The sequence below is a fragment of the Zalophus californianus genome, chromosome 14, assembly GCF_009762305.2.
Source record: "Zalophus californianus isolate mZalCal1 chromosome 14, mZalCal1.pri.v2, whole genome shotgun sequence".
Taxonomy (NCBI): domain Eukaryota; kingdom Metazoa; phylum Chordata; class Mammalia; order Carnivora; family Otariidae; genus Zalophus; species Zalophus californianus.
Window position 1 is genome coordinate 35644873 of NC_045608.1, and position 1153433 is coordinate 36798305.

The window sequence follows — 1153433 nt, forward strand, 5'->3', positions numbered from 1 at the left end:
ATGAAGACAGGGGTGCCTGGGTGGCGCAGTCACTTAAGCATTCAACTCTTGGTTTCAGCTCAGGCCCTGATCTCAGGGTCATGAGATCAAGCCCCACGTGGGGCTCCATGCTCAGCAAGGAGTCTGCTTGATTCTCTTTCCCTCTCTCTCTGCTCCTTCCCTCTTCACTCTCTCTCTGAAATAAATAAATCAATCTTAAAAAAAAGAAAAGATGATGAAGACAGAATAGAGCCAAACTAAAAACCTCTGGGAGTTTGCCCTTGAGAAGCGCATTCTGTCCAGTCCGCAGGACCGTCTTCCCTCTGGGAGCCACTGCTGGCCACCTGTTGACGATCCCCCAACTTCTGAGAGGCCCAGAGAGGACTACCTTTCTCTCCTCACCTCCTGTTTACTTCGCAACGGCCTCACCAAGAACTCTCTCTGCCTGACCCCAATTGACAAGGAGAAACCAGGGGAGAGTTAGTATCCTTTTCTTACATCCTGAACCTAATCATTACCTAATGCCATCATATGGCAAGGGAAATCATGCTTTATTTCCAGGTGGTATAAGCTAGATCATAACTCTTCAAGGTATTTTTGCCAAGGCTCCATACTTAGAAAATTCATGATAGTGTCCACTCAAATCCTCCCTCTCTTTTTCTCCTTCTCAGAAAAGTTTATATATTTCCAGCCCCCTTGTTCCTCACGCTGTACCTGACCTTGTGGTGTCCTCTCTAAAATTCTTCCCCATCAGCAGGGGCTATGCCACCTTGTGGAAACCAGTCCCCTGGCTATCTGTTTCATGCTGTTTGAATTCCTTACCCATCACCCCCTGGCTGAGTCCCCTCCCTTTTCCTCACCTGCTCCTGCCATATATGCCCAAAGCCAGGAGTCCTGACCTCAGTGTGGTCCAGGGCCACAATTTACAAAGCAAATTGCCAAGTCGATGTAGAGAATAAAATAGTTTGTCTTCCTTGAATGACACCTAGATAAAAACCAAACAATAAAGTTTACGGGAAGAATTATCTTTAAAGCTACCATTATACTCTGTCCACCTCTAACACTTCTTTATGCATAAAAATCTTCGCTTTGGATTTAGGAAAATTCCCGTGATCAAATTAAATTCATTAGGTCAGTTCAAATTACTGCTAAAATGTAGGGCATAATTTTAAAGATTTACTTCCCTTTTCTAAGTTATACCGTCTATTCAAATGATGCCTATTATATATGGTAGAATACATTAAAATAACAAAGACTCCAATTTAGAAATAATGGTGCTATTTGTAAATGTTATTTTAACCTGCAGGGTTTTTTTTTTTTCTTTATCGTTAGTGCTCTGGTTCCCCCTGATGGACAGTTTGCATTATTGCAGAAGCGCTTCCGGGATTTTATTCCAGGACCTCTAAGATATTTTTCATTGTTTTATAGTCCAAGTAGGTTCCCTAGGGGTTTGAGGTGGCTTAATTAATATACACACATAATATAGTGGGGGGAAAAGAAGTTCAGGCTTACAGTGTCTTCAACAACAGCCCTTCTCTAAAGGTAATAATGGATTCCACAAGAGGTTTCCTCTGGTTGTTCCAATGTTAGTTGAAGGCATGACTTCAAGCCCAGTGAAGACAATTCCAGGAGTCAAGACGATGGGTTTCTTCGCCCAGCTTTCCTATGAGCTGCCTTGACCTGGGGAGTAATATGAAAGAAAGGAATAGAGAGTGTGACTGTTGAACTCTGCATTACAGAATTTTTGATAGAGTTGAGCAGCAGGTACTTGAAATTTGTGTTCAATTTCAGCAGCTTGGAGTGTGGGAAATTTGTGGAGCTGATTAAGAATAATCCATATGTTTTTAAATCACTAAGCAGATGGGAGGGCTGCCTTCATTTTTGGTGGAAAATAAAAAGCCAATGAAAATGCTAGACTGAATGTATGGCCATACAACATCATTCTTGGTATTTGATTCATGTGCAATCACTAAATACTTCTTCTACTGGCTTTTCTAAAATAGGCTGTGGTAAGGTATTTTCGGATCCGTCGTGGGGGAGATGGAGAAGGAAGTGAATTTTCCTCTTCTGTTTTCTTCTAGGATATTTGTAGTTCCAAGTGTCACATTTAGGTCTGTGATCCTATTTGAGTTAGTTTTTGTATAGGGTGAGAGGAATAGATTGAGGTTCATTTTTTGCATAGGGATATCTATAACAATTGTTCCAGTACCATTAATTGAAAAAAACCTTATTATTTCTCCATTGACTTGCCTCTTTCTACATTTGTTGAAAGTCAATTCACCATATATGTGTGGGTCTATTTCTTGACTTAATTCTGTTCCACTCATCTATATGTCTATCCTTCTCCATCATGTCTTGACTACTGTAGATTTATAGTTAAGTCATGAAACCAAAAAGTGTGAGCCTTCTAATTTTGTTCTTCTTCAAAATTGCTTTGACTACTCCAGTTCATTTGCTTTTACATATAAAGTTTAGAATTAGCTTGTTGATTTCTACAAAAACTTCTTTAGGGATTTTTATTAGATTGGCATCAAATCTATAGATAAGTCTAGGGAGAGTGGACATCTTAACAATTTTGAGACTTCTAATCCATAAAAACAGTAATCTCTTCATTTATTTAGATCTTTTTTTAATCAAGATTTTATAGTTTTCAGCATACAAATCTTGCATGTATGTTGTTAGATTTGTATCTAAGAATTTCTTGGCTTTTCTGGGAACGGGTGCTATTTAAATGGTAGTATAAAAATTCAATCTCAAAATGTTTATTGCTAATAAATAAAAATACAGTTGATTTTTGTATATTGACCTTGTATCTTGTGACCTAGCTAAAGTCTATTATTAGTTCTAATAACTTCGTTATAAATTCTCTGTGAATTTCTATGTAGACAATCATGCCATATGTGAATCGAGACAATTTTGTTTATATTTATTTATTTCCTTTTATTCCTTTTTCTTGCTTTATTGCAGGCTAGGACAGCTGCTTTGACACTAATTAAAGAACAAATATCGTAATTTTAGAGGGAAAGCAATCAGTATTTCACCATTAAGTATGAAGTTCTTTGTTCGTTTTTTATAGGTGACCTTTAGCAAGTTGAGAAAGTTCCCTATTTCTTTTGAATGAGTTTTGGCAGTTTGTGTTTTCAAGAAATTCATTCATTTTGATTTAAGTTATTACAATTTTAGGCATAGACTAGTTCATGGTGTTTCATTATTATTCTTTTAATGTCTTTAGTGTCTGTAATGATGTCTCCTTTTTCAGTACAAATACGGATAACTTGTGTCTTTTCTCTGTATTTCTTGATGAATTTGGCTAGAAGGTTTATCAGTTTGTTGATCTTTACAAAAATAGTTTACCACCCATTTCTTTAAAATTTTTATTGTGATAAAATATATATAACATAAATTTACCATTTTAACTATTTTTTAAAAGATTTATTTATTTATTTTAAGGAGAGAGAACACGCAAGAAGAGGGAAGGGCAGAGGGACAGAGAGGGAATCCCAAGCAGACTCTGTACTTAGCGCGAAACCCCATGCAGGACCCGATCCCACAACCCTGAGATCATTACCTGAGCCAAAATCAAGAGTCGGATGCTTAATCAACTGAGACACCTAGGCGCCTCCCATGTTAACTATTTTTAAATGTACAGTTTAGTGACATCAAGTACATTCACATTGTTGTGCAGCCATCACCACCATCTAATTCCAGAACTTTGTCACCCTCCCCAACTGAAACTCTGTACCCGCTAAACATTATCTCCCTGTCCCCCTTCCCCCAGGCCCTGGTAATTGTCATTCTACTTTCTGTCTCTATGAATTTGACTACTCTAGGTACTCCATATAAATGGAATAATTTATTTGTCAGTATTTGTCCTTTGTGGCTGGCTTATTTCACTTAGCATAACGTCTACAAGGTTCATCCATGTTGTAACATGTGTCAAAATTTCCCTCCTTTTTAAGGCTGAATAATATTTCATTTTATGTATATATCACATACCACAATTTGTTTATTCATTCATCCATCAGTGGGCACTGGGTGGGTTACTTCCACCTTTTGACTATTTCCAATAATACTGCTATTAACATGGATGTACAAAGTATCTGTTTCAGTCCCTGCTTTCACTTCTTTGGGCATAAACCCAGAAGTAGAATTGCTGGATCATATGGTAATTCTATATTTAGTATTTTGAGGAATCACCATACCATTTTCTACAGAGACTGCACCATTTTACATTCCTACTAGCAGTGCATAAAACTTGCAATTTCTCCACATCCTAGCCAACATTTGTTATTTTGGTTTTTTGATAATAGTCATTTTAATGGGTGAAGTGGTATCTCATTTTGGTTTTGTGTTGCTCTTCCTTAATGACTATCTTTTGTCCATTTTTAAATTGGGTTGTTTGTTTTTTGTTGTTGTTGAGTTGTTTGAATACAGTTTTTGGTTTATTGATTTTTTCCTATTATTTTTATATTCTTGATTTCATTGATTAATGCTTCATCTTTGTTATTTGCTTCCTCGTCTCGCATTGAGGTTAACTTGCTTTCCCCTCACACCTAGTTTCTTAAAGTGAAAACTTAGATCAGTTACCCAAGACCTTCTTTCTTTGCTAATATAAGCCCTTAATGCTTTAAATTTTCTTCTGTGTACTACTTTAGCTACCTTCCACAAATTTTGATATGTTGTATTTGCATTTTCATTCAATTTAAAACATTTTCAAATTTCCCTTTGACTTCTTTTTGACACATGGGTTGTTTAAAAGTGTTTTGTTTATTTTCCAACTATTTGGAGATTTTACAGATATTTTCTGTTATTGTTCTAGTTTAATTCAGTTATGGCCAGAGAACATATTACATATGATTTACTTTTTTTTAAAACGTTTATAGTTTGGGGTGCCTGGCTGGCTCATTTGGTGGACCATGCAACTCTTACTCTCAGGGTTGTGAGTTCAAGCCCTGTGTTGGGTGTAGCAATTACTTAAAAACAAAATCTTGTTGAAAAAAAAATTTTTAAGTTTGTTTGTTTATTTACTGAATCTCTACACCCAATGTGGGGCTTAAACTCATGATCTCAAGATCAAGAGACACATGCTCGTCTAACTGAGCCAAGCACGTGTCCCTGATTTCTTTTCTTTTGAATTTATTAAATTTGTTTTATGGCCCAGAATATGATCTATGTTGGCAAATGTTTCATGTGCATTTGAAAAGAATATATGTTCTGTTCTTGGATGGAGTTCAATTAGGTCAAGCTATTGTTTAGGTCTTTGATAACCTCACTGATTTTCTTTCTGTCTGCTTGTCCTATTGAGGACTGAAATCTAACTACAATTGTGGATCTGTATTTTCTCTCCTTTCAGTTTTACCAATTTTGGCCTCATGCATTTTGAAACTCTGTTGTTAGGTGCTTGCAAGTTGAAGATTGTTGTCTTCTAGGTGAATTGATTCCTTTATCATTATATAATGCTCCTCTTTTTTCCTAATGTTTCTTATTCTGAAATCAACTTTTTCTGATATTAATATAACCAATCCAGCTTTCTTTTGATTAGTGCTTTCATGACATAACTCTTTTTTTAAAGATTTTATTTATTTATTTGACAGAGAGATAGAGAGCCCAAACAGGCAGAGCGGCAGGCAGAGGGAGAGGGAGAAGCAGGCTCCCTGCTGAGCAGGGAGCCCAACATGGGGCTGGATCCCAGGACCCTGGGATCATGACCTGAGCCAAAGGCAGACACTTAACCAACTGAGCCACCCAGGTGCCCCTCATGACATAACTTTTTACAATTTTAACTGGTCTTCGTCATATTTAAAAATGTGTTTGTTGTAGATAGCGTATAGTTAGGTCTTGCTTTTTTATATGACAATATCTATTAATGTGTAGGTTTAGGCTGTTTATAGTTAATGTAATTATTAATATGGTTGGAATAAATTTCACCATCTTGATAGCTGTTTCTATTTATGTTTGCTTTTATTTATTTATTTATTTATTTTTAAGATTTTATTTATTTTTTGACAGAGAGAGACACAGCGAGAGAGGGAACACAAGCAGGGGGAGTGGGAGAGGGAGAAGCAGGTTTCCAGCTGAGCAGGGAGCCCAATGCCGGGCTCGATCCCAGGACCCTGGGATCATGACCTGAGCTGAAGGCAGACGCCCAATGACTGAGCCACCCAGGAGCCCCTATTTATGTTTGCTTTTAAAAGATATCTAAAGGCAGGGCTTGTGCTATAATCACACTAGTGATTTTTAGGAACTGTAATGACTATAAGAACACAAGCTTTTTGGGCCATCTTCCCCTTGGCAGGAAATCAATTGCCCATTGAGTGGTTAATACAATTTAGATAAGGAACAGGTTACTATATATTTAAATATATACTATATATTTAACCCAAAGTGTTCCTAAATCTTTTCAGAGACTGTGACAGAAGGCAGCAATGAGTACAAAGACTTGGGGCTTGGTCTTAACTCTACCCTCTGCTAGCTCTGCAGATCTGGACAAGCTTCTAATCTCCTTGAGGCTCAAATGGATGAAATAATACTTACCAGCAGTTGGAGGATCTATCTCTGAATCTTGGGTAGAGCCGGGGGAAAAGATCTCTCCACTTGGGGAAAATACTCTAGAAAAGATGGAATTTCTGAATGTGTTTGGATGATAAAAGAGAATTTAATAAATATTCATAGTCAACTTGAGAGGTTTTTTTTTGTTTGTTTTTGTTTTTTTTTTTTAAGTCAGGGAGACTAGTTAGGATATATATACAAATCAGTGACTGTTCTAAGAATGCAAACAAGGAGCCCTGAGGCTTCGGATAATTCAGGCGAGAGAGAGAAGACTGTTCAATGGGGTGCAAAGACCAGTTGGGTACACAGGATACAAAAGGGAGAGATCCAGGGCCACTTTCAAGTGTCAGATTTGGGAAATTCGGTAGATAGTGGCTCTTTCACTGAGATACAGAAGACAGGACAGGTTGGAGGGGCTGGCTCACGAATAGAAGGTGATATCAGTTTTAAATTAATGTCAGTTGAGTTTGAGGAGTCTGTGGCAAACGAGGGCGGAGGTGTCAGTAGGTAGCCTGATCTATGCTCTTGAGGGGGCTGGGCTAGAGACTTGGAAGCCATTGGCCTATAGGTGGTGGTTGGAGCCATAGGCATGGGTGAGTGTATACACTGGAAAGTGGGCTAAAGGATGGACCCCTGCGGTATTAGTGAGGATGCTTTCAGTTGTTAGTAAGGAACATTCCAACTAAAAGTGGTGTAAGCCTTTATCATCTTACATAGCAAGATGACACAGTTAACTGCAGCTCTGAAACTGAAGGCCCTATATTCTTTCCATTTTCCTCATCTGTCTTCTCTGATATTTTGACTGTCCTTCAGGGAGACTTTCTTTATGGGTCCAAGATGGCTGCTGCAGTTCCAAGCATCCCAGAGGATGACCAGTTCCAGAGGCATTAGAGAACCTGTGTATGAGTCTGTTTTTAAGAGCAAAAGCCTTTCCAGAAACCACTTAGTGGGCTAAACCTCATGTTTGTTGGCAGGTAGTCCCATGCCCATCCCCAAATAATCATCAGAAGAAGGGATGGAGTTGTGATGGGCGTACACCAGTTAAGATTCACCCCCATGGCTGCTCCGGGAAGCACACAGCCATTCCCTACCTGAACAAAAGGAAAGAAGTGAGGAAATGACCATTGGATAGAAGCCCAAAGGCCAGCCACTCCCTGGGGAGCATAACACCTAAAAGATAAGCCAAGGGAGATGCTTGGAAATATTCTGAGGACACTGACATTGGGGGCCATAGAAGCCCCCTAAGAAAGAAGAAGAGATTCTGGAAAGAAAACATGATGATTAAAAACAAAAATTAACCAGTGAAATGGGAATAAGGTCTATAGCTTAGTTAATGGTGTTGTACTAATGTCAATGTTCCAGGTTTGATAATTGTGTTATAGTTCTAGAAGATGCTGTCATCAGGGGAAACTGAGGAAAGGGTATGTGATGACTACCATTTTTGCAATTTCCTGTCAGTCTGAAATTATTAGAAAATAAAAAGTTTGATAAAGCTACAACAGTAATAGCTGATTACTGAGTATTTGCTGTGTGCCAGGATTCCTTCTAGGAAGTACACAGATATTCACTCATTTAATCCTCACAACAACCCTATGAAGTAGCCAGCATCTAATTTTATCCCCATTTCTCAGATGAGGAAACTGAGGCACACAGAAGCTAAGTAATCTGCTAAATGATAATGCAGCTAGCTGGCAGGCAGTCTGATTGAGATTCGAACTTATTCGACTTGGCTTTGGAGACCATACTCCTGACCGCTGCGCTCTACTATTGCTCAGGAAGTGGTCTTACTGGAAGGGCCACCCAGACACTGTATGACAGCAGGGGGCACGCTCAGTGCTCGGTGCTGCAGAGACACCAAGCATGTTGATGCTTGTCCACCAGGTTTAGCACCAGCAGGTTGTTGTTGACATTTTGTGGAGAACCATGTGGCAGTGACCTGTGAGGTGAGCCCAACGGGTGAGAGCACAGAGAGCGAGTGTGACTGGCTCCTACAAGAAGATGAACTTCAGAGAGACGTGGGGGCTCCAGCTGGGGACAGAGGAGGGCCTTCCCAACGGGCTCATTTGGGCCCAGGGCACATGCCAGCTGCAGGGGATAACTGGAACTCACAGGAGAGAGGGACGCTAGGCGGCAGGGTTCCGTGTGGGAGGAGGCCCCGAGGCACCTCTGTCTGGCGGAAGCCACACAGGGAAATGCAACCTTAGCCCCGTTGTCTCCGCTCTCGTTTTCTTTCCGACCCTTCTCTTCCCTTATTTTCATGAAGCCCCTTCAGGTGCCCGGTGCCTTCCCCCTCCCAGCTGTCTCCAGTTCTTTGTACTTGTTGGATGATGGATTACGCTTTGTTGGGAATCCAAATGAACAGGTTTCGTATATTAAAGCTTTCTGCTTTGAATTATGGAGTGAACAGCTGCTTTTCCCAGTTTAGGGCATTCCAACAAATTAGGGCAGAGGTCCTTTCACGGGTGGAGGGGCCCCTGAGGTAACCCTAGGCTTCACTAGCCGACCCGGAGGGTAAAGCTGAGCAGGCCTCAGGACTGAGACACACTGGGACCACCAGTGTCTACCTGGGAGACCTTCAGGACTGGCATCCCTTACTTGTCTTACAAACCCTACGTTCTTCTCTGATATAATGGAATGTAACCTATTTTCATTACAAGCATCTATTAAACATATTTGGACTAGCATCAGAAAGGTCTGTGATTTCTTTAAAGAAAGAAATCTAGTAAAATCTAGGGATTCTGTTGTTAAGTGTTGCCCACCGAGAGCTAAACAAAGCTCTCACGGCTTTGGGAGCACCTGCTGTCTTTGCTGGGCACGCACTGTGAGGAACTTTCCATCCCACTGGACATGTGTGGTGGTGAGTCGTTTTCACCAATAGCAGATGAATTGGGGCTGTTTACCCTCTCGGTTTGTCAAATGGTTGATTTAAGCCATAGGAACAAGCCTGGCTGGTCTACAAATAGATTAGACTCATCAGCTTCCTCTTGCTAAAAATACGAAGGCAGATTTTTCACAACTCTTTTCAGTAACCATTGTAAAATGTATTGGAATGAGACATGCTTTACTTTTTTTGTATGCAGGCAGACAGTTCAACTGTATTTCCAGTAATTACCTTCTATCATGAGAACAGGCTTCATCAAACATTTACAAGAAGGAGCCAAGCGTTTAGGAAGCTACTGGAATCGCTAACCGCGCATGCTTTACTATGTAGCCTTTTTCCAGAGGTTCCCCTGGGTTTTTGAAGACATTGCCTGGCCAACAGTCCATAGTCAACTCATTCTTGAGGGCGAGGGAAGAGTTATCCTCCCATCTTCCCCCACCCTGGCCTTGGCTTCTCCCTCCTCTGCTTCCCCAGAAGTTTATTCATTGTTTAATGGTGTCCCTCTGTCTCCTGCATTTGAACTCAAGGGCGGGGACTGTCCCATTTATCTGTCGTACGCCCTCGAGCACCCCGGCACAGGGCCTTGCATATAGCAACCACCCAATACATTTCAACTCTGCCAACTACAGTACTGCAACTAAATAACAGGCCGTGTACCATGTCCTGACCACCCTGAACTGCAATTTGTCAGCGCAGTTATAACATCAAGGTGATAAATAATCCGTGCAAGTACTCTCTCTCCCCTGAGAGTTGCTCATGGAAACAAAACAAAACAAAACAAAACAAAACAAAACAAAACCAACTGATGTTAGGTATTTTGTTTACGGCTAGAGACAAGCTGGGCTAAGCTCGTGTTTTATTGTGTCATCAATTAATACCAACCCTTGGTTTTAACATTCAAATTTGAACCATTAAGCAAAACCACCTGCCAACTTGAAACAAGCACCATGGTGGAGGAGGCAGAAGAAAGTGATGGATTTTCACGCACAGAACCACCGTGTCGTTCCCCTACTGCGTTCGAAGTAACTGACTCACAGGTAACTCTCTACGAAGTAGGTGAAATTCAACCTCGTTTTAATATCTACTCCACAGACTAGCGATAGGATTTTGTGGCCTTAACAAAATCTACAGATCTTGGGGCGATAGGTGATTTTTATTTGTACTCTCTCAGACTTTGTTCTTCTCTGTCTACATGGACAACTAAAAATGCATTTTACACTGGTCTCTCTACTCATCTCGGTTCCTGAGAATCAAATGAGCACTCATCTAGGACAATGAACTATAAAAACATAATGCATTATTTACAGCTGTTTTTCAAAAGGAGAGTCCTTTTTAAAAATCAAGACAGATGACATTGAGTTTCAGTTTCTCACATGATGGACCATCCCGTGGGCAAGATGGGCCACGAGTCAAGAAAACTGCTCACAAAGTTGACACTGAATCACCAGCCCCTAAAAGGCTGTGGAGGATTGTAGTGTAGAACACCGGATTGTCCTCGTCACACTGTCTAAAATCCTACTGATTAGAGAAAAACCTTAGAAGCATACTGGAAAACTAGAGCTGGGAAAGCACACTGGAAAACTAATGAAAGGCAAGAGCTATAAACCACACAAAGACATCTTGCAAACTCCTACCTTTAACCCCGAAACTACGCTACTGAACAAGGGCTCTTTTGTTGATACTACAGCGGACACGCACACATGCCAGAGCGAATATAAATATGAAAGCGCACAGAAGTAGCCACAAAAGCCCATGGCAAACAAACCTGTTTTTTCTTACTCATCCTTGAGCATGTTTCCCGAGACCACTCCCAATACCATGCCCTCTAGCAGTCAGAAAAACAGATGGAAATCAGGCATTTTGTTTTTAATTTTTAAAATTTATTTTTTCTTTAAATTTTTAGTTATGTTAATCACCATACATTACATCATTAGTTTTTGATGTAGTGTTCCATGATTCATTGTTTGTGCGTAACACCCAGTGCTCCACGCAGAACGTGCCCTCTTTAATACCCATCACCAGGCTAACCCATCCCCCCACCCCCTCCCCTCTAGAACCCTCAGTTTGTTTCTCAGAGTCCATCGTCTCTCGTGGTTCGTCTCCCCCTCCGATTCACCCCCCCTTCATTCTTCCCCTCCTGCTATCTTTTTTTTCTTAATATATATTGCATTATTTGTTTCAGAGGTACAGATGTGATTTAACAGTCTTGCACAATTCACAGCGCTCACCATAGCACACACCCTCCCCAATGTCTAAAATTTATTTTTTAAAAAAGATTTTATTATTTGTCAGAGAGAAAGAGAGAAAGAGCGCACAAGCAGGGGGAGTGGCAGGCAGAGGGAGAAGCAGGCTCCCTGCTGAGCAAGGAGCCCCTTGTGGGACTAGATCCCAAGACCCTGGGATCATGACTTGAGCCAGAGGCAGATGCTTAACTGACTGAACCACCCTGGCGTCCCCAGGCATTTTTAAACAGGGATTCACCATAGGAAACTGGCATCATTTTTTTTTTCAAACTTCATTTAAAAAAATTTTTTTAATTTAATGCTCAACTTTTATTTTTTAAATTTAAATTCATTCAATTTATAGTGTATTATCAGTTTCAGAGGTAGAGTTTAGTGATTCATCAGTTGCAATAATACCCAGTCCTCATTACATCAAGGGCCCTCCTTAATGTCCATCACCCAGTTACCCCATCCCCCCACCCCCTCCCCTCCATGAATGGATAAAGATGTGGTATATATATACGGTAGAATATTACTCAGCCATCAGAAAACAAAATTTTATCATTTGCTACAACGTGGATGGAACTATGCAAGGTGTTATGCTAAGCAAAATAAGTCACAGAAATACAATTATCACATGATCTCACTCATATTGGAATTTAAGAAACAAAACAGAGGATCATAGGGGAAGGGAGGGAAAAATAAGACGAAATCAGAGATGGAGACAAACCGTAAGAGACTCTTAACTATAGCAGCCACATCATTGTTAAAATGCTAACCCAACAAAGAGGGAATGCTGAGGTAATCCCTGACAGACAACTGAAGGAGGCATATTCTGTCAGCGCTGAGGGCAGCAAAAAAGAAGAGTGAGTGTCACCCAAACTTTGGAGCTCAGAGAAAGGTCTCCTACCGACCTGGCCCAAGCTTCTGAGGCCGCTGCCAGCCTGGCAGGTGCTGATGCTGAGCAGGGGCAGGACCGCTGGGCAGACGGACATCTGAGGAGGGGGTCAGCAGGGGCTGGGGACCGGCAGGCAGGACACCAACCCACCCCAAGGCTGCTGCTGGTATGTGCGGTGCCGGGAGCTGGGGGCTGACAGCAACAGGAAAATGGCAAGCAAATCCCTCCTCTTCTCCTTCCCAGTCCTTCAAGTCTCTCCCATCAGTTGGTTTAAGAGGAACAGGAGGGTCTGGTGAATGGTCCAGGGTCCCAGCCCCGCATCAGAGAGCAGAGCCACAAGGGAAGGTGTGGCAGTAACAGGTCACTAATTCACACAACCTGTGACTGACCGTTGGGACGGTAAAAGGTACAAACGAGAACATTTTCTTGAGGACAGTATATAAATAAATATTTAATTGTTGTAAAGTGTACAGTTAAGTGACACTAAGCACATTCACATTGTATATAACCATCACCACCATCCACTGCCAGCACTTTTTCATCTTCCCAAACTAAAATTGCCCCTACTCCCAGCCCCTGACAACCACCATTCCACTTTGTCTATGAATTGGACTACCCTAGGTCCCTCATATAATTGGAATCTCGTCGTTTGTGCTTGGCTTACTGCATTTAGCAGAATGTCCTCCGGGTTAGTCCACGTTGTGGCATGGGGTCAGAACTTCCTCTAAGGTTGAATAATACTCCACTGTACGCACAGACCACTTCGGTTTACCCACTGATCTGTTGATGGACAGCTGGTGTGTTTCCCCTTCCGGCTATTGTGAATGATGCTCTGAACACCGGTATATGAGTATCTGTTTGGGTCCGTGCTTTCTATTTTTATTTTGGTATGTACCTCCAGGCGGGATTTCTGGGTCATACTGTAGTTCTGTTTAACCTTTTGAGAAGCAGCCTGGCTGTTTTCCATAGTGGAGGATGCTGTATTTTTCTTATCTAAAATGCTCAAAAGATTAAGTAAGATGCAGAGTTTCTGAAAAATACTGTCAGATGTACAATTTGTAATTACACAAATAAATGTGGCAACTCTACTGTCATTCATAAATACAAAATTTTATTTGCACTTCATTAGTGTAGAAAGACCACAATGCTTTTCATATCACGACACTCAAGACACGCCGTTATTCAAATACATAATTACTTATTTACCTGGACTAAACAAAACAGTGCAGTTTAATAAAAGATATACCAAAGATAGAGTTCACAAATTCATTATCAGACCAAAAAAAAAAAAAAAAAAGAACACAGTCTAGGCTTAATAGGAATAAGCTTCACCATAAAGGGGAGAAGTTTTATCATTACAAAGGTATAGTATGTTTAGGTAAATACATGTATGTTCTTTGATATAGTAAAATGTATCTCTTTAAAATTCCTTTAAACAGGATTTGTTTAGGACAGCAGCGTTGTTTTAAAATCTTATATAGTTTCAAAAACACTTCTTTCTTTACTGAATCTTTGTAGTTCTTAAAAGCACAGGGTATGTCCATTAGGAAACCATGAGAGAGATTCTGCAGCCTCAGGACCAAGTCAAACCCCTACTCTCTACCTAGTAGTACTCTACCATGACATAACATTAATAAATACCCTTCAAAGACAGCTATGAACGGAGCTTTGCTTTGTGGCAGAAAATACTCCCATACTTCAGAGATGCTACGGCTGGGGGAAATGTCTTGTAAATAGAGAAAAAGCACTTTATGATAGCTTTATCTTTTTTTCCCAAAGAGTCTTTAGTTTTACAAATTTTCTTTAAAACAGTAAGCAAAGCACCACTTTCTTCTTATCAGAATATCTTCTGTCCTCATAATATAATTAACGAGGACAATTACATTATTTATTTCAAGAAACATTATACCTTTCATTTCTCCCATTCTTCATATTAGAAGTACTATGTTTCCCAGTGTATGTACACTAGATGCTGGGATAATGAATGAAATATAATAATTTGGAGGGAAATATGTAATTTATAACCAAAACTTACCCAGGATTGCATATTTGCATATTTACAAGTTAGTGTATAGCTCTGACTTGGATTACAAAGTGCGAAAGGAAATTGTCAAAATGATTGTAGTGCAGAAGAGAACATTTTCCCCTTTCCAGGAATCATTTCCACTTTGTCTCCAAAGTAGCAAATCAACAGCATCGAACGTGTGGTCTTGGTGGAGGCAGTTCTGGTGGGATCTCAGGTTCCGGTTGTAATGAGAGGATGCTATTGGACAACTCATTCCTTAAAATATCCAGAGGCATCTTAAGGATAAAGGAAAAAAAAACACATACATTTAACCATGCAATGTATATGGAAGTGCTCTGCAGGTAACACAGTTATATATGAGCAAAGTATTTTTACATAAAGATTTCCAATCATCAACGTTTAATTAGATGTTCAAACATTAAGCCAGAACAATGAAAACCAGATTCCACAAAACACAAAACACCAGCCAAGTGTGCATCATATCCTATGGTAAAAGAAACCAGATGGATCTATCTCATTAACATGTATTTTCACAGAACCTAGTAATAATGGAAATTTAATGCATTAATACAGGGGGGAAAAATGGTTCTGCATTCTCAGGGGTAATAGCATCACTAAGGGAAGAAATAACTTAGCAATTATATAAAGGATCATTTTATTAGAAGCTTCTGAATTGTTTGAATTAGCAGATTATATGTAGTAATGAATTAGATTATATGTAGTAATAACATAAACTTAAGGAAAGGTCTTATTAAAAAAAAAACTTTTTAATAAGACCGCCTGGGTGGCTCAGTTCTTAAGCATCTGCCTTCAGCTCAGGTCATGATCCCAGGGTCCTGGGATCGAGCCCCGCATCGGGCTCCCTGCTCAGCGAGAAGCCTGCTTCTCCCTCTCCCACTCCCTCTGCTTGTGTCCCTCTCTCGCTGTGTCTCTGTCAAATAAATAAATAAAATCTTTAAAAAAAAATAAATAAAATAAAAAAACCCTTTGAATTTAAGCCTACAGACGCTTGAAGAAACTGCTGTTCAACAAAGCTGTCCAGCAATTTTCCTGCAACTTAGCATCACGGAAAGGCCTGGGGAAGGGAACCAGGCCCCATCGGGGAGCACCGCACTGAGGGCGAAGCAGGGCCCAGGGGCTCCCTCGTCAATGAGAACACCTGCATGCTCCACGAGGTCCCCACCACCTGTATTTATCTTAATTCTTGTGGGAAAATGGGAAAAGAACAAAAGCAAATGTCAAATAAACATGGTCGGTGGTTATACCTGCTCCAGTCACTTCACCAAACCATCTTCAGGGCTCAGCACATCTACTGGACACCAACACTGGACATGGAGAGGCCCTGGGCAGACAAGGAGGCCGCCACAGCGGAGGCTTCTGGCCACGGCAGCCACCTCACCTGGTTCACCTCTGAGTAAGTACCCTGCCCACTTTCTAAGTAAAACATTCTCAACCAAAACATCATAAAGTGAACAACGGGTTTTCACATATTTGCCTGGTATCATTATTTTACCTTTTTCAGAATGTCATCAACAAGCTTCAGAAATATCTCGTCCACGTTGAAGTTGTCCTTGGCACTCGCTTCACAGAACCGCATCCCGGTTATCTGCTGTGCGAACTAAGAACACAGATTCATGTTTTCTGTGGGGGTGCTACCTGGTGGAGCAGGTGGCCAGCGGGCCTGTGACTGAGGGAATCACAGCATTTGGGCTCCTGCTCGAAGGGAGGGGTGGGCCAGGTTTGTGAAGCCCCATGTAGGCTCAAACACAGAGTTCATGTGTGCGGCAAACCCCTACGTGGTAAGTAGGCACATGGGGCAAACCATGGCATGGTGAGTAAGTGACAACACGAAACAAAATCCCCAAGGTGACGTGCGGGTCGGGAAGTTCAACTTTCCCAAAATTGTAATGCATCTGACATTTATAACGTGAATATCACAGATTCTCCACGGAAGGTTACAATACTCCAGAGCAAATCATGGAAGCAATTTTACGGCTTAAAACACATTTCTCTGTAGGGAATTTCGGGTTAGAGAATAATGCGGTATATGCTGATATACTGATGTGGACGCTCCCCCACTCCATTTTGAAATGCTTTTTAAAACTTCCTGCTCCTTTAAATCCAAACAAATGAGAAGCATGTGACTCTATAATTATTTCATAATTAAAAAAGTCTCACAATGGTGGACTGCACAGTATGTGGACAGTGACATCCCTTCTGCTCCCCATTTCTCTCACCTTTTCACCTTGCTGCCTGGTGATTTCTCGGTCAGTTTCACAGTCCAACTTATTTCCAACTAAGAGAAGTTCTGCATCTTCTGAAGCATACTGTGGAATTTTAAAAGAAGCTGCATATCAAAGGTGGGCACTGTCATATCCTGACAGGAAACGTAAACCACTCTGTTGCTTTGTGATCACTGTGTGTTCATCCACTCCGCACATCTCAGCATCGGCCCTAGCCCAGGCAGGACTGACTCAGGTGGGGTCTGAGACAGTCCTCACGGGGCTCAGGGCTTTGGAGAGCGATGCGGTAACATGCGTTATGAACCCACAACATTCTGGGCCTTTCACCAATAATTTCTAAGAATCTATACTAAAGCAAATGAATTACATCACCGGCAAAGCCCTATACTTAAGATGGTCATCCACTGAAGAAAGTCCAACAAAATAGATGGAGAATGAAGTAAGTTAAGGTACCTAAAAAGAATGCAGCCATTAAAAAAAAACCCAAACCACCCATGCTTTAGAAGAACATTCACATGACACAAGAAGGCTGGCATGACAGAACACTCAGTGAAGCAGGCAGGCTCTAAAACTACATGGACTATGGATTGAATTTGGTTCTTCAGAACAGCAAAAGTATACATTTTTAATTTTACTTTTGTTATTGATTTTCCAAATTTTCTATCATGACAAGATATTATTAATCTTATAATCAGGAAAAAAGTTAAGCTACATTTCTAAGTTTAAAAAAAAAAATGTAGCCACAGTAGGATCTCTCCTCAAAAAGACTAAACTCTCTTGAATAACTCATTTAATTCTGTGTATTCTAAACAATGACTTGAGACAGGCTGCAGCAAAAGGCACCTGAATGGTGTGACCTTGGCCAAGTTACTCAAAAGTCTCAGTCTCCTTGTGTGTGTGGAATATGGTAGCAGAACAGCGCCCACCATCGAGGCTGCTGCAGAACAAGCATGGGAAGTGCTGGAGCAATGAGAGCACTTATTCACAAAAAGGTAAAGAGCAAAAGTATAAAAGCGGGGAGAGCGTTAGATCTCAAGACCTCAGGAGATCCACAAAGTGAGTACTTCACGGGGCCCTGAGGCTTGAGGCCATGGCTTTTTGGTCTACAGGATTAATCCAGGTTCTCACAGGAAAACACAACTTACCTTATCAATCATCTTCATCCATTTTGGCAAATCATCAAAAGTCTCCTTCTTAGTGATGTCATATACTAGTATGATCCCCTTGGCACTTCTGTAATAAGCTGAGGTAATGCTGTTGAATCTCTCCTGACCTGCTGTGTCCCTATGAAACAGCAGCAACAATCAGCTCCCAAACAGTAACCAGAGGGAGCAACTCCACCTTCCAACACGGAGAGGAGTGGAGGCCCCACCCAGCCCCCTACAGGGGGTTCTAGTCCTATCCATGCATATGCATCAGTATTAGTGGGGGGGGGGGGAGGTCGTTTTTCTGAGTTACTTTCAGACAAAAACAGTCCCAATTTCTCTCAAACCAAAATTTTGAAAATAAGAAAACCATGTGTAAAATGATGGAAAGTGTAAAATCCTGTGCAAACTTTTTTTTTTAGAAAGTAATCTCTATGCCCCATGTGGGGCTTGAACTCACAACCCCAAGATCAAGAGTTGCATGTTCTACCAACTGAGCCAGCCAGGCACAACCCCTTCAAACTCCCTTTTAACCAACATCAATGGTTACATCTGATTTTGTTGAGAAGATGACCAAGAGTTGCTGGCTAATGAAAAGTACTGTAAATCCAGTCTTATTTTCTTAATCCTTCTAAAATAGAAAAGGGGTCAAAGGGGGCAGGGAGAAGATACCAAATAGGTTTCCAAATGCGGTAAAGTTCATTATTGTCTGACTGCTACTTTAAAAGCCGGAAGTTGGGGGTGCCTGGGTGGCTCAGATGGTTAAGCGTCTGACTTCGGCTTGGGTCATGATCCCGGGGTCTTGGGATCAAGCCCCACATAAGGCTCCTGGCTCAGCGGGGAGCCTGCTTCTCCCTCTCCCTCTCCCCCTGCTCATGCTCTTTCTCTCTGTATCTCTGTGTCTCAAATGAATAAATAAAATCTTAAAAAAAAAAAAAGCCAGAATATTCTCCAGGCTTAAGTCGATCATTTCAACATGAAGAATGATGTAAGCTTACTAATAGTGTACAGCATCTGGCTGAGACATTATTTTCTCCAGCTAATAAGCCAAGAAACTGCTGAAAACCATCGTGTATTTATGAATGAGCTCAACGGAGCAGGGCTTCTGACCTGGAGACAAAGAAGCCCTGGAGACAAATTCCTCTAAAGATAATGTAATTTAGCTCTTCCCAAAGAACCCAAATTCACAGCATACCCCCGGAGGCCACGTGAGACAGGTGGGTCCTGCAGTAACATTGCCAGGGGGCAATGCAGTGAAAATAGGTTTCTTCACTGCAAGGCCATTCAAGGCCTCCCAAAATGAGAGCATGTGGGTTTCCGAGAGGTGGAGAGAACAGGCAGCTTTTCCCAAATGCATCTGATCAAAGACTACTTCCAAGGAGGTGCACTCTGTGGGGCAGTATCCCTAAAATACCCTTCCCTTAGGCAAGAGGTGTTGTAATTTACAGCTTCATTTAGACTGGTCTTGCCACCAAATTAGTTCACATTAGCGATGGCATTGTTATGCCAAATAAACAAAAAAGCTTGCTGGCAAATTCATTTTCACATAAAGCAAAGCCATTTGCTTTGTTCCAGAGGATGTAAGAATGCCTTGAGGCTTCTGACTGGAAGGCCCAAGAGGGCCACGGCTGGTCTGTTTCTGTCCACCAGGGTCCAGCAGGGTGCCTGGCCCATAGCAGGCTGTCAATAAGCAGGTGCTGAACAAAAGTTTACATGCTTAAAATGTGGGAGCGGATGCCACTTCAAGGCAAAATAAACTTTATTTTTTGACCTAGAAATGCCAAAAAACTGGAAAATGGAATAGGACAGATGGGGACTGAATTCTTCAAGATTCTTAAAAAACCTTAAAGACCACACTGATGGGCACTGCACCTTCAAGGTTAGTGAGAAGGAACAGATTCAGATACCATTTACACAAGGAATCAATGAATAAAATTATTTCTGGAATCCTAGGCATACAGGGGTATAATTAATCCTTTTTTTTTTTTGAGGGGGGAGGGGCAGAGGGAGAGGGAGACAGAGAATCTTAAGCAGGTTCCTTGTCCAGCGTGTGGAGCTTGACGCTGGGCTCGATCCCAGGACCCTAAGATCATGACCTGAGCCAAAATCAAGAGTCGGATGCTTAACCAACTGAGCCACCCCGGCGCCCCTACAATTAATGCTTTTGAATCAATAAAGAGTTAAATCTTTCAGAGCATGGTTTCCCAGTCTATCACAAGTTATGGCTTGATCGAATTAGGAGCTGATCAAATATTTTTAATGTTTTAAAAAATATGCTGTGTTGTTTGGATACTGTTAAGAAACAGTATCTCATTTCTTTAAAAAGTCAAGAAAACTACATCTTTTTCTACTGTGAAATCTTTGGTTAGCACAATCTTTAACAATTTAATAGAATAAGTTTTTTTTTTAAAGATTTATTTATTTGAGAGAGAGAATGAGATAGAGAGCGCAAGCATGAGAGGGGAGAGGGTCAGAGGGAGAAGCAGACTCCCTGCTGAGCAGGGAGCCTGATGTGGGACTGGATCCTGGGACTCCAGGATCATGACCTGAGCCGAAGGCAGTCGCTTAACCAACTGAGCCACCCAGGCGCCCTAGAATAAGCTTTTATTCTAAGCAACTTTAATCTGACTACTTAGTGTAACTCAACTGACAATTTCTGCACACAAAGAATTAGAATCTAGACACTGGGAGCTCAAAAACAGTGAAATTAGAGGTTAACGGTTTTTTAAATAATTAATTTAGAGATTTTATTTATTTATTTGAGAGAGAGAGAGAAACAGCATGAGAGGGGAGAGGGTCAGAGGAAGAAGTAGGCTCCCCACTGAGCAGGGAGCCCGATTCGAGACTTGATCCCAGGACCCTGGGATCATGACCTGAGCTGAGGGCAGCCACTTAACCGACTGAGCCACCCAGGTGCCCCTAATTTTAAATGCTTTTATTTATTGTGGTAAGAAGACCTGACATGAAACCTACTCTTTTTTAACAGGGTTTTGGGTGTAAAATAATGTTATGTATAGGCACAATGTTGTACAGATTTCTAGAATAAAAAATAAATAATAAAAAAGCCAACAGTTGAAGAACAGAGAGAATAAAGGGCATTTCTCATAAAGTTAAACACACCTGTTGCCTGGGTGACACAGTGAGGAATCTTAAAAACATTAAGAAATTAACTGTCTCTGTTGGCTTTCACTCAGACACAGAGCAGACAGACCTCAAGATGCAAAATCTGAGGCAATCATTCTAATACAAATAAATGAGCCAGTAAGTCCAGTTTACAAAAACCCCAATGAGGAAACAATCAATTTGCCACTCTTACTTAAGGTCATTCCTTAAATTCCAACTTTTTGTGTCTAGCTCTGAAAGCTTGAGGTAGAAAAACATCTTCCTTTGAGAGACTATTCTCTTTCTATTCCTCTGGAGCTCCTTTGCTTAACTTGTTTCCCCTACTAAATTATCTGCTACCACATATGGTCAAAGAACAGGGAAATGAAATGCAGACCCAGTTCGGTGAGTATTTATGACAGATCTCCTATGCACCAGTACCATAAAAGTCCCACCCAAGTTCCTACTTCTCAAAAATTAGCTGCTAAGACGACACCAATGCACTGATCGTGCTTCTTTCTGTGAAGATGCAGAATCCTAATATTTCCTCTCTTTATCTCCATAAACCCGAGTTTTCACTGTCATGATAAAGAGCTGATTTCTCGAGATCTGCAGTGTATTAATGTCAGCTAAATTGTCATTTGCTGCGGCTAGAATATGAGGTGATTATTTCTCTCTCTGCTTTTTGGTGCAAACTGAAAAATTCCTGCAATTCTGTTTCCCCAGTTTCGTAATAAGACCATGCTTTGAAAACTCAAAGATTCTTACTTGTATTTAATATATCCACTTAAAGATATAATTATTAATTTGCAGGGCAGGAGCCAATTTCTGTATATGAAATGTCCCACTTCTTCCAAGCAGAGAATGAAAAATGAGCCCGATGTCGACATAAGAATGCTGGCTAAAACCGTAAAACTTCCCCCATAGGGAAGACTGGTGTGGTGGACGGGACGAAGGGGTCCCTATATGATGCATGTTAACTCCCTGTGTTTAATCTTCAGGACAGCATCTGAATGTCAATTCATGAAGCTATATTCTAGCTGACACACTTTATTTTAGCTACACTTACATAAAGGTCTTATACACATACATGAAGAAACGCTTTTAAGTACAGAGATGAGAAAATGGTCCTTTTTTCCGACCACAGATAATCAAGGGACTGAAAAATGTGGCAATAATATAAAATGTAGCATAGAAGTGTGACAATGCCATCTGGAGCTTTTGGTACCTTAAACTTTTAGGAACCTCTGGTTAGTATTTCCGCAGATTAGCTATATACAGAAATCACCAAGAAAAAAAATGCATTTCTTCTAATCAGATCTCTGTGAAAACCACCTGGGAATGTCCGTGGACTAACATTCTAGAAAATCAGAGCACAGCTATTCTTAGCAGAGCAAGGCTACTGAGGCTCTTTGAAGAGCCCTCTCCAACTATACTGGCTCTTTCTGGGCCCTCAACTCTGACAGCAAAGTGGTGACAGCGTGCTTGCAACAAAGCAGACTACAGCAACAGCATGAGCGCGGCTTCTAACTCTGAAATGAGTCGTGAATTACTTTAAGTAGGGAGCCTCCACCCCCATACTTCCTTTCTATCCACTGCATAAAAATAATGAAGGAGATGTTTAACCCTCTACACAAAACCCTTCGGATGACAACAATCTTACTTTGGAGTATTGTGTGATTAACAAGTGGTGGGCATTTTGTGGACGTGATATCCACTGCCGAAAACCCCTTTGGGAAAACTTAAGTGCTCCTTTCTCACCGAATCACTGGGATGTTTCTGGTGGAAAACCTGTAATCAACCTTTCAATACAGTCACTGAATCTCGTTTTCTTTCCTCAGTTGTATTCTTCGCAACAGTCAAGGAGAAGCAGAGGACTTACGCTGGGGAGTGCATTTACATCCAAGAGAGACGCGGTTGTGGAGTGTCCTGTGCACCAGCATACTTTTCCCCACAGGGTGGGACTCACAGGGGAGGCCCTCTCAGATAGACTCACAGGCACTGTCCTGAGATTCCAGAAATATCCAATGTCACTGGCACAGACAGCCTTCGTGGGCTGAGTTCCAGGGAGCCACAGGACATCTGGACATACTTTTTATAGGTCTGATTACTACTGCCTGAGATGAAAACTGAAGTATGAATACAGTCACTAAGGTATGTCTGCTTAGCCAGGCTATGATGTCATCACCTAGACACTGCTGTCATTCACTAAGCAAGCTCCACAGACAGTCTAATGTGTGCTCGATCACCCTCTGTTCAGTAATCCCCTTCACAAAGGATCTCACCCACAGGTGCTAGGTAGAGATGAACAACCCCCATGATCCTTCTAAAGATGGTCTTTGGAGAGCTGACAATCAGAAACACCAGCTCATGTGAAAGGTACTCCCTTGTCACTTCCAGAGTTCAAAAAATGGGCCGCAATGTACCAAAGTTTGCGGACTTTCCAAAAAAGGGCTAATAAAATAAAAAATACCCATTTTTTTGTCATTAAGTATTTAGACAAGACTGTTTATGTTTCATAATCAAACCAAAAGCCAAAACCCCCAAACCCTCAAGCCCTCAAACCATCTTTACAGTGGGTTATATAGCAGCAGGTGACCAAAAGAAGACATTACCTCAGACACCTCCGGGAGGCAGCAATGCCGGCTCGCTGCAGCCGTGCCCACACAGGGGCGCGGGTGAAGAATGAAGGCATGGCACTAACACTCAAGCACTAGGTGACCGATGATGCCACAGATGAGGAGCAAGTAACGCAGATGAAAGCAAACACACACACGGTGGACAAACACTCAGAGCTGAGGTGGACCTGCAGAGGAGTTAGTAGGCTGAGTACACGGCAGCTGGGATGTTACCAACAAAAGGGCATTCTCGGAGCCCCTCAGCGGTGCCACGTGGAAGCCACCACCAGATCGGCTCCGCACCCCGCAGGTGGGATTCCTAGGGCCGCCTGCAGGCTGCTGGGAGCCCACGGAAAGCTCCTCGCGCCAGACAGCTACGACAGGCTGGTTTAGCTGCTCATTCGCAATGATGTGAGAACGGGGCTTCTCCTCAGAGAGCGGCTCTGGATTCATTCCCAGCTGGCACAGGTGGGGCTCACGTCACGCAGCATGAGCCCCGTGGCCAGCGGGAGCATGCGCATCCCACCGCGGTGCTCCCGCTATGCCACCCCGGGAAGCCCCCGAACTGGGGGTGAGTGATCTGCCTTGAAACTGCATAGATCTGGTCGGGAATGTGCTGCCCTTTTTTTTTTTTTTTTTTTTTTTTTGCATACTATCAAACAAAATCACTTTAAAAACGTGAAGACAAAGCATTTGAGCAATCATCTTAGTGATGACAATTTGGCTATTATGTCAAATGATTGGAAAAAAGGCAACAAGGCTCCAAATTAGCTATTATTAAAGTAACATTCTTCTTTCACCACTCCCCATGTGCAAATGGAGGATGAAATCAGTAGACTTTTCTAAATTTTCTCACTGTTCATTTTATTTAAAGATGAGCAAAGGAGAGGAAAAGTAGGAGAGGCAAGCCAGCTTGGACAGTTAATTTTATTAGACAGGCGTACGGACTGTGAACACACACGGCGGTTACTGGGGGCAGATCCCCCACTTACCAGATCTGTAATCTGATTTTCTTTCCTCTTAGCTCTACAGTTTTGATTTTAAAGTCAACACCTGCAAATAAAACAAATGAAAGTGAACAAAAAATAAAGATGCATTTTGCCATAAAAAGAATCCTATTTGTACATTTTGTATCATTATCAGAAAAACAAAAAACCTGATGTCACTAAATCCCAAAAGGAAAAGCAGTCCACCAATGCCTGTGACGCTCAGTCTACACGTCCATAAAGAACTGTACGAAGTCAACCTACGCGATGTTTTACCCCAAACTACCTACGTAGCATTTGCTAAATGTAATATGTAATGTAATGTAATACAAGTTCAGCATAAAAGCCATTTAAAAATTGCATTTGGTAATTACATTAACAACTGAATGTTTTTAAAAGAATGATATATTGGGGAAAATTCTTAGGGGAAATGCTGGAAACAATCTTGATTTCAAATAGCCTTAGTCTGAATTTAGAAATCATTGTATTAAATTCTGCAGCATTCACAAAAAATTTAGTTAATATATAAACATGACTTCTTTATTACATTGTCAATTAGCGTGCAACAGAAATTATTTTAAAAAACTTATACAGGCTAACATATCCAATTTTAATTTTTATTCATTTTAACAATGAGCAAAACCATCATGTATCACTCACTGTCCTTTCCTAATTAAGCCCTTAAAGCTTCAGGTAATTTTTTAACCCAAATTTTCATTTGTATATGTTACCTGATATGGGTCTCAGTTATAGAAAATTTGTAGATTTCAAAACAATGTTTTTTACACCATTTCCGCAACTAAGAAAAACAAACCAAAGGGATGCCAACTGAATTTGAGAGTTAGAAACATTCCCCTACAGGAAACACTTCCTGCCTGCTTCTTAGGATCCAGGGTCGCCATGCTGAAAGGCCTCTACGGGGCAGGGGCCCGCATGGGCCAGTGAGTGCTCTGCAGCCGCACAGCGGATAAGGACCCCCTCCCAGGCTCTCCATCTCAGAGATCTGATGCAGCACCACAAAGTCAGATGATGTTCTTGAGGTGACGCAAAAGACATGTGACTGACTTTTATAATTAGTAACATACTACAGACACCAATGCAATACAGAAAGACATGTTTACAACCCAGGGGCGGGGGGAGACCAGCTCTTGGTCTGTACAATAAAGAGAAATTGCAGGAATATAAACTGTCACAAGAGAACAAAGCTAGGGAATACTGGACGTTTTAATTCTTAATTTCTTACACCAGCCATAATTTCAAATGTCACTGAGCGAAAGCTGGTTAATTCCATTTCACTTTCAGTTCTGGAACCGATTTGTTCTTCAAACTCAAATGACACTCTAACCAGCCTTGAAACAGGAAGCATGTTTGTGGACTACCAATATCCTCAGAGTTCCTGAATGACTCAACCACAGGGAAGAACATAATTTAAAGTGATATTCTACAAGGCACAAAGAACAGCCTGGAGACATTTGTTATGTTCTGATTTTAAACTGGCACAGCTTAAAGACAGAACACCCATCCTGCTGATATTAGCTACAGTTAGGGCCTTACCGTGTTCCTCTGTGATGGCAAACTACAAATCAAATTCATATTTTTGCCTTGACCACTATTCTACTTTGTTTCCGGTTACTTTGAGGTTTTGTTTTGTTGTTCAGCTAAGGGGGCTGTAACTTTTAGCCGCTACTTTATCAAGTAGATGCTACTTTATTAAGTAGGCAGATGATACCTCTTTTGTGAGCTCTGCTTCAGGTCAACTAAAAGAATCCCCTGAAACAGCCAGTGCCAGCAATTTTTGTTTTGATTAGGCTGTTTTCTCTCAAGAATTATTCTGAGCCTGAATATGTCACTCTTCTTCAACGTACTTGAACAACTTATGCAACTTTTACAAACAATCCTTGTAACCACAAAGTTTAATGAATAAAAGTAAAAGCTAAAGGTGTTGGTGTTCAAAATCAGGGAATAAATGGTAATGTTATCACCATGTGACGGTAAATACATTACTAATTTGATAGGAAAACAAAACAAAGATGAACCGACAGTGACTGTCTAGTTTTAGTGAGATTAATGACAACTTCACTAACAACAGAAAAATAGCCAGTGGCTAAATCTAAAACCCCATAAAGAAAAGAGCCCATTAAAATAGCCCTCTCTCTTGAACTCAGTATCCTTTACCCCATTTAACCACCACTCAGTAGCTTGTAACAACTGGAAACTTACTCCAACTTATGGCTTGTATCAAAGTATACAACTAAATGTTTCTAAAAACCTTCTTACATGAAGTAAAACATCTCTCATTTTAAGAATTTGCACGTCATAAAAGTTTTAATGATTCTTCATAGAGAAGGTAGAAAGTCCTCAATAGCCTCAAATATTCAGTGGATTCATAAAGTTAGCACAGAGTTGGCCCTGAGGAGCTGCTAGGACCAATGTTTATGAACAGGTAAGGGGCAAAAAGAGCGGCATCTCCATCTCCGGCCCTTGTTGAAAACCCAGTTTCCTACAGGTAACCTGACGACCAGGGGAAGCAGTCAGCCCCACCATCAGTTGATGGGGACAGTCTCTGCCCTCAAAGGGCTGTCATACTGACCTAAATCAACAGCCCATGCAGTTGGCAAAGAAGTGCCTTTCCTTACTGTTCTCTCTTCTTAGAGAACCTCCTTGTCTGTCCAGAAACCTTTTATGTCCCAGGTGATTCCGCATCTGAACCCTTCTGCCTGCCCCACAGTCCTATCTGTGCACTCTGTTCTTGGACCTGAACTCTCTCCTATCCCTTCTCACATCATTCCTTCTTTGTTGTGTGGTGCCTCCCTGAGGACACCGTCATCTCTGACTCCCCACAGCCTAGGACACTGTCTGGCACACAACAGCAACTTGATAAATCTCATCAATGAAAGCCACGTCCTCTTCAACAGATGCTGGACACATAAGGAGAAATGCTGACTCTTTTTGGAAAAATTAAGGAAATTCAGGAGGACTAATTAGTAAAAACAAAACAAGACAACAAAACTCACACAAAACACCTTAGTAGGAAGGAAAAGCAGACATTCTGTCTGGTGCCCAGCACACAGTCACCCTAGAAACAGAGTATTTCATTTCTCCTACAATTCCAATTGTTGATGGTAAATCCTTAAAGGATGGGGCAGTCCTAATATGCTCATACCCTCTCCCTCCATGCACTCATCCCAGGAGATTATTATGGTAATAGTTGCTTCAGTCACTTAGATGGGAAGTGGTTCACTAAGTGAATTATTCTTGCAGTAGGAGCTTACCTTTCTTTAAGCTTACAAATGCTACAGAAGTCTTTCTAAAAATATTTTATTCAGAAAGGACACAATTCATAGGGCTATAATTCCTTTATCAATGAGCACAGATGGTTCTATTTGAGTCACCATGTCTTCTTCATCTTACTTTTCTTTAATAACAATGATGGTGGGCATCTGTCAAACCCTCTCTGCTGACATGGGATCCTGTAGCGGCCCAATGAAGTGGGCATTATTATCCTCGTTTTACAGAGGGAGACACCAAGGTGGAGAGTGGGCAAGGGGATTTGCTTTAAGGTCATCTCATGTGCTAGCTGAGTGGCAGGACCTAGAGTCAAATTTATAACACCGCCCACAATGGAAACTTGTTATAATAAAAGTCATATGCATGGAATAAAAGGCAAGGTATGAAATGTTCTGTAAATGGCCCAGAACCACCCTAATTGAGCTGTTAAAGAACAAAGCTTAACTTTGCACTTGGCCTTCTTTGTATTTGTCTTTCATAAATCTTAGCAATAGCATAAAGAATTGGCATAATTAGTGCTGGTAAGATTTCTAAGTTCCCCTTAAGGCAAAACATTTCTAAAACATTACCATATTTCTTTCTGCCAGGCCATAAGAAGCTACAAAAATGAAAATGCAAAAACAAACAGAAGCTTCTTTCTTCACATTCCAGCAAAAAGCTAAACAAATAAAAGCAAAAATAACACCATGATCCACACTTACAATGACAGCCGAACGGACTTCTCCCCTTTTACTCCTTTGCCCACGTCCCCCCCACACCCCCAAGATCTGATTTTATTTTACTTAACACTTTTAGGAGGTTGAAAGATTTCAGACTTTGAAATTAAATTTGTCTCCATTCAAACAGTGGTTGTGATGTTACTGCCACTTTTAAAATAACTATCTTAAGTTTATACAGTGGCTTTTCTTCCAAGGATAAAGATTTTATATAGTGTCATCCAATTTTGGATGTGATATTTCTACTAAGGGAGAGGATTTCCGGTGTTTTCATGGAGTTGAGAGTGAGAAAATAAATTAAGAAAGGCGTCAAAGTCACATAGAGAGAGTTAAATTTAACATCGGAAAACAAGTCACCCAACCGTGGAGCCAGTATTCTGCCCAAATGCCACCTACCAGAAGAGAGTACAACGTTAAGTCCCCACAGGAAAGCACCACGTGAAGAAAAGGATTCAACACAATAGAAACCAAGTGCTATGACTGTAAAATATTCGGCAGTTGGTACTATTATTAAAATAGTAAAATGATGGTATGACATTAAAAATGCTCATCAGGCCCGAGGACATGAAGTCTCCATCCTGTAAGACCTGCCTCTTTCATGCCAAGCTGGACATGCCTCCACTCCAGCAAATAAAGGCCGGCCAGGGTCTCCCCGTCCCGGACACACACGGCACAAAGAGGGAGCCTTGCACTTCACTGGACAAACGCAGGAGTACCACGAACTGCATGAGGCAGGGAGAATCTGAGGTGACTGACTTCAAAGGAGAAACAGGGAGGGAAGTGAGTGTGTGTGCCTCAGAGAGCCCGTCAGAACGGGCAGGCGGCTGCATTTTCTCGAAGTATATACCCTTAGGAAAGACTTTCACAGGAAGGGGTTTGTTCCCTTCCTAATAGATTAAGAACTCTTTTATGCTGTTTACTATGCTTCGGTACTATTCTAGGGTTTTTTTTTTTTTTTTTTTAAGATTTTATTTATTTATTTGAAGAGACACAGCAAGAGAGGGAACACAAGCAGAGGGAGTGGGAGAGGGAGAAGCAGGTTCCCCACTGAGCAGGGAGCCCGAAGCGGGGCTCAATCCCAGGACCGTGGGATCATGACCTAAGCCGAAGGCAGATACTTAACGACTGAGCCACCCAGGCGCCCCTATTCTAAGGGCTTTATGTCTACTAATTCACTACAGTGAATTAACAATTTTATGAGGATATATTTTATGAGATGCTGTTGTCCCCATTCTACAGATGAGAACACTGACGTCAGAGGGGCTAGTAGCTGCCCAGAGTCACCAAGCAGGTAAGTATTAGGGCACCGATTTGAACCTGGTGGGTGGCTCCAGGCTACAATACCCCCACTTCACTGTGCAGCCTCCTCTAAGGATAAGAAGAGGAGGGCACAGCTGGAAGGTATAAACATATCTTTAGATATATTAGTTTTGCATTGCTAGGGAAATGTTTTTAAAAAGTAAGAGTGAGGCTTGCTGGCTGCCTTGGACAGACCGTTCCTGTACCAGCAAGCCTTCCCCTGCTCCCCGGTTACAGACAGAACCCTCTCTGAAAAGGCAGAATTAACTTGCTTGTCATAAGAGGAAGAGAATATTGAGGGAGGGGAGGAGAATCTAGGGAAAAAAACCCAAAACCTCAGATGATCAACAGTGTATCAGTAGTATTTTCTTCATATGCAAAAAAACATTAACTTGACTATTACTCAGATTGGGTCCATAAAAATGCAGACTGTCAAATGTATTTTGCATTTCACCTGGGTCATGTGTTTACATTTTTTTTAAGATGTGTTTATTTATTTTAGAGAGAGAGCATGCATAGGGGCAGGCAGGGGCAGAGGGAGAGGGAGAGAACCTTAAGTAGGCTCCATACAAAGCAGGGAGCCCCACGCCGGGCTTGATCCCATGACACTGAGATCATGATCTGAGCAGAAACCAGTAGTCAGATGCTCAACCGACTGAGCCATCCAGGTACCCCTACATTTTGGTTTTCATATTCACCGACATATTTCAGTATGTTATCTCTAAAGGATAAAGATTCATTTTTGGAGTGTTTCAGAGGTTTTGCATCTAGGGTATAAATTAGGAGAAGGGAACATAACTGATGTTTATAATTGCCTCTTTCAGGCCAGGTACCCAAGATATTCCATCCCCATTTACTCCTATACCAGGAGATAAGAAAAGCATGTAAGTCCTACCTATTTCTTTCCGTGAATGAGGAAACTGAAATTAAGTTGCTCATTTAAAGACACACTGCTTGTGGCAGAGGGGGGACTCCCACCCGGGACCCTGCATCCACCTTTCAAATCCAATCCTTCCACCTATCATACCATTGGGGTAGGGGACGGAGGAGCATCTCTAGAAGTAGTAGTGGCCAAGGAGAAGGTGGAGTGCTTTTCACTTCTAAAGAGAAGTGAAAATTAAAAGTGAAAGACTGTAAGTGTGATTCATTAACAGTCAACTAGGCCCAAGGTTCTGGTGCAGTGGGCCTGAGGAGGGAGAGAAGGCATGTGAATACCAAAGCTCTCCACAGAGGCCTGTCCCTTCACCTGGGTCCCGGCTCAGGCTCACGGGGTCCTGAATCCTACCTAATTAAGGTGGGAAAACTAGAATTTTATTCATCAGCTACTTCCACCATAAACCTGCCTGAGGTGGAGTTGCAGGCTTTTGTTTGGTTTTGTAAACTAAGAAGGCATTACAAACCAAACAGTGGAGGCTGTCAGATTCAGGGGGCGGGGGGATGAGATGGGGGGAAGGCTTTGGATGGAATATAGTGTTCTGTTAAGCCGGCATTGTGTTTTCTGGTTTTAAAGGATAAGGAGTTTCTGAAAAAAACATAATCACATTCAATCAAGGGCACTATTTTAGGTCCTGTAGTTTTGGTTTTCCAAATGTCAAAGACATACAATCAAAGGACAAAAGGAAAATAATCAATTTCTTCCTCTGTTCAAGTACAGCAACATAGCATTTTACCTCTTCTCTAACATTTTATCGTGGCTATCTCCATGACTCCCTCCCTTACCCTTCTAAAAAGGACAAGCCAGGTAAGGAGGCACTAGCTTTGCGCCCTACAAAATGGCTAGCAGAACAGTCTTACATAAATACAGCCTCTAGCCTAATACCTGCTGACTGACTACACTATTCAAAGCTACATTTTCTTTACACATGCCAACAAATGCTTAATTAGAAAAACATACCTGGCACTTAAGGCTGGAGAATAATTTGGACTTAGCAATTCTCAAAGGAGCCTACTCTGCCTTCTGAAACCAGTTCTAAGATCTGCTAGCAGATTGTTCCTGGCAGATTCCATGGGCTAGAGGGAGAGAGGCAATCTCTAAGAACCTGAATCTCCATCATGCATAATGAAACCTTTCTTCTTCCATGCAGCATAGTGAGAGAAAGGCTGAATGCACTTAAGCCAGGTCTTTAAATAGATTTTTATTCAACTTAATCAACCAGACGGCAACCAAATTTCCATACTTTCTTTGAAAGCTAACTATTCCACAAGAAGGGACGTGCTCTGCACAAGCCTACCCCTTTGCACCAAGTTCATTAAATAAATCAAGCTAATGACAATGCACAGCATCTGCTGGTATAAAAACGAAATGTTAACCGTCTGCATCTGTTCCTTTCATACTCACTTCTCCCTGAGTCATCGTGTTACATCATTTTGGCAGGGGAGTGAGACAGCACCGAAGAGGCTCGGTATTGGGCTCTAGGGGTGGGAATTCTGGACGACTCTCCCTGATTCTCTTTTAACTGAAAACACTTAGGCAGATCAGCCATGGCGTGGAAGACTGCATATGAGCAAACAAGAGCAAAATAAAATACACAACTTAGAATTTTAATCCAGTATTAGATGCTCATTCTGGGTTGTCCGGCAAAAATGTCCGACCTGTTTCCAGAACGAAGCACAAGCAGTCAGCTTCCCCTGCTTCCAGGTAAAGCTGACCAGACCCTCGTGGGCTGCATTTCATCCAGCATGTCCCCTAACACTCAAGGCCAGACCCGCAGAAAGCTGTTTCTGCAGGGGATTAGCATTCACCTCTTTCCTGCTAAAATACGGTTCCCCACCTGTACCGCTGTTTCCTGCCCAGGAAGCAGGGACCCTCAGTGCACCCTTGGCTTAATCTGGGCTCTGAGAGAAGCACCATCACCTACGACCAGTTACTCTCCGGGGCCAGCTTGTGGAGTCTAATGCACTGATGCACAATGAGGAAAATGAAGAATGGTAAGGTCCTCAGAACTAAATTCAGAGAACTTTTTAATTCTGATAGTATGTCTCTCCTAATTTTTTTTTGGTCTACTTCATCTTTTTTCCCTCTTCCTTTTTTTGAAAATCTGGCGATAGCAGATTTTCAAAAAATGTCTTTAGTTGGCAAAACAAAACTGGCAATCCCAGGTTGGCTTCCGCCCCCCCTGGGGGAAATCTTACCACCCAGGAAAATCAGAATTCTGGTCTAGACTGCCTTACTCCTACTTTTCCTCTATTCATACATATAAAATTTTGGAAAATTTTAATAAATATGCAAAAGGCTGAAGATGTTTGAATGACTGATATTTAGGTAAGAAATCCAATTCTTAGAGCATATTTTAAAATCCAGGGCAAGTGACAAGTGATGATAGTGGCACTGTTAAAGAAAGTCAATTTCAGTAATACCATAGATCAACGACTTCACTATCTTCACAGGCCTGCAGGGTGACCAGATTCCATTAAGTCTTGAAGGACTCTGTGGTGGTTGATTCTGAGCCACAGAATTTTCACACAGCAAAGTAACTTTAAATCTCAGAGCAAGCGAAGAAACAAACAAAAAACTCACTTGTAGTCCTGGCCCTGACCAGGGTGCCACAGAGGGTAAGGTGCTTACCTCTCTGAATCTTTGCTTCCTCCTCTGTAAAATGGGAATAAATTCCAGGATTGCTGTGAGGATCAGACAGTGTCCCTTCTGCTGGCATATAGTAAGTGCTCAATAAATAGGAGCTACTGTGAATAGAATGTTACATTTTGTATGCGCAGACAAGTAAAGTACTTAACCAAAGTCACAAGCTAGTTAGTGACAGAGCCTTAAATGAAAAGCCCAGGTTCCTCATTCTTACTCCAGTTTTTTTCTAGAATGCAATGCTGCCGGTGCGGGTGAGGGGGGGGGTGAAGGTGGATGCTACGTGGTAAAATCATTTTAATTCAAAGTTAACAGCTAGCTTCCAACAGTTACACAAAAATAAAACAAAGGCTGAGAAATATAAAATTTTATGGGTTTGTTTTCTTATATAGTTGTAAACTTCTACAATAGAACTAATTTGTTTCCATTTCTTAAACTTCATAAAACTGCTCCTGTACTTTTTTAAAGTTTATTTATTTAAGTAATCTGTACACCCAACGTGGGGCTCAAACTTATGACCCCAAGAGCAAGAGTCACATACTCTTCCAACTGAGCCAGCCAGGCGTGCCTGCCTTGTACTTTTTTAAGGACCTCTCAAATTATGCTAGTTATAGCAGGCTAATTCAATTCTGTGCATACAAAATCCCACTTGAAAATAATACTCCACCTAGACAGTTTCCATTAAATAGGTCAATTAGTAAATAGTCTTTTAAAAAAAATTTTTACTTAAATTTTTTTAAGTAAATACAATCTCTTTAGCTTTTCATATCCTGGTGAATTTTGTGTGTGTTTTAAACCAAATCAACTTGATTTGATAAACAATACCAAAAAAAAAAAAAAATCAACATTTTGCTCATTTATAATTTTACAAAATAAGTTATCTCAAATCCCTTGGGATTTCCACTACAATCTTTTATAGAAAGTTCAAGTGAATCTGACTCTCTGTAAAAAGGTACTTACTGGGGCCACTCTTCTAATCTCTGAATTACATGAGGCCGTCACTTTAGTGACCCACCTGGGTTGGCGTATTCTCAGGCTCTTCCCTGCCATGCTGTGGGGCCTGGGGTCTTTTCCAGACTCTGCTGTCATGAGCAGTACACATCTGTAAGCCCAGACAGGGAAAGTCCACTGTGGAAGTGAATCTTTCTCTATGTGGATCCAACTGTACTACTGAAACTTGAAAAACTACCTCAGAAGGACAATTTGCCATGAGCTAAACTGCTCAGCCAGTAGGCATTCAGGTGAGGCAACCACAATTCTACACCACACCCAACATTACATTTAAATAGCATTTTTCTAAAGGAACCTGCAGAATGAATTTATCTCTACAGCATTCCAGTCAGGAGCTAGCCTCCCAGACAACAAGCCCTCTTCCTACTGCCCGCATTGGAGGGGCCTGGCCTTCCACTGCGTTCTTCAAATGTTCCGTACACATCTCCACCACTGCTCTTACCAACATGGGTCAACCTGTTCCCCACAGGCTCTGAGCCACTTCTGGAGAGAGGCCATGTCCCGTTTACCACTGAATCTCCAGTGGGTAGCATAGTACTCACACCCAGTAGGTGCTCAGTAAATGATCTGATAGTAAGAAGGAAAAAACAACTCAGAGGCAGAGATTGAAGGGGGGCTAGTTAGCATTCTTGAAGTGTCTTCATACTCTGGATTAGACCAGAGGTTATCAACTTTCTCTGAACTTCCCACAATTAATAAACAGTTAGCGAGCCAAGAACTATAGGCTATATTTGGAAGAAACAAAAATGAGCAAGACAAAAACCCAACGACATAAGGAACCCCACAGTGGTAGCAGCGTGGGAGATATGTGAAGTGTATATATTTATGTTTGCCAAGAGGACAGAGAACCAAACTGCCTGGTCTCCTTGCCTCCTGTTTCTTCATCATTCCCAAATAAATATCCTATGTAATACTGCCAAATTAAGTTTCACTGTCTCCATGCCAACGCTATATTCAGAGGCCTTTCCAGCTCCAACTGCTATGGGATAAAGTCCATGCTCCTTAGGATGGCAGTCAAGTCTTGAAGCTTTATTCCTAAAGTCTACTAATGAGTCTTTCCCAGAATGTGGCCATGAGATTGTGATTTACACTAAGAAATAAAAATTTGGCCTTTGTCCCCATTCCAATCACAGAATTGGATTCTGTGATTGGAATTTTCTAGGGAGCAAATTATAAAGGTGTCTTTTAGTATGTTAATGAGGTGACTTTTGGAATGCCCCCAGCTCACTAAAAGATGGGGGCTGGTCAACAGAAGAACTAAGTGATTAGAGGGTGTGAATTTTTGTCCCCCACCCCAAGGAGAATAAAGGGGCTGGAGACTGAGCCCAATCACGAATGGTTAATGATTTAACCATGCCTATATAATGAAGCCTCCATAAAATCCAAAAGGGCAGGTTCAGAGCTTGGGGGCTGGTGAACACGGTGGTATACTGGGGAGAGTGTCATGCTCAGAGACCGTGGAAACACTGGACCCGTTCCTGAATTAGATCCTTTTATAATCAACTGATAATCTAGGAAGGAGGTTTCTCCGAGTTCTGTGAGCTGCTCTAGCAAATTAATCAAGCCTAAGGAGGTGGTTGTGGGAATCTCTGATCTACAGCTGGTCATTCAGAAGTACAAGTGAAAACCTGCACCTGCAGTTGGCTCTGAAGTGGGGGGAGTTTTGCCCGACTGACCTCTTAGCCCCTGCTCAGAAAACTCTTCTTCACCTCTTCTCTTTCCCACTCTAAAGCACATCTTTGCCTATCTCCTAATCCCCCCTCCACCCACCCAACCTCTCATTTATCCACCTATCATTGCATGGGCTGATTTCTCTTTATCACACCGTACCATCATATTATCCCTCATTTTTATATATTTTGAAGTGTGCAGCCATAAATACTGATACTTCTAAATTGCTTTTACCTCTATTTATATCAGGTACTAAAATAACAATGTAAACCTCATTTGATCGTTCAGTAACTCTCTATCCTTTATATGATCCAAGACTGGATATTTAAAACAGGTTTGGTTATGCTACTCAATTTTAATACCATGGTCCCAAGGGCATCATTTTAAAAACAAAGGGTACAGAGAGCCTAAGTATTTCCCAAATAGTCTATTCCAAAAAAGGACCAAGGGAAACACTTCTCAAAGGTGAAACAAAAAAGTCAGTATGAAATTTGGGGGTTTAATTTTCCAATTAGACATTGAAAATGTAGCATTGTTCTGTTACATGACATTTAAAAAACGATTCTTCCCCAAATTGTACTGCCTTGGCTACCGCTGGTTATAATGCTAAATTCCGTGTACAGGTACACGGGAAGATACTTTTCATTCTCTATTTCACATTTAAATACTACTCAATGTTTCTTGGACCTCCTTGGGGAAATCCTTTAATGCCTATCACTGAAGGTGACAGCCCTTTACTTTGAAGAATTACCTCATCTATGTGGTTCCCCTAGCTTTGACAACTTTAACGGGTTTTCCACAGAAAAAAACTACTACCCACACCAACCTGACAAACCTCGATTCCAAGTCCCCTAAAATTTAAAAAAACTTCCCCTCTGCAGTTTCAATTTTAGATCCTCAAGACAATTAAAAAAACTTCCCCTCTGCAGTTTCAATTTTAGATCCTCAAGACAAAATACTTTCTGACCTGGAGAGTTACTGCATTTACTTTATTGCTGTACTTCACCCACCTAGGAGATTTTGGAGGACTCCTCCCCATTTCAGCAAGTCCTCAGGGTTATCTGAGGTCATGGCCAAGTACAGCTGAAGTCCCTCTGACCCGCATTGACAGTTAAAACGAGAAATTTAGTGCAGTTTTAGTCTTAATATTCTCCATAGATCCTCCGCAGGGAATTTCAAACTTCATTATTTCAGTGGATCAGAAAAGTGAGTTCAAAATTAGCAAAGAAGCCCTGGTTCTCACAAGGCGAGGGTAAGCACTGGAATTCGCTCAAGATGACCCACTTTGGCCATTTAGCCAGGCGCACAGCTTCAACTTCACTACACTGCCCGACTGCTTCCCACCTCGTATCACCTTTTCTCTTGGCTGAGTAATGGAAGGGCCAGGAGTTTCCGTGGAGAGATTCTCACACTGTTCTTGAATGCTGGACGGGACCAATGTATCACCCTGGTCTTATGACCGGCCCTTGGGGGGTGAGAGAGGGGACGCTGGTTCAATAACCAGCTCGGATCAGGGACGTGGGAGGGGCGTGAGGGGTTCGTGCCGGGGGAGAATGGACGGCCCGGAGGCCCCAAGGACAAGTCTGCGTGGAGACTACACGAAAACCTCGGTCTGGCTTTAGGAACAGTATCGAGGGACTTCCACTGGGGCCGCCCCTCCCCCTAAATTTCACCGAGAGGCCCATCCACCGAATGCAAGGCCACCCAGCTGGAGAGGGAAAGGCTCACAAACGCGAAGAGAAACGAAGCCGGTAGGGCGCTGGGCACCCGGGAGGGCAGCGCCGGCGGCGGAGGGGCCCAGCCGGGGTCCGGCCCAGCCCCGGCGCCCTTACCCACGGTGGACTTGCAGGCCTCGCAGAAGGTATCGTCTGTGAAGCGCTCCATCAGGCTGGTCTTGCCCACGCCGCGGGAGCCGATGATGATGACCTGCAGCTTGAAGTCGGCCGGCCTGGGGGGCTGCTTCCTCCGGCGAGCCTGGCCGCCCGACAGCGCCGGGGAGCCCGCGCCCAGGCCGCCGCCGCCCCCGGCCCGCCTCTGCAGCGCGGCGCCCGGATCCATGCACGCATACGGCTCCCGCTCAGCCCGCCGCCCGCCGCCGCCCGCTCCCGGGCCGCGCGCCCCGGGCCCCGGCGCCCCCTCGGCCTCCGCCGCGCGCCGGGGGTCGACCCCGGGCTCGGCGTCCGCCCGCTCGATCGGCCCCGGCGGCTCGTGGGCTCCGCGCTGCAACTGCGCCGCCGGCCGGCTCCCCGCGACAGCGTCCGCGCCGCCGCCGCCGCCGCCGCCGCCACCACCACCACCGCCGGGGGAGGAGGAAGGGAAGCAGCTACTCCGCAGCAGCGGCAGCAGCATCCCGGACAAGGAGGGGCAGGAAGCGCAGGCGCAGGCACGGGGCGGGCGGGGCGGGGCGGGGCGGGGCCGCGGGACCCGCGAGGGGCTCGCGCGTCCCCTGCCGGCGGGAGGACCGCGTGCCTAGCGCTCCCGGTCTGTCGCTGCCGTCTTCTGTTTGCGTACACCTCGTCCTTACTCTCCCGTAGGCTGCTGCGCCGTTTCCGTTGCCCATTTTTCCCTGTCTCTTCTTTCTGTCGGCTCTTGTAACTTCTCTCTCTTCTTCATCCTCCCCCCTTTTCCTTTTTCACTGCTCCTTTCCCTTCTTTCACTAAGCACAGTCCCCAAACACCACCGCAGTTTATTAGCCATCTATCCCCCAAACCTGTTACATTCTCAAGATAACATGCCCAAATCAGTGTTGCAAACTCAAGATGGGTTTGAGTTTGTAAGCATGCATTCCTTGTATTTGAGCTGTGCGAGCTGAGACGCTCGCAAGTGCCTGAGCCGGGCCTTCTCCGTCACACCCTGTCAAATGGGGGCTCCTGTTCAGACCCAATCACGCCAAGGTCCCACCCTCTCCCTGTGGGAGGTAGATTTCTTCGTCTTTCCCTGTCATGTCTGTCTTTCACAGGAAGAAATGTCATGTCTTTTCCATAGGAAACACACGAAATCCGTTATTTTTAGCCCTGATTGCTGCCTCATTCAAAGTTCAGCAGTTTTTATTCCGTTTCACTTTTAATATAAATAAATGGCATGCTCCTTTGGGGGAGCGAGTGAGTTAAACCTCAAACAGTAGTAAGGAACTCCCAAGATTGACACGCCAAAAGTTTAGGAATTATGGACTCGCGCAGGGTGTTTTGCCACTTCTAGCTGAAAGGATTTAAGAATACAGAAAATCACTGTTGTGATTCTTCGCCAGGGATTTGTTTAGCAAATTCCTCAGCGTGAATTTGAGCACCTTAGAACACAGGGTTCTAAATATGATAGGAGCTGGCACATTTGCTGAGAATGATCACGTAACCCACCAGATTTAAGCTTTATTTAGAACTGGGTTTGGTAATGCATAGTACATGTGGATGTTACTCTACAAACCTGATTTGTAAAAATCTTGTATTGCCCATAAATTAATTGTGGGAGAGTCCTTTTAGCTTTCCAAAAGCAATCATAATAGTTTTTTTCTTTTTTCACTAGTTCTTACGATATTTGAAATATGATTGGATCTCTATAATTTTAAATCTCTATAATTTTAAACACAGCTCCATCATTTACAATCAAGGAACCACTCTCAACTGTGGGTTTCTCTCCTCTGCCAAAGGAAGGAGAGTAGTGACCCTCTTGCCATTTAGCAACGTCAGGAAGCAAGCACATCCCTCTTGGAGCATGCATGGCCTCATCAGTCCTGACGTCCATACCAAACTTTGGTGGGAGTCCCTCCTGTTCTCCGGTGTGTCCATGATAGACATGTTGGTCATTGATAATGATGCACACCTGGTATTTTTGTAATGATCTGTGGCCTGAAGAGCTAGTTGTGAAGTTTGTGCTCTATGCAATTACTCATAATCAATATACTGTGGTAAGGGAAACTTGAACTGTTGGGGAAATGGTGTTATTTAACTAAATTGTGGTAACTGAAATTTCTGCTTATCCAAGCCTGCAAAGAGATTACTATCTGTACCAAAAAGCGTTCATTATAATAAGGGTGGGAATCAGATTGCATCATTCTCTGCTAACAGATCTCTGAGTTTTGCCCAGACACTCACACTGCTCTGTCAAGTCATGTGCTTCAGGTAAAGTGTGCCCAAGCTTCAGGACCAGGGGGAAGAATGTTGTTTTGTCTCAGTCAGTCACTCAGATTCTATCCTCCTTGCCAGTAAGTGGCTCAAAAAAAGGGCATTTGACCAAAGTCTGGTCAATGAGAAATGCAGGGAAATCTTTAAGAGGGCAGAGCTTCTGGTAAAAGGTTTTGCAGCTCTTTAAAAAAGACTCGGGGGCGGGGGGAGGGTGAACAAAAACAAAAACAAAACAAAAAAGGCCCAAGGAAGAGATAGTTCCTCTTCTGCCTTTGACCTTTTGTGTGAAAGGTGTAATGCTTATAGGAGTTTCTGCCATCTTGCTGTCTTGAGCTAGCTGACAGGTTGTAGATGGCAGAGTGGACAGATGAAAAAAACCCTGGGACTTAGCTGTGGTTGTGAAGGCACTGAATTAACCAACCATGGAGACAGCCCTGCCCCACCCCACCTAGGGACATCTTACCATGCAAGAGAATAATTGTTGTTTAAGTCTTTTGAGGTAGGTTTTTTCATATATGGAGCTGAGAGAATCCTAACAAATACAGGGAATGCATGCTTACAAATATATTATAGAGGTAAGCTTGAATCAGCCCTAATCTTTTTTAAAGAATGTACTTTATCAGTAACAAATTACCTGTGATGTGCCTGACAACTGGTCACAACGCACAAGTGTTTCGTGGTCCTGCCATTCAGAACTGGGCTGCGTACTAGCAATGAAGGGAAGGCAACAGGCGGGAATAGCGAAAGAAGAATACCAAATTCAATATATTTCCCTAAATCGGAAGTCCAAATAACATTCTATTGGACATGGAGACTGCTATAAAAAAGCATCATCCAAAAACTCAGAGTAGATCCAGGTTTTGTGGAGCGTGGCAATTTGGGGGTCATTTTTTAAGAAAAGAAATTTCAAAATTACAAATGCAAAACCATCAGGAAATGGAGAACTGCTCAAGGTCTGAGATGTTACATACTTGCAAGCTAACAAGTTAGCTCAACACAGTTTCATGGGTGCTGGCAAAAGACAGGAGGCTCCTGGGTCAAAGGCATGGACTCGTGGAGAGGCAAGTAAGTCTCGGTTTTTTTCCTGCCAAGACACACTGCCTTGCCCCCACCCCCCAAGTTTTACTATGTAACTGACATATAACAGTATTTTAGTCCGAAGTGTGAAACATAATGATTGGATATTTTTATATATTGTAAAATGATCAACACAACAAAGTTAACACCCATCAACTCCCATAGTTAGGATTTTTTGTGTGTAATGAGACCTTTTTTTTTTTACTCTTCTAGCAACTTTCAAATATACACCACAGTATTGTTAACTACAGTTTCCATGCTGTACATTACCGCCTATGACTTACTTATTTTATAACTGGAAGTTTGTACTCTTTGACCCCGTTCACCCATTTCACCTACTCTTACCTTGCCACCTCTGGCAACCACCAATCTGTTTTTTGTATCTTCGACTTCACTTTTTTTAGATTCCACATAAAAATGAGATCATACAGTATTTGTCTCTCTGACTTATTTCACTTAGCATGATACCCTCAAGCTCCATCCTTGTTGTTGCAAATGGCAGGATTTCCTTCTTTTTAAAGGCTGAATTATATTCTATTGTGTGTATGTGCACATAACAAATTTCTTATCCATTCATCATTGATGTACACTTCACTTGTTTCTATGTCTTGGCTATTATAAACAATGCTGCAGTGAACATGGGGCGCAGATATCTTTTTGAGATAGTGCTTTCATTTTTTTGGATAACTACCCAGAAGTAGAATTGCTGGACCAGATGGTAGTGCCATTTTCAATGTTTTGAGGAACCTCCATACTGTTTCCCACAGTGGCCACACCCATTTATAATCCCACCAACAGAAGGACACATTTTATTAGTTGACCTTATTGCTTTATTACTCCTAGCACAGCGAGCAACATGAGCATCATATTCACCTCAGTTCCCTTTGTCCCCAAGTCCCACAACCGCTGTGGAACTGGGTCCAGGCAGATGCTGGACAGAGTGGGGTTTGCAAGGCAGCTGAGGAGCCTCAGGCTTGGGAACCCCAGTCTTTAACAGGGATGCAAACAAACCAGCCCAGCCTTTGCCAGGAGGGAGTCATTGTCTCTATTACACTGGTAAGCAGATAAATCCTCCCTCTGGCTTGAAGGGAGCTAGGATCTTATTCTTCCAAGGGCATTTGCTATACAAACATCCCTGAAAAGATTGTCAGGAACAACGGTTGTCAGTGCCCCTGCTTACAAGATGTGCAGAAGCACAAGAGACCCACAGAAAATTATCTCCTAACAAAATTTAGGTAAAATGTAAATATTTTTTCTGAATGATAAAATAAACAATAATTCACAAATTTAAAAGAGCTGATAAATGCTCTGAACAAAATTTTAAAACTTAGTATATTCTTTAGTGAATTGCCTGAATCGTATCTGGAATTTTTTTTTACTACATTTGTTGGCTGCATACATTGATTATATGAAACAATTTTGTAATATCTTTTACAGAGAGAATTGAAATGCAGTCTTTCTTCTAGCGTGGTTGATTGGAATTTTTAACATTTTGTTACTGATTGTTGGAACAAGTAAAACACATGAGACTTCCTATCCAGACATACTCTCTGTTCACATTCTGCTATAGGTTTTTGTCCTACAAACACAGGAATTCTGATCAACACCATTTTCACTCAAAAAGAAAACAAAATGTATCATGTGTTTATAATTGTTTACACTTCGCTTTTTTTTTTTTAAAAAGATTTATTCATTTATTTTAGAGAGCGGGGCGGGGGAGGAGCAGAGGGAGAGGGAGAGAGAGAGACTCCCAAGCAGACTCCCCGCTGAGCGAGGAGCCAGGCTCCATCCCACCACCATGAGCTCAACACCTGAACCGAAATCAAGAGTCAGTTGCTTAACTGACTGAACCACCCAGATTCCCTGTCTACACTTCACTATTAAGTGCATCCCTTACTGGAAAGAATTCCACTTTGCTTGGGCACTGATGAGGACTGAATTTTCCACTTAGAATTTTGTGCTTCTGATTATTGGAAGAACACTCCTCAGATGCGTTTCTGGCTGCACCTGCCATTTCCCCTCCAGTGTCCATGTATTTTTGGTGCCAGCTAGCAGGACATGTTCTAATTGCAATATGACTTCTGAAGATGAACCTTGATGTCACGTTAGTTGGCATAGTGGTCAGAAAGCTAATTCCTTCCCGGAAATTAATAGCATAGTAATTTGATTGTACATATAAGTGACTGCAATCCACATAGTATATCCCATTAAGCCTAAACTAAAAATATGCCCAGTTCAATGTCCCCATAGGTATGGCCACTCAAACGCCACCTGACACACAGGGAAGTGTGACGGAGGGAGAGAAAGCTCGGGAAGAGGCCGCAGCCTTAAGAAATTGCACTCAAGTTATTTTCCTCTAAACTTTACAGACTCTTGGCTATGAGAACACAGTGCTGAGATCACTCCCAGGCCTCTGCAAACAAAGGATCCTAGCTTAAGCTCCGTATGATAAATCTGCAGCTGCATAAATCCCAACTCCATGCTTATATTTTAACCAAAATCAAAATAATCTTTTCCTCCTTGTTACTCAATTAAGATGAATAAATGTCTCAAATATATTTACACTTGAAAAAGACATCTGTTATATTTGGGGATTCTGAGTAAGAATTTGTTGACAAGGGAGAGTTAGAAATTTAATGTGGGAATAATCAATAGAGTCAACCCTGGAAAATATGGGAGAATGAGTGCTGACTCTTTCCTCAGAGAAGGGGGTGGTGGATGGTGATCAATAATTTTGCAAGAAGAGGGAAAAAAATCGTGTCAAGAATGCTCAGGGCCTCTTAACCATCATTATGTTATTATGTCTATGAAGTCCAAGGCCAGATCAAGACTTCAGAAGCCCTACGCTCTGGAGAGTGTGTCATCCACCAGTGCCTTCTCTGTATGTACTGGAAAAGACAAAGCAGATGAAATGTAATATAAATATATTATTAAATTCAGCTAGATAGGTATTAAACCATTCTGAACACCTACAAACTCAACAGGAGATCTAAGTAAAGAATAGCAGCAAGTCTCTGAACAGAAAAGTGACACTTTCTGGAAGGTAGGTCATGAGGAGAAGTGAATCCGAGGCGATATTTGGGAGGATAAACAGCGGGGGAGGGGGCCTCCGTCAGCATCTTCTGGCAAGTGATAGAGCCGCGGAGCACAAAATCGGAACTTTTAGAAGTCGGCTCCACTGAGGGACATTGCACCAGTGGCTAAGCGGGGGGTGGAACCCTCACTTGGACAGTGTGGTCACAGGACCCTCAGGGTCACAGAAAGACCGGGGGGCCTGAGGTATCAGAGCAGGGAAGCCGGCTGCAGAGACGGAGCCAAGGCGCGGGCTCTCAGCTCAGGGTTGCCATAAACCGTGATCAGTGACACAGTCAGGCCACTGCTCCTCCAGCAGGGACCCAACAAGCAGCAGATCTGGGGAGACTCCCCTTCTTCCCCCAGGAGGAGCGGCGCAGGAACGCACCGCAGGGATCTGCTCGGTTTGGAGACTCCACATGGGGTTGGGTGCCAGAGATAGAAACGCTCGGTCACAGGCCGGGTGAGCACGGAGTGCGGCCAGAGACCGGGGAGACGGGAGTGACTGACTGCTTTTCTCGGGGGGCGCACTGAGGAGCGGGGCCCCGAGTTCTCCGCTCCTCTGGGGCGGAGATTGGGAGGCTGCCATTTTCACTGTCATCCTCCAAAGCTGTACAGAAAGCTTGCAGGGAACAAAAGCTCCCGAGAGCAAACCCGAGCAGATTACTTAGCCCGGACCGACAAGGGCGGGGCAATTCCGCCTCCGACAAAGACATTTGGGAACCACGGCAACGGGCCCCTCCCCCAGAAGATCAGCACGAACAGCCAACAAAGACCAAGTTTACCGATCAATGAGACCGGCAGAACTCCAGCTCTAGGGAAATAGTGCACATAGAATTCATGGCTTTTTTCCCGTATTCTTTAGTCTTTCAAAGTTAATTTTTAAATTTTCTTTTTTTTCTTTTTCTCTTTTTCAGCCAAGATCTTATCAATACTTTTTTTTTAAAGATCTTATTTATAATTTGACAGAGAGAGAGATAGCGAGAGTCAGCACAAGCAGGGGGAGTGGGAGAGGGAGAAGTGGCTCTCTGCCGAGCAGGGAGCCTGATGCAGGGCTCGATCCCAGGACCCTAGGATCATGACCTGAGCAGAAGGCAGAGGCTTAATGAATGAGCCACCCAGGCTCCCCTCAATCCCTTTTTTAAAATTTTTTTTATTTTTCATTTTTAGAATCATATTCTGTCCCTTCATTGTAGTTAACCTTATTTTTGGTATATATATATAAGTTGTTCTCTCTTTAAAATTTGGGATACAGTTTCTTCTAACAGACCAAAGTATACCCTAAATCTCTAGTGTATGGCTTTGTTCTACTCTCCTGCCCAATCACATTCTCACCCCCCTTTTTTAAAAATTTCTCTTCTTTCTTTTTTCAACCATTTTCTTATCTTACCTATTCCTTTTATAAAATCTTTTATAATTTGCATCTTTACAGTCGTATTCCATCCCTTTATCGTATTTACCCTTATTTTTGTACAAATATAAGTTATTCTTTCTTTAAAATTTTGGGACACAGTTTTTCTAACAGACTGAAATATGCCCAAAATCTAGTGTGTGGCAATGATCTATTCACCAACCTGATCATATTTGATCATATTCTTCTTTTTCTTTCTTTCCCTTTCTTTTCCCCTGGTTTCAGGACTCTTCTCATTTGTTTAGTGTATACTCTTCTGGGGTCGTTGTTACCTGTTAGCATTTTGTTCTCTCATTCATCTATTCTCCTCTGGACAAAATGACAAGACGGAAAAAAAATCACCTCAACAAAAAAGAACAAGAGGGAGTACCAACTGCCAGGGACCTAATCAATATGGACATTAGTACGATGTCAGAACTAGAGTTCAGAATGACGATTTTAAAGATACTAGCTGGTCTTGAAAAAAGCATGGAAGATATTAGAGAAACCCTCTCTGGAGAAATAAAAGAACTAAAATCTAACCAAGTCGAAATCAAAAAGGCTATTAATGAGGTGCAATAAAAAATGGAGGCTCTAACTGCTAGGATAAATGGAGCAGAAGAAAGAATTAGTGATATAGAAGACCAAATGATGGAAAATGAAGCTGAGAAAAAGAGAGATAAACAACTACTGGATCACGAGGGCAGAATTGGAGAGATAAGTGATACCATAAGATGAAACAATATTAGAATAATTGGGATCCCAGAAGAAGAAGAAAGAGAGAGAGGGGCAGAAGGTATATTGGAGGAAATTATAGCAGAGAACTTCCCTAATTTGGGGAAGGAAACAGGCATCAAAATCCAGGAGGCACAGAGAACCCCCCTCAAAATCAATAAAAATAGTCAACAACCTGACATCTAATAGTAAAACTTACAAGTCTCAGAGACAGAGAAAATCCTGAAAGCAGCTCGGGAGAAGAGATCTGTAACCTACAATGGTAGAAACATTAGATTGGCAACAGACCTATCCACAGAGATCTGGCAGGCTGTAAAGGACTGGCATGATATATTCAGAGCACTAAACGAGAAAAATATGCAGCCAAGAATACTCTATCCAGCTAGGCTGTCATTGAAAATAGAAGGAGAGATAATAAGCTTCTGGGACAAACAAAAACTAAAAGACTTTGCAAACACAAAACCAGCCCTACAAGAAATATTGAAAGGGGTGGTCTAAGCAAAGAGAGAGAATAAAAGCTCTCTCAAACATAGACCAGAAAGGAACACAGACAATATAGGGTAACAGTCACCTTACAGGCAATACAATGGCACGAAATTCTTACCTTTAAATAGTTACCTTCAATGTAAATGGACTAAATTCTCCAATCAAAAGACACAGGCTATCGGATTGGATAAAAAAAACAAGACTCATCGATAAGCTGTGTGCAAGAGACACATTTTAGACCCAAAGACACCCCCAGATTGCAAGTGAGGGGAGGAAAACAATTTACCATGCTAATGGACACCAAAAGAAAGCTGGGGTGGCAATCCTTATATCAGACAAATTAGATTTTAAACCAGAGACTATAATAAGAGATGAGGAAGGACACTATATTATACTGAAAGGGTCTATCCAACAGGAAGATCTAACAATTGTAAATATCTATGCCCCTAACATGGGAGAAGCCAATTATATAAGCCAATTATTAACAAAAACAAAGAAACACATCCACAACAATACAGTTAACACCCCCCTCACTGAAATGGACAGATCATCTAAGCAAAAGATCAACAAGGAAATAAAGACTTTAAATGACACACTGGACCAAATGGACTTCACAGATCTATTCAGAACATTCCATCCCAAAGCAACAGAATACACATTCTTCTCTAGTGCCCATGGAACATTCTCCAGAATAGATCACATCCTAGGTCACAAATCAGGTCTCAACCAGTACCAAAAGATTGGGATCATTCCCTGCATATTTTCAGACCACAATGCTTTGAAACTAGAACTCAATCACAAGAGGAAAGTTGGAAAGACCTCAAATACATGGAGGCCAATGAGCATCCTACTAAAGAATGAATGGGTCAACCAGGAAATTAAAGAAGAATTAAAAAAATTCATGGAAATCAATGAAAATGAAAACACAACTGTTCAAAATCTTTGGGATACAGCAAAGGCAGTCCTGAGAGGAAAGTATATAGCAATACAAGCCTTTCTCGAGAAACAAGAAAGGTGTCAAATACACAATCTAACTCTACACCTAAAGGAGCTGGAGAAAGAACAGCAAATAAAGCCTAAATCCCACAGGAGAAGAGAAATAATAAAGATCAGAGCAGAAATAAATGAAATAGGGCGCCAGGTGGCTCAGGTGTTAAGCGTCTGCCTTCGGCTTAGGTCATGATCCCAGCATCCTGGGATGGAGCCCCTCATCGGGCTCCCTGCTCTATGAGAAGCCTGCTTCTCCCTCTCCCACACCCCCTGCTTGTGTTCCCTCTCTCACTGTGTCTTTCTCTGTCAAATAAATAAAATCTTAAAAAAAAAAAGGAATCAATTAAATAGAAAGCAAAAGAACAGTAGAACAGATCAACGAAACTAAGAGTTGGTTCTTTGAAAGAATTAACAAGATTGATAAACCCCTGGCCAGACTGATCAAAAAGAAAAGAGAAAGGACCCAAATCAACAAAATCATGAATGAAAGAGGAAAGATCACAACCAACGCCAAAGAAATACAATTACAAGAACATATTATGAGCAACTCTATGCCAGCAAATTAAATAATCTGGAAGAAATGGATGCATTCCTAGAGATGGATCAATTACCAAAACTGAACCAGGAAGAAATAGAAAACCTGAACAGACCTATAACCACTAAGGAAATTGAAGCAGTCATCAAAAATCTCCCAACAAACAAAAGCTCAGGGCCAGATGGCTTCCCAGGGGAATTCTACCAAACACTTAAAGAAGAATTAATACCTATTCTTCTGAAACTGTTCCAAAAAATAGAAATGGAAGGAAAACTTCCAAACTCATTTTATGAGGCCACCATTACCTTGATCCCCAAACCAGACAGAGACCCCATCAAAAAGTAGAATTACAGACCAATAGCCCTGATGAACATGGATGCAAAATTTCTCACCAAAATACTAGCCAATAGGATCCAACAGTACATTAAAAGGATTATTCACCACGACCAAGTGGGATTTAATCCCTGAGCTTCAAGGTTGGTTTAACATCCGCAGATCAATCAATGTGATTAGTAAAAGAAAGAACAAGAACCATATGATCCTCTTAATAGATGCAGAAAAGGCATTTGACAAAGTACAGCATCCTTTCTTGATCAAAACTCTTCAGAGTATAGGGATAGAGGGTATATACCTCAATATCATAAAAGCCACAGCGAATCTCATTCTCAATGGGGGGAAACTGAGAGCTTTCCCCCTAAGGTCAGGTACATGGCAGGGATGTCCACTATCACCACTGCTATTCAACATAGTATTAGAAGTCCTAGCCACAGCAATCAGACAACAAAAGTAAATAAAAGCATCCGAATTGGCAAAGAAGAAGTCAAACTCTCACTCTTTGCAGATGATATGATACTTTATGTGGAAAACCCAAAAGACTCCACCCCAAAACTCCTAGAACTCGTACAGGAATTCAGTAAAGTGGCAGGATATGAAATCAGTGGCATTCCTATACACCAACAACAAGACAGAAAAAAAGAGAAATTAAGGAGTTGATTCCATTTACAATTCGACCCCAAACCATAAGATACCTAGGAATAAATCTAACCAAAGAGGCAAAGAATCTGTACTCAGAAAACTAGAAAATACTCATGAAAGAAATTGAGGAAGACACAAAGAAATGGAAAAACGTTCCATGCTCATGGATTGGAAGAACAAATATTGTGGAGATGTCAATGCTACCTAGAGCAATCTACACATTCAATGCAATCCCTAACAAAATACCATCCACTTTTTTCAAAGAAATGGAACAAATAATCCTAAAATTTGTATGGAACCAGAAAAGACTCCGAATAGCCAGAGGAATGTTGAAAAAGAAATGCAAAGCTGGCGGCATCACAGTTCCGGACTTCAAGCTCTATTACAAAGCTGTCATCATCAAGACAGTATGGTACTGGCACAAAAACAGACACATAGATCAATGGAACAGAATAGAGAGCCTAGGTATGGGCAGAACAAGATGGCGGAGGTGTAGGAGACCTGGATTTCAACTGGTCCCAGGAATTCAGCTGGATAGGGATCAAACCATTCTGAACACCTACGACCTCAACAGGAGATTGAAGAAAAGAATGGCAACAACTTTTTGAACAGAAAAGCGACCACTTTCTGGAAGGTAGGACGTGCGGAGAAGTGAATCCGAGGTGATATTCAGGAAGATAAACAGCAGAGGAGGGGGCGTCAGTCAGCCGCTCATGGCAAGTGATAGAGCTGCGGAGCACAAAATTGGAACTTTTAGAAGTTGTCTCTGCTGAGGGATGTCGCTCCAGTGGCTAAGCGTGGGGGTGAAACCCTCGCCGGGACATTGTGGTCTCAGGACCCTTGGGATTACAGAAAGACCGGGAGTGCCTGAGTGTGGCAGAGCTCCCAGGTATTGGAGTGGGGAAGCCGCCTGCAAAGACAGAGCCAAGGATTGGACTCTCAGCTCGGGTTTGCCATAAACCGTGATCTGCTGTGCAGGTGGGCCACTGCTCTTCCAGCAGGGACCCAAAAAGTGGGAGATCCGGGGAGACTTTGCCTCTGGCAAAGACATTTGGGAACCATGGCAACAAGCCCCTCTCCCCAGAAGATCAGCAAGAACAGCCAGCCAAGACCAGGTTTACCGATCAATGGGAACAGCAGAAATCCAGGGCTAGGGGAATACTGCACAAAGAATTCATGGCTTTTTTACCAGGATTCTTTAGTCTTTCAAAGTTAATTTTTTTAACTGTCTTTTCTTTCTTTTTTTTTGAATTTTTCTTTTTCCCTTTTTCAACGAACATCTTATCAATCCCTTTTTTAAAAAATATTTTTTATTTTTCATTTTTAGTCATGTTCTATCCCTTCATAGTAGTTACCCTTATTTTTGTGTATATATATATATGTGTGTGTGTGTGTGTGTATATATGGTTCTCTCTTTAAAATTTTGAGATACAGTTTCTTCTAACAGATCAAAATATACCGTAAATCTGTAGTGTATGGCTTTGTTCTAGTCTCCTGCCTGATCACATTCTCTCCCTTTTTTTTTTTTAAATCCTCTTCTTTCTTTTTTCAACCAACTTCTTATGAATTCCTTTTAAAAATCTTTTATAATTTTCATCTTTACAGTCATATTCCATTGCTTGATCATATTAACCCTTATTTTTGTACATATATAGGTTTTTCTTTCTTTAAAATTTTGGGAGGCACTTTCTTCTAACAGACCAAAATACACCCAAAATCTGATCTATGCACCAGCCTGATCATATTTGATGATATTTTTTTTTTGGTTTTGTTTTGTTTTTATCTTTTTCCTTTTTTTTTTTTTCTTTCTTTCCCTTTCTTTTCCCCAGGTTTCAGGTCTTTTCTGATTTGTTTAGTGTATAATTTCTGGGAATGTTGTTACCTGTTAGCATTTTGTTCACTCTCTCTTCTAATGTCCTCTGGACAAAATGACAAAACGGAAACAATCACCTCAACAAAAAGAACAAGAGGCAGTACTGGCTGCCAGGGACCTAATCAATATGGACATTAGTACGATGTCTGAACTAGAGTTCAGAATGATGATTTTAAAGATACTAGCTGGGCTTTAAAAAAGCATGGAAGTTATTAGAGAAACCCTTTCTGCAGAAATAAAAGAACTTATCAAACTCAACACACAAAGAACAGATCATCCAATCAAGAAATGGGCAGAAGACATGAACAGACATTTTTCCAAAGAAGACATCCAAATGGCCAACAGACACATGAAAAAGTGCTCAACATCGCTCCACACCAGGGAAATCCAAATCAAAACCTCAGTGAGATATCACCTCACACCAGTCAGAATGGCTAAAATTAACAAATCAGGAAACGATAGATGTTGGTGGGGATGCAGAGAAAGGGGAACCCTCCTACACTGTTGGAGGGAATGCAAGCTGGTACAGCCACTCTGGAAAACAGTAGGGAGGTTCCTCAAAAAGTTGAAAATAGAGCTACCATACGATCCAGCAATTGCACTACTGGGTATTTAACCCAAAGATACAAATGTAGGGATCCAAAGGGGTACGTGCACCCCGATGTTCATAGCAGCAATGTCTACAATAGCCAAACTGTGGAAAGAGCTAAGATGTCCAACAACAGATGAATGGATAAAGAAGAAGTGGTGTATATATATATATATATATATATATATATATACACACACAATGGAATATTACACAGCCATCAAAAGGAATGAAATCTTGCCATTTGCAACGACATGGATGGAACTGGAGAGTGTTATGCTGAGTGAAATAAGTCAATCAGAGAAAGACGTGTCATATGACCTCATTGATATGAGACGTTCTTAATCTCAGGAAAGAAACTGAGGGTTGCTGGAGTGGTGGGGGGGTGGGAGGGATGGGGTGGCTATGTGATAGGCATTGGGGAGGGTATGTGCTACGGTGAGCGCTGTGAATTGTGTAAGGCTGATGAATCACAAACCAGTACTTCTGAAACAAATAATATATTATATGTTAAGAAAAAAGAAGATATTAGGAAGGGAAAAATGAAAGGGGTAGAAATTGGAGGGGGAGACGAATCATGAGAGACTATGGACTCTGAGAAACAAACTGAGTGTTTTAGAGGGGAGGGGGGTTAGCCCGGTGATGGTTTATTAAGGAGGGCACGTATTGAATGGAACACTGGGTGTTATACACAACAATGAATCATCAACGACTAATGACAATCTATGGTGACTAACATAACAATAAAATAAAATCAAATTTAAAAAAGAAAAGAAAATATGGCCATTGTAGATGTCATTAGTTTAATCATGCTAGAGTAGGGTGGGCTCTGATCCAACATGGCTGCTGTCTTCATATGAAGAAGAAGAGGCAAAGGCATGAGAGGGGGGATGCCACGTGAAGACAGAAGCAGAGATCGAAGCGCTAAAGCTGCAAGCCAAGAAAAAGCATAGATTGCTGGCAAGAAACCAGAAGCTGGAAGAGGCAGGGAAGGATTCCCCCCTAGAGGTTTCCAAGCCGGCTTAGCCCAGCCTGATTACTCACTTTTCTTCTCCAGAACTTGGAGAGAATATATTTCTGTTGTTCTAAACCACCCAGTCTGTGGTCTTTTGCTTCAGGAGCCCTAGAAAACCATAGTTGACCCTTGAATAATGTGGGGGTTAGGAGTGCCAATGCCCTTCCCATGCAGTTGAAAATCCATGTATAACTTTTGACTCCTCCAAATCTTAACTACTACTAGCCCATTCTTGACTGGGAGCTTTACTGAGAATATCAACAGTCAATTAACACATATTTTGCATGTTATATGTATTACCTACTGCATTCATGCAATAAAATAAGCTCGAGAAAAGAAAACGTTAAGAAAATCTTAAGGAAGAGAAGATGCATTTACAGTACTGAACTGTCTATCAAAAAACTACCCTGTTATACGTGCAATATATATGTGTGTATGTGTATGTTCAATTCAAATCCATGTTGTTCAAGTGTCAACTGTAATATGAAAGGCCAAGTTATTCCGATTTTTTTGGGTTATGATTCATTATTTCAGTGCCTGTTTCTTTTAAAAAATATGAAATTCTTAAAATGCTGCAACTTCTCCATCTTTTTTGGTGTCTCTTGTTTCCTGATGCTATATGTACAAACTTGGTCTTCCTTTGTGTTAGAACTAAAGTTCTTTTATCTCTGCCCCCGTAAGATTTTCAATGATGGACTGTTGTCACCAAGAAACTGTCCATGTTCTACTTTTCAGACTCGTTCTGGGGTAAAGCTGGTTACTGCCTTGGAATCCCAGGAAATGATCTGGCTGAACCCCTATTTGCCCCTAGATGACAGCGGTGCCCTTAACACCAGGAAGTCTGTGCTGGTGGACACAGTAGGTCCAGGGAAGGAGACTGACAGTAGTACAGTAGAGGTAAGGGCATGGCCAAGGTGACTTGGTGAGGATAGTTGTCCACCTCCACCCCATACTCGATCGCCTACTACCTCTCTACAGTTTTGACAAATGCTTATTTGACATTTTCTCAATGTTATGTCAAGTGCTATGCAGATCCAGCTGGAAGACAAATCCCCTCATGGCCGCTTCCAATTCATGGCATTTCCATCATGTGCTTCCTCTAGAAAGAACTTTTAGAATGTGGGAAGATTTCCAAATCTTTCATTGGCCAGAATGAGGCCATACCCTTTGAAGCCAGTTGCTGGCAAAGGAAATAGGTCTGTCATCAAGTGTTACCTCTGCTTCTGGGGCTATGGTCAGTCTCCATGACTTACTGGGGGAGGGCTGGACACTCGAGTGAAATCAGAGCTCGGCTAGGAAGGAAGAAAGTAAGAAAGTGGTAATGGATTTTGGGTAGAAGACTTATAATCATACCATTTAGAGATAATAGTTGGGATATTTGAACTCCATTTTTTCCCCCACTGAGTGAGCATATTGTCTTTCTAAGATAGAAACAGTGGTGGGATCTTGTGGATCTGTATTTTTTCAGTTGGATTAGTTTTTCTCCATACCTGGGTAAAAACTCAGGCAGACTGATGGCTTTCAAGTCAGTCTTAAGTAATACAAATAGTCTCAATACAGAAATGAGGATTTCTGGTCTACAGCAATTTTCTAAAATCAAAGTTGATTTGATTGAGGTGGTCTCTCCTCTAACATGTGGGAGGTCTGTAACCGAGGAAGAGCCAAGGTTCTATTTTTTTTTTTCCTAACCCCCGTCCATTTGCTAACCATGATTTCTGAAACCTGCAGTTTTGGGGGTTACCTTGAAGATGGTACAATGGGAAGACAGGAGAAAGAATTATTTGTGTTACGATGATACTGTTTCTTGGCCCGCCACCACAGGGGACACCAACCAGGCTCTGTGTTTGGCCCCCTGAATGCTTCTCTCAGCAGTGTGAGTTGAGACCAAGTGTCCTCCACCTCTCTCCCAGGGGCTGAGACTTAAAGCCCATCAACGGTTCTCTCTAAAAGTCCTTTGGACAATTCCCCCGTCTCTCCACATTCTGACCTTTGATGTAGGTCAGTTCCTCACCACTTACGTTAAAAGTCAACGTCCTTATTTGGAAGCTGTTTGGCCTAAGATCCTCCTGATGACAGGGTCTCAGCCAAGAGATGCATTTTTATACCATTTTACACACAAAAAAATGTCCCTTCTTCTTTAATTTTAAGTGAATGAATGGATGAATGAATGAATAAATAAATAAATAATAGATTGATTCACCCTTGAAAGCTTTTTTTTGTTTGGAAAATTTGAAAATGCAACTATATTTGTTCTCCCTGCATCCAGTCTTAAACATTGCACATCTGAGGTGTTATATGGCATCTCTGCTTTAGAGTTAACCTTAGAAATAATGCATTTCATTTATATAGCACTTTAGAGTTGAAAAACAAAGTGCCTCCAAATTATTTGTTTCTGCATTCAATCGTTCAGATTTAGAAGACAAAAAAGAACCATTAGAAAAAAGAGCCATGATTAACACAAACACAGAAGAATTTTTGTGTTTACCTCAAGCCCGTATATAAGCGAGAGAGTGCATAAAGGATTTTAAAATTTTGAAGAGTTGTACCTCAATCAAGGTTATGGTTTTTTTTAAAAAAAGGATTTTTTACTTTTAAATACTCTTTATACCTAACATGGGGCTTGAACTCATAACCCTGATATCAAGAATTGCATGATCCTCTTACTGAGCCAGCCAAGCACCTGGAGATTACAGTTTTATTGTATGTTTCAAATATCCTGGTCTTACTCATTGATGATCATTATGTTAAAGAATCAGATTTTTCTTGTTTTTCCTTGAAAGGAGGCATTCAAATTTGAAGGTTAAACTCATCGAAGCTGTATTTTAATAACAGAGTATGTTCAGTAGTGTTGTTTGTTGGGGGTTGCTCTCCAGGAGATGCTGTGTCTCAAGGAGGGTGTCAACCAAGCTAGGCTGTCCCACTCAGGGTGTTGTCGAGGAGGTCCGGCGCCAGGCCTCTCTGTTATGTGGACAATACACATTTTACTGCCACGTTAATTGCATTTCCAAAGTCTGAAGTTACATCTTCTCACTGGGACTAGTAGTCATTTTATTTAGAATAATATCTTCTTAAAGGTGGAGCTGTGGCTTTCTGCACAAAAAAGAGCCGATTTCAAAAAAGAAAAATCTCACTTTCCCTTCCTTTCTTTTTCTTTGTCTCCTGCCACCTCTTCCCTCTCCTTTGCCCTCTCTTTCTATTTTGTTCTCTCCACAAACCCCCCATTCCAACTTCTGTCCAACTGGTGATGTGTATCTTAGCATTTGCCTGGTGACTGAGCCTCTATTTTTTCCCCACTGGTGACTGGGAACTGAGGTCTGCCTCCTCTACCAATGGTCCTTCCTCCTGGTGCCTGAGCCAGAGGCACAGAAATTCCCCCGCGGTCCCATCCACATAGTCAGCTGTGGCCACTCACCACAGACAGCCACCAGCCTCTTTGAGGAAGTAGGTTAACTTTGGCCTTTCTCTCCTGATGACTTCTTCAATATCTTAGCTCTGTCTACATATTTAAACTATACAGTGAGAGACAAAGGATTTCTCCAGCAGTAATATGGGGCCTATACAAACTCTTAGTCTGAGGGGTCATGGGTCTGGGGACTGCACTCTCCTCTTTAGCCTGAATCATGACAGATACCACTGTTTCTATGTCTTCCTTGAATCAGCGCCCAGGTATGCTCAAGGCAGTAGACTTTACAGCAGGATTTTTCTTTTCAGGGCTGCCATACCTGTGAATGTGACCCGGATCTTCCCATCCAACGTTGCTTTATCATCCAACTGACTTAATAGTTTATGCAACAAACTGAGTTACTGAGTGGGTTGACCTGACATTCCCATGTTAGCTGATGAAGGGAGATCTAGAAAAGGATTCTTGCCTTTAAAGAATTCAGGATGCAAAAGAAAACGCATGTCTCTTCTGTATCTGCCTACTTCCCTAAGGATTCAGTGTATCAAATGCTTCTGGAGACGCTTCAAATCCTCCTGATCTCACATGGTGTCCCAAGTATGCTGTAGCCACCTGCACGGTATGGGCTCTGAAAAGCTTTGGGAAGGGGCAACCTGACAGTGTCTTGAATCCAGATGGGGTCATGTCAACAGCCCTTCACTTCCTACCGCAGGGCCAGCTCTGGTCCCTCCACAAGCATCTGGGACATTCAGGAGTTAATCCCAGTGAGGCACCCTTGGCCACTGGGTGACAGGAGCTTCTTCCTTTCATGTCTTGGCCAAGGTAGAAATCCAGAAGCAATACCACATCTTGGAAGATAGTGCACCGATTAGCACTACCACCAAGGACAGAAGACGTAGGTATTTGAGCTCCATCACATACTGTTCCATCCCGTTATTTTCCTGTACAAGCCAGTGGTATTATGGCTGATGCCAGTGGGTTACCGCAAATTAAACAAATGGCAGCCCAAAGCTACAGCTTTAAAAAATGAACAATTACCTTTATTGGAGCAGATTAGTCCCTCTTTTGGCACTTGGCATGCAGCTATTGATTTGGCAAATACATTTTTCTCAAAGAAGAATCAAGAGCAGTCTATAGAAACATTGATTTTCTTGACGTTTCACAATATGATAAAGAGTAGGAGAGCTCAGGAAAGTACTGGTATATTTCCTTATGAAAGTAAACTGCTCTTGATTCTTTGAGAAAAATGTATTTGCCAGATAAATAGCTGCATGCCAATTGCCAAAAGAGGGGCTAATCTGCTCCAATAAAGGTAATTGTTCATTTTTTAAAGCTCTTGCTTTGGACTGCCATTTGTTTAATTTGCATTATCATGCTAATTGGACCTGGTGAGTATAAACCAGAAGACCTTGCCTTCCTAAAATACAAGTGTAGCCGAAGGTTAGAGATCCATGCCCTAAAGATGAAAGAAACTGCCACTTTGGTAAAGATTTTAGGGATGCAATGGTTTGGGGAAAGAAGGGAAGTCCCCTCTAAGGAAAAGGGGAAGTGTTTGCCCCTTGCATCCTCTACCAGTACAAAACCCAGAAAACCAAAAAGAAACCCCAAAACCAAAAAGACAGGCGCTTGGTGAGACTCAGGATTTTGGAGACAGAGCACATACCACACTTGGGAGTACTGCTTTGACCCATTTATTATAGGACTCAGAAGGCTACCAGTTTCAAGTAGGGCTCAGAGCAAGAGAGAGGTCTGCAGAAGGTCGAGGCTAGATTTCCACCAGGCCATTTTATCCAGCAGGCCTGATGCTATTAGAGGGTTCCGTGGCAGATAAGGAGGCTGGACGGTAAGTTCTTCCACTTTTTTGTTTTAAAGATTATATTTATTCATTTGACAGAGAGAGAGAGCACAAGCTGGGAGACAGAGGGAGAGGGACAAGATGTGGGACTTGATCACAGGACCTTGGGATCATGACCCAAGCCAAAGGCAACTGCTTAACTGAGCCACTCAGGCACCCCAAGATCTTCTACTTCTGAAGTGATGCCATTCTGCAAGAGATCCATTGTCCATTTGAAAATCAACTCCTGGTGTGCTCCTGGGTCCTAGAGAGAGTGACCTCGTTGCTGACCGGAGAGTCCAAGTGCCTGTAGGACCAGAGCTGACCAGCATGAACTGGTATTATCAGATCTACTGTGTTATAAGTTTAGAAGGTAATGCTATATTCGAGATCAGTCCCAGCAGGCTCAGAAGACCCAAGTCTTACATAAACAGGTGGTCCAGAATCTCAAGGTAAAAATTTGATAACAAAAATGCCCAATAATCCCCAAATGAAACCCTTGGCTTAACAGGGGTGGGGTGGGATGAGAAGTATTCCCATCTTCAGCTGCCAGAGGAAGAAAAAATTCAGGTCTGGCAGATAGAGGGGTTATTATGATATTTTGGAGCTGACCATGCTGCTACACTGCAGCTCTGTTCAGTAGTGGCCTTCAGGATAAGTGGTGAAAGAAATCCCACCAGTGGGCAGAGCCGCAACTGGCTTTCGTGGCTCACGTGTGTGGAGACGTCCTCAGAGGCATGGGCATACATGGAGTCCTGGTCAGTGGCAAATGGCTTGTTGACTGGGAGCCAGATAGGTACTAGACTTGGACTTCAAGGTATAAAGATGGGCTAAAATACAGTGGAACCAGGGAGGTCTAAGACCTACCTGCCTCTATATGTAAACGGTAGTGTGTCATAACCTTCTGTTAGCAGGAAAAGTGGCTGCTTGAAACCTACCGCCAGGGTAACAGATTCCTGCTGCTGAAAAGTTGTTGTGTCTGCCTTAAGTGAACTTTCTTCCTGTAGGGTGGAAATTAGCTTGGGATTTCATAGGGCTTACAGAAGAGGTTTCATGAACTGCTTTTGTCTTCTTACTAATAATTATTTGCTTATTCAATATTTATATGTGTTTAGGGACACCTGTGTGGATCAGTCGGTAAAACGTCTGCCTTCGGTTCAGGTCATGATCTCAGGGTCCCGGGATTGGGGCCTGTGTTGGGCTCCTTGCTCAGAGGGGAGTTTGCTTCTCCCTTTGCTTGCTTCTTCCTCTCCCTGCCACTTCCCTTCCTTGTGCTCTCTCTCTCTGACAAATAAATAAATAGATAAATAAATAAATAAATAAAATCATTAAAAATATTTAAAAAAGTAATAAAAATGTGTTTGTATGTCTGTTTTGAGACGGATTTTCATTATACTCTCGCAGCAATGTTGTGGGTTACCTTCACGCACCTCAACTGTTTTTGGTGACTATCATTTACTGACAAGCAACCAAGGGTCTGAGTGACCATGTTAGCTTAGGAAGTTTTCCACACGAGTAACTGGGCAAGGATTAGGGTCCTGGGGTCGATATGGCCAAAGAGAGAGAAGATGGGGCTTTAAGAGACACTTGATAAATCCAAAGTATCCTGGAAAACTGGGTTCATTAAAACTCATCAAGATCCACACAAATACCAAATTTACTATTAAAAAATAAGGGTAATTAAAACAGCATAGCACTGGTCCAGGACTATGCAAACAATGAGGCCAAAAATAAGGTCCTGGAGACATGCAGATCGACATTTGATTTATGACACAGGTGCATCCTAGGTCAGTGTGTTTTCAAACACCAGACCGAGGACAGTTGGGCATCCACATGGCCACGAAATGAAATTAGACCCCACTTCACACCGTCCCTCAAAACAAATTCCAGGAAGATCAGGGACGCAAATTGTAAGACAAAACTGTATGAGGTTTTACAAGTTCACTTGGGAGAAAGTCCTCATGTTACTGGACCGGAAATATTCCTTGTGCAAAACACAAACAGCTTATGTATACAAAGTGACTGATACTCTGACAACAGTGAAAATGAAGGGACTATCCAACAGAAAAATGGAGAAAACACTTAACATTTCAATGATCTTACGAAAAGATGTTCAACCCCCCAAAATCAGTGAAATGCCAATTGAAACCACACACAAATATTAAGGGCAAAAGTGAACTTGTATTACAGTGCTCCTCTCTGTCATAAATTCAAATATACATGTATCTTTTTCTAGACACTTGATTCTGTTCCAGACACCCTCCATTTTACCTGCCTAGAGAATAAATCCGTTTTCTGCCAGATGGGAGCGAGGAGTTTCCACAGTATAGAATTACGAAGGGGGTTAGGATTTTTTTTTTTAATTAAGCATAAAATCAATTGTCCTCATCTATATTTCAATACTTGAGTCCTTTGGAGGAATCTTTGGTGTATATCATGTTTCTTCTCAGTTTTCTCTGTTGCTGGCTTAAGATTGAATTTCCTTGGGTTTACTGAATAATTTTAACTTTTCCATCTGCTTCTAGCAACCAAATGTTGTTGTCTCTTTCATACTTGAGGAACTATCACTTAAAAAAAAAAAACCCTAAAGAAAAGCCTAAGCGTTTCTTATCAAGTTGGTGGGATTTCGGGAGGAAGAGAATGTCTCTCTCTCTTTCTAAGTGTTTACCCAAAGTTTTAAAAATAAGTTAGGAAAGAACCAAAATATACCTCTGACTCATTTTTTCACAGTTAAAAGAATGGAGAACTGCACAAGAACAAATGATTTTACCCATTTCTAATCAAATTATCGGTCATTACTCTTTTCTTAGCTTCTTATTTCAGCCCCCACATAGAGGAAACCCTTAAAGAGGCCCTTGAGCTGTGTGCTAGAAGAACCACACCAGACTCAGCCAGATCTTTTGATTATGGTATGGGCTCTGGTCAATCGTGAGAGGACCCTCGCCCTAGGGTGTTCAGAGGAAATGATGTTTCTCTTTATTTTGGAAGTGTAGAGAGATGGCGCATTTTTAAAAGCACAATTTGGATGTTTATAATAAAAGTACAGTTTATTTGAGTTTTACTGATCTAGCTTTTCGGCATAGGGGAGGGAAGCAAAACTTCATTCAGTTTGGCCCAGTCCACTTTGGAAATGTTTAGTTGTTCTTTGCAATAAGCTCAGTCTCAGCGGCCCTCCCTGGACCCTGCTTCCTTTCTTTCTCCTCCAGTGTTTGAGTTAGTGGACGGGCTTATGGTGGCTTCCTCACGGATCAAGGCCTTGAGGCTCCTGAGGTGGATGCAGAAATCCACAGCAAAGAACTCTGGACCATTCATTCTTTTGGCCCAGGTGATTCTTCCAGAAGCATTAACCACCTCCTTTTGGCTGGCAAGGCCATACCCTGCCTCTCACTGGTTAATGAAATCTGGGTAGACGTCCCAGATCAAAGACAAGGCTAATACACACAATGTTCAGGCAGCTTCCTGAGCCCAGGCCAAGCTAACTCACCTGCCCATAGAAAAAATAATCCTCCCTCCAGGAAAACCTTAGCAAACATACATAAAAATGCATAAAAATGCAATAAGCAATGATTTCAATTTCACACAAATCAAATAAATGGAAAAAATCAGAAAATTTAAGTGATCCTTAACAACAATTAGAAACATCAAAAGATCAGGCCATAACGAGGATTTTCATTGGGTATGAAAATCTCAGTATGAAATTCCAATGCATAATTGTTCCAGGATATCATTTTCCAGAAATGATCATTAGATTTTCTAGTGATATTCTAGACCTTGAGTCATATTTTTAAGGTTTAGTTTTGAGAAGGTATATTCTCCATAAGCAACATAAAACGGCAAAATTAGACACATGTTAGAATCTTCAGAAATACTCAGAAATGTGTCTGGGAAATTGTTGCTGCAACTTTATTGCAATTCTCCAAGAGCGTCATATATTAGAAAACCATCCAAGTTCTTTAGTTTTTCATAATGACATCCCAATAATTTAAACATTCCTTGCCATGTGTATCGGCCAATTTCAAATGCAAACTTAACATGGTTATAGGAATTTATGTTTGTTATATTCTTCAAATTTTCTATGCCTTCCGAAGAATAAAAAGCTTATCATATACAATCAATTTTATAAAACTTTCTTTTAAAGAATTGTTGTTGTGGGGCATCGGGGTGGCTCAGTTGGTTAAGCATCTACCTTGGGATCAAGTCATGATCTCAGGGTCCTGAGATGGAGTCTCGCATTGGGCTCATTGCTCAGCGGAGAGCCTGCTTCTCTTGCCTGTCGCTCCACTTGTGCTCTCTCTCTCTCTCTAAAAAATAAAATCTTTTAAAAAATGATGTACCTAATCTGGGAAAAAGTAAAATCAATTTTGAAATTTCATTTTGGGTCCTAAATGAGAGGACCTGTAGTCAAAATGAGGTCTCTTCCTTTTTCTAGCACATTCTATATTTGAAAATTTCAGTGTCAGGAAATGGCAAATTGTTTCGCTTTAAAAAACTAAATATCACTGCATTTTTCTTCAAAGAATTTCCTAATCCTTTTGCTACTTTTCACGGGCTTTAGTACATTACACTTTTGTTACTCTATCACTTTGCTTATAATGCTAATTTTACTTTAACCAAGATTTCAAATGAGTACTGGGTAAATACAGTTGAAAATAGCCATTTAAACGTCATAACAGGGGCGCCTGGGTGGCTCAGTTGGTTAGGCCATTGCCTTCGGCTCAGGTCATGATCCTGGAGTCCCGGGATCGAGTCCCGCATCGGGCTCCCCGCTCCCTGCTCAGCGGGGAGCCTCCCTCGCCCCCTGACGCTCCCCTCCCTCATGCTCTCTCTCCCTCAAATAAATAGGTAAAATTAAAAAAAAAAAGTCATAACATTGCATTGCATTTTAGAATGGGTATCTTTTATTTTAAACAATTTCTAAGTGGGTTAATCTGAGGCCTGATGGCATCCAACCGCCTTCTCACTGTGGATTTAATGGTTTCAAATTTGTGCTTAGCAAATGTGTTCTTAATACATCCAATATTTACTGAAGCAGGAAAGTAGCTGTATAACAGTCAGATATTAACAAAAATTCAGTGTTGTCAAAAATTTTTGTTGATATATTCACTGACATATTTGACAATGTGCAAAACAAGGAATAGAGAATGCCCTAGAATTTTTGTGTGTGGCTCTGCTCTTGCTTTCCATTCCATTTTCTAGGCAAACCTGCGACCTGTCAAATATTTCTTTCTAAATTCAAATTTGGTATTAGTCTTTTAAGAATATGCATAAATCCTTACCAAACATGTCATCTGTTACATTAAAATCCCACAAAATCATTGCACTTAGAGTATTTACTGTTGAAATCTATCTGTTCCCCATCTGGATTTTTATCCAAAACAAAGTAGTAATATTTTGCATTTCTTACCTTATTCAAAATGATTTTGTTCACCGCACCTATTGTACTTCTAGGGGGTTTTGTTTCTACCCCCTAAATAATGTGTAATGTTTTACATTGATCTTTGTTTTCTGTGTCAATATTCTTCTATCATGTTTTCAAATTTTGTCATGGTTTTTGCCAAATGGTGAAAACTACTTCCATCACATTCATAAATTTCCTAGATCATCTTTCAACATGAAACATTGTCCCACCAAAAAGCTGTATCATGTATATTATTCAGTCAGTGTGTTCATAATTTTTTTTCATTTTCATATAGGTTCTATCCTGTTGCATGGACAGGTATAATTTTTTCCGAATCGGTTATTTTTAAATACAATTGTTGAAGATGTGCATTTCATTTAATTCATGTTTAGCAAGAACACGTGGCAATTCCTGAGCACATTCTCATTCTTTGGCTGATCTCATCCCTAAAAGATTTACCAAAATAGACAAAATACAACAGAACTCACAAGAAGGGAGAGCTATAGGCGGAGGGAGAGGGAGAAGCAGGCCCTTCAGGGAGCCTGCCATGAGGCCTGATCCCAGAATCTTGGGATCATGACCTGAGCCAAACGCAGACACTTAACTGACTGAGATGTCCTGGCGCCCCTTATTTCATTCTCACATTTTTTACTTAATTTCGTCAAAGATTTACTTAATGATCAAAATAATTTTATCTTTTTTTTGTGTGTGTGATTCTAATGATTAAAAAAGTTTTTCCTGCCATCTCAGGACACCATAGCTTAGTATTTTATCTTAGGACTTACAACTTTTAAAATTAACAAGTATTTAATAAGACATTCAATTTTAACAGCAATTATTTTTCCCCCAAATTTTCCTAACAGCAAATTACACAATTGTAATATTGAAAAAGATCATTCATGGATTATTAATGGTAAATAAAAAGTTTTTTCCTTAGAGATTTGTGTCATAATGGAAGTATTGTCGATTTAAATTGGGAACTCAGTTCTACTATTCTGGAAGAGGAACCAAGCAGCAGACTGAAATTGCGACATGAAATGCAAAATTTAGTCACTGCAATAACACCAAATTACAAATCATTTTAAAAACCCTCCCCGGTTAGTACACCGGACTGAAAAAAAAAACCTGAAAGAAAAAGATGTTTCTTGTGTGAACAGCTCCCACCTTGAATGTGGTGTCTTTGTGTAGTGCACAGCTTGAACAACTATTTAACCTTCTGTGTCCAGTCATATGGGTTTTTCCGGACACCTTCCTTGTTAACAGTGTGAGTCTGAGGAAGAAAGTCAGAGCCTCACCTAGGAAGGAACGTGAATGTGCAGGACTCTGCTGGCCCTTCTCATTGGTAAATGTATTTGTTATCCTTGATGCTCTCAGCCTCAGCTTGGGCTGTTATGCATGTATTGACTTGCTAAATTCCTGTGGTGGCTTCACAGGTTAATCTTGGTTTTCAAGCCCTTCAGCGCTGGGCCCCTACCTATTCCTCAAGCCTTGTCTTTCTTCCTCGTACTCTTTCCCCTGAACTTGCACATATGCTGATCTCTTTGCTTGAAAAATTCTTTTCCTTTCCCACTGCCCACAACTTCAAGTCCTTTATTTTCTTAAGATTTTATTTATTCATTCGTTTGAGAGAGAGCAGAGGGAGCTAGAGAGAACAAGTGTGGAGGGTGGAGGGGCAGAAGGAGGAGAAGCAAACTCCCTACTAAGCAGGAAGCCCTATGTGGATCCATCCCAGGACCCTGGGATCATGACCTGAGCAGATGCTTAACTGACTGAGCCACCCAGGCACCCCCAAGACCTTTACTTTTTTAAAGTACAAGCATAAGCTGACCTAATTTTTAAGAACAAACATAAGCTGACCTAAATTCCTAAATATTTTTTTTTTTTTAGAAGATATTAGAAGTAAGATAAATGTATTCTCATCTGACAGCTTTTGGAGAAACACTTCCATCTTCCAAAAATTTCTGTAGTGAATAGGTTTTGGCAGTCCAAAGAATTTTGGAAATACAATGAAGGAAAATATTGGCAACATGCATGCTAGTTCTGAAATAGAGAAAAATCTATTGAAATCTGAATTGAGTGGATCGAAGATCAAAACATGAATCGGCATACAGCAGGACAGACTGAAACACTCTGACATCAATGGCCCGAATTCAGCCTTGATTACCAGGGGGCAGAGGGCTCCAAGCCGAGAAGAAATTAGGCCAAAGGAAGCCTCACTCTGGGAAAATAACAATTACTAGAAACCACTTATGAGCTCCCACCTGAACAGGACTTAAGGCTACTACGCCCCTCTCTTTTGGCTGCAGCCTACACTGTTCCCCAACCCTTTGGTATGGTCACTGTGATCCCGACTTGGACGGTGGCCATGAAAAATTTGCAACCTACTGACAATGTGACCTCAAGGTTTTATATTTTAGATTTATGTATAGGTCATGAAGAATTGCTGAGATCTTTAATATTTTTAGAATTAATGACAAATTAAAAGAGTAATTCGATTAAAAAGCAATCAGGAGGTTTGTACTTGTTGATTTCAATCTATTAACTTTCTAATTTTTTGAGGAAGTCTCATGCTTTGGGCCAGGAAGCCTCACGGTACATGAAATGCCAGCTCCAGACCCTCCTAAGTGGGCTGGCGATATGGTAAGAGCTTCATAGATACACGGCTGGCTGGACAACAGTCCTCCTAACCTAAACACGTTTAAGGACACATGGTGTAAGGACATATGGACACAGGCCACATGCAGAGCTGGTGTAGCGCCCAGATGAAGGAAGAATGAATTCACAAAACTTGAGTTCCTGCAGATCACTTAGCGGCCAAGTAGATCCCCAGGACCCGGCTTCAACAAAAGTGTGCCTAAAAAAATTAGAAGGAAGGAGTTAAAAGGGAAAGAGACACCCTCCTTCAATGGAGCACATTTCCTGGCTAAATCAAAAGGCAAATAGAAAATCAAAAGAGCGGCACCTTGAAAAGGGGAGAGTACATTTTTGCACGAATGTCCTCAGGATCAACATTAGTCCCCAAGGTCTCAAGGGCTGAGGAAGCTCAATCTGTAGGTCAGGCTCTAGAGTTGGACACTTCAACTCTCCTTATCCCCTTCGTTTCCTTTCTCATTTTTGTAGCTTTTCTTTTTTTAATCAAGGTAACAAATTTTAAAAAATACTCAAAATAGATTTATTATTCTTCATTAATGGAATGACTACTCAAAGTGACAAAAAGAGAGGGTCGAGAAGTGAAGGGATATAAGGGCACATGAGAGGGAGAGAGATTAATTCATTATTTGGAGTTTCTTGATTTATTTGCCAAACACAAGATATTAACTGTCAGTCATAGAAGCTAGGTTTAGTGTCCTAACAACCTCCCTGCTTCTTTCATCTCTCATTAGCCTACATTTTCTGGTGAAAATGATAATAACCGAATTTGCGGGAATTAGTGACCCACGGTCACTTTTTCCACTGGATCTGTCCTTTCCTCGATCAGCCCTGAAACCTTCAAAGTCATCACCCTAAGTTGGGGTCTTTTTTGCATTCAATTTTCTGTTTAATGGACTTTCTCTGGGAGCTCTATCTTTATATACTGCTACAGTATTTGGATGTGGTTTTTAAATCCACTCAGTCATAACCCTTCAATTATTTCTCCTGCCATTGAAGACCAGCAATATACCCACATATCCAAATGGTCTTGGCCCAAGGATATAATATACTAAATGTTTAATATTAAGGAGACTTCTTTGTTAACCTCCACATTAGAAATCATACTACCCAGCTCTAAAGTGGAAAGTTCAGAATAATGAAGATGCTGTCCGTATTTCTCAGCTGTATCACTTGAGTAAACTGCTTGAAATCAAGGAACTGGCCTCACAGGGATTACCAGTTTATGAAGAAACGTTTTGAAATCTCATTTCTTTTTTTCAACAGGCAGTCAAGTCGAGATGGGAGAGGAGACAGTGTGTTTCAGTGCTGCAGTTTAACTCTATTCCTCGGGGGGCACTGGGAGGGGGCAGATTGTTGACTCCACTTGCTCCCGGGGCTGGACTCACCTTGCCCCCTGCCGCCTGCGTGCTGCCCGCTGCCTGCAGAGCCTAACCTAACACTGTTCCACCAGTTTAGATCTTGATGCTTACCTTCCATCTCTATCATGACAATTGTTAACCTGAGCAGAGATCCCTGCTCTTGCTACATGCGTATTCAGTGATAAAATGCCATCCAGCAATTGGCCCTCAGATGCATCGTTTCTGTATGGCCAAGCACGGATTCGTTGTATGCTCGTGGTTTGTCCAACCGTCATGTGCAGCCCCTTCCAGGGGAGATAAGGAACATCAAAAGCCATGAACACTATGTCACACCATACTGCACCTTTTTTTGTAAAGGGTTTTTAACTAGTTTTTCTGCTTCCTTCCAGGCATAATATTTGTCATTAAATTTAGCATGACTTCCCCTAATATCTTCAGGAATCCTTGGGTTCCCACCTTCTTTTTCTATGAGGAATGCAAATTGATTGTTGTTTTCTTTTAGTCTCTTTCGCAACAATAATATTTAACTGGAAATCATTAAGTTGAGCTTCTTCCAGAGGAACTCATTAAATTCTGCCAAAGGGATCACAGAGTCTTAAGAATAACGTGAAATCTTCATGGGTTTCCTAAATTCTTTGGCTGAAATGAGATCAGACAGCACATTACCCATTAGCACCTTCTAGTGCTTGTCTCCCAAGCAGAATCTTCCCAGCTGGAGAGTCTCCTCTAGCGCACGGAAACGCACACTTCTTATTCTCCCTGGGAGTCGTGCTCGAGCCATGATTTTGCAGCCTTATTCTGAGTTATTCTTTTATATACCTGTTCTATATTTGGTGAACCGTTTTCCAACCACTGCTCCAGGTTTGTGAATTGTAAGAGTAAGAGACACAAGTGAAAGAACAAAAGTGCCCATTTATTGAAAAGAAATGACCACTAGCAAAGTTAAGCTCTAAGCTGTTGAGATGACCTGTCCCATCGTCTTTGTAGCCAAGTCATTTTTTTTAGAATAGGTGGAAATTCTTTGAAAGTTGTAAATAATTTTACATTCTAAATTTGAATGTGTGTAAAGCATTCTTTCTTCTGTTTTGTTATCCAAAACCATCTGACTGCCATCCCCGTCAAGTAACTGGGAGACCAGCAGGGGCTGTCAGCAAACGAAGAACCACAGGCTAAGAAATGCTGCTCTGTATCAAAGTAACAATCTCTCCAGTCCCAACTCCGGGACTTCCTCATTCCTGCTCTGCTGGAAGCAGGAACACCCTTGCTACCCATCCAGGTTTTCCAAGCAGGCACCAAGATGCTCTCTAGCGAGTCCCCCCAAGCAAGGGGCTATATGACCAGTAAGAATGTAACCTAGATCTCAACCAGAGCCAGGAGAATGAACCATGAGCCAAGAGGACCCCTCTCCCATAGAGACTGAGAAATTCCTGAGCCCCATTCCCTTTGAGGAGGCAATACTGCCTTCCCTGTAAGATTTTGGGAAGGGAAAATGAGTTGAAATGTTAAATGCCAGTATGGAGACTGGCACATAACAAGCCTTCAGGGATTAGAGGTTGGTGCTTGTTTCTTTTAAAATCTGTCCCCGTAGCATTCGGATATCAGAAGCTGAGATACTAAGCCCCACAGTAAATGAACTTAAAATTGGTTAATGTAGTCCAAGAGGACAGAGGAAGTACATCAATACCCTCCAGGAACAATGGAGGCCTGAGAAACAACAGTGGCTAATGGGCCACTAGCTACCAAGTTCTAAGAGGTGGGTCTGTTCTCCGTCAGGCACACTATGACCCTGAGCCTGAGTTAAGCTTTGTGAATGGTGTTAGAGAATGGTCGAGTTTCATTCTTCTGCATGTGGCTGTCCAATTTTCCCAGCACCATTTATTTAAGAGACTGTCTTTTTTCCATTGCATGTTTTTTCCTGCTTTGTCAAAGATTATTTGACCATAGAGTTGAGAGTCCATATCTGGGTTCTCTATTCTGTTCCATTGGTCTATATGTCTGTTTTTGTGCCAGTACCATGCTGTCTTGGTGATCACAGCTTTGTAATATAGCTTGAAATCGGGCAATGTGATGCCCCCAGCTTTGTTTTTGTTTTTCAACATTTCCTTAGCGATTCGGGGTCTTTTCTGATTCCATACAAATTTTAGGATTGTTTGTTCCAGCACTTTGAAAAATGTCATTAGAATTTTGATTGGGATGGCACTGAAGGTAGAGATTGCTCTGGGTAGCATAGACATTTTAACAATGTTTATTTTTCCAATCCATGAGCATGGGATATTTTTCCATCTTTTTGTATCTTCTTCAATTTCTTTCATGAGTGTTCTGTAGTTCCTAGAGTATAGATCCTTTACCTCTTTGGTTAGGTTTATTCCGAGGTATCTTATGGGTTTTGGTGCTATTGTAAATGGAATCGTTTCTCTAATTTCTCTTTCTACAGTTGCGTTGTTAGTGTATAAGAAAGCAACTGATTTCTGTGCATTGATTTTGTATCCTGCCACATTACTGGATTGCTGTATGAGTTCTAGTAATTTGGGGGTGGAGTCTTTTGGGTCTTACACATAAAGTATCATGTCGTCTGCGAAAAGAGTTTGACTTCTTCTTTGCCAATTTGAATACCTTTTATTTCTTTTTGTTGTCTGATTGCTGTTGCTAGGACTTCTACTACTATGTTGAACAATAGTGGCAAGAGTGGGCATCCTTGATGTGTTCCTGATCTTAAGAGAAAGGCTCTCAGCTTTTCCCCATTGAGGGTGCTATTCGCTGTGGGTATTTCGTAGATGGATTTTATGAACTTGAGGAATGTTCCCTCTATCCCTATACTCTGCAGAGTTTTAATCTGGAAAGGATGTTGTATGTTGTCAAATGCTTTTTCTGCATCAATTGAGAGGACCATATGGTTCTTCTCCCTCCTCTTATTAATGTGTTCTATCACACTGATTGATTTGCGAATGTTGACCACCCTTGCATCCCAGGGATAAAACCCACTTGGTCGTGGTGGATGATCCTTTGAAGGTATTGTTGGATCCTATTAGCTAGGAGTTTGTTGAGGATTTTGGAATCCATATTTATCAGGGATATCAGTCTGAAATTCTCCTTTTTGATGGGGTCTTTGCCTGGTTTGGGGATTAAGGTAATGCTGGCCTCATAGAATGAGTTTGGAAGTTTTCCTTCTGTTTCTATTTTTTGAAACAGCTTCAGTAGAATAGATATTATTTCTTCTTTGAATGTTTGGTAGAATTCCCCAGGGAATCCATCAGGCCCTGGACTCTTGTCTTTTGGGAGGTTTTTGATCACTGCTTCAATCTCGTTACTGGTTATTGGCCTATTCAGGTTGTCAATTTCTTCCTGTTTCAGTCTTGGAAGCTTATAGGTTTCCAGGAAGGCCTCCGTTTCATCCAGATTGCTCAGTTTATTGGCATATAGTTGTTGATAATAATTTCTAATAATTGTTTCTATTTCCTTGGTGTTAGTCGTGATCTCTCTCCTTTCATTCATAATTTTATTAATTTGGGTCCTTTCTCTTTTCTTTTGGATAAGTTTGGCCAGTGGTTTATCGATCTTATTAATTCTTTCAAAGAACCAACTTCTAGTTTTGTTGATCTGATCTACTGTGTTTCTGCCTTCTAAATCATTGATCTCTGCTCTAATTTTAATTATTTCTCTTCTAATGTGTGGCTTAGGCATCGTTTGTTGCTTTTTCTCTAGTTCTTTAAGGTGTAGAGTTAGTTGGTGAATTCGGGATTTTTCTATTTTTTTGAGTGAGGCTTGGATGGCTATGTATTTCCCCCTTAGGACCGCCTTTGCAGTATCCCATAGGTTTTGGACCAATGTGTTTTCATTCTCATTGATTTCCATGAATTGTTTAAGTTCTTCTTTGATTTCCTGGTTGACCCAAACATTCTTTTTTTTTTAAAGTGATTTTATTTATTTATTTATTTATTTATTTATTTATTTAAGATTTTATTTATCTATTTGACAGAGAAAGACACAGCGAGAGAGGGGGACCACAAGCAGGGGGAGTGGGAGAGGGAGAAGCAGGCTTCCCGTGGAGCAGGGAGCCCGATGTGGGGCTCGATCCCAGGACCCTGGGATCATGACCCAAGCCGAAGGCAGACGCTCAACGACTGAGCCACCCAGGTGCCCCTGACCCAAACATTCTTAAGCAGAGTGGTCTTTAGCTTCCAAGTGTTTGAATTTCTGCCAAATTTTTTCTTGTGATTGAGTTCCAGTTTTAAAGCATTGTGGTCTGAGAATATGCAGGGAATAATCTCAATCTTTTGGTATCGGTTGAGACCTGATTTGTGACCCGGTATGTGGTCTACTATGGAGAAAGTTCCATGTGTGCTCAAGAAGAATGAGTATTCTGTTGTTTTAGGGTGGAATGTTCTGTAAATATCTATGAGGGCCATGTGATCCAGTGTATCATCCAAAGCTCTTGTTTCCTTGTTGATTTTCTGCTTAGATGATCTGTCCATTGCTGAGAGTGGAGTATTGAGGTCTCCTACAATTAACGTATTGTTATCAATATGACTCTTTATTTTGGTTAACAGTTGGCTTATGTAGATGGCTGCTCCCATGTTGGGGGCACAGATATTTACAATTGTTAGATCTTCTTGTTGGATAGACCCTTTAAGAATGATATAGTGTCCTTCTGTGTCTCTAATTACAGACTTTAGTTTAAAATCTAATTTGTGTGGTCTAAGAATTGCTACCCCAGCTTTCTTTTGAGGCCCGCTGGCATGGAAGATGGATCTCCATCCCTTCGCTTTCAGTCTGGATGTATCTTTAGGTTCAAAATGAGTCTCTTGTAGACAGCATATGGATGAGTCCTGTCTTTTTATCCAATCTGCAACCCTGTGCCGTTTTATGGGAGCATTTAGGCCATTCACGTTGAGAGTGATTATTGAAAGATATGAATTAATTGTCATCATGTTGCCTGTGAAGATGTTGTTTTTATAGATTATCCCTGTAAATTTCTGTTGTATATCACTCTTGGGGTCTCTCTCCTTTATAGAACCCCCCTTAATATTTCTTGCAGGACCGGCTTAGTGGTCACATATTCTTTCAGTTTCTGCCGGTCGTGGAAGCTCTGCATCTCTCCATCCATTCTAAATGAAAGCCTTGCCGGATACAGTATTCTTGGCTGCATATTCTTCTCATTTAGTACCCTGAATGTGTCTTGCCAGGCCTTTCTGGCTTGCCAGGTCTGTGGATAGGTCTGACGTTATTCTGATGTTCCTCCCTCTGTACGTGAGGAATCTCTTCCCCCTAACTGCCCTTAAGATGGTTTCCTTGGTTTTAAGATTTGCAAGTTTTACTATTACATGCCCGGGTGTTGGCCTGTTTTCCTTGATCTTGGGAGGGGTCCTTTCTGCCTCTAGGACGCCAATGTTTGTTTCATTCCCCAGATTAGGGAAGTTCTCAGCTCCGATTTGCTCAGATACATCTTCTAGTCCTCTCTCTCTTTCCATTCCCTCCGGGATTCCAATTATTCTGACACTGGAACACTTCATGGTGTCACTTATTTCTCTGATTCTATTTTCATGGATTCTGAGTTGTTTTTCCCTGGCCTCCTCTTTCCCCTTTTTATCTATTATATTGTCTTCCAGGTCGCTTATTCGTTCTTCTTCCTCAGTTACCCTAGCTGTTAGATTATCTAGATTGGATTGGAGCTCATTGATAGCATTTTTAAGTTCTGCCAATTCAGCTTTCATTTCTGCCCTTAGAGACTCTATGTTGCCATTAATTGATTTCTCCATTCTAGCCATTGTCTTCACAATTGCTAGCCTGAATTCCATCTCTGACATCTTGGTTATATCTGCATCCATTTGTAAATCTGCAGCATAAGTCATAATCTCTGAGTCTTTTCTATTTGGGGGCTCCTCCTCTTATCATTCCGTTGATGGGTTTTTGAGGGAATTTATAGAGTCCAAATTATTGACCAGACCCCAAGCAAGATGCACCTGTTTTCTTGGGACCTTAGGGTTGCTGGCCTCTTGTTTTCCCAGCCTGTCTTCTGGGGGAGGGGCCTGCTGTGCTGTTACTCAGGCAACCCTGTTTGGGCGGAGTTGCCTTGCCCCCCTGTGGCGGGGGATGGGCTCAATGGGAATCAGTTTTGGGGCTTTTGTTCTCTGGCGGCTTTCCCTGGCGGCTTTCCATGTCTCTTCCGCGATTCATAGCAGACGAGATTGTTTCCAACCCTCTGCCTCAGAGCAGAGAGACTGCGGTCTGTTCTTCAGTGAGCTCTCCAGCCACAGTTTCTCCATTTCTGTCCATGCTGCTATAAACTGCAGCATCCTGGGTTGTGCGCCCCTCCACAGCGCCCCCAGTCCTGCCTCCAGGTCGGAGCACGTCTCTGCCCTTTGTGCTTCTAAAACCGCCAGCTGCCCCCAGATCGCACGCGTGACTCCGCCGCTCCGGGTTTCTGCCCCGGGGGCTGCCCTAAAGTCTTTTCCCCGCTGCTACTGGTCTGCGAGTCTGTGCCCCGTTCCCAGAGCTCAAGGCCGTCACTCACCGACGGTGTAGGATCCCCATGGCCAGGCTCCCTCCTGCTGCCGTTTATCCTCGGATATCTGCCCACAGAATCAGGGCTCCCCGCTTGTACCTCAAAACCAACCGCCTGCGATATTCTGTTTGTAGAGATCCAAATCTTCTTACATCTCAGGCTGGTTTCGTGGGTGCTCAGAGTGGTCTGGTAGATATCCAGCTCAATTCCGGGGACCAGTTGGAATAGGGTCCCCCATTCCTCCGCCATCTTTCCTAGTCCCCCTAATCTCTTCTTTTTAACTGTTCTGCTTTGGGAGAAGGTGAAGGGTCTCAGGAGGCGATTGCAAGGACAGGGAGAGTGGAAGAGAGGGTCGAATTACTTATTTTCTTATGTATATCAACATGGACCTGTGGTTTCCACTTCTATTCACTGGGTTCGCTATTACACTTCTATTCAATCTGTCACTACAATTTTCTAACTATATGCTCAAAAATATAGCAGACCTTGTCACTGGGAGCCCCGTCAGGTGGGCATCTGTGTCAAGGTGATAACTTCTCTCATTCGTTGAGTACTGTCATAATCTCTGTCACAAGAAAATATTTCAGGCTCATCTTGTACTTTCTCTACCTCACTTTCTGGAATCAGCCCCTTCTCCAAGATGACCTGGTATTTGTAGTGTAGAAAATGGTTTATAGAAACAAGGAAGTGGGCACTAAATGAGCTCATTGCTATCGGGGTATTTAGTGTTCCCAGGCCTGTCAGTGGACATAGCTAAGGCATGTATGTATGCAAAATAAGCGGAAAAACACATGTACACTAACATTTGTGTTTATTTTGTATTGATCTTTAAGTCCTGAAAACGAATTCCAGGGTAGTTGTGCCTGTTGCCGCTTCCCTCTGGCCGTGTGTGGAGGATGCATGGAGAGGCCAGGCTGGTTCAGGGGATTTGGGTGGGAGGATGTGCTAGATGGGTGGTGGGGACTATGGAAGGCATGGGTGGTGAGCACTTGGTTTTGAATGTTAAGTAATGAATCACTAAATTCTACACCTGAAACTAATATTTCACTTTTAACTAACTGGAATTTAAATACCTTGAAACTACTTACATGTTATGGGTCATATTTAAAAATAAAAAACCTCTTTGCTCAAATAATGATTTGTAAGCAGGTGGAATTATTTCTAGAAATATGTTAAAAATATCAATGCAAAATTCTCCTAAAGAATTAAACAAAAAAGGTAGAAAAATAGGTGTTTCCAAACCTATGAAATGTGTCCTCACCTTTAGAAAAAGACATCTTATTTTGGGTCAGGAAATTGTATTATAGTGTTGGAAATCAGGTGAGTGTGGTGGTTTTTGTAGGTTTATACCAGCTTTGGCCTTGGCAGTTTCTTGGAGTTGGATTACCTTACCCTGAGCAAAGGAAGAGAATGGATCTCAGTGAAGAAGCCACAAATTAGACAGCACTGTACTCCTTTAGCAAGCTATGAAGGGGAGAGGATAGTAATTCTATTTAGGAATTCATGCAAATAAGCAGTACTTCCAAGCTACTTCAGCTGCCTGCAAAAGCCACAGAACCATGGCTAATTATTTTTGTGATGGTACACCTTTACTCTGGTATCAAATGCATAATTTTTTATACATTGCATGTGAAAACAATATTGCAATTCTACTTAGGTTTACAGAGCTAGGTCATCTTCATTTCCATTTCATTAAAGTAGCCCTCAAATTTCATAATTGACCAGAAGTTTAAATTAGCCTAATTAACAAGGACAGAAGAAACTTTTCCCTCTTTTATTTCTTTCTCTAATAGAGTAAAAGGGACCATCCTATAATGACACATAGACTTATCTCTTGAGCAAATGTCCATCATTGAGGGTGATTTCTGTGATTATTCAAGAGAGAATTTGGCCAATTTTACTTCATAGGACTTATTTTGTAAATTTGGATGTTATGTATATGATATCTAACTGCCGATTGAGTAAATTCAGAAAAAAAATCAGCCACTTATGAACAAACTAAATTTCACCTTAATCCATTATTTAAAAATAATACAGTAGAGTCTGTGTTCTCGTCTTAAAATAACACAGCCTGTAAAATTAGGCAAGAAAAGGGGTTCACTTGCATCACTGTTTTTACTCATTTAACAGACATTTCCTCCTTACCTGGTCTTATTTTTTTTATTTTTTTAAGGATTTTATTTATTTATTTAGAGAAAGCAGGGGAGGGGGAAGAGGAAAAGGAAGAGGGAGAGAGCGAATCCCAGGCCGACTCTGTGCTGAGTGAGGACACCATCCCAAGCTGATGAGCTGAGCTGAAACCAAAGTCAGATGCTTAACTCAATGAGCCAGCCAGGCTTCCCTTTCCTGGTCTTTTTAAACTAGAGCTTGTCCCTAAGTTTGCCTGAGCTGATCATCAATGCCTGTCCTCCCTGCTCCCCATGCGAACTCCTGGTGACTGAGTCTAGGCTTAGTTCCGCCACAAAGACACCAGCAAAGGGTCGAAACCATCAGCCATGTGCTGTGGAGTGTGAATCTTTCAGAAAGATTCAGAATTTCTGGCGGAATTTAATCATTCGCCAAGTGTTAACGTTAAGAAAAATCCACTAGTGGCTGCTGCTTCATGGGAGGGCAAGTTTGAGGTTAAAGTTACTGGCATCTATAGCTCATATAAGGAAGACCATGATACAGTTAAGCAGCACTATCTGTGAGGCCACTGTGATATTGCATAGGAATTATTTATCTCCTTGATGAGAAATTCACTTTCACCTGGGTCCCATCTTATGTAGCAACCTAAGATATTGCTACATATCATAGAACCCCCACCCCCGTGAAAAGGTGGCTTAAAGAGGTTAGAAGCTCATTTCTGCTCTGGAGTTATCTGGGCTGGTTTGACAACGTCGAGTCATTAAGGAACAGACTCCATCTAGTTCTCCTCGACCTCCTGGTATGAGATGGCTGTTGGAGATCCTTCCATCGTATTCATATTTCAGGCAACAATACTAAGGATGGGGGAGTTCTTTCTCCTTCCCACACGATGCTTCCTCTTATATCTCATAGAGACCTTGGCATCCCCTGTAAGGGAGGCTGGGCTGTGCATCCTTCTGCTACAGTGGGCACGAGATGGCTAGAGAACAGCCATCACCCCTTCCAAAACTTCTGTTGGTTTAGGTGGATTATTTTCGGATCACCAACAGTGTTCCCTGCCAACAAAATTAAAGAACCTGGTCGGATATTGTTAGATACAAGGCACCGGAAATACTTGGCTATTACCTGAATGTTAAAGCCAAGATAAAGGCATCCAGAGTGAACAAAACAAGTTCAGGGATATGTGCCCCTGGCACAGAAATCAGGAGCGGAGCAAGTGGGCACGCGCAGAGAGCAGGCAGAGTTGGCAGATGTGAGCACAGCAGCATGAGCACTGGTCACCAGCTGGACGTCAGACACAGTCTCATGAGAGCCATGTCAGCGCCCTGATGTCGTTGGCAGACAGGGGAGGAGAGAGGAAGTGTGAGATGCACACATATTCTGAAGACAAAAGCAGACAAGTCCACGAAGACCTGGGTATGCAGAGGTTCTAGGGAGATTTCTTCCACAAACCAGTGGCTGGAGAACCAACCTGCTGGCTTTCTGCTTTGATAGAATTGTTATCCATCACTTCGTCCTGTCTTCATGGGTTGGAACAAGTCACGCTCTTCATCTGTGCCCCTTGTACTAGCTACGTATTAACTCCACGTCTTGTGTCACCCCTTTGTGACTCAGACGTCACAAGGCCTTTTTTGTCCTGCTGTCCTCCACTCAGGCTGAGGGTAGGACCATTTTCCAGCCCATCTGAGAAGGAAGCATGAGGCAGATTACCTTAAACCATGAAAAAAATTATAAAGGGCCAACAAATGACAGTCCTGCTTCGCGTACACTGCTCAGGGGGAGTCTGCTTCTCCCTCTCCCTCTGCTTGCCCCTTCCCCTGCTTGTGCTCTCTCTCTCCCACTCTGCCAAATAAATAAAATCTTTTAAAACTTAAATATAATTAGCTTTAAGTGAAAAGAGAGTACCGTGGCTATGTTGAAAACATCACTACTTCCTGTTTTACCAGCTTATCAAAGAACCTGCAAAAGTTTATTGCACCATGACAAAAATTGGCCAAGGTACATCAATGAAGGAAATGATCAGTAATTTTAAACACCTCTGGTTTTGATCAAGTTCTTCAGCAGACCTGGAAAAAAACACCTAAAGATGTTGGCCATAGGGGGATGAGGGGCTCAAATGCAGTGGCCAACCCAATGCATTGCACAGTGATGTCCAGTGGTCAATAAATAATCCCCCCTCCACCCTACAGAGCTTCTAATGAAATTTTTTAGTGTCTTGCACTCAAAATAGAATAGCAAAAAAAAAAAAAAATAGAAAGCAGCCAAAGATCACAAGATACCCTCAAAATGGAATACACAAACTAAAACAAAGGAATAAGGAAGTCAAAGGAGACAGCGACAGCATAGAAAACAGAAAAAATAATTTTTTAAATCATAATCTACAGTTTCATAGTTTCACAAAGCAAGAACAGTGGGTCCACTCCCCCGATCAGGATAAAACTTTGATAGAAGAAATGAAAAATTGAAAAGAATTTGGTGATAAAAAGATGAAAATTCACCCAGAATGTAGAATAACAACAAAAGAAGCAATATAGGAGGAAACTAATGAGAAAATTGAATGGTCATTTTAGAAGGTACTACAAATACTAGGTATTCTGGAAATGTAGAATAGCAAAAAGTAGGGTAGAGAATATGATCAGGCAAGTGATTCAAGACTCATCAGAACTGAAAGGTATGTGTGTCCAGTTTGAAAGGGCTCAATGAGTGTTCAACACTTTGTAGGGAAAAAGGTCCATCTGAAGGCACATTAGTAACCTTTTGGAATATTAAGAGAAAGAATTGAGTTTTAAGCTTTCCAAATAAAAAAACAGGTAATAGAGAAAAGACCAGAAATCGGAATGGTGAGAGACTTCTCAATAGCAAACCTGGATATTAGAAAAACAGAGGAACAATGCTTTTAAAATGCCAAGGGGAAACCTCAACCTCAAATTCTATTATCTAGTCAGATTATTAATCAAGAATAAAGGTGGGGGAAAGAGAGACTTAGGATGTGCAAGATTTCAAAATTTACTGTCCACGTATTCTTTTTCAGAAAGCTACTGGAAGACGTCCTTCACCAAAATAAGGGAGTGAGCCCAGAGAAGGAAGCCATGGGACCCAGGTGGCCAGCCTTTCACACGAGAAGGAGGTGACGGGGGGACAAACAGTTTAGAATAAGACAGGGGGTGCTCCAAGAAGGAGGTCTTATAAAAAGGGATGAAATTGGTAAGATGATCTGATGTACTTGAATAAACTGAGAGGAGATTATATAAATGATAGAAAATTTGAGGATAAATTATCAAGCGACACAGATAAAAACCATAACAAAATAAATGGTTAAAGAGAAATTTAGCCAGTGTTCACATGTATATCATATGTAATTATCATAAGAATGCAAGCTTTCGTGTGTGTTTACGTGGGTTGGGGTATAAAAGAGTTGTGTCTTAATCTTCTATAACAGACACCAGTAAGTACTATCTGAAAATTAAAGGAAATATCAAGAAATCTCAGTACTCATAATGTATTTCGTAATAACCAAAGAAAAATCTAGAAGACCTTGCCTTCTAAGGAGTCAGAGAAGCCTGGAGAAGGGGACTAATTTTTATTACAAAACTTTGACTTTTAAAATACTTCCAATTCATAAAACTTTGCTTGGAAGGGAGGAAGAAAAGAAAGAAGGGAGGAGGTGGACCTGATAAATTAGTTCATATCAAGATAATTATGATCCATAACAGTTTAATATATTACCGTTCTCAAGAGCATGTGCATTTTGAAGGTGACAAATTCACTTACACTTTAACCCAAAGTAATGAATCAGGCCTCATAATGGGTAACGTGTGGGAGCCACATAATCTGAAATTACGTGACACCTTGGAAATCACAAGTGGAAATGGAAGGAATGCGGATAGCTAGATTAAAGAAGGGAAGTTACTTCAGAAGGCCAGAGAACTTTGCGGTAAGTATTGCACTGTTTATCTCCTGGTCTTAAGAGGCTGGCAGGTGGGTGAGGGGGAAATAGAGCTGAGTTGGAGCTTGAGGAGCTCAAGGAAGTAGAGGACTCATCAGAGGATTGGAGGCAGACAGGAATAAAGTTGAAACTGTGTCCGTTTGCATGTGTGTGTGTGTGTGTGTGTGTGTGTGTGTGTGTGTGTGTGTGTGTGTGTGTGTTGGGGCAGAGGTACCTGCTAGGAAGGACCTGGGGATTCAAGGGCAGGAGCTGAAGCCAAAGCTGCTAGGTGCAAGTGGAGGTGCATCCTGAGTCCTTTTTCAACATCTGTGCAAGGGTTATGTGTGAGAAAAACTCTCAGAGAGTGTTTGCGGAAGTGTCAATGTGTACAGATATTTGCACAGAGACACTGCAGTGTTATCTATAATGGTAAGAAATAATTCTTATTTACAAATTTTGTGGGGCTTTTTTAGTAACAAGGTAAGTATATGTCTGTGCATAACTCTGCATTGAGCTGTTATTAAAATGATGCTAATGAAGAATTTGGTAATACGGAGACATTATGTTAAAAAATTTGGAGGTAATGAAACAGTGTATCTATTATCACAAAGTTTGTTTAAAAATATGTAAGAGGACAAAAAACCTGAAAAAAATACAATGAAGTAACAGCAAAAAGAATATAAGTGATTTCTTTCCCTTTTTAAGCTCTCTGTCAAGGTTTTATAATGAACATGTATTGCTTTTAGTGGAAATTGTAATAAATTCTTGCCCGACTAAGCTCCTGCAGCTCCGATAGATTTTTACCATTGGAATCTCATAACATACAACTTTTTCAAAGGTACCCCAAGATTCTAAGTCCCTTCTAGTAATTTACCCTTAATTTCTAAATAGCTATTGAATTTTGAAAAGTTAATTTAAAATTCATTCATAATATCTTTCTATCCTCAGAGTTATTGTGGATCTCAAGTAATTCTTCATATTCTCTGCTAGAGGTCTCGAGGATATTCCAAGTGGATCAAGAAGTTGCTATAGGAGTGCCTTTGTGGCTCAGTCAGTTAAATGTTTGCCTTTGGCTCAGGTCATGATCTCAGGGTCCTAGGATCGAGCCCCCCAACAGGATCACTGCTCAGCGGGGAGCCTTCTTCTCCCTGTCCACCTTGCTCTCTCTCAAATGAATAAAAATTTTAAAAAGAAGTTCCTATACTATTCTTTGAACATGATTTACTAAAGATTTTTTATTAGATTTTACTCCAGGCTCTGTAGGGGTCATAATTAAGAAATACATCTGTCATTCAAACTGGAATACATCAAATCCAAAGGGCACAGAGAGTGTTCGCAGGCAGTGCTGTTCATGTCTCCCTGAAAGCAAGATAATATCAGACGGGAGGGAGTCCTATATATATTGCATTCCAAAGCACTGATATTGAACTACAAACTGACAGAAACATTAAAACACAGAGAAACCTGACATGTTCTACTGAAATTTCTTTTCCCAAACGTAGCCAGACTTCGGGCCTTGAGAATTGTTGAAAAATTCTGAAATATCTCCTATATTTGCTGTTTCCTTGTCACACAGAAAAGGCTACATGGCTTTTTCTCCTGGACTTGCCAGAGATTCGTGGTACGGGGTCGTGGAGAGATAGATGAGCATGTTAATTCCTAAGGCTTGAGAGATTTTTTTTTTTTTATAATATAGTTAGGCTTATTTGTCTTAATCTGCATTCCATCCTGGCTTTCCCTGACAGCATGGTTAATTAAAAAATTTTACATACACTACAAGTCACTGGTTGTGCTATATAGTTTTTTGTGTTTTGACAAATTCAGAGTTCTGTATCTACCACCATAATACCAATACAGAAGAGTCCCATTAACCTAAAAATTCCTTTGTAGTAAACTTCCTTTCCCTAAACCTGGCAACCACTGATCTGTTTTCCATCCCTATAGTTTTGTCTTTTCCAGAAGGTCATATGAATGGAATCATATAATATTTAGATTTTTAGGTCTAGCTTCTTTCACTAAGCAAAGTGCTTTTAAGATTTGTCTAGGTTGTTGCACGAACCAATAGTTCATTCCTTTTTACTGCTGAGTATAGATAACCTTATTACATGGACATACCACAGTTTGTCTATTTACCTGTTGAAGGACACCTGGGTTATTTCTAGTTTTGGCAATTGTGAATAAAGCTGCTATAAATAGTCATATATGGGCTTTCGTATGAACACAAACTTTCAGTTCTCTTGGATAAACACCCGGGAGTGGAATGGCTGGGCTGTATAGTAAATGTATGTTCACGAGAAACTGCCAAACACTTTTGCAAAGTGGATATTGTGCTTTGCAATGAATGGCCGTTCTGCTGTCCCACATCTTCTCTAGCATTTGGTTGTCCACACTCTTTTTCAACTGGAAACTGCTGCCCCACCCCAACTCTGACTTCTTTCTTCTTTTTGGCTTCTGCCTGGATTACAAACTAACCCATATTCTCGCTTTGCATCCTGCTGGTATTCACAAAGGTAATGATTTTAAACCCCCTCATGTTTCCACTGTGCACAAAAGAACTATCGAATTTTTAATCTACTAACCATCTTATAAGGCAGTTTCAGCAAACATTCTTAGGTTAGTATGAGAGATAACAGCACCATGCTTGAGAAGAATTCCTTTCTGGCTTTCTCAGAAGTTGGCTTTTGTTAGTTCCTTAACTTCTGTGTATCTCAGCCTCTTTGTAGTCTACTTGAACGAACCCACTGAAATACAAGGATGGTCAGTGGTCTTCACCACACCCTATAGTGGCCATGGATCCGGCAGAATAGACTACTCCACACAGCTCTCCAACTGGATGCCTGGGTCCCAATGCATCAGGAAGGAGCTATGTGTCTGGCCCCTGCTTGGAGTCCCTGTCTCCTGACTTGGCAGCTAGCACATTCTCATAGTCGCTAGAAATGTCATTTGACATTTCTTCTCCATGTTTTATCTGACTAGTCTCACTCTGTGCAGATGGCTGACAGGTCACATGTTCCCCTAGAGCCAGGAACGTCCCTGACTGCATGACAAATTGGATGTGGGTACCTGGACCATCCGTCCGGCCTTCCACATGGTTTGAGGAGGTCACTTCTTTGAGGAGCGTTTGAGGAGGTCACTTCTTCCTCCACCTGCTGCTGGTTTCCATTGGTAAGTGCTGATGGGATATTTTCATAATCTCTGTAGCACTGGAAAGCCATCTGGGGCTGCTTCCCTTGGAGGGTCTCCAGATTCAACCCTGCCATATTGACATAGTCATTTGAGGTCTCAGAAGAACTGTCCTCAGTGCTGGGTGGATCATCACTCTCAGATCCTGGAGACCAAAAACGGGTGCGGTCACTGGCGTTCCCACAGCCCTTGTCTTTTTCCTCAGTAAGCTCCAGCTCCTGGGCATGTGGGAGGGCAACGAGGTTCGCGGGGGTGCTGTTGGTAGAAGCTAGAGCCTTAGCAATCTCCTCTGCTGTGGGGACCTTGATGTAATCTCTCGAATCCTCTGAAGAAATGCTCTCAGGCAGGGCGCCTGGGTGGCTCAGATGGTTAAGCGTCTGCCTTCGGCTCAGGTCATGATCCCAGGGTCCTGGGATCGAGTCCCGCATCAGGCTCCCTGCTCCTTGGGAGCCTGCTTCTCCCTCTGCTTCTCTCTCTCTCTCTCTCCCTCTCTCTCTCTCTCCCTCTGTCTCTCATGAATAAATAAATAAAATCTTTAAAAAAAAAAAAAGAAATGCTCAGGCAGTCTCGGGCTGCTTTGACATTGACATAGTTTGCTGAGGGAGTGAGGTCCCCACACATCTGGAGCCCTGTGGGACTTGAGAGATGCTCAGCTTCTTGTCTTCCCCTTTACCTGCTCTTTCCAGATTATTCACATTCAGAAGGGTTCCTCAAACGCTTGTGTGCTGTTTTGTGAAGGAATGGATTTCACGGATGACAAGGATTTTTTCCAGCTGCATCTCAGCAGTGTTGACGTACTTGCTGAGAAAGGTTTGGTGCGGTGCATTTCCTTGTAACAAACACCTCACGGAACCACAAGATGGCTCTGTAGCCACAGCAAAAGTTTAGCTAAATCTCAAAAACCGGTCCCTATTACCGAATCTTACTGGGTGAGGCAATCATTCACCAGGCTTCTACGGGGCGGTGTTAGATAGTGATGATAGCTACTCTGCATCCTGGGTAAGTTCTAGAGAGGTAATTTTTTTCTTTAATGACTGGGCAAGTAGGTGGTCATTTCTTCAAGTGAGGGTGACATGAGAGGTTCTGCCAGTGTGGACTCAGAAGAAGGGTCAGCATTCCCCTGCTCCCCAAGCTATTTCTAAAGAATTATCTGCACGCTCCATTCAGAAAATCTCTGTGCACGGTATCTGTCATTTAATATTACTTCCCTATGCCCCTCGTGTACTGAGGCTCCTAAACTCAATCAAAAACAGCACCTCAGCTGAGCGAGCTCGCTCTCCCTCAGCGACTGTCCAGCTCCCCTGAACGCTAATGATCTGAGTCTTGATTCCATGTCAGCCACCCACAACAGGAACATTTCTTTTTTTTTTTTTAAGATTTTATTTATTTGACAGAGAGAGACACAGTGAGAGAGGGAACACAAGCAGGGGGAGTGAGAGAGGGAGAATCAGGCCTCCTGCTGAGCAGGGAGCTCGATGCGGGGCTCGATCCCAGGACCCTGGGGTCATGACCTGAGCCGAAGGCAGATGCTTAACGACTGAGCCACCCAGGCACCCCAACAGGAACATTTCTAACAATTGCCAGGTGACTCCAGTTCTAAAGACCTTAAACTCCATTATTTCTTCCCAGGTCCTCTACCCCAGTGGTTGGCAAACTTTAGGGTACATCAGAGTCTTCCAGGGGAAGATTTGAACCCAGCTGGCTGGGGCCCATCTCCAAAGGTTCTGATTCAACAGTTCTGGGGTGCAGCCCATGGATGTGCATTTCTCAGAAAAAGCCAAGTGATGCTAAATGTCCCAGTGATGCCCGGCCACAGTTGAGAAGTACTACTTTGAAAGTTCTTAGCCTTGACTAAGGCTAAGATGTAGTTGAATCCAGTGTGAGTCAAGTGTGTAAATCAAGTGTGAGTCTCTGGTGTCTCTTGCTCAGCTGGTTACCAATACGGATGCAAGGAAAACAGGGTCCTGATGATCTTCCCCAGACCCCGGCCGATGTCACATTACCCCGTCCCGCTCCAAGGCTAATTTGTCCATCTGGGCCCTGGATCCTGTACCCTCTCACTTCCCCAGGTACAAAGTTCTATCAATCAACCCTTCCCCAGGGTGGCTGGGTGGCTCAGTCAGTTAAACGTTTGCCTTCAGCTCAGGTCATGACACCAGGGTCCTGGGATCAATTCCCACATGTCCTCACCAACCTGGCCTCTTCCACGGAGCCTGAAGACTCAGCCTCTGAAGGCTCCCAGGGCCCCACCATGGCTGGGCTGGGTGCTCCCTTATTATGTATTCCCCTGACACCAGGTGTGTAGGTCTAGTTTATAGCTTAATGTGTTGCACTCTGTCTCCTCCTCTCTATTTCCCCCATAGAGGCTGGGAGGCCGTTGAGTTCCTTGGGGATTCTGCATCCCCAGTGCCAAATACAGAGCTTAGTGGTAGGGGCTCAACAAATGTTCGGTCTCACAAATGATCCAGCTCCATTCAAAGGGGTCTGAAGGCCAGGTGAGAGTACTGAATAACCAAGGCTCTGCAACTTAGTGGTTGGGTGACCTTGGTTTTCATTTCTGTATCCATAAAATGAGATGGTGATTTTAGCTGAGTGAGTGTCAGGCGCTCAGTGGGCATTGTTATTGATGGGGCTGTAACCTAGATTCTGTGAGGATCTGTTTATCAGGCCATTATGGGGAAGGTGGGTGGGGGGAATGGCTTCGCTGCATGTCAGGAGGACGGAAGACGAGGGTGAGGAAGGGACAAGGAGAGAGAACTACAAGGGAACTCTGGGAAAATGAGTGAAAAACATAAACAACTTTGTTTACTCCAGAAAAACAAAAACTTCCATTTCTTCTTGTGTGTGTGCGCGCGCATGTGAACATATGTGTTCATGTGTGTGCGCCTGTGTGTGTAAGTGGCACAGTTTGTACGCTGGGATTTTTGGTCCTGGACATTTGAACATGAGTCTGTAAGAAGATATGTCTCGTTATTTAACTACTTTGAATCCTAATTCCTCATTTATTAATCAGGGAATATAATGCTTGTTTAATAGAGATACCCCAAGAACTAAGTTGTGCTTTAAAAGATTTTTTCAACCTCCTTTTGAAAGGCGTGACATAAGGATAGAGGACTATCGTGATGTTATCGTGAGTCAGCCTTATCAGCTCTGCATCTCGTTGAATTTTTTTAAAATAGATTTTTCATTCTCTTTCTCACCGGCTATCACAGATGCTGGGAGAAGTCTAAAATATAATAAACCGTGATAAAAATAAACGGAAATGGATCAAAAATGGAAGAATTGATAAGAAGTCATTACGTATGGCTCTGTTATAAAATAGATCAGACATAAGTGAGTGTAAAAGTTATTTTACTTCATAAAGTCGTCACTATGTGAATTAATTTTTCAGATTAAAAACATTCCCAGTCCAGCAAAAAAAGAGTCAACATTATTTTCTCTCTTAGCTTTGCTGGACTACCTTTCAAAATACCCTGGCTGTTTAGAGTTGAGGTGTGTATTATTGACATAACAGAACTTACACTAAACTCACTTCCCATTGCTTAATAGTACAATTATATTAACACATCAAGTTCTATCACCTGCATGAAGCCAGAACATAGACTGGGGCGTCCCCAGCCTCCCACAATGATGGCTCGTCTTATCTCACCAAAAGGTAGGCTTTGTGAAGCCACATGGCTCACTCCTACCAGTAATGACCTCTGAAGGTTTCTTAGATATGGCCAAGTCTTGAACTCTGTTGTCTCATCTTTTCAATCACCGAAACCCAGTAAAAGAGTGACACACTGTTTCTAACTCCCTAACGTCAGGGGGATATTGATGATTATGTTGGCTTCCTTCTTTGGTCATCAGTGTCACCCTCGCCAAAAAGGAAAGGAAGATTTCCGGGGGGAGAGTATGGAGAAAATGAACTTAAGGATGTAAGAAAATTAAAGGGGGAGGGAACTTTAGACAGAAGCTCCACATTGGCATGGGGGCTACAATTAGCCCCAGAGCAGCTGGTGTGGTTGACTAGAGCCCAGTGCCTTGACCTGGAATTGGGTCCCCCATTAGTAGGTGTGTCCCATGAGAAGACCCTGGGACATCACAGAGCTTGGTTATCATTAACAATGTTCAACAATAAACTTACTATCTAGGCTTGTGGGTCAATCCAAAGAAACATTCATGATTCACTTATTTATTCATTAACATTCCTGAGTACCACGTCAGAGGAATTACCTAGGAAAACATCCAACCAAATCAAACCCAAACTCATTGGCTGTTCTGAATAAATCCAGATACACTCTTTTCCTGGAGCCTTTGTTTTTTTCTCCCCTGCTGCTATGACTCTTGCCCTCAAAAGACTCATCCTGGTTTTCCAAGATGACAGTGGGGTTGAAGATTCAAATATTCGAAAGTGGGTTACCCTAGCTGACGAACCTGCATATTTGAAGATATAATATCACTGCCTCCAGGCTCTGATTACCTTAATGAATCCAGTCTTCTGATGTCTCTGAAGGAAAATGTGTTCCTGAATAAAAATAATGGTCATGTTTTCATTACCTTCTGGAAACAGGGTGCCCGTTGAGGAAGGCTGCTTCCACTGAAGAATTCACCAAAGAAGAGGTATAAAAGGTTTAAATAGCCTGATACCACTTTTGTCATCCAGGGTGCTGGAAAAAAATTCAATACATAGTCTCATCCTCAAAACGCGTGCCTTTAAATTTAGCAGCTCCGTGCCTGCCCCCTCTTAGAAAGCTCACTGACCAGCAAGTAACTGGCCCTTGCTTCTTTTTCTCCTACTTATCCAACTGCTGAAGTAGACTTATCTTGATGTATTTGAAAAAACTTAAAGTACAAATGCCAATTATCTTAAAATGAAGGCCATTTCCTAATTTTCTATAGCGGGTTGTGTGAATTTTGTACTAGTAAAAGGATAAGGAACATGAATGTCCCCTCCAAGACAATTAATTCACACATCGTGAAAAATAGCGGCACTTGACAGAACAGTGGGGGGTTTTGTACCGGAAAGGCTGCATCAGAGTGGCTGATGCCCCTGGAGTCAAAGGGAGACACAGACACAGTATGTTGGAGGAGATCAGCAGAGCAGAGACCCACCCAATTTCTTATAAAAGGGCACATTATAGGTTTTTCCTGTTGATCAGTCAGAGAATTAGTAGTGGCTGAACTTCCTAAGACTTCAAAGAACTCAGTGATTCATTTATTTCTTCAGTTCTGCTGATGGGAACTCTCTGGCTGCCAGTCCTGATCATGGGAATTATCCATGTGGTCTGTTCAGAGTTGGGGAGGCTTCCCAAACTTGGCCAGTCCCAGGAGATGGCACGGATCCACTGGAATAGTGGTATTTTATTTCCCTCTGGGGAGGACAAGGTGCTTGAAAATCACGATGCTCTGAGCAGTCGTTAGACTGTGGGAAAGGGTGAGCCCCTTCATATTCATAGACCAACGTGTTACAATTTAGTGCCGTCTGCCCACGTGCTGGCCACGGGACTACATGCGCGACATGCATTTTCTCGCATTTTCTTTCCCAACAAACTTGTGGAAGCAGCATCATTACCTAGAATAACAAATGAGGAAACAGGTTTTGAGAAGCTAAGTGGCTGAACCAGTGATGTGCTGCAAACAGGCCCAGAGAAATACGCTATAAGGTAAGATAACCCTGGTGTGCAGCTTTGTGGGTTTCCATGGCACAATATGCCCTTTCTGGCCAGTTACAAGGTACCAAAACTATACCACTGCCTTACAGAATTCATGCATATTTAACCAGCTCTCCCAGGCTGATGGAGCTGACTCTAGTATCGATCTCCCTGAATTCCCCCCCAACTTCCCTTCAAATGAGTAAACGTGGGGTCAGTGAGTGAGAGCAAGGCCAGTATTTGGAGCAGTTCCCCATTGGACGTAGGAGTGAAGGATTAATGATTCACTGGTTCATACAACAAACATTTATTGTTTCTACAGGTTCGCCTGATAACAGAAGCCAGCAGGATTTTATTTCCGGTAAAGGATTTTGGTCTATGTCAGAGTGATAGATTTTAGTGCCTCATGGAGGGCATCCTGTGGCCAGCTATGTTGCCTGTGGCTGCCAAGCACAAGGGGACAGAGGAGGCCTACTAAAAAGCCCTTACTCCACTCTCTGTGCCTTTACTACCTGCCATCTTGCCATCTATGAGTTATTTTCTGTCACTGTGTTAGTGTCATCCTCCAAGTGTCAAAGGGTCAGCCCTCTGTCTGATCCTAAGATCCTCGGCAGGACACAGAGAAGCAACCCCAATCGTCCCCAGCTCAGCATCTTACACAAAGCACAGGCTCAAAAACTGGTTATGGCCCCATCAAACTAAGTATACACATTTCGACCAGTGCGCTTCTAGCTTTGATGATGCCCCAGACATGTTTTGTGTGGGGCTCAATTTCTAGCTAAGAAGCATCATGCCCAGAAAAACCTGTCTCCGTCATTATTAAAAGCAGGTCAAATATCAAATATCATGATTCTGACCACTATCAGCTCTTTATCCTGCTTGCCTCTTTCAAGGACAGCCTGGTGGGAATTTGCTTTTAGAAGCTTCTAATCCTTTCTGAAGATCCCTCAGGCTGTCTGTCCAAGCTCTTGCTATTCCTTCTTTCCTTTTGTCAGTGTTCGGATCTTACAGAGAGACAAATCGCCAATATCTTTTCTCCTTTTTTTTTGATCCCCTCCACTTTGAACTAGAAAGAAAAATTCAGTGAAGGACTTGTCACCCGCTCCTCCCACAATCTGGACTCACCGATATAACATTAACGACTATGGAACCAGCTGCCACGAGGGGAATAGTTTCTAAGAATAACACTGGTTCCCAAGCCCGAAGCTTTGCTCCTCGTGCCTGCGAGCGGAAAGCTGCATCTAGACCAGTGACTCTCACTCTCCCTGCCTGGTATAGTTGCACAGTGTTCCTAATGTGCACTCTGGGCAAATAACTGCCCTGTTATTGAGAAGTCTATTCTAGCAATAATGTTAATATAGAGTGTGCTGGGAGGAACCGTTTAGTTGCTTCCCTGCAGGGGCTCCATTCACCTGCTGCTCTATTTTACAGTCCACTTCCATCCGATTGCAATCAATAGACACATCAGCATGTTCTGCTGCAACCAGGCACATCGGCAATCCAGGAGGTGGGCTCCCAGAAGTCCCTGGCATAGCGCATTAGGCAGTGGGCCAGCAGGTTCACATCCGAGAAAGCTCTCCATCTCATTAGCTTCTCCCTGTACAGCAAAAATCATGGTCTTCTAGGTTATAGCAATCAGGGAAGAATTGCTTGCAATTGTGATGGCAGATGCACCAGATTTGGGAGACTTTAGACAATGCTGTTCTGTCAACAGTCGTGTTTTAGAGCAGAGCTGATGCAAGGATAGGAAGTGGATTTATCCAGCAGAGATACCGTGTTCTGAAGGGGAAGCAGAGAAATGCTTCCAGGTGTCAGCCCTAGATCATCAACAATCTCAAGGAAGCTCTTGGCTTCACAGCAAAATATGACATGTTCCAAGAAAAAAAAACACAGGAAAATGTATTTTGCTCTGCTAGGAATCCTAGGAAGGACTTTAAAGTCAAATAAGATCCAAGAGCCAAGAAATCCTTTTATATGTACAGTTAATAAACTGAACCTGAGGCTAAGGCTGAAAGGCCCACGGTGTCTGGGCATATGTGGATGGACAAAGATAAATTGTTTCACAAGGCTATTAATGATCTTTCGGTTGATCTAATTTTCAGTAGATATTTCATATTCTCAACAGAAAGGAAAGCCAGGGAACTGAGTAGATGACAGTCTAACATTCATGAATGCAGTATTTGATATCTATCGATGGTTCAATTCAAAACCCTGAGACTCTGCTAAATTTCAGCCACAGTGCTAGGCCTGAGACCAGTCCTTGAAACCTCCTGGTTGATGAGAAGGGTAGAGAATATTTCAACATAATGAGAAATTCGATGACGGTATGCACAGAAGCCTCCGTCAGCCCTCATCCCATTATGGGGACTAGAGAGAGCCTCCTGGGTAGGACTAGTCCTGATCTGGGGCTTGGTCTTTATTCACAAAGATTCCCAGCCATGGGCAGGGAAGATTTTTTTCTGGGTAGGTTTGGTCCAGCTGGTCTAATGTCACCTCCTACTGGTGGCAGAGACTCAACACTACCACCTGTTTACAGCAGTGGGTGGACAAGCTGGGATCTAGGGCCTGGGGGCTGGGTGAGAGATTTTTAGAAAAATCTGTACTGGGAGGGAAGTGAACAAACACATCTAGATGAGACACCCATCTTGCTACCAGGAGCCTGTATTCTTCCTGATAAGAGCTTCCGATCTTGAGGCTACAAGTGAAGCATTGAGAGCCTGAAGGGCCCTGTACAGAACATTAGAGAGTTTGCCTCTGAGCTTTTGTGAAATATGCAGGGATTCCCAGGCCTCTGTTTCTGGCCTCAGGGTGGGCCGTGTGTGGGTTGCATGAGTACGGTCTGAGCACCCTCTGTGTGACATGGTTGGGAGGGGAGACACACCTCTTCACTGGTCCCCATACAGGTTAGCCTTCTATCTCCTCTTTTGAAGGGCTTCCTGCATAGACAGATTCTGGGAGGTAAATCTTACCCAAGAAGGCCCCAGGAAAGGGCCTGGGTGAAGGGCTGGCAATGCCCGAGCCCAGAACTGACTCGTTGCACAAGGTTGCCAAGCCCAGCTGAAATGTCAAGGTGTAGCCAGAACTCCACAGGTCGGCTTTCCAAATGATGGCTGATGTCCTCCATTCTTCCCCTGTACTCCTTTTTGTCTGGGAGTTGCCAAGTTAGTACCTCTTTGTCCTTCTCAGAGGGCCTAGTTCTGTTCAGGTTTCTGCCCCTCCCCTTGGTCATGATCCTTTGACCATGATCATCTTGGATGATCCCTTGGTCATCCAAGAACCCAGACACTAACACTGGTTCAGAAATTGCTGAAGGACTCAGGGAAAGTTTTTTTGGGCCCCAAATTGGGAGAATTGTCCTTGCTCTTAAGAGTGAGCCACTGTGGGGATGTTCATTCCTCCTGGGGATGGGGCAGAGGGGCAGAGGCCTGAGCCAGCTGTAGCATCCTGGCTGTTTAGGTACCCAGGAGGCCGAGACCAGCAGGAGGACAAACTAGGAGGACCCCACAGGTGAAACGAAGCCAGAGCGTCCATCAGCCACAATTTTCCCGACGTGGGACAAATCAATCCAATCCCAGCTGTGGTTTAAGTTGATTTTAGAGGGTTTTGTTTTTTGTTCCCCAGAACATTCTAATGGAAATCATCTTTGTCTCACTGAGGCTTCTGGAGCTTCATTTAAGGTAACACCATCCTGACTTACCTGAACCAGCCTGGCCTTCCCATGCACCTTCCACACATGACCGGAGGGAGGTGCCAACAGGCACAACTGCCCTGCCCCTCTCTGTTCCCCATGGCCATTGGCCACCCCAGGTTTATCCCCCACCTGCCATTGACCTGCTCCCCCCAGCAATCCCCAAGCTGGAAGACTTTGGAGTGAATATAGTCCGCACATTCATCCACTGCTCTTCCTGGAATTCCACCTTTTGTGCAGTGACCAGCCTTCCCTGCTTTCCCAGGCTTGACAGTGTGGTCTCAGCAAGGGACTGAGAGTGCCAACACTGAAAAAGTCCCAAGCTCATCAGGAGGAGTTGGTTGCCTTGCCTCAGCACCCCGTGCGATCCTACCACAAAGCCAACCTGGATGTCCCCTGTGCCATGTAGCCCAGAGAGTGGCCCACCTGCATTCATATGCTCCTCTTTCTGATGCCCTAACTCCTGCTCCTTCTACCTTATTATGCATCTCTTAACAACTTCCGGGTCGAGCAAACAAAAAGAATAAAAGAGAATACTAGAAGTAAATATATGTCTAAAAAGACTTACACACTGGAAGGTTTGTCGAAATCCCCCATCATGGAGTCGTTTTGCTTAAATGTGAATAAGATTTTCACCACATTGTTATACTGACCATTTTCTCTTGTGCTAAGGAAAAAAGTGCTATGCATTTAAACTAGCAGAGAACAGTGTGGGTGCCTCTGCAATTTATATGCAAAGACTTCTGTAGTGGGATTGGACACCTTGGTCTGTCCACAGTCCCTATACCCCCTAATGAGAATGGTCGCATCATATTAGCAAGTGTCCTTGGCACACCACAATCTGGTGCCGGTGTGGGGGAGTGACTGATATCTGGGATGCAGGTCTATTAAAAAAGTCTAAGCCAAGGAAATAGAAGAAAATAAATCACATATTGCTCTACACAGAAAAAGCATGTTAAAAATTTAATAAGCACACAACTTTTCTTCTTCCATTACATTGTGAGGGGAACATTCCCGCCTCCCAGCTCTGGAAGGGAATGGAGATTCTTTGTCTTTAAAAGTAGTAAAGGCCACCAATAGGGATTGATTAATTTCAATAATATAAATAATGGTTGTAAGTGCGATTGAAAGAAAAATGATTTCCTCTTTGATTAATCTGACACCCTGGGCCACCATTAACACAGGAGCAGTAGAATGTTAATCGGGACAGAAACACAGACGAACAGCTGTAACTTGTCAGGAGTCCAGTTCTGCTGGGCTCCCCTACGTTGCCCCTGCTCTCTGTCCCAATTCTCGTGTCTGCCACCATAGCCCAGAACATCCCCCCGCCAATTAGGAAACATCACATTTCATATTCGAAGCCGAGTCATCTCTCAGAACTTTTCTCACCACAGAAACATGCAGGCTGATACTCGACTGGCGATTTTAAAGTTCTGTGTGACCCTCGGTGGCTGGGCGGGTGGGCTGAGGGGCCAGATCAGTATCCCCATTTTACAGATTACTGGGTAGAGACTCGGACAGATGCAGTATCATACCCAACCAGCCAGGGTTGGGGGGGAGAAGTAAGAGAAGCCAATGTGTTCTTCCACACCGAAATTTCAGCTGTGTCTCCCCAGAAAGCTGCTGAAGGCCTTCATGGGCTGCCTGCCCCACAGACTGACCCTCCTGTTCCTCCTTATGGGCTCATCCTCAAGGCTACAGGGCCGCTCTTGCCTCCTTCCACCCTCTCACCGGCCCGACTTGTCACAGCCGAGCCTGCAGAGTCACTGCTTTTGATGAGCTCTCTGGTCTCTGAAAGTTCCTTTTCCTAACGCAGTAGGCAGGTCTTAAAATCTGGAACTGAGTCAGGAGGACTGTGGCCCTGCTCAGAAACTCAGGCACTCTGGCGTCCTGGAGAAAGCTGGGCCCAAGTGCAGAGTTGCAATAGAGAAGGGCAACAGGCAAAAGTCAAGCAGGGGACACACAGGGTTTCCTCACACCTGGATCCCTCACAAGGCCTGCACTCAGGAAATTCCTTCTCGTGTTGGTTGCAGTTTAAAAGGAGTTCAAATCTAAGTTGGAGGAATCCATCTCTCAATGAGAACATTCTGGAGCTTAAAGGAGAAAAGACATCATGGAGGAAAAATAAGTGCTGGGCTTCTATTTTGAATATGGAAGAGCAGACTGGTCACGTGGGCTAGTCAACAGGCAGGACCAGAGGCACGTCTGCCCTGGGAACACTTGGGAGCCTTGGGCCTTCCAAGCACCTAGGAGGCTGGGACTAAGCCAAACATATCCTGGTTGTAAAAATGCCTTCACAGCAGAAAAATGCACTCTTTGCGTAGGCAAACTATTGAAATTCCTTTTTGAGGGAATCCTTGCCTGAAATGTCTTGACTTGAGTTCTAGGCAAATTGGGCACGCGTGGTTACTTAATTTTTCACAGAAACTGGAGGCTCTGGATCCTCCAGAAAATGAACGTAAAAGGCCACTTGAAAGAACAAAAGATCTTCGTTTGGCCCAAATTTCTTTACATATGTGTGCTAGTGCCATGACAGTGTCGAAGTTCTCTTTTTATCAACACAAAGTCTAATAACAACTCATTTTTTTGGTAAAGATTTTATTTTTTTGAGGGAGAGAGAGAGTGAGAGAGCATGAGCAAAGGGGAGGGGTAGAGGGAAAGGGAGGTGCAGACTCCCCACCGAGCAAGGAGCTCAACTTGGGCCTCAATCCCAGGACTCTGGGATCATGACCTGAGCTGAAGGCAGATGCTTAACCGACCAAACCACCCAACACCCCAGTAACAACTTCTTTTTGATAGTGCGTTCAAAATTTAGCACCCTATCCATTCTGGTACCAACAGTCTTGCAGCTGACGCCCACAGTGACTGGGTTCTCAGAGGTCTGAGAGAGCTAGTGGTGTCAGCTTTGCAAACACCTGGGTAGAGTCCTTTCTTTTTTGCAGTGATGGAGAGAGAAGACTCTCGCGTCTGTGCTTTCGTCACCGGGCCTAAATTAAATCAAGTTTTGTTTGTTTCTCTAGGAGTCAGTTTTGTCAATCCCACTTTTCTGTGTGTCTGCCTTCATCTTTCCCTGTCTGGGTCTGAGTGTTTCTCCACATTTTTCCTTTTTGTGCTCCTCTCGTTATTGTCCTCTTCATTGATCACCATATAGGCGTGAATTGCATTGAAATATTTTGCTTTATTTGTTTGATGTATTTTTCTGAAGTTACAAAAGTTAAATGGAATATTTTTATTCCTCTTTCTGTCTCAGAAAATAAAACCCAACAACTCCATAAGGTCCCATCTTTGTAAGACCATCATGGGGTTCCTGACTGGGTCTCTACCCACACGTCAGCAGTTTTCTGGAATCTGTTTCTTCAGTTGCACAGGGACACTTCCTAAGTACATTTAATAGGAAGTGGAAGGCTTGAGATTTTCTCAGACATTATTTCCAAAAGGAATGGAGTTAATAATACAAATGAGAACAGATGAGCAGTTTGTGAGATGTCCTTGTCCTGGTGCTTGGGGGCCATTAGGAATTTAGATCACTGTTCAAAGAGCCAAGGCAAGATTCAGATGTCTGCTTTTCAGGCCTGTCACATGAAAATACCCACGGACTGCTTCCTTTATCACGAAGCCAGGTTCTAGCCAAAATGTAGGGAGCTGAATTTCCTAAGTACTGATGCTACATGGAAAAACTAGACAAAAATCTATCTTTTCTCAGTAATTTCATTTAGCTTAATACCAAGTCCATCCAGGATGTCAAAAATGGCAAGAACTTGCCCTTTTTATGGCCAATAATATTCCTGTGTGTGTGTGTGTGTGTGTGTGAGACATCTTTCTTATCCATTTGTCTATCAATGGCTACTTAGGTTGCCATATATGAAATCTATAAACAACAAAACACAGGAATAAACAAAAAAGCAGAATTTGACCCATAAATACGGACAACAAACTGATGGTTACCAGAGGGGAGGGGTGCGGAGGGATGGGCAAAGTTGGGTGAAGGAGAGTGGGAGGTACAGGTTTCCAGTCATGGAATGAATAAGTCGCAGGAATAAAAGGCCCCACTTAGGGATTCTAGTCAATGATGTTGTAATGGCACAGTGCGGTGACAGACCGTAGCTACATTTGTGGTGAGCAGAGCAATTGTATAGAAGTTGAATCACTGTGTTGTACACCCAAAACAAATGTAGCACTGTGTGTCATTATTCTCCAATAAAAAAACTAAAACTAAACTAAAATAAAACCTCTTAGCAATTGGAAAAACCTAGCCTGAAATGACCCTTCCCACCACACTCACAGACACCACTCTCCATCAAAGGTCTCAGAGTTAAAAGGGGACACTGTGTCCTTTACCTTCATGTCCAGGAAGCAGAGAGACAGTCCTCAAAGCTTGTTCTTCATCGTTCACTTCTGCTCTGAGATCCAGTGGTGCACGATCAAAAACCATTATTACGTCACCTTTGGAGAATGCCAGCTCATACAGTGACCCTGACCATCAGTCATTTGCATGGGAGAGTTAAATTCAAAGATTTGTGCCTACTATTTCTATTCGTAAGTGAAACTTAAAATATATATAGTTATACAAATTTGTTCAATATTACATACAGGACACGTGGATTCTTCTCCAAAATAAAATAAAAAAAGAACACTAATTAGGTAATTCTATACCTTTTATTAAAAAAAAGGCAGAATATTAAGTATGTCAGGCTGTGTAATTCATCCTAAAATTTAAAGCCTTTCTTTCGAGAAGTGACAAGCATGATTTGCTTTGTCCCATTGGCAGGTGTGCCCCCCCTAATTATTTCTAACAGTTAGCCCTGTTTTCCTATGATAACACTGCAGAGAAAGTGTTGTATGGGTTTCTGCTACACAGGATGAATTCTCACTAAACAATGAGGAAATTCCTCTAGGATTGACATAATTATTTTATGTTACCATCAAGCCCAAAAAAGACAATTTTTCAAGATCACACTTATCTATGCCTTAGATTTCATGTGTCAAATTGCAGTAATTTCTTAGCAGAGTGAAAAATATTCACTGCTCAAAAATAACATTAGAAGTTGGGTTTTTTTTCCTTTCCGGGCAATCGCTAAACTTCAAATAGCCACTGGTGAATAGCTTCCCTCCCCACTCTCCTGTCAGATTAAAAATAAAATAACAGATAAACACCTTCAACTAGTAGGAAATATGACAACATACACTGCATTTAAATTCAAGCAAAGAGGGCTAAGGAAAGTACCTTAGCAAATAAATGTCTCCTATAAATAAAACACCATTTTCCAATAGGCTACCTTCCTGGGAAAAGGGATTCCCCCCCAAAGTTGGGGTACATTGAAAAGATATAAGGCTAGGATGTTTTTCAAGGGAAATCATTCCAGTGAAGTGACACTATCCTTTATAACACAGCATTGCTTTGAAGATACCCAAACACAAGAACTACCTCCTTCACTCTCCATCCTGAAGTCCCACAACTAAGAGTCTTAGCAGTCTTTCATTCCTTCCAGCAGTCAATAGGTTAAGTTTCTAGCTGCTCCCGGAACTCCTTGTTGAATTCATGTACGGTCTCCCCTACTTGTAAAGTCTCTTCCACTTGTCACCTCCACTTGTCTAGGCAAAGAGTTCTAGTTTAAGGGATTGATTTAAGGATTCCAAAGCGACCAAGACGTTTTTTCCAAGGGACGCAGTCAGCATCACTCGAAGAAATGAGCGGAGGGCAGAAGCTATCCCTTGTGGGCAGGTCATCAGTTGTATGACTATGATGGGGAGGGCAGGAAGTGGCTCAGCTTGTCGCGGGAGAGTGCCTCATTCACCCAGAGAGGAAAGCTGGGATGGACAGGATGCCAGCTGATCATTTGGAAAATGCTCTCACTCGGCTCTGGTGTTCTACTCCAGATCAGAGTGTGCCAAACTCTAAGGTGCATAAAATCACTCAGGGTCCTGTGCAAATGCAGAATGTAGTTCTGGAGGTCTGGTAATTCGCAGTTTTGAAGACTTCCAAGTGCTGCTGCTGCTGCTTCTGGTTTTTGGACATTTTTGGGGTGCGAGGTGCCAGACAAAAAGGATTGCAGGGTGCCCCCTGAAATGTGGTCTGTGGATCACATCATCCCTGAGAGCTTGTCAGAAATGCAGATTACCCATTCCTGCCCACACCTAAAGAGTTGGAGTGTCTGGGTGTGGGCCCAGCCATGTGTGTCTAACGAAGAGTCCAAGGGAGTTCCTTGAACGCTTAGGTTTGAGAAAACAGCCCTAGAGTCATGTCCCTCAGAAGTGGTCCTTACCTGGGCAGCATCTTGTCACCTAGAAGCTTAATAGAAATGCAGAATCTCAGGCTCTCCCCAGACATTCTGAGTCAGAGGCTCCATTTTAACAAGATCCCCTTGTGATCTGCTCTTGAGGACAGTTTTAGGTGTAACCATCATGAGCACGATGGGCTTCTGCCAGCAGCCACACTGCTCAGAACTAAACTTCCATTCGGGCATAACTGGGTCCAAGAGGGTCCCATGCATGCTTAGCCACACGCCTCACCCACCACAGCCCCATCAGCACTGCCATCCGGCTAACTAAGCCACCAGGCCACCCATCACCAGGCCATGAAGCTTTCACTCTGACAAGTTTTCTTTTTTATTTAATATGAAGAGTAATATAGGTTTGTTGTAGGAAATATGAAGTATCAAGGAAAGAAAGCCTCCCATAATCCCATCCTCCAGGGAGAACTATCATTTACATTTTGCTGTATTTCCTTCAGGTCATTTGTTCTAGTTATTGTTAGAACTTCACCTTTTTTCACTTAATATTGTTTTAGGCTTTAAAAGTGCTTTGTAAAATAATTTTGATGTGTTAAATACTCAACCGAAATAGAGGAAATTGTTTTTTTACTAATGTTAGATATTTGGGTCATTACAAATTTTTCTTTCTATACATGCAAGGATCTCACCTTGCCCTTCCTCACAAGCTTTGAATGCTGTTTTTGGGATATTTGCTAATGTGATGAAAAATAGTGTATCGTGCCGGCTTTCCTGCTTCTCTAGGTGGTGATGAATGCTTGTCCATTGTTCCTGCCCACTTTGTAGCATCAAACTTGTTGGAACCAAACATGCTGAGATACTTTTACTTTTTTCCCATGTGTGTCCTTGAACAGCTACACCCTGTTCTGGGCATCCAGTGACCACAGCCTGCATTTTTCTTTCCCCCACCCTCCAGTGCATGCCATGGGACGGTCCAAGCTGAACACAGGCCAGGTTCACCTCCTGACCTTGACCCGGTCATGGTCAAGTAGCTCCCAGTCCACTTCTTCCTGTAGGTCTTCAGTTCCAGGTGAGTATAAGTGCGAGTGTTTCTATGGGTGTGTATGAGTTGGAGTGGCAACTTTGAAGAAGTATTTCCTTCTGGGAAAGCAAGGCTATGCAAGGCTTGGTGAGGGACAGGCCTTGATTTTAATCTCCACTTACCAAGTATCCTGGTACAAGGTCAAACTGAGCTAAGGACAGCATGTGTATAGAATTTCCTTCCTTTGGACTGAGAGAGTCACTGAGACAGACACTCATTTTTCACTTCCTGTCACTTTTATCATCCACTTGCCCTTTTCTTTCTAAAGCCGGAACTTCCTGCTGACACTTGAATGGCTTCCTCTCCTTCCCTCTTCTCACATGCTGCTCCTGACCTCGGAGCTGGACCAATCCATATCTCTCTCGGGAGAGATGCGGATGCCATAGCGTGAAGTGTGCAGGTCTCTACTTTGAGCCCGAGAAGAAGGATAAGAAGAACGGGGTGTGGGGCTCTGGTTTAGGGAGAGCCACTGATGAAGAGACTCTAGCTGTCGTGGAAGAAAACTGGAGAAGTCATGAGCCACCAGGTGTAAATGACAGTCACCTAGGGAAGGAACTCAGTAGCAGCTTCTTCCTGGTGTTAAAGACCATCAGAAATAAACAGAAATGACAGTGTTCTAAGCCCTGCTGCTATCATACCTAGATGTGAGAAGCATGCCTCTGAGACGCCAACAAGAATCTAAGAGTGGTGATGGCTATTTTATGGCCATGTGTAACTAAAAATAGTATAGAAAACTGTTTGGATTATGTTTTTGTTCCATTATATAGTTTCTAAGTAAATCTCCATGCTGTTTATCATCACCAAAAGTAATACCCTTTTAGCTGCTACCTCATTGGTCTATATACATCTGGGGTAGGGGTGGGGTCTGTAGGAACCCCACCGAGAGGAGTGGAGAAGATCAGGTTCCCGGGGGAACAGAGCACTCTCCTCTGAGCCACTTTGAGAGCTTTGTTCCAGCTTCCTCCCAAAACGTTATCTGGCTTATATGTTGATGATCGTAACAGAAGGATATGGTGCATGTGTGTGTGTGGGGGGGGGGCTCCCCGCAAACTCCCTTAATGCCATCATAACCAGCTCAATCAAGCAGCCACGAGCAGAAACACAAGTCAAAATCCACAGAAGATGCCTAGGGCCATGGACAGACAGAGTCCAGAAAAAAACAAAACGAACACTTCATCCAAAGGAGTTCAAGTGATGCGGTTGATTCTTCCGGCCAAAGGCAAATTTCTTTCTTTAAGGAAGCAACTTTCAAAGAATAAAGAGTTGAACATACTAATTGGAAGGTAACTCCAAGCCCTCTGAGGGACTGCATCATACCTCAACAAGATTTCTGTAGGTGTGGGAATCCTCCATAAACCAGGAGCCAATAGAAAGAAAACAATACTCCAAGTGACTGTTATTTTTACCTAAAGGAGTTTCTCTGTAGTCATGTGGCTCTCTTTTTTGTTTCCGTGTTTTTTAAAGATTTTATTTATTTATTCGTCAGAGACAGAGAGCAGCAGGCAGAGGGAGGAGCAGACTCCCCGCTGAGCAGGGAGCCCGACGTGGGGCTCGATCCCAGGACCCTGAGATCATGACCTGAGCTGAAGGCAGACGCTTAACTGACTGAGCCACCCAGGCGCCCCGTGGCTCTCTTTTTTAAAAAAATCAAAATCCTCGACAAAGACCAGGGAGATGTGTTTTATTTGTTTAATATATCATCGGGTTTATGCTTGACAATTAGAATTGTTTTGAATCATTGTATAATTCTTCCTCAACAAAAATTAAGACTGTGTATAACACAGAATTCTATAGTCACACAAGCAAACATAAAAGATCTGTAGATCCCCCAGTCACTGAAACCGCATCACTGAGTAGTGTTCATTAAGTAGCACACAGAGGCCTTCTATGAAAAATAGAGTGCCAGAGTCAGGTCAGGCTGACTACTGCCTTCCTCCTGAGAGACGAGCCCAAATCCATCCACACTGAGGTAAGTCCGGAGACATCTGATTTGCAGAAACCCATGCTGAATGGGTATAGAGGGAAGAAATTGGGGGATCAAGCCTAACAATGCAGCCCCCTTTGATGGCAGGAAGTACATTTCTGCAACCGGCGAGGATCGGAGCGGAGTTTACAAGGTTCTTCTATGCTTGCAAGGACCAAGACATCAACCCAGCTTTTCTTTTGATATGTGGCCAGATGTGACCTGTACAATATCGAAGTCACCACTGCAGAAAGAACAAAGGAACTGGGTGCCAAGCCATTCTGGGCAAACTACCACATCAGGTGTGATGTGTATTTTCATTTTGGCCAAATTTCATTTCAAGAGTCAGGGGCTTTACCCACAATGACTTTGGATTGTGCAGACACCCAGAAAAGGTCTGAGGCATCATGTCTCTCTAGAACCCCAGAGTCCAGAAGGGAAACTTTCTTGTCCCGCAGCCAACTTCAGCCCCAAAAAGGAAAATGCTGCTCTGAGCTTGTCATTGAACCTCTAAAGTATTTCCTTCTGTGTTCAAATATTCTATGGTAAATCACTCTGGATGTTATCACGTTTTTTTCTCTTTTTGACTTAAGTTGTGCGTTTTTGAAAGTTTCTATTCCTTGGCCCTGCTGAATCAACCCAAAATAGAGGCCAATTTTGTCTTCTTTTCAACTGTTTTCCGAATCTTCAAGGACCACCTTAATGTTTAAATATTTTCTTTTTCAAGCTTAACACATGGAGTTTGGCCAACTTTTCTTCCCATGGTATGGATTCTGTTATGTGCATTGCAACCAGAACATCCTGAATTTGAAGACCTTGGGCAAATTACTAAATCTTTCTGAGCCCAAGTGTTCTGTTTTGTAAAATGGGTGTAGGAAAGCTGTATTGATTATTTGTTTCATAATGTCGTGGGTGAAAAACCATTGATATAGGTAGATAGGTTCTTGTGGTTTAGGCTGAGCTGGCTAATCTCAGTTGGGTTTGTCCATGTGTGTGAGGTCGGCTGACAGGTTGGCAGTTGCTGGCTAATCCCGGGTGGCTTCACGCATGTGAGGGGGTCAGATGTGACACAGGTGACCAGGCCATAATTTCTCTTACTACTGGTCAAGGTCTGTTTACATAGTAATAATGCTCTAAGAAGCCTCAGTGCATACACCTTTTTGAAACCTCTGCTTACATCCCATTTACTAACATTCCATTGGCCAAGGAAAGTAGAATGGCCAACCAGATTCAAAGGATGGGGAACCAGACTCTTCTTCTGTATAGGGATGATGGTGAACTGTGGGAGTCTTTATAATCTATCCCCAAATGTCAACCACATATTGGTGACTCAAGGATTAAATGACAGAAAAATGCAAAGAGCTGAGTTCAGAGCCTGGCATATAGGAGGCATGCAATAAATCTTGGTCTTCTTCCTCCACAACATTTCATCACCTGGTGAGTGGGAAAGGCCCTACGGAACCCTGTTCTCTCAGGGACTTACCTGTCAGGATTGATGATGGGATTAATTGGATTTAAAAATTGCCTTGTAAAGCTCCATTAGTTCTATAGAGATATGCAGAGTGTAAATTTAAAGTGTTATTACATTATTATGACTTTCTTATCCTGGGTGGCGATGCAAAATCAAGACTATCAATATAATAGGCCCTTCGTTTTATTTTTACTATTGGAGTACCAGATAATAAATTTAAATGGGAGAGACTGGAAAGTAAGATGACCTCTTTCCTACCAATCGTATCTGTTGAGAATTCTGGTCTAAATTTGAGAACTGTTCCTTTTTCCATGGGGAAGAAATGACTTGGTGGTTCAGATTGAGGTATAAGGCTTTCTGCAAAGGTGTTTAAAATAGCCTGTCTATGGAGCTGATCCCTCCTTGGGAAATTTTATTGAATTAAATTTAATGACGACCAATCTGAGATAGACTCAGATTTTCCCCCCTTTCCATTGTGTCTAAGTACATACCTTTCTTTTTTCTCTTCAATTTAAAACATGATTTTAAAACAGAAGTAATATTTCTATTTCCCTTTAAACATGCTTGTTCCAAACCGACAACTTAAAATTTTTTTCTCCAAGCATTTAATCTGTAATTTTGTATGTTATACTCATTTGCAGATTTTAGAAAGTGCCTTTTATTCTTCTCTGTTAACAGCAATTTAGATTAATGGGCCTTGGACTCTTTGATACCGGTTTTTCAGCCAATTCAAAAAGTGTAGAAGACTTTCTTATGTGATAAGTAAAATCTTGGCAGACAGAAGCCTTTTTTTTTTTTTTTTTTGTACAAAAACAAACTATGGAACTGCAGGAGAAAATGGCAGAAAATAGAGAAAGGACCTTCCTTATTGTAATTTCTTCTCTTTCCCCCGTGCTTTCAGAACCCTTTCCTTGGCAACTGCTCGTAGGAAGTGAGAAAGGGGTGCAGCTTCAGGTCAGGTCCACAGAGAGGGGATAAAGGGGGACCAGGCTTCTGCTCATCATGAGCAACTCACATGCTCTGCCCCTCGCCGTCACCACTTGTTTCCAACATGAAGTGTTTACAGAGCTTAATATTCCTCCTCATGCCTCCTTCATCAGCACAAAATGACTCTGTGAGGACATATGTGCTCTAATAAAGATAGTGACCCTGACCCCTGGAGGGTAGGCTGGCTTGTAGAAGCCCTGAGTGGTCCTGAGAGCTTGGCTTGTGTGCAGCTCCACGAGCAGGAGCTCAGGGCAGAAGCGGCAAGGACAGCAGCTGGTCACTTCCTTTGATGAAAGTCTGTCAAATCCCGCGTCTCCACTGACCTTGAGGGGGACTGAAAGGAGAGCTGACCACACAGCTGCACAGCTGGCGCTCGACGGACCTCTGTGTCTATATGTCTCTGTGCGTGTGTTTCTGTCCATTCGTCTGGCTGGTAGAAGGTACGGTTAGTGATGAGGAGGAAAAAATGGTGAAAAAATGGTGTTTGCTGCACTTGGACAGAGTCAGCTTTTGGTTTTCCTTGATTGAGAAATATGCCAGGATGCGGATGAATTATAATTTGGTGCCTGTGTGAGCAAGCACAAACCAGCCAAACACCCAGAGAGGGCCATAATTAGCAGAGACTGAAGGTGGGGGGCTACATGCTGTGGTTGGGGAGGCCTTCTGAGGTACGAGCTTATTCCCTTGGTCAGCGCCTGTGACATCTTCCATTAGTTTCATCATGGTGTGATCAGAATGAGGGCGTTTCAGAACCAGGAAAGGTCATCCCAGAAATTCTTGACAATAATACCAGTTTCTCCAAGGATTAATTCATCCATTTTTATTTATTTATTTTTAAGTTTTTATTTAAATTTCAGTTAGTTAACACTCAGTGTAATATAGTGTACAATGTAGTAGAGGTCAACAATTCTATACAACACCTGGTGCTCATTACAAGTGCGCTCCTTAGTCCGCATCACTTATGTCACCAATCCCACCACCCACTTCCCCTCTGGTGATGATCAGTTTCTTGGTTTGACTATCTCTCTTTTCTTTCCCCTTTGTTCGTGTGTTCTGCTACTTAAATTCCACATATGAGTGAACTCATGGTATATGTCTCTGACTGACTTCACTTAGCATAATACCCTCTAGTTCCATCCATGTTGTTGCAAATGCCAAGGTTTCTTTTTTTTTTTTTATGGCTGAATTGTATTCCGTTATGTGTGTGTGTATGTATATATATATGTCCCCCAAATGACAAAAAAGTAAAGCAAATAGTAAGTTGTATTTAAAAAACAAAAGCCGTGGAAATAATTAAAGATTTTTCTATCAAGCCAAGCTATTCTTCAAGTATGAAGGGCAAGGAAAGTGTTTTAAACAAACAAGAAGGTAGGGGATCCTTTATCTATGAGGTCTTCCTGAGGAACACATGAGCAGATGAGCTTCATCTAGTCAAGAACTAAAGGGTAGTGATCACGTGGAGATGCGGGGAGAGCGGCGCCCCAGAGCGTACGCTGGCTCCTTACACATTCCCCACTTTGTCCTCTGCATCTCTGCATTCTGGCTGTTCCCAAGTTAAGTCATTTTACACTAAACTGGGAGTCTAGTCTCTGTTTGGATCCAGCAAGTGACCAAGTTCCTGCCTTCTGCTAGGATATTCCCAGGTGAACGCGACAAATGCGTTAGAACATCACAACATTCTGATTGGTCTTCCTTCCACCTTAGGTGCTTCCCGAGGACCAGCCAGACCTCTGAGATCAGGACTGCACGGGACTGCCCTGGAAATTCATCACAGACACCCCTGCAGGCCCAGAGGCAGCAGTGGAAAATGGCCATGCAAAAGCTGCCAGACTAATGGGAGAGGGATGTACCTTCGAAGAAGGGACGGGAGCCTGAGGAATAGTCCAGAGGGATGTCCAAGTGACCTGAAACACCATCGAAGAGTTTGCCTCTGCCCAGCAGTGTCCCCGTGTCTCAATGTGTAGCAGCCAGGACTCTGTGCACCAAATGTAAAACGAGGGAAAAATATGCCAGGAGTGTGGGAAGGAGGGAAAGGAGATGGAATTCAAGAGAGAAGGGGTGCATCCTGGGAAGAGAGAGAACCAGGGGCAGTGTCCTCCCACAGCCCGTGCTATGGACTGAATCATTTCCCCTCCCCACCCCGGATTCCAGGTTGGAGACCTCACTCTAATACCTTAGAATGTAATTTTATTTGGAGATATAGTATTTATCAAGTTAAAAAAATTTTTTTAAGATTTTTATTTATTTGCGAGAGAGAGAATGAGAGACAGAGAACATGAGAGGGAGGAGGGTCAGAGGGAGAAGCAGACTCCCTGCCGAGCAGGGAGCCCGATGCGGGACTCCAGGATCATGACCTGAGCCGAAGGCAGTCGCCCAACCAACTGGGCCACCCAGGCGTCCAGTATTTATCAAGTTAAATTAAGCTACTAGGGCAGGCTCTACTGCTCTATGACGTGTCCTTGTGACAAAGGGGAAGTGCGGTGACGCCATACAAAGAGAATGCCATGTGAGCGTGAAGGTTGCCCTCAAAGAGCTAGAGAGAGAGGCTTGGAACAAGTTTTCCCCTCAAAACTCTTAATAGGAGCACCTTGGTCTTGGACTTCTAGTCTCAAGAACTGTGAGATAATAAACTTCCACCGTTTGAGCCCCTAGTCTGGGGTACTTTGTTACAGCAGCTCAAACTGACTCATCTGTCGCAAGTACTGGCTTCCAACGTGTCTCTCTTGACCTACTCAGGCAGAAGGGCTGCATCCCCAGAATGGGACCCCTGTCAATGTTGACTGGTATCTTAGTTCTCAGTCATTTTGGGCTGTTATAACAAGGTACTGCAGACTGGGTGGCCTATAAACAGCAGACATTGATTCTCACAGTTCCGGAGGCAGAAGTTTGAGAGCGCAGGGTGTTAGCGTGGCTGGATTCTGGTGAGGGTCCTTTTCTGGGTTGCAGATGCTGACTTCTCAGTGTGTCCTCACATGGCTACAAGAGGACTGAGAGAGCCCTGGGGCCTCTTTTTTGAGAACATCAATCCTATCCATGAGGGCTCCACCCTCATGACCTAATCACCTCCCAAAGGCACCACCTCCTAAAACCACTTTAGTGGTTAGGACTTCAGTATAAGAATTTGGGGGGAAAACAAATACTCCATCGTAACAACTGCACCAGGGACTTTAATTAGGGGCCCAAGAGAGCAAGAGCAATCCCGTCCTATGAGGAATGCTTGTCCCTCATATGACACACACAGCTCAAGACTGAGTAGGAGGGCATGATGTCACTACACTGCTGGGAGCAGGAGAGGACACAGATAAGAAGGACCCACAGTTTGCAGAGTGACAGCCTCTGAAGTATGGGAGAGAGGGTGTTGGCACCTAAGGCCCCCTGTGGTGGTGGTGAGGAGCGCCATCCTGGAGGACAGTGGCAGTGGTGGATTATATGGCGAAGGATGCCTGCGGCCACCCCTGCCCCCCTTGCTGCTGTAATCCAGAGGTGGCACTATGGCAGGAAAAGAGCTCAAGGATGGGAGGTGGAGTGTTACCTGTCACTATCTTAGAGCCTGAACTCTTCCTGCATCTTACGTGACAGAGTCACTCAGAATGGCAGCCAATTTTCATTATCCCACAAATTATAACATGCAGGACATCAAGGAGCTATATGCACTCCTGGTCTGGGGGCCCAGACCCAGGGCATGGGCCAACCCCATAGGCTCTAGAGCTCCTTGGGGCATTTGGTGAACCCTCGCATAGAATAGAGGGTCAGAAATGGAAGTGGAGGTGGGGTCCCAGCTGGGGTTGGGCATCCTGCCTGGATGGCTCCACTGCCCTTGGCTGGTCCCAGGCACCAGATGGAGACTTAGATGATCTCCAGGGAGGTTTGGCCAGTGATGGTGTCCTTGTGGAATCTTATTCCTGTGCCTGCCCCTCCACAGGGCGATGGTGGCCTCAGCAGCCTGCATCCATCAGAGGAGGCTCAGAAAGTTCTCAGTAGTACTTTATATTTTAAAAAAGATTTTATTTATTTACTTGTCAGCGAGAGAGAAATCCTAAGCAGGGGGAGCGGCAGGCAGAGGGAGAAGCAAGCTCCCCACTGAGCAAGAGCCCAATGCCGGGCTTGATTCTAGGCCCCGGGATCATGATCTGAGCAGAAGGCAGACGCTTAACCCACAGAGCCACCCAGGCGTCCCAGTTTCTCAGTAGGTACTTTAGACTCATGCAGGACTGCCCCAATACAGGTTAGGGAGCCCGATCCAGACCACACTGTTGGCCTTGGTCAGTCCCAGACACCGGAGAGAGATGAAAATTCTTCTTTTCAAACTCCTGATTTCAATGACTTATTTTATTTTTTACAGCCTGATTAAGTTATGATTGAGAAATAAGAATTGTCTATATTTATAGTGTACAGTGTGATGTTCTGCTATACGTATAGTCATGAAATGATTACCTCAATCAAGCTAATTAACATTTCTATCACCTCACACAGTTAACTTTGTGTGTGTGTGTGTGTGTGTGTGTGTGTGTGTGTGCGCGCACGCGGTGAGAACGTTTAAGATCTACTCTCTTAGCAAATTTTAAGTATATAGTATAGTATTATCAGAGACAGAATTTTTAGAAAGTCTACAGCGACAGGGTGGGCAGGAAAGACAAGCCCCTCAACAGTGCAGGCCTGGGGCAGGATTTCAGCTTGCCTGGGTATAGACGAGGTCTATCCCGACCGGATATTGCTACAGCTAACTTGAATGAGAAATTTAGTGGTCAACAGCATGGGCTGGACATTAAGACACGCCTGGGTGGAGACCTGACACTTTTGTTTGCTCTGTGACCTCAGAAAAGTTATTCAGCCTCTCTGACCTTCAGTTTCTTACTGTGTAAAATCAGGGGAGAAATCATACCATTGGCTAGGGGGGTGTGGGCGGGGAGGGGAGGGGGTTAGTCATACATGATACGCCCTTGACTGCCTGAAACAGCTCTGGCTCTGTTGTCATTGGTTACATGTGGTCCTGGGCGCATCACTGAGCCTTTCAAGGCTCCGTTTCTTCACCTATGAAGTGAGGATATTAACATGGTTTGTGAAGAGTCAATGGTTAGTAAAATAAAGAACTCAGAAACACAGCACACAACAGGCCCCCACTGGGTGTTAGCCATTGTCATTGCTCCCTGGGTAAGATTGCATTGCATCAGGGGAGCTTACACAATGCCTGGCACATGGTAGAGATTCAAATATCAGCTTGAAAGGGTCTCTAAGCCCATCCCCCAGTCTGGCCCAGGCCACCTCCATGGTGGGTAGAAGGATCCTGGGGCTGGAGTGGGAGGTGGTTTGTCCTCCCAGCAACCCATGTGGGAGGATCAGTAGACCACATGGGGCCTCGCTCCGCTCGTGGCCCAGCCCTATACTCTGCACTTTCCTTCTACCCCAGCGACCCCCGTGAGCACCAAAGCCAGACTGCGTTAAACAATCTAGTAAAGCTCTGGGAAGGAGGTGTCCCTCCAGAAATGTTGTCAGAAAAGCGGGAGAAAAGTCAGCGATGAACAGCACTAAACGTGTATGTCAGAAATGGCAACAAGAAAAGAAAATCATGTACAGTGTTTCAGACAAGTTCACAGAATGAGAGCACAAGAGAGGAGATAAAGAACCAGGAGATCAGAAGGGGGCCCTGGGCAAGGAACCTTGAGAACAGCACAAGCATGCTGCCCTTTGACAGAGGCCCTGGGACCCACACCAACAGGCACCCCAAGACTGAGGAGATAGGCCGCGCGTGGTCACTCTTTTCGCTCCCAGTCACCAGTGGGCACTCCAGAGAGCCTTCATAGCTCCTCGTGGGCTCTGCACCTGGGACAGACATTTGAGGATGTGTGTCTGAAACTGCACGTGGGGAAACCGAGGCTCTGCTTTCTCAGGAGTCACACTAAGGGAGCAGAAGGCTGGAAACGGGTGCTGGCGTTTCCGACACCCAAGACTGTACCCGAAGAAGTAATTTCCTTGCTTCCTCCTTCCTTTGGCGTCATTTAAAATATAGTAATAACAGCAAATACCAGGCAGAGTTCTAAATACATGTATTCAATTCTTGACTCCTTTGCACAAGCCTATACGTTGCATGATGATTATCCCCCTTCCACACAGGGAGAAATGGAGACCCAGAGAGGACGTCACCGGTTCTGGTCACTCAGGAAGTGGCAGGGTTAGAATTCACTCCGGCGCTGTCCCCGTGCCCTCAGCTATGGTGGCACACTAGACATTGGGACAAGAAAATTTTGGCTTTGTTATTGTGATTTTTAAATTGTTTTAGCAGTTCATTTATTTTACACCCCCATAAACTGCTGTTACTTGATGAAAAGAGAAGCAGAATTTCTGTGCCTCTGGAGTTTGGGACGTTCACTGGTTTGATTGAGATTTAATGAGTAGTAATAAAAAAAATACTTTCAGTGTATATACATTATCAGGTAATATATATTCAAAACAGGACTCTCAAAAATTAAACATCGGTTAAGAAATATTGTGTGGGAAAGTGATTGCCTCATTCTGATATAAATTTACTGACAAAATTCCAGCACGCTGTAGTTACATTTTGGCTTTCACTTTCTGGGCAGGAGGGACCTCCCTCTGGGTGGATGAAGTGCATTATGAAGCATCAGTAGGCTAAAATGCCATTAACTACAAGGAAGATAGGAATTGTAGCAGAGCCCTGGGTACAGCGATAACGTTATGAGCATGTTTTGTGCCTGTGGACGGAAGATTTTAAAACTGGCAACCTGTCCTTCACAGTGGCTAAGTCAGCTGGGCCCCTGCCCCAACTCGTTGTCCCCAGCCCTAGGAACTGGATTTCAAATCACACCAGGGGTGTTGTGACAACTGGGTGACACCGAGTGTGCCGCTGTAATTAGTCTATCGAGGCAGGCAATTTTTACGACGGAGGAGGGGGCCACCCATGTGTCACTCCCAGGAAGGCAGGCTGAGCCGGGAGGCATGGGCTGCTACTGTGGGGATGTAACAGAGGTCTGAAGACCTAGTCTGGTTAGGGGTGCCGAGCCCTCTGTCTCTGGAGTTTGGCTCAGCCTCCTTGCAGGGAACACGAGGACCCAGTTGAGCGTGAAAAGAGGAAGCTTAGTAGAGATGAGGTTTAGAGTCAACACTTTATATTACTATAGGAATATATAAGGTAATAAAAATAGATCTATCAATACAGGTATTAGTTCTTTATCTAATATATCTATATATCTAATAGAGAGAGTAATAGAAAGAAGCTCATTTAATGTGATTCGCAATCAATTATCCAAAAGATATTGGGTGCTGGTTATGCGCTAAGTATCCTATAAGCTCTGCAGGGAATTAAAAATGAGATCATTATGCTCCCAGCTTTAAGGAGTTCCCACAAAGCACATATACGTGGACACCAAAGCAGTAACACCAGTGACGCAAAAGCAACACCCAAGCAGATGTGGAAACACCTGCCCAATGGCGAAGAAGTGGGAGAGACTCACCCTCATTCACAGGATATATTTTAAACACTGATCTGATAACCACAGCTACCATTTATTAAGGATTTTTAGGTGCTTTTCATAGTGAATCTGAATGTTTTTGTGGATAAATGACAGAAAACACACTTGAAATTTATTTGAATAAGAGGCTCATGTAACCAAAATAGTGCAGAGGTCAGATGTGGCTCAGCTGGGCTCTTTCCCCACCGCCACCTCCACGGTCAGCCTTTTCATCAGGCCGGCTTCCTCCTTAGCCATTGGAACTTAGGATCACAGGGCTCATAGAATCTATACCATCACGACAAAAGAAAACTTCTCTTCCCCCAAACCGTCCAAGTCCTGAGCTTCACTCTGATTTGACCAACCTAGGTCGCATGATTGAGATTGAGCCAATCCAGACCTGACGTGGTCAATCGCGCCTGATGCCATGGTTGACATATTTAGAAAAGATGCCAGGGGGCAACTGTCGTGAAGAGGGGTCTACAATGTGCACATGATCTCATTTAATCCTCCTCTCAGCACCATTGTCGTGGTCATTGGTTTTCTTCTCTTACAGATGAAGACACTCAGGCTGACAGGCAAAATGAAGTACCACGTGCAAGATTACTGGCTTATAACGGGAGAGCTTGGATTGAATCCACGTCTTTGACTCTCCAGCTTAAGCTTTCAATGATCGTATCTTATTGTCCCCTATTTTAGAGACAAGGCCCAGGTTCATGGCTGTGAGGTGGAAATAAGCTGGAGTGACTCCAAAAGAGACACTTTAAGAAAGAGGCAGCAGGACACCGAATTAGGGTGTGACCATGGCAGGAGGGGCAGGAAGACCCTGCAGGGGAGGGGCGGTCTGAGAAGTACCCAAGAGCAGGAGCCAACTTCAGAGCGCGTCTCTGTGAAAGGACAGGCTTGGGGAATGCAGAGGAGGACCATAATACTGGAGTCCAGGTGGCTGAGCACTGGGCAGATCAAAGCTGAGGGCTAGGAATTTATACCTGGTAGTAAGATATCCTGTTTCATTCTAAGATGCACCCATTTTGTGACTCAACAAATAGGAAAAGCTGCCAAAACCTGTGACATAAAGCTTCTTTTTTAGCACGGCAAAGTTTTCTTTGTATTTATTTAAAGAGCTCGTTTGGACTTCATAGACATGAAATTTTATCATATGTCACTTTTGTGCTTACATAAATGTAGATCAGTGAAATACATCGGTTAGGGTATTTCTAAAACTTCTCCCCATTCAGCATCAACATCCAACTACATCAGATCCACTTTGGGTTCAGGGCACTGGGCTGTGTTTCCCATGGTGACTCGGCCCTGAGGGCCAGAGAGAGTAACATTTCCTATAAAATCCTTCCAGCGCTTTATGATTCCTTGGCCTTCAGCTGCATTTCTAATGGGGTTAGGCAGTTCTCTCACATATCACCCTTTGAAAGTGCCTGCCTTTGTCAAGTCACTTGGCTGTTGCCTTGCAAGAAAGCATGAAACTGCAATGTGAAATATTTGTTTCGCTAACATCAAATTCACACCCCACTGCTCTGTGCCCATGCTCGTCACATACACGGTATTTTCTCATTTCAAGGCCGAATCGTAGTATATTTTTGCAAATATTTTTAAATAGTAATTATACTTACTGGGTGTAGTACCCATAATGCTGGTAACTCAAAGTGATGATCACATGATGGAAGTTGTCATTCCTGTCACTTGCCTGACAGTGTTGTGAGAAATATCCCTATCTGAATCCTAGAATGTGCATCTTAGAATCGACTTGGTATGACAGTCATGTAAGCTTGTTTTACCTAAGATGGGAGAGCGCTCTTGGAGATGAAAGTGGAAGGGCTGTTAGTGGGTCTAGCCTCCACATTAGAATCACCTGGAGACTTGAAAAATGATCTATGCCCAGGCCATATGCCCAGAGATTCTTTTTGTATATACAGAATAGGTCTGAAATGGGGCTCCTGCATCACAGTGGTTTAGAAACTCCCCAGGGGACCCTGATGTGCCATCAAGGCTCCATGTCAGTTGACCATGGAGTTCTAAGGTTTTTGGGAAAGGAAGAGAGTGGCCCTTATCAGGGCTGCCCCTGCTGCCTGCGTGTGTCCCCAAGAGCTGGCTTCATCTCTGCCCCCAAACTGTGGCCAATTTCTAAAAAAGCACTAAGTCTCGAAGGCTGCATGCTGCTGTGGCCACCCAGGATTCCCTAGCCAAGGGAAAAGGCGGATTGTCCCTCTCAATTGCTCTGTGGAACCCCTGGAAGAGTGCCACAAAGGTTCCAAGGACAAGGGGTCTTGAATTTCGTTTGGTAGCCCTGCTTTGGGGACCAGACACAAGATATTTGTGTGGTCCTCTTTCCACTTCACCGTCCCCCATACACACACAAACACACCACTTGGCTCTGTCCCCAGTGTGCACCCCTGAGAACACATTTCTCATGTGCAAATCACTGCCCATGCAGTTGTCCAGATGCCAGAGCACAAAACTTCCAGCACACTTTGGCACTGGCACAGGCTCAGCCGCCAGCTCTGTGTTAAATTCAGTAGGACCTTGTATTTCCTGCTCAGACGTGGCGGATTTGTAGGAACCCCGATCAGATCCTGGCTGGTCATCACGCTCTTCCAGCCCAAGTTGTGTAGTACCTGCAGCCTCAGTCCACTCAACTGGCTTTGCTCTTAGGGGCACGGAAATTAGGGGAGCAGTTAAATTGGAAACTAGGGTTTCTGACTCCCTAACTCCCTGGGAAAGTGGGAAAATGTGCTTAAGTGTGGGGGGGGTCAACTTGGGGCCCTGTGACTAGAGCTGCCAGGGATCAGAAGGGGAGAGGCAGGGATGGGGAAAAACTTCAGTTTGAATGTGTAAAGGGCAAGATCTCCTCTCAAGCACTTCCTTCTCTGTGCCTTCGGTCACTGATCTCTTTGGGGTGGGAACCATGTGTTCTGCTTCTAACCTCCCAGGTCCTCTGGAGAGGATTTTTAAACCCCCAAGGTCTTCTTTCGCTTTGGTGTTCCATTTTAGGGAAGTTCCAAATACAGACATTCAGCTTTATGTAATTGTCAAGACAGAGAGATTATTTGCTTTACTCAGCAATTCAACCACAGAAATCTTTGATTTATAACTTTGAGGGGAAGAAATTATAGCAGAAATAAACCTAAGTTCTAAGGATCGTAAACACCTAGAAAAGATCTTTAAAGATCTAAGATTAAAAAAAACTTTTTAGATTCTCAAATGGGTTGGTGACCCCTCTCAAACTGTTAAGAAATCTTTTGTATATAGGAAGGCTCATTTGACTTCGGTATCTTGTCTCTGACATTGGTGTTAGAACTCATGTTGCTTCGGCAGTTTAACAGTTTACTGAGGGGTTAGGATGGAGTCTAGTGTTAGTCACAGGGATCATAAAATACACATGGGTGAGGAAGAAAAGGAAAACACAGGATTGGAGCATAAAACTCAGAGCCTTGAGGCCAATACCTGCATTATTTACAACGGCTTAAAGGTGGAAAAAACCCGATGTCCCATCAAAAGATGAATGGATAAACAAAATATGGTCTGTACATACAAGAGGATATTATTCGGCCTTCAAAAGGAGATTCTGACAGGAAACAACATAGATGAACCTTGAAGACAGTTACTAAGTGGAATAAGCCAGTCCCAAAGGACAAATTCTGTATGATTCCACTTACATGAGTTACCTAGAGTAGACAAATCCACAGAGACGGAAACTGGAGTGGTGATTGCCAGGGGCTGAGGGGAGGGAGACAGGGAAGTCATTGTTTAATGGGTACAGAGTTTCGATTTTGGATGAAAAAATTCCAAAGGTAGATAATGGTGATGGTTGCGTGGTAATGGTGAATGAAATGAAGTCACTGAAGTGAACTAAAAATGGTTAAAATGATAAATTTTACGTTACATATATTCTACCACAATTTAAAAAATGAAAAGAAAAAAAGACTCTTGAAGCCAATGTCAAAATGCCAGCATCCTATGTGTGGGTAGAATATGAATCAGGCGCTAAGCTTTTCGGCAGCCACTTATCAAGGGTTTTTCCTTGGAGGGTGAGGGGCTTACCTGACTTATGAAGCACAACACTTTGTTATAATGGCCCCTTAAGTACTGATAATTAAAACCAATACCTATTACACGGTTATTCAAACGTGTGACAATTTGCTAATGCTTTTATAAGCTAATGGGATTGGAAAAAGAAGGTGAGTTATGTTTAAACGGATATGTATATAATTTAAAATGAGGGTAATATCCGATAAGTTAGTGTTCATGAAATAAATGGAGACGCTGTGATAGCGTTGGGAAGATGGGAGATGTGGGTGGGCAGCGGCTCTCCCTTGTTAAAGCAGCAGGTGAGCGGGACCCCACCATTCTGCCTCCGGTCGGGGAGGAACAACCAGTACGTGGGGTGCAAAAACCCAGATCCAATAAGTTTCCAGCCCCAGGAAAACCTCTCTGCAGCCCAGGGAAGTCAGCACTAGCTCCCCCGCTTTGCCAGCCAGTGAGGAGGTCTGATGATCTGGAATCTGACAGCCCTGGAAGGATGCAGAAGCTGTCCTTGTGGGTAACAGGTCTAACATGCAAACCCCTGGGCTCCCTCTTAGGGAGCAGGAGTACAATCCAATGCATTAGCTCAGCCAGGAGGGACCACTAACGGGAGGTGCCACCCCCCGCCTCCCCACAGGAGAAGGCCTCCTCCCAGCATTCCCGGCAGGACCAAGGTCAGGAAGGAATGAGGATTGGGTGCTGGGCAAGTTGGGTGCAGCGAGAGACAACGGCCTGTCGGAGGCAGGTGGTGAAGCTGCCAGTCAGTTTTTCAAGTCCATCAGGGCCACTCTTGCTGCCTGCTATGATCTGAGATGGCAAAGCTGAGTGTCAGAGTGCAGTGTCTGCTGGTTTCTCCGCTACTTCCAGGTGGCCAGGGGAATCTGGAAAAGTCAGAGACTCAGGAGCCTACTTGCTTAGCATGCACGCCACGGTCTGGGCTGGCCAGAAGAAGCCCAGAGAAGGCTTTGACTTAACTCCTGCTTCAGAGGCTGCATTCTTGCCAGAGTGACTGTGCTCCCAAGGAGCTTTTGCAGTCTGGTCTGCTTTCCAAGGCCACTGTTTGCCTGAGCTTTCCCTGGCATTCGTCATGTGCTCACGGACTCCCAGATCTGGGCTTTTTTCTTCATCCTGTGAATTAGCTGCAAATCCACTGTGTCCCCCATGCCAGCAAGTGAAAAGAGACGCCTCTGTGGAAATATTCTGAGGTATGACTGCCGAGGCCAGACTGGTGGCAAGACCGCAGTTCATTTTCAATAAGGGGGAGGGGAGAAAGAAATGGAAAGCAAAGAACCCATGTATCTTCTCAAAACGTGCCTGTGGTCAAGAAATGCCTGATTGAGTTGTCCAGATGCGGAAATTAAGACGGAGAGATTTAACTGCCCAAGATCCAACAGCCAAAGAGCCAAGTGGCCATGGCGTGAACCTAGGAAGCTGGTTCTTGAGCCCAGGCCTGCTAGTAAGGCCCTGTGGACACGGGGGTGCAGATGGCTTGAGTTCCAGTCTTGCCAAGGCCCCGTGGAGCTGGTGCAACCTCAGGGAAGCCACGGTATCAGTTTCTGCGCCTGCAAAATGGGGCTGATAAAACCATCTTCCTGGGGGCATTTTTGGGGAATGAAGGTGCAGTCTGCCAAGAGCTGGTGTAGACCAAGGGCTCCAAATCCAGTTTTTCGTACACCAGGAGCATGGGGCAACTTTCAGAGCTGTTCTTAAGTTGCTAAGGTAATTACATTTTCATCCTATTATTTATATGAACATAGAGGGATAAAGGGGCATCTTACTGGTGCTTTAATAAACCAAGAGAGAGCATCTGCAGACGCCAAGCAGCGCATCTGCAACCTGGTTGTGGTGTTATCTCTGTTAGTGGGCCCCTCAGGCCTCTCGCTTAGCTCCAGGCCTGGGGGCCCCAGCTTGTTCATGGAAATGGTTAGAAGAGCCCAGAGTCCAGGCAGGATTTGCTGCCCAGATGCAGCAGTGAAGAACAGTCTCTTCCATGCTTTCTCATCACAGTTAGTTCCATTAATGATCATTTTATGTACCACAACTGCTCCTTTAGCTGGGTGAAAACCTTTGGATAGATCCTTACATCTGATACCCTTATCAGCTGTGGTTTTCATTCGTGGGGCTATTTAAATGTTTACCACGACTTCTTATTTCATTTTTTTCCTTGCCACCTCCTTGCAGGAAGAAGAGGGAAGACCCTGCCTTCACACAGATGAGGGAACGGAGGCCAGGAGGTGGTCAGCCAGACTGCTCCCCCGCCCCGGGGGGGTGGGGAGGGCGCGGCGGTGGCATGTTAATTTCTTTTCCATCTGACCCGGGGAACCGGGGGCTCTGGAATAGTCTCTGCTCTCTCAGGAGAAGAAAAAGTGGAGTGGAACGCTGTCTTGTTCTTTATATAAATACACTCAACAAACATCCAATAACATTGGGTTTCTAGGATGACCCGTGACTTATATGGTGCATCAGATTCTTACGATACAATAGGATTGAGATCGGGACACCTGGGTTGTTCAGTTGGTTAAGCATCTGCCTTCCGCTCAGGTCATGATCCCAGGTTCCTGGGATCACCTCTTGCAGAAGGCAAGAAGCGGGGAGTCTTCTTCTCCTTCTCCCTCTGCACCTCCCCCCCTGCTCTTGTGCACACTCGTGTGCACTCTCTCTCTTTCAAATATATAAATAAAATCTTTAAAAAAATAGGATTGAGACAGCTGTATGGTTTCTCTTATAGGAAAAGGTGAAGGGGTCAAATGGTTAAGTGCCCCCCACCCCACTAGCACATGATTATCTAATCATATTGAAATGGCTCTGTTAGGAAAGAGGACAAGTTCTTGGGACAAGTTTTTGTCTTGCTTTGTATTATTATGTAAAACTCTACATGATAAAATTTATCAACTTAAGCATTTTTTGTTTGGTTGGGTTTTTTTTAACTTTTTTATATTCAGATAATTTTTTATTACAGTAAAATTGAATTATAACAGTACATTAGTTGCAGATGTACAACATAATGAGTATGTTGCAAAATCATCACCCTAATAAGTTAATATCCATCACCACATATAGTTATGAGTTTTTTCTTAGTATGAGAAGTTTTAAGATCTACCCCCTAGCAACTTTCAGATGTACAACATAGTATCATTAACTGTAGTCACCATGCCATATATTACGTTCCCATGACTTATACATGTGGAAATTTGTTCTTTTTGACCTCCCTCGCCCATTTCAACCTCCCTCCACCCATGGGGTGATGGTTGCACAACAGTGTCAATGTACTTAATGCCACTGTCCTGTATACTTACAAAGGGTTAAAATGGGAAAATTTATGTTATATGTATTTCACCAGCAAAAAGAAGAGATAAAAAATATGTATAAAGTACAAAACCTTGGGTGCCTGGGTGGCTCAGTGGGTTAGGCGACTGCCTTCGGCTCAGGTCATGATCCTGGAGTCCCGGGATCGAGTCCCACATCGGGCCCTCTGCTCGGCGGGGAGTCTGCTTCTCCCTCTGACCTTCCCCCCTCTCCTGCTCTCTCTCTCTCTCTCTCAAATAAATAAAATAATCTTTTTTTAAAAAAGAAGAAAACCTTGATTTGGGCATAGAGTTGGCAGTTTTACAAATGGTGAAAGGAACAAAAGCAAAGCTGTTGTGGGACACGGTGTTCACCCTCTGCACAGGGGCCCGAGGTGACTCCCTGGAACGAAACTGGAAAACCCCCAAATAGGCCCAATCTCCTCAATTTACAGCTTAAGAAACTTTAAGTTATGAAAAACTTCTTCCAAACTACCTCTCCACTACCACCTGTAATTCTGATCAACAAAAAACCCTTCTGGTTGACCAGAAGGAGCAAGTTTGAGTGAGCCCCAGGCCCCCATGGGGCCTTCTGTCCTTTGCTTTTGGAGCTTCACTGCCTCTAGCCTCTGGACTGCCAGCGTCCTGATCACAGTGAGTGAAAGGCCAGGCTAGAATATTCCTCAAGGCATAGCTGAGCTAGGCGTCCTGATAGGCCTGTTGTTATGGGTTGACCTCTGTGCGCGCCCCTCCCCCCCCCGCAAAGATATGTTGAAGTCATAACCCCTCGTACCTGTGAATGAGACCTTATTTGGAAATAGGGCCATTCCAGATGTAAATAATTAGGATGAAGTCATATTGGAGTAAGGTAACCCTTAATCTGAGCAGTGTCTTTATAAGAAAAGAGAGACACACAAAACCTAGAGATGGCCATGTGGTGACAGACACAGAGATTTGAGTGCTGTAATTACTAGCCAAGGAGGCAAGGAAGAATACTTCCTTACTGGTTTCAGAGGGAGCATGGCCCTGCCAACACCTTGGTTTCATACTTCTAGATTCTAGAACTAAGACAAGACATTTCTGTGGTCTAAAGTCTCCCAGTCTGTGGTGCTTCTCTGAGGAAGGGCCAGGAACATAATCCACTGTGCTGGAGCAGAATCTCACATGTGGACAGACCAGATGGCAAGCTCAGAGCTTCGCTCATTCACCATCCACACTCAGGGTGATTGTCGCATCCCAATGATGTTATTTACAATGTAATTTTTTAATTGACTCACTTTTTAATGTTAAACAGATTTTAAAAGGAAGTAATATAACACTGTAGTACATCCATCCTGGAGAGAAAGTCTTGGTGATTGATGGAATCGTGTTATTAGACAGATCAGGCAATATTACAAAGCACAAAATTTAGAATGTCAGTGTGAATGCATGGACTTAAAAGAAATATCATTGACAGTTATTTTGGAAAAAAAAAAATCCCAACAACCCAACAAAAAATAACATTTCTTCCGACAGTGGCAGCTCATATACACTCGTGGGGGCTACAATTTGATATCTAACAGTCATCTCTAGTAAAAAGGAAAAGACTAAATTGAGGGTTGAATGCTTTGGAACAGGAATAAAAAAAAATCAAGATAGGTAATATAATGTTTAAAAATGGAGTTATTCCAAGAAAGGGTGGGTTTAATGGAAAAGGCCTCATCCTTGTTATTTTCATAATGGAAAGTGTTATCTCTGTTAGCTGTGGATATCATGTTTCTTTGGTGAGCACCTATTTGTCAGCTGTTGAGGTGGACCAGCATAAGCAGGAAGGAGTGACTTGAAACTGGTGAGTCAGCTAAAATAATCCCAGTATACAATGGAACTGCGCCAAGAGAGAAAATGGAAAGTGAAGTAGCCATTGGCCAATGTTTGTGATCCCACACAGTACCCAGCTAAACAATATCCAAACATGAGCTCCTAGATAACAAATTAGCCAAATGCCCTTAAAAGAAGAAAAAGCAAGCCGCAGACTTACTCCCCCTTTTTTTTTCAATGAAACTCTGGATATCGCCACTAACTTTAACATGATACTAATAAGACATATGTCCCTGAGCTTCCAATTATGCGGATAGAACAGATGAACAAATCTTAATTATTGTACAATAAGTAGATGTCACATGAAAAACCTAGAGACCAGTTCATTACTGGAAAAGACTTCGAGTCTCGGAGTCAACACCATTAAGGAAGATAGGAAGTGAAATGTCCCATTATATAACACATGCTGTTTCTTGGTAATCAAAAGAAACTCACCCTGATGACTGGGGGCTCAGGTTTGAATGAACTTGGTCTGTGCAACCATGTCCTGACCGATAATCAGTAAGTTTTCAGCACAAGGCCTGCCATTTCCCAGTGGCTTCAAAGCAATATTACCTTACTCTGGAGTCTGGTAAATTTCTAGAATCCTAGAAAGGTGTAAAATAATCAGTTATGGAAGTGATAGAGCCATCGAAATCATAAGACAATGTAAAGCATGTGATGTTGGGAATGTGCAAGGGTAAAGGGAACAAATTAAAGCCACCATACCAGTATCATCATAACCTATTTTGGTGTAAGGGCATTAATCAGTTTTGCAGTTTTCCATTTCTGGTGTGACCATTTTGCATTTGAATTCTCAGAATATTGAAAGGAATTAATACGTTAGAAGCAAGATTTTAATTAAATGTATACAAATTCTGGGTTAGGTTTGTAATCTAGGTTTTTTATTGATCGGGAACATTTATTTTGCTAAATCTATAATTTTTTTATTTATTAGTGGCAAGTGGTTGTAAATATTTAGGGCAATGTTGGTTGTTTAATATCTAAGAAATGCTAATTGTTTAATAAATTCCTAAGATTAATCGTTGGGACATCGCCTGAGTTACAATTAGTAGTGAATATTGCTCTCCATGCACAAATGCCCCTCAGACACTAAGAAATCCATCAGCACTGAAAATGGAAAACGAGTACTTTTTAATACATTGTAAAATAAATTCAGAATTGTTATAAAAACAAATGCTCATCTTTGCACCATCTACAGTCATCTCATCAACCATCTGTGGTATGTGTGCCCTACTTTGAGGTATAACACCTGGGTAGAAGGTTCCAGAACCTAAAGGATAATAAAGAACAGTCATCTACACCTTTACATTTCTAGACTGGACACTCTTCTTTCTCGAAGTTTCTATTAGGTACTGGAATTGGAACCCAAGGCAGAGATACTGAATTATCCTTCAAAGCCTAAGCTAAAAATAACAAATATTTGTTATCTTACAGTTTGCAAGGGTCAGGAATCTGGGAGCAGCTTGGGTAGGTATTTCCAGCTGTCTCTCATGAGGCGTAGGCTGGGTGCCGCCATTTGAAGGCTTACCTGGGGCTGGGAAATCCTCTTCCCACAGTCTAGAGATTGTTGGCCAAGGACTCAGTCCCTCACTGGCTGTTGGTTGGGGGCCTTTCTTCGGGCCATCTTGTCCCCCCAGACGAGTGGTCCTTGAGGGGGCGAGGACCCCGCTGTGCCTTTTCAGAACCTCGTCTCAGAAATCACACACATTTTCACTTCCACTTCATTCCATTTGTGAGAAACACGTCTCAAGAAGAAGGCAGTCAGGTGCCACCTGTTTTTTTGTTTGTCTTTTAAATTTTTATTTATTATTTTTAAATATTTTATTTATTTGTCAGAGAGAGAGGGAGAGAGAGCACAAGCAGGGGGAGCAGCAAGCAGAGGGAAAAGCACGCTCCCCACTGATCAGGGAGCAGGGAGCAGAACTTAGTCACAGGACCCCGGGACCATGACCTAAGCTGAAGACATTCGCCCAACCAACTGAGCCACCCAGGCGCCCCTAGGTGCCACCTGTTGTGGGGAGGCTCTCAGAGGATCTGTGGACTGATTTGTAAAACCAAAGCAGCTCCCTCTTGGCAGGAGAGCAGGGGACGAAGCTAGGGTTGTTATTCTGAACGGGGAACATGACAGCCTGTGCTGATGTCCCTGCACACATCAGATTTTCTGGCAGAGCACATCATGCGGGGTTGAGCTGTGCTGAATCACCACTGTCATTTAAATGCCATTAGCTGGAACAGAAGTAGAGTGGAAACGATGCATTTTTTTGCTAATTGCCTGCGTTTTAACTTCTAGTCCTTCAGAACATGTGCAGTTCTTTCTGCTTTCTTTTTCCCCTTTCTTTCAGGACCGAGACCAATACAGCTTCTTTTCCTTTTAGGGCCAGTGAGCCAGGCTTTCTAGCATTTTCTCAAGTAAGAGGAAATATTTTTGGGGCTTGATGTTTCAGAGTTTGTCAAGACCCAAGAGAGTCTCCCAAGTGTACAGGACTTGCCTGTGCATTGCAAAGGGTGGAGCAGACTGTTTCTTCATTGATTCTGCCAGTCTCAACAAACACAATGTGGTGTGCTCAGTTTCAGGCTCCTCGCCCCTGGAGCTCCTGTCAGGTGGGTTACACAAGACATCAAATGGGTAGAGAGGATGCACGGAGGGTTATGACGGAGATCGTAAGGTCCTAAGAGATGTAGTCTGCAGGGTCAGGGAAGGCTTTCTGCAACGAAGCAGGATACGTTTTTTAAAACATTTTAAGAAGGTTTGGGTTGGGGTTTCCTTCCAGTTGGGGTTTCCTTCTAATTGGTTCCCACTTCCCTTTCCTCATGAAGTCAGGGACTCCTGGCCACAGGAGATCCGTGTGGATGGGAGGAGAGCAGAATTTACCTGTGAGACCTTCCCATTGAAGCTGTAGTTAGGGGTGTCCTGGAGGGTGTGGTGGGGGGGTGAAGAGGAACTGGGAGAACCTGCACCGAGAGATACAATGTCTCACGACCGGGTGGGGAGAGAGCTGTGGACTCTTGGAGAGTAGTTGGGGGAGGCTATACAACCCGGTTGCAACCCAAGGCGGTGGCAAGACCCCAGAGGGGCTGGCTGTGTGATGCTCCCAGAGACGGGACCCTCAATGCCTGACTGCCCAGCCCTGGTTCAGACAGGTTGACATGGCCTGATGATCACATGGTCTGGACAAGGCCTTCCTATCTGTCATAAGACCAGATAGTGAGGGGCTTCTCACTACATAAGACTGGGGATTTTGCACAATATTGGGGAGTGAGTAGAATGAAAGCCTCAGGAAAGATTGAGATCTAATTTCCCTCTAGTCTGGCATGATGGGGGTTAAAGTCAGATATAAGTTGACTTGAAAGAAAAATAGGATGAAGATTCTTGCTTCCCCTGAGCTTGTAGTCTGAGTCATCCTGCTCCATTGAAGGAGGGACATTTAAAACAAAGCTGAAGCTGAAGGGTGCGCCCAGCAGGGGAGTCACAGGGTGGAGAGGCTTTCGAGGCTGAGGTCACAGTGGGTGCGAGAGTTTTGACATGCGATGCGGCTGTGAAAGAGGACGGTGCCCCAGGGGACCAGGGAGGCTGTGGGGGACAAGGCGACCAGGTCACATGAAGCAGATTGAAGAGCCAGGGTTTTGACTCGAATACAGTGCAGGGAGTGGGCAGACCTAGTGGGTGTGACGGGATCCTTTTGGCTTTCTAGAGGATCCTCTGGATGAAGCCTGGAGAGTGGATTGAGAGGGCCGTAATCAAACACGAGAGAGGAAATTGCAGGCCGCTGTGGAGGTCAGGAGAGCGGTGCTTGGGTGAGTGTTGTATTGGTTTTGGTGGGGTGGAAACAGGATGGGTATTTAGGAGGTAGTCCAACAAGCTCGGGTTTCCTGATTAGCACCCAGGGGAACAGGGTGTCTCTCAGACCTGAAGGCAGTGCGCAGCAGCTCCCAAAACAGAAAGGAAACCCACGCAGTCATTGGTCATATGGTCCTGAGCCTGGGGCCTTAGTCCTGCCCTCGGGACTTGTCCCTTGAAGTATTCTTTCTCTGAATTTGGTAAAAAGGAAGTGAAAATGGACATGGAGATAAATACACGTATAACTGGGAGAATTGACCAATTATATTTCCTATGGATTAGGTTATAAAACCTAGTTGCCCCCTAGGTAGCTTGAGTGTGGAAAGACTTGAACTACTTGCATGGGGAGTTAGAAGGAAAAGACGGATCCCAAGAATTTACAGCAGCAACAATATGCCCATTTGTGTGATTTTCTTCTTACCAGCTTTAGTAGCTTGGATGTATTACAGGAAGCAGATGGATAAGATTACTTGTTTGTGTTCAAACTGCATTTCATATAGGCAGCATATAGTTGGGTCTTACTTTCTTATCCTATCTGTGAAAATCTTTTACTTTTAAATGGGGCATGTAGCCCATTTATATTTTAATGGGACTATTGGTACAGTCTAGTTTAAATCTATCACTTTGCTCTTCGGTTCTATTTGTCCCATCTGTTCTTTGTCCCATTTTTTTCCTCTTATTCTGCATTCTTTTGGATTGAGTCTTTTTTTTCTTAATTTATTTTTTAAATTTTATTATGTTATGTTAATCACCATACATTACATCGTTAGTTTTTGATGTAGTGTTCCATGATTCATTGTTTGTGTATAACACCCAGCGCTCCATGCAGAACGTGCCCTCCTTAATACCCATCACCAGGCTAACCCATCCCCCCACCCCCTCCCCTCTAGAACCCTCAGTTTGTTTCTCAGAGTCCATCATCTCTCATGGTTCGTCTCCCTCTCCGACTTCCGCCCCCCTTCATTTTACCCTTCCTACTCTCTTCTTCTTTTTTTTAACATATAATGTATTATTTGTTTCAAAGGTACAGGTCTGTGATTCAACAGTCTTACACAATTCACAGCGCTCACCATAGCACACACCCTCCCCAATGTCTATCACCCAGCCACCCCATCCCTCCCACCCCCCACCACTCCAGCAACCCTCAGTTTGTTTCCTGAGATTGAGAATTCCTCATATCAGTGAGGTCATATGATACATGGCTTTCTCTGATTGACTTATTTCGCTCAGCATAATACCCTCCAGTTCCAACCAAGTTGTTGCAAATGGCAAGATTTCATTCCTTTTGATGGCAGCATAATATTCCATTGTATATATGTACCACATCTTCTTTATCCATTCATCTGTCGATGGACATCTCGGCTCTTTCCATACTTTGGCTACTGTGGACATTGCTGCTATAAACATCAGGGTGCATGTACCCCTTCAAATCCCTACATTTGTATCTTTGGGTAAATACCCAGTAGTGCAATTGCTGGGTCATAAGGCAGCTCTATTTTCAACTTTTTGAGGAACCTCCCTACTGTTTTCCAGAGTGGCTGCCCCAGCTTGCATTCCCACCAACAGCGTAGGAGGGTTCCCCTTTCTCCGCATCCCCGCCAACATCTGTCATTTCCTGACTTGTTAATTTTAGCCATTCTGACTGGTGTGAGGTGGTGTCTCACTGAGGTTTTTGATTTGGATTTCCCTGATGCCAAGCGACATTGAGCACTTTTTCATGTGTCTGTTGGCCATTTGGATGTCTTCCTTGGAAAAAGGTCTGTTCATGTCTTCTGCCCATTTCTTGATTGGATCATTTGTTTTTGGGTGTTCAGTTTGAAAAGTTCTTTATAGATTTTGGATACTAGCCCTTTATCTGATATGTCATTTGCAAATACCTTCTCCCATTCTGTCAGTTGTCTTTTGGTTTTGTTGACTGTTTCTTTTGCTGTGCAAAAGCTTTTTATCTTGACGAAGTCCCAATAGTTCATTTTAGCCCTTGCTTCCCTTGCCTTTGGCAATGTTTCTAGGAAGAAGTTGCTGTGGCTGAGGTCGAAGAGGTTGCTGCCTGTGTTCTCCTTTAGGATTTTGATGGACTCCTGTCTCGCATTTAGACAAGATCGGGCGCATTCAGGGTGAGATGGCTGTAGACTCCTGTCTCACATTTAGGTCTTTCAACCATTTGGAGTCTATTTTTGTGTGTGGTGTAAGGAAATGGTCCAGTTTCATTCTTCTGCATGTGGCTGTCCAATTTTCCCAACACCATTTGTTCAAGAGACTGCCTTTTTTCCATTGGACATTCTTTACTGCTTTGTCAAAGATTAGTTGACCATAGAATTGAGGGTCCATTTCTGGGCTCTCTATTCTGTTCCACTGATCTATGTGTCTGTTTTTGTGCCAGTACCATACTGTCTTGATGATGACAGCTTTGTAATAGAGCTGGAAGTCCGGAATTGTGATCCCGCCAGCTTTGCTTTTCTCTTTCAACATTCCTCTGGCTATTTGGGTTTTTTTCTGGTTCCATACAAATTTTAGGATTATTTGTTCCATTTCTTTGAAAAAAGTGGATGGTATTTTGATGGGGATTGCATTGAATGTGTAGATTGCTCTAGGCAGCACTGATATCTTCACAATATTTGTTCTTCCAATCCCTGAGCATGGAACGTTTTTCCATTTCTTTGTGTCTTCCTCAATTTCTTTCAGGAGTATTTTATAGTTTTCTGAGTACAGATTCTTTGCCTCTTTGATTAGATTTATTCCTAAGTATGTTATGGTTTTGGGTGCAGTTGTAAATGGGATTGACTCCTTAATTTCTCTCTCTTCTGTCTTGTTGTTGGTGTATAGGAATGCCACTGATTTCTGTGCATTGATTTTATATCCTGCCACTTTCCTGAATTCCTGTATGACTTCTAGCAGTTTTGGGGTGGAGTTTTTGGGTTTTCCATATAAAGTGTCATATCATCTGCAAAGAGTGAGAGTTTAATTTCTTTTTTGCCGATTTGGATGCCTCTGATTTCTTTTTGTTGTCTGATTGCTGTGGCTAGGACTTTTAATACTATATTGAATAGCAGTGGTGATAGAGGACATCCCTGCCATGTTCCTGACCTTAGGGGGAAAGTTTTCAGTTTTTCCCCATTGAGAATGATATTCGTTGTAGGTTTTTCGTAGATGGCTTTTATGGTGTTGAGGTATGTACCCTCTATCCCTATACTCTGAAGAGTTTTGATCAAGAAAGGATGCTGTACTTTGTCAAATGCTTTTTCTGTATCTATTGAGAGGATCATATGGTTCTTGTTCTTTCTTTTATTAATGTATTGTATCACATTGATTGATTTGCGGATGTTGAGCCAACCTTGCTGCCCAGGAATAAATCCCACTTGGTCGTGGTGAATAATCGTTTTAATGTACTGTTGGATCCTACTGGCTAGTATTTTGGTGAGAATTTTTGCATCCATGTTCATCAGGGATTTGGTCTGTAATTCTCCTTTTTAATGGGGTCTTTGTCTGGTGTTGGGATCAAGGTAATGGTGGCCTCATAAAATGAGTGTGGAAGTTTTCCTTCCATTTCTTTCTTTCTTTTTTGAACGGTTTCAGAAGAATAGGTATTAATTCTTCTTTAAATGTTTGGTAGAATTCCCCTGGGAAGCCATCTGTCCCTGGGCTCTTGTTTGTTGGGAGATTTTTGATTACTCCTTCAATTTCCTTAGTGGTTATAGGTCTGTTCAGGTTTTCTTTTTCTTCCTGGTTCAGTTTTGGTAGGGTATACATCTCTAGGAATGCATTGATTTCTTCCAGATTTTCTAATATGCTGGCCTAGAGTTGCTCATAATATGTTCTTATAATTGTTTGTATTTCTTTGGTGTTGGTTGTGATCTCTCCTTTTCATTCATGATTTTGTTGATTTGGGTCCTTTCTTTTTTCTTTTTGATAAGTCTGGCCAGGGGTTTATCAATCTTATTAAATCTTTCAAAAAACCAGCTCTTTGTCTCATTGATCTTTTCTACTCTTCTTTTGGTTTCTATTTCATTGATTTCTGCTCTGATCTTTATTATTTCTCTTTTCCTGCTGGGTTTAGGCATTATTTGCTTTTCTTTCTCCAGCTCCTTTAGGTGTAGGGTTAGGTTGTGTATTTGACACCTATCTTGTTTCTTGAGAAAGGCTTGTATTGCTATATACTTTCCTTTCAGGACTGCCTTTGCTGCAGCCCAAAGATTTTGAACAGTTGTGTTTTCATTTTCATTGGTTTCCATGAATTTTTTTAATTCTTCTTTAATTTCGTGGTTGACCCATTCATTCTTTAGTAGGATGCTCTTTAGCCTCCAGGTATTTGAGTTTTTTCTGACTTTCCTCTTGTGATTGAGTTCTAGTTTCAAAGCATTGTGGTCTGAACATATGCAGGGAATGATCCCAATCTTTTGGTACCAGTTGAGACCTGATTTGTGACCTGGGATGTGATTTTTTCTGGAGAATGTTCCATGGGCACTAGAGAAGAATGAGTATTCTGTTGCTTTGGGATGGAATGTTCTGAATATGTCTGTGAAGTCCATTTGGTCCAGTGTGTCATTTAAAGTCTTTATTTCCTTGTTGATCTTTTGCTTAGAGGATCTGTCCATTTCAGTGAGGGAGGGTTAAAATCCCCCACTATTACTGTATTGTTGTCCATGTGTTTCTTTGCTTTTGTTATTAATTGCCTTATATAATTGGCTGCTCCCATGTTAGGGGCATAGATATTTACAGTTGTTAGATCTTCTTGTTGGATAGACCCTTTCAGTAGGATATAGTGTCCTTCCTCATCTCTTATTACAGTCTTTGGTTAAAATCTAATTTGTCTGATATAAGGATTGCCACCCCCAGCTTTCTTTTGGTGTCCATGAGCATGGTAAATGGTTTCCCCCCGCTTCACTTTCAATCTGGGGGTGTCTTTGGGTCTAAAATGAGTCTCTTGCAGACAGCATATTGATGGGGCTTGTTTTTTTATGCAATCTGATAGCCCCTGTCTTTTGTTTGGGGCACTTAGCCCATTTACATTCAGGGTAACTATTGAAAGATATGAATTTAGTGCCATTGTATTTCCTGTAAGGTGACTGTTACCGTGTATTGTCTCTGTTCCTTTCTGGTCTATGTTGCTTTTAGGCTCTCTCTTTGCTTAGAGGACCCCTTTCAATATTTCTTGTAGGGCTGGTTTTGTGTTTGCAAATTCATTTAGTTTTAGTTTGTCCTGGAAGCTTTTTATGTCTCCTTCTATTTTCAATGACAGCCTAGCTGGATAGAGTATTCTTGGCTGCATATTTTTCTCATTTAGTGCTCTGAAGATATCATGCCAGTCCTTTCTGGCCTGCCAGGTCTCTGTGGATAGGTCTGTTGCCAATCTAATGTTTCTACCATTGTAGGTTACAGATCTCTTCTCCCGAGCTGCTTTCAGGATTTTCTCTTTGTCTCTGAGACTCGTATGTTTTACTATTACATATCAGGGTGTTGACCTATTTTTATTGATTTTGAGGGGGGGGGTCTCTCTGCTTCCTGGATTTTGATGCCTGTTTCCTTCCCCACTTTAGGGAAGTTCTCTCCTATAATTTGCTCCAATATACCTTCTGCCCCTCTCTCTCTTTCTTCTTCTTCTGGGATCCCAATTATTCTAAGATTGTTTCATCTTATGGTATCAGTTATCTCTTCAATTCTGCCCTTATGATCCAGTAGTTTCTCTTTTTTCAACTTTTTATTTTCCATCACTTGGTCTTCTATATCACTAATTCTGTCTCCTGCCTCATTTATCCTAGCAGTTAGTACCCCCATTTTTGACTGCACCTCATTAATAGCCTTTTTGATTTCGACTTGGTTAGATTTTAGTTCTTCTATTTCTCCAGAAAGGGTTTCTCTAATAACTTCCATGCTTTTTTCAAGCCCAGCTAGTATCTTTAAAATCATGATTCTGAACTCTAGGTCCGACATCGTACTAATGTCCAGATTGAGTAGGTCCTTGGCAGACGGTACTACCTCTTGTTCTTTTTGTTGAGGTGATTTTTTTCGTCTTGTCATTTTGTCAGAGGAGAATAGATGAATGAGAGAACAAAATGCTAACAGGGTAATAATGTCCCCAGATAATTATACACTAAACACATCAGAAGAGACCTGAAACCAGGGGAACAGAAAGGGAAAGAAAGAAAAAAGAAAAAAAAAAAAGAAAAAGATAAAGATTAAAAAAAAGAATATGATCAAATATGATCGGGCTGGTGCATAGATCAGTGCCACACACTAGATTTTGGGTGTATTTGGTCTGTTAAAAGAAAGTGCCCCCCAAAATTTTAAAGAAAGAAAAACATATATGTACAAAAATAAGGGTAAATATGATGAAAGGATGGAATATGACTGGAAAGATGAAAATTATAAAAGATTTTATAAAAGGAATTGATAAGAAGTTGGTTGAAAAAAGAAAGAAGAGGAATTAAAAAAAAAAGAAGGGAGAGAATGTGATTAGGCAGGAGACTAGGACAAAGCCATACTCTAGAAATTTAGGTTATATTTTGGTCTGTTAGAAGAAACTGTATCCCAAATTTTAAAGAGAAAACAACATATATATATATATATATATATATATATATATATATATATACCAAAAATAAGGTAATTACTATTAAGGGATAGAATATGACTCTCTAAATGAAAAAAAAGATTTTTAAAAAAGGGAAAAAGAAAAATTCAAAAAAAATTAAAACAATTAACTTTGAAAGACTAAAGAATCAGGGGGGAAAAAGCCATGAATTCTATGTGCAGTATTCCCCTAGAGCTGGAGTTCTCCCGTTCTCATTGATCAGTAAACTTGGTCTTGGCTGGCAGTTCTTGCTGATCTTCTGGGGGGAGGGGCCTGTTGCCGTGGTTTCCAAATGTCTTTGCCGGAGGCGGAAATGCCCCGCCCTTGCCGGTCCGGGCTAAGGAAGCTGCTCCGGTTTGCTCTCGGGAGCTTTTGTTCCCTGCAAGCTCTCGGTACAGCTTTGGAGGACGAGAGTGAAAATGGTGGCCTCCCAATCTCCGCCTGGAGGAGCCGAGAACTCGGGGCCCCGCTCCTCAGTGCGCCCCCAGAGCAAAGCAGTCTATCACTCCCGTCTCCCCGGTCTCCGGCCGCACTCCGTGCTCACCCGGCCTGTGACCGAGCGTTTCTATCTCTGGCACCCGACCCCGTGTGGAGTCTCCAAACCCAGCAGATCCCTGTGGTGCGTTCTCGCGCCGCTCCTCCCAGAGGAGGAAGGGGAGTCTCTCCGGCTCTGCCGCTTGTTGGGTCCCTGCTGGAGGAGCAGTGGCCCGACTGTGGCGCAGATCACAGTTTATGGCAACCCTGAGCTGAGAGCCCGCGCCTCGGCTCCGTCTCTGCAGCCGGCCTCCCCGCTCCGATACCTGGGAGCTCTGCCGCACTCAGGCTCCCCCGGTCTTTCTGTGACCCTGAGGGTCCCGAGACCACACTGTCCCGCGAGGGTTCCACCCCCAGCTTAGCCACTGGAGCGACGTCCCTCAGCGGAGCCGACTTCTTAAAGTTCCGATTTTGTGCTCCGCGGCTCTATCACTTGCCAGAAGCGGCCGACGGAGGCCCCCTCCCCCGCCATCCATCTTCCCGAATATCGCCTAGGATTCACTTCTCTGCCCGTCCTACCTTCCAGAAAGTGGTCGCTTTTCTGTTCAGAGAGTTGCTGCTATTCTTTTCTTCCATCTCCTGTTGAGTTCGTAGGTGTTCAGAATGGTTTGATCCCTATCCAGCTGAATTCCTGGGACGAGACAGGAATCTTGCTCCTCACTCTAGTCTTTTTTATGATTCAATTTTTATCTCCTTCGTTGGTTTAGTGGCCATAACTCTTGTTGTTGATGTTCGTTGTTGCTTCAGGGTTTATAGTATCTTTACTATAGCATCTTAATTCCTTATCACTGTTTACCTTTACGATTCTTAAAGGTAGACATTTTTCATGTATTCTAGAAGAATCTTATTGGAGTATATGCCATTTCTCCCCTCTTTTATGCGATTGTTGTCATAGCTTCTTTATCTACCTATGTTATAAACCACACCCTACATTTTTAAATTTTACTATTTTTAAAAATTTAAATAGTCCATTGTCTTTTGAGATATTTAAATAAGAACAAAAAAGGCCTTTTGTATTTAGCCATTAGTTATTCTTTCCAGTGTTCTTCATTTCTTTGCATAGATGCAGATTTTCGCCTGAGACCTTTGATTCATTTCTTGTATTCATGAGTCTTCTGATGATGAATTTATTTTCAGCTTTCTTATGTCAAAAAGTGTTTTTATTCTACCTTTATTTTGGCAAATAGTCTTACTGGATATAGAAGTCTAGGTTGATAGTTTTTAATCCATTCAGTACTTTAAATGGTAGCTCTAATATTTTCTGGCTTTTGTGGTGTCCAAAAAAAGTCTGCTGAAATTTGTGCCTTTCTCTGCATGCAATGTATTTCTTCTCTTGCTGCTTTTCAGATTTTCTCTTTGTCATTGCATTTTAGCAATTTGATTATGATGTACAGTGGTGTAGTTTTCTTTATGTTTCTGGTGTTTGAGGTTTATTGACCTTCTTGGACTTATGCATTTATAATTTCCTTCAAGTTTGGAAAATTTTGGCCCTTATTTCTTCAAATATTTTTTCTCTTTTTAAAGATTTTATATTTATTTGACAGAGACAGCGAGAGAGGGAACACAAGCAGGGGGAGTGGGAGAGGGAGGAGCAGGCTTCCCGCGGAGCAGGGAGCCCGATGCGGGGGCTCGATCCCAGGACCCCGGGATCATGACCTGAGCCGGAGGCAGACATTTAATGACTGAGCCACCCAGGCGCCCTTTTTGTCTTTCCCTGACTCTGGGAAGACTTCAAAAGTTCACTGATGCTTTGTTCATTTTTGTTCAGTCATTTCTCTCTGTATTTTATTTTGAATGGTTTCTATTAATGTCTTCAAGTTCACTAATTTCTTCTTCTACACTCTAATCTGCTGTAAATCCCACTAATATATTTTTTTAACTCAAGATTTGTAATTTTCATCTCTTGAAGTTGTGTCTTTCTTGTATCTTTCATATTTTTGCTTAAATATGCTAAGCTTTTCCTCTAGTTTCTTGATAATCTGGAATAATACTACAAAATAATGGCTTTAATATACTGGTCTCCTAATTCTATCATCCATTTATTTTTGGGTCAGTTTTGACTGATTTATTTTTCTCCTTTTTTTTTCATGTGTCATATTTTCCTGCTTTTTGTGTTCCTGGTGTTTTGGAATGTTTGCCAGACACTGTTAATTCTACTTACTCAGATGCTGGATATTTTTGTATTCCAATAAATTCTCTTGAGCTTTGTTCTGTGATGCAGTTACTTGGAAACTGTTTGATCCTTCCAGTTATTGCTTTGGTAGGCAGGATTACAGCTTTGTTTAGTCTAGAGATAATTTTGCCCCATTGAGGCAAACTCTTTCTGGGGTTCTCTATCCAGCGGGAACAGGAGCTAATCTGGCTGTGTGTGAACTCTAATGTTGTTCCCTCTAATGTTTTTGGGTGATTCTTTTTTTGGCTTCAGATAATTTTCTCACATGTTTACATTGATCCGCACTTAATGGACGACTCGATGGGGGAATTGCAGATGGTCAGAACTCTTTATACAGCTATCTCATCTCTGTTGCCCTGCCCTGAAAACTAGCCACTTTGAATTTTTGGAACTCTCAGCTCAAATAAGAAAACTCTTGTTTCAAAGGGAAACTACTGGGCTGCACTTGGCTTCCCTTGCCCTGCACCCATTGTCTGGAAAGTCTCTCTAGGCTATAAACTGGTGCAATTCTGGTGTCTACTTAATTTGTTCTCTGTTTCTTTTACTACTTGATGTCCAGGGTCTTGAAAAACATTTTTTTTAGGGGGAGCCTAAGGTGATTAAGCATCTGACTCTTGATTTCATCTCTGGTCATGATCTCAGGGTTATTAATTTGGGCCCCATGTCAGGCTCTGCGCTGAGCGTGCAGCCTGCTTAAGATTGTCTCTCTCCCTCTCCCTCTACTCCTCCCCCACACTTGTGATCTCTCTCTCTGAAAGAAAAATAAATAAAGGAAAATATTTTTTAAAAATATGTTTTCCCCCAGTTTCTTAGTTGGTCAGGGAGGTAAGTCTGATCTTTGTTACTCTAGCTTCTCTGGGATTAGAAATCCTGGATGAGTTTCTCTAAAGCTGACCTTTTGTAGGATAGATATGATGGAACTGTAAGGAGTCAAGAGTATTGAGGATGTTGGCAAAACTGGATGAAGCAATACATCATGAGGCTTACGTTGTACTGGGAAAGAACGTAAGAAGGGTCATACTCAGAGAATGGACTAGAGAGCTTCCAAATTCAAAGAGCAAAGATGGCAGGAATAAGGCAAAGAGAACCTAGCGGTTGAAGAGGTTGGGCTCAGAATTTGGCATGTTTATTTAAGATTTCAGAGGTAAGGCAGTTCAAGGTGACAAGCTACAGGATGTGGATATCATTTGGCTCGAGTGGAGTATGAAGGACAATTGATGAAACTGAGGAAGTATTGGAATGTGGAAGATGATTTAACTCTGTCATCCAGTTTCAGATGGGGCAATTTCCTTGCGAGAGGGGGAAAGAGAGCCTTATGTTAATCCAGGCTACGGGGTCAGTTTATTTACACTTGAATAAACGTTCCTTAGAGCAGAGTGAAAATGACTAGAGGTCATGTCCGCTGTAGAAGCTGGTAGGACAAAAGTGCAGAGCAGCCTGGAGAGGACAGCAAAGGAGAAGAGTGAGCTGGATTGACAGGCTAGGCGTTCCAGGGGTAAGACTTACTACGTCCCAGCTAACCAGCCTGCCGACTGATGTGGGAGGTCAGAAGCAGGCTGGCAGGTGGTGGCCAACCTCTCAGATGGCCTCCAAGGATTCTCACATCCTGGGATTTGTGTCCTTGTGTATCCCCTTCCATACCAAATAGGGCTGACTTTTGTAACCAATAGGATATTGTGGAAATGACAGAGAATTACTTCCAAGGCTAGGTCACAGAAGAACTGTTGGCCTCTCCCTTGTTCCATCTTGGATCACTGGGAGAGGCTGCCTACCAGGCTGCAGGGACACTCACGCAGCTTGGGTAAGTGTCAGAGGCCCACACGCGGAGGAACTGAGGCCTTCAGCCCACAACCAGCATTAACTTGCCAGGTATGTGAGTGAGCCATCTTGGAAGTGGGTCCCCTCCCCCCATCAAGATCTCAGAAGATTGCAGCCCTGACCCGACACTGGGACAGTCACTTTGTGAGTGACCTTAGGGCCAGAATCACCCAGCCAGGCTACTCCTGCATTTTTGACCCATAGGAACTGCATGGGATCATTAAGTATTTATTGGTATTTTTAGCATTTCAGTTTGCAACAATTTGTTTTTCAGCAGTAGATAAATAATGTTGATTTTGATACCTGGAGCTGGCCTGTCTTCACACAACTTGGAAATATGGGTATGAGTTTGGATCCAGAGCACAAGCAGAAGCCAGAAGAACTGTAAGGAACGTGCTGGTGGGCAGCTCATCTGCACTGTCACTTACATGCTGGTTCACCTTGTTGGCACATGGCAGCAGGTGTGGCTGCAGCTGTACCACCTCCTGAGTGTAAAAACCATACAGCTGCTGCTTCATTTCTGCCTTTCTGCATCTTGCACAAAATGACCCCTGGGACTCAGCTGTTTGGAAGTACAGAGAGAATGGAAAGCCGGGAAATAAGTTCAGTGAAGCCAAGGGGACATATTGCAAAGCTACCATAGCACGAACATGGAGTGCTGTTGACAAGTAGTCCCTGTCAGGGAGCCGGGGGCAGGATTCCGTTTTTCTAGCCGTCACAGGCATCGAGGCGTCTGGGAGGCTGAGGATGCTACCATGGAGGAGAACCCAGAATACTGAGAGAAGGAAGAGAAGGGGTGCTGAGCCGAGGGGTTAGCTTCTTTTCTGGACAAGGGGCAGAGACTCTTTGTGCTGAAAGAAATGAGAATCTCAACCATGCTGCAAGGTCTCACAGGAAATCAGAAAAGCCACAAAGTGTCCCTTTTCTTCTATCACTCTTTCTGCTAAGAGGTGAATCCAAGCGAAAGAAAGATAAAATCCAAGGGATTCAAAAGTCTAGAGAGAACTATTGGCTTCAACATGAGATGGGGCTTGATAACGAGGAAATGGGTTGAATTGTCCGACTCACCAATCTCAGGCCACTTCCGCACCGTGCTGAGGTGGCTTCTCACCCTGGCTAAGGGAATGAAGGCCCCAGCCATGTCTTCATAGGAGAGAACGGAGGGCGCCATCTTCCCCTCTGGTCACAGGCCAGCTGGCACACACGGGGTACAGCTTCCCACACGTATCCATCCCTAGTCCTGTGTCCTGGGGAAGCCATTTTGAAGAGTACCAAAGAGCAGTTTTTCACATTTTGGGAGTTTATCAAAGAGAATTGCATGGGGATGGTGAGAGGACGAGGAGGTGCGGGAGGAGCCCAGCAGTGAGGCATCTCGTCTGGACCCCCAGCTCAGCGCTGGCCTGCTCTCCCTGTGGTGGTACGGTGACCCATCCCCTTCATGGGCGCTGGGAAATCCCTCTAGTCAGGGCAGTATGCATCATGTACTCACCACAGGCCTAAGATGCAGGCGTCAACCTCAGTCCCCTCAGTGATGACCTCTGCTCTTGTCGTCCTTACTCATCAAGGTCCCCAGAGCGGGCAGGAATCCCCACCCTCCAGCCTCCCCGTTTTCCGGAGTGGGCAATGGGTCCCATATCCCTGTCTCAGCAGGAACGGCATTTCCTTTCACTGGGTGTTGTAACGAGGGGGCCTGTGCTCCTGCCGCTGTCCCTCTGCCTCCCCCGGGTCCCAGAGGCACCTGGCACCAACCGGCTGGGGTGACTTTGGATAGGTTATTTAATGTCTTCCAACCTCTCTCCAGCTGTAAGAGGGCTCCATTACTGTCATGGGGAGGGCCTGCTGCCTCTTGGGTACGCGCTCTGCCTAGGTTCTGACACAGAACTGGGTGTTTGGTAAAAGTTCATCCTCATTGTCTGTTATAGATCATTTAACATAGCCTGCAACTCAGTTTGAAGAGATATTGTAAGTGCACGGCCTAGCCTCCTCCTTCAGGGGTCAGGCAGAGCCCTTGAGGAGCGAGAAGTAGGCCGCCCTGCATGATCTTTCCCTCTGACAGGGACTGTCTTGTTCAGCTTTGTGTCCTGCTTTAAATGCACTCTGATCCTTTAACCCTTCAAAAACTGTTCTCTCAGCAAGTTTCAGGTTTGAATGAGGCCCGGAGAGGACACAGGTCACCGACGCTGGCTGAGGTGAAACAGAGAAAGGAAGAGGTTGTTTTGGTCAGGAAGCTGGGCCCCGGCATCAGCTCAGCGCACTCTGAAACAGTGTGCCAGGGGTGGGCGTCTCTGGGGCTTGGGTTTCCTCAGCCCCGGGGAGGCTCCCAGGATGGGCCAGGATTTCTCATTGACAGAAGTTCTCTCTCGAAAATCCCGACCCTACCTGCTCCAGGTCAACAGACCCCATCTGTCTGCCAGGGGCCTGCAGTGACCAGAGCTGTGCCCCATTGCCGGGGTGCTGGGACACCAGGAATACAGCAAGACTGGTCACGGGTCTTTATTTATTGAGAAAGAATTCACACAAGGTCACATCATACAATCAGTCATTTCCTGCGCTTCATAAAAATGATTGTCATTCACTGTGCTTCACAAAAATTTCTTTTAATGAATAAATAATTTGATGAAATCAAAAATATTTACAATATAAACAAGGGGAAGAGCTTTGGATCTGCGAATCTGATCGTCGAGCTTTGCATTTTTGAACTGACTTCTTCCAAGCTTTTCCCTTGGAAACAATACAAATCTGATAGGAACAACAACTCATACAACATATCTTTGTTCATTATACGTTTATCGGTTAGTCTTGGAAAGGTACATAAGCTTATACTATGCAACATGTTAAAATACAAATATTAACGAAAATAATATATTATCATGATGCCAGGTAGCATTCTCCACAAAACAAAAATGTACACTCAGCCGTAACAATAACAAAGGTTCACGGGCCACAAAATAATACTCCAAAGGTACAAACTCCTTCATAAGAATATAATTGTGCTCTTCAGTTTACCAGATGTCTACACTGCTCTAACAAGCCGACGCCTAGGAGGACAGTATTTGACGACTCTGCTGTGTGTGGTTTTCCGTCAGGCAGCAGCATTGCTGGGAATTGGGCAGTGCAAAGCAGTTTTAGAAACACTTTCTTGGGCTCTTAAAAAGAGCCAATTATGCAAAGCAAAATAAGCATATTGAGAAGTCTTCATCTCATCAACACAAATACCATGGAACGTCTTGGCTTTGTGAGATGAAAGGGTTGGTGTGCAGAGCTGTTTATGCCATCAGCCAGAATTCAAGTATTCCAGAGCCACCTCGTAGCAGAACTTGTACTGATCCTGGAAAGCAGAAGGGCAAAGATGTCAGCTAAGTGATATCCAAAGGCCGGCGCCATTGAAGCAATTATGCCAGATTAGGGTTCTAATTGGAAGAAATCCAACTGAGAAGGATTTGACTCAGCAATGAATCAGAAAATCACGGTTGTGAACCACAAACCTATCCGCTGTCTGGAGACGTTCCCCACAGGGCCTGATGAAAGGCATTTTGACATCTATCTTCACTAGAATTTCTGGAAAGTTCTGCACAACTGGAACACATACAGTGTGTTTGTCCACACATATATGTTTACCCGTACATCAACATCCTGAACACAAAGTATGGGAAAATCAAGAGGTAGGAGGGAAAAAAAAATGAAGTCTGGGGGAAGTAACTGTGATTTGCTCATACAAGGGCATCAACAAATAAATGCATCACTCCTGGCCCAACTATACCCTCGACTTTCAGTCAGCAGGATGCCTTCCATTTTATGAGACTTTTATCAAGCACCTCTTAAATACCAAGCACCTTGACCTGGTCCCTGACTTTGAGAAGCCCGTGGTCCAGGGAGGAGGCTAAGACCAGTACCCAATGATAACACATGGCGCGGAGTTGAGCCGGGGCCTGAGAATGGTCCCCTGGTATGGGTGCAGTGGAGTAGAGAGTAGAACTTCTTAGGGAGGACCTGCAAAGAGGGAGCAGGTAACTAACTGCTAACTCCTAATGGGGGTTAAAACTGGCATCCCAGGTAGAGGAACTGGATAAGGAAAGGCCCAGAGGGGAAGTGTTGGATACCCGCTGGGAGCCACCTCTCAGTTGTTAATCAGGCAATAAAGGCATTTTTCTTGAGCACAGCTTTCTCAGATCATGGACTGCGGCCTGAGGAAGACCTACATGAGGTCCTGGCCCAGCTGGGGTCTCAGGTGTTAGGAGAGGGCATTCTGCACCCGTGTTTGTATGGTGTGCTGCTGGAAGCTCACCTGGGTGTGGCCTCTGAGCCAAGCAGAGGGACACAGCAGTTGAAGATGCTTCTATTTGCCACCTGGCAGCAGCCCAGCAGCTGGGACAGAAGGGCTCAGCATCTAGAAGGCTCTCTTCCCATCTCCGGAAGAGAGAAGCTTTCACAAGGTGTAAGAGTGCACACCACAGTCTCACTACCCAACACAATGGCCACAACCAAGGACATGGATCTCTTATATTTGGGTTTGCCAAATTAATTAAAACTAAATTTCCATTTTTGGGATATGTGCCTCTTAATTAATTAGTCACTGCAATTTTCTTGTCTTCACCTACATTTTGTTCTCTATATGCCCCACTAGTCCAACCTATGTATTTGAAGACAAGAGCCATACTATATCCCTTTGTGTGTAATACACCAGTCTTTAGCACAGCACCTGACAAACAGTTGGGGGGGTCAAACGTCGGCTGTAAATGTAAATGATGACAAAATACGGGTTTAGCAAGCATTTCATTCAACCCAGTAAACACTGAAGGCTAGAGACTAGGGAGTTTAAGATGCAGCTTTAGTCCTTCAGGAGTTTACAATCTGGAGGGGGAGACAGGAAGCAAACAGACCATCTCGGCATACTAGAGGGACCACAAGATTCAAACATCAGTAGCAGTGGCACCCACCAGGCTGGCTAAGATAAAAAAAAGACAGAGAGTAACAAGCATTGGCGGCGACAAGGAGACACTGGATCCTCATATGCTGCCGGTGGGAGTGTGAAAGGTGCAGCCACCGTGGAAAATCCTCTGGCAGGTCCTCAAAAGGTTAAACGGAAGAGTTACCCCGTGGCCCAGCAATTCCACTCCTAGGTATATGCCCAAGAGAACTGAACATATGTCTACACCAAAGCTTTCTGATTCGTATTTCAGGATTTGATACTTTTATTCTCAAAATATTTAAAAGAAACCATTTGCATTTCAAAATTCTAAAAGGCCGTGTTGTCAGATCACCAGGATGACATATTGGCTATGAAGTGGTCAACCCTGTTCTCCTGTCTCCTTCACGGAGACAGTTAATGTTTTTCATGGAAATCTGAGAGATCCGATTACTGCATAAACCTAATTGCGCAATTTCAGTGCCTACTACAAACCACCCTTTTAACATAGGATCATGCATTTAGAGAGTCATATAGCTGCTGGCCTCCGGGCACAACCCCAAAAGGATTTTGGGCTTCACTGCTAAGGGGCTGCTGTGTTGAAAAATCAGTGAAGCTGCCCTGTCCCAGGCATGACTACAATTTTCAAAATGAATTTGCCATCATCTCATCCCTCCTAAGCAAACTGTCAATCCCAATAGATTCTGTGATGACTGGTTTCTGAATCAGAAAAATAAAGGGAGTGAGAAGGAAGACCATAAATTGTTGCAAGCCCTCCCCCAAGCACCCCAGGAAATGCCTGAAATCCTCCTGTGTTGCAAACTATTACCCTTGATCGCCAGGTACAGGCCTGTCTTCTGCGTTTTCCTCTCTCAACTTGCTTGCTTTTGAGCGGTGTAATTAAGCCACACGAGCTATTCCTGTGCTTCAGGGAGAAAAAAGAACATTTCTGCCCTGGTCCCAAGTTCTCCTGATTTGGGCAACATTAGCTGGCTTTAAGCATGAAAAAGTGACATGAGCAGGAGTTGTTCTTGGGCCGGACCGGAACCAGGGCAGCCAGCTACTCTCCTCCCAAGCCCCCGAGCCCACCTTCACTGCAGCCCCACCTCCTGTTCTCCTGAAGAGGGAGAAAGTGAACTCTCAAGAGGCACCTACAAGTGAGGTTCTGTTTTAAAGCCCCCACACCCCACCCTGTTCACTCAGTGAGGACATCACGAGGCCACGAGGCCTGCAAGTGACTCTGGGGAGCTCCCTGAAGGGCTCAAGCTGTGCCCGTGTCAGCCCAAGCTGCCTCGTGTCTGAGGAACTTGGGGCCCTGCAGTCCCTCTGGGCACTTCCAAGGCCCCGCGCTGCCTGCCCGAGAAGATTCAGAAAGCAGTCTGCATGGCTCACCTGGGGCAGCACTGCCCTCCCTGACGTACTTGCTTTTTGAACCTAAAACAAGTTTCAGTTTCACCTGCTGACAGGTCCCACAGTCTGGAAAAACCCTTTTGACTGATGTCCCTGCCCGGAGGGTCAAGTGGTCCCCAGTGTGCCAGTCATCATGGGTGGGGCCGTCTGCTTCGAAGTTCCCAGCACGTTCCCAGCCAAGGAGACCCCTCGATGAGACAGCGATGTGTCTCTGACAACACACAGAATGGGTCATTACTTTCATCTCTGCCTTTAAAAATGTAGGGAGGATGTTCTTCCCTCAGAGGCCCACACACAGTTTGTGCCTGGTTCCCTAGTGAGGCTCATCAGTGTGTAGCCACGGCCTCCCCGGGTTCTAAGAGCAGCGAGGGGCCGCTCAGGACGGGCAGGGGTCTGGGTGCAGGGAAGAAATGTGCTGTCACGCAGCAACTACCTACTGGGTCCTCCTCAGAGCCAGGAGCTCTGCTGGTGCTGAGGGGGTTACCAGCCCCTAACTCAAGGATGGCAGAGTCTGGGGCGGGGGAGGGCACAGGGCTTTCACGAAGATTACTTTCTTCAGAGTGCAGGAAGGCTGACCATGGGAAGACTCAAGGAGAGTGGCTGCTTCTTCAGGTGTGGCAGGGCCAGGCCCAAGGGAAGGGGAGTGCCCCCAAGTGTCTCCCGAGACGGGCCACACTGTGCCTCTCTGACTCCCCGCCTGAGGCCTATGGCCTCCACTCCAACACTTGCGCATACCCACACCTACACCTGCTCCCCCATCCACCCCTACACATGTGTGCCCACACACACGCACACACACATACCCACATACACATACCCAACACCCCACCCCTATTCGTCCACACCCACACCTACACACCCCCACACATCCACTCTTACACATTTATGCACACACACCCCACACCCCTACACATGCACACTCCCCCAGATCCACACCCGTACAGACGAGATCGGGCACATACAGGGTGGTATGGCTGTCACCCACACACATACATTCACCCCTCCTCCACCCCCCCACCTCCCTCCCCCACCTCCTTTCAAATAGCCTGTATGTTTCACAGTTCACAGGTGACCTCTTGGGGGGGGGCAGTTCATACACACAAGTTAGTAGATTCATTGTGTTGTCCACATGAGAGGAAGGCCCCACACTCCATGCCATTTTGTAGGGAGTGCTTTGCACCGAATATTATTTTAGTATACTGAAGGGCCAAGTGGGGCTGGGTGTGGGTAGCCAGCGCCAAATTATAGATATTGGGAGATATTGGCAGAGGGCTGGGTCTGAGCAGGAGGGATGGAGGGATAGAGGTGGGGTGGGGTGGGGAGGTGGGTTTGGACATGCTCTGCAGCCAGCATGGGGACAGGGATAGGCTGCTCACCCTGGTGAGCCATGGTCTCTCACCTGCAGCCCACCAAACTCACTCGTCTTGGGCTCCATCTGCCATAGTTGGTCTGGGGCATGGCCTGGGCCTTGGCATTTGTGACAGCACCTCAGGTGATTCCAATGGACAGCCCTGGCTGAGAGCCACCTAGACGGGGCACCAAGGTTCTTGACCCTCCTACACATTAGAATCACCTGGGCTGCTTTTAACATCTGGCTGCCGCAGCCAGGCCCCAGATCAACTGAATCATGGTCTCTGGGGTGGGCCCAGGGCTCAGGATTCTTTAAAGCTTTCATTAAAAAAAAAAAAAAAAAAAAAAGGCGCCAATTTATAGAAACGGATTACATGGTGGTTGCCAAGAGCTGGGGGTGAGTGAACGAGGTGATGTTGGTCAAGGGTACAAATTCTCAGTTGTAAGAAGTTTTGGGGATCTAATGTACAGGGCGGTGACTACAGTTAGTGGTACAGTATTGTATATTTGAGAGTTGCGGAGGACAGATCTTAAGCATTCTCCCCACGGACACACATGAGTCAAGTATGTTACCTAAGTGGGGTGATGGATATGTTAACTATCTTGATCTTGGTAACCATCGTACAGTGTATATGTATGTCACATCTCATCATGTTGGCTAGAGTTCCCCCACCTCCCAGGAGATAATATGTTTCTCGAGGAACGATCTGTCCCCCAAAGGTTGTTTCTCTGTTAAAACAGAGCCCCGGGGGGAAAAAATAAAATGGAGCTCTGGAAACACCTAAAGCCCAGTGAGGACAAAAGTGAGAGAGGAGATGTTTGTTGAAGCAGTCCATTTCCCCGAAAACTTCAAAGGAGCTCAGGCACTGGGGACTCCATCTGAATCTAACCAGGCAAGAAGGAGGTAGGAGGGAGCACCCCCTCCCCGCCAGCAACTGAGCACGTCCTGTAGGGCCCAGGCCTGGGCCCTCCACACCCCATTCCCTCTGCCTCGCCAGCCAGCCAGCACAGAAGTGCGCTCCAGGACTTTCTGGAACACATTTCATCATTCTAAGATGCAGCTAGTAAGACTCAGTACTCCGTGCTTTTCCGTGCTGGTACAACAGTTTGTGCTTAGGAGAGACTCAGGTCTCAGATGGTCTTTTATGCCCAATGAAATTGTATTGGGTTTTATCACCCTGACCTGAATTAATTAATTCTCTCAGCCAACATACATGTATATGACTGCCTAACCAAAAGAAATGGTACTTGTAAGCAAAAACGAATGACATGGGTCCTTATTTAATTTAGGAAGCTTCTAGCCCACTCAAAAGAGCCCTGTGACATTTTTTTCCTCAGGTCACCAGATTTTACCTATTATTTTGCTAATAGTCATTGTAACAAATTTATCAGACATTCTTCCAGGAAACTGAAAACTTGCCTTATATTTTTCAGCACGGACCTCATCCTAGAACTGGTACTGACCCTCAGAAGTTTGGGCATCCAAAGATCCTATTTTCTCTATTTGAGTAACACCTCATCACAGAAACGCCTAAATTATTATAGAAGAGTGGGCTCCCTGCTGGTCCAAGCACCTACATGTCCATTCAGTTCATGAAGAATCACCTCCATCCTTTAGTCTGCACCACTGATTTGGAAAAAGCCACACTGTATCTGCACATAAAAATTCGTGAGTAATGAAAGCTGCAGCCAGAGCCATTAGCGCAAAGGCCTGGAAGGGTCTATTACTAATGACCTGCTTAATTCAGGCTGTAGTGAGAGGGAAACTATATATATATTTTTTTCATCAAGGTCAGCTTTGCCCAAGTACCATCCAAAGTTTGGAAGCTACACATCTGTCCCTGAATCCCGGAGGTTAAATGCTAATGAAGTCAGAATATTTTAATTTAGGCATTTGCTTCCATCTTCTGCCCACCTTCTTATCTGTCTTAAACTCAGGCCACTTCTGATGGCCCAGCTGCCCTACCTCACCTGCTCCCAGCCCAGAAGACTGAGAGTTCCATGGTGGTACAACTCTTCAAAACTCACGGGTGGTCCCAGGGAGTGAGATAGTTCTCTGCCTCCGGAGGAGCTGGTTCTATTGAAGCCTGCACATGGGACACGCCAGCCAGCCTTTCAGCCCATCCACACGAAATCTGTGCCTCCGTAAAAGGTGCTGGGCATGGGGCCTGGCACATATTCAGCACCATGTGAATACCAGCTCCTAGCTGCCACCTCCTCTTCCTCATCCAACCAGCTCACATGTACCTGCCGGCTGCAGGATGCCCTGTAGACACCCGTGCTCTCAAGACCCACTTTCTCACCTTTGCGTTTTTCAGCAACACTTTCACATATATGGTCTCACGGGATCACTTCAAAAAGCCAACATCATCCTTGGTTTACACGACTCGGGCTCAGGAAAGCTAAGTGTCCGGCCCGAGAAGACTTAAATGGCCAAGTTCATTGTCACTTGACTTGAATTAGTAGCATTGCTGAGATGAGAATTTGGGTTTTCCTGGGGCCTCCCCTAGGGCGGGGACGAGAGAGGGCAGCAGGCATGGTCCTTTCTCCACAGAAGCCAAGGTGCTACCTGCTGATGGTTTTGGGAGTTTGCACCTGGCCAAACAGGCATCCGCTTCCCAAATTCCCCGAGCAGCACCGTGCTTCTTGGAAACATCAAGCAGGACACATGTACCTGGGGGAAGCAGATGCCCTGGGAGAGTGACTTGTGCAGAGGAGGATGTGTCCCAGGAGTGGGTCGGCATCGGTGACTATCATTACCCAGCCTGGGGCACGGCTGGGGTGACTGGGACCGTGGCTACTCCCTCAACATTAGCTCGAATCTCCACTCTTTCTTTAGTCCCTTTCTTATATTTTAAATTTGAAGCCCACTGCCACAGGCCGTGGGCCGGGGCGCGCAGGCTTTCCAGGAGTGGCGTGGGCACCAGCAGTGTCTTCCTCCTTCTCCCCACTCCAGGCCATTCTCCCAGCCTTGGGATCCGTTCCCACCGTTTCCTTCAGATCCTTCTTCCACTAGCAGAGAAGTACAAACACCTAATCTGAAAGCTTCCTCCTTTAAGCTATTCTATGCGCAAGCCGCAGGGGTTGGCATTTTAATAGCTGCACACAAGAAAGAGATCTGAAATACTCTAAGAAAATAACTGCACGTAGTCCTTTGTTTCTCCGCTCCTCCGTCCTCATCTCAGATGTGGCCACCAGAATTAAACACAATATTCTGGATGTCAAACTAAAACTCACAGCTTTGGTAAATATTAGGTGATTAAGCTATTTATAAAATCTATAATTTGAAAATCTGGCATTTCGGGTGCTATGATCATTCCCTCCCCGCGAAGACTAAGTGCTTAACCATGTGGAAGGCACTGCCAAGAACGGAAATGAATAAGGATGTTCACTTGTGAGTTTCAAGTCTTTCCACGTTGCCTGTGTGTGGAAATGAAGTCTCCCTGTGAAAAGCCAAGTGAGAGAGGAAGAGGGAGAAAAGCCCTTGCAAGCAAAGCGATTCCATTATGATCCTGAAGACGAGTCTCTCCCCCCACCCCCCCCATGAATCAGCATCACCGCCAACTACGTCCCTTAAGCGGGAAAATGCCCCATTCCGCAGGACGGGGGGCGGAGAGCGGGGCTTACCAGGAGGTCCACCATGTTGGGCTTGTTGTTCCTCAGCGTCTTCACCGCGTGGAAGACGTCCACCGTCCTCTGGTGCCGGAGCATCTCACAGACGATGCTGATGGCGCAGAATGTCCCACTACGGCCTCCCCCGTTCCTGTAGGAAGAGAAATCAGACAGTTGCGTTTGCCCTCACACTGCCTGCTCACGTGCCACCTGAGCCCTGGACAACAGGTCACGGTGAGGGCCTCAGAGGCCAGGGGAATGCTGCCCCCGGCCCGATTCTTTCAATTAGAGCAAACGGTGTTAATGAGCCTCAGTGCTGGGCCCGTGGGTCACCTCGTTGGAGGCGACGATCAACTGGCACGTTCTGCTCTCCTAGCTTGGCCTCCGCCCTGGATTATATAATCTGATATAGCATGCTATCAGTTTTTAGTCAAAGGGTCCATTCCAGAAAATTTCCAGTGATCAAACACCTCATCTAGTATCTGCCACCAAAACCAGTGATGAGTGTTGGTTATGTTCCAAGATGGACTTGGCCTTAAAAAAAATCCATTAGTGTTTCATTATTTATCTCTAAAACATAAGGGCTCTTTCTGATAAAACTTTTCATTTTGAGCTAATTTTAGATGTACAGAATCATTGCAAACACAGCGTGGTGAGTTCCCTGGCATACCCACCTCCCCGAGGCGAACATCTTATAGTCATAGTAAGTGACTGGAACCAGGAAATTAACACTGGTGCAGTAATAGTGTTAACTAAACTACAGGTCTTAGTCAAATGTCACCAGTCAAATGTCACCAATGTCCTTTTTTTGGTCCAGGATCCAATCCCAGACCCCGCTTTGCACTGACTTGTCCTGGCTCTTTAGTCTCCTCCATCTGGGACAGGTCCTCAGCCTTTCCTTGTTTTTCTTGACCTTGACACTTTTGAAGAGTACTGATCAGTTAATTTGTAGAATACAAAATATAGAATGTAGATGTAGAAAGTGGCCATGGTTTTAATCTATAAGTTCCTCTTTGCTCTTTTTCTCTTAGCAATTTATTTGTTGAAGTAATGGGGTCTTCTTTCCTGGAGAGAGCCCCACATCCTGGGTTGTTCTCATTCATTCCATTTCTGTGACTCATTTAGCATGTTTCTCTCTAATCCTTATTTCCTATATATTGGGAGTTAGCTCCACAGCTTCATAAGAATTACATGTTTTTAAAGACAAGGATACCTTACAAGTATACTTTCATTAGGAAGCCGGCACAAAATATCAAGTTGTCCCTTGTTTTGTGATTTTAAGATTGATCATTGTGTCAGAATGCCAGCTTGATCAGTTTATTATTAAGCCCCAAATCAGTTTTTTAAATAAAGCATAATGGAACTACAATTAAGCTCACAAATGGTAAGTATATATCTCAGTTAATTTCCAAATGCATGTGCCACATAACCACCATTCAGATCACGATGCAGACCATGATGAGCCCCCCCTAGGCCTCCCTCAGACTTCTTCCTCATCAATACCATCAGTAACTCAAAGATGAGCTCTGTTTTCATTTTTAGCGTCATAAATTTCTTTGGTCTGTTTTTGAATTTTGTATAAATGGAATCATTTGGTACATACTCTTTTGCATCTGGCTTATTTCACTTAATATTATCTGTGTGAGAATCATCCATCTTGTATCTATGGTTTGTTCTTTTTTTTTTTTTTTTAAGATTTTATTTGACAGAGAGAAAGACAGCCAGAGAGGGAACATAAGCAGGGGGAGTGGGAGAGGGAGAAGCAGGCTTCCCGCGGAGCAGGGAGCCTGATGCGGGGCTTGATCCCAGGCCCCTAGGATCATGACCTGAGCCGAAGGCAGACACCTAACGACTGAGCCACCCCGGCGCCCCTATGGTTTGTTCTTTTATATTGCTCACAATAATCCCATTGACTGGATATACTACTGTAAAATTTATCTATCTACCAGCTGAGGAATATTTGGGCTGTTTCTAGTTTTCAGTGTTATGAGTAAACCTGCTATAAAAATGTCTCCTGGTGCATATAGGACTCACTTCTGTAGTCATGTACCTGGGAGAGGAAGAGCTCAGAGAATATATTTATATTTAGCATTTGTTGTTGTTGTCAGACAGACCCTGTCTGTCTGTGGCAGTACCATATTTACTTCCTGTCAGCAGGTACGGGAGTTCCAGTTACTCTGCAGCTTCACCAACACTTGGTATTTTCATTTATTTGTTTGTCTTTTAAATTTCACCCATTCTGGTGAGTGTGTAGGGGGCATCTGATCCTGGTTTTAGTGTGTATTATCCTGAAAATGAATAATGCTGAGTACCTTTTCTGCATTTATGGGCCACGTACATCTTCTTTGTTTAAAAAATGAAGTTCTTGTCAAGTCTATTGCTCAAACAACTGGGTCGATCTTTTCTTGTTGGCTTGCAGTAGTTAGGCATTCTGGCCATTGAGTCCTTTGTCAAATGCACGTATCACAAAATTCTTTCCCCATTCTGTGTCTTGCTCTTTCACTCTCCTTCATGTCTTTTGATGAACAGAAGTGCTTAACTCTAATGAAATCCTATTTTTCAATATTTTCTTTTGTGGCTAGCGTTCTGTGTCTTGGGTGACATCATCTTTGGTTACCTCATGGTCATGAAGGTTTTCTCCTGGAGGCTTCATTGTCTTCCTTTTCACATTTGGGCCCATGATCCATCTGGAAATGATTTCTGTATGCAGCATGAGGAGGGAGACCAGGTGGGCGGGCTGTCTTTTCCTGCTGCCCGCCCTGCAGGAGGTGTGTTGCTATGGGGCCTTTGTTGTAAATCAGGTGAACTTGAGGTGTGGCTCCATTTCTGGATTTTCTCTTCTGCTCCATTAGCCTACTTTCTGTCTTCGCACTGATACCACACTGCTTTCCCCCCACCAGCTTTTCACCTGATGCTTTCAGCAGCTGTTGATTAACATTGTCTACATCCATTATCCTCATCAAGGGTTGCAAAATGGTGATCTCTTACTTCTATCCACTTCTTCTGGTTTTATGAGCTGGAAGACGTATAAAGAAAAAAAAACCCTATTTGCTCACCGTGAATGTACGTTTGGCTCAAGGAACCATTCCATTTACAGAACCTGGAGGCCTGTCTCTGGCAGGGACTGCTCCGCCACAACCATTAGGTGGCACTATGCTATGCTGAATATAATGTTCTTACCTCAGAAATGAACAGCAGAGAGCTTTTGTGGTTCCATGCATTCTTTCCTGGCCTATGTTGGAGGATACGAATTCAACCTAACTTTGTTTCTCACAACTAGAAAATCTTCAATTTAGACTTATATTTATAAATGTAGATTTATGTTTATTTTAGATTATATATATATATTTATAAATCTAAACAATAAACACTCTTACCAGACACAGGTCTCATGCCCACCCTGATGCCAAGAGAGCAAGAGGCAGCCCCATGGGAACCATGGGGACTTCAGAATTGGGGAAAATGTTTCCCAAGGAAAGATCAAGTTTCTTGTACCAGAAGAGGGGTGGGGTGCTGGGCTGGCAAGAGGGCAGAAACAACGGATGCACACCACTGTCCACTCTAGAGAACAGCCCACTGTAGACATCACATGGGATGGTAATGTAATGGCTTAGTTCTGGGGTCACAGCTGGGTCTTGGGAGAGTATAGTCGTGGTTGTCTATGAGGTACGGTGATTTAAGTGGTCTCTGTATCTTCCCCTCAGGCCTGTCCTGGTGCCTCAACTTCCCCCAGTGTGACTCAGTCCTTTGGGTTACAGCACTGGCCCTTGTTAGGAAGCTACCAATGAAAGGGGGGGGGGCACATGCATGCATCACATTCCTAGTTCCAGATGCTGGCAGACTCCAAACACAGAAATGGGTATTTGCAGAGTGTTTTTAGTTTTTTTCAAAAGACCTACCAGATACAGTACAAACCCTAACTAAAATGTCAATTTCCCTTGCTGGGACTCTATCAGCTCACACTGGTGACCCACCCCTCCGCCCCGGTTGTATTCTGATCAGAAGTGATATTGGCACTTAAGAGAAATAAAAATGGGGATGTGCACTGCTAATCTTCTTTGACACTTTCTTGGTAGAGATGTTTTTAATGAACTGGGTCTCTGAGAAGGAAGGGACGAGTAGTAAATGCTGAGGACAAAGGACTGGGGCCTCTGGTTGAGGCTAAGTGTGAATGGGTTCCTAAGACTCTTTTCAAGAGAATGTCAGTTTCTGTAGGACGAGACACTGCCACCTTTTGACTCCTGGGAGGCAGAGCAGAGTTCTAGGGTATCACAGACCCTCCTGGGCCCCTGGGTGGGTGGCATCGCGTGAGGCATGGGCACCAAGGGGAGAAATCCAGGTCCTTAGGCAAGCTTATCATTTTAACTAGGGTTGGTCTGCCCAGAGTTAAACCTTATTTTCCCTTCAACTTGGGAGAGATCTCACTGTGTGCTAATGAAACTCCACTGAAAAGAGACATAAGCTTATACTTGAAGTTCCACAAGTTCTCTAAACATCTTCCCTAACTGTCATGACTTTCTAATTGCTTGCTCCATTAAGCCAATCCCAGCTGGCTGATTAGCTACATATCATCACCAATGAGCAAATGCAGGTGAAAATGCTCTGAAAAGTGTGGCTGTCTCTATTCAGGGGCTCTCAACCTTAGCCACACATTGAAATAATCTAGGAGTTTGAAAAAACAACGATGTCTGGGGCCCACCCTCAGGGATTTTGATTTAATTGCTTTGGGTGTGGCCTGGGCATGGTTTTTGTTTTTTGTTGTTGTTGCTTTAAAAATCTCCCCAAATGACCCTCAATGTGCAGCCACAATTGGGAATCATTGCTCTGTAGCAGAGGTTTTCCCATTTGAGCGCCTTCTAGATCTTCTGGCCTACAGACCACACTTCGGAGATACTGGTTCTAACCAAATCTTCCCTATACATGTACTTTCCCAGGCAAAAACCAAGACACAAACAAACACAATTCTCTTAAAAGACAATTCCTTTGAAAGACAGTTCCTTTGAAACTTCTAACATGATTTCCTATAGGATCACCAACTAGTGTGATGGTAAAGATGCTATCACCAGCTTTGCCAAACCAGGAGAGGGTCCTGATTTGCAGCATTTGCTGATGTGGGTGATGTAAATGCTTCCACTGGGGATGACTTGGAGATACCAATGGTTTAAGAACCAGCTCAGAAAATTCCCCTAAACTTAACCCTTGGCTCTCAGGAGCTGGTAGGAGCCCAATGAACCCACTCAGGTGTTTTTTTTTTTGGGGGTGGGGGGAAGGACAATCACAAGGTCAGGGCTTATTTATATAGCAGTGATACCCCATCCGAATGCAAAATGTGCATATCTTGTTTTCTGCAAAGCAAACCAAATCCTTAACGAGGAGACAGATCATCTGCATTCACCCAGACCACTGATTTCATCTGCATTCACCCAGACCACTGATTTCGTCTCCATTCATAGAGAGACAAGGGGTAGTAAACCAGGGGGGACAGCAGAGCGTTGGCCTGGCCCTTCTGAGGTGCAGAGCTCCCCTTAGCACTTACAAGCAGTGCACAACTGTGCGGCCTTCACCACCGTTGTATTCTTCCTGCCACTTATCCACTTGGCGAATAAGCTTCAAGAAGGAGCGCTTGGATACCGGCGTGTCCCTGTACATGGGCCAGCCCAGGAACTGGAATTGCTGCACCATCCGATATCCATCTTGGGGCTAGAAGGAATCAGGCAACAATCAGGGAGTGGAAAGAAAACAGGCACTGTTTACTTGTGGAATACCAGCAGGCTGAGTCCACCTGCTTGGACTTCTCAGCAGAGTAGTACATTACTAAAAAAGAGGCCTGCCTATAAATACCGAAGGAAGCTTCCACTGGCCTGAAGACTTACGAGTTTTAATCCGGAGCTGTTATTAAAAAAAACAGGGGTTTTAAATGACAGGCCAGACAAATAAAAGTGAAGCAGAATGCTTACAGTTTTGCAAAAGCCAAGTGACAAATAACACACAACGTGAGCACTGACCACGTTGTGCAGTAAGGGGTAAAACGGGTTTCCTTTAATTGCAGGAATTTAAGGGTAAGAAATAAATTATAATCCAGAGACGTTTGTGAGCTCAGGTTACATGGCGTTTGTTGTGAGCACAACATGGGTTTGCATGTGGGAATCTTGCTAAGATGTCAGTGGTCAATTAATCTTTACCTACGATTGGAATTGAAGTATTCAAAGAAAGTGTTAGAAAAGTGGCAACAGTTTTAATCTGGCTGCAGCTAAATCACTTGGATCAAGTTTCCCGCGGCCTTTGGCACCTTTGACGTGGGTGATCGCTCTTACTCTCTGACACTTTCTTCCCCAGCTGTTCCTTTTCCACTCTCTGCCCTCTGTCTGGGCCTCCCTTTCTCCCAGACCTCTTGCTGATGGAAGCCCAGGCTCAGTGCTCGGGCCCCCTCTCTCTCTGACCTGATGAGCTCACTCAGTCTCATGGCTTTCAAGACTCCAGTAAGTCATCAGTTTACATCTCCAGGGTGGGCCTCTTCTGAGTTACCCCTCCATAGATCCAGGCCTACTTGATATGTCCGCTTAGGTTTTTAACAGTCATCTCAAACCCAGCCCGTTTCCTGGCCTTCTCTCCAATGCATGCCCTCAACCCCAAACAGTTCCATTATACCCACAGCCTTCCCTAACTCGATTAATGTCAATTCCATTGGTCCATTTCTCAGGACCTGCATCTTGAGACCCACCCCCTACTCCCTGGGTTCTAGCCTATTCCCAAATCCTGTTGGCTCTGTCATAAGAATATAACAGCGTCTCTGCCTCATGTACCTCCAACTGCTGCCACTGCATCCTCCTGTTGTCACTTCTCACTTGGATTATAATGGCCTCCTGACTGATCTGTTCTCAACCCAGAAGGTACAGTGCCCCTTTTTAATCATGTGATTCTTCTCTACTCAACCCTGTATCTGCTTCTCATTTCCTTTATAGCAAAAGCCCAAATCCTGGCAGTGGCCTGGAGGTCCTACACAGTCTCTGTCCCCTAACCCCCCAAACCTTGGCCACTTTCCCTTTAGGTAGACAACTCTATTAGCTACTCTCACCTTCACTTACTGTGCTCTAGCCACATCAGCCTTCTCACTGTTTCTGGACCTCACCAGAGAAGGCCCTACCTCAGGGCCTTTGTATTGACCATTGTTTCTGCCGGCAAAGCTGTCTCCATAGAGCGCTGCGTGGCTGCTCCCTCACTTCGATTGGGTCTTTGCTCACACGGACATCTAGTTAAGACAGGGACTTGTTCTCCCTTCTCTTCATGGTCTTAGTGCTTTTGACCTCCCCACTTTTTTCCTTAAAGCATTTATTGCTTCTAACATACTCTATCTATTATAATATCTGTTATATCTATTATTCATTGTCTGTTTTCTCCCATTAGAATGTGAGCTCCATGAGGTCAGGGAGCTTTGTTTTGTTCACAAACACCCAGAATGTATTCCAAACTTCTAACCAGTAGGGACTGACACAGAGCGGGCACTCTAGATGTTCGGTGAATGAGAAAATAATGAAACCAGAACATAAGTGACATTGGCTGTGATTCTTACTCTGGCTGCATTATAAATACGGAATATCCTGCTGATGATGTCTTCTTCTAAGTCAGCAGAAACAAATTCCACTTGGATGGGGCCATGTCTGTGAACTCCGTTCTCTGGCCAGTACTGCGGACACAACTGAATTCAAAACACAGAAACGTGAGGTTAATCATAGGAATAAATTGACTCCTGGGCACCTGGATGGCTCAGTCGTTAAGCGTCTGCCTTCGGCTGAGGTCATGATCCCAGGGTCCTGGGATCCAGCCCCACCATCGGGCTCCCTGCTCCGCAGGAAGCCTGCTTCTCCCTCTCCCACTCCCCCCTGCTTGTGTTCCCTCTCTCACTGTGTCTCTCTCTGTCAAATAAATAAAATCTTAAAAAAAAAAGGAAATAAATTGACTCCTAACGGTTTGGATGAGGTCACTATTGACATTCAGTAAGTCTTAATACTTCCTTGATTCACTTCATTTTCTTTCCTCTCTCTCTTTTCCTCCCAGCAAGTAGGCTTAAGGACTTTCTTGTTGGCTGATTCCTCAGCTCCACCTGTCTTTCTAGTACTTTTTTCTTCATTTCCTCAGAAAGCATCTTTAAGCCACGAGCCATTCTGCTTTCCAAGGAGGCCATGTGGATGCTGTTCAATGCATCCCTTTGTAAGATCCCTTCTGCATGCCTTTATCTGGCCCTGGGGAGATGCCACTGGCTGCCATTACAAGAGCTAAGATACCCAAGGATGGTGCACGTACCTACTGATACCCAAATCTCCATCCTCCCCCACGTGGGCTTGCTTTGTAATTTGTAATCACTTTTGGGAATAGGGCCATTCAGTGACAAGATACTGGTAACAGTGTTGGGTTGCATTTTCATGATCTGGTCCAAATCCTCCCAGCTGAGATCTAGGAAACCTGATGTAATAAGAGTAAATGCTTTGCTGTTTTGCCTGGAGGCAGTTTTAATTAAAATCACAATTTCAAGCGCCAAGTATTTTTGATACCGGGTAACCAGAACTTTGTGTGAACGTGATGCTGGAAAGGGTGGCTTATGAAAGAGGCACCTGTGTTTGCTACCACCCCACAGAAATACTAAACTTGCAGATAGGTGGGGAGAACCCCCAGGACTTTTCCTTCTCACAGACTTTTCCTAAAGCCCTGAGATGCTAATAGGCCTTTAAGGTCTGAAATTAAACTTCTTTTGGGACTTGGTATCCAATGATGTTTTTGGGAGTAGAGTTTAATTTTTATCTTTCTGATTTACCCAAGGGACAAATGGCTTGTGGGGGGCCAAGAGGGAATTACTTCATTATCTTATAACTGGTTTCTATCGGGCCAAGAGCAGATGAAAAACCTATCTCATTTTAAGCAGAATGATGTACCACAAAAGGCGAATCCACCTGTCGAATTTCCTTTTTTTATGACTTTTATTTTCCAAAGTATCTAAAATCTTACCGTCAAAGGTTGTAAAGGCTGATTTATATCCAAGATTGCAAGATAGTTTTCAGCCAACAGCGGGTCAACTGAAATGGCAATCTCTATTACACAGAAGTTGAAGGTTTGAACTTTACGATCAAGAATGAGAGCGTATTAACTAAGGGTACTTTTTATGTTAGCTAAGTCTATAGTATTTTAAAAAATTACATTTATTTATTTTAAAATAATGCTTCCATAAAAATTTCCCTTCCTTACCAGCACTTTCTGGTGACAAGTTCTAAGACTGCCTTGTCAAATGACAGCATGCTGATGTTTATTTTTTCTTGATACCCAAGTGTACCCACTGTGAAAATTAACAGGCATTATGACGGGAAGTCGAGATGGTAAGCCAAGTCCTAACATGCACATTTGAACTGTTCTGCCCACTTCCCTCCACACTGAGCTAGTTGTGCTTTCTGCTTGCTTTCTCAGTTCAAGCCCTGATTAAAGCTCGTCACTTACACCAGAGAAATATGAATGGCCTGGGCCAGCACGTGGTTCTTGGCACACTACATTCTGCACTCAGCCCAAGTAAGCTGTGTAGAAAATGGCTTCAATGGTGCATAACACGTCCATGAACCGGATCTATAAATACTTAAAATAGTTGAGTGCTGTTCTTGCACAACTGCAGAGACTTTAAGTTCAAATGCTCAGTTTAGTGTTCTCTAAATGATCGTGTCCCAGGAGCCTCTTTCTGTCACTCTGAAAATCAGCTCTGTCTGCTGAGTGGAATCGGACTCTTTGTCTCTCCTACCATGGTCGGCCAAGGCTTGGTTTGAATCCAGACAGTTCGGGTTTAGGATGCAGCTTTAGAATTCCAATACTGTTGTTCAAAAAGAACAAAATCACTAATGTCTGATCCACTGATATGAAAAAGGCAGTATATCACTACATTCCAGGATTCACATTAAGGGAAAGGGAATGATTCCGAAGAGGGAATTGTCCTCTAATGGTCTGTGGCTCAAGAATCTTGAATTAGTGAAATTTAACCCATGGCACCGTGAGTCAGAAAATCAGGATCCCTGGTGCTATTTTGAGTTGGGCCTTTGAAGTTCCCTGAACTGTGGTGTCTGCTTGTCTTTAAAAATGGCTGCAATCTCTCTTTCGGAGGGAATCAGTGCGGCAGACTTCTAAAATATTTAAGCTTCTTAAGCAAAAAGGACTAGATGAGGACAAGGGTTATCATTATTATCTCATTCACTAGCTTTCAGGCTAGAGCCTTAACAATATTATGTAGGATCTCAAACATAATTAAAAACATTACAGAACTGAAGTGAATGTCCATGGAATTTATGGCAGATTGATGACAATAAAATGGATTTTAGGAAGGAAAAATCTTGTCCAGGCTGGATGCTGAAACACTTCAGACCCCTTTTTTTTCTTTTTAAAACTTGTCTCTACCAGATAGAAAATTAATTCAGTTTCAGAACAAGTTTATTCTTAAAACACAAGAAGTCCACAGTTCCCATAATGCCCTCCTGTCATGGCGGTTAAGCATGCAGCCAGCGTCGCCATCCCCTAATGCAATAAATTCAGCTCCTAAAGGGCCACTGTGCCAATGCCTGTCGACAAGTCCCTTTAGGGGAATGTTTCTAACCCCATTACTAGTACCCAAGTCATCACAGCCCTATTCTTTCTCTTTTTATGTGTAAGGGCAGCAGCTGGGGGAAAGCCCCATTTATCATTCTGAGCTTGTCTTGTGTTCAAGTCCCGGTTTCATTTCTTTTTACTATCTTTACCAAAGAGTTGACAAAAGTAATCGTTGTCCCTTAAAATCACTTGCCGGTCTCCACTGTCACCCCAGCATGACCCTCTCCACCTGCAGGCTCCAGGTGAGCCGTGCTGGTTGGGCGAGGGGTTGCGTCAGGGGCTGCTCTGCTTTCTTCGGGGCTCCCTGGTTTGCTGGCTCTGTTTGGTGTAGGCGGTGCGACACCCTCATCCCACAGCTCTGACTCTACCCATTACCCTGTATCTCCCTTTAGTTTGTATTTCCATCCTTTGGGAACAGCCAATTTCTGACCCTGTCTTGCCTGTCACTTCCATCAGGTATGATGTCCATCCGTCTTTTTGGTTTCAGATTACTTTCGCCCCCCACCCCTAATTCCATCTGCTTTTTACATTTGCATTTCAACTCCGGCTCCCACTCGTCACCTGGCGTTTGTGACCTGGCACAGGGGCCTGCACTTCTTGATGCGCAAGCGGAACAAACCCAGAGTTGACCCTGGGCACGAGTCTCACCTGGGCAGGATCCACATCATTTAGCATAACCACAGATGTGCAGTGATAATCCAGGACCAGTCTCCAGAAATCTTTCACTGTGTTTGGCAAAGGATGCTGGGTGACTATAAAAGCCGAAGGCTGTTTATAGCTCTGCAAACACAAACAAGAAAGATCCAGATATACCCAGGGAAATGGAAAGGGAGGAAGCTTCAGTTATCTTGTACACATGGAAATCTGTGACACGGAACTCTGGGCACATTTAACTGCTGAATCCCAGCACTCCTGTCAACACCAAAACAGACTAAATATAGACTTATCTGCAGAATAATAATGATAAAGTCTTCTCACTTTGACACCCAGAAAACTTAATAAGTAGCTCTTACAAATTTTTTGATATATCTGCTAGAAAGGCAACATCAGCCTTACACGTAAGCATTTTAATGGAGAAAATGTAACTTTACAAAGTATGTACAATGAAAATACTTCTGCTTTTCCTAAAATTTGTTCGAGGGTCACTTCTATGGGTGACAGTGTTACTCATTCCTGCCACAGAAGGATACACATGCTTTTTACAGCTCTGGAGAACTTCAAGTAAATTTAGGTACCTTTTTACTGATACCACACCAACAGAATTCACGTTTCCATATTAGCCCTGAAAATATCCATTTACTTTTCCCATCAATCGAACAAGCAAACGTTCAGTTAGAAGTAAACAGACTGACACGAAGTAATGAGTTGTGTGCTATCTGTCCCGACAGACCATTTTTCCCCCCATGTTAATTACTGCCTAAATGAGGACAGGGGATGAAAATAATGCTGCGAACCATATTATCCCACTTCTCTGCTTTAGTGACTTAATAGCTGTTCTCGCTCACTGGCCAGCGCGTTGAAAATTTCAGCGCTCACAGAGTACCCGGGACATGTTTCATTTATCAATACTTTCCGACTGGTGGTCTCCGGGAGACCGAGATTGTCGGCCTGGACGCAGAAATGTACGTGGAATCGGAAATGCGCTTTGTGGGGACGATGGTTTGCGTCTTAAGAAAAGGAACAGACAAGGGCCGGGGAGCGGAAGGAGAAGCCCCATCTTCCCGGCTGCGGCCCACGAGGAAGGTCTTCCCGGTTCCTCCAGGGCAGGGCGAGCGGGCGGACTTACGTCCATGAGGGCGGCGTTGATGTAGTTGCTACTCTCCCCGTCGATGGTGATGAGGAAGGGCAGGCAGCGGTCCGGCGGCAGGACGTCCATGCAGCGGTTCTTCTCGTGGTTCCGGGGCAGCAGCGCGATGCTGCAGTCTTCCACGCGCAGGGTGGGCGTCACCATGTTCAGGGTCTACAGGACAAGACGCAGACACGCGGGCGAGAGCACGCTGCGCGCCGCCCCATCTCACCTTCACGCTTGGGCAGCTCTGAGTGTCCTCAGCCGACGACCGGGTGCTCCCCGCCCCCACCTCCGCCTGCTCCCCCTCCCTACCCGGTGCCCTTTTCTCCTCCGTGGATTTCGTCCACAGATGGTGCCCATCAGATATAAGGGCCACCTTGGATCTGGAGGATTGGATTACGTGCCATCTGGTCTGACGAGGGCTGGACATCCGGGTGCGTGGGAGGAAGAGGTTGGCTACAGTATGACGTAGAGTCAGGTACACTTAGACCCACCGCCCAGCTAGTACGGTGAGGGCACCTTGCTTGGTCTGGCTGCGCCCATGTTACACTGTAGGACTGCCTGGTGTCTGCCTGCAAGGGGCCTTAGGGGCTCTGCTAGACCAGCTGTTCTCAACCAGGTCCCTTTGCTCCCAGGGGCCCTGGCAATGTCTGCACACAGTTTTGACTGTCACTGCTAGTGTGGCGGAGGTCTCCTGGCATCCAGGAAGTAGAAGCCAGGGGGTGCTGCTAAACATCCTACAGGACAGCATCCACAGCCAAGAGTTATCCAGCCCAAAATGTTGGTAATGCTGAGGTTGACAAGCTCTGTGTTGCCTCAGGGGTTCCAGAGCTGACTTCGAGAGACTTCTGAAGAAAGCCAGCTCCCTCTCCCTCTCGCATGACTTACCCGGAACTCCTCTTTAATCTGGCTGGAGTTAGTCTGTGGATCCAGTTTGTTCATGTCATAATACAGAGACCTAACTTGGGAAGCAGGGACCGAGGTGTCACCACAAAGACAGGCTTCCAGGATGGCATCATGGATAAACACATACTGCTCCTGGAGAAGCAGAGGGGATCAGTTAGTGATAGAGAAACCAGGTGCACTGGGAGAACGAGAGAAGGGAAGACAGCCCCCTGCAGACAAGATAATGGGACAGTGGCCCTTCATGGACAATCCATTCTCGCCACAGCGAAACCAGGTGTAAGGACCTGACCGCTGGGAGGTGGGGATCCCGCTACCGGTAGTGCTGATGCCCCCGTGGGATGGCTGGCACGTCTCCTGACTGGCCCCAGGTGGCGCACGACAGGAGGAAGAGACACGGGCTCAACGCAGAGAAGCTTGACACAGATAGATGAAAACCACTCAGACACTGATAAATCCCAGAGCAAGCACTGTCATCTACATAGCTGCGGCTTAACTACCTATGTAATTCTGAGCCCACGAGTTTGGGACTCAATATTCCAGGTGAGGAGAGGAGCACAATCTCATCTCTCTGTCCTGAAAAGAGGCATTTGCTAACCAAGTCAACCAGTGCAGAGAACGTCCAGGGAAACTTGACATCCCTATGAAAATAAATATTTCCAAGCACTTAGAACTGCTTCTTTTGAAACATTAATGTGGAAAGAGGGCCCAAAAGTCCTTCTGTGTCCAGAGAAGAGCTCTTATATGTAAGCACTAGTCCGCAGCTTACAAAAGGGCCCTCTCATTCTAAAATGGCACAGATTTTCACTACAATCAATCAGTGAAGTTTTACCATATTTATTATTGATCTTTAATTACATGAGATGCAAAAAGAGTCTCATTACTTTTTACTTTAATTTCTACAAATTATGAGGGCTCTTAATTCTCAAAAACAGCCCAGTCCTAGTAACACCTCAGACACAGAGCAAGTGGGAAAGGGGATGTGGCAACATTTGACTGGCTGTAAAATACATTAAAAAATACATTACTATCATTATCATCTTTAAAGCAAAGAATCCCTACTCTAGAGAAAAAAGAAGATGAAAGCATTTAGAATTTCTGCTATTTTTATTTAGGTTATTTGAAAATGGAATTAGGTTTTTGTAAACTTGAAACTAGTGGCTTTTGTAAACTTGAATGCAAAATCTAAATGGAAGGGATTCTTATTTATTCTTCATTCTGCTTTTTTTTTTAAGATTTTATTTATTTATTTCAGAGAGAGAGAGCACGTGTGCCTGAGCATGAGTGGGGGGGAGGGGCAGAGGAAGAGGAAGCAGATTCCCCACCGAGCAGGGAACCTGACCCAAGGGGGGCTTGATCCCAGGACCCTGAGGTTATGACCTGAGCCGAAGGCAGATGCTTAACCAACTGAGCCACCCAGGTGCCCCTTCATTCTGCTTTATGAATCATTTTTTTCCTAGGTGGTGGGTATAATGCCTACTTAAAACAAGCAAACATTAAGTAAAAGTATGAAGTTCCTCGGGGCAGGATGTAATTTTTTTTCCCTCAAACACTTAAATTCCTGACACATTTTGAATTCTAATTTATAGAAGTACTAGTCAGTATGGAGTATTTATACAAAATGCGCAAATTCCCATGATGCCAAGCCAATGGGCAGAATTTGGAATAAAGTGTACAGAGATTAGCCTTAAGCCACTTGGCAAACACCTGGCTATTTTCAGGAGTCGTCTTGTTCTGGTTACTAGCTAGTTTAAAAGACATAAAAAAAAAAAAATAGTACTGAATCCCTGGAAGCTTAATATAGAGACTCTACTGGGGCCCTTGATACAGAAGCATGGGCAAATTTAGGCTCCTGGCTACAGATTCCATTACCTGGGAGACTCCTGGTCTTTTTTGTTTATGAAAGGAGAAGAAAAAGAAGGAAGGGAGGGAAGGTGGGAGGAAGAAGGAAAGAGAGATGCCAGGTTTATCACTTTTTCTTCTGGGGAGTTTTGAAGACAGAATTGTCAGTGTTTCTTCCCCACTTGGCTGTGGGATATGGGGCGCGGGGGTATGGGGGACCAAGACCGAGGATGGGCGGAGAGCAGCAGTACCTCTGTCTGCACCATGTTCACCCTCCGTGACCGCAGCTCCCGCACGCAGTTATAGATGTCAACCACGCCTTCCCTTTCTGCCATGTCCAACATGATATCGATCACGATGAAACAGCCGGTCCTCCCTGCACCAGCACTGGGTGGAAAGAGGGCCCTGTCAGCTGCGGAAAAAGGACCCCTGTGCTTCTCCTTCTTTTACATCTTTGCTATGGTGAGAGTCATACCGCATAAAAGGAACCATTTTGAAGTGTACAGCTCAGTGGCATTTAGGACCTTCACAATGTTGTGCAACCATCACCTCTATCGAGTTCCAAAACACTGTCATCACCCCAAAGGAGCTCCCCTGGACCCCCTGCCCACTGAGAGGCTTCGTTTGAGAGGCTCCAGGCACTCTGCTTACCTGCAGTGCACCACCAACGGGCCTGCGTTGGGCGGGCTCTTGGATTTGACCTGCCGGACGAACCCCAGCAGCCCTGTGGCATGATAGGGTACCCCGTGATCCGGCCAGCCAGTGAAGTGAAACTGTCTGATCTCGCGGATTTCGTGAACACCTCTCTGCCATCGGTTGGTCAGCAGGTCAAGGAAGAGAACAAAGGAAAATAAATGATAGCAACCAGGAGAATGTCAAGTACCCCTAAGCAGTCAGTAAGCCTAGGGCTAGGAAGCTATGCATTGCTGGGAAGAAGGTCATTCTTAGATTTAACACACACTTGGGAAGCCTTATTCCAGGTAGGAAGATGTTGGTGGGGGTGCAAGGGAGGTGATGTTTGGGGAAAATGCTAATTTGCAGGTGCAACTGCAGCAAATGCATCTCTGATTCCTCGAAATTCCTTTCCACAAAGCAGGCTCTATTAACAGTTTGTGTGTCACTTAGAGCCTGTGCTGTGAAGTGCAAGTCCACAGAGAGAGAGGCACAGAACAGGGACCTGAAGTAATTCAAAGGTGTTTGTGGGCTTGAGACCAGCTACTGAAATGCAGGAGCCTAGTTTAGCTCTTTTGTATCCTGGTACCTTTTTGTACCAGGTACTCGAGCAGAGCGCATGCTGTGGGTGCAGAGAACGTCCCTGGAAGAATGAATGAGGATCACTTTCCAACTAGATAGGCCAGAGAAGGAATTTTCATTTGCACCTCGAGTTTGTTAGGCTTCTCTAATTTGGGTAAACATTTACTCCATTCACCCAATCACCAACCATCAGAGTGAATGCAATGCTTTAGGCATGACTCCAGATGCTAGGGTCACAGAGGTATGAAGACAGTGTTTCCTGTCTTCAAGTGGCCATAATGGTCGGCCTCTGGCAAATAGCCAGGGCCGCAAATGTATCATGTATAAATGTATACCATGGAAATCAAGAGGCATTTTTCCTGGAATTCTATGTTAGATCAGTAACATGCCTCCCTCCTAAACTGAATGGAAGACAGAAGGAAAAAGACTTTTGAAGAATTTTTTTTTTTAATTTACTCTTGTTTTGAAAATAGTTGATTTATAGCCATCAATTTTTTTTTCTAACTATGAACCTATGTGTCAAGGCTGTGTTGTAAAACAGAAAGCTGTTTTGAAGAAAACATTACTTCCAGAATCAAGGCTGGTTTGTAAACCTGGGATCAAATTTGACTTTCTCCTTTGTCTTATTTGGTGACCACTTACTGAATACCACCTCTGTGTTGGGCCCTGAGTTTGGTTTTATTTTATCTTAATGTTAAATACCCACTAACCTTGTCACATTCACCATTGGTCATTGTTCATACAAACTTAGTAAGCAAAGAAGAAATTCAGAATTTTTTTAAAGAAACTCAGAATTTTAATGTGCCTAGAAAGACTAGAAAATGCACACAATTACAGATTTTAAGGTAAGACTTGTATGCTGTCAAGGTGTTAATATGTTTTAGTTTAATAACCCACAAATGCTGAAGCTTTATTTCTCTTTGAAATTCATGCTATTCTTTAATGGAGTTTAAGCATTAAGGAATTAAACCATCAGGGATTCAGATATGACAAACCACACTGTCGTCTAGTCTACTAAATATGTTCTGTGACTCCAGAGTAATTCTACTCGGTGGTTAGGAGCCCACATCTCTTATCACTTAAACCATGTTAACATCTTGGCCAGGCCCAAAGTCTCCACCAGAAGACAAATGGTTGAGCCTGTATCACCCTACAGCCCACTAGAGAGCCCCCCTGAGCTTTACATATGATGACTGGGGCAGGGGTGGCTCCATGAAGTGGGAAAGCCTATAATAAATATTTATTTATTCCCAAGAGGACCAAAGGGTATTTGTTTCTCCCATATACTGTTGTTGCTTTTTTTTTTTAATTTTAATTTTTTGAGATCTTTGCTTCCTAGCTTTGCTAGATTTTATCTCCAGCATCCTCCCAAATCCGGAACTCCAGCCATCAGGAGATGGGCCCCCAACTGATCTCTCTTAAGACTCATTTTCTGAGCAAGGTAAATGTCAGTTTGTGGCATGCAGAAAATGTTTTCCTAAAATAAGCCTGTACCATCTAAATATGTTCGCTGTTGACAAGATTAGCAAAGGCAATTGCTTTTGAGCCAACTCTCATTCTTGTTCGTCAATGTGGCAATTTCTCCTTTTGCTGTTCTGTAATATATTTTGGGGGAAAATCATCCTGTGATCACTGATTGCAGCCCAAATATCCCAACTGGATATCAACTATATATTTTATTTCCTTTTCATTGTAACAAGTATTAATGCTACATAAAAAGGAGATATTTACTTCATTTTTCCATGTAAATACAATAGGAAGGAAGAAGCCAAGATAATAGTGCCCAGCTCAAAGTGGGTGCTTAATTAAATATTCGTGGAATGAATCAATCACCAACTACAGGTTCTGCCCTTATTGGAATATGGGACCATATTCCCACTGCCTTCTCTGAGGCACCTCCTGTGGAGAGAGATTTTGGTGGCCATTGTCAACTTCCTTTCTGCTATGACAGTCAGGGATCAATTCACCAGGAAGCCTAGGTCCATGGAGACCTTTTGAGCTCCACCCCCCACCTCCCCAACCCCCTACCCCCCTGCCCCAACACGTGTGATGGCAACTTTGTTATTTAAAATCATTTGCAGGAGAAAGGAAAGATGACAATCCCATGCAAAACAAGAACTCATCAGTTTCAAATTGCAATGTGTCTGCTTGTTTTGCAGAGTAGAGCCCAAATCTATTTTTCACCTTGGGTCCCTTGATGCAACATACTCTCAAAATAGAATCAGAATTGCAGGCCTCTCAAAGTATATACTTGACTGTTGTTTTTTTTTTTTTCTTTTCTCTTCTAATGAGAAAGTTTAAAACCTACAAGAAGTGAGCCACGGAAGTACTAATGATTTGTTTTCCTTAAAGATTTCAATTGCCCAGTTAGAAAATCACTAACATGTCATTTTGATTTCTCCAAAATCCTTAATAAGCTCCTCATCCTTCCCTTCCTTCCACCGACTCTTTGCTGGTTGTCTGAGGACTAAAATAACTTGAGTGTTTCAGAAACATTTCTGTGCAGCTGGGAATATAGGGGAGTACAATAAGAGGTTAAAAAAAGAGCAAAGAAACAAACCAACTCTTCCTTTAGCAACAGAGATGCATTTTCAGCTTATTAGAGAGCTGACTATTTGTTCAAAGAACTCCACGTTTAAGTGATGGCTTTGGATGATTTTCTTTTTTTAAAGAAAAAAAATATTGAGGGTCTTTTATCACTATCTGTTTTAATGCAGTTATTCATGAGTGCTCTTGCCAAGAGCCATACAAAAATTCTCCACATTTTTTTTCCAATCCTGCCTAAGAAGGGGAAAAAAAAAAAAAGACATCAAAGTGTGAGGTTCAGAACTTGAAGAACTGAGTCAACCAGAACTCCACATTCTTTGAAGTCTCCAAGCCTCTTGCCTACTTATTAAAAAAGACAGGCTGAGGAAAAAAAAATGCTAAACAGTATGAGAAACAGATTAAAATAAACTGAAGTCTTTTCAGCCTTGTGATTCTATGACAAATATGGATTTGAAAACCGGGATAGGTCGTTCGAAACATAGCGTCAATTAGCCAAAAAGCAGAGGCCACCATCTCCTTGATTTTCCAAAACTGGTCTTGTTAATCCAAAAAGTGCATTTATATGTGAGGAAAATTAGAGAGGAAGGCCAAGAGCCAACCGCCCGGCAGTGTGCTTATAACTCAGGTCCTCCAAGGTGACTTGCTGTTACTGAATGAGGGCAAGCTTTCACCACACCCGTCTGCGACAGAACTGTTACATCCGGTGCAGGGAGCAGCTATGGGGAATCAGCTCTTGATGGAAAAGTCTGTGGACCTCCGAGACAAAAACTGTGTGTCCCCTTCGTCAAAGATGAGGATTGGAAGGCAGAGTGTTTCTCCCCACAGCCTACCTGTGCCACTTCTCTGGATGGACTGCAGTATGCTTCACTTCCGGCCCCTCCCTATGTCAGCAGAAAGAGGGGGAATAAGGAAATTCCCTGTTATGCCCTACAGAGCTTCCCAGAGAAGAGGCCCTATCCATGCACATGGGATGAGACAGCATAGAGCCATATAGCACAGCATTCACGACCCAACACCAGCAAGTACAAAGGCTAAAACCAGTATGAGAGTGAGGATGAATGAAAGGACCGGTTCATGCAAGAGTGTCCCGTGTCTACTTATGTTTCCAGGTAGGTCGCTTCCCCCTGCAAAATCCATCAGGCCACAGGAAACCATAGGCCTGAAAAGCCTCAAGGGAGAAGGGGGATTCCAGGAGGGGTTAGGACCTGGGTCTCAGCACTGATACTAACTCACCACTGGGAAACCCATGTGGACATACGGTATGAAGGACATTTATCAAACTGTGAACAAAGAAAGAGAGATGGGCTGAACAATGCCAACCAGGTTAAACAGAAAAGGGAAAGAGACAGATTGGCCTTATCTTTTGATTTTGTAGCCACATACAGATTCCTATGAAATGGGAATGACTCGCTTCAAAGATGGAACTGAGCTATTAGAGAATCGGAGGCAAGATGCAATGTTGAGGCATCACTAGACAGAGCCCACCTGCATTCAGGTGTGACCACACAGAAACTATCCCAGGGAAGTTAATGAGGCTAGTCCTACTAACACCTGACCATAGTTTTTCAAAGTAGGGTGAAACTTACCTTTTCGACAGCGAATGTTCTTATCACATATTCTGCCAGTAGTTCTGTTTCTATTAGGGTGACCTTAATGTCTTTATATATCTCTGTGTCATCTGGCCAGTACTTGCAGCATTTGACCTGCAGAAAACACAAAGGGAATGAAGGAGTTAGGGTGTTTTTTGGTTTTGTTTTGTTTTCTCTTTTGGAGCTCCCCAAATGATGGGTGACGGTGTGATTTAGAGGATAAAAATTGCACACAAAAACAGAAGTTAAGCTGTACACTTAAGAACGAGGTTAATTTTTAGATCACTTGTGTTTCTTTTCTCACCCCAGAAGAGAACAAAATTTGAGTTCTAAGAGTAGTAGAGCCTAGGAAAATCATCTGAAGTTAACAAGTTGTCTTTCTACTGCAAATATCCCAGTTAACTGTGACCATTCATTTCCTGTTTATCTCTATTCAGGGAAGGGCCTGGACAAATAAACGATAAAAGGTAGTTTACAACATTTAGCTCCTCTGAATTTAAAATTCCTTCTAGGTCAGAAGTTGCCTAAACATTTTGAGGAGGCATGAGCAGGAAATCCAAGCCGACAGTCAAGCTGAGAGATTCTTTTCTGAAGAAGGAAGTCACTATGTGGTTTTCCCAAGTGAAAATGACACATTCATTTTAATCTAAGTAAATTCTATATACAAAACTTGGTAAAATATGAGCAGTCTTTCCATATTACCAGAAGCCTCAAATCTAAAGATTTTTGAGGTGGAAGAAATTTGTTTAGACTTAGCCCCTTCTGGCAAACTGCTTTTTTTTGTCCTGTAGCTCTTCCAGACTTCAGTGAAAGCCTAGAGGGAGGGATGAAGAGGAGGAGGCCTGGCCGGGCCAACATGGCCGCCCCCAGGGCTCTCTCCTTAGTCTCCACTCTTCTGTGCTGAATTTCTGACAGCTCTATCCACTCCCGTTGCCGCTCCTCTGTGGATGACTTCTGTACCTCTGGCCCCGTTTCTCCAAGTGCTGAATTCAATTTCTGCCTCGTTCTGTGGGCATTTCCTGTGGAGATCCTTCCAGCACCACAAAGACAATACCTCTAAAAGAGAATCATTGGTCCCCCATCAACTGCCCTTGGCTGACTCCCTATGTCAATGACACCATGAGTTTTGCAGGTATCCAGGCACACAATCTGCCGATTCCTTCTCTCCGAAACCAATTGCCAAGTCTAAGATTATTTTTGAATGATGTCTCAAATATGTTTTCCAACTTTTTATTCCCTCTGTCACAATCTTAGTTCAGGCTCTGGTACTTCCTGTGTGGGCACTGTCCCCATACCAACCCAGAAGAACCCTTCCAAAGTGTAATGCCAGTAGCATTCACTTGCCCTGCTTAAGAAGCTTCTATTTCCAACTATTACCTGTGAAAATTAAATAGAAATTCAATTTGGCTCAGCATGCATTTATCTGGCCACAACTACCATTTTTTGCTCTATCTTTTACTACTGGCCTTCTTATCCACATATATTTTATATTCAAAGACAAGTGGTTCGCCCAGATCCAAACTCCTACTCATGCCATTCCTTCTGCTTGGACTGTTCTCCTCCCACTCATACCTTCCCAGCTGAAGATTTTATCCATTCTTCAAAGTACATCTCAAATGCCACGCCCCTTCAAAGTCTTTGCTCCATAGATGAGAGCGCGCGCTCTCTCTCTCTTCTTGATCCTCTGATAACGCATGCCTGTTCTGTGAGTAGGACCCCTTCTTACACTGCCTGATCCTGTTTCTTACCTGTCCGCTCACGAAGGGTGCTGTATTACTTATTTCTGCAAGCCTTGCAACATCCGCCAGTGTGTCCTGTACACACTAAACAGTCAACAGATTCATATAGGATTGACCTCATGGAGAAAATCATAGGAAGCAGCGTAGAACGGACAATCCCAGATTGCGAGCATTTGCAGAAAGAAGTACAGGCTGAGATGACCTTTTCCAGAATGCCAAACACCTTGGTACACTAATGTTTCCAGTGTGGTGCATGTCTGATCATTATCTTATCCTGCTTTCTCAGGAAACTTTTTGGCAGCCGATTCAGCGCAGTTCGATGTAAGACTTCCTAGCTTTACTTGGCAAGATGTAAGCCAGACATGTTAGCAGCCGGGGACACACTGGAGCCTAAGACAAAGATAGTCCCTGTCCTCATTAAATTTTTAGTTTGCTTTGGGAGTCTTTTTTTTTTTTCCTCATGGGAACATTATCTGTGACTTTAGAAAGTATAAATATTTATAAGTATTATGGCTTATATATAATATTTCAAAAGTTTACATTATGGATAACTTTGCTGCATTTAAAATACTCCACAATAGGAAGGATAATTTCTCCGGCTCCTTTCCTAGACATAATGTGAATCTAGGCAGATCATGCATATTTGTGATGATGTCTAACTTGACAGCAACCCTAATTTCACTTACAGAATGCCTAATTACTTTCACAATGCTAATTAACAAAGATGCTTTCATGGTACATACAGGAGTCCCTTCTATATTGGGAACTTGCCTTTACCGTATAGTGATTCCAGTTATGCAAGCAGACGCTAGTGGATAGGTACAAAGGGAGTATGTATGTGCATTTCTAAAATTAAACAGTTTTCAATGGAAAGAATATACAATTCAAAAACCTATGTATTTCTCGGAAAATTACAAGAGAACAAAACACACACCCGCACCTGCATCCTGTTCAATTCTGGGTGCATCGTACCTAATAAAGATACCTTATTAGAATGCAATCAGTGTAAGACATATCCCACAGTCACTTTCCATCTTAGACTCCTCACCCTCCCCATCCCAGATTCTCAAAACATATGGGTGTGAGGGGCTTTAATGCCTTGGAGTCAGGGACACCAGAAGTCCCTGCAGTGTACTGAACGGTTAGCGTTTCTCTCTGGGATGGTTCTTCCAATTCCCTTGGGAGAGCTAGGGTTCCACAGGCTACTGTGACCCTGACGGATCCTCCGTGGCTGGCTCTGCTGGTCCCCCCAGGTCCCCTGTGCGCCCCGCTCCCCTGTCGACAGATGCAGCCGGGGTCCCCCAGGCGTTGGCGGCAGGAAGTGGTGGCGGGGTCCTGGGGGCCGACGAGGGCCTCTAACTACAGCTGAGCCCCTGCAGGACAAGTGCCACCGCCCTCCAACAGAAGCACGAGAACGGGGGGCTCTGGCCGCTTGGAGTGCTCTGAGTGGGGCTAACTCCGCGCCGGCCCAGAGCATCACAGGAGCAGAGCATTGATTAGCAGAAAGGTAGCCTTGGGGCTGCTTCCTTCCAGAACCTGTTTATGGGTAGAGCCTTCTCCCGTGTAGAGGCACCTGGCTGGGCGGGCCCAGAAGGGGCAGATGAGACATTTCGAAGCCCGCCCTCTCCAGCTCATCTCCCGGAATATCCTGAAATGGCTTGCCACATCTGTTTTTAGCCTACTAAAAACCTTTCTAAATTGGGTTCCTTTTAGTGTTTTTTTTTTTTTTAACTGCTTGGACTGGTGTCAAGTTATTATTTTGCTAAAAAAAAAAAGTAAGAGGAGCATATGCTTTTCTAGAGGCAGACTTTCCTTGCTTGGGGAATCTGGAGCCTGAATTACCTCCCGGCCTCTAGGGTCTGCATACAGAGATGTTAAGACCAGTGGTTTGGGGGCACCTGTTGGAGCCTGGGAACTGCAGAACCAGATGCTTCTTTCCTCTGATTGTCGGCCAGGCTTGGCTGCCTTTTGCAGCCTGGCACTACCTGCACAGCTTTAGGACAGGCTGTGCCTCCCATGCATCCCAATTACCTAAGGCAACAGTTTCCATCCCAGAAAGCAAGGCTCTGATCAGGCCCGTCTAATTACCTGGGTGCCCTGGCGGCGGCGGCACTGGGCTATGGATCGGGCCGCAGCCCCTGCGTGCCGCTGCCAGCGCATCACCGGGGAGAGCTGTGGGGGTGCATGAGGAAACCCCTGCCTTCAAGTGTGTGTGTGTGTGTGTGTGGGGGGGGGGGTGTCTTTGTTGGCTTTAAAATTCACAAACACGAAACAGTACACAAAACAGTAACTCCAGGATTTGTAGCTGCCTAAAAAAAAAAAAAAAAAAATTATTCGAGGTTGGTCAATTTTAACCAGCCAGCTGATCCCAAGTACAACAAAGGCAGAAGACCCCTGGGGGCTTTATGCACCTGAGTCTGGCAGCACATTACCATTACCATCAGGGCATCGTGACATCTCTTGAGCAGGTTCTCAAACTTCAGCAGGCATCAGAATCCCCTGGAGGGCTTGTTAAAACAAGCAGGGCTGCACCCCAGTTTCTGATTCACTGTGGGGTCCCGGAATTTTCATTTCAGACAGGCTCCCAGGTGATGCTGCTGGCCTGCGTGCAGACCACAGGCTGAGTTGCAAGGATTCAGGCAACAAAAGCTGACTGCAGAGTCCAGCCCTCTCCTGAAGGTGGACTGAGCCTGGGGAAGAGCCTCAAGTTTGCTCAACCTCTGGCTCTTGGTCTGTAGGGAGGGGCTGATTTTAGTCCCTGTGTCAGAGGTTCTAAGATGAGGTGAGGGACTGCCAAATTTGTCTGCACATTAGAGTCCCTCAGGAGGGTGGTTATTAAATTCCAAAGCCCAGGCCAAGCTCTGTGCCCATCAGATCATGACTTCTGGGGCAAGGCAGAGGGATGAGTAGCTCTTCGTAGCTCCCCGGTGACTCCGGAAGTGCAGAGAAGTTTGGGAACCACTGCAGTAAGTGGTATCACGCAATGAAAAAACATTTGCTCCAGTGACGTTTCATTCAAAAAAGTATGGACATTCCTCTTTTCTTTTTATTATTAAGTGATACTTTTGTGATCTGGACTACAGGTGACCACAGGAGTTCCAGGGCAAGAAGTCCACAAAGGGCCTGGAGAGGTGAAGCGGGGGTCTCCGGAGAAGGAAGAAGGAAAAGCTTTGACGTGCGTGCATGGTTTCTGAAAGGAAAAGCAAATAGAAACTCCAGTGCCCCCTTTACTCTTCTTTCCTACAAACCATCTTCTGGGGACAGGGAGGACTTGGGAGCAGTCCATTCTTCCACTAGGGGGGGTCTGATGAACTCTCAACAGAATTTAGAAAATGGTGTCTATGATTTGCAAGGAGGAGATTCCTCTCCAATAGAGCTGGGAGGAATCCCAGAGAGAGCCAGTTTCCAAACACTCATTTTCAAGATCATTACAAGTGCCGCCCAGAAGGCTTTCTTGCTTGGGTTTCAGCACTTGGAATGGCTGTGTTCTCCCGACTGTGGCTGCACATAGTGGCTCAGAGAGGGCAAGCGATTGGCCGGAGACAAAGAGCCGCGCAGGCCATGGCCGGCCTCTGTTCTGTCTTCTTCATTCCTTCCGTTTCTTGTGTCCTAAAGTGAAGAAGCAGAAGAAAGGCAGGTGCAGGGAGGGCGAGTGACTTGATCCAGGTAATGAGCTGGATGGGGGCGAGGGAGAGGCTGCAGACCCAAGCGCTGATCTCTGGTCCAAGGCTCTCTGCGGGAAGGGAACTCAAGGCAGATACTTTCTTCAGTCTTGCTGGGTCTGGCTTTGAGAACCGATACCAGGTGGGAAGCTTTGCAATGATTTTGGCTACCTTGCCTTTTTAGGAGCAAGAGAGGGTGTAATGGGTGCTGGGTGCGAGCAGGAAGAACGGAAGCACACTCTGAAACCATTGCTCATTTTTAACCAGGATCACAAATTGCTGCATTTCTCCTGGTGTCTTCCGTTATCACCAACTCTAGCAGCTAGCAGGAAGGAGCCTGGGGCAGGCCGTGAAGGTCTATTTATGTGTACTGTGCATGGGTCCTAGGACCCATTTTGCTAAGAAACTCATAATTAAGAAGGCTTAAGGAATTGAATGTTAGCTCTTAAACTGGGGGCACCATAGTGTGATCTAATAAACACAACTGTAAAGGGGTAGAAAGAAAAAAGAAAAAGTCATTGTTCAGAGTTTTGATTTGTCAAGAAGTTTTCAACAGACTTCCTTTTTTTTTTTTTTTTTTTAACGAGAGCCATCCAAAGAAAGAGTGACCACAGTTCTATTAATAGCTGTGTGCGGGGCCAACCGAGTACAGCTTTGATAGAGATCTGGGACAGCAAGAGTTAGAACACTGCTAGAAGCACAGTTACCAAAAAGATCCCCAGCCAAGAGAAGTTGCCAGCCAAGTTTCCAAGGGAACAGATTTATTATAACCCAAAAAAATTTTTTACAGTGCTCTCACAGCAATAAAAACATTCATTCATTTAAATACCCTGAAAATACAGATTACTTAGGTCTCATTGTGATAAAGTCATATGGACAAGGATTTGCTTTTTTCCTTGCTAGCTTGTGGTGTTGCAGCCAGTGACTTACACTCTTTGAGCCTCAGTTTACTCCTAAATAACATGGGATGATAGCACTGATTTCATAGGGGGCTTGGGAAGATTATCTGACATGAAGTACCTGGCTTATAAGAGGTTTCCTAGTTCTTAGCTCCAGACCTGCTTCCTTTGGCCCTGGGGCCTCCCTTGGGCAACATCCTTGAAGACCATTTTGAAACTGGCACTAAATCCCGAACTTCTTGAGGTCTGGATAGTTTGAATTTGGGAAAAGCATTTCATAGCCGGAGTAAATCCCCCTTTCACATCTTCAAGCTTCTGTTGAACACCCACCCCCCTCCCCCCGCAAAGCTCCTGGGTTTCTATCTGGTTTTCCAACCGCACCCATTAATTAATATTACATATAATACTTGTAATAATGCACAACTGTGACACCCATATCCATAACACTTTTTTTTCATCAACTGTAAAGAAATGGATGGACTAATATGGCCCTTGTGCAATTATAAGGGTCATCTTACAGACCATCTGAGGGATCATCTGTCCTGTTACTTCTCTCTTTAGTTCATGTGGATGGAAAGAGTCCTACCCAACTAGATCAGAAAGCATCAGCTCTTCCAAGGAACACATCTATCCAGATGGCTTGTTCCCACCTTAGTCAGTAGATTTGGCTTTGACTTTTAGCCATTCCCCAAAGGTAAGTCCTCCTTCCACAGGAGGGAGATTCTCCATCAGGACAATAGGACGTGTGTGTCACGTACTCTAAAGATCATTCTGAAAGAGGAGTTTCAGAAATATTTTAAGCAATGATAACATGATATCTGTATCTACATCTATGTCTACATCTACATTTATATTTATATATCTCCCGAGGGGACATTTCTTAGAGTGAAATCTGATAGATCTCCGAGAAAAAGGATCCATATTTTCTCTCAATGGGGTAACAATTTAGATTTACACAGGAGTTTTCAGGTTTATAGTTTTAAATCTGTTGACTTTGTGCAAGTCATGAGACTGTTCTGACTAGACCATATGGAGGTTACAATTGTTCTAAGTTCTAGAATGATCTGGGATTGCACGCCATCTCATGCTAAATTTGTGGGGTCACAGTATTATCTCTATTTTATAAACACGTAATCCGAAGCTGGGAGACTCTAAGAGGCAGACTAGGAAATTGAAGGGGTCCACATTGTGCCTTCAATGTGACCAAGCCTGTGTCTAGGCTCAGGGTAGGGGTAGTGGTATCGAGGCTGCCTGCCAGTTATGCAGACAGCCCTGGAAGCCCATCATGAGCACAACCCAGTCCAGCCATTGCTGGAGTACAGAGAGGGATGAGCTATGGTCTTAATTCTTGTGAAGAGACAGGCATGTAAATAACAAATCTGAGAGCAGAATGAGAGGCAAGGTTCGTAGTCGTGAGCACATTACCCAGAGCCACACTGTTTGGGTTCAAAGCTTGGACTCATTTCTCAGCTGTGTGACCTTGGGCATGTTACCTATGCTCTCTGTGGTTCCATTTTCTCATCTGCACAATAGGGATAATAATAACGTTTTGTGAAGATTAACTACATTCTTGTTCCTAAAGCTCTTAGATAGAACATGCTTGGCACAAGTAAATGTTTGCTAAAATTAGCAAAATGAAAACGGCTATTGGAAATTGTAGGAAGGAATATCACTTCTAAAGGAAGAGATTCAAAGCTGCACAAGGAAGCCCACGTCACAGATGAGATCAGAAAGATGAAGTGCAGTTTCCGTGGATGGCTGGGGCAATGAAGGCATTCTAAATGGAGAAAGTTGGCAGGGTCATCTCTAGAAAGCCTGCGTGGTCCTGAGTCCCTGTCGGGGTGGCAGGGGAGGGAGAACAGCAGTAGGAACAGGCCCTATTTCATGATCTCTAGCTGCTTCTGACACTGTCCTGGTTGAACTTTGGTGCTAGGTTTTAAAACAGCAGAAATGGTGTTGAAGAGGCGGAGGATGCAGGAAATGGATTTCTGCAAGACTAACATTTTTAAAGGGTACTAGTTCCTTTGAGAGAGCACATGCAATCCCTGGAACCACCTCAGGGCTCTCTGCAGCCCCGCCAGCTGCTCTGCTGGGATGGGCTACTAAGGGCAGAGCGCAAGCTGGATGTGGGGATGCATACATGAACTGGCTGGGTTTGGGGGATCTAGGGGCAGGTGACTGCCCAGGTTCACGTGTCAGGCATCTCTGTCACCAGCTGCGAAGTAGACAATGGCCGGTTGCCTGCAGAAGCCAGATGGGGTGATTACCATAATGGATACACCTCGGGGTTCCTAGAGGTGAGCTCAGGGACTTGGCCTTCTGCCCCTCCTAGGCTGTCAGGATACGACCTCTCTGGCTTATTTACAGACCAGGAATGTTCTTGAAAACATGACACACACACACACACACACACACACACACACACACTTTTCTAGGCAGAGGCATAAAATTTATTTTTAAGGACGACTGATAAAAAAGGTAACCTCTCTAGAAAATCACATTTAGTGATAATACAGCATGGTGTAATGGAAAGAGGCCTGGTTGGCATGCAGGAGAGCATGTTGTGAGCTAGCCATGTGACTTTGTGAAAGTCACAGAAACATTCTGGTATTCAGTTTCCTTGTTTGACGATGAGGAGAGTAGGTCATATGACTTCAAATTATCTCAGGTTTGAGAATTATCCTGATTACAAGACTCTAGAATGAGGTTTTTGGGAAGCCATATAGCATAGTGGTCAAGAGTGTGGTTCTGGAATTCTCATTGTGAGCTGACAGCTGCTAGCTGCATAACCTTGGGCCAGTTTCTTAATGTTTGAAATCTTCAGTTTATTATCTGGGAGGTGTGGATAGCATAATGCTTACACCACAGAGCCACGGTGAGGGCCTAAAGACCCACCACATTGGCTGGTGTAAGAGAAAGCTCTTATCGGTAGTTGTCATTGTGCCCCCTTACCATTGCGCCGGCACCTCTGTGGTTCAGAAGTGTGGCATGCCACGTGCTCTATTGATCACAACAGCTCACGCTCTATGGTCGATGCCAGGATTATGATGACAATCAACTTTAATTTCAGAAACACAGATCTGGGCTAAATTCCTGGGAGAGAGCCTGAGAATATGCACCTGTTCCAGTGAATGTCTTTGGGAAGGTCAATGGCTCTAGGGGTTAAGGAAGCACCAAAGAGGAGTGAGCACGAGTCGCTGCCTTCCCTGGCCTGTTCCTCTGTCCTCTTCATTAGGTTATCGCAGGAATCGCTAAACAGAGCGAGAGACTTGGAAGAATTTAGGGACGTGGACAGATGACCCACCTAATACCTGACTGAGCATCATATAAATTATCCTGAGTATGCGCAATATGTGATTCAACCAGTTGAATGGATTGAAACTCCCACAAACTCACTCCTGATTTGGCTTGAGATGGCTAGGATGCCCTGGTCCCGGGTGCCTTGTCCATCTGCTGCCCATGCAGCCCCGCACCCCAAAGTGCCCTACAGACACTCGCCTGAGAGTTTTATAGCGCAGCCCCGGTCACACGTATATCTGCGAGGGCAGCATATGGCTGTAGTTTCTTGGCAGTGTAATTGGACGCAATATGGGATGATCTCAAGGCTGCAGTAGCCCTCCACCTTTGTTCTGCTCACATGAGCACCTGAAAATTGCTTTTCCCCCCACTTTGCACACTGCTGTTATATCCTATTCTTTTTGAAACCCACAGTAAGTGATGTCCTACCTTGAATGCGATTTTTTTTTTTTTTCCCCTTCTCTACTTTCTAGATCTGCTAACTTCATCTTCTGAGGCCTTGTTCTGCCTTGCCCTAACGGCTTGGGGTTATCTGGCTGAGTAAATATGTGAGGCAGGTGACCACCTAGATAATTGCAGATCAAGTTTGTGGGAACGGAGTGAGACAAGAGAGGGTCCAAGGCCAGGCCAAGAAAGCAGTGATTCTTCAGGAAGCCCAGACACAGATGAACGTGAGGATTTTCCAGGGCCAGTCAGTTGTGGCAACACAGTGAGTGACAGGGCTCGATGGTGGTGACCAGGAAAGCCGGCCCCCCACAGTCATCTCCATGGGGTCGGCTGGAGAATGCTAAAGAGCTGAACCCAGTTACCCAGGGAGCCAGGAGCACGTGTGCTGAGAGACTCTTGGTATTCAGACCTGCAAATTTGCTTTGATCTGGCAATGTCCTGCACTATGGCAGGATCAGAGACGGCTGATAGGAAAGCGTCAGAGGACTCCTAGCAGGTGAAGAATTGACTCCAAAGCCTAATTTATAACTCATCGTCCATTAGGTAAAAAAATCACTTCGCCCTTTTATTTTTAAGGGACATAATGGATTAGGCTGAACTGCTGAGAATTAATACAAAAGGGTTAATTAAGTAGGCTAAATGTAGATTTATTTCTGTCATAACCCAAAGAGCTGCAGCGAACCCCATTCACACCCATAATGACCTCATTGTACACAAATGTGTGACTTTGCATTTCAGCGTGTTCTCCCAACATGGAAGACAGCAAGGGAAGGACGCCAGTCCACAGAGAGTTCCCTTGCAGCAAGTAAGTTATTTTGCACTAGCTTACATATACCCTCTTCTGCTTCTTCCAAAAACAGTTACTGACTAATTTCCAATACTTTCTATGTGTCCAGACTTTCGGGATTCACAGAGGACATAAGCTACTCTTTGCTCACAGGGGCCTGTTGTCTGGCAGGGAAGGGCAAAATGGTATCCAAGGGTGTTTTGTTCCTTCTGGTATACAATTGTGTGTCCTGCCTCTACTACTGGATTGTAAATGTCTTAAAGGCAGGGATCCGCCCTTCTGTCTTTCTGGCCCTCCCCTACAGCAGGTGGAGAGGTCACCTGATACCCGCACATTAAGGAGTTGCACCAGAAGAGCCACAGGAGAGACGAACAAAGACTCTGAGGGGTTAAGGTTTCTGATGCGGACAACAGCAGGGAAATAGGAGGTGTGTGAGGCAGATATGAGACTGACTCTGTCTTCCCCACGGGAAATTCATTAATTCACCGTGACAATTCACACAGAATCCAGAAGACAGACACAACAGTCTGCACTTAGAACGAATAGCAGTTGGCTGTTCCCAACAAGGCAGAGCGCATTTCTGAAACTGAGGGAAGGATGTGTGAGCAAGGGAGTGTGTGTGTGTGTGTGTGTGTGTGTGTGTGTGTGTGAGTGTGTATGTGTGAGTGTGTGTGATGAATATATCTGGGAAGAACCTTTTATCAGGTTCAGGGACTGGGAACGTTGCAAAAGAGTAGTCTAGTCTAGTTACCCATGTGAGCAAATGTGAAGGAGGGGAATAGCTTGCCTTTTAAAAAATACAGGTACGTGTACACACACACACACGCACCCACTCACTCTCACACAAACACAAATATTTATTTATAGGAACACTACCAGAATAAATTTTCCAGAAATTAGGGGGAGCATTATGGGTATCAAATTTTACATAAGAAACCTCATTACTTTAAGCCTTAAAATGCAGTACTTCGTAATTTAAAGTACATAATAAGCCTTCAGTAAGATTGGAGAATAAAGTTATGTGGTTTTCTCCTCGCTTCATTCTGAGAGTATTTGTTTTCCTTTAGACTCACGTTCTTCAAAATCATCCCCCAATTTAGTAGTCCATGAAGTGTTTCTTAGTGGAACGAGTTTGTTTTACAATTGTACCTGTTTTTCCACGTCCTTTATACCACAGTTTACCTTTCAATTAAGGAGATTTGCTATCCACATTGGACTGATGGACATTAGGTAACAATGCTGATTCTGTAATGGACTTGGGGGGGAGTTAGATACCTATTTCTATGCACCAGGAGATAGTCTTCCAGATGCAAAAGTCACACTTGCAGCTACACAGAACACGATGGGGTGTGCATAGATTATCTTTATTAAATGCTTGCAAGAGTTCTCTAAAGCAGTCACATTCTCCCCCAAACCCTTTTCCTGCTGCACGCAAGGGACAGAGGTGGTACCACTGATCAGAAATGTAAGATTGCTTGATTGTGTCCCTTGATAAACCGGTGGATTGCGATAGGCAATTTTGAGAACTTTTAAAAAGAATACCTTCTCTCAAAATAATAATTTACTGTAGTCCGATTATAGCATTTTGAAAAGAAAGTTTATAAATTACAGACTGAGCATCTTTTACGGCCTGCATAAATTAAATATAGATAGAACACCAACAGAACTGGTCCCACTGGTAGCGAATCACACACCGCAACACTCCACTCTAGATCTACAAAATTCATGTGCAACAGTGCAGAAGATAGGAGTGGACAGCTCTCTCCTGAGGAAGCGACACTCATGTCTTTTCCCTGAATCATTCCCTTTTGAAAATCCAGACTCCATACTTTCCTTCTGCTGCTGGTGTTCAGAGCAGACACAGTGAGCGCCAGGGAGGTCCCAAGGCCACGGGCATTAAAAGAGAGCTCAGCTGCAGATGCATCTGTTATTCAAGCAGATCTTGGAGACAGAATGTAAGCGATAAACACACAAATACTCCTCCTGTAAACATGGAATTTTAGATCTCATTGGGCACCCATGTCCCTTCATTTCCAGGATGCGTAAACTAAGGCTGGGCGGTGAGAACCGGTTAGTTTAGTCCCTGAGAAATGCCCACGATGCCCTCGTGTTCACCTCTGTCATGAGATGAGGTCAGTTCTGTGACGACGCTGGCTACTGGCTGTCCCAGGATTCCCGCACAGCCTGGCCCTTCTTGCCGCCAACCGCGTCTTGCTCATTCCCTTCCCTATTCTTACCTTCTTCCTAAGACAGGAGCGTGCCAGCTCCCAGCCCAGGCCAACACCCTTCCCCTGTGTTCTTGGGCCTCCCTCAAATCGCTATTTCCCCAGTCTCCTCAAGTCTTTCAGCCCATGGCCTTGCTTGGATCATCACCAGGAAAACGAATGTTATCAGGAGAGGGTGCAATTCCAGGGTTGTTGTTTATATTTTGGATCCATTTATTTAAATGCATCCTCATCTGTCTCTGTTCTCCCGGCTCAGAGAACAAGATGTCATCCTTCATAAGGCTGAACTGAAGACCAGCACTCTGCATCCCGGCCCTCCTGCCCCCTTGGGGAAAAAACTCCCTCGGCTGTCTACTCGTTGATGTTCAATTTCTCTTTCTCCTGATTCTTTCAACACATAAAATTTTCAAAGGTCTTCCACCTTTAAAATATCCTTTAATTGTTAATGCCCCTCTGTCGGCTGCCATGTTTCTCTCTCTTCCCTCCTCAGCTAAGCTTCTGTTAAGTTTAAACTCAGTCAGTATGTCCTCATTTTCTACTCTGGCCTTGACCCTGCAGACTGCCTCCAGCCCGCCCTGTCTATGGTGAGTATGTGTTGTTTGGTCACTCAACCTCGCTAATGTATTCTTGACTTCCTTTCGGGGAACTCCTTCTCCCTTATGGGGTGGCTTGTCATTTCGGGGCCCTGGACAGCAAGGGATGACCATATGAACCAACTTGGAGGCGTCAGATGCTCTGTCCCCATTACGGGAACCCCAGGCACAGTGAAAATGGCCCGGAAGTTGTCGGCACGTGTCCTCTCCGTACCAGCACCTTGACCAGACTGGCTGTGACTTCCCTCTGCTCACTGGCCCTCTGGACTTGGTGCCTTCTTTCCTGTCTGTTTGCAAGCCTTCTTCTCACCAACATGCTGAGCTCCTAACATTCTTCCAGTAGATTTCCCTTTGGTTTAAATTAGCCTGAGTTGATTTCTGTTGCATACCATCAAAGGACCCTGATGGGTCATCCCTCCGAAACTACTCAGGCAGAAGGTCACCAAAGACCTTTTCCTTGTTACATCCAGTGGCTAGTTTTCTGCCTTTAGATTACATCCTCTGTTTCTGCAGCATCTCCTCTGTGTCCCTTTCTCCCTGTCACTCTCACTCAGTCCTTCAGAGCACATCCAGCTCTCTGCGCTAAAGCATTCATTCACTCCATGTTCATTTTGAACGCATTTCTGCAGTTTCCCTTAGGGGATGTGTGGTTCCCTCTGCCTAGAGCACCCTTCTCTCCCTTCTTTCCTGATGAAATCCTAGTTGCTCCTCCACACTCAGCCCCATGCACTTCCTCTGGGAAGCATATATTGACAAACCCCTCCAACCTCAGCTCTCAGGCCGATGAGGGGCCTCTCGTAGGAACTACCAGAGCATTCTGAAACCTCTGTCATACACAGAGGTCTGTGTCCCCATTCCTGTGGACACGCTTAATTTATCTTTGTAGCTCCAGCCTCCTGTGTCTATACACACTGTTGGGTGTATACCCCTGGCTAGTTTCCTGAAGGAATCCCCTCTCACCTGTATGTGACTTTCCTGTCCCCTCGCCCCTTTCAAAACTTGTACCTTCAATCTTTGCTTCCCATTGCATCTTCTTTTCAGACTCCCAACTATGCTCATGTCTACCCTACCACCACCGCCACCACCCGCACACTCAGTCCCACACATGCGTGCCCCCCCCTCCGGTGTGAGCACATCCTGAGCTTTGCTTACCTCTAGGTGCTGCTCCATCTCTTTCCTTTGATTTACTTCTCCAAGAACAAGCTACTCTACTGTCCTTACCACACACAGAGCCACTGTTCCATTGCCACTGCATTCATGGTTATCACACCACCTAAACCTGGTGTGTACCAAAGATGGGGCGGGGGGCGCCCTGTGGAACTGTGGAGAGAACACGGGCTTTGGAACAAAACATTCTAGACCCTCCAGCTCTGGGCCCTTGGCCAAATTATTTCTCACTGAGCTATAGTTTGCTAACTCTGAAAACAGAAATCTTTGTGTGTATCTCAGAGGGTGACCATGATAACTAAAATAAGGCTTGTTCAGTCATTTAGCAGAATGCTTGGCACAGAATAGGTGCTCAGTACATTTTGTTATTTACCTCTCTTTCCCCTGAGGTACCTGGCCTCTCTGCAGCTTTTGTCAACACTGCTTACCTTCTCCTTCCCACCGAAACTGTAGCATCTCTTACTCGGGATTCTGGGGTCTCTTAGTGCTTGCCTTATTTCTCTTGTACATCATATTCGGTCTCCATTCGGGGCTCTTCTTTCCCTGTCTGCCCCTAAATAGAGATATTCTCTGGTGCTCTGTCTTCACTTCTGCTCTTCTTTCTCTCTCTGTTTTTTCCCATAAATGCCATGCCTCTGTTACAGTGGTTATCACTTTGCATTTTAACTTTTTTGTTTGCCTGTCTTTCTATCACTTAGGTCATGTCATATCTTTTCATCTTGATATCCCCAGTCTTGCCCAAAGGCTAGCACATAGTAGATGCTCAGTAAACCAAGGGAGAATCACACATTTCATAGTTAGTCTATATGTCTTTCTGGAAAGCCCCACATTGTTCATTCAGTGTCCCAAACTCAGCATGTCCAAAATGAATCATGTTGATTTCTTCTAAAGCTGGTTTTTCTTTTTTTGGAGGGGAGGGGTAGAGCGAAGGGTTACTCTTCTTGATCAATATTCTTCACATCAATCCAAGTCATAATGGTAGAAAGCTTCAGTTCTTTTCCCTTATCAGCATCCCCAGGTAACACCCAAATCGTATGTCTCCCATAAATTCCCAATGCCACTGCCACAACTCAAGTCCACGTCATCTCTCACTGAGAGTCTTGCTCCAACCCGACTTATCTCCATGCCTTCTGTCTCCTTTCTAACCCTTTCTGCAGTGGCTGCTAGAGCTGTCTTTCAACAACACTAATTAGAACACATGATTCACCAGCTTGATGCCTTCCATTAGAACAAAAACGCCACCACTCCCTGCGTCTACCTTTGCCTCCTCCTAGGGAGGCCACAGCTAGCCTTCCAGCCTCAGTTAGCTGCCCTTCCCCATTAGCCCTCACAGCTGCATCAGACCACTTGCTCTTTCCCATTTTGCCATTTGCTCCCTTTCTCTGTGTTTTTCCTACAGTGGTTATGGCCCCGTTTCTCCCAACAGACCCAGCTCCTCGCTGTGTTCTCCGTGATGTCTCTTATGTTTCCTCAGGCAGAATTAGCCCTGCACTGGTGCTGTCATTCTTGTGACTCACATGTATTATAGCTCATTGCTTAAATGGTTTCCTATTACCATTTTTATGTTCCTTGAGGACAAGTGCATCACAAACATCTTTGTATTTCTTAGTGCCATGGATACAGTAAGTGTATCATTACATGTTGGAGACGTCGTGCTGGAAAGAGAGCAGAAAGCCTACTTTTGGGTTAATTTGTGAATAAGACAAAGTGGGCTCTTTTGTTAGTTTTCTAACATTTTAAAGAGGGGGACTGAGAAAACCTTTGGGCAGCGAAAACCTCAAAGGCTCAGTGGGGCAGCTAGGGAGTCGTCCTTCCTGGAGGAGCAGGCTGGCATGGCGGGGTCAACAGAGGGTCCCTCTCCTGCTGCTCAGAGCTCAGTACCCGTTAGTGCCTTGCTTCCTGGGTGGTACGCTGGGGGCAGGTGCCGTGAGGTGTGGCAGTGTCTGGGTGGGAGTCATCACAGGCTACAGTACCGACGTCGCTCCCTTTTCCCTGGTTTTGCGTTCAAGTTAGGGAGGGAGGTAAGGCTTGAATCGGCTACATTAATATGATCATTGAGATGGTTGCTGGTAGAGCGAAATGGTGAGGAATGTTTGTTGAACGAGTATAAGTTAATCAAAGGCTAATACTATAATTACCCAGGTCACAAAATATCACTCTTAAATATCCAGTTCATTAAAAAAGACCTATGAAAGGCAATCATGAGAGTTCAAGACAGAAAAACTTTAGTAATAGCCATAAAAAGATTTGTCTCTTCCCTTTTAGGTACGAGTTTGATGTCTTAGAAGAACTTGAGAGATTTTGTACAAATATCGTTGGTGTTTTGTACTGTTTGGCATTACCTAGGTTATTCCTACTATCAAGCACTATTTCCACATTTTATAAAGGGGCAATCTTGCCTTCCTCTTGCTTCTTCCATTGATCCTGGATCCGGTGGCTTTCGGAGAGAAGCAGATGTTCTTTGTTGTACCGGACAGGGGCACTTGGAAACTTAATATACCTTCCTTGCATGTGAATTGGAGAGTTAATTCTGACATTTAGTGTTCATCTTAAGCTTCTTTCTTTGGTTACTCTTTTAGTAACAAATGTTGTGAAAGAAATCCCAAGCCAACCTCTATGGGTTGATAATAATCTTTAACGCATCCATTTTGGTGGTTCCATGCATCCTCTACATTGATAGAGGTTAACATCTCTGGCCTTGGCTTCTCTTAGCTCCAAAACACTTTATCACCTGTTATCAGAACTCCTCACAGCAACTCAAAAATAATTTTCCTATATGACTATGAAACCTCATTTGGATTTTTAATAAACAGTCACATTCTAATGAGGTCTTCATAAAACTGACTAAATATGTTTAGAAATCATTAGCTTAAATTACCAGTGCAAAAATCTCCTTTGGGAGTCAGGCAGATTTGGTTATAAGATTTTTGGCAGATGGATTAGTGTAACAACACAACAGAGTTTCTGCATCTCCACACAAACGGTGTAAATGGGAATGCCTGGGAAACAGGCGACTGGATAAAAAGCTCAGTGTCCCTCAGGTGGGTTCATTAAAGAGGGAAAACAATCACAACACATTCCGGAGCAATTTAAGTGCCAGGTGTGCAGCCCCCGGCAGGTGCCGGGAAAACTGACAAGGGTCCCTTCCCAGAACATACGGGCTGAAAGGCAATGCACGGTGGTGACAAGGAAGTCTTAGATAATGACAGGTCCTGGCAGCTGTACCGGGGACCCCGCTGGAGGGAAGTGCAGCCTCTGTGTCTTTGGCACCAGGTGCTGCCGACAGGGAGGGCTTCCCAGGGGCTCCAGCACCAGCAATTACAGCCGCCTAATGCAGAGCGCTTCGGGGCAAAAATCAGGGGAAAGCAGGTTCCCAGCTCTGACTTAATGAATCAGCAGCAAGCCTGTGTAAACAAACAGGCATCCGCCTAGCTCATGCCTAATTCATGAAGGACACACCATGTGCAGTAAACATGGTAAGTAGGTAGTTGCTGCCCTTAAAAACCATGTCATTTTAATTTCTTCGGCAGTTTGTTGTTGCTGTTTTTAAGCATGGAAAATGGGGAAGTAACCTCTAAACAAATGTGCGGGATTAACAATGGGAAGTGGCTTGGGAAAAGGGTAGTGCGTTTTCCCGGAGGGAATGTGACCTCTTGTCAAAACCCCCAAATCACGCCAGGCATTTCAAGGACAGATGCCGTTAAATTCATTACTAATTGAAGGCGGACCCATCCATGGAGCTGACGGGTAACGAGGTGAGCATTCTTCACAGCTGACCACATCCCCACAAACCTGGTATGGATTCGGAAGGATTTTTTTTTTTTTTTTTAATAAGCTTACCAGACCTAAAATTATTGAGTTTCTTTAAGCCTATGGGCTTTCATTTATGGGTAAACCTGAAACCTAGTCACCCTCTCCCCTGCATACTTTTAAAAGCTGGGATTTCCACGGTTACTTGTCCGAAGGAATAGTTTCCATCCCAAGAACCAACAGTGACTATCCTATACGGGGTGGGTCCAGGTGCCTGATGGAAGGAACAGACCACCACTGCACGACCTTTAGTTTTTCTTTTTCCAAAGCCAGGTAACTCAAAATGCAAATGCAAATATGTGCAATTTGAGGTGGTGAATAACTTTTAAGGAGTACGGTCACGGTGAATATAAGGCACCGTGCCAGCAGTTTCCAGTTCTCTCTCTCCTTATCGTCCACAAGCAGTCAACAGGTATTTGTGAAACGAACGCAGGGTTCAGAATCCACCAAACATACATTTCAGGGAAAGAAATCCATGTACACGAAAACAGACCTTCTTTAGCTTAGCTCTTCCATGTTAACCTAGCATAGGCTAATTGCTCTCTGACACTGAATTGGAATGAAATCTCCTTCATTCATTTCACTGGGCAGTTACTGAGTGCCAGAAGGCAGAGACCAAAAATTCTGATGGCGTGGAACATTTATTTTTCAGGAGTCATTACTGCTTTCACAGCAAAAGAATGGGATGAAAAAGATAACTACAGACATCACTGTAGGTCTTAGGTTTGTTGGTGGAAAGGTAAGTGTGACACTAATAATTTACGAAGTCCTCAGAATGGGCTGGGAACTTCTCTAACCACCTGACGCGTAGAAATTCACTTAATGTTTACAAGAACCCTATGAAGCAGGTGCCATGACATCCCCACCGCCCAGGTGAAAGGTGGGTGGCAGAAAGGTTGGGTGGCCCCTTCTAGGCCAGGTATCCAGGGAGCACCTGCTACCCCAGTCTCTAAGCCAGCTCCCCTGCTCTGTGTTCCAGCAGAGGGAACTGAAAGACAAGAAACAGTTTTTGTACTTTCGGGACATAAAATATTGCTTTGTAAGTTTTTGTACTTCACGTATTGGTCTCCTGGTATCTATCCCATTGTCTTATCACATTATATCTTTTATCGTACAGAAAGTTTTCCATTTTAATATGGTCAGATGTCCCATTTCTTTCCTTAGAACGTTGAACTTTTGGTATCTTTGAAACATTCTTTAAAAAAAAAAGGTCATAAATATTTTCCTTCATATTTTCTTCTAAAAGTTTTATTTTATTTTTATTTTTTTAAAAGATTTTATTTATTTTTTGACACAGAGAGACAGTGAGAGAGGGAACACAAGCAGGGGGAATGGGGGAGAGGGAGAAGCAGGCTTCCCGCGGAGCAGGGAGCCCGATGCAGGGCTCGATCCCAGGACCCTGGGATCACGACCCGAGCCAAAGGCAGATGTTAACAACTGAGCCACCAGGTGCCCCTCTTCTAAAAGTTTTAAAGCTTAATTTATAGTTAACTTAAGTTTTAAAGCTTAATTTAAAGCTTTATTTTGGTCTTTGGTATTCATTTTTGGATGTTTTATGATTTTTTCTTTTTTGTTCACATCCATAACCAAATGTCCCAACTCATCTCATTGTGAAGCTCATGCTTTCTCCACATATGGCCATAGTCAACATCTGGGCTAGTTTGACCTGTCGGTCTATTTCTCTCTTCCCAATTTATGGGACTTATAATTTTCTATTTTCCTATGTCCTTGTCTGGTTTTGATGTCAAGGTTATACTAGTCTCCTAAAATAAAGTAGGGGAGCGGTCTTGCTTTATCTCTTCTCTTCAAATAATTTTTATAAGATCCAGATTCTCCATTCCTTGAAATATTTAGTAGAACACACGTGTAAATACATTTGGGACTGGTGCTTTTCCATGGGTCAGTTTTTAGCCATAATTCACTTTTTAATTAATGTCTATTCAGAATTTGTTTCCTTTTGAGTAAGTGTTGGAAAATCATATTTGTTAAGACACTTACCTAATTGACGTCAATTTCAAATTTATTGTTAGTTACCATCTTATCTATTATGATAAAAGAATCTTTATCCTATTCCAAATATCAGGAGCTTTTGGCTTTCTATTTTTTACTTCAGATTGCCAGATGTCTGTCTAGTTCATGAATCTCCTCACAAAGCCTTTTTGATTCTGTTGATTTTTTACTATTGTTTCTTTGCTTTTCACTTAATAATTATCTGCTCTTCTATTTATTATTTCCTCTTTTCTTTAGTTGTACTCTGTTCTTCACATATCTTCTTGAATTAGATACTTAATCTCTCTCCTTTTCTAACAACATTTAAAACATATACATCCTTTTAGGTACTATTTTATTTGCACCCTATAAGTTTACTCTCTGATACTTCTTTATTCAGGTTCGAACTATGTTCTGATTTATATCAGGGCATTTTACTTTGACCCATGAGTTGGTGGAAGTGCTTTCTCACCTAGATCCTCAGTGAAGACTGATCTGCCTTTTTTACTTCCCGGTTCTGGTGTCCGGCTGGCTTTCCCCCTTCTGCCTCCCTCCACCTTCCCCTGGACAGTCCTTTCTCTGAGTGTCTACCTTTTGTGGCAGCCTCAGTTCAAATTCCTAGTCCTGCACAGGCCTAAGACATTATCTTCTGTTCTCAGTGGGCTGTACAACCCAAGATCCATGATTGCAAAGGTTGAGGCCCGCTCCCCACTCCCTCCAAGACTCACCCTCCCCCACCCGCCCAGCTTCCAGAGAATAGTGCCTGTGTCCACTCTCCGTCTGGTCCTCATTCTTCTGGTTTCTAGTAGTTTCCTTTTTTGAGAGCTAAGCTAAACATTTTTAACATATATATTTACATTTACACGTGATTTATACGTATATTACATACAAACATGAAAACACATTTATATTTTATCTAGAATTTCTAGATGTTCGTAGGAGGAGGGTTTTCAGATTATTTAGTTTGCTATTTTTGCTAGAAATCGAAGTATCTCCTACTTCTTAATGTCTCTCTTCTTGAGTTGCATCTCCTGATACTTCTGAAAATCCTTTTTTGGAAAGAGCTTTATTGAAGTATAATTGATATACAATTACAACATACAGTGCTAACTTGATGAGTTTCGACTATGCGTACATCCTGATGGTATCACTATAATCAAGGTAATAGACATATCCAATGCCTCCCCAGGTTTCCTGTGTCCCTTTGTTGTTTCATTTTTTGTAAGAACACTCAACATGAGATGTACCCTCCTAACAAAGTAGGTGCACAAAACCATACTGTTAACTTTGTAAGCACTATTTCCCCCAGCAGAACTCCAGAACTTACTCATCTAGTGTAACTGAAACTTTGTACCCACTGAACATCAACTCCACATTTCTCTCTCCTCCCAGCCCTTGGCAACCACCATGGTATCCTCTGCTTCTATGAATGTGACTATTTTGGAAAATTCATATAAGTAGAATCATGTATTTTGTGACTGGCTTATTTCACTTAACATGATGTCCTCCAGGTTCATCCACCTTGTTGTAAATGGCAGGATTTCCCCATTTTTTAAGGCTGACCAAGAATCTTAAGAAACAACCCCTGGATGGCGTCTGCCCCCATATTTCACTTCTAGGCTTAATCTCCAGGCTGCCCTTGCTGCCGAGGGTCAATCTCAGAAGGTCAACCTTCTCTAAGAAGTAAAGGGTTCTTGAGTGGAGCAGAGCTGTAGACCCTACTATAAAACAACGCAACTGCACTCTGTGTATATTCTCATTTTTAAATTCCACTTTGGACATAATCCCACCACTACCGAGGTCATAACTACGGAAGCATTTCCTGGTTAAACAAAAATAGCTCTCATTACCAGTTCCTCCAGATAAAGCAGTACAAGACTTTGGGCGCAGATGATGATCTCTGTTTTACAGGTTAAGAAACAGAGGACCAGGAAAGGAAAAAGTAAGCAAGAGGAGATGCAGGAATGCCCTGCTAATGACTGCACCCAGTGCTGTACACTGTTTTTAGAGTCAATTTTCCCGAGTTAGAATGCAGTCATGTCTAATGCAGCGCCTATTGAGTTTTGACACCCAACAACAAGTGTTCGTGTTTAGAGGTGTTATTGTGTGCTCAATATAGCCAGATAACAACTGCTTTTAAATCTTGAGTGCCTTTCCTGTCTGTTGCTATCGCAACAAATGAAAGCAATTCAGTCTATGTTTACTGATGATTTATAAGCAAGTGAAGCAAGCGATAGGAGGCAGTGCAGTAGTTCATGATTTCTGGAGTATACATGATACTTCAAAAGCCTATTCTTGCCTTACTTCATGTTACCAGCTGAGCAAGGAACACGTGGCAGTGTAGGTGGAGAGCCGACTTACCCTTCCCACTTCCACGAGGTTGGTGACCATTATGATGCTTGCGGTGTTTTCGTGCCACACCATCCTCCAGAAGTCATAGATGGTCTCTTGCATTGGTCCTGCAGCAAAATGGAACATAGGCTTTTTTTTTTTTAAGTTTGCAACTGGAAGATTTCTGGGGCTTGCAAGTAAAATGATTAATATCCACAGGCAGTCCCCTCACTCTTACAGATGGACTTGGCTCTCCTTTCTAGTGTTGATGCAAATGGGACTCTTTCTCAAACAGCACCCATAGAAATACTGAATTTTTCATTCATGGTTGAATTTTCTCAGGTCATCAAACGTATCTGCATTTGAGCTCTTTCTACCCCTCTTAAACTACTGCTGTGAAAGAAAGTTATTTCTCCATCATTTAGCTATTTTATCTCCATAATACTCAAGAGTGAAATTTTTAAAAAGTGGGTAACATTATTCTTCCTGCTAACAACTGGCAGATATCCCAGGGAAATGGCAGATAGAATGAAATGAGCCTCTATAGGAAAAATGGCCTTTTCTTGTTTCTAATATTTTTCTTATTCTGTGCTGTCAGAGTAATCCTCTTTTTTTTTTTTTTTTCACCTGACTTCCAAAAGTGAGAGAGAAGTTAGACTTTTAAGCAGTTGTACTTCCTGTCACTGACCATGATCAGCATCTTGGGCTCAGCTCTTGAGATCTGAGTATTCAAAAGCTCTTTCTTATGGACTGGGAAGAAAAAGGGGAGACAGGCATTATAAAACGTCGTTTCTATAGATACTAGCAGGTATAGGAAGTTGGAATATAAAATTTCTTTGAATCCAGATTTGTAAAAACCCTAATCTCTACCCTATGCTCATGCATATTTGAGGGTGTGAGCGTCACAGTATAAATCTTTGTAAGACAAGCAGAAATGCAAGGAAATGAGAGGAGTATAACTTCGAAGGCATGAGAGTCCCATGATGTGTGGAATCATACAAATATTCAGGCACATGCTGGGACCAGGACCCAATCGTACCATAGGATCTTGACATTGCAGATTACTGGATTGGAAGCTCAAATATTTGGATTTGAGATTTGCCTCTGCCTTTTAACTGGCTGTGTGATTTTGGACAAGTTAGCCACCGTGAGCTTCAGTGTCATCATCGTTCTTTATCTACATACTGATTTCAGTAACACTTCTCAGGGTTATTTTGAGGATCCATGGAGTTAACGCATACTCAGGCATTTTATAAATAGCAGAGCATTAGAACAAAGGCAAGGTGTGTTTAAAGATATTTATGAATGGTCCTTCCTTGGCTAAGGTTTGGACACTGAGCAATGGTGGCACACCTGGAAGCCCCCTTCAATCACCTTCCATTCATCTTGACCAATTATCAGCTGGTTCTTGTGTAATTTTTCTTCTCCTGCTTTGCCATCAAAACCTCCTTCCCATCTGTCCACAACACAAGCTTCTGTCATTCCTCCTCGCTGCTCTGACTACACACTCACCCTTCCTGTGAAAACTGACTCCACCTTCTGATGTCTCTGAGGCTCGTCCCTTTATAGGACCACGCACACCGCCTCTCACAAAGCTGCGCCTGCCATTTCAGCCCATGTCCCTTGGCATGTGTGTGCCATTCTCTTGATGTATGGGCTGAAGATTTCAATGACTTCAATCTAAGGTTACAGAGGGGACAAGTAAACATTGGATCTTCTCTATTACTACCTTTCTAGCTTGTGGAAAAGAATATTCACAGCTTGTCACTTATTCACAAGAAAGAAAAATACCCCGAGTCTATCTTTGTGTAAACAGATAGTCTTCCCAGCATACCCTCCAAACAAAGGGGTAGTCCAGACACTTTCTGCTTCCTTCACTAGACACACAGGCCTGTGCCACCTACTCTGAAAGTTCCAGAAACAGTTCTGATGACAGTGGTTATAGTGGATGAATCAGATACTCCAGCATCATGGAAGGCATGTGCCTACAGAAGAAAAACTACCTCTCTCTTCAGTGCCCGATAGGAGTCACCCCAGAGATATTCCAGGCTCGGGGCAAGTTCCCAAGGGCAGCTCACTTACCCTTTCTTAGCTTTAGATTCCCTTGTTATTACTTCATTCCAGTTCCCCCTGGAGGGAAACACAGCTGTTACGGTTTTCTACGATTTCCTTTGTGTGTTTACCTGAGACATGGCAGGAGCTCAATGAATAAATGCATCAGTCTGTATGCATATGTATAAACTGTATTATTTATTATTAAAATGTCTCTAAATATTAAATAATATTAATATATCATATATGCACGAATCCCTTCCTCGACTGATGTTTTGGAGATTATCTGTAGAAGCTGGAAAGCACATTGGTCTTACTCCTTTCCAATACGTTGAAAGTGGGGGGCATCTTTTGCAAGGGTCTCTTCAGAATGAGAGTGATGATCATGTAGGCCTCAGAACGCTGTGATGGAACTGCTGTCAATCACTAAGCAAATCACTCCTCTGTGTCCCAGACTCAACGCTTTGTATCTCAACTCAGCCCATTTCCCTAGGTAACCAGAATGCCGTTCCTGGCCTCCAGTAACTGTTCTCTACTGAGGACCATGGTTCTCAACTCTGGCTGCATATGTGTGTAGCTTTTAAAAAGTTCTTAGATCCCCCAGTTCCACCCACATCATTACCAATGGCAAGATAACATTCTTTTTGATGGCTGAATAATATTCCATTGTGTATATATACCACATCTTCTTTATCCATTCGTCTGTTAATGGACATCTGGGCTCTTTCCACATTTTGGCTATTGTTGATAGTGCTGCTATAAACATTGGGGTGCAGGTGCCCCTTTGAATCACTATGTTTGTATCCTTTGGGTAAGTATCTAGTAGTGCAATTGCTGGGTCATAGGGCAGCTCTATTTTTAACTTTAAGGAACCTCCATACACTCTTTTCCAGAGTGGCTGCACCAGCTTGCATATGCTAAGCGAAATAAGTCAGTCAGAGAAAGACAAATACCACATGATTTCACTTGTATGTGGAATTTAAGAAACAAAACAGAGGGTCATAGGGGAAAGGAGGGAAAGATAAAATAAGATGAAATCAGAGAAGGAGACAAACCATAAGAGACTCTTAACTCTAGGAAACCAAAAAGGTTGCTGGAGAGGAGGAGGGTGGGGAGATGGGTAACTGGGTGATGGGCATTAAGGAGGGCATGTGATGTAATGAGCACTGTGTATTACACGAGATTGATGAATCACTGAACTCTACACATCTGAAACTAATAATACACTGATGTTAATCAACTGACTTTAAATAAATGAAGTTTAAAAAAATTCTGAGATCCTAACCCAAAAGACTGATTTAATTGGCCTGGGGTGAGGTTAGGTCTGGGTGTGTTTTCATATCTCTCCTGGTGGAGAACTGCAGATCCACAGCATCAAGAACATTTGGCTCCATCTTCCAATGTATCAGGTGGTCTCACATGGAGATGTAATGTAATGATTGCTTTGAATCTACTGATTAGTCTAACTTTATATACCAGCGATTTGAATCAAGGAATCCGATTTCTCTCTGATTTAGAAGGAACTTCACACATAGAATGTCATCTGGGAACATGGCTATACCACCTCACCAAGGGGCTGAGGCAGTTAAGGTGATAGGGTTGTTGTTGTTGTTGTTTTTAATGTTTACATAACTACATATGGGTTATCTTTAAAACAAAGGGCATTTATAAGCTTTAGTGGCTCACTTGGTTGATGATATAAATGGTAGTCTTGATGATTTTCTTACCTGCTGATGTAGAAAAAAAAATAGGAATAGACTAAAAAAAAAAAAAAACCAATTAGGATAGAAAAGTTAGACCAAAAGAAAAAAAAAAAGATTGGGATAGAAAAATGAATTAGGTCATTGTTCTATTCAATGCTAAAATTAGAGGACAGGTATCCAGAAGAACTAAAACAGCTTGGGTTAAGATCTGAAAATGAACCTGAATACAAAGATTATTCTAAGCAGATCGCAGAAAGAAAACAAACCAACCAACCATGCAATGCGAGGGTCCCGAGTCCCTATCACCCCTGGTGCAGTTTTGCTTTGGTCTTCCTCGTCTCCTTTCCCCTCCCGCCGTGGGGTCAGTGCACCGTCAGTATCTGAGAGCAGCCCTTGGCGACACACCACGTGACCATCTCCCTGACCTGGTCACGGTGGGAGTTCACCAATAAAACTGCTCAGGAGCGGGCACTAGAGAGTCTTCTTGGCTAATGATTCAAGATATTTTCATGAATGCTCATTCAAATCATATTTTTTGTTTTTGTTCTTTTTGGAGGGGGCAAGAAAAGAAAAAGGAAGGCACCCCAATTCAAGGTTTTTAAGGCAACATTGGTCAATCCTGTTTTTCTTTTCTCTTTGAAATTAGTCAAATGATACTGAATAATATATTTCAAATTATTTCCTGAGACACGGATACATTCTGACTCAGAGATCTATGTCTTTTAACAAAATCAAAAAGCATGCCAGAGGCCGGGGCGGGGTAGGCTTTGCTGATCCCAAGGGCCATTCCCTTTGATTTTGGCAGCTCCTGGTGGGGGTCTGAGAGACCCTGGCCACCAGAAGCCTAGAAATGCGTGCCTGGGACACAAGGCGGTTACCCTGGCACCCACGCCCTCACAGGGCTATTTGGGGGGAACCTCAGTGGAAGATCAATATTCCTCGGCCTCTGATGTCTGTCTCCCAAAAGCTGGCGTGGCAAACACCCTTACCATGAGGACAGTAGTAGGTCACTGGAGATTGCTCCCAGGCTGGACAAACGACTACCAAGACAACGAATCTACAACAGCAGACAATGGACTCTGACAAACCTCCCTCGCTCCAGGGAGCAACAGCGGTGACCCACAGCTGTGGTCACCCACAGCCCCGCTGTCTGATTTCTGCAGGTTGTGAGTGCCTTACAGATGTTTGTAAAATAGGCAAGAAGGTGATTCTCAGCAGTCGTCCCCTCGTGGAGCTAAAGCATTTGAAAGGTAAGGTCTCGAAATTTCAATATCAGGCCAATAATACATTCCATTTCCCTCACAATAGTTGGCTTACACAGACCTCTGCTGAGAAGAAAATGTACGTGGGGGCCATTCTGACTACCAACAAGCCTGGAAGGAACAGCAACAACAAAAAGGTCAGGGAGGACTAGAGCTCAATTAAAAAAAGTGAAAGGCAATGAAAAGCATAAGTGAAAGCCGTTCAAGGATGGGCTCCATTGTGTTCAGATGAGTTCTCTAGTTCGTGGGAAGTGAGAGATATTAAAAATCATCATTTCAAATCTTGATAGAAGACTTGTATCTCTTCTTTTCACATTCTAATTTCTCTACGTTGTGTTTTCTGTGTTACCTAGCGCCGCCGAGAGGTCAAGGTCCTTAAGCTCACGATGGCATATTAGAGTTTTTTGAAGGGAAGAAAGGTAGTACAAATTCAAATTGCGATCCATCGTAAATAGAATAATACCTAACTTCTTTGGGGCACTTGCTATTGCCCAGGTCTCATGTGAAGTATTTTATGTCTTATCTCATTCAGTTAAAAAACTGCAATCCTATGTAATAGGTGCTATGGTTCTCCCCCATTTTACTGAGAGGAGGGGAGGCCAAGGAAGTCAGGCACTTTGTTGAAAGGCACACAACTAGTGGGCTGTCGAGCTGACCTTTGAGGTCTATCCCACCATGTGACACTGCCTCCGCACCAATGTCAAAAGCACCTCAGAAGGGTTCTAGCTGACAGGGGTGTGTGTGTGTGTGTGTGTGCAGTCATCATGATCCTGACAAGAAGATAATAGAAGAAAACCCATGTCAACCACCTGAAACAACCTCTTCAAACGTGTTTTTTCTTTTTTCTACCAGGTTGATTCCTGCCTTTAAACCTCCCATGGGTCCTAATGCCACAGAATCAAATCCAGCTTCCTGAGCATGGCCAGTCCCAGTCCCTTTCTCCACCACCCCAACCTCTCCTACCTCCTGAGCTGCCTCCACTCAGGAGCATTTCCAGAGCAGATGCCCTCCTCCAATTGCTATCATCTTCCTCCTACACAGGTGTCAATTCAAGCCTGCAGGTCCTGCTGTCTCAGCTTGGCCCACTGAAGGTCACCCCGTCAGTCAGGTGTTCCGAGACCTGAGCCATGTCTCCCTCTTTCTTCAAACATTTGCAGTCAGTTGTGATGCCAATGTTTTTAATGCACGTCTTCCTTGGTGGTCTGTGAATGTGGACCTGCCCATTCAGGTTACAGTTTCTCTGTGCCCAATGGTCTTATACCTAGCTTGCTTCCCTCATTCATACCCCCTTGCTGGCCCCTGGTGGGAATTTGAGTGGGCAGCCTGTATCTATAGGAGGGCATTCAGCCTGCTCTGTGCCAGACACTCCTCAAGGTATAGAAGGGATGCCAAGGTGAGTGATAGAAACATAGGCCTTACTTTCAAGAAGCTTGTACTTGTATAAGGTAGAGATAAGTCAAGAACATACAACGCTCTCATTAAAAGGGAGTAAGTATCCTAAGATACTTGAACTTCAAACTGAGCTATGCACGCCTCTGGAGACACATGGAGATTTTCCATGGGGCACATGACTAGTTTTAAAAGGATTCATTTCTAGATAATTAACTCTATGTGGATGCTACCAAAACTGATCTCCCTGAGAAGGAGCCCCTATGCACAGTGGTCTTTCTCGCACCTAACAAAACCCTCACCCATTTCAAATACTATGATGGGGCACTGCTCAGGTATACAACCTACAGGTCTGAAACAAAGCAATCGACTGAAATATTGGCTCTGAAAATACACTGGGCTTCCTGCCTTCCTTGTCTGAAATGGTATTTCTATTAAGGGTAAAATCTGATGTTAGAAATGGGGATTTTTTTTAAATAACAGGAACATTTTATTTCTTACGTAATGCCATTCAAACCTGTGCTTGATCATATTAGAGACTGGGGTATTTTGGTTCATGCTGGGATGCTCTGAATTCAGAACACTTGAAGCAGTAGAGGCTAGTAATGTTTATTCTTTTTTTTTTTTTTTTTTTTTTAGAGGGAGAGGAAGGGCAGAGAGAGAGGGAGAGAGAATCTTAAGCAGGCTCCATGCTGAGCACAGAGCCTGACTCAGGGCTTGATCTCACAACCCTGAGATCATGACCTGAGCTGAAACCAAGAATTGGACACTTTACTGACTGAGCCACCCAGGTGCCCCTGGTAATGACTATTCTTTTAAATGCAAGTGGAATGTTTTGCTGGACCACCAAATTTTTCTGGATGAAACCCATGGCTGAAAGTTTCATGTGTTTTCTTTCAGGTTAGATATGCTTCAATCCGTAAAGCAGTTAAAATATATTTATCACATATAAAATATTTATTCTAATTATATCAATCCTCATTTTATCTTAGAAAATATTTTAATATTGTCTATCTCCTTTTCACAAGTGGGCTCAGTGGGCTGGAAAGCTGAGTCTAGCTACCAAAAGGCCAAGTCCAGAGGGAGCCGCTGAGGTCTCCTGTGGGATATAGATGGATGTGTGTCTATGGTGGAGGGACCTATTTTATTTGTTGAACAAAAACTCCCAAGAAACAGGAATATGTTGAATGTGAAGAGTAAAAAGGAGTAAATAAAGAGATGATGCTCTATATTGATTAATGAGAGGAACAATTTTTGACTATTTTACTCTAGATATATTAAAAAATGTTAAAATATTCCAAGGATGGCTCCCTGGGCATGCAGGTGGCTGGCAGAGACCAGAAGTGGAAATGTCTAGGCAGTGTGGAAATGTCTGGAGTCCTAAAGATAGTGGCAGCATGGCTCCAGGTGGTGATTCCTCTTGAGCAGCACACAGAGTATGGGGGTGTGAAAGTCAGAGCATCGGTGGGCAGGGTGATAGCCCTCTGGGTGGCCTCACACAGCTGGCACACTCAAGGTTACCTCGTGCAGAGATGAGGCTCACATTTGAATCAGACTGGGGAGACTGAGGCTGCCCTTGGAGGGAGTTTTGGATGAAACTGAGCAGGATTCTTGCTGTCCCTAATGTGAAGGAGCCAAGCGAGGGCCCTGGGCTGGAAAGGGGACCTGGGAAGGGAGATGACAAGGATGGTGAACAATGAACTGAGGCATGATGATGAGCTCCTCGGGCCAGGTGTGCTTTCTGTATTTACCACCGTGACTGTGTAAATTTCCATTTTAAGATGAGAGACAGGTTTAGGAGAATAAATGCCCTTGAAGCTGGGATTGCAACCCAGGACAATCCAGCTGCACTTTTTAGATTTCAGAATGGTCTCGGTAGACTGGGTGGGGGTGGGGCTTGTTCGTGAACGTCAATCCTCCAGCTGTGACGTGACTGGTCCCGGGTGGGTGGGGGGGGTGGCTGTGCGTGGTGTGGGGTACACACTGAACGGTGGAAGTACAGACGGAAGGGGCGGGGACCCTAAAGGCAAAGTAGCTGCAGAAAACCTAGGAGTCCTTGCTCTGGGCACTGGCCTGGCTTGGGCTTGGTCAAGTCCTACAGCATCCAGTTCACTCCATTAGGACTGAAGAGGAGTGAAGGTGGAATTCGGATGTGGAAAAAGATCAGTCTAGGATTTATGCATTTATTTTAAAGCTCTTGCTCATAAATAAAGGGGTCCTAAATTTTTGATCCATTATTGTTATTTTTACTGCTGGCAATAATCTAGAATAAGTATTATGAAGTCAGTGATTCAACATTCAGAGCATTAGATGTCCCTTCAGTGGTTTCTGAATAAGTTTTTATTACAAAACTTTATGTGATTTCTCAATATGATTGTTCCATAGCACAACTATAATTTTACATTTAGTAGCTTTTCATTTGTGCAGTACTGAAATGTAAAAGGTAAAACATGCCACCATGTTTTACGAACTGTATCTGCCTTGTGTGTGTCACAAAAGTGATAATGGTGACCCAGAGAACAGTCGGCTTCTGCATTAATAATCCTTAACAACACTTACTTGATAGGTGCGTTTGGTCTTCCCTGAGGATACTTATGTTAAAATCATGGAATTTTTATGAATAATTTTTGGTTTCTGCTGTGGAAGGTGGAAACCAAAGTTGAGATGGCTGGGTGCATGAGATGTGATTTGCTCATTTTCCTGAATTGCTAAGAATATCCTTACTCCCCACCCCCGAAATTACCATTTAAAAGAAACAATACAAATCAACTAAGGAATCAGAAGCAAACACTGAGGATTGTTCTATGATGGGGAAAACTTGGGAATACTTTATTTAACTTAAATTAAAAAATATAACTAGTAGCATGTTAAAATAGGATTTCTAAGGATAGCTCTTACGTGAAGCACCCTCTACGTCCAGAATTACAGGGTTCAGAACGTTCACCAGTCTACTGGAATTTTCATTTAGTGACAGTAAAAGAGAAAAGAGGCACTGGAGCTATAATAAAATACACCTTTTTAGAAGCAGAGTCAAAAGCGATGACTAAAATAATGACATTAAATAGTGTTTTCAGCTAATAATTTCAGTGGTTAGCACACAAAGATAAAGCCCCTCTTACCCTGGAGTCGACTTTCCCGCTGCAAGTCTTTTCCCTTTGCCTGGCCCACTCAGGTGAGCAGCTACTTGCCAATTACCCCTTTTAGTCTAAATTGGCTCACAGGTGTGTGTTCTTCTTATAACCGAAAACCAGGCATGTACTCCCTGCCATATTCATTAGTAACATTTCCCCTCAAACACATAATCCACATGTTGATGTTTACAGTTCACTCATACCATTCCCTAAAATTGTCCTTTGAGACTGAAATAAGAAAGTGTGCCAACACTGTGCAAATATTCGTGGCTCTCCCTAGATGATTAGTTTCATGGAATGTTGGTTTCCAGGTGCATTACTAGAACATATGCAATCCTGATGGAACACCAAAAGGTCATGTCGGATTTAATTAAGAGAAAATTGGTACAAACCAAACACTAATGGACAGGCTGCATGCAGATTCTAAAATAGGCCAGGAAGCCTCTCTCTATGGCATGAGTCATAACCCTTTAAACATTACCTCTGTTTTGGTTAATAATGTGTCTTTGATCTTATTCATTTATTCAATTAAAATAGTTATAAAATATTTAAAAACAAAAACGATAAAGAATAATATACTACTCTTTGCTATGTCTAATAAAGATATATGTAATCAATACCCATTTTCTGCCTAAGAAATATAAGGCACTTGGTATTTTAAAATTCTAATCTCTCCTTTCCCATTTTTCACATTCATACTGTCTAGTATCTTAGTTCCAATATGAGCTCATCCTACTCGATTAGTCATTTTAATTCCTTTCTTTTCTGTTGTAAATTTTTATATACCTTCATCGTTTTTATTGTGGTTTTCCCTAATTTATCTTTGCTAGGATAAACTTCCTGCATTTCCATACCACTCTTAACTACGTCTCAAGTCACAGCAAAAATAAAGAAGCACATTTTAAAAAAAAGTAAACTGGAAACAAAATGAGTCAAGTATTCTGAGTATTTTTTCCTTTCCCCTACCAGGAATTTTAAGACCTTTAAACAAGAAAATAAATGAAAACAGTAGCTTTGAGACCTAAGTTTGTCATAATATTTTTAGAAGTTTTCTTTTTCGTTAAACAAAAGCTACATGTGTTTTAAAATTAACTAGCATTTAAAAATAAAAATCTGTAAGATCACCCCTGGAAGTCTTCAAATAAATTATTTGTGACATACAAACACATACATACTTTTAACCATTTAGATACATTAGTGTAGTAATAAAATGCCAAATAAAGATTTAAAAAAAAGCCAAAGAATAACTGTGGTGGCTCTCCTACCACATATGCCATATGATGACTTAAATTACAATCATGGGTTTTGTTAAAAAGAAAAACACCAACATATTTTTGTCTATGAAAATGTTGGCACACAAACTCAAAACTAAAATGTTTTTGGGGGTGCCTGGGTGGCTCAGTCGTTAAGCGTCTGCCTTCAGCTCAGGTCATGGTCCCAGGGTCCTGGGATCGAGTCCTGCATCGGGCTCCCTGCTCAGGGGGGATCCTGCTTCTCCCTCTCCCACTGCCTCTCCCCCTGCTAATGCTCTCTCTCTCTCTATCTCTGTGTCTCAAATGAATAAATAAAATCTTAAAAAAAAAAAAAGCAGAGAGGTGTCTTGGTGGCTCAGTCGGTTAAGCAGCTGTCTTCCGCTCAGGTCATGGTCCCAGGGTCCTGGGATCGAGTCCCACATCGGGCTCCCTGCTCAGTGGGAGGCCAGCTTCTCCCTCTCCCACTCCCCCTGCTTGTGTTCCCTCCCTTGCTGTCTCTCTCTGTCAAATAAATAAACAAAATCTTTAAAAAAATAAAAAAATAAGGTTTTTGAAAGTGATATAAATGTTTTAACTGTTAAGAAAACTTAGACAAAAATCTATGTGTCATACAAAAGTAGAATAAGGTAGTCTGATTGTGTTGCCAGGAAATTTGTTTTGGAAACTTGTTAATAAATTATTGGTGAAAAATTTTAATATCCTGTTTGCTTTCCCCTGTGTGAGTAGTGAGGCTTTGGGTGTGGGTCAGGGTGGGAGTCACCTTCACTCAAAGCCATGGGCATGATCACTCACAAGTAAGGTGTCTATATTTTCTTGCCTGCATGTACATATTTCACTGGCTATCTCCATATTTTTTAAAGAACACAACCATGATACTGTTATATAATTTTAAAAAGAACAATAATTCTTTAAATTCATTGTACACTGATTAACTATTTCTGCAGTCCTTTTCCTCAGCTGACAGGCAGTGCTTGGGGGACACCTGCATTTCCTGGGACTCTGCTGGGTGAAATGGATCTCAGAAGTGGTCTGCAGGAATTCCTTTTGGTTCAGCCCCACACTGTCTACTGTCTCTTTGGTGCAGATTATAACTGACCACTTTTAGGCATCTTGGTCAACCACCAGCCAAGCAGAAGATGGTGCCCGCCTAACTAGCCCCACCCAACACAGGCAGGTTGAAGGAGGAGCCCAGGAGCACACATCTTTCCCTTTATTCCCCCCACTGCTCCTCTGTCATTATTATTCTCTTTTCCACAAGATCATTTCTCAGCCCCATTTGTTATCCAGTGGTTTCTTAGCCTTCCAAAGCTCCTAAAATATTCTTGTGTATTCTTATCTCAGAAATTGGTCTGGACAAAGCCTGTTGTGAAAAAACTTGTCTGGCCTTTGGAATTAGTGGTTTTCACCTGCATGTGATCTGACTCTAGGTGTACTTCAGGAAAGCCTTCAGAACACCAAGACTGGTGTCCTTTGCTGCTATCAGAGCTGCTCAATTTCTGCAAGACTTCAAAAGCAGAAGGAAAATACGTTTCTCCAAGCTTATGATATAGCTTATTGTCTTTCCAACCCATGTCTGTCCTTTGTTTCAAAATGATGATAATCAAAAAACAAAACAAAACAAAACAAAACAACAAAATGATGATCATCTTTGCACTTTGAGGAGGATGCAAGATATTGGTGAAAAAGTAAGTGGTTCCCTTTGATACATCCTTCTGGAAGGAAGCATGAACAGGTGTAGAATTATTAATTTTTATGAAAACTGTATGGGTATACACTATACCTGCATTAAAGCCTGAACTGCCTATGTGTTACTGAAAGTGTGTCTTTTGGAATCCACATGATGATAACGATAAGAATCACAGCTAGTATTTACTGAGCAGCTGCTTGCAGAGCTGGTATCTGAGCCTAGACAGTCTACCTCTGGAATCCACTCTCATTAGCCTCTCTTCTCCATTGCTGCTTGGAGGGGAAAGTCTTACCCTAGCAACTGACATAAAAATAATTTTGTGTATGGAAGGAATTTGGGGACCCCAGTTTCAAAGATTTGATCATGGCAATGTTGCATAAGCATAGCAGTATGTGTGAATAAAACCAGCAATGGGGTGATCCTTAGCATGACCTGTGCTTGGAACTGAAATGTTCCAAAGCATTTCTCAAAATCCCGTCTACCTAGATGAACCTTATTTGGATTTTACTCTTTGTGGACTATATTCAGCCCTCCTCTGGAATCAGGCCTCCTTGGCAGTTACATAAACATTTTCAGCATGCAGTGATGCCACTGTGAATGGGAAGGCAAAGGCTGCTATTATTACTGATGTGGGAAGCTGAATGATAAAGGCAGACAAATCAGATTTGAGTGACAGGGGTAAAGATTAGGCCTCCAAAGAGAAACTCTTACAGAGAAAAGAAAGAAAGGGTTGGTAGGCAGCGTGTGGCAATAATCTGCTCTCCCCTGCAGAGACAGAGGCCCCACTCCTGGAGGGATCTTTGGTTCTTGATCCCTGGGAAGCGTTGTATGGCAATATTGCCTAAAGAGCTGGGAAGAGACGCATGAGAAAGTGTTTGTAGCCTCAGAAGGGAGGCACATGACAGATGTTCACACCGTAAGAGCCTCTTGCTGGCTGAGTCACAGAGCATTCATCAGGCCTGTCTCTAAAGAGAACCCTCATAAACTCATCTTGAGTACTTGTTCATGCTGTAAAGAGGGGACCAGAGAGAAGGCAATCAAGGAGAAAAAAAGAAGAAAGGCAGCATTCAGAATGGAGGGGTTTGGTGACCCAAAGGATCTGGCTGCCTTCTGTCAAGGAGAAATAAAGCAAAGGGAAAAACCTATATTCACATGCTTCAGGGGCCACTGCCAGAGAAATAAAGGCTTTCATTAGTCTCTGTATTCTTTAATTAAGCCTTTCTCAGTATGCAAGTGGGATCTGCTTTTACTTAAGAAAAAAGAGAATAAATCTAATAAATGAATAAAATAGAGACATCGTACATTGTAGGCAATCTCAAATTTTCAATGCCAGCGTGGGGCATTGCATCAGAAAATTTCCAGAAGCATCCTTTTGAGTAAGAAGGCAAGGCACAAAAGTAACTTGCAATGGCCAGAAACTTCCTAAATTGTCTGCTGCAAACTTGTTCAAAACTGTGTCGGTGTGTGATCAAGGACCCTTGATCAGGAAAATGGCTCCAGTTCTGCACTGGGTCTCACTTTTCCACCTGCTATGGAGCACGGGCGAGGGAGACAAATAGCCTAAAGTAGTTTGCAGATCTGGTCTTACCGCAAAACCACAACTTAGTACTGGCTGTTTATATATACACCAGCACTATGTAGTTCCTGAGGTCAGTGCTGTATTTCCAACCCTGTCTGAGCCAGACAGTTGGTACGTTCACAGAAACATTTGTTCAGTTTTGGATGAATTGGGTCTGAGAGCAATGCCTTTGCTTTGAAAGGGCCCATGATGCCGCAGGTCCCAGAAGCCGGCACTGGGGCCTGTGGCTCTGGGTACTCAGCTCCAGCTCTATCTATTCAAAGGGCTGAAACTGGAAGAAAGACATGACCTTATATTTTTCCTCGACTGGACAAAAGGCCCCTCAGGAGACCGGAAACACATTCGGTTTCTCTGAAGTTGAACACTGCATGCAATCTCTGCAAATATTCATGAATGTTAATCCAAACAGTTTACAAATACTTTTGTATACACGACTCACTTGAACTCCTATGGATGAAAGTCACTTAAAGCAATTTGTGCTTTAAGTTCCAACTGTTTCAATGACAAAACAGGGGAGCTGGACTTCAAGACTTTTAAAGTTTCTACCAGCTTGAAAAGATTCCAGAATTTTCTACTTCAAATGAGGAACACTGGTAAATTATTCTAACAGACTCGAAAAGCATTTGGAACAATTTAAAACTGGGTGACTGCTTGACAGCAGCATCGTTTGTCTTCCAATTATTCTGTGTTGGTTTAGGTTCCATTACTCAAGGGACATGTTTCCACCATGGCATCTATAACAATATAGGTGGATGCCACCTACTGCAATCTATTTTTGGTTTTATCTTTTAATTTGCAACCTGTCTTTGAATGTTCTCACTAGTAATGAGTAGGTGTATTAAGAGCATAGGGTGAGAAATCTTTGTGGTCTGACCTTTTGGCTAATTGGCCAGTCTCTGTTGTAATTAATCTGGTGAAGAAAAATTATGGCTTCAAAGGCAGTTTGTGGAGAAGCTGTTAATTGCAATTGTTCATTCTTCTTTGGAAAACTGTGCAGGGAGAGTAACATACAGTGGGTCCTCCATGGAGAGCTTGGCCATGGGCATATGGAATGCATACCTCATGAAGGGTCACTGCCTGGGTATAAATGACATCTCCTCAAAGCCTCCCTATTTAAGTTTGAAAACTAGAGACCACTTTACCGGGCGATTCTTTTAAATCAACCTCAAAGATGATACAATAAGCAACTCCAAACATAGTCTACAACTGATTGGCAATATGGCGGCCACTTAGCTGGGAAGAACAATGGCAGCTACTGTACTTGTACACACTGGCAGTTGAAAGAATAAAAACAAAAGTTGTTTACTGAAGGTTTAGCTCTTCATTAAAACGTTTTTTTCTCTCAATTCTACCGAGAAATAATTTCAAGGGTTCACCTCCATCTGGAGGCCAGTATGCAGGAGACAAAAGCTTCTTCAGAGTGTGTAGAACTTGCATTGACACTGACAAGTCTCTGCTCCAAGCGTGACTTGCTGAGGAGGGTTAAGTGTACCTACTCTAAGCACCATTATTCACTGCTTCAGAGGCCAGAGGTAGAATGTGGAGCTAGGAAAATATAAACCACATTTATCTTTCTGAAAAATCCTTAAGAAAAATATCATACTGCATGGAGTACGTGGAAGACATGGAGAAGAAAACCAGATCGACAGCAAACAGAAGGAAGTCACTGTAGCAAAGTTTCAACCGTAGTGCAGTAGTTGACGACTGGGAGGTGTTTCTGCTAGAAACCTTCACTCCCCACATTTTTGTTATTTTCATGTTAAAAGTCTGCTCCTAGATCAAGGTCTCTGGAGGACATTTATTTTCAGGCTTCTCTTTTTCTCTTTTCAAATTATCAATAAATAATAATTATGGACAAATAAAACTGATTATATCCAGGGTATATGGGAGGGGGATATGCACAGGTAGGATCAGGGCTGGGAAAACCTAAGTTGTTTAACAGGATGGATTATCTCCAAAAACAGTGCCTTGATTGGCTGGCACGTTGGAAGAAAAAGTGTTAATAAGAATCGGGAGTTGATCAGCTGGTACTCAGAAAAGACATGGTCACAGAAGTTGGAGATCAAAATCCACCAAGGTGAGTAGAAGCTGTGTCAGGCCAACAGGAGATGGCCTATTTGCTTGGTTGGAATGTTCTACCACCTAACTGGTGTCTGGCACACAGTAACTCCCAATTCATTCATTTATTCATTCCTTCCCTCACTCACTCATTCTTGTATTCTCACTGGGCATCTGCTTCGTGTCAGTGCGCCACCAGGCAGTGGGTATGTTCCTGTTGAACTAACAAATGAACTCTGTGGATGTTCCTCTGCTGCCAGGACATGAAGCAACCTTCTGCCCACACATCTTCCTCTTTAGCTGGCCTGCAATGCAGAATGTGCTTGCCAGGTGGAGGGCGGTTCTGCCTGATGGACAGTGATATTTCTCATGGTAAATAGCTATCTGGTAACTGGTTTTCTCTATCAGTCCCAGTGTGATGGGCATCCAGAAATACGACACTGAGCATCCAGAGTTTCTGTGAACAAAAGATGTGCTATCTTCAGATTGTTAAAATCCACACATTTTAATCTTCTTGAGGATAGGTGCCTTGACACCCATTTTATCATTTATTTTTGGGGGGACTGTGCTAATTTGACAGGCCTGGCTACGCCACTGGAATTCTGACCACAGCCTTGATCTTGTGGCCACGTAGAGTCTCTCTCTGTGACCATCAGTGTTTGCTCCCTGGACTAGTGGTCTCTAAACAGATGCCCAGAGGCCCGCTGGGAAACAGGGAGACTCTGGAATCTTAGTATCGTATTTCAGGACATCTGAGACCATTTTAATTAAGAGGTATTTTCAGATATGACTGTATCATAGAAAATTTGCTTTTTTGGGGGAAAGGAAGATCATAACTTAGAAGGAAGTGATTAAATTTTGAAGGGCAAGCTTCAGTCCAGGAGAAAGAGCATAAACTCTGAGCCTCTTATCCAGGGTGAGAATCACACGGTATCAGGCAGCATTTGACACGGAAAGGAGGAAAAGCATCCAGAACCTTTTGGGCACACTGCCAGCTCTCAATTACATGTTAGTTCTGTTTTCCACTCCTGCTCCTCTCCGGAGCCTTCTTTCCTATATTTATGAAATGAGACGAGTAATACCCAAATTCGTCAGAGGATAGAAAATTAGTTATACCAGAAAGTCTAGCACTTAATAGGCACTTAATATTTATTGAATCAATGGACAAATAAAAATGCCAAGTTTCAAAAAGAAGTGTATTATATCAAGCAAAACTATGAATATAGGAAGAAAATATATTTATCATTTTTTATTACATGAGAAGGAACACACTTAAAAATCAACCATTTTGACACTATATTTAATATTAGAAGACATATTTTAGTTGTATGCAACTTAGATTATTTCTTTTAAATTTTATTTTGTTTTATTATGTTATTCACCATAAAACACATCATTAGTTTTTGATGTAGTGTTCCATGATTCATTGTTTGCGTATAATACCCAGTGCTCCATGCAGAACGTGCCCTCCTTAATACCCATCACCAGGCTAACCCATTCCCCTACGCCCCTCCCCTCTAAAACCCTCAGTTTGTTTCTCAGAGTCCATACTCTCTCATGGTTCGTCTCTCCCTCCGATTCTCCCCCCCTTCGTTTTTCCCTTCCTTCTCCTAATGTCCTCCATGCTATTCCTTATGTTCCACAAATAAGTGAAACCATATGATAATTGACGTTCTCTGCTTGACTTACTTCACTTAGCATAATCTCCTCCAGTCCCATCCATGTGGATGTAAGAGTTGGGTATTCAGCCTTTCTGATGGCTGAGTAATACTCCATTGTATATATGGACCACGTCTTCTTTATCCATTCATCTGTTGAAGGGCATCTCGGCTCTTTCCACCGCTTGGCTATTGCAGACATTGCTGCTATGAACATTGGGGTGCACATGGCCCTTCTTTTCACTACGTCTGTGTCTTTGGGGTAAATACCCAGTTGTGCATTTGCTGGGTCACAGGGTAGCTCTATTTTTAATTTTCTGACGCACCTCCACACTGTTTTCCAAAGTGGCTGTACCAACGTGCATTCCCACCAACAGTGTAAGAGGGTTCCCCTTTCTCCACAACCTCTCCAACATTTGTTGTTTCTTTCCCTGTCCATTTTTGCCATTCTAACTGGTGTAAGGTGGTATCTCAATGTGGTTTTGATTTGAATTTCCCTGATGGCTAATGATGATGAACATTTTTTCATGTCTGTTAGCCATTTGTATGTCTTTCTTTAGAGAAGTGTCAGTTCATGTCTTCTGCCCATTTTTTGACCTGATTATTTGTTTTTTGGGTGTTGAGTTTGAGAAGTTCTTTATAGATCTTGGAAATCAGTGCTTTGTCTGTAGTGTCATTTGCAAATCTCTTCTCCCATTCTGTGGGTTGCCTCTTTGTTTTGTTGACTGTTTCCTTTGCTGTGCAGAAGCTTTTTATCTTGATGAAGTCCCAAAAGTTCATTTTTGCTTTTGCTTCACTAGCCTTTGGAGATGTATCTTGAAAGAAGTTGCTGTGGCCAATGTCGAAGAGGTTACTGCCTATGTTCTCCTCTAGGATTTTGATGGATTCCTGTCTCACATTGAGGTCTTTCAACCATTTTGAGTTTATCTTTGTGTATGGTGTTAGAGAATGGTCGAGTTTCATTCTTCTGCACGTGGCTGTCCAATTTTCCCATCACCATTCATTAAAGAGACTATCTTTTTTCCATTGTATATTTTTTCCTGCTTTGTCGGAGATTATTTGACAATAGAGTTGAGGGTCTGTATCTGGGCTCTCGATTCTGTTCCATTGGTCTATATGTCTGTTTTTGTGCAAGTACCATGCTGTCTTGGTGATCACTGCTTTGTAATATAGCTTGAAATCAGGCAATGTGATGCCTGATTTTTTGCCCCCAGTTTTTTTTTTAATAGTTTTTTTTTTTTTAGAGATTTTATTTATTTATTTGACAGAGAGACACAGCGAGAGAAGGAACACAAGCAGGGGGAGTGGGAGAGGGAGAAGCAGGCTTCCCGCGGAGCAGGGAGCCCGATGCCGGGATCATGACCTGAGCCGAAGGCAGACGCTTAACGACTGAGCCACCCAGGCGCCCCCCAGTTTTGTTTTTCTTTTTCAGCATTTCCTTGGCGATTTGGGGTCTTTTCTGATTCCATACAAATTTTAGGATTCTTTGTTCCAGCACTTTGAAAAATGTCATCGGAATTTTGATCAGGATGGCACTGAAGGTATATATTGCTCTGGGTAGCATAGACATTTTAACAATGTTTATTCTTCTGATCCATGAGCATGGAATGTTTTTCCATTTTTTTGTGTCTTCTTCAATTTCTTTCATGTGTGTTCTGTAGTTCCTAGAGTATAGATCCTTTACCTCTTTGGTTAGGTTTATTCCGAGGTATCCTATGGTTTTTGGCGTTATTGCAAATGGAATCGTTTCTCTAATTTCTCTTTCTACAGTTGCATTGTTAGTCGATAAGAAAGCAGCTGATTTCTGTGCATTGATTTTGTATCCTGCCACATTACTGAATTGCTGTATGAGTTCTGGTAATTTGGGGGTGGAGTCTTTTGACTTGATTTATGACCCAGTATGTGGTCTATTCTGGAGAAAGTTCTGTGTGCGCTCAAGAAGATTGAGTATTCTGTTGTTTTAGGGTGGAATGATCTGTATATATATATATATCTATGAGGTCCATCTGGTCCAGTGTGTCATTCAAAGCTCTTGTTTCTTTGTTGATTTTCTGCTTAGATGATCTGTCTACTGCTGAGAGTGGAGTATTGAGGTCTCCTACAATTAATGTATTATTATCAATATGACTCTTTATTTTGGTTAACAGTTGGCTTATGTAGATGGCTGCTCCCATGTTGGGGTGTAGATATTTACAATTGTTAGATCTTCTTGTTGGATAGACCCTTTAAGAATGATACAGTGTCCTTATGTATCTGTAACTATGGTCTTTAGCTTAAAATCTAATTTGTCTGATATAAAAATTACTACCCCAGCTTTCTTTTGAGATCTGTTGGCATGGAAGATGGATCTCCATCCCTTCGCTTTCTGTCCGGATGTATCTTTAGGTTCAAAATGAGTCTCTTGTAGACAGCATATGGATGGATCCTGTCTTTTTATCCAAATTGCAGCCCTTTGCCATTTTATGGGAGTATTTAGGTCGTTCACATTGAGAGTGATTATTGAAAGGTATGAATTTATTGTCATCATGTTGCCTGTGAAGTCCTTGTTTCTATAGATTGTCTCTGTAAATTTCTGTTCTATATCACTTTTGGGGTCTTTCTCCTTTTATAGAATGCCCCCTTAATATTTTTTGCAGGGCCGGCTTAGTGTTCACATATTCTTTCAGTTTCTGCCAGTCTTGGAAGCTCTGCATCTCTCCATCCATTCTAAATGACAGCTTTGCCGGATAAAGTATTGTTGGCTGCATGTTCTTCTCATTTAGTACCCTGAATATGTCTTGCCAGCCCCTTCTGGCTTGCCAGGTCTCTATGGATAGGTCTGAGGTTATTCTGATGTTCCTCCCTCTGTACGTAAGGAATCTCTTCCCCCTAACTGCCCTTAAGATGGTTTCCTTGGTTCTAAGATTTGCAAGTTTTACTATTACATGCTGGGGTGTTGGGCCTGTTTTCCTTGATCTTGGGAGGTGTCCTCCCTGCCTCTAAGACACGAATGTTCGTTTCATTCCCCAGATTAGGGAAGTTCTCAGCTACGGTTTGCTCAAGTATATCTTCTTGTCCTCTCTCTCCACCCCCTCAGGTATCCCAATAATTCTGACATTGGAACGTTTCATGGTGTCACTTATTTCTCTGATTCTGTTTTCATGGATTCTGAGTTTTTCCCTGGCCTCCTCTTTATCCTTCTTTTCTATCAAGTGGGCTTCGAGATCACTAATTCGTTCTTCTGCCTCGCTTACACTAGCTGTTAGATTATCTAGATTAGATTGGATCCATTGATAGCATTTTAAATTCTGCCAATTTCATCTCTCATTTCTGCCCTCAGAGACTCTTTGTTGCCATTAATCAATTTTTCCATTCTAGCTGTTGTCTTCACAATTGCTAGCCTGAATTCCATTTCCGACATCTTGGTTACATCTGTATCCATTTGTAAATCTGTGGCAGATGTCACAGTCTGAGTCTTTCCTATCTGGGGCTCCTCCTCCTAGTCATTCTGTTGAGGGGTGGTTGAGGGAATGTACAGAGTCCAAATTATTTATCACAACCCAAGCAAGATGCACCTGTTTTATGGGAACCTTAGGGTTGGGGGCCTCTTGTTCTCCCAGCCTGTCTTCTGGAGGAGGGGCCTGCCACGCTGTTACTCAGGCAACCCTTTTTGGGCAGAGTTGCCCTGCCCCCTGTGGTGGGGGATGGGCTCAGTGGAAACCAGTTTTTTGGGGCTTTTGTTCTCTGGCAGCTTTCCCTGGCGGCTTTCTGCATCTCTTCCGTGAGTCAGAGCAGAAGAGACCGTTTCCAACCCTCTGCCTCAGAGCAGAGAGATCGCAGTCTATTCTTCAGTGAGCTCTCCAGGCCACACTATCTCCGTTTCTGTCTGTGCTGCTGTAAACTGCAGCGTCCCAGGTTGTGCGCCCCTCAGCAGTGCTCCCAGTCCTTGCCTTCAGGTAGGGTATGTCTCTGCCCTTTGTGCTTCTAAAATCGCCAGCCGCCCCCAGTTTGCATGTGTGGCCCCGCTGCTCTGGTTTCAGTCTGGGTGGCTGCCCTAAAGTCCTTTCGCCGCTACCAGTCTGCGACTCTGTGTCCTGTCCCCAGCGCGGAAGGCTATCACTCATCGGAGGTGTAGGATCGCCAGGGCTCCCTCCTTCCCTTTATCTTCGGATATCTGCCCAAGGAATCACGGCTTCCCACTTCATACCTCAAAACCAACCGCCTGCGATATTCTGTTTGTAGAGATCCAGATGTATCTGCTTACATCTCAGGCTGATTTTGTTGGTGTTCAGAGTGGTCTGGTAGATATCCAGCTCAATTTCGGGGATTGGTTGGAATAGGGTCCCCTATTCCTCTGCCATCTTTTTCTCCCCCCCTCGCCTGGCAACTTAGATTATTGAATAAAAGCTGCAACTGCCTCACTGTCATTATTGTTGTCTGAATTATTTGTTTGTACCCCAGATTTTTTTTTTTGTGGTTATTCCCTATTACCTTTGTTTCCAATATTCTCTAAAGGGTAATTCCAAACTAACTAATCCTTTTTTTTTTTTTTTTTGAGAGAAAGGGAGAGAGAGAATCTTGAGCAAGCTCCACACCCTGCAGACAGCCCAATGCGTGGCTCGATTTCATGACACTGAGCTCATGACCTGAGCTGAAATCAAGAGTCAGACCCTTAACCAACTACGCCATCTAGGCACCCCCTAACTAATCTTAAAGCACTGTTTTCACCACCACATGACTCTCTGTCATGTCTCTTCTACCCTCTCTGTCACCTTTTTTTAAAAGATTTTATTTATTTATTTATTTATTTATTTATTTATTTATTTATTTATTTATTTGACAGAGAGAGAGAGAGACACAGCGAGAGAGGGAACACAAGCAGGGGAAGTGGGAGAGGGAGAAGCACGCTTCCTGCTGAGCAGAGAGCCCAATGCAGGGCTTGATCCCAGGACCCTGGGATCATGACCTGAGCCAAAGGGAGATGCTTAATGACTGAGCCACCCAGGTGCCCACCCCACCCTGCCCTTATTCCTTTCATTAAATAACACTCTTCATCACAGCCTTTAAACCAATGTCCTCACCTTACCTGCCAGTTTTTCTTATCCATCTAACTCAGGGCTTTTTTTTTTTTTTTAATCTGGGATGTAGAGATTTTTCAGACTAGATTTTGTTGTCTGTGAATGCCTGAATGTCTATATGAAATCGTGTGTATGTGTGAGTTTTTCCTGAGAGAAGATCCATTTCGACAAGCAACCCAGAGGACCCAAGATACCACGGAGGTCAAGACCCTTCCTGTCTTCAGTCTGGTCTCCCTCATGCCCTCTGCCAGGGCTCCGTGCGCCTCCCTGACCTTGGTGGTCCTGCTGTTCATCCCGTCCTCTGTCCTCCGACACAGGAGCCCTCCTTCAAGGCTAGCTGAAGACCTACCTCCCCCACTCACCCCACTGACGCTCTTTACCCCTTCTCTGGCTCCAAGAAATGGCAGTCAAGTGCTGAGGCACCACCACATGACTGTGACACACCCTCCACATTTCACGATGTACGTTGGCTCCCCTGAGGGAACGACAGGCAAGTTCCTCTGGTGGAATCTGATGATATTTGAGCACCCCTCCAGCCCACACATGAGTGGGGTTCGTGAGGAAGTGAGGCTGGGTGCTGGGCAGGACGTGTCCATCACAGACTGACAGCGTTTCCTTCCTCAACTAGCTCAAATTTATTAACATGCTTCAAAGCATTATCTCCCTCGGGGCAAGAGGGGCAGAGAGGATGAATGAAGAGGTTTCTAAAGCAGGACTCTGGAAGTCAGTTTTAAAAATAAAACCAAACAATCGTAAAAAGAACACTTATCCAGGCGCCCCTCATTTGCAAACCACATGGCTGGCAGGTGTTCTTCTGAATCATCTTGGAGGAGTGATTCTAAATGTGTGCAGCTTCCTCCAGCTCATGGCCCACACTAGGGTCTCCACGGGGTATCTTTTGATTGTGAAATATGATCAGTTCTGGGCAATCCTACCCACCTGCGTACTCATCTGCCCCTCACCGTGAGCCCTGCTTTTGAAATCTCCACTCTAAGTACAGACATGCAATAACAGACGTGACTTCCTCTTCTCTGATTCCTGGTGTGCCAAATCATAAATCCTGAAAGTTACAATTGTATTAGTGGATGGTCAGGCAGGTGTGATGAAATGAATACTGGGTCATCGACACATTAGCTGCAGACGGAAAACAATTAAATAGAGTGGGGGGGGCAGGAAGAACATATTAAAAAAGCCACAGATCTGGCTTGATTGTGGTCCCTTCAATTTGGAGAAACATGACCGTTATCATCAAAGGTCAAAGTCAGTTATTGGTACAAAAATCAATAAAGTTGAGGTGGGGGAGGAAGGGATCGAAGAGATAAATTCAGGACATGTCTTCTTGATTGAAGGGACTTGGTGAAAATCTATGTATTTTAAACTCTTGGGAATAAAGCTGCTTGTCAGTAAACTGGACTGTTCATGTAGTTTTGTGGGTTCCTGCTATGAATAGGTTTTAAAGAATTATATCAGCGCACACTAGGAAAGAAAAAGAGCAAGGAGAGATTTTCAAGTTGCATCTGCTTTATCGCCCATTTTGTTAGATTCTTAGAATCAGACATTTGTGGTTTTTGTTTCTTTATGAAGGCTATCGATGGGCATGTTCTACCTCTCTGTGCCAATTACTGCAGAGGATCAGAAATCCTCTGGCAATCTGAGGCTAACAGTTCCCTTATGTTTGTGTAACAAACTAGAAAAGAGATTCTAACTTTTGAACCCAGACCTCATGTCTGAATGTATTACTCTTAACACGATGTGTACTGTCTTGACTAAATGTTAGACTTAAAACATCTGCTCATTCCTTGGGCGCCTGGGTGGCTCAGTCAGTTGAGCGTCTGACACTTGATTTTGGCTCAGGTCATGATCTCAGGGTTCTGGGATCGAGCCCAACATCAGGCTTTGCACTCAGCGGGGAGTCTGCTTCTCCCCTTTTCCCTCTATCCTCTGCCCCTTTCCCTGCTTGCACTCTTTCTCTCTCTCAAAAAAAAAAAAATTCAAATTTGCTCATTTCTGCCGCTCCCCCTGCACCACCAGCAGTGATATAAGTACTGCCAGTTTTCCAAGTGCAATCTGTAGACCATCCTGCGCCGGGAAAGGTGCCATGCTCTGGCAAACGGCATTATGTAGCATCCTTTTCCATTAAGGGTACACGGGTGGTCTATCTCAAAGTGATTACATTTGCCATTTCTTAGCTGCCAACAAATGTATTTACTCATTAACACTTGATAGGTTGAATGCTCCCAAAGAGGGCTACTGAGCAATTAAGTATGATTCAGATGCATTCTGAAGGCACCAGAAAGTGACTTCTCTAATGGCAGTTTTCTTCAAAGCATGACCTCCCTCGGGGCAAGAGGGGCAGAGAGGATGAATGAAGAAATGCCAGGTGAGGGGCCTCCCAGAGGACTCTGGGGGTTTTAATCTCTACTTTGGCTTGCTGTTTAGTCACAGTAATCTAGAGGTCCTCAATTTTGAAAATTCCAATAAGATTTAACTTTAGGTTCATGCTATTTGTGAAAACATGGGCTGAAAATCAGGAACTTAGTATTTTGTGTATTTTATGATCAAATGTCCACATACATTTATAAAAACTGCTAATTCCAAGTTATCATCAAATTTATTAAATCAGATCTGTTATGACGCTTACTTTAGAATATTCTGGAATCCATCAGCAGGTTTTTAAGGAACTAACAAAGGGTTCCTTTGAAAGCATCGATTGATTCAGTGTGGAAGAAGCAGGGTACAGGAGAAGGCAACCAGGACTAGACTCAGAGGCCCCGGATGCACGTCCTTGTTCGGTCCCATCAGGTAAGAGTTTGTGCCAGGTGCTCGCTCTCTTAAGACCTTAGCAACTCCTATAAGGGTCTGCTTCCTGTCAGGTTCCAGCTGGGCATGCTCCATGTGACCTTTCTTCTGACTAACCAAGTGACCCTGGAAGGAGCCATTACTGACTTCATTTCAGGGGAGGAAACATGCTGGAGGTTAAGTAGGTCACCTAAACCCAAGTGTAGAATTACAAATGGTGATATGAGACTGTGGACTCTATGTATGGTGCCACCCAGGTTCTGGCCAAGGCTGTCAGCATTAGGAGGACAAGGCCCCACGGTGGCTCCATTTCAGCCACGTTTGGAGGTTTCTACCCCAGAGCTCTGCTGTCCAAAACTACCAGTAGAGGATAGTCAAATGAAGCTATTTAAATCAATACTAAAATCTAAAACTCAGTTCTTCAATCACAGTACTTTTTGAGTATCTACTGGTGGCTACCATATCAACCAGCACAGATATGGAAGATTTCCACCATTACAGAGAGTTCTACTGGATAGTGCTGCTCTAAGTGTTGGCATTCTGCTCACTGGCTACAACCTATGACTCATTAACTGAACCTGACCTCGGTCCTTTAGCTCCTTCTTTCCTCTTGTGGTCCATCAAACACCTCCAGCCCTCCTGCCTCTAAGCCTAGACTTTCTAGACATGATTTTCTTGGCATCCTTTATTCTCTTGCTCCTTGATATTCTGTTGGGCAGCCCCTGCCAATCCCTAACCGTTGGCAAGTCATATCCTCTTGATTTCCCTGCTCCTGTTTCTGGGATGTAACGCAATACTGGAAACAATGATAAAATAATAAAATGAAGAGAATGCAGTGCTTGCCCCGGCAGCACATATACTAAAATGAAAAGAATGCATGCTCTTGACCCTAACTGGGTCCTCCCTGCTTCTTAGCATTTCTTTGACTCATCTAACAGATGCACTAACACATCCCTTATGATGCCTCTTTCCCAACACCTCAGACCTTCCATGATCCTCATTCTCCATAGATGACCCACCTCACAGTCAGTGTCCCAGGAGGATGATACAGAACCTGTTGCCATGAGCTTCTCTGAGTTCCTCTAGGTTTCCTTTAGCCCAAGTGATCTACCAACTGCTTTCCACCCAGGAGCACTAATTGCCTGCTTTCAGATCTTTGCTCATGTCTCTGCCAGTCAGAAGTTCTCTTCCCAAGCCCACCTCTGCCACAAAGCAGTTTTTGGATCATCCCATCTGAAAGCAACTTCTATCTTCTCCAAATTTCTCTAACATTTTCTCTGAACCTCTCACACAAATTTCTAACTGGTGTTGCTTGTAATAATGTACAGGGCACCCTGTCCCTTCCCCACCAAACCACAACCATCATGAGAGGGGGTGCTTGATGGATTCAGCCTGCACCCCTGGCAGCAACTAGCATGGGTCTTTGTATAGATAATGCTCAGCACATATTTATTTAGTGAATATCTATATACCTATTTATGAAGATATCAGATTAATTCCTAAGGTAGACAGATTTAATTTAATAATGAACTGATGAATACACTTCTTTTAATGATCACAACATGGAGTTCTAGCTAAATGATTGCATTACCAGACCTTCTGATGGGAAAACAAGGGGGGTATTGATGATGAGAACTATAATAACGGGGCTACAGCAGTGTGGAATATCATTCTTGGGGGGAGGTGTGGCACAGGGACAAAATGAGAGAGAATGGGGAAACAACCAAAGAAAGACATCAAAGCTGTAATAGACTTACCTTGGGTAGCAATATAATGATTGGGTCGATGATAACCCTAAAAATAAATGAGAAAGAATATTTCATCAACTTAACATTGATAAGCAGCACAGAAGTTACACAGTTAAGTCTGTCACAATGAATGCTTATACAAATACCAACAACTGCGTCAGTTGGAAGTTGAATGACCATATGCAGTACCACAGAGTTCCTCATAAAAAGCAAAGAAGCATCAACACATCAGAGTTCTGTTGCTTACACAGGAGGTGGAAGTAACTTAATCATACACTGGCTATGAGATGATAGGTGAGCAATAAATACTAACAACTTATGGATTCTCTGAAATAACATGACCACAACTCTTGTTAGATTGCAAACAGGCTGGGAACATGCAATAGGATTTCATTTGTGTTCAGGATGTTATTGGCAATGTGCCAAGGGCTTTAATGCATATTCTGTTTTCCCGTTATAGGCAGTTATATCAATAGTGATACTGAACATCATTCTTAAACACTGCTAATGCCATGCCATGCTGCTGTAGCAAGAGCCAGAAATTTGAAGAGGCAGAAATTCTGCAAGTCCCCTTCCTTTCATCATGACTCTGTGAGAAGGGGAAAAGATGAAAATTGGGACCAAAGAAAGAAGGGAACAAAGAACACTGGAGGATCAATATCTGGGAGAGATAAAACCAATTCAGAGAAAATTACACACAGGTAACAGAATATCACCATGGACCTTAATACTTTCCATTTCTGTCCCCCGAGATTACCCAAACAAAATACGTGCCCAAAGCCAGATGGGAAACGGGAGAAACTCGGAGGGGAAATACAGATTTCTCAGACAATAAATGCATATCTGTTAGATTTTTTTGCTCTTAAAAATAAATCATTGATAATGAACAGCAAAAGCAAACACATTCTTCATATAACTGACCTGCTGTAGGTCTCAAAGATAGACCCTTGACAGATATTAAATAGGATTATTAAATGATCACTCATTTCTTGCCAGCTGATAAGCGCTACAAAGCAAGACCCTGTCTGATGTACGGCCCCATGAGTCAGCCCTAGCAAGGCTAGGAGATAGGAGGAAATCATTTACAAAACAGAAATAATTCACACAGCCCACGAATGACCTGTGCTGCTAAACGCAACGGTCATTTCTCTGTTCTCATCTCTGTGACCTGTCACCATCTCCGTGACACGATTAATCCCCCCTGAAATACTTTCTTCTTTGCCTTCTGGGATATGATGCTCTCCTGGTTTTCTTCCTCCCTCCCTCCCTGGCTTGTCGCCTCATTCATTTGCCCATTCCTCCTCTTTGCCTTGATGTTGATGTTGGAGGGCCCTGTTCTTGGACCCTTTCCTCATCCACACGGACTCCCTTGGTGATCTCATCCAGTCCCGCAGCCTTCAAGGCCATCTTTATGCTGATGAGTTCTGTATCCTCACCTCTAGCCTGGGATCCCCCCACCCCCCAAATCCTGATGTGGGATAATCTCCTACTCAGCACTTCCACTTAGATGTCTAACATATATTTAAGGATTAATATATCTAAAAGTGAATTCCTTAATTCCTCCCTACCTCCCACCCGAATCTGCTCTGTCCAGTCTTCTTTCCAGATAATGGCAATTCCATCTCAAAAGGCATCCTGACACCTCTCTTGCTCCTACACCCCATAGATAATCTGTCAGCAAATCCAGGGCTCTGAGTTGAGCGTGGATCCAGGATCCTACCATTTCTCATCTTCCAGTGCCACCACCTCCCCGCTCTCTCGCTGCTCCTGTAGTCACCTGGGAGGTCTTCAGGCTTCTATTCTCACCCATCTATGGTGTGTTCTCCTCTATACATTGGGATCCTATCACCCCTCTGCTCAGATCCTCCAGTAACTGCCCATCTCACAGTAAAAGCCCAACGTCTGTATGACTGCTTACCTTATCTGGCCCTACAACCCCTCAGACCTGCTCACCTGTGACTCTACCCCCTCGTACCATGCCACCAACCCTTGCCTGCTTATTTCACTTCAAATTTGCCAGCCATGATCCACAGGAAGGCCTATCATGGGCTTTTTCTCAGTCTGGAATGCTCTTTCCCTGAATACCTACACGGCACACAACCTTTCAATTTCTCCGCTCAAATAGTACCTTTCAGTAGAGCTCCAGCCACTCTATTCAAAAATTACAATCCATCTCCAAACTGGTTCTCTGCATCCCCCTGTTACAGCCTTCATTTTCTCCATCATACATACTACCATCTAATATACCATATAGAATTAACTGGCTTAGTTCATTTATTGTCTGTTTCCTCCGATTAGAGCACCAGTTCCATTGGGTCAGAGGTCTGCTTTTGTTTTTGGTCTGAATTGCTCACAGTTATAACTCCAGTATCTACAACAGTAACTGACATATAATATAATAGGCTGCTCAATAAAATCCTATTGACTAAGTGAATAAAGGAGCCCTGAATATTGACTCTTTTCTCTGTTAAAATTAAAACTAATTAATCCGGTATTTTCATTACTTTTATGTCTTTCCTCCTCTGCATCTCTACCCGCCCATTCTTTAAAACTTAGTTAAAATCACTTCTACCACAAAGCCGAATCTGATTACATTTACTCCTTCAGGCAGTGATTCATCAAACACTTATTAAGTGCTACAGTACTGCAGGCCTGTGCCCAGTGCAGGGGATACAAAGATGATGTAAGATAATGTCCCTGTGCTTAAGGACTCTGCGGGGGGTGCTCTAGGAGCTGGGACTGGAGCATAAACAGGATTCCCATGGAATCTCTCAAGGGAAGGAGTGTTACAGAGAAGATTATTTCTTACTTTAGCTTCTGAACTGTGAGGTCTTAGGGGGAAGGTAACAGGTCTTGGACACCTCTGAATACTCCCATAAGGTACTCACTAAATGTCTGCTGGATAAAGAAATAAGTACAATGTACTTTAGGAAGAAATTTTGCTTTAATAGAAAAAAAAATGTAACTTGGGTTGGGTATGTTTTGGGTCATTATGAAATGTAGCGGTGTAGGGGTCTTCTGAGGATGGGATGTGAATTATTCTTCCAACAGTCATCCCGCAGGCCCCACCCTCAGATCCATAACCAAAGTTGTCAAACCTTTCCAAGTAGTACTAAAAATAACATTTCTTCTGGTTATGATGCTAGTACTTTTAGTAGCATCTGATTTATACTCAACCAAGAAAATATAAGAACCCATATATATATATATATATATATATATATATATATATATATATGTATGTATTTTATCCATATATATATAAAACCTGTCTGTGGAAATACTGATGGGCTAGAAGAAAATGTGATGGCCAAGCACACTGCCTTGGGAACTGCAAGAGAGCTGAAGCCTGTTTAATGTGAGCCTGGGCCTGGAAGGTAACAATGACTTTCCCTTCATTTTCAGGCTACTTTTGATTTCATTCATTCTTTCAACTGAAAACATGCTGTCTCCTCAGGAATTTATTCTAATGTAAGACATTAAGTTAACATGATGCAGAATGAACCAAGAAGCAGTCTTCAATAATTAAACAGCCTACATATTTAATGACATGTCTTGTGTGCATTAGATGTCCTGGTTAACAGCTGCAGACTACTTTGAAGGCAACTTAAAAGTGCAGTAATGATGAGAGATTGCAAATCATCGAATTAGGAATTAGACAGTTTTATCCTATTAATATGTAAACAGATTTTTTTTAAGTGTCAAATAATCTAAGTTGTTGACAAAAAAAATGGAAATAACAGTTTCTTGGTCCACAGGGGCACAGGATGGCAAAGGAGGCACAGAAGGTTAGAGAGGAGTTCACCAGCCAGTTGGCCCACTTGAGACAAGGACTGGCCATGCCTTCATCATAAAGTTCTGTGGGGTGTGGGGCAACGGTTATGTGTTTGCTCTGTAGTTGGAGTAATGTGTGCCCACCAATATCACAGCAGACACACAATGTGGAATGTGTCAGAACAGTTGGGCTTACTGACAGTTTCAAAATACATACGTCGATATAATTTCCATTGATGTAGTCTGAGTTGGTATCTCCTTCTATGGTCTGCAGCCTCACCCGCGAATGATCATCTGCAAAGGAAAAAGAAAAGAGTGATGAAAAGCAATCTGTTGGGCTGCTCAGAGCCCCAGAATGTAAGGATATTACATGGAGATCAACCGCATCCATGCTGCCTTAAAGATAAAGAATTAAATACTACACACCTTCTACACTTCCTATTTTGCTCTTAAAACTAGGAAGGATTTATAATTATTAGCATTTTACAGCAATTCTCATTAACTTATTCTTTGATCATGCACAGGCATGAGGCTTTGGCAGAGGTCTGAAACTTCCACATTGAGTCCTATGAATCACAATGGACTTATTTCTCAGATTGAATGTGTAGCGACTTCACTAAATCACATATAAACCCTGAGATTTTGACGGCTGCCTACGACATCTACCTTGACAAATGATGGTTATAAACCATGGCCCAGCCTTTTGGGAGGTGCAGACATGGACCTAACCGGAGCTGTCCCTGAATTCCCTAAGCCACTCTCTGTTACCCTGTGTGTGAGACTCAAAGTCTGGTGTGCAGGTTAGAATACCCCACCTGGGGTCTGGGGCATGTTACTACACCTCTCTGTGCTTGAGTTTTCTTATCTGGAGCCTGGGGATTAACAGTGTCCACCTCAAGGGATTATCCTGAGCATTAAAATAAAATTGAAAAGAAGATTAGAAGAGAGCCTGGTATATAATAAGTGATGGATAAATGTCAGCTGTTGCCGCTGTCACGTGCTGTGTAACAGACACGCGGACTGTCCTTCTCACTATCAGTACAGCTGTTGCCCACACACACGAGAGCAAGCCAGGAACGGACCCATATGCAGTCAAAGTTTTCCTTGCGGTGACCTACTCTAAGATCTAGTTTCTCAGAGCACATTTTGCTTAAAACCAGAGCCCCCCATGCATATTTTTGCTGGGGGCATGGGGGAGGTGAGTCACTAGGATGCTGGGGATGTGCAGATTGTTCCGGCTTTTGTATTTGTTAGGAGAGCCGGTGTGTACACACAGCTACCGAGGAGCAGGGCGGTAAGCAATTCTGGCAGTAAAGCCGTTTGAGCCTCCTGAATGAAAGATGCTCCAATAGACCTGAATCATGGCCATTCCGCACACATCAGGCTTTTAGTCAGCTCCTCTGAAGGGAGATGAGGCCTGCCTTCCTGTACTCCTTGACTTTCCCTGGGCAGTTGTTTTAAAAGGCAGGCATCATATTAGAGGCCCCCAGTCTTCAGAAGCAGTGCTGTCTTAGGATCTATTGTACCTCCTTGTCAGAATCCCCCCTCTCACACTTTATTTCTTTTAGAACCTTAGGATGAATGCCGCTCATTCCCTATGATTTACCACCTTGGGCTTCTCAAATTATTCTGGAATGTTCTGCAAAGGGACTTCAATCTCTGATAAGACTCCATTCTCATCTCCCATAAACAGAGCCTTTGAAATAAAGAGATTCCCCATCATCTCCTACTGTTCAGTTGGTTACCACTCTCCCTCCCTCAATCTTTTTTCTTTTTTTTTTAAACCTTGGCTGCTATTTCTCCACATGTTATTGCTTTACTCTCCTCCTGATGGGGAAACCCACAAGACATATGCCGAGTGTATTTCCTAAGCAGACTGAGATTGTTTTTATTTCTCTTTATAGGCACAGTAGTATCTTCTCCTTATTCTAAAGTTGATTTTACTAGATTATAACCTCTTGGGGTCAGAGACCACATAGTGTCCATTCTGAAGATCCCTGTGAGCACCTTCCACCCAGGCCACACTGCCCAGCTCCACGGCCTCTCTTCACAGCACTGCCTGCAGCACACAACCACATGTGGTGGTCCCAACACACAGGAGGTGCACGCAATGCCTTTACCTCTTCACCCCACTAACAAATGCCCTGTCTTGATAGGCACTGTCTCAATGGAAGAAGGGACAAGTTGTGATCAGGCGAGGTTCACTGGGGCTTTCTGGGGTCCTGTTGTGGACTTGCTTAGTGGTTTTATGAGTGTTGGCTTTAGAACACATCTATTAACCTGTATTTGGAGGCTTTATGCCCTGTTTCGTACCTATATTTCACTATTTAAAAATAAAAGGGTCCACCTTGAGGGCATTATGCTATGTGAAATAAACCCAACCCAGGGCAAACACTGCATGGTTCCATTTCCATGAGATTCTGAGAGTAGTCAAATGCACAGAGACAGAAAGAAGAAAGTGGCTGCCAGGGGCTGAGGGGAGGTGGGGAATAGGGAACCAATGTTGAGTAGGTACAGACTTGGGGAAGATGATCTGGCAGCGGGTGGTGATGGCTGCACGACAATGTGAGTGAACTTAATGCCACCAAACTGGACACTTACACATGGTTAATGTGGTAAGTTTCGTATTATGTTCATTTTACCACATTCTCCACCCCTTCCTTGTAGAATACCCCTTCAAGTTCCACTCTAAGCTTCGGTGTCCTGAGAAACAGATCCCTCAAAGCTGGGAAGTGCACGTCACAGACTCGGTCTTGGAGGCTTTGGGAGTTCCCCTGTGACTCCCCTTGCCCGGATGAAGTAGATGCAGGGGTGACAGTGACTCTAGAGCGTGCCACTAGAGGACAACTGTCATACGTTATTGATGTGTACTCAGGAGATGGCTCAAGAATTACTGCAATGAGGTTTAGGAGGTATTTTTCCTTTCAGTGATAAAATGCGTGAGTATTGATAAGTCAGTGACTCTTAAGGCAGGGAGAGAGAGAGTTTAGCGGGGAGAATGGGCTTAATCTCTCAGAGATTAGCTTTGGTGTCCCAGAGACCCTGATTTGAATACTGGCTCTCTACTACTCCCCCAAATCGTGAACTTAGACAAACCGTGAATCTTCATGAGCTTCATCTGTAAAAAGAGGTTGATGATCCTTCCGAGGATCGTTGGGAAGACCAAATGAGAAGTACACGTCAAGTGCATGGAATATAGGACAGTTTCCATTAAAAAGGAATTACCCCTCTTATGTGAATAAAAGTAACATCCTTGTTGTTTAGCAATTCAAACTACAAAGAGCCCAGGACACTTGTCTGCAGGTCAGTGGAGGAGGGTAAAACTGCACACTCTAAGCAGCTAATCTTTGGGAAAGATGAGCTTGAGCTAGTTTTAAAGAGGAAACAGGATTTCCAAAAAGACTTGGAAATAGGATGAACACTCCCAAATAGCTGCTACATCTTAATCCCCTGGCATCAACTCAGGAACTTGTCTTTTTATTTAAAAATTTTTTTCTTAAATCAAGGTATAACTGACATATTACATTAGTTTCAGGTGTACAGCATAATGATTCGCTATTTGTATATATTGTAAAATGATCACCACGGTAAGTCACTAGATAAAGTTACACATTTTTTTTGTTTATTGTGATGAAACCTTTAGGATTTACTCTCTTGGCAACTTTCAAGTATGTACTACAATACTGTCGACTATAGTCACCATACTTACATCACATCCCTGTACCTTATTTATTTTATAGTTGGAAGTTTGTACCACTTGACCCCCTTCACCCATTTCACCTACCCCCAACCCCCCTCCCTCTAGCAACCACAATATTGTATTAGTTTCAGGTGTACAACATAGTGATTCAATATTTATCTACATTACAAAATGCTCACCACAGTTTAAGTCTGGTTACCATCTGTCATCATACAGAGTTGATATAATGTCACTGGCTATATTCCCTATGCTGTACTTTTTATCCCCATGTCTTATTTATTTTTTAACTCGAAGACGGTACCCCCTAATCCCCTTCACCTATTTCGTCCTTCCTCCCACCTCCTCCCTTCTGGTGACCAACAGTTTGTTCTCTATATTTATAGGTCTATTTTTGTTTTGTTTTGCTCTGTTTTGTTTTTTAAGATTCCAGATATAAGTGAAATCATATAGTATCTGTCTTTCTCTGTATGACTTATTTCACTTAGCATAATACCCTTTAGTTCCACCCATGTTGTTGCAAATGGCAAGATTTAATACTTTTTTATGGCCAAATAGCATTTCATTATATACAGGTAGATGCAGATATATGTGTCTATCTGTATGTATATCTATCTGTCTACTCTAGCTGCATCTTGTGTGTGCGTATGTGTGTGTGTGTGTGTGTGTGTGTGTGTGTGTGTATCACATCGCCTTTATTTATTCATCCGTTGATGGACACTTAGGTTGTTTCCATATCTTGGCCATTGTAATAATGCTGCTACATATATCTTTTCAAATTAGTGTTTTTGTTTTCTTTAGATAATACCTAGTAGTGGGGTTGCTGGATCTTATGGCAGTTCTGTTTTTAATTTTTTGAGGAGGCTCCATACTGGTTCATAGTGGCTGCACCAACTTACATTCCCACCAACAGGACATGAGGCCCCCCATTTTGCCATATGCTTGCCAAAACTTGCTATTTCTTGTCATTTTGATAACAGCCACTCTCACAGGTGTGAGGTGTTATCTTACTGCGGTTTTGATTTGTATTTCCCTGATGACTAGTGATGTTGAACATTTTTCATGTGCTTATTGGCCATCTGCATGTCTTCTTTAGAAAAAATGTTTATTCAGATCCGCTGCCTATTTTTAAATAGGATTTTTTTTTTTTTTGCTGGGTTGTATGAGTAATTTATTATGTTGTGGATATTAACCCCGTATTGGATATATGATTTGCAATGTTTTCTCCCATTCAGTAGGTTTGCTTTTCATTTTGTTGATGGTTTCCTTTGCTGTGCAGATGATTTTTATTTTGAGGTAGTCCCATTTATCTATTTTTGCTTTTGTTGCTTTTGGAGTCAGATCCAAAAAATCATCACCAAGACCAATGTCAAGGAGCTTACCACCTGTGTTTTCTTCTAGGAGTTTTATGGTCTCAGTCTTACATTCAAGTCTTTAATTTATTTTGAGCTAACTATTATATCTAATGTAATATAGTAGCCTAATTTTATTCTTTTGCATGTGGTTTCCCAGTTTCTCAATACCATTTATTGAAGAGACTGTCCTTTTCCCATTGTATATTCTTGCCTCTTTTGTTGTAAATTAATTGACCATATATGTGTGGGTTTATTTTGTGAATCCCTATTCTGTTCCACTGATCTATGTGTCTGTTTTCATGCCAATTCCATACTGTTTTGATTACTATAGCTTTGTAATGTAGTTTGAAACCAGGGAGTGTGATGTGATGTCTCTAGCTTTTTCCTTCTTTCTCAAGATTGCTTTGGCTATTCAAGGCCTTTTGTGGTCCCACACAAATTTTAGAATTGTTTGTTCTTTTTCTGTAAAAAAAAAATGCCATTGGAATTTTGATAGGGATTGTCCTGAATCTGTAGCTTGCTTTGGGTATTACAGATATTTTAACAATATTAATTCTTCCAATCATAAGCACAGAATATCTTTCCATGTATTTGTGTCTTCTTCAATTTCTTTCATCAATGTCTTACTGTTTTCAGAGCATAGGTCTTTCACCTTCTTGCTTACATTTATTACTAGATATTTTAATCTTTTTGATGAAATTGTAAATGTGATTGTTTTCTTAATTTCTCTTTCTGATAGTTTGTTGTTAGTGTATAGAAATGCAATATATTTTTGTATGTTGATTTTGTACCCTGAAAATGTACTGAATTCATTTATTAGTTCTAAGTGTGTGTGTGTGTGTGTGTGTGTGTGTGTGTAGTCTTTAGGGTTTTCTATATATAAAATCATGTTTTTCACAAATAGTGACCATTTTACTTTTTCCTTTCCAATTTGGAAGCCTTTTACTTCTTTTTCTTGCCTAATTACTACGGCTAAAACTGCTAATACTTTGTTGAATAAAAGTGACAAGAGTGGGTGGGCAACCTTGTCTTGTTCCTGATCTTAGAGGAAAAGTTTTCAGTTTTTTACCATTGAGTGGGCTTTTCACCATTATGTTAGCTGTGGGCTTGTCATATCTGGCCCTTATTATGTTGTGGTACATTCCCTCTATACCCACTTTGTTGAGAGTTTTTAACGTAAATGGATGTTGAATTTTGTTAATCCATGCTGAGAGCTGCTTTTCTAAAACACAATTTATTCTGTCCTCACCTAGTCCAAACCATTCAAGGATATCAGCAGGGAACTGCTCAACAGTGGTCTCTGTTGGGGAAGGTCATCGAAAAGATGTGACCAGTGGTTGACCCATGAGCTGGACCCAGGCACTTGAAATTCCTCACCCATTCCCCCATTATCCTTGGAATGTGGGTTCTGCTTGTTTTTCCTGCTCCCAGGGGCTACTCCAAGGGCTTAGTCTTGAGATAGTGATATGGTGTTGAGAACACTTGCACAATATAAGTGAATGAACCTAGTTAAGATCTCTTCATAAACCTTTAAGATTTGGCGGGCAGATGCAGGGATCCACTCATCTTGCTGCCACCCAAGACAAGCCTTGTATATAAGTTCCCTTTACTAATTAAAACTCCCAATTACCATCCCGAAGTGCCTTGCCTCTTTCTTTGGTCTCTCCCTTCCCTCTGTGTCTGAGAGTTGGTTTCAGAGGACACCCAGGAAGCTTGATGAGGGTTGTGAACTAAGTCTTATAAAACAATGGAATATGATACAATCATCAAAAAGTATTACTATAGCTTTAATTACTTTCCCTGAGAAGATCTCTGTGACATATTGTGGAGTGAAGTAGAGCAGGTCACAAAAGCAGCATGTCTCTTAAGAGTCTTTTTATATGAAATAATTGTATATGTGTGCAGAAATGCTTAGTGGTATAAGTGAAAGGGTGGGATTTCTGCTGGGTGGGCAAATTTGGAGTAATATTTATTTCCATCTTTATGATTTGGTACACTCTTTTAATTGTCTACACAGTTTACACCACCTTTATAATCAGAAATAAAATAACAGACCTATTTTTACTTTAAAAAATAAAGCCAACAACTTCAAGGCAGAGAACAGAAAAAGATGAAGGAAACAGAAAAAAACGTTAGTAGGGTTTGAACTTAGTTGGTGAGGTTCTGAGCAATTTTCCCCAACTCTTTGTTACTGCATAATTTTTCCTTAATGTGTATGAATTCCTTTTATAATGGGGAAAAAGATATCCACTTAGCCATGGATGACTGGAAAATGATCAAAATCCAGCAAATGTTTATATTATAATCACAACTCAATGTTAGCCCATCACAAAGGGTAACAAACTCTGACATTTTGAGAAAATCCATATAAAGGCCTTGTTGCTATTCCTCTCATTCCTTTCAAAAAAGCCTTTACTATAAGAAATAGGGCAAAAGTAATATTTTTGGGTAAGAAATAGGCACATAAAGACCAGGTATAACGCATAACAAACCATTGCTTACTACTGAAAAATTATAATCTGCTGGTGTTTTTTCCCATGTACGTATACTTATTTATGCATGTGTGTATGTATTTATGCGTATTTATGTATGTATGTATGTGGGTATTTATGTGTGTGCATGTGTGTATTTATGGATATGTAAACGCATGCATTTATGGATGTGTGCATTCGTACACTAAAGATGGGGTAATTAGACATTTAAAGCAGGTCTCTATGTTTTACTCTAAGTCTCTAAAAAGGGTTAATTATGCCTTTTTTGTCACATAACGTTATATTTAAAACACCTCTAAGTAGCTTCAAATATTTTAACATTTTCATTTTAAACACGATGGATATGGGTAATAGCCTTGCAATTCACTTGTATGTGATTAGATACTACTACTGCAGTAGAAGTGAAGTGTGACATTGATAATATTTCACCTCCAACCAGTTCTCTCTTTCTGCTAAATATTAATGACATATTTAAGGTAAATTGGAATCACAATGATCTAAGTAACATTTGCCCTCTGAGAGGAGACTCCCAATTAATTTTAATTACTACTGATTTCTGCAAATAATGGCTTTGCTTCTCCTGTGCTTACATACTTGCCAAGGACTGCTGCTGCACTGGTTTCAAGGTACAAGATGCAGAAGAGACAAGTGAATAGATGGGAAGTGTTCAGTGATCTACCCCTGTGTGACCTGTATGCCAGCCTGGTGTCCCTGCTTATGCCCACCTGAATGCTCAGGCCATGCCGGTTCTGAGCACCAAGCAAATGAGGAATCTTCGACTTTAGTGGTAGGTGCCTCCATGTTAATCTTTGCTCTTGCTGTCAGTTTTATGTGTTACTTGGTCTTGCTGTGTTTATTGCTTACAGCTAGACCCTCAACTAGGGACCCTTACTCTTTAATCTTCAGTGTCCTGGCAGGACCCCTAACTCTTATTTTGCCTAATTCTTCTAGATTTTTTTTTTTTTTTGCCTTCCTAAACATGTTGTGTTGATTTGTTTCTCCCTTATTCTCATCCGTCTGATTTGTAACACCAAAAGCTCTCCCTGCCAGCCCAAACTTATCCAACTAATCCCTCGTTCCCAACACCCTCCCTTTACCTGCCTTTATTCCTATACCAGATCATGACAGTTAGGGATTCCTGAGAAGTGACACTGTTGGAGGGGCTCCCCTGGTAGAGAGAAGCACAGTGCTATGGAACAAAACCCTGTAAGAGTGGTTTTCAGCATGAGCATCAAGACTGGGTCACTGGCTCAAAGAGTCAGGTGCGATAGATGGGGTCAAAGGTTTCACTCTCCTCTTCGATAACTCACTATTAGCCAGAAAAATGGAGTAGGAGGGCATGGGTAACACAATGCGGATGTAAATCAAAGCTCAGAAGGGACTCTCTTCTCTTCCCTTCATAAAGCTGTCTGTCCTCCCATCATGTCCTCACCCATTGCCTACTCACCCCCTGCCTACTCCATTCAAAGCACCGTTTGCTAATTTCATGAATAATTCTCATGCTGTTACATCAGAGTCTTCGTTGCACTAGAGCCTTCAGCAGGACACTGTTGACACCCATTCTTCTCCATGACACAATGCTCTTTTGTACACATTAGGCAATATCGCCTCAGTATTTCCCATTACTGAAGCCCCTCCAGCCTGGGTCCCGGGCTCTCGATGCCCTCCATGCTTCCTCCACAGATAATCTTATCATGCCAATGGTTTCAACTGCCATTCTATGCCCCAAGATTCACTGGTTTACATTTGGGCCCAGATCCCTCCCCTTTGGGTTTCAGAGCAGTCTATATAACTGCTTACTGGACATCTCATTTGAATGTTTCACAGGCATCCTGGTGCATCCCCAGATTCAATTCATAAGCTTTCCCTGCTACTGCCAACAACAGACCTATCCCTGAGCTCCCTGCCAAGTGTGGTTCCCTTCCAGTGTTCCCAATGGAGTAAATGTCCCATCCTTCCATCTGTCTAACCAGTCACCGTCCATGCACCACTCATCCATCCTCCTGTGAGTCAGAAACATAGAAGCAACTCTGTCTCCTCCACCTTCCTTACCCCACATCCAATCCATTCGATTTGATCAATTACGTCTCTTGAATCTGTCTATTTCTCTTCTTCCTAGTCCACATTATCATTGCTTTTCACTTGGGCAACTGAAAGAATCTCTTAACTAGTGTCCCCTTCCAATTCATTTTTCATTTTGCAGTCAGATTAAATTTTCCAAATGCAAATTTAATGAATAACCCCCACTCCTTCCTCAAAAAGACCCTTTGATGAGGTTCCCCTTTGTTCTTCTAACGAACACTAAAATCTTTAATCTTTTCTAGAAGGCCCTGCAGGTCTGGCTTCCATTTAAACCCCAGCTCTGGCTACCTGGCCTTCCTTTAGTTCCTCAGACTCAAGGGGTTCTCTCATGTGAAGGGTGTGTTCACATGATGCACCCCCTGTCTGCAACACCTGTTTGCTCTACCCCTTTACTCAGTGGTCTTCCATTTCACATCCCCAGAGAAGCCTTCCCACACCACCTGAAGAAGTCAATCCCCACATTACAAAGTCTCACCGTACCATATACCTCTTCTTTGTGGCCCTTAACTTTATTTCATTTATTTCAATAATCATTTAATTCCTTTGTATAATCATTTAAGTCTCTCCTCCCCTGCCCCTTCCCTGGAAAACATCAGGGGCTGTATCCACTCTGGGCCACCATGGTCACCCCAGTTCATCACATTTCCATCTCTGCCCTTGCTCACCCTCACCCTGCTCCAGTGACACTGGCCTCATTGCTGTCCCAGGCACCATGCTGCGGCAGGTCTGCCCCCTGAGGGCCTCTGCTGGGAGCTGGCTCCCTTCCTCACCTGTGTCAGGCCTTGGCTTGCATCTGAGCCTCTCAGGGAGGCCTTTCTTGACCACAACTTAAAAACTCCAACCTCTGCCTCACGCGTCTCCTTTCACTGCTTCATTTTCCCTGTTACATGCCTCACTTTCTAATAAGACATATTATACAGTTTACTTGGTGACTTTTTCTGTTGCCCCCGTAAGAATGTCAAGTGCTATACAGGCAAAGAATTTTGTTCTGTTCCCTGTTCTGTCTCTGACACCTAGGATAGTGCCTTGCATGTAACAGGCACTCAATAATATCTGTTGAAAGAATTCCTTTAGATTGGTAGAGAGCCTGGCACATGGCAGACCAATATGTCTTCATTGAATGGACCATAGAAAGGCGGGGGAGGGAGCCTGGGAAGGGCCTGCAGATTTCTGGCTCCTTATCTTCAACTGCCAGCCCCCAGAAAAGAGGACCCCAGGCTCAAAGGGGTTCCCGTTAGCCAGGAGATTTGGTGTGTATCTTAAGCTCAAAATTAATTATAATTAGGAACCACTGAGAAAATCAGGAGGGCTGTTTTTGTGGCGTGGTGGAGGGGGGTATTTGTTTATATTTAGAAAGGAGTAGCTCAGCAAATTTATAATGTAAATAAGGGAAAAGTAACTTACTTAAGAGCAAAAGCTAATAAACAGTTTTTAAGCACCATTAAAACCATTTTATATGCAAACGATGTAGCAAAACAATGAATGTGATCATTACTGACACTTCTTAAGTTCTCTGAAAAGCACTAAGGAGAATTTCTAAGATAGGTTGACCAAACCCCCCAGTTCTTCCTCCTCGCTGGTGGTCATTCCTGAAGCCTTAGGTGCTATGAAGTAGGCTTCTCAGGCAGTGTAACCAACTTTTCTACAATTACATCATTTTTTAGGGTGGAGGGGGCATGCCTATAAAGAAACTAATATGGGTGCATACATAAGCGGGATTTGGATAAGTATTTTTATTCTTTTTATCTCAAATCCTTCCACAACTCTAACAATACTATTTTAACAATATTTTCACTACTATAAAGACACATAAAGAGTCTCAAATCAAGAAACTTCCGAATGAAATGATTCATCAGAACAACCTGCGGTGCTCACACCGACTTGGGGCCACTCCCTAGGATTGCAAGCCTGACTCAGAGGCTGGGTGAGGGCCAGCCCAGGGCAGTTCTGGGATTCAAGGCAACAGCAGTAGTGTTTCTGCAACCCATGGGTAGTATCAAACTCATCCTACTTAGCTGAGGTGGATTGCCGGTGGTATCTAAGTATTTGGATACCCCACTTAAAAAGCATTAATAATTGTCTGGAGGAGGCCTAAGCGATTGTTATCTCAGGATATGCCAGCATAGAGCTTTATACAGAATTACATAAATAATCACAGACCGTTCTAGAGTGATTTCCGAAAACAACAGAAAACTAGATGAAAAGATTATAATTTGCCACAATGTGGAGGAAACTCAGAGGCATCATGCTAAGTGAAATAAGCTGGACACAGAAAAAACCCGCGTGATTTCACTTATATGTGGAATCTAAAACAGTGGGACTCAGAGAAGCAGAGTAGAAGGGTGACTCCGGAGTGGCGGGGTGGGGGGAGACATGGGGAGATGCTGGCCAGAGGATACAAAGTTGCAATTATGTGGGATGAATAAGTCTAGAGATCTCATGTACAGTGTGATGACTATAGTTAATGATCCTATATTAAACACTAGAAATATGCCAAGAGAGTAGATTTCAGGGGCTCTCACTGCACATTCACAAATGGCAACTATGTGAGAGCATCTGTTAACTAGCTTGATTACAGTAATGATTTCATATGTATCTGCACATGAAATCATCATGTGAGCACAGCAGACTTGTCCAATCGCTGTGTGATACACCTGAAACTAACGTCACATTGTGTGTCAGCTATATTTCAATAAAAAATAGAATAATTCTGATACATAAAAAAATACATGTTAAAGGAAAAAAATATAAAAAAATACATGGAAAAAAGCAAAAGATAACATGTGTGCACAGAGAATGGCTTCCAGATGCCACAGCAACTGAGAAGGAAGAATAGGAGCCTGGATGATAGTGTAGCTGGGGCACAGAAGTCTCTTTTTTTGATGTTGTCTTTAGAAAAGCACAAGAGCAAACAAAGCAACCTGATGAACAAACACTGAAAGACGGGGAGGGAACAGGATGGAGGGCAGGTGAGAGGTAGAAAATCAGCCAGGTGACAGCAAACCACCCCGAAATGGAGCCCAGAGTCACAGCCCATCAGGGGCCGGGTCACTGTGCAGAGTCGTGCTAACAATTAGGGAGCAAGGTGGTGCCTGCAACTGCCTACCAGCTCATCATTTGGAACCTGAGGCTTCCAAATGCTGATTTTTATTTATTTTTCTTATTTTTTAAAAAAGATTTTTATTTACTTATTTATTCATGAGAGACAGAGAGAGAGAGAGGCAGAGGGTGAAGCAGATTCCTCACGGAGCAAGGAGCCCAATGCAGGGTTCGATCCCAGGACTCTGGGATCATGACCCGAGCTGAAGGCAGATGCTTAACCGACTGAGCCACCCAGGTGTCCCTAAAAACTCCCTTGCTCAGGAGGGAGTCTGCTTCTCCCTCTCCCTCTGCCTGCCGCTCCCCCTGCTTGTGCTCTCTCTGTCTGACAAATAAATAAATTAAAAAAATAAGTTTTTAAATGACCTATGGAATCCACTAAACTGAAGAGTAAAGAGCAACACAGGAGTAATAAGAAAAGATGGGATTTTTTTTCACTTAACAACAATCAATGTTCTTTTTATGTGGCATTTAAGTTTGTTTCCGTAATAGGTGAAACTCAGGAAACTGACACTGAGAACGTCATGACTTCTCCAAGGTCACCTGGTTAGTATATGGTGGGCCCAAGACCCCAATTGCATCTTATAGCTCCAAATCCTGTGTTCATCTCTTTTGCCCAAGGTCTTTTCTCATTAGTCCACCCCTCACTCGTGTACCCTTCTCCTATCAGTTCATGCATGTCTTGGTCTGCTCTGGCCCCTAGACTCTAAAGTCATGGAACATTCAGTGAATACACAGGGGGGTTTAAAATCATCCATCTTAAGTGCAGGGTCTTGAGGGCTGAAGATGATGATGCTGGTGGTAGAAGTGAGCCCTGGGTGGTAGAAATGAAAAGTTGTCCCAGTGAGATCTGTTCTTCACTGAACCAGGAGTCAGCACCTGCAAGTCGATGTTTTGAACTGAAACTGGCCAGCGTGCAAAGCCTAAAGTATTTATTATCTGGCCCTTTTCAGAGTCTGCCAAGCCCTGCCCTAGACGGTAATGGCTGGGAGGACAGTGCCCGATTATGTTTAATCATCCTTCTGTAACAGTGCCTAGCATGGTGTCTGGCAAATAGTATGTGATCACGAAGTATCTGTTGAATGAAGGGATAAATTATTTGGTCTATTTGAGCACACACTCTCAGTCCAGCCATAAGGAGAAATCAGGTAGAGGAATGACATTCAATGTTTCTATGGAAAACAGAGGCACACCCAATATCTAGAAGGTCAAGGTAGAGACAAGGTGGGTGGGGCTTCTGGAGGCTGAACAGAACTTTATAGGAGAGAATCCACTTGGAATGCCAGGGAGAGCCTGCAGACTTTTCATAGAAAGGAAGCAATCAATGTAGGCCATTCTCATATTCATGGAGGGGCCATACCTCTACCTAGGTCTATAAAAACAAACTTTCCCAAATAATTAAATTAGAAAAAATATGTTTTACATCACAAAAGGACGACTACCTCCTCATGTGATCACAGGCAGGTCATTTTGTCTCTCCATGCCTCAATTTGGAGACGAGAACAGCACTTAACAGAATTAAAATATTTTATATTTGCATAGAATTTGTGGCTTTTCAATGTCTTCAAAAAAAAAAAACAGTATAAATTTTTATTTCAATAATGTTGGGAGGTAGGTTAGACCACACTGATCTCTTGTTCTGTTTCCCTTCCCACCCTATGTTCCAATGTGCTGGCCAGTGCCCTCCAGCCAGTGGTGCCCTAGGCCAGACCAGGCAGGATGCAGGCGGTCCTGTCGTCTGCCTTTCTCACCCCCAGATCATTATTAAATGTCCTCTGACATCCTGTTCCCCTCCGCACCCTTTCTGAGCTAGGTGACAATTAATGATAATAGGTTAACAACTAATCCATACATGAGGCCCTGCCCCCACTCTCCTTCTTAGACAACAGAGGATAAAAGTCATCAACAAAGAGCTTCTGCAGGAGACCCTGGGCAGTGGCAGCTCCGAAATTTCTCTCTGGGGTCCGCAGGGGTCAGAGGAAGGGGTGAGGGCCCAAAGTGTCTTTCAGCTGCCTCCTGTCATCTACATCGGCTCCTGCAGACCATGATGCTAAGGGAGAAAAGTTCAGGCACGGTAGCAAGCTGGTGGGGACCAATCGTCCAACCATGCATGCACTGTTATAAAGGCTGCTCCTGGGTAGGAATCCTGCCTCCACATCTTATTAACCCTGTAACCTTTCTCTGTGCCTCAACTGCCTCACCTGTAAGACAGAAACAATCATATTACCTGTTTCATGGTATCCTTACAGGGAGAGAGTGAGGTAACATGTGGAAAGTGCTCAGAGTGGCATCTAGCATAAAGGAAGTGCTAAACAAATGCTAGCTTTTATTATTTTTTTCATTCATCATTCAGAAATATTCCTCAGTGCCCACCAAGTGCAGGTATTGAACTCAGGCATCAAGAAGGAGCAGGCTGAAAGTTCTATTGAGCAAAGCCCGGCTGGATCTCTGAGCATGCTGACAACCGCACTCATCAACACTGCCTTCTGTGTGTGCAGCAGGAGGCCCACATCTGGGATATTAGGGGGACTGCAGGACAAAGGTTTCCAACCTCCCCGTCCACCTGGTATGGAGGGAGGCCCAGGGCATGCTGTGAACACCCCATTTTACTTTGTGAATCCCCTTGGAGATTGCTGCAGCACTGAGTGAACTCCTGGAGAGAACCCTGTAAGCCATGATGAGAAATCTGGATCCTTCTAACATTGCAAAGCTTTAGCTGCTCCCAGAGACTATGAGGGAACTTGGAGGGAGCTATGTTGGTCAACCAATTCCTCCTGTGACCACCCTCCAGTGAAAAGTCAGGTTCTCCTTCCCTGAGGCCGGTGGCACTGCACACATAGCTCCAGCCTGGTGCCGTGTCACCTCATGGGACTGGCGTCACAGTGCTCTGTTACCCACCCACTCTGCCCTATCCTGCGGGCGGGCACATTTGTCCCTGTCACCTTGGAATCCTCACTGTGGGCCCGGTGTCTGGTGCTCCATAGTGTTGACTGAATCCACTGAGGGGCAATGAAGCCTTAGATCTTAGGGAAGCATCTTCTGACTAACAAGGACTCTGAGGCGACCACTCGAAGCACTAAGTCAATAAACAGACAAAACACTCGAAGCTAGCACTTGTCACCTGCAACACCAGTGGCTGGGACTTAGGAGCGGCCAGAGGGAGAACAGGGTGTGCTCATGCGCAGTCAGGATGGTTCTTTCCTATTATGTGTAAACCCCACCCCCTCCTTTTTCACAGTAAAACCCACTGTCCATAGCACCATCCAATAGTGGGAGCCACTAGTCTCATGTATTATTTAAATTCAAAGTAATTAAAGTCAAATACAATTTTAAATCTCAGTTCCTCGGTGGCACCAGCCACTTTTCAAGTGCTCATGGGGCATGTGGCTACTGTTTCAGATAATGCAGGCACGGAACACTTCTTTAGTCACAGAAACTTCCATCGGGCAGGCTCTCCTGTCTTTCCAAGAAATGTTAACTCAGACAAATAAAATTTCACAGCACTTTCACAATCACTAAAGCTAATACATTGTTCCCTGGACTACGCAAACGTTTCCAGTGTGTTCTCTCAATAGCAGTAGACATGAGGAGCTACAAGCTCTCCAGTTCTAGTCCCATACTGTTTGTTTGTTTGTTTGAATTTATGTATCTTCAGAAATAGTATTAATTCTGTTAGTACCTGTTAGTACCTTGGAGCAGTCCCGTGTGGCTTGGAGCAGTTTAATGCAGGGGATGGATGGCTCTAGCCCCAGGAGAAGGAGGTTCATCAATCTATCACGTGTCTCAGCATCGTTACGGAACATTAATGAAGTTGGGTTCGATTTAAAAACGGTCTAAGGCATTATGGATTGGTAACATTCAGCTTCACAGAAACTGGGAATTTCTGAGATATAATCCTCCCTCTTTTGCTAATGAGTGTTGTGATATGGGGACTATCATTTAACTTCTGAGTTTCAGTTTCCTGTCCTTAAAATGGGGCTATTACTGACCTACCTAACCCAAGTGCCTGGAGGATTAATGAGTTAATGCTTGCTGAGAACTCTGAGCTTCTTGCATTAAGGTGTGTTGCACATCATTATTTCTATTCATTCTCATGTAGCAGCTGGGAAACATTAGGACTATTATGTTTACTCCTAAAATGCATTTTCTTTCTCAGCATTTTAGCATTACCTATGTTACCCAAACCTTAAATCTGAAAGTAAAACTAGCCCCACAGCAAGACACACTGACATAGTGGGGGTATTTACGTAGTTTTTCCTTTCTTTAATACGAGCATAACAACAGCTTTTCCAGAAGGATGAAGGCGGTAATTGCACTGTAAATTCTCAATGCGTGAGGCTGGTGGTCAATCTTAGCAGATGCGAAAAGAAAGCTATACCACAGCACAATTACACTGTCAACACTTACATGCAATGATATTCCCATATCTGTTCTTCATTCTGTTTTCATCTTTCTTAGCGGAGTCCCATGGTGCAGACTGCCCTTCAAAGAAGCTCTGGAAGAAAGAGAAAAGTGACATAAAGAATTACAATTTGGTGCAGTAAACACAGGATCTTAATGACGGAGGATGTTTTTAAGAAATGTACAGCAAGGGTCAGTAAGGGAAAAGGATGTTCACGGGAACGACAGGATGGATTAAATACCTTGTTTTCCTTTAGTTGATACATTACACACACAGATGGGGGCCAGAGAGTGAACCCCTAATTTATCATACAATCCATTAAAATGGTGGTGTTCACCCTATCCTACTTCAATTTAATACAGAAAAAAATTAACATTTCTCTCAATTTCTTAATTATATTACCATTTTTCAATACTCTCTTAAGAGATACAAAGATAATTGTTTTTCTTCCCAACTGCTAACTGAAAGAAGGTGATTTTTGGTTGAAACTGTGAAGGTAGGGAAGCTATGACTTCATGCCTTCAAGGCTAAAATCTTGTAATAAATTCTGCCAGAGTTTTCTCTTCAGTTTTAATGGAGCTTAGATGTCCATTTATTTAAGGATTTGGCATTATTATGCCCAGGATCTTTAATCTTCATGTTATTAGTCAGATATATATTTTTTTCTATTCAAGTTATAATGAAAATGTCCTTTGGTATCAGTTGACAGGTGAAAAAAAAATCTGGGACTTTTATCTCCACTTTAGTTCACATTCCCTTTTATCCTTGTGTAGCCAAGTATATAAAAGGCAAGGGGAAGAAGGATGGAAGCAAGACGCAGTTAGTCAAACTGACTTCTCGTCTTTGCCACTACTCTTATACTTCTTGGTAGCAACTGGGAAACAAGATGAGAGGAGAAGAAGTAGGCCTAAAGGCAGAGCTGATGAAGAGAGCACCATTCTGAGATACTTTAAGGCCAGAGAATGTGGTGTCTGCAACTCACACTCTCAAACATGCCCAGGATGGCTTTCTAACCGAAGTTCCTAATTCCTGTCTCTCTTATACTATTTGGCCATCTTGGCCATTTCCAACCATTACCAATATTCAGTGATTAGTCTGTGGTTCAACAGAACCTATTTATTATCTCTTTCTATGGGTCCAGCTCCAGCTCATTAGTTAAGCTGCATGACTACTGCTGCAGGGGTAGGATACACCTGCTCTCAGACCCCACAAGGGAGACTCGCCGGTGGTATACTGCACAGGAGATGACCATGCCATGGATGGTACTCAGCTCATTCTAGTGTCTTAGCTACCAGCCTGGAAACTCCCTGAGACTTTTTAAAAAAATTTTATTATGGTATATTAATCACCAAACATTACATCTTTAGTTTTTGATGTAGTGTTCCATGATTCATTGTTTGCAATATAACACCCAGTGCTCCATTCAATGTGTGCCCTCTTTAATACCCATCACCGTGCTAATCCATTCCCCCACCCCCTCCCCTCTAGAACCCTCAGTTTGTTTCTCAGAGTCCATAGTTTCTCATGGTTTATCTCCCCCTCCAATTTCCCACCCTTCATTTTACCCTTCCTACTACCTTCCTTTTTTAACATAAAGTGTTATTATTTGTTTCAGAGGTACAGGTCTGTGATTCAACAGTCTTACACAATTCACTGCGCTCACCATAGCACATACCCTCCCCAATGTCTATCACCCAGCCACCCCATCCCTCCCACTGCCCACCACTCCCAACAACCCTCAGTTTGTTTCCTGAGATTAAGAATTCCTCATATCAGTGAGATCATATGATACATGTCTTTCTCTGATTGACTTATTCCGCTCAGCGTAATACCCTCCAGTTCTATCCATATCGTTGCAAATGGCAAGATTTTATTCCTTTTGATGGCTGCATAATATTCCATTGTGTGTGTGTGTGTGTGTGTGTGTGTGTGTGTGTGTGTAAACACACACACCACATCTTCTTTATCCATTCATCTGTTGATGGACATCTTGGCTCTTTCCACAGTTTGGCTATTGTGGACATTGCTGCTATAAACATCGGGGTGCATGTACCCCTTCAGATCCCTACATTTGTATCTTTGGGGTAAATACCCAGTAGTGCAATTGCTGGGTCATAGGGCAGCTCTATTTTCAACTTTTTGAGGAACTTCCATACTGTTTTCCAGAGTGGTTGCACCAGCTTGCATTCCCACCAACAGTGTAGGAGGGTTCCCCTTTCTCCGCATCCCCGCCAACATCTGTCGTTTCCTGACCTGTTAATTTTAGCCATATGACTGGTGTGAGGTGGTATCTCACTGAGGTTTTGATTTGTATTTCCCTTTTGCTGAGCAACGTTGAGCACTTTTTCATGTGTCTGTTGGCCATTTGGATGTCTTCCTTGGAAAAAGGTCTGTTCATGTCTTCTGCCCATTTCTTGATTGGATCATTTGTTCTTTGGGTGTTGAGTTTGGTAAGTTCTTTGTAGATTTTGGAGACTAGCCCTTTATCTGATATGTCATTTGCAAATATCTTCTCCCATTCTGTCGGTTGTCTTTCGGTTTTGTTGACTGTTTCTTTTGCTGTGCAAAAGCTTTATATCTTGATGAAGTCCCAAGAGTTCATTTTTGCCCTTGCTTCCCTTGCCTTTGGCGATGTTTCTAGGAAGAAGTTGCTGTGGCTGAGGTCGAAGAGGTTGCTGCCCATGTTCTCCTTTAGGATGTCGATGGACTCCTGTTTCACATTTAGGTCTTTCAACCATTTTGAGTCTATTTTTGTGTGTGGTGTAAGGAAATGGTCCAGTTTCATTCTTCTGCATGTGGCTGTCCAATTTTCCCAACACCATTTGTTGAAGAGACTGTCTTTTTGCCATTGGACATTCTTTCCTGCTTTGTTGAAGATTAGCTGACCATAGAGTTGAGGGTCCATTTCTGGGCTCTCTATTCTGTTCCATTGATCTATATGTCAGTTTTTGTGCCAGTACCATACTGTCTTGATGATGACAGCTTTGTAATAGAGCTTGAAGTCTGGAATTGTGATGCCACAAGCTTTGCTTTGCTTTTTCAAAATTCCTCTGGCTATTTGGGTCTTTTCTGGTTCCATACAAATTTTAGGATTATTTGTTCCATTTCTTTGAAAAAAGTGGATGGTTTTGATAGGGATTGCACTGAATGTGTAGATTGCTCTAGGCAGCATGGACATCTTCACAATATTTGTTCTTCCAATCCCTGAGCATGGAACGTTTTTCCATTTCTTTGTGTCTTCTTGAATTTCTTTCAGGAGTATTTTATAGTTTTCTGAGTACAGATTCTTTGCCTCTTTGGTTAGATTTATTCCTAAGTATCTTATGGTTCTGGGTGCAAGTGTAAATGGGATCAACTCCTTAATTTCTCTTTCTTCTGTCTTGGTGTATAGGAATGCCACTAATTTCTGTGCATTTATTTTATATCCTGTCACTTTACTGAATTCCTGTACGAGTTCTAGCAGTTTTGGGGTGGAGTCTTTTGGGTTTTCCACATAACGTGTCATATCACCTGCAAAGAGTGAGAGTTTGACTCCTTCTTTGCCAATTTGGATGCCTCTAATTTCTTTTTGTTGTCTGATTGCTGTGGCTAGGACTTTTAGTACTATGTTGAGTAGCAGTGGTGATAGTGGACATCCCTGCTGTGTTCCTGACTTTAGGGGGAAAGCTCTCAATTTTTCGCCATTGAGAATGATATTTGCTGTGGGTTTCTGATAGATGGCTTTTATGATATAGAGGTATGTACCCTCTATCCCTATACTTGGAAGGGTTTTGATCAAGAAAGGATGCTGTACTTTGTCAAATGCTTTTTCTGCATATATTGAGAGGATCATATGGTTCTTGTTCTTTCTTTTATCAATGTATTGTATCACACTGATTGATTTGCGGAAGTTGAACCAACCTTGCAGCTCAGGGATAAATCCCACTTGGTCGTGGTGAATAATCCTTTTAATGTACCATTGGATCCTACTGGCTAGTATTTTGGTGAGAATTTTTGCATCCATGTTCATCAGAGATATTGGTCTGTAATTCTTTTGGATGGGGTCTTTGTCTGGTTTTGGGATCAAGGTAATGGTGGCCTCATAAAATGAGTTTGGAAGTTTTCCTTCCATTTCTATTTTTTGGAAGTTTCAGAAGAATAGGTATTAATTCTTCTTTAAATATTTGGTAGAATTTCCCTGGGAAGCCATCTGGCCCTGGGCTCTTGTTTGTTGGGAGGTTTTTGATTACTGCTTCAATTTCCTTAATGGTTATAGGTCTGTTCAGGTTTTCTATTTCTTCCTGGTTCAGTTTTGGTAGTTGATCCATCTCTAGGAATGCATCCATTTCTTCCAGATTATCTAATTTCCTGGCACAGAGTTGCTCATAATATGTTCTTATAATTGGTTGTTATTTCTTTGGTGTTGGTTGTGATCTCTTCTTTTGCATTCATGATTTTATTTATATGGGTCCTTTCTCTTTTCTTTTTCATAAGTCTGGCCAGGGGTTTATCAATCTTATTAATTCTCTCAAGGAACCAGCTCCTAGTTTCGTTGATCTTTTCTACTATTCTTTTGGTTTCTATTTCATTGATTTCTGCTCTGATCTTTATTATTTCTCTTCTGCTGGGTTTAGGCTTTATTTGCTGTTCTTTCTCCAGCTCCTTTAGGTGTAGGGTTAGGTCATGTATTTGAAACCTTTCTTGTTTCTTGAGAAAGGCTTGTATTGCTATATAGTTTCCTCTTAGGACTGCCTTTGGTGCAGCTCAAAGATTTTGAAAGGTTGTGTTTTCATTTTCATTTGTTTCCATGGATTTTTAAAATTCTTCTTTAATTTCCTAGTTGACCCATTCATTCTTTAGTAGGATGCTCTTTAGCCTCCATGTGTTTGAATTCTTTCCGACTTTCCTCTTGTGATTGCGTTCTAGTTTCAAAGCTTTGTTTTCCAAAATATGCAGGGAATGATCCCAATCTTTTGGTACCGGTTGAGACCTGATTTGTGATTTGGATGTAATCTATTCTGGAGAATGTTCCATGGGCACTAGAGAAGAATGTGTATTCTGTTGCTTTGGGATGGAATGTTCTGAATATATCTGTGAAGTCCATTTGGTCCAGTGTGTCATTTAAAGTCTTTATTTCCTTGTTGATCTTTTACTTAGAGGATCTGTCCATGTCAGTGAGGGGGGTGTTAAAATTCCCTACTATTATTGCATTGTTGTCGATGTGTTTCTTTGCTTTTGTTATTAATTGGCTTATATAATTGGCTGCTCCCATGTTAGGGGCATAGATAGTTACAATTGTTAGATCTTCTTGTTGGATAGACCCTTTTAGTAGGATATAGTGTCCTTCCTCATCTCTTATTACGGTCTTTGGTTTAAAATCTAATTTGTCTGATATAAGGATTGCCACCCCAGCTTTCTTTTGGTGTCCATGAGCATGGTAAATGGTTTTCACCCCCTCACTTTCAATCTGGAGGTGTCTTTGGGTCTAAAATGAGTCTCTTGCACACAGTATATTGATGCATCTTGTTTTTTTACCCAATCTGATAGTGTGTCTTTTGATTGGGGCACTTAGCCCATTTACATTCAGGGTAACTACTGAAACATATGAATTTAGTGCCATTGTATTGCCTGTAAGGTGACTGCTACTGTATATTGTCTGTGTTCCTTTCTGGTCTTTGTTACTTTCAGGCTCTTTCTTTGCTCAGAGGACCCCTTTCAATATTTCTTGTAGGGCTGGTTTTATGTTTGCAAATTTCCTTAATTTTTCTTTTATCCCAGAAGGTTTTATCTCTCCTTCTATTTTCAATGACAGCCTAGCTGGATATAGTATTCTTGGCTGCATATTTTTCTCATTTAGTACTCAATCATGCCAGTCCTTTCTGGCCTGCCAGATCTCTGTGGATAGGTCTGTTGCCAATCTAATGTTTCTGCCATTTTAGGTTACAGATCTCTTGTCCCGAGCTGCTTTCAGGATCTCCTCTTTGTCTCTGAGACTTGTGAGTTTTACTATTATATGTCGGGGTGTTGACCTATTTTTATTGATTTTGAGGGGGCTTCTCTGTGCCTCCTGGATTTTGATGCCCGTTTCCTTCCCCAAATTAGGAAAGTTCTCCTCTATAATTTGCTTCAATATACCTTCTGCCCCTCTCTCTCTTTCTTCTTCTGGGATCCCAATTATTCTAATATTGTTTCATTTATGGTATCACTTATCTCTCGAATTCTGCCCTCATGATCCAGTAATTGTTTACCTCTTTTTCTCAGCGTCTTTGTTTTCCATCATTTGGTCTTCTATATCACTAATTGTCTCTTCTGCCTCATTTATCCTAGCAGTGAGAGCCTCCATTTTTTATTTTATTATTTATTTTTTATTATGTTATGTTAATCACCATACATTACATCATTAGCTTTTGATGTAGTGTTCCATGATCATTGTTTGTGTATAACACCCAGTGCTCCATGCAGAACGTGCCCTCTTTAATACCCATCACCAGGCTAACCCATCCCCCCACCCCCTCCCCTCTAGAACCCTCAGTTTGTTTTTCAGAGTCCATAGTCTCTCATGGTTTGTCTCCCCCTCTGATTTCCCCTCCTTCATTCTCCCCCTCCTGCTATCTTTTTTTTTTTTAACATACAATGTATTATTTGTTTCAGAGGTATAGGTCTCTGATTCAACAGTCTTACACAATTCACAGTTCTCACCATAGCACATACCCTCCCCGATGTCTATCACCCAGCCACCCTATCCCTCCCACCCAGCAACCGTCAATTTGTTTCCTGAGATTAAGAATTCCTCATATCAGTGAGGTCATATGATACATGTCTTTCTCTGATTGACTTATGTCGCTCAGCATAATACCCTCCAGTTCCAACCACGTCATTGCAAAGGGCAAGATTTCATTCCTTTTGACGGCTGTATAATATTCCATTGTATATATATATATATATATATATATATATATATATATACACCACATCTTCTTTATCCATTCATCTGTCAGTGGACATCTCGGCTCTTTCCATATTTTTGCTATTGTGAATATTTGGAGCCTCCATTTTTTATTGCACCTCATTAATAGCCTTTTTGATTTCGATTTGGTTATATTTTAGTTCTTTTATTTCTCCAGAAAGGGTTTCTCTAATATCTTCCATGCTTTTTTCAAGCCCAGCTAGTATCTTTATAATCGTCATTCTGAACTCTAGTTCCGACATCTTACTAATGTCTGTATTGATTAGGTCCCTGGCAGTTGGTACTGCCTCTTGTTCTTTGTTTTGAGGTGATTTTTTTCAGTCTTGTCGTTTTGTCCAGGGGACAATAACAGGGTAAGTACGCCCCCAGAAAAATATACACTAAACAAATCAGAGGAGACCTCCTAGAAAGTGGTCTCTTTTCTGTTCAGAGTTGCTGCTATTCTTTGATTTCCTGTTGAGTTCATAGGTGTTCAGAATGGTCTGATCCCTATCTAGCTGAATTCCTGGGACCAGACGAAATTTAGGTCCCTACTCCTCCGCCATCTTGCTCCTCCTAGCTCCCTGAGACTTTATAGGGACTGCGTGGTTGTCATTGTTGTCATTTTAGAGCCTATGCCTCATGGTAGGAATCCCAATAATTTGTTATTAAGCGAATGAGCGATTGCAGTATTTGGTGATAGTCTCAAGATAAGGCTTTACTTGTACATTTTTAGTGTGCGAGGGGCTCAAATACCTGGAAAAATCTGCCTATGTACAGTTTGTGATCCACACCTTTTCTGTGACCGGATGTGTATTGATCCTGCTGTGACCGTATAGCTCAGCACCCATCAGAAAATGGCTGGAAGAGAGCCCTGTCCCAGCACTGCACCTCTGGGACCATCCCCCCATGCAACAAAGCAGCAGGAGGACCCCCCCATTTTATGACATGCAAGAGAGAAAAAAATAACACTGTGGACATTAGTGTTACAGTTTTAAATTGCCTGTCTTAATTTAAGGTACCTTAGCCATAGTCATCCTTGAGACCTTATGACCATAATAGTTTTTACATTATATTTATCATTTTGAGAAAACATGGCAGCAGACCAGGATCAGATGTACTATATCCCTATAGCTCTATTAATATTGTCACACCATATGCTGCTAATTGAAGGGTAAATACTGCATGATGCAGGACAAATAGAAGGAAAAAAAAATTTCAGATTATTAATAAATTAAGTCAATAGAAATACTAGCAGTAAAAATCACTAGTTAATTCCCTTAAGAACAAGACCATCAAATGATAAAGGATTTATTCAGACATGTAACTTCTATTCTGCTACGAAATATGCATTTAAAAATAGCTTCAGGGCTTTTAGAGTCATACTCTTTTTCTGAATAGTGTCTGTTACTCTATGAATGACAATTATTTTACAGTTGAGTAATAACTATTATCTGACTGCCCTCAACAATTTAATTCTACTTTGAGTGTGTTGTGATGTAATTGCCAATTTCAATTCCCTTGGGCTTTTCCTCACATCTAATAAAAGTTCTCAGGTTTTGTTTTTTTGTAGGAAGATGAAGAAGGGAACAGCCTCTGTGGGGGGCCTTAAAGTCTTCCAGGAGATTCATGGCCATGGGTGAACACTATCACAGGGCGTGTCTGTATGAGTGCATGTGTGTGTGTGCTTGTGGGAGAGAGAGAGAGAGGGAGGAGTATTAACAGTGGACTAGGGGAAGAGGCACTTGTTCAACTAGTAAAGATAATGCTCCCAGGTCACCTGAGGCAAAGCCACATGAATCCCCTCCCTCTCTGACAAGAAGATGCTCTCCTTGTGATGTGCATGGGGGATGGTATGCACATCACAGCTGTATCTTTAGCATCTGTGACAATCTCAGGCCTTCCAATATGATAGCTCTTGTTTTAACTTATTTGTATTTACTTATTTAAAATGTTTATTTATTTTTTAAGATTTATTGATTTATTTTTAGAGAGAGAGAGAAAGAGTGGGTGCCCAGCAGACTCCCTGCTGAGCATGGAGCCTTACCTGGGGCTTGATCTTATGACCCTGAGATCATGACCTGATTTGAAAGCAAGAGCCAGACACTCAAGCTGCTGAGCTCCCCAGGTGCCCCGTGATAGCCCTTTCTTTTACGAATAGTTATTTTAATCTCATTGTTTTCATGTAACTGGTGACCAGGAAAAACAGACAGAAACCAACAATGAAATGATAACTGATCCCCTTACATTTGAGCAGGGCACGTAGCTCAGGGCATGTTTTCATAAGGTGGGGCCCAAGTGCTCTCTAACTCCAAGCACTTGCTACTGTGCACTTATTAAGTGCTTGCAGAATGAACAAATCCACTGTCTTAACTAAAGCTCACAAGAGTGGTCAGGCATGGAGGGATGCCTCCCTGCTCTAAAAGCTGAGGGACATGAGATGCAGAAGGAATACCACCAACTCGTAACACACCAGCCTGGGTCAGACCTCCATGTTTTTTCACTCTTAATCCACTTCTCTTTCTGTACTACCCCTCCCCTGACAAAGACTTTCCAGGGGAAACAGCGTTACACCTACTTAAATATACATGGCCAACAACTGCTTTCCACACCTGATCACATCTTCTTCTCTCTAAATGAAGGTTTCCAAGAGAATATGGAAGATGTCAAGTAAACGTTGTTTAACTGTTGATTACTTCTACAAAACAGGAAATTTTCTTATCTCCTAGAATAATGGGATCATGGCAGGGAAGCAGCAGCAGGAGAGCAGAAATGGGAGGACTTTCTTGCCATAAGCCTCCCCAATTCCCTACCCAGGAATTATGTGAATCACTTTTAAGTGGCAAAATGTTATTTTTTTCTTAAAAGCAAAACAAAACAACAAAAAAGAGCTGCTCCAAGAAAAAGATGAAATGACTAGTGCCATCCATGGTTACCTAACTCCCTATGGACACTGCACCAGGTCTTGCATTTTCTGGAAGAGTTCTCCTTGCAATTATATAGCCAATCTCCCCATGAATACATTTGCAATTATTAGAACCACATGTCCTTATCTTTGGCTTGGAAAATAAGTAATATATTTATGGGGAGCAGCACAGAGAGAGGAAAAAAAGGCTTCCTGGATTGACCGACTTGGCTTTTGCTTCCTTTTGTTACGGTGGTATCATTTTTTATTTTCTAACATGGACCCGGTTTTAAGTGTTATAGCTTTTTGTTAGCATACATTGCCGTTTAAATTTCTAGTTAGAAAATAAAACTTTATCTACAGCTCTAGAGCCATTGGGCAGTCTAAGAAACTATGACTTGATACATAGGTCTTCCACACTGTGAACCCTTGCTTTCCAGGTTTAGGAATTCTAAGCAAGAATAATCATCAAGGCAGGAATGCAGTTCACCGAGGCTATAGAATACTGCTTCCTATCTGGTCCACAGGGAGGCCTGGCATAGTCGTGTGACTCCACAGGCAGCAGACATACTTACTTCCTCTACTCCACATTGTCCCAAGAGACTGAGCCTTTTTTTTTTTAAGATTTTATTTATTTGAGAGAGTGAGGAGCAAGAGAGAGAGAGAGGAGGAGCAAGAGAGAGAGAGAACGAGCAGGGGCAGAGGGAGGGGGGGAAGCAGACTCCCTGCTGAGCAGGGAGCCCCATGCGGGGCTCAATCAAGAGAATATGGAAGGCTCAAGGACCCTGAGATCATGACCTGAGCTGTAGGCAGATGCTTAACCGAATGAGCCACCCAGGTGCCCCTAGACAGAGCCTTTCTGACTATCTGTAACCCACCTCTCTCTCTCTCTTTTTTGGCAGACCATGAGATTGACAGATAGTCCCTGATAAACCCACCAGTGAAACACATCCGATGAAAATTAAGTAATTTGGTTATGCAATCATTCATAATATTATGTCCAATTTCATATAACTTTCGGCTTTTAAATATTTTTTTCTTTATCCAGTTTTACTTAGATATACTTGATATACAGTACTGTATAAGTTCAAGGAGTACAGCATAATGGTTTGAGTTACGTATCTTGTGAAATGTTACTGCTGCAAGTTTAGTTAGCATTCATCAACTCATACAGGCACATAAATATCGTTTAATAAATTAAACAAATCAACACACATTTTATGTGATTTTCTTCTGTGGATGTTTTTCTTTGGGCAAGCGTCTCTAGCTATCCTTTTTTTTTTTTTTTTTTAATCTTCAAGAAGGTCAAAAGTTTTATGTGTCCCTTTAAAATTACATAAATTGCCTGAATGTTTTGAGAATTCTACTCTGAACCAATATTTTTGGGCTGTGAGTTATCACCACATACTTTATGTGGTATCTAGAGAAGGGCTGTTCCTATCAGATTTGTTGAAAGTAAAGCCACCAAGGTTTTGAATTTTCCTAGTGCTGAGAAAATAGAAGTCCATTCCCTTACAAACATAGTGATGTGAAGGGGGCACCTGCACCCCAGTGTTTATAGCGGCAATGTCCACAATGGCCAAACTATGGAAAGAGCCCAGATGTCCATCAAGAGAGGAATGGATAAAGAAGATGTGGTGTGTGTGTATATATGTATATACACAATGGGATATAACTCAGTCATCAAAAAAATGAAATCTTACCAAATTTGCAATGACATAGATGGAACTAGAGGGTATTATGCTAAGCGAAATAGGTCAATGAGAGAAAGACAATCATCATGATTTCATTCATATGTGGAATTTAAGAAACAAAACAGAGGAGCATAGAGGAAGGGAGGGAAAAATACAACGAGATGAAATCAGAGAGGGAGACAAACCATAAGAGACTCTTAACTATAGGAAACAAACCGAGGGTTGCTGGAGGGGAGGGGGGCTGGGGCGTGGGGTAACTGGGTGATGGGCATTAAGGAGGGCATGTGATGTATGAGCACTGGGTGTTATATGCAATTGATGAATCCTTGAACTCTACCTCTGAAACTAATAATACACTGTATGTTTAAAAAAAAAAAACAAAACTCCATTCCTTGAAGGAACCAGAGAATTCCTAAGCACATGCCAATGTCTGGCATCTGTCTGGGGGGTTCTCAGCTTACTGGCCCTTACATTTCCCTGTGTCTGAGACAAACTCTTATATTCAAGTTGAAGTACAACCTCCAACTCCTTCATCTCTCATCTTGTAGTTTTTGCTTGTTGGTTATGAGCAGGTTCACTAAAATCAAATTCAACCACAGGTGTGCTTTTGCAAAAGAGGTCCAATGAGAGAGAGCCAACATGATAGGTAAGGGAAGAGCAGTTAAAATCATTCTGTAGCAACCAATGACTTCATATCCTTGGGGCAGCCACATAAGGACAAGCTTGGGAGACAGACGATGACGGCCCACGCTCCCAGGACACTTTTCGTAAGAGGAATTTAAAATACAATGTGGACATTTAGGCAATATTTAGTGTTTAGTGCAGATTTTTAATATGCAGATACAATTTAACATGCCAATGATGGACTTTTTATTACGAAAAAACATTTTATGTATTTTGGGGATTTAATAATGGTCTCACTGCACCTTCTGTTAGAATTTTCATAAATATACTTATGCTTTGACTCTACTTAAAATGTACTTAAAGTGTTTCCTCTGACTACCTTAGCTCATATAAACTGAGAAAAGGCAGCAAACCTGGGAACCACTCGGAAAGAGTAATAAGTCTCAGAAACAATAAAAGGGAAACCAGGCAAGCTCCAGTGAATACCAATGACTTCTCCACTTTAAGATGCTGGGCTCTCCATGGGCACAGAGGAGAAGGAAATTGAACATCCCGCACACAGTCATTTTTTTCTGAATGGGAAACATGTTTTTGTGATCCAATAACCTCCTCCCCCAGCCCACACACCACTATCATTTTCCACGGGATATAATTATACATTTCGGTTGCCCACCTCGAGAGAACGTTACTCCAAAATGATGCAGTCTGTTACAAATGCCACAGCTCGTATATATTAAAAAAGGAGAAAAAAAATCCTATTCAACAGAAAAGCTGCCAGGAAGAAAGGGATGCAGGTCAAGGCTGTACATCATGTACAGTATGTTTCCAGGCAGAGCAGGGTCAAATTTTTTTAGAAGCTTCTGAAATGGAATTTTTCCTCCCTTTCTCATATAAATAAAACTGGGCACATAAAATGACTGAAGCCATCACCCTGGAAGCTGGGAGATGAACTCGCTGAGGCATGCAAAGTCTCTAAACTTTCTTTTGTTTTCTGCACATACTTCTTCTGGTTCTTCCAGGAGCTGCATTTTATTGGGGACATATAAACTATTTATTGCTATCATACTAAGGCAGCTGAAGACACCTAAAATTACCAGATGGGACACAGAGTGGAGTGCTGATGGGAAGGTGGCTCCAAGATCGGCCCCAGCGTGGTCTTCGGTCACTGTCGTTAGCCAGTATCGTGGACAAAAGCAGCCAGAGGGAGCGTGTGATGCTTTAAAAGACGTGAGGGTGGGGCAAAGGCCAGAATCTAGACACACAAGCTGTGCGATGTCTAAATCAACTGAAATCTAAATGTGAATACAGCTCGGTATTTTTAAAGAAAGCTGCTGATCGATCTCAGTACTTCAAATGGCCACGTTTTACTGAAACTTAGTCCAATTCCCAATTTTGTAGAATTTTTCTATTTTGCAAGACGATCCAGCCATGTGATGATCTCGGCAATAGTCATATTGTATTTCTTTACCTAACATCACTTTCTCTTTTTTTTTTTTTCTATAAATAGGATTTTATTTTTTTTAAATTTTATTATGTTATGTTAGTCACCATACAATACATCATTAGTTTTTGACGTGGTGATCCACGATCCATTGTTTTCATATAACACCCAGTGTTCCATGCAGTACGTGCCCTCCTTAATACCCATCACCAGGCTAACCAATCCCCCCTCCCCCATCCCCTCTAAAACCCTGTTTGTTTCTCAGAGTCCATAGTCTCTCATGGTTCATCTCTCCCTCCAATCCCCCCCCTCATTTTTCCCTTCCATCTCCTAGTGTCCTCCATGCTATTTGTTATGTTCCACAAATAAGTGAAACCATATGATAATTGACTTTCTCTGCTTGACTTATTTCACATAGCATAAGTCCCAGCCATCTTGATGTAAAAGTTGGGTATTCATCCTTTCTGATGGCTGAGTAATAGTCCATTGTATACATGGACCACATCTTCTTTATCCATTCATCTGCTGAAGGGCATCTCGGCTCTTTCCACAGTTTGGCTACTGTGGATATTGCTGCTACGAACATTGGGGTGCATATGGCCTTTCTTTTCACTACAACTGTGTCTTTGGGTAAATACCTAGTAGTGCCATTGCTGGGTCATAGGGTAGCTCTATTTTTAAATTTTTGAAGAACCTCCATACTGTTTTCCAAAGTGGCTGTACCAACGTGCATTTCCACCAACAGCGTAAGAGGGTTCCCCTTTCTCCACAACCTCTCCAACATTTGTTGTTTCTTGCCTTGTCCATTTTTGCCATTCTAACTGGTGTAAGGTGGTATCTCAATGTGGTTTTGATTTGAATTTCCCTGATGGCTAATGATGATGAACATTTTTTCATGGGTCTGTTAGCCATTTGTATGTCTTCTTCAGAGAAGTGTCTTTTCATATCTTCTGCCCACTTTTTGACTTGATTATTTGTGTTTTGGGTGTTGAGTTTGAGAAGTTCTTTATAGATCTTGGATACCAGCCCTTTATCTGTAGTGTCATTTGCAAATCTCTTCTCCCTTTCTGTGGGTTGCCTCTTTGTTTGGTTGACTGTTTCCTTTGCTGTGCAGAAGCTTTTTCTCTTGATGAAGTCCCAAAAGTTCATTTTTGCTTTTGTTTCACTAGCTTTTGGAGATGTATCTTGAAAGAAGTTGCTGTGGGCGATGTCAAAGAGGTTACTGCCTATGTTCTCCTCTAGGATTTTGATGGATTCCTGTCTCACATTGAGGTCTTTCAACCATTTTGAGTTTATCTTTGTGAATGGTGTTAGAAAATGGTCGAGTTTCTTTTTTTTTTTTTTTAAAGATTTTATTTATTTGAGAGAGAGAATGAGAGAGAGAGAGCACATGAGAGGGGGGAGGGTCAGAGGGAGAAGCAGACTCCCTGCTGAGCAGGGAGCCCGATGCGGGACTCGATCCTGGGACTCCAGGATCATGACCTGAGCCGAAGGCAGTTGCTTAACCAACTGAGCCACCCAGGCGCCCTGGTCGAGTTTCATTCTTCTGCATGTGGCTGTCCACTTTTCCCGGCACCATTTATTGAAGAGACTGTCTTTTTTCCATTGCATGTTTTTTCCTGCTTTGTCAAAGATTATTTGACCCTAGAGTTGAGGGTCCATATCTGAGTTCTCTTTTCTGTTCCATTGGTCTATATGTCTGTTTTTGTGCCAGTACCATGCTGTCTTGGTGATCACGGCTTTGTAATAGAGCTTGAAATCGGGCAACGTGATGCCCCCAGCTTTGTTTTTCTTTTTCAACATTTCCTTGGCGATTTGGGGTCTTTTCTGATTCCATACAAATTTTAGGATTGTTTGTTGCAGCACTTTGAAAAATGTCATTGGAATTTTGATCGGGATGGCATTAAAGGTAGAGATTGCTCTGGGTAGCACAGACGTTTTAACCATGTTTATTCTTCTGATCCATGAGCAGGGAATATTTTTCCATCTTTTTGTGTCTTCTTCAATTTCTTTCATGAGTGTTCTGTAGTTCCTAGAGTATAGATCCTTTACCTCTTTGGTTAGGTTTATTCTGAGGTATCTTATGGTTTTTGGTGCTACTGTAAATGAATCATTTCTCGAATTTCTCTTTCTACAGTTGTGGTTAGTGTATAAGAAAGCAACTGATTTCTGTGCATTGATTTTGTATCCTGCCACATTACTGAATTGCTGTATGAGTTCTAGTAATTTGGGGGTGGAGTCTTTTGGGTTTTCCGCATAAAGTATCATGTTGTCTGCGAAAAGAGAGAGTTTGACTTCTTCTTTGCCAATTTGAATACCTTTTATTTCTTTTTGTTGTCTGATTGCTGTTGCTAGGACTTCCACTACTATGTTGAACAATACGAGAGTGGGCATCCTTGACGTGTTCCTGATCTTAAAGGAAAGGCTCTCAGCTTTTCCCTATTGAGGATGATATTCGCTGTGGGTTTTTTGTAGATGGATTTTATGAACTTGAGGAATGTTCCCTCTATCCCTATACTCTGCAGAGTTTTAATCAGGAAAGGATGTAGTATGTTGTCAAATGCTTTTTCTGCATCAATTGAGAGGACCATATGGTTCTTCTCCCTCTTATTAATGTGTTCTATCACATTGATTTGCGAATGTTGAACCACCCTTGCATGCTGGGGATAAATCCCACTTGGTCGTGGTGGATGATCCTTTGAAGGTATTGTTGGATCCTATTAGCTAGGAGTTTGTTGAGGATTTTGGAATCCATATTCATCAGGGATATTGGTCTGAAATTCTCCTTTTGATGGAGTCTTTGCCTGGTTTGGGGATTAAGGTAATGCTGGCCTCCTAGAATGAGTTTGGAAGTTTTCCTTCTGTTTCTATTTTTCGAAACAGCTTCAGTAGAATAGGTATTATTTCTTCTTTGAATGTTTGGTAGAATTCCCCAGGGATCCATCAGGCCCTGGACTCTTGTCTTTTGGGAGGTTTTTGATCACTGCTTCAATCTCGTTACTGGTTATTGGCCTATTCAGGTTGTCAATTTCTTCCTGTTTCAGTCTTGGCAGCTTATAGGTTTCCAGGAAGGCCTCCATTTCATCCAGATTGCTCAGTTTATTGGCATATAGTTGTTGATAATAATTTCTAATAATTGTTTCTACTTTCTTGATGTTAGTCATGATCTCTCCCCTTTCATTCATAATTTTATTAATTTGGGTCCTTTCTCTTTTTTTTTTGGATAAGTCTGGCCAGTGGTTTATCGATCTTATTAATTCTTTCAAAGAACCAACTTCTAGTTTTGTTGATCTGATCTACTGTGTTTCTGGTTTCTAATTCATTGATCTCTGCTCTAATTTTAATTATTTCTCTTCTAATGTGTGGCTTAGGCATCGTTTGTTGCTTTTTCTCTAGTTCTTTAAGGTGTAGAGTTAGTTGCTGAATTCGGGATTTTTCTATTTTTTTTGAGTGAGGCTTGGATGGCCATGTATTTCCCCCTTAGGACCGCCTTTGCAGTATCCCATAGGTTTTGCACCGATGTGTTTTTGTTCTCATTGATTTCCATGAATTGTTTATGTTCTTCTTTGATTTCCTGGTTGACCCAGACATTCTTGAGCAGAGTGGTCTTTAGCTTGCAAGTGTTTGAATTTCTGCCAAATTTTTTGCGATTGAATTCCAGTTTTAATGCATTGTGGTCTGAGAATATGCAGGGAATAATCTCAGTCTTTTGGTATCGGTTGAGACCTGATTTGTGACCCAGTATGTGGTCTATTCTGGAGAAAGTTCCATGTGCACTCGAGAAGAATGAGTATTCTGTTGTTTTAGGGTGGAATGTTCTGTAAATATCTATGAGGTCCATCTGATCCAGCGTATCATCCAAAGCTCTTGTTTCCTTGTTGATTTTCTGCTTAGATGATCTGTCCATTGCTGAGAGTGGAGTATTGAGGTCTCCTACAATTAACGTATTGTTATCAATATGACTCTTTATTTTGGTTAACAGTTGGCTTATGTAGATGGCTGCTCCCATGTTGGGGGCACAGATATTTACAATTGTTAGATCTTCTTGTTGGATAGACCCTTTAAGAATGATATAGTGTCCTTCTGTGTCTCTAATTACAGACTTTAGTTTAAAATCTAATTTGTGTGGTCTAAGAATTGCTACCCCAGCTTTCTTTTGAGGCCCGCTGGCATGGAAGATGGATCTCCATCCCTTCGCTTTCAGTCTGGATGTATCTTTAGGTTCAAAATGAGTCTCTTGTAGACAGCATATGGATGAGTCCTGTCTTTTTATCCAATCTGCAACCCTGTGCCGTTTTATGGGAGCATTTAGGCCATTCACGTTGAGAGTGATTATTGAAAGATATGAATTAATTGTCATCATGTTGCCTGTGAAGATGTTGTTTTTATAGATTATCCCTGTAAATTTCTGTTGTATATCACTCTTGGGGTCTCTCTCCTTTATAGAACCCCCCTTAATATTTCTTGCAGGACCGGCTTAGTGGTCACATATTCTTTCAGTTTCTGCCGGTCGTGGAAGCTCTGCATCTCTCCATCCATTCTAAATGAAAGCCTTGCCGGATAAAGTATTCTTGGCTGCATGTTCTTCTCATTTAGTACCCTGAATGTGTCTTGCCAGGCCTTTCTGGCTTGCCAGGTCTGTGGATAGGTCTGACGTTATTCTGATGTTCCTCCCTCTGTACGTGAGGAATCTCTTCCCCCTAACTGCCCTTAAGATGGTTTCCTTGGTTTTAAGATTTGCAAGTTTTACTATTACATGCCCGGGTGTTGGCCTGTTTTCCTTGATCTTGGGAGGGGTCCTCTCTGTCTCTAGGATGTGTATGTTTGTTTCACTCCCCAGATTAGGGAAGTTCTCAGCTACGATTTGCTCAAATACATCTTCTAGTCCTCTGTCTCTCTCCACTCCCTCCGGGATTCCAATTATTCTGACATTGGAATGCTTCATGGTGTCACTTATTTCCCTATTTTCATGGATTCTGAGTTGTTTTTCCCTGGCCTCCTCTTTTCCCTTTTTATCTATTATATTGTCTTCTAGGTCGCTTATTTGTTCTTTGCCTCACTTACCCTAGGTGTTAGATTATCTAGATTGGATTGGATCTCATTGATAGCATTTTTAAGTTCTGTCAATTCAGTTTTCATTTCTGCCCCCAGAGACTCTATGTTGCCATTAATCGATTTCTCCATTCTAGCTATTGTCTTCACAATTGCTAGCCTGAATTCCATCTCCAACATCTTGGTTATATCTGCATCCATTTGTAAATCTGCAGCATAAGTCATAATCTCTGAGTCTTTTCTCTTTTTGGGGCTTCTCCTCCTAGTCATTCTGTTGATCGGTGGTTGAAGGAACGTATAGAGTCCAAATTATTGACCAGACCCCAAGCAAGATGCACCTGTTTTCTTGGGACCTTAGGGTTGCTGGCCTCTTGTTTTCCCAGCCTGTCTTCTGGGGGAGGGGCCTGCTGTGCTGTTACTCAGGCAACCCTGTTTGGGCGGAGTTGCCCTGCCCCCCTGTGGCGGGGGTTGGGCTCAGTGGGAATCAGTTTTTGGGGCTTTTGCTCTCTGGCAGCTTTCCCTGGCGGCTTTCCGCATCTCTTCTGTGAGTCAGAGCAGAAGAGACCGTTTCCAACCCTCGGCCTCAGAGCAGAGAGATCGCAGTCTGTTCTTCAGTGAGCTCTCCAAGCCACACCGTCTCCGTTTGTGTCTGTGCTGCTATAAATTGCAGCGGCCTGGGTTGTGTGCGCCCCTCCACAGCGCCCCCAGTCCTGCCTCCAGGTCGGAGCACGTCTCTGCCCTTTGTGCTTCTAAAACCACCAGCCGCCCCCAGATTGCACGCGTGACCCCGCCGCTCTGGGTTTCTGCCCCCGGGGGCTGCCCTAAAGTCCTTTCCCCGCCGCTACCGGTCTGTGCTTCGGTGCCCTGTCCCCAGCACGTAAAGCTATCGCTCACGGGCGGAGTAGGATCCCCATGGCCAGGCACCCTCCCGCTGCCGTTTGTCCTCCAATATCTGCCCGTGGAATCACGGCTCCCCGCTTCGTACCTGAAAACCAACCGCCTGCGATATTCTGTTTGTAGAGATCCAGATCTTCTTACATCTCAGGCTGGTTTCGTGGGTGCTCAGAGCGGTCTGGTAGATATCCAGCTCAATTCCGGGGACCAGTTGGAATAGGGTCCCCTACTCCTCCGCCATCTTTCCTAGTATATATCATCACTTTCTCTTCTGATAATGGAATTGAAGTTTGCAGCCTGAAAATATATGATGTTTGCATGCCAGAAATACCGCCCCCCTAATGCCCCCTGACATTTTGTTGAGCTTTAGAGCATGTTTTTTATTCTGTTGACTATGACTCTGAATGAGTGACTTTTCACAGCAATGTCATATAATTCCTGTTGAAAACTATATCCTTATGGGGTTTTTGAAGATCTCTCAGGTAAGTCTCTTCATTCCTATTGCACAGGTAAGGGAATTGAGGATCAAAGGCGTGATGTGGCTTGCCTGAGATCAGGTATAGTCAGTGAGCAGAAATGAGGCCCTGGACCCCAGCCTATCTAGCTTTGAACTCTGTGCTGCTCCCTCTTGGCCACAAAGCTGGCCGAGAACAGGTGGCTTTGTGTCCACTGCATAACACTGTGCACACGGCATTCTGAAGTCACTCTGGCCATGGGTCATAAGCCACCAAGCGTTTCTAGTTTCCATTTTTTTATGGAATAAGCCTATTTGATTACACACAGCTCTGTACCATCTACACAGTGAGTTCCCAGGGATATGAAGCTATGTACACTCTGGAGGGACCCTCAATCTACTGCTTTTCTTTAAATGTGCCCGATTTCAAAGCCCCCTTTCTTTCCACCTTCAGAATCACTGCAGTAGTAAGCTCCTGTTAACGATGTGACATCCCTCATGTGTATTGAAGCAGAAAAAAGTCTGAAAAACCACTGATCAAGTGGCCAGAGAGACAAATACTCTTCAGCTGAGTGACGGAGGAAAAGTGGTGAAAATGGTAACTGGGCAGCACTGGCTGGTGCTGAACATTCCATGGATGGGGCCAATATCCCATGGAATTACAGAGACTGATTCATGGTAATGTAGTTTTAAACGGGGGAGCTATTTTGGCTAAGAGACACATGAAAACATGCACATCACTCAGCATCAGGGAAATACAAATCAAAACCACAATGAGATACCACCTCACACCTGTCAGAATGGCTAAAATTAACAACTCAGAAAACAGATGTTAACGAGGATGGGGAGAAAGGGGAGTCCTTCTGCACTGCTGGTGGGAATGCAAACTGGAGCATCCAATCTGGAAAACAGTATGGAGGTTTCTCAAAAAGTTAAAGATAGAACTACCCTGTGACCCAGCAATTGCACTACTAGGTACTTATCCAAAGGATATAAAAGTGCTGATTTGAAGGGGCACATGCACCCTAATGTTTATAGCAGTAATGTTCACAACAGCCAAATTATGGAAAGAGCCCAAATGTCCATCCACAGATCAATGGATAAAGAAGATGTGGTGTGAATGAACAATGGACTATATTACTCAGCCATCAGAAAGAATGAAATCTTGCCATTTGCAACCACGTAGATGGAACTTGAGTGTATTATGCTAAGCAAACTAAGTCAGAGAAAGACAATTATCATATGATTTCCCTCATATGTGGAATTTAAGCAACAGAACAGATGAACATAGGGGAAGGGAAGGAAAAATAAAGTAAGATAAAAGGGGGCCTATCTTGATGTATCTAGGGTGAGTTTTAGTCGAGCATTAATTCTAAGAGGCAGAGCACAGCTGCTTGGGGATATTCAATGGTTTTGTAGCCTTCATCCCTCTTCTCTCTGTTCCCTGGAAAAGCGATTAGTGACTGCGTTCTGAGCAGTGCCCCGAGACCCCTCCCCCATGTGAGATGCTTTCTCAGGGATGGATGCCTGTTCTGCACACATGAGGAACCTCACACCCACTGATGTTGCAGAGGCAGCTTAGACTTTTGGTGAATCCCTGGTTCCTTGGCACTTGCCCCTCAGAGGGGCTGTCAAGGGCCCACCAGAGGAGGACATTCCTCAGTTTGAAACTCCAGGGTTACTTTTGCAGGTGCATTTCTCTAGCTGGTCCTGATAGGGCCTCTGCTCCTATAGTGAAGACTGGCATGGTGGAAGGGACTTACAGCACTGTTTATATTCCGTAGATAAAACTTGGTCAAAGTTTACTTCCTTGAGTTGGGCATTGCCTACCTCTTGGTCATGGGGGACATCATGAGATCAATTATGCAAAGATTCTGGAACCGGGACCTGGCCCTGTCCTCACTGTGTTACCCTGTCAAGTTCAAGGAAGCCACAGTCATTGGATGGGGTATCAAAATAGCAATGCCAGTGAGTGCCCCGAAACAGATAGCCCCAATGAGAGGACTGCTTTATTTTAAAAGCAGGGGAAAGCATCCGATTCAACTGCTTCGTAGTTTCTCTAAATCACTCTGGCTTTGAGTCCTTCCCCCAGGATTGCCACCCACAGTTCAGAGAGAGCAAGTTTCATTTCCTCTCCGATGCAGATCTTGCCAGGGCTTGAGATATTAATACTTCTCCAGAACTGTAATTTCCTCTACCTCTGCACCTACCTTGAAAGAGTGATTTGTCAGGGAACCTGGGCTAAAGGGGCCCAGATCTTCTGAGATTAGAAAGAGTCCCTCCTAGGAAAAAGGAATCTTTAACACATCTAGAGAACAAAGAGATGCTTTTGTAGAAATCTAGCTGCTCCTCTGTTTCTGAGACAGAAAAGCTGGGTTCCACTTATTCTTGCCTGCATTATTACAATAGAAGGTTCCTTTCTGGGCACTTCACCACCCACCAGCTTATACACTTCTTCCAGAGTGAGTTTTTAAAAACACACTTAGGCCCCTGGCACGCTCCTATTTGAACACCCAGCCAGGCCTCCCTACTGACAACATAGCAGTCATGAAGACCGAGAGACTCCACACACGCAACACACCTAGTACACAGTAAGTGCTCAATCAGCACGCTAGCAACCACTGCTCAGGTTCTAATAGTAAAGCTTCAGGCTTTGATGGCAATAAATTCTTACTGACTTTGCTGCCATTTTTGTTACTGTCACCTTGACAATAACCCTTCCATTTTTTTCCTCTAGTGGGTCCATATTTTTCCTCCGCTGATTCTATAAAGTATGTAGAAGTGGGGTGATTATTGTTTTGTTCTTGCCCTTCTCTTGAAAAATCACACATCCTTTCCATGGTGTTTCTTGGAGAGCTGGAAGTTTTAAAATGTCCTCACCTCAGAAATCATAACATATCGACTCCATCAAATGTGACTAAAAATCTAAGGATACATTTTTAGACATGACAGGCTTGGAAATGAATAAGCATAGCAGAAAAGGAAATTTTAATGAGAGGCTTGTGGCTCTCTTTTTGACATCTATTAATTTATAAACTCTATCAGCACAATTCCCAGACTCTTCCTGCAGTACCTATGTCATGGCGATTGAAGATAAAAAATTTAGAAGGGAGAATTACTTTAGAAATTTGGAAATCAAGGTTAGAAATACCTTTTCAAATAGTTTAGTGAAGAACAATTGCATTTCAATTTATGCTGTCAAAAGTTCAATTTCTACTCTTAAAAGCAAACATTCTTACTGAAAATTATAACCCATTATGACATTAGAGTCCTAGCTGTTTTCCTTTATTGATTGATGGTTTGCCAAACATCATCTTATTGAAGACTGGGGACACCATCACTTTAGAGGTCCACAGACTACTTCTTATGAGGCAAGTCTTGGCTTTCTAGTCTATGGGTGTGAGGAGGAGATTTCAAACAAAGTCAAAACAATGAGCCTGTACCAGGCACAGAGCAGAAATCTTGGCATGGTAGAAATTTCTACAAGTTGCTAACCACATCCCTCATCTCCTGCCCCGAGAGACAGAGCCGCTCACAGCCTCCACGGAGAATCCTGAAAGAGCTACTTCATCTCTCAAAACAGATGGGACATTATTGGTTACAGTCATCTTAGCACAGACCTTGGGTGGAACGCTTTGTTCATCTGAATGTACTCCCTACTAACTGTTACCATCTCATTAAGATGCTCTGGGATTGGGAAGTTGCAAGTGGGTGAAGGGAAAGATGAAACAAGAATCTGGAAGGCAAGCAACACTAGGGGAGGAGCCAGCCACAATCTGCTTCACTGTGTACCACCTTTACTATTTCCTTCGCCCCTTACCTCTTTCCTCTAATTTATTTAAGGATTTAAATTTAACTCTTCTACATTTCAATACATTTATTTGGAAATGAAATTTAATATCATTATAGTAAATGGAAAGCCAAGACGCTTGCTGCAGGTAAAGATGATAGAAGAAGTCAGTCCAGTGAAAACAAAACAAGTGGTGTTAATTTCAGCCTCGCTGTACTGCTTGGATGTGCTCTGAGTCTTTGTTGGGTGAGAGAGATGCAGATGACACTCTAGCCCCAAATCAAAGCTCACTGATGAATCAGCACTAAAGAACTAACTGGACAGGTAATGACTTTCCCACCCTGTAGTTCAGTGGACCTCCTAGAAAGTCACCGTGTACACATCATTGAGTGTTTGCATCTGATGCTTGGGGAGGGTTCTAAACTCACCATCAATCTTGGCTCACAAGACAGGACATAGAAGAGGAGAGAACATGGGATCTAGGACCAACAGACTTGGGTTGAAATCCCAGCTCTGACTGACACCTTATGTGACCACAGGTTAGTTACTGAATTTCATTTTTAATTTATACAGTAGGAATACTATAACAATTTAAATTACTTAACGGGATGGCTTTTAATATTAAAACCAATGGATTTCAGTTAAAAGAACATGTAAGGGGCTTGTACATATAAAGTGCCATACAACTGTCATTTTATCAGTATAATGTATATAACTTGTAGAACTTTCACAGAAATGCACAAGGCATGGGAGCATGGACGGCTGTCTCTAACCTGACCACGAGCCCCATGGGGAGGACAGAGCCTCTGCACATTCTCGGAACTGAGCACCTACCTGCCACGTAGGAGCAGCTCCGTAGGTATTAATGAATCAATAGATGACAATGACAAATTGGAAGATTCCTACACCCTAAATTTGAATTTAATATTTGCGAGGCCTGGTTCTTAAAAAAGTTTTTTAAAAATTACATGCTTATGCCTAGTTTTAAATAAATTACCATCATGATTGAAAGAGTAATCCTGAAAAGGCACAGTTCACATGGAGGGCACTGTACTCAATTCTGAAAATCTCCCTAATGTTCTTTATAGTTTTTGTTGTTGTTGCTTTTAAGAATCACAATCTGCTGAAAGGACAACAATTAGTTTAAGTGAATCAAGGTCAGATGCTAAAAGAAAGTAGCCAAAAGTTGTATTTAAAATCTGCTGACGCTTTAAAAAATGAAGAGTTGGCCCTAATTCAAGGAACCAGATATTAGATTAAAACCTTGGAGGCACATGGTTCAATTTTTTTTTTTTTTTTTTATTTAGGCCTACAAGGTTTGGGATTGAACTGAAAGTAAGATGCTTCGTGCCATTAGAAGTACTGCCTTCAAATATTTTAGAGACGGCAAGAGAGTTGAAAGTAAATTAAAGTAAATTTGAGGGTCAGCTTTGAAATGCAAACAACAAAGATCTAATGCCCTTGGAGGACCTCTGTTACGAGCTCTACCATAGAACGGAACGAACTTTCACACGGTATTCAGAGGCTGTTGTTTCAGCAAAAAAATTCCTAAAAGGGGATCTGAATTTTTGCCAAGAAGTGTCATAAGGAAGAAACTCTGGCTCAAAAGATTTTGATTATGTAAGAATTCTCCTAGTGAAATCACAAAAAACTATCAACTCAGTAGTATTAATAAGAACAACAGATAATAGGGGCGCCTGCATGGCTCAGTTGGTTAAGCATCTGTCTTTGGCTCAGGTCATGGTCCCAGGGTCCTGGGATCGAGCCCCACATCGGGCTCCCTGCTCGGCAACGGGCCTTCTTCTCCCTCTCCCTCTGCCCCTTCCACTGCTAGTGCTCTCCTGCTCTCTCGTTCTGTCAAATAAATAAATAAAATCTTTAAAATAAAAAAACAACAGATAATAGTAAGAAGAGACTATATGACATTAATAATCGCACAAGATAACAAGTGCAGCACACTTGCTATGTTCTAAATACTACTGCAGGTGCTTTACCCATAACATCTCATACGTAGTATTATCCCTAATCATATCAATGTTCTTTGAAACACTGCTGACTCCACTTATGGCTCAGCCAAGTTCCCTAAACAACCCAAAGGGGTTCCAGCCCTGCTGCCCAGTTCCCAGTCACCCCAGCCATGCTGAGAGTGCTCAATGGCACGAGTGGCTAGTGGCCATGGTAATGGATAGTGCAGATCGCTGACCTTCTAGGAGGGGCCATGCTCAATGATTTGGCAGTCGTGAAGGTAATCCCTGCAGCATGCGCCCCACTGTGGGCGAGGAGGCAGAGCAGTTCTAGGGGCAGACAGGAGGATGGAGGAAATCTTTGTGGATCTGCCAGGATGTGCCAGAGCCCAAGATTGTACTAGTGAATGACAGGAAAGGCTGAGAAAGGAACAAGAGAAGGTAAGAAGCTAAGCTAAAAAGGAAGAAAGGAAAGCAACATGAATGCAGGTCCAAGATAAGGGCATGATAACAGCTGTTGTCAGTGTCTTTCCGTGATCTGATTCTGGGGCTCTAGCTGGGGGCCCCTGCTTTGCCCTCGCATTCTAGCATACTTAGCATACTTATACTTAGACATGAAACTGCTTCTGGTTATGGGTGCACAGATATTAAACTGAAGTGACTCTGATGTGTAACCCAGGATGCTACCGTATGAGTTTAAAATGGGGATATTCTCTTTTGGAGTGTCTGTCATGCCCACGGTGCCATGTGCAGTGGGGCCCACCTGGAAAGCCTGTTGTGACGCTGAGGCTAGTTGGTGTCCACTGGGTGGGGGAGTAAAGCAAGTGGGATGTTTCGGAAAGATAAGTCACCTGTGTGCAGGAAACGGAGAACACCTGCTCCGGAAGACACAAGTTCTCCCTCTGCAGGCTGACCTTTGGTGCTGGATAGGCACATGCAATTTCTGCTTCTCTGCAAATCTTTTCCATAGTGAACATTCGTGGTCTTAATTTTTTTGGGGGGGTTGTTATCACTGATTTCTTAGTCAAGCCATAGTTCATGCAAGGAGGGAGACATCCTTTCTCAATACTACAATCCTGTGACATGTTGATTAAAATAGATCTACTCACAGAGGCAGACACACCCCACTGCCACAGCCGTCACAAACAGCGTCAAATGAAAGGCGATGTGGTCCACTGGCTTGCCATGGCTATTAACCTGGTCCTCAGGTAGGGCTTATTTTGTCATGATATACTGTGGGCTACTCCGGCAGCTAGAATTCACTAAGAACTATATGGTGATGCTGAAGAGCCAGCAGCAATCTGCAGGGTCCTAGCAGTTAATTAAGGGTCAGAAAAGGGCCCTCCTGCTTTCTCCAGCTCTGTCTGCCATGTCGGGCCTCGAAGCTACGAAGTCTTGCATGTGCCGACTTTTCCATTTCATATTCCTAGTGGTAGAAGAGGACCCAAGAGAGGTCATTACTGCATGGCCATCCTTACAAAATGCTCACATTTAGATCATAGTTGACAGATGAGAACATTTTCCAGGATATATGGTCTAATTTCACAACCTTCCTAAAGAGTTTGTCTATGTAGACATGTTTACAAAGGAAACTTTGTAAGTTTCCTGAACTCCTTTGAAAGAGGAGTCAACAGTGTGTGTTATCTGCATAAATACATCTCTGGGCAGAAAACCAGAGAGAAAGAGCGAACATCTCAACAGATGGGAGAATTTGGGGCTGATCACGATAGGCAGGCCTGACAGCAGCACCAATGGTAAGCCTCCTCCTTACGTCCTGTGCCCATATGTCTGCAGGACATACACAGAGTTTATCAGGACGCCATGTGGCATGGCCCCTTCCTTATTTTCAGCAGCTTTTTTGCACGTACCCAAGAACTTCAAATGAACTTATAAGCCATTACACTTCCACTGAAATGTATAATGTGATCCGGTCTTTCATTTATTTATTTTTTCATTTTGCCTCAGCTCTCACTGATGACTGCAGCAATCCCTCAATCAGGAGTGAAGGCTGAGGTTTAATGACTTTATGTATAATTTAGTTTTCTGCAATAGGCCTCTTCACTTTCTGTTTTGCATAAGCTAGGGGAAGTAGAGCAGTTTGTCAGCTCTGCAAGGACACCGAAGATGTACATTTCAGCTCTTACTTCTTATCCTCCAGTGTCCTTCGTTAGGCCTGTGCAGTCACATGAAATTAGCTGCCGTAAAATATGGCAAAAGTTCAGCCCAGGAGATAGCAGGTGGTTTTGGTTTCGCATTGCTCCCCAAATAAACATTTTTAGGAAGCTTTGGCTGCTGCTACATAAATATTATCTTTCCAAAGACTCCAAGCCCTTCTCTTTCATTAGATCCATGGGACACTGATTTCGGTGGTTTCTCAGCTTGCCTATGGGGGTGTGTCCTGAGTAGCTATAGGAGGTTGGCCAAAAAAAGAGCTAAGGAAATAGTGGGTCCAACCCATTCAGAAGGCCAAAACGAGATGTCTTATATCGAGACACCAAAATCCCACCTGCAGACATCTTCATGTTTTTCCACAGTTTTTTTCTTTTCATAACCTACTTTTCTTCCTACTCGTGCAAAGTTATAGGCACACAAGATATACTGGCTTTTCCATTTGAATCATTGTTATTTGAATACTTTAAAAGCAATTACTGTGCTAGAAACAGAAAATATTTAAAAAGCTGCAGCTCTTCTAGCAGCACACCTGTGATAATCAGTGGCATACTTTCCAGTTCACCATGCCAAAAGAACTTTAAACACGCAAACACATATGCACACAGACACACACACGAAGCAACAAGCTTTTACAAATCTTGATCAGTTACAGCTTCGCATTTACCATGGAGGATTTTAATTAGACTCTGAAAGTTTGTATAACTGGGGGACTGACTTTTGAAATATGTTTATTTCTACACATCGAACATTGACAAATAATTTCAATGTCTCCTTTCCACTGTTCCTTTTCTTGACCACATGTAAAAAAGCATTACAGTGTTTTGGGTGGGACAGGCACCCCTGGGTGGCCAGCACCAAAGGACGAGCCCACCTCCCTCTCTTTGGCCTTTGTTGACTGGAGCAAGTCTACACTCAAGTCTGACTTTCAACACTTTCAAATAAAGTGAAAAGTATATATATGGAACAAATAAAGCAAGGTCAGTTTGCAAGATAAAAGTTCTTACATCAACACCTTAATAGTCATGCAGTCAATAAACTTAATTTCTAACATTTCTGCTATTTGTTTATATTCTAGGAAATCGTGACCTGCCATTCACAGTTGAAAGAAGGCTGTCAAGCATTCTGGGGATCTGGTGCACACAGAATCCCTTTTCCAACTGTCTCATTTGCTCCACCCCTTCAGGTTTTACAGGTCCAGGATATGGGGGAGATGGTGAAGGAGACTATACTTCTTTGCTGTAGCCAGAAGCTGGCATGGCCCCTAGGGTCAGCTGTCTTGGGTTCAAATTCTACCCCTCTCATGAGTTTTGCGACACAGGTATGTGGATTCCCCATGTCCATAGTGAGGAGGGTGTGGGGGGCTCTAAGTGAGGAAATGCGGGCCCGGTGCCTGGCCCATGGCTGATGCCCAAGTCATGTTATTGCTATTATGGTAAAAGTGTTGATTAGTTTTACCACCATGAAGATGCCCACCACTACCTGGTTCTAATAATTATAAAAACCACAAAATTATAATGATTAGGTTGCTAAATTTCAGCATCACGGGCCTGCATTGACATATCATAAGACAGTCCTGTAAAGAGTTCCTTGCCCTAAGTATTCAACCACTGTGCCTACTAGTTGCTATGCAGAGTGCTGGACACTGCACAGACACACCAAAGAAGAGAAGGCCTTGTCCTTGGGGAAGCTACAGCTCAGTTGTGACATTCATGAAACAGACGACAAATGGGACAGAGCAGAAAACAGAGGCTGAATTACATGGCCTGGACCCTCACGTGTGGTAAAGGTTTGGAGAAAGGAGAGATCCATGGGGACTTGATGAGTGGGTGGGGGAAGGCTTCACAGACGTGGTCCAGCTGGTCCTTGGAGAACCAACCAGAAGAACATGGAAAGGGAGTGGGGGACAGAAATGGGCTCCAAGAAGATGCCAGCTATGAAGACAGAGCTGTGGCAGTGAGGGAAAGGGAGGAGATGATCTGACTTGAGTGAAAGATTTTTACTACACAACAAAAGGCTATATGGAGAGGTGGGGCAAAGCTCCCTGATGGGAGGTTGTAACCACCCAGCGCTTCACACAGTGGAGGTTGCTAAGCACGAGGGAGTGCATGATATTTCAGTAGGTGAAATATTATTCAAGACAGTGAAGCCTGGTGATGGTGTAATAACTAATTGAGTTAGAGATGGTGACCAGGTAGCTCTGAAAGTGACCCAAGAGTGAAAAGACCCAGTTTGGAACACAGTAAAAACATCTATTTATGCATACACAGAAGTGTATACACAAAACACCACTCTCACGACAGTCCTGCGAGGGAGACATTAATCTCCTTTGCTAAATGAGGAGCTGGAGGGTTTGAGAGGTGCGCCAGAAGGGACAACCAGAGCAGAGTGTGCCCTCATGCAAGGCAGTAGCAGAGGATGCTGGGAGATGGCTTGAGATCTGAAGACAGGCTGCCCCCATTCAGGCCTTGCCTAAACATCAGAGCCATTTCTCTACCTACCTGCTTACATATTTGCTTTCCTGCAAAGGTCTGAACACATGAGAGACTCTTGGATCCATTACGGTCCTATTATTAACCTCCCCATAAATCAAATGGATGTATCTGAAAGAGGATGCTTTGATTTTTATTATCACCATTAATCACCATTTTAAAATCTACTACTAATTTTTTATGCAGCCACTTTCTTACAGCATCTACCAATTGCAGACTGCAGAAGAAACATGCTTTCCACGACCACGGTGGGCTGAAGGATAATCACATGTGTCCCATCAATTAAGGGGAGACTCTGCTAGTGAGCCTTCAACACGTGATGCTGATGCTGGAATGGCATCTGATGTCAATCAAAACCCCAATGAGTTCTTCCTTGATTAATTATGTATGTAAGTTCTTGCAGAGATGTTTCCCAAGGACAGAGAACTTCTAGATTATTATCTACCCTGGCTCTGAGTTTTCTAACTTTTCTTAACAGGGTGTTCTGGTGCTTACAGGGTACACAGACTCTGTCCCCTAGGCTCTGAATGTCTAGCAGTACTTCTGAGGGTCCTTGTGGGAAAAGTGCTTATAGGTCTAATTATTTAACAAATGCTTAGAGGAATGTCATACTGAAAAATGGTCTTCCAAGAGCAATGCCAGCACAGCTCAAGCCCTGATTAAATTGTTTTGACATAATTGCCAGTTCCCAAGAATCATGACAGCCACAGCTCAAACAATTTTGGAGGGAAAACTATTGGAAAGAATCACATGGGAAAAGCACTGGAAAATCAATTATGAAGAATCATTTACTTATTTTATGGGAATGCTGATGTCAAATATTGGCATAAAAAAAAAGCACACACACACACACTAAAGTTATCTGACCAATGAGGTAATCATGGCTAAAACTCAAACACATAAATTTAAAATTTTTATTTAGTGCAAAATAGATCAAATTCCATGCTCTGCAACCCACCCTATGCTCTTTAAAATGGTTAAGAGGTCAATAATATTAATGAGACCTGTGCCAAGCTATAAACAAAAGTTTGGACAAGGAAATTGGATATCAAGACCATACACAAAGCATAAACCACCGAAGACTCCATGAAAGATTTACTCCCCAGCAAAGCAGGGGGCTGCGACAGTGAGCAATGGCAGCCAGCTCCACCTACCAGGGGCACCGGCGCTCTGAGCCCAGTGACAATGGTCGAAGGCACACTGGGAGCGAGTCAGCTGTCCCACCATGTAAGTGCTGGGTCCTGAAAAGAAACATTATGGGATCGAATGCTAACAGAGCATCCAGAGGAATTTCAGAAGGGTGGAGGAAAATGGGCGAACCATACAGGGCTCTTCAGTACTTTTCCATTCATTTTAAATCATTTATCCAGCTCCATTTACTCCTCCTTTCTGCTCCTCAGACTTATAGTACAAGTTGGTTCGTTTTTAAATACAGGCATCCTTGAGCCACAAACAGATTGAATGACAGACCCACACACACCAGCTATGACTACTGTAGCTCTCCTGATTGCCCCCAACCTCTGACCATGGGGGAGATGTTTCCACTGGGATGATCTTGTTAGAAAATGAGAGCTTTTAGACAAGAACCGAAGTAGTGGAAGAAAGCCGTGGAGGAAAGGGAGCTGCACTGTGGGCCTGGCTACAGTCCAGGCTGTGGGGCAGTGCGGGGAAAGAGGAAGGTGAATGATGAGCCCCGGGCGGCCTAAGAGAAGAGGGGACTGAGCACATGGAGTGGAACATATAATCCCATTTTTCAAAACCCTTGCAACCAGAGAGGAAAACTGAGCTGGCAAGGTGTTCACACAAATGGTCAAGACTGGAAAGATCCATGTGATAAAGGAAAATTAGGCGTGTTCACCCCCTTTCACACGTACGTCCTATGTGGAAAGGCAAGGAGCAAAACCAGAAGGCAAAGAGGTCAGGGGTCTGTTCTCAGATGACAGAAATGCAGCGACTGGCTCCTGCAGAAAGCATCTCCAATAATGGAAGGAAGAAATATATAATGGTGGCCTAGTGTGACAACTGTCATCAGTAACTAATAGCAAAGGAGAACAGAGGCCCAGGTTGCAAGGGAGGCAAGACCAACATTGTTACATGCAATGTTGCAACCCTACAACCATTGGAACTATGTGACGACCTGGCTGAAAAAATGATTTTAGGATATAAGAAAGTTCTACAGCCTTGGGTAGGTTCCTAGGTACTCATAGAGGAGAAAACAAAAAGGGATTGTCTTAAGGACAGAAACCAAGATTTATTCACCTTTTTAATCCTAGGACCTAGCTTTGAGGGTCCTCAGTAAACACCTGCTGATGCATGAATGAGCAAATTAAAGAAACACTACCTTGTAGATGCTACCCAGGCAAGCTTGGTTGTCAGGAATTTCCTTGTCATGAGACATTTAGAGGGGAAGGAAGAGATCTATGAGGATAAGGTTAAGCAATTAAATTAATCCTAGATTTTAAAACTTAAATGAGCACCCTAAAATTTCTACAGTGACTGGTGAAACAAAAGAGAGCACACAATTTCCAAATTAGTAGAGGGAAAAACAGAATGCTACATAAAAATACAATTAATTAAAAATAGGCAAAAAAAAGTGGATGGAGGAAAGAAGAAAAATTGGAACAAACGTAACTCACAAAATAAGGTGATGGGATTGAATTCACATATATATCAGTAGTCACAACAAATTAGAGCTGTACTAAGTGGTAAATTAGCAGAGTTTAAAGGGAAAAGTGTAAGACTTTAATTGAAAGAATAAAATCCAGCTATTTGTTATCTATAAGAGTGACAACTAAAATACAGAGGTTTAGGAAAATACTAATTACAAGGAAACTGGCATACTTATATTGAAATTAGGGCAAAATAAACTCTAAGAAAACTATTATGGAAGACAATAGCATCTAATGTTCAATTCACTTGGAAGAGATGACAATCCTACACTTGTTTTTCCCTGATAACCTAGATGCAAAATATATGACCTCTTTTAACATGTCTCTTTTGGTAACTGTTGGATGAAATAGACAAAAAGCTAGTTAAGTATACAGAAACTCTGAACAGCAAAAATTTTTTAAAAAAGCTTGACCTAAAGACTATAGAGAACACTGCACTCAACACCATTGTTAAAATACACAGAATAGGAAGATGGCAGAGGAGCAGGAGACCTGGATTTCTTCTGGTCCCAGGAATTCAGCTGAATAGGGATCAAACCATTCTGAACACCTACAAATTCAACAGGAGATCAAAGAAAAGAATAGCAGCAACACTCTGAACAGAAAAGCGACCACTTTCTAGAAGGTAGGACGTGCGGAGAGTGAATCCGAGGCAATATTCGTGAGGATACACGGTGGGGGAGGGGGTTTCCATCAGCCACTTCTGGCAAGTGATAGAGCTGCGTAGCACAAAATCAGAACTTTTAGAAGTTGGCTCCACTGAGGGACGTTGCTCCAGTGGCTAAGCAGGGGGTGGAACCCTTGCGGAACCAGTGTGGTCTCAGGACCCTCAGGGTCACAGGAAGACTGGGGGTGCCTGAGTGCGGCAGAGCTCCCAGGTATCAGAGCGGGGAAGCAGGCCGCAGAGATGGAGCCGAGGAGTGGGCTCTCAGCTCGGGGTTGCCATAAACCGTGATCTCTGGCACAGTCGGGCCATTGCTCCTCCAGCAGCCACCCAACAAGCGGCAGATCCAGAGAGATCCCCCTTCATCCCCCGGGAGGAAGATCCCTGTACACTGCAGGGATCTGCTGGGTTTGGACACTCCACACGGGGTCATGTGCCAGAGATAGAAATGCTCAGTCACAGGCCGGGTGAGCACGGAGTGCGGCCGGAGACTGGGGAGATGGGAGTGACTGACTGCGTTTCTCTGGGGGCTCACTGAGGAGCGGGGCCCCGAGTTCTTGGCTCCTCCGGGGCAGAGATTGGGAGGCCACCATTTTCACTCTCGACCTCCAAAGCTGTACGGAAAGCTTGCAGGGAACAAAAGCTCCTGAGAGCAAATGCGAGCAGATGACTTAGCCTGGACCTGACATCTAATAGTAAGACTTACGAGTCTCAGAGACAAAGAGAAAATCCTGAAAGCAGCTTGGGACAAGAGATCTGTATCCTACAATGGTAGAAACATTAGACTGGCAACAGACCTATCCACAGAGACCTGGCAGGCCAGAAAGGACTGGCATGATATCTTCAGAGCACTAAATGAGAAAAATATGCAGCCAAGAATACTATATCCAGCTAGGCTGTCATTGAAAATAGGAGAGATAAAAAGCTTCCGGGACAAACAAAAACTAAAGGAATTTGCAAACACAAAACCAGCCCTACAAGAAATATTGAAAGGGGTCCTCTAAGCAAAGAGAGAGCCTAAAAGCAACATAGACCAGAGAGGAACACAGACAATATACAGTAACAGTCACCTTACAGGCAATACAATGGCACTAAATTCATATCTTTCAATAGTTACCCTGAATGTAAATGGGCTAAGTGCCCCAAACAAAAGACAGGGGCTATCAGATTGCATAAAAAAACAAGCCCCATCGATATGCTGTCTGCAAGAGACTCATTTTAGACCCAAACACAACCCCAGATTGAAAGTGAAGGGGGGGAAAACCATTTACCATGCTCATGGACACCAAAAGAAAGCTGGGGGTGGCAATCCTTATATCAGAAAAATTAGATTTTAAACCAAAGACCGTAATAAGAGATGAGGAAGGACACTCTATCCTACTTAAAGGGTCTATCCAACAAGAAGATCTAACAATTGTAACTATCTATGCCCCTAACATGGGAGCAGCCAATTATATAAGCCAATTAATAACAAAAGCAAAGAAACACATCGACAACAATGCAATAATAGTAGGGAATTTTAACACCCCCCTCACTGACATGGACAGATCCTCTAAGCAAAAGATCAACAAGGAAATAAAGACTTTAAATGACACACTGGACCAAATGGACTTCACAGATGTATTCAGAACATTCCATCCCAAAGCAAAAGAATACACATTCTACTCTAATGCCCATGGAACATTCTCCAAAATAGATCACATCCTAGGTCACAAATCAGGTCTCAACCGGTACCAAAAGATTGGGATCATTCCCTGCATATTTTCAGACCACAGTGCTTCGAAACTAGAACTCAATCACAAGAGGAAAGTCGGAAAGAACTCAAATACATGGAAGCTAAAGAGCATCCTACTAAAGAATGAATGGGTCAACCACGAAATTAAAGAATTTAAAAAATTCATGGAGACAAATGAAAATGAAAACACAACTGTTCAAAATCTTTCGGATACAGCAAAGGCAGTCCTAAGAGGAAAGTATATAGCAATACAAGCCTTTCTCAAGAAACAAGAAAGGTCTCAAATACACGACCTAACCCTACACCTAAAGGAGCTAGAGAAAGACCAGCAAATAAAGCCTAAACCCAGCAGGAGAAGAGAAATAATAAAGATCAGAGCAGAAATCAATGAAATAGAAACCAATAGAACAGTAAAACAGATCAACAAAACTAGGAGCTGGTTCTTTGAAAGAATTAACAAGATTGATAAACCCCTGGCCAGACTTATCAAAAAGAAAAGAGAAAGGACCCAAATCAACAAAATCATGAATGAAAGAGGAGAGATCACAACCAACACCAAAGAAATAACAAACAATTATAAGAACATATTATGAGCAACTCTATGCCAGCAAAATAGATAATCTGGAAGAAATGGATGCATTCCTAGAGATGGATCAACTACCAAAACTGAACCAGGAAGAAAGGGAAAACCTGAACAGACCTATAACCACTAAGGAAATTGAAGCAGTCATCAAAAATCTCCCAACAAACAAAAGCCCAGGGCCAGAAGGCTTCCCAGGGGAATTCTACCAAACATTTATAAAGAATTAATACCTATTCTTCTGAAACCGTTCCAAAAAAATAGAAATGGAAGGAAAACTTCCAAACTCACTTTATGAGGCCACCATTACTTTGATCCCCAAACCAGACAAAGACCCCCATCAAAAAGGAGAATTACAGACCAATATCCTCAATGAACATGGACGCAAAAATTCTCACCAAAATACTAGCCAGTAGGATCCAACAGTACATTAAAAGGATTATTTACCACGACCAAGTGGGATTTATCCCTGGGCTGCAAGGTTGGTTCAACATTCACAAATCAATCAATGTGATACAATACATTAATAAAAGAAAGAACAAGAACCATATGTTCCTCTCAATGTATGCAGAAAAAGTATTTGACAAAGTACAGCATCCTTTCTTGATCAAAACTCTTCAGAGTATAGGGATAGAGGGTACATACCTCAATATCATAAAAGCCATCTATGAAAAACCTACAGCGAATATCATTCTCAATGGGGAAAAACTGAGAGCTTTCCCCCTAAGGTCAGGAACATGGCAGGGATGTCCACTATCACCACTGCTATTCAACATAGCATTAGAAGTCCTAGCCACAGCAATCAGACAACAAAAGAAATCAAAGGCATCCAAATCGGCAAAGAAGAAGTCAAACTCTCACTCTTTGCAGATGATATGATACTTTATGTGGAAAACCCAAAAGACTCCATCCCAAAACTGCTAGAACTCATACAGGAATTCAGTAAAGTGGCAGGATATAAAATCAATGCACAGAAATCAGTGGCATTCCTATACACCAACAACAAGACAGAAGAAAGAGAAATTAAGCAGTCGATCCCATTTACAGTTGCACCCAAAACCACAAGATACCTAGGAATAAATCTAACCAAACAGGCAAAGAATATGTACTCAGAAAACTATAAAATACTCCTGAAAGAAATTGAGGAAGACACAAAGAAATGGAAAAACGTTCCATGCTCAGGGACTGGAAGAACAAATATTGTGAAGATGTCAATGCTGCCTACAGCAATCTACACATTCAATGCAATCCCCATCTAAATACCATCCACTTTTTTCAAAGAAATGGAACAAATAATCCTAAAATTTGTATGGAACCAGAAAAGCTAGATGAATGTTGAAAAAGAAAAGCAAAGCTGGCAGCATCATAATTCTGGACTTCAAGCTCTATTTCAAAGCTGTCATCATCGAGATAGTATGGTACTGGCACAAAAACAGACACGTAGATCAATGGAACAGAATAGAGAGCCCAGAAATGGACCCTCAACTCTATGGTCAACTCATCTTCGACAAAGCAGGAAAGAATGTCCAATGGACAAAAGACAGTCTCTTCAACAAATGGTGTTGGGAAAATTGGACAGCCACATGCAGAAGAATGAAACTGGACCATTTCCTTCCACCACACACAAAAATAGACTCAAAATGGTTGAAAGACCTAAACGTGAGACAGGAGTCCATCAAAATCCTAAAGGAGAACACAAGCAGCAACCTCTTCGACCTCAGCCACAGCAACTTCTTCCTAGAAACATCGCCAAAGGTAAGGGAAGCAAGGGCAAAAATGAATTACTGGGACTTCCTCAAAATGAAAAGCTTTTGCACAGCAAAAGAAATAGTCAAGAAAATGGAAAGACAACCGACAGAATGGGAGAAGATATTTGCAAATGACATATCAGACAAAGGGCTAGTATCCAAAATCTATAAAGAACTTATCAAACTCAACACCCAACCAACAAACGATCCAATCAAGAAATGGGCAGAAGACATGAACAGACCTTTTTCCAAGGAAGACATCCAAATGGCCAACAGATACATGAAAAAGTGCTCAATATCACTCAATATCAGGGAAATCCAAATCAAAACCTCAATGAGATATCACCTCACACCACTCAGAATGGCTAAAATTAACAAGTTAGGCAACAACAGATGTTGGCGGGGATGCGGAGAAAGGGGAACCCTCCTACGCTGTTGGTGGGAATGCAAGCTGGTGCAGCCACTCTGGAAAACAGTATGGAGGTTCCTCAAAAAGTTGAAAATATAGCTACCATATGATCCAGCAATTGCACTACTGGGTATTTACCCCAAAGATACAAATGTAGGGATCCGAAGTGGTATGTGCACCCTGATGTTTACAGCAGCAATGTCCACAATAGCCAAACTGTGGAAAGAGCCAAGATGTCCATCAATAGATGAATGGATAAAGAAGAAGTGGTATATATATACAATGGAATATTATGCAGCCATCAAAAGGAATAAAATCTTTACCTTTGCAACGACGTGGTTGGAACTGGAGGGTATTATGCTGAGCGAAATAAGTCAATCAGAGAAAGACATGTATCATATGACCTCACCGATATGAGGAATTCTCAATCTCAGGAAAGAAACTGAGGGTTGCTGGAGTGGTGGGGGGTGGGAGGGATGGGGTGGCTGGGTGATAGACATTGGGGAGGGTGTGTGCTATGGTGAGTGCTGTGAATTGTGCAAGACTGTTGAATCACAGATCTGTAGCTCTGAAATAAATAATATAGTATATGTTAAAAAAAAAAGAGAAGAAGAAGATAGCAGGAGGGGAGGAATGAAGTGGGGGAAATCGGAGGGGGAGATGAACATTGAGAGATGATGGACTCTGAAAAACAAACTGAGGGTTCCAGAGGGGATGGGTTTGCCTGGTGATGGGTATTAAAGAGGGCACGTTCTGCATGGAGCACTGGGTGTCATATGCAAATAATGAATCATGGAAAACTACATCAAAAACTAATGATGTAATGTATGGCGATTAACATAACATAAAAAAAAGAATTCTAAAAAAAAAAAAGAGAGAAAAAAATACATAGAATAGTTAAGAAAGTCGACCATGTGTAAGGCTCTAAATAGTGTCCACAAATGTCGATGAATTTCCTCTGCTCGTAGTGCAGTTAAGTTAGGAATCACTAATAAGAAGGCAACAAAAAAATCTTCCTATGCACTGATAAATAAAACACACACTCACACACTCACATGCTCTAAATAACTTATGAGTCAAAGATGAAATGATGAAAATTACAAAATTAAACACTCAAAATTCAATGATAACAGTACTCAGCTCTTAGAGAAAAAATGAAGAGCTTTAAATGCTTACATTAGAAAAAAGAAAGCGTGAAAGTTAATGTGTTTAGCGCCCCACTTAAGAATAAGAAAAGAAACTCAAGAAAGTAGAAGGAAATTAATAAAGAGTGATAACAGAAGGAATCTTTAAAAATGCAATATTCAAGATCAACAAAGCCAAAAGTTATTTCTCTGAAAAGGCGAATAATAAAACTAACAAACCTCTGGCAAGAATATTCAAGAAACAAGAAAGACAGAAGGTGCAAATAAACAACATTAATAATGAAAAAAGAAAAAAAGGAACGTGAGTGCAGACAAATTAGAAAGATAATAAAATATTAATACATGCATGCCTCTACATAACAAAGACAAAATGCACAAATTCCTATGAAAATATTTACTATAACTACTGAAAAGTTAGTAATTAAAAATTTTACCATGAGGAGACTGCCAGATCTAGTCAGTTCCACAGGCTACTTTCAAAGGTAATTTGAAATCTTACCAAAAAAAAAAAAAATCCAGAGTGCTATCCCATTCATTTAAAAAAGTACATATACTTTTCATTCTAAAATGTAAAAAAGGGAAATAGAAGGATAATTAAGGGACCAGTCTCACTCGTGAACATAGATGCAAAAATCATTAGTGAACAGTACTTAGCAATGTTTAATATGTACCATGACCAAGTTAGGTTTATTCCAGGAATGAAGAGTTTGTTCAATATTAGAATATTAATTATATGAATGAACTCACCACACTAACATATTAAGAAATCAAATAATTATTTTATATGACAATAAATGCTGAAAGAACATTCTATCAAATTCAGTATCTATCCGTGGTATATAATATCAATAAACCAGGAACGGAGGGAACATCCTCAACCTAATCCCAACTAATTATTAATCATTAAAAGAAGTTTCTCTTAAGATCAGGACCAAGACAATGATGCTTACCAACCTAAGCTTTATTCAATGTTGTACTGAATGTTCTAGTCGGCTTTATAAATAAGAAATAGATAAGATGTATAAGGATTAAAAAGAAACAAATAGTCATTAATGAGAGTAGATGTGATTTCTCCACAGAAAACTCTAGAATAATCTACAGACAAATTGAAATAAAGATAGCTGAAAAATGTTTCTGGACACAGGAGCAATACACAAAAGGCAACAGCATGTGTGTGTGCACATAAATGTATGTACACACACCCCCCTCTATATACTTACACATGTATTTTGTATACTTGCAATAAAAAGAAAACGTAACTAATTTTTTAAGATCTTGTTTATTTATTTGACAGAGAGTGAAAAAGAGAGAACGAGCAGGGGCAGAGGGAGAGGCAGAGGGAGAAGCAGACTCCCCGCTGAGCAGGGAGCCCAATGCGGGGCTCGATCCCAGGACCCTGAGATCAAAACCTGAGCAGAAGGCAGACACTTAACCCACTGAGCCACCCAGGTTACCCACTTTATTTTTTTTTAAGATTTATTTTTACTTATTTTAGAGACATAGTGAGAGAAAGAGAGAGCAAGTGGGGGTGGGTAGAGGGAGAGGGAGAGAGAATATTAAGCAGACTGCAAGCCGAGCGAGGAGCCTGATGCGGGGCTTGATCTCATGACCCCGAGATCACCACCCGGGGATCGCGACCTGAGATCACAACATGAGGCAAAACCAAGATTGGATAGTGGACCAACTGCGCCACCCACGTGCCCCACGAAAATCTAACTTTAAAAGATGCTATTGCCATGACAAAAAAAGTACACATAGCTAAAAGATGTACAAGATTTTACAGAGAACTTATTGAAACTTTACTAAAAATTATAAAGGAAGATCCAAATAAATGGAGACATAAACCATATTCACAAACAGGAAAATCTAATATTGCCAAGAGGTCAATTCTCCCAAGATTGATAAATGGATCCCATACAGTTCCAAAATAAATTACGCAGTTTTTCTTGAAGCTGACTGTATAAAATGTCCACATTTGTTTCTTAAAGACTTTATTTATTTATTTGACAGAGAGAGACACAGCGAGAGAGGGAACACAAGCGGGGGAGTGGGAGAGGGAGAAGCAGGCTTCCCGCTGAGCAGGGAGCCCGATGTGGGGCTGGATCCCAGGACTCCAGGATCATGACCTGAGCCAAAGGCAGATGCTTAACGACTGAGCCACCGAGGCCCCCCGTATAAAATGTCCACATTTTCCAAGGACAAGTTGATTTGTGGATTAGGGAAGCACAAAGCCTAAAGACTGCCAACACATTTCTAAAGGAGAACAAGGTAGGCCATCAAAGAATGCATACAAGTCAGTAAGAGACCTTAACACCCTAGTGTTTTTTTTTTCTGTCAAACTCTTTTGTCACCTGTCAAACTGGCAAGGGCTAAAAATAAAAACTGACTATTGGTCATTGTAGCGCGGTGTGTTGAAATAAGCATTCTCATGGAGACTGCTCATGATGAGTGTGAATTGGTACAACCTTTTTGGAAAGCAAGTTGTCAATGTGCATGAAGAACCTTAAGCACCTTATATACTTTGAACCAGTGATTCCATCTCTTGAAATCTATCCATAGAAAACAATGGAGATAAATCCAAAGAATTATTCATAGCACTGTTCAAGACAAAGCCGTAGGAAACATTTGTGATACAATATTAAGTGCAAAAACACGGTATGAAACTATGTAATTATTTCAATGCATTAAAATATTGGATGTACTGATATGTACTGAAAATTGATAGTGGGTTTATGGGTGATTTTTCTTTTCTTTTTTTCTTTATACTTTTCTTAAAATTTCCAAATTTCTTTCAAAAATTATGTGTTGCATTTATTTATTTATTTAAGATTTATTTTAGAGAAAGAGAATGCGTGGGGGCAGGGATAGAGGGGGAGAGAGAGAGAGAATCCTCAAGCAGACTCCCTGCTGAGGGAGGAGCCCCACGTGGGGCTTGATCCCAGGACCCCGAGATCATGACCTGAGTCCAATGAAGAGTTGGACGCTCAATCAGCTGAGCCACCCAGGTGCCCTCATGTTGCTTTTAAAGGAAAACGACAATAAAATCGGGACTTGGAAACCTTTAAAATCATATTTTGTTACTCTCTATCCTACAACTGTTTTTCATCATTAAAAGAGAAAAAATAAAAACAAGCATTCTCCAGGCAGATAAATTATGTTAATTGGATTTATAGTATATTCTCTTCATGTTTCAAGAAATAGGCTTAAAATACATGTAGTAATCAGCCAAGTGAAATACTTTGGCCATAAAACTGGCAAAGAATTCAAATGCATAATTACCTAAAGCACATAAATACAATAAATATAAAAACATACGCTGTATATTTGTAATTAACACTGAAGACATTATAACTGTTCAGTATTTCTTGTATAATTTCCCAAAAGTAAACAGATAAAAGGTATTCCTAAAGGGCAAAAATAAAAGATAAAGGGAGTTAGAAATTTTTTAAATGTGTAAGATACTGAGTAATACAGGCAAATTCCAACATGGATGTAAAACTACTTTTATTTCAAAAGGTGCAAAAGAAAAAATTGGAAAATTTAGCACATTTTCTTTCTTTTCAGTGATAGAGCAGGTCAAAAAGATTATGGGCTCTGATTCAATATCATTTTGGTCTGAATAATACATGGAACGATCATGTGAATTGATACAATATGACATGCGAAATTAAGTAGTTCAAAACATTTAATCCATATATTTCCTTATTATTCATAAAAACTGGGACAGTGGGGGTTAAAAAACATATTGGAATTATGATCATAAACACATTTCAGTCATGGTAAGGGCTTGATATAAAAATGTACTAACATTCTTACCATATCCTCTCAATTCAGAGTTCTTGGTGTTTTGGAAATGGGATGGGATTTAGAAGTCAGAGTGGGAAGGGGTTGAGTTGGCGGAACAGAGGGGAGGAAAAGCTAGAAAGGTCATATTGGGATGGCAACCACCTCCTTCAGAAATGCTGAATAAACTCACAACTGGCAAGGCAGAGCCAGAGAGCTGCCCGTGGATGCTGAGTGATGGCACCTACACAGTGACCACTGGGCTGTGGCTCAGGCAGTCAGTTAGTGTCACACACTGGAAAACATCCCATCCATGGGCATTTGTCAACCAAACTGGAAGTCCGGCATCCCTGAGGGATGGCACTACCCTGATGTCAGAGGCATACAGTGAGCACTTGGTCTCCACAACTGATTGAGTTTCTTCAGGGAAGGTGAGTGGTTTGCTGGAGGGTCCAGCAGTCTCTTCAGTGACTTGACAGGTCAACGGCTTGGGATCCAAGTCTTCTGATTGCCAATCAATTGTCCTTTCTACTGTATAGCACTACTGACGAGAAAAAATGATTGACTTTTCAACTAGTTATTTTTTATATCATTCAGTCAAAGCTTCAAGGTGTTATCTTGGTTCTGCCTGGAGAGCAGAGAGCCAGTTAACAACACTGTCATCCTTGTGTTGTATCATCTCATTGAAAAGAGATTCAACATCTTCCAGAAAGGGTCTTTCAGAAAACCTTAGGCTTTCACACACAACTCATGTTCATTTTCTCCCTCCCTCCCTTCCTTCCTTCCTTCCTCCCTCCCTCCCTCCCTCTACTGGGTTGCTTGGCAGTCATGATCCAGGGAAGCAGCTTATAGAACCCACACTCTTCAGAGCTATCCTTGATTTTAGCTTATCACTGGTCCTTGTGGGGTTCCAAGGAGCCAGGCAGGCTGATATCCGCAGACTGAGTCTCCTGTATTTCTTGACAATGAAAAACTAGAGCAAGAGAGAGGCAATGTTGGAGAGACCTCACTCTCAGAGCTGGGGCACTGAGCGAGATTAATGGGCAGCATCTGCTGCTGCCGAGATGCAGAAAGGCAGAGTTGGCACTGTCAGTGGGACCCCAGGGCTGGATGGGTCCTCTGCCAGAGGACAGAACGCTTCAAAGCAAACAAAACCACAGAGAGGAAAAATAACACTCCTGCCATGAAATCACAAGTCAAATCAATAAACCACAAGGTTAATTTCCACAGGTTTGTAGCTCTGTGGTGTTGTGTGAGGAAGTGACTGGCACAATGGAAGGAACATGGGCTTTAGAGTCAATGGATATGGGATAAATCCTGCCACTTGATGGAGGGATGGCCTTGGGGAAGTTACTTAAATTTGGCATCATTTCCTTGTCTGTAAATGGGTATGATAATGATGTGCTAGCTTTGTGGTTAGAAAGATCCCTGTGCATGTGTGCGTGCGTGTTTGTGTGTGTGCCCATCTCTGTATAGTGCTGAGCGCATGAGGTATTACACAGAGGCAGGTACCATCAACATCATGATCAAAACTCTAAGAGCCAGTTAAGACTTTATGAAAAGTCTGCTCCTCCAAACTTTGCTCCCTGCTGAAATATGTCCATGATAACACAAATTACTTTGATGAGCTATCAAACTGTGTATAGTTTCTCTTCTTGGAATGGTCATGTTAAAGTCACACCTAAATAATTCTACATTATTTCTGTTGAAATTAAATAAGAAATTTAAAGCAAACATGGATTATAGATATTTATCCTAAAATTTTTAAACACATGGTTGGCATTCAGTGGGTAGAATGATCAGCTGGACCCACATCCATTAGTACCAGTTTTAAGTGATTGGTTATTGGTAAGGTTCAACGTGGTCAGCACAGTTTTTTCTGGTTGGCTGTTGCTAACTCACCCGATCCTGTATGATGATTTATATCATTGTGTGTATTTTGTCATAGTTCTATCCATCTTTAATTTCATCTTCCCTTCTAGGGGTGCGTGTGTTTACGCAGAAATCAATTTAGCAAATATAAAGTAACTTCTATTTAGCAGTGTTTGTCAAATATCTATTGAATAAGCCAGTTAATATACAGCCTAGCATATTATCAGTTAAGATACTGCCCACTGTATTATCCATTGATATGCTGCCTATTATGTTACTCTAATGCAGAGCTATGAGACAGTGGAGGGCCAAACTGTTTCTGATCGCAAGAACCAGGAGAGCTCCCAGAGGAGGTAACATCTGAGTTGGGTCTATCAGAATCAGGCCCATGAAGAGGCATCTGGAAGTCAGTCTAGGCAGAGGCCACAACATGAAGTGTTGCCCAGAGTCATGAAGGTGCTTGGGGCAGAGAGATGACCGTAAGGCACGTGGTAGAAAGTGGCTGCAGTTCAAAATCAAGCCTGAAGAACAGGCTGAGATCACGTCATGGAGGTCTGAGGAGATCATGCTAAGGAGTTTCTCAGACTTGGAAGGAATCCACACAGAGTTTTGAGCACCACACGTGATAACATCTACATTTTACAAAGAAAACTGACTGCAGAGTGGAGAAGGAAGAGAGGACACGAGTGTGGAGAGGTAAGTTAGGGTACTCTCACGATGGCTCAGGCAAGACGCGAGGACCAGGCAGTGGGGTTGGAGAGGAAGGGATGGAATTGAGAATGGTGGGGAGGGTGAGCATTCAGGACTTGTAGGCGGCTGCTGTGGCAGTGAGGGTGAGGGAGGGGGCAAGGACCGCTGTGCTGAGGCTTGCTAGGCCAAGTTAGTGGGTGGTGACACCATCCGACTGATCCCAAACACCCATGAGGTCAATGAGAGCTAGGACGCAGGCACATTTGCAGTCCCTTCTGGGCCGGGTCCTGTGACTTATGGCATCTGACACTAAAAGCATGTTAACAAGTGGGAAAAGTACTCAACTTCTCCCAAGGTAGAAAATTCTAACCACCAGCTTCCAAATGGAAACCAGACAGTTGGCCAGAGGTGCTTGAAACAAGCTGGTAAATGTCTGTGGCCATCAACTCTCATCAAAGGGAAGACACACTGTTGTAGGAAACAACAATTTCTAACCAAATTTTCTTAAGTTTGAGCTTGTACGTGATATCATCAGGGGCATGGGCAAGAGACAACTGAATTAAAAAACCAGCTAACACATAAGAGGTCCTGAAAGCAAGCACGACAACATGGAGCATGCTAATAAAATAGAACAGATAATTTTTATATTTGCAGTTTAGAAAAAAACCCAAGGACTCATCGTAAAACCAACTCTTTCTACTGCATTATTTAAAAGCATACAGAAACTTTTATCTACCAAGAAAGTATCTATAAACACATGCGCTTGACTTGCCCCAAATAGCTTGAGCAACTTCAAAATTTCAGATAGAAGTTGTTATCATTTTCTCATGGACCAGCTCTGCATCACCATAATAATTAAAGGAAAAAACATGTCAAACCTCACTTGGCTGCTACAGCTACTGGAGGCACAGCTGTTGTGATTCTTAACGCATTTACAGCGCCTGCCAATGCTCCCTCTAGCTCCGCATCCTTAAGCTTTCAATGGTTTTGCTTTGTTTGTTTTGTATCCTGTGGAACAGAAAATAACCTGCACTGATTGTGGCAATTGATTGACTCAGCTGGTGCCTCAGAATATGAAATGGGAACTGAAAAGCACATCTGAAAAGTGTGTGGGCTTGAGGTGAGCAGGAAGGGGCTGCCTGCACCCCGGACTGGACTGCGTGCAGAAGCGTGGAACCAGCTGTGTCAGGCAATGGTTCTATCAGCTAAGTAACACAAAGTACCTTTTATTCTGCCTGCCTCTCCCTCTGTTTTCAGGGAGTGCACTGTTCTGAAAACTTTTTGAGAAGTATGTACAGTTCTCCCTCTGTCAGCTAGACTCCAGCAGCGGGGAGGCAGGCAGCCCCAGGGAGGGCTGTCCTCCCAGGCTCTGGGGCTGTCCCCTCTAAGGATCCACATCTGTCTTCCCTGGCCTGTCCTGTCCAAAGGCATCTGTACCTGAATAAGGAATTGTACCTGCAAGGTCCACAGAGTGGAGGCGGGTTTCTTTAACGTTTCATTGGCTTCCCTGAGGTGGGAGGCAAGTAAGCAAAAAACAGATGTTGAAGGGCAACTGAGATGTCTTAATAATAATTCCTTCTTCACTTGCTACAACTTGGTCAAATATGAACAAAAGCGCCAAATGTTACAATTGTGCTCCATTTAACAAAATCGGCTATTTTGTTAAGAAGGGAAAATATCTAATCCATACATTTTTAAAAGACTTACAAGGGCTACCAGGAGATAGACATGTTTTAAAGAAAATCCAGGGTTCAGAAAAATGCATAGGTTGTACTTAAGCCTGAAGATTTTGGGATAACATCTTCAATTTCCCAGTTTCAATTGAGTCGAAAAACAGTCTCCATGTTCAATTATAAAATCAATCACCAGTGCTTATACCCTTGAGAAATATACGGGAGAAAAGTAAGTGGGATGAGAAGAATACTTTCCTAAATATATTTAGATATATATGTATACACTCATTTTTTTTCCAAGAGCAGGCTGCAAAGCGTTACTTAGGTTTACAAGTTTTAGCTCCAGTAATTGGAAAATAAATTTTTGTGGCCCAGAGCAATACCATTAGCTAATGAAACAGTGCCATCTGTGTTTTTCGGGATGCCCTAACTGGGAGTAGTTTTAAAGTGCTGTCCTTCCTTTCTCTTCATTTTACAGTGATAGTAAAATGTGTTCTTTCAGAATTAAGCAACTGTGGTCCTACATTAAGATTAATGTCTTTTCTACTTGGATCCCCAAAGGGACTTCGAATCACTCATAAAATAGAGAACGAGAGAAGGCCTTCTGGGGACCCCAGAGGGGGAGAGATTTGCTCTCCAACCCCGCAGGGTCCCCGCTGAGGCTCCCTGGGGCAGTGACAAGTGACAGGGCACAGGACACCCGTGTCTAGAATGGGGCCTGTCAATTCAGGGAGGAGCAGGAGAGTTACTGTGACTCCACGGGACAAAGGCCCAAGTCTGCAGCAGGATGTCGGGGGGGGGTGGGGGGGGGGAAGGATGGCTCAGTCCTACCTCGTGTTCCTCCTGGGGAAGGATGGCTCAGTCCTACCTCGTGTTCCTCCTGCGTAGCTATCTTTTTTTCCTCCCATTTTTGGTAAACCCACAGATGTTCCCCAAGGGGTTAGCACAGACTGCTCTTTGCTCCTTGGGAGAAAGAACCAGCTCCTCTTCTGTAGCAACGTAAACAAACTTGCCCTTTCTGCTCCGTCTTTCTCCTGAGATCCCTGATTCACTCTCTGATGACAACCTGCCATTTTCTGTTCAATTCAGCATGTTTACTTTTTTATTGTGATTCATGTCTGAGTTTCTTTTGAATCAAATTACTGCATTTCCCTGGTGAGATATGCCATATGACGATCTTGTTAGAACAAAATCAAATATAAAATTTGCACTCAGTGCTGCTCAGCCTCGTCCCCACCACATGTTTTCCCTTTGGTTTGGACACACTTCTGGCGGCTACTTGAACGGTCATGAATCCTTCCAGTGCTTAGGACAATTTTCAGACATTTCTGTCTTGGAAAAGATAGACAGACGGGTTGAAACAGTGTCAACAGAGAGAAAGTCACTACTGGGGCTGGTTTTCCCTAATACACATGGATTGAAGAAAACCAGAAAGACCAAGCGATTCATTTTGGCGAGTCACAGCAGCAACTGGAGACTTTCTTGACATTTTATTCTCAGAGATATAACATCATTCATTGTTTCAGTGAATCCTGAAGCCAAGCGTTCCACAGATTTTTTTTTTTTTTTTTTGAACGGGAATGGAGCAGTGTAGTTCATATTACACTTTTCAGTGAATAGTTTCCCCCTCCCCTGTACTTTGCTGATTATCTTTCAAGCAATTTCTGTGTGCCTCATACAAATAATGTTTAACAACTAGGTTGTGCTAAATAGTGCAGGAATGAGTCTCCATCCAAATACAGGAGAGACTCATCTGAGTCTTTCTTCAGCTCCCACGGCTTCCAGAGTGGCGTTCAAGCTTCTTGTTGGGATGCTTTGTGATCAGAGCCTAACTACCCGTGACCCCCAGCCCTTCCTAGGATCGGGCACACAGCACTACCGCCATTTCGGAGTACACCTCATTCTCTAGCTTTTGTGTCGGCCTAGAATCTGCCCTCTTCCATTTCCTGGCCAACTCCCACTCACTTTTTTCAAGAAAGAGTCATCCTCGCTTAGTCTGGTACCCCAGACTAGCCAACGTGCCCCCAGGGGCCTTGAAAGGACAGCTGCGAATCTCACTTGTGGGGTTTAAGTGGACCTGCTGTAGTCTCTGTATGCTGCTTCCTCCAGTGGCGTGAGCTTCCGGAGGCTGAGGGCAGGGCAGGAAGTTCTCCATGTCCCCAGCACCCAGCAGTGCCAGATTCACAGCACCTGCTTAACATACGCTGGCGAATTAACGAGCACAGCAACTTGTTAAATTAACCACCTCTCCTCCATCTTTTGTTGCCAAAGACACCCTAGAACTTTTTAAAAAAAATAAACAGTATTTGGTGGTCTATAGTCACACCATTCCCTAGGACTTTCCTAATTTAGATATGAAAATATTCTTTTAGCAATAAAAGGTGACAGCATCTATTTTGAAATACTTATTTTCTCAAACGCTTTGTCCACAGAATCAAACCTACCTACTCATTTAAGCTACCTTTTAATGGGGACTTTGGATGATACATGATACATGGTAAGGAAACCACTGAGTATTTTAGAGGAAACAAAAATGTACTGAGCCATAGCGTGACTGGCTTATTCTATCCTCAGAGTGCTGAACACAAGAAATGACAGAGATGAACTGAAACCACAAAATGACACAATCTCCCTGTAAAGAACACGGTGTGAACTTTTCTCTTGGATCTTATTATAACTTAGTATTTTTCTCTTTTACTGGTTAACATTTCAACTAAATGCCAGATTCAATTCTAGCACTTATGATGCTAAATGAGATAATACCCACAACAAGTTTCTGAGGTTGACACTATAGGTATTCCATTTTATGGATGAAGAAACCAAGGCCCAGACAGGGTAGACAGCTTGCCCAAGGTCACACAGCTAAAGAGATGCAGAGATGAGCTGGAATGCAGGCAGTCTGGCCCCAGAGCCTGTGTCCCAAACCACAGTGAGATTCACACTGCACCAGGTAGCCAGGGCACTCCTGACTTCCGGTGTGGATTAAATGAAAGGCTGCACACTCAGCCGCATGGTTCACAGAGGTGTGTGTGGAGTACTAGGATTATCCCCTACAGAACCTTCCATTTCATAAGTCCCCTTGTAACACCTCCCTGTTTGTTCCTGCTTTCCTCTCTAGCGTATGTGATTTTTAATTTCTTTCCCTTTCTTCTTCTTCCCTCTTTAAAAAACCCAACAAACTGATAATGGTTTTGGTGTTTAAAAGTATTTATCCCCCCACCCAGTTTATAGAGATGTAACTGACACATAACATCGTGTCAGTTTCAGTTGTGCAATGTGATGATTTGATACATGTATATATTACAGTCCTCTCTGACCCACTGACTAGCTAGAATGAGAAAAAGAGTTTCTTGAAATGTAATTAATTAATATAACATTTTATTTCAGTATAACAACCTTAATAAATCATCAATTATAAACTGCTTCAAATGAGTATAAACTGTTCTAGTTTGCACTTACAAGTCATAGTTCTTCAGGAGATATGAATGGGAAATGATTTTTTTTTGTATTTTTTCAAATATGCCTCATCTATAGTGTGTTATAGGAAGTCTTGAGGTATTTTTATATAGTCCATGAAAAATGGGACTCAGGTGATTTTATGAATTGTATTTGAGCCTATAACTAATCTCTTTGACATTAACATCTTTAATAAACATTTGAGTAATATGTGCATTCAGAATACGGGATAGAACTAAGACATCATCTCTATTCATTAGGCTTATATTTTTTCACTAACCTAATTTTGTCTTTCATATGATATTAATGCTTTTGGAAGTCTTACTCTTAATCCTATTAACTCCTAAGCTAGCCTTTAAAAGTGCACGAGGAAACACGCAAAGGCAGTCAGTTTCACTGACTAACAAGCTAAATTGTTAAAGGTAGATCTAAGAACTTTGGGGTTGCTAAAATGCAGAACGTTATCTGAAAATATTGCCTGGACTGAAATCCAACCCTCGAGGTCCAGTTTCCTTGGCACAGCAGGCTTCTGAGCTCAGGTCACTGGCAACGCTCATGTTGCCAAGTTGCTAAGGAGGATGCTCATGTCAGCAGAGAGTGTGTGTCTGTCCATTTGTCCGCGTTGGCCTAAAGACCCAGTCTTAAAAGCAGCCAGGGCTCAGCTCTGACTGCTATAATGAAATCTCTGGCGATTGAGCTCAGAAGTGGGGCTAAACCCAAGACAACACAGCATCTGGGGCATGAAATGAAGTATCATCAGTGTCCCCGAGGGGGGAAAGCGGCAGAGTTTGAAACTTGTGGGGTACAGAGGTGGTAGAACTGATTTCTAAAATACTCTTAATTCCAGACAAAATGTTTCCCAACTGTGAGCTGGTTAGGGAGATGTAGTATCGCAGACACATTCTAAAATGGCCAAAACTCCTTATCTATGTGATCTTGTTTGTACTGTATGCAAGTTGCTCCTTTTTCCTCCACCAATGCGTGTGAACTAATGCTATTTAATAAGGTAAAAAGAGAGGTCCACCCCCGCTATCCTCCTCCCCCTCACCGGCCTCAGCCGCACGCACACACACTCAAGTGATGGGATGCTTCTCTGAACCCTACTTCTTCAAATCAGCTAATTCTCTCTGGTTCTTGAACGACTTTCCAACAGAATCAGCTAGGGACTGAGGTGGTAAGGTGAGGCCTACATTTTAGAGAAGGTGAGAGAACATCACTGTGCCTGCAAATGTCCCCGGAAGCTGCCCGCACTAGATCCCAGGACAGCCACGCGCTCTGGGCCGGCAGGACAGCGGCTGTCATGGCCGTGACACTAGCCAGCCTCCCTTCCTGGGGCCTAATCACCACATGACATCACTGGTTGGTCTATAATTGTTTTAAGTGGACAGTTTCTTCCTGGATAACTACCACAACATTATTAGGATCTAACATCAGACTTAATTATAGAAGAAGCCAAGAAGCGTAATCATGAATGGGGAAAGAGCGTGCTTGGCCTCTGTTTCATGGCATATTTATGAGGACGAACGGAAACGGTGAAGTGGTCCTCCTTTTTCCATTTTACATACGTTACCTTTCCAGAAAGGAGTCTCACAGCCAGACGGAAATAGGTCTCTTTCTGGCAGCATCCCTGGGGTCCTGCCGGCTGGCTGCAGGAGTTGGGAGCCCAGTCCCGGGCATGGCGCCCAGGAAGGTGCTCGTGCTCACCTCGTATTCCTCCTTGAAGCCGTAGCCCTCAGCACACTTCATCTGCGTAATATGCTGGAGCAGGTCGGCCACCCGGATGGCGGGGTGAAGCTGCCCGGTCTGGTAGGGCACGTCGGCCGGCTCCCGCTTCTTGTAAGTGTGTGACTGCACCAAGCTGCTGGTGTCGCTGGCCATCGTGTGGCTTTCGTCTAGGAAAAGAAGGCCATGGCGGGCATGAGGGAGGACGAGTGGGCTACGTGGGGGTCCCTGAAGATGCTCAGAAGCTGCTGCTGACACCCCCTCCACCTACGGCTCCAACAACCCCCACAGTGGCTCAGCGAAAAAGAAGTTAGATGTTTAGAAATTTAAATGGGGTTGGCAATACTGATAGGAATGAGGCAGAAATCGTTGTTTTTACAAAGCAGTCCAAACGATATATTGCTTTTACAAAGCTAGTTGGTAGGAACCCTTTAGCCTTTGGGCGCTCAAGTTTATAGAAGTTTCGGTCTGAAACTTCACCAAGGCCTGGCACAAAACCAGCCTTGTCTTCTTCCGAAGAGTTGTTAACTAGCTTGTATGATGAAGTAAATAAACTCCGTACAAATGTTCTGTGAGCAAAATAAAAGTGGACAAAATGGGTTGGCTTATAAAGCTAGCAACGGAAATGCGGACTTGACACATGAAATCCGAAGACAGTGGAAACAGAAAACGGATGAGGAGTCACTTGCATGCTCCAGTGTCAGAAAGCTTGACAGAAGGTTGTGGACCAGCACATGACACATGGAATGTTCTACGAGAGCTTACATGCAGGCTGACACACAGCAGAACCAGCTGGCTTTGTCAGAATCTACAGATAAGACACACACTCCCATTCCCTCCACACCTTTCCATGGGCGGATGGGGGAACTTACCATTTATTGGCACTTTTAAGAAGGTACATATCAGGAGAAAAAGAGGAGGAGAAAAAGGAAACAGGGCATAAGCAATAGTACTGTGTGAATAATTACAGGTAGTTTTTATTCTGTGCTTTACTTTTATAGTTAAGTTTTCTATCTGTAGGTGATCAGAGGTCAAAGCCTCAATCCTCCTATCGCCTTAGGATGGGGGTGCGCTATTTAAGCACTCAAAAACAAAAAGGAGGTTAAAATAGTATCATAATTGCTTTTCATCCCCCATGAACTAAGTAATGACTAAATAAGTCTTATTTGTATTTGACACATTTTCTCATTTAAATTTCTTGAACACGTCAACCAAATTGTACTATAAAACTAATGTCAAAATTTGGTCAAATAAGCCTAAAGAGGCTGTATTTTAATGGAAGACTCCTAGTACATTAGATTAATGAACTGCAGAAATTGTAGCTATTAAAAAATGTCTGATGCAGGAAGGTGTTATTAGATTAAGAGTTCCACGTACTACAGGTTAGCTCATTATAATGCTGAATCCCTTTAGCTGTTTTGTGATTAAGGATATGTCTCATAAAATGTAATGCTAACTTCACTTAAAATGAGAATGCTAAATCAAAACTGATTTCAGGTATAATGAATTAAAACATATATACAAAAGGATATGTTCATTTAAAAAAGAAAATGACCAGATTGTTTATCAATAGGGAATTCAGCTATGGGTATTCTTTTTTTTTTTTAACTGAGAGATTCAGCTCCAGAGGAAATTTCATTCAAGGGCACTCAGTTGGCTGGGCCTGGTTTTCAAACCTTAGTTCTATCTGCATTGCAAAGCACCTGGGGATGCATGGTATGGAAGGTGGTACACAAGTGTGTAGCTATGTTGCTGTTGCTGAAATGGCACCTGGATCACTACAAGGTGGCTAAAGACACAAAGACAAAATAAAAAGGAGTGGTACGTAGATTTCATGATTTTGGTTTTCATTTGGATTTGCTTTGAAATTAGCAATTCAGATGTTCCCATTCTATTAGAACAGTCACAAATAAACCGGGACATTTTCATATCAGATTTGCTTGCTGGCAACTGCCAAGCTCATAAAGTGGGATACAGGATCCCTGCTGAAGGACAGACTCTATGGAGCTTTTAGCTACTCCAGCAGGAAGTTCTGTTCTTTATATTAAAATAAATGGAACATTAATTAGTTTCCCCCCTGTGCCTCTCTCATTCTCTCCATTTTGTACCTTTTGGGATGAATGTAATTAAATGCCCTCCATTGTGGACTGACCTTCTAAACTTCCCCTAAATGAATCATCTGGGCCTTTCTTGTGGAGACACCGCAGCCTGGTAGGGCTCTGGTCCTAGGGCTAGGCGTTCTTGGAAGGTTTAATTCCCAGAGTGGCCAGCACTGTGACCACCGTACTGATCACGCCCCGCTGCATTATGATCTCCACCTCATTACTAGTGTGAAGGACCCATCTTAAAGCATTTAGACACTACCGAGGCCATCTAAGAAAGGAGAGCTATTATCGAGTACATAGATATCAAAGAGGGAATAGAAGGCTTCTCGTGCCATCTGTGGTATGAAACTGGGTCACCCACACTATTAGAAATTCTTGATGCCATCAAAATTAGTGGTTAATCAGTTTGCTCTGACTTAAAAAGAATAATTACTGATAAAATATATCATTTGACATTGATTTCCTATATTGGTTTAAAAATTACCAACAATTTTTTCAATTAAAAATTATGCCTAGGAGGAAATCAGAAACAAAGCTTCTCACTAACAGTTCTGATGGTTTTTGGAGAACTGCGAATTAATTCTACCTATATTCTCTCACAGACTATCTTCAATTCTCAACAAACAAGCTGAAAAATCTAGAATTGAAATGAATGCTATGTTTCTGAGGGGTGTGGGGTGTTCCATCTACTTATTAAGCAATATCAACATCTATCAAAATTTGTCTATCAATATCTATTTATCTATATCTATCTATCTATCTATCTATCTCCCTCTCTCTCTCTCATTTTTTTTGGCAAGAAAAATGACATAAAGGCACACTAAAGCTCTATACCTTAGGCTAGGCACCTTAGCACATAAGCATAAAAGGAGATGGTAATACAGGATTTAAGGGTGCTGAGCTCCAAGTCACAGCAAAACGTTCTTGTCTGTATAAATTGTTGATAGTGCTGTTCCCCAAAAGTGCCAGAGTAGATGTATGTCCAGCTTATCATCTTCCCATGGTGTCAAGGGATCACCTCATTAATCCTTACTATGCAATATAGAGATTCACATCTGCACCAAACACTGTGGGAGGAACAGTTCCTAAGAACCACCGTTTGCTGTGTTGGTACATATATAAGCCAGACATGATAACAGTTATTTGTCAATCTGGCTGACTTATTTTTCACAGATGTGCCTCATTTTTGCTACTTGAATTGTCTGTTCAAGTGATTCCCTTTTGGTAGAGAAGCCTAACCAAGTTTAAAAGATGTCCTTAGTGTTCGTACTAACAAAGCAGCGACTTTAAAAAATGATATTTGTTTAATGAGCTTATCTTAATCCTGCTGTGCAATCTGAACATTTTCTTCCCTCTGACAATGCATGTCTTAGCCCTCCCCACTCCAGCTCCCCCAAGGTCAGAACATCTACTAAAGGAGCTGCAGACTGAATGCCACAGCACACAAAGAAATCACAAATCTTCGCCTATCAAGAGGTTCTGCAAATGTCATCTGCATGTAGATTACTTTGTTCGGGTGCCTAAAATTAGCCTGTGCCCCTTACTTATGAAAAGAATAAAAAACCAGCCTTTTCCCCATATAGCTGGCATGAAAAGGGGGAGAGGGCTTTAGTGAGCTGTGTTCATTTTTGTGAACCCCAAAAATCTGGGTTTATGTCCATTCTTACACTTCTGTCTGAGTTCACTTCTAACTCAGGCAACAAACTTGCTCAAGCCCTGAAAACATTGTAAGAAAAACAAATCGCCCTAATCTACAAAAATCATAACAACTTAGAGAAAAGAGAAGCACAGGGGGAAAAATTATGTTGCAAAGATATCAACGCTTGTAAAGAGAATTAGGAAGCAGAAGTCAAACAGCTGAGGATGGAACTTTTGCTACAATGAATTGGTATATACCTTGAAGTCGATTGTGTTGTGCTCCTTCTCGGTAAGGTTAGTAGTAGAAAGAGAACACAGCCGTGATACACTTGGGTTATTGATGCATCTCAAATGCAACAGCAGCTCATGCTTATTTGGTTATCAGAGCCAGGTAATGCCATTTCTCCAGAACTTTCTTACACTGGACAAATGGGATTTTTTTTGGCTCCCCACGGGGAACATTTTATATTTTCAATGCATTCTGCCCTACTGGGCTAACATTTTATTTCATTTCTAGTGACATCTGACACATAATAAGCCATGTGATTATAAAGTGCCATCTTGTCACTTTGCTGCTGAGAACATCAGCTCCTTTGAAATTCCACTGTGTGACAGACATTTTGGAATGCTGGGGGTGCCCTGAATGGCTCTGCGAAGGGGGGCCCAGACTCTACTGTGATCATTTTTCTGCATAACATTTGGCATAATTAGAAAAATGCTATTTTTGAAATTGAAGTTTTTAGAGCTTAGTGATAAGTGAAAATAATAAGAAGCGATTTTTACTTTTATGACTGTCACATTACCGAATTCAGCTCTTGGAAGTACACAGCAGAGTGATGACATACTGTGTTTTCCCTTGGGATCAAATCTGACTTTAAATTCTGAACACAGAAAGGGGAAATACTAGAGCCGGGCTTGCTCATTTGAATCTTTTGGTAGCATTTCCAACATACACCAGGCAAACCCTTCTTATCAATGGAGACTGTTTGGAGAGTCTTTTTATTATCTATGCCCTTCCCCCAGGCCACCCACAACCCCCTTGTCCTGCTTACAATCCCTGTGTCATACAGAACTCCAGCCTCCTAGAGAGTGGCCACTGACTTTCTAAATTACTCCTGCAGTAAACTGTGATAAAGGGAAATGTTCTCACCTAAAATTGCAGTTGGCACAAATGGGTCTGTCATACATCATAAGCAGGTCAATGCAGAGAAAGTAAAAAGAGAAAGAACAGTAAATGATTGATGAAAGGCCCCCCACTTTTCCCGCAGAAAGCCATAGAAAGCATTGGGTTACAACACATCAAACGTATCAAGCATCATGGACAGCAAAGTGAGAGCACGGATTGATTCTGATTGCTAAGGGGTTATGGATGGATGGAACAACGGAAAAACCTGTTACCTGGGTAGTAAGAATTGGGCACCGATGTGCTCAGTGTATTCGTTTTCATTGTAAAGGACGAGGGTGAAGACACAGCTGTAAGTGAGAGAAGGACTAGTCAGCAATGGCAGAGAGGCAGTACCTGAAAATACAGCCCTCCGAGGTCACTCAGAAGGACACCGTGCTGGTAGAGACTTGACTGAAGAAACGCCAGACATCTACTGAAGTCTATGTGGTAAATACTGTCATTCCCTGCTGTCTCCAGGGAATCACTTGTACTTTAGGGGACAAACACCCTTTTATCACTTAAAAGATTTCCTTACTCTACAAATGAAGAAAAATCCTCATAACCTCTGCCGCCATTTTGAATCGAGAAATTCATTAGACTTCTATCTATTTTGACTTCTAGCCTTTGTTTGTAGAATTCTAGTATCATGCCAGCGTTTTTTTTTTTTTTTTTTTTTTTTTAATAACCAAGGGTATGAGGAGGTGTCTACACATGGATTTTGGAGAATTTTCTGAAAGTCAATGTTTTCACAGTTTGCTAACTCCTCTCTTTCCTCCTATTTTGGATATTCTGAGAGCTTTCTATAAGGTTATGACCTGGCTTACGAAAAATAAAGGTGATGTTTCGTGTGCACTATATTTAAGGTGAAAGCTGCATGCCTACATATTGTTCTATTAGTCTTTTCAGTCTTTTTAAAAAATGCACATTTTTCAGTCCTCTGAAAGACTCAGGATTTAACTATTAGACCTTTTCTCCCTCCCTGTTATAGGGAGGGAAAGTCGATCCCATCCAATTAATCTGATTTCTTTGAAAGTGGGTACTTCCTTTTTTAAAAGTAGTCTGTGAACTGTCTTCAACATCTTAATTGATTAGTGCTTTAAAATCACTTTAATTTCATTCAAGTAATAAGGATAAATAATTTGAATGTGTTCAAGTGTTCAAGTTGGTTAAGTGTAAGTCTAAATCTTAACTTTCTGATGTAGTTATATGATATATTTGATGCTAAAGTTCCAGATCAGGACACTAATACCCAATTACATCATTTTATTATGGGAAGAAGTACCAAATCCCTGTGGATATTGTATGTTATCTTTATTCTGACATGTTAATATATTTTAGCTCTCCTGGAGAAGTTCTTCTATGACAGTGTTTTTTTTTAACCACTGTTTATTTATTTTTTAAATGTAGGATTAATAAATGACACACCAAGAAGCAGAACCCAGGCTGGTTGTCATTTATAAGATATTTTTCTAAAATAAAGAGGTATCATATTTATAATGCATGTTTATGGTAAACTACCAGGAAAAAAGAGGGTAATTGATGAAAATAAGAACAAAAAATCTGAGTACTTATAAAATGTGCTAGGGTCAGCAAGAAGAATGTCTATTACCTGCAGACATTTTTATGTCACTGGCAAAAGTGTGCAAAGCAGATACAAAATAGCTATGTTTATTTTCACCCTTTTAAAATATATTTTAAATACTTTTGTCTTTAGTATAAAAATGAAACCCATTCCTACTATACATATTTATTTTTCCCCTTTGTATAACATATTAAAAGAAGATGGTACAACTCCCATTTGCTTTAGTAGACAGATTATTCCCCATTCTCATAAATATGCTTGTGCTTATTTTTAAATTCTCCAATTTCATTTCTCTCACTGTCTCATTTCTAAAAGCTACTCACCTCCCAGCTCTAAAAGACCTCAGACATGCCCAGACTTGTAATAGGTTTGGGACTGGAAGCCCAGGGGTCTAATGAAGCCCTCTCCTGCACGTTTCCTCCCCCAGTAGTTCATAAAGTTACCGTCAGGGTCACTCAATGGTTGGGGAATGGACAGCACCTAGTCATTGCTCACAGAGTGGGAGGAAAATGGAAGGTCTACTGCTGTGTTTCCTCTATCAGCTTTATTGACGGGAGGCATAAAATAATGGCTTGTGGCAGATGAGCCATGGAAGCTGATACTGATTTCTGCAGCAACCTCTTTGCCTGAGCATTTATGGATTTCCACAGATACACTGACTTTTTAAGAAGTAACTGCCAAATTAAATTTCCTGACCAGAGGCAAGTATCTCCTGTTGTTCAAACTTCAAAAGCCCAGAAACTAGTCATCTGGGCAGGCAATTCCTAGTAAATCTTTGCATGAGGAATTTCACCAAGAAATAGGACCTTTAGAACATTAATGGGTTATCCTAGAAAGTGAGAGCACCTATCTGTGTGGCCCCTTTCATAATGACGTTGAAGAATTAACCACTACTACTGAGATTCTAACCCTGTTGGTGATAGGCAGGATTCTTCCCACCCCAGCCCACAACAGTGTATCGTAAATTGCTTTATTTTGGCCATTAAATGAATTATATATGTGTATGTATATATAAAATATTTGATACAAAAAAAGAGAAAATTCTATGAAAAAAGGATGTAGTTTGTGGGATACTGGAGTATACAGATTATGTCGTTTACACTGAAAATGATACCAAAGGGCAAAGAGCAATGACCAAGGATGAAGAGAGCCACCTTCCCCACTGGGATGACAGCTGACAGAGGTGTCTGCTAAACTCCTGCTCCACTGGGCCAGGTGTGCATATAGATGAGTGAATGTAGTGCCTCTAAAGTAGGAAGACTGGGCAACTGTAGCTACCATAAATAGAAAACAGTCTGCGGTGAAGCTCTGGGGAGCCCCGCTGAATGCAGAAGGGCAAAGTGTGGGAGAGGTGGACACTGACCACGTAGTGACTGGAGAGAGGGAGGGCAGATGGGATGCCTGGGGGCTGTAGCAAAAGAACAGATCGAGCAGGTGGTCTGGACACGGCACACACTGTCCACGTTGGTATCAGCCCTCTCACCCAACCCCCGAGACCCGATTTCTGTGCTTCTCAGTCAGGGTTCCGGACTTTCTGCATTTTTATTAGTGTTGGTGATAGCTGCACATTTCTTCCATCCTCTTGCTGTCCAACATGCTAATTATGCAGCCAGTGGCAGTGGCAGTCTGTGGGCATGGATTTCACACAGTAAAGAAACCTCTGCCCTTGAACCCAGCATGGCCATGAACCACAGAATCAGGCATCCACGGGGGATTTACTTCTGGTCTCTGAGAGGATCACCAGGGACACCACAACAGCTCCTTTTGTTCTTCACATACTCCACTGAATTGTTAGCTTCCTAAAATAATGCCTTGTACCTGGATCACAGGTGGCAGTCTGGGAGGGCATGAGCTGAAGCTTGGTTTACCCACCTGGTATGAGAGGTAAGGCTTGCAAAGTGGAAATATAGTTTAACTTATTAATTGCCACTAATAGCCCTATAATAAAGACAGAACCTGTCAGCTAAACAAATAGACAATTAACTTGTTTTTGCCATTTAGTGAGCTGTTTTAGAACAGGCTTCCCTGTGTAATTCCACAACTGGCTAGCTTACAAACAGGATCTCGACGGCAAAAAGGGTGATGAGAAGCAGGTGCCTTCCTCTTCAAGAAGAGAAAAGCCTTCATGTCAACACTAAGGCTTCACAGAAACTTACTTGTGGCTTCCTGCACTCCCTGGTCTGGCCCTATCATCTCTGCTGTATCTTCCCCTCCTAAGCGACTCATGGCACAAACAGTTTTCAGAATTGCTGAAAGCGACGGAGAAACCAATAGGGCATAAGAGTTCTTCAGGGAGTTTTTGTTTTTTATGCCCCAGTCCTATCCAGCATTCTGGAAAACCAGAGAAATGTACTAGAAGGTAAGACATGTGTGCACTTACATCTTCCATTCAGATTGTGTGTGTCCATGAATGAGAACGCCTCATCGCAGTTGGTGCCTTGCTCGGCGTAGCTCTTGTCCATTGAGTTCACCATCACGGTCATCTCCTGCCGCGTGCTGCTCATTGTCTCCTTCCGCTTCTTGGCTAGTTTCCTTAGGACAAAGAGTTCATTATATAGACACGCATGAGAATGGAAAATGGGGCTTTGACATGTGTACTTAGTAACGATCAGGAATAACTTCTATTGAATTACTCGTATTCATCCCGAACATCTATTTATGGTGCCTTCTTGATGTCAGGTTCTCTGCCAGCTGCAGAGACACACAGATGAAAAACACCCACGGCCCATCCTCAAAAACCCAGTGATATTAGGAACACACAGCCTACAATATTACTTTCTGTTTCTCCTACTACATGTTAAATTAAAATGACCACTGGCCCTAGTACAATGTGATCATAATCTATTTACTGATAAGCTTCTAGAGTTACTAACTTTTTACTAAATTATTTTCTACATTCAGTGGCAGACAGTAGATGCCCTAGTAAATATCTGCCAAACAAGACTGAAAGAATCCAAGGATGAATCTATGAGGCATATTATTGAACTAAAACACAAAAGTACGCAAGAAGGGAAGAAAGCAATATCATTGGAGGATGTGCAGAAAGGTTGCTGGCCATGACATTCAGCCTGCCCAGGGTAAGAGGGGCTCACACCTCAGGTGCACAGGAGGGCATATCCCAACTTCTCAGGGAGCTGTGACGGGACTTAATTCCACATGACCCCAGATTAGGTCCTCACCTAGGCTGGTCAGCAGAGCAGAAGGTAAAGAAATTTCAAATTGCTGGCTTCCCTTGGAGAGTTTAGGAGAGGGGTAAGCCCCCATGTCCCCTCCCTCCGTGGAAGAGAATGCAAAAAGGCCAAGGAAGGTAGAGAGACTTCCAATTTTTTGGAGATACAGTTTAACTCTGGCCTCTGAGTCCTGCTCCCTGACCACTCAAAACTCATAATCTCAAGTTACAAATACTTGGACAAAGTCATAAAAATGCAAAAGACCTGACATACAAATAAACAGATAAAGCAAAAATTTTCAGCTTTTACTACCGGAGGTTGTTTTATGGACCTGGGACAGCCAAGAATAAAATGAGAGATGCTTAAGGAAAAGGTATAAAGTGAGAAGGTTTAAGACTATTGCACCATAATACCAAAGATATTGTGTCCTAAAATATTCTAATTCTGCCTAAGTACCCGGCAGCATCTACAAAAGAAGATGGCAGCTCTTTCTAGTAAATCATCTTGACTCTGATTGACCTAGGACACAGCAGAATTTAAAATGAGCCACATAATCAAAATCACGCCCATATTAGGTGATTGCTAATGCAATGTAAGACATTGACAACATTAGACCATATGGATAATCCTTATTGTCATTTCCAAATGCCACATAATCCAAATGCTTTCTTGCCTGTAGTTATAATAATCTTTTAATTTCATACTTTGAAGGCAGAAGGGTTTCATTAATAAGTTGCCCTTTTTATTACTCAAAGTTGTTAAAAAAAGATACATTTTAAATAGAAAGATGAAAATCATCTATAACTTCTAGGACAGTGTTAAAGTTGTACAGATTTTTAAAAAGCAACCAAGAGTGGCTTCTTTGGGAGCTGGCATTCTTCTCCTGCCAGTGTGCAGACCATGATGATCTTCTCAAAAGCCCCCCCTTTTCCCCCCAGCAAGGCATGCTGGTCTGAGCTTGGATGCTCTCAACAGGTGTTCTGGACAGAGGCAGCCACCAGGCTTGGGCTCCATAGCTGTGGTTATAATAACACATTTCTTTCCACTTCTGAATCTGCCAGCTCATTGGAAAAGCATTCTTCAGCCAGGTCTCCCCAGGAACACTGAAGTGGAGGACTGAGATAATTAGCTCCATAATTCAGGCAAAAAGTCCCCTTTCTGCTGGAATTTCTTTGATTTGCTTTGGACTGATTTATACAGATGTCTGCCTCCATATTCTCTTTTGTTCTGCCCAAGAAGAAGGGCGTCGTCAAGTTCACCAGACTTCCCTCTTTGTCTTTTCTTGGTTGTGTTCTAATCTAATCCTTACAGGTTAGAGATGACAGCGAATGTGCTCCTGGGGGTGGTGCGGGGGGAGGGGGGCTGGTGGTGGTGGTGGTGGAAGGGGATGGGGGATGTGTGCACCCATAAAAGCTAAGCTTGTACTAGAAAAGCTCTATCTCCTTTCTAATCCTCCATCTGTGTGAACTAATGTCAGTGACGTCAAGCTACACACTTTGTTGCTGATCATTTTTAAGCACAAAAGAAGCCCATTAAGAACCCATGAGAGCCTGCTCAAATTAGAGGTCCTGTCAGAGACCCACAGCTTTAAGCTTATATTAAGCACATACTCTGTTCATGAACCTTCTTCAAAACTTGGCTCACAATGTCCTCAAGCTCCAGCAGATGGATCTCCCATGGAGGTCCCAGACACTATAAATTTCAGGAAAAAATAGAAATCCAGATTTTATGTGGACTCCTTTAATTTTTAAGTGTTATCAAATAATTCAAATTCAAAGAATTAAAACACGATGTGGCCCCAAAACAGCATGTTTGTGGTACTTCTGCTCTCCATTAATGTAACAGCACTTAGATACTTAATTGTATTGGAATGGAAGGGAGTGGAAATTAACATACAGTGCCCAACAGAAAGTGACAGTACTCTACAAGTGTTATCTCATATAATCCTAGTAATCTTGTAAAATCCCTTCTTACTTCCTGATTTACAGATGAGGGAAACGGGCTTCAGAGAAGTAAGGTGACTTGTCCAAATGCTAGAGCTGAGATGGCACTCCAGATCTCTTGACCCCAAAGACACTCATTCTAGAACAGTGTGTTATTTCTAGTTAAGTTTTATTATATTACGTTTCCTTACAAGTTACCTTATAATTACCACCAAGTTGTATGAATACTCTATCTTCCTGTAACTAAATATTATGCTTTGAAAAAGCAAGAGTAACTTACTAGCACCTAGCCAATTACACAAAGAGACGGTATTCAATATGCTTGTTAATTGAATTAATCATTATCATACCACAGTGTTATTAAGGAGAGTTTTTCTACAACCTACTTATCTAAAGTAGCTGGCTTGGTTATGGAGGTTTTGAGTCATTGCTTGGGGTTTTTGTTTGTTCTCATACACAGCTAAATGCTGTAGTCCATAATTACAGAGGGCTGAGGAATGCTGGATTTAGAACTGAGGCTTGGGAATGACTGTGGATAAATGGAAGTTTTCACTTTCTCTTTTATTTCTCTTTGAAATAAGAAATAAGAAATAAGAAATAAGCTTTGTGTTTCAGATCTGTATTTTTTTTAAACGAAAACTTAAAACTTTGTGAACATAATGAAATAAAGTGTTTTGTGCAGGGAAACCCCTAAAGTGAAGGGAATTCTCTTTGCAATCGTATCTAAAGATGTAAGGAAATTTATTTTACATTTTGATTTTTAACAAATTGTTTGCCTAACGTATTTCAATCTCCAATCTCCAAAATAAGACTGCATGAATCTCAAAGACCCTTAATAATAATAATAATGATGATAATAAATAAAAATGGATCATAAAAAATTGAAGAGAAGACTTCTGGTTTACAGTTCAACATGTAAAGAGTTTGGAAGTTATCACTCTGTTCTGACAAGTAAAAAGCTGAACAAACTGAAACCTGGCAACTCTCCTTAGCTTTGTCAAATAATTGAGGTCCCTGAGGTCACAGGACAAACTACTGCTCCCCAAACCACAGAGACAAACAGGTGAATACAAACAATCATGACCCACCAGAGCAGAAGCCCAAGAGCAGAAAGCTCTGGGAGAACCAGTACAAGACTAGGAAAACCTAAGCTGTAACTGATGAGTTACAGGCTCAGGAGGACAAGTCTGAGACTTCAAAACTCTAGGGGGCATCCAGTCTTAAAGGATCCTCCACACTTTTTTGAGTTTTATCCCCAAAAGCCCTACCAGGTCTACAGAGTAAAGTTTGGAGAAAAAAACAAAACAAAACCTTTCAGCTTCCAACAGAAGGAGGCAGAAAGCAGCCATTTTGAAATACACCCAGAGCAGAGCATTTCTGTGCTTCTTGAAAGGGCGGGTCCTCAAGAGAAAGTATTACTAGAGCCTAACGTGCTGGGGTTTTATCAAAGCCTAACCTATCTAGGGGAAGAGAAATACTCAACTCCAGCTCCCTCCAGCCATCCTGTCCCACTTAGTGGTCGGTTACTGAGAAGCACTGGTGAAAGGTCACAGTGCAGGGGCACAAATTCACTATAAGACTAAGACCTAATCATAGATCTAGAGAATGCCTTTCCTTCTCCAATACCTACTATCACATTATAAACGACCTACTCACAGCTGTTCCTTTTATTCAGTACACCAAGTCTGGATGTCAATAAAAAATTACAAGGCATATTAAAAGGCAAAAAACACAGAAGAGACAGAGACAGAGTAAGCATTGGAATAAGAGTCAGATGGCAGGGATGTTGGAATTAACAGACTGGGAATTTAAAATAACTATGATTAATATGCCAAGGGCTCTAATGGAAAAAGTAGACAATATGCCAGAACAGATGATAACATAAGCAAAGATGGGGATTCTAAGTAAAAAAAAAAAAAAAAAAAAAAAATCAAAAGAAATGCTAGAGATCAAAAAAGCTGTTAACAAAAATGAAGAATGCATTTGATGTGCTCATTAGGAAAGGAGACATGGCTGAGGAAAGAATCTCTGAGCTGAATGATAAGACAATAGAAATTTCTAAAACTGAACAGCAAAGGTAAAAAAAGACTGCAAAAAGAGAGAATACCCCCAAACTGTGGAACAACTACCAAGGTATAATATACACGTAGTGAGAAACCAGAATAAGAAGGAAAGGATAGAAACAATATTAGAAGCAATAGTGATGGAGACTTTCCCCCAAATTATGTCAGACACAAAAACAGATCTGAGCAGCTTTGAGTATACCAAGAAGGATAAACGCCAACAAATCTACACCTAAGCATATCATATTCAAAGTGAAAAAAGTCAAAGATAGAGAAAAATACTTGAAAGAAGCCATGGTGGTGGTGGTGGGGGGAGACACCTTACTCATACAATAGCAAAAATAAGAATTGTATCTAATTTCTCCTCAGAAATCAGGCAAGGAAGAAGATAGTGGAGTGACATATTTAAAATGTTGAGAGCGAGAAAAAATAACCTAGAATTCTGTACCCTGTGAAGTGTGAAGGAAAAGCAAAGATTTTCTCAGACAAAAACTGAGGGAATTTATTGCCAGTAGTCTGCCTTGCAAGAATTTTTAAATGGAGTTCTTCAGTAAGAAGGAAAATAATATAGATCAGAAACTCAGATCAACATAAAAGAGGGAAGAGGACTAGATAAGGAATAAAGGAAAGTAAAATTAAAACTTTTATTTTTCTTATTCTTAATTGATCTGGTAAATAACAGCTTGTTCAACTTAATAATAGCAACAATATAGCTGATGATAGTTTATGTATAAGTGAAAGGAATGATACCAATGATACAAAGGAGAGGAGAGAGGAATGAGGAATCCTTTATTATTATAAAGTACTTACATTATCTGTGTTGCAGTATAATGTCATGTGAAAGTGGAGTTGGATTAGTTGTAAATATATATTGCTAATTCTAGGGTAACCCTAAAAAGAGTTAAAAAAAACTAAGAAAGGAAAGAAAATGGAAAAATATAAAATGCTCAATTAAAACTACTAAGGCAGAAAAAGATTGAAAAACAAAAATAGGAACAAAGAAGAAGGGCAATGAATAGAAAACAGTAACAAATATGGTAGAAAATAATTCAACAATATCAATAATCACTTTATGTGTTAATGGTCTCAACACTAATTAAAAGACAGAAATTGTCAGAGTGGATCACAAAACAAGACCCAAATAATATGTTGTCTATAAGAAATCCACTTTAAAAAATGAAGATACATATAAATTAAAAGTAAAGGGATGGAGAAAGTTATATTATTATTAATCAAAAGAAAGCAGGAATTACATTAACTTCAGACAGAGGAATGTCAGAGCAAGGAAGGTTATGGGAAGTAAAGAAGGGCATTAAAAATGATAAAGGGGTCACTTATCCAAGAAGACCTAATCCTTAATGTGCCTAAAAATAGAGCATCAACTCATGTGAGGCAAAAACTGACAGACTGCAAAGAAAAATAGATGAATCTGCTATCATAGTTTGAGACTTCACCACCCCTCTATCAGAAATGGACAGATCCACAAGGCAGAATATCAGTAAGGACATAGTTGAACTCAATAGCATCATCAATCAACTTGATATAACTGACAGCTATTGCATACTTCAGTTGACAATATTAGAATACACATTCTTCTCAAGTTCACAGAGAACATTCACAAAGATAGAACATGTTCTGGGTCATAAAACATACCTTAATAAATTCAAAAGAACAGAAATCATGCAATGTATGCTCTCAGACCACAATGGAACTAAATTAAGAATCAGTATGAGAAGACAGCTAGACAATCCCAACAATGCACAGAAATTAAAGAACACTCTTCTTAACACATGGGTCAAAGAAGAAACCTTAGGAGAAATTTTAAAAATATTTTAAACTACATGAAAATGAAAACACAACTTATCAAAATTTGTTGAAGGCAGCAAAAACAGTGATTAGACGGAAATTTCTGGTATTGAATGCAAATACCAGAAAGGAATAAAGATCTAAATCCAAATATACAAAGAACTCTTAAAAGTGAACAACAAGAAAACAACCTAATTAAAAAGTCAGCAAAAGACCTTAACAGACACCTCACCAAAGAAGCCTTACAGATGACAAGTAAGTATATGAAAAGATGTTCCATATCATATGTCATCTGGGAGCTGCAAATTAAAATAACAAGATATCATTATGAATCTATTCTAATGGCCAAAATCCACAACAATGACAACACCAAATGCTGATGAGGATGTGGAGCAACAGGAACTCTCATACATTGCTGGTGGGAATGCAAATTGGTACAGCCACTTTGGAAGGTATTTTGGCAGTTTCAAACAAATATGCTCTTAGCATATGATATAGCAATCACACTTCTTGGCATTTACTCAAAAGAGTTGAAAACTTATATCCACAGAAAAACCTGCATACAGGTGTTGATAGCAGCTTTATTCATAAATGCCCCAACTTGGCCGCAACTAAAATGACTTTCAGTAGGTGAATGGATAAATATATACTGTGGCACATCCAGACAATGGAGTGTTATTCATCCCTAAAAAGAAATGAGCTATCAAGCAATGAAAAGGCGTGGAGGAAAAAATGCACATCACTAAGTGAAAGAAGTCAATCTGGAAAGGCCACATACTGTCTCATTCCAACTATCTGCCATTTTGGAAAAGGCAAAGCTGTGGAGTCAATAAAAAGATCAAGAGTTTGTCAGGGGCTGGTGGGGAAAGAGCCATGACTAAGCAGAGAACAGAGAATTTTGAGGTCAGTGAAACTATTCCATATGATGCTGTTAGAGTGGATACATGTCACTGTACAGTTGTTAAAAACTATGGCATGACACCGCCAAGAGTGAACCCTAATGTAAGCTATGCACTTGGAGTAATAATGACATGTCAATGTAGGTTTACCAGTTGTCACAAGTGTATCACTCTAGTGCCGGGTGTTGAGAGTGGAGGAGGTGGTGTGTGTGTGCGGCAGAAGGTATATGGGAAGTCTCTGCACTGACTGCTCAATTTTGCTGTAAACCTAAAACTGTTCTAAAAATAAAGAAAAATTACAATAATGCCTGGAATAAAATTAGAGGGAGAAAAAAATGTTACAGCCCTAAATTTCCAAATTTGAATAAAGGTCGGGAAGAAGAGAAATGTGAGATGGATTCAAATTAAAAGAATGGTCCTTCATGCTCATTATATTCCATTATTTCTCTTATATTTCCTGGCATAAAAATAAGAAAAAAAAATGCGATGGGGGTGAAAGAAATGGGAGAAAACTTTTTGGCAAGTTATTCAGTATGTGACAGTATGAATCGGGACCGGTAAAGAAAGCACGGTGAAGAATGAACTCTTGAGCTATGTGTCCTTCAGAATGGCTGCCAGTCAGGATCCAAGTGCAGCATGGTTGCAAAGGAAGCAGAAGTAACTCTTCCTCTCACCTCCGCTCTGAAACTAAACTGACTGAAACTGTGAGAGGATCAGGATGGAAGGCCATGCTGTCACAGATACCCAGCAAATTCAAGGGGAAGGAATCCAAGGCTCAACCTCAATATGGACCCTAGTCACTCTGTTTATTGCAACTCACCAAAAAGCATGGCTTCACCAAAAAGCATGGCTGCCCCCTCTCCCACTCCTATTAGAGACTCTGCCATGTTGGGTTATATCAACAAAGATCATGACTGAGAAATGACTTAGTGGCATTCACCTGAAGATCAGTTGTTGGCTATAGAAAAGATGTCTTCATTTTTTAAACTATTTGTCATTTAAAAGTCTATTGGGATGGCAAAACTTGAGGATTTTCAAATTGCATATAGACATAAGAATGAAGAGGCAAATGGCTTTCTGGTCCCGGCTTCTAAAATTAAGCGTGTGCTCTGACTTAATTAAGGACTGGGGTGGAGGCTGGAACCAAGAAGAAGTATTTAATTTTTCTCACAGTAGGGATGAAATAGATATTGGCTGAGTCAAAGAATGCATACATTATACCAAATTGCTAAGATCCAGCTGAATAAACCTAAGCAAATAAGGGGCTGTCTCCTTAAAGATGGATCTGTGAGAGTTACCAGATAATGTTGTTTTTAAAGGTAAAATTTTAAGGGAAAAAACAACAATGGTCTGACATTTAATTATTTCAGTTCAAAAGAAGTAGCACTACAAACAAAAACAATGAGGACGACAATTATAAAAACTACGTAGAACTTCAGATAAGCCAGGAACTCTATGTTCATTAACTCTCTTAGTTCGTACAACAGCCCAGTGAGGAAATTACTATTATCATTCCTATCTTAGGGAGAGGTAAACTGAGGCACAGTGGCATTAAGTTGCCCAAAGTCACAAGGCTAGAGAACTCTAGACATGTGGCATTGTTTTCCTATGTTGAGATAAAATCATCCCCATGAGAGAGTCACTGGCATCATGGACCAAAATTTATCCATTGCTTAAATTTGGATGCTGAAAATAAAGGCTATTTACTTTGCCAGGTGGGACTTTATAGTTGTTGACCGAGTCAAGAGTGTTCTTCTAATATCACCGCTAACTGTACCATCATCTAAGAAATGCACTCAATCTGTCTCTTATAGACACAGTACCGTAAAGCACACTCATTGCCTATCCTGCTGCCTTCTGGTTTTCATTGACTAGTAAACATTGATGAGTAAACACGGCATGTGTTTATCACAAAGAATACAGTTTCTTGTTAAGACGAGTCAAGATTTTGCTCTTTGTTGGGTCTCTTTCAGAATTTACCTCTTGACTGTGTGATGAGATGAAATGACCAGCTGATGTGGCTAAAGGAAGACTTGTCTGACACACTTGTCTTTCTACCCTGCGACTGAGAAGCGGGGACAAATTGTACGAACACATCATTTTAGGCTACAGTTTTATTTCTGGTGACCTAGTGGTGAAGATGCCTGGGAATGCCTCACAGCAGGTCAGAGCATCTGCCAAGGAACACATGCCAGCAAGAGAAGTGAAAAACAATGTCCATCTCTTAGACAAGTAGCTGTCAGGACCTCTCTCTCTCTCTCTCTCACACATACACACACACATGTGCACGTGCATACATGCACACACACGGGCATAACCATGTGTATTTCATGTTGAAGAGGTTCAAAGAACAGAGTTCTATCACACAAATGTAATAAAAATTAGGCTTTCTCTCCCAAACTTAGATGCTAAAAATGAAGTATTTGGAAAAGATGGGACTTCCTTCTAAAAATAAGTTGAAATCACATGAATTACATTTCTCGTGGCTTTAAACACACGGCCAACTCATGGATGTCGATGTTTTACCTTTTTCTAAGTGGTGAAAAGGAACAAAAAACGCCCACAACTTTGAAAAAATAATTTGAATTTAACATTATTCCTGTAACAACCTTGGAGGAAAAGCCTTTGGGTCAATCCTGAAATGCACTACGTTATCACACCCTCTCTTTTTACCTACCTGCTCAGGCACCTTCCCCACTTCCCTATCTTTTCTTTCCCACCGAAGAGAAATCCCTTGTGAGGCCCTAAGGCCCCCACGTGCCCCCCTTCATTCCATATTTGGCTCGTGTCCCTGGAAGGTGAGAGCTCCTGTTTTTTAATCATTTCACTTGTGTTTTAAGCTGAATTGCTCTGAACACATGCTGCCCAAGGACCAACACACACACACACACACATTCTGTTCTCCAAAATCCACCTGCATATAGTGCTCTCACGACAAACCGATCCTCCTCTTGGGAGTAACTCACAGCTCCTGTGATCATGTAAGGTAATTTCCCAAACCAGCACAAGATTTTTAAACATTAAAAAAAGTCAGCAATAAAAATAATAGATGCAGTATCTGTCATCTTTAGTAATATTTTGTTTAGTTTTATTCCTCATCTCAGAGCAATATGGATCCAGAGGGACTGGAACCAGCCATGGCATAGAAAATATGAAAAAGTACAATCCACAATAGAGCAAAATGGGAATAAAATGACATTAGTGATGGTGGGTCTCCACTCATAGCCAGCTTATGTTGCTGAATTCCATGTGTGCACCTTATCTTGAAATTTAATGGTTCTAAAAATGTCACTCTGCAGCAACACTAAATTGGTGTACTGTTGATCCTCTATCAGACTATAAATACAAGTGAGAAAGAGAGGAATTTTTAATGCATGTCATTGGAATGGTACCTCCAGTTGCTTCTTGATGAAGTTTGTTAAGTTCACTGAAAAACTGGAATGTCTAACAAAAACAGTAAGCCATTCGTATCTGCACATGGAGAAAGTGGAGACCAATGAAAAAGAAAACTGCATGTTCTAATTTAAGTGGTGATATCATCATAAAGTCCAGGTAACCCCTTGGATATGCAGAACTAAGTATCCAAGAAGCTCATACATGCACAGGATGAAATTTTTGAACAAAATCATTCTATTCCAAGTTTAAAATATAGCTTCTGGTTAATTTATTGAGGAGGAAATACAATCTATTTCTTTAGGACCTCTAGCAACCATCATGGAACAGAGCAACTAAAAGAGATTGAGCCAGAAGCACTAGCTTTAACCCAAAAAGGAATGTCTCCCTGTGCATGGATCGAGGGGTCATTCACTAGGCAGAACGACGCCTTGAAGATGTCCACCTCCTAATCTCGGAACCTATGAATATGTGTTACTACATGGCAAAAGAGAACTAAGGTTGCAGATGAAATTGAGGTTGCTAATTAGCTAACTGTAAGAGAAGGAAACTCTCTTAAATGATCCAGGTGGCCTGAGGTAATCATGGGACATCTTAAGTAACAGAACAGTAGGTCAAAGAGATGTGGTGTGAGAAGGACTCAACCTACCCACGCCGGCTTTGAAGGGTCACAAGCCAAATAACTAAGTGGTCTCTAGAAGCTGAAAAAGGCAAGGAAAAAGATTCTCCCCTAGAGTCTCCAGAGGGGAATGCAGTCATGCTAACACCTTGATTTGAGGCCAGGGAGATGCACTGGACTTCTAACTTGCAGAACTGAGAGATAATAACTTGCCACCAAGCTTGTAGTGATTTGTTACAGCAGTAATAGGAGAATGATACAACTGCATTTAATCAGTGTCCAGAATTTTATTATATTATTAAATTATTAAATATTTAATATTGCAGGCATTTTTGTGGTCATTTGACTGACCATTTGGCTTTTCTAAAACATGTATTTACTAATCATTCTTCCCAACCCAGGCCTACAGTTTCTTATTAATTTATCCTAAATCATGGTCATTTTATTGTCAAAAATACTCCTTCCTCCATGGAAAAATAAAAAAAATCACACTTACAAAATATTTACCTCTGATTCTGAATTTGTAAGTTTCTCCTTTTTATAGATTTATCTAAATAGATTTATTTTAGTATTTTGGTACACTGGTAGTACAAAGTTCTTACTTTTAAAAGAAATATGAAATGCAAATAATTTGGTCTTCATGTGTTCTGTTTGTGTGGGGGGGTGTAGGGGGGTAATGGGAAACAAAGGGTTTTTTTTTTTCAAAATTAAAATGAAATCTCAAAAGTATCACCAAAGTTGTTCTAAGTTAGCATTTTTAACAAACTGTGTTTTCCCACATACTCACCAACCCTTGATATCAGTTACAAAAATGTTTTCTAATCTGATGGGTAAAAAAAAAAATGGCATCTCACATTGTAAAGATTTACATATACCTGATTATATGTGAGGTTGGTTATCTTTTCAAATGTTACTTAGCTATATATATATATATATATATACACATTGCTAGTCTATAAATTGCCTATGTATATTTTATATCCATTTTTCTATTTGGGTTGCCTTTTCTTATTGGTGTCCAGATCTTTTTTTAAAGATTTAATTATTTATTTATTTGAGAGAGAGACAGAGAGAGAGCAAGTGCGCACGGGGGGAGGGGAGAGGCAGAAGGAGAGGGAGAGAGAGACTCTCCAGCAGACTCCCTGCTGAGCACGGAGCCTGACGCAGGGCTTGATCCCATGACCTTGAGATCATGACCCGAGCCAATACCAAAAGTCTGATGTTTAACCAACTGAGCCACCTGGCGCCCTGATGTCCAGATATTTTTTATATTTAGGCTACTAGTAAGTACTTTGACATATAAATATTAAAAATATTTTCTTCAAATCTATGGCTTGTTTTTAAATTTTGTTTATGCTGTTTTTTGGTTTACAGAAGTTTATAATTTTGATATATTCAATGTATCAATTTACTACTATTGTTTTGAGGCATTCTCTGAGGTCATAAAAATATAAAATAAAAATATTCTCCTATATTTTATTATATGCCAATGACCTTTTTCTTCCTAGTGACAAAGACAAAGGGGATGAGTTAGATGTTGGCTTGTCAGATATGGCAGAAAGATAAGCTGACAACAGGGCTAAAGATGGTGGTGAAGACAGCTGACATGGGTCTAGAAGCAATGGCTATCTTGATTCAGTCATCACCCTTTGCAGCCAGATTGTTGGAAATGCCATTTCCCACTAAAAGAAACCAGGGTTTCTTGAAGAAATGGCTGGTTCCAGTCACGGGGAAGACAGTGTACAAAATGCATTGAGAACATCCAGTCATGCCAGGAAGCAGGGAAGCTCTCAAAGATTTCTGGAGTGATCTCAAAAAAAAAACACAAGAGACAACTGGAAGGGGATCCTATTGGCCAAAGATCAGATACTTTGAACATCCAACCACAAATTACTGTAAAATATTCAAAAATATCAAATATGTTAAAATCCCTGAGTCCACAGCAATACTGTTGGCCAATGTATAAAGTTGTTATGGCATCAATTCATCCTGAAACTGGAAAATAATGGGAAGAAATCAAACATTTATCTCGAGTTCCTATATGAACTATATTTCAGGGTAACCAAACAGTTAAGTAGAGAATGGCACTTAATAAATACAGACAGAATGATAGAATTAGGATGTCACCATTCTGAAACCCCTAATAAAATAATAGATCTAGGCAATCATTATCAGTAGCTTAAAAAACCATTAAGTGACAGGCTGATGTGGAACTTTATAACGGATGGATCGGGTTGGTAAAACCACCACCCCCTAATCAATCTGAGTATCATGTATTTCTTGATGCTGAGTACAAAGCATTACCTACAAACAATTCTTACCAAAACAAGAAACCTGAATCTAATGAAGCCTCTAGTTCTTGCCCCAGTTCATAGGAAATACAGATAATTAAAGGACATATTAAATGACACTACAAGAATACATCAGCCAAGTTCACAATGTGGGAAATTCTATAGGATGAATGGTTTACTCAACAAATAAGGGAGGGTATAACATATTAATCTATGTTCTGAATAAAGACTCATATAGGAAAAGTTAGGTGACCAGAACAAAGTCCAGGTCTCCATTATTTTAATTCATTGTTTCTAACACAGTCTGACCAAGACCTTTGGCTTGACAAGCTCATAGTCAGGACTAATTTTCATACAGGCAATTTGGTTTTTTCATGTTTTGATGGAAATTCGTAGAACTATGAATTGAGATGCACATGCCATATGAAGCCAGTGAACCGACTGTTCCAAATGCAGAGTTCAAGAAGTAACAATAAGCCTGATTTTTGAAAACAAAAAAATGGCTTTTCTTTTAATTGAGCATTTCACCCTGAAAGGGGCGTCTCCTTTTCCTCATCGACTGTCTTTCCCCTTTTCTTATGATTGAACAGTCACACGATTTAAATAAAAAGAGAGAAACTGAGCCTACTCAGGTGATAGCTGTGTGATTCTTAGCAGCAAATAACACAGACATGAAAGACATTTCCTGCAATGTATAACAGACTTTCAAATTATCTTTCTCTAACTAATTAGCATTTTAGAAAAATTGGGTTTAATCATTAAAGAAGCCATCTGCTTATCTGGGAGCTGTCTGGTGAATAGTGCTGGCAACTTTCAGGGGATATATATCCAGCAGGTACTCCATTTTCTTTTGATTTCTGAAGCAAAGAGAAAAACTCTACCACCCCCCTTTGCACCCCCAACTAATTCAAACATAATGACCTGTCTGCGTCATGCTATGATGCTCTTCACTCACATCAAAGAGTTAAAGGGGAAAGACGTTGGGTAGAAGGTATTTGAAAGCTTCTCTCACATATACTATATATACGGAGAAGAGATTTGTGACTTTGTTTAATTTATGAAACAACTGTTTTCCCCCACCCTGTACTGAATGGCATGACAGCAGACATATACTGACATTTGACATTTGACATAAGTCCCAATTGTATGAGGTGTTGTCTTGAGCAGTCTGAATAGTTAAGACTCCTGGGGGTGGGGGAAACAGCAAAGATGGGCCCATCACATGCAGATTTCATTTTCAATCATATCACTTTGGATAGCTTGGTGGCCAGGCAAGGCCATGTTCCTCTGTGAAGGGTCTCCTCGCTGAGTCAAGGAGAATCCTCAGTAAGTCATTCCGCCAATGACTCTTAGAACTAAAAACATTATGTGAAAAATATCTGTAATATATGAGGCCCATATATTAAAATTAAGAGAGTTGTAAACCTCTTGCTAAACTATCCATTGGCAAGCTTTGTTGGATTTCTATTCAGCAATTCTGGGCCACCGATCTGAAGTCCTGTTAACATTTCATTCGGACAAGATACAATAATTAATACTTACAGTTGCTATTATATGGCTATACATTCCCGAGCTTATTTATCATAAGTCAACCAACTGTAAGGCAAACACATAAAGCATGAGCTGCCTCTGGTGAAGCCCTGGTGTCACTCTGTGGAAGGCTTTGGAGGTGAAGCTGAGAAGCTGGGACATAATGTTTAGACAAGAAGAATTACATAGGGCAGAAAATAATATAATAGGTATCACATTTTAGGAAAATGAATTTTCCATTTTCTCTTGTGTCCTCCTACCTCCATTAGCCCTCCCTTGCCTGTAGGATGAATGCTTATTTCACCAAGCAAAGAGCAGCCACTAGAGGACAACCCCACTCCTCCTGCACATACTTGGGCAGTTCTGGCTTCCCATGTGAAAGACACAGAAACTTTGTCTTGGTTTCCCCATATATAATGGGGAAAGCATACCAGCTACTTTGTAGGGTGATCAAGAGGGTTAAATGAGAATAAAACACCCTTTGTAATTTTTTTTTTTGTAGAACTTATATTTTAATAAAGGAAAGTCATTAATGTGATAAATTAGAAGGTAGTTAATGCTACAGAAAAAGGAAAAGTAGAACAGAGTTAAGACTGGGCGTCCTGTGGGGAGGAATATGGGTTGCAGTGCTAAAGAGAATGGCCAAGAGTCCCCACTGAGGAGGTGACTTTTGAACAAGCACTAGAAAGAGGGGAGAGATTCAGCCACTGGATACCTTCAGAAAGAGCTCCTGGCAGAGAGTACAGCTTACTGCACATTTTCTAATGCAGACCTATAGCTGGAAAGTCTGGAGGAGAGGAAAGAGGCTGCTCTTGCTGGCACAGAGAACCTAGTAGGAAAGGAGAGGAGTGAAGGAAAGAGTTTGGAGGTGGGGTGGGATATACAGGGGCCAGATTCACGTAGACCATCCATTGTCATCCTAAATTTTCTGAGTAAAACAAAGAGCTACCCAGGGCAAGGGTAGTAAGAAGAAAACCCAGGAAGTGATAATAATGCAGACAGAAAAGGAGTTGCTGCTGCTGGTTTTGAAGAGATCACAAGCAGAGGAATGTACACAGGTTGCTGCCAGAAGCTGGAAAAGGCAAGGAAATGCATTCTGTTCTTGAGCCTCCAGAAAGCACCTTCATATTGGCTTGAGTCTTGTGTTACACCTCTGACTAGCAGAACTGCAATACCTATAGATTCGGGTTGCTTCCTCTCTTCTTGAGTTCCCCCAAAATATCCTGAGATTCCCGAACCTACCAGGAGGTGACCTTCCTTATTCACCTGGTAAGGTTCCGGGAACCAGACAGTGGCAATCTGGCAGGCGGTCGGACCACCGGACAATCCAAGCAGTACTCCTATCCTCCACCTATTTTTTTTTTTTTTTGCATTACATAAAAATTTTAATAGAGCAAGGAGCAGTCCATCCTGCGGCCAATCCCAGCCTGAGGGGAACCTGAGCAGTGTTCCCATCCAATCGTCAGCACTTAGGAACAAGCTGGAGCAGGAAGGTGGAAAGCAAAGCAGTGGGCCCCAGCCCCTGGTGCCCTGGAGAACCTGCCCGCTCTGAACGGCAGGCCTGGACTCTTCCTCTCCCTCAGCACTGGCCCCCCTCTCCCCGCCCTTCCCCTCAATCCCCCGCAGGAGGACCCAGCACCAAGAGCAGGCAGGGGCTCACGCATCCTGGAGGCCAGATGAGTGGTAGGGGAGGCTGGAGCTAGGTGAGCGGTTGGGCTGCAGCTTGGGGAAGTGTGGGGGCCCAGGGGGCTGCCCGAGAGCCAGCCACTACCATTGCCACCCCGGGGAGGCACGGGGGGGGGGGCATTGAGCAGGCGGCACTCCTCCTTCACCTGCAAGCAGAGCGCCATGACTCCACACCCTGTCCCCAAGCAGTGGACACTCACCTTCCCTTTCCCAAGCAGCTGGGCAAGGAGGGTGTCTGGGCCTGACGCTTTGCCTTACCTCCAACTACTTACCCACCCCACCCCTTCTAGTCTCTCCAGCCTGTTTCACTCTGAGAGCCCACATACACCATCTCCGACGGCCCTGGAAATCCATCGTGAAGGTAAGAGAATACAGAAGTAGATCCAAATAGAAAGTCAACCTAGTCCCTCCTCAAGGAAAAGGAAAGTGGTGTGACAGGGAGAAGAAAGGGAAGAGCAAGTATCTGCCATCTGGATCCCTTCTTATAAAGAAGTTGAATACTCAAAGTGGACTCCCTGGGATATTAAAAGCTAGAGTCTATTTCTGTGGACAAGTATGGTTGGGAAATTCTGTGTTAGGTATAAATAGGGTTCCTTAGTGCAGGACTAAGGACTCAATAAATAGGAGGGAAAAATGAGACCAAACGCTCTTCCTAGGGCTGAATGCTGTTTATATAATACTGCTGTTTCTTCGTGGAAAAGATGCCTTTCACTCTTTCCCAACATTCGTTCATTCAGCATTTTGTAAGTACCCTCTGTGAGCCTAGAAAGGTGCTAGCAGCTTGGGATACAGGGTGAAGAGGAGAGTCCTTGCTTCAGAGAAACTCGCAGCTGCCAGGATAGATAGGCATGTGGACAAAGCCAAGGCAGCAACCAACAAAATGTGTTATAATACAGCCTCCAGAAAGTATCAAGGCACGCGGGAAAATGAGGGAATACACTCTGGATTATCATCTGGATAATGCTTTTCTTCCTGTCTATTCCTACCCTACTCTGCTATGACAAATTCTCCTGATAGCAGTTTGCAGAATAAATATCTTCTCAAATCAGCAGTAGCTAAGGGAAGAAAAAGAAATAGAAGAAAGAGAGTTCAAGGTCAAGGTAAGCAAAATGCCTCAATTCTCCAAGAGTAATCACTTGACTATTACTTCATCTGATTATTCTTCTTTCGTTCATCAGGATCTACTATCCTAAGGGTTTGGTGCAGTATTTGATGAGTAAACTGCCCTGACTCTGATGGTTCTCATTAATGAGTATAAAGGTGATGTAGTGTTTAATAACATCCATCAGCATATAAGTGCTTACATTTAGTCCAAAGTAAAATTAGGTATTAAAGACATCAATGAACTTTGGATAGGTAACTCAGGGACGATCAAAGAAAACACTCCTATTATAAAGTGAACCAGTAATTATGGTCACAGGTGTCAAAACAGATACCCAAGAGCTAGATTATGTCTTGGCTCTTTTCCCCAAATGAGTCTTATTTGGGAGAAACTATAGCTTCCTATCTCAAAAAAATGATATGGATTTAGCAAACCCATCTCCTACATGTTGTTCTTTTCCCTAATTCTCTCTTGATAGTTACTTCTAATGGGACAGGTCTCCCTGGGGGATGCCTCAACCTGGCCAATGGGAGCACTGAGTGTAAATTTCTTAGCTTTTTCAAAAGAGAAAATGAAAAATGGATCCCTTTGTGTGCATGTGTAAGTGTGTGTGTGTCCAGGTGTGTGTCTGAGGAAAAGCAGGAGTATTTTATGACTGCCCTGTGCTGTATAAAAGGATTCTGATAAATGGCTTGTATTATGTAACGTCTGCATGCACCCAAAAGCAAGTTGGTATGCATATTTGAAGGACATAAGTTCAGAAACCGTAGAAACACTTGAAAGGTTCTCAATTCATTACTCACAGTTCCCACATTTTCTTGGTCTTGTTTTTCCCTCCCTCTTCCCTTTCAGTCCACATTGTTTCTTTAACAATTTCATACTAAGTTTTGCGGTTCTTCTTTGTAGCACTGTAATGATCATACCATGAAATGCTTCTGCAAAGCCATACAAACTGAGCATTAAAAGACTGGGGGTGTCTAAAAACTGAAATGAGAAATAATGCCTTTGCAGGAAGCAAGGCTGAGCTCAAACATCCTGCAAGGCTCCATATTGCCACGATGAGGCAAGGAGCCCCAGAGCTGGGCCCCCCTTCCACACTCTCAGCAAACTGAAGGAAATCTGGACTTTGATATTTTATGGAGCATTTTTCTCTTCCTGAATTCCTCTCTTTCCAAGGACAGGTTCACAGCGGCCTGAATTCTACGTATTCTTTGGAGAGCTGTTATGCCACTGTTCCTCGTGAGAACAGCCAAGAGAAGGACCAGGGGGGTGTACTGCTCCTGTTCTGCTCCTCAGTGCTTTTCCTTTAAACCCGCAGAAGGCTCTGACAGCCATTCCCGATGCTTCCCGTACAAAATGGTGAAACGTGGAAGACAGAGGAAAATGACAATCAGAAAATGTTTATTTCTGTTGAGCACCACACTGCCCCTTTGCCACGGCTCCCCAAGTCCCCCATAAAAGTACAGCAGTTAATCTGCTGTTTATTTGAAACCACCTAGAGAAGTTTAATAGACAGTTATGAACTAATTGAGTGCGTCTGTGCTGCTGTCTCCTCATTCATCTTGCTTATTCAATTTAACTCCCTTAGTCTTCCATAAGGCACAGTGTCCCTGCTGCTCAAAACAGTCGCTTGCTGCAAGAAAAGCCCTGGAACAACAGGAAGCTAATAGTTTAACTGTTCCTCTAAATTTGTTTGACAAAAGTGACATTTAGTGCATTATGTCACGTTGTCGGTAATCTGCAATTTACCCCTGGGCGTGCCGTGGATGCTCATTTTATTTACCTCTTATAGTTAAAAGCGTAATTAATATTCTACTCTGTAACAAAGATTAGAGATTTGACAAACATTGTAATTTAAATTCTCCATTATAGCAAACATTAAAATCAAACATCTTCCACACGCCCCACTGAGTAAAGGACACGTGTAGCTGTAATTTAACTTTTTAGTTTTTAATATCACAAACTAATTTCTGCTGTCAGTTTAATGAGCTGGAAAACACAAATCTTGCTGCTCTCCGTGTGGGCAAGGGCTGTGAGAGATGAACCGAAGGGAGAGAGCACACCAATTTCTTTCCAAAACATATTTCTAAATGCACTGAGCAAATTGTGTATGTGTAGTCTAGTAAATGCAATGTGATGCTATGGATTCCTGAAACCACTGTATAGCTTTGACAAAAGAGCTGCAAAAACAAAAGATTTCAAGAGAGAAACAGAGAAATTACACTGATATTTTCTAAAGTCAAGGTGTGTGTGTGTGTAAGAGATCGATGGAAACATAGGCAGATATTGACCACATACAAAACCAAACAACAAAGCCATGCTTGTGGCTATGAGACTTCAGATGAGCAAGGTGGTCAGGATGATGTCCATTACCAACACAGAGCCCTTTCCAGAACACCAAAGGTAGGACGAGGTGGCCAGCCTGCTGAAGGAGTTCTCAGAGAAACACTATTCTAATTAATGCTAATTTTCACCAGAATCTCAGCTTCATAAATTTTATGTGACTGATTAAAATTATTGTATGTGGAGTACCTTCAGGCAGCTAAAATGGCTCATTAAACAAGGAATCTAGCTGGGAATTATCAGTAATGTAACAAATTTGTATACTATGAATTTGATGTCTTTAGAAAGAATGTAGGAGGAATATTTAAGTCCCCCTCCCCCATCATAGCTGGGCTCAAAGGCAAAGGAAGAAATGCCTTGATCTCAAAAAGGCTTGGGCTACTCCTGCTCTTCCTCCTCCATCCACAGAAACCCACCGGCTTGCCGACTTCTGCGCAAGACTTCATTAGTCACTGCCAACTTCAATCTGCTTCAGCTATTTTACATTCAGATCCTGGGAGGAAGCGTACTCTCTGGTGCAATTTCAGGCTAAACCAAAGATAAACTGATTCACTTTGGAAAATGACAAGCCAGCATGTCCCAACTTATACTAACATCTCACAACACGGAGAAAAGTATGTGTAAATATTATTAACCTTGCCAAAGTCTGAAACGAAAGAGATACGTATATTGCCAAGGAGGAAGGTTTCCAAATGGCCTAAGAGTCAAACACTCCACACAAAACTGTTTCCATAAACAACACGGCTCTAGAGCGAAGCACATTCATTTCCAATCTCCTGGGGGGTATGCGAGGGCCCTCTGGATCGATTTTCCGGAGAGAAGTCGGTTATTCTCCCAAGCATCCCATCTTAGCTGTATTGAAAGAGTTACTTCATAACTCCTGATGAATATCGATAGCATACTCAAAATGAACATCTTTGCCAGCTCTTTGTAAAAAAAAAAAAAAAAAAAGAGCAGCCACTTCCATGAAGCGCATGTGGTTTCTTTCGAAGTGCTCAGGCATGCCCGTGGAAATAATGTGCCACCATATGACTCAGAGACAGTTTGTAAACCAGTTGGGTGAAAAATTAAATCAAACCGTACTTTGTATTTAAAAACAAAATTTTGTAAAAGAGTAACCAAATCAGAGATCTGGCCTTTCAGGAAGCAACACAACAGAAAACAAAACCATCTGCCCCAAAAACCATGAAAAATGAGTGAAAACAAACTAAAACAGGCAGATTATCAACACAGTCACACTGAATCAGAGAAAGAGTATCAGAAAGAAAGGAATGTGTTTTCTTTACCTTACAGGATATTGTGAGGGTTGACATATCTGAATTGTTATTGTTGTTAATGTGTAGATATGACTGTAGTTCTAGAAATAACTTATTTACTTACTGAAATTAATTAAAATAGGATACCGTGGTCTCCTTTCAACCACGAAATTATGCAAAACTTTAGTTCACCTAAATTTCCATGTCCAAATATCTGAGGTCATTGGGAGAATTTCTGATACAGTGGCCAGACAATCCTATCAAGGATAAGGTTAAAAAAAAAAAAGAGATTTGGGGACAGAAATAGAAATCCAAGGTAAAGTTAAAAATGGAGCAGAAACAGAGGTTTTTACGATCAAACCAGACAACAGGGAGGAAAATGAAGAAGAAAGCAGGGCCACAGAACTGCACTCTCTGTGAGGGGGCACCCTTGGCATGTGCTTTAACAGAGGCTAAATACCCGTGGAGCGGGGGAGGTCATGGGAAGTATGTTGTAGGCTACATAAAGGCATTCTAAGCTGTTTTCATTCAAAGCAGCTGAGTTACTCTGTATCTCAGGGAGCCAGGTAAGAAGTGGGAGGTAGGGGCGCCTGGGTGGCTCAGTTGGTTAAGCTTCTGCCTTCAGCTCAGGTCATGATCCCAGGGTCCTGGGATTGAGCCCGCATCCAGCCCTGCATCAGGCTCCCTGCTCAGTAGGGGGTCTGCTTCTCCCTCTCCTTCTGCCCCTCCCCCCGTTTGTGCACGCGCGTGCTCTCTCTCTCTCACCATCTCTCATTCAAATAAATAAATAAATAAATAAATAAATAAATAAATAAATAAATCTTAAAAAAAAGAAGCAGGAGGTAGGGCTACAGGAAAGAACTAAAATAAGGAGAGAATAATTGAGTCTTAAAATCAGAAGGGTTTTGAACAATTGTCTATAATGCCCGATATGTGGGACAATGGCTCTTAATATGCATATTCCCAGGAATTAGGGAAAACGCTTTTACAAGTACCTTCATGGAAGTTGGGGAATGGCAGATCTTGAAAAGTTCCTGTCAAACAAGAGATGGTAAATGACAATTATTGCATAGTATTGGTTATTGCTATTTAAAAATGATTATGCAATTGATGGCCCGTTTGTGGGGGTGTTTCAGTCTTTACTGTGTTATAGAATGGAAATATAACCCTTTTAAGGATGTCTTTGGTCACCTCTTTCCACTGTTCCCAATCTTGTTCCTTAACCACAAAGGTAATCTTTTAAAAGAGCATAACTTTCAAATTTCATTCTATTTGCTAGGGTTAATGAAGTGGTCAAAACGGTGCTAGTCAAAGAACATTAAGTTTGATCCTACAGAAATAACTGTTTAAATCATTAACAAAGATGTTCTGAATTTCATAGGCAAAATACAAACCAACCACTGAAAACTCAATTGGAGTCTAGACTTAAAAGTTCCAAGACACAGAGTCACTGCAGATGAAAAAAGAAAGGATCATTTGAGCAAGAAAACAAAGAGTGCTAAAAAATACAAAATTATCACTTAAGGTAGTCTGTACTTTTTTTGCCATCATGGGTAATACCCAAATCTTTCAACCACAGTTTAATAAAGGAAGTTGGCAACAGCCATCACTCAAAAGTTTCCAAGCTGTGGTTCAGAAACTGCTACCTAATGTTATTGCTGATTAATATTGTCACTGTGTCCTTACAAATGCACCACCAAACAGAAGCAGACCCTTTCTTACAGGACTCCAGGGGTTATAATTTTATCCAGTGATCACAGGAAGTCCCACTTTCTGCATTACTAAAAGCTTCTGTGTGCCTCTCATGAAAGGCCGTGCCCATAGGATCCTGGCTTCTGATGGACAAACGGCCATCACCCCATACTCTCAATGGGGGAGGAGGGGCTGGTATTTTAGATGTGGGAGAATCCCAGGGACTTTGGAAATTCTTTCCATCCCCACGATTTTCTGGGCCTGGATTTAGACTGTGGCATGACTAATCTCCATTTTAAAGTTTAACCCGGTCAAAAGTAGTATAAACTTGGGTGACAAATATCTGAATCCCAGGACGCTTGTTGATAACCTGTCATTTGTGAAGTATCAAAAGAATGCTAACAAGGAATCCATTTAATGAAATCTCCTGTCAAAGCCCTGCCACAGAATGTGTGCCCAATGAATGCTAGGTGAATGTGAATCTGACCATCCTGACTATTCCATGGTGAACACAGCCTCCTCGATAGTAAGGCTTGTATGAGGCCAAGAGTAATCATCAATCATTTTTATCCTGTTAATCTCCTTTAAGGTTTCTGCATACTACATATTTCTTTCATATACTCATTTCTGGTACGTTGCCATTGCTAGAATGTAAGTTTCTCTAGTTTGTTCACTCTAGCTTGTTCACAATGTAGGCATCCACCAAGCATTAGTCGAATAAATAAATAAATAAATGAGAAAGGTGCCCCTCTGACAACGCTCTCCTTCTGAGTTTCTCTAATCTATTTATCACTTTATCAGTAGATCACTATAAACAACTGTGCAAGCATGCCACTTTTGGAGAATGTGCTCCCATAGAGCGCTTGCTCTCTGTTTCCTCCATACCCAAATATGCTTCTGCCCCGGGAGCTGTGTGTTGAGCGCCCCTTTCCAATAAGCCTTCTCTTATCCATAGGGTTTTTGATACGTGGGATTTTTTTCTTTTTCTTTTTTTTAAAGATTTTATTTATTTGACAGAGAGAGAGACATTGAGAGAGGGAACACAAGCAGGGGGAGCGGGAGAGGGAGAAGCAGGCTTCTCGCTGAGCAGAGAGCCCGATGTGGGGCTCGATCCCAGGACCCTGGGATCATGACCTGAGCCGAAGGCAGATGCTTAATAACTGAGCCACCCAGGCGAAAGGATACATGGGGTTTCTTTAGGTTGATAATTAGGAGTAGAGCTGCCTGGGTACAGCATCCTTTACCATCTTGGGTGTGAGCTTTCAGAACTCTGTAATCGGGAGGCTATAGATCCCAGAGGACTTGCTCATGTTATGATTACCTTCTGCAGCCTGTTGAGTTTTACTCTACTGAGGCCTAACCATATTAAGTCACGTCACTACTGCTTAAGCACTTAAGAAAACATCAGTTTGTAAGAACTATCCTTACAGAATATATTTAGCATAGGTGACTTCTGTTATCTTTGTGATTAAACAATCCAAAACAAAAAAATTTAAACCTGTATCGACACGTTTATGATTCACAATCAAGAGGTTAGAGTGCCTATAGCTCCATTATATTGATCCTATTACTGGTATGTGTTATTTGCTCATTGTAGGGGCCAAATGCAGGCTGCCCAAAGATGGGCCATTTTGGCATGAATATTATTTTGAGTTAGAAAGCAATCAAAACCCAGCAGATTCAGGAAAAGCTCTTTACTTCCCTTTCAACTGCCTAAAAAGAATTTAGATAGAGGACCTGCTCCAGAAAGAGAGCTATCACCATAGATAACTACCTTATGATATGAACTAGGTATGGGAGAGAGGGAGGAACCGAGCAAGGCCTGTTTGATCAAAGTCTGTGTCCCATGGTTTCTGAGTGGCCCAGCAAACATTTGTTTACCAGGCATTTAACCCTTTTGTCTTCCTGTGAATTGCATTCCTTCCCTTTGAAGTCCCAGACTCCTACCCACTTTCTCCTTAGTTCAGAATGACATATATACCTCATTTTGCCCGTCTTTGTAATTTCCATGTCTGCGTGGATGCCCCAAACATAGGAAATTAAATTTTATATTCTCCTGTTAATCTGCCTCATGTCAATTTGATTCTTAGTCTGGCTTGAAAGACCTTGAAGGGGACAAGAGATTCTTGCCCCCCAACACTTGGAACCCAAACTAAACGTGGTAGAGTTTGAGTTTTGTATTTCCAAGTTGGCCTCCTGGAATATTGGCAGACGGTGTAGTCTGAAGGCCAGAAGATGAGAGATTACCCTAAATGTCTCTAGGAAGAACATTTAGGAGGTCAGAGAAAGGAAGTTGGAATGATGATGGTTGGTGGGCAAAGGGGTAAAGAGAAACAATGTACTTTTCCTCTGTATTTATAAGATGTACATGTAAGTTAAAAATCTTACATATATATATATGCATAAAATTTATACAATAGGTTTTTATGTAGAAGTTACATACAACAAATTATACATATACACACACACAAACTGGGGAGTGACAGGAAGCATTAAACTTGTAATTAGGAAATACAGTAGTTATTGTTCATAATCTTGGAGAGTGAAGAAGGTAGTTTCTAGGTGTGTTAATAAATGTATTACCTGCAGTCCACACATTCATTGTCAGCCCTGCAGTTCACATTTGCATATGATGTTCTCTCCTTGTACCTGCCTGACTGTCATATTTCCATTCATTCTTTATGACTTCCTTTCTGAAGTTGTTCCTGATCCCCCTCCCCTTGGCAGAGGTGACCTTTCCTCTGCTGGGAACATTCCCATCGTATCTTCCACGGTTCTCTTTCATAGCGTCAATTGCTTTGTTTTTATGACTCTTTTCTTCACTAGACTATGATTTGTTTGAGATGACAGTTTCTTTTGTCTTTAAAAAATTCTCCACCCCTTCATTCGTCAAGGCCCTTATATCTTCTCATGCCCTCACTTCTCTTCTGACCCAGGTCATGACCCACAGCCAGTTATGACAATGGCTTCCTCATGAATGCCCCAGCTCCCGCCTCATATCACAAGACCCTGCACTGAACTGCAGTACCACTCCAGTCTGTGCTTCTGTCCTCCCTTGGCCTTCTCCTTGTGTCTCTCCACACCATCTTCCCACTCGATGTGCTGTGCCCAAATTTCCCCTTTTTTAAGGACACCAGTCATACTAGATTAGGGCCCACCCTAATGACCTCATTTTGATTTAATTGCCTACATAAAGATCTTATTTCCAAAAGAGGTCACATTCTGAGCTATGGGGAGTAATAAAATACTTAGGAGTAAACTAACAAAGGAGGTGAAAGACTTGTATACTGAGAACTATAAAACAGTGATGAAAGAAACTTAAGTAAATACAAATAAATGGAAAGACATTCCATGTTCATGGACTGGAAGAATAAATATTATTAAAATGTCTATACTATCATGGTCTATTCTTAGCATAGCAGCCACATTTATTTTTTTTAAAGAAATTGAAGAAAAGTATAAAAAATGCTTTTGTTTTAAAATAAGAATGGAATATCACTTTTTTCAAAAATTAGTAAAAGCTAAGGTCTTTACAACCACTATATGCCTTGCATGATGCCATTAGCTTGTGCATTAGCTCACAGATCTTGTTCCCCACATGCTTCCTCTTGCTCCTTCTGCCGCAGCCTTGCCGGCCTCCCAGCTACTCCCTCTGCCTGAAGTCTCCTTCCCCTGACACCTTCAGGGCTCACTTCCTCTCTCCCTTCAGTCATGTGCTCAAATAGAGACTTTCTCTGGCCACTGTATTTACATGTCTAACTTCTTCCAACTTCTCTCCCCTCCCCTCTGCTCCCTATATTCCTTCCCAGCTTTACGTTCCTTGAGAATACAGGTAAGTTCCTTATTTTCTTTATGGTATCTTCTCTCATCCGAAAGCAAGCTCTATAAGAGAGGGGAATTTGGTTAATTCTGTTCTGCAGAGCTTAGAATACTGCCTGGCTCGTTACAGCTGCTCATTTGGTATTTGTTAAATGATTGGAGAACACATATTTAGCATCTACATATGCACTTGCCAATGTTGAGTATGTTCACTGTAGGATTAGGATGACTCACTTGCACTGCAAATGTGTTGTATATTGAACGAAGTAGCTGTACACATGGGCACACGTGAGGTCAGGACAGGCATGAGTTTGAACAGACCTTGGTCTGTGATTGTGGTTGTTGACAGTGTCCAGCATTTGTTGTTCCTTTAGGTTCTCTTTGCTTATTTCCTCTGAACTTGGCATTTTCTCTTTTCCCTCCCATGGACAATGCTTAAGGTTTAGACATAATATCTAATTTCTGAATATTTGTTGATCAAATACGTATCTTTCAAATTGCTAAGCATTTTTTAAAAGGTTATATTCTTTATTATGAATTTTCTTATTTGTTGTGAAAGCTAGCAAACCAAATAACAGAATAAATATTAGAATTCTGTTCTGCCTTTTACTATTGTTTCATTATTTATAAGCATTTGCTAGAGCAAAAATGAAAAGTTTCATCCTAAAGTTATGGTTTTCCTTTAGTTTTTATCTGTTTGAACACTGTGTTTATAAAGTTGGCAATGCTCACAGTAGTCACTAATTAGGGTCATTTTTTTCTTCCTTTATAATAAATATACAGGTATATTTCAAGTAATTGGTAGAATTTCAACCAAAAGAGCCCCCAAAGAGACTTTCACTTGGATTTTGCTGATATTTGATGGTAACTATTTAAAAGCAACCAATGGATCTGAACTATAGGCCTGAATCACTTTACCAGTCACTGATGTTGTCATACTGTTGAGATGTAAGGGTGACATGTTGACATATTGGCAGCTCAGGCCAAGTGTGCGGAGGCCAAAAATGACTCTGAAAAGGGCATTTAGTTCTTAGTACTTACAAAGTCATTTGAAAGTAATTTGTGTGTAAATACATGACAGGAAGTTTCTTAGAATTAATTCCTACCCTTTCTCCACAAGATGGGTCCCATTATAGCTCTTCCTCTGAAATGTTTTAGCTATTTTAAACAATGCTGGTTCTTGCTAATTCTGTACATTGATTCCTATGCTATTCCAACCCCTACTAACATTTTTGGCCTGGGCATCTCTAAGTGCCTTTTTGGTCCCCAGACTGTAGATAAGACCCAGACCTTTCTCAGCATAGGCTCTGTCCGAACACTGTTCTTACCTTTATGACGCATCCACACACACACACACACACACACACACACACACACACACACACTTTTTATTCAGCAACTTCATTTCATTAGCTGGTCCAGGGATAACACTGGCATTTATTGATTTATAAAATCCCCTCTTTGGGACTTTATCTTAACTATGTCATTTGTTCTGTTTCAATAAATTGCTAAAATAGATGAAAGTTTAATATGTTTTTTTCTAAAGATAATTAATTTTCATTAAACAGAATCTAGAAAATAGAAGGTTAAATACAAGCCATTCATAATTTTACCATTCAGAATAACAGTTGCTAATGCTTTGGGATCTTTTAATCCAGTCTTTTTTAACATACATTTATTTTAAATAAAATTTGGATTTTACTGTTCTACTTATTTCTGTGACTTTCACGTGTCACTAAAATTTTTCTGAAAGCATAGATTTTGATGACTCACCACTACTTAATAAAATGACATTTACTTATTTGTGTTACTATTAGAAATTTAGGTAGCTCCCAAATTATTCACTGTCATATGTAATCCAGTGATGAGCATCTTTATCTATATATCTAAAAATTCCCTTAAAGGAAATTCTAAGTGGCACTGGGTTAATTGTCATATCCATTTAAAATAGTAGTGATGCCAGCTATAAACTACTTTAAAAGACTTCTGTTACCAATTTCTACTCTCACCAGAAAATGTATGAGGGTGCCCTTTGCACTCTACCCTACTGGATTTTAAAAGTTGTCAATTTGATACGAAAAATAAAGAGGATGTAACTTTCTAAATTTGCATTTCATTGTTTATTAATGAAGTTGAACAGCTTTTAGTACATATATTGATCATTTGCATTTCCTTTCTATAAATTGACTGTTCTATCCTTTGCTCATTTTTCTCTTAAAGTATGAGTACATCACTCAGGGATGTGAATGGATTGCAGTAAGAGTATCAGCCATTTGTTGCTCACAAAGTGTTCAGCTTGGATAGGAGTCTTCATTGCCTCCACTGCTCTCTCTCTCCATTCACCTCTCCATGCATTTGCTCTCTACTCCTGTAACACATCTTTCCCATCCTTCAAAGCTTGGTTCCCTGATGCCTCTAATCTTTCAGTTCACAGTGACCTCACTTGTCTCTGACCTCCAAAGCGATCATCATCCTCACCTCATCCTGTCTTATTTAATTAAGGATGTCTTAATATAAGATGTCTTCTGAGATCCATGAAGTAAGAAACCATTTCTCACACTGCACAGACTTAGCACGTTGCCACTAAACAATAGTGATCCTAATTATTGGGCACTCAAACATATTGTAGTGTAAAAAAAAAAAAAGCACTGATTTAAAAAATGTTGTAATTTTCCTCTCACAGAAATATATTTTTCTAAAGAAGGAAAATGTCATCAAATATAAACAACTCTTAGATAATAGAAATTCGTTATGCATCTAGGTGAGATTATTTTATATTACATAGTACAAGCTGACATTATGTCCTGAGATGAACAAGTAAGTAATTATGTATGAAAGCTAGCAGTGTGTAAATGGTAATATTTTTGGCAGACATGATATCCACTGAACATAGTGGATGTGTCAAATTATTTTTATAACTCAGGCATAACATATCATTCCAAATATAACTATATATGGATCACAGCAATATAACATATTGCTGTATTCCAAAATGCCAAAATATTGAAAGTTATAAAGTATATAACTAATTAAACATATAATAAATAAAAAAAGCAAATCCAAAGAATCTAGTGTAGTTTATTCCTCATAATGGAAACCATATGCATGTTTGGTAAACATTTCTAAAACTGAAATATAAACATAACCTAAGGCCATCCATGCATGTAGAAAAAATAGGGATGTTTAGAGAACCTACAAGGTGACCTAATGGAATTTGTTTTTAGTATCAAATAGTTAAACTTGATATATTTTCCTTTTATGGACAAGAATAGAATTTATAACAGTGAGAAATGACTGTTTCTTTGCATATTAAGTGCATAGTTCTTAAAGCTTTCCACTAAGTAGTTTAACATTTCAGCTTTGAACTTTAGATCGCATTCTTAATTTTTTTATGATGAACATATTTTGCTCCCAAGGTTAGAACGGTTGTCTATTTGTAGAGCAAATTAGATTAACTGAAATCATTTAGCCACACGATATTTTGGCTGATAACAGTGTAAGAGCAACTCTAAAAAAAATCAAAACATTTAACCGCAACACACACAGAATATCACTTTATGTTCACAAATGTCTATGAAACACACAATGTGGCACATGCTGATAACTCAACTTCTTTCCACCCTTTGACCAGAAGAATCACAAAACTGGATATACTAGAGAAATCACAAGAGGACATAAATTTTCTAAAAACGTTTCTGGTTTTATGGTGGGAAGTAGTATTTTTTTTTTTTTTTTAAGTTACCGCATAAGGATTACTTATGAAGAAGAGCTCTCACTCCAGTCATTTTCTGTATGAAGTCCAAATGCTGTTTGGAACAAGTCTTAAGTGAAGCAAAGTACAGGCAAAATGCCACCCCCCTTCTGCCCCAAAGCTATAACTGACTTCAAGATCTAGGCTTCATTTTTCTTCTCTCCCTTTTTTGGGGTATTTTCTAAGATGGCATTATATTTTCAAAACTCATCTTCTTTCTATTTATATATCAATTAAAAAATTCCCACGGAACTATTTCACTAAACAATTAGAGGAATTTACAAAGAAAACAGGTCTACCTTATTTCAGAATGTTAAGAGCCAATTCACCTTCCCACACACAATCAACACACATGTAAAGAAGAGGGTAAAGTACATCCCAAAGTATGAGAAGGGATGACAGAGAAAAAGCATCCCGTTTGTGGGGGGGGGGGGCTGCCCTTCCGAAACTCCGAGAAAGTAAGGGGCGTCCAATCACGCGGTTCACCCTTCCGCCATTCCGTTCTGCTTCAAGCGAGGAAGTGACACGGCAAAATTGGCCACCCTTTTTAGGGCATCCAGCATCAAGTGATTTAAATTTCTTGGGTTCATTTCGTCAAGAAATAGCAGAGAAGAACCTCTTGCAGTTAGCTGGTGGTTTGGTTTAATTCTGAACACGTGGAAGGATCGACCACCGTGGAGGATGCCGGAGAAGGCCGGTAGGACGACCTTCCATCCACACCTCGCAAGGCAAGGGCTCAGGTATGCTGGCCTCCCCCACTGCCCACACCCTTTAGTTTGCCTCCCGAAGTTTAAGAAAAATCTTGCATTTATCAACAGGAAAGGTAACTTAGAAACCCGTCTTTCCCTCATTTGGAAGAAACAAAGAAGGACAAGACTTTCCTGTCAGAACATAGGTATGGTCATATGCATACATACGACCATCCATAGCTACACTTATCCTGCTGAACCATTGGACCAGTTGGCTGAAGACATCATGACAATGTACCCTGATACTTTATCATGCATCATCTAAGAACAGGGAATTTTACATAACTACAGTATTATTACTCTTAAAAGATCTAACAATGATACAAAAATATTATATGCATATTCAAATCTTCCAAATCATCCCCAATAGTGTCCTTTATAGTTGTTGTTTGCTTAAGAATCAATCAAGAATCATGCACTGCATTTACTGGTCATGTTTCTTTAGTCTCTTTAATCTAGAACAGTCCTTTGACTTTTTTCCTTACCTCACACTGACCTTTTTGAAGACTACAAATCAGCTGTTTTATAAAAACTTCCCAGAACCTGTGTTTTTCTCCAATATGACATATATTTGAGGAATGCACTCCATAGTAGTCTGCACCACACTTCTCTGAGTTCCTTTGCTTAAAGAGCAAAGGAACTCCATGAAGGTTAATATGTACAATACCGTTGTACCATGTTACCCTCAAAATCTGAGAACAGTGTTAACGCTAGGAACTATACCAAATAACTGCATCAGACGGGACTCCTTGCATTTCCCCAAAATAATCTGAACTAGCAGTAATTACACCGATACACATTCAGTTTAATTCACTGTCAACAAATACATGTACTTTATATTTGCAAATTAAAGTGCAAACTCATTTTTAGGGGTGATGAATGGGAAAGTAATCACAGCTGCGTGCCGTCAGAGGTGAGCAGGTCCCTCATGTGGCAGAGGAATCCTGTGGGGACTAGGGTACCGGAAGGGGGAGGAGTGGCGAGTGAGACATGGAAGTTTCTCGAGTACAAAGGAAGGCCTACTGGAATTATGTGCAGCTTTAATTATATTTTATTAAGATAAGGAGATTGCCTAGGAGAAGGGGAAGAACAGCAGAGCTGAGACAGAGTCAAGGAGAAAAATACTTAAAATAATAGGATGACGGTCTTGATCTTGGAAGAAATAAAAGGCTGTTATAAGACAAGGAACTGATACAGCAGACAGGTTCCATAAATTACCAGCAGCATGCTGAATGTCTGGAGTTCAGTGAGAAATCTGCCAATTTCTTATCATTTCCAAGACAATAAGAGGAGAAGAAATGCAAATGTGAAGGAAGCATTACAAATTTGACTGAAACCAAACATAAGCATCTTAAAGGGCAGGGCTATTCTAGATATACGCAAGCCTGTCTTTTTTGGGGGTGTGTGTGTATGTGTGTATATTGACAAATTCCTGCATCTGAGCAACAAAAAAGTAGAGGTGCTTAATGAATGTACATTATTCAATCCTCTTTGGGCTCAAATTAGATCCAGAAAAAAGAGGATATGATAAATACAATACAGCACAGCGAGGCACCTCCTCCTTCAAGTATCACTTCAAAATACTTATTGTAAAACAGGCTTGTATAATATTTAGAAATGTGACTATTATGTGGAAAAGCAAGATGATTATTATTATACAGAAAATAACCAAGAGAGTATGCAGCTGGGGGAGGGAGAGGTGGGACGGTCAGAACGGGGGCAGGTCTGACCTGACCTCTCCTTCCGATGCTGTCTGACCCCTGGGGGTGAGCGGACGACTAGCACCCTGGTCCTTCACGTAGATTCTGGCCCAGGTGCTTCAGATCCTCTTGCTTATCATCCCTACACAACCCAATAATAATTAGTAAATCTGAACAAGTCAGTCCAGCCAACGTAGGTAAATACGTCAACTTAATGCTTTGTCATTGATTCTGGAATCTGGCATTTTTAGAGGCTGTCAGTGATTCAGCTCATCTAACTGGGCAGACGGTGCTATATCCGACAGAGGTGACAAGGCAGCAGGCTGTGGAAGTGGTGACGGCCGCGAGGCCAAGGCAGAAAGCACTTGTTTCACGATTCAGAAGACATAAGCCCTCAGGCTACGTTCTGTGTAGACTGTTGCTCCCACCAGTGTTGAACCAGCACTAAGCAGACTTCCAAGCCCAAGTAGATGCTCAGGAAACATCTGCTGAACGAATGATTATTGCAGCTGGTTTATTTTGTTGTAAATTGGGGGCATGTCTTTAATGAAGAAGACACAACTCCAGTTTAACATTATGATCCAATTTCTAACCATCGGTGGCGAAATTTTACTTTCGTGGAATGAATGCACAAATCTTCCTAGTTTGCAGTCTTGCCAAAGGAACGGATCTTCCAGTGGATATCCAGTTATTAAAAATTCCAGAAGCAGAGCATACACATAGGAGGATGTGGGCAAAGAGTAGGGATGACCTGTTGCCACCCATTAGGCTTGGAACATTCTCACTCTACCAGACTTCTTAGTGATCTCGTAGAGGGCTGGAATTCCTGGAAGGAGCTTCCAGCAATTGGTGAAGTCCTGTGTGAAGCTTCAATGAGAATGTGTTTGGCAGCCAAATGGCTTGGCTCTATTTTCTATCATACAGTTAAAGAACATTATCTTGTTCACCAACCATAACAGAAAAGCTAAACTTCACCTTTAATTATGTCTGAACATTTGCCTGTTAGGACTGCTTACATACTGCTCTGTAAGGCTTTTTGTGTGTGGTGTGAAAGAGAAAATGCTGATGTAACTCAGAACTATATTAGTGAAACCACAGGACAGCATGTGGCCTGATTAATCTTATGAACTCAGCATTAACATATTGCTGGAACATAATGCAGATTATAAATTTATGAATGTTCGGTACCAACTCCCAATAAACAGAAAAGCTTACTCCTAAGCAACTTCCTAATTCTTTTTCTCTTAAGCTTGTCCTATGAACAGAAACTAAAGTGCCAAACTAGGGACTCATGAAATTTCACAAAGTGATAAAAGTAACAGTTTTTTTAGTTTTTCCATCCTTTCTTCGTAAACACGTCCTCTCAACAATTTAAGGGTTGCTGACCACATTATAAGTTACCTGGAACGGTCAGTTGAGTGATTATCGATGATACCCCATAGATGTCTAGCTTATTGACATAGCATCTGTGGAACATACCGGGAAATAGGAACATTATTGCCTAAATAATGCCTAAAATAATAAGAACCTTGAAGGAGAACATTGGCCTAAGCTGATGAAAAAGACCATGAATGCAACATCATCTAGTGCCTTGATATTCACTCAAACAGTCAACAGTCAACAAATAGTTTTGAGTGCTTACTGTGGGCACAAACTATTCTAATCTCTCAAAACAAACCAGAACCCAATATTATCCTTACCTCAAAGTGCTTGACCAGGCATTTATTTGGCTTTCTAGCTAACATATAACTAATATAATCAACTACTTGAAGGCAATAAGAATTTAGTTATTAATGGCCCTCCTGTTTGACTGTTTCCATACATTCAGGTCAGATTTCTGTCCAAGGTGTGATACAGATACACTGAGAGCTTTTTTCATCCCACTACACACCTCATGAAATCCAAATTTCTGAGTGCCCACAGCCCACCCCTCGTGTTTGCTGAGTGACGTCATGGTGCGGGACAGTAGCTTCTAACCCGAACTCATGATAGGGGAGGCCAGGAACAGTATGGGAACACTGCACACCATTTAGAAACATCAGAGCCGGAGTCCCTCCGACTGACAGAAGCTTTTGCAAACTGCTTTTTGACATAATCTAATGGTCTTTCAGACCAGAGTTGCTGTCAAATGTGAAAAATAATTTGAAAGCCAACTACAACGAGAATTTTCCTGTCAACCCCTATACTGGACATTCGTCCTAGATAGTTGAACATTCTAGGCAAACATGTGCAAACAGGACACTTTCTGAGTTATCACAGAACCAGTGTGCTGGTGTGTTGTCCACTTGTGGGGCTGACATTCGCTGTATCGACAGAGCACTTTTGTCCCAGGAGATAAACACTGCTCATTTCACTGCCTCCTCAGCACAGTCAGAGCTTCTCAAGAACAGAGGGATAGAGCTTTATCTGGAAAAAGAGGCAGGACCTGACAGCTTTGGCTATGTTTGTGGTAAAGACCTCTGACTGAGCCAAGCATCGGAAGGCAGGCTTACCTACTACACCCTGTGGGAAGGCCTCACGTGGAAGAGATGCTGGTGCAAGGTAACCCCACAAGCCTCTCTGACCACCAGTGCCGTCCAACTCAAAGTAAGCTCAGACTCTGGATGACAGCTGACTCAATGCAAGCAGAGGCTCTGTAGTTTGAGATCCTGAAGGTGGTCTGCCACAGTGAGTCAGAGTGCCTCACCGGAAAGGCACATGATCAAGTAACACGAAATTACTCAAGCTTAGGTAAAGATTCAAATATGTCCTTTTCGCTTTTTCTCATACGATGTCAAGACTGATTTTATATTTTTTCTCTACCGTCCCTTTGCCTTTTCAAAATGGAGAGCTAGAGCTGAGCTTTGTTAAAAGGCAGTCACCCCTCACTGACTTGACGCTGATTTCACGGGCAAGAGAGCCACAAAGCAAAAGAGACACTTGTTGCCAGGGATCAGAATTTGCTAATGGAGACCATCTGAAAGGCCTCTGCTGTTTGGTTTTCCCGGGACACACCACAAAAAGGAAATTCTAAGAGTTGAGAATTTTGACTCCTTTCCCCCTTGGCTACCTCCCAGGGCTCCTGGCCAAGTGCGGATAACAGCACCACAGCCCCCGACAGGTTTCTGTGCAGAAATGTCAGAGTCAAGACATTGTGTTTATTAGTGCAGTCTGTCCTGGGGCGACTGGGATCTCAGGTGCCCGACAGGCAGCTTTCCCAGGAGATGGCTGCCTCCTGAGAGGAAGGATTTGTATGCCCCATCCTCCCCGTGATAACAAGGGCTCACGCAGCTCCCATCTGACGAAACAGAGAAACACAACGCAAGCCTTGCCTCGACTAACACAGTTTCATCCTGGGAACGTGGCATTCCCAAACAGGACTGCACCGAACAACACAGTATTTCAAAAGCAAGAGAAAGAAAACAGCAGCACAAAAATGTCATCGGGAAGGAGACTTCCACTTTGAACAGATGGGGTGTGTTGGATGAAGGCGGCCTTGGCTGGGGCTGCACTATCTCCTGCTCCCGTCGTTTCCAGAGGCCTACGCCGTAAATCACGCCGCTGCTGCAATCACGACAACAAATATGGCCTAATGAAGGCACACCCAGTGCGACCCCAGACCAGTCGGGACGTTCCTGCCAGTACAGGGAGGGTTTGTATGTTGTTCATACAGGGCCCTGGGTGCAGCCTTCCTTTAGAATAGACTTCCACAGACAGAACTTTCTGGAGACAGAGAGAAACTTGCTATTTAAATTTTTCTTGCTTTCTGCATGCTGTCTCTGTCCTGAACAATTTCCTCATACTTCTTGTCCTGCCAATGTCAAAACACTGCTGCCTAAGCCACAGGTTTCTCACACTGGTCAGCATAGGTTATTATGTTGGCTGTCTGGCCATTAGGATGGCATGCAGCCTTGAAAACAGAGAAAGTGCCAGAGGAGGTTATGGGGACAAGGCCAGAAAGACCAGGAAAAGGAGAGCGCACAGACGTTTTAGTGCTGAATCAGATATTCTAAACATATTTTCAGCTGTGGTGCTCAGACATGTAAAATAAGGAGGAAAGGATGGAAGGTCGAATGGCTGGAAATAGAAGTTGTTGCTTGGTTTCACAAATGGCCTTTTGTAATGAGGAGGACTTTTGTAGGAGTGTGACATTACAGAGTGTCCCAAAGAGAAAATACTCAGCATCAGTACAAACCAGTTGTACCAGATCGCTATGATCTGGTGCCTTCATAGTACGGCACCCATGAGAATTCAAAATTTAAGACCTGGTATGTATGCAACAATTTAAAACACCCACAGCACTTTTGTAAGACAGGCCAAGATGCAGAGAGTGGGCCACAGGCTGAGGGCCCTCCTCATATGGCCCCCAAGATTGGAACAAAGTCGGCGCAGGACTCTCCCTCTTCACCTTGGTGTGCAGCCCTGGTTTCTAACCCCAGAAGCCCAGCATCCCTCCCTGCCATTCTGCATCTCAATTAAAGCCGAAGGCTGCCAGCTATGCACTGCTGCTCTCTGTTCCCTGTTCCCCACATGCTAGGTCCCCATGACAAAAGCACCCTGAGTCTGCACAAGAAGATGCACTGGGGCGGAGGGGGGCAGCTGGCCACGGGCCCCAGGGCGGGGGCAGGGCAGGGGGCAGCTTATGCTCATTACGTCTGCCCATAACTCAGTGGGGAAAGGAAACCCTTGTCCTGTCATCTGTTCATATTTTTTAAAGGGGTTTGGGAGGTACAAACATTTTGTCAACTTCACTTTTATACTGGAAAGCATAAACCTGGAAAGAAGAATAAAAAGAACGTGAAATCAATTTATAAGCATCTAGAAAAGAAAATGCAGCTTTATTACTGTATTACTCGATGGCTTTCTCCCTCCCCCCAACTTTCTATCTTGAAAATTCTCAAGTCTACAGTCAAGGCAAAAGAATAGTACAATATACATCTGAATATTCTTCACCCAGATCCAGCAGTTGCAAGCATTTGCTTTCTCTTGCTCTCTTTTTCAATATCTGTGTATATCTACATCTTATATATGTTTTTCCCCAGAAGCATTTGGTAGTTTCAGGCATTATTTCTATCCCTAAGTACCACCCCAGCATGCGTCTCCTATGTAGCCACAATCCTATTATCACAACTGAGAAAAATAATGATTCTATAATGCCATTTAATATGCAGTCTGTATCCATTCAATATCCCCAACTGTCCCCCAGATGCCTTTTTGGGAAAACCCTGCATCCAGGTTCAAACACTGTTTTTGGCTCTGCCTCTTTAGCCTCCTTTAACCTAGAATAGTCTACCTGCCCTTTTTTTTTTTCTTGTAAACAGCACTGAGTTTTTGAAGAGTCCAGGCGAGTTGTATTGCAGAATGTCTCACCTTCTGGAGAAATATTTCTGACTGTTTCCAGGTTAAACACTGATGACATAACTACTACACAGGTGAATCTGAACCCTTCTAATTGCATCACATTAGGAGGCATGAATGGTGATGAGCCACTACTACTAGCTTTGCTAAATCTGATGAGTGAGGCATTGACCACAAGATCTTTCCATTGTAGAGCCTCAGTTTCCCCTCATGATAAGATAATCTGCAGGGTGACAATTTAAGACTGTGTGACTATTCTGACTCCCCGACTCCCTCGCCCTCAGTCTTAACAAGCACTGATGGTTCTTACCTCAACCAATTCTCATACTGGGTTTTGCAGAAGGTGATCTCCTCCTCTCGCTTCTACATTTACTCACTGGTATTAGTCTGTATAGAAGGACTTCCCTTGTCCCCTTCTCTTTATTCCTTTGTAATTATTTCAGTTTTTAAAAGTTTACCAAAGCTGCATGAATTATAAAACATTCAAAGTGTTATAACCAATTACTGCCATCATTCTTTTGGATGGTCAAACTGTCCCAAATTTGGCCTGTGGCTACCCTTTCAAGCCAGCTCCTGTGTCCTTTTGACATCATCCCATTACTTGTCACTGTAACCTAGCTTTCTGGCATAAGATGCTATAGACCCACCTGATTTTTCCCTGACCTAGACCTGGAAGTAGTTATTTCTCCAAGAAACCCTAGTTTTTTTTATTGGGGAATAGCATTTAGAAATCAAGATCTTGGTGTTATGGATGCCCACTGCAACTGGACTTTCACTGTGTCTAGCTCATTTGAGTGAATGGAATTTATTAGGATATGTTATATATGTTATATATTGCATATATTTAAATTATGACAGCATATTAATATGACACCATACTAATATTTCCAACTCAAATTTAACATTACAGAGATCTGCTCTTTTTTTCTAAGTATCTGCATCTCTTCTCTTGCAGTGAAAACTTTGATTCTAATTACATTCATATATTGGCTTCTTTGCTTTATCCTACTGCATATAAAAATTTTTAGAATAACAATACCAGTATTACTATGAAAAATAAATCTACTAAAGAAGTGTAAGATTTTATTTTAGATCTTTTCATCCTTAGACTATATACTACTGAGAATATATAGTCAGGGCTGTGTTCAAAGTTACTTGAATTCATTTTTTTCTCTGGGTGGTAAAATTGTTAATTTGATATATACTTGGATCATATGTTTCCATCTGCATTCAGTCTCGGGGCTAGCTTGCTTCATATTTTTAATTAATTTATTTTTTTGGAATATGCAAAACATTTACATGATTCAAAAATCAAAACCGTATAAAAAATTATACTCAGAAACGTCTCCTGCTCATTATCTTTTATACCCTCCATCCCACTGCCATTCACCCATCCACACAGATAACCATTATCAGGTGTTTTGGGCTTACCCTTCTCGGGTTCTCTCTATAAAAATAATGTGTGTGTGTGTGTGTGTGTGTGTGTGGTGCTAACAAACATACACATATGTTTACTTACTCCCTTTCTTTCTTACTCAGAAGGTATCACTCCACATACAATCACCTGAGCCTTATATTTCACTGGCCTTTTCAAAATGGTGGCCTTCTAACCCAACCAGCCCTTCCTCATTTAATGGCCGGCATCCTTTTATAAAGATGCGATTTTCTTCTGCTTGTCTCCTTCTCTGGAAATCACTCTGTTCAGAAAAGTAGTTTTTCATTGCTTTGATAGCTGTGTATACTGTAGTATGTGTACCATAGTTTCTCAGAGCTTTTCAATTAGATGGGCCATTCAGATGGTTCTAGGGAGTTTCACCCCGAGCATCTTTGTGCAAGCATTGCTGCTGTGTAACTAATTGGCTTTAAGGCAATTTTTCCATAAAGATAAAAAAAATAACTGGTTTACAGTTTGGCTTGACAGTTTGTTGGTTTCATCAGTTGGTTGACAGTTTGGTTTTATTTTGCTCTTGTTGTAGCACTCCCATTTTTCTATTATAGAAGCAGCTGTCGTAATGGTCTATACAGTGGCACACACTTCTGAACCCACATTTTCCACAGAGCTTTGGAATGTCTATCAAGGGACATGTGATGATATGCCAAGAACAAACAACAGTGTAGAAGGCTGTCACAGTGCAATACACACTCAGTCACAAATACGCACCCTAGTATTTGGAAACTGGTATCTCTTTTAATGAAGGAAGAAATTTTAGTGAGAAAAGTGCAATGATGAATGAAGAGATGGATCAACCAGCAAAATAAACAAAACAAACAAACGGTAGAGTACTAAGAATGAAAGACTTTGAAGAAAAGTTCTTAGGTAAAATTCACAAAATAAAATCAGGTATTTGTGCAGGCTGCCATGAATCTATGTTCATTTTAAAGGCTGGTTGACCATCCGCAAATCAATCAGTGTGATACAATACATTAATAAAAGAAAGAACAAGAACCATATGATCCTCTCAATAGACGCAGAAAAAGCATCCTTTCTTGATCAAAACTCTTCAGAGTATAGGGATAGAGGGTACATACCTCAATATCATAAAATCCGTCTAGGAAAAACCCACAGCGAATATCATTCTCAATGGGGAGAAACTGAGAGCTTTCCCCCTAAGGTCAGGAATACGGCAGGGATGTCCACTATCACCACTGCTATTCAACATAGTACTAGAAGTCCTAGCCTCAGCAATTAGACAACCAAAAGAAATAAAAGGCATCCGAATCAGCAAAGAAGCAGTCAAACCCTCACTCTTTGCAGATGATATGACAGTTTATGTGGAAAACCCAAAAGACTCCACCCTAAAACTGCTAGAACTCATACAGGAATTCAGTAAAGTGGCAGCATATAAAATCAACGCACAGAAATCAATGGCATTCCTATACACCAACAACAAGACAGAAGAAAGAGAAATTAAGCAGTCGATCCCATTTACAGTTGCACCCAAAACCATAAGATACCTAGGACTAAATCTAACGAAAGAGGCAAAGAATCTGTACTCAGAAAACTATAAAATACTCATGAAAGAAACTGAGGAAGACACAAAGAAATGGAAAAATGTTCCACGCTCATGGATTGGAAGAACAAATATTGTGAAGATGTCAATGCTACCTAGAGCGATCTACACATTCAATGCAATCCCTATCAAAATACCCTCCACTTTTTTCAAAGAAATGGAACAAATAATCCTAAAATTGGTATGGAACCAGAAAAGACCCCAAATAGCCAGATGAATGTTGAAAAAGAAAAGCAAAGCTGGTAGCTTCACAATTCTGGACTTTAAGCTCTATTACAAAGCTGTCATCATCAAGACAGTATGGTACTGGCACAAAAACAGACACATAGATCAATGGAACAGAATAGAGAGTCCAGAAATGGACCCTCAACTCTATGGTCAACTCATCTTCGACAAAGCAGGAAAGAATGTCCAATGGACAAAAGACAGTCTCTTCAACAAATGGTGTTGGGAACATTGGACAGCCACATGCAGAACAATGAAACTGGACTATTTCCTTATACCACACACAAAAATAGACTCCAAATGGTTGAAAGACCTAAATGTGAGACAGGAGTCCATCAACATCCTAAAGGAGAACACAGGCAGCAACCTCTTCGACCTCAGCTGCAGCAACTTCCTTCTAGAAACATCGCCAAAGGCAAGGGAAGCAAGGGCAAAAATGAACTATTGGGACTTCATCAAGATAAGGAAGTTTTTGCACAGCAAAAGAAATAGTCAACAAAACCAAAAGACAACCAACAGAATGGGAGAAGATATTTGCAAATGACATATCAGATAAAGGGTTAGTATCCAAAATCTATAAAGAACTTATCAAACTCAGATGCCTGGATGGTTCAGTCATTAAGCGTCTGCCTTCGGCTCAGGTCATGATCCCAGGGTCCTGGGAAAGAGCCCCGCATCGGGCTCCCTGCTCTGCAGGAAGTCTGCTTCTCCCTCTCCCACTCCCCCTGCTTGTGTTCCCTCTCTCACTGTCTCTCTCTCTGCCAAATAAATAAATAAAATCTTAAAAAAAAAACAACTTATCAAACTCAACACCCAAAGAACAAATGATCCAATCAAAGAAATGGGAAGAAGACATGAACAGACCTTTTTCCAAGGAAGACACATGAAAAAGTGCTCAATATCGCTCGGCATCAGGGAAATCCAAATCAAAACCTCAATGAGATACCACCTCGCACCAGTCAGAATGGCTAAAGTTAACAAGTCAGGAAACGACAGATGTTGGCGGGGATGTGGAGAAAGGGGAACCCTCCTACACTGTTGGTGGGGTGCAGCCACTCTGGAAAACAGTACGGAGGTTCCTCAAAAAGTTGAAGTGGATGGAACTGGAGGGTATTATGCTGAGCGAAATAAGTCAATCAGAGAAAGACATGTATCCTATGACCTCACTGATATGAGGAATTCTTACTCTCAGGAAACAAACTGAGGGTTGCTGGAGTGGTTGGGGGTGGGAGGGATGGGGTGGCTGGGTGATAGACCTTGGGGAGGGTATGTGCTATGGTGAGCGCTGTGAATTGTGCAAGACTGTTGAATCACAGATCTGTACCTCTGAAACAAATAATACATTTTATGTTAAAAAAAAAAGAAGATAGTAGGAGGGGAGAAATGAAGGGGGGGAAATCGGAGGGGGAGACGAATCATGAGAGACTATGGACTCTGAGAAACAGACTGAGGGTTCTAGAGGGGAGGGGGTAGGGGGATGGGTTAGCCTGGTGATGGGTATTAAAGAGGGCACGTTCTGCGTGGAGCACACTGGGTGTTATACGCAAACAATGAATCATGGAACACTACATCAAAAACTAATGATGTACTGTATGGTGATTGACATAACAATAAAATTTAAAAAAATGTATGGTATTCAAATATTTTGTCATTTTGCCACAGTCTTTTTAATTTTGTCATTCATTTTTCAAATTTCATTATGTCCTTTTCAATGACTGTCCCTCTTTTATTTTTCATGATTTTATCTTTCACAGCAAAATTGCCTGATGGCCAATTAGTTATGTGGTGAAAATACTGGCAGCAGAAAGGCTTGCAGCAAAGATGCTTAAGGCAAAAACACTGGATATGCATTCGAATGTTCTCCTGTGTTCTACCAACCTCTATCTTAAACTCAACCTCCAGGCACCCTGGTTCAGTACCAAGTGACACAGCCTACACGAAGAGCTAGCAACCTGAAGGGCATCCTACCAAAGCCAGGGCCACAGGTGAACACAGGTGCTCACCGTGGCTAGCTGGCAAAGCCGCAGTGAGCTCAGAGTGATGGCAGCCGCTAACACCGAGCCCACAGCTTCCCTGGAAAGTACTTTTGTGGCAAGTGCAGAGCTCTCCAGAGGCCCGCCTGCTTTCCCAATCATGTTTTGAGTAGGTGTCCACCTAATAAGACATTAATTAGTCTTTTCTATGCCAGCCTGTGAGAGTTAAGGTATGACCTACTCCACATGACATTCTCCCCCTCTTGCACACAATTTTTTTTTTCACTAAGAGGAAATTCAGTCTAGTTGTAGGAAAAAATCTGCCCTAAGTAGTTTTTTCACATTTTCCACCTATATTCTCTGGAAGTACAACTATCCACTCTCAATAAGGCAATCATTTTGTATGTGACCCTTGATATCTATGCATTGGAAGTCTAATTTACTTGTAAATTAACTGCCTTTTATATGGAAAGCAGAACATGGATGTATTATTTTCAAAGAGTGGAATGTAAGAGATTCAGGTAACATTTAGTTACTGCTTCTTAGACACACTGTATTACCTTTGTCTTTTTGAAATCCAAAAATATCTAGAACACACACTCAAAAAAGCATGGTACTGGCTGTCCCTGTGCTATCGTTTCAGATCAACGAGATAAGGTAAAGCCAGTCTTACAGGGTTGGGACTGAGTATGTATTTAAAATGCGGCACTATTAGTCGTAATCTTTAAGTAAATAATTAAAAGCAAAAAAGCCACTGTAAATTAAGATGGACATATTCCTAACAAGTTATAATACATCCAATTTATATGCCCATAAATGAAATTTACTAACAATATCTCACTGCATCTTAAATGATGATTCTTTTAAGTGTCTGGGTGATGAGCAAGCCCCTGGTCACTCTGGTGTCAGGGCAGCTGAAGAGATGACCTGAGGGCAGTGGCAGCCTCCACACTTCTCATGCCATGGGTTACATTCCCTCTGCTCCGCTTCAAGCAAGAAACAATCGAAGGCCTCACATACCGGCTCTGAAGGACGCTGATCTCAGGCACAGAGACACAGTTCTAACACTGCTTCATCAGGATCTCACTTGGGGTGAGGGACCAGTAAGAAAATTGGCTGGCTTAGCAGCAGAAATGCTTTAGTTTTCTGGGTGGCCATGATCCTGTCCACACTGATGTGCTGCAGAAGAGGGTCACAATGTCCTTGCCTTGACCACTTAGACCAGCGTGTGGTCTTTCTGCTGTGAGCTGATGATCTCTTTGAAAAACAGGGGATGCTTTCTTCATTTCCCTTTCAATTCTGAGATCTTTGAATGAATAAAACCAAAATAATTTATACCTAGTAATCTTCAGAAAGGCATTTTCTGAAAAATTCATTGACTGTGGCCACTACTCCTGTCTCACCAATCTGATGGCTTTTAACTGGGAGCACTGTTAACTTCTTTTATGTTACAGATTTTTAAACATGTTTGTGCATCACAACCTGGAGATTCTTAGCATGTCTGGGGTACAGTCTGAATCTGTTTCAAAAGAAAGAGTTCACCAGGTGTTTCTGATGTACACCCCCTCATTTTAAGAAAATCATATTTTGACCATTAAACTGGCTATAGTGAAACTAAGAGAAACTTCACAGCGAAGACCATCGGCTCAATGGTCTTTACTGTTAAGTCATTTGTATTTACCAAATTTCAACAGATAGAGCATTTTTCAGTCATTGTCTTTCAAGGGCTCAGTGTAAACAATATTATAGGCCAACCGCGGTGACCTGGGACAGATCCTGAAGATGGACATTTTCTTTAACATTATGGTAATGCACTGACTGTTATACACAGGAAGCATTAGGCACTCTTTTCATTATGGAACAGCATCATTCACTTAAATATCTCCTACAGAGTTTGCTTCAAAATTATGAGTTGGTTCAGTGTTATAGTGTGCAGAAAAATGTTGGCTACCGTTATAATGAAGGACTATAAAAATCCCAGCTGTGTGCATCCTTTGTATAAAGCATAGGAGGAACCATCCTCTGACTACACAGTATTCAAATTTTATGCACCACCGTGGCTAGCTTTATGCTGTAACTGCGTGCCTTCTGGACTTGTTTTGTTTTACCTTTTAAAAATGAGACCCTGTGCTGAACATCTTTCTACCTCTCCATCAATATCTGAGAAATAATTAATGTTAGCCAGTTTATTTTTTGGATTCAGAAACCTACACTTTTGGACACAGTTTCTTCTGTTTATGGAATGAAATATATTTTTAGCTCATGGGGTGGAAAGCTTGTATGCTTTCAAGAATGTATAGAAACAGAAAAAAATAGGATATTAAATATAAGCATCTGAAATTGCCATCTGCATACAAATCTCCAAAAGGCATGATGTATTGTTCAATGGCCACAGGAGAGCTGTTCTTCAACGGTAAAGCAGCTCATAAAGAAACGTGTGTTGATTCTTGTGACAACCGACCTGAAGTCTACACGCTCGGCAGGTGGGCACAGATGCCATGGCCATATTTTGGCCGGCCTGGTGCACAGCACAGCCAATCCTTCCGCGAATGCCTTGTCTGAACTGCCTTCTATCCAAGGCCTGTTAATTTCACCTCTTAAATCTGTCCACTCTTCTCCATCTCCTCATCGCCAACCAGTGTAGGCTTCTGTTTTCTCTTGCAACAGCTTCCCTACGGGTCTCTCGAAGCCAGCCTGGCCCCACTCCAATCGGCTCTCCACGTTATCACCAGAGAGAGCTTTGAAAACACAAATCTGTTCGCATCATGCTCTGGCTTAAAGCACAACAGCGGTTTCTCTTCCTCTTCAGATGAGATGAAAACTCTTCTCCCCCCCTCCCCTACCTAGAAGGCATCCTGCAGCCTGGTTCCACCCTGCCTCCCCAGCTTCCTCACCTGGCAGGCTCTGCCTCCCTCCTGGAGGAAAAGCCTCTCTCTCCCTGGCCTCTTCCCAGTCACTCAGACTGGCCATGTTCTCTCTTGACATGGGGCCCATGACAGATGTTTTCATCGCTTAGAATGCTCCACCTTTGACTTCATCTCATTACCTCCTTTCAACTTATAGATCTCCCTGGAGTCTCTTCCTGAGGGAAGGCTTCTTGAACCATGCTAAGTCAATGCCCTGTTACGGGGTTGTAGAACGAACACCCTGTACCTCACCTTCTGGTACACCAGTCACAGAGCATTTGCACGTTCATTTTGTGATTATTTTATCAGTACCTGTCTTCTCAACTATAGTGTGAAGCCGCCTTAGGCTTTCACCGTATTTCACCTTGCTCTGTGCCTGGCCCGTTCAGTGTAATATGGTGCTCACCAGACATTCTGGAGTTGGCTGGCTTCAGTTCAAACGCTAGGGCCATCATTTGTCTACTGTTTGACTTTTGAAAGTCATTTAACCTCCTTGTACCTAAGTTTCTCCAGCTGCAAAATGGAATAAAAATAGAGTTGTAAGGGTTAAACCAGTTAATTACATAGAGGGTTTAGAACGTGCCCAGCATGTAGTTTAATAGAAGTGTTTGCTATTACTGCCCCAACCACCACTTCTCCTACTGTGGCTGTTACCATCAAAGCCCCCTAGGATACTGAATGAATGACTGACTTTCCAGGGAATTCTAAAAGACCACAGAATATTCCTATGGAGGTGGACACGTGTCACTGATGTGGAAATGGAGGTGACAGCCGTCCATGGAGAGCAGCTCTGAGGGCCACACACGACAGTGGTCACTGATTACGATGAAATTGTTAAATATAACTAACTCTTGGTGTGGCAAGGTGTTTGTGACACACTACGTGAAAAAAATGAGCTATACTGGACATACAGATAGACACACACGTATGCACACACATGGCAATGTGTGAAAAGATGATCATTAGAATGATCATCAAACTTGGGGGTAGGGGAGAAGATACTAGATTATTTTCCCATTTTCATGGTATTTTTCTTCTATGATTGAATATTTTATACTAGACATGAGTTAGCTTTCTAAAGACAAGAAAGCTATCAATGCTATCCTGTGATCTGTTATTTTACACCTCTAGCATGTGCTTTTGAGTAGAGTATAGCAGTTTCCAAACAGGATCACCCGAGGTGCTTTTTAAAAAATAAAAATCTCTGCTTATTCTCTATTTGGGGCAACATAAGGTAGGGGCTAGATATCTGTGTATCTAAAAGTTCCCTCAGATGATTCTCATTTGGAAATAAATTTAGCAACAAGGCAGTCCAAGAGAAAATGGTACTATAACTGGTGCATTTTTCATAACAGGTCATTTTAACTTTAAAATATTTAAAAATACACCAAAGTTTAGCTAAAACAGTATCTCAGAGCTTTAGCCCTGCCTTGGAAGTAAAAACTTCCTTAAAATAAATCAGATAAATGTGATTCTTTAATATATTCAGCAACTGTAAATACATCCGCACCCTTGTTCCATTCTGCTCTACAGTGAACAAATCTGAGGGACTTCCTTTCCTGATGTAATCATGGCCCAGGAAACATAATTAAATTAGAATAAGAACTGAAAATATCAGAGGGAGCTCATAAGGTGAACCAGAGACCCAGTATAATTAAAGCCCCCAAACTAATGCTGCTCATTTTCACTCTAAAATGGAATCAAAACATTTTAAAAGAACAGGCTCCCTTTGACTTGCAGTGTTTTCTTTTTTAAGAAATATTAACTGGCTGAACTGCTTTTTAGGATGCTTGGCCACAAGAGCTATGTTTGCAATGTTGCCAGCACCGACGAAGGAAAGTGGGTCCGGAGCTAGTAACCTGGGGAAAACCTGAGGCAGGTTCACCTTTCCTCAGGGGCCCTGCGTTTGTCTGATTCAGCCGAAGGTCATGGGAAGTGGCCAATGGAGATATTTCCTAATGCAATTTTACTTTTCTGAGATGCACGAGCAGCAGAAAATAACGAACTCAGGCAGACTCGTAGCTGCCCAAGGCAGTCACCTTTTTTGCACAAGGTCGTTTGCCTTCTCCACTTAGCCTGGTTCAGCCTCACCGCCTTTTAGCGCTTCAGTCCAGGCTTTGGTGCACTTGGGAAGGACACCTGCTCCGATCCTCTGTGAGGCCCCCACATCTTCCAGTGAGGCACAGCTCAGCTCTGGGTCACGCTGCTCCTACGTCCCCATCCACAGAGGTCTCTGCCTTCTTCCAACAGGCTCAGGGGCAGGGGAGCGGCTCTGCCAGAGGATGCCTGCTCCTCATGCTTCTCCATCCATTCCTGCGTCTGTGTTCCTTCCCAGCCCTGCAGAAGCCCTGATACATCTTCGCCTCTGGTCACTGCCGTGCCCCCTATGGGCTGGTCTTAGGAGAATGTGGTCACTTAACCAACATCAACCGGAATGAAGAAGATTGGGGTACACATGGAGAAAGGCAAAAGCACTCTTGACTCTTACTCTTTCCTCCCTGATTATTGCTTACTACTGTAAAATTTCTGAGGTAATTTTTGAATCTCCAGAGAGGTCAAGATTTGTTTATTTTGCTCACTGCTCTGTTCTCAACATCTAGAACAGTGTCTGGCATGTAATGGGCTCTCAATTTGTTGAATGAATAAATAAGTCAAGAGGCATGGAAAACTTTGTGATGAAATGCTAAAGAAACTGCTTATTTTGTTGAGTGGATGAGGGGCTGAGAAAGTATCTACTGCAAGTCTCAGAAAGCTTTTCATGCTTTTAAAAAGGTAAAAAAAAAAACCAACTTAAAATAATTTTGCTTATTCCCAAAGGCTATCCATATTTGAATAAGTAAAAAGAAAACACATCCCCTCAGAATATGGAGTTGATAGAAAAAATATAAAAAGTAAAAAATAATGAAGAAATGAGTGTACATACAGAGCAAGAGCAGAAAGGAGAAAGGGCAGAAAGAAAAGACGGAAAAATCTGAGAGAAAAGATCAATCTTATCCACAAGTAATTTGAACTGAAGCCATCACGAGGCTTTCAAGCCACGATGCAGGATATTATTAGTCAATTCTGCTTGGGTCTGTAGAGCTGAGAGATGGCGGCAGCCATTGTTTATAAGTGAGGTTGACTTTCCTTTCAGAAGGTTACTGGCCTTGATCTTTCTTCCCCTGACTGGCTGTTGGTATTTTGCTAATCAGAGCAAAATCCTTCTTGAGTAACAACGGGGTATGTCTGAAGCTGATCTTCGCGTGACCTTTCTCTCAGCCCTTCATGCAACAGTCATTTGGAAGTTCAAAAGACATCACAAATTACCATCCTGTTGGCGATGATGTGCACTTTGGTTCCCTTTATTATTATTGGGGTTAAGCTTAGTAATTGACAGCAACATTCTATAATGGGAGTGCTGAATTTGAGATTTTTTTTTTTTCCACACAGTGACAACTGGAATAAAGAAAATGTCTGTATTTATATTTGCACGAATAATTATGGGAATTATACAATGGAAGGGACTTAAGAAGTCTCCAGAACTAACTCCCTGCCTCCAGGCACATCACTCTGAATTCTCTCAAGATAGATGGTTATCCAACCTATTTTTAGAGGTTGCAATGGGTAGAGATTACACAGCCTCCCTTGTTAGCTTGTTTCCAAAAAGAACTCCTAGATGATGCCTAACTGTACTCTCTCTATTATACTGCCACACAACAAGCAATTCATTAATCGCTCAAAATACGGGATGAATTTGCCCTTAGGAAACTATTAACAATATAAGCTCATAAATTTTTAAATTTCCCAATTTGACCCTGGATGGACTAAATCTTTAATTTTTAATACTTTGTGAATATTGCCTCTCTTAATTAACATGCAAAGCTCTAAACTCTTAGAAATGCTGCATCCCCCCCTTCTCAGTCATAGGAATAGCACATGCTTGTCTTTTTAGTCTTTGGCATTCCAGAAATGAGAAGCAAGGAAGAAATCCTGTAATGGCAAGGGCAGGCAGCTCACAAATAAATCTGCTTTGCATTTTCAGGGGGGAAATGTAATTCTCCGCCTGTGAAACAATCCACGCTGAAATATGCAACGTTTCCAAGTGGAAATCCCTGCAATTCTAATTCTAAACTCCGTGCAACCAAAAAATTACCTTGAGATACCTGTTTGACTCAGCATGCTAAACCAGGCCACCTTGCTTAGGGCTATTTTCTTCACAGAAGCTGAATATAACCAGTCACTGTTCACTGGCTATAAACATTTGGCCTAAGGATTAATAGGTGAAGACCTTAAAACAAGAAAATTATACACTGTCTAATTAAACTCCCGATTGCAAATGTCACACGTTGGTACGACAGACTGCTAGTGTGATTGTATTGTAATATTGGCACAGTACAAACAGCATCTTCCAAAACCAACACAAAGAGGAAAAGTAATTACACACTGACATTTTTATAGGAATTTTGGAGTCTTTTTTTGGGGGGGGAGGCCTAAAATTTCAAATATATGCTTTTATATCTAATTGCCTCATGGGACAAATATTTATTAACTCCAGTTGTAGAAATCCTTCTCGAGCACAAAACACCACCTCCTTACTAATTTAGATTTGAGGTCAATGAAAAGCCAGAGAATAATATTACAAATTAATTTTTCTTGATGATGGTAAAACAGCCATAATTAGCAGCAAACCCTTTTGCCCTATTTGCATGTGCTGAATTTTCCTTAATTACTCTGCAGTCTAATTATGAAGCTCAATCTAGAGAGGAACTCACAAAAGCCAGTGATGCACAAAGCAGAAGACCACTCATTCTACCTCCTGGATTTACTGATTTCAATCCTATAGCAAACCAGTCGTAACAAACTCTATTTGTGTGGGCATGAACATGTAAATGGTGTCAGGCAGAAGATGCATGGCGCCGAGTGGCCAATGCTAATGGAAAATGATACTGAGTTTACTAATTCAGATAAAGGCACCCAGATTGTGTTCTCGCCAAAGCACAGGGACTGTCAGAGAAACAAATGTGTGGCCCATGTTGCAATTAATTTGATTCTTGTTCTTTTAAGGCTCTCCTTGTAGATTTAATTAAAGCTTTCACACACTGGGCACATTCAAGAAGTATGCGAGTTTAATGGCTTCTTTTGAATGACAGCAGCAGTTGGAAGTTATGATTCAAACAGTAACAGGCAATCATAAGATAAACCTATTTTTAATAAGAGAGTGCGCTCATTCTTATGGAGCATTTTTTTTTTTTTTTTTTTAAAGGGGACAGCAAATTGCACTTTCTCCCTGGGTATTTTTCCCTTCTTACTGCCTTATTATTTCTGCACTGAAGAGTTTTCGACGCTCTGTTGGAATTATACTTCTACTGTTAGTTGGATAACTTCTTCCATCAAATTAACTGTGTTACCTATTCTTATGTCATGAAACCCCAACCCCACCTGTCTTTGCTTTGATCTTTAAGTGCACTTCCCCAATCGCACTCATTTTGCTTGTTTGTAACTGGACCAACGTCTCCTGATGGAAAGCAGTAGCCCTGACCTGTTTCAATCACTGCACACACACTGACATGAAATGAGCAGGCTAGGTGCTCCACTATAGCAAGTGCTAGGAAACACTATGAAAATGATAATTATTAATAATGATAATACTCCAATGCATACCATGTAACATTTTTTAGGTTGGAAAATTTCAACCTAATTGCCACTTCCTCCTTAAAGTTTTTATAATTCCTCCACCTGAAAGGAAGTTTTCCTTCTGAATTTGCAGGGACTTTATTCACATATTCTATGGTGTTTTATCATTTTCGGCCTAATATTGAGTTTACGTACACAGATTCTGTTTCCTCCTAGACTATAACGCTCTTGTGATTCTTGGGTTAGTCTAATATGTGCTGTTCCCACGGCCCCTGCTTAGTGCCTTGAATAAGCACACACTCAAATATTCTCTGAATGAATCAATGTGTCCCTCTGCCACTCCTAAACCCTGAACTGAGCACAATCCCTTATTAAGAATGATGAAACAAGTATATCATAAATCAAGAAAAAAGTATGTGTCTTTGTGTGAGTACATAGACACATGTACACACATATACACAGGGCTTTGTTTTATGTATCATCATGCTCTAGTACAATTAATGACAGGGCCGGGTGAGTCCATCTGGGCCCCATTCAAGACTAGCTGTTGCCATACCAAAGGTGCTTGCTATAGGATGATCACACAGGACCAGCAAAATCAGAGCCACGGAATGAGGTTCCCTTGAAATTTCCCTTCTGCTCCCACAGGCTATCCTTATCCATCATATACATCCGAGTGACAGGAGGGAAAATGTCTGAAAATGTACTTATCAATCTTTGTTTATTAAATCGTGTTTTCCCTTAAGCCAATGATGTGATGGGCATGATGCTGGAACGACAATAAATCTTTACGTCTCCAAAAGGAGTAGCTGAGGGCAAGAGCAGGTGCACAGGAGAGTACGATTAATAAGTTCCAAACTTTATTTGTAGCCAAAACGTGGACTTTATAAAACAAGAAACAAGTTTCCCCATTCATTTGAAACTACAGATCTGACAGACTGGAGTGTCACAGAAATGAACAAATCAAATAATTGGACTAGAGTTCTCACAGGAGCTATCCATTTTTGTTTATTGAATCTATTTCTTTGTTGCGAAGATCAGAGCTGGCGATGTTAGAATCGGACATCAGTAGTGCTAAGGAAGCCGAAGCACTATCTGCAGTTCTTGACTAGATTGAACAGAGAGGCCCAAAGAGGTCCTACGCCTTGCCAGAAGTCATGGATGACTTAGTGGTCCTACTGGGTCCCCTGGACACAGCTCGATGCCTGTTCTTCCAAACTGGAAGCAGCTTAACATTTTTCACCCACTAGAATTCCCTTGAATGATCTGCATGAAAACTCCTGTCCTATAAAATGGGTACAATAAATAAATATGTCACTGTGGTTTTAACTTGACAAGAAGAGATATCTTCTTTCCTTTAGCTTTCAGCCTCTTTTCTAGGATCAGCTACGAAGGACTGGCCTGGGACCAGACATAATTACATAAACAAGATTTCTAATGATGTCATTCACTCCTATCCAAAAGCATTTAGAGGAAGCTGATGACTTTCAATTTCACACTTATGTTAAAAGTTAATCCAGGTTACAGTGGACATTTAGTTATTTCGACAGAGAATGTCCCCATGGACAGAAATCCTTATGGACTTGACTATTCATCTTTAAACACACACATTTTGTTTTAATTGGCAAGTAAATTTGTACATTTAACAAAGAACTAAGCCAGGACCTTTCTCACTGCATGTGGCTCTCAGCCGAGTGCTCTTAAGCACTGGTCAGGATGGGCCACGCAGAAATAAGAAGGCTCTGTAAAACAGGACAACTAGAAGGTTGTCTTATTAGTAAAGAGGATCAAGAGGTAACAGTCTTTCAGTTGTAAAATAAATGAGTCATGGGGATAAAAAGCACAGCATCGGGAATATGGTCAAGAATATTGTAATAACTTTGTATGATCACAGGTGGTAAGGACGCTTATCACGGTGAGCATTTGTACGGTACATAAATGCCACATCACCACGTTGTACACCTGAAACTGGTATTTTTTTCTAGAAAAATAAAAAAAAATAAAATAGGACAACTAGAGATATCTTTTAAAATACCAACTTTTTAAATCTCAAGCAAAATAAACAGGATGATGCTCAAGAAAGTGTTGGAAGTTGAAGTAATTGCTTATAGAGAAGAGGAAAAAAAAATCTAACAATATTTTTCTTTCCTAATGAAAAAAATCAAAATTTGAACTCACAAGTTGAAGATTTTTTTTTTCTTTGAGAAACAACCTCTAGTCCTGACATTTGGTAATAAAAAAAGGGGTAAGACTTCTAAAGTGTTAAGAAGGAGTCTCATTGTCAGGGCTCTCAAAATGACACGTAAGAATTTCATTCTGAGGATACTGTTTTCTTTGCAAAACTCCACTAGTTCAACCCCGATGCCAATTATCTGATAATATTGTTGAAAATAGGAATACGGCAAAAGCCTATCCAGCGGAATTATAGGGCCAGTCAGAGGATTAACACTGGCCAACAGCGATGACCCAGAAAAACCTCAGCCCCTATTCCTTACCTCCAGACTCAGACAATTTTTCTGGAAAATCAAAAGGGCCCTGGGCTAGACACAGCCACCTGTTATTCTAAATGAGCACAGGACATGGATGCAGACACATTTATACGAAGCCTGCCATGTTTTCTCTTGCCTGTGACTCGCTTTCACTGAGGCCCCGATGTAGTCCCCCCTCACAGAGGTTCGAGCTGTTTACCAAGCAACATTTCCTCATTTCTCATAGTCCCATATCCATGGCAGACCAGTGGCATCTGGTTCAATATTTCATTAAATCCTCCTGAAAACTAACAGTTCAATCTATTAGAAAAGTACAGTCCCTAAGCAACATAAATTACCTAGCAGGTTATGGCTGTAGCATGCCACACAGCCCATTTGCTGTGGAGACATTTATAGCTGTAGACTCTCTGCACATTCTAGATTCAGCAAGCAGAGCCTTCCTAAGCCTCCCTCAGACAGTAAACACTGAAACTTAAAAAAAAAAAAAAAGTTTTTAGCAAGCGAAGGTTATTTAGGTTTAGAATGAACAGTTTTTGTTTTGCCTTAATTATCCAAGAATTTAATGTAGACTCTTTTCTTGGGAATGTTGAGTATTTTGGCCCCTGTAGCCCCATGATTTTCCACTTCTTTCTTTGCCCTGAGCAAAAATGACTGAAGAGAGTTCTCACGATGGCCCCATCGAAGACTCCGCTCTACAGAAAATTCAGAGCTAATTTATTTTTGCCGCAGGGCATCTGCAAGTTATGTGACTTAGAAGTCGGTCTGGATGAACAGTTTCATTCTGGACTAGTTTTGACAATTAGTTCAGTCCACACCATCTTCAAATGTTGTTGCCACTTGAAAAGTCTAGAAGTGTGGACACCTTTGATGGCTATCAGGAGGGACGGGGGGTGGAAGGCCTTTTACCCCAGTTACAATAAAAATACCAGGGCCAGACACAATGCAAGTGCCTGGACTAGCCAGGTGATCGATTCTTCAGGGATCTTTCTGGAAATTTCTGCTTTAATGAGTTTCTCCTCCTACCCTGGGCCTCGAGTCTGAACTCCTATTTGTGATAATGAATGAAAAGGCAGGAAAACCTTTGTCTATGACTTTTAAGTTCCCCAAACAAACAAGCTTTAGCCCCAAGACTGCCAATACTGTAATTTTGAGGGCGGCTCTCTTTTTCGTGAGTTTAATGTTACACAGTTGTTGCATAGAGAAAACAGTAAGAACCAGGAATGTTCAGCCACTGCACGAATTTACTGCACGCTAGTTTGAGGAAGCCGATGCTGTGACTGACTGTAATTGTGTGGCCGGCACAGCAATCAATCACAGTGGGGCCCTTTCTGGGCTGAACGCTTTCTCCAGGCATCTGGGGCCTGTCACAGATTAAGACTTCTTGCTTAGTGGAGCTCACCTAGCTGCACTAGAAAAATACAGACGTTTGCAAATTAATCGTGTGGCCCCTGCATTGTCAGTGACATGCCATGAAATTAGCAGAGCTGACATCATTCAGTTAAGCAGTCCCCAGAAAAGTCACATTAAAGCAATCTATGCAGAAATTGCAAATTGGGACTCACAGCTGTGGATTGCCCCTTCCCCCACCAAAGCATTTAACTTGTCTGAGCTTCTGTTTTTTCATCTATAAAATGAGAGGTTAGGAAGAGATGAACTCCAAGGCTCCTTGTAGCTCTTGAAATTCTATGCATCATTTAGTTTGAACAATCTTGTGCATTAAATGCATTCCAAGTGATAGTGATATAAAGTGAATACTTGCATACTAAATCATGTTTCAAAATTACTTACACTGTTGTTTCAGGAATAAGCACTTACAGAAAACAAAAAATGAACCCGACATAAAAAAAAATTGCATTTTAGGGAATTAGTATCCATTCAGCCTACGTGAATATATAAGCTTTGCAGAAAAAAAAAAAGACACATTCACAACCAATCCATACCATTCCTCAAGAGTAAACAAAAGTGTGTGTTATGTACCATACTAGATTCCTGCCCTGAGTGAAATTCTTACCAATCCTACAAATTATATGGAATCTCATGATAGCTATAGATGACAAAGTTAAGATTTTTTTCTCTGTTGCTGCTAGTGTTGTTTCTGTGTCTAAATTTCTGCTCTTCGGGAAAGTTGCATGGAGATACACTTTATGAAGTCTTCAGAGAATACACTCAGCAGCAAGGAAAGTAGTTTCAAATAAATCCACTACCTTTTACCCTTCCCTCACCCCCTCAACAAACAAAAAGTTTTGGTCCTATTAATTTGATAAGCGATAACTGCCTTCTTTGCCATAGTATTTTGCAGATGTGACTTTTGGGGCAGCCACTGCTAACATGTGTCTGTCACAGACTGCAATAGGACTTTCTAAATTAATTTTTCTGGGGAAGAGAGAGAAAATAATGAACATAAAATGGTAGGGGAAAATGGGACTCTTGTCTCCTGTGTTTCTCACTGCGATATGTCAATGACATTTATCCTTTTTAGTCTTCATTTTCCTTCCACAGACTTAGAATATTTCTTAAAGGAAACTATCTCTAAGGGGGTTGATACAATATTTATAGAGAAATTTAATTCCAAAGTCAAACAGGAATGCAATGTATTTTATTTAACTTCTTCCCTGGAGTCTAGGCAGAGCTTACATGTGTGATATTGCAGCGAATCTGGATTATGGGTAAGCAAATGTCCCTGTGTGTAAGTTACCTGTGGTGACAGGGGGTCTGCACTATGGTGACATTGGATGCCCCCCCAGAAGGCCCTACTGTGGGGAATTCCAACGCAATGGTATTTGTCATTATGTAGATTTGTGTTACTGAGAGAGGGGTAAGTGATCCATAAATCAGCTTTGTTCTATGAAATTCAGCACTTTCCCCTTATATAAACAATTTGTGATTATTCATTGTTTTATCTGGATCTTTTCCCTCCTCCATTAACACAAATAATTGAGTGTTGATTCTACTTATAAAGGGAACTTTAGAAAATAGTTATTTTAAGAAAAATGAATATGGAGCTAACTTATTTTTCTCCCTAATGAAGAAGAAACAGTCTGCAAATTACCAAATTTAGCAAATTTGCGAGAGAGAGAGAGAGAGGGAAAAATAATTAAAACTAAGAGTACCGCATACACTAAATGTAGTCGACACATTTGTTTTTGCTAAGTTTAATTTAAAATAGTTATGATGACACTTCAAAGTACATTTCGTAAGAATTACAAAAGATGTCATAAAGACCTTACCATAGTTTGCTATTACTTAGTTTTGGCCATAAAGCAGTCTGGGGCTGCCAGGTTTAATGTGAAAACCAGTTTGGCATAAAATTGAGATTTAGACGTGATCAAAGATGAAAATATGTCCTCATCAAATTCATTTAAAAATACTTAACAGCTCTCAGGAAATACCTTTCAGACTAAGATAAATACTATAATATAATGTTGAAACAGATGAGAAAAAAGGCATACAGATGCCAGTAAATATTTTTAACTGAGTGCTAGAAACATATCCAGTGCTGTCCAGAGCTGGGAACCCGAGACAGTTTCCTGCCCAGCGGAAGAGAATACGGATGAGAGTATTTACAACTGGGAATAAGCAAGGAAGGGCACAGAGCCGGAAGGAAAATCAGTTTAGAGCCCCAGTGCCAGCCAAAATGGCAAGGCATAAATCACTTCCAAGACTTACCATCCCATTTCCCTACATCATTGGAAGGTATATTTATCTCAGTGTCAGATAACACACTATGTCCGCAAAGACAAAGAGAAAAAAAGAAGAGCTGCTATATCACATTCATCTTATGCAACTTCCCACACAGGAGAACCACACGCACGCAGCCTCGCCTGTTTGCGAAGGAAGTGTCTGCAAACCCATGCGGAGCGCCTCTATCTGGCTTGCTACAGTTCAAACCTCAGACCACCTGGCATCTTTTTGGCCAGGACACTAAACTTCTTGCCACAGGTGCCGCTAGCAACTCAAGCAAGGGAGTCCTCCTCCTCATGAAACACAGAGCTGGAGTACGTTCTGTCCACAGCCTGGCAGCCTTCCCTTCTCCTCTCAGAATCTAACAAGTCAGCATGTAAGAAGCGACAAGGACACAGTTGGGTTGGAAACAGGGGATTAATTTTTTAATCCTAAAGGTGAGCCCCGCTGATCAGGGTCATGCTGAGAAGTGGTAAGCCTGGCTCTCTTGGATAATGCAGTGTATTATCCAAGTCCTAAGGTGAGCCCCGCTGATCAGGGTCATGCTGAGAAGTGGTGAGCCTGGCTCTCTTGGATAATGCAGTGTACACACACCAAAAACAGGTGAGCCCCGCTGATCAGGGTCATGCTGAGAAGTGGTGAGCCTGGCTCTCTTGGATAATGCAGTGTAGACACACCAAAAACAGGCCTTGTTTGTTGGAGTCACAGGCTTCATGACATAAGGCTAGAAGTGGGGGGAGCCATCAGGATTTCCATACCAACTAGTCACTGCATTTGAGTGAGAGAGGCTGCCCAAATAAATCACCTTGGATTTTCACGATATGTGTACCATGGAACTTAGAAATCAGTCACACATTAAGATGGCCCCTCATTTGCTGTGTATTTCAGGACCGCCGAGATGCTTGCTGTATCAAAGGTTTCTAAAGGAGCCCGAGATGCGCGAGTCCCCTCTCTGCTTCCCAACCTTCCCTGAGCAAAGCTGATGTCAGGGAGCAGCTTTGAGGCTGCCCGCCTGGCTCTGCAGGCCTCCTCTTCTACACGGGGTATGATTTTCTTCTTTTGCAAAATGTGTGAGGGTGAGACATACTGGTGCAAGAGAGGTCGCAAGATTTTCTTGTGGCTTCTTTGCAGCTCAGTGGGTAAGTACTGGGTCTGTCTTTTTCTATTTCTACTGCATCTCGACTAAAGAGCCATTAACAGTTCAGAGCGGCCACTCTGGAGACAGGTGGCCTGGTTTCCCTCTTGGTACTGATGCTGCCTGACCCTGCTACCTTAAACAGCTTGCTTTTCTCTGTGTCAGCTTCCTGGACTATAAAAATAGGGTTGCAGTCCATATGTCACAGAGCCGTTACAGGCCTAACTGTGCTAATGCTCATAAATAACTCATAGTGGTGCCCAGTATGAGGCAAATGTTTAACATTTATTGGCTAATAGTCATTGTTATCATCGCTGTTATCATTATTGTTACATAAGTAACAAGTAATACAAACAGAATGATTATTTAGAGGAGTCAACTCATGTTCACTCATGGATGTGTTCATAGCAATTTACATATTTGAAAGTAAACTGTTTTTATTCTTTTTGGGGTCACTATCATCTCTTTTGGTTAATAAACTTGTTTCCACAGAAGATGGACTCTGTACGAAGTTTCTTCCAGATGCCACACATCATATACACAAACATATAGTGCCTCAAATAAGATAGTTGAGCAAAATCCCATGAATAGGGCTCTGTCTTCTTCATGGTGACTCCAGTTACTAAAAGGAGTTCAGGGAAAGGAGTTTTGCCAGAAGAAGCAAGTGGGAAGCAAGAATAGGCCTTGCCCCTTCCTTCAGTAAGGATAGGAAGCAAAAGTGTGGAGTCAGCCAAGCCTCTTTTAAAAGCTGGGGGGACGGGTCATTTAGTAGGAAGAGCACTAGGGGGCTCACGAACGGCAGGACCTGCTGTTTGCTCATTTACTCAATGACCTGCAAAGAGTTACACAGTCTGGGTTAGAAATGGCAGATAATTAAACCATAGTTCCTGCCCTCAGAGAATCTCCAGTCAACTCAGAGCCATTTAGAAAGGCTGCTTAGAAACAGTCAAACCAGATAGTAATTCAGGATCCACTAATGGAAGCTTCATTCAACCAAGAGGAATCCTAGCCATAAGTTTTAGGCTGCATATACTGAATTTATTTTATTTATTATATTTTTTTAAATAAGACACATAAAGACTGAAATTAAACAAATTCTGAGGCCTGCATGTGGGGAGCAATGTGGATCTGATTTGAAGCACTGTTAGCTTAGAATGCTGGGCACATTCACATTCTGTTTGTAGATGCTCTCTGCCACAGCCACCTTTACTAGTAAAGGAAATAAAACAACTGACAGTCGTGTAAGCCACTGGCCTGGCACCACCTGTATTTCACTCTGTGGTGTCTAAAGACAGTGCAGGGGGACATTCTGTTTTCTTCCCTTAGGACAGAAATACTCAGTGCATCACCAGTGATCGGGGCCCGTGTGTCCCAGCTGGCTCCACGTTGATGGCCATCCTGCCTTGCTACAGGGGTATTCTGGGAACAATTCAGGAACTGCTTCTCAGAGGCACAGTGTGGTTTTCTCACTGCCACCACTGTTAGTAAAAATGCTGGGATACTTGCAGCTGCACGCTTGTAATGTGGCCTAATGTATTTCTGTGGCCTTCCTATTGTCAGGGAAACATGCATCAACAGCATCTGTGTTCTCTTGCTGTGAGCTGTGCAAAGAAACCATCCTGGACAGCCCAGGCCTGCAGCCCACAAGGCTGACATTCCATTACAAGCCCCGGCTGCAATAATGTTGGTTGGGCTGGGGCTCTGAGGCTTAGCACTGATTAGAATGGAGAGGGAAGTGCTGAGTTCAAGAGCTGCCTCAACATCATTCTGTCCACCAATAGTAAAACACTGTTTACTGTGGGAGAACCTATATAACACAACATTTTCTGATTTAACTATTTTAAAGTGTACTGTTCAGAGGCATTATGTGCACTCATATCATTGGGGAACCATCAGCCCATCCATCTCCAGAACTTTTTCATCTTCCCAAACTGAAACTCTGCACCCATGAAACAATGACTCCTCATTCTTCCTCCCCTCAGCTCCTGGCAACCACCTATACTTTCTGTCTCTAGGCATCTGACCACTCTAGATACCTCAGAGAAGTAGAATCATACAGTATTTGTCCTTCTGTGACTGGCTTATTTCACTTAGCAAAATGGCCTCAAGGGTCATCCATGTTGTAGCCTGTGTCAGAATCTCTTTACTTTTTAAGGTTGAATAATATTCTACTGCATATATACATATGTGTGTGTGTGCGTGTGTGTGTGTGTAATATATATATATATATATATATACATACACATATATATACATTTTGTTTATCCATTTATCCATTGGTAGACATTTGGGTTGTTTCCACCTATTTGGTTACTGTGAATAATGCTACTATGAATACAGGTGTACAAATATCTGTTTGAGTCTGCTTTCAATGCTTCTGGGTATATACCTAGAAAGATGTTTTTATAAATGAAAACAGTAGGGCTGCATTTCTGGGTCCCAGCTTAGTACATTTTCCATTTCATGCACACCTCAAAAAGGGACTGCATGATGCTAGAGAAATAAGTTTAGGAGGAGCAAGCTGTGGCATGGCCGTCATGTGGCTGGTAGGTTTCTGTGGGCTCCTCCGAAGGTGCTAGATGCTGGCTGGGGAGGGGGGTGGCACAAAATCACAAATCACAAAATTAACTCAGGAAGAGACTTCCTTCCCAGTGGGATCAGGTCATCATAATAAACATTTTAGAATTCAAAAATCTAGTTTGTTTTTCTATTTTCTCTCTTAGTTTCTCTCTTAATTTGTGGATCTTCATTATAGCTATTTCATTTACCTTAGCTTAACTTGATCTGTTACTTGCTCAGAATTCCAGTTTAATTGTAGTTCTTCACATATTATCACTAAAATCAGCAGTGTAACTTCTGAAAGAGAAGTGATTGCGGAGTGCCCTCAATTTAAACTAAAAATGCTAAAGCTAATGCTTTGGTCAGGATAGTAATTAAAAGATATTTTGAGAATTCAAAATTTTATAAGTCATAGAACACATGGTATTAAAATAATTGTTGGCAACGTCCTTTAGCTCTCTGTTAGCAAAAGGACCTGAACATCAATAAAGAGTGTCACACTGCACATAATCAGATCTATAATTTTGACCTTTGAAACTGAACTTGTTAATGATGTTCATTAATCAACCACATTCTTCCTATAGTTGGTTTCTCCCTTCACATAATGATTTATCATTTCAGTTAGCAACTTATAACTTCAGCTAAATTTTGTTGTCCCTGTTGTTCTTTGTATCAGTGTTGATCAAAAAAATAAAAAGGTACATAGAATAAGAACCATTTATTTATGCTGTATTCCTTTGTTAAACCATTGTCAGGGCCTCTGTGCCTGGCAGGCTTCCCTTGGGAGTAATCACTAACAAGCTGTGGGTTGTTACAGTATCAGCTGTGGGCAGCAGAGGGACACTTCAGGCTGACGGTGGAGTGACAGAGCCTGGACCTCATCATTGCGATACTGGCAAGTATGTCCCTACTTGAGGGGACACTCATTAAGCTAGATTTGCTGAAGGTCCAGGTTTAGGAAAAATCAGTGTTAGAATTTAGGGAGAAGTTTGGCGACAAGAGTTAGAAGCTGCCTGGAGATCCAAATGGATGGGTCATTTAAGTCTGGGCACCAGCACAGCAATTAGGCCACAGAAAATTAAATTGTTCTTGAAGTGAAGCCAGTGGAGCTCAGGCACCTGAGCAATTTCCTGCCAAGCCGTGAAAGTGGGTTGGCCCCGCCCTGAGGAGTGAGCTGTGGCATGGCTGTCATGTGGCTGGTAGGTTTCTGTGGGCTCCTTCGAAGGTGCTAGATGCTGGCTGGGGAGGGGGTGGCAGGGCTGTGGGGCAGGTCTGTTAGATGCGCCACGAGGGCTATGGTATCCACTGCAGACACGGGGGCAGCTCAAAAGCTATAGGGCATCAGAAATTGTTTAAATTTGGCTTCTCTTTCTTTTATTTTGTTATGTTAATCACCATAGATTACATCATTAGTTTTTGATGAAGTGTTCCATGATTCACTGTTTGCATATAGCACCCAGTGCTCCATGCAGTACGTGCCCTCCTTAATACCCTTCATGGGGCTGACCCATCCCCCCACCCCCCTCCCCTCTAGAACCCTCAGTTTGTTTCTCGGAGTCCACAGTCTCTCATGGTTCTGGATTCTCTTTCTTAAACACAGGTTATAAAGGTGTGTGTGTGTGTGTGTGTGTGTGTGTTGGGGCAGAGGGAAAGGATATATAGGGGAGATAGACTATCTTCTTCTTCTCTGATTACAGCAGATTGATAAGCATTACTCCCTCTCAAACTCAGCATAAGGAAATCAATAGCCATATGGTGTTACAGAGCCATAGAGCCTGTTTTCACATGATCTCCGGGTGTCCTGGCTTTGTTACCTGTGCTGGACTAAGCAGCCAGAGAACCCAAGCACTCAAGGCACATTCCATCAGGAAGTTACTTTAGGAAGGAAGGTCTTGCTGGTGTGGGCCGGCTTCCTTCCCAAGAAATCATACACAAAGATGAGCATTGTTGGGAGCAGCCTCGTACTCTCTCTTACCCTGGGGGAATTGTTTTAAAAGAGCAGAAAGATGATTTATGTGAAATCTTACCAGTGAAAACACTCTAAAAGATGTTACTATCTGAGGCTCATCTAGAGTCCAGAGATCTCAAACCTGGATTAGAGAGACAGACAGGAAGCAACAGGTTTTCTAAGTGCAGAAAGCAGAGACAGGCTCTAGTTATAAACCGGAGGCACACTTAAGCCACACTACCTGGCAACATCACCAACAAGCTCAGTGAAGCTTAAGTGATTGTGTGTTTCCAAATAGGGACCACCTACTCACAAAAAACTTTGTGGGCCAGTTTCACTATTTGAGGGTGTCATAGGTACTAATGAGATTGTGGGCAGAGAGGAGGCACGGGCAAGGAGTCTATTGTCCTTTTCTGGGATAAGACAATACCTGTAGCCAGAAACAGGTGATAAAGAATTTTAAAATATGGTCCTTTAAATGTCTTTTGTTTTGTTTATCTTAAAACAGAATTAGGAATCACAAATGGGTGACTAGATGCCCATTTTATTTAGCCAAAATTTAAATTTAAAAATTGATCAGTTGCCAATAATTAAAAAATGAGAAGATTTAATGAAAGAAATTAAGATTTCTTGCTTCCCTGGGAGTGGAAAGGGCAGAAAGATCTGTGTCACTGTAGTATACCTGGGCAAAGCTGAATGGCAGGTGCCTCCTCGAGACACACTCTTCACAGAGGGCCTCCCCTTTAGTCACCTGGGTCATCTTTACAGGTCCCACAGGCAACGGTGAATTGACCTTTAAACTGTACCTACTGTGACCTTTAGGACCAGAACTCTGAGTCAACCCTAGCTTGACAAATTATAAAAGAAACACCTTAAGTACTATATCTACAAAACTATACAAGCCAACAGATGCAATTTCAATGAAGCAATCCTCAGCAAAGATACCCTCGTGAATTTCCAAGTGTCCCCTCGGGGCACAAGATTACTCTCAGATGACAGCCACTGAGTTAAGAACTTCAGTGAATGCTATGTCTGCACTTCATTTTGAAAATCTTAATATATTTCTGAGATTTCCCTCGCTTCCCTTTTAGTACAGGTTAAGGCCATACCTACGAATTAGGCACTGATAACTGACCTATTCTCTTTGAGGAGTGGCCAATTTCTTCAGTGACTGAGTGCTGACTCCAAACCTACCACCCAGGCTCTTAGGCAAGCCAGGAAAAAAATAAAGGGCATTGTGATAGTTCCCAGTAACTATATACTTACACTAAGCTGTTCAGTAAATGGCTTTTTCCTGATTTTGTTAATGTTTTCTTTCTGATGGAAGGACAGGGAACCGATGTTTATTATCATATGCTCCTATCAAACACACACTCAAAGGCACTATTTCATACAAGGATGCAGTGGGAGAGCTATTAGCAGCCAAAGGGCTGGAAAAGAGAAAACCCAAATGAATTTCAAAGAGCACTGGCAGGGCTACCGAAGACAGGAGTCTGAACATTTCCATTGTAAACCCACTGAAAGGAAGACTAACAAACTGGGTATTTTAATTTATTTAGGACCCATGCTCATAGTATCAAAGAAATTCATCCTGTAGCTGTTTATTCATTTCTGAATATGATAATTTTTTTCTAAATTGATGTTGGTTGTGAAAACTATCTAAAGGAATACTCGCTTTATAAAAAAACATTTCAGAGGTGGTTTAAAAATAAATAATACTTTAAGTAAATGATAGTTTAGGAACTCATTTTCTTTTAATTAAGTTGTACTGGAATTTAAATATATCCCTACTCACTTATTTCAATATATCACATTGACAGTGTAAATAATTGTTATTCAAACTATTCAAAAGAGAGACTCTGTCCACCAGAATGCCTACACTACAGAAAACTTAAAAAATATCTTATGCTTTTATAAAATTTATGTCTCCCAAATTAATAAGAAGCCAAAGCAATTCAAAGTCCAGTGTCTCACTGAAGGGCTTGCATTAAATAAGAGGGTTTGTCTATAATTGTGAAATACACTTCACACCTACAACCACAAAGCACCTTGCAGGGCATGAGAGCAGAGTGTCAGAGACAGGAAAAAAACACACCACAGCTAATAGAAAAGACAAATGGGACCCAGGTAGCTCAAGAGCCTGCATGCCAGGAGAGTGTACGTGAGTTCTGTAAAGAAGGGATGAGTAAGGAAAGCACCAAATCCCAGCATCCAAACCGGATGGAATTCTGGCATTCGGGTGGGTGCTGCTTCAAGCCGCCTGGGGACCAGAGAAAACTTTCGGAAGTAGAGTTCACGCTTGCACATGTGCCTGTGCGAGCAAACGGGCCATTCTTAGATACAACCAGGGCTGCATTTTTTGCCAATTTTCTGCTTTGTGTTGTGTTCACAAACAAATAGAAATATGTTGAATTTAATAAGCAAGTCACGTTTTGCTTGTTGCAGTACAACCCATAAAAATAGCTTCACTTTATTTCTCCCACAGCAGTGCTGATGGGGAAACAGCACATATGAGAATAACAGCAACAAAAACTGCCTCCAATGGGTCTGGGGAAGCCCTGGGCGCCTTAAAAGACATATTGTGAGGGCACTGGGCAAAACCACGCTTTTTCCTATTCACCTCCATACACTGTTTGCATCTGTAATGTGAGGTCTGCCAGAGAGAGAGAGAGAGAGAGGAGTATTCCTTTCCTCATTAACTCAGTAGTCCCTCTCTATTCTCTTTAAAATTTAACTTTATATAATTTTCTACAAATGAACCTAAGTCAAAGATTCCAGATAGAACTCCTTTTCTTGGTAAAAAGAAATTTAGATTTATGTTAGAGAACAGGGATCAGGAATCTTGACCAAAGAATATATACATATATTATTACATATATATGTATGTATATTTCTCTTATACTCTGTGTATTTTTCATTACTGTCTCACTCATTGATACAAAACAAAACCAGAAAGAATTGAAGGAGTGATCCTGTTAAGTTTGAATTCCTAATCAAGATGACAGGTTTAAAGTCATCCTCAGTTTTCAAGTCCTGGGAACTTCCCACTCTACAAACCAGACAGCGAAGTCATGTCAACATGAATGGTGACATACGCCCCCTACAGAACACAGACAGCCCGGATGGGACTGAACTGGGAGCATCCACGCACATCATCTGGGGACATCAGCTGTGGAGAATGGTCAGTTTTAGTGGTAAATGTGCAACCCCTTCTTAACCCCCTTCTAGGTACCGTCAGACTTGAGCTTCAGAGGTAAGAGAGACCAGATATAGGATAAAAATGGGTTGTGTGGGAAAGTTACAGGCATCAAAATTACCAACCAGCAGAACAATTGTCCCCTGAGATGTCTGGTAGGCACCCTACTCAATGTGTGCAGGTTCAGGGCTTGTGCCCAGTGCCTAAGACAAGAATGGCTCTGGAGGGTGACCCTGACCTCTGGGAATTGAGACAGTTGGCTGAGCAGGATCTAGGGCAGGTGCAAGGAGTCCAAACACATGCATGACACTATTCAGCACACCGAGGAGAGTAATGCTGGCCTTTGGGGCTGACTCCAGAGGCAGACCCCGCGGCCTCTTACTGGGTCTGGGTCTCACAGGTTTGGATACACAAAGTATTTGCATTGAATGCCAAGACCATGACCACTCAGAAGAATTGGGGGCTTAGAGAGAAATCCCCAAGAGTGGTAGTATTGATGTCCCAAGACTTTGGCTTAGTTCTCTCTAAGCCATACTCCAGCCCTCTTGACTGAGCAGGGGCCTGAGCAGAAAACTCACTGCTGGGTATCTGGCCCAAGGGTGGTTTTCCCTCGTGCCATCAAAGCCTGGCTTCCAGCTACAGGGACAGGGAGCTTTCTTACTCCCGGTAGCTGTCTTCCTTGCTACCTTGATGATTAAAGACCCATGTTCTCCACAGGCAAAGGAGAGGTGGACTCCCTTTAAAGGAGAAACAAGCCCCTTGTCCTTGCTTGTCTCTTCAGTATGAAAACAAGAACTCTGAAGCATGCACGCACGGGCAATGAACCTAGAGTCAGCTACAGGTCATAATCTAAAGTAGCAGATTATGTATATTATTAATATAGTTAATATTTATTGGGGCTAGCAATAAATTTGATGGTAAGAACTCATTTTCTTCTTCTAACATTCTTATGAGGTAAGTACTATTATTATGCCCTTGGTATATATACCTGTGGAGACTGAGGGACACAAAGCCAAGCATCTTGCCCACGGTCACGCAGCTTGTAAGCCACAGAGCCAAGGAGTGCACCCAGGCAACTGTCTCTAGGGACTGCTGGTACCTGCACGCCACTCCCAGACTCTAGAGTTTGTCTCTGAGCAGGAAAGGCTGGGGTAAAATACTCCTTTGCTTCACGGCTCACTGTCAAACGTAACACAGTTCTCTCAGTCACTACACCAGACAAGGATACAACACCCTCACTTTGTGAGTTATCCAAAGTAAACATAACGGCTGAAGAAATGACATGAAATACACGTCCTTAAAAGGATTTACAAAACACTTCTGTAAAGGCGGAAGTGGAAAAAGCTTTTATTTAGCTATCTTCCTGTGATGGCTCAAAAAGAAGACTAAAACATGACAGCAGAGTTTCCAGTATTTGCAGACTTACAGCAATGGTAAACTGCGCATGCTGATTACTATGCTGTCTCCAGCTAATGGATCCAGACAGCATGTGAGTTTTAACAGAGCAAGAGGCATCTCTGAGTTTAGTGCTGTTGGCCGTTAAGTGGTGGAGTGAGTGGTTAACAATCAGACACACTTGACTTATGCTAGGTTTTGCCCTGTACTACCTATGTTACCTTGAACAACTTTCCAAACTTCTGGGCCTCTACGCTATTATTTATCAAGCACCAGCTGTGTGTACGAGTTATCTTACTTAATCTTCGTGGCCCCTTCTGAAGTACACAGTAGCCTCATCACCACATTTCCCACTGCAACCTGAGTTCAGAGAGGGTAAGCAAATCATCCACATTTACTCTGCTACCAACTAGGAGCTGGGATTCAAACCAGGTCTGTAAGATTCTAAATCTCAAGTGGCTGCCCCTTACCATTCTCTGACATTTTCCTCCTATAAAATAAAAACTTGGTGCCTGTGTTCCGCATCTTCCTGTTTAAAGATAAAATCTTCTGTATAAACAGCTCCCAAAGAACCCTTAATAGAACATAAGAGACCACAGTCAAACCATTAGGTTGAGTCCAGAAATAGCGGCTAATATAGGAGCTATTAGGATAATCACATAAAGTCTGGGTTAGAGGAGGCCTCAGTTTGTTTAACTTCTCTCGCTACCACAAACCATCCAGTTACCATCTAGAAAACTGAAGGACATCAGCTGACTGATAGATTAGGATGACATATCCATACTTATTTGTGTACCGAGCTATCCGGTTTCATGCATGCCAAAGCATGTGCTAGAGCAGAAAAATCTCAGCATCTGCGTATTTATATAGCTGCCTATCAAGTACACATATTCTAAATAATAATCACAAAGAAATATCCACATATGACTATCTCAACGTGGTTTGAGAAAATGTGATTTTGAAACAAGACTGAAGAAAGCATCCAGACTTAAGACATTTTCCACATACAGCTCACATGGAGCTATAGTGGAAAAAACTTCCTATCGCATATGTAAACAAGTATAGCAGAAGAACTATAGAGAATGCCAACTTGCCTCCAGCCACATGCTACAGGCATCTCTTTGAGAATTGGGCTTTTATCAAATTTTCTCTCTTATCTTTTTTGATTCATGATGTCTTCAGAAATACTTCCTATTTTTATTGAGATTTTTCTCTCGGTATCAGTATTGTTTAAATATAATAGAATAGGTTCTATTGACTGTATCCTTTGCTGTGCAAAAGCTTTTTATCTTGATGAAGTCCCAATAGTTCATTTTTGCCCTTGCTTCCCTTGCCTTTGGTGATGTTTCTAGGAAGAAGTTGCTGCGGCTGAGGTCAAAGAGGTTGCTGCCTGTGATGCGGAGAAAGGGGAACCCTCCTACGCTGTTGGTGGGAATGCAAGCTGGTGCAGCCACTCTGGAAAACAGTAGGGAGGTTCCTCAAAAAGTTGAAAATAGAGCTACCATACGATCCAGCAATTGCACTACTGGGTATTTACCCCAAAGATACAAATGTAGGGATCCGAAGGGGTAGGTGCACCCCGATGTTTATAGCAGCAATGTCCACAACAGCCAAACTGTGGAAAGAGCCAAGACGTCTATCGACAGATGAATGGATAAAGAAGATGTGGCATATATATACAATGGAATATTATGCAGCCATCAAAAGGAATAAAATATTGCCATTTTCAATGACATGGATGGAACTGGAGGGTGTTATGCTGAGCGAAATAAGTCAATCAGAGAGAGACATGTATCATATGACCTCACTGATATGAGGAATTCTTTTTTTTAAATTTTTTATTGTTATGTTAATCACCATATATTACATCATTTGTTTTGGTGTAGTATTCCATGATTCATTGTTTGTTCATAACACCCAGTGCTCCATGCAGAATGTGCCCTCTTTAATACCCATCACCAGGCTAACCCATCCCCTACCCTCCTCCCCTCTAGAAACCTCAGTTTGTTTTTCAGAGTCCATCATCTCTCCTGGTTCGTCTCCCCCTCTGACTTACTCCCCTTCATTCTTCCTCTCCTGCTATCTTCTGATATGAGGAATTCTTAATCTCAGGAAACAAACTGAGGGTTGCTGGAGTGGTGGGGGGGTGGGAGGGATGGGGTGGCTGGGTGATAGACATTGGGGAGGGTATGTGCTATGGTGAGCGCTGTAAATTGTCCAAGACTGTTGAATCACAGATCTGTACCCCTGAAACAAATACATTATATGTTTAAAAAAAATAAAAAAGAAGAAGATAGCAGGAGGGGAAGATTGAAAGGGGAGGAAATTGGAGGGGGAGATGAACCATGACAGACTATGGACTCTGAAAAACAAACTGAGGGTTCTAGAGGGGAGGGGTGGGGGGGATGGGTTAGCCTGGTGATGGGTATTAAAGAGGGCACGTTCTGCATGGAGCACTGGGTGTTATACGCAAACAATGAATCATGGAACACTACATCAAAAACTAATGATGCAATGTATGGTGATAAACATAACATAATAAAAAAATATAATATAATAGGTTCTAAATATTTAATGACATGTGCTCCATTTGCAAAATGTACACTTGTTAAAATATGTTCTGGAAAGGAGGTAGAGGTACAGTGCTTCAGGATTAAAATAGTGACATTTACCTTAACAGGTGTTCATGTAGTTGAATAGCTAACATTTGCTATTTTGACCAAGAATGCATATCTCTTTAATTATTTTCATATAGTCCCAACTTCTCTAATTTCTATTTTCCATAATAGCTGAAACAGGATTATTGTAATTAATACAAATGTCCTAATCAAAAACTAATGATGTAATGTATGGTGATTAACATAACAATAAAAAATAAAAAAAACACAAATGTCCTCAAATTTCTAAAAGATCTATAACAATTTTAGAAACAATAGTAAATATAATTAATCAGGGTAAAATTGATGGTGCTTGTATGCTAAATTCTGTCAAACATGTTATTGAGATAAATTATTCCCTATGAAAAATGTTGAAAATGCAGGTATTTTCATTTTCATGAATATATTTAATTATACATGGATGAAAAAATGATAAACACTAAGTATCTCCTGCTCAATTTATTATATGTTAATTTTGAGAATACAAGTGACCCTTGAACAGCACAGGTTTGAATTGTGTGGGTCCACTTATACACTTTTTTTTCCAATACAGTAGAGTAGCATAAATGTATTATGATTTTCTTAGTAACATTCTTTTCTCTAGCTTACTTTATTGTAAGAATATAGTATATAAAACATACAACATAGAAAATATGTTAATTGACTATGTTATCAACTGCCAGTAGGCTATCAGCAGCTGAGTTTTGGGAGAGCCCTTATACTTGGATGTTTGCATGACGGGGGGTCAAGTGCCCTCACCACCACGTTGTTCAAGAGTCAACTGTATATTGTCATATAACTCTATGAAACTTTAATTTCACATCCATCTTATAGCCTTTCTTAACATTTGCTGCATCAAAACACTGCACTCTCAAAAGAACACATATTTTGGGGAAAGAGAAAACAGTAAGAAATAGCTTTCCTTATCAGATAAAATAAAAATAAATGTAAATGTAAAGGTTTTATAACAGTTTTTAAGGAAAAGGTAGTTTCATATTATATTAGTCCAAGCAAGCTCAAGTGGATTAATATTCATCAATAAATTAACAACTAGTCATTCATTTGTGATAGGTTTATAAAACATTATAGCCAAATAAAACTGATAGTTGTCTCTGCTTTTAGTCATTATTGCCTCGATGTAAATGAACTCCATGAGTTAGCATGAGTTGAACAGATTTTACCTATCCTACTGGTGGCCTACCTTAAGCGACTACTTTTTATAGAAGGCCAGTCCTTCAGAAAGCAACATCATCTTAGCTAAGCTAATAATTGGCAAAGCCTCCCAGTTAACTGTGCTGTCCCCCCCACCCCCACCGACTCCTAGGAGCTCAGGGCCATCTGGCCTGGCATGCTGACAGACTACCCATTGTATTTCCAGAAATACTGATGAGCGTGTTCCACCACACTTTCTCCTGGGCCCCATCTGTCTTTATGACCAATGGCACATAGTGGCCTTGGCTGACACTGAGCGCCATGGGCAGAAGCATCGGGAGCTAACTAGCCCGTGCAGGAATGGAACCGGAATCCGATTAGCATCAGGCTTTAACCAGCAAAAACGACTAATGACATACTGAACCCCACACCTGGGGCAGTTCTTTCCTTCCCTCTCTCCCCCTCCCTGTTTTCATTTTCCTCCCCGCTCCCTCCTTTCCCTCCTGTCTGACGGTGGGAAACCGGGCTAAAAGATAAGCAGTTCACCGAGTCACACCTCTAGACTTGAGCCAACTGAACCATGACAGCCTTTGGAAGAACTACAGGCTTTGTTCAAATAATGAAATACAGCAATGAGTTGCCCACGGTACTTCTAGAATAGCACACATACAATGTCAACAGAGGCTGAGGCATAGAGAAAACACGGTATTTTGGAAGTGGGGGGGACTTTAGAGATCATCCAGTATAATTTTCTCAATTTACAAATGAGGACACTAAGGCCCAGAGAAGTTCAGAATCACAAACGTAGTTAAAACACAGGTCTAGGAATTCCAAATCCAAAGTTGGTGTTCTTCTGGGGGTGGTGGGAGGTGGGCAAAGTGGGGGCAGGGGGTCAAAAGGTGGTAAGGGGTGTAACTAAATTCATTGTGGTGATCAGTTTACAATATATACAAATATTGAATCATGATGTTGTATGCCTGAAACTACTGTAATGTTATATGGCAGTCCTCAATAAAAAAATCAATTCAGTGTTCTTCTAACCAAACAATGTGGCTTATTACATATCAATGATACTCCTGCAACTTATGATTAATATCATGCTTTAATGATTTAAGAATACAGCTTTTAAAATTTAGACTAAAATTTTGGAGAAAACCCCAAATAATTAGAATTTTTAAGAATGCCTATTGAATATGAAAGTTTATACCACATGACTGTTCAGGTCTAAATTTTATAAGTTTTGTATTTATAGGCATGACATATTGGTAAATTTACCTTCCAGAGAGCATATTCTGTATTTTAGAAAAAGCAAATACAAAAGTGGTACATGCTGTGAAAACAACCTTTTTCAGATTAGTACCTGGTAAATAATAAGTAAATAATGTAAATTTGATATGAGCTATTGGTATTTAGTCTAATATTGTATCAAGACCATATGTTACCAGAGGTAAGCTCTTCAAATGCATAATTTATAACATAACCTCCATGACTACCTGAGAGACCTAGGTAGAATAATGAATTAATCCAGCAGAAATAGACCCTTGGAGGATGAAATGACATTTAGCTAAGGTCACAAAGGGCAACTGGATTAGTAGTCTCAGGCTATTCCTCATAGACAGTTTGCCAGATGACACAAAAATCCAATATATCCCCTTAACTAAAAATAAATCTCAAAATGTTTAGTTTGGAAGGGTGTGGGGGGATGGGTTAGCCTGGTGATGGGTATTAAAGAGGGCACATATTGAATGGAGCCCTGGGTGTTATATGCAAACAATGAACCATGGAACACTACATCAAAAACTAATGATGTAATAATGTATGGTGATTAACAAAACATAATAAAATACAATTTTAAAAAAATGTTTAGTTTGAATATCCAGGCATGGAAAGGCCTAGTGTTGCTTCAAATTTATACTGAGCAATATTAAAAAAGAACAGGACCAACCACTGGTAGCAAAGGTAAGCTATCTGCATAAACACTGGGGTGGGGAGCAATGCAGAGGATCCAGGAGAAAAATGCCTAAGAGGTGATGGAGAAGTAAGAGAAGAAATAAAAAAAAGAGAAACATGGAGGAGGCAAGAACTAAAGAGATAAATAGCTAAAGAAGAAGAAAAGAAGGATAAAGAAAAGAAAGTTACAGAGAAGTGAAATGAAAAGAAAAAAAGAAGAGAAAATGAAGAGACTTCCATTTATATGACTAATAGGTCATGGGATCTAATGTACAGTGTGGTCACCATAGTTAACAACACTGGGTTGCATGTTTGAAAGTTGCTAAGAGAGTAGATTTTTTTTTTTTAAGATTTTACTTACTTATTTGATAGAGACAGACTGAGTACAAGTCGGGGTGGGGAGTGGCACAGGCAGAGGGAGAAGCAGAGTCCCCAGAGAGCAAGGAGCCTGACGTGAGACTCGACCCGGGACGCCGGGATCATGATCTGAGACGAAGGCAGATGCTTGACTGACTGAGCCACCCAGGCGCCCCACTAAGAGAGTAGATCTTAAAAGCTCTCATCAGAAGAAGAAAATGGAAAGAAAAATAAGGAGAGAAATTAAATGATGGGTGGAAAAAGAAAGGAACTGAGGATGTAGAACAGGGGGGAAGGAAGCACTCAAATGATGGGGGTCCATTAGTACCATGCGCAGCTGGGACAGAGCAATGGTTTGTCCTGGGGCCTGAGTAGAACAATAAACATAGGATGAAGGACAAAGCCAGAAGAGATGCATGTTGGATATGAGCTCACCCCCTAAATAGTGTGTTACCCAAGGTTTTCTCTTCATCCTTGACTTCCTTCTCCCTGTACAGTGACTCTGAGTGACCTCATCCAAACCCAGGGCTTCAGCTCAGCACAGGCCGATGACTTGGTCTGTGGAAAGTGTTATTCCGAGTCCGCACCAGCACGTCCAACTGCCCAGTGGAAGTTTCCACTGAACTTCACGGAACAGCGAACTGAAAAAATGCAAGGCCTACCTCTCCCATCTTCACTCTCCACATATGTTCTACTTCCCACATGCCACATTTTCTGAATGGTAACATCTCGACTACGCTGCCCAAGACAGTAACTAGATTCTTTCTCTGTTACTCTTTCTCCCTGGGCTTCTGCCTCCAAATGGCCACTAAAACTTACCTCCCAATATTTCTAAGGCTGCCCCCTCTTCATCCAACTGCTCCTCCTGATCTGAGTTCTCTTCCCTCCCCTCTGTGCTCAATCCTAATATCAGAGTGATCTTTCTGGGATTAGAATGACATCCCATTACTACCTGCTTAAAGGCCATCGGTGGATCTTTGGACCAAGTCCAGCCTCCTTAGATGACAGACAAGACCTTCAAGACCTCACTCTGCTGAACTTTCCATCCTCACCTCCTAGCATCCATGACCTACTCCTACTCTATAATTGTTTTTAAACTACAGAGAAAAGGATGAAGGTGGAGTATTATTACTGTATGGGAAAAATTAAGCTATCACTATCTATATTTTTATGTTGATAATTTTTATATAAATTGAACACTGTACCATTAATAAGTTTTCACTCATTTCTACAACACAAAAGGCATTGGATATTTTTCAAGGGTGGGAGGCAAGGATTGCTTGTTAGAGCCATACTGGGTTTTCTCCTCCCCCAAACCACCCCTCGACCAGACAGAGCAATCTGACAACATCCAGTGTGCTTTATTCTTGTCCTTAGTCATACCATGGGCTATGTTCCTGCAAGCCTGTTTTTTCAGAGTCTCTTTCTCATGGGGTGTTGTGCAGATTAAGCCCCCAGTATGGTGTCTGCCTGCACATAACAAGGGCTCAATAAATTTGGTCATCACCATTATCTTCATCATAATGAGAAGGGGAGAAGTCTTATTTCTCATGTCCTTGAGAATATCAAATGTGTTAATACATTAGTAATCAGTGCTAAAAATTTCCTGATTAGTAAATGTCTTTAAAGATTCTGCAGAGTTTTATGCACCAATGTGTGGGAAGACATGTCATCTTATGTTAACTCGGCATAGTCATACAACACCACAGTCATTCCTTTAAATTTTGTCCCATAACCTTGAATGCTAGATGAGGAAAAATATCAACAATCAGAGTCACAGGTGTGCCTTCAAAACCAATTCAGTAACTTGAATATTTTCACACTCATGAAGCAACTTGGCAAACAATGGGACAGAACCGCATCTCTGGCAACAGCTAGGCGCTCACCTTTTCTTCATTACTAACACAACTCCAAGAAATATAATAACGAACAGCAAGATGCCAGCAATGACTCCAGCAATTTTGACTGTGTGGTCTGTTTCCTTCTCGGGTTCTGGGACTGGTTTCGGGGTGGCAGCTCCTGAAAATGGAAGGAAATGAAAAAGGACAGACGGTGGGTAAGAGAATAAAGATGTTACATTTTTAAAAATTTTCCTGCATTTACCAGACTAAGAAGACTTATCAGAGCCAGCAGACAGACAAGCTTTTGATTTTTTTCAACAGCTTTCATATGCACCGAAAGGAGGGTAATTGTTCATATTGCTCTTCAATATTTTATGAAACCATAACATAAGTTGGATAGCACACCCATGCCTGACCCTTTTCTAAGAGACTCTTCTCAGTTCTTTTTTATATTTATTATCTCTATTGGCTCCCTGCTCTTTCTGCCATTTAAAAACTTGCTAATGACACAATAGCTATCCTAAGCCTTTATCCAAATTTGATTTGCTGGAACATTTTCCTCAATTATTTTTCATAAGTGAAGCAGTAATTCCATAACATATTAGCCCAAACACCTGGAAAAGTGAGATAAGCTCATTTACCATGCATTTTACCAGCAATTGTTTTTTAACACAATAGAGATTTTCCCCTGCCTTTGGAAATCTAAATCTAGGTCACATCTGGTAGGCAAAAGACTCCTTCTAAGCAATTTACTCACAAAGTGGGAAGCAGCTGATGATCACACTACTGGCACCCACATTTAATATCTGTTTAAATGAGATAACCAGAGCCTTCCAGTGGCTACGTCTTAGCTCGCTTGCTTTTCCATTTCCAAAACACCGTTTGTCCTGTTTACGGTATAATGTGATGGAATGTCAAATCCATGTCTGATGAAATATCCATTTCCTCTGCTAAATGAGTTCAGGATGAAAAAATATTAGGAATGTAATGTTCAATTCGCTAAGCAGAATCCATTTTTTTAAGGGCTTCCACCCTTTTTAATCAGAACGTGACGGTGTTGAGCATCTGATCCATCATGCCACCACCCTCACGAGGGGTCAGGACAGATAATTCTGAAAGTAGAAATTTTATGTTCAAATTTCTCGCCTTAGAATTTTCTTGGTTTTGTTGGTAAAAAATGTAATTAAAATTGAATATTGAGGGGCGCCTGGGTGGCTCAATTGTGAAACATCTGCCTTCGGCTCAGGTCATGATCCCAGGGTCCTGGGATCGAGCCCCACATCGGGCTCCCTGCTCCACCGGAAGCCTGCTTCTCCCTCTCCCACTCCCCCTGCTTGTGTTCCCTCTCTCACTGTCAAATAAACAAATAAAATCTTTAAAAAAAATTGAATATTGACACCAGCCCTTTCTACCCTTTCGTTGGGTTTTCCATTCACACTTCACCTGATTCTTGAAAGAACTTAGCCATCCTTGTGTCTGGTGCATTCCAGACTGGGCTTATCCTTAGATGAATCAGTACAGGGAAACAGGGAGTGTCAAGCTCTCACTTTCCATCTGTTTCCACTGGAAACATATATAAACTACATTTCTTTCAAAAGTTATTCATGTTAAGATTTTATGTAAGATGCTGCCTCTTGAACCCAGCTGTGGTCATCAAACTGATGAAGCTGGTTGAAGGTTAAGACTGGGGAGACACACAAGGCGGAAGATGACTTTCCATCTACACGTGCATTCCAATCAAAGTGACGATCATAATGAGAGCCATCATGATGTAAAAATCATACCTTATTAAATACAAACCCTTCTGCATAACCTGTTTTAGGTCATTTTTATTTCTGATAACTTCAGGAGGATGTCCTGCTACTTTGTTTTAATGAATATCCCTCACACTAATTATCCAGATAAATCTTGAAACTGCTAATATTCACTATTTTTTAGTGTAATTACATCTTACAAATACCACTCCAATATGCCACTGGAACATACAACCGAGTGGTGGATTTACAGGATGTTGATTCATTAAATAAATTGCTAAGAGAGATTTAAAGATAAAATGTTACAAAAGGATGAGAATTTTTAAAAAATCCATATAAAAAAAAACATTTAAAATTCACAAAAGTGAAAAAGGGGGCAATATTTTCCAATTTCGATTTCTTCTGTTCAATTAAAAAAAACTTACCTTTAAAAAAAATAAAATGAAATTGGTTTTATTCTTCCAAATGTTGGCATATTGGGAGCCATTCGACTGATCTCACCAGTTACTAGATTTCAAGTGGTCCAAATATATTTTCTAAATAACTGGTTCACTGAGTTTCCTTGTAACTAAATTAGGCCAGTAAGTACAACAGTTGGGAAAGAAATATAGACTTTACTTAGCCTAAAATACTGAAATATAAAAAACAACACAGACACAACTCAGACATCATAAACCCTCAGGAAAGGAGAATTTGTCTTGTTAATAGTCACGTTTGCTTCTATTAACTAAACAACTGGTTGTATTTCACTTTAGCCAAAATTTTGCCCAGGCTCCATGAGAACTGGTGAATACTCTACGCATCTCTTTGCATCAGGAAAAGAGACCCCCTCGGAGCCTTTCATTTTCTTCGGGAAGAAGACAAATCCATTGTTATGCAGCCAGCATAAGCTCAGTATTATCATTCTTTAGCACTTACTTTTAACTCATTTCACATTGCAGGTCAAGAAAATGAAATGTTCTATCTCTGCAGGACACAGTTGCAATGTGATTACGGTGGCAATCGTGCAGAATGATTACGGTGGCAATCGTGCAGAATGGAAGAGCAGCTCAGAAAAGGAGAGGAGGGTTGCCCTGAGCTGGCGGCGAGCGACCCTCCTTTTGCCTGCCGTGGGGCAAGGCCACCAGACCACGGTGACAGCGCCAAGACGAAGGGGTTGTTTGGAATGTCCGGGTTTAGGACTGATCCGGGAAGCAAGAATCAACGCAAACACAAGTTGGGAGGGAATAAGTCACCCCAATGAGCTAATCTCAGGGAGGTAGGTGTGCGTCATTAATTCCAAGTTCACTCTGGGCACCTGCCATTCCTGCCTTTGTCTGCCTGCCCTGCCCCTCCAGCGTTTCCCGAAACAGGTATCTTTACGACCGCTTTCCACAGGATGCTCTTTTCTCCACTTTTGTTTTTTTGGAAACATGTGGTTGTGAGCTGTCAGTCAGCCTGGGACAGACAATAATTTGTGACAGAATGTGGTTGCAACTGATAGCTTGTTGTTTCCTCCCCCCTCACCCAAATCTATGAATTTAACAGTATAATTTACAAACTCCTTCACAAAAGAGTTGTTTTCATAATATTTTCCCTTCTGTCTTGTTATTTTCTTGACAGGTTTCTAATGGTACGAACTTTTACTCCTTTTTTTTGGTATAAATTCTAATTCTTCGGGGAAAGGCATTTTTTCCCCCTCTTCTGTGCATTCTGTTTAGAGTTTACTGCATGTTTAGATCCTTTTAAAGGGAATACATTCAAATGTGTGCATTTAATAGGGGGCATTATCTAGGCTTGAACATATTCGTTAAAATGATGAATAAGCTAAATATTTCATAGATGGAGAGTGACAGGCTGCTGAAATTGTAGCATATAATCCTCACAGATGCCCCCTCTACTGATTCCTACTGATGGCTTTGGGTGTTTTGTTTTGTTTAATGGCCAAGAAGATTAAAAAGGGTGGTATTCCAGTGAACCTGCATTAGGTAAGGTTACAGATAAAACATCTCGTGTGAAAAATCTCAAAGGAAAAGGAATGATTTTTTCCAATGCCTTACTTGGTTGGTTTTCAACTTAGCCGAAAACATGAGTCTTGGCCCAGTGTTTGATGTTAAATTATATAACAGCACACGCCAGGCCGAGAACATGATGTACTCAGCCACTGGTTTGAGGTTTGGGCCCAATTTTGACTACTGAACTGGCTGCAGAAATTTTTCCAGAAGACCCAAGGACACAAGCCCAGGAGGCCACAAAAGGCATCACTGCTGCCTGGGGCCACTGACCATAGCGGCCCCAGCACCACGACTGCCTCACCTTGAGAAAACAGGAAGCCTTCCTTTTTTTTTTTTTTTGAATTTAATTTAATTTTATTCTGTTATGTTAGTCACACAGGAAGCCTTCCTAACAGGAAAAGTGAACATTAGGAGTAGCCCAGGGCAGTTTGGCAGCCCAGAATGTCCGAGTAATGGTGACTAGTGCTTGGCTTTCTCCTTGAATGTGGAAGAAAATCAGCAATATTCTTCATTTATTCAACAAGAACTAATCGAGTACCCCAGTGGTGCCATGCACTATTTTAGGAATACCACAGTGAACAAATGGGTCTAATAAAGACCTCTGTCCTCATGGAAGTTCTATTCTTGTGGGGAAGGACAGACCCAGACGAAAACAAATGCTGTCAGTAGGATGTGAATCAGTGCTGGTCTTCGGGGTGGAATCTTCGAGTGGGGCAGGTGCTACGCAGCTCGGAGATACGGGATCGGAGAAGGAATCACTGAAAGACGGAAGGGACAGAGCTCCACTGACACCCAGGGAGGAACATTCTGGGCAAAGGGAAGAAAAGATTAAAAGGTACAAGATGGGACCGTGGAATACCGAGGTGGGCTTGCAGTGGACTGAGGCGGGGAAGCGGTGAGGCACAGTGTCAGAGTTGGGGGCACCTCCATAGGTCACTGCGAGGACTTGGCTTTTTCGCCGCATGGGAGAGCTATGGGAGGATTTTGAGTGTTGGAGTGCCGTGATCGGGCTTGTGTTTCCGGGTCACACTGGCAGTGGTGTTTAGAATAGACCACAGTGGGTCAATGGTGGAGACAGGAATATCAGTTATGAGGCTATTATAAATAATCCACGCAAGAGATTAAGACGGTTTGGAATAAGACTACAGCAGTGGAGGTGGTAAGAAGAGGTGAGCCTTGAGATATGTCTTGACAGCTGAGCCGCCAGCATTTGCCCCTGTGTGGGAAGGAGAGGTGCTGGTACAACACCCAGCCTTCCAGCCAGAGGAAGATGGATGGCCCTCAACTGGAATGTGGAGAAGCGAGAGGAGCAGTGCGGAAGTGCGGAGCGGTAGGTGGGGAAATGAGGAGTTTGGTTTGGGGCTAGTTTTGAGATATTAGCCATCCAAAGGAGACATCAGGTAGGTGGCTGGAAATAAAAGGGAGAGATCTAGGTAAATCAAGGTCATAAATGGGGGAGCTGTCAGCAAAAATATGGTATTTAAAGCCATGAGACTGCACGAGGGCACTTAGGAGGCGACTGGGGAGGGTGGTCATAAGGAGGAACCGGTAATGGAGATGAAAAGGAACAGACAATGGATAAAGGAGGAAGAGCAGCAAGGAAGAGGGGGTCAGTGAGAATATAGAGAGAGGAAGCATCAGTGTGGACGAGCCAGAGGAGAATGTAGGGATCAAGTTAAGTTGGTTGGTTTGTTTGTTTTGAAGATGGAAGAACGTACAGCATTTTTTAGATTATTATTATGTTAAGCACCATACATCATTAGTTTTTGATGTACAGCATTTTTGAATGCTAATGCTTATGACCCAACAGAAATTTTGATGAGGCAGCAGGGAAAGGAAGACTGCTGAACTGCTGGAGGGCCGGGAAGGGATGGGCCCCAGGGCTCAGGGAGGGGCTACCTTCAGCCACAGGACAGACGCTTCACTCAGAGGAACAGGAGATGCCAAGCACAGAGGCCTGACGCTGAGCAGATGGGTGGGGGGGGGGTCTCATGGTAGAACATTTAACTGGACTCTTCTGACTGCTTCATTTTCCCAGTGACAGAGGAAGCAAGATGGGCACGTGTGACTGTGCACGAGGGAGGAGGTGAGGGTAATCTGGGGAGAGAGGAGAAGTTTTGAAATAGTTGCTGGTAACAGTGGGAAGGAGAACAGGCGAGGCTGTGGATAAATGGGATTGAGCGGTGACAAACCTTGAGTCCCAGAAGACACAGAGGCTTCTGAATAGCAGGGAGAGGAAGGAGATAGGGATGCACTGCATGGTACAGGGGTGAAGGTCTAGGGGGAGAAGGGAAAGCTAGATACCTGGGCCGGCCAAGAAAGGCAGAATGCAATGAATCCTGATGGTCTCAAGGCAGACTGTGATGGTGAGATGTGAGGGTTGGGGTAGGGGCTGTGGGTTTATCCAGGAGCGCAGAGCTCTGGGGCCCCCTCCTCACTCCTCATAACTAGGATGAAGAAGAGGAAGAGGAGGAGAAAAAGGCAGAGGATGACAATGCTCAGAGTTACATCCCAAAGGTGGGGAGGGGTGTGAAAAGTGGTCAGGAATTAAGGGTGGGAACATTTCTGGAATGGACACTTGCTTGAGCAATCCTACTCATGTGCTAATGCTAATCTTGGTTTTCATAATCTTCAAAGTCACAGCTCCTTACTGAGTACCTTTTATGTTCAAAGTGCTGTAATTATATCTGTAGGGGAATTCGAGATGAGAAAGAAGACTGCACCTCATCTTTCAGGGCACAACACCAGAAGCCACGTGAAGTGCCATGGGTGAGCTCTAGAACCCAATGTGGGGACAGTGGACAGGGAGGCTTGGAAAGGCTCCTTGCCAGCAGGTGTAATATGAATGGGCTTGAAAGATGGGGAGGATTCCAAAAAAGGATGCCTCATAAGCCAAGACGGAGAGGTAGAGAGCACAAAGACATCTCTGCGATCAGATACTCCTTTAGCTGGGCTGCAGGCCAGGGAGTAGTGGAGGAGAGGCTTGGGAAACTGAGGCTTTATGGTTTGCTTCCTGGCTTTGCTTAGCAGCTAGAACAGCCTGTATTGAAAATAAGAAACAAGGAGCTGCAGAAGGTAATGGAGCTGTGCCTGGAGAGGAGTAAGTACAGGCTCACGGGGGGAAGGAGGGGCCAGGCATTTGGGGGCCATTGGGAAGGCTACTGCCTCACCTGAGCCTGGAGCCTCAATATCTGATCTAAAGGGGTGAGTGGAACTGAAAGGTGAGCACAAGGGGCTCACAGAAGGCACCCCACCGGCTGCACACAGGGGCACTCAGGTCTCAGATGCCCAGCGCTAGCTGGATGCTGGTGCCATTTATGGAAGTACATGGCTGGCCTCCTGCCAGGGAAAATGTGTGTTTAGGTTGAACTGAATCTAAGCAACAAAATGATTCATTCCCACCACACACAAACGGTTTCAGTGGCAAACCGAACACCAAAATACCCCTCTTGGTATTTGGAGGCAAAGGAGAGAAAAACGTTGGGGACAGCAAGCATGGGAGGGCACCACTGAGAAACTGAGGAGGCTGAGACACCTTACACGATGAGACATGAGGAAACATAAAAGCAGAAAGTAAAATGGCAGCTGTGGACATTCATAAGATGACGGTTTCCTCAAGGGTGTTTCCCAGCACTCTGGTTCCAAAAGATGTTCTAAAGCGTCAACTGAGGAAGCCTCAGCCACTTTGTGCTAGCATTTTTATGACCTTATGGACTACAAAAGCTATTTTAATTAATTTTCATAGGTTTTGGGGTTTTTTTGTTTTGTTTTGTTTTACCTTTTGCAGAGGTAGATTTCTTTTCTTTTTCTTAAAAATAGCAACACCCTGGTTTTAAACAGAACCATGAGACAGTTCATTCATGTCTTGTTGTACAGAAAATTAGAATTCCTTGCAGTCGGTTTTTAGTTTTTTCAGCTGTGCCTTAACGTTATACATAATCGTGAAACATCTACAAGATTTTTCATTTAAATTACATATCACTGTTTTTCTTCCTTGGAATGCAAAGTCAATCAACTACTCTGGAATAATCTACATTCACACTTTATGTATTATTTGTAACCTGATTATGCTTTTGAATTTATAACTCTTCCTTTGTCCCTAATTTCCACCCTAGGGCATACAGAACATGTACGGCTTACAAGTAATAATCAGAAATACAATTTCTCATATAAAACTGAGATACTGGATTGTTTGATATATACTGTCTCTAAAAAATTAATCTACTTTTTTATTTTTTTCTAATTTTATGACAGTTACTGCTTTCATTTATTGATGTGGCCAACACCCTGTGGGTAAGATGATCTAGCAAAGCCTCATCACTTACTATCTGGGCACTAAAAGTTCCAAGAGAATTATTAGTGCTGTTACTATTCTGATGAAAGAGCTTTATTTTTTTCATTTGCATTTCTCAAATCATGGTCAAGTCATACATGAGGAAACAACTTGTCAGTAATAAGGTATCAACTGTGTTCACTTTTCATACAAAGTGAATAATCCATAAAGGGAATGCGAGTGGATGGTTTTTGAGGCTACGTCTGTTAAGAATAAGTTTTGTTTGAAACTAAACTTTAAAGGCATTAAAATAAAAATCTGCTGTCCCTCTAATTTCCTTCCAGACTTTGTGTCTTGGGTCATGATTTGGCTAGCTTATGTTTAGCTCTTAAAAATCATTCCTGTGGGAGAAAGAATCACCACAGCTTCCTGCACAAAGTAGGAGCCATTTGCCAAAACCCCTTGTAGCTTTTGCGGCTGCCTAAAATTTTTCATTCACTATTTTATCAAGAAGTAAGTATACCTAATAAATTCTATATGCTTGCTAGAAGAATCAATATTTCTGAGATTTGAAAAATGTACAGAGTCTAGGAAACTGAAGGCAGAAATGTGATATGTTGTTCACATGGCCAAAAGGTAACCCTCTGAAATGTAATGAGGAGTCCTGGGGTCTAGGAGAGAGTGGGGTCATGTAACCCCCCCATACTCATTTAGTAAACATACAGCTTTTCCTCAAACAATGAAGTTCTTTAATAAACAAGACTTATATTCATTGTGTCATTCTGTTCAATATTTTCTAGAACAGAGGTTCTCCATTCATAGAGTTTAAGAACATTTGGAGAGTTTTTGGAACACGAAGATGACTAGGTTTTCCAGGGACTCAAGATCAAAGGTCTGAGGTAGGACCCAGGGATCTATATGTAACACCCTTGGTGATTCCCTACACAATATGAAGAAAAAAATCCCACTTGAGAACCTCATTGGTCCTAAATATCTATGAGGAAGGTTTTCACAGACTATGGCAGAATGGGAAAAATATTTAATTGGGTTGTTATTTTTAAAACACCTCCCGCTATATTAATACCTTACTTTATCAGTTAGCAAATTTCTTTCTGATCCTTTTACAAAATTAAGAGGCAAAACCTCATGGAATCAAACCCTAGTTTTATGAGTCGCCACAGTAAGCAGAGATTGGAAGAGAGTCCTAATTGTAAAGGAATTTAAGGAATGCCAACTGATTGCCCAGGTGCTACTACTAGATTCTGTAGGAAGGAAGAAAGCTGACCTTTTGGAAGTCCTACTTTATGTGCCAGTTATCTCACATAACTTTAGTTAGTATTTCACCACGAGGGGTAATCAATACCATTTTACAAATGAAGAAACTAAGGCAGCAGAAGCAATCAGGATAAGTAGCTTGTCCTAAGACAGCGAGAGGGGAAGTGAGGGAGGTACCCCCTTGGGTCCAGGCATGTCTGGGAAGCGCACTCCATTGGAACTTTGCATTGGAACTGTCCCTACTAACACAGCTAACTCGGGGGACTACTGCTAACACTCTGAATGACAAGACTCAAGTTTAAAAACATCTTGATCAGGTGTAAAGAGAAGAGCCTAAGAGAAGAAGGAAAACAAACAAACAATAGAAGTGCAAAACAACGCAATAAGGAAAATTAAAATCCTGAAAGAAGAATAGGATAAATGTATGCGGACATGGGACTTCCTGGGCCTAAGTGCAGAAAAGAAAGGCCTGGAAATACAGCCCATACAGTGACTTTGAAATGAACCAGAGGAATGACATGCACAATACAATGGTCAAGGTAGAGATGCTGGAAAGGAATCAAAGAAAAGAAACACAAATGACCAACAGGGGAGAAAAGAAGGACTATGTAAAAAGAGACAAGGGATTCAGATCATTTCTCTAACTGAGGAGAAGACCAGCAGGTGCCCTGATATAGTCTTCCACAGGAGCTTTTCAAAAGTAAGGAGTATTTCTTATCCACCTTTGCTTCTAGTGATTAACACAATGCTTTTAACACAGTGGTCACTTGGTAAGTCTTCACTGAATGAATCTCTTAAAACACATAGGAGGCATTTATAGAGAGAATCATGACCATATATGATCTGTGTCTGTATGCAGAATATTTCTGAACAAGAATGGAAGCTCAAGTTTTTACAGAGAAAAGCTGCATCTTTTCCTCTCTATATGCTTAAGTGCCTAGAATGTAGCATGTACTCAACAAAAGTCAGAGCAAGTAAATGAGTTTTGGTTGTACATAAAGGGCGTTTTGACCCTCAGCACATAAAAATTAAATATATTACCCTTTGTTCATTCTATCCTTGGGTTGAAGAAGAGTTACCTGACATTAGGTCAGTTCTCACCTCCCCACTCAATCTTTGAAAAGTAAAAATATGCTATACTTTCTTCATCTCTTCTCCATTCCCATTGCCATGAACCTGGCCTATTTCCCTTCTGGACTTTTGTACTTGACTCCCACATAGACATCCCATCTAGTCTCTTTCACACCCTGCGGCCATATTGGTCTTCTAAAGAATTGCTCTAATCAGGTCACTCTTTCATTTTAAAAATACAACAAAAACCCCCAAGAGTTTCCTAATGCTTCTTTCAAAAGGTAATCAAGGCCTTCCACGAGCCGGCTCCAACCCCTTTCATAACTGTATGTTCTTCTTCTTCTTCTTCTTCTTCTTCTTCTTCTTCTTTTTAATACTTTCCTTCATCTATGTTCCAACCCAATGGACATGTTCAGTTTTCCCCATACACCAAACATTTCCCCTTCTCAGGACTCCTGCTGCTCCTTCTCCATGGAAACATTCCCCTACTCACTTTTCATAGGTTCAAATTGTACCCCTCTTTCAAAGGCCACCTAGCCCAAATATTGCTCTTGATTGCTTTGTAGGAAATATTTTCTGTCCCGCTGAACTGCTGTAGAACCTTGCGTTACCCTTCTTGCATAGTACTTACTTTCAACCTTCAGTTCAGTCATTTTGGTAAATTCTTTATATCACATACTAACATGAGTTCCTTGGGACAAAGCTGTTTGACTCTTTGGCGCTCCTATGACCTGGCCTAGTATCTTATTCTGTATCCACAGTACATGTGAGAACACCTTTACCGCATTGAAGATCTCTAACGATTAATCACATTCTGAATTGCACTCTTTTCATAACCTGCCTATTCTTTTTCCATTTATGTTGCAGTTCTCGGAGAGCACGATGGATATAAAAGGAAAGAAACAACACCGTGGTCTTTCCTCTACTGGTCCCCAGGATGTAGTTAGGGGATTACGATCAAAAAAGGCATCTGCAGCTACTTTCAGATGACCTTCCATGGGCTTCCAGACAACATCCCGAGACAGAAGGATCATGTCTGAACACTGGTTCCACCGAGCACACCGAGAGACAGCCAGTACACAGAAGAAGTGTTTTCTCAGTATGTTGATGACAGATCAAAGTGCTTACCAGTAAATTCATTGGCCAAACTTTCATCAATGATAAAATGAGATTATGGAAAAGAAGAGCATGGAAATAAATACTAGTGGCAAAATGTTGTATTTTCAGCACCAAAGCAGTGAAATATATATCCATCAATGACGAGAAAGTTAACTGGGTACATATCAGAGAGACAGGAAATGAGTATCTGTCAAGAATAAAGTGTTATGAACTCAATACTCACAATGATTAAGTAGCTATAGACCATTTTTCACCATCATATATGGAATTTGTCTTAGAAGTCTTTAAACTAGCCAAAATTTCTGCTGGAGAGCAATGACAATGGTCTGGGGCTTTTTAGAAAGAAAGAAAAAACAAAACAAAACAGAGGGAAACCTGTAGTAAGATAATGCCAACATGATTCAAACTATTGAAAATAATTTGATTTAATAAAATGGTTATATGATTTCTATGACCCTACTTTAGAAGTATTTTTTAACTTCCTTATTACTCATAGAAGAAACAAGGTAGAAATGTGAAAATTCTCTCATTAAGCCCCTAAACTGGCTAAAAGACACATGTAGCCCAGTCTGCTGAGGTCTCTACATGCATGTCTGCACATACATGTGCATGCACATACGTACATAAATATACACCAGTATCTATGGAAATTATTCAAAGACATATAAGGAGAACCCATCAAATTGGTAATATTAAAGATACCTTTGTTTCTCATCATGTTTACTCTGAAGTCATACATAATCTTGAGTATGTAAGTAGAATAAAACCATCGCAAAGACCGGCAAAATCCCAGGCAAAAGCTGATATGCCTGGTATGAGCTCTGACCAAGAGCTCCAATAGAATAAACGGTTATAATTAATAATAAACCATAATTAATAATTATATCATTAGCAAGACCAATAAGTAAATTAAACTGAATATCAATTACATTGCTAAAGTGATGTATTGCTTGAATATTTACTAGAGTAAATGGGAAAACTCATCAGAGATGCTGATAGATGTGCTGAACAGATGCCATTTATTGACTCCAAGGCAGGTGCCAGGCTTACTTGCAAAGATTGTTTCTCAGAGATAGTTATTTACTCTCCTCAATGAAAACAGCATGCAAAAGAAAACTTGAGAACCACTCTGTATTTTTCCAACTTCATATTCAATGTCTAAAAACGTTATTCAACGAGATAATCTACAAGCTTTCTTACTGAAGGGCAAATCAAAGAGAGGTGTCCACATTTAAACCAAGGACAGTGAGGAACAAAGGAACCCCAAATGGCCAGGACAACAAAGGGAACCTGGCATTTTATTCTGTGGCGCAGGGCTACAGGGAAGAGCAGAATAGGTTATACACTGCTTTGGGCTATTACTGCTTCAAATAAAGTAGTTGTCTTTGAAAATGCAGTAACTTTTTCATAATTATCATCATCACCATCATTGCCAGGGGCAAGATAATAGCCTGGGCCATGCTGATGCAATTTATATCCCAAAGACAGGCAAATGGAAAATATCATCTGTGGGGGACTCATTACAGGTCTTGACATGTGATAGAATAATAACGTTTCTCTCACGCTCTGGTGCTCCTGGAGACCACAGCATGTACATGTAAATAATACCCTCCATAGCATCAAGAAATCCATTCATTTCCCTGGAAGTTCAATTTTGAGCTTCTCAGAAGGGCTGCAGCACTCAAATTTGGGAGTGGCAGTGGCCCAATTAATTACCTAGTTCTCTCGAAAGACCGGAGGGCCATAAAACAATCTTCTATTGGAATAACAACAACAGAGCTACAAAAGAAGTTACCAGCAACTGCCAATTCCTCCTCTTTACCCTGAGCCAGTTGGTGCAGGTCCTTTGTATCTTGTCATTGTATTCATTCTCCCAAGGCCTACCATGAGGCTAAGAAAAGTAATCTCTCTGTTTTGGAGATAGGGAAGCTGAGATTTAGAGTTTAAGAGATTTGCCCCAAAAGCCTGGACTTCGGACTCACTACCTTCTATCTAAAGTAAATGGAACAAACAAACAAACAAAAACTAAAGTAAATGTTTTCTAAATTATATGCACTGGGATCCAGAGTTCCTGTGTGAACCACCCTACTAAAATCTGGTGCAGAGATTCATCAGGCCCAGATTCCTGTCTGATATATTTAAAAACTGCCCTGGGAAACCACATGGTTTTGAAAATGACCTGGAGTTTAAACCTGAGGGCCCTCAACTCACTGATCCCCATGAGCTGGTCAAAGGGACGCATGATTCTTACACTTTTCCATCGCTTGTACCCATAACAGCAGATGAGAAAGGACAAGTACCTGAGGTTTATCCTAAGTGACGTACCACTGGAACGAAATTTCCTTGAAGTCTGTTGTTCAGTCTTTTCAAATAAAGCATGCAAATGTTGCATTTTACTCAAGGACATATTGATTTTTAATGAAAATATAGTTTGGAATGATTTATCATCAGGTGAAGTGATAGCGCCTTGGTCCTGTACTTTCATGAAATCATGGATTCCCATTTGACAAGCATGTGAGATGAGAAAGTGGCAATACAAACAGTATAGTTCCACAAAGGAGAGTGACCTCTCTTGCCCTGGCTCCTAGGACAGCCTTCCCGGAGAGAGAAGGCTGACCAGATATAAAAACCAAATAAAACAACTGATCCTAGACTAGATCCTGTAGTGGAGGAGGGAAATGTCACAAAGGGCATTTTAGGTTTGGCAAACTGGAACAAGAACAGTAGAGTTAAAGTAAACCCAACAAGTTGATAACTCTACTACAATTACATAATAGAATATCCCTATCCTTAGCAAGTATGCACTCAAATATTTAGGGGTGAAGGGTCATGACATAGGTAAATTGTTCTCGAATCCTTCAGAAAAAAATTATGTGTGTGTGTGCGCACACGCGCACGAGGAAAGAGAGCAAATGACAGAACAAATAGGGTAAAATGTTTACAACAGATATATGTGATAAAGGATATACCAGTATTCTCCGTGATATTTTTATTTTTGCAACTTTAAGTTTGACATTATTTCCAAATAAAAAGTCAGTGTGTTTTCTTTTCAGAAAAAAAGGTAAAGGAAAGAAAAAGAATGTATGGTAGCTAAGCTAGAAATGCCATGGTTTGAGAACGAATCAGGTATTACCCAAGATCCTCTCACCTTGGCAAGGATGACAGTTCTAAAAGGGGTGTGTGTGTGTGTGTGTGTGTGTGTGTGTGTGTGTGTGTGTGTGTGTGTTGGGGTGGGGAATTTTAACATGCTAGAATTTTAGAAGCCCATCTTTTTAAGACTTTAGGCCTTCCTCTCAGCCCACTGGAGTCACGGATGAACATGTCTTGGCATTGATTGATATTGTCAAGATGGCAAATGAAATCTGTCCTTGTTGAAAGGACTGTGCTTTTCCTGCTTTCACTTGCCCATCTTGATTGTCCCCTGATTGTTTTACAAGGTCAGCAAAGCATTTAAAAGAAGAATTCTTTCTTTGAAAGGGAGATTTATTTATTCCTAGATCTATCCTCAATATTTTCTTGATCTGCTGCCTCTTCTACATCATGCTGTGTCAAGATCATGAAGGAATTTCTGACTCCTTTGCATCCAGATTACGTATATTGGATCATACCCATAAATATTTAAAAAAAAAACCCTCTCACAAATAGTATTTTACAGTATTCTAAAGATACTTATTTATAAAAGAGACTAGATCAAAGCCAACCAAAAAGTTAATTGCACAACAGCAGAACATGGCCCTTTGCCTACAAATTCTGAATGAAATTCACGGGTTTCTTACACCTAAAACTGTCAGAATTAATCTTGATGCCTTATATTCTAAATTGTAGTGACATGTGTCTAAAGCAAGGGATGAAAATCAAAATATCATGATTGTTATCTATCAACAAGTAGATGCTGTTGAACAGCTACTATGTGTCTGGTTTCATGCTGGACACTAGGGAGAAGAGAAAGACCTAGAGAAACAAGTAGTGTCACTCAATTTTGATAAATATTTTTAAAATATCCAGGCCTTTTCCACGTTCACTCATATCAAGGATGAATTAATTTAATTTTATTATAAAATTTAAATATCTTTCCTTAAAAAAAAGGCAAGAATAATTCAACTCATCAATATGAAATCTTTCATGCAAAAATCTAAAACTATTTTTGAAACATAGGCACTTTCTTTTTCACAACATATTGACTCTTTTACCAAAAGCTTGGTTTATTTTGAGCTCAAAACTTGCAGCATCCGTGTTGGACATGTACAATGCACCAGATTCATGTTGAAATTAAAAGGTAGATTTTCTAAAATATAAAATTTCAACTTGTGCTTTTCAAGACAGAACGCTCTATGCCTTAAGCAAATAAAAGACAGTTAAATACATTGTTTTATTCTCCTTTATCACTCTGCTGATAGAAGGGAAAACACAAAAGGATACTGAAAAATGAAGTTGTTCTCTTATACTGAAAATCATTACATAGAAATTCTTAAGTTTATATAGCAAAAATGGAAAACAATACTATTTTGGTGCAATATACCTCTTTTAAAATGTATTATTTCTGAAACTAAATGCTTGACATTTGACTCAGTATTTCCTTCTCCAAAATGACAAGGAAAAAGCAACAGAATCTCCCGTGGCAGTCCTGTATCCCCTCACCATTTCCTTGTAACTATACTGTTTTATAGATGAAACTGCCATAGCAAAATGACAAATATAACACATAAAAGAACAAAAAGGGGTAATAAATCACCAGTGACACTACAGCCCATTAAAATGCATTCAGCTGGTGTTGCAGAAAGAATAAAAATTTCCCCTCACTTTACATTCTTTGCAGCTGAAAAGGAAATTTTCAGAATCCTCAAGCAACCCTTATAAGGGATGCTGAAATTCCAACCAAATTCTCCCCTAACTTTCTATATTGGCCTCCATGGCCAAAGTATATATAGCACTTATGTATAGTATATACATCCCCCCTTCATTGTTTAATAAAAAATGCCTAAGACAGGGCAGCATATGAATTGCCAGTCACCCATATTGATATGATAATGCACCTGAAAAATCAGGATACCTAATTCATTGGAAAATGGTAGCTCTAATTCTGCCACTGTTTCCAATAAATGGATTATTAGCTTAAATGAAGAGTTTGGCAATTTTTATTTATAAGGAAGCCTAACGGAGGCATTATCTTCCCTTTATTTTTAACCAAAATTCTCTCAAAAGATTTAATCAAAGCTCCTGACACTGAGAAGGACTCTGGTATCATACAGATACTATGTTTTGGAGCACAACTGAATAGATGCTAACTTATTTCATTACACACTTATCATTATTACAAATTGTTCAAGATATTAGTAAATTTTATTGACGTGCAATATTTAGTCAACTGTTTATGTTGGTTTTTTTGTTTTTTTGTTTGTTTGTTGGTTTTAACAAAGATCCTTTGTATAAGTTCCTTGAGAGCAAAGAGTACACATTGCACTTTTTTGAACTCTCTGCATCTCCTAACACAAAGCTAATTACACAGCAAGCTTCCCAAGGGGACGAAAAGCTCTTCACATTAAGGGATGAATGAGCAACACTTGTCTCCTAATGTGTGGACAGTGAACATGTTTGGAGCAGGGCAGAGCCTATCTCCCAAAAGCTAAGTATTTAAGGGATGGCAAAGTTGTAACTTAGTTCTATCAGAATGGAACTGCATGTCCCACTTGCTAACAAAGGCTGACCATGGGACGGCTATGTGACACTTGTCCAGCCCTCCCCTCCCCGAGTCCCATTCCTCCTGATGGCAGCCACAGTTGGGAGCTTGTCTGTGGCACAGACATTATTTTTCTTAAAAAAATGGGGTGTGAAAATTAGTTCATGCCTTTAAGGGAATTTTAACTTTTACACATGAATTCCTTCCAGCTGGTCTCTTGAGTGTCTTTCAAGTGCCAAGCACTGAGTAGCAGGTTGTGGGAAGTATCAAGCTAAAAGAAATAGAGCCCCTGTAGTAGTAGATAAAAATATTTCTACATATATTTTGTAGTCGACAAAATTAACAATCTCCAATACAACACTTTATGAGCCTAACGACTGCACTCTTAAACGGGCAAAATATCTGCACGTCTGCAGCGAACAGTGGTGAGATTTTATCCGAGTGGCCATATATTCAAACAATATTGCTGAGTTTTATTATCCTTTATGTTCTTTGTCAGTTTTGATTCATATGAATACCTGGTAAATAGCTCTCAAAATAAATGAAGTGGATAACTCACTCAAGAGGTTGAATGAAACCATTCCATCTCAAAGACACTCAGAGTGTTCCTTTGATATGTTTGAACTTGTCCCTTAAATTCCCTACCATGTGCTCTTCTATGCTGACTGCAGATTGTCAAGACCCCAGGGCAGGAACTTAGGCTGTATCAGTTTGCTGACACCTAGCTCTTCTGTTCATACCCACACCCACTGTTCTTTTTTCTCTAGGCTGCCGGACAAATTTCCATTTCTTAGAGTTTTATTACAGTCTTTGGCCTATTTCATCTGTCCTCCAATGGTTCTAGTGTGGCTGGAGCGTACAGTGCAAACTTGACCCTGTCTACCTCTGAAAATACCTCAATGGCTGCCCATTGCTTGCAGGATCAACACAAAAGTCCTTCATGTGACTTCTGAGGTCCCAGTCGACCTCAGTCTGCCTGTACAACCTGACCACTCATCACACATCCTTCTTGCTCTCTGGTCTCCAGCCACAAGGGCCTTTTTTGCAATATTTCATTCTTAGTCATGCTACCTCCCACCACTGGACCTTTGCACTTGTTGTTCCTGCCACTGACTAAGCTCAGATTCAGTAAACAATCACACCCTCTTCAAGCTGTATCCAGTCCTCTGAGCTACTTAGTATGGCTAAAGTCTGATTTCAGTTATGTCTTCATTTTACAAATAGAGAACCCTGGGTCCACAGAAGAGCAAATGCTGCCTATCTGCACTTAGGTTCTGGATGTCCCAGCTTATTGCTCCCAAAGAGTAACAAAGATCCACTAGCTGGGTCTGACAGGCAGAATTATAGAAGTGGTCAGATGCAGTCTGGAGAGCGGGAGGAAACTGATGATGTTGGTGTGAGTGGGTATTAAATTAAAATTAAACCTTTCTTGCTAATAAATGGCTGATTAAAACTGTGCTTTTTAAAAATAGGTTGAAAATCATGGGTCTGTTTTATTTGCACTGCAAAGGTCTACTGAATCAAATATATATATACATATATTTTTTTTTCTTTAAAGAAGAGATGAATTTTATGACTAACATAAAATCAGTCCAAAGTAGGCTAAATAAAAAGATTCAAAAGCTTCCTGTCCTCATCAAAATTTGCTCAAAATTTACTAACGATATGATGAAAGCTATAAAACACCTGGGACTAAATTTAACAAGGAAGGTCATCAACTGTTCGGTCATTTGGTTAATAATGTGCAACCCTTGCTAGATGCCCACACACTACACTGGGAATGAGACAGAGATGAAGCCCTGCCTCCCCCACATTCCGGAAGGAGACACGCAGTCATTGGCAACTGCACCAAGAAGCAGAGGGATGGGCAGGACAATGGCTGGGGGCCAACAAGGCACTGTGCTTCAGGATGGTGGTCTAGGGACGTGCCTCCACAATGAATCCTGAATTTTGAGAATGAGCTGGAAATATGAAGATTAGGGTTAGAGTTGCAGTCCCAGGGAAGAGGATCTGGTGCAGGATCCAGCTTGGTGCTTTGAAGAGAAAGGAGCTCAGCACTGAGTGTGGGAAGTGACAGAAAGCGAGGGCCAGGTGTGAGAGGGGCCAGACCATGCGCCCCCCCTTTGCTGTGACATGACGTTTGGAATTTATGCAAGTACAGGAGGAAGCTATTCAAGGGCGTTAAGAAGAGGAGTGATGGAATGAGACTTTAATTTCCAAAAGTCAGTCCAGCTGCCATGTGGCAAATGAGTCAACAGGGAGCCATGAGAGTAGTTAAAATGCGTGTGTGGTGGTCCAGGCTGGTGTGGTGGCCCCAAGAAGGTGAGACGTCATTGAACCTAGAATATATTTTAGAGGGAGACCTGACAAGGCCGGCTAATGCAGAAAACTCCAAATTTGTATTACAAGTCTTGTAACAGGATTTGAATTGATGGAGAGATTTATCATATCTCTACAGTCAGGATAATGTATAGATTTGATAAGATTCCAATGAGAACCTCAGTGGCATTTTTGGAACCTGACTGCCTGGTGTGCACTTGGCCACCTCCTCAGTGCCTTGGATATATCACAGAACAGCAGATGCAGATTCCTGCCCTCGAGGGCTTATATTCTAGGAGGGGGAGAAAGACAGGAGCAAACATAAATAAGCACATAGGGTGAGAAGTGTTATAAAAAGGAAGACCGTCGCAGCCTCAGGGGACAAACTGGGTGGAGAGGATGGGGAGAGATCGCATGGAAGGCTGCAGGTTGAAGAAGGGTGAGTGTTCATGGCTGACCTTGTTGAGAAGGTGGATTTGAGCAAGGACTACCGGAGGTAGGAGAGTTAGCCAAGTGGATATCTGGGGAAGAATATTCCTAAGCAAGGGGCAAGTGGGAGCAAAGGTGGAAGGAGGGAGCATGGCTGGTACGTTATCAGGGGAGTGGGGAGGCGTCTAAGGCTATGAGCCATCATAAGGACTGATAAGTAGACAAGGAGGGATCAGTGGGGAGGGATTTTTGACAAAGAATATGGAGAGAATTCTAGTTTTATCATGTAATAGAATATCATAAAAGCCAGCATAATAAAAAATAATAATAACGTAGGAAGACCCAAAGAGGACCATAACAAACTCTATACAGGTATCTTAACATATGACAATATGGTGTTTCAATTCTGTGAGAAAATAATTGTTTATTTACTAATGAGAGCCGGTCTAATCGTTGTCTATCTGGAAAAAGCTAGACCTCTCCCTTGGCAATACACCACACCATTATCAGTGGTTGTTTCTAGATGGATTCAAGAGCTAAAATTCAGGAGATGGGTTGAATAATTACAGAGATGTGAAGATCTTCTCAAGCAAAACAAAAACCTTGGAGAAACAGAGGAAAATGGGAACATATTGATTATCTGAAAATATAAACTTCTTTATGCCAAAAGACACAATGGAGTCAAAAGAAGAGTGACTGATAGGAATAAGTATGAAGAAACAGAGAAGAAGAAATGCAAATGGCCAATAACCATAGGCCAGGATGCCCAGCTTCAGGAAAAGTCAGCAGAATCCCACCTTCCCGCACCATACTGGAAATGTGAGGTGGTAAACATCAGAGCAGGTGCATCCGTGGGAAAGGGGCACTGAGCAGGTACTTGGGGATGAACTTCTACAATCTGGAAGGAAAGGAATACAGCCAGTTGTACATAAAAAATGAACTTGCCCTTTGACCCACATCTGGGAATCATTAAGAAATAAATGTTATAATGGAAAGAACATACACAGAAGGTTATTTATTCCAGTTTGTGGTGGTGATTGTTGTTGTTAGCAGGAAAAAAAAATGGTGAAAATCTGAATGTCCCTTAACAAGGGACTGAGTGAATAGATCATCACATGGCCCTACAGAGGAACAATATTCACCTAGGTAAAAGAATGTCTTAGATTGATAGGTATTGGCTTGAAGAATTCATTGCCTATTAAATGTAAAATGCAAGTGGCAGAGTTAAGTGTATTAGTGGTAGTGAAAAAATCTGGATATATTTGTATATTTTTATGTAGAGAGAAAGACCACTATTACAGGGGCTGGGGATGAGGTCAGTATAGACATAGGGTAAAATTGTTCAGTATATCTGAGTTTTTATAAGCTTTGTTCACTGACATATCCCAAGAGCGTGTCTACCATATATAGCAGGCACTCAGGAAATATGCGCTTGATGAATCAATGAAGGAATAAAAGGGTTTGCATCATTCCCATAATTGAAAAGAATGTGTTAAGGTAGAGAAACTGTAATAGCTAACATTTATTGAGGGTTTACTAAGTACTTTACTTGTTCCATTTAATCCTGACAATTTTACTGTGAGTAAAACTGTAACTCCCATTTCACAGATGAGCAAACTGAGGCACAGAGATTTGAAGTAACTTGCACAAGGTCACTCTACTGGCAGGTGACACAGCTGAGATTTGAACGTGACTGATTTAGTTCTCGAGCCCATGTTCCCACCTGCTTTGCTACCCATAACTGTTCTAACGTGAAGTTGTTGCCCAGCCCAGAGGCCTGTGTGAGAGGAAGCTCTTGAGGCTTTCCCATGGAACCCCACAGAGCACTGTTTGAAAACGACTGGACCAGACAATGTACAGGCTTTCCACTGCTGATGGTGTCTGGCAACTGATTAATGAGCATCTGAATGAAGGATTTGAGATCCTTACCTTTCCCAGTGTACCGCGCCCCCTACAGTCACCACCAAATTTAGATCCTAATTTGGGCTCCCTGCCTAGTGTCAGCCTAGGGCTCAAAGTCCATGAGCTGAGACATACAGGATCTAGCACTCTCCTTCATTCTTTGTAAAGGTGGCAGGAGAAACACGTGTTCTGGAAAGATAGTGTTAGGGCTTCAGGGTCTACTTAAAATTGATATTTGCTACAGACCCACTCATCAGTGAGAGTCCGAGAAATCTCCTTGGGCTGTTGCTGGTGAACTTCAATTACGGTTTTTGTTTCTAAGGAAAAGGTGTCCTTCTCTGTGACCCAGTGGCTAGGACCAGCAGGGCTGTGAGGGAAACCGAACGTGCCACGGCTAACAAAGGGCAGCCCGCCCAGGAGAGAGGGCAGAGCAATGGAAGGGGAGGCGTGAGCCAGATGTCTCAGGGCTCGGGGCTGAGGGAGCAGCTGGGTGGGAGCAGAGGGCAGGGTTCTATCACTGCGCATGCAGGGGACATTCACTGATCAGTGGGAAACACCAAGGTGAGGGGCAAAGCACCTACCTCGAGTAGAATTAATCTGCCTGTTCTGCTGTTTGTCAAGCAACACCTGTTAGTATGAAAACAGGAGCCAGGCAAGCAGGCGACGGGAGGTTCTCAGGCTGGGGAGCAGGATGACGAGCGGTGAAGGCAAGGCGGTAAGGGGCCCAGAGGGTCCAGGTGTCAATAAAAACCCAACCGAAAGGCTGCATGGGGTGTCAGGGCCGGGTGAGAAGCAAGTGAGGCCTGAGGGGCCCAGGAGGGGACAGAGGAGAGTGTGGAGGGCACAGAAGGCAAAAAGGGAGACGTTCAAACAGACGCTGAGGTCAGAGGAGCCCTGGGCTCAAGTCACAAAGCCTGGAATCTGATTTCTCTCCCCGACTTGACTGCATTTCAGTCCTCTGGGACCTGTGGAGGTGCTTAATTCCTTTGAGCTTCCTTTTCTCAACTGAAAAGTGTGATGACGTTCTCTCAGGTGGCTGTTGTGAGACTGAGTGAAATAATGCCTGTGGAAGTCTCTAGCACTGCGTCCCTCGTGCACTCAGTGGCTTGACTTCCTCAGTGGGATCTAGTTCAGTGACTTCCATGTTTTAGATTTTACATTAAAAATAAAACTCTACTGGGGTGCCCGGAGGGCTCAGTGAGTTAAACGTCCGACTCTTAAAAAAAAAAAAGTCCAACTCTTGGTTTCGGCTCAGGTCATGATCTCAGGGTCATAGGATAGAGCCCCGTGTCAGGCTCACCTCCGAGAGGAGTCTGCTTGAGATTCTCTCCTTCTCCCCCTGCCCCTCCCCCCATGTGCACACTCTCTCTAAAATAAATAAATACATAAATAAATAAATAAAAATAATAAAAATGCTATTTGCTTTAAGAGCCACATTAAGGAGAAAAAGAAATTCTCTGGGATTTATTTCATGATCACTTTGCCTACATATTGGCAAAGACTCTCTCTGTGACCAAACTCCAGCCGGCTCCCCTTAGCCCTTCCTTCCGTAGGCCTCAACCTTGGCCTATAAAGACTTGAACACTGATGGTTTCTAACTGTTCAAGGCTGCAGACCCAGGTGGCCTGATCCCCCTTAAAATGCCCACCTGAGAAAACTCGAGGCTGCCCAAAGAACTCACGGTTTGTTCCAGTGACACCTGAAGACAGGGCCCCAGTGTCCCAGCCTCTGAGGGAGGGGAGTGGCCCCACTTGGATAAATGCCAGTTAGCCAACCAGATGGGTGTCTCGTGGACCAACACAGCCTTCCTGATGGTTGCAAATTTTCACTCCCCTGACTCTACTGAGCCCCTGCTCACATCCTCCCTACCCCCTCATTCTCCCTCTAAAATGCCAGTCCCCTCTGCAAGAATCAAAATGGAGTCCACCTCTATCCCCTGCAGTCAGTAGTTACTGAATAAAATCTGTTTTTACAGCTTTAATGTCCAGCTGTGTTTATCTTTGACAATATAGACATATGCTACATGTGTATTTTTCAAAACTTGAAACTGTGTGGGAATAATCTTTGGCTAGTTCTCTCTCTTTTCTTTTTCAGCACTAATTATATCTCACAAGTAATTCTACATGTTCTATCTGATGTGTACTTGAATTCCAGAAGTCACTTTGTTTATAAATATTCTAAGATACAGATCTTATCATATCAGATGTATGGGTTAACCAAAACGGGTGATAAAAAATTTGTTTAAGGAAAACATTCTCCACAGCATTTCAGAGTTGGCTGGGTTATTAAATCACAAGCAGAAATATCTTAATATAAAATAAACAGCCTAGAGATATTTATAAAATTAACTAAAAAATCTTAAGAGAGAAATTTCTAGCATGTACAGCTTTTAATTTTCTTCCCAAAGCAGTACTATATTACAGACAATTAATCACATAATAAAGGGAACAAAGTAGAAACCAGAAGCATTTCCAGTTTCTAGAACCTTTCTCTGTGTGTACTCTTTAGAGTGGTTTTGAGGTAGATAGGAACTTTATTCCAGTTATATATTGTTTCCTTTTATAATCTCCTAAATCCAGTGGTTGAGTAAAGCATTTTTTAAATCTGTGGCTTACAACCCAAGAGTGGGAAATTAAATCAGTTTAGTAGGTAGTGACTAGAATTTTTAAAAAAACAGAATAAGATGGAACAGAATAGTACACATCAGAGTGCATCTTATTCAGTGAGTGGCCTTAGCAGTATGTTTTCTAATGCCTTTGCTTCAGTTAAACTAATGTGTAGGTCTATGTGTGTATATTGGATGATGACGTATTCTCACTGTTGATTGCAGACAACAAATTTTAAGAATCACTCCCCAGTGCAGTGATAGGCCCGCTCATCCAATATACTAGCATTCTGCGGTCTGATCTGCCTTGTTCTGTGAATCAGATCAGCTAATGTTTAGGAGCAGGTTGCTGTGTACAGCACAGTCCTGGTGCTGACATCAGGTCACCAGGGTGCTTGTGTTCTTTGGTGTTAAGACAGCGAGTAAGGTCCCACACATGCCACGGAAAACCCAAGCCACATGTGCCGAGTTCTGGGACAAAGGAACTACACTGCAGAGGACTATCTTGCTAATGTTCCCCAGTGTGAGTACAGCCTTGAACAGCACTTCTGAGAGTGTGATGTCAGCTGAGATACAACAAAGTGAACAACAACACTGCCGAGGGCACAGAATGTAGCCCTCATGCGTCTCCTGTTGGCTTCTGGAAGGGACCATATTGTTCGAATAAACAAAACCAGAACTGTTCAATGGGTCACAGATGTGCAGCATTCAGAACTGTCGCAGGGACCATTTCCTAAGCTGCTCTGCACGATGAGAAAGGTTTGGCAATCCATGTCCTTTTTGCCCATTAGTTACAAAACTGTTGTCTTTTCCTAACTGCTAAATGACGAGCATGACAGTAAGTTTTCATTCCTAAGAGCATGTGTGTACGTAGGTTTTGATGTGACTAATGCAAAATGCCTGATGCCAAGAGCCTGGGCAACCATATAAAGTTTTTTTTTTTTTTTTAAGATTTTATTTACTTATTTGACAGAGAGAGACACAGCGAGAGAGGGAACACAAGCAGGGGGAGTGGGAGAGGGAGAAGCAGGCCTCCCGCCCAGCAGGGAGCCCGATGCGGGGCTCGATCCTAGAACCCTGGGATCATGACCTGAGCTGAAGGCAGACACTTAACGACTGAGCCACCCAGGAGCCCCCAGAGTAAAGCTCTTTATAAGAGTTAGTAGATCTGTACCTGGCACACAGAGGGTGCTCAATAAATGTCAGATCAGTGATTGAAAGCATTAAGTCTCAAGCTTACAGTATGACTCATGAATAAATCTCTTAAAAAAGACAGTGTTACTGCTATCAAAGTTGATGGCTGATGCAAATGGAAAATGCAAAAGGATTATTACTTGATTTTGAATTTATCTGGGTTAGATTAACCATCATTAAAATCAGCAGTAAATACTGAAGAAGGATCGGGAGTAGTTTTTTACTGGTTTTTGAGGCTTATTCTAACACTCCAACATTTTAATCTCTAATAAAGCACAACGTAAATGATGGAGATACCCTGCAGTCCTTAAAAGAATGGCAGCCATACAGTACAGAATGTATGTGTCCTTCACAGACCAGTTCCCAAATACCAAGATACGCTGAATCTGAAAGCATTGTGAAGGAGGCTGATTTATGAGGTATCTTCTTAATTATGCAATTTTTGAGAGAAATCTATGTTCAGGAGTTTCACTTACTTCATGCCTAGTAAACAGCATGCTTCATATGAAAGTAGTAGATACAGGCAAAGCTTGAGAAGGGGGTTCTTTATATTTCCCACAGCACTTATTTATAGGATAGTGGGGCCAACCCATTTTTAATGGTCTGCTGACAACAATGATGCCACCTGGGGGTCAGACTTGTTCAAGGATCTCAGGTTACCTTCAGGATGGACACCTAACCCGACCATGGGCCATGGGCCAGTCCTTAAATATGAAGGTTTTAGAGTGGAGGGCTTATGTTAAGGAAGACACTATCCCTTAAGTACTTCTGCTTGGGAAGAACACTTCACAAATTCAGGATAAGAAAGAGTCTGTAACAAGTAGGACTTCAATCAGTAAAAGAAATGTGCTTAAAAAGAAACTTGGAAGCGACAGAAGCAGAACTGTTAATAATAACCTCATAGCTTTTAGGCCCTGAAACAGAGGACTGGAAATATGTACAGAATGCCAGGAGAGGAAGAAGTAGTATTAGCCTACATTCCTTCACCTTACAAAACTCAGTCTGTACATTTCCTGAGTCTCAGTTGCTTTTATTTGCCAAAATAATGAGCTCACAGAAAAACTTAAAAGATTTATGAATTGTTATCATGAGTTAAGCTATACTTTTTTTTTTTTCTTAAACAGTAGAGAATATGCCTTCGTTTCATACACTTAAAACAATTGCTGGAGTGGAAATTCTATGGAAAATAGCTGAATGTTCTTACTCAGCTTGAGCCACACCTACACTACCTGCCACAAACTACAATGTTGATTATGTCTCTGAGACCAGAGTTTGAATCCTGCCCACGTGATTCTGTTAGAAATCTTGACAATGGCTTGCTTTTGCTGCAGGACAAAAATTTGTCTTCTGGGGTTCTCTGACCACTCACCTTCAGCCTGGAGTAATTTACTGGACTCTTTCCTTAGGAGTTTATGCAGATGTCCATACACCTTTAGAGACAGTACAGATGGACAAGCTAATTTCTCCTAGCTAAATTCTTTCTGTGTGCTTTTCCTTCTACAAAGAAGCACACAGTTCAACAGCATGACTCTAAGCCATTCAATTTTTTAAAAACTTCCCTAAATTATTCAATGCATTTGACTTGCAGATGTGCCACTGCTTTATATAAACACTTTGCTTTGAAACAGGGATCTAGAAGGAATGCAATCAGCTCTGCTCCGGTTGTATGTACACGAAAAGCTGTTTGAACAGTGTCACCCCAAACAGCTTTGGGTGGCTCCATTTCAAGACTGTGCATTGCTAAATGTGCGTGCAAACTAGACCCTACAAGGTGAAAAGTAAACCTCGCTCACTCTCACATTGCAAAGGCTTTTAAGGTTAATTTGCATAACTGGGCATCGTCTTTCTGTATTTTGATTGAAATTCCGTTTGATGGCAATGCTACCCCAAGTCCAGCAAATTTCATTTTGTTTAACATTAGGCTTGAAAGGAACACACCAACAGACAAACACACAATGAAAACATGCAGTGGCGTTGTGCTTAATGCATGGGTATAAATGCGCACACAGAAGAGGCCAAGCACATCACTTAATTTAATGCGGGCACAGGTCTGTATCAAGAGTCTGAAACATTGTAAACAAGCCTTAAGCAAAGGAGGAAATGTAGAGGGGAAACAAAGCTGAGAAAAATGAGCAGGAAATGGGCAAGATGACTCATCTATACTTGAACGTCTGACCTGTCAGTTGGTCGTCGCCTGCAGCAGGGGCGATGCGAATGTAAGGTGTTGTAAGCTGAGTCACGATTATCGCAGCTATGGCAAAGGAAGATTCCCAGGTCAGCATGCATGAGGGAAGAAAAAGCCAGACTGAAGCTAGGCTAGCAAGGAGAATCTCGATCAGTACATCACATCGTCTCAACTTTGTTCCAACAACAACAAAAAGAGAAGAAAAGAAAAAAGAAAAAAACACATAGCAAAGTGTTGAATTTCTGGAATTCTTTTCCCTTAAACAGGCTTTCGTCAGGCAGTTAGATTTCTAACTATGACACAGTTGCAAGCTTTGGCTGAGATTCTGGGTAGATCAACTGAAGGAAAAAAAAATAAAAACACAACATAAGTCCTAAATAAGGCTCTAGGCTGAATAGTGTTTCCAAATGCTACTGAGCATAGCGTCTAAATGATTCGTTGCTAATTGTGATGATCCCAACTTTAGGCTTTTAAAATTTATTAGGTTACTTAAAATTCTGCTGCTGAAGTCACAATATTTTCCCTTCTTGCTAAAATCACCTTTGTGGAGCACATTATCTTCTTTCACTAAAAATATTTTTTAGGTAGAGAAATTTCTCTGATAACTAAATTTCATGTAGAACATTTCCATTTAGGGACCTTATTTTGTCACATTAAGGGACTGAAAAAAATGCATCTCAAAGCATCGGTTAAAGAAAGGAAAATGAGTAATCGCCTTTGCTATCATTGTCATGGTCCACATGGGACCCAAGACATGATTAAGATGCTTGAATTGGACCAGTGGGGTTTCTTGGTTTGCCTGCACAGCTCAGCAGTTGTGTTTAAATGGTTAACATTTATGACACACCGATATTGGGGGGAAAATAGAAAATTAAAACGTCAGTTCTAACATGATACAGCTGGAAAATGATGCAAAGAAAAAATACTGGAAAATTAAGGACAGGCTTACATGAAAGATTACTAATTTACATGGAACAGCCTGGGTGCTATTAGAAATGTGGCAGCGAGTAAGGAAAATAGATCATCTACCATCTGCAGACAATTAAACCCAAAACTGCTGCTGCATAATATTTTGAAATATCCCTCTGCACCATTCAAATGGTGCTGCTCCTTATAACTAGACAACTGTAGCGACTGGGTTCAAAAGTGGGATAACTGTCTTTCACACATTGTTAATGAAAACTTTCTAGTCTCGCTAAGTGAGATGAATAAACTACCAGTCGGGTCAGAACATGGAGGACTCCTGAGGTACTACAGAGATAATTTTCTTGATAGGATATAGTACGCAGTTTTGCATCCTGATGTAATCAAATGCAAACAGTAAAATGTGATTTCTAAGACCTGTTACAAAGTTGGTACCAAGTTTATACATACAACGTTTGCTTGGGCATAGACTACTGTTGTTCAACCAACATTCCTGTGTGGTTTTCTGTTACTTACAGGAAAATGTGACCTACTCTGCTTTGGAGAACAACTGTCTGATCAAAAACAGAACATCTATCCAATACTGAAAAAGGTAAACAATATGAACAGAAAATTACTTGAAAATGGCTATGTTGGGCAGCCAGGTGTTCACGACTAAAGGAAAGGCAAATTGCAATCAGAGGCTCAAAACCCCCATGGAAAAGGTACATTAGAGATATCAGGAGGAGTTTTTATATGATCTCTATGTTCTGCCTTCTAAAGCGTTCATTTGTGACTATTATTTTTAGTTACCAAGAAAAAAAAAAACTAGATTCTGTTACAAATTACCTTAAAAAGGAGTCCACTGGCCCACGTCCTACTTTTGCAAACAAAGTCTTACTGGAACACAGTCAGACTTAACTGCTTACACATCACCCATGGCTGCTCTTGAACAGCAGTGGGAGAGCTGAGTAGCTGTGACAGAGACCATATAGCTCACAGAGCCTAACATATTTACCCTCTGCCCTTTGCCTAAAAATTTGCTGCCCCCATCTTAAAATTTCAATAAAAATGCATTACAAAACAGAATACTGCTAAATTTGGTAAGGTAAAGTCAGAAATCCCAATCCTCTGCTTTGAAGACAGTATCTGATAGTAGCTGATAAATTTAGGATCTCTCTTAGGCCCAAAGGTATGAATGGAAGAGCAAAAAGTGGATCCGACTTGCAAAGTATCATTTCAGTTGCATGTGGTGGAATCTTCTGGGATGTGAGGAACCAGTATTTACCAAACTCTTTGGCATGACTTTCAGGTTTCTTGGAAAATGAGTTCGGATCAAATAATTTGGGAAACATAGGGTTGGACAAAGTTAAGCAGGTTTTCTTTTCCTTAGTAACTTCTCAGGGGCCTGGATTGTACTCATGACGCACATTGGGAAGACTATTTCAGATCAATCAAAGAAAATATTTTCTCTACAAAATGCTGAATGACAAATGGAGATCATATCTATATTTCTATTTCTAAATCCATACCTAAATGATAGCAGATTAGCATAGATGAGTAGTCTTACTATATAATTTGTTTTCTCCTGTATTGAATATGAATAATTAAAAGGAATCTTAATTAGCTTTGCATGTCAACATTCCTTTCAGCTCTTTTATCAGTGTGTTTTCATTCCGTAGCATTGTGGCCTAGAAAATATGGTGTTTCTTTGAACAAAACAGTGAATAGGAAAACAGTCTAGAGAAACTTCTTCTCAAAGAGCCTAGTGATTAAAAAAAGAAACATTCAAATTTCTGAATCTAGTTAGAATTGTATCAGGACAATGGAAATCCTTCAAAGTTTTCTGAAGGTCTTCCAGCAAAGCATACGCACATTGCAGTACAAAAGTAAGTTAAATAAAATACCGAGCTTAAAAAAGTGAAGCATTTTTTGCACCAAAAATTCATCTTAATATATGACACTAAAATAATGTTGTTTTTCTTTTTGTTTAAGACTTAAAGGTTGACTCCTATTATGCTTTTGAAAAGAATTTAGCATGTGCTCTCATGAAGTTTTTGTTTCAAGTTGTAGTTATACCTGCTTTTAGCCAAATCATAGCAAAGAAAGGAATAAGTACACACATATGACTCTAGCCCCCATATACTAAAAACAAAGAAACAAAAAACCCCGAAAACTTTTATGAACTCAAAATCCTTAAAAATTTAAAAGTCATATATTTACATACTAGGAAGTCTCACAGATTATACTATGCCTAACATTTAGTAGGTGCTCACATACATTTTAAAATGAATGTTTAACAAGAAAGCCCCCAAACGGCTATACTGTCAAGGAGAAAGACAGAGGGTATCATGTATGGAAAATATTATTTTATGGAAGACTGATGCAAAGTATACAGTTTAAACTGATTATTATATCAATTAGAATGGATATACCTCATTTAATATGAAAAGTCTAAATTACCTACAAGAACAGATTGTGATTTTTAAGTGTATCCTGTCTGTTTAGAATTGATAATCAACAAAGCCTTCCAGAACGAGCATAAAGAGTTTCAACCCTACCACTGACCACAAGGCAACCATAAGGCATGCAAAAGTCAAAGAAAATACATACGCTAACGGCTAAGACACAGTTGGACCAAAGTGGTCTTGAAAAGAATCCAACTATAAAAATGTGAATGTGATTAAAAATCAAAATAAAACTAAGAGAATCTAAGAATAGCTAAAAGCTATTCTATTAACTCCACCATACAATTGAGGGTAACATCCAAACATCACGCATATTCTATTATTGTATGGTGTCTTTATCTTTTAACTCAAGAGATAGAATATTCTGTGATGTGTTTGCCTACAGCCAACAATAAAAATACAGTCACATATACCTGTGAGGAATGAGGATGTATAAATTAAAGGGCACAGGAAAATATAGGCAATCCCCATACATATGGTGATAGGTAAGAACACACCTTAGGGTTTTTTCCCATGTCTAATTTTTATGAGGCTTTATATTTGAGATGATTAGTGTCAAAATATACCCGTGGAATATTATTAAAATAATCACAACATTAAATGTATAAATAGTATGAAATATATTTTTAAGAGACATACCCATACTTGAAATTACAAACTAGGCTCCTGTGAAAACAAATCCACCTCCATAGTTTCTCTATAATACTTGTCAACAGTTGTTTCATGAGAACATCAACATCTTTGTAAATTCAAAATGCTGCTTAGGAAAGTGGTTTAGTGCCTGGAAATTCCATTAATCTACCACACTGTCAGCCACATGTGGCAAAAACACAGAAAGTCTGAACTCTTTTAAATTTCCAGCATTTTTACTGCAGGGGACCAGTAAAGTTATTAGAACTGCCTATGTCTCTGTTTTGACTAAGTAGTCACGACGGAATGGCTTCCTGCACTGCTGAAAGAATCTTTAGCGTGAATAAAGAAAAATGATCTGACTGTAGTGGTGGGGCGGGGGGCATTAGACTGTGTCGTAAAGGAAGTTCATTGAATCTGTGCATGTAGAACATAATAAAATAAAATAGTACGGGACAGTGCAGTTCCACCTGCAAGGAGATATTCTCCCAAGGTGTCCTCCCGCATTACGCTTTCATGAATAGACATGACAATGTTATATAATGACTCTTAACATCGGTTCCCCTCTTTCCCCAGTAGAGTTGATGTGGATAGAGGTTATTGCTATATCAATGTTTGCAAATGACTCAGAAAATGTGAGTGGGGAATATTTAGTCAATCAGGTCATCTGATTGCCTAGTCATCCTTGGGTGAACTGAAAAACAAATGACAATATTGATTAAATCTAGCTGATGGAAGAAAAGGATCCAAATCACCATCTAATTCAATCTATTGTGAAAATGGCCAACAGCAGATTTCTGTATCTACAAGTGTGTTACTTATATAATTGTTTAGCTATGTAGCTGAACATGATGACAGATATTTCACTGCTTTCAGAGGAAACTGGGCAGGGCCTCGTTTTAATCAAGGGGAGAGCAGACACTTATACAATGCAGTACCGTAACTGGATATATTAGAGGTTCTGCTGGGCGAAGAACAGTGAAATATAGTGAAACACTCCGGGTCAGAGTCCAAAAGTTTGGAATTAAGCCTTGACCCACAGATTATCAGCTGAGTGACCTTGGTTAGTCAAGTCGTCTCTAAAAATACACATTTTCTTAATTTAAAAAAATTAAAAATAGTATTACCTGCCTCCTTTCTCACAGTAATGTTGAAGAAATAGATAATGTGTGTATGAAAGTGCTTTCAAATCTTTCAGCTATGATGTTCAATGTAAGGCATTATAAATTAGGCACTGTGGAACTGGATTTACTCTTTCAGACCCCAAGGGGAAGGAGAATTCAATCTAGCAATTGGAGCATGGGCGGTGGTCTGGAGGTCTCAGGCCATCGATACCTCATTCAAGGGTCTTCATAATACTGTAATAATTAATAGCTAAGAGCATATTACAGTTTATAAAACACAACCAATATCTTTAATTTCATTTATTATTAATTTATTCCTAAAAATAAAAGCACTTAATCAGGTACAATATGATATAAAAAACTGAGTGTTTCAAAATCAATGTAAATAGATTGTTGGAAACAGAACTATGAGCCCATGAGACTAACAAAATACAAATGACGTGAGTACCTGACACAGTGCTTGGCACATACCATGAAACTAAGAAATATCTGTCGGGCTAACCGAATAAAAAGGTCATATATCTTCACGAAATAAGAATTCAATGAGAAGTTTGAAAATGCAGATGGATGTCCATGACATATCCAACTATGCTCCCTGAGAGGGAAACAACAAAAACAAGATATTTTTATCCAACAGAACTCAAGTGATTGCCTACAACCCGATTACATCTAGTACCATAGACCTGACGGTGCCTTCAAGCCATCATTTCTAAATTAAATCACGCAGAATTCATTGTGCTCAGGGTCACTCGGATGGTCTGAAAGGGCATGTTCAACCACAAGTGTTAATTTATAATGCCTCGTTTTAATGCAGGACTTTACATTTCTCAAAGCATTTTCTCATATGCTTCCCATATGCTGGTTAAAACCACGCTGCAAGGTTGAGAAAATGACCTTACAACTCATGCCCACACACAACTGTACTGTCTTTTTTAGAAGACTGTGTGTGGTGAGCTTATGGTGGTTCACCCCAGCCACTTCTACATCTGGTCCTTGATCACATTTTCTGAGAAGTTTAACCAGGTCTGGGAAACAGAAGTTCCACTAACATCATCCAGTTACTGGGTTCAATAGACCCATCATCAGTGAAAAAAGCCCATGCTCTCCCCTGGGGAGAGCTCTTATCACTAGGTATTTGCTTAAAACTAGCAAGCAGTATTTTACTACTTTGCATATGAAGATTCACTAGTCATAGTACTCCTCTGGTTTAAAAAACCTGTACTAAGATCACATAAACATTGTTTTTATTTTAAAAGAATTTTGAAAAAGCTAACCATTGAAAACTGCTTGGAACACAATTATATGATTCCTTATTTTAAAAAGTATCTACATGAAATAGTGAGTCAATGTTAACTGCTAACACTCTAATACACCCACCCACACATACACACACTTCTTTCAATGAAGTTAACGTTCCAAGAAGTTTTGAAATACCATCTAAATTTTTAAAGGACATAAACTGGGAGAGCATCCCACAGTTTCAACCTACCTTTTGTGGCCACTCGGACACAGTCTATTTTGGTTTCCTGTGTCAAATAAAGAGGGGAAAAAAAATCACTATTTGTCTTTTACTTAAAACAAATAAAACTATCTGTCATTCTATGTAAATGCCAATAAGGAAAGATCTCATTGTTTTGAGTGTGGTGTTAATCACATGATGATTACTTCTGGAACCCCACTCAGATACATGTTCACAGGATGATTACTACTTGAACCACGCTCAGATACATTTTCCAGCTCCAGAGCTGGTGGCCATGGGCATTTCTGGAGCAGATGATGAATGAGGAGCTACTCCCAAAATGTTTCTGCCTAGTGGCCCTGGCTTCTTCAGATCCTTGCTTGCTCTCTGGGCAGACAGTACTGGAGGAGAACTCAGGGTCCTAGATTCCCTCCCTTTTCACGGGCAAAAGTCAAGTCAGTGATGACACTTAGACTCATACTGTGAAGGAGGGTGGTATCTGGAAAACTCACACTTCTTTTTAAGGAGACTTATATCTTATATCTTACCAGAGTTCTGGGTTGGCCTGAACAGGAAAGGGGAAAAAAATTCAGGAATGACGCCATAGTTTTTATTTTGTTTTCATCTTATCTTTCTAAAGCTGTTTTCTCTTAGAAAAAAAAAAGATACCTAATTTAGTCACAGCTATAGAAAGTATAAACTCTCATGAAACCAAAGAAATGGGATAGAATATGCTGAAAAGACAGATGTTGTGTATCTCACAAAATTTTAAATGAGCTGAATGTATGTGTTGTAGCTCCACTCTTTTCCTGTAAAATAGTAAGCTAAGCAGAATTGCTAGCCAACTTTTGATAGCAAGTAATAACTGAAAATAAAAACCATTGTGTTGACAATATATTCTTCCTACCGACACAAATACAAATATATTCATTTCTTTCCATAAATTTCTCTAGGTGCAAATAAGTTTAGAAAGAGAAAGAAAACCCCCATTTGTTCCAACTAAAAACACACAAAAGCATGCCTTTATTTCTTACGACTATCTTCTTTAATCTATGTTCACATTAATAACTCTAAATAGCTGAAGTAAATAGCCATCTATAAAACTCACCCCATTGGCTTTACTAGCAGCTTGGAAATAAATTCTGTAGCTTTTATGGGGGAGAAGGGGAGTGTTCCAGTATCCATTGTATGTCTTGTTATCACCAATAGTAAAAGGCTGAGCAGCTTGGAGACTGTTGGCTGGGAATTCTGCAGCAAAGTAGTACTGTGAGTTCAGTATTGATGCATTCTGGAAGTGAATTGGCACAGGGTAGCACTTCAAGATTTCTGTTGTCTTTTTAGTTCTTCGAGGACGTTCTTCCTCAACAACTACTTGATAGACGCTAGGGGAAAAAGAAGCACTATCAGTGATATTTTATGATAATTGAGCTGATTCCCTTTGCCTTTAACTGGGGCCCAATGGATATTCAAAATAAAGAATGTACTGGATATAGTCAATAATAAGGACCTAGTACATAATGGATACTTACTCAACACGTCAACACTTGCTCAATGTAAGAGCGGCAAGGACTTAATATTCTCCCTTAGAACTCTCTCACCTCTGATAATACAATGTATTGAGGGAAACAAAGTTCACGAAAATTTAAAAAAAATTATGTAACAATCTCTGCTGTTTATGTGAGCAGGACACTAAAATGATGTTTTTCTCACATGTAACTCAATTTACCTAATAAGTGAAATTATATTCACTGTAAGTTTATTTTTTAAAAAAAGGCAAAGTATTATTTTCTTCAATCACATCTGTATGAATGCACGTGAAGTTTTAACAAGTCACAAAACACAATATGTAATTCATGTTTAAGTAAGGTTTAACTTCCCATATTTTCTTATATTCTTTTGCCCTTCACTATATCAGATCAATGGAAAGAGATCATGTGAGGAGAGCAAAGAGACTGGAATTTCAAAAGCCTTGGAGTCATAAGCAGTTTCCAAGAGTAGGTCATGAACCAGGTTATTTGAATTATATATAAAGATGAGATGGGGATGAGCATGCTCCGAAGATGCCTGCAAGGACAGGTGTCCCAGCACCTACCCCCCTTCCTCCCTGCCCCATTCTGATGTCTGAATTTCAAAGTAGCCATAGGAGAATGGGACAAATCTTGAAGGGATAGATGTTTCTATTAAGATATATTTTACCAGAATGATGAACATTTGTGCAGTTTTGGTGAAAAAAAGTTTCTGATACTGAGCAAAACTAACACTTGACAGCAGCTCTTAAGAACTGAATCAGAATAGATTGACTCTGGCAAGGAAATGTACCTTGTTCTCACTTTATCAGAAAAGCACCACGACTCCCTGGAACAATGCTGCAATCCTAGAGCTGCTCATACGGGTCCTCATTATTGCCCAAGAAGAGCAGGAGAGAGGTGCCTAACAACCCCACCTGCCTGGGGAGGGCCTGGAGAGGTCCCTTTTTGGGTCTGCCCTTGTGAACTCCAAATGTGCACTCAGTGAAATCACCTATTTCTGGGAGTACAACTACTTAACACATTCCATTAGAGGAATGCAATGTAGCAGCTGCAGTTCAGTTTGTAAGTCTGTCCAAATAAAAATCAACTGTTGTAGAACATCAGAATAACTGCTCAGTAGACAGGTAGTACAATAGGATTACAGTACAATGATAAAGCAAATTCTGAGTGTGATGTAAACTTAAATAAAAACCAGAAATACTTCCTAACCTCTTAACATCAGAGACTTTCTATTGGTTATGTAAGACACTCCACCAAATCTGGTATAATTCTCACTGTGTGATGGATCTGCCATGAAAGGACATATTTAGGAAGAATCATCCTCTATGGAGGACAAGGAATACATACGGAGGTAAAGTGGACTTTGATTTCTCACCCCCTTCTCCCTGACTTCCTACATATATGGTTAGATGTGGTGACTTGAAAATATATCTGCAACTTCTTACACTTAGCCCATCAAGAATGGGGTTGGCCAAACAGGCACATGAAAAAGTGCTCAACATCGCTCGGCATCAGGGAAATCCAAATCAAAACCTCAATGAGATACCACCTCACACCAGTCAGAATGGCTAAAATTAACAAGTCAGGGAACGACAGATGTTGGCGGGGATGTGGAGAAAGGGGAACCCTCCTACACTGTTGGTGGGAATGCAAGCTGGTGCAACCACTCTGGAAAACAGTATGGGGGTTCCTCAAACAGGTGAAATTAGAGCTACCATTCGATCCAGCAATTGCACTACTGGGTATTTACCACAAAGACACAAATGTAGGGACCCGAAGGGGTACGTGCACCCCAATGTTTATAGCAGCAATGTCCACAATAGCCAAACTGTGGAAAGAGCCAAGATGTCCATCAACAGATGAATGGCTAAAGAAGAGGTGGTATATATACACAATGGAATATTATGCAGCCATCAAAAGGAATGAGTTCTTGCCATTTGCAATGACGTGGATGGAACTGGAGGGTGTTATGCTTAGTGAAATGAGTCAATCAGAGAAAGACATGTATCCTATGACCTCACTGATATGAGGAATTCTTAATCTCAGGAAACCAAGTGAGTGTTACTGGAGTGGTTGGGGGTGGGAGGGATGGGGTGGTGGGTGATAGATATTGGGGAGGGTATGTGCTACGGTGAGCGCTGTGAATTGTGCAAGACTGTTGAATCACAGATCTGTACTTCTGAAACAAATAACGCAACATATTTTAAGAAAAAAGAAAAAGAAGAAGATAGCAGGAGGGGAAGAATGAAGGGGAGTAAGTCAGAGGGGGAGATGAACCATGAGAGATGATGGACTCTGAAAAACAAACTGAGGGTTCTAGAGGGGAGGAGGTAGGGGGATGGGTTAGCCTGGTGATGGGTATTAAAGAGGGCACATTCTGCATGGAGCACTGGGTGTTATGCACAAACAATGAATCATGGAACACTACATCAAAAACTAATGATGTAATATATGGTGATTAACATAACAATAAAAAAATTAAAAAAAAAAGAATGGGGTTGGCCAACCTTAATGACAACAGACAACCAAAAGAATGTAACAGTGGGACCATGGGTAACTCTCAAGGCATTGGTCAGAGGAGGCCATGCCATCTTCAGCCTGGTTCCCCAGGGAAGTTAGTTTTCTGGAACAAAAAGCCAGCCACCATGTATATGGTCCAATCACCCTGAACCTGCCATAGTGGAGAAGCCACATGCAACCACTCTGCTCTGCAGTCCCAAAGAGCTCCCAGCCAGCAACTGGCATCACTGATGGCCATGTGTGTGGACCATTGTGGAAGGCCACATGGCTGAGCATCACATGAGGGCAGCCCCAAGACCCCAAGCAGGAACTGCACAGACAAGCCTTTGCTGGCCCACAAAATCATAGGAAAATAGAAATGTTATTTTCAACTGCTGAGAACATTTGCCCAGAGAGCAAATCTAAAGATTTATTTATTTATTTGAGAGAGCGAACAAGCATGAGTGGGGGGGCGGGGAGAGAATCTTCAAGCAGACTCCCAGGTGAGCACGGAGCCAGACACGTGGCTTGATCTCACGACCCTGAGATCATTAAAGTTTAATTTATGCGAGATCATGACCTGAGCTGAAACCAAGAGTCAGATGCTTAACTGAGCTACCAAGGGCCTCCTCAAAATTTCACTTTAAAAACCACTCTGTAAAATTCATATACTACACAAAGTGGAAATGTGAAGATACATGTGAAGAAAAAATTTGCAGAAATTATTCCATACAGGAAGTGCTAGGCTGGGAGACTTGCACAGGTCAGCTTTATTTTCCTTTATATATCAGTAAAATATTACTGATGTGAAAACTGGGGTTCAGAGGTGAAGTGCCCATTCCATCTGGGGCTCACAGGTGATGAAGTAGTAGACATGGTCTCATGACCATCAGACAAGGCAGTACTAGCATCACCTGTAAAAGCCCTGGTTAAGGGGCTCATGTGAACTGTCTGCCCCATGGGCATCTTCCCCTCTTATGCAGTCACAGGTGACACACAAACTGGTCCCCACCTACTTCCCAGAATCAACTGGCTTTGAGTATTGTATATTCTTTCTCATTTATCACATAAACAGAGCTATAGATGGTAATTTCACCTTTGACCTCAACTCATTCTCCCATCTCTCGCTGAGTCATTAATAATTTCCAGGGAGGATGCTCCTGGATCTGTAGTTGAGGCCAGCACCTGGCTGGTGTCCTCTCCAGCTCTTGATCCCAACCAGCAACTCTGTCACCAATGGCACCGAGGACAGTAATCACTCACTTTTCATTTCCAACTCCCCTAGATGAAAGACTAGCACAACCACTTCCAGACTGTCCAAGTGCCACCATCTTGAATTCTCCTATCACAAACACCTTGTCCTCTATTCCTTCACCTTGGCCTGGACCCAAGTTTGTTCTTGAAATGCTGTTCTCCCCAACACAGAGAAATTCTTCGCCACTCTCAGCAGATGATCCTATGTCATAAAAAGATTGAGACCCTCTCATGAGCCTTCTCTCAGGGGCTTATAATCTGCTCCCCCATTTTGATGTACTCTTGCTTTGCTCCACACTCACAAAAATATGTTTCTTGTAAAGACTACTAATCATTTGTGTCTACTTATCAATATCTTCAAAAACCTCACAAGTTCCTAGAGGAATAGGTCTGTGATTTAGTCATCTCTATCTCAGCACACTTAGAATGAAGTGGACCATGAGGCACATATTTTTGAAAGCATAATATAATCCACAAGTAATTTCTATTTTATATACATTATATGTAGTGGTAGGGAAGAAATACACTGGTAATCACAAATACGCCCCGCTTTACTAAAATTTAATACAAAGTTTATTTTGTATTCATTCCTTGAATACCCAAGTGCAAAGGGAAGAAGAAATTATCAAGAAACAGGTTTCATGGAGCGCCTGGGTGGCTCAGTCGTTAAACGTCTGCCTTTGGCTCAGGTCATGATCTCAGGGTCCTGGGATCGAGTCCCGCGTCAGGCTCCCTACTCCGCGGGAAGCCTGCTTCTCCCTCTCCCACACCCCCTGCTTGTGTTCCCTCTCTCGCTGTGTCTCTCTCTTGTCAAATAAATAAATAAAATCTTAAAAAAAAAAAACAGGTTTCATGATGAGAGGATGCTGGTTAGATTGTAAGTTTATGCAAGAAAACCCATGATTAAATAATGAGCCCTGAGAGAATCAAATGCTGCCTCCTCTGTTTTTCTATCCCCTTCTCACACCTTCATCTCTTACTTCCCATTCATCTTTTCCCCAACTTTGCTAGTATGTGTGCTGTGTTGTGTGTATATTTACTCATTTATTAAGAAATGTTTTTGAACACCTACTATGTACCAGGCACTGCCCTATTTTAACTTGAACAATATAATACTTGACATTTCCTAATGAAAGAAAATTTTGTTTTGTGACCTAAATGCCATCTATGTGAATATGGGTGGAAGAAATTAATTTTTCCAAGCAGGAATTCTGTGAGGATTAGATGAAAACTTGAGAATTAAATGATCATTTAATGGGTCCCCATTGTAGCCAGCTGGTATGTTATACACTCCTCTCCACTCCAGATATATTACTTTTTAAATGGCTACCATCTACTCATCTTCAGATATATTAAAGGAAGAACTAAGTTGACTAGAGCAATTTCAGACCCAAAATGTCTTTTCATCCTTGCTCCACAAGAGAAATTAGATTTGCAAGCATCCAGACTTCAAATCTATTTGCTCTTTAATAATTTAAGCACCGAAAGGTCAAGCAGCTCTTTTCCATTCCCCTTTATCAACGTCCAAGCGCTAATGAAAAATAGCTAAATCCTATGTGCTGCCCAATTGCCACACATTGCTGTCTTCCTGATGGAAATTAACACATTATTGGCACCTAGGTCAATGGCACCTCAACAGAACTCTCTGATACGTTTTTCATTCGTGCAAATAACATCATTTCACTGGTGAATTTCATAAAATCTGTCCAACCACAATTGCAATCTCAAAAAGTAGGTTTGAAAATCTTTCTCTCTGAATGGTTTTTCTAAGAAGATGATTAAAAAGAGCAAGTTCTCGAGGATGGAAAACCAAGCAGAAGTTTCTAGCTTTTAAAATTCTATTATCCTTTAAATGTATTACTCATGCTCCCTTTGTTTATTAAAGTTACAGCACCCCTACCCTGATTCCTCCGCTATTCCGGAATTTAAAGTAACATAAAATCTTCCTACGGCAGTTGCAGTAGCAAGGCACAATCCATAGTGAAGATGAATCTGCCAAAAACGTGACATCACTATATCATAACTTTCTTATGGAATGAAATTTAATTTAAAGTTTAATTTATGCGAGGCTTTCCTACAACAAAACTCTAAGGCTTTTACAAGGAGAATAAGAAATCTGCATTTATATAGACTAGCACATGAAGTATAACCTAGAAAGAACATCGGAACATCTTTCATGTACTCTGTTAAACTTGAAAGTTCACATGTGATGAGATATTTTTGGTTTTTTTCTAACTTTGAAGACGTTGAAGGGAAGCCTGCTGCAGAGTTGAAATTGACTTTAAAATTTTGGTCTTAATTCATTTCAAGATTAAACACTTAGTTGTTAAGTCCATTTTTCTTATCCACTTATTCTATTTCTTATCAGCATAAAATATTGGAAGGTTATCCAACCGGAGAGCAGAACAGGGGGTGAGGAGGAGTGGGGGGTGGGAGAGAAGTTAATGACCCATTTCATTGTTGCTTTTGCTAATCCTTTAAAGTCCGCACTTCTGATCATTTCAAGGACTTAGAATATTGTTCATTTCATGGTACCTAACAGTGTCTTTTAGCTTGATTTGCAATTTTTGGTAAAACCATCTATTCTATATGTATAAAAAAAGAATAAAGACTGGTATTTCTGTCTTCCTGAAGATTATTTTTGGGGGGGGGCGATAGAAAATGAAGTATAACTTAGATGCAAAGCGTGTAAAATAAATGTGTAATTAAAGTTTACTGCCATGCAACAACACAGAATTTATTTTCTTCCTGTTTTTGCTTTGGTCCTTCCCCTTCCCAAACCAAAGTTTGGTCCTAAACCTGTCAGCACTTACTGGAACAACACCCTAATAATTCAAACAACCTCGTACGACTAAACTAAGCTTTAAAAATATTGTCGCCAGTTAAAAATTAGGGGGATAAAAGGTCAGTTCAATATGTTCAATATGTTTACCATCATGACTAGGATTCTTCAGAGTCCTTCATGTAACTCTAGCGCTGAGAGTTGCTGACCTGTCACAGTCCCGTTCATTAAGTCACTAAATGATGACTGATAACTAGTTTTGCACAGAGAGTGGGCACTGGGTAACACACTGTGCAGCATAAATAGATCTGGGGGGTTGAATATTTTATGTTAGCAACTTTAATTTCTCTTTGTCCTGCTCTGTTCCAGATAAGATTGGCCATAAATTGCTTTGGAATATTTGTGGGACACCACAAATATATTTTACGTTCTCTCAGCCATAATTCATCACAAGGACCTTGCCTAGCAGCCGTAAGTTACTGGTGTTTTGTGTGTGTGTGCGCGTGCATGCGTGTGTGCGTACGCAAGCGTGCCTGAGCGTGCGGTCCGATACCCTGCTGCTGTGCTAGTTAGTGATAAAATCTGATATAATAAAATATTAATTACAGCTGAAAGGTTGGGTGAGAAATAGGAAGTCAATTACAGTTCCATATCGTGAACAAAGGGCAGGAAGAAAAAAATCCTTTAGTTATGGAGGTTTGGGATAATAAAGGAACAACTAAAACATTAGACTCAGGCTGAGCAGCTCTGTAAAAGGCCACCTGTTATTAATCTTCACAATAGGCACCAAATTTCAAGTAAATTAGTCCTAGATGGAACCTCTTTAAGAATGATTTTTCCCCGTTTTAACAAACGAAGACATTTTCCTTTGCAGATTTTATTTCACTTAAGCTAATCATAATTTAATCATCACAATTTCATAACAAACATATGATGGTAGAAATTATAATTCAAGGTCGGCTACTATTATGAAAGCATGTTTTCTTAAATAGCACTAGTGATTTGAATAAAAATGGAAATCAAACACCATCAAAGCCACAATAAATGTTCTCATTATTGCATGTTTTTATTATATTCAATTCAGAATCTTTCGGTCCCTAAAAGGAATAATACTGCAGGCTAGGTGAGCTGGAAAATAAATGCCACCGTCCAAAAGGCAGGGAAAGATAATTCTCATATGGTGTTACTCAAATGTGGAATATAAGAAGTAGTGCAGAGGATCATAGGGGAAGGGAGGGAAAACTGAATGGGAAGAAATCAGACACGGAGACAAATCATGAGAGACTCCTGACTCCAGGAAACAAACTGAAGGGTGTGGAAAGGGAGCTGGGTGGGGGATGGGGTAACGAAGTGACAGGCATTAAGGAGGGCATGCGATGTGATGAGCACTCCGTGTTATATGCAACTAATGAATCACTGAACACTACATCAAAAACTAATGATGGACTGTATGTTGGCTAACTGAATTCAAATTAAAAAAATTACAAAGAAAAAAACAAACAAAAACAAAAACAAAAACAAAAAAACAAAAGGCAGGTGAACCAAAGGTGGGTGCCATGGAGAGAACAACTAGGGAGTCACCATACCATAGGCCACTGGGCCCAGCTTTGCCACTAAGTCATCGACTAAACGGTAAGATCCTTTCAAGATCTAATATTTTATAACTCCTGGCACAAGATTAGGCAAGTCTCCACATCAATACAGGAGAACACAATTATTTCATTCATGTGTCCTCCATCCTTCCTTTTTACAATATTTATCATGTTTCAAGCATGGTACCAGACATGAGGGAAGAACAAGAGGAGGAACTGAGCGCAGACTGTCCCTGTCCTTGAGAAGACCAGCCGAAGGGTATGAGACATAGGTCACTCAAACAAAGAACTGCTACGACAGGGACCTGATCTGGGTTTGTACCAAGTGCAGTGGAATGCAGGGGAAGAGTGATGATGTTGACGCCAACCTTTTACAGCATCTCTTCACTGGGGACATCTGGGCTGGACCTAGTGCCTGAACATTCCCACCAGTAACACCCAAAGACTGTTGTCCTACCTAGGGCCACCAGCTTTCCTCCCAAATTAAAAATAAAGGCATGACAACAAACAAAAAAGCTAATGTCTTTAGATTCCCTATATAGTCCCCATTCTCTCCAATCACTGGTGCTAACAAAACCCCACCGGGGTTCCAACAAACTTTAACCTCAGACTCACTAATGACTGCTTGCAACAGCTTCCAAGAACCTGTAAGGACTCTTTATCGCTAGTACAGCAGACTGGAGGTAATGGGCTGTGCCCTAGGCCAGACACTTCCCCAAGTCCTGCCCAAGAGTTCCCTGAAAACTGCCTTAGAGGGCATGCCAAGCAGGGCTCCTTGTCTTGACCCCCATGGCCACCTATGAGGACCAAGACCCGAGCGGCCTCTGCTCTCTGGGGGCGGGTGGGGAAAGAGGCCCACAAACATGCAGTCCTGGTCTCTGTTCCGCTCTACGTAGCTCTCTCCAAATCGCTGTCAGGCAAATTTGCAACTATTCTTTCTGCCTTGTATGATCAATCCTCAGGTTACGAGATCCATCATTTCTCAATGTCAGTATTTCAATTGATATCCATGTTAATCATTAAGGTCAAATCAAAATACTACAGCTGTGGGTTTTTGTTTTTTTTTTTAGAGATTTTATTTATTTATTTGAGAGAGAGAGGGAGAGAGCGCACACACAAGCAGGGGGAGCAGCAGAAAGAGAGGGAGAAGCAGGCTCTCCACTGAGCAAGGAGCCCGATGTGGGACTCGATCCCAGGACCCTGACATCATGACCCGAGGCAAAGGCAGACGCTTAACCAACTGAGCTACCCAGGTGCCCCTACAGCTGTGTTCTGTTGTGTTTTGGGGTTGGGGGTGGTTGTCGAGTTTGGCCCTGAGAGCCATTTCCGGCTGCCCCCGTCCATTGGCAGCCTCTCTGCTTTACAGAAGGCCCAGCTGCTGTCCCACAGAGCATGGGGGCCTCTGCTCCCTGGTGCACCTGCCGTGGAGGCCCTGGTAGTAAGACCAGAGCTCTGATCTAATACGTAGAATCCTTCAGAGGAGATAATGTTGAAGAGGAGAAAATTTGAAAAATAGGGGAAGGACAGCTATGCACTATATTTTCATGCACAAAAGCAAGTTTGAAATGGAGTTTGAGGGAAAGTTAAATTAAGTTTCATTGTATAAATGCTCAAATACATCTACTCTATTATTATTATCTTCCCTTGCCATTTTTAAAGCTTCTTTTCAAGGGTTCTTGAAGAACAAACTTAGTTTCCAAAATGAATTTTCAAAGAGATGACTGACATTGTCATCCTAGAAGCAACATTAATAAAAATGATCTTTGTGTCCTGGCAGTAAAGGAATCCAGAGCATTATTTTTTAATACAATAAAATTCACCTAAAATCAGGTGGGGGAAGGATGGTGGTGGTGGTAATAAGAGATTTAGCACCTTTTGTTAACACACACTGTTGCAATTCAGCTATAATAAGTAATAAAAAAAACCAAGCCCAATATAGTAATATAAAATTGAAGTTTTACCATTGAATGACATTTTGGTCTTTGTGATTATGTGTATCCCAATGAAAAAAAGGAAAAAAAATTGGGTTGGAAGTCAGATATTTAGAGCTCTTTTCCTTAAAGAATTTAAGGAGTAGAACCAGATAGAACCTTTCAAAAGGTTCAAGCACTGACAAAAGAACATTTAGCCCCCAAATTTATGATGCTCCTGTAGTTCACATTTCTTCAAGGAATAAGAGGAAGCAATTAAAAAGCCACTAACAAGCATTTCAAAAGAACTGGTATCTTTTTTTCTTCGTTCTCTGGAGACTATTAAGAATGGTGAAATGAAAAAGAACACATATATCAAGAAAAAAGACTAATTTGATTAAAACAATCCAATACACTAAAGCAAATTTGTTTAATCCAAGTCCTTCAAGTACTCAAAACTGTACTGCTAAACAATGAGTAAATTGTAATGGGAGTTGGGCTTCAGCAAAAAAAGAAACAAATAAGTTGGTTTCAAAATAATAACAAAGAGAACAACATGAAAAAAACCCTCCTAACCTCTAAGAGGTAACAGGGATAAACCCCAAAGATTCTAAGGATCATAATCTAAAATCAAAGGTGTAATTAACATGTTTTCTTAACACTAGAAGAGACAATGAAGAGAGGATATTAATTTGCAATGGGGCCCACGTCTGCAAAGGAAGGCAAGGAAGGTGCAACAGGCTGGGTTCCTGAGAGTCTGCAGGGAAGAGGTCTATGGGCCGAGGAGGGGTGACGGACGCTCCTTGGAGGGAGCACTTGCCTGACATGCATTTGGCTTTGCTGGTCACATGGGGCTGCACAGGGAGAGTTCACCTCCCCAGACCTTAGTACCTCCTGCACACAAGGATGCTGGCATCTGATGAGGATGTCTGCTCTTGATGGTTAGAAACCATTTCGTAAAGGACTGAGCATTGGCCTGGCACATGATAGCTACTCAGTCCAAGTCACAATAATTATTCATTTTTTATTATTGTAATTATTATTCCTGTATGACAGACTGCTCAGATCATAACTGAAGTTCAGGAATATTATAGTAGGACCTAGTGGGCAGAAGGGGCCACCACATTATCTAGTTAATGTTATTGCTATCAGTATAGGCCAGAATAGCATCAATAATAAATAAGAAAAGCTTTCCTATGTTAAGCAGATAACATCCGTGTTAGATACTATCCTGAGTGCTTTGCTGTTATTCTTTCAGCTGTCCTCTGAGGTAGATTATTACTCATACCTGACTGATGAGGGGAATGGGACTCAAAAAAGTTACATGACTTGCCCAAGGTTACAGTGCAAACATGCACCAGGATTTAAACCTAAGACCATCCAACTGTGTGGTGGTTGGCTACACTGTTTATGATTCTGAATACCTTTGTGCCTCCCTTCCCAGGAAAGAGCTGGTATTTGTAACTACTCCATCCAATAGTGGTTGACAGAACACAAGGTCTTCTGAAACTCTGATGATTTTTTGGAAAGAACGTACAGTATTAATACTACACACACAGCTCTTACAACTTCCATAAAATTACTGTCAAAATATGGGTTACCTTTAGAACATAGATCCTATTTATTTATTTTTTTAAGATTTTATTTATTTATTTATTTAAAGAGAGTGCGAGCAGGGGGAGGGCCAGAGGGACAGGGAGAGAGAGAATCTCAAGCAGACTCCGTCCACACTGAGCATGGAGCTCAATGCAGGGCTCTATCTTCAACCCTGAGATCATGACGTAAGTTGAAACCAAGAGTTGGGAGGCTTAACTGACTGAGCCCCACCCATGCACCCCCTTGGAACATAGATCCTATTTAAGTGATAATCACAGTAAATGGGCATAAATGTTAAAGGACAGTGATGATTAGAAATCTGAAGTTTATTATCAAAAGCAGGGAATAAAGGAATCCACACTAAATAGCAATCTAGCCAACATGCTTTGTTAAGCAGATCCTGATATCATAGTTTTACCCTTTTTGACCACTACAGTTTACAAAGAACTTTTGGTCGAATTAATCTTCCTGACAAGGCTGTGAGAGAGGTGGAGCATGTACTGGACTGCAGTTTTAGAACTGAAGAAAGGGCCAAAGTTCAGAGGATAGCCCAAGGTCACAAACCCAAGGCTTCGGGCCCATGCCAAATGTTCTTTTAATTAGATGAAGTCCTAGAATGATTTACATTAGAGACATCAGATTCCACTCACTTCAGTCATTTGGAGAAAACTCAGAGTGTACCATGGAAGTACCTGCCAGCCTCCTCCCACCCAACAGCCCCCGTGTTTGGTGGGGGCCACGGCACCGAAGCACACACCTGGGCAACCTGTTAACTTTCTGCCAGGAAGATTTATGGGTCAAATTTCCTTCCTCTCTGGCCCTGCCCCGGTGGTTGAGCTAATGTGCAAATGCAATCATATCTCTGCCCCATTAAAAATCCTACAGTCCAGGGCGCCTGGGTGGCTCAGTTGGTTGAGCGACTGCCTTCGGCTCAGGTCATGATCCTGGAGTCCCGGGATCGAGTCCCGCATTGGGCTCCCTGCTCAGCGGGGAGTCTGCTTCTCCCTCTGACCCTCTTCCCTCTCATGCTCTCTATCTCTCATTCTCTCTCTCTCAAATAAATAAATAAATAAAATCTTAAGGAAAAAAAAGAGAAGGAACCTTAAAAAAAAAAATCCTACAGTCCCATCATTTGCGTGTGTTGAGGGTTGTGGGTGAGTAGAAGAGGGAAGAAGAAAGACAATTCCATCCTAAAAACACATCAACTGCAACCTGGCATATTCTCAGCACTGAGCATATATTTACATCTTTTTAGGATGGCCAGAAGGGAGGCTGACCCAGGAAGTGACTGGATATAGACACTGTTCATGTTAAACAAAGTCTGGATATATCATGAGGGCAATGGTGAAACCCTGATGAATTATGAAGCAGGAGAGCGAAATATCTGGGCAGCCACATTGTGCAGTGGGGACTGGAGAGCCGAGAAAGGCAAAAGCATGAACGAAGGCAGTGATAGGAGGATGGGAGTAAAGGAGAAGGTTGGGGGGCAGTGATCTCGAGAGGTGAGAAGCATGATAGCTTCCAAAGGAGTCAGTACAGATGTGCACGATTATAGGGATCTTCCTGATGGAATCTGAATTTGGAGTAATGGCTTATTTGATAGCTTTTCTGAATTTCTCTTCTAATTAAAAAAAATGACAAACTGATTCAAGGGTAAAGGTAGAGTATTCTTTCATGCTTCTGTCCTATATGGACAGGACATGGTATGTAATTTTTATTTAAGATGAAAATATAAATTTAAAATCTTTCTTGTTCCCAATATGTCCAACTAGTTAAAAGGAGACTTTAGTCCTCTGGCTTCTTATCTACAGAAGTTACTTTTGCTCACAAGAAAAAGATGAGGTTCAATTCAATAAACATTTATTGCACACTTAATTAGGTTTGAGGTAGTGAATGATATTCAGAAACTAAATTATGAAAATTATTTTGTGATCCTTTTGCAGTTCCTATTACATTTACATGAATTTTACATGTAGGAAAATGCTCACTTTCAGCATTAAATGCATAAATCTAATTAATACTCCTGAGTGCTAGGCAAACCTCGTTTACTCTGTGTGTGTTTTTAATTGTATTTACTAAGATGACCCCTGTTTACATCTCTTTACTTTCTCTTCTTCCAGGCTTTTCTCCAGGTTGTTACTCTCTTGGGTGGACCTATACCTGCATTCAGCCCCTCACTGCCTACCTCCTACTTCTCTTTTGCATTTCAGCCTAAACAGCTTATCCTGATTCCTGGTTGAGATTTCATCCTCTGTCAGATGCTCTTGGAATACTCTGGACTTTTCTCTCCAGCTTGATCACCATCTTAGCACAGTGACTTGATCATAAAAGTGCTCAGTAGATATTTGGTAAATGAATGAAGAATGACTGAATAATAGCCAAATGTCAACTGTGAAATTTGCTCTAACACTTTGCAATGTGGCAGAGGACAAGAATGTTAATTAGATACTAACAATGCAGACAGTTCTTATGGCTTCTCATTGAGCAGAAAACACTTGCACCAACACTGGTCAAGATATTTACCTTCAGGTCAAAGCAGAGAAGTAGAGTAAGTAGGACACAGGGAACCACACCAAAGCGATGTGGTGATACGGAAAAACTCCCAGTGCCCCTGAGGTTCTGCTATCAAACAGGCTGACATCAAACAGAAGTATTAGTTAAGTAGCTGGAAACCAAATACAGGTGACCACCAAGTATCAGATAATAATATATTTAATGAAATCATTTTTGATGAAACAGAAGTCATGTCAGAATTTTTGTGGGCTTTAGTGTTCTTGCCATCAACAATCACACTGAATGTATTTATATGTGCTGGTGGATGAAATGTTCTGAAGGGGATGATGGAAAACCACACTCATGATATGGCTATGCCCCCACAACAGGATCAAAAGTGCTGTCACAACAGGAAAGTGGCCAGATCCTCTCGGGGCTGCCCCTCAGCTCTGAAAGCCTGTGGCTCTAAGCAGCGCACTGGGTTGGCTTGCCCACTCTGTGCCACACATGACTCGATCAGCGTCTTAAAACTTGGGATCTTTTCTCTCAGATATATGTGATTTTAGCACTTTAAAAAAGTGAAAATGAGGCATCTATAGTTAAATCAATTAGTCTTCATCAAAATTTCCAAGATCTTCGCTCCCAAAAGCTCTCAGTCTTAGCTCAGAACACCTCTAGAAACTCATCCCTTAAATTCCCTGGAATCAATAACTGTGATTAGGAAGACCTAGCAGCTCCTGAGAGCAAAGGACATAGCGGCTTTGGGATTTGTAACTAAGGCGATGCAGTGTTCAGTTCAAGGCATTTGTAACCTTCTGGTGCTCTGGATTTACAACAAAGATTACTTGTAAATTATTCCACTGTTAACATTTACAGATGGTCCAGAGAGACGGGGGGAAAGTAGCATGTAACTTTATAGTCAGTGGAAAATGAGATCAACCTGTATGCCTACCTCAGTGACCCTGATGGATGGTTTCTGCGCGGCTGGTCAGTCTGGGTCAGAGAATGCAGAGCGCTACCTGCTCTCACCTCTAGGGAGACAGTCATGCATAACTTTTGGCCTCTAGTGTACACGATACTCAAAGGCTTTCACGTAATCTGTAGTTTCAGTCTCAAGCACCTAGTTTTTCTGAGAGAAGCGTGGATTCCTTTGGGACAGCAGAAACAAGATATAGTACGATCCAACACTTGAGTCTTCCCTGGCCCTAAGCAAGAACTAGCCACAACCATCCACTAAGCAGACTGGTACTCAGAGAAGCCTCTGCACTCTGGCTTTCAGTAGGCAAAGACACCACTGTGTCCGTTCAGCAGGCATTGCATACACAACCCAGTACAGATTATAATCATCCCAAAAGCAGCGAGCACAGGTTCAGGGCAAAGGGGTTAGGGTGACGTAGCAAAAGGAAGGTAGAAGGATGCAAAAGGAGAAAGATCCAGAAGCTTCTCAGCAAGGAGGGGGACTAATAATGCCATGTTTCTACTGCTTGGGAAAATTGAGATTTAAAAATATTCATACAATTAGTAATTTCCAATAAATTACTAGATAGAGAGTCATTGCTAAGATCAGCTTTCAGTTTCTAGCATTCCAGTGTCCACTTTAACAATACTCTAAACAGTTAATATCACCAGTTGCTTTGGTTAGTCAGTATGTTTTTCCCTCTAAAAAGGACTAAATGGTTTGGATTCCTTTAAATACCGTCTCCAGTAAAAATTAGCATGTGGCACCTGCAGGATCCCTTCCCTTCATGCCTAAAGGTTAGCGATGTTGTAATTGGGCCCAGTGGAAAGGAAGAGTGGGTTCAGCATATCCACAAGCCACATTTCGTCTGAAGCTCTCCTATGCCCTGTCCCTGGCTAACCCTTCCCCCATTGCAGGGCTGATCTTCCTTACATTTTTTTCCTTGCCTAAAGCTCCTGAGTGACTACTCACTGCCGAAAGGCTACATCTCTACTCCTTGGCACGGAGCATAAGGCTGCCCAATCTAGCCCCAATCTCCCAATCTCCCAATCTCCCTGCCCCCCCGCCCCCCACGCCTTCTACCCACTCTAATTTTAACACACTTCTCATTCCCAGATCAGGCCAACTTGCTCAGTCCTCCCTGCCCTTTTGGAACTCAGCTGTCTCACTCATTATTTATTCCCTGCCACACACTTAACCTCCTCTGCAAATTCCTCCCCAGGACATACATCTCTTGGACAATATCCATCTGCAAGACTCAGCTGCTCGGCTTCGGAGCTGCTTCTCTGAAGTCTTACCTGACCGTCCTGTGTACAACCCCTGCCCCTGGCCTCTCTGTGCCAGTCCTCATCCCTGCAATAGGGGACCAGATGACACGCTGGTCGCTCCCATCTAGATTGCTAACCCCTGAAGAGAGCCCATAACAGGCTCCTCTGTGTTCCCAGTACTCAGCACAGTGCCCGAAACCTAGTGAGTCCTTAATAACTATAATCCTAACAACTCCTGAGATAAGGTGATATTACCTTGCTCTGCAAAGATGAGGGACCCGAGGTTTAGAGATGTGAAGAAATGGGTAACAGTCACATAGCTAGTCATTGAGAGAGCTGGGATTTGAAACTAGGTTTATTTAACTCCCGAGTATGTCCTTCCCCTATATCCTGGGGCTCATTTTAAGAGTTAGGTCCACAATTTATGTGACCCATAAAACAGAGTAATTATTTGAATATTACTCTTTCTTCCTTAGAATATGCCAAAGGAGGAAAGAGTGATTCTGCCTGCTCGCCTAAAAGGTGATGCATGACATCTGACGCTATCTTGTGTCTCAGGTCACAATGGTCTTGATTATTGACAGATTCAGCAGTTTCTAATTAATTTAGAGCAAAGTGCTATTTAGATATGGAAATTATACACTGACTTATAATAGGCTAATCTAAAATTATATTACTTTAAATTTATATTACAGGATCTTTGGATCTTAAGGTAAACTCTGCGCTGTGAGGTTTTACATGATAGTTTTTCCATTCTCAGAATAATATTGTCATTCCCATAAACTTTTGGGGAAAAAAAATAAAAAATATTTGCAAATCATTATTTAACTGGTTCCTCTGACCCAAGATCAAATTCTTGGACAAAACTGTTCTGATTAAAAAGAGAATCTAGGGAATAAATTCTAACATAATCATAATGATTAAATGACCATAAAATGGTACTTGAATCACAAGTATACATACAGATATTTTTTAAGAAATGGGAGGAAGAATCGGATTCTTCAACAGTGAATAGAACATTAGACATCATTGAGCCAAGTTCTGTGTCTCACTGACTCTTGGACATCTCTTGGACAATATCCATCTGCAAGACTCAGCTGCTCGACAAGACACCCACTGGTGTCAGATTATGAATTTCACTTTCAGAATGGTTATAAACAGAGCTCAGTTTCCTTTTGTTCTATGGTTAAGTTTATTCAGTAGAGATGGCCATAACCATAATTAGCTAATGATTCAGGAGCCAGCAGGGAAACATCTAACCTTTTTAAAGAGCTGTACTACAGAACTGGGACAGCGAAGAGTTCATTAACTATTTGTAATATCAATTCCTAACTAAAACCTTGCAAATTCAGAAATAAATAGGTAGCCAGATGCAATCAAATTTCAAAATGTAGTAGAGATACCAGAATTTATTGGCATTCTATTATTTACGATTTTATTGATAGAGACAACTGTTAAATCCTTAATTTATTTTTCTTGTAAAATTAAGACCTTTTTTGTGATATCAGATTTAAAAAAAAAATGAGAAAAGGAAGAGCTAGAGGACCAGAGTTAGTCCTATGAAAAGAAACAACACAAACCACCTACTGACACGGTTTGAAAGGGCTGCTGTAAGAAAAAACACTGATATAGCAGTTAGTAGGTGTGAAGGACAGTTTGGAGTGTTTTAAAAAAATATTACCTCTTGTAATCCTCACAAGAACCTCATAATGTTGATTTACTTATAAGCTCCTTGCATGAAGCAGAAAAGAACAGGATATCCAAGCTGGTGGTGGGCATGGAGTGAAAATGTCTTTCCTTGGACTTACTGATGGTAGACAATCAAATGGATTGCCACTGCCTTAAAAGAACTTTTTAAAAATTAATATCTGGTCCATACTTCCTAATATTAAACTTCCCAAACCAAAATTAATTATATGCCAACAAGTGTAATTTCTACAGGAAACTTCTTAAAACCAAAGGCATGATTATCTCCTATCATTCATTAATTATAATGATCTCTTTCCTTGCTTTTACTGTCAAAAGATCTGTTTCACTGTCCCCTCTGAGGTGGCAGTTTTCAGAGACTCCCTGACATTCTCCTGCTGAATTCCTTTAATAAAAACTTCTGTGTGGTAACCAGCTGGGAACATGAGTGCAAGCTGTTGACCACAAAAAGAACAAATCTCGTTTTCCCTACAGCTCCAGGATCAAATCAAGCATTTTTAGGAAATTTAACAAATTTTCTTAAGGTAAACACAATTGCTTTACTGACTATTTATCCTCAATGGAATGAAAATCTGTCCTTCACCTTGGTCTAAGAACACAGCATAGAGTTTTCAAAGGACAAAGAGCTCAGTTATGAGAAAAAAATAGCATCCTTTAATACATTTTTAAAATTTTCTATCTGATTTGTTACAGAAGAATACTTGATGAGTAGTTTGGCTAAATCAGGAAATACTAGAAGTGAACAATGAGGCTTTAAGATCCGTACACATTTTTCTGGCTACCTACCTAAGGCAAAGCAGCATCAGGGAAAAGTGACAAAGAGGAGTAAATGAAAACAGCACACATTTGTCAAGTCTACCGCAGCAATGAATTCAGGGTGAAATCTGTTTAATAAAAACCCGAACATATTATATAAAAATAAAAAAATTCTTGATTTATATATGAAACTGAAGTTTTTATATGGTATAAGTCTTTTTTTAAAATCAAAAGTGTTTTGGATGAATAAAACATTTATGCCTGCCTTTTACTAACAGAAAATATTCCCTGTCTCATCTGAAATCTTACCTAGCAGGACATGTGCTTTAAAGAAATAAGGCAAAATATTTCTTCCATCTCTTCCTTATGGCCTCATCTCTTCCAGATTCATAATGGAGTGAAGTTCCTATTTGCTTTAAGACTGTGGCCCTGATTCTCAGCAACTGGACCTATTCACTTTTTAAATATAACTGTTGAGGAAGCATTCATTGCAAAGACATCTGTAGTATAAGAAGTTACCAGTGACAGTAAAAGCACAGCATTAAAATAATTAGGACTACCCTTGTTAGAAGAACAAGGTGGCTGCCATCCATTAAAAGTGTATTTGCACGTTTAGGCATCAGCTTTTTTTTTTTTTAAAGATTTTATTTATTTATTTGAGACAGAATGAGAGAGAGCACACGTCAGAGGGAGAAGCAGACTCCACGCCGAGCAGGGGGCCCGATGCAGGACTCGATCCCGGGACTCCAGGATCATGACCTGAGCCGAAGGCAGTCGCTTAACCAACTGAGCCACCCAGGCGCCCTAGGCATCAGCTTTAATGTTTTGGTTGTTGCTGTGATTGTTACCCACCTCCCATCCCCATGGACAGGCAACTTTATAGATGTTTTCCCCACTCGGTAGTTTCTCCTGAATGAATGAATCAAAGAATGAGTACTTAAAATGGTAATTTTCTAACATTTCACTGAAATGAATATCAGAATGTTTAATTAACATATTCAAGCACCGAGTTTTAATTAAGAAGACATATAGCTTCAAAACATTTATGAATAAATTGAAGCAACAATGCCTAAAGAACAAAAATGAGAGTCATTTGAAAACACCATCACCTAAGGCGCAACAACGTGAAGGAGTCTCATGCTATAGACCATGAGAACGTATAAAATATCATTAATGAGGGACACTGGCACATAGTACATATATCACGAGAGTAAAATCACGGAGAGAATTTTTGTTAGTGCAAGAAAAGCACATAGTTTGTGTAAAAATCATTCTTTATTTAGAGCTGCTATCTTACTGGCAAATTACAAGGATTTTCTCTGTTGGATTATGTCTGCGTGTAATGAACAGTGGAGAGAAGAGAGAGAAATGAGGGGATTCTAAATGAGGAAAAGAAAATTAAGCTTTCCCCTGTCTTATTAAAGAAAAAAAATTGGACCCATGAACAGACATTAAAATTCTGTCCTAGGTGCTAGTTTACTAGCTAGAGTGATGGAATTTGTGTTCTTCCATTTCAGGATTTAAATAATTTTATGTGACAGAGCTGATATGTTGATTAATAAAAAGACAGCAATCGTTTACATTGAGAGTTTAGTGCAATTTTAAGAATCTGCATTAAGCAAGCTGAGTGTTTGTAATGGAATGAATGCAGAACCACCTTACTTAGTGAAGTGCATAAATGAAGTGGGGCTGAATTTTTAACATCAATGATTATGGATTAAAGAAAAATCAAATCAATTCAAAGAACTGGCTTTGGAAATCACACAATGTCAGTATTTTTGAGCATATAATGTTGTGCAAAATCCAGAAAAGCAAACAGATGTTTACTTCTATTTCCCTCCTTCTAGTATTTATCTTATCATTTGGGAAAAGCCTTCTTGTATTGCAGTTTGATTACATGTGCATTTTGCAAATTTCCAGATGTGTTCAAATGTCTTAATCTACATTATGGCTTTATATTTTAGGTCCCCACGATTCCCTAATCAGAGTTCTCATTTCTCTAAACACTAAATGAAATTGAAAATTTTCGTATACCTCATTTAGTTTGAGAGTATTATGGACATTTTTTCCAAACTAGTCTTTCTAGATATATTGGTCTAGCATCTCCTCAATAGATAATCAGTCCCATTATGTTGTACTGTAACACCAAATCCCTTGAAAAGAACACTTTTCTGCAAAAAAAATACAAAAAACCAAAAAACAAACCAAAAAAGCCAAAAAACCCCCCAAAAAACAAACAAACAAACAAACAAAAACAAAAAAACACCCAACCCAACGACAACAAAAAACACAACTTTTTGACTGGGGGAGGGGTCAAGATAATTTCTATTCTCAAATTTGTGCCAATAAAATTTACCCATTTAAGGTAAGTATCCTTCCAATTAAGGTGATATCTATAGTGGGTTTGCCTGTAATGCTTACTGAATAGTGTCTGTAAGAACTGATCCCGATTCCAGCACAGATTTAGATGACGAACACTGAAATGTTAGCAGAATTAGAGACTGGCCTTTAAGAAATGATGTGAAACGTGGTAAAGCCGTGTTATTTTGGACACTCTGACAAGCATTTGAATGTGTATTTTTATAATATAAGAATAAAAAGCCTGAGGATATCTACAATTAACTAACTGGTAAGGCTCCAGTCTCCAAAAACAACCAGAAAGGTATAAAAGAAAACAACAAGACAATGCCTTTGAAAGGCATGTTTAGAAAATATGAATACTAGTTTGGAATGCAAGAGGGCACTTCAAAAAAGTAAGGAAAGGAGAACTGGGGAGGGGGCTGATATAGATGGCCCAAAGCAATATTATTTGAAAACTCAGACTTGAAAAGATCTATACAGAGAGGTGGACGAAAATCCGACTGGAAGTGTTTGAAGGAAAAAGGCAATAAGAACAGAAAATGAAAAAGGAGTTTATGTGAGAATAAAGTAGAACTGGGAATAACTGGCTGTTTTGGAGCAATGGTTAGGATTTCAGATCCCTTCCATTTGGAGGCCTTGAAGGTGAGTGGCCTGTATGTTTTCATTTTATTGTGATGCTCTGGTAGGAGAACACGGACCCCTGTCCTAACAGCCCGCATTGCTGAGGCTAGGCGACTCTTAAATTGGTCACAAGAAAATGATGCTCCCAAGGACATGGTCAGAGCATCAATTTTCATTTAATAATACTTCAACTTTCTGAAGTGAAAAAAGTCTGTGACCCATGGTCACAGATACATTCAGATCTTGGCCAGTCGTCTAATGAGTACACACTCTTGGGTCATTCGGATTAGGGCAACCCCTCGGTACTGCACACAAGTCAACACAAAGGGCCTAGGTAGTGTCAGTGGCTACATTTTTCTAGCAGTAATAATAGCTTAAATTTGGAATAGAGCTTTGACATATATCATAGTGTTCTCACAGACTGCACTTATGAATGGCGGTCCTAAATCCCTGACAGGAAAATCCCTTACTACTGTGTGAAGTCAACAGAGTGAACTAGAAATTGTGTCATAAAATTTTCTAGATTTTTTAAATAAAAATTTCTGTGATCCCACCCTAATCGGACTTTACTATCAACAAATGCTGTTCTGTTTTTACTGCTAACTCTGTGAAATGAAACTTGTACATATTTTATCATGTCAAAAGAAGTTCAACTGATTGCCCTATGACACTGTAGTGAAAACATGATCAAATAGAGCCAGGTTTCAAAAGGTTAATGGAGTAAAATTCTACACAAGGTGTATGGAAACAAGCCCTATATAGCCTTAAATGGGAATGTAAATGTTTCCTCGGGGTATGCTATTCAGAATAATAGGTTACTTTGAAGGGAATCTATTCTGCTAGTACAGAATATCTAAATCCTTCTGAAACAAGCAGCAATTTCATTTATATAGATTAATGAGCTTATGACAAATTCATACTCAAGAGTTATTCAGGCATTCCTCTGCTCCTTCCCAGGACGAATAAATTTATTTTATTCATTCACCGTAAAAGTTACACTTTATAATTTCTTAGCTATATAAATCATCATGGGATGAGAAATGGGGCCTACATGTTGGTAATAAACTTAAATATGTTTGAATAAAGGCTTCACAATGCTCTTTCCAATCATTGGTTTCTTTTAAAAAAATAAATATACCACCACATATTCAATGGAGAAATTAGCCAATTTCCCAAAAGTTAACTGACTTAAAGCCCCAGGTAAACAAACAAACAAGCAAAAAACCAAAGGTCCATTTAAAGAACAGAGCTCAGGATCAAAATGTCATCGGCCCTTGGGTAACTAAATTGCAGCAAGCAATTACTTTTTAGAAGTAAAGCCACCTCTCAACAGACTAAGGCTTTTGTTCCATATCTTCAAAGAACAACCCACTTGCATCAGCATCAAACTGCTCACAATACTTGCTCACCCGACATCAAAGCACATCCCCTTTCCTGAGTCACTTCTTTTAATTAGAGCTAATAAAGATACAGGTTTACACGCTGCCTGATGTTTGCAGCAAATCCCTAGAAAACACAGTCAAGAAATTCATCAATTTGATGTTAGTGTCTATCTCCCTGGAGCCAGCCCACCCCGCCTCTGCTCAGTACCTGACAGGCGCGCCTCGGCTGTGTGCCGGTTTCAGCATGACTGTCACTGTATTGTCCGTTTGATTCAAAGGGGTCTCGAGTTCATAAGCCGGCATAGAGGGTGCTGGGGGAAAAATGTGTGAGATGGGAGACTCATTATTTCTGGTCGATCTTTTCAGTTTTCCTCCTAGTTCCATTTGCAAAGAACATTAAGAACACAGTGCACTTAAACTGCAGCTATGAACCGACCATGGGCAGCCTCTGTGTATATACCCTACAGAGAATATCAGGAACCACTGCTAAAACCAGGAGATGTTGACTTCTTTGATCTTGAGTTTAAGCTGGGAGAGAGTATGGGGCGGCTTGTGAGGTGTTAGTAATATTCTGTCTCTCGATTTCCATTATTGCTAAATGGGTGTAGGTTAGCTTGAGAACATACATCAAGCTGGGCACTTATAATTTGTGTACTTACTGGTAGGTATGCTTTTCTTTAAAAATAACTTTAAATGCATATTTAAGAAATAATCACTAGGATCATAAAACTGAACATTATAGCTCTCCCATCGAAGTCAAAATGGAAGACTCTGTGTATGCCACAGATCCATCTAGGGATCTGAAGAAGACTATTAGAAGCCAGAGAGGCTTGTTGAAATTAGTGACCATTAGTGGGCTCTCAGGGAGAGCAGGAAGGTGGAAAAGATACGGGAATTGGAGTAAGAAAGGCTTGGGTTGACTTTCTATTTTGTTTTAAACAGCCTAAGAGCTTAGGCACATAAATTATCTCTGGAGCTTCAGTTTACCCTTCTTTCAAAATAGGAGAAATTACCCTCTAGGGTTATTATGGGAATTCAAAGAGATAATAAAGAGAGCCAGCCAAATATAATTCTACCAATGTTAGTTCTTTTCCCCCACTTCATGTGAATCCTATTTCCAGGTCCATTTCCTGGCATTCTTTGTTTTCTAGATTGTTCATTCTTACGAGAAGATAATGACAGAGTTCTTCAATAATTTTGTCATCACCATGGACTAGATAGATCACTTCATGAGGCTGTGATGCGGGAGGGCACATGGTATAGGTACCTGATGAGAACACTAGTGATCATTTTTTTTACAAATATAGTTTTTTAAATCTCTTACACATAAAAAGCTTTTCTGTAAAAGACATGGGTTATATCTCATTTCCATTTATTGGATTTTCTCAGCATTAAAAATTAACTCCAATTCTATTAAAATTAACTCTGATTCATAACACAGACTTATTATTTTGTATAGAAAATAGTTATCTGAGGTCCATGAAAGTAGAAAATTGGGGCCCATAAACTGTAATTTTCTTTGAACTATAAAAATCAAATAGTTACTCTTGAAGAATCTGTGCAGGCTAACTAAAATGTCAACTGTCTTTGTTTTTGGATAAAACTGTATGAACTTGGTGGGCTAACAGTGGTCAGACTCATATCAACCAGAATTTTTATATAACAGAAATGGTAAAAATGAATTGTTTTTTTTCTAAAAGAACATCCTCTTTAAGATAATACTCTTTGAAATATGGTTTCCATAGGGCAAAATTACCAAAATAATGGAGGCTTGGAAATACACATACTGGCACACATTTCCTCTTCAGTCTCCATTGTAAGTTCAAGCACCAGATTATATCATCTTAATTACATCCAGGTATCAATGCACTTGATCAAGATCAGAGAGGACATGTATGGAAAATTACAACTAGAAGCCAGATTTTCTGATTCCAAGTCTAGTAGTCTCTAGAAATGTATGACCTATGCCATTTTCCTAACCTCCCAAGGACGTCTTCCTCTTCTTCCAACTCTCCATACTGTTATTACCTAACGCTTCTTATGAAATATCAAGTATATATTGAACTTGAACTTGAATATCAAATATCAAGTGTACATTGAACTTGAACTTGAACAAAGTTGAGTTTGTGCTCATAAATAAAATCTTACACGATGAAAAATTTCCTCTTAAGTTATAATTGCTTAAAAACAAAATTCCAAACCTCCCTCCCTCAAAACCTAATTGAGTGCTTATAGTATTCTTTTTCTTTTTAGATTTTTATTTATTTATTTAAGAGAGAGAGCACACAAGCAGGGGGAGGAGAAGAGGGAGAAGCAGACTCCCTGCTGAGCAGGAAGCCCAACGTGGGACTTGATCCCAGGACCCCAGGATCATGACCTGAGCTGAAGGCAGATGCTTAACCCACTGAGTCACCCACACACCCCTATAGTACTCTTGTTGTAAGCACTTCCCTGCCTCTGATTCTAAGCAAAAACTTTCCAAAAACTAGAAATGAGGGACAATAGATAAAATAAGGCTAAATATTATTTAGCTAACACTGACTGATTGAAAGAGTTATTTCCCTCACCAGCCTCCTGCTCATCTCCCCCCAACCAAAACAGGCAAAGCCAAAACTCAAATACTTCACCACTCATACCCAAAGGGGGAAAAAGGAAATGTCCATGGAATTGTGTTTATTGCTATTATATATCCAGCAGATGGCAACTCCATTTCCTCTAGTCTGAAGCACAAAGACATTTTCTGCACAGTTGCACATGCCCAGAAATACTTCTCAAATTCTGTCTTTGGTCGGATGGCATAATTGAGTCTCTACCAGGAAGAAGCTGGAGGCTGTAAGTGCCTGGTACCACCCCTCTGTCATCGCAGAGGACATGCAACTACTAACGGTGAAGGTCCCAAGGAAGGGTGAGCCTTCTGGAAGCAGACTCCATATAACGCTGTCTTTCTGCTGAGCACTCAGTCGTTCACGGCTCATTAAAGATATCTCTCCAATGTTGCTGCTCTGGTAACCTGTGCTGTGAAGGGGGTAGGAGCACACAGACTAGAACTCTCACTCATGCTCAGGTCCTCCAGTGCAAACTGATACAACATGCCTACTTCCTAATGCAGGAGGATCTTAAGCTCCTGAATTATAAGTATTTGCAGTATCTCATTCAATTCCATGAGTCTGATTTTCATACACGCCAAAGTGTTAATCTGAACACAATGGGTCAGTCGGGGTGAGGTTTGTATCCTTGACAATGGGGATGAAAAATACAAAAACGCTACCTCTGATAAAAGACATAACTCACAAAGGTATAATACCTGATATTCTGGTGGTGAACTGATTTGTTGCTGGAGGTCCAAACCCCTTAGCTGTGCTAGCTCGGATGGTGAAGGAGTAAGTGGTCCCCGGATACAGTCCGAAGAACAGAAAATGGGTTTCATTCCCCAGTTTTGAAACTCTTCCACTTTGATTGGATAAGTCTATTTCGGGGTCAAAGGAACTGACTGCTTTGTAGGTGATCTGCAAGAGAATAAGAATTCGATAAAATACCTGAAGCAGGTGGACCGGGATCACATCTTTATCCAATAAACCCCTGTGATGTATGCACTGTCAGATGCTTTATGATAAGCTCCTCTACTCACTCAGACTCTTCAAATCCTGGATCCAGTGAAGGGGTGCAGGAACTCAGGCAAAACTGCTATGAGTTATTACTTTTATAGACAGAGGAACTGAAAGCCAGTAGATTAGAACAGAAAGGATGAGTTCAGGTTTAAGCTAATACCTTGAAGTTGTTTGCTTTCAAAATATCACTTTGGAAAACTACATTACAGTTGGCTTAAAACGACATCACAAAATATACAACTAGCTCAAACAGATAAGGACCATACAAGGGTAAGGACTCATCTCTCATCCAGGGGCCAGTTTGATTCTGCACTGAATAGGATTATTGTCTTCTGGAAACAAGGGCACTTTTAAATGTTTTCACCAATGTGGGCAAAGATATCTGCTCTCAACAATAAATCCTAGACACGTGTCAGGAGCTCTTGATGGTATGACCATGGTGCTCATGACGGGTCATTATTACTTCTTTTCTTCAGAGCAACGCTGTCCGATAGAACTTTCTGTCATGATGGAAATGTTCTATTCTGCACTCTTATGGTAGCCACCAGCCAAAACTGGTGACAGAGCACTTGAAATGTGGCTAGTGAGACTGAGGACCTGAGCATTTTATTTAATTTAATTTTCATTAACTAAAATTTAAATGTAAATCACTGCGTGACTAGGAGCTGCCATTTCAGGGAATGCCACTCTAGAAGGCTCTCATATGTTGCCACATAACAGGTGTTTAAAGCACATTGGACGCATCTGGAATGTGTGAAAATAAATATATCATAGGTGTCTTGAAATTTGCCCTTTCAAATGACTTTTTTAAAGAATGTCACCATAAGTAGTTCATCAACTATTCACGAACACGCATTTTAGTGGTGATTACGAACTTCTACTGGTTGTAATGACATGATTTTTAAATGTGGCATATTCAAAAGTTTTAAATTGCAAAACTGAGCACTTTTCTTGCTTTTAAATAGGTAAACTTACTTATAATTTATGTGCATGAACACTAACACTGTTATTATACGAAGTGATAATTGACATTCTTTCTTCTTATATTTATACCATGTCATTATAATTAGGGAGACCTCTCTGAAAGAATATTTAGATTGAATCATCTAAGTTTGGCAAGAAAATGTTTGCTGTATATATTAATTACTAGAGTGCATGCCACTCTCAGAGTTAGGCAGCATATCTGTCGTTAATCCTCTAGCCGATTTCCCTCACAAGGTTTCTCTGAGTCAAGAGACAAGATAGTGTCTCCCACCAGCTGCTCTGGGAGGGACTTCAGCATTGGCACCACTGTGTCCTTAGTTGTTTATCAGTCCTTGTTCTGACACTTCTAGAGAAAAGGGTGGTTCAAAGACGGTAGATCTAAATTGTGGTGGCATATCTGCTCCCCAAAGTTTATTCATTCATTCATTCATTCATTCATTCATTCATTCACCCATTCTAAACACATTCATTGCATGCCTCCAGTGAACCAAGCACTGGGCCCTGAGCTGGGATCTCACATGGTGGGTGAGACATGGTACCTGTCCTGGAGGAGGTAATAGTCTGGTGGAGAAGTAGAGATGCAATTCAGCAGCTGTGATACAGTCATAAGTAAATGAGAATGAGCACTGCCTGCCAGAGCTAGGTACAGCTCCTTGTTCGTTCTGTTGCCTTACTAAAAACTCTAATGGGACACAATTGTATAGGAGACAAAGTCCAAACTTCCTACCTTTGGATTTAAGACCTGCTTACATCTTCTCCAAACTCATCTCTGAATACTTAACACAGTGACATTATATTACCTTCTGCCCTGGTCCAGGGATAAAGGTTTTCTGTACCACAAACACTGGGCTTTTCTGACACTGCTTTGGCTCATAAACGTTCACCAGTCTGGACGGTGATAGCACTATCTGTGCCCCACTTTCTCTCCCTGCTCAGATTCATTCATTCCATTCAAATATTGATGGAGTGAACACTGACACCATGAGCACCGTGGTCAGTGGGTGGACAGAGGCCCTGACTGCAGGTATTTAAGAATCTGGACTGCAGTGGGTGGAGCTGGGAGAGATGCAGGAAGTAAATTAATAATTTTAAAATGCTAAAATTCAGTAGATGAAACAAACACGGTGTTAAGACAAAGAATATTGTAGACAGAGAGGGATACGTGCTTGACCACTGGGAATGGTTGCGGAAGGGGCCACTGAGGGGATGACAGTTAATTTGAGGAGACCTGAACTTTGGGAGAGCCAGCCATGCCAAGAGTTTGGGAAAGAACAGCATGAACCAAGGCCATGAAGCAGGAGCATTTTGTACACGGTTAGTGGACAGAAAGACGGCCTGTGTGACTGTGGCTCAGCAAGCAAGGTGAGTGTGGTCCCTCGACCAGGGGCTGGGGGAGTGGGCAAGGGCCATTCCATGCAGTGCTCTGTACCCTAAGAAGCATGGATGCATACAAGGGGGAGTCTTGGAATATTCTGAAGTATGAAAACCAAATTATCTAATTTCCCTTATGAAAAGACCAGGTTAGCTGCCAGGGGAAGAAGTGGTTTGTTGGATGGAAACAGTAAGGGGAGGGAGGGAGGTCACTGGGAACTACCACAGAGACCACAGGGGGAAGCTTCAGCACCTCTGACAGTGCTGTGTTGGGACTAAGGTTAGCACGGTGAAGAGAGCCGTAAATGAAAAGAACTGGCATATTCGAGAGTTAAAATGGACAGAAGTCGGTGATCAATTGAATATGGGGGAAAAGATGGAGGAATCAAGGATAGGTTCCATATTTGGGGCTTAAGCAAAAGATGGCCCCGCTTACTGAACGGGATGGAATGAATGAGGGGAAGTGAACTGCTGGCTTGTAGACACAGAGTGCATGGTATCAAGCTGGGATTTGAGAGGTATGGCCAAGAAATAGAGATGTGGGGGTGATCGGCATTGAAATATTATGGTTTAGGAATGGATGAGGTCGCTGGGGAAAGGATTTCAGAGAGAACAGTGACATTTAATATAACCAGTGGTGGAGGAGGAGATCAACAAACGAACCAGAAAAGCCAACAGAGAGAGCTGTCATGGAAATCAAAAGAAAGAAAAGGAAAAAAGTGTCTGAAGAAGGAAATGCTTTCAAAGATGCCAGGAGTTCAGGTGAGATTGGAACAAAACGTGTCTGTCCGCCATGTCTGAAGCCAGAGTTCCCATTTTACTTCTCTGTAAAGCTTCCAAAATGTGGCCCAACGATCACTGGCTCAGCTGAATGCCCAATGTTGTGACTGAGTTCATACAGTTCATTTGGCGATACATCATGGAGCGCTGTGAAAGCTCTCGCATAGTCTTTTTTTTTTTTTTTTAAGATTTTACTTATTTATTTGACAGAGAGGCACAGCAAGAGAAGGAACACAAGCAGCGGGAGTGGGAGAGGGAGAAGCAGGCTCCCCGATGAGCAGGGAGCCCAATGTGGGGTCCGATGCAGGACTCAACCCCCGGACCCTGGGATCATGACCTGAGCCGAAGGCAGATGCTTAACTGACTGAGCCACCCAGGCACCCCTCTCTCGTAGTCTTAAATCATGCTTTCAATATGCCAAAGGAAGTGGAACTTTTCACGTAATTTTATCTTCTTTCTGAGGAGTGACCGATGTCTTACTCTTCTTTCTGATCCCACAGTGATCAGTACATATTTGGCACTCAGTATATATTTTCCCCAAAAGACTCCCAGGAAGAAGAGGTGTGCACATGTGCTTACACAAATGCTCACACTACAGCAAGTAGGATGTTGCTGCACCTGCACTGACTATACAGCAGAAAGCAAATGCTTGAGCAAAGGACCTGTTGCTCCACGGGGGCCGATGGGTTGGTATTCATCTATTGCCATGGTCATGCAGGATAAGCTAGACGGGGGCCCTGTCATGGGTCTTTCAGTCACAGCCCTCTGAGAATTTGCTAATCAACAGATCCTCTCTCCCAGACCCATAAAAATGCACATACACACTAATGCATGTGCTCTTAAAAATTATGGACCCTTTTCCTCACTATTTTTTTTAAGATTTTATTTATTTACTTGAGATAGAGCAAGATCGAGAGAGAGAGAGCACAGAGGAAGAGTGAGAGCACAGAGGCAGAGGGAGAAGCAGGCTCCCCACTGAGCAGGGAGCCCAATGTGGGGCTCGATCCCAGGACCCTGGGATCATGATCTGAGCTGAAGGCAGACGCTTAACCGACTGAGCCACCCAGGCGCCCCTTCCTCACTATTTTTTAAAGAATTTATTTGAGAGAGAGAGTGTGAGAGTGTGTGTATGTGTTGGAGGGGGAGGGACAGAGGGAGAGAGAGAGAAAATCTCAAGCAAACTCCATGCTGAGCACGAAGCCGGATGTGGAGCTCAATCTCACAACCCTGAGATCATGACCTGAGACAAACCAAGAGTTGGACACTAAAGAGACTGAGCTGCCCAAGCGCCCCCCTCTCCCTCACTTCTAACAAATCCCTAACAAGCAAGTTTGTTGTATAGATGCAGACACAAAATGTCAGAAAAGTCACTGATCCCTGTCAAAGCCAGCCCTGGGAGTTTGAATACCAGGAATAAAAAACCCAGCTCCTCAGGAATAGGAGCAATCCACTCTAGAATCCACTGCCCTTCGGAGAGTGGATGCTCCATCTATATGTATCTGAGCAGTTGTTCATAGAGGTGAAAAACACCTCTATGCTCACACCCAAATGTACCATGTCTTTTTGGCATTTATTTTTTCATTTGTTCATTCAGTGCATGTTTATTAAGAGCCTATTAAGTGCCAGGCTGTAGTAAAGCAGCAGGAAACTCTCAGAAGGAAAGTTTGGGACTGCTTCCATGCTTGCAGTGTATCTCTGGCTGAGGGCCAAGGCAATTTTGATGCAGCCTACATGAAGAACACTGACGGGGCGCTGGGGTGGCTCAGTCCTTAAGCGTCTGCCTTCGGCTCAGGTCATGATCCCAGAGTCCTGGGATCGAGTCCCACATGGGGCTCCCTGCTTAATGGGGAGTCTACCTCTCCCTCTCCCTCTGCCCCTCTCACCCCCCACTTGTTCTCTCTTTCTCTCTCTCTCTCAAATAAATAAATAAAATCTTAAAAATAAAAAGAACACTGACGTTCCACATTGGAGTTTGCAGTTTTATGGGATGTCGCAAGTCCAAAGCGAACTGACATGAGAATGACATAAGCGGGGGCCACATGTAGGTAAGATGGGGTCAATATTGGATGACTTCTGATTCATACGTAGGTGCCTGAAATTATCTCAAGTTACCTTCCCCTCCTCTATTTACAGTCTCAAGTTCTGAACTAAAAGATTCATAGAGAACCAAAAATAGAATAACATGCAATTTTTGGCCAGGAGGGGATAAAAAAATCCTCTAGGGAGTGTGAGTTGATTGGAATTTCAGCCAGTGTTAAATACAGTCCTTTAATGGAGAGCCACGCAATTGGAAGAATGAATAATAAAATCTGATTTCCGGGGAGGAAAGAACCTAGGATACTTCAGAGAACAGTACAATATTTGGATGAAAAACTGAAAGAGAAGCAGAAGTCCCACAGGAGGAGAGAGGAGGGGAGAGCATGAGGAGGAAAGAAGTTAATAAGCAAAAGCAGGTAGTGTGATCGTTGAGAAGGTTTTCAGAGAAAAGAAAATTCCATATATGTAGCTCATTAAATTCCAGGAGAAAAATAGTGGGAGATGCAGTAATAAATGAGAATTGGAATTAGATCATGGCAGGCCTTGAATAATGAAATGAAACTTCTTGACATGGACCTTAAATTCTACTTCTTTCTACACTCTTACCTATCTCAGTCAGTAGTGATTAGTTGAGCCCAGTTATCCAGGCCTGGGATCTTGAGGTGTCTTCAACTGCTGAATACCCCCATCAGTTGACAAATCCAGACCATTCTACTTTGCTACGTGCCCACACAACACTTTATACTCCTCACACATTAAAGTGATTTGCTTTTGGTACTTATTTCATTCTATTGTTAGTTGCTGTTAGGACTGTTACTTCTAATAGAGAAGGGACAGTATCTTTTATACTTCTGTCTTCTCCCACTACCTTACACACACACACACACACACACACACACATACTCTCTCTCTCTCTCCACACACACACACACAGTTTTTATTTAAATCCCAGTTAGTGAACATACAGTGTAATACGAGTTTCAGGTGTACAATAGAGTGATTCAACACTTCCATACATCACCCAGTGCTCATGATGACAAGTGTACTCCTTAATCCCCATCAGCTATTTCATCCATCTACCCTACCCAACTCCCTTCTGGTAACCATCAGTTTGTTCTCTATAGTTAAGAGTCTCTTTCCTGGTTTGCCTCTTTCTCTCTCTCTTTTATATATACATATATATATATTTTTTTTCTTTCTTTTTTTCTTTTTGTTCCCAAAGCTTGTTGTTGGGAACATGACCAGGAGTCTGGAGTTTACTTACTAGGCAATCAAAAGCCATATAAAGTTAGTGAGGTACAATGAAAATACTTGGACATATATATATCCCTCTGTATTTGGGAGTATTATTGACTGATAAACTTCTAGAAATAGGCTTGATATGCAATGTTTAAAATTTGATAGGATCCCCCAAATTGCCTACATGAGAGATGCAAAATGTATGTTCCCATCAACAGTCTATACACATGTGCATTTCCCCATGTCACTGCTTAACACTTGATCTCATACAAACTTAAACTTCTTGTAGCACTTGCTTTATTTCATTTCTGAATCATTAGTAAGGTAGGATAGGTATCTCTTCACGTGCTTAAATGCTACTTGGATTTTTTTTTCCCTATGAATTGCCTCCTCTTATTCTTTGTCTAGTTTTTCTAATGGAATGCTTTGTCCATTTCTTAGCAATCTCTATCAAGTCTGTTTATTGTGGTCAACAACCCATCCACTGTTATAAATTTTGAAAATAATTTCCTCAAGTCTTCTGTCTGTATTTAGACTTTCCTACTGCTATCTTTTGTTGTTCAGAAGTTTAAATTCTTATATAAGTAAATCTGTCAATTTTTTAAAATATAACTTCCAGATTTTATGTCAAGCTTAGTAAGATACATTACAGAAATACCTTCCTTATTTTTCTTATAGTGTTCTGGTAGTTTAACTTTTGTGTTTAGAACGTGAAACCATTTGGTATTTTTTTTTCTTTTATGATGTGAGGTAGGTGTCTTAATGGCATATTATTCTTTTTTTTTTTTAAATTTTATTTATTTATTTGAGAGAGAGAGAATGAGAGACAGAGAGCACGAGAGGGAAGAGGATCAGAGGGAGAAGCAGACCCCCCGCTGAGCAGAGAGCTCGATGTGGGACTCGATCCTGAGACTCCAGGATCATGACCTGAGCCGAAGGCAGTCGCTTAACCAACTGAGCCACCCAGGCGCCCCAATGGCATATTATTCTTGTAAAAAATGCTGGGTTTGCTAATATTTATTAAATTTTATCAATCTCTATTCATAAATGAACTTGTACTGTAATTTCTACCTTGTAAAATTTTGGAAGGTCATGCACCCAGTTGTTAACAGTTATTACCTCTGAAAAGTGAAATTGGGAAGCAAGGATATTATTTTGAATACTTCTGTACTTAAAATATTCTTTCAGAGAGCGATATTACATTTCTATTTTAATAAAATAAAAATTTTGATCGCTGTTGAGGAAGGCTGTATTTATCAGTCTAGGTTTTAGGCAAATGACTCCGATAAAAATAAAGGGCTGATCGAGAAGTAAAGGGACAGGAAGGGCTAGAGCCTGAACAAAGGTGGGGAGAGCAGAAAGAAAAGGCTAGTTCAAGAAGGCTGAAGATGGTTGTTAGGGGAATCAAAAGGAGAGGCAAAGACTAAGATCAGAAGAATGCTTCAGTGCTATCAACTGCCATGACTCCTGGCAGAAAATGATGATGTCAGCATTGTCCAGTCACTGATGGTTTGGTGTATTTCCTAAGACGTAAAGAGAGCCTGAAAATAACCTGAACCCATAGTGTATTCATTTACAACATCTACAGCATTCAACCTGTTTTCTCTTCTCTCCTGCAAAAATGATCCAACTGCGCTCCCTGCCCTAAAGAAACACCTGTATCATTTGTTACTAAGTTTTTCTCCAATCATGATAATTTACCTCACCTTCCAGTTTTTACCTATAATCAAATGTGTTTCTATGAAAAAACATACTGTCCCTAAGGTTCCTGCTTTTTTTGAGGGGGCAACTGTTCTATTTCCTTAGCGTGATGTCAGTACCCAGAGACTGTGGTCCTCTGGAGGGGACCAAGTTGGGCTGAACATCGGTCCTTGGCTCCAGGAGAAAGCTGTGCCTATCACTGACTCTCACACAGGCTGGGCACAGCATACAGTGCATCTTAGCTGAAGAAGAGCTCCGTCCTAAGACCCCACCTAAGGCCTATTTTTTTTTTTTTTTTAAGATTTTATTTATTTGAGAGAGAGAGACACAGCGAGAGAGGAATACAAGCAGAGGGAGTAAGAGAGGGAGACGCAGGCTTCCCGCAGGGCGGGGAGCCTGATGCCGGGCTCGATCCCAGGACCCTGGGATCACAACCTGAGCCGAAGGCAGACGCTTAACGACTGAGCCACCCAGGCGCCCCCCCACCTAAGGCCTATTTTGAGAACAGAAACCCCCCTTCCTACTTCTGGAAAACATGGGGGAAAGAGAAAGATCTGGTGGCCAGAAAACTTGTATTTAATCAGTGAAGCCTGATTCACACATTTAACATTTTCCCTTTGGTACCTAGAAAAATAAACCAACCTGCTCTACTTACCTATATCTGATTTTTAAAACCCTGATTTATGGCACATTCAGGTATCCCCAATTATAGCAGCATTTAGATCAGTGTTCAACTGGGAGACCCTGGCTGCTGAATTCACAGAGATAATGGATTCTTCTTTTGAATGGTTATTCCTATTGTTTTCATGCTAACGTTACTTATTACACAAAGATGTATATTCAGCGGCATCAAGAAGAATGAATCTAGCTATTATTTTCTGTCTGTCTAGATATCAATATGTGGTTTTTAGGACAGATGGACTTATTTCTTGGAACTTAACACTGGTTCAAAGGCTGTTATCTTTTCTAGTAAAATATTGTTATTCTTAGGTAAGAATCTCCAAAAGTGAGACCAGAAAATGGTCTTGGGCCCAACAATATTAACTAAAAATTCTGATCACTGAGAAAAAATATGAACTTGTTTCATTATAATACTTAGCTCTTTCAAAGCTGAGCCACAGATTTTTGTAATACTGAGTTCTTTTACAATGAAGCAGCCCAATGAACAGCATCAATAACTTAACATGAAAATCAACTTTTTTTTCTCTTTTCTCTTACTTTGTTTAGCTTTCAATTAAAAACATTATTTTTTGCATTTCAATACCAATTTTCAAAAGATATAAGGAAACATAAATGTGAGGCTAGTTGGGTCAGGGAAGGGTTTACTGGTGATTACTGTCTGACAGCTAATCTGCTCAGGCTTTTGTCAGTGGTTCTGAAAGGTATTCAAGCAGAGGTTCCATAGGAGGAATTGCCGCGATTTTTAGAAACCTAACAACATATAATTTTGTTAAATTTGCATTCAAATAAATGCTTGCTTAAAAAAAATGCACCTGCTTGTTTCTATGACAATAGGCACAGTGAAATGATGCTCATACAGATGTGATGCTGTCACCCCGTTACTGCTGTTATTTTTTTCCTTGAACAATTCATCAAATTCTTCTCTGCTCTCTATCACTCAACCATTTGGTATGCCTCAGTAGACAAAACTATGTCAAGGAAGTCTAAAGGATGTTTTGCTAATACTAAGAAACCAAAAGACATTATTCTATTGTTATCCCTGAGACAATGTCTATTGACTTTGCTAACTGGATAATCAGCATTCTTCTATAATTCAGTAGTAAATTATTTTATAGCTAGCAAGAATAGGATCATGTGGTTGCCTCCTAATCAATGTACACTTCAAAATACTTACTGTTTTTATTACAAGTGATTTTTTGTTTTGTCTTTACATATAATAACATATAGTCTAGAAATATCCAAATCATTATAAATGTATATCCTGAAATGATACATAATTGAAAAACTCAGGATTTTTTTTTTTGCTTCTATGCAGTAACCATTGTTAACTGTCACAGGTATTAAACTTCATAGAAAACATGAGGCCATTATGCATTTTTAAATACTAGACAGTCTAGCTTTCACAGAAATTATAATGAAAAATTAAATCCACTAATAAATGTATATACTACCTCATATAAAGTGATGACACCATATGTTTGAATTGGTTCTCGCCACTGAAGAAATATCTTCTCTTCAAAAGTACTTCCTTGGATAGATTCAGTAGGAACAGCACCTGGCACTAGAAGGGGGAAAAAAAAAAAAATCAAGAAATGTTTGAGAGACCCCACCCAAATTAGATTTTTCTAGACATGTTAGGTTTTTCACTCTCAATTGAGATGTAAGATTTAATAGTCCATAGATAAACTCAGTTTTCTTTTAAAAAATCTGAAATTTAAAACCATTTTCGGCATGGAGCACTGGGTGTTATACAAAAACAATGAATCATGGAACACTACATCAAAATCTAATGATGTTCTGTATGGTGACTAACATAACATAATAAAATAAAATAAAATTATAAAATAAATAAATAAAAAATAAAACCATTTTGGCTACACTGTCCTTATAAAGAAAATAATCTCACCACTTTTTTCTTTAAAGTTCAAATCAATTAGATGAAGCTCAGTAATCACCTTTTAAATGAACTTTTATGTTCTTCAGAAATAAAGAAAGATACAGATAAATAAGAATGCCCACACATTGCTTGTGGGAACAGAAACGGGTACAGCCACTTTGGAAAATAATTTGGTAGTATTTAGTAAAGCTAAAGAGGCATGTATCATATGAGCCAATAACCCTACCTCCAGGTATATTTCCTAGTAATATTCTTGCATGTATGTACCAGGAGACATATAGTAAGATGTCAACATAGCATTTTTTAATAAAAATAATAATGTGGGGACAAACTGAATGGTTTAATAAATTGTTATAGTCACACAATATAACACACAAAAGACTGAGTATAAATGACAGCTATATACATTATCATGGATGAATTTTATGTTTTTATATATTTTACAGTTATAATATTGAGTGACAAAATTATGTGAAAGAAAAATAGATATGAACTATTGTACTGATATTTAATATATCTGCTAAAAATACACACAAAATAGGTGTTCTAAAAAGATGTGATATAGATGTAATAATGAATATTTTAAAAATTAATTTATTTATTAATGATACAAAAGACTTTGGGAATTTTTATGCCAGTTTTTAAAAACCTGAAATATGCAACACCTTTTGACTAGTTTTCAAATAAATCTTACTGACATAAGGGAAGGTGGAAATTTACCTGCTAATTTTCTATAAAATAACATTTAGTGTTATTTTAAAAATATTGTTTAATCTCATTTTCACGTAAACTCAGTTTTTGCATATGCATTATATCATACACAATTTAGTGTATTAGTGTGTCTATTCTATTTAAAAACTAATATATCCGTAGTGTTTATACATATATTTGAAGGTACATGATCAAATTTCTTGGTGAGGGTATGGGTAATCAAAAAGTAGTTGGAGAGGACTCACACTTCTCAAAATTTACTACAAAGCTACAGCATCAAGACAGTGTGGTGCTGACATAAAGATAAACATACAGATTAGTGTAGCAGAATTGAGAGTACAACCTACATTTGCAGTCAATTGATTTTCATTAAGGGGACAGGAAAATTTAATGGGGAGATGATAATCTTTTCAACAAACGGTGCTGGGACAACTGGATATCCACATGTGAAAAAATGAAGTTGGATTCTTACCTCACGCCATATATGAAGTTTATATCAAAACCGATTTAAGAGCTAAATGTAAGAGCTAAAACTACAAAACTCTTAGAATAAAACATAGGCGTGGGCGCCTGGGTGGCTCAGTTGGTTAAGCGACTGCCTTAGGCTCAGGTCATGATCAGGGAGTCCCAGGATCGAGTCCCGCATCAGGCTCCCTGCTCAGTGGGGAGTCTGCTTCTTCCTCTGACCCTCTTCCCTTTCATGCTCTCTCTCTATCATTCTCTCTCAATAGATAAAAAAATAAATAAAAATCTTAAAAAAAAAAAACAAAACAGGCGTGAACCTTCATGACCTTGGATTAGGCAATAGTTTCTTGGACATGACACCAAAAGCAAAAGCAGTAACAAAAAAAATACAGATAAACTGTACATCATCAAAATGAAAAGCTTTGCACTTCAAAGGGTACTATCAAGAAAGTGAAAAGATAACACAAAGAATAGGAGAAAAGTTTTGCAAATCATATATCTCACAAGAGATACCTTAAATACATAAAGAACTACAAAAACCCAATGAGAAAACAAAAAATCCGATTAAAAATAGGCAAAGGGTCTGTATAAACAGTTCTCCAAAAAAGATAAACAAAGGGCCAATAAGCACATGAAAAGATGTTCAACATATCCACCTAGCAGGAAAATGCAAATCAAAACCACAGTGAGATAGCACTTCACACCACTAAAATGGCCATAGTCCGAAGGCAGATAATAAGTACCGGTGAGAATGTGGAGAATTGAAACTCTCATACACTATTGGAGGGAATATAAAAATCCTACAGCTCCTATGAACACAGTCTAGCAGCTCTCCAAATAGATACATATTGATACATTTACCATGTGAATTCCACTCCTAGGTACACACCAAGAGAATCGAAAACATATACTACTCAAAATTCTACACAAATACTAATATAAAATTATATATGAATATTAATATAAGCATTTTAATAATAGCCCCAAAGTGGAAACAACCCAAATGTTCAACTCATGAATGGATAAACATATCTCAATAAATTTAGAAAAGGGAGTTGGAGAATTTTTAGATTGTGAGAGGGTATGGATAGTCCTTTAAGGTTTGGTAAGATCTCTACAGGCTGGAAAGAGTGCCTAGAATTGCAAAAGGATACTCACAGGTAGTACACAATTTTTTTAGTTAAGGGGCTACTGGTAGATGTAAGATTTTATAGTTATTTTGAATACAGCTCAGTACTGCTTGGCAGAAAAAAAATTACTGATTCAGATGGGAGGCCTGGGTTCCGATTTAAGACTTCTCAGTAATTAAACTGTGTAGTTTGGGCAATTCACTGAACCTCCTTGGGTCTCAGTTGCCTCATATTTAAAATGAGGAACTTGGATTAAGTTCATCTTTACCATCCAAACTCTAAATAATACATAAATATGAAAATAATTGTTTATCTTAAGCTGAAGGAATTGATGTGAAACTACATAAAGCGAAGAAAACCAAGGTATTTATGAAGTTATAACACTGAGGAGTTCTAAGAAAATTCAGATTCCAGGGTCTGAGATGGAAATATTCATCAGTCAGAAGCTGAACTAAAATTGGCCATGCCAGAGAAAACTCTAGTCTTTTCCTCTTGAGCCTGAAAGTGTTTATTATGATATCACCATCAGTTTTCTCACAGTAGCAAGATAAATATGAGTGGCTCTATTATTTTGAGATGATATTCACTAATTGAAAATACTTATTAATCTTCGTGCAGATGTAAAGAGGTAAAGACAAAAAATATATCTGATTTCATTCAGTTACTCTAAATCATAGTGAAATAAAATGGGAAATAGTCAAAATTATGTTGAACAGAGGTCATCTTATAAGGGTAAACTTATTAAAATGTCCTTGGAGATCCTGTAATTGATCGCCCTGTGGAAATGTTAACAAGAAAACCTAACTGGGGTATGGATATATATATATGTATATATATGTGTATATATATATACATATATACATATATATGTGTGTATATATATATATATATGCACAAGCAGACAAAGTAAACTAAAATAAAATACTGGAAGAGTTAAATAAAGTAGGGATAACAGTACCTCAAAGGAACTTAGGTCTACTACCTATTTTTAAAAGTTCTTAGAAGTTCAGTATTTGGGACAGATAAGCTTTAGTTTCTTTATCATTATTTTTAAAGATTTATTTATTTTAGAGAGAGAGAGAGTGCATGCAAAGGGAAAGGGCCAGAAGAAGAGGGAGAGAGAGAATCTCAAGCAGACTCCCGGCTGAGCATGGAGCCCAACGCAGGCCTCAGTCTCATGACCCTGAGATCATGACCTGAGCTGAAACCAAGATTCAGATGCTTAACCGAATGAGCTACCCAGGCACCCTGATAAGCTTTAGTTTCTAAGTTTGTGGAATTGAGCCCTATTCTTTCTTGTGATACCTTTAACAGTAATAAAAAGACAGTTTTTTTCACACACTTTCTCAAGAAACAATATTCAACAGAAATATTATACCACAGTAAAACTCACAATGTTCAATGAATTATAGCCTTTTATAATGGTAGATACATAAAGTGACCCCATCATTCTTTTCTCTTCAAACTCGGTATTGACAATTATTCTATTTTTCTCTTTCTTTTCTCTCTTTTTGAAGACTTTGTTGTTGTTGTTGTTGTTGTTGTTAGGAAATATACCTTGAAATAAAAGTTCTTCTAATTAACTGGATGCCAGTGTGCAATGAAAACAACAGGTTTTCGGGGTTTTTTTGGAATTGAGCCAAAGAAATTTTAATGAACTATTTTCAAACGAAGAAAAAGGTTGAAGCAATATATGTACTTCTATGAAAAAAACTAAACCTATTTATAACTTTGACAAAATATATATATATATATATATTTTTTTTTTTTTGCTGAGACAGAAAACAAGATCTACAATTTGAAAATCCTCTACCCTCGGAAGCTGTTCTGTTTGGTTGTTCAAGTCATTTCTATCTCATTATCATTATAGCCTTCTCCTTTGTTTTTTGTTTTTTTTTCTTGTTTTTATTTATTTATTTATTTATTTATATTTTTAATTATATTAATCACCATACCTTACATCATTAGTTTTTGATGTAGTGTTTCATGATTCATTGTTTTCGTATAACACCCCGTGCTCCATTCAGTATGTGCCCTCTTTAAAACCCATCACCCCCACCCCCTCCCCTCTAGAGCCCTCAGTTTGTTTCTCAGAGTCCATAGTCTCTCATGGTTCATCTCCCCCTCCAATTTCCCCCCCTTCATTTTTCCCTTCCTACTATCTTCTTTTTTTTTTTTTTAACATATAATGTATTATTTGTTTCAGAGGTACAGGTCTGTGATTCAACAGTCTTACACAATTCACAGCGCTCACCATAGACACTGGGGAAAACAATAGGTTTTTATTTGGAAGTCATGCATGATCCAGCTTCTGGGACTAGCAAGACAATTTAAACAAGCCAAAAGATAAGTTATTCTGATCTCATGTTTTGACAGAACTTAACAGAACTCCTAGCTCATTCCTTTCTCAATTTGAAACCCAAAAGTGGTGACGGGGTTTATTATGTGGGTTTGTGAGCAAGACATACTTGCTTATCTCTAGAAACGACTACATGTCATCTCCCCCTCTCATTGATTAAAACATTACTATTGATTAAAACATGAATGATTATCAACAAACTTTACTGTTTTATCTAAGGACTAAAAATACTTTTGAGTGTTTTATTACCTACTCAGTATCATGCCTGGTGATACAGAGGAATAGAAGGCTTTTTCTCTCTAGTTTATAGTTTAGAGAAAAAAGATTATATGTAACAAAGACAGGTCAAGGAAAGGTGAGTTGACCTTTGAATCATTGAGTTGCTTTGAATCATTGAGTGATTCAGTGATTTGCTTTGAATCATTACAACAATAATAATGACCACTTATTAGAGTCCTCCACCCGCATCACTACAAACAGCTCTCTATGTAAATTTCCTCTAACTCTAATATGGTTGAGAACTGTTACTATTCTCACTTCTCAGATGACCGAACTAAAGCCCAGAGATTTAAAGATTCTAATCAGGTGCAAAGGAGGTCAGAAGGATGTAAGAGTTGGAGGCAGCTCTTTGAAGGACCTGAAGGCTGAGGAGCTCTTTGAAGGGCAGCAGAGGAGATGGAAGTGAGAGGCAGCCAGGTGGAAGGCAGGAGGCGGAGGAGAGCAGACCTTGAGCAAGAGCCTGGAATGGAAGGAGCATGGCCTACGGCACTGATGTTGGGGTGACATCTTTGCAGAACGAGCTGCACTGGAGGAAAAGTCACTAGTTCTAGAGAATGAGCCAGGAATACAGAAAACCTTGAAAGTCAAAATTTAAATTAAGTCATTGAAAGCTCTGTGGAGAGAGTGACACAATGCAGATGTATTTTATTTTATTGTTAAATTTTGCTTAAATTCAAGTAGAACTAACTTACAGTGTTATATTAGTTTTAGGTGAACAATACAATGATTCAACAATTCTATATACATTTCCCGGTGCTCATCAGGGTTAAGTGTACTTTTAATCCCTTTTATCTATTTCACCCATCCCCCGCCCAGCTCCCCTCTGGTGACCACCAGTTTGTTCTCTGTATGTATGTATGTATGTATGTATTTTTTTAAAGATTTTATTTATTTATTTGACAGAGAGAGACACAGCAAGAGAGGAAACACAAGCAGGGGGAGTGGGAGAGGGAGAAGCAGGCCTCCCGTGGAGCAGGGAGCCCGATGCGGGGCTCAATCCCAGGACCCGGGGATCATGACCTGAGCCGAAGGCAGACATCTAACGACTGAGCCACCCAGGCACCTCTGTTCTCTGTATTTAAGAGTCTGTTTTATGGTTTGTCTCTTTTTTTCTTCTTTTGTTCATTTGTTTGTTTCTTAAATTCCGCATATGAATGATACCATATGGTGTTTGTTTTTCTCTAACTTATTTCACTTCACATTACACCCTCTATGCCCAGCCATGCCATGTGGCAAGATTTCATTCTATTTTACAGCTGAGTAATATTCCATATATTATCCACCTATAACTGGACACTTGGGTTGCTTCCATATCTTGATTATTATAAATAATGCTGCAATAAAAATAGGGGTGCACATATCTTTTTGAATTAGTGTTTTCATTTTGGGGGGTTAAATACTCAGTAGTAGAATAACTGGATCTTACAGTAATTCTATTTTTAATGTCTTGAGGAGCCTCCATGCTGTTTTCCACAGTGGCTGCATCAATTTATATCCCCACCAACAGTGCACGAGGGTTCCTTTTTCTCTACATCCTCACCAACGCTTGTTTCTTGTGTTTTAGATTTTAGCCATTCTGACAGGTGTGAGGTGATATTTCACTGTAGTTTTTAATTTGCATTTCCCTGATGATGAGTGATGTTGAGCATCTTTTCATGTGTCTGTTGGCCATCTGGATGTCTTCTTTGGAAAAATGTCTATTCAGGTCTTTTGCCCATTTCTTAACTGGATTATTTGTTTTTTTGGTACTGAGTTGTATAAGTTCTTTATATATTTTGAATATTAACCCCTTATCATATATATCATTTGCAAATATCTCCCCCCCATTCAGTAGGTTGCCTTTTTTTATCGTTTCCTTTGTTGTGCAGAAGTTTTTTATTTTGATATAGTCCCCAAAGTTTAATTTTGCTTTTATTTCCCTTGCCAGAGGAGACATACCTAGAAACTGTTTCTATAACTGATGTCAAAGAGAGAGGACTCAAATAAATAAAATCAGAAACAAAGGAGAACTAACAACAAACACCATAGAGATGCAACTGTATTTTACAGATTCATTTTGTGGGTGAGTAGGCAATATTAAAATGGGGAAGCTGGAACCACCAAGGAAGGTGAGAAATTTCAGCATGAAATAATGAGGATCTGTATACAGGTAGTGGAAATTGAGAGAAAAGCACACTCTAAAATTTTGGGAGTAGAAACAGCAGGAGTTAGAACCAAAGGAAGCAGAGAAATGTGGGGTGCAGGGGGGAAAGAGTCAGAGTTAACCCATTGACAATGTTGGCACTTTCTTCTCACTTTTAGGAGAGAGGAGGAAGAACTGGAAGAAACACAGACAGGGCTTCTAGCGCGGCCTGATTGGGTGACCTGTAACAAACTAATACTCCTTACAAAAATAACTGCAGTCAGAAAACTATTTGAGAGCAACCAGCACAGATAGGTTGTGGGGCTACAGAAAAGAGAAGAGAATCTGTAGGGTGAGCTCCTCATTTACCCTAGCTGTTCCCACGTTTTCCTTCCACAACATGAATGTGTCGTATAGGTAATAAACACTCAAAAATACTTCGTCAGCTCTTTCAATGGTACAATACAGAGTTGTTGTAAACATTTAGTGCCTGTTATAATCAATAATCAAGGATCATGGCATAATCAGCTGCATAAGAAAAAAAAAGTGTAACATCTCTTTTTCCCAGGAATAAGTAAGTATATTCATTTGATGGGCTTCTCAAGTTCTTTGCCACTTATTCTGATGCCTGGCAAATAAACTGTAGGTCAAATATATGATGCACTATCACTGTATTTTATGTGCCATATGCACATGTAATTGTACGTGGGTGTCCCCTGTATAATCAATGTACAAGCTCATCTATATCCATGCTATGGGATTCAAGGTATAATTTTACTATTTTAAATTATTTCAGAGGTTTATTGCAATTGTGTATTTGCTTTTTTTGATGAGTTGCTGGTGACACGCATTGTCTATTTGTTAAATCCTTGTTTACTGAGGTAGTATCCAATTACAATATTGTTCCTATGGGAAAGTGTTATCTATTATATGGCCACCAACCTAATGAGGTAATTTCTCAGCACTGTGCTGAAAAGCAAGGACAGCCTCTATTTTGCGCTGAATTTTTATCTGAACTAGAAGTATGTTTCAGAATACCATTTCAATAAATTTAAATAAGCATTTCATATAAATAATACCCAAGCAGTAACTCTTAAGTCCAACATGATAATAAAACTTGAATGAAGAACTATTTAGGGCAATATAGAATAATTATATATAGAAAGGTAACTCTATGACTCATAAGGAATTAAACTTCTACATCTTTCTTCCTTTACCTCTTTAAATCCATGCTTACATTCTCAGAAGCACATTTATATTATTCAACAGAGTAACTAGCTCCTTCATTTTCATTATAGAGATCTCAATTTAAAAGAAGTAAAAGCTGCTTTTCTGATGGCATATATATTTCATACAAACATATCATTTAAAAGTACTCACAATCTTCATCCGTCTGTATTATGAGTTCTTGACTCTCCTTCCGTCCCTCAGGATTCATGAGGATGAGTTTCACACTGACATTGGTATATGGTGATAGGTTAGTGATCGTATGTTGAGGGTGTGAATTATCTGTGTCCCAGCTTACTTCTTCTCGCACTTGCTCCTGTCCTCCGACTTGGTAACAGTAGTGGACTGTGAGATTATAACTATGGCAGCGAGTTACGTTATATCCAAATGGCTCCCAGCGGATAGTGATTTGTCGAGATTTGACTTCTACCACTTCCAGTTTTCTTGGACCACGCATGGGATCTAATATAGAAAAGAAGGAACAAGAAAACACAAGAGAAATGAATTATAAGAATTCTGGTGAAGCCCAGATGTCACAGATGGTTCTCCTTATCCCCCGTGTCTGGTCTCCTCTTCTTCCATGATAATGAAATCCCTAAATCTTAGCTGGGCATAACAACACCCAGACTAGAATTTTCACGGTCTTCTGCAGTGAGATATGGCCATATGCCTAAGTTCTGTTGACTGGCATACAAGATGAGAACAAGAAGTTTCTGGGAGGAGTCCTTAAAAAGAAGGGCTCACCATCTTTTTTCCTTCTTCCTGCCCATTAGGTGGATTGAGGATAGGAGGTCTTTTGCTCATGCTGCCATGATGGACCATGAAGCACTCAAACATTAACCATTCAAAGCAATGATGAAGGAGTCAGAGTTCCTGATAATCACCGAGTTACCATACTATCCCTGAACTGTCTACTTCCAAAATTTTCATTAGAGAGAAACACAGTGCTTTTCTTTAAGGCTCTTTTCCTCTGAGGCTTTGATACATGAAGCCAATCTTAATGCTCATTGATAAATATATTTTATCTTTTTAAATTAATTTATAATTATGTAATTGGAAAACATAAGAGAAACAGCTTGAGAATTCAGCATGAAATAATATAATGATTAGAGAGCATAAACTTCTGAGCAGGACTCCAGGCCTTTTCAGAGTTTAGATTTGTATAGAATTTCATGCAATTACTGCTCCTTCCTATCCCTGACAATGTCTTAGTATTATTCTTGAGCCCAAGCTCCAGATACAGAGTTTCAAGCTTAGAAATTTAAATGACATGCGGGGAATATAAGTATTTTAAATGATTTAAAAGAAAGAATATATACAGAGACAGCTTAAATGTCTTTATGAAATGATGATGAAAATACAATAATACTAAATACATAGCATTTACTGAGCACTTACTATGTGCTATACACTTTTCTAATAAGTTTACCTTTCATGGGTTTGTGGAGAATCTAATCCTAAATGTTCTGCTTTGGAAAACCCATATACTTACTCCGTATATTCTGATTTTTTGTTTTCCTTAATTGTGGTCATCAGACATGAATGTAAAGAGATCTCCAATTGGTAACGGAAAGTCAGCATGAAAACTTGAGATATAATAGCTACCATTTACTGTGTGTGCACTTATTATGTGTAACTTGCTTTATATGTAGTCTCTATTACTCAAAACAATCCTGTGAACCAAGTACCATTCTTCCCAGTACATAGATAAAAAAATTGCAGCCTAGGTTGGTTCAAGAACTTAGTTCAAGGCTGGATTGTGGCTATGAATTCATACCTGTCTGACAATGAGACATGTTGCTTTAACTCTCTACTGCAGTGTCTCTACCAAAGTAAAAGAAAATCAGATAAAAAGAAATTGGCATGTTCAATATACCCCAAACTCTACCTAAAACATGACCAAAGAATGTAAAATATAATAAAGATTGCATGTGTTTAATCTTGGAACACAAGTGCTGTGAAGACTCTTTTTCTTCTCTAATGCCACAGAAGAGGGATCTATGCCATGTTCCCAGCTAAGCTTTGGCAGACAACCCTACCTATACTTTGTGGCTACTGGAAATTTGTCTGGACTGTTACTGAAGTTCATTTCTTGATTTCCATTTGTGCATAAATTCCTTGTTTGCTCCATTATTTAGGACCTAGGGAGAACCTAGAACTACTCCCTTTCCTGTGACCTCCAACAAATGAAAACATTTCAACTGAAATAATGCTTTGGTTTTATATATGCAAGATGGGATTTATCTGCCAGATATCTGCTCAAACCATAAAATGAGGTTAATAATAATCATTCATGCTACTCCATACTGTAGTAAGTCTAGGAACCAAGGACGAGTAAGACAAAAACTCCCCCAGGGCATCTTGAGTGGCGTTCCCATGGAATGTTCCTTACTACTAAAGCAATTTTTTTATATTTAAATTACTAGTGTTAGGAGAAATATCATAAATAAGTTATTTAGGAATAACTTGAAGGGTTTTTTTTTTTGAGTCTAGTGACTTTTTACAATGTAAAGGAAATGTCTAATTTTATATAATGCTTCATTAGTTGAATGTTTACAAAAACTTTTAATAAGCTCCAGATTCCTTATACAAAAACAGATTTACATGCATCTCTTTGCTACTTTCCTTATTAATCACAGGTATCCATTAGAAGTGTTCTAAAGCATTTTTCCAAGGTTTTCATCAATTTTACTTACTAATAAAATGACTAAATGTTTCAGATACTAGTTTAAACAATGCTGTTCTAACTTAATTTCGATAGAAAACTACTTTCTACTGCATAAATAAGCCTGCATCAATTCAGCACTTCTTAGTCAAGAAAATACACACATGAATGAAGTTCCAGGATTAAAAAACCAAGAGTTCTGTTTACTGTTCAAGTTTTCTTGAAATGTATGCTAGATTCCTCTCTGTTAATACCTCTAAAAATTCTATCATGCTAAAATTGTTTCAAAGTTTACATAAATTTGCCAAGTAAAATAGTTAAGCATAGCACGAAACAACCGTATCTATGACCAAGTTTCCAGAGTCCCTACTGTCAAGAGTGGTAATTAGCAGACTAGAGATAGAGGCTGTATGAGGTCTAAATCTTAGATGAAAAGAGGCTTGTGCTCACTGGCTTGCATCTTCAAGATCCTAGCTAACCAAAACAAAATATCTTACAGAAGCTGTTATAAACAGAGTATCTCCATTTATGTTCTTTGTGGGCCTTTGCCTAGGGTATAGTGCTGTTGTGTCTCCTACTATGTCCAAATCAAAATGGCAGGGTCAAATCATATCAACAGGGGGCAGGGATGAAAGGCACTTTGACTATCATTTTATCCCAATCATTCCATGACTTCTTCCATTGGTCAAAAGCCTAAGAGAGAAGCTGAATCAATACCACGACACAGGCAACACAGTCTACCTTAGATGGAGAGCTGTCATTTCTCTCGCCAGGGCCAGAAGGGAAGAGTTAGTTAAGCGCAATGGGAAAATGACGTCTGATAACATAACTGAATGCCGTGAACTGCCAAGTACCTGTGATAACATCCCCCTTTGAGGGTCGTGTTGATAGGCGAAGTATAATGACTCAGGGAATCTGAAAATCCTTTCAATTCATCCCAAGCAAATGGCCTGATTTAACTGCTTTTTCCCTTCTCTTTGGCTATTCTGCAAATTGAGCTCTGATCCAGAAATGGTTTATAATGGTTACATCTTAAGTTAGTGTTTTATAGTAACTTTATCTTCAATGTTTCTGCTGGAACCATTTCTATTAGCGTGCCACTAAGTGTGAATGAGGCATTCCACAGGGACATTTACTCTAGTGAGTTATACTGATGATCTCTGCAGACTTTGAAGGGCATTGTTGTAGAAATATATCACACTGGAGGCAATAAATGGCAACTTCATAACCAGAAATGTGTAATTTCAGTCGGCTAATTACAACTCATACTGCATTTCTAGGAGCAGAGTGTGAGCACTGCCAAAAAAACTTGGAATATATTACTACCATTATATGTGCACAAAATAAATCTCTTAGGGTTAGATAACAGGGTGATTAATTATATTCACAGGACCACTCGTTGTTGGGTATTTGCTTCTTTCTCCTCAGAATCCTAGAGATGCTACTGGATATGAGTCACTTCCAAGGCCATTTGTCTTCACACTCATACCCTTGGCCCTCACTGGAATAGGTCTCATGACAGGCCCCACTGGAATGAATCATGAGGCCAGCCGGCCCAGTCTGGGCCCATTGACTCATGACAAGAGACTAGAACGGCCTCCCTAAGGAGCGCAATGTCTTGTCGTGCCTGAAGCTTAGTCAGGGAGTTCTTACCGCTTCCTGGGCTGGTGGCAGCATTTTTCATTCTGTTCTGTTTCTGCCAGTTCCAGCCAGGTTTCCTGCAGAGAAGTCTGACAGTCGCAGTACTCACCTGAGGGACCAGCAAGCCCAGTTCTAGCCTCTGGCACTTAAGCATCCTATTTAATCAGTGATCCTGCTTCTTCTACACTCAGTCCTGTTTTCCTATGAATAAGGGCAGAAACTGACTGGTAGGATCAATTTCCATTGCAGGTTCAATTCACAGCTCATTTCTCTGGAACTCTGCTCTTTACTTCTATTACTACTATGGCGCTTTTTCAGAAACTCAATTTCAGAACCTGTGAGCGATATTTGGGTGTAATTTTAGGATCCTGCCATTGATCATCAAAAACACAGATTACAACCAATGCTCCTGCTAACAGGTTTCTCTTTCCTCCCTTTTCATGAACTATCAAGAGGTCTATTACAATAAAAGGAATCAGAACCAGAATGGCCTGGTGGGCCCCCTTTGGCACCTTTAGCTACTCTATTTCTGCCTCATCAGTCACACAAAAGGAGACAAAATAATATTGCAATAGCTTTCTTTACTCATCAGTTAAATCAGAGCAAATACCTTATTAATTACTGTTATGTTGGCTTACCCAATCATTCCATATTCCTAAGCAGCAAGGATTCCAGGCACGTGGCACTGTTTTCAAGTGACACAGCTGTAATTTTTGGATTAGCCAATGTTTCCCAGAGTTTAAAAAGTGCCCTTTGTCAGTGAGGCTAGATCATGATCTGGGCCAAAGAGTCAGATAGTGCCACCCAGGTGCCCCCAGGATAATATTTTTTAAACAATTTTTTTTAGTTTAATGTTAAGTAAAGTTTGTTGAAAGGGGAGTAGAAAAAAGAAGCAGTGAACATTTTACTGTTGATAACTTATAAAGTAAAGAAATGTAGGCATTGACAAAGTCCTCAATGGCAATGACATCTGTCATATTTCAGTCTGCCTGAATTGGTTAACTGCACAAAATAAGGCTAGAAGTCACACAATGGTTGAAAGATGTTATTCTGGTAAACGTAAAATGTTCTTTTCATTGGTGTTAATTTAAGGTCTTTGAAAATTGTTGAAGGTCTTTGAAATTTTAAGTAATAAAACCTTTGAAACACACTGAAAAGTACCAAATAAAGCAATCACCTGTGTACCTACTAATACCAAATGTTAACATTTTTTGTTTTGCTTCAGTTTTTATTAAAGAAATAAAATGTTACTGATATCAATTCTTTCCACTTTAATGTAAGCAATCCCAAGGTTATTATGTTTCATCCCCAGACATTTTTTATACTTTTATTACATATATCTGGGATGCTTATAATTTTACATAAATGCCACCATTCTCTGCAACTTGAGAATTCATTCCCTGTTAGTCAAGTTGAAAAATATAAATCTAGTTATCATTTTAACTGATGCATAGAATTCCATTAAACAAATAAACCACAGTTTACTTATACATTCCTGCACTGATTGAGTCTACTTTTTCTCTAGTACAAGCCATGTACAAGGAGCGTCGCTGCATATATATCCCTTAGCCAGTTTCCCTTGGGTGAACATAAAATGGGGGACTGTTGGCTTGTAGAGTTTGCGTGTCTTCAAGTGTACCAGATAATGTCAAATTGCTCTCCAAAGGGAAAACAACATTCAGATGGTCCTTTCCCCCAATGAGATTCTATTTCAAGACTATAAATCTAAAACCAGCTCCTGAGGAGAGATCTTGAATTATTGGTACTGGTTCCAATAAAATGTAAATAAGCAAAATCTAATCTAGGACCGTTTTATGAACTGTGTCATTTGACATAACCTTTGAAATGGAAATTTACATACAGAAATATTTTTCTTTGGCTATAGTGTTTGACAAGTGTTTATGTTAGGAATCTCTCCCAATTACCATTCATTATATCATATATCTTTAAAAATAAAAAATTCAAATTCATCAAATAGAGAATTAGATAAGTTAATAAATTGATGGATAATATATTCCTAAAATAATCATTAAGTTTTCTGATTACATCAAAATGGCATATCATTTACTATGAAGGACTCTCCTACTTCAACAAAACTAGATCCAGCATAACATATAAATATATCTTATATATTTATCTATATTTTAATATATATTATATTTTATATTTATATCATACACTTATAAATATTATGTATCTATGTATATATACATAGATATATTTTATTGCACAGACCATGATGTAACTCCAGGGACACGTAACATCATGTTCCTTGTCTAAAATAAAATAAAATGATAGGATTGCAGACCTCAGCTCTGCAATCTAAAGAATAATCCTTGGGACTGGGGCAGCAGAGGGAAGCTAAACCTCTAGCTCAAGGTTAATCTCAGATACTTGGAAGGAGCTAAAGCATCCATAGTCAATACTGCCTCTTGGATCCCAAGAAACACAAACACAAATCTTCTCTGAACAAAATCATCCTTAAATTAGGTCTCCTGTTTTCAGAGATTAAGACCAGCCAGATATGAGCTCATTAGCAGAGATCACCAAAAACCCCCAGAAATATATTCACCCGTGAGAGTCAGCAGAAATAGGAAACAACAGATTTAGAAACCCAAGATTATCAGATGAAGAATATAGGTTTTGAGTCACACTTTCAATAATTTAAAAATGTAATCACCAAAATGAGCATGCCATCATGAATAATGAACAGTTGGATTTTAAAAGTAACTAAATATAAATTCTAGAAACAAAAATTAAAATATACAAAAACTCAAAGGATGGACAAAACAGCAAGATTGGACACAGCTTAAGAGAAAATTGATGAACTAGAAGATGGATCAGAGGAAATTATCTAGAATGTAGCACAGAGGACTGGAAATAGGAAAGTGGTAGAAAATAGGAAAGAGAGATGCAGAAGAGAATTTGAGGGTCAAACTTGTTTCTAATGGCTATTTCAGGATGAGAACAGAGAGAACAGAGGGGAGGCACACTATCCGAAGATAGAATGTCTGAGAAATTTCCCGAACCGACAAAAGACATCAATTAAAATATAAAGAACATATAACATATCCAAAAAGAGGATAAATGAAATGAAGTCCACAATTAGATAGTGTAGTTAAACTACAGATACCAAAATCGAAGAGAAAATATTAAAAATACCTGGAGTGAAAAGACATATCACTTACTAAGTCACAGCAATTAGATTGACAGGTTTCTCAACAGCATCCGAGGAGCGCAGAAAATGGGAACAATATATCAAAAGTGCTGAGAGAAAACATGTAAACTTATAATTGGGTACTAGCAAAATGGTCTTTCAATAGGTAAAGATGAAATAAAGATGATTTCAAAGAATCAAAACCAAGTGAGTTTACTACCAATAGCATACATTAAGGGATAAACTTCAGAAAGAAATAAAAATGGTGTTTGAAGGAAGGTCTGAGGTGCTAAGAGACACAAGATGAGCAAAAAAATACCTGTATACATAAAAGAGTAATAATGTCTAATTTGAGAGGTTTTAGAAAATAGCATGTAATTTAACTACTGACAATAAGAGTAATGTAGGTAGGGAAGGCAATGCTCAGTGTCAGAATAGTATAAGATCCTTACAACATTGGGAAGAGGGGGTTTAAGATATTAAGTATAGAACTTTTTAAAGTACGCATGGCAAATTTTCTACAGTAACCACTATAAAAATAGCAGTGGAGTGGTATTTTGCAACAGTATAGAATAATAATTCTTAAAAACCTAACACACTCAAAGGATTAAAAAAAAAGTCAAATACTAATATAAGTAATTCTACTTGTTGGTAGAAACATGTCCAAATATATTACAAATCACAATAAATGTAAATGGAACCTTGTCAATTAAAAGATCCAGAGAATCACACTCAGTGTAAAATGAATATCCTGCTATATGTTGTTATAAGGAATAAATCTAAGCCATGTATACCTGGAAATCTGAAAGTAAAAGAATATAAAAAAGGTAATTGGAAAATATTAATCAGAAGAAACACAGAATGGTTGCATTAAGGGACACAGAGAATCACTACATAATGATAAATGTTTCAATTCATCAAAAAGATAAAACATTCATCAAGAAGATTTAACAATGATAAATTCTTATGTATCCATAAGACAAATAGCCTTAGAATACATGAAGTAATTGATATCTTAATACAAAACCAAACAAGGATAATGTGTGTGAGCAACATATTTCATTCATGCATCAATGAATAAATTATGAACAGAATATTCAAATCCACTCATACACACACACACACACACACACACACACACACACACACACACACACACACATAAAACTGACAATACTGGATGACCAAGTTAGATTAATTAGGATGGTTTAACATAAAGTGTCTATAGATGTAATTCATCACATTAACAAATTAAAGAAGAAAAACCATATGATAGTTTTAATAAATGCAGAAAGTGTATTTGCTAAAATGTCCATTCATAATAGGAGAAACTTTTGGCAAATTAAGAACAGAATGACATTTCACACACCTAATCAACAGACACTGTTCTGAATGGTAAGACATTAGGAGCGACACAAGGATGCAAGCTATCACTGTGTCTACTGAATATTTTCCTGGAGGTTCTAGACAGTATGGTATGAAGTAAAAGATATAAAATTTGAAAGGGAGAAACCAAAACTCTAATTATACACAACATACATGTCAGCACACACATAGGATCTACAAATTCTAAGAAGTAGCAAGTGTTTAGCAAGGTGGCTAAATAGAAATTGTTGTTAAAATCCTTTTTGTATATGGGTGCCTGGGTGGCTCAGCTGGTAAGTGTCTGCCTTCGGCTCAGGTCATGATCCCAGGGTCCTGGGATCCAGTCCCACGTCAGGCTCCCTGCTTCGCAGGGAGTCTGCTTCTCCTTCTGCCCCTCCCCCCACTCGTTCTCTCACTCTCTCTCTCGCTTGCTCCCACTTTTGCTCTCTCTCTCAAATAAATAAAATCTTAAAAAAAATAAAATCTTTTGGGGGCACCTGGGTGGCTCAGTCAGTTAAGCGTCTGCCTTTGGCTCAGGTCGTGATCCCAGGGTCCTGGGATCGAGCCCCGCATTGGGCTCCCTGCTCTGCGGGAAGCCTGCTTCTCCCTCTCCCACTCCCCCTGCTTGTGTTCCCTCTCTTGCTGTGTCTCTATCTGTCAAATAAATAAATAAAATCTTAAAAAAAATAAATAGAATAAAATCCTTGGTACAGAAGTACATCAATAACAAACTGGAATACCAATTTTAAAAAAAGATAAGATTTTATAGCAGGACGAAGATATATAGGTGACACAGGAACAAATCTTACAAAAGAACAATAATAAAATCCAAAAATGTCCTGAAAAGCATTGATGAAGATCAAAATAACTGCAGAGCTATATCATATTCATGAATAGGAAGACTCGGTATTGTAAAGCTATCAGTTCTTCCTCAAGTAATCACTGGAATCAATGCAAGTTCAATCAAAATCATATTAGAGTTTTGAGAAACTTGATGAGTTGATTCTAAAATACAGAGCTAATGCCCCCAAATAGCCCTAACACCCCTGAGCAAGAACAGAGTAGAGAAACTTGTCCAATCAGATATCAAGAGTTATTTACAAGCTACAGTGACTAAACACTGATATTGCTAAAAGGAGAGGCATGGAGCTGCCTAGAATGCTAACATATGACAGAGCTGGAAATTCTTATTCTGACTGCTGGAGTAGACAATTAGTACTGGGGAAAACTGTGTATCCACATTGGAAAAAAAAAAAAAAGACAAAAAAAGTACCAAGCGTCAATGAAAAGCTTGATTATTTAGACTACATTAAAATCAAGAACATATGTTTACTAAGCTGTACCATTAAAAAAGCTAAGACATAAGCTTATTCTTGGAAAAAAAGAAAACCAACCAAATAGACTTAGGACAAAAGATATAAATAGGCATTTCACAGAAAAGTAAAAAAGGGATGCCACCAGGCAGAAGATCCTGGCAACCATTTAGCAAAGGAGAGATATCCAGGATACACATAGAATGCCCATGAATCACAGGAAAAAGGTGACAACTCAAAAGAGAAATGGATGAAAACTAAGAACATGAGTTTCATAGAAGAGGAAAAAATAGACCATAAACATAAAAATATGCTCAAGCTTTGTATTAACCTGAGAAATGCCAATAAGTAAGGTTGTAGCAAGGCTCCCTTTTATACCAATCAGATAAGCAGAAATTGAGAAGTCTGGTCATACCAACTGTTGGCAGGATGTAGTCAAGGGCAAGCATTATATACATACCCCACTAATGAGGACATGAGCTGGTACAGCTACCATGAAGAACACCTGGCATCATCTTGTAAGGTAGACATTCAAATACTCCATAACCTAGCAGTTCTATTTCTAAATATACATTCTACAACAGCACTTCTAAACATCTCTGATAAGAACAGTCTGGAACGTTTTTAAAGTATCAGGCTTCGTAGGCCTTTCCCCAGAGATGCTGATTTGGTGATCTTGTAATGAAGCTGCAATATCTGCATCTTGAAGAAGTGACCCATGTTGAGTCTTATCCCCAGAGAAGTTTGGAGAAGCCTAGAGCCGTGCTTCTCAAAGTATGGTTCTCACACCAGCAACAGTGCCACCACCTGGAAGCTCATTAGAACTGCAGATGCTTGGGCCCTACTGCTCACCTCCTGAAGTGGCATTTGCCTTTGCACATTAAAGTTTGAGAAACTTACTTAGAGGATTATTTTTCAGAGTGAAGGCTGAGTCCCTAGATCTTACACTCAGACCAGCATTTGTTTTAAAGAAAGAGACTAGGAAAGTAAATGACAGAATGCACTTCTGGTCCAACGGTGAGGACTGTAGGACGTAATTTTTGCTGTAGGTACACATACACACTCTTTTGCAAATTCATAGGAGTCTGTGTAACTGTGATACAATGTAAAACACAGTTCATTCTGCAGCAAAAGAGTTTGAAAGACCCATCCTTAGAGACGTTGTTCCCGTGGGCACCAGGAAATACCTACAGAAATGTTTTCAGCAGCTTTGTGGACAAAAAAGTATGAAAGAAAAGTGTGGAAACAACCCAAATATCTACTGACCAGAAAACAGATAAATACTCACACAATGGAAAATTATACTGTAGTGAAAATGAATAAAGCAAAACTGAATCTTAGAAACACAAAATTGAGTGAAAAACTCAAGTCACAAAAGACTACTGTGATACAATTTTATAAAACTGAAAAACAAGGGGTGCCTGGGTGACTCAGCTGGTTAAGTGTCTGACTCTTGATTTCAACTCAGGTCATGGTCTCAGGGTCATGAGACTGAGCCCAAAGTCAGGCTCCATGTTCAGTGCAGAGTCTGCTGAAGATTCTCTCTCCCTTTCTGTTTCTGTTTGCCCCTCCCCCCTCAAATAAATAAATTAATTAAAAAAAACAAAAAACAAAACTGAAAAACAAGCAAAAGGGAATTGTTTAAGAATGCATACATACATACATATGTGATAAAACCACCAAGTAAGACAAGAGCAAAGGAAAACTTTACACAAAAACTCAGGACACCAGTTCCCTCTGACTTGGAGGCAGAGGGACAAAATGGGAAGCAGCACGCAGTTATATTAGACACAAAGTTTCTAGGGATGGTCTGTCCACCATTTTTATGCTACACAATTTATGTAGGTTGCATATATTCTTTTGTTTAAGTCAAATATTATATAATAACTTCAAAAAGGATTACTGTAGGGAAGGCATGAATATTCCAGAAACATTGTTGGCTCTCTGAAATTTCCTTTCTGGAGAACAGTCAATCTGTGGTTCTCATGGGATAAAGACTATGGTTACTACTAACCAGACTTGAGGGAAGCAAGAAGGTTTAACTGTTCTGGATATACATCCATGGATGGGGATCTCTGACCTGAAAAGCATTACAAAGCCCTCTCCCCACAAAGGATCGTAGGCTTCACAGCAGCAATGTCCTCATCTCTGAAGCCAGACCTTTGGGGCCTGCATGCTGTGTCTCAATCCTGTCCTCACCTCGCTCTGACACTTATGGTACAGGTTTTTGCATTAATTGCCCTTGTTCAAGCTTCTGGACTACACTCTCTTTCATTCTTAGATACTTACTGTGAGGTTCAAAACAAAACTCAGATGTCCACTGTAGGGGAGAGCACCTAGGAAGGCCATGCCTAGCCCATATGGTACCTCTGTGCAAATTAGAAAGAGCGCCTCTTCCTCAAGACACTTTCTGTCATCTGCTGGAAAGCAGCCATGAAAAACACACCATATATGAGGCTTATGCTATGAATGGGCACTGTGTGTATACACGCTGCATGACTTGAACAACTGTATTGCGTGGCCCTGTTTGAATCAGTGTGTGTGTGTCTATGTGTGTGTTTGTGCGGTGTTCAAAATGTGCAAGTTATGTGATCAAAAAGATATGGTTTCTACCTGATATATATATATACACACACACATGTATATGCTGTGCACTAAAAGTTCTTAGAGGAGACATTTTTTTCGTGAAAAATTTCAAAACTTATGAAAAACCAGGTCTGCAGAAATAAACATGCTGTGAGGTATGCATGTTAACAGAGGCATGTGGATTTTTTTTTTTATCTACCTAATACCATTGACTCACTGACCAGACTTCAATATTCACATACACACTGAAAGTACTAAAATTGCATTTTCTTGAAGGTACCCATTCCAGTTACTCCTCCCTAATCTTATTTGTCTCTCATGCTGTTGCCAGAATGCCTTTCATATGTGACGGTTCATCTGAATCAATCAGAGGACCTCTAATTGATGCCCCCTTATCATATAAGCCAAAAAGAAAATGTTTCCCTTAGTCACAGCTATCAGATGACATAATCATTCCTGCTTTCTGTGCCGGTCAGGGGAAATCTATCTGCTGTACCCCAAATATAGTTCTCCCTCCAAAATTAATCTCTCTGTTCTTACTGATCCATATACATGCAGTAATAGTCACCTTTTTATCTGCCAAAAAGTAGCCTTCCAAACTTGGTTCCTTTCAAACTTAGTTGAAAAATCAATCTCTTTTATGACTATTTCTTTTTAGTTAAGATAAGAACTCACAGATTTTCATAGGACCACAGGGTCAAAATCCTGCTGTTCAGATGTTGATTATGTTTCTGTTTTATTGTGTTCTGTAACAACCAAGTGTGTTGAATACTGCTCTTATATCTAATAAGAATGCTTTATCCTAGAGGATCCTTATATTTGCTATCGACACATTTGATAAAAGGATACTAACACAGAATAATAAATGATAAGCATCCAAGCTCAGGTACTTCATTTTCATAAGTCAATTCAGGGAATGGCTCCTTTTCTCCAGGATTTATCCATGTTTTACAAAAAGCCCTTCCAAGTTCTGTGTTTTGACTTCCATATCTGTTTTGCTTTATTGCTTTAAAGAAGTCACACTATAAACGTGGCTTCCGCTAACCCCTGGCATTGTCTGTTTTAGCCTGAGCTCCTTGGTGACATTTCCAAAAGTGTAAAGTTCGTCCTTGTAGAAGGAACACTATCGCTCTACAGCAAAATTAGAATCTTCCATTGTTTTGATGCACTAGAACGAACAAACTGCAATTCATCCTATAGATGAACTTTACAGGAAAACTGTTGTATGAAATAAAAATGAGTCTGCAGTAAAAGACTTTCTTGGCATTTATTTCAGACTATATACAATAGGAGGAGGCAAAATGATTTCCACAGTTTTACAGAACTGTCAAAAATTGGTTTGGAATGGGTTTTGACCTCCTCTGACCCTTATTAATCTGTGATACCCACAAAAAGCCTTGGGAGTTTTGGATCTGTTCTTCTACCCAGAGCAAAAGAATACCCAGACGATTCATTCTTGGTTATAAAAGTAATGTGATTGATGTTGGAAAAAAGCCAATTATATATAATTTTAGTTCTACCTATAGGAACCATTCTCTCTAGTTAAGACTAAGCAGATAAAACATTTTTACTTGTTCAGAGCCTCCTATTTTGGTATTTACAATTTTTTTGTGATTGCATAGTTTTCTGTTGAGGTTGTTTTTATGAGTATGGGCAAACAGTTCCTCAAAAGACCACACTCAGGGGCACCTGGGTGGTTGATTCGTTAAGCAACTGCCTTCGGCTCAGGTCATGGTCCCAGGGTCCTGGGATCGGAGCCCCGCGTTGGGCTCCCTGCTCAGCGGGAAGCCTGCTTCTCTCTCTCCCACTGCCCCTGCTTGTGTTCCCTCTCTCGCTGTGTCTCTGTCAAATAAATAAAATCTTTAAAAAAAAAAAAAAAGACGACACTCAGCTATGCTAGTTTTCATCACTGTACCATGATTCTTCTTAGTTTTCATCAACAACTTGTCTGGAAAAAAAAAAAAACTTTCCTCAATTTAAAGTCACATATGATTGATAAGGCCGTATTTAAAAACCCAAGTTTCCCATCCTTCTAATCTTCTAGGGATGCCTGGAGAATGAGAAGGTAGAAACACGAAGTTCTGGAACATAGCAGGTTGTCAGCATCTTACTTGGGATTATAATAGCAGGGCAGGCAGAGGGATTACCATGGGGAAAAAAAATGAACCAGCTTCTTTTCTTTAAAGATTTTATTTATTTATTTGACAGAGAGAAAGACAGCACAAGCAGGGGGAGTGGCAGGCAGAGGGAGAAGCAGGCACCCCCTGAGCAGGGAGCCCAACGTGGGGCTTGATCCCAGGACCCTGGGGTCATGACCTGAGCCGAAGGCAGACACTTAACTGACTGAGCCACCCAGGTGCCCCAGTCTCTTTATTTTAAAAAGGTAGGAAGAAAGAAACCAAAAATCCTAACTTGAAATTATTTCTGTTCCCCCCCGAGAACTTAAAAAAAAATTGCTCCTTTTGTAAAATGTAGTTTACATTTTACAATGTAAACTCTGCTGAATTACATCCAGATTTCACTATCTTATTAGCACCAATTTAGCATGCAATTTATCCTAAAAGTAGTTATTGTGTGGAGTTAACTCCATTTTCCCATCATTCTGATTTTGCAATGTTATTTTTCTAACCTTTTCACATAATGAGCATAAGGTAATATGAGAAAGCTCAATTTTCTGATTTAAAAAAAGGGAAGGTTCCATCCATGTCATTGCAAATAGCAAGAGTTCATTCTTTTTTATGACTGAGTAATATTCCATTATATATACTGTGTGTATTATACACATATAAAATACACATACCATATCTTCCTTATCCATTCATCAGTCCATGGACACTTGGGCTGTTTCCATAATCTGGCTATTGTAGATAATGCTGCTATAAACAGTGGGGTGCATGTATCCCTCTGAATTAGTAATTTTGTATTCTTTGGGTAAATACCTAGTAGTGAAATCACTGGATTGTAGGGTAGCTCTATTTTTTACTTTTTAAGGAACCTCCATACTGTTTTCCACAGTGGCTATATGTTAACTAACTAGAATTTAAATGAAAACTTAAAAAAAAAAGATACACACACAAAATGGAATATTAGTCATAAAAAGAATGAAATCTTACCATTTGCAACCACATGGATGATGCTAGAGACTATTATGCTAAGCAAAATAAGTCAGAGAAAGAAAAATGCCATATGATTTCACTCATATGTGGAATTTAGAAACAAAACAAATGATCACAGGGGGGAAAAAAGAGAGAGGCAAACCAAGAAACAGACTCTTAACTAGAAAGAACAAACTGATGGTTACCAGGGGGGAGGTAGGTGGTGGGGGGGGGTGAAACAGGTGATGAGGATTAAGGAGGGCACTTGTGGTGAGCACCAGGTGTTGTATGGAAGTGTCGAATCACTGTATTATGTACCTGAAACTAGTATTACATTGTATGTTAACCAACTGGAATTTAAATAAAAACTTAAAAAAAGAAAAAAAAATGAAAAGGCAATGTGGATTTTTTTTTGTTGTTTCCCTGGAAGCCAGAAAATCAATTATTTATTGAAGAGGAACTGACTCATAGTGATTGATTCCAACATTCTTGCAGCTCTGTCATCTGTTCCATATCCCTTCAAGAGTAGTTTGTTACATTTATTTATGAATGACTACCTCAAACTTCTCCTTCAAATGAACTTTGTCTCCTAAATTCATAGCTCTCAATTGGAAAAAAAAAAGTCCTAGACATGCTCATCTCCACAGCCCAGAAACATGAGGAGGGGTGGGGTCAGAGTCCCTCCAGGAGCCCCTTGCCTGTTCACGGCACCCCTCCTACGTCCCTCCATTCCGACGTGCAGCCACCTGTGGGGAGGGTGGAGCGATCAGGAACCGGGGTGAAGTGGAATTTTATAAAGCTCCCCCAGGAGATTCGGAAACCACCCTTATCCCACCTGGCAAGGAGTCCCTGAATTACAAATATGTACACACATATACTAGTAACTTAATACTGGGAGGAAGGATGCTGTGTGACCAGTATAATACAGCACACTTTTATTCTTAGGGTGCTTGGTGCTAATTTTTCTTTCTTTTTTTTCTAACTTGCTATATTTTCCAAGAATCATTTCTTTAGTAAAATAACAAGGGAACAATCACAAATAAGAATTATTATAACAGCTAATTCATCACTCAACATTTAAAAATAAATTGCAATTCAATGATATGCATTTTTTCATTTTTAATTATTTGCCACAGAAAATTTAAAAAAAATTACTGACAAGTATGCTTCCCTGAATATTGCCTGGACATGGCTTAAAAACTATAATCTTAATAAGGCAGATTATTAATTTGCTATCTAGTGTTCAGTTTAGTTTAAAATACCCACGATTCTACAATGGAATAGTAATCAGACATAGGAAAGAATGAAATCTTGCCATTTGCAACCACATGGATGGACCCAGAGAGTATAATGCTAAGTGAAGTAAGTCACACTAAGACAAATATATGATTTCACTCATGTGTGGAATTTAAGAAACAAAGTAAAGAACAAAGAAAAAAAAGAGAGAAACCAAAAAACACGCTTATAGAGAACAAATAGATGGTTAGCAGAGGGGATGTGGGTGGGGGGATGGGTGAAATAGGTGATGGGAATTAAGGAGCATACTTGTTGTAATGAGCACCAAGTAACGTATAAAATTGTTGAATCACTATATTGTACACCTGAAACTAATATAACATTGTATGTTAACTATACTGGAATGAAAATTTAAAAAATAAAATAAAATACTCATGGTTCTTACCACATTGAAAATTAATGAGACATTTTCATAAAGTTCCATTGATAATAATTCTAATGGGTTACTAATATAATAAATTGTAAAAAGAAAATCTTAACTTTTATCAGCCTTTCTGAAGTTGAATTCTTAGCAAAGAAAAAATGTCTTCCAAATTTTAAAACAATCTTTCCTTGACTTGGTGCCCATTTTCCTGCCTTCCCAGACATTTCTCACTTACTAATAACTGGGAACAAGAGCACAAGGGTCAGATACTGGAGGGATGTAGCTGGGCTGGTATGAGGAGGTGATAATGCTTAGTTTGAGGGGGAAGTCCAGGAATCCGGAAGAAGACAGCCATCTGTGTTTGACCACACTGGCGATACTGTGGGGCTATACGTCCTGAATCTAGACCTTTGTAGAGTAAAGAAAGATGAAAGACTACAATAAATGGTGTCTATGGAAAAGCTAAGAGATGCAAGCAGGGAAACCATATCATGGAGGACCAACATATGCACAGACTGGGGAAGCTAGGGAGGAGATGGTGATAAACAATCCCTCCATGCTGGGAACCAATGAAGAAAAAGAAATACAAGATTCTGGATACAAGATAGAGATGCAAGATATAAACAAGATATAAGATAAGAGGTATTCTCAGCTATGCATAAGTATGTTGAGGTTGAGGTTTTAGGAAGTCAATACACAACCGTCTGTCTTCTCTTTCAGGTTCTCAACTGAGAGAGACCCAGTGATATTAGACACATGAAGATCATACTGTTAGGTTATCACTGATAAAGATGACTGAAGAAAAAGGCTTATATTTGTGGCCTATATAAGCTTGCTACTACATCCACTCTTATTTTCCTCATTTAACTCTTTTTTTTAAAGATTTTATTTGATTGATTTGAGAGAGAGAGAGAAAGAGCACAAGTAGGGCGAGAGGCAGAGGGAGAAGCAGACTCCCTGCTGAGATGGGACCCCCGATGTGGGACTTGATTCCAGGACCCTGAGATCATGACCTGAGCCAAAGGGAGACACTTAACTGACTGAGCCACCCAAATGCCCTCATTTAACTCTTTTTAAAATATCTTTTTTGAGTTCTAATTCATGTCATAAAATGTACCCATTTAAATTAAATGATTCAATGTTTTTTTAGTATAGTCACAGAGTTGTGCAAACATCACCACGGTCTAAGTTAGAATATTTTCAGAATCCCCCAAATAGACTCCATGTCACTTAGCAGTCACTCCTCATTTCCCACAAATACCACCACCTTCAGCCCGGGAAAACGTTCAGCTATTCTATAGCCTTGTCTATTCTGAACATTTTATCCAATTGGAATCAGACAATATGTAGTCTTTTGTAACTGGCTTCCTCTTAATTTAGCATATGTTCCCACAGTTCATCTTTGTTGTACCATATATCAGTATTCCACTCCTCTTTATTGCCAAATAATATTCTATTGTATAGATATACCACATGTTTTTTATCCATATATCAGTTGATGGGAACTGCAGATCATTTCCACTTTTTGAATGCTACTGTGAACATTCATGTGAAGTTTTATGTGAACATGTTTTCATATGTCCTAGGTATAGTCTTGGGTCTAAAGCTAAGAGTGGCATTATAGGGTCATAAAGTAACTCAATGTTTAACCATTTGAGGAACTGTCAGACTGTTTCCAAAGTAGCTACACCATTTACATTCCCACCAGCAGTGTATGAGGGATCCAATGTCTCCACATCATTGGCAACACCTGTTAATTTCCAGGTCTTTTTATTTTACCTTTTTCTTATAGCAATGCTAGTGGGTATGAAGTGGTATTTCATTATGGTTTTGGTTTTCATTTTTCTAATGGCCTAAGATGTTAAGTATTTTTTCTTGTGCTTACTGGTCATCTGTATTATGAGAAATGTATACTCAAATCTTTGGCCCATTTTTGACTGGGTCATCTTTTTCTTACTGAGTTGTAGGAGTTCTTTATATGTTTTAGGTGCCAGTCCTTTATCAGACATACGATTTACAAAAAAATCTCCCCATTTCTGCACATTGTCTTTTCATTTTCTTGATGGTGTCCTTTGAAGAACAAACATCAGTATATTTTTCCTTTCATCAATTGTGTTTTAGTGTCATATCTAAGAAACCATTGCCTAATCCAGATGGAGGTCACAAAGATTTATACCTATGTTTTCTTCAAAAAGTTTTATAATTTTGGCTTTCACATTTAGGCATACGATTCATTCTGAGGTAAGTTTTGTAAATACTGTAAGGAAGGTGCCCAGCTTTATTCTCTTGCATGTGGATGTCTAATCATCCCAGCATCATATGTTGAAAAGACTGTTCTTTCCACATTGAATGGTCTTTGCACTCTTGTTGAAAATAAACATAGACGTAATAAGGGTTTATTTCTAAACTTCTAATTCTATCACATTGATCTATATGTCTATCCTTATGCCAATACTACACTGACTTGATTACTGCTGTTATGTAGTGAATCCATTCTTTTTTAAATTGAAGTATAATTAACAGTGTTACATTAGCTTCAGGTGTGCAGTATAATGATTCAACAACTCTATACGTTAGAACACGTTGCTCATCAAGATAAATGTACTCTTGATCCCCTTCACCTGTTTCACCCATCCCCCTACCCACTTCCCCTCCGGCAACCACCACGTGGTGTCTGTATTTAACAGTCTGTTTTGTAAATTAAATTCACACATTCACTGGGAGATTCAAACACTCTTCACCCCAACTTAGGAGAGGTCAATTTATCTCTGGTTGTAGAAAAGAACAATTGTGTCCTGAGGACCCTGCCCAGAAGGAGTTGATCAAATATCCTCACTTCCTCTTATTTATTTATTTATTTATTTATTTACTTGAGAGAGAGTGTGTGTGCACGGGCATGAAAACCATGCGGGGGAGGGGGAGAGGGAGAAGGAGAGAGAGAATCTCAAGCAAGCTCCATGCCCAGCGTGGAGCCCTACACAGGGCTCGATCTCATGACCCTGAGATCATAACCTGAGCTGAAATCAAGAGGTGGACACTTAACCAACTGAGCCACCCAGGTGCCCCTCCTCAATTCCGTTTTCAAAAGTCATCATTCTGAGTCACCACTCATAGGAAAGAGTGAGAGTGACCAAACTCCAGCCAGGCTCCCCTGAGCCCTTCCTTCTCTAGGCCTCAAGCTTGGCCTGTAAAGACTTGAACAAACACTAACAGTTTTAACTGCTCAAGCATCCCTAGGTGACGCGATCCCCCTTAAAGTGTTTGCCCGAGAAGGCTCGAGACTGCCCGAAGAACTGATGGTTTGTTCCAGTGACACCTGAAGACGGGCCCCCTGTGTCCCAGCCTCTGGGGGAGGGGAGCAGCTCAACTTGGAGAAGTGCCAGTTTGCCAACAGGATGGGTGTGTTGTGGACCAACACACCCTTCTAGATTCATGTAAATTTTTGCTTCCCTGACTCAACTAAGCCCTGGCTCAACCCCTTCCATTCTCCCTTTAAATAAGGCCCAGTTATCTTGGAGCAAATCCAAGCTGAGTTTAGTTCATGCTGGATTCTTTTCCCTATTGCAATAGTACGTTTCTGATTAAAATCCGTCTTTACCCCTCTAACTAGTGTTTTGCTTTGTTTAGCTTTGATAGAGGGAAGGAGAGGAAAGGGCTGAGCACCAAGTCCTTTTACCGTTATTGAAGCATCAGGAGTAGAGAAGAGGCATTCCCCAAACAGAGATGATGTAAAAAAGAAAACCCCAAAACAAAACAAAAAAACCCAAAACTAAATATACAACTAAAAAAAGAAAAAAAAGAAGAAAAGAAAATCAACATACTATAGACAAAGCTTATTTCTAATGTAAACCAGAAGAGCAAGCATATATTATACCATTATTAGCATGGGACTAAATAATAGAGAGAAGAGATAATCCAGGTAGAGTGGACCACTGATAAATGAAGACATAATATCAGATGATCACATACCATGTTTGTTCAGCACACTAAAACAGAGGTGTCAAGTTAACATTAGGAAATTCTACCATTGACTAGCAAAGTCCTAAGAAAAGAATGGGATCCAGGGGAAATATGAGGCATATTAATACGAGATAGGGTTAGGTACTGCAGTAAGACAGGCATCTAGTTGCTTGACGTGAAGTATGAGTTGAGATCTGATCTGCTCAGTTATCACTGAGGTAGAACAAACTGGTAAGGCAGCCAGAGAAAAGTAATGAGGTGATGAACCACATGTCTTGTTCTAATCTCCCCTGCATGAGGTCAGTAAAGGTCCTAGAGACAGTGAAGGATTAGGGGTCCAGCTATGGGGAGGGGAACTCTGACAAGCCTGGGAGGCAGATGCAAGTGACCAGCCTGTGGGCAACGGGGGATGGACTGGAGGGGGAAGGGTGAAAGGCTGGAGCTCCCCAGGACTCCTCTATCAGCAATGATGAACTCAGCCTGTACCAGGAGAATGGCAACCTGAGAAACATCTTGGAAACATAAACCATGAAATGTAGTCCATTAGATGGTCAGGGGTAGGAAAGAAAGGTGGAACAAGAGACAGGAAACAGACAAAAAAACGACTCAAACTGAAGACAGTCTAAGAAAAGGAGAAAGGTTTGGGTCTCAATGTATCTGACTGCCTGCTGTCAGACATACGAAGGACACCCAGCGTGGCACTTAGGGTAAACCTGAAGCTCAAGGTCAGGGCTGAAGGACAGGAGGTTATGTGACTCTTCAAGCCACTGACACAGATGGTGGTTCCAAGGAAAAGCATTTACAAGGACAAGAGAAAATAAAGGAAAAGACCTCATTAGCAGAACTTAATTTTATTTTGATTTTTTTCCTTTTAAGATTCCTCCAGGCATTTGCCCTCCCATATGAAACTAACAGTAATGAGACATTAAAAGTCAAAGTTTTTAAACCATTTGTTCTTTGATACATGCCCTTTTCAATATATTACTTTACAATAGGTTTTACTTGAGTTTTAAAAGAAGAAAAGTTTTTAGTCAAGCAAAGAATTTTCAACTCTGAACTAGAGCCAACTGGCATTTGGATTTTTATATTTGGTACATACTTAATAGTTACACATTTTAGAGAATGCCTCATTTAAATTCTAATGTATTTTAATAAGGAATGAAAGGAAATATCACCCAGTATATTTTTTTCTTAAATTATCCCTAGTGCTTGATTACTCCTCCACAATCAAAATCATGTCTTAAGTATGAATGATACAAAACAAGACTACATACAGCCTGAATGTCTAACAGAGAGATTTTAGCTGCTTGTTTAAAATGACATACCTAGCTATTCAGTAATCACTTTATAATAACCCCTTTCATTTCCAAACCTACTTAGCCATCAGGCAGTAGTGAGCAAAAGGCTTGCAGCAGTTTTAACAACTATGCATTAGTTTAACATTTCATGACAAGCTAATTCTAGAGAGTTCTAAAGAGAGACAAGCATGGGTCCTTGCGATTTTCTTTCCTTTGCATGAAGGAAACATGTGTCTAGTTGCTAAATGAAAGATAAAAGACTACAGACATATACTTTTCACTTCACCCTGATGTCAGAGACAATTTGCCCCAATTACACCCCAGGTACGTGGTACATATCTAAATCAACAAAAAGTAAGTAGGCTGACAATTACTCCTTGACTCAAGCCAAAAAGTTGCAGGAGTTCAGCATCCCAACCGCAACTGAACTTAACTGTGGTATGATGATGGGGTCTTCGTAAGAGGTCCTGGGTTTAAGTGCTACATAAACATAATGCAGAACTTGAACTTCCACATTTTATTTTATTTGTAAAGATTTATTTACTTATTTGAGAGAGAGAGAAAAAGAGAGAGAGAGGGAGTGAGGAGGGTAGGGGCAGAGGGAGAGAATCTTCAAGCAAACTCCCTGCTGAGCACAGAGCCAGATGTGGGACTCGATCTCATGACCCAAGAGATCATGACCTGAGATGAAACCAAGAGTCCCACGCCTAACTGACTGAGCCATCTGGATGCCCCTCTACTTCTACATTTTAGAAGGCAGAAGATGTAACCATACTGTATTGAAATGACAAATGTGCTTGGCCATTTTTAATTTGGTCACACCAAAGGCAATTCAATGCAGACTAACTTAAGGTCATACCTTTTGATGCCTCTAATTAAATTCAAAGACCCATCAAGTGTCATGCGTGTCTATATCGCACCACATGGCTAAAAGAGTAAACTGACTGTCAAGGCATTATTTAAGCTAATCCATGATCCACACCCAAGCAATACTTTAAGCTCCTGGTTTAAGCTTTTATGGTTGCCATGAAAATCACCTGGTAAGATGATAAACCATGGTATAAATCTTCTCAGATTTTAACTGCTCCATCCTTGCCAGAAAAGCAGAGGCACAGATGTTGTTTATAATGTTGTACAAAAATAAATGGGATATGCTATTTCATACATCAGTCTGAAGAAGAAATAGGACATTCTTGCTATCACTGCAGTCTACAGCTGCTAACAAACTGCATTAGTTCAGTCATTATCCCCAGCAATGTTAGCTAAATCAAGAATTTAGACAAGACTTTACTGAACCAGAGTGACAAGACTGCATGGCCATGTAAATCTATGCTAAAGAAATGTTATCAATTAATGCTACATGGCTACATAGCACTTAATTTTTTTTTTTTTGTAAATGGATACATTCTGATGTGTATAACCAACCTGAGCCAAGGAATGTAGGATGAAATCAGCAATGGCAAATTAACTCTCAAATGCAGGAACTGATAAATGAACAATATTCTCCAGATCAACGGGTGAAAAAAACTTTGAACCACTCATTGCATTCAGGCCCAGAATGAACAGAAATAGCTCTCTCACCATGCAATTATGGTTAACTGGTTTAAACATCTGGCAACAAGGCAGAACAGAGCACAGATGTGAAAACTGAAAAACTTAACATTAAAAGGTAACGCGTGAAAAGAAATTCACTTTTACTTTTTGACTCAATTTTATTCTTTTTCTATTTTCCCATATAAAAACCCGTATCATTCTTCTCAAAAAACATGTGGTTCTTTTCAGGTGGGGGCTTGGGCTAAATAGGTGAAGGGGATTACGGAGTGTACTTGCGGTGATGAGCACCGGGTGATGTACAGAAGTGGTGAATCACTATACTGTACACCTGAAACTAACATTACACTGCATGTTAACTAACTAGAATTTAAATAACAACTTTCAAAAAAAAAACCCTGTGGTTCTTTTCTTTTAAATCCTACCACTACCAGTGACGTTGAAGTATATCTTTTTTTTTTAAGATTTTATTTATTTGACAGAGAGAGACACAGCGAGAGAGGGAACACAAGCAGGAGGAGTGGGAGAGGGAGAAGCAGGCTTCCCGCTGAGCAGGGAGCCCGATGTGGGGCTCAATTCAGGACCGCGGGATCATGACCTGAGCCGAAGGCAGACACTTAACGACTGAGCCACCCAGGCGCCCTTGAAGTATCTTATCCTATCAACTCCAAGTCAGCTCTTGGTTGACTTGCTACATAATTTTAATGGTAGCACGCAGACTGCTAGCCCAGTGCAACCTTATACTTAGTCGTACCCAATCACAATAAGTAGCTGGCTCTCCATGTGGGGAATCAACCAAATACAAAAATAATTATGAATGCAAACATTATTTGGGTGAAAATGAGGAGAGCAAGACTCATGCCTGGCTGCTATACATCAAAACACATGGTACAAATTCAGAAAAAGTATGCCAGCCAGCACCTGCCCAATTTTCATGAGCTAATATTCACTCTCCCAGAGTTATTGCTGCAATCTAGAAGCTTGGGATGGTCACCCATGAGGCTACATTTGAAAGAAGAGATTGCAGTGGGTAGCAAAGATACCGTATCATCACTCAGCAGGGTCCTTTTTTAAAATTTTTGTTTATTTGACAAAGAGGGAGCACAAGCAGGGGAAATGGCAGGCAGAGGGAGAAGCAGGCTCCCTGCCGAGCAGGGAGCCCAATGTGGGGACCCTGGGATCATGACCCGAGCTGAAGGCAGATGCCTAACTTGACTGAGCCACCCAGGTGCCCCACTCAGCAGGGTTCTAAGGACGAGAGGAAGTTGCACTGAGTTGGCAAGATGGGAGCCTGGGGAAGCTGTACATGGGAAAGAAGGGGTCAAGTGAGGGAGAGACAACCACACCGTATGCACCCAACTCTCAGCTTATGGGGAAATTACCCATTAAAGCTTTCATTCTTTGCCGTCTCATAAAAATCATTACTTCTTCGGTAAAGCTCTGAATGAAAATGATTTAAATTATTAACCCTAACTTGTTCTATCAGCTTGTAATATATCTGGTTGGCAATATACCCAAGAAATTTTTCTTCTTTAATGGAGGCCTTCAGGTTTTTTGTTTGTTTGTTTGTTTTGGTTTTGTTTTTGGACCAGAGTATGGGTATCCACAACTACAGGAAGGTCCTTTCAATAATCTCAAAGTGTCAAGACCTTTTCTAGCCTTTTTTAAACTGCATGCTACCGCTGAAAATCTATCCCAGAAAAGAATAAATATTGATCTAACCATGTGTTAGGGACCATATTTTAGAAAATAACATTAAAGATAATATCTACCATTTTTGAATATTTATGTTCGATACAGTATTCTAAGCAAGTATACATATATATTTTTAAGCAAAATTAAATATAAGAGGAATAATTCTAAAATTATACTTAAGACTGTGGAAATAAAAGATCGAGATCAAACCTTCTTTAATTTAAATAAGGAAGCAGAACTGAACAAGTATCAAATTGTTCAGGAGAGAAATACAGTAATGTGTAAAAGTTCCCAGGACTTCTTATGAGGCTTCATTTCTTTGTGGATGGTTTATATGCATACAAAATAATATATAAGATTTAACGGGTATTTGCAACACTGACAACTGCATTTTATTAACTTCAAAGGTTGGTTTCTAGACAATAAATCCAGCATGTTCTAATAATGTAGGTGTTAAAAATCTGCTACTTACAGACTTATGAATTTGGTAATTACTTCTGAGTTGCATTAAATCATAAAATGTATCAGGTTTCCTCTAACATAATTCTGGTAGAAAAATAAACTAAAAAAATAGTTCCAGTTCTTTATTGGTATTAAGACCTTTTCAAGGTGTTACAAGGACATGTTTTACCATGGATTATGTTCTTAGAACTCTAGCAAATATACTAATTCTGGCTATGTGTATAACTTTAATCACTTTCCAGTTTCACAGAATTAAAATGGGGGAAGGAGAACTTGCCCAATAAAAATCAAGAGGCTGACTAAATGGGTACTGGAAATACTATTAATACTGTGACAATATTATGATTAGAAATATGGCTATCTTCTAAAAATTCAAGCATCTAACTGCAGATGGGGAAAAAAAAACCCAGAAAGCTAGTATATATTTTTTAAAACTGTGTAGGCTTTCTTCTTTCATCAATCCCTGCAGCTGTTTCTCTCCTCCTAAAACCAATGAAAATTTGATTAACGTGACAACAAACCTCATTCTAGGTTACAGAGATGTTTTTAGAGTCAGGTGGAAGGCAGAGATAGCCACACCTCTCTTTCTATCTGAAGATTCACAAGTGGCATTCGGGGGGAAATCTTCAGTTATTCAGTGAACAGCATTTGAGCATGGATCATGAATTATAAGGGTATAGAAATATGAAGAACACAAGGAGCTCAGAGTCTATGACATTGGTCATACATAAGTAGTTTCAATACAGAATAAGAATTTCAAAAGTACAAATTCTTTTCATGTTCTTTCAATGGCAACACATAAGAGGGAGAAGGAAAACCCAAATGTATTAACAGTAAACATCGGTGACCTGGCTAACATAAAGCAATGGCAGCTCTAGGTCAAGACTGTGGCAGATATTCTTGGGGTATGTGGGCCTTTCCACCAGGTCCGGTCACTATTCCAGACCTCCTCTTGTTCAGATTGGAAGCACACTGCTACCCAATTCACACTCGACTTTTTAAAAAGCACTGCAGAATTAACGGAAGAGACTATAATTCATTTAAAAGTTTTACAAATCTGATTTGGATTGAGAAAAAAAAGTAATCAGAGAATTAGAACCTAGAAAGACCTGGTATACTATTATATTAGAGGATGCATACCGACCATCCCTGACTTATGATGGTTTGACTTAAGATTTTTCAACTTGACCATGTGTGAAAGCGATACACATTTGGGAGAAGCTGTACTTTCAATCTGCAATTTTTATTTTTTCCTGAGCTCGAGATATGCAGTAAATACTGTCCCGTAATGCTGGGCAGTGGCGGCAGCTCCCAGTCAGCCATGAGATCACAGGGTTAACAACTGACAGACTTAAAACCATTCTGTTTGTCACTTTCAGCACAGTATTCAATCAATTACACGAGCTATTCAACACTTGATTGTAAAATAGGCTTTGTGTCAGATGACTGGGCCTGGCTGTAGGCTAGTTGAAAGTTAGGCTAGAGCTACACTGAGATGTTTGGTAGGTTAAGCATGTTCAATGCATTTTCGATTTATGGTATTTTCAACTTATAACAGGTTAATGTGGACATGAGCCCCAGTGTAAGTCAAGGAAGATCTGTGCTTATGGGAGTGGAGAATTCAGACTGTTTTATTCACATATACACTTAACTCATTTCTTAAAATGAGAAATTTTGTAAATCAAGCGAAATGGGTATTTTTTAATAATGTCAGTTGACTAAATAAGGGCTTCTCACACTTGAGATGTTGAATCAGCAATAGAAATGACAGGATACTGCCTCAGTAATAAAACATTAAAATCATATCTGAAAAGAAGAAACTCTCAAACATCTAAAGAAGCCATTATCTGAAGCACAAGAGATTCTTCTTCTTAACACGTTCTGAGAGCCAGGAAAATGAGTAAAGATGTAAGAAATTTATTTAGATTCAACATGCTACTTTTATAAATTTAATATGCTTGTACTTTCTAGTTTCTATCCCACTGAAATACAATATTTTTATTACAATAATGATGTAACATGTTTTAATATGTGTGGGTCAAATCACCCTCTTGTGAATGCTTTGTTTCAAAATTTTTTGGATTAGCTTCATATGTCTCTAATCCTCCAGATAAACTTTAAAAATATTTAGCAAGTCCCTAAAGATTATTGGGATTTTAGCTGAAATTATATTAAATTTAAAGTTACTTTTGGGAGAACTGACAGCTTTAAAATATGAAGATTTCCTCCATTTAATACACTATTTCTTGTTAGGTTTTGTCCTAGGCATTGTATGTATGTATTAGTATATGTTTTTGGTAGGCTGCAAATGGCATCTTCTTAATTACATTTTATTCTAAGATTATGGGCAAGCTGGGAATAGCAGTGAAAACAACAGTAACAGCAAACATTTATATTGCACTAACTGTGCACCAGGCACCGTTCCAAGGCTTTACATATGATCATTTATTTGCAGATGGGGAAACTGAGACACAAACATTAAGCAACTTGCCCAGGGTTCTATAACTGACAGATGAGCATCAGAGCTAGAATTTGAATTCAGGCACCGTGGCTCCAGAGTCAGTGATTTTTATATATTTTAATTTGTAACCATGTACCAGTCTCTCAAAGAGTTTTAATTAATTTTCAAGGGCTTTTCCTATGTTTTCCAGTGAGAAAATACTATGAAAAAAAGGTAACAGATAATTTTATTCTTTTTTTAATATTATACTTCATTTTTCCCTTATTTTATCAAATTGGTAAACAATCAATTACCTAATATTAAATGACTTTTTTTTTTTTTTTAAACTCTAGGACATCAACGATTACCCTATCTGGTATGTTGTACATGTAACAAACACATCTCCAATCATTTCTTTTTTTTTTTTTAAAGATTTTATTTATTTATTTGAGAGAGAGAATGAGAGAGAGAGAGAGAACATGAGAGGGGGGAGGGTCAGAGGGAGAAGCAGACTCCCTGCTGAGCAGGGAGCCCGATGCAGGACTCGATCCCGGGACTCCAGGATCATGACCTGAGCCGAAGGCAGTCGCTTAACCAACTGAGCCACCCAGGCGCCCCTCTTTTTTTTTTTTTTAAGATTTTATTTATTTATTTGACAGACAGAGAGAGCACAAGAGGGGGAGCAGGGAGGGAGAGGGAGAAGCAGGCTCCCCACTAAGCAGAGAGCCCGATGTGGGACTTGATCCCAGGACCCTGAGATCATGACCTGAGCCGAAGACAGACGCTTAACTGACTGAGCCACCCAGGCGCCCCTCCAGTCATTTCTTTCTTGCTCCTTCTACCCTCTTGGCTAACTCAGGCCTTCGTCATCCTTCACCAACTCCGGGATCAGACCAAGCTCGACTAGCCCAGAAAAGAGTCTTGAATCAGGATTCAAGACTCCCGGAATCCGATCACAGCACTCAGTTACCTCATGCTCCGCGTCTCCACACATCTGCCAGACACTTGTTCTCATCCCTTTGATGGCAAGACCACCTCTTTCTCCACTGCCCACCTTTTCTCTTTGTATCAGAGACCGCAAATGTGCCTCCCTGATAACTCTCCTCCACTGTCTTTCTGGAATGCATTAACTTCGGAGGCAAGAGGAAGACACGGTTTATGCCCTTTTTTGGAGGACTGGCTTTCTGTCCAGACTGCTTTGTTTCTGGCATTTTCATTAATTCCATGCATATTGTATCTGACAGAATTACTGCTGTGTTTGTTGATAGGACCCTCTGGCCTCCAAACATCAAATGCATGATGTTCCTATCAAACTTGACACCTGTTTTTCATTTCCAGGCATTGATTTTCTACCTACTGGCCAATATATTTCATAGAAAAAAACTGTTAGCACTATCTGCAAAGTATTGATTGCAGCAACACTGAAATCCCTACCTGAAAATTTACAGCCTTAATTTCCAGTAGGTTATATCAGTTATCTCCAAGTGGGTAAAGATTTAAGAGTGCGATCAGCATGTGCTAACTAAAATGTTTACTACTGAACAGCCTACCCAACTTGCAACTTATGACAAAATTGGAAAGACAGAAATAAATACAAAGCTATTGTCTGATTAAGTTCCTCAAAGATCCATGAAATGGCCGTTTTCCAAGGAAAGAATAAAACACATACAAAGCAGAAACTCTTTCAAAAAAAAAGGAACCCAAAATTCGAAAGAAAATGTGAGAATCAATGTTGAACCTCAGGAACAAAAGACTGGGTAGTTTGCAGGTTTGAAGGTAACTTCTTCTAGTACTGGGAGTAGAAAGTCTGTTTTTGGCAAAATGTGACACAGAATTTATCACTGTATATATAAAACATATACTTACCAAGATGTAATGAACTCATTCATCATTCAACAACCATATATTGAGGAACTACTAAGTGCTAGTTACTATATTCAGAATTTCATCTGAATCACCTCATCTTGTCCTCACATTATTCATAAGGTTAAAACTATTTTTCATACTTTCAGAGAAGGGATACCTCACTTAGGAATTCCCTCTGTGTTCTACACAGAAGAGACACAGAGAAAAGGCTTTCAATAATGGAATTAAAAGGACCTAATATTTCAAAATTTATTATACTAAAAGAGACAGATGACCTTTAGGAGAACCCCAGGGTTCAGCTTGCTGAGCTATTACTATAGAAATGTGCACTACAGAAACACCATGAACGCATTCATAAACAGTATTCTATACATGAGGTTTTGAAAAAATCCTCACTTTAAAGCAACATGGCATGGGAAGAATTACTGGACAGTTACTTAGAAGTGACTCTGGGAGGTCAGTGGATCAGGTTCTAGGCCCACAAATCACTTTCCGTTCTATTCCACCTACAACAATAATTCCTGATGACCCAACCATAAGACCCAACACTGTGTTCAGTGCTGCTAGGAATACAAAAGAAACATAAGGTACAACTCCTAATGCTCAAAAAGTTTGTTATTTTTGTGGTGGGTATGAGTCTGATATACACAGAACATGTGAATGAAGATGGTACATGATGTCCACACTGTACTATTCTAAGAAGACAGACAATACAGGCTGGAATTGGCTACATAGCTTACAAAGACAGTGGTATCTAGGCTCCTACTTAAAGGAAGAGATGGTCTCAACTGTTCATTCGAAAGAAAGAAGGCATTCTCGACAAGGACAACATCATTAGCAAAAGCCTGCTGTGAGATTAGTGTGTCTAGATCAAGGGCTAAGACCAGGTGGACCCCCTGCCTCAATCACAGGGAAGATCAGATCAACCAGGGCTGCACTTGAGCTTGAACTTCATCCCTCCAACATCAGAAACACATAAAGAGGGAAACATTGAATTCAAGAAACATTTACTGAGGGTTTACTGTGTGTCAGGCACTATACTGATGCTGGAGACACAAAATTGAGTAAGACATAATCCCTACTTTGAAGGAGCTCACATTCAGTGGTCGAAGAGTGAAATATAAACCTGAAAGAGTTATAAAACAACATATCAGGACAATAATAGAAGTATATTCAAGGCACAAAAGAGCACAGGGAAGGAAGAATCAATTCTGAATTGGGAAACGAGGGAAGAGTGGTAAGGGGTGAGTGCAAGGAAGGCTTCCCAAAGAAGGTGACATGGGAGCTGGGAATAGAAGAATTGACAGATGGTGGCCAAACCAGCAAAGCTGGGAAGGACACTCCAAGCCTGACAAAAATGTGTCAAGGTGGACTTGAGGTGAGGGAAACCATATTAATAAAAACCAGAGAGGAAGTTGCCTCAGATTCCATTTGGGAAACACATGCATAATCCACTGTATAATGAAGCCCAGCCCAGGGATTTGGAGAAAAAGAGAATAAAGAATCTGCATTTTCATTTTCTGGAGGATTTAGGTGGATTACAGTGCTCTATAACTAAAAATCAAAGGGCATGAATTGAAATGTTTCCTCACTTGAGATGTTAACTGCCAAATTATTAAAAGGCCTAATAATGAAGTGGGCTCATTTTCAAGACTAAATTCACAACCTTCTTTGCACACTTTGTCTCCCTCCGTGGTATCTTCTTGGTAAAAACTATTGCCATTCAACCAGTTGAGATACAGAAATAGTTGAAATGCTAGAAATGCAGAAGTCAACTTTGATTCCTCACTTCTTCCCTCTCTCTTCCCCTTGTATACAATTCTTCATCAAGTTCTGTGTTTTATTTCCTAAATATCCTTTGAATTCATCAGTTTTTCACCATATCCACTTCCAACATCACAGACAAGGCTACCATCTTTTACCTAGACTATTACAATGACTAACTCTAGTGTCTGATATAGTAGGTACTTTACAAATACTAGTTTAATTAGTGAATAATTTATTAAGTAAGGGAACAGCTAAGTAGGAGGCAGCATAGACAATAGTATATATGTGGTTTTAATGGGCGAGTAGATCATGCCCCTAAATTAAAAACATGTTGAAGGCACTATCTATAAATATAGAAATGTACATGTTGTAGCTATTGTTTATTAATACATTTTCCTATAGTGATACTAAGTGCCAAATATTATGCTAGGATCTACTTGGTCCTCTCCAAAAAACAAAACAGAAAGATGAGGTTATTGGATTAGGGATCTCTACATCTAAGAATGATAAGCAGAATGGATAATCAGGCCTGTCTATGGCTCAGTGGGTTAAGCATCTGCCTTTGGCTTGGGTCCTGAACCCAGGGTCTTGGGATCGAGCCCCAAGTCAGGCTCCCTGCTCAGCGGGGAGTCTGCTTCTCCCTCTCCCTTTGCCCCCTACACCCATTCATGCTTGTGCTCTCTCTCTCTCCAATAAATAAATAAAATCTTTTTAAAAAAGGATGGATAATCAGATTGGAAGGTGTTTGGAAAGAAAGAGTGAACGGCTTTCTCAAGCACCATAAAGACAACCAACCCATGGGCAGTTGTACAAGACAATAGACAAAGATGAGGAAGGAATGGGGGTTGGGGAAGGAAGAGAGTGGAGTAGATGGGGCTGGAGGTGGAGCACTGGTGGACAGATGGAAAGAAACACTAAGATAAATTTTAATTTTTATAATTTTTTTCAAATATAAGACATGTCTTTGCGTCTAGTCAACTATCCTTCTAAAACTACAGTAACCCTATCACTTGAGACTTGGTCCCACTTGTCAATTGTACTAATTCAGAAATTCCTCTTTTTTTTTTTAATTTTTAGTGTATTGCCTCCATCTTTGTTTATTTATTTATAGTGATCAACGATTCATTAGTTGCATATAACACCCAGCGCTCATCCCAACATGTGCCCTCCTTAATACCCATCACCCGGGGTTACCTCGTCCCCCCCCCTTACCTTCTATAACCCTCAGTTTGTTTCCTGGAGTCCAGAATCTCTTCAAGGTTTGTCTCCCTCTCTGATTTCTTCCCAGTTTTTCCTCCCTTCCCCTGTGGTCCTCCACACTATACCATATGTTCCACATATGAGTGAAACCATATGATAATATTCCTCTTTTAAAATCAAACTTTAATAGGTTAAGTTCCTTCCAGCTTTTTTTTTTTAAGGTTTTATTTTTAAATAATTTCTACCCAATGTGGGGCTTGAACTTACAACCCTGAGATCAAGAGTCACATGCTTCTCATCAAGATAAAAAGCTTGAGGGCACGTTCTGCATGGAGCACTGGGTGTTATACGCAAACAATGAATTATGGAACACTACATCAAAAACTAATGATGTAATGTATGGTGATTAACATAACCTAAAAAAAAGAAAAAAAAATACATGCCCCCAAACTTAAAAAAAAAAAAAAAAAAGCTTTTGCACAGCAAAAGAAACAGTCCACAAAACCAAACAACAACCGACAGAATGGGAGAAGATATTTGCAAATGACATATCAGATAAAGGGCTAGTATCCAAAATCTACAAAGAACTTATTAAACTCAACACCCAAAGAACAAATAATCCAATCAAGAAATGGGCAGAAGACATGAACAGACATTTTTCCAAAGAAGACATACAAATGGCCAACAGACACATGAAAAAGTGCTCAACATCGCTCGGCATCAGGGAAATCCAAATCAAAACCTCAATGAGATACCACCTCACACCAGTCAGAATGGCTAAAATTAACAAGTCAGGAAACGACAGATGTTGGCGGGGATGTGGAGAAAGGGGAACCCTCCTACACTGTTGGTGGGAATGCAAGCTGGTGCATCCACTCTGGAAAACAGTATGGAGGTTCCTCAAGAAGTTGAAAATAGAGCGGCCCTACGACCCAGCAATTGCACTACTGGGTATTTACCCCAAAGATACAAATGTAGGGATCCGAAGGGGTACGTGCACCCTGATGTTTATAGCAGCAATGTCCACAATAGCCAAACTATGGAAAGAGCCAAGCTGTCCATCGACAGATGAATGGATAAAGAAGATGTGGTATATATATACAATGGAATATTATGCAGCCATCAGAAGGAATGAAATCTGGCCATTTACACGACGTGGATGGAACTGGAGGGTGTTATGCTGAGCGAAATAAGTCAATCAGAGAAAGACATGTATCCTATGACCTCACTGATATGAGGAATTCTTAATCTCAGGAAACAAACTGAGGGTTGCTGGAGTGGTGGGGGGTGGGAACGATGGGGTGGCTGAGTGATAAGACACTGAGGAGGGTATGTGCTATGGTGAGTGCTGTGAATTGTGTAAGACTCTTGAATCACAGATCTGTAGCTCTGAAACAAATAATACATTATATGTTAAAAAGAAAAAAAGATAGCAGGAAGGGAAAAATAAAGGGGGGGAAATCGGAGGGGGAGACGAACCATGAGAGACTATGGACACAGAGAAACAAACTGAGGGTTCTAGAGGGGAGGGGGGTGAGGGCACGGGTTAGCCTGGTGATGGGTATTAAACAGGGCACGTACTGCATGGAGCACTGGGTGTTATACGCAATGTGTGGTGATTAACATAATAATAATAATAAAAAAAAAGTCACATGCTTCACTGACTGAACCAGCCAGACAGCCCAAGCTCTTAAGTTTCATGTTGCTTTGATTTTTGTTTTTGCATTTATTTATTTATTTATTTATTTATATTTTCCTTTGTGGGAAGTCTCTTTAATATCTATAATAAACAGATATTTTTATATACATATATATTTGGCTATGAAATATGTTAGCAGAAATGTGCAGTATCGGAATAAATAGAAATTTCAAAATGACTCACAAAGGTTATTACCTCACATTTGTCCACTTTTCCATACCAAATATATTCTAGAGGAATATAAAATCCTAACAACTCTCATATTCCGAAGTTGTAGGAACCCACATTTTTTTTAAGGGGTAAATTACTCATTTTAGAATATCAGCTAATTATCAAGCCATCTCTCCAGGTAAAAACTGAATGTAACGAGGGACACAAAATATTTGTCTAAGTTATTTATATTAAGATAATAGATTGAATAATATGCCACTAAATTCTAAAAAACTAATTCTTAAATGGATAGATCAAGACTTGATCAACTTAAACAATATTTTACAGTATTTTGTTAGAAGACAATTTTTGTTTTTTGATGAAGAAACGAGTATTATCAAATTCAGGCAAAGGCTTTCAATATTTCATATACATAATACAGAAGACTATAAATTAGTACCATTGAACATTTATGTATTTTGGGTATTTGGTATCTACATTTTAAAAAAATTCTTTGACAGGGGAAATATGAATATATCACCACCCCCAGAAACTCATGTCTTATAATACAAGACACTTGGTGAAGACCAGATAAGTCATATTTTTAAATGATGTGCTTTGATCTATTTTAAGTATGCCAAAATTTGCAAATATGATAACTAAAATACTAGCTAAGTAGTATTCCATATATTAAAAAGTTAGCACGAAATTAAGTAAACATAACTACTATTATTGTCCACTTTACTTTTCTTGAGACGCTTAACACTGTGTGTGATTTTTGACCCTAAGTTTTTGTCCTTTGTATATTCTTATTTCACTATACAATTCTCACAAGTATGATTTTAATTCCTATATACCATATGACTTAGAGTTATAATACACATCAAGTATCAGGAAAAGACTCAAAGACTTGAATATGTCTAAGCAAATGGAAAAAGAAATTGATATTTGATACCATCTGCTTTCTCTCCTCTAAATCTCCCTGCCCCGTGGCTTTACCATTCTCAGACTGTCCCTACCAACCAAGGAGGCAAAAATATCTTACAGACTTGTGATCCAGAGGTATGTTGAGATACCTTGCTTCCGCAACACCAGAGAAACTGTCTTCAACCCTGTACTCTAGTCCAAGGTGGCTCTGTGCCTGTTTCTAGCAATTTCTCTGAAGATATTTGAGTAGGTGGGAATATGTTTTCTCTTCCTTTTGGCTCTTGGTAAGTTCCTTCTGTTGACGCATCTTGTGATTGTTTCCAAGGGCAGTACCGCTGAGGGCCGTTCACTAACAAGCACTTCCCCCGCCCCGTGCTTTCTGCTGCAAATCTTACACAGGCATTTCCGTGTGTTACAGGCTTGTTGAAGTTCTTGAGGAATAAACAGGAAGGATTTTATAACAGACCCATGTAGTAGAGAACTAAACACTCAAAAGATACCTTTTGGTTCTTTTTTACCCTGAAGCTCATCCCTATGTCCTCTCCCTCCTCCCATCTTCAAATCCCTGTTTTTACTTGAAATGGGTGAGCTGTCATTTCCTTGGTGCCTGAAAACCCATGGCCTTGGGTTCTATATCCTACCAAGCAGTTTATCTAAGGTGTTTTCCCAAACAAAGTTCCCTCCCTAATCTGGGGCCAGCTGTTGGAACAACTAATTTCTTCTGTTTATACAACTGTAAAATATTTCATATCATATGATACACAGACATAGCAGATAAATACACAAGAGTATTTGTTGCATTAATCAGTTAAATGCCTTTTTTGAGCGTATGTACCTTTTGAAGAAACTTGAAGAAATGGCAATGATTAACTCAAAGGAGGAAACCTCTTGTTTGAAATCAGGCAGTTTTCAAGAGTTACAAGAGGTAGGCGGTCCTCCCATCCCTCCAGCCACAACCTTTATGTCCCCATTAGAGGCTAGAGGAGATCCACAGGTGTCCCCAGGTTTTCAGAACAGAGTCAATCAGTTTTTCTCATCTTCAAAATGTAAGGTCACTTAAGTCAGTTCTTTTCAAACATTCAGACAAAAGTACTGCCCACAATGGAAGAAAGAATAGAGAGGTTTGAGAATGCTGTAATAAGCAACTTGTTGCAAACATGGTACTTCTCTGGACTCAAAATTTTATCTTAAAAATATGCAGACTTGGGATTTTCTTCTAGACTTTACAGGTTCACTTCAGCGAAGGCCTTCACCGGTCAGCTCAGCTTAGGGTACTAGAGGGACCAGCTGGTATTGTCCATAAGCAGGAAGGCTTGCAACTGATGCCTTTAGTTTGATGAGGCCACTCAGGCCCATGCTCTGAGGTCATGGGATGAGGGAGTCACTGGTAGGGGTCGGTGGCTGCGTGGGACTACTGGCTCTGCCACAAATGAGGCTGCTGAGTTAGCTCCTTCCTCGGGTGGGGCTGATGGCTGTGCTCTATGGTCGGGGGCGGGGGGGCCTGCTAGCTGGACTCTGCAATCACTTCTGGTTGGGCAGGTTGGCACGCTGTGTTTCCCGGTAGCACAGTGCTTCTGGATGGATTCCATGGTGGGCAGGGCTGTGGCCTGTACTTCACAATTGCTGGTGGTCAGATGGGGCCTCAGGCTGTTTCCCAACCGAATGGTGCCACTGGCTAGAATCCGTGTTCAGGTAGAACTGCAGGCCAGGTTTTGAAGTTAGATGGGCACTCAGGCTGTGGTCTGTAGTAAGGCAGGGTCAGGGGCTGTGCTGAAAGTTGGGTGGGGCTGCAGGCTGGACTTTGTGATTGGGTAGGCCACTGGTTATGCTCTTGTTGTTAGGTGAGGTCACCAGCTGTGTTCTCCAAGAGGGACCTTTAGCTGTCCCCCATAGTTGGGTGGGGCTGGAGATTGTGCTCTGCAGTCAGTTGGGGTCACTGTCCACAGATTATGCAGTCTACGATTGCATGGGGTCACTGGCTGGGATCCTGCCTGAGCGAGGTGCCAGGCTGTATTTAGCAATCAGGCAGAGTCACAGGATGGGGTCTGGTACTAGGTGGTGGTGTGGGTTGTGCTCCATGGCAGGGTGGTACACTAGGCTAGGCTCTGTGGCTGCTCATGCTAACTGTGTAGGCTTTCTGCTCATGTAGTGCCACAGGTGAGACTGAACAGCTGGAGAAGGCTATTGTCTTGACTCCCTGTGTGGATGCACGATAGGCTGTGGTCCATATTTCCTGTGGCCATGCTTCCCAGAGGGAATACTAAGCTCAACATTTGGGTGGGACTATGAGTTTCCTCCCCTGCTTGGATGGACTCCACAGCCAGTATGTCCCACTGGCTGGGGATCTAAACCAGGAAGCACTTCCAACTGAGCCCCTTGGCCAGACAGGGCCACCAGCTCAGCTGTATAGATGGGTATAGTGTCTGGCTGGGATCTCTGGGTGCTGCTGCAAGCAGGAATGCAGTTTGCCAAGAACCGAGTGCTGGCTGCTCTAAGCCCTGCTCCCTTCTCTGTCTCTATCCCTAGTGGTTAAGCTCCGCAGATACCTCCAGTGATCCCCATGACATGATACCCAAATTGGCCTACCAGGAAGCGTCTTATAATGCTGGAAAATCTGGATGTCCATCTTGGTTCTCTTTGTCCCACTGGAGAAATCATATGCCCACGGAGGCCCTCTTGGTGTGGGTCTGTGCTCACCTGGGGGAGGGGCATTTGGTCAGACTGTAGCCTTTCCTCAATACAGTCCTCAGTCTCTGTGGTCTGGGGGGTGCTTCAGCTTCACACCCACGTTCTAAGATTTTCAAAATGGTGTCTGGTCTATTAATAGTTGATAGCTGATCTTCTTGTGAGGCAGACTAAAATCAGAAATGACCTATGTCCCCATCTTGATGATGGCACACCACTAAAGTTTTTCATTTAATTTTCTAAGACTCCCTTCACATAATTTAATTCTGAGAAAAAAACACCAGACTTCGCTAAAACTGTTCATTTATATACCAATTTACTGCAATGAACTATAAAAACAAATTTAGTGGCTCTTAAAATAAAATCCTTCGTGTCCAATTGTGAATGCAAACTAACATATGCCAACCGTACTTAAAATAAAAACTATACCTATTATTATCTTAAGTTAAATATAGATAATATAAGTATGGTCTGTTTTAAAATCAATCAGAAGACACTATAGATCTTTTATGTTAGTATATGATTTCAGACGAGATCGGGCGCGTTCAGGGTGGTATGGCCGTAGACAGTATATGATTTCAGTAATCTGCATTCCTAAGAACATGTAAGTAGGTTTTTATCACCTGGAATTAATGTACCTTCCAAATTCAAACTTGATAGAATCTTCAGTCTCTTCAATTTATCCATTTTTTCTCAGGCTATTCACCCCTTTTCTTCCTTACTTTTCCTTGTTTCTCTTCTAGCTGGGATGGTCTGCTCAGCCCATCAATGACTCTCACTGTTACTCGCAACCCCTTGACCCTTGTCTTCTCATTACCGTCACACAGCCGACCCAAGTGCCTGTGTTAGCCTTCCAGATTCTGACTTTTCATTCCTGTGTTGGAGACTTTGTAAACTGTTGGGTAGCTCTGACTGAGAGGATGGTGCTACCTCAGACTGATGATATCCGATCTTCCTGGGGCTGAGACCTCATTAGGAAGCTTCTACTTGTCTTCTGTCCTCTCCAATTCCCTCAGAAGCTTGCCCAGTTTCTATTTTAAATGTTTGCCAAACATATCATACCCACAGCACTTACACAATGCCCAGTAAATTTTAGGTGCTTAGATATCTTTAGGTGAACAGCAGAGTGACTTCCTACAAATTAAGGAATTTAGAGGTCATGCATATGGCTGAGGGATATGACTGATTTTACATTGTTCCACATGGAAAGTGTGGGACTTGTGAGGAAGCTTCAGAGAGACAGACTCCAGATCAAGAGGACGGCAACTCAGAGCCACCTGCACATTACTAACTCATAAGCTGCAAACTTCCCAGCCACATGTGTGCTTTAGTAATGGTGGGGGGACTCTGTACACATGGCCATGGCTGAGGTGAGAAAATGATCTTGAGAAGTACCTGCAAGATTCATATTCCAGGGAGATGTGCCATGAGCTGTAAAATGACAGGGACTATGTATGGAGAGTATGAGCAAAAATCAGGAACAACAGAAATTTTATTAGAAAATTCTTCCCAAGATTCCTTGCTTTCTTTGCATCGCAAAGAGCTCACGGTACTACACTCTTGCCGAGGCATAGTGAAAGCAGGGCAGAAGAATGAGAAATATTAGGAGCAACATACCACCATAGGAGGATGGCTTTAGGGGCTTTGGCCAAGATCACAATTAGTTTTTTTTTTTACTATGTTCAGTTAGCCACTGCGTAGTACACCATCAGTTTTTGATGCAGTGTTCAATGACTCATCAGTTACACATAACACCCAGTGCTCATCACAACACATGCCCTCCTTAATACCCATCAGCCAGTTACCGCCTCCCCCTTCTCCCCTCCCTTCTGAAACCTTCAGTTTATTTGTATGGAACCAGAAGAGACCCCAGATCGCCAAGGGAATGATGAAAAAGAAAAACAAAGCTGGGGGCATCACGTTGCCTGACTTCCAGCTCTATTACAAAGCTGTGATCACCAAGACAGCATGGTATTGGCACAAAAACAGACACATAGACCAATGGAACAGAAGAGACTCCGGAAATGGACCCTCAACTCAATGGTTCACTAATCTCTGACAAATCAGGAAAAAATATCCAATGGGAAAAAAGACTGTCTCTTCAATAAGTGGTGCTGGGAAAATTGGACAGCTAAAATTAGTCTTTCTAACAGGTCTTCTCTACCAGAGAAGGAGGTTCCAGATTTCACTTTATTCAAAGCGTCCCTGTCCCTGGGGGTACAACTTGGGAGCTATGGAGAGCCTCTTAATCTTCTACAAGATCTACACAGAAGGAGACAATGGTCCTCAGAGAGAAGAAAAAGGAAGAGAGGAAGCAGAGATGCAGGACAGAGGGAGAGTATGGGTTTACCTTTCACACAGGTTACAGGGCCCACACAGGTGGGGCATGTCTGTATTCTTACTGTCTAGATCTCTTTTCTGCTTCAGCACTTATCACTTGGTTTCTGTTACTCGGAACCAAAGTAGCTTAACTAGTAGAGTATACCACAGCTCCTGTAAGTCTGCTTGAAGCAGCCACCTCACATCAACCAAGGCCCAGGTCAGAAATGCTCACCTGTCACCACGAACAGAAAGGAAGTATTTCTTATTGCCCAATGCAATTTTCCAACATAGCATGGAGCAGGATGGTCACGAGGTGTTGCTACTTAGAAGACTGCCAGCCTCATAAGAACTTTCCTCTAAGCCTTCCTGACAGGTGTTTCTGGCCAGGATATCCACACATTTATTATCAGAGTTTATTTAGTTACAACCAAGGCCCATTACTGCAATGGAAACAAAAGGCTCAGAGAATGTCACTGGAACTGTGCCCAGGAAGCTTCGGTGATCACAAGTGCCAGAGCTTTAAAAAAACCAGAGTCCTATACAGAATTATTCCAAATAATACTCTGCTGAGCACATTCAGGATTCTGTGCTCATCTGCATAGAAACAATATGCAAAATGGGTGTTTACTGCATTGGATGATTGTCATCTTTTTCTTTTAATACCACCAATGAACAAAACTGTCCAACAGAAGTAGAAGAAAGAAGCCTGAAAGAATAGCACAATATAAATATACCATAATTGGGCTGTAAATGCACTAAGTAAGTACTAAGAGATCAAGAAGTGATTCAGCCGATGGAGTGAAGATACCCACAATCCTACGTAGCAGAGAGAATGCTCCATGTTCTAAAATGGTTTTTAAAATTCTCATGGGATCTATAAATATTTTCAGAAGTACTTTCACCTTCCTAAAATGTCATTTTAAAAAAGCCCATAATCTGGAGCATTGCTTAAGTCTTAAGAGTTTTTTTCCCCCTCAAGTTCTGAATACTCACAGGACCAGGCATTAGACTGCACCTTGGCTCTCTCTCCTTCCTCAAGCCACAAAGACATGTGAACCCACAAACAATGAGAATCCCACTAGTGTGATTCAAATTAAAAGAATGGTCACTTGGACAGAGGATTGGGATGACTTTGGCACTGGCACAAAAAAAACAATGGGTAGGATATGGTTTTGTTAAGTGGAGAGTAATGAACACAGATACTTCAGACATTTTCTGCCAGAAATACTTCAATAAAAAAAAGCTAATGAGGATTAGTGTCAACAATTATTTATAAATGATTTATATATACTAAAACTCATCTTTAAGGCTTCTCTTTGGTAAGATTTTTTAAATATTTTTTAAGTATTAATTCTTATTAATAGATTATTGGAAAAAAGTAATGGTGTCCCCTTATTAAATAATAATCAAGTTTCTCGGGAGGATCTTTTCTTCAGTTACTCTAAGTCACAGGGATTTAACTCACAAGAACAATCTCAACAGCTCAATGTTTAGATATATAATAAACTTCAAATCGGTCTTCCAAAAGTAAAACATGATCGCTAATCCTCCTTGTTTAACTCCACGGCAGTCAACAAAGGATAAGAAAGAGCAGTGGGGATAAAATGTGTTTTCTTTTCCACAGCTGCATAGTTTAAAAATATTGAATAAGGTCCAGAGAGATGGTGAAATCACAGAAATAAGGACCAAATTACAAGGACAACCAAACCTTGCTATCGCCTACCACATCATTTTGTTACCTAGCTAGGAGAATAATGCTGTTGACGTGTTTTTCCACATGGGCCAATGCTAAAGAGAAATCGAGGTAGAGTTTTTGGATTGTGAATGCTACTAAATATTATAATACATTAACTTATCTCATTTAATTCTTGTAAGTCTGAGTTATGCATGTTATCTCTAGTTCTATAGGATGAAACAGGTGCCACCAAATTAAGTCACTTGTCCAAACTCACACAAAGAATGAGGCACACATTCACTCCAAAGTCAATCCACTTTACCTTCCACTGTACTTCTTTCTCACCAACGCATTTCTACAAAGGGAATTTACACTGCACGGTCAAGTTTAAATGTGCTTCTCCTCTAAAGAAGGAAGAGAACTGATGATATGCTCTCTGGAAGGCTTTTCTGCTGTGTTTTTATTCGGTACTTTTCAACGAAGTCTAAATCCTGTCACAGACATTACCTTATTAATCTTCGCCATTTATCTGGGTACACCAGTTTGGGGTGTTATTACCATTGTTATTACGAGCAAGAAAATTAAAATGAGCACTGGTGAGCAGGAATGCCAGGGTGTGAGTGGCAGGTTGGATTGGAAGTCTTGCCACCTAATACAAAATCCAGAGCCCTCACCACTAAATCTTGCTTTTTGTGATACAGTAAAGCACACAAGGCCAAGCTACTATTAATCTTTAATGAAACCAAATGTCAACTATACCATTCTGAATCATCATTCAGTTTCCAGCATAATATTCAGTATATATTCAATCTTATGACCACATATTCATACATAAAAGTTGAAAGAAAATCCAATTTCCTTCTATAATTACATAAATTATTTTTAACATGTCACAACAATTTTACATGAGAAAGGAAAATAAATTTACCCATCAATTGACACTCAAATATGTTTTTTCTTTCTTTAAGGAGTCACTCCCCTGATATTGTAGCTAATTACTTTTCCTTTCCTTAAAGAATTCTGACAAAGAACGAAGTTATTCTGATGAATGTCTCCGTTCTAGTTCGTCAGGCGCAGATGTCTGAGTTGGCCTCGAGGGTAAGTCTAATGCTCTGCGACACTGAGGAAGCACAGCCAGTGACCAGGAAACAACTTGCGTCTCTGCTCAAACCGGGTTCACAATACCATTTCCTCCTTTTATAAATGCATGGCAAACACAAATCTGCTGTTTCAAAAACTTCCTACAGATTTCCCGATAACCCCCAATATTATTATCGATCATTGGGCTCCCATTTCAGTTGGATTTTGATCGAAGAGGCTATCTTTATATGGTCCCTTGGTAAAAATAATTATATAAGAAAACCACACACATCAAGGTCAGGCTGGAAGCTCTCAATCTGACACCTCCATGTCACACCATGGGTTCGATACTTCAACATGAGCATGACAAGTATGTTAACCCCTCTGTGTGTCCGTGAATGTTGTTTCTTCTTCAGGCTGGAACATGCGTCTACTTTTCTTACTTATCAGGAACACGATCTTAGTTATCCTTTAAAGCTTGGCAGAAAGACACCACTCCTCCATTCTCGGGTCAGCCTCTGCTGGCCAACTATGGACTTGAACACTGGCTTCTCTTGAGTCATGCCACACTTTAGTAGTTTCTTTATTAAACAAGCAATTCCCATTTGCTACAGAATCATTTATATGTGATGCTTCCTAAGGCTGTGCACTCCTTGAGAGGTGGGGCCAGGCAGAGAGTTTATCTCTGTACCTCCCCTAGCACATTTCCCTCTTTGTTTCTCAAGTATGTTAGCCATGAATGTTTGGCAAATATAGTACAGTGATCCCTTAAGTTAGAAGATTCTTGGGTCTAGTCTGAGCTCCAATGGCCTTGTACAGATGATACCACTCAGCTCAGCTACCTCACTATAAAAGGGGCCGATGAGACCTGTTTCTGGGAAGCTGTTTTCCTGACCCCAAGTTGAAAACATGATTTGAAAACTATGTTTTGCTAGGTAAGTAGAAAGTATCATGCCTGTGTGTGTGTATTTTTTAGAGGATAAAATGCTGTGTGCTGTGTAAAACACTTGAAATAATAAATACATGGACTGTACAATTACATATTTGATCCACTTCAATTACAAACATGCTTAAAGAGAATCCTCTCAGAAACCAGCAGGGAATAGAACTACCCAACTGGTGTCTAATTTATAGATGAATAGAGTAGAAAAAAAATTCATTCTAGATGAATGTATCTGTTCCCATAATGAGTATCCATAAACTGACTACTACAGTGACCAAGTAACCATGAGTAGCAGAGAAGTAACCATATCTACCCATGCGTAAATACTGGCCAGCAACACAGATGGAAGGGAAGACAGGGAGTATCAGTACCTAAAATCCTCACTTGCACTCTTTATTTAAAGTGTGTGATTATTTTCAGATTATTTAGTTGGACAGAAATGTTGTTTTAAAAATGAGTGTGCACGATCCCAGGACCCTGGGATCATGACCCAAGCCGAAGGCAGAGGCTTAACCATCTGGGATTGAGGCCCACATCGGGCTCCTGACTCAGCGGGGAGTCTGCTTCTCCCTCTCCCTCTGCCTCTCCCCCTGCTCATGCTCTCTCTCTCTATCTCTGCGTCTCAAATGAATAAATAAAAAATCTTTTAAAAAAATAAAAAATAAAAAAATTCATGGAAACAAATGAAAATGAAAACACAACTGTTCAAAATCTTTGGGATGCAGCAAAGGAGGTCCTAAGAGTTAAGTATATAGCAATACAAGCCTTTCTCAAGAAACAAGAAAGGTGTCAAGTACACAATCTAACCCTACACCTAAAAGAGCTAGAGAAAGAACAGCAAATAAAGCCTAAACCCAGCAGGAGAAGAGAAATAATAAAGATCAGAGCAGAAATCAATGAAATAGAAACCAAAAGAACAGTAGAACAGATCAACGAAACTAGGAGCTGGTTCTTTGAAAGAATTAATAAGATTAATAAACCAGTGGCCAGACTTATCAAAAAGAAAAGAGAAAGGACCCAAATAAATAAAATCATGAATGAAATGAATAAGTCAATCAGATAAAGACATGTATCTTATGACCTCACTGATATGAGGAATTCTTAATCTCAGGAAACAAACTGAGGGTTGCTGGAGTGGAGGTGGGTTGGGAGGGATGGGGTGGCTGGGTGATAGACATTGGGTAGGGTATGTGCTATGGTGAGCGCTGTGAATTGTGCAAGACTGTTGAATCACAGATCTGTACCTCTGAAACAAATAATACATTGTATGTTAAAAAAAAAAGAAGAGAGTAGGAAGGGTAAAATGAAGGGGGGCGGAAGTCGGAGAGGGAGACGAATCATGAGAGACGATGGACTCTGAGAAACAAACTGAAGGCTCTAGAGGGGAGAGGGGTGGGGGGATGGGTTGGCCTGGTGATGGGTATTAAAGAGGGCATGTTCTGCATGGAGCACTGGGTGTTATACACAAACAATGAATCATAGAACACTACATCAAAAACTAATGATGTAATGTATGGTGATTAACATAATAAAATTAAAAAAAATTTTTAAAAATGAGTGTGCATTTCCAGTGATCAAATGGTATCAACAGCTACATTAATTATAAGCTGTTGTCATCAACTTTCCTCTTGTCCTTTGGCTTCTGACCACACACTTAAGTTTCTGTTTTGTACTGGATCCCCCGAATGCAGAAATCATTACCTTTTGAATGCACCAGAAAGAATCTGCTTATAGAGGGAGCTGATAATGCACTAATATTTTTCTTAAGTTTTTTTTTTTATTTTTTTAATTTATTTATTTGACAGAGAGAGAGAATGCGAGAGAGAGAGAAAGCACATGAGAGGGGGGAGGGTCAGAAGGAGAAGACGACTCCCCGCCAAGCAGGGAGCCCGATGCGGGACTCGATCCTGGGACTCGATCCCGGGACTCCAGGATCATGACCTGAGCCGAAGGCAGTCGCTTAACCAACTGAGCCACCCAGGCGCCCTTAAGTTTTGTTTTTTTTTTTAAATTCAGTGTTGGTAAACACCTTAATTTAAGCGTTACAAACACTCAAGAGCAAAAACCCAATCATGTGTTTGTTTTTTTAAAGATTTTATTTATTTGAGAGAGACAGTGAGAGAGAGAGAGAGAGAGAGAGAGAGAGAGAGAGAGAGAGAGCATGAGCAGGGGGGAGCAGCAGAGGCAGAGGGAGAAGCAGGTTCCCCACTGAGCGGGGAGCCCAGTGTGGGACTCAATCCCAGCACCCTGGGATCATGACCTGAACAGAAGGCAGATGCTTAACTGACTGAGCCACCCAGGAGCCCACAAGCATGTGTTTTCTTCAATGAGTTGGCAGAATTCTAGTTCTCTCTTCTTTCCCTCGTCCACCCACTTGCCCCTCCACTGATGATTTCCTCTTGTAGTAACAGCACTTTGGGGCTGTCTCAAGTTTGCTCGAATATCTCATTTCAGTGTTTATGCACAAAAAAAGGGATCCTAGTTAATAAGCTATACTTCTTAGAAGACATTTTAGGCACTATCTTTTGTTAACTGATTATACTTATCTACCTCGGCAGCTTTTACCAACTAACTTTAGTATTCACTGCAAGGTTAACTATGGCAAATTCAAATTTTTCCCTATCTCTAGGCCCTGAAAATATTGTGGGTTTATTTTGGGGGGGAAAGAGGAGAGGAGTGGTATTTTCAACTATAATTCCAACTTAAAAGGCTTTAAAATGATGAATGCTCAAGTCTACACTTATCTTGAAAATAATTAGTAATAATCTTCTTTCATAGCGTAGGAGCATCCATATAAAGATCATTTCCTTCTCTGCCACTTAAGTATTTAAACATTCTTGTCAAAGATCCCATGGAAGGGATTTGCTCTCACTCAATTTTAGAACCATCATATTAAGTCAAGTACAGTCGTCCCCCCCACTTATCCATGGTTTTGGTTTTTGCAGTTTCATTTACCTGTGGTCAATCATGGTCCAGAAGCAGATGATCCTCCTTTGGACATATCGTCACATACTTATGCCATTCACCTCACTTTATCTCATCACACAGGCATTTTATCATCTCACATCATCATTGTAAGAAAGGTGAGTATAATACAGTGAGTTATTCACAGACTCCACTCACATAACTTTTAATTACAGTGTATTGTTATAATTATTCTATCTTATTGTCATTATTATTGATTTCTTACTGTGCTTGATTTATAAATTAAACTTATTCATGTATAGAGAAAAAACAGCATACATTGGATTCAGTACAATTTGTGGTTTCAGTCATCCACTGGGAGACTTGGAACATATTCCCCATGGATGAGGGTGGGGGGACTTAAACTCTATCAAAGTAAGCTAGGTTGTCAATTACAGTGATGAGATAGCCAGAGAATCAAGTCCTAATGACTTATTCAAAGCATTAGGGACATTTTTCTTTGTTGAATTTGAAGCAATGTTTCACATTTTGAATTGAATATGAACAGTTTTAAATGAGATGACATTTAATACATAAACAAAAAACCCAGGGGTTTGAAAAGCATATTTATTCTGTCATATTTAAAATAAAATAAAATAAATTACAGAAATACTATGAGCAGCAATTTTTCATTTTGTCTTATACCTGTTCTTTGGATAGGGCCTTTGTGTTAGCATAGAAATCGGGGTCAGTGCCGAATGATCCATACCCCCAGTACTTGTCATCATGTAGGAGTATCGTGCCCTTTCTTACTTTGGCTGACTCAGTGGTAGTCTCACCAAACTGCATGCACAAGTGTGGATTCATTGAAAAGGATAATTTCTGAAATGATTCAGTGAGCTTGTTAAGAATGAGTTCTGCTGATGAAGGTAAACAAGACTCCCAGACATCTAAAGTGAGGGGTTGAGATGAGCAAAGCCCTTTTCTCTGAGGCACTGCATGAAAAATAAATTCTGTAATTGACAAACTTCTCTGGATTTTCACAGCAATGCACTATTGGAAAGCAACTGAAAGGATGAACCATTACAAAGGATTGTTAAAAAGGAGACAGCAGGCCCACTTATGCTAAAACCCACCAAGACTTAGTACCTAACCTAACTGCAGCTTTAGCTTCTGCTGAAACCTAACACACAACCTGGACTTTACTGGTCAGCACTAAGAGGTTATCCACTGTTAGACCCCTTCTGTTTCCCTTGGAAGTTTGGGCTTGCCTAAAACAATGCACCATTCCTAATAATTTCCTTGTTTCTATTCCTTCTCTGTTTTTAAAATCTCATCTCTTTCTGTAGCCCTTTGGAGCTCCTTTCTATCTGCTAGAGAAATCAGATCTTTTAAAATATACTCAGCTGAGGGCGCCTGGGTGGCTCAGTTGGTTAAGGGTCTGCCTTCGGCTCAGGTCATGATCCTGGAGTCCTGGGATCGAGCCCCACATCAGGCTCCCTGCTCAGCGGGGAGCCTGCTTCTCCCTCTGACCCTCTCCCCTCTCATGCTGTTTTTTTTCTCTCTCTCAAATAAATAAATAAATAAAATCTTTAATACACACACACACACACACACACACACACACACACACACACACTAAGCTGAATTTTTGTTATTTAACAGATTTGGTGGCAGTAATGGGACCAAAGGAGACCTCCAACGGCTTTGAGGACAACGAGAAACAGGTGTGGTACCCCGTGAACACTTTGAGTTCATTGTCTCTCTCCTCATTTCCTAGTGCCAAACTAAGTTATCTCTAGGTTCTAAGCTCCACTTTCTTTGTGTTGAGCTCTCGATCTAAATGGCTTTTCACTCTGCAATTCCCAAGTTTTTGGGTGGAAATCCTGTCCTGAATTCTGTCCCAAGATTCATGAGGGGACTGTTAGTGGCAGTGCACAGTTCCCCATCTATTGCGGAGCCCCTAGTCTGCAGTCCCTATTTGTTGAGGTCTGCTGGTTCAACCCTTTCCACAGTCCAAGGTTCCATGGGAATGGCTGGTGGTGAGTGCAGTGCCCACTACTGGCCATTCTGCAGTAACTCCTAAACCCCAGACCTTGGATCTGCCCTCACATTCCATGCTGGGAGCTGCTGCTGGCAGCTGTAGTTCCCCATTTGTTTGAAATTAAGTCCAAGGTCCCCATTCTGGGAGGTCGACTGGTTCAATCCTTTCCCCAGTCTCTTGTTCTTTGGTTACAGTTGGTATCCACAGCTTTGTTTCCTCCATTACTGTTGATTGCAATTATTGTGTACATGGGTATAGGTTAATTGCTAATGGAGATCTCAGAGGCCAAAAAGCCATAAAAATTGATGGGCATCTGTTGAGCATTTAAGAGCTGTTGGGAGTACTTGCCACCTAACCTCAAGACTCCTGGGTTAGGATAAGTTGGTCATGGAATGGGTTAGACTGACATTAGTTAACCTGCCAACCTTAAGAAAATTTCTATACAATGAGGTACACTGTGAAACACTACACAAACCCAACCCTGTAGCACATCCCTCTTTAGTATTAATCTGGCTCTGAGAAACCCAAAGACTTGGGGGGCCTGGGTGGCTCTGTCGGTTAAGCATCTGCCTTTGGTTCAGGTCATGATCCTGGGGTGCCGGGATCGAGTCCCACATAGGGCTCCCTGCTCAGCAAGGAGTGTGCTCTCCCTCTCCTTCTGCCCTTCTCCCCACACATATTCTCTCTCTGAAATAAATAAATAAAATCTTAAAAAAAAAAAGAAACCCAAAGACTTATAAATAATCAATCAGAAATCTTTAATTTCTAGAGTCAAGACACCACCTCTAGCACACCTGCTTATTTTATGTCCAAGAATTATAGTCTGGGAAGCTGTAAATATCTATAAAAATGGCAAAATCTTATCGTGTCCTGAAAGCCTGGCTTGGTAACCATCAGGTTGGGGGGCCCCAAAATATGGCAGAACAGAAATGTGGGCTGAACTCCATTCTCGGCTATGGGTCCTACTAAATTGCTACCAGCTCTCAGGGAAATGACAATGGCCATTATGAGGAGTGCTCTAATTACATAAGATCATTTCAAGAGTGTGCTTAAACGTCAGGGTTCCCAAATGAAACAAACTGAATGGGATACCTATTTTAATTGGTATGCAGAAACTTCCAAAAGGTTTCACAATTCCAAAATAGTTTCATTGAAAATTTCATTATAAAAGGCTAATGACACAATAAAGACAAGAGGAACCTGAAACAAGAGACTGAAAGGCTAAGGACTGTTCCTCCTACTTCCCTCTGGCCTTCTTTCTCCGAGCACTCATCCTAGTCATCCTCCAGCTGAACTGTCTTCATGTGGGGGTGCACAGAGGTCTGCCAAGGGAATGGCCTTAGAGACACCCCCACGTCTGCCTTCAAAGGGGGGCCCTCATGGGAGCCCCTCTCAGATTTGATGAGACTAAGGAACTGTCTGGTAAACTGCTATGTTAGCCTCTTTAACAGGCAAGGGAAAACTAAAATTTAAATACAAAACAAACTAACAAACGTTGCCAAATTCTCGTAAATATCAGAGGTGTGGCCTCCACTTTAAACCCCACTCTGAACCTGCTGATGGAATCCTGAAAAACTGGTGGAAGCCACAGGCCAGCTAAAGGCCTTCTTCTCTAACTAAGCTAAATGTACCCAGAGAGAGGAGAAAAAAAAAACAACACAAAATATTCCAGTACAGTCCCTTGTCAGTCCCTTGACATCCAGGATACAACCTAATTCCTTGAGAAATGAAAAGCAACTGTCCTGATCTTACACTAGAGATGCAGTTCTAGAGGTAATTCAAAATTCACCTATTCATTTTACCAGTCCCCAAACCTCCCCTATTTATCTCAAATGCCTTGTTAAGTACTGGCCTTAAGAAACCAAAATCCTTCTTGAGGGGAAAACTTGCATTCTTTCCCTGTGCCTTTGAGATGAAAATATTAAAGGTACAAACCTCAGGGAGGTAACTGTTATCAGAAATAGGACAATAGGGTGAAAGTTCATTTGAAACTTACACAAATGAAAAATCATGTGTCTCCACAAACATTAGTAGAAAATACTTTAGCCATTGAGCAAGTAACCTTAAGTTGTTCCATTTGCCAGAAAAACAAGTTTGGATCCAACCGCTCCCTTATAAGTCAGTGAGTTTTGCATTATCATACCCATCTTATGGCTAATAATTTTAAAACAGTAACTATAAGGTCTGTGTTTATATGTTCATGTGTGTCTGTATATGTATGTTGTAAAAGTGTGGTATTTTCTACCTTTGAATGGTATTGCTAAAATTAATTTATAAAAAGCTCTATTCAATGGGCTTAAAATAACACAATAAATTAAGTATTTCCCAATCTCAGAAATATAACAGAAACTGACCCAAATGCTATTCAGATTCATGTGATCTGGGAAGATAGTCAGTATTAAAGCTAGGATAGGTCTGTTGATTTAATTAAAATAGGTATGTCTTTACAGTTTTCTCCTACCTGCGTTGACTAATCAGATAAGTTCATGTTATCTCTCTCAAAAAAGGTCAACAAAATTGGGACAATGGCTGATTTCATCTCATGAAACTTTTGTGGGTAATCTACACATAATTGTTAAGAATAAATAAATCGAAAAAAATTGAAAAAAAAGAACAAATAAATTGAATAGATGTAAGTAGGACAAAAACTTTTTAGGTAAACTTTTTAAATAGTTTTCCCAAATTTTTTTGGTAACCTGAAACCTTAAAGTTTTGCTAAGTGATGAGTTAAGTTAAAGTCACTGAATATCCAGATAATTTCCAAATAAGATAAAATACCAAAACATTAATTAGTGAACATGGATTTATCCATTTTTGGCTTTCTTTTACAGAGTAACTAAAGATATTTGAATCTGTTATAGTAAACATGTTTTATGTCACACCGAGAAATTTTCTATGAAAAAACGTATTTTTAGAAGCCACAAAAAGTATTTATAAGTCTGCCAATTCACACAATGCTACTGTAAAAGGCAGTTCAAAACTGCTTAGTTCCTAAGGGTTAAGAATTCTAATTAATAAATGTGATTAAAGCTACCAGAAATAATAAGGAAAACATCACCATATGCAAGAAAAGTAAGATGTGTGCTTTTGGTAGAAGGTATGAGGAATGGAAATGCATTTTCATTTAGGGAAAGGAAAATAATTTTGTCCTAAAGTGAGGCTGGTTATTTTGAGGGAAAACACAGGAGAAAATCTGGATGTAAAAAAGAAAGTTGTGGAAGGTTTGTTTAAAAGGAATCTTTGAGAAAGAATTCTGACATGTGGTCAAGCTGGTGAATATTAAAATGAATTTATTTAAAAATGAGATTTACTATTTAATGTACACTGGTGCAAAACCAGAATTTGATTTTTCTCTCTTAAAAGTATAAAGTTTTGGGGCACCTGGGTGGCTCAGGCGTTAAGCGTCTGCCTTCGGCTCAGGTCATGATCCCAGGGTCCTGGGATCGAGCCCCGTGTCAGGCTCCCTGCTGGGCGGGAAGCCTACTTCTCCCTCTCCCACTGCTGCTCCTCCTGCGTGTGCTCTCTCTCTCTCTCTCTCAAACGAATAAAATCTTTTTAAAAAAGTACAAAATTTTATTAGATTATTGGTCTGCTCTTAGTAAGAAATTGTAAGAAAGGTTTTTTGGGTTTGTTGTTGTTCTTGTTTTTACCTTTAATGTTATCTGCCTAGAAAAACAAAGATTCGATGCTTTGTCTTTATTAGGTCTTTGCTTACTTAAAAAACAAAACAAAAAAACAAAACAAAAAAACACAAAACAAAAAAAACACCTGAGTCCTTTCAATATTAAAAAAGCTAAGGCTTTTTACTACTATTTAATTTTCTGTATTTGCCTGCAAAGTCTTTAATTGTCACTTTGGTTAAAGCATTAAGAACTCAGTATTGTTTCACAATGAACTGTGATCCAATTTAACCAAGAGTCCAAACCTTTTGATATTTTTGACAAACTTCCTAAAAGTCAACTTCTAAGTAAGTCTTTTTGACCTTGAACTAACTTTGAAATTTCCTAAGGGTCCCTGTAATATCTCAAAGGATTTGTTCTCTCTCTTTATAAAAAGGGAGATGTGAAACTAATTAGGCTTATTAGATATGTTAAATTACACGAGAAGCACTGTGAACAAGTAATCTAAGCCTTCTTTATGTTGTCTAGGTGTGTGTTATAAGTACTCCAGACATTACATGAAATTCCTGGAAATCTGACATGTCCTGGTATAATGTTAAAACAGTTACGATTCTAGTTATCTTCTTAAAATGTTGTATGTTATGGAAATAGCTAAATTTCCTTGTCAATTCTATTATAATGAACTCTCATCAGATCTCTAATGATCAACACTTTTAAGTGTTCTGTCTTTTACAGATAGTTATTGTTTTACTCAGATGCATTTACAAAAGTGGCTCTGCAAAAAGTACTTTATCTTCAAGGAAATTCATGGACAGGACTTTTGACAAATACAGGTTTCTGACAACCTTAAGATCATAAAACTGAATTGGGTGAGAATTTCTGGAGCTAGTGGAAAAAAGCAGACTCAGGCAGAACAAGAATAACATGGGACCGAATAAACTGAGGAGGACAATTATAATTTTTATGACTTCTTATTTGAAACCCTGCTGGTTTTCTGATGTTTGCTTTTCCAGATTTAAGGAAGCTTTTTCTCTTAAGCTATCTATAATTTACAGCAATTTGGTAAAATACACCTTTCTCAACAAAGATGAAACATTTACTTTTTCTCCCTACCCGATCCCTTCAAAAATTGGAAACTCTTGAGTATTCTTTTCATGGCAACACAGTCAGCTATTTGCATAAGTTTAGTGAGATGCTCTTCTCCTTGTAACAGACACAGTTGGAAATACCAGTTATAGTACCAAGGTTTTTGCCGATTGCCATGTCTAAGAGAGTTGTACATAGACTCAGATATGATCACATAGCTTTAAGGAACGGCTTAGAAAAACTGGCCCGGTAACTTGCTTACAAGGTTCCAGCAAGGCAGTCTTAAAAAGAGTTTATATGGTCAATCACTATTCTTGCTGCACTTTTGTACATAACCAGTCAAGTTTAATACAAATGAGTTAGTTTTACTGTGACTATCTTTAGTAAAAAATGGGGATGTTTGTAGAGAGAAGAACAGTGTTTGCACCTTTGTCTGTATTAGATTCTGATCCTATTAAGTGTCTTTGGAGTTTTGTTATATACCTATAAACTGGACTGGTCCTGAATTCCTGTTACCTCAAATATCTGGCTCCAACTCTCCAAACTAACATTTCCAATTTTCTCCTACCCTACTGATTTGGAATCACTAAGAGCAAAGACTACTCTTAAATCTCCTTGAATGGGACTATCCTAGGTCACACTCACTACGAAGATGGCAGCCAAAGTTTAAGGACTTGAACCTTGGATATACATCTCACAGCTAAAAAAGGCTCCACCTGACATCTGGTCTTATACAAATGTTAGAAAGCTCCAAATCAAACTAGGGAGAGAAGAAGCTGACATCAAGATGGACGTTTCTTCCTGAGACACTGGATCAACATTTTATACCCTAACATGAAACCCTTTCTTCTTCCTTTTCTTTCCTTTACTCTGGTACTGGCTTGTGAATATAACACCATTATCCATATATTATAGGTCATTACTAATGCGAGTGACCTCTGGAATTTAGAACAACTTTTAATTTCAGTCTCAAGAGAAAACCTAACCTACCCCTGGCTTGAATGGGCAAATGCAACAATTCTTTCAAATGAATCCACTCATAGGGCCACCTTAGCAGGAAGTGGTCTGTGCCTCGACAGGGCTTGTGTGTGTGGTGGTACCCAGGAGGGTGCCTACCTATGTCTAGAGAGCTGTCACATGGCTGGTCAATGCCTGGGTGACCTAACTGTACCCCTAACGTTGCCCAAGCAAAATAAGACATCTCACTGGTCAGCTCTCTTGGATTTGCAGAAAGCATTCATGCCTCAGGATTTGCTACCTTTGGTAGGGTCAACCTTCTAAGACATTGCGGTAAGCTGCCCATCAAAGATCCTTGTCCTTGTCCTTGATAATAGGCCAGTCCTTCATTATCCTTTAGGCTGAGCAAGGAGGTGTCTGTGCTATGGCCAATACCCGCTGTACCTGGATTCACACTTCTGGGGAAGTGTGAAACTCAGTTATGTAAGATCACTGAGCAAGCCACTTGGCTTAAAAAGGAGACTCCTTCAGTGGGGTCTTTCTTTGACTTGTTTGATTTTGATTGGCTTGGGTCCTAGGGACCATGGCTCTGAAGTGTGCTCCAAACAGTAGGAAGTATCCTGCTTATGATAATGGTAGTAGTCTCCAGGTGCACTGCATTCCCTCAAGCCACCAAGCATGCAATGCAAACCACAAAGCAAATGATCTCCCTCTAAACAGCAGATCATCAGAAAAGAAACAAAGAGAATGACTGACTTAGAGATTGTGAACATCAAGTTGTGGCTTGTGAAGCTCACAGAGATTAAAGCAAAAAAAGTCATGACCTGGGAATACCACACAAAGGCTCAACAAAATTTCACAAAGAGCTGCAGGTATTGCAGAGCCGTAGCTGAGAGTGGGACTAACGCTTTACATTTTGATCACATTTCTCAGTTGAGAGTCTGATCAAAATGGGAGAGCTGTTAAAAGGAGGCAGCAGGCCCAGAATGGAGTCACTTATGCTAAATCCTTAAGACCTGGCCTGGCTGCAGCTTCGGCCTCTCCCAGAAATGCGACCTTTAACACACCAACATGTAGTTTCCTGGTCAGCACTAAGAGCCTATCTGCCGGCAGACCCTCAGAAGGCAACCTTGCCCAAAACAATGCATTCTTTGCTAGTAATTTCCCTGTTTCTCCTCCCTCTCTGCCTTTAAAAACTTTCCCTTTCTGTAGCCCTGTGGAGTCCTTTTCTATCTGCTAGAGTCCCGGGATGCTGCCTGATTCATGAGCCATCCCATAATGCCAATCAGATCTTTAAAATATACTCAGTTGATTTTCTGTTATTTAACAGGATCAATTCCATTTGATTTCTACCACACGTTTGACACTAAGGATAGACTGTTTCAGTGTATTTGGTGCATGTATATAAGTGCATGTGTATGTGTAAATTAAGAATACACACACACACACACATACATACGTGTGCATGTATATTCTTAATTTATTCTTAATTTAGACCTATCTACAAATTTTCGAACAAAACATAATTTCCTTTGTAGTTAGATATATTCTGTGCATTATTCTTTAGTCAAATATACACTTTGACATTTCATTTAACAGTAAACAACTGAAGCATAATGTGTCCATAAAAGGGAATTATCCTAACAGTTCTAATTATGTTGTAACACTTGCTCTTTTTTCCTTAAGTGTATGTGTATACAAATGTTTGCTTTCTTCGGGCAACAAACTGAAAAAATGTAGACAGAAAGTGTTTAATAATTCACTCGTTTGAGAGAATGTCACTTTTCCAAAATAAAACAAAAAATCTTTGGAATCGCAAAACATAAAAAATAAAATTTCCAGTCAATAGATAGCTTAATTATCAAAGTAAGTGAATCCTTGGCTTAACATGGGCCTTCTCAATAAAAAATTGTATATATATTCACTATTACATGATATTTTTTAAAGTTTGATTATGCAAATTTCTGGTGATATGTAATTTTTCTTTCCAAAAGCCTGGCTCCTTATTAATTTCTTATATTCTAACAGGCAGGTAGAAAATTAGCAAATTTCCTCAAAATCTAATACTCTACACCAAAATAAAATCTCATCCTTCTTACATTGCCTGTGTTAAAGAAGAGGAAAATTGGAACTGATACTAAAACCTTCAGGTTTGTTTTGTTTTGTTTTTTTCATTTGTTGTTTATGACAAAATCTTGAATATCAAGGTGGCATGTTTAAACATAATTTTCACCAATGGATGTAAAAGAACTCTGTGCCTAAAACATATTTGTACTTTTCTCTTGAAAGACCTACATTTTGAATGTTAAGAAGTATAATCTCTATAAGTGAAGTGATATAACTCCTATAGTTTGATAATTTTGCAACTGTAGAAAAACTTTTAGAAGCCCAAATGGATTTTCTTCCCCAAAGGAACAGGTGGGCCATTCACTAGTCCCTGCCACCCTGGAATGAATGACATTCCTCCATCAGAGAGGCTAACAAAGGGAGGTGCTCACGGGCAGGGCATTTTCTATCCTATAAAGACTAGCATCTAGACTGCTGGTTGCTACAAACTAAAAAAAAAAAAAAAAAAAAAATGCTCTTATTTAATACTATTTTCGTACTGTTTTCTGAAAGTTTTCATGCTGTTCAAAACTGAACCAGTCCTTCTAAACATGAATGCACTGAGAACAGTGTTTACACCAGGATACGCATTTACCCACATAGTAAGGCTAGCCAGAATGGCTTCCCTCCCAGCCCGCCATATGCCCTGTCGGGAAGGGCTATGGCTGCTGAATGGTCTTTCGCTTCCACTCCTACTCCTTCATCCTCCCTGCCCCCCAAGGAGCAGCTAGAGGCTTCCACCATTCACCCTTGAGTGGTCTAGCTCTCTGGTGCATTTCCCTCTTATCCATACTCTGGGTAAAACAAAAACATACTTTGTATTTGAGAGACAAAATATTCAATAAGTTGTGATTCCCTTTGTTCACAGAGAGCATTTCCAAATATGACAGAGGTGCTCATGGAAAGAACGCAGATGATATAATTGGAAGGCTGTGGAATGCCAGAGGACATCTTGGTAGAAGCAAAGTAACCATTCTCAAGAAATTCCCCATAAGTCATCAATTTATCACAGAAATTAGAGTTTCAGGAAATAAACAAACAATAAGATTTCTATAATAACCCTTAAGTTTGATATAAAAACCGATGTACTATTTCCAAGAGTTGTATGGAATCAATAAAGAAAACTTTGTGTCTAAAACAATAAACTACCAGAGGTCTAATTACCATTTGGAAAGAGATGAGAATTTGCTATAGTGCTGCAAGTCTCACAGATTAGCGTTACCTCAGGTCATATCTCTTCACTCAGGGCAACTGTGATCCCATAGACTGATCCACTAGAGAGGAGCCAGAAATACAGAAAAGAAACCCGAGCAACAACAGACCTGATTTTCTTCTCTAAGAGAGGGAAGGTGAAATATGAAAAAGAAAAACATGTACAGGAAAATGTTTCATTTTATACTTACTTCTATACTCTTAATTTGGTCATTTTACTAGAAACGATTTTAAGATGAGTACTAACAAATGTGTATTTCTTCTTTTAATGGTGAAGGAGGTACGTCTGCAAAAACCAACAGTTAACATTAAATCGTTGTTAGTTGTATTACAAACGTGGCACGTTAAGCTTTGTTCTTGGTATTCCTGTTGAGTCCATTAGCCACCACAAATCCTGCCCATCACCTGTGATAATTTTCTTGAGCAATTATTTACTAATGGCTAAAGCATGCCTTTGCATTTGAAAGTTAAGGTGGAAGAACCATAGAAGGGAATTGTTGAAACGAGTTTCATATTTCTGCAAAAGTCCCTCCAGGTTACAGTAGTTTGCTTTGGGCAAAGAGTGACTCAGACCAAAAAATTAGAAGCACAACTCACTGGAAATTACTGAATCTTTAAATAGTCTAAAAATGGGTTAACAAAACTTACTGGTATGAAGTGAAACCATGCAAGAGTTTTTTACTGGGACTAAAGGCTGCAGATGGTTGGCCGTGAAGAGCTGATTGTCAGAAAATGTCCCAGCCGGTCTCTCCCTTACAAGGAAAGACTTGTCTGCTTCCCATCACCCTGCCAGCTAGCAGGCCCAGGTCCAGAGGTTGGGATTATCAATGTTTCAGCTGTAGTTGTCCACTGCCAACATCTGTCTCCTATCTCCCGTCCAGCCTGAACTGGACATGATCTATTCTTTTCCATCTTTCCTCCTATAATTTCGACCCAATGAATCCCTGAACTACCCTGCAGGCCCCAATATTCCCCTATTTTCCCCCAACATTCTAGTCCTTTCTGGAAAAGAAAAGTTTCATTGGAAGCAGATACTCCCTTTATTTCAATCTGGATTTTCCTAAATTGAAATACTTTCCTCATTCTAAATATCCTGGATTATGGGAAAGGATCCTGGGTCAGGCTCTACAGGGCCTCTTCTGGACTTTTCTTTTTTTAACACAACTTTCCTCACATTCAAGATACTGTCGCCAAATTACTTCCATGACATCAAACATTTTTCCAATGGAGTTTCACCAACAGCTCACAGCTTTCTCCTGCCCGTCAGCTCCTAATAGTCTATAATCTCTGTATCTGTATGAGTCACATTAAAGGTTAGTCTGGCTCACTTGACCAAAGAAATTTTAGGAAAATGAATTTGGTAACAGTGTCAAGAAAAAGGAAGACAACAGAAATCATCTCATGAACAATAAAGTGACCCTATAAAGTCATCTGGTCAAGAATGTCCTCGTCTCTGCATTATATGCTGCTACAGGCGTCTCATCTGCCATCGAACATTTCTCAAAACAGTCAGTCTCTGATTTCCTACTCTACATATTTCAGGATGGAATAGATACTTACGTATAAGAAATGCCCAGTGGACTCGAATCTGTGTACCTGTTCTTGAAATTTTTCACTCCCAAATAATTTAGTCTTTTACTATTAATAGGGGCATAAAGTGAGTGGACATCCAAATAGGTATTACAGTTTAAGTGAAAAAATACAACTCAGGAAAAGAAACTGGCGACATAGTTTCATTCTACTGTCCCCAGTCCCAGTATCCCTCATTCATTACGGCAGAGTGAAGTGCTCTCTGTTTCAGAGTGGAAGGTGCAGTGATGTCATTTAGTTCAACTGACACACTTTCCATGGAAGAAAAGTGGGGCTTAAAGCAAAGGTGATTTATTTGGTTTCTCAGCTAGTTGGTGGAAAACCAGGATTCCTACTGGAGTAGGTAAGTGACCCACTCAGGCTCTGAGAAGAAGAAAGAAGGAAAAAGGCAGAAGGAAGAAGAAGGAAGAAAGAAGAAAGAAGAAGGAGAAGAAGAAGAAGAAAGAGGAGGAGGAGGAAAAAAATAATAATAAAAGTTATAGAAGCCGAGGAAATACAACAGCTTTGTTGTCTCATGATGCCTCATCTTTTAACCATAATCCTTCAAAATGACAGTTAAGAGTGACTGAGCACTTTCGGTGCCAGACATCATGCTCCACGCTTTACATACTTCACCGTGAAATCCCACCCAGAAGCACACAAGATCCATTTCTAGATGGAGGAAGGCTTTTGTAGACCCTGCCTTGAAAGGTTCTTGCTTCCCCCCTCCATTTGTCTCGCCCATACCTCTCCAAGTGCTGCCTGCCTTTCAAAGCTCAGCCTACGTTCCAAACCCTCTGGGAAGCCTTGTCCTGTGACCACCGCTACCCAGAGCATCCCCTCTGCAGTGCTGGCGCGCGCGCCCTTGGGCAGTCCCGTGCCATTCATCCCCGGGTTTAAGCCTCCTTACATTCTTCTTAAGCATTTAATTTTTATCCTTCGCTTTTCCCTCTAGAGTCTAAACTCTGAGTGGGCAGGATTTAGCTCTTGTACCTTTTTGTATTCCCAGTGCCTGCTGAATAATTTATGCACAAAAACTAAGGCAGAGGAAGGGAGTGACGTCACTGTGGATCTCTTAAGTGCTTCTGATTTCCATGGAGTTGAGCACGAAGAAGCCGGGGCGTGTCCAACAACAATGCTTTTGTTTTACCAAGCCTCCAAAACTTCAGAGGAAAGAAAAAAGCAACATTCACGTCCAAAGCGACGGGAAGTCAAAGAGAGCAATCTGTGATTTTTTTCTCTGTCAACCAACCACATTATTAAACCTTAAATCACCCCAAATACAAAGAAATAACATTACTAGTTATTTAAGTTTGGAACCAAAGCCTTCAAGCACTAGAAGAGGCAACATTTTCTTCTCTTATTCTTTAATTATCTATTCCTAAAAACAGTTAAGGAAAGACAGTTTATTTGAAACTATAAAACAAAAAGGGGGCCTTTCTCTTAAGATTTTAAAGCTGAGAGATCTAACCTTTCACCAACCTTCTTCGTCAGCCTGTAATTTCTCCATAGTTAGTCCCGTCAGCTGCTGTTTATTGATTTCTCAGAAATGTATTCTGTAGAGCGTAGCACTGAACTGCCAACCTCCCACTGCACACGTACTCTGCAATGTCAGGGTGAGGATGAGGAGGGGGCCCTGAGGTTGCCTGGGAGCAGGGCAGCAACACTGCCACGTGATTAAGCAGGCACTGTCTCTAACACAATGCCACTTCCACGAATTTTCCATTCTGCAAACAAAGCCACCTGCGAATCCCACCTACGCAGTTCAGGGATAATTTCCACAGAAACACTTCTGAAGATACTACATGGACCCTGAAGAAGAGGCAAAGATGTGCCTCTTAGAAGTGAGGACAGCCACACAAGGGGGAAGGCACTTGGCAGCCCAGGCATCAGAAGGCAATGATCGAGGGGAATTCAAATTAGTAAAAGGAATCAGGATTGGTTCCTCTCCATTAGACAAGAATCTACCCCCATAAATAATCACAATGTATGAAATAATTACTTCCAACATGTAGAATGAAGATTCCTGGTGGTCCGTGGCAGATTTCACGTTGACGTTCCCACACTGGGTCCCACACCACTATTCTATACTGCTGGCTCTCTTCATTCTCCACAGTAATGGACCGCAACCCCAGTGTCTCAAATATTAGACTAATTCCAGTTGTTCCTTATTTGTTAAATCAGCATGAGCACTGGTCAAGAAGGCCCCTTTTGGATCTAGTCTCGCCTGATGGCTTTGCAAGGCACCCACAGGCAAGTCACTTGACTTTGCTATGTTTTAATTTCACCTGAAAGAGAGATCAACTATTTACCTGACTCATTCAAGAATGTTCCAACATTACAGACAGGATTCAGTGTCAAGGGCTTCTCAGCATAAGCTAATCAGAAAAATTAAAGGTGGTATTCATGTAACAAATAGTTGCTCACAAAATTAGTCCCACGGTCCAAGCTTGCCTGATCATAAGAACTGCTCCCAGTTGTGAAAATGCAGAACCCTAGGTCCCACCCCTGAGATCTGGAATCGGCAAGTCGGATGTGGCCAAGGGTAACCGTGCAGAGGGTAGAGGGACAAATACATTTTTGTTCAGTTTCTTGGTTCTCATGGAATTTAATACACAGCCATCTGGTGATATTGTTTAATTTTCAGAGGGAGGGGTTAGGATGCAGTGTTTCCATTTGAGTAAAGTTGACAGATACCCCACAGAGAAGGGAAACAGCAATTAAACTCATAAAGCGTTTGGAGAACAAAATAATGTAGGTTAACTGGGATGAGTTTCCTGAAATAAGCTTCCAGAGAGTCTTGACTAGAGTAAGATGACTTCTCAGAGAATATCCATATTCAAATCCATGCTAAGATATGAGAACAGATATAAAAGACCCTTATACCCTTGGACCACTGGGTCCATTTCTTGAGGACCTGCATGAGTACTGTGGATGGCACAGCAAGATGAAAGCTGGGCTGGTGTTTGGTGTGACTCAGGAGGCCTAGGACTTTCATGAAGGGGACCCAGCACTCCACAGCAGTCAGAAAATCCTGACTCTGTCTGGGAATACCATGGTTTTAGGAATATAAGGTCCTGCTAGATTTTGCCCTCATCTTTTGAAAACAGGGGCAAAAACATACCAGCTTCCACTATCAGAAAAAGCCAACAGATAAGAGAAGTAGGAGGGGAACTTGCCTTCACCGCATGTACTTTTGCTCTAAACCTACAACGATGATTTTGATGTAAGGACTTTCTAATATATTTCTGATTAATCAAGAATAGGAAGGTCAGATGGGGGCCTCATCATGTAATATGCAAATGTTTTCTGCTAAACATTCTTGAGGCCGATAGGACCATGGCAACTCTCATGGGCCTCACTCACAGAAACACTGATCACGGCTATGAGGTTCCCCCCCCAACATGCACAACTATTAGTCTTAAAGTTTTATAAGGATGTTGAGATTTCTCTGACATCTCTTCCAAATATTTATAAATGTCTACTTGAGACAGAGGGCATGAGCTAGTAGTAATTCATGGAGTGGTAGCTATTAGCCCTGTAAAAATAGATTGTCCTAATTGATAGTCAAAACACACATAAACCTGTGCCAGTTGGCAGCAGGCCTGGCAGGAGCTGGTTTGCAAGGTCTCGAGTTCATCCTTCCAACAAATCCTAACTTAGGCCTTCAGCGACCACAGGCAACCATCCTAAGACGAAGGGATCATAATCCTCATTATCTCGTACCCCTAAGTCACCCTAAAATCAAATAAACTCAGTTCCTACTTACAGGTAGAGCTCCACAGATCCAGTAGAGGGGGATGCTCAGAAGGCTATCCCCCATCTCCAATAGAGGTCTGCCTGCTCGAGCTCCTGAAATTACTTAGTAAGGGAAAAGAAGCCATTTATTCCATAATTCAAAAGTAAAAGGCTTACAATACAAAAGACAGATTGAGGCAGTGCTTAAGTATAAATGAGATTCAGCTGCACAATAATAGAATAATGATAATACAACTATTGGTAACTGTAACCAGGGGATGCAAGAAAGCAGGCACCCCAGGAAGTACTAGACTTTGAAAACAGGAGAGGCTACCCCTGATGTGACAAAAAGGCAGTCTTCTACAATGAGAAATGCCACCGGAGGTGGCGAAAGGAGTCTTGGATGCAGACCTGTGACCCTGATCACTGGTAAAATGCAGGGATAGTCTTCATTTTGCTGAACCACAGTTTATCCATCTATACAATGGGAACTATGTCAACCACAGCCATAGCTTTGGGAGTTAGATGGAATTACTTATGCAAAAGCATTTTGAATGTAGACCCTTTTATCAAAGTGAAGCAATAATTTGGGCATCAGAAGGCTAGAGCCAGAGAAGAAAAACCTCGAAGAGATAGGACTTTGTCGAAAGTGAGCCTGTTTGCTCTAACAGGATAAAGACAAGATGCAATAGCTGAAGCTATTTTAGTTATGCAGCTATTACATTGGTGGCTTTTCCTGAGAGATTTTGTTTGTTCGTACCACAGCTGACATGATTATCAAAGGGGATTCCTTAATTGAGATCTACCTGTTCCAAAGCTTTGTCACCCTGCCTTTAGGTGTATTATCATGCAACCCACCAGCCATGCCCAATGAACCATTCTTTCAAAAAGCTCTGAAATAAATTTAACATTCAGCTATACAAGCTGCAAACATGATTTTGGAAAATACAATATAGTGTGGTGTGTGCTTATCATTTACATAACCAGACAGCTGGAGTCTACTGAAATGCAAATTTGGTCATTACTTAAATGCACCCAAAAATCTTCACTGAAAAGCAAGGGTGAGGGGGAACCATTTAAGGGAAAGGACTTAATCAACAAATACAAGGCTTACGTAAATAAAAACAAATTCAAGTGTCCTACGTAAATAAAAACAAATTCAAGCGTCCTGTAAAAGTAGGGTGGGGGCTGAGTTTCTTCATATGATTCTGGGTTTATTCCCATTTCTGCCATGAGCCACAAGCTGTCCTCACGGTTCCTTCCAGCTTTGTGAAATCTAAAGGCAATTTGTTGTTAAAGCGTCTCTTCTTGCCCTGGTGCTACAGGCTTTTCCTCATTCTTTCTTCTGTCATGTCAGATGTCAGCCATCTTTGGAACTGAACTATGGGGGCTGCAAAGGATACTGACTCAGGCCCACACCCTCCCCATCTTCATATTACTCAGTTCTAAGCCTGTGAGATCAGCTTTTATGTTTTCTTCTTTTTTTTTTTTTAAGTCCACTAGATAAGCAGGCAAACAGCCAGTCAAAATATGCTAACTAGTGCCAAATGTTATCAATATGAATTGCATGAGCAATTTTTCTATCCGATTCCCTACAAGATAGACACTACTCACATGGCAGACACACACACACAAAATTTACATAAAAACAAGGCAAATCCACGAGCTACAAAATTACAGTGATTCTATGCTTCTCCTTCATTATTTCAAAACAAGGGGTTTACATAAGATACAACCTCTCAAACCCTCACTCTAAATGACTGGCTGCTTTCAATTTAAAGCCAAAATCACTTTTAGCCTTCAAAACAATCCCCGATTCACCCTCAAATCAGAGAAAGTGATTTGGATTAGAGCAATCTGATGCACAGCTGAGACTCGCCCACTGGCATTTGCTCTGCAGGCCAAACCAGGCTCATGGAGGTTCACGGGTCAGTCCCATTTTTTTTCCAGAGGTATGTACCTTCTATACAGGCAACACCTGGCCATCAGAAAAGTTTAAGTAAATGCTTTGCAAGTCTGGAAGAATTCACTCAGCTCCCATTTGCCAGAACTATTATTATATTCTCAGAGCTTCTGGCAGGAAATGAGTGACTGAACTTGGTGCTCCCCTGGGGAAGAAAAGGAAAGTGAGTATTTCTCTTCTTTTTTTCCATAAGCTTCCTTAAATAGAATGGTCCCAGGCAGAAGGCCAAGAGGCAGCACAAGGAGCGCAGAATTAAGGGAGGCCACCTTGTACATCATAGGCTCTCAGATGTGTATTACGTGAAGCCGTTGAACTAAGGTGCACTTATACGGATGCAAAGAAATACACACTCTCTTAAAATCTTTAGTGCTCATAACTAATTAACTCCCAGGGATTTAGTTTAGCACTTGGAGCCACAGCTAGGACTGTTCTGCCAAGGTTTACATTTTGCTCTGTCTCTGTAACCTTCAAGATGGCACAAGGGAAGGGTCCGGTCTGTCCTTCATTGAGCAGACGTGAGAAGTTCAGAGGAGACCTTCCACAAGTGTAGGAACCACGTGCTCTGATGGAGGGGTATTCCTCTCTCTGTCCTCTGGAGAGCACTGGTTCTGGTGTCTAGAAATGAGATGCCCACTTTGCCAGCTCTCTTTCTCTCAGCCACGGCAAAGGGAGAAGCACTCTGGATAATAAACGCCCCAAAGCAAGAAGCAGACTATTATATTCCATTTCACTTTTTGATCCCAGTAGACAATTTTTAGAGGATATTACTTCATACTTCAGTTTGTAATAGAAGAGAAAAAATTGGAATTAAAAAATACTCCCCAGGGGTGCCTGGGTGGCTCAGTCAGTGAAGTGGCTGCCTTCAGCTCAGGTCATGATCCAAGGGTCTTGGGATTAAGTCCCGCATCAGGCTCCCTGCTCAGTGGGGAGCCCACTTCTCCCTCTGCCTCTGCCCCTTCCCCCTGTTCACTCTCTGTCTCTCTCTCGCTCTCTGAAATAAATAAAATCTTAAAAAGAAATACTCCCCAAACCCGTGAGTCCCTTGATTTGCTGGTTATGTTGGTGAGTAGAGATGCATGAACTTTTTTGACCCCTCATGGCAGCTGGAGAATTGAGATCATGGAAAGAGGAAGTGAAATTCCTTTATCTCACTCATGTTGAGAGGTGATTATTTATTGGTTCCCAAACTTTAGAACGCCTCAGAATCACCCTAAGGACTTGTTAGCACAAGACTGGTAGGCCCCATCACCCAGAGTCTCTGAGTCAATGCCTCTGGGCTGGAGGTCTGAGAATTTGCATTTCTAGTAAGTTCTCACATAATGTTGATGCAGCTTGTCTGGGGACCATACTTTGAGAACCCCAACATAGAATATATAGGGCGGGTCCTCACAAGAAGCGAGAAACAACACACCCAGCTCCTGCCAGCCACACTTCTCTTTCTTACCAGATTTTTCCATCCCATGTCAGGCACCCAATGACCTAAGGTTCTGGCTCTGACTCCCACCTACTCAGTAGCAGGTGCTGGTGGGTGCTAAGAAGTTAGCACATGTTTAGGTCAAGTCCTAGCTGGTAAGGAAGTCCTTGCTCTGCTACCTGAATGCATCACTCCGAGGGTAGGATATTCATTCCCTTTTCAGGGCTTACTTTTCAGCATTAACGAGGTTTTTTAGAAACCAAGCTCCCATAAGAAAAGAAGACAGAGACTATGTGTATATATGTATACCCGGCATTCAGGCCCCTAAATGTCTACTAGCCTCCCATTCCAGGTGTGCGGTTTTTCTGCCTTGGGGTAGGACTTCATAAATCTAAATGCAGCTTGAATGTGAGTGGGTAGATGACCTGCAATTTTCCCATTATCCATCCCATGTGGTCCACTGATGGCCAAAATAATCAAGAGCCATTTTCAACATTTAACAATAACTCTTTTTAAATTCTGAACCTTAATGACATTAGCCAAGGCAGACCTGCTCGAGGAAAGGAAGACATCAATTATAATGCACAGCAGGCACTGACAGTGAACTCCGAGCTAGAGACAGAAATGTATGTGTTAATGGTAGTAGATATGATTTGTTCAATAAGGCCAGTCTTAAAGCCTTCTGCCCACAAGTTTTCTACATCCCTGACATCAGCAACCTCATCAGGCCAACTTGCTGCTGGGGTTCAGCAAAGAGAGGCAATCAGCAGGGACACAGCCTGGCTCTTCACAGAGGAAAGATCAGTGCAGAGAAAGGGGTGTGTGGCCCATGAGCAATGCAGACTTGCCCACATGATTCTTGGAATCACTCCGTCATTACTTCTAATTTTGGAATATATATCTGAGGGAGAGCCCTCTGAAGTCACAAAAGTCAGTGTGCATGGAGACTGGGAGAGAGGCAAATCCAAAACCACACCTTTCATTCAGACTTTTATCAGCCCAGAAACGACTGCCTGAGTCTAGTCTCTCAGGCAATCAGTAGAATTTCCAGACAAGCTTTCAGGCCACACACACACACACACACACACACACACACACACCACACACACACACACACACACACACCACACACACACACACACACACCACACACACACACACACACCACACACACCACACACACACACACAACCACACACACACACACCACACACACACACACACACACACACACACACACACACACACACACACACACACACACACACACACACACACCACCCCCACTACCACTTATGGTTTTGGCCAAAGCTGAGGAGCAGGCAGTATGTGGCAGCAAAGGCACCTGCACCCCCAGGCAGAACCAGAACTCCACCCTGGAGTTTCTGAGGGGCCTACAATTTTGTGCCCTAACAGACGACACAGGAATGAAAAGTGACAGCCCAGTCAGCAGACAGTTCTGACGGTTTGTTCCCTCACCAATGCTGTCGCAGGACGTGAGGGAAGGATGCAGCTGCAGGGCTGATGAGTTCAGGCACGTGCTGAATCAAGCACACCACTCTGCTGGCTAAAGCTTCCGTTGCTTACTCTTCTGCCTCAGATCAGACATTGCAACTTGCTTTAAAATGCCATTTCTCATTCAAGATTTTGGAATGGTATTCTCTTTCCTCGGTGCCCACCATGTTGTTCATCAATTTATTCCACCCACCATTCTTCATATGCCTTGAAGCCATTTGCTGTGTTCCGACTCGAGTAGTTTGTTCAAGTGCCTGCCACCACTGAAGAAGGTGAATAAGTCTTTGGAAAAGCCGTTAGCTGTTGTAAAAGCTGACTACTTTGTTGACTTCCTCTATACGAACAGTTAGCAGATACTGCCATCCAGAATGGATTGTTTTATTCTTTCTTCTTGTGGCTCCATGATGTATGGCTTCCAATGGGTGCGGTGGCCTTTGTAAGGTATACCTCTGTGTTTCTAGCAAACTTGGTCTAGAGGCACCTGGGTGGTTCAGCTGGTTAAGCATCTGGCTCATGATTTTGGCTCGGGTCATTATCTCAGGGTTGTGACATCGAGTCCCTTGTTGGGCTCCATGCTCACCAGAGACTCTGCTTGGAATTTTCTCTCTTCTTCTGCCCCCTACCCCACCTCCCTAAAATAAATATTAAGGAGGGCACGTGTTGTGATGAGCACTGTGTGTTACATGCAACTAATGAATCATTGAACACTACATCAAAAACTACTGATGTACTCTATGTTGGCTAACTGAACATAAAATAAATAATAAAATAATAATATAATAAAATAAACAAATAAATCTTAAAAAAAAAGACCTTAGTCTAAAAGGTAAGTCCAAGATCTTTAATGTCCATAAACATGAATATTATTTGTAAGGGTCCTATTTCCAGCTGAATTATAGAGAGTGATTACTTCTTTGCCTAACTAAAGCCCATATCGAAAATTATTTTTGCATAAAAATGTGAATTGACTTGAGGCTCTCATAAGAAATAAGAATCCTGTTACTCAAATATATTTGTAAAAATCCAAACACATTATTTTTGTACTGATGCACAGTAAGACCATAACAAATCAAAGAGAGTGGCATAAACACATGGATTTGATTAATAACATACATGTCATTTTAATACATACATTTACTAACAGTTTATCTCATATGGACTTTTGCCTAAAAACAGCACAATTTTCAGCTATTTACAAATTAAATGTATGTTTCTGGCATTCATGATTGTGATGGTTAATTTTATGTGTCAACTTGACTGGACCATAGGATGCCCAAACATTTAGCCAAACATTACACTTCTTTTTTTTTTTTTTTTTTAAGATTTTATTTATTTATTTATTCATGAGAGCCAGAGAGAGAGAGAGAGAGAGAGAGGCAGAGGGAGAAGCAGGCTCCCCGCAGAGCAGGGAGCCCGGTGCGGGACTCGATCCCAGGACCCTGGGATCATGACCTGAGCCGAAGGCAGATGCTTAACGACTAAGCCACCCAGGCGCCCCCCAAACATTACACTTCTAAAGAGTTTGTTCATCCTGAGAATCTGAAACATCACCGATATATCTTACGATGGGTTATTTCCTACATAATTTCCATAAACTATGGGCTTCCTATACATAAGCCTTTATAACATTCACTGCTCATGTTTTTCTGGGGCTCAGGAACAACATGGACCATCAGCAAAAACCTTAGTGTCTGTCACACAGTTACTAATGGCAACAAGCTCTCCTGAGTTAGGCATCTAACATCTCATTAGTTTAAAACAGAACCAAAGATGTTCTATATGAAGTTGCTAGAATGGGTTGCTACCAAAAAATATAAATCTGCTTTGTGCAGCTGGTTCCCTTCTTTAAGAAAAAGTCTTTGCTGCAAGAATGTTAATGAAATTAAAACTCTGGCTTCTATTAGGTGCTATCTACCATCTTACAAATACTTGTCTTGCTTTAATAGTTACTTTTGAAGACTGCCTTAAATTTGTTTTTGTCCCCTCCCTCCCTTCCTTCCATTCTTTCTTCTGTCCTTCTTTTCCGTCCTCCCCAGTCATGAGCTATTGTCCAGTCCCAAACAATAGCAATTCCATGAACATGACTGCCAAAGGCCCCATAATCCTCAAGCGGTTAAAAGCGCTGTGTCATGGGAATAAAACCTACACCCTCTATTGTGCACTACTGCTCAATTAAAGAATGGTGACCAACACACTTGGTCTTTCAAAGTGGGTGGGGTGAGAAGGGTTTTCAAAGAGAATTTATTTCTTCAACATCCCCAATTCTTTCATAATATTTCCTCTAAGTCAGGGCATAAGTAGAAAAGCAAATTAGGAATCTCATTCATGATTCTTTCATTCTCAATTTCAATACACTGATATTAACTGGAAGAATCTAAATTCACTGATTCCACTGAATTACACTCAATTATACTGGGTCAGTAAGCTTCAAGCAAACTAGGAGCTTAATCTGAATCATTCCCACAAGGCCTCCATTAGCTACAACAATCATTCATGTAAGAAACCATTAAAAACACCCTGTCACCTGTGAAACCCGCCACACTGAGACAAGTTTCCTGCAATCCACCCAGACCTCTGCCCCCAAGGCCTCACCATCATTTATACACATGGAAATGGACTGACATGAACACACAGCATATTCTCAAGAGGAAAAAGACAACTCATTAAAAGGCACTGTGCAGGGAGAAGGCACTCCTGTCTAGGTGATCAGTGCAGGCCGTGTGCAGGTGATTGACTATCATCTCAGACAGACTGGATGCAGTGAAACACAGAGAGAAACAAACACTGTCCATACTTTGCAGACACCCAACCACACACATCATTTCAGCTTGTTTCAATCCAAAAATATTAATCGAATATATATTGATGCAACAGGGAAGGTATAGATAAATTTCTAAGAAAAGGTACCATTTTCTCTAAATTTTGCTGTTAGTGATAGTTACTTACTCTGCAGTTGATCTTCACCAGGCTTCCACTGAACTCAACCTAAAATGTCATGGGGCCTAAATCCTACTTGCATCAAAACCCCTTACAATCCAAACAGCTCCTTGTACACGACTGTTCACTGCAGCGCTGGAAAGAATCCAAATGCCTATCTATAGGTGAACAGATAAACAAAATGTGCTCTCTATATAAAATGGAATATTATTTGTCCATAAAGTGAATGGAATTCTGATATAGGCCTCTAACATCTACAACATGGATGGACCTTTCAAACACTACACTGGAATGAGTCAGACGTAGAAGAATAAATACTGTATGATTGCACTTATATGAAGGACTGAATAGGCACATTTGAAGAGACAGAAAATAGAAGGGAGGTTACTAGAGCCTGCGGGTCAAGAAAGAAGTAGAAGTTAGGTTTAATGAGTCCTTTAGTTGGAGATGATGAAAATGTTTGGGGGATGGGTACAGACAGTGGTGATATAGGCAAAACCGTGAAAGTATTTAATGCCAGCGAGTCGTACCGTTGCGGATGGTTAAAATGGTAAGTATTATGTTATGCATATTTTACCACAATAAAAATAATTAAAAGCCCTCACTAGGGATTCCTATGACTTTTCTTTTAACCAGATGTAGAAAGGTTCTATTCACTCTATTCAAACTACAAACTTATAAAAGGGTTACATTTATTTCACTAAAAATTTCAGATTATTGGAAGGATCTCTAAATAACTTTATTTTCAAATACATATTTGCTTTTGAGGACATCAAAGAAGAGTAAAAGGGCTTTTATACTTAAGATTTCAAAAATAATAAAGCATTGTGAACAAAAACAAACGAATCATAATAAAACACTGTTTTTAATCTTTAATGATAGGTTTTAAAAATTAGCATGATATTCATGAGAGCATTCAGTGCATTTTTTTTTCATGGGTTTTTCTCAACTGGTTAAAATAGAAATCAAAACATCACCCAGGTCCTTGTCAGCATCCCTCACTGCGTCCTGGAGACCGAGGGTCCCCGCTCCCTATATTCTGTGCCCCGAGGGTCACTGACCGCTGCTGGCTACGGGTCTGCCCTCTGCTCATTGCAAATGGTTACTTGGTGGAATGACGAGAACACTGCCAAGAAACACTCAGGACTGTTCTTCCCCATCACTGACTCTCATGCCTATTATACACTAAGTATTGTGAAGTGACAGCTTATGCTATTAATAATTTAAGAACAATTAGACATAGTAAATATTTCTCCCCGTGTTTCTTTACCAGGGGCTTAGACAGCTTCAACTGATTCACATCATCACAACTGAGTCAACCTTCTTCTAATTATAATGTAAGAATAACCCTTACAAACTCATATTTAAATACAACCTAACAAGGGCTTACATAAGCTTTTACACCTGTTTCTCCAGAGGCACACTGTGGGGGGTAGGGACATAAAGATAGATTTGGGGGTGCAGTCAGAGCTTGAAGGCTCTGTTTAACTGACGGTCTCCAAGCTGGGGTTACCAACCATATTAGTTTGCTAGGGCTACCCTAGCAAAGGACCACAGACTGGGTGGCCTGAACAACAGAAATTAATTTTCTCATAGTCCTGGAGGCTAGAAAGGCTAAGATCAAGATGTCAGCAGGGTTGGATCCTTCTGAAGCCTTTCTCCCTGGCTTGTAGATGGCTGTCTCCTGCACTCTGCATGTCTGTCTCCTAATGGCCTCTTCTTACAAGGACACCAGTCATACTGGATTAGGACCCGACCTAATGACCTCATTTTAACTTCATTTCTTCTTTAAAATCCCCACCTCCAAATACAGTCACAGTCTGAAGACTGAAGACTAACCTCCAGTCTAGGACTTCAATGTATGCATTTTGGGGGAAGGCGATTCAGCCCCAAACACCTACTCGGAACACCACTATCAATTACTGTGTATGAAGAGATTTTCCAAGTTTAAAAAATGTTTGCTCACTTTGGACCATCCCACTCCACACTTAACCTCCCTCGCATACCGATGCTAAGTTAACTGCAGCCCCTGCCCTGCAGTTTGAATCTCTAACAAATCATGGCTCCTTCACTCTGGGGCCGCGGCTGGGAATGTGCATCCCCTGCTCCCACCGGTGGGTAGGAGCTTCCAGTCTTCACTGGAGCAGTACCAGCTCTTTCTGGCACACAGGGACAATGGGAAACACAGCCCAGGGGGCGGCTGGCAGTCAGACTTGAGAAGTGCCACTGTGTTTCTCGGTTGCTCTAAGAATGGACCTAATAGAAAACATTCTTAGGCAACCAGGTACAAAAAAGTAAGGAATCTGCTTTTCTCTTTCCGGAGAAAATGAAAACACATTTCAAAAACCCTACAAAAGGCCTTGATTCTGTGTGTGTTAGACTGAGCTAAGCTGCTTTAACCCTGGTACATGGTACTGAAGACTTGAATGATAAGGGATCTGTTATCACATTCATTTCAAATTCTGATAAGCTCTCTAGAATTTTTTAAAATGTTTTTAGCCCCTTTATTTGAGCATTGGGCCTCAAACAGCTCGCCTTTTATCTTCCAACTTCAAAGAATAATTTTGAAATAAAGGTTTACTTTCCCGTGAATTCTGAAAGTTTTATGCTGTCAGGGACAATGGGTTGGACGTTTTTAGAAATGTATCCCAGACTCTGAAAGAACTTTCAGCTGCATTCCAATTCCCCTCTCTCGGATAGTGGTTAGGACTCCATCTATTCCAGAGTCCACCAAGCCCAGACACTGTGTGAAGTTACTCTTTAGACAGCAATCACGATGGGATATAGTCTAAATATTTTCTAAGTTTGTATCAATTTGAAAATTTTAGTTCCCTAGCAGTGAAGGAGCTGTGCCCTAACAGAAAGAACCTGATCTGGACGAGACACGTAGGGAGCTGTATCCTAGTTTTGTGTGGCCTCTGAATATCACATAACCTCTTGCAACCTCAGCTTCCTGATTCAGAAAATAAAGATACTGTTAGCTACCTCACAATCATTTGGGGGACTAGGTCAGAAAATGGGTGTAATCGTGCCTTATAAATTATAATGCACTTATGATGGTACCAGTGGGGGCATTTTTCTCGATTCTTCCATGACTGTGATTGCTGGTCTTTGTTTAAAACCACGAGGTGGCCTCACGGCATGGGGCGACTTCTTACTTGGCTTTCTTTGGAGACTAGTCCATAAGGAATGCTGAAACAGGCTGCTTTCTAGGCCACACTATATTCTAACAATTTACATTTTTATTCATCAAGTTAACAGTATTTCAAGGCAAACTGATCACCTACCAACCTTGATAATGCCGATTTACTATTATGGGTGGGTATCTCAAATGTCTCTTGCTCTTTGGCATTAAATATTGAGTGGAAATGGAGCTTTTATTGACAGCTTTATTACTTTATTTTACTATCACACGTTTTTATGTGACAGTAAAGCAGCTAAACACACATTAAATACGTGCTGAGATAACTTGATAATGACCTTCCACAGATTATTTTCTCCAAAAAGGCTGGTGGCACAGAAGACCGGAAAATGCATTAAAAGGAGAAAGTAGCCTGACCTAGATGGAACTAGGAGCTGAGCGCCTCGTGTGTGCCAGACACTGACATGCGTGAGATGGAGAGACGTAAGAATGTGTTTTTGTCTTCTTCATCCTCTAGACTAAGGATGGAGCCAGGGACGGGAAACATGTTTGAAATACAGGGGACTCAAGTGAACAAAGATATGTTCAAAGTCTTATGCAGCACAGGGCAGGGCACTGGTCTGTGTGGTGGATATGATAAGGCCTCACAGTTTATACAAAGGATGTGCTAAGTGTCTGACAAGCAGAGAAGAAGAGAGGAATTTCTGAGAAAGGGAACAGCATGTGAAAAGTTGTGGAGAGATGACAGAGAATGATGTGCTCAGGAAAGTGGGAAAGGTCCACTGTGACTAAAATATAAGCTGTTGGGGAGGGTCCGGTCAGGTGAGTTGAGTCTGAATACGAAGACCCTTGCGGGCCTTGCTAAAGCTCCCTGGTTCCTACAAGCTCGGGAGAACTTTCTATGGACTTCATACTCATTTAGGTGTTGCTTTGGAACATGACAGCCACTCCTCAGGAGGCAGCCTGGGGGTCAGAGGCTGTCAATGGGAGATCAGGTCGGGTGAGTCAAGCATGATGGGACGGGGGATGGGACTGACTGCCCTACACTTTGACTGATGTCAGTGGTTCCTCTGAGGAAAAAAACCCTCATCTTCACCGCTCATTAGATGCTAATCCAGACTCTAAATGACATGGTTTTAGTCACTAAATGTTTGGTGAGAGCCCACACTGGGCAGGTGCTGTGTGTACAGCAGTGAATAAGACAGATGTTACTCTTGAAATCTGGAGGCTTCTGGTGTAGCTGAGAGATCAGATGTTTAAAAGTTGGCTACAGGGGAACACACGGTTCCCTCGCGCAGAGAGCGCTCAGGGAAAGCCCCCTGAGGAAGGGATCCGAAGCAGGGATCCCAAGGGCAGGCACACAGGAGCTCCACCTTCATGGTGCTTCTCAGGCAGGCAGGAGCAGCCTGAAGGGAGGGAAGTGAAGGAGGTACAATGAAGCTGAGAGAGCAAAGGAGCTGAGGGCCAGGGAGGCCAGAGCCGGACAGTGGGGGAACCTACGAGAGCTGTCCATCCGTCCACCCCTGCTCCTCACGTGCCTTTGATGTGGCAAGCACCGCAAGCAAGACGATGACAAACCCTGCCGTCCCCTCGCTTACATTCTGGTGGATGGAGACCAATCAACACACACGCACACCAACACCCAGCGGGTCAGCCTGTGAGAACGGGGCCGGAGAACGAAGCCTTGAAGGCCGCTGCACGGTGAGGGGTCTGCATCTTACTGCCCTTTTGTGCAGACCTCTGGAAGGGAACAAATGAGACCCAGGATGATGAGCTGGAAGGGTGTGTGGTGAGCCCAGCCGGGTGGCAGAGGCTAGTGCAGGGCATTGCAGACAAACCTCCTCGACGCCCACAAGTTCAGGAGAGAAGAATGGGCGGGATTTGGTGATTGATTCCATGTAGGGGGTAAAGCAGTTGAAAGAGTCAAGAGGTGAGTCCTACTTTCCTGGCCAGAATGAGTTGGCAGTTTGTGGAATTACTTAACAAGCCGAGAGACACTGGCAGTAAATTATTTATTGGGGGGGCGTGGGGGAGAAGGCTGTTGGGCAAGAGGGAGATGCTGGGTTGCGTTTTAGGGATGAAGAGGTGGAGATGCTCAGGGAGTGCAAGCGGGGTGTCCAGGACACCTGGAGGCAGCAGCAGGGCCAGCGGGCACTGGGCTCCTCCAGGCTGGGGGGAGGACCGGGCTGGGGAGATGCACACACGTGTCCTGGGGGTGACAGAACCCAGGTGTGGATGAGCTGGCCCCCCGCCCTGCCGTCCTTCTCAGTTGGGAAGAGGAAATGGGTCCAAAGCTGCTTCAACTGAAATGTCAGCCCACCCCCCCAACTGCCAAGACCCCAGCCCCGCCTCTCCTGTGTACCCTCTGTGCTCTGTAAACAGACACAGTGACAAGGGGACACGAACTACAACACCAAGATGCTGGAGCCCGTGCCCTCCTGTTCTCATTTTGACATTTTATTTCTGCTATTAATTATTCAAAACGATATCACTTTCTGAGCATAAAGTGCTAGAAAAGGATAAATAATGCAAATGTAGTAAGGATTCATGCCCTCTTTGAGAAAAGAAGGTTTAATTTAAATGTTGTTCATTTGGACTAGTAAGTACATTATGTAACATGTTAACTCTCTGTCTCAAATGAAACACCTAGATTGATCATCTTTCCAAGAGAGTAATTTAGGTATATTTGTCCAAGCCGATTATTAAAATGTTTCCAAAGTGCCCAACTGATGACCTTATCAGAAAGAAGTATACATTGCTAACTGCCGGTATTTCAAATCTCCAATTATCTTATATACAGAGTAATCTATATTGCTGATTTCTCTTAAAGTCATTCTTAGAAACTTCAGGCTTCTACCCTAGAATAGAACATGTGTATGTTTTACATACGTAGGCAGAGTAGACAGAGGTGGTCAGGAAAGCAAACTATGACAGAGGGTCAGTGGTTTCCTCTGATGGCTGGAGCCAGATCATCTGCAGAAATCATCCCTCTGCCCTCACTGCTGTTTTCACTTTGGCTACAGTAGGAGCTTCGATAGTCACAATGAAATTAAAGACCCAGCTTACAGACAGGTCACCCCGGTAACATTCAATTTTCTTTGCCGCAGGCCTAAGGCTCAGTGAAAACACAGGTGTAGAGCCTACAGCCATGTTCTGTCAGCTTCCGTGGTGAAGCATTGCTTTTTAAAAGGTGCTACAGCCAATTTTGAAAGCAGAAAGATGTCTTTGTTTTAAAAAAATTATGAAACAATACTGGAATTTGTATGAAAGATTACTCCCTCCCTTGCTTACAGACCCTTCATGATAGATAGTATCTTCAACTTACTATTGTAATACAAACCTTTTAAATAATTAAAGCTGAGATTTGATCAGTATGCTTTAAGGGTCAGGTATAATATTGATAAATATAGAACAAGATTTACTGATGCTATAAAGAAATTCTTTCTAAAGCAAAAAAGATACATGCTGATATTTCAAAACAAAAAAAAGGTATTACCAATGTACATCTAATAAATGAACAGGACAAGTCTGTGAATCTGAGAGTTTAACTGAGGATGAACTATTCAATGTGATCACCTTACTAAGTCTTTATATCCTTTTGGCTAGAAGTTATGTTTAATAACCAGTGGTCAGAGTTCCACTTTATAAACTAAATTTATAAATAAAATAATTGACAACTGGCCTCAGAACTGCAGCAACAAGCAAACACACAAATTGAGAATAGAGAAGGTCACCTAATCTTACATTGTAGTTCTTAGTAGAGTTACAGCCTAAATGACCCTGGCAGATAATTATCTTTTATTCCTTCAAGTATCCCTTAGTGCTGAATAACTCTGTTAGTTTATATCTATATGCTATATACAACTAACCACCCCATGCAGTTTATGTCAATTTTATCTGGTTCTATCTTGAAATGAGAGATTTTTATTGTTATTGTCCCATCACATCCTTAAATCAACTCAGAACCAGGGCTGTAGACCTGACTCACAGAGCCGTGAGTCTGTAGTGAAGCAAAAAGCAAAGCATACCTGGAGCTGCAAGCACGGGCTCTGAGAGCTGCTTTTGCAGCAACAGCCTTGCTGTGCACTTGAGCAAAAGAGACTCGCTGTGCACTTGTATTAAACAGACTCACTGTGCACTTGTGCAAAGAGATTCAGTATGTACTTGTGCAGACTGTGCACTTGTGCACTCACTTCACTTGTGCAAACAGGCTCATTTTGTGCTTTTATAAATAGACTCACTGTGCATTTGTGTACATACACCCACTGTACTTGTATAAATAGACTGCACTTCTATGAACCGACTCACTGTGCACTTGTGCAAACAGACTTACTGCACTGTGCAAGCAGGCTCACTGGGCACTTTTGTAAACAAAATCACTGTGCACATGTGCAAAGAGACTTGCTGTGCACGTATGCAAGTAGACTCACTGTACTTGTGCAAACAGGCTTCCTGTGCACTTTTGTAAATAGATTTGCTGTGCACTCGCATAAACAGACTCACTGTGCACTTCTGCAGACTGCTGTGCACTTGTGCAAATAGACTCATTTCACTTGTGCAAACACACTGTGCACTTGTGCAAACAGACTCACTGTGCACAGGTACACGCTTTCCACATCTCAAATTCCCAGTCATCAAAATGTAGGAGTCAAATGAAGTCACAAAGAACTCAATCTTTTTTCTTCTAAGTATGTTCTGTCAGGGTGTGTGTCATAACTGTGAAGGGTCTGAGATTTTACCCATCTTCCAGATGAACAAGTACCTGCCTCAATGTCATGGATGTTGGCAGAAGAAGTAAGACTCCTAAGTCAGAAACAAAGGACTTTATTACAAATGACACAGCAAGTAGCATGAGCTTCTGGCTCCCGTGGCCTCCCCAGAGTCCCACGGGTCCAATCATGCCTCACATACAGTAGGGCTGTGGTACATCTGAAGAACCAAGGGTGTAGGGAATCCCAAATCTTTTCTTATGGGTGCGAGGAAACCGGTCTGCCTTTTGCTGCAGAGAGAGATTATTATCTGTATTATACTGACCAGGAAGATTGCTTGTCCTCTGGTCCAGCAAGAGGCACTAACTGTGTCTTCCAAGGCCGTTCCCTGTCCAAACACCCTTGAAAGAATAACCCAGAACAAAGGCCACTGGTGCCTCTGCTGGCAAGATATGCAGAAGCATGAGAGGCCTGCGAAGAATTGCATCCCAACATCCTCTCAACAATCCAGGTAATATAAATTTCTCTCATTATAACTGAACTCAAGTTGAGACCCACACTGAGTATAAAGAAGAGATTTCCAATTAATCCCTATAGTAAATTTTCCAGTATTCCTACTAAACTCAAGGATTTTTTTAAAAGTAAAAGCAACATTCTCTGCAGATATTTCTAATCCAATATTATCTATCAGATGATTCTGATTCATAGATTAATAATTAACATTTAGTCAAGATCAGAAATAAGCCTTGCCTAATTTCTCAACAGTAATTTGACTACAAATACTTGATTCAATTCATCAACTTGTATAATGTACCCTGTCTGTTCTTAAATAGCATTCATTCTCCTCTGTCCTTTCTAGTATCTCCCCAAATCCCTAATTTCATTCAGCTTTTGTTCTCCCTGCCTTGTGGCTCAGGGACAGCTCATCCCATCTCTAGACCCAAGGATACACCTTTTTCCTTTTTTTTATTAAACTAGTGTTAGGTTCACAGCCAAACTGAGCAGATAGTACTGATTTCCCATATATACCTGCCTCTACACACGTGCAGTTTCCCCCATTATCTCCTCCCACCACAGTGGCACATTTGTCACAATGGATGAACCTAGTATACATTAGGGTTCACGCTCGGTGTGGCACATTCTATGGGTTTGGAAAAATGTATAATGACATGTATCCACCATTACAGTACCATGCAGCGTATTTTCACTGCCCTGAAAATCCTCTGCATTCCACGTATTCATTCCTCCCTCCCCTCTAAACCTCTAGCAACCACTGATCTTTTCGCTGTTTGCATCGTTTTGCCTTTTCCAGAATGTCATGTAGTTGGAATTATACATACATAGTCTTTTTAAATTGACATCTTTCACTTAGTAATATGCATTTCAATTTCCTCCATGTCTTTTCATGGCTTAATAGCTCATTTCTTTTTAGCACTGAATAATATTCCATTGTCTAGATGTACCACAGTTTATATAGTGTCCTCCTGAAGAACATCTTGGTGGCATCCACATTTTGGCAATTACAAATAAAGCTGCTATGAACATCATGCCTAAGTTTTTGTGTGGATCTAAGTTTTGGACTCTTCTGAGTAAATACCAAGAAGCCCTATTGTTGGATTGTATGATAAGAGTGTATTTTATTCTGTAAGAAATTGCCAAGCTGCCCTGCAAAGTGGCTGTAGTGTTCTGCATTCCCACTGGCAATGACTGAAGAGTTCCTCTTGCTCCACATCCTCACTAGCAAATGGTTGTGTCAGTGTTCTGGATGCTGGCCAGTCTAATAAGTGTGTGGTGCAAGGGTACACCTGCATTACTCCAAATCAGCAATTCTCAACCAGCAACATCGGTACCATTTGGGAATCTGTTAGAAATATAAATTCCTGAGCTTGATCCCAAGCCTACTGAATCATCAACTCTGGAGTGCGATCCAGCAATCTGTCTTATAACAAGGCTGCCAGGTGATTCTGACACACACTAACATCACTGAACTACATTAAAGTTTGAGAATAAGGACACTAAGCCAATTAGTTCATAACAATCTCCTGGCTATTATTATTGGTCCTTAATTGGCCTAATAGACTGAAAGAAAGGAGTGATATTCTTGGTGTGAGGAAATGCTTCTCTTTCCTTTCTGCCAGATTTGAACAAAGCATGTTTTCCTAGATGCTTCCAAAGGCCACCTGATGACCCTGAAGAAGAGCAGCATTGGGCTGAAACCAAGGCAAAGGAGATCTGGAAAGAACTCATGTCCCTGGTAATACTACTGAGCAATTAAATCAACAAACTGAAAAGTGTGACTTATCTATGGACTTCTTATTACTACAAGTTAATCAATGTCCTTATTAATCTGTATGAGCTGGCTTTATGTTATTTGCAGCTCAAGATTCGCTGATAAAAAAAATTTATTTGTAAAATCTGCCCTAAAGTGTATGTTTACTTTTTGAACCTCCTCCCTACACTCTTCTGGTAATCCCTGCAAGCTTTGCTTCACTTAAATGTGCATGCATTGAAAACCAATGGAAGACTTTATAAATTAGAAAGTCATGTGCATGGGCAGGGTACTTATTTGTTTCATGCACCATTGTATCCCTGAAGCCTAGGAGAGTACCTATCAAATAAAAGAGTCTTAATAAATATTTGTCAGATGAATACATGAATGAATAAATAAAGCAAACCAAAATAAGGGGTAGAGGGTATTGTAATTCAGTTATGTCTACTCAGCTTTCATACTGGCTGTCCTTTTAGCTGGTTTCCCCATGGTCACTGGATACCTGCTGCATTCATGGACACCACATCACATAGCATCCCATAGCAAAGGTGAGAAAAGATCATTTTTCTTTGTACATCATTAAAGAGCAAAGGAGCCCTTCCCAGAAGGCTCCTGAGCCCTGTAATCTTCCCAGACCTTTCTTTATTTAAGATTTTATTTTTTTTAAGTATTCTCTACATCCAGTGTGGGGCTCAAACTCACAACCCTGAGATCAAGAGTCGCCGGCTCTAATGACTGACCCAGCCAGGCGCCCCTTCCCTGCAAGACTTTTTGAGCAGAATTTCACAGACTGAAGATCTAAGTGTAAAAATAAACTCTTTTTAAAAATATTGTTCAAAGACAATGTGGAAAAATACCTTCTAAAACAAGACTGAAAAGTGAGAAGCCACAAGGAAAAATAAGAGTTTAACTAGCAAATGTTACTTCATATTTGGCCATCTACTGATAATAAATTAATTTGTACTTGGATTGACTTAGATTCTAATGACACTTTTATCATATATTAATGTATATGGACAGCCCTAAGGGATACGACTGATTTAAATTTAAAATTTAAACATTTCTCTTTAACAAAATATACCATGAATAAAGTCAAAAGGCAAACAGTAGAATGAGGGACAATAGTCAGAAAACATATGATAGGCAAATGGTTAACAACCCTTCTACAACTAAGACAGTCCTACAAAATGAAAAGGAAAAGATTGGAAACACATCCTAAGGATAGAAATAGATAATCTGATGATGAAAAAAATATAAAGTCAACGAAAACATGGAAAAAAGTGAAATGTAAATTAAAATAGTGATGTACCATTTCTAAACTGATAAACCAGCAACAAAATTTAAAAGATCATTAATATTCAATGCTCAAAAGCATATCCAGAAACCAACACAGTCACACTTTGCTGATGCTAGAACCTTCTGGAGAGTAATCTGACATCTACTAAAAGCTTAAATGCATTTATCTTTGGCCCACCAATTCTACCTTAAAACTGTAACCTCCAGAACTAAAACTATTTTAAGGAGACATGTTTATAGATATTTATTGAAATATTCATTTTAACAGAAAACAATCATCACCTCCCTATCCATCAAAATGAGGACAGCTGAGTGATTAGGCTATCCATATTCCAGAATAATAAATAGCTACTACTCAGAATGAGTTAAATCTCTGTATACTGTATTAGACTCTAGCAACTAGAAAGATGTCCACTGAATACTGACAGATGTTAAATAAAGTTGCAGAATACCACGTACAGTATCTCATTCTGTTAGAATTAGCAGTAAGGAACAGACCTGGGACATATATGGCTACTTATGTGTCTAAATGGACATAGAGATGTGCAAGGAAAATACTTTATCTCCAGGAGAGAAACTGAAAGAAAGGGGGGAATCTATTAACTTCTGTATTGTTTGCCTTCTTACATGTCACCTATTACTTCAGTAATTAAAACAGTGAGTAACAAGATATAAACATTAACAAATAAAATGTTATGTATGATGAATTCATAATCCAACTTAAAAGCAACATAGTCTACCTCAAGAATCATGAAATAGTAGGGGGTGGGGGGATGGGTTAGCCCGGTGATGGGTATTGAGGAGGGCACGTTCTGCGTGGAGCACTGGGCGTTATGCACAAACAATGAGTCATGGAACACTACATCAAAAACTAATGATGTAACGTATGGTGATTAACATAACAATAAAAAAGAATCATGAAATAGTAACATATAATACTTAACAGAAATATATATTAATATGTATATAGATATCTATATATCTATACAATATCTGTATCTTTTCTACTGATAATTTAAACTAGAAAGGGTTTTCAATGCCAACTGTAAATATGTGTCTACTGTCACTTGTCCAGATCTATACGGAGGAAGTACTACGACTTGGTCAACAGAAATATTTTACCTGAATAGTTAAATTACTTATATTACTCATTCTACAAGTATAATAACATGGTTAGAAGACCAGCAATTTTAATATCAAACAGTTCTATTATCATTCTTATTTTAATAATAGGTGTAACCATACTTCCTAATAAAATTTCTTGTATTTGTAGTTTTAATTTCATTTATATGCATTATTCATTTTTAAAGCTTTCTATTCACTTGCAATTTATTCTAATAGGTAATGTAATTACCAGTTCTTTATATTCTTAAAATTAATTTATAAAAAGTATTACCCAAACAAAGAAGCATGGTTAACCCTCATAAACTAAAATCTTGACATATCATCAAGGTTTCATAATCTCTTGTTATTACTGTGCAGGTCTTATAAGTTCTCATTTTACTTCTTATTAACTTAGTTTTTAACCACATGAGCAGCTTTATCCTTACAGAATGAAGGAGGCAAGTTCTAATTAGAGGCCAAATGCCACAGAATGTGCTCTGATGAGTTATCTGTCCACACGAACAGGGAAATATGCCGAGAGCTGGTCTGATAAGAGGAGGAGGAATCTGGGCATGCTTAGGGGAGAATGAGCAGAAGCACGCCGATGTATGAGGTCAAAGATAAAATGCACCTACTTCCCATCTTATGACATTGAGGCATCTGAGGTTCCAGGCACAAACACATGGCATACCTAGTAAGTTAAGAGTAAGTAAAGTTTTCTTAGTATGTTCTGAGACAAAGGCCCTCCGGAGACTAGGTCTTTCTGTTTTTGAGTCTGGGGCAGAGAATACAGGTAAGCCCGTCTAGAAGCAGTCTTCACAGTGGAAGATTTGACCTGTGTACTTGAGTTCCTTAGACCCAGAGCATCAGGGGCCTCATCTCTAGGGGCACCTGGGTGGCTCAGTTGGTTAAGCATCTGCTTTTGGCTCAGTTCACGATCCCAGGGTCCTGGGATCCAGCCCCATATCGGGCTCCCTGTTCAGTGGGGGAATCTACTTCTCCCTCTCCCTCTGTGCTCTCTCTCTCAAATAAATAAATAAATCTTAAAAAAAAGAACCCTCATTTTTAATCTCATTCAATAAGGGTCCTCAATTTTCCTGAAGTCCGTGGCTAAACAAGCAAAAGGAAAGACGTCCCCCCAAAACACTCAGTCTTAGGCTGCCTTGCTGCGCTAATCAAACTGTGGTTGTCAAGCTTTGTGTTCTGGGCAGACTTAGAGGTATCAGGGACTGGGGCAGTACTCTTCCAAGGGTCCAAGTGTCAAAAGCAACCCTTAAGTCAACAATAATCACAACACATCCACTACCACAGAATAACTATGTCACAGTTGTGAATAAAGCATTCACACTTACCCTCTTTCCCTTGCCACCCTTCCGTGACTCTGGGTCATACACGGTTTTCGATCCTGACAATATTTGAAAGAGTCAAAAATGCAACATTCCCCCAGGTTCTGGTGAACATGCAATCATTTTTTGACATTACCTTGAGAACATACATATGTTTTTTGTTTTGTTTTGTTTTGTTTTACTTAAAGCAAACCGCACCTTGATGTGTGTATGTCAAACAAAATCCAACCTACCCAGCTTAACAGTCCTACTGGAAGGTTTTGTCATAGTAGTACGTATCCTCAGTTGTGGCGAGTTTATTCATTTTATAAACTGATCAGAATTCACTAGCAAGCCTACTTTGAATTCAGGGTATGCCAGGTGACCAAGGTACCTCCTAGCCATTTTTCATGCATTTAGCACATTTACTTCTCCTGCCAGTGCTACAAAGAAGAAGGTGCTAGTATCAGTGGAAAACGGACTAGAATTATCTGGAAGCTTAGGTCCAGAATGGATAAGTAACTTGTTGAGTTACTTTTAGCTATTCGTATCAGAACCAGCACTCACCCCAAGTCAGTCAGACTTTAAAGTGAAAGAAGTTAAGCAATGGGCATTCTCTTCTCTGAATTGATCCAAAATATTTACAAAGGCAGTAACAAAGTTACAAACCTTTATAATTTAGAATGGTCAATTATGCTCTGAGTCCTGTCAAAAAACCCAAGCATGCAGTACATATTGAACACACCTGGGAACGCTGGTAGATTATAAATGCTTACACAGAGACCATAAAACACAACTTGACTGCATCATAATTTGATAAGGAACTAAGGCATCTGCTCTAATAAAAATTAATAATTTCATTATCAATACTTTTTTTTCCCCAAATATATAAGAGACTTGGGAAACGATTTAGTTAGATGACCCAGGATCTCTTTAAAAATTGTCCAAAAATTTAGTAGGTGTCTTCCTTTTCTAGAAGATACTGATATGGGAAGCAAAGGCACGCTCAAGCGTTCTGGCGGCTTTAGGAAGTCACTCAACATACGGTAGTTGGTGCTCAATTAGGGGTTGATATGGCTAATGCTGATGTTTCTCCATGATAGCAAAACCCTCTGACAGAGGCTGACAGATGAGAGCGCTAGAACAAGGAACTTGGTCAAGCCCCTAACTGACAGATGTGTACAAAATGTACCTGTAATGGTTTTGTGATTTTCTTTTTCAGTGTTAAATGGCCCATTAGACACAGCTGGGAGATGCCAAAGGCCATTGACTGATAATGCCCAGAGTCTTCTCTTCATTTCTCCATCTCCTCAGTTTATTCAAAGTACACAGGAAGCTGCCTACAAAGGTTTCCAAATCATGCCTAGATGTACTGTTAGCAGGCTCATTCTTCACAGCAAGGGGCCTGCCTGATACCTTCCAGAGAACTATCAGGGGACTTCAAGAGTCACTGGAGAACTCTAAAAGCAAAAACTCCCATTTGGTTTTTCTGGAGCCCCTTCCAAACCTCCCCTACAAAACTGCTTGGGTAGTTGTATCCTACACTGCCCCCCTCAGAGGCCATGCCCTTGGGTTCACACACAAAGGCAGAGGGCTGGCCCAGTGTTTAAAGGCAGTAGGATTTGAGGTGTAGGTATCACAAAGCCTCTGGGGCAAAAAGACCTGGAAGGAAGGTGCTGAATGCATTATAATAAAAAAAGGTGCTGCACTGCTACAATGTTCCTGTCCTCTACCCAAATACAAGGATGCTACTCAATGCAATGTTTTTATATCTAGGGCCTAATAGGGAAGATACTTTTTATGCCCTTTTAATGTTTATAATTAAAAAAGGCTCTTAATGGTTTAATGCGCCGGAAATGCATTAAAAACACGATGCCCTTTGGCAGAGCTATTTTAGAAGTAGAATTAGAACACTTTAATTTTTTCCTGGTAAATAAACTTAAATTAAAAATAAGTTATGTTCCATTCAATGAGGTCTCTGGTCTGTATTCTCTGTGAATAATAGCCATTGTTAGATCTTGGAGAAGCTCCCACCTGCCCCCGCGGGCCCACGGTCAACTGTGTACATCCAAATACATATTGTAACACCAGTGGCAGTTTTGTACGGAAAAGACCAATCGGGTTATCCTTGATTTGGGAAGAAAACAAACCAGGTTTTGGCAGGGTTTAATTTCAGATCAGCCCCCTTCCAACCAAAATGATTCTTTTTCTCCCATGGGCAGAACTAAGACTAATAAATAAACAGACGCAGCGAGGCTGGCCTTCCGTGGAACGCAGGGATCATATAGGGGTGGGTAAGGCCCCCTCGATGAGAAGCTGTCATGTCTCTTTGCCCATAGGTGAATCTCATCCACGTGTATTTAAAATGAGTCTCTCTTCAGTGTCACGTTTAGCAAACATGAGAATTAACATTTTCAAAGCAGTATTAACCTAAATCTCGTTGAGACTTAGACTAGAGCAGGTAGGACAGAGGGTGCTACTACATAAAGCCACTAAAGACAGCCTCAGTGTGTGTGAGGAAAGACAGTACGATACTCTCTGGCCCTGCAGTCAGCAGAGCATTCCCATGGTCGGGGCTGTTGAGCCCTTGCTCACGTATGCAGGTGTTTCATCAAAGCCCATGGCCAGGGCACAAGGGAGCAAAGAGACACAAATATATTTGCTCTCATGCAACAGTTCGGCTGCCGCCACAAAGCAGAGGAGATACATGAAAACACACCATACTGGCTTGACACAAACTCAATCCCTCCCAGACCACAGAGCATCAGAAGGTGCAGAGACTCAAAGCAGATGAGAAATATGTCACTGAAGGTACTACAGATAAGACAGCTATAATTGCATGTTATCAAAGCAACTGAATTCAACAACAATAAATTTTAATGTAACATAATTCAAAGTTTCTATTACAATTATGTAAAAGGTTATAATGAGGGATCTATAGAACAAATATACACTTCTATGCAAATAGGTACAAAAATGTACCCACTTTATTAGTTTAAGAGAATGGTACATTATAAAGAGCACTCTAATTTCTTCTATCACTCTTTATTCAATGGTTGACAGGATAACTGTACCATTCTGACATAGTACTTGCCGGGTACTTATTTGTACTTGACTCTCTGAAAACAGAACAGTACTACCTGCTTTATAGGCAAGACTTCCATGAGTCATAAAGGTGAAGCATTTTTTAATACATTGAACATTATTAATTTCATTGGAAGCCCAAGTTGGTGCTTAAAGTCTCAAAATAGTTTACAAAGAATCACATAAATGAAGTATTCACAATACAATTATCGGAGTAATTAAAAAGGTACAATCACATATGCTATAATATGAATGAACCTTAAGGACATAATGCTAATGGAATGAGCCAGTAACGAAAGGGCAGATTTTACATGGCGCCATTTATATGAGGTGACTTGAGTAGTTGAATTCATAGAGATAGAAAGTAGAATGATAGTTGGCAGGGCCTGCAGAAGGGGGGGAAGAGGGATCTGTATGGCTAGAGATTCAGTTTTGCAAAATAAATTAGTTCTAGAGATTGAATGTACTCAACTTTATTGAACTGTACACAGGAATGATTAAGATGGTAAATTTTATGTTATGTGATTTTACCACAATTAAAAATAAGAGATCACCTAATAAAAAAATCTCCTGCTTCTCTCCATTCTCTCTCTTTCTGTATATCATTTATCACAGCATATGTGTGTGTATACATATATATATATATTTTTTAAATTGACCGCACACTTCGTCCCTCAACAGATCAACCCTAACGGCGGATCTTGTCCCGTTGCTCTCCCCTCAGAGGCAGGAACAGTGCCTTGGAAATATGAGTGTTTGATAAATATTGAAATATCGATATTTATTGATATCAGTAAATTTTTTTAAAGGTACAAGTTTTTTTCCAGATTTTTAGTTATATTAATTCTAAAGAACACATTTCAGTTCAGCTTTTTTTTTCTTTTCACTCTTACCAATCTTAATTGTTAGGTCATTTGTTTATCACCATCCTTTTAACTCCCAGGGCCAGTTGTTAGCAAGTCCCTTAGACACAGTTAAACAATAACTGGCATACATAAAAAGCAATATCCCAAAATAAAACACATAAAAAGTCTACTGTGAAAATTAATCTAACGGCATCTCTCATTTCTCTTTTTGAAGTAGCTACCACTTAATGGCTTGTGATACATAGCTGCACATAATTATAAGAATATAAGATTGAATAGAAAACACAAACTAAATTATATTTTGCTTAAGTGGATACTGAAGTAATTTCAATTCTGAGGTTACCCGACTATACCTGAACTGCAAAATTGGAAAAATACCTGAGTATGTGTATAAATCTTGAAACTAGCTCCTTACTATAATCATTTTTTAAAATACCCCATGTAGGCAGAACATATTATCACTTGTAAAATCCCTTTATAGATTATATCTAACCTGATCCTCACAAACACCTGTGATACAGCAAGGCGGGTGTCACTGCCCTTATTTAAAGATAAGGAGACGGAACCAGAGAAGCTAAGTGATTTGATCAAGGTCACATGCAGAGCGCCTGTGCATATATTTGAAAATAATTTTCAAAAACATAAGAAGCAAGAGCTCGGGAAGTGTGCTACCATACAATTCTTGAAAGAAATCTGACCAGGTAATGAGATTGTGTCTACTAGCCTCACATGAAAATCAATTCCACTGCCCAGAGAAGGACAATAAATACTGATCTTGCCATTTTCATGCAAGAAGCAAAACACATTTTCATGGGTGTCACCAAAACACAATAGGACAGGTCTCACTGCTACAACACAGAAATGGAAATGGAGAGCTTGTCCAAAAGAAACCTTTAATAGAAGAAATGAGAGAACAACGTGTGTCATGAATGCAGTACTCCACTGCAGAGAATTCTATGAGCCCGTAATATAAAACTGGTTCTCAGATTTTCAATTCACCGGCTAAGTAATATTTGTAACACATCTAGGGCAATGAAATCAGGTTGCTAACATCCAATTATTTTGAATGAAAATGTTAAAAGATTTTTTAAAAATGGCAGTTAACTTTTACTGACCATTTGCTATATGTCAGGTTCTGTTCTAGGCAACTTACACACACTGGCTCATTAAGGCTTCATGGCCACACTAGGAGATATTTATTTTTATCATCAGCCCTGTTTTATAGATAAGGCAATGGAAGCGAAGAGAAGGTCAGGTATACATGGGCTCATGTATAGCTCCGGGCAGAGCCGGAATTCAATCCCTGGCAGCAGGGCCCCAGGCCCATGTTCTCAATTGCTGACTCGGGCTCTAGTACCCTCCAGCACCATCATTGCATAAAAAGGATACTTTAACACAAAAGAAGCAGGCAGGGTATCTCAAAATGAGTCATTTCTTCAAAGTTAATCTATTTAGCAGTATTAAAAACTCACTATACAGCCCCCCCCTCCCCGTTTTGCTCAGGCTTTTGTAAACGTCATCATAGACCTCCCTCCACGTGTCTGCAGAGCAGGACTGGAGAAGCACGTGAATGGAGTTTCTGGACAAGGATAAAATAAAAGTGAAAGTCAAAGACTTTAAGGGTAGAAACACACGATGGATCATCTCTTTAGAAAGGGAACAACACATGAATCACAGAATCTTCATGTAGAAGACGTCTGCAGGGCCAACCAGTTCAATCCTTTTCTGAATACAGAAATCACCTTCTACAATGTCAGGTTCTGCTTGAATGGGTCAGCCACTGGAAACTCACTACTCATGATTCCGTTCTTGTCAAATTTGTGCAGACCCTCTGTTCTTCTCCATCACCTTTCTAAATTCTTTCCATCACTTCTCATTGGTGGAGCAAGGTTCCAGAACCTTTCCTAACCTGGGTGCTATCCCTAGAGCATAGTCCATTTTGTGCTCTCTTTCATAAGATGCAGGGAGCAGAAATAGGTGTGATAATTATAGGGAGGCTAATTAGCACTGGTACAATAAGACTATCACCTCCTCCAACATGGGTGTTTGGCTTTCTTTATGCACCTAAGATTATAGTAGGGTGTGTGTGTGTGTGTGTGTGTGTGTGTGTGTGTGTGTGTGTGTGTGTGTGTGTGTGTGTGTGTGTGTGTGTGTGTGTGTGTGTGTGTGTGGTGGGATGGTGGTAAGGAAATAATAGTACAGAGTGATATGGATCATACTGTAGATCCATATGCACTTAAGCCAAATTCTCCATCTCTTTTATATATGCTGCTGCTAAATTTTATTACTCTAATTCCACAGTACTGTTGGGTTTTAAACCATACAGGATGAATGTGCAATTATTCCTACTACCTATCACCCTATTAGAGTCATCCACTGTTCAAGCCTGGCCAAGGACAATTTCTATCTACTTTGCAGACTGCTCAGAGGACCTCCCAGCTTATAGGCTCCATGACCTGTTCTCTGTGAGCCCCAAATGTTCACAAACCATCCGAGTGACAGTCAGGGACTATCCCTCATTTTTTAGTCTCTAGTCTGCTGCACCTGTGTCCTTCCTTGTACCTCAGTCCTGCCTTCCACCATGCCCCACTGCTCACTGGCCATGGCTACCAGTCTTCACATTTTTTTTTAAAGCCTCAGTTCAAGGAAGGGTGCAACTATTTTTTTCATACAGTAAAGAGAAATTTGACTTCACTTTACTCACCCACCTCAATGTCTCCCCCCTCTTATTTCTAGCTCTGACACTCTGACCTAACATACTCCTGTTTCCTAAGATTGACTATTTCAACCATGTTCAAGGTCTGTGCATGACACTACAAGAGTTGTGTCAACCTCGGGTTGCTGAAAACTGAAAAAGCATGCTTTGTCATTAGGCTTCCTTGCTTACATGACGTTGAATATTTTTGAAGACATAGTGTTGGCATGCAAATATAAATTCAAAATTGGTTTTAATTTCTTTAAAATGACTGACAATCTGTAATAAAAGGTATGATGTTTCTTTGAGAGTTATATATGTACACATCAGGCAGCAATAAAAAAAAAATCCAAGCATATTCAGGGGAAATGTATGTAACAGTTGTGTCAGTAGCTGAAATGTACAGGCAGAAAATCAAGAGACAAGACAAAAGCTGTAAGGGAGAACAGGACTGGAAACATTAAGTAGGCAGGGTTGTTAGTGACAAGAATGAAACAGATGGCTCCTATCTCCAGTCTAAACAATGGAATTCTAACCCTTTTTTGGACAGAGAGGGAGACTATATATTGCTGTGCCCAAAAGAGGATTCCTTAAAATCACACTGAAGTGAAATCGCACTGAACGTACTGCTCACAGGGCATGCCTGGAGGACAGAAGGTCCCGTGGGCTCCCATGTCCTCACCCGTAATAAGGGGGTGTCAGTATCTGCCCGGGAGCCTTCACAAGGCAGTTATCAAATCAGTAACAGGTTCGGAAGCAAGGCCTCTACTGTGAAATGAGAGATCTGGTGTTATACATCACTACTGTTTGCCCTGCAACAGATGATAGGATCATGTATACAAGAAATATAAGAAATTATTTCACAAAAAAGAAGGGCAGTTTTATTCAACTAAAAAGAGAGAGGAGATGCCGTCGTTTGGAGACATGCGGAAGAGAAAGCATTTTCAAACTCCTTTCTCCTTGGACCTGCCAGCCCGGGCTGTGTGAAGGGCCAGTCCAGAGTAGCAGTTTATTCCAGAGACCCCACAGCCAGCGGTGGATTTGGGAAAGAGACGCAGGGTTGGCTAGAACCAACCCATCACGCATCCCCAGAAGGTGGCTGTCCCCTTTTCTAATGAAATTCAACAACAACAACAACAACAACACAAGAACAGAATTCGCCCATAAGTTTGAACTTGTGGAAGCAGTATACTTCATATCATAAAGAAAAAAATGGAACGTCTACAAGCTGTTCAGGTTTCATCATTTCTCCTACCAGCCAGGGGCAGACTGTGCTCTGAGAACTTTCAAAACTTAAAAAAAGAAATGACACATACGGCTGTGTCTACTTACATAAAGCTATCTGAAGAATCAATTAATTCCCTAAAAATTTACTGAATTGCTTCACCTCAGCCCACCATCCAATACAGAGATTCTTCATGTAACTGAGGAAAGAACGCTTGAGTGTCCCAATATATTATTTTTCTCTCCTTCCCTAGCCGAAAGTAGGCATACAAAAACAGCACTATCACCTCTCATGGGAGCTTGCTTCAGGTTTTGATTTTTATAAGACGCTGCATTTCTCCCTCCATCAACCCTACTTTATTTAAGCTGTGGACCGGGTTCAGCACAGTCAATTAGGACTTTATAATCTCAACTTGAAGACTGCATGCAGCCCACAAATCACCCTGGCTTATTTTACAAATGGGTCCTGTGTCATTGGCAAGCAGCCCCTCCATTAAATACCCATCAATAAAAACAGCTTTAAAGCTATCTCTAAGATGGAATCTATTATTCCAAAGCCCCTCCAGGCTAAAAGCACATTAACGGTGAATATAAAACAAGGAGACCAGGGTGAGAGGATCTGACCTATGCGCAGACATCATGAAAGGAGACAGTTTCTGTCAACTGTAGGGAGAACTCCTATATCAACTAGATGATACCCACAGGAAAGTGTAAATAAAAATAAGAAAAAAGGAGGTGGAGGTTGCCCAAAGATACCAAGCCTCGAGGACCCAAAGTCCACAGGGTGTCGGGCTACCGTTCAGAGGTGAAGGGAATATCCGTTCCCACAGAGGATGCTGACAGAGCTGGGGAAAGCAAACGAGCCACCCAATAAACACGATGCTGCAGGTCAATGCCCAGAAAGATGCTAAGGACTCGTCCCAGGTGCCCCTTACTCACCGGCACACTTTGTTCTGGTTCTGAGGGCTGGCCCAGGAGACCCAGTGCCACCCTCCCCCGGCCTGGTGAGCAGCACACTGATCTCATACTCCGTATCCGGGTCGAGGTGCCCAATTTTGTAACTCGTGGAGTCCACTGGCTGTCGGTCATTCCAGCTCCCACTTGCTGTGCAGTACTCCACCTCTCGGGCGACAATGGGTCCATCCCCATTGATGGAGTTGGCGTTGAGTTGAATCCAAAGGTAGGTTGCCCCCACGGAGGCAAGCTGAGGTGGAGCAATGGGAACGGGGGGCTCTGGAAGGCAAGTCAGAGAGCCATCTTTCAGACACCTCGGTCTTCCGTTTTAAACCAGCTAAATGTACATCAATTATTAAAATATAGAAGCTGTGAACATGTCAGGAATGAAGGGATGGGAATGGTTCTGTTTAGGTTATTAAAAAAAAGCATACTGGTGAAGCCTTTCACAATGTTCAAATCTGTGAAATAAACCATCTTTAAAACCTAAGCTTGATCAAGGAGGGATACCCTCAGTTTGTTTTAGGACACAACTCATTTTTCTCAGGCTCAAAGGATTTTTTTCCTACTAAAAGTAACTTGCTGAAGCTCTCCTGATGGTAGTGCTTAAGCTCCAGGAGGCACTCTATTGCCAACTTCCTTATTGAGAATGTCTTCGAAATCATCAAAGGTGCTAGTTACCTATCTCATTAAATTCAGTTTCCTTATATTATTCCACAGATATCATCAATTTTAAAACATGGCCGAAATTATAGTTTCTCTCAGCATAAATGCATTTCCAGAATGACTTGTTACCCAAAAAACCCACCACAGTGGACTCATTTGGCCGCAGAAGTGAGACGTCTGGATAACACAGCCCACCACAGCTGCTGTTCAAGGAGCCTCCCGGAATGAGTCTTATGAAAGCAACGGGTAGAAAGAAAAGCTCTAACGCAAAGTGCAAGCCATGCCCAGCTTGGTAAAATTCTAAGCAATCAATAGCAAATACTCTTTAAACCCAAGAAAGTCTCTTTCATTGTTTAAAACCTGAGATGGACTCTTTCTACATCATTGTCTGAGAATGGAGAAATAGGCAATCTTGTTTTAAATAGTATTCCCAGTCTGTCAGTGAGGTGTTGGTTGAATGGCTTGCCGGGCACCAAGTGAAGGCATCCTATATTGCCCAGTGTTACTGTACATCATACTGGAAAGGGAGATAACTGTATAAAATAGCATATTTCTATCTTCATGAATCTCCATCAAAGAAAAAAAAAAGTAAGATCTAGTGATTTTCTTTTTTTTTTTTTTTTTAGTTTCAGAGGTAGACTTTAGTGATTCATCAGTGGCATATAGAACCCAGTGCTCATTCCATCAAGTGCTCCCCTTAGTGTCCATCACCCAGTTACCCCATCCCCCCACCTCCCCTCCTGCAACCCTCAGTTTGTTCCCTAGAGTTCAGTGTCCCTTATGGTTTGGCTCCCTCTCTGACTTTTTTTTTTTTTTTCCAAGCATGTTTCCGCAGGTGGTTTGTGTCTCTTTGGGCTGTGTGTATGTGTTTCAACTCCTCAGCACATCTGAATACACAAAAAATAGAGCCTGCTATGTTCCATTGCTGGCATATGCTGGCTTGCATGCTGCAAATTCTGTCAGCTCCACAGCAGACACAGCCAACTAATCACGGTCCTGTTTCCTGCTGAAAGGGATCTTACTGCAGACCATCTGACTTGGCCCTTGACATGATACCTGGTGGATCCCTAGACTAAGATACCAATAACAGTAGGTTCTCCTTGTTGGGTAGGGGTGTCTTTGTTCTTTTTCTGTATTCAGGGTACAATGAATCTTACTTTCAAAAATAGCTGGGAAATCTCATTAGACTGAGTCAAAACAGACACTAAAGGATGAATTGTATTTGAAAGACTACAAAATTCATATAGACTTACTAAAAATACTGCTCCTGTTGTTTATAAACTACAACTTTGTGCTAGCTCCTCATTTCTTTAAACAGTTCTTACTCAACTCATCATGACTTAATATCAATTTATATCATTAGGCGATTCCTTGAACCAAGACATGAAATGGGCCTTTTATAGTATATCCCATGGCAGTTATGTAGCCAGGCTGAAAGGGCAGTTAATTACTCTGAAGTTGCAAATGCTAGCAAGGGTTGCTGAACTGCCATTCAGAATGGAACTCAGGGGCAAGGCCACGAAGGTTAGTGAGCACACCAATTCATTTAGGATATTACTAGTATCCTAAAATAGACATGACTTTAATGTTTGCTTGACCTGAGAATATTTTCTCCATTAATTCCTCATGAAAAAAAGTATCAAATATGTGAAATCAAGTGAAAGATTCCACTGGAACCTGGAACAATTGTACTAGACATTCCAAGGGACTTTTGGGTTGCTGGAAGAATCCGTACAAGAGTAAGTCAATATTTAAAATTTTGAATAATTTTTCTCAAAGTGAAGGAAGGAAGAAAGGAAGAAAGGAATTCCACCTATACTAAGTGATAGAAGGCAATTTAAAATGTATGATTCAAGCCCACTTATACCTGGATTTTTTGCAGTACTGTAAATGTATTTTCTCTTCCTCATGATTTTCTTAATAACACTTTCTTTTCTTTAGGTTACTACAAGAATACAGTATATAATATGTATATAAAATGTGTGTTAATCGATTGCTTATGTTATCAGTAAGGGTTCTGGTCAACAATAGGTTATTAGTTAAGTTTCTGGGGAGCCAAAAGCTGTATGCGGATTTTCAACCAGGCAGGGGTTGGCACCTCTAACTCTCATGCTGTTCAAGGGTCAACTGTAATTCTAAACCAAGCCAGCAATGAAAGAATTTATACACATACAGATACGTAAACATATATCTAATGATAAATGTATGTGAATGCCTAATACATATCTCACATAATTAAATGATAATGATATACATGCATATATATACAAATTGTGGAGATTCTATGAAATATTTTTTATGTCCCAGATTATCAAAAGCAGTGGGCGACATGAATAAGATAGGAATGACAGTTAATAAATGACATGGGTTTCATTTGGAGGGCTGGCACCAAATCAGTATGTGACCTTAAGAGAATTACAAACGCTATAGACTTTAGTTTTTCCCATTTTCAGAAGATCAACACTTCAAATACTACATGCATAAAAAAAAGAGTTAAATTATATACAAGTGGCCTCAAAAGTGTCACTGAATATTTTAAAGTAATTATCTCAAGCTAATACTTTATTAAGTATAACTTGCTAGTAGAATTCAGCATGTTATCTCATTTTAAAATATAAAATATATGAAAAATATGGCTATAAAATCATAAATGGAGGAAAAGTCAAATTTCAGATTTGAGCCACAATTGTAAGCTGGCTGTCCCGGGTTTGGTCATGTGCAGAGATGAAAAGAGATGCCTGGACATTTTTATCACAATGAACCAAGCAACCACTATGCCATCATAAGACAGGAAAATGTGCTGCATAAATGTGAATAACAACCCATTCATTCTTTGTGCTCACGTTTGCTCTGGAAGACTAGAAATTTATGATTTACTTACACCACCCAGAGAATGAACTTTTCCACAGAGGCCATTTTTAGCAAGGTTATGAGATTTACATTATACTGATAATGAAGCATGATGCCTTAAAAACATGGCTGGTCACAGTGAAACACTGTAGCAACTATCAATCAGAAAATGGAATACAATCACAAGAACTGAGTCAAGAGGAACATTAAGTACTAATAATGATAATAAAGAACTCAGCCATGGAACACTGAGGCTGCTGCTGCTTTACTGGATTTGTTGGCAAACGGTGTCCATTTTCTACACGGTGACTCCTTGCTTCTCAGAGAACCTTCTGCAGAGTAGGGTGTGCATTACTGTGAAGAGTTAGTTTTCTTATGGCTATTAAATCTAAACTCCTAAACTCAAGTCCTAGTCAGACCAGCTAAAGTTTCACCACAAACCAAAATTCCTAAGAATATGCTGTGGCAAAATTTATTAGTGGGGTAGATATTTCAATGTGCACAACGTCAGTCATTGCTGCAAATTAATACTGCTTGGGGCAGGCTCACCAATAAACATTTCTCTCATAAGCCAGGAGTCCTAAGCCAGGAGTGGCTAATATTGGCAGCAGAGATTTCACAACAGAAGCATATGCCAAAATCACCTATAGATTTTATAACAGAGGCCATGTCCCCAGAGATTTTCATTTAATATGGGTGCGGTGGGGGGAGGGAAGAACAGATGGGCAGGCATTTATGTTTTAAAATTCGGAAAGAGGGCAGTGACGAGCGTTTCTGACTGAGGCTCACTGATGTACAGGAGCAGAGGGTTACAATCACCTCACTCCTCCCCACCCCCGCCCCATCATGGCCCTAACGGGAGCTGGCTGCTTACTACGGATACTGTTCTAAGTGTCCTTCATATACTTTTTGCACTTGACCTTCTTGATCACCCTACAGTGTAGGTGACATTATTAATGTCTATTTTATACTTTATGCCCTGGCCCATGCCCATATAGCTAGTTCTGGGGTTTGAACCCCACAGTCTTTAAAACTGCTTGCACAGAGAAATTTGCTGATACGAGGAAGAACCCATCCAAACGATATCAGCTTTATGTTTTATATTTAACAAATGCAGGGGAAAAAAAATCAAAACCAGGCATCATTCTGTTCTCCCAGGACAAAACAGCAATGGCCTACCACAAATTACCTAAAAATGCCTCACTTTACATCTAAAAGTCCAAATTATTCTGTCTGGGACCAAGAATTGCCCTAGCAGTTTAATACCATAAACTCCTCAGCCCACAAAAAAAGCATTAGACCAGCAATGGAAACTTATTTTCCCTCTTTTTTTTTTCCCTCATACCCACCTCCCTGAATACAATGACTCAATTTTTCAGTCATGCAAAATATAGTAATGGAACCTAACTGCGACATTATGAATGTTAACTCAGTATTATCAATATGGCTTGTGTGATATGACTGAGCATTTTTATACTGTCATTACTTCATTTTATTAACCACCCTGCTATCATAAACACCCTGGCTGGTGAATATTTGCATTTTAAGTGATTTTCTATCAGTAAAAAAAAAAAAAAAATGCATTCCTTAAAAAAATTTATAGGTTGTAATCTCTGTATACAGAGTTGGCAGAAGAACTTGCTAAGAGCATATTCAGTGCTTTTGTATGCAACTAAACCAACACAAATAAAATACATTTTTCAAAAATATTGCTCACATGCAAAATTTGTACTTAAAATGCAATCCATCAGTATAGCCTGTCACCGAGCTCCTGTTCAGAGACAGACAAGGATAAGTTTGAGCGTTAAATAATGAACTCACGATCATCTGACATGCCTATTTTAATAGACTATTTAGGGGTATAAAAATGCGTTAAATACCTTTAACTACCAATTCTGCATAGTTTGATATTCCAACACCTCCTTCAGTGCGAATCATGCAGCGGTACTTCCCAGCATCTCGTTTTGTTGTGTTCACGACATTAAAGGAAGCTATGAATCGCCGGGAACTAGTCACCTTTATTTCCTTGAGGGGAGCATCACGCATATCAATGCCCTGTATAAATGGGGGTGGGGGACAAAAAGAGACAATATCAGCTGTCATATCGGACTGGTAAGATACCTGATGGCTATTATCCATGTTCTTTCCATGTGGATCTGGGTTCCGTTGTTTATTACCCTGGGGTTCTAGTTCTAGAGGAACAGCTGGCCAGGAAACTGAAATTCTGCCATGATCAACACTTTCAAGATTGAGGGATGCAAAATCACGTGTGCAGAAATATCTTGCTTTTGTCCTTTAAGATATTAATTATGTTAAGTGAGCTCACCAGGAGTAGAAAAATGTATATGGAAAAATTCTTTATTTGACTCCCAAATGATCACCATTTGGTATTTTCATACCACTTTGTCTCATGTTTTTATGCTTGGCTAGGAAACAAAACTGATTCACACACTACCCTATTGCCAACCTCATTTTATCTATGAAAAAATAAATAATTTATTAAGAATTACATTAAAGACATAAGTAGGTATTAACATATTCCTTACCGAATAGGTCTGATGGACTATTCTAAGCTTTACGATGTTCTTCCAGGATACAAAAACCAAGTAGATACTCAATATTACTTGAGACTGAAATGCTACAAGAGAAGTTTCTCCCCATCCCAGAGTTTCAAAACCACATAAAGCAGGTTCCCTCCGTGTAGCACCTTTGTCTTACACCATCCTTAACACATGAAGTACGTCTTTAGTTATGTGGCCTTAGAAATCCATTCTATGCTTCCTATAATTTAGAGTCTCATAAGAAGGCTACAGATTTTAGTTCTTAATAGCTGTTTACAATTCCCAGGAAAGAGGCTATCTTTAATATGTCATATGCAAGCATTGAGTAGAAAACAATGGGCACAGACTTTACAGCTAATGCATGATGCCAAGCACTCTGTCCATTTGTTCACTCAGAATCCATTCTGGGTGCCAACCGGGTGCTATCAACTGTGTTAAGACACTATAGGCTCACAGTAGGGAATGACAGAAGAGTAGTTATGGTGCCCACGGCACTTTAGTTAGTGGGAAGTATAGGCCGGTAATACAGAATCACAAGTGATGGCCAGTGTGGAGAAGGGACAGATCAGATGGCTGGCAGAAATCACCATCTTTAGATATGGTGGCTGTGGGAGGCCAGTTTGAGGAAGTGAGCTGAGATCTGAAAGGCAAGGAGGAGCTAACCAGGCAAAGGGAGAGGGTGCAAGAGAAGGGGCATTCTGTCTAGTCAGGAGAAACTGGGCAGGAAGCCCGAGATGGTTAGAGAGAACAGAAAGCTTTGGACGAAATGAAGGCAGCCTGTGGAACCAGGGAGGTAAGGAAGCACCTACGCCTACCTTCAGGGACTTGCAGGCTATATTAAAGTGTTTTTATGTATGAGTATGAAAATGCTAAGCTACACATAATAAAACTCATCTATATTACTCGGTGATTTATATTATGCAAAGTCGTTTAAAAGCTTTTATCCATGATTTTTTTTCTTTGGCAGTATGCCCTAATGGGCATAGGTTTGGAGTTAAACTGACCAGGGTGCCAAAGCTAACTTCAAAGTGATTTACCTTCCTAGAGCCTCCCTTCCCTCATCTGTAACAAGATGATATGACTCACTTGCAGGGCAGCTGTGAGAACTTAAAGATATATACAAAGACACTGGCTTACTGACTGGCACCACACATCCCCGCCTCCCCCAAATTCCGGACCAGCTGAGTGATGAGGTCAAGGAGAAAGGCGGACAGGCTGTCAAAGTACCACTTTTATTTACCTGTGAACCTGGTATTACAGAATATGGCTGAGATGCAGTAACAATGGGCTTGCTAACACTGAAGCACAGAATTAAACAGACTCACCCATCCGGCCACAGGCCATCTTAGAAAAGCACAAAGGCCTCCCACATGTTGGGTGCTGCTGTAAAACTCACAGGATGGAAGAACAGGGCTCCTATAGGGGGTTAGCTCCCAAAGAAGGGGCTGGGCTATGCATGCTCCCAGCTTCCTTCCCAGGCAGCTCCTGCTTGGGCAGAGAAAAGGCATCAGAGTGCTGCACTGGTACAGTTCCTGCCGCAGGGAAGGAAACATCAGGAGTGGGGAAGAAGAGTTCCACCAACATCACCTTCAGTGTTATCTGTCACAGAGGCTTTGTTAATAGCTTAAGAAGTTATAAATCAGACCATGAAGTTCCATAGATATCTTACATGTCTTATGTCTGTCCTGGTTTTTACCAAATCCCCCAAATTTGGTCTGACAGAGCACACCAAGGACTTAGGAAAGTGAAACAAAATAGAATCAGTCTGGCATCATTAATTAATACAACGGGGGACAGCATTCCTCTCTGTAGTCCACACATTCAGCTTCCCATCCTTTCTCACAAATAAATAAACAATCCAATTCTACCAATAGGAGTAACCTCAGATCTAATGCTATAAAATGCAGTCTGTCTTCTTCCAAACTAAAAACAAAACAAATCTAATCTCCAAATTTGAAAAAAAATTAAGCCCTAAAGAAAGGCAGATTTCATATCTGTAAGTATTTGTTTTATTAATAACAGCAACAGAAAAAGGCTACCTACTTATTTATTTACTCACTTGTGGCATGAATCCTGTAAGAATATGCTTCTGTAGTAATCCCATAGTATCTTTCCTGCTAGAATACGCCTACTTCAAAAGAACGTTCATTCAAAAGAATTTGGAAGTATGCAGTTATTGATCACTCAAAACAATTCAAGGCTGCAGCGAGGGCTCTCAAGTTTGAGAAAACCTCTGTTTTGGATTTATACATATGTTGAGAGGAGTATTACTTCATAGTTCATGTCTCCATGCCACAGATTTATTCTTTAAAATAAACAGCTTCAAGCAAACAACTCTACATGACTCCAGTACATCAACTCTCAGGGCTGGGGCTTTCTTTTTGAATCCCATGCACTGAGTCACACAGAAAGTTAGATTCAGTTTCTTCAAGAAAAGTAGTGCATACAAAAGAGAAACCAAGTGCTAACTAATCATCATTTTAGCTTAGGACCCATACCAAATCAGAGATCTTGTTCAAGTCTGCAGGTCATTTTGTATTAAATCATTCAAAGGTACATGGATCCAAGCATTCATTTAACCAACACTTTGTAAAAATCTCTTATGAGGCAGATACTGTATCATATACAGGGAGAATGGAGTTAAAAGAACAATCCCTTACCTAACCGAACTTAAAGTCTGGTGAGAAAAACAGCCAAGTAAGGCAGTGATTATAGTACAAAGCAATAAACTGCGTAACACAGCAAGCCCAGAAAAAAGGGACCACACTGGAGAAGGGTGTGAGGGTTGGGCCAGCTTTCTAGAAAGCACTACCTGAGGCCAGGCTGGAGGATGCACAGGAGTTTCTCAGACAGGGAAGGAGGAGAAATGGAAACCAGTGAGTGAGAAGAGCTTTGCAAAAGTCAAGAGCCAAAACAGCATGGAACGATACAGGAAATACAACTGATTCCATGCAGCTAGAGCAAAGTGCGTCTGGAGAGGCAGGTGATGAGGCTAGAAGGATAAGCACAATATGGCATATTGAGGATTACAGTTTATCTCGATGCCAGGAATGGACGGATTTTAGGTAAAGGGGTGACATGAACATATCTATGGGCACAGTAACAGACTGAAGGAAAAAATGTGGGATCCCAAATGATGTCAAGGGAAATTGGTAATTTTTTTTAAGAAATCAATAAGTGACACAAAGAGGGATGAGAGAGAGGGAGGAAAGGATTCTAAAAATATTTAGGATTCTAAAGATATTTAGGAACTAAAATGGATAGAAAGCGTGTTATACTGCAGTAACATCCTCCTTTTGTAGCAGATTAGAATGTCTTCAAAGTTAAGAAACAGATCTTATTCATTTGGTGTACATGGCTGCACAAGAAATAAAATTCAATAAATATTTGCTGACTCTAAAAATCATAGCCCCTGCGGAAAAAATGTTCCATAGGTAGAACAGAAATATGAAGTTGCTAAATTAATAGATTTATACTCCAGATCCTAAAACTGGATAATTAGCCTTTATTTACAAGGGAGACCAATACGGAAAATAAAGATATTTTAGAGATTCTGCATGTCCCTCAGTCAGCAACTGCCCATTCATCATGATTGGGGTAGGCAGAATAACAGTCCTCAGAGATGTCTACTGCCTAGTTCCCAGAACTTGTGAATATACTCCCTAGGCATAGCAAAAGTAAGTTTGCACATGTGATTAAAATAAGAATCTGGAGATGAGACAATTATCCCAGTATCTCTGAATACTAAATTATCCAGATGGGTCCAATGTAATTACAAGGTAGGAGGAAGGTAGGAGGGTCAAATGCAGAAGAAGGAAATGTGACCAAAGAACCAAAGGCTGGAATGATGTGGTTTGAAAATGGAGGAAGGGATCATAAGCCAAGAAATGAAGCAGGTCTCTAACAAGCTACAAAAGGTAAGGAACAGATTCTCCCCTACACCTTCCAGGAGGGACCAGCCTTGCCATCACCTTATATGAGGACTTCTGACCTCTAAAACTACAAGATAATAAAGCCATTACGTCTTTGGTAATTTGTTAAAGAAGCAATAGGACGCTAATACAGAGACCATCAGGATAACGAAAAAGTCTATGGTTTTTCAAAGATATACAGTAGTCCTGAATCCTGATTTGTCAGAGCTACAAGCCAATCTTTAAGATAGGTTTAGGTCTTAAGGGCTAGCAAAAGTTCTATTCACAGGTCATCACTGTAGACAAAACAAAAGAACAAAGTTGAAAGACAAAACTTGCTACAAAGCTACAGTAATCACAAGTACAGCGTGGTACCAGCATAAGGACAGACACGGACCGATGGAATCGAGTAGACAGCCCAGAAACAAACCTTTACATACCTGGTCAGTGGATTTTCGACAAGGGTGCCCAGACCACTCAATGGGGAAATAACAGTCTTTTCAGCAATCGGTGTTGGGAAAACTGGATATCCAGGCAAAAGAAATAAAGTTGGACCCTTATCTTTCACTGCATACAAAAATTAACTCAAAATAGACCAAATATCTAAAATTAAGATCTAAAACTGTAAGTACCTTAGAAGAAAAACACAGGAGAAAATCTTCATGATATTAGATTCAGAACTAATTTCTTCAATGAAATACCAAAATCACAGGCAACAAAAGAAAAAAATAAACTAGACTATCAAAATTAAAAACTGTACATCAAAGGAGATTAAGACAATAGAGAGTGGGAGAAATATTCACAAATCATATATATGATAGGAATTAAGATCTTGAATATATAAAGAAGTCCTTCAACCAAAGCAACAATAAGAAACAAACAATCCAATTTAAAAATGGGCAAAGGATTTGTGACAACATGGATGGACCTAGAGGACATTATGCTAAGTGAAATAAGTCAGACAGAAAACGACAAATACCATACGACTGCACTCATATGTGGAATCTAAAAAACAAAACAATGAATAAACAAACAAACGGCAAAATCAGACATCAGACCCATAAATACAGAGAACAAATTGATGACTGTCAGAGGAAAGGAGGTAGGGAGAGGGGCAAAATGGGTGAAGGGGAGTGGGAGATACAGCCTTCCAGTTATGGAATGAGTAAGTCATGGGAATAAAGGGCACAACATAGATAATACATTCAATGATACTGGAATAGTGTTGGATGGTGACAGATGGTAGGTACACTTGTGAGCACAGAATAATGTATAGAGAAGATGAATCACTATGTTGTACACCTGGAACTAATGTAACATGTGTTGACTATACTCAATTTTTTTTAAATGGGCAAAGAAATTAAAAATACATTTCCCCCCAAAAAGATATACCGATAGCTGATGAGTATATGAAAAGATGCTCAACATCTTTGGTCAATAGGGAAATGCATATCAAAAAACCACAATGAAATACCACTTTACATCCAGCAGGATGGCTATCATCCAAAAAAATTAAAAATTAAAAATAACAAGTTGTCAAAGATGTAGAGAAACGGGAACCCTGTGCATCACTGGTGGGATTATAAAATGATGCAGGCACTGTGGAAAATAGACTGGCAAGACCTCAAAAAGTTAAACAGAATTATCATATTACTCAGTAATTCTACTCCTAGATATAACCCAAAAGAATTGAAAATAGGTACTCAAACACATACTTATATGCCAATGTTCACAGCAGCATCATTCACAATAGCCAAAAGGTGGATAAAAACCTAAATGTCCATTGATGGATGAATGGATAAACAAAAGGCGGCCTCTACAGGCAATGGAATATCATTTAGCCTTAAAAAGGGAGGAAGTTCAGACATTTGCCACAACATGCATAAACCTTGACCACATTATGTTAGGTGAAATAAACCAGTCACTATGGACAACTATGGTATGATTCCACTTATATGAGGTATCTAGAAAGAGCAAATTCATAGAGACAGAAAGTAGAATGAAGGTTACCAGGAGTGGTGAGAGAGGGAATGGGAGTTACTTCTTAATGGATTTTGTTTCAGGTAATAGAAAAGTTTTGGAATAAATAGTGGTAATGGTAACATAACATTGTGAATGTACTTAACCAGTGAATTGTGCTCTTGAACATGGTCAGAATGGTAAACTTCATGTTATGCATACTAAGTCATCACTCATTACTACAGATCAACAGCATGAACTCTAGCTTTTGCACCTTTATTTGAAGACTGCCCTAAAATAATCCGGAGCGCAGGTTAAAAATGATAGCAAACAAAAAAGGAAAATGTACTGGGTGAGTTGAATGGAGAATAGTAGGAGAGATGCAAAGCAGACCTGATATGTCCAAGCAGGGGCAGAAGAAGAAAGCAAAAGAGGAAGGCTTTATTCAACTGGGTGGGGTGGAGCCAACACACAATCCAGATGGCAGAGCATTGTAGATGTCTATGAGCCACCAGATACATCCGGCACAAGGCAGACCCACACAAAATATATTCTTAAGGACAATAAAAAGAGAAATGGGTTTTTGAAATCTAATGTTTACTGTAGAAACTTTTTTTAAATATAAAAAGTAAAAAATGTAGATATTTAAAAAAACTATACATAATCCAATCACTTAAAGATAAATATTGTAAATATTTTAAGTTACTTTAGTTTACATTTTTCTAATGCATTATTTTCATTTAAATTAAATTTGAAATGGTGGTCGTATCTCTGTGACATCTACAGACTTTTTATACCTTTAGATGGTTCCTTTTTAAAAAAATTTTTATTGTTATGTTAATCACCATATATTACATCATTAGTTTTTGATGTAGTGTTCCATGAGTCATTGTTTGTGCATAACACCCAGTGCTCCATGCAGAATGTGCCCTCTTTAATACCCATCACCAGGCTAACCCATCCCCCTACCCTCCTCCCCTCTAGAACCCTCAGTTTGTTTTTCAGAGTCCATCGTCTCTCATGATTCGTCTCCCCCTCTGACTTACTCCCCTTCATTCTTCCCCTCCCGCTATTTTCTTCTTTTTCTTTTTTTTAACATGTTGCATTATTTGTGTCAGAAGTACAGATCTGTGATTCAACAGGCTTGCACAATACACAGCACTCACCATAGCAAATACCCTACCCAATGTCTATCGCCCAGCCACCCCATCCCTCCCACCCCCCACCACTCAGCAACCCTCAGTTTGATTCCTGAGATTAAGAATTCCTCGTATCAGTGAGGTCCTATGATACATGTCTTTCTCTGATTGACTTCACTCAGCATAACACCCTCCAGTTCTATCCACGTCGTTGCAAATGGCAAGATCTCATTCCTTTTGATGGCTGCATAATATTCCATTCTGTATATATACCACTTCTTCTTTATCCATTCATCTGTCGATGGACATCTTGGCTCTTTCCACAGTTTGGCTATTGTGGACATTGTTGATATAAACATTGGGGTGCACGTACCCCTTCGGATCCCTACATTTGTATCTTTGGGGTAAATACCCAGTAGTGCAATTGCTGGATCGTATGGTAGCTCTATTTTCAACTGTTTGAGGAACCTCCCTACTGTTTTCCAGAGGGGTTGCACCAGCTTGCATTCCCACCAACAGTGTAGGAGGGTACCCCTTTCTCCACATACCCGCCAACATCTGTCGTTTCCTGACTTGTTAATTTTAGCGAGGTGTGAGGTGGTATCTCATTGAGGTTTTGATTTGGATTTCCCTGATGCCGAGCAATGTGGAGCACTTTTTCATGTGTCTGTTGGCCATTTGGATGTCTTCTTTGGAAAAATGTCTGTTCATGTCTTCTGCCCATTTCTTGATTGGATTATTTGTTCTTTGGGTGTTGAGTTTGATAAGTTCTTTATAGATTTTGGATACTAGCCCTTTATCTGATATGTCATTTGCAAATATTTTCTCCCATTCTGTTGGTTGTCTTTTGGTTTTGTGGACTGTTTCTTTTGCTGTGAAAAGCTTTTTATCTTGATGAAATCCCAATAGTTCATTTTTGCCCTTGCTTGCCTTGCCTTTGGCGATGTTTCTAGGAAGAAGTTGCTGCGGCCGACCTCAGTCAGCCTCGAAGAGGTTACTGCCTGTGTTCTCCTTTAGGATTTTGATGGACTCCTGTCTCACGTTTAGGTCTTTCAACCATCTGGAGTCGATTTTTGTGTGTGGTGTAAGGAAATGGTCCAGTTTCATTCTTCTGCATGTGGCTGTCCAATGTTCCCAACACCATTTGTTGAAGAGACTGTCTTTTTTCCATTGGACATTCTTGCCTGCTTTGTCAAAGATAAGTTGACCATAGAGTTGAGGGTCCATATCTGGGCTCTCGATTCTGTTCCATTGATCTATGTGTCTGTTTTTGTGCCAGTACCATACTGTCTTGATGATGACAGCTTTGTAATAGAGCTGGAAGTCCGGAATTGTGATGCTGCCAGCTTTGCTTTTCTTTTTCAACATTCCTCTGGCTATTCGGAGTCTCTTCTGGTTCCATACAAATTTTAGGATTATTTGTTCCATTTCTTTGAAAAAAGTGGATGGTATTTTGATGGGGATTGCATTGTATGTGTAGATTGCCCTAGGTAGCATTGACATATTCATAATGTTGGTTTTCCCAATCCATGAGCATGGAACGTTTTTCCATTTCTTTGTGTCTTCTTCAATTTCTTTCATGAGTATTTTATAGTTTTCTGAGTACAGATCCTTTGCCTCTTTGGTTAAATTTATTCCTAGGTATCTTATGGTTTTGGATGCAATTGTAAATGGGATCGACTCCTTGATTTGTCTCTCTTCTGTCTTGTTGTTGGTGTATAGGAATGCCACTGATTTCTGTGCATTGATTTTATATCCTGCTACTTGACTGAATTCCTGTATGAGTTCTAGCAGTTTTGGGGTGGAGTCTTTTGGGTTTTCCACATACACTATCATATCATCTGCAAAGAGCGAGAGCTTGACTTCCTCTTTGCCGATTTGGATGCCTTTGATTTCTTTTTGTTCTCTGATTGCTGTGGCTAGCACTTCTCATACTATGTTGAATAGCAGTGGTGAGAGTGGACATCCCTGTCACGTTCCTGACCTTCCTTAGGGGAAAAGTTCTCAGCTTTTCCCCATTGAGAATGATATTGGCTGTAGGTTTTTCATAGATGGCTTTTATGATGTTGAGGTATGTACCCTCTATCCCTATACTCTGAAGAGTTTTGATCAAGAAAGGATGCTGTACTTTGTCAAATGCTTTTTCTGCATCTATCGAGAGGATCATATGACTCTTGTTCTTTCTTTTGTTAATGTATTGTATCACGCTGATTGATTTGTGGATGTTGAACCATTCTTGCAGCCCAGGGATAAATCCCACTTGGTCATGGTGAATAATTCTTTTAATGTACTGTTGGATCCTATTGGCTAGTATTTTGGTGAGAATTTTTGCATCCATGTTCATCAAGGATATCGGTCTGTAATTCTCCTTTTTGATGGGGTCTTTGTCTGGTTTTGGGATCAAGGTAATGGTGGCCTCATAAAATGAGTTTGGAAGTTTTCCTTCCATTTCTATTTTTTGGAATAGTTTCAGGAGAATAGGTATTAATTCTTCTTTAAATGTCTGATAGAATTCCCCTAGGAAGACATCTGGCCCTAGGCTTTTGTTTGTTGGGAGATTTTTGATGACTGCTTCAATTTCCTTAGTGGCTATACGTCTGTTCAGGTTTTCTATTTCTTCCTGGTTCAATTTTGGTAGTTGATACATCTCTAGGAATGCACCCATTTCTTCCAGGTTATCTAATTTGCTGGCACAGAGTTGCTCATAATATGTTCTTATAATTGTTTGTATTTCTTTGGTGTTGGTTGTGATCGCTCCTCTTTCATTCATGATTTTGTTGATTTGGGTCATTTCTCTTTTCTTTTTGATCAGTCTGGCCAGGGGTTTATCAATTTTAATTCTTTCAAAGAACCAGCTCCTAGTTTCGTGGATCGGTTCTACTGTTCTTTTGGTTTCTAGTTCATTGATTTCTGCTCTGATCTTTATTATTTCTCTTCTCCTGCTGGGTTTAGGCTTTATTTGCTGTTCTTTCTCCAGCTCTTTTAGGTGTAGGGTTAGGTTGTGTATTTGAGACCTTTCTTGTTTCTTGAGAAAGGCTTGTATTGCTATATACTTTCCTCTCAGGACTGCCTTTGCTGTATCCCAAAGATTTTGAACAGTTGTGTTTTCATTTTCATTGGTTTCCATGAATTTTTTTAAATTCTTCTTTAATTTCCTGGTTGACCCATTCATTCTTTAGTAGGATGCTCTTTAGCCTCCATGGATTTGAGTTCTTTCTGACTTTCCTCTTGTGATTGAGTTCTAGTTTCAAAGCATTGTGGTCTGAAAATATGCAGGGAATGATCCCAGTCTTTTGGTACCGGTTGAGACCTGATTTGTGACCTAGGATGTGATCAATTCTGGAGAATGTTCCATGGGCACTAGAGAAGAATGTGTATTCTGTTTCTTTGGGATGGAATGTTCTGAATATGTCTGTGAAGTCCATTTGGTCCAGTGTGTCATTTAAAGTCTTTATTTCCTTGTTGATCTTTTGTTTAGATGATCTGTCCACTTCAGTCAGGGGGGTGTTAAAGTCCCCCACTATTATTGTATTGTTGTCAATGTGTTTCTTCGCTTTTGTTATTAATTGCCTTATATAACTGGCTGCTCCCATGTTAGGGGCATAGATATTTACAATTGTTAGATCTTCTTGTTGGATAGATCCTTTCAGTAGGATATAGTGTCCTTCCTCATGTCTTATTACAGTCTTTGGTTTAAAATCTAATTTGTCTGATATAAGGATTGCCACCCCAGCTTTCTTTTGGTGTCCATTAGCATGGTAAATGGTTTTCCACCCCCTCACTTTCAATCTGGGGGTGTCTTTGGGTTTAAAATGAGTCTCTTGCAGACACCATATTGATGGGTCTTGTTTTTTAATCCAATCTGATACCCTGTGTCTTTTGATTGGGGCATTGAGCCCATTTACATTCAGGGTAACTATTGAAAGGTATGAATTTAGTGCCATTGTATGGCCTGTAAGGTGACTGTTACTGTATATTGTCTGTGTTCCTTTCTGATCTATGCTGCTTTTAGGCTCTCTCTTTGCTTAGAGGACCCCTTTCAATATTTCTTGGAGGGCTGGTTTCATGTTTGCAAATTCCTTTAGTTTTTGTTTGTTCTGGAAGCTTTTGATCTCTCCTTCTATTTTCAATGACAGCCTAGCTAGATATAGTATTCTTGGCCGCATATTTTTCTCGTTTAGTGCTCTGAATATATCTTGCCAGTCCTTTCTGGCCTGCCAGGTCTCTGTGGATAGGTCTGTTGCCAATCTAATATTTCTACCATTGTAGGTTACAGATCTCTTCTCCCGAGCTGCTGTCAGGATTTTCTCTTTGTCTCTGAGACTGGTAAGTTTTACTATTAGATGTCGGGGTGTTGACCTATTATTATTGATTTTGAGAGGGGTTCTCTGTGCCTCCTGGATTTTGATGCCTGTTTCCTTCCTCACATTAGGGAAGCTCTCTGCTATTATTTGCTCCAATATACCTTCTGCCCCTCTCTCTCTTTCTTCTTCTTCTGGGATCCTAATTATTCTAATGTTGTTTTGTCTTATCGTATCACTTATCTCTCGAATTCTGCCCTCGTAATCCTGTAGTTGTTTATCTCTTTTTCTCAGCCTCTTTATTTTCCTTCATTTGGTCTTCTATATCACTGATTCTCTCTTCTGCCTCATTTATCCTAGCAGTTAGTGCCCCCATTTTTGATTGCACCTCATCAATAACCTTTTTGATTTCGACTTGGTTAGATTTTAGTTCTTTTATTTTTCCAGAAAGGGTTTCTCTAATAACTTCCACACTTTTTTCAAGCCCAGCTAGTATCTTTAAAGTCATGATTCTGAACTCTAGGTCCGACATCGTACTAATGTCCATATTGAGTAGGTCCCTGGCAGACGGTACTACCTGTTGTTCTTTTTGCAGAGGTGATTTTTTTTGTTTTGTCATTTTGTCCAGAGGAGAATAGATGAATGAGAACAAAATGCTAACTGGTTAACAACGTCCCCAGCAAATATACTGTATACAAATCAGAAAAGACCTGAAACCAGGAGAAAAGAAAGGGAAAGAAAGAAAAAAGAAAGAGAGAAAAAAAAAAGATAAAAACAAAAACAGAACAATACAAAAAAAGCAGAATATGATCAAATATGATCAGGCTAGTGCATAGATCAGTGCCACACACTAGATTTTGGGCGTATTTTGGTCTGTTAGAAAAAAGTGCCTCCTAAAGTTTTAAAGGAAGAAAGACATATATGTACAAAATAAGGGTTGATACAATGAAGGGATGGAAGATGACTGTAAAGATGAAAATTATAAAAGATTTTATAAAAGGAATTGATAAGATAAGTTGTTTGAAAAAAGAAAGAAGAAGATTTAAAAAAAAAAAGAAAAAAGGGAGAGAATGTGATCAGGCAGGAGACTAGAACAGAGCCATACACTAGTGATTTAGGGTATATTTTGATCTGTTAGAAGAAAGTGTATCTCAAAATTTTAAAGAGAGAACAACTTATATATATATATATATGCCAAAAATAAGGGTAACTACTATGAAGGGATAAAATATGACTCTAAAAATGAAAAATAAAAAATGTTTTTTTTAAAAAAGGGATTGATAAGATGTTGGTTGAAAAAGGGAAAAAGAAAAATTAAAAAAGAAACAGTTAAAAACATTAACTTTGATGAACTAATGAATCATGGCATAAAAAAAGCCATGAATTCTATGTGCAGTATTTCCCTAGCGCTGGAGTTCTCCCATTCTCCTTGATCGGTAAACTTGGTCTTGGCTTGCTGGCTGTTCGTGGTGATCTTCTGGGGGAGGGGCCTGTTGCCGTGTTTCCAAATGTCTTTGCCAGAGGCTGAATTGCCTCGCCCTTGTCGGTCTGGGCTAAGCAAGCTGCTCGGGTTTGCTCTCAGGAGCTTTTGTTCCCTGCAAGCTCTCCGGACAGCTTTGGAGGACCAGGGCGAAAATGGTGGCCTCCCCATCTCCACCTGGAGGAGCTGAGAACTCGGGGCCCCGCTCCTCAGTGCACCCCCAGAGAAAAGCAGTCACTCCCATCTCCCTGGTCTCCAGCTGCACTCCGTGCTCACCCGGCCTGTGACCGAGCATTTCTATCTCTGGCACCCGACCCCGTGTGGAGTTTCCAAACCCAGCAGATCCCTGCGGTGCGCTCTCGCGCCGCTCCTCCGGGGGGGGGGGGTGGGTAAGGGGAGTCTCCCCGGCTCTGCTGCTTGTTGGGTCCCTGCTGGAGGAGCAGTGGCCCGATTGGGCCACGGATCACAGTTTATGGCAGCCCCGAGCTGAGAGCCCACACCTTGGCTCCATCTCTGCAGCCGGCTTCCCCGCTCTGATACCTGGGAGCTCTGCCGCACTCAGGCACCCCTGGTCTTTCTGTGACCCCAAGGGTCCTGAGACCACACTGTCCCAGGAGGATTCCACCCTCCGCTTAGCCACTGCAGCGACGTCCCTCAGCGGAGCCAACTTCTAAAAGGTCCGATTTTGTGCTTCGCGGCTCTATCATTTGCCAGAAGCGGCCGACGGAGGCCCCCTCCCCCGCCGTCTATCCTCCCGAATATCGCCTCGGATTCACTTCTCCGCACGTCCTACCTTCCAGTAAGTGGTTGCTTCTCTGTTCAGAGAGTTGTTGCTACTCTCCTCTTCGATCTCCTGTTGAGTTCGTAGGTGTTCAGAATGGTTTGATCCCTATTCAGCTGAATTCCTGAGACCAGACGAAATCTAGGTCTCCTACTCCTCCGCCATCTTGCTCCGCCCCCCCAGACGGTTCCAAAAACATGCTTTTTAATGTTTCCCATTTTATAGCTATAGCCATTATTTATGTATATATTTCTTTATCACTATATATTGAAATTATTTACATGCTTCACTATTATAAATATTAGGACAATCCCTATGCCTAAATTGTTGGTTTAAAGGGAATGAAAAATTTTAAGGTTTTTTTTTTTTTTATGAACAACAGAAAAGACTTTAAAGAGAGTTAATTATGTATTTATAAGAATTGTTTTTTAACAAGAGTTCAGATGGCTCCTAAAATCAAGTTGTTTTCCAACTCCTTTCAGATATTACAAACAGATCAAATAGGACACAGAATTGGCCTGAATCACTGATTTTTTTTATAATATTTCCAAAAAACGGGGGGAACCCCTCAGCTTATCTTGGGTAAAAGAGCAAATATTCAGGAAAAAATTATATTTATTTTTGTGGTACTGCATGGCTTCCACAGTACAAATTCAGTTATTCTCCTACTAGACAGAATTTTAAAATTAAAATGAATCCCATTTTTAATATTTTCAAGAATGATAAATTCCCTATAATATTCTGAGATGCAGTCTACAGTGACCTCTTCCCATAAGACAAGGAGATTCCTTGAAATTCACATCTTCAATATCCAGAAGTGGCTATTTCTAAAAATGGAATAGATAAACCAAACTAAATAAGATTAAGTGTGCTTAAGATAATTTAACTGAAAAGCATGCAGCACTACTAACATGTATATTTAGAATTAGGGACGCATGGCAATATTTAAATACCTAGAAGATAAATCACTCAGGTTGATGCGTATCATTTAAATTTGTGGCATCACCAGTAATTTTATACAGGCAGAAAAATCCCACTTTGAAAATGCAAGTATAACAGTTGCCTAAAGACTGGAGAACATCGAGGAGTACACAATGTGAACCAAATGAGCAGAGAACAAAATACAAAAGTCTAAAAAGGCAGGAGAACAACAGGGGAAAAGGGTGTGAAGACTGAAAGAATAAAAGAAAGAGGGAAGAGAGACAAAGGAGAAAAGGGGGGAATTAGGTCGTCCCCCATTATCTGCTGGGAGTGTGTTCCAAGACCCCAGACCTGAAACCACAGATAGTACTGAATCCTAAATATACTATGTTTTCTTCTACACATACATACACACCTATAATAGAGTTTGATTTATAAATGAGGCACAGTGAGAGATGAACAACAATGACTAATAACACAGCACAATTATAGCAACATACTGTAGTAAAAGTTATGTGAATGTGGTCTCTCTCTCTCTAACATTGGGTTGTACTCACCCTTCTAGTAATGCTGTGAGATGAGAACTTGCCTACGTGATGGGATGGAGGGAGGGCAGTGACCTGGGCATGTGACACAGCATTAGGCTGCTACTGACCTGAGTAAATGTCGGAAGGAGGATCATCTGCTTCTGGACCGTGGTTGTCTGTGGGTAACTGAGACCGCGGATAAGGGAGGACTGCTGCAGCACAATCACAGAAAGTCAAAAAGGAGTGGAGAGAAGCTGGGTGAGGTGACAGAAGGGAGAGCGAACACGGCAGAGGAAGGCTCAGAGACGGCAGGACTGAGGCAGGCGGAGACACAGATGAGAGCAGACCAAAGGCCCAAACTTGAGAGAAAGTCATAACTCACAGGGAGGAAAGGAAAGACCCACTTCTTGGACAATGTTGATTTGTTTCCTTCGAAATTCTGACATTGATACTTTAATAATAGTCTCCTTGTTTCCTGAAGCTGAAAAAAACCCATCAGGTCCAACAGTGACTTTAAGTTCTGTATTAGCTCAGGGACAACACGCACGAAGAAGCAATCCACAACTGGGCCGATGGAGGGCCCGTGAGAGGATGTCCTCAGATAACGGGGGCTGGACGGAGGAGGAGAGAGTTCACTCTTTACCTTGTTAGTGTCAAATCTGATTTCTTGGGTTGTTAGAAAGGAGGAGGTCAGAGTGTTTACAGCTGTTGGCAGGGCACCAGGCAGCATCGCCTGTGACATCTCCATGGACAAGAGGAGAGCAATATGGGACACATGCCAGGAGGGCTGGGTGGACTAGAAGCCTGTGAACGACCAGAGTCTATGGCTGCTTGTCAGCATGGATGCTGAAGCACGTTTCTGAAGCTCTGGCAAAGGTTATGTCCTTGACTCCCCCAATATGTCTATTAATGTCATTGATAGAGTCATAGTTGTGTTTGTCACAGGTACAGGTGACAACTAACCTGGGATAAAAGAAAAAGATATTTGCAAAGCCTAACAATGGATTTAAATTAACAAGGTAGGTATCAATCAAGGTAAATGTGAATCAATCCTGTATTCCCTGGACTTTACAAGTGGATCATGGGAGACGTGACTTAGAACCACCTTCATCACTTAAAGGTATATGAAGATTGTGAAGTGGCTTTTTATCAAACCTAATTCAATTTTCAGTTGTATTAATAGAAATAAAGTATCCGGAGAGGCAGTGCCAAGAGACACCCCCAGATGAAGGCATTCTGTTCCAGGGGCCCCTGTTTTCCGAGAAACATATGAGTAATAGGCTTGTTCAGAGGAACGAGAAGAGGACCTCACGTGAACACGCAGCACTCAGCTCTACAGGTGAAGAGCTGGTGAACACCTGGAAACAGATGACTTAAGAGAGAGAGGACAATTGTCTTCCAAAATTGAAAGACCGGACATGCAAAATAGGAACTACATTTGCATGTCATGGCCATGGGCTCTATCAGTTATCTGAAACTCTTTGGGTAAACTGGTTCAGAATTCAGATTTACTGTTAATTTTACTTTTTTTTTCCTTAAAGATTTTATTTATTTATTTGATGGAGAGAGACAGCAAGAGAGGGAACACAAGCAGAGGGAGTGGGAGAGGGAGAAGCAGGCCTCCCGCTGAGCAGTGAGCCCGATGCGGGACTCAATCCCAGGACCCTGGGATCACGACCTGAGTCGAAGGCAGACGCTTAACGACTGAGCCACCCAGATGCCCCTATTTTTAATTTTAAAAAGGCTTCTATACTGCATATTGTGATACCCCAGGAAAGTCTGGGTCAGCACCCTATCACCAAGGATATTGATATTTCTGTATCAAAACATGTGACTATGACTCTAAGGAGGAAAAACAGGCCATAAAAAGTTTCAGGTCAAGTGTTGTCACAAAACAAATTACAAAAGTGAGATTAGATATGGAGAACTTCCATTTTTAGATTTTGGAAGAAGAGTGACCTCCAAGAATGTACACAATGAGTCCCACCCACCCCTGCATACTCTGCCGTGACCCCATAACTCTGCGGGATGCCTGGGCTCCAGCCACACGGGGCTCCATGCTGTCACTTTCTCACCCAGGCACGTTACCCTCGAGGTCTCTCCCTTCCTCCTCCTGGAGGCCCTCCCTGACTTATCCCCATTGCCCATGCCTTCATCTCCTGCCAGTCCTGCTCAAGTATATTTTCAAGGAATCCTACCCAGTCCCCAGATTTAAAACTGAAACCTCTCCTGCATGGCCCTGCTGATGCCCCATGTGCTGCCTAGCTACTGCTATTAATGCTACTGAGAACTTGCTAACATACTACAAAGCTTACTTATTAGGGTCACCGTCTATCTCTCCCCGGTAGAATACAAGTCCCATAGAGACAGGGATCATTCTCTTCACCCCCTACCAGAATACAAGTCCCACAGAGTCAGGGATCTTTTTGCCAGGTTTTTAATTGCTATTAAATCTCTGGCACAAAAACCATGCCTGGCACACCCAAGGAAAGGTTGGGGGCAACATTAAAGGGATTTAGGCATTGAATGGGTGAGTGAACAAGTTGATTTTTAATGCCTTTTGTTCCACAGATAGGCTTCCTCAGGTCAGAATTAAACAGGGAAATATGTGAAATAGCGGCCCCTTTTCTCAGATTCAGGGAGGCGTGAAAAGGCATGTGATTCTTTTCCCTGTGTGTCTTTTCCCCACGACAGAGGTGACAGATAGGACAATGTGTTCAGAACCTCCAGTACTGCTGAGCATCTCAGAGCCTATGGGATACTTTGTTATTCTGGCAAAATGAAACAATGAAAATGTACACTAGGTAGAGACAGTGAATTTGTCAGCTGGTTTTCCTCTAAATTCTCACAGAGTTAGGGAGAGGCAGCCCTGCCAAGGACTGGTGCTCCATGTTCCCGAAAGCCTTACAGCAGGACAACGTGCCATCTCCAAGGATGGGCATCCAGATTGTTCTTTAGAATATCAGAGTTCACGGTGAAAAAGAGCCCAGGACATTTCTGTCAGAAACAAAAACCCATGCCTGAGGCAGAACCCAGCACCTGAATGTCCAGGGTTCTTAAAGAAATTGTTGACCTATATTTGTTAACTTAATGAAACAACCATAATGGCCATGTCTGAGAGGAAAGGATCTTAGTGGGTTAAATATGGCTTTGTATAAAACCAAGAGTATCTTTAAACATGCATGTATTTCAATTTAAGCATGCTAGGAAAAAAGGTACTGACAGTCATTTAAACTAGACTTATAATCTTCTTTATGCAAGGGACTGACTGTAGGACTTCTAAATGAGCAGTAATTTACCATCAAAAAGATACATATTAAGTCTTTTGGGAATAGTTTCGCCATAATCAGAGCAATGATTGATAGAAATTGAGGTGTAGGATGTTAGCAGCACTTGGATCCAATCAGTCAATCCTGGGCATTTTGAAGCTGCTCTGAGGACACAAGCCTGGAGGATACTGGTCAGTCACCCTTCCTGAGCCATACATCTGGGGACGAGCTGCACCTTCATTTATTCAATAGGGAAAACAGTCTGTGTTATCCCACTTGCACATGCACTCATCTGGATGACACTGACTGAAATTCTCACCACTGGGGTCACAATAATATCAGCAAGGCCTGGAATAAACATGTTGAAAACATTTTATATAATCTAAATCCAGTAATAATCAAATACCCCAACAATTCTACCTTCTGGAGACTTTATCTATTTATCTATCCATCTATTTATTTTAATAACTAAGATACTGTTGACCTTTGATTTCTAGGCCATAACCAAGCCAACCCAAATATTTACTAAATATTTACCAACCCAAATATTCGCTAGAAGTTTTTACTTATATTACCATCTACTCTGAATATACACTAACAAGTATACTTAAATTGGCTAAAAAATATACAGATAGCCAAAGTAACATGCAGATATCCAAAGCCACATATTCTTTGAACATGTAATAGTCTTATAGGTATTAGTAAAAATCTGATTATGGAAATTTAGACTCTCATGCTGATATTTAGACGTAGTCCATTATATATTTGTAATATTTGAATGTTATTTAACCAACCTTTGTTTAAATTTTACAGAGACGTTCATCCAAATAATAGAGGATGTACACAATAAACGCAGTAGTTAGAAACCAATGAAATTAGAAGTTCTATAGTCTTAAAATCAAATATCCTACTGTTGACTAGATTAACTCAGCCCACAGGAAATTCAGAGACCTGTCATTGACTGACATTTCCCGTTAGTTTAAAGGTTTGAGTTTGCAAGGCAAGGAATTGACCCTGTTTCCTTCAAAACTGTAATAATGGCTCTCTAATATGAGGAAGATGGCAGTGCCTGCATAATCGTTCATGATCTAAAAAATGGGGCTAGTCTTCAACACGGCTGGCTAAGAACATCACTTTTTCCCAATCAATATGCCTTAAAGTACATAATTCTTCCTGAAAACATAGCCCAACAAGCTAAAGATGCAAGCTAAAGGAGGCTAAAAGCCTAGTAGTTCTGAATTTCAATTGAAATTATCAGTACGATCTCAGGACATGTTTTTAAACGTGTGTATGTGGGCATACGTATATATCCTAGCTCTGCCCAATGGGAAGATACAGAGACAAAAGAGTGTAGTAATGAGTACCTCTTATGCTCAGACTGTAATTTCTTTTTTTTTTTTTTTTTAAGATTTTATTTATTTATTTGACAGAGAGAGACACAGCGAGAGAGGGAATACAAGCGGGGGGAGTGGGAGAGGGAGAAGCAGGCTTCCCGGCTGAGCAGGGAGCCTGATGCAGGGCTCCATCCCAGGACCCTGGGATCATGACCTGAGCCAAAGGCAGACGCTTAACAACTGAGCCACCCAGGCGCCCCAGACTGTAACTTCTAATGACCAGTTCCCACTATACAAGAACCCGGGCTCCCTGGAGAAACGGCTGCCTCTAGATCAAGGTGGAATATGTAAAATAGAAGCCTAGAATATACTGTCACACCAGAAAGTAAGAAAGGCATCTGACATGGCCCAGGACAGGAGTCACCCACCTGAGTAAGCCCCATTTATATGAATGGCAATAAAGACAGTAAGTGTGACGGGTCAAAACACATCAAATATGTTTAAATCTGCAAGTTGATGACAATGACAATGACAACAATGTGGTGATGACGATGACCAAGATGCTGGCGACAATAACAATAATAACCCCTTAGTCACTTTTAGGTGATGCTAGTGAACTACCTCATTATTTCTGAAAATGTGCTGAAAAAGACAAAGTATCAAGCATTTATACCATCTTCCCTTTATTATTTCCATTATTAGGGTAACTCAATATTTGATATGGGAGAGCTTTTCTTTTTGGAAATATTCTAGCTACTAAACCAAGAAGGACTGATATCATGGAGCCATTCTGCAACCCTTAATGAATTAATGAATGTAGGAGTGGTCATAAGTGGCGGATAACATCACAAAAAGGAACATAATTTGCAAGAAACACAATAGTCACAAGAATTAAACATTAAATGACACTCCCGGAGGGCAACAAGCAAAACTCAAAATATGGGAAATACAAGACAAACACAGTTCCAGCAACAACCACCAACACCCCAAAAGGCGGGGGGGGGGGGGAATGGATGAAGAACCTTAAGATAAAAAGGACTTAAGACACTCATTGTCCAGTTGCAAAATGTCAACTTCACTGCTATCACAATGCAAACAAATGGCTAAAAGAAATAGGTTATTAGACAGTTAAGGAAATCTGAACACTGACTATTTTTCTAGGTCATGCACAGTGTTTATTATTATTACTTTAAGGGCTCTTATCTTTTAGAGCAGGAGTTGGAGGCTCCTGTTTTGTACAGTCACCTGTTTTGTACAGCTCGAAAGCTGAGAACTGTTTCTACATTTTTAATGATTAAAAAAACAAAGAAGGAATACTATTTTGTGACAATGAAAATCACATGAAATTCAAATGTCAGTGTCCATACACAGAGCTGCATTGAGAACAGCCACTCTCATTCATGTGTGTGTTGTCTGGGCCTGCCTTCCCACCACAAGAGCAGAGCTGTGCAGTTCCAACAAAGCCCATCTGGCCTGCAAAATTTACTACCTGGCCCTTTACAGAAAATGTTTGCCAGCCCCTGTTTTAGAGAAACATTTACAAGTTAAATGATATGATGACTGGGATTGCTTCAAAACAATCGGGGTTGGCGGGGGTAGGTGGGGCGGGGAGCAGGTGGAAACAGAGAGGCAGCAATTGACCACATATTGTTAGGTGTTGAAGTGGGACGCTGAGTATATTAAGCTTCTTCCATTATCTCTCCACCTCTGTGTATATGCGCAATTTCCATAATAGAAGCAAAAAGAAACTTTTCTTCAAGGAAGCAGTTAGGAAAAGAATCGCTCATTTTTGTATTTCTGAACAACAATTTTAACCATGATTATTTCCCAAAATGATTTTACTGCTGGCTTAGAAATATTCCAATGCTGTAGAACTATTTTGTCTATGTGCCATTCACTTCCTGTGCAAGCATTAAGCCATTTATATGGTAAAGGTACCACCACCAGTAGAAGAGAAAGTGCCCTTTGGCCAAGGGAAGCCATATCCCAGGGCTAGTGGCCTGGATCTTTGGCAACATTTGCCTAACTAATATACCTAGCACATGGAAAGTGTATAATACACATTTCTTGAGTGAAAGTAATAATGGGCTTCCAAATCTTAAGAAAAAAATAGAAAATCCATTAGTTAGTCACTTGTCCTTTGCGCTTAGAGGACATCACTTCTTCTAACAGAGACACGCAATCTTATTACGTTTGGACAAGAGCCAATGCCCTTTCTTTTGCAGAAGGGAATGAAGGATGGCAGTTTTATACACAGGAGGGATGCAGAAGAGAGTAACAATCTGCTTTATGATTTCAAAGTCCATCCTCTGTAGGAAGTCACACTTCTACAGTTCAAAAGACATTTTTAAAATTAAAACCCACCATAGGTTGCCGAATTTTCTTCCCATCTCAGGGAAGGACTTAAGTAAACTTCTCTCCTTTCTCTATACATGATGCCTGATGATGAGACTGAAAACCTTGTAGGACTTCTAAGGCCACCTGTGGTAGGTACATAAACCGCCCCCATAAGACATTTCCATTTTTTTCCTCTCCTTCCAAAAAGAAGAGATAGAAGAGGGAAAACAAAAACAAAAACAAACAAACAACAACAAAAAAAATTAGAGATCCTAACCATGTCCAAACTCTCCAGGACCATCAGTCCAAGGCCTGACTCAGTAAAAGGAGATAGAAAGGCAGAGTGTTAGTATTCTCAGCCCTTAATCACAGAAATTCCAGAGCACAGCCACCTCTGCCTTCTCTTCTTGTGACATAGCTATGGATTCTTGGAAGCAAGAGAAACAAATGAACTATTTGATGAATTTGAGAAAAGCAGCAAAAAAATTGCTTTCAAAGGATTTATGGCTCTTGGTCCCAAAGTAAGTAGCCCTTAAGAGGTGTAGCTGCCCTCCGAACTGAACCATCCTGACCCACAGTTTTCAAGTACCATTTCCCATCCTGGCCCAGATATCTTTAGATTGCTGCGGAGGACAAAGCTCTCCAACTGCTGCTCCAACTTTTCCTGGGGCATCGTTCTCGAAGCACCAGTGATTTATGTCTTTTTTGACTGAGTTAGGTAACATCACAAAATAAAATTTATTAATTAATGCCTCCTGGAATTTCCTTCGGTAAGTCATACCATTTTGTCAATGTAAAATAAATCTTTACCTTTAAATTAAGCCAAATCCAAAATCACACTAAATTAAAACATATGCTATATGCTCTGAAGGCTTTTGGTGGTTTCAGTCTGAATGTGCATACTGTATTATATATATATATATATATATGTATATATATATATATATATATATATGGATATTCAACTGACTAAAACAATAATGGATGTAATTTCAACCACTCCAAGTTTTAAGGAGCAAATGGTTCCTATAGCAACTGAAGACAGTCCTCTTTGTGCATTCCTGGTATTTTCTACGATGGTAAGTGATGTTAAATTTATGCTTTAATATATATGGTATAAAATAACGAAGTTAAGCTTGCCAAGGGAACCATAATTTTACTTCTTTTCAAATCATTTTATGGCTTTTATATATAATAGCAAAATTGGTCTGATATACAGTTCTGCTTTTTTCCCCCTCATAATCTATAAAGGAAACTAAAAGCCACCAAGAAAGTTGACCAAACACATACATTCCTTAACAAAAACGCCAAGGCAACATCCACACACATGAATAGAATTTTAATTTTAAATTCTGATAAAAGCTATCAAGTAAATTACTACATGATGTTTGTAAATCCACAAGGAAATGTCTGGGTCTTTGTACCATGGAAGAGGCATTATAGTTAAGGATGTACATCCTGGAGTTAGATGGCCTCGTTAAAATCCTAGCTCCTGTTACTAGCAATGTGCTAGTGGAAAAATTACTGAAACTTTCCAAGCCTGTTTCTTCTTCTATGGGCATATAAGAGAGTGCTCCTATGGATCAGTTCAGGGAAAAAATGCCTGAACACAGCCTACCAGAGTACCTAGCACACAGCAGTGCTTGGTAAATGGAGTTGTAATTTTTTTATTTCAAACACATCTGTTGAAGTCAGTGATATAAATACTAGCAATATAATTTATAATTTATTCATTCATAAATCAAATTCTATAGTAGGTCAGAGGACCTATTCTTATGAGAATGATTTTAAGTTATAAAAATCTGAAGATTTTGTTTTCTCTCTCAAAAAAGCTCCACAAAGGTCTAAAAATCTAGCTCAGAAAAGAAATATAAGAAATGTATTACATTGGTGAAAAATACTATTTTTACAACTGGGTAACTCATACACAGTTAAGTGGAATTATATATCAAACTCTCAAAAGAAAAAAAATCTCTAGGCCAACAATTACAAAAGTTTTAATACTAAGTGAACGTTATTCTTAGAAGATCAGTCTTCCCAATTTAAGAGCTCATATTGAATTACACTCCATACCAAAAAAAAAAAAAGAGCGAGGTGAGTTCATCTATCAATTACTATGACACAGGTCTGTTGTCATAGTGAGGACTCAAACACATTATCCTTGAGAGATATATTTCTATTACTTTTAACTGAAGTCCTGTGGCAAGAATTTTTTTCTAAGGGATGAATTAGAGAACAAAATTTTACAACTGAGGGGAAGAAAAATACCTAGGGCAAAGGTACAAGAAATGAAGGTTTAGAAAAGATGACATATTAACCACATTTGCTTCCAAAATTACTCTAAATCTGCGTGGTATTTGCTGCATACTCTGAAATAGCAAAAGGGACATCACTAGGTTCTCTATGCCCCTTCTCTCATCAAAACCATCCCTTGGAGATGAACCATATCCATAAAACAAGCATCCCAGAAAGACAGATTCTGTGTCTGTTTTTTGTGCCAGCTTCCTGGTCCAACTGTGGGCCTTCCTTTGAGACTCAACTGGAGGAGACACATGATTTGTTCAGGCAGTCAGTAAGCTAAGTACCAGGAGCAGGCATTTACTGAGTATTTGTTATATGATAGGTACTATTCTAGCTGCTACATTGCAACAAGTATTTTTAATAGAGTACTTCATAGTGACCATCCAATTTCCTTTTCTATTTCTATGAAGAGATGCATGTTATGAAATCATTTAAAAATGTTATTCTCGTGCCTTACTTCTAATGAACACTAAGCCCCATTTGCTAAAAAAGTAAAACTCAATGGCATCGTACTATGATACAATACATAGTTGTACTATGATACAACCAACCAACTATTGGTTCCAAAGTTAACACAGATATTTTCATGGTAAATCTGAGCATATTTGGTTAAAGACCACCATTATTTGAAAGACAAGTACTCAAGAAAAATGTCCATGTGGCAAAATTTACTTATTTGTAAATATATATTTATAATTGACATTCACTAGCAAATTAAACTGTATTTAACATATATAATAATAAATACATAATATACGATTGTGTTAAAGTTTCCTACCTTTTCTGGGCTTTCATTTTCTCATTAATAAAATGAGGAATTCGATTTGAAGACTATTCCACATTCAGATATTATGTAATTCTGTGATTCTAAAAAGTAAGCCACTGAAAAATGATAGGAGTCTCTACAATCTGTGGAGAGAAAATTATTGTTTTCCAGGTTTCCTTGGCCAACTACTATTCACCCAACTTGCACATGCCAATTCCTGGCTTGAGCAAAGCTGCCATTCATCGACTGTTCAAAAGGCATCTCCAACTGCCTTCCTGATTCTGCCATTTGTCCTGGTGGCTGAACCACTTTCATTTCCCACCCGCTTCTGAGTTTCAGATGGTAGCGAAATGCTATAGAATGAATGTTTGTGTCTCTCCTAAATTCATATGATCAAACCTAATCCCCAGTGTGATAGTACTGAGGTGGGGCCTTTGGGAGGTGATTAGGTTTAGATGAGGTCATCAGACTGAATCCCTCTTGATGGAATTGGTGTCCTTGTAAGGGAGGGAATGCCTAGCCGAGAGCTCTCTCTCCACATGTGAGAATGTAGTAAGAAAACGGTCTGTAAACCAGGGAGCTAGAGCCCTCACCAAAAACTTTACCATGATGTTACCCTGATCTTGGACTTCAGTCTCTAGAAGTATGAGAAATAAACTGTTTAAGCCACCCACCCTGTGGCGGTTTGTTAGAGTAGCCCAAACCAACTAAGACACTGAGTAAGAAGACAAAGGAATTTAGAGGAGCCTCCACAATGATCAAAAATGAATTAAATAGCAGAAGTTACAAAAATGCCCATACTACACAAATGCAGGGGAAGAGTGCAAGGTGGCCCATGTTTCCTAGAAAACAATGTGTACAAGCCATCTTCAGATTTATCACCATCAATACTAGCTTTGGTGATCATCTTTATTTATTGAAAAGTTAAAATAGGTATTATAAATGTTAATTCCTAGGGGAAACAAGTATATGTAGGAAAATAAATTTAAAATACTTAAGAAAGAACAACAGTACATTTAATATAATCATACACAGCTTAAGGGATTTTAGGACTATGTAAAAATACATATAACTCAGAAATTGCCCATCAGCATATAATATGTAAGTATGAAAGGGACACCTAAAATTCCATTTTCTCTTCTCTGTATCTTATATCTATACATATCCTAAGATATTTTGAAAATGTAGGCTCCACAGTGATCAGAAAGTTGATAATAACAGGCAATACTGTTATATTTTGGGTACTTGAATGATTTTACACATACATTTCATTTGAGTGTAGCCCACAGTTACAGTCCCTGCTGTATGAACAGACTGCATATCTGATGGCACATAGCAAGTATCTCAACAAAAACATTGCACATCACTTTTGTACGACAAAGAGAAAACAAAATTTTGTAGATGCAGTCTTCCTACTATACATTGTCTGGAAGGTGTTTTAAGTCCTTTGCTACTATACTAACGAATGCTCGTGAACCATGTTTTACTCTGTTGTTTTGTGTTCTAGAAAAACCAATTCTATGTTGACAATAACCTGTAGCCCACAGATGAGACGGGGATATGTAAGCAGATGGGACACATCTGGTAATCATAAACATTTCTTCATTAGTGTCATCAGATTTATATGTGCTATGTTTTTGTGAAAGGCTCTGACAGCGATCATATTTAATCTATATTTTAAACAATCAAACTGCTGGCCATTTTCGTAGAAGTAGATCAATATGGACATGTAATACATATGGACTTTCTTTTTTTTTTTTTGGTTATGATGGCTCCTTGTTGTTAATCATGTAATGTCAGTCACATCCAAATTCTTCCAACAGAATGGTAAGTGCATATTACCTATTCACCTAGAATTGGAATACGGGAAGATGTTATAGGATAGTGGAATCAAGGAATAGTTAAGTAAAGGAAATACAAATGTACTATTCCCAGCTATGCCATTTACCTTTGTGACCTTGAGCAATCCTGCACCTCAAACTCATCTATAAAGGAAGTGTAAGATCATGGGATACACCCATGAAACCATGCAAATGTCTATGGTAGAACTCAAACTATGGTCACACAAATAACACAAATTATTATAAATGATGATACCCCAAAGCATCAATATTCCCCAAATAAAAATGTACTATTAATTTCTAAATCTTGACTTACTATTGAGAAGATAGAATGATAGAAAAGCCCAAAAATATTTTTCTCATTCATTTTTCTGCCCGGATCTCAGAATTACTTTGAGGATGCAAGTACCTTTGTATGTAGACAAGCAGTTTTGAAACTGTGATAGCATTAGAGTAACGAAGAACTGCCCATATTTATACCTCTATACTCGAAAGACTTTGGCCATGATTCCAGGTTTGCTTCTCCCCACAACTTCTAAAGAATGACCTCAGGCAAAGGCCAGGGCACAGGTGAGAGGAGGGCAGGGCAGGAGGGCTCTATGAAACCATCACCTGCCACAAATCCTCACTGCTACTAGAGGCCACTCTGCACAAACACATTTTAATAGAAACAATTCTTGCAAGTGAAGGATGCTAGTCTTATTTCATTAGTTATTAATAAAATAAATATTTCCCCACAGGATGCATACCCAACCAGAGGAAATAAATCTTTTAACAGTAATATTATTCTAACATCACGGAGATTAACAAATGGCATGCCAGGTCCAGGACAAACGAAGTTTCACTTAGAATTTCAAAGTCACGACACCTCTGTTTTTATCATCCCATTCAGGATATGACCATGTGGGCAACTGCAGGGCAATAGGTAGTCACCGATGCCAAGAAGGGCAAGACAAGATTGGGTAATAGACAAGAAAGGCATTAATGGATGGACTGTAAAAACAATTTATCAACACTAATGATCAAATCTAATAGAACAAAAGCAAGAGAGTCTGGGGACACGGGAAATTCAACATGAAAGTCACATCAAGGCTACTGAATACAGGTACTTTTATACCTTGGGTTTTGCCTTTTTCTTTCCTGACTTGGGACATGTGTTGTGCTTTGCTTCAGACCAGTAACTGTCAACTCCAGGTGCACCTTGGAGTCATCTGGGGAGCCCTGAATGTGGAACCTTGCCACACACCAATAAAGTAAGAATCCTGGTGTAGACCAGGCATTTTTAAAAAAATTCCCCAAGTGATTCTAGTGGGGTGAGGTCTCAGACTTTGCATTTGGACCTGGTTTTCAAAACAGCAGCTAGCTTTCTCCCTATGACATAACAGATTCTATTAATTTTTTATATTTTTTATTTAAATTCAATTAGCCAACATATAGTACATCATTAGTTTCAGATACAGATTCTCTTTAAAACAAAGTCTTTTACTTTGTAGCAGGAAGTAGTTAAAGATCCCCAATGCCCAAGGCAATGCTGAAGTTCAGCCAGGAGCATCCCAAGCCCAGGACATTTGCAAAAACAAAAAGAGTAAATTGTATCCTCAACTTGCCTATAAATTCTTGGGAACACCTAAGACTCTGCTGAGGCAAGAGTTCAGACTTTATACTGTGTTCTCTGAAGTAACATTAACACAAATATCAGGAGCCCAAAACTATTTTCCATGAAAAATTAAGAATTCCAGAGATAAATCAAAGATGACAGGATAGTGTCATTTTTAAAAGGTAATTAATGCATTGTGGAAAATATCAATTAAAAATGTCTGTCTCATCAATTACCATACACAGCCCATCTTGATCCAGGTAAATAACAAACAACCACTAGCGAAGAAAATAATTTTCAGTCTCTAAGATCAAGATTCTAAAAGAACTGGGAAGTGGGATATAAAGGAAAAAACGAAGTCAAATACTGAAGATAAAGGTTGAGCACAGCAGTCATGGGCTGCAAAATCTCTTAAGTAGCAAGTACAAAACTTTTAGAGATAAAGAAATAAAGATGAATTCGGTGTTTGCATCAGTCCTCTGTGTACATTCCTCCTTCCTGGCCAGGGGATGTCCTCACTGGGACTTCAGGAAATGAGAAAACAGTGACATCAAGGTAGAAGGGTGAGGAATTGTGCAGTAGGTCCAAGAGTATTTAAGAATCCTTCTTCAGAACGTATTCCCCAGTTGTCAACATATTGTTGACTAATCCTGGGACGGCACATTTGGCCGTCTTCCATTTTCCCCAGAAGTGAAGGAATAAAAACGATCTTTTATTTCAGTTGTGATGATTAAAGGGCAAGAGGAATTTCAAAGTTGTAGAGTGTCACGCAAATGTGACACGTCACGGTCACCACGACACCACAGAAGAGGAGGGATGCTAGGAGGTGGAGAGGTGATACGCAGAGGAAAGATCAGCCTGCGTGAAGTGGAAGTCACGGGGCAACAGGACAGATGCACAAAAGAGTTAAATCACGAAGCAGCTCAGTAGCAAACTAAAATAAGTATATGATTAACCAAACTAAAACAAAACTAACTACAAGACCTACAAAGAAAGAGGGGTAGGTGGGAATCAACGCTAGTCACCATAAAGAGTGAGCATCCTGCAGATCAATACATAAAAGGAAGAAAGGAGAATGAAACTGGAGAAGGCCATGGGGTGGGGAGATGAAATTCAGAGCCCAAAGGAACGAGTGGCATTCCGGTTAAAGGGGAAAGGTCACTTAATCCCACTCACTCTGTCAGAACTTGGGCAACTGTGCATACATCCATGAAACTGTTTGCCATGCAAAATACATATGGTGGAATTTGAAACGTCATAAAACAAGACACACAATTGTGATTACACTAAAAATGTCTACTTAAATACTCAAAAGATGTGTTATCGATTTCTAAGTGGAGGCTTTTTTTTTCCTTGTGGGAATTCAAATTACAAAAAGGCCTCTACATGCGTGCGTGCGTGCGTGTGTGTGTGTGTGTTCTGTGTGTGATGCTCTGGACAATTCTCAAGAGGAAGAGTATGGGAGAGCTCCATATTTGGTACTTTAATATCCTGCTCTACAAGTAATTTGACAACCACATCTTCAAAGCAAGATGGCTAAGCAGAAGCAAAGGAAAAAACAAAAATTTAAAGAAAAAGGTCTGTGAAGAATAGGAGGCATTATCTAGAACTCTTAGGAATCTCACAACTTATCAATAAAGAAGGAAAGGAGGGGAGACAACTGTTGGCATCAATCCTCCATCAGCGACCCGACACTGACCTGGACCCCTAAGCCCTTCCTCCCCAGGGAGCATGCACTGCTGTCCCTGGACTCTCCCCGAACCGATGATGCTGAGTTACTGTACCTGCAACCACAGCCTGTCACCCACCACGGTCCGGCCGATGGCGCTGCACTGGAAGGTGGCAAACTGGCCCGCATTGACTTCCACGTTCTGAATCCGCAGGAAGTGGGGAGTTCTGGCTACATGAAGAGAAAGAATTAAAGATATTAGAAGTGGAGATCTGTCACTTACATGTGTCTTTTTTGAATCTATCTGCAATTTGGGGCCCTTCCATTTTGTTTACCTTTGAAGAAAATGCCTCTTTTGCTTATAAGAATGCTTTCAAGATCTCATTATGATTGTAAAAGAAAGGTATCATGGAAGGCTTTGGTGTACTCTGTGAAAGAACAGAAAAGCCAAGCATTCTGGGATAGAACCAAGAAGAAAGAAGATATTTTATTGTTCCTGCTGTGCAAATTATCATAGCTCAGCAGTCTTCTTGTAATAACACATCTGTATTAATAAAGATTACACTGAAGCCTAATTGATGTTTTGAACAAAAACATATTAGGTATTTATACTAGCAACATGAAAAGAACAGTAAGAAATTAAATGATGTTGTCAAGGAAACTTTTTTAAGCTAAGTACAAAGCTGTGCGTAATATATATTTTAATTCAACTAATTGGCATGCAGCATTACTTATGTAATATTTCCCAACTACCAAAAATGCTATCCCCATAGACAAACTCTGTGGAATTATGTTGGGACTGCCATAGCATGGCAGTTTCTGCTGATTCTTATTCCCAATTCAAGAAGAAAGTATGATTCTAAATGCTAAACAACATTAAGTCTCATACATTGTCCACGGGGGACAACCCTCTGAATAAAGGATAATTCTATTTGATCTGAGAAGCACAGACCAAATTTCTGCAACAGACTGAACAAATGTGTGAAGGAAATGGAATGACAGGTCAAGAATTAAATTTTATGATAACCTCTATTTTTTAGGAAAAAGGCTCTTATCACAGCAATGACAGTGTAAAAGCAAGGGGCTGGGAGGAAGGAGGTTAGGGGGTAGAAAAGGAAGAGAACAGGGTGGTGGTATTTTCTGACAGGGATGGATAAATCTGGACAATACCTAGAATAAATTTCTTATGCCTTGCCAGGTTGTCCTCACCATCAACATGTCTTTAGGCCATGTCTAGACACCTTCAAACATGATAAACCAGCACTAATATTAGCCTATGCAGAACACAATTAGGAATAGAAGTGGGTTACTACCAAGAACAAAGAGAAATGCATTTTAATATCAGTAACACACAGGAAAAGCCCATTACTAATTTGGAGGCCACTAGTAATTTGAAAAGTGTATTCATGATGTTTAGCATGCAAAATGTCCTAAATAACTTCTAAAAAAGCAGTATAATATGGGTCATTGTTTATAATACATACATATATATATATATTTTAAGATTTTATTTATTTATTTGAGGGGGGGAACACAAGCAGGGAGAGTGGGAGAGGGAGAAGCAGGTTCCCCACTGAGCAGGGAGCCTGATGCGGGACTTGATCCCAGGACCCTGGCATCATGACCTGAGCAGAAGGCAGACGCTTAACGACTGAGCCACCCAGGCACCCCTCTAATACTAATATATTAATTTAAAGCCCTATGACCTATTTTTCACTATTTTAAATTATGCTTGGCCAAGAATAACATGATGTTGTGGTTTTTAAAGACCTCTGTAAAAAAATCCCTAAATCAAATTTCTCTTTGTCTCTGTTCCCAAAAAAGCTGAAAGATGTTTTGTTTTGAGAAAATGGCAAAAGGTGACATGTTTTGAGCATTTATGTGCCAGAAACTTTTCCACTGAACATTCATGAATGTTCTCTGAGGTATTTTTTTCCACTTTGCAGATGGGAGAACTTGTGGGTTCTTGCCTAGTAAGTGTTGGAATCAGATTGTGAACAGTTCCAAAGCCCAGGCACATTGAGTTGAATTCATATTATTTGGAATTAATAATAAAATTATTAAAAATTAATAAAATACATATTATTTTAAAATAATAAATGAATTCATATTATTTAAATTGAATTTGTATTACTCAATTAAATTGATTTTATATTCTTTAGAATTGTTTACTTGCAATTTCAACTTCTACAGAATTCTACTCTCCTAACCTCACCTCTGACACGAACAAACTTTTGCTACACAAAAATTCCTAAAAATTACTATTTTAGATTTCCCTATATTAGGGGTTCCCAATATTAATAGAAATCATTAAAAATTTGAGAATTTGAGATTTGACTAAATTAACAGGACTAAATTGAATGCAAGAAGCTATTTGCTTGTCAAGGAAATATAAGCAAATGAAATATTCTTCTTCAAATCCAACACAGTATGTCCATTATGACACACCTGTCATCAACTAGAAACTGTTTCAACTGTTTTTGCATTGTGAAATAATTCAAAGCACATTCCCCCTAGCCACACGGACATCAAACTATACCATGTACACAGCATTCAAGAAAAGAAGAAAGATGACGGAAGTGATAACTCCTCTGTTCACTCGTGTGTTTGTACAGCAATCTCTCTCTCTCTCCCCCCTGCACTGCTGGCTCCTTAAGGAGCTGCTAGGTACATTTCCTGTCAACCGTCCTGAGCCACTGGGGGGGGGGGTCCCCTTTCAGGGGGTCCTCCAAGTCACACAGCCCCGGCCCATCTACAGAAACTGCTCTCCTCAGGTTACCAGCAAGCCCCTAACTGGCCCAACAGCCTTCATTCCTTCTCCTCCTGCCATTGAGTCCCAAGGAGAAATGCTTTCAGCCACACTGATCTTTTTCCAAAACTTCCCCGGTGACTAACATAACATTTAAAACAAAACAAAACAAAACAAAACCCAACTTTCAAAATTCTACTTTCAAAGTCATCTCCTGCAGCTTTTTCCTTCATTCATTCTTCTTTGTGCTCCTCCCCTAAATGTAGATTTGTCTCAGAATTAGGACTCAGCTCACTTCCCCTTCCAGAGCATGTATGCCCTGGTAGGTGTCCTCCACCCCCACAGAGCAATGTGAGACTCTTAGGAACAAGGAGCCTGCCACTCTTTAGCCGTGCAACACTCTTGTTGGCCACAAAGGAAGTCTTCCATTATCGGGAGCCTTGGAGCCACTCCAGTTAACTGTGTGCCCCCGCAAGGGCAGTCAAGCCCCTCCAGAGTCAGATCTGACATCACGCCACACCCAAGACAGAGGGCATCCAGACCACAGCAAACCACAGCCACTGTATTCCCCATTGGTGAGCTGAGGGCTGGAGCCAGATCCACTGCTGGGGTCACACCAGGATGAAAGTTCACAAGCCAGGTGCACTCAGAGGCTGATAAATACTATGGGAACTGTTAAGAGTCCTAAGAAACACAGTTAAAAAAAAAAAAAATCAGACCCTTCAGTCCAGTGAAGGAAAACTGGGTCCCAGGGGAAAGACAGGGGCAATTGAGAATGATAGCTGACTTCAGACTTTGTGAGATGAACCCGGTATGCAGAAAGTACGAAGAGGCATGTTTCCCTAAGGGTGAAGACGAGTTTTTGAACAGAAACTGCCAGAACATGGTAGGAGCTGGCTAGTGAGGGAGCGATTTGTAGACACAGACTTCACAGCTGGCTGGGCAGAGAGGTGGGTAGATGCGGAGGTGGGGTACGTTTGCAACTGGCATGCTTACTGACTGTTGCCAGCTCTCAGCGGTTCGTTCTAGTCCAAATAAGGGCCCTTGTCACCTCTTCCCCCACTGCCATGGTAGTATTCCATCTGTGGTAATGCAGTCCTTGCTTGCTTTCTCTGCATATTTTGGGTATGGGGGCTGCCTCTTCTGTGCCCTCTTTGGAGACACCTCTTGCATCCATGGGTAAACTATAAAAAGGCTTATGGTTTGAGTCACGTTTAGAATTAGTATACTCTCTGAAGCTGGGTAGAATCCCAGGCTTCTTTGTTTAGAAGGTGCCTCTTGAGCTGGAAGCTCTTCTGTCAGGTTTTGGTTTTGGCCTCTCTCTTCGCCCTGTTTAGTCCTGCTCCTCTCATGGGAACTGCTCAGTCAGAGGACATGCCCCTTTCCAAATCACTGATGCCTACATGCTTCTGTCTGCATGACTCTGCAAAGGATAATTTAGAACTTCCATGGTTCCTTTGAGAAAAATCTCCCAAGCTGGCTCCCATGTACATTGAGCACCACCCCCACTTCCATACTCCGGTGGATTGTTTTAAAGACAGATTATCCTGCTCGTTCGACCAGCAGGACCTCTCACTAATGCTGCCCTCTCCTGTCCATCTCATGCCTCCTATCTCTGCTTGCCTCTTGCTAAAGGCCACCGTTACTAAGTTGGGTCCCCAAGACAAGGTTTTTGAGTGTGCAGCCATCTTTCATGGTAACTTCTGGGAAAGGGGTATTGCCCCTGAGGTGCTATTCTGCTGTTTCACCCACTTGGTAAGCCGAGCGTCAGTTCTGAGCCTGTCCTAAAAGGTTGGGGAGCATTTTGAGTATCACCCCTGGTATTTCCTTACATAGTTAAGTTACTAAAAATTAAAAATCAAAAAAGTTTCCCCTAAAACTCCATTGCAAATTTCCATGTGTTACTCATGTATGTCTTACGCCTTGGCTTTTTGCCCTGCAACCCCATCTATGACTCCTTCTCCTCACACCTTTGTCTCCCTCCCCACTCCCCAAGGCCCCCAAGGATTTTCTCAAAATCCTTCTTGCTTTTTTTATGCATTACAAGTGAGTTCTCTTATATTTCTCAACCAGAAGGCCTAATCACAGTGTGTGGGGACAACACAGCTTAGCGTCTACCTCTCCTCCTACAGATGCAGAAATGCAAGAAATATTCTCTTTCCTACAGTAACATTTCCTTTCCTGATACAACCATTAGAGATTTTCAGCCCTTCAAAAGCTTCTACACTTTCTGAGTGGCACAAGGGGAAAGCTAAAACACATTTAGTTTGAACATCAAGAGTAAGCTTCCCATGGGCTAAAATCATTTACAGAAATGAATTTCAAATCTTGAAATGTTTAATATCATTCCTTATCTAGCACGGCAGGAGAGTTATTTTGGAAGAGCAAGGGCGGGATATCCATATAGTTCTTTTTCTTTTTTTTAAATACTACAGCATGTTTCCAAACTGCCTGAGAAATAATATAATTCATTTTCCCCCAGATCTGAATGGCATTTGAAAACAACTTACCTGGACCAACTTCACTTACATATTCTTCCTACTAATACAGTTAATATACTTTAAAATGTCCAAGATATTGGAAATCAATTTAATTCTTTTTCCCAGGGTTTGTGATTTAAATAATTTATTTTTCGCTTTTAGAAAATATTTTCAATAAAAAACATTAAAAATAGAGAAGTATTTAATTTTTCAATCATATAAAAATTTATCTCTAAGAAGCAATTTTTGAAATATGCATGTATTTCTGCACACTGTTTTAAAAAATGGACCGTATCCTGTAACCTGTTGAGGACACACATAGTATGTTGACCTAAAGCCTGGACAACCTGAAGAAGGTTGGGAAACTGAACTTTGATTCAACCAGAAATGTTCATAGAGATTACTCATTGCACCAGGTGAGGAGACAGATGAAAAGCCAAATCATGAGAACAGCTGAAAATGGGGTAGGAATGGGGAGGGGGTGGAATGAAGGTAAAATTAATTAATTAATTAATTCCACTAGAACCAAAAAAGGAAGCTTCTAGCACCCCCCTCTCGTGGGGACATATTATGGGCAGCTATGTTATTCATGGATTACTCTGAGGTCTCTGGTGGGAGCTTCTGGCTTTGCATTGCACTATCAGAACAACTCCTTGCCATTAAGAAATCTGAACACCTGAACACCAGTATTACTGGTATCTAGTGAAAAGAAACCATTGATGGTGCTAAACATACTGCAGTGCACAAGATAGCCCCCACAAAAAAGAATCACCTGGCCCAAAATGTCAATAGGGTCGAGGTTGAGAAGTCCTGATATACATGATAAAGACATACAAAAGTTTACTGGATCATCCTCTACTGTTGAACATTTGGGTTTCTTATAGATAATGCCAAGATAAAAGTTTTCATAATTAAATCATCATATAGACTTTCTGGTTTTTCCTTAGGATAAATTTTCAGAAACTGAATTTAGTAAGACAAAAGAAATGCATTTTTAAAAGACTTTTGGCACAAACTGCCAAACTACTTTCTTTAAAACATGTAACAATTTGCATCTCTACTAGCAGGGTATATAAAAGAACTCTTTTCACTACACCCTCAAAAATACAAAATATTAATTTCTATAATCTGTCTTGAGAAACTCAGGAAATATATGTATCTGCTATATCAGCTAACTTAATAATAATAAATAATGTGAATATCAGAATTGTTACTAGTTCTGCTATTGTGCTGTTCATCCACTGGGAAGTCCACCCCAGGAAGACTGCTTTCCTAAGGGCTCTGTTTCAAGCAATGGCTAACTGAACCAAAAAAGAAAGACATAGAAAAACTCATTTATCAATACACTCTGCTAATACACTCTGCCCCCAGGGGTTATTTGTGAGGATCTGACTTACATTTTTAATTTGGAGCCTGAAGATATGATTATGTGGAAGTTTGTCTTTCTTTGCCCCTGTTCTTAAAGATTTATTGGACAGAATGAAAGTTATTACTTTTCCTTTAGTATTGTTTTGATCTTCAATGCAGCTTTCTGAAAGACTGCTGGTGCATGTTACTCATACAGTAAGGTTAAAGGTCTAAGGAATTTATACCTCTGTTCAAATTGTATTTTGGGGAGGGCCCTTCCCTGAAATGGACTTTGGTTTGGGAAATAGCATTGCTTAGTTGAGAAGAAGACTGCTAGAAAAAAATAATCTGGCTAAGATAATAAAAGCCACAACTCAAATGGAAGCCAGATGAACACATACAAACCTATTAAGCATAAACACTATTATAAGCAACTTATCCTTTTCAGATAAAAGATAATTAATTGACCTAAATGGAAGATAGTAACTCATCCATCAGGCTGAACAAGACAAAGGGACTGTGGAATTCTATTTTCCAGATTAGTTTCTTTTAAGAACATGGAAGTCAAAATTCCTAGTAATGGCATTTTTAAGTTTTTTCAATAAATGTTAAAGGCCTATATAATCTTTCCAAAGTTTTAAGATGCCTGGATTCTCCCTGTCCAGTGATGTGAATTCTAAAACTAGTTTCAAATGGGAAGGCTGATGCTATTTTAAGATTTGGATTTCTGCCACGTGTGTTCATGCATTCAAGCATCAGTATTTCAGCCCCTTACTACTTCTGAACGAAGCAAAAGTTCTTCAACCCAAGCCTCAGTGGGTGGATATATATACAGATATATATTTAATTTGTAAAACAAGGATTTAACAAAAAAGGACCTATTACATAGGGTTAGGAAAAAGATTAAACAAGATGATGCAGGAAGGTATTATGTGTGCCTGGTACCCTCAAAAATGTTCATTACTATTTAAAATAACTAATCTATCACTGGAAACTGGAGAAGATCCCAAGAAAAAAGTTCTACAGACAGAAAAGTTTTGATCCCATGCTAAGCTGTATGCTCTGAACCCTGCCAAACTATCTTAATTGTAACACCAGGAGGAGCACCATTAGAGTAGAAAATTTCAATCTATCCCATAGTCAAAAAGAAAAATTCTCTCTCCCCAAATTTATAGGCCCATTCATCTCCTGGATACCCTTTCAAAATGCTATGCCAGCTTTCTTCTAAAATCTGCAGGAGTTCTAAAAACTAAGTATCTTCCATGAATATCAAACAGGATTTTTACTACAACTCTCCTATTTTCTCATCTCTGCCATATTCTGTTGCTTCTTACTAAGAAAACAGTTGTTAAAAGAAGAGAGGTTTTCAGGTATTAATTGATCTCAAATCAACCTCTGATCCCAAAGCCAGAAACTACTGACCAAGATGCAAATCTTTTTGCAGATGTTTCATATTATTGATCCTTCAAAGCCTGCACCAAAATGCGAACAACAAGATCAAAGAACGGTAATTTGTGAGAATAAAGGGCAAACTAACATGGGGCAAAAGAGGACTGGGTCCTGACCCCTTTTTATTTTCATTTGCATTTTAATGTAATGGCATAGGTTGAAATGAACTGGAGGCATTCCCAAACTGCCAGAACAAGCAGTCAACTCTCTTATTTGTGTAGCTTAAACAGCCTGGCACGGCCCACACTGAGACATAGTACATTCTGCAAACATTTTTCTCTTGAAATTAAATTTTAATTTTAAATTTGCAGATGGACATTGCTAAATCACCCCATGTAAGTAATCGATCAGTTTAGCTACTTAATCTGCAGCTAACTTATTTTAGTGGGCCCATCAGGATGGAGTACCTAAAAGTAATAGTAATAGCTCACATTTATTGAGCTATTAGAATGTGCCAAGCACTGTTCTAAGTTCTTGATATACATCAATTCATTTAATCCTCATATTTACCCCATTGAGGAAAGCATCATTATTATTATCCCCATTATATGAATGCGTTTATAGGGCCAAAGAGGCCATGTAACTCTTGTGATAGAAGCAGGAAGCTTTGCTCTTAACAGGTTACAGGACCAAACTATTTTTATTTTGCTTTAAAGTTAAAGATGGATCTTTTTTTTTTTTTAAGATTTTATTTATTTATTTAATTGACAGAGAGAGAGAGAGAGACAGCGAGAGAGGGAATACAAGCAGGGGGAGTAGGGGAGGGAGAAGCAGGCTTCCCGTGGAGCAGGGAGCCCGATGCAGGGCTCGATCCCAGGACCCTGGGATCATGACCTGAGCTGAAGGCAGTCGCTTAACCACTGAGCCACCCAGGTGCCCCTAAAGATGGATCTTAATGAAATAATTTTTCAAGTGGCAAAACAGATTCCATATCCTTATTATAGAAAAATAAGTTAGGTACTATATACAAATAATTTTTTAAAAGTCACTTATATCTTGAAGAAGAATGACTGATATTTTGGGGGAGAAAAAAATCCAAGTTAGGTTCCTATGTGTTTGAGATGCAATGTCAGTTCTGAGTCCTATGCGCCTCTCAACCAAAGCACGTGATCTGTCATTACTCAACAGAACATAATTCAGAAAACAATTCTAATTTTTTGTCACTATTATTCTTATTTTAATCACACTGCTTATAATGTTTTCATAAAAAATCTAAATTTAGAAATAGGCAAGCAATATGTGGGTATTAAAATAAATCAGTGAGAAAAAAATTAATTTTGTTTTATAAAATAAGAATAATTTTGAACCTGGGATGCTGTATTTTGAGTCTGCATTTCTTAAATGTTTAAAAAAAACTGCTAAATATTTCCTACTCCAGAATAGTAAAACACCATAGTATTGGATTCTGTATCCACTTTATGCAATAAATGGCATGTGGGTTTTTGTTTTCAATCTTTTGCAAAAAGGTAACCTACTAAATAAAAGAAGATATTTGAAAATGATATATCCAGTAAGGGGTTAATACTCAAAACATACAAGGAAACTCATACAACTCAACACCAAAAAAAAGATAAAAAATCTAATAATCTGATTAAAAATAGGCAGAGGAGCTGAATAGACATTTTTCCATAGACCGCATACAGATGGCCAACAAACATATGAAAAGATGTTCAACATCAGTGATCATCAGGAAAACACAAATCAAAACCACAATGTGAGATACCATCACACCCCCGTCAGAATGGCTAGTATCAAGAAGACAAGAAATAACGGGTTGGCATGGATGTGAGGAAAGGGAACCCCTGTGCACTACTGTCGGGAATGGGTGGAGCCACTGTGGGGAGTGGTATGGAGTTCCCCCAAAACTTAAAAACAGAAAACAGAAATACCATACAATCTAGTAATTTCACTGCTGGGTATTTAACTAAAGAAAACAAAAACATAAATTTGAGGGAAAGATATAGGCACCCCTATGTTTATTGCCCCATTATTTATAATAACCAAGATAGGGAAACAACCTAAATGTCCATCGATATGTGAATAGATAAAGAAAATGTTATATACACATGTATATACATATATACATAATGGAGTATCGCTCAGCCATAAAAAATGAAATATTGCCATCTGTGACAACATCCATGAATACACAGAGTATTATACTAAGCCAAATAAGTCAGGCAAAAAAAAAAAGACAAATACCATATGATTTCACATTTATGTGGAATCAAAACACAAAACAAACAAAATAGAAACAGACTCATAAATACAGAAGACAAACGGGTGGTTGCCAAAGGGGAGTGGGAGGATGGGTAAAACAGATTAAGAGGTATGAACTTCCAGTTATAAAATAAACAAGTCACAGGGATGAAAAGTACAGCATGCAAAATATAGTCAATAATATTTTAATAATTTTTATGGCTACAGATGATAACTATGCTTATTGTGAGCACTGCATATGTACAGAATTATCAAATCACTGTGTTATACACCTGAAACTAATACAACATTATATGTCAACTATACGTTAATAAAAAAAAATGCCAAAGGGAGTTCTTTGAGTGGAAGTAAAAGAATGCTAATTAACATCATAAAAACATAAAAAGGTAGAGTAAGTCTCACTGGTAATGGCAAATTTATAGTCATAGATTTTGCAATAAGGTAATAGTGTTGCATAATTCATCTACAACTCTAAAAGTTAGAAAAAAAGAACATGGTAAACATAACTATAAGTAGAATGATCTGTTGTTAGTTATACAATACAAAAAAACATAAATTGTAGCAAAAGAACCTATTTTGTAACAACCTAAAGTGTTTCTTTTAGGAGGAGAAGTAAAAATGTAAAGCCTCCAAATTCTATTAAAGTAAGTTGTTATCAGTTTAAAATAGGGTGCTATAAGTTTAAGATATTTTACGTAAGTTTTATGGGAATTATATAGAAAAATTTTGTAGTAATTTCACGGAAGAACAAGATAAAGAAATCAAAGCATATTGAAACCAAAAGCATCGAAACACACAAAAAAGACACCAGAATCAGAAACAAGGAAAAATAGATCCACAAAGCACCCAGAAAAAAATTAACAAAATGGAAATAGTGAGTCCTTTCCTGTCAAGAGTTACATTAAATATAAATAGTTTAAAAGACACAGAATGTCGGAATGGATAAAAAACCAAAAACAAGATCCAACAGTGTGCTGCCTACAAGAGAAGCACTTTAGCCTTAAAGACACACATAGGATGAGAGTGAAGGGATGGAAAAAGACATTTCAAGCAAATGGTAACCACAAAAAAAAAGAAAGAAAGAAAGAAAAGAAAAGCAGGGGCAGCTATACTTAGACAAAATAGTCTTTAAGTTAAAAATGATAAAAAGAGACAAAGTCATTATGTAATGACAGAGGGGCCTTATCTATCAACGAGATATAACAATTAGATGTAACAAGAAGATATATGTACACAATGGTGAAGCACTGACACACAAAAGCAAAAACTAGAAATAAAAGGAGAAATAAACAGTAACACAATAATAGTTGGGGATTTCAATACCCCACTCTCAACAGTGGATAGAGCATCTGGAGAGAGAATCATTAAGGAAACAGCTGACTTGAACAACACTATAGACCAAATGGACCTAACATATATAAAACATTGTATCCAACAACAGAAGAATATACATTCTTCTCAAGCACACATGGAATATTTTCTAGAATAGACCATATGTTAGGCCACAAAACAAGTCTTAGCAAATTTAAGAAGATTGAAATGGTACCAAGAATCTTTTCTGACCACCATGGAATGAAATTAGAAATCAATAACAAGAGGAAACTGGAAAATTCATGAGAAAATGGAAATTAAACTACTCTCTCCTGAAAAACAAATGGTTCAAAGAAGACATTAAAGGGGAGAAAAAGTTTCTTCAAATAAACAAAAATGGAAACACAAAATACAAAAACTTGTGGGATGTAGCAAAAGTAGTTCTAAGAGGGAACTTCATAGCAATATATGTCTATTTAAGAAGCAAAAAGGATCCTAAATATACAACCTAACTCTACATCTTAAAGAACTAGAAAAAGAACAAACTGAGCCCAAAGTTAGCAGAAGAAAGGAACAACAAAGATTAGAGTAGAAAAAAACAAAGAATAGAAAACAGTAGAAAAGATTAGCTAAACTAAGAGTTGGTTCTTTCAAAAGATAAACAAAATTAACAAATCCGTAGGGAGACTAACCAAGTTAAAGAGAGAGGACCCAAAGCAACAAATTATAAACGAAATAGACATTACAACTGATACCACAGAAATTCAAAGGGACATAGGAGGCTACTAAGAACTTTATGCCAACAAACCAAACAACCTAGAAGAAATGGAAAAATTCATAGAAACATACAGCTTACCACCAATAATTCAGGAAGAAATAGAAAATTTGAATAGACCAATTATGAGTAAGGAGATGAATCAGTAACCAAAAATCTCTCAACGAAGAAAAGCCCAGGACCAGATGGCTTCACCACTGAATTTTACCAAACATTTAAAGAAGAATTAACACCAATCCTTCTCAGACTCTTCTACAAAATTGAAGAGGAGGAAATAGTCCCAAACTCATTCTTTGAGTCCAGCATTATCCTGATACTAAAATTAGAAAAGAAAGCTACTAAAAACAAAACAAAACAAAACTACAGGCCAACATCCCTAATGAATATAGATGCAAAATTCTCAATAAAATATTAGCAAACCAATTCAGCAGCACAGTAAAAGGATCATACACTTTGATCAAGTGGAATTTATTCCTGGGATGCAAGGATGGTTCAACATATGCAAATCAATCAATATGATTATATCACATTAACAGAATGAATAAGAAGACTCATATGAGCATCTCAATAGGTACAGAAAAAACACTGGACAAAATTCAATATCCATTCAGGATAACAACTCTGAATGAATTATAGATAGAAGAAACGTATCTCAGCACAAAAAGGTCACATATGACAAGCCCACAGATAATACCACACTGAATGATGAACTGTTGAAAGCTTTTCCTCTAAGATTAGAACAAGACAAGATTGCCATTTTAACCACTCCTATTCAACATAGTTCTAGAAGTCTTAGCTAGGGCAATCACACAAGAAAAAGAAATAAAAAATTATCAGAATTAGAACGAACGAAAACTACCCTTACTTGCAGATAACACAATTTTATATACAAAAAAACCTAAACACTCAACTAAAAAACTATTACATCAATGAATTCAGTAAAGTCCCAGAATACAAAATTAACATACAAAATGGAGTAGTGTTCCTATACACTGACAATGAATTTTCTGAAAAAGAAATAAAGCAATCAATCGCATTTACAATAGCATCAAAACAATACAATGCTTGGGAATAAATTTAGCTAAGGAGATGAAAGATCTCTACACTGAAAACGACAAGATACTGATGAAAAAAAATTTTCAGAAGACACAAATGGCAAGGTAGCCTGTGTTCGTGGATTGAAAGAATTAATATTTTTATTATTTTATTATTTTTGAACATTTTTTTATTCATTTGAATGAGAAAGTGAGAGCTTTTGTGCTCTCTCGCTCTCTCTCAAAATAAAATCGTAAAAAAAAAGAAAAGAAAAAGTGAGAGCACGAGCAGAGGGTAGGGTCAGAGGAAAACAGAGAAGCAGACTCCCCCGTTAAGCAGGCAGCCCAATGCAGGGCTCGATCCCGGGACCCTGGGATCATGACCTGAGCTAAAGGCAGACACTTAACCGACTGAGCCACCCAGGCACCCCAAGAATTAATATTTTTAAAATGTTAATACTACCAAAAGCCATCTATAAATTCAATGCAGTTCTTACTAAGATTCCAAAAGCATTTTTTTATAGAAGTAGGAAAAACACTCCTAAAACTTACATGGAACCACAAAAAGACCCTGAATATCCAGAGCAATCCTGAGAAAGAAGAACAAAGCAGGAGGCACCACACTTCCTGATTTCAAGCTACACTATATATCTATAGTCACCAAAATGGCATGGGTACTGGCATAAAAATGGACAAATAGAAAAATGGAACAGAATTGAGAGCCCAGAAATACACCCCAGCACACAAAGTCAACTAATTTTTAAAAAGGAAGTCAAGAATACCCAATGGAAAAAAGATAGTCTTTTCAATAATGAAGCTGGGATAAGTGGATATTCACATGTATAATAATGAAATTTGACCCATATCTTACACCATACATAGACATTAACTTGAAATGGATTAAAGACATAAATGTGAGACATGAAACCATGAAACTCCTGAAAGGAAACAAAGGAATACAGCTCCTTGGCATGGGTCTTAGTAATAACTTTTTGGATATGACACCTAAAGCACAAGAAAAGAATAAAAGATAAACAAGTGGGACTACATCAAACTAAAAACGTCTGCACAGCAAAATAAACTATCAACAAAGTGAAATGACAACCTTATGGAATGGGAAAAATATTTGTAAACCATATATATCATGAGTGTTTAATATCCAAAAAATATATAAAACTCATACAACTTAATAGCAAAAAAATAATAACCTAATTTAAAAATGGACAAAGGACCTCAATAGACATTTCTCCAAAAAAGATATATGAAAGATCAATAGGTACATGAAAACAAAAGATGCTCAACATCACTAGTCCTTAGAGAAATGCAAATTAAAACCACAATGAGATATCACCTCATGCCTGTTAGAATGACCATCATCAAAAATATAAGAGGTAACAAATACCGGTACAGATGTGAAGAAAAGGAACCCTTATGTGTTGTTGATGGGAATGTAAATTGGTGCAGCCACGATGGAAAACAGTATGGAGGATCCTCACAAACGTTAAAAATAGAACTACCATATGACCCAGCAATTCTGCTTCTAGCAATTTATCCAAATGTACCGAAAACACTAACTAGAAAAGATATCTGCACCCCCATGTTCATAGCAGCATTATTTACAACAGCCAAGACATGGAAACAACTTAAGTTTCTATCAGTTGATGAGTGGATAAAGAAGCTGTGGGATATATATACAATGGAATATTATTCAGTCATAAAAAACAAGGAAATTATATCATTTGTGACAACATGGATGGACCTCAGGGCACTACGCTAAGTGAAATAAATCAGACAGAGAAAGACAAATACTGTATGATTTCATTTACATATGGAATCTGAAATGAAACAAACAAATAAAAAAACAAACTCAGATATCAGACTTGTAGTCACTGGGGGGAGTCGCAGGGAGGGGAAAGGGAGGAAGGTGGTAAATAGGAACAAACGTCCAGTTATAAATAAATACTAGGAATGTAACATACAACATGATGACTACCGCTATCCCCGCTGTGTGATATATACCATAGAGTATACCTTGGTATATATACCAAGAGTAATTCCTAAATTCTATGAGTTCTCATCACAAGGAGAACATTTGTTTTCCTTTTCTTTCTTTCCTTTTCTTTTTTGTATCTATAATGAGAAGATGGTTGCTAGCTGAACTTATTGTGGTAATCATTTCACAATATATGTATATTAAACCACCATGCTGATACCTTAAACTTTTACAGGGATGTATGCCAATTATTTCTCAATAAAACTGAGGAAAAATAAATAACTCAATTAGAAATGGGGAAAAAATCTAAATAGTCATTTCTTTCAAAAGGTATATAAGTGGCCAATAGAGAAAAAGATGCTTAACATAATTAGCCATTAGGGAATCAAAACCACAAAGAAATACCACTCCAAAGCCACTGAGGTAAAAAAAGAAAAGAAAAAAAAAAGGACAAATGACAAATATTGGCAAGAGTCCACTGCTCCTCAGAATGTAAAATGGTGCAGCCAATTTGATAAACAATTTCACTGTTAACCAAAATGCTAAACATAAGAGTTATTCTGTGACCCAGCAATCCTCCTAAGTATATATCCAAAATTATTGAAAACAAATGTCCACACAAAAGCCTGTAACAGAAATGTTCATCACAGTGTTAGTCCCAATAGTCTCAAATTAGAAACAACTCGAACGTTCATCAGTTGATGGACGTGTAAAGAACATGCGGTATTATCATACAATGGACTGTTTCTCGGCTTCAAGAAAGAATGAAGTATTGAAACACTCTAGAACTTGGATGAACCATGGAATGTGCTAAATGAAAGAAAACAGAAGATTACGTATTGTATGATTCCATTTAAATGAACTATGAGAAAGCAAGCCAATCTAGAGAGACAGAAAGTATTGCCTAAGGCTGAGGATGGAGGCCAAGGGAATGGAGAACTGACCTAACAGTGGGTTCAGGGTTTCTTTTTGGGGTGATGAAAATATTCTAAAGTTGACTGTGGTGATGGTTACACAACTCTGTGAATATACTAAAAACACTGAATTGTACACTTTAAGTGGGTGAGCTGTATATGTGAATTATATCTCCATAAACCTGTTAAAACGCTGTATGGCTTGTAAGACATAAAAATATGCACCAGCACTACAAGGTAATAACCGAAATACCCAGACATGCATAGCTTATAACCTACTTAAAAACAGGAGACAACATTATGAAGCTAATAAAATGCTTCTTCAGGTTCTCCTACTAGGATTATTGAACCAAACTCAAAATATATTTTGAGTGTGCATACCAAATACAAAAATTATCTGTGTTCATTAGATGTGGGCTTAAACCATCGAGCTGCTGATTCTGCACAGCCATATCCACATTTCATGCTGATCCTGCATTTTATTGTCACTAAAGTCAATTTTATGAGCAACTGTATACTCTTAACAGAACAAGTACTTTTAAAAAAATGTTGAAATGCCTGCTCATAAACCTATATAAATCCAAACAGTAGCCTTCAGAGTGAAATAAATAAAGTTCAGCAGTTTTGCATCATTTTGGAAAGCAGAGTTTTAGATATGAAATATTTATGCCCCCTTATGATTTAAATCTAATGACTATCATGATTTCAAAGTAATTGATTATTATTTAGAAATCTTGCTGGGAAATCCCCTAAAATATTACCTGCAAAGCTTTACACTTTAAGACCAAACTACTGCTTTCTTTAAAATCTTTATTTGCATGTTTTCCCCATAAACTTAGAGATTCAGGAAAAAATAATTACAGAAGGCCCATCATCAAAACCATTTAAAGCTTACCGTTCAAAATGCTGTTGTACCATACATTACCCTGGTACAGAACCTGTTTTGCAATTCTGTGTCTCTTAAGAGCAATTTGCAAAGCCATTTAGGTATTAGCACCAGTATTCTCCAAAGGAGAGACCATAAACACCATTTCTATGACTATAGGCAGCTGAGCTTGGAAGGAATGAACAAAACTGCGGGAGACACATTTTGGGAGGCTCTGATAGAAGGACAAGCATTAAGTAAGTCTTTATATCTTACTGAAGACAATGACTCAGACACTGCGGAATGGGAGGAGCCACACATCAGGAGCTATTTTGTTGGCCAATGGCCAGATGTAGAACAAACCTAGGATAGAGAAAAAGATGGACCCCTGCAAACTTGGCCTCATCCATTGCATCTGCAGCAGGGCGAAGGTTGCTCTGGGTAACGGGGAACACTCAGCACGTAGCAGGCATGCATCATTCCTCTATTTTCTTTAACCTCCTGGTAAGAGGTGAATCTGAGGTGGGATCATTTATGTACATTAGAAGATCCTATGGCATTTTTCCAAGCCCAAGGCTATTACTTTGAGGATTTGGCCAAGTTCCAACTCAGGTAATTATATTCCGCTTCCTAAATTTGCCCTGCTGTTCCAGTTAGGTACAGCACTGTTCGTTTTCCTGCCTTTTCAGAAAAAAAAAGGGGAGAAATTCTTCTTGAACTCACCAGTCTTGCAGACAGAAGAAAGGCAAATGTAATGTGTTACAAAAGTAATGTCTGCCTCAGTAAGGAACAAGATGACTGTGGTGTTTGAACTTTGGTGCCATGGCAAGCTCTGAGCACCAGATAAAGATCGCAGAGAGAGCAAAATCCCTCTGGATGGAATCAGATGACTGTGCCATGATACCCTCATCAGATAATGACCACAAAGGGCTCTCGGTAACTACCACAGAGAATGAGCTCATGATCTCTTCAATCCAGGCAATAAAAGCAGAGACACTTCTGCAAATGTTCGTATCTTTAATATCATTGCAGGTATAACCACTTTCTCAGGAATTGGGGTAGGGACCACCAGCACAAATTCAGGAATGTTTGAACCAGCCAGTCTCTCTCCCTTTAATGCCGGGGACCCTAAAAATAAAGCAGGCTGTCATCCCTCACACGGCCAAAGATTTAAAGTCTGACAATATCAATTTTGGGCAAGGATATAGGGAAAACAAAACTCCCATGCGCGCTGGTGGGAATATAAACTGGTTCAGACACTTTTCATAGCAACTTGGCACCATCTAGTAAAACTAAAAGTGTTTCTACCCTACATCCCAGCCATTCTGCTTCTAAAAATATACCCTACTGAGGTTCTTGTACATTGCACCCAGAGGCACTCACACAGATATTCACTGTAGCCATGTTTGTCATAAAGAACTGGGAGAAAAAAACTAAATGTGTGTGGAAGAACAGAAAAATAAAGCATAGTATATTCATATGATAGAATATCATGGATTTACCTAAAAAACATAACGCTAAGTGGAGAAAAAAAATAGAGTAATTTGTACAGCTGGATACTATTCATTCCAATTTACAAAAGGCAAACATTACTTTCTTACTTTTTATGAACCAGAGTGATTATGGGAAAAAGCACACCTCCATGCATGTACGCAAGTATGTACACATATGCCCACACACAGACATTTGTAGTATTTTGGTTGCTCAGCTCTCAAAGCACTATTCTGGGGTTGGGAAATGCCCCACTGTATGTTTTTTGGTAAAAGTCTTGGCCTAACTCCCACGACAGAAGGCAAAAAAGCCACAGTGGGATTTCCTAGATGACCCCAATTGCTAGCAAGGGAATGAGCACATGATCTAGCTTGCCAGCCCTGATAACCTCACTCGGGGTCTTGAGCCTAAGGCCAAGCAGGCAAAGGTACAGAGACAGTGACAAATGTTCTGGCAGGTGGCAAGGGTCAGGTGGCCAGAGAGTAGGCTGCAGCCCCCCTGCTCCCACAGATGGCCCCTCAGGCATAGCAGTCACCATGGTTCTGACTGCAGAGTCTCTCTTTTGGTTCCCACCCATTACTGGAGCCTAGATCACCGATGTTCCCCGTGATTCTATTTGCCACCAATTCCATTTCTATACAAAGATTTTCTGCTTGAAGCAGCTACATCTGTTTCTGCTGCTTGTGGAATACGAACCTTACAGATGGAGGAGGTTGCAGCAAGCTCACCCAGTGGCGGCCCCAGGACAGGCAGGGGAGAAATGGAACTGGCTGACGTGCAATATTTTATTTTGATTTAATGACAATGGTTCAGATACAAATTTGACAGCCTGTTAATAGCTGTTCATATTGAACAGCAAAAAAAAAAAAAAAAAAAAAAAAAGGTGTGTTTATCACCCATTGGAATTTTTAAAGTATTAATTTTTAAAGATTTATTTATTTATTTGAGAGAGCGAGAATGAGAGAGAGTACATGAGAGGGGGTTGGGTCAGAGGGAGAAGCAGGCTCCCTGCTGAGCAGGGAGCCCGATGTGGGACTCGATCCCGGAACTCCAGAATCATGACCTGAGCCGAAGGCAGTCACTTAACCAACTGAGCCACCCAGGCGCCCTAAAGTATTAATTTTTAAAAGATGAATTTCATGCCATTTTTGGAGTCCCTAAGTGGTTCAGGTACATTTCTTGTATTTCACAGATCCCAGGCCTGTTTGGGGTCCTGCTGTTTGAAAGTATGCCAGTAATACACTGAATTTAGGAGCAAAATGCACAGATTCTCAATGTTCAACCTGTGCTTCTATTTAAAAGGGAAATCCACAGATCATCGCAAGGATGTTTGATTCTACCAAAGCAGGCCATTAGTCCTCATTCCTAATCTTCATTTTAGAGACGCTCAGTTACATACAATGAATGACATACGAAATAGGTGTTTTTGGACTTCTGGGCTAACAAAGCAACACTTAAAGACTTGTCAGGAACTCTTTTAGCAGGATAACTTCTCCCCAGGTTTCAGTGTCTTCTCTTAATCTGTAACATAAATATGCCCCCAATGATGGACCCAAATGTGTAAGAGTTGAGGCAACTTACTGCACGGATGTCCTAACACCTTCACTTCATCAATAACAAGGTAGCCTTGATGTCCAGAAGTTATCACTTCAAAAATCACCTGGAAAATTAAGAAAGATTTATATTATTCACTCATTTTGTCAGAGTTTTACCAAATGTCTCCTACACATAAATGTAGTTTGTTCATTCATTCATCATGTTTCTAACAACCATTAATGGAGCACCTAATATCTGCCAGTCAATGTTCCAGGTTTTAAGATGACAAATATAGAAAAGATCCCAACCCAGTTTTCAGGGAGGTTAATGGGAAGGGCTGGGTCAGACATCATCCTACCTCAAGACTCACCTGGTAAGGAGGTAATACCATGGTTAAGAGCTGATATTTGGAAGATGGAGGCTTAAAGTCATTTACCATAGACAATGTTGAGATTTAAATTGCTTTACGAGAACATATTTTCTGGTCAGTTCCTCTGAGGGGATTCTATGACCATGCTGAACCATGTGGGGCCCTGGGTTTTATACAACTAAAATGAAAAAACTACCATAAAGGCTGTGAAAGAAAAGTACAGGGTACTAGAATAACATATACCAAAAGGACCTCCTGTGAGGAGGTTGCAGTTCTCCTAACAGCTGATTATGAATGAGGAAGGAGAGTAAGGCTTCTTCCTGGGCATCTGCAAAGGCCCTGAGGTGGACATGGCCATGGCCATGAAGAGGAGTATTGGGACATATAGCTATAAAAGTCAGCTGTGACCAGGTTGCAGAGGCTCCTCTCCTAGGGCAGGGATTCCAGGGAAGACACTATATTAGTAATATAAAGACGCCATGGCTGCTGAAACTCAGAGGGCAGAGATATGAATTAAGAGCAGAATGACATAAAAATCTCTACAGTGCTAAAATCAAGAGGTCTTTAGCAACTGCTTGATCATGGGAAAAGTAAGGCAGAAAAAGAAGGGCAACATGCTCTGAAGTTCTCAGAATGAACGATATTTTTGAGATTGTAGGGTCACTTCAGAGAAATTGAGGTTAAAGGAGAAAAAAAGCAGTAAGAAGTTATCAATGTTCTTAACATGACTGTCTGAAGTTGTCTAATATGGCTATTATTAAAAAGGTCCACATGACATTATTTTCATCTCCATTTACATATATCTGCATCATCAAGGAGACTGTGGCTCATGCAAAATAAATTTTCTAAGTCTTAAAAAAAAACAGCAACTGCACTCTTGGAGAAACGAAGTTTCATTCCTATAAAAATCTGTACACAAATGAAAAACTTTACTCATTGTAGCCAAAACCTGGAAACAGCCCAGATGGCATTCAATGGTAAATAATAAAGAAGACTGCTGTACATCCATAGCATGGAATACTACTCCACAATACCAAGGAAATAACTATTGATGATAGGATGAGCTCTAGAGAATTATGCTGAGTGAAAAAGCCAATCACAAAGATTACCTACTATATGATTCCATTTATGTAGTATTGTGTAAAGTCAACATTTTTGAAGGGAGGGCAGATTAGTCGTTGCCAGGGCTTAGGGATGGAGGAAGAAGGGACGAAAGGGTGGTTAGAGGACAACACGAGTTGAGTGATCCTTGTGATGCTGGAACCTTTAAGGTTTTTGCTGTAGTGATGGATGCACAAACCTCCTCAGGTAATAAAACTGTATAGTTCACAGCAGCTTTATTTGCAATAGCTAAAACACGGAAACCACCAAGTATCCATTGATGGATGAATGGGTAAGCAAAATGGGGTAAATACATACAATGAAATATTATTCAGTCTTAAAAAGGAAGGAAATTCCAACACATGCTATGACGTGGAGAAACCTGGGGGACATTACGATGGGTGAAATAAGTCAGCCACAGAAGGGCAAATACTGTATGACCCCACATATATGAGTTACCTGGAACAATCAAATCCAGAGAGACAGAAAGCAGAATGATAGTTGCCAGTGGCTGAAGAGAGGGGCAATGGGAAGTTACTATTTTACAGAGGCAGAGTTTCAGTTGTGCAAGGTGAAAAGAGTTCTGGAGATGGATGCTGGTGATGGTTGCACAACATTAAGAAGGTATTTCATACCATTGAACTGTATACTTAAACATTATTAAGATGATAAATTTTATGTTATTTGTATTTTACTACAGTAAAACAAAAGCAAAAAAATGTATAGAACTAAATACACACACATGCATGCACAAGTAAAATGGGAAATCTGAAAAAGGGTAGATTTCAACCATGTCAATATCCTGGTTGTGATATTATACTTGCGGTTTGCAAACTGCTACCATTGGAGGAAACTGGGTACTATGTACACAGGAATCTGTATTATTTCTTACTGCTGCATCTGACTCCACAATTATCTCCACAAAAATTTTAACTTAAAAAAGTAACTATAAATTACCATTTACTAAGCGCTTAATACAGTACATACACTGGGCTGATATCACCCCATCATCTTATTTATCAGTTCATGAAAAAATTCTTCAAGGATTCATATTTGAAGAACAAAGAGATTCAGATACACAATAATTGTTAAAAATCCAGTCTTTCTGGATGTTTACACTACTACACATTGCCTGAACAAACACTTCAACCCTAGGACTGCATTATTTATGTGTGTGCAATGGATGTAAAAATGGAGAAAGCAATCAGCAGAGCCCAAAACGGAAAAGCTCAGGGGGCTCCCTAGATAAGAAGTCATCCCAGAAACATCTGCTAGACTAGATGACCCTACACCACGATGTCACAACACTGAAATACAAAACATACAGGGGAGAGGAGAGGACCAAAGGAGAACAGAAATGAAAACAAAACAAAACAAAACAAAAACACTTTGTCCTATTTGTAAGTATATATATATTTTTTCACTGATGACACAGAGAAAGGAAGATGAATGCACAGTATTACAATCTGTAATCTTGCATATTTCTCTCTCTGCTGAAGTCTAGAAGAGGACAGTTGAGAGAATAAAAAGCAGATGAGTCCTGACAGCAAGTGGGGGAAAGAGCCCTCCAGAAGCCCTCCAAGCTGGGGCCCTGGGAGGAGACAGCAAGAGCAGGCAGCACAGGACCCAGCTGCCTGCTCTGTTCACAATGGCCAGTGAATACACCAATGTCCGTGACCACCAGCTACCCAAGAACTCCATGGCGTTGGTCATGGAAAGGGTATTTTGAAAGCCAAAACCAGACATGTTCATCCATCCTTCCTTCCTCCCAGGATATTCCTTCTTCCCTCCCTCTTACACATTCATTCAATTCAAGTCTCCACTGGGTGTCCTCTTTCTTCCACGCACTGTGATAAGTACTGTGATAAACATCACGAACAGAACAGATGGAAAACTGTCCTTCACAACAAGCCATATTTTTACTTTATCAACTACATGGGTTGAAGCTTCTTATAAAAATGGAATAATCTTTATTTTTGAAGAGATATGCTAACTCTTAGAATATATTGTACATACAAAAATGTTCATGTGGATCTATTTTTGAAGTTGCCATGTGTAAATTCAAAGCATAATATTTCATTTAAACCAATATAGGACCATGGCCCTATGAAAGAATGGGAGAGAAAGAAAGGAGGGGAAGAAATGAGAGACCTCGATAAGTCATCCTAAAACCTTTGAACCAGTTTTTTCATTAATCACATTCACAGAATTTATGACCCTAAAAGATTCACACTCAAAGATTCTGAGTCTTATTGTCCAACTATTTATAGGATATTTACTGTAAGCTCTGAGAGGGATACAAAAAATATTAGACAATTTTACGAAATTTAGGCTTCAAGTCCACAAAAAATAAGGAACACAATCAACGAACAGAACGAGACGATGGCCATCTAACAGGTGGGAACAATAAAGAGCTCACAGGACTGTGATCTTTCTCCACCACAGGACTGTCACCTCCTCCTTACCCAACCAGCCAGGACACCTCTGACACAGCCAACACAACCTTCAATCCATTTCTCACCCTGCTCGTTAAACTCACAGATACCCCAAAAGGACTTACAAGTGTCCCTGCTGGCCCGGAGGCAGAGAGACTCAGCAGCAAGCCCATGCACTCCAGATTCCCAGCAAGACGACTTGCCAGTGAGGCCACAACAAAAGAATCAAACACAGATTTATTTCTGAAACTTTATCTGTTCCCCTCAGTCTTCTAAAGGCATCTCACTGCAAATACACCAAGAGAACAATGGACTGCTCCATTCAGTTAATTAGAAATTTTGGAAAGTAAACTTGAAAAGCCTAGGAGATTCCAGCACTGACTTAACTTAGTTTCCCTAACTGTAGAGACAAAAAGGACAAAATAATATTCATAGATAAGTTTATGTGGGTGTGTTCACACACTTCACACACATGTATATATTGACATACAATATACCAATAAAATTTTTACATGACACATTTAGGTATTATACCTAAGAAGGTGAATTATGTGCTGCAAGTTTGGAAGGAGTAACGCCAATGCTTCTTTCCAAAAACTGAAGCAAGTTTTTCAAAAGACCATTTTCCACCTCTTTTTTAGTAATTTTAGTTAAAGGGCTTATGAGTACAAGTTTTATTAGCTGCTTCAAGTTTATAACTTAGTATATAAATGTTTCAACACATACCACAATTATAAAGTAGGTTTGATTTGTACTGAAAAGTTTGCTATATTGAAATAAATATGACTGAATGAAAATTCCTGAATTTAGGTGGTCTACAACAATCTTAGACTGACTGCTAACTTGATTTGAACATCTGACCAGTAAGAGATTCACTCTGTTGCTTCTAACAAACACGAGGGTTAAGACATGCCCTGAGAACATGAGGCCTATTTTAAATACATTTCTTAAAAACAGATTTTTAGACTCCCATAAAAAGGTTTCCTTGTCTTGAATTCTTGTTATCTGGCAAGTTTTTCATTTTGTACTTTTTTCTAGCCAGTGCCCTTACCAAGAAAGCTCCAAAAGCAAAAATATTTTTGTCTGTTTTTGTCAAATAAGGAACTACTCTACTGAAAGTACAGGTATTGCTCTAGTGAAGTATAACAAGTACATGCAGAACCCAGCGGGAGTCCTGGGATGTCTGAAAATGCCAGCATCGAGGGCCAAAAAGATAGAGGTCAGAGGAAAGAAGTAATAACAGGAGAACACCAACAGCACCACTGGAAAAGGAAAAAGAAAGCTGAAACAAACTGATTTGCAGATGTGCCCATGCTTACTTTTATCAAATAGAACAGAATACACTGGAAGTCTATATTAAGAAGTGAGGTTTGTCTCTCTTTAAGAAACATACCAAGTCTTTTCATTTAGGAAAATTCAAAAATTTAAAAACCATCTATGTCTCAGGTATCTTTTGCATATATTATGTAATTTTCCCCAACCATTTGAGGCAAGCAAATTCCCTTTCAGGGATGAGGAGGCTGACTCAGAAAGTAATTATGTAATTTTTCTGAGATCACACAATTAGTACATTGCAGGGTCAGGGTGTAATTCCAGGTCTATTTTACTTCTAAGTCTGGACTCTTTACTGAACTGCTTTAACTAGTAAGCATGAGAGACTACATATATGTAGAATATACATACATACACACACACATACATATGTCTGACCGATACATACATACATATCTATACACACATATACATATATAATACACAACCATGCATTCACACACACAAAAATATATATCCTTTAATTCATATATATATATATATATATATGTATGTTCTAAAATTTTTACTTCCACATTTAAGTAAGGAATGTAGTAATCATCTGGTTAACCTAGCAATGTAGATGCAAGGAACAGTTATATGACATAGTTTTAACAACAGAAATTTTAAGACAAGGGTCAGCAAACTATAGTCAACAGGACAAATCGCCCCAACCTCTGTTTTTGTGTTACCCACAAAGTAAGGATGGTTTTTATACTTTTCAACAGTGGGAGAAAGTCAAAAGAACAGTTATTTAGCACCACATGAGAATTATATGAAATTGAAATTTCAATGTCTACAAATAAAGTTTTATCATAACACAGTCATGTTCATTCAACTGTGTATCGTTTAGAACAGCTTCGCACAAAAACAGCAGAGCTCAGTAGATGTCACAGAGACCATCTGGCCCACAAAGCCTGAAATATTTATGACTACCAAGCTTCCAGATTACAAAAAAAAAAAAAAACCAACAAACCTTTCCTGCTTGGCTCCCCAACAACTGCCATTACTCTGGATAACAAGAAAGCATGTATCAAGAGCAAGAGTTTGTCACCACCAAATACAACATGCTCTGCACTCCGTGCGGGAGCCTCGCATTCCAGCAATGGCAGGGGGAAGCCCTCCCCCTGGACCGAATTGCTTCAAGTGCGTCACATGGGTATCATTTCTAATACCCACTTAGGCTTATAGTATCATTACCATTTTTTTAAAAAGCATAATTGCATACCAAAACAAAACCATAGACACTAATTACTTGATAGACCTCAAAACACTGTATACAAAATTAAATCAAATTAAAAAATAAAATAAAACCCAACTCATTTAGCAGTCAAATCTTCTACAAAGAAACTGAACTACTGAGAACGTTTAACACTTTAATATTAAAACCTAACCCTCAGTGATGATTCTACGCCATGTTCTTTGGCACAAGATAGATTTCATGGAAGTATCTTTGTATTTACTGAGACACACACAATTTTAGGAAAAATGTCTTTGCCCTCTAAGTCAATTGAAATTGTGATTACTTGAAAAAGTTGAAAACTAAAGTGTTTGATCAGTACAACAAAAATCACAGAGCCATCCTTGCTTATTCTGGAATAATTTTGCCAAAACCCAGCATTTAATCCTTTTTCTTGGGGGGGGGGGGGATCTGGCCTGAAAAAAAATATAATTAATCCTCATTATTTGCAGATTCTGTATTTGCGAATTTGCCTACTCACTAGCTTATCTGAGACCCCAAAACCAATATATGAAAAGCTTTCATGGTCATTTGTGGACATGCACAGAGGGGTAAAATTTGAGTTGCGCATCCTAGCTGAGGTCAGTTAACACAATGCTCTTTTGATTCAGGTCTCATACCATAAACGTATGTCCTTACCCCAGTCTGTTTGGTAAGGCATTTTTCCTATTTTTGTGCCTTCTATGGGTGATGCTGCTATTTAAAATGGCACCCAAATGCAATGCTGAGGTGTTGTCTAGTGTTCCAAAGCACAAGAAGGCTGCACTGTGCCTTATGGAGAAAATATGTGTCTTAGGGAAGTTTCATTCAGGCATAAGTCATCATACTTTTGGCTGAGTTTAATGTTAAAAATCAACGACGTAGATGGCGGAGGAGTATGAGGCCTAAATTTTGTCTGGTCCCAGGAATTCAGCTGGATAGGGATCAAACCATTCTGAACACCTATGAACTCAACAGGAGATACAAGAAAAGAATAGCAGCAACTCTCTGAACAGAAAAGCGACCACTTTCTGAAAGGTAGGACGAGCGGAGAAGTGAATCCGAGGTGATATTCGGGAAGATAGACGGCGGGGGAGGGGGCCTCCGTAGGCTGCTTCTGGCAAGTGATAGAGCCGCGGACCACAAAATCGGAACTTTTAGAAGTCGGCTACTCTGAGGGACGTCGCTTCAGTGGCTCAGCACGGGGATGGAACCCTCGTGGGACAGTGTGGTCTCAGGACCCTCAGGGTCACAGAAAAACCGGGGGTGCCTGAGTGCAGCAAAGCTCCCAGGTATCGGAGCGGGAAAGCCAGCTGCAGAGACGGAGCCGAGGAGTGAGCTCTCACCTCGGGGATGCCATGAACCGTGATCCGAGGCACAGTCGGGCCACTGCTCTTTCAGCGGGGACCCGACAAGCAGCAGATCTGGGGAGACTCCCCTTCCTCCCCGGGGAGGAGCGGCGTGGAAGGGCCCCGCAGGGATCCGCTGGGTTTGGAGACTCCACACGGGGTCGGGTGCCAGACATAGAAACGCTCGGTCACAGGCCGGGTGAGCACGGAGTGCGGCTGGAGACCGGGGAGACGGGAGTGATTGACTGCTTTTCTCTGGGGCTCACTGAGGAACGGGCCCCAAGTTCTCGGCTCCTCCGGGGAAGAGATTGGGAGGCCGCCATTTTCACTCTCATTCTCCAAAGCCGTACGGAAAGCTTGCAGGGAACAAAAGCTCCCGAGAGCAAACCCAAGCAGATTACGTAGCCCGGACCCGGCAAGGGCGGGGCAATTCCGCCTCCGGCAAAGACATTTGGAAACCACGGCAACAGGACCCTCCCCCAGAAGACCAGCAAGAACAGCCAGCCAAGACCAACTTCACCGATCAATAAGAACAGCAAAACTCCAGCACAACGGGAATACTGCACATAGAATGCATGGCTTTTTATCCCCCGATCCCTTAGTCTTTCAAAGTTAATTTTTGTAATTTTCTTTTTTTTTAATTTTTCTTTTTCCCTTTTCCAACCAACATCTTATCAATAACTTTTTAAAAAATCTTTATTTTTCATTTTTAAAGTCATATTCTATCCCTTCATAGTAGTTAACCTTATATATATAAGTTCTCTCTTTAAAATTTTGGGATACAGTTTCTTCTAACAGACCAAAATATACCATGAATCTTTAGTGTATGGCTTTGTTCTAGTCTCCTGCCTGATCATATTCTCTACCTTCTTTCTTTTTTTTTTTTAATTTCCCTTCTTTCCTTTTTCTTTTTCTTTCTTTTTTTTTTTTTTAAGATTTTATTTGACAGAGAGAGACACAGCGAGAGAGGGAACAAAAGCAGGGGGAGAGGGAGAGGAAGAAGCAGGCTTCCTGCGGAGCAGGTAGCCCGATGCGGGGCTCAATCCCAGAACACTGGTATCATCACCTGAACAGAAAGCAGAAGCTTAATGACTGAGCAACCCAGGCGCCCCACTTCTTTCTTTTTTTCAACCAACTTCTTCCCTTATCAATTCCTTTCATAAAATCTGTTATAATTTTCGTATTTACACACATATTCCAGCCCTTCATATTTAACCTTATTTTTGTACATATATGTTTTTCTTTATTTAAAATTGTGGGAGCACTTTCTTTAACAGAACAAAATATGCCCAAGATCTAGTGTGTGGCACTGATCTAGGGACCAGCCTGATCATATTTGATCATATTCTTTTCTTTTTTATCTTTTTATTTTTTTTTTTTTCTGGCTGTCCCTTTCTTTTCCCCCGGTTTCAAGTCTCTTCTGATTTCTTTACTGTATATTGTTCTAGGGTCATTGTTACCCTGTTAGCATTTTATTCTCTCATTCATCTATTTGCCTCTGGACAAAATGACAAGATGGAAAAAATCACCTCAAAAAAGAACAAGAGTCAGTACCGACTGCCAGAGACCTAATCAATACAGAAATTAGTGGGATGTCAGAACTAGAGTTCAGAAAAACGATTATACAGATACTAGCTGGGCTTGAAAAAAGCATGGAAAATATTACAGAAACTCTTTCTGGAGAAATAAAAGAACTAAAATCTAACCAAGTCGAAATCAAAAAGGCTATTAATGAGGTGCAATAAAAAATGGAGGCTCTAACTGCTAACATAAATGAGGCACAAGAGAGACTTGTGATATTGAAGACCAAAGGATGGAAAATGAAGAAGCTGAGAAAAAGACACATAAACAACTACTGGATCACGAGGGCAGAATTCAAGAGATAAGCGATACCATAAGATGAAACAAAATTAGAATAATTGGGATCCAAGAATGAAATAAAGAGAGAGAGGAGCAGAAGGTATACTGAAGCAAAATATACAAGAGAACTTCCCTAATTTGGGGAAGGAAACAGGCAACAAAATCCAGGAGGCACAGAGACCCCCTCAAAATCAATAAAGATAGGTCAAAACTTGGACATCTAATAGTAAAACTTACGAGTCGCAGAGACAAAGAGAAAAATCCCAAAAGCAGCTTGGGACAAGAGATCAGTAACCTACAATGGTAGAAACATTAGATTGGCATCAGACCTATCTACAGAGACCTGGCAGACCAGAAAGGACTGGCATGATATATTCAGAGCACTAAACGAGAAAAATATGCAGCCAAGAATACTATATCCAGCTAGGCTGTCACTGTAAATAGAAGCAGAGAGAAAAAGGTTCGAGAGCAAACAAAAACAAAAGCAATTTGCAAAGATGAAACCAGCGCTACAGGAAATATTGAAAGGGGTCCTCTAAACAAAGAGAGAGCTTAAAAGTAACAAAGACCACAAAGGAATACAAACAATACATGGTAACAGTCACCTTACAGGCAATACAATGGCACTAAATTCATATCGTTCACTAGTTATCCAGAAAAAGAAAAAAAAAAAAAGTTACCCTGAATGTAAATGGGCTAAATGCCCCAATCAAAAGATACAGGCTATCAGACTGCATAAAAAAACAAGCCCCATCGATATGCTGTCTGGAAGAGACTCATTTTAGACCCAAAGACACCTCCAGATTGAAAGTGAGCGGGTGGAAAACCATTTACCATGCGAACGGACACCAAAAGAAAGCTGGGGTGGCAATCCTTATAACAGACAAATTAGATTTTAAACCAAAGACTATAATAAGAGATGAGGAAGGACACTGTATTCTACTTAAAGGGTCTATCCAACAAGAAGATCTAACAATTGTAAATATCTATGCCCCTAACATGGGAGCAGCCAATTATATAAGCCAATTTAATAACAAAAGTAAAAAAACACATCCACAACAATACAATAATAGTAGAGGACTTTAACACCCCCCTCAATGAAAGGGACAGATCATCTAAGCAAAAGATCAACAAGGAAATAAAGACTTTAAATGACACACTGGACCAAAGGGCTTTCACAGATATATTCAGAACATTCCATCCCAAAGCAACAGAATACACATTCTTCTCTAGTGCCCATGGAACATTCCCCAGAATAGATCACATCCTAGGTCACAAATCAGGTCTCAACCGGTACCCAAAGACTGGGATCTTTCCCTGCATATTTTCAGCCCACATGCTTTGAAACTAGAAATCAATCACAAGAGGAAACTCAGAAAGAACTCAAATACATGGAAGCTAAAGAGCATCCTACTAAAGAATGAATGGGTCAACCAGGAAATTAAAGAAGAATTAAAAAAATTCATGAAAACCAATGAAAATGAAAACACAACTGTTCAAAATCTCTGGGATGCAGCAAAGGAAGTCCTAAGAGGAAAGTATATGCAATACAAGCCTTTCTCAAAAAACAAGAAAGGTGTCAAATACACAACCTAACCCTACACCTAAAGGAGCTAGAGAAAAAAAGGCAAATAAAGCCTAAACACAGCAGGAGAAGAGAAATAATAAAGATCAGAGCAGAAATCAATGAGATAAAAACCAAAAGAACAGTAGAACAGATCAACAAAACTAGGAGCTGGTTCTTTGAGAGAATTAGTAAGATTGATAAACCCCTGGCCAGACTTATCAAAAATAAAAGAGAAATGACCCAAACAAATAAAAACATGAATGAAAGAGGAGAGATCACAACCAACACCAAGAAAATACAAACAATTATGAGAACATTATGAGCAACTATATGCCAGCAAATTAGATAATCTGGGGAATTAGATGCATTCCTAGAGATTTATAAACTACCAAAACAGAATGAGGAAGAAATAGAATACTTGAACAGACCTATAACCACTAAGGAAATTGAAGCAGTCATCAAAAATCTCCTAACAAACAAAAGCCCAAGGCCAGATGGCTTCCCAGGGGAATTCTACCGAATATTTAAAGAAGAATTAATACCTATTCTTCTGAAATTGTTCCAAAAAATAGAAATGGAAGGAAAACTTCCAAACACGTTTTATGAGGCCACCATTATCTTGATCCCAAAACCAGACAAAGACCCCATCAAAAAGGAGAAGTATAGACCAATATCCCTGATGAACATGGATGCAAAAATTCTCACCAAAATACTAGCCCATAGGATCCAACAGTACATTAAAAGGATTATTCACCATAACCAAGTGGGATTTATTCCTTGGCTGCAAGGCTGATACAACATCCACAGAGCAGATCAATCAATGTGATACAATATATTAATAAAAGAAAGAACAAGAACCATATCATCCTCTCAATACATGCAGAAAAAGCATTTCACAAAGTACAGCATCCTTTCTTGATCAAAACAATTCAGAGTATAGGGATAGAAGATATATACCTCAATATCATAAAAGCCATCTATGAGAAACCCACAGCGAATATCATTGTCAATGAGGAAAAACTGAGAGCCTTCCGCCTAAGGTCAGGAACACGGCAGGGATGTCCACTATCACCACTGCTATTCAACAGTGTTAGAAGTCCTAGCCACAGCAATCAGACAATAAAAAGAAATTAAAGGCATTCAAATCGGCAAATAAGAAGTCAAACTCTCACTCTTTGCAGATGATATGATACTTTACGTGGAAAACCCAAAAGACTCCACCCTAAAACTGCTAGAACTCATACAGGAATTCAGCAAAGTGGCAGGGTATAAAATCACGGCACAGAAATCAATGGCATTTCTATACACCAACAACAAGACAGAAGAAAAAGAAATTAAGCAGTCGATCCCATTTACAGTTGCACTCAAACCCATAAGATACCTAGGAATAAATCTAACCAAAGAGGCAAAGAATCTGTGCTCAGAAAACTATAAAATACTCATGAAAGAAATTGAGGAAGACACAAAGAAATGGAAAAACGTTCCATGCTCAGGGATTGGAAGAACAAATATTGTGAAGATGTCAATGCTACCCAGAGCAATCTACACATTCAATGCAATCCCCATCAAAATACCATCCACTTTTTTTAAAAAATGGAACAAATAATCCTAAAATTTGTATGGAACCAGAAAAGACCCCAGATAGCCAGAGGAATGCTGAAGAAAAAAAGCAAAGCTGGTGACATCACAATTCCGCACTTCAAGCTCTATTACAAAGCTGTCATCATCAAGACAGTATGGTACTGGCACAAAAACAGACACATAGATCAATGGAACAGAATCGAGAGCCCAGAAATGGACCCTCATCTCTATGGTCAACTCATCTTCGACAAAGCAGGAAAGAATATCCAATGGAAAAAAGACAGTCTCTTCAACAAATGGTGTTGGGAACATTGGACAGCCACATGCAGAAGAATGAAACTGGACCATTTCCTTACACCACACACAAAAATAGACTCCAAATGGCTGAAAGACCTAAACGTGAGACAGGAGTCCATCAACATCCTAAAGGAGAACACAGGCAGCAACCTCTGCGACCTCAGCTGCAGCAACTTCTTCTTAGAAACATCGCCAAAGGCAAGGGAAGCAAGGGCAAAAATGAACTATTGGGACTTCATTAAGGTAAAAAGCGTTTGCACAGCAAAAGAAATAGTCAACAAAACCTAAAGACAACCAATAGAATGGGAGCAGATATTTGCAAATGACATCAGATAATGGGCTAGTATCCAAAGTCTGTAAAGAACTTATCAAACTCAACACCCAAAGAATAAATAATCCAATGAAGAAATGGGCAGAAGACACGAACAGACATTTTTCCAAAGAAGACAGCCAAATGGCCAACAGACACATGAAAAAGTGCTCAACATGGCTTGGCACCAGGAAAATACAAATCAAAACCTCAATGAGATACCACCTCACACCAGTCAGAATGGCTAAAATGAACAAGTCAGGAAACGACAGATGTTGGTGGGGATGTGGAGAAAGGAGAACCCTCCTAACTGTTGGTAGGAATGCAAGCTGGTGCAACCACTCTGGAAAACAGTAGGGAGGTTCCTCAGAAAGTTGAAAATAGAGCTATCATACGATCCAGCAATTGCACTACTGAGTATTTACCCCAAAGATACAAATGTAGGGATCTGAACGGGTACGTGCACCCTTATATTTATAGGAGCAATGTCCACAATAGCCAAACTATGGAAAGAGGCAAGATGTCCATCGAAAGATGAATGGATAAAGAAGTTTGGTATATAAATACAATGGAATATTATGCAGCCATCAAAAGGAATGAACTCTTGCCATTTGCAAGGACGTGGACAGAACTGGAGGGTATTATGCTGAGTGAAATAAGTCAATCAGAGAAAGACATGTATCATATGACCTCACTGATATGAGGAACTCTTAATCTCAGGAAACAAACTGAGGGTTGCTGGAGTGGTGGGGGGTGGGAGGGATGGGGTGGCTGGGTGACAGACATTGGGGACGGTATATGCTATGGTGAGTGCTGTGAATTGTGTAAGACTGTTGAATCACAGACCTGTACCTCTGAAACAAATAATACATTATATTTTAAAAACAAAAAAAAAGATAGTAGGAAGGGAAAAATGAAGGGGAGGAAATCAGAGGCAGAGATGAATCATGAGCGACTATGGACTTTGAGAAACAAACTGAGGGTTCTAGAGGGGAGGGGTGTGGGGGGATGGGTTAGCCTGGTGATGGGTATTAAGGACAGCACGTATTGAATGGAGCACTGGGTGTTATACACAAAAAATGAATCATGGATCACTACATCAAAAAAAAAAAAAATCAACGTTGTACATTAAGTATTCCTTAACAGAGAGACCCATAAGACAAAGTTATGTGTGTTCAAGAGTTAATGAAAATATTGAGACCGGAGGCTTTCAGGACTAATCCCTTACTTCCTCCCATGGAAACAACAGTTCAGTGTTCACTAACTCAGCCAGCACTCATTGTGGTCACACAACATAACAACGATGAATGAGGGTGCCTGGGTGGCTCAGATGGTTAAGCGTCTGCCTTTGGCTCAGGTCATGATCCCGGAGTCCTGGGATCAAGTCCCGCATCGGGCTCCCTGCTCCTTGGGAGCCTGCTTCTCCCTCTGCCTCTCTCTCTCTCCCTCTCTCTGTCTCTCATGAATAAATAAATAAAATCTTTAAAAAAAAAAAACAACGATGAATGAAAATCAACTGCATGAGTGTGCTCGGCTTCACACTGAGTCTCCATTTCTATCAAAGGACTAGGGCACAGGAAAGACACAGTACTCATTTCTACTGATGGCTCCCAGATACTATTTGCAGTCATGGGATGTAAAGAAATGTAGAATAAAGAGAATCGATATTCTTTCAATACATCAACAAATAACATCTCTGGAGACAAGATCTTGGATACCATAGTCTTTGGAGCTTTTAGGAACAGCCATTTGCTCTCAGGTAGGAAACAAGCAGTTAAACCACTACTTAGCACTCTTTCGTTTGCTTATGAAAAGCCACCTTGGACATGCGCCTGTGAGGGGTTTGACATCAAGCTATCCTTCAGATGCCTGCCAAACAGGAGATGAAAGCAGTTTAACACTTCAGCATCCCTGATCCTCCCTGCTTCAGTGAAGAGCAAAATTAGATTTCCATGCTGCCACTTTTCCTTTCCAGGTATGAGCAAAGAAAAGGGGTTTGCTTACCAACACAAATACTCACCATGGAAAATGTGTTGGTGGAAGTCATGTGTCAATTCCCTACGACAAAAGGGATTAAATAGTATATTTCTGTCCTCCCACACAAAACCTGGGAGATCCCTTCCGGTTTTGATTAAAAAAAAAAAGAAAAAGAAAAACCAAAGGTGGATCATACTCATTCACAAAAACATATATAGTAAAAAAAAACTTTCTCTAATACTAAAGAGCCAAAGGAAAACCACAACCTACATGACCTTAAAAAAATCAGCAAAGAAATATGGAAATATTTGTTTATATGGACGTATTAACTAACTCAAGTAAAACGCTATTTTCTCGAGGGGGGGAAAGATGGCAGAGGAGTAGGGGACCCAATTCCAACCAGAATTGAGCTGGATATCTACCGGACCACTCTGAGCACCCACAAAATCAGCCTGAGATGTAAGAAGATAGATGTGGATCTCTACAAACAGAATATCGCAGGCAGTTGGTTTTGAGGTACCACGTGGGGAGCCATGATTCCGTGGGCAGATATCGGAGGATAAACAGCAGCGGGAGGGAGGCTGGCCGTGGGGATTCTACACTGGTGAGCAACAGCCTCGCGCACTGGGGACGGGCACAGACTCACAGACCAGACCGGTAGCAGCAGGTAAAGGACTTTAGGGCAGCCCCTGGATGGAAACCCGGAGCGGTGGGGCCACACGTCCGAACTGGGAGCAGCTGGCAGTTTTAGAAGAATAAAGGGCAGAGACAGGCTCCAACCTGGAGGTAAGGACTGGGAGTGCTGCTGAGGGGCACACAACCCAGGACACTGCACTTTACAGCAGCACAGACAGAAATGGAGAGTGTGGCCTGGAGAGCTCACAGAAAAACAGACAGTGATCTCTCCCCTCTGAGGCAGAAGGCTGCAAATGGTCTCTTCTGCTCTGACTCTCGGAAGAGATGCAGAAAGCCACCAGAGAACAAAAGACCCCAAAACCCGGTTTCCACTGAGCCCATCCCCCACGACAGGGGTCAGGGCAACTCCGCCCAAACAGGGTTGCCTGAGTAACAGTGCAGCAGGCCCCTCCTCCAGAAGACAGGCTGGGAAAACAAGAGGCCAGCAACCCTAAGGTCCCTAGAAAACAGGTGCATCTTGCTTGGGGTCTGGTCAATAATTTGGACTCTACACATTCTCTCAACGACCCATCAACAGAATGACTAGGAGGAGGAACCCACAAATAGGAAAGACTCAGAGATTATAATTTATGCCACAGATTTACAGATTCAGATATAACCAAGATGTCGGAGATGGAATTCAGGTTACCAATTGTGAAGACAATAGCTAGAATGGAGAAATCAATTAATGGCAACATAGAGACTCTAGGAACAGAAATGAAAGCTGAATTGGCAGAATTGAAAAATGCTATCAGTGAGATCCAATCTAATCTAGATAATCTAACAGCTAGGGTCAGCGGGGCAGAAGAATGAATCAGTGATCTAGAAGACCGATTAATAGATAAAAAGGGAAAAGAGGAGGCCAGGGAAAAACACCTCAGAATCCATGAAAATAGAATCAGAGAAATAAGTGACACTATGAAACATTCCAATGCCAGAATTATTGGAATCCCTGAGAGGATGAAGAGAGAGAGAGAGGACTAGAAGATATACTTGAGCAAATCATAGCTGAGAACTTCCCTAATCTGGGGAATGAAACAAACATTCACATCCTAGAGGCAGAAAGGACCCCTCCCAAGATCAGGAAAACAGGACAATGCCCCAGCATGTAATAATAAAACTCCCCAATCTTAGAACCAAGGAAACCATCTTAAGGGCACTTAGGGGGAAGAGACTCTTTACATATAGAGGAAGGAACATAAGAATAACGTCAGACCTATCCACAGAGACCTGGCAAGCCAGAAAGGCCTAGCAAGACATATTCAGGGTACTAAACGAGAAGAACATGCAGCCAAAAATACTTTATCGGGCAAGGCTGTCATTTAGAATAGATGGAGAGATGCAGAGCCTCCAAGACAGGCAGAAACTGAAAGAATATGTGACCACTAAGCTGGCCCTGCAAGAAATATTAAGGGGGGGTTCTATAAAAGCAGAGAGACCCCAAGAATGATAAACAAAATAAATTTACAGGGACAATCTATAAAAACAACATCTTCACAGGCAACATGATGACAATTAATTCTTATCTTTCAATAATCATTCTCAACATGAATGGCCTAAATGCTCCCATAAAATGGCACAGGTTTGCAGACTGGATAAAAAGAGGACCCATCCATATGCTGTCTACAAGAGACTGATTTTGAACCTAAAGATACATCCAGACTGAAAGTGAAGGGATGGAGATCTATCTTCCATGCCAACGGACCTCAAAAGAAAGCTGGGGTAGCAATTCTTAGATCACACAAATTAGATTTTAAACTAAAGCGTGTAGTTAGAGACACAGAAGGACACTATATCATTCTTAAAGAATCTATCCAAAAAGAAGATCTAACAATTGTATATATCTACGCCCCGAACATGGGAGCACCATCTATATAAGCCAACTGTTAACCAAAATAAAGAGTCATATTGGTAATAATACATTAATTGTAGACCTCAATACTCCACTCTCAGCAATGGACAGATCATCTAAGCAGAAAAATCAACAAAGAAACAAGAGCTTTGAATGACACACTGGACCAGATGGACCTCATAGACATATATAGAACATTCCACCCTAAAACAACAGAATACTCAATCTTTTTGAGCACACATGGAACTTTCTCCAGAATAGACCACAGACCGGGTCATAAATCAAGTCTCCAGATACCAAAAGATTGAGATTATTCCCTGCATATTCTCAGACTATAATGCTTTAAAACTGAAACTCAATCACAAGAAAAACTTTGGAAGAAATTCAAACAGTTGGATGCTAAAGACCACTCTGCTCAAGAATGTTTGGGTCAACCAGGAAATCAAAGAAGAACTTAAACAATTCATGGAAACCAATGAGAACGAAAACACATCGGTCCAAACCCTATGGGATACTGCAAAGACGGTCCTAAGGGGGAAATACATAGCCATCCAAGCCTCACTCAAAAAAATAGAAAAATCCCGAATTCACCAATTAACTCTATACCTTAAAGAACTAGAGAAAAAGCAATAAACGATGCCTAAGCCATGCATTAGAAGAGAAATAATTAAGATTAGAGCAGAGATCAATGAATTAGAAATCAGAAACAGTAGACCACATCAACGAAACTAGAAGCTGGTTCATTGAAAGAATCAATAAGATCAATAAACTACTGGCCAGACTTATCCAAAAGAAAAGAGAAAGGACCCAAATTAAAATTATGAATGAAAGGGGAGAGATCATGACTAACACCAAGGAAAAAGAAACAATTATTAGAAGTTATTATCAACAACTATATGCCAATAAGCTGAGCAATCTGAATGAAATGGAGGCCTTCCTGGAAACCTATAAACTGCCAAGACTGAAACAGGAAGAAATTGACAACCTGAACAGGCCAATAACCAGTAACGAGATGGAAGCAGGGATCAAAAACCTCCCAAAAACCAAGAGTCCAAGGCCTGATGGATTCCCCGGGGAATTCTACCAAAAATTCAAAGAAGAAATAATACCCTATTCTAACTGAAGCTGTTTCAAAAAATAGAAACAGAAGGAAAGCTTCCAGACTCATTCCATTAGGCCAGGATTACCTTAATCCTCAAACTAGGCAAAGACCCCCATCAAAAAGGAGAATTTCAGTCTGATATCCCTGATGAATATGGATTCCAAAATCCTCAACAAAATCCTAGCTAACAGGATCCAACAATACATTAAAAGGATCATCTACCACGACCAAGTGGGATTTATCCCCGGGATGCAAGGGTGGTTCAACACTCGCAAATCAATCAGTGTGACAGAACACATTAATAAGAGGAGAGAGAAGAACCATATGGTCCTCTCAATTGATGCAGAAAAAGCATTTGACAAAGTACAGCATCCTTTCCTGATTAAAACTCATCAGAGTATAGGGTTAAAGGGAACATTCCTCAAATTCATAAAATCCATCTATGAAAAACCCACAGCGAGCATCAACCTCAATGGGGAAAGGCTGAGAGCCTTTCCATTAAGATGAAGAACATGTCAAGGATGCCCACCCTCACCACTATTGTTCAACATAGTACTAGAAGTCCTAGCAACAGCAATCAGACAACAAAAAGAAATAAAATTATTCAAATTGGCAAAGAAGAAGTCAAACTCTATCTTTTCTCAGATGACATGATACTTTATGTGGAAAACCGAAAGACTCCAACCCCAAAGTATTAGAACTCATACAGCAATTCAGTAATGTGGCAGGATACAAAATCAATGCACAGAAATCAGTTGCTTTCTTATCGACTAACAATGCAACTGTAGAAAGAGAAATCAGAGAAATGATTCCATTTTCAATAGCACCAAAAACCATAAGATACTTCAGAATAAACCTAACCAAAGAGGTAAAGGATCTATACTCTAGGAACAACAGAACACTCATGAAAGAAATTGAAGAAGACACAAAAAGATGGAAAAACATTCCATGCTCATGGATCGGAAGAATAAACATTGTTAAGCTGTCTATGGTACCCAGAGCAATCTCTACCTTCAATGCCATCCCGATCAAAATTCCAATGACATTTTTCAAAGTGCTGGAACAAACAATCCTAAAATTTGTGTGGAATCAGAAAGGACCCTGAATCGCCAAGGAAATGTTGAAAAAGAAAAACAAAGCTGGGGGCATTACATTGCCTGTTTTCAAGCTATATTACAAAGCTGTGATCACCAAGACAGCATGGTACTGGCACAAAAACAGACATATAGACAATGGAACATAATCGAGAGCCCAGAGATGGACCCTCAACTCTATGGTCAAATAATCTTCAACAAAGCAGGAAAGAATATGCAATGGAAAAAACAGTCTCTTCAATAAATGGTGTTGGGAAAATTGGACAGCCACATGCAGAAGAATAAAACTGGACCATTCTCTAACACCATACACAAAGATAAACTGAAAATGGATGAAAGTCCTCAATGTGAGACAGGAATCCATCAAAATCCTCAGTAACCTCTTTGACATCGGCCACAGCAACTTCTTTCAAGATACATCTCCAAAGGCTAGTGAAGCAAAAGCGAAAATGAACTTTTGGGACTTCATCAAGATAAAAAGCTTCTGCACAGCAAAGGAAACAAGTCAACAAAACTAAGAGGCAACCCACAGAATGGGAGAAGGTATTTGCAAATGACACTACAGACAAAGCGCTGATTTCCAAGATCTATAAAGAACTTCTCAAACTCAACACCCAAAAAACAAATAATCAAGTCAAAAAATGGGCAGAAGACATGAACTGACACTTCTCCAAAGAAGACATACAAATAGCTAACAGACATGAAAAAATGTTCATCATCATTAGCTATCAGGGAAATTCAAATCAAAACCACATTGAGATACCACCTTACACCCGTTAGAATGGCAAAAATGGACAATGCAAAAAACAACAAATGTTGGAGAGGTTGTGGAGAAAGGGGAACCCTCTTACACTGTTGGTGGGAATGCAAGTTGGTACAGCCACTTTGGAAAACAGTGTGGAGATGCATCAGAAAACTAAAAATAGAGCTAGCCTATGACCCAGCAATTGCACTACTGGGTATTTACCCCAAAGACACAGATGTAGTGAAAAGAAGGGCCATATGCACCCCAATGTTCATAGCAGCAATGTCTGCAATAACCAAACTGTGGAAAGAGCCGAGATGCCCTTCAACAGATGAATGGATAAAGAAGATGTGGTCCATATATACAATGGACTATTACTCAGCCATCAGAAAGGATGAATACCCAACTTTAACATCCACATGGATGGGACTGGAGGAGATGATGCTAAGTGAAATAAGTCAAGCAGAGAAAGTCAATTATCACACGGTTTCACTTATTTGTGGAACATAAGGAAGAGCATGGAGGACATTAGGAGAAGGAAGGGAAAAATGAAGGGGGGCGGAATCGGAGGGTGAGACGAACGATGAGAGACTATGGACTCTGAGAAACAAACTGAGGGTTCTAGAGGGGAGGGGGTGGGAGGATGGGTTGGCCCGGTGATGGGTATTAAGGAGGGCACGTGCTGCATGGAGCACTGCGTGCTATACGCAAACAATGAATCATGGACCACTACATCAAAAACTAATGATGTAATGTACGATGATTAACATAACATAATAAAATAAAAAAAAACCTATTCACCATGTAAAAAAACTAATGATGTATTGTATGGTGATTAACATAATAAAATAAAATTTCAAAAAATAAAATAAAATAAAAGGCTACTTTCCCAAAGTTAAAAGTACTCAAAGGATAGCAAGATTCTCCTTGGAGTGAATTATTGTTGCTTGGTCACGCCTATTCATTTTGCTCATTCTTATGACTTCATCTACTTTTCAACCAAAAAACACGACTTTCCTCACTTTTCTGTTGTTTTTTCCTTTCATGTTTAAAAAGAACTAGTATTCTTTTCAAATCTTTACTAACAGTAGCTCAAATATACATTCTACAAAACGGGCTATGGAAGAAAATTAAGGTTGAGAAAAAAATATGAAAGTTATAGAGAAAAGTGTGGATAAGCAAGCATCCACAGGCCACAGAGAAGTATGAGATGTTAACCCGGAATAAGTACCTGCCCTTGACCATCAAATACTTAATACAAGCTGAGAATGAAACTTAGAGTTGTGGTAAGATTTTAACAATAAATAAATAAAAGTAGTATCTTGAAGGTGAAAAACCATCACGTGAATCGATCCAGTTCCCAAATGTAGCTTTAGGTCCATACTAAGTGACAGCCAAGTGTATCCCCACTTATTTCTTAAAACATACTGTTCCCCTTCTTTAAGCAAAGAATGCAGAGGACAGGGACTTCCCCTAAAGGCAGCAGAGTAGGAGGACCCTAAGCTCACCTTGTCCCATGGATAGAACTAGGTAACACCCAATCAGTGGAAATAACCCAGAAAACAACAGAAGACTGGCAGAACAGACTCTCCACAGCTAATTATGGAGAAGATGCCACACCCAAGAGGTAGGAAGGGTAGGTGGTGGCTAAACACACCATTATTACACTCTCTATGTGCAAGGTACAATGTATCCACCCCTGTATATTCGACATGTCAATCTTGCCGGGGAGAGGTGAGCATGCCACCACCCCCAGCTGCCTGCACCCAGGGGTTTTCCAAACTCTTTTCTCCTGAGTTATCTGCTCCTCTTGCGGCTAGTTTATCCGAGTTTGGTCAGGACCAGTATGGGCAGACCCAGCTAGGAGCTGTGCTTCCCATCTGTCCAGCTTCCTGGGCATTCCCCAAGTGGGGTGGGAGCAGTTGGCCAAGACAGCCCCTAAGACTCACTCATTCTTTCCTGAGTTAGCGGCTATGACAGGTGGATGGATGGATAAGAGTTTCTGGCGAGCCATCCAGGAAGGGCATGCTGCTTTGGTGGGTGATCATCCATCTCACAGACTCCTGACCAGGTAGGTGCCTCAGCCCCTCCCTGCGGGTGAACTGCCTCTGAGGGGTGGGCGGCCAAGGGCAAGTCCCAGTGGTTGCCCCGAGACCACCTGTGAGGGCAGGTCCCTATCTTGCCCTTGCTGACCCAGCTTCCACTTCATGCGTGATTTGAAAAGAGAGATAGATTTGGGAAGCACTGAGCTTTGGGTTTCTGGAGAAGTTATACCAGTGCTGACGGGAACCCTCTGATTTCTACATTAGGGCTAAACTGTCCAACACTTGGTACCCAGCGGTGTGAAATCATGGTTGTACGACTAATCATCCCCAACTTCGTCTCACCGAGGAATTCAGCTTCCCTTTGCAGGAATCTGGAAGAGGACTCTGTCTGGTTTGGTTTCTTTCATTTCCTACTCATTCCTTTCTTCCCTTTCTGGGGTGGGAAACATTACTTCTGTCCCGTCTGACAGTCCCTTGGGGTGCACTGTGGCAGCACCATCCACATATAGGTATAAGCTGATGACTAGGAAGATGATTTCTTACTGCAACATGGCATGGCCCATGTACGGACTAGAATAAGAGGAAAAATATGGGTCTCGAAATTACCATCCTATCCTCCAATTAGAATTATTTTGTCAAAGATCTGGCAAATGAAATGAAATTCCATATGTTCAGGCTTTTAAGCTGTTAAGTAATAGACATTCAGCACATAAAAGCTCTAAGCTCATGATGCAAAGACAGACAGAGGTTAAAGCGTGTGAGGATAGTGGGCCTACTGAGAGAAAGCCAGGGGTGAATGTGTGTGAGGACAGCAGGTCAAATGCGGAAAAAAAGAGAAACTCGGGTTGCTACAATCTTCGAACCCCTTGCCCTGGGACTTCTACTGGTGCCAAATGTGGATAATCACAGAGCTCCATCTACCCCAGTTTCTCCTCCTCCTAGCTATGCCCCTGGAGGCAGGAACGTTCTCCCCTTTCAAGACCTTCCAGGACACCAAATGTGGTCAGGAGGCACCCTGATTTGGAACAGGACATTTCCTTGGTAGCATTATCCTGTAGGGATGAATCCTCAGAGACAGCCTGCCAGATATTATTGGACATACAATCCTTTCTCTATCTCAGACCTTTTAAATTGGAAAAATTCAAACCATACTTTGTAGAGAGGATCCTCAGAAAATGTCTGAATTGTTCACTACTATCCTTGCTCCCGATAAGCCTCCTTAGGCCGAGATGCAGACTCTGTGAAGTATGCTCCTTACAGCCGATTAGCAACTCCTAGTGAGTACTGGCATGTGTATGATAAAAATACAGGTAACACCCCCTTACCAGCAGGTGCAGTCCTGGTGGCCAAAACTGGCTGGGACCCAACTGTTGCTGAAGGAATGGTTCATCTGAACCACTGCTGAAGGTATAAGTTAATGGGACTAAAGTGAAGGGTGCCAAAGCAAAAAAGGCTTACTAAAGTCAAGGCAATTCAACAAAAATTAAATGATGATCCCTGCAAGTTTCTCAAGTGGATTTATCAAGCCTATCTAAAATATACCAATGAGGTTCCCGAGGCTCTTGAAAATCTGAGAATGGTTAATGTGACCTTTATTGGACAAAGTGCCCCTGATATATGAAAGAAGCTGCAGAAGGTCAAGAGAGCAGCAGCTATGAACTCCTCTCAGTTGGTGGACATTGCTTCTGAGGTATTTGGTATTGGGGGAAAGTGTATGAAACAAGCTGCTCTGTTTCTCACAGCCCATACTCGATGAGAAACATGGAAAAAATGAACCATACTTTGAAAAAGACCATCACAAAGCTGTGTCAAGAAACTCATTTAACATGAGACAGGGAACTGCTGCTCGCCCTTCTCCACATAAGGGTGACACCTCAGAATGGGTTCAGATGGAGCCCCTATGGAACTATGGAGGATCATTCCTGGCCCCCACCCACATGGGGGGAGAAACAAAAATTATACAATATGTACAACACTTGAATCAAAATATTAACCATCATTCACCAGTTTGCTTCCTCTAGGATGGCCTCCTTGTTGGAAGAACCATTGCACTGATTTCAATCTGGGGACAAGCTCTTATTAAAAACTTGGAAAGAACACAGACCTGACCAAAATTAACTGAAAAATGGATTGGACCTTTTGATATCCTACGAACCACCCATTCCTCCTTGAAACTGGACAAAGTGAAGCTGTGGATACATCACACAAGAGTAAAACGAGGAGAGAGAAGAGACACCAAACCCTCCTACTGGGAAAGTCACTCTAACCAGAACTTAAAATACCTCTTTAGAAAAAAGAACACATAACCATTATGTTTATTCTGTGCTTTGTATTAATCATGGTTTCTTTTTCCCTAGGTCGGAAAGATAACACACTAGTTTGGGTAACTCAGGCTTTGGTCTCAACTACGTGCGTTGTCAAGTGTTGGAAATGTCATCCAAAAACCCAGCTGGTGTTGGACCACGGAGACCCTTTGGTATATCCAGTTTACGATACCTCAGGAGTTCCCAAGGGCAACTGATTTCCAATCATTAAGGCTCAGACAATAATGTACAGGGTTAGAATAGCTAGATTTTCCCAAGATGATCAGAAGGCACCCCCATGTCTTACAGTCCCTCTCATTACTAAAGGAAGTAATTTTCAGAACATAAACAACAGGCACATATTCCCCAATTAGATACCACATGAAGCAAAAAAGAACCAACTCCTATGTGTAAACAACAGTCTCTTTCTTTTCCAGCTAAGGATAATATTCCCAGCCAGGCTCAGCTGGGCAGACACTGGACGGAGTGGCTGCCCACTTGGTGGGCCAGTCCTCCCACCTTTTGTCTTCGTGCTGTGGCTGGGTTTGTCTTTATTTTAAAATTAGACAGAGTCCCCTGGGCCATGGACTGTGTTACAAATTCTATCCCAAAACAGTATCTCTGGTCACCTGGGTGACTGCCTTCTCCCTTCACCCTGCTCAAAAATCTAAGCACTAGGCCAGCTCCCTGTAGGTAGTCACCATACTCGATCAGGACCTCCCAGGCAACATCCCTGATGGGGGTGTGTATTCCTGCAGTTCCATGTTGTTGCCGTGGCAGGGGTGGGGAGAGGGGGGTGGTTGCCTCACATCAACATGTGCTTCACAACTTGCCCTGAATTCCAACCAGCGTGGCTAATAATCACAAATCATTAGATTCCCCTGCTAAAGTCATCCTGGATAACTGTATGGCTCTAGAGTATATCCTAGCTGAGCAACAGGGAATTTGTGTCATTGTTAATTCAACTTGCTGGGTCCATATTAATGCTTCATCAGAGGTAGAAACAAGCATCAAGAAAATTAGATGGCAAAGTACATGGTTACAATAACCATGGGCCACCACACCACTTTCTTGGACAGAATAGGGGAAGGAATCAGATATTGGTTTTCACAATTATTTTCATGGATACCAACAGATATAAAGTCTGTCCTCAAAGAAATAATCAAAATGGGCTTGGCTATTCTACTCTCAGTAGCATGGTTCTATCTGGGATTCAGGCTTACCTTGTGGTGTGTACCTAAGCTATATTCTTTCAGTTCACATGCTTTAATGAGTCAGAAATAATTAACACAGCAACAGGTACATCCCTTCCACTTTGAAAAACCCCTCCATCTCCCCTGTCCAGCAGGAAGTAGCCAAATTGAGAATGGCAGCCACCCTCCCATAAAAATGGAAGGGAATATTGACAGTGGAGCATGGTCAGCAAGCCCTCTTGCTCAACTATAGCTCCAACAGTCAAACCCAGAAATAGACCTCTTAACTCATGCTCTAACTGAAACCCATTGTTTTTATTTTTTTAAGTTTATATTATTTTTTGATTCCAATATAATTAACACACATTGTTACATTCGTTTCAGGTGCACAACAGAGTGATTCAAAAATTCCATATATTACTCATGTTAAGTGTGTCTCTTAATCCCCTTTACCTATTTTACCCACCCCCCACCCACCTCTCCTTTGGCAACCACCAGTTTGTTCTCTATAGTTAAGAGTCTGTTTTTTGCTTTGCCTCTTGTTTTCCTTTCTTCATTTGAATTAAATGAATTCAAATTCCACATACGAGTGAGATCATATGGTATTTGTTTTTCTCTGACTGGTTTATTTCACTTAGCGATATATCCTCTTGATTCATCCATGTTGTTGCAAACGGCAAGATTTCATTCTTTTTTAAGGCTGAGTAATATTCCATAGTGTATATATACATCTTTATCTATTCATCAATCGATGGACACTTGGGTTGATTCCATATCTTGGCTATTGTAAGTAATGCTGCAAAAAACATAGGGATACATATTTTTATGAATTAGTTTCTTTGTTTTCTTTGGGTGAATACCTGGTAGTGGAATTACTGGATCATATGGTAGCTCTATTTTTAATCTTTTGAGGAGCCTCCATACTGTTTTTCACGGTCGCTGCACCAGTTTGCAATTCCACCAACAGCGCATGAAGTTTCCTTTTCTCCACATTCTCACCAACACTTGCTGTTTCTTGTGTTTTTGATTTTAGCCATTCTGACAGGTGTAAGGTGGTATCTCATTGCGAGTTTGATTTTCATTTCCCTGATGAGTCGTGATGTTGAGCATCTTTTCATGTGTCTGTTGGCCATCTGGATGTCTTCTTTGGAGAAATGTCTGTTAATGTCTTCTACTCATTTTTTAATTGGATTATTTGGTTTTCTGGTGTTGAGCTGTATAAGTTCTTTATATATTTTGGATATTAACCTCTTACTGGATATATCCTTTGCAAATACCTTCTCCCATTCAGTAGGGTTTTTTGGGGTTTTGTTTTTGTTGTTTTTTTTTTATTGTTTTGGGTTTTTTTTTTATTGTTTCCTTTGCTGTACAAAAGCTTTTTATTTTGATGTAGTCCCAATCATTTATTTTTGCTTTTGTTTCCCTTGCCTCAGGAGACATATCTACAAAAAAATTGTTAAGGCCAATGTCAGAAAAATTATTGCCTCTGCTCTCTTCTAGGATTTTTATGGTTTCAGCTCTCACATTCAGGTCCTTAATCCATTCTGAGTTTATTTTTGTGTATGGTCTAAGAAAGTGGTCCAGCTTCATTCTTTTGCATGTAGCTGTCCAGTTTTCCAACACTATTTGTTGAAGAGACTGCTTTTTTCCCATTGCATATTCTTCTTTTCAAAGATTAATTGACCATATAATCATGGGTTTATTTCTGGGCTTTCTATTCATTTCCATTGATCTATATGTCTATTTTTGTGCCAGTACCATATTGTTTTGATTACAACTTTGTAGCATAACTTAAAATCTGGAATTGTGATGCTTCCAGCTTTGTCTTCTTTTTCAAGATTGCTTTGGCTGTCTGGGGTCTTTTGTGGTTCCATACAAATTTTAGGACTGTTCTAGCTCTGTGAAAAATGCTGTTGGTATTTTGATAGGGACTGCATTAAATTTGTAGATTTCTTTGGGTAATATCAACATTTTAACAATATTAATTCTTCCAGTCCATGATCATGGAATCCTATTCTCATTTTTTATTCTTTTTTCTTTATCCTATTCAGCTTGATTGCTTTCCATTCCTCTTGTATTCTGGCTCACTGATGTGTTCTTCTGCTTCCTCAAATCTGCTATTTATTTCTTCTAGTGTATTTTTAATTTCAGTTATTGAGTTCTTCATCTCTGATTGGCTCTTTTTTTATATTTTCTATCTCCTTGTTGAGAGTTTCACTGAGGTCCTCCACTCTTTTCTCAAGTCCAGTGAGTTTCTTTAAGACCATTACTTTAAATTCTCTATCAGGCATACTGCTTATCTCTATTTCATTTAGCTGTCTCGCTGTGATTTTGTTCTGTTCTTTCATCTGGGAGATGGTCCTCTGACTCTTCATTTTGTCTAACTCTGTGTCTATTTCTATGTTTTAAGAAAGTCAGCTATGTCTCGTGCTCTTAAAAATACTGGCCTTATGAACAAGAGGTCCTATACTGCACTGCGGTGCAATGTCCCCTGTTCACTAGAACTTGGCACTTCAGAGGTGTCTCCTGCTTGTGCTGCATGGGCCATACTGTTGTGGCTGAGCTGCATTTGCCGTCAGGCCAGTCATCCGCAATAGCTCTCTCTGCCTGTGGTAGGCAGGGCTTGGTCCCTAGGGTGCTGTTAGGGGCCAGTCTGGAGCTGCCCTGGGCTTGAGATGGGTCAGACCAGATGTTTGCCAGAGCTACAGTCACACCAAATGGCAGGGTGCTCTCCCTGCCCTATCCCCTGAAAGACTTTCATTGGTGGGTAGGACCTGCAGGCAAACCACATGTCTGCCCTCAGCCTACTGCTGGGGCTGGTGTGTGTCGTTATCTTCCCCTCTCCCCAGGTCAGGAATCACCCTGGAGTGGTGTTGGCCCCTGCCAGTGCTGCCTGCACACTGTCATGCCTCTGGCACTGCTTAGGATGGTCTCCTGCTGAGGGCGGGTTAGAAGAGATGGGTCCACAGGAAAAGGCAAGGCCGAGGCACGTGGTGTTAGCAAGGTCTGCATGGGTGTACTTGTGGGAGACCTGGAGCCAGTTTGGAGAACTGTTTTTGAAGTGGCGTCTTCTCCACAATTAGCTATGGAGAGCCCGTTATGCCAGTCTTCGAGTAATTTTCTGGGTTATTTACACTAATTTAGGTTTTATCTAGGTGTATCCATGGGACGAGGTGAGCTTAGGGTTCCCCTACTCCACTGTCTTCCCCAGAATCCACTTCTTTTGGTCTACCTTACTGTTCTAATTTCTTATCAAACATTCTTGAGGCATTGATGAAAACATTTTGCAGTAACTGGAACATTCCAACCACCAGACTAAAAAAGCCTTGATAGCAGCAAAATGCCTAGAAGACCGCACCCCACATGCCCCCTTCCCTGACCATGATCACCCACTGAACACATACCGACCCCATCCATGATCATGTGCTCTCTGCCTGCTCTCTTGCACGTACCCCGGATTCTCTTCTGGTAAAACTCTAGGTGTCCATCTTATGGGCAGACAGACCAGTTGTTTTTTTTTTTTGTTTTTTTTTGTTTTTTTTTTTTTGACAGACCAGTTGTTAAGGCTTGAGCTTACCACCTACCCAGGCTGCTGGCACCCAACATAAATTTCTCCCTTTCTCTTTTCCAAACCATCTTCTCTGGAGTTACTGGCTTCTCTTGTGAGGAGTTAATCCAAGTTTGTTGGGCAACAGTGTTGGCAAAGCCAGTCAGGGACTATGCTCCGGATTTGTCCAGCCCCTTCAGGATTTCCTGGGATAGGGCAGCTGGCCAGAGCAGTGCTCAGGGCTAACCCATTTGTTTCCTGAGTTAGTGGCTGTGAGAGATCGATCAGTGATATGTGCAGCAAATGCAAACAGAGCTGATGCCACTTACAGTAGCTTTCCCTGACTTTCTAGCAAAGTAAGTGGGCTGAAGGCAAACACAGCAAAGAATCCAAGGTGGCTGGATAGGGACTAACGGTTGGAGTTTAATGTGAAAAGATGGAATGATCCAGTCATTCCTGCTCTCTCAGCTCCTCATCTACCAGGCAAGATGTCAGACTGGAAAAGGGCGGATCTTGGTTTAGCCTCTCCCAAAGTTCAAGATCCTTTGTGTCCTCACTGCACAGAGAATTTAGAACAGGTCTTGGCTGGAATCCATGCCTCTTCTTCTCCCAGGACCCTCTCATACAGCTAAGAATTTGTTTTAGCTGGGCGACTCTAAAGAAACAGTAAGACTCATCATTCTGACTCGGTCCTCACATTCCCTCTTATCACCAGCCACCCGTCCCAGCCCAACGCCTTTCTTGAGATGCACGGGGAGGGGACTTCAAAGCCATCTATGCATTTTTTTCTTTTCAAAGCAACCATTTATCTTAAAGATCACTGCTTCCTTTGCCTCTGACTGGATTCATGATCACTATATTCCAAAAGCAGGGAGAAGGCATGAGTCGGTCATTCCCCAGGCATCTCTGGGTACAGGCGGGGTTAGGAACCCTGAGAAATTGATAGATCGCCTCCAGAAATGCGAGGGGTGGGAAAGAAAAAAGGAAGATACAGAATCAAAATGGAATCTTTCTCTCTCTCTCTCTCTCTTTTTTCATTAGCACAATAAAGCAAGAAGGTGCTTGTGAGAGGAAAATAATATTGTTAACATGGCAGGAAGTCAAGGTCTAAATCAAAGGAAGTGGTCTCCCAGCCCAGGTGCCCTTATGAAAGCAAGCAGCTGGCAATGCTCACTGCTGCCACCCAACAGAGGAGCAGGTTCTAAGTAGCAGCAATTAGGACAAACAGTAATTAAGAAATTAAATATGTGTTAATCGCCAAATACTTGACAATTTATGTTTTAATGAACAGCAATTAACCTACAATTAGGTGCATTCCATGCAGGTTACCATTGTGATTTGTACTTGCAGAATACTATTCTCCTAAAAATAGGACAAGCTCCACAGAATGACTGCTATGGTGAGAACACTTTGCCAAGAAACATTTTGAAACTCTATAAATGCCAAGTTAAGATAATGTTAGGGGAAAGACTAGGAAAACAAGAGATGCCCAAGGAAACTTACTATTTAGCAAAAGTACATGGGGCAGTGGTGTCTACTTTTAGCGAAAACCTCTCCAAATCCAAGAGCTGCAAAACTCAGATTCTGACCAAGTTGAGAAAAAACTAGCGGGTAGTAGCCAAAACCCAGCGGGCAATCCTGACCAAAAAGAGAGTGAAGGACAGAACAGAGGGAAGGAGCCCAGTGCGTCAGGCCCCCAGATGGAGTTATCTGGAGCACCTGCTTCCCATGGCAGAAAGTCCAGGGCAGGCTGATACCAGAAGCACTCAGGAAAACCTCACCTTGCATTTTTGTATGACCATAAGTTCTGGAATGTTCTGGTGGAAAGAAACCCAGTTCACTTTATTTCACCTCTTTTCATGGAAGGATTCATTCCTGTAACCCTTTTTCATTGAGCACCTTCTGCCTTCCACCAAACACATTTAAGGAGTGACTTAGGGAGAAAGCACTCAGATACTAGCTATTCCCCTTGTTCTGTCTACCATAATCTTAATCTCAATAAACTACCACTATTTATGGAAAGGCTAGAACAGCCTAATTGTGCTTTGCCATTCCTCTTTACACACTGCACTGCCTTTATATTTAGTTCCATAATTAGTGAGGTTCCATAAGTTTAAGTCAGTTGCCCAAACTTGTAAGTAAACAGGGCTGATATTTAAATCAGTTCTGTTTAACCCAAATCACATGTTCTACTATACTACGATGCTACCCATTTCCAAATAATACTATAATATGAAATTCCTTTAAAACAGTTAACTCATTGATCTTATTATATCAAAGCTACTTAATAAAATGTGAAAAGCATCTTTTAGAAATAAAGTGCTATATGAATATAAAATATTTTAACATAGTAATATTTCAAGTATATGTTCACTCTGTATTAATGTTTTAGATCTCTCTATTGTATCTTGCAGCCTAAATTCTCTAATGTAGAGGTGATGTCTGGGGGGAAGCAGATTCCCTGTGCACTGAGAGAAGGTCTCTCAAGGGTCCCACTTCCTTCAGATGTTCATATCCTACTATCTTGTCCTCAGCTTTCTAGCCCAGAAACGGCCTGTTTCCTAAAAAATGCCATCATTTATATGTTGACTATTATTAACCATGTTCATGTGACACCAGAATAATATTTTTTATATTTTGTGATCCAAAATGTAATACTGTTGACCCCTGAACAACACAGGCATGAACTGTGTGAGTTTGCTTATACCTGGATTTTTTTCAGTAATGACAGAACAGCACTATAAACGTATTTCCTTTTGAAGTGAAAGACCTATACTCTGAAAACTATAAAACACTGATGAAAGAAATTAAAGATCACACAAACAAATGGAAAGATATCCCATGCTCATGGACTGGAAGAATTAATATTGCTAAATGTCCATATTACCCAACGCAATCTACGGATTGAATGCAGTTCCTACCAAAATACCAACAGCATTTTCATAAAACTAAAACAAATAATACTAAAATTTTCATAAAGCTAAAATAAATAATACTAAAATTTGTATGGAACCACAAAAAAACCCAAAGCAATCTTGAGAATGAAGAACAAAGCTGGAGGTATCACAATACCAGATTTCAAGCGATACTACAAAGCTGTAGTAATCAAAACAGTATGGTACTGGCACAAAAACAGACACATAGATCAATGGAATGGGATAGAGCCCAGAAATAAACCACACCTTCATGGTCAATTAATCTATAACAAAGGAGGCAAGAATATATAATAGGGAAAGTCTTTTCAAAAAATGGTGCTGGGAAAGCTGGACAGCTACATGCAAAACAAACAAACAAACAAACAAAAAAAACGAGACTGGCCCACTTTCTAACACCATACACATGAAAAGAAATTCAAAATGGATTAAAGACCTAAATGTGAAACCTGAAATCCTTACGATTTTCTTAATAACATTTTTTCTAGCTTATTTAATTATAAGAATAGAGTATTAAGACAAATAGCATACAAATGTGTGTTAATCAACTGTTTATGTTATTGGTAAGGCTTCTGATCAACAGTAGGTTATTAGTAAAGTTTTGGGGGAGTCAAAAGTTATACATGGATTTTTCCAGTGCATGGGGGGTTGGCGCTCCTAACGTCTATGTTGTTCAAGGGTTAACTACAGTCACATAGAGCAGACTCACATCCTTAGACTAGCACAGAACTTCTTACAGATAAATCTATTTGGGAAATTAGTGCTCATGCTCAGGCATGATTCACATTTTTAAGAGCATCAGGATTATGACAACCCTCTTCTCAGGAAAGGCACAATGCGCTGAGGACCACAATATGCAAGGAAGCTCCTTCCTCAGGCAGTGCTGCCCATGCAGAGCCACCTGGTTTTTCTAGCTTTTTTTCTGGTCATCTCCAGTTAGGCTGACACCTTGGGCCAAGGGCGGAAACAGGATTTGGTAGGTGTTTTCCTTCTTATTCACCTTTGGTAATACGGTTTGCCTTTCTCATCCCAAATGGGAAACTTCATTCAGGTCTTACATGGTGATTTTAAGGCCTATTGCTTAGTGTCTGGGAGGTTTCCTGCTGGCAACCCTCTTGTAGCATCTACAGAGTGCCATTTACCTGATAGCTTGTGTTACTATCCGGGTAATGATTTCAATATGTTTACTGCCCAGTAGATAAAGGAGAAATATGCCTTTCACTATGCCTTTACAACTTTAAAAACTAATGTTTGGTTGGAGAGCTCAGAAATTAAACTAACAAGGGCACTTTCAGTGGATCTGAACCCTTTACAGATGTTGATCACCAGATTCTTAAAAACTTAGCAGTGCTGTATTAAAGAATCTCTACAAATCCACTTTTTTAAAAAAAGATTTTATTTATTTAAGAGAGAGAGAATGAGAGATAGAGAGCACGAGAGGGAAGAGGGTCAGATCCACTTTTAAATCCAAAGTAGAAAGCTATTCCTAATGAATCAATCAATGAACCAAAAAGAGATAGTGAGACTTAGGTTCTGATTCGATGTGGTAACTCATGCACTGCTCATTATGTAAGATATGTAACAGTGGGAAGCAGGTGGGCCTGGGGGATGGGGTCAGAAGTTCACAATGGGGGTGGCAAAATATTTTATTCAAAAGAGCCCAAGAAAGGAAGAATTCATTGGAAATCACAATGGCCTAATATATAGGACCACCTCACTTTCAATATAGTTCCAGAATTCCTTTTTAAAGGGGGATCTCCTAAGACCATTAAACTAACTCCTTCCTTTAATTTCAACTGTCTGAGCTAGGTGTGCCAAGGCTGCTATGGACAAATGATGTGTCCCTCCCCATTTTCATATGCTGAGGCCCTGACCACAGTGTGATAATATTTGGAGATGGAGCTTTAGGGAGGTAATTCGGTTTAGATGAGGTCATGAAGGTGGAGCCCCCATAGTTATCATCCTAATAAGAAGCAGAGGAGAAACAATAGCTCTTTCTCTCCAGATACACACTCAGAGGAAAGGCTGCTGAGCACCCTCTGAGAAGAGAAGAAGCCAGCCATCTACAAGGCAGGAAGAGGGTCCTCACTAAGAACTGACTCTATGAGAATCCTGCAGGATTTCCAGGCTCTGCAACCATGAACAAAGAATGTCTATCATTTGAGGCACCCAGTCTTTGGTATCTTGTCATAGCCTGAGTTTACACAAAGGCAAAATACAACTTTAAGATCTGGATTGCGGTCAAGGTCAAAACTAAACCAATGCATTGGACTCTGGAGGCTCTGAGGGGCCCAAGAGAGTTCACTCCTAGAGATGCTGGGGAGGCAGTGCTAAGGTGAAAGACAGGAAAATCAGAGCACAGATGAACAGACCTACCTTCTGATCTTGCCTAGAAGTTTGTCACACTGCCTCCATCCAGCAGATGCCTGGGGGCGAAGGCAGAACCTAATGCAGGTGCTAGGGGGGCAGTGGGAACATCACACACCTACGCCTTCTCTACTTTGGGAAGGTCTCCTCCAAAAGAAGTTTCTAAAAACACTCAGCCTCTTAGCTTAGTCCAGCATATGAAGCTGGAAGCTTTGGAAGCCTAGCTTAACCAAACCCACTTCCCCTGCTCCCATTTTAGTACTATGGATGGAGAAATTTTGTCCCAGAGTCCTATTTTTTTAAATTATACCACTGATTGCTAATATAGTTATAAAAAAGGTTATTTGTTAAATAGGAGATTTTCCCTGTAGAAGAAAAACTTTTTTTTTTTTTTTACTTTACTCTTTGGGGTTTTATACATAAAAACAGTACATATATATGGGAGAAAATTTAGAATATGACTGATGGTATAAATAAAAAAAGTTCAAATCACCTGTTACCCTATTAGCTAGGGAGATACCACTTTTTAATATGTTTATTTCAGCATAGTCTTCATTTTATAATATATATATATATACACATTGTATATATATTTGATCATATAAATATACTTTTAAAATTAAAAAATATAATATGTAAAATTTAAATTGTGGAATTTATTGTTTTATACCAGTTTTTCCACTTAACAACATAACCTTAAGTAGATCATTAAATGGTCTTCCATGACATTATTCTTAATTGTTGCAAAATGCATTTTTGTACTGAGGTAACATAAATTAACTAAACCTCTAATGATGGAAATAATACTGTTTCTGATTTTTCATTATTATAAATAAACTGCCATGAAAATCCTTGTAGTTAATTATTTGCAACCATTCTTCCTTATTTCCTTGGGATGAATTCCTAACAGTAGATTGCTAAATTTAGACCTAACTAAATTTTTAACACTTTTAAAAGAAGTGTACCTTTAAAAGATTTTAACAATTTATGTGTGTACTATTTAACAATTTACATGTGTACTCTTCAAGACACATGAATTTCTCAATCATTAAATTCTAGAAATTGTTGCAGGTAAAAGGGTACACAGACAAATCAGGCACAACAGTGACAGCCCATTTATTCCCATTATCAAATCCAGGGGTAGAGGAACTGGGATTGATGCATCTTCCCTAATAAACACCAAACCTGCAGAATGGATTCCTGGGTGTTGTTCCTGCCATTAGGAAGACAAGCAGCCCTTGAGGAGACTCAGTTTTCCCTTCCCTGAGTCTAGCCAAGCACCTCAATTAAATTGAGAGATGATCTTGGATCCATGTTCCAGCTGGCTCCTGAGCAAGCCAAAGGAATTAAGAAAGAGAAAAGCAAAATATCTCAATCCTCCTAATGAATCCTTTTAGCTTGAAATTAATTGAGTACTCTCAAAATCAAGTTATTTTTTAAAGGTGCTGTGGACAAAAGGAAAAAAAAGCACCAAATGCCATTGTCATGATTTTTCCACCTTTGATCCTGAGTCCGAATGCCTTTGGGATACAAGTCACTCTCTGCCAGAAGGCACATGACGTCTGGGTTGCTTTGGTACCACTTTTGAACTGTTCCTGGCCTCCACCCTTTAGTTACTTTCAATGAGAGCTCCAAGTGGGTGACGTGGGTCTTAACAGAACATTGCGAATAACAGGACAGCAGCCCCACCATGACAAGGGCTTATCCTACATATGTTCTTTTCTTCCCATTGCTTACAGGGATGGGAACAGGACCCTGCACCTTGCTACCTGGTCCATGAGGCTCACTTCTTAATGATTCACTTACTCCTGAGAGCAACTCATGAACAAAGGAATCTCCTCTTTTAGAATCAAGTGCTATGTCTCTGTGGGTCAGATATGGCCCACTTAATATAGCACTTGCAGACAGCGCTTCCTGCCCTGCTTCAGGTTACTTAAAAGAGCATTTTTGTTTTTATTTTTCTTTTATTTTCTTAAAACAATATATGCATAAACAAGTGTGAAAGGTGTTCTTTACTCATTTCCCAAGGTAACATACAAAGACTTAATATACTCCCTATCAAATAGCACAAGCTTCCCTAACATCAGTATTAAAAAAATAGCTACACTTCTTATACATTCTCTGATTATACTAATACAAAAACTGTATTTTCAGAAGTTAGAAGATGCATCAAAACAGGAAATGAAAACAAAGAGCATACCTGATAAAAATTAGGCCAGAATGTACTAATGGCCAGTTCTGCCCTGTTCCACGTGCGGGTAGGGTCTCCAGATATGTTCCAGATAGGATTCCCCAAAGGCCCATTATTGACCTTCACATAGACATTGAGTAACCCAGGAGCAGTGTTACTCTTGCTGGATACAAAATAGTGAAAATCAATGCAATGGGTGTCGTTTTCTTTCAGCTGAGGTAAGAGGAGGTGGGCTCTCTGCCCCTCAGGTCTCCCAGATGTGTTCACCAGCATGAAAGAGCCTGTGGAAAGAAAATCAAAGGAGAGTTACAACCAGAAATACTACTTTCTGGTCATCTCTCAAAGTCACCATCATTTACGTGGTGGGTTGACACTGCAATGCCACGTATCTTACTTAGGCTTTGAGAGCCCTATCTCTTTCACACCTTTTCACCTCAAAGAATTCTCAAGATCAGTGAATAGAAAGTTCCCTTGAAATTACTACATTTAGTCTCCTAAGTAACAAAAATATGCATAATTTGCTATCTTGCACTGATCATCTGGTAGTCACTAGCCACATGTGGCTATTTACATTAAAATTAAGTAAAAACCCATAATATTAAAAGCTTAGGTCCTCAGCCACACTAGCCACATTTCAAGTGCTGAATGGGCTCGTGTGGCTGATTGCTACCACACTGGGAAGCACAGATATTGAACGTTTCCATCATCTCAGAAAGTGCTATGGGACAACACTATTCTCTAACAGCTCCACCATTTGGCAATTGCAGCCCCTTTAATATTCCCGTGTAACCTAGAGAAAGAGAGAACACATTGGCCTGATTTGTGGAATCTTAGAAGACTTTACTGGCCCTATGATGTTCCTTGTTGCTAATATCATAACTTTCTTGCAGTTCATTGCCACCACCCCTCCCCCATTGCCATAACAAATGACTTCTTGATAGTGGAGGTGTTTTCATGACCAGTATGACCGAGCCTACTGATGCAATCATTGTGCCAATCAGAGGATGGTCATGCTCAGAAATCTCTATGAGCAATGTGTATCTTTACATCCATAGCACCAGCCCACCCATGACTGTTGAAGTGTTTCCACATGGATCCAAGCTTTCCAGATACCCTGGCATCAGCTGTATCACTCGGGCCCTCCCCATGTCTAAGATCAATAGAAATGGCAATTAAAATAATTGTATGAATTTTATATATCGTATATTTGCTTTCATCTGTCTTTATGTAAATATAAAGAAAGATAAAAGCAAAATGTTTGAGATAAAAGGGAAAACAGAATATCATAAAGCATTTTTGGCAGACAGGAAAAAATGTATTGAAACTCTGAGGGGGAAGAACACCTAAATTTGGAACATAAAGATGCAAAAAGAAATACTATTCACATATGGTTGGATTCATGCTTTCTACTGGAAGGAGGAGACTATTCCCCAGTTAAGTATTCTTTTTAAAATTTCCCTTATTGTGAACCATAATTTTCAAGGACATTTGTGTGTGTGTGTATGTATGTATGTATGTTTGTGTGTATATGTATCTTAGTACACACTCAACAGATACCAAAAACATACATACACTACTAGAACAAGTGTTGATTTTTTTTCTTGTCTACAAGCTGTGACTTCCTAAGCAGCAAAAGAAGACCGCCTTTCCCAGAGAATTATTATGAGGACAAAATAAAAAACCCAAATGTAGGCGTATCTTTTATAAATTAATAGGCTACTGTTAAGGGATCAATATCAGACAATGTTTACCCTCGGCTGTTACTCCTACAGTGTCCCTGTGTAAGGGGAGCTGGGGGTAATGGCATTCAAGATAAACAGGAACTGAGTCACAGAGAGATCAGGAAGCTGTTTATCCAGGTTTTAGGATGAGTTCGTGGTGAAACCAAAACTTCGAGCCTCTGAGCTTCCAGCCCACTACTCACCCTGTTACACTCCAATAACACCATGTTTCTTCATGTGCCGTTTGAGCGTATATGAAGAAAACAAAACCCCTTCACGACAGTGAAGGAAAATTACAGTCACTCTTTGAAAACAGAGCAATTTTTCAAAAGATGAATGTTATGCACCTGGAAATATGAAAGCCAAGCCACAAGGGAAGGGCTATCTATGGAACATATATTCCAGTGATAAGGAAGAACTACAAATGTGACTTAAGAATGAGTTGGGGGGCACAGAGGGGACAGGTGGCAAGAGAACATCAGTGAAATGATTCAGGTTAGCTAGAGTCTATAAAATGTAAAAAAAAAAAATCTTCAAAATATGCAGGGTAGACCAACCCCATCACAAATCTAAAGCTGGCTGTTGGTGTTTATAACATGACTTAAAAATCGTACTTTTCTCTTCTGAGTAAATATAAGCAGATCTATTCTGTATTTGATCACGTGGGGCTCTGTTACCTGCAACATAGTTACAATGTATGTTCCTACCTACAGGGCCGACCATGACATGGCCTTAAGGTCAACGCTGAATCACCAAAACCTTTAGTACAAGAAAAGTATTTCTTGCAGTGTTTCCATCAGTGAAACTCAGGCAGCCATGGATGGTAAACAGGGCAATAGGCAAAGGACGGCAAAAGCATGTTTTTCCTGTGTCCTGCGACATTGAGTTTGGATGCCTGGATGAAGCTGAAACAGACAAGTCTCTTTTTCACATGTTGGTATAAACTGGAAAGCTTCCTACCATTACTGTTCAGGGAATCACCAGGAATCCCTAAAATACTATTCCCCTAGCTGTGCAACCAATCCTCCATATTACACCATTCCAGCACAAAATGCTCTCTCAGCTGTTTGAGCTGTCTAATGTATACAGAAATTTTTAACTTGAGGTCAAGGTGAAATTCAGGTATTGTAAGTTATAAATACACAAATGATCGTAATTTTTATACTCCTTTCTCCTTTTTAACCTTTTTGGCCCAGAAAATACAGTCTGTTTTGTTACCTGGGTATGCTTCTGTAATGCAGATTAGCTCAAATGGGATTAGCAAATAGGGGCATGACATCCATCCAACACAGAAGTCCCTTGGGTTCATGTGTGACTTTTGGCAGGACATTAAAGTTTTTGAGTGATCTCAATAAAGGGCTACATGATGACTTTTGAACAAAGCTCCAGTCCCACACAAGTGCCTTCACTCAGGGGAGGAAGTGGCAAGAAGTTTAGTGGTTTCTGTGAAGCTGTCTGGGAAACTGCAAGAACAGAGAAAGAAACTGTGGAGCTTTGGCTCACCTGCTGAGTTGAAAAGGAAAGAACATTGACTGAGGAAGAAGACAAATCCTGGATCCTATTTTTAGGCTGGCAGAAGTGATCTCTATTAGAAGGGACTGACTTGCAGTACAAAGACGAAGCCAGAGCCTCAGGGTACAGGGCAAAGAACGAAGTCACTGGGATTCTGAAGGCCAGATGGAAATTGGTGGGACCGGTCTTTTTAGAAGGGCTGTTACTGTTTTTGTTGGTTCTCCAGCTAGAGAGCTATTGCATAGATTTTGAGTGGCCAGCCCGAACCCCATTTTTCTCACAAAATCTATCACTTTCAGTGTATGATTCTGCGAAATGAGTCAGAGATCTTCCAAGAACACAGGTGTGGTGTTGGAGGATGCACCAGCTCTATCCACACCATCTTCTTCACCTGTTCTGGCTTCAGGAAGCAATTCTGCTCGGACTGGTCACAAGCAAAGTTCTTCTTCCTTTCAACAGTTAGGAAGCCACCTGAGCAGCACTATGGTCAACACACACATGTTTTTGGAAGAATAGTCTCCCTTTTCCAAGCCCCTTCCCTGGGGTCTGGTCACCTGAGAGTTCCTTTTTTTTTTTCTCCTCCACAGTCTCTCAATTGGTATTTTTATGTAGCCCCCATAATTAATGATTAATGTATAAAGGCACTTAGAACAATGCTTGCCAAATAGCACAAGTTCAAAAATTGTGGGTGATGAGCATTAATATTACTCTGTTTTCCTCATACTTCATCCAAATGCGTGGCTTCTCTAAATTATCTTCAGTTCTTTAGCAGATATATTTCCACCTGCCCACTTTACAACCTTCCTGGTCCTATCCTATTTCATCTAAATGATAATTTTTAAGTTTCCTCTCTTTATGAGAGAGGAACTTTAGTATTGAAGGGTTACAAAACCTTCAACACAGTTGCTCTTGCCTCTATATTTAAGCTCTGGGAAGGGGATATTTATTTCTATGTGTGGTCATGAGGACTTACCCTCATGGCTTCGAATAAGAGAAGATGACATTTCAGCCAATGCAAGTATTTCCTGACAGTGCTACATTATTGTCTTACGGTGAGTTTACATGAGAAAGTGTGAACACTTATATTTAGCACAGTCTGGCAAACCCAGATTCCTGGGGGTAAACGCACAGTTGTGCATACAGAAATGGCAGGTGGGAGGGAAGAAATGCCTTTTAATTGAATTTATCACCTATAGGCTATGAAAGGAAAGTCAACTCGCCAATGTTTAAAGGATCCAAGGCATTTATATTCAGTTTTAGACTATTAAGTCTGTTTTTAAAAATATCCCTATATGGCTGAATGTTTAATTTTCACCTCCTGCTTCAATGTTTTGACTGTGAGGAAATGCATTTTCAAAGACTAATTGGGTCTCCCTCAGTATGTACTTCCTTACCTCAATTTTTTTTTTCCCAACAAATAACACTCCACCTGGTCAAATAAATAAAGGAAATCAGAATTCAAATTAGCATAGAAATTCTGTTTGTGTTCGAATAACAAAACACCCTTAAGTCACAAGTGAGGAAGTAGAGACTATAACATTGCAGGCAAATGAAAAGAACTCCACCTAACAGAGCTGGCTTCAAAAGGGGCAGTTTTTAAAGCACGCTTTGAAGGTCTTTAAGAATAATTATTTTGGTTCTCTGAAAAGGAAAACTCCATTATGAGAACATGCAATATTCACATTCTTGAATTTTCGGGTGAATTAAATTTAGCTTAATCATATCCACTGGCAATGCTTTTGATTGGACTATCTTCCATCATTGTTTGTGACAGTGGCAATAGCTAGATAAAATTAGTTATTCCCTTCTACCCCATCATTAAAATTTGCATCCGTGTGGTAGAGGCTCTAGATATTTAAAAGCTAAGGAAATTGCGTGAATTCTCTTCGTACTTTTCAGAAACTTTGTGTGCCCAACAAAAAAGGGAGCGTTTTCCATCATCCAGCAGGAAGAGAGAATTATGTGCCTTATTAAATACTTTGGCTGGTGGAGAAGCAGCATTTTATGAACTTGAGAGGGAGCAGATCTTCCACCCCAAATGTGTCTCTTTGGCATGGGGATTATTTTAAGCTGGTTATTCTTTTTTTTTTCTTTCTCTCTTTTTTAAAATTCTTTATTTAAATTCAATTTAGTTAACATATAGTGTATTATTAGTTTCAGGGGTAGAATTTAGTGATTCATGAGTTGCATATAACACCCAGTGCTCATTACAGCAAGTGTCCACCTTAATGCCCATCACCCAGTTGCCCCATCCCCCCACCTACACCCCCTCCAGCAACCCTCAGTTTGTTTCCTAAAGTTCAGTGTCTCTTAAGGTTTGCCTATTTTCATCTTATTTTATTTTTCCTTCCCTTTCCCCTTTGTTCCTCTGTTTTGTTTCTTAAATTCCACATATGAGTGAGATTGTATAATTGTCTTTCACTGACTTGTTTCACTTAGCCTAATACCCTGTAGTTCCATCTATGTCATTGCAAACAGCAAGATTTTATTCTGATGGTTGAGCAATATTCCATTGTGTGTGTGTGTGTGTGTGTGTGTGTGTGTGTGTGTGTGTGTGTGTGTGTGTGTGTGTATGACATCTTCTTTATCCATTCATCTGTCAGTGGACATCTGGGCTCTTTCCACAGTTTGGCTATTGTGGACATTGCTGCTCTAAACACTGGGGTGCATGTGCCCCTTCGAATCACTATGTTTGTTTCCTTTGGATGAATACCTAGTAGTAGTTGGTTATTCTCAAGAAACAGCACAAACAGGCAAAGCTCTCAAAACTGAGTAGAAGTTATCCTTGCCTGAGAGACACTTATCAGGAGAAGCTCCGTTTGTAACAGTGTCTTCCTTTCTGTACCAGGAAGAGGGGAATAACCAAATTTCTAGAAACTCTTGTCAATGAAGAAAAAGACTTAAATTTACATAACAACCTTAGTTGTTGACTGTGCTTTTCCTTCCCAGACTCGCCACCTCCAACATCCTCTGTCTTTAGCTGAAGATAGTATTCAAGTTGATGGCTTCAGCCATTTCAGAAAGTTCGTTTTCTAGTGTCTCTCCCACATACACAGCAAGTATACATAATTATTAACCTTCTGTTTGTTTTCTCCTGTTAACCTGTTTTATATTAATTTAATTATAAGACCAGCCAAAGAACCTAGAAGGTGCAGAGGTGCAAAACTGGCCACCCCACTGTGTGTCTCTTTGCATATAGATTATTTTGAAGAAATGGAAGGCTCAGGAAGAAACTTTGACCTCCCCCCTAAATGCCTAAGAGAATTTAGATAGAGGAGCTGCTCCGGTGGGTAAGCCAGCACCATAGGTAATTACTGTATAATATGAACTAGGTGTAGTGGACAGGGAGGAACTTAGAAAAGTCTGTTTGTTGACATTCCTCTCTGTTTGTTGACAAGTCCCAAACACTTGTTTGCTGAACATTTACTCTTTTCATCTTCCTGTGTATTGTCTTTCCTCTCTTTGAAGTCCCTGACAGCCTCCCCCTTCTCCTTAGCTCTGAAGGGCACATAAGCCTCAACTGCCTGACTGCCTGTGGGCTTCATATTCTTATGGAACCCCCCGTACATATGTAATTAAGTTTTATTTTCTCTTGTTAATCTGTCTCATGTCAATTTAATTCTTAGACCAGCCAAAAAAACCTTGAAGCTCAGGAGGAAATTTTTCCTCCCTGACAAAGGCAAGAAGGGAAAATTTCCCACCCCCACAAATATTAATGCCACTATAAAATTCACTTCTTAAGCCTCTTAACTTTAGTAAAAGCACACTGATCATTGGCCTTTCTCTTACTTTGGCTGTTTTGTCTTCTTCTTCTTCTTCTTTTTTTTTTTTGAACACCATGTCTTCAAATTTGTAGATTTAAAATCCAAAAGCTAAACAGAAAGCTTACAAGTTGCATCTTTGTAGGTGTACATCCTGCCTCTAGTTTACAGGGCCATTCTTTTTTCTTCTGACCTATTATATACACCAGTTGTAACAATTCAGTTATCTAGAGAAGTGCTTCTCGAACAATCTACGATAAAGGACCATTTTTGAAAAAATATTTGACACATCTCAGATCAAATGTATGTAAAATGCAATAAACATGGATTTCCAAAAAAGAAGAAAAAGACATGCAAAACACAAGCCCAAATTTGTTATTATATTAAATAAATATAAAAACACTGTCAAATTTCTATAAAATTTTCTAAAGACTTGCTCTCAATTTCTGTAGGGGTCATGGGCAGGAACAATGTGCTGACCAGCTCTGATGTGCACACCACACCAAGTGGCACAGGCTTGAAGTTCGAACTGTACAGCGTACTGGGTTCCCAAGTACCCAAGTGTACATTTTTTTCTTAACGTGGGAGAAAAAGACTGAGACTGACAAGTTGAAAGAAAGGAAGGAAAGAAAATTCTCTGGTTTCTTAACCCAAAGAGGAAGGCTATCAAAAGCCAAGCCCTTTGCCTGTGAAAGAAATTGGTCAAAGAAGACACAAAGGAAGAATGGGAAGCAAGCAGAGAGAGAAGAGGCAAACATAATCATGGGGAATGGAAAGGTAGCAGCAAGGCTGAATTCAGAAAAGAACCAGGTTTGAGGCATGGAAGAGAGGGAGACAGCTCCAAGAACATATCTTGGCTGTTCTTAAGGAGAAAAGGAGAATGCAGGGGAGTCAAATGTGCCAGCCAGTGCTTGGGCCAGGGGCTGCATGTATGCCATCTCATTAAATCCCCCCAACAATAAAGACCCACAGAAATACAGAGAACAGTTCGCTCATCAAAGGGTCCACCAACAGCATCTGATGGAGCTAAAGGGAATCTGAATTTTTCACATTCAGACTCTAAATGCAATGCTCTAAAACCAATATTTTTCAAACACGTGGCCCCATCATGGTACCAAAATATTGTATGTGCACCCCAGGATATGTGTGTGATGTTATGTGTGCATACCTACATTATATACATACACACACAAACATACATACTTAGACACAAAACTTCCAGGAAGAAATGTTTTTCTTGTGTATGTGTATTATACTCATGTTCCCTATTCTACTATTTCATTTGGCAATGTACAGAAGTAAAAGAATGCTGGGCGCAAGCAACCCACAACTGATTCCACAGTCCACGGATACTTTAAGATCAAACCGCAACTCCTCTCCCAATAACCAAAACGAACAAGATCTACACTGTACTCTGCCACCTTCATAAGAGAGCTGTGTATTTTTAATTTGTAATTTTAAATTTGATCTCATCCTTCAAATACCAAAAAACCAAATTACATCCCTCCTCCTGCTCCCTCGGCCAGCACTAACAATGGTCCTAAAGAATAAGTCTTTTCTGATGAGAAACCTTGTGAAATAAGGAAGTTGAAAGCCTGTGGAGAAATAAATGAACTCAGGGAGCAAAGCTCCAAGGGAACAAAGCCTCTGCGGGGAGGTGCCACCATCACTTTAAAAACACTTATTAGCACCCATTCCAGCCCGATGAAACCACATCCATAGCCACATCTATATTCTGCAGACCAGGTGTCATGCATCCTTCTTCAGCTAACTGCCTCTTCTATGCCCCTCTCAAAAATGTCCCCTGGTACAAACATGAAATATTTATTTTGCAACCACTAGAGAGTACAACCTTAATTAAAAAAAATTATTTTTTCACCCAAATATCATATCCACCTTTCTATTTTGCCCTCTCTCTTCTTGTCTTTCTCTTGGATTCTCCAATATTACAAATGGCGAGACCATTTGTTAGGTGCACTAATTTTGGCCACAGTCCTAATATGCTGGTGAACATACAGTAAGATGGTAAAGAAGTAACACCATTTCACAGGAACGCCCCAGCAAAACTGCTAATTAACTGTGCTACTTCCTCACTTCCCCAGTCCAGGTGGCACTCTCACTGGGAGAAGGAGAGGGGACGGGCCTATCTGGCAGGAGCCTTCTTACAAGTCAGACCAGCTAGGACCCAGCACTCTGCTCTCCCCAAGGGAATGCCACAGCAATCTAGGTGCTATAAAATTAATAATAACCATAGTTAAAGCATAGCATACACCTAAGTAATAAGCATCATAAACATAGCATATACCGAAAATGCGTGTAAAACACTTGCTTCAAGATATTTATATCAAAGACCCAAAAGATATGCAATTGTCAGCTTAGTGATTCAGAGCATAACTGAATGGGTATTTATATTATTTATTATTCATAAAATACTGAGCTGCCCAAAATAAATTCATTCACCTTACCTGGTCACTTTTAGCCACAGTGGGATACATCTGAGCACCCATTATATACTGGGCATTTTGAAAAATATGAACAATAAAACCTGGACCAATTCCTCCAGCAAGAACCTCCTCACAGCTTAGCTGTAATCATATTTTAGATATTTTGTATTCAGCACAGAAAAAAAAATGCACAGAATTAACGAGTCTGATCCATTACATTTACCAACATTTACATGAACCACAATCTCAAGGGCCTGTAAAATTTGTGGATTTAGAACTGTCAACAAGTAACTGTTCTAAAAAAAAGTTTTGAGACAGGAAACGAAAAATAAAATAAGATAAAAACAGAGAGGGAGGCAAACCATAAGAGACTCTTAATCATAGGAAACAAACTGAGGGCTGCTGGAGGGGAGGGGGGTAGGAGGGATGGGGTAACTGGGTGACGGACATTAAGGAGGGCATGTGATGGAACGAGCACTGGGTGCTATGCAACTGATGAATCACTGAACTCTACCTCTTTTTAATATACTATTGTGTTTTATTTATATATATATAAATATACATAAATATATAAATAAATAAATATTTAAATATTTAAATATTAAATATATTTAATATATAGTGTATTAATATATAATACACTATATATTAACTAAATTGAATTTAAATAAGAAACTTAAAAAAAAGAAGGAATGAAGAGGCTCAGGGCAAATGGAGGATACTCTGGGGGTTCCATCCAGAGAAGTAATGTGCTCTCCTTTCATAAGAAAAGTAAAGCTTTACTGAGAACTAACTCATGTTACAGCATATCATCCAAACTGCTTTCCTGCCTTAGCTGGAAAATACTTTGTGTGTGCTTTGTAATTTCCAAGTAAAAAACAAACACAGAGTAAAGCAAACACAACTTTTAACTATTGGCTGACACTAATGACTGTATCTTGGGAAATAAGCCACAAGTACGATGGAGAAGTGACAGGTATACTGTTCAGAACTTTCTTAAGAGACTGCTTAATTTCCCATACGTCAGGTTTTTTATTGACTGACATCTTTAGAAACGAGTTCGTTTTTGTTCTAAATCCCAGAACGACACAAAAAGTCACAATATAAGCGTCTGCCTAAATTACTGTTGAATTAGAGATGATTTTTATTTTCACATGTATATCTGCTAACAGGCTAAACCATGTCTTGCTTTAAGAAGAAATTATACAGTTAGCTTCTATAGAAAATGTAAACCAAACTTTAACTGTTTTAAAAATGCATCATCTTTGACATTTTCAGTTTAACAGAAACCTGCTGGTGGTACTCAAGAGGAGTTTAGCTAAATCATTCTTTGTTATAAAAAATATTCCTCCAAAACACTCTAAGAGTTCTGTTAACATCCATGATTGAGAGCTCCCCATAATCCTGAAGAAGGAACCAAAGATTCTGCTGAAGATGTTTCATTAGTCTGGCTGGGGTCTGAAGCCAGAGCCACACAGGGACCTGCACTGCCTGATCAGAGGGCAGAAAGGTGTTATCAAAACTCGACAAGGTGAGTCGGGAGGGGAAATTAAACTGGCTTCCACATGGAACTGACGATAGAATATCAAATTTATAAATGATCAAAACAGTCTGGAATTTAAGGACTCTGTTGAATTAATCAGCAGCAACATCAGTATAACAATAAATAAATAACAAATGATATGAAGAGGCAATTTGCACCAGCAAAAATACAATTAGTGAAGAGACGTCTGGGAAAATATTCATCTTCACCACTAAATCACGAAATTTAAATGAAAGAAAACGTCAGATACAATTTTAAATGTAAGCTTCTGAAATACGTAAAACTTTCCTGACCACATGTTTGAGAGGTTCTGGTGAAGCTCCTGCCCGTGTTCAGAAAGGAAGCACTGTCATTGATTATAGAATTCCAGTAGTAAAGACCATAAAGACAGTCATGCTCGAAATCTCACCTACAAATCTTACTTAGCCTTATGTGACCTTATGAAAAGCACTCTAAACCTGAGCTGACTCAAGGATAGTGTGAAAAAAGAAGAGCACCTTGTTTGAATGACCTTCTGGGGGTCAGGGGGACTAGTGCGGGTCAAGTCCTCATCCTGGTACAGGATAGGACACGGGGGCTCCCTGGGCTTGGTGGGGAGAGCTGAGCTCTGCAGCCACATAAGCTGTGTTTGGATAGTGACTCAGCCATGTATTGGATGCCACTGAGTAGGTTAGCGAACTCCACTATGCCTCGGTTTCCTAACCTAGGACGTAAGGATAAAACTGTTCCCATTTCAAAGAGGCTGTTCAGTGATTAAATGAGATAATTCACATAGAATCCTTCTTAGCAGAGTGCCTGGCACATACACAGTAGGTATGTGCCAAAGTTTGGCCAAATGTATGTGGCCTTAGCTTAGCAAGATGAAATAGCTGGATGCCTACTTCAAGGTAGTTACGTGTATCAATGACCACATGATTACACAGCCTGCCCCCATCCATAGCTATTCAATGTAATGAAGTCAGTGATACAAATCAAGTCTGCCATTTGGATTTATTTTCAACATCCAAACATTAATTTTCAAATATATGTAATCATTCTAGATATAACTCAAGGTGAAAAATCTAACATGATTAAATGTTAAAGTTTTACCAAGTCCACTGAATTATAAATGTATGTTTTTTATTACAAGAACAAAATGCGGGGCGCCTGGTGGCTCAGTCGGTTAAGTCTCCGACTCCTGATTTTGGCTCAGGTCATGATCTCAGGGTCGTGAGACAGAGCCCCATGACTGGTTCTGGGCTCAGCATGGACTCTGCTTGAGATTCTCTCTCTCTCCCTCTGCCTCTGCCCCTCCCCTGCTCATGTGTGCTCTCGCTCTCTCCAAAAATAAATACATAAAATCTAAAAAAAGAATGTTACAATAATTAATGGTGATTGTGAAAGCTATTAATTGCATTTATAAAACTATTAAAAACTTTCAAATAGTTACACAGGTAAATATATTGGCTATTAATATGAGGAGTAACAACAGCAAACATATATATAATATTTAATATGTACCAGGCATTCTTCTAAGTGCTGTACATATAGTAACCCTTTTAAATCTTTCAGAAGACAAGAAAGCTGAGGTGTACAGAGGTTAAGTAACTTGTTCAAGGTCTTGCAGCTAGTTAAGTGGCAGATGTGAGATATGACCCCAGGCAAAGTAACTCAGTCTGTGCTCATGAGTATGATACCATGCTGCCTCTCAGTTTTGAAGCAATACATTAGTTAGATTTTATTTTATTTTTAGATAATTTTAGGAAGAACATTAAATCCTCTTGAGTCAATACATATATACCATATATAGTATAGTGTGTATTTTATATATATACAAATATATACATAGATATATACAGATACATAGATGTATCTCTCTATATAAAATACACACATACACACACACATATACACACACACATACACGTGTGTATAAAGAAGTAAAGTACAATTCTGAGAAACTTAAGGCTACAAGGGAAAAGGAAAACTTGCTCACTATCAGGTAAACAAGTCCCAGCTAGTCTGCTAGAGGAAGGGGACCCTGTGAAGCGGAGATACACCCAGCCCCAGTCGACCCTACAGCTTATTGCTGATGCATGAAGGAGCCCCGCCAAGAATAGCCACGCATAGCCCCCAGATCAGCAGAACCACTCAGCTGAACCCAGCCCAAATTATTGAAACACAGAATTGTCAGCTATGGGTACTATTTTAAGACACCGAGTTTGGGGGGCACCTGGGTGGCTCAGTCGGTAAAGCATCGGACTTCTGATTTCCACTCAGGGCGGGATCTCAGGGGTGTGAGCCTGAACCCTGCCTCAGGCTCCATGCTGGGCAAGGAGCCTACTTAAGATTCTCTCTTCTCCTCTCCCTCCCCTGCCCCCTCTCTAAAAACAAACAGACAAACAAGCAAAAAGATACCAAGTTTGAGGACAGTGTGTTATGTAGCCAAAGCTAATAACATCTGTTTGAATCTAGCTGAGGAGTGCACAGATATGTTTTCTACCCTGTGTATTATAAATGTTTTCATAATTGAAGTTTATAAAAAGCTAACAGTATCTTAAAAGGCCACACACTTATTCCACTCAGGTAATATTGTATTTCCTTCAAAACTCTATTTTATACATACAAATGTACATTTACATATCTGAGGTGAGTGCTTTTTTTTAGCCTTTTCCTGTATTTTTTCAAAAAATAATAACCTGATATGTTTCTCTGCAGTGTGTTTTGTCCTTAAATCAATAATATAACATAGACAAGTCTTTAGGCCAAAATGGACATATGGACCCAGCTCCGTGTTTTTAATACCCACTACTACAAAGTATCCTCCAATAAAATAGCCATCCATACGAATATACTGAGATTTTTATTTCTGTAGAATAGGGTCCTGCTGGCCCAATTTCCTGGCCAAAAGTGGTATGTGTATTTAATTTTCCAATGTTTTGATTCATTGGATATAAATACTAAATAATTGCTCCAGACATGAAAAGAGTAACTTTTTATTTATTAATGATAATGGTCAGTGTTTACATAAAGTGGCTCTATTACTTTAGCTTACACCAGACTGGCTGATGGGACAGTGGGTTTGAGCCCAAAGGAAGCTGTCTTGTGGCCTTCTCAGTTCTAACTATGGCCATGACAGTGACTTCCTCTTCACATGATCACTGTTGTTGCCACTGAATCTCTACTGCATGCTTGCTATGTGCTCCTCATTGTGCTAAGTACTTCATACCCATTCGTTTATTTGATCCCCTCAACAATGCACTGAGGGGAGTATTATTATTATTTTATATTCAGAAGGGTTAAAAATCTTCCCCAAGGTCACACAGAAAACCAGGATTTTAATCCAGTCGATCTGATTCTAGGGCTGATGTTTTAAACCAACATATAATCAAGATTTTGTAGCATGCTGCAGAGTCAGATAACCAAATATTTGTGGTGTATGCTCTCTGGAGAAAATTAAAAATAGAGGAACAACAACAAAATACACTAAAGCTTATCAGGGTTATCTTCAGCTTTGAATTACAATTCCTAAAAAATAAAATGAGCTGACTTTCAAATCACATGAGCTATTCTCTTACTTAAAAACAGAAATTAAAACCACCATGCTTAAGATGACAGTATGGAGCCAAAATTAGTTCTATTATTTTTTCTCAAGTAAACAAAAGAGTTAGTGACAAATGCAAAATAAAGAGATAAGAATAAAATCTATTTCTTTGCAAACTACAAAGGTTCACTGGAAAACATGAATTTTAAATAAGACATTTAATATAGTATAAACAATTAGATCAATCCCTGAATCTCCTCAGAAGCCCAGAGGATACTGTTTATTCTTGTTGCTTCCTAATGCAATAAAATGATATAATAACACTCATGTGGCTTTACTTAAAAATGTGATTTAAGGTCAAATCATTCAAAACAGATGTCTAATTTCCTTAGTTTACACAACCCTAGAGAAGACAAACATTGTCTGCTAAGTACTAAAAGAGTCTTGGGGTTAGAAACATTCATGATGATTCGTAAAGGTACTTGATGATGCTGAGTACACTCCATCTTCCTCCCCAACAAAGAGTCCCCCATTCACATATTTTGTCAAGAGTCACCATGAGAATCATTTCCAGCATTTGTCACTGTACAAATAATACATTCATGGTGGCTGCTAATGAAAGGGGAAGAAATATAGAAGAATTTAAGATATTGATTACCTTAGGTATTTTTATTCAAGACCAACTTTGTGAATAATTCACCCAAGGTATTGCTCTTAATCCAGATGGAGAAACAGACCATGTAGACATAGACACACTGAATAGAATTACAAAATGAAATGAATATAAGCGCACAATACTATAATTTTTTCTGTTAACACATAGGTGAAATACTAGGAATAGCAGACCCATGACAGTAGACCAACGCAGGGCAGTGATATGGGAGAAATTGGGAAGGATAAAAGGGACACTTCAAGTTACAATCAAAGGATTTTGTGTGTGCATGGGTATTAAGAGGCCAGAAAGCTGAGGGTGTCCGGTATGATTCTTAGCCCAAATGATATAAAAGAACACTGATTCCATATTATGCTGATAACTGAATTCTACCTGACAAAAAGCAAAATAGCATATTTTGTGCTTCTTTATCCCTAACCTTGCATATTAGCTGACCTGGCACATGGAAGGCACTCTGTTAGCTGTTAAATTAACTTCCAGAATACATTAGAAACAAAAAATGCAATGGGTGTATTTTAAAATCAATCTATGTATCTTACTGGTTAGGAATATTTTTTAATTTCTCCTTTTTATCATTTATATAATTAACACACTGTAAAGAAAGATCAAACTTTAGGCATTGTGCAAGTACCTCAATTCTATTCTGAATTTCTGAACAAGGCATTCAAGGTCTAACCAGTCTATGATTACAATCTTATCTTCTTTCACTTCCTAAATCAGTAAACATGTATCGAGTTAACTACTGTGTGCCAGGCACTGTAGTAGGCTTCACTGATTCAAAGCTAAGACTCAAGCCTCATTCTTTTTTTCTAAACATTTATGTCTTTATTTTGAGAGAGAGAAAGAGAGACAGGAGGGGCAGAGGGAGAGGGAGAAAATCCCAAGTGGACTCCCCACTGAGCGCAGAACCCGGCACAGGACTCGATCTCACTACCCTGAGATCATGACCTGAGCCAAAATCAAGAGTCTGATGTTTTCAACTGACTGAGCCACCCAGGCACCCCAAGCCCCAATCTTAATTCTAGCAGGGTAGGACAGTAATTACATTGCAATCCTGTAAGCAGTGATAGAGTTATTCTAACAATCATTCAAGGCAGAGAGAAAAGGGGTGCTAAAGTGAGCTCAGGGAGGTGGGTGCTAGCGACGGCTTTTTAGAGGACAGGATCTCTGAGCTGAGTCTCCCAGGACGTGCAGTCAGCCAGACCACTGGTAAAAAGAAAATGGCACAGGGGCTCTGCATTTGTTCATTTCAGCAAACATTTGTGAAGCCGCTACAGGTAACAGCACTGATATTGAGCATAAGGAACACATGTCCATGACCCTTTAGAAGCTTCAAGTCTAAAGGGGTAGACGACAACATAATCAAATCATCAGAATCCAAATTTTTAAGTGTACTCCAGACATCCACTCCAAGCACTAAGCGGTAGAGAAGCAATGCAGAAAAGAGTGGCTAACACAATTTCAGCATTACTGTCAGGGTCATTTAAGAACTAAACTGGACCATCATGGGGAAATTTGAAAGCACCACAAAAATATAAATAATGATCCTCCTTTCCTGGAAAGATGGAAAGATACTTGCAATTCACTTCACTCACTGTGCAAACTGTGCAAAGGATGGACCAACATGCAAGGACTGAAATCAAGATGCAATTTGACCCCACCAGGAGTAGCATTTCCACAGCTGTTTTAGAAATCACAGTGTGTCTTTCCAGGTAAGCAACAGAGCTCTTGCAGAAGTTAATAGTGGCTCACGTTAAAATGCTTTGTTCTTTACAGCTTGGTGCTTTGCTTTTATAAAACTTCTTTCAAGAGCTGCATTGCTGCCTTAAGTGGCCTTCCAGGGAGTTGAACTCCCACCTGGGCACACAAACAGGTCAGATGCTTTAAAACTAAACATCACTGTGAGGGGTTTGAAAGGTATTTTACCCCCGTGAGAGTTAACTGCCAGAGAGGCAGTTCTTTTGGAGAGCATTTTTAGAGAGCATCTTTAAACCTTTTCATTAGGCAGAAGGACTTCCACACCCAGAGGAGACAACTGAACTAAAGGCAAAGAATACTTAAAAATAATTCAGGAAAAAAAAAACCCAACTTAAATGGTTTTATAATATGTTCAAATAAAAAATCGCTCAGTTGGTTTTATATTTAAAATTATCTACCTGATTTTATATTTGTTGGTAGGCAGTGAAATGAAGAGAGTTGAGTTATTTATCAGTGATGGGAGAAATTAAGTCCTAGAGAGTAAGGATATCAAAAGAGAAAGCCTGAACAGCCAAAAGGATGCTGTCCAGGCCATTCACTGATTCCATCAGGCATCTGTGAGATTTGAACTGAAAGAGATCCCAGATCCATAACTATGAAATGTTACCAAGGGGTAGGATCACCAGAATGTTGGCTGTACTTAAACTACAGAAAGCATCCAATAAATATTTGCACTAGAACATGCTAGAGAAATTGGCACTTCTAAAAAAGCCTTTGGTTTAATAACTGCCATTTATTGGCTACTTTAAGAAGAACAGATCATTTCTTCCTTAGGAAAGCTTAAAATCTGAAACACGTAAATCCTCATTGTTTATCAACCCACATGAAACTACCAAACCTAGGTCAATTAAATCAAACCTGCAATTTATATATTACCTTTTTATACTTAAAAGACAGTCATTTAAGTGAAAGATTGGTGAGATTCTGATGACTTATGCTATTACCAATTTTTTTCCATCCAAACCTAACAGCAGCAAGGTAAGTATGACTATGGGAAGCTTTACAGTTTCTATAGAAATCTCTCTCCCCCTTCCACAGAAATGAACAGGTTGGTGTATGCTGCATTTTCTCTGGCCAAAATTTCTACAGTGACTTCCAATAATTAACTAAGAGGTCGTAGGGTTTGCCTCCCTAATTCCCAGGTAACTTACCCAGGTAGGCTGCACTTTGGGAGTAACATGATTCTGTATCAGTGAAAGAGGGATGTTCTCCTCTTAAATTCAAATGAAGGTGAAATTTTTCAGACACTTAGTCACACTTATTGAGGAGCTGCACTTAGCCTGTTCAGGAGCACAGACAGGCACAGCACTATAGTCTTAGCAGAACTGGCCCCAGCAGCAGTGTCAGGTTCATCTTCTACCTTCCTCACCCCATTTTATGTCTCCTATCCTCCACTTCCACATCCCTCCATTCATGAACTTTTATTTCTTCAACTAGGTGTGCCTGGGTGGCTCAGTCAGTTAAGCGTCTTGACTCTATTTCAGCTAGGGTCATTATCACAGGGTTGTGGCATGGAGCCCCATATCGGGCTCCCTGCTCAGCAGAGTCTGCTTGGGATTCTCTCTCTCCCTCTCCCTGTGCCCCTCCCCTCCACTCCCACATGCTCGCTCTAAATAAATAAATAAATAAATAAATAAATAAATAAATAAATAAATAAAATCTTTAAAAAAATAGTTTTTTCAACTAAACCAGAGAAATCCCTGAGAGGAGCCTATGGATAAAATTCATGAACTTAAAATGTAATAAAATTACATTTTAATATTTAATACCTTCCGACTGAATGTGGCATTTTTTTTTTTCAAATATACTATAGGCGATATACCACAATCATATTAGCAGTACTGTGACTTTATCATCAGATAGAAAAGTATGGAGATTCTCCTATCATACGATTGTGTTAATATATTAACTACTTAGGAATTACCAGAGTTAATAGATGTATTCATTATTAGCACAATGATAACTATAAAGGCATTCTTATTATATCAGTTTTTTAAAGAATTTGGATTCCTTCATTTCAATTTAATCGGTTCCACTGTAACTGTATGGATTTTATATTATGCATTCAGAACCATCATTCTGAGAAGGAATCCATAGGGTTCACCAGGCTGTTGAGGGTGGCCATTGGCATAGAAGCATACGAACTCATGTTCTAAATGTTCCTATCTTTCTATGATTCCCCTTCCCTTAAGACCATTTGTATTTTAAAGATGTTTTCAAAAAACACAGAATTTTAGGCACCTTATGGTATAAATCTGGAAGAGAGGTTTTTCTCCCCAGTATTCAATCAAACATATGGTCTACAATTTCCTGTCTGCTTTGTGTTTTTATTTATTTTCTCTTGGTAGGAAAAAAGTCCTGCTGTCTGCATCAGGACTTTAGCTTCCTGGATATATGAGCGTTCTCTCTCACTGACACAGACACAAATCACTCACTCACACACACACACACACACACACACACACACACAATCATATACACACATCCCAATACGAAATCGTCTCCATGCTAAGGGTGTGCTGGGTTGGAAGCAAAAGGTCAAAGACCTTTCTGTGTAGATTCTCTGTCCACCAGAGGATCCAGATCTGTATGCCCAGTTGTGTCCTGACCTCCCGAAACAGACCACATCCTCAGAAAGAGAATCCATTCTCACCTCCACATATGAGTTAAGCAGAAGACTTCAAAGTGTGACGATTTTTAGACTCGCTCTGTGTATATTTTGTAAGTTTTAAGCTCATTTCAATTTTTCCAAAATAAGTGGTAGAAAATGCTTATTAGATGCAAGTATAAATATTTTAAAATATTATGCTGTCACTTGCGAAGCCCTGCTGCAATAAGCCAGATTGCATTCAAATATTAAAGACATGAAAATCCTCAGTGAAAAACTGTTAGCCTCACTTAGTTTTCACATTACTATAAATACTGAGTGTGTTTCATTTTAATCATTGTTCTTTTACTTAGAAAATTAAAAGCACAAAGCATAAATTTCTTTAGGGATTTACTGAACTTCCAACTTCCGGTTTAAAAAAAAAATCTTGCAGGAAAGTCTGAGAGGCTAAGAAATCATATATTCAGTCACTCAGAATGCATTTACTAATGGTCTAGACACTGATCTAGGAGCCAGATTCCAAGTGGACAGGGATGGGGACCTGCACCTCAGGGAACTCCAGGAGACTGCAGATGTATTTAAGCCATCCTAGGAATACAGCTTGGATGTAGGACGTTCAGGGGAAGCACAACGGAGGGAGTAAGTGTAAGCAAGAAGGATGGAGTAGGAGGTCTGATCAGAAATGGCTTCTTTCTCAGAGGAGGACTTTTTAAAGGATGTGTTTGCCATCTGAGCCAGAGAATCATAAGAATAAATGGTGATTAACATAACAATCAAAAATTTAAAGAGAAAAAAAAAGAATAAGGATTCAAACGGGAGGCAACTGAGAGCACTGGTCCCCTACTTCCTTGGAAATAGCAGGGGCAGGAACCAGAGGGCAGGAGATGGCCTGTAAAATAAAGACTGACGAGTCGAGATACATTTAGGAGTAGACTTTACTGTGCTCAAGGACATCGCAATCTCAGGGCAAATCTGGTGCAAATCACAGATCCTACATGTCACATAAAATTATTCCTCTATAATATACATCTCCGGTAACTTCCCTGCGTGGTGCGTAAATCTTATTTCTGCGGCATGTGAGTATTCTAAAAGGACAACAGGGACAAGCCAAAATAGTGGGAAAAGAGGCTGAGCAGGTAATTCTCATGTGGAAAAATGAGGTGTTCTACGATTTTAGGGGTGGGGTTTCCCAAGTTGTGTGTCCCGGGTCTTTGCCTGGGATCTGAGTCTGAAGGAGACGGACCCCCATTCTGGCCTCCCTGACCACATTAAGCCATCTGTTTATCTGCATCTGTTTCATCCCTCCCAAATTAAGGGAAGAAAAATGAAGAAATTTGGTAGAAATAAAGTTCAACAAAGATGAGAAAATTCTCCATAAGTTTTCTCAAATATGAACCCCAAATCCACTAGCCTTCCACCCCCACTTCAGACTGGGGGCCCCAAACACAGGGCCTCAGAAAGCCTGCTGGCTGGCATGGGAAAATCGTGAGGAAGGCAGGAGTGTGGGCGAAAGGCAGGGGAGGGAGCCAGTGGGTCACCGGCCCCGACCGCTTGCATACACCCCACAGGTCAAGTAGTTGTAAAAACCCCTGAATCTGCAGACAGTCTGTGAGGAGGGAAGAATTTATTCCCTAGCTCTGGTCTCCTCCAGTGGTCGAAGTCCACCTCATGGGCATCAAACACCCCTCCCCCATGTTTCTGACTGATCCCCAGCTCCCTTGATGGCTGAGTCCCACTACATAAGTGGCATCCACTGTGAGGATCAGGGGTGCGGGGAACATCAGTGGGTCACAGGGATCACTGACCCTTAGAGACACAGGCAAGCCCAGATGCGTGAGGTGAAAATGCTGGTTCTTGATCACAAGTGACATCGGAGCCGAGGACAGGCATGACAGCAGGCCTGGCTGGCTCATTAAAGGCACCGTGACGACATGGCTGCCACCATGAAGCATCAGGTGGAACCTGTCCTCTGTGTCTAGAGAATGCAGCAGACATCAGGCAATCTCCCTGGAGGGCTATCAGTGAAGCAGAGCAGAAAACTAAGGCCAGGAGGGGCCTGGAAGATGCAGAAACCGGGTCCAACACAACATGCACATTAATATATATACCAGATATCTATACATACGTGTAGATCTCATGTAGACATTAAACATTTGGCTTCTGCTTCAGTTTTTATTAAACACGCACACACAAAACACTTAGAATTCATGTTGCAGAGGCTTACACATTACCCAGGACATGGAACTTCAGTGGAGGTGTTCTTCCTTGATTCGTGTCATTACAGCTGTGAGTTAGGTGAAACTGTTCAAATCTCATCTATATGCTCGGATTTCACATTTCCTGCACTTGGGAGAGGGTTTCAGCAATTAATTACGTGCCTCGGGGACTCCCTTCTGTAATCAAAGGATGCAGTATTTTAAAGCAGTCATATGATTAGAGCAACAAGTAAGTGAAATCATAAATTGTTGCTCTCTTGATTGAAGATTGATTGGCCACTTGTCCAGTGGCCTGTCAGCTCCAGGAGAACCTGTTCACCGGTATCCTGAGCATCTCAACACACCACCTAGCACCTCATAGGTGCTTAGCTAACAAGGTCACATTCATTATCTGGTGTGCGGAATGCATGAAGCTAGCCTACAAGGATCATGTAATTCCCCATTACAGTAACTGTACTTCTTATTCTTATATCAAGATTTCTCACCAAAACATTTCTAGGCATTGTGCTAAGTATTTTACATATATTAACACTACCCTTAAAATAAGTTAAATCATGTTATATTGGTAACTCCCATCACAATAATAAAAATAGATTTCGACTAGGACTTATTTTTGCAGTTTCTAAGTGCCCCATTTAAACCAGCATTGGTGACATAATCTGGACTCTTTCAAACCATGACCTTCCCTGTAACCCACCTTTATTTACCATATTTGATAAGAAAAGTAAAGTCCACATCAAATTCTTAATAAGCTCTAAGATGAACGTAAGCCTAACGGGCTTTGATTTAATATTTGGGGTACTAAGAACCAAACAGAAGTCCTATAACCTGAGAAGTCAGAAAGATTCAAATGGAAGATTCACCCTCTCCTTCTCTACTAGTAGCAGTTAAAACAACAAAAGACATGAAAATAAGTAAACCCCTTCTCTTTGCTCCATTTTTGTGAGGGTCCCATGACTGCTTATCTATTTCTGTCTATAGCTTTAAAGAATGAATAGTATGATGTAATCTTAGCTTGACTCCTGCCCACACCTCCAATGTCAAGGGCATTCAAGGGCATTGTTTTAGTGCTATATTGACACAGAAAAGTGGACTGTGCAAGCAGCTACACACTAGCCCAACAGCAGACCTGCCACTGGAAAGGTAATGTGACGGAGCTCTAGGGTGAGGATGAACATCGGGAAGGCAGTACCGACACCTGCTTGGAGACCAAATGGAGGAGACTGAGCTTTCCTGCCAAAGGCCCGCCGTTCCAGCCAGAGAGACTCCAAAACGACACGTAAACACATGTAGAGTCTCATTCCTCTCTCAGCAAATTATTGTGTATTTGTTTTAATAATTCTTTCCCGTAATTTTCAACCCTGGCAGATGAAGATTTTCCTATATGCAGATTCCCCGAAGCCGCTGTCCCGGCCGTACAGCAGGGCTACCTATTAGCACAGTTACTAGGTCACAGTGCCAGTGACACCTGGGCTGCTTATTTTAACACAGTGTTTAAACATTTAATCTGGTTAATTTTATTTTGAGGTTTAAAAACCTGGTTTCCCACCTGCTTATGAGATAAAGCCCGTCTTTATCTGGGCACACCCTTCAAATGGGGCCCAGGCTACCTGGTAAGTGCTACCATCTGTCAGCCTGCTTGCCACATGCCTCTACTCCCTACACACTCCTTCCGCAGGTGTCCCGCAGCAGAGAAAAGCCAGTGACTCGTTCTCTCTGCAGGAGTCAAGAAGGCTTTCCCAAAAGAGATGGCATCTGAGCCTGAAAGATGAGAAGGAAAGAGGCGAGGAACTGAGAAGGTATCTGGACCCCCAGGTTCTCCAAAAAGTGGCTTTAGGAGCAAAGGCAAGGGCGGTCGGCCTGGAGATAATGCTCCCAGCTGCAAATTATTTAGAATCAGATGTATTTGAGATGAGCATTGCCTCTGCATAAACACAGAGAATACAGATGTTGCTCCTGGTCCCCTGAAAATGCACCTACTTGCTACAGTTTAGACACATATATGAACTTTAAGGACTTTTTTTTTTATTGAGCATCACTTAAAATATTTTTTAATTTCCACTTTTAGAATTGTTACTGTAGTTGTAACACATGTCTCTGAGTGTGTATGTATAAAACAGGACAATGTTTTTAAACCTTTGCTATCAGAACAAATAACTATTGTTTTCAAGGCCAGCATGACATAAACATACACAAATAAGAACAGAGCAGGTACTAAGAAACTTTTCCATTCCCATGGGAAGTAAAAGGGAATCCAGAATATCAGATTATATTAACTTTGCTAATCACGTATCCACTATGACTCAATATTTGAAAGGGGGCTGAGGATGTCTAGCACCGGTGGGGCTTTATAAACATTCAATGATTTAATAATTAAACTGAGCCAATGACCAGTATTATACCCTATTTGGCAGAAGCTGAGAAATGGTGAGTAACTTACTCTGGGTCACCAAGAACAGTGGTACCCACATCCAGGTACGTCGCATTCCCAAGTCTGTACTTGTTCGATTGCGACCTACCCATTGTGAGGATGACACTTTCAGCCACATTCCCAGGCAACGTTAAACATCTGAATTATGCCATTAATTCTCCTTACTCTAATTCTGTGTTCGCTAAGTTACCCAAATGTCTCTCCAGGTGTTAGCCAGAGGAAGCTAGTGTCCTCTCTGATTGATGGATTTTTTTTTCATTGCAAAATAATAAACTGGAATTTAACTTTATACAAGTCTTTTGGGAGCTTGGTTACTAAGAAGCTGATCCATTCTCATTTACAGACAAAAACCTCACATAGTCATAAGATGCTTCAAGGTGAGTTTGGTATTATTTCCATTTCACAAATGATACAGTAAGATTTAGTGAGAAGAGGTACACTGCTCAAAATTATTCAGCCACAAAGGGATAGAGATAGGATCCAAAGGCAAGTCAGTGTCTGAGTCTTTGTGCCTAGGATTGTACTGTGGCCACCTTCCATCCTTATGTGAGTCCCACTCCCCAAGCATGGGAGGGAAAAAAAGGAGCAGAGTGAAGCTTTGTGGGTGGAGAGCAATCCCATAAGCCAGAGGCATGCTAGGTAGAGATGTGGATAGGGCAGCATTTTCTAAGCCACAAAACCCCAGTCCCGTGCCGACAACGCCATATGACACCATGTCTCATTAATCACTGTTTGCCATGCACATCACATAATGTCTGGGGCACTGATCAGTACCGCTGAACTTTTTTTTTTCCCTTGGGATGAGAGCTTTTACTATCTACTCCCTTACCAATTTTCCTATATATCACACAGCAGTGTTAGCTATGTCATCATGTTGTATATTTCATCCCTAATATTTAGTCTTATTACCAGAAGTTTGTCTTTTGACTACCTTCCTCCATTTCCCCTTCCCCCTACCCTCTGCCTCGGGTAGCCACAAGTCCGATCTTTTCTCCTATGAGTTTGTTTTTTGTGGGGTTTTTTTTTTTCAGATTCCACATAGAAATGATATCATACAGTGTTTGTCTTTATCTGACATATTTCATTTAGCATAATGCCTTCAAGTTCCATCCATGCTGTTGCAAACGGCAGAACTTCCCTGTTTTCTTTATTGCTGAGTAATATTCCATTGTGTGTAATATATACCATAACCTCTTTATCCATTCACCACTGACAGACACTTAGATCACTTCCATATCTTGGCTACTGTAGATAATGCTGCTATGATCATGGGAGTGCATAAACCTTTTCAAGTTCTTGTTCTTGTTTCCCTTTGGAATTCCAATAATGAAAATTTATTTACTTTCATTGCGTCCTAAAATTCCTATAGGCTTTCTTCAGTCTTTTTCTTTTTTACTTTTTCTTTCTTTTTGCTCCTCTTATCTGTAATTTCAAAAGTCCAGTCACTGATTTTTTCTCCTGCATGGTCAAGTCTACTTTTGAAACTCTCTACTGAATTCCCCAGTTCAGTTATTGTTTTTTTAAACTGTAGAATTTTTGTTTTATTTTTTAAACATTTACTTATTTTTTTTAGTTTTTTTTTTAAGATTTTATTTATTTATTTGACAGAGAGACACAGCCGGAGAGGGAACAGAAGCAGGGGCAGGGGGAGAGGGAGAAGCAGGCTTCCCGCGGAGCAAGGAGCCCGATGTGGGACTCGATCCCAGGACCCTGGGATCATGACCTGAGCTGAAGGCAGACGCTTAACGACTGAGCCACCCAGGCGCCCAAGATTTACTTATTTATTTATTTGAGAGAGAGAGCATGAGTGGGAGGGGCAGAGGGAGATGGGCAGAGACTCTCAAGCAGACTCCCTGCTCAGCACTGAGCTCAGAGACCAACGCTAGGCTTGATCTCACAACCCTGGGATCATGACCTGAGCTGAAACCAAGAGTCAGACACTTAACAAAATGAGCCACCCAGACACCCCTGTTTGTTTTTGATGGTTGCTATTTGCTGATTGAACTTCTTGTTTTCTTCATGCACTGTTTTCCTAATTTCATTTCATGTCTGTCTCTCTTTTCTTGTAGTTCACTAAACTTCCTTCGGGGATTTTTTTTTTTTTAAGATTTTATTTATTCATTTGAGACAAACAGATACAGAGAGAGAGAGAGCATGAGCAGGGAGAGAGGCAGAGGGACAGGGAGAAGCAGACTCCCCACTGAGCAGGGAGCCTGATGCGGGGCTCGATCCCAGGACACTGGGATCATGACCTGAGCCGAAGACAGCCGCTTAACCGACTGAGCCACCCAGGCGCCCCCTTCGGGGATTATTTTGAATTCTTTGTCTAACAGTTCGTACATCTCCATTTTTTTAGGGTCAGTTATTGGCGCTTTATTAGTTTCCTTTTTAGTGGCATCATATTTACCTAACTTTTTGTGTTCCTTAATTCCTTACGTTGGCATCTGTGCATTTGAGTAATCAGGTTCATCTTCCAGACTTTACAGGTTTGCTTTGGCAGAGACCGTTCTTCACCAGTCAGCTCAGCCTGGGCTTCTGGGTATGTCTGCTGATCAAGTCCTTAGGAAGGGGGACCTGCTATTTGATGGTCTAGTTTTGGGTGAGGAAACTTCTGGAGCTCTGAGGATGGCAAGCAGGGGACGCTGCTGGCTGACACTGGGAGAACAGCTGGACAGGATTCCTGGCTTTGTGTCCTTCCCAAGCGAGGCTGGAGAATGGGCTCCATAGTTGCCTGAATTCTCTAGTCAGGCTTACTAGATGGTTGGGACTGGGTACTCTATTCAGTAGTAGATGGAGCTCGGAATGAGCTTCCCTGCTCCAGCAGAGCAGCAGGCCGGGACCCAGGGCCTGTATAGCTAACTGGGGGCCTGAATCAGACCAGAGTGTACACTGAATTTCCTGGCCAGGTGAGGCCACTGGTTTTGCTCTGTGGATGGGGGAAGCCATGGGCCATGTGGTCTGTTCAAGTGCCACTGTACACTATAGGGCCTTGAATGGGCTACACAGTTTCCCCTGTGTTCTACTTAGGTTTCCTGGTCAGACTGGCTAAAGGCTGTATTCAGCGATGAACCGGTATAGAAATTAGATTCCCTGCCCAAGTGCAGCAAGAGAAGCAACTCTAAAGCTAGTAAGCTCTTTGTATTTGTCTTAAGTCAAGAAGACCACCACCCTAAGTTCCCTGACCAAACAGGGCCACGGCTTTGCTCGGCAAGCTATTGGCTCTGCCTGGAGCTTCTCTCTGCCCAGATGCCTTTGGGCTGCTCAGTTTTCACCAGACCTTCTGGTCGGATGGGGCTAGGACCACAAGCCGGTGGTGCTGTGTCCCAGCCCCTTTGCCTGGGCCAGAAGGGGAGGGTCTGCTCCAAACTACCCTTGATTTCCCAAACAGGGTCTCCTGTTGGGAGGGGCTGGAGCTACGCTAAGCTTTGGCTATGATTTAATCCCTTTGCCTGTGGGGAGCAGGGTGAGCCTCCACACTCGGGACTGTTTTGCTCTGAAGATCAGCTCTGTTGGCCTCTCTGCTTCTGCACTACTTGGCCACACAGTTTCCAGAAGTGGTCATGAGCCCCTTCACAGTGCATGGGGCAGTGATTAAGCTCTTTGCATGTGTGTGGGCGACCAAGCTCTAGGGCCAGCGAAACTCATCATTTGGAATCCAAATAAAGCGGCTCTACACCCCCAGCAAGTTCCCTGGTCAGAATGCACTGCTGACTTGGTTCTGCGGGTGAGCAAAGCTGTTGGTTAGAACTACTACTTGGGCACTCCAGGTCTGAACTTGGTTTGCCAAGATCGTGTGCTGGTGGTGGCAAGGCCCTCCCTGCTTTCAATCCCAGTCAGATTCCCAGCGGTTAAGGCCTGAAGATTCCCCTGAAATTTCTGTGCCAAATCAAAGCAGGTGTTTCTATAAAGTGACCCACAATGCTGGCAGAGGGCGGCTGGTCCCCCCTTAGTTTTTTCTCACCAGAGAAGCCACAGACTTGGTGCGGGGCGGGACAGACCTCTCTGCCTGGTGCTCAGTGTCCTGGGGAGGAGCAATGTGATCAAGGTGCAGCTACTGTTCTTGCTCCTTCTGATGCAGCCTGCCTTGGTCTCTGTGGTGCAGGGTGCTTCAGCTTCACGCCCCTGTTCAGATTCTCTCCGTGGTGTCTTGTCCTTGAATAGTTGTTAGTTCTTCTTAGGAGGGAGAGTGAAGTCAGGAATGAGCTATTTTGCCATCCTGGTGACATCACTCCTTATGTTTACACTTTAATTGCAATGAGATAGAAATTTCAGCAGAGAAAAGGCAGTACAGCTGAACTTTAAGTGAAGATGCTGAGGCAAAGCATTCTAACCATTTAAGAGGCTATGTACATAGAGGCTAGTAACTAGTTCTCCACTGAGGAGAGAGAGGGAAGTAAATGGACATTGTAGCATGAGTCTCTTAAAATATACATACTCAGGAATATCCTTATAGCAAATAAAGCTATAAATTCTCCCCTGATAACTTTTAAATATTAAGTGCTCATCTGTATAGGAGGTTGGTGGGTACACTCATTCCTGAAGACAGGGGCTATTTCTACCTACCCTCCAGGTGTATGTATGTAAAATGGAACTATTGAAAATTATTTCCTGGGAAACAAATCTGTCAACTAAAGATCAAAATCCGGTCTTCTGGATGAAGCAACAGGAAATGAATCTCCTCTTTCATACTCCTTCTATAATGTTTACACAAGAAGTTTCTAGGTCATTTAAAAACCCTTCTTAAAAATGACATATCAGTTAAAAGTCTCTCACGCTCTCAAACCTTTAACTCCATGTCTCAGACATGACCAAATGCTAACAAGCTCGTATATGCACTCCTGGATATTAGATTCATCTTTAAGTAGTATTTTAAGTTTAGGAAGCAAGACAAAGAATAGTTCTGCTCTGGTACCTGAATTTTCAAGTAGTATCTTATACTACAAATTTTCATTCCAGAATGGAGTTTCAAGTAAAAATGAAATTGGGTTCCAGTACATTTTCCACACTAACTTTTTTGGGACAAGACCTGTCAAGATTTTACATAGCAAATTCACTTGATTCCTACAAAAGTTAAGAAGAACCTTTGCAGAAGTGTAAAGGAGTAACATACTAGATCCTCATTATTTCTGCTTTAGCTGAGAGAGGATAAAAGAAGTATGAGACCAGGACTGAAGTTCATAGAATTCTTTCCCTAATATGCTCCTATTTCTCCTATATTTCGGCAATAAAAACCAGAGGTCACATGGTAAAAAAAAGAATGACATTTACTGGAAAATGGTAGACAACAATTTCTTTCAAAGCAACTACATCTATCATTTCCTTTAGCCAAAAGAATTATTTTCTTTCATTCTCTTATGGTATATACAAACCAATACTGCTTAAATTTTCCGTTTTGTGGAACTTCAGGGGGAAATCCTGAAATGCATCGTAACAAATAGCCAATTCAGCAGTCTAGGTCCAATAGATAGAGAAAGATAATTTTATGGCTCATTTTCTCTCCAACACCTGCTCTCATTAGCTAGGCTTCTTTGAATGAAAAGACAACCAGACTGAAAACGTAATCCCACTGACTAACAATTTAGAAAATCAGTTTTCATTGAAGTTCAAAGCTGTAAACCTGATTAGGACAAACTGCTCCCTGATTGAAGCTGTTTATCTTGGTGGACAACGGCAGTTCTAATGAGAATCAGCTTGGTGAAGAGTATTATTTTAAGCTCTTTCAAGAATACTTTTTTTTTTTTCAAATTCTGTATTTCCCTTCCACAGGCACATTCACATCTCCATCATTTCTCATCAATGAGGATGCTTTCTTTAAGCAATGAATAACCCGCATATGGGGTGCAAAATGAAGAAGAGACTTCAAAAACCCACTGAGATTTTCTTTACATTCATGTTTTTGATGCACTGGGTGTAACAGCAAAGAATAGGAAGGTGGGCTTCTCACTCTTCTCAGATTCTTTCATTTTATCCAGCTACTTCTGGAGCCAATGTACTTCTGGTAAGATTTCCACTAAAGCACAAAAGCAAACAGCCTTACTATCAGTTCTGAACTTGACCTGGAGCTCCCAGGTGTGGTGCACAGAGCGCCAAGTTCAACCCCTGGAAGAAGCAGACGGAGTCTGTTCTCTCTCACCTTACACCAAGCCCTGCTGCATTTCTCCAACTACACAACTGAGGTGACAGAAAACATCCATCTCCTTTGAAAGGGATGAGGGAAATGAATGGCACGGACTTAAAGCTTCATAAAGATGGCGTCAGTATCAATATTTTCCCAATGCCTGGCCAGCTATCTGCTCTGCTTTGGGCAATCCTATTCTTGCCAGTCAAGCTGCCAGAATACTAGGTAATACGCTTTCATAAAGTTTGAAGTTAAGCTATTAGGCAGATAACATTTAGAAGGGTTCTATTTTCCAGTTACATTGAATCTTTTATCACTGTAAAGTTTCCTATTGCTACCAATGCCTCTTGCCTTAAGTCAACTTTTTTCTGATTTCAATTTCGTACATCAGCTTTTCTTTGCTGTAGGGATGCAACATTTATTTTCACCCTTTCTATATCTTTATATTTAAGGTATGTCATTTATAAGCAGCAAATAGGCTTTATCCGCCCCCCCATCCTTTTTATTCAAGCTGGCAATCTTTTCTTTGTGCATATTTAGTATAATTTTAACTATATTTGGGCTTGAACTTTCTGTTGAGCCACCTGTGCTTTGTTCCTTTTTGTCCCCTTTACTGGCCGCTTCTGGATTTAGTGGTTTTATTATTTGAATGCCCAGTCTGGTAGCTTGTTATTTACACATTTTCTTCTCTATTCTTTTCATGATTACCCCAGAGATTACAATATGGTTCCCTGAATTACTGAAGCTCAATATCAATTTGTACTTATACCACTTCCTGAAAATTCAAGAAGTTTAAAACACTTTTAATTCCATTGTATTTTTCCTGACTTATGTGCTATAGCTTCCATGCCTTTTAAATCTCTAGGTGAGACCCCAAAAGGTACAATTACTTTTGTTTTTCATAGTCAGTTTTTATTCAGATTTTTAAAAAGATTTTATTTATTTATTTTAGAGAGAGACGGAGACAGCAAATATGGAGGGAGGGGCAGAAGGAGAGGGAGAGAAAGAATCTCAAGCAGACGCCACATTGAGCACAGAGTCTGACAAAGGGTTCAATTCTAGGACCCTGAGATCATGACCTGAGCCGAAATCAAGAATCAGATGCTCAATCAACTGAGACACCCAGGCACCCCAGTTTTTATTCAGATTTAAGCTCAGATTTACCCTTGCCATTATTCCTCATTGCTTCTTGTACCTTCGTGTTTCACCTAGGATCATTTTTCTTTGGTCTAAAGAAATGCCTTTAGCACTCCTTTACTGCAATTGTGCTGGTAATTTCCTCAGCATTTATCTTATTTTTTGTATAAAAAATAACTTCATCTTCCTTAGAAATAGGATTCCACATTGGTAAATATTTTCTCTCAGTACCTTACAAGGTGCCATTCCACTGACTTTTAGCTCTTATCATTTCTGTTGGGAGGCAGCTGTCAGTCTTATTATTGCTCCTTTGAAAGTAACATGTCTTACTTCTCTGGCTGCTTTTAAGGCTTTTTCTTGTCTTTGGTCTTTAGCAGTTTGATTATGGTGCGCTTAAATGTTCTTAGCATTTCTCATGCTAGGTTTGTAACTCTACATTTGTGGCTTCGTGCTGTTTGCCAATCTCGGCAAAACTATTGTTGTTACTTACTCAAATACTATTTCTGCCCCTCTGTCTGTCTTCCTGCTTTCTGGGATGCCCATGATGCATACCAGACCTTCTAGGTATTACATCTTGTCTTTTCCATCCTTTTTGTCTCTCTGAACTCCAAGCTAATGTCTTTTTCTGTCCAAATTTTGGTTGATTCTTTCAGCTATGAACAATCTCTGTTCAACCAACCCACTGAGTCTGTTTTTTTGTTTTTGTTTTTTTTTTGAGAGAGAGAGAGAGCGACAGAGCACATGCGTGCGTGAGTGGGTGAGGGAGGGGCGGAGGGAGAGGGAGAGAGAGAATCCCAAGCAGGCTCCACGCCCAGTGTGGAGCCAGACGCAGGCCTGATCTCATGACCATGAAATCATGACCTGAGCCAATATCAAGGGTCTGACACTTAACCGACTGAACCACCCAGGCACCCCTAACCCATTGGGTTTTTAACTTACACTATTACAAATTTTCATTCTAGAATCTCCATTTGATGTTTTTTTTATATAAAATCAGTTCTCTGAAATTTTTCCATATTGTCATTCAATTCCTTCAATATTTTAATCACTGTTAAAGTCCTTTAATTAATGTCACATTAAAGTTAAATAACTCTAATATCTGGATTACCCAGTGGTTTCTACCTTTATGATTCTTGTCCTATTGATTTTCAGTTAAATCCTGTGTTTTAGGGTCCCTGGTTATTTTTAATTGAACCTAAATGACAGATGACAGAGAATTTTTGAGGGTCCAGTTGCTGTTATCTTCCTCCGGGGAGCATTTACTTTTGCTTCTGGCAGATGGGTGGGTTGGGAACAGATTATTTCATTCTAGAGCTGTGGTCACTGTGAGAACCGGCCTCCTCCAGGCTCACCCTTATTCTCTCAGTGAAACCTGTTGGGGCCCCAACTGAAAGCTGGGTTGTTTACCAGCTTCCTTCTCCTTAGCCTGACATGACTTCCAAAGCTTCTGAGTTTTCCACAGGCTCCAGTCCACTTCTCAGGCTCCAGAGGACACTTTTAATTCCACAAATGCCTGAAGGAGGAAAGTTGCACCAAATACCAGGCTCGCCTTTTGGGGGCACCTTCTCTGGAATATAAGCCCCAGAAATTATTGCTGTCTTACAAATCTCAACCCTTTTAAATGGATATCCTCTGCCTCTTCCAGACTATCTAGTTGTTCCAGATGAAAAACGGTCCCTAAAAAGCTGGTTGCCACTGCTGGAAATGGAATTCCTATACTGTCATTTAAAAGCTCAAGAACAAAAGCCCAGAATCCTAAGTACTCATTTCATTTTCTCCCAAATTGCATATATGTTAAAATAAACCTTGGGACAAACTGTTGTAAACATGCATCTATAATGCACGTTCTTATTCCAGATGATGTGAGGGTACATCAACTGCCCACATCTGCAGAGTGCCTGGGCTCCAACCTCAACTGTTAGACCCAGAGAAGTGACTGAAACTGCGCATCCAATTTCACTATTTAACAAATGGTGATAATTTTACTACCTGTAACATAGATAGCTGTGAGGATTATATATAAAACACCTGAAAGTATTTAGGAAAGTACATTCCACCATAGGTAGTAAAAACAGACATTAGCAAACTCAGGATTATTATTATTAATTATTAAAACAAATATTAATGTAAGTAGCATCTTTCATACCATGCATTCGTAAAGACAGTTCCTTGGTTTATCCTGGAAGTTTCTCTCTTGAGTTTGTTATTTCTGATGACTCCCTTTTGTTCCCATACTTTGCTGAGTAAAGACACATTTCATTGCGATTTCTGCGGCATGGCCACTCCACTCTGTTCCTTTATTTCTCCCCAGTTTTCACCTGCACTTCACTATTTTAAGGTATTTCCAAAATGTCTCCATTTCATAGCCACAAAGGAACATACTAATAGACAGCTCAATTTCATTCATTTCATTTAAACTGAGACCCAGACTAAAAGTTCAAAAACCACCTTTTGTTGGTAACAGCCCCCCCACCGCCCCCCCCCCCCCAAGGAATGCATCAGTCAGCATCTTCCCTCCTTTCCTACTCAAGGATTGGAGCTAGAGTTTTACATTTTTAGGGATTTACCAGATCTGAATATTTCAACATACTTTTCATGACTAAAACTCTAAAACAGACAAATCTAGGATTCATTCTCTGTGCTTAATAAAGATGGGAAGGGCAGGGAGTGAGCATGGGGTGCCTGAGGGAGGCACAGGAAGAATGTCATTAAAACACACACCAGACTTCTCCCTGAGAAGAACACTTTCCTGATAACCTGAAACACTTTGGATCCCTACTGAAATCTACAAGACTTTCTGCCTGCAATTACAGACATATGGATTTCACCCAAAGCGAAATAAGCAAAACCTCAGTAAGCCACTGGAGGAAAATCCATTTCCCAGGAAGAGGGAAGTCAGAATCATTGTGGGTGCAACACATTCTACAAAAAGCGTATGTATATATATTAATGAGGCAGATGCCATCAAAGAACCAGCCAAATCAGCCATATGCTCCCCTGTGACACTGGGGAGGAAAAGAACTTTCAAATTCCTAAACCAGAATTGAGGATGAAACATAGTGAGAGTTTATTTATAAGGAAATTTGACACATTTATAATAAAAGCTATTTAACTTCTAGAAGTTAATGTGCTACTTCATACAATAAATTATCATGGTTTTAAAAGAAAATGAGGGACACCTGGGTGGCTCAGTCGGCTAAGCGTCTGCCTTTGGCTCAGGTCATGATGCCACACCAGGCTTCCTGCTCCGCGGGAAGCCTGCTTCTCCCTCTCCCACTCCCCCTGCTGTGTTCCCTCTCTTGCTGTCTCTCTCTCTGTCAAATAAATAAATAAAATCTTAAAAAGAATAAAATTAAATAAATAAATAAATAAATAAACAAATGGAAATGAAAATATTTCATTTTAGAAGCAGTGGGTTTATCCTTACTGTGTAAAGTAGCAGCATCCCACAGCAAATTTCCTTTTTCAGCAACTCCTTGTAATTCAGAATTGAACGAAAGCAAAGCATTAGATAAGAGTAAGCCATATCTTTTTTCAATGTGAAATACGGTGGTCTGCCTGTTATTTCATGAATCAGGTTTATCAGCAGCATGACGACCTATATGATTAAACTAAATCAAGCATTTTTCTGTTTCAACTAACTATAGAAAGACAGAATCTCTCAGAGCTGCCTGGCCAGTCTGACTCTGAAAGAGTCTACATGTTTAAGCAGGGATGCAAATAAAAACTTGACACTGGTTCCAGTTTATCCAGCAGATGACTACACGTTACCTCCTATAGGCTGGGGACCGTACCAAGTGGGTAGGGGATAGAAGGAGACCAGCTCCTATAAAAAGAGGTAAATGTGACAATGTAACTGAGGCAAACCTATGGCTATGTATTTTGAAAAGTAATGGATCTGAAATTCTGACTCATTAAGTCATCTGCCTGAGGGACCCTGTGATATGAAATGCTCGTCTATTTTCTCTTTGTCCATTTCTCTCTTGAAAATAGCTCTCTATATGTGAGTAGCCACTCTCCCTTTTTGGTGACAGATGACACTTGTGCTTGCTCAGCATGCCTTCTATGGAGGAGACTCTCCAAATACACATAGTCTGTGCCAGTCTGTCAATCAAGGTGACCAGATGCCTCAGGTTGGCAAGTAAGAATTCTCCATCCCCTAGTAATGTTGAGGGCACTGTTTGGATTTGGGTATGTGATCTTCTCCATGAGATGTGTAAAATGTGTAACAGGAATGCTGAGAGGAAGAAAGGTGGCTCCTTTTCCTTTTCAATCTTGAGTTGTAGAGAGTAGAGAGAAGCTTGTGGTCATCATTAGTCATCTCTCATACTGTAGGGAGAAACTTTGACTAAGAATAAAGCCACAGCATAGAGGGAATTGAAGTGAGCTACAGAAAAGGAGGGAGCCTGGCTGGTTGTTGTTTGAGCCCCTGGATTCAGCTGTGCCTGAGGCCATTCTCTACCACCCCCACTCCCAACTATACAAGCCAATAAATTCCCCTTTATGATTAAGATAGATTTGAATTTTAGAAACTACCAAAGAGAAGAGAACACCCTTCTATATCCAACATTAAATAGTACCCTGTCAGTCAAGAAGCAACTATCAGATACCTAGCTACAAATTAAATTCTAAGGGACCTTCAGAGACTCATAGTTTAGACCTGCTTGATGCTCTGTCCTTGAAAATAAAATGATACTCTGAAATTGGTAGAGAGGGCAGGTTAATTCAAGAAGTATCAGAAATCAGCTAAAATAGAGTTATAATAAGGAAAAAGACAAGTGTTCAGAAGAGGAATCAACATCCGCTACAGGCCCAGAAGCCCCAGTAAGATCAGGGATTAGAATTAGGAGCAGGCAGCAACTACTCAGAATGGCTGAATGGAGTTTCAAAGACAAGAAGGGAAGTAAAACAATGCCTTCTGACAGCCACAGCAGACAGGAGCCAGTCACTAAACACCTGTGAGTGCCTTTGAGTGCCGGGCACTTGGCTAGGCAGATGAGACAAGATTAATAAAACATGGTGCAAGCCTTCCAATTCACTGTGGGACAAGGACACATAAGCCAATAACAGCAATCTTGTATGCCTGCTAATCCCATTAATGTACAAGTCATTGCTACGTATGTGGACACGTGGGGGAGTCCCACAATCCCAGAGTAAAGGATGAGAACACACATAGAATGTAACAATTTAATAATGAAATTAAAAAAACTCAACACAAAAGATCACGTGTTCTATCTCATGAGAGATCTACCACTACCGAATACAAAGAATTCATCCGGCCTTCCCCCTGCTTCATTCCGTTTCAAGTGTGTGTAATAGAAACTGATATGCTGCCCAGATCCCTCCTCACTTCAGACTGAATACTGAACACTGCTGGCCATTAGCTGTTGGCCTCTAATACTGCCTGGGATGGAGAGTTACCTTGCCCAAGGTAACCCACATCCAATGACTGGTCGACACGGGGGTATGAAGACTCAGCCTCTTCATCCCCAACTCAGGATCACTCCAAAAGGCCATGAGACTTCAGGTGTTACAGATGGGGTTGGATGAGGCCTTTGTTGAGACTGCATTGCAGGACTGGGCAGAGGGAGAAGCAAAGCTGCTTCCTCCCTTTCCCTTCCCCAGACTCTGAACCCCAAAGCACCTCTAAGGGGCATCCTGCATGCTGATCTGGATCCGAGGGAACCAAATTTGCAACAGTGGGCCATGTCTCCAGACCCTGGGAACATCACAAGGATTTCAGAAGAAGGAAAAGAAATTTTTGTTTCTAAACTTCCACTACTGAAAGATGAAGGGCAAACAAAAAGGTACTATCAAACTTAAAGTAAAAGGGGGTTTTGCCTGTAAGTGTAAAAAAGAGAAATCAATAGCAATAGAAAAATATTGCTAATCAGGCTATTTCATTTATTCCATAGATATTTAGGTTACAGCACACTGAAAGCTTCTCACAAAATAAAACTTTGATCAGAAAAAAATCCCACAGGACCTGTGTGGTCATGAGAAAATGAGATGCCTTACACATGAGTGAGAATACAAGTAAAAGTCCATCGTTTCATAAAAAAGTGACTGAACATATAGCCTAACTTAGGTAAAGCATCCAGGTCTGGACATTTTTCATGTTTTCACGAAGGTCTCAAAAGTGTTGCACATTCATCTGAGACATACACAGTGCAAGCCCCCATAACACAATTTTGAACATGACTGGCCACATTCTAATTGTTGCTTCAAGAAAAAGCAATTTCAGAACTTCAAACTTTTCTAGTGTAATGCTCTTTTAGGATGGATGATAATGAATTCCACCCAGCAAGCAACCTTCAGTAACGAAGCCAAGGGTTCACTTTGTCCTTTAATAAAATCTCTGAAAGACCGTAAGCTGGTGCCCCAGAGAACTGTGCCATTAGGCGGGAGGCTGAGCCTCTCAAGGGCATGCCTCAGATATTCTATCCATCACACAGTGCTGGCTCTAAACATCTTGAGGGTGATATTCCTCATCAGAAGTTCTAGGGCTTATCACAAAGAGATGAGTGTACTTTTGGTCTAAAGGAGGGAATTTCAATGAGATTCAGGGGAAACCCACCAGGTTTTTTAAAAGACTGGACTGACAGAAACACTGACAGCTCAGACTAAACTGGGCAGAGACAGTTCTAATGAAAAGACACTACTGAATGCTCAAATTACTACAAGCAGATATGAGGCTGGGAAAAATACTAAAAAAAAAATAAAATAAAATGGCCACTTCTAATGGAAGAGGAAGAATGACTCAGACAGAAGCTAAAAGTCATGGAGAATCATTTCTAGACAGCAGAGGACAGACTCCTAATCAAGTAGCTACATGCATGCCAGGCAGTGTTTCAGAATTTCTGTGAACCAGCGACTCCTGCATGCTTCTCATTCCAGCTCTTTCTGAACAGAAGGCCCTGTTCTCCAACAGCTATCCCACTGCTGTACATGGAGTGTGGTGCAGATAACTTGTCTTTTTAGTTCACAGATCTTTGGACTAAAGATACAAAACCTCATACAAAACCTCACCAGAGGTGGCTCTTCTGCACCTGAACCTGATTTAGATGGTGAGATCTTGGACTCTGAGCCTAGGGACTTCAGTCCTTGGGGGAGGAGGTGAGTGTATTTTGCACATGCAAGGGACATAACATGAACTGCTGTAATCAGAGGCTGCTAAGCAAGACTGTATTTTCCAACGACGGCCACACCAATATATGTCCTCTTTCCCACACTTTTCCTAAAAGGTGATGTTTACACACCTCCATTGAAAAGTGGGGTATATGTTCCCTCCACTTGAACCTGGAGGACCTTGGCAGCTGTGGGGGAAGTGATGCTGTGTGACACCTGAAGCTGGCTACCTAAGTGCCACGCAGTCCCCACCTTTCTGGCAAGATGCTTGCCTTTTCAACCTGGCCCCCATATTGTGAGGAATCCAGGCTATATCACGAGGCCGTATTTGGGGGCTATAAACAGCAGCCTCAGCAAGGTCCCCTGCTGACAGCAATCAACTGCTAGATGTATGAGGGAACAAAACTTCAGATGATCCAGGTCCTGGCCTTTGACACCTCCAAGTGAAGCCCCAGACATCATGGAGCAGAGATAAGCTATTCCCACTGTGCGCTGTCTGAATTCATGATACACAGAAACTCTGAGAGATAATAACAATTGTTTTGAGTCACATATATTCCTGTGACTCAAGATGAGTCTTGATTATAAATTCCATAATATAAAAATTTACCTCTCAATGTAATATAAAAATAGAAGTTTTGATGTTTCTTATTTCAGAGAGTTACCCCTTCTAGTAGTTGTGAAAAATGCCAGCCTATTGCATCATGTCTGAATTAGCACTAATTAATGATGACAATGATAATCCACTGATAGGTTTGGAGTAGGTCTTCTGCTGAAACACTTACCATAAATGCCAAAAATGTACAGGGATATTCCTTCATATTCCCTGAGCCAACTTTGTAGGAGGGCAATTGAAGAATGCATAGTCTGGACCTCAAGTACCAGTCGCCCAGTATCACACCAATACATAACTATCACTAAGGCTTTGATTGATGCTCTTCAACAGCAGAAAGCTGTCAGTAACAATGAAGAGTCTCAGAAAGAGGCAAGGCCAGTTGAAACAAAAATCACATCAGGGTTTTTGTTGTTGTTTCGTTTATGTTTTTAAGAAGCAACAGAGCTCAATGGTAAAGAGCTTGAGTGCAGGAGTCCAAAAATCCAGATTCAAATCTCCTCTTTTCCATCTATGAGTTGTGTGTGACTTGCCTTTAGATAAGTTAATTAACCTCCCTGTGCCTTCATTTCATCTGTAGAAACAGGATTGCATGAGTCAGGGTTCTCCAGAGAAGCAAAACCAATAGTACATATTGGTTATATAATAGAATGTATCAGAGACAGAGACATTTTAAGAACTTGTCTCATGCAACTGTGAAAGCTGGCAAGTCCAAATCCCACAGGGCAGCAGGCTGGAAACTCAGGCAGGGTTTCTAGGTTGCAGTCTTAAAGGAAATTCCTTCTTCAGGAACTCAGTCTTTTAAAGCCTTCCATTGATTCAATGAGGCCCACCCACCCTTATTATAAAAGGTTATCTGTGTTATTCAAAGTCCACTGATTTAAATGTTAACCACATCTACAATTACCTTCACAACAACATCTAGACCAGCGTATGACCAAACCACTGCATACCATGGCCTAGCCAAGTTGACACATGACATTAACCATCACAGGGATAAAAAACAGTACCTACCTGATTGGACTCTCATTGGGCTGAAGTGAGATCATGCCCATAGGTGCTTAGCACAATGCGGGACAGAGAGCAAATGCTCCATGCACGCTAATTATTACTGGGATAATCATCATGTCCTGGACAGCCTTGGCTTATACCTATTGTTCTTACATAATTATAAAGAGCAGCATTGTTTCTCTTGGTTATTACTTACAAATTAATCTTACAAACCAGAGGATCAGTCAGTCTCGTGCTTCACCCCACCTTTATGTGAAAGTGTCTCTAAAGGAAAAAGGAAAGGGACCTGCAGGACGTTTCCAAGGAAGCAGGTCTAGGACATCATCCTCTTTAGCTCTGGGTGCCCTCACCTGCTTGGGGCACAAGACCTACATTCATGCTCATCACAGCAACTCACTCTGAATTATGAGTCAACAAGAAAAGCCAATTTATGTTTATCATAACTCCATTTTGATCATCAAGAGAATACATCATTCATTTTAGGGGAAAAAGTACTTTAAGGATAAATTCAAAATATGGGCACTTAATTTGTTAAATACTTACTACAGTGACTCCTTTCTCAGGTTCTAGAAAGATAAATAATATATACTCTAGTAACAACAGAAACAGTTTCAACTAACCTAGAGTATTAAAGAGAGAGAGAGAGAGAGAACAACGTGGTGCAAATGTCATTTTTCTATGCCCACAGGATAAGAATTTCAAAGTATAAGTTAAATGGTTTTATTTTTTCTACTTTCCCCAAATCCCACTCCCAAGCCAAGGGCCTCATTTTATAAACTTTCTGAACCTAAGGTTCAATTTGGCATTTGAGTCTCAAATTGCCCAGCAAAGGACATTCATACCATCAACAGCATTAAGTCACTCCCTTTTCATGATTATATTCATGTCAGAGTATTTTAAGCAACTCTGCTGCCGGATAATCTGCAAATTACTCTCTGAATAAGCAAGCATTGACCATGCCTTTCATTCAGCAATGATGTGAGCCCAAAGCATCCTAATCTGTCTGAACTAAAGTTAGAAATACAACAATTCTGTTTTTATAAAGAAGCATTAAGCAGCAGTGAGACTCTGGAATAACCCCCAGATCTTTCTGAATTTACACAACTTTGGTTATATTATGATCACTTACAATTCAGCATGAGCTTCAGCATTGATAGAAATCCCTTCTATATGATCTGCTTTTCCACTCGAGAATCTTAAAATAATGCCATGTGACTGTAAAATAACAAGCCTGATTCCTGCATGTAGCTTCTCCAATTACTTTCCCTGTACTTTACAAATTGCATCTCGTCCTTTCATCCCAGATCAACTTGAAACTAAAAAAAAAAAAAAAGGAGGAAGAAGTAAAGCCTGTCTTACACAACAAAAGTTCCAATAAAATTTATATAAAGTTTAATGCAACAAACACACTGACCAAAGCATCTTGGATTTTCAAGGGCATGTCAAAGCCAAACAGTAGCAGCTTCTGGAGTTACAACAGAACAAATTCTGCAGCCAACTGGTGTACCGTATGTTTCTAATGGCTTTTATTCTACATAAAGCCAATCCATCGTTTGAACAAAACACAACATCACAGAAGCACTTCACGGAAGGCACATTTCTGACTATTTGTCAATTTCTTGCTACAGCAAGCTTCGAAGTCGGGAAGCTGAATCATGCCTGAAAAGAATGGACACATTGCCAATGGCTTTTCCAGCCTACGTCCTGCCAGAACAGTGAAAAATTTGGATTACCTTCCCTGTCAACTTTTGGAGATAGACTTGTGAAGTAATTCTCACAGACCACAGATATCTTTCCCAAAAGCTTCAAGATACGATACCTTCAAAGGTGACTATTCGTGCACATGTCCTCTAATACGTAATTTAACTTATTTCTTAACTAATCACATGTACATTTTTTTCCTTGTAAATTATCCAGAACAAAATTTTAAACTCAAGAAGCCTTCCTCTGTCAGTCAGTAATCCTGCCTGGAATGTTAATTGGAACGATCCAGAAATAAATATACTTTTGTGTTGGCATAAGGCCGGCATGAAAAGGAAGGCAGAGTTGCTCCCCATGGGTTTGATTACAAAGTAAAATATAAATAACCTTTGGCAATATTTAAGACCACTGCTCCACTTCCTAGTACGATAATCAATAGTTGAAAACAGAATCCAGCCCTTGTTGAAAACAAAAGGGGTATGTAAGATTGAAGATTGTGATTTTCTAGAACCTTCAAGAAACTTAAATTCTCCCCCACCTTTTCCCACAATTTTGCCTAAAATATCCAAGTCAGTCCCTTACAATCCTATCACTGCAGTTGACATGTTTAAGAAGTGAGATGAGATTCAGGATGCATTCCACACCTCATTCCATAAACAAAATGCAGTGTCTATTCTCTTCAGGGGAGACAGAAAACCCAAGTCAAACTAGGGTAATCCAAAAGGGAAATACATAGAGTCACAGAACTAACAAATCCAGGAATAAAAATGCTCCCAGATGCTAGGTGAAAAGGACTCAAACACTTCAAACAATGCCTCTGGCTGAAATCTCTGTCATTCAGCTCTGTCCTTGACGCAGCCAGAATAATTGGCAACCACAACAGGCCTATCTCCTCCCTACTCAAGGCCAGTGGGAAACAGCCTGTTTTCCAACAACTATGACATAAGTCTTATGATTCAGCCTAACCGAGTGAACTCAGTCTCTAAGTAAGTAGTGGAGGCCAGAGAGATGGGATGACGTTGACTTGCAACATCCTACCTCCCAACTAACCTTTATGGCTGGGGGAAACTGAGGCTCTGGCCAGCCCGGTGTGACATGTCCCACTCCTGCAGCTGGAGCAGGGCCCCACTGGAAGCACAGGGTTGGCAATAAAACAGGTGGGGCACAAAGGAAATGTGGGTTTCCACTAAAAAATAAAAAATTTGAGAAGTACCACATGAAGTCTTTGCTCTTCCTCTCCATGACCTGCTAAAAGAATTGCACTTCAGGAGACCCACAACTGCATGTACTCAAGGGATTTACAAATGCTCTTGCAGATGCTTTATGAGTTTCTTAAGATTTACGTGTCACACTGACATATCTTTAAGAGTGATCTCACAGCCAACATTTTAAAATTTCAATAACATAATACAAACACGTGTTTTGGCTACTTACACATGTAATTTTTCAATGGATATTCCACTTATCTACAAACCAACGATATAAAAATGCCACTTTACATTTAGAAATCTACTTTTGACCACCTATCTCTGGAATACAAATACCTCAACTAGCTAAGGTAGAACATACTAGCATTCTCTTGGAAATAAAATATGCATCTATTGTTATCTTGAATGTGAAGAGAATGTCATCTTGAATTCTAAGGCAGGCAAATGTATAATTATTATGTACTCAGGTTTTCAGTGTCCTGAAAATATTATGCACAAAGCTGTCTAACATTTATATATATTATTTTGTTTGTTCCTCTCAACACAGAAGGGCTTTGAACCATGCACATCCTCGCAAAGATATCACTATTATTATCATCACCTATATTCAGGTTTTCATTATTTATAATAAAAATGGTACAGATAATCCAAATGGTAGATAATAGGAAAGTTATCTTATTTTGAATTCAAAATACAATTTGGTCTTTTTTTAAAATTTTATTTATTTATTTGAGAGAGAGAGAATGAGAGATAGAGAGCACAAGAGGGAAGAGGGTCAGAGGGAGAAGCAGACTCCCTGCCGAGCAGGGAGCCCGATGCGGGACTCGATCCTGGGACTCCAGGATCATGACCTGAGCCGAAGGCAGTCGCTTAACCAACTGAGCCACCCAGGGGCCCAAATTACAATTTGGTCTTGACAGTCCGTGCACGTCTTTGGTACCGTGGGACTCAGCAGCAGTGAATAGGAAGTGCTGGAATTTACTGGAGGCCAGACACAAGAAGAAAAGTGGTTCATCATTGTAGTATTTAGAGAATTCCATCATTCATTTATGTAATTATTCTGTCTTTTACAAATATTTTTCATGCCGATTACTTCATTTATCTTTTTGAGAACACTAAATACAAGGAGCACAGGTATTATATCAACCATAGTACCAGCTGGTCCCACTTCCAGTTTTCCTACATGGCTTCCAAAACACTCTTTCTCCATTGCACTGAACAATCCTTTCATGACTGTAGTCTTGCTTACTTCTTATTTCAGTCTAGAAAAACAGAGCATTCTTCCCACCCTATGTATGGTATGATGCTCTCAATCACCCTCAACCCAGCTCAAGCAGAACTCAGGAACAAGGTGCCTGCTAGAGGAGGGGTGAAGGCCAGACCCTGCGCATATGAGGAGGTATCAGGAAAGGGCCTCCTTGAAGGGTTTTACAGTTCTGTTGCTTTCAAGTTTCGATTTCCCCTCTCACAAAGTTTTCTTAGTGTATGAACGCAACCTCAGTAGGCCCTAAACCTTGTTGCTCATCAGAACCATGAGAGAAGCTTTAAAATTCCAGATCCCTGCACCCATATGATTTTAGTAAGCATGAAGTGTAAATGTTATAGACACATGTTCATATTTACACACACACAAAATTGTCTTAGGACTGCCCAAATGATTCAGATCATCTGCCAGGTTGCATCAGCCATTGTCACACTGCTCTGGATTATAAATGGCTGTGGTCATGTAATCTATCTGGCTTCTCTCTATAACCCTGACACATCTGGTAAAGCACCCTGTACAGTATGAGATTACGTCTGCTGTTTGTTGGCAGGTGACTGATCCGCAGTGTCCACAACAGGAGGAAGGCATGTTTCCGGAACACCTCAGGACCCATGTATCCGGTATGGATATGCCTGCACTGTCAGGGGCACATGTACAACCACGCAGATGGGTCCTGGTAAGGGGCATTCAGATTCCCTGATGGCTCAGTGTAGGGGGTTTATTCCCTTTTGGTTTGTGTTGTTAAAAGTCTAGGGGATCCTTGGTACCCAGTGATTGTGCCCAGCCAAGAGCACTGATGCCCTAGAGCAAGGCTCTAATGAAAAGGAGATGGATACATTTATTGAACACTTACCACTTTCCAAGGTTAAAAAGATGGATAAGCCATAGTCCCTAAGCTCAAATAATTTGTTCTAGAGGACAGAGATTTGTAAACCAGAGCACAGCTCTAGGAAGTATTATAGCAGAGGGGCAAAGACAGGACAGATTTTCTTTTGCCTCTGCTATTAGGTGAATTTTAATAAAAATTTGAGAAGGGCTATAAGTCACAGCTATCTTTAATTAAATCAAGTTCATGGCTGTGAGGAAAAAGGGGGGGTGGCAGACTAGAGGGGGCGTATGGTTGAGGGGAAGTATTGGGTTTGTTTTTTTAACATTAGGGAGATAATATTTTGCCTCTCTTTATACCCATATTAATGGGAAACATGTCTATGAGACTTTACACCAAAGTGCAACCATGATGCCCTGCATACAGCCAATGCACGGGAAATTTTTAGTAAAGGAAGGGAAGCATATCATTGCTAAGCAAAAGAGTAAAAGAAAATATGCTAAAGAGTTGTTTTCTTTGGATGTTATGACTGGAGTTACTTTTATTGTATTATATGATTTTCTGTATTTTCTCTGATGAGCAAATATTATTTTCATTCTGGGAAAGACAGTAACAGCATGAGCTTTTTTTTATTTCATGGAAATTTCATTTGATGTAACCAACAACCATCCAACATCCTTACTTTCTTAGTTTCTGCTGACTTCTGCTTTTTGAGGAAACAACTGAGCTTGGCAACATATGGAAAGAAACCACTGTAGTATGTCAAGTTTACGTTTCTGAAGTCATGGCACTTGACTTCACTGGATGACAACTCACAAGCTAGCCCTTCTTTGTTATGATCGGAAGGGAAGATTGGGTGGCACTGCCATTTTTACACGCCCCCCGCCCCAGCATGCGGTGTGTAGAGCAAGCCCTCCAAAGACACATTAACAGGCGACGTGCCCACTGTAAAGGCCTAACATTCTGCTAATGCAGCGTCCATTAAGTCTGAAATAGAAGTGTCACACATGGAGATGAAGATACATTCAGAACGTGTTTTAGACAATGGAAAGTGTCTAGTTTGCTGCGAGGTAAGACTGAGCAGGCTCCTCCCACCCTATCAGAGCATCCCATGGTGATACATGTAAACAGATGGATGGAGCACATTTCCTTCAGCTGCTGTTGTGCCTGTCTGCTATCAGTTAGTGAGGATGCAGTCCAGTGAGTAGGAGCAGCAAAATGGTCTGAGAGTCACCCTTATGCCAGACACACGTAAGTGGCAATGATGATTACACTTATGAAACAAGTTTTATGAGGATTAAATGAGTTAATAAATGCAAATCTTTTAGAACAATGCCTGGCTCATGGTAAGCATCAATAACACCCTATTAGATATTATTCCAGAAAAATGTTAAGCTTCAAAGACATCAGGGATTCCCATCTGTTCCGCTTACTGTTATCTCTCCATGTAGGTGGTAGCCAATAAATATTTAGTGAGTGAACAAATGCTGGGCTAAGAATAAAGAGGTGGAGTGCTTGGTCTGAGGGGTCTAGGGTAGTGGTGACCAGCAGTGACAGAAGTTTGAGGTCTCACACAGCAGAGAAAGCATAAAGAGTCTCCAGTCCAGAGCACTGTATCTATCAGTGGCTAAAAGCCAACCAGAAGCCTTTTAAATTAAAGTCATGTTGACCCAATTACTCAACTTCCAAGTCTGCATTTTCTCCCTTTTCCTTGCCCTCCTTCCTGCCGCTCCACCATCCCTCACAACACCTGGCTTTAAAGGACCTCCACTGTTCCCTTAGAGCAGAAGTTCCCAAGATTTCTCGGTTCGTGGCAGTCTTAGTATTTCAGTGATTTTTTTCATGGTACCCTCAGGCCAACAGCATGCTGTCCAGCTGATACTGCTGTGTTTCTCTTGACAATGTAAACATCCCACAATACCCCTGTAAATTTGTTGCAGTGCTCCACGGTGACTTGGCACAGTTTGGGAACCAGGGCTTTAGCAATTCATCTCTATTCTCTTCAAGACAGACTGCAACTAAATTAGGAACGCCATTAAGTTCAGTATCTGCTTCTTTGCCACCCCCTCCTAGCCAATTTCCTCCTTTAATTGCTGGGCAGAGACCCTGGTCCCAGCAGTACTGCTAACCACCGCATGTAAAATGACACTAAGCCTTATATCAACTGAAACAAGAGAAGATCAATATCTCTGTATCTTTAAAACAGAGAGCCAGACACATTTAAGCATTTGGCACAGTTCTATGAAGAAAAACCCAAGTCTGGAAAGCACAGTAGCGATCCAGGAGCCCCAGGAAGTGGCCAGTGCCATCTTGAGTAGTACAGCCCTCCCACAAAGCTCCTGGACCAGCGTCTATTCACCTGTCAGCAGGAACCTAACATGCTCTAAGTCATTTTGGGCAAAGCATGCTGGGACAATGAGGTCTTTCTCCTTTTACTACATCCCAAGAGGGAGAGACACATCTGAGGTTGTGCTTTGTTTTATTATAAATGGCAAGGCAAAGCTGTTAACCTTAGTAATTAGACAGGAAAATATAATGTACAACTGAATTTAAAAATGTACCCTGTTGAAAGATTAGTCTTGCCAGTTACTGAAAACAAAGGGGAGAAAAAGAAATGAGAAGAAAACCCTAAAAATGAGCAAGAAAGTGAATTAAAAGAAAAATGTGAATCTCGGGCACCTGGGTGGCTCAGTTGGTTAAGCGACTGCCTTCGGCTCAGGTCATGATCCTGGAGTCCTGGGATCAAGTCCCGCATCGGGCTCCCTGCTCGGCGGGGAGTCTGCTTCTCCCTCTGACCCTCTTCCCTCTCATGCTCTCTATCTCTCATTCTCTCTCTCTCAAATAAATAAATAAAATCTTTAAAAAAAAAAAAAAAGAAAAATGTGAATCTCTTCTCTGGAAGGAAGAGAACGCTACTGGGCAAAAATCAAAACAAAATAATCACCACCACAAAACTGCAACAGCTTCCAACTGCTATTGGACTGGTTGGTACGGACCATCAGACCACCATGGTTGTTCATGGTTCTACCATGACTGGTGAGCAACAATCCACACTCACATTGCTTTGCAGAACAGAACACTGAGAAATCATACTTCCTCTAGAGAGCTTATTCTGAACACTGATGCTACACACATTAAGTGCTGCATAGGAAAGTGAGGCCAACCCACAGCAGGGTCCAGGTCATGCTCATAGGAGAATAGCTATGGCCTGGCCTCAGGGAAGGAGAATGGGGAACCACCATGATGCTTGTATGAAAACAGGAATTTGTCTGAGCAGTGACGTGGAAGTGGCCAGGAGTGGGGATAGAGGATGTCAGAGAGGGAGGGCTTGGGGGCATTTATTGCTGAGACTCTTATGCAGACCAGTGTGAGAGGCCAATACAGACTGATTAGCCAGCAGGCCTGACTAGGGGGCAGGGCTCAGGGCCCCTTTGGTCCAAGCTTGAATTTACAACTGAGGGCCTGCTGAGGGCCAACCCCATGGACATCTGTCTTAGTCAGCTCAGGCTGCTGTAACAAAAATACCATAGACCAGGTGGCTTAAACAAGTATCTCTTTCTCACAGTTCTGAAGGCTGGGAAGTCCAAGATCAAGGCGCTGGCCAATTCAGTTCCTGGTAAGGCCTTCTTCCTGGTTTGCAGAGGGACATCTTCCAGCTATAGCCTCACATGGCAGTGGGGGAGGGGGTGATTGCTGCTCCCTTATCTCCTTATTAGTGCAGTAATCCCATCATGGGTGCTCCACCTTCATGACCTCATGTAAACCTAATTACCTCCCAAGCCCCATCTCTAAATACCATCACACTGTGGATTATGGTGTCAGCATATGAATTTGGGGGCCGGGGACACAAACATCCAGTCCATAGAACTGTCCGTGGAACTGATCATGTGTGAAATCATTACCCTCCTCCTGCTTCTACATGAGATTCTTCTGTTTTCTTAGTCTGTACTCGTGAAGTTTCTATACTGCTTTCATGTGTGTAAACACTATCATGTAAACTTCCTCCATGCTGTCTTTGTAGAGAGAGGAGGCAAGAGTAGGTCTTGCAGGGCAAGCTTTAGATGCTCCCACCAAAATATCAAGGCCTGAATAAGGCACTGAAAATAGAATGGACACTATAAATGTGAGGGATATTAAGACAGTGGTCCTCGACCAGGGGCAGTTTTATCACCCGGCAGACACATTTTTACAATGTCTATGGAAATTTGTGATTGCCATGAGGGTTATACATTGAGATGCATCTACTAGATGCCAGGGATGCAGCTAAACATGCTACATTGCACGGACAGCCCAGAGGCTCACACACATGCAACTGTCCCTGGGAAGTCAAGCTGGACCCCAGCAAAGTACGGCAGGAGAGAAAGTGTGAGTGGTGATGTCAAAACAACCTAGCATACCAGCTCTGGAAACTTTATGTGCTGACGGCTGGTGAGGGAAAAAGAACCTGAGGACCCCGAGTGGGATGCCAAAACACAAACACAAGCATGCAATGTCAGGGAAGCCCCAAGAGGCTGAGCATCTCAGCAGGTGGGGCCTGAAAATTAAGAGAAGATTAAGTTGCATTTGGCCATTTATTTATATCCTTCTTCAGTCCAAAAGGGATTTGAGGCAGTTGGAATTGACAGTTTGATGTCCACGGTGGCCTTGAGAGACTTCAGTGTAAGGGTAGTGACAAAAGCAAAGGCAGTCCATGAAGATTTTGCTTGTTTAAAAAAAAAAAGACAATAAAGAATAGAATGGAAGTACATTTCTATCTCACCCACAAACCACATCAAATCAACAGCTTCAGCTACTTAAACCCCACCTAGAAATACTTACTTGTGCATACCTTTATGTCATAGGCAACATTCTTTGGTTAACCTATCTACTGGCAAAACTATAGATATGATTCTCTAAGTACATAGTTTATAAAGTACCATTCAGACCAGAAACTGTCAAGTCAAACACAAGTTCATGAATTCTATTACTAATGTTGTCTTTTTTGGTCACTAGAAATCATAATAATGACTCAAACCAAACTCAATGAGAGAATATTTCCATATTATAGCCCAGGACAGGCATTCTGAAGCACACTATTTCTTTTTATTTTTTATTTTCTGAGTTTGCCTCAATAGCTCTACATATATATGCCTACAATTAAACTGGTTAGGAAAAAAAAAAAATTCATAGAGAAAATACAGTTCAAAAGTACAGATCATGGGCAGGGTGTTGCCAATAAATATAAATGAAACAAATTACTTGATGAAGGAAGGAAATATAAGTGGAAGCACACCTCAAGCACATAAATCTATGAAATGTTAATACTCTATCTTATCTCCATCCATTTGTTCCATAAATAAGCAAAGTGCTACTTTACATAGTCACCTAACATAGGCTGCTTTAAAACATTAACCCCCTGGATAACAAGGCCTTCTTTGTGTGTCACATGGCATTTTTCTAAATTCTAGGTGACACAGTGTGAAAAGGAACGGCCCAACTTAGAGTTAGACTGTTCGTATACCTCACAGCTATGGTTGATCTCCAAAGAATCCAGACTGTGGTTAGTGTGTTCATGGCTGCGTTATTACGAAATTGCCCTGCTAGGGCCACAGAGCCAGACCAAGGTCCCAGGGATCACTACTGGATGGGTTTTCTGCCCATTACTTATACTGAGATCAGTCCTAGCAGGAAATGTGGAGGTAGAATTTGAGCCAGAATTATAGAAGACCTTCTCTTTTCTAGAGTCAACAGTGCCCTCAGTCTGGACTGGGAGAGGCTGACTTGTGGAAGGTTCATAGTTGTGGGAGGGGAGCTGGCCCCTGTCACTAGAGGCAGGCTGGAGCCAGCAGGAGCCCCCACAAGTAGGCCCTGACCTGCTGCATGACTCCCATGCTGCATGACCCTCCACTGAAGCCGAACCTCTGGCAAAGTCACACTGTAAATGGCAGCCTGGTCTGCCACCAAGAATTGACAAGAAGGGCCTGACCAACACTTGAGACAGAGTAGCCAAAGGGAAAGTGCTTACCCTTTCCCACAGGCCACAGTGGACTCACCACAAGAGTCACTGATAGAAGCGGCTGTGCCCAGAGGATCGGCAGCCAGGCAGCATGAGAAGAGTGGAGGCTTCAGAGGGAACATTTCTGCACGGAGGCAGTGGAGCTCCCCAGGGAAAGAATTCTCAGACCTGGGGGATGCCTTGAAGGGGCCAGTTTCCAGCAGGAGACCTAGGGGCTCTGTCATCATCATTTCCTCTAATTCAAGATCAGTATTTGTTGCAGACAGGTCCTAAGTATTCTTCCCCCAGGAATCACACCAAAATAAAAGCAGCAGGTTTAACTGTATAGAGTGAGTAGCTTTGGGGGTTACCCTCTGAATTCTAAGACTGCATTCTAAGATAACTACCTTTGGTTTAGCTGGTGACAGCAACTGAGAGGCATGAACTGCAGTAGCTAGGATCCAGAAACAGTATTGCATTTTCCCCTTGAGCAGGCCCTGCACCAGCCAGGGAGCTCATCCGGGTGCATGTGGCTAATGTGGGGGGGTGGGGGGGGTGGGGGGGTGGGAGGGCAGGTGGACATACCAAAGGAGACCCACCTATTTCTTCTCCAGAAGGATCCTGTACTGCCTCATGCTAGTAGAAGGTGCAGTGACAAGGATAAAACTGCAATGTGTTTCACCAACGGAAATGGGGACTCATCTGGCATTAATTTTTCACAAATTAATATCTGACCATGGCGCACCACACTTCAGAAAACTCTTTCGTGGCTCCTGGCTGCCTTTTGTGGGAGGGCTTGCTTCCGACTTCCCTCCCCTCTCCCTTTTCAATATCACACCCTAAAAGTGCTACTTGAAATCCTTCAAGCTTCTAATCTCTGCTCTGCCTCACTGACCGTCTAGAAAACTTTGATATTCTTTCCTCAGATCACTGCCCAGGCCTCATCTCTCCTGAGAAACTTTCTCAACCCTAACCTTAAAAAGAACTAAACCTTCTGCTCCTGAGTTTTCCTGTGTTCCTCTCACCCACCGTGCTTCTGCCATGAGTTCCTATGTGTCACTCGACTGGAACGTGAATCCCCCACAGCAGCAGCTTGCTCCCTCTGCATATTCCAACATAGAAGTCGGTACTGAGCACACATGCGTTCCCGCATTGCCGCCATCCCTAACACTCAGGATGGCAGTTAATGCTAACTGAACATTCACGGGCACAGGCATAAGTACTTCCTAGACACTTAACTTTGACCATAACTCTCTGTGCAGTTTAGTATCATTATTTTCCACTTTGAGGTGCAGAAACCTACTCCAGAAAGGTAGGTAGCTGCCCCCAAGATATCACAGCTACAAAGTACAAGCAAGGGTTCAGAGGTACTTAGGACCTCTTTATTTATTATCTCCCAGAATCCATGTGCCAAGTTCTATGGTAGATACAAAGATAAATAAAACCCAGAGTCCAGAGGGTGAAGACAAGATACATTAAAGTTCACCTAAGTGTCATAGGCACTAAGATGTCAGTCAGTGCCTGGGAAGATGAGGTACAAAGAAGGGAGGGATGAATTTTACCTTAGGATGGAGCCAAAATTGCTCTCAAAAGATGGAATGAAGTAAAGAAAGTGAATGTGGTTACATAAATTTTAAAGCTCTCATTGAGAAGCAATAATACCCAAATCTAGCCAAGGAAATGGGTAATGTTTTCTTCAGTCTCTGAACTACTTTTCACCCTAAGTCTCTCTCCCTCTCTCTCTCTTTTTTTAAGTCTCCTAAAAAAATAAGTAGATAAAAACCAAGTTAGTTTAGGAAAAACAGTACTGTTGTACAGAATCATAGTCCCCAGAAATTAAGTTATATCTTTCCCAGACAACGTTAAAAACTTCCTCCAAAGAGGGTGTTGGCCAAGACAAAAGCAAACTAATTTCCTACTGGGGGAAGTTAAGAATTACTTATAAAATCCCTAGACCAATTTGACCTGCGAGTGTGAGGTTAAGGACAGACAGCATTTTCCACCTGGTGCTATCGGCACAGCAGAGCATTCCTTTCCAGCGTGAAGGCTTTTTCATCCTTAAGCGCTCAGATAGAGAGGTCAGTAGCCTCAGTCCCTACTGACTTCCCTGCAACTCATTCCAAGTGAAGACCAGCAGGGAGATTAACGCTGCTCAGAGAAGCGCATGACAGACTGCCCTGGACCTGTGCCCGAATTTCATGACTTCTGAGAATCACATGGTACAAAGACAAGTCCAATTTTACAGTGTGACCCCAATTATCCTACCAGAGATGGTTCTATCCATCATACTGTTACAGGACAACAGAACAGCCACAGTGCATCCCTACATAGGTATGTATTATTTCACAGAGTAGATATGAAAAACAGCAGAGAAATCATTTTGTAAACTGAATCATTTAAAATCCTTCACAAAGCTAGGAATCTTTTTGTTATAATAAAAACCGTATCTTGTATTTTATCCATTGTTCAGGTTTAGGCTCATATAGCAGTCAAACTGTCAATTACTACAAAAGAGCAGGAGTAGTACAAAAGTAGCCCAAAATGGTATTTAATCCTGTTATATATCCACCCCATGCAAAAATTACAGTTGTCTCTGAAATTCACAAAACTTCAAATAAATTACGTACGTTAGTTATATGTCATTATGTTTATATCAACTAATTTCACATGCTATGTAAATATTTTAGGAGTTACCGCTGCATGTTTTTAATGTTAAATTTACCTTGGATTATCAATACGATCTACTGACCCAGTCTTATTCTATCAGTAAATAATTATCACCCAGGTAAAAAGACTAACTAGGAAAAGTAAAAGACCCTCTCTTCTCAAAGAGATGCATTTCAAATAAAATTTCAGTCATTATGTTGAAATGCTATTTAATAGTTCTTTATATCTTTATGTTGTTTGGCTCAATTGTGTGCTACAGATAATTATAATGACAATTATAATTGAATCCAGAAGGATTTGCTTTTAAAACATAGAACTTAATGTCATGAGAAAAATTTTTAAAGTATTAATTTAATTTTTGTGTTTATTTCGATGTAGATAAACAAAATAGGATGATCCATAAATGTGTTACAGAAGCGAACACACAACGTTGAAAATAAATTCAGCAGCGAAAGTGAAATAAAAGTATGACGTCAACAAGAAAGAATGTAAAATTTCTCAGTGTTAAAAGAAAACTTGTTCATGATTTAAAATGAAAGCAATGGACTTCAAATTACTATGGTGTTTAGATTCTAGGTGATATACTTAAAAGAATAATTATAACATTTTATTTCTGAATGTCAATTTTGTAACTTATTGGAAATTATATCCTTTACACATATTGCAACTTAGGATGAAAAACTCTGTATGTCAAATTATAAGTGTGGGAGTATATGAGAGGAGTACATTATTGTTTAAAAACAATTCTTCTAGTTTGAAGACAACTAGACTGGAGGATCTCAACTCTACATGCCATGCCAACATTGAGACTCCTGCTTCTAAGGATTACCACTTCAGAGAAATACTATTTAGTTAACAGGACACAACCTTCTCTCTTAACTACAGTGGCATTTTCCAAAGGCAATGCTAGTCCAATTAGAGACTCTGGAAAAAGAGTTCCATGTTTAAAATCTGAAAACCACTGGAGAGGGAAACTCCGTTTACCACAAAGATGAAGTAAGGGGTCCAAATTAACCATCTTGTGTGAAACAAATAAAATTCATACAAAATATACAAAACAAGTTTATAAGACACAGGATTCCAGCAAATGGAAGGACAATGATGCTTGAAAGATGGGAAGCAAATGAAATGAAGCCTGTAACTACCCCAACTTACTCTGTTGGGAGAGTCTCCAGGCTGCAGGCAAGTAGGAGGAATTCAGGTAGAGCCCAGCAGATTCCCTGGGCTGAAGGGACTAAGCAGAGAAAGTTCAGAGAGGTCAAGGGAGCTAGAGTTTGCAGAACAGGGTAACAGAGAAAAGACAGCTGCACAGAAAGAGAGAGCGAGCTCTGGAGATCCACAGAGCATTCTCTTTGAGCATTTCAGGTGAGTACTTGTCAACACAAGCACATAAGGAAACAACCCACAAGCCTGGAAAAAGAATGCCCAGTGTGGACACTGTCACCTCTAACCCTTCTGGATAATTCTCTTAGTGCATATTCCCACCAGTCATTTGGAAAAAGCTCTTAATCCACAGAGTATTGTGCAGACCCAGGAGGGTCTTGCCTTAGTAATGGAGGAAAAGTAAACCCAGATGGCACACTGCTTCAGTTCCACCTAATGAGTCTTAAAAGCAAGATGAAAAAGAATAAAATTGTTTCCAAATAACGTAACACATCCCAGAACAAAACTGAGCAATATTTACAGAATACAAATATATCTGGTATCTAACAATGTAAAGTTCACAGTGCCTGGCATTCAATCAAAAGTTATCAAGCATCCAAAGAACAGGAAAACAGGACCCATAATGAGGAGATAGATCAATCAATCAGTATGAACCCAAAATATAGATATTGGAACTAGTAGACAAGGACATTAAAATACTTATTATAACTACATTCTAAATGTTCAAAAAGTTAAGTAGATGTGGAAGACTTAAAAAAAAAGTAGAAATTCTAGAGATGAAACTGACAATGTAGGAGATGAAAACTACACTGGATTGGAAAAACTACAAATTAGACATTTGAGAATAAAAGATGAGTGAACTTGAAAACATGGCAAGAGAACACAAAAGGCATAATAAATATATAATTGCTGTTCCCAAGCAAAAAAATAAAGAGGAGCAGAGAGTAAAATTATTTTAAGGAATAATAGTGAAAGTTTCCAAATTTGACGAAAACTTGAAAACAAATTTGAAGATAAACACAAAGATCCAAGAAGTTCATGAACCCAAAGCACAAGAAATCTGGAAAAAATAAATAAATAAAATATGTCAAGATAAATCATAACCAAATTGCATCAAAATACTGATAAACAGAAAAACTTTAAAAGCAGCCAGAGGAGAAAAAAGACAAATACTTACAGTAGAGAACCAAAGATAAAGATGAAAACTGATTTCCCATCAAACATGGTACAAGAGAAAAGACAGTAGAGTAGCATCTTTAAAATATTGAGAGAAAAACTAAATCTAAAACTAGAATTCTATAACCAAAAAATATTCTTCAAAAATAATGAAGGCGAAAAAAAACATTTCAGACATACAAAAGCTGAAAGAACTCATTACCCAAAAGAGTGTAATAAGTGAATGTAGTACTCTAGGCAAAATAAATAAATAAATAAATAAGATACCAGATGAGAATATGGATCTACACACAAGAATGAAGAACACCGGAAATGGTAACTACGTGGATAAATATACAAGATTTTTTCCTATTATTTAAATCTCTTTTAAGAGATTGTAAAAAGGTAAAACAATGTATTGTGGGGCTTATAAAAGATGTAAAAGGGAAATGTAAGATGATGACAGTATAAACACATTATACAGACTGGAGGAATGGAAGTTCACTACCGAGGGTTCTTAGACTGTACTTAACATTTATTATCACTTGGAAGGAAAGATGGCGGAGGAGTTGGAGACCCTATTTCAACTGGTCCCCAGAATTGAGCTGGATATCTACCAGACCACTCTGAGCACCCACGAAATCAGGCTGAGATGTAAGAAGATCTAGATCTCTACAAACAGAAAATCGCAGGCGGTTGGTTTCGAGGTACAAAGTGGGGAGCCATGATTCCGCGGGCAGATATCAGAGGATAAATGGCAGCGGGAGGGAGGCTGGCCGTGGGGATCCTAAATCGCCGGTGAGCAACAGCCTCATGCGCTGGGGACGGGGCAGAGAAACACAGACCAGTACTGGCGGGGAAAGGATGTTAGGGCAGCCCCCGGGACGGAAACCAGGAGCAACGGGGTCATGCGAGCAAACTGGGAGCAGCTGGCGGTTTTAGAAGCACAAAGGGCAGAGATGTGCCCTGACTTGGAGGCAGGACTGGAGGCACTGCGGAGGGGCGTACAACCCAGGATGCTGCAGTTTATAGCAGCATGGACAGAAACGGAGACAGTGTGGCCTGGAGAGCCCACTGAAGAACAGACTGCGGTCCCTCTGCTCTGAGGCAGAGGGTTGGAAATGGTCTCTTCTGCTCTGACTCACGGAAGAGACACGGAAAGCCACAAGGGAAAGCCTCCAGAGAACAAAAGCCCCAAAAACTGATTCCCACTGAGCCCATCAGCCGTCAAAGGGGGGCAGGACAACCCCCTCCAAACAGGGTTGCCTGAGTAGCAGCATGGCAGGCCCCTCCCCAGAAGACAGGCTGGGAAAACAAGAGGCCAGCAACTCTAAGGTCCCAAAAAAACAGGTGCATCTTGCTTGGGGTCTGGTCAATAATTTGGACTCTATACATTCCCTCAAACACTCATCAATGGGATGATAGGAGGAGGAGCCCCCAAATAGAAAAGACTCAGAGATTATGACTTATGCTGCAGATTTACAAATGGATGCAGATATAACAAAAATGTCAGAGATGCAATTTAGGCTAGCAATTGTGAAGACAATAGCTAGAATGGAGAAATCAATTAATGGCAACACAGAGTCTGTAAGGGCAGAAATGAAAGCTGAATTGGCAGAACTTAAAAATGCTATCAATGAGATCCAATCCAATCTAGATAATCTAACAGCTAGGGTAACTAGGCAGAAGAATGAATAAGCGACCTGGAAGACAATATAATAGATAAAAAGGGACAAGAGGAGGCCAGGGAAAAAGAACTCAGAATCCAGGAAAAAAGAATCACAGAAATAAGTTACACCATGAAACATTCCAATGTCAGAATAATTGGAATCCCAGAGGGAGTGGAGAGAGACAGAGGACTAGAAGATGTATTTGAGCAAATTGTACCTGAGAACTTCCCTAATCTGGGGAATGAAACAAATATTCGCGTCCTAGAAGCAAAGAGGACCCCTCCCAAGATCAAGGAAAACAGGCCAACACCCCGGCATGTAATAGTAAAACTTGCAAATCTTAAAACCAAGGAAACCATCTTAAGGGCAGTTAGGGGGAAGAGATTCCTTATGTACAGAGGGAGGAACATCAAAATAACATCAGACCTATCCACAGAGACCTGGCAAGCCAGAAAGGCCTGGCAAGACATATTCAGGGTACTAAATGAGAAGAACATGCAGCCAAGAATACTTTATCCAGCAAGGCTTTCATTTAGAAGGGATGGAGAGATGCAGAACTTCCACGACCGGCAGAAACTGAAAGAATATGTGACCACTAAGCCGGCCCTGCAAGAAATATTAAGGGGGCTTCTATAAAAGCAGAAAGACCTCAAGAGTGATATACAACAGAAATTTACAGGGACAATCTATAAAAACAACACCTTCACAGGCAACATGGTGACAGTTAATTCATATCTTTCAATAATCACTCTCAACATGAATGGCCTAAATGCTCCCATAAAATGGCACAAGGTTGCAGACTGGATAAAAAGACAGGACCCATCCATATGCTGCCTACAAAAGACTCATTTTGAACCTAAAGATACATCCAGACTGAAAGAGAAGGGATGGAGATCCATCTTCCATGCCAACGGACCTCAAAAGAATGCTGGGGTAGCAATTCTTAGATCACACAAATTAGATTTTAAACTAAAGTCTGTAATTAGAGACACAGAAGTACACTACATCATTCTTAAAGGGTCTATCCAACAAGAAGATCTAACAATTGTAAATATCCGTGCCCCCAACATGGGAGCAGCCATCTACATAAGCCAACTGTAAACCAAAATAAAGAGTCATATTGATAACAATACGTTAATTGTAGGAGACCCCAGTACTCCACTCTCAGCAATGGACAGATCATCTAAGCAGAAAATCAACAAGGAAACAAAAGCTTTGGATGATACACTGGATCAGATGGACCTCATAGATATTTACAGAACATTCCACCCTAAAACAACAGAATACTCATTCTTCTTGAGCGCACATGGAACTTTCTCCAGAACAGACCACAGACTGGGTCACAAATCAGGTCTCATCCGATACCAAAAGACTGAGATTATTCCCTGCAAATTCTCAGACCACAATGCTTTAAAACTGGAACTCAATCACAAGAAAAAATTTGGCAGAAATTCAAACACTTGGAAGCTAGAGACCACTCTGCTCAAGAATGTTTGGGTCAACCAGGAAATCAAAGAAGAACTTAAACAATTCATGGAAATCAATGAGAACGAAAACACATTGGTGCAAAACCTATAGGATACTACAAAGGTGTTCCTAAGGGGGAAATACATAGCCATCCAAGCCTCACTCAAAAAAATAGAAAAATCCCGAATTCACCAACTAACTCTACACCTTAAAGAACTAGAGAAAAAGCAACAAACGATGCGTAAGCCACACATTAGAAGAGAAATAATTAAAATTAGAGCAGAGATCAATGAATTAGAAGGCAGAAACACAGTAGATCAGATCAACAAAACTAGAAGTTGGTTCTTTGAAAGAATTAATAAGATCGATAAACCACTGGCCAGACTTATCCAAAAGAAAAGAGAAAGGACCCAAATTAATAAAATTATGAATGAAAGGGGAGAGATCACGACTAACACCAAGGAAATAGAAACAATTATTAGAAGTTATTATCAACAACTATATGCCAATAAGCTGAGCAATCTGGATGAAATGGAGGCCTTCCTGGAAACCTATAAGCTGCCAAAACTGAAACAGGAAGAAATTGACAACCTGAATAGGCCAATACCAATAACAAGATTGAAGCAGTGATCAAAAACCTCCCGAAAAAACAATAGGATTCCCTGGGGAATTCTACCAAACATTCAAAGAAGAAATAATACCTATTCTACTGAAGCTGTTTCAAAAATAGAAACAGAAGGAAAACTTCCAAACTCATTCTATGAGGCCAGCATTACCTTAATCCCCAAACCAGGCAAAGACCCCATCAAAAAGGAGAATTCCAGACCGATATCCCTGATAAATATGGATTCCAAGATCCTCAACAAAATCGTAGCTAATAGGATCCAACAATACCTTCAGAGGATCATCCACCATGACCAAGTGGGACTTACCCCCGGGATGCAAGGGTGGTTCCACATTCGCAAATCAATCAATGTGATAGAACACATTAATAAGAGGAGGGAGAAGAACCATATGGTCCTCTCAATTGATGCAGAAAAAGCATTTGACAACATACAACATCCTTTCCTGATTAAAACTCTGCAGAGTATAGGGATAGAGGGAACATTCCTCAAGTTCATAAAATCCATCTATGAAAAACCCACAGCGAATATCAACCTCAATGGGGAAAAGCTGAGAGCCTTTCCCTTAAGATCAGGAACACGTCAAGGATGCCCACCCTCACCACTATTGTTCAACATAGTACTAGAAGTCCTAGCAACAGTAATCAGACAAGGAAAAGAAATAAAGGGTATTCAAATTGGCAAAGAAGTCAAACTCTCTCTTTTCGCAGATGACATGATACTTTATGTGGAAAACCCAAAAGACTCCACCGCCAAATTACTAGAACTCATACAGCAATTCAGTAATGTGGCAGGATACAAAATCAATGCACAGAAATCAGTTGCTTTCTTACTGACTAACAATGCAACTGTAGAAAGAGAAATTAGAGAAACGATTCCATTTACAATAGCACCAGAAACCATAAGATACCTCGGAATAAACCTAACCAAAGAGGTAAAGGATGTATACTCTAGGAACTATAGACCACTCATGAAAGAAATTGAAGAAGACACAAAAAGATGGAAAAACATTCCATGTTCATGGATCAGAAGAATAAACATTGTTAAAATGTCTATGCTACCCAGAGCAATCTGTACCTTCAATGCCATCCCGATCAAAATTCCAATGACATTTTTCAAAGTGCTGGAACAAACAATCCTAAAATTTGTATGGAATCAGAAAAGACCCCAAATCGCCAAGGAATTGTTGAAAAAGAAAAACAAAGCTGGGGGCATCACGTTGCCCAATTTCAAGCTATATTACAAAGCTGTGATCACCAACACAGCATGGTACTGGCACAAAAACAGACATATAGACCAATGGAACAGAATAGAGAACCCAGATATGGACCCTCAACTCTATGGTCAAATAATCTTTGACAAAGCAGGAAAAAACATGCAATGGAAAAAAGACAGCCTCTTCAATAAATGGTGCTGGGAACATGGACAGCCACGTGCAGAAGAATGAAACTCGACCATTCTCTAACACCATACACAAAGATAAACTCAAAATGGATGAAAGACCTCAATGTGAGACAGGGATCCATCAAAATCCTAGAGAACATCGGCAGTAACCTCTTTGACATTGCCCACAGCAATTTCTTTCAAGATACCTCTCCAAAAGCTGGTGAAACAAAAGCAAAAATGAACTTTTGGGACTTCATCAAGATAAAAAGCTTCTGCACAGCAAAGGAAACAGTCAACAAAACAAAGAGGCAACCCACAGAATGGGAGAAGATATTTGCAAATGACACTACAGATAAAGGGCTGGTATCCAAGATCTATAAAGAACTTCTCACACTCAACACCCAAAAAACAAATAATCAAGTCAAAAAGTGGGCAGAAGATATGAAAAGACACTTCTCTGAAGAAGACATACAAACGGCTAACAGACATGAAAAAATGTTCATCATCATTAGCCATCAAGGAAATTCAAATGAAAACCACACTGAGATACCACCTTACACCAGTTAGAATGGCAAAAATGGACAGGAAAAGAAACAACAAATGTTGGGGAGGTTGTGGAGAAAGGGGAACCCTCTTACACTGTTGGTGGGAATGCAAGTTGGTACAGCCACTTCGGAAAACAGTGTGAAGGTTCCTCAAAAATTTAAAAACAGAGGTACCCTATGACCCAGCAATTGCACTACTAGGTATTTACCCCAAAGACACAGATGTAGTGAAAAGAAGGACCATATGCACCCCAATGTTCATAGCAGCAATGTCCGCAATAGCCAAACTGTGGAAAGAGCTGAGATGCCCTTCAACAGATGAATGGATAAAGAAGATGTGGTCCATATATACAATGGACTATTATTACTCAACCATCAGAAAGGATGAATACCCAACTTTTACATCCACATGGATGGGACTGGAGGAGATGATGCTAAGTAAAATAAGTCAAGCAGAGAAAGTCAATTATCATATGGTTTCACTTATTTGTGGAACATTGGAGGACATTAGGAGAAGGAAGGGAAAAATGAAGGGAGCAAAATCAGAGGGAGAGATGAACCATGAGAGACTATGGACTCTGAGAAACAAACAGGGTTTTAGAGGGGAAGGGAGAGGAGGGATTGGTTAGCCCAGTGATTGGTATTAAGGAGGGCACACACTGCATGGAGCATTGGGTGTTATACGAACACAATGGATCGTGGATCACCACATCAAAAACTAACAATGTACTGTATGGTGACTAACATAACATAATAAAATTAAAAAAAAAAAAAACATTTATTATCACTTGAAGGTAGCCTGGGATAAGTTCAATTCTTATACTGTATGAATACTGTTAGAGTTATGGTGGGTAAGCCATCAAAGATAAAATATAATTATAAAAAACAACGTTAAAGAAGGCAGAACAAAAGAGGAACGTCAACATAAAAGAGATGGGATAACACAAACAACAAGATGACAGATTCAAGCCTAGCCAAATCGATAAGTACAATAAATATAAATGGTCTAAATATGCTAATTAAAAGACAGAGTACCACATTAGATTAAAAAAAAAAGGCAAGTCCCAAGTACACGGTGCATGCAAGAAATGCACTTCCAATACAATGATACATGTAGGCTAAAAGTAAAAAAGTGGAAAAAATGTATACCTAATACCAATCAAAAGAAAGTTGGAATGGCTACAAGACAGATTTCAAAATACGAAATATTACAAGGGATAAAGGAAGTCATTTCACAATTATAAAATGATCAACTCATCAAGGGAATATAACAATCATAAACATTTGTGCACACCATAATAGAGCTTCTAATAAAGAAAAAAATGATAGAACTATAAGGAGAAATAAACAAATCCACAATTATAATCAGGGATTTCATTATCTCTTGCTCAGAAACTAATAGAATAAGTATAAAAAACTAGTAATGATAAGTAAGATTTGAAAAACATTATTAATCAACTTGACCTAACTGACATTTATAGGATATTACATACAAAAAGCAAACTACACATTCCTTCCAATGTACACAGAACATTTGCCAAATTAGCACATATTCTGGGCTGTAAATAAACTTCAATAAATGTAAAAAGGACTCAATGCCAAAATATGTTTTCCAATCATAGGGGAGTTAAATTTTTAATTAAAAACATAAAAATATCTGGAAAATCTCCAATTATCTCTTCAAAGGGAAAGGACATAACATACGTTGACATCCTTCTAACAATGTAGCACAATACACAATATAGATGCTCCCTTACATTTAGGGATTTTTACTGGTTTTGTACTAAAACTTCATTTTGCCTCTCTTTATTGATTTTCCTTCCAAACATTAAGTCTATCCCTGTACTTTAAACTATAATCTCTTCCACATCTACTGCTTCACTCTGACCTTTTTCTCAAAATCTAACTATACACTGGACATCACTATCAGAAAAGCTTACTATTAATAAGATAGAAACATGTCCCAAAGCAAAATTATCACTTTACCCTACAATCAACTTTTCTGTCTTCATGGAACAAAAGTATAAAATTAGGTGATATATTTCATCAATGACTGAGACAAGGGTGGTAGAAATGGGAACGGAGAGAAGTGGACAAATTTGAGGGATATTTAGGAGAAACAAAGTACTTTAACTTTGAACTGCCTGAATGACGGGGAAGAAAGAAGGTGAGACCACTTCCTGATTTCTGGCTTGAGCAACTGGATGGAGAGCAGTGCAATGTATGGAGTGAAAAAGCTTCTCTGTACTTGACAAATTATCAACTGATTTCATTTGCTATTTATTACTTTTATCCCTCTTTAGTGAACTGGATGATGCAGTTTCCCAAAATCTGTCTCTCATGCCACCTATTCTTTTGTCCATTCGGTTGCCTGAAGTTAATTTGCATTCCCCCATCATCTGTTGTTCAAGGCCCATCTCAGAATCCCCCAAAGAGCATTATTTATTCCCCTCAGTTTGATGTAACTCTTTCCTTTTTTGAACTCCTGTAAAACCAGAATTTTAATGTGGCATTTATCTTACTGGGTGTGTTCAAAGAGGTAAAACCCACCTGGCACAGGGCATGCATGCAGTCTGAGAAAGACTGCCCTAGAAGGCTGCCGATACCCTCAAGGAACAGGAACCCCCACAGCAGCCACCAAACACCCCTCTCAGTACCTATCACCCACAGTCTCTTACCTGAAAACAAATATAACCTCATGAATTCGGTAATAGCAAACCTCAAGTCTGGAGATGCACATGTAACCACAGATTGTTAAACATTTGGAGAAAATGAACACCAAGAAAGAGAGGCAGTAAATACAACAAATAGTAGAAGTAACACTCTAGCAAACAGGTATCAGAACAAACAGGAAATCTTAAAAGGGGTCTGAATGGAAATAGACTACCATGTTAATTAAAAAAATGATCCTGAAAATGTTAAGAAATGATTTCTGAAATTAAAAACACCATATTTGGTCTAAACAGGAAAAAGGATACAGCTGAAGAATTAATTAGTAATCTGGAAGACAGAGCCAAAGAGTTATCATCCTGCAAGGCATCTCCCTCCAACCAAAAGAAAAAAGGAGAGGGAGATTTAAAATATGAAAGAAAAGTTAAGACAAGCACGAAGTTCTAACACATGTCTAGTATGAATTTTGAAAGAAGAAAACAGAGGAAGTAAGAGGAAATACCAAAGAAATAACAGAAGAAAAACATGCAGAGTTGAAGGCACATGTCCTCAGTCAAGACAGCTCATGAAATCACAAGTAGGATGAAGGGAACAACAGCTGACATCTGGATAAGAACTCCTGGGAGCCAGGTCCTCTGTCTTAAACACTTGAGTATTTCATACATGGCCACCAAAACTGTTGCATTTAAACGACAATGTGCAAGGAGAGCCCAAAAATGAACAACTGATTCAGTCTTTGAGAAATGGTCTTACTGGCTACTGAATCCAAACTTTTCCTCTGTGTCCATCTCAGTAACGTTTCGGCGGCAGAATTCCTCTTCGGGATCGTTAACACACTAATAATGTTTATCTACTGTATCCTTAACTCACATACCTTCTCATTTTCTTTGTCCTTCTCTTTCTCTCCTGCCCCCTCCCCACCAGTCCTTACTCTCCTACTTCCATTCTCATGCAGAACTATGGGAATGTAGTCTTGGCAAATGCTTATCTTCATGGGAAACTGCGAAAGAGGCCCTCTTGAAGGGAAACCTCACCAAAATGGACATAATCTGTCACAGGGGTTAATTCATCAGCACACGGGGGGGAGGCTAAAGTGCTGTTAGTTACATTCTATATGAACAGCATACATAAGCTACAAAAGGTTTTAGAAATGCCCTTCTCTCTGCTTTAATCCCACCTCAGACTGACAGGTTTTACCACGCACCCCTCTGCTCCTGCCACTCCTTATCATTTCATACTGCATTTACACACGTAGTGGTACTTAATGCTCACTCTGCAAAGAGCCAGACCATCTAGACCCAGTTCTTCCTTCATAAGCAAATGTACTTTGAACAAGTATCACTTTAAAAGAGAGAGGAAAAAAAACAAAAACAAAAACAAAAAAACAACCCTTTCCAAGGCTTGGTTTTCAACATTCAGTGGTAAAGTTGGCAGCTGGACATTTTAAATTCTGGACTGATTATACAACTCTTTCATATGACTTTGTAGAGTTTTATTTTCAGACAGTGCCCTGACAGACCATCATATTCTGTCCCCCAAGGAAAGAGAAAGAGCCTGCCTTTTTATAAATAGCTGCAGGAGATTCCTAGGGCACATCATGCCCGTCCTGCACTAAACCCTTGGAGCTTAAGATCTAAGAAGCTCACTTCCCACTGCAAAAGAGCATTCTTCTCCTTCCATCCCACATACGTTAATGGGGTCTTCTCTAGGTACCTGGACTGGAAAGAGAAAAGCAGCTTATAAGAAATGCTCCTGCTTATGGAAGGGGAGAGATTAAAGGAAGAGCAATTAACAGCACATAGTGGGCCTACAGCCTTATTGACATAAAAAAAAAAAAAAGTTAAGTCACTGGAAAAGCTAAAATAAGGAAAACTGAATGATGGCCACAGAGGAGCTGGGCACTGGAGGAATAAGTGACAGTCACTCAATAATATCTCATTTATCTAATAATGTCATCACAGAGATAGGTTTGCTAATGAAAATACATTCATTTGAAACCAGATTTAATTTACTTTTTCTTGATTAGGAATCAGTGGGTAAGGGCCTTGATGGATATGAACTATCATACAAAAGGTTTCAGAACCGGGTTCACATTCAGCCCAAAGGCATATGCTACAAATCTTTTTTTTAAGAATTTATTTATTTGAGAGAGAGAGCAAGAGAGAGCACAAGCAGGGGGAGTGGTGGAGGGAGAGGAAGAAGCAGACTCCTCGCTGAGCAGGGAGTCCAATGCGGGGATTGATCCCAGCTCCTTGGGATCATGACCTGAGCTGAAGGCAGACACTTAACCAACTGAGCCACCCAGGTGCCCCGTAATCCCCAATATTAAGCTATCTGGGGTCTCTCATACACAGAGGTTACCGTAGATGTGCAAAATCACCCTGGTTCTATAAACTCTTTCAAGTGTTCAGGACACAGATGGTAACTGACCCACAGTACTTCCCGCGGGAAGTTCCAAGATGCCTGTCTGGCTGATCTAACATGACCACAGAGAAGCCAGCCCGTGTCCCTCCCTTCGGTGCCACGCTCACACACCGCTGCTCCAACCTGGCTGAAGCCATGGTGCAGACACCATGACTTTGAGTCTTCCCGGCATCCTGTGTAAAGCCAATGCAAAGCCCCTGGCTGCGGATGTGCAATCGGGGCAAATCTCTCCTTCTGTAGAAGGACAGGATGCCAGGGAAACTTTCACCATGCTTGGAAAGAGGGTGGCTCTGAGGGTGGCCAGTTCAGGCCTTGCTATCACAGGCTGTGGACACTTTATCAAATTCCCGCTTGCCTCTCCTCTGCTTCTTGCAGAAATTGTTCCAGGGAACCTCACTGTTGTTTGCATATGTTTTTTCCCCATAGGATTGTTTCCTGAGGCACACTAGTTGCTTATGCTGCAACATGACTTGTGGCAATTAGCCCAATATTGATTCAAAGAAAATCACTGCGCAAAAGGTAGACTAGAGAGGAAGTATTCCGTTGTTCAGAAAAACTGTAAACCATGGATAAGTGTTGATTTTATTAATTTAAAATGAACCTGAATTAATATCTTCATTCAAAATAGCAGAAAATACAGAAGAGATTAAGAACATGAAATGTGCTTTGGTAAAAATCTATACATTTCAAATAGGAAAAAACTGCTAAGGAAAATACACACTCTGGTTGAAGGGTATTTCATATAAGATAGGCCTGACAAGTACAGTGCATTTCATTAAGGTACATGCAGTTTTGCTAAAATCAGTCCACAATTTTAATGCCCCCCATCAAACTCCAGAGACAGTACCTTCCAAATGTCTGTTCAAATCACAATCTCTCCCTCCCTCCCAGAGTCTCTCTCTTGCACATGCGCGCGCGCGCACACACACACACACACACACACACACACACAAGTAGGTGTCTTTCAGCCTAATAAGGCACTTAGCTCATACTATTTTCATTGCACCTCTGCTTTATGAGTCAAGTGCAAATGCATATAGTCCACTGCTTACAAAAAGGCTTTGCTCAAGAAATTCATTTGTAATCAGGCTACCTAAAAATCGTACATGTTCTTATGGAAACTGTGTACTTCAAGTGATTTGCATCTCCAGGCTGTTCCTAATGAGCCACTGGAGCCCACTCTGCGTCCCATGCCTGGTGCTGTAACAGCATACTACTGAACCTAAATACTAGATTACAGTGGCACCAAGGGAGGTGCAGTTTCTCTTGCGTTGTGGGGACCTATCCATACCTCTGCCCCAACTTGCCAATGGACAGTTCTCGAGGCCCAGAGGAACAGAGACTAGAGCCGAGGAAAGGTGGGAGGGGGGAAGGAGGGAGGCAGGTAGATGGTGGGATCTTTTGCTCCTGTAGATGCCCAAGAATAGGATATTTCTGATTCCAGCTGGTTCTCCAGTGGCCTTCTTTATGCCCCCACCTCCTAGACTCCCCTAGCCTCCTATTATTCCGAAGTCACTATGTCCTGCAGCAGCTCAGGAGCACTGACTTTCTTTGTCAACTCACTGCCAAGGGTGCCATCACAGGTCCACCCCTGAAGCAAGCACGCAACCTTGACACTTTTGTAGGAAAGGGATTGCCGGTCCTCTAAGGATGTTTTTCTCTTCTGTTCTGACCTTCATTTTTCCCTCCCTAGTCTGCCACCCTCCCCTCTCATCCTAAATTCTAAGGAAAAGGACAAAAATCACATGAAGGGCTCTGGTAAGACTTATCTTCACTGCGAAATTAACAGGGGCTCAGGTTATCCAGAGCGCTTAGCCACCGCACAGCTGGTCAGTGGGTGGGATGTGTTACAGGGATACTGAAGACGGCGTGCAGCTGGGACCTGAGCCAGAGAGCTGTAGACTCACGAAGATGGGACAGAGGAACAATGGGAGAGCAGTGACCACAGCAAGGACAGAGGGGCAGGGCAGCAGACCCAGAGTTACCCCTCTCTGTGCACCCTGCCCCGATGCACAAGGGTTTAAGGCCAAGAGCAGGTGTGAGCAGGGTGGGACCAGCAGCTGTCCACAGCAAGGAGTGGGGAGGGAAGAGGAAGGGCGAACTTGCTGAGTGCTTCACAGGGGGGCCCACAGGACATCGGCCAGCTCTGTGGGCGCACACTAGTGCTCGTGCCTCCTTAAGTCCAGGGGCCCTAACTGTCCAACGTGGGTAATGAGTACTACGAATTAATGCTCAGGAAAACTTAGCACCACATCAGACTTAGAGCAGGGACTCTGTAATTGGCCACTATAATAATTATAATTATATATATATAATTACAATTATTTAAGTCTGCATGTCTTTGTATTGTTTCCAGTTCTTCCAAACAGGAAAATACTACAAATTAAAGGTGAATATCTTTACACTCGGTTTATTCACTTTTAATTTACAGAACATTAGAGATTTACATTTTGGAGGAAATTCAGGAGACAGTTATGATGTAATACTGAAAAAGCTAATAAAATGTTATTTGTTCAAAAAATTCTTCATCTCTCATATTTAGAGCTTAACTGTGCATCCAAAAACCTTCTTTAAGAGTAGCTGAAATCTTTCAGTAGTACCTGTGCAATTTCAACAATTCAACCTCAGTCCGTTCTCAAACAGTAAGAATGAGCACAGCAGGAACGAAGTCTAATGTATGTCACCAAATTCAGGCTCACTTTCTAGCTGAAACCAGTGAAGAATTAACAATTAGCATAACTCTTTGCTGTAAACCTCATAAAGGCAGAGTTTCCTTAAAAGATGCAGGTTATGCTTTCTATATGTGGTTAGCTTCATCCGTTTCAACCGAGTAAGACACAGACTTTGTCCAGGAACCACCACCCAGTTTCCTGAGGAATGAGATGTGCTTCCCCATGCACCGAATCCCCTCTCGTGGTGGGGGACGGGGCCTCCAAGGCCAGAACACCCACCCTCTGCTGCCCCCTCTGCCTTCGGCCGACAGCTTTGAAGCCACTTTACCACACATCTCTATTTCTTCAAAAGACTGTGAGAAGTTATAAAGAGGGAAAATTAAATTCCACTCTGTCAGTTTTGTTTCTAGTTCACAGATTTGATGGAACAGAGAGAAAGAAAGAAGTATGGCCAAATGTGAGGTTTGGGAAATGCCTTCAGTCCATTCACAGAAGCTCCTCCCAACCTTCATGACAGACAGAGCAGAATGCTATTAACATGCATGAGGACAATGGAACACAGGAAAACATGTCTCTTCCTGGGATAGCCCGAAAGATTTACTACTTTATCTTTAGACTTAAAAAAAGAACATTAAGAATCTGACACACACACACAAAATCAATCAATGAAAGGCTATGTCTGTGCCTCCAGAGTAATTGTGTGAGGCAAAACCCATAGCCATGCTGTAAGTGGTAACATCGCATAGCCTCCACCCACACTGAGTCAAATATAAAAATAGAGTAAAAAATTTCACATATTCATATATGTCATTTCCTCAAACACATAAAACTACTAAAAATCAACAATCAGTCCTAGCAGATGACACTGTGTTTATTTTTCATTTCTCAATACAGCATTGTACTTTTTTGTATAGGAAGCATCTTGGGTACTAGAAATGACAAAAATAAGATTACAATGAAAAAGAAGAAATGCAAACAACTACATTGCAGGCACAGATACTTTTTTTTGATGTTCGAGTAATAATTTAATGAGACATCCAAAATTCCTTGATGGTTCAATAAATATAATAGAAAGGGGGAGAGATAGATGGATGTGGGTAGGTAGCAAACAAGCTTTTTATAAACCTATAGTTATCAGGTGTTGTTGTGTTTAAGGTGACAACAAAATGTCACAGGACTGCCTTATACTTCGATAAACTTTAGTCAAGTACACTTATAAAAAGTTTAATTTTTCTGTTTCCCATTTCTGCTGCCAACATTCCACACTCAGAATAAAAGGAAGTAATCTTTCCTAAAGGAGACATTTCAGCAGATTTTTTAAAAAAAATCTACTCTATGTCAGCACCACAAGACAAACAATGACATCACCAACAATTTCAACTCTGAAAACTGAAATCTGTGAAAAAACATGAATCCTTGGAAGCAGACCCAGGTCTATCAAAGGAGAAAAAGCTGGGAAGAGAGAAAGAAAATTGCTTATCTTGTGATGGGCATGTCTCTCAAATCAAGACTCAAAAAGGAGTGCTGCCAAGGTACCCAAGACGTGTTAGATACTACTTGTAGCCAGCTCAAGCAGGGGGGTGGGGGGAAAAGTTGTGAGGACAATAAACACCTGGCAGAAAACACTGAAGTTGGGGAGAAGGAGAAAAAAAAAGAAAGAAGTATTCCATTCTCCCAAAAGCAACCTTGTTTTCCGTTCTCTCCCCTCAATCACTCGAACAATTTTCAGCACCATATCTTCTTACCAGCATGGTAGCCCTGTTCCTCACGAACAGGATTATGACTTCCACCCCCGCATACCCAGGTGACAAAAATAAGGCCACCTAAGTTTAAAGGAAAAGGGGCAAAAAAAGCAATTAAGCATGGAGTTCTGAACCGGTGCCTATCAAACGTCCCATGTGCACTGAAAAGGGGGCAAATGAGTGAGGACTGAGCAACCCTGAGCAGCGCCATCTATCCACCGAGCAGCCACAGCCACTGGTCACAGCCCAGCTCTGCACAAAAATCAACAGTGAGGTGGCCTCAGACCCATCTCCAGTACGCTAATCCTTTCCTTGCTGTATTTGGCCCATTCTGGAACCAATATATTGAATATTTTAAAAAACTGAATTTTTATTTTTATTTCTAGATTATCCTTCCCCAAACTAGTCTGTGATTTCTTTTTAATACTTTCATTGTGCCTTGCAGATTGTATTCATTTAGTTTTTATTACCTATAACTATTAGTTTGATCTCATTTGTTGTGCCTGCTGAGTATAACTCATGACAGGGGATTTTCAGATGTGTTCAAAATATTCATCTGTGAGCTCTTAATAATTCAGAATCTGTTCTCCCCATGGAGGTTGCACAAGGTTCTTGGGTTGTCCAGATATCCCTGATGAAGTCTCCATAGGTTCACCAAATTTCATTTTAGTTCCTAAACTTGGGGCTTCCATATGGTGACAATTTTGCTCACCAACAAGAAAGGACAAGCTGGGGGGTCCAATTTCCAATGTGGGTTGAGCTAATGGTTTTTCCCATGGGTCTTCCCCATCCAAGTCTAAATCGATTCCCAGTGTGCCAGTAGGCATGAGACCTGCAGTCTCCAGCGAAAACTCTAGACCCTAAAGCACACATCTGCTCAAGTCGGTCCCTGTTGCAGTTCAATGCTGTGGCCCCTCTCTTCGTTCCTGGCACCTAAGATACTCCTTTTTCAAGTCTGAACTTGAGTATTTATTTTTAAAATCTTTTAAATATTAAAAACTTATAGGTTTTTCTATTTTTTTAAGATTTTATTTATTTGACAGAGAGAGACACAGCGAGAGAGGGAACACAAGCAGGGGGAGTGGGGGAGAGGGAGAAGCAGGCTTCCCGCAGAGCAGGGAGCCCAGTGCAGGGCTCAATCCCAGGACCCGGGATTATGACCTGAGTCAAAGGCAGACGCTTAATGAATGAGCCACCTAGGCACCCTAGTAGGTTTTTCTAGACCTTCCATTGATTTAGGAGTGGAGGGGGCTATTCACATCAACTGGTTCTGCCATCTTGAAGAAAGACAAGTTTCTCATCTAACCTCAAAACTCTCTTTTATAATCTTTATATGAAATTTATTGAACATCCACCTTTTATAAAGATCAGGACTTGGTTCTTTATATATTTTACACCATAAAGCATAAACCATGCTTTCTTCCCTCCAAGAATTTATAGACCACACAAAAAGATAAGACAGTTACACATAGAACAAATAAGTATCAAGTATATAATGCAGGGGCGGAGCAAGATGGCGGAAGAGTAGGAGACCTAGATTTCGTCCGGTCTCAGGAATTCAGCTGAATAGGGATCAAACCATTCTGAACACCTACGAACTCAAAAGGAGATCAAAGAGGAGAGTAGCAACAACTATCTGAACAGAGAAGCGACCACTTACTGGAAGGTAGGACGTGCGGAGAAGTGAATCCGAGGCGATATTCGGGAGGATAGACGGCGGGGGAGGGGCCTCCGCCGGCCGCTTCTGGCAAGTGATAGAGCCGCGGAGCACAAAATCGGACCTTTTAGAAGTTGGCTCTGCTGAGGGACATCGCTCCAGTGGCTAAGCGGGGGTGGAACCCTTGCAGGACAGTGTGGTCTCAGGACCCTTGGGATCACAGAAAGACCGGGGGTGCCTGAGTGCGGCAGAGCTCCCAGGTATCAGAGCGGGGAAGCCGGCTGCAGAGACGGAGCCGAGGCGCGGGCTCTCAGCTCGGGGTTGCCATAAACTGTGATCCGCGGCCCAGTCGGGCCACTGCTCCTGCAGCAGGGACCCAACAAGCGGCAGATCCAGGGAGACTCCCCTTCCTTCCCGGGGAGGAGCGGCGCGGGAACGCACCACAGGGATCTGCTGGGTTTGGAGACTCCACACGGGGTCGGGTGCCAGAGATAGAAACGCTTGGTCACAGGCCGGGTGAGCACGGAGAGCGGCCGGAGACCGGGGACAAGGGAGTGACTGCTTTTCTCTGGGGGCGCACTGAGGAGCGGGGTCCCGAGTTCTCAGCTCCTCCGGGTGGAGATTGGGAGGCCACCATTTTTGCCCTGGTCCTCCAAGTCTGTACGGAGAGCTTGCAGGGAACAAAAGCTCCTGAGATCAAACCCGAGCAGCTTGCTTAGCCCGGACCGACAAGGGCGGGGCAATTCCACCTCCGGCAAAGACATTTGGAAACCACAGCAACAGGCCCCTCCCCCAGAAGATCAGCACGAACAGCCAGCAAGCCAAGACCAAGTTTACCGATCAAGGAGAACGGGAGAACTCCAACGCTAGGGGAATACTGCACATAGAATTCATGGCTTTTTTTTACCATGATTTATTAGTTCATCAAAGTTAATTTTTGTTAACTGTTTTTTTTTTCTTTTTCCCTTTTTCAACCAACATCTTATCAATCTCTTTTAAAAAAAAAAAACAAAACAGGGGGCGCCTGGGTGGCTCAGTTGGTTAAGCGACTGCCTTCGGCTCAGGTCATGATCCTGGAGTCCCAGGATCGAGTCCCGCATCGGGCTCCCTGCTCGGCAGGGAGTCTGTTTCTCCCTCTGACCCTCCCCCATCTCATGTACTCTCTCTCTAATAAATGAATAAAAAAAATCTTTAAAAAAAAACATTTTTTATTTTTCATTTTTAGAGTCATATTTTATCCCTTCATAGTAGTTACCCTTATTTTTGGCATATATATATATAAGTTGTTCTCTCTTTAAAATTTTGAGATACAGTTTCTTCTAACAGATCAAAATATACCCTAAATCACTAGTGTATGGCTCTGTTCTAGTCTCCTGCCTGATCACATTCTCTCCCTTTTTTCTTTTTTTTTTTAAATCTTCTTTCTTTTTTCAAACAACTTCTTATCTTATCAAGTCCTTTTATAAAATCTTTTATACTTTTCATCTTTACAGTTATCTTCTATCCGTTCATTGTTATCAACCCTTATTTTGTACATATATGTCTTTCTTCCTTTAAAATTTTAGGAGACACTTTTCTTTCTAACAGACCAAAATACGCCCAAAATCTAGTGTGTGGCACTGATCTATGCACTAGCCTGATCATATTTGATCACATTCTGCTTTTTTTGTATTGTTCTGTTTTTGTTTTTATCTTTTTTTTTCTTTTTTTCTTTTTTTTCTCTTTCTTTTCTTTCTTTCCCTTTCTTTTCCCCTGGTTTCAGGTCTTTTCTGATTTGTATACAGTATATTTGCTAGGGACGTTGTTAACCTCTTAGCATTTTGTTCTCTCATTCATCTATTCTCCTCTGGACAAAATGACAAGACGAAAAAAATCACCTCAGCAAAAAGAACAAGAGGTAGTACCATCAGCCAGGGACCTACTCAATATGGACATTAGTATGATGTCGGACCTAGAGTTCAGAATCATGACTTTAAAGATACTAGCTGGGCTTAAACTGTGGAAAGAGCCAAGATGCCCATCGACAGATGAATGGAAAAAGAAGATGTGGTATATATACACAGTGGAATATTATGCAGCCATCAAAAGGAATGAGATCTTGCCATTTGCAACGACGTGGATGGAACTGGAGGGTGTTATGCTGAGTGAAATAAGTCAATCAGAGAAAGCCATGTATCACATGACCTCACTGATATGAGGAATTCTTAATCTCAGGAAAGAAACTGAGTGTTACTGGAGTGGTTGGGGGTGGGAGGGATGGGGTGGCTGGGTGATAGACATTGGGGAGGGTATGTGCTACGGTGAGCGCTGTGAATTGTGCAAGACTGTTGAATCACAGTTCTGTACTTCTGAAACAAATAACGCAACATATTTTAAGAAAAAAGAAAAAGAAGAAGATAACAGGAGAGGAAGAAAAGGGGAGTATGTCAGAGGGGGAGACAAACCATGAGAGATGATGGACTCTGAAAAATAAACTGAGGGTTCTAGAGAGGAGGGGGGTAGGGGGATGGGTTAGCCTGGTGATGGGTATTGAGGAGGGCACGTTCTGCATGGAGCACTGGGTGTTATGAACAAACAATGAATCATGGAACACTGCACCAAAAACTAATGATGTAATATATGGTGATTAATATAACAATAAAAAAATTAAAAAAAAAAAAGATACTAGCTGGGCTTGAAAAAAGCGTGGAAGTTATTAGAGAAACGCTTTCTGAAGAAATAAAAGAACTAAAATCTAACCAAGTCGAAATCAAAAAGGCTATTGATGAGGTGCAATCAAAAATGGGGGCACTAACTGCTAGGATAAATGAGGCAGAAGAGAGAATCAGTGATATAGAAGACCAAATGATGGAAAATAAAGAGGCTGAGAAAAAGAGGGAGAAACCACTACAGGATTATGAGGGCAGAATTCGAGAGATAAGTGATACGATAAGACGAAACAACATTAGAATAATTGGGATCCCAGAAGAAGAAGAAAGAGAGAGAGAGGCAGAAGGTGTATTGGAGCAAATAATAGCAGAGAACTTCCCTAATGTGAGGAAGGAAACAGGCATCAAAATCCAGGAGGCACAGAGAACCCCTCTCAAAATCAATAATAATAGGTCAACACCCCGACATCTAATAGTAAAACGTACGAGTCTCAGAGACAAAGAGAAAATCCTGACAGCAGCTCGGGAGAAGAGATATGTAACCTACAATGGTAGAAATATTAGATTGGCAACAGACCTATCCACAGAGACCTGGCAGGCCAGAAAGGACTGGCAAGATATCTTCAGAGCACTAAACGAGAAAAATATGCAGCCAAGAATACTATATCCAGCTAGGCTGTCATTGAAAATAGAAGGAGAGATAAAAAGCTTCCAGAACAAACAAAAACTAAAGGAATTTGCAAACACGAAACCAGCCCTCCAAGAAATATTGAAAGGGGTCCTCTAACCAGAAAGAGAGCCTAAAAGCAGCAAAGATCAGAAAGGAACACAGACAACATACAATAACAGTCACCTTACAGGCAATAAAATGGCACTAAATTCATACCTTTCAATAGTTACCCTGAATGTAAATGGGCTCAATGCCCCAATCAAAAGACACAGGCTATTCAGATTGGATTAGAAAACAAGACCCATCAATATGCTGTCTGCAAGAGACTCATTTTAGACCCAAAGACACCCCTAGATTGAAAGTGAGGGGGTGGAAAACCATTTACCATGCTAATGGACACCAAAAGAAAGCTGTGGTGGCAATCCTTATTATCAGACAAATTAGATTTTAAAACAAAGACTGTAATAAGAGATGAGGAAGGACACTATATCCTACTTAAAGTACTTAAAGGGTCTATGCAACAAAAAGATCTAACAATTGTAAGTATCTATGCCCCGAACATGGGAGCAGCCAATTATATAAGGCAATTAATAACAAAAGCGAAGAAACACATTGACAACAATTACAATAATAGTGGGGGACTTTAACACCCCCCTGACTGAAATGGACAGATCATCTAAGCAAAAGATCAACAAGGAAATAAAGACTTTAAATGACACACTGGACCCAATGGACTTCACAGACATATTCAGAACATTCCATCCCAAAGCAACGGAATACACATTCTTCTCTAGTGCCCATGGAACATTCTCCAGAATTGATCACATCCTAGGTCACAAATCAGGTCTCAACCGGTACCAAAAGATTGGGATCATTCCCTGCATATTTTCAGACCACAATGCTTTGAAACTGGAACTCAATCACAAGAGGAAAGTCGGAAAGAACTCAAATACATGGAGGCTAAAGAGCATCCTACTAAAGAATGAATGGGTCAACCAGGAAATTAAAGAAGAATTAAAAAAATTCATGAAAACCAATGAAAATGAAAACACAACTGTCCAAAATCTTTGGGATACAGCAAAGGCCGTCCTGAGAGGAAAGTATATAGCAATACAAGCCTTTCCCAAGAAACAAGAAAGGTCTCAAATACACAACCTAACCCTACACCTAAAGGAGCTAGAGAAAAAACAGCAAATAAAGCCTAAACCCAGCAGGAGAAGAGAAATCATAAAGATCAGAGCAGAAATCAATGAAATAGAAACCAAAAGAACAGTAGAACAGATCCACGAAACTAGGAGCTGGTTCTTTGAAAGAATTCACAAGATTGATAAACCCCTGGCCAGACTTATCAAAAGGAAAGAAAAATGACCCAAATCAACAAAATCATGAATGAAAGAGGAGAGATCACAACCAACACCAAAGAAATACAAACAATTATAAGAACATATTATGAGCAACTCTATGCCAGCAAATTAGATAACCTGGAAGAAATGGGTGCATTCCTAGAGATGTAGCAACTACCAAACTGAAGCAGGAAGAAATAGAAAACCTGAACAGACCTATAACCACTAAGAAAATTGAAGCAGTCATCAAAAATCTCCCAAGAAACAAAAGCCCAGGGCCAGATGGCTTCCCAGGGGAATTCTATCAGACATTTAAAGAAGAATTAATACCTATTCTCCTGAAACTGTCCCAAAAAATAGAAATGGAAGGCAAACTTCCAAATTCATTTTATGAGGCCACCATTACCTTGATCCCAAAACCAGACAAAGATCCCATCAAAAATGAGAATTACAGACCAATATCCTTGATGAACATGGATGCAAAAATTCTCACCAAAATACTAGCCAATAGGATCCAACAATACATTAAAAGGATTATTCTCCACGACCAAGTGGGATTTATCCCTGGGCTGCAAGGCTGGTTCAACATCCGCAAATCAATCAACGTGATACAATACATTAACAAAAGAAAGAACAAGAATCATATGATCCTCTCGATAGATGCAGAAAAAGCATTTGACAAAGTACAGCATCCTTTCTTGATCAAAACTCTTCAGAGTATAGGGATAGAGGTTACATACCTCAATATCATAAAAGCCATCTATGAAAAACCTACAGCGAATATCATTCTCAATGGGGAAAAGCTCTCAGCTTTTCCCCTAAGGTCAGGAACGTGGCAGGGATGTCCACTCTCACCACTGCTATTCAACATAGTATTAGAAGTCCGAGCCACAGCAATCAGACAACAAAAAGAAATCAAAGGCATCCAAATCGGCAAAGAGGAAGTCAAACTCTCACTCTTTGCAGATGATATGATACTTTATGTGGAAAACCCAAAAGACTCCACCCCAAAACTGCTAGAACTCATACAGGAATTCAGCCAAGTAGCAGGCTATAAAATCAATGCACAGAAATCAGTGGCATTCCTATATACCAACAACAAGACAGAAGAGAGACAAATCAAGGAGTCGATCCCATTCACAATTGCACCCAAAACCATAAGATACCTAGGAATAAATTTAACCAAAGAGGCAAAGGATCTGTACTCAGAAAACTATAAAATACTCAGGAAGGAAATTGAAGAAGACACGAAGAAATGGAAAAACGTTCCATGCTCATGGATTGGGAGAACCAACATTGTGAAGATGTCAATGCTACCTAGAGCAATCTACACATTCAATGCAATCCCTATCAAAATACCATCCACTTTTTTCAAAGAAATGGAACAAATAATCCTAAAATTTGTATGGAACCAGAAGAGACCCCGAATAGCCAGAGGAATATTGAAAAAGAAAAGCATAGCTGGCGGCATCACAATTCCGGACTTCCAGCTCTATTACAAAGCTGTCATCATCAAGACAGTATGGTACTGGCACAAAAACAGACACATAGATCAATGGAACAGAATCGAGAGCCCAGAAATGGACCCTCAACTCTATGGTCAACTCATCTTTGACAAAGCAGGAAAGAATGTCCAATGGCAAAAAGACAGTCTCTTCAACAAATGGTGTTGGGAACATTGGACAGCCACATGCAGAAGAATGAAACTGGACCATTTCCTTACACCACACACAAAAATAGACTCCAAATGGTTGAAAGACCTAAACGTGAGACAGGAGTCCATCAACATCCTAAAAGAGAACACAGGTCGCAACCTCTTCGACCTCAGCCGCAGCAACTTCTTCCTAGAAACATCACCAAATGCACGGGAAGCCAGGGCAAAAATGAACTATTGGGATTTCATCAAGATAAAAAGCTTTTGCACAGCAAAAGAAACAGTCCACAAAACCAAAAGACAACCGACAGAATGGGAGAAAATATTTGCAAATGACATATCAGATAAAGGGCTAGTATCCAAAATCTATAAAGAACTTATCAAACTCAACACCCAAAGAACAAATAATCCAATCAAGAAATGGGCAGAAGACATGAACAGACATTTTTCCAAAGAAGATATCCAAATGGCCAACAGGCACATGAAAAAGTGCTCAACATCGCTCGGCATCAGGGAAATCCAAATCAAAACCTCAATAAGATACCACCTCACACCAGTCAGAATGGCTAAAATTAACAAGTCAGGGAACGACAGATGTTGGCGGGGATGTGGAGAAAGGGGAACCCTCCTACACTGTTGGTGGGAATGCAAGCTGGTGCAACCACTCTGGAAAACAGTATGGAGGTTCCTCAAACAGTTGAAATTAGAGCTACCGTTCGATCCAGCAATTGCACTACTGGGTATTTACCCCAAAGATACAAATGTAGGGACCCGAAGGGGTACGTGTACCCCAATGTTTATAGCAGCAATGTCCACAATAGCCAAACTGTGGAAAGAGCCAAGATGCCCATCGACAGATGAATGGATAAAGAAGAGGTGGTATATATACACAATGGAATATTATGCAGCCATCAAAAGGAATGAGATCTTGCCATTTGCAACGACGTGGATGGAACTGGAGGGTGCTATACTTAGTGAAATAAGTCAATCAGAGAATGACATGTATCATATGATCTCACTGATATGAGGAATTCTTAATTTCAGGAACAAACTCAGGGTTGCTGGAGTGGTTGGCGGTGGGAGGGATGGGGTGGCTGGGTGATAGACATTGGGGAGGGTATGTGCTACGGTGAGCGCTGTGAATTGTGTAAGACTGTTGAATCACAGATCTGTACTTCTGAAACAAATAACGCAACATATTTTAAGAAAAAAGAAAAAGAAGAAGATAGCAGGAGAGGAAGAATGAAGGGGAGTAAGTCAGAGGGGGAGACGAACCCGGAGAGATGATGGACTCTGAAAAACAAACTGAGGTTTCTAGAGGGGAGGAGGGTAGGGGGATGGGTTAGCCTGGTGATGGGTATTAAAGAGGGCACATTCTGCATGGAGCACTGGGTGTTATGAACAAACAATGAATCATGGAACACTACACCAAAACAAATGATGTAATATTTGGTGATTAACATAACAATAAAAAATTTTTAAAAAAAGTATATAATGCAATCTCCAAGGGTTAGGAAGGTAAGAAAAACTTCTAAACCTGCTGTCGAAAGGAGTGTTTCAATTCTTAAAACTCTGAACTTTTAACAGTTTTTAAGAAAATTTTTATCTTAGTCATACCAAGATTAAAGTGAAAGAGACAGAGACAGAATGCTGCAGGTTACTGAGGAGGTTCAGAAATCTTATGAGAAACTGAATGGGTCAGTTGCATTCATTCTGGAAAGAAAGTAGCAGAAACTGAAGGAAAAAATGGTAAGCCTTGGTGGCTGTATGAACACAGGGAATGAGTTCGACAGAGAAATCAGAGAAAAGGAGTTTGGTTTTAGAGATGTTAAGTTTACCAAAAAAAGTGTTATCCACAGATAAATGTTAAAAACAAAGCTAGAAACATGGAATGGAGAAAGGTGTCAGATTTGGAGATGTGTTTCTGCAAGTTATCTTCAGAGAAATGTTGGTGAAGGCTGAGTTGGGAATGGCAGAACAGAGAACAGAAGATAACAAAGATGGAGAGAGATTTCAAGTGTTTCTGTCACTTTTAACATAAATAATACCAATCAGAGAAATAACCACACTCTAATATATTTTCCATTTGCTCAATATAAAATTGCATCCTTAAAAAAGTAAAGATGGCCCATTTACAAATATTAAAGCATAAACGACGAAATGCTGGGAGCAGGATGTCATTACATGCTCAATGTACAAAGAACATGGGAATTATCCTAAAGCACATCTGTATTTAAATGAAGATAATGTGACTGAAAAGGATTTACTGAAAGTGAGATTAAATCTGCTGACAGAGACTGACAAAGACAGTCGCTTAAGGGAAGAAAGTGATCTAAAATAAAACCATGATTTTATTTCATTTTTGTATGAAGTTTAATTAAATATTTCCATTTTCAAAGTCAGGCAAATGATGTCAATTACCAAAAGCCTTTGTGCTGATTTTAAATGATAATTTTGCAGAACACAGACATGTACATCTTAAGATTTCAAATCCAGGTCCATCTGTAGAGAGCGATCAGACACCAGCAATAATAGAATAGATTTCAGATCCATACTGATGATAACATGTGACAAAGACATTTAGACAAGGCACCCATCTGAACAATTTTATTGGTTACAAAGTTCAGCACAACTCTCAAAATATACTGTTACTTTCAGAAGCAAACTTCCTAAATATCACTGCTTAAATATCAGAGTAGACAACTATTAGTCTGGTCTGCACAGTTCATATTTCATGTTTTCCTGGCCACAGTGATTAGTTCAGGAATGGACCCAGAACTCAGAATGGCTCAATGAGACTCCATTCTAGGACTTCCACTTGAACTACTTGGTCAACCCTTAATGCTGCAGTGACTGATCCAGTAGCATGATAGACTGGACTTCTCATTAGACTTCTTGTCTCCACAAGGGAAGAGCCTACTCTGATGGACAATGAAGCCAATACAGAGGGGAGCAAGGATGGCATTATTCAAGCTCCTGGACCCAGCTAGACCTGAAAGAATATCCTTGGAAATTTCATTTACATAACTCAGTAATCCTCCTGTGTGGTTTGGGTCCACCTATGTTGAATATTCACTAGATGGAAAAGTCCTAATCCAAATGTTGATCAATATTTTGAAGAATCTGTCATCATATTCCTTTAAGAATTGTGTTTTTAGTGTTCTGCCAATAAATATTTTTTTCTATTTTCTATTTCAGATTAAGCTCTGATAATTCTAAATTAATTAGTTCCAATTTAGAGTCAACGAAGTAGGCATGTGTTATGAGTTAAGAGGCTCCACGTGTGGATAAAGTTTTCAGGCACTCAAATCTGATTATTTCACTCTTTAATGGTTCCTCAGTTTTCCTTAAGGTGAAAATCATGTTTTCATTACTTCCTTCTCCAGTCCTTTCTCTTGTTATTTGCTCCCTCATGAAGGTAATCTTTTGGTCATTTTGAATTTCTTTCAGCTCTTCAAGTATGCTATGTTCTTTTCTCTGCTGTAGTAGACAGAATAACACGTCCCTCTCACCTCCAATAATGTCCATGTCCTAATTCCTAGAACTCCTAATCCCCTCGCCCCCTGACTGTGGGAATATGTTAAACCACACGGAAAAGGGGAACTGGGGGCGCCTGGGTGGCTCAGTTGGTTAAGCATCTGCCTTGGGCTCAGGTCGTGATCCCAGGGTCCTAGGATCGAGCCCCGCATCAGGCTCCCTGCTCCGCGGGAAGCCTGCTTCTTCCTCTCCACTCCCCACTGCTTGTGTTCCCTCTCTCACTGTGTCTCTCTCTGTCAAATAAACAAATAAAATCTTAAACTGACCTTGGCATAGGGAGATTATCCTGGATTACCGGATGGGCCCAAGGTAATCACGAGAGTCCTTACGAGGGGCAGAGACAGACGGGAGGTCAGAGTTAGACATGTAAAGACGCCAGGCTGCTAAATTTGAATAGGGAGGAAGGAACCCCAAGCCAAAAAAAGCAGGTAGCCTCAAGAAGCTAGAAAAAGCAAGGAAATGGATTCTCTTCTAGAGCTTCTGGAAGGAATGCAGCCCTGCTGACACCTTGACTTTATCCCAGTGAGATCCAGTCTTTCCTCCAGAACTCTAAGATAATTTTTCTTATTTTCATCTACACAATTTGTGGTAATTTGTTATAGCAACAATGGGAAACTAATTTATCCATCTAAACCATTCCTCCTTCCCCTACCCTCTCACTATAAATCCTTACCAAGCTTCGGGTCTCAAATTAGGCATCACTTCCTTTCTGAAGCTCTGTGTGGACACCCAGTATCCAGTACCCTTCTTCTGTGCTTGTCGTAACACCTGGTATTCTCAGCACTGGCTTTCCGTAATTCTAACTGTCACTATACAACTGGAATCACCTACATACTTATCTATATCCCGCAATAAATGGGGGACTCCTGGAGGGTTTGTTTACTCTTGAATATGCATTACCTAGCAGAGTGCCTGATATATAATAGTTTTTCAATAATTATTTGAGCAAATGATGTCCTCAATGAACAGAGGTAGTATTTTCTCTAGAAACCAAACAGACCAGCTCTATTACAGGCAGAATTCAATTTATTAGGAGACTGGGTTCAAAAGTGGTATCAGTGGTGACCAAGGGCTCAGATAAGTCTACAAGTCTTTTCAAATTGCAATACAGATTAAATACTGCACATCTGTGATAATAGCAATGGACTGTTATATACAAACATCAGAAAACTAGGCAGAAATAATAAACTATATTTCTGATGCTGATGCTGAAGAGTATACAGGTGCTCTCTTGCACCAAGTCTCCACCTATCATCTCAGTGGTAATCCTCACTGGTCAATGCTATGCCCCACCTTTGTAGTTCCAACAACTCACCCAGGTGACGGTGCGCTCATCTCCACTGCCCCCATGCCCTTTGAAAGCTCTGAAATGTTTTACTGGGTGAATAATGCAATTCCCAGTGGTCCCATGGACAGAGACAGCATACTTAATCCTTTTTCCAGGTGATACCAGGAGGAAGTAGCAGGATCCCAAGTAAGCAAAGTGAGAAACAGAAATGGGTGGCTAACACAGGCTGCCCACGGCAAGGGTCCTCAGGAAACAAGGCCAGCAGATGAAGCTTACAAGCTGCCTAAAGCCGGAAAAGGTAAAAGAAAGCCTCAGAGAGATGAGAGTGGGAGAAATAAAAAGTTTTTCTGGCCAAAGGCTGCCAAATTTAAGAGAAGGAAAGAAACAAGACTATTTCTAAATATGGGTTCTCTCCTGCACAGTCCCATAGAGTAACCACTAACCACATCTGGCTATCTAAATTTAAATTTTAATTAATGAAAAAAAATTCAGTTCTCCAGTTGCACCAGCCAGATTCCAAGAGCTCAGTAGCCACATGTGGCTAGTGACAGATATAAAACATTTTCACCGTCACAGAAAGTTCTATCAGGCAATGCTATGATAGATGTAGTCTATGATTTTGGGTTCACTTGCTTATAGAATGTAACTGCTAGCAATTTGGGAGGAGGAAATTTAATGCTTTCAATTTTGGATTTAAATAGTTTCTCATCATACTAATAAGATACACAATTGATTTTAAGGATTTGGGATAATTGGGATGAACTTATTGACTGGGATCAAGTTAGACTCATATTTGTAAGATGTATAAATCCAAGTATCTCATACTCCTTAACAGATCTGGGTCAAGGTAGTATCATCTCACATTCACAAATATTTCCATGGAATATTCCCCAATCACAGACGAGGACAGCACTAGAGTAGTCTCAGTGAACACCACTGATTTAATCATTGATTCATAAAGATGCACTGTAATCTTTCCTTTTTAAAATCAGGAACAAGGATGCTATGTATATAGAAAGCCCAAAAGAATCTACAGAAAAACTTCTAGAATTAATAAATGAATTTAACAAAGTAGGTGGATACAAGGTCAACAAACATATGGAAGAGGAATATATTTCTATGTGCCAACAACAGTTAAAATGTAAAAATTTTAAATATAACATTTATAACAGCATCAAAAAATACCAAGTACCAAGAACAAATCTAACCAAAGCTGTTCAAGGTCTCTCCAAGGTATATTATAAAACTCCCCCAAGTAAAAACAGAGAAGATCTAAGTAAGTGAAGGTATCACCTCATGTTTACTGATTAAAGGAAATGATTTATTTGAGATAATAAATCTCTCCCAAATTCATCTATAGATTTAACTACACTCCAATCAAATTCTCAACAGGTATTTTTTTTTAAAACTTGACAAGCTGGTTGTAAAAATTAATGGGAATGCCCCTGGTATCTAAAATATTCTTGGGGCACCTGGGTGGCTCAGTCGTTAAGTGTCTGCCTTCGGCTCAAGTCATGATCCCAGGGTCCTGGGATCGGGCCCCGCATCGGGCTCCCTGCTCAGTGGGGGGCCTGCTTCTCCCTCTCCCACTCCCCTGCTTGTGTTCCCTCTCTCACTGTGTCTCTGCCTGTAAAATAAATAAATAAAATCTTTAAAAAAAATAAAATAAAATATTCTTAAAGTACTTGAAAAAAGACAAAATAGGACTTGGTCTAGCAGATATGAAAACAGCCCACAATCACAGTAGACAAGACTGCAGTTATTGGTTCAGGGATGGACAAGCTGACCAATAGAACAGAACAGAGATCCCAGATACATAACTAAATATAGGTATATAGTTATATCCTTATGTTGATTTATGAAAAAGTAGTAGCACTGCAGAACAGAGAAGAAAGAATGGTCTTTTAAGTAATGGTGTTGGAGAAACTGGGTTTCCATACTGGAAGCAAGCAGAAAGGAAAGAAGGGAAAGAGGGACGGAGAGAGGGAAAAAACAGAATTTGACCCTTACCTAAAATCATGGGGAAAAATAAAGTCTAGGGACACCTGAGTGGCTCAGTTGGCTGAGCATCTGCCTTTGGCTTGGGTCATGATCCCAGGGTCCTGGGATTGAGTCCCACATCGGGCTCCTTGCTCAGCAGGGAGTCTTGCTTCTCCCTCTGCCTGTCACTCCCCCTGCTTGTGCATGCACTCTCTCTCTCTCCCCTCCCCCGACAAATAAATAAATAAAATCTTAAAAAAAAAAAAGAAAAAGAAAGTCTAGATAGATCAAACAACAAAACAGGAAAATACATAAAGGTTTTTAAAGATAATATAGAAAAATATCTTGTAGACCTTGGTATATAGAAGGATTTCTTAAATAGTACACAACATGTCTCTGTTCTTATAAAAGAAAAAAAATATGTTTGACTAAGGTAAGAATTCTATTCATTAAAAGACACCATGAAGAGAAAAAAAAGTCACAGAATGAGAAAAGATGGCTAACACACAACTAACAAAGGACTTATAAAGAATATTTAAGAAACTGGGGTGCCTGGGTAGTGCATTCGGCTACGCGTCCAACTCTTGGTTTCAGCCCAAGTCATGATCCCAGCATCCTGGGATTGAGCCCCACATGCGGCTCTGTGCTCAGAGTGGACTCTGCTTAAGATTCTCTCTCCCTCTCCCTCTGCCCCTGCCGCCTGCTCTCCCTCTCTAAAAATAAATAAATAAATCTTTAAAAAAAAGATTATTTAAGAAACTAATATAAAGCAGTGAGTAAAGAGCTTCACAAAAGAGGAACTCCAAGAGGCCATAAGTATAAAATTGTGAACCTAATTGGTAATAAGGGAAGTACAAATTTCAATCGCAATAAAATTCTATTGCATACCTATCATCTTGGTTTTTAGGTTGACAATTTAGATTGAAAATATACACCATTAGAAAGATGTGGCACAAGAGTAACTCTCATAGGTTGTTACTGGGAATGTGCATTCATACAACCATGCTGGAGAAAGTGAAAATAAAGTAGAAGTCATATATCCTGTATGCTTAATTCCAATCTCTATGTGATTATGGTAATCAGGATACACACACAAAAATATTCACAGTAGCACTGTTCCATGGCAGCCAGAAAACAGAAACAACCCCAAGGTCCAACAAGAGACAGATAAAAAAAAAAAATGAGGCATATTCATACATTAAGCAATGTAAATGAACTAATGCTGTTATATAGAACAATTGTTAATCTTGAATAATGTTGAGAAAAAGAATTAAGACGCAAGCTAATATAGAGAGTATGATTCCATTTCAACAAAGTTCCAAAGCCTTTTGGGCAAAACTAAAATTGGGTGTGGTATATGAATAAGTGTTGTTAAAATTATTTTGAGAAAAACAAAGATATGAATGTAAAACATAAGACACTGGTTACATCTGGAGAGAGGAAAACACTGTCATGGGGAAGGGGCTTCTTTGAGATGGACAATATTCTGCTTCTTGACCTGGGTGACGGTTAAGCAGATGTCAACATCAAAACTATTTAACTGTACGTTCATATTTTACTCACATTATTGCATGTATGTTATAGTTCATGATAAAAATGCTTTACAAAAACCAAAGCTTCAATGAATGACATAAATATGGAAGATCCTACACTCAGCCACCCTGAATACTGCATACTTTTCCTCAGATTTCCTTAGAAATTTGAAGTAATTAAAATACACATAAAACAACCATGATGAGGCATCATGTACCCTGGGAAGCACATGGTCAAAAACTGTCTTAAGTTCAGGTCTTTAGAAAGGCAAACCAGAGGCAAAGAACGTGAAGGTATGGAAAGTATGAAATATGTCTGATCTTATTATCATGACTGCCTTATACTATATAGTGAAAATGATTCACATTAGAATGCAGCAATTTAAATGAGCCTAAGACAGGCATGGTTAGAATTTCTTCTAAACTAAGATGTGGAGAGGATCTGAGAACACTTCTAAAGCTTAAAGACAAATAATGGGCAAAAGCAGTTCTAGGGCACCTGGGTGGCTCAGTCATTAAGCATCTGCCTTTGGCTCAGGTCATGATCCCAGGGTCCTGGGATCGAGCCCCGCATCAGGCTCCCTGCTCGGCGGGAAGCCTGCTTCTCCCTCTCCCACTTCCCCTGCTTGCATTCCTGCTCTCGCTCTCTCTCTGTCAAATAAATAAATAAAATCTTAAAAAAAAAAAAAGCAGTTCTAGACTAAAACAGATTTTTTAATCTTAAATATGTCTCTGAAAAGATGTTGCATTCTCCATCACAATAACATAAAGGGATCATTTAATAGGTCCGTAGGCTAGTCTTTCTTTTAATTCAATCATTCTGCCAGGTTTATGACTATGGTGTAAGACACATATTTAGATGTTCCTTTTTTTACAGCCACAGGAACAGGTAACATGAGCATTAAAATCATTATATCACACAACTGCAGGATGAAAGGGCTTTGAAATATCTAGTCTGATTCCTTTATTTCACTGCTTGGTTGGGTTGTCTGCCCTTTTCTGGGAATTACATTAGTTGAGCTAATCTATAGAGCTTTCTTAAAAACATTTTTAAAAATTCAAACACTGATTTTACCACAACTGCATTCCATGAAGACAGACCAAAGGATTCAATACTAATGGACCTGCAATATTTTCATTTTCAAAATTGTATGGGCAATGAATTTTTGTCTAATATAATTAATTAAAATATTAACATACTTTAGTTAGATTTTTAAAATAACGTGAAGTCTTACACTAATCATTTTAGTGCTGCTTAAGGCAACAGATAAGCCATTATTTCTTAAGTAAATGTTCACACAAATCAGAAAATAAGGACCTAGGGAAAGCCCAAAAAGAAAACTCAAACTATCTACCTTAGCTGTCATTATTGTCAATACCCTGGTTATATCCTTCTAGACACTGTCTTTGGTCCTGTAATTTTACAGAATGCAAACAGACCATATAATTTTGTAATCTGACTTTTCCCTTAGTTAATATTATATGCAGTTTTAAATGTCACTAAATGTACATCTATAGCCCCCTTCAATGGCTCTAGAGTTTTCTAATATAGGAATGCTTCATACAGAGTACAGCCAACCCAAGGCTGCTAGACATTAAGATTTTTTTAAGTATCACAACCATATACACACAAAAAATAGAGAACAGGTCTGTCTGATGACTAATTTAAATTTTGTTTCAAAAGTAGTATTATCCATTTGTGTGAAATATCCAGAATAGACAAATCCTTAGGGACAGAAAGGAAATTAGTGGTTTCCAGGGGCTGGAGGTTGCTGGGGGATGTTGGGGGAAGATGGAAAGTGACGTCTTAATTTACAGTGTTTCCATTTGGGGTGGTGAGAACGTTCTGGAACTATAGAGTTGTGATGGTTGCACAACAGTGTGAATATATTTTATCATAATAAAAAAAATCTTAATACTAGAATTTAAACACAAGCAAGATAAAAATACCCACTAAGACAAAATATTGCCAAATGTTCTATGGTGCACTCACATTCCTCTAATTTTATAAATCAAACCCCAAAATGGGTACTTGAAATATTCATTTTTAACACTTTGTTTTCTTGAGAAGGAGGTGTTTTCAGTAAATGTACTAGAGAATGGCAAAATCAAGCCAATGAACATAAATGCAATATTGAACATCTTGAGAGTGGAGTATCTGTCTAGTAGGCTACTAAAATTAGAGGTCTGATTATAAAGGAAAATATAGTCTAAATATTTGTAACTAGAAGCCATAAGCCTACTAATGATAAAAGAACAATGAAGAATATTTATGAAATATTACATTATTTCATAAACTCTTACTAACACAAAATATCAAAATTATTATGAGCAATTGGTAGAAAAATTAACTTCTATGAATATTGATTGCCTAGGTTTGGAGAAGCATATTTTAGCCTACTGAGAATGAGACGATTAATTAATATGTTTCTGGATTCTAATTCATCACTAACCATTGAAAGCCTGGAAAAGACTTTGAAGTGATTTTTAAAAATAATTAACATTTTTAATTGTGATAAATTATACACCCATGAAATTTACCATCTTAACCATTTTTAAGTATACAGTTCAGAGGTGTTAAGTATATCCATATTGTTGTGCAACCAATCTCTGATTTTTTTTTTAACTACCAATCTTCATGGTTATTTTATTTCCCCCTTTATGCTAAGGCAGCACATCACAAACTCACGCATTTCTGTCACTCAGGACAGTTCTAACCCTAGGGTAACTATAACCAGCAGATAATAGGAGGAGTCTAATTCGAGTCTTAAATTGAATGGGCGAGTCATCCTCTGCTTAAGTGAAAGGAACATAAGAAATCAGAAGGCAAGGCAGATATCAATGTCAAAATCAAACCCCAGGGACAATCTTAGGAGTCCTCAGCCGAAGGGAGTGGTCAGTGGCATCAGCAACTATTCTAACAGTAGACCCTGAATTTGGGATTAGCCCCTTTCAAGACTGTGGCTAAAGAACCTACTGGCCTGCCCAGAACACTGCAGAAGCCACCAGGCCCTTACCAGGAGAAAGGCAGGCTTCTGGGGACTTAACTCCCAGGGATTCTTCTGCTCCTGAGATCACACATCCTCTCCTTGGTGGTGTTCCCTCAGATGGGGAGACTAGAGGAAGTGAGGGTTATGCTCAATTAAGTACTTTCCAAGGCACCAGACAATAGCCTAAAAACCTAAAATAGTTCACATGCATCTAAGTAGCTGTTGAGCCACAGCGCATGATCTGCATAATTAATTCTTCTTAATGCTGTCATCTTCAATTACAGAGGACCACTGCATGTAAAACAAACAAACCTAAAGGCCAAAGATGAGACTGCTCTGAGTGGGGGCACACCCCGGGTCTTAAGGAGAGACCACGACATACAACAAAAAAAGAAGGGCTGAACCACAGAAACCTCAGCAGGAAGCAGCAGGAAGCAGCAGGAGCACACAGCATAGAGATCAAACATCTGAGGGACATCAGGAAAGGAGGAGAGTCTTTGTAAGAGGGGAGTCTTTGCAGGAGGGTGTCTTGAGCAGCAAAGGTGTTGGAGACAAGTAAGGCCAGGCACCTACAAATAGTTCAGGACAGCGAAGACGGTGAGGATAGAGGAGGCCAAATACATTGATGTTAAAGCCCTCCCCAGACACGCAATCCACACCGAAGCCATTTTCATCTTCTTTTTAGAGAACCTAGAAACCTAGTGACTCAGCAGAAAAAGGACAGACATGAGTGGTGGCAATTCTCTCCTTGACATTTGGCCTCATAAAGCATTTACACTCTATCCAGTGATCTCCGGCAGGTGGTCCACCGAAGTGGACCATTTTATTTAAGTACATTTCACAGATTAGAAATAATAATAAAAGAATGATGATGTTGTTCACAGCCATCCTGTTAGGATACTAATAACTGTCTGGCTCCTAAAAGCTGTATCTGCACTATATAGGTGCATGGGGTGGGGGAGGGATCACAAAAACATTTTTCTTGGGGGGCAGCATTCTCAGGCTCAGGAACAAAGACCCCTTGAGATGGTCACCAGAGGGAAAACTGTGACCGTAGGTTAGTGATACTGGTACAGGTCTATATTTGGATACTTTGATTTGACAGGAGGTTAACAACAGCACCCAGAGATGCCTGGGCTCTGCTGAAATAAGGGCAGCTACACCCCCTAGACCCATGAAAGGCAATAGCCTTTGGTCTGATCCCCTCTCCTAGGAATGGTCTAGTGTATCAGGGACACTCCATTTGGCCCATGAGACCACTGTCCCTACTGAGAGCTCCTAGGGTAAGTGAAGTGAGCTCTGACTTCCCTTCTAAATTAGTCAGCTCCTACCTGCCCTTTCTGAGCCATGTGGCCCAAGTACACACAGGCATAGAAGCCTTTTTACAAATCTAAAAGGTTATGCATGTGTACATTTCTCTTTGCTCTCAACTCAAAGGGACCTATAATCTGATCCACAGCCTGTCTGTGACTTGAATGACGATCACATGCACCTGCCACCCACAAGCACTAAGCCAGCTCATCTCTGCCAAGTTCAGCGAGGTCCGCAATTCACAATGGTTGATGTGCATTTATATTATCATCTTTCTGCTAATCACATCTGTTAAGTCTATCATCTCTGTTACTATTCTGCGATGCCTTAGCTCAAATTTGCAATAATGAATCCAGGTTTCAAAAGTGGTGTATTAAAATAAAAAGTAATGACAAAAATAGTCAACAGTTCAAAATAATAGCATCTTGGTGAAAAAGCCCCACAATGCAATATACAATGCAAGTTAGTATGTGCTGGGACAGGAGCAGCTAAAAGAGTGATGGTATCATACAATGTGCCAAAAAAATCAAGTGCAAACGGAGGAAGATGATGAACATCTCAAATATGTGACTGGTCCTGTGTGCAAATCCAGTTGCCCCAGTTCTCAGGAAGCGGACTGTCGTGAAACTATCACAAACAGTGGCTCTACAAAAAGTTGGCAACAATCCAAAGTGGTAACTCCAGGTAATCCAATAGGGATTTTCCAAAACAAGCACATTAACTCCCTCTAGAAACCTAAAGAAGGCTGTCATGAGGGAAGACCCTCAATTCCAGAGGCACCATTCAAAACTGGTCTCAAAGGGGAGACAGTAAGTGTACAAATCACACTTTGACACCCTCCTGAAGCCAGCTGCAAGGTTGATGAACCATATTATGTGCAGAGAGAAAGCAGAAGAGTCTCTTGGCAGAATTCCTGTGTCAAATGACACTGCTGGCCACCAGTCTAATAACAAAATACAATGGCAACAGATGATCAAAGTCACAATAGAAAATGACAATTGCTCTCCCCAGTATCTTTCAGGAAAGAACCACAGAATGTGGTCTATGAATGAGCTCTTAGAATGCGTGGGCTAGACGGAAGAGCTGCCCTCTATCTTTTGGTGTTTTGACAAGATAGGGCATTTGGCTTAATGTATTTGAGGCTTGCTTTGTTAGGCATGACGAGACTTGGAGAAGTGCTCAGAGATCGTCCTACTGGTGCTCTAGCCAGGCTTCCATCAGAAGAGCTTGGAGCTGCACCTGGCTACCACCCCACACCCTGATTTATTCATGGGCAACAGTCAGCATGGAGCAACTGAGGGTCAAAGAGTCCCATGCCAATGCTATTTTTAAAATCCCTGGCACATTAAAAAATGCAGAGATGCCAATATACAATTTTAAATGGTATTATTTAAATATTTAGCATAGGAACACTTTAAACACTAAAAATATTATAATGTGATATGGTTATGCTATTCATCATATAATAAAATAAATCAAAAATCCTAATTTCCGGCTCATCATAAGCAGTGTGATCCAACAGTGAGACATAGATTTGGCCATATGATGAACACATCCTACTTTCAACCTTGTTCACGTGTCTCTGTGCCCTAAAGCTTATCCTTTTTTTTTTAAAAGATTTTATTTATTTATTTGAGAGAGAGAATGAGATAGATAGAGCACAAGAGGGGGGAGTCAGAGGGAGGAGCAGACTCCCCGCTGAGCAGGGAGCCCGATGCGGGACTCGATCCCGGGACTCCAGGATCATGACCTGAGCCGAAGGCAGTCGCTTAACCAACTGAGCCACCCAGGCTCCCAAAGCTTATCCTTTTTTGAAGATAATGTTGAAAGTCTAAGTGTGAGGCCTGGGCCATATGGCCCTCCCACACCTCCTGTCCCTCCACCCCAACGCCACTGACACACACTGAGGTGAACTCAACATCATAAGCCTCCTGATCTTGATTCACTATTAAAAAAGGAGAGAATGGGGAAATGACCACATCTGAGCCAAATTTCCAGCACACTATGCACTGGAGAAAGAGAACTGCTTGCTGGAATGAAATGTCTTGGATGGTGACTGACAATGTCAAGAAAGATAGTCTATGACTTCATGTGGCCAACTCACGTAGTGTCTTTCAGCAACACATTCAGTATTTTGAACAGCTTGTCACTCTACAACTGGCAGATAAAAATAAACCCACATAGGGACCAAGATAATTCAATAAAGAAATGGTGTATTAGTTTGCTAGAGCTGCCATAAAAAATACCACAACAGAAGTGTATTTTCTCCTAGTTCCAGGGTTTGGAAGTCTAAGATGAAGATGCAGTAGGGTTGCTTTATTCTGAGTCCTCTCTTCCTGGCTTGCAAATGTTCCCTTCTCAATGTGTCTTCACATGGCCTTTCCCCTGTGTATTCATACCGCTGGTCCTTTTCTCTTCTTTAAGAACACCAGTCATGGGGCACCTGGGTAGCTTAGTCAGTTAAGCATCTACCTTCAGCTCAGGTCATGATCTCAGGGACTTGGGATCTAGCTCTGTGTCAGGCTCCCTGCTCAGTGGGGAATCTGCTTCTCCCTCTCCCTTCCCCCAGCTTGTACTCTCTCCTTCTCAAATAAATAAAATCTTAAAAAAAAAAAAAAAAAGAACACCAGTCACATTGGATTAAAGCTCCCCTAATGGCTCATTTTAACTTAATTACCTCTTTAAAGACCTAATCTCCAAATACAGTTACATTTTGGGGTTAGGCCTTCAACACATGGATTTGGGATAAGGGGGACACAATTTAATGCATAAGAGATGGTCTTTTCAACAAATGGGGTGAGACTTTTGCACACCATGTACAACAATTAACTTGTATAGATATGGAACCTGAATGTAATTTAGGAGGAAAGTAAATCTAAAACTTTCAGAAGAAAACAGGAGAAAATCTATCTGATCTTGAGATACAAACCAAAAGCATCCTCCATGAAAGAAGAAAATGAGTAATTGGGATTTTGCACTAGACATTGTCCTAAGCTCTATACACAGTCTCTCTCATTTAATTCTTAAAACATTATGACATGAGTTGTGATTTCCACATTTTACAGATAAAAAAAAATGAGGTTCACTGAGGTCAAGTTACTTGAACAAGGTCATATAGTTGGAAGGTGCTAAAGTCAGAGAGCTCTCTCTAAGTAAGCTAACAGTGGTTTTCCTATTGGGCATATTACAGAACAGAATTAAAACCCAAGCCCAATATTTCAGTAGAACAAAATCTTTTCTAAAACTGAATAAAGCCAAACTGTGGCATGGGAATCTATTTATTACTATCTCCAAGTTAAAATATCCAGACTTCCATCCTTCAATCATGGATGTTCCTATAACATGGACCTTGCAGAGTCTGCAGGGTGAACGCTCAGGGTCCAGCTATGCAGAGAGCTTGAAAACGATGTTAAAAAAAAATTCTTTTTGGAGAAAAACCATTTATATTTTTATCAATTTAAAGTAGGACCTTTCAAAATTTTAAAATTTGTGATTTACTTTTAAAAAAATGTATTATGTGTCAGACAATCAGTGGGCACCAAAAGTTTGAGAAATCTAGTTTCCTATAATGAGAGCTATGAGCCCCAGAAAGACAAGCACAGAGGTCAGAGGGATGGTAGACAGAAGAGCAGCAAAACCACACAGCACCGAAAAGAACAAAACAGAATGGAAGAGAACAGAAGTGCCCTGTGCTCGGCACCCTCTAGTTTTCCCACCTAGAAAGAGAGGCCAGAGTGGCCTTTATATACCTCAACAATAAACCACTTCTGCCAGGCCCAAGGTTAAAACTGAATTTAATATATTGCATCAGACCACCATGGAGAATAATCTATAAAAATTATGATGTCATCTGTAAATACCCATTGGTATCAATAGCTTTAAATTACGGTTTGGCATTCTGGTTTATTAGGAAGCTCCTTAAGATGTATTAAAAATCTGTTTACTCTTAGTATTGATTTTTTGATAAATATATTATCCAGAGAGGTTATATGCAGTGATTTCCCTGGAAAAGCTGACATTTATTCAATGATATTTACTTTACTGAATTAAGTAGCAATATATGCTCATATGTCTTTCCTATATCTGGAAAATTTTCTTCTCAAAGTTAAGGTAAGGTAAAAGAATATCTGTTTTATAAAAATATTAGGGCACAGTTTAATAACATAAAGCTTAGGAAAGTTTTTAGGTGTGCAAGATCTACTAGTTATGGCTTCACTGGCTTTTAAATGAAAATACCACAAAATTGAAGATAATTCTCAAAACTTATTTTGGTCAATTAACTGGATTTTTTTAAAGATGGCATTCATTTTAAAGAAAAAATAATCATTATATTCAATTTCAAGTAATTTTCTCCTCTAATAATTTACCAGGACTATGGCCTTTTCTTAAATAAAATCCACTAAGGCCAAGAATGCAAGAAGCTGCAAGCTAGTCACTAAATGTTTTCTTCTTCCTTCTGGGCATTCAACTGAATGATGCCCCCAGCTGCCCCTGCATGTTTCAGGGACCACATTACTTTGTTCTCTCTACTTCCAGATCTGGTCCATAGAAACCTCCTACATTGATCCTCCACTTTCTCCTTTGCTACCCAGATGTCCACTTGAGGGCAATCTTGGAGAACACATGCTAAAGATGGCAGAGTCCTTTGCAACATGTATGTGTGTATAAGGGCATTCCCAACCCAAAAACCTCCAACCTGGAACCACTCTAGACTACTCTACAAATGGAAAATAAACGTCGACAGTGTTAAGGCACTGAAATTTGGGGATTTATTTGTCCCAGTATCTAGTACATTTTTTTGTATTCTACTAATTCTTAGCAAAAAAAAAAAAAAAAGCTTCATTTTCTTTAGAAAGCTCTTTAATCTTACAATAAGGATCTAGATCACAAGACCTACTGAATTTGGACGTATTCTTCTCTCAGAACTCATTCAATAAGTCAATAGACATTTGTGGGATAATCATTTCATTTGCTCTTACCAAGACTTACAAAGTAAGTGAAAATGTCTCCCATGAATGTAATTAATTACTTAGCATGGAAAACAACCTATTTATAAATTGCATCTTCAAATTACAGAAAAAGCCTAATAATACAAAAATATGATAAATCACTAGCTCCTTAAAGAACAATGCTTTTGGTCACAATTGGTTTTTTTATTATTATTTGGTTGGTCGGTGAGTTGTTTTCTTGTGTTTATTTTTTGTGAAACAATTTTCGTTTCTAATTCTTAAGGGTGAGCAGCTACTCCCATGAATTACCTCAGGATGTTTTATCTTTCTTTTCTATTAATGTATTGGAGGCAAGCTCATCAATTTAGAAAGCACTGGACTTAGAATTTGAAAGCCAGTAATTTACCGATTGATCAGTAGAAATAGCAAAAAAGGCAGGAAATGCAACAAATGGAGAGTCGAAAGAGCTTCACAATATTTTTGAAAGGTTTTGCTGAATTTGTCAAAAATGAAGTCTTAGAGATCTCTTCTTTGACCTACCTGAACTGAAGGGTATTAGATAATCAAGAAAGAAAGGAGCTATTAACTTGAATCAGAAGATCCCTTGAAACCAAGACCATTTCAAAATTCCTCTCTTAGGTGAGTGCATACGGAAAGAGGCAAATGAGGACAGCCTCTTTTTCTACTCCCTACACTGACTTCAGAAAATCTGGGACCAAAGTTTACCCTGCTGGCTGAAAAAAAAATCTGACCTCTGGGATTTTACTCTGAATCAAAACATGGGCAGACTGTGTCAGGAAGGCGGCACACAGGATTTAAATTTGCTCCCCTGGAGCTCCGGGGGCTCTTGGTTCTTTGCTTTGCTGTGAACATGTCATTAAGGAAAATATTGTTCTTATCCACTGGGAAAGGTCACTAATGATAAAGACCTTATGAAACACAAGAATAAATAAGAACTCTTAAGCCCTTAACCCGGCCAAAGGAGAGGAGGAAGAGAAGTGCAGAGGGCATATTCATTAGCTCATTTGCAAAACCTGACCCCGCATCTTAACCAGAGAAGTGTAGCAATGTCACCTGGGGCAAGGTGCAGCCCATCCAATAAAAGAGCAAAGAATTACACGTCTCCATCTGCTGGGGGACTTAGGAAACTACCCAAATTAGAAAGGGACTTGGTTTGAAAGCTTCTTGAAAATCTTATCAAACCCAAGTTAAATAAGAAAAGAAATACTACCCTGTCGCAGGGGTAAGAAAGCGTGACTGGTCAGACCCGTCACAACTAAATACTTTTGTTACTTAAAAGTTGAAATGAAACAACATGCCATTTCTCTCTTCAGTGTCAGGGAAAACAATGTATGACCCAAATACAGGCATTTTATAAGGACATTCTCTCAGTGAAGGCAGCCCTCCCTTCATACAATTCTATTCCTTTAAAGAAGGCTATATCTTCAGCCTGCTGGGGGCAGCTGTGGAAGCCAGCTCCAAAAGGGCAGATGGCCACTTCCGGCTCTTGATTACATCTACCAGATCCTCTTCTTTTTTTTTTTAAAGCTTTTTTTTTTTATTTATTCATTTGACAGAGACACACAGCGAGAGAGGGAACACAAGCAGGGGGAGTGGGAGAGGGAGAAGCAGGCCTCCCGCAGAGTGAGGAGCCCGATGCGGGTCTCGATCCCAGGACCCTGGGACCATGACCTGAGCCGAAGGCAGACGCCTAACGACTGAGCCACCCAGGCACCCCTCTACCAGATCTTCTTGTGAAGCCTTGTTGGAAGTCTTCCCAGCCTGCGGGGGCCTCCAAATAACAGGGACTTTCTCAAGTGAGTCCAGGTTTCAAAAGCCACCATAAAGGGGAGGCAATTAGTAGACGAAAGTCATCCTTAGTGAGTCTTTGCCACTTCATAAATTTAATTTTCTTTTCTTCGGGTCAGTGCTTTATTCTAATACTAGGTCTGTCAAGTAAAGCATCACCTCCTTGAGCTTAGGTCATCCGTGACGGTCTTTACCTTCCAGGATACAAGAACAGTGCCTGCCCACAGCAGGTGCTTCACAAGTATTTGTTGAAACAAAAAAGGTCCTAGCCCTAGAAAGAGCTAGAAATGTCATCTGCTTCTGTCTTCTTCCTCAAGCTTAAGTATTATCTATAATAGCTGGATGAATCTATAAAGATCACTAGATACTCTGATAACTCTTTCCATGGCTGTGTTAACATTCGACTCAGAAAAAGTTTATTTACCATGCCTTTTAAATATTAGCAAATGCTGTTCGAACTCCTATCTTTGGAAATGAATGTGTCATCTTACATAATGTGGCTACTGTTATCGGGGAGATATGGGACTGGTAGGTACACCGCAGGATTGTTATCAGTTCATATGTAGCTTCTATCGAGCACAATTTCCAAGTCTCCCTGAATAATGTTCAGCCATTTTTATATCACTTTGTCACTGCACCTTTCATAATAAAAGGAGTTAAAATCATTTTATCATGACAATATATATGACAGTTCTTCAGTTAAAAATCTCAGAAGTAGCGCTACCAATGAATTTATACAACTTCCCTACATACGAATAGGTTTAAATAATTCACTTTATCCAACCCCTCTGCTGTCCAGAAAGCTTCCACCCAAACAATTTCAAATATATGAATGTTAATCCTACTTTCAAATTTTTCTAGAGTATGGTATTTCATAAACTTGACCTTCATAGAATTTGTAAAATTCAGTTATATGATTTTGTACAATGTAATTTGGGGTTTTGTTTTATTTTAAATAATATACTTATTTTTATATTTATATATTTATATATTTTTATTTACTAAATGAAAAATAACACAGTTTATGTATTTAAATATTTAAACATATAATATTTATATTATATTTATAATAAATACCTTTTAATACTAGGAATGAAGTATTTGTATTGTCTTTATTCAAAAAGAAAAAGTGAGTTATGACACTCACAGATACCGTTTTGGCAATATTTCCAGAATCTTTTTCCCTCCTCTCTTCCCCCACCCCCAGAGTTGTCTGAGCCTTTAACTGTAAATTGCCAAGGAAGGGATTTCACTTAAGATAGTTTAGGTCAGCGGTTCTCAGAGTGTCTCCAGGGACCCCGGAACCCCCAAGACCCTTTCAGGGAATCCACAAGGTCAAAACAGTTTTCATGAGAATAATATGACATTATTTGACTTTATTATTCCCATTTCGTTCTCATTTACTCACAAATGTACGTCACTGCTCTGGTGGCTAATGGAATGTGTGCTTATGCACTATTTTCAAAATTTCTCATTTTAATTTCTAATCCAGAAAATATAAACAGATATTACCCACATGAACAAAAAAGCTCTTTAAATGTTTCAAAAAATATTTTTTAAGAGTGTAAAGGGGTCCTAAGACCAAAGAGTTTGAGATCCACTCCACACACTACTGCAAAATCTCAGTGGCATAACACAAGGAAATTTCTGTCTCCCTCAGGTGCATGCCCCCTGAAATTGGCTGAGTGAGTTTGTGGGGGGGGGGGTGGCGGTGGGAGAGAAGTCACTGCTCCATTTCCTCCCTCGGCACCCAGGCTAAAAGCATCCCAATGCTTCCATAATTAGCAAGGCAGGAAAAAGGGAAGAGAACATGAGGAATCTCAAACTGGCTGTGGGAGCTCTGCCTGAAAGTGACACGTGTCACTTCTACTCACATTTCACCAGCCAAATCAGTGTAGCCACATCGAAATCCAAGGGGACAGACACACACAATCCTCCCATGTTTCTAGAAGGTGAAAGCTGAAAGCAGCTATTCAACAGCACTACTGACTACCCCAAGGGCTAGCTCTTCAGGCAGCTCATGTCTTTCCAGGATCTTTTCCTGAAATTATTCGCCCTCATGACCATGTACTCATGGGACCTCACGAAACACATGGAGAACAAGTATTTAAATATGACACATACGAATTCACATATTTAAGATTTTCTTCCACAGTAATTGAGAAACATCAACTCTAAACAAAACATATTATGGTATACTCTCCTAAGCTAATATATAGTGCTATTGTGTAAAACAGACTTTCTAAAAGCCTTTGTTTGACTGACATGTAAAACCAATTATTTATAATAATTTGTGCCACTAACAAATGTCCAACACCTTTTCATAAGAGCAAGACCCAGATCAATTCAAATAAATTAACATTCCTGTCTGAATTGACTCACCCAGCCCAAGTAACAAATTCACATGTCAATAGTGGGCTGACCCAATGACCCATCTGCTGAAAAAAACAAACTGTATCATTTTGTTTCCCAAATAACAAGCATTGATTGCAGTGTTAGAAAGGTCACTTGTTATCAGCTCGGTCGTTGACCTGCTGGCAAATTGCAGCCTGTCACTCCACAGTGAGCCAGGACTATCAGGAGGAACTAAGGCACGCTGTGTTTATCAAGTACAATTGGGGAGGTGACACCATTTTCACAAGATGTGTGTTTAATAGGATGAGTATCACAGTCAACAGAGATGGAAAGGGATAACAGCATGAAACGGAACAACTGTAAGGGATATTTCATAATTTCCCAGGATGACGACCAGAAACCTCACTGATGTAGATGTGCTTTAAAATGCACTGAATCAAACCCAGTCTATGTCTCCAAGTCGGATGCCAGGGATTTCAATATTTTGTACATGTAAATACAAAAGATGTCTCTTTCAAGTGCCCTAAAAGGAACCGGGGAAGATAAAATTAAGAAACAACCCCATATCACACGACCTAAAGCATACAAATAAGGACAGGCCATGTGAAAAACACATTTCCAGTGACATGCTCTCTAAGAATGCTGCTACAGTCATGTGCTACCCCACACAGCCGATTCGGACACTTACTGCTGTATCATCAGTTGTCTCAATTTGTCCACCCACCAGAGAGAAGCATTATGATTGTCCAGCCGACAATGAATTAAATAACCATATTTATTTCTCTTTCAACCACTAAGCTTTTAAATATCACTTTAAGATACAATTTATCACAATCTCCTAAAATAAAGTATCAGCCAACTATGCACTAAAGGCCACTTATTTAAAATGATCTGCACAATAATTTCATGGGGTTTGCCAAGAAATGCTGCATGATTTTTTTCTGTATTCAGCCCCATATTATGGACAGGATACAAATGAATGCAGGCATGTATCCAAAAATAAAATTTAATAATTCCTTATGCATCTTCTTACAAAGTTTCAGTTAGCCACTAAAATATCTACCAATAGGATAACGATCTTTATACTTGGTACCCTCACTGAGGCATAAGACCACAGTGTAAAGCATGTGTCCTATTTTAGAGAGACCTAAAATTACATCCCTGAAGTTAGTCACTCTCACTCAGTGCATGGCTCCACTAAACCTCTCCAATAAAGACCAAGGAATCATCCTGATATGTTCAGAAAGGGAAGACATGGGTCAACTTAGGCTTTCAAAACATAAATATAAATATTTTCAATGCAATGTGACAGGATAGCATTTGGCCTAAAATAAAATGCGTCTGTGTACAATCGTTGCTTTGGCATGGCCCCAAGTTGGTGTACTTCACTCTGCTGCCTTTTGTTTCCCCACACAGACCGCACATTATGCTTACTTTCAAAACTACGGAACAGTTGAAAAAGCAGTACAATAAATACTTATATACACTTGACCTAGACCTAACAACTGTTAACATCTTAACCACATTTGCATTCCTTCTCAACACACACGTGTGCACATGCATACATTTTTTTTCTACACAGACACCCAGACACTCCTAAACACTTTAGCATTGATCTCCCAAGATCAAGGACATTCTCCTATATATTCATATGCTTTTTGGTATTTATTTATTTACTAAGCAAATTTCCTTAGGACATCTTTTTCCTGATACCCTGTGATAAGAAATTTTGAATTTTCCTCCAAGCACACTTGGTCAAATAATGTCTTTTTTTTCCTTCTCTGCCAGAAATCAACAAATGACCTCCTTGCTTTGCATCCTCCCCAGCTCAGTATAGCCTTTAAGACTCTTTCGTCCCCCAGGCTATGATGTCCATAGTTCCCTGATGCTCTACAACTTCCTGAGCGGCATTTTGAGTGCATTTGCTCCCCAACCTCCACTCACCACCTCAGGACAGGATGTTCCTTCAGCCAGGCATGCGCACCTGCTCCGGCCTCACGTCTCATGCTCTCATGGTCCCTCCTGGGAGCACCTCCTCCTGGAGGCCTTCTGCTCGCCCGCCCTCACCCACCAGTCTCTTTTGGGGCAGCAGCCTGCCCCCCGCAGAGCACTAGCCACCCCACTTCTACATCTCCTGGAAGACAGGTCGCAGTTCATGGCTATATCCTCAGTCCCCAGAGCCTCACGCACAGCTGGAGCTCTCAAAGAGGCTTCGGTTTCTTCCTGGTCTTCAGGTACAAAGAATAATCCAGGCTTAACCATTTCTTATTTAAATTTATTCATCTCTTGGATCCCTGGGGCCATGGAAAGTCTCAGAGGCACTAATGGGGAGCCTGCTTCTGTGAGGACACAGGAGCAGGAGATGCTCTCCATGCTGTGTGAGGGCAACAGTGGCCATGTAAGCTAGTATATCAGTAGCCCACCCAAAATGCATTTGACCCAAAGATCCTGCCCTCCATAAAGCAAAGAGGCTGCTTGGCAGCTCCAGACCCAACTGGCTTGTCTCCCTCAGGCCTCAGGCTCTCTGGTCTCTAGAGAAATTGTTTTCTAATCAGCCCCTGCCTACCCACTGGCTCTGCAGGCCAATGAAAAATCTGCATCCCAAAGACAGACACTGAGTTTCACATCAAAGTTCACTGGCCCTTCTTTTGACTCCCATGCCAAAGTGAGCTCATCTTTTCCAACACTTTGCCACGCCCAGCTCCAGGGGGCCTTGCACACAGAACACAGGATACGTGAGCGCTGACCAGCTCCTCCGTGTGATTTTCTCAGGCTGGCTAACATAACGGCCCCATCCGTCGCTCTGAACCCTTCTTTCATCCCTTCCTCTACTCAGATTCTGAGAGATTTACAACCTCTCTCATGATCGGTCTATTTATTTCATTACTCCGCTCCACATAACTCTTATGATGTTATACAATTTTACAGGAAATCAAGCAAGGAATGAACGTATTTTAAAAACATGTATTTACATATATAGGCTCACTTATATCCTTTTTAGAAATATTTAAAAAATAACCTGCCCCTGTTCTTACTTTGTGTTAGTTTCAAATCAGCCAAGACAAGAATTTAAACAAATTTAAAGGAGAACATTTGCTGAACACTGAATATAAATGATTGAAATGAGTGAACATACATATTACAATGGCCCCTGGCCCTCTTGAAACAATTAACTATTAAAAATCAAGACACTTTGGGGTGACTGGGTGGCTCAGTCGTTAAGCGTCTGCCTTCGGCTCAGGTCATGATCCCAGGGTCCTGGGATCCAGCCCCGCATCAGGCTCCCTGCTCTGCGGGGAGCATGCTTCTCCCTCTCCCACTCCCCTTGCTTGTGTTCCCTCTCTCTCTGTGTCTCTCTGTCAAATAAATAAAATCTTTAAAAAAATAAAAAATAAAAAATAAAAAAAATCAAGACATTTTTCAAACAAAAAACAGTAACAATAACACAAAACCAAGACCACCCTGATCTTGAAAGTCTTTGCGTATGAAAACTGAATCACTGAAGACATTATGTCAAGTGACATAAGCCAGACACAAAAGGACAAACACTATCTGATTCCACTTCTATGAGGGACCCAGAGTAGTCAAATTCACAGAGGCAGGAAGTAGAACGGGGATTACCAGGGCCTGGGTGGAGGAGAGAATGGGGACGTAGTATCTCGTGGGTGCAGTTTCAGATTGGGAAGATTAAAAAAATGGTCTGGAGATGGACGGTGGAGATGGTTGTGCAACAATGTGAATGTACTTAGTACCACTGAACCCTTAAAAATGGTTAAAATGGTCAATTTTATGTTGTTTATACCCATGTTAAATTGAGGCTACCCAGAGCCCCATCCTGTTTTAATTAAGAACTCCCCAGAGATCACTGATCTGAAATGGGTTTTCTTAATTACATTCTAAAGTTATTTTTCTAAATTTCATAATTTATAACAAAGAATACAACTCCAGTCCAATTTCTTTCACTGTGTCTCATGCACTGTTTAACTGGAAACCCATCCCAAGCCTCACCAAGGCAATCTGAGTGAGATGTATGGAGGAGTATCCATCAATGACCATCTTACATCTGGATGGCAGGCAGGCATTTCTCAATGGGACACTTGAATGAGGTTCCCAAGGACAACGAAACTGTTTTTTTTTTTTTAAAGATTTATTTATTTGAGAGAGTGAGAATGAGAGAGAGAGAGTACATGAGAGGGGGGAGGGTCAAAGGGAGAAGCAGGCTCCCTGCCGAGCAGGGAACCTGATGCGGGACTCGATCCCGGGACTCCGGGATCGTGACCCAAGCCGAAGGCAGTCGCTTAACCAACTGAGCCACCCAGGCGCCCCAACGAAACTGTTTTTATTTCCTGAGTTCGATGACTGGAAACATTCAGAATCGACCCAAAAGATGCCAATTTAATGACCATCTCCTAAAAAAATTAAGTGTTACTTTTGATTATAAAGTTATACTTGATCATAAAGGAAATGTGTGACATAGAAATAAGGCAATTACCCCCAATCCTCCCATCCTTAAGTAAAGATTGTCAGTATTTTAATGGACTTCTTTCGGCTTGCTTTTTTAATCCATTCAAAAATTATATCAAGGTCTACATCTTCTGTTTCTTATTCAATATCATTTAGAAGAGAAAATAAGAACTTGGCATGAACTTTACTCAGAGTCCAAATTATGCTAAAAGATGAATTCATACCAAATTGCACCTGGAAAGTTATTTAATAATAATAAAAGAAGGACATTTCTTGTATACTGTGCCGGGCCAGGTATGAGGTCAAGTTCCCAAAGTTGATTATCTTGTCTCACCTGGTAAACAACCCTATGAGGCAGGTTCTAAACACATTTCCATAGCCTTCAGGATCCTGTAAGACTGACCGCCCCACTCCATCCAGCAGAGCTCACCTTTGCCCCCGGGCTTGGCTCACAGATAAGGAGGCTGGGAAACTGAGAGTTTAAGAAGCTGCTCAAGGTCAGTAACTACAAAGGGACAGAGCCACTGACTGACCTGGGTGGGACCCACATCCCCCACAATGGATGAGCCTTCATGTTCATTTTCAGAAGATCCCGAAAGTTGCCCCCTGGAATGAAGACTATCCCCTCACTACGTGTATGGGCTCATGTGGGAAGATCACTTCTCAGTACTCAGAAGAGCAAAATTGGGAGTTGGCTCTTTGACCTGTAAGCCTGGAGCAGGTTTAACTCTTCTGAACTTCAGTCTCCTAAGATATAAAATAAAGACAATGCCTTCCAATCCTCATGAGGGTCTTCATCAGGATCAAAGACACACAGCAAAGAAGCAAACTTTGTTAACTGCTAAGAGAGAGTCATTTACATGTACAAGATCCCTTTGTTTGAGAAAGAAGAATGATCAGAGGGTACTGGGCTGCCACTTGCCTGCAATATAGATTTTTTTTTTTTTGTTCTTGTTATTTTTTTGAAGGTACAAAGTATCCAAGAAAGCTAAATTTCATGCTATAGTGTGCTAAGTCTGATGAACCAAATTTTGCATTACCTTTCAAGTATTCAATTCCAGCAAGTCATTAATAAATCAGGGAATATGTGGTCTTAAAGGTTAGAATCTTTTGGCAATCCAAGAACCATCTTACCAGACTGAGGATGAAAAAGGTGCACCAGAGAGGGGTCCTTACTTGGCTCACTCAGTGATGAATCCTGATGTGATGAATAATAATGCCTAGCACATCACAGGTGTTAAGTAAATATTTGTTGAATGTTGACAGATTCAAAGAATGAATGAGATAATTACACAACTGTCTGAGTATTCTGTGCCAAAAATACTACTCACTAGATACACATTGAAATTTAAGGAGGAAAAATGCCTTTTCAACCCCAAAGTCTTCATCACTTACTAAACCTTGCATAAGCCCTGAAGTGTGAATAAATAGGGAAGTGTTCCCTAGTCAAGAGGAAAACATGCCTGATGAACTCACCCAAAGAGGAAACTCCAATTCCTTTGTCTGCCAATCCATCATCTTTCCCAAATGTGAAACTGACCCCTACATAAATAGATGCGGTCATTTTTTTCTATTTTCTGGGTCTATTTTTCTATTTTCACACTCAAAGTGCATGTTGCCCCTCCATCCAGCACTTCCTTCTCTCTGCCTTTCATAGGGGCACCCACAGAAATGACTCAGTCCTTAGTCATAGCATCTCAGTGAAGATCGGAAACAGCATCGTTCCCAGTTTACAACACATAAAGTAAGTGTAGAAGGCTACATGAGGTTTCCCTAGTGACATGCTACACTTCCTGTTAAGTTTTCCTAGCACTGGGAAACAAATTCCCTTAATTACAGCTCAGCTGTAGGTATGATTTCTTAACGGGACCATGTCAGGTATAGACAAATGTCAATATTATGAGTTATTAAATGGCTATGGTTATAAGCTATCTTTACATTTTTAATATTATGGACAGGTTTATTTATTTATTTATTGTTTATTATTTTAATTTTTTGTATAAGATAAAGTTGCATTTTCTTATACACCAGACAGGGAACTTGTTAAATATCCATTTTATAGAACTCGAGCATGAAGGTAAAAACAATATCCTTTAATGAAATATAAAAATATAAAAACAGCTGTCAAACTGTGCAGGTGTTTTTACATGATAAAACACTTCTTACCCAATACTTCTTAATCTACTCTGATAATTACACAATGTACTGGTAGAGAAAGTACACAACAGTGCCAACAAAATGTACCAGGTTATTATTTGGTTACTTAATCAACAGTTCTTGTACGCAAAGTAGTAAACTTTGATGGTAGTAAACTACCAAAGAAAACATCAAAGTAAACTTATGATAAAGTTTAAGAAAATTCCCCATTGCTAATGGAGATAATTGATAGGAAATGAACCACACACCAATAAAGAGAAACCATGTGTGGCATAGTTTTACCATTAGACAAACTGGTTCAGCGCTAACTGCAAAAGTCTAATCTGTAACATAAACGTCAACTTCAAATACAAAAACTTAAATGGCATTTGGTCTTTATTTGCCCTAAATATGTATTTCCAGAGCCAATGTCACAGCCTTAGAGTAGTTATCAAGTCGGCTTATATAAAGCTCCAGTCTGTATTGAAATTTTTTAATTGTGGCTAAAAATAACCTTACACCTGAAGATACAGAGAAACAAACCATACACACAGTAAAACATCAATCTCAAAAAAAGACCCAGAAAAAGAAAATAAATTTTAATTATAGCAAATTTAGAGTAAAAATTTCAGTCTTTCACTGACATAATTTTAAAAATCATATTGATGGATTACTTGCTTATTAGAATCACAAGAGTCCCACAAGGATGATGGTATTAAACAATAAGGAAAAATCACAATGCTTTTTAATAGAAAGCAAATTTATGAGAAAGAGAAAATCCCTAATTATCATGTTTTTTTCTTATGATTTTGATCGCCTACTGTTTGGAAAATACATCATCTGAAAGTAAAAGAAAATATGAAATAGTACTTGGGTATTAATAATTATAATATGAATACAGAAGCAATAACAATATAAACTGAGTCCAAAGCAACTATCAAAGGCTGATGCGAAAATGGTCTAAGACAGGGGTCAGTAAAATTTTTCCATAAAGGACCAGAGAGTAAATATCTAGGCTTAGTGAACCCTACAGTGTCCGTTGTGGTGTCTGTTCTAGCCCTGCCACTGTGGCTTGAAACCAATCACAGACGATGTTTAACAAATACCCAAGGCTCCTGCCAGTAAAACTTTGTTTATGGACACTGAAATTTGAATTTCACATGTCACAAAATATTATTATTATTTAGATTTTTTTCCAACCATTTAAAAACATAAAAACTGGGACGCCTGGGTGTCTCAGTCCGTTAAGCAACTGCCTTCGGCTCAGGTCATGATCCCAGACTCCTGGGATCGACCCCTGCATTGGGCTCCCTGCTCAGCGGGGAGCCTGCTTCTCCCTGTCTTCCCCGCTTGCGCTTTCTCTCTCTCAAATAAATAAAATCTTTAAAAATAAAACATAAAAACATAAAAACCATTCTTAGCTTTTGAGCTATCCAAAAAACTGACAGTAGGCTAGATTTGGCCTGTAGGACATAGTATGCCAACCCTTGGTCTAAGGCATCACAGAACCATCCTACACACGAGAGAACACATACAAATATACATGTGAGAACAAATCCAACCATACTGTAAATAACAGCTTAAAGAAATTAGCCCTCAGGAAACGGTTGTATCGGATTTTGCCACCCATTTACCCTGACCAATTCATAAAACTGGTTTCTGTTTTAGCTCAAGAGGGCCAGCTTTGGAATTTGTTTTTGAAATAAATAAATCTTGTTATACATATTAATGCAAAAGGAAGAGGAGGAGGAGGAGAAATTCCTTGTAACTAAATAATACTTAAAACAACTCATGGATGGGGCGCCTGGGTGGCTCAGTTGGTTGAGCGACTGCGTTCGGCTCAGGTCATGATCCTGGAGTCCCAGGATCGAGTCCCACATCAGGCTCCCTGCTCAGCAGGGAGTCTGCTTCTCCCTCTGACCCTCTTCCCTCTCGTGCTATCTCTCATTCTCTCTCTCTCAAATAAATAAATAAAATCTTAAAAAAAAAAAAAAAAACTCATGGCTATATTGTCCGAACACACTGGAAACTCTGTTTTAAAATCCATACCATAGGATACCATATGCCAAGTTTCTAAGACGATATTTCCTAATTTCATTGATAATTTAACTTCTCACTGTAGGTGGATAGGTCAGCTGAGCACCAGTCCATACCCTTAATAACACAGGAGCTGTTGCTCTTAGGGCGCTGCTGGTCTGTGAGACACTTAATAATATAGGACTTAGATTGTTCACTAATTGTATTTTTGTAACTCTTTTCCCCAAGTACATAAGTTCCTACAGAGAAAGATTCATTCCTTACAAATCTTCACCCCTCCCCCAGTAATCAGCATCGCGATTAGCAAAGAGTAGGGCTCAAAGGAATTTTTTTAATGGCTAAAGTTTGTTTAATGAATAAGAGGAAAAAAATACCATATTATTGGCAGTTCTATGTTATGGCAGAAATTTAGTCTGATGGAAAAATTACCAATTTTCAGAAATCTCATCTGGACCGATGCCCGCCAACATCACTGGAGGAAAGAGGAACCAGACTGCCTAGTCTTGCCCCAGCTCCCTCCAGACCTGCTGACACCCAACCACCCACATACCCCCACAGTGACCTGCACCCTATTTGAGGGCCAGGGTTGAGGGCACACCTTTTGTAACTATCAGATGGAACTGAGAAACATGCTGGAAGATAAAACATTCAGAGACCTGAAGTTACAAAGGCCTGATATTAATCACCAAGTATTTCGTTAGTCAACAGAAGTAGAGTAAATTCAAACAAAATGTTTAAATGCCCCCACTTCATTCTTTCAAAGGCAGAGGAGCCTTCAAAGGCCAGATGCTTGCAAAGTTACTTCCCCTTTGTTTTTCATTTACCCAACTGATTGTCCCAGGATACAACTAGTCTTTGATCATTATTACCATTTTTGTAATGGCCTCTGCTAGGAACACATCCTTTCTATAACTAGAACTTGGACAATTTGGTCTGAGATGCTATTTTGTGAAAACAGAAAGAAGGAAAGGACAAGACAGTGTCAAGAAATGATACCTCCGGAAGATAGGTCATCATGTGACAAAAATAGAACCAGTGAAGGCTGAAAAAGATACTGCAGTATTGGGGCTCCTTTGTCAAAGACAGTTTTTCCAAGACAGTCTTCAAACTAAAGGACCACAATAATTAAATCTACTAGCTAATGAGAAAAATTTCAACTTTTTTTTTTTTTAACACCAAATTAGAAGATAAGAAAAGCCTGAGTGCACTCTTGTGGCGAACTCTCCCAGGACTAACTCTGAGCACCCTCCCCACCATCATGGCTGCGGCCATCCCCAGCCTTTCTGGACACAGGCTGGATCCTCAAGAGAGAACAGGTGATGCCCAGAAGGCCTTCTGGGGTGAGGAGCCTATTTGGGGAAGGACAGCTCCACGTCAGGAGCCCGGCCATTCTCCCCTTCCCGCTCCCCGCTCACTGGCAAGCATGAAAGCAAGAGCTGGGGTTCGATGCAAGCACAAGTCATATTCAAAAGCACACACATATAAGAAAAAAAGGGAGACAGAAAAGGAGAATGTCAGCTGAGGGGAAATAACTAATAGCTAAGAACGTCTGAAGTCCAGCAAAGCTGCAGTGCTAAAGAGCGCAGTCTTCCCTTCTTCGATGTTGTAAGGAGATAAATGTGGGAAGGAGAGGGAAAGAACATGGTGGGCATCATAACTGTTAAAGCTTAGTGAAGAACAACATTAAACTCTACTTCCTACTTAAAAGAGATGACTTACTAAATGCAATTATTGCTACATTTGCGTGCATTAACGAAGAACTTTACAGTTACAAAAAAGTACAAATAAACGTGTTTTATCTAAAATCCAAATCAGAATAATGTTTTGCAGTGTGAATCCTGACTAGGGCACATTCTTACCCCGTTGTAACATGAATCAGCAAATCTAAACTCTTAGACTGCTGTCCAACACCACCACCTGCAAAGGGTGTCCATTAAAATGACCAAGTTCCAATGTGAATGTTTACTCGTCAACACCTTCCCACTCTTCCTTCAAAATAAGAAGTAGAATTCTTGCTGGTGCTTAATGGAACAAATGTCTTTCACTCATTGGAAAATTTACTAAGCACTTCTCCAGAAAAAGAAGTATCCACATGTGTGCATCACCATTTTATCTTTGGTGCCAAGTGAGCCCCTGAGGCTGACAAGGTTTAAGTTATTCTCCAAGGTCTCCCATTTGTGACAGAGACTTTGTTATTTGGATTTCCCAGCTACAGTTCCATTCACTAGACACATTTGGCAGAAGAGACATCCATCCATTTCCCATATCTGCTGCTTGGGAAAGGATCAACTGGGGAATGGCCCAGTAATCTAGCTCAGGTGTACCCAGAGATAAAGGAGGTAAACTTTAATTAGACTTTAAAAGAAGAGATACAAAGGTGAACTCTCTGTACTTTATAACCAGTCCTCTTAATTGTACTATTCTCACTAGTTAATCACTTTGGGCTGCCACTCTCAAAGACCAACACCCTCACTCATTCAGCCAATGCCCAGTGAATATTTACTGTGATTCAGACTCTTATGAAACCTTGATTTTAAAAAGAAAATTTAAAACTACATGCAAACCTGATGGCATCCATGGATCAGAAGTTGGTTTGGTCAAGGTGTTCACCTGCTCCCAGTTGAAATCATCATCTTCAGCTTGACTATATCCACAGGTGCTATATGGCTCATCAAAAAGGCAACCACCTAAAATGTAAAAGAATGAAAAGTAATGTAAGCAATGACTAGACCTCTGGAATAAGCTATGATGATTACAGGTAACTGTAAACCTACTCAATACCACACTAAATTTGATTTGACCTTTGTGTCCAGGTACTATGGATCTTGACCCTATCGTACCCTAAATGCTAAGTGCTGACCAACCTGAGTCTTAACCATGCCTTGCATACTGCTATACTATACTGTTCCTCCAAAGAATCCAATGTGTGTATAATCCAAATGAAAGTAGACCTAAGCAAATTTATAATTCTTATTTGCAGATTTGCAGGAATCTGGAATCATTGATCTTGTGTTCAAAACTTTAATAGGCTTGCCCTAGGTACTCAACATGTTTTCAATAGAAAAACATAATTACGTTCTCTCTTAATTTTTTAAGAGAGAAATGCTTTCACCATAACACTGGCACAATGTCAGGGGGAAAAATGTAGTAGAGACCATGAACGTCGCTTGCAAAATATTTTTTCAAAGAATTATTCTAAATCTAAGATAAAAACAGGTTTCACTTAAATATTTTGGAGATTTGAGGTCTTAACATTAAAAGAGATTATAAATTTGCTTATAGTCCACACAATTTTTAAAGGCAAGAATAAATTCAAAACTAAACATGTGGTAAACATCTGCTTAATTTTGGTGCTAGAAATGAAGCTACTTAAAGAAACAAAGAATAAAAGAAGATGCAGTTTTACAAAGCAATTCAGCTGTTTCAGCATCCTGGGGCACATTGATGACTTTAAGTCCCACCCACATCCTCTTAAATGTCTCCAGTTACTTTGAATTATTATAGTATCACATCTTTTCACCAGTGTTTCACATTGTGAAAGGGAGTGATTATGTTGATCATATTATTATGAAAATTCTGATATCCATTATATAATGCTATTACTTATATTAATTAAAACTATTAATTATAAATACTTTCCAATGATGAGAATTAAGGGTTCTGGTCAAGAAAATACAAAAATAAGAATATTATTGCACTATGTCTGCAGTGTATGCCCTGGCAGCAAGAAGAAAAATAAAATAGCAATTGTTCAAACTCAGAGGTAAAGACAGATGTTAGAGGTTACCTGGGCCAACTTCCATCCAAATGCTTACATAAACTCTACAACCTTCTAGACAGGTAGACAGCTTTGAACAGGTGAGGCATTCAGAAAATTTAGAAATGCATCCCTACCTAGTAGACAATTCCCCCTTTAAAAAGGCCCAAACTCTGCTTCTTCAAATGTATACTCATTTATCTTAGCTCTACCCTATGAAGAAACAGTACAAAAAACTCAGCTCTCACACAGGAAAGCTGATTATTTAAAAGAGCTATCATGGTCTAAGTCTTCTGTTTTCTAGGAAAAACATGTTTTGCTGCCCCCAATTCCTCCTACTGGAAGGTTTTCTGATTTTCACTGCCCTGGTGGGTGTTCTCTGGATATCCCCCGTGACAATGGCTGGAGCCAGAATTCAATTGGCAACTTCTCTGGACCTCATGCTCTTTCATGGGAGACTGGTGGTCCATTCTGAGCTTCTGTGAGCCTGACGTCCCATATGTCTTTTTCAGACCACTGCCATTGGGCCGTTTCCCCTCTCTTGTAATAAGGGAAGTGACTTTCTGGATTTGAACTCAGGGCTGTACATGGATCCTTACTAAACCCCATCTCATTGTTTTCCATGCATTACTCCAGCCTGTTGAGAGCTTTCGTAATCCTGTTTTTATCATTCAGGTGTTAGTTATCCTACCTAGACTTGGGTTATCTGCCAATTTGATAAGCATACATTCTATATCTGCCCCCAAACTGCTGATAAAAAAATGTCAAACAGGACAGAATTAAGGGAACTCAGATCATTTTAGAAGGTCTCTCCCAGCTTTCTAGCTCTGTCTAGAGCTAGGTTGTTAGCTCCAGGCATGATGGTGAAATTAGTGACCCTGGACACAGTCTTCTAACAGAACTGGTCAATTAAACATTCTACTGAGAACAGAAACTCATTACAAAGATACAGCACTACCTCAATATTTCACCTTGACCACAACTGGTAATTTATACTTCCCTCCTACTCAGCTTTAACAAGCTCAGAAACAAAGTGGATTTGTTTCGAAGCACATAATACTAACAACTTTCTAATTTGGGGTGAGAAATGTTAGAAGACTATGCAAACATCTATAGGAACTATTTTCCCTTGGTTGCAAACCCTAATTGTAGAAATGTAGAAAATACTTTCAATACTGGATGTAGAAAATACCTTCAATACTGGAAGACAGGCTCAAAGAGCAGTAGCACTAATATTCAGACAGAAAGAAACCACCATGAATTTTGACAAAAAAGGGCCCCCCTCAATGGAAACATAGATAGCACTTTGATGAAAGTCCTGCAGTGCAATCCTAAACAGTGAAAAATAGCTATAGGCGACCACCGCACAACTCAATGCTGCTTAGAGATCTGGTTTACAAAACAACCACTGGCCCTGAAGATATAACCAAACATAAATGCAAAGGCATGCATGGCTGACAGGAAACCCCAAAGGCTAACACAACGCTGGTATAAGGATACAATTTCCCATTATATAAAGCTGTTTTTACCACTCGAAAGGAAACATAAAACGTATGATACGGTTCTTTCTGGACCCATGTATGATTATCAAACCACTGGAAAATGGGAGAGACTATGAATTTCCCATCGCCCAAACATATATCCCCCTGCACACCAATTTTCAAAGCCATCACTGGCCTTCATCCAACAGATGTGAGACCCTAAAAATAGCAAAGGTGGTTTATTGAGCTAAAATGAGATGAAATTAACATGTTTACATCTCAATTAAAATAACCAATTAAAGAGAGAACAATTAAATTTTGGTTTGCAAGGCAGCTTTGTGCAGTAGCGAAGTGAACAGGGTCCAACATTTGGCACATCCCCATTCTGCCACCGCTAGCTTTGTGACTGTAGACAAACAGCTTTGGCTCTCTGAATCCTGGTTTCTCCAGCTATAAAATGGAGATAAAACATACCTCACATAGTGTTTCTGACGATTCAGTTAGATAAATGTAAAGTTAGTGTATGACGGTGTCAGCCATGTTCAACCAGGATCAGTTATTACTGGTTCTTAAATCCTTCTTACGACAATTACCCTCATGGGTTCATTTCATTACAAACAGTTGGAATATGTAATTAGAAAATTTAAAAGTGTGTGTCACAAGAAGGTGAAGAGCCATGAGCACTGAGGCAGACACACTCCTGTGGGCTCCTCTATGGAGCAACTGTAGGAGCAAAGAACAGAGGGCTGCGAGGTTTCTTAAGTAAATGCTTTGGGGCCAATGAAGAATGTGACAAGGAAGCCAAGTCCCCTAAAACGCAGTAAAAAGAAGCATTTCCAAAAATAAGCCTCCTTGATTTTCACAATAACACAGCTTTTGTACAGCAACATACGGGGATGTGGTCAGCAATACACTGGCCAAGGTTTCTCCCAAGTTGTCTTACTTGGACTGCTGCCCAAAAGCTCATGACTGGACTATATTCCTCCATCAAATCAAATTAAATGATTTCTCTTCTGTGGAGAGGAATCAGTACTAAACCAAAAGTCATGCACAAGATGGAGGAAAGGTGATGCAAGCCAGGTGGGATGGTCTGTCTCCATCATCCACATTCTTTCTCTCCCTCCTGCTGCCCCTCTAGCTCCCCTTCCCTCTACCCACTCACCGCCCCCTCCCCTCCCTCTCCCACACACACATACACGTACACACCAACACACATGTGCATGTGCCCTCATCAGACATTGGGAAAGACTTTTCCTCAGCAAATTTGAATACACCACACAACATGTGCTGGTTGAAGAGTGAGGTATTGTGCAAAAGGAAGTGTGTCCATGGATGTCAAATACTCAGGTAACTGACAACAATGATGATTTCTGTACAAGACTGATGACTTCGTGGCTTGCTCCAGGACATGCAGCGCAACACCATGACATGAACGCTAAATTAACAAAATCAAAGGAAAGTAAAAGTTCAAAAGCAAGGGAAGTAAAGCAAAGGAAAAAAGGAATAGAAGATTATACTAGGAATAGGCCTAGAACTCCACCATCACTGCCAAGTAATATGTCACTAGCCACATTTACCGGAAGTTAGCCACAAAGTTCACTTTAAGCTCTGCGGTAGCCAGTACGAAGAGAAAGATATCACTGATTACACAGTTCTCAGTACCTATGAGACTATGATATTAGTACCAAAACTAATAATGGGGGCTGGGGCGCCTGGGTGGCTCATTCAGTAAGCGTCTGCCTTCGGCTCAGGTCATGATCCCAGGGTCCTGGGATCGAGCCCTGCATCGGGCTCCCTGCTCGGCGGGAAGCCTGCTTCTCCCTCTCCCCCCAACTCCCACTTGTGTTCCCTCTCTCGCTGTGTCTCTGTCAAATAAATAAAATCTTAAAAGAAAAAAAACCAATAATGGGGACCAAATGTGATAAGGGCTCACTTATTGCGGGTTCCTTTAATCCTCATACCAAACCTATAAGATAGATACTATGATCCTCGTTTCACAGATATAGAAACTGGAGCACAGAGGGCTGGTTATATAGCTCACACAGGTCTTACAGCTGGAAGACAGTGGAGCAGAGATTTGAACTCAGGCATCTCATCTTGAGAGCCTACATTCCTAACACTATGTGATAGTATCTCCCAAGCTGAAAACCCAAAAGAAACTTGACTACTTTTAATCCTAAATACAGAGAGAACTGTCCTCCCTAGTAAGAAGCAAACAACATAAGTTAATGAAGAGTTCTCAAAAGAAACCACCATAATAAAATGGGTCTTAGGGTCTATTTAGTAACATGTTATGGGAGCATGTCCCCAAACTTTGATTCAGTAAACTTGATTTTGTGGGAGCTCAGTGCATTCTAGGATTAAAGCTATAATATTCTTTAAAATGGTTTTTATGAATATTCTTTCTCTCAAAAAAAAGTTCTTAATGGGCTACCATGAGTTTGTGTACTTACTCCCCCACTAAAAATTGCAACTAGTCTGTGCTATGACTAACGTGTAGAGCCAGATGCTTTTTAGAAACCAGATGAAATGGCATCAGGCCTAATATATTTTTTTCACAAAAATTGCAGAGTTAAAAAAAAAAAACAGGTGCATGAAAGCCTATAGATAGTGTAGGAATTCTGCTGAAAAGTAATTTTGGTTATAACTCTATCTTAGTCATCTCAGTACTCTCTAGAACTGGTATATTGTAGGCACCCAATCAATGCTTTTTAGAAAAATGGGTAATGAATTCCCCAAGTCTATGCAGAATTTGGCTGAAACAATTTTGGCTGGAAATGTTTAAAAGAAGTGTAATGTAGGGGACGCCTGGTTAGTTGGTTAAGCGTCTGCCTTCAGGCTCAGGTCATGATCCTGGGGTCCTGGGATAGAGCCGCACGTCAGGCTCCCTGCTCAGTAGGGAGTCTGCTTCTCTCTCTCCCTCCCCCCAACTTGTGCTCTCTCTCCCTCTCTCTTACTCATTCTCTCTAATAAATAAAAATCTTTAATTAAAAAAAAGTGTAATGTAATACCCACTTGAACAATGAAAGAAATCTCAATATAGCCCCACAAAACACCCAGGCCATCCTTGTGTATTCCAAGATGAATAAGCTACAAATGTGACAAAATCAGTGAACATGTTCGTTTTTTATTATGGTTGAAAACTAAGCTGGTTAAATGTTAATTAAGTCTCCACAAATTATGGCTTTTGCTTTAGAAAAGTTGAACTCTTTTTTTTTTTTGGCAATAATTAGATAGCAAGGCTAGTTGTCTATAAAGGTCATTCTTGATTTATGAAAATAAAATACTGTAATTTGCATATTGAAGGGAATTTATCTTTCTTCTTTCTTTGGCATAGCATAGAATTATTCAGTAGATGCAAGAATAGTATTATATCATTAAGATAGAAGCTGTAATGGAGAGGATGGTCCACTTTTTCCCCAAAGGAAACCTTGTAAGATCTTTCGCATGACTATTCTCAATCATACTGAAGCATCAGGCCTGAACAGACAAAGGAAAACAAACTGACAAGGGTTAGAGCCCATTTAGAGTAGTATTTAATTTTATTTATTTTATTTTTATCTTATTATTGAAGTGTAATTAACATACAGTATATTAGTTTCAGGTGTACAATATAATGATTTAACAATTCTATACATTGTGACCCACATGGATCATGACATGTTGACCCAGCACACATACGTGCATATTTTACAAACCAAATTTATCTCTCCTGAGATATACTGATATTGTTTATCACTGTTCAATTTGGTTTTGGAAAAGCCTAGTCCAGATCCACTAAACTGACTTCAGGATCCTTCAAAAGTTGCTACCTAAAGTCTTTAAGGTTTGGGAATGAGAACCATTATCTGGGACTGTTTATATGTCCTGAAGTTACTAATCAACACTACTATGTGAGAACCCTACTAATGCAGGCAGAGGACAACCTGTGATCTAGAAAGTTCTCTGGCATTAACAGCCACCATTTTGTGGACATCGGCCATGCACCAGCCAGATTCTGCTGAAGGCAACATATAGGCATTATTTCACTTACTCTTTACAACCAGTATGAGACTTTCCTCTCAATTCAAAGAAACTGTTATATAACAAAACCATGCATATGTTTACATGTATTATTTGATCTTAAAAACCCTAAAGGCAAGCATTGATATCCTTTATGCCAGCTATCAATGCATTATGTCTCAGTCCTAAATTCACTTTTCCTTGCTTGCTCTGCAAAACTATATCCAAGTCCTCTAATTACATTTCCTGTCCCAGGGGGCAAGACAGTAAGCTTTAACAGTAGAGGGTTCTAGAGAGGCACTGTGGGAGGAAGGGGTGGTCTCGTAAGTCTCCCTGGAAGGCTCCTCAGCCCACAGGGTTTCTCCAGACCCACAGTGCAGGAGCTTTCCCAGTGCCTGGCTTGATAGGTGCATGGTGGTGGGCAGCACCCCACAGAGTAGCTTATCCCAGCACCACCTGAGCAGTTTTGTAGCGGAGCGCCTCCCAGAGAGATACCACCCATGAATAGCTTCCCCTGCTACACTAAAGGACACATTTCCTCGGAGCTCCACTGGTGTGGTCCCACAGCAACTTTCTTGCCATCCCCCGAGCCCTGGATCTCAGCTCTAGAAGGATCTCCTCCTGGACCCCGATTTCTTCCCTAGAGCAGCGGCTGCTCCTCATATTTGCTATTCCTTTATTCTCAGAGCTCTCTTTACCTTGTGTTAGCCAATTTCCTGTATTCCAATCCACTGTTAAACTATTCTTTAAATGAAACTCTCCCTGTTCCAGTTACTGTGTGGTTTCTGTCTTCTGAGTAGAAATTCATCAACACATCCCTGTTTTTACAAATGGGAGTTTGGAGTGGTCAAATATCTTGTCCAAAGTCACAGAGAGTTAAATGTAGGGCTAGAAGTTCACCCAAGGTCTGAGTCCAAAGCTCATACTCTTTCCAGTCTGCACCTTTTTACCCTGAATGCACCTCTATAAAGTAAACAATGTGTAATATTTATATAATATAAATATTGTTGCATGAATCACATTGCAAATAAGCTCCTCAAAGTGCTGTTTCTAAGAAGCCTGTGGAGGACAATCAAATGTTAATTTCATAAACTTATAAGATACATACACGTTTGAACTGTTCTGCCTTTAACAGGTTAAACTGACTTACACACTCTAGCAATCAAGTTCATCTTGTTATAATTACAGTCCATTTAAAGTTATTTTGTGAAAAGACTGCAGTACTCCTTGAGGAGATTTCTGGAACATTTTTCTCATTTGTTCTAAATACAGAATGACCCCATTTAAGGCAGCCTTTACCAAATGCATAAAGTATTAAATAGGTCTCTCTACAGAGAGGGCAAATCGAAAACTAATGCTAAAGTACCTCACAAAGAAATTAATGTTATATGTTCTGTTTTCCTAAAATACATGTAATCTCAGGTGGTCTTATCCACTTATTTCAAATTAAAACTGTCAGATAGATGGCTATAAATTAATACATTTCAAACTATAAACAGAAAGTGAGCTATAATATACACAATTGTTTTAAGCATTAAAAAAACCCACACCAACATAGCAAAGCCACTGCTTTCTTCTTATAAATCAATCTCAGTGACATCTATGTTTAATTGCCTGCCAAACAATGCAAGTATATAAAGCCTTTTAAACTTTGAGTGCCCTGGTGATGGTTAGTGAATCAGACACTAAGCATGATAGAAATGCTCTTCTACATAATTGAATCTAGGAAGCAGTTTTTACACATCGCACAGGCATTTAAACACCTAATGCTATGCTCTATTATAAAAAGTGCTATTTGCCAATGGATATATTTTCTATAAGTCAAAAGAAATGAGTTGTCTTGTTCTTAAAGTTTCTATGGCTTATTATACTTATTGCTCACTTCATTTTATAACCATCTATTGATTCCTAATTTTAAAAAAGGCCTGATTGCAACAAACAACAATGCATTTTTCTTATTGATCTTAAAATATTTTTTTTCCAATGGGTAACAGTGTCTTTTTTATTCCCAAATATTGTACAGATGCATCCAAATCATTAGGGACCTGCCCCAGTTTTCTGTTCACAAATAAGTACCTTCTAGAATTGCTACAGGATTTAATTAAACCACTCCTACAAACTCCCTATAAATTTGAGTCTACCTGAATCTAACACTGGTCCTCTTATTGTCCACACCAATATTGAAAACTACAGTGTGAAAAACAGTTGTCTGCATCCCTCATAGCAACAGGAATAAAAAAGGAAAACAAAATGATAGACTGTCTCCAAGAACTGTCTAGGGGAGAAGATGGTAAAATCTAGATGAGCATTTATCACTTCATCTTCAGAGTTGCCTGGGTCCTGGCTCCCACCCTGGAGCAGCGGTTCTAAAAGTGGATCCCTGGACCAGCAGTACCACCTGGGATCTTGTTAGAAATGCAAATTCTCAGGCCCCGCCCCCAACCTCCTAAATGAGAAACTCTGGGGTGGGGTCTTGTATTTTAACAAGCCAGACCTCCAGGTGATTCTGGTACCTACTAATGTATGATAACCACTGTTCCAGACCGACCTATTTAACCAGACTCTTCTGGGAGCAGCCCTGGGAATCTGTGCTTTTAAAAAAATTCCCAGAATAATCTAATCATTGACCCAATTTTAGAAAAGTGCTCCAGATCAGTGGCTTTAAACATTTTTAAGAAGGTATTATTTTTTTAAAAAGGCACATTTTAAAAAGGCACAATCATCCTATGTTTACTTATTTACAAACTATATAATGCAGATTATTATAGACACACACAGCTGACCTTTTCAAGCACAAACTACAAACTAAATATAAATTGAAGTTCAAATATTTTCTTCCATGAACAAAGGGATTGTACTATACACCTCAAAGGGTATGGAGATAGCCTTTTGGAGATCACTGCTCTAAATAAGTCCTTTTAGTCATAAATATCTCTCAGGTGAATAAGGGCAACAGAATAACATTGCTTGATCAAAGTGTTGAATTCCATGCTCTAATTTCATGCTAAGAAACCCCCAATCTGTCATTTTTCTCCTAACTGGAACTGCTCAACAAGAGCAGATATCCTAGGTAGAAAATGATCCTGGTTGTTGGTCAGAGAAACCCAGGAAATTAATAAAAAAACAGAATTTCATTTTATGCCCAGTAGTGCTCCTACCAGTTTAGTGTGATTTACAAATCCATCTCTTGATGATTTTATTAGCACCAAATCATTATCTGGGAAAGCCGATAAAATAAACTCCTGAATTCACCAGTATGCAGTACAGCCAAGCCATGTTATTCAGCTAAAACAGGCGGCCAATTGTTTATTTTCACTGGATACTGATTAACCTAAACTCCACTAAATGTATTTTCCTCAATGAACATTTTTTTCCTACACATCACGCTCATTGGGTAGAATCAAATTACAAGGAAAAAGTAAATATAATTTCCTATATCCTCTTGGTAAAACATTCATTCCAATTTCCTATCATTAGGTGTGTAATTATTCTAACACAAAAATTGGTAACTTGTAAGACTGACTCTATTTAATTGGAATCTGAGACCCAGGATACATTAAGTCCTGGATCTGTCAACTACCTATTCTGTCTTAGGACAACTCACAGACTGTGTCTTGCTCTCTGTATGAAAAGGGGAGATGCAAGGCTCACATCACAGGACGAATTAATGTACATGATTTCAAGGATGAAAATGGCGGGGATTATAAAATAGAAGTCTTCCATTTAGTTCAAGAGCGTAAGGCTCATATGGCCCAATGAGCTGGAAGTGAGAAACAGGAACTGTTGGCCTCCACCCCACCCATCAGCCACTATTCCTTTATCTCTTGTGCCTTTCTTAAAGTGCACATCACAATGGGTTCGGTATAATTCTCGCATCCAAAGATGTACAATTTTTTCTTTATCCAACATGGGTCCAAAATACAAGTCTCCTACCAATATGGTGCTCAAATGAGGAAAGAGCCTCTATTCCAGTGCCAACGGTCAGGGAGTGGCTCTGTTGGGCTTACTGAGAAACAGTACACTGGTCTTCAACTCAGAAGTTCCCTAAAGGATTTTTGGGGGGCAATTCTGACCTTAGACAAAACCCTGAGGATATATGTCCTACAGAAGATATGACTCTTTTGTATTATTTATTACCTATCTCCTAGGGCAATGGTGTAGGTTGAACTTGGTGGGGTATGTGAAAGCATACTCACTGTTACAAGATGATGAACATCAAAGAAAGCCATATCCATGTTTGGTGCATGCTATCTGAAACATGAAATTAAAGTGACAGACACCTCTTTGTGGTTACTGTCTATGGCGGCTGCTGGCACCACAAACCAGAGGCTCAAGCCAAAAACCTATGGGTCAACCACCTCTCTGCCTAACACCTTACCCCCGAAACACCTTCTCACATGTTTTTCCTGCCATTCCCACTACTCCCACCATAACGAAACTTGAGTTTCAGCTCATGTCCCTACTGACCTTGACCCATAATATCTAGACTTTGCCCTGTACAGTATATGCTATACATGACCAGCAAGCTGACCTTTTATGAAACACACAACTAAAAATGGTCTCTCCTTACTTACAACTATTCATGGGCCCCTCACTGCCCATGGAATAATATTCAAATGTCATCATATGACATATGAGGTTTTCTCGATTTGAACCTTGTCAACTTTATCTTCATTTCTTGCCACCATTTCCTGTAACAGTAAACCCCAGTAATTTCTGACTATTTGTAGATTCACTCCAAGGACCGTGTTACCCACATGCCACATGTTTGCACACACCATCCCTGCACCCACCCCGAGTCTGTTCATTGTTCAAATGCCAGCTCAGATGCTACCTCTCCTGCGTACCCATTTCTGATTCCTCTTCACAGATAAAATCAATCCCTCCTTCCTATGTACCATCACTGCAAAATATATAGGTGTCCTTATCATCCCATATAGCAAAATGATTGTGGGCATGTTTGTCTTCTCACACTGCATCCTGAGCTCCATGGGTCTAGACAATGCTTTACCTCTGTATCCTCAGTCCTAGAGAGGTGCCTGTTACTCATTAAATACCTGCTGGATTTAATGGAATTTTGTTAAGTTTTCTATAACAAAGGTAAGCACAAAAACCATTTACTGTTCTACTTTATTAGAAAGGAACACTGAAGGAAAAAAATACTAATGGATTCGATTCACTCAATACTCTGACTATACCAGGAGAAGAAGAAATCCTGATTCTAGAGTTCTTTCTTGCCTTTTTGATCTGATTCGGGGCATCTCCTTCTCTCCCTCTTCCCTCCTTCCCTGTCTGCCCAATTCCTCTCAAATGTGGACCCATGTGCCAGGCACAGGAAGGGAGGAAGGGAGAGGGGGTTTGAAGAAATACACAGAGAACAAAAAAGAAATCCTTGTCCTCAGGGAAGGCAATGGGGGAGAGGGGGTTCAGGAAGTTGTTATAAAGGGGAAATGATGAAAAATGCTGTAGGAGTCAAGAAAAAGACCCAAAACTCATCCTGAAGGCCTCCTGTCCCTAAATGGTCCAGATAAAAAGAAAACAGAGTGTCAGCAACTAGATGTGAGAATCTAAAATATCCATGGCCTGTTATTCTAAGAATCTGCATAATAAGGCTGTTATTTGGCAGACCTCAGCATAAGTCAACCAAAAGCATACGGATTTTCAGTGTATCACACTGGAACTCTGGTTTAATGCCTCCATCAGTTGTTTTGATTTTATGTTTTAAACATAAAAAGAATGCTAATGATTACATGTTATATATCTTTCACCTTCATGAAATGTAAAAGTAGTGAATAAGGAAGCAATATCAAACTTCAATTTGCGGGCCATAAAGAAAATAAACTTGGAAGTAAAATAGTTCACTGTATAAATTTTTAAACTAGGAAGCTATATTCTCTAAGCGAAGAACAATACGTACATAATGTAAGAAGAGCTGTGAATCAGCTTTCCTTCCAGTCATTGCACATGAACAATTAGTTGCTAAAATATGTGGAACTAAGAACATGAACCTTTCTCAAGGTCGACACAACTGAAGCGTCTTTTTTTTTTTTTATAAATGAGTATATACTCAATATTCTATGTCCCTTTTTAGCAGGTACTATTTTGCCACTGGCTAAAGAGAATGAGTAGTCTAAGGAAACAACCCTGGATGAGGAAGCCGGAAGTCTGGGTCCTGGTCCTGCCCCTGCCTGCATGTGGCTTTGGGCAAGGCAACCAGCTGGCCATGTGGAGATACAGCGGCCAGCATGTAGATGAACCATCAAAAAGACCTGAGGTGAGCCTCAAGCCTATCCATTTAGAAGCTCTCCTCACATACTCATTTGTAAAAGCATCTACCTTCTAGAATAATGTAAGAATTAAACTTTGTATATGTGTGTGTATTCACAGACACACATTTATATTATCTATTTGCCTACCTACCGAACTTTCCATTCCCCTACTCCACTTCCCTTCTGTCTAGTAAATAGGTAAATGTTGCTCCCTTTCCTTTCTGCTCCTCAGTGTCTGATCTATATAAAATAGTGTAGATAAATTAAGTCACGGTTCTTTCAGTGTGACGCTCAGAACCCTTGGGCTCCCTTAGATTGTGAAGGTGAGCCTACTGCAGGCCTTCCTAAACCCTGCTTCAACCTCATATATTCAACATTCATTTAAATATTGGTGTTTCATGGGCAATAAAAGAAGTGTACCATAAAAAGTTAACATTTAACAATATTTGATAACTTCAGATCTAGATGATGTCTAAGGTAAGATTTCCATCCTAAGATTATACATTCTATGATTTTTCTCTCTCTTCTCATAATTGCAAGACTTCTTTATCAGGAACACGACGGAGGTGAAAATCTGTCGGTGTGTATCCAGGTGTATGGTTAGGAGGGGTCTGATTGTAATATAAAAACTAAGAAAAATAATGTTAAATAATACAAGCAAAAAGGACAGCAGAGCTCAACTGTAAAGAAAGAAGGTTAAGGCAGAGGTGGTGAAGAGGTAAAAAGATATGAATATCCATGTGATGGCTGGCCAGGTTCCTGCCCTAGGAAAGCAGAGAACACAAATTCACAGGACTGAGCATCCACTATTCTCCAATCTGTGTGGGCTGGAACTGATTTGGGGTGACGATCGCCATCCCATTCAACCTCAAAATGATCCACACCCTATTTGCCAAAAGGATTTGAGAATATCTCATATAAGTTCAGCAGAACTCTTCTCAACCTGCCCCACTCCTTAGCAGCTGCTTACTCATGTCTAAAAGTATCTGAATCAGTTTATGTTTTTCACCACAAGAAAGAGGCTCAAAATCTAAAACTCAAACACTATGAAAAGGGATTCATATGACCAGTCCTGTAATCACATCTACTCCAGTAAAAATATTTATTTAGACCATATTTAGGGCCATGCGAACAATCCACACATACAAATAACAAGATGTTAGATATTTCTTATTTTGATAGAGATCACGTAAGGGTATTTAAACACAGGAAGGGCGCCTGGGTGGCTCAGATGGTTAAGCGTCTGCCTTCGGCTCAGGTCATGATCCCAGGGTCCTGGGATCGAGTCCCGCATCGGGCTCCCTGCTCCTTGGGAGCCTGCTTCTCCCTCTGCTTCTCTCTCTCTCTCTCTCTCTCTCTCCCTCTCTCTCTCTCCTCCTCTGTCTCTCATGAATAAATAAATAAAATCTTTAAAAAAAAAAACAGGAAAAGTTGATGGGGAGCAGGTTCAAAAAAAGATAATATCAAATTCAGTGACTTCATAATATATCTGGGATGAGTTCTATTTGCTTAAGAACCTACTCATTAGGATAATTACAAAGCCAAGAGAATAGAGAACTCTGCTTCTCTGGAAGATTTTTAAATTTATTATTATTTTTTTAATATGGCTGGCTTGTTATAAGCCATGGTCACTGCGATTAATCAAAGTGTCACTATATAGTTGTTTTGAAGCATCAATTTTATACTTGATTAAACATGGCCTGGATCTGTCTTTCTTATGGGATCCTCTTTCAGTTAGCTTATCATTGGCCCTTGGCCATATTGGACACTTACCTACTGGGTACCCCATGAATTGAGAATAAACCCTTGTGGATCAATATAATAGTGACCGGACTTAAGAAATAGTAACCCTTCATGGGGGCAGAAATTTGCCTAGAGGAAACTTCACAGGCCAACTTTATTTCTCTAATATTTAAGCCAATGATCAAATGTGGACTCTGGGACCCAAGCCCCATTGCTAAGAACAAGCTAAGGTTACTAGCGAATTGCCTAGCCTCAGCGCTCCCTGGGAAACACATCTCTGATCAGAGCCTCCTGCCAGAGTTACTGTGTCCCCATTTACAGTACTGATTTTGCCAGGGTAAAACATATGCCAACTTTACCACTGGTTTAGGAAAAAATGAGGGAGTGGGTACCACTTTTCAGCAGCACACCTGACACAAAAGTTCTTGGGTTGGCAGTAAAAACCAAGTTGCATCAAGATCAATTTTTTCTCATACAAGCCATCAATTTCAAAAAGATGTTTATCATAGAAATGCAGACATGACTTTAACCACAGGAGAGCAAAATGTGGCACCATTACTAATAACTCTCAAAAAAGACCTTCATTATACTGAATTTTATGTACTGCTAACATCAAAATTAAAAAATAAAACCCAGGGGAAACCAGACAATTTAATTAGGTCAGAAAAAAAAATTTTTTTTTGAAAAAACCCTATTACAGATAAACTGTTAAATCTCTGGATCAACCAAACATTGTACCTTCTTTAGATACTGAGATATTAACCCAAATATAAATCCCAATTCCCAAATCGGGTGGCAAGCCTTCACTTTCCTCATGTGTTCACAGTAGGGCTCCTGAAAACACCAACTTCCCCTGTATCACAAAACAGTTTTTAAAGGTTACTGATCTCCGGTATCCCTGCCATGGCATCATTCTCATTCTGTGTAAGCTTAAGAAAAGGATATAGGCTTTCCTCCTAGCTCAGTGATCCTTAAACACTGGGGAGCTTATAGATCCTTTCGAGAATCTGAACAGAGCTCTCCATGATCTGTCTCCCGCAACAAATGTGTATACACACAAATTTTATAATTCCTTGAGCTTAAAAAGTTCTTAAGAACATTTAATTCAAGGGCAGTTCAGGGACCACCTGTATCAGAATCACCGGATAATTTCTTCAAACACAGGTCTTGAGCCCCGTCCTAGGTCTTTGGAATCAGAATCGCTGGGGATGAGGTTGGGGCTCTGAGCTTTAGGTCACTTCCTGGTAATTCTGTTGCTGGCTGAAAGCAGGTTAAGATCCTCTGCTCTCTGGGCGCCTGGGTGGCTCAGATGGTTAAGCATCTGCCTTCGGCTCAGGTCATGATCCCATCGAGTCCCGCATCAGGCTCCCTGCTAGGCGGGGAGCCTGCTTCTCCCTCTGCCTCTGCCTCTCTCTCTCTCTCTCTCTGACTTTCATGAATAAATAAATAAAACATTTAAAAAAATTTAAAAAAAAAAGATCCTCTGCTGTGGCCATTTTCCTTTCCTCTTATGGTAGCAACAGGTTTTGAAACAGATGCTCCCCTGGCACCCACTCACCACTCCCGAGGAGCCCAACCTCTGTCACCTCCACTTGACCTCAGGGCATCTCCCTCAGCATTGTCACCCACTCTGCACGCTCCACTCACGACTACCCCCGCTTCCATGTACAACCAGCTCCTGGACTCCTGTCTACCTTCACCATCCACTTCCCACCCAACTTCCAGCAAACTGTGGTTCACTCAACCATTAAGACCCATTGCTGCAAAATGTACTAGTTTCCTCTCTGTTCCTGGGTTATCAGCTCCTAAGTCTCCCATGAATGAGATCGCCCTTCTTCTTGCTCCATATGGGGTAACTCGTGTCCCCCAAGTACATGGTGAACACTCCAGGCTTACTGCAGAAGCAGTGCCTGGCCATCCAGGATGCCCGTGCCTTAAAAGCTGGCAGTAAGCCAAAGGATGTCTGTCTTAACATGGCTACGCAGGAACAAGAATCCTGTCATTCCTCCAAGGGCAACGCCAAAAAGACAGTGGAGATCCTCCAAAGTGTTATACAATAAAGAAAATGAAGGCGCCTGGGTGGCTCAGTCGTTAAGCGTCTGCCTTCGGCTCAGGTCATGATCCCAGGGTCCTGGGGGTGGCTCAGTCGTTAAGCGTCTGCCTTCGGCTCAGGTCATGATCCCAGGGTCCTGGGATCGAGTCCCACATTGGGCTCCCTGCTCAGCGGGAAGCCTGCTTCTCCCTCTCCCACTCCCCCTGCTTGTGTTCCTGCTCTCGCTGTGTCTCTCTGTCAAATAAATAAATAAAATCTTTAAAAAAAAAAAAAGAAAGAAAATGAGGCTGGGGTTGGGGGGGGGTTGCCTGCTTTATCAAAGGCACCCTAGTCATCATCTGGTAAGTCCACACCCATACAAGGGCACCATTCAGTGTGGCAAGAGATGCCAAAACACAGGGTCCCCATCCTCAATTTCAGTAAACTTAGCAAACCAGGACACATATGTGACCAACTCTAGTTCACCCCGGTGATGAGAAGGACACCTGGTACCAAAGAGATTACTAAGGGGCTATTTCAGATTAGGAAGAACAAGGGAGAATTCACAGGGGACAAGGCATTTCAGGTGTGGCTGGGAAGATGGGTCAAGTGTTGAGGGGTAGAGACAGAGAGATTCCAGAGAACATAAACACCTGGAGGAAAAGGGGAGAAACACGCACTGTGAGGCCGCGTGGAATCAGGGCTCGTTTCAGCATGAATAATAGAAAGGAGGGCTGAATCAGGCTGCAAAGGCAGACCAGAGCAGGATAGTGCCTAGCGGGGTCTGCCGTGGGCAGGAATGGGGTTACCACATTGCCACGCTCATGATTCCGTATGGTCACCCACAGCGGCCAGGTGACAAAAGAGGAAGAAAAAGATAACCTATCTTACAGACAAGGGAGGAAGTCAGAACTCTGATCTGACTCCCTTACAGCGAAGAAAAGTGGGTAATGGCAGAGGTGGAACCTGACCCTTGGTTTCCTAACCCCTAAGATGCAGGCTTCCCTTACAGTATAATCGCTCTACACAATCACAGGAAAATGACTATTCCATGGATGCTTCTTCCATGTGCACTACTTAAGTAAACTGCATCTTAACTAAAATGGACACGTAAGATGTAGATGTCATCCTTAAATTTTAGCCCCAAACAGCACTGACATCTGAACACCACTGAAGATCCTTTACATATTTACTGAATAAAGATCTGATGGCAACAATATCAAGTTAATTAAGGGAAGCCAGAGAGAAGTGAGATTTATTGCCTCAAGTAGATACCAGAGAAAACGTACTCCTAGAGTCAACTACCAGTAATTCTGCTGAACAAACCGATCCTTTACAAACTGTAGCATGTTAAACAGGAGCGCTTGGAGAAGCAATACACTGAGGTCGGCATGTTTACGGCAAAATGCAGGGACACGCAGAATTAACTGCTTGTCTGCTTTTTCCATTTACTTCGGAAACCTGACCTTCCAAATAAAGCAGCCACAACGAACCATCACAAAAACTCAGACACTGAGGCAGGGTGCTGAAAGATCAAATCTCCCTTCAAAATTGAAAAGAAATGCTAATGCCCTCCGGCTCAGATGTGCTGTTATCAGAGAGGAAATTAATATTGGAGCAGGAAGAAAACAATGGTGTTTGGTCAAAAAGTACAAGGAAATGGAGGGGTCCAATAGGAACAGAGGAAATGAAGATGGACCTTACAAAGAATCCAGAATGGAACAAAGTTGTCCAAGTCAAACTCCAGCGGGAGGACAAGGCTTGCGTCAAAAAGGCTGTGCTCAGAGCAGCCTCTCAGTCATAAAATTCCATGTTCTTGACACTCTTACCTTGCCTCTTACTCTTGCCCTCCACACAGAGAGCAGCAGACAATTGGAAAGGGACCACAAAAGAGAAAATATGTGGAAGAATACAAGCATAATTAATTATATCCCATCCTTTTCTGAAGGCAGGGCTTTCTATTTTAAAAGGTCTGGTCATGCACTGGGCCAACAATATTTAAGAAGACAAAGAAATGGGACAGATTGTTCTCAACTCATTTTATCGTGAATCAGTTTAAAAGCCAAGTGACACACAATGCACAAAATTCTTATTTATTTATTTATTTATTTATTTATTTATTTATTTATTTGAGAGAGAGAGAAAGAGAAACAGCATGAGAGGGGAGAGGGTCAGAGGGAGAAGCAGGCTCCCCGCTGAGCCGGGAGCCCAATGTGGGACTCGATCCCAGGATTCCAGGATCATGACCTGAACCGAAGGCAGTTGCTTAACCAACTGAGCCACCCAGGCACCCACAATGCACAAAATTCTTGCACTCTCTTCAAATCCTATTTTTGCTTTGGACCCAAATTCAACCAGCTACTAAGCATTCCAATTACTTCTCCATGTAGAACAGACATGCTCTTCTCCTCGCGGTAGCAGGCAGCCTAAACTTGTCCATGCCCTAAGAGAGTGTGTCGCCATTTCCTTATTTCTCTCATTTCTGGTCCTCCTCCTCACTAGGAAAAAGAACCATGCCCACTGAACATATTACAACATCCAGCTCCTCGAAGGACCTATGAGATGAAAACCACACTTGTTTTCTTCTTTGCTAAATCCTCTGGTGTTCAGCCACAGCCCTCCATTCTCACCACTAAAAGATCCACCTCGGCTCCTTCTGGCTGATCTTTTAATTTTCAGGCCAGTCTCAGCTTGGCTGTGTTTTCGCTGATCACTCTATCCCTTCCTGTAGGGGGACACATCCCTCTACTACTACTAGTTGTTTGATTTGCCCGATGATTATCTTCAGATTCTTGGCTCCAAATATCACAAAGCGTAGCCTGGTTAATCTAAATAGAAGAGCAATTCATCAGAAGGGTAAATAATAGATGGTAGACTGGGCAACCATGCTCTTGCAGGGACCTAGGGAGGAGAGACAGACGGAAGCAGTCTGCTCAGGAACCCTGGACTCTCATGTCACTCTGTGCTCTGAAAAAAAGCCACACAGTGAATCATCACTAACCTCACTGTCATTCCCTCAAAGTTCACAGTTTCTGCATTTAAGCTTCTAGCTGGCTGCATGTGGTCACTGAAACATATTCCAGCTACTGGGGCAAAGACAGAAGGACTCTCTACACTCCCCCTTTGGCCCCTTGAGAGGGAGGTGGGTCCTGTGTCCCACTTGTCCTAAGATTTCCCCCAACCATTGCTATCTAGCCCTGCTGCTTAGCTCTCAAGAGATCAGAGTGTGAAGAAATAAAGCAGCATTGCTATAAAGATGCTATCGCAACTAGTACAACTGCCAGTCCAGTCAAAGGACTTGTGAACTCATTTTCAAGCGGCACAACTGCCTAGCAATTATCCCAGGTGACGGGGGAGGGAGCCTGATGTCTTAATAGTGGAAAGAAAATGAAGACAGTGGAGGGGGGTAACACCTTGGGAGCCAGAAGTCTAGTCTACAGTAAATGACACTCATGTCTATTTGTTTACTATTTACACATACCTTCATTCAAATATTTGCTTGGACTACCTGTCCATATTTGCATTAGATTCAAGCACCTAGAAGATAACAATTCGTATTCCATGAAATTCTTCATAAAATAAGCACACGGGGAATGGAGGGCAATTGTACAGATTGACTGTACTGCTCCATGCAAGATCCAGTGCAGAGCCCTGCACATAGGATCCTTAATAATCATTCAAGGGTGACAGAAACTATGAGGCATATGATGAAAAGGGTAAAGAAGAAACAGAAACTAAAACACAACCATACAACCCTGGTTAACGTAAAATGTTAACTAATCTATATTCAACAAGAAGGTCTAAGGCATTTTCACATACTTGAAATACAAGCTTGTCATTTTGAAAAATAAAAAAGAATAAAAAGGAATACTGCACCATTAAAGATGTATTGGCCAGAATTACAGCACACGTGCGAACAGTTATATTAGTGATGCCAAAATGAAATAGGAGGAGATGGGCCAAAGAGGAGAAGGGGGGGGAAGGTGAGTGAAGCCAAAATCCAACAGTGTAATGGGTCCCGAAATGAAACAGTATGCATATAGCCAAAAAGAAAATAGAATTATAAATTAATCCAACAGAAAGTGGTATGATTCCACCAAAAACATTAACAAATAGAGCCAAAACCAAATGATAGGGACAAGGATAAGAATGGCATTTTAAAGAGAAGCAAATTTAACCATTTGAAACTTCTCAAAGGTAGTATGGCAAAGCTACCCTGTAGTCATATATGAACTAACTCATTTTGTTGATTTAAACCCTGGTTATATTACATCTAGGGAATGAGAAAAGAATCTGATCCTTACTGATCACCTACTATGTAGCTGTTACTTATCATATCGCACTTAATACTCACAACTCAACAACCCTACCGGGAAATATTGTGCTCATTTAACTGATGAACAAACTACAGCTTGCAGAGATAAGTGTCTTGAGATTATATAAGCCAGTTAATAACTGAAACTAGCATAAATCAAGATGTGCGGCTTTCAAAACTTATCCATTTCATTTTTTTCCCCCTCACAAATATTGGATTTAGAGCACTGGTTACCTCTCAATAGATGTTTTACAAAATTACCAATTTTTCCAAACAGTTTCAATCAAATGTATATGGCTAGAAAAATATTGGTGTCCCCTTCCAAACTAACTTAAATACTAAAACCTAAGATTTGTAAACTGTTCCTCTGCATCTTGTTCATCACAACATTTCCAGAATCCACTCTTCCCCAATAAGTAAGCCCCTAAATGACTTTTTCCTTTAAATAGTGGTTAGAAAACTAAGAATATTTACCAAAAAAAAGAAGCAAAACAGATTTTAAGCCAAGAGCATCCATCAAAGTAACTAATGAACTTAGAAAACACATTCTTTGCCAAGTGGCCACAACTGAAAAACCAAAAGACATCTGAGCTGAGTAGGGAGTTTTCTCTGAGTACTGTTTCCATGGCTTACAAGTTCATGTCCAACATTAGTAAATCCTAAAATCAAACATTACATTCATGTTCCCTTCTTGTAGAAATCACAGAAATATTTTTTAAAAAGATACTTGCGGCCTATCATATGTACTTTCCTAGAATGTCTGAGCACAAGTGGCATTCAAAATCACACCACAATATTTACAAGATCCAGAAAACACAAATATGCATTCAACAGAATTCAACTGCATTTATTAACTTAGGCGGGAAACTTAGCTAATCCCTATAAGATGAGATTTTCAATAAGACTCAAAACCAAAAACACTGAATTCATTTAATTATAAATATATATGTGTATGAGTTGGAGGGGGACCAGGAGGGAGGAAAATAATAATAATCCAAAAAAAAGGTGCTATTAGGCTTGGCAAACCCCAGATGGAAAAGTCATTCATTCAACAAATATGCCCAGGCACCAGGTATGTGCTGGGCTGTGTTCTAAGCACTGTGATATGGTGGTAAACACAATGTAAGCAGTCCCTGTCCTCATGGAGCTCAATGGTTAATATCAAGAATCTACTGCCTAGTGAACAAGATTGGTCTTTTCTCTAAAGGTCTCTATCTGAGAGATTCATAATCTTGTGAAGAAACAAAATAAAACAAAGAGGTGATGCTCTGGCCAAAGGATAATCCAAGACAAATGAGTTCAAAGATGAGAGAGAATACCACCTTCCTCCTCTGATTCTTCCCCTCTGGAAGCAGCCATAGTGGCTGTGATGGTTTATTGTGCGTCAATTTGGCTGGATCATGGGGCTCCCAGATATTTGGCTAAACATTATATCTGGGTACATCTGTGAGGGTGTTTCCAGAAGAGACTAGCATTTCAGTCATTAGACTGAGTAAAGCAGATGGCTTTCCCCAGTGTGGATGGGCATCATCCAATCCACTGAGGGCCTGAAGAGAACAAAAAGGTGGAGGAATGGGAAATTTGCTCTCTCTGGCTGACTGCATGAGCTGAAACCACCAGCCTTCTCCTACCCTTGGACTGGGACTTAGACCATTAGCACTCTGGTTCTCAGAACTACACCACCAGTTCTTCTGGGTCTCTAGCTTATAGATGACAGATCATGGGGTGTGTCAACCTCCATAATCATGTGAGCCATAAAACATATTAAATACATTTAAATATATACATAAAACAATTGTGACATAGGCCCAAAAAAGCCAGCATATTAGCCAGAGTTGTCCAGAGAAACAGAACCACTAGGATACATATACATATATATAGGGTCAGTAGGTCAGGTTGGGAAGATTAGCTGGGGACAAACTGATATTGGCCTTCACTATTGGCACCCAATCTTCCTCACATCACAGCACATACAGAAAACAAGTATCTGTACATCTCACTGGGGTAGAGTGGGACAAGCCCAGTCTCTGTCCCTCTGGAAGGAAAGTTACATCCAGAGCCATCTGGGGCACACAGGTTGGCAAGTTCTGCTCTGCCACAGGAAGAAAGAAGAAACTATCTTTGTTCCTATCTCAAGGGGACTTGCTTCCATCTGATCTTGATCACTCCTGTCCCTGGATGTTCAGTTATGCTGGGAGTTCGGTTTTATCGGGAGCAGAGACTGTGAAGGAGGTAATTCTAGGTGGACATGCACTTATCCAAAAATGAAGAAATCAGATTGAAATAAACTGGTCATTCAATGGCACACATTTTATCCCAATTTGTGGAGAAAATAACTGTTCCAGAACTTCCCTCCAACAGGTGGGAAGGATAAAATAGGGATGTGGCAAAGACGAGACATGAACGTCAGGTGTTAAGAGTACTGGAGGGTCCTACCTGTCAAACAGAAAAGTTTATTTGCTATCATGGCCAGTAACGAGCTATTCTGGACACCTGGGCAGAGATGGAGGCAAGGAATACTACTCCATCCACAGCTGCACAGTATGAACCAGAACAAAAGAGAGACTAGACATCACCAATGAGTACACTGGTTTCAAAATCAGGAGAAAGGGTTAAATCCACCAAATATTTTGGAGGAAGATCGGGTAATTCAAAAGATGGTATGTTAAAAAAAAAAAAAGGCTGTAACAAACTTGTTTCACTAAGAGGCTTAGAAACCATTTGAGTGTTCTTTTTAAAAAAAATAAAACAGAACTGAAAAGCGAACAAAAGTTATAAATTTAAATTTAGCTTATCAGAACTAAACTTATCCCCATGGTATCTCCTTTACAAGTTATTAAAATAACAGAAAAATATCCTTTAGTCACAAAACTATCCTGTAATTCCAATTTTCTTAGCAAAACCTAGGAAGATTTTATATATTTGGGGATTTATACGGAAACCGTTATCAAGTTGGATACCAGGTCTTAAAAGCTAAAGTGACACTGAGGGTTCTAGAGGGGAGGGGGGTAGGGGGATGGGTTAGCCTGGTGATGGGTATTGAGGAGGGCACGTTCTGCATGGAGCACTGGGTGTTATGAACAAACAATGAATCATGGAACACTGCACCAAAAACTAATGATGTAATATATGGTGATTAACATAACAATAAAAAATTAAAAAAAAAAAAAAAAAAAGCTAAAGTGAATAAGGACCTTGCTTAAGAAGTCAAAAAAGCAGCAGTTAACCAACATTAATTGACATTATAACACTAGATACCAGCCTTCCTAATCCATCTGCAAACATAGGCTTTTATCCAACTCACTTTAAATGAAATTTTTAAACGCTTGACAAAGCACAGACAGATCTGGCCTCACCAGGCAAACAACTTCACTTAAAAACAGAATTATTTAACCTCAGGGATTTCTGCAAAGGTTTTTGTGGGGGTTTTCTGGTTGCTGTTGTTAATATCCCTAACATGGAGATTGAGAATTTATATCTATGCTTTATAAACCACAAAGAACGAGATTCAGGTAAATCATCGTTAAAGTGAGTGACTCTCCCAGCGAGCCCCATCTTCCTGCCTGTGACCCGGTAAGTACAATATGCCAGCCCATTATGATGGCTCAGGCTATTAGGAGCAAATGGGGTCAGACTGTAATTACACTTAAATAGGGCTCCAAGTCCTACCGCAGGCAAGGCATGCATTTCCCACATGGTCCCAAGGAATTTCCTTTAACACACCCATAATCTCAGTTAAAATAAAAATATTATTGGCTTACATCTCTGGATCTTCCAGAGGAGACCAGGCAGGTTGTGGATTGTAGAGAGAAATGCAATTAATGAGCGATTACTATTTAAAGACCAAATCCCTGTCAAAACAGCTTGACAAAAAAAAAAAAAAAATGGTGGTTTTTCACACACACAGCTTGCAGTAGTGTTGCCAACAAACACAGTGGGTGGAAATTCTGCCAGCTAAAATGGTGCTGTCATGGGGGTAGGGGAGAGAAGAACCATTCTGTCCCCTCCCATGGACCCCCTTCCAGCAGCAGCTCATGTGACCACATCCCAGTCCTGTTCTGCAGAGCTCCCTGGTTTTAACAAGGCCATCTGGGCAGGTAACCCCAGAGGCAAACGTTACAGCAGCTAGTAGACCTCCAAAGCATGTCACATATAAGTGAAATTGCTCCTCAAATGCAAGCAGTCTCACCCTGAGCAAGCTTAGACCACTTAGGGTATAATCAGGAAATATCAACTGAGGAATTCTAAAATTATCCTGGAGTGAAACATGGGCAAATTGCTTTAAACTTTTTACTGAACAGAAATTTCCAGGACAATCTCGTCAATGTTGGACGTTAATTCCAATGGTGGAGGGGCTTCTTTAATGACAACCTCCCCAATCATGGGAATACAAGGCTAGGGGTCCCTAAGACAAGAACTCTGCCTCTTGTCTGGAAGGTGGTTCATTTTAATGGTGACAGCAAGGATTGGGGGTGTCATAAAATATTAATCTATCACCATCACTAGTGATGTTGGGAAGCCATACTTGGCTTTTGCCTCCTATATTAATTAGGATTAGATTATTCACAAAGGGCAGGAAAACCAAATGGTAGTGGGTTAAACAAGACCCCAGAGTGTTTCTTTCCCAAACAGATGAAGTCTGTGTAAGTAGCCTGGGGCTGATATGGCAACTGTGCTCCATGATGTCCCTGGAGACCCTGCATCCTCCCAGCCTGTGGTTTCACAGTCTGAAGGGGTAGCCTTGATCCTCACTGTCAAGATGGGGCTCCATCCAGCACATTCACATTACATGAGGAAGGATAGAGGAGGGGGGATAAGGGCATATCCCTCCTTTATGTGATGAGCACTGGGTGTTATATGCAATTTATGAATTATTGAACTCTATATCTGAAACTAATGATGTACTATAGGTTGGCTAATGGAATTTGAATAAAAAAAATAAAAAATAAAGACACGCAGGGCGAACTCGTGCATGGTACCTCCACACTCAGCCACCGTGTGGAGCTGGGCTGTTCAACTCAGGGCTACTAGTCACATGGGACTATTGCAATTGAGGGCTCATGCCCATAAGACACTCTGGAGTCACAGAGGTCTCCACTATCTTCTCTCTGTCCCTTGAGTATTCATATACAGCCCCTGATATACAGCTCCATATAAACTGTCACCAGACATTCATCAGAAAAATGGGGAGGGGGCCTTGCCCTACTGTCAAGGCTATATGGGGTAAAAAGGCAGAGGGAAGAGGAGTTCTAGGTATCCCAAGTTGGAAATCCAAGTGCATTGTTTTACAGAAAGATCACTGTACATGGTGGTCAGGTTCTTCTGATTTAAAATAGTGTTCTGTGGGTCTATTTAAGGTTCTAAAGAATTTATTGAGCTGATAAAATTTTATATGTCTGAAAATAGATATATTATGTCCTCACTTTTGAAGGCTATGGACACTGAATGCAGAATTCTAGACTGGCAGAATTATTTCAGAACTTCAAAAATATCATGTCACTGTCTTCTGGATGCCATTGTTTCTGTTGAGAAATCAACTCAAAATCTCACTGTTGCTTCTTTGAAGATCATAGGTCTTTCTTCCTCTGGCTGCTTCTAGCATTTTCGCTTTGTCTTTGATTTTCAGGAATTTGACCTTGATATCCCTAGAGTTCTTCTCTGCAATTTTTATCTTTTGTCTCTCTTTTCATCAACTTGGATAATTTATTCTGGCTTTTCACTACTTTTCCCTTCTTATGTTTAATCATCTACTGAGTTTTTAATTTTAGCTATTGTACTTTTCAACTTTGGAATTTCATGTAACTGATGTCAAAATACTCAAGCTTGTCTTTTAATTCTTCCAACATATTACATCATAGTTATTTTAAAGCACATATATCTCAACTCCTATTTTGAGATACCCTGTAGATCTTGTTTCTAATCTCTGTATTTTCTCTTGGTTTTTGGTCATAGATTTGCCATCTCTTCATAAGCCTGGTTATTTCTAATTGGCTTGTGACAGGAAGATAGATTTGGGGTACTAACAATTCCAGACCACCTTAATCTAATCAGAGATTGAGATGATTTGAACTGATCTACTTCCTACTCACCCTAACACACCTCGGATATGGCCTTTGGGGTCAAAAAGCCTAGGGTATTTATTGTCTCCTCAGAAGGCCCTAAGTTTCAATCTAGTTGCCCTATTCTTAGCCCTGTGAGTCTCTTAAAAGCTATGCTCTTTAATATCTATTGTCAGTTACCAAAGGACAGGCTGAGAGGCTGTGACACTCAGTCTTGAGGAGAAAAGTGGTGCCAAATGCAGGACTCACAGATCTGGGCCTCCTGGATCATACAACTACTCTTTAGGAGACATTTGATAACTCCAAGTGTGTGTGTGTGTGTGTGTGTGTGTGTGTGTGTGTGTGTATGTATATATATAGTCTAGTTCTCTAATTGTTCTCAGCAAAAGAGTTGGCCTAAGACAACTAGTTCTATTGCCACTGACTTATGGGCTGATAAACTTTTTATTCCCATCATAACAACAACTATAGGAAGTACTACTCATTATTGACATTTTATAGCAGAGAAGATGAATGTTTGAAGAATTTTGATAATTTATCCAGGATTATCAACTACTAAAAGACTAAGTCAGGATTTGAGCCCAGTTCAGTAGAACTTTAGAGCTGAGCCTTTTAAATACTACTTACTGTACTTTCTCTGATTTGATCCTTAATACAACCTAAGTGATGGAGAAACTCAGAAAATGGCATGCTGGGGTTCCAAGCATATTCTGACTTCAATATCTGACCTCCAAATCCCACCCTCCTGATGGTCTTTCTACTGGAGTCCAGAATCTAAATACATTGGGTTTTGTTTCTTCCTATAGCAAAATAAATTTGAACTTCAAACAAACGACATTTGGAAATATAATCACGTTTCAGTTGAGAATAAGATACTATCTTTGATCCCAGTTATCCTCATAGTTTCTCTGGGAAAATTGGGGGGGGGTTCCAATATAGTTCTCATCTTTTATACAAAATGAAGATCATGAAGATAAGGACCCTGGCTATTGGTTCATTTATTCATTCAAAAAATACTTATCTATTACCTACTACATGCCAGGCACTGTTCTAGGCCCTTGGGATATATTTGAACAGGTGAAACAAAATAGAAATATAAACATCACAAATAAACCAATTATATAGATGTTAAGCTCTATTGGGGGGTAAACAGAGCTGTGTAAAAGGACTGGGGGACAGGACAGGAAATGAAGACAGGTTGCAGGACTTCACTTTCACCCAAGGCTTTCTAATATACAGTTGACAATTACTTCACCTCACTCCCCCTCTATTCGTCATAAATACATGCATCTTTACAGACTAACTGAGGTGTTTTTTTTCACCTGCAAATTCAGTTTCCTGCTACCATTAAATGCTTAGGACAAAAACCTTAGCACTCGAGATTCATTCCAAGTAGCTACTATGTCTTTATGACCTACAGGAAAACAAATATACTAATTATTCTTTTGCCACAGCATCTAGTGTCCTCCACACTGTGGCCTTTGGGAGCCCAAATCTAGAGAGAAATGTGGTCTGATTTTTTCAAACCTGATTTTACTTATTTTTCACAAAACCTTTTAAAGAAGCTCACTGAGTAATTCTTGGAAAATATATAGTCTGGTTTAGGCTTTAAAAAGGATTTCCCCAGTCAATCTAAATAACATAAATCCAAGTGTGATGCTTTCCCCCTAATTGCAGAAAAATCTAAGTCAGAAGCCTGATTTCATGGTAATCATTGCCATTTGTTTGATGAATTTTACAGTTATTTCAGAATACTCATGGAGCCTCTCAGATAAGAACACACTAAGCCCAGAATAAGAGCTACTGAATAATGTATTCCTGCTTTTACATAAACAAAAGTATTATTAATTTTGATAGCTTCTATGGATATTCTTAATCTACAATTTAAAAGAAGAACATAGGTTTCTATATAAACCAGTTTACAAAAGAAAATGCATGTAGTAATTTATACTACATATAAATTCCCCTTTTTTATTTTATGTCCAAAATATTTAAGGGAAAATTCACTGACATTAGCCAGCTGCACACTTAATCCTATAGTGGTAAAGCCCGATGTCCACCTCTTAAATAAGGCAGGAGTTCTGTTGGTCTAGTTCGTTAAAATACTGGGTTTTAGCTAGCCTTTCCCTTTTTATTTTATGAATATAGTATTTTTCAAAATTCTTCAAGTAATTGTCTCTATTTCTACCACTCTAGTACTCACGGTAATCACTCATTAAACACTTAGGAACAAATTGACAACTCGCTGACATTAGTTAGGACAGAAGAATTTCTTAGACTGTTGTCAAAGAGTCCATTTAAAAATGCAATGGAGGGGCGACTAGGTGCCTCAGTCAGTTAAGCGTTGGACTCAGTTTCAGCTCAGGTCATGATCTCAGGGTTGTGGGATCAAGCGCCTGGATGGGCTCTGGGCTCAGCAGGGAATCTGCTTGAGATTTTCTCTCTCCCTCTCCCTCTGCCCCTCCTACCACTCATGCTCTCTCTCTCTCAAATAAATAAATCTTTTTTAAAATCCAAGTGTAAGAATATTAACTTTCACTTACATAGCACAAAGCACTGCACCAATTTTTTACATACATTATCCCGTGACATCCTCACAATAGGGTATTATGTCTGATAAGACAGGTATTACAATTCCCATTATTGTAGGTAAGAAAAATTAGGCAAGGAAAAGTTAACTGACAATTAGTGGTCACAAAGGTGGTAAAACTGAATTGGATATTTGGACCCTCTTCCTTTCTACTCCGAACAACTTAAGAATTAAGTTCCGAACTCTAATCATTCTAACCTAGATTTGAATGCTTCAGTTAAGTGACATGTTGCTTAACATTTCTGCCTCTCTTTTCTCGTCAAATGGGAATATGATCCCTGGTTTAACTGCATTGTTAGCAGAATTATGTGAAAAAAAAGTACCTACAGCACTGTGACTGGTACCTGGGTGATAAACAAATACTCTCCTATATAAATCTACACAACTTAATTTCTAATTTTCAGGTTTAATTCCTCCTTTCACAGAAATTATTAACAATTTATAAATTTAGGCTAACCATACGCAATTCATCTCTGGCTACTTTCATCTTACAGAATTCAAGTATGCCTCAGTCTTTTTCAGGACCTGAACTCTGATCGACTACACAGAACCCCAGAGTCTCCTTCAAACCAAAGCAGTTCTTTATTTGTTTTAATAGGTTTTTTAAACCCAAGTATAATTAACCTACAGTGTTACATTCGTTTCAGGTGTACAATATGATGATTCAACAGTTCTGTACATGACTCGGTGCTCCTCGCAGTAAGTGGACTTTGAATCCCCATCCCCTATTTCACGCACCCCCTCTGGCGGCCACCTGTTTGTTCTCCGTATTTGAGTCTGTTTTCCAATGTAGTTCTTTACAAAGATCGAACTTCGTTTCTCAAATATACATCTTTTTATCCATCTACTTTCCTAATATCTTTTTTTTTTAAGATTTTATTTATTTATTTGACATAGAAAGCGCTAGAGAGCACAAGCAGGGGGAGCAAGAGAGGGAGAAGCAGGTTCTCTGCCAAGCAGGGAGCCTGATGCAGGGCTTGATCCCAGAACCCTGGGACCATGAGCTGAGCCGAAGGCAGACGCTTAACCGTCTGAACCACCCCAGATATCTTAATAGATATCTACTATCTTAAATAGAAATGATGAGCAGGTAGTTGGGTGAATGGATGTGAAAGAGGATGTCAACTACCTCCATTAGGACCTCAGTCTGTACTTTCTAACTGAGGAAGTTCTTCTTTCCAGATTCTCTCCTAACTCAGGCAAAAGACCTTGCAGGCGAACATCCCCTGATGGGAACTCAAACTACCCCCTCAGGCAACAAGGACTGCCCTGAGACAGCAGACCCCTGTGTAACTGACCCCAAGACAATGACCTGATTTGACCTTCACTGCCCACTTGCATGTTTTGTCCCACATTTTCCTTATATAAACCTGGAAGTATTTTCGGCACTTTGTAAGACAGTTTTTGAGACATCTTTCAGGTGTTGGCCCCACCGAAATAAATTCCTTTCTTGTTCCACCACCACTGGTTTCTCTGCCTTTGGATTTTGTCAGCTGCGAGTAGCTGACCCTGGTCTGTTTGGAACCCCCCAGCCAGGTGCTATTGTGCCTCAGCTACAAAGGAATGATGAATGGAAAGACACATCACTGGATAGGAAAAATCCAGGGACTCAACTATTTTGCATAATCAGTGGGAAAATCCTAGGACCTTCTGTGCCACATAAGAAAAAGGAATTAAAAGCCCATTTTTGCATCCATTTATCCACAATTCTGTGTTAGATTATTTTTTTTAAAGTTGCTGGAAACGGCCAACATATTTTTCACTCACTGCAACTTAAATTCTGCAATTTAAATGTATATAATGCCTTAAACATGGGAAGATGAAAACTTATGTAGGATTCACACTGTGCTATCCCATACCACCTTTTCCCAGAAACTTCCAAGTTGATCATCTTTACTTTTAGCTATTTGAAGATATCTATCCATGGCTTCCCACACACCCCTAACTTGTCTTCCTTCAAACCCTAGCAAAGTACAGTGGGGAATAACGTGTTAATGACATAAGTCATCAGGCTCTAAAAGATGTCATGTTTTTTATAGAACCAGGAGGAATAGAAGGTGGCACATCAGAATAACAACAGCTCTTGACAAATGGGTGCACAGCCATTCCAGTAAACAGGAACTTCCCCGCAGGAAAACTACCACCCCCCCCCACCGGATCTGTAATTTGGCTGTTGCCTTTGAGAACTGATGAAAGCAATTACAGGACAGAAAGGCTGATTTCCCCTGCATCTGTTCAGGCGAACCTAGGGATAGGACTTCATTTATACTAAAGGAATTCACGGCTTCTTTCAAAATAGAGCCCTAAAAGATGAAACCAATCTCATCAGAGGCACAGGCACCTTATTGAGATGAAAACCCCTTAAGATTCTGTTTCCCAGCCTTAAAGGTCAAGCCACTTATTAAGAGTTATAATAGTTTCATCAAAAATGACCACCTTCAGCACTTCACAGAAGCCACAGGGGAAAACGAAGGGCCACTCCAGTGTGTTTTCATTAACTGAAAATATTAGTGACTGACAAATACCATGTTTTATTTAAAAGCACAAAGGAAATTGCACACGACCAAATTAATCTCTTGTTGTCCATGTTTAAAAACGCTCTGGTCTGGGAGACCTAGCTCCGTGGCCATGACGAACATTCACTTGGGAGTAAGGCAGGCACGCCAGCAGGTAGAACAGGCTCTCCCCGTCTTCGATAAAGCTAATGCCCCCCCGGGGGCTGCCCACCTCCTGGCTGCAGCGTGGGTACAGCCAAAATGGAGAGGTATGCACTCTCAGGAGTAATGCCCACTGAACACCTAGTGTATGCAAAAAACATTCACTGAACACCTGCTCCATGGCCACTGCTATGTGGGGAACTTTTCATGAAGTCTCTCATTTTGTATTCAAAACAGCACAATGCATTCTATAGATTATGATTATTCCCATTTGCCGATGAAGAAAGGGAGGCTAAGAGAGGTTCGTACCGCATTCCAGTTCAGGAAGCCAGGTACTTACACACCAGTCTACGCACTTACCACAACCCCATACTACTTCCTCTGCAATCCCAATAAAAAATAGGGATGGCCACAGATGTGACACTTCATGCTTGGAGCTGAGGGTGGGGTTGAGAAAACCAGGCAAAGCCATCAAAGACTGGAGAGCAGTCCTGTTTTTATAGAATCTTCTCTGGTGATGGAAATGTTCCAAACTGTCCAATATTGCCAATACCAACGGCCCACATGTGGCCAGGGAGCACTTGAAATATGACTAGTGTCGCTGAGGAAGTGAATTTTTAATTTTACTTAATTTTTATTAACTTTACTTAAATTTGAATAGTCAAAGTTAATAGGTAACATATTGGACAGTGCAGCCTCAGAATTTAGGACAGAACAAAGACTTTTTTCGTAAGTGTCAATACAGGACAGATAATATAAAGCAGTAAATTCTCAGACATTCAGATGGACCCTCTTCCTTTAAAAACTCAAGGAAGAAGGCATTACTTACAGTTGTAGAAAAATCAAAGTAGAACTGACCATAGCAGCATAGGTGGTAGAAGCAAGAAGAACATTCTAAGCAAAGGGAACATTATAAGCAGAAGTGTGCATGCCCCACTGCATCATAAGGTTAGAGTGAGAAAGCAAAAGGAAAATGGTCTACCAATCAAGAGAAAAGCATCATCAATACAAAGGAATGAAAAACAGAACTACGTGTCCAAGGAAAAAGATGATTTTAAATAACAGGCAAAATATATTGAGAAAGCATGTTTGAGAACTGCAAATACTTGATGGGCATGGTCACTGGGGAAGCCACAGTGCCCATAACTGGCCACACAGGGCAACACTGGGGACTGCCAATGGGGCTGGGGAAGCAAAGGGCCTATTAGGCACCAGATATCTGCCTTGCAGTGTGTCTCACCACTACCCCACTGGGAATGCCATGTCTCCATCAAGGTCTGAGTCTATACTGGCTTAAAGGGTATGCTGGATGGGGGCTGGGGCAGAGAAACTATCTGGGATAGGTTAGAAGACAAGGGGCCGGTACAGGACCCCAGTGTCAATCACACTCACAAAGCTCCCCCGGAGCACCAGCACCAGGTTGCAGCTGCTTAACAACAAATCCACAGTTATGGTAACACTTTAGAAACCAGCTGCATCCTGGCTGAATATGAGGTCCGGAGTCTAATCTGTGGGGTCAAATTAAACCTCCTACCACAGGACAGAGAAAAAGCCAACAGGTGACCTGAAAGCCACAGTCAGGTTTCATTTTGCTCACAAAGTGTTGAACACCCAATGCTCTTTATTTTATTTCATTTTAATTACTCGGCAACACCGAGAGATCAGGAAATTTCAGTTGACAAATGACAGACTTGGGGCTTTTATGAAAACTCAGAAGATCTGGCAAAACTGGGCCCATATACCCACAGTGGTGTCCCCTGTTACACTTGGCCTGCTTCATTCACTAATGTCACTTGTCGCTTTCCTGATAAGTCATCTGGGTTTTGGCCCCTGCCATGGAACATTAGGTGTCTGTGCTAGAAAGTGGCACTGCAGCTAAGATAGGAGCTCAAGCTGAAGCAAAAATAAATACACAGAGGAAGACAAGTAATCTTTGTCCTAATGAGTTTGTAACCATCAGTCTTCAGAGAATTACGTTTTTTTCCCCAGCATGCCAATGGGGCAACCACAGACTATTTTTAATTGAACTTGACCAATGTCACAATACCTCCTTAGAACACTGATACCAGGAAGGCTTTTTCAAGCAGTAGTAGAATTCCATCCCATTTTCTCCCCTTTTCTAATTAACATACACAATGAATCTGTAGTCTGTTTCACTTAAGAAAGAAACGACAATTCTGATAAATTTACTAGAATCCAGATTTGCATGCTCCTGCCCCCCCTCCATTTTTATCTGTTCGTAGAATTACATGATATTCTTTTTTTTTTTTTTAAGATTTTATTTATTTATTTGAGAGAGAGAATGAGATAGAGCATGAGAGGGGAGAGGGTCAGAGGGAGAAGCAGACTCCCCGCTGAGCGGGGAGCCCGATGCGGGACTCGATCCCGGGACTCCAGGATCATGACCTGAGCCGAAGGCAGTCGCTTAACCAACTGAGCCACCCAGGCGCCCAAATTACATGATATTCTTGATTTAGTAGAACACTATTAGCAACGTAACTATAAAATTAAGTATATATAAAATCACAATTATGTAAACATATTCCAGATTTAATAGATAAGCCAAAACCTAATTTAAAGCTGAAATATCACAGGGAATGGGTGAATGCACTGTATTTATACTGAAACCTCATTTATTTTATAGAGAAACAATGTACTGCCTTGTTTCTTCTTTTCCTATTAACCTCTCTCCAAACCCCTCCCCAAACCATACCACCCCCAGATACATACAGATTTGGGGCACCCACTCTGTCCTTGTTCATGGTGCCTGACATTAACACTAATCATTTATCCTCTGAGCCCATTAGCTGGACTGAGCTTCATCTGGCTTTGCATATAGGTGTGGAACATAAGGTTGGGGGTTTCAAGCCTTTCATAGGTATCAGTGTTTAGCGTGGATACCATTTTTCTTTTGGGGGAGAGTGGGGTTTATGTCTAATTCCTTTACTATAGTGCAAAAGTCCCCAAGCACAGCAGGAAGCTGGCTGCCTAAGGAGCCCTGGAAAAGCTTTGGAAACTAACCCACAAGTTTTATACCCAGAGATTCTGATTCAGTGGTTCAGATATGGGACCCAAGAGTGTACCCTGTGAATATGTTCCCCAGGAGTTTCTGAAGATTAGTCAGATTAAAGAAGCAATGTCCCATACTGGTTTGAGCTGCACTGAGCCTCCTCTCTGAAGGATGCAGCAAGGTTAAACCTATGGGGGAGGCCAGAAAAGGCACTGGGAAGATGGTGTATGGATCTGGAGGAAGAACCAAGGGTCTAGTTAGGGAGAAAAGAATCCTACAAATACACTTTGTAACAAATCAGTGCTTCAAGGAGACACTTCCTCTGTATGGACAGCCTTGTATCTTGTGTGCATATAGGTCTATTAGTGATAGGCTGTTACCAGTGGGAGGGCATGGAGGTAGAAAGCCTTCCCAGGGTCTGACTTTTCACTGAATTGTACTATTCACTTCAAGTAAGAGATAATCAAAAACAACTGAGAAATAAATACAGGTGTTCCCCCAAAATGGCCTTGATAGAAGGTTCTAGAGCATTTACAAGGTACTTTTCATTCTTTAGGCTCATGAAAGAAAAAAAAAAAAAAAAAGGATTGGCCATGGGAGAATGCATTGTCTCCAAACATGGGACTTCATAGACAGAATTTGAGTTGGAGAACCTTTAATGACACCATTGGACACCACAACAAACTTAAGCCAGTAAAAAAATAGCAGACTAAACTTTCAAATTCAAATATTGTAATGTATCAAAATCAAATATAGTAATGCAATCCTGATGTAGCTGGACTTCTTGCCACCTAGAATTTTCCAAAATCAGTCCAAATTTTCTAGTCTTCTTTGCAGCAAGATGTAGCCTTATGAGTTCTGACCAATGAAAATGTATGTAAGTGGAAGTATGATGAAGCTGCTCCCAGAAATCAACTTATAAACTACCTCATACCAGCCCTTCTCCCTCTAACTGCATCTCTTCTTCATCACCTATACTTCATGCTAGCTAAAATTAGTATGTGATGGCTGGCGCTTAAGCAGTCATCTTGAGCCCTGATTTGCCATATTAGGCTCCTAGAGGGAACAAGAAAGAAGGAGGCTGCCATACCAGTCACAGTCTACTTATTTCTGCATTCCTTTCACTTAAAAAATATAATAAAATTTTACTTGCTTATATCGTGCTTATTTTATGTTTTCCATGACCCTGAGTTGGATCTAATCCTAATTAAAACATAATGCTTTACACCAATAATTTCCATCAAGATGTTATAAAATGTTTTCTTATTGGATTTTCTTGCTCTTCAAAAGGAGAACTTAAGTATTTGGTCTTTGCCTCTGCCATTATGCAAGATGGCAACACACAGCAACTCTATTAGCAAAATTCATAAATTTTTCATCAGCTCACAAGTGTTAATAAAATAAGCTAGAGAGAAGCAAGAACAAGGAGTTTTCTCCATTGCCTTTCTTGTCCCTACATATTTCCTCTTTAACTCAACACTGATGGTATCAAGTTTTTAGAGTCACATTACCACCATGACCATCATTCCCCTCGCCCTTAAATCCCCAAAGATACCGAAAAGACTTGACGTTTACAGAATCCATGCAGAATCGATAAATCAAGACGTATAGTGGGGATGAAAAGAAAGGCTATCCCTGGAAGTTAGGAAACCTGAATTTGTATCCCAGCATTACTGCAGATAATTTTGACAAGCCTAAGATATCATTTACCTCCCAGTCTTCCTAACTCTGAACTAAAGGGACCGGAAGAGATCTTTAGGTGCTCTGTAAAATCTATGGCTCTGTGGCCCTAGAATGATAGCTCTTAAAGTTTCTTTAAGGGCTCCAAATTAATACTTGCTATGACAACCAAGCTGATTTCATTTCAGAATATTGCTATTTAAGAAAAAGCGACTATTTTTCTACCATTGTATCCTAAGAATGCATTTCCATTGCTATTTCTACTAAACTGATACTCTGTTAAAAACAGAATGTTGGGGGAAATTGAGGGCCATAAAGACTTTAAAAAGAATTTACTAGATATTGAATGCTTGGGAACAAATTTCAAAATCTCACATTGATAAACAGAAAGCAAAAGCTTGATGAAGACCTGTTAGTCCCTGTGTGTGTAAATCATGTAAGATAAAAGTTGTTAAATACAATTTAATCCACTCTGGAGTACAGTTAAATAGATATGATGGATGGCAGGTTGTCTTGATCTTTTCCATTTGTTAAATTATGATAGATGAGTGATGTTCACAGCTGAATCTCCAGGCAGAGCCTGTGTTTGAACTCCTTGTCTTCATCAAGAGCTTCCAATCAACAACTGTTCTGAATCTGTCTCCATCAGACCAATGTGACACTCCACAATTATGATAAAGGGGAAGGCCAAAACCTTACAAAAGAAGTCCCACGGTATTTTGTGTGATGTGAAGTGCAATCAAGATATCAGTGAAGTGAAACTGTCTCAACACATCTGCAGGATTTTGGACTTCTAAGTAGGCTTTCCAAGCAACCCTAGCCTTGCCCCCAAGAGAAAAAAAAGTTTCTGGCTCCATAATTATTTGCCTTAAGGGAAAGAATTTACTATGCAATACTGGTAGAGAAATTCTGCACTTTATGTTCCCTGACTAGTACAACAATAACACGCAAATAAATAACTTTTAATGTGAATGAAGAGTGATACAGAACAGCTAAACTGTATATCATCCAAAAGATAATCATGTGGACTTTCAGTAACAATGCAAGTGTTTATTTACTTTGTAGGTACGAAGCACATTAATGTCTCTAATTTGTGTGGTTTAAGGGAATACACACACTTCTCTGCCATAAAAACATGAATTTATAACCTGGGGAGGTAATGTAGGAACAGAAATGACTGGCAGTTTTAAATACTCAAACAGCTAAAGAAAATAATTTATGTACCAAACTTCTAAATAAATAGGTTCTAAATGCTCAACAGAGGAAAAGTGAATATGACATGGTAAATTTCTATCATCAATCATCCCGTGGTGACATACTCTCAAAAACCTGGAAATAAAGATTCTTTAAAGTTATGTGTTTCAGCATAATACTGAGTCTACTTTTTTTGTCCTTATAAAACAGATCTCATTACATAAGTGCTGAGTGTTTATAATAATGGGACTCTCCACATCTACACAACTATAACCTAATGTTACAGTGAGGTTCCAGGCATAATAAAGATTTAGGGTCAAAGCAGAATATTTTTTCCATAAATACGTGACACTTGAAAGGCATTTCATATAAACATTACAGTATGTTTAGAATATCTATTTTTTTAAAGATTTATTTATTCTGAGAGAGAGAGAGAGAGAGAGAGCATGCGTGAGCCAGAGGAGGGGCAGAGGCAAAGGAAAGAGAGAATCTCAAGATGACTCCACACTAAGGGTGGAGCCTGACATGGGGCTCAATCTCAGGACCCTGAGATCATAACCTGAGCTTAAATCAAGAGTCGGGTGCTTAACTGACTAAGCCCCCCGGTGCCACAAGTACCTATTTTTCATTAAGTACATAAAAGATAACTTCAAGGTCCAAAGCTTGATTTTGAATCATTATTTTATCATTAAGATAAAGAAGAGACTGATATTTAAAATTAGATTAGCTTTATATGATTCTATATGATTAAAGGTTTTAAAGATCTGTAAAGTTAGAGGTATCTAAAAAAAACCAAAGCAGCTAATTGGGACAATAATTTATTTTATCTTAAAGATTTTTATTTATTTATTTGAGAGAGAGAGCGTGAGAGGGGAGAGACTCAGAGGGAGAAGCAGACTCCCTGCTGAGCAGGGAGCCCAATGTGGGACTCGATCCCGGGACTCCGGGATCATGACCCGAGCCGAAGGCAGTCGCCTAACCAAATGAGCCACCCAGGCACCCTTGGGATAATAATTTAAATAATAAACTCAAATGTATGCTTTGGGACAAGAAGGATTAAAAAAAAAAAAAACACTTAGAACAAACAGTTTTAGAACAAACAGCAGGGAAAGTAAAATTGAGAGTCCCAAGATAATTTTTAATTGCTTTACTTCAATGCATGGTACTACTTCCTTCTGGCAGGGACTCCACCTTGACTATATTCTTTTGAATGTTTTTTACTGTTTGCTTTTTTTCAGGCTTATTACAAAATAGATGCTGTTTTTAAGTACAATAGAAAGTCTGCGGAGAGGGGCGCCTGAGTGGCTCAGTCGTTAAGCGTCTGCCTTTGGCTCAGGTCATGATCCCAGGGTCCTGGGGTCGAGCCCCACATTGGGCTCCCTGCTCCGCAGGAAGCCTGCTTCTCCCTCTCCCACTCCCCCTGCTTGTGTTCCTTCTCTCACTGTGTCTGTATCAAATAAATAAACAAAATCTTAAAAAAAAAGAAATTATACAGATAGCAGAAAATTAAAGAATAAGGGGAAAATGGGGAAACAGATAATATTGCACCCAGAGCCTAGTCTCGAACTTGATTCTGTAATATCCCCTGTGATGATCATCTACTTCTTAGAATCAGGTACAATGCAAGCATCTTGCAAAGTCCTCTGGAAAAAAAGTTAAGCCATATGTAAGTTTCTCCATTTCTCTGATGTACAACAAAGGTTAAAGCATTTCATTCACGAATACCCCACATAGAAAGCTGAAGGGAAACTGATTTTCAAAAACAACTAATAGCTAGTTTCTTGATGATCCTTTGGTTTTTTGTTTTTTGTTTTTTTTTTTACCTATGAATATACATTTAAATTGAGGTGGGATTCAGAAACAGTCCAGGGCAGAGATAAATTTTTCCTGTTTCCATCAACTAAAAGAGAGAGATGCCGCTATTTTCAATAATCATGAAAAGAAAAACCAAACAAACAGAATAATTAAATCCACTGAAAAATTGTAATTTGTAATATGATTTTTTAAATATCAAAATATGTGAGTGTTAAGGATCATCTCATATTATGGTACAAAAGAACTAAAACTGGAAGAACTTGGAGAAGTCTTAAAACAAAAGACCTGTGAGTGGAGACAAGATTAGGGTTCTAATCCCTAATTTGTTACTCACCCTTCCTGATTCTGTGACCTGGATCAAATTACCCTAAACTCTGATGCCCTTGATTGTACTGCCTAGAACTTAGAAATGATTGTAACAGCTACAGTGCTATTGCAGGGATTACATTTGTAAAAGATAGCATTTGTAAAACACTTGGCACACAGCAGATGATCTTAAGTAATAGATATTATTCAACCACTTAGCATAATTCTTTGGGGTTAAGTTTCTCACATTTGGGTTTGCTGCAAAATTGCAAATGTTTAACAGCACACAGGAAAACCTATTTATCCATTCTCAAGTTATTCTAGAAATAAAAGCCAAACACATACTCACTTTCCCACATCCAAATTGGGGAGAAATGGTAATCTGGCTGTTTATTTGGACTTCTATGTCTGCAAAACAGCTTTCCAACATAAATTCAAATTTGACATGCTATTGGCTTGCTACAAAAAATCAGCTACTTGGCTGTCTCTCAAAAGACTATTCTAAATACAGCTGTGAAACTTGACCAAAAAAAAGTAAGAATACCCAACTAAGCAAAATTTATCTGAGTATACACGTAAATTCATTAAGGATTAATACTAAAGACAGCATACTTTCCTTACGAGCCTGAAAAAAAATTAGAAAAAAAAATAAAAGCAATTTTTGAGGTTAAAAGTATCCAATGAAAAAATAAATTGAAAGTATAACTCAGAATTCACACAAACACCAAATGAACTGGACTTTCTCATAAGTATCTTTGGCATATAATAGAATTAGAGGAGAAAGAGGCTGGTCTTAAAAGTTGAAGTCCCTTCCGTTCAAGAGTCCGTTCTGTCATTTCCCTGACCAGTGTTCACCCAGCTTCTGTTTACATACTCTCAATGACAGGGAACTCAGCACTTTTCAAATCACTCACTTCATTTTTGACAGCTCTAGCTGATACAAAGCTCTCCATTAAAAATAAAACCATCGAAATATCATACGATTTCACCCAAATGTGGAATTTAAGAAACAAAACTGATGAACATCAGGGAAGGAAGGAAAAATAAAATAAAACAGAGAAGCAAACCATAAGAGACTCTTGACTATAGGGAACAAACTGAGGGTTGCTGGAGGGGAGGCGGGTGGGGGGATGGGGTAACTGGGTGATGGGCATTAAGGAGGGCTCTTGATGGAATGAGCACTGGGTACTATATGCAACTGATGAATCACTAAATTCTACCCCTGAAACTAATAATACACTATATGTTAACTAACTCGAATTTTAAATAAATAAATAAATAAAACCATCAAGGAACCACCACCACCACCAAGACAAAATGAAACCAAAGCAAACCTTTGTCCTACAAATAGATTGTAGCTAATGGGCTAACTGAAAACCCAGGTCTTGTCATATGAACTGTAATCAAGGCTGATGCCCTCTCTTCTTTACTCATATACTGATTCTTCTTAAACTAAAAGCATAGCTTTGCAACGCATAGATCTGTCATTTCAAGGTAACTATTACAGCTCATTTATATGCAAAAAATAAGAGTTGCATTAAAAAGTAGAAAATAGAAAACAGATAGAAAAGCAGTGTCAAGTTCAAAGGAGGTGATGGTTCCAGTGCACCCACACTAGTGATGATGCATCAGAAATCTGGTTTGGAGCATCACTCTTCAGTAAGGGACAAGGGTAAATGAGCAGACTTCCAGAGAATGGGTATCCCCACGCTTAGTGAGAGATTGCAAGATCTGACACTCAACTGAGGAATGAAGTATAAATGAAGTGTGGTTAGTAGGCCAAGAAGGGAAGTGAAGCTATATAATTAACTTACTCATAAACCTCTACTGAAGACCTTGTAGAGATCAGCACTGTGCAAGGCACAGATTAGTATTCTTTAAATATTTGAAGAGCTATGAGGGCTAAAAAGTTTAGAAACAAAACGATACTCTCAACAGCCCACAGAATAAAAGAAAATATTTTCAAATCGTCTATCTAATAAGAGACTGATATCCAGAATATATAAACAACCCTTAAAATGCAATAAGAAATAAATAACCCAAATAAAAATGGGCAAAGGATCTGAAGAGACAATTCTCAAAAGAAGATATACAAATGGCCAACAAGTACATGAAAAGGTACTCAACATCTTCAGTCATTAGGGAAATGCACTTAAATGCATAGTGAATACTTCTCGCCCACGGGAATGGCAAAAATCAGAAAGATGGACAATAACAAGCACTGGCGAAGATGTGGAGAAAATGGATTCCCACACTGCAGGTAGGAATGAGAGTGGTACAACTTCTTTGGAAAAGTTTGGCAATTTTTTAAAAACATAAACATAGAATTACCATATTACCCAGAAATTCTACTCCTAGGTAAATGAACTGAGAGAAATGAAGACATACATGCATACAAAATCTTATATACCAATATTCATGTCAACATTATTCATGAATAAACAAAAAGTGAGAACCCAGAAGTCTATCAACTGATGAATCAATATATAAAATGTGGTATAACCACACAATGGATTATTAAGCCATAAAAAAGGAATAAAATACTGACAGATGCCATAATATGGATGAAACTAGAAAACATTATACTAAGTGAAAGAATCCAGTCACAAAAGACCCTGTATTATATGATTCCATTTATATGAAAGGCCAAGAATAAGCAAATCGATAGAAACACCAAGTACATTAGTAGTTGCCTGGGCTGGGGTTGAAGGGTGGAAATGGGGTTTCACTGCTAAAGTGTACAGGATTTCTTTAAGGGGTGATGAAAATGCTCTAAAATTAGATTGTAGTAATGGTTTTACAACTTTTTGTTTACACAAAAAACACTGAATTGTATACTTTAAATCACTAAACGTGTAGGGTGTGTGAATGATGTATCAATAAAGCTGTTTTTTTAAAGGAAAAATGACACTCTGTATCATTTGAGAAAGCAGACCTAAATATCAATGTTCAGAAGAATGAGAAAGTTAAATTTGGAGACAGAATGAAGTGTGACAGTCCATCATTTAGATGTAATCAATAATCAGAATGGGCCATATCACTGCTAAAGACAGCAAGTTCAGGGAAAAGCCAAATAAGCTTCCAAACTAGCTACCATGGATGGAAAGCCTACAACTGAATAGAATCGTCTGGATCTGTTAAAAATCTAGAGTGAAATGCAACTCTAAAATACTACCAATGTATGTAATAAATAAGAACCTGAACATTTTAATTCAACACTTACTCTTCAATAATACTACAAATAACAATAGTTTAAAATAAAAATAAGAGCCATACTCCCGTCACCCTACAAATTTGAAAGTTTATTTCAAATATTGTATATACCAGGAACAGCCAACAAACATTTCATACTGCTTTCTTAATCTTTGCTAATCTCTCTGTTTTCATATTAAACAATAAGCTGCCTTCAGTCTTACTGTTAATTTGACCTCAGTGTATGTGTTCTGACCAGGGGTAATTGTATAAATCCTGTGTACCCATAATGGAGTTAAAAAATAGTAAAAGTTCACAGCTAGATTCTGAAAAATCTTTACAGTCAAGATCAAGTAACTGATCCTTGTAGAAAACCATATGGCAGGGATAATGCAATGCACCAGAATGTACAAAGGTGATGATGACTGAATCCATCTCCCTCTTACAATAGTCACTACATGCAAAGGGCCAGGCTTCCTGTAGGCTTGGTCTAATGTAAGTTAGGTTTTACTGGGTCAATGTTGCCTCCATTTTTTTAATTTTAAAACTGTAAGTGTAAAGAGTAGTTAAAGCCACACTTTTCCAACAACAGAAAACATCATGATTGTCATTTTATCTGTAATTCTTAACATCATAGTTGATTAACAACAACAACAAAAGAGACTTTATAAATATCACACTAGTGTATACAATAATGATGGGATGAAAAAGCAGAACTATTACTACTTTCCATTCAACAGTCATGTCCTGGGAAACAGCTATGTACATGGCCCAGTAACCTGAGCCTGGAGGGTCACATTTTTTGTAAACTTCAGGAGTTTATACCATATATTTTTTAAAAGAGGACATTACTAGAGTACACAGAAGAAAAATTGCAGTAAGTTTCAAGAAAATAAATAGAAAATCGATAAAAATATTTATGAACTATCAAAAATAAATAGGAAATAGGTGGGCAAATCAATAGGAATTCAGAAATAGGTTACTCTTAGAGGGTGGTGGGAGTAGAGACAGAACATATTACAGTCACTAGAAGTATACGTAAGGGAGCTTTTGCTCACATTGCATTAGATAACCCAAAATTTCTGTACATTTTTATAAAATGCACTGATTCAATATAGCCTCAGAGTGCTTTTCTAAAATATCAGCATCTACCCAGTTCATATTTGTATCTCCCCATTCTACAGTGAGAACCCTGGTTCTCAACAACATCAATATATTTACTCATTTACTCTATCCAACAATACACAAATGTAATTCAGAATGCCTACATCAATACCACTAAGGAGAGTTCAAAATCTCTGCAGTTGGATGTTGTTTCCTATAGAGATTTTATAGTGTATGGAGCTCAACATTTAATAATTTTGGCTCTCAAATTTGCCTTTGTGTGTGCGTTTATGTCATCATCAGGTTCATTTGTATGATCTTAATTTTCTGGCTCACTTTTATCATTCCTTTTAATTTAACTTTAGGTTTGAATATTTAAAACATTACACCATTCAAAAATCAAAACTACATAAACATTCCTATAACACTTCTGTACTTTGTTCTGGAACACAGTTAAGTTCCTTGGACACAGTTTGAAACTTTCAGGTCTTGCACTAATGACTTGTTAGGTGGGTCTAAAATGGAGCTAGTCTGGGGTTAATGATTCCCCACTTCTGAGTCTAGAAGGTTTCTCTGGGAACAAGAACTGCTCCTGCCAATTCTTCCTGATGGTTCCTTTCCCAGACCGGACAAGTTTCCCCACCTGCATGCACTTAGCTGCTACACAGTGGAGGGGCACACTGTGCATCTTTGGGGTACCCCCTCTGGGTGGCTCTCTCCCCTCCAGTGCTCTGTGCTATGAACAACAGCCACCTTGGTCTTTGCAGACTCCTGTCTCTTGTCTCCTCCACTCAGGGACTCTGCTGGGCTCCACTCAGACTGCCCTTCCCTGTACTATATGGTCTGGAAATTCTCCCCATAATTCAGCAGAGGCCATCAGAAGGCTTGCCTCCTCTGTTTGCCCCCTCTCATGGATCACTGTCCTTCCATGTCTTGAGAAACATTGTTCCATATTATCTTTTTTTGTTTGTATTTTTGTCTTATTTTTGTTGGGTGTTTTTTTTGGCGGGCGGTGGTTGGTTCAAGTAGAAGGGTTAATCCAGTCCCTATTTTTCCATCTTGGCCAGCAACAGAAGATGTACTAAGAGAAATCCTACCTCCTTCCTGATCTTTCCACCTACCTCTCCAAGGAATCGTGGTTAATAGTTTATGGCTTATCCTAACCATGCTTCTTTCTATAAAAGTAAGCAAATACATGTATATTTTCTTACTTTATCTTTCTTGCATAAAAGGTAGCATAATCCACATATTCTCTTTACTAATTTTTTCTTTTCCCTCCTCTATATGTCCTGGAAACCACTCCATAGCAGTCCAGAGAGACCTTCAGCTTTACTTCTAATAGCTCCAGAATACCCCATTTCACGTACATACCATGGTTCATTCAGGCAGACTTCCAGGGTTGGGCATTTGATTTGCTAATACAAATAATGCCACAATGAGTAATCTTGAGTGTATGTTGTTTCATTTTAGGGAGATGCATTTTCAGGGTAAACTCTAAGGCCTGGCATTGCTGGGTCCCAGGGTAGCTGCGTATCACATGGTCTTACTTTGGGTTCTTCAGAAGCAGACCTCATGCCCAGGAAATAAACGCAGGCAAGAAAGGGTATTCTCTTGAGCCTGCTGCCCTAGCTGAGACAGGTGCTTAATCCTGAAGGGAAATTCTGGGAAATGGTGCCAAAGAACAGGCTTCAAAATTATCTCACCTGAGGAATTATACAATGCATGCTCGGGACTCACTAGCTGACAGTTATTCCCAGAGAATATTAATCCCCAGGCATTTCCAGCCTGCCATGCTGATAGGCAGAGGAAACTTCCAAGGTTCTGGGGGTAGAAATCCCCATGGACAGGAGGGAAAGGACAAGGACACAGCCAGGAAGGTGATTCTCTTCGACTTTGCCAAATCTCCCCCCACAGGGTGGGTGCCATCTTGTACTCACAAAAGCAGTGTGAGTGAGGGCCTGTTTTGCCTCAGCTCAGCTGATAGAATATTTCAAGATTTTGAATTTTTACCAATCTATTGGATGAGAAATGGTATCTCGGTGTAAGTGCTGCTTTAATTTGCGTTTCTCTTATTCTGAGTGAACTTGAACATCTTCACATAGGCCTAAACCATTTCCATAACCATTTACATGAACTGTCTGTTCATGTCTTTTATCCATTTTTCTCCTGAGTTTTGGTCTTTTCTTTGATTTTTAAGACTTTTTTAATATTAGGAGCCTAGTCCTTTATTTCTGACATTGCAAGTATTTTTCCCCCGTGTGTCATTTCTCTTTTTATTTTGCTTATAGTGGTTTTTGTCATGCAAATTTTTTCTTTAATTTTTTTTTTTATGTTGTTACAAATTCATCAATCTTTTCTTTTACTCCATCTGGCTTCTGAGTCATAGAAAGGCTTTCCTTATATGCTAAATGCATTCACCCATGTTTTATTTTAGTATTTGTCTGGCTTTTTTCCCCTTGATTTTCCTTTTTTTTTTTTTCCTTTTTTAAGTTTTTCCTACAATTAGATCCCTGACCCATCTGAAGTTTATTCTCCTGTATGGTATGCAATATGAATCCTATTTTATATTTTCTAGATGATTATCCAGTTGTCACAACACCACTTATTAAAAATCTATCTTTTCCAATAAAAAGAAATGAAATGTCAAACCACCAAGAGACATGGAGAAACTTCAACTTCATACTGCTAAATGAAACAAGCCAATCTGAAAAGGCTGCATACTATATGATTCCAACTATATGACATTCTACAAAAGAAAAAACTATGGAGATGACAAAAATGAGGGGTTGCCAGGGAGGAAGGAGGGAAGAGAGGGATAAATAGGTAGAAAACAGGAGACTTTTTTGGGCCCAGAAACTATTATTCTATATGATACTGTTATGAAGGACTCATGTCATTATGCATTTGTCAAAACCTATAAAACCTATAAAATATACAACACAAGGAGTCAATCTTAATGCAATCTATGGACTTAAGTTAATAGTAATCTATCAATATTGGCTCATCAAATGCAACAAATGTTGCAAATACAAGAATGTTAAAAATAAGGAATCCTAGTGGGAGAGAGGATATATGGGCACTCTGCACTTTTTTCTCATTTTTTTCTATAAAGCTAAACTACTCAAAAAAATAACATTCTATAGAACAATGGAATAGAATAGACAGCCTAGAAATAAACCTTCACATATATGATCAAATGATTTTTGGCAAAGGTGACAAGACCATTCAATGGGGAAAGAACAGTCTTTTCAACAAATAATACTGGGAAATCTGTATTTCCACATGCAAAAGAGAATGAAGTTGGATCCTTACCTTACACCATATACAAAAATTCACTAGAAATGGATCAAAGACCAAAACATAAAAATTAAACTATAAAACTCCTAAAAGAAAACCTTATAGAAAAGTTTCATGACATCACATTTGGCAGTGATTTCTTGGATATGACACCAAAAGCACAGGCAACAAAAGAAACTAGACTACTTCAAAATTTAAAACTTCTGTGCATCAAGGCACAAGCAAGAGAATGAAAAAGCAACTTACCAAATGGGAAAAAATATTTACAAATCAGGGATCCATACAGGGTAATATACAGAATATATGAAGAACATATACAACTCAACAACAACAACAACAACAACAACAACAAATCCTGAATAAATGACTTGGATAGACATTTCTCCAAAGAAAATATACAAATGGTCAATAAGCACATGAAAAGATGCTCAACATCTCTCATTATTAGAAAACCTAAATAAGCTGCTATTTCATGCCAATTAGGATAGCTACTATTGAAAAAAAAATAGTAATAAGTACCAGTGACAAGGTAGAGAAACCTTGATCCACTACTGGTGGGAATGTAAAATGTATACACCCCCCAAAAAATTGAAATCAGGGTTTCAAAGAAATTTTTTTCACCCATGTTCATTGCAGCATTATTCACAATAGCTAAAGAGTGGAAGCAACCCACGTGTCCATAGATGGATGAATAAACAAAATGTGGTCTATACATACAATAGAATAATATTCAGCCATAAAAAAGGAAGGAATTCTGATATACACTACAACATGAATGAACCTTGAGGCCATTATGCTAAGTGAAGTAAGCCAGCCACAAAAAGACAAATACTGAATGATTCCACTTATATAAGGTACATAGAGTAGTCAAATTCATGGAGACAGAAAGAAAAATGGTGGTTGCCAGAGGCTAGAGTTGGGGGATGAAGAGATGTTGCTTAATGGGTACAGAGTTTCAGCTTTGCAAGATGAAAGAGTTCTAGAGATTGTTTGCACAACAATGTGAGTGTACTTTACACTACTGAATTGCATACATAAAAATGGTTAAGATGGTAAATTTTATGTGCATTTTACCTCTATTAAAAATAAAACAAAATAAATAAAAACTACTATTTTTTTTTAAGTCTAACTTTTCCCACTGATCTGAGAACCCCCTTTCATTGTACTGAATTTCTACATGTCCTTGGGTCTATTTCTGGATTTTCCTATCAGTGGCCAACTTACGCGTCAGCATCACACTATTTCATTACTGAGGCTCTGAAAATCAGAAAACACAAACTCCCCGTGACTCTTCTTTCAGGTTTTTCTAGATATTCTTGCATGTTTATTTTCTATATGAACATGAGAATCAAATTGTCAAGCTTGGAATAAAAATCCATCACTTTTACTGGTTGCATTCAATTTATTAACCTAAAGATAAAGAACATCTTTATCATGTTGAGCCATCCAACCCAAGAATAGGTTATGACGACCCATTTGTTCAAGGCTACTTTGGACCTTCCAGGAAAGGTTTGGAATTTTCTTATATAGATTTTGTATATGTACACTTAATTTTACTTCCAAGTATTTTAGTTTCCTGTTATTGTCATTGTTGTCATAAGTAGGATTTTCTCTACCATTTTATCTTCTGGTTAGTTAATGTTTGACTGTTGTAAGCTAATGTTATATCCTGGTACCTTACTGAATTCTTTATTGTTTGTGTTAGTTTCCTCATCTATTCATTTGGATTTTCCAGGGATCACCTGCAAAGAAATAGTCCCCACTCCCTGTCATCTAATTCTTTTGCCTCTAATTATCTTTCCTGTCTGCTTTCATTGACTATCCACTCCAATATAAAGTTAAACAGAGGTGAAGATGCTGTTACCCTTGTCTTTTGGGGGGCTAGTTGGAATGATTCTCATATTTCAACATTGAGTAAGATGCTGACCCTATTTCTCTAGTCTAAATATTTTAGCTAATGTTACAGAATGGTTTACCAATTCATATTTTATTGAGTGGTGGGGTCTTTTTTTTTGAGTTTGTTTTTTTTAATCAGGAATGGGTACTGAATTTTGGTAAAGGCCCTCAGCATCTAAAAAGAAAATCATAAAAAAAATCTTGACCATAATCCCAAAACCTCTCTGAAGGTAGAAACCTTGGCTGCATTTTCAACACTCTATCTACAGAATATTCACCCATAAAGTTTAGTATTAATTTTGATAAATGTACAAATGAGCAATTTTAAGTTCCTAATTCTTCCATATAATGTATCGATGATATTGTTTTCTAGTGTTTATAATACACAATGAGCACATAACTGTCAGAATATTCATACTTGCTCATCTAATAAGCGGACCCAAGAAATAAAGAAAAAATATCAGTGAGAAGCTACATACTTTATCCTTAAAATTTAAGCTTTAAAGCATTTAATAACAATTCCACCTCTGTACTAAGAGATTTGCTTCTTTTCTCTCTCTGGAGGTCAAGAGCAGCAATAGAGAGCTAATCTAAGCTTATTTTAAATAATCTATACCAGTTTCAACATTCATTATGCTCTCATTGTAAAAATGTTCAGGTGAAAAGCTCAGGGCATCTAACAGCAGGTTGAAAGCTTTAATTCAGTGGGAGTAGGGGACACCATAAGCCAATAATAGAAAAGCCTTTTTAACAAAGGATGTTATTTTCTTAAAGTAGTAATCTATAGTAAATTACACAGAAAGACCTTGATTATAGTTTTCAGTCTTTTAGAAAAGGATAATTTAATATGAGTTAAAAGCTGATTCATTTTTGCAAGAGTTTTACTAGCTGTCAATTATACTCTTTATGAATCGTCCACTGAGTTTTATGTATAGTTAAACACAGACTGGAAAACATTATTTGGTTACAATTAAGGCTTTCAATATTACATCATAAAAGTCAGATATACCCACCAAAAATATATATTCTTAATCCCCTGTTTAATTTTATATGTCTAATCCCAGATATTCATTTTCTTTAAAAAACCTTTCTGTATGCTTTCTGAAAGCCAGCTCAAAACCTGAATAAAGCAGTTGGGCATAAATAATCGAAAACACTTTTAAATAGCATATTATGCAATATTCTAGTGCTAAAGTAATTCTTGCTAGAATGCTGGAAAAAGTCAATACATAGGGTATCAACTTTTGGGATCATTGCATCTGAACACACAAATAGAATACTGTAGTAGCAAGGACTCTGAAGATCACCTACAAATACATTCTACCCTTTCACATAATAGAGGAAAAAAAAAGTGAACTCAAGGAGGTAAGTGATTTTCTAAGCCACATATCCAGCTATTGGTAGAGCCAGACGAGTTTTGGGGTTGCCAATCAAGTATGAACTCCACTTTTTCTGTTTCTCTCTCTAAACCACAGCTAACACAAGTCAATGTGGGACACATCTTGTAAAGAATTACACAGTCTTTTTTTAGGTAGCTGGCACTGGATGTCAATTTATATTTTGCTTAAAGACCCAGAGGAAAATTTCCCTTATTTAAAAAGAGCCTGCAGGTGACTAATAAAATATTTTTCTTTCCTTCATGATTTTAAGTTGTATAATACAAAGTTAAAAGAACAGTGCCTTAAGTAATTAATAATGCTTTCTATTTGCCTATAATAAGATTATAAATGCTCTCTCAGACATGAGGTAGGTTTTTAAAACTGATTCCACAATTATCTCCAAAAGGAATTCAGGCACCAAGAGCCACCAAATATCAATGATCTAAAAATTACTGCTGTAAAGGTCAATTTTTTGTATCTGTTCAACTCCCTTCCTTCCTCACTCCCAAATCCTGAAGATTTTTTACATGGCTAGCCTCAAAAACACAAATTATTTCCTAGGAAAAGTTTCAAGGCTGGTTGGCTAATAATTCATAGTTGCTTCCTATAATTTTTTTGTTTTAAATCATAACTCATCCCCACTACTCTCTAAATTCTCAATATGTGCAGTAACTATTTTCAGGATAATCTCTTCTACATAGGTGGAAACAACTTTCCTTTTGGCAAGAATAAGGGTGTAGTTTGCATTGTGTTCCACTGGGACAGTCTGTTCCTCCGTATCAGAATCTTGGCTTCCAATCCTTTTAAAGTTATCTTCTATTTGAAACAGGCACCTCTCTTAAGCTATTTTTAAATCTCAATGAAAAAAAAATTGGCACACACAAACCCTCATTATTGCCTCATTCTTGACATCTCTCACACCCTCATGCCTATAACAGATGATCACTGTATGTCATTCTCAGATGATCTGGGCCCAAAGCAATGTCCCTTAATTATCTAAACAGAAAAAAATACATTTATAAAAAGAATTACAGGAGTAGGGAATCATAAAAAACTGTTAAACCAAATAAGATAAATAACATTTATACATTCTACATACTGAATAATCAATACAATGCCCCTTTATCCTTTGAGGTTTCAAGGAAACTTTAATTTAAAAAGTTAAAATTATTTACTGGTTTTTAAAATGCAGAAACTACTTCATCTTAATCCTCACAGTCAATAAAAAAACTGAACCGGACACAGTTGATTGGACTCTGACAATCACCAGTACATCAAACTGCTGTGTATGCTAAGTACTACATTATAATGCTCACAATATTTGTGTTTCTGCCAATGTGAAATTTCTTTTTTCTTTTCTTTCTAAAAAATCATAATCTAACTTTGAAAAACTAATAAAACCTAGACTAAGGAAGACTATTTTAAAACCGCACAATACGAACAACCCAAGAACAACCACTAGTAAAACTTTGAGCTATATTTAGAAATAAATACAGATATTGATATATTGATATATTTTCAAATATATTCTGCATTTATAAAAAGAGATCATGCTATTCACATTTTATAATTTCTTCATTTAGTATATTTATTTTTTAATGTATATCTTCATATCAGTTGACATATTTCTGAAATGCTGTTTCTAGTAACTATATAGTATTCTATAATTACAGATTTAATAATCATCCCATGTAGGACATTGACTTTCAACCCTGAGCTCTTAAAAACGCTGGGATGAAAATTTTATGGCTAAACTGATTTATCCATCCTGTGTAGATAGACATTTGGATAGAATGGTTATTAAAAATAGGGCTGGGGACGCCTGGGTGGCTCAGTCAGTTAAGCATATGCCTTCGGTTATGATCTCAGGGTCCTGGGATCAAGCCCCGCGTCAGGCTCCAAGCTCAGTGGGGCTTCTGCTTCTCCCTCTCCCTCTGACCCTCTTCCCCACTTGTGTTCTCTGTCTCAAATAAATACATAAAATCTTAAAAATAAATAAATAAATAAATAAATAAATAAATAAATAAATAAATACATAAATTACTTCCTTAGAATATATTCCTGAAGTAAAATTGCAGGTTCAAAGACCTTGTACAATTTTAAGGTCCTTGCTGTCTGGTTCTCTAAAAATGTAGCAAGCAATGTAAAGTTATCAGCTAAATGTGAGACAGTTATATGTCCCTAGAGCCTTGTCAACATGACTGGCCTTTATCTCTATTTGACAGACTGACTATGTAATAATTGTTGCTTTAATTTTTATCTCTGTAATTATTAGTAAGGTTGATTATTTATTTACATTCATTCCCTATTTGTAGTTTCCTTTTGAAAATGATCTTGTATTTCTGTTCAAGTCAAAAATGTATTAATTTCATCCTTAAGCCTGAGTGATAATTTATTTGGGTATAAAATTCTAGGTTAACAAATTTTCTCCTAGTACTTTAAATTCCATTGTCTTCCATAATCTGTTATTATTGATGAAAAGTCTGTAGTCACTCTTTTTATTTTCTTTTGGTCCATAATCTGCCCATTCTCTTTGAAAGCCCTTAATATTCTCCCTTTCTACCTGAAATGCTTTGTAAATTTTTACCATCTTTACCACAAATTATCTTCTTCTAGGGTCTGAGAAGTATTCCTTCAGAATGATTCTATGGTTGCCTTTACCTTAGCCTAATGTAATAAAAGAGTACTTGGTCAGATTTTATGTTGGTTTCTTAGTCCAGACCTTCCCCAGAGTGATTAAAAAAAGAATTCAAATGCATGCACTGCACAGTCTCAGATACCTAACACCCCATAACTGGTCTTGCTTACATCTACTGTCTAGGACTTCAACTTCTATGCCTCATCCTTTAGCCAGCAGGCAGAATTGTTCCAACTAAATCACCCTTTCCTGGCTATTGGGTTTGCAGGAAGCCTAATTCTTGCTCATATACTCACTTAGTTCTGTATGGCATTAAAACTCCAGCACATAAAGGGTTTATCTGGTCCAGTTATCTTGGACTCAGTTCCTCTCACCACCAAGAGTCCTTACTTAATTCTTGGCACCTACAGATTTTCTTCCCTTATTTTCAATCTCAGTTAAATATTTATCTTTATAAAATATTTTTACCTATTTTTTTCATATTAGCAAAGAAAGATAAAGGACCTTCCACATCAACTCCCTCTGATGGCACATCCTAACCTACACATTTTCAGAAATAAACTTGTGATGTGTACAAAATTCTGTAAGTTCTTACAGTATCCCACAATAAAGGCAGCAAAATAGAGTGATTTATCACAACAACGACACTTCAGTGCAACGGGGGAAAGGTTGGTCTTTTCAATAAACACTGCTGGGTCAACTGGATATGGAAGAAAGAAAGACTGACCTCACATTACACAATTCACAAAAATCAATTCCAGAAGGGCTGAAAATATAAATGTGAAACATAACATATTTGTAGGAAAACAAGAGACTATCTTAGTCACCTTGGTATAGGCAAAAAATTCTTAAACAGGCCATAGAAAATGTTAACTATAAAGAAACAACTTCATTAAGTGGAAAAATATATTTTCACTAAATATATCCAACAAAGCACTTAAGTCCAGAATTTAGAAAAACAACTACAAATGAGAATTTAGAAGACAGGATATCCAAAGGAAATATGGGCAAAAAAATTGAATAGACCATTCACACAAAGATATTCAAATGGCTAATAATATATGAAAAGGTGATGAGCTTCCCTAGTCTTCAACAAATTGCAAACCATACCATAATGTTACAATACCATACCCACACAGTCACCAGAATGTATAAAATGAAAATGACAGATCAAGTGTTGGTGAGCATGTAGAAAAACCGAAACACTCTTACACTGTTGAAGGACTGTAAATTGACACAATCACCTTGAGAAACTATTTCATTGTGTCTACTGAAGCAAAACTTATGCATATCCATGACTCATTAATTCCACATACCATCAGAAAATAATGATGGTACTAAGATGTCAGTAGTCTGATACAGATAATATATTTTAGGCACTTTTCCCATAAAATGGTTAAAATGCAAAATTTTGTATTTAATAAGTTACAATCATCCAAGAAAATTGTACTCATGTTATACATATCCTTTTTATCATGACGCTGGATAATGTATTTGTCTGAATTATAAGATGTTTACTACATTGAACTAGGTAAAACAAGAAAATCCTGGGATTAGGATAATGAGTAATTTGAGCCAGAAGGTATATCTCTGGAAAGCTATTACAGAAAAAAGCAAAGCAAAGCAAAACAAAACACCATGTAAACAAAACATCACCTCTAGGGCCACTTAAGAGTAAGGGTGGACTCACACCATTAATATTCAGAAGAAACAGGAAAAACAGAATATAGGGATATCTTCCAACTCAGCTCCACACTTGACTTCTAAACATCAATAAGCAGGATGTTCAGAAAATCAAAAATCCCTGTCTTACTCTCAGCCATCCCAGCAACATATTGCTCCAGCCATTTCATGGAACTAGCTACTATAGCTACAAGGGATATACCAAGTAAGTAGTCCTTTGTTGGGAATCCTAACGCTATTTCTGTTACTTAAACCAAAGCAGCCACAGAGAAAAATGGGCAAAAGATATTAAAAAGAAGGAATACAAACGGACAATAAAAATCATAGCTGATGTTCGAATTCACTATTAATCCAAAAAATGCAAATAAACTCCCTTCCAACAACCTACTTCAAGAGCAAAAATTCAGTGGTAGACACAGTCTGAGTCAGTGCTCTGGACACATTCCCACATTCCACAACTATTGATCTATAAGTCCATAATTAGTCAATAAGTGAGCTCATAAAGTCCTTCTGCAAGTTAGATCATGTCATAGCATTGCTTCTGGTCTGACTTGTCGGCTTACCCAGTCTTCTCAACCATCAGCTCACCGGGAAGCAATAAACAATATGCGGGAGGTCCACTAGCAGAGACGAGCAAAGGTGAGAGCAGGGGAAGAGGGAAAGAGGGGAAAGAAAGCAGCAGAAAGAAAGGCAGAAAAAGATGTCCAGTACTGTGTATGGAAAATGCCCACAACAACCACAGATGCCCTCATTACCATAGGCTGTAAGGTCTAACTTAATGCCTCTTTAATTGTGTGTATTTACCAATGGTGTACTTCTGTCTTCAGGGTGACATCTGGGATCAGGGGATCTTAGCAACCTGCTCCTGCTACAGAGTTATATACAATTCAGAAACATAAAAATGTTTATAGATGCTTTTACTGATTATAAATTCTTTCATACATATGTATGATGTGTTTCTGTGTGCACACATGTGTGCACACGTGCACACACGAGCCACTAAGGCAGGGTGTTTGGTGCATTCCAAAGCTACAAAATAGCAATTCAGAAATAAGAATGTCTGGAAATCAAATAAGCCAAATATCCAAGAAATGGTTAAAAAGCTTCAAACCAACACTGTTGTGTAGCTGGTTATTTTAAACTGCAGGCATTTAAGACATCGACATATAATGTCTCAGAAACACAACAGTGGCAAATGTACCATATCCCTCTGCAGGCTTCATCCATAGCCTGCTTTTCAATATACTCGCAGGATGTCTATTCTGCTAAAACACATTTTTTAAAGGTGAGAGATCTGCCTACGTTTATCTAATGGTGAATGCATATTAATCAGTATTCATCACTGAAAAATTTTACTCCTTCAAGGGCAACTTCAATTAGCACCTCAGTCAGGCATTTTACTCCACAAACACTGGTTGTACACCAACAATGTGTGAGGCCCTGGGAATGCACAGCTGAGTTAGACAAATCCTTACCCTTGAGGAGCTCACAGAATATGTAGGAGGCAGAAAGTTGAAATGCTATGGGATATGTGCATCCCTGGGGTATGGAAGGGGCGCCAGACTCTGAAGGAAGCAACTCCATCTCTTAGAAACGAAAATGTGAAGGCTTGACCTTCATTTTGAAGGCTGACAAGGAATTCACCAGACAAAGAGGGAAGAGCCCTCTGGATGGAATAAAAGGCAGAGGGAAAGCCAGAGAAGAGCGAACGTCACAGCCTGCTGTGAGAACGTGGGAAGAATGGCAGAAGGCCATGGGGGTCTTCCCAAGAAGCCTGGCTTTTATGGAAGGGGAGACGTGTGCGCTGCACGGATGAGAGCAAGATGGCAGATGGCGTGGAGCAAAGGAGACTGACAGCAAAAGACCAGTCGGAGCCAACTTTGAAGGCCTAGCTAGGAAGGGGGCTGCCCTGAGGTGATAGCCCTAGGATGCTAGATAAGAGAGACTGGGGGGAGGTGAGAGTGGCAGCAGGACTTCTGCGGGAAGAGGAACCTATATTCAGTGCAGACGTTGTAAAGGGAATATCTGCACAAGGTGAGGGAAGGAATGTGTGGCGTGGGAAGGAATGTGCTGTGGCGTGGGAGGGAATGTGCTGTGGCGTGGGAGGGAATGTGCTGCGTGGTGTGGGAGGGAATCTGCTGCGTGGCGTGGGAGGGAATGTGCTGCGTGGCGTGGGAGGGAATGTGCTGCGTGGCGTGGGAGGGAATGTGCTGCGTGGTGTGGGAGGGAATGTGCTGCGTGGCGTGGGAGGGAATGTGCTGTGGTGTGGGAGGGAATCTGCTACGTGGCGTGGGAGGGAATGTGCTGTGGTGTGGGAGGGAATGTGCTGTGTGGTGTGGGAGGGAATGTGCTGTGTGGTGTGGGAGGGAATGTGCTGCGTGGCGTGGGAGGGAATGTGCTGTGGTGTGGGAGGGAATCTGCTACGTGGCGTGGGAGGGAATGTGCTGTGGTGTGGGAGGGAATGTGCTGCGTGGTGTGGGAGGGAATGTGCTGTGGTGTGGGAGGGAATCTGCTGCGTGGCGTGGGAGGGAATGTGCTGTGGTGTGGGAGGGAATGTGCTGTGTGGCGTGGGAGGGAATGTGCTGTGGTGTGGGAGGGAATGTGCTGCGTGGTGTGGGAGGGAATGTGCTGTGTGGCGTGGGAGGGAATGTGCTGTGGTGTGGGAGGGAATGTGCTGTGATATGGGAGGGAATGTGCTGCGTGGTGTGGGAGGGAATGTGGTGTGGGAGGGAATGTGCTGTGATATGGGAGGGAATGTGCTGTGGTGTGGGAGGGAATGTGCTGTGATATGGGAGGGAATGTGCTGCGTGGCGTGGGAGGGAATGTGCTGTGATATGGGAGGGAATGTGCTGCGTGGCGTGGGAGGGAATGTGCTGTGATATGGGAGGGAATGTGCTGCGTGGCGTGGGAGGGAATGTGCTGTGGTGTGGGAGGGAATGTGCTGTGTGGCGTGGGAGGGAATGTGCTGTGGTGTGGGAGGGAATGTGCTGCGTGGCGTGGGAGGGAATGTGCTGTGTGGCGTGGGAGGGAATGTGCTGCGTGGTGTGGGAGGGAATGTGCTGCGTGGCGTGGGAGGGAATGTGCTGTGGTGTGGGAGGGAATGTGCTGTGTGGCGTGGGAGGGAATGTGCTGTGTGGCGTGGGAGGGAATGTGCTGCGTGGTGTGGGAGGGAATGTGCTGTGGTGTGGGAGGGAATGTGCTGTGTGGTGTGGGAGGGAATCTGCTGCGTGGCGTGGGAGGGAATGTGCTGTGGTGTGGGAGGGAATCTGCTACGTGGCGTGGGAGGGAATGTGCTGTGGTGTGGGAGGGAATGTGCTGTGTGGCGTGGGAGGGAATGTGCTGTGGTGTGGGAGGGAATGTGCTGCGTGGTGTGGGAGGGAATGTGCTGTGTGGCGTGGGAGGGAATGTGCTGTGATATGGGAGGGAATCTGCTGCGTGGTGTGGGAGGGAATGTGCTGTGGTGTGGGAGGGAATCTGCTGCGTGGTGTGGGAGGGAATCTGCTGTGTGGCGGGAGGGAATCTGCTGCGTGGTGTGGGAGGGAATCTGCTGCGTGGCGTGGGAGGGAATGTGCTGTGGCGTGGGAGGGAATGTGCTGTGGTGTGGGAGGGAATGTGCTGTGTGGCGTGGGAGGGAATGTGCTGTGTGGCGTGGGAGGGAATGTGCTGTGGTGTGGGAGGGAATCTGCTGCGTGGTGTGGGAGGGAATGTGCTGTGGTGTGGGAGGGAATGTGCTGTGGTGTGGGAGGGAATGTGCTGTGATATGGGAGGGAATGTGCTGTGGTGTGGGAGGGAATCTGCTCTGGTGTGGGAGGGAATCTGCTGTGGTTGTTTTCAAGGGGAGCTGCTGAGATGTTGTGGCAGACTAAGTCTGTCCAACAAGCACATTAAACTACTCATCTCTTCCACAGCGCTCCCTCTGTACTTACACCTACCTCCACTATACAACTTATGAACTCTTGGCAGATAGTGTTTACTAACACAATCGGTCACTCTGATTACAACGGAGCCAGAGGATGGCAACGTTCTTAACTCACTTTTCTTTCAGTCTTTGGCACCTGATGGTGACTAGAACGGAGGGAAAACGGAGAGCATTTTCTGGGGAACAATTTCTTCTTCATCCAAATACGATTTGTGAAGATCTGTGTCTTCTCCTTCCATTCCGTGTACAGAATGTAAGACGGGCATAATATCCGCTACTAGTGCCTAACAAGGACATTACCGTGCCCGATCAGGGTAGCCTCTCTATTACTATTTCAACAAACTGACTTACCAGATCATTAGAACTATAGTATTCATAAGAAGTGAACCTCTTATAGTTTGAGAAGGACGAACCCACCAACTTAACACCCTCTATTCAAATACAGAGCTCTCCTATAATGAAGAGTCAACAGCAAGTCATTGTCATGACTCCAAGAAATGTGGCTACAGCAAAGTGCTCTTCTGTCACCCAACCACTGGACAAGATCCCTATTAAATTCCTTCTTAAGTATGTGTCCCAGGCTTCCAGTAAGGCTGAACATGTAGTAGGCCCTTGAAATCTGCTAATTTTGCTTATTTGTAAATGATAACCTTTCATTCATCTTAGAATTTGGAGAACATTTATAAAACAAGAAGCAGGAGTTTAATGAAAGGGTACATTTTAATTCCGGGAAGACCAAGTAACCAGGTACCTGTATGTTTAGAAACCCTCCAGATGAGTGATGTTCAGGATCTTAAAAATCTCTAGCAAATGGCTCCATCGAGATAAACTAAAATCAGCTCTGGAAAGATAATGCATTAGTTGTGATCCTTTGCTGGATTTTATTCATTTTCCTTCATCCTAACACCCCGACATTCAATAGTGATGAAATGGCACATATGGATAAAGCTGTTTGGTAGATGCTAACAATCTTGGCAGGTTTCCCTTTAATAAACCACTCCAGATGTTAGTCTCAGTAATTATGCCTGCCATCATTCAGCTTTAGCAATGAAATACTGCTGTTACAATTCCTTGTTTGTGTTTCTATGGATCATCCCCAAGTATAAAGCCTGCACAGTGAAGACAGCCCCATGAACAGGCTCTGCATAGAAACGTGCCAAAACAAAGCCCCAGTGATAGGATGACCAGTGTGAACTGGTAACCATAAAAACACACATGCTATTAGAAGTTTTCAATGATGCTTACACAGTACATTTGTACATCTATTGCTAATGAAATATTTACACATTTCCTTCGCAAGGGTATTTCAAAATATGCCAAGAAAGTGATAAATCTGATTTAAGTGATTATCTGTGGCACAGATAAAACAGGCTATTGTACATGAAAGGATATCTACTCTGAAAACCTGTTTCTAGGAAAATTTAAATTGAAATGTGTGTGCTAAATTTTTAAGAGTATTGTTAGAATCAGAAAAAAAACCTGAGATTGTTTTCATTTTCTAAAGGCTTAATTTGCAAAAAAAGAGCCTTTTTTGTGATCTTATTAAGAAATAAAATAAGTCAAAATAGATCTATAGCTCAGTGTTAGAACAATAAGTATAATGACTTGATTTAAAGAAAAATCCTTGAAAAGGTATGTCTGATGTTACAAGTAATGCGATTTTCTTGAATTTAAAATGAATCTACTTGGTGAGGAATAATAAACCCAATCTTTTGGGATATTTAAATGATCATGCTGAAAAGCCAACATTAACCATTAAAATGATTAAGTTGATATTAAATGACTGCTGACATTAGAATATTGAAAAGTATTAATAAGGCTGTCAGTGTCACTGAGGCACCGAGAAAGGAACTTTTATAAAGAACTAATTTTACATTAAGGAGTTTAAGCAACATTTTTATCTACTTATCCTCAAACCATCATGAGAACAATGTCAATATTCCTGTCAAAACCCATTAGCTTCACTGAAGGTATAAAGAGAAAACCACACTGGGATGGGAGGTTGGCCACAAATTGTGAGCCACGCTGCTTGAACTACCTTAATAAGCAGTATAGCACCAGACACCACTCTCCAGAAGCCGACAGAGCAGGAGTAGCTAACTCTATAGGAAAGCCCTCTAAGGTAGATGAGATCCAAGCAAGGAATACCAACTAAGTAGAAAATAACTATATGTCAAAGACAGGGACATTTTTAACTCTTAAAATTACATGATGATGCACAGAAATATCAAGTAAATTGCTGTAAACCTATTGCATAGCATGTAATGCTGAATGCACTCAAAACTTTCAGAGGTGACTGCAAAGCAGCATACCCGCCCACCAGCCATCACACGTCCCCTCTGCGCATTAAGTGCCATTGACTGATGCATCGTGCCCTAGTGCAAAGGACTGTGTGGCAGACTGTCTCCACCAGCTGCAGGGATGCATGGCACGTGCGCCATGATACTCACGCAAACACAGCCAACAACTGGAAGGGGCAAAGGATTCTCAAAACCAATCTGACATTGAAAAATTACCTTTTTATATCAAGAATACCTCGAAGGACCTGGGACTCATTTTTGGTTTGTATGTCTTGCTAGGGGATTTCACTGCCATGATGAGCTCTGACTCCCCAACTATAAGGGAGGTTAGCTAGACAACACTAGCCTCTGGAATAAGGCAGACGTGGGTTCAAGCCCCTACCCTGCCACACGTTAGCATTTCCAGCACACTGGTTAAGTCCACCAAACCCTCGAACCTTCCGTTTTCTCATTTTGCAAAATGGGGATAACAACAACCCTTCCCGCTCAAGACTAGAGTCAGAATTAAATGAGACAATGCCTAGGAAAAACTTAGCCCAGGGCCCCTCTCAGGAAACCTTCAGTAAAGCTTTGTCTGTTTCTTTTTTCTTTAAGCTGTTTTTTGCCCTCAATTTTTAAAATACTATCTCAAATGTATACATTCTGACCTTGGAAACTTTTCACATTCATGTAACATTTCATGAATACGTTCTTATATCCTGTTCCTTCTCTTTATACTTCAAACCACTGTGGAAGGGAGTTTCCTATGCCTGCTTCTATTAACTAGCCACACCTGATCAAAATCAAAGTGTTTCCCAAAGCATTCTTTTTTATGAGGAAGAACTGTCATTAACCACCATCAGTAATGTCTCACCACATTTCACAGAATGAAAAATGACTAAAAAAACATGAGACATATGGAGTTCATTAAGACTAGAATGCATACCCTTCCTATGCTCTGGGGCTGGTGAGTCCTCAAATTTAAGGGAAGCTGACAACAGAAACGGAAAGTGAAATGGACAGAAGAGTCATTACAAGCCTGAGGAAGACCAGACCCCCCCAGAACCAAGCTACCAGGCTTCGGTGATCACTTGTGCTACTCTTGATCACTAGACTGGGACAGCAAAGAACAGTCATGCCTAAAACAACTCAACCCCAAGGTTTTCTGTGATACTTCACTGCCTCTGAACAGCCACTTGACATCCTGCGGCTTTCTAAGACCTGACATCACCAAATCCCTAGGACCCACTACACTTCAAATTACACTTCCCATTTTTGAAAATACCAGCCCCATCTCTCCCTTACCTATACTTATTCATACTTGTCCCACCTCCTTTAGGCACACCTCTGACCTCCCGCAGCCCTAGTCTGCATCTGTGATAGCCCACCTAGCCTTCCCGAACCCAGGGCAAATGCCACTTCCTCTGCAACACCTTCCTGGATTCTCCTTAGGTGCAATTACTCTCTCCTTATACCTTTAAAAGGCACCTATTTTCCACTTTGAGTTAGAGTTCTTTACTGATATTCTAGATTACCTCTATTATACCCTACTCTCTCCCTGAACCATGAGCCTGTGGGGGATTTGTCTTCATATTTTCCACACAGCATCACACATGATAAGAGAGTCAATACAATTTTTTGGCAGAAGGAGTGGATTAAGTTAAATGTTGGACCGATGTAGCAGGTGTTTATTTATTTGTTTATTTGTTTATTGTTTATTTCTGTTCATCAGCCTTTTAATATTTCTAGAACAGGAGGGCATTATAAAATAGTAGGAAGGTTAGTCTTTGGGATCAGACTGCCTGGCTACCAATCCTAGTTCTGTCACATATTAGCTGTGGGACTGTGGACAAGCTATTCCCAACAACTGAGGCAGATGCCAAAGTGGAGTAGGAATTGGAATAGATCATGCAGGTGGGGTGCTCAGCAAGTAGTAACCCCTCCACTGTTAGCTATTAAAATATTTATGAAAACACATTCTTGTAAGTCACTAGTTTCCCTCACATAAGAATAAAAGGAGCAACGTCAAGGCAAGCTAATCTGTAGCCCATGTCAGCCTGCCAGCACAGTCATCTTTGGAGTGAGCACCTACAGTATTTATACTCATTCTGGGCAATGTGTATTTGATAAGACACTGGTGTGAACTCAATGCCCCAGAAAAACTACTTCCAAAATATAAGCAAACTGATTTCAGGAAATCTTTTTTTCTTCCTATTCCTCTGTAACTTTCACGATTTCTCGCTGAAAAGTTAATTGAGGAAGGATAACTATACCTCCTCCCATCTAAGTCTCTCATGCACATATACTATACAATAATGTCATTTCTAGAGAATCAGAGCATTTCTCTCCAATCATCAGGTAATCCACGTCTTTTGGTGGACAAAGGGATAGCATGCTCCTGGCATGACGAGAAAACCAAAGATAATTTAGTTTTAACTAAAAACCAAAAATAGAGAAAGATGGGGCTTTATGACTAATGACACTCATCCATGAAACCCAAGGATAATCATGGTTGGCTTCCCAATCACTTAAAAGTTTCTAATTACCCAACTGTTTCCACATAATGTTTCAAAATGAAAATGTTGGTGGTCTTTAATAATGTCATTATAGAAATACATTTTTTACTCCAATTAAAACATTCTGCTATCCACACTCTAACTTTTTGAAGCTATTTAATACTTTTTAGGCTTGATCAAAAGCACTATCATAGATTTTGATATAAGGCTGGAACTACATGAGGTATAGTTTCCCAGAGAGAGAAGGCAAAATAATATGTAATGTGGACTTTAACATGCCTGAGTCAATTTTTCATAATTCATTCATTCTATAAACACCGATAGTTCTTACTATGCGCCCGGTTCTATAAAAGTCACTTCGGATAAAAAGAAAACTAAGACACAATCTCTTCTCAAGGGGCTACAGCCAGAAAGGGATCCAGTCTAACAGAGATTTAAATTTCAAAATATAAACACGTAACCCAATTCAAGTTCTTATTTAAAGCACTGTTCAAAAATATCCATATTGTTCCCATATGTTCACTACAAAAAATTTAAAAATTTTGCTTCCAATATTTCCAAATAAAAAAAGCACTCTAAGGGCAACTGGGTGGCTCAGTTGGTTGAGCGTCTGATTCTTGATTTCGGCTCAGGTCATGATCTAGGGGTTGTGGCCTTGAGCCCTGTGTACGGCTCCCTGCTCAGTGCAGAGTCCTCTAGGGATTCTCTCTCTCCTTCTCTCTCTCCCTCTCTCTGCCCTTCCCCCACTCCCGCATGCTCTCTTTCTGAATATACAAAATCTTTTAAAAATAAATCAATCAATCAAAATAAAGTACTCTGATTTTCCTATTTTCCCCTATATGGAAGTTGGCTGAAGTAAAGGTCTTAAAAATACAAAAATGTACAATCAAAACATTTATATTAAAAATTATCTTTTTAAAAGTACTTAATTCAGATCTGGCATCTAAGAAATATCCATCCCAAAGTGAAAAAAGGTAAATATCTTTCTGGGTCATAGGACAAGGTTTCTGAAATCTATTATAAATAGCATTATTCACATTCCATTAAAATTCCAGAAAACAAAGAACTCAACATATAATCATAATTTAATTTCCCATTGGATTAGAAAAGAATTATAGAGTTGAAGAAGGCCTGTCCCAAATCCAGGTACTAACCCTTCATTTCATATCACTGTGCAGCTGAAGAAATGTTAGGCTTCTCCCGAAGAGGTTATCAAGGCAGTCAGAATTAATGAAGTTTTGTTAACCATAATTTTAAAATATTGAACTATATTTGCAGATAATCTTCAATTTACCTATTCCAGGGTATTTTGTGACTTTCAGACTTGGAATTCTGAACAGATTTGTCTCTTGAAAACATGTAGTTCACTAGAACTTATACTATGTCATACTTTCATTCACTAAAAAAAAAAAACTTCATAATGAATCATATGTTTCAGGAATAGGCCTGAGCACTTTCTGAGACAAACCATCCCTGCTCATAGGGAATTCTCAGCCCAATAAGGAATACAGACAAATAAAAGCAGGTGTAATATAAGATACTAAATGTAATAATATAAATAATATATAAGGCAGAACAATGGAAGAAAACATAGTGGTTAAATAATGAGCTTTGAAGCTAGCCTCAGAACCTAACCACGGTTAGGTTTTTTTCTACAAACATGATTTTTCTACAAAAACCATTCCAAAGAGCTAACTAATTACAGAAATGCAGCCTTCTGCTCCACGCCGGGAGCCACCTGTGACCTGAAGGCCACTGTGAATCTATGTCCACTTACATGTGCGTTTCCAGAGAGGAATAGTAGCAGAGATGTCTGGCCTCCAGTAGCTTCTGTCATATAGACTTCATCTGTCACAGTTCAGGGTTTGCTACTGAATGACATTAATTTCTACGGCTATTAATAAAAGGTCTTGATTGTACCCGCTGTGGCACATGGCTCCTTCTCTGATTTCTGCTGATACATGACCGACAAACTGAGGGTCAGTACAGTCATCTCTTCCTACAGTATATACACCTCAGGTACCTGAATGTGAAAGATAATGTAAATGGAGCCATTTGACAATTATTTAATTGGGCTCTTTGTGGTATGATGATAAAGGATAATGATTTACCACCTTCAAGGGAAATAAGGCCTTTTGAGGAAGGTACATTATTCAGTAAAAACACTGGCTGAGTATAAAGCACTGATATGAACTAAGAAAATTATTTTTAAAAAATTAAAAGGGATTTACTACTAATTACAATTTTAATGAATGTAATAAATAAGAATAAAGCCAGGGACATCAACTGACAAGGAGAGTGGATTCATGCAGCAGGCATTGCTGATCGCTTCTTTTCTGACATCTGTCTGTAAAGTTTTCAGGAGATCATGGTTAAATTTCAAGTTCACGTGTGTACTGCTCCCTGAACTCCCTCATGTAGAAATAGTACACAACAGGGCTACTGGTCTGTGCCAGGCCCCTTTGCTCCCTGCCACTACCTAGAAACACCCCAGTGGCTTCTGTTCCTGAGCATGCAGCGAGGCACACAATGTATGCCAAAATTGTTGGCTACACTGTAGGAAGGCCTAGGGTCTGATACCTTTTTCCCTAGGGTAAGTTGTTTCCTTATCTCTATAGTAGGGACTGCTGTGAAGCTGAGGTGATCACATAAACCATGTGCTTCCACAAAAGCCTGGTGCTTACAAATGCAATAAAAGTGTGCTTGTATTTCATCATTCCTGCTCCAGAAGTTCTGCCATGACCTCTCAGGTTCTTGTACTTTGTACAAAAACTGCCACCCCATCACTTATTGTGAGACCTCAGGCATGTCACTGTCTCTCAGGGCAGCTATGTCAACTCGCAGCGAAGCTCAGTAGTGTCACCTGCCCCAGAGGTAGGTTGTGGGAAGAATCAAAGGGGATAATTTATGAGAAAAGGCTTTGCAGTCTGCAAACGATGGTCATACTGCTGATGGTGGCATTCCTGTGCTGTCAGGCAGCCCGAAACTAAGTTAATATAAACGTCTCCATACCATCCAGTTGGGTGAGACATGGTTACAACCCAGGAAATCACAAGGTTCCAAAGGGTGGACAAATAACACTGGAAGACCTGCCCGGAGAAATAATCTACAAAATGATGAGATCTTCCTGGGTATTTTCAGATCTAAGATCAAGTCAATGAAGAAGGGCACGGGAAGTCAGAAGTAGAGCCAGAGTAGCGAGGATGTGGAGTTTATAAGTGTTTGTGGAGTATTTCCTATGTATAAGGAGACTAGCAGTTTTCCCAGATGAGGAAAAAAATCCAAAAGCTGCGTTAAAGACAGGGATAGGTAAGGTGGGAGGAGGCTGCTCCCGCAGCTCCAAGGGCCATGTGGGTGTGGGTGGCACAGCACTGGTGGGCACAGGCACTCAATGTGGCTGAGCAGGAGACCTCCTGCCAGCCCCGGGAGTCCAATATTCCATGGGCAGAAGTCACACTGCCCAGAGCGCAGGCACAGATGCTATTCAGCTCCTTCTTGTTCAACTTCTCTTCAGTGCATCAATTCCCTGGTCCAATCTGTTTTCAGACTGATCTTACTTAGATCAAGTCACTGCTCGAAAGCTTCCAGTGGCTCCTCATTGCCTTGGAAGTCTAAATTCCTTACCATAACATTTCCTTTGCTTTCTTCCAAAACATGACCCAAAGCAACCTTTCTGAATAGCTCTCCAGGCTTCGTTAGGCATTCCATACCCAAGCATACCTAACAGCTTCCTTGTGCTGTGTGTTCCTCCCACCCCAGCCATCTTGCCCCCCAGCTGGCTACTACAGTCCGTGCACCCTGGAATTTGGCATCTTTCCCACACCCACATCCTCCACAGAGTCCCCAAGAGATGAGTTCACCTCAGGTCACCCATCTTTGTCTCCAGGGACCCTTCCTCATCATCTCTCATTTTCTCAGCACCTAGAGCCTTTATATGATTACTGTATGTCTAATACAGTGCTTACACCTAATAAATCCTCATTAGGTGTGTTCAGTGAGTGAATGCATCTTTTTTTTAACGATTTTATTTATTTGGCAGAGAGAGAGAGAACACAAACAAGGGGAGCGCAGGCAGAGGGAGAGGGAGAAACAGGCTCCCCGCTGAGCAGGGAGCCCTATGAGGGGCTTGATCCCAGGACTCTGGGATCATGACCTGAGCCGAAGGCAGACACTTAACTGACTGAGCCACCCAGGCGCCCTGAGTGAATGCATCTTTAACTTTTTTCTGGAATCTATTAATTTAAATTACAAAAGCTTAACATTTAGTCCGTCTCACATGCTAGGGTGCAAGCTACATAAGAACAGAGTATCAGTCTAATTCATTATTCCTCATAGTACCTAACAAAATGGCCTGCCGATTATAAGTATTGAAGAAATAACTGTTTAGTCAGTGTTAAATGTGGACTGAGAAATTAATTTCAGCTTCATACACTAAAAGTCTGGCGTTTCTGATCAAGCCTCTTGTATTCTTAATATACCGAATATTACACGCTTATTAAATTTATATCGAAGTATAACAAAAAAACAAAAGTATCTTCAAGGATTTAAAATAAGTTTATACAGCATTTATAATTTTAAAAACCTAGATTTTAAATCTAAAAATAGAATAGAATAAAAATTCAACATTAAAGGTACATTCACTTATTAGCAAGGAAACTAAAAAAATCTCAGGACATTATTAACTTGTGGCTTCAGTTGGAAAATATCTCAGCATATTATTAACTTATAGATTTGACTGTGTCATTTGAGGGTTGTATCATTTCATAACTTGTGCTTATGAATTATTCAAATAAAACTACAGTAAGAATAAAAAATGGAAACTGGTCAGTGTTGATCAACAATAGCAGGGAGAGCCAAACGTAAGTACTGTCTGAATCCCACTGAATCCCACTGAATTCAATCCTGCTGGGTCCATCAGTGGAATGAATAGGAGAAACAATTTTTCTCCCTCTAAAAATTATACCAATTTTCTTTCAATTTGCCAGTCTCTTTTTAAAATCTATTATTTCTCAATGATCAGTTCTCCCAGAGGCTTTCACACACACACACACACACACACACACACACACACACACACACACACACAGGTTAAATTAATAACACACTGGCTCATTTAAGCCTGATTCAAGTAAACCTAGTTAGTGAAAATCTACACCAGATTAATTACTTACCTATAATTAGGAGAGTTTCTATGATCTTTATATTTTGTTCACACTATCTGAGAATTATCAAGTAGTATTTTATGCTTAAATGAGATGACAGGATGACAGTTAACACCATGCTCCATGGTAAAAGCTGAAAGCTTTTTCTCTAAGACCAGGAGTAAGACAAGGATGCCCACTCTCACCATTTTTATTCAATATCATACTGTAAGTCCTAGCCACAGCAATTAACCAAGAAAAATAAATAAGAGGCACCCAAATGGGAAAGGAAGAAATAAAATGGCACTATTTGCAGATGTCATGATACTACATAAAAAAAATCCTAAAGACTACCAAAAAAAACTATTAAAATTAATAAACAAATTCAGTAAAGTCATAGGACACAACATTAACAAAGAGCAATGGGTTGTTTTTCCATAAACTAATAATGAGCTATCACAGAAATTTTTAAAATCCCATTTATAATTGTATCAAAAGGAATAAAATACCTAGGAATAAATTTGACCAAGGTGGTGAAAGACCTGTACTCTGAAAACTATATAATATCCTTGAAATAAACTGAAGACAACACAAATAAATGGAAAGATATTTCATGCTCATAGATAGGAATAACTAGTATTATTAAAATGTCCATACTACCCAAAGCAATGTGATCCCCATCCAAATACCAATGGCATTCTTCTCAGAACTAAACCAAAGAATACTAAGATTTGTATGGGATCACAAAAGGCCCCAAATAACCAAAGCAATCTTGAAAAAGAAGAACAAGGCAGATGGTATCATGCTCCCTGATTTCAATCTATACTATAAAGCTAGAGTCATCAAAACAGTTATGGCAATGGCACAAAAACAGACACATAGATCAATAGAAGAGAACAGAGAACCCAGAAATAAACCTGTGCATATATGGCCAATTAATCTATGACAAAAGATGCAAGAATATATGATGGGGGAATGGTACCTTTAATAAATGATGCTGGGAAAACTCAACAGTTACATGCAAAAGAACTGGACCACTATCATACACCATATACAAATATAAATTCAAAATGGATTAAAGGCTTGAATATAAGACCTGAAACCATAAAACTAGAAGAAAACACAAGCAGTAAACTCTTTGACATCAATCTTAGCAATATTTTTTAGACCAGTTTCCTCAGGCAAGGGCAACAAATAGGATTATATCAAACTCACCAGCTTTTGTACAGTGTTGGAAACTATCGACAAGACAAAAAAGCAACCTAATGAATGGAAGAAGATATTTGCAAATCATGCATCTGATAAGGGGTTAATATCAAAGCATATAAAAAATTTACACAACTAAATACCCAAAGAAATAAGCAACTGATTTAAAAATGGACAGAAGACTCGAATAGACATTTTTTCCCAAAAAAGACATACAGGTGGCCAACAGGCACATGAAAAGATGCTCAACATCCTAGTCATCAGGGAAATGCTAATCAAAACCACAAAGATAACACCTCACACCTATCAGACTGGCTATTACCAAAAGGATAAGAAATAACAAGTGTTAGCAAAGATGTGGAAAAAAGGGAACCCTTGTACACTATGGGTGAGAATGTAAATTGTTATAGCCACTATGAAAAACAGTATGTAGTTTCCTCAAAAAGTTTTAAAATAGAACTACCGTATGATCCAGCAATTCCGATTCTGGGTATTTATCTCAAGAACATAAATACATCAATGTGAAGAAATATATGTGCCCTATATCCACAGCAGCATTATTTACAATAGCCAAGATATGGAAGCAACCCAAGTGCTCAGCCACAGAAGAAAGGGTAGAAAGGATATATACATACACACAGTAGAGTATTACTCAGTCATAAAAAAGAATGGAATATTGCCATATTGCCTCTAGGATGGACCTAGGGGATATTATGCTAAGTGAAATAAGTCAGAAAAAGGTAAGTATATGATTTCACTTAAATGTGCAATCTAAAAAACAAAACAAAAATAAACTAAATAGAAATGGACTCATAGATACAGGACACAAACTACTGGTTACTAGAGTGGGTAGGGGTTTGGGAGTGGGCAAAACAGGTGAAGGGGATTAAGAAGTACAAACTTCCAGTCACAAAATAAGTAAGTCACAGGGATGTAATGTACAGCATGGGAAATATAGTCAAAAATATTGTAAAGACTTTGTATGGCGAAGATGATAACTAGACTTATTGTGGGGACCATTTCATAATGTATAAAAATATCAAATCACTCTGATGTATAGCTGAAACTTAACAGGATAGTGTATGTCAATTATATTTTAAAAAAAGACAACAGCATGAAAAATTTAAAAAGAGTTTCAGTGTTTTATATTTTCTCCAGAAATTTTTCTCCCATTCACCATCTGCAGTATATGAATTAGAAGATCATGACCCTCAGTGCACTTAAAAAGCAATCTCCATTCACATGGACCTCCCAAGGGAAATAAAATGAGATCGAGATAATATATGACTCCTTCAATGTCTGCCTGTTTAGAGTTATCAAAAAAATTCTGATACAAGTGGAATTGTAAATAAAGCAGTGAAAGTACAAATACTATTACTACTATTACTGTACTTGCTTGGACTTACGAGGAAAGTCAAAAAATCCTCCAAGGAAACCACATCTGCCTCACTTTGGTAAAATACACACACACATTTTTAAAAACAATTATTTACCATTGGACATTCTTTCCTGCTTTGTCAAAGATGAGTTGACCATAGAGTTGAGGGTCCATTTCTGGGCTCTCTATTCTGTTCCATTGATCTATGTGTCTGTTTTTGTGCCAGTACCATACTGTCCTGATGATTACAGCTTTGTAATAGAGCTGGAAGTCCGGAATTGTGATGCTGCCCGCTTTTTCTTTTTCAACACTCCTCTGGCTATTCGGGGTCTTTTCTGGTCCCATACAAATTTTAGGATTATTTGTTCCATTTCTTTGTAAAAGGTTGATGGTATTTTTTTAAGGTTTTATTTAGAATTTTTTTAAATTTTATTATGTTATGTTAGTCACCATACAATACATCATTAGTTTTTGATGTGGTGATCCACGATCCATTGTTTTCGTGTAACACCCAGTGCTCCATGCAGTACGTGCCTTCCTTAATACCCATCACCAGGCTAACCAATCCCCCTTCCCCCACCCCCTCTAAAACCCTGTTTGTTTCTCAGAGTCCATAGTCTCTCATGGTTCATCTCTCCCTCCAATCCCCCCCTTCATTTTTCCCTTCCTTCTCCTAATGTCCTCCATGCTATTCCTTATGTTCTACAAGTAAGTGAAACCATATGATAATTGACTTTCTCTGCTTGACTTATTTCACTTAGCATCATCTTCTCCAGTCCCATCCATGTGGATGTAAAAGTTGGGTATTCATCCTTTCTGATGGCTGAGTAATAGTCCATTGTATACATGGACCACATCTTCTTTATCCATTCATCTGTTGAAGGGCATCTCGGCTCTTTCCACTGTTTGGCTATTGCGGACATTACTGCTATGAACAATGGGGTGCATATGGCCCTTCTTTTCACTACATCTGTGTCTTTGGGGTAAATACCCAGGAGTGCAATTGCTGGGAACCTCCACACTGTTTTCCAAAGTGGCTGTACCAATTTGCATTCCCACCAACAGTGTAAGAGGGTTCCCCTTTCTCCACAACCTCTCCAACATTTGTGGTTTCTTTCCCTGTCCATTTTTGCCATTCTAACTGGTATAAGGTGGTATCTCAGTGTGGTTTTGATTTGAATTTCCCTGATGGCTAATGATGATGAACATTTTTTCATGTGTCTGTTAGCCATTTGTATGTCTTCTTCAGAGAAGTGTCTTTTCATATCTTCTGCCCACTTTTTGACTTATTTGTTTTTTGGGTGTTGAGTTTGAGAAGTTCTTTATAGATCTTGGATACCAGACCTTTATCTGTAGGGTCATTTGCAAATATCTTCTCCCATTCTGTGGGTTGCCTCTTTGTTTTGTTGACTGTTTCCTTTGCTGTGCAGAAGCTTTTTATCTTGATGAAGTCCCAAAAGTTCATTTTTGCTTTTGTTTCACCAGCTTTTGGAGATGTATCTTGAAAGAAATTGCTGTGGGCAATGTCAAAGAGGTTACTGCCTATGTTCTCCTCTAGGATTTTGATGGATTCCTGTCTCACATTGAGGTCTTTCATCCACTTTGAGTTTATCTTTGTGAATGGTGTTAGAGAATGGTCGAGTTTCATTCTTCTGCTTTTCTTTATTGAAGAGACTGTCTTTTTTCCATTGCATGTTTTTTCCTGCTTTGTCAAAGATTATTTGACCATAGAGTTGAGGATCCATATGTGGGTTCTCTATTCTGTTCCATTGGTCTATATGTCTGTTTTTGTGCCAGTACCATGCTGTGTTGGTGATCACAGCTTTGTAATATAGCTTGAAATTGGGCAACGTGATGCCCCCAGCTTTGTTTTTCTTTTTCAACATTTCCTTGGCGATTCGGGGTCTTTTCTGATTCCATACAAATTTTAGGATTGTTTTTTCCAGCACTCTGAAAAATGTCATTGGAATTTTGATCGGGATGGCACTGAAGGTATAGATTGCTCTGGGTAGCATAGACATTTTAACAATGTTTAATGGAAAAAGTCTCTTCAACAAATGGTGTTGGGAAAAATGGACAGCCACATGCAGAAGAATGAAACTGGACAATTTCCTTACACTACACACAAAAATAGACTCAAGATGGTTGAAAGACCTAAATGTGAGACAGGAATCCATCAAAATCTTAGAGGAAAACACAGGCAGCAACCTCTTCAACCTCAGCTGCAGCAACTTCTTCCTAGCAATATCGCCAAAGGCAAGGGAAGCAAGGGCAAAAATGAACTATTAGGACTTCATCAAGATAAAAAGCTTTTGCACACGGGATGCCTGGGTGGCTCAGTTGCTTAAGTGACTGCCTTCAGCTCAGGTCATGATCCTGGAGTCCCCGGATCGAGTCCCGCTTGGGCTCCCTGCTCAGCAAGGGGTCTGCTTCTCCCTCTGACCCTCCCCCCTTTCATGTGCACTTTCTCTCTCTTTCTCTCTCTCTCAAATAAATAAATCTTAAAAAAAAAAAAAGCTTTTGCACAGCAAAGGAAACAGTCAACAAAACCAAAAGACAACCAACAGAATTGGAGAAGATATTTTCAAATGACATATCAGATAAAGGGCTAGTATCCAAAATCTATAAAGAACTTATCAAACTCAACACCCAAAGAACAAATAATCCAATCAAGAAATGGGCAGAAGACAGGAACAGACATTTTTCCAAAGAAGACATCCAAATAGCCAACAGACACATGAAAAAGTGCTCCACATCGCTTGGCATCAGGGAAATCCAAATCAAAACCTCAGTGAGATACCACCTCACACCAGACAGAATGGCTAAAATTAACAAGTCAGGAAATGACAGATGTTGGCAAGGATGCAGAGAAAGGGGAACCCTCCTACACTGTTGGTGGAATGCAAGCTGGTACAGCCACTCTGGAAAACAGTATGGAGGTTCCTCAAAAAGTTGAAAATAGAGCTACAGTATGACCCAGCAATTGCACTACTGGGTATTTACCCCAGAGATACAAATGTAGTGATCCGAAGGGGTACATGCACCTCAGTGTTTATAGCAGCAATGTCCACAATGTCCACAATAACCATGTTGATGTCTACCAACAGATGAACGGATAAAGAAGATGTGGTATATATATGTGTATATATATATATATACACACACACACACAATGGAATATTATGCAGCCATTAAAAACACCCCCAAAAAACCCCGAAATCTTGCCATTTGCAACAACGTGGATGGAACTAAAGGGTATTATGCTAAGCAGAATAAGTCAATCAGAGAAAGACATGTATCATATGACCTCACTGATATGAGGGATGTTTAATCTCAGGAAACAAACTGAGGATTGCTGGAGTGGTGGGGGGTGGGAGGGATGGGGTGGCTGGGTGATAGACATTGGGGAGGGTATATGCTATGGTGAGTGCTGTGAATTGTGTAAGACTGATGAATCACAGACCTGTACCTCTGAAACAAATAATACATTATATGTTAAAAAAAGAAGAAGAAGATAGTAGGAAGGGAACAATGAAGGGGGGGGAAACTGGAGAGGGAGACAAACCATGAGAGACAATGGGCTCTGAGAAACAAACTGAGGTTTCTAGAGAGGAGATGAGTGGGGGGATGGGTTAGCCTGGTAACGGGTATTAAAGAGGGCACATACTGCATGGAGCACTGGGTGTTATATGCAAATAATGAATCATGGAACACTACATCAAAAACTAATGATGTAATGTATGGTGACTAACATAAAATAAAATTTAAAAAAACAATTATTTACCAACTTATCCAACAAGTATGGCACAAGTTTGTGTAGTTTAATATATTTTATATCCCTTTTCAGCAAAGGAAGAGGATTAACAGATCTCAGATGTTGTACACACTCCACTAACCTTTACCTACAATTACAAAAATTAATGCAATGTAACAATAACTTCATCTTCAGATTACCAAGATTTAAGAGGTTAAACAGTATATACTTTCTGCTTTAAAATTTTTCTACTTAGCTCCAATATCAGATTTAGCACACAAATTATATGTGAGTTAAATTAAAAGCATATTTTATAACATTTTCTTTTTAGGATAAAGGTGACATATAGGGGTTTGTTCTTCTCCAACAGTCTTCTTTATTCCTAAAACAATAACTATATTTATCATATCTGCTTGATATCAGTATTTGTTGGATTCACTCCACATGAAGTACAAGACTTTCCTATGTTATTCCTCACTAGCTTCATTACCTTCCTAACATATTTTAAGTGTGATATTTTTATTATTGCATATTTAAAAGACACATATAAAATTTTATTATTCAGGAGTTATTACAAATGACAAAAAATGTTCTTTTAGAACTTTAATACCATTCTATCATGTCCTGAGTGGTTTCCTTGAAATAGTTAAGTAATTTTCTTAAGAACATTTTTCCTTGTGCTGTGTGGGGCACACTTCATATCTTGTTTCTCAAATTAAAAATAGTTCTCTGCAGCATCTCTGAAATTTGGAGTAATCCACAATATTCTACTGAGTAACAGATGAAAATTCTGAGTTAGCAGTGTGCTATGAATACCAGAGGCAACAAAAATTCTACATATGAACAGTGTATGATGTAGACAAGCCAGGTCAACACACACAAAGAGGAGAGGTAGCATCATCTTGAGTTCTGGGGTTTATATATCTCTGTCTCCATCTCAAAGGTTTCAGTTCTCCATTCAAAGGTCCATGTTAAGGTCCTAGTTTATTTACAAGATTCTTTTTCATTTTAATGCCTCCTATGGCACAACTTCTAGTAACTTCCTATCTTTTAAAAATATAATGCCAAAAAGGGATGATGAAAAGTTATCATAGTTCAGTGTCCCCATGGTTAGGTAAGTAACCACTCCTCTTCCTACAGAAGAGAGAGAGTACTGATAGACTTCTACCCCCCTATCTAGATTCTGTGTGTTCAGTATACTTACACCTCTGGAAGTGCTTTGAAGTGTCAGGAACAACACTGGGTGATGAATCCCTCTGATTACCTAGCCATGTGCAGAAGAATGAGATGCAAGACTAAGGTTTTATAAACTAAATAATATTTGTAAACTTCATGTATATAATTCATCATGCCTTAAACTATTCATCGTAACACAGACTGGCATGTAAATTTGTGCACTTCCAACTTTTACATAAAGTCTGGGCTCGATATTCTCTACTAGCTACCAAATCCACCCCCACCTTCTCTACCATTTTACTATGACCTGAAGGCCAACCTACACGGTCTCTGCCTCTGGTTAGGGTCCATCAACAGGGGGCTCCAGTAGGAGGCTCAAAGACTTAAGGAAGGAGAGATCTGGCATTAGTTCATGGTCTCCATCCCTGAAGGCTCTGGTTTGGCACCAGCTGAATTCATCTTTGAAAGTCGCAGTTCTTGTGAGCTAACCCCTCCAATGACTGTTTCCTGACCTGATGCTCCCACAAAAGTAAAAAGCACAGGGAAAGATGCACAAAGGGCGAGTGTGATAACCTGACAGCAAATCCTTATGGCTTGGAAGTGCCTGGACGGCTCTTTTCCTGACTTCTGGAAGCACCTGCTTCAGTTGACACCTTAGGCATAAAGTTGTCTGAACCTTCCTCTACGACTCTTATCGTCTCATCACACATGAACCTTGGGATTCTCCTGAACGCATTCATCTGGGGTTTCTTTTTCCCCAACACCTATACCCTGTTCTGAACATTTACAGGAATTGAGCTAGAAGCTTCAGTTTTTCAATGATTGACAGAAGACAGTCCGCAGCATCCGAAGCTTGGGGGAACAGCATCCCCAGAGCTTTTCTGGAAGGACTATCTCTGTATTTCCAGCACCATCTTTCTTTTGGAGATTCTTCATCATTCCATCTTTATTCTTCTAGTGAGGGTGCATTCAAAGATTTCTCTAGCATTTCTTCCCTGTGGAATAAATTTATTCTGCAGGAGCAGGACAGGAGAGGGTGGTATCTTTCAGGTGTGGGACACAGATCTGGAAATTTGGCATCACGGCTTCTGAGAAAGAACCAGTCCTGCCCATCTTTGCAGGAAAGAGCCAGACATATGTCTTCAAAAGTGCTACATGCTGGGGAAGCAGCTTTAACTGGAGTGTATGTGAGGGCTGACAAAACATGATGTCATAACCTCAGTTTGCTTCCACAAACACACTTCTGGGGAATTTTTTTAATGCTTTAAACTCTTATATCTCCTTGTTTGTTTTTTTTTTTTTAAGATCTTATTTATTTATTTGAGAGAGAGAGAGAGAGAGCGATCATAAGCGGGGGGAGGGGGGAAGGGTAGAGGGAGAAGCAGGTTCCCCGCTGAGCAGGGAGCCTGATGCGGGACTCGATCCCAGGGTCCTGGGATCATGACCTGAGCTGAAGGCAGACACTTAACTGACTGAGCCGCCAAGGTGACCCACCTTGTTTATGCTCCATACAAACATAGAAGGTACATGTAGTCAAATACAATTTCAGTCTATCTCCATTACCATAAAATATGAAGCATAGTATTGCTTGCTGTCCATTAAGGAAATTATCATTCTACACGAACATAAACATATTCTGTTGCCAATACATACTTTATCGTGCTTAGATGTGCATTTTAAATGGAAAGTTAAATTATTCTAGGGAATAAAATTATCATTAGGAAGGTTTCCTAAAGCAATTATGGTAGGAGCGGATTTTTAAATCATCTAACAGGCTGCTGATATCAGATAAATTAGAGTAAATCAAAATAAGATTAAATGTGTAAATAATGTGTTACCTCAATTACACTATAGGTATAAGTCATTACATGGAAAGGTTTTTATTGAAAATGGAGAACATTCACCAAAAGTGATTTTTTTCCTCCCTGGTGGTTTTATGCCATTTATTGTATCTCCTTGCCAGAGTACAATTAAATCTCAGATTTTCTCTAACTCATCAATGAACCCCCTTTTGCCTATTTATCCATTTAGAAGTCTCATACTTCAAGTATAAAAAATTCCATGCAAAGTAATGATTTGCTCTCGTCAAAATTACATTTTCAATATTTAAAATAATTTTTGTAATCTAATAGTAAAACTGGTCAGTTTTGTGCATTCCCAATGCACATATTAAAATTTTACTTTAAAACATTATTAGTTGAGGTTATAAACTAGAACAAAATCATTTTTAATAAGTCAGAAGCAATAACCTTATTTTACACCAATTCTTTCTACAGCAGCTTATATTTGTTTTATAAAACAGTCAAAATCTTTTTGAAACTATTACTTCTTTCAGGAGCTTTCTCTTTGATGTCATTAACTTTGGCCTCTTTTTTTATCTTCAATCTTAAATTAATTCCCTGAGAAGCACGTAGCTTGTTGGCTGGTTGGAGGGATTAAATATAAGGGTTTATAAAGAAAAGCAGCTTTTGATACAATGCTATTACAACATGATCACTTACCCATAAATTGTCAGATACAGAGGGTTTTTTATGTTAGACACAAATGTTGTTCATTTTAAAAGCTATTATCAGGCAACAAATAGAATGGGGATTATTTTTGTAGTTTGTATTCATTTTACAAATAAATAATCAGTTAACATGACTCCAGGACAACAAACAATGCTTTTTGCTCCTGTGTTATTTGCTTGCAGATCTTTTTTCTTTTTTTTACCCAGGTTTTCATTGTCATATGCTAAAAGACCCCTTCTTATCCACATAGTCAAAGGATTTCATTAATATTATGCAAATAAGGGAATATGCCTGAAATATTCTAATTTAACATTAGCTTTTAGGTTTCTATGATTTAAAGACAGCAATTGTGCAGCAATAAAAGACTCCTGTTTAAGGCAGAAGTGTGTTTTTTAATCACCATACTTTTTTTAGAATAGTTTTTGAGAAAGCATTTTAAGCAAAAAGATTTCAGAGCAAGGGTCGGCTTTTTGTCTTAGGGTTTTTCCCCAGCATCTACTCCCTCTGTGCCTGGTAACTACACCCTGAGTTCCTTCAAGGTAGGTACCCCTCCGTCAGTGGGTACAGACTTGGAGTCCCTGCCTTTCTGGAGAAAGATCCATGAGACATTCTCTTCAGTGTTTTGAGTCTTGATTAGTGTGGTGCCTAGAGAGAGAAAAGGATCCCATCTTGTTGCCTGCAGCATGCCCTGAAAAGACAGGGCAGTAGTTAGGTAATAAATCTTGTTCCCTAAAACTCCTCTGGATCGCTCCTGACAGTCACTATCCTGAGTCCAGTTTTGTGGCCTGCCACTGGATTCTGAGAGCTTCCTGATGCCCTTACGATAAATTCCCTTTCTGCTTTAAATTAACTGTGGTCCAATTTTATTGCTTGCAACCAAAGAATTCTAACTGATACAGGTGCCCTTTTGTGAGATTATCTCTATGATAAAGTAATGGACACTTACTTGATTTTAGCCATCAGATGCTCCTCCAAGAGATGAATTATTGCCTGACCTTGCTTGGTGGCCCTGAGGAGGCCTTAGGAGGTAAACTCAAAAAAATCAAAGCCTTAGGAGAACTGCTTCTAAGGGTTTGGCTGTTGCCATGTCACCCTAGGACTTGGTAACTGATCAACATGGTAATGTTACATTTGCCCGTTTATATAATGGACCTTCTAACTTAAGACCTATAATCTCAATTATATTTGTAGAAACCCCAGGTGACCCAGTACCACAGACTCATTCCCGCAATAAAATGAGCAGTGATCTGACCCATAATACATCTCTGCCTCACCTATAAGACACATTAAAAGTCTGCATATAAACAATTTGGAAAGACCTAAACAATTCTCTCTCCTCTTCTAATATGTTCACTATCATCTTTAGGAATCTCTAACACCCTTTGAGGCATCAAGACAATGATCACACTTGAGCTGAAAATTCTGCCCACACACTTCTTAAAATCAAATGAAATTAGCCATCCTGGCTGAAATAAGATGTTTGCTGGACCACATAGGTTTGCGCTTATTCCAGCAGGGTTCAGACAGAGCTCAGAGTGCTTAGAGGCATTCTGAGATATTCTTTGTGGTGGGTGGATTTCTAAAAATGAACCCACACCCACCCCTAGATACCACACCTTTTAGAACTGAATAGGATGACATATCACTCCTGTGATTTCTTCATTATTATGCTTACCATCATATGCATACTTCTGATTATGATAACATGATTATGCCATGCTGTTATATGGCAAAGTGAACCTTAAGAGTGAGACATTCTAACCTCAGGGGCTGATCTAATCTCTTAAGCTCTCAAAAGTGGAGAGCTGTCTCAGGCTGGGAGCACGAAAGGGGGAAGTCAGAAAGATTTGACTGCATGAACCCTTGCTGGCCCTGAAGATGGAAGGGCCATGAGAAGGATGCAAATAGCTTTTGACAAGCTGAGAACTACCTCCTACTGAACATGAGCAAGGAGATGTGGTCCTCAGACCAGAGCCACAAGCAACTGGGTTCCACCGGCAATGAACATGAAAGTGAATTCTTCCCCAGAGCCTCCAGATAAGCACTCAGCCAGGGGACACCTTGATCTTGGCCTTGTGGTGCCCTGAGTATACAAAGCCAGCCCAGCCTTTCTGACTTATAGAACTGGGAGCTACTCAATGCATGTTGTCTTAATCTGCTACATCTGTGGCAACATGTCACATAATAACAGAAAGCGAACATGTCCCTTGATCAGGAAACTCTTGGGGTGCCTGGGTGGCTCAGTCATTTAAGTGTCTGACTCTTGATTTTGTCTCAGGTCATGATCTCAGGGTCATGAGATTGAGCTCTTAGAGCTAAGATTCTCCCTCTCTGGCTCCCTCTACCTCTGCCCCCTGCCCCTGCTCTCTCTCTAAAAAAAGGGGGGTGGGTTAGGGGCACCTGGGTGGCTCTGTTGGTTGAGTGTCCAACCTTGATTTTGACTCAGGTCATGATCCCAGGGTCGGGATTCAGCCCTGCATTGGGCTCTGTGCTCAGCAGGGAGTCTGGGAGTCTGCTTCAGATTCTCTCTCCTTCTCCCTCCATCCCTACCCTCGCTCATGTGCTCCCCCCAACTCAAAAAAAAATATATATATATATGTATATGCTGAAAGAAACTCTTGATAAGCTAAAATTACTTCTCATATCAGAGCTTCTAGGTGTCTTCTCATGGAAAAGAAAGTGTCTATGGGCAATTATTCCCCAAGTTCCTTTGCCAACCTCCCGTGCCTCTAACTGTCATGCAAGGGGCAGAAGGAAGGGGCAGGACAGCCACAATGAATGAGTGACAGTTCAGGGCCATGATGTTACAAGCAGTCTTCACTTGACGTGCACAGTAGTCCTAGCAGGAGAGAACACATCCTCATTTCACAGAAAAAGAAACTAAGCCCCCACAGATAGTAGGTTACAGAGAAGCTCAAAGTTACACACCAGCACGTGAGAGCAAACAAGAAACAAAGTGTTCTCCAAACTGGGTTTTCACTGTTAAATTTATCCCAAATTACACTTTCCCCAAAATTACTGCAGGACACTAAACCATAAGGACACTAAAGAAGCCCAAAGAGTGGGCTTCAGGCCCAGGGTGCTCTGGCCAAGGAAACTCACACTCTCCATCCCTGAGACTGAAGGAAAGGATGTCTTCACAGAGCCACTTAAAAACTCCTAAACAACTCCCCCCAAGCCCCTGGAGCAAATTATTTCTGAAAACAAAAACAAAAAACTTGTGATTTCTTACAAGTAAATCATGTCTCATTTTTAAGCTGCATTTTAAAAGTAATTTGAAGAGGTCATATATTTTCATCAACCCTACAATTACACCACAATGGGTCTTTTTTGATTTTGTTTTTCTGGCACCTAACAAAAAGAGCTTTTTAAATACTTTCTACGATCAAATGCAAGCCAGGAAGACACTGCACCAACCATGTAACAATTGTCCCATATCCTGAGAAAGCTGGAATAAATCAGGTATAGCCTAATAAAAGGGAACAGAAATGAGTGAAATTTAAGATGCTATAGGCTTTTCTTCTTTATTTCTGTTTTTCAAGAAAACATAATATTGATAACATTGACCCCATAGCCAAATAATTCTAAATAAAATTGCCTGTTAGTATGTATTTAATGCTACTTTCTCTATCAAGTTGTTTCATAAACCTTCTTAGATAGTCCCCTGGGATAGCTCTATCTGAGACACTCTCCAGCCAGAATACTTACATGCAAACCAGGATAAGGCTAAAATCTAGCCTACAGGTTATGAGCTGGAACTCAAGAATCTGACCAACTATACTGGAATCCCAGCCCTTCCTAGTTGAGTGGTCTTGAGAATGATATATAATTTCAGCTTCCTCTTCTGGAAAATGCAGATCACAGTACAACCCATAGGATGGTAAAGGTAAAATAAATTAACACTCACAAAGCACTTACATAGTGCTTACTAGATGCCGGGCATGATTATAAATATCAGTTCTGATGAAAGTTTTGCTCTATTATATTTACACACTCTCCTCTGCAGCTATTGCCAGTGCATGACAAACAACTAGAAGAGACTTCTGGGGTCTTCTTTCCCAGAGCCCCCCATCCCTACATATTCCCAATTAAACCAAAAATATACTCACCTACAGCCTTAGGTATGAGAGGACCACATTTTTAGTACATAAATAAAAATGTAAAATTACTGTAAAGCGAATATAAAAACTTCAGATTTGTTATTAAAAGCAAAGTAACCAACAACCAAGCAGGTAATGTGGCCAGTGTAGTGGTTGTGGTCATCTGGAAGGCAGTACAAATTAGCAATATTTAGTAGGTAAACCAGTAATGCGTTTGGGAGCTCTTCTTGGATGTGAATAAGGACTCTTTTTAGGAATGTAATGTTATTTTAATTTCCAAACACAGTAGGTGAGAGAGTACTGAGCAGAGAGGTATGCATCAAACTGATGCTGAAAACAAAATTATAAGGAGGAAACTTGATGGTATATGCCAATGGGCTCCACTTGCCCATTAACCAACAATTATAAATTTGTTCATTGGACTTTGTAGGCAGACAGACCCTCTACTTTCTAGCTTTGATTAACCTTGGCAAGCTACTTTATTATTTTAATTGAAGCATAATTGATAGACAATACCCTATTAGTTTTAGGTGTATATCATAGTGATTTGATATTTTTAGACATTACAAAATGATCCCCATGATAAGTCTGGTTGCCATCTGTCACAATACAAAATTATTACAGCATTATTGACTATATTCCCTATCCTGTATTATATCCTTATGACTTATTTATTTTATACTGGAAGTTTGTGCCTCTTAATCCCTTCCACCTATTATGCCAACCCCCACTCTTCCAACACCATCTCTATGTCTCCTTTGGAAAAATTTGAGTCCTGTGCCCATGCTTTAATTGGGTTATTTAGGTTGTTTTTTTTTTATATTAAGTTGTATAGGTTCTTTTTTTTAAATTTTTTATTGTTATGTTAATCACCATATATTACATCATTAGTTTTTGATGCAGTGTTCCATGATTCATTGTTTGTTCATAACACCCAGTGCTCCATGCAGAACGTGCCCTCCTCAATACCCATCACCAGGCTAACCCATCCCCCTACCCTCCTCCCCTCTAGAACCCTCAGTTTGTTTTTCAGAGTCCATCATCTCTCATAGTTCATCTCCCCCTCTGACATACTCCCCTTTTCTTCCTCTCCTATCTTCTTCTTTTTCTTTTTTCTTAAAATATGTTGCATTATTTGTTTCAGAAGTACAGATCTGTGATTCAACAGTCTTGCACAATTCACAGCGCTCACCGTAGCACATACCCTCCCCAATGTCTATCACCCAGCCACCCCATCCCTCCCACCCCCAACCACTCCCGTAACACTCAGTTTGTTTCCTGAGATTAAGAATTCCTCATATCAGTGAGGTCATATGATACATGTCTTTCTCTGATTGACTTATTGCACTCAGCATAACACCCTCCAGTTCCATCCACGTCGTTGCAAATGGCAAGATCTCATTCCTTTTGATGGCTGCATAATATTCCATTGTATATATATACCACCTCTTCTTTATCCATTCATCTGTCGATGGACATCTTGGCTCTTTCCACAGTTTGGCTGTTGTGGACATTGCTGCTATAAACATTGGGGTACACGTACCCCTTCGGGTCCCTACATTTGCATCTTTGTGGTAAATACCCAGTAATGCAATTGCTGGATCGAACGGTAGCTCTAATTTCAACTGTTTGAGGAACCTCCATACTGTTTTCCAGAGTGGTTGCACCAGCTTGCATTCCCAACAACAGTGTAGGAGGGTTCCCCTTTCACCACATCCCCGCCAACATCTGTCGTTCCCTGACTTGTTAATTTTAGCCATTCTGACGGGTGTGAGGTGGTATCTCATTGAGGTTTTGATTTGGATTTCCCTGATGCCGAGCGATGTTGAGCACTTTTTCATGTGCCTGTTGGCCATTTGGATGTCTTCTTTGGAGAAATGTCTGTTCCTGTCTTCTGCCCATTTCTTGATTGGATTATTTGTTCTTTGGGTGTTGAGTTTCATAAGTTCTTTATAGATTTTGGATACTAGCCCTTTATCTGATATGTCATTTGCAAATATTTTCTCCCATTCTGTCAGTTGTCTTTTGGTTTTGTGGACTGTTTCTTTTGCTGTGCAAAAGCTTTTTATCTTGATGAAATCCCAATAGTTCATTTTTGCCCTGGCTTCCCGTGCCTTTGGCGATGTTTCTAGGAAGAAGTTGCTGCGGCTAAGGTCGAAGAGGTTGCTACCTGTGTTCTCCTTTAGGATTTTGATGGACTCCTGTCTCACGTTTAGGTCTTTCAACCATTTGGAGTCTATTTTTGTGTGTGGTGTAAGGAAATGGTCCAGTTTCATTCTTCTGCATGTGGCTGTCCAATGTTCCCAACACCATTTGTTGAAGAGACTGTCTTTCTGCCATTGGACATTCTTTCCTGCTTTGTCAAAAATAAGTTGACCATAGAGTTGAGGGTCCATTTCTGGGCTCTCGATTCTGTTCCATTGATCTATGTGTCTTTTTGTGCCAGTACCATACTGTCTTGATGATGACAGCTTTGTAATAGAGCTGGAAGTCCGGAATTGTGATGCCGCCAGCTTTGCTTTTCTTTTTCAGTATTCCTCTGGCTATTCTGGGTATCTTCTGGTTCCATACAAATTTTAGGATTATTTGTTCCATTTCTTTGAAAAAAGTGGATGGTATTTTGATGGGGATTGCATTGAATGTGTAGATTGCTCTAGGTAGCATTGACATCTTCACAATGTTGATTCTCCCAATCCATGAGCATGGAACGTTTTTCCATTTCTTTGTGTCTTCTTCAATTTCTTTCTTGAGTATTTTATAGTTTTCTGAGTACAGATCCTTTGCCTCTTTGGTTAGATTTATTCCTAGGTATCTAATGGTTTTGGGTGCAATTGTAAATGGGATCGACTCCTTGATTTGTCTCTCTTCTGTCTTGTTGTTGGTGTATAGGAATGCCACTGATTTCTGTGCATTGATTTTATAGCCTGCTACTTTACTGAATTCCTGTATGAGTTCTAGCAGTTTTGGGGTGGAGTCTTTTGGGTTTTCCACATACAGTATCATATCATCTGCAAAGAGTGAGAGTTTGACTTCCTCTTTGCCGATTTGGATGCCTTTGATTTCTTTTTGTTGTCTGATTGCTGTGGCTAGGACTTCTAGTACTATGTTGAATAGCAGTGGTGAGAGTGGCATCCCTGCCGCGTTCCTGACCTTAGGGGAAAAGCTCTCAGCCTTTCCCCATTGAGAATGATATTCGCTGTAGGTTTTTCATAAATGGCTTTTATGATATTGAGGTATGTACCCTCTATCCCTATACTCTGAAGAGTTTTGATCAAGAAAGGATGTTGTACTTTGTCAAATGCTTTGTCTGCATCTATTGAGAGGATCATATGATTCTTGTTCTTTCTTTTGTTAATGTATAGTATCATGTTAATTGATTTGCGGATGTTGAACCAGCCTTGCAGCCCAGGAATAAATCCCACTTGGTCATGGTGAATAATCCTTTTAATGTACTGTTGGATCCTATTGGCTAGTATTTTGGTGAGAATTTTTGCATCCATATTCATCAAGGATATTGTTCTGTAGTTCTCTTTTTTGATGGGGTCTTTGTCTGGTTTTGGGATCAAGGTAATGGTGGCCTCATAAAATGAATTTGGAAGTTTCCCTTCCATTTCTATTTTTTGGAACAGTTTCAGGAGAATAGGTATTAATTCTTCTTCAAATGTCTGATAGAATTCCCCTGGGAAGCCATCTGGCCCTGGGCTTTTGTTTCTTGGGAGATTTTTGATGACTGTTTCAATTTCCTTAGAGGTTATAGGTCTGTTCAGGTTTTCTATTTCTTCCTGGTTCAATTTTGGTAGTTGATACATCTCTAGGAACGCACCCATTTCTTCCAGGTTATCTAATTTGCTGGCATAGAGTTGCTCATAATATGTTCTTATAATTGTTTGTATTTCTTTGGTGTTGGTTGTGATCTCTCCTCTTTCATTCATGATTTTGTTGATTTGGGTCATTTCTCTTTTCTTTTTGATCAGTCTGGCCAGGGGTTTATCAATCTTGTTAATTCTTTCAAAGAACCAGCTCCTAGTTTGATTGATCTGTTGTACTGTTCTTTTGGTTTCTATTTCATTGATTTCTGCTCTGATCTTTATGATTTCTCTTCTCCTGCTGGGTTTAGGCTTTATTTGCTGTTCTTTCTCCAGCTCCTTTAGGTGTAGGCTTAGGTTGTGTATTTGAGACCTTTCTTGTTTGTTGAGAAAGGCTTGTATTGCTATATACTTTCCTCTCAGGACTGCCTTTGCTGTATCCCAAAGATTTTGAACAGTTGTGTTTTCATTTTCATTGGTTTCCATGAATTTTTTTAATTTTTCTTTAATTTCTTGGTTGACCCATTCATTCTTTAGTAGGATGCTCTTTAGCCTCCATGTATTTGAGTTCTTTCCGACTTTCCTCTTGTGATTGAGTTCTAGTTTCAAAGCATTGTGGTCTGAAAATATGCAGGGAATGATCCCAATCTTTTGGTACCGGTTGAGACCTGATTTGTGACCTAGGATGTGATCAATTCTGGAGAATGTTCCAGGGGCACTAGAGAAGAATGTGTATTCCGTTGCTTTGGGATGGAATGTTCTGAATATGTCTGTGAAGTCCATTTGGTCCAGTGTGTCATTTAAAGTCTTTATTTCCTTGTTGATCTTTTGCTTAGATGATCTGTCCATTTCAGTCAGGGGGGTGTTAAAGTCCCCCACTATTATTGTATTGTTGTCAATGTGTTTCTTTGCTTTTGTTATTAATTGCCTTATATAATTGGCTGCTCCCATGTTCGGGGCATAGATATTTACAATTGTTAGATCTTCTTGTTGGATAGACCCTTTAAGTAGGATATAGTGTCCTTCCTTATCTGTTATTACAGTCTTTGTTTTAAAATCTAGTTTGTCTGATATAAGGATTGCCACCCCAGCTTTCTTTTGGTGTCCATTAGCATGGTAAATGGTTTTCCACCCCCTCACTTTCAATGTGGGGGTGTCTTTGGTTCTAAAATGAGTCTCTTGCAGACAGCATATTGATGGGTCTTGTTTTTTAATCCAATCTGATAGCCTGTGTCTTTTGATTGGGGCATTGAGCCCATTTACATTCAGGGTAACTATTGAAAGGTATGAATTTAGTGCCATTGTATTGCCTGTAAGGTGACTGTTAACTGTCTGTTGTCTGTGTTCGTTTCTGCTCTTTGCTGCTTTTAGGTTCTCTCTTTGCTTAGAGGACCCCTCTCAATATTTCTTGGAGGGCTGGTTTCGTGTTTGCAAATTCCTTTAGTTTTTGTTTGTTCTGGAAGCTTTTTATCTCTCCTTCTATTTTCAATGATAGCCTAGCTGGATATAGTATTCTTGGCTGCATATTTTTCTCGTTTAGTGCTCTGAAGATATCTTGCCAGTCCTTTCTGGCCTGCCAGGTCTCTGTGGATAGGTCTGTTGCCAATCTAATGTTTCTACCATTGTAGGTTACACATCTCTTCTCCCAAGCTGCTTTCAGTATTTTCTCTTTGTCTCTGAGACTCGTAAGTTTTACTATTAGATGTCGGGGTGTTGACCTATTATTATTGATTTTGAGAGGGGTTCTCTGTGCCTCCTGGATTTTAATGCCTGTTTCCTTCCTCACATTAGGGAAGTTCTCTGCTATAATTTGCTCCAATATACCTTCTGCCCCTCTCTCTCTCTCTTCTTCTTCTGGGATCCCAATTATTCTAATGTTGTTTCGTCTTATCGTAGCACTTATCTCTCGAATTCTGCCCTCGTGATCCTGTAGTTGTTTCTCTCTCTTTTTCTCAGCCTCTTTATTTTCCATCATTTGGTCTTCTATATCACTGATTCTCTCTTCTGCCTCATTTATCCTAGCAGTTAGTGCCCCCATTTTTGATTGCACCTCATCAATAGCCTTTTTGATTTCGATTTGGTTAGATTTTAGTTCTTTTATTTCTCCAGAAAGGGTTTCTCTAATAACTTCCACGCTTTTTTCAAGCCCAGCTAGTATCTTTAAAGTCATGATTCTGAACTCTAGGTCCGACATCGTACTAATGTCCATATTGAGTAGGTCCCTGGCTGACGGTACTACCTCTTGTTGTTTTTGCTGAGGTGATTTCTTTCGTCTTGTCATTTTGTCCAGAGGAGAATAGATGAATGAGAGAACAAAATGCTAACAGGTTTACAACGTCCCCAGCAAATATACTGTATACAAATCAGAAAAGACCTGAAACCAGGGGAAAAGAAAGGGAAAGAAAGAAAAAAGAAAGAGAAAAAAAAAGAAAAAAAAGATAAAAACAAAAACAAAACAATACAAAAAAGGCAGAATATGATCAAATATGATCAGGCTAGTGCATAGATCAGTGCCACACACTAGATTTTGGGCGTATTTTAGTGTTAGAAAAAAGTGCCTCCTAAAATTTTAAAGGAAGAAAGACATATATGTACAAAATAAGGGTTGATACAATGAAGGGATGGAAGATGACTGTAAAGATGAAAATTATAACAGATTTTATAAAAGGACTTGATAAGTTGTTTGAAAAAAGAAAGAAGATTTAGGGAAAAAAAAAAGGGAAAAGGGAGAGAATGTGATCAGGCAGGAGACTAGAACAAAGCCATACACTAGTGATTTAGGGTATATTTTGATCTGTTAGAAGAAACTGTACCTCAAAATTTTAAAGAGAGAACAACTTATATATATATGCCAAAAATAAGGGTAACTACTATGAAGGGATAAAATATGACTCTAAAAATGAAAAATAAATTTTTTTTTTTTAAAAAGGGATTGATAAGATGTTGGTTGAAAAAGGGAAAAAGAAAAATAAAAAAAAAAACAGTCAACAAAAATTAACTTTGATGAACTAATGAATCATGGTAAAAAAAAAAAAAAAGCCATGAATCTATGTGCAGTATTCCCCTAGCGCTGGAGTTCTCCCATTTTCCTTGATCGATCAACTTGGTCTTGGCTTGCTGGCTGTTTGTGCTGATCTTCTGGGGGAGCGGCCTGTTGCTGTGGTTTCCAAATGTCTTTGCCGGAGGCGGAATTGCCCCGCCCTTGTCGGTCCGGGCTAAGGAAGCTGCTCCGGTTTGCTCTCAGGAGCTTTTGTTCCCTGCAAGCTCTCGGTACAGCTTTGGAGGACCAGGGCAGAAATGGTGGCCTCCCAATCTCCACCCGGAGGAGCTGAGAACTCGGGGCCCCGCTCCTCAGTGCGCCCCCAGAGAAAAGCAGTCACTTCCGTGTCCCCGGTCTCCGGCCGCACTCCGTGCTCACCCGGCCTGTGATCGAGCGTTGCTATCTCTGGCACCCGACCCCGTGTGGAGTCTCCAAACCCAGCAGATCCCTGCAGTGCGTTCCCGCACCGCTCCTCCCCGGGAAGGAAGGGGAGTCTCCCCGGATCTGCCGCTTGTTGGGTCCCTGCTGCAGGAGCCGTGGCCCGACTGGGCCGCGGATCACAGTTTATGGCAACCCCGAGCTGAGAGCCTGCGACTCGGCTCCGTCTCTGCAGCCGGCTTCCCCGCTCTGATACCTGGGAGCTCTGGCGCACTCAGGCACCCCCGGTCTCTCTGTGACCCCAAGGGTCCTGAGACCACACTGTCCCGGGAGGATTCCACTCCCCGCTTAGCCACTGCAGCGACATCTCTCCGCCGAGCCAACTTCTAAAAGGTCCGATTTTGTGCTCCGCGGCTCTATCACTTGCCAGAAGCGGCCGGCGGAGGCCCCTCCCCCGCCGTCTATCCTCCCGAATATCGCCTCGGATTCACTTCTCCGCACGCCCTACCTTCCAGTAAGTGGTCGCTTCTCTGTTCAGAGAGTTGTTGCTACTCTCCTGTTCGATCTCCTGTTGAGTTCGTAGGTGTTCAGAATGGTTTGATCCCTATTCAGCTGAATTCCTGAGACCAGACGAAATCTAGGTCTCCTACTCCTCCAGTTGTATAGGTTCTTAATATAGTAGATATTAACCCCTATAAATATCTTCTCCTATTCATTAGGTTGCCTTTTTGTTTTGTTGGTGGTTTCCTGCACTGGCAAAAGCTTTTTAGTTTGAGGTAATCTCACTTGTTTATTTTAGCATCTGTTGCCCATGTCTGAGGAGACTAGTCCAAAGGGGAAAAAAAGAAATAGAGGCACCTGGGTAGCTTAGTCAGTTAAACGTCCAATTCTTGATTTCAGTTCAGGTCATGATCTCAGGGTCATAAGATCGAGCACTGGGCTCCACACTAGGCATGGTGCCTGCTTAGGATTCTCTCCCTCCCTCTCCCTCTGCCCCTACCCACCCCACTCATGCTCTATCTCTGATATACATACACACACACACACACACACACATATATATGTGTGTGTGTATATATATATATATATATATAACTAAGATTGATGATAAACAGCTCATTACCTAACTTCTCTGCTAGTTTTATGGTTTTAGGTCTCACATTCAAGTCTTTATCCATTTTTTATTTATTTTTGTTTATGGTGTAAAGCGGTTGTGTATCTATTGTAGAATTTTTTTGTGGTTACCATGAAGTTCCAAATATCAACCTACATATATAGCAGTCTATTTTAAGCTGATAGTTGCTTAAGTTCAAATATATTCTAAAAGAATTACATTTCTAACCCCCTCCCCCATTTTGTTTTTGATGTCATATATTACATCTTTTTATTCAGTGTATCCCTTACCTACTTGTAGTTAAGTTATATTTGATTTCACTATTTTTGTCTTTTAACCTTCATACTAGCTTTTTAAGTGGCTGGTCCCTGCTTTATGATGTATTTGCCTTTAACAGTGAGATTTTTTTTCTTTCATGTTTTCTTATTCCTATTTATGGCCTTTGTTTTTCTGCTTAAAGAAGACAATTTAACAAATTTTTGTAAGGCTAATCTAGTGGTGATGAATTCCTTTAGTTTCTGCTTGTCTGAGAAACTCTTTCGCTCTCCTTCAAATCTGAATGATAATCTTGCTGGGTGGAGCATTCTTGGTTGTAAGTTTTTCCCTTTAAGTACTTTAAATATCCTGCCACTCTCTTCTGGCCTGCAAAGTTTCTGCTGAAAATCAGCTGATAGTCTTACAGTATTTCCCACATGTGTGACTATTTTTCTCTTGCTTCATTTAAGGTTCTCTCTTTCTCTTGAACTTATGTCACTTTAATTATAACATGTCCTAGTGTGGATTTCTTTGGGTTCATCTTGTTTGGAACTCTCTGTTATTCCTTCCCCAAGTTAGGGAAGTTTTCAGCCATTATTTCTTCAAATAAGTTTTCTGTCCCCTTTCTCTCTTCTCTTTCTGGGATCCTATTAATGCGAATGGTTAGTATACTTGATGTTGTTCTAGAGGTCACTTAACCTATCCCCATTTTTTAAGTCCTTTTTTTATTTTTGCTGTTCAGACTGGGTGACTTCTACTCTTCTCTCTTCCAGGTTGCTGATCATCTAATCTGTTGATTCACTCCAGTGTATTTTTCATTTCAGTTATTGTATTCTTCTCTTATTGGCTCTTTCTTATATTTTCTAACTCTTCATTTCAGTTCTCACTGTGTTCTTCCATTTTTCTCCCAAGTTTGGTTAGCATCTTTATGACCATTGCTTTGAACTCTTTTATCAGGTAAATTCCTTATCTCCATTTCATTGGGGTTTTTTTCCTGGGGTTTTATCTTGTTCTTTCATATGGAATATACTCCTCTGCCTCCTCATTTTGTTTGACTTTCTGTGTTTATTTCTATGAATGGGGAGGAACAGCTACCTCTCCTGGTCTCGAAGGTGTAGCCTTATGTAAGAGCATTCCCTGTGTGGACTGAATGTGACTGGTGGTTTTGGCAGTCCAACTGGAGCTGTGCTGGACACGAGCCATGGGAGTGCCATTGGTGGGTAGAGTCCCAGAATCTGCCACCCAAGGCTGCCTTGGGATGGTTGGAACTGGAGCACATGCAAGCCAGGGGCCTTGGGTGCACTGGGGTAGCCCTAGAAGGCCAGCTAGAACACCTGGACCCTGCTCCCATCAGCGTTATCGGTGGGGGGGGGGCATAAAAAGTGGCCCTCACTAGAGCCTTTGACCCCAGAGAGAGTTCCAGCAGTTACCCTCCAATTTGGCAAACACTGTAGGGTTAGTTAATGGATTTCCTTCTCTTATATTCTAGTTGCCCTTTATAACACTGGTTTTTCTCTATGCCCCAGGGTAGGCAAATCTGCAGTGAGCCCTTCAGTGATAACCCTCCCTACCAAGGTTGCCATGTCAGGGGTGGGGTTCCCATCATTATCATTTCTCCATCTCTCCTAGCCTTCTCTATGTGGTCCCTCTGTCATTTGTTGTACAGAAGCTGTTCAATTAGCCCTTGGTTCTTCTTCAGAAGGAACTGCTCTATATGTAGGTGCAGATTCCTTGTCCAGGGGAGAAGGTGAGTTCAGAGTCTCACCATGATGCCATCATGGATTGCCCTCCTGGTGAGATACTTTAAACACCACTGAATCTCAATTTCAACAAAAAGGATAACAGGAGTACCTTCTCATAATTATCTGAGGATTAAATGAAATAATGCACAAAAGTTGATGAGAAGGACTCATTAAATTTATCCATCATTATTCAGCCAATGCTGAGATTCACATTTTAAAAAGAACTATATTATAAAAGGGGGAGAAAACCCTCAAGACAAATTACTGCTTTCCTTACATATTAACCTTAAGAAAGTTAAAGGTTTCTAAAGTACAGTGTCCTCTTTCCTCTGAGCATTCACTTCACACACATTTCCCCTTGACTCCATCAATCAATCCATGTTGGATTCCAAGATTCAGGTATGTCTGCAACAATTAAGAGAAAGGAGAAATGGTTACTTCCTAGGGGCTGGGCAGGTTCACTACACATTGAGCCAAATGTTGAACCCCAGCCACCCAGGGCAGACATGGAGTCAAGAGTGGCTATGCTTAGGGGGTAAAGGAAGGAAGAGTGGCACCTTGCATGGCACAGTTAGGTGAGGTCACAGCTAGTGAAAGTTGCAAAGACCAACAAGAAGGATACATTTCATTATTTTTGAGGAGTATTTATACCATAAAGTGTAAGACAATAGGTACTTCTTCAGTTTTCTCTGTGCAAGCAAAAAATGCCCAGTTTCCCAGGTAAAACAGTAAAGAAGCATTTCCCAATGTATTAGTCCCTTGTCTATGTGCATTTGGACAGAGGAAGTATACAATAGTTCTAATATGTGGGAATATTTTCCCTACATCTCCTCGAAAATGTCATCCCTCAAAGCATGATGTGCAGTAACACAATTTCCTTCATCACTACCAGACAACAATATATTTTTATGTTGTGCTGCAACAATTCAAGCGTCAATCAATGAAGTTCTCACAATACACCAAGGCCCTTGGAGACAGAAATCTGCCACCTTGAATATAGCACACTGCTGTAAGCAAGTTGCTATTTACATAGTTGCCTTTGGTTTAAGGGATAGAAATGCCATTACAGCATAGCACAGAATCACACATGGCCCAAGTGAACCACCACTCATTAACATGCCCCTCTCCATCACATTTGATTCCTTCATATTTGAAATATTTAGAATTCATAGCTTCCACTAAATTATACTTTAATAATGGGTTTAAAAAGCCTATTGCCAAGATTAACTACTAACTTAAAAATTACATGACAGAGGTGCCTGGGTGGCTCAGTCGGTTGGGCATCTACCTTGGGCTCAGGTCATGGTCCCAGGGTCCTGGGATCGAGCCCCATATCAGGCTCCCTGCTCAGCAGGAGGCCTGCTTCTCCCTCTCCCACTCCCCCTGCTTGTGTTCCTTCTCTTACTGTGTTTCTCTCTGTCAAATAAAAATCTTAAAAAAAAATTACATGACAAATTAATAGATCACAGTCTTCCATATTACTTTTTATAAAAGATTTTATTTTTAATTTTTAAACTTTTTATATTTATTTAGAGAGAGATAAAGAGCATGTGAGTGGGGGGCGGGCAGAGGGAGAGGGAGAGTTCCACCTCAGCATGGAGCCCAACTCAGGTCTTGATCTCAAGACCCTGAGATCATGACCTGAGCCAAAAACAAGAGTCGGATGCTTAACCGACCAAGCCACCTGGACACCCCTAAAAGATTTTATTTTTTAGAGCAATTTTAGGTTTATAGCAAAATTGAGATCAAGGTACAGAAACTTTCCATATATTTCTTGACCTCCATTATCATGCATAGCTTCCCCCATTATCAACATCCCCTGCCAGAGTGGTACATATCTTCCTTAGGATGAACATAAAATGACACCTCACAATCACCCGAAGTCCATAATTGACATTACAATTCACTCTTGGTGTTGTAAATTCTATGGGTTTGGGCGAAGTGTAATAACATGTATCCATCATTGTAATACCATAAAGAATATTTTCACAGACCTAAAAATCTTCTGTGTTCTGCCTGCTCAACTCTCCCTCCACCATCCAACCCTGGAAACCACTATGATCCCTTTACAGTCTCCACAGTTTTGCCTTTAGCAGAATGTCATATAGTTGACACCATACAGTACTGGCTTCTTTCAGGATGGCATCTTTCACTCAGTAATATTTGTTTAAGTTTCTTCCATGTCTCATCATGGCTTGATAGCTCTTTCCTTTATAGCACTGAATAATGTTCCATTGTCTGGATGTATCACAGTTAATCCATTCACCTACTGAAGGTCATCATGGTTACTCTGAAGTTTTGGCAATTATGAATAAAGCTGCTATAAACATCCAACTACAGGTTTTTATGTGGGCCTAAGTTTTCATAAGGAGTGTGATTGCTAGATGGTATGAAAAGAATGTTTAGAAACTGCCATTATTATCTGCCAAAGCACCATTTTGCTTTCCCATCAGCAATAAATGAGAGTTCCTATTACTCCACATCTTCACCAGCATTTGGTGTTGTTAAGTGTTTTGGATTTCGACCATTCTAATAGACCAGTCTAATAGTCTAACATAGTGGTATCTCATTGCTGTTTTCATTTGCACTTCCCTGATGACATATGATGTTGAACATCTTTTCATATCTTTATTTGCCATCTGTTTATCTTCTTTGATGAAGTGTCTGTTATGATCTGTTACCCTCCCGTATCATTTTAGGCCCACAAAGTCTATTAAAGACAGTCATAATTCACTATAAAACTTTGAATGCTAAAATTTTATATATAGATCTCTGAGAAAATAAAAAAATTCCCAGTTATAAACCCTGATCTGAAAGTTCCTTATTAGTCATACTTAGAATCAAATGTGGAACGTAAAAAAAAAAAAAAAAAAAAAAAATCCTTATATGTTAAGTAAGTCACCCAATGTGGCATAAGAAGATGGATTCAATGTTTTTAAAATTTGAACAGTATATCTTCCTAGTTGTCTAAATTTTATTTAATGATTATTAGCAGTTTTAGTAAATGCTACATATCTTGCAGTTACAGAATGCAACAAAATACTTGACTATGTGATAAAATACATGCTCAAAAATAAAGGGCAAAAGTGAAGATAATCTCATTGTTTACCTGAAGGATTAGAAAAAATAAAAAAATTTGAGCATCTACTGCTGGCAAAGGTGTGAGAAAACAGGAATGCCCCCTATTGCTATAAGGAGGATGAATTACACATCCTTTGGGGAAAGTATCTAGTGATGGCAGTTAAAATTTAAAATGCACATACCCTCTGACTCAGCAATCCTGGTCTCAGGAATCTATTCCACAGATATAAAAGCATCAGCATTTAAGGATAGATACAGACAGGTATCAAAAGCTAGTGAAACAAAATCAAAAATGAACTTTTGGGACTTCATCAAGATAAAAATCTTCTGGGGCGCCTGGGTGGCTCAGTTGGTTAAGCGACTGCCTTCGGCTCAGGTCATGATCCTGGAGTCCCGGGATCGAGTCCCACATCGGGCTTCCTGCTCAGCGGGGAGTCTGCTTCTCCCTCTGACCCTCTTCCCTCTCGTGCTCTCTGGCTCTCATTCTCTCTCTCTCAAATAAATAAATAAAATCTTTAAAAAAAAAAAAAGATAAAAAGCTTCTGCACAGCAAAGGAAACAGTCAACAAAACAAAGAGGCAACCCACAGAATGGGAGAAGATATTTGCAAACGACACTACAGGGCTGGTATCCTATAAAGACCTTCTCAAACTCAACACCCAAAAAACAAATAAGTCAAAAAGTGGGCAGAAGATATGAAAAGACACTTCTCTGAAGAAGACATACAAATGGCTAACAGACACATGAAAAAATGTTCATCATCATTAGCCATCAGGGAAATTCAAATCAAAACCACATTGAGATACCACCTTATACCAGTTAGAATGGCAACAATGGACAGGGAAAGAAACCACAAATGTTGGAGAGGTTGTGGAGAAAGGGGAACCCTCTTACACTGTTGGTGGGAATGCAAGCTGGTGCAGCCACTTTGGAAAAACAGTGTGGAGGTTCCTCAAAGATTTAAAAATAGAGCTACCCTATGACCCAGCAATTGCACTCTTGGGTATTTGCCCCAAAGACACAGATGTAGTGAAAAGAAGGGCCATATGCACCCCAATGTTTATAGCAGCAATGTCCACAATAGCCAAACTGTGGAAAGAGCCGAGATGCCCTTCAACAGATGAATGGATAAAGAAGATGTGGTCCATGTATACAATGGACTATTACTCAGCCATCAGAAAGGATGAATACCCAACTTTTATATCCACATGGATGGGACTGGAGGAGATGATGCTAAGTGAAATAAGTCAAGCAGAGAAAGTCAATTATCATATGGTTTCACTTATTTGTGGTACATAAGGAATAGCAGGGAGGACATTAGGAGAAGGAAGGGAAAAATGAAGGGGGGAAATTGGAGGGAGAGATGAACCATGAGAGACTATGGACTCTGAGAAACAAACAGGGTTTTAGAGGGGAAGGGGGAGGAGGGATTGGTTAGCCTGGTTATGGGTATTAAGGAGGGCACGTACTGCATGGAGCACTGGGTGTTATGCGAAAACAATGGATCGTGGATCACCACATCAAAAACTAATGATGCATCGTATGGTGACTAAAATCACATAATAAAATTTTAAAAAAGTATTTGTAATAGTAAAAAATGAAATAGCTTGAAAGTACATCACAGGGACATGACTGAATCAATGATGCCCTATCCATATATAGAATATTAAGCTGCAATTAAAGAGAATGGAGGAGATCGATATGTATTGACGAACAAAGATTTTTTTTTAAGATTTTATTTATTTATTTGAGAGAGAGAGAGAGAGAGAGAGAAACGCATGAGAGGGGAGAAGGTCAGAGGGAGAAGCAGGCTCCCCGCTGAGCCGGGAGCCTGATGTGGGACTCAATCCCAGGACTCCGGGATCATGACCTGAGCCGAAGGCAGTTGCTTAACCAACTGAGCCACCCAGGCACCCAACAAAGATGTTTTGAAATGCTAAGTGAAAAAGACTTTGGTAAGTATTGGGTATGACATGATGCTGTATCTGTAAAAGAGGTGTTCTTTATATATATGTACATATTTATATATCTTTGCCTAAGCATAGAAAACATGTAGAAAGACATAAGCCAGTGTTCACACTGAAAACCTCAAAAAACTGGATTTTAAAAAGAAAGAAGATTTAACTCTTGCAATAGCAAGCCTAAATTATTTTGTAAGAAAAATGAGAATTGAAAAGTATAGGATACAGTGAACATACACAGATAGAATGTTTAGTTAAGTATTACCTGCTACCTATAAAAATACAGCCCATGTGATCTTCTTAAATAGCTGCCTGATACCGACCATTCCCCACACTCAGGATGTACTCCTAGTCATATCCTGTTCATTTCTAAATTTAATGGCACAAGCTTCCTATCAGCAGGTTACTTCCACCACCAAATTGTCCCAGACCCCCAGAGCTGAAGCTGGCCAAGTTGTGTGCTTGCAGGATCGGGGGAAGTAGGGGGTTTGGGGTGTTGGGCTTGCATAGACCATGTGGACAGCTAGAATCAACTCAAATCACCATTGTTCTTGAGTCACTGCTGAGTCTACTTCTACAGGACCTGACAGACGATGGGATAACGCCTGCTGGTCCAGAAATGCACATGCTCAGTAGTTCCTTGAAGGAAGACCTTCTCACTCCTCTGAGGCCCTTCAGTCAAGGATAAAATGTACTTGTGTCCCCAAAGTTGCTTCTCTTACTGCTTCCCACTTTGAGTTCTCATACATAGAACTGCATCCCTGGATGCAATCAAATCTCTTAAGTAGGATGACCATATAGATCCTCCTTCACCTATGATGTACTAACAACCCAATAAACCCATTTTAAGTTGAAAATAGCATCAGTGAAAACTGCATGTAAAACACCCAGTGCTCATCATATACACAACTAATGAATCATTGAACATTATATCAAAAACTGGCTAACTGAATTTAAATTTAAAAAGGTGCATGTAAGACACCTAACCTACTGAACATCATAGCTCAGCCTAGCCTACCTTAAACGTGCTCAGAAGACCTACATTTAAACATACTCAGAAGACCTACATTAGCCTATAGTTGGGCAAAATCATCTGACACAAAATCTATCTGATAATAAAGAGTTGAGTATCTCATGTAACTGATGGAACACTATACTGAAAGGGACGAACACAATGGATGTATGTGTACAGAACAGCTGTAGGTATATTGGTTCTTTATCCTCATGATAGCATGGCTGACTGGGAGCTCGGGCTCCCTGCCATGCCCAGCATCACGAAAATATTTTACTGCATGCTGCTAGCCTGAGAAAATATCAAAATTCTAAATTCAAAGTATAGTTTCTATTGAATATGTATCACTTTCACAGCATCATAAAGTCAAAAAATCGTAAGTGGAATCATTGTAACTTGGGGAACATCTGTGTATCTTATAATGCAACCAGGGAAACTTCTAAGGATGAAAAAGTGTGCTATTAAATATTAAACTGGAGAAATAGGTGCATGTCAAGACTAACCTAAGAAAAAAGGGACATCTAGTCACCCTACCCATGACCATTGAGCCTTGACTGGCTAACCACCCCTTTTCCTCAAGATGTCCCCTTTTTAGGTATGGTGTCTTCTTTTATCTAGTATAATCACCACCTACTTCCTAAAGGATGATGTCTGAAGTCCTTCCCCGCTTAGGTGCCATAAGCACCACATCTCCCCACTCACTTGTTCATCCCCCAAATACTGAGCACCTCTCCTCCTTCATTCATACCTTCAGGTAACAACCAAGTACACGCAGACCCTGTCTTTGTGGAGGTCACACTGCTTGGGCTGGACAAACAATAAAGAAATAGATATGTAACAGGTTAAGTGATAAGCCCTACAGAGAAAAATAAGTCAGGTTAGGGCACAGGGAATGTGGGCTGAAGGGAGTAGGAACTGTTCTATTTTATATGTGAGGTGGGGCTGTCCTCTCTGAAAAGGTAGCATTTTTTTTTTTTTTTTAAGGAGATATCAGTTTATTCACTACACCACAAGGGAGTGGCAGGCAGGGCAGCAAAGGAGAGCCTATGTGCCAAAAAGATAGCATTTGAGCAGAAATCTAAGGGAAGGAGGGAGCAGAGCATTTCAGACAGGAAAAATGGCTGCAAATGGCTCCAAAAGAAGAGCATGGTACTTAAGGAGTGAGCGTGAGGGAGGCAGGGGGCCTGCTCACCCAGGGGAGGACTTTGGGTTTTACTCCAAGAAATGAGTCAAGTAGCATGCACCAGGAACCCTGCCACATGGTGACCAGAAACAGAGCAGCCTCTGTCTTAATGGAATGAGTGTTTAAGGGGGGCTGTGAAATATTAATCAACCAGGGAGAGAAAGGCCTTCTAAGGAAGGTGCCTCCTTTTCAACTGTGGTCCATCTGCTTCTCTTGCTCAAGATAAGAGTGGTAAGTTCTGGTGGATTCCATCCCTACATGTAGATATTAAATCTTACTGTTTTGTTCTATCTGCTAAAACATACAGCTATTAAGCCAGTAACCACTTGTCACTTTTGGTTGCAAGCATCCAATATTACTGCTGAAAAAGTAAAGTAGTTCCCTTACACAATGCACTTACTGACTTCCAGACAATTTCAAAAGCCTGTCTTCGGGGAAGAATCTGGTGGGGTTTTATAAACTGTAAGAAATATGTAATCATTGGCTGCCTTGGGGTAATTCTATAAACAACATGCAGGTTTTACACAATTGCTTTATCAAATTGGAAAGAGAAAGACCTTTGGAAAAGAGGAGGGTATTTGGGGTGAGTAGGATATTAAATGTAGTCTGTCTACAAAGTCTCAGCTTTTTATGTAAAGAGAGAATGTCATTCCTTAAATCCCAAATTAAATTCCCGAATAATTTCTACAGCTGTCCCTAGACTTGGCTTATCAGTGAATTCATAGGCAAAACTGTGCGAAGCACAAAAAAATAGTATCAGTTCAAAGACTTATAAGTGCCTGTCAAAGAACTAAAAAAGTACTTTTTAAAAAACATTTTCATATTCTCAGGAGTTAACAAAAATCATCTCGCTCATATTGTTCTAGTTTTTAAATAATCAGCCACATTCAAATCAATAAAATACATGTAAGAATTGTGCAGTTAAATCTTTACATTGGGGGGGTCTCTTAACATTCTAATCCTTCACACACACACACACACACACACACACTGGGCTAGAATCACCCTCCAGCTGATGGAAAACCTGCCCAGATGGGACATCAACCAACTATATTGAGACATAAAATTTTTGTGAGGGGTGGAGGATGATACCTTAGATATAAAAGTCAGTAATGCTGATTTCAGCTACATTTAATCATTTACAGCCCACCGTTGCAAACTAGATACAGTATAAATTGGGCTAAAGCACAAGGATGAGATATGAAGTTCAAGCTCACCAAAACACTGGACAGGGAAGACTACACCCCCACAGATGGAACTGATGAGCAGGCACCAAACTTTTCTTAATGCCAGGGCTCCAAGGTGACCAAGAAGTTATCTACTAACCTGTCACTAAAGAAGATAGTCAGGAGACAAAAGAATTTTTCCAACAATCACAACAATAAATGATTTCTGTTTTCTAATTGCCAAGAATGAAAAAGTAAGCCAAAGAAAACATCTTTGCTTCCCTGGGATTCTAGAAGCTTCGATTACACTTCCCGAGAATAAGAGCCAAGTCAGAATTATGTTTTCATCCCTTGATGCCTAGCAGAGTGCCACACTGAATTTCACAATTAAAAAAAATGTCGTGAATGTAAGAGTAAACAAAATATTTTCCATCAGCCGCTGAGTTTTGTATCATGCTGGTTATCTGCAAAAGTCAGTGTGTGGAGAAGGTCAGACATGGGGTAAACAGTATCCATATTCTTCACCAAGTGATAAGAGGATCAGGAAACTGTTCTGAAAACATGTCCAAGCAGTCAATGTTCATTCTGTCCTCGCCACTGGAATGAAAAGAAATTGTGACATCAGTAAACTTCCAGGGATGTTTTAGACTGCACTGGATTTAATTTTTATGCACGTGTTTGTTTTCCTCCTGATGCACAGGCTCTGCATGGGCTCTTCATGAACATCAGCCCTGGCATTCTTTCAGTGTGCCCTGTGGATGAGGGCACTCACACATCCAGTGTTTTGCAGTCCTCCTTTAAAAAAATGTCACAATGTCCTCAGCATCGAGGACAGCTTCTGGCAAGTTGTGTGAGATGATTTAAAATGCAAACTATCTGCACAACTGAAATAGTGTTTTAAAACACTAAAAGAATGGAGGCCCAAAGCGAAAACAAAACTCTCTACTCCCAGGATCCCACCAGCAAGACCTAACAAGAAGAATAACTTTCTATTTGTGATATTTACAAAGCAGGATTGTTTTATTAAAATTGATTTAGCTTATGCCTGCTGCCAAAGTTGACTAAAAGTGTATTTCTAGATGCAGCTCGAGTGTGCACATTGTTTCAACCCTTAAATCACTATGGTGCCAACACACTCTCTACTGCAAACCACAGGCTAGTTCTAGAACACAAACGTCACTCAGGGGAAGAGTTAGGGCCTTGAGCACTTCCAACTTGTGTTTTTGAATCACTAGGACTAAAAGTCATTTCTTTCCATTTAACTGAGCAAAATGATAGTATCTGGCTTCATTTCTGTGCTAATCCACAGAAACAGAATGAAGAGCCTACCAAAGGAGATTTAGACAGAATTTAATCTAATGTGTTACTTTTATTTTACTTCCATCAGTGTCTGATTCTCTATCTTATGTACAAAATTAGAGAACTTCATGAGTAACTCACTTCTCTACTCTTTACTGGAAAACTTACTGCTCCCTCAATCTGTGTTCTGCCTTATCTATACCTAGGAAGGAGAAGGAACTGCCTCGATGAAAAGACCTTGAACTTCAGCCTCCCAACACTCCCACCCAGCCTTTGGGTTCCTCCCTGGCGTTCTCTCTCATTCTCCATAAAACTGCTGCACATCTGTGCCTCTGCTCGATACCTTCCCATCTTCCTCCCAGCACACTTCCCCACATCCTGCCCCTTCAGCGGAAACCCCTTTAGCTCCCACCTGTCTGAATGTGCTCCACCACGTCCTACAGCCCCAATGGAAGAGGAAATCCTACCCTTCTTTTGGGATCAACCCTCCACCAAGCTTAGGATCAATTTACCTTTGATATTCTTGAGACTCAGTTTTCAAATTCAGCTACTCTTTAGAATCACCTGGGGCAGCTTTTAAAAATCCCAGCACCCGCCACACCCAATACCAATCACAGGGGAACCTCTGTGGGTAGGACACATCATGTTTTTAGAAAAATCAGTATTTTTAAAAAGATTCCAGGTGCCTCCAGTGTACAGACAAAGCTAAGAACAGCTTTCCTCTGTCTTCTAAGAATGTTTAAGTATTTGCAAGTCTCTCCAATCTTAAAAAACATGCCCTTCCTCAATCCCATGTCCCTCTGAAGGTACATCCATAACCCCTCTTTCCCTTCATGATAAAATTTCTTAAAAGATTTGTCTCTGCTCCTTTCCACCTCCTCACTTCGACTCATTTCTCCACTCAGTTTTTTCCAGCTTCGACCCTCCCGCCCTCCCACAGCCATGAGTGACCCTACTGCCAACACCAGCGGACACGCGGTCTTGCTTCCCTTAGTGTCCTTGACCACTCAGCAGTACGTTGCATCTTACTCATATTTCCTAGTTCTCCTAGTAAACAGTGTGCCCGTCAGACTTCCACATATCCTTCTTTATCAGTAACATCATCTCCTATTATGCCTTTGAATATTTTTTGTTCTCATCTCTTACTCTGTTACTTTCAAAAAACAAGCAATATGTGATAGATAATCTTTTGTCTTTCAGTGTGTCATCTTCAGAGAAGTTATTTCTATCTCAGCTTTTTTACTTTTTTTTTTGGTAGGAGGCTCTCAAGTCCAACTGGTATATCCCTTGTTTTTACTTGTGCTCATTATTTTTTGTGGCTTCTAACATGACTTTCATCTTTAAAAATGGTTTCTCTCTCTCATTTCTTTACCAGAATTGATCAGCTCAGTTTCTCTCTCCTTTCTGTTATCTTTTAACTGTTTGTTTGTTTTGTAGAAAACCCAGTTATTATTCTTCCTTGGAGTCCATGAAGAATTATGAGTCGGAATTTATCTTCTGTTTGTGAGATACTTTGTTTTCTGATATATATTCTTCCTCTACTTTTTATCTGTGGTCCTTTCTTCTATGAGTTTGCATTCTCTCTGCCAAGGCGTGGTACTAACCAGAAGGTATCCGTGCTGGTACGGAGACAACCAGCCACATGCCGAAGAGTAAGAGAAAAGAGTAGCAAGCTTCAAATCCAGAAAGGAATTCCAATATTCTCCCCACCACTGCTAACTAAGTCTTTGTACCCTGGGAGTACTTCATACTTGAGTTTTCAGTGTGACTCTCTTAGCTTAAGCACAGAGTTCTTAGAGAGAAGCTCCTCATGTCACAGGCTGTCTGTGTGGTGATCTCATGACCACCACTATCTGACCCCTCCCCCAGCCTCACTTTGAGCAGTCCCCCACTTGTAGGATACTACACGTTAAGGTGGCACATGGTCACCATGGTGGCCAACATAAGCACACAGGTTGGGCACTCAGTCCACTGTACTCTACTCACATAGACTTTAATGTCAATAGAGTCCTTAGAGTTGTTCAGTGCACAACCTGCCCAAAGGTACCCAGTAGCTCTTCTCTATCAGCTCCAACAGAGCTGCTACAGAAGGAGTCCCACCTCTCCTATCTTATCATTTTAGTGAAGCCATTTAATTTCCATAGGCCTGACTGCTTGAGAAATTGCATCCTGCCCCAAATTTGAGGGCTGTGTAAGCTCACAGGATCTTCTCTTCTCTGGTCCAAATTTTACTATATTTAGCAGATATTCCTTACAGTTTGTGATCTGAGGTTATAGCTACTTAATAGGAGACAGCATTTTCTTCTTTGTTTTTCATTCTCTTTGTTCCTTTTGGGAGCTTCAGGCAGAAAAAAATGGAATAAAAAAAGCCTTTGCCCCACCATCTTTAACTAAGTCTTTGTTTAATTTTTAAACAGTTCAAACTAAGGCCAATACACTTTTATTTTTTTTTTTGTAAAGCCAACCAAATACTATCCCAAAAGTCTTATTAAGTTGATTAAATTATGGAAAAAATTACTTGGCCTTCAATTTGCTATTCTGAATATTTCCAAAGACTGGACTTATTTCTAAAAGACAAATTATTTTTGCTGTATTTTACTATGTTACATTATGTGCAAGTCATAAATATATATTTTGCTTTCTACTTATTAACAAACCCGATGAAAAAAGGCTCCCCCCATTTCAGTGACCATGGATTCTAACACTTGTTGAGCCTGACCATCATTTTTAAAAATGGGTGTATGAAAGACATGCTTAGAAAATTATAATCCTTATCAATGCCAGGGATTAACTTTCATTTAACTTAATCCTGAATAAATTCAGGCTGAGTGCTTTAAGAAGGGTAGGTTCTTCCCTGAGAAATTACATCTAAAAGTTAACAGTGATGATTACAGATGACCACCTTCCTCTCTTCGCCTTGCCAGGTACGAATGAAGCTTTAACCATCTCCACCACTTGTGTACTTTGGTATACTGGCCAATACAAAATTCTAAGCTCATTGCCATTTATGTTGTAAATTTGTTATTTGTTTCTTTTTTAAATCAAGACAAGATTAAACTAAAGCAACTTTATGGGCTTTAAAAAGTCTAGCTTTCTCTTCCACTCAGCTAGCACAACCCTAAATGTAAAATCATGATCAAGTACAATGGCCAGCTACATAAGACTGACTTAGACATGATCACTGATTTTCTCTAAATTCATTACTTTCTTTTGCCAGCATACCTTAGAAATAATAATTACGTATTCCATATTATTATATATTCCATTTACACAATAATGAAACATTCCTCTATTTTATAAGGTGAACATTTACTTCATAAAAAGACAGTTGTCTAGGTATAAAAAATTCAGATAGGCTATTATATATTTTTTTTCTAATTAAGAGTGACAAAATGAAGAGCTGATAGATTATGACCCCTTGAAAGCAAGTTATGTAGTCAGAAGGAAGCAGCGGGGTGGGGGTGGGGGGGAAGTCAGGGCAAAGCATCTCTCAGGACCAAAACACATGTCCTGCTATTGGAGGCAAAGCAGGAAATGCAACCTGACAAGTGTTCAGAGACCAGAGCAATATTCCATCAAGTGTTTTTAAATTCAGTTCCACACAAGTCAACTCAGTTTTGCCCAGAGATTATACCAGACATTTAGCTGGTGTGTATATAATTACCTGTCTCTCCGAATCGTCGGTGGGGAGGGGCAAACAGCACAAGGAGGGGTAAAGTGATTACAGAAGGGAATGAACTAGAAGACCCGATGTATGTAAAAGAGAGCTAAGACCTGGGGATTCATAACAACATTAAAAATTTTCTATTTCATTTTAACATCACTGAGCAACAATTTTTTTTGTTTTAAATCTAAAGATCATCACCTTTGTTTTGCTCAGAAGATTGAGAACAAATATGTAGCATACTTATTCCTGATGAAGGCCTACCTTCTTCATTGTCTTTATCAAGACACTGCTGTAGGATTCTCAGCATGTGTTACAACTTCCAATCATCTTTCATAGTCAATCAAGTTGCCTGCCATACCAGAAAGCATCCTTAGAATAAAATCTTCAGAATTCATTTGGGGCCTTTAATAGCTAAAATTCCTTGGAAGAGGTCCAAGATATAACGACTCTATATAGCTTCATCTCACTTTTGAAATGATAATAATATTGTAATATACAAATGAGCAATAGTACACAAATTCTTCAGCCAGACCTCTACCAAGTCTCATGTGCCAAAACAGAAACACATATCGTATGGCCATATTAATGTTTTTATAGACCCCAGTTCTATAAAATTGCTTTCTTTCTCTGCTTCTACTAGATATATCTTTGCTACTTGATTTACCAATTAAGGTGAAATACAACTGCTAATAACTGTGTTCATGATCAGCTATAGAGAAATACACAGTTTCTTTCTGTGTTCCACAGTCTGACTTCATAACATCAAGCATGCTGCAACATAATTTATGGACTGAAAATATACTTTGAATCAAAGCAAACTTTTTTTTAAGAGAGAAAGTGGGAGAGTGAGAGAGAATCTATACATAGTAAGTTTTTTATCTTATCCTAAACTCTTTATAGCTGTACCGTCCAATGTAATAGCCCCCAGCCACATATGGCTATTGAGTATTGAAAGATGGCTAGTCCAAGATGAGGTGTAAGTATAAAATACACACCAAATTTTGAAAGCTTAGTTAAAAAAAGTAAAATATCTCATTAATCTTTTTTTTATTGATGACAGGTTCAAATGATAATATTTTGGATATTCCGGTTAAATAAAATATATCAAAATATATAATTAAAATGTATTAAACTTTTTACTTTTTAAAATGTGGTTCCTAGAAAATATTACATTGTAATTATGATTCACATTATATTTCTACTGTACAGTGTAGCTTTACACACTACTGTTGAAAGAGTCTATAAGGCAATTCAACCACCCACTAGATTAAATTAAGCTATAAGATAACATGCATTGTCTCCCTAACTCTCCTGTGTGTGTTGAGAGGGAAGGAATAGCACAGCTGTCCATCAGAAGGGTTACTGAAACAAAAGATTCAACTCCTTGCCTTTAGTCTCATCTCTGACATTTAACTCTTCCAAAAATGTCCTTCGCTTCACTGCTTCCTGCTGGGAAAGTTTCCAAGCAAACAGTGACCCAGTGTCCTAGAAGCAAGCACAGACTTTATAGATCAGGTAAGCTATGCCAATCACCACTGCTCTAGAAATGCCGGGATCCAAACACATATGTGAATGGCAGACCCCTGGAGGAGTTCATGAAATTCTCTCAGGTTGAATGAGAGGGGGACATCGGCACAAATCAGGCCATCCATGCAACGCCCATACCACACATGTGGTTCTCGTCCTAGATCACTGCCACCAAACAGAGGCCTTCTCTCCACGGGACTGGTCACCACAAAGGGGTAGGGAAATGGGTCACGTCACTGTGCTAAATTCTAACTATGAGCCCACTCAAGTTTTCCATTGCTTCATACCTTCCTGCCCTGGCTTTCCTAGATTTCTATAACTGGAAACTCCTGTTGGTCATGGAGCATTCACAACACAGTGCTTGGGCGCTCTCTAATACACCTTAGGGGCAGTAGACATAGCATTTTCATGGAAAAGTTTCACGATATACATATATTCATTCATTTAACAAATACTTACGGAGCTCCTACTATGTGCCAGGCATTGTTCTAAGGCATTTGGCAAATATCATTGAACAAGAGAGATAGTGATCATCTGTTCAAGCAAGTAGGCAGACAATAAACAAACAACATAATAGGTGAATTACACAGAGTTCTAGAAGGTAGTGAATGGTAAGCAGAAAAGACAGAGTGGGGCAAAGGCAAGGAATGCCTAGGACTGAGGGTATTATAGTTATATGGAGTAGCTGAGAAAGTGGAGTTTACACAAAGCCCTCTAAGCATAAGGAAGTGAGCAGAGCAGGCATCTGGGGAGGGGGGCTAAAGGCAGCTATGTGGGGAACAGGGCTGACATGGTCCATGTGCAGAGAGGAGGCCAGTAGGGCAGCAGTCAGCGGGGTGAGAGCCTGAGTGACAGGGCGCAGAGGTAACAGGGCCAGACTAGGCAGGATTCAGAGGCCATGGAGAGGACTTCTTTTCACTCTGAGATGACAAACTGCTGGAAGAGTTTAAGCAGAGGAATGATTTGCTCTGAGTGTTCTCTGAACTAACCATCTGATATTCTGGATACTCTAGGAGTCAAGGGTAGAAGCAGAGACTATTCAACAAAAATGTGTTACATACTATTGCAACTGGAAGCTAAATAACAACGAAGACAAAGAAAAATAACAATCATGGTTTCTGATCTGGTCTGTGGGAAGAGAGACTATGGGTGGTGAAGTGGGAGAAATGATGGAAAGCCCATCTTGGCCAGGACACAAAATGGTGTTATTCTGACTCTTCACTCAAGAGCAGGTGTGGAAGACATTTAATTGGCTGCAGGCATGCTTATGAAATTCCTTGCTGTTCCTGTACTTTTATTTTTTTTTTAAGATTTTATTTAGTTATTTGAGAGAGAGAGTATGCGAACGGGAGTGGGGAAGGGCAGAGGGAGAGAGAATTTCAAGCAGACTCTGAAATGGGCACACAGCCCCACATGGGGCTCGATCTCACAACCCCAAGACCATGACCTGAGCCGAAACCAGAGTCAGACACTCAACCAACTGAACCACCCAGGCGCCCCTGCTCCTGTCCTTTTAAAAAAAGGAGTGCCTTAAGGAGAGTTTGACTTTCTCTTTTTTATGAAAGAAAAATTTTCTCTAGAAGCAAACAAATTATAACAACAGAAATAAAAAAAGATGGACACAATTGACCCTGGGAATTCTAACCTGATTTAACATTTTATGTGGATTGCCTTTAGACTACCTCTAGCAGAAAAATGCGACCATGTAAAGAAAAAAATTATCTGTATAAATAAACATTAATACAGAACTGATTTTCTTAGTTCTCATTTCACTGAATAATTATACCTTTGGGCTAACATGAATAATTTATTAAGTAGCACGCAGTTTATATGTAGCCCTGCAACTTTTTGCCCTCATTATACAATCATTTGAAATCATTCTAGGATAAACCATGGCTGAAAAGTGCCTTCCATGCAAATGTCTTTCTCCTTTTAGCCTATGGATAGTTAACTAAGTGTCTCTTTAGGTTAATAAGAACTATTCAAAAAGCTTTTTAAAAATCTTCTGTCTGAAATATGTTCAAGAATTCATTAAAGTTCTAAAATACTAAACTTTCTGTTTTTTTTGTTAGATCATGCATACTAATCCTTAATGTAAAACCATATATTTGCTTCCTGGTTTCTCTACGGTTATCAAAAGTAACCTGTACTTCCACTAGAACCATTGTTACAATAATGTCCTCCTAAAACAATCCAGTCTTGGTGGCTTGGGACAAAAGGCCCTCAGAGAGCTCCACTTCCCATTCAAATGGTCTCCATTTTTAGCTGTTACAATAAGCCAGTGTGGAACAAAGCACCAGTGCATTAATCCTCAGAGGTGACCTGTTTAGCTAAGTCTCCCATCGCCACGAACACTGAGTGGTCCTCCTCATTTTTCTTCCTCACATTCTGTTACATTGCAGATCATCACAAAATGGTAATCTAATTACGACAACTATTAATTACGCTCATGATTAATTTGAAATACCTGACACAAAATGTAAATGGTACGGTGAGAGACAACACATAGTCTTAATGAAATTCTAACACCTGAAACTATTCGGCATCATTATCAGTCAAGTAACTGCTTAATTCCCTCTGAGCTGAGCATATTAATAGAGTTAGCCCCTGGTATTATTTACTAAAAATGAGCTTCAGTGCAAAACAACTAGTGCGCACCTGAACTGTAGCCTGGCACTGCAGACTCTCCTTCCCTAGCAGCCTCTCAGGCCACACCTACAATAAAATAATTAGTCCTTGGCTTTTTACTTGCTCTGAATACCTTCTCACCTACCTCGCCCAACACCCAGTCCCGCAAAAAGTCTACCAATTGCCTCGGAATCTCCAAATACAATAAGGCTTACCAGCCTTTAGTAAGCCTCTATGCAAACTGTTTACATTGGAAAGAGTGGGGGGAAAGTTGGTTGAGAAGGATAAAAAAAAAACAAGAAGGCTCAGCCCAAAATACCAGGGCCCTCGTCTAAAGCTGGTATCCCCAAAACATAAGATGGAAGAGAACAGGACCAGGGAAAAACCATGTGCTAGGTGTCCAGAAGCCTCAGCCTAGAACCGCAGGGGACAGAATTAAATCTATATGACAGCCGTGAGGGCTGGGACAGAGTGTTGTGATGATTATGTGGGCATTGGAGCCTTTCCCTTAATTAAACTAAAATAGAATTACTGACCAAAGCACAAGGCTGCCCTGGTGTGGGTCCCAGGAAGAACACCCTGGTAACTCTCCTCTGCTCAGGTAGTGACAGGGAAGGTGGGCATGATACAGACAGGAGCAGTACTACTGGCCTAATCTGGGCTTTCCTTCCCATCTCCTTTACAATTTCCCCCTTGCAAACAACAATCCAGTTCTTTGTTCTGGGAAGGAAACAAAAGGTAAAGAAAGGGAAGGGAAGAGAGAAATCAAGGGGAAGGAAGGGAATATATACAGAGGACTAAAGGGCAAAGGGTGGAAAAGAGAGAAAGGGAATGTTGAAGCCAGAAATGTTTTTTTAACCAAAACTTTCATAACAGCTTTGCCTCTTAAGGTTTTTTCTTCAAAACACTCTTTACTTAATGAAATATATTTTAATGATATATATTTGAAATGTCTTATGGCATGTCTTTCTCCTAAGATCAAAACACACCCTATTTCTATCAAACAATCTCATTGTTTGAAACTAACAGAATATTTGGAACCTATGTTCACAAAATATTAACAAAAGTTAAATAACTCTGCTCTATAGTAGGCTAAGCATACACAACAAAGGAAAAACTACAAAGATTCTAATTTAAATGGTCTTTTAAATTATAATACCTTCAAAAAGAAGCAGATTGCTAAAAGACAGCAGGAGGGATAATTTGGTCTCCCATCTTTGAAACACTATGAAGGCTGGAGCTGAGTTCTACATAGTATGTCTGATCAAATATACAAGTTAGTGAATAAAATGCAAACAAATACCTATTTAAATGAAAATCTGAACATCTTAAAAACCTAGATAAGCTAGAGTAAAACCATAAATGTCCAATATCTCAAAGGAAAGCTCATTGGCTGAGATTTCTGGAATGTAATGCATATACATACACACATGGGAACACACTAACGACCCTTAAAAGGAAAATTGGTTGGCTGACTGATGCAAGTCTTTTCTATCCAAACATACAGGATGAGGAAATCTAACAAGAGCACCTACTTATTTATCAGTATAAAGGTAAAAAGAATACTCACCTTCAATGTCAAAGTAGCTACATGCATGAGGGGACTCCTCCCAGGAAATATATTCACTCTCTTGTTTCTGTCTTGGTGAAACTACAGTTTTTCTCTCTAACCTACACCTCTCCCACCAGCCTCTAGGTCTAGTTGCATACTCAGTGACTCCACTTAAATATGTTTGACATCTCCAATTTAAAATGACCAAGGCAAACTCTTGATTTTTGCCATCACACCCCATCTCCCAAACCTGTTCCTCCCACGGTCTTCCACACCTCAGTTGATGGCAACACCACCAATCCACTTGTTCAGGCCAAAGACAAAGGAGTCACTCTTGACCTTGTCTACTCCTAACTGAAATCCAATCTGTCACCAAATTCTACTGGTTCTATCTTCAAAAATATATCCAGAGACTGATCACTCCTTATTACCTCCATCGTTAGCAGCTGGTCCAAGCAACTATCAACTCTTGCACTGAATATTTCAATAGCTTCCTAACGGGTCACTCTGTTTCCACCTTTGTCCCTATATAATCTAGTCTATAAAAAGCAGGCAGAGTGATTCTTTTAAAAAGTCAGTCAGACCATATGACACCACAGCTCAAAAATCTTCAATGGCTTTCCAGGTGCAAGGAAAAGCCTTACAGTGTCCTACAAGACTTGAAACGATTTGTCCCTATTCCCTTCTTGAACCCCCTCCTGCTACTCTCCTCCACCCTCACTTTGATTCTGCCTCTCTGCTTTTATAATTCACTCCACACAGGCTCTCTCTTCTGCCTAGAACATTCTTTCCCCAGATAGCTGCCTGGATCCATCTTTAACTTTCTTCAAAGGTCAGGGAGGCATTACCTGACCACACTACTTAATGGTACAAACCACCCACCCCTGCCAACACTCCTTTTCTGCCTTTCTCTGCCTTACATTTTTTTTTTCCACAGCACTTCTCCCCATCTCATATCCTATCTTACTGTTGCGGGTTGTTTTCTAAAACTAGAGCTCTGACAGTATGTCCAGACTCACATGTTCCTCTAGAACCCTGCCATTCCCCTATCAAGATGTGGAGTCTGTTATGCTCTCCCCTAGAACCTGGGTGGGCCTGTGTGATTGCCTCTACTCACACAGTGTGGTGGCAGTGGCTCTATGTGCTTTCCAAAACTAGACCATAAAAGGCAATGCAGCTTCCGCCTGGCTCTCTTGGGATACTTGTTCTTGGAATCCAGCCACCATGCTGTAAGGAAGGCCAAGCCACATGAAGAGGCTCATCTGGAGGAAAATCAATCCAGTGCAGCTGAGAGCCAGCACTAACTTGTCCACTGCCGAGTGAGTCACCTGAAAGCACCTCCTCCAGCGTAAGGTTGGGGATGTGGCTCCAGTGCCGTCACACAGAGACCTGGACTCACAAGGGCTTGCACGTGGGGTTTGATGTTCTCTGGCCAGTCTTAACTTCCTACCAATTTTACTTTTGAATCTGTATTCTGCACGTGAAGACTGATGGGACAATGGAGCATGGGTTGGGGACTTGGAGCCTTCACTTCCTTGTGGCCCTTCATCTGTGGGACAGGTCCTCAGCTGTCCACTTCCCTAACCAATGGCTTCCCTGCTTACCCTCACTCAGTGCCTGCTGCCTCCTCTGGCCCCAGGCAGGGGCCTGGGTGCAAACACAGGGAGGGTACCCTGTGATGCTTCAAGGTACAGCATGGAGAGAGCCATCCCCACCCTGAGCTGGCAGCCATGGTACATAAGACAAGTGATTTGATGTGGGCAGGGCCTCTTCTACCCCCAATCCAGGTACTGAGCACATCCTTCATGGAGGCTCTACTCCCTTGAAGACCACCAGTACGGTACAGATTGGGGTCATGGGCCCAAGGGAAGAGAAAAAGTCTGCCTTGACTTCCCCATCCCTGGCTGGGACATGAGGCCAGAAGCCGGTGGGCTGCACATGCTGAATGGCAAGGCAGGGTCCCTGGGTGCTGAGGAGGGTTTGCACTGTTCAGTACGTATCCCCAGGTCCAAGGGAATTCATCATTACAAAGCAAATAAAAAATACCATGGCACGTTCAGAAAGAGTCCACAGAAAGGAAAAAATGTTCTGTATTTTAATATTTTAACAGCCCTTTTTTGCTGCCCTACCAACAAGGGGCTCTGTTTTTCCCTGTGCCTGGGCCTGCTGCAGTCTTCGCATGAAGTGCCCCAGCAGATGCCCCCTGAAGCCAAGATGAGCCTTCCCCAAGGATCCCTGCCCAAACTGCTGATTCCTGAGCAAAAGAAATGGTTGCTATGCTTTTTAGTCACTGAGTTTGAGGGCAGCCAGTTGTGCAGCAAAAGATAACTAGAGCACTTACCTGGCTGTTTACCTCCTGACTCCTGCTCCCGCCGCATGTGCAAGCATACACACACACACCACACACACACACACCACACCCGCCCCCCCCCCACACACCACATACACACACACCACACACACACACACACACACAGTCTCTGAAGGCATGATGTTAAGAGTGTTTTTGTCACTGCTGCATCCCCAGTACCTAGAACAGTGCCCCACACATAGCAGTTGCCCAATAAATACTTGTTCAATGAACTAAAGTCCCATTCTGATGAAACTTTATCTTTAGATGGGGCTACAAATAAGCAGGTGACCAGTACAGAAAAACTTTACTAGCTTAAAATACTGAGGGGGAAATAGCTGGAAAATGTGCAGCACATGCCTGCTGATGGCCAGGGTGCTGGGGAAGGCTGTGGTCTTTCCTCACGGCCATTAGTGACCTGCTGGTTCTGGGCAGAGGGCACCAAGTTAGCACTGTGCAGACAGGAACATCTTTCCCCACGCTGACCACTGGCTTACCCCTCAGAAGACAATGTCCTGGCCTGTGACCACGGTGCCGGCCACACAGTCCTGTAGGGAGGAGCAGACACCAGAATGCATTTGTTTTGCAAACATGGACAAAACATCTACTAAATGCAAAGAAGTATTCCTGGCCATTAAAGGAAGTGAAAACATGAACCAGACATGGTCTTTAGCATCAATCTTTCATTAAGATTATATATGTGAACATACCGACCAAATAAAATAAAACCCTCAATAGCAATAATGATTATTACTCAACTCCTTTCCATACCACATTGCCTCTCATCCTCAGATGTCACTCAGTATTTACCCAACTAGAACAAAGAAGGCATACAGCAGGAGTCTACTAGGAGTACCAGATGATGGCAGTATAAGTGGTTTTCCATGTAGCAGGTGCTACAGGTCTATAGCAGGAACAGCCTTACCTTTCCACAGGATTACTGGATCTTTTTGGACCACCCAGATCATTTCTGTCATGACTTCATTTTTATGAATGGTTGGGTGAAAGACATTCTTCTGACCAAGTATAGATTATGTTTCCATTTATTAGCCTGGAAGTTGGCAAGAGACAGATTTCTCTCTCTTCTTGGCACACTCATTGTCACTGCCTTTCCAAGGACTCTTCCCAACCTTTCCCTACTGAGAATTCAGTCTGGACCAAGATCTTTAGAGCAGCAAACTCACTGGCAAGAATCCCACACGAGCGTCATGAATGGCCCACAGATGCAGCTGATGCAAGAGACAGAACCAACTGCCAATCTCAGTCTTCTTTTCTCTTAGAGGAATTCAGAAACTGAACCACATCTGTAATGAGAGCTTCTAAAAGCCACATTGGTGCTACATCTTTTCAATTCTCATGGAAAGAAAAACAGCTTTTTAAAAATAAAATTCTGTTGCAAATGCATCCATGGTTTCTTGAACAGATCTTTCCCTTCCCCTCCTCCTCCCTCTGCCCTGTGTAAAAACCACCCTGTTCTTCTGTACAGATTTCTCCTGTTGCCCCAGTGACTCATCCCACCATTAAGTTGTCTTGGGTACATTAGGAAGTGACTCTACTGTGGTTTCAAGAAAGGCAGCGGGCTCCCCTCAACGGGAGGACAGAGCCCAGGCTCTCCTTGAGTGTGTACCTGGTGAGGTTAGGTCTCCAGTTATTTGGGGATGATCTAATGTTGTGCTTAAGAATTTGGGGGATGCCTGGGTGGTACACTCAGTTAAGCATCCAACTCTTGGTTTTGGCTCAGGCTGTGATCTCAGGGTCGTGACACTGAGGCCGCGTTCGGCTCCACACTCAGCGGGCAGTCTGCTTGAGATTCTCTCTCCCTCTCCCTCTGCCCCTCCTGCTCACATTCTCTCTCTCAAATAAATAAATCTTTAAGAATTCTGCCTGTCACTGGCCATCCCTGCAAAGGCTCCTGAGTTTCCCCCTATAAGCCTCCCTCCTGTGCGTGCTCTGTAGTCTGCCTTCTTGTGTGCAAGTCCAGCACTTTCCAGGATCCAATGGCACCCTCTAGAAGGCTGGGTGGAGAAGAACTCTTCAAGCCATGCTGTCCAAAGACCCCCACCAGATGAGGAAAAAGGACAAACCACTTTTAAATGAGAAAAAAGAATCAAAATCATTGACTTTCTGGGATAATCTAAGGCTTCTCCATGAGAATAAGCCAGTCTGCAAAGACCCAGTCATTTTCTTTGGTGCCAGGCTTCTCCACTAACCTAGCCACACTTGAGTTCCCATTGTCCACAGAGTACCCCAAGGTCAAAGAAAATATATGCATCACAAATGTGAAGAAGAGATTATTCAGTGAGGCTGCTCTGTGAAGAACGAATATGACAGCACTGTACAAGAAAGATGAAGAGCAGGGAAATGCCCCAACTGCTATTTACTGAGCATCTACTATCTGCCAAGCACTACTGTAGGTTCTGGAATGTCAGCTTAAGTAAGGTAGGAAGGCCCTTCAACTTTCTCCTCACTTAGAGAAATAAGAGGCAGATGATAGTTAAGGAAACAAATAAAGGAACAAGTCAACTTCATACTGTAGGTAGAAAATGAATTGAGGTAAGGGAGAGGATGCTGTAGATAGGGTGGTCAAGGATGGCCACCATGTATCCCCTTAGGCAATGAATATTAATTTCCTAAGTGCCAAGCATGGTATTAGACACTGAGAATTCAGAAGTGAGTTCAGAGAAGGGAAATCCCAAAGAGATTCCTATATTCATGGACTCACATTCTACTAAGAGACAAACAAAATAAAGAAAATATTTAGTGTGTAAGATGGTAAAGAGTCTGCAGGGGCAAAAATAAAGCAAAGGAGGGGCATATGGAGTATGTGTGTGCATATTAGCAATTTTAAATAACGTCCCCAAATAAGACCTCATTAGCAACCAACTGCCATTTGAATAGAGATCTGCATACAGAAACCCCGCCCATCTGAAGAACTAGAGGCAAAGCTCCAAGCAGAAAGACAGGAGGTACAAAGGCCCTGAGGCAGAAACAGGGTTACAGGATTAAAGACTAGAAATGTCATCAGGGTGACCGAAGCAGAGAGAATGAGAAGGGAAACAGATGAAGCCAGAGAGGTGACCAACACAAAAGCACTCCTAATACAACCGGTGATGGGCATGCTGGAAACAGGAAGTAGAGAGGTCCACTGATTCCATCCAAGTCTGAAGCAGAAATCCCTGAAAAATGTCTGCACACATCACTGAGCATTTCTGCTATCGTCTGCACTAAGCTTATGTACTTTTTAAGTATATAGGTTTATGAAGGAAAGCTACCTTTTTTAGAAGGTCTCAACGTTTTAAATAGACATTCAGGCCTCCTAGGAATCGTTCTGGAGATAAAGAAGCAAATTCGTTGCATTTGAGTCACCCCCCAGCCGGGAACAGCATCCAAGAATCAGCAGCAGCCATCAGGGTCCTCTTCCCAAAGGAATATGACTGAAATCCTCATTGTTTTTTCCTGGGAAAGAGGTTTGCTGCTAAACACGGCAAGCCCAAGCTGGCAAGAGCAGAACATAAATGAAACACCTTTTTGTTTCTCGGCTGCTTTTTGAAGATTGCTTCATGAAAATTTTGGTCCATCTTGAATGATGCCCTGTGCCAGGCCAGCATACAATTAAAATCGTTAATGCCCCTTTCATGGCTCAGCTCGTGGAAAACCCACTGTGTAATTTGACTCGAATATTGCCTATGAAATGAGTAATGGAGCTTGTATGTGTATTCCGTCATTCTGTATTACTGCTGTGTGAAGAAAAGAAGATGCAAATAGTTAGTGATGAGCAGGGTGAAGGAGGGAAATGAAAATGTCAAGAGCAGAAGAAACTGTTAAATGGCACCAAATGCCCGGGCAGGGTGTTTGTCTGCCCATGTGCTGCCTGTCTCCCTCAATCCATCATCAGAAAGGACAAGTCACCTCAGGAGGAATGAATGTCCCAAGTCGGGAGGAGGGGGAGGCCTGCTTTCTCCGCCTGCCTACAGCAATAGCAGGCCTGCCCTAAACTGTCAGGTTAGGGGCTTCACTGGAATCTGGCTGCTGTCAGTGGAAAATCCAGAAATAGCAGCACACAAGGACCTTGGCCCTCAAACCCTGCCAACGCTTTGGGAAATGCGCAAATCAGAGAGGAAATACAATAATTTGGGGCAACTTTTAATCAAACAGTACAGGGACAGGGACACAACTATCTCCTCTCAATCTTTTGTTCAATTAAGAATCCTAATTTTATGAATTAACTAATGAATCAACTAGCCAACTCTTGGCTTTTAAAACAACAACAAAACCCCTTTGTTACACACTTTATATTAAACATGGGGAGTGGAAATTGAAATCTGCAAAAATAGCCCATAAAACCTATTCGTTTAAAAAATGAACAAAATTTACAAAGAAAAAGGTGGTAAAAAAATGTTAAAAATCCAACTTTTGGCAGAAAGGGTCACCCCACGACTGAACATGTGGGGCCAGTAAGAGGCAGAAAGATTCCAAATGCAAATGGAAGGAAAATGGAGTTATCCCAGGCCACATGCTCTGCAGGAGTCAACACTGGGGCAAGACCACAAGATGCTCTCCAAGATAAAGTCATTGCTCCCTCAAGCCGATGCTCCCCTTGTGAGAACAAGTATTACTGTTGGAGAGAAGAGAAAACCACTTGCCCAAGTGAATCCCCTCCCTGAAGAAGGAAACAGCAAAAACCTTTCCTTGTTCTCTCAGAGAACAGGGAAGACAGAGGTACCCAATCATCTGTGAAAAAACAGGCAGGTCACCAGACAGCCCCAGAAAAGAACGAGTGCCTCTCTGAAAAGGTTCTTCATGTGTGTTAGTGTATTCTCATCAGTCTCTATTCCTCTGTAGCACTTCTGCTCACAAGCATGGACTTTGTTCTCTTTCCACTGAATTCTTTCATGTGGTGATGGGGCAGGCAGGAAAGGGAAACATGAAGAGAGTATCTTTAATAATACCTCATACTAACAATTCAATTGTCTCAGGTAGTTGGTTTTTACTCAGATTACTTCGTTATTTCAAAAACTAGCCTATGGGTACTATTTTGTTCTTTAGGCCCATGTGGGTTTTTTTTGTTTTGTTTTAATTAATAGACTATTTTTTAGAGCAGGTTTGGTTACAGACTGAACAGAAAATACAGAGAGTTCCTGCCTGTTTCCTCTCCCTTCCTCCACCCTGACTTTCCCCCTTATTAACATCTCACACTGGTGTGGTATGTTTGTTACAGCTGATGAACTGGTACTGGTAATTATTAGACAAGTGCATAGTTGACATCAGAGTTCACTTTGTGTTGTACAGTTCTGTGCCTTTTGTCAAATGCGCAATGTCTTACATCCACCATTAGGGCAGTTTCATTGCCCTAAAAATCCCCTGTGCTCCACCTATTCCTTCCTACCCGCATCCCCAACCCCTAGCAACCACTGATCTTTTTCTTCTCTTTGTTTAAATTATGATCAAATATACATAATATGAAATGTATAATCTTAACCATTTTAAGTGTATAGTTCGGCAGTGTTAAATACATTCACCTTGTTATGCAACCAATCTCCTGATTCTTTTCACCTTACAAAACTAAAACTCTATACCCATTAAACAGTAATCGCCCACTCCTCCTCTCCTCCCCTCAGCCCCTGACAACAGCTAGTCTGCTTTTTTTCTCGATGAATCTGACTACTTTAGATCTCTCATAAGAGGAATTATACAGTATTTGTCTTTTTCTGCCTTATTTCACTTAGTATGTTTTCAAGTTTTATCCATGTTATACAATGTGTTAGAACTTCCTTCCTTTTTTAAAGCTGCATAATATTCCACCATTTGTATATACCACTTTTGTTCATCCATTCATCCATCAATGGTCACTTGGGTTGCTTCTATCATTTTAGGTATTATGAATAATGCTGCTATGAACAACAGTGTACAATTATCTCTTCAAGACCCAAATTGTACCCAGAAGTAGAATTGCTGCATCATACAGTAATTCTATTTTTAACTTTTTGAGGAACCACCATACTGTTTACCATAGTAGTCACACCATTTTATATTCATACCAACAGTCCACATGGGCTCCAATTTCTTCACATCCTTATCAACACTTGCTATTTTATTTATTTTTTGGGGATAGTATTTGTCTTAATGGGTATAAGGTAATATTGATCTTTTTACTGCCTCTATATATAGTTTGCCTTTTCCAGAATGTCAAATAATTGGAATCATATAGAATGTAGACTCTAGAGACTAACTTCTTTCACTTAATAATATGCATTTAAGTAAGGTGCATTTATTGCTGAATAATATTATATCAGTGATGGGGATTAAGGAGGGCACATACCGCATGGAGCACTGGGTGTTACATGAAAACAATGGATCGTGGATCACCACATCAAAAACTAATGATGCATTGTATAGTGACTAACATAACATAATAAAATTTAAAAATTAAAAAAAATAAAAAGCTAAAGTTAGATCAATTTGAAAATTTGCCCAAACTAATGCACAGCTGGGGTAGGATTTGAACCCAGACCCGATTCTAAGTCTGTGCTATTAGCCACTTGCTATAGTTTCTGTTCACAATGATTAAAAGTAGTCAGCTTTAAAATGTGCCATAAACATGTGTATTAGGGATCTATTAAAACAAATGATAAGCCTTTAAAAAAAAAGTTTGTTTATCTATCTATTGAAGGACTATTGAAGGATATCTTGGTTGCTTGCAATTTTTGGCAATAATGAATAAAAGCTGCTATGAATAGTTATGTGCAAGTTTGGTATGGACATAAGTTGTCAACTTATACCTAGCAGCACAACTGTTAGTCATTTGATACGACCGTTTAGCTTTGTAAGAAACTGCCAGACTGTCTTCCATAGTGGTTGTACCATTTCACAGTCCTGCCAGCAGTGGATGAGAGTTCCCACTGCTCTACAACCGTGATGGCCTTTGGCATTGTCAGCATTTTGTACTGAGTCATTCTGATAGGTATGTGATGATATCTCTGCTGTCTGAATTTGCAATTCCCTAATTATGTATTATATCGCACAAGCAGCTTTTCATATATTTATTTTCCATCTTCCATTGTGAGGTGTCAATTCAGATCCTTTCCCACTTTTTCATTGGATTGTTTTCTCATGGTTGAGTTTTTACAGTTCTTCATATACTGTGGATACTAGTCCTTTATCAGACATATGCTTGCAAATATTTTCCTCTAGCCTGTGGCTTCTCTTTTCATTCTCTTAAAAATTCTATTTTGCAGAATGGAAGTTTTTAATTTTAACAAAGACCAACTTATCGATATTTCACTTCATGGATCATGCTTTTGTTATTGTTAACTAAAAAGGTATTACCAAATCTAAGGTCACCTAAATTTTCCCCTATGGTATATTCTAGGAGTTTTATATATTTTTGCATTTTACATTTAGGTCTATGACCCACTGTGACTTAATTATTATGAAAAGTATAATGTCAGTGTTTAGATTCATTTTTTGGCATGTGGATGTCCAATTGTTCTAGCACCATTTATTGAAAAGATTCACGTGTTTTTTATAAAGTTCCTTCAACAACTTCTGCTTCAAATGTTGAATGAATAAATAGGATGCTGTAAAGTGTTTCAGTCCAGTGTGGATCATGGATCTCTATAACACCGTGATACTGTATACAAAGAGCTTCTTTCTAGTAATAAGAATGTATGGGTCAGTCACGGACAAGGGTAAAGAAAAATATTATTGCTCATTTCAGATAAACTGTTAAGGATCTTTAACCCAATAATTCAATATTTTTAAACTAAGATATCTAAGCTTTCCTATTAAGTCCCCTTGCCAAAAACCACAATAAATTACAGTTTGCGAAAATTTGCAATGTCTATGCTAGTTCAGTGAGGGACAGAACACACAATCAAGAAGATTTTTCATTAAAAACTTCATCAAGCAAGAGACACCTGGGTTGTGCAGTTGGCTAAGCATCAGGTTTCAGCTCAGGTTGTGATCACAGGGTTCCAAAATCGAGCCCTGCGTCTAGTCCCACGTTGGGCTCCATACTCCACACAGAGTCTTAGGATTCTCTCTCCCTCTCCCTGTGCCCCTCCCCGCCCTGCACTCACTCTCTTTCCCCCTCTCTCTAAAATAATATAAATCTTAAAAAAATTCATCAAGCAAAATCATCACTGGCTTCAGACACAGTGAATGGTGTGTTTTAAACATTTTTTATCCTTTTATTTATAAAAAAGTATAGGGCTCATTTAAGGAGATTGAAATCCACCCTTTATTCCAAGAATATCATAGAAACTTAGCTTACAAAACATTTTGACATGGCTATCTATACCAATGGTTCTGTAAATGTGGTCCAAGACTACCAGCATTACCTGTGGACCTGTTAGAAATGCAAATTATTAAGTCCCACCCTAACTTTGGGGATGCGCCCAGGAATTTCTGTTTTAACAAGTCCTCCTGGTAATCCTGGTGCCCTCTAAAGTTTGAGAACATCTGATCTACTCTATGTGACCAGCTCCACTACCCTTTGAAGTCAAAGAAGTGTGTGTTCTTAATCACCACTTGTCAGATTCCAATCTATTAAGAGACAGGCTCTAAGACGCTTCCTCAGGAAATTAAAGATGGAACTTACAATCCAGTAATCACACACTACTGGGTATTTACCCCCCAAAAATACAAAAACATTAATTCAAAGGCATACATGCACCCGTATCTTTATGGCAGCATTACAATAGCCAAACTGTGGAAGCAGCCCAAGTGTCCATCAAGTGATGAATGGATAAAGAAGATAGTATTTATTCCATTATATATATAATAAAATATTTTTCAGCCATAAAAAAGAATGAAATCTTGCCATTTGCAACCACATGGATAGAGCTAGAGAATATAATGCTAAGTGAAATAAGTCAGAAAAAGACAAATACCATATGATCTCACTCAAATGTGGAATTTAAGAAACAAAACAGATGAACATAGAAGAAAAAAAGAGAGAGAGAGAGAGAGAGAGAGAGAGAGAGAGAGAGAGAGAGAGGCAAACTAGAAAGGAGACTGTAACTATGGAGAACAAACTCGTAGTTACCAGAGGGGAGATGGGGGGAGGGGGTGACGGGGGATAGGGATTAAAGAGTACATTTATCATGATAAAAAAAAATTAAATTAAAAAAAGAAAGAAAGAAAAAACAAGGATCCTATACGGAGGCTGAGAATGAAGCAGTGACAGTACCACCTCCCTCCTCAGAACAAGGGGGCACTTCTCAGCACCAGGACAGAGCTGCGGGCACCTGCCTCCTGCTTCAGACTCCCACTGACTCACAGCCAAGTTCCATGCAGGAGAGGTTCTTGCGTAGGGGCGCCTGGGTGGCTCAGCCTTCGGCTCAGGTCATGATCTCAGGGTCCTGGGATGGAGTCCTGTGTCAGGCTCCCTGCTCAGTGGAGAGCCTGCTTCTCCCTCTCCCTCTGCCCCTCCCCCCCCCATGCTCTCTCTCTCTCTCAAAAAATAAAAATCTTTAAAAAAAAAAAAAAGACCATATCACTAACAACTGTGGCCACCAACACCGCCAATTTGGATCCCCTCTAATAAAAGTGACAGCAGAAAGAAGGCAACAGCCCTCACTTGGGTACATGGGGCAGCTACAGAGAAAGTGGGGGTATCCAGCAAGTAATGAGGCTGGGCCCAGGGATGCCCCAGTGGACAGGGGATGCCTCTCTGCAGCATCCTGGCTCCCCTTTCCTCAACCCAGCTCACTCTGAGTACTGGCCTCCTCCCCTTTCCTTGGAGCTCCCTCCCTCCACATCTCATGGCCTCTGTATACAGGGTTTCTCTCCCTACTGTGCTCTTTTGTCAGCCCTCTCTTCCACATGAGTTAGCCCTCTCTTCCTTCTGGTCTCAGATGGCTGTCAGGCCCTCAAGTACCACAGACTTCCCATGCTCTCAACAGTCTCGCATGTATTCAAGATGCCTCGCCCACAGACTGCAAGCTCTGTAAGATAGGACTCGGGCCTGCATAGCTTATCAGTATGTGCGGGATGCAGGAGGGGACAAAAATGCATCACTGTTCAAGTTAACATGACCCCAGCTTAAAACCTGGGCGTATGTTTACAAAAGAAACCCAAGCCTTCCAGTACATTCCATTCCCTGCTTCCAGGCCCACCAAGACCAGTATGATTTAACGGGTTCCCCACAGAGCTCGCCAACAAAGAAAGGCTGTCCTGGCTAAAGGCTGTGGGTGCCCAGTTCTTTCAAGTGGGTCTGATTTTCACACTATAATAATAAAATACCAATATGACTCTAGTTTGGGAGAGACTCAATCCTGGTGAACTGACAAAACCTGGCTTCTGCCTCCTCAAAGACCAAAGGCCAGACTCTGGATTTTAGCAAATTCATAAAAGAGACACCGCCCTCTCTGGCTTATCTGGGCAGCTAAGCAGTCTATTCCCTTACAATGTCACTCATTTAATGGACTTTTTCTTTTAATTTCCGCAGGCGTTATAAATCCAGAAAAGAACAGCACCATGGGCTGGTCTTTATCTATGTGGTATATTGAATTATTATTGGTCTGACAGCCAAAATGAACAGGATTCCAGAGTGGCAAAGAAGAATGCTCACGCATTTATGGCCTTTGAGACTACAATGGTTGGTATTAGCATTTGTGCCTTTAAAGCTTTACAACAACCAAGACACATTTCAGCATTCTACCGCTAATATGTATTGCTTTAACTTTTTACTTCACAGGCCTTCTCAAAATATCTTTGATTTTTTAATGATTAGATATGACCCAGTCAAAAGAAAACCAAAGCTTAACCATTTTGTTAAAATAGGTAGGTCATGAGTCAATTTCATTTTTAAACACTAAGGATTTTCCTTGAATTGTGGACATGGTTACACCATTAGAAGTGAAACATGGTTAAATCATAGGCATGCAAGTGCACATGATACTGAACCACTCCCTAATAAATGGAGACAAATGAGGTTGCTGACATAACATTAGATTTCATATAATTAAATTAAAGACTGACTTTCATTTTAATTAAATACTTGCTGGGTTTCACTTAAAAACAGAACATTTCTGTAAAACTACACCCAAGTTGAATCATACAAGTATTTGAAGAGTTTTAGGGAGAAACAAATTCCTTTTCTATTGAACCACTTTAATAGGACAGAAAATACACACCTTTTTAAAAGAGGTGACAAAAGGGCACCTGGGTGGCTCAGTTGGTTAAGCGACTGCCTTCGGCTCAGGTCATGATCCTGGAGTCCTGGGATCGAGTCCCACATCGGGCTCCCTGCTCAGCAGGGAGTCTGCTTCTCCCTCTGACCCTCCCCCCTCTCATGCTCTCTATCTCTCATTCTCTCTCTCTCGAATAAATAAAATCTTTAAAAATAAATAAATAAATAAATAAAAGAGGTGACAAAAGTTTTATGGAGACATATTAACTGAAAGGAAGCAAACATATACTGAATATTTAATAACAATCATAAGAGTGGAAGGCCTCTTGTTCAACCCGAAGAAATGCTTAGTTCTTTTCGTTAATTGGAAAGCAGTTTCAAACAAGAATTTAAAAATAATAAACTATACAATTTATTTTGAACTGTAATGTTATAAATGTATGTAATTCTCTCATTCATGTATGGCCAGTCTTTTCGCAGAGTGCAGGTCTGATGATCAGAGTTCCCACTCCTCTGTCTTGCATCAACCTCAACCATGTATGCTTTTTCTCCAATTTCCGATTTAGATTTCCTCCAGTCCTTTTCTAATTCTTTTCAGCTGACTTGCACTATTTTTTTTTCTTTTTCTAAAGCAGCTTGCCTTTAGTGTTTCCAGAAAATTCATTTAAATTTTTGTAGGACAACTCTCTCTCCATTCCCGACTCACTTTCACCAATTTTCTTGATACGGTAATTTTGCAAACAAATTAAATTGCAAACACAATTGGCAAAAACAGGGTTGAGGACATATATAGCTGACTCTTCTAGGCAGACAATGCTAGTATAATGCTATAATCGGGCCTTTTTTTTTTTTCCCACAGCCCAAAGAAAAGTTTTACATTTTTACTCAGATTATCTTTTTCTTTCTTCCACTGCATTTGTATATATAAACACAGTTCATGAGTGGATAACCTATGGACTAATTTCAAAATATCATTCTATTATTAAAACAATTTAATATTGATGAAATCAAGTTTAAAAAAGTTAAAAGGCAAGAAAACTTGTAATAACCATAATATGCAGCACATATTTATACAATTTAAAGGGGTAAACATCAGTTAGGATGTTTTACTGAAGTAAGAGATAGTATTAGTTGGTCAATTGTGTTATTTTAAAATGTTTCCACAGTAAATAAAGATTCTCTGATTTGGAAATAAAATAAATACACAAGTACTTCACTCTAAGAAAGGATAATCTAGTATACAAGTATCAAAATTTATAAACCCAAGTAACAGGGTATTTATTTTTAAAAGTCATTCCTTACTTTGCAAAAGAATTAATCTCAGAGCATCTTTAGTAAGGAAAAACCCCCAAATTGTCACAAAATATTTTATGTTTGCCATTTTAATTAATATGCAACATTTAAGAGAAAAACATTCTTCTTTTTTTTAAGATTTTATTTATTTATTTGACAGAGCAATCGAGAGAGTACAAGCAGGGGGAGCAGGAGGAGAGGGAGAAGCAGGCTCCCCGCGGAGCAGGGAGCCCGATGCGGAACTCGATCCCAGGACCCTGGGATCATGACCTGAGCTGAAGGCAGACGCTTAACCATCTGAGCCACCCAGTCGCCCCAAGAGAAAAACATTCTTATTTTAAGTTATACTAGTACACAGGAAATCTGCTTAAAACCAAATTCCTACATAATGATTATGTTTAAATATATGCTGCATATTATGGTTATTACAAGTTTTCTTGCCTTTTAACTTTTTTAAACTTGATTTCATCAATATTAAATTGTTTTAATAATAGAATATTTTGAAATTAGTCCATAGGTTATCCATTCATGAACTGTGTTTATATATACAAATGCAATGGAAGAAAGAAAAAGGTAATCTGAGTAAAAATGTAAAACTTTTCTTTGGGCTGTGGAAAAAAAAAAAAGGCCCAATTATTTTAAATTGCTATTTGCTTTACTATTTAAAGAAACAGTAATTTGGATTTCACAGTTCATTGAAATAACCTGAAAAACATGGATTCACACTAAAAATAAAGAAAAATAGTTTGAATCTTGTTAAGAAACAGAGGTTTTCCAATCATGGCTTTTATTTCATGCCATGTCAGTAAAAGTTTTATTTTACAAAGTATTATACTAAGGAAAAACAAAGCACAAGTAATCAAAAGGGGACATCCTGCCAATAACGAATGAGGGGACATGTGTTTTCCCTGTCATGAACACCCCCGTCTCATGGTTTCATAAAGGAATCTGTCTTTGCTCTTGCATAAAGAATATCTATTTTAAGAGAAGACTATATTTACATTTTATAGAATACTAAACATGTTCCTAAATACTGTGAAAGAATAAGTTTTATCAAACCAGCAAGTGAAGTTCATTCCCCATATGCTAGCATCCCAAATATGGAAAATATATTAATACCTCATAATTAGAAGATAAACAATACAAAGATGGAAGGTCTTTTTTTTTTTTTTGGAAGTGATAAAATATGGAATGAGAGGCTATTCCTGAAGTCTCAAGTCCCTTTCTCTTTCAAATATCGTCAGGTTGATGTGGCCGCAGGTAATTAAGCCAAAAGGGTAAAAATCACCCACAGTTTTCATGATAAATGTTCACATAAGCATGCCAAATGACCACATACCAAAGCTTCTCACAAATAATGTCAACAATTAAACATTCTGTTATCCAGACAGGATGCTGCTATGACAGAAGAAGTAAAACTGGAAAAACAACAAAACAAAACAGGAGTGCATTGCTGTCTTTCATTTCCCACACTGGAATAATTTTTTCCATTCCCAAGATGATTTAAGTTGACAAATTGGTTCTTCTGGTTGCCTAGCTTCCTGACCTCGAAAAGTCCATTTTCCAACTTCTGTCTCATCCAGCTGTTGACAGGCTAATGCCACCAACCAATGTAATAAAAGCTCCAAGGGGTTTAGGATTAGGATAGGGAATTGTAACAACAGTAGAATAATTAGATGTGAAGTCTGCCCAACTTTTAAGACCCGATCTTGTCTCTAAAAGAGAACAAATGGTTCTCTGGAAGGAGGTTAATGTATATTCCATTCCTCCCAGGGTACAACACTGTGCAGCATTTCTTAGGAAAAAAAAACTGGTAACTCTTCTTGCCTAAAACACTTCTTGAAAGTCGATACAATTTAAAGGCACTCTCTACTTTGGTACAATCTTTCTCAGAAACAAATGTCCAATTTTCTTTTCTTCACAAAGCCACAAGTCAATAAGCCTCATATAGCTACTTGCTTTTGGACTAAGTTATTTGGGGTGATGTCTGCCACGGATGCAGGTTGGGAAGTCAGATGTCTGCCCTTCCACATGCATCTTACGTAGACAGGGCTCCAGCAGGTGTCCTCTACATCCCCTGGTAGCCAAGGGCATGGGGTCAGACCTGCACCCGCCTTAGATCATTTACTGACCTATCAAAGGCTCAGTTTCCTCATCTGTAAAGTGGAGTATTATCTGCAATAGTACTCACTTCATGGATGGAAGGGGAGAGGAGTTAGAATGTATGTAAAGCACAGAACTGGACCCAGAGTAAGTATTCAATAAAATGTTCACCTCTTTTTTACTGCCCTATTCTCAGATCCTAATTGAAGCCTATAAATAAAAGTCTTCCATTTTAAAATTACCTTTGATTAATCATTATGTTCTCAGTATCATATCAAATCCTGTAAGAAAAAGTAGTGATTACAGTTATCCATCCAAGAAAGAAATACAGCTTTGGGTAATTACCCCCTTCTTAGGATTCATGCTATCCCTCTGGTTTTACACATGGGGTATGATTAAAGTATATCCATTTCTGTTATTAATATCTGGAAGATATGTACATCTTACTGAGTGAGAGGAACAGTCTGTTGTTAACGTGCCAGCAATCGTATCTTGATATATTATGCAGTTTTAAATTAACTAAGCCTTTTCTTGTCTCTTCCTTTCTGTCCTGATACTATGGAATATTTATGATCACATTTATAACAACTCACCAAGAGTAATCAGGAAAAATCAAATGTAAAACTTAAACACATACACATAATAAGCACATACTTATTTAGTATTTAATATAAAAAGACAAATTAAATCTACTGCCTGAGATGAAATTTATCCATCTGTTATACTTCAGGCAACCTTTCTCCCTTGTAATTCATACTTCTCCGTAGGTTAATATCATAGGAACTTTTATATGACTAAGGAAATGAAGAGCTAGTTAAATATAATTGAGCCTAGCATAGGGCCTTGAATGTAAAAGATGCCTCCAATAGCAAATCAAATAAAAAATGCAACAAATATTCATGAACCTCCTACTTCATACTCAGCAATGTACTTGGAAAAACAAGGAATACAGAAAAACTCAAGAGGAGCCCTGCTCTCAAGGCACTTAAAATCTGGAGCATCTACTAAAATGAAGAGAAAGTGGTCTAGACGATGACAACAGGTCCCTCGAGAAGGAAGGCATGCCATGTGCTGGCTGGAGCAGGTGAGGATGTGCTCCGGGAAAGGGCCAGGACCAGCAGCCCCAGGTGGGACACACACCCAGGGGCCCAGGGGCAGGTCTGCTGTGGGAGGAGGACAGAGAGGCCGAAGAAAACAGGTCGAACAGATCACGGTTTACATGCTCTCAGAAGTTATTTCCACCTCAATAAAACACGCACACACACCTTGCAGCTATTTTAGCAGATTCATGCTTTATTCTGGCCTATGTTGATCACATCACTGACAATGAATTTGTTCTATAAACGCCCTACCCTCCAAAAAGACTGCTGCTATAAGCTCTTATTGGCTTTGGGTCAAGGCTTTGGAACCCACATTTCTGGGTGCCCTAAAGTGAGAACTAAATATGCAATCTTCTCAATTTAGAGTTAGGTGTCCTAATCAATCCAGCCATCCTACAATGTATTAAGGTTTTGATGGAAATGGCTCTAGCTTAGAAGTCCAAAGGCCAGACTCCACCAGCAATTCTCCCACTATTCTAGGGGATTCGCTTCCTTTTCCAGAGACATGCTTCTCCCCTTTCAGGCGGTTCTAGGGGAGCTGCCACCATGTGTCCCTCCGCCATCACATCCTCAGGAATGGGGACATGATCTAAAATGATGATATCCGACCCCTGGCCACCACAATGGGCTGGGAGAGCAGCACATGACGCAAAGCAGGAAAATCAGATTGTTTCCTGCTATTTTAAATACTGTCACAATACAGAGGAGAAATTGCTGTTATTTTCTTACTGGGATGGCTAATCTGGAATAGGCTCCATCGCTACTCTTAATAAAATTCGTAACTGCCTCAGGGACCTGGTGTAGGAAACACAAAGAAGGTACACAATCATGTACTAGCTTGTAATGTTCTTTTGTCATTGCAGGAGAGAATGGAGCAAACACCGACAGAAATTTCATGCCACAAGACAGAGGCATGCGTCCTGGGCATACTGCTGAGGCTCCAAACCCACTCCTAGACTTCTCAGTTGCATAAACCAGCATCTCTCTCTCTCTCTCTCTCTCTCTCTCTCTCTCTCTCTCTCTCTCTCTCTCTTTTTTAAGTTTGCTTAAACCAGTTTCGACTGGGGATTCTGTCCTTGCAACTAAAAGCATCCTAACACAAAACAATCTGTGAAATTAAGCTTCCTTGAACCTCAGTTTTCCTCATTATCAGAAAATTCCTCCCAACAAGATAATCTCTAAAGTCCTTTCATATAATTATTTGTTTCAAATTATGTAATTATCCCATACTTTGGAATGGTATAGACATTTGTAATTAATTAATTCCTTCAACTGGACACTGGGGAAAAAGTAGCTTTCAACAGCAAGTTCTGGTTTTCAAACTGCCTGTCAGTACTGATGCATAAGAGAGATTCCAAATGCTAGTTGTCAATATAATAAAGTATGTAACATTTTTCTTGACCTTTTAAGACAGAGGAAACTCATTTTAAGTATGATTCTCCTTTCTTAGGGCAATATCTGTTCCTGCCAGTTATTCTTCCATTCTATCATTCATCTCTCACTACAGACCACCTCTACTGTCACTATTCACACCAAATAAATTACCTGGAAAAGACTATTCATTTCCTTTGAATGACTTAGTAACTTGTACATGGTTACAAGCAAAATAAAGCACAGTAAAAAGGCTGTTTCCCTAATCCACCTGTTAAGGTGTGGCAGCACTCTTGGGGTAAGTTAGCAAGCACTGATACATTCTAACCAGAAAAGAAAACTAACAAAGACATTCTATTTGTTCATAGGAAATGAGTCAGTGGAAACAGCAAGAAATTGCATGCTCCACAACATAAGGACAGTATTTGCTTGCTCAACATATATAAGAACTAAAAGCATTTAGAATAGTGAAAGTCGATCGAATCAGAAAAAAATGCTTTAGAAGTGAAAATGAGATACCTAGTTTACATGGATCACCTGAAAACCAAGAAAATTTATTACAAGGTAAAATACTACAGTTTTTAGAGAAAAAAATCTGGTTAAGTTTACTCAAGAAGATCAACTTTTCCGCTGTGAGAAAAGAGTTTATGATCATTGCCTGTGGAAGAATTTAATATTTAATTAAATTTAGAAGTGTTATTAATGAAATCTGTCTTGTACCAAGTAATTAAATCTAAAGAAAATCATTTTCTAAAAGACTATGAGAAATGCATATGCATTTTGGACTACACAAATTATTGCTGAATCAAGAGAAAAAATTAATACTTGGCAGACACAAGCATATCTGTTAAATCCAAAATTAGCATAAGAATCAGCCTAATAATATTCAAATAACAAATGGATTAAAACTACAATTCTAATTTAAATAACTTAATACTGTAATGTAGCACTTCGTGATTTTGCTTCCAAGGACAGTCTACATAACATTCTCAACCAATGGAAGGGAACTTAAAATCATTAAAAAGACTGGAATAGACACAAAAGGTGGATTCTTGCAAGCACTACCACTGGACCAAAGTTTAGGAAATTATAAGCTACTGAGAAATTTATACAACAGAGGGCTGACAGAAACATTGATAGTTCTCTTGAAAACAGACTTTGAAACTGGAACTGTACTCATATGCTGTCTTTTTCCATTCCCAAAAACTTGGGCCCTAGACCAAAATATTAAGCATAAATTTTAAAACGAAACAACTAGATTAATCACATGAAGTCAAAATTATTAATTTGCAACTTCAGTCTTCCAAAAGAGCTTCCGCTTGTAGATACAATGCTCTTCACGAGACATTCTAGTCTGGACCTTAGTCCACTAATCCGGCTTTGCTGGGTCTCTCCAACAAATGTGATTAACTGGGGTTTGGAGGTGGGATAGAGGGAACACATATCCAGTGAGGTTTTAGCTAATAATATTTAGTTCTCTGTTTGGTTGACTGACTTGGTTTTTTGCTCATTTTCTAATCAGAGCTGAAATGGATGAAGGCATTTTAGCATTAGTAAATGTGTAAAGAACTTTAAATACCTGTTCTACTGGTAAAAGCAAAAAAAAGAAGAAAAAAAAAGTCCTTCATGCTTAAATCACTACCAAAACCCCATTCGATGGTGAGGTTGGTCAAAATACATTATTCTATTTTTGAACACTGATGTAGTTCACTTATGGAATCATGTGTCCCATTAATACAAAGCACAGAAAAGTTTCAAAAGTAGTGAACACATTCCCTTCTAGTGAAGCTCTATGAAACACACTGCTTGATATTTGCACTCCCAAGTCCAAAGCCATAATGGCATTTTCAACAAGTCCATCTTGCTCGTTAATGCCCTAATTCCCTTCTGAGATTTTTTAATATGCACTTATTTGGTGATTACTAAGAACCTACTATATTCCCCAAAGAAATTTTAATGGAGTAGAAGAAAGAAAAAGAATACAAAACATATCATAAGGCATGCAAGCACTAGATGGTGCCTGGCATGCAGCAGGTGCCTAAAAGATATTTGTTGAATGGGTAAGCGAATGTGGTGGCTCCATGCCAGTGGCAAAAGGTGGTGTGTAGTCATAGTGGAGTAAACTTCAACTTCCTTACCTCTACACCAGGGACACTGTCCCATATAACTTCAAAGGATAGCACAACATGAGATGATGTTTCCTTTTTTATTTTGATTATGGAGAATCCCAATACTTCTAAGAAACAAAACAGTAAAAGTATAAAACAAAATTAAACAAAACTTGGGGCGCCTGGGTGGCTCAGTCATTAAGCATCTGCCTTCGGCTCAGGTCATGATCCCAAGGTCCTGGGATCGAGCCCCGCATTGGGCTCCCTGCTCCGCGGGAAGCCTGCTTCTCCCTCTCTCACTCCCCCTGCTTGTGTTCCCTCTCCCACTGTCTCTCTCTGTCAAATAAATAAATAAAATCTTAAAAAAAAAAAAAATTAAACAGAACTTGATTCTGAAATAGGTCCTGTACCAAAAGGAGAGTAAAAGGGGGAAAACCAAATTTATCTTAAGATTTATTTTTATTTCTATTTTTAAGTAATCTCTGCAACCAATGTGAGGCTCCAAATCAAAACCCTGAGATCAAGAGTCGCATGCCCTACCAACTGAGCCAACTAGGGCCCAAATTTATCTTCAATTTGACAAAGCACATCATTTTGCTTCCAAACATACAACTAGATTAAACCTGAATTCCCATCACTTCATCGACATGACCACACAGTTACTAATTACTACGTCTGCGGCTATCTCTCTATGCAACGCCTTTATCACTAATCTCCCACCTCGTCCATCTCTTTACATGCAAAGTTTCCCTCAAAGCTTTGTTCAAAATGCAACTTCTATGAAGTCCTTCAGATTTCTCCAGCTGTACATACATAGTGCCTCCCTCCTCCTAAGGCCCTCGGCAGGTAGCAGGCCTTCAGTCCCAACCAGACACTGACATGAGCACTCTTGCCTCCTCTGTGGCTACAAGCACCTCAAGAAAATGTACACCTCTCATTTGTATCTTAGCCCCACTACTGCCCAGCAGAGTGACTTCCAACTCTGAGATACACAGTGTTTTTGCATCTTTGAGGGGATAAATAAAATGAATATAATCATGACTGGGAAGACTGGCTGTACTTGAAAGCCGATGGTATCATAGAATGGTGACGTAATGATCAATTCCATTCATTGATCTGAAAATGATTTTAACCTTCCAACAAAACACAGAGTCTTGGGAAAACCAAATGAGGCTTAAAATTGAGCCATCTCCAAAAAGTGAGCTACCTCCTCCACCTGGACTACTCGTCTCTCTAGCCTGTCACCCAGCCATCTGAGTATTCCTTGAAAGCCTACTATATTCTGAGTCCTGCAGACGTTCAAGGGTATACAAAGAAGAACCTGTTATAAGCAAGGTCCCAGCTCGTAAAGACCAACTGCTCTCATTCTAAATGTGAGGCATCCAGGCAAAAGCTTTTGAAAGGCTCTCTTTTCTCACGTGACTACAGTCAGAAAATAGAAGCAGTTGTCCGCTGTGCACACTCTCCGGCATTTCCCTCCTTTGCCTTTCCTACCTCTCTCTAACAAAGGGAAGCCAAATGAGTCATTAACCATAAATAAACGGAGTAACTAATCTTAACCAAATGGGTAACTCTATCAAATTTAGTTGAAGTGGGCATTCTGTGGGTTTTACGGTGCCTTAGAGGTCTCTCAACACTGTAATATATCCCCTGTTAATTTACTAGAACTGCCTCATCAAGGAAGCCATAGACAAGCAAATGTGACTTCTGGTTAGTCCCTAGGGGCTCCTCCTGTCTCCAGTGGCTTTTTGGGGATCATTTAGGAATTAACTTGTCTGTGTTCAAGCGTTTCCACCATGTTTGGGCCCAGTGTTATGGAACATCAAATAATCAAAGCTACTTAAATTTTAAAAGAATGTTCACAAGCTCATTATTTATTTAGTGGATAAATAATCCTTACAACATACAAAATTCTCTACAATCTTAAAATACAGTTAGCTAGAAAAGACATATAAAAATAAGTATGACATAGGGCAGTGTATGATAAATGACAAGTCAAGAAAAAGTCCAAAAAAGGAAGGTCACTTCTTTATGAATAATAAAAGCTAACATTTATTGAGTGTTTACTATGTATTAAGCACAGAGTACTGTGCTAAGCACTTTACACAAAATACCAGTGCATTAAATCATGAAGTACTATTTAATCTGGTGGGAGGACAGGAAGAAAATGAGATTTGAGCCCAGCACTGTAAAAACTGCCTTAGCCACTAAAATCAGAATAACTTTAACTATTGCAACATATGTACTTTAAAAAAAAAAAATGTTGATTTTAAATTAAACAGAAAGGGGGCACCTGGGTGGCTCAGCCTTTAAGCGTCTGCCTTCAGCTCGGGTCATGATCCCGGGGTCCTGGGATCGAGCCCCGCATCGGGCTCCCTGCTCCGCGGGAAGCCTGCTTCTCCCTCTCCCACTCCCCCTGCTTGTGTTCCCTCTCTCGCTGTGTCTCTGTCAAATAAATAAAATCTTAAAAAATTTTTTAAAAAATAAACAGAAAGTCCATTTTATTTGTTTCTATAATTCTGTAAAAATATTTAAAACTCTAACATGTATGGAATATTCACTCCAACATTCTTGGAGCATACATTTCAAATACATGGCAAAATTTTAGAGGACGCAAAGCAAGTGTAAAAGTTCTTTTTTTTTTCCTTTTTAATTAGTGATTTTAACTAAAAATACTCATTTTCCCTGAAATCCTAAGAACATCTTATTAGGACCCTAGTAAGACCAATTTAGTTTTTTTAATGTATATATTTTAGAAACAAAAAGTGGAATAAGACATACGCCTATGTGGTACATTAATAATTCATTGTTTATTATCTTAGAGGCATTTACTATGAAAATAACACATTCTAATTTATTATATGCATGTTATTTCTTGTTCAAGTAAATAATTCATACAATTCCCACCCTAACTGAGATCACTTGAAATATGAACTTACCGCTGTTTCAGTAAGTAAGCTGGGTAAACACAACATATAAGGTGATAAGTAGGAATACCACAATCAAAAGGAAATGAAAATAAATCCATCATCAAGGAGTTCTCAAGGATAATGAGGAGAAAGGTTTACAAATAGCTTATGCGAGGCCCAATGTGATGGATGCTATGTAAGGGGTAGCAAAATTCAGAGGAGAGAGAGATGCAATTTTATCGGGAGGAATATAAGACATTTTTCTGTGGTTAACGACTGAGTTGTGCATTAAAGATAAGGGATAGGCCTTTCACAAGTAAAAATGAGGGGAGAGCTTTCTCGCATCTACTACCCTCGGTCAAGGCAAAGGCAAACAAGGCAAACCTGGGGGCAGGTAAACACTCAGGTATAGCAAGGGTCCCTGTGAATATCCTAACAGTAATGGCCCAAATTCAGTAGGGAACCAGGCCCTATGGAGAAGACTGAAGACCACGGTAAGGAGCTGGAACTTTGTTTTATAGGTCTGCATTTCTCAAACTGGAGAGGGGAGGTATGGAGAGGGGAACAGGGGAGACAGATGTAGCAGCAAACAAAATGTGAATAAAATCCTGTTCTTTGTAGCACAAACATTCTCATGGGAGACAGACTTCTAAAAAAATGATAAATAAATAAAAACACAATATGTTGATGTGTAAGGGTAGGTATTTTAATATGGGTTGACATTTGACCAGAAGGAACTGGAGGAAGCCATAAAGGATATGGAGAATGTGTATCCCAGGCAGGGAACAGCAAGAACAGGTTCAAGGATGAAGTGTGTGAGGGTGTGCAAGGTATAGCAGGACCATGTGACAGAGAACAGACTAAGGGCTACACAGTAGAGATGAAATCAGAGGAGTATTAGGAGCACGTCATATAGTACCTGTGGGGCCGTGACAAGGATTCTGTATTTTGCCAAGTGAAATGGGAAGTCACTGAAGGTTCCATGACTGGATTCATATTTTGAAAGTATCTAAGTAGACCATTATGGGACAACATGGAAAGCAGGAAGGTCAGTTGCTAACGAAATGAACCAGGAGAAGAATCATGCCAAGACCCACCTGATGGCAGGGAAGGTGGTTAGGAATATCCTGAAGATAGAGTCAACTGCTAACAGGCCGAAGGTAGGTATGAGAGAAACAAAGGAAGCAAGGATGACCAAGTTACTTAGCCTGAGAACCAGACAAAAGGTACTGTCATTTATTGAGATGGGAAAGAAGCAGGACAACCACCTGGAAAGAAAGATGGGAGAATCAAGAGTTCCAGGATGCTGTAGAGAGCAGGTCAGATCTGTCAAACTCCAATGCCCACATGCTCTACTTAGCTTTGATGGAGGCTGAGATGCAGGAACAAATGAGTGACAACACAAGGAATTCCGAACAGAGCGAAGGGAAGGTGGGAGAGTTGACAAGAAAGGGAAAGTCAGGTAGAAGGTAAAGCAGCATACCAGGAACAAGGGAAGGGAAAGCATCTGGGGACTCAAAGAAACCAGAAAAGATGTGGACTATCTGCTGAGTGATTCTCATATAGAATCTACCAAAGAGGAATAAAGGAAGAATAAGAACATGGAGAATGCTGCTAAAATAGAACATGTTCATGAAATAAATGATGGAGAGAGCCTGTTGCACCAAGTAATGGTTGCACCATCTGAACCCCTTTGAATTCAGCAACAATATTCCTCTTTCCAGAAGGCACTTGGAATGTCTTGTTTTTACAACAATGCCTCATTAAGACAACAACTAAAAAGCCCACTTACCTCCACAGAGTGTAAGAGTTCATGATAGAGCCTCCTGCTTAGTAATGTGCCATGTTATGTAGCACTCTGAATTGAATGAAGAAGAGGAACACACTGCTGCTTTTAGAGAATTATTGCCCCACCATTTTTCTGTTTCCAAGTGCTGTCTCAACACCACTGCTGTAATGACACACTGGAGTGTGCTGCATTGGTGGCTAATCCTGAGGATTCTCTATTATCTCCTGCTTTAGGATGTGCAGCATCAGAAATCTGATGGATTAATGAAAGACTGTTAATGCTAATTGCTGACATAAGACTATTTAGGGCACGAAGGCAACTGCTGAGTTTTTTTAGATGTTTTCACAGCTTTTCCGAGCACTGTACTAATCAGTCATGCTAATTCCAACAGTAAACAGCACATAGCTTTGGTGAGAGACCATGAAAACTCTTTTTTATCATTTCCTTTCTACAACTCCTTCCTCAATACCATCCTTAAATACAGATAATTTGCGTTAGATCAGTTATCTGTTGTATTCACCCCATCCAGACTTCAGACACAGTTGATGGCTAGATTTTACACGTCCCTAATTAAAACAAATGTGGTCACCATGGCTTAGAGACACCTCAGCAAAGTGAACCAGATGCTCTGCTCCTGGAAAGGCCATCAAGTGCTGACACACTACAGTTTCTTAGAGATGATTTGTGCCACTGAAGACCTACAGGCCACCCAAATGTTAACAGTATAGCACCGTGCGTGGAAACATAGCCATTGGAATTACACATGAGCTCTAGTTGTAATTATGACCATTATTGTCAGTGCAACTTTTAAGCCAGTTACACAACTTCTCTGAGCTCCACTTTGCTCTTCTATAAAATGAGGCTATCACTTCATGCCTTTGCATATAAAATGTCTAGTAGAGCACTGCTAGAAAAATGGAAGAGCCACTGATTCAGAAAACACTGTGGTCTGGGTCCTGCCATCACTGTGTCACAACAGTGGAAATGGATACACTAGTCAAACAACTTGATGACAACTGGCCATTGACATCAGCCCCCCATTCCATACACAACCAACCTTCTAACTTGGCTTCCCTTTAGATGGCTCAGATCTGGGTACAATGTGCCTTTCAAAGAATGTTTTATCACATTCTCATCGTAAACTGTTAGATTAGCACTTGACATTTGGATTTTTATACGTACGCACCTTGTGATTTTGTTTAACTGGAGTTGAGTACAATCAGCACAGGATATATTGACAATCAAATTACATTAACATCCAGAACCTGGAGGACATTATGCTAAGTGAAATAAGCCAGGCATGGAAAGACAAAGACTGCATGATCTCACTGATATATGGAATCTAAAAAAGTCGAACTCACAGAGGCTGAGAGGAGAACGGTGGTTGCCAGAAGCTGGAGTTGTGGGGGGGGGGGGGCGGCGGTGCACTGGAAACGGAGAGGTACTGGTCAAAGGGTAGAAATTTCAGTTATGCAAGATGAGTAAGTTTACAGACATCTAATGCGCAACATGATGACCATAGTTCATAATACTTATTGTACACTTGAAATTTGTTAAAAATAGATCTTAAATATTCTCACCACACAAAAAAATAAATGGTAACTATATGGGGTGACAGATGTATTATTATTAGCTTGACTGTGGTAATCATTTCACAATGTACGTGTATATACCATGTATGTGTATATGTATGCTTTAAGTACATACAATGTTTGTCAATAATACCTTAATAAACTGGAAAAAAATTTCATCAATACCCATAGCTACGATTACTACCTCCCCCCCGATGGATATGTGGCACTAGAAAAATCGCCAGGAAAAGTCTAGACACAGGAGAAGGGAAAGGTGTCAGGGAAATCACCCATCTATCTAGGAAACAATTCCATATCTCCGGACCATTATCTAACTCCCAAACTGGACACGATAATCCTCAGAAGTACCCCAGTGATTCCCCTGGCGTATCATGAAATTTACAAGTCAGCCTTGTGTTAGTTAACTCCCTATCCATCTGAATACAAATGTGCTATTACAGCCAAGTTAATAGAAAGAAATACAGCTTATCACAGTTACTAAAGTTGAGAATCACTGCTGTAGAAAATCAAGTTTATTGATTATTTTAAAAAGGAAGGGTAAAAACAAAGAAGGAAATTAGCACAGGTTTTGATGAGGCTGGGTTATATTTTCTCAGTGGGATTCAGTTTCAATTTAAAGCTGAAAGGACTCTGAGCTTAAAGATATTGGGTGATTTGGTTAAAATTCCAGAGGATTGGATTCAAGATTACTTTGTAATCTCATGACTTTAAAACCTTAATTAAAGACTTACATTTGTTTTAAATTAAATGGGACATGGACTTGTAGAGCAGAAAAGCAAATCAGTGTGAGGGGAAAAGGTCCTGAAGGGTTGTCCCTGGGGCGCCCCAAATTTAATGTGATAATCAAAGAGGAAAATCAGGTCCTGGATGTGGGCTCCCCCCCCCACGCGGCCCATGAAGTGGGCTGACCTCAGGCCCCAGCACAGAACCACTGGCTCGTATTAGTGCTGCCGCATACATCTGGAACCATCCTCCCATTCCTAGATAAGGCAAAATGTGGCATTATCGATGTTTTTATCTTATCTCAAGGAAAGAAAAACAAAGCCTTCATCTCAAAAAAGTCCCTTCACGAGGGCTCACTTGTGTAAGAGACTGGCCATGGAAATCCATCATCCTCTCAAGGATTTCTCCAGAGTTCACATAGAAAACATTTGTGAAATAACAAAGATGAAACTTAAAAGCATCACTCCCATTTTTTCTTTAATTCCCTCACACGCAATTCTAAAATCAGCAAACAAGACACAAGGCTGTTCCATTTCTTTCTTTTTTTTTTTAATGTTTCAAAACTCCCTTCCCCATTTTCTTCAAGCAAGTGTCCTACTTCTCTGCTGTTCTTCGCAACCCCATCTCTCAGGAGAGCCATCTGCCATCACTGTGTGTCCCTCGCCCCGGCTGCTGCCTGCAGCCTCCAGCACACACCGGGGTGCTCGACGAAGTCCCTGGTGGCTCCCGGCCAGGCACCAGAGGCTGTTCTTCTCAAGCCCTGTCTTCGCTCCTGTGGACCACCTCGCCATCCTGGAACGCCCTCTCTTCCCTGGACTTCCTGTGTTTCCCCCTCCTCCGCCAGGCATCCAATGTCAGGAAGCTCTGCACTCCTCCCTGGGTCCTCTTCGAACGCTCTTCTTGATCCCTAGACATTTCATCCACCCCCTGGCTTCAGAGGCCCAGCCTCCCCTTCTGCACTTCCAGTGGCCATCTCAGACTGGCTGTCTCCACACCTCGACTTCCATGCATCCAAAACATTCCTGTAATCCTGGTTCTCCTCCTGGGTCCCCTCACTGAGTAAATGGCATCTCCCTCCAACCTCAATTCTCCCCTCTCCTCCACCTGTTACCCAATCTATCCTCAAGCCCCGCTGATTTCAGCTCCCAAACACCTCACCCCGCTGTCACTCACCTGGAATACGGACATAGTCCATGAACCCACCACCACCCATCCTTGCCCTCCCCACTACACTTCTAAATCCCTTCTCTTTACAGCCTAAGTGATCTTTAAAAACATTGCGTGTATTTGTGTGGGAATGTGCATATTCACACGCACATATATAATCTGCTTAGCCTGGGCTGCTCTTGGCTCAAGTGGTTTCCAACTGCACCTGAGACACTTCACATGGTTCAGCAGACTCTCCCACTTCTGGCCCCCACCTACATCTCCACTCTTCTTAATAAAGCTCACCCTATTCTGTGTTACAGACATGTCGGCCTTTCAGTTTCTAAAACATTCCATACACTCTCCTCAAAAAAGGGCTTTTGTATATTGGTGCCCTCTGCTATACCACTACGGTCACCACCACTCTTACCCCGAAAATGGGTCATCTATTACGCTGACTAAAAATCTGGACGATCAGGCCCCACCCTAAACCTTAGGAATCAAAACATCTCAGAGTAGCCCAATACATCCTTTCAACAATGGCCACATGATTCTGTTGAGCAGGTTTGGGGACCTGATATAAATGATTATCCCTGGAAACACTTCACTCCTCCTGACCATATCCATGGGGCCAAGATCGCCATTAATGAGGCAATTCATTCCTGTGGACAGGTTAGACAGCTCTTCCTTATACTAGCCTGAAAACTGCCTCCCTGAACCTTGTACCCATTGGTCTAGTTCAATAATTCCTTAAAATCTCCTCAGGACAGGGGCGCCTGGGTGGCTCAGTCGCTTAAGCGTCTGCCTTCGGCTCAGGTCATGATGCCAGGGTCCTGGGATCGAGTCCCACATCGGGCTCCTTGCTCCTGCTTCTCCCTCTGCCTGCTGCTCCCCCTGCTTGTGCACACTCGCTCATTTTCTGACAAATAAAATCTTTAAAAAAAATAAATCTCCTCAGGACATGTTGGCAACCCCACCATCTTTTTTTCTCTTTTTTTTTAAAGATTTTATTCATTTATTTGACAGGGAAAGACAGCGAGAGAGGGAACACAAGAAGGGGGAGTGGGAGAGGGAGAAGCAGGTCTCCTGCCGAGCAGGGAGCCCGATGCGGGACTTGATCCCAGGACCACGGGATCATGACCTGAGCCAAATGCAGACACTTACAGACTGAGCCACCCAGGCGCCCCTGGCACTCCACCATCTTAATGTTTTTCCTTTGAAGTTTCTTCCATGCATCTACTTTTTTTTTTTAAGATTTTATTTATTTGTTTGACAGAGAGAGAGATAGTGAGAGACAGCGAGAGCAGGAACACAAGCAGGGGGAGTGAGAGAGGGAGAAGCAGGCTTCCCGCTGAGCAGGGAGCCCGATGCGGGGCTTGATCCCAGGACCCTGGGATCATGACCTGAGCCAAAGGCAGATGCTTAATGACTGAGCCACCCAGGCGCCCCACATCTACTATTTTTTTAAAAGACTTTACATTTTAGAGCACTTTTAGGTTCATAGCAAACTTCAGGGAAAGTTTCAGAGATTTCCCATGTACCCCCTCTGCCTCCATACATGGATAACTTCTCCCATATCAATATCCCCCACCAGAGTGGGACATTTGCTGCAACTGACGAACTCACAGGCATATCTTGATCGCCCAGAGTCCATAGTCCACCACCATTTTTAAGTGTAGTTCCTAAAGCCAAATTTCAATGGTTCCAGACCAATTCCTCTTTGAAGCTAACTCAGTGGTTCTCTGTCACCTGCACACTGGTCATGAAACAAGCAGTAAGGAAAATGGACATGCACTGGAAACCTAGCCCGTCACTTAGAAGGCTCGAGATTGCAAACCACACCAAGTCTCTGCTTCCTCATTTGTTAAATTGAAATAGCAACAGTGTCTTCCTCTTTGAGCCAATATAAAGATTAAAATAGCTCATGCATGGAAAGCACACAGCCTGGTGCCTGTCACACAGAAATGTACATAAATAGAATGTGAGTTCCCTGAAGACAGGGCTTTATGACAATTCAGAACAGCGCCTGACCCAGAGCAGGCATTCAATTATTTGTTGTGACTGAATCGTTAACAGTAGTAGGCAAAAGCTAAACTTAAAATAAGAAAATATTTAATTTTTGAAGATAGGCTTAAAAAAAAAAACCCAGAAGTAAGGAAAGGAATTCTAACTTAGTTTTCCTTTTAAAGTATATTTTTTAGGTGACCTTTAAAATGTCAATTAATGATTTTGACCTAACCATACCGTGATTTAAGTGTTTCATTCGTTTAAATAAAATAGAGTAAGAAATGTGTGATTTAGAATCAAGCTTTTGTACCTTATTTGCAATTTTCAGAAAACTATATTACCTTTTTCCAATCTCATTTCAAAGATAGTATCTACCATGCAAAAATAGTACACAAGGTAGTAGCAGAAATGCATTAAATCGGTTGCATTAAGTCGAATCATTAAACTACTTAACACTTTTTGTTTCTATCTGTTTTAATATTAAAGTGAAAAATGGTGATTGTATCAGACACTTAAACCCAATCTAATATACAGAAACCCAATAGTGGCTCATAGAATATGTATCCTGACACACATATTTCTTATATTACTATAGAAATATATACTAAGTGTATTTATCACACAGCCATTTGAAAATTCTCCAAACTCTTTTTAGAAAAAATAAGCTGGCTTTTTTGTTTTCAAAAGGAGAGCTACCCACACTAGAATTTCCATTTCCACAGGGCCTCTTATTACAACAAATGGAACTCTGCTCAAGCATAGCTGTAAGCAACCTGCTTCCTAACTAACCTCTACTGTTGGTTTCCTTGCTGATCCTTTCAGAGGGAAAATAACTGGGTTTAAGTTCAGTTGTACTCCTTACCACAAAAATTTCCCACTTGAAATCTTTAAGATGGCATTTAAGGTAAGCATGGCCCAAGTACCTGGCCTCTGGTACCTCTGGTATACACCAGAGGCCTCATCTTCATATTACCTTGGGATCTAGCTTGCTAAGTACTTGCTGGAATGAACTGAGCATCACCACAGGTCCCTTGGTAATTTATATCCTGAAGGCTCCCTTCCATGGTACCTCGAAGCCCAGAGTCCAGCCTAAAACAGTAGGACAAAGACCATCACCCAACAGAGGAGTGTGCAGTCTGCCTGGCCAGTGCTCTGGGCAGACCAGCTTCCTGGCTTAACCAGGTCCTCCAAGGGAGGGAGCTGTGACCCTGATGAGGGAAAGGCCAACATCTGAGGCCCAAAAGGACTGTGATGTTTGGTGTTCAAAAATTGAAAAGAGAAAATATCCTGCCCAAAGTGAGGACAGAGTGGCTGGCTGTGCAAATCAGCGGGGTCAGGAGGTGAGTATAAATAACATGGGGTAGAGACAACGGCTTCTGGAAGGAATCTTAATTCCACTGTTTTATTGTGCATCATCTTGGAGCCTCCAGAATAAGAGACCAGAATTCCTACAGAATAGGAATTCCCTCTCTAGACAGGGAGGACACTAAACCACCTGCATAGAGTTATGAGGCCTATGGTGCCCAAGGGGCAGCCAAGTATAATGACTCCCAATGGGAGATGTAATGAGATTGAGTATAAGAGCTTGTCAAAAACCTCGCAACTAAAACCCGAGTATGAAAGCTGGAGTAACACAAGTCAGGCTTAGACCCTGAGCGAGGGCATTGGGGTTGTACACATTACAGCTTCATGACAAGTAGGCTCTTATATTCATGAAGCCACCAGCTTCATTACGGTGTGTGTGTGGGGGGGGGTCAGGTGGAGGGTAATGCTAGTAGAAGTTATTTCTATGCTCCCTCCCATTCTCTGAGCAAATTCTACCCTACCCCTGGTCCCGACATGTTCTTTTGGCCATCCACCCACAGGCTGACAGTTGAACTCAGTGAAGAAAACTCTGATCGCAGTTTTTAGGTCCCTGTATACAAGACTGTGAAATGGAAAATTTTCTCTCTGCCTTAAGTCTGTGTATCAGGCCTATAGGGACCCTGCCAAAGTCCAAGGATCGTGAAGCCTCTCAAATGGGGGCAGGGACGGGGAGCTTTACCAAAGAGGAGTGCTGTTTCACAGAAGGCATACCATTTCCTATGTCATATCACCTGATTGGACGGTATCAGAAAATAATCCATTTTAAAAACAAACCTAGAACAGAGTCCCAATAAGAGTTAAGCTTGGTCTTGTGCACAGCCTTTCCTTTGCCTGGTGAACATCGTCAGAGGAAGAGGTGCAAAATCAGGGGAGCCTCTGCATTAGGCAACCTCACAAATGTTAACTCATTCAATCCTCCCAGTAGGAAGTATATGCTCTATTTTACCGAAAGAAGAAAAGAAGGAAGGAAGGAAGGGAGGGAGGGAGGGAGGGAGGAAGGGAGGGAGGGAGGGAGGAAAAAGAAAAAGGAAAAATGAAGCTGGGAGGCAGCTGCACACTGTGAATGTGGGTTTCAAACCCAGGCCTGTGACTGCCAATGTCACACACCGTCATTAGTGGCCTCACTGCAACTTCGTCCATGACTGATGAGGACAGAGTAAATGCATCTTGATGATCCTCGAACCTCGGCTACCTCCCAAGGTAAGAATATGTAAGTTGTGGAACAGTATTAAAGTCATATGCAGCTATTTAAAATCATGTTTTCCAGAATGATTTCTCAGCATGGAAAAATGATGATCTTGATCTCTGAAAAAGGCAAGCTGTAAAAACTGCATTCATGACATACTCCCTATTGTACACAGAAGTACATATGTACAATGCAAATAGATACACACACATACACACATAGGGAAATCTGGAAAAAATACAACAAATTGTTAATAGTGCTTCTTTGAGCAATTAGATTATGTTTTATTTTCTTTTTGATACTTTCTGGTATGTTCTACTTTTTCCTACAATGACGCTACAAGATTCAGAAAAAGGGTTAAAAATATAAAGTGATTTCTGACATTTTTCAAAAAATGTTTCATATATTTTTCAAAAAAATTAAGATTTACCCTAAAAGCAAAACCATTTTAAAGCCACTAAATTGTAAAATAACACCCCAATATCACCTTACATCAAAAAGAAAAATAGAAAAATAATAATTTCCAGAAATTCAAATAGCAGTAAAATAAGCAAGCTTAAGATACTAAGGATTTAAAAATAAAAAAGGTATAATAAAAATTTTATACAAGTGACTGCCCAGAATCACAGAAAAATCATATATGCAAAGTTTCAGAAAATGATTTTTCCTCTTATGCCTGGAAAAAATACCTTGGAGGGATTATGGGTTCAGAGGAGAACTTGGCCGAACTTTGGCTTGTTTCAACAACCCCTTTTTTTGTTCTCTTTCTCTCTCAACACACACACACACACACACACACACACACACACACACACACACACACGCACACACACACAGCCAGGCCTCTTCAAGTATTTAACCCTTGACTTATTCAGATTAAATGTGTCCAGCTTTCCGAAGGGCCTCACCCACTGCAGGGAGCATGCCTGTCCTACTCAACGCTGAGGTGGGGGGCCTGCTCTCTCCGCTGCCCCTGGCTCACCGACCATCTCCCACACTGGCAGGAGGGCTGCCAGCCCCTCGTCAGCTTGCCTCTCTGTAAACCACCCTATTTAGCCAGGGTCTTGCCCCATACAGTGCAGCCCCCAGGGGACGTCAGCCAGGCCTGTCTCCACTACATTTGTGCCCAGAAGGTTCTACCTTACAACACCTCACAAAGACTGACTAAGCTCAGGCACAGTCGCATGAGAGATCACTGGGGGGGGGGGGGGGGGTCTTCTCCTCCAACTGGTAGAAGGAAGAGAAGAAAATGTTGGAGGTGAGCTAGGACAGAGAAAAAAGAAGAAACTGAAGAGAAAGGCCAATACCCCCATGAAGCTGTTCTTGTTCAGGAACTAAGGTCTGTCTGTCCTTCACTTACCACTCCCTACATCAGCACAGGACTTGCTTTACTCAGCCTAAGGTCATGAAATACCAACAGGCCTTTTGAGCACACTTCTCTTGCTCAGAAGAATCTAGCACCTCGTGGCTTATGTTAGTCAGGGTAGGGCAAGTTATACTGTAGTAACAATCACAAAATATTGGGAAATGTATCACTTTTCGCCCATACTCCATGCCCACTACAAGTCAGCTGGGGGCTCTTTCCACGTTGTACTCACCCCGGAGCCAAAATATGGTAAGCTGCCATGGCAGGGGACACAGACGGCTGAAATGCATACTGGCTCCTAGTGCTTCTGCCCAGAAGTTGACACTGAATTAGCCAAGGTCATACAGCCATGTATGGTCAAATGGACACAAAGTACAGTCCTCCATGCCAAGAGGGAGAGGGTCAGAATTTTTGTGAACATCCACGCTTCCAGTAGGTCCCCAGGAGCTGCTTTCCACCTGCTCAGGAGAGAACACACTCAAGAAACATCTCCACCATGGTCTCTGGCTGGAACAAAATGACTAGAGAGTGTGAAGCAGAAGCTGCAACTGGCTACCACTAGACAAGTTGTGACTGCATCTCCCCACCTCTTGATGGGGAGCTTTCTGAAAAGCTAACCGTTCAATAGTACAGAGCTTAAACAGTTACTTAAGACTCCAAGTCATCATCACTATCTTGTATTTTAAACACACACACATGCATACAAACACAAGCAGTCACTGCCAACCATCTGTACTGAAAATAAAATATTCCTTTTTTATGAATAACACTTTTCCAGGATTGGAGTCCCCAGTGAAATGTTTCTTTACAAAGCTCAGTCAATCCCAAGTGAAAATTCTTTCTTTCTTAGAAAATGTCATCGTCTGTAAATGTTCCCTGGGGCCAAACTCAAGTAGGCGCTCCAGAGCTGCTCCCAGAACTAAACCTTCTGTGAATCAAGCTTTTAGATACTCTCAACATTTATGGCATCCAGACATTCATACAACCCTGAATTATTTATTCACCAATTTTGCACAACTTCCTAAACACCAATGGAGACCAGGACGGTTTCAGCTATTTGATGTTACATCTTCTCAAGTGGCTAAAGACGCTATAAAGCACCCCATTGCTTAAGCCTGCCGTCTCAGTTCCATTAGCGGTAAAGACCTCTCTATTCAAACTGCTAAGTAAATCCTCCGAGAGCCCAGGGACTGTTTCATGCTTGAAAGCAACTGTTAAGAATTTGACAACAACCAAACTGTTCCTATTTAATCCTTCTCCCAAGGTAAAAAGAATTATAGGTAAACATATGCCTTCATTATTTGCTTTGCTGCATTTCAATACCCAATCCCACACAAAATTGCCAGCCAAGGATTTAATGCAATCACTTCTGTATTGCAGAGCTATTGCCTTTGCAGGACGGAAAAAGCTTAACAAGGGCTATAGAGCCGGTTAGCCAGCTACCGTATTTTGTGTAGCATTCATCTTAAATGTCACAGGGGTGATGTCCTATCACAATGATGCTTTTCACGAGGTTTTGTTTTGTTTTGTTTTGTTTTGGAGGGGATTCGAAATAACAGTTCTAGGCCGGTTTGTTTTAGCTGGCACCAAACATTTCTGCTGAATGCAAACCAAAGGTTACACTAAACTGTGAAAAGAAGAATGGAGAGAGATGTTGTAAAACTGACATCCTCATCCTTTGGTTTTGAGATAGTCGATACAGAGTATATATTTGGGGGTTCTTTTCTTTCAAGTTGTTTTGTTTTGGTTTTAGCCTTTAGTAATTTATATGCTTGTAAAGCTTCTTATAACCAACCAGGGTTAGGCAGACCATCTACTCCAATAGAGGATAATTTGGAAAACCAGTACATTAGAGCAATTTTTTTTCAACTGCTTGACGATGTCCAATCCTTCCCCCAACACGACCTCAACCCACCAACACACACATGCAAACAATCATTCAGGTAATAGTTCCTTCATGGAAAACCTTGCAGCAAGTTTATCAAGTGAACTACCAATGATGAATATCCCAAGTTATATTCCTACATTTTGGGATAACCGCTCTTTACATGCCCACCAACCAAGCTCTTCTCTAACTACTGGAGAGGTTACCTTGGTATAGCTCTCCACAAAATCGGTTTCTTTTGTCAGTCAACTACAGGAAAGGCTTCTATGTTACTTCTGTTGTGGAGTAAAAAAAGTTGGTACCTCCTGGGATCTGAACTTCAAAACCAGTAATGACCCACTGTCTATTTCAATCATAACTTCTCCTATGCAAAGCTCTCTAAAGAGCCTTTGTACCTCCTATGACACGGGGACACTATTTTCTCCAAACATACATCCTCTACTCTTGACTGGTATTTTAAAGACAGCTGACGTTAGGACACGCCCTGTTAGCCAACAGTTGGAGGACATCCTTTAGAAGTCCATATATATCAGTGTGAAAAGAGAGCATTTTCGAATCAGGTTAGAACAACTACTTTTGTGGTTTTTACTTCCAGGTACTCTGTAGGTCAACAATCAAATACACATCATAACTTCCTTTTTTCTTTTATAGCCTTTTATATTGGGTTTGCTTCTAAGAGCATAATATTTTACTACAAAAAGGCTTTCTAGCTTTGTTATTATAGGCAATGAAAATATGAAGTGAGTGCTTATTACTCCTGACCGAAAGATTCAGAAGCACCCTAGTAAAAATCGGAGATTTTCTCAAGCATATCCTAACTACAAAGACTCCTATTTGGATAAGGTCACTTCATTATTCAAGATACATTTTTAATCCACATCTGGTTTTTCCTGCTAATTTACCACTTTTGGGGACTCTTCTCCCCTTAATCTATTTTAAATTGGCAGACTAACTTGGACATTAGGCCAAACTGAAATAACTGAGAAGGTAAGTGAGCTTCTGAAGTTAAAGAGCTATGATGGTCATTATTTAAAGTGTATTATCCTTGTTGCTGAGAACTGACCTTTCTGCTAGGAAACATGTTTTCTCCCGGCCAGCCGATCTTATCCTGTTGACTCTGCTGTCCAACGTGCTACACAGAACAGAAAGGATGAAGGTCTGAATGTGGGCCCAGTGCACTTGACAAGTGCCAGTGAAGAGAACTTGTTTTGGGGTACAAGGGCCTGAGAAGTATAAGCAAAAGCAAAAACAACACCAATGCTCCAGGTACAATACCTAGCCAATCTGTTCTCTCAATCCAGGTGTTACATCCTGGATTTATGACTCCTACTAAAGCTGGTTTTATTAATGCGTTAAACAGAAGTTCTAAAATGTGTTCAATCAGAGTGAAAGTGAGGGGGGAAATATATCCCCAAAATGTATTATTCAAGTAGAAAAAATAGTCAATAAATCAGGACAAGAGAAGTAGCAGTAATGAGAAGAAGGAAGGGAAAAATAGAGGCATGAACATGTACTTGACAGCAATCCCCTTCTAATTTAAGTTTGTTAGTCTGCCTCTCTTCCCTCAGGGAAGGAAAGACAACATTTTCTTTATCACAGTGTTTTACTCAACTGTCTATGAAATGTGCACTATTAAGTAATCACTTCCAGAAAGCTTTTGTGGGTTTCTTGGGGCGGGGCTGGGGGGGTATTGTGTTTCAGGATTTTTGGTTACATTATTAGCAAGTTGCAAGTGAACATAAAACATTTTCATTAGCAGTGTAAGAATATTTCCAGTGTGGGGCTGTCAGCAACAAGTCAGACTCAAGGCAGCATCTCAGAATACGGATTCCAGTCCCCTGCCCATGATCGCGGTCCCTGAAGCTCATAATTCCAGCAGCTACTTCTAGCATTCCTCCTCCTCAGAGCCAATTCACACAGAACCAAAAGTCCAGGGCAGCGTTCCAGATCTTGCAGACCGAGTAGGTAAACCAAATTGAAACCAGAAATGTTCACAATTTATTCAACGATGCAGCATTCCTGAACCTCCCACTTCCCAGACATTCCGCCACACTAACTCATGTGGTTAACGATTATTGTCTTCTCACGAAAGGCTTATAGTGAAATACAAATATATATCTATTCCCAGTGTTCAAGCTTGATGCAAACCCTCTTTAAAATTAGTTTTTTTAATTAAAACTTATCTTTTTTAATGTAAGCAAATAACTTCTAAATTTACTCAGGAAAACTACATTTTTCCCAAAAACAGAAAGAGAAATACTATCTGATATATTCTGATTCCATTCAATAAATCTTCGTTGAGTGTATAATTTTTCTCCAGGGAAACAGAATGGAAAAGGGGAAGTTATGTCTTCGAAGCGCTTACAGATTAATAGAGGGGAAGGTCATCTAAGCAAATGCAGTAAGTTCTGCCATGTATAATGGTCATATGTTTTGGGCCCCAGAAAATCATCAAGCATGTCAATATTAGTTCTAGTCAGGAAGAATCCAGGGAGGCTTCAGGAAAGAGGTGACATTTAAGCAAGGACTTGAAAGTAGAGGAAGGTTTTAATTTTTTCAACCTACAAATAAAAATATTTGTCCCACCATTTCAAGTTTCTCACGTTTCCTTTTCCAAACTCACCTTAAAACTGTAACATCCACCTTTGAAGATCTGTGCTCAGAGTCATGACCTCCACACACCCACTGACGTGGCTGGGTGCATTTCAAACAAGCCACACATGATGCAGTGTGGAGTTCTACTTACCTTTACTGGAAAGAGGCCTAATTCAGCTGTGAGCTATTTCTAAAGCATCTACTCAAATACATTATTTTAAGTTCCCCTCTGCTTTTTGTGAATACAGAACCTCCCTCTCTGCCCTTCTTTTGATCAAGGAGGTGCTGATGGTGAGAACAAAGTCAAAGGACCCAGCACAGCACAGCCACTCACATGTGGAAACACTAAGAAATCTGCGTCTTGGGCACCGGCCAGGAAAGCAGGCCAGACAAACAAGAGACACCGAGAACAACTTGGCCATGTGAGTGGTGAGAACGGGCGGGTCTCTCTAGGCCTCCTGTAAATCCTCTCCCCAGAAGCCACCAGCAGCTCTGCTGTCCTGGGAAGGCAGGCAGGAGGGGAAGTGGGAGGAGACCTTGCTTTCCTCCAAGCACAAACTGGCTGCTGGCTCTGGAGTGTCTCTAGGAGGCCAGCCCTGGGAAAGGAATAAAGAGGAAAGGGGGCCCAAGGCAGGAGAGATATGCCACCCACCCACACTGTCCAGGCTGGTACCTGGGGAGGGGACCCAAAGCTCTGAAGAGCAACACAAGTCCTTCCTGAGAACCAGAACCAAAGATGGTTCTTTAGCTGAACTCAGCTAGAGTCTCAATAACGAAAAGACATCAGCAAATAATCCCCAAGGCTTTGGGGCTGTTACCCTTAGGTCAGGCCATGGATATGTACTATCTACAGAAGGGTGTTACTATGCATGCCTGCAACAGAAGCCACATCCCCACACAGGAATCCAAGGAGAGTTTCATGAAGTCCCTTACAAGAAGGGAGGGAAGGGGCTGGGTGGCTCAGTCAGTCAAGTATCTGCCTTCAGCTCAAGTCGTGATCCCAGGGTCCTGGGATCGAGTCCCACATCGGGCTCCCTGTTCAGCGGGGAGCCTGCTTCTCCCTCTCCCTCTGCCACTCCCCCTCTCTCTATCTCTCTGTCAAATAAATAAATAAAATCTTAAAAGAAAAAAAAAAAGAAGGGAGGGAAGGATTCCTCAAAGGAAGACAGAACAGGCACTGCTCCTTCATCCTATCGCCACTCCGGACAAGATGGCACACTCAGTGCCTTCTTCCCTGTCCCCTCAGATGTGAGCGACAGCTCCTGAGGTCAAACAGAGGAGGCTCTACTTCTGCCAAGGCTCATTTCACTGAGATGGCAAGATGCAAATATTGACACAGTTTGGGCCCTGGTCCAAAATTCTGCTTCATTCCATTACAGAAAGTCTTTCTTCCTTTGCCTCCCTGTTTCATCAAAGCACACTGCTGACTTTAAGAAAGGGCCCCAGGGCTCACCGCCTCCATGCACACAACACTAGGGCCACCAGCCTGGCCAGTGGACTGCAGCTGGTGGCAGGGACCTATTATTCTGTCACTCCAGCACATACCAGAGTGTGTCCCAAGGGGCACCAGCCATTCAAGGGCTCCGTGGTGAGTGTGATGAGGATATTCTGCAAGCCATCACAATCTTGGAGGGTCAGATGCATGTTCGGCACCAAGGACTTCAATAAAGAAACCTGTTTAGCCCTGAGTCAAATACATCTTTCACAACAACAATCAACTTTTTTCTCCTGTAAAACCTATTACCATATCCCACATAACATATTAGAGAAATAAGCCCATTCCACCCATGGAATGCACTGCAAGAAAACACCTCGCCGCATTGGGCACAGACCTGCCCCTTTATCACCTTTCCCCAGGGAACCCAGCTCCCTCCTAAAGCCACACACATCAGACTCCCTCTTTAAAATGCCTGCCTTGAGAGGTGCCTGGGTGGCTCAGTCAGTTAAGCATCAGATTCTTGGTTTTTGCTCAGGTCATGATCTCAGGCGCCTGGGATGAGGCCATGTAGGGCTCCACACACAGCAGAGAGTCTGCTTCTCTCTCTGCCCCCTGCCCCCTGCCCCCACTCATGTGCATGCTCATGTGCATGCACGCTCTCTCTCTCAAATAAATAAATAAATCTTTAAAAAAATAAATTAAATAAAATGCCTACCTTGAAAACTCTGAGGGATTCTCATGTCCCCTCTCAATTCTGGTGGGGGTAGTGGTGGTAGGCTTTAATTTGTGCTGTAAGTAATCTAATTGCTTCTTAAAGGACAGAGGCTCTTCTGATACATTTAAGGGCAGGTCTTCAATGAACTGCATTTTTATAATGCTCATTGAAATAAAGAGATGAAGCTTTAAGAATAAAGGCTGTCTCTAAAAAGATCAGGTCATCTCAAACTACTGCCTGCTCCTCAAATAAGCATCATGTGGAGAGTCTGTTTATCGGAGATCCTTCAAAGGGAGGTCCCTCTACTTCGAGGGATGGGGAACAGTCAAAGCCTTTCTGGAAAATACTCTGAGCTGGGCAAGGGAATCCGTTTCAGGTGTGCCCTTCCTGATGCACATCTGCCCGTGGTCTGCACCTCCCCAAACCCCTTCCCACCACTCTGTTTGCACCTTCTCTCACTGCACCCCAACTCCTACCCAACACAGACTCTTGTTGTGCACCCTGTCACAGTGAGTGATGCCTGTTTCCTCACTGCCCCCCATGCCTTCTGTTGGATGTCACTGAAGTGCAAAAGAGAGAGAACTTCAGAGACAGACGGAGGGGCCAGAAACATCCTCCTTTTCATTCTTTTAAAGATTTTATTTATTTGAGAGAGCGCATGCGCACATTTGTGTGTGTGCGTGCGTGCGTGCGTGTGTGTGTGTGTGTGTGTGTGAGAGAGAGAGAACGAGCGAGCGCATAAGCAGGGGCAAGATACAGGGGGAAAGAGAGAAGCAGACTCCCCACTGAGCAGGGAGCCCGATGCAGGGCTCGACCCCAGGACGCTGGGATCATGACCTGAGCCGAAGGCAGACGCTTCACCAACGAGCCACCTAGGCGCCCACATCCTCCTTTTCTATTTCAGAATCAGAATGCAGATATGAGAGGGCTGACACAGGCATCTATGTTGTGAAAAACAAAGTCCGATTTTTTCTGAAGAGAGTGGAGTCGGATTTGGCTGACTTGGTTTGATGGTGAGGCCTGGCTATGCCAATTAGGTTTTGCAGCTCCAAGGATTTCACGGAAAACATATGTATGGAAAATATCAATACAGAGGTAGTGTTTTAGCCTATAGTGAAAAGTTTACAAGTCAAGATTATTTTATGCTAACAAATTTCTGAAGAGCACCACCACAGAGCATCCTTCACGCAGTGATGATTCCTTGCGGAGGGCCACCTGTCCCCAGTGGTCCTGCATTGTTGGCACCCCCACCATCAGACATTGGAGGCAGGGCTGGCCTCTCTCCCCCTCTACCAGCTCCTGACCCTCAACACCAGCCAGTCACTGCTCTCTATCCGTAAAGGGACAGTCACAGATAATCTGCAGGGCCAGGGTCACCTCTATGCACTGGACATCCTCTCCCTGAGTGTTGAAGAGGCACATGAAGAACAGTAAAAAGGAAGAACAGAGTATACAAAACAAACCGTGCTCCTAAAAAACAAAAACAAAACACAGAATGGCAATAACTCACGATTACTGCGCTTCTATTAGTGATAATAGCATGGGTGATTTTTCCCCCTTAGAGTTCCCAAATTATCTCTATCGTTCCAATGAAATTATAATTAAGTGTATTTAAATGAGGAGGGTTTTTTTTTTAAAGCAAAATCAAACCAGCTCCCCAAACTGAAAAATTATCAGAGTTAAGCAACAAGGGATTTTGAAGATAACTTTCCTTAAAATTCTCAATGTTAGGGCGCCTGGGTGGCTCAGATGGTTAAGTGTCTGCCTTCGGCTCAGGTCATGATCCCAGAGTCCTGGGATCGAGTCCCGCATCGGGCTCCCTGCTCCTTGGGAGCCTGCTTCTCCCTCTGCCTCTCTCTCTCTCTCTCTGTCTCTCACGAATAAATAAATAAAATCTTTAAAAAAAAAATTCTCAATGTTAACCTCTTGGAACATCAACCTGAAATTTTAAAATGGAGAAACAAGCCATTTGTTGAATTTTATTATAATACTGTGTGTTGGCAAGGGCGGGGAGAGCAAGTAGGGTCAGAGGTAAAGCCTCAACGCATCCCATCTCGGATTACACAACAGTGAAAAACTGCTCATCCCTCCTAAAAATCTGAATAAACTTCTAAAAATAGTCATTAGAATGAGTTTATTTATGTGCTCCCTGGAGTGATGAACAATTCTTCCAGCCAGTGCATGCAGAAGCCACGTTATGGGGTAAACACGACTGATGCAATATTGATCCTGTGTCAAGCTCATTATCTGTTTGTCAACAGCAGCTGACAACTTCTAAATGAAAAATGAGAGGTACACTGAACTAGGCTTTCACATCAGGCAGGGAGGGCAGGAAAAACTCATCGGGATGATTTGGTTGGGTCTGATAAAATTCAGATTAGTAACTGGATCAATTGCCTATAAGTGATCCAATTTTCTCTAAAGAGAAAGACAACCCTTCAGAGTAACAATGCTATTTTGTTCTTTTAGGGACCACTTATCACTCACTCCCTATTTCTAAGCTTACAAGAAGCCCTAACCACCTCAAATACAAACATTCCGGGTTCTTTAATATTCCTTCGGTTCCTGAGCTTTGAAATGATCTTTGATCACACAGAATAAAACTTCCAGTATCTTTTTCTGCTTCTGAACCCATGCATTCCAGATGTATTCTAACGATTGCCTTGCATATCCCACAGGCTCATTACCCTGTGTGTACTTTATTACTATGGCAACGCCAGTTTTGCCTCATGTTTGTGTTTTACGCTGAGTTGGCAGTTTAAGTAAATTTCCACAATAACCCTTAAATCATTTGCACAAATAGTAGGTTTGATTTGGATCTACTGAACACACGTTCTCTGGCTCTGCTTCTTACCCTCAACTTTTCTGGGGAGGGTAGACATTGCTCTCCACCGTGCGACATTCACCGCCAGCAAGCCAGATCCAGCAGACTCCCACTAAAGCAAGCGTGTGTTGCCTTCTTTTTTTCCAACAAGTAACCAGTAGTCCATATAAAGCTATCAATGTTACCAGGGAAAATTCAGATTTTCACTCAACAGGGCCTTTTCTACCTAAGAAACACTACAATTTATCTACCTGGTTTGAGTGAAAAAATTATGGGTTAGCCCTCCTGGAGCTGACAACAGTAATCTGCCATCCCAGGAGATTAATCAAATAAGGTTATACCTCCTTGTTGCACTGAAAGCAACCAGGCATTTATTTCCTGATCAATAACTGCATGGGCAACATGGTCCCAGCTCTCAGGGGAGTTTCAACTTCTTGGAAGAGACAAGGTGGTTAGGTCAGCATCAGCTGCAAGACTTACTGATTGAGTGCCTACTGAACGAAACAAAAGTAGGACAATATATAATTAAGGGTTAAATTGTATTTAACCCTTAAATTAAGAGCTTATCTTATTTTATAGATTACCTACAGACCCAACATGTATACATTTAATTATTTAATTTATAGATTTTATATAGAGACCCACTATATAGATTAGCTAGATATAGATCATACTATAGAACCAGGTTTGAGAACCCCAAATTGTCCTTTGAGGCCATAAGCAAAGCTATTTTCTTATGCATTTGGGGTGACAGCTCCCTAAAGAGGAGAAATATTATAGGGGCAACCCCTAGCAAAAAAGGTAACATTACAGAGAGTATGCTGTTCTCCTTAGCCAGGTGGGAAGGCAACGGCTGTCACTCTCTAGGTCCTGTTCTCTTAAGGAGAGACACGGCAGCAGGCGGGGAGTTGAAGAGGCAAACACACGTGAAGGGAACCTCTCAGTTGAAGCTGAGTAAATTCTACTTTGTTAACCCAATTAACTAGTTGCATGTTATTTCATCAAGCTTTGTTGAGGTGGTCCAGCTTCATCCATGCCACACAGAAAGAATCAAAGCACCCCTGAGGTCACAACAGAAGGGACAATGGAAATGAGTGAGGGCACAAGAAGGGTGGCAGGAGTGTGTCCTCCTCACGTGTCCAATTCTGCAGGACCTGGCATGAACATACAATTCCATCTTAGCGTCACCCCCACTCACTGCAGAACCACGAGTTGGTACAAACATCAAGGTATGAGTGGGATTTAGATGGATGGAAGTGGAGACATTTTAAGTGAGGGGTTTGATATGATCCAAGGTTCCCAGGTAGATAGAATCAAGGTGATTTTGTGGGACAGGCCTGACAAGCATGGTTAAGAGAAGCTGGGACACAGTGGAAAGTGCAATGGACCAGAAAGATGAAATCAGTCTAAGGAAAGCCCAGAGCCCAGACATAAATTATCTGATGCAGTAAAAAGGGAGTCAGTGAAGATTTTCTACGCAGAATAAGGATTGCCTGTCCTTAAAGGGACCTGCAATGTGACCAGCACTTCAACTACAGCTTCCATGTACATTTTGGACATTTCTTCAGAACAGAGAGCAAAAGTAAATTGTAGCATACAGAAGGCCATTCTCTCTCTCTCTCTCTCTCTCTCTCTCACACAGACACACACACACACACACACACACACAGTCCATTAGTTCCCTTTACTTTCTGTCTTCTGAAAGAGACAAAGAAAGATGCTAAACAGGTAAGAGAGAAATCCATGTAATCTGTAGCATTAGTTACTTCAACATCCCTCAAAGTCAGTGTTTCTCAAATGTGAATAAGGTTCAGAAATCTTCTGAAGATAACAGAGACCCAAAGAAATGTCCTACTAAAGCGTTCTGGGGGACCCTGAAAAACTTAAAGACTTCATAACTGATAAAACACACTTTTAAAGCATCAAGATAAAGTTTACAATCATGTCAACCTTTCACCAACTAAGAATTATCACAGGAATACAAGCTTGAGAGCCCCATGGACAACTGTGCAAAACCCAGTGATTTCTATCAAACTGCTCTCGTCAGTTTGCCCTAATTTCAAGGTTAGTATAAGAATTTTTTCAGTTCACGGAGTCTTTATGAGACATTTCCTAAAATGACTATTTACCTTATCAAGTTTTCCAACTGCCCAACAGAATTTATCTTGTGCCTTTCACAACCTCCTATGTCTGTCTAATGGGTCTCCCTGTTGATGTCTGTAATTATCACTTTCATTGAAATGTCTCCCAATTCCCAATACTAACAAAGAAGCGTAAGTCATTTGGATATGGCCTCCCCAGGGAAACAAAGTTGTCATCATTCCCCCACCAGCAACTTGGGAAGTATCTTTATTTAGCAACCATCATTAGTAAAATTCTCACTGTCTGGTGAGGCCAGTTTCCCCCAAACAATTAGAAATGCCCTGGAACCACCTTTTTACTTCTGAGGAAATATTTTCCCTAACTTAAGGCTAATAACCATAACTGAGCAATAATCAGAAATCCCAGAAATCCCCCAGGGGCTTGGGGGGGTGGTCCAAAAGATAAAAAATAATGTTTTTTTTCCTCAGCTGGAGGTGCGGCTGGGGGACCACAAAAGGAACTGAGGGCAGGTGAAGTGGAATGGCTATCAGCTCCATGTATATACATTTTCTAAACTGAGGTTCCATATAAAACTGTTTGAAGACTTCCCCAGCTATTAGAAGGGGAGGGGAAGTTTTTTGGACTGTACTCTATCCCATGATGTCATTCCATGGGAAAGAATTCTGAGTCCCCTCAAGAGGAGACAGTGGCCCAAGGTAACAGGCAGCCAATGGCAGCAGTCGGAGCAGACCACCTAGGCCTGTCTCCAAGCCAACGCCTCAACCAGGACCTACCTATGCACCGGTCCCCGCACAGGTTGTGGCTTCTTAGTGAGCTGAGAACTCAATTTTGTCAAAAAGAATCTCCCATCATTTTACAGCAAGAAGAAAAAAGAATGTGAGGTCAACACTCACTACAATTCTAGAAGACCATAATCGCAGAAGAAAGAGCAAGACAAAAAAAAAATCTCAAGAACTCTAAGGACTACAGAATTATTTTTAGCTTCAAATGACATTGGCCAGAAAATATACACTAAGAAGGAATGAACAAGTATGTGTAATCATTTAATAATAGCACAAACATACCCTGGGGGAGAGAACAGGAATGACAAAGGGCATCCCAAGACAGCTAACCTTGACATCTGGCCCCATCGCTTCTGATAGAGCGGTTTCTTAATGTAATCTCACAGATCAAAAAGTGTGTCTTTTACCTAGAACCCTGAAATTTCTCATAAAAATGGAATGTAAAAAATTAGTAGAAACCTTTCTTACCCTGAACAAGCTGTATATAAATGGGTGTGATGTCAGGAGTGCGCAGAAGCATGCCAGTCTGAAATAAAACTTGAATCAGGAAAAAATGATTCTTCATCTCTCCAGACTATCCCTGCCTCTCACTGCCATTTCATCTCAACATTCTCATGGTCCTTCTATCCTGCCCTCTCTAAAAAAGCCTACTCGGAAGCAAAGGGGATGTTCATTCCTTTGATGTGAATGTCAATTGATGTGATGCCTCTCTCAGGAGCTCTGCCTCTAGAGCCTCTTCTTTAACTAGGCTTGAAAGTTTCATTCATTACTGGAACAGGTGGGAGAGAGATCCTGCAGAGCAAGGGGGTCCAATATCCCTAAAAGGCCAGCACGTGGGCAGCTGGCAAGGCTAGCAAGGGCCATAAGCCAACTACTGAGCTGCTCCTGCCCCCTCAGGTCATTCAGGATTAAATAACAGAGGGTGAGCAGCAGAAAATCATGTTTGTGGTTGGGGGCGGGGGGGCACTGCTGGGGCATCCACAGGACTTTGCTATATGTAGACAGGGTGACCAGTTCTCTGAGGACTGCAGGGAGAGGAATGGGCAGCTTACCTATGGCATCCAGGATTCTTATTTTAGGAAAGTGACATCTTAGCATTCAGTAGGCAGTCAGCAACTTGAAACTTCACAGCCTAGAGGCTGTCCTAGAGAAGGCCCTAAAACCCTATCCTCTACCAGATCAAGCTGGTACATGCAGAAGGGATATTTGCTCATTTTCTGGTGAAAGACTAGGGCTCAAATGCTTAATTTCTTTAACCAATATCTCTAATCTGTTTTTTGGGGGGTTTTTTTGAGAGAGAGCGCGCGCACATATGCACTTGCAAGTGTGGGCAGGAGCAGGGGAAGGGGGGCTATTGAAAGAATCTTAAGCAGGCTCCACACCCAGGGCAAAGGCATGACACGGGGCCCTTTCCATGACCCTGAGATCATGACCTGAGCCAAAATCAAGAGTCAGATGCCTAATCGACTGAGCCACCCAGGTGCCCACCAATATCTCTAACTGTGAGGCACAGAGAGGTTAAGTAATTTGCCTGTCATCACACAACAGTTCGAGGAGCCAGAAATCTGGCTCCAAAGTGTAAGCTGTGGTCTAAATCCCAAGACAGGCTGCCTCCGTCAGGCGGGAGAGGCACCCGAGGAGACAGCCTGGCACACCAGAACTTATCTCCAGGCTCTTCCACATGCAGTGAGCAAAGAAAGGAAGCATCAGCCGCTGCAGTGAGAATATCTGTAGGAAATATGCGTAAGATATCTGCATTCCTTGTAGCTCTGAATCTCAGCTTCTGCATCATTAAAATGGTAGGAATAGCAGCAGCTCCCCTCAGGAGCCAGTGTGAACATTTAATGAGGTAGCACCTGTACAACATTGCACCGAGGGCTGGCACCTGCCCAGCTCCTTCTCCAGCTGCCAGAGGCACTAGTAAAGTCCAAGTGGAAGACTCCACTCCAGGTGTGGGTTAGGATCCCCCAAGGTAAGGCAGCTGAGTGTCTGCAAGCAGCAGAAAGCCAGGTCAGTGACAGTAGAAGCAGAACTCAGAGAGCCACCTGAGGAGCTAGCAGGTTAGGGGACCTCCAGCAGATCAGGTTCAATCAAAAGGTGGGAAAGGGAATATGCAGAGTCACCCAGGCCAAGGTCAGAAAAATCTGCTTCCGAGGGAATCCAAGGATTTGAAACTAACAAGGGAGCTTCCTCCAGCATCTTTGGGGCAGACTAAAGATTTATAAAACAAAACAAAACTCCCATCCCTTCAACTAAAGCCAGGGGCTGTGTCTGGAGAAAAAGCTTAGGAATTAGAAAGATAAGGAAGGGCAGGAGAGCCCAAATAGCCAGTTCCTGCTTCAAACCAGTAATAAACTAGCCAAATAACTAGAGCTACCTTGCTCATCTCCACAAAGTAGGTCCTGCAAAATAGCATCTAGTATGAGTGACTGTGTGCACGCAGGATATGTAGGAATCATAACCCTTGGGTGAACTCAACAATTCAAAACCAGCCATTAAAAAAAAAAAATCAAAAATATTTACCCTCTCTGCTGACTTCGGAAGCAGACCCCAGAATGAGAAGCTCTTCACCTCCACATCTGACCTGTGGGAGGTGTAGAATGAGAAGCAATGTTCCTAATGGCCCCTCCCCATCTGGTGGCCACCCATGCAAGCTCAGAGCCTGAGGCTGATCTGTGTCCTTCAAGGAAGGAGGGTGATTGATAGATACTGAAGCAACACAGTGACAGTGCCCCTTCTTCCTGGAGTTGTGCAGACCCAAAAAGCCCCCTAAATCACCTACGTGCAGGGAACTAGGAATGGCAACCACTGATTTCTCCAGCCTCAACACCACTAGCTAGAAGAGTCTTCTCCAAAACACCCAAAGCAGGCCAAAACATCCTCAGGAGTTTTAGGGATGGTCTCAGTCTTTAGTCTAGAGAGAGGGCAGGTAGCTATGTAGCAATAAGGCTAGGTAAGTAGCAAGGGCAGGTAGCAGGTAGCAAGGTGGCCACCCTGCAGTCATGGAAGGAGCTAAGGGCCCCTCCCCCCTTCCTGCCTTTGCTCCTTCAAGAGGACCAGTGAAGGGAATGACTGTTCTGGGGGAGGGGAGGTTCTAGAAGCACTTCCTGCCTTCCTCATTTCCCAGGCCTTGCCCATCCCCAGAAACACTTTTCTGGTTCCAAACCACAGCCTCTCCCTATCTATTCTGTTTTGCAAAGGCTTATGCCAGATGAGAACCAGATGCCCCAGCATACGGACTAACCCCACATCATCTCTCTGTCTGTGCCCAGGTAGGCCTTGGGGAGCCGAACAGAGCAGGTTGGGCTGGCAACACAGCAGACTCCTCCCCCAAATCGCTGCCACAGGCCTCAGAGCTGATACATGAAGGCCCATACATCACAACCTATGCAAAACTGAAACTGTCAGGAAAGGTGACATCAAAATGAGCTGTGCATGGTTAAGCTCAACATAGTCCACACAGTTCAACTCTACGAAGTAACTAATCCTTAGAATAACCGAGAAGATTCGGCTTGATCCACTGCAAAGTCTTGAAAAGACAAGCTAATTTTCACCTTGCCTCCCTTATAATTCTACTGGAGAAAAGAATGTTGATGTGCTATGAACAAGAACATCTTTTCTTTCCTAAAACTTTTTGCTATGAAGCATACTACCAAAAAAAAGGGTACATGTGGAGGGTGGGATGGGTGACATTTTTCCTGATTTCTAAAAAATAAAAAATAAGGTGATGAATATAGCTAATTTCTGAGACATTATCATTGAAATTTTATAGAAGCACAAACCTTTAGGCTATATAATATTTATTAATGGTCTAGTGAGTAAAAATGACTTAGCTGATCCCATTAAAAATTCATCTGTGTTGCACTGGAAGTTTTTCTCAGTATTCCAAATTGTACCAAAGAGTCAGCACCAAAAGAGAAAGGACAAAACTCTATCATAGGGGCCTAGGAAAGCTTTAATAGAACGTAAATTGAAAACTTGCATTCCTGTGTAATGTGTATTACTGGGTAATACCACTGAGAAGTAGGAGAACATTAGGACTGTTTTTATCATTCCAACCAAAACTAAATTGGAAGAAATCCCACTCTTCCAACTCCAGCTGAAGGAAACTGTGCCCACTCTCTGAGCTCACTCCCATAGTCCCATGGAAATGCACGTGGCACCAGGGACACCTGGGCGTCTTTCAGGACCCAAATCCTCCCCTGCCTCCATCTTCATTTACGTTATGCTATACCATGCATTTCACAGGATGGTGATGTCAAAATAAAACTTTAAAATCCTTTTATTTCCTCCCTGTGAGTGCACACTCTCCTTCAATATTCATACATTTGGCATCACCATCAATACTCCACATTCCTGAAACAAATACCGCTTGCAAATTTCCCCCTGTAGCCCCGAAGGAGCCTACTTCAGATTAATTTGAATTGAAATGAGTATTTCCAGGTGCTACCACTAAAGCCAGGCACGCCGCAGGGTTTCCCACACCAGAGAATCTTGCTTTTCTAGATTTTAGCACATACTCCACTTGAATCAGCTTGAGGTTTTGTTTTGTTCTGCTCTGTTTTAACAGAGCAGCAGCTATGTCCAAACCCCATCATGAACCTCCAGCCTTACCTCCTGGCATCTGGCCTGTGGCCAGGCAGCCACCATGTCTCACTTTTAACTCTCTGGATCCTAAATCTGTTTCCTGAGGTCCCAAATTTAGCATGGAGACTTACTCGGCATGAAAAGAATTGGAACAACTCATTCGCAACCTGGATCATTTTTCGGTCTCCCCAAGAGAGAAGCAATTTTAGGAATCTCAAAAAAAGAGAATAAATGGATCAGGCTCAATTCACAGTAACTACACGGATCAATACATCAACTGAAAAATCACTTCTTGTATGAGGAAAAAACTCAGCACACTTGATGTAATGTGCTGATTTCATAAATGATTACATTGGCATCCAAAATCTATAAGGCAACTAATCACCACATTATAAAAAATGGAGATGAAGGGGAAGCAAGGCCCTGATTTAGCTATAAACAAAAGCCAACATGTCCGATCTAAACACCCACTGAAAGTGCTTTCTGCCCAGAGCTCCCGCTGAGCTGCACAAGTCCGGGTGCCACTCAGCCACGGGGATCAATGCTCCATTGTGAGCCCTTGGGCTTAGCAGAGACTCAACAGGCTACTGTGTGTTTCACAGCAAGATCCCTTCAAGGATAAAAATCACTAATTCTGAACCAGGCGAGCAGGAGGTTTGTCCATTTTAAAGCCAAAGCTACCAATGGGCCATAGAAAGACACGGAGCTGGAGGGACAGAGAGAATGAGCAGGCCTCAAACACACCACCCTGCACCCAGCACAAAGGGAGAGGAAGACAGGAAGTTCTGCCCAGCTCAGGGCCTGCCTGCCATGCTCTCCTTGTGGAGGGCACCCGACCTCATGCTGATCTCAAAGACCCCCAGCGAGGTTAGGAGCATACGTCAATGCCAGGTGGGCGGAGGCCTGGCAGGTGTTAACAGGCAGGAACCTGAGGCAAAAGTTAGCTTAACATCCAAATCAGACATGTCCAGAAAGATGCAAAGTGATTCTCCTAGGGGCACCTGGGTGGCTCAGTCGGTTAAGTGTCTGCCTTCAGCTCAGGTCATGACCCCAGGATCCTGCGATCGAGTCCGGCGTCGGGCTCCCTGCTCAGCGGAGAGCCTGCTTCTCCCTCTCCCTCTGCTGCTACCCCTGCTTGTGCTTGTGCTCTCTCTCTGTTAAATAAATAAATAAAATATTACAAAAAAAAAAAAAAAAGAAAAGATTCTCCTAAAGTGGAGTTGCAAGAAGGTATTTCTGGAGTTTTGCAGTGGACCACAACAAAATAAATTCCAGAGTCAAGAAAAACTGCAATTATTTCTTTATCATAAAGTTAAAGGTTAATATCTTCAAAGATTATAAAAATCATTCCAAAGAAATTATTCTTAAATATTTTCATGACGACTTACCATCTTCTCCTAATATTTGCCATGTCAAATACTGACATATATATTTAAGCTCACTGAAGCATTAATAAGCATTTTTTTTATTCCATCAAGTTTATTTTAAGGTACTAAGGTCGCAGTACAAGGGGAAATGGGGCTAACTTAATAATAGTATCAGTTAACATTTTGGTACGGTGCTTAACAGTTTATACAGTGCTTTGTGTAGAAGCTTTGTCACAAATTTCCCAGATAACCCAAACATCTAATCCAACAAAGCCTTTCTCCAAAGCTTCTCATTGGCTTTCTTTTGATTTTTCCCTCCTTACTAACTCCCTCTTTAAAGTCCTTTTACTAGTGATGACTGGGTGGCTCAGTCTGTTAAGCATCTGTCTTCAGCTCAGGTCACGATCTCAGGGTCCTGGGATCGAGCCCCGCATCGGGCTCCCTGCTCAGCAGAGAGATGCTTCTCCCTCTCCCTCTACTGCTCCCCCTGCTTGTGCTTGCTCACTCTAATAAATAAATAAAATCTTAAATAAATAAAAAATAAAGTCCTTTTACTGTGCAAGACTGAAAATCAAGTTCGCAGAGGTGAAGTAACGTGCCCATGGTCTTACCACCACATTAGTGCTAGAAACGAGGACCCCAGGACCCCCTGCCTAACCCTGACTGGCGACCACCTCTCTGCGGCTCTGTCTTTCAAAGCAGACTCTGACGGTGGCCACCAGGAGTACACTGCTGCCCCAGCCACCAACTAGATAAGCAGACGTTAGCAAGTTCCTGAACTGCCCCATGTGTCAGTCACCTCATCAGGAAAATAGGGCTAATGGCAGGGCGGTGTGAGCTGTGCATATCACAGTACTTAGCACACAGCAAGGGCTCAAAAACTAGACTGTTTCTGTAACTGTCATTATTCTCTCTCCCTCAAATTATGAAAAATTCTGGGCAGCAACCAGACAACCTTAAAATTAACTGGCACAAATAGCTTACGAAATCGGTACAATATGCAACAACATGTGACCATATAAAGTCTTACTACCCATATGTAGTGGGCTGAGTAACGGCCACCTGATGATATCAAATCATCATCCCTGGAACTTGTGAATATTACCTTATTTGAAAAAAAAAAAGGGGGGTCTTTTCAGATACAGTTAAAGATCCTGAGATGAGAACATAATCCTGGATTATTCAGGGTAGGCCCCAAATCCAATAATGAGAGTCCTTAAAAGAGACTCGCAGAGGAGAAGAAACAGGAAGGGAAGGCCAGGTGAAGGGGGGGGCAGGGAGGGGAGTGACGCAGCTGCAAGCCAAGGACTACCCCAGCCCCAGAAGCCAGGGGAAAGGCGTGGAACGGCCTGTCCCCCAGGACCTCTGGAAGGAGTGTGACCCTGCTGAATTCAGGGAGCCACCTTGAATTCAGACCTCTGGCCTCCAGAACTGAGAGAGTAAGTTTTGTTGTTCATATCACCAAATCTGTGGGAATTTGTTACAGCAGCCTCAGGATGGTAACACACCCGCAAAAACGCAGTGATTTGTCAAGCAAGAAATAAAAGGGGGAAGAGAAATTTCCACAGCTAGGATTATGCTTCTTGCAGAAAATGCTAAGGGAGAGGAAAACCTGATTAAAATGTGGACCCAGGATCTGTGAAAGTATTTGGAAACTGTACATTTTTGGAAAATGGGCATTTGGACACTTAGGCCAGTCTCCTCTCTTCCAGGAGGTAGGGATGTGACATCTGTTCCCTTGTAGGGCAGAGCCACATAACTCAGGAGCCGAGGTCTGTCAGTGCAGAGGGGGTCTTTATAGGCTCTCCTCCTGTGGACTCTGCTGCCTCTTCTGGGTGTGCAGTCTGGCTCTGGTTTCGTGTTGAGCTTGGTCCTAGGCAAGCAGTGCTCACTGCAGCTGAAGGAGCAGTTTCCTCTGAGGCAGCACCGGGAGGACCCCCAGAGTCAAGTGCCGCTCGTGGAAGCTGCAGGCACCTGTCGGGGGATCAGGAGGAATACCCTGGGGGCAGTAGCCAACACACCGCAGCGCACAGGTGCTCCTCCCTGCAGCTGTCCTCATAAGGACCCAGAGGCAGGGCCGGGCCTGGCACAGAGACTGCTTTAGGAACAAGGGAAGTATGTCTTTCAGGGAAGCTCCAAGGGGTCATGAAGACATGTGTTCTGTAGCCACAGATCGCTGAGGTCTGGCGACATCCAAGCCAGGAACTGTATTTGCAAGCAAAGGCAATTCAATTCAATGCAATCAACATTTGCAGGACAGTCACAAGGAGTGGTGTGTTAGGTGCTGGAAATAGAAGGCAAGCCAAGAGTCCAGCCCTCCAGGTGTCTAGACTTGGGGGAGCTCTGTCGGGTGATGATGAAATGATAATATTAGAGACAATCACGAAGACAGTGTCTGACCTTTGCTGCATGCTTCTCATTTAACAGTCCATGTCCTGAGTTCTACATATTTATTATTTCATTCCATCCTTGCCATGGGTGGTGAGGTGGCCACTCTTCTCCTGCTTTGCACTTGAGGAATCTGAGGGCCAGAGAGGTTAAGTAACTTACCCTTCACCAAACAGCTAGAAAGGAGGATCCCAGTTTTAAACCCAGGCGCTTGAGCTCCAGAGTCCTGCTCCTAACCACTGGGACAAGTGTGAAGGGGGACAGGGGACTTGTGAACACAAGCATAATGTGAACACAGATAAGAGGGCAACCGACATCACACCAAAGTAGGGTGTGCCATGGGAGAAAAGAATAGTACAGAGAAGTGCTGACATGAAATTAGGCTTTGGAAGATGAGGAGATCGCCAGGAGGGAGATGGAGTGGACCCCACACCAGAACCTCAGCAAGAGAACAGGCTGAGAGGTGAATGCAAGGGTGCATTAGGAGCAGCACAGTGATCTTTAGGAGTACCCCACGAAACTCACCAAGCGTGATGGGAAAGAAGACCAAATCAGCCTTGTACCACAAAAAGGCCTTTGCTTTCTCTCAGGAGGGCTTTATGAGCACTTGAAATGCTTTTTTTAAATTCCAGATTTTCCTAAGTCCCGTTCCAGGCTCCTGAATCAAAACTGCTCAGTGTGGCCCAGTTCTCCCTGGTGCTTAAGCAACCCCACCCCCACCGGATGACACTGTGAACCCCAAGGGTGGAGAAACTCTGCTGTGGCAAACGGGAGCATCGTAGCAATGGTCCAGGCAAAAGATGGGAGGCCTCTGACTGGACAGTGGAATTTCCATATAGTACTTCCTATTAAACTTGCAACTGTACAAATTGTAGAATCATTTGAGACTAAGTAGGCTTACATTAATTCTCCTAGTACAATCTATGCTCTCACTGTAGCAGTTCAGCTCTTAATTACAAATTCACTGTCTTAGAGCCATTTTTTATTTCAAGTTTGAATACTGCCCTGTGGCATTTAAAAATATGTATTTTAGCCATATCTCAAAACAAAGCATAATGAGTACAACTTATTTTCTAATCAAGACATTAAAGTTCCTTTTGCCTTAACAGCTTTTAATAATAACATACTTACAAAGCTTAGTAGTGGCTGAAGAATGACCTCCCTCAACAATAACTGAGTTAAACTCCTCTGAAACAGGTTGCAGCCAAGAAATTCTAAATACTTGACTGAACTACTCAAGTCACAGAAGGCCTTTTGGAATGGCAAAAATTAGAATGAGACAGAATGTTTTTATTTGGTCTAAAACTTGGTAACACTTTAACATGTACAGAGTTCCAACAATTCCAGGGTCCCTACAAGAAATACAAAGTTCACATCCTTTAGGATTGAGACTTTATTGCTAAGTAAGTGGGCATAAATCATAATAGGCTACTGTACCAAGAGACACACAGTTGCTTGCTTACTCTTCTATGTTGCTTTAAAACAAAAAAACAAAAACAAAAAAAACAAAAAAGAAAAGATTCAAAATTGGATTCTCAGGCCAAAGAGCCATTCAACAAAAAACAAACACTAAGATAACAGCAATGTTTAGCAGAAAAAAAACTAACAGGAGGCAAAAGTTGAATAAGCAAAAAACACTTCTCCCAAGAAAGTGCTGACATCAACAATGCTATTAACACAACAAAGCTCAACAATGCTTGGTAACCCTGTTATAAAAGGACATAAGATTAGCACTACTTTATATCTGCTTAAAAAATAATGTAACTTAATTATAGAAAATTCTAAGTACCTAATTTCTCCTGCCTCACCCCAGAGAACTAAACACTGACTTGAGCAATAGTAGATGACTCATAAACACATGTAGACATGATCAGTAGAGATAATTTAATGAATACCACACAACGTCAGAATTATGCTTTGTGTTCATTCCTATGAGAATATGTGTAAGTTCAAATACAATCACAAGCACTTAACTCAGATTTCAGTTAGTTAAACATAGGATCATAATTTTGAACCACATTGTTTACTAGAAGATACTACTTAGCTGTTATTAGTAAATATTCTGAGTTTTGAGAAACCAAAGATTTTCTGGGTAATTCTGGACTCAAACACAAGAAATGCCAAAGAATATGTATTCTGATTAACTTCAAAACGTTTTTGTTTTTAGTTTTATGTAAGTAGAATTTCTTAAAATACCAGCCTTTGTTTTATTGAAGAATCTGATCTAATGTTGTATCTAAAGCTTCTCATTAATTTCAAAAGGGCGCTTTCTAGAAAGGCCTATTTTTGAAAATATGTAACATCCCCTTTTGGGAAATGCAATACATCGTTACAGGTTTTGAACATTTCACTGCTCATTAATACCAATGTGTGTTATTTACAAGTGTTCTGACACATAATCCTAAACTGCCCATATCTGGACAATTTTAGGGAAGAATCTTTTCTCCTACTGTCACATTTTTATTCTTTGCAAATGTTCATTCTTTTTCAAATAGTGTGGTCTCTGAAATCTTTGCAGAAAATCTACTGCTTACATACATCTAAAGTAGCATTTTACAAAAAATCTGTAATACAGATTTTAGAATCTGGAACCTTGATTTGTGCATGATCTAGGTCCACTGGACATATCATAATCCACTCTGACTGTCCTCCCCTTCCTGGTCAGTGTAGTGGAGAACAGATTGGGAGAGGAGGCCAGAAATGTGAGCATAAAAAAATAACTTTCTAAGAAATCTCAATTAACCTCTGGGTTATGACAATGGCTAGTTCTCTGTGTCTAATTTCATTCTACCTGCCTTTTCCCACCAAAAAAAAAAAAAAAAAGGCATAACAACTGACTGGAGTAAGTCAACAGTCTGCCCATTTATGACAAAAATTACCTCCAATTGCAACATTCAGAAGATGGATGAAGAAATTATCAGCATCCACATCTAAGATGGAGCAAATGGCCATGTGAGGAAAAGACAGCTTTCTGCCAGCCCACTTAGCACCTGTCCATCAGTGACCCAAAACAAAGCAGTTCATCCCTGCTTAACTGCACATGCACACAGCTGAGTTTCTCTGTGTTAAAGAAAATGCTGGGAATTAAAAGATAAATGAAAACAACTAGGGGAAGATATAGTTGACCCTTTAACAACACGGGGATTGGGGCACTGACCTCCCCCTCACACAGATCAAAAATAGTGTATAACTTCTGACTTCCCAAAAACTACTGTTGACCAGAAGCCTTATTGATAACATAAACAATCGATTAACAGATATTGTGTGTTATATGTATTCTATACTATATTCTTACAACAAAGCAGGCTGGAGAAAAGAAAATGTTAATAAGGAAATCATAAGGAACAGAAAATTCATTTACAGTACTGAACTGTATTCACCGAAAAATTCCACGTGTAAGTAGCCCCGCACAGTTCAAACCTGTATTGTTCAAGGGTTGACTCCACTTTTTAGAGAAAGGTAAATGGCATTCCTACAAAGAATTTTAATAAAACAATAAATGATGACTCCAATAGAAAAAAAAGCAAAGGACAAGTCAATAAATAAACACAAATGGCCAATAAACCTTATCAATATTTTTTTTCACTTTTTCAATATATTTCCAAGGAACACCGTCTTTTGTCAAACAATTTGGCAAAGGCTGAAATATTTCTGGTGTGTTTTGGGATGTGAATAGAAATAGATACAACCATTCTGGTGTGCGGAGGGCAGTTTGTCAGAAACCCATGAATACATTTATGGTGATTATTCTATGTAAATAATTAAGGCATGTGCAAAAAGTTGATGTGTGCAGAAAAATGTTAATCACAGCACAATTTAGCATTTTGCATAATAGCCGTAGCTTGGAAATAATATCCAGCCCACAAAAAAGATGTATAACAAGCCTGTTCTTCTATAGCAAGGAGTATTATGCAGCCAAGGAAATATGCTCTCAGATGTCTTCTTACATTTTAAGGATATAGAAAAATACAATTTAAGATTGTTTAAGGTTAATTTAAGGCCACAATTTAAGACTAAGTTAAAAAAAGAAAAAAGATGGAATTATATACATATGACTTTAATTTTTTAAAACACACACATGAATTGCAAACAAACAGGACAGAAATATATTGAAATACAGTAATAATGAATGAGTATTATAAACTCTTTTCTTCTTTATATTTTTCCTTTTTTTCCAAACTTGCTGTATGAAAAAATATATATTTTTAACAAAAAAGAGTTTAAGGGGAAAGAAACTACACAATATATAAAAAGTGAAGAAATAAGTTAACTGTAAAGAAATGTTTCTACTAAAATATTCCTAGAAGATGTGAATTCAAAATATATGTCCAAATTCACTTAAAAGGTTATCTACATATGGAATTTCCACTAAAGACGTTTTAAGGTAAAAGGTAAGCTACACAATGCTATAACTTATGAAACTTATTCACTTATTGAAGAAATGAGTGGCTGACAGGTGCCACACACCATTCTAGGCATCAGGGACACAGAATGATCACATTTAATTAAAAACAACTAATTTAATTATAAACTAAGCAACTGCATGGCAAAAACCTTCACTGGAATGATTAAGGAGCACCTCCTACTTAATTGGGGAGAGGACATAACACCTTCAAAAAAGTATATGGATAGAAAAGACAAAAAAACAAAAACCCAGGGGTGCCTGGGTGGCTCAGTCGTTAAGCATCTGCCTTCAGCTCAGGTCATGGTCCCAGGGTCCTGGGATCAAGCCCCACATCAGACTCCCTGCTCAGTGGGAACGCTGCTTCTCCCTCTCCCACTCCCCCTGTCAAATAAATAAATCAAATCTTAAAAAAAAAAAAAAAAACAATCCAGTGGTTACCTCCAAAATAAAAGAAATTAGGTCATTTGCTAAAACTGGCACATGGGATTTTTTTTTTAAGATTTTATTTATTTGACAGAGAGAGCACAAGCAGAGGGAGAGAGAGGGAGAAGCAGGCTCCCTGCTGAGCAAGGAGCCCGATGCAGGACTCAATCCCAGGACCCTGGGATCATAACCTGGGCCGAAGGCAGCCGCTTAACCGACTGAGCCACCCAGGCGTCCTGGCAAATGGGATTTTAAGTGAGCAACATTTACCAGCTCTTTTTTTCTTTTCTTTTTTTTTAAAAAAAGATTTTATTTATTTATTTGACAGAGAGAGACACAGCGAGAGAGGGAACACAAGCAGGGGGAGTGGGAGAGCGAGAAGCAGGCTTCTCGTAGAGCAGAGAGCCCGATGTGGGGCTCGATCCCAGGACCCTGGGACCATGACCTGAGCCAAAGGCAGATGCTTAAACGACTGAGCCACCCAGACGCCCCCCCCCCTTTTTTTTTAAACAAGCTCACCCACCTTAACTATCAAGTTTATATATTTAGTCCCAACTTGAGGTTAAATATTTGGTGAAGGGGCACCTAGGTGGCTCAGTTGTTAAGTGTCTGCCTTCGGCTCAGGTCACGATCCCAGGGTCCCGGGATCGAGCCCTGCATCAGGCTCCCTGCTCCGGGGGGAGCCTGCTTCTCCCTCTCCCACTCCCCCTGCTTGTGTTCCCTCTCTCACTGTGTCTCTCTGTCAAATAAATACATAAAACCTTTAAAAAAAAATTTAGTGAAAAAGTATTCAATAACTGGAAATCTAGAAAGAAAATACAATATTTTTAAAAAGTAACTCTAATTTATTACATTTTAATTTACTTTGTTCACTTCTGGGTCTCCATTTCAATATCTTTAATCCTTTAAATTGATTTTGAAATTTTAACACCGGAGTATTTATTCTCCTAGTCTCTATCAAACAGACAACTGGGGGAAATTCTTCGGTCATATTTTCTTTGATACATTCTCATTATGGCAACAAGAATGATCACCGCAAAAATCACTTTTTCAAGGAAGCCTTCCCCATTATATAAGCTCCCAGTTTACTGAGTGACTTTCTTTGTAGCAATCATCTTGCTATGTCATTTGACCTGTACGTGTTTGCCCCCTTCACTGAAATGCAAGTCCATGAGGACAAGACCAGGCCTTGTTTGCTCACCCCTTGATCCCCACTACCTAGCACAGTATTAGCATTCAGGGACTAAAAAGGTAAATAAAAGTCACAGAGTTCTGGGTATGAGAAAACTGAGAGATTGCTCATTAAAACATAAGGATAATTAGGTCCCAAGTTTTCCAATGAGTTAGACTAGCTTCCTCAAAGAAACACGCTCCTCTCTTGCTCCAGGCCAGATGGGGAACAGGCATTAAGAATCACATATTCCTATTTCAGATAGGGGCTGCTGCGGGGCCATGGGAAGAATATTGGATGTGGACCCCAAAGGCCAGTGTTCACTGCTAGTTGGGCTCTGCTAGTTACTAGCCATGCCAGGCCTGAGTATATTTCCCTATTTCACATTTTAATGTGAGTGCTATAACCAATCTCATGGGATTATTTTTTTAGCACAGAATTAATTTTTTGAGAGAGGAAAAAATAAAAACTGCAAAACACTATGGAAATGTTTTATTATCATCTTGATAAGTGAAGACTATACTGCTTCAGCCTCATGGGGCCTCAGGACAGAAGATGTACATACACCATACCCAAATATTCACAGATGAACAGCAGAGCAGGACAAAGACCTGAATATGGGACCAGAAGTATTCATTACATAATCAAGGGGAAGATCTCCATCTGTTCCTGACAGTAAAAACGCGGATGGAGCAACACTGTTATTGAAGTATCTATGCCACCATGATCTTCTATTAATGTAACCACCTGAGACTGTATAAAATGTATCTGATATCCCTTGCAATGCTGCATTCTCCTAAGATGACCCTATCATGAACTGATGTTCTTTCACTTGATTACTGCCCCCCACAAAAGCAGATGAACATTAACTAGACCAGAACAGAAATCACTGCTTGATAGACATTCCCCAACACGTAGCCAATAAAAAAGCCATTCCATACTCAGGTCAATCTGTTTCACTCCTAAAGGGGCCCTTGGCAGCCAATTCCTTCTCAGAGGCACATCAGGAAGGCACCGATGTTGCTTCAATTTCAATACTAGATGGGCATCTTTCTGAGGTTTTCCTGACAGCCATGGTGACTGCCTGGGTACACCTGCTCCAAAATCCTCCAGGCAAACCCATCTCTGCCATCATCATCCGTGGGGAGCTCTGGGATCACAACCAAGTCCTGCCTGCGCCTGAAGAGAACCCTGGCTCCTGCCCACGTTCAGCCTGGCTGATGTCCTTGGAGAAGCCGTTCCGGCAGTAGAAAGACCCTAGAGCTCCAAGGCACCAGGATAGTACTGCTGTGCCTTTGCCAAAATTCAGTGCAGAGAAATGGGCTTCAAGGATGATAATTGGAGAAACAAGCAATTTTTTCACTCTGCGAGGTATGTATGCTGATTTCTGTCCTTGAATCAAGTCAGCTCTACATCATTTTGCTCCCATAGAGTTGTCTTCAAGTTTTTCCTTCAATTTGGAGGTCAGGTTGAAAAAAGGAAACAGCTGCATACATTTTGCTGCTACAATGACACCGAAGCTGTTCATGAGCAGAACATCCCTCATTACGTCACTCAACCTGCTGACAGACAGCCTTCAGTGGAAACCAAGGAGCAGAGAACAGGAATACTGTTTCCCTCTTCCCGTGATTGCCAGGTAGCTTCAAACTGGTATCTAATGGTGTACACCTTCCTGTTTCACTCTTATGTCACTACTTCTCTTATCCTTTTATGCCTCACTTCAAATTAATTAAATGAAACTGATTTTACTCTTTCTTCTATACATTTGATTTTTTTTCTTTCTTTTTTTTTTTTTTTTTGCTTTTGCCAATAGAAAGTATCTGGTGCTCTAGCAAAGAAACAATTCCAGAGCACCAAACACTTTCGATCGGCAAAAGCAAAAAAAAAAAAAAAGAAAAAGAAAAAGTGTCTGGTGCTTCCCTAACAACCACAGGAAGTAAATTAAGGAAGAGATGGGAGGGGTGTTATAGAGAGACCAAGTTAAGACCTAATTCTCCCCTCAAGGAGCCCTCGAAAAAGGAAGATTAGGATGCCTGACGGAAGAAGTTGGGGATTCAAATCCCAGCTCCACCACTCACCACCAATCCCTAGATAAGCGCCGCAGGTTTTCTGAATCCTGGTGTCCAAGATCTGCCAGTGTTATGGCCTTCCTCACCAAGCGGTTAAGATTCACAGCTGGCAGAAGAGACACAGCGACTTATCATGTGTAAAGCACTACATCTGAGGAAGCTATGTCATTAATAGAGGTTAAAGGTTAAAGGCTTGCAGAGTAAAATGGTAGAAAGTGGACTTAAGTGATTGCTAATGCATTAATGACTGACACGTGGCAGCGACAATGAGACACACAGATGCAATTTGACATTAATGGAGAGATTTGCCTGTGGTCATGTACGTGGGGTGGGGAAGAGAGACCCACCACCTCTTGCCTTTAACTTGGGTATGAAATCAAACGTCAGCCAAGATTAATTAGAAGCCTGGAGTTTCATTCTCCGCTGTTGATAGGAAAAGTACATTTCCATAATGTGAGGAAACGTTGACGTGGGACGCAAATCTGGCTGACATTGAGGGAAGGGCTGCTTCATCGTGAATGCTGCCTGTGTGGTGCTTGTCAGGGCAATTACTTTCCGCTCAAGTGGATTGCTTTTTAACATTTTATTATCTTAACAACAAAAAACTCTGGAAGCAATAATTATTTATTATGTTAATTCTTTAGCTTTCTTCATGAAATTTCTGTAAAACCATTAAAAACTAGCTGTGCCCTTGAAACAAACCATGAGTTTATTAATAACCAATTAAAGGGAAAAAAGCAAAGTAAGAGAACACTCCACACCAGCAATTATTAACTAAGCAGTCAGTTTGCACTTTCCTTGCCACAGATTTTATTCCAGGAAGCATCCTATATATTTAACTGACTGAAAAATTATGTGAAATGTGTTCACATCATTACAAGGACCTAGAAAATCTGAAAGGAACAGAAGGAATTTGCCGCATCTGTCTAAGAAATGTTCAAGCCCAAGTTATAATGAAAGTCATATTCCTTTGTCCCCCTCTCACAAATAGGGAAAGCCACCTCAGGGTGCTTTCTCAACCCTCTATGGAAGGGTCCAAAGGAAAGGGCAATTTTACCTTCTCATTTCAATTCCCTTTGCCCAGCATGCACCCATGCATGCACGCACACACGCATGCATGCACACACACACACACACACATTAATACCACCTTTGTACTTATTTAAACCCTTTTTTTCTAACACGTACTCCAGTCTTTAGACTCCCCCATTCTAGGACCCTGTTGACTATAAAGGTCAAGCCAACTCACCAACAGCCCCAGAGCAGGTGTTACTAAATAAAGAGCCACGGCCAATGCTGCTGAACCAATGCAGGCAGCTGTGAGCCAGGAACTGGGTGTGGGGCTCCCACCTCAGGACAGCAGCCTGCCAGCTCAGGAGCAGGAAACGTCCAGAACAGGTGGGACACTGTGGCCGGAGACAGAGAGAAGCCAGGCCACTAGACTGATCTATGCCTGTGGCAATAAGGGGCAGGGCCCCCTCCCCACAGCACTCGAGGCAGCGGAAACAGCAAGCCCTACCTGGAAGAGTAGAGGAAAGTGTTGGGGGACACTCTTGGGACGTCTCCATAGATTTCCTGATGTGGCATGTGGAACAGATGATGAGGTGGCTCTTTCCTTACTGTTCTATCTTACCTACTCTTCAAGCCCACGTTGCCTGCCCAAACATGATTATGTAAAACTCAAAAATTAATCATAGCCTTTATGTTTCTATTTTCCAGGTGACCCTAAAAACCCACCGCTCTCTATGATCTAAAACAGCAATGAACAACAAGAAAAACACTCTTAGCGAGGTATAGTGGAACTATTAAGAAAGTAAAGATTCTGACTGCCTCAAGGCTTGAATGTTTTTTTATCCTTAATGGTATATAAGTATTTCTTATTTTGAAGGTGCTAAAATACCAACACGAGGCATCAGTAACTTTAAATCAAACCACAGGCTGCTGAAATTCCTTACTTCCAGTTCCATTACGGTTGCAATAAATGTTGAGTAAAAAAATGTCAACTTTTTTGGGAAAGGAACACCAGTAGGTATGTATAAGCAATGGGACCCACAGAACTCCCAGAGGTCGGTGTCAACGCCTCCTCATCCACTCTCCCGGTCCCCACCGCTTGCAGAAGAAAGTAGCTACCAGCTATGGCTTTTAAAAATCAGTACATTTCAGTCTGTTAGCTTTAGTTTTCAAAATAGGCATGGTCCAATTATATTTTCTGACAGTGTTTCTCAAGCACCAATATACCTGTAGCCTGGTGTCTAAATATAAACACAGGCCACCAGAATTAAAATCTAGCTCACCTAAGATTTTTGTTAATTCTTGCTCATTCCTTTTCCCCCCAAATAAATCCCAAGAGACCTAAATAAAAACAAGTTGGCTCTCCCTCTTTCAGTATCTGTCTCTCTCTCTCTCTCTCTCTCTCTGTCATTACTGGTGTTTAAAAATACAGCAAGCAAGCGGTTTCATGTGTTTTAGAATACTTCTGAATGTTTAGCAGTGGGCTTTTTCAATCTGTGTTGTTTTATTTTTTTTAGGGGGGTGCTCAATTAGAGCAGAGACACACTTGCTAGCCTCCCTCAGCCCTCCCTCCCTCCCTCCCTCCAACCACTGGCACACTGCTTCCCTAAGCTCTCTGATCTAATTCCACACAAATGCTTAATAAGGTTGCAGAGATTTAATACAATTAGGAGTGTTGCTCACAAATTAACCAATCCATTAACACTCTAGCAAAGAAACAATTCCAGAGGAAAAGCCAGCCAAATGAGGATTAGAAGACAACTGGCTAAGGGTACAATCTGTTTAAAAAAAAAAAAAACCACACTGTGGTGCACATGTTTTCACATCTACATTTCTATGTTTTGTGCTTTATACCTTTCAGAGCAAAGAAAAATGGAGGTAAATTGTGCCATCTGAGAATTTCCCTCTTTTCCTATTTGGTTTCTAGAAGTGGGGGTTGATCATCACTCTGCCAGCATAAATCATCACAGTTCACAGTTCTTTATTAGGTTAAATACTCAATAGATTCAACTCTTACATAATAACTACTTTAAGTCACTTTCATCATAAGATGGATATATGAACACATAGAAGGAAATTTGGCAAATACAGAAAAGTTAAAAGAAAGCGAAAATATCAGTAAGTCCACTATCCAGAAATAACTACTATTAATATTTTGGCTTGTATTTTATATATTTCCATAGAGTTTTTTTTTTTAAGATTTTATTTATTTATTTGACAGAGAGAGACACAGCGAGAGAGGGAACACAAGCAGGGGGAGTGGGAGAGGGAGAAGCAGGCTCCCGCCAAACAGGGAGCCCGATGCGGGGCTCGATCCTAGGACCCTGGGACCATGACCCAAGCCGAAGGCAGACGCCCAACGACTGAGCCACCCAGGTGCCCCTTCCATACAGTTCTTTAATAAACATTTTAAAAATCATTAAATAAGATTGGCATTCTCCTATACACGATTTTGTCACCTGTTTTTGTTCCATATCACTATACTGTGATCATCTGACATCCTTAAATCTTCCTTGTCATGATTTTTGGTGGCTGTATGGCATTCTATTACATGAAGATACTGTGACTTAACCCACTCCCTATTGTTGGATATTCAAGTTTTTCCCATTTTTCACTACTGTAGAAAATGCCTTAGTGAATACGCTTGCAGGGGATTTTTCTGTACATGTCCACTTGTGTTTCCTTAGTATAGATTCATTGTATTTTAATAAAGCCCCATCTTTTTTGCATCCCAATGCATCATCTTTCCACACTCCAGGTGTGTACACTCTACTTCAGAGGATCCATCACTCTGGAAACCACAGGCCAATGGATCGACCGTGGATAACCCACCATCTTGCCATCTTTTTCAGTCCCACTCAAATCACATTATGAGTATCCTTGTGTATGAAAATTGCTAAAATGTTTACAAGATGCTGGTCTTGTATTGTCTGAAAGAAATTTAAAGGAGAAATTTGCCTGAATGATTAGTAAAGGGATAATGTGCTTCATCATTTTCCTAAGTACCACATTACAAAAGATTGTCTGCCTCGCTTTAGAACTCATGGGGAACCTGAGCTCTGGCTCTCTCTGAGGCCTGGACAACCACTGAACCTGTGCTGCAAGATCCATGCAATAAGATAACTGCCACCCATTTCCCATTAAAGAAACCATGAGAAAGACCATACTGAGTATACAAGGAAACCTCAAATAATAAAGTGCCTTGGAGACACACAGGCTGTTGGAAGCATCTCAAATAGCTTTCTGTGCTTCTGGTCTGCTTCCTGGAAACAAGGTGAGAATTCATCTGTAAAGTGCCAACTGTCTGGAAGATTTAGTTACAGAATGGGAAACGATTTTTTTTTCTTCTGCAAGATTCTTTCAGGTCAAATTGATTCTTTCAGGGCAAATGAGTTTATTCCATCATTTGGTTTTCCCGTAATTATTAATGACTCAAAAACCTTAGTCCTAACATCTAAATTATTTTAAGTCATAATGATCTGTTTTGACTTCAGAAGGGGTAGATGAGGCAGAAAGGCAGAAAATACCTGCCAAAGTCACAGACTAAGTCAAGACCAGAATTGAATTATTATAAACCAGAGGTCACCGGCTTGGTTTCTGCTTTTTCGTGTTGGGGGAGAGGGGAAAGTTAAACAGGCTGAGCACAGAGAAATTTTTTGGGCAGTGAAAATATTCCGTATGACACTATAATGGTGGATAGATGTCATTATACATTTGTCCAAACCCACAGACTGTACAACACTAAGAGGAACTCTAATGTACACTCTGGACTTTGAGTGATGTGTCGAGACAGGTTCATCAATTGGAACCAACGTTCCAAATGGTGGGAGATGCTGATAATGAGGGAGACTATGCCTCTGTGGGGGCTGGGACATATGGGAAATCTCTGGTCTCTGGTACCTTCCTCTTAATAATTTTGCTGGGAACCTATAACTGCTCTAAAAAATTAACTTTTTTTTTTTTTTTAATTAGGTCTCTGTCTGGAAAGAAAAAGGCTACAGACTCCTAGCCAGAGGGGCCTGCCCCATCGGTTCCATAGTTGGTGTACAAGTCTCAACAGAGCCACAAAGCAGGAGACCTCTGCAGCCGCAGGAACATTAAGGGATGCACAGCGCCTACAGGGGAAAGGGCGCCGATTTCCATCCTAGCTTCAGATAGCTTTGCCTTTCCTGTCTGCCCTTTCTCAACAGACCTCACACCTTACAAAAGGAAGGTGCACCTCTCCAGTGTAAAATGTCCATGGCATCAAAGACACAATGTGAGCTACTGCTTTCAAGGAAGTATTCTTTAATGATTAATCAAACACCAGACACTCACTGTGGGGTTTCTTGTCTTTCCCTGTCATATCCATATTTCATTTAAGGGTAAAACAATGTACTAGAGATAGAATATTTTAGCCCTTGTGGAATGTTATAAAATCAGATATATTAGAAAAGTTAACAACCACACATCTTCCTTCCCTTGACCATAAATAACTCATTTCACAGCTGAAGAATTGGTGCAATTATAAAAAGGGTGACATCAGTAAATATTAAATGCAAAAACATTACCTTTAAATGTACCTAAATGTAATAATTATTTTTTAGCGTATATACTCACACTCACAACATATTAGCTGGAAATAAAAGAACCTTCAAGCAACTGAAAGTGTGTATGTGTGTATAACACTGTTTCTTTTAAACAGAATTGCAATGCTTTCCAAAGTTTTCAAATTATACAGGAGAAATCCACAAATAAAAATACATGAGATTTAGTTTAGATTCAGTGTGCATTTTCCAGTAATATAATTAAAATCCACTTTATCAAACATTCATTTATGAGTTGGTCCAGTGAAAGTCTTGTAAAGTCTTTTCATGTGGTAAAATATTCAATATTATCTACCTCATGTTAACAAAAATATCCAATGAAAATCAACCCTCATCTTATAAAATAGTCAATATTTTCTACCTCATGTTAACGAAAATGTGCTACCTCATGTTAACAAACAATCCGCTGCTGTGCCAGTTTATTTTGAGTAGCACATATGGCTCTTTCGTTAAAGACATGGAAAAAAATTGGATTCTGCTGTCTTTAGAAACTGATAGTTATTTCTGAAAGTATGTCCATGATTATTATTTATTCCCAGAAGTCAAACACCAGAATTCAACACATACATTCACCTATTTACCAGAAAAATAGCATGCTTTTTCATTATAATCCTCACTTTATGATACCTCAGAATTTTAGGTGCCCATTATAAACATTCCTATAAATTAATGAGAAACAATAAATTTGCCATGGTTTAAGGAACTTATATTTAATATAATTAATTCCATTACATCTGCATCATTTTAAACTTAACTAACCTGCTTTTAATAATCTGCCATATCACTTCTTTTCACTTTTTAAATTTTTCCTCAAAATGCAAATTAACACTTATTTGAAATTAAAAACTAAGTTAGACCTTTTCTCATAGAAAGTAAAGCTGATGTGACTGACAGCTTTGATGAGGACTGCTATGCTAACTAAATCATACAAGAGATATTTTTCATTCAGTGATTAGCCTAAATCTTCATCTCCAAGGTTTGAAAAATATGTATATAGATGTATATTTAAAGTATATTAAAATTAATATTTTTGTTTTCACAACAATTTCTGGATATTTCTGTATTTCTGGGTTAAACAAGGTAAGTTTAAGTTAAAAATAACAGATTTAACAGGCATTGAGGAACCTTGGTTTACATGGTCTGCCTGGATTACTCCCCAGCAAACGAGAAACTGCATGACTGGACAGCAAAGTCTTTACAAACTAGTCGGTTTCCAATTTTTGGCTTTGAGCATTTTCAAGAATGAAACTATCACACTGGTCATTACAAATAATTTCTAATGCTAGAACTCAATACGAATCTTGGCATGTAACTTGAAAAGAATTCAAAGTGGCACGGGTATGACAAAAATTCTCTAGTCCTGTCTACCTATTTATATGAACAAATTTCTCAACACGGATTTATAAAAATGAAACATGGAAATAGAATTTGGGTTTAACCCCTTTGAGCAGTAAGTAATGTCCTAAGGTCTATCCACAGATACATGAACTAATTTTTCTAAAGCCCAGCTGATATATGAAATACTATTCCAATAAATTTTAACCATGATTCAATTGCATACACATAATTTGAGTGATAATTCAACTAGATAAAATTTAGCACTTACTGCTTTACGTTCCCATAAAATTAAAAATAGAATTAAAATCTTGATTTATACACATTTTTGTTGCAGAGAAGTTTGATAAGTAATCACTAAAAGACTCTCAAGCTTAAACATGTTGCAATAGGATAAGATTCTATGGGGAAATAAAATGTAAATAGCAGTTCAAGAAGAAAAATTAAGCATGTAAAATTTCTCTCAATTAAATACAAGCTTGTTCATGTATTTTTAAATGGACAATGGAGAGAATCGAATCTCTCTGGTATTTGGATGTTGTTTCTGAAGGATGCCTTTAAAAATTGTTGCAAGTTCTATCCTAAAATGTCAGTATTTACTGTAGAGCATAAATTCCCTCCTTCTCAATTGTATAAATTTACGATGCAAAATTTCACATGTGAACTTATCAGTGTTCAAGGAAGTGTCTAATTTTTAAAAATTCTTTGGATACACAACCGTAAGTCAGAAGACTAGAAGACTATCTGTTGATGGCCGACAGATCTTAGAACTTACGAGCATTGGCCCCTGGCTCAGGAAAACCATTTCTCTAGAGCAAGATCTCATGAAGCAGTATCTATCCCTTATTTTGTTCCTGACTCTAACAGTTTTCTTGGTTATGTTAAAACATAGTCTCCAGAATGAATAAACCCAACCACTGACTCTGGGTTGAGACATCCTCCAAAATAAAAAGACCAGCCTAAGTGTCCCAAGAGTTAGCATTCTCCTCTGTTCGTGCCCTGTGCATCTGGAGCGTCCATCCACCCACCCTGGGTCTTGGAATAGAAGCATGTCAAGCTCATGGTGTGTAGAGTGCTTCTGTGTCTGATACAAAGAACTGGCAGGTACCGTGGCTTAGTGGCTTCAGGTTCAGGCTGATCAAGTAAAAACCTTAGCTTTGCCCTTGCCATTTGTCTGAGCTTATTTCCTGGCTTATAAAATGGTTAGGGTCACTTAGGTGGTTATCGGTATTAAATCAGATAATACATATTAAAAAATCACATAAAATAATGCCTAGATATTTTAAGTATTCAATAAGCATTACTTATTCTTTTGTTCTATTGTAATACTTCTACCCTTAAGTATGGTTGTGCTAATTAGAAATAAAGTGGATAAAGCAGCAACCAGTGCCTGACACAGACATGGGAGTGGTTACACTTCCACTTACCATTTCTCTCTATTTCTATCAGTATTTGCTTCCTATCCACCTATCTCCTACCCTTCAGAGGAGAAACAGGATGCCAAGAACCTGTCTGATAATTCTAATGTGGTAAGCGTGGTGATGGTCCAGTGGGATACAGATATCTGCTTAATTCCCCACTGTCTTTTCAAACCCACCTACTATGTGAGATGAAGATGAGGATGGGAACAAAGGAAAGAAAAAAGAGAGAAAGCCTAGGACCATGGTATCAGGCATGAGAATAAAAGAGAAGCCAAATTTTTGATTCCTGAACCTTCCCGAACACCCCACACTTTTACAACTTCTGGCCAAATTCCCCTCCTATATAAACTCATCCTTAAATACAGCAGCAATTAAGATCTACTTCATGGAGACAGAAGGGAAAAATGCCAAGTCACCAACAATACGATCTCTAATTAAAAGAGAGAGAGAAAAAAAAACAAACATGAAAAGTTTGTTCCTCTTTCCAATTTCCCAGGCCTCTTCCCTTCTGCATCTACTCTAAGTAGATGACCACTACTTCAAAAACTCATTTGCTGATAACTATAACTAGACTTACTATGATCATTTCATGATGTATATAAATGTCAAATCACTACACATTGTACACCTGAAACTAATGAAATAGTGTATGTCAATTATACTTCAATTAAAAAAAAAAACCCACGGGCGCCTGGGTGGCTCAGTTGGTTAAGCGACTGCCTTCGGCTCAGGTCATGATCCCAGGGTCCTGATCCAGCCCTTCATCGGGCTCCTTGCTCAGCAGAGCCTGCTTCTCTCTCTCCCTCTGCCTGCCGCTCCCCCTGCTTGTGCACTCTATCTCTGTGTCAAATAAATAAATAACATCTTAAAAAAAAAACCTCACTTAAAATGTCCCATTTTAAGAGAGGGAAAAAAAAAAAAACACCTCAAAACACTTTTTTTAAGGTCTCTCCTCTCCCTTCTCTCGAAACAGTACCCTGACTAGTGCCCTCAGGCCTCCTGGGCAATGCCTTATTTCCACTGGCAAACTGCAACCCCTGTGAGCGGACCACTGGAGCGCCCTCCCTCGAGGTTCTTCCTTCCTACAGACTCAGCTGCAAGCTCCCTTGCCAGGCCCGCCTTCAGCTTACCTGTGTAAGCTCCTGTGAGCCAACCCTCATCTCCTCAGTACCCAGCACATCCCCACCCCCACGGCCTCACCACAGAGTTCACCCACGAGTCCTCTGCCACAGAAGCCATAGCCCCTCACTATGGCAGGAGGACTTCTCCTGCCTCACTTCACCCTCAGTCCTGGGTAATGATTTATATATTATTTATACTTTGGAAAAGAATATACCCTGCAAACACCTCTTGACTATTCCTCCAATTATTGAGGATTTCTCACCTCTGTGCTCGATTTTAATCCATAGAACTGCAGCATGAAAGGATAACCTTGGGTCCAGCAAGGAAGAAACAATATGCATTCAGAAAGCATCCCAAGAGAAAGAAAAAAAATGCCAACTTGATAGCAATTTCCTACGTATAAAGAGACCGAGAACAATCACCTGGTGTGGGTAGCATTTTCATTTTCACTAAAAGCAGGCCCAGCAGGAGGAGGAATACAGGTTAGCTCTGCAGAACTTCCCAACTCCACTGAAGGAAGCTCTGAGAAGCCAAGCCAACCAAGGGTGTGCCTTGGCAAAGGCAGCTCACCATGGCCAGGTCTTCACGGCAGAGAAAGCAGCTTTTTTAAATTATTTCATCTGATCCTTGCAATCTTTTTAGGCCCTTTAACTAGTTATTTTAATATCCATTGTATCCTTCGTGATCTGAGTCACAATGAGGAGACCCGGGCCAAACCACAGGCCACAGGACAGCAGAAGCAAACATGAGAACCCCAAGGTCCATTCCCAGGATCTCCCTCATCCTTAACAATGAACAAACCACCTCATTTTATTTCCAGCTGCTCAGAGATCTTTCCAAACTAAGAATAAAATAAAATATTCATCTGTTGACAATGATCATCTCTTAAATGATTTTGGCAAAAAAAAAAAAAAATCTAAATCCTTATTTTTTTAAAATCACCATGAAAGATGCTAAAATTCTCTTAATATTTACTTATTCTACTTTATTTTGGTGTAATTGTCCCTAACGATGTTGTAAAAAAAAAAAAAAAAGGTGATTGAAGCAAAGCACATCATCATTGTAAACTGTTAAGACCAAATAGTTCCTTCCCATGGTGACTGCAATAAGACCCAACTCACTAGATTGTTTTAAATCCTTCATCTAGATCTACTTGCTTCCTTTGTCTTTATCCAATCTCAAAATGAAAATGCAATTTGTTCTACAGAAGGTAATTGACATCAATCTCCAAAGGCCAGCCCACCTCCACCTGAAGGGAAAGGTCTAAAAAGAACCGGTCACTGACCTCAGTAGCACTTGGCCCCAGAGACCACTAACACACACGGGGAAGAGATTAACAAAGGATTTTACACATCTCCCCACAATCAGATATCCAGATATTATACAAACATAAATCAGAGGATCTGAAACCCCAGAGAAGACAACATTCTGCCCTCCTCTGCTGGTGAAAAAGATATGAATAATGTCTCTAATCAATTAATTTCATTCAAGTTACTTAGAAGCTCAGTACTTTTCCTTCTAATTTACTATTTCAGAGAGCTGTGAGACAGCCAATAGCTATCGTGCCCTGCAAGCTAAGCCAACTCTACAACTGTGTTTACCATCAAAAGGAGAAATTGCACCAAATCAATTAAGCACATTTGGGAAATGATGGCATGTGCTTTGGGCCCAACAGGTGGGCACAGGAGCACAGGCTTTGGGCTTAAGAGTCACTGGAGGAACAGAGCACTTTGGAAGTGCTCTGCCTACTGTCTGTGCAACACTTAAAATGTCTTGGGGCCTCAGTTCCATAAGCCATAAAATGACAGTGCTACCATTTTCACCTTATAGGACTGCTTTAGTAGTAAATATCATGTAAAGGACCCACATGTAGATAGCATGTGATGTTCATATTTCCTTTGCCCTTGCCCTTGCCCTTGGGAAGCCAGAGGAAATAGCAGCAAGTTTATGAGTTGGATTACAAATGGAAGAAATCTAAGGCGGGGGGGGGAGGGGGCACACCTTCTGGGGTTTGCAGAAAGGAAACACACAAGGCAATGACTCAAGGTTATTCTGCTGTCATAGGGCTCTAAGAACAATGACAGCAGCTCTCACAGACCGGGCACTATGTTTTCCACAGGATAACTAAGGAGGCAGACATCAACTCCTCTTTACAGATAAAGAAACTGGCTCCAAGAGGCAACGTGACTTTCACGACTGATAATGACACTGCCAGGATGAGAGTCCAGGCTTCATCGGGCTATAATCACCTTCAGAATACACCCAGAGGTACAACAGTTTGTAAAAGTTTCTTTTTATGCAGCCCATGATCATATTTGATCTCTGAGGCAAACCTATGAATCAGAATGCCATTGAATGACCCTAATTACAGATAAGGAACTGAGCTCACTGAGGTTGAATAGATGACAGAGTCAGGGTGGACCCTTGAATACAGATCTTTCTATCTTAAATTCCCTCTTCTCATGCTGCCAGTGATTTCCCACCTATGTTCTGCAAAGCAGAGGCATCTCAGAGCACAGGCACTGGGGCCTGGCAGAGCCTATGCAGGGCCCAATTCTCCACCTCTCCTTGTATCCACACTATTTACAGTGGGGTCTCACAGCCCCATGCACCAAGGGGTGAGGTCTATTTCCCTACCCTTGTTCTAGGCTGGCCCTGTGGACTATGACCAAAAGAACAAGGTGAAAGTGATGAGGTGCTCTTCCCAAGCATAAGCCTTAGCACATTTCTGCTGTCTTTGGAGACTGCTGCTGGGGAAGGACCGAGTGCACAGAGAAGAGAGCAGCTGTCCCAGCAAGGCTCTCCTACAGCAGCCTATGGCCGACCAACCCCAAAATATCAAGAGAGCCCAGCCAAGATCAGCTAGGTAAAGACATATACATAAAGTATGCCAATCCCAGTTTAGATCAACAGACACCCCCCCCCCAATAAAACATGAAAAATAGAAAATAGTTGTTATTTTAAGCCACCAAGATTTGGGAAGCTTTCTTATACAGCAAAATCTAACCATTATACCTTGTTTTCGAATTTGGAGAGTATTTTGTTTTAATCTTCCCACATAAAATTTTGTTTAACCCAAAGACTTTTATGCTTTATCACCTATGTAAAATTTTACTTAATGAAAATATTCTGATGCTTTAAAAAATAAGTGGGAGAAGTATTATAGTAGACTATGATAACCTCCCTACCGTCTTCCTACTCCTGTGTTCTTCGCTTTTAATGAGCTTTGAATGTGTTCTGTGGTGTCACTAGGAAGTAAAAGAAATGCACACACACACAGGTTGCATCTGGAACACTGACTCACGTTAAGATTTGGAACTCATTTATTTTCTGTCACCACGCTCTTCAGCTGGTCACAGAAGCTGTTTTTCCATGGAGAAAACTCCATTTCCTCACTCCTATTCCATGTGGCCCATGTAGGCAGGCCACATGCCTGGCCCAGTGGGTGGGTCGAGCAGAGCAGGGGGCTAACAGGGAAGCAGGTGATATGAGCTGACAGGGCGAGCCCACTAGCAGAAGTGGTGTGTACCTTTGGGGGACAGGATCTCTCTTCCCACTGGGCTTGGAGGTGGAGGCTTCAGCCTACAACCCCTCAGATATACCACAAAAAAGAGGAGAGATGTTTAGAGAAGAAGACTCCGAAACCCAAAGGCTGTGTTCAGTCCCTGAGACCACCTATGCCTACCCACTGCCTTCTCTGTTACAAGAGCCAACAAACGCCCTCGTTTGATGAAGGCCAGCTTTGACTGAGGTTTTCCATTCAAAAAAGTTCTTACTATGACAGAACACAAATTTGAATCTGGCTGTCAACATAAAGAGGAAAATTTGATAGGTTATACAATTCATTTTGTCCACAAGAAGAAACTAAGTCCATAGTTCTGGAACTAAGACCCAGAAGGAAATCTCCCCAACTGGCCATTATAAAGATTCTATATCATGTACTGAAACATCACTCAACATGTTTCTAACAGACACAACACTCCATCTGAAATGCTTTTGCATACAGCACACCTCAATACAGATGGATGGCATCAAATCAAAGCATAAATCAGGAAAAGGCAACTCCGCACCTGTGTGTATGGGGAGGTAAGATATATGGTGCACATCCCTCATACTCAGATGACCTGACTTTGTTAGAAATGGAGACAGCTTCACCTCCCAAAGCTTCCATCAATTCTCACAGCCAAGCTTTTATTAGCTACTGTGCAGCAACGGGTTTGAAAATATCATATCCTCTCAGCATGGTACCTCACGCATAATTAGTGCTCAATGCATAGCTATCACTTATTACTATCCATTCCAACCCCCTGAAATAAGGCCTATCTCTGTTGCCACAATTTAAGTAGAAAATCACAGCCTTCAGCCTAGTTGCCACATAGCCTTTGGTGGCACCTATGAATGGCAAATACATTCTCAAGCATGGAGGAAAAGAGTGAGCTTCATTTGTGCAGAGGCAGCCTCTGGCAAATGTAGGAAGCACCTAAAATCACTTAGACATCTCTTCAACTTCCTTTTAACAAGTAACTTCATGCTATATCAGGCACTCTCTTAGATTGGACCCAATGTTCTAGACATTTATCCCATCCTCATCTACCAAAAATAACTCATTGATCCAGGTCTCACTCTCTTAACACCATGCTTCTGACAAATTAGTATGAACTAAGATGACAATCCTCATACTCTTCAAGTGATTGGAGAGACCTTATAGATCCTTGAATCGAATGTCTTCATTTTTATGAGTAAGAAATCTGACATCTAAGGATATGTCAACTTATCAAGGTGACAGCTAGTTGAGGATGTCATATTAAGACAACTTAATGAGCCACCTCTCCCAGAAATGACATTTCAACAAGCATCTTTCTTCCTTGGTCAAAATGATGAGCTGGTGGAAATTTCAAGTGCCTTAACAGACTGGTATGCCCATTTTGAGGTTTGTGAGTCTTTTAGGAACTACTACAATCAAAATGCCAAGCTTTTGGCCCCCTTATGGGGCCCCGAAGACCAATGATTCTACAGTGTCCATGTTTCAATGAACAGGAGATAAAGGAATAAGTACTGGAAAATATTACTCCCAATGCCATCTTGTCTCATCCTCTTCTATGAATGAGTCATCTCAAAATGCGGCTCAGAGCTGCAAATTTGAAGATCTAAAGTCATCATGTTCTGATTACCCTGAAATGTCTTTATTCTTTTATCATATCCTAAAAATTCCAGACTGATAGCACTATCACTAGAGGTCACCAAGTTAAAAGATGGTTACAAAACAGCCAAGTTTCTATAAACTGCCTTGTTTCATAATTCACTCTCTCTTCTGACAGAAGAAAGCCTCTGCTTCATAAAAGAAATACTCTTTGGTCAGTTAATAATTTGGTCTAAAAATCCATGTGATGATCTTTGGATGCTTTCTTAACACTAATCAGAGAAGATGGGATAAGTTCTCCAAAGGGCCTGGTCTCTGAGCCACAGAGACTTTCTTACTAACAGTCTTTCAACTTTTACAAGCATTGAGATTATCTGGATGTTTCCTGACCAGTTTCTGCAGCCCCTTCCAGAGATTCGGACCCAGTGGGTCTATGGGGCCAGGAATGTGAGGCCTGGAGCCTCACATGACTTTAATATACCAGGATAACACCACCTTCCATGCTACTCAGTAGTGCTGGCTTTCCATGGTGCCAATTCTGAGGGGATCATTTTGCCATTTTCAGGTTTATTTTTCTTTTAAAACATTGGCCATGTATTTATAACGTGTGTGTGTGTGTGTGTGTGTGTGTGTGTGTGTGTGTGTGTGTGTGTGTGTGTACAACCACATCAACAAAAACATCACTTCTACAGCCTCCAGGCACCACAACTATCAATGCCTTGGATCCAGAAAGGGAATCTATTAGCTTGAACCATGTGAAACTGTCAACACTGACTCTTTCTGACTTACAAGAACAGTGGGTTCACATTGGCCACAGAACTGGCAATCCCCTCTTTTCCTCATGACTGAACAGACACAACCCTGTCACCTCAAGAGACCTCTTAATGTCATGGCATTGGTTAGTCTTTATAATAATCTTGCAAGGTACTTTTGCAGAAAAGAAAACTCAGGTTCAGAGAAATTAAATAACATACCCAAGGCCAGGAGGCTATTCAGAAGTCTTGTTGCAAAATCAGGAACACCTGATCTGCCCGGGGGGCCTCTGTCCTTCTTTCCAAACCCCTGGGAACCCAGAGTTGACGTCAGAGCCTTAACATCCTCCAGCTGTCCAAGTCCTCTGTGACTGGGCAAACTCCCCCCCCACCTTCCGAGGGTCAGCAACATAGGACTCTCAATAAGCTTGCACAGTGGCTCCCAGCCCACCCAGCAGCACTGGAAGAAAAGAGAGTGGGGGCTCCCTAAAAAAAGCATGCAAATGGGATGCACATGTTAACTGACAAGAGAAATAGGACAACAAACCCCATCACATAGACACAGGACATAATGCCTGTGGATAACCGTGGAGATTCCACACCCTATTCAGTGGTCTAGATTTCAAGAGTCAAAGAAGTAGAGAACACAGTTTATGAGACTGTTCTCAAAGTGACCTCCTTTTATGAAGCTTCATCACTTGACTGTATACCATACTGAATGAAAAAGGCACTAGAGTGTGCTAGCTCTACTAAAGATGAGCCAGACGTTCATGTGAGAGCTCTGTGTAGGTATAATTAATTTCATTCTGAATCAGAAATAAACCCAACAGAGATAATATATATTACTCCCTGTTAGGGAACCTTCTTACAGGTGATGCCATAGTTCTTTTAATTTATCAGTGACTAAAATCAAATCCCCCTAGAATCATGATAAACCTACCACATCATAAATTCCGTTTTTAGCAAAATTCCGCTTTAGAACATAACTGATTAATACATTTCTATTATACATGATAAAATCACAGGCTTACTTTGATATGTTTAAGTAACAAAAGGTAATGCTTTTTCCTTTAAATTTAGCAACGAAATATCTACGTGCTAAGTTGCTAAGGGTACCAAGCACAAAACCTACAGCCTAGGCCTATTATTAACATTACTCCAGATACTTTAAGAAGTCAAACTTGATAGAAAAAAAAAAAAGCAGTAAGCATAAGTACTTTGATATTTTTCCTCCCCAAGGGAACTTCACTTCTGCATTCATTCAACAAATATATTAAGTAATTAATACACACTATACATTGCCCAGTGATTTGATTTTTTTTAAAGATTTTATTTATTTGAGAGAGAGATTTGAGAGAGAGAGAGAGAGAATGAGAGATAGCATGAGAGGGAAGAGGTTCAGAGGGAGAAGCAGACTCCCTGCTCAGCAGGGAGCCCGATGTGGGACTCGATCCCAGGACTCCAGGATCATGACCTGAGCCGAAGGCAGTCGCTTAACCAACTGAGCCACCCAGGCGCCCTTGATTTTTATATTATATATCATCAGTACTTATTTTTTTTAAGAGAGGGAGGAGGCGAAGGGAAGGAGAGAGGGAGAGAACCTTTCTTTTTCCTCCTTATTGAATCATTTATTTCAATGTCAAAACACTTTCAATTATTTATTATTTAAATTCAAGCTAGTTAACATATTAGTTTCAGGGGTAGAATTTCATCAGTTGCATATAACACCCAGTGCTCATTTCATTAAGTGCCCTCCTTAATGTCCATCACCCAGTTACCCCATCCCCCTACCCACCTCCCCTCCAGCAACCCTCAGTTTTTTCCCTAGAGTTAAGAGTCTCTTATGGTTGGCCTCTTTCTGTTTTTGTCATATTTTTTCCTCCCCTTCCCCTATGTTCATCAGTTTTGTTCCTTAAATTCCAAATATGAGTGAGATCATATGGTATTTGTCTTTCTCTGATTTATTTCACTTAGCATAATACCCTCTAGTCCCATCCATGTCATGACAAATGGCAAGATTTCATTCTTTTTGATGGCTGAGTAATACTCCATTTGTGTGTGTGTGTGTGTGTGTGTGTGTGTGTGTGTGTGTTGTGTGTGTGTATCTTTAGCCATTCATTCACCAATGGAAACCTGGGCTCTTTCCATATTTTGGCTATTGTGAACACTGGGGTGCATGTGCCCCTTCAAATCACTATGTATCCTTTGAATAAATACCTAGTAGTGTAATTGCTGGGTCATAGGGTAGCTCTATTTTTAACTTTGTGAGGAACCTCCATACTGTTTCCCTGAGTGGCTGCACCAGTTTGCATTCCCACCAACAGTGTAAGAGGGTTCCCCTTTCTCCCCTCTCATGGAAGCCAATGCAGGGCTGGATTTCATAGCCCTGAGATCACGACCTGAGCCTAAATCAAGAGTTGGGAGCTTAACCAACTGAACCACCCAGGCACCCCATCAAGTATTTATTATAAAAGTAATGCTTTAGGCCACTTTATACTTTTGCGTCCAGAGAGTATAGAATGAGTTCATTTCAAGCATGTGGTTGGGACATGATTTAAAGTACCTCAAAATACTCCAACTGAGAAGAGAGATCAAACAGGATCCATCAAACACAGACTGCAAACAAGGTGTGGTCCAATTCCCTGCCTCCTGCTGTCAGAAGCCTACCTGTGAACCTGCCGTGGATTCCACAGCTGAAAGCTGGGGAGAGGGAATGGGGCCTCTGACTTCCACAGTAACGCAAACTAAAACACATTCTTCCCCTTGTATGCAATAAATCTGCTTTCTGCATACTGAATAGGAACGAGATCAAAATGAATATTCACCCATCTGAAAACAAACTGATGCTCTATAAGCTTTTATGCTTTGCAGCCCATAAAAAGTAAATGCTTTGCTTCTGCTTAGACTGTTGTATTCTGAAATAAATCAGTCTGTTAAACGGTGGCCTCTCCCTCCAAGGGAGATTCTAAAAACACATCTGTTTTGACAAGTGCCTGAAAAGTCTGCTCTTATGCATCCTCTCCCTCACATGCTGCAGTGACTGCCCTCTGTGACTTCCAGGTCACAGCCCTCCCCATCAAGCCCAGATATAAAGTGAGTGACACTGCCCTCCATCAGGTCCTCTCCCTCCCCTTGCTTCCAACACGTGGGTCTCAGATAAAAAGCTTTTAATGACACATTCGTCTTCTCTGTTTTAAGCAGGAAAATTAATGGCATCAGATTTCCAATGCTAATTGTAATGACTTCCTGAATGATATACCTAAATTGACAATGCCACAGAAGTCATCTCTTGCAGATGTAAGCACAGTATACAAGCCGTCACACACCTGCCTGTGGCTCTCCATTCCAGTCTTTTCTGGCCTCTTGCCAAAAGGCCTGATGGAGAAGGGCCCAAAGGTTAACATGAACTCTTACTTAGTTGGCAGATATATACTACTTCTTCTAGCTCCACTGCTATATATAGAATAGCAGCAACAGAGAAAAAAAGAAGGAAAACGAGAAACTTAAAGTTGTCTTTGGGTCAGTGCTGAACTACAACCAACGAAAAATGATGACTATGAGAACTACAACTTCCACTAAAGAGTTTCATTTTACAGAGAAGAGTCAGTCACGTGGACAGGCAGATGAAGGTGCACGGGACAGCATGCCTCGCTTTGGCTGTGAGTGCCGGAAGCCTTCGGTGGGTAAGGCTGGGCCTCCCCTGGCTCAGACAGGTGGGTTTAAGGATGCAGCTACACCTAGTGCTCAGCTGCGGATCACAGCAGGAGGAGCAGGGAGGAGGCCAGTCAGCCTGGTGGAAAACACTCTGTAACTTGATTCTCTGAAAGGCTGGTGACAATGTTTTCAGGATAAATCTGTTCAAAACCTCACAATCGCTTTTGTTTACCCGGGGTGTTACATGACAGAGGTGGCAATGACTCTCTTTTTTGGATAACAGAAATACAAGGCTCTCTTTTAGGATATGCACCAACAGTACGCTAAAGAGATGAATAATGAAAACCTTTTATTTTCCATCAGGAAGTTGAGTTCATTTCCAAAGGCAAAGTTTCACATTTCCACATTAAAATGCCAAATTTCTGGCACATTAATTTCCACTTCTCCCCTAACAAAGTCCTTGTTTCTTTGTCAGTGGATTTTGAAACTTTTAATAAATGGACAAAGCATCGTAACTTTGTCTTTCTTACCTTGGCCCACTACCACCTCAATGCTCCCCTATAAAGGGCCTTTACAAACAGTAAGTGCTCGATATTTACTTTACCTAAAGGAATTATTCTGTAGGCACACTGGGCTATGCACTTATTACAACAAAACAAGTATCTTCTATACACAATACCCACCCATAGAAATTTCCAAAGGCTAATCATTACTGCAAAATTTAATTAAAACTTTATGTTGTGGTAAGTAAAATTACAGGAAACTTTTTCTATTTAAGTTTTACAACTGGCTGGATCCAATATCTTCCCCAGATAAGACTATTATTTGAAATGTCACACTGGCGGTTTCACCTAACACACTGAGAGTTGTAGCGCAGGCACATCAGCCTGTTCATAATTTTGGCTGTGTTCATCAGGAGGGAGGCTAATAAGTGCATGAATGTGAAGTCTATTTTCACCCCTGGTTCTCTTTCAACTCTTATCAAGGGAGGCTGATCATGCAGGATGAGGATCCCAGTTCTTTCGGAAAAATAGTTCTTGGAGCATCAGAATGCCCTCAAGGCCTGTTCCAACACAGACAGCGGCCCGTCCCCCCTCACCCCTCCTCCAGTTTCAGATTCAGTAAGTCGGGGTCAGGGGAGGGGGGGGCAAGTGATGCTCATGCCGCTGGTCCAAGGACGACACTTTCAGAACTACTTTTTTAGATCAACATTTCTCAAACTGTGGCCACAAACCAGGATTCCCTGGGGATGCTGTGAGACCCTCCATGAACCTTACACTCCAGAATCACCACAGCTCTGCCCCAGAAATCAACAGAGGGAAGGGCCACTCCAGGGGATCCTTGGGCACACTAAATTTTAAGAAGCACAAGTGTGAACACAGCTTGCTATCAACAGGGGCTCAATACCCCCAGGCCCTCCCCAAGGCCACCTAAAGCCACTAAGGTGCAAGATGTCAGCATGACCTATGTGCCCACGTGTCACTCATTTGATTACTTCCCCTTTCTTTTCCATAGGTTCCATCCTTAAGAGCAGAGAGAGCATAAGTGCAGTGACCCTCCTCTGCTAGGACCTCCAGAACTCACATCACGGATGCCTGAGCGCATAACACTTTTCTTCTCATGCCTGTTTTCTTCGATTCGCCTCTCACACACTTCAATTCCATGGTGGAGGTACTATAGACTCACTCCCAAGGTTGGTGACTAAAGCTTTCCTGCTCCCCACCCAACACCAGCCCTACTTATTTTCCTCTGTTGAGTTTTTCAGAGCTACAGAGTAAGCTCAGCCTTCCTGAGGACTAAACTGCAACCACAGCAGTATTTTAGAAGTATTTTGGGAACCTGAGAAGCTGCATCCTCTTAGGATGGGAGGTTTATATGATTTTGCATTTTTTTAAATGTTTCACTAGCGTATCTGAAACACATTAGTCATTAACCCTTTCCCACTTACAAAATAAACTTATTAATGTGTTATATTCATAAAGATAATAACTGAGATATGAAACTTAAGAAAGTTTGTGGGAAAGTTGGTTTTCAAAGAGAAGAATCTCAGAATGAAACTAAAGAGCATGGTGTGGTAGACACCACCCTTCAGAAAAATGTTATACTGCCAAGAAAAATACATAACTACATATTATCATGCCTGACCCCTAGCTGAAAACCACGTCTTGCGATATTTAATTGATACATGCTCATTCTAGAAACCTTAATAAATCCTGAAACAAAAACTGAAAGGAAGCCATACTCAATTCAAAGCAGTTTCTCTACCAAACAGACACATAAAACCTATCAGTTCCTAGAATGTACTATAATTGTTACAGAACTATCATGGAAAAATTCAAATAACTTCTATATAAGTGAAACAGAAAATACTTAAATTTTAAAACCAACCTTTGCCAAAACTAAAGGCTATGCTTCTTTCATACATGGTTTATTTAATCTGAAGGCATAAATCAGATTACTTGTTTATTAAGGAAAGTTCTTTTAGAATTACTCAAGTTATATACACACTTACCCATATATCACAATATGTAAGTAACTTCACTCCCAAAAAAACTGCATAAAAACCCTTTGGAAACTTGAGAGACTAAAACCTGTAATTTTCCAGATCAGAACAATTTATTACACTCAAGCAATAAATACTTCCCTACATACACATAACACTAAAAATGTTATAGTAATTTCTTGGCATATTTCTTTCATGCTCACTGATTTAAATTTGAAGTATTTTCATCATATGAATTATCAATCTAGTTAAAGCACTGTAAAATTGTAAAATGTCATAATTATTGTTACCTGAAAAAGAAAAATAAATCACATTGCTAAATAAATCTATTCCCACTTTTTGTAAAGGGTACTTTAATATTTTGTATTTTAAAGTAATTTAGACTTAACAGAAAAGTTGCAAAAAATATATAGATTTCAAGCTTTACCCACCTTCCCCTAACATTTACATCTGACATAATCCTCGTAGAATTTCCAAAATTAAGAAATTAAACACTGGTACTGTACTACTAACTAAACTATAGACTTCATTCCAATGTTGCCTGTTTTCCCACAAATATCCTTAAAAGTATTTTTTAAATAAATTTTTTCCACAAGAATCCCAAATTCACAAGGTTGTGTTAAGGTTTAATTTATTCCAAATACTGTGGAAGAAACAAAGGGCCAAACCTGTTTGTATTTCTATCTCTGCAAACCAAAGTTTGCTTAAGAGAACTTAACACATCAGATCTATTATAATGTAAAACTAAATACTTTGTTGTATAATATATATTACAACTCAGCTTTTAAGAATTTGGGTCAAAGAGGAATGACTTGCCAGCTATTTGGCTTCTCACCATGGAAAAGAGAATTTCAAACAAAAGTAAAATGATTTCGCTTCCTTGAGTCTGACTCCATTCCTTTTTACAAAAGTTATTTTTAATGACCATTAAAAGCCTAGAAGGCAGAAAGTGAGCCTCCAATAAGAATACTGGCATTAGAAATTCCCAGATTAACAAATTAGAAATTGTACAGATGGAAAACAATTTTTAAAATGGAATGTTTATAGTAAATAGTCCACATGAACCACAAACTGAATTCTTTTTTTCTTCCAATAAGTTTAGCACTCCATTTCTGATCTCTGAATCCAAACTCCCTATAGTCCATCTCCAGAAATGATTGATTAATAACCATATAAATTCCAAACCCTTCCCAAAGAGGACAGGAGATTGAGAGCACTGCAGAAGGGGAAGAGCAAAGTCCCATGTGTATAAATCTCAGTCGCACAAAAAAAACCACACTGATCACATAAAATCTCATGATTTGGGCCATTGTGTAGCCTAAGGAGAACCCCTTGTGAAAAATGTTCATTTCAAAGTCAGGGAAATGCCAGCCAAGTCTAACTTCCTACAATCATCCCTCTCCCTCCCTTCTGTGTCAGTTTAATTCATGTACAGTGTGAATACTTGCAAATGACCAGCATTCACATCAACATTTTATTCAACAAACTGTGCTTGCCTGTTAGACCTAAGACTTCATGCTAAATGTTTTATGGGGAACCAAGAAGGAAAAAAGTATTGACCTAGCCTTCAAGGAGCTTACAATCTATCTCCTCTATCCCTAAATTGATTATCACAGCAGGTGTGTCAGGTGAAAAGCAGCCAATTATTATAACATTCCAGAAGAATCCTAAAAAGAAATAAGTATCAATGTCACTCATAACTTTCCCAACATACACAGAGAAACTGACTTTTCCAAAGCATTAGGAGCCCCACACCTACACTATCTAAATGTAAAGTGGAGAGAAAAAACATAATGCACAACATATCTGATCGTTGCATACACAAAATTTGCCAACTTCAAATATTTACAATTTCAACATTTCAACATAATCTCTTGGATACCGCGCTTCATTCCCTCTTTGCCCACTAACATACTAGGATAACTCAGAAAGCACACCCCAGTTAATGGTATAACAAATAGGATGATGTATTTCCTCTGAAAGAAAAAAAAATATGGCTAAATTTTAGTAAAAGTCTCTTAGGGTTTGACATTTTAAATCAGCCTTCACAAGGACACAGGTCAGTACTACCTAATGCTGAACTCTTTTTTAACGATAAAAGGACTGATGCTTTAAATAAGCTACATAAATACTTGTTTCCATCCCCTTGCACACAACTTAAAAATCCACCCAAACGCTACTTGACAGGCTTAACTTTAAACAAATCTCTGCCAGAGAGTTATGAATCTTAATACAGAGAAGACCATCACTAAGGCCCTCATATTTGGCTTCTAACATTAACGAGTTACAAGGCTCTAAAACTGATGAGTTGACTCCATAATTTGCTAATAAGAAAAAATGGAGGTCAAAATTTGCATCAATTTTATATCAGACAGCAGTGTATCGTTTTAAGTCCTCTGGAGCACGTGCAATTACCAGTTAAGGAAATATTACACTTAGGGAAAGGGTATTTCTTTATTGAAGTTGACAGTTTGCATTTCACAGTACAGAGCAAACTGCCAACCACAATCTCATTTTCATCTTTGCGGCCAACTGTGGTCAAGGGTCCTGGAGCTCAACAACACACAGGACACAGGCATCTGTGCCTATCTATGTGTACCGAGGACTCCAAGAAAGTAAAAATTTACGTTTCCAGAGATCAGACAGCCAAACATCTCCAATGTTTAGAATATACATTTTACCGTCAGTGAAAAAACCCTTCCCCAAAAGAAAATTTTAAAGGTCCAACTTACTCATTCCTCCCTAATAAACATAGAAACCTGTTTTGCAACCAAAGTTTATGGCCGAATAGTGGGGGTTTTATTATATTAAAAACAAGAAGCCCAGGTCCACCATTATACGTGGACCTTAATGAAACTAATATATATGAAAAAGTGTGCAAATGTGCACGCGTCTGCCGTGCGCCCACATGTGTGCTCCAGGTACTGATGACAATTTAGAGGTAAGCCCTGTAACACTGTGCGGCATTGGGCCCACGCCTGACCCCCACGCCTGGGGTCTACAGGTCCTCTCCGCATGGGCTTCTCCCGGCTCGGCACGCCCCCGCGCGCGTTAGCAAACACGCGCGCGCGGGTGCACACACACACACACACACACACACACACACACTTGCACGCACAGTCCCTCTCCTTCCCACCTGGGACCCCGGGCGGCGGGGCTGGGTTAACAAGTTGCCACTGGCCGCAGCGCTCCGCTGGGGACCGAGGGCGGGTAGGTGGGGCCCGGAGAACGCAAGGCCGCGTTGGTCCGGGGCCTGGGAGCCTGGACGCTCCCTCCTGGGCTGCCGGGTCCTCAGGCTGGGACCGATGAGAAACGCCCGCCCAGGCTCTCTCGAGCCGCCGCGCGACCGTCTCAATAAGCCGGGGTCACCGGCCGCGAGGGGCTGGGGCCGGCGGCAGGAAGGGCAGGGCGCCGGACGAACGCCACCACCGTAGCTGCTGCCGGGTCTGGACGATCGCCGCGAGCGCAGCCAGGAACCGGCGACCCGGCCTGGCCGCTGCTCCGGGTCGTAGGGATCGCGCAGCGCCCACGCCCGGCGGCCCCCGGCTGCCGCGCCGAACTTCAAGCAAAGTTTTCTGCTGTTCCTCCAGGAGCCGGCCGGGGACTCGGAGTGGCAGCGGTCCGCCCCAAGCACGAGGCCAGGCCGCGGGGGGCGGTGGCGAGACGAGGGTCCGGGCTTTGAGGCTAGTGCTCGGGGCTCGACCGCTCCTGCCGCCCGAGTTGCCGGTGCCCGCCCTCCCCGCCTGCCCCTTGCCCAGCGCCGGCTAACGGACAGCAGCTGTGCCGGGCCCGCCGCGCCCCCGCCCCGGACCCGCTGCCCGCCTCGGGCTCTCCAGGCCGGGGAGCTGCCGGCGTCCCGGGCCCCCGCTTCGGCCCTCGCATCCCCGGCGGCGGCACAAACGGTCCCACCTACCTGAAAACGTATCCCCTGCCGCAGTTAGCAAAAGTCCGGCCAAAGTCGCCAGGCATGTCCCAAGTCTCCTCATGTTGCCGAGTGCGCGCCGGGCCGCTCCCAGGCGGCGCTGGGTGGGCGCGCGAGGGCGGAGGGCGGACGGGAGCTTGGGTTTTCAGGCAGCCAGAAGAGAAAGGTAAACAGCCAAAAACACCGCCGGAGCCCCAAAGTGTCAACAGTTGCAGAAGTCCGAACTCCGGCAGCTCCAGAGGCCAGGGGAGAGGGTCCTGGCTCCTCTTCCCCTGCCGCCTGCCCCACTCGGCGTCTGGCGCGGCTGCGAGAGGGAGCGGAGGGCGCGCCCGCGGAGCCAAAATCCGCCCTCCGTTCCGGCGCCTGCACCCGCCGCCGCTCTCCTTCCCCTGCTCGGGACTCGAGCCGCCGGCGCCGGCCGTGGCCGTGGCGCTGGCCGCGCGCGTCCTGCCCGCCGCCTCTGCGCCCCCAGCCGCGAGCCCAGCCCCGGGGGCGGCGGTGCGCCGATGGCTGAGCCCGCGCCGGCTCTGCGCGGGGCTCTTGCTCCGCGACTGACTGGCTGTGCCCCGCAGGCCGGCTGAAGGGAGCGCCCACGTCACGGCCGCCCGGCACCGCCGCGGCCCGCTAGAGGGCGTGAGCGCCCAACCCCGCCGGCCCGCGCCCCGGCGCTCCGCAGCCGCGGCGTCTCCGGGAAGGAGCTCGACTAGGGGCGGCCGCCGCCGCCGCTAGTGCGGCGTCACCCGCGCAGAGAGGAGCGGCGACACCGCTTCCACCCTCTCCCTCTCCCTTCTTTCCCCAGCCGCGTTTTCTGCTCTATGCTTGGCTTCCGGGAGGGTGACTGTGTGAGGGCTGCGCCTCAGCCAGAAGTTTGTCCCGGGTCACGAGCACCTAGTAGTTTGTACGAGCGGCGGGCGGGACCAGCGGCCTGCGGCTCCGCGGGCGCGGCGAAGCAGCTCCGTCCCCGCCGCCCGCCGCCGGACGGCGGTGTCGCCGAGCAGGGCCGGCTTTGCCCCGGCGTCGCAGGGCCCGCGCTCCCCGGCCGCCGCGGGGAAGGCGAGCCGGCAGATCGAGCAAGCTCCGAGGGGCCGCGGCCGGAGCGAAGTTGGCGGGCGCCGGGGACAGAGCGGGCGCCCGCGAGCGCCGCGACCCCGCAGCGCGCCAGCCTGCCGGGCCGGCCCGCCAACACAGAAGCGCCTGTCCCCGGGGCCCCGGCAGTCGCGAGGTTGTCCCGCGTGGGCCGGAGCGAGCCGCGGGCAATGCCCCGAAGGCGGTGGTCACGCCGAAACGAGGCTTTGGACGTAACCTCTGATTTCTGTAAGAGGTGCAAAGTGTTGGGGAACGGGTGCGGAGGAGGCGGAGGAGGCGTGGGTAATGAATCAAACCATGTCTTGAAATAGTTAATTTACCATTTTGTGCTTGGGATGACTATTTTATTAATTTAAAAGCTTCTGATGCTTCAGTAAAGAGGTTCGCTTTAATCAAATTAAAAAAAAAAAAAAGTGATTCTTCTCTCTCCCCGAGAATAAGCACACTGAGCCAACACCCCCCAGCTGGAGATGCCAGTCCTAGCTAATAAACGCAATAGAGGGGCTTGGGAAGAGGTTAAATTAGAAACCGAAGTAACTAACGAAAAGTAACACAAGTGTTGTAGCACGGGCAATGACACGGGCCAAAAGGCAAACCCATGATGCAGGTGTGCCCCAGAGCTCTCCTGCACTGCTTCCACCTAGTGCTTATAAAAGCCCCAAAAGTACATTGATCCCACGCTGACCTCCACGCGGCCTCCAGCGGACCCCAGAACCAACAGACAAGAACCTCGCCGGGGCAAATTTTGGGACTAGAGGACTTTTGCTTTTGGTGTCCCAACCAAAAACTCCTTCAGGAATTCCACTTACTGGATCCTTATGAGAAGTGCTCTTTAAAGGGCTCCATATTAATCATTTACTTTTTAATGATTTTACATCATCCTGCTACTTCTCACAAATATGTACTTGTTGAGCCTTATCTTTAAACGCAAAATGAACAGTTGAAGTATCAAAGCAGGAAGGGAGCTACATACCTCAAAGGATCAGCAAGTGAGGACAGTCCAATCTGCAACCTGGGCTTCCCATTTATTAAGGGCATGTGTGCGCTGTGATGGAGCCTAAATTTGCCTTTTTTGAATGGTAATGTACTTGCCAATGCAACTTTTATGCTGGGAGATGCATGGAGCATCCAGATAAGGAGGTAAAAGTCAATCTAGTTGCTTTCTTTTTTAGTAACTTCCTTAAACTTGGTGAAATTAATATTAGGGTAGGATTTCCTTTGCAAACTACGTTAATTCTTTCAGCAAATATCTCTTAGGGCCATACTATATGCCAGACACTATGGTGCATGCTGGAGGTTGTCTTAGGCTGGGCTCCCCCAGAAAAAGACCTGGAGGTGAGGATATATGTGCAAGTGATATCTACTAGGGAACTAATCCCAGGAAGCAGTACGAGAGGAATTGGAAAGTGAGACAAAGGGGCAAAATTAAATAAAATAAGCCAATATACGTATGTCAATAAGCAGGTTACCACTGTGGACAACTGGGAGTCACCCCCCCTAGGGACCTCAGAAGAAAGTATGGAACAGCCTTAGCGTGGAGCACCCACGGGCAAGGAATATGGAAGGTGCCTTGGTGGTGGGTTGGGAGGCAGCTGTACTTGTAGCTTTTCTTTGCACCAGAGGAGAGAAAGCCCTGCAGAGATTCCAACTACGGCTACCCTGGTAACCTGATGATACCCTGTCCCTTCTTCCTGTTACTTAAAGCTTAGTGGGAGGGTCAGTGAGTTTGTGTTATCTGTTTCCTAAACATTACAACGTTAAGCCTCTACCCATAGAAGCCTGCAATCCACATTGCAAGCAGTGACAGATTTTTACCAGGGGCTCTTTCTGTTTGCATTTCTTGACAACTGTTTATTTACTCTCTAACCGATAGGTAACTGGTCAAAGCAACTTTGAGCCCAAATAGAAGGCCTCTATTGAAAATGAATGGATTAGACTTTCCCTAAGGAAGGGACGCTGTAGGAATCCTCCCAGTGGGACATTTGCTTTCACTTCTTTTTTCAGCAGGCAAGATTTTTTGTTTTAGTCAAACCACAGGATACTCATGGCTCTCTGGAGACAATAGTGACAATTTACAGAATGGCTGGTCAGAGTCAGGGCTTTCAAGCCAGCCCCTAATATTGGTGGGCTTGGGGCAAGAGTATATAAATGGAGACGCATCATATGTCAATATCTCAAAGTTATTAATCAAGTTAGCATATTATTATACATGTGTTGTATTTTCCTACCCTGACAAATTTAACAAAAATATTGAAAGGTAAGAAAATCTATAATTTTTATTTGAGGAAAGCCAGCAAGATATCAGACATCTGAATATATCATTATGCACATTTAGATCTTCTGTTGATACTCTGACTATATGAAGAAGTAATCAAAACATAGATGATTCATACAATAATATTTATAAAATTGATTTCCCCTTTATTTTAGTAAAATCACTAATATGTTGCTATAAACAAGATTGTCACATAATTTGTATTCTCGTGTCAGCAGCGATCTGACTCTATGCCGTTCTGTGTGTGAGAACCCAGTCACATAACGGTTTTGTTTCTCAGTGGCACAAACAAGTGCTCAGGAGCCACATATGGCTAGTGGTCACTGTATTCGACAGCACAGATATGGAACATTTTTATTATCACAGAAAATTCTATTGGACATCAATGCTAAAAGATTGCTGTATTCAAATTATATAACATTTGAATATATATTTTCATCAATAATGTCAATTAAAATTTTTAAATCAGAAAAGTAAAATTACCATCCTATAATTGTTGAAAGTTATTTCCTTCCAAATGGTTCAAAGTTATCAGAATTAAAATGCAAACTACAGATTATGATTATGAATACCAACATTGAAATAAATAAAAATTATTCAGAAAAGGCTTAAAATTTTTACTTACCATTTGAAAATTCAATTATACCTTATTAATTTTGTACTAAAATGGAAACCTACCCTATTAGCAATTCTAGCACATCGACCCCTGTGTCAATGTAAAGAATCAGTATCATGTTTCACATGTTATATTTTAACAGTAATATTACTTAATTTGGGACATATTCCTCAATCACCATGCTCAACTATATGCACATACTATACTAATGTGTGACTCTTTCCAGAACCATGAATTAGAACATGAAGAGAAGCAAGAAAATTAATGGTTGGCACTACTAGGAAATACTTCTCATTATTTAAAACGGTTCAGTATTCTTGCTATCTGAAAGGAAGGACTTGATTTTTAATTAATTTGACTTTTCTTTTAACTAAATGTCTCTGATACTACATCATCTACACACTACACACATCTACACTACCTAGGAGTGTCCATCTGCCATGTTACGGCACAGGGAAAACCACAGTGCTGTTTCAGGTCCATGGCACAAAAGTTGTAAAGTTTCTCTGAGGCCTGAATAGAGCTGGTTTTGAGATCAGATGTTTAGGGTCCTGTTTTATGCTCTGTCATCACTGAACACCAGAACCCTAGTGACAGAGGTGACCATGTGTCCCTTAATAAATTCATTTGTATAGGTTGTGATACTCAGGGCCCTGTGAGGCACACACTCAGGGCAGGAGCCCACTTTGCCGGGTCTGCAGGCAGAACTGCCAACTATCCATATGCAATGATGATATCTTTTTGCAGTAATTACTCTGTTCTTGAAACTTGTCCAAACCTCACTAAAGTCAAAATGTAAATTAAAAAAAAAAAGGAAACTGATCTGACCATAACACATCCCTACCTATCTGAAATGTTATGCTAAATTTCAAGGTTAACCATATGCAGAAAGTTCCTAGCCATCCAAAGTACCAGGCCCACCAAAAAGCATAGACAGAATCATTTAAATATCTGCCAAGGTCACTTAATTGGAGCTGTCATGACCCAGCAGAAAAGGAAAAGAAAAGATTGTGATTGTTTCTGCTACTCATATTCTCATTTCTAGGCCTTGCTGCAATGATTGATTACCATTTTTAGAAGTGTATTTAGATTCTGAGAGTGTATATTGAGATAAGAAATGTAAATAAGCATGCTTGTATAGGTTTCCCCAATGATGTACTGTATACAGTACAGTTGGTTAATCCCTTACTGGGCCTAATTTATAAATTACATTTTTAACATAGGTATCTCTATATAGAAAAACACGTAGGATACATAGGACTCAGTACCATCTGTGGTTTCAGGCATGCACTGGGGGCCTTGGAGGGTATTTCCATTCCTGGAAAATAAAGGGTGGGGGGAGACTATACTGTACATGAAACCTGAGAGAATGAGATGAAAATGAAGAACACATCGTTCATTAGTTTTTCACAAGGGTCAGAAGGAACCAGGCCATTTAAACTTTCACCAATGAAACCCTGTTCTCACCTGAACAGAAGAAGAAAGAACGGGGGCAGGTGCCCTTTTCTGTAGCTGCTTAATCCTACCTAAGGTCAGAACCTGTCACTGACAAAAGGCAAAGCTCATCCAAGCACAGTTCAAAGCCACCTTTGTATAAAGGCTTAAATCACTAGGATAAATTTTTAGATGCCTCGGGAATTCCTTCTCATGGCCTAATTAAAAGGGAAGAAGTAATAGGTTTGAGTTCTTTGCTTTGCCCATAATACCCTGGGAATATAAATTAATCTCCTGAAATGTTGATACTAGGGCAATGAATTTGCATATTCTTTTTAAAAACCTTAACGCTCACACCATTAGTCCGTGTGACATTGAGCAAGTCATTTAACCTCTCTGTGTTTCAGCTTCCTTATCAGTAAAATGAAAGTAATAATTGTGCCCATTTCACAGAGTTATGAGAATTAAATGAGATAATAATGTAAAGCATTTAACACAGTTCTTGCTGCATTATTAGTGACATACAAGTTCTTGTTATTAACCACTGATTTTAAAATCAAATACTAAAGAGAGTCTAGATGCCCAGAGTTCTATGCTGGGGTTCTGTAGGTAGACATGGGGTAGAAATATCTAACTGGGCCCAGATACCAGTTAGATGGGAAGACCTTCAACAGATATTCCTGTCCCTTCTCATCAGACTCTTCTCTGGGGCATAACTGCAGTTATATCAGCTGCCAGATCCAACAGCAGATTATATGCAGTAAAACTACACGGTTTATCATGGTAGGCCCTTCCTGTTTGCTCATCTGCAAAATGAGAAGAGTGGTTTCTGTCTTGTCTACCCCACCGCACTGTAAGAGAGTTGATGTCAGTGTGCATGAACTTTCTTTATAAACAGGCCCCTCAATTAATGAACTTAAAGTTTATTATGTAGCTCTTCTAGGCAATTTTACCACGTGGGGCTGAAAGTTCACAATTTGCAAATAGGTCATATTTTTAAAAAAAATCTGTTTCTGATGGGAACTTTTACCTTTTCACTATTTTAGATAAAATAGAGAGGTAGGTTGATTTTCTTGAAAAATTCCCTACTTAGTTGTGGGGTCCATAGCAAGATGGATCCTACTTGGTGATCTCAGTACACTAGAAGATGTCATTTTTTTCCAGCCATGTCCAAACTGGAGTTCCCAGAATAGTAGAAACAGGAAGTGCCTGCCGGAGAATCTCTGGAACAGTCTGATTTCTGTCACCTCTGCGGGCTGTTTTGTATACTGTGCAAGGAGGGACACCTCTCAGGGTGACTTCCCTGCTCTGTGTCGGCAGGACACTAGGGCTACTTTATACTGAGGGGCCCTCTGGGGAAACAGGTCACACGGTGCCCTTTCCTTCCACTGCCGCATCCTGCAGGAGGGGACACAAAGCCCGCACAGAAGCACCCCTCTGGCCAGAATAGCCTGTCAGCCCTGCCCCCTCTGGGACAGGAGAGCCCCACGGCAGGCTCTTTCCTGTCTGGAAGCTGGGCTCTCTCTACACCACCAGCAGCACTGAGGACATTAGTCTCAGTCAGCACCCTCCCACACACACATCAGGGGTGGTTTTGGGGCTGGTTCCATGGATATGGAAAAAGACCAAGAAAGAAACTGATTTAGGAGGATTTCATCAGAGTCCTCCAGCGATCACTGTACAGTCTCTCTCCTTCTTGTGTTTAAGTCACCAAGAAGTCCTAGAAGAAAACATTTTCTGCGATCTCTTTTTGGAGCTGGGAAGCATCACACTCTGAGAGTGTGAAATGACACTTCGCCTCCAGAACCACGGTCAGTTCAAAGGCACAGGCTCCAGCCCACCACGCAGCAGCTCCTTTCCACGTGGGGATTCATTAAAGGAGAGAGTGAGTGTCTTTGTGTCCCTCTCTTTTCCCCAGAGGCTTTGAACTAATGTTTTATATTAGTTCTTGTGCCTTTGTATAAGATAACTGTTTTTCTCAGAACACAATTTGGAGATTAGTGGGATTTTCAAAAACTTGGGGTGGAAATCATGGCACTGATTCCTTTCCTGTGGATCCTTATTTTCTTTTTATTTCACTTTCTTTACAACAAATCCTTTGAAGTCAATAGGTATATTCCTAAAGCTCTGCTTGACTAATACTATTAAGAAACATTACGCCAACAGTGTCAGTCCTACCTCAGATTAAATTATTGCAACAATGGAGTCCTAGGTCCTGTGATCTGTAATAAGGCTGAGTTTCCCGTAGAATATGAAAAAAACATTTCACTGTTAACATCAAAGAAAAGATCATCTTTACTTTCTCTTCATCTCAGATATTTTAAAGTTTCCAAATGTTGCATTTTGAATTGATTTCTAGACAGTCATTACAGTCAAGTTGAGACAAGCCTTAGAGGAAAACATTCAGATTTATTTCAGTATGATTTTGGGGCTAACATTTATGGAAGGCTTACTATGAACAAAGCCTTTTGCCAGGGCATTAAAACTCTGAAAGACAGGTATGTTCATCATGCCCATTTTAGAGATGAGAAAACTGAGGACTAGAATAGAATGACTTAGATCGTATAAAGATAAGACAAAATTAGACAATGGGTGCCAACCTACTCACCGGAGGAGCTGCAATTTATGGGCAAATATTCTAATTCTGGGAGCTCCTTTCCCTGACCACTCTGCTGCATTTCCGTCTTCATCTTTGTCTCTTTTCCGGCCATAAATTCTTCATCAAATTGTTGTCTGACTTGCTATCCTTTGGCCACACCCTGTACCTATCTTTGTTTATATGATGATCCAGAAGCTTCCATCTAAGTGTTATCTACTCTTAAAGGATGTAGAGTTAGGATTGCAATCATCAGTGGATAACAGAAAACCCAGCCAATAAAGAGCATCCTACTAAAGAATGAATGGGTCAACCAGGAAATTAAAGAAGAATTAAAAAAAATTCATGGAAACCAATGAAAATGAAAACACAACTGTTCAAACTCTTTGGGATACAGCAAAGGCAGTCCTGAGAGGAAAGTATATAGCAATACAAGCCTTTCTCAAGACACAAGAAAGGTCTCAAATACACAACCTAACTCTACACCTAAAGGAGCTGGAGAAAGAACAGCACATAAAGCCTAAACCCAGCAGGAGAAGAGAAATAATAAAGATCAGAGCAGAAATCAATGAAATAGAAACCAAAAGAACAGTAGAACCGATCCACGAAACTAGGAGCTGGTTCTTTGAAAGAATTCACAAGATTGATAAACCCCTGGCCAGACTTATCAAAAAGAAAAGAGAAATGACCCAAATCAACAAAATCATGAATGAGAGAGGAGCGATCACAACCAACACCAAAGAAACACAAACAATTATAAGAACATATTATGAGCAACTCTATGCCAGCAAATTAGATAACCTGGAAGAAATGGATGCATTCCTAGAGATGTATCAACTACCAAAACTGAACCAGGAAGAAACAGAAAACCTGAACAGACCTATAACCACTAAGGAAATTGAAGCAGTCATCAAAAATCTCCCAACAAACAAAAGCCCAGGGCCAGATGGCTTCCCAGGGGAATTCTATCAGACATTTAAAGAAGAATTAATACCTATTCTCCTGAAACTGTTCCAAAAAATAGAAATGGAAGGAAAACTTCCAAACTCATTTTATGAGGCCACCATCACCTTGATCCCAAAACCAAAGACCCCATCAAAAATGAGAATTACAGACCAATATCCTTGATGAATATGGATGCAAAAATTCTCACCAAAATACTAGCCAATAGGATCCAACAGTACATTAAAAGTATTATTCACCATGACCAAGTGGGATTTATCCCTGGACTGCAAGGCTGGTTCAACATCCGCAAATCAATCAATGTGATACAATACATTAACAAAAGAAAGAACAAGAATCATATGATCCTCTCAATAGATGCAGAAAAAGCATTTGACAAAGCACAGCATCCTTTCTTGATCAAAACTCTTCAGAGTATAGGGATAGAGGGTACATACCTCAACATCATAAAAGCCATCTATGAAAAACCTACAGCGAATATCATTCTCAATGGGGAAAAGCTGAGAGCTTTTCCCTTAAGGTCAGGAACGCGGCAGGGATGTCCACTCTCACCACTGCTATTCAACATAGTACTAGAAGTCCTAGCCACAGCAATCAGACAACAAAAAGAAATCAAAGGCATCAAAATAGGCAAAGAGGAAGTCAAACTTCACTCTTTGCAGATGATATGATACTGTATGTGGAAAACCCAAAAGACTCCACCCCAAAACTGCTAGAACTCATACAGGAATTCAGTAAAGTAGCAGGATATAAAATCAATGCACTGAAATCAGTGGCATTCCTATACACCAACAACAAGACAGAAGAGAGACAAATCAAGGAGTCTATCCCATTTACAATTGCACCCAAAACCATAAGATACCTAGGAATAAATTTAACCAAAGAGGCAAAGGATCTGTACTCAGAAAACTATAAAATACTCATGAAAGAAATTGAAGAAGACACAAAGAAATGGAAAAATGTTCCATGCTCATGGATTGGAAGAACAAACATTGTGAAGATGTCAATGCTACCTAGAGCAATCTACACATTCAATGCAATCCCCATCAAAATACCCTCTACTTTTTTCAAAGAAATGGAACAAATAATCCTAAAATTTGTATGGAACCAGAAGAGACCCAGAATAGCCAGAGGAATATTGAAAAAGAAAAGCAAAGCTGGCGGCATCACAATTCCGGACTTCCAGCTCTATTACAAAGCTGTCATCATCAAGACAGTATGGTACTGGCACAAAAACAGACACATAGATCAATGGAACAGAATCGAGAGCCCAGAAATGGACCCTCAACTCTATGGTTAACTCATCTTTGACAAAGCAGGAAAGAATGTCCAATGGAAAAAAGACAGTCTCTTCAACAAATGGTGTTGGGAACATTGGACAGCCACATGCAGAAGAATGAAACTGGACCATTTCCTTACACCACACACAAAAACAGACTCCAAATGGTTGAAAGACCTAAACGTGAGACAGGAGTCCATCAAAATCCTAAAGGAGAACACAGGTAGCAACCTCTTCGACCTCAGCCGCAGCAACTTCTTCCTAGAAACATCGCCAAAGGCAAGGGAAGCAAGGGCAAAAATGAACTCTTGGGATTTCATCAAGATAAAAAGCTTTTGCACAGCAATAGAAACAGTCCACAAAACCAAAAGACAACCGACAGAATGGGAGAAAATATTTGCAAATGACATATCAGATAAAGGGCTAGTATCCAAAATCTATAAAGAACTTATCAAACTCAACACCCAAAGAACAAATAATCCAATCAAGAAATGGGCAGAAGACGGGAACAGACATTTTTCCAAAGAAGACATCCAAATGGCCGACAGACATATGAAAAAGTGCTCAACATCGCTCGGCATCAGGGAAATCCAAATCAAAACCTCAATAAGATACCACCTCACACCAGTCAGAATGGCTAAAATGAACAAGTCAGGAAACGACAGATGTTGGCGGGGATGCGGAGAAAGGGGAACCCTCCTACACTGTTGTTGGGAATGCAAGCTGGTGCAACCCCTCTGGAAAACAGTATGGAGGTTCCTCAAACAGTTGAAAATAGAGCTACCGTCCGATCCAGCAATTGCACTACTGGGTATTTACCCCAAAGATACAAATGTAGGGATCTGAAGGGGTACATGCACCCCGATGTTTATACCAGCAATGTCCACAATAGCCAAACTGTGGAAAGAGCCAAGATGTCCATCGACAGATGAATGGATAAAGAAGCTGTGGTATATATACACAATGGAATATTATGCAGCCATCAAAAGGAATGAGATCTTTCCATTTGCAATGACGTGGATGGAACCGGAGGGTGTTATGCTGAGTGAAATAAGTCAATCAGAGAAAGACATGTATCATATGACCTCACTGATATGAGAAATTCTTAATCTCAGGAAACAAACTGAGGGTTGCTGGAGTGGTGGGGGTGGGAGGGATGGGGTGGCTGGGTGATAGACATTGGGGAGGGTATGTGCTATGGTGAGCGCTGTGAATTGTGCAAGACTGTTGAATCACAGATCTGTACTTCTGAAACAAATAATGCAACATATGTTAAGAAAAAAGAAAAAGAAGAAGATAGCAGGAGGGGAAGAATGAAGGGGACTAAGTCAGAGGGGGAGACGAACCATGAGAGAGGATGGACTCAAAAACAAACTGAGGGTTCTAGAGGGGAGGGGGTGGGGGGATGAGTTAGTCTGGTGATGGGAATTAAAGAGGGCAAATTCTGCGTGGAGCACTGGGTGTTATGCACACACAATGAATCATGGAACACTACATCAAGAACTAATGATGTAGTGTATGGTGATTAACATAACAATAAAAAATAAAAAAAGAACTAATGATGTAATGTATGATGATTAACATAACAATAAAAAATAAAAAAAAAAAAGAAATCCCAGCCAACACTGGCATATAGAATAATGGCTAAATGAGGCTAAAGGAATGAGTAGCACACTGCCTGAGTTCAAAGCGCAACTTCTGCACTCACTGAGTAACTTGGGTAAATTATTCAACTTTTCTCTTGCTCAGTTTGCTCATCTAAAAACAGAACAACAATGGTACTCAATCTGTTACGTTCTTAAGAGGATTAACTATGAATTTAAGTCAACTGCTTAGAAAATGCTAATAAAGTAAGTCACCATTATCTAGTTTCTCACGTAGGGGTAGGCAGCTCAGGTCTACCTGAGACCATACCACCATGCCATTGAGGACCCAGATTCCTCCTGTGTTACTGCTCGTTCTCAGCCTTGCAAAACATAAGTGCATCCCTCTGCATTCCAGGCAGAAAGAAAGAGGAAAGGCAAGGGACCAAATGACTTCTTGTGGGCTTTTGCATTTTATTTGGGAAGGAAGGCCCTCTAAACGACTTTCTCCTACATCTTGTCAGTAAAAGTGGTGTTATATGGCCAAGCCTCACTTCCATGGTGACTGGGAATTTTTGTCGTGTGTTTTCCAGCCTCTCGGGTGGAGGAAGACAGGGGAGAATGTGTTTGGGAATGGTTGTTGAGTGGACTGACCTCTAATACCACCCGAAAGACCCAGCTCATATCCCACCTACATGTCTATCCTATTACCAGCTTCAAGGACATGACTTATACTATTCCTCTGGAATTATTTTATGGTTCCTTCTGCTAGGAACCACACTTTTACACGGTTGGTTTTATCTTAGCCTTTGGGTTCGAGCTAATGCCTTCTCTGTGGAAAGCAATTCTCTAACCACCCCAATAAATACAGGTCTCTCTTCTTATCCTTTTATGTAGCACTTTGTTTATTTCCTTCAAAATGCTTTATTCTGTCGAAAAGTTAAAGGGATGACATTTTTTATATTCCCAACAAGCAGGGTTTTCTCCTTGCTACACCACTATGACCCCTACTAAGAGGACAGAATGGTGTCACCTCAGGAAGAAGGAGGATATACTATGGAAAATCATGTCAAAAAGAACAGAAGGTGGAGAGCCATCCCTTTCCTGCCACAGTGAAGCGTTGGAATTAAAAAGGACCTGAAAGTAGAGAGAAGGGGCCAGACATCAAGGCAGAGGTGCCCAAGAACACTGGGGTCAGTGGCCTAATTTCAGAGAATAGTCTGAGAAGACGGCATACTTCTTAGAAAAATCTCAAATTTAGCATGCCACTAATCTAAGTGAGTCAGCCACAATCACTCAGTAGCTGTACAGCAAAGCACCTCAATTTTGTTGAGTGAATGAATGAATGAATGAATGAATAGTTTTGAATGACAAATTTTGACAGGATGTGACTATCCTGTATTTTAATGGGGTTTGAGAGCTCACCACAGTATAGCGCTATGATGTGATGTTTTATTTTCTTAAAAGATGACGCTCCTTCAGGGCAGAGATTGCCTTTTTCTTTTTTTCATCTTTTGGGCACTCCATAGGTCTTTGTTAATTGATTGAATACAGCGCTGAAGATAAAAATGACAGATTTAGAAAGAAACAAAGGATGGTATGTCCCAAAGTTACCTGTATTTTTTTCTTCAGCAGAAAAGAGAGATCCTACTAGTAGATACTGCCTGTTCACTTCAGGTGTCACTGCTGCTTTAATATAGAGGAATGGTCATGAAGGTAATAAGATTCCCAGAGGACAACTAAGATAAGAAAAGCAATATTTAACCTTAAGAAATAAGGCTTTGTGCTTAGATAATGGCTTATGTCATATGCATCCTTACCAGGGAATCTAATTTGATGTCTTAAAATCTCGATTAAATCTCTAGGTTTCATTGTTTCCCTAACGATAGATTTGCCTGGAATTTTTTTAACTGTTGGCTTGACAGAAGCCGGGATCTTTTTTTTTTTTAATATATTTTTTAAAGATTTTATTTATTTATTTGACAGAGAGACAGCGAGAGAGGGAACACAAGCAGGGGGAGTGGGAGAGGGAGAAGCAGGCTTCCCGCCAAGCAGGGAGCCGGATGCGAGGCTCATCCCAGGCCCCTGCGATCAGAAGCAGGGACCTTTTATTCCTGTCAAATACCCTCATTCTTGTCAAATTGTGTAAAAATTTTCTGTTTCCAGAATCAACTCTAGTGCTCTCTCGCTCTCCTTGTCCTCTGTTAGTTCAAAAACTCCATGAGGCCACATGGCACACAGAAGCTGTGCATCTATTTCCACCCCTTGCTGGCAGGGTGACCTCCGGGCACGTGCACCCCCACCATCCTAGGTTTCCAGTTAGGTGAAAGGACCAACAGTATCTGCCCTCCCTGACTTATGAAAGTATCAGGAAGGTAAAATGAGATTTATGTGAAACACTTTATATAATGAAAAGTGATCTACAGATGAAAATTATTGTATCTTATAAATAGTATCATGAGCCTATATCTCATTCCCTTTTTACAGGAAAAGATACTGAGAGCAGAAAGGCCAACAAATTTATCAGTGTTTTGGGTCAAAGATGTTAGATCAAACCCACACTTTTATTTTGGCCTCCTCCTGAAAGCCCAAAATAATGATGATGATAATAAAGAAATAGGCAAGAAAAAAAAAGGAATTAAGCCACAAAGACAATAAGTAGGAGAGCAGGCAACGGCAACTAAATTTTGAAAGTGGAAAAGCAGAAAGGAGACTGGCAACTTATCCAGCAAGACAAGGGAAAACTAATCCTAAACTGGCATTCGAGAAACCTGAGAAGCACCCTGATCTGTACCACTAAAGACCCAAAGGCTTCAGGAAGTGGGGTCTCTGTGGCTGCAAACAGAAGGTTTGGTTAAGTTTGTTTAAATGTAATTAACAGCCCCCTAGCCAAGTCATTCTTCCTTCATGTAGCTAGCTGACTGCCTCTGATCTGCTCTGGGTAAAGACTAGAAGTTAATGCCCTGGCCAAGTCATGACAAACAGTGTCTGCACTGCTTGGGGACATCAGGTACAACTGAGTGTGGGAATTACCATGTTGAAGATGGAGTTTAAGTGACAGTATAAGGAATGAATTTTGAAACCTCTTTTTCCCACTCAGCTTCCAGAACATTGACAACCAGGATTTTACTCTCCAGATAAAAGATGGAAGATTCTTCTCTGAGGACTCTGACCAGACCAAGAGAAAAGACGTAGATTCTGACATTGAAGTTCCTGCACTGAAACCATACAAGTAGCTAAATAAAGGTGACAAGCCTCACCCACATTCTTAGAACTTCTTGTCAGCTTCATAACACCCCCTCTTTTTTTCTTTTGTCTGTTTAGAGCTCTACTGATGTATAGTTTACAACCATAACATAATGCCCCGCTTTTATTTCTTTTTGTCCAGGATTTAAACAGTTTATTTCACTGTCAGTCTTACAAGTCACTGAGGTTGGGCAAAGCCAGGATAGAAAATTAAGTCTCAAGCACTTTTGTCTAGTGACAACCTGATTAGCAAGGCCCTATTACTGAGCAGGGAGCAGGGGAGGGCATCTCAGGAACCAAGCACATGTACCAGTGTTAAGAACCCCTTCCCAGAGGCACCAGGTGGGGCTTGAATGCCCCACTTTTAAATATGAGCAGACAACCAGAGACCACCAGAAAGCTGAGGAAAACATCTAATATGAAACATGATGTAAGTAATAAATCAAAACAAACCAGCACCAGTTATTAGATAGAGACGTGTGTGTTGTCATAATGTGCTCATCATGACAAATTTTGTGCCTATGTAACTGTAATACAACTATAAACTAAATTTCTCAAAAAGTCAACTAAATTGCCAAACTACATGTTTGTTACAGAGGACAACATTATAGTTTCTCAACCCTAATTTGTTCTTTTTTCCTTGGATTATACAACTTGCCACATTTCTAAGCATTTGAGACACTGAATTTACAAATAGGCAACAGCCAGACCAAATAATAAAAACAAAACTCTGACCCACAATCCACAGCAGCCAGTCCAGAAAACCAACCCATTAGCTATAGGACCCAGCCCAGGGAGCCAACCTGCTATATATAAGTCAGGCTTGTAGAAAATCAGTCCATTATCCCTTGTAACAATCAGCCCCAAATGGCCAGAACTTGATTAATAACTGACAGCTTCTCTAATTTTTGTCCCTTCTTCCAACGAGGACCAACCAATGAAAGCCAAATTTGCACCCCTATCCAATCACAAAGGATGCCTTTCTTCTAGTTAGTCTGCTTACACCTGTCCCATGCCATGATGGTCCAACCAGGGCAAATCTGAGGCCATCTCTTTTTCCCACCTCACTTTCCTACTCCTCTACCTGCCTTTGAGTCTTAGGCAAACACAAGTGATGGTGCCTACACTTTTGCTATAGCAAGATCTTAATAAATACCCTTTGTTCTCATTTGGTTGATCTTCATTTATTTCTACACACTCTCTTGAGGCATTGCAAATTTTCAAAGATTGAAAATCATTTTATTTGTCAAGAATTAATGCCAACTTGACATTGCCCTTAGCAATATGTTTCTGATATGTCTCTTCAGGCAAGGGAAATAAAGGCAAAAATAAGCTAGGAGGACTACACCAAAATAAAAAAGCACAGCAGAAGAAACCAGTAACAAAATAAAAAGGCAACCTACTGAATGGGAGAAGGTATTTGTAAATGATGTATCTGATAAGGAGTTAATATCCAAAATATATGAAGAATTTTTACAACTCAACACCATAAAACCACAACTAATCTGATTAAAAATGGGTAGAGGACCTGAACAGACATTTTTCCAAAGAAGACATACCGATGGCCGACAGACACATGAAAAGGTGCTCAACATCACTAGTCATCAGGGAAATGCAAATCAAAACCACAATGAGATATCACCTTACACATGTGAGAATGGCTAAAATCAAAAAGACAAGAAATAACAAGTGTTGGAGAGGATGTGGAGAAAAAGGAACCCTCATGCACTGTTGGTGGAAATATAGACTGGTACTGCCACTGTGGAAAACAGTATGGAAGTTCCTCAAAAAATTAAAAACAGAAATACAGTAAGATTCAGTAATTCCACTACTGAATTTTTTTTAGAATTTAGAAAGAAAATGAAAACACTGATTCAAAAAGATATGCACCCCTATGTTTATTGCAGCATTATTTATAATAGTGAAGATATGGAAGCAACACAAGTGTCTATTGATAGATGAATGGATAAAGAAGATGTGGCATATACACAGATATATAATGGAATATTACTCGGCCATAAAAAAAGAATGCAATTTTTCCATTTGCAACAACATGATGAGCCTAGAGGGTATTATGCTTAGTGAAATAAGTCAGAAAGAGGAGAAATACCATATGATTTCACTTATATGTGGGATCTAAAAAACATACAGAAACAGTCTCATAAATACAGAGAACAAACTTGTGATTGTCAGAAGGATAGGGGATGGGAGGATGGGTAAAATAGATAAAGGGAATTAGGAGGTACAAACTTCCAGTAATCAAATAAATAAGTCATGGAGATGAAAAGTACAACACAGGGAATATAGTAAACTGGTGGCGAGTGGTGGTGACACTTGTGGTGGGCATGGCATGACATGTGGCGTGTTGGGTCACTGTACTTGAAGCTAGTGTGGCATTGTGTGTCAGCTATACTTCAATATTAATTAATTAACTAATTATTCTAGGAAAACCAGTAAATCTATGATGTATCCCAAACACCTATAATGAGTGTTCAATGAGTACTTATTGAATTAATAAATTAAATGATGAAGGGTCATTTTACCACCGAGAAAAAAAAGAATCAATGTCAGCTAACCAACAATCAAGTTCAAAAATTCTTAATAATTTTTTGACAAGTCCTTACATTTATTCACTCACATATTGTACTCCGTTTCCACATGTCAAGTACTGCACTGGGTGTTATGTGTTCTAGAAGATACAAAGACAAATTAGATAAGTTGAGTATTTCACTTAATTGGATTTAATAATTTTAAAGTTTCTTAAATTCAGACAAGTTATTTCAAATTTGGATAAGTCAATTAAAGCTTTATTCATGCTTTTTAGCAAAGGAACATAATTTTAAAAAGCAAGCTGCCAAAAACAGAGATCAAGTTAGTGTTCTACTTTTATACTTTTTTATTTTACTTTTTTTTCTCAAATTGCCCAATTTAAACTTTCTTACTTAACTGTCTTGGCATGTGTCTAAAATGTGTTTTTTTAACCCCCTTGAAATCTTCTCTTATGTTTACTAATACAAATATAAATGTTAAATTTAATTTACACACATCTTCCTCTTTGTGCTTTAGAATTGAATTGCAGATGTTCTATTAAGGGGCACATATATGATTATGGAAAATTATTCTATTGAAAATAACAGTAGTTTTTATAATGATGTCAATCTGAGAAAGCAAAAGAAATTGAGGTTGGAAAAACAGATGTATTCACTAAAAAACTGTGTGCACGTGGCAAACTAGTTTTTAGCAAGATTCAAATAATGCAATCAGTGGGAACTTGACTAGTCCGTGGAGTTGTCAAAGGCATGTGGGATGTACGAATAATAGCTGGAAATTTGTTGTGGACACGAGGCTATTAAGCTTGTCTCCTGCTGCATTCAATATGGTAGTAAAAACTATTATTAAATAACTGATTTTATAGCAACTGTTAAAATTATTTGGCCAAAGTATAAATTAAAGTTTATGATGGATGCAAATGTATGTCTTAAAATGTAAAATACTAATTTAGGTTCCTTTCCCATTTTAAAATAACCACTCAGACGAAAGAACAGTGATTACCAAAATAAGAACAAATTAATAAGGCTGCCAGGAAGGCTTCACAAAAGTCTGAAACATTAAATGTGACTGCTTTTCAAACCCAGAATCCCACAATTATCAAGAAGCTCTTCCCTAGCTGAGTGCACATAACTCACATTAGCAGTAATGAGGTTGACACACGTGAACTCCTGAGGACCGATTAAGGGGGCACAAATGATGGGTCTGATCCCCCAGACCCTCCCATGACACACACACAGATGTGTGGAGGGTCAGTGGACCCCCACTACCTCTGGAGGGGTAGAATTGTAACTGATTAACCAAGTGGTGTTGGTTAACCTTTTAGCCTTTGTTTCTACCCAAGCAGTCCCTGAAACAAAACTCGTCCATTTATAAAAGACAAAATTCTTTAGTAAATGAAAGGTCTCATTGAATGTGTCATTCTATGTATCACTGAAGCTTTTCAGAAATGACAGATTCTCAGGCCCCACCCTGTATTTTCCCTCTGGGAGGCTGCATGCTCTCTGTATTATTTGCTAAAGCTCCTCTAGTGAGTGGAGGTTGGGGGCTGAGCAGGGCGTGAGAAGCAGTAGCAATCCCCTGGAATCGAATTCAGTATTTGGCAACAAGTAAGAACATCATGTTTACCTGAGGCGGGATCCATTTTAAGGAATGTTTTCAAATCTCTGTACAGCTCAGGAAGCAAAAATTCGTAGGAGCATAAAATAAGCTGGAAGATGCTCTAGAAGTCATACAATCTGAGTTTTAAGAATTAATCGATCTGACCATCACCTGGGGAGGTTTGTAAAAAGATTTGTGAAGCCTCCTACCTAACTACTGAATCCAAATTTCTGAGAATGGGGCCTAGAATTCTGTATGGTTAAGAATTTTGAAAACATTTTAAGATTTAGGAATTATAATTTTTCTCACTAAGTGTTCCTTGTTCTTTCAGTAGTACCTCAGATGGCATGGTTTCCTGCCGTTCATCACTAGGTCACTGTTTTTTGGACCAAATTCAGTTTACTTGGTTCTTACTGTAAGTACAGTGACTGCTATGGAGATGGGGGCCATTGTCATTCCCCCAGGTCTGGACTCTGTTGATCTGCCAAAGAACCATGATTCAGTTAACTCTTTGGTAACTTTTTTCAAATTTTGGGGTCATGTTAATCAAGAAATTAACCAAAAGTAAGTTGTTTGCGGGTTTTTTGTTTTTGTTTTTTTCTTAAGAAAGTGCTGTTAATCCATAGTACCCTCATCTTGGATTTGTGAAGCTGATCATTCATCTAAAATAGAAGCCACTTCAAATTGGTCTCATTTGATTTAGTTCAAGATCTAATTTGTCAGTTTCATTTTGAAGATTCTGTCATTCAGTGTATAATCTTTGTCTCTCCCAGCTCATGTCATACTTGAATTTGATAAACATATCGTTCTGGCTTGATTGAAGTTATTAATAAACATATCAAACAAAAGAGAGCCTTTGGCAAATCTCCTAAGGACCTCCCTCTGGATGAACATTGATTGTTAGCCCCTTAATCTAGTTTTCACCTGGTCACACACCTGCCAAATGTCTAACTGCTCAGCCTAGCCTCCCCCATCTTGTTAATAGAAACACTGTAAGACACTTTTTAAAAGCCACCTTCTAAAATCTTGAAGACTACACTGTTTCACATTACCCCAAATCTCTGTATCTGCAACATATATTTTATTTCATATGCTCAGAATATTTGTGTCAAAAATGTTAAATTGTCAATAGAAAGAATAAATACAAAAGAGATAAGTTTAATTGTCAATAAGCTAATGGCCCATTTGACAACTTAACTTCTGAAAAATTATTTCCTCTTCATATAGAACTTGACCAGTGAGAAATTGTTTGAGACTCTTTTTTCTAAACTTTCACCAACACACAACAAGATTCTAGCTGGTCCAAAGGTTACGGTGTCTGACAGTAATTCACCGAGATACCACATTTCAATTGCTTCGGCACATTTCAATTAGGAAACCTTTGAAGTGAGAAAGGAAAAGAAATAGAGTGGGAGTCAGGTGATGCAGAAAGAAAAACAGCATGAAAGGAGAGAATAAGAAGCATTTCTGGACAATGAAAAAAGCAAAAAAGCTCAATAGGACTCAGGAAAACCTGGATTCTACCGTTGACTCTGAGTCCGTGTTCATAAAAGGTACACATGTGTATTCCAAAGTACTGGGTTTAAGTAGAAAATTTCCAAACCCCTATGATTATGAAATGGCCCTAATGTGAGATACTTTTCTAGAAGATATACTCTAATAGTGGAGATGTAATTTATGCTAGTCCTTCTCTTGGCAAAAGGAAAAAAAACCTGGCTTAAGGAAAAAGGGAATTTATGGGCTTAAATAACTTGTAGTCCAGAAGCTGGCCTAGTTTAGGGCCCGAGAGAATCCTGACAGGATGTCATTAGGCCCTCACTCTCCCTGTATTCGGCTCTACTTTCTCCTGCTGGTCATTCTCGGGCAGGTATTCCCTTGATGGTAAGATGTCTGCAGGCCACATACTCAAAGCCCGAGTCCAGAATACAAACGATAATGTTTCCTCTCATTAATTCCACCCAGGTATAGTAGGCTGAATAATGGCCATCTAAAGATATAAGGGCCTAATTCCCCAAATCAGGAAATACTATTTTATAATGAAGAAAAGGTCTTTGCGGATATGATTGTGTTACAAATCTTGACATGGGGACATTATCCTGGATTTTTCAGGTGGACCTTAAAAGCAATCCCAAGTGTCCTTATAAGAAGAAGGTAGGGGGAGACTCCACACACACAGGAAAGGAAAAGCAAGGTGACCAGGAAGGTAGCACTGTGGGTGATGCGACCAGGAGTCCAGGAACGCAGGCAGACACCAGAGACCAGAAGACGCCAGGAGCAGATTCTCCCCTAGACCCTCCAGACGGAGCATGGCCCTGCTGACACCTTGATTTTGGCCCCACGAAGCAGATTTCAGAAGAACTGGGAGAGGCTGAGTTTTCTGTTGTTTTTACCAGGTTTGTGAGAACTGGTTTCAACAGCTGCGGAATCTAACACAACAGGTTCGCTCTGATTTGACCATAATGAGTCACACGACAAACTCTGAGCCAATCACTGAGAGCAGACGAGTCAGCCAGGGTCATCCCTTTCATTCCTGGAGCCTGGGCAAAGCCTTTCTGGAGGCAAATGAACAGGCGCAGGAGCGGGGGCATTGCTGAAAAGGAAATCATATCTGCAAATAGACATTGGTTGGGGAGAGGAGACAAAGAACAGCAGATAAGCATTTCAGGTTCGAAAGGAGAAGACAGAGGAGGTGCAAGTTATTATTTAGATGCAAGACTATTATAACATTAGTGCACTTGAACTTGCTTTGTTGTGATGATGTTGTTAAGCAGCATGTGATCACAGATACACTGAGTTGAACAGACATCACTTCCCAAGAGCAGATTTGTTTTTACTGCCAATCACTGGACCTTCTCCAGCTCCAACATATCTTGTTTTGGAAGAGATGTACATTAAGATTGCACATATTACTCCAAATAGAAATGTGCCATGATAAGGTTTTATTTGCTTTCCAATATTCCTTCTGATTATGTCTAAAAATTTGTTTTAACAATGTTTACTAGAGTAAAATCTTGTGCCAGAGTCTGCAATATGAAGTCTCTAATATTTTCCACACCTCTTCTTGGATTAAAACCAACAGGTCTATGAAGACTGTTCAAGGATGGCTTGGCCTCTTAGGAGCTGTATGACCTTCGCTAAATGACTTACACTTTCCTAACCCCAGTTTCTTTATATATAAAATGAGAATACATAATTTTACAGGATTTATTTTGAGGATTATGTAAAAAATATGTGTGAAAGCAGCTAACAGGGGCACAGCACAAAGTAAGATGCTAATAGGGTTCCATGATAAATCTGTAACCCACAAGCACAGTGTAGGTCATTATTCCTATAATTTGTCCTTCCTTACCCAGACTAAAACTCTCCCAATGACTCATTTCAGCTTCAAACAATCTACCTCTAGTTTCCATTAGGTTTAGCACATTGATTCATAGGGGAACCTGATGTCAAGTGCACGTTTAGACATTTTACCACATTTCCACCTTTTTGAAACTTGTAAAATTTAAAGAATCAGTTTTAGTGCTGAACCATGCAGAGCTATGCCTGCTTATTTATTCCCCAACTGTTTCCAATGCTAACAAAATTTCTTTGATAGAATGGAGTATCACAGCCTCCCCAACCTGAAATGGCTCATTTGCCTTTCTTTTGAAACCATAAGATTTTATTTTGCAGGTTTAAATTAATTGAATCTATTAATTTTTGCCTTAGCCTTTTCATTATTTACCCTCAAAAACTCTTGTGGGTAAGTCAGTCATAATTTCCCTTTATGTAATTTTGCTGAAGGGCAGAGAAAAACCAGCATTGTTTGATCCCTAGGGAATAAATGTCCTCACTGGGGTGCAGATTAACCCCTGAGCTCCTATGCCTGTGAGCTCCTGTCTCCCCTAGTGAGCAATACCATGGCAGCTCTGAGTTCCCTCGGGCCCTTTGGGGAGCTGGTGGCCAGGTTGGACAAGGTTTAGGCATTCATATTACTGCATCTTTGCCCAGGAAATTTTAGATTTCAATTTCAGTTGCAAGGCCCTCCTAAGGCTTTGTTTGCCAACCATTGTTATCTAATGAATATCTGTTTATATCCAGAGTAGTTGTCATTCCAAATATAAACCACATCTAAAATGACTAAATTTTACTGGGCTTGAGGGACTTAGGGAGACATAGAGGTGAAATACAGAGAGATGACTTGTATAGATATAATTTAAATGTTTGCTAAAATTCAAATAATGGAAGCTTACTATTTAATGAGATATTTTATCCACCTTATATTTATAATTTACACCCTTTTGAGTATCACAAGGTTTCAACTGTGAATACCATGCATTCTGGAAATAAGTATGCCAGAAACCCAAATTTTGTAAGTGGTGGGATTATGAGCAATTTTTATTTTTTTATGAGCAATTTTTAATTTCTTCTTTTTTCTCAAGTATATCACCTAAAATCTTCATTTTTAACAAACATTTTCACAATATGAAAAATTGGCATACCTCATTTTATTGTGCTTTGCAGATACTGTATTTTTTACAAATTGAAGGCTTGTGGCAACCCTGCATCAAGCAAGTCTGTTTGCGTCATTTTTTTCTACAGCATTTGTTCACTTTGTGTTTCTGTGTTACATTTTGGAAATTCTCACAATATTTCAAACTTTGTCATCATTATTATATATCTTATAGGGATCTGTGACTAGTATCTATGACTCCTTGAATGCTCAGATGATGGTTTGCATTCTTGGCAATAAAGTTTTTTTTAAGATTTTATTTACCTGTCAAAGAGAGAGCACAAGCAGGGGGAGCCACAGGGGGAGAGGGAGAAGCAGGCTCCCCACTGAGCAGGGAGCCAGATGCAGGGCTCAATCCCTGGACCCGGGGATGGTGACCTCGCTTAACCCACTGAGCCACCCAGGTGCCCCCAGCAATAACGTATTTTTAAATTAAGGCATGTACATTGTTTCTTAGATGTAATACCATTGTACACCTAAGAGACTGCAGTGCAACTAAGCATAACTTTTATATGCACTGGGAAACCAGACAATGCATTTGACTCACTTTATTGCAACATTCACTTTATTGCTCTGGTCTGGAACTGATCCCTCAATATCTCTCAGGTATGCTTGTAATTTTATTAATATTTTTAGAAAAGAAAACTTTAAAAAAATAGTCATGAATATGCATCACAGTGTTAGTTTTATAAGTTAAGCTAGAAATATATCCAATAACAGAAAACATCATATTAAAGTTTATACTCATATAATGAATTCAATTGTCCCTTACTTAACAAGCATTTGCATTTATTTTGGGGGGAGGTTGGGGAGACACTACTTTAGAAATTTATACCCATTTTCCCAGTCATCTGATTTTTTTCATTGTTTGGCCAACAAGCCATCCTTTTGACTCAGTTCCGGTCCTCACCAAAAACTGTTGTTTTCCAGTATCTGGATGGAAGTCTTACATCAATGAGAAGCAAGAATGATGTTAATTAAAAGAACACCAATTTACATTTTCACTTGGTTCTTCTAAGAGTCTGACTTTACTGCTAAGAGCCCAATTGAGACTGAGATGAAAGAGCTCTTTGAATGGTGAAGAATTAATATCATGGACATAGGGACATCCCAGCTATTGCCTAAAGTGTCTGGAATTCACAAGTAAACATGAGTATGAGAGAATAGAATATTCATAAGTATTTTATCTCTAAGGTTGGATAATAAAAATATGATTCAAAGAAAATAAGGAAGGGCAAAACTCCCCCAGGATAAAAGGTGCTTATGTAAAGTTTTGTGAATGATTGTAAGATATGGGAACTCAGTACTTAACAAAGCAATTCCCATGGTTAAGTCCATTTCCAGTGAATGAGTGATACACTCATGTGGTTGCCAAGTGAGTAAACCAATTCGAAGGACAGTACCATTTCCATGGAGGGGTCTCAGGATCGTTGCCTTCTTAGCTGGGTAGAGAAATTCCAGGCCCTAGAAAAGAATATATCCAGTATCTTTTGACTGTCATCCAGTGTCATCCAAGACCATGACTAGAAGGATGGGATCAGCCAGTTGCAAGCAGAGATAAGAAACCATCCACAGTAATTAAGGTTAGAAGATAAAATAGGCTTTGTCACTTGAAGGCAAAATAGACCAACGTGACAAATGTTTATATCCAATGCTCTAAAATCTTCAAGCATGTGTAATGAGCGAGCAGAACTGAAAAGGTTCTGGGGATAGATAGAAACTCAAACTGATTGGAGTGTTTATTTTCTGTTTAGCCATGATGAGAAAAATAAATTTATATTAAATGTATTGAGCAAAGTTTGATGATTATAAAATTTACTCTGCCTTGGTATAAACATTTTTTTAATGTTTTCCCATATTTATCCTATTTTTATACCAAGAAAACAGTATAAATGAATATATATATTTATGCCATTATTTTCATAGAGTTACTTGCATAAAGAAAGATCACAATTAGATACATCATGTACTATATTCTTGCTTATTCTTACTTGTCACCACCTGAAAAATCTAAGCAGTGATCTCTGTAACCAAAGCCAGACTCCATCATTCACCCAAAGGGAGTCTGGGCTACATATCAGAAATGGAGTGTAGTTAATCTTCCTGGTTTTATCAGTGTGGTCTCTAAGCCAGCAAGCCCCTTTGGAAGGGATCTAAGTAATTCATTCTCTGTGATCTTTTTAATCAAAACTAAAAGACTAATGCTTGAAGAGAATGGCACGTAATTTTTAACCCACTATGGCTATGTTTTTACATTGTTCTTATAACCTTTATTCCCTAATTCAGAATCTATTCCTTTCTTCTTGATCAGGGCTGCAAACCAGTAGACGTCTAATGTGAAATAAGAGTTCATCACAGCATAGAGAAAAACCTCCAAGTGTGGCATGGTTCCAAAGAGAAATTTCTCTTCAGTTTAAATATCAAAAGAGGTTAAACTTGGCTTCCACATCTACCACATCTATAAAAGACACACTTCCATATTAAGTCTTCTTTTGCAATTTTAGGTTCTATTCTTTGCTATTGAAATAGGCTCAAAGTTATATAAGACTGGCCCTAGACCGGTCTTTGTTTCTTCTCAGGAGCTGAGTCTAGAACCCATGTGGGTGCCTTTGGCTATAGAATAATGTGTCCTTTAGGAGAGGTACATAGTCAAGGCCTGTTCCAGGCACGGGTAACAGAAAGGACCATAAATCTACCACCTCATGGATCTACTTACTCATACTTTGAGTTTTTCTCTGTCCACACTTCTTTACCTTTTCTCCTTTTCTTTCCTTGTCCAAGTGGCTCTGAATAATTTTTTACATAGCAGGCATAACTAAATTTAGGCCTCTTTTCCAGGAGTGCTTGTAACCAACTCTCTACTACTGAGTGGTCTTTTTTAACATGTGGTTTCTTCATAGAGACAGAACCGTATCTTTTTGAAACTTTTAAAAGCATTATCAACAAAATAAATAAATAAATAAATAAAATCAGGGTGGTTTCCTCTTACCTTATTATTAAATGTTATTTCTTTTTGGAGGTGATCATGTCCATTTAATCCTTTATTTTTTGTTCCTACAATATATGCAAAATTGGGAAGACATACAAATAAGAATAACTCAGGATAAAAAGTAATACAACATGGGCATGACCAAGCACCACTGAACAAAAGGAAGGAATATTTAAAATACTGGAGGGAAGACAGAATTGATGAGAAAACTAAAACAGGGCAATTGAGGTACGCTTTAACAAATGGATAGGGATAGTTAAATCACTGTATATCTTGGTGTTTTTCTGATGTCAATATTGAATATATAATGGTGTGTGTGTGTGTGTGTGTGTGTTTGTGTGTGTGTGTGTGTGTTTGTGTGTGTGTGTGACAGTGTATAAATGGTCAGACTTTAAATATAAAAACTGAACTATGTTGTTTTTCCATTGCCCTAACTCCATAGGACCTTGAAAATTAGTTGCCTTGTAGACCTCAGGGGAGGCAGACTGGGTTTGAAGAAACTCATGAAGTACCATTCCACAGCTTTGTCACTGTTTGACTTGTCCCTCAGCTTCCTGGAAGAGCTCCATTCATAGGGTGTTGTCATTATTTGACCTGACACAGAACCCCAAGAGCAATTTTCAAAAATAAGCACCAGTAATTGTTTAATATCACCTCTATTTGAGGCTGTGATATCTCACAGGTGGGGCATACAAGAGGTGGCAAAAAAAAAAAAAAGTTAAAAGGAAGATCTGGAGAATGAGATGTCCAAAGGAGCTTTGAAAAGCTTTGTCATACCCCTGGGATGTTGAAGGCCACACACATGGGTAGGACTGTGTGCATGTCCAGGGAAGATCTCAGAGAACTGCAGTCTCTAAGTTGTGGCCTTGAGGCCTGCACAAACAGAAGAAGGCTAAGGCAGACTTTTAAACTGCCTGAGTGGTGAAGATGATTCCTATACACACACAGAGAGCCCCTCATGAAAGGGTGGAAAATGTGTCGGTTCAAACCAAAAATTGGTTCAAGCCAACTGGTTGAGAAAGTCTCTGACCAATATCACCTGAGTACTAACCTAATTGAGCAGATTTCAGTGGCTGCACGCCACAGGAAAGAAAGAATTAGTCCAGGAAAGTCACTAAACAAGCAAAGAGCAAAAACGGCAATGACAAGAGCAACAACAAACACTCTGTAACAACAATAAATTCTGGTGGGAGTAGGAAAATAGCTTATCTCCAGAGTTATGACACTATATTATATAATGTCCAGGTTTTGAAAAAAAAATTATAAAACACGCAAAGAAATAGGAAGGTGTGGCCATACATAGGAAACCAAGCAGTCAGCAGGTCTGCCCTTGAGAGGGCCTAGACGTTGGCCTTACTAGACAAAGACTTTAAATCAGTTACAGTAAATATGTTCAAAGAACTAATGGAAACAAAATCTAAAACAAAACAAAACAAAACAAAACACCCAACAACAACAACAAAAACCATATGTCAATACATAGACATATGTATCCTATGTTATCAAAAGAAGTTATCAAAAAAGCCAAATAGAAACTTTGACAACAAAAAGTTAGAAAGTCATTAGAGGGTTTCTACAAAAAATCTGACCTGGAAGAAGAAAGAATTAGTAAGTCTGAGGATATATCTATTGAGATTGTACGTCTGGGGAACAGAAAGAAAAAAAATGAAGAAAAATGAACAGAGCTTCAGAGACCTATGATATAGCAAGAAATGCACTAAAAATGCAAAATAAGAATCTCAGAAAGAGAAGAGAGAGAGCAAAGGGGCAGAAAGGCTATTTGAAGAAATAATGGCTGAAAACTTCCAAAATTTGATTAAAAAAAAAAAAAGCCAACCATAAAGCTCAACAAATTCAGACTTGATCAATTCAAGGAGATCCAGACATAGTCTCATGGTCAAATTGTTGAAAGACAAAGACAAAAGAATCTTGAAAAGAGCAAGAGAATAATAACTCAGGATGTACAAAGGATCATCAATGAGATTAACAGCTGCCTTCTCATCAGAAACTATAGAAACCAGAAGGCAGTAGGAAAATATATTCATGTGCTAATGGAAAAAGACTGTCAATGTAGTCTTATATCCAGCAACACTATGCATCAAAAATGAAGGAGAAATTAAGACATCCTCAGACAAACAAAAACTGAAAATTTGTTCCTAGCAGATGAATTCCTACCTTGCAAGAAATAATAAAGGAAGTCATTCAGGCTGAAGTGAAAAGGCACTCGACAGTTACTTGGATCCACATGAAGAAATAAAGAGCATCAGTAAATGTGATTGCATAGATAAATACAAAAGGTAATATTCATGTATTTTACTAACTCTTCTATCTGATTAAAAAAAGAACTGCATGAACAATATTTACAAATCTATGTTGATGGACTTATAATGCATTAAGATGTAATTTATATGCCAATTATAGCACAAAGGAGTGGAAAAGGAATATAGATATATTCAAGCAAGTTTCTATATTTTATTAAAATTGAGTTAGTATTAAAACCAACTTGATTTTTTTAAGTTAACATAGAACTTATGGCATACAGGTAAAACAATGCTTAAAAGGAAATTTATAGCTGTAAACACCTATATTTAAAACAAAAGAGGGGCGCCTGGCTGACTCAGTAGGTGGAGTATGTGACTCTTGATCTCGGGGTCACAAGTTTGAGCCCCACGTTGGGTGTAGAGATTACATAAATAAATAAATCTTAAAAAAATAAAATAAAACAAAAGAAAGATTTCAAATCAATGACCTAAGCTTCCACCTTAAGAAACCAGAAAAAGAAGAAAAACCTATACCTAAAACAAGTACAAGGAAGAAAATAATAAAGATTTACCCAGAAATGAATGAAATAGAAGGTAGAAGAACAATCATCAAAATCAACAAATCAGAAGTTCATTTTTTGAAAAGATAACAAAATTGACAAACCTTTGTCAAGATTGGCAAAAAGGAAGGAAGGAAGGAAAAGAAAGAAAGAAAGAAAGAAAGAAAGAAAGAAAGAAAGAAAGAAAGAAAGAAAGAAAGAAAGAAAGAAAGAAAGAAAGAAAGAAAGAAAGAAAGAAAGAAAGAAAGAAAGAAAGAAAGAAAGAAAGAAGAAAGAAAGAAAGAAAGAAAGAAAGAAAGAAGAAAGAAAGAAAGAAAGAAAGAAAGAAAGAAAGAAAGAAAGAAAGAAAGAAAGAAAGAAAGAAAGAAAGAAAGAAAGACTCAAACTACTAAAATCAGTAATGAAGTAGGGGACATCATTACTATCCTTACAGAAATAAAAAAAGATTATAAGGAAATCCTAGGAAGAACTGTAAGTCAAAGGAACTATGGGGTGAGTGACAATGGATGACACAGTGGGAACCAGTGTGGACATACATGATGATGGGGGGCTTCTCTTCCCAGACACACACACACACACACACACACACACACCTTAACACAGCCTAAGACCCAGAAGCTTGATTAAACATGGGGGGGGGTGCTCCAGAGTAATTGGGGAAGAGTTCCTGCTAGATAGGGCTGGTGATTTTATTAGACTGTAAGAGAAAATAAAGAATTATATTATTTCTTCCACATTTGAGATTTGTACACACTCCATTATCTTAACAAATGGAAATTTTAATTTCAAACAATAAAGTCAAGATCATTCATAATGGTAACACCTAGAGTGATAAGCTACCGTCACTATTATAGAGTATTTACTTCCAGTCTTTCTCTGTTCTTATGTTGTGTGTAGAAATTTCAGATATGCAAGAAACATAATTTTATTTTCCATAATTCATCTTAATTTTTATTTCTAACTCAGTCTACTGGTAGCAGAAACTAGTTGCAGTCAATTCATGATTTTTCCCTGCCATGAGGTTGCATCTAAAAATTCCAGGGAGCGTACATGGATTTACACTCCTACCTGCCAGGTTCTCCTTCTGGTCCATGTAGGAATCGTAACCACACAGTCTCTCCAGGTCTGGATCTACCTCAAGAACCTTGGCCAGGTTGCCTGTGTTATTCTGGGGTTTTGGAAACCTCTTGTGGTCTGAAGTCTTTCATCACAACTATGTCAAATCCAAGGATAGGGAAAATTATGCTCCCTGCTTTATACTAGAACTTGGCCCAGATTCACCATGCAGATGTTTTTTCTGTCCTTTATTTATTGGGCGAGGAAAATTCTGGGCCCTATCTAGCTCTCCCGAGGTTTGGTTCTGATTTGGGGACACAGGTCTCCTATGAGGTCAGATCTCCAAACCTGTCTAGTTTTATCATAAAACATCATTTCATTGTATAGAGGAAGTATAATTTTTTAAAAGATTTTGTTTATTCATTTGAGACACAGAGAGAGAGAGAGCATGAGCAGGGAGAGAAGCAGAAGGAGAGGGAGAAGCAGGTTCCCTGCTGAGCCAAACGCCTGATGTGGGGCTCAATCCCAGGACCCTGGGATCATGACCTGAGCTGAAGGCAGACACTTAACCATCTGAGCCACCCAGGCACCCCGAGGAAGTATACTTCATAACCATTTTCTTGTTGTTGTATAGATTGTATTAATTATTTACTATCACATTATGCTCTCTTGAACATCTTTCTAGTGAAAGCTTTATCCATTTTCATTGTTATTTCTTTAAGAGAAATTCCTAGAATGGCAATTTACATGTTAAAGAATATGCATATTTTTGGGCTTTTCTATATGTTGCCAGATCAAACTCCAGAAATTTACCTCAGCGACAGTGTATGAGAATCCCTACTTCCCCACGTGGTAGAAAATTTAGCAATAAATTAGTTACACAAGTAGTATCCATGTTATATATTTGTGTGCAATTTCTGTGTGCTGTTCATGATTCTATGTTAAAAAATAGACTTTGACAATTTTAAAATAACCAGTGGAAAACCACTAACATAGTTGAGGGTTGGAAATGATCTTTTTAAAAGCTAAAGTGTGAGGTTGTTCATGAAACATGACTAAGAGATCACTTCTTGGCAGGACTTCAACAAGGTTACTGATCAGCCCCCCTTCTCCAATTTATTGAGATAAAATTCATTAAAATAAAAAAGGCCCATAAGAACAATAGTTATTGTTGGTTGTAGTAAGCAGAATGGCCCCCTAAAGAAGTTCACACCCAGATCCCTGAATGTGAATGTGTTACATTTCATGGCAAAGGGATTTTACAGATACAATGAAGATTATGAACCTTAAGAAGGGGGTAGGCCCTGTCCTGAATTATCCTGGTAACAGGGAGTCAGAGAGATTCCAAGTATGAGAAGGATTAATGCCCTGCTGTTGGCCCTTATATGTAGAGGCCCACATGCAAGGACCAGAGAGGGACATCTAGGAACTAAGGGAAGTCTCCTGCTGGTAGCCAGGAAGAAAATGAGAACCTTGCTGTATATCTGTAAGGAAGTGGAGTCCGCCAACAACCTGAATGGGTTTACAAGTGGATTCTTTTCTGAGTGTCCACATGAGATCCCAGCCAGTGGATACTTTGATTTTCATCTGTACTTCTAACCTATGTAACTGTAGGATAACAGATTTGTGTTGTATTGAACTGTTACGTTTGAGGTGGTATCAGTTACTACAGTGGTAGAAAACTAATTCATTAGCTGAATAAATAAATGAAAAAAAATACATAAATGAATACAAATCAATGAATAAATGAATCAAATGTGGCTTAAGAGTGGAAATTGTTAGACAGTTTTCTAAAAGAGTCGTGGATTCCCAGATCCATTTTATTTCCAAAGTCCTTTGTATCCTTCCTTTCACTCTGTGGATCCATGTCACAGTTTTGTCCCATCTATGGCTTCCAAGAGGAGACAATGACATGCTGGAACCACCATCGCTTCCCTCTTGTGATAAGATTTATTATAATTTTTAGTGTGTGGTAGGTGCTTGAGATTTCTCATAATTATCACTTGAAGAATGTGAGCATTTCCCATCCAGCACACAAACTATTACTCTTCTCACCCAGTGAATTCAGAATTAAGTACCTGTATACATTCATTTTTTTTTCCAACAGGTATTTACTAGACTCCTGTTCTGAGTATAATTTTCTGCTAGACTCTGAAGCCATTACAAAAGAAATATAGATAGCTTCCAAATGAAAAAGTGATTTACGTTCTAGAAGTTTATTTCTAAATTAGGACTTTGACAGAACACATTTCCACATAGAAACAATTCTAAAAACATTGACTCTGCACCTAAATCAGCCCACAAAAGCCCATTCAACTCAGAAGTTACTTGAATTAATCCTAAAAGAATTTAACCAGTATTTATTTTTTCTGTGGGAAAAGAAGTTTCAGTTCTTCAATTTGTAATGTTAGGAGCTCAACACTCCTTCTAGAAGAACTAACTCCTTCAGCAATGATGTTGTGCATCAGAGACTCCATTGAATAATCCACTTAGAAAAAAAATCTTCTCTATATGCTTGCACCATCTTATTTTGTTTTGTTTGTTGTAGTTCTCTGTGTCTGGAAAGCCAGTCATGCTTATGTTGGATCATCTTGTTCTCTTTTCCATGTCTACTCTCTTCTCTCTAGTTGCTTTTATGATACCCAGATTCTGTAATCATCACTGTTAACCAAGCACCTGTACATCTGCCACATTAAATATTTCATTTCCTAGAAATTCCAAATGGAAATAAATGGCAATAGTGCTACAGAGAGGTCAGTGCTCAGACCCAGAATCTAAGTTTCCTCAACTTTTCACATATTGTCATTAGTAAAGGTGACTTTCCTTATGTTGAAGTCAGAGGGACTGATAGTCAGAAATTACCTGTGATTTTTATGACATCCCACCCATGCCAGGCAATGTTTTTTTACTTGAAGACAAGTCATGTACATGAACCATTCCAGTATGTAGGTTGATAGATAACTTATATAAGGTGGTAGATATAGAGAGATGATATGGTATAGACAGAGATAGTCAATTACATACAAAAGTAAGTGGAACAGACAGCAAATATTTTAGGAGTTAAGAAAATAAAACTCATTTGTGCTTGACTCAACCATTCAACAATCCCCAAATGTATGGGTAATTTCCTTGCTTATAATTTTATCTCTTCCTTGTAGACTCCTTTTCCCCTATCTTTGCCATTTCTATATATCTAAATCTTACCTGCCTTTATAGCCCAACACGTGTGCACACTTTCTAGGAAGTCTTCCCTGACAGCCCCATCTTGAGATAATCTACCCTTCCTCTCATTTCCCCAACTCATCACTAGTTTTCTTATGACATAGTGGAATGCAAATGGATAGGTGTGTTAAAAAAACTGTAAGAATGGACTTTAAAAATAATTTTTTAAGCAAATGATGAGGTAAGTTGAGATTTCTATAAAAGAAAGAAGCAGGGAGAACACTTTAGATGTGGTGAAGGTGGTAAGAGAAGACGATGAACAAAGCATTGAGGCTAGAAGTCAGAGGGATGGCTTTCTGGAAACAGAGGATTCCTACTGAAAACAGCAGGAGGTAAAATGTTCAAAAGTAGTTGGGGAGCAGATGGTGTGGGGCCTTTCACAATGCTTCAGGGATGAAGAGCTTGGACTTCATCCTGAAAGCAACAGGAAGCCATCACATGCACTGTTAAAGTAGGCATTTAGGAAGATTAATTTGACAGTGGTGTGTAAGATAGATGCAGGGAGCTTATTAAAAAGATATTTTAGTAATATGAAAGTTCAGGTACAAATTCTAAAGATCCTAGTCAAGTGTGCAACAACATAAACAAGACCCATAACTGTCTTCATTTTCTATAATTCATATTAATTTCTGGAGCTAAGCCTCCATTTTACTTGCTGGAGAAATTTTACTCTACTCACTTCCAGGCAAAATAAGGCCTATTCTGTGTTTTGGGGGGGGCTTTTTAACTCCATCATTTCAGGACATGGTGAAAGGAGTGGGAAAGTCAACATGGGAGATACTCATTTTATCTTTCTCCACACCATGGGAGCTTGTTCCCCAGGTCACTCTTCTTGTTGTCCTCTATGTAGGTGTGGGACAGTCATTAGGAGAAGAGACTGTCCATGCAGAATCCTCCTTATGAGAAGTTCCCTTATTCTGATGGTGAGGACTTTTGCAGGTCCCTCGCTGTGATGACCCCAGTCTCCAAAACTGGAGGGCTGTGGGAGATTTCAGATGCCATCCACATCACTCCAGCCTGTGACACTAGGTGGATTTTCTCCAGCTAGTATCCGAATGTGAGCCACCTTGAGGGTTCTTCTCGATGATGGCAGCATGAAGGGAGGGGGAGGGGAACTTCTCTCCCAGTTTTACTGTCTGCTATCTCCCAACCTTACTCCATCAGAACAAGTTTCTATTTATGCGTCCCCAGACTTAAGTAAGAGGATCAGCAATGTCTTCTCTAAGGCCTCATCATGAAGGGGCAGAAGGCAGGGTACAACTCTCATACTCATATTTATTTCTTTTTCTCTGCCAACCTCCCCCTTCATTGCCCTCTTTTTCAGCTTGAAGATTCTTTTTTTAGTCTAGGTAGGAAAGTCACACATGTGGATCTGAATCTTTCAGTTTCACCTCCAGGGTTTTGAACTCAAGAATCAAGACTTCCTACCTTTTCTGGTTCTGTAGTGAGTCCAGAGTGGCAATGGATGTCTCCTGTCTAACTCTCATCTGGAGGGGGGCTCTTAGGGAGCAAATGAGTGACTTAGGTGGAGTAGGAGTGGGCATAGGTCATCACCTCAATTTGTACTTGGAAATACTTTGCCACTACATAATTATGATACCCTCTAGGCCTAGACTTTGGAAGGAAGAATAAGAAGGAAAAATTAATTGGATGTGATTAGTATTAGACTATGATGTAGATAAGAAAATTCAAAGAAAGTTATTAAGATTTGGGGCCTGAGTGGATGGAAAATGAATGAAGTTGAGGGGATTAGGAAAAGAATGACAGACAGACAGACCAACTAGTTGTTTATGTCCCATGGTTTGAAATACCTGTATCTGAATGAGAGAAACACATGTAGAATATACATCAATTTTACTAGTGATCTAAGATGAACAGATTCTAGAGGATCAGGCTCCTTAATCCAACTCACTAAATGGTATGGAAATGAGCATATCCATTCATTAATTTACCTTGAGGATTATATCTAACAGGATGACCATTAGCGGTCATTTGAGCATGACTACTGGGTCATTCAGATGGGAGTTGGTGCTTGGCCATCAGTTGGATCACCAGGTTGATTAGTGAACATAGAATAAAGAACTTGTAATTAGAGTTTATCCAACTATCAAATAGGATGAATTGCTCTTCTTGGTCCTAAGAATATTTCTAAGATATCCCCTAATAGTCTTTAGAATCAGCAACTTTTCTTCCCTAGAGATTGTGACAAATTCTATATACCATTCATTTTCTATACTTTTTGTCTGTCATCCAAAACCTCTGTCATTTCCTTATGACAGTCTGCAATTTCTTAAATTACTACTAATCTTCTACTAGTTACATTTTAAATTGATGACTTCCCTTTTAGGGAAGCATGCTAGACCCCTGGTGAGACTTAGAAAGCACCCTCAAATTGCTAGCAATATGTTTGTGAATCATCTCTTAGGTGGCTTATTTTCTGCCATGATTCCTGCGGATGGCTAATCTTATCCATTTTATGTTGATTCCTATTAACGCTAACCTCCAAGCATGATAATATCTGACTCTGTCCTAATTTTAGATTAAGCTTTTTGGGTTTTTTGTTGTCATTGTTACCCTTCAGGCTTCCTTTCTAAATTTCCATATTTCTGGTGTTTGCCAGAATTTTAAAAAGAAAGTGGTGGGGATTACTGCTTTCAGTTAAGGATATATTGAGAATTTGATATGTATTCCATATTGAGCTAATTAAACTAAGAATATGTTAATTGCAGTCCTGCTTCTGTTCATACCACAATCTCTATCAATTATAACATATTGAATGTACTCGCTGGTGTTTCTTTTTTTCCTATTAGACCTGGAGCTTCACAAAGACTGTTGTTCATCTTAGTGACTGGCTTATAATAGGGACTCGATATATATTGAATAAACAAATATTAGTAAATTATACATTAAAAAAAGTTAATTGTAGAGGCTTAAGGAGTTCAATACACAACACGTTTTTCTTTCCTTCCCCAGTTTGGTTTTCCTTCCCTGATGAAGACCCAGGAATTGGGCAGATAGAGATAAAAATAGTAGCTCATTACTCTGTCCCAAGTGCTCAGAAGAATGCTTGGAACACATAACTAGTCAATGAATATTTGGTGGACGAACAGATTAGTAAAACCTAGATTGAAGAATGTAGCATAATGGACAATCAAGTTGGCTTCCTGATACTTTATTTCTGAATTTAAATAACCCATCCAGTTCAAGGAAAATTTGGACAACCCCAAACCTCTCCTGCAGAGATGTAAAGACTTCCTTCTACAGCAGCCTCCTCTAGACAGGCTGTTTCTAAAGGTGAGTGAGAGCTTGCCTAGCAGGGAGAGTCACCTTTCCTCTCAAGGAAAGGAGTGGGTGAGAAAGTGGAGAGAAGTCCTTTCATTGAAGACATGTATCACATGACCTCACTGATATGAGGAATTTTTAATCTCAGGAAACAAACTGAGTGTTACTGGAGTGGTTGGGGGTGGGAGGGATGGGGTGGCTGGGTGATAGACATTGGGGAGGGTATGTGCTACGGTGAGCGCTGTGAATTGTGCAAGACTGTTGAATCATAGATCTGTACTTCTGAAACAAATAACGCAACATATTTTAAGAAAAAAGAAAAAGAAGAAGATAACAGGAGAGGAAGAAAAGGGGAGTATGTCAGAGGGGGAGACGAACCATGAGAGATGATGGACTCTGAAAAACAAACTGAGGGTTCTAGAGGGGAGGGGGTAGGGGGATGGGTTAGCCTGGTGATGGGTATTGAGGAGGGCACGTTCTGCATGGAGCACTGGGTGTTATGAACAAACAATGAATCATGGAACACTGCACCAAAAACTAATGATGTAATATATGGTGATTAACATAACAATAAAAAAATAAAAAAAAAAAGAAATGGTGTATTGACCTGTATTGTGATATTCTGAATATAGAACGGCCAAAGCAGTCAGGTCATTCTTATGTGTTCTTGTATATAAGTAGAACGCTTTGTGGAATGAGCAAATTCTTCAAGATACATTATGTAAAGTGTGCAGAGAAAAATGTTATGAGATTCCTTTTATAGTTGGTGGTTTTTCTTGAATAAAATAGTTAAAACTTAAAAAAAAAAAAAAGAAGTCCTTTCATTGAATAAAAGACCATGGGATGAAGTCTCCTTTGTAACATATCTAGCTTCTGGCTCCTTTAAGTCACTGAAACTTAAATGTATGATCAACAGAAGCTGTCCAGCCCCGGGGAACATAGGCAAAGGAACTAGAAAGAAATTGCTTTTTCCATTTTTTTTATTGTGTTCAAATATGTAACATCACATAAAATATATAACACAATATAAAATAACATAACATAAAATTTATCACATTAACCATTGTTAAGTGTACAGTTCAGTGGTAGTAAATACTTAAGTGCATTCATTTTGTTGTGTAGCCACCACAACTGTCCATCTCTAGAATCCATTTTCATCTGCAAACCTGAGCCCACATATCCATTAAACAATAGCTTCATATTCTCCCACAGGCACAGGCCTTAGCAACCACCATTCTACTTTCTGTCTCTATGGATTTGACTATGGCAGAAGGAGATTTTAAACAATCAGTATTATCACAAATAAATCCTCAATTGGAGGATGAAACTTAGATGTGTGCCTACAGTAGGCTTCTTCACTCTAAATAACTTCAGCATTAAACTCACTCAACCACCTGCCAAGCACAGGTCCCTCCCATGCCCTTGGCTTCCCCCACAGAGGCAGCCTGGGAAAAGAGAGTGCAGGTTAGCTCATTCTGTGGTCAGGCAGTCCCTGAAAGGTGTTCAGAAGGGCCTGAACTGAGCATGTTAATTCTTCCCTCCAGCTGTCCAGGGAGGTGTGACAAGTCTTTCCATGGAGGTGAAGGTGGGAGAGGCCAAGGATTCCATACTCTGATGGAATCCTTCCACGGGTCCGTAAGGCCAAAGAATGTCAGGAAATGTGGAGAAGACACCTAGAATTTGATCTCACTTTCACATTAATTACTGTCCAACCAAAAAAAAAAAAAAGAAGAAGAAGAAGAAGAAGCCAGAGCCAAAGCTAGGACATGTTCGGAGGACAATGACGATTAGCTGCAAGTTATATCATGCTATCATCAAGTCATGTTCATCCATTTAATATTAAAAAAAACACTGACTGCCTTAGAAGTTTATTACTGACAACTTTTATATATATGTTTCTAAGTTGCCTTTTTTTTTTTGTATTACAGAAAGAGTAATACAAAAAGGCCAAAGGAATTGTTATCCTCCAGAGATCACTTTTTCAACCCAAAGTGAAATCAGTGGCCTGTGTCAGCTGCTGTCTAGATAAGCTATGGTAAAGCATTTGCAGAAAACAGAGACAAGCTGGGAGAGGGAGGGAATGAGCCAAGCAGACTTTCCTTCTCTATTTGCAGGCCTTCCTTTCCCACCAGGAGTAATGGATACCTGAAACACTCCTTCACACATCTTCTCTCCCAAAGGCATTAAAAATTGTGGCTGAAGCAAAAGCCAACAAAAGGCGCACTAGGGTAGGGCACGCTATATGGGCTCTAATAAAGCAGGCGTTAGTACTGCAAGAAGCCGTGTCCCTTTGTTTTTAAAAAAACCTCCGGTTGCTTCTGTTACCAACACGCTGAGAACAGATAACCGAGGCATTTGTTTGGGTTTTGGTTAACTTAAACTGGCTGTGAATTTTTTTCTGAAAGCTTTTAAAGTCTTAAAGGTTTTTTACACCTGCCTAAGTTGGAATGCACTAATAGTCTAAGATTGGATATCTGACAAGTCAGCAGTTGGAGGACTGACTTCCCTGGAAAAAAGCCCAAGGACCCTTTAATAAATCTCTCAGATGATCCTTGCACGGGTATTGAATCAGCTCTCCTGAGTTTTTTTCTCCCCTCTATTCAGAAGATCATATTGCATTTGGCATTCCAAGAATCTTAAAAAGAATAGGTGCCTTGCTGAAGCAATGATGTAAAAAAAATATTTTACATACAAGGAAAGCTGCTCCCGTGAAATCCACTCTTGCAGGCCACCTATGGTGTCAAAAAAAAAAAAAAAAAAAAAAAAAAAAAAAGATTTTTCTGACTGGTGGCTCTTAAGTATAGTTCTTACACTCTTGTATAGAAACAGAGGATATTTTATCTTTAAACAGAAACCAATACTTTTATACCTGGAACATTACCCTGGGAGAAAAAGAATTCTTGCCTAAGACCTACTTTAAGAAAAACCAAGTGGAATTTGCAGCTTCTCTGCTCTTCAATGCAGATTCTGGTCTGTTCTTGAAGGATGAGGCTCTGTCTGCCTCTTTGTTCAGTTCTCAGGCTGGGGAGGGAGGAGGAAGCATAATCAGATGAGCAAGTCCCCTCTGGACAGCCTTCCTCCCGTCCCAGAAATGGCTTCCTGCTGCCCATCACTCCCTTATTTTCCCTGCCTTAGGCTCTGCTTCTTGTTCTTCCAGCACTTCTTAAGAAAGCTCTAGAAAGCTGCAAGGGAGCTGACCCGGTAGGTCCTGCTGGCAGATGTGCGTTGCCTCTGTAGGCCTGAATTTCAAAAATCTCTGAAGGCAAATCTTATTAAGCATTTTATTCTTTTTAAGAGCACTGACACATTTTGTACAATGCCCCTTCTGAAAAAGGTTATTTCACCATTAGTGGACTCTTGAAGCTGATATGTCATTCAGTTAAATAAATAAGTGATGATAGAAAGCAGGCTTAAAACACATGACCGGTAGAATCAAATTAGTAATTTGAAAACTGGCTTTTAGGGGGTTGGTCTTTGCATTTCTCTGGCCTACCAAGCAGACCAAAACTCATAAATAATTGTTGGTGACATTGTTTCACCTGCAGATGTATTTTTTTCTAGGCTTGGGTCTATTCTTTCTTTTTGCAGGTAGCTAAAAGTTTTCATTTAATATGAATATTATGCTCGGAGAGTTGGTATACTTGGGTCTTACCTACTTCCTGCTGACCTTCATGGAGGCAGGTGACCTTTCACTCTGATGAGGTGGACGAAGCATTCTACTTTCAGTAAGAAGAATGGCTTTGAAATTTCGCCAGTTTACAGGTTCTGTGAATATCAGTTTCCTGATTTCCAAAGTGAGGAAAGTAATATTTACACATCACAGCAGGTGTTTCAAGAGTTAAATGGTATAATACATGGAAAAGCAGTTAGTTCACTGCATAATCAAACCCAGCAACTCTCAATTCCAACAGTGAATTGGGAGTCGGTTTTCCTGTTCTAATGCTCTCTCTTGTACTTCCTCACAGGGTGACCTTGACATAGCTACTTAAACATTCTAAGCCTCAGTTTCCTCACCTTAAAAAAGGGAACCTAAAAATGAGACATTGGTAAGTAGAAATTGTTAGTGCTGTGTTAAGCCTGGAGTAGTTTTCTTTCTTTTCTTTTTTTTTTAAACGGCTTTATTGAGATATAATTCGCATTGCATACAATTATCTCATTAACGCATATAAGTCAGTGGTTTTCATGTACTCACAGACACATGCAACCATCAACATGGTTGCATGGTTTAGAACATTTTCAGCAACTCAAAAGGAAACTCCCTACCCTTTCCTTATCACCTCTCTATTCTGTTACCCTTAACCCCCAGTCCTAAGCAATCCCTAATCTACTTTCTGTACCTACAGATTTTCCTGTTTTGGATGTTTCTTATTAATGGAATCATATAATATGTGATCTTTTTTGTGTCTGTGTGTTCCTTCACTTAGCATAATTTAATCAAGATTCATCTAAATTAAGCATGTATCGGTACATTAATCTTTTTCCAGGCCAAAGAGTTACTTCATTGTATGGATATACCACTTTCAATTAACCATTCTCCACGTATCCAGTCAGACACTGGGCTGTTTCCACCTCTTGGCTACGACAAGTAACACTACTATAAACACTTGTGTGAAAGATTTTTATGCAGACCTATGTTTTCATTTCTCTTGGATCTATACCTAAGGAGAGGGATTGCTGGGTCATATGCTAACTCTACATTTAATGGTTGAAAAAACTGCCTGACTTTTTTCGAAAAAGGCTGCACCATTTCATATTCTCACTGGCAATGTACAAAGGCTCTTAAGGGGTTTGGAACAAGTGTCCCAGAATGTGCCACTTTGGCATGTGGATTATTTTGACTGGAAGACAATCAAGGCCAAAAGGCTCAGGAAGAGCTTTTAACCTCCCCTTTAACTGCCTAAGGGAATTTATTTTTTTTTTAAGATTTTATTTATTTATTTGACAGAGAGAGACACAGTGAGAGAGGGAACACAAGCAGGGGGAGTGGGAGAGGGAGAAGCAGGCTTCCCGTTGAGCAGGGAGCCCCATGCGGGGCTCGATCTCAGGACCCTGGGATCACGACCTGAGCTGAAGGCAAATGCTTAATGACTGAGCCACCCAGGCTCCCCTGCCTAAGAAAATTTAGATAGAGGGCTTGGTTCAGGAAGAGAGCTATCATCAGAGGTAGCTGCAAAGAGTAGGGGCTAAGTATGAAAGCTGGGGGGAGTCCCACAGGGCCTGTTTGCTCAAATTATTTTCTGTGTTCCATTGTCTCTACATTGCAGGACACACATTTGTTTACCAAAACATTTGCTCTTCCCATCTTCCTGTGAATTTTCTTCCTTCCTTTTGAATCCCCAGGCTCCTTTCCCCTTCTCCTTAGCTCAGGATGGCCTATAAACCTTAATTGCCTGACTGTATGTGTACCTCTCACGTCTCTGTGAGGCTTCCGTACTTATGAAATTAAATTTGTTTTTCTCCTGTTAATCTGTCTTATGTTGATTTAATTAATAAGCCAGCCAAGAGAACCTAGAAGGGGAAATAAAAATGTTTCCTCCCCTACAGCTCCAATTTCTTCACATCCTTGTAACCACTTGTTATCTGACTTTTGATTCCAGTCATCTCAGTGGTTTCAAGGTGGTATCTCATTGTATGGACACTTGATTTGCATTTCCCTGATGATTATGATATCAAATATTTTTCTATGTGCTATTTGGTCATTCTTCCTTGAAGAAATGATACTTTGCCCATTTTTAAACTGGGTTATTTGTCTTTTTGTTATTGCACTTATGTAAGGATTCTTTATATATTCTGGATATAAGTCCTTTATCAGATATATACCTTATCAGATATTTTCTTCTATTCTGTTGGTTTTCTTTTCACTTTCTTGATAACATCCTTTGAAGCACAGAATTTTTTACATTCGATGAAGCTCCCCAAATGATTTTTTTTCTTTTGGTGTCATATCTAAGAATCATCTGCCAAATCCAAAGTCATTAAGATTTGTCCCTATGTTTTCTTTTAAGAGTTTTCTAGACCTTACATTTAGGCCTTTGATCCATTTTGAATTAATTCCTGTATATGGTATGATGTAAAGGTCCAATTTCATTATTTTCCATATGAGTATCCAGTTTCCCCAGACATTTATTAAAAAGACAATTTTTTATCCCATTGGATGATCTTGACACCCTTCTTGAAAATCAGTTGATGTATGGGTTTATTTCTAGATTCTCATTTTTACTCCATTAATCTCTATTTCTACTGTTGTGTTAGTACCACACCAGCTTGATTAATGTTACCTTGTAGTAAGTTTTGAATTGGGAAGTGTGAGTCTACTTTGTTTTTCTTTTTTCAAGTTTGTTTTTGGTATTCTGGGTCCCTTGCAATTCCATATGAAGTTTAGAATCAGCTTGCCAATTTCTACGAAGAAGGCATCTGGGATTCTAATTGCAATTGCATTGAATCTATAGATCAGTTTGAGGAGTATTACCATCTGAACATATTGTCTTCCAAACCATGAATACAGGATGTTTTCTAATTATTTAGATCTTCAATTTCTTTAAACAACATTTTGTAGTTTTCAGAGTATAACTCTTGCTCTTCTATTAAATTTATTTCTAAGTATTTTATTTTTTATAATGCTATTATAAATGGAATTGTCTTCCACATTTGATTTCAGATTGTTTAAGTGTATAGAAATACAGTTGATGTTTGTACATTGATCTTGAATCCTGAAACCTTGTAGAAGTAGTTCACTGGGTTGTTTTGTTTTGGTTTGGTTTAGTGTATTCCTTAAGATATTTTTGTATACAAGATTATGTCAACTGCAAATAAAGATAGTGTGTGTCTTTCTTTCTGATCTAGATGCCTTTTATTTCTTTCTCTTGCCTAATTGCCCTGGTGAGAACTATAAGTACAATGTTGAATAGAAATGATCAGAGCAGGGATGCCTGGGTGGCTCAGTCGGTTAAGCATCTGCCTTCGGCTCAGGTCATGATCCCAGGGTCTTGGAATCGAGTCCTGCATCCTCCCTCTGCCTGCCACTCCTGCTGCTTGTGCTTTCTCTCTCTCTCTCTAATAAATAAATAAAATCTTTTAAAAAAAAAGAAAGAAGTGATCAGAGCAGACACCTGTTCCTGACATAGGAGAAAATATCCAGTCTATTTACCTTTTACCATTTACCATACTTAATTTACCATTAAGTATGATGTTATCTGTGGGATTTTCATATGTGGTCTTTATAATGCTGAGAAAGTTCCCTTCTATTCCTAGTTCATCAAGTGTTTTTTTGGTTTTGTTTTGTTTTAAGATTTTACTTATTCATTTGACAGAGAGACAGCGAGAGAGGGAACACAAACGGGGGGAGTGGGAGAAGGAGAAGCAGGCTCTCCATTGAGCAGGGAGCCCAATGCAAGGCTCGATCCCAGGACCCCAGGACCATGACCTGAGCCGAAGGCAGACGCTTAACAACGGAGCCACCTAGACGTCCCTATCAAGCGTTTTTATTATGAAATGGTGGTGGATTTTTGTCAAATGCTTTTTCTGCAATTATTGAGATAATCATGTGATTTAAAAAAATTCTATTGATATGATGTATCATGTCAATTGATTTTCAGATGTTGAACTAATCTCACATCCTTGGGTTAAGTCCTACTTGGTCATGGTGTGTAATTCTTTTTATATGCTGCTGTATTCAGTTTGCTAGTATTTTGTTGATGATTTTTGTGTCCATATTGATAAGAGATATTAGTATTTTCTTTTCCTGTGATTGCTTAGTTTGGTAATACTGGTCTTATAAAATGAGTTGGAATATATTCCCTTCTCTTCTACCTTTTGGAAGACTTTGTGAGGAATTGGTATTAATTCTTTAAATGTTTGATAGAATTCAGCAGTGAGTCTGCTGTTGGGTGTGAGATTTTCTTTGTGGGTAGTTTTTGGTTATCAGTTCAATCCCTTCACTTGTTAAAGGTGTATTCAGATAGTGTATTTTTTAGTCAGTTTTAGTAGTTTTTATCTTTCAAAGAATTTGCCCATTTACTTAATTTATCTAATTTGTTACTGTACAATTGTTCATACTATTACTTTATGACCCATTAAAACAATTATGTAAGGTCAATAACAGCGTCCTCTTTTTTATTTCTGATTCTAATAATTTGACTGCTTTCTCTCTTTGTTTTTTCTTGGTTAATCTACCTAAAGGTTTGTCAGTTTTTTTAAATCTTTTCAAAGAGCCAGCTTTTTGCTTTTCATTGATTTACCCTGTTGTTTTTCTATCCTCCATTTTGTTAATTTCTGTTTTAGTCTCTATTATTTCCTGTTTGCTTTAGGATTTGTTTGCTCTTTTTTTCCAGTGTCTTAAGACAAAAGGTTAAAGTCATTGATTTGAAATCTTTTTTCTTTCTTATTATATGCATTTGCAACTATAAGTTCCCCTCTAAGCTGTGCTCTAGCTCTTCATTTCCATTAAGCTCAAAGTGTTTTCTGATTTTCCTAGTGATTTCTTCATTGACCCCTTTGGTATTTAGAAGTGTTATTTAATATCCACATATTTGTAAGTTTCCTAAATATTTTCTGCTATTACTTTCTAATATCATTTCACTGTGTTTGGAGAACATACTTTGTATTTTATTATATTTACATACTATATATTATTTCTGTCCTTTAATTTGCCTTATTTTTGCTTCAGAATATTATGAAGACTACCTGAGACTGTGGACTGTTGAATCTTATTTCCCAAAGGGTTACAATGCCTGTTTTAGAGACTAGCATATAGTTTATCCCGGAGAATATCTCATGCTGTACTTGAGAAGAATGTATATTCTGTTGTTAATTGGGTGGAATTTTCTATAGATGTCTGTTAGGTCTAGTTAGTTTATAGTTGTTCAGGTCTTCTATTTCCTTGTTGATCTTGTGCCTAATTTCCTATCCATTAATGAAAGTGAGATATTAAAGTCTCAGTTGAATAGTGTGTTTCTTCTTTCAGTTATGTCAGTTGTTGGTTCATGTATTTTGATTCTCTGTTTTAGGTGCATATATGTATGCAATTTATATACCTTGCCAATTCATACATATCATTATAAAATGTCCATGTTTAGCTTTAGTGGCATATTTTTATTTTAAAATTAATTTTTTTTGCACTCAGCATAGTGACTCCATCTTTCTTATGATTGCTGTTTGCATGATATATCTTTTTCTATCCTTTTACTTCAATCTATTTGTATCTTTGAGTCTAATCTGTATGTCTTACAGATAGCATATAGTTTGATCTTACTTTTTAAAATTGAGTCTGACAATCTTTGCCTTTTGATTTAATTCTTTAATCCATTCACATTTAACATTATTATTGATGTAATTGGATTGATATCTGCCATTTTTCTTTTTGATATTTATGTCTTATGTCTTTTTCTTCCTCTAGCCCTCCTCTACTACTTCCTTTTATAGTAAATCAATATTTTGTAGTGTAGCACTTTAATTTGTCACTGTATTTCTTGAGTTGTTTCAGTAGTTGCACTAGGGTTTACCATATACATCTTAATTTATAAAATGACACTGGAATGGCAGTGGCTTTGATAAGGCTCTATTTCCCTATTTCTCTGACCACCCTCAGTAGTTATACTCTAGTAATTGCTAGTTTACTGCTGAAGTGCTTCCACAATGCCCTGGTGCATAACAATTTGGCTAGTATTTTGAATCTCTTTTCAATTGCCTTTTACCACAACCTCCACTATTCTTGAGAGCATGTTAGGTTTAAATGTATCCATCTTTGTTGCAAATGAAGTCAATATATTTAGGAAGAGACTGAGAGCTATGGGTTTTGCAGCCTTTTTTTCCCCTAAGCAAAATCTTTAAAACAGGAATCTGGAGCTTGAAGTGGAGATAATGACAACCTTTTCTCTGATTCTGCTTCTCCAAGAGCTGAGTGCTAGGTAGACTGAGAGGTGTGCAGAGGGGCAGCAGCCTGAGCTTCTCTGGGCTTGCTTTCTTGTCAGGGAACCACAAGGTGAGGCAAGAGCTCTCAGGGCTCCAGAATGCTCAGCAAGCTGTGCCCAAAGTAGAACCTCCATCCCATGAATCAGAACTGTTCAGAGGAAGGGAGTCCCCACCTCTCAATCACACTTGCCTAGGACTTAGCCTCAGCAGCAGGTAGTGGGGGTGTATGTGTGAGAAATACTGAGTTTCTGTCCTCTTGGGAAGAAAGCCCTCCTACTGGGAGCTGGGGGGAAGAGACAGGCCTGCGTTCTTGGCTGCAGTAGGGAGAGGGAAGGGAGAACAGTCTTGGCTCAAACACCAGACACTCATCTTTCTTAGCAAAATTTCATGGATTTTCTTGAATCGATGTTTTCTTTATTTGTTCTTTGCCCTTAGGACCATTTGCAGAGGCTTTAAATGGGTGTCTTTCCATGGTAAGTTTTTAATAAATGATAGTTAGCCTTCCTTTACCCCGTTTCCTCACAAAAGATGGAAAGGATTTGGAAGCCTCTTCTAGCCAACTTTTATTTTAGTGTTTCATAATTATTAACTGCTTTAGAAAGACTTCTTTGATCATACCCTATTTTCTTATGATGCAATTAGGGATCAGCTTCCTTCTTTATACTAGGTAGAATCAAGAATACTGTCACAGATGATGAGGAGAGATAATTTAATACCATCTTTTTTTCCTGTGGTCCAGAACCTTCACTATTCTCTAAGCCTTTATATTTTACCCAGCTCCTGGGAGTATTTCTAAATAAATAATGACTCAGTGTTGCTCCTGGGTCCTCTCAAAAGCAAGCTGGTTGGTTATTTATTCATAACGGCAAATTCTCAAGAATCTTAGTGAACCGTAATAACATTCCATAAGCACCTTTCGCTTGCTCTCCACTACTATCAGATTTTTTCCAAAGTACAGTTAATACCACTTCTTTCCCACCATTCAGGCTTCTGCTGACATTATACCAACATCTGAAGTTTATACTTTGGTGTATTCAAGCTGCCGATGCAATTTTCCTGCACTCCGGCTTAGTGGTTTCAGGTCCTGGTCATGCTGGTCATGCTCTAGTCCTCATATCTACTTTCTGCATAAACACACGGGGTCCCGTTATTACATGATCAAGCCAGAGCTCTGAGCAATGGTACAGCATGCGTAAAATCACATTAGTCATGTTCTGTGTTGAGGGTTTCTTTGTACTCCTACCAAATACTTGAAAGTCTGTAAGAGCTCAAACAGGACTGTTGTGAGTATTCCCTTTCTCACTTCCAGATTTGACAGTTCATATTTTTACTTCAGAATTACATGAAGACTACTTGAGATTATGGACTGTTTAATCTTCTATCCCAGAGGGTTACAATTCAAGGGTTCATTATATTTGAGAATGGGGAAAAACATAGAAAATAGATTTATGTATGGTTGGTTGAAATGTAGTCTCAGAAAACAAGTGTGATTCAGAGAATAAAAAAGAAGAGAGAAAGAAAACTCATGAGAGAAGAGAGAAAGAAAATATTACATCAGCTGAAAAGCTAAAATTAAAACAAAAAAACCTCTGAAATTTTACAATACTTTAAAAAATATTGCAAAGCCAAACCTCCTGTCAGATCAAAATGCAATCCCTTGTAATATATAATGCATGATTGCTAATCTCTGTTTTTATGACATTTATCTTTATGAATTCATCGAGTTCATAAGGGAGAACGGCTAAAATAGTATTGGCATTATCTTGCTTCTCTTCATGAAGAGAAATGTCAATGTCATAATAAAAACGAGGTATTTTTTTACCAATACTCCTTTTATATTATATAATAAAATTACAATTTAAAAAAGAATCAGCCAAGTTTTAAAATGTTCTGATTAATAAACACATAAGAAAAAATATCTTCATTTTTATTGAAAGGTAAGAGCATGGATATTAAAGATTATTTCTATTTGGTTTTGGAAAATAAATTTTGGACTACAGTATGAATGTGAATATATTTGTTATTCAGGGAATTCATATCAAATGAAATACTGACGCCATGTTGTGAAGATCTACTCAGGAGGAATTGATATAGTCTCCATGTTTTACTTCCAGTTCTCTGATAGGCTGCAGTCCATGTTTCCATATTTGCAAAGGTTGCCATCATCTTTCCCTCTTAGGCAAAGCACAATTGCCTTTCTAAGCTTGCTTGTCTGTCAAACTCTCAGCTTTCCCTGGGGTTAGAAGAGATAAATAAGTGTTTTTTGTTTCAAAAAGACTTTTCTGGTAGTCGGGAGTAAGGACCTGGAATATCTTCCCTTCTAGGTTCTGCAGGGCTGCATATGTAATCAGGGACAGTGACAAGTCAATAAAAGAGTTCAAAGGAGAACAGGGCCAGTGGGAGAGAGTGTAAGGCTTCTCTAGGAATGAAGAGTGGATCATTGTTCTCCAAACTGGTCCATAATATTTGTTAAGCTGCTATTATACGTATACTTACATTTCTGGTTATGTGTTCATTTCTCCATTTTAGATAGTTTATGCCTTCTACAGCTCTGGATGCTCCTCGTAGCAATGAGAGAAAGAAACAGATGTAGACACAGTGACCTGCACATAATGGCAGAATCCTTCACCATGGGGCTGACTTCTAGGGGCAATCTTGCCGAAGAGTTGTTCTGACTTCAGCTAGCTGAATCTCTCACTGCTTATTAATGACCCAGATCAAAGATATTTTCCATTTGTGTGAGACACACTCAAAATTAACTCCAGAGTCATCGTATCAAGGACAAATTCTAGTATTCTGTGGATAGCTGAGCATTGTTATGATATCAACACAACACAATAAGAACATCATTATTATGTTTGATTTTCCTCCTGATGTGGTATCTTACCATATTTTTCCAGGCTATTTTCCCGCAAGCATATGCTTTTCATTTGCATCAGAAGTTCCCTCATTAAGATGATCGTGTCCAGTGTTCACTCCAGCTGGTGTTGAGCAACAGACCCACCGACTAACCGCATGAATAAGGTTTCACTCAGGCAGAAAGAGGAGTTCCTTTTTATTTTCTCTTTGCTTTTGTGACTAAAGGAGGAAAACAGTGATATGCAGCTTATGTTCCTGGTGATTTGAAATTGAAGCACATAACACAGAAGCTGAGTATGAGAACAGAGACAAAGGGTCTATAAAGCATAAAAGGATCAAAGGAGAATGTCAGCGTGAAGTAGATTGAGAATAAAGAAGAAGAGGGAGAAGTGGGAAGAAGAAGAGGCTGCAAAGGAGAAAGGTAGCAACCTGCCTGCAGCTGGGGAAGGCAAAACAGTGGGGGCAGTGGGTGGTGCTGGTAGGAGGGATGCCTGGACTCAGAGCAATCAGACAGAGGCTTAGGGTAACAGGCTGTTCCTCCATTTTAATAGCCCATTGAACAAATAATTCATTGAATTAGACTTGTAAAATGAACACCATATATCGTATTATAATAAGGAAGAAAATGACTATATTAAAACTCAGACCGGATCTATGAGACGGTGGGGGCAATACTTAAGATTATAAAGATCTAGATTAGCTCAGAGAGACAGAGCATGAATCAGTGTTTTCTGACTTTGTCACTTTCAGAACTTGTCCACACGAAGTCAAGATGGGAAATGTTTTATCTCATAACAAATGTGGGGAAGTGATTTAGCATCTTCAGTTCCTGAGAACAGATGGTTATGGATCATACACAGCAGGCTTTATGAGGAGACAAAGTGAGAGGTACCTGCACAGCTCCATTTGAGGAACCTAACAGGCACCCTATTTCAAAATACCAACTTACTTGAAGCCTTTCCATTCTTAAAGCTTCACTACTCCCGTTCTCTTTTCCTTTGCTGTTAGTTAGCAGGAATTGATGGACTGTCTATGCACCAGGGAAATGGGAAGAAAAGCCACTTAGAAAAGTGTCAGCGGTTTCCTAGGACTCAGGAAGCGTTCCAAATGTTAAACATTTTCCTTCTTTCCTTGACCTGAATTAGATTGTTGCCACTCTCCTTTTTATAATAAATATTTTACAGGAAAACCTGGGAAGTTAATTCTCAAGGGTCTCAACCAGGGTTATGCTCTCCTTCCCCCTCCAGCGGCAGGAGGCAACGTCTGAAAACATTTTTGGTTGTCCTGCTGGGAAGACGGAGCTCCTGGCATCTAGTGGGTAGAGGCGAGAGATGCTGCTAAACATCCAACAACTTATAGGACAGCCCCCACCACAGGGAATTATCTGACCTAAAATGTCAAAAGTGCCAAGGTAGAAAAACCCTAGTGGACTGCCACAGTCACATAAACGAAAGATAAATAGTTCCAGGTAAATTCATTGGTTCGTCCATTCACTCGTCAGCAAACATTCAATGAGTATGTTCAAGGTAGCGTGCCAGGGGCTGGGGTGCAATGGCGAGGTGCACACAATCCTTGCCGTTATGGATTTGCCACTCTCAACAAGAATATCTTATAAACATTCAGAGCAAAGAGAGAGTCATCCCAGGTGTGTGGCCAGAGAAAGCTTCAGGCTGAAGCGGTGTTTAAATGGCTAGGTAGTGGACACTCAGAGGAGGGGGACCCGCTCTCTGAAGGAAGGAAAGGAGGAAGCATATTGCAGAACTGAAGCAAACCCACGGGACAAGATCCGAGCAGACTGGAGTGGAAAGAAGGAGAGATAGTGTTGGAAGGCAGGCAGCCACATTATATCAAGTATCGATAGTCAGGCTGAGGTTTTGTTGCTGTTTGTTCATTTGTCTATTTGCTTTTACTGCACCTTGTAGCAAAGGGAGTCTATTGAATGTTTTGTTTGTTTGTTTGTTTGTTTTGTGTTCTTTTAGAGAGAGAGAGAAATAGAGAGAGAGCATGCAAGAGAACAGGCTCCAAGTCCATCATGGAGCCCAATGAGGGGCTCAGTCTCACAATCCTGAGATCATGATCGCAGCTGGAACCAAGAGTTGGGGCTTAACCAACTGAGCCACGCAGGCGCCCCTGTTGGTTTTGAGCAGGGGTGTGCCATGAACAGAGACCTGGAGTTGAAGCACTTTCCTAGGAAAAGTGCATGAGTGGTGGCCTTTGGAAAGCTCCTTGAATGTCCTTACTGCTCCCTGCACCGGTGGCCTAGTGAAAGAGCTCAGCAAACACCCTGTTCTCAGCATTGGGGCTGGCAAGCCTCCTCAGCCTTTCCCAGATGCTGATCTTGTCACTTATCTCCCATTTCCTTCCTTTCCTCACTGTTAGGATTTCATCTTTATTATTATTTTTTGAGCCATGACTCTAGGTCCTTTTAGTGGCAGAATTCGTTTCACATGCCCTGTGGTTCTCACACGTCAGTATCAGAACCACCTGGGGAAAGTGTGGAGGGGCGGTGCAGAAGGGAGAGATTACCAAGGGGTGATGAAGATGTTAATTATTGACTGTGGTGATGGTTTTATGGTGCGTGCGTATGTCAAAACTTACCAAATTGTATATTTTAAATAGGTGCCATTTACTGTATGTCAATTACACTTCAACAAAACTATTGGAAAAAAAAAAAGAATCACTTGGAGTGCGTGAGATTTTGCATTTCTAGCAGTCTTCGAGAGGCACTGCTCTATACTGACTTCGGATAAACCAATCCCCTTCCTCTTTCTGCATAACTTCCTGTCACTATCCCTCCTGAAGGGCTGTTCAGCACATGCTGACCTTATTTCACCCGCTGCTATTTGTCTTTGGTCATTGAGTCCGACTTCTGCCTTCTACTACCCTAACAAAATCACCCCTTCAAGGGTCACAGATGATAATGATAATCCACATACATGTAGTTCTCACACGCTAGTTTTGCTCTGCATACTTCACACGTATATTAACTCATGAATCCTCTTAACAAGCCAACAAGATAGGTACTATTATAGTTTCTACTCTAAGGTGGGAAAACTAAGGTACGGAGAGGTTTACCAATGGGCCCAGGTCACAGAGCTAGTGAGCGGTGAAGTCCAGACTTAAATCTGGGTAGTCTGGTTCCAGAGCCATGTTCTTATCCTCTACTTGTCTTCCCCTGACTTTTTGAAGCTGGCTTATCACTCATGGCTAGGTCATGTTATTCTCCTCTAAGACATAAATAGCCTCACAGAACAGTAATCTCAGACAAGGCTACCCTTAGACCATGGTAAAATGAGCCAAAACAAGGCCACTTCATAATTTTGTTTAAAAACAGACAATACCAAGGTCACTGTGCCACCATAAAATATGAAACACCCTCTCTCTTAGCCAGAACAAGTGACTGCTTCTTCTTGACCAGTTACATCTTGTCCTCCTTCTAGTCTCCTTCCCTGTCGATAAGATTGACTGAGACAGCCAATCACAGAACTGTCCCTGCTCTCTGACAACATCCAGTTCACAGTGAGCCCCTGCTTCCTTAGACTAACCCCCCAGTCGCTCATCCAAAGCCCAGTTTCCATCTTAATTTCTAACACCATCTTACTGAGAGACCCCATGGTTCCCATGGTGTGTGCCTTCCCTCCTGTAACAAGAAATACACCCAACTTGTTCAACTACACGTGGGTTCCTGGCAAGCTTTGGCTAGAGGGCATTGACACCTCCATGCCATATATGACTTCCCACTTTTTGAAACCCCCTTCTTCCTTGGATTCTAGATAATATTGTCTCCTGATCCCCCTCCTATTTTTTGATGAGCTCCAGTGATTTCTACCTCTTGGAATTCATGTCCTGTGTAATCTCTTCCCTTTGAGGAGGGGCCGGACCTAGCGACTCCCTACTAATGAACAGAACACACCAAAAATAATATGATGTCCCTTCTGAGATTAGGTTACAAAAAGACTCTAACTTCAGTCTTACTTGCTCTCTCAGTTGCTCATGCTGATGGAGCCAGTTGCCAGAGTGTGAGCTGCTCTGCCTATAGAAAGTGGGCATCCCACAGAAAAAACCCAGATAGAAGTGTCATGGAACTAAGGTAGGTCTCCAAGCAATAGTCAATGAAGAAATGAGTCCTGCCCAAAACCACTTGAGTTACCTTGGAATTGGATCTTTCCCTAATCGACCTTGAGGAGACTACCATCCCAGCTGACATCTTGATTGCAGCCTTGGGAGAGACTTTGAAGAGAGGCATTCAGCTAAGCTGTGCTGGATTCCTCACCCACAAAAACTATAAGAGAGTAAACCTTTGTTATGTGAAATCTAAATTTTGGAATGAGTTGTTACACAACCATGTACAACTATTATAGACCTCTGTAATACAAAGATGATTCTACAGCATCAGCCTAGTTATGTCACTGGTAGGGAATCTTTCATGGCTGACCACTACCTTTAGGATAGAAGTTCACAGTCTGACCCAAGGTTGGACGTATCCTTTGCTTTAGCCACAATAAACAATAAATCCCTGGAATATTACCCATGCTGTCAAGTCTTCCCAAGAGCTTCCATATTAGAATGACTTTCTCCTCTCCTGGCTTTCCAAAGCCCACAAGAACAGGTAGAAATGGGCAGGAAAGATAGAGAAAGCACACAGACAAGAGGAAGTAAAGAATAGTAAATACGATAACACAAGAGATAGCAGCTATAAGAGTGATAACAGAAATTCATTGGCTCCAGAGAGAGCAGACTGTGCCCTGCTAAAAAATTCAGACTTGCCCGTAAAGGGGATGGAAGACATTCTTTGTAAGGGAATCACTTTGATCCTTAGGCTGGGAGTCATATTTGTAGCTGGGAGGGAATGATGGTCCAAGCCTAGGTGAAAACTTGCTGCTGCTAATTTTGGCCAATCAACACAAGCAGCCCCAGGCACAGGCAGATGCCTAAGGCCCTGCTCCTATGGGTGCCCATCATGCAATAGCCTCTGGGTACATTTACAAATATGATTTTCAGATGTCATTTTTGACTCTCAGAACTTTCGGCTCTCAGAGTGACTTCACTTTCCACTCTCGAATTAGGTTTCTTACCTGCAGAATATCTGTGACAAAACCAGATCAACGCTGCTAAAAATTGCTATCAAATTTCTTCAGAATCTTGTTTTTATTTTTCCTATTGGAGTGGCCATTAGCTCCGAGCAAGTTTCTAGGGGAGAGACCTTTGCTAAAGGCAGCAGAGCTGAGAAATATTTAACAATATGCGTGCGAATCCAGCAGGCAGCTCCCTAAACGGCAATGTGTTAAAATGCAGTCGTTAACGGGTGGAGTGTTCTAGAATTGGCAGTTACCCACTGGGAATTTGGGTTCAGTTTCTCTGGGGGTGTAACAAAACTGTGTATTCTCCTGGGAAGCTGGAGAAGACTGGAAGTAGCAGAGTGTGGGTCTTCTTAGCACAGTGGGGCTGAGAAAGGAGAAGCAATACCTCCCGCTTCATTATTCTGAGGGAAGGTGGGAGAGGTTGCCTATAGCTAAGTCAGGTAGACGTTGTAGTTAACAGCGGGAGAACAGTTCCACCAGGGATAGCCAGCAGCCATGTGTTACTCATTTATCCTGCAAGAGTCGGGGTAAATTTTAAAGGAGCACCCTAATCACTGTTTACGGCTACAGGTAGTTGATTAGAAGGAGAATGCATTCAAGGAGAATAAGATACATGGTGTATCTCAGTCACCGAGCCATGGATTTTTAGGTCCAGGAATAGGCTTGAGCACTGATGATCATAAGATTTCTTACTTTGATTGTCTAAGGTCATAAAGAGACTTTTTTTAATGTGAAAAGCTTGCTAATATTTTATCTGGTTTATGAATTTCTAGAGCTAATATATGTAACCCAGAGTTGTCATTTTATTATTGACATGGCTTGTTGGTTTCCCTGCCTGCCTTGCTCCCTCTCTCTCCTTCCTTCTGCCCCTTCCTCTGTATTCCAGGAACACAGTCAGGAATGAGGCAGTGCCTGTCCTCTGGGAGCTGACCCCAGACCAGATGTGAGCAAGCCCAGACCCCAGGGATGTTCACTGCTGCATGTTCCTGTGCATCGGCTGAGGGCCAATCAACCTTCCATGGTCTTCAGTTGCTGTAGGCTCCTGTAGGTGCTGCAGCACCTCCTTGTGTATGGAGCTCCCCCAGCCTGTGGCATCCTAAGGGTCCAGCTCATGCCTCTCACCTCCCTGGCCGTCTCAATCACCATTAGAAGTCCAAGCTTCAAGATCACCATTGCTGGCCAGGTTGCCCGAAGGTGCCCTCATCTTCCACCCTTCTCCCTCCTCCCAAATCATTCCAAAAGGCCCCTTTGAAATTCACAGTCCATCACCCACAAAGTCCCAGTGTATCTTCAACCTCTTGCCTGAACATTCTATTCCCCTTCTTGCTCTAAGGTCCTCAAACATTTCCTGTGTAGGACCATGTAGTAGCTATTTGAGGCTTTGCGGGCCATATAGTCTTTGTTGCAACTACTTAACTTTGCCATTAGGGTCCAAAAGCAGCCATAGACATTATGTAAACAAAGTGTTCCAATAAAACTTCATTTACAAAATCAGGGGCAGGCCAAACTTGGCCCAAGGGTGGTAGCTCTGCAATCCCCGATCTAACAAAAACCTGGCCACCACCACAGCTCTCCTGTTTTCCTCAGCTTTCGGGTGAAGGCGATTTTTCCCTCTGACAACCATCCTAGATCACAGCTGTGAATTGCCAATGTCTCTGCTATGTTCCTTTATTCTTCAGTGACTTGAACACTTGAGTAACTTCACTCGCAACCTACCACCATTCTCGGAGACTTCAGAATTTAATAAGTTGTCCATCCAACACACTGGTCTCTCAGTTCTGCAATGTTTTGCAGCCACTCATCTCTTATTCCACCTCATCTCAGCCACCCACTCACAAAACCACACCCCAGACCTTGCACATTCTTGGCATCTCAATTTCAAACATCTCCTCTCCAAACATCACTTCCTAGTTTCCCGAATATCTAGTAAGCCCAGCCCAGGAGCTCCCGGATTTTAATGAGACCTCAAATCACACACCACTTCCTGAATGTCCCCACTTCTCTCCTAGACTTGATCTCACAGTGTTACCGTTCCTCAGGAAACACACAGCCCTCCTGCCCCTCTGTCTCCTCGTCCTGGCTAAACCCAGGATATGTTCTCAATGTGTACCTGCTGCAGAGTGATTCAGTGTGGCAGGCTGGATTCGCTGTGGCTAAATAGAGCAAAACCACAAAAATCCCAGTCCTCACGGAGCTATCATTCTAGTGAGAGAGAAAAGATAGTAAGTAGGATAGATTATTAAAGTATGTCATAAGTTATAGGATGATAAATTCCAAGGAGAAAAAATAAAACAGGGAAGGAAGTTATAAAACGAGGGAAGGTGGTGAAATTTTAGATAAGCTAGCTAGAGAAGGCCTACTGAGAAGATGCCTTTTATGTGAAAAGAAGAAATGAGTGAGGGCAAAAAGCCACGTGTATATCCTAGGAAAGAATATCTCAAGCTAAGGGGCACAGCAAATGCAAAGGCTTTTTTTTTTTTTTTTAAAGATTTTATTTATTTGAGAGAGAGAGAGACGCAGTGAGAGAGGGAACAGAAGCAGGGGGAGTGGGAGAGGGAGAAGCAAGCTTCCCACGGAGCAGGGAGCCCGATGCGGACCTCGATCCCAGGACCCTGGGACCATGACCTGAGCTGAAGGCAGATGCTTAACGACTGAGCCACCCAGGCGCCCTGCAAAGGCTTTGTGATGGGCATGTGCCTTGCTCATCTGAGACACAACGAGGAGGCCTATGTAGCTCAAGCAGAGTGGATGGTGAGGACAGTAGGAGGAGATGTGTTCAGAAAAGAAATAGGACATTTGTCATGTATTGCTGCTAACATATTACCACAAACTGTGAGGCTTGAAACAACACCCATTTATTAGCTCACGGTTTCCTTGGGTTGGGAATCCATGCTCAGCCTAACTGGGTCCTCTGCTCAGGTCTCACAAGGCTGCAGTCAGGGTGTCAGGTGGGCTATGTTCTCATCTGGAGGCTCAACTAGGGAGGCATCCACACTCAAGCTCGCTCAGGTTGTTGGAATTCATTCCCTTGCAGCTGTAAGACTGAGAGCTGTAAGGGTTTCTTCTTGGGTCTCAGTGGAGCCCACCCTCAGCTTTAGGCGTACCAGATGGCTTACTCCATAGGCAGTTCACAACATGGCAACTTGCTTATTCAAGGCCAGCAGGAGAGTGAGAGAGAGTCTGCAAGCAGAAGGAGTGTTACATAAAGTTCCATAAATGTAATTATAGGAGTGACATCTGGCACCTTTGCTGTGTTCTATTGGTTGGAAGACAGTCACAGCTCCCACCGTTCCCACCAACACTCGAAGGGAGGGGATCACACAAAGACACGGACACCAGGAGGGAGGATCACGGGGCCTCCTGGGAGTCTGTCTGCCGCAAGGACTCAGATCACGTAGGGATATATGGGCCCTGGTAGGGCCTTTGACTTTTTCTCTAATGGACACTGGGAGCCATTTGAAAGTTTTGAACTGAGGAATGACAAGATAGGATTTGTGTTTGTTTTTTTTTTAAGATTTTATTTATTTATTTTGACAGAGAGAGAGATAGCAAGAGCAGGAACACAAGCAGGGGGAGTGGGAGAGGGAGAAGCAGGCTTCCCGCAGAGCAGGGAGCCTGATGCAGGGCTCAATCCCAGGACCCTGGGACCATGACCTGAGCCGAAGGCAGACGCTTAACGACTGAGCCACCCAAGCGCCCCAGGATATTTGTTTTAACAGGGTTGGTCCAGATGACTGATTGAGAATAGGCTTCATGGGGCCAGAGATAGAAGTAGGGAGACCAGTCAAAGGCTATTCCAATAATCCAGATAAAAGTTGACAGAGGTAAATTTGGGGTAGCAATGGGGAAGGAGAGACCATACTCTGGGTATATTTTGAAGGCAGACCAACATGATTTGCTAGTTCATCAGCTACAGAGCATGAAAAAAAGAGAGGAGGCTAGGCTTATCCCAAAGTTGCTAGGCTTTGTTTTTAGCTTTAGAAGAATATTGTTGCCATAAATGACGGGGAAGATCAAAGGAAAGCAGGTTTGAGGGAGAATATCAGGAGCTCTATTTTTGATATGTTTAAATTGTCAGCCTCTTGATGGCAGGTAAATTACACTGGACACAGTCAACTCTGGAAGGAGAAGAGCTCTGTCTTTATTGAAACTGACAACTATCCTAGATTTGGGTTTGCATTCCACACCTGCAGCACATCTGTAAGCCCAGTGGTCTGAGAGCTTATAAGGTGCTTCATTTATAGGCATGGGATCCCACATAACATTGTCGTGCACCAAAGGGCCCATTTTATGGCAAAGGAAGTATGACAATGGGCACATGACCATGGATACCGTGGGTTTTCCCACATATCTCATTACCTGGAAGCAGTAAGAACATTGAGATGACTTAGTCAAAGTTTAAAAAAGGCATGAGTCTGGGGATTCTGTCCTTCAGGATGGGGCACCTGCAATGAACTACTGCCTGGTACGGAGTGCTGCATCTCTGTTAGCTAGACTTCACGGGTCCAGGAACTAAGGGGCAAAAGTAGGATTGACCTCATCATCACTCTCAGCACCCATCCATCCTGCGACTCTAAGTTCTAATGAATTGAAAATTCTGGTTCCAGAATATTGCTTTGGCCTTGGCACAGTAAGGCTTCCATGAAAGCTAAGCTATAGCAAGTCTACAGCCTGGGCAATTTGGTCTCAAAACTGGAGACTACCAGGCAAGGAAGGAGTACCTATACTGGCAGGAGAAATCAATTCTGATTATCATGAAGAGCTACTGTTGCTGCTAGAATGTGACAGGGAGATGCATATCTAGAATTCAGGGCATCCACTGGGGCATTGCATTCAGTGCTCCAGGACAGGTGAATCCAAATGAGTGGATCCAGTGTGGACATGAGTAGATCTGACAGCTGCAAGAGATTAGCCAGCAGACACTCCCAGTGTCCATAACACACCCCGCATCCCGCCTCCGATTTTAGCTGCAGAAGTGGACAGTTAATGCTGTAGTGTCCTGTCTCAAACACCTTTTGCATGTTTGTTTCTTACCTTTGAACTTCCTCTGAAGCTATACTCACTCATTCAGGTGGGGACATTGTAGCTGGAAAGCTCAAGGGATTTAATGCCTTCAGGAACAACCCTGGAGCAACAGGAGATGGGACCGAATTGATAATGCCCAGCCTCCTATCTTTTCTTTTCTCTGAGTTTTATTGAGATATAATTGACATTTAACATTGTATTCACTTTAGATTTACAACATAATGATTTTACATATATATATATACATACATATATGTAGGGAAATTGTTACAATAAGTTTAACATCCATCACCAAGCATCCACATTTTTTTCTTATAATAAGAATCTATTCCCTTAGCAATTTTCAGATACACTATTGTTTCAGATACACTATTGTTAACTAGAGTCACCAGGCTATACATTACATCCCCAGGACTTATTTGTCTTATAACTGGAAGTTTGCACCTTTTGACCATTTTCATCAATTTCCTTCACATCCCCCCCAACCCTACCCATCTTAGACCACCACCAATCTGTTTCTATGAGTTTGTTTTTGAAGGTTCCATATATTTGTGAGATCATGCAATATTTGTCTTTCTCTAACATTTCATTTAGCATAATGCTCTCAAGGTCCATCCAGGTTGTTGCAAATGGCAGAATTTCCTCCTTTTATCTGTATGTGTGTGTGTGTGTGTGTGTGTGTGAGAGAGAGAGAGAGAGAGAGAGAGAGAGAGAGAGAGAGAGAGATATCTTCATTTTCTATTCATTCTCTGATAGAAACCTAGGTTATTTCCATGTCTTGGCTGTCATAAATAATGCTGCAATGAAGATGGGAGTGCAGATATCCCTTTGAGGTTCTGTTTTCATTTCCCTTAGGTATATACCCAGAAGTGAACTCCTGGGTCATATGATAGTTCTATTTTTAATTTTTTTGAGGAATCTTCATACTATTTTCCATAGTGGTTGCATCATTTTATGCCCCCACCAACAGGGCACCGGGGCTACCTTTTCTCCACATCCTCACACCAACTTGTTATTTCTTGTGTTCTTGGTGGTAGCCATTCTAACAGGTAAGAGGTGATATTGTGGTTTTGATTTGCATTTCCCTGATGATTAGTGGTGTTACGCATCTTTTCTTATGTTTGTTGGCCATCTGTATGTCTTCTTTGGAAAATGTCTATTCACTTCCTCAATCAAACTTTTTTTTTGGTTATTGAGTTGTATGAGTTCTTTATGTATTTTGAATACTAACCTCTTATCAGATCCACGATTTACAAATATTTTCCCCCATTCAGTAGGTTGCCTTTCATTTTGTTGATAATTTCCTTTGTTGTGCAGAAGGTTTTTAGTTTGACACAGTCTATTTTTTTTTTTTTTTTTTTTTGCTTTTGTTGTTTTGGCTTTCAGTGTCAAATTCATAAAATCATCCCCAAGATTGATGTCAAGGAGCTTACCCCCTATGTTTTCTTCTGGAAGGTTTATGGTCTCAGGTCTTATGTTCAAGTGTGTCTTTCATTTTGAATTTATTTTTATGTACGGTGTAAGATGGTCCAGTCTTACTTTTTTGCATATGGCTATTCAGTTTTCCCAACACCATTTATTGAAGAGACTGTCCTTTCCCCATTGTGTATTCGTGGCATCTTCATCATAAATGAATAGACCAGGCTCCCATCTTTTGGGGGGATAATTTAGAGCTACTTTCGGCATGGGGCCTCAGGGACTTTCCTACAATAAGCCTGAGCCTCAAGTGCCCAGAGAAGCCATCAAGTCAATAGCACACACCATAGTGGTTTGTACTCCTCCTGTCTTTCCCACTTTACTTTCCTCACTTTTGCTTCTGGGGCTCACCTCCAGAGTGTGCCCAAATGCAGCCTAAGACACTAGGCCCTCCAGCCTTCAGCCTCTGGACTGTGAGTACAGGCCAAGCAAGTTCCCCTGGGGCAAGTGTAGGCCCTGTGTGGGCAACGGAGCACAGGGCTTTGTCTCTTCCTTGTTTCTAAGAAGAAACAATGATGACCATTTTCTCAAGTCATCATTTCCAATCACAGTTTGCTGTTTTAGGTACACAGTTAAGGAAAATTCTGTATTGATTAGAAAGAGTTGAAAACTTCTCCCTCTTGACTAGAATTGAAATTGTACCCCCAGCCTCCCTACCCTTACCCAGATAGATTGCTATTCCTAATCCCTAGCCTTAAATCATTTTTGACTTGAATTTGATGTAAATAAGGCACTGCATATTCATGAATTGGTTTATTGCTTTTATGCCGTAGTTCCTGTTTCATTTACATGATTTCCACTCAGAATGGGCAGCTCCTGAAAGACAAGAAATAAGAGGTGTAAGTCTCTTCGATATGCAGTTAGGTGCTTACCAAATATATATCTTTTTTGCTAATGGAGAAAATATTTCTTTCCTCACTTGACGATGAACGCTTTCTTCTTCTCATTCATGAAGTTATGACTATGGATAAATATATCATGCATGATAAAGAAACCTTTTAAAATTATATGCATTCTTTCTTATCTAAATCAGTTCAGAACTATCATTTTGATAAATGTCCTAAAGTATTAACTGACCTAATTTTCCAGAGGTCAGAATGCGGCGAAAAGAGGAATGAGCTGGAGGACTTTGGGTTAATGGCCTCACAGGCTTGAGTGGGAAAATGGAGGGCCTTGTATGCAGCAATGACACAGAGCTGCCTGTCTTCCCACACTTCATCCCAGCTCAGATATTATAAAAAATGTCAACTTTTATTAGATCTTTAATGGATTGTTCGTAGTTCAAGCAAAGGAGTGTCCCTTCTCATGGTCTTTCTTTCAAACAGTACATTTCTTTTCTTTCTAACTAATTGCCCTACCTCATTAAGAATGAAGTCAGTGGTTCATAGAGCAGTGTATCTCCTGACTGAATTAAATCAATAAAGAATCAGAAGATTTCCCTAGGGCATTCCAAAAGCCCCTCCAACTAAAACAACTTCTTCTGATAACTGATGATGGTTGTACAATTTATGAGCAGAATCCTCTATTCTAGCTTGGCACTTTTCCTCATGTCTTTGACATGTCATGCTGGGTTGCTGGATGTGAGAAGTAAGAACAGCACCAGGCATCATAGCCAGAGAGTCCTTTTGTCCACTTATAAGCACTGATTCTCTGAACTAAGAACACTATCCAACTAACAGAGATGTATTTTTTTTTATTATGCAACACCCTGATTAGGGTAAAAGACAACTGTTAAAGGTACTACTTTGGGCGTGCCTGGGTGGTTCAGTCAGTTGGGCATCCAACTCTTGATTTTGGCTCAGGTCTTGATCTTGGGGTCGTGAGATCGAGTCCTGCCTTGGGCTCCATGCTTAGCAGCAATGAGTCTGCTTGTCCCTCTCCCTCTGCTCCTGCCCCTGCTCACATGCTCTCTCTCTCTAGAATAAATGAAAAAAGAAAATCTTTTAGAAAAATAAATAAAATAATAAAAAATAAAAAATAATAGAAATAATAAAATAAAATAAAATAAAAGTCCTAATTCTGGGGGCACCCAGCTGGCTTAGTCAGTAGAGCATGTGACTCTTGATCTTGGGGTTGTAAGTTCAAACCCCATGCTGGGTGTAGAGATTATTTAAAAATAAAATCTTAAAAAAAAGTACTGTTTCTGTTGTGTTTTTTTGTCTAATTTAATGATACAGATTTATTACTTAACAGGCATATATGTAAAATAAATATTAGGCTCATTTATTAATCAGTATAAGAATATACTACTGGGCTTTTCCTAGCTTTGGCTGCTACTTTCATTTAAAAGTAACAAAGATTAAGTCAATGAACAAAGGCACTGTTTTTTGTTTGTTTTGTTTGTTTTTTAATATTTTATTTATTTATGTGAGAGAGAGAGAGCACGAGTAGAGGGATGGGCAGAGGGAGAGGGAGGGGGAGAAACAGACTCCCCGCAGAGCATGGAGCCTGATGTAGGGCTCGATCCCAAGACCCTGAGATCATGACCTGAGCCAAAGGCAGATGCTTAACTGACTGAGCTACCCAGGTGCCCTAAGGCACTGTTTTTTATTATAGGTGGTGTCAAGGCAAACTGATGAATTGAATTTCTCTGACTAACAACTGTTAGAGATGAGGATTCTGTAACCTTGCTGGGATTAGGTCAGATTTGCCCTGGAGAGAAGCTCTTATGTGGAGCCCAGGACTGGGAAAATAACAGAAACTCAACAGTAGCTATATGAACGAATGGATCAATGAGGGGAGAATGAACATATGAGACTGAGAAATGGGGTGGCATAGTTCTATGGTGATTTAGCCAGTTCGGGGACTTTTCTTCTCAGTTGAGTTACCCTGGGAATGGCTGAGAGGGCTCTGTGCTCTGAGGCCATCAGCAGTTAGGAAGATACTACCCAGCAGATGGCTTATTTTCTATTATTGTATTAAAGGGACCTGCATTCAGCATGCTCTTGAGATGAAATCTAAGTAATCATCAAAGGAAACAGACCAATTAAATTTCTTTTTCCAATTTGGAAAACTCAAATAATATGCATAATAATTCTTCCTGTTGTATTCCTCATATTTATAAAAGATAAAATAAAATTCAAAAGAGCAAGAGTTTAGACATCCACACTAACGTTCTCCCAAGACATCATAACACACTTGGAGATTTTCAGTGTATGGTCCTGCCATCCTGTTATATAGTTATACTAAGGTTGGTTCATGAATTTGAAGTGTCTATTGTTTGGGAGTCACATTAGTTTCAAACGTTCAGTTCTTTAAAGATTAGTTCTTGATCTCAAATGCCTATGGCTCTCTTTGTTTTATCCTAGTGAAATAAATTTGGCTTAAATTGCATACATCCTCTTTACTATTCATTAAATTATTTTTAATTATTTTATTAAAAGATGAAGGCAAGATTTCCAACAAGTAAATGTGATCAAATAAAATATTTACATAGCAGTTACTAAACAAACCTCTGGATTTTCATTTTTAAAAGATGATGTGAGATATTTTTTCTTTTTTGTTAAAGTATAATGAATATGCAGTGTTATATTAGTTTCAGTTGTACAATAGAGTGATTCACCAATTCTATACATTACTCGGTGCTCATGACAAGAAGTGTACTCTTCATCCCCATCATCTATCACCCATTCCTCCCACCACCTCCCCTCTGATAACCATCAGTTTGTTCTCTGTATTTAAGAGTCTGGCTTTTTTGCTTGTCTTTTTTTTTCTTTGTTTGTTTTGTGTGGAATTTAAGAAACAAAACCAATGAACAAAACAGATGAGATGAGTTTTCAATTAAACCTTGGTCTGCTCCATGTCTGGTTTTGGTTCCATTTCCTCCAATATTACTAATTAAAACACCAGGAGTTTAAAGTTGCTAATAAACATTTTTAGGGGATCTTACATATTTTGAGTTTGAACTCCTTGAGGAGGTACATGAACTATTCATCATATTACTATGATTAAAACTTATCTTGAAAAATAGCACTTTGCTATATTACTCATCTTTCAATCAGGTCTTACTTAGCCTTGGCCATCTACACTCATGGGCCAAATCTGGCTCATAGTCTCTTTTGCATGACATGTGGGCTAAGAGCCACTTTTATATTTTTAAATGACTGAAAAGAATCTGAAGAATAATATTTTATGATACATGAAAATTATATGAAATTCAAATTTTCAGTGTTCACAAATAAAGATTTATTGGAACATAGCCACACTCAATCCCTTTATATATTGTTTATGGCTGTTTTCACACTACAATGGCCAAGTTGAGTAATTGCCAACAGAGACTGTATGGCCCGTAGCTCGAAATATTTACTATCTGGCCCTTTCTAGAAGAAACTTGCCAAACTTCTGCTCTATTCTGTCAAGTTTTTTCATATTTATAGCCCTGTCCATCTCCCTTCGTTTGCCAGCCCCTAGCACTGGTTACCTTTGAGCCTGAGCTTAGCTCCTAACACTCTGTGAAGCTTTTGTTCATACAGTAAGTCCACTCTGAGTTTTCCTTTCCTTAACACCAAAAAAGCCATCCCCAAACAGATGGCCTGCAACATGAGACTTCTGGCAGCCACCTCCTAAGATGGTCCCAGCAATCCTAGCCTTTACACCCCTCTGTGTCCCCCTTTCAGTTGTACTGGGGCTGGTGTTTGTGTTTGTGACCAGAAGACTATGGTGGAAGTGATCATAGGTCATTTATGAGATCACATTATAAAGACACTGTTGTTTCATTGTGATCTCTTTCTTGCCCTCTCCCTCTCAGATCACTTGGCGTGGGGAAATCATGTTGCAAGAAACCCTATGGAGAAGCCCACGTGGAGAGGAAGCCTCCTGCCAATGCTGTGTGAGTGAGCTTGGAAGTGTATCTTCTGGCCCTTGTCAAGAATTTGGAGACTGTAGCCCTAGCCAACAGCTTGTTGCAACCTCATGAGAGACCCTGAGCCAGGCCATCCAGCTAAGTCATTTCCAGCTCCCTGACCCTCAGAAAGCATATGAGAAAATAAATATTTGTTTCAAGCAGCTACTCTTAGGGTAATTTGTTACATAGCCATAGACAGCCCAATACAGAATGTGAAAGGCCTCATATTGTCCACCATGCCACCATCATTTTTTCCACTCTGATACCCAGTCTACTTCTGGTCATTTTGGAAGTGTGGTTTCCTTTCTGGTTCACGGCCTTGCCTCATCTGTGGAACTTGACTTTCGACAAATTTCTCTTGACTTTGAACTTGTGCTCTTCTCCTCAAACTGGAATCCAATCTGTCTCCTTAGCTGTTGTCCTCTCAGTGACTTTACAGTTCAGCACAGACTCCTTGGTTCACTTGGACCCCAGCATGGGAATCATTTCTAGATCACTAAACTCAAGATCTCTCGATCCATATTTTCAACAGGAAAACGAGGTGAAGAATTCCTTAGGGAAAAATACTTGTTATGATTTTATAAATTATTCTTACTAATATCACTATCTTATTTTAAGCCTCTCATAAAAGAATTTTAGAGGCAGGGAGGAAATTTAGAAATGGCATAATGTGACCACCTGATTTATTTATATGTCATAAAATGAGGGCCCTGAGGTTAGGTGATGTTCCCAACGTCACTCAGCTAGTTACTGGGTCCATTAATAGTGAGAAATACTATTTAAATGCTATAGGTATGTGGAACATAATTGAAGCTAAATAGTGCTTTCTGAGGGGTGGGAGGCTAGGGTGGGGTTTTGCAGAGGATATCTATTGAGCTCTTCTGCCTGGGTGAGTCCTGGCTCATTAGGAGAGACTGGACACTGAAGACAATGGACCATTGGTATGACTCAGGATGGCTGGGTAAAACAGCAGCTCCTAGATGTGAGTATTGAGCTCTGATGGGAAGACGTAAAAATCTTTTATCTACTGATTATGAACTGTATTTGGATTCTATGGAACTGTATTTCTTCTACTGTTACAGAGACAGAGAAAATAATCCCTAAATGAATCTTGGGGGAAAAAAATCAAAACAGGCTGACAATGTGTGGGAACTGGGTAGATAATGTAGACTGTAAACGGCTTATGAAATCAATGCAGAGACGTGAGAGGAGGTGCTAGTGTTTCACTTGATATGCTTTGATATTTTAAAACCTTTTATGGTAAGAATGTATTTATGCATTTCTTGTGTAATTTTTTATAAAGTTTCACAAATTTTTACCAAAAATTTTAGAAACAGGGCTTGAAAGTAGAATTTGTGGTTATGTGTTACGTGCACATGACTCAATGATTGTGTCTGTCAAACAAATAAACACAAGTGGATTATAGGCAAGGAAAAGCCGAAAACAGTCTAGAAACTGAGACAAATGCCCTGATAGAAGTGAAAGTCATAGGCAATAGATTCAAATACAACCGATCCCATGAGAAGAAATGGGATGAAGTTATGGCTTAAGAGATTTAAATGAATTGTAATGAAAAGCTTCTTTATGGTAGAGCTATTCAGGGCAGGAAGGAAATTTAGTAACAGATTATTTGGGCAAAGTAGGAATGTTTTCCCTTGGATATCTTATAAATGGAATTAAAAATCACTTGTTTCTGACTAACTGGGTATAGTTCAGCTTGTGGGTTGAATTGTCAGCATCTTCTCTATTTGGTTAATAATAGAGGAAAAACTAGTAGCAATGTTGATGGTCACAGTCAACATGAAATAATTTTATTTATTTATTTATTTATTTATTTATTTTTAAGTTAAATTAAATTTATTTAAAAAATTTTTTAAAGATTTTATTTATTTGAGAAAGACAGTGAGAGCACATGTGAGAGAGAGAGAGAGAGCGAGCCAGTGTACAGAGGGAGAGGGAGAAGCAGACTCCCTGCTGAGCAGAGAGCCCTACACAGGGCTCCGTCCCAGTACCCTGGGATCATGACCTGAGCCAAAGGCTTAACCGACTGAGCCACCCAGGTGCCCCAGCACAAAATCATTTTAAAGTTTTGTTGTTGTTTTGTTTTTTAAGATCGATTTATTTATTTTAGAGAGAGTGGAGGGGGGAGGGAGAGGAAGAGAAAATCTTAAGGCAGACTCCATGGCTCAGCATGGAGTCTGATGTAGGGCTCAATCTCACAGCCCTGAGATCATGACCTGAGCCAAAACCAAGAGTTGGACACTTAACCAACTGTGCCACCCGGGTGCCCTCACATGAAATCATTTGAAAATAAAATAAAGGTGTGTGATAAATCTGTGTGTTCTAAGTACCTAACTGGGAGTTAGTCCTGGGAAATAAAATCAAATTTCATTTTAATATCTCTGGTAGATATCTTCACTTTATTTCTCACATATGTTTTGAGTTCAGACCTCCAAATTTTTTAAATGTCTTAAAACTTACCTATATTTCCTATTTTTTCTGTAATGGACACATATTATGAGTAATTAAAAAATATATAAAAACTACAAAGGAAAAAAGGCAAATTCCTGGAAAATTTGATACAGTAAAATCTCACTATTTTGGACTGGTTGGGAAAAAAACCAGAATATTTCATTTTAAATGATTTAAATGCCTTAACATAATTATTGTGCATAACATAAGCTAGGATAAAAAAATAGTTGTTTATGATGAACAAATAAGAGTTATCTGATTCCAAAATATATGTAAGGCAAGCTTGTTATTATAAATGTTTTAAACATTTTATCTTGATTAAGCTATTAATTTATTCTAGCAGTAAAAGATGACTGACTTGTTTAGAAAATCAGCCCCCATCCACACATAATCACAGTTTTCAAACAGAACCTGTGTTACCCTGGTGGTTTTACTTCCTTGTTTTCCTTCTCTCTGTGAAGTGACAATCTTAGTTCCTGATTGTCTAAGGGAAAGAGACTGAGTCAAAGAAAGGAAGCAGGGACAAACATCATGCATAACTTCTACAAAGGAGCTCAGCAAACCAAATGACAACAATTCAATGAGACTAGTTTTCACACATGATAATTATTTGGCATAGCTGATTTGCTTTAAAGTTCATCCCTGAAGGAGTATATTTATCATTCCCAAATGCTTATATCCTGGTCAAGAAAGGACACGGGGTAAGGGTGTTAGTCCAAATATCATATTGGAATCTTGCTTATTAAGAAATGTTAAAATCACTTAAAATAATGGCTATTTTCATCTGAGACATTTTCACCCCCCCCTTTCTTTGTATTGTGATTTTTAGATATGGTATTAACTTTCCTGTTTTGTTTGCTTTCGTGTATTTTCAATTATTAGCTCAAGAGCCATATAAATATTTAAGGATTAAACAATTCTAGGGTGCCTGGGTGGCTCAGATGGTTAAGCATCAGCTTTCGGCTCGGGTCGTGATCCCAGAGTCCTGGGATTGAGTCCCGCATCGGGCTCCCTGCTCAGTAGGGAGCCTGCTTCTCCCTCTGCCTCTCTCTTTCTGTGTCTCTTATGAATAAATAAATAAAATCTTTAAAAAATAAACAATTCTATAAATGGTGGAATTTACAACTATTCATACATTTATTTTTATCTTTCATACTTTGAAATTTTTTTGCCAAGTTTTAAACTAATGAGTATTTATTACTTTTACAATAAGAAAGAAATTCCATAGTAAAGGTTAATAAAAGAATAATTGATTCAGAACTTTGTATCTTTCATGGGACGGGATCCTATCTGAGAAGAGATGTGGAGATTTGTATCCAGCAGTCTTCCCCAAATCATGAGGTAACCAGATGATCTGGAAAGGCCCCAAGCTAAAGTGAATCCTTTTTAGACTCTCCCTGGGGAAACCAGAGATCTCACTTGCATTTCTCAAAGATTCATGAGAAGGAAATGGAAAGACCTGATGAGACACAGTCTTCCCCCCTTAGCCACCGGGGGTCCGTTCCAAGACCCCCAGTAGATGCCTAAAACCGCAGAGAGTACCGAACTACATACAACTGACCCTTGAACACCACGGGAGTCAGGGGCGCGACCCCTGCACAGTTGAACATCTGTGCACAACTTCTGACTTCCCAGAAACTTAACTAAGAATAGCCTAATGTTACCCGGAAGTCTTACCGACCACATAAACCGTCTGTTAACACCTAATGGGTATGTTACATGTATTACCTACTGTGTTCTTACAACAAAGTCAGCTAGGGAAAAGAAAATGTTATTAAAGGGACGCCTGGGTGGCTCAGTTGGTTAAGGGTCTGCCTTCGGCTCAGGTCCGGGGTCCTGGGATCGAGCCCCATGTCAGGCTCCCTGCTCAGCCAGGAGCCCGCTTCTCCTTCTCCCTCTGCCTGCAGCTCCTCCTGCTTGTGCGTTCACGTGCCCTCTCTCTGACAAATAAGTATACAAAATCTTAAAAAAAAAAAGAAAATGTTATTAAGAAAATCACAAGGAAGAGAAAACACATTTACAGTACTGTACTGCATTTATTGAAAAAAAAAATCTGTGTGTAAGTCAACCCACACAGTTCAACGTGGCACAGTTCAAGGTTTAACTGCACATATTGATGATGAAATGTAATTTATATATGAGGCACAGTGAGAGATGAACAACAATGGTTAATAACACAGCACAATTATAGCAACATACTGTAGTAAAAGTTATGTGAATGTGGTCTCTCTTTCTCTAATATTGTGTTGTACTCATCCTTCTAGTAATGCTGTGAGATGAGAAATTGACTACGTGATGGGATGGAGGGAGGGCAGTGACTTGGGCATGTGACACAGCATTAGGCTGCTATTGACCTGAGTATATGTCAGAAGGAGGATCATCTGCTTCTGGACTGTGGTTGTCTGTGGGTAACTGAAACCTCCTCCACCCCGTCCTCCATGAAGAAATGAGTTTAATTAAAAAAATTTTCATTAGGCACAGTGAAGGAAACCATCAACAAAACAAACAATTTCTCCCTACTAAATGGGAGAAGATACTTACACATCATACATCCAATAAGGATTAATATCCAAAATATATAGGGAACTTACACAACTTACTATCAAAAAAACAAACGAGGGGCGCCTGGGTGGCTCAGTCGGTTAAGCAACTGCCTTCGGCTCAGGTCATGATCCCGGGGTCCTGGGATCGAGCCCCACATTGGGCTCCCTGCTCGGCGGGAGGACTGCTTCCCCCTCTCCTGCTCCCACTGCTTGTGTTCCTGCTCTCGCCGTGTGTATGTCTCTCGCTCTGTCAATTAAATAAATAGAATCTTTAAAAAACGAAAAACAAAAAACAAACGACCTGATTAAAAAATGCATGGAGGACTTGAACAGACATTTTTCCAAAGAAGACATACAGATGGAAAACAGACACATGAAAAGATGCTCAACATCACTCATCATCAGGGAAATGCAAATCAAAACCACAATGGGACATCACACTACACCTGTCAGAATGGCTAGAAACAAAAAGATAAGAAATAAGACTCTTAACTATATTGAAAAAACTGAGTTGATGGAGGGTGGTGGGTGGGGGATGGGCTAGATGGATGATGGGTATTAAGGAGGGCACTTGTGATGAGCACTGGGTGTTATATGTAAGTGATGAATAACTAAATTCTACTCCTGAAACCAAGATTACCTATACGTTAACTAACTAGAATTTAAATAAAAACTTAAAAAAAGATGATAAGTGTTGGCAAGAATGTGGAGAAAAAAGAACCCTTGTGCACTGTTGGTAGGCATGCAAACTGGTACAGCCACTGTGGAAAACAGTATTGGAGGTTCCTCAAAAAGTTAAAAATAGAAATACCATATGATTCAACAATTCCACTTCTGGGTATTTATCTGAAGAAAACAAAAACACCAATTTAAAGAAATACATGTACCTCTATGTTTATTGCAGCATTATTTACAATAGCCGAGACATGGAAGCACCCCAAGTGTCCATTGCCTGGTGAATGGATAAAGAAGATGTGGCATACATACCACACGGAATATTACTCAGCCATGAAAAAGGAGAATGAAATCTTGCCATGTGCAACAACATGGATGGATCTAGAGGGTATTATGCTAAGTGAAAAAAGTCAGACAGAGAAAGACAAGAACCACATGATTTTACTTACATATGGAATCTAAAAACCAAAACAAACAACCCACCAAAACAGAAACAGTCTTGTAGATATAGAGAGCAAACTGAAGGTTGCCACAGAGGGGAAGGGTTGTGGGGGTGGGCAAAATAGGTGAAGGGGCTTTAAAAGATACAAATTTTCAGTTGTAAAGTAAATAAGTCACGGGATGTAATTCACAACACAGGGAATATAGTTAATAATATTATAGTAACTTTGTGACAGATGATGACAGGTGGTAACTAGACTTATGGTGAGGACCATTTTGTAATGTAGAAAAATATCTAATCACTATGGCATACACCTGAAACTAGTAGGATATTGTATGTCAATTATACTTCAGTTAAAAAAAATCCATTAGGGGGCACCTGGGTGGCTCAGTCATTAAGTGTCTGCCTTCGGCTCAGGTCATGATCCCAGCGTCTTGGGCTCGAGCCCCACATCGGGCTCCCTGCTCGGCGGGAAGCCTGCTTCTCCCTCTCCCATTCCCCCTGCTTGTGTTCCCTCTCTCGCTGTGTCTCTCTCTATCAAATAAATAAATAAAATCTTAAAAAAAATAAAAATAAATATTAAAAAAAATCCATTAGGAAAGCATTGTAAGCAAAAAAAGCATATGTGTGTATTCACTCATTCACTCACTCATTCATTAATTTATGGTGGTTGCCTCCCAGGAGGGGAACTGGGGTGGTGTTTGGAGATGGAGGAAGCTTTACCTTCCAGTGTAGACAGACCATTTTGTGCCTTTTGACCTTTCAACCATGTACCTGTAATACCTAGTCAAAGGGTAATTCCCTGAAGAAAGTGTGAGAGAAAAAATCCTTTGTATTTTTTAATTTTTCCTGAATAACAACATAAGAGGACTAAGATAAGAGCATAAGAAAATGCATAACAGTACCACACTGAGATGTAGTTATTTGTAGGTAAAGAGATCGAGGTTATTTTTCTTTTTTTTCTCTTTTTGCTTGGTTGAAATTTACTTCGTTTCTAAAGTGAACCTATTTTGCTTGTATTATTAAAATAAAAAGGAAGTAGAGAAAGTGTTACAATAGCAAACACAGAGAACTGTTGTGAACACTTCCTCTGCATAGGGAGACTTACTTAATTTTATGAAGTAGGGATTGTTTGTAGCACCTGTCTATGACAAATAGGAAATCGGAGAAACTAAGTACCTGCCCCATGTCAGAGCAAGTCCAGTGGATACAGACATCATGCCCCAGAGTCTATGCTCCTTTTTTTTTTTTTAAGATTTTATTTATTTATTTGTCAGAGAGAGAGAGCACAAGCGGGGGGGGAAGCGGCAGGCAGAGGGAGAGGGAGAAGCAGGCTCCCCGCTGAGCAAGGAGCCCGATGCGGGGCTCGATCCCAGGACCCTGGGATCATGACCTGAGCCGATGGCAGACGCTTAACGACTGAGCCACCTGGGTGCCCCAGAGTCTATGCTCTTCTCTGCCAATACTGCACGGCCTCTCAGCAATGTACTGCAGCAATTGATAATTAAAAATTACGTAAGAAGCAAAAAAAGGGAACATAATATGACTTTACAAAATGATTATAGGGATCTTTATAAAATAGGACCAGACAATTTTTTTTTAAATGGGAGGGAAAACCCACAGTGTCCTTCTTAGCTCAAAGAGAGAGGAAATTTTTTGTTTACTGATCATACTGATTGTGTACAAGTGACACATGATCATTATAAACAACTCAAATAATGTGGAAAAAGTATGAAGGTGAAATGTCAAACACTATTTCAAGTCCAAAAATACTGCTAAGTGCCATTCAATGAACCTTGTTATAGACATCTGTCCATGAATGTGCTGGGCAGACAGAAAAATGGAGAGTAGATAGAATATTTTTGCTCTTAATAAAAATAGTACTCTTAATTTTACCTGAATTCAATTAAAAAAAAAGGAACTGAAGGGAAGTCAAAAAGAATTGTTGGCTTTTCTATAAATAGGTTCTTATCTCAATGTATGTTATTTTCTAACATTTTTCTCTGGAATTAAGAAAAGTAATTATGACAACCACTCAGCACTATTGTGCTATTAAAAACCAATGTGTTTCAGATGTAGAAAGGATCAGTGGACTGTCCTCATTACGTAGCAGGATGAGGATTAGCCCTGTCCCATTTCCTCCCATGTCTGCTCCCCATCTCCCAATTTCTTCCCAGCAGGTGTTTCTGTAATTCTTCAGTCAAAAAAGAAAAAGATTTATGATACTGTTTGCTTTTCTCCAGATCTGGAGACATTTGTGAGAGTTTTCAGGAATATACTGACTTTTCAGTGTGGTTTCTGATATATTGGGCAGGATTAGAAGCCTGGTTCCACCTCTCTACCTTCCTCCTCTGGCCAATAGACTTAGAAAGTTTGCATTAATGTGTGATTTTGCATGCATATATAAACACATATATGTGTTCGTGTGGTAAGTGGCTAACATTGAACTATTTCCCCTTTGATTCAATTTCAAGTTGTCAATCTGATGATCATTTTACCACAAATTTATAGGCCTTTGCCTTTCTTTTCAATATTTATATATTCAATTGCTTTAAATTTTTTTATGATGTTGGCTAGAGCCTCCAGAATGCCCAGAATATGGCTAAACAACAATTATTGTTTTCCAGTCTATAAAAAAAATCTTCTGGTAGTAATGTAAAAAATTCAAAGTGTACAGTGAAAAACCGAGGTTCCCTTAACCTCGCATCCTAGATAGCCAGTATCCTCCCAGATCTTCTTATTTACACTTACGATATATATGCATGCACAGAAAACCTGATTCTAGTTATTTTTTACAAAAATTAAAACTCACAATATATAGATCCATGATTTGCTTCTCTTAATATTTCATGGACATCTATATCACTCTGCAAAAATCATCATTCTTTTTAACAATTACACAGTATTTTACAATATAGATCGTCTATAAATTGTCTGTTTCTATATAGATGGGCATTTCAGTTGTGTGTAATACCTAGCTACTCAAGGCAATGATGCCAAGTTCAATTCTATACAAATATCTTTGCGTATACTCTTCAATATTTGTGTAGGGGAGTGTCCTAGAAATGGAAGTTCTCTGTTACAAAATAGACACATTTGAAGTTTATACACACACATAATTTTGCTATTGCCAAATAGTCCTTGAAACTGGTTGTATTGGTTTACTTCTCTGATTTTGCGTAAGTATGCCCATTTCCTCATCTCTTGCCAATGCTTTCCTATTTTAACCACTGAATAAATAAAAATTAACCAAGTGCTATTAGACATTAGCCTTCTCAACCAGAAAAAAAAAAAAAGTTGTTCACAGTTAAATTGATTTAGTCAGGATTTACCTGCAGGTTTCTACTGACAATCCAATAATGATGTTAATAGTTAAAGAAATCATCAGTGACAAGTTATTCAAATAGATGGAGAAGGATAAGAGACAAAGAGTGGGCAGCAGGCCACTAACACCATTCATAAGAGAGCATGTCAGGGAGCTCTGGGACTGGCACTCACCACTTACGTGCTGTCACAGCATATGTCTATCTCTCCTTTATAGCTCTCCCACTAACATTTTCTTTGTGAATGATTCCTGGATTTGTAAGTCTTAGAATCTAAATATTTGTGTCTTGCGCTGCCCTGTAAGCAACATGAAGGCAGAGACATTCTTGTCTTGCTCATCCTTTCTCCCTAGCATCCCTCAAAGTGGCTGTCACAGGGATGAAAAAGTTTGGACTTTATGTGTGTCAATTCAAGCTTTTTGTTGTTTTATCATCCCCATAACGGAGTTACATGTCACATAGTTTGAGAAGAGGTTCAAGCCTGACATGCTAAGACCCTTGGGTTTTACTCTTCTTGGACAAACTTATGATCCCTTTGACCAGGGTGTTCATCAGCACTGCATGACGAGCTCCCCAAGTTGACTGCCTTCTAGTCAACTTGGTCATACACCTTGCAATGTTATAACCCTTTGCCATGATGAGCTATTCTTAGGAGTTACTATGACTAAAAAAATCCATTGCCTTTCACCACTACTCACCTCCCCCCATACTTGCAGATATAGACTTCCAACCTAGCAGCTGGTCAAGGAGATGGAGTGCAATAGTTTCCTCGGTTCTGCCTGGAGAAGGCTTCCCCCTGCCCTCCAGGATTCAGCTTTTAGGAAATGGCAAAATCTTCCTCTACAGTTTGAGTCTGTCCTTTTTTTGATTTCCTTCAAAATATAGGTAAGAGAAAATCCAACTCACATTGGCTGAAACAATGAAAATTAATTCATATAACTGACTTAAATGTTGGCTTGATCCTAGTAACTCAAAGATGTCATCATGGGTCTGGTTCCTTTCCATCTCTCCTCTGTCTCTTACTGTGTCAGCTTTATCTTAAGATTGACTCCCCTCATGAATTCAAGATAACTTCCAGATGCTCCCAGTTGCCTCCTTGTTGAAAGAGAGAGAGAGAGAGAGCTAGAAGTAGAATTAGAACTACCAAAACCACATTGTTTCTACCCAGTGGGGAAGAATTGGAATGAATGCTGGAGAAGTTGTGACAATATTCTATGAGTCAATAATAGCTGGCCTAAAATTACACTTAGTGAGCACCTACCTTTGGTCAAGGAAGTATTACTATCCCCATTTTACAAATGGAATATATCCAATTTGTACAACTCCACTAAGAGTGGAGGAGGCATTGGGAGATCAACTGAGGAGTCCAGATATAGAGTTCACAATTAAAACAAACTTGTTGGGGTGCCTGGGTGGCTCAGTCATTAAGCGTCTGCCTTCAGCTCAGGTTATGATCCCAGGGTCCTGGGATCGAGCCCCACATCGGGTTCCCTGCTCAGCGGGGAGTCTGCTTCTCCCTCTCCTGCTCCCCCTGCTTGTGCTCTCTCTCTCTGTCAAATAAATAAATAAAATCTTTAAAAAAAATAAAATAAAACAAATTTGTTACACTCTGAGAGTGACTGGAGGATTTTTAAGGTGGTATGATATGTGTAAAGCAACATTTTAGCCTCCTTGGAAGCACTCCATTAGACTGATAGATCAACCATCCAATTTCCTTATATCACCTTCCCTCTCCCACATCATCTCCCCACCACTACTCTAAAACAGGGATTCTAAAGTATTTAAAAGATTAAATTCTTTCATCATAATTTAGCCAAAAAGAATTAGATACAAATTCAATTTAAGTTAAAAATAGAAACTATAGATAGCATTCCGAGACTCCATTATTAGCTTGAAACGGGAAACAAGTAAAACCTAAATAATCTCTCAGATTATAAGATAAAATTGTCTTCTTTAACAGGGCCTCCAGTGGTTCTCTGGATACTGTTGCTTCCTGTCTATTCAAGCAGTGTTCTCTGGTAATTATTTCTTCTTGCTCTTGTGTTGTCAAAGTTCCTCCTCTACTAGACCGTTCCTGTCAGTGTAAAAGAAGGCTATCGTTTCTCTCATTAACATGTCCCATAAGTCCCATATTCCCTCCAAGGAATAGTGCCTGGCTTGTGGTGGGTACTTCCTGTGTATTTGATAATGAATGAAGGAAGGAAGGAAGGAAGGAATGACTTGATCATCATCCTTCTCCTTTGCTTTCTGCATCTGCTGAGTCACTAATGTCTGTAGATTCTTCATGTCTTTCATGCCTTGCCTTTCCTTCTATTTTCATTACCACAACCCCAGGGAACCTTCTCCCAACCTCTATCTTCCACTCAGTTCAGTCCTCAGATCTGCCCAGAGCACTGATGTTGGCTTAAGTTCCTAAAGCCACTTTCACTTACAGATGAAATAAGAAAGTATTTAGCCTCTCTCTCTCACTGTCTCTTTTTTCAGTCTAATTTTGAAAAGCCAAAATATTCTCTGTTCCCTTTAGTATATGTATAAAATCCTTAGCTCGATTTTTAATGGACTTCATGCTATGATATTAAAATATTTTCCAAACTTTATTTCCAGTTATTCTCCTAACAGAACCTCTCCTCGCACTCTCTTTGGACCACCCCAGGTCCATTCTTAATTACAGATCCTTACATTCTTGCTCTGGCTTCTCCAAATCTGGCCTAAATCACAAGGCTTAACTTCAATCTCACTTTCTTTTATTAATTCTTCCTCCAGCCCCACAGCCCAGTGACACCGCTCTTGAATTTGGAGCCCTCACTCACTCACTCACTCACGGTTCACCTAGTCACATGATACGGGCTCAAGAAACTATTCTACTGTATTTTTAAAACATTCTTGCATAACTTTCCAATGCCAGTTTTCTTTTCAATTTTGTTTTGTTCCTCCCAGGATGTGATAAATTAGGTTCTTTGTTAATTAAGTCACTCAATTTGAATATTAGTCAGTATAGACTAGGTTATGCTGTAGTAACCAGGTAACCCTCAGATCTCAGTGACCTAACAGAGCAGAGGTTTCTTTCTCATCTGCCCTCCTTACCCATCAGGGGCTCTCAGAGATCCAGGCTGACAGACGCTCCAACACCTCACAGGTGACGTCCATACTCCAGGTCTTAGGGTCCTTTGATCAGATGTAACACTCATCACTCTCACAGCCTTTCAACCAGAGAAACTCACATGGTTCCACCTAACTGCAAGGGAACTGGGAAATTGGGACAGCACCTAGATTTAAAAAAAAAAAAAAAAACACAAAAAACATTTATTTGGCAGAGAGAGAAAGCACACAAGCAGGGGGAGTGGGAGAGGGAGAAGCAGACTTTCCACTGAGCAAAGACCCCGAAGCGGGGCTTGATCCCAGGACCCTGGGATCATGGCCTGAACCGAAGGCAGATGCTTAACGACTGAGCCACCCAGGCGCCCCTACCATGTAGACATTGAAGCAAACTATTTATATCATGAATAATGCAACAAATAGTTACATAAATTGTGACTTTATCTAGTATGGACCACACAGAAGATAAGTTTCAAGACAGTAGTTGTTTCATGCAGCTGAAAGATCTCATACAATTTATTGGCAGATTGAGAACAAGGAACTTATTATTGTGATTTAATTTAAGGTGAAGTCTCAATTCAGTGCCAAACCATAACAAGCTTATTTTTATACCTTGGCTTTAAGTATCAACTGGTGGTGATTCTTGTGTACACGAAGCCATTATTTTTTTTTTTAAGATTTTATTTATTTGAGAGAGAGAGAGAATGAGAGATAGAGAGCACGAGAGGGAAGAGGGTCAGAGGGAGAAGCAGACTCCCTGCTGAGCAGGAAGCCCGACGTGGGACTCGATCCCGGGACTCCAGAATCGTGACCTGAGCCGAAGGCAGTCGCTTAACCAACTGAGCCACCCAGGCGCCCCCGAAGCCATTATTTTTTAAAACTTATTTGCAAAGTCTTCAGATTTTCATAGATCCCAAGATGAGGATGGAAATCATCTCCTCATTTACTATGTGGTGGATGCCTGGTTAGAAAGAAATGTCACTTTTTTAGCATCTCTTACTAGCAACCAAACAGGGAATTGTGACACTTGGTATGTCACTCACTCTGTACCGAAGGATTTTCAGGTCAGAAGTGCACTTCTCAGTTCCCCAGCTGAAGCGACAAGATCTATAATCAGTTAATGAAATGTTTTCATGAATCATGACTAGGGTATCTCACTCAAATGTAACTGAAATAGTATGGCCTATTCTGGCTTGAAAAGACAGAGCTGTGTGCGAACTTATGATGCAATAAAGAATAGCTTCATGTTCATTACCTTCAGATCATGCTTGGTAGACGAGCATTTGGATACGTGAAAGTCAGAGTAATGGCTGGGTTACTTCTGAAGAGGCAGATCTGTGGGACATGAGGCAGGCTTTGGGTAGGTACTGCTGAAGTCCAAATAGCTGGTCCTGACTACCCATCAGACCATACTGCTGTTGCCTTTCAAAGCGGAAATTTCTAATTGCAACTTTCCAAATACTCTTTCTCATCGTGTGAAATAAGGCTTTAGAAAGAATCTCTGTGATCTGCACGTGTGGCGGATACCTGGAGTGTCCAGTACTCTTTTTCTTCCTCCTTACCTCCTCCTTCTTCTTCCTCCTCTCTTCTTTCCCTTCTTCTTTGCCTTGGGTACACAGAGTTGACACAAGCATTCATTAAGCATTAATGTTCATGGACGTTATTATCACTGGCCCTTATAAGGCTTTTGTCTCATTTGTTGGTGAGCAAGTGAGTGAGTTTGTTTATTTTTATGTTTGATGTCTTTTATCAGCAGACTTCACTACCCTTCCTGTTTATTACAGGCAAATATTTAAATTTAATCTGCATCTTTGCATTTGCATGCCTTCTTGCAAAGTGCATAGTGCTTTTTTGGTAGGTAACTCTAGTTTATGTAAATAGTGTTGTCAATCTCATTCTAGTTATTACTGTGTTTCTTAAGTCCACAGACTTTGGGGGCCCCTGGGTGGCTCAGTCCGTTAAGCATCTGCCTTTGGCTCAGGTCATGATCCCGGGGTCCTGGGATCGAGCCCCGCATCGGGCTCCCTGATCGGCGGGGAGCCTGCTTCCCCCTCTGCCTCTCCCCCTGCTTGTGCGCGCGCGCTCTCTCTCTCACGCTCTCTCTCTCTGACAAATAAATAAAATCTTTAAAAAAAAAAGTCCACATACTTTGATGTGTGAACTGCCATTGGTTCTAACTCTTACCTGGTAGACCATGATGTGTGTCTGCTGTGGATTGCTTTCCCAGTAATGGGAACCAGGTCACCTCCAACAACTGGCCACCACAAACAATGTTTCAGTGAACATCCTCATGCACGTCTCCGGATGGTCATGCTTCAGAATTCCCATGGCATTTGTGCTAGAGTAGAAATATAGGACTTAGCCATGGCATCTTGCTCTGTGAAATAGTTGTGCAGCACTGTACGTGAACCCCCCCTCCCCATACTCATGAATGCTGAGGCTGCCATCATATTAGCACCATTTGATTTTGTCTCCTGGCCTCAGTTGGTTTATCAGGGGTCAACATTCTGGGCCGATGAGTTCCATCCCAGGGCATTAAAGCTCAGTTAAGGAGGGATTAATTTGAGGGAAGAAGGAATTTCGGTGCAAGTCAGGGCAGTAAGACCGAAGCCCAGCAATATGGACAGAACACTCTTGTGGGAAATTAGGGGGAATCTGAAATGTGGTGAGTTGGGGGGGGTGCCCTGACTCAGTGGATTCCTAGCTTAGAAGCCTGCAGACAGGCCTCCCCCACGTCGAGACCCCCTGGGCCTCAGCAGTTGGTCCCAGAGCCATGTGGTGAGCAATGATCCAGTTTCAGCAAAACATCATCATCTCTCACATTAAATTAATGATGTTAATTTGACTGTTATTGCTTTTGTAGTTTTGCTTATAATTAATTTGTAAATTTGCTTTGGTTTTATAACTGTAAACGAGCCACGATCATAAGGACTTTATACCTAATTTTATGTTTCTTTATATTTGAGTGGCAATGCAATAAAAAAAAAAAAAAATTAACATCAATCCTGAAGGGGTCCCTTTGTTTCTTCAAAGTATGTATTTTCCAGCTCAGGCCAGAGATGTATTGCTCGAGTCTGATCTCACAGAGTTGGCTCTTGGGTCCAACTTTAGGGCACACGTATTTATTCCTGTTTGATATCATCTTGGGTTCCAGTCCTGGTGATCTTTTCAGTCCTAATTCTGTCATCCAAGAGACTGCTTTCCTTCCAGCTTCATGCCTTTGGCAGAGTTAAAAAGCATGCTACCGGTCAATGTTCTCAGTTGCAAGCAGCAAAATCAACTCTGGCTGGTGTAAACAGAGAAACAATTGATCGCAAAGATGTGGGGTGGCTCACAGGTTCACTGCGAAGGCCATAGAACCCTGGGCTGTGGCAACAAAAGAGTAGTTTGAGCAGCAGGAAAGATGCCATCACAAACTGGGGGACAAAACCCGAGTGTGGAGGACGTCACTGCCCTTGTGCCTTGATAGCCAAGCCTGGCCCCCGGTGGCCCTGGATCATGGACGTGGGCCCTCTGGTGTGTCGGTGCTGCCCAGAAACCCAGAGCTGCTGCCGCGGCCAGTCTCCTGCCACCAGAAAGGATCTGCCTCTGTCATTCTCTGAGTTCCCATCCTCTGGCTCAAAACTGGGGGTGCATTAGCCTGAGTGGCTGGGCCTGGGTCACCTACCTGCCCCCTGGCTGGAAGAAAGCTGGGAATGCAAGCATCTGGTACTTTCAGGATCTACTATTGGAGGTGAGGTCTGCCTCCCATGGGGGCTTGTTATGCAAGCAATTCCCCTGCTATAGGAAGGAGGTTCAGATGCCGGGCAGCCAAACAAGGAATTGACACTCTCCATGCGTATTTTATCTTTATCCAAGTAATTGGCAACAATGGAGCAGAGGACCAGGGTGAGTGAGGACAGCTAGGGTTGGCAAGAGGCCTTCCTCCTGCCATCTCGCCTGTATTGATGACCGGCGGGATGGATCCGAGGGGTGGGGCCAGGCAGCATCTGATGTTTACCCCTGCTATCTGCCTTACACGCAAAATAGTTTTTTGGGTTTTCTCGCAAACTCACATTCCCGAAAAGAGGAGGAGGGAGGGGACAGGAGGAGTGCATGTTAGTTCTTGTTTTGTTGGAGTTCTTTCATCTGGCTAGATGCATTTCCAGTACCATGTAAATCAATGGCTTTTTTCATTACTGCAATCAAATTTGCCTTTGTACCTGACTCCCCAAGGAGCTGGAACATAAGCACGGCTCTAAAATTCACACTTCACCATGTTCGGGCGCAATGTCTTTGTTAAGACTCTGTTTGATCATTTTGCTTTTGATCTGCCTGTTTGCTTGGAAAGAACCATCTAAGTCTGCCGAGGGCCCTCCTACGGCAAACTCTCTGAGAGGGTCCTCTTAGGACCCATACCAGTTCCCCGGAGAAGTATTTCTTGTTTACGTTGGCTTATCACTCAATCCTGCCTTGCTCTGTGGCAGAACAGCCAGACTCGACAAAGCCAGAGTGCATGGGAAGTCAAGGGCATGTTTGTCAACACACTTGCCTTTGAGCAGTCAGGTGTAGGGGGAGGCGGGAGGCTGATGAGGGGTTGGGAAATTCTGTCAGCAATCCCAGGTGGCTGGTCGCTTGCTGGTCAACTAGTGACAAGTTCTTTTCCTCTTTGGAGAGCAAGAGAAAGAGGAGGTGCCCGGAGAACACTATTTTCCTTCATGGTCAGGAGGGAGTGCTAAAGTAACAGACATAATGGGAGCCCAGCAGATGTTAATCAAACAAATGTATCTAAACTAGTTATCTATATACTTACAGACAATAATGGATCACTGAGATTTATAACAGCAAGTGCAATCTCAGACCAAAATGCAGGCAATTGCTTTGCTTTCACACGGAATGAGTTATAGAAGCCAAAATCTAAATATGGTGGGGGAAGATCCCAAGAGAGCTGGATGGCATCAGAGACATGCCTGAATGATAGCTCCTCAGGGGCTGCTTACCCAGCGGTCCTGCAGACCAGCAAGATCCTTTATATGGTAAGAGGTAGTTGCTAGAACTCAGGGCTTGGGCAAGCCAGACTGGCTCCCTTCCTTCCCGAAAAGGTGGTCTCATCCCCTGGGGCTGCAGTGCAGTTTGGGGTAGTGCACAGAGCCTCCTTCCAGCTGAGATGCTCTAGTTCCCCAATCCTGAAGTAAGAAGGATCTGACCCATCCTCTCTCTTCCCCAACCACTTCTCCTCAACCTGAAAAGGAGGATGGGTCACCTCATGTTCATTCTATGGATAAAGTAAGGCAGGGTCTAAGATGAAATGGACCGCAATCTGTAGAGAGATGCCTAGCCAGTTGTTAGCATTTAATTATTTTTGAATGGTAGAATGTTGGCCCCAAGTATGATTTCTTAATTATGTTCTAGAAGCTATATTTGGATTAGGCCTTTACATGTGGATAGAGGCTTCACTGGAAAACTCCTGGCCTTTTAAGCTGGTTACAAAGGTGGCTCAGCATTTGTTTATTGCACTCAGCATCAAATACTAAGGTATTTTGATAAGAAAGCCTTTTATCCATCCTTGTTTAATAGAATTAGAAGGAGAGATAGGAGAACTGAGCCTTCTCAGGGTTGCAACTATCAGAATACTTGAATAGTCAGTATGATTATTATTAAATACATGATAAGCAAATTAATTGTGTGTAAGTGAAACCGCATTTGTTCTCTTTTTGGGAGAAGCAATATGAAAAATTTCGACGTTACATGATAAGAAGCCAGGCCAGAAATGTTTCTCCTTGTTATTTGGGTAGCTATCTGTCCTGGGTCTTTGCGTGTCTTTGGTTCACTCTCATTCATTCTGGGCAGTGGAGAAGGAGCTCAGAAGGGCTTTTTGCGGTATAGGGTTGGTGAGAATGGAGCCCTCTTTGGGATTTTCTCAACTTTCACCATTAACTTGCAGTCAGGTCATTCACACTCTGCTGTGGACTTATATTGAGTCATAGCTAAGCAGTTAGTTCCAGACTGGAGTCCCATCTCTTATTGAGCATCTGTGCACCCACATTTCATCAATTCTATAATGAGAACAGAAGTGGCATCTATCTCATAGTTCGTTAACAAGACAACCCATCCAGAATGCATGGCACATACTAGATTCTCAGTAAACATCATTTATTATTATTTAAATATTCCTCCTTATTGTGCCCTTTACTTGGCACAGTGGTTGAGAAGACATAGATATATTAACCATCATTCATTTCTGTTACAAATATGAAAGGAAGAGACTCTCAGATGTATAATAAAAAGAATACTCAGTATAGTTTTTTATGCCTTAATTTAGGAATAAGTAGCATATTCTTAGATCATGCTTGGTGTGGGGATGGTGAGAACTCTGTGAATGCAACAGTTTTAGAAACATTAAAAAAACTTTTTTTTTAACCAGAACAAAAAAACCCTCTGTTTAAAAACAAAGTGATGTATTTTCATTGTTCAGTCTCTGGAACATTCGAGTTTATAAATTCAGGCACACCAATTTCTTTTAGTCTTTTACTTGACTCCGGAAATATGTATCTATCAAACTTCCAAATCTAAGGTCAAGTCTGCTTACAACACATCATTGTAAGGATAGCTTCCCAACAGATAGATTCTCTTAGCTTGGACTTTAGGTTATGCATTTCCTGATGTATTTGAGGGCTTGGAGGTTCTAAACATTTATTTCCCTCAATTAATAAAATAATTTCTCCCAATTCCTATTCATTCCCCAAAATATTTTGATGGCTTGCAAAAAGCTTTTATTAGAGATACAATTAGGAAAGAGGAATGAATACCATAAATATGGTCTAACTGCTTCTAGTATTACTGCTCTGAGCTTCCTCGCAGTGAAACAAAAAGGAAAATGAGATTAGTTACAATATTCACGTTGTTTTGAAAACTAAATGCCCACTAGTTGCTTACAAGGAGCACATTTTGTCCTGGTCCTGGGAAAAATCTGAGAGAAATCTCCCCATTGAATCTCATAAAGAGAAAATTATGTGATATAATTTTTAGAATATTCAAAAATATCCCTGAAACGAATGCAGTACTGAATTTTATATGATTGTCCTTTCATAAGTGGAGGACATGATACAAAACCACAATTCAGTAAAACCAACTCGATAAAAAGCCATGCAGAAATGAGTTCTCTAGGACCCATGTGCCATGTGAGGCTGCCCTTCTTCTATCATGGACCCAAATCTAGTTCCAGAAAGCCCTCATAAGTAAGGAGATGATTTACCCCAATCTACAGCAGGTTGGTGACAGAGCCGGAACAAGATAGGCCTTTCTTCCACTGAGAGCTAGCAGCACTCCTCACCCAAAATCATCACCTGCAGGACATACAATGCTTTCTAGAGCAGTTCTGTCCAAGAGGGCTTTCTGCAATGGCTGAGATCTTCTGTGATCCCCTGCATGGAGGTTTTTGGTGCGGTCCACTATGGCAGCCACTGGCCACATATGATGATGGAGTATGTGATAGTAAGACTGAGGAACTGAGTTTTAAGTTTTATTTATATTTAAATACTTTAAATTTGAAAAACCACAGTATCTAGTGGCTGCTTTATCAGACAGGGCGTCTCTAGAGCACCATGAGGTGGCCCCCAAACTCAGCTTATCCCTGCTCTGACTCTGGGCTTCTTGTGCTGCAGGTCTGACAGAGAGGAAGATCAAAAACTGCATTTGTCTGAGCAGTGGTTCTGAGCATGAGTTGGCAATGGCTTCAGTCAGGGATGATGGGGAATGAGAAATGTTGGGGCACATGGGTGAGATGCCTTAATTGGTCCGAATGCCTGCAGTGGCCATGGATCATGGAGCTCTCAGAGCTCTTCAAGCCCCAAGAAGGGCTGCTTCTGCTGCACCCATCCTGATGGCTATGCCTGGAGAGAGGAGATGAGGAGATCAATCTGGGATTGAGGAGTCTGACAAGAGCCAGGCCAGGGTCCACAATGGTGGCTCTGAGCTCCAGGCTCAGCTTCGTCTTTATTTCCTTCTCAGGAAGTAGATGTGGAGTTCCTCAGCTGAGGAACCACAGTGCTGATGAGCGATAATGTCTTATTTCATTCTAATTATGCTGCTTATACTCCAATTCATAAGCTTAACATTTTTCAAAAATTTAAAAATAATACTTTAAATAATTTCCAAAATTCCAAATAAAAAAATAATGGTAAGAGGTAATAAGAAGCAAACCTCATTTCATAATACAGGTTCAGTTAAGGAAAGTAAAAATGAACCAAATTCCATAGTGTCTTGCTCAACAACAAAATGTGTTTAAAGGGCAATAACATGACAGGTTGCTCCAGCATGTTCCAGTAATTTCTGAAATTTTAACTCCCAAAAGGATACTCTTTGGTGATGCAGAAGGAATGAGAGAAGATTTTAGAACAATGGCAGATATTGCACACATTATTTGAAAATATATAAATTTAAAATAAAAAAGAATAATGCTTGTAACACTTTTAATTTTTTTTCAAAAATATTTTTGTTGTGCAGAGAAACGACTTGCTTGGAAATGGACCAGGGTAATGTAGCTCAAGTAAAAACCCTTTTTATACACTGGCTTCAACCAGGGATTTCCCTAACTATGACTATGTGATATTTCATAATGATTGTAAATATTAAGGTAAATGAAAAACCATTACTCTCCCTTTTGTGCTAATATATTGTGTTAGCTAAATAAAGGGATGTCAGATTCAAGTCTAATTACTTTTATTTCATTTCTGCTATATTTCTGTTTTCTTTATTGTTTTGTTGTCTGGGCTTCCAACCATTTCTTAAAAGATGCAATATTTCTTTATCAAGTAGCAACAGAAATGATGTAAATAAATAATTCCTTACAAATTAAATGAAGTCATTCATAAGAGTAGAGTGAAACAAAGTATTGCTCTCTTCTAACAGCAAGCATATGGGGTGAGAAAAAAGATACATTAAATAAGAATAAGACTCAAATCCAGGGTTTTGTGATTGCAAGTCCTCCTGCTGGGGATTTCATGCTCACCTAGGAAATAGTCAGTTAGGGTACTAGTTTCTTCAACTTGTCCAAACAGATGGAACCTACTTCTATTTCCTGCCACTCTCACTTTTTGGGTAAGAGTTACTCAGGTCTATCACAGACCGTTAAGAACTGTCCCTCTTATCTTTTTTTATATTGGAATAGAACTGACATAGAACATTGTGTATGTTTACGGTGTATGACATGTTGATTTGATACATTTACATACTGTAGTAGGATTACCAGCTTAGCATTAGTAACACCTCTATCAGGTCGCAGAATTATTTGTTAGTTGTTTTTTTGTTTTGTTTTGTTTTGTTTTTTTTGGTGGTAGGAATACTTAAGATCTACTCTTTTAAGTACTTTAAAGTTTAAGAGATAGTATTCTTGCCTGTAACTGAGCATAATCACTATTTCTTATTTGTTGTCAAGTTTTCAAGTGCATCGACTTCAACCATGGCATTCACAACATTAAAAATTATATCCATCAAGTCCCATCTGCATCTGTTCTTTTCTAGATGGAAAGTCCCAGTCCTTTCTATATTATTTCTGGGAGGGGATTCTGCTTTCTGACTTTTTTTCGAGCAGTTAGAGATCGAAGAAGTAGAGATTTGGAAATTATTTTTGCACGATGGTGGTCTCAGCTTTATTAGGAGGCCAGGGGGTAGTGTTTCCCTGGAGTCTGATGGGTGCAAGGTTAATTTTGACAATGCTGTGTAGTGCTGAATCCTCATTCTGCTACCACATGCCCCGGGGAGTAGCTTCACCCTGCTCTGTCGCGGGCTTCTCGTGTATGAAATGGGGCTTTCTCATCAACTAGAGTGTGAAGTTTTCATTGGGTAGGAGTCCAGACCCATAGCAATCACTCACTTGGTAAATGACAGGCCTGTCGTCCCTGTCTGGAGTGACACAAGAGCTCTAGGGGAACAGAGACCGCACACAGCCAACAATGTTGTCTCTCCTTCCTCTGTGCAATTCTTGACACACTAGTTCAGATCATGGTGGCTGACAGGCCCAAAATGGTGTCACTTAGACCAAGTTCTCAAGCCAGGGCTTCATCCATAACCTCATTGCAGTTTGGACCTCCCCCAGATCAATGCCAGGGTGTCTGCCACTTGGGCCCCTTCCGCCCCCGCCAAAGAAAGATGACGTCATCTGCATGATAAGACTTCCTTGCTTTTCCCTTCAGGGAAAGCAGCCTTGTCTGAAACAGCCCTTTCCTTTTGCTAATAACTTCCTTGCCCCACCCTCCTTCTATGAAAACCTTTCATTTTGTACAACTCCTTGGAGCACCATTCTGCTTGCTAGATGGGATGCTGCCCGATTCATGAATCAACTAATAAAGCCAATTAGATTTTTTTTTAAAGAAAGAAAAGAAAGTGGGCAGTTCCAGTTCCTTTGGGTTCTTGGCTGGTTGAGAGTGTACTGCCTTTATACACAGCGAACAGCGTGGCTTCTTACACAATGCTGGTACAAGCTCTCTCCGCTTCAGAATGCGGTGGGCATTGACCACGATGCCGGGGCTGATGGTGGAGGAAAAGCCGATGCTCCTCTCCTCTCCTTCTCCCCTGTAATGGGGTTTCTTCTTCTGCCTGGATCTCCATAGGATGCTTGTAGATATTGAGGTTCTATAAATTTATGAAAAGATGTCTCAGCGTTCACCATCCTGTATCATTTTGTCCCAGGACGCAGGTTTGTTGAATGAATTCATTCATCCAGCAAGTATATATTAAGTACCTACCATGTGCTGTAGATATGTCAGTGAACAAAACAGACAAAGGCCTTGTCTTTTCAGAAGTGATATTCTCATGGAGAAAAGCAATCAGTAAGCATAATATAAAGAGTGAATTATATAAGTTTTGAAGGGTGATCAGTGCTCTGGAAGGGGGTAGAGGGCCTACAGGATAGAGGTGGATTGCCATTTTAAATAGGTTGGTTATGGTAAGCCTGACTGAAAAGTGACATTTGAGCAAGGAGTTGAAGGAGATGAAGGTGAGAGGCAGGTGGTTATCCTAGAGGATAGAGGGCCAAGCAGAGGGAGAGGGAGAGTGGAGGGGAAGCATCAAGAAGGCCCGGGGGGTAGCAGTGGCAGAGAGGGGAGGGGAGGAGAGGGAGGAGAGGTTGGAGAGTCCTGGGGGCTCGATCCCACAGGATCCCGAGGCCAACAGGGCTGTTTGGCTTTCTCTCTGGAGGATATGAGGGTCATCGCAGGATTTTGAGTGGAGGAAAAACCTGACTTATGTTGCAAAAGGAACATTCTGGCAGCTGTGTTAAGAATAAACAAGGGTACAGGAAGATTCAGAAACACTTAAAAAATTCATCATATCTTTCATTGCTTTTGTTCAATTTATCCTGGATTTTCTTCCGAAATAAGAGTTATACCTATCTTGGGTCTGTTGGTCAGTACCTCACAACTATCTGTCACTTTTACAGAGTGCCGCTTTTCCATCGTTCGGTAAGATTCCTTCAAGGGCATTGTCCATTTATTTACTTATTCGACAGACAGTTAACTATTCAGGGCTTTGAGCGTGTTAATCGCTGCACTACGACTGAAGGCACTGAGGTGAGCAGATGGCAAAGCCCCTGCTCCAGAGACATTTACCAACTAACGGGGGCGACAGACAACATCCCAAATAGACAAACACACAATGATTTCACAACGCAACGGTGCTATAAAGAATATAAAATGGGAGGAATGTTCTAGAAAGGGATGGAGGAGGAGCATTGGGTCAAACGAGGTCTCCCTGAGGTGACCTCCAACCTGAGACTCAAGTGATAAGAAAAAACCAGCCATATTCCTAGGCAGGCAAAGATGCGTCGAGGCAGCAGGAAGTAAAGAGGTGAGACACAGGAAGTGACTCGCCATGTTTGAGGAACGAAGAGAAGGCGGCAAGGAGCGAGCAAGGAAGCAGTGGGGGGTAGCAAGGTCAGAGACGTAGGCAAGGAGGGAAATTAGGTTTCATATTCACAGCGAAGGCAGTCATAGGAGGATTTTGAGTAGGACATGGATGTGGTGTGATTTACATTGTTATCAGCAGGCCAGGGTAGGACTTTCTTTCTTTTTTTTTTTTTTTTCCCATTCTATGAGTTTATTTCTTTTAATAAATGAGTTGATCTCATTTACATTTATTATTATAATACATTTGGCATAATGCTATCATCTTAAATATTTTTTTCCTTTTTAGTGCTTCACTTTTTTTTTCTTGGTTTTCTTTTACTATATAGTCTGAATTTTAGTTCTTTTTTTGTTATTATGTTCAATTAGTCAACATATAGTACATCATTAGTTTTTGATGTAGTGTTCAACGATTTATTGGTTGTGTATAACACCCAGTGCCCATCACCACATGTGCCCTCCTTAATACCCATCAGCCGGTAACCCCCTCCCCCCACCCCCCTCCCTTCTGTAACCCACAGTTTGTTTCCTGGAGTCCAAAGTCTTTCATGGTTTGTCTCCTTCTCTGATTTCTCCCCATTCAGTTTTCCCTTCCTTCCCCTGTGGTCTTCTGTGCTATTCCTTATGTTTCACATATGAGTGAAACTGTATGATAATTGTCTTTCTCTGCTTGACTTACTTCACATAGCATAACCCCCTCCAGTTCCATCTATGTTGATGCAAATAGTAGGTAGTCATCCTTTCTGATGGCTGAGTAATATTCTATTGTATATATGAACAACGTCTTCTTTATCCATTCATCTGTTGAAGGACATCTCGGCTCCTTCCATAGTTTGGCTGTTGTGGACAGTCCTGCTATGAACATTGGGGAGCATATGCCCCTTTTTTGCACTACATATGTATTTTGGGGGGCAAAGACCCAGTAGTGCAATTGCTGGGTCATAGGGTAGCTCTATTTTCAACTTTTTGAGGAACCTCCGTACTGTTTTCCAGAGTGGCTGCACCAGCTCGCATTCCCACCAACAGTGTAAGAGGTTTCCCCTTCCTCCACATCCTCGCCAACATTTGTTGTTTCCTGTCTTGTTAATTTTTGCCATTCTAACTGGTGTAAGGTGGAATCTCATTGTGGTTTTGATTTGTATTTCCCTGATGACTAGTGATGTTGAACATTTTTTCATGTGTCTGTTAGCCATTTGTATGTCTTCTTTGGAGAAGTCTGTTCATGTCTTCTGTAGGGTAGGCTTTCTTAAACAAGACATAAAAAGCAAATCATAAAGAAGATGTATAAATGTCACTGCATTAAAATAAAAAATTCTATCATCAAAAACATGATTTAAAAAGTGAAGCAACAAGCACCCATAAAACCAACCAGTGATTAGTATGTAGAATATATTCATTTTTTTTTCCCCAAAACCAATGGGAAGGAAAAAAGTCAATAGAAAAATGGGTTGAAGATATGAATAGGAAACTAGAAGTTAATAAGCAGGTAAAAGATGCTCACTGTGATTGGTATTTAGATTTTAAAAGGCACAAGATATTATTTCACACCCATCTGATTGTTAAAAATTATTAGACTTGAAATATAAAGTGCTGGAAAGGATGTAGAGCAATAGGAGCTCCCACACTGCTGGGGGATAATAAATTGGTAAAACATATTTTGGAGAATTGTTCAGTAATATCAAGAAAAGCTGAAGATGCTCATTCTCTTTGGTCCAGAAATTCCATCATGGAAATATACACCTTAGATAAATTCTTGCACATGATTCAGGGAAAGATCTTAAATATGATCATAGCAGGTGCCTCAGGCTGTTTGGGCTGTGAGAACAAAGCACCATAGACTTCGTGGCTTGTAAACAACAGACACTTATTTCTCACAGTTTTGGAGGCTGGAAGTTAGAGATCAGGGTGCCAATGTGGTCAGGTTCTGGTGAGACCTTTTCCGGTGGCAGATGCTGACTTCTTGCTGTATCTTCACATGGCAGAAGGGACAGGTGAGCTCTCTGGGACCTTTCTTATAAGAACATGAATCACATTCATGATGGCTCCACTCTTATGACCTAATCCTCTCCCAAAGGCCCCACCTCCAAATAACATCACCTTGGGGATTAGGTTTCAAGATACGGATATTAGGGAGACATAAACTTTCAGTCAATAGCAATAGAAAGAATTGTTTGAAATAATGAGAAAGAAACTAAATATCCACCGGAAAATGGATATTTTATATATTTGGAATGCTATACAGCAGTGAAAAATGAATAAATAAGAGTAATAGGTATCAAAATGGCTTAATCTCACAAACATACTGTGGAGTGCAAGAAAACCGTGGAAAAATAGACTTAGTATGATACTCATAAACGAAGTTTAAAATATACAAAAATTATGATGTTTAGAAAATCAAACGTAGGATAAAAATATATAGAAATACCTATGAATGACAAACAAAATTCAGCTTAATGCTTACTTTTGATGGTGAGGAAAGGGAGAATAATGAGGGGGGGGGGCTACCCAACGGTGTCACTAGTTTGAAATACTCTATTTCTTAAGCCACTCTATGGGTATATGGGTGTAGATTTGGGAGTTTGGGGTTGCTGTTGGTTTTACACTACAAAACGTTATTATGAAAAATATAAGATCCAAAAACAGGCATAAAGAAAAAAGATCCCTTAATCTGCTTGTGGAAAGTGGCAAGCAAGAGTGAAAGCAGAGATAACCAGGGGAGGGTTAACTAATTCATTAATCCAGGCAAGAAATGGTGGAGATGGGGGAAAAGTCAAGATGGTAACAACCAGACTTGGTGAAGCATTAGTGGAGTGAGTTGAAGAGAGGTTGTACTTGATTAAGTATGACCCCTAGAATATCAACGTGAGGAATGGAACGATGTAGGAACATTTATGAGATCAAGAAGACCAAGAGATAAAGAGGTTTGGGGGTGCATGCAGAGCATGAAGCTCAGTTTAGAATTCATTAAGTGTGAGATACTTAGTAGACATCCAAGTCAGATTGTCAAGTTGACAGTAGATATGAGTGAAGAGCTCAAGGACAGACGTACACTTTTGGGAGTCATCAACATGCAGATGGCATAAGAACACCTGGAGACACATGCTAGGTAAAGTACAAGAAACCCAGGAATGATGGATGGGCTTCCTGAGAAGGAGCTAAGAGAGAAACTTAAAAAAGAGGCAAGTGACATCAAAAGTCAAGTGACAGAAGATATCAAGAAGGGAGGGGTTAATCCTGCTGAAGTCAAGTAAAATGTGGACCAAGAAGTCTCAATATAGAAGTGGTTGGATACCTTCACAAGAGCTGTTTCAGTGTTGTGATCCAGGCAGAATCTGGACTGGATTGAGCTCAAGAGTAAATGGGAGGAAACAGGGTTGGATCAACGCACCTATAAAAATTAAACAGAATACATATACAACTGAGGGCCTTTGTGATACCTCTACCTTTCTCATTTGCCTTTCATCTCAGAGTGAATCACCGTTTTGAAGTTGGTGAATATAATTTTCATTACATATGCATATTTATGCAATTAAGATGCTTCGTGTTTCTAAGGTTTGTACAAATGCTACCATATTTGACATGTCCATGTGCAGCTTGACTTTTTTTACTTCTTGCTAAAATACTGAGCTATAGTTCCATGACTCCTGCAGATTAATGGATTAACTATTTGTAACTGCTCTATAATATTCTACTGTATCAATATAAGATAATGTATTCCTTTATTCCTCTATTTATGAATAGCTAGTTAAGTTTCTATTTTTGCTGTACATGACTCCTTGGACTCACGTTCAGAGTTTCTCTTGTTCACATACTTAGAACTTGAATTTCTGAATTTCTATAGGATAAGCGTCTTAGTCCGCTCAGGCTCATAATAAAATACTGCACACTGTGGGGAAGCTCAGCAACAGAAATTTATTTTCTCACAGTCTGGAGGCCAGAAGTTGGAGATCAGGCTAGCATGGTCACTTTTCTGGTGAGAGCTCTCTTCCGGACCTGCAGACAGCTACATTCCTGCTGGGTTTTCACATGACTGCAATCTTTCTCTCTCTCTCTCTCTCACTCTCTCTCTCTCTCCCTACAAGCCACAGTCCTACAGGATTAGGACCCTACTCTTATGACCTCATTTAATATCCATCACCTCCCAAAGACCCTATCTCTGGGTACAGTCGCCTTAGGGGCTGGAACTTCAACATAAGAATTTAAGGGTGGCTGGAGACGCAATTCAGTCCATAGCAATATGTTATGGGCATTTTTAACTTCACCAGATATTACCAAATTGCTCTCCAGAATGGTTGTGCCAATTTGCACTCTCATAAACAGAGTAAATATTTACCATTTTAAATGGGAAATGAAAGAAATTAAAATTTTAAATCTCTGTAACATTTAGGGGCACAAATTGATACCTGAAATCAGAAACTCCTAAGACATGAATGTGAAGGGATTTTAGATTTTAGAAACCATTAAATCATCGACTGTAAGGAACCACATCTCTGGGAGGCACGTTAAGTGATATGCAGGCAATATCACAATCCGGCAGAGAGAACACTCAAACACCACACGACCGTTGAACAGGCAACATTGCCCAGACATCTTCCCATCATGGAAATCAGTTCAGCTGGCACACCTAGATCGTCTCATGAAGCTACTGCTCTGTGCAGTGCAGGCTGGGAAACACTAGATCAGAGCACTCCAAAGGCAGACACCAGCCCGGTCTTTCAGTCCCTGGGACACACACCACCTGGTACTGATGGCCTTGGTCAAGAACTCAGGGGGTTCAGAGTTCACTGAATGGAGGTGTTGATCCTTTCCTGATTTGGTATCTCGGTTCCTATGACTGGTTTCTTGCTAAGGTTCTGACTGAATGGTACCTTGTAGCCTTCTTTTCGGTAATTGGGCCCCTTGGCTTTATATCAGTTACTCCAGCCCTCTAGAATGGGACCTGCTTTGATCTTCCCTTCCTTTCACGGCAGGAGTCCTGCCCACCTAGTGTGGTCTTCTGTCAGCGGTCCTCTGTCAGCCCCCTCGTACAGCACATACACCTGTCTCTTCTTTTTGCCTTCAGTGTATCCTAGCTACCCTTGGTCTGACCCATGCTGCTGTCTGACCCATTCAACAAGTATGTGATGAGTTCCTACTGAAAGTTATAAAGAATTAAATGAACAAGAAGCACTCAGAGAAGAAGTGAATTGTGCACTCAGACATGAAGGATGGAGGGGTGTTGGAGAGATGGCCCGGCATTCTAGGTGAAAGATACGCCATTAGCCAAAGGATCGTGGTTCTGGAATGGACGAGGCATGGTAAGGTACATAAAGCCAAATGAGAAGGCTGAGGACAGGGACTGAAGGACAGACCCAGTGCCAGTTGCTACCAAAGAAAGCATCGATCTAGCAGGCTACCAGCCATCCATGAAGTATCTGGAATATTGGTGGCAGTGAAAGCAAACAGTACCCAGTCAAGAGGACTGCAGTTTGGATGACATAGATGACATAGCAAAGGGTCCCAAGTACTAGTGGGATGCAGGGCAGGTCATCCTCAAGAAGGTGAGGCAGCAAAGTCAATGGCATTGGGCAGATCTGTGTGAGGGAGCAGTCCCCACCACCTAGCTGGGGCTCAGGAAAGAGAGACTCAGGCCTTGGCAGTAGAGATGGGAAAGTAAAGGTCCTTTCAGGAGTCAGAGGCAATGAGGCCACTCACCAGGAACCCAGCTTCCATGTGTAAGAGTGGGAACCCTGGGCCAGGCCAAGTTGGACCTCAGTATTGGACCCAGAGCATGTTGGTAGGAGCATGACTACTGTGTAGTCCCCAGAGACTGACTTCTGTGTCATTTTCGATTTGGATGGTCCTGGGGACATAAGGGTGGCCTTACTCACAGGTGGGGCTCAGTAAGTCACTACTGTGGCTGGAAAGAGATGCCATGGCTGAAATGAGTCAAATGATGACTCATTCCAATGACGCCCGGGACCAACTCCACTCTGAGGTCTCACAGACCTACACCCAGATCCCCAGTCCTCCCATGAAGGGAAGGTATTTTTTGCAGTCGAGAGAAGCAGTAGGAGGCAGATGTTAGTAAGAGGAGCAAATATGTTGATAAATATGACTAACGGTGGCTAAATAGAAAATGTTGGAAGCCAAAGTTATTTTCAAAAGCAGTTTGCAATGTTTATATACGCAGCCTTACGGTTGTTTTCCAAATGTTGTGCCTCGACCAACATAGATCTAAGTATGAATCATACGTTGTATTTCCTAAAATGCAAAAGCAGGGGCATTATGTAGGATCTGTTGACAATTGCACAAATGTAATGCAATACTGACAAGTTCTTTGTTCATGTCAGCACGTTGGGCTGCCTTGCATAGGCATTTCAAGACTTTAATTGACCTTAGAGTAAAGTAAATTGAGAGCACTTAGAAAAAAATAGCTTACTAAAGAAACACTGTCTACGGGTTATATCAACCACAAACTTCTCCGAGATTCTGGTCGCTTCTTTTTATCAGCAGCCCCCACAAAGGGTGGAATAGATGTCACATGAAACAGGGAGGTGTTTACTGGGGACCATAATAGGGCTTTTGGCATATATAAGCCCTTTTGCTCTTTTCTGCAATTCAGGCATTTCAGTGACTTTAAATAATAATAGTAATTATAGTCTATGTCTAGACAGCAGCCTTCCCCCTTTGTGTGATGATAGCTGTGAAAGTCTTTTGACTCACATGCTCACAATTCCCCCGGAAATAAGAGGAAATATTGGTTGCCATGCAGAGGTGCTCATATTTTTGGGGGCAGGGAGGCAGCCCATGTCCCTGACCCACAGCTATGTTGGGGCCTGGATGCTCTGTACCAGCAATACGGGGTGTTACCCTTTGCCCAGGCACTGCTTTGCATCTACAAATTTGTTGCATTTGATTAAATCTGAGATGCTACTCATTGTAGAATGGGCCATTATTCCATGTGCCACTAATTTTAAAAAGTTGCTGCCAGTTCTCATTGTAAAATGCTATCAATGCTCAAGTACACCCTACTTTCAGAGATGTGAGTATGGGAAAATGGTAATAAGTGGAAATGTATTTGAGAGCAAACAAAAAAATAGTATTTATGCTATTCTGTGGAGCCTCTTGGAGGTAAAGGAGCAGGAACCTTAGCAGAGCCTGAACTTTTAAAGACAGAAGTAAACATTGCAGGAAAAGCTACATTTCAGTAAAAGTCCATAGGAGCCTGGAGAAAAAGCTCAGCAGGTAGGATGAAGGGGTTTCTGGGGATGTGCACTAAAGAAGGCCTGAAGGTCAATGCCTATTGGGGTCTCTCTGTGATGTGGAGAAGGGCCTGCACGAGGGTGGGCAGGGCGGCAGCTGGCTACCCCCCTTGCGGTCACATGGGGGCAGGTGCTTCTGGTGCTGGGGGCCAGAGGAGGAGGCAGGCAATCTCCAGGCTGGGCTTACGGTGGGCCCTGTGACCCATCTCAGCACCTGTTGCTCTCCCTGGGAACCTGTTTCCAGTTCCTCCTCCCCATGATTACTCCAATCAGAAACCTTCTCTCTTTCTTATAAATTCGTACGTTTTTGAAAAACATTTTGAAAAATTATTTCTCACAGATGTCCTCATTTGCTTCTCACAGCATTTGGCCCCTCCTCTCCTCGGATATATAAATGTAGGTCCCCAGTGAGCTTGCTCACTCCTGCACCTCCGTCCTTAGCTCCGGCTCTGGGCAGAGCAGGAGCTCAATAGGAGTCTATTGTATTGAACTTATGTTTTCTTTGCATCCTTCTTATATTCCTTCTTTACAGGACTTGCCAGCGGCTGGCCCTGCCTGTATGAGTCTGATGAGTAAATAAACCAAGGAGAGTGACGTGCAAAGGGAAAGAACAAGAAACCTCTGTCAGTATCAAAGACATTGTAACAATTGTCTTGGAGATCTTCCTTCTCCATGGTCGGAGCCCCTGGTGCTTCCAGTCAAGGTCAGGAAGAAGAAAAGGACTCATGGGACACGTGGGGCTCTTCCGGGGTTCTAATCTCATGCCCGGGGAGCTACCAGCTTACAGAGCCCATGTCTGTGCTCAAGCAGTGAACGGCTGGCTCTCTCCAGCGGTAAGTCTCATATCCGAAAAGCCTGTTAGCATGTGACCTTCCCCATGGTCTTTCCAATACAGGGGCTGTATGTTCTCATTTAGGGCCAAGGCCTGGGCAAATGCCCCGAATTGGTCAGAACAAACAGAACCCAACAAAAACAAAACCTAGGTTTCTATGTGGAAAAGAGAGTCTAGCTCCAATTATCATAGTTCAGAACATCTTTTGGGAAAAACAAAAACAAAAACAAAACCCCAAAATAGTAAGCCCCCTGCCCCCCAAATGAAAATCCCTGGCTTCTGTCTGCATGACTTGCCATCCAGTTCTTTCTCAAGGAGAAGGGGCCCTGAGTCTGGAGAGCAGCAGTGTGAATGCTTGAAATAGATGGGAAAGGGCGTGTAGCCCTCAGGGAGCAGGGGCCCAACGGGTCAGAGTGCTGGCTTTGGGATCAGAAGGGCTTGGCTTTGGGTCTGAACTCTGCTGTCTACTGACTGAACAGTTCCTGGCGGGTGCCTTAGTCCCCCTGAGCTGCCGTTTCCCCTTCTGTAGTGATACTGCTAGATCTCGGTAGTCTGAGAGCCGGCTGTGCCCGGCCCTATGCTGAGTGAGACAGGTTTCATCAAAGCCTGGGGGCGTCGGGCGCCTGGGTGGCTCAGTCGGTTAAGTGTCTGCCTTTGGATCAGGTCATGATCTCAGGGTCCTGGGATAGAGTCCCCGAGTCGGGGTGGGGTGGGGGGGGTTCCCTGCTCAGCGAGGAGTCTGTTTTTCACCGCCACCCCTCATTCTTGCTCTTGTGCGTGCGCTCTCTCTCAAATAAAATCTTTAAAAAAAAAAAGCCTAGGAGGTAGGTAGCGTCATTATTCTCATTTCCCAGAGAATGTGAGTAACTCCCCAGGCCACCCTGCCTGAGACGTAGCCAGTCCACGCTCTGGGGGTTATGAGATCCACTGTGTAGAGCCACCGTGAAATAGGTCTAAAGCACCAGGCTCCTAGCGGACACTCAACCAAGGGTGGCTGTGACCCACCACCTAACACTGTCCCTACCTCCACCAATGGCCAGACCCTCCTTTTGATGGATTGTGGAGTTTGAAGAAAATGAGGAGCTATGAATCCGTTAGCACTGATCATCAGAAGAGCTTCCTCTTGATTACCTATAATGAATCAAAGGTGTCACTGATTTATTGTCCGCAGTTTAAATTCCATTTACAGAGCTGAAAATTAAGCATTGTGAAGCCGTTCACAATCACATTCTCTCTTGTACGGATAAAAAGTCATTAATTTCTTAATCCTGTCTGGTATTTCAGACACTGGATGTAACTACTTTGTCGATACAGAAAGCAACTTTGAGAGACAGGTAGTTCCTTCTGATGTAAGATGACACTCTGTTTTGTCTTTAAAAAGGATCTTCCCGATAAGTAGCTCTTAAGAGTTTATTGTGAAATGAAGCCAGGTAGCAGCTAGATTGGCAGCCCAGATATCTGCGGAGAATTAACTTGTCAAAATACAATCCAATTATTAGACAGACTCTTTTTGTTTCCCTCCTTTGTCTTTATATCATTCCAAATTTAGCCCAAGTCAGGAAACATGAGAGGAGGCTGAGGGGGTGACATGAACAAGTTGGTAAATGAAAGAGTCTCTCCTAGCCATTGCTGAACATTTTGAAACTCTTTTTTTTTTTAAATTAAGTTATTAAAACGAATCAGTCACTCTTATTCTGGGTATACGTGTTCTGCCCACACACATAAGAACAAAACAAAATAATACAAATACATAGAAGGCATAGGACCCTTAACTGTGTAGTAGTGTTTGTTATTTGGGTTGTTAGGACAACTCACAAAAGAATACTTCTTGAATTTTAAAAATTATAACAAGCTATGTTGATATGATTACACCTTCAAATAAACAATTGGTTGATCTCAGCTTGATTTCTGTGAGCTTAAAAATTTAAAATTATCCCTGCTCCCAGGTGTTCCTTCTTGTAAGTCAAACATTATTTTCTTTTTACATATTTCTATCAACATATTCTGTTACAATTTTCCTTATTGAAGTATAATTGATACATAATTGAAGCTTTTTAACTCTTGCTGCAAACTGTACATTGATCCCATCTGAGCCTCTGCCTCCAGCCCCTGATGGAGGCTCTGTGCTCAGCCAAGCAGAACTGCCATTCTCCACCATGAATGTTCATTTCCAAGCTCTGAGCAGAGCCTGAGTCACTAACAGGGCACCGGGTCATATGCACAAGCCAGAGAGAGAACCGTGTGCAATGATTTTACCATGGGATGTGAATGGCTGTGATTTCCTGACCTAGAAATGATGCCCTTTACTGAACTGCCTAGAGAAAACCACATTTATTTAACCATATGTCTTTCATCTGACAAAATACATATCACCAGGCTCATCTAATTACTTAAATATTGATCATTTGTTAAATTGGAAAAATTTTAAGCCAATCTTTAAAAATAACACCATTCTCTAGCACGTTTGTCACTAGTAACGTACGTAGAAAAAGAAAAAACAGTGGAATATGCTACAATAATGGAGATCATCACAATCATGCAGTTTTAGAAAATACGTGTTTGGGGTTTGTTTTTGTTTTCATAGTCAGACCCTTTGTCCAACATGCAAGTTCCCGCCTTACTTCCTGGAGGCATGGATACATACTTCTTTAGAGCTGCTTCCTCGGGAGTACAGAAACTAGTCAGAGTCCAAACAAAATATAAAATAGGGATTTCAGATCAGAAAGGATTTGTGGGCCGTCCTGGTTGGATGGTCAAGATGACAAAGAGGCGAAGAGCCCCGGACACTTCCTTTCCAGAGATGTCTGCAAAAGCTCAGCCTTTGATGCTCAGTTCCCCAAAAAACAAAGAACAAAAATTATTCTGCACTGCAAGACTACATACAAGTGAGCCCCAGAAAAGGAGGCTTCCTCCTGCAGTCCAGGTTTTGCTCCCAAACCATAGGGCAGGAAACAAAATGTTGCAGCAAACCACCTCCCCAGGAAGAGCTTTCCCCGTCCTTCCCCCTAGGGCTCAGTCCCCTGAGTCTCATTTGGTTTAATCACAACGTGTTTGGATAACATGAGTTCCGTTTCCATGTGCGTGCCTTTCCACATATGCTGCAGATGAGCACCAGCACCAGAGATTTCTCTGAGCACATAGATTCTTCCAAAGGAGATGGAGAAATGAGCTCTGTACAGATTTGGGAGATCACCCCCTTTTTTGCCCACATTGGAGATTGTTTACTTATTTACAGCTGAAATCTGTGTGGAGCATTCTTCATCGTAGAACAAGCAGCTGACATGATGCTGCTGGAGTTTGCAGAGCCAAATATCACGAAGACAGTAAAGAAAGGGACTGTCACATCAGATAGAAGATGTAATCTGCTCTCACATTTTTCCTCTTGGCACAAGTGTACACATTTTATAAGCAGGGGGAAATCCTGCTAAAAGCCCTCTCCATGCCGTTTTAGAAACACCGAATAATGGTACGTCTGGGCCTTTTTGTCCCATTTTCTGTAGTCGAATCCAGTTCGTATTATCTTGCAACCCATTCTTTTTTTTTTTTTAAGACTTTATTTATTTATTTGACAGAGAGAGACACAGTGAGAGAGGGAGCACAAGCAGGGGGAGTGGGAGCAGGAGCAGGGAGCCCGACGTGGGGCTCGACGTGGGGCTCGACGTGGGGCTCGATCCCAGGACCCTGGGATCATGACCTGAGCTGAAGGCAGACGCTTAACGACTGAGCCACCCAGGCGCCCCATCTTGCAACCCATTCTGAACACAAGTCAAAACTGATGTTGCAAAGATCGAAATTTCACTCCTGCAAAGTGTTCTAAAACGTGCATTTCTTTCTCTCGTTTCTAAAACACAGTTTGTCTTCATCGGAGCTTTAGTATTTAGGGTCTGGCTGAAGCAAAATGAAATGGCTTCACGCTGGCTAGAGTTCAGCATTTAGCACTTTAGAAAACGTCTTTGGGGGAGCGCAGCTGAAATAGACAGGAATGTACGTTCACCTGACCATCAAAGGAGCAGAGCGCGCCGGCTGGCCGGGAGGGCCCCCGTGAGCTGCCACGGGCCTCAGAAGACAGACCCGGGATCCACAGGAGCATTGGCCGGGGCCAGGGGAAAGAAAAGCTTTCTCGGGGCTACTGTTCCAGAATTTCTCATTGGCATACAAAGGGACAAGAGAAACTGATCTCTGACAAGCACATTGCTACATCAAACCCAGCTTCAAGAGACTGCCTAAAATGGGTCTCTGCTGCTCCTGGGGCGGAGTGGGGGCGGTTGATTTACACGCAGAGGGGAGGAGGGGAGCCATGGGAATGGCTCCAGCCCAGCACCCGGCCCCCATGGCTGGAACGGAGCAGCCTTAGAAAGGAAAAGTGTGCCCATGCGGTCCATGCATGTGACAAAAGTGAAAGGTGCAAGAAGTTGGCTCAAAGCGCTGTGGATGCTGCAGGCTGTGAGGTCCGTTCACCTGTTGCCTGTCCATGAAAAGGCCTGGTGGTTGAGGCAGGCAGCTCTGAAAAGGCTAATGAGGAGCAAACCTCCCCGCAGCTGTCCTACTGATGTTTGTCGCAGGCCGGGGGGGGGGGGGGGGGGGGGGGGGCTGTCCCGCTGGAGGAAGGGCACAAAGGCGGCAGGCCGGTTTCACCGGGAACTCTCAGCTCCTGCACGCACCTGAAGGGAGGCACGTGAGGCGGGAAGAAACACGGGGTGGCCGAGGAGGGGGAAGCTGCCGCAGTCTCCCTGGTGGGGTGACAGAGAACCGTTGCCTCCTCCACAACAGATAAGGGCATTTTTACCTCAGTGCGCAAGATGAGATTTGACAATACTTGGCAAGGAACTAAATAGTAAAGAAATCGTGGATTTAAATATCAATGATTTTCAGAGGAAAAATTAGCTGATCTATTAGAAAGGAATTGAGATGAGATGGGAAGATGCCTACCTCTTCAGAGAATTTGCTGGAAATGATTTCAGAGGGTTATTGTTGTGTTTTTGTTTCCAGTAATAACAGCTCCACAGAAGCAATGTAAACTATGAATAGAAATAATAATAGCATTTTAGTAGTAGTAATCCAGTCACAGGGAGAATGCTGAAAGCTCACAGTCCCGTTTCCTTTTGGTCCAATTTTAGATTTTCCTATATAAGAGAAATAACAAGGATTGTGGTAAAAACTTTTTCTCTCCCCTTTTCAAAAACATTTACTCCATAATTAGAATTTTTGATTCCATACTAATGAAGTGATATGGATGCAGGGATATTTGAAATTCATAGCTAATTCATAAATATTACGTCACCAAGAATTTCAGCCTCTCCCCCAGTAGACCTCTTTATATAGAAGACGAGAACTAAACAAACCTGCTTCAGGCTTGGGTATTTTAGCTTTTTTGTGCCTAATGTTGGGTTGGCTGACACGGAAGTGAATTCAGCTGAGTCTTGGTCATTCTTGTTTCAGCCAGAGGAAGGTTCAGTTAGGGCCCATTCTGGGTGGAAGGAGACTTTGGTGGGCATTACTAGAAGCTGAGCCCTAGTGCCAGTGGTTAGGAGATTTGGGGGTGTGTGGGGCGTAATCAGGTCTGGAGAGGTTGCAAAATTCTAATTCAATTCTAGTAAATATCGATTTACCTATTTCTAAAGGAGGTCATGATCATATTCCCCCTGTCCTGAGTTACCCCAGAACCAGGTGCCAGATAACTAGAAACCACCCCTGTGTAGCCAAGAGCCAGTTGAAATTATTCAAACTATCCAACCCTACGTTTACTCAGTGCACCTACCCTGCCTTGCCCCTGCCTTCCCTGGAAAACCCCGTACAGCCTCTAGACCACACTCTCCCCTCGTCATTTCTGTCTCCTGCTGGACCTGGCGCTTCTCACGTGGGTCTGCATGACTCAGTGTGCAACCTAGCTCTAGGGATCTGTGAGTGTGAACATCTTCCTTCCTGACAAATCATTTCTGTGTCTGCTGTCCTATTATACCTGATTGAAACAAATTCTCAGTACGTTTTTAACACAACAGGGTGATTGATCATGTGAGGCTCAGTGGTGGCTCATGTCTGTCCTGTTCCTGTGTAATTCCTGGGTGGAGGATTAGGTATGCAGACCCTTGAACTGCTGTTCCAGTAATGGGGGTGGGGCATCCAGGAATCTTCTGTGATTCTGCTGAGGAGGGTCTGAGTAGCAGAGCTGACAAATGCAGGACTTAGGAAATTCTAGCCATGGGAGGCAGAATTGGTAGGATCAGGTCAAGAAGAGAGCCCTCACTTAAAATATACCTCCTTTGTGTGCAGCAGTTCCAATTCTGGAAATTTATCATAAGAAAATAACAGGACATGCACAAATATCCTTGAAAATCTTTTTATATTGCACATTGTTTGTAATAAAAAGAGGAAATCAGCCTAAATGGGCTGTGATAGATTTGTTAAGTATGTAATGATAGTCATATGATGCATTACTTAGCAGGGTTTCATGTCATGTGAAAATAATAAGATATGTTCATTAAAAAATCAGTTAATAAAACATCATTATGATACAATCCCTTTTCATAAAATAGACATGGACATATACACAGAGATGGAAAATTGGGGTTATCGCTGGGTCATGTCATTACACTTATTTTTTATTATGTTATGTTAGTCACCATACATTACATCACTAGTTTTTGATGTAGTGTAGATTCATTGTTTGCATATAACACCCAGTGCTCCATTCAATACATGCCCTCCTTAAATACCCATCACCGGGCTGACCCATCCCCCATCCCCTCCCCTTTAAAACCCTCAGTTTGTTTCTCAGAGTCCATAGTCTCTCATGGTTCATCTCCCCCTCCGATTCCCCCCCTTCATTTTTCCCTTCCTTCTCCTAATGTCCTCCATGCTATTCTTTATGTTCCACAAATAAGTGAAACCATATGATAATTGACTTTCTCTGCTTGACTTATTTCACTTAGCATCATCTCGTCCAGTCCCATCCATGTGGATGCAAAAGTTGGGTATTCATCCTTTCTGATGGCTGAGTAATATTCCATTGTATATATGGACCACATCTTCTTTATCCATTCATCTGTTGAAGGGCATCTTGGCTCTTTCCACAGTTTGGTTATTGTGGACATTGCTGCTATGAACATCGGGGTGCATATGGCCCTTCTTTTCACTACATCTGTGTCTTTGGAGCAAATACCCAGTAGTGTAATTGCTATGTCATAGGATAGCTCTATTTTTAACTTTTTGAGGAAAGTCCATACTGTTTTCCAAAGTGGCTATACGAACTTGCATTACACTTATTTTGTATGTGTGTTTATTTTCCTGCATTTTCCAAATTCTGTATAGTGAACACCTATTAATAATTTAACTTAATTATTCTCTGGCATACAGACTAGGTTGTTCCTACAGCAGGACAGGAAAACTCTGAGTACCCAGGAGATTCCCATAGAAGGAGTAAGGACAATGAGATACCCCCTCCCCCAAAGATTTGAGAAGTTCTACACTGAGGGCTTTGTAAATAGTGAGAGGTCAATAAACCCCAGGCAGTGTGGTCTTAGGACAAAGCATGGTAAAAGTTTATTTCCAAGCCCCACCTGCTAGTGGGTAAGAGGTGCTGATACCGGGCTCCCTGGCTCTGAGATGAGGCCCAGTGGCAACCTGTGACGGGAGGCTCGCCGGGCCACCGAGGTGTTACTGAGCTTGAGCAGAGACAGGTGATGCTGTGGCAATGCTCCAGTCGGCGTAGAGAACTCATAATTAGCAACCGCGAGGTTGTGAAGCAAGGAGTCCCCCAAAAAGAAGGGAGGAAACATAACCTGCCAAACAAAGGCAAGAATAATCCACCTACCAGATCATCCATCCCTTAATAACCAAGGGATGATCATACTTACATTAAATACACATTAAAAGGAATGAATGCAGAGACTGTGGTAAGAATATACTAATTTGTAAAAAGGGTCAACATAAGAGCATAGGGTAGTTAATCCATCTACAAGGAAAAGAAATCAATACTGATTAATTCATTTCAAGGTGAGATCTCTATTTTCACTAGGAAACCAGTCTTTCTTTATCAAATTTAAGGACGTGGGTAGCAGTGGCTCTCATTTTTCAATCCCTCCAGGGTGCTCAGCAGAACAAAAAGACCTGGGAAACTCAGGTGCAGTTGAAATGAAAGCTCAGCAAATACTTGTTGCATGCAATTGAAGTCATGTGGTGCTTTTTATAACTACAAAGAATTATTATTAAAATGTGGGTACCCCAAATTTTAAGCCTGCTAGATTCATGAGGCAGCCACTTCCTGACAAATAACCTGTGACAATTTCATAACATAGAGTTCGGAAACCTCATTAGACTACACGCGTGGTGCAGCTGAAGCGCTCGCTGGCTTCCAAGGGTTTGCGAAAATGTAATTAGGCAAACCACAGGCGTCTGCAAATGTGGTGCTTTTGCTCCAGACCGGTGGAGTCTCAGGGTGCCCCAGAGCTTTCACGGGGACGGTTGACTCTCAGTGTCAGCATCTCGCAAACACACCTACGATGGTCTTTTTGCTCTTGCAAGAGAAAGTACTGCCAAATGGATGGATTAAATGATGGATGACTGCCGGGTTCGGTTACATCCCTGCGTGTGCCATCAAATGCTGGGACACTTTAGGGGCTACAAAATGGATGCATGGTCATGGTCACTGCTGCCTGTGCCCTGGCAAGATGTGTCTATCAGACTGGCTATAGGTTCTCGGCAGCAAATACCATCTGGTCCCTGTAGAGCTAATTGCCACTGCTCTGCTGCATGCATGCAGTCAAGGCCCCTCCTGGAAGCTGCCTGTTGGCCATTCTGACAGGATCAGGAGTGAATCTTCTAATGGATGTTAGTTCTACATGCTGGTGAAGCAAATGGTAATGGGGGAGGGGGGAGGCAGATGAGGTGGCAAACAGGCCATCTGGACCGTGGAAGAAAAGTTCCAGGTTAAAGGGGACCATTGCTATGGTGGGAAAAACATAGGCTTTGGAATCTGACAGATCTGAACTGGGCTCTGGATACACCATCTAGTATCTTCGTGATCCATTTAGATGCTATATATTTACATCTCTGAGCCTCAGTTTTCTCTTCTGTCAAATTAGGGTAATGGTATTTTCTTTATGGAGTTTTAGTGAGGATTAAATGGTGTGATATATGGGAAGATTATTTTGAGAAGAATTAATTGATGTGTACCCCCAAATTCTCTCTCTCTCACACACTGCCTTATACCTTGTCCATGTTTTAATGATCTGCTAATATTGAGGCCTCTTAGCCCCAAATGAAAGTTGAACCAGAAAGAAGAAAAGGTCAAATTCTTGCCCTTTTAATGCAAACAAAGCAAAATAGAACAAAACAAAACCAACAACCCTCACTAAGGGAGAAAGGAAATTTTGAGGACACTTGTTCTGTCAGATCTGCTCTCAGCCCTGACCTGAACCTTTACTGTATACTATCCTACAGAAGTAGAGCAGACCTCGGGGTGTGTAGAACCAAAGAAGATGCAGTGGTCCACTAGGGACCTAGTCCCAGGGGGCAAAAGTTTCCCCTCTTGAAGTGCAGAGGCCGGGCAATAACTTAGAATATTACTTGCTCCTTTATCAATACTAGCTTTTCTCTTTCTCAGCCAGGGGATTTTGCTCCTCAGCTCCTGCTCCCTCCAGGTGGGCATCTGGCATTGTCTGACAGTTTTGTCACAATTTGGGGGTGGGGGGTTTCTTCTAATATCAAGTGGGTAGAAGCCAGGGATGCGGCTCGATATCTTACTCTGCACAGGACAGCCTCCTTCCTCCACAACAAAGAATTATTGGCTCCAAAATTGTAAGAGTGCCAAGATGAGAAATCCTGCTCTCCACCAGTAATTTGCAGCCTAGTTATATGTCATAATCATGTGCGGGAGTTTTAACAAAATGTATAGGCCCTGTCCTCTGGTGTTCTGATGTAATGGTTTTAAGGTGGGTCCCATGGTTTTGTGTTTGTTTGCTTTTCTAATTGTGTGTGGGTGTGTGGGGGTGTGTGTTAAAATACACAAACCATAAAATTTGCCATCTTAACAGTTTTAACTGTACAGTTCAGGGGAATGAAGTCCATTCACATGGCTGTGCAGCCATCACCACCATCCATGTCCAGAAGTCTTTTCATCTTGTTCAACTGAAACTCTCCCTATTAAAAACCGTAATACACCATCCCGCCCTCCCTTCGGCCCCTGGCAACCACCACTCTACTTTCTGTCCCTATGATTTTGACTATTTTAGATACCTCATATAAGTGGAGCCATCCGGTATCTGACTTATACTTGGCATAACGTCCATGTTCGTCTATGAAGTAACATGTATCGAAATTTCTTTCCTTTTAAAGTCCATTGTATAGGGCACCTGGGTGGCTCAGTTGGTTAAGCGACTGCCTTCGGCTCAGGTCATGATCCTGGAGTCCTGGGATCGAGTCCTGCATCGGGGTCCCTCCTTGGCAGGGAGTCTGCTTCTCCCTCTGACCCTACCCCCTCTCATGCTCTCTCTCTCTCATTCTCTCTCCCAAATAAATAAATAAAATCTTTAAAAAAAAATAAAGTCCATTGTATAGACATGCATTTAGTGTATCCATTCATCACCCCTTCATCCATAGATGGAGGGGTCACCATAGTTGGGGCCAGGCAGCATGTGGGTAGTACTGAGAGAAAAAAATTCCCACTCTCGACTTCTTTGCTCTTTGTGCGGGCGGGTGGGGGGTCAGAATGACACCTGGAGATATCTCTGAGAGTGACCTGCTTATCAAAGGAGGGAAATCAACTTTTTTTAGGGCCACAACATTTTCTTCTGTGTGCTTAACAACACCCTGGTAAGTTTACTTATGTTGGCTCGTTTGGGATTATTTTACTCCCACAATGTAGCTTGTTCACCCTGGATCCAGGTCTGACTCTCTCACTGGAGGCGTGGCTGGGGTCTAAACATCACATTCAGACATCCCAGCTAAATGACTCGCAGGTAAATGTTGTCATAGCGTGAAAGATTCAACACTTTGCTAGAGCAGTGATTCATAACCTAATAAATTGCCAGCCTGATGAAGTTATTTATGGACCCTCTCCTCAGAAAACCACTCAGGTGCCCCCCCTACACCTAATATGCCTTTTCCAGATGGCAAGAATGCATATTCTCTGATACACCAACAATTACATCTTGATTAGAGCACACACATGCTTCTTTGTCCCTGTCTCCCATAATAGTTATTTCATGAGGTCATGAATAAACTTTAGCCCTTCTCTAGCTTCACTTTCTAAATTACACTCCTGAATTTTTTGACAGTTGGGTGAAATAAGATAGAGGAGAATAGTTCAGTCTGACTTTCAGACAGAGTGCTCTATTCTAATGGTTATGGACTGGTAAATTGTAATACATTTTTCTTCTCTAATCTTTATGCATTGAACATGTCCAAAATACAAATAGTTATTGCAGGTGTTATTGCCCACTTCATATTGTTTCCAGTGGGGCATGAATTCTGTGGGTGAAAATAACTGTCCCTCTTTCGGTATATCTTGACTATTCCTTTAAATCCTGGAGGTAGATTATAATCCTTTCCTTCCATGGTATTCTGGAGTATTGTGCTGCAAGCCCAAGCCTCATTCCCAGAACATAAATGAAGTTTACTGCAAATGAGACCATTATAAAACTTTTTAAAAAGACAATCTTAATGTGAAAGTAATCCTTCAAGAAAAGAAAAAAAGCTAATCATACCCTCATATGGAAAATGGGTAAAATTGAGAAACACTAATGGGTTATAGAGTTTATCATTTGCAGCTTACATGGCCCAGTCCTAGCATAGCTAAAAGTAATCACATTGCTTTATAGCCACTCTGCTGCCTGTGTGGTCTCAGCCTAGATCCTAATTCAAGTGTCCGGTGTTACAAAAACTATTGTCCGCTGCCATTGGCTCAGGAGGGAGCAGTCATGGAAGCTCGGCTATTTGCCCTTTCTTTGAGGGAGCACTTGAGGGTAGGGTTTTGGCTCATTAGTTGTAACAGATGTTGGCCCTCAGCACACAGTCCCCCTGTAAGCATAAACTGAAGAAACTTGTTCTCCAGAGGTTCCAATACAGCATCCACCTTTGGAGCCAAACTCATTCAAAGACTCCGAAAGAAAAGCAGCTCATCTTCCATTATGAGTACAAGTTGGCGATCCGGGTAAGAGTAAGGAGTCCCCACAGTGTGGCAACTGTGGCCATCTCTGAAGTCTATCAGTTGTCTTTATAAGCTAACTTCTTCAGATTGGTCGATTCAGACTTCACTGGAGACCCAGATGTAGGCAGTTCAAGGGGCCGGCAGAGAAGAAAGGCATATCTGAGAGGTAATATTTCCAAAGTGTCAGAACATTTATAGTAAACATTCCAGAAGCAGGGAAATCAGTCTAGTCATGAAATATATGGAGCAGAATAAGGTTGGTTATGTTTTGGTATAAGACAAGCGTTATGCATGACTCGCTAAGATAATGAGCGTCAGTGTATGTGTGGCAGAAAGCACGTACTCTGCACACAGGTGGCTAGGGTTTGAATTCTAAGGCTTTCATCTCTGGTTGTGGGATCTTGGGCAAACTGACTTCTCTGTGATTGGTTTTCACGTCTGTAAACCAGGGTGTGCATAGTACCTGTGTTGAGTTGCTGAAATTTCAGTGAAATAATATATGTAAAGTATTAGAGCCTATGGGCAGTGCTTCAAACAATCACTCCTCCAACACATTTATTAGTGCCTATGATGGGCCAGGTGCTATGCTTGGCATTTGGAAAATAACAATGGACCAAAACAAACAAACAAATCTCACACACACACACACACACCCCCCCCTCAGAAGCTCATGGAGGTGATATTTTATGGCGAGTGTTCCATAATTTATAGCAAACGGTCAATAAATAATAGTGCTATGAAGAAGCTAATCGATTTGTTTCATCATGGATGGAACATGGCTTCCAGGAGGCCGAAATTCTGTTTATCCAAGCATGTTGCTCAGAGGATGTGACCCCCCTTCAGGATAAGTTTCCTGATTTTCTAATGAACCTCTTCTCTTTCTTGACATTTTTAATATTGCTTAAAAGCTGGCCTCACCCATAGCCAAGGAACTGGAGGGCTGAGATTGTGCCTAGAACCTCACTGTCTTCATGGCCTCTGGCTAGGACCTCTTCACACACAGGCCGTCCCCAGAGGGCTGGGAGTTCCTTCCAGCACCGTGATCTGCCCTGATGGCTGCAGCGGTGGCAGGTACAAGTTTTTGGCTTCAGTGTGACACTCAGCTCGTCTGTCTTGATAGCTACTGCCCCTCTTGACCTTTAGCGAGCCTTTGCCCCTACTTAGTGTGCGAGAGCCCTGAATAAAGGTATTGTTGACGTTTCTTCTTGTCTGACTTGGAGCACACTGGCTGGTGCGGCTGAGCCCATGGTCTGTCTCCAACAAATCACAGAGGTAAGAGGTGTTCGTTAAAGAGATCCGACACCTGAGACACTGCCTCCCCACATCCCATGGGGAATGAACCAACCAAAGTTGCTGACCCGTCTTTCAGTAAGTTCCAATTCACTACTGTTAATCTTTTTCACATTTAAGATTGCATGCACAGCTATGCAAATTAGCAGAGGCTTATAAGCTCAGGATTTGAAAGAAATTGAGCTCATCTAAAATGAGTCGATGGACAAGTAAGAACTTAACCAAAAAATTTAGAATATACTCCAGAGCCCTGGAGGAATAGTTCTGCCTAACACCAGGGAAAGGCAGGTTGAAAAAAAGCACAAAAAACATATATACATGGTTAAAATGTCTTTGTATGAAAGTTTATAAGCTATCTGTGAGGTATATATATAGCAATATTACATATATCTCTATACACATATACATTATACATATCTGTTTAAGTTTCCGAATTGATATACAACTTTGCTGCATGAGCACAATTTATACTAATATGACTCTTCAAAAGTAAAATCTACAGGGGTGTCTGTCGTCGTTAAGTATCTACCTTCGGCTCAGGTCATGGTCCCACAGCCCCACATAGGGCTCCCTGCTCGGTGGGAAGCCTGCTTCTCCCTCTCCCACTCCCCCTGCTTGAGTTCCCTCTCTTGCTGTGTGTGTCTCTCTCTGTCAAATAAATAAAATATTTATAAAAAAATAAAATAAAATCTACATGACTGGTTTTAGAGGATGATATATCCATGATAACTTTTAAATGAGATAACAAATAAATAAAACCTATAGATTTATAGGACTGACATGTAAATCAAATAACTATCAATTTGGCTGAGGTTCAGAAATTATTTTCATGTTCCAAAATGATGTTAGAAAACATGCAACTTTGCCGTTAAAGTATATTTTTCTCATTGTCTTTAGTGAACGGGTTAAAAAAAAAATGTCATTTAAATTTGATTTAGACCGAGGCTCTAAAAACTCCTGTGACTTCTTTAGGTTCCATTAAAGTTGCTGCCACAATCCACGAATTTCATCATAATTAAAAGATTCAAGTCTTATTCCATTAAATATTTCATAATAATGAGTTGTAAAGTGGACTTCCTTGAGATTTCATGCAAGGTAGCAGAGGATAATCATCAAGAGAAGAAAAGTGGATCAGAAACACTGGATCAGAAACCCCCAAACAGTTGAGTTGTACATATGCAAGATTTATGTCTCCAAAGTTAGAAACTGTAGGAATTAGAAGAAAATGTAGAATCATCCCTAAAGAAGCAGAAAAATGCTTTTCAAGTTTGACTTGCTCCTTCTCTGAATATTTTTTCTTATTAAAAGAAAGTAGAAATGGGACACTGGGGTGGCTCAGTAGGTTAAGCGTCTGCCTTTGGCTCAGATCATGATCCCAGGGTGCTGGGATTGAGTCCCGCATCGGGCTCCCTGCTCCTGCTTCCCCCTCTGCCTGCCGCTCCCCCTGCTGGTGCTCGCTCTCTCTCTCTCTCTCACAAATAAATAAATAAAATCCTTAAAAAAAAAAGAAAAGAAAAGAAAAGAAAAAGTGGATGCTATAACCTTAGTTATAACTTTAGTTATATACTGTCTTGGAACAGTATTATAATTGCCCCTATAGGTCATCTGTTTCCAATAGGCTATTCTGAAAGAGTTCAAGCTTTTTTCTGTTTTTCTTCTAGTTGCTAAAATAAGTCTTAGAAAATTCTAATTTTTTGGTATTAATTGGTTTCAAAGCCTTTTGAAATAAAGTGACCCAGAGGCTGAGTTAAAATATTGCAGCCTTAAAGAAAAAATAAACCCAATACTTCCTTCAGGAAAAATCGTATTTTTCAACAAGATACAGAGACATTAATGTTGTTTACTTTTTATGCACTGTCCTCTTAATTTTCAAAGTAAGGTCAGAGTGACAGAATCATTAAAATAAAGGTAAAAAGAGCCAAGAAAGACAATTGAACTAATATTTGTCTCAGGCAACCTCAAAGGATAATTTCTGCAAGAGATATGGAAACCTGTAAAAGATTTCTTTTACAAAATGTCTCTTCTCTATTTTTATTCCAAATTGCTAAAGTTGACTTATAACGACCCACAGTCACTGACGTTTTAAAGGCCTTGTTCACAATTGAACATAGATTTGTAGATCAAAATTAGTTTACACGTATTTTAGCAATGTCATCTTAGCAACCTGCTTCTCCTATTGCCATTGTCCCAACCGTTGAAAAGGTTTACAATAATTTACACAGAAATATTTTCAAAGTGCTTAAGAATAGCAATCGTTCTCTGGGTCTACAAATTGGACCTATCTGTCCAACTTAGCATTAGGAAAATAATAAAGATACCATATCCGTCCTCTGGGATATTTACAGGTGGCCTATACAATGTATGTACATTGTCGTGTAAGTATCATTGCTGGTGTACCGCTTTCTAGGGAAGGAATCACACAAGAGTATCTAGAGCTCATTCAGTCCTCGCTTCTCACCTTACTGGTGAAGTGAAAGAGATTGGAATCCTTTATCTGAAACCACACCAGTAGAAATGACCTGACGTAGCCCGGCGTTCTCCCCCACCCCCCAGGACACACACTTTGGCTAACACTTGCAGCGATCTAGTTTGCATTGTCTGATGTACCAGAGAGGAGAGACAGCATATCTGGTCTCCCCACCTGCACCTCTTTTCTCAGATGCTCAGAGCTATCCGCTTTACCTTAGCCCTATTTGTCCAACCTGGCATTGGGAAAACAAAAAAGACAAAGCATGTGGAGCTCTCCCCTCACCTTTAGTGAGTTAGCACTTGTGAATGACACAGGGACTGGAAGGCTTTCAAAATCATCCCAACAGTTCTTTATAGCTCTGTGGCCATTTCCTACTCTTCAGCAGAAGTGGATACAAATGAATGCCTTCCTTAAAAATAATTGCGGGGAAAACAAGTGAGTGGTTGCCTGTGGCTGTGGGTGGAGGCAGGAAGAAACTGTAAAGGGACAGGAGGAATCTTTTGAGGGTGATGAAAATGTTCTGTATTTTTGTTGTGATGCTGGTTTCTCAGGTGTATACAACTGTCCAAAATCATGGAAATGCACGCCTCAAACAGACTCTGTTTTTGCACATACATTCTTTAGACATAACGTTAATTTTAAGAAAACTGTGCTGGGAATCCTGTGATAAAAGCTTCTGAATTATTCTCTCTTATTATGTGATGAATAAAAAAGTCTCTGTTATTGTTTTATCTAGTTTTGTAAGATTATCATAAAGTAATTTTAAGAAAGCCAAACCACCTATCTCTAGGACACGGGAAATGAAAGATTTCTGAGACTTGGTACATTTAAAACTAGAAGATTGTGTAAGAAAGGTGAATTTGATTCAAGATTCTTCCCTTTGCTACCTTGGAAAGGAATGGAAACTGATCTTCATTGATGCGAGAAGGAAGAAACCCTATCTTTTTACTTCTTTGCTGACCAGACTGTCTACCTCAGTCAGTCCACAGGCAAAAAAAAAAAAAAAAAGAAATACCTTTTTAAAAGCTTACTACTTTCCTTTACTTATTTTCCATTTGACCTGACATCTAAAAATATACAACTATCCAGTAGTCTCCCTTTCTCCATTACAGCAGATAATTAATCTACAGTTCTGGTCAACTATCTTAAGTTTGTCAATTAACGTCTATCTTTAGGCATGCCATTTCACATCGCCTCTCCAGAGTCTCCAGAGAGAACGTCTAAATGTGGTGCCCTATTTTCATGCAACCTAATGCTCCTGAACCCAATACTATCTCTTGAATCTTGGATTGGGCTTGGTGTGGCAGGCACAGAGTGAAGGGTCCTGAAAATGCCTAGCTAAATATTTCTCTTGGAATGCTATGGAAAGTGTATGGTGTGATCTCTGCTTCTGTGATAGGAAATGAAAGAATTATAGGTTTAAGACATTAAATGGAATGGGTGGAATTGTACGTAGCTAATAGTAAGACCAATTAGGCCTTTTGCTGATTCCGTTGGGTCCTTAAATAACAGCAGAGCTCCCTCTGGGGCTGATGCGGGCCGCATACTGAAACAGCACTGAGGAGTGTCCCACTGGGCTGGCACGTGTTCCCCGGAGCACCCATGCCTTCGGCCCTGGCTTCCTCTGCTCTTCCGCCAGCCCAGGATGTCTTTCCTTCTGTCCTTGCTCACCTCTTTGCCTTTCCTGCAGAAGCTGTCCTATTCATAAGTATGACTCATGAGAATCCAGGACAGTAAGTAATTTAATGACCAGAAATTAGGAAAACAAGCTAGGTTTTTCTCTCTCTGAAGTCCTTCCTCTGGGGTTATCACTGATTCTTTGCGTGGTGCTTTACTTTTCCCTTTCATCTTGTCTATTTCCATTAAATACTGTAATATTTTTTTAAAGATTTTATTTATTTATTTATTTGAGAGAGAGGGAGATCACAAGAACAGGGGAGGGGTGGAGGGAGAAGCAGATTCCCTGCTGAGCAGGGAGCCCGATGCGGGGCTCGATTCCAGGACCCTGGAATCATGACCTGAGCCGAAGGCAGACGCTTAACTGACTGAGTGACCCAGGCGCCCCTATACTGTAATATTTTATTTCCCCCATACATATATTTCATTTATGTACATGAAGAATAAAAAATAAGGAGAGGTGTGCCTGAGTGTGGAATGGAGATCAGAGAGGGGACAAATGTACAAATTATGGCAAATGTTGCAACACAGTATTGTTGCGTGTGTGCTGGTATTTAAGAGAAGGCAGAATGGGGCTGAGGATAGGAATCAAACTCTGCTGCCTACCTGTTGGGTTGACCTTCGGCACACATGCTACCTTTACTCAAGCTGTTTCCTCATCTGCAGGGGAGAATATTACCTACCTTGCAAAGTTGTTAAGACAATATAATATATGTAAAGGTCATAGTCAATAAAGAATGATATAAAAGCCTCATTAATAGGAAACTTGCTGGGTTGACATTTCAGTCCTTCACTTCTGGAGACACTGCCCACTTTTAAATTCCATGATCCTCCTAGCTTAAATAAAAGTTTATTCTTTTATAATGGGAATAGACATATCACCTTGTGGACATGAGCAAATGCCCCTTTAGGAATTGCTTAGCAAGGCAGTGGAGCCTGGAGGAAACAGCATGACTTTGTAGTCAAAAGACCTGGTTATGGCCCAAATCAGTGCTGTATTCGTGGTATGACCATGAGAAGATGTTTCTTGTTTTTTTTTTTTAATAATAAAATTACGTGTTCCTAACCCTCTCTGTAAAAAAAAAAAAAAAACAACAAAAAACAGAATTTTGATGTACAGATTTGGTTTTAAGAAACCACTAATACTGAACTAAACAAGAACAGCTGTTAATAATTCAGCAACATCTCAGTTGACAGCAAATTAGGATCAGAAGCTCACATCTGGAAGTGTGAAGAGGGATGAAAATATTATAGGAGGAACTTAGAGATTTAACCTGGAGGAGAAGGAAAGAAGTAGAAAACACGCTCATCATTGAAAAAGAAAAGCAACTGTGTGTGAGACATTTGTAGTAAGAGTTTGGGTTTCAGTGAGCAGAGATTGTTCAGAGGAAAGATGAAGGTGTGTCCCTGATGCAGGACAGGGGTGAGGTCTGGAGAGCAGGGTCTGATGCACCACTGCAAAGATTCAATGATGGCAGACATTTTAAAATTATTCACGAGAAAAAAAATAGTAAACTGGCTGAATGCTTGAAATTTAAAATTGTTGCTGCACAATTTTTTGTAGTTGCAACCCAACAATATTTTGTAGTTGCAAATAGATCTCAGAGGACACAAAATAAATGAACAACGGAGAGATATGGTAGAAAGACTCGGAAAATAGCCACTCAGGCTAACCAGTGTGGTTGCCTTCAGCAAGCTTGTGTGCTCAGGGTGGTAGTTTTATATTTACTACATATGATAGAATATTTTTCTGCTAAGGGGACTATGGTGGTGACTTTTTAAAGATTTGATTTATTTATTTGAGAGAGAGAGAAAGAGTGTATGAGCAGAGGGGGAGGGGCAGAGGGAGAGGGAAAAGCAGACTCACCACTGAGCAGGGAGCCCCCATGCCCAGGGCTGGATCCCAGGACCCCAAGATCAAGACCTGAGCTTAACAGACTGAGACACCCAGGTGCCCCTTGTGGTGATATTTATTGAATGCTTACTGTGTGCCCTGCACTGGGCTAAGTGCTTTCATTGTAAAAGCTCATTTAATCCTCATGAGAACCCAGAGATAGAGCTAAAAGTTTGTTTCCCACTTCAGAGAGGAATAGACATTGAATGAATGGTCCCGTGATGTACCCCAGGTCACAGAACTAACAGTTGTTTGGGGTTTGGACCCATGCCTCTGCCACAAGGGCTGGTTCTTAATTTCTATCAGCCCAGCTCCTCGTTGCCATATTTGTCTCCTCTGATAGGGTTTGGGGGCAAGCATGGAAAGGCACATATGTGGGATGGCAGTGAAAGCAAGCTCCCTTCCCGGGATGCCTCACAAGCTGACTGGATGCTGATCACATGCTCGCTGAACACAATTTAAAACCTTTTAGAGATTTGAGCACATTATCATTTTTAATATTAATGAAGACATTTTCATTCATTTTTATAGACCTAAGCAAGCTTATTTAAATCAGACAAATAACTACCATGGATAAAATGTGAGCGTTTACCAGTGCAGATGGATCTCAAAGACATACTGTCGAGCAAAAAAGAAAAAAAAAGCGAGTTGTGGAAGGCTATGTACCAGCTTTTTTTTTTTTTTTTACCATTTGTTTAAATGTTTGAAATACAAAGTGTTAGCATATATTAGATATGGATAAATACACATTTAGTAAAATTATGAAACCATGGGTCATGTTGAGATTCATATAACACCAGCTGCTCTAACAGATAAGCCTGGAATTTTAATGGCTTTAACGCAATAAATGCTTATTTATTTTCATTTCTATCACAATCTAATGTTGGCGTTCCTCATTCCTCGTGGCCATTGTAGGATCCCGCTGTTTCCACCTTGTGGTCCTTGGTCCCTCTGTCTTCAGGTGGCAGATGGAGAGAAGGCATGTGCAAGGCAACTCTTCAAGCCACTACCTGGGCAGAGAAGTGACGTGGCCACTGACGCCCAGGGTCCTGCGGCCAGAACACCTAACTGCATGGAAGTCTGGGGGCTACAGTTTAACATCAGGTCCAAGGAGACAGTGTAACTGATTTCGGTGATTTGCCACAGACGGGAAGGGCAAACAGGATGGTTGCTATGTGTAGTCAGGAAGAGAGGAAAAGTAAAGTAAGTATCCAAAATTTAACATTATTATGACTGGGTGAGGGGTACCTGAGTATCGTATTACTCTCCATACTTCTCTTTATGTTTAAATGCTTCACAGTTTTGAGAAGAATGAAAATGGTGCAAATGGAACCTTTTCTTTGCATGTTACCTGTGTGTGGTTTTTAACTGATACAGACCAGCAGGCTAAGGCCCCCAAGCCTTACTTTTCCATTTCAAAAGGATTGTAATAAAGAAGAAGAAAAATGTATGACAGAGACTATGTATGGCCCACAGCGCCTAAAATATTTACCATCCGGCCTTCTGTGGGAAAAGAAGAGGTTGTCAACACCGTGCTAAAACTAAAAGAAAGTAGGACTCACTGTCTTAAAACATAAATTAAAATTCATAATATGCCAGACACACATAAATGTTTCTTTTTATTTTCCTTCTTATAAAGCTCTACCAAGTAGGTAAACAGGAAATTGAGGCACAGAGAAGTTAAGCAACTTGCACAAGACCACACAGCTATTAAATAACATTTCATGGAATTCAAGCCCTGGCAGTCTGGTTCCAGAGGCCTTGTTCTTCACTCTTATACCATTCTTTATTCCTAATTTATATTTTTATTTCTCATATTTCAAAGCATTTTCTGAATCTTAATAATGAACTGATAAAATTATTGTTTACGTTAAAGCCATATATTTCCATTCAAATTTTATTTGGCATTTACTTATGCTTACATGCACCAGATACACACATATGTATAATTGCGTCTTTCAGCAAATGAGACTTGTACCAGGCAGCGATGTCATCTCTGAACTCTGCCTCATGACAGTAAAGGGAGTGTTGTGAAATGGTTGCTATTTGAAATAAGGGTGTCAGGTCTGCTGCTTTGGGAACCACTGCTGTGGAGTGGGAGAAGGGGAAGGTTGAACTTGCCACTGTAGGAGACACAGGATTAAGGCACGCAGGGCAAGAGGGGAACGTGGTAACAAGGAAGTCAATGCAGCAGAGATGTGCAAGGCACGAGGTGTCTTAGTTGGTTTCTGGGAAACAGCCTGAGGTGGAGATTCCTGGGCAGGTGATTTGTTGAAGGAGTGCTTTTAGAGAAAATCTATAAGGAAGCGAGGGGCAAAGGACCAATAAGGGAAGAAGCCAAGGGAAGATGTGGGGTTAATAAGCCTCTGGCCTCAAACCAACCCCATGTGACCCTCTGGAGCATGACCAGCCCCACAGCATCGAGGCAGTCTTTTCAGCCAGGAGTCACATGCGCATTCCCATCAGTTCAGGGCTGTTCTCTGGAGAGGGGCTTTGCTGTGAGCCCTTGGCAGTCAGTGTGGGGAGCACCCAGAGGATGGGTGTACGGCCTGAGGAAGGGGCTCTAGGTGGACCATCCATAGCATTCCCTTGGCATCTGCTGCAGGCTGGTAAGATAGAGACTACAAACTCTTTCTTGGAGAAACTCAACCCAAGGTCATGCTGAGGACAAGTCCAGCTCGAGAAGTTTGTGCATAGGCATTGGGAGGGAAATCTGATTGAATCAGGTTGAAGATTGGAGGTACAGCAAGTTTAGACCACTCTTTAAGGCACTTGGATTGCAAAGGGAATCTGAAAATAGAGTGTCAGGTAGAGGGACCTGTGGAAGGGAACTTTTAAGTTCTGCACACGTCCTAAGCCACAGCTTCTCCTGAGTGGTCACGTCTTGTCCCTGCTCTGGCCACACCTAATTCAATCTGGAATGGGTGGGTGTCTAATCTATATAAGCTGCCATTGGCCTGGCAAAAGAGGCTTGCTGATGGCACAGGTGGTGACTCGCAGAACTAATCTTATCTTTACTTTTAGGGATCTTGAATGTAAGGCTGACTTTGTAGAGCAGTGATGGGGCAGCTGAGTCATGAGCTGGCACCAGAGTTGGTTCTGGGCCATCTGCGCTGTCTTGAATCATTAGAGCACCTGCTGTTCACCAATGAGCCACAACTTTCCAGTGCTCCTGGCGGGGGCACTGCTGGGACTGTTTCCTCTCTCAGTCTGCGGCATCTTATACTAAATCCTCATTAAATAAGATATCCTTTGGATATCTTTTCTGACCATCTCAAAGAAACTAACCCAAGACAGGTGTTACCAGGGGGACAAAAAAGGGCTTTGAGTTATGTTGCGTCCAATCTAAAATATCATCAGTTGTAAGGCACATCCCCATTTTATGTTCCAAGAAAGAAAAAAAAGAATCTTTCTTAAGAATTGTAAGGGTCCTTTCATTGTAAGAAACATCCTGATATCAGAGACATCAAGTGTGAAAAATGTATGTCTTAGAACTGATGAAATATAGCATATTCAGAAAGTGAGCACTGGGATGTTTATAGATTGAGTGGAGGGAACTGTTCGTCAGACAGAAGATGAAGATACATCAGGAGGGAGAGTGGGATGAGTAATAAAGCAAGGTCCCCGCAGAAGCAGGAGCGAGCCAGCTCAAGGAAACAGAGGAAAGTCTCCATCCTTAGGAAATGTATGTTGGGGCATGCAGATATGTGTGCAGAAGAGAAAAGGGGTGTTTAGAAAGCTTGGGCCTTGGGCCTCTTTTTTCTCAATAGTTAGGAGCAATTTTGTATTTCATTTTGAAATTATTTCAGGGTGTCTTTTATGAGTTCTTTTATAAGCTTAGAGTTGTGTTTCTGAGTGTTTAACTGCATTTTACCAGTGATTTTAAGAGATGGATGAAAGCATAAGGATGTAGAATTTAGTGTTTAATAAAGGACAAACAAACTCCAATACAAGAGTGCTGCTTCTATGATCACGATGTACTTCAGCAGAATTGCAAACAATAAATTTCATATATTACTGAAGGATGTGAGCTCCAATTATGATGTTTAACAAAAATACTGTGAGCTCAGAAGTGCAATGCTAGAAAAGCCTGAGTACATGTGAGGTATTACATCTACAAAGCCCAGAAAGTTCAGCTGAACCCATCACTTGAATATATAGATGAGAAAATGAGGCCAGCAGGTGATGTAACTTGTCCAGAGTCAGAGAGAGTGTGGAACTTCAGCGCTTCTCCTCCAGGACAAGGGAGATTTCCATGCCACTCCATCGCTCTTGTGGCAGTTTTATAAATTCTCTCTTCGGATGAAGTATTGCAGTCATTTTTGAATAAAGTTACATGTGTTCATGGTTTGTTTCCCATCAAGATAGCCATTTTACTAATATTCAGCTCAAGGTAAAGAGATTCTTGAATTGGGGAACTTGACACTCAGTGCATCCGTGTCACATCCATACAGGACTTCAATTTATCCTCAGTGAACATCAGCTGACCAAGGCAAAGATTGCAAGGGTGCTCTTCATTCTGTGCAGCTGGGTCTTAACTCAGGGCCATGCCTTACTTGGACCTCACCTTTGTGCAATTTCACAAATGACGGAACATTCAGATATCCCATCATCTCAGGGAAAACCACCCTCCCCGGGCCAGGCGCCGAGCATCTCACAAACGGGTTGAGACAGAGCTTCCAGCCATATTCCCCAGTGGTCATACCCAAGGCTCAGGCATGTTGTGTGTTGCATTGACCTCTCTCTGTTCTTGCTAATGTCTCAGGCTGGAAGCATCTCTACCTGCCAACCTCTTCAAATGCCTCTCCAGCTGCAGAACTGCCCAGCACTTAGCAGACGCCTGCTGTTTACAGGTGTCGAGGTGGGTGGGCATGGGCTTCCAGCAGGGCCCTGAAACATCCTGATCTCTGCCATCATAGGTTTCACAGTCCAGTGGGAGGGGAAATAGAGCAGCCACACAGAAATCCGCACAACACAAATAGCTGAAACCGATGCTCTGACTGTAAACGGCGTGGGGGTCGGGAAGTCGCCTCTGAGCAAGTAACACTCAGGATGACACCTGATAACGCTTTAAGCTCCAGCAATATCCACATGTTCACCAGCAAATATCTTGGCTTTTCTGGCTTGGGACCTTTTGTTCACAGTGTTCATGGCACGGCCTCCAAAAATTTCCTTCTTCATCCGACCTGACTCTTATGTTCAGCTTCCGATGCCACCTCCTCAGAAAGCCTTCCATGAGCCTCTCCTTTCAGCACTTAGGTTTGGTGCCTCCTTCTGTGAGCACAGGAAGAAGACCACCTGACAAGCCGTCACACGGTCTCGGCCCAGTGTCCTTTCCAGCTCTGGACCTCAGGCAAGTGACTCCACTCCCCCGTGCCTCATACTCAACATCTCTAACAGGGGAAACACCTCATCACCTGCCTATCCAGCTGTCTGGGGATTAGAGGAGGCAACACTTGTAGTTGTTGTTTATCATGGTGATATTTATTAGGTATGGAAGTAATATTACAAAGGCTAGGAAAATAAGTTTTCTCAAAAGCCATGAACACCTTGACTCTTTTTTATTGCAGAGCCTAACAAGTATTTTTCCCAGCATCCAGGAGACCACAGAAGACACTCGACTATTATTCAATTCATTAAGTAAGAAATTTGCTACATTTATTTTTCTAAAATTAAATACAGTTAGGTTGAGAGTTTTAGTAAATGTTAAGTATGTGTAATTAATGGCAAATATTTTGCTCAGAGACTCTGAACAGATCATTTGTGATTAATCAGTTGACTCTGAAGGTTAATCAAAATAGCCACTTTTTCTTTTTTTTAAGATTTTATTTATTTGGCAGACAGAGAGAGAGAGCACAAGCAGGGGAAGCAGCAAAGGGAGAGAGAGAAGCAGGCTCCCCGCTGAGCAGAGAGCCTGATGTGGGGCTCGATCCCAGGACTCTGGGATCATGACCTGAGCTGAAGGCAGATGCTTAATTGACTGAGCCACTCAGGTGCCCCAAATAGCCACTTTTTCATTGATAATACTCTCAACACACACACATACACATGCACTCATGTGCACACACTTGCATTTCACGTATTTGGCCCTAACCAGGTTAATTTCCTCCCAAGTTTGTTACTTCAAATGTTTCTCGAAATCTTAATTCATTTCTACTTTCTCCATGCCCCATTAACAAATTCCCCATATCTCTTCTTATCAAATATCAAATACAAATAGATCTGAAAATACAGTTTTGTGTCAGAAGTAGCTTTTACTTACAACATGGACATTGTAATATATCTCAATATATGTCAATATAGCAGACCTCGATGCAAAGATATTTGGCTATGACACACACACTCTTGTCCCGTCTGAAGGCAGGCTATGTGGTGACCATGGGCTTAAATGCACCAATTGGATTCAAATGTTTGAATGATTAAAATAACAGGATCCATTTTAAGCCAACTGTTTTTGCTGTTCCATAAACTCACAACCATAAACTCACAATCCTGAGAGTATTTTGCCAATGCATTAAATGCAGGAAGAGAAATGAGTAAATTGGTCTTTTAACTTTACTCTTCCATGCTGAGGAAAATTCAGAAAGCCTAAATGAAGGCCTTTTTTAAGAAGTAGCCTCATAAATTTTAGCAAAGGTTGTCTCCTCCCCTGTGGTAGGACACCTATAGAATAAAACAAAATGGCACAGCCTACACCTATTTTGAAGCCCATAGGGCCAGCACTCACGGAAGCGGTTGTTGGGGGTGGGGGTTGTTGGCAGATCTGGCGGTGATGGTCTCACAGCAGCCAAACAAAAACTCCCCACTCTCGAAAAATGGAGGGGGCGGAGCAAGATGGCGGAGGAGTAGGAGAACTGGATTTTGTCTGGTCTCAGGAATTCAGCTGGTTAGGGATCAAACCATTCTGAACACCTATGAACTCAACAGGAGATCGAAGAGAAGACTAGCAACAACTCTCTGAAGAGAAAAGCGACCACTTTCTGGAAGCAGGGACCCAACAAGCAGCAGATCCGGGGAGACTCCCCTTCCTCCTGCAGGAGGAGCGGCGCGGGAGCGCACCGCAGGGACCTGCTGGGTTTGGAGACTCCACACGGGGTCGGGTGCCAGACATAGAAACGCTCGGTCACAGGCCGGGTGAGCACGGAGTGCGGCCAGAGACCGAGGAGATGGGAGTGACTGACTGCTTTTCTCTGGGGGTGCACTGAGGAGCGGGGCCCTGAGTTCTGGGCTCCTCTGGGTGGAGATTGGGAGGCCGCCATTTTCACTCTCGTCCTCCAAAGCTGTACAGAAAGCTTGCAGGGAACAAAAGCTCCCGAGAGCAAACCTGAGCAGATTACTTAGCCCGGACTGACAAAGGCGGGGCAATTCTGCCTCCAACAAAGACACTTGGGAACCATGGCAACAGGCCCCTCCCCCAGAAGATCATCAAGAACAACCAGCCAAGACCCAGTTTACCTATCAGTGAGAACGGCAGAATTCCACTGCACATAGAATTCAGGCTTTTTTCCCATATTCTTTAGTCTTTCAAAGTTAATTTTTTTAACTTTTTTTTTAAATTTTTCTTTTTCCCTTTTTCAACCAACATCTTATCAATCCCTTTTTAAAAAAAACATTTTTATTTTTCATTTTTAGAGTCATATTCTATCCCTTCATAGCAGTTACCCTTATTTATGGTATATATATATATAAGTTGTTCTCTCTTAAAATTTTGAGATAGTGTTTCTTCTAACAGATCAAAATACGCACTAAATCTCTAGTGTATGGCTTTGTTCTAGTCTCCTGCCTGATCACATTCTCTCCCCCCCTTTTTTTTCTTACCTTTTTAAAAATCCTTTCTTTTTTCAAACAACTTCTTATCAATTCCTTTTATAAAATTTTTTATAATTTTCATCTTTACAGTCATATTCCAACCCTTCATCGTATCAACCCTTATTTTGTACATCTATAAGTCTTTCTTCCTTTAAAATTTTGGGAGTCACTTTCTTCTAACAGACCAAAATACACTCAAAACCTAGTGTGTGGCACTGATCTATGCACCAGCCTGATCATATTTGATCATATTCTGTTTTTTTTTGTTTTGTTTTGTTCTGTTTTTATTTGTTTTTATCTTTTTCTTTTTCTTTTCTCTTTTTTCTTTCTTTCCCTTTCTTATCCCCTGGTTTCAGGTCTTTTCTGATTTGTTTAGAGTATATTTTCTGGGGACGTTGTTACCCTGTTAGCATTTTGTTCTCTCATTCATCTGTTCTCCTCTGGACAAAATGACAAGATGGGAAAAATCACCTCAACAAAAAGAACAAGAGGTAGTACCGTCTGCCAGGGACCTACTCAATCTGGACATTAGTACGATGTCGGGCCTAGAGTTCAGAATCATAATTTTAAAGATACTAGCTGGGCTTGAAAAAAGCATGGAAGTTATTAGAGAAACGCTTTCTGGAGAAATAAAAGAACTAAAATCTAACCAAGTCGAAATCAAAAAGGCTATTAATGAGGTGCAATCAAAAATGGAGGCACTAACTGCTAGGATAAATGAGGCAGAAGAGAGAATCAGTGATATAGAAGACCAAATGATGGAAAATAAAGAAGTTGAGAAAGAGATAAACAACTACTGGATCACAAGGGCAGAATTCAAGAGATAAGTGATATGATAAGACAAAATAACATTAGAATAATTGGGATCCCAGAAGATGAAGAAAGAGAGAGAGGGGCAGAAGGTATATTGGAGCAAATTATAGAGGAGAACTTCCCTAATTTGGGGAAGGAAATAGGCATCAAAATCCAGGAGGCAGAGAGAACCCCTCTCAAAATCAATAAAAATAGGTCAACACCCCAACATCTAATAGTTAAACTTACAGTCTCAGAGACAAAGAGAAAATCTTGAAAGCAGCTCGGGAGAAGAGATATGTAACCTATAAAGGTAGAAACATTAGATTGGCAACAGACCTATCCACAGAGACCTGGCAGGCCAGAACGGACTGGCATGATATCTTCAGAGCACTAAATGAGAAAAATATGCAGCCAAGAATACTACATCCAGCGAGGCTGTCATTGAAAATTGAAGGAGAGATAAAAAGCTTCCAGGACAAACAAAAACTAAAGGAATTTGCAAACACAAAACCAGCCCTACAAGAAATATTGAAAGGGGTCCTCTAAGCAAAGAGAGAGCCTAAAAGCAGCATAGATCAGAAAGGAACACAGACAATACATGGTAACAGTCATCTTACAGGCAATACAATGGCACTAAATTCATATTTCAATAGTTACCCTGAAAGTAAATGGGCTAAATGCCCCAATCAAAAGACAAAGGCTATCAGATTGGATTAAAAAACTAGACCCATCGATATGCTGTCTGCAAGAGACTCATTTTAGACCCAAAGACACCCCCAGATTGAAAGTGAGGGGGTGGAAAACCATTTACCATGCTAATGGACACCAAAAGAAAGCTGGGGTGACAATCCTTTTATCAGACAAATTAGATTTTAAACCAAAGACTGTTAATAAGAGATGAGGAAGGACACTATATCCTACTGAAAGGGTCTATCCAACAAGAAGATCTAACAATTGTCAATATCTATGCCCCTAACATGGGAGCGCCAATTATATAAGGCAATTAATAACAAAATAAAGAAACACATTGACAACAACACAATAATAGTGGGGGACTTTAGCACCGCCCTCACTGAAATGGGCAGATCAACTAAGCAAAAGATCAACAAGGAAATAAAGACTTTAAATGACACACTGGACCAAATGGACTTCACAGATATATTCAGAACATTCTATCCCAAAGCAACGGAATACACATTCTTCTCCAGTGCCCATGGAACATTCTCCAGAATAGAACACATCCTAGGTCACAAATCAGGTCTCAACCAGTACCAAAAGATTGGAATTATTCCCTGAATATTTTCAGACCACACTGCTTTGAAACTAGAACTCAATCACAAGAGGAAAGTCGGAAAGAACTCAAATACATGGAGGATAAAGAGCATCCTACTAAAGAATGAATGGGTCAACCAGGAAATTAAAGAAGAATTAAAAAAATTCATGGAAACCAATGAAAATGAAAACACAACTGTTCAAAATTTTTGGGATGTAGCAAAGGCAGTCCTAAGAGGAAAGTATATAGCAATGCAAGCCTTTCTCAAAAAATAAGAAAGGTCTCAAATATACAACCTAACCCTACACCTAAAGGAGCTAGAGAAAAAAAGCAAATAAAGCCTAAACTCAGCAGGAGAAGAAAAATAATAAAGATCAGAGCAGAAATCAATGAACTAGAAACCAAAAGAACAGTAGAACAGATCAACGAAACTAGGAGCTGGTTCTTTGAAAGAATTCACAAGATTGATAAACCCCTGGCCAGACTGATCAAAAAGAAAGAGAAATGACCCAAATCAACAAAATCATGAATGAAAGAGGAGCGATCACAACCAACACCAAAGAAATACAAACAATTATAAGAACATATTATGAGCAACTCTATGCCAGCAAATTAGATAACCTGGAAGAAATGGATGCATTCCTAGAGATGTATCAACTACCAAAACTGAACCAGGAAGAAATAGAAAACCTGAACAGACCTATAACCACTAAGGAAATTGAAGCAGTCATCAAAATCTCCCAAAAAACAAGAGTCCAGGGCCAGAGGGCTTCCCAGGGGAATTCTACCAAACATTTAAAGAAGAATTAATACCTATTCTCCTGAAACTGTTCCAAAAAATAGAAATGGAAGGAAAACTTCCAAACTCTTTTTATGAGGCCACCAGTACCTTGATCCCCAAACCAAAGACCCCATCAAAAAGGAGAATTACAGACCAATATCGTTGACGAACATGGATGCAAAAATTCTCACCAAAATACTAGCCAATAAGATCCAATAGTACATTAAAAGGATTATTCACCACGACCAAGTGGGATTTATCCCTGGGCTGCAAGATTGGTTCAACATCCGCAAATCAGTCAACGTGATACAATACATTAACAAAAGAAAGAACAAGAATCATATGATCCTCTCAATAGATGCAGAAAAGGCATTTCACAAAGTACAGCATCCCTTCTTGATCAAAACTCTTCAGAGTATAGGGATGGAGGGTACATACCTCAATATCATAAACACCATCTATGAAAAACCTACAGCGAATATCATTCTCAATGGGGAAAAACTGAGAGCTTTCCCCCTAAGGTCAGGAATGCGGCAGGGATGTCCACTCTCACCACTGCTATTCAACATGGTAGAAGTCCTAGCCACAGCAATCAGACAACAAAAAGAAATCAAAGGCATCCAAATTGGCAAAGAGGAAGTCAAACTCTTACTGTTTGCAGATGATATGGTAGTTTATGTGGAAAACCCAAAAGACTCCACCCCAAAACTGCTAGAACTCATACAGGAATTCAGTCAAGTGGCAGGATATAAAATTAATGCACAGAAATCAGTGCCATTCCTATACACCAACAACAAGACAGAAGAGAGACAAATTAAGGATTCAATCCCATTTACAATTGCACCCAAAACCACAAGATACCTAGGAATAAATTTAACCAAAGAGGCAAAGGATCTGTACTCGGAAAACTATAAAATACTTATGAAAGAAATTGAAGAAGTCACAAAGAAATGGAAAAATGTTCCATGCTCATGGATTGGAAGAACAAACATTGTGAAGATGTCAATGCTACCTAGAGCAATCTACACATATAATGCAATCCCCATCAAAATACCATCCACTTTTTTCAAAGAAATGGAACAAATAATCCTAAAATTTGTATGAACCAGAAGAGACCCCGAATAGCCAGAGGAATGTTGAAAAAGAAAAGCAAAGCTGGCGGCATCACAATTCCGGACTTCCAGCTCTATTACAAAGCTGTCATCATCAAGACAGTATGGTACTGGCACAAAAACAGACACATAGATCAATGCAACAGAATCGAGAGCCCAGAAATGGACCCTCAACTCTATGGTCAACTTATCTTTGACAAAGCACGAAAGAATGTCCAATGGAAAAAAGACAGTCTCTTCAACAAATGGTGTTGGGAACATTGGACAGCCACATGCAGAAGAATGAACCTGGACCATTTCCTTACACCACACACAAAAATAGACTCCAAATGGTTGAAAGACCTAAATGTGAGACAGGAGTCCATCAAAATCCTAAAGGAGAACACAGGCAGCAAACTCTTTGACCTCAGCCGCAGCAACTTCTTCCTAGAAACATCACCAAAGGCAAGGGAAGCAAGGGCAAAAATGAACTCTTGGGATTTCATCAAGATAAAAAGCTTTTGCACAGCAAAAGCAACAGTCCACAAAACCGAAAGACAACCGACAGAATGGAAGATATTTGCAAATGACATATCAGATAAAGGGCCAGTATCCAAAATCTATAAGGAACTTATCAAACTCAACACCCAAAGAACAAATAATCCAATCAAGAAATGGGCAGAAGACATGAACAGACATTTTTCCAAAGAAGACATCCAAATGGCCAACAGACACATGAAAAAGTGCTCGACATCACTCGGCATCAGGGAAATCCAAATCAAAACCTCAATGAGATACCACCTCACACCAGTCAGATTGTCTAAAATTAACAAGTCAGGAAATGACAGATGTTGGCGGGGATGTGGAGAAAGGGGAACCCTCCTACACTGTTGGTGGGAATGCAAGCTGGTACAGCCACTCTGGAAAACGGTATGGAGGTTCCTCAAAAAGTTGAAAATAGAGCTACCATAAGATCCACCAATTGCACTACTGGGTATTTACCCCAAAGATACAAATCTAGGGATCCAAAGGGGTACGTGCACCCTGATGTTTATAGCAGCAATGTCCACAATAGCCAAACTGTGGAAAGAGCCAAGATGTCCATCGACAGATGAATGGATAAAGAAGATGTGGTATGTATATATATATATATATATATATATATATATATATATATATATATATATACAATAGTATATTATGCAGCCATCAAAAGGAATGAGATCTTGCCATTTGCAATGATGTGAATGGTTCTGGAGGTTGTTATGCTGAGTGAAATAAGTCAATCAGAGAAAGACATGTATCATCTGACCTCACTGATATGAGGAATTCTTAATCTCAGGAAACAAACTGAGGGTTGCTGGAGTGGTGGGGGGTGGGAGGGATGGGGTGGCTGGGTGATAGACATTGGGGAGGGTATGTGCTACGGTGAGTGCTGTGAATTGTGCAAGACTGTTGAATCACAGATCTGTACCTCTGAAACAAATAAGGTAATGTATGTTAAGAAAAAAAGAGAAGAAGATAGCAGGAGGGGAAAAATGAAGGGGGGGAAATCTGAGGGGGAGACGAACCATGAGAGACGTTGGATTCTGAAAACCAAACTGAGGGTTCTAGAGGGGAGGGGGTGGGGGATGGGTTAGCCTGGTGATGGGTATTAAAGAGGGCACGTTCTGCGTGGAGCACTGGGTGTTATGCACAAACAATGAATCATGGAACACGACATCAAAAACTAATGATGTAATGTACGGTGAGTAACATAACAATAAAAAATTTAAAGAAAAAAAGAAAAATGGAGGATAATAGAAATAATAATTGGGTTTGGTTAAATGATTTATGGAAACTCATTCTGGAATATTAGGTTCTAGTAAAAAAGAGTAAGATGGATCTTGATGAGGTCATAAGAAAAAGATCCCCATTTTATGTTATCAAGTGGAAAAAGATAAAAACAATTGTACAATGTGCTCTTGTTTCTATAAAAAATGCACATACTGCATAAAAAAAAAAAAGCTCCCCACTCTCCCTCTCTGCTTCTGCCCTCAGCCTGGCTCCTCACGCAGCCTCTCCAACTCATGGGCCATTCATGAACCAAGCATTCTCAGACTTCTAATCATCTTTAAGGTTCCTGTAAAACTTCCATCAGTTTGGGGCTGGTTTCAGAAAGAGGACTTTTAAAAGAAGCCAAAAAATAATCTTCTTTGGAGCTTTTAAGTAGCTTTGAAATCAAATATAAATTCTCAGCTTTGAACTAATTACCTGGGACAAAAATGACAAATACAAAACCCTTCACCCTTATCCAATTGTTCTGAACAATTTCTGAAGCTTTGTCAACCATTTTTACCTTCCATAATATCCTTTCAGTACAATTTAACCTCTCTTAATAGTGAATCCAAAAGGAAGATTATAATAGTAATCAAAAAAGGAGAAGAAGCCTCAAGGTAAAAAGTAGTATTTTTAATCCATCAAATAGCTGGTGTCGACTTTGCCTACCTAACTTACAGATTCTTCATTAGGATCCAAGATGATAATGGAGAGACAAATACTAGCAAATCGTGAAATGGTATATAAATGCAAGGGACTAATTTCATGGTGTAGTTCTGATTGTTTTTTTTGTTGTTGTTGTTGTTGTTGTGATTAAGAGTTTGGTGTGGGCCTGTAATCAGCCAGAGAATCTTTTGGAAGAAATAACAGATGACTATCTAGAACTGCATAAGAAAACAGCAACCATTGCCTTTCTGCCTTCCCCAGCCTTCCTAGAGCCTGACTGGTCAGCACCATGCTTCTGTGAGTTCCATTTGATTATTATAGTGCTTTCTTTAAATTTTACCAGGCAACAAGGCTTCTGGCAGATATTGTTCAGCAATTCATTCACCAAACATTCCTGAGTGGCTGCTTGTGTACTAGGGCCAGATCTATGCAAACAAAACAAAAATCTCTGCCATTGTGCAATTTATAATCTAGAGGGGGCAGACTATAATCAACACAGACTGAAACTAAGCAGCTAAGTCAGTTAGAAAATAGAAAACACAGAACAGGTTGAGGAGGTCTGAGGCAGTGGGGAGTGACCAGGTTAAACCTCATTGAGCTGGTGACCTTTAAGCAAACACTAGAAGGAGTTGAAGGGGAACCACACAGGTTCCAAGCAGAGGCACAGCCAGTGCAAAGGGCCTGAGGTGAGCACCTGCACAACCTGCTTGAGGAGCAGTGATGAGGCCAATCTGCCTGGAACAAAATGAGTAAGCAGGTGAGTACAAGGAGATGTAATGTCACAGAGGCGGAGCTGGATGAACTGGAAGTGCTTACCAGATCTTGAGGGCCTTATAGGCCATCTTAAGGACTCTTTTTTTTTTCTTTTAGTGAGCTGGGATACTTCATACTATGGAGAAAAGGAACAGTATGATCTGATTTGTCCTTTAAAAGAATCCTCCCGGTCATAGTGCTGAAAATAAATATGGTAGTGTGTGTGTAACTTTGGAAACACAGTGACCAGCCAGAAGGGTATTACAACAGTCCAGGTGATATATCATAGTATCTGGACCAGTGTGGTGAAGGAGGAAGTGGTGAGAAGTGGTAAGATTCTGGATATAATTGGAAGGAAGAATTAATATAACTTCCTTTCAGATTGGATGTTGCATGTTGGACAGGGGGTAATCAGGGGACACTCCAAGCTGATAGGACAGTACTTTTCTTACTGGCAGCTTCCTGGAAAGCATGATCCAGTTATTGAAACATCTTTAGGTTATTTTGTTAAAGTGCCCTTTAGAAAGTTGTATCAATTTACATTCCTATCAACTGTTTTAATTTGTATTTGTTGAATTAGTACTGAGTTTGAGCTTTTTTCGTGTATTTATTGGGTATTTGTGTTTTTCTTTATTTATAATCAAATGTTCTCCCATTGATATAAATGTCAACTAGGCAATATACTATATTCCCACATACCCTGGGCTAACCACTACCTCTTATATTCAGACATTTTATGGCTATTTTCGCATGTTTATTTTTGTCAGATAAAATATGGAAGTGTTTTGTTCTATAATGTCATCCTGTTGGGAATTATACATATTGAATTTAGAGATTAAATTAGGGAGACTTGACATCTTTCCTTTTAATATCTTATTTTTTGACGTTCATTTTGTAAATGATCACCTTATAAGCTTCCTTATTGTTCCTAATTTTTGCTCGTATGTTAATCCTAGGTTTCCAATATGTAAAAGTGTATCATCAAAAAAGAACAACAGTTTTGCTTCTTTCTTTCCATCGTTAATAGCTCTTATTTCATTCTTTTTTCTAACTGCATTTGTCAGCATGTTCAAATTAATGTTAAAAGAAATTTGTGAATCCTAAACGGATTCTCACTGTAATTCAAAAGATGGTGTTTGTTTTTACCAGTATGCTTGCTGTTTCTAATTTTCATATATATACATTTAACAATAATGTTTCAGAAAAGGTAAAGATTTTAGGAAATGGCTTTTTTTTTAGGATTTTATTTATTTGACAGAGAGAGATACCGCAAGAGAGGGAACACAAGCAGGGGGAGTGGGAGAGGGAGAAACAGGCTTCCCACTGAGCAGGGAGCCTGATGTGGGGTTCGATCCCAGGACCCTGGGATCATGACCTGAGCCGAAGGCAGATGCTTAAAGACTGAGCCACCCAGGCGCCTCAGGAAATGGCTTCTTAACATTAATTAAAATGGTCATTTTTCTCTTTTGTCTAACTAACATGGTTGAACAAATTTGCATTTTGGCACTTTAGGGATGAATCCCATTTAGTTGATTAGTTTTAAAATATAGTAAATATCTTTTAGTTAATGCTATAAAGAATAGTCACTTAGCAGATCAGGGCAAGGATTTCAGTCTTGCTTCCAATGGCTCCCATTTGTTAAATTAATAATGAAAACTAACTACAAATAAAATGTTGTGTAAGGAAGTTCATAATATCACGGACAAAGTTTACTCTTACATTTTGGATAATTCTGAAAACATTAGACATGATTGGCAACAAAAGCTTAATGTTTCAGCTTTACAGCATAAAGTACAACATGAGATGAAATCCATTTGGGGCTTTAGATGTAGTAGGAAAGAATTATGAAGTTTCTGCTAGGATGATGAAAACAAAAGCATGTTCCACCCTTAATTCCCATTGAAATAGGCCAGCAACCAGGAGCCACTTGACACACCTTCCTTTCCCAAATAGATATGTTCAACTGGAAGATTCAACATATAAAATAGTAAGTTGTTTGGCATTATGTTGCTTTATCTTTCAGCCTCACAAGAAGGGAAAAAAATTGCTAGGAGACATATTTTTGTAAGAGACAAATTCAATTTACTTTCTCTCATGTGTGGTTAATTAGATCAATGTCGAGGCTCTCATTTTGATTTAAAAAAAAAGGTGAGGTCTGGGAAAAGGGAGGTATAGTGGGGCACGGAGATTTTGGGGGCAGTATGCACAGTCTGTCTGGTGAATACATGTCAGACATTTTTGTCCACAGAATGGACGTGCAACCCCAAGAGCAAGCCCTAACACCAAGCAGGGACTTCTGGTGATTATGATGGGTCCGTGTATGTCCATCATGTGTAACACCTGCACCCCTCTGGTCTCTGGTGGGGGATGGTGGTGGGGGCAAGGCTGTGCATGTTGGGGAGTGGGGAGTATCTGAGAAAGTGCTGTACCTTCTGCTCAATTTTGCTTTGAACTTAAAACTGCTTTATTTTAATGTCTTAGTAAAGCAAACCGGAACAAGCATGGGTGGTGAGGGGTGTATCCCCATCCATGCCTGTCGTGTTCTGGCCTCCTCGGCCTCGCTTTCAACTTCTTTTGGCCCCAAGTTCTCCCCAGGTGTCTCAAAGCTACACGCTTGGGTCTCTAACCTGCTTTCATCAGATTCTCTAACTTTAAGCCTCTTTTTTCCTGGAAGCACTTATTTTGTGTGCACTTGTGTGCCACCTTTGGGACTGCTTGTCTGGTCTTCGGAGAAGGAACCAGAGACGATACATAACGTAGAAACATTCAGACCAATTGGAGAGCCGTGAAGATGAAGGAGATCTCCGGTTCTATTTAAAACTGCATTTTAATATTTATAAGGCCAGAAATGAGTTCAATTTTTCAACCCTGAGTCCTAAACCCTGATCAAGACAAAGAGAAGATGTTGCACCTGCCATCTCGAGGCCTCCGACCTCATGCATATATGCAGGCCCACAGTTTATAGCAAATCTCCCTGCAAAGGGGCCTACGTATCCTGTTATCAAAGTGCAATAGCAAATTTTATTTATCAGATACTAAAAAAAATTATTTCCCCTCCAGAATATGTATTTTTTATCTTCCACTTCTGAATGATTCTTGTGAAGGCCCTTGTTGGAGGATTTCCTCAGCATTTTTCATGTACAGTAAATCATTCCATCTCTATGCTGCCTGACATTTTCTAATAAGAACTTCCCTTAGGCCTCGAGATGACTCTCCTGGTGAGAAGTCATGACATGTCTATTCATCTTCTGTCTTTCCAGAATCTCAGGGACACCAGGTTTGCTGTAAAGGGGTACAAGTCTTGTACTTTCTGTCTCAACCGAAGTGACACAATGAAAAGGGCTCAGAAATGCCATGAGCATAATTCTAGTAGTTGGATCTCAGAGCTTTTCACATGAAAGAGACAAACCTCTCTAAGCCTGTGGGCTCAAGTGGAGAATGTTTCCACAGTGGGCATGCAGGTGTGTGAACCTCCTCTTTGTAATATATAAATATAAATATATAAAAGGGACCTTATATGGTGTTTGGGTGATGGCATGATTCCCTGGGCACCATTTCTAGGGATGATTTGTTCTTCTTTATTTCATTCTGCTCCCTTTCTCTCCTTTTCTCCCTCACTTCCTTTACCCCTACTCTCCTGTCTTCCCCTTCTCCCTCCTTCTCTTCATGGGATACCCCCCTAGTACCTCCCACAAGCCAGGCACTGTGCTAGGCTCTTTGGATGCAACGGTGAGTGAAACCACCATGTCTCTGTTCTCTTGGAGTTCACATTATAGTGAGGGAATAGAAATTAACCAAATGATTACACAAATCAGTATGTAATTACAAACATAAGACCTGCATGAGACCCAAACTGGGAAATCAGGCAAGAGTCCCCTGCAGTGGTGCTATATGAACTAAGACCATGAAAGTGAGGAGGAGATAAGTAGGTAAAGAAAGGAGTAGGGAAGCGCTTCTACTCTAAGGCCCAGCATGTATGAAGCACAGAGGTGAGAGCAACCTTAGCGGAGAAGAGCCTGGTGAGGTAGGCAGGGGCCAGATCGTGCAGGGCTATGAGATCCAACCAGGGATTTTAGTCCAGAGCAAGGGGCAAAGAAAACCACTGAACAGTTCAATTGGTGGTGCGTGTATGTGTGTGTGTATGGGGGGGGGGGGTGTTGAATCGGTCAGGTTTGCATTAAATTTTTAAAGAATTTATTTAGTTATTTATTTGAAAGAGAGAATGAGTGGGAGCAGGGGCAGAGGGAGAAACAGCCCCCTGACACAGGGCTCTATCCCAGGACCCTGAGATCATGACCTGAGCCGAAATCAGAGGCTTAACTGACTGAGCCCCCCAGGCGCCCCTCAGGTTTGCATTCTTAAATTTTTTTTTTAAAGATTTTTATTTGAGAGAGAGAGAGAGAGCACATGAGAGGGGGGATGGTCAGAGGGAGAAGCAGACTCCCTGCTGAGCAGGGAGCCTGATGCGGGACTCGATCCCGGGACTCCAGGATCATGACCTGAGCCGAAGGCAGTCGCCTAACCAACTGAGCCACCCAGGCGCCCCCCTCAGGTTTGCATTCTTAAAGATCATTTTTGTTGCTGTTTGGGGAATGGATTAGGGAAGAGCAACAGGCTCGTGAGAGGCCAGCTTAGGGTTCAAGTAGGGTCCCCAGGAGTTTGACCCACAGTGACAGCAGTGGAAATGGAGAGGAGATGCTGGATTGAGTGACAGTCAAAATGTAAGATCCCTAGTTCTCCATAACAGGTTAGACACGGAGGAACAAAAGAAAAGGAGCTACCCGAAGAGGACTCCTACATTCTGGCCCACACTAGTGGGCGGCGGCTCATGCCATTTACTGCGAAAGGCAACTGCAAGAAGACAGAGGTTGTGGTGATCATAGAACCCATCATTCATGCAGTTTGGGACATACTGAATTTGAGATACTTTTGAGAATCCAAAGAGAGATACAGAATAGATCAGATCACTAGGTCTGGGCCAAAGAGAGGTCTGGCTTGGAGATCTACAGCTGGAGGTCATTGGTGCATGTTGCAACTGAAGCCAAAGCTATTGAGATTACCCAAGAGGGGAGACAGCCTATGGAGTGAGGCAGAGGAGCCCAGTCTTGAGGAAGTCCTACATTAATCACCGGGTGATGGGCAGTGAGTGTGCAAAGAGGATGGAGGAAAAGGTGTGGCATCATGGAAGCCAGAGGAAGGAGGGAGTGGCCCATACTGGAAAATAGAGGTGACAGGCCCTATAAAAGGAGGACTGAAAACATCCAGTGGATTTATGTACATCACTGAGGACCTCCTTTGTAACCTTCAGCTTATCCAAAAGCATAAAAGCAAGCATGGGTCACTGAGCGAAGCAGGTCCTGAGTAGAGATGGAGAGACTTAAAGCAACTTACTAACATATGTGGTTTACTTTACAATGACTTCTCAAAACAAAACAAAATAAGTGAAAAATAATAAATACATTGAAATTATTGAAATCTGAGGAGATGCAACAGCAGATACGTGTTTTCACACCTACTTTGTATTTTAGTTTCATACTAACATGCTATTTTTTTTTCCTTAAGAGGACTAAAAAAGCCAAGGATCTTGTTGAGAACTGCAGCAGAATACATTCAATAGTGGCTATAAAACAACCAGCCAGTCAACCAAACAAATAAAAATGAATAAAAAAAAAAAGGAAGTTTTCAAGTGTGCAGACTTAGAAAAGATTCTGGTCAATGACTAGTGTTTTCAGCCAAAATAATCCAGGTTGATATCAAACAATTCAATAGCAGTAATTTTTTAACAGTGCATAAAAGTATGTTTCTAGTGACTTACTTGAGGTTCCTGCCCAAAGATATTTTTCTCCTAAAAGCAATTGATGAGATCCTATTTCTCCCACTTTCAGACAGATGGGATTTCAGTGAACATCCTTCCTTCATCCATTATGCTTGGACCCAGGAATGCTATTTAGTCAATAACTTCAAATGTATAATCAATGATTGCTCAGTATTCCCCCTTGCCCCAAAGGGCCCTTTTGGATAAGTTCTAAAACTGTTCTTCCCATGAAATCAATGGAATTCCCAATTTTCATGTCTGTATCTTTAAATGAACCTCCTGGGAGAACTTGTTATTCTAGAGATCTGGTCAGTAACGGGGAATTCCTCTAGACCAGAGATTAACAAATTTAAGCTCAAAACAACCATGTAAATAGGTATTCATTGTTTCAATTTTAAAGATGGGAAGGTGCAGACTCAAAGAGCTTAAGTACATTACACAAGATCACTCAGTGAGTCAGAACAGGACTTGAACTTGGATCTTCTGATACCTAATAAATACCTGATTTCCTCATGTCACTATTGACTGCTTCTTGGACAGAGCAGCTGTTCGCTTTTTGAGATGTCATTTTTATACAGAAGGTTATCTCTGGCATTAATACTGACACCACCCTGAAGAGAAAGCCCTTTGTTCTTGGTCCTAATCTGGTGTAGGTCAGGAAGCAGAGGGGATCAGATCCCCTCTGCAGACCTTGGCTAACCCTAGGCTGCTCTTCCAAGATGGCAGCCAATACGTTGCTGAGGAAGGTAGAGTACAAAATTGTGCAGAGCACTGAAATCGTGGCTAAGGAGAGCAGACCTCTGGCAAAACTAAAGACAAAGAAAAAAGTTTCTTTGAACTGAAACGAAATGATAAAAGACAGGAACGTGGAACGTGAGGTATGAAGAAAGAACAGTAAAAAACATAAAAATGAGGGTAAATATTATAGACTATCCTCTCAAATTTTCTAAATTATGGTAGATGATTGAAGTAAAAATTGTAACATTGTCTGATGTTCTCAATATATGTAGAGAACATGTTAATTATGAAGGGGAGGCAATTAACAGCTGATAAATCAGACTTAAGAGCAAAGGAAACTTTAAGGGTCAAAGAGTACACACATACATGTTGGTAAAATTGGAGAAATCTGAATCAGGTGTGTTGGTTGTACCAACGTTAATTTCCTGGCTTTGAAACTGTGCTATGACTATGTCTCTGTTGATGTTAAACATTAGGGTAAAGGACTTTTCTGTGCTATTTTTGCAACTTCCTGTGAATCTAGAATTATTTCAGAACAAAAAGTTACAGAAACACTGAACAGCAAGCATAATAAAAGAAAAATTATCTTCCTCCCTAACACTCAGCTCTCAATATTATTTAGATTTTTTTATTTTATCATTTTGTTCTTTTTGTGGGTAAATATGAGCATATTTGCAAAAAGGGCTTATCGTGTTAGCACTTTTTTTTTACTGTTTTTTAATTTAACAAAATGTCATGAATAGGTTTCCTTGTTTAAAAATTGTTTTCCTGTAATATCCTTTAATGTCTAATTGGTATTAAAGAGATGAAAACATCCCAGTTGTTTTTCAAACTCTTTTAAATAGCAGAACACTTCTTTCTTAAACCCCGGGATTATGGGGAGATAAATGTGGAGCTGCTCTTTTCAGAGGGGTGAGTAGGAGACCCAGTGACATTTTGTGTGGTCTTCCCAGTTGTGACCTGTAATGGCCCATGACACATCTCTAGCAGACATATAAGGCTCTGGGAATACAGGTGAAAAAGTGTGTGTTAAAAAAAAACAAAACAGATACACTGAGTGCTACATTTTTAATTGTGAACTCTATCCCTAGCCCTTTACCAGATGTGGTAATCACCTTGGCCTCGTATTTCACTTGATCAGGAAACAAGAAACATAAATGTTTGAGATGTAGTCGCTATGGTGATAAACAGAGTCAGGGGAAATGAGTTAGTTGACCTTGTTTGTGTCTTCCAGAACTTTTCATTTAAAATTCCTACTTTCCTAAGCTGTGTCGCTATAGACTCAAGCCGTCCATCTTGACAGCTGAGTGTTACATAGCAATATATTTTCACCTAAAGAAATTAGTTATTGGCATAACACTCCTAGCAATGTGGAGTTTTTCTTATTGAAATTGAAAATATGTCAGGACCTCCAAAATCTTTCTGGTAGTAATTAACCTAAGCATGCCCTATATGGTTTCTGCTAGTATAGATAATTTGTAAATATGGCACAATTTCTTTAAAAGTTTGAGCATTAATGAAATAGTCAACTACGATATATAGATCCAGCTACATAAAATGCCTCTTACAAAGGCACGTACTAAAAATTATATTTAGACTGCAGCTTCCTAAGAAAACAATTAATGCACCATATCTAGTAACACATACTTCTGCTATAACCGAATGGAAAGGCAATGTTCTTGCAGCAAGACACGCCTTTGGCAATTCATCCCATTTGCAGAAGTCTCAGGTGCCAAATTTGCTGCTAATCAGGTTTTCTAGCTCAGCTGACAGTCCTGGTAGAGTGCCATGCTTTTATTTTCTTGGGCTATTTAATGTCACGATTCAGAACCTGAGAAAAGGTGGGATCGTCCCTACTTGGTGCACAGTGTGAAAGGGAAACGAGGTTTGTGATGCTCCCCATTTTCTGGGGAAAACTATGATTGATGCAAACTCTAAAAATCATTCCCAGATGACTCTAGCAATCATGCAAATGTTAGGGCATAATCACTTCAAGGAGCACCCCTCCTACAGCTTATCGGAGCCTGCAAGCGCCCATCTCATGCCATTCTTTGTGCAAAGCTCAATTACCTTGCCGCCTGGACTAAAATGCAGTTCCAGGGGTTCTCAGAGTTTCAGTATGGATGCAAAGGCACCTCAACCTCATTATTGTTTCTTTGTGACTTTCCATTAATCGTGTTCCATTTCAAGGACTGTTGCAAGTGCTTTCTGAAAAGCAGCCCAATGAAGCAATTAACAAAACTGAACCATTAACTCAAAACAGTTCTGTGAGATCTCCATTAGTGAAAACAAGTGAACTACAAAAAAAAAAGCCTGCACAAAGAGAATGACGTCCGTGTGCCCGGGCTTTGCCCGGCTTCCTGGTGCCTTCGTTGCTTCTTGTGTGGAAATGATACGTGTTTCTGCGGACACGTGGGGAAAGGCATTGTACCCTTCTGTACAAAGTCAGAGTTTATTCATGTGGTGTTTGAAGTTTCCCTCTTAATGCATCGGGACCTCCGTTTCCCCATAAGGCAGGCAGATAATGGAGCAATTCCTCATCTGTGAGATCAGGGTTCTTAGGGTATAGCTTGATTCATAAGCAAGACTCACAGCAAAGTGAAAGAGGGTCGGTGTGTTCTTAGTGAAATCAAAAAAATGGATGTGGATGATGAGCCAGGGAACCTGGAGTACAGGAAGAGGCCCTGACCATGCAGGCTGGGATTTGCATACTGGGGCCAGGCTATATAATACGAATTTGACTCACATGGTCTTCTCCTTCTGAGCACCCCGTGATCTACAATAATACGGTCATCAATTTACAACCGGGACATCACGTATTCTGAGCATTTCACACTGGCTGCTACACAAAGCACATACTTATTAGTGACATAAATCAAGAGTTTCCATGCCTGAATAAGGATTAATCTGGAATCCGCACCCGGGACAGGAGAATGGGGAAGCACTGTTGGCCATCCCCACGGTAAACTCCAATAACTCCCTTCTCATGCTGCACAGTGTGGATTCTGTTTCCGTGGGAAGAAAGGGCCAACAGTCAAGCCTGCCTGTGGTCTGAATCAGTTAGGACCTCAGAGGACCCCAGATGTGGGGGCTTTCTTTCTCTTAACTCTGATACAGTTTGGTGATGAAGAAGGACGCCTGGAAAAACAGAGCTGTGACCAGCAGAAAGAGAACAGAGGATCCTTCTGCACCAATAAAACTTCGGTCTGCCAGATCTTTGAAGGGAGAGGGCTAACTGTGAGTCGCCTCTGCGAGAGACAGGCATGATCCAGGTGAGAAACTTGGGCTTGAAAATGGCCGCCTCCTGGGCAGCCAATGAATTCATTAAAGGTTAAATGACTTTTAAGGCCCAGCTGAGTCAATTAGGATGCCAAAAAGCCACACAAGGGAGGTGGAGAAATGCTCACAGGGCATCTGAAAAGCACGTAGGTTCTTGGAAGGGGGGCGGGGGAAAAGCCCTTGGATGGGGAAGGCCGTCACCTGTCACTGCTGGCTGACCCTTGGTTGGGTGAGTGCGATGGAACAGAGCAGCAATGAGGCCCAGCCTCCCCGACCTCCGGAAGGATCAGTGCGCAGTGCTGCATTATGATTTCTCAGAGGTTCACAGTCCCATCATCTCCATGAATTCTACCCCACCCACGTAGGGGATTCAGTCACACACATGAAAAAAAATAAGTGTCTTCGGGTACTGTTTGACAGTGGATGAGTAAATTGCCTTTATAAGAGGAAAGCAAGGGATGTGTCATTGTGACTGGCAAGTAACAACTGCAAGGTCAAAAGCATAAGCTGCTTGAGTAAAGGCATCCCTGTCCCAGGAACATAATTCCCAAGGCTGTGATCTGTCAGGGAGAGGTTAAGCATGTTAGCACAGAGGGTATGTGTGCACGCACGTCTTCTTCCTGAACCGCTTCTTCGGAACTCCCTGGGAGGCTGTTAAGCTTTTCCTGATGTACTCAAGTGCTGAATTCATGGGGGTTTTTTTGTTTTGTTTTGTTTTGTTTTTTGGTTTTTTTCCCCTTTTACCTTTAGCATATTCTGGGAAGTAACTAACTTTTTGCTTATTGCAGGAAGCATTAAAATGTTTACGGTTCTCACTTTCACTTCCTTCTCTTCCCCCACACGTTTGCTCACAAGATGTATGAGCAGTTTAATCAGGATCATACTCATCTAGTTTGTTACTATATTTCTAGCTTTGCATCTCTTTCAATTTCCTTCTTTTACGATGTCGTGCCAAAAATAAAAAAAAGGAGACAGGATAGTGTCTCTCACTTCCAATGAATCAGATCGTCTTTCATCCAGCTCACTAAGACCATGAAATCTGCAGGAGAGAAAAGAGCAAGCTTCAAGCTAGTCACAGTTGCACTGAGAAAACAGAAGCCAGTGGAAGCACATCGAATCTTCACAGTGGCCTCCAGCTGGCCCAGGTGCTCCTCCTTCCCCCATGGCTACAGCTCAACTGTCCACGCTCCTATCCACGCTACTGGACCCTCCTCTTGGGCCCCTCTTGTCTACTCGGGGGCAACTCCCCAGGTTCTTCGTTCTCCTGTCCTTTGATCACACACAGTTTTCCCTCCCATATTTAAAAAAAAAAAAAAGAATCTCTGTTGACCCCACTCCAGGTTCTACTTCATTTGGGCGCTCCCTTTACCGAAAAACACAAAAGAATGACTGATACTCTGTCTCTCCCTTCCTCTTATTCTCTCTTAAATCTGATTCAGGTGAGCTTTGTCCTCACTGCTACACCAGAACTCCTCTTGCAAATGTCACCGATGCGACCCCCCCCCCCCCCCCCGCGTTTACTTGGATTTTCAGTAGCGTTTGGCAGTTTCTCATTCCCTCCTCCTAGAAACTATTCACTTGACTTTTGGATACCACATTCTGCTGGTTTCTCTTCAAACTCTGCTGGCTTTTTTTCCCTCCCCCCCCGCCCCTTTTATCAGTGTTCTTAGCTGGACCCTTTTCATCTTGCTAACCTCTTGCTTTGAGTGCCCAGGGCTCCAACCCTTTGTGACCTTTTCCCCTCTCAGGACTTTAAATACTGTTATAATAATCACGGCTTTTATTTTCTGCACGCTGATGTTTTGACATCTAGGGCCTTGCTGACCCTGGAGGGTTTGCTGCTCTCGGGGCTAGCCAGTTCCCGGAGACAGTAAACAACTCGCCTGCCCGTGAGCTTGCCTTTCAATACAAACCAACCAATCCAGAGCCACTATCCACCTTCCCTCATCATCCCAGGGCCAGGTGTCAGACCTATAGATACAGTTCCTTTGCTCACAGCCTGCTGAAATTATTCTAACTAGCTGGTCCTACCTTACCCAGCTTACTCTGTCTTATCCATTCCTTTCCACGAAAATCATAATAAAGGTTCTTGCCTGCAATTTCCCTGTCTCTCTGCTCCTCCATCTCCACTTGGTGCTTCCCCGTGTGGCACTGTGTGCTGTGTCTCCTGCTTTTAGAGAACTGTGAGGATAAACAGCTTCTTCCTTCATGATAGTCATTTCCATGTCTGCATGTCTTACCATACCTGAATTTTTTATAAGATTTTATTTATTTGAGAGAGAGAGAAAGAGAGATAGCAAGAGAGAGAGAGCGCGACAAAGAGAGAGCATGAACTGGGGGAGGGGCAGAAGGAGAGGGAGAAGCCGACTCCCCACTGAGCAGTAAGCGTGACCCAGGGGCTCAATCCCAGGACCTGGGATCATGACCTGAGCCAAAGGCAGACGCTTAACTGCTTGAGCCACCCAGGTGCCCCTTACCATACCTGATTTAAATAACTCCTGGGCACCTTTAAAATATTTATAATCACACACATCACGTACTCCTTTCTTTTGTCTCTTACGTCAAATCCCACAGCAAATTGTCTTGGCTGTACCTTCAAGTGATATCCAGAACCTATCCATCTTTTAAAACAAAACTCACTGCTGCCTACACCCATCTTCAGCTCATGAAAACATATCTAGAACATAGTCATGCTCAATAAATATGTATTGAGTGACTGCCACAGTTAATATATTCTACTTATTTTATGGTCTGATTAATTGATAAATTAATGCACATCCTACATTATTACAAGTAGGATAATATAATGCTTTATTTCAATTTTCTTAGACATGAGGAAAGATTAAATTTTATTGTCCCAATGTAAGCTGAGCCCGAGATGAGATTGCTTCAAGTCCAATTCCGTTCTCTGTAGAAGTTCGAACCCCTTCCGAAAGTTTCCATGAATCCTCAAGGATCTTGATTCCCATGATCACCTCTGACTCCAGCTGCCATGGACACAGGCAAGTCTTGCCATCCTGTACCCCCTTTGACTCTACGACGTGGAAGTTGACAATGGACTCATTTTTCACTTTCACCAATTATTTTGAGTATAGCACAACTTGCTGAATAATTGTGTTTCACAGAGGAGGGAATTATATTTCAGAAACATAAACGGTTTCAAATGGAACACCCAAATCATTGTTCACTCAACACTGGGGATGTTTTAATGGCCACTTCACTCCATATGGTCCTCAGCATCGTGCACCTTTTCTGTCTCCACTTCCTCCCTCCCCTTCCTTCTAGACTGCTAGTCCACCTCCCTTTAAAATCCTTCTCATTCTTTTCAGGAACAGAAAAAAAAAAAAATGGACCTTCTGTGTTATATGATCTTCCACCTAAGATGGTAGTTGTGGGTTTCTTTGTTTTTATTATGAATTATTTTTATTATAAAAAATTTCAAACACATAAAAATACAAAGACTAGGGCAATGGACATCCAGAGATCACAACATCCAAATCTAATAATTATCAATATTTTGTCATACTCGCTTCATCTATATTTTGCTGAACCTTAAAGCAATTTACAGGTATGGCGTTTAGCACCTTTAGCAGCATCTTCAAAAAATGACATTCTGCTACATAACCACAATGCATTTTCCACATCTAACCTATGAACGCTGTTCCTGAATGTCATTTAATGCCCCGTTCGTTTTCAAATATTTCCACTGGCTCTCAAACATTTGTGCTTTGAAATCACCATTTTATTTATTTACTTATTTGGCCAGCGAAACCTGTATTTAAAACAGCATTCCATTGTAACGAAATATTTTAATATGGTTGCTTTTTCCTAATGCTTGTCTTTGTACAAAGTGGAGACAAATACCAGTAGCCAAATGCTCTTTATTAAATTACCTGTTGGAGTAAACCCATATCATTAAAGTGGGGGTCTCTATTTTACACAGCTGTTTAATGGCATAAGATGTATGAACTCATTTGTTAAATTGGGATCTGTAAACAAAAACAAATGGGAAGAAGAGCAACAGAGACAATGAGTAATGGAAACAGTTTCCAGGCTGCAGAAGCCAGGGCTTTAGGAGGAATTATAGGCAGCCCTGAGGAAAGGCTTTCTGGGGTCCCTGTGGCTGTTGCCTAGCAACAAGCCCATTACACAGGGGCACACTGGAGTCCAGTTTAACAGGGCTCAGGGGCGAGCACGTGGGTAAGAGGACCAAATTTCTTCTTTTATACTATGTTAATAACTCAGGTCTCCGCAGTCTCTGACAGCGGTTGAGCGTCTGAAGAAATCACCCCCGTGTGATGCTTTACCCATATTAAATCCCTAAAGGAAGAAAACGACTGTAGCTTAATTTATGGTGCATGTGTCATGACTTATTTCGCCATCTATCCATCTGATAAGAGTTAAATATACCATATGAAAAAGAAAATCATCCAAACTCAAATTAGTTTTGATTTATGGGATAAGGCTCTAAGACCCATCCAAATTCACTCCTAACAGCAAATGAAGATTTCACTGCCATTATTATTCTTTTTTTCTTTTAAAATTGCTTTTAAGTAAATTACTGCATTTTTCAGGTTTGCCCTCTTCCTTCTACTAGGGTGTTAATCTGACCCAAGAGGATAGCTTCTCTGTCATCTGTTTTTGTCTAAAATTTGTCAGGGGGAAAAAAAAATTTGTTTTGATAGTACAGTGTTTTAATAATGTAATTATGCTGATGATCATTAATAACAATACCATTCCTTTAAAAAAAATGTTCAAAATGCTTTTCTGGGGCCACTTCTCACATTTGTTTGAGCTACGTTATGCATTACGAAGTCAGGACAGGAATCCCAGTCTCCTGATACCTGGTCTCGCTTTCCACCGCTTACCCTGTATTTTTCACTTTCGTGTGTGTTTTAAAGTTTTTAAATTATGCAAAATACACATCAAGTTTATCATCTTAGCTACTTTTAGCTGTGCAATTCAGTCGTGTTAAGTGCATCCACATCCTTGTAAAACTAATCTCTAGAACTTTTTTCACCTTCCCAAACTGAAACTCTATACCCATTAAATAACAACTCCCAATTCAACCTTTGCTGTTGGCCCCTGGCATAGAGACTTTCTGTCTCTATGAATTTGACTTCTCTAGGTACCTCATATAAGTGGAATCATAAAGTATTTGTCTTTTTGTGACTGGCTTATTTCACTTGGTATAATGTCCTCCAGGTTCATTCATGTTGTAGCACGTGTTAGAATTTCCTTCCTTTTTAAAGCTGAATAATAGTCCATCTTATGTATAGACCATATCTTGTTTATCCATTCACCAGCCAATGGACGCGCGGGTCACCTCCACTTTTTCAGTATTGGGAATTGGTATACAAAAATATCTCTTCAAAAGTGCTTTCAACGACTTGGGGTATATACTCAGAACTGGGATCTATGGATCACGTGAATATTCTATGTTTAATTTTTTGAAGAACTGCCAGACTGTTTTCCATCATGGCTGTACCGTGTTACATTCCCATCCGCGGTGCATAAGGGCTTCAGTTTCCCAACAAAACTTGTATTTTCTGCCTTTTTAAAATAGTAGTCATCCTAATGTGTGTGAGGGGGCATCTCATTGTGGTTTGGGTTTGCATTTCCCTAATTACTAGTAATGTTGAGCATCTTCTCATATGTTTATTTACCATTTGTATATCTTCTTTGGAGAAATGTCTGTTCAAGTTCCTTGTCCATTTTTTAAATCAAGTTGTCTGGGTTTTTGCTGTTGCTGTTGGTTGTAGGAGTTCTTTATATATTCTGTATATTAGTCTCTTCTCAGATGTATGATTTGCAAATATTTCCTCCCTTTCTATGGGTTGCCTTTTCACTGTGTTGATTATTTCCTTTGATGCGTGAAGTTTTTAATTTAGATATAGTCCAAAGTATTACATTTTACTTTTGTTGACTGTGCTTTTGGTGTCATATCCAAGAAATCATTGTGAAATCCAATATTATGAAATTTTCTCCTACATTTTCTTCTAAGAGTTTTATAATCTTAGCTCTCAGATTAAGTCTTTGGTCCATTTTGAGTTAATTTGTGTATATGATAAGGGATCAACTTCATTCTTTTACATGTGACTATCCATCTTTCCCAACAGCAGTTCTTGAAAAGACTGTCCTTTCCTCACTGAATGATGCCTTCCTCAAAAATCATTTGACCATATAGGAAAAGGTTTATTTCTGGGCTATTTTTTCCACTGGACTGTCTGTCTGTCTCTAGGCCAGTACCACACTGTTTTGATCACTGTGGCTTTGTAGTAAGTTTTAAAATCAGGAAATGTAAGGCCCCCAACTTCATTCTTTTTCAAAATTGTTTTGTCTATTCAAAGTCCCTTAAAATTCACATGAATTTTAGGAAGGATTTTTTTTAATTTCTGAAAAAAAATCATTGGGGTTTTGATAGGGATTGCATTTTTTGTTCAAGTGTTTGGAGGTTGCAGAAACTCGTTTGTCTAGTAGTATGCTCTGAAATCTCAAAGTTCTGCAGATGATAAAAGTTAAGACTTAGAACCTACCTAAAGGCAATGGCTATCTTGGCCATATTTTCATTTTTTTGGAAAATAATTCTTGGTGTTCAGGAGACTCTAACCTTCCATAATAACAGCAAACTCTTATATAAGGCTTACTTATTCTCTAGGCACTGTTCTAAATGCTTTACATGCATTAAATAATTTGATCCTCACAACAGTCCTGTGGGATAGATACCACTGTTAACTTCATTTATAGAAGACGAAACCAAGGCACCAAGAGTTTAAATACTTTGCTCAAAATCATAGAGCGAGGAAAGGACAGAGGTGGGAACCCAGGCAACCTAACTCCCAAGTCTTCACTCTTAACAACTACACCCTCCCCATATCCACTGCCCTCACAATTTTGGGGGTAGGGTTTCCAGCAGCCAGCACCTACATTTCTTTGCCTGAAGGCATTCAGTGGCCTCCAGAGTGAACTTTGTACACCTAGAGAAGGAGCCAAAGTGCCATGGGATCCATAATATCCTGAGAGCAGCTCCTATATCCTATTGGATTCAGGGGACATCTGGAAGTGCATTTTTTACACCGGTTCCTGCATTTCCTCAGCAAAATAGAGTCCAAGGCACCCACGGTGGGGACTACTTTGCCCTTTGTCAGCCACCTTTCCTTTCTGTCTTGCTTACTGTCCTATAGGTGCTTCCTGGGTACCATCCCAAAGAAGCTTATTGCACTTGAATCTTTTGTCTTGGAGATTATTTCTAGGGTGCCCAAACTAAAGGCACATGAGAATTCCTCTCATAGAGGCTTGACAGGGTCTTCGCACTGTTCCCATTGGGCCCTTCACATCCACATGTGCATCACAGACACAGTTGTTCTGTGAAAGATCTTTGTGCAGAAAGCATCAAGTCCTTCCTAGAGCAGTGACCAAGAATCTCAAACATGTGTAGATATGCCTTTCAGAAGCCTTCATTCTCCATTACTCCCACCACTACTTGGCCTTCCCATTTATTTGTTACTACATTTCATTCCAGATGCATTGTTTTCAGAGTCCGGTGTGTGTTGGTCATGAAGGAGCCCAGCAGATTTGCTTTCAGTGCTTCTGATCCTCAGGTTGTAACCGTTTGGTGGGGGGGTGGGGGCAAGGATTTTATCACAGTTGAAATCTCTCCTTGAAGTTACTTTCCCTGATGTGCCAGCAATCTGCAGATGCATTTCTCCTATATGTCTCCATATCTTTTACGATGGGGAAAAATTCTGCTGGGTTTAGAGAGACATCATAACATTCCAGCACATTGATGTATATATACATATATATATATACACATATATATATGTGTATATATATATATTAGCCAGAACATCATCAGTCTGGAGAAGAGCTGAGATGTACTGTGCTAGTAAATCAAGAAAGAAGGCAAATATCTGCAGATAGGAATGATTTAAAGGTGGCAGGGGGAGGTAAAGTTTATAGAGAGTAAGAGGGAAATTGACAAGGGGGGGCGGGGAAGGAGAGAGACAAGCAAGGAATAGGAACAACAACAACAAAATCCAAACATGTTTTTTTGTCTGCTTTGTGGCTCTGCATTTGACCTCCGTGCTTGGAAAACAAAGAGAAAGAGGAAAAAACATTGATGATCCAACAGCCTCCAACGCTGCAGTGGACAGCACCCCAAGACTCCTTCCGGGGCTTTTGAATTGTTCTTACAGAACTTCAAGTGTTCCGGTAATTACTGCCCTAACAGCTTTGCTCTGATTTTTGTTTCTCATCACATTCCACACACTGACAGTGTCAAAATCAGAGTCTGTTTTAGACTCTGGGCTTATTAAGTGGCTGCTTGGAGTTTTCTTAGAAAATGGGAGGTGGCCAAGACCAGCATTGGGGCTGTATCTTACAATTGCATTATTTTACCACCCTTTCTTTCTTTCCTTTTCTCCCCCAGGGCTGGAAAATGACAGAATGAGTTTTATCTCCCTACCTTTTGAATACTATTTAACCAAAAAGTGAATAGCAGCAGAGCAAAAATGCTTTCCTGTTTTCAAATTGGCAGGCATCCTACCATCCAGGGAAGTCAATTTCATCAGCCTGATGGGAAATCACTGCGTCCTTTTTAAATGGAATCGTCCTCTCAGAAACCAAAGTTCCACAGAAGCAAATCACCAGCTGCGCTGGTGCTGGTGCCGGATTAAAGATGAGGATCGCATCTTGTGTTTCTGCCACCCCCTCATCATTTCTGAGCCACCGACACACAGAAGCCGCCTGATCTGCTTCTCCTCCGAGTCTCTTCAAGGGTGGTAGAGGAATGGCCGGGAACACAAAGAGCACACAGCCCCCGCGCATCTGGAAAAGGAGCGTCCAGCCCAGGGCCTAGAGCAAACTCTGCTCTGCGGAAATCACCCCAAGAGATTCAGTGTCCACAAAGAGCAGATGGGAGCCCTGCCTCTCCAAGGTCTGGCTCCGAAGGCCCCTCCCCTCGCAGCAGGAGCAACAGCGGGGGGGGTGAGCCCCCGGCTCCCTCTGAAGCAGGGAAGGCAGGAAAAGCCTGTTGAATTTGCTTCTGTTCCAGTCTGAAGTTTTGGCTCTAAGTCACTCAGAAGGGAGGGAAGCTGCCTCCATGGGGTGGGGGGTGGAGGGGGGGGGGAGACATGGTTCTATTCATATCTCTGCTGCTGGTGCGGCTGCTTTTGTCACTCACAGGCACGCCTGTCCCCATCTGTGAAATGGGGCGGGGGTGCTGACCTCAGATGATGATCCAGGTTTAACTGATACATGCAGAGCTTTGAAATCTAGAACAAAAGGTGTAATGTGAACATAAAGCATGTTCTTATTTCTCCCCCACTGCTGCTGGTGCTCTGTTCTTCCTCACCATAGACTATCCTCCAGGGTTTTGTTCAGAAACTGTTGCTGCTCCCCAGACAATGCCTTCCCCACTGAGTCTCTGGCTTCCCCTGTCCTGCGATGGGTGGCCGTCCTTATGGCTTGGGGACAGCCCGTGAGTGGATCTGATGTTTTGGCTCATAACTTAAATGAAAACTTTGAAACACATGCAACAACAGTGATTTCCCATAAACACGGGAAAACTTGCTTTCAAATGAATGCAAAAGACCTCTTTCATTTTCTGTTTGAACTCAATGTTTGCGCGCTGGTCCTTTCACCTTTCTGCGAGGAACCCACGGCCCCAGGGGCAGGAGGCCCTGTGCTGGGAACTCAGCAGCACTGGGAGCTGAGGAGGATGGAAGGTTGCTAGTTATTCAGGACCCCAGAGCTCCGGGACTGACGGGAGGAAGGGAGTCTCTTTACTATTACCTCTCATACATTGCCTCCATAAATACCTTTCTATTGTTATTTCTGCTGTTTTTAGATTTAGTTTATGGATGTGGTTAATGCCGAATCTGAATGTGAAGAGAATTACTACCCTTGTTAAGATTCTGACCACTTGGGGAGAATTGCTTAGGCTTCTCTTCCCTCTGCAATAAACACATCTGGTGGATCGCAAGGGACTTATTTTTCCCTTGGACTCCTGGAGCGTGCTTGGTCGGAGTGAGCTTTAAGCACCAAAGAGAGCATTCCCTCAAACATTTAACACACTTTAATGCTGGCTGAGGAAGCTAATCATCCCAGTCTGCAGTTATGGGGGAAAGTACAGGGAGCCCTACTGGAGCTGATTCATCCCGTAAAAACAAGGAAAGAGCGGCTAAGACAAAATTGAGAGGGGTCCTGCCCTGTGTGGGTCCCCTACTGCCAGAACATGTCAGCACGGAGTGCTAGCGGTGTCCCCCTCCTGTCTCCGAGAAGCAGTTCTCTGCTTCAAATGGTGACGAGTTGTAGGGTTAACAGGTGTGCTCAGAGTGGGGCTCTCCATCAGCCGGGTGTGCGGATGAGAAACTAGATCCCCGAGAGAGGCTGGTCCATCCTCTGGACCCTGGGAGTCCCTTTTGAAGAGTGGTTTGGAGGGAAGAGGTACTCACCCAGCAATCCCAGTGGCCTTGATAACATTTCACTGAGCCACGAGTACAGAGCCAAGATGCATGTGCATGTGTGTGTGCGTGCATGTGTGCGTGCACGTGTGTGAGATTTCTCAGCAGAACCCTTTCCTGCACTTCAGAGCCATGTATCCGATGGCTCATCTGCACTTGGATGTCCATAAGCACCTATAGCACAACATCCTTGAAACCCATCCCGTATCGTTTCCCTGCAAGCCCGTTCTTTCTTTCTCCTTATTTGAGAAAGCCATCTGCTCATCTGCCTGCTGCCCAAACCAGAAAGCTGCTATTTGCCTTAGCCTTTCAGATCCCAGTCCATATCCATCAAATCGCCAAGTCACTATGGTTCTGACTTATAAACATCCTGTCTAATCACCCTCTGGTTCTCCATTCGACTGCCACCACCATGTCATAGGCTCCATTCTTTGCTAACCCGGATCGCTCCGTCTCGTGTCTCACATCCATTCTCCCAGAGCAATAGAGTGACATTGAAACGTCACACCACCTTCATTGGATCCCTACCACTTTCAAACAAGGGTCAGGCTGTGGATGTGACTTAGAAGACCCGTGGTGGTCTGATCACTCTCATTAACCCTTGGAGCTCCAAACACCTAGCTGTACTGAATCACTCGCAGTTCCTCACACCACCCTTGCCCCTTCTCGGGCATCGGCAAATATTAATTTTCCTGCCCAGGACAATCTTCCCCGCTCTACACCTAATTCGAATTCACCCTTCAACTTGTGGCTGAGATGCCACTTCTTTCGAGAAGCTCTTTCTGCTCAAAGATTGTGCCGAATACCTTTCCAGGATACGGCTGGTACAATGCTTACACAGCATTCCCAAACCAGAGGTAAAATCAAAGGGTTATAGATAGACAGAGGGACCTCCTACCATGAGAACCTTCCCTATAGCCCTCGCACAGCTGACTGCCCCCACCCCCATTCTGAAAGGACCTGAGAAGCCATTGTTCACAAGCTAGCACCTCCCATCTTACACCGCATAACAGCAAAGTCATCTTGTAATGTGCTCTACTGGCCTATTGACCCGCAAATCCCCATATGAGGACACTACATTTTGTTCAATTTTTCATTCTCAGCATAGAGTATGGTTTCAAGCACCTAGCAGCATTTAGATATTTGTTCTATAAAAACACACATGAATCTTTTTGAACCCAGTTCAATCGTTTTCAACTGTATTATGCTTTCCTTTCCTCCCTTTTTCCTATTTTACTTGAAACTCTATATTTTGCTGCTCAAGCCAGTACATCTACATAGACCCACAGCTTTATACCCTATGCAAACCTTGGTTCATCTTACTCAAATAAAAAACAGAAAAGAGGAGCTAGGGCAGCAGCAACAATGGTGATAGGCACCACTTATGATGTACCTGCTGTATGCCAGGTGCTGTCCTAAGCTTACATTTGCTATTTCACTTATTTCTCGCCACCCTTCTATGGAGGAGGTACTGTTAATGTCCACATTCCAAAGATAAGGTAACCAAGGTATAGGGGAGGGAAGTTTCTTCAATATTTAGAAAGTGGCAGAGCCAGCATGCAACCCCGGGGAAGACTAACTCTAAAATCCAGCCTTTGAATCAATATGTTAGAGTTGAAATGGAGTTAAAATATGATACTGTGAACGCTTTCTCCTGGGAATTTTCTCCAGTGTGAATGAAGTAGTTCCACCGGATTTATATTGTTAACAATGTGTAGGAGGGACTGGATTTCAGGGATCCCTTCCTTTCAGGGAAGCGATCACTTTCCTCTGAGGATCAGGAACAAAAAGGCCAGTTGTGTCTTCCGAAGAAAGGTTTCCTGGGTCCTTTCAGGATTGGGGGTCAGCTGTGGTGGAAGGGTTTTTAAGAGAAGTCCTCCCTTTTGTAGGAGGCCCCTCCCTGTTTCTAGCCAAAACCCCTTTTAATGGACTTTACCACTTACTCAGGAGTGCTGTGCAAGCATTGTGAGCATTGACTATGGAGTGTGAAGTTTAGAAGTGAGAGCTTTACTTCTGTTTACCACCAAACGTGTTGGCTGAGAAAGTCATTGGCTCAAAGTGTTATGTGTAAGTTGGGGCCTGAGATGGCGGCACCCAGAGGAAAACTGCCTGAAATCCTCAGGGACCAGAGCTGCAGAGAGGGTGGGTGCAGTGACCCCAGGGGAAGCTGGAGAAGACATAACAGAGGGTCCCATTGCCGACATCGCAACTAGAGCCATCTGAGTATAGAAAGGCTTTGAGAGGATGGTGTCACTCTCTGCATGGCTTCCCCCAAGGCGTGGGCTACTCCTACTCCCTGCCCACCTTGTTAAAAGCCAAAAGCCTTGCTCAGAGATGTCCTGCCTCCTCCGACAATTCCTTCCTTCGCTAATACCAAGGCTCCTAGTCAAAAATCTGCTGCTTCTCTCTCTTACCCCTCTTCCTGCCTTTCTTCCGTTCTCAGAGATTAAGGTGTGAGATAAGGGAGAAGCCTTAAGGCTTCTGAAGCAGCCACTGTCTTCTGCCTGCCCTCAAGGTTCAGACCTATCTGCTCCCAAGGTAGCCACTCTGACTGCGGTGAAAGAGAGATTAAAAGCCTTGATTAGAGCTTCAGGATTTCAGGCTCAAATAGAAATATGAGGCTGATCTCTGGTGCTTTAATGCCAAAGTATTGGGCCAATATTTGTACCAGGGAAAGATGACTTCCAGATGAGGCATCTGGCATTTGAGCTCACAGGAACATATGTGTTTACTATGTCTAGATAAGTCAACACTTTCACAGAGCCCCTACCCTGGGCCCAGAACTGGACTGAGTTAACTCCGAGTGTCTGGTAGCAGCCATGCATGTATTTGCTTTTAGCCTCGTGACAGCACAACAGCAGAATGGAAGAGAAGGCAGTCGTGTTGAGAACAGGGAGTTCTGAAGATTTCTCCCGGTGTGTACACTCTTCCAGCTCATTGGGAAAGTTGCTTCCTTCACTTCCTTCACATTCATTGCAAGTCTTACTTCTGTCCCTGCCATAGATTCGCCAGGTGAGGCTAGCAGAACAATGCAAATGGGCAACATGGAAACCTGGAAAGGAGAGGTCAAAAGTAGGCAGCCCCTGGACGTATGGCTGGCAGAGATTCACTCATTATTTTTTTAATTGGCCACACACATAATGCTTATCGTTACCTGGTCCCTGATCAACATTAAATATACACCCATGTTTGTCCATAACAGCCCTGTGAGGTCTTATTATTATTAGCCCCATTTGATGGATATAGAAATGGAATCACAGAGAGGTTAAGTAAGCTATCCAAAGTTATGCCAATATGGATTTGATTCGGCTAACAACATGGGCCAAATTCACTTGCCAACATTTACAAATTTGGAAATATCCACCAAAATCCAGATTTGTGGGGTTTCTTTAGAAACTGGAAGATCTGATAACACTGGGCCCTATGGTAAGCAAAACCAAGCTGTAAAATGGAAACATTTATTAGTGAGAGTGCAAAAAACCCCATATCTATTTTTGCAAATTCGGCAAAGTTCTCACTCTCCTCTCAGCGAGCACTCTGAGACAAAAATGGCACCGTGTTCTAACAGCAGATTCAACTCTCCTTCTAGTGAGATTAGGCAAAATTATAATTCAGTCAATTATGAGCCAAAGAATCAAACGGAGCTGCAGCCGGAAGGTATTTCTCCCGAATTGCTGGGCTACTGGGCTTGTAAGATTCTCAAATCCCATTCATGCAAGCACAGAAGAGCATGCATGAAATTTACTCATTATATCTAGAAGAAACTATTTCTAATGATCAGGGTAACTGTATAACTTCCTGTCTAAACTAGGACTCTCACAAGTGTGAAAGTGGTCGTCTATTTCTCAGTTTATTGCAACTTGTCTTCAAATCCATCCTTCAAGTCCTGCTCTGCTATAATATAGGTGAACCTTGTGAATATTTCTCCTTAGCCAGCTGGAACGTGGTGCTGCTTTGTCAATATGGAACTCAGGAGGGACGCTGGGGGAGGAGAGTGCACTCCTCTCCAGGACTTTTCTCATGGAGTTTCTCCAGAAGCTGAGGCTGGTGGCACATGGCGGCCAGTGATGCCCAGTGGCCAGCAACTTCCCCCAAGCAGCCCCATGGCAGCTTTGCAGCTGAGTGCCACCAGGGAGTTACCTCTCTGTGCATAACTTCCCTTAGTGCTGAGGCAAAGCACCTCCTCATGGACAGCTTCACCCAGCACTTTAGAGGCAGATTTTCAGCAAGTTCCCCTGACGTGGCACTACAGTGATTGATTTCTCAGACATCCAGGAAACCACAGGCACATCCACTCCTCCAAGGAGGCCTGGAAACCAAGCCTGGGAGGAGAGGGGCTGTCTCTCACTTGGGTGCTCTATCTCAGCCTTAGGGGCAGGACTGCACCTTAGATTTGCAATTTTGTATTTCTTTGGAATTTTCCCTAACTCTCATCAATTTCCCATTGTCCTGGTCTCCTGTGACTAGTTGTTTATATTAAACTTTCCCTGTACAAATTACTGTGTGCTTGCTGTTCTGATGGGACCCTGACTGATAAACAGTTGGAACGTAGAATGTCTCAGGAGATAGACTTGCAAGGATGGGATTTGGGGATTGGTTCGGTGGCACCCTTTGGTTTGAGCACACTGCTGAGCTCATTAGCAATGGGAGATGGGATGCTAGTAAGCCATGGTACAGCGCTTTCACAATTAGTCAGGCTATTACCTGTGGTGGATTATGATGAAGTGCCAATTAAGCATGTGCCTTGGGAGCCCAAGTGGCTGCTACACTTGACCTTTCTGGTAATAGTGATGACTGTAAGGTCCATGGTGTGGGATGGATGGATCCTTTGGAGTGCACTTGAGCACAGAAAGAAAGAAAATGACAGGCTCAGGGCCTTTGGCTCTCAGCTCAAGTCATGGTCCATGAGACAGGAGCTTCTGTGAGAGCCCTATAAGAACCTTATTTCTCGTTGTCATAGGGCTCACGTTGCTAAAAATCAAATACAAAATTTAATTGCATTGGCTGCTGAATTACAACAGTTATATTCATAATCTCATCAAGTTTCTCATGCGAAAGCCAGAGCATTGAATGAGGGAAACATATGCTCCCGAAACTGAGAATGGGAACATCTGGTGGGAAGGATCGTCACATGAAACTGGCATCCAACTCTTACCAGTACAAGTGGGGCTTGCTCTCCAGGTTCCAGGGACACTAGACTTGTTTGCTTAAAAACCCTGTGATAACATCACCCCAGTGGGGCAGATGCCCTGAAAATGATGCCTGTTTTCCTCAAGACCCTCCAAAACTACCACATGGTGCTGCTGGGCCCAAAACAAGGCTCCATGTCAGCATCTTGCAGGGGTACAGGCACCCATGATGCCCAGGGAGAAATAGGTTACATGCCAAGAGGATTGCAAGACTTTTCTAACAGGCGAACAAGTGTGGGGCTGCATTCCAAGGGTGGTAGTCTAGACAGGGAGGAATATACTCGCAGAAAGAAATAAGTTCTTTGCTATCGGTGCATTGACTGGTTTTTGGATTTCACGTGTCCGCTCCCGCCTTTGGAGGCGGCCGTAACAATGGACTTGTTTGGTTAACTGAACTTGGGACTCAACAGCGGCCTACATTTCATGAAGCTGAGAGGCCAGAGGATCCCTGGCATAGGTAGAGGAGGGAATCCAAGGATTTAGGGAACTGGATTTATCACATGTGACCCACACTGGGGCTGACCCCCACACTGTACCGCAAGAAGGTGGGGAAGACAATCCCTTCACTGAGGCTTTGAGAAGTATAAGGGGGGCGCCTGCACCTGCTGAAAGCTCTGGGGTTGCTCTCTTTAGCAGGACAGGTACGACCCTAGGGGATTTGGTCATGCAAATCACCGCTGATTTCAGCGGTGCCCGTAGGATCCTGAAGTGGCAGAGACCCAGATGGGCACATGCACTGTATATGATTATGCCTGAACTTCAGGTGTAAAGCAGCGACACCAGGAGGTAGAGTCACCCTGCTTAGGATTATTAACAAACCACGGAGTGCAGATTCAGATAACATGCCTGGAATGTAGACTTTTGATTAGGGTCTTTCAAATGGTAACTAACCACCCCTGGAGTGTGAATTTCTAAATGGTAACTAACTGCACCTAAGGTATAGATTAAAATTAAATTGTATACACGTATGTATCACACAGAATGTGCTGAAGTATTCTGGAGTGAATTATAGGCAATATAATCAACACTCTTTCCCACATGATAATCATCACCCTCAGCTGAGTGCTGGCCACTCTGGTAGGTGGGACATGTGGCTCTGCTTTTCCCACAGTCCCTGCCACTCCCTAGAAGCTCCTCACGACGGTTTCCTTTGCCATTTGCCATCACGTTTGCTCTGTCACTTCTCCTCTTAGATGTGGTAAAAGGAAAGTGGAATATTTATTATACCACCTCTCTATCAAAAGAAGGAAAATGAAAACTAAAGCTGTATTTCAAGAAAAGTAGGAGAGAGTACAGTTATTATTTGTACAAAATATGTCAATGCAATTGATGTGCAAAGCAAAGTGAATTCATTCAGCAAGAATACAATCGAAGACACTGCAGTGGATGGTTTTTCCAAAGATGGCCACTGTGGCATCGTCCCCCCAGATGTTCTTCTGTAACGTGACCAGTCGGGGTTTACAGATGACAAAACCCAAGTGAAATGTCTTGCTGTGAGGCCAACCAGATTATCTACAGCCCAATTTGGCCCCAGACTCAGTTTTTCTGGTCCCAGTACAATGCTCACAGAAAAGCAAAAGCAAGCCAAAAACAGGAGGTCCTGGAAGGTAGTTGTCTTTGTAGAGTGGTGCCTGTTTGGTGAATACGAGCTTGGAGAGAATTGGACATAAAGACAAGACGTTCAGATGTAAGAATACAGGGAATAAGAAACAAAGATATTTGCATCTGTGTTGATCTTAGTGATTTGCTTGACCCACAAAATGTGGAAGTAACATTCTGGGACTTTGAGTCCGGTCAACCCATGGAAATAGAAGAGATGATAATAAAAGGTTGCTTTACGTCTTTAAACCTGGGTGTGGTTTGTTATGCAGCAATTGATAACCAAAATAGACTCCTTATGAAATAAGCTTCTTTTCTACTTATTGTTCTATTTCTGCCTGGGACCGGATAGGCATGGGAGTTTGAGACCTCCCACTTCAGAATTTTGTCATTGTCCAATGCTGATTTCACCTACCTATCCTAACTAGCATTATCCATCATGAATATTCATGATGCATAAACACATATTCAGCGGGCTTCCGTTGAGCAAATGTTTTTTCTTAGGGGAAGAAGAATAATCTCCTAATCATTCTCCACCTCACAGATAGGTTCCTGGGCCCTTCAGGTGCCCCTTCAGACAGGTATGCAATTTATACAGGAATAGTGGTTAATCCAGTTTTTACTTGAACAATTGGATTGGCTTCACAAGTCCAACAGGCTTTTACAAAGAGGTTAGATGAAGCTGTTTCACCGTGTCGGTGGGATGGAACCAAGGCCTGTCACTCGGCGATAACCTCAGGTGACCCACTGTGAACCAGGATGCCATCCTCCCAGCCCCCGCCCCACCTCCGCTCTGACCTCTCTTGACTTTGTTGCTTACTCTTGGTGCTCTTGCATTTGACCTTGTCTCCATCTCCAATGGACCCTTTCCAATCTGACAGCCAATTCAGTCTCTATCCCCTTCCCTTCAACAAGTCGCCCACACGGACCAGGCACCACCCTGGAAACAGCTTCCAAGAGCCCCTATTCCTCAACTCTTCTGTGAGCACCGTGCTCTGAGTCCGATCTGGGCCCGGCACCTGGTTGTACCTGGATAAGCATGGTGGCCTCGGACCCAGGCATTTCCCCTCCAACTGCTCATTGAAACGAAGGACTGCTGTCATTCCTGGACAGCTTCTAGTGCCGTGTTCTTCCCCCCACCTTCGTCTTCCTCATCCCCCCTTCTGGCCGGGCTCCCAGGCGCTGTGTTCCTCTCTCACACGCCCGAAGGCCGCGTGAGCCCTTCCTAGACCAGCTGTTTTGCGGCTGTATTGGGATGAGGCTCGGCCACGAGTGTATTTTATCCCTCTCTTCTGAATATATTATTTTGCACTTTCACCTTAACTGTGTCAGAAACCCCACCAAATGACTGCAAAGATGAAACCCAGGCTGGACGTAATTTTGGTATTTCAGGAAAAACAATTGCTTGCTTCGTCTATCACTTAGCTCAGTTCCACACTAATCAGATCAGGATCACATAATAACCTTTCTCATAAGGTGACAAAATAGTTGAGTTCAAATAATGCCTTTACCAAAAGCCTTGAATCTATTGTTGCAAACAATTGAACAGCGTTCCTATCAGAGCAGGCCATCTTTTTCCTGCCCAGGGCCAGTGGGCCCTACTTTGGGAGAGACACACACAGACAGGAAGCCACTCCTCTTCCTTTTCCTCCACCTGGCCTTGCGGCTGGGACCCAGCTCCGGAAAAGGCCTCGGGGGCCCCAGCTGCTCAGTTGGTCCCGGGGGGCAGCCTGGAGCTGCGGTGTCGCTTGAGGTCTCGCCGCTGCACAGAATCCGGTCACTGAGAGGGGGCCCTCCTGCCCGGGCGATTATCTCCTTCTTTTTCCTGAGACCCAGCCCTGCCAGCACAGCTCCCCAATGCTATCAGCATTCTGCTTCTTCCCCTGCAGATAGGCTTGGGAACAACTTCTGAATATAAAGCCTTTAAACAATGAACAGCATTTGAGATAGAATTAGGGTTAAGTCCTGAGCAAACAGCTGGATGAAATATGTCTTTATCTGTGACTGTCTCTAATTTAAACAACCCATAAGATGTTTGTTCTAAATGCTGGCCATATCTGGCTCTGCCTGTCTTTCTGAATCCCTCCCCCCTCCACACACACACACACACACACACACACACACACACACACACACACACACACACACACACACACACACACACACCCCAGCTGCTGGGAGAAAATGACATCCTTTCCCACAAGTCGATGACTTTTCCCTGTTGCCAGGAGGCAATCCCCCCAGCGTCAGCGCTGGGTCGTTTTTCTGGGGGCCGTTGCTACCAGGATTTGCGGGGTGGCACGGTGTGGGGTATGCTGCTTCACCCCACCCAGTCGCGAGAATCTGTGGCTTAGCTGCCTGTCTTTCCAGGCCTCTCCGATCTCAGTCCAGTTTTAATTGAATCCTTTGCAGAGCTGGCCGGGGAACAAATGACATGGAGAAAGTGGTCCATGGGATATTTACATGGGACTAATGGGGCGGATGAGGGGCCGGGTGGAAAGCCCTAGGAGGGGAAGGAGAGAGGAGGGCATCCCGATGCACAGACAAGGGTTGGGAGCACAGCCCGGGGCAGGTGCCAACTTGGCCCTTGGGTGTCTGTCTGGAGTGAGCAGGAGGACCCCTGAGGAGGAGGACTGCTCTCTGAGGGCGTGAGATCCCATGGGCACCCCCTCCCCTGCTGGCCTCACCCCTCCCTCCACACCGGCAGAGTCTCGGTGCTCTCTGCTGACCTTCCTGCTTCCTTGTGTCCTCGCACGAGGGGAGAAAGTGTGCCTGCATCTGTGTGTCCCTTTTGTCCTCACAGCCTCACTGAAGACTCCTGGATCAACGCATCGCCACAAAGATGTTCTCACAGGCCTTGTGCACCTCCCTCCCTGGCCTCCACGGAAGCCACCGTGACACCTGCCCGAAGACTCTGCAGCAGGGACAAAATGAGAACGTGCCCATGAGCCCTGCACAGCCGGGGACAATACGATGGCCTCACAGGCCTCTGTTTCCACTGGAAGCAAGTGGACTTGTCTCCAAATCCTGTCTTCACACCATTAGGACTGGTGTGAAGAGTCCACGGCCTCCCGGCAGCAGGGTGTCTGAAGCTTGCAAACTTCTCTGGGGGTGCTTCCCAGAGAGATGAAAGGACCCAGCTTTGCTCCAGCTTCCTCCCCACCCCTCCCCCAGATTCAGAACTATTTCAGGGACATGGAGTTTGACCGGTGGCCCAGAAGAAGTGCATAAATATAAGGGACCTAAGACGTCAGTGTTGGAAATACGCCAAGTGCCCTTTCATGCCGTTGACGCATGGGCTTTCCTGCCTGCCCGTCATGGTAGCTCAGCTAAACTGGATGAGCAAGGCGCACAGGGTGGCTGTTTTGTAGGAAGAGGTGCTTGGCTCTATACAGACGGCTGTAATTATCAAGCTCCCGATCACAATATCGTGGTGCAGCACGAATATTCAAGTTCCATTCAGAGAGCACCCTGAAAATCATCACATTGCTAATTATAAATGTGACTGCCAAGACCCCAGCTTCCTTCTATTCTTCTTACATCCTGCAGACGGCCAAACTTAGGAACTAATCACCAGATTCCCCTGGAATAGCAGCTGGTGGCTTGATAAGGCAGGGTTTGGGCTTTGGGATTTGGCAGAATCTGTGAGAGACAGAGTCTCTATCACAGCATGGGTTCTGCCTCTCAATGGTCAGGACACCATGAAAGCACCTCCCTGTGCCTCAGCATGGAGCCCCACCCTGGAGCACTTCAGGTAGATAAACATGCCACCCTTCCTGACCCCTGGGCATCACTAGCTCTGCTGTGGTGTTATCCCAAAGGACATGGCCTCCTTCGAATGTGTCTCCCCAGAGTTGGGAGGGTGGCAGAAAAGGTGTATCATTTTGCCAGGCAGGAGGCCAAATTATATATAGGTATGTAGACTTGGTCTAGAATAGTCTTTGTTAAAAGTCGAGCTTGGGATCACCTTTCAAGAAATAGAGCGATTGGCTCCATCCAACACACATGGCAACAGCTTAACCTCTCCCCTCCTCACTAGGTGTGGGGCATTGTCATTGTGCCTTCCAGCCCTGGGGCTCATAGGTGTTAATGGTTCTGTTTCTTCATTATTATTTTTAATATGGCTGTAAATCTGGCTGGCTGTATGTGTCCAGTAGAGAGTCAAAATGAGAAGAGAGGGACGCCTGGGTGGCTCAGTCGTTAAGCATCTGCCTTCGGCTCAGGTCATGGTCCCAGGGTCCTGGGATCGAGCCCTGCATCGGGCTCCCCGCTCCGCAGGAAGCCTGTTTCTCCCTCTCCCACTCCCCCTGCTTGTGTTCCCTCTCTCGCTGTGTCTCTCTCTGTCAAATAAATAAATAAAATCTTTAAAAAAAAAATGAGAAAACATTATATTATTGGTCCAGGTGTCTGGGAGCAGTGGAAGGGATCAGGGGACTTGGAATCAAATATGTGCAATAGAGGCCATCAGTCCCTCCCCTGCTGTGTGACCTTGGGCAGGTCACTTCATCACTCTGGGCTCTGGCTCTTTCTTCCTGCAAAATGAAGAATGTACTAGGAGCTTTTTCAGGCACTGATATTTAATATTCAATCATTTAGAAGCTATTGGTTGTCCACTTGAGCCAGGCAACCTGCTGGTTGTTGAAGACAAAACAGCATTAATCCACTGCCCGCAGTCTCTCCCTGCACATCGGGGTACAAGCCAGGCCACGAGTAAACATCCCGCAGTGTGGCAGATGAGGAGATTGCCACCAGCTCCCTGCTCTGGGGAGAATTTGCTGCCCAGTGGCAGACAGCCCCACATCCAAGGTCATGCCCTTCCCATGACTCAGCAAGGCCTGGAGATAAAGGCCCAAGGCAGGTCGACTCTGGGCCCTGTTTGCTGCAGAGCCCGCCGGCTGGGCTGAGGCTTTGTGGGGGCTGAATTTCACTGGACTTCTCCTTGTCCCCAGTCCTGCTCTGCCCTTCCTTTCACAGATCCCTATCCGAAATCTACATCTTGTCCTCCAAACTCCATCTTAGCGTGTGCATCCCAGAGACCCGACCTCAGTGCGGCAGCTGGAGAGGTTGTGTGGGGTCTTGGGGGCAGCTATGCAAGAAGCAAGTTGGACCCTATTCTTTCTTCACTGTGGCCATGGACGGGGAAGGGCTGCATCTGAGCATTTCTGGTCTTAGTTGGGGTGCAAAGAGTTTGTTGGGTGATGTGAGGAGCTGGAGTAAGAAGTGGAGGGACAAAGGAAAGCCACACGGTGGCCACTGGTGAGCTGCCTAACCCTGTGGGTAATGGCTTGGTCTCCCAGGGATCCACTAGGGAACATACAAAACATGCTACAGAATTCTCCTATTTCCTTCTTTCTACTCACCGGCTCCCAGCCTTGTTAGGTAAAGGCTGCCTCCCCCTTCCACCACCCTCCCTCCACTGCTGGGCTGCCTTGTTCTTTGGAGAAAGACCTGAGAATGGAGAAGTGGAAAGACACGGTGGGCGGTTGAAATGGCCCCACCAACAGCATCAAAAAGACCATCACCCACAGCAGCAGTTGAAAGGAGCGGGGGCTGAGCAGGGCGCCGTGTGGTCTGGTGGTCACCACTGCCTGTTAGCGCCTGCCCCGTCTTGGGCTGCTGCCATTCCCGGCTGGGGGGCTAGCCTAATCTCCCCCCAGGGGACCCGCAGACCAAAAACTGAGGCCAGGCTGGGCTGTGGAGAGGCTGCTCGGACGCAGCATGGGGAGGACAGTCGTGCCTGGTCCTGCCTGGCCTGACAGCCTGGCGCACGGTCCTGGGTCCGTGGCTCCGTATTCAGGCTTGTGAGCCAAACCACGTGGCTTGGGTCCTCGCTTTGCCACTCAGGAGCTAATGTACCATTTCCCTGCCTGTGGGATGTGGATAATCAGAGTGTCCACCGTAGAGGGTGGTTGTGAGGCTCGCATGACATCATGCTGGAAGGCACTTTGCCACCGGCCCCCCACACGGAGACTGAGGTCGGTACTTGTTAACGGTCAGTGTGATGAGATCTTTCGCAGAGTGTCTTTTTTGCCGTGGAAGTCTGAACACCGTTCACTCAGCCGAGCACAGCTGTGGGTTGTGGCTCCATTGTCCTTGTAATAACCCCCAGCAAGGCCAGCAACGCGGACGTAAGAAGCAACCTGAGAAGTATTTCCTTCTCTTCTAGTGCGTGAAAGGGCGAAAGGAGCATTGTTGTCGGAAAGAATAGACTGTGCCCTCCACAACTTGAGCTTCTTGGGCAAGGTCCGTGGCTAACGTGGGGCCTCTCTGAGGTCACTTACATCTATAATTGTTCAGGATAACTGTTTTAATGCTTGCCCCCAAATCACCCTTTATGCTCCATGAAACAAACTGCTTTAAAGCCATCTTTCAGCAGCTTTGTTTTGTGTTTACAAAATTACTTATTCTACAATAAACCCGATGAGAGGCATGCTTCGTTATTTTTGAGTTGCGCCCTTGCAGAAGTATAATAATCGCGGATTCAGACCCTTCTGGATTGTGTCGAGGTTTCATTCAACCTTTAATTCCCTCCCTCCCTGCCACATCTTGTGTCACCCTCGTCACTGGCTCTCCCCCAGCCTGCAGCCCAGTCTGAACTCCTGGGCTCGGTTTGTGGGAGGAAGCCCTCCCTGGGCTTGGCAGCTTTCATCAGCTCTCTGAGGGATATAAAATAGGGACCGCAGAAGCAAATAGTAGCACAAGGCAGTTACCACTGACTCTGACCTCAGGCTACAGTTCAAGGACAGATTGTGTCCTTGGAACTTCCCGTTCCCAAAGTATTGAGAAAAGCTTCATGGGAAGCTTTTTGACTAGCTTAGAAGGCAAGGATACCATTCTTCCCACATTCCATCAGCCAGAACTCGGTCACACACTCCCAATCCCACTGCAAGGCAGGCCAGGAAATGCCAGGACTCAATGCCTGAGTGCTAGGACAAGGGCACGGTACTGGTGAGCACCCAGCCAGGCTCTGACACCCTGGACATGACTTCAGGCCATCCCTCCCCTGAAGAGTTAGCTAATGCTCCACTCTACCATGATCTCAGGTAGTTCGCAAGCGTGAACTTATGTTCAGAAGAGGTAAGTGAGGTGTTCAAGTTCACAGAATTAATTTAAAAGGTAGACCTTCCTCGCTTTTCAACACTCAATTGTACCAGTCAGGACACACAAGCAATGTGACAGTAACAACTTTCGAGTCTTAGTGGCTTGAGACAAAGGGTCCGTTTCTCACTCCGGATCCTGTGGGCATCTGGAAAACGAGCCAGGGCGCCACCCTTCTTACAGTGGTTCTCATTTCAGCCTGTTTTGATCTTTCACTTCCTTCTCATCATCAGCACAACATCCTTCACAATGATGGCTGCGCAGGAAGAAAATGTGGGAAATTGCACACTGCGTCCTGCGTGCCTGCACTCGTGAGTGTCCCACACCACTTCTCCCATTCCGCGTGGCCACGGCTCATTCAAGGAGGCAGGAAGTGGGAGCTTCCCAAATGTCCAGGAAGGGAGGAGCATAGAAAGCCTCAGAGAGCACTAATAGCCTTGTCCGTCCCTATAGGTCCTGAGGGAAGAGACTCAGGAAAGCTCACTGGGCCCGAGTTCAAATGGCCACTCATGCTGCTCTTATTTCTATCATTATTTCTTCAGAGTGTAGAAACTTGGGCTCTGGTGGGATTGTCTGTCATGACTCCTTGCATTCACAAGGTAGGGTAGGTTTCTTCTTCAGTCAGGGGTAGGTTTCAGTTTCTCTAGGATTATGGCCTGAAAGGAAAGGGCTTGAGCTGACAAGAGCCACTTTCTCAATTCCTCTGTGGCAGGGAAGAATGAGGACCACAGGCAATGGGACACTAAACTAAGTTAGACAGACAGACTCACACACACACCGTGGGTGTGGAGGGCGTGCTCTGATGACGTAGTTGGGACCCTGGATCCAACCACATCTGATACCACAGACCCAATAAAGCCCCAGCCCATAGTGGTTTCCCCTGGGCTGGTTTGAGGTAAAGTTTCTTCACTTACAAACCAACAAACAAACAAATCCTCTTAATGTGCTCAGATATATAAAACTTTTCAAATAGTCTTCTGGAGAACTTAATCTCTGGCACCCGGCGGGAGGAGAAAGCAGGTGGACTGGTGTAACTATGAGAGAAGCTGAGCATTGATCCAGACGAAGAGAGACATGAAGGAAATGGACACATGTCTGGATATTTGGCTAAGAGCTGGGATAGGATTAGGAGCAGGAGGACCAGATGCCATGGTTCTCCAGAAAGCCTGAAGCCATTTAGGGAGAGGAGGCTGATGGGGTGCACCTTGAAGTCTCAAGTTTGAGCAGTGATAGACACCTCCAGAAACTTGGCATTGGAACAATGGTTTTCTGTGTCATCTCTGGCATGAGTCATAATATAGGATATTTCTAACAAAACCGAGTCTAAACAGCACATTATCCCTCCTTCAGATTTTATTATAATCTTTCTAGTTAAAGAAACAAAAGAGGTCCTTTCTGAAGATGGGTATTAGGATGCAGGCATACTCAACTTCCAGACCCTCTGGATGCTTGGGTGGAGAGGTAGTTGGGTCTTATCTGTATGTGAACAGAACTCCGAGGAGAACAACCAGGGAGAAAGGAAATGAGAAAATGAACGGATCTTTAGTATTTATTCTGCTTTAGGTGCCTGCTTTGTGCATATGTAATATGTTTTATCCTGTAAGATCCCGAAAGGAAGTTTACTTTTTAAATGAGGAAATGCAGTCTGAGAGAGGGTAAGTAACTTACTACTGTCCTAGAGCTAGCATGCTGCAAAGTGTGATAGGAGCAGGCTGTCTCTGATTCCAACACCCTTGCACTTTTCAGGGAACAATGATTCCCCCCGGCAAAGACCCCACCACCACTGCTCCGACCCCTGCCCTTGCTTGCAGAAGCCCAGAGTTCTGTGGCAGAAACTAAAACATGAAATAAAACCTTTCATTTGTGATAAAAAGTAAAGCTCCTTTAGATTTTGAATGAGAGAAAGAGTCCAAAAATCAGAAAGTCTTGTGTTCCCAGTGAGAGACTTCATACATTTCATAACTTTGTGTCTGGTGGGAGCAAGTCATGAGGTCAAGGGCCAGATGCCAGTGTTGTTGGAGTAGGAGTAAAGTATGAATCAGCCTGGGAACTGGTAGGTAAACACTCAGCTGTATACAAACCAGGGAACAGTGATAAGACTCTGGGCTTCCAGAAAAAAAACAGTTTCCATTTCACTTCTACCTCTGTGATAGAGAATGAGGAGGAGATAATAGCAGATAAAGCAAAAGGGTAATATAATAGCAACAAAACCCATAGGCACAGAACAATATTTTGAAAAGCTAACATGGGAGAAGGTGTTTCCTCTCTTGAAATGCTCTGGAATCATCGGGGTGGAAATGGATGGTGGGCACTGAACATCTACTGGCTTTATAAAGGAAAATTAATGTGGGAGGTAAGTTTCAAGGACAGCAAGTTGAGTGGGAAGTCAGGTACAATGGGATACAATTCAACAGTGAAAATAATGAACTGGAGCTACAAGTAGCCACATGGATAAATCTCAAAAACATAATGTTGTGTATAAAGGTTACACATTGCATTATATTGTTTACATAAACCCCCCAAAAATAAGCAAACCAGTTAGTTCTATATACTGTTTAAAGTTATGTGCATAAGTATAGTCAAGCCTGGGATCAATAAATACCAAATCCAGGATTGCAGCTAACTCTGGGTGGCAGGAGGAGACAGGATATTTGGGATGAAGAACCAGACATGGAATTCCCACTGTGTTTGTGATATTCATTGGTTAAGCTGAACAGGGACAAATTGATATTTGCTGAATTGGTCTCTGCGTGTTTTTGATGTGTGGAATATTCCCTAACAAATAAGACAAAGGTGGATGACAAGGATTAATTTAGCATAGGAAAGTATAGGGCAAGGGGTCCGTGGGCTGGGGAAGGATTCTAAGATTCCCTTAGAGTGATCTGTCCAAAGTGTGGGGTCCCGCTGTATTATATATTTGGCTAATAGTTACAGTGTAAATATCACATTTGGAACTTGTTTTTGCTGATGAATCAAACACTTCACATGTCTTAACCTCTCACTTGATGCAAATATAATGCCAGTCACACAGTAGAAAAATCTCTTGTGGCTGATTCATTATGGGAAACTGATCTGTTTTCTTTTCTAGTCTTTTTATCTTGGCCAAATTATAATTATTTTAAATACAAAAGAGGAGGAAGAACAATGCCATGTGCAATCCTTTGGGGGAGATAGCTAATTCAACAATAGAAGACAGCATTCAGGATGAAGAGAGTATTGCATTCAGTTGTAGCCAGGTTCCATCCTTGCAAACTGACAAAAGTAGAAACTTGTGTTATTATAACATAAGAAAATAAAACTCCTTTTATTTATATCTATGAGTTCATGTATGTCTATATCATATCTATGATATAATTTATATCTATTGATTAAAATATCTTAATAGTCTTTATGATACAAAGAGCTTTTATAAATCCAAAAGAAGACAAATACCCCCCCAAAAAGGACAAGGAATATAAGAAGAGAATTTACAAAAAGAAAGAGATGACCAAACACATCTTAAAATGTTAAATTTCATTAGAGATATGCAACATAAAAACATTGAGGCTTCATTTCTATTTTCACCCATCAAATTGTAGAAGGCTATAAAAATTGAAAAGACCACTTTTTTATCACGAGGTTCAGTGGCAAGCTGTAGTATATTGTTTTCCTTGGGACAAACACAGTTTCCATAAGAGAGGGAAATAGGTCTGAATTGTCTTTGCAGTATGACTTGAAGTGTACTGAAAAATCCTATAAAATTTCTTCACATTAGCCCAACATAGACAATTAAATTTCTTCTCCTGCTCAATCTTTAGATAAGATGCTCAAGGGTTTTATTAAAATACAGCTTATTATGTGGGTGTGGCAAGCCCCTAGCTATTACCAACTATTTGACCCATGCTAAAATTAATTTATCAGATTAGCTGCTAATGAGCCACCAACAAACTTTTTCCTTTAAATGTTTATAGTTTTGAGCAGAAAATGTAACTGCAATACCAGACCACCCGATATATATACAACAAACAATGGCAAACATGTTTGTATATATATATTTATATATACACACACACACATTTATATAGTACAACATTGTAGAAATTATTAATTTTAGGTCCCTCCCAATAGTAAATACTCCTTTAATCTTAGGAATGAAATGAAACTTATGATAAAGTTAATTTGGCACATTCAGTGAGATAGATGGTTATTTTTTACCATGTAGTAGTTAGTTACAAGTGGTGGGAAGTCCATAAAAAAAAACAACAACAACAAAAAACAATGAAACAAAAATTTAATCTTCTTCTTTTCCTACCTTATTAGTTTCAAATATTTATAATCAGTATCAAATTAACATTTTTAAAGCAATTAATAAAGAATATTTGACCTTCATGCATATACGTAATGTCATTGATTCTTATTAAGAAACAAAGGTTTTCAATGAGACCTCCTAACTCTACCAGTTCCCCAGCTTTTGACAAAGGCCTGGAAGCAGGTATTCAACATTACCAGGTGTCTTAGTATGGAGGAGCTTGACGCAAAAGTAATCTTGGCTTACAACATTATGGATTGCAGACTCAGGGATGGGAAGAAAGATCTAATTAAGGGTTGGTGGCAGAGAGGAAGAGCAGGACCACAGGGAGAAAAGAGGCTAAACCCTACAAAATAATGTCTTTTGAAAGATATGAAAGATGGAAGGGGCAAATCAAGAAAGGGAAGAAGATGGATCCCCAGAAATATCTTCCCATTAATACTGACTCGGCCCTGGAAGCCATCCTAGAAAAGCTACAACATGCTCATATGGAAGTCTGAGCTTAGATGTCACTTGGTACCAGGGCAAGCCAAAGCCTGGTCCTGTTGCCTCTTCAGTGCTCCTATTCCTATCATCTCCTCATGGGCCAGCTTTCCTTTAGTCTCAGGCAAAGCCAGATGTTGAGGATTAAATATTTAAATAAATGGAAGAATATACACTCTATGAGAATGATGCAGAATTAAACTCCAATTCACTCATTGTAACATGTCTTGTTGGAGGGGAGGACAGGATCTAGATTAGTGGGGTAGGTGCTCAAGGGGACAGAGCAAGTTCCCGGAGAATCACCCACATTCCTCTTCAAACACAAAGCTATAATAAATAAAATAATTTTAAGTGCACATTTGCTTCCTTTTGTAAAGACTCAATAAAAACAAACAAAGAAAGTACTCAAGGAACAGAATAATCATCTCCTGAACCAGAAATAAAGTGGGAACACAGAACAATTAGCAGGGACCAAGTCTCAGTCCTGTTGGAAACCAGGGGCAGAGATAGGCAGAGGTAACCAGGAGTTCTCTTCCAAAGAGAGAAAGGGGTTCCCCATGCACAAACAGGCAAGAATGCTCTGGGGCTCCCTGCAGAAATGAGTTATTGCTACTAACTAGAACTGTGGTAGAAACTAGCTTCTTGCTTGGGTGGAAGAAAATAAACATAAACAGCTCTGCAGTATGAAACTGGTGGCAAAGGGATTAGGTTTGCATGTATGGGCTCAAGCTCTCAGCCTAAGTCTTGATTCTAATGAAGGACTGGGCAGTGCTGGGAAGTGGCAACCTCAAGGTTGGCCATGAGAAGATGGGATGGAAGAGAAGAACTCACACTCAACGTTTCCAAACAGATGAGGAAAATGAAAGTCATAAAAGATAGCCAAAAAACTCAACAACTAGAGAATTCATTCCTGAAGAAATGAAAATAATAGAGAAATCTGAAAGAATTTTAAAATTAGTATGGTAGTATCTTCAAAGAGGATATAAAAAGGAGAAAACTTTATTTAAAAAAATAACAAAGCTGGTAGATATTAATCCTTAGTAAGTGAATATGAAAAAGCACCAATTAGGAGCCAGGAAGTGAAACACACAGTAATCGAAATGAAAAAGAAAAACCTGGGGTGCCTGGCTGGTTCAGCTGGGTGAGTGGCTGACTCTTGCTTTTGGCTCAGGTCATGATATCAGGGTTGTGAGATGGAGCCCCAGGTTGGGCTCTATGCTCAGTAGGGAGTCTGTTTGAGATTCTTTCCCTCTCCCCCTGCCTCTCTCCCTGCTCATGCGCACTCTCTCTCTCTTTCTCTCTCTCTCAAAATAAGAAAAGAAAAGAAAAGAAAAACTCAACAGGCTATCAAATCTTTATGACATAGCCGAAGAGAAGACGTAATACAATGAATTAAATATTGATGAATCCACCCAGAAAACAACACAAAGACATTAAGAGATGAAAGGAAAATGAAAAACACTGAGACTTGTGAGAAAAGAGGCCCCCCCATGCACTGATCAGTAATTCCAGAAGTAGGGGAGAAAAGAGTGGTGAGGGGCAATACTCAGAGCTAATGCCTGACAATTCTCTGAATAAAGAAGTATACAAGTCTTCTGGATAAAAAGAACACAGAGTACTACATAAGGAAACAGATAATCAAAATATAACTGCAGATCATCAAGAAAAGGGGAAATTATTAAAAGATACCAGAGAGGGGGAGAAAACCAAAACGCAGAAAGGGATAACAGCTAGATTGAGAGTATACTTTTTCCATCAGAAATAGTAGGAACCAAAAGACGATGGAGTAACATTATCCATAGGCTGAAGGAAGACACGGTCAACCCAGAATTCCACACACAACTAAATTATCACTTAAGAACAAGGGCAAAATAATTTCTAAGCTACAGACAAAGGATGTGCATCTTCAAAAAGGTAAATAAATCTAGAAGGAAGCTGTGAGAGGCACACAGCATTGGTCACTAATAGCGCAACAAAGACTAAACTCTCATGTTGACAATGCCAATATCCCAAGAAAACGCTCAACGTGTGACATGGCCCACAGGGATGATATTAGACATCAGAGATGCGGTAATCGAAAGTAAAACCAACTCATAGTTAAGCAAACTTCAGTACTGTGTAAGGAAGGAAGGGGGACAGGAAGGGGTGAAGACAAGGAAAACGGGACAGGGAGGGAGGAGTTCATCCTGCTAGATTTCTCAGAAAGCAGAGAAATGGGGTGGGGCTCCTGAAGAGATGTGATTGGAAATGTGGGCAGAAGGGAGTTGAGTTCTGTCACCTTTACCTCCTTCCCTGGGGTATGTGGGGTGTGGGGGCCAGGGGACCCACGGAGATTTTCTAAACATGTGGGAATCCATGCTGTCTGCAGCCTGAGAGATTTAGTCTAAGAAATATTGCCGTGCTGTGAAATTAATTGCTTTCAGGAAAGAAAGCCTCTGGTGATTTTACCATGTTTGACAAGGAGAGAAGGCGAGCAAGAGGAGGGCTCCATAGGAAGGGCAGCCTGGGGCATAGGTGGGACCCACACCTGCAGGGGACCCAGGCTGGGAGCGGAGCAGAGATTTCCCAGAGCAAGAGGAAGGCGCTGAAGTCAGAGGTTCCTGTTCGGAATCAAGCCAGCCTGCATTCGAGGGCACCCTTCAGGCTAGGTGAGAAGTGCAAATGCAGCTCTCTGCCCCAACCCCACCCCTGTTAAGAGCTCAAGAAACCAAGGGAGGCAGCTGCTGTGCTTTGAATGGGGCTTTGGGGCGATACATGCTAAAGAGGATTTTTAACAACTTTGCTCAAATGTTATGAATGAAATCCCTTCTTGGTCCTCTGTGAAAATTAATTAAGGTGTTAAAATTGCTTTTAACTGCTTCTTTGGCTGTGTGACCAGAGTTTCTTTGGATGCAATGCCGCCAGGCATGTGGTACTCTGTTATGCAGCCCTAGCAAATGAAGGCAGGTACTTTAGAAGATTCTGTGAGACAACACATGAGTCAAATGCTTAGAAGGGTGCCTACGATAGTAGACATGTGATAAATGTCAGCTCTCATTATTAAATAGGCAAATATGTCACTAATTCTAAGTAACTTTGTAAAGAATTAAGATTTAGATCACAACCTGTTCATATTGTGGGTACAATTATATTAGAATTACCTTGAAAATTGTCTTCTTTATGTTAAACATTCATCTGTTCATTCATTCGTAAAACACACATTATCACTGCTCACTTTGAGCCAGGAACTACGTTTGGTGCTAGGAGTACGAGATGGGTAGGACACAGTTAGTTAAGCCTTCCTTGAAGAGCCTGTGCTATGTAGAAAGGGTCCAACGTGGCGCTTGGCACCATTAGAATGACACAGTGGTGGCTGCAGCCCAGTAGGTTTGCGCATAGCAATAAAGGAGGACAATTGTGTGTCTGCAAGACAGGCAAAAGAGGGGCTCTCTGGACCTGTGGAAAAGTAGCCCACCTGTTATAATGATGTGGGCTGTCTAGGGAAACTGCAGTCACCGGGTGCCAACCCACAACATCCAGAGAAAGATGGCTCTGTCTGAGTAAAACTTACATGCCGGGATGAAGGTTAAAACTTTGCACACAAGGGCCAGCTCCGCTGGTGCAGTCCTAGACAGGGCACCGGCATCTGGCAGGTGTGTAGTCTAGCGGGGGGGTGGGGAGGAAAGATGCTGATGCTAACCCCTCTACCCTGCCACACTCTCTGGCAGAGAAAGACTGGAATAGTCCCTTAGGTGGTCCTTAGGGAGGCTGCTTACGTAGCCAGGTCAGATTTCTTTAAAATTATAATGTCATTAGTGAGTTTCACAATGTCTTTATTTTCTCAAACCACCTGATTCATGTATAACTCATATACAATAACGTGCACATATTTAAAAGTGTAATATTTGATGTTTTGACATATGTATCCATCAGTGAAACAGGTGCCATGATAGATAGTGAACATATCCCTCACCCCCAAAGTCTCCCTGGGCCTCAGCCTGCCTCCCCCATCACCACCTGCATGAAACCACTGACCTGCTTTCTGTCACTATAAATTAGTTGACATTTCCTATAGTTTTATATAAATAGAATTAAACAGTATGTGCTTTTTCATCTGTTTCTTTTGATTCAGCATAATTATTTTGAGATTCGCCCATGTTGTTAGTGTATATCACTAGTTCCTTTCTTTTTTGTTGCTGAGTAGTAGGAATATGAAGCAGTTTTCACCTGTTGGTGGACACATGGGGTCGTTCCCTGGATTGGGCTTTTGCGAATAAAGCTATGATGAACATTTGTGTACCGCTCTTTGGATGGATGTATGCTCTCTTTTCTCTTGGGTAAATACCTAGGCATGGAATCGGTAGATCTTTATGCCAGGTGTGTGGATACATTTTTAAGAAACTGAAACTGTTTTCCAAAGTGCAGAGTGCTTGTATCATTTTACATTCTTACCAGCAGTGAATGAGATTTCTAGTTTCTCCATAGCCTCCTCAGTATGTCCAATCTCTTCTCATTTTTGTCATTCAATAGTCATACAGTGGCATATCCTTGTAGGCCTCATTTGCATTGCTCTAATGACTAATGATAAAATGTTCCCTCAGATATTTTGCTGATTTTGTTATGGGTTGTTGGTTTTCTTCTTAGTGCTTGGAGGGTTTCTTATATATTCTGGATTCAAGTCTTTTATCAGACATATGCTTTGCAAATAGTTCCTCTCTGTCTGTGGCTTTTCATTCTCTAAATCATGTCATTTGAAGAGCAGACTTCAACTGTAATGAAGTCTAATTAGTCAATTTGTTCTTTTATGGCTCATGCTTTAGGTGTCATATCTGGGAAATATTTGCCTTACTCAAGTTTATAGTTTTACCCCCTCTCTTCTAGAATTTCTATAGCTTTAGGTTTTACATTTAGATATGTGATCTATTTTGAATTAATGTCAATTAGGTCCAGTTGGTTCATGATTGTATTCAAGTCTTTTATTTTCTTACTGATTTTTTTATTTAATTGTTCTATCAATTACTGAAAGAGGGACACTGAAATCTTTGACTATAATTGTGGATTTGTTTATCCTTCCCTGTACATCTATCAGTTGTGCTTTGTGTACTTTGAAGCTCTATTATTAGGTGCATATTGAAGATTATAGGTCTCATTGATGAACTGATCCCTTTATCATTATGAAATGAACTTCTTTATGCCTGGTAATATTCTCTGTTCTGAAATCTACTTAGTCTGAAATTAATATAGGTATTATGACTTTCTTTTGATTAATGTTAGCATGGAATATATTTTTTCTTTCATTTAATTTTAATCTATGTCTTTGTATTTAATTTGTGTTCTTTGTAGGCAGAAAATATAGATGTGCCTTGGTTTTTAATCCAATCTGGCATTTCTGGCCTTTTAACTGAGGCATTTAGACCATTAATGTTTACTGTGAATATGGATGGTCTATATCCATCATCTTGCTGTTTATTTTCTATTTGTCTCTCCTTTCTTCTATTTGTCTTTTCTTTTTTTCCCCTTTTCTTCTTCTTATGCCTTCTTTTGGGTTAAACTATATAAAAATAAAACTATTTTTAGTATTCTATTTTATCTTCTTTGTTGACTTATTAGCCCTAACTCCTTGTTTTGTTACTTTAGGGGTTATAGTATATATCATTAACATATCCTAGTTGACCTTGAGGTGACATTACACTACTTCACATTTTGTCTTAGCCCATTTGGGTTTCTACAACAGAATTCCATATAGACTGGGGAGATGGGGGAGGCTGAAGCAACAAACATTTGTTTCTCACAATTCCGGATCCTGGGAAGTCCACGATCAAGATGCCAGCATAGTCAGTGTCTAGTGAAGACACTCTTCCTGATTTGCAAATGGCCTTCCTCTTGCTGTGTTCCCACATGGTGGAAAGGAAGGCGAGAGAGAACAAGCTTGCCTGTCTGTTCTTATACAGCCACAAATCTCATTAAAGAGGACAAACCCACAGGACCTAATTATTTCCCAAAGGCCCTATTTCCTAATATCATCACACCGGGGCTTAGGGTTTCGACATATGAATTTCAGGGAGACACAAATGTTCAGTGCATAATACATGTATTTTAAGAGCCATAAAGAGTGTATTCCATTTATCCCTACCTGCCTTTGTACTATTGTTGTCATATATTTTACTTTTACATGCTACAAAACCCACAATACATTGTTATTATGTTTGCTTAAACAATTATCTTTTAAACATATTTAAATAATAAGAAAAAATGACCACATATTTCATCATTAGTTACCATTTCTGGTGTTCCTCATTCCTTTGAGTAGATCCAGATTTCCATCTGGCATTATTTTTCTTCTGTCTGAAGGACTTCCTTAATTCTTATAGTCTGGGTCTCCTAGGGTGATGAATATTTTCAGCTTTTGTGTATCTAAAAATTTCTTTATTTTGCCTTCATTTTTGAAAGATATTTTTACCAAATATAGAATTTAAGTTGACTTTTTTCTTTAAGACGTTTCTCCACTGTCTCCTCTCTTACACTGCCACTGACAAGAAATCTGCTGTCATCCTTAAATATGCACCTCTGTACACACCCCCTTTCTCTCCTGCTGACTTTCAAATTTTCCTTGTCACTGGTTTTGAGCAATTCTAGTTTGATTTGCCTTGGTGTAGTTTTATTCATGTTTACTGTGTTTGGAGTTCATTGAACTTCTTAGGACTCTAAATTTATCATGTTTATCAAGTTTGGGAAATTGTCAGCCATTATTTCTTTAAATACTTTTCCCCCTGCTCCCCTTTGGTGACTCTAATGCTGTGTATATTAAGGTGCCTGAAGTTGTCTCACAGCTCACTAATGTTCTTTTCAATTTTTAAAAAAATACTTGTTTCTGTGTTTGTGTGGATAGGTTCTATTGCTATGTCTTCAAGGTCATTAATTTTTTCTCCTATAATAGCTAAACTGCCATTAATTCAATTCAATGTGCTTTCATCACAGACAGTTTAGTTTTCATCTCCAGAAGTTGGACTTGGTCATTTTTTTAAGTAAACTCTACCCCCAACGTGGGGCTGGAATTCACCACAAGAGGTCAAGAGTCACGTGCTTCACTGACTGAGCCAGCGAGGTACCCTTGGTTCGGTCTTTTTTTTTTTTTTAATCTTGTAGGTATCTACTTAACTTTTCAACATATGAAATACATTTATAGTCACTGATTGCCCTTGTCTGCTAATTCTCGCATTTGTGTCACTTCTCAGTCAGTTTTGATTGAGCAATTACTCTCTTCATTATGAATCATCTTTTCCTGCTCTTTTGCACTGCAATTTCTTTATTGGATGACAGAAATTGTCAATTTTGCCCTTTTGGGTACTAGATAGTTTTGCATTCCTATAAGTATTTTCATGAGCTTTGACCTGGGATGTAATTAAGTTACTTGGCAACAGTTTCTTACTTTCAGTCTTGCATTTAAGATTTGTTATGTGGGACGAGAGCAAGGTCAACTATCATCCACTACTGAGGCTTCACCCCAGTGTTCTGTGAATTATGAGGTTTTCCAGTCTAACTGGTGGGAATAGACACTATTCCTAGCTCTGTGTGAGTGTCAAATTCTATTCCTTCTTATCCTTTAAGATGAGAAAAGATGGCTCTTTCCCCATCCTTGTTTTCCTCACCTACACCCTGATGAATACTCAACTGAATATTCAAGGAGAACCTTCTATAGATCTCTGGAGTTTTCTCTCCATGCAGCTGTCTACTCTCTGTCTGTCCTACAAACTCTAGGCATCTTCTTCTTCTAAATTCTCAATTTATCTCCTCAACTTGGTAAATCTGGTCCTCCTGGCTCCCTCCTTTCTGTGCTTGCCTTGGAAACTCTCTCAAGGAGGTAAACTCAGATGGTTGCAGGGCTCACATCATTTGCTTCCCATCTCTCAGCGATCACATCCTTCATGACTGATGTCCAGTGTCTTCAAAGCCAGTGCAGCATATATTTCAGTCACAAACAAGTGTGATGTCTAGTTCCAGAAGTTATACTTCATCATTTCCATAATACCCTGCTGGTGAGAAAGTTGCCCTCTCCAACGTGTGCGTGCTGGGAAGCGGGGGAGAGGAGAGACCACAGGGCATGAATGGTCCTGAAGTCAAGGATCATTACAGGCTGGTCACCACCCACAAGAAGTGAGTGAATACACTAACTTGTGGAGTAGGAAAATTAGATTGGATGGACAGGCTAGAGCCAAATGATAGCACTTCAGAAAAAGTTTGGACGGAAATAATTCCTCCCTACTTTGTATTCTATAAACACCTCTATCTCAACTGAGCTTTCATCACACTGTTACACTATTTAAGTGCTAGTCTCTCCTACTAATCTGAAAATTTCTTTAAAGCAGACACTATGTCTTATTCATCTTGGGTCCCCCAAGCTCTTTGTATCATGCCTGGGTTGTAGCAGGAGCTCAAGCATGGCCACTTGAGTGGAATCAAACTGATTGGGCTGTAACAATACATTTGCCCATGTCTAGGGTGCCTATGTGGCTCAGCCGGTTAAGTGTCTGCGCTCAGCTCAGGTCATGATGTCAAGCCCCACATCGGGCTACCCACTCAGCGGGGTGTCTGCCTCTCCCTCTCCCTCTGCCCCTCCCCCTGCTTCTGTTCCCTTTCTGTCAAATAAATAAATAAATAAAATCTTTAAAAAAATAAATTTACCAATATCTATTACATGGCTCTAAATGTTAGGTATGCTAAGCTGGAAAGTGTGGCATATTGAAAATGATGCTTTAGGAACCTGATTAGAACAGAGGGATTATAAACAGAGGTCAAGAAGTTCTATTCCAAGGTTAATGTGGCAATTCAGGCATAAGATGGTAAGACTTGAAATAGAAGGAAGTGAGAAGTAGCAATAAAGTAGAAGACTTGAGTCCCAGGGCCATATGAAGAAAATAACCGACGGGACTTATTGACAATTGGGTTTTTTTTTTCTTTAAATTTTTTATTCTTATGTTAATCACCATGTATTACATCATTCATTTTTGATGTAGTGTTCCATGATTCATTGTTCGTGCATAACACCCAGTGCTCCACGCAGAATGTGCCCTCTTTAATACCCATCACCAGGCTAACCCATCACCCCACCCCCTCCCCTCTAGAACTCTCAGTTTGTTTTTCAGAGTCCATCGTCTCTCATGGTTCATCTTCCCCTCCGATTTACTCCCCTGCATTCTTCCCCTCCTGCTATCTTCTTCTTTTTTTTTTTCTTAACATATATTGCATTATTTGTTTCAGAGGTACAGATCTGTGATTCAACAGTCTTGCACAATTCACAGCGCTCACCATAGCACATACCCTCCCCAATGTCTATGACCCAGCCACCCCGTCCCTCCCACCGCCCCCACCACACGAGCAACCCTCCATTTGTTTCCTGAGATTAAGAATTCCTCATATCAGTGAGGTCATATGATACATGGCTTTCTCTGATTGACTTATTTCACTTAACATAACACCCTCCAGTTCCATCCACGTCATTGCAAATGGCAAGATCTCATTCCTTTTGATGCCTGCATAATATTCCATTGTGTATATATACCACTTCTTCTTTATCCATTCATCTGCCGATGGACATCTTGGCTCTTTCCACAGTTTGGCTATTGTGGACATTGCTGCTATAAACATCGGGGTGCATGTACCCTTTCGGATCCCTACATTTGTATCTTTGGGGTAAATACCCAGTAGTGCAATTGCTGGATCGGATGGTAGCTCTATTTTCAACTGTTTGAGGAACCTCCATACTGTTTTCCAGAGTGGTTGCACCAGGTTGCATTCCCACCAACAGTGTAGGAGGGTTCCCCTTTCTCTGCATCCCCGCCAACATCTGTCGTTTCCTGACTTGTTCATTTTAGCCATTCTGACTGGTGTGAAGTGGTATCTCATTGAGGTTTTGATTTGGATTTCCCTGATGCCGAGCAATGTTGAGCACTTTTTCATGTGTCTGTTGGCCATTTGGATGTCTTCTTTGGAAAAATGTCTGTTCATGTCTTCTGCCCATTTCTTGATTGGATTATTTGTTCTTTGGGTGTTGAGTTTGATAAGTTCTTTAGAGATTTTGGATACTAGCCCTTTATCTGATAAGTCATTTGCAAATATTTTCTCCCATTCTGTCGGTTGTCGTTTGGTTTTGTGGACTGTTTCTTCTGCTGTGCAAAAGCTTTTTATCTTGATGAAATCCCAAGAGTTCATTTTTGCTCTTGCTTCCCTTGCCTTTGGCGATGTTTCTAGGAAAAAGTTGCTGCGGCTGAGGTCGAAGAGGTTGCTACCTGTGTTCTCCTTTAGGATTTTGATGGACTCCTGTCTCCCGTTTAGGTCTTTCAACCATTTGGAGTCTATTTTTGTGTGTGGTGTAAGGAAATGGTCCAGTTTCATTCTTCTGCATGTGGCTGACCAATTTTCCCAACACCATTTGTTGAAGAGACTGTCTTTTTTCCATTGGACATTCTTTCATGCTTTGTCAAAGATTAGTTGACCATAGAGTTGAGGGTCCATTTCTGGGTGGGTCTTGTTTTTTAATCCAATCTGATAGCCTGTGTCTTTTGATTGGAGCATTTAGCCCATTTGCATTCAGGGTGACTATTGAAAGATATGAATTTAGTGCCATTGTATTGCCTGTAAGGTGACTGTTACTGTATATTGTCTGTGTTCCTTTCTGATCTATGCTGCTTTTAGGCTGTCTCTTTGCTTAGAGGACCCCTTTCAATATTTCTTGGAGGGCTGGTTTTGTGTTTGCAAATTCCTTTAGTTTTTGTTTGTCCTGGAAGCTTTTTATCTCTCCTTCTATTTTCAATGACAGCCTAGCTGGATATAGTGTTCTTGGCTGTATATTTTTCTTGTTTAGTGCTCTGAAGATATCATGCCATTCTGTTCTGGCCTGCCAGGTCTCTGTGGATAGGTCTGTTGCCAATCTAATGTTTCTACCATTGTAGGTTACATATCTCTTCTCCTGAGCTGCTTTCAAGATTTTCTCTTTGTCTCTGAGACTTGTAAGTTTGACTATTAGATGTTGGGGTGTTGACCTATTTTTATTGATTTTGAGAGGGGTTCTCTGTGCCTCCTGGATTTTGATGCCTGTTTCCTTCCCCACATTGGGGAAGGTCTCTGCTATAATTTGCTCCAATATACCTTCTGCCCCTCTCTCTTTCTTCTTCTTCTGGGATCCCAATTATTCTAATGTTGTTTCATCTTATCGTATCGCTTATCTCTCGAATTCTGCCCTCGTGATCCTGTAGTTGTTTATCTCTCTTTTTCTCAGTTTGCTTATTTTCCATCATTTGGTCTTCTATATCGCTGATTCTCTCTTCTGCCTCATTTATCCTAGCAGTTAGTGCCCCCATTTTTGATTGCACCTCATTAATAGCCTTTTTGATTTTGACTTGGTTAGATTTTAGTTCTTTTATTTCTCCAGGAAGGGTTTCTCTAATATCCTCCATGCTTTTTTCAAGCCCAGCTAGTATTTTTAAAATCATGATTCTGAACTCTAGGTCCGACATCACACTAATGTCCATATTGAGTAGGTCCTTGGCTGACAGTACTACCTCTTGTTCTTTTTGTTGAGGTGATTTTTTTCGTCCTCTCATTTTGTCCAGAGGAGAATAGATGAATGAGAGAACAAAATGCTAACAGGGTAACAACGTCCCCAGAAAATATACTCTAAACAAATCAGAAAAGACCTGAAACCAGGGGAGAAGAAAGGGAAAGAAAGAAAAAAGAAAGAAAGAAAAAGATAAAAACAAACAAAAACAGAACAAGACAAAGAAAAAGCAGAATATGAACAAATATTATCAGGCTAATGCATCGATCAGTGCCACACACTAGATTTTGGGTGTATTTTGGTCTGTTTGAAGAAAGTGCCTCCTAAAATTTTAAAGAAAGAAAGACATATATGTACAAAATATGGGTTGATACGATGAAGGGATGGAATATGACTGTAAAGATGAAAATTATAAAAGATTTTTATAAAAGGAATTGATAAGAAGTTGTTTGAAAAAGGAATGAAGAAGATTTAAAAAAAAAGAAAAAAAAAGGGAGAGAATGTGATCAGGCAGGAGACTAGAACAAAGCCATACACTAGTGATTTAGGGTACATTTTGATCTGTTAGAAGAAACTGTATCTCAAAATTTTAAGGAGAGAACAACTTATATATATGCCAAAAATAAGGGTAACTACTATGAAGGGAAAGAATATGACTTTAAAAATGAAAAATAAAAATGGTTTTTTTAAAGGGATTGATAAGATGTTGGTTGAAAAAGGGAAAAAGAAAAATTAAAAAAAAATTTTTAAAAATTAACTTTGAAAGTCTAAAGAATCCTGCTAAAAAAAGCCATGAATTCTATGTGCAGTATTCCCCTAGCACTGGAGTTCTCCCATTCTCATTGATCAGTAAACTTGGTCTTGGCTGGCTGTTCGTGTTGATCTTCTGGGGGAGGGGCCTATGGCCGTGGTTTGAAAATATCTTTGCTGGAGGTGGAATTGCCCTGCCCTTGCCGGTCCGGGCTAAGCAATCTGCTCAGGTTTGCTCTCGGGAGCTTTTGTTCCCTGCAAGCTTTCCCTACAGCTTTGGAGGACGAGAGTTAAAATGGAGGCCTCCCAATCTCCGCCCCAGAGGAGCTGAGAACTCGGGGCCCTGCTCCTCAGTGCGCCCCCAGAGAAAAGCAGTCAATCACTCCCATCTCCCCCGTCTCCGGCCACACTCCGTGCTCACCTGGCCTGTGACTGCATGTTTCCATCTCTGGCACCCAACTCGGTGTGGAGTCTCCAAACCCAGCAGATCCCTGCAGTGTGCTCTCCCGCCACTCCTCCCAGAGGAGGAAGGGGAGCCTGCCCGGATCAGCCGCTTGTTGGGTTCCTGCTGGAGGAGCAGTGGCCCAACTGTCACCGATCACAGTTTATGGCAACCCCGAGTTGAGAGCCCGCTCCTCAGCTCTGTCTCTGCAGCCGGCTTCCTGGCTTGGATACCTGGGAGCTCTGCCGCACCTCAGGCACCGCCGGTCTTTCTGTGACCCCAAGGGTCCTGAGACCACACTGTCCTGCAAGGGTTCCACCCCCAGCTTAGCCACTGGAGCGATGTCCATCAGTGGAGCCGACTTCTAAAAGTTCCGATTTTGTGCTCCGTGGCTCTATCACTTGCCAGAAGCAGCTAATGGCGGCTCCCTCCCCCTCCGTCTATCCTCCCGAATACCACCTCAGATTCACTTCTCCGCACGTCCTACCTTCCAGAAAGTGGTCGCTTTTCTGTTCAGACTTGTTGGTATTCTTTTCTTCAATCTCCTGTTGAGTTCGTAGGTGTTCAGAATGGTTTGATCCCTATTCAGCTGAATTCCTGAGACCAGACGGAATCCAGGTCTCCTACTCCTCCGCCATCTTGCTCCACCTAACAGTTGGGTTTGAAGGGAAGAAAGAGCTAAGATGAGTCTAGGGTTTCAAGCAAGGACACGCAAAAATTGTGATGTCACCAACAAATTAAGAAAGCACTCAGACTGGATGCATCACTTCTCTTCCAAAATTATTCTTCTTCCTTTATTCCCTAAAAGACCTAAGCTAGAAGTTTTAGAATTGTTCTCGACTTTTCGCTCTTCCTTACCTATGAATCAAGACACAGCTTGGCTTCCCCAGGAAACAGACTTAGATGGACGTTAGTGTGTAGGATGCTTATTAGGGTGTTCTCGTGGGACCGGCCTTGTGGAAGGGAGGTGAAACAGGAGTAGACAGAAGGAGAACCTTGAATCATTCCACAGGAAGCAGTGGAACTAGATCAGCCCTTCAGAGTGGCCCCAAATTGGACCAAGTGGGCCATGCCTTTATGCCCTCACTTCACGCAGTCATTGGACTACACCAGGATGGGAAGCAGCCTCAGATGAGAAACTCCATGCAAGCCCCGCCATCCCCGAAGGATTAGCAGTTGAAGACCACCTGCTCATAGCATTCCCAGTAACTGGAGCAAAAGGGCCTTCATTTGGGTGGCACATCACAGTGTCCATCCATGTCACTACCGCTCCCAAGTCTCCATCCTCAGCCTCACGAGTTAGTTATTTGAAGTTCTCATTACTTTTTTTTTTAAAGATTTTATTTATTTATTTGACAGAGAGAGAGAGAGCACAGGTAAGTGGAGCAGCAGGTGGGGTGGTTGGGGGGGAAAGCAGACTCATCCCTGAGCAAAGCCTGATATAGGGCTTGATCCCGGGACCCTGGAATCATGACCTGAGCTGAAGGCAGATGCTTAACTGACTGAGCCACCCAGGTGCCCCTGAAGTTCTCATTACTTTTTTTCCTGAATTGCTACAGCCGGGTCCTAGTTTCTCTTTTTCTTTACTATCTTCAACTCTCTCCAATCCATTTCCACACTGCTGCTATGATGATCTTTCTAAACACAGACATAAATCAAGCCACCCTTCATCATAAAACCATTCAAGGGCTTCTCATCACTTGTGGGATCCAGTATGGATCTCCACCCAAGCTGTACTTTGGTCCCAAAAAACTCCTCAGAGTTGGTGCTGGGCTTTAAATGGCTTCAGATTCTTTCTCTGCCAGATGCCTTCCCTCTCTGACCTGATTTTCTTTGGTTAGCTAAATCCTCCTAACCTGTTCTTCCAAATTCATCCCCTCTGTGGAAACTCCATGGCTCTGCTAGCCTAGGTTAAGTGACATTTCAATGTGTTAGTACAATGCCCACTATTTGCCTCTTTGTAGCATTTATTGCACAATGCTCCAAATGGCTGTTACCAGAGACTCATCCCATTGAGAGCACACACAGTTCTCTCTTTTTAACCCAGCACCTACCACATGACCCCCTCCCATGAGAGGGGACAGTAAATTAATTAATCAAATAAAAATTTAAAAAATATACATACTCAATTTTATTCTCCTGGTTACCAAGCATCTTTCTTTGGACATCTGGAACAGTTTTTCAAAGGCAGGAATCAGTCTATCAAATGAGGCTTATTTTATGGGTCAGCTCCAAATTTCCAGTAAAAAAAAAATTGCCATCTATGAAGTTTAGTCAAGGAGCTACTTTGGCTCATCACTAAAGATCTTCTCTGTAGTTGCTGATGGAAGTACTGCAGGGAGGGGACTGCTGACTGCTCTGAGCCCCCTCTCCAACTTTCCCTGGGCCCTCTCCCTCCTATTTCCATGGAGAAAACCCAGGAGCAGAAGTAGGAGAGGGTTGTGTGTCCCTCTCCCTCCCCAGGAAGCTTCCAAGCTATATGGATGTCTTCTGCCATTGGTTTCTGTGTTCCAGACTTCTAAGCTAGATGAGAAGACAGGATGCCATGTGGAGAAACCCTCCTGTTCCCCACCCCCCAGGCCATTGTAGCCCAGACTCCACCCTCTCACTTGTCTTTCCCTGAGGTAAGAGAGAATCCAGGCTCAGGGATTTGGTCCAAGATGGCGGCAGAGGAGGAGACCTAAATTTCATCTTGTCCCAGAAATTCAGCTAGCTAGTTATCAAACCATTCTGAACACCTATGACCTCAACAGGAGATCGAAGAAAAGAATAGCTACAACTCCACAAATAGAAAAGCGACCACTTTCTGGAAGGTAGGACGTATGGAGAAGTGAATCCAAGGCGATATTCGGGAAGATAGACTGTGGGGGGGACCTCCGTCAACCACTACCGGCAAGTGATAGAGCAGCGGAGCACAAAATCGGAGCTTTTAGAAGTCGGCTCCACTGTGGGACATCACTCCAGTGGCTAAGCGGGGAGTGGAACCCTCACGGGGACAGTGTGGTCCCGGGACCCTCAGGGTCACAGGAAGGCCAGGGCTGCCTGAGTGTGGCAGAGCTCCCAGGTATCAGAGCAGGAAAGCTGACTGCAGAGATGGAGCCGAGGCATGGGCTCTCAGCTCGGGGTTGCCATAAACCGTGATCTGTGGCACAGTTGGGCCACTGCTCCTCCAGCAGGGACCCAACAAGTGGCAGAGCCGGGGAGACTCCCCTTCCTCCCCCAGGAGGAGCAGCGGGAGCACACCACAGGGATCTGCTGGGTTTGGAGACTCCACACGGAGTCATGTGCCAAAGATAGAAACACTCAGTCACAGGCCAGGTGAGCAGGGAGTGCAGCCGGAGACCGGGGAGACGGGAGTGATTGACTGCTTTTCTCTGGGGGTGCACTGAGGAACTGGGCCCCGAGTTCTCGGCTCCTCCGGGTCGGAGACTGGGAGGCTGCCATTTTCACTCTCATCCTCCAAAGCTGTACGGAAAACTTTCAGGGAACAAAAGCTCCCGAGAGCAAACCCGTGCAGATTACTTAGCCTGGACCCGGCAAGGGCGGGGCAATTCCACCTCCGGCAAAGACATTTGGGAACCATGGCAACAGGCCCCTTCCCCCAGAAGATCAGCAAGAACCGCCAGCCAAGACCAAGTTTACCGATCAATGAGAACGGCAGAACTCCAGTGCTAGGAGAATACAGCACATAGAATTCATGGCTTTTTTCCCCATGATTCTTTAGTCTTTCAAAGTTAATTTTTTTTAATTTTCTTTATTTTTTTCCTAGTCGTTCTTTTTGAGTTTTTCTTCTTTCCTTTTTCAACCAACTTCTTATCAATTCCTTTTTTAAAATCTTTTTTAATTTTCATTTTTACAGTCATATTCTATCCCTTTAACGTATTTAACCTTATTTGTGTGTGTGTATAAATATAAATTTTTCTTTCTTTAAAATTTTGGGATGCGGTTTCTTGTAAAACACCAAAATATACCCTAAATCTAGTGTATGGCTTTGTTCTATTCACCTACCTGATCACATCCTCTCCTTTTTTTTTTAAATTATTTTCTTTCTTTTTTCAAACAACTTCTTGTCTTATCAAATCCTTTTTATTTTTTTATTTATTTTTAAAGATTTTATTTATTTATTTGACAGAGAGAGACACGGCAAGAGAGGGAACACAAGCAGGGGGAGTAGGAGAGGGAGAAGCAGGCTTCCCGTGGTGCAGGGAGCCCAATGCGGGGCTCGATCCCAGGACTCTGGGATCATGACCTGAGCCGAAGGCAGATGCTTAACTGACTGAGCCACCCAGGTGCCCCTTATCAATTCCTTTTTAAAAATCTTTTTTAATTTTCATTGTTACAGTCATATCCCATCCTTCATTGTAATTACCATTATATTTGTATGTATATATAAGTTTTTCGTTCCTTAAAATTTTGGGAAGCAGTTTCTTCTAATAGACCAAAATACACCCAAAATCTAATGTGTGGCTCTGTTCTATTCACCAGCCTGATCATATTCTTTTTTTTTCCTCTTCCCCCCCCATTTTAGGGTCTCTTTTGATTTGTTTAGTGTATATTCTTCTGGGGTCGTCGTTAACCTTTTAGCATTTTATTCTCTTGTTCATCTATTCTTCTCTGGACAAAATGAAAAAATTGAAAGCCTCACCTCAAAAAAAAAAAGAACAAGAGGCAGTACCAACTGCCAGGGACCTAATCAATAGGGACATTAGTAAGATGTTGGAACTAGAATTCAGAATGATGATTATAAAGATACTAGCTGGGCTTGAAAAAAGCATTGAACATACTAGAGAATCACTTTCTGGAGAAATAAAAGAACTAAAATCTAACCAAGTCAAAATTAAAAAGGCTATTAATGAAGTACAATAAAAAATGGAGGCTATAACTGCTAGGATAAATGAGGCAGAAAAGAGAATTAGTGATACAGTAGACCAAATGATGGAGAATAAAGAAGCTGAGTAAAAGAGATAAACAACTACTGCATCACAAGGGCAGGATTCGAGAGATAAGTGTTACCATAAGATGAAACAGTATTAGAGTAATTGGGATCCCAGAAGAAGAAGAAAGAAAGAGGGGCAAAAGGTATGTTGGAACAAATTATAGCAGAGAACTTCCCTAATTTGGGGAAAGAAGCAGGCATCAAAATCCAGGAGGCACAGAGAACCCCTCTCAAAATCAATAAAAATAGGTCAACAACCTGACATTTAAGAGTAAAACTTACAAGTCTCAGAGACAAAGAGAAAATCCTGAAAGCAGCTCAGGACAAGAGATCTGTAACCTACAATGGTAGAACCATTAGACTGACAGCAGACCTATCCACAGAGACCTGGCAGGCCAGAAAGATCTAGCATGATATATTCAGAGCACTTAATGAGAAAAATATGCAGCCAAGAATTCTATATCCAGCTAGACTGTCATTGAAAATGGAGAGATAAAAAGCTTCCAGGACAAACAAAAACTAAAGGAATTTGCAAACACGAAACCAGCCCTCCAAGAAATATTGAAAGGGGTCCTCTAAGCAAAGAGAGCCTAAAAGTAACATAGACCAGAAAGGAACACAGACAATACACGGTAACAGTCACCTTACAAGCAATACAATGGCACTAAATTCCTATCTTTCAATAGTCACCCTGAATGTAAATGGGCTAAATTCCCCAATCAAAAGACACAGGGTATCAGATTGGATAAAAAAACAAGACCCGTCGATATACTGCCTGCAAGATACTCATATTAGACCCAAAGACACCCCCAGATTG

At 41.0% G+C, this 1153433-nt stretch overlaps 2 protein-coding genes and 1 pseudogene across 9 annotated transcripts; all 3 read right to left on the bottom strand.

Annotated features, from left to right (window-relative positions):
- Nucleotides 1-13618: 13618 nt before the first annotated feature.
- RAB12 (RAB12, member RAS oncogene family) lies at nucleotides 13619-38269 on the bottom strand. Of its 2 annotated transcripts, none has more exons than XM_027575529.1 (6): nucleotides 38044-38269; nucleotides 24656-24716; nucleotides 17944-18082; nucleotides 16793-16882; nucleotides 16069-16173; nucleotides 13619-14830 (listed from the first exon to the last, which is right to left on the bottom strand). In XM_027575529.1, the coding sequence occupies exons 1-6, from the start codon at nucleotides 38267-38269 to the stop codon at nucleotides 14717-14719; spliced, it is 735 nt and encodes a 244-aa protein (XP_027431330.1). In that variant the 3' UTR covers nucleotides 13619-14716. The 2 variants fall into 2 exon arrangements, with proteins under 2 accessions (XP_027431330.1, XP_027431331.1); XM_027575530.2 differs by lacking the exon at nucleotides 38044-38269 and adding an exon at nucleotides 33518-36314 and having other exon boundaries at nucleotides 13678-14830.
- Nucleotides 38270-83125: 44856 nt separating this feature from the next.
- Nucleotides 83126-84271, bottom strand: LOC113912350 (annotated as a pseudogene).
- A 54289-nt stretch (nucleotides 84272-138560) lies between these two features.
- PTPRM (protein tyrosine phosphatase receptor type M) lies at nucleotides 138561-963205 on the bottom strand. Of its 7 annotated transcripts, XM_027575435.2 has the most exons (35): nucleotides 962742-963205; nucleotides 760086-760208; nucleotides 647816-648087; nucleotides 610428-610506; nucleotides 590334-590449; nucleotides 559405-559579; nucleotides 553994-554287; nucleotides 459227-459535; nucleotides 450335-450444; nucleotides 439787-439988; nucleotides 436691-436793; nucleotides 412883-413156; nucleotides 411805-411841; nucleotides 405182-405256; nucleotides 377439-377571; nucleotides 300537-300688; nucleotides 296808-296882; nucleotides 296560-296586; nucleotides 292539-292550; nucleotides 291649-291836; nucleotides 239122-239209; nucleotides 222207-222283; nucleotides 218225-218261; nucleotides 190870-190967; nucleotides 167891-168007; nucleotides 167135-167185; nucleotides 163155-163309; nucleotides 162755-162890; nucleotides 160647-160796; nucleotides 159756-159929; nucleotides 158618-158749; nucleotides 154929-155054; nucleotides 152895-153058; nucleotides 147374-147509; nucleotides 138561-139408 (listed from the first exon to the last, which is right to left on the bottom strand). In XM_027575435.2, exons 1-35 carry the CDS (start codon nucleotides 962812-962814, stop codon nucleotides 139355-139357), a joined length of 4524 nt encoding a protein of 1507 aa, XP_027431236.1. In that variant the 5' UTR covers nucleotides 962815-963205; the 3' UTR covers nucleotides 138561-139354. The 7 variants fall into 7 exon arrangements, with proteins under 7 accessions (XP_027431236.1, XP_027431239.1, XP_027431238.1 ...); XM_027575438.2 differs by lacking the exon at nucleotides 405182-405256 and having other exon boundaries at nucleotides 962742-963202; XM_027575437.2 differs by lacking the exon at nucleotides 167135-167185 and having other exon boundaries at nucleotides 962742-963202.
- Nucleotides 963206-1153433: the final 190228 nt, after the last annotated feature.

Excerpts from the sequence above, each read along its gene's own strand:
- RAB12 (XM_027575529.1), bottom strand. The coding sequence starts at position 38,269 with ATGGATCCGGGCGCCGCGCTGCAGAGGCGGGCCGGGGGCGGCGGCGGC. Across the intron at positions 18,083-24,655 it reads AAAATCAGATTACAGATCTG|GGACACAGCAGGTCAGGAGA; the intron begins GTAAGTGGGGGA and ends GCTGTTTCATAG. Across the intron at positions 14,831-16,068 it reads TTGATGACATTCTGAAAAAG|ATGCCTCTGGATATTTTAAG; the intron begins GTAAAATAATGA and ends TTTATCCTTAAG.
- PTPRM (XM_027575435.2), bottom strand. The coding sequence starts at position 962,814 with ATGAGGAGACTTGGGACATGCCTGGCGACTTTGGCCGGACTTTTGCTA. Across the intron at positions 405,257-411,804 it reads TGTCCGAGTGGCCACAAAAG|CTGCGATAATCGTGACTCAG; the intron begins GTAGGTTGAAAC and ends CCTTTGCCATAG. Across the intron at positions 222,284-239,121 it reads ATATGGGAATATCATTGCAT|ATGATCATTCGCGGGTGAGG; the intron begins GTAAGTGTTGAC and ends TTTCCTTTGCAG.